Raw genomic sequence first — 1,153,433 nt, forward strand, 5'->3', positions numbered from 1 at the left:
TTTTCTCCTTGTTCCCTTTCCATATAATGCGCAGTTATATTGTAATGTTTGGAAAATATGTATAATGCATTATTACGATGTTGGACATTGTGAAATTTGCTGGGTGTGCTTAGCAGGACAGGCACTGACAATGCAGTAGTTAAGCTGAGCCAGCATAGATTAGTCTAAATGAGAACACACCAGCTATAAATTTAACAAAGTGTTCATTTTCTAAAGTGATTGCTTTATGCATCTGCAAATAGGAAATAACAGGACATCCAACTCTTTTTTTCCCTAGACAAATAAAAACTTGGCTCTTGAAAAGCTTTCTTTACAAACTTTAAATAGTTATTTTAATTTTAGATGCTGTCGCTGATGTGTTATGCAAAAGAGGGATATTACTTACAATGGATGTGAAATGGAATTGCACTTATAGTGTCTATTATTTGACTTAAATTGCCACTTATGTCTGGATACCTTCCTATGGAGAATCTGTGACTTATCTACATTAATTAGGTGAATGTTCAAATTAAAGCTAGATATAACAGTGTTATATCCATCAGATTATCCTATAAAATCTAGTGGCATTAGATTTCTCCTTTATGGGATTTTTAGTTAAAACCAATATGTTAGCAATGTGCCCTGTTTATCTAGCACTTCAGTAACAATTACCCTCAAAGAATTATCAAATCAGAAGCTTAACCATGAAAATAGTTAAACTCCAGGAGACACAAAGGCTGATTGCCCAAATAATAATAAATCACTATTTATTGAGTTTATACCTGTGTCAGATACTGTATGTTATTTCATGTAATCTATTGAAGAAAACTATGTGATATGTATTATCATACAGATAAATGCCCTTCTCAAGACCACACAGCTAGTAAGTCATAAAACTTGGATTTGAACCCAAGTGTGCCTGGCTTGGAAATCTCAGCTATTATGCAGTGGGTTGCGTTGCCTCTCAGAGCATTTGCTCAAGGAAAATCTTCTTAGATATTACTTTGAAAGATGTCAGGTGTGTTTACCTAAGTCATTAAAGCACCTTAATTAGGGATGAGGTATCTACTTTCATGAAATCCCATATTTGGTTTTTAAAGATGTGATAGGCAATTCTTTTATACAGAACATGATACGTTGCATCGCATAGTGATTAACAGATTCTGGATACCAACTGCTTTGGTTCAAATGATGGCTCTGACACTTTCTAGATGTGTGATTATATGCAAGTTCCTTAACTGCTCTGTGCCCCAGTTTAATGACCTGTAAAATAGGCGTAATTATATTGGGCTATTGTGAATATTAAATGTGGTAATAAATGTAAAGCAACTGAAACAAGGCCTGCAATATAGTAACTGCTTAGTAAACAGCAGCTGTCTTTTACCATTTTAAAGAGCAATATCTCCAGCTCAGATATTTCTTACTATGAATGGGAATAAATCTCCCATTTAGCTCTGTAATATCCTTAATATCCGTACCTACTTTCCATTCTCTATCTGTCCCTACCTTTCTGACCTTGATTCATTCTCTTTTCTCTCTCTCTCTCTCTCTCTCTCTCTCTCTCTCTCTCTCTCTCGAGCTTTATTGTGATATAATTTACATAGCACACAATCCACCGATTTAAAGTGTGCAACTCAATGGTTTTAATATAGTCACAGGGTTGTGCAACCATCACCACAATCTAATCTTAGAACAATTTGGTTCTTCCTAAAAGAAACGCTGTACCCATGAGGACTCACTCTGCATTCACCTGCCTCGTGTCCCTGCCCAGCCCTAGGCAACCACTCATCTATATTCTGTCTCTATAGATTCGCCTATTCTGGACATTGCATACAAATGGAATTGTGCAACATGTGGTCTTTTGTGCCTGGCTTCTTTTACCTAGCATAATGTTTTCAAAGTTCATCCCTGTGGTAGTATGTATGGTACTTGATTCCTTTTCTTGCTGAAAAATATTGCACTGTGTGGATATACTGAATTTTATTTGTCTGTTCATCAGTTATGTTCATTTGGATTATTTCCAGTTTTTAGCTATTATGAATAATGCTTCCATGAATATTCATGTACGAGTGTGGACATGTTTTCATATTTCTTAGGTATATACCTAGGAAGGGAATTGTTGGATTAATAGCTTTAATTATGTCTTATGAGAACCACAATTACCTTCTACTCGGTCTTCCAGCTTCTGGCCTGGCTCAACTTGTGAATGTTTTTTACCCTGCTGCCAGGGTGATCTTTTTGAATTTGAATATGATTATGTTAATCTCACGTTCATGGCCGTCAGTGGCTCTCCTGTTGCTTTGGGAATAAACAACAAAAACCTTAATTTGACGTGCATTTAATCACTAAATATTTATTGAGTTCCTACTATGTCCTAGGCACTTTTCTAGATGCTTGATGATACATAAACAACCAAAACAAAGATCTCTGCTTAAATGTAGTCCACATTCTAGCGGATGGACCTTTCAGTTATGTCCTCCCTTGGCCTCAGCTTTTTACCATTTTGTCACTTGCCATCTCCATTCTTGTTATGCCTTCTTTTTTTCTCTCTTTTTAAATTATTTTATTGAGGTCATATTGGCTTACAACATTATATAAATTTTAGGTGTACGTTACTATATTTCAGTTTATGTATAAACTGCATCGTCTTCACCACCAACAGTCTAGTTTTTATCCATCACCATACATTTGTGCTGCTTTACCCCTTTTGCCCTTCCCCCACCCCCTTTTCCTCTGGTAACCACTGATCTGTTCTCTTTATCTAGGTATTTGTTTATCTTCCATATATGAGTGAAATAATATGGCATTTGTCTTTCTCTGTCTGACTTATTTTGCTCAGCATAATACCCTCAAGGTCCATCCATGTTGTTGCAAATGGTACGATTTTGTCTTTTTCATGGCTGAGTAGTATTTCATTGTGTATACCACATCATCTTTTTCCATTCATCTATTGATGCACACTTGGGTTACTTCCACGTCTTGGCTATTGTGAATAATGCTGCAATGAACATTGGGGTACATATATCTTTTTGAATTATTGATTTCATGTTCTTTGGATAAATACCTAGTAGTGGAATAGCTGGATCATATGGTATTTCTATTTTTAATTTTTTGAGAAATCTCCATACTGTATTCCATAGTGGTTGCACCAGTTTGCATTCCCACCAGCAGTGTATGAGGGTTCTCTTTTCTCCACATCCTCTGCAACACTTGTTATTTCTTGTCTTGTTAATTATAGCCATTCTAACGGGTGCGAGGTGATATCTCATTGTAGTTTTGGTTTGCATTTCCCTAATAATTAGTGATGTTGAACACATTTTCGTGTGCTTATTGGCCATCTGTATATCTTCTTGGGAAAAATGTCTGTTCGTGTCCTCTGCCCATTTTTTTATTAGGTTGTTCATTTCTTTGTTGTTGAGTTGTATGAGTTCTTTATATATTTTGGAAATGAATCCCTTGTTGGATATATGATTTTCAAATATTTTCTCCCAGTTGATAGGTTGTCTTTTAATTTTGTTGATGGTTTCTTTTGCCGTGCAGAAGCTTTTTAGTCTGATGTAGTCCAATTTGTTTATTTTTTTTCTTTTGTTTCCCTTGCCTGAGTAGACATGGTATTCAAAAAGGTACCGCTAAGACTGATGTCAAAGAGTGTACTGCCTATATTTTCTTCTACGAGTTTTATCGTTTCAGATCTTACATTCAAGTCTTTAATCAATTTTTAGTTAATTTTTGTATAGTGAAAGATAATGGTCTACTTTCATTCTTTTGGACATGGCTGTCCAGTTTTCCCAACACCATTTACTGAAGAGACTTTCCTTTCTCCATTGTATGTTCTTGGCTCCTTTGTTGAATACTAGCTGTCCGTAGATGTGTGGTTTTATAAGGGATCCAAATAGGAAAGGAAGAAGTAAAACTGTCTCTATTTGTGGATAACATGATTCTATATATAGAAAACCCTAAAGAATCCACCAAAAATCTATTAGAAGTAATCAACAAATATAGTAAAGTTGCAGGGTACAAAATCAAGGTACAAAAATCAGTTGCATTTCTATACACTAACGATGAACTAGCAGAAAGAGAAATCAAGAATACAGTCCCATTTACAATTGCGACAAAAAGAATAAAATACCTAGGAATAAATTTGACCAAGGAGGTGAAAGACCTGTACACTGAAAACTATAAGACATTATTGAAAGAAATCGAAAAGGACATAAAGAAATGGAAATATATCCATTCCATGCTCATGGATTGGAAGAATAAACATAGTTAAAATGTGCACATTACCTAAAGCAATATACAGATTCAATGCAATCCCAATCAGAATCCCAAGGACATTCTTCACAGAAATAGAACAAAGAATTCTAAAATTTGCATGGAACAACAAAAAATCTCGAATAGCCAAAGCAATCCTGAGAAAAAAGAACAAAGCTGGAGGTATGACAATCCCTGACTTCAAAATATACTACATAGCTACAGTAATCAAAACAGCTTGGTACTGTAACAGAAACGTGGACTCAAATCAGTGGAAAAGAATTGAAAGCCTTTGTTCTGATTTCCACCTTCAACTTGCTAATACCGCCATGTTTTTCAAAATTCAACTGAATCAAATACCTCCTATGAAAAGTCTTCCCAGGCAAAGATTTCCTCCCCCAATCTTCATCCCCTTCAGATATAGATGTGTCTTCTCAACTAACTCATAATGTGTTCTTCAAACATACATAGAGCCCCCAACTTATTCTGTTATAATAGATGATTTATTTGTTTGTCTTTGCCACTAGACTGTGAGCATCTACAGCAAGAACCTTAACTTACTCTATAGTGTGTATTGCCAGCAGAAGGAGCTAGTCATTCCTGGAAGAACGAATTGAAAGCGTAGTGTCTCAACATTGAAATACTAGACAATTACAAATAGCACTACTATGCATCACCCTTGAAATCAGGCCATGTTAGAATAAATTACTACTAAAATCAAAATTAAAATTATGTAGGTGCTTTGATAAAAAATTCACTCCCAGGCCAGGCCCGGTGGCCTAGTGGTTAAGTTCAGCACACTCTGCTTCACCGGCCTAGGTTCGGTTCCTGGGTGCAGACCTATACCACTGTCTCTCAGTGGCTATGCTATGGTGGCGGCTCACATACAAAAAGAGGAAGATTGTCAACAGATGTTAGCTCAGGGTGAATCTTCCTCAGCAAAAAAAAAAAAAAATTTCATTCCTACTTCAGTCTATTTTGCACTACAGCATGGTGCCTAGGAATAAAGATAATTATGAAAACATGTTCAATTACATCACTTTCCAAGTTGCATTGTAGACAAGTTATTCTAAATCATGAAATAAGGGTAATATGTTGTGTTTGCATGTCTCCTTACAGAGATGCTTATTTTATGTGGACTTTCCAACATCCCATGAGAATGGTGAATTACTCATTTTTATCTTACATGTAGAAATTTTGAGACTCAATAAGTAACCAAAAGCACAGCACTTGCTCTCCTAAAGGTGATAAATATCTGTTGAAGTTAATTCTAAAATTGCTACAAAATTACTGGAAAATTTATGAACTAATTTTAAATTTTCGCCTTTACCAAGGGATGGAAAAGTAGGAAGCGGGTAAATGAAGGCATAGAAGGCTCTATGATCATATTTGGATCTTAGCTTCTTGATTAATTTTTCGTCCTCTCTCATCTTTTTGGTTAAAACACACAGTCTAACGTTATTGATACCTCTAGTGCTTTAACTTTAAATTAAATAAACTGAATCAAATGATAGGTAGTGTGACTACTGAAACGATTTGATTATGAGAAGACATGATAAATTTCTTTTTTCTGTATCAAATTCTAAAAGCCATTAATCCACAGCAAGAGTTGTTTTTCAAAACTTATCCAAAATTAAAGTACTGCAATTTTATTCATGTAAGTGCAATTACTATTTTGGCTTTGAAATTTCATCAAATATTTGTATTTTTTCAAAGTAATTTGATCATATATGGATATTTGATTATATTCAAGACATTCGTATTTTTAGGTGAGATAATGGTATAAAAACATTTATAATGTTTAAAAATGGACTCAATTTTTAGAAATATAAACTGAAATAGTTTATGGATGAAAGATGTATGTATGGGATTTGTATCAAAATAACATGGGGGAGCGTGAATAGGAGTTAAGAGGAAAAAGATTGTCTATTGATTATTTTTTGAAGCTGTGTAATAGATACATGGGTGTTCATTTTACTCCTTTCTCTATTTTTGTATATGTTTGACTTTTTCCGTAATAAAGTGTTAAACTATTTTGTATTTTTGCCTATTATTTTTTTTTGGCAAGGATAGGGCAAAAGTTCAAATAGAACATTGATATTTTGAATTTTCAATATCAAAGCTCCTACCAGGGGGATTGAATGTGAATGTTGCATGTGGTGGTTTGGCGATAAAGAGCTTTGGCAAAGACACCAGACTGATTGTAATGATGCCATTGATATCTTGAAATGCTCCTATTGGAAGAGTAGAAATGTGCTATCAGGTGTTCGGAAGAAAAGCAACATTTGTGAGAAGGCCAAAGACAAGTTGAATATTATATCAAAACACTGATGAGATTGAAAGTGAGACTTGGTCCTTCTGGGTGACAGACTGTCTTAAATTCTTTCTGAATTGCACCATCATATTTTCTTCCCTTTTCATCATCTTGCATAACTTTTTTGCTGTGATAGCTTTTTCAATCATGTATTTAAAGCTGGTAATTATTTTCTTTTGGTTTTGCAATAAAACCGCTTCCTGACATCGTTTTTTGAACTTATAGAATATTTACATGTACTTCTTTATCTCCTGATTATTAATGGTTTACTTTTAATGAAGGTAATAGCATATTCTTTATGAAAACAGGAAAACACCATACAGCTTAGGAAGCTAAAGCAGAGCAATACTTTCTTGCTTTTTATGGTAGTGCCCCTAGGATATAAGAATTAAATTACTTATTTTCCCTTTCTAATTTTACTAACCATTTCGGAGAAGTGGTTCAGCACAATCATTGCCAATTCTACTCCAAATCAAGAAATCTTTTAAGTATCCATAAAAGCTACCATAATAAGCCCATGGCAATGTGTGCCTCTAGAAAATAGTTTTCTTTTTGGGGTATTATGTTTACTTAATGACATAAAGAAGAGTGGAGGAAAAGGCAAAATCTTCTCCCAGGAAAATGGAGAAGAGTGGTCACTGTGGATCAGTTAGGCTTTTAGTGAAAACGAACATTTTAATGGCCTTGTGATTTTTATCAAACCATTTACAAGGCTGTCCTAATTTACAAGTGGGGTCCTTTGAGGTTGCATCAAAAGTACAGAGCTCTTTCTCGTTATCCTTATCAAGGGTTTGACACACAGTGTTTGCTCAGTGAAAGTTTGTGGATTTAAAAAATCGAAATGCTATTTGATGACTATCTTAGTCATTGCTGCAAGAAGATGATATTTGTGGTGAGAGCATACTGTGATACATTCATATGGATCCTTTTATGAGGTTCTTGGTTCCAGTATCAATACAAAGTACCACCTGATCACAGGTGACTTCTTCAGCCTGTAGTCCATATAGAGTGCCCATTGGCATATATAGTACCAGATGGGACTTCTCCCTGTGATATCGTTCCTCTAATAAACTTTTCTTCAACTATTTAGTTTTAGTTCCCTTGGTGCCAGGCATATAGTAAATGTTAATTGCTATTTATAAATTGAATGAATGAAGAAATTATTTCTAGCTGTGCAACATGGGGAATGTTATTCAAGTTCTCTGAATGTAAGTTTCTTTATATATACAACAAAGGTGATAATACCTAACTTTAAATGATGTTGATAAGATTGTTACATAACTTATATAAGCTTGCTCTATCTATCTGTCTGTCTGTCTATCTATCTATCTATCTATCTATCTATGTGTGTATCTGTCTGTCTATCATCTAACTATCATCTATCTATCTTGCCTAGAACAATAACTGGCAGATTGTCAATACTGAGGAAATGTTAGTCCTCCCTTCTCCCACCACACCATATATTTTTATTACAGGGATGTTGCTCACATCTGTACAATTTGTACACTGCACGACTTCAGAGGGTGATGCTCATGAAGCATATAATATGAAGAGGACCACTGGAGATGTGTAGTATGTGACCTGAAAAACTAAACATAGTAGCTCTACATTTTTTAACCCTCTATGCCAGTGCTTCTCAAAACGGGAGCAGTTAAACTCCTGCATCAGAATTAGCTAGAAATGATTTCTAAAGATGCAAATTCCTATGTCCCTCTCCAGATCTGCCTAAGCAGAATTCCTTGAGGTAGAACACATAGATCAGAATTTTTGGAAAGCTCCCCAAGTGGTTATTTTAAATACCTGTATTGTGATATAATTCACATACCATACAATTCACTGATTTTTCCCAAGTCATTCTTAAGCTCACTAAACCATTGCTCTCTTAATTCCCTAGTTTAGTGTCTTTTGCCAGAAGAAAAAGTGTCCCCTGACCTTTTCTTTCTCTGTCATTCCTCATGGCTCCACAGTAACAAATGTTTGTACATATTGTATTCTACATATTTCTTCTATAACTTTCATCACATTCCTTCATTCTTAGGGCTTAACATCTATCTTTTCGTCTACTAGCTTGCATGCATACATGCACACACACACAGAGGCTTAGAGTCAAATTGAATTGGGTTTGAACTGTGGTCTGCCACTCTTGTGCAAGATACACTCTCTTGGTTAACTGAAAAATGAGGCCACTAAATACCTAGTTCATAGAGTTGTACGAGAATAAAATGGAATGAAATGGAAGGTGCTTAGTATATAGTATGACAAATGAGGCTAGTAATACCTATTTCATCAAGCTATGTGAGAATAAAATGGAAGTTGCTTAGCATATTATGTGGAACATGCTGAACATCTGAAAATGATAGCTATAATTAAATTGAAGAGACTAATATGTACCCCCTTATATTCCATAAAGTTACTAATTTTAATAAATTCATCAAACATTTATTGATTACTTACTAAATACAAGATACTGTGCCTGAGGTGCAGTAGGGAACATAAGCATAAATATTACATGAGCTCTGCCCTGAGGGACCTTACCATTTATACAGTACACAAGAAACCACATACAATAAATATTTCATAATGGAATAATAGAATAAATGCTAGTGTAGATTGCTGAAAAAATTGTTATCAGAACACAGAGGGAAAGAATTTTAATTTCAGACAGTGATGGGGTCAGATTTCACAATGGAAGTAGGTAGAATTTGGTCTGGGACTTCAAGGATGGTTAAAATGTGGCTGTGGAGAAAGGAAGTGTAGTTTGGCTGGTGCATGGATGCAGGATGGAGAGTTTAGGGGGATATTCATGAGAGGGGGATTGGGTCTTGATTCCAGACGGTATCAAATGACAACCCAAAGCCTTTGAAGGACATGCTGTAGGCAATTAAAGATTTTTGAGGAAAGCAGTGATATCGGCTGATCTATATCTTAGATAAGTTATTTTAGCAGTATGTAGAATATATTCAAGGTATACAAGACAGGAAATAGAAACGCCATTTATGGGGTTCTTTATAATATTAGCAACATCATGAAATAGAGATTAGGCAAAGGAGATGCAAAACTATCCTTCCAAACTCGGGACATATAAGATGTGTGAAAGTTCCTACTGGTGAACCTTTGTGGAAAAGTTGGGTGCTAAACTAAGGCAGTACCAGTGAGAACAGAAAGGAAAGAAGCGGAGTGGGGGGAGGGGGGAATACCCACTCACACCCACTCAAAAGATAATTAGATTAACTAATGGCTATACAACATAAGAAATGAAAATACCTGCAAAACTAATGTAAATTTATTCAAAATACGTCAAGCAAGGCTATTTTGGAAACTAGCAATCTTTTATATTATTGTCTAAAACACTTTTTGACAAAAATGAACACACGTGTCAAAATATTGACTCTTCTCACATGAAAATTTAGCCTATTTTTCTATTTATTCTATTCATTATGCCATCTTTTGTGTTTCAGAGTAATATGTTTTATTTGTGTATAGATTTTAGGTACTTATGTATTTTCTCGTTTTTTTCTAATACTGATATAAAGGAAATTTATTGATTTGTTTTAATATTTTTATTGTGTAACTGAGTTCTCTAATGAGTCCTAATTGTTTTTCAGTTACCATTTTATATTTTTTCAGGCAGATAATCATCTTTCCAAGATTTATATACCTCTGATTTTTCTTGTGTCATGTCATTAGCCAGGATTTCCAAAGCAATATTAAATAATAGCCATAAAATGTGGCTACTTGTTTTTACCTTAGTCTTTTGCCATTAAGCAGGATGTTTTATTTTTTGAGATATAATTGACAGGTAATATTGTATAAGTTTAAGGTGTACAAGGTGTTGATTTGATACACTTATAGGTTGCAAAATGTTTGCCACCATAGTGTTAGCTACCACCTCCATCACGTCACATAATTACCATTTCTTTTTTGTGGTGAGAACATTTAAGATCTACTCTCTTAGCAACTTTCAAGAATACAATACAGTATTTACTATAGTCACTGCGCTATGCCTTAGATCCTCAGAACCTATTCATCTTGTAACTGAAAGTTTGTACCCTTTCACCAACATCTCCCCATTCCCACTCCCCCACCCCCGCCCCTGGTAACCACTGTTCTACTCTCTGTTTCTATGAGTTCAGCCCTTTTAGATTCCACATGCAAGTGAGATTATACAATATTTGCCTTTCTCTAAGCAGGATGTTTTAGATTATTTTTATTTGATAAAGAATGGATACCTGTACCCTAAGTTTGCTTTGAATCCTCAAAATCGACATTGAATTTTATCAAGTGCTTGTAATAGACCTTTATTTAATAGTTTTCACATGAGACTGATCTATTTTTCATGTCATCTTTTAGTATAACATTTATTATTACTAGTTTTACAAAATAAGTTGGGAGCTCATCTTTTTAGTGCTTTGTAATAATTTCATTGGTTTTGGAATCTTTTGTTTCTATGAAACTTCCCAAGTGTTTGCTGGTAAAATTATTGAAGCCTAGGCTTTTATTAGAGGAACTTCTTCAACAGTGATTCCAATTCCCAAGATGTAGTAAAAAATATCCCAGACTAAATCAATACAAAGTGTTCAATTTTTTAAAGAATAAAATGATCAATTTTACATTTCAGTACAGTCATCCACCACATAACAGTGTTTCCATCAACAACGAATCACATATACGTCGCTGGTCCCATAAGATTAGTACCCTGTAGCCTAGGTGTGTAGTAGGCTATACCATCTAGGTTTATGTAAGTACACTCTATGACGTTTGCACAACAATGAAATCGCCTAACCATGCATTTTTCAGAACGTATCCCTATTGTTAAGTGACACATGGCTGTATTAAAATACATATTAAAGCTCCAATAAGTTTTTTTAAAGTATTGTTGTAAGGATAGACAGACACATCAGACACAACTATGAAGCAGAATAATGAATACACAAACTGAAAAAACATTAAATATAAATATAGCACTTTATAAAGATTTATTTCAAATAATGGCAATACTGGTTTAATTTTCAAATGGCATTTGGACAAATATTACCATTTGGAAAGAAAACAGTTGGATCCCTACTATATAGCATACACCAAAGTTAACTTTAAGTGGATTAAAGATGTAAAGATAAAACCAAAACTACCAAAGTACTAGAGAAAACTTTAGATGAATATGCATAGAAAATTGCGATGGAAAAATGCTTTAAAAAACATAACCATAAAGGAAGAAAGCCATACTGGAAAAAGACAAATGGATTTAACTGTATCATAACCTTTAAAGGTTGTTCTTAAATATTTGAACTACTAATATTAAATCCAAGAATGCCAACAGTCCATGGTAGAAATTTTAATCTTTATTGTAATATGCTTATCATATTTAAAAGATAGGTTTTTGTTTTAATAATTCAAAATGCAGCTCCTTTTTCTGCCTTTGATTGCTTTCTGTAGAAATTCCCCCAGCTGCCAGGCTAAATTTCTCACCCAAACTCAGGGATTCTCATCGCCTATCCAACGGGGCATTGGTGCTGCCAAGTTGGCATCAACTCTCTTATTAGCTTCAAGAAGACTTGAGACAGAAGCTGTCAACACTTCATCTTTGGCATCTAAGTGGCTGTGAAAGATGATCACAATTTAGTCAAAAGACATAATCTTGTCCAGTTACATTTGAAAAAAATCATGTTTAAAGAAAGAACACATACTGTTTTCCTCTCCTGTTTTTACACAGTCTTCACAAACATCATAAGAATGATTAGTAACTTTGTGTACTCTTTCTGCTTGTAATTTAAAGAAGGAACTCTGCAGAAATTGAGAAAGAGGGCAAAAACACTGATTCTCTGAGATAACTTAAAATATTTAAGAATCTGCAGCCACTAATAATTTAATTCAGAATTAAAGCAGAGCAGTTGAAGTCATTTCCAGCCATAAGTACACAAATAGAAAGCAAAATCTTATAATTGTCTTGTGTTTAAAGACAAGTGTTATTTAAAACTATTTTTTTTTACTTCTAGATTTTCTTAATTTTCTCAATTACTGCTAGAAAATACTGTTAAGTTTGGAAAGTCCTTTTAATCAAAGTCTAGCATATTAAATTCTGGAGTCCATACAGGTAGAAACATAATTGTTTATTATTTTTTTCTTTTAATCTTTGAGTAGCATTGGGAATTAATGATTCGCTTAGTTTTCTTACCTGCAAAAATGTGAATGCTCTTATCTACTTCACCAAAGTTTGACTAATGACAAATGTCTGTATGGCATTGGACCAAATGGACTATATCATAGAATGTCTATTTTCCCTGAGATCTTAATAAGTATTCCTTGGTAAATAGTTTATGGTCAAACAATTTTCGGAAAAACTGGAATCAATACAGGTAAATTTAATAAATGCCTGAAGAACTTTTTAAAATGTGCATTCTGATGTTCCAAGGGATGTTCATAGCATCCAGCATGTCCTACAAACATTTGAACATCGAACTAAACCTTTTCGCACACAGTATCTATTTATATATATTGAGAAACTTGTGTTACATGGAACATAATTTGGAAACTGCAAGGCCTTATAAAATATGCAGTATGAAAATCTGTGTATCATGTGATAATAGCTATTCTTATTAATTCATCTAAATAGTATTTATTGAGGACATTCCCTTGAAGGTGCCATGCTGAATGGCTCCGTAACTAGAATTCTATCCTACCTCAGCTTTATACTGTGGCTTAGATCCAATGCTTCCTGTATGAACACAAATAAATATGACCAGGTAAAGCAAGTTGATGCCTTCGAAAAGAGGGTATTTTATGTTTGATTATTTAACTAAAAAGGCAGTTCATTGGTCTTACCTCCTTATTTACCTTTGTACATGTGGTTAATAAGTAAAGTCAGAATTCATTTCAATGTCTTTTATATTAATATGTTTTGATTATTGCCACTTTCAAAATTTGATATGGGAAAGGTTAGTCTCCAGACAAGGATTAACACAGTCATTTTCTCCCATTGTTTAATTTGTTTCTAATTTCTTGTGAGTTTCTTTTATGTGAGTTTCACTGTACTAGAAATGCAATTATGTAAAAAAAATTTATAAAATATAATCTGTAGTTTGGGAATCAATTTTATCTCTGAATCACATAGTGATTTCTATGGTCTGCAAAGTAGTTACCATTGTTTTTGAATTATATTTTACACGTATTCAAAATGAAGGATAATATTCATGTTATAATAAGTAGTACGGCACATTGGCTGCAAAGAAGAGGAGTGTACAAATTAACTTTAAGACGGTTTACCTTGAGGATTGTGAAATGCAAAGGTATAGTATTTCTAAGACAGGAATGTACGTCAGCTGTCAAGGAGAACTAGAAATTATAGCTCTGCCTTATTGGGACATAACATGAGCTCAAGTGACCCCGTTCTCATTGTTCATCTATCCCTGACACTTTCCATTAAGAAGACTTGATTGGGTCAGTTTTCTGTGATCCTATATGAAACACCTCTGATAAACAAGGTTTCAAATCAAGGTATCTCAGAAAGGTAATTGGCCTTCTAGTACCCTGACTTCCCTTTGGCTTGTGCACAAATTCAGTCTGGGTCCAGTCAGTGGAGGACAGCCCCTATGATAGCTTCTCTCTGTTCACGTTCAGAAAGATCCAGGAAGAGCTGCTCTACAAAAAAGATTTTCATATGGCTCCTTTTTCTCAGAGGGGCAATGTTTCAGATACTTTGAAACTTCATGGCCTGTCAAGTACACACATGTCGAAGTAATGCAGGTGAGAGATTCTCCTGACAACTTATGGAAAGTGATATTTTAATCCAGAGCTCTAGAATGTTTGTGGGCAGCATAAGATAACTCTAGAGTAAAACCTTTTCATTTTTATACTTACTCTGCAAGTTTTTGTAATTTGCTGTCTGTCCTCATAAATACAGCTAAATACCTGCATCTAGAAAACATATGGATGTATATCAGAAGTAAATGATAAACTACATGTATGGCCATTTAAATGTGCTACAAATAGTAATGGAACATTAAAAAATATATGCATGAAATAAGCACGTATTTGTCTTTAAATACGTTCTCAACACTGTTTTATTCCTCGGCACAATACCATGACCCAGCATGTTCCCATCAGTAATATTCTCTCTCAATACGCTGTGCTTCTGCAATGAAGGCCATTGGCGCCAGTCTTCATGGGTGGAGATGAACAAAGATTGAAAATATATTGTTGAAGCTTTTTCCAGAGTGTAGTTGACTTATCTGACATAACCAAGACCAATGGTTGTTGGGCTAAAGCAGGGAATCGTAAAAATAGATTACACACTAGAAACAAACATTTTACTTAATAAAAAATACAAGTGCATTCATTTATTAATCTTCTCATGTAGGGCCAAGACTTTTGCCTTCAATATTGGTTTCCTTATTGAGGTTTTGAGTCTTTTTTGCAAACTCTATTCTTAATGCATCATCAAGAATTTCCAATTTCAGTTTCTTTAAAATGGAATAAAACATAAATGTAATAATTGTGAAGCGATATGATTATAGAATCCTCCTATATTTTTTCTTTGCTCCCATCTTTAAGAGTTGACTCATCCATGCCTAATTTAATAGCAGTTTGTTCTAGTGAGTTTTTTTTTGTGGCCAGATGGTGAAGGACGTTTTTTATTTTTTTAAAAACACCTTATTGAGGCATGACTGATATGTAAAAAGCTGTACATATTAATGAATATACAACTCGATGAGTTTGGGGATAAGTATACACCCATGAAACCATCACCACCATCAAAGCTATATATATATATTCATCACCTCCTGAAGTTTTCTTGTGCCCTCTTTACTATCATTGCCATTATTTTTTTGGTCTGTGGTAAGAACACTTAACATAAGATCTACCCTCTTAGCAATATGATCCAGTAATCTCACTTCTGGGTATTTATCCAAAGGAACTTAAATCAGGATCTTGAAGACATACCTGCACGCTTGTGTTCATTGCAGCACTATGCACAGTAGGAAGACATGGAAACAAACTAAAAGACCATCGACAGATGAATGAAGAAATCGTGGTATATACGTACCATGGAATATTATTCAACCTTAAAAAAATAAAGATCCTGCCATTTGCAGCAACATGGATGGACCTGGAGGACATTATGCTAAGTGCAATAAGCCAGACACAGAAAGACAAATACTGTATGATCTCACTTATGTGTAGTGACTCACTTTAATCCAGTCTTTTCAAAATTTCAACTTAGTTTTTGTAGAAATAACCTTTTTGTTGTACTCACATTTCATTCTTTTGCATAATTTATAATTGCATAATTCTGTTATGTAGTAAACTGGTAATTATAGGTTCTGGAACAAGCTCAGCAGACTGTTATTAAGCAGACAACTCTCTGGTCAAGGAAGCATGCAGAGCGTTGAGGGAACAGTGATGCCTTTTAATCCAGCGAGTCTATTGCAAAAAAACTCCTACTCTCAAAACCTCCTTCCAGGAGTTCCTGATAAGTCCTTCCTACTTCCCTAGTTCCTTGTCCTCTGCTCTGCTTTCCTACTCACCTGCTTCCTTGAGAACCACCACTTTAAATGAGTCTACCATCTGTTGAATATTGCCATCTTCCTGGATGAATTGCTTTCTTCTTCCTATAAAAATGGAATCCAGGGGCCAGCCTGGTGGTGTAGTGGTTAAGTTCGTGTGCTGCGCTTCAGCAGCCCTGGATCGCAGGTTCCGATCCTGGGCACGGACCTGTGCACCGCTTATCAAGCCATGCTGTGGCGGCGTCCCATATGTAAAGTAGAGGAAGATGGGCACAGATGTTAGCCCAGGGCCAATCTTCCTCAGTAAAAAGAGGACGATTGGCAACAGATGTTAGCTCAGGGCTAATCTTCCTCACCAAAAAAAAAAAAAAAAAAGGGAATCCATGAATATTTTTTAGCCCCTTGATGTGCTCTATTTATTAAGGAGAAGGATCATTTCCTGATTGCCCAGGAATTTACAAGCCTGGCATGGCCCAGGCAAGACCGAAGAAGAAACTCACTTCAGTATTGTTTTTCTGCTTTACGCTCTTTCCTGCTCTAGTATTTCAGTGGTGTAAATCACTCAGTCTATCACAGAATGTTTTCAGAGGCTGCAACTCAACTTAAGCAGGATGAGCTGTGAGCATCTTGAACTTTAGAGGAGGCCCCGGAAATCATAATCCTTATAGAAAAAGAAAAATCCTTGGGGCAGTCTAATGGACATTGCCCAAAGACCAAATTAAGAGATTGAAGTTGCCAGGTTTAGCATCTCTCAGGAGGCACTCCTCCACCATATCCTGCATATTAACAGCCAAAGAATAAAGCCATAAATCCCCATCCTAACTGTACATCAAAATCACATGTGGAGTTTTGAAAATACAGAAACCTTGGTCCACTCTCATTATTACCAAATTTGAATATTCCAGAGCAGCGGCCCAGATTAAGGAATTAGTTTTTAAAACATTATGGGTGATTACGATGTTCAGCCAACTTTGAAAAGTCACTGGAATAAATATATGAAACATAGGTGTATTTTTGCAAAAATGAGTTTCTAAATGATAAATGTTTCCTTTTACATATGGTTGCACCTTTTAGTTTAGGATGGCTTCTATCTTGGCAAATGAAGTCATTGCAGAAACTGAAAAACACACCTGAAGGAAATCTGTTTGGGAAAAAAAGGGGTCAGCTCAGTGAATGAGTGCCAGCGGGGCAGCCTCTCCTCCAAGGTTCTTTGCTGTTCCCTCTGAACCCAAAGCAATGCTCTTGTTTAAACCAGATGCTTCTCAAAACATGGACGTGCATAAGGATGATCTGTGGGCGGGCAGGGCTGAGGAGCAAGAGACTGTTAAATATAGACGCTGATTCAGTAAGTCTGAGGTGGCCTGAGACTGTGCATTTCCAACAAGCTCCCTGCTGCTGCTGCTGCTGCCAGTCCAAGAATCACACTGCACAGCCAGGGTTTAAGCATCAAAAATCCACGAGTTTTTACCTAAAAAATTTAGGTTTACATTCTCTGATATTTGTTTTCCATTTAAAACTGCTAAAATTTATTTGCTACCATCCAGGAATTAAATCCCTGGAAAAGAAAAAATAAAATAAAAATAAAATCTTTTATCACTTTAAATGAAGAGACGAAGTGTGGGATGTATTCACGCTGGACCGTTAATGGTGTCAGCTCTTTGCCTGTGAACACCAGGAATTGGGTCAGCTCTCTGTAATCGAGGAGATCAGATCATCTAATTTCCTAATGGAGCTAACCACCTGCAAACAGTCTCCCCTCCAGGCTCATGTCACTAAACGCCAATGACTTATTTGTTTCAAGGTTATTTGTTAATTGTAGATGTTGCAAATGATTAGTTAGTATGAATGCATGAACATGGTGGACACAATGGGGGCGTTTTGCCTTTCAATCTATTATCACTGGCGTAGCATTTCTAGGGTAATAGGAATTTTTCTCTTTTATAGTGAAGTGTGAGTTTTGAACTGAATTCTAACCCAGTGTATGAATCCTTCTTAGAGATAACTGTGTTCCCATGTTTTCTCAAAGAGCGTAAATATTTTAGTGAATGTTGTCACTGTGTTTGTCTTCATGCAGCCCAGTGAATATCTGCACCCTTGAGTATTGAGGAAAAACTCTCTTTCCTTTTCACTTATAAAAAGGTATATAATGCAGTGAACATTGTGAACCTGTCCCAAATCCTAATCTGCTTTCCCTGAGATCCCGTGGGAAATATCCACTGGGGAGAATTCATTCTCATCTTCATTGCTAATATCTGCTGTTCTTCGTTTGCATGTAGATACCAACCTTCATTTATCAATACTTGTTGGGCTCACTCATGCTAGGCAGTGTGCTGTGCCCACAGATACAGCTTTATAGACTTGAGAAAGACACCCTGCCCCTAAGGGGTTTACAGTCCAGTTTGTCTCAATTTACACAAGCAACTGAGAATAAAATTATCCAGTTAAAAAAGATGTGTAGTTTTAAAGTACTTTCAAGATTTGTTGTTACTTTTGTCTTCATTAACATTTCTGGGGAAAAAAAAGAATCAAACAGTATAGATTGTGCAATAAGTGAGAGAGTATGCTGAAGGAGAAAATGAACTACACTAGGGGAGAGGTGATGGGAATTCTAATAACCCACACGCTGTGTATCAGCTCTTCCTTTCTTTCACAAACACTTATTGAGCACCTACTAGGTTCAACCAAAAAGATCACAGTTTTATGATAACAGTATGTTTCAGATTCCATGAGAATATTGTCTCAATAAGCAGTTCACCTAAACATTGAGATTCTGTTGCCTCATCTGTAAAAACAGATAATAACATCCTCCCTGTCCAAAGGCAATGAGCTGAAATAAGTGATTTCTGGTTTTCCTTCTATGCAATAATATCTAAGAAGGAGAGAGAAGGGAGATTGAAAAAACTATGAGCTGGGGCTTAAAATGACTTCCTGGGACAGTAGTATCACAAGTGAAACCCAACTTGTCTCTCTCATTGAATATGAGATTCATATCCCCCCACAAAGATACCAATTTTCATTTTACCAGTTAACCAATAATAGCTGGGTCTTAGAACATAGACCCATATGCTCATTTCTGCCATGAGCAGAAAAACTGGATGTTTCAGCTTGTTCTTACTCCATAAAAGCCCAATGGGTTTGGAGTCTAAGACCGGATGGAACTTGGTGTCACACCAATGCCTCTCAACGATTCCTTCCACTAGTTCCTGTAGGAAGACAACCAGTAGTTATGCACACGACGTTTTTAACTGTGACTAGGCTCTGTTCTCTAATTCCCATTGGAACTTCCATTGTAAGAATGACTCTAAGAAGCATTGAAGATATTTTCCCATTGACTCTGAAGCTAAACATAAATGTGTCCAATGACTTTGTAACTTTGGGCAAGATTCCTAAACTCTCTTTTCACAGATTCTCATTTATAACATGGGGATAGACTTGTTTCAGGATTTGATGAGCTCATGTATATAAAGTGCCTAGTAAAGTGACCAGTACATTTTCAGTCCTCATTATATTTGTAAGTATGGTATTATTGGTTCTTATTATAGACAAAAATTTACTGAACTGGGGAACAACAGAAGAGACATAAGAATTTTATCTTTTCCTTTTCTAGATGTGTATATACTATAGACAACACTTAAAATGGATATTTCTCTGCAGATTATCTTACTGTTAGGTATAAAAAATTAATTAGGGAGAAAATTCATAACAATTTAAACTTTCTATGAAAACTTAGGGAAATAATATATTTTAATTGTTTTTTTTATTCCAAGCAAAAGAAAAAAAACCCAAAAAACAAATGCTTACTAATAATTTAATGTAAAGCTAAAAATTGCCTTAGGATATACTTCCTACCTGGTAGAAGTAGGCAAATTGGTATAAATAGTCTTATGGGTGTCACACACCTGTTCTTCTCCCCAGAGCAGTTCAGTTGGAGGCATGATAGTAAAAGGAAGGTCACCAAGTACTATTAAAACTCTATATTTCTACGGGGGCCGGCCCTGTGGCTTAGCAGTTAAGTGCGCGCGCTCCGCTGCTGGCGGCCCGGGTTTGGATCCCGGGCGTGCACCGACGCACTGCTTCTCGGGCCATGCTGGGGCCGAGTCCCACATACAGCAGCTAGAAGGATGTGCAGCTACGACATACAACTATCTACTGGGGCTTTGGGGAAAAAGAAAGAAATGAATAAAATTATTAAAAAAACAAAAACAAAAACTCTATTTCTAGGGGGCCTGTCAGTGGCGCAGCAGTTAAGTTTGTGCATTCCACTTCAGGGGCCTGGGGTTCACTGGTTTCGATCCTGGGAGCAGACCTACTCACCGCTCATCAAGCCATGCTCAGGTGGTGTCCCACATAGAAGAACTAGAAAGACCTCCAACTAGGGTATACAACTATGTACTGCTTTAGGGAGAAAAAAGAAAAAGAGGAAGATTGGCAACAGTTATTAGCTCAGGGCCAATCTTTCTCAAAAAAAAAAAAAAACAACCTCTTTTTCTAGGGAACCAGCACTGTTGGTAACAATGTGTAAAATACCTACACTTTTCTGTGGCTGCCATGGTGCCGTATGTTGTAACTTGGGATCTTTTGTTGTTGTTGTGAGGAAGATCAGGCCTGAGCTAACCTCCATGCTAATCCTCCTCTTTTTGCTGAGGAAGACCGGCCCTGAGCTAACATCTACTGCCAATCCTCCTCCTTTTTTTTCCCCTTTTTCTCCCCAAAGCCCCAGTAGATAGTTGTATGTCATAGTCGCACATCCTTCTAGTTGCTGTATGTGGGACGCCGCCTCAGCATGGCCGGAGAAGCAGTGCGTCAGTGTGGGCCCAGGATCCGAATCCAGCTGGCCAGTAGCAGAGCGCACACACTTAACCGCTGAGCCACAGGGCCGGCCCCGTAACTTGAGATCTTTTAACCCCTGTGATCTCTTTCTCTATAAAATCAGTTTCCTTTGCCCTCTTCTGAAAATCCATTGCCTAGATTTCATTTTCAAACTTCATTCATTCTTGTTCCTGTTCATAGTAATCTCTTTCTTACCAAGGGTGTGGTGATATATGCTCTTCTTTCCTTTCAGATCCTTAAATCCAGCAAATTGTGTCTTGAAAGGCCAACACATCATGTTGCTGCTTTTTTTTTTCCTAGTCCACCTGTTCTCTTGGAAGTTTTCACCTGCTGAATAAAGCATCTAAAGCCCTGAGCAGAATCCATCCCCGAAGGTGCTGAAGTTCAGCACTATTGTTAAAATTTTTCCCTCTACAAGGCATCTCTTCCTTTGGGCATGAATCACAAATTCACCCCAAGTGTTCCCCCTTATATCATGAAAACATGACTGTGCCAGAACGCCATTGGCCTTCATAAGCCTGGCGAATCTAGGAATCTGACCCCTCCTGAAATTCATTAAAAGAAAAATAGCTAATTGAAAATGAATGTGAAGACACCCAATGGGATCTTAAAACCTAGTCTTTCAAAGTGATGTGCTTTGGCCTTAATAGTCCTTTTATTTATTTAATTTCAGACTTTCTTTGGTTTTTCTGACAGGGTTAGTGGAGGAAACAAACCCGAACGTCTTGTAAACTGTCAAGCTGGATGCTCATCTCAGGGGAGCACAGAGGGTATCACGTTTTAAGTGTTATCTTTCTGAAGCTTGGAATGTGTCTGCTGACAGATGGCTCCCCTGGGTTATAGCAATGCAACACTGTTAAGACAATTGCATAAGCTGAATTAGACAAAGTATTTTTATTAAAATAACAACCAGATGGAACTTGGTAAGAACTTACTTGTTTTTTTTGAAGAACTTAGATGTTAAGTTTTGTTACAGAAACCATTTAAAATATATTAATGATGATTTTTTTCCTATTTCAACTTAAAAAACTAGCAAGATCTCATCGCTCTTTTTTAACCCTCAAGATTAATATGCGGCCAATAACAGAATCTTCCAGCCAAACCATGGCATTTGCAAATTAATAGTTTTCTTTTGTATTTGCAGACCTTATTTCTTCAGAGTAATGGAAAATGCTACCTAGCATTGTCTTATCAATCTTCATAACGAATGCTCAGGGCTAGGTAGGAGCTATTTGGCATTATCCACACATAACAGATTTTTAAAAATTGGGGAAACAAAAACAACATAAGTGTAGAAACTTGTTAATACAGTGGAAATTTAGCAGTGGAAATGAACTAATATTACCAGAAAACCTCTGACTCTCTATTGCTTTTCATAATGATTAGCTAGAACATTTATTTTATTTTTCTCATGAATGACAAGATTGCCTATGCTGTATTTGACACATGGTGGTTTTCAAATTTGCAGCAGGCTATGTGTGTGGATGTGTGTATGTGATGAATAAAATACTTAGATATTTGATAGATTGGGAGTATTTTGCCCTCTAGAGGCAGCTTAATAGAAGAGGCAGAAACTATCATTTAATGTTAAGGATTGAAAGATAGTAGAGAAAACTTGGGCAGAGGAACTTGAATGGTTCAAGTCACCTCACTTGTCTCCTACTCTCCCAGTGAACCAGATTGCAATGGGACAGGCAGGGCTCAAAGCCTTTGCCGTAGCCACATATGGTAGATATCAATAAAAACAGAACCTCAAGCTTTGTTTTAACTTGGGTACTTCAACCACTAGGGTCTCTGGGCCTTCCACCCAGTTCAAAATTCGCTATGCTTTTTAGTTCATGGTAGACTCTCAAAATATGGTAACCAAATGGGTAAATGAAACATAGTAATAGAAACTAATACGAGGGCCGGCCCCGTGGCTTAGCGGTTAAGTGCGCGCGCTCTGCTACTGGCGGCCCGGGTTCGGATCCTGGGGGCGCACTGACGCACCACTTCTCCGGCCATGCTGAGGCCATGTCCCACATACAGTAACTAGAGGGATGTGCAGCTATGACGTACAACTATCTACCAGGAGGCTTTGGGGAAAAAAAAAAAAAACTAATACGAGTTCTTTTGTTAGCAGATTGTGTGATTGCCAAGTAAAAATATTGCTCTTTATTAAGTTATCTTTCCTTTTACATGCAGATATTCATATGCAAACACATTTTAAAACCATAGGCCAGCTGAATTTTTTTCCTTTTATTTTTTAAGGCTGGCTTTCAGCATGCTACTTATTACATACTAGTCTATCGTGTTTCTAAAATTCAATTACTCCTCTGGTCATTTTTTTTATTTGTTCCTAAGTGGTATGTCATTTGATTTTGCTGTCTTATCTTTGAAGTAATGTATTTATAGAACAAGGTACAAACAGGTGTAGAGAGCAGCAGAGCACATGCTTACTGAGTGCTACTATATGTCACACTAAGCACTTTGTCACTTAATTCTCACAACAAGAGTCCAATGAATCACCCCATTATATAGATAACAAAACCAAGTCTTTAAGAAGCCAAGTAACTTAGCCAGGATCACACAGCCACAGAATTGAGATTTGAATTTGTGTACTGTGATGACAGAGAGTTGGATCAGCTAGTAACCCTATCCCCCACCACCAGTTCCAGAACTAGTAATTGGCCTCAGTCTTGCCCAAACTGTCAGACACTGAAAGTTGGTGTCATCAGATTCTCTGTCTCACCACCACCTTTGGAGCAAGGCAAATTACAGCATCGTTGATTTTGATTGTCATAAAATGGAGGAAGGCTTGCTGATGGCAAAGGGAAGGCTCACATTCATTCTTGGGCTCAACAGGCTTGATCAGAACAGTGGTCACAGCCATCATCCTGTCTTTGTAACTGCTGCCACTTAGAGATAAGGGAGGAAAGTACCTCTCACTTTACAGTTTACAAACCCACTGAAGTTAAGAGATATCAAGGGGTGTATCCAAGCACACACAGCTTTTATGTGGCAGAGTCTGGAACTGAATCCACGTTCCCTGATGGTAACTGCAGTGTCATCTCCACCCATCCACATGGCCTGAGTCTCTTGTAGTTGTTGCTTGGCTGCTGATACCTTTGAATAGAAAATAAAAACTGGTTGTATATTTTTCAGAATATCTTTCATTTCAGATACATTCTTAATCCATCAAAAGGGACATTTTATATAAAGGCTTGTCTGTACATGATGAGTTAATGATGAATGGCAGGGGAAGACAAAACAAAAAAACCTTGTAGTGAAGTTTTTTCAAGCCAAACCACAGCTGTTTGAAGAATGACAATACGATATCACACAACTGCCACTACTCCTAATTAATTGACTTTACAGGTTTTTAGATATTCACTGGCATGTCTTGTACTTATGACTAAAAATGCACGCTAGCAACCTACAGCAGTGTTACAACACAGATAGCACTTTGTCAAATACTGCCATGGATGAAAACATCTCATTTGCTCTTGATCTGTTAAGATGAACCACTTGAGAGTTACAGATGCATTTATTACCAGCATTTTCCAAATGGCAAGGACATTTGTTGTTGACAGTCGCTGATGGGAAGGAGGAATTTGGGAATAAGGCTCAAGTTAGCTAACTCTTCTTGAACTAGACAGGGCGTGAATAGTGAACAGTGAACACCTAACACTACTTGTGACTTTCAAGCCTGAATAATGTTTAAGGCACCCTCCTTTAAACTTTTCAATATAAATTCAACCTTTTCTTAAAGATTCCTCCATTTACTGAACTGGACATCCTCTATTATTTTTCCTCCTCTAATCTCTTACATAATGTGTCCTGCATCTTTTTACATATTTCTCATATTCCACCCGTGTATTGGAACTATTTATGTATCAAACTTTCCCATTTACTCCTCTGTCCCGCCACTACGCCATTCCTTAAGAAAACTGCATTTTCCATGAGGGAAGGGTTCATGCAATTTTTGTATGTATGTGTGTCTTCAGCCTCTAGCATGTATTATTTTCTCCTATTAATGGGACTGTCTCATATTAGTGTCTCATTATGTGAATGAAGAAATGAATTAATGAGGAATAAATTAAATGGGTATTATAGTTTAACTTACTATGTGGAACCAAGTGAAGTAGGCCATCCAAGCTAAGTTTTATAGTTTGGATCAAAACCACCATCTTCCTAATAAATATGGATATTTTTTTTTTTGCATAAAGGTGCTAGAATTCCTAGCCAAATGTTTTGTTAGCATCCCATGCCAAAACTTCCACTCATCAATGATTGATTTCAATGATAATTACCCCAAATCTCTGAGTGTAGGTATCAGATGTTGAATATTAGTGTCCTGGTGCTCAGGGAGTCTTTCCCAGGCTTTTACATATGCTTCTCAATGTGATTCCAATTTTAGCATACAAATCTTTTATTTACTATCAACCCACTTAGCCTATTTGTTAAGAAAATAGAATGTTCGTTATGTTTCTTGAATATCCTACGTAATATCTTACCAATTCCAACTTTGCTTCTCTATTGACATTCAGGTAGAAAGGAAAATTAAGGAAGGATGCCAATCTCGTGTGTAAGACAAAAGTGGAAGTCATTCACAAGTATAATTTGCATCAATCATTTTCTCCTGAGTGGTTCTGTATTAGTCCTAAATATAATAGTAACAACTTAGATATGAAAAGCATAAAGAATTGGTCACCAGTTTTTTTCAAATGTAAAATGCCATCAATTTCAAAATGCACTACTACTTTATGAACCACGGAGGAAGAAAAAAATGCTGCCAAATTAAACAACGATGATGTTGATGTAAGCTATACCTTGATTTCAGAGATATCAAAATGGATTAAGGGTCTGAGTCTTAGAATAGATGAAAGACAGTCTTTGTTCAGTATTTCGGTCGTGTGTATTCAATGCTCTATACTTTCAGCATCGATAGCCTTCTTTTTTGACGGGTGGAGATATACAGGGTGCTTTGCAAGACCTGTCACTGCGACTCTAATTTCTGGATGTGTGAAGATCTGTTCACTATCTCAGATTCTTACATACAAACTTAAAGCATGTGCTGCCACAGCTCTCCAGAAGGTAACCTCTATCCCACGAAGCTTTCAAATTCTTTTTCAGACACTTTTCGTAGCATTCATTGGCCTATCCTGTGGCAGGCTAACTCAAAGCAGTTTGTTCCACACAGAAAGTTAAATTTTCTTATGCATTAAAAACATTCACCAATGTTAGTATAACGTTCTCCCCTCTTCTTAACAAGTTGCAATTTTGCCTTTTAAGCTTCTCCACTGTCTAGAGTTTTAAAGCATCTGACTTTCAATTAGCTAGCAACAAAACATTTTTACAATCCCCCTAAGTTTTTTTTTTTGTGAGGAAGATCAGCCCTGAGCTAACATCCGATGCCAATCCTCCTCTTCTTTGCTGAGGAAGACTGGCCCTGTGCTAACATCTGTGCCCATCTTGCTCTACTTTATATGGGACGCCACCATAGCATGGCTTGACAAGCAGTGCGTTGGTGCACGCCCGGGATCCGAACCTGCGAACCCGGGGCTGCTGAAGCGGAGTGCGCACACTTAACCACTGCACCACGAGGCCGCCCCCCCCCTAAGTTTTAATGGCAGTCAAAGAGAGTATGACTACACCTCTTGGCAGACAATTAGACTAAGAGGGGTGGTAAGAAGGGTGTGGTGCAATAGGATAGCGAAGATGGGGAGGCTAAACTGCTATCTTCTGTTACACATATTTGACCTGAAGGTCAAATTCAGTCCTTCAGTTGCAGGACAGCAAACTACCCAGGTTTACCCCCGTGATCCTTTGTAATTACTTTCGTGTTGTCTTTGTCTCCCATATTCATCTTGATCTCTGCTGTGCTGCAGTGTCTAGCACATACTACTACTAACTACTAAGAGCTAAAATTTATTTAGGATTCATTATGTGCCTGGCACTATAGTATCTCACATATATTAATCAATTTAACTGATTTACTTTAAAACAATAACCATTATATTTTGGATTAATTTTAGCTTCATAGCAAAGTTGAAAATATAGTACAGAGAGTTCTCATATACCATTCATCCAGTTTCCCCGGATGTTAACACCTTATACAACTGTGATACATTTGTTGAAACTAAAAAAATTAACATTGGTACATTGCTAAGGCCCAGGCTTCATTGGGATTTCACCTGTTTATTCGCTGATGTCCCTTTTCTGTTTCAGGATCTAATCGTGGATATCGCATTGCATTTAGTTGTCATGTCTCCTTAACATCCTCTGGTCAGCGACAGTTTCTCAGTCTTTCCTTGTTTTCCATGACTATGATGCTTTTGAGAGTACTCGTTGGGTATTTTGTAGAATGTCTCTCAATTTGGGTTTGCCTGCTGTTCTTCCCATGATTACACTGGGGTTATGAGTAACTAATTCACTTTCCTCAACTTATAACATAATATATTATGATTCTATTTTACAGATGAGGTAACTGGGAGCAGAGAACACTTGAGTAATTTGAGGGCCTGAGTTTGAATCCAAAACGTCTGGCATAAACCCTGACCTCATAACCACTATGTCATATTGAGTCAGAATTCCTAGATTTGAATCTTGACTTACTACTTAATATCTCTCTAATATTGTTGGCTTCAGATTACTCATCTGTGAAACACTAATAATAATCTTACTTACCTAATATGATGATGCTTACCATAGTATCTGGGTATACTAAGTTTCTGGAACATGTTCACTGCTAGTATCGCCATTATTTTTCAGGAAGCCAGCTACGTCAGTTTTGTTAGTTGCACAATCACAATTCTGTGAACCTGCAGGAGATATGAAATCATAAATTTTGTTGATTCTGCTCTTTATCTCGCTTCTCAAAGGAGGTGTGCTGGCATTCTGTTTAGGTGACTTATTTGTAGGCAGAAAGTCCTCCGTGACTTTTGCAAAGCAATCCATGTACAGAGGAAGAAAAGATGCATACCCTAACGGTCCCTGCAACTTTGGGAATCAGTGAAAAAAGTAAGGCCACTTTCCAATGAACTTTTAGAATTTCTAGGAATAGACAGCTTTCAGAGTTGCTGTAGAAGTAAAAAAAAATAACATTGAAGAAAATTCCAAAAATGTTAGCTTAGCAGACTGTGTCTGTACATATGCTTATGCATGTTCTTTGGAAGCTTATACTTTGGCATTTAGCAATACCAGAATTTCTATGCCAATAATGTTAAATGGTAATCCCTCCCTCTCAAACTGGAAAACGTCTCATAGGTTAGCATGTGCATGAAAGTGTGGATGTCATTCCCTGAAGTAAGAATTGAGGAAAAATAAAATAGATATGAGATGTGTTCACTTCGTTTAAAAAAATATGAAAAATTACTCCAAAATGGTGTTATCAACTCAACACTGACCGTCCTTGTTTCTAATCTCACATAGTTCCTGCTATGGGCAAGGCACTTCCCTTGGTGCTATGTCTTAGATCGTACTTTGCAGTTAATATAGAATTTTCTTCCAAAAGGCTATAATGCTTGAAAAAGTATTTGTCAGATGTAACAAAGGGAACATTTTCTCTTATGAGACTATTGATGCTCTTGAGCTAAAGTATTCAAAAGTAAACTTCATATACCATAAAAAGATGCCTGAATTGGAGATAGAAAGCTGAGTGGCCAGGGATCACATAGCAGATACCCTCAATGGGTGGGATATTGACTTTGATGAGCTTTTGGTGCTTTCCAACTCTAAAATCTGAAGTCTCTCTGATGTTAAGTGACCGGGTTGTAATCACAAAGCTCTGTCATCATTCAAAGATTTGGAAGTCAGACTTCCTGCTGGCATTTAACACTTTGGAAAGATCAATAAGTAGGTTTTATTCAGATTTTTCAAGTCATGTGATGCTACATCTGTGGCCTTTCATTCATGTAGTTGTGTATAAGATGATACTAGGATTCCATGTCTGTAAATGAATGACTCTATAGATACCTGCCCTGTGTTCCTTCCGTATCAGAGAGAGGGAAATGTGTGTCCGCTTTTAAATGGGATTCTACTCCCTTTATTAATCTTTCACAAGACTTTCATTCTGTGTCTTTGATAGATTATATCAAATCAAGCATGTTTATCTTTCTGCATTGCAAAAATGAACTCAAACTCCTTATTTCTCACTGCTGAACCTGCTTCTCCTACAGTCTGTTCTGAGTCAGTGAAGGCTACTCCATTCCCTCAATTACTCAGATCAAAAACCTTGGAGTTATTCTTGACTCCTCACTTCCTCTCATATCCCACATCCAAATCAGCAAATCCTGTTAGCTTTACCTCCAAAATATGTCCAGAATCTGATCACTTCTCACATCTCTGTTACTAGCATTCTGGTCCAAGCCACCATCTTCTCTTTCTTGGATTATATTAAGAACTTTCTGCTTAGCCTGAGTCCAGCTTTGCCAAACTGTGTTTTGTCCTCTACAAGCAGCCACAATGATTCTTTTAAAATGTAACTCGAATCATGTCTCTCTTAATCTCACTCAGCTCAAAATCTAAATTCCATGCCATATATAGAAAGTCTCTCTCCTTTTACCTGACTGACAGCATCGTCTCTTCTTCTCTCCTCTCCCTCCACACCAGCCACACCACCCACCTTGCTGTGTTTGAATACACCATAACTCTCCTGTGCAGAACTTTTGAAATTACTGTTACCCTTTTCCAAAATGCTCCTCTCCAAGACGTCCATCCTCAAGGTTTGCTCCCTTATTTCCTTCATGATCTCTGTTCCTATTTCACCTCATCAAAGGAGCCTTTCTTGGTTATCTCAAACCAAATGCCACCACCTCCAACCCACACCTCACTCTCTACCCTTCTTATCATACGTTGTGTCCATATCACTTACCACCACCTAACATACTTATTTTATTTTCTGTCTCTCCCCCATTAGAATATAAGCTTCATGAGAGCAGGAATGTATCTGTTCGTTTCATTGCCTTATCACCAAAGTATAGAAGAGTACATGGCACGTATAGGAGATTAATAAATACTTGTTGAATGAATGAATGAATGAATATGATTTAAAGACAGACTATCATTAAATTGGACTATGCAAATACATGTGTAGACCCATCTTCAATAGTATATAGTATGGCTTATATTTATACATATTCAATTCTAGTCTTTAAACATACTTTGAAATTCCCTAAATATAAAAATTTAGTGCTATGAGAGGGAAAGATGTCAATTATTTTAACTCATAGAGCATTTGAGAAACTACATGGAACTTTTACTAGTCCTCAGATTTGTTTTTTTCTATACATCTAATATCTCTTTTTCTTATTGAACATTCCCTTCAGTGCAGTTGTAAAAATTATTTTTGATATCTTGTTTTATTTATAAAGTCTAACTGTAGTCCAGGTCAGGGCCTATAATACTATCTGTATAATTCAGTAACTTCCAGAGTGTGTTTTCTCTGTCAAAGATTATGGTTCACATTAACATGAATGTAATGCAAATGAACTGAAGATGTAGCTATGTTCCTATTACTTGCTTCAATCATCATTGTCAAATGCACTATCAATAGAACTTGCAAAAACATTTAATAGTATTAGATTGATATTGACATTATTTCACAATATAGTATTGACTGTGCTATGCTAAAAATAGTCATTTCATTCAGTAGGAGAAATAAACATGGCCTAGAGGAGTGAGAAAATGAAGGTATGCCATAGTCTATTTTGAGCAGCAAAATACAGTTTCCATGTTTTGTTTTGTTTTTTACTTTTCTCAAAGTTACTAACATTTGTAAGAGGACGATTTTTTATAGTTTTGTACATGATTAAAATTAGAAAAATAACAAAACTTACATGACACATACTTTAAGTTTAAAGACTCATATTTTTGTATACACACAATATATAGCTTAGAAATTGTGCTATTATATTGACTTTTTAACTTACTAGAAATTGGTGGTTCTAATTTGGATGCATGCATATGACTCCCCATGTCTATTTTAGGATAGATTTAATCATAAAATGATTTACCTTGGGCAAATTAGAATAAACTCGAGTAATTAATTTAGGTGTTTCATGTAGTTAATTTATTCACATAAATAAGAACTTTGTCTCAAGGAATCATTTGATGCTCTATATTACCATTTGGCCTAGACTTTTTTCTTTTTTTATCCAGACGACAAACTTTTGATAAGCTATTTGTCATTCTTTGCTGTTAATTGAGATCTTTAGTATATTGAGTACCATATATTTTATGGTATTATTGTTAATGTTAAATTTTGTTTAATATTAATGTTAAAAATATGAAAGAAAAGTACATTCACACCATTTCCTAGGTAAAATGTCACATCTCTTATTAAAATGCCTCTTTGGATGAAAGCATTATGAATTGCAGTTCTGTATATACATTTCTAAATGTATGCTCATTAGAAATGGGATTTTGGTCAATCTCCAATTGGAATCATTGATTTTATATATTTTTTCAAGCTCATAGCTGAGGATAATTAATATTATTGAAGATTTGAGTCAATTTAAAATTTATCTTGAATCACAGAGTGATAGAAAGGGAGACATCTTGTCATATATATATATGTGATAATAACAGTAGAGATTTGTGCATTGGCATGTGCATTCTTCTACAGCTTGCGGTTACCACAATACTTCATGTCACTAAAATACTAGTGCTAATTTGGTTTAAATCTCTAAATTTCTTTGAGTAATGCTAGTCACTGATAATAGCAGAAGAGTAACTTTATGTCGCCTGTTAATAGAACACACATTACTTCCACTAAATAATTTTCTTCTCTTCATTTGTGAATCTGTTATTCATTTTCAGACACAAGGAAACATTACTTAGTAGTCATGACAGTTTAGCTATCCTGAAACTTAAAAATAACTCATTACTTTTTAGGCTGTGAGAGTATTTCAAAATCCCATACACATGAGTAGAAGGTTTTATTTTTTCACTTTTTTAATAAATTAGATGAAATTGTTACATTAACTCTTTCAAGCAAGTAGGATTCATTTACATAAATGACCATGTTAGTATAAGGAGGGTTACCCTAGTGATCTGAAAATGTTAATTCAAGTTCCAAAAATTACACCCAGGGGATAATTTCTATCCTGGCAGCTGTGTGCACATTAGGACAATTAAAGTACAAAAGGATTCCCATTTTATTTCTTGGTTATTTTGTCTAAGTAAATTGATGGCACATTATTGAGATCTGTTCAGGATCCAACGATTAAAATAAAAATGATGATCTCATCATGGTATTCACATAGCACATTTATCCATTTCTCTTTTGATTTATAGCTTATTTTTACCTAATGCAGTTTAGTCAAGTCTCCTGGGCTTATGTATATATTCTTTTAGTTTTTGATAATCTATACTAATGGACTGCAAGACTAGCAATATAATCTAATGAAGTGGCTAATCCAGGGTCTTGGGAACGAATTGTGGTAGTTTGAAGCAGATCGTGTTTGTGTAGCCTAATTTTATGACTGATTCACATTTATTAAGCAGGTCCTGGCTGAATGGGTAGTTCAAAATGGCTTAGATTCGAGTAGAGAGTTGGAGAGTATTAGCAGAGCCAGCTTCTAGGAGTAGAAGTAGAAGCCAAACAAATATTTACAATAAACACTGTGAATCAACATTTGGTGTTACCTGATAATTCTCAAAACCCTATTCTCTATTTATCTTTGATACAATTACATATTAGTTAATCAGGACTTATAAGTTATATTTATTATTATTTTCCTCAATGTGTCTATTAAGCATGGCCTGTCCCTGAAAAAAATGCCCAAAATATTAATGTTAAAAATATGAAAGAAAAGTACATTCACACCATTCCTAGGTAAAATGTCACATCTCTTATTAAAATGCCTCTTTGGATGAAAGCATTATGAATTGCAGTTCTGTATATACATTTCTAAATATGGCAACCTTCAAAAAATCATTTTGTCTTTGGTTTCTATATTTAGCACTAGCACAAAGTGATTTGAGGCTAATATAACATTCAAGAAAAATTAACATTTATCCTAGGGGTATTCCAGGTACTGCAACCTGTCTCATTCATTAGAATATTTTGTACTTATCTGCAGAGTGACTCTCCTCAGAAAAGAGTCTGCTGAATTTCTCCACCTTATCCAGCATCAATCACTTTGATTAGGGTCTCTCTCCATGAACCAGGAAGCTTCTCTTCCACGGCAGCTCCATATGTCTCCTACAGCTGTTCCACTTTCTAGGCGGAACGTGACTCTCTTTGACTCGTAGTTTGTGTCCCTGTCAAAAAGACAGTTGATAGCTTCTTTATTACTTTGATTTTCCCAACTCTCTTAGGGTTTAGAATATTACTTGTGGCCAGTCCTGAATGTGAGAAATGTAGAATAAGAGAAATTGTGTCTGTGAAAGTTTTGGTAAGTGAAATATTTACATCAATGATCATGCTAAGGAACTATTTGAAGAATAAGGATAGGGTGGAAACTTTGCTTATGAAAAAATTTCTCCAGGGAAATTTTCACTGTGGAACCCAGGAATGAAAGGCTACCATCATTTTGTTTTATGTTGATAGAGATGAGATTGACTTTTCTTTTTATCTATGGTTGGTTTATACTCTGCAGATTTTATATTGGAAAATATATTTTTCCCAGGTTCATATATTTGTGTATTATTCTATGGAAAGCCAGAACAACTATTATACATGAACTCCAGAGCCAACAGAATTTTCTGTTTGTTTTAGAACCTCCTTTCAACCTCGTCAACACCCGCATTTTTAGCTGCAATAGCTTCACGTATGAAGACAAGTAGAATAGATAAAATGGAAGGAAAACAGGTTCAGAATAAAAGAAACTATCATTTCTGTAAATGGCAACCTAATTCATTCATGTCTAAAAATATAGATTTTCATAGAGCTTAATGTAAAAAGGTAAACAAAGCAAAAAGTCTTTGAGAAAATAGTAGAGTATTACCTGAAGCTTGCTGAATAAACATTTTTGGGGAAAGGCAATAAAGCTTTTGAACTTGACCTTCTGGGATTTCAACTGAAAGATCAAGCATGAAGAAACTTGACTATCCTGTTGAAAGAATGATGTTGGGATGTCTTTGCATCATCTGGTAAGACTTTTAGTATTGAGCTTATATGTTTAATCACAATAGCTAGTTGCTATCAAAAGACACTAGTTGCCACGCCATAAATGGTCTAAATGAAATCTCAACGTACCTACATGTGGATTTAGGAGGGTTATGTGAACATTTATCATCACCAGTAATATCCATGGTCTTTAAAAAACTAACATGGCAAAACAAAGGGGGTTGAGTCCTGATTTTAGTATGCTATACCCTTGAGTTTCAAATGAGTCTGTTGGTAGCAACTTTCCTTGTTTGTGGAAATCTAGAAGTGGTCTAAACCTTACTTGATATTGTTGTTGTTTTACCTCAAAGGCAAAAACATTAGAATACTTCAACTTCTCATTCAGAATTACACATTCAAGTTAAAGTCTAGTTGTTTAAATGGAAGAAAGAAGAGGCAGATGAAGTAATGTAGTTATAGACTTGATAGGATTGCAAATGAATAAGCAATTGGCAGTTTGAGTAGCTAAGAACTACTGTGCATTTTATTATACCTGTAATTTTTTTGAGTTCATAAAGCTATATTCAAATAAGAAAACACACTCTCACATGCACACACATGCACACACACACACACTCTTTTTTTATTTGGTGAGGAAGCTTAGCCCTGAGCTAACATCTGTTGCCAATCTTCCTCTTTTTGCTGAGGAAGACTGGCCCTGGGCTAACATCCGTGCCCATCTTCCTCTACTGTATATGTGGGATGCCTGTTACAGTGTGGCTTGATAAGTGGTGTGTAGGTCCACACCTGGGATCCAAACCTGTGAACCCTGGGCCACCGAAAGCAGAGCACATGAACTTAACCACTATGCCACTGGGCCAGCACCCGCACTCATTTTTATTAAGCATAACAATCAAAAGTCATTCTGTGACTTAGGGCTGATCTTTACATTTTTATCCCACAATTCCATAAACTATCTAATTCTACTGATCCAGGCCACTCCTACCTACTAAAGTACTCTGTGCACCAAACTCCCTCTCCTTCTATTTTTCTGATCACAGTGTCCGAGTCCACAATTTACCTGATCGCTTAAGTGTGGGAGGAGGGTTTTGGTTAGAATTCTCACTCCAATGAGATAATCATTAGAAATCCTCAAATTGCCTGAAGTTATTGGCATATTTTTAAAGAGCCAGGTAAATACCTCATTGAGATATCAGGTAGTACATGACAAGTAGAATTATTCTAGCTAGAAGTAGGAAGGGATTTTGTGTGTGTGAGAAAAATGACTCTGGGGTTAGATCTGCCTGCTAAGGAGTCTGCTTCCTGACCCTGACTTCAGTGAAACTGCTTTACTTCAGCTGTTCATGAATTACCCTGATTCACTGATTGTTCCATCTCTAGGCAACTGAATCACAAGATTATTTAAAAGCCTCACTATTACTTTTTAAATTTTTTATTTTATTTCTAAACAATATAGTTTCAATGAGATTTTCAATGACTGGGGAAGGTAAGTAGAGGGGTTCGACCAGGAGTAGCCAGAAACCAAGGGGAAATATGCGATAAATAAATTATAAAACATCATCTAATGCCATCCCAATGCACAGTGTAAGTGAAATGCATTGATCCATTGTTTTACAAATGGTTAATATCTTGTTTGCACAAATTGCTTATAAAAACAAATCTGTGGAGATGGTGTCAAGATGGCAGCATGGGCCGACTCTGAACTCACCTCCTCCCATGAACACAACAAATTTACAACTACTCTTGGAAGAATTACCCCTGAGAGAGAACTGAAAACTGGATAAAAAGAACCTGCACCACAAGGGACAGTGCTGACTGAGGTGGAAGAGGCAGAAACTCCTTTCTGGAGAGAGAAAAGCCACATTTTAGCCGCTACACTTCACAACCGGCCAGGAGCAACCTTAAGATATGAAGCCTTCTCTGGAGGAATGGGGGATCTGAGCAGGGAAGCGTTACCACAATAAGCAGCTTTTGGACTCAGCGCAACCGAGACAGGTGTCATAATACCTGGCTTTGCTGGCTATTAACTACAGTGGGAATACCCTCAGAAAAGCTATTGGAGATAAGGGGGAAAAAAAAGCCTACTCTTAAAGGGCCCATGCACAAATGCACCCATTTCAGAAAGCAACCTAAAATCACCAGAAAGAAAGGTGCACAGTCTTTTGCTGAAAAGAGACTCATCTGATAGGCTCTGGGTGCATCTTGGTGAGAGGTGAGACCTCTTCAGGGACTGAAACATTGGCAGCAGCCATTATTGTGACCTAGTACAGGCATGCTGACACAGACGCTGGCAGACGCCATTGGAGTTCTTCCCCTGGCCTGTTAGCACAGGGATCTGCCCCACCCACTAGAGCACTGATTTAATCCAGGTCAGCCAGGGCACACAGCCCACCCTAGGGACTGGCCCCACCCCAAAGCAAGCCCTCGGGCAACTTGTGGGCCCACATAGGTGGGATACCTGGAACCTCTGCAACTGGGTGAGTGGGTCTGCCTCTGTGGGGCAGAGCGTGTGTGAGGGGTAGGCCTGTATTGTTGGACTGTGTGGGGTCTCTGCAGTGGGGTGGCTGAGTCCACTTCAGGGGGTCAGGGTGTATGCACGGAGCACGACTGTGTTGACAGGGTGTGTGGCCCTGTGGGCAGTGAGGCCTGTCAATTGCAGCAGACTTGTGCTTCTCAAACAGCCACATAGAGGATCAGCCCCACCTTCCAAAGCCTGAAACAATTGGGTGCTCCCATGCCTGGGGCTGACCCCACTCAGCTGCAATACTGACAGAACTGACAATAGCCTTGCAGGCTGGACGCCTACACAATTGTAAGCCCCTGAACCTAGCAACCAGCTACAGTGGAGGCCTACTTGCTTAACAGACAAACTGCAACAGGAATGTGCTTTAGAACTTGCAGCCAACTGTACTGGGGCTCCCCACACCCAATAAAGTCACTGAAAGGACCATAGCAGCCACACGCAGCTAAGCATTACAGCCAGCCTGCCAGGGGGACACTCTAGCCTGCCCAGGCATCTTCAGCAAGAGTAATCCTTCCATAGCAGAAGGACACATGTATCCCACACTCCTGAAACATTTGGAGCTGGTGATGAGGGAGAAGAACACTGCTGGGCCTCATAAGGCATTTCTTGCATAACACCACCTCTCCAAGGTCAGGAGATGTAGCTGACCTACCTAAAAACAAGCACAGAGAAAGAGGCAAAATGAGGAGACAAAGGAATACGTTCCAAGTAAGGGAACAGGACAAACCCCAGAAAAAGAAGTAAACGAAACAAAAATAAACAATCTGTTTGACAAAGAGTTCAAACACAGTCGTAAGGATGTTCACTGATCTTGGGAGAAGAATGGATGAACTCAGTGAGAACTTCAACAAAGAATTGAAAAATATAAAAAAGAACCAATCAGAAATGAAGAAAACAACACTGGAAATGAAAAATTCACTAGAGGGACTCAATAGCAGAGCAGATGATATAGAAGAACGGATCAGCAAGCTGAACAAAAGACTAGAGTAAATCACCCAAGCCTAACAGATAAACGAAAAAAAGAATTAAAAAGAACGAGGACAGTCTAAGGGACCTCTGGGACAACATCAAGTGCACTAGCATCCATATTATAGGTGTCCCAGAAGGAGAAGAAAGAGACAAAGGAGCAGAGAATCTATTTGAAGAAATAATAGCTGAAAACTTTCCTAACCTAAGGAAGGAAACAGACATCCAGGTACAGGAAACACAGAAAGCCCCAAACAAGATAAACCCAGGGAGGCCCACACCAAGACACGTTATAATTAAAATGTCAAGAATTAAAGATAAAGAGAATCCTAAAAGCTGGAAGAGATAGACAACAAGTTACATACAAAGGAAGCCCCATAAGACTATGAGGTGAATGTTCAGCAGAAACTTTACAGGCTAGAAGGGAGTGGCATGATATAATTAAAGTGCTGAAAGGAAAAAACCTACAGCCAAGAATACTCTACTGGGCAAGGTTATCGTTCAGAATGGAAGGAGAGATAAAGAGTTTCCCAGACAAGCAAAAACTAAAGGAGTTTATCACCAAGAAACCAGCCTTACAAGAAATGCTAAAGGGACTTATTTAAGTAGAAAAGAGAAGACCACAAATAGGAATAAGAAAATTACCAAAAAAAAAAAAAAAAAAGCAATAAAATCACTGGTAAAGGCAAATGTACAGTAAAGGTAGCAGATCAACCACCTATGAAGCTAATATGAAGGTCAAAAGACAAAAGTACTAAAATTATCTATTTCCATGATAAGATGGTAATGGATACACACACACAAAAAAAGAGGTTAGATATCAAAAACGTAAAATGTGGGAGGAGGGGAGTAAAAGAGTAGAGCTTTTAGCAAGAGGTCAAATAAACAGACCATCAACTTAATATAGATTACTATATACATAAGGTATTATACATGAACTTTATGGTAATCACAAACCAAAACCTATAATAAATACACAAAAAGTTAAGAGAAAGGAACTCAAATGTAATACTAAAGAAAGCCATCAAACCACAGGGAGGAGAGCAAGAGAAGAAGAAAGTAACAGAGAACTACTAAAACACTCATAAAAAAATAACAAAATGTCAATAAGTACATTCTTATCAATAGCTACTTTAAATGTCAGTGAGCTAAATGCTACAATAAAAAGGCACAGGGTGCCCAATTGGATAAAAAAACAAGACCCATATATATATATGCTGCACACAAGAGACACACTTCAGACCTAAAGAAACTCACAAACTGAAAATGAAGGGATAGAAAAAGATACTCCGTGCAAATGGCAATGAAAAGAAAGCTGAGGTAGCAATATTTATATCAGACAAAATAGACTTTAAAACAAAACTGTAACAAGAGACAAAGAAGGGCACAACATAATGATAAAGGGAACAATCCAACCAGTGGGTATAACACTCGTAAATATCTATGCACCCAACATAGGAGCATCTAAATATATAAAGCAATTGTTAGCAGACATAAAAGGAGAAATAGACAGCAACACAATAATAATAGGGGACTTGAACACTCCGCTTACACCAATAGATAGATCACCTGAACAGAAGATCAGTAAAAACATTACCTTTAAATGACACATTAGAACAGATGGACTCAGTAGATATATACAGATAATTCTATCCAAAAACCACAGAATACACATTCTTTTCAAATGCACATGTAACATTCTCGAGGATAGATCACGTATTAGGCTGCAAAACAAGTCTTAATAAATTTAAGAAGATTGAAATAATACCAAGCATCTTCTCTGACCACAACAGTATGAAACTAGAAATCAACTACAGGAAGAAAATTGGAAAAGCCACAAATATATGGAGATTAAACGAAATGCTACTGAACAATGATTGGGTAAACTAAGAAATCAAAGGAGAAATCAAAAAATACCTGGAGACAAATGAAAATGAAAATACAACATGCCAAAATTTATGGGATATAGCAAAAGCAGTTCTAAGAGGGAAGTTTGTAGTAATACAGGCCTACCTCGACAAACAAGAAAAATCTCAAATAAACAACCTAACAGTGCACCTAAAGGAACTGGAAAAAGAACAAACAAAGCCCAAATCAGTAGAAGGAAGGAAATAATAAAAATCAGAGCAGAAATAAATGAAATAGAGACTAAAAAAGCAATAGAAAAAATCAATGAAACAAAGAGCTGGTTCTTTGAAAAGATAAACAAAATTGACAAACCTTTAGCTAGACTCACCAAGCAAAAAAGTGAGAAAGCTCAAATAAACAAAATCAGAAATGAAAGAGGAGAAATTACAATGGACACTTCAGAAATAGAAAAGATTATAATATAATACTACAAAAGGCTATACACCAATGAATTGGATAATCTAGAAGAAATGGATAAGTTCTTGGAATTATACAACCTTCCAAAACTGAATCAAGAAGAAATAGACCATTTTAATAGATCAATCACCAATAAGTAGATTGAAACAGTAATCAAAAACCTCCCAAAAAATAAAAATCCAGGACGAGATGGCTTCCCTGGTGAATTCTACCAAACATTTGAAGACTTAATACCTATCCTTCTCAAACTCTTTCAAAAAATAAAAGAAGAGAGGAAGCTTCCTGACTCATTCTATGAAGCCAGCATTACCCTGCTACCCAAACCAGACACACACAACACAGAAAAGAAAATTACAGACCAATATCACTGATGAACATTGATGCAAAAATCCTCAGCAAAATACTAACAAATCGAAATACATCAGAAAGATCATACACCATGATCAAGTGGGATTTATTCTGGGGATGCAGGGATGGTTCAGCATACACAAATCAATCAGCATGACATACCCACTTAACAAAATGAAGGGTAAAAATCACATGATCATCTCAATAGATGCAGAGAAATCATTTGACAAGATACAGCATCCATTTATGATAAAAACTCTGAGTAAAATGGGTATAGAAGGAAAATACCTCAACATAATAAAGGCCATATATGACAAACCCACAGCTAATATCATTCTCAATGGAGAAAAACTGAAAGCTATCCCTCTAAGAACAGGAAGCAGACAAGGATTCCCACTTTCACCACTGTTATTTAACACAGTATTAGAAGTCCTAGCCAGAGCAATCAGGCAAGAAAAAGAAATAAAAGGGATCTAAATTGGAAAGAAAGAAGTGAAACTGTCACTATTTGCAGATGGCATGATTTTATATATAGAAAACCCTAAAGAATACACCAAAAAAATTTTAGAAATAGTAAATGAATATGGTAAAGTTGCAGGATACAAATTCAACATACAAAAATCAGTTGCATTTCTGTACACTAACGATGAAGTAGCAGAGAGAGAACTTAATAATACAATCCAATTTACAATTGCAGCAAAAAGAATAAAATACCTAGCAATAAACTTAACCAAAAGGGTGAAAGACCTGTACACTGAAAACAATAAAACATTGTCGAAAGAAATAGAAGACTCAAAGAAATGGAAAGAGAGTCTGTGCTCTTGGATTGGAAGAATTAACACAGTTAAAATGTCCATACTTCCTAATGCAATCTATAGATTCAGTGCAATCCCTATCAAAGCTCCAATGACATTTTTCACAGAAATAGAAAAAGAATCCTAAAATTTGTATGGAACCACAAAATGCCCAGAATAGACAAAGGAATCCTGAGAATAAAGAACAAAGCTGGAGATATCACAATCGCTGACTTCAAAATATACTACAAAACTATAGTAATCAAACAGCATGGTACTGGCACAAAAACAGACAAACAAATCAGTGGAACAGAGTCAAGAGCACAGAAATAAACCCACACATCTTTGGACAGCTAATTTTTGACAAGGGAGCCAAGAACATACAATGGAGAAAGGAACGTCTCTTCAATAAATGGTGCTGGGAAAACTGGATAGCCACGTGCAAAAAAAATGAAAGTAGACCCTTATCTTGCACTGTACACAAAAATTAACTAAAAATGGATTAAAGACTTTAATGTAAGACCTGAAACCAAGAAACTTCTAGAAGAACACCTAGGCAGTACGCTCTTTGAGACTGGTCTCAGCAACATATTTTCAAGTACCATGTCTGACCAGGAAAGGGAAACAATAGAAAAAATAAACAAATTGGACTACATCAAACTAAAAAGCTTCTGCATGGCAAAGGAAACCATTAACAAAACGAAAAGTAAACCTAACAATTAGAAGATATTTGCAGACCATATATCTGATAAGGGGTTAATATCCAAAATATATAAAGAACTCATACATCTCAACACCAAAAAGCTAACAACCCCATTAAAAAATGGGCAAAAGATCTGAACAGACATTTCTCCAAAGATGATATACAGATGGCCAACAGGCACATGAAAAGATGTTCAACATCATTAGCTATCAGGGAAATGCAAATCAAAACTATAATGAGATATCACCTCACACCCATCAGAATGGCTATAATTAATAAGACAGCAAATAATAAGCGTTGAAGAGGATGTGGAGAAAGGGGAACTCTCATACACTGCTGGTGGGAGTGCAAACTGGGGCAGCCACTATGGAAAACAATATGGAGATTCCTCAAAAAATTAAGAATAGAACTACCATATGATCCAGCTATTCCACTGCTGAGTTTTTATCCAAAGAACTTGAAAACACAAATGCGGAAAGATATACATACCCCTGTGTTCATTGCAGCGTTATTCACAATAGCATATTCCAAGATTTGAAAGCAACCTAGGTGCCCATCAAGGGGTGAATGGATAAAGAAGATGTGGTATATATACACAGAATGGAATACTATTCAGCCGTAAAAAAAAAAAAAAAGGATGAAATCTGGCCGTTTGTGACAACATGGATGGGCGTGGAGGGTATTGTGCTAAGCGAAATAAGTCAGAGGGAGAAAGTCAAATACCATATGAACTCACTCATAAATAGAAAATAAAAACAACAACGAACAAACACATAGAGACAGAGATTGGATTGGTTGTTACCAGAGGGGAAGGGGGGTGGGAGGAGGGTGAAAGGGGTGATTAGGCACGTGTGTGGTGATGGATTATAATTAGTCTTTGGGTGGTGCACATGATGTAATCTCCACAGAAATTGAAATATAATGATGTGCACCCGAAATTTATCTAATGTTATAAACCAATGTTACCACAGTGAAAAAAAAAAAAAGGGGGGGGAATATCCATGAACATAAATACTATAAAATATAAAGCTATAAAGAAAGGACATTAGGAGACAGTTCACAAAAAAAAAAAAAAAGAAATATGACTGGTCATTTTGAAAGCCCAGATAGTAAACTAAACTGCTAAAAGAAAAGGATGCCAAAACCCACTATTTGTTAAATTTATTTTACTCATATTTAGCAAATATATATTGAAAAGTACAGTGAATGATTCCAAACTTATCCACACTTCCTCTTTTCAAGAGGCTTATAGTCTGGTGAGAGAAATTTATTTGAATAAAATAAATTTTATTGTTTATAACAATTGAATTGAACTGTTTACCAAGTACTTCCTGAGTGTTAGAAACACATGCCCTCTACACTTAAAAAATTCTCAGTCTCAATAATCCTGGGCATATTTTAATATTCTCTTTACCTTTATTCTCTCTTATTTTCCCCCACCTTTGGCCTCTTCAATTAAGTGTTAAATCTTATGATTCGGTCTCCTAATTCAGTCACATAATTAATTGCATTTACTTGTTTATTCACGTCTTTCCATTACCATATGACTTCTTGCTGACTAACACTCCACAGTGGTGTCACATATTAGCACTTAAATGTCTGTTGAATTAATGAGTAAATGGATGCATGGAAGAATGCAAAAGTAAAGATTTATCAATGTAGAGTAGGGGAAGGAAGTTTCTAACTGGTGGTACCAGTGAAACCTTTTTGGTTGATGTGAGCTAAGTCTTAACCATTTGAGAGTTAAGAATTCTGAACATTAGGAGTTGGGGCATATAGATAACTTACATGATTATGTTATTTCTACTTTAAAAGACTGAAATGAATATTTTGACATCTGTTTCCATAATTAGGGTTTCCATTTATAATTTTCTTTTTCTATACCCAAGTGCTATTATTACTGGAGATTAAGATTACTATTTAATCATTATTTTTAAAAGCAAGATTCCACTCCATTTTCATGTTGGGAACTGCTGCAAAATATACGATGGCACTTTTGGATTGTCTTTTTGATAAAATATTTAGTGTGATTGAGGAAGAGCTAGTGGACAAATATTCAATTTGCAGAGTAATATTTTTCTAGATTTACGGCTGATAACTTCCAAAGATAATTTTGTCATATTTGATTATCCAGAATTTATTGTACTCAGCTGGAGAGACTGAAATAGTCATTTTTTATTTCCTTCTCTCCTTCATTGACTACATCTTACCTGTTGCCATAACCAGTTGCTTATATCTCCAAAATGTATCTGGAATCCCTGTCACCTTTTATTTCTAATATTTACCTCCATGACCTCCATTATCTTTCTTATTTCTGTAAGAAACAATACAGTATTGCTTGATTTCTCTTTTTAAAACACATATCTTGTCATGATTACTAATGCTTAAACATTTTTCATGATTTCCCATTGACTACAGAATATAAGCTTCTTGAGATGGCATTCAAAATTATACAGTCTGTCCCTCACAAACATGTTCATCCTCTTCTCTGTCACTCCCCTTTGTAGCGCCTCCAATCTTGTGTAACCCAAATAATCCCCAGGCTTCATGAGGCCCAGTATTTAAATGGTATCAAGTTCAAGGAAACAGTCTGATATCCAAAGGGTAAATAAAAGTATTTCAAAATTATTTAATCTGCCTCACAAAGAAACACCAAGGTGGTAGATGGAACTATCCATAGGTCACAGCTAACATCTTAGATACTCTTGTTTACCATTAGTGCATCCCCAGTGTCTTATATTGATTGAAAGGACAGTCTCTGATTCCCTCTTCCACAGCAAGCCTTCCTGCTCTCTGAAACTCTGCAGTTATTGCTTTGTTTTTCTACTCTATCCCCTTCAACGTTTTAGTTGTAAATAAGTTCAGCCTGTTTGTTTTCTTCAGTACTCTATCTGCTTCACTCATTACTCAGTTTCTTGCTTTGTTTTGTTTATTACAATAAAGGGAAGCTCAGAAGCTGAGGCTATAAGCAACAGCTCTTTTCTGCCAAAGACAGGGAAATGGGAGAAGTTTGCAAGACTCATTTTTCAATAACTTTTGTCCTCATCACAAGTGTACTCTATATCACAGTTCTTCAGCATATGCTACTGAAAGAGATTCTTCCTTTCCCCTTGTTCTCTTCCTTCTCATTATTCAAAGTTCAGTGTTTTTTCAGCTTACATGCCTCAATTCCTCAAGTCAGAATTGTCTGTACCCTTCTCTATGCTCTCTCAGCTTTTTGCCTATTCTGCTGGCGCACTGTCTGCCTTGAACAATTATGTCTTGGCTGTTTCCTCTGCTCGACTGTGAAATATGTGATGGCGTGGACAGTGGTCTTATTCACGTTGCTATCCCCAGAACTAAGCAAAGTGCCTTTTACAAAGGAGAGACTGTAAATATTGGTCAAATTGACTTATATTGAAGGACTGTATTTCAGAGGTAGGTTTAAATAAATTCACAGTTACACTTTAGGCTATCAATAAAAGCTATGTAGTTTTGAAATCAGAAAGTGTATGCATTATTAATCACTTAAGAACATTTATCACTGATTTCAATATAAAATCCAATCATATGGATGGCATGAGGCATGCAAAATTATAACCAATGTATTTGGGAAAAATAATTTTCTCTTTATAATTTTGTTGGAAATAGTTGGACTAACACTACAAAGCCATCTCTTTAAACTGATCAGATTTACTCAGCATGTACATTTTCTTTATAAATGTGGTTAAAGATAAATTACTTACTTTCAAGTATGCATGATAAATATGTCTGCATGACTGATGTTACATCATTCTAAGTTTTTAAATGTCATGTACAATGCCGAGACAACCAACACAACTATTTAAATTAAGCATATTTTGAAAATACTTAATTTTGTTGAAGTTTTGAATCTAAGATTATGAAAATATTTTTTTAAAAATTAGTTTTTCAAAATAATTTATAATATAAACAGTTGAATAAAAGTTTTCTTTAAGGAGAAGCAGTTTTTAAAATATTTTATTCTTGTGACCCTAATTTAGGGGTTCCAGCATCTGTATTATTGCTGTACAATAATTAGGCAAGAGAAGATGAAAATGATATGAATATGTTTTAAAATATCTTAATCACTATGGAAACTGTCTTTTTTCGTCATATGGAGATATCTACTTTTTTTTTTTTAATACCAACTCCTAGACATAATGTAAAATTTCCAGATTTGGTTGAAGTAAACTTAGAAAGTGACATTGTAAGTATATGAAAACCAATTGAAGACTTTTTAGAACTCACAGAAATGCTAGACACTTTTAAAATTTGGAAATAAACTATAGAAACAGTTTGGACCTGCTAAAATATAATTAAATGTATAATTTTATAGTAAAAACATAAAAGACTTTTTTTCAGCTCTAAACTTATGAAATTCTATATGAGCTTTTTTTCCTTAACATGAAGTAAAATTACTTTTCCAAACTTGCTGGAAGAAATAACACATGGTCCGTTCTTTGGACCTGCCAGCATGAGTAACAAGAAGATAATGTAAGGAAAGGTAAGTCAACTGTTAATAAATAGGGAGTACTTCAAAATTTTCAACTTGTGAAATTGTGGTTGTTCATGGTCCTTGCCTTTGGAAGGTGTCTTCTAAGGGACACATCTGTTATTCTTTCTTATCCTCAGATGGCCTAAGGAGCTGTGGTTTACTCACTGCCCTTTCAGTTTCTTTCCCATCAGCATGCAGTAGCCCATCCTGCTTTGAATTTCTTCACATGTCTTCTCTTCCTTGTTGCTGTGAAGTACTGACCCCCTGGTGGTAGCCTTCATTCAGCAAAGCTTTTGACACTGACTCAAGTTCTTTTTTCTGTTATCTTTGCCATTCAGACAACTACTTCAAAACTAATTTTCTAAAATGTTGCCCTTTTTTCCCATCACGTTGACTTGCACACATCTTCATAAACCTAAGTCGAATAAATGTATTTACTTGTCCAGGCCTATACCCTGGCGGCTGAATAATGACACAGAAAAAGCACATAACCGTGACAAGTAATGTCCCTGTAAATTGTCGTCACCACCTTCATCTGTGGCCTTAATATGGTCAGCCATTGTAGGTTTCCTTGGCACTCTCCTCCTGGCCCATCTCCATTCTCTACCACGGATGTTTCAATGGTCTCTATTTTTCTTCAAGCCTCTGACCCTGCTCCCTCTACCCTCATTGTTAACAAATGACATTACTTCCAACCTATTAAAGGAAATAGAAGCCATCAGATGGGTATTTCTTTCATTTCTTTCACAGACTTACACATTCATTCATCCTTATTGCCTCCCCTCTCGTGTGCTTTCTCTAGTCTAAACTGAAATATTTTCTCTTGGGTCTGGAGCCCATCTCCACACCCTCCCTCTCATCTGGTTCTTTTTTTGTCAGCACCTACATGTGTTCAAATATCCCCTATCTAGAAAAATAAAAACAAGAAAAAATATTTTCTACATCTTGTGTGCTTCTTGACTTAAACAGAGCTTCATGCTCAAGTCTCTGACCTCACCTTTTAGTTTCTTTTACTGGCTCCTTTTTATCTATCTACCCTTTTAATCCACCTTGATTCTCTATGCTAATTTTTCTCCTCAGTGTAAAAATGCGAGAAACCTAGCACAATTCATGACACAAATATTTGTCAATTTATAATAGATGATTGAATGAAAGAGTAAAATAATGCATTTCTTTGCCCCACAAATCCCCCATTTTCATTTGCTTTGTCTACTTCAAGACCCAATCTGATGGTCACATTTGAAACTTATCATCTCCCAGAATTCTTCCTCCTCAAATCTCTCAAATTTTAACTCTGACAAAATCCATATATACCTCCTCTATTAATTTCCTCAGATTGTCATGAGGACTAAATAAGATGCTACACAAAGTTAAAATATTTTTAAATCAAATGTTCAGTAGATATGTTATGCAGTGCTATTATCAGTATTTCTCAATTAAATATATGTTGTGCATATTAAATATTACTGTTAAAATGATTTTGATAGTAGTTATTTATAAACATTAACTATTTTTAATAGACAGCTATTATTATATAAGGTTATTTTCACTTAGGATGAAATGAAAAAGACCGGCTTATTTCAGAGAGTGTTCCAAATTTTTTTTGTGTGTGTGTGTGAAGAAGATTGGCCCTAGCATCCATTGCCAATCCTCCTCTTTTTGCTGAGGAAGATTGGCTCTGAACTAACATCTGTGCCCATCTTCCTCTATTTTGTATATGGGATGCTGCCACAGCATGGCATGACAAGCAGTACGTTGGTCTGTGCCCGGGATCTGAACTTGCAAACCCCAGGCCACCGCAGCGGAGCACACGAACTTAACCTCTACACCACCAGGCCGGCCCCACCACATTTTTATAACGGAGTTAAACATGTGAAGCCCTTATATTATATACATGAAATGTTTTACTATGCCAGCCCCTTTTTAATAACTATAGGTTTAATTTAGTCTCTGAAGAAAGCTAACCCATACTTTTAATTATATACATTAATACAGTAATTTTATTATAATAAATTTAACACACACAATAGGTAAATGTTTATTTAATACTAACTGAACCGTTGAACAATAATTCTGAAAGTGTTTTACAAACTATAAAACACTATATCAAACTATAAAGCATTTTTACTAATCAATTTGGAAATCGTTAACACCTGGTCTGATGAGCATGCTTGTTTTAAATTGAACAGATGCAGGTTATGATGATATACCACATTAACGTTATGAGTGAATAGATTTCCTTGCAATTACAAGTCATATAGTGAAGGTAGCTAAGCTATATATATTCTGCCAATGAAAGAACTGTATAATTTAATGTATTTTAAATTTTATTTATAAACTAGCCTTCAAAAAATGAATAAGACACCATGGTGCTTTTTGTTGGTAGTATTGTGTGGTTGTTCCTTAGTTGTCATTTCAAAACCAAAGCTAAATTGTATACTAGAAAATAAAAAGAAACTTAATCAAATTAGTCCGTGCACAGAACTTCGCAAAATGGATTCAGGTACAGCTAAGTACTAGAACTTTTTCAGTTTCAAGAATTGAGCCCTTTTGAAGTTTAGATACATAAGAGCAGGAATTCTAAATACAAGGGGTATGCGATGTAAGGAGAAAATTATTTCCATTCCATAATCTGTGTTATGTTTATTTTTATAGGTAATGCATATTGACTTAATATATTTTCAGACAAGAGAATGGTATTACACTAGAGTTATTTAAAGGCAAAGATATGGAACTGAATTTCAAGTGCAAAAGGAAACTTCAGTTTACCTAATTGGTTATAGGTAATTTGAATATTTTTTACTATACCAGTAAAGTGTGATATCAAACGCAAGTGTATTCTCCCAAAAAACTAAATAATCCTCGCGTGGAGTTGTCGAGTGACATAGAACAGCCATGCTTGCATTCTATTTTCCTCCCAAGGCCTCTTTTCCAAGTGTTGAATAATTTTTCTTAACACTGAAGAGTATCGTAATAAAATCTTAATTTAATGAAATTATCCCTGGAAAAATTATTTTTAATGATAAACATAAATCAGTTAAAAATAGTACAAGATAGTATATAATTAAACACTAATTATAACTGTATATATAACCAATTATAACCATAACTAATTATGAGCATGTAAATGGTTGCCTCCATGAGTCAGTTATGAGATGGTGAGATTCTAGAATATAGATATTGCAATGGAAATTAACAGCAAAATATATAGAGACATTTTTCCTAAAGTAGTAATTGACAATACTTAGAGGTGTGCTTAATGTGAAGAAATAATAAAAGCAATAAAATTTCAAATGATAAAAATTCATATTGATTTGATTTGATGTTGTATAAATTCTCTTTACAACTCTATTGTGTGTTTTCAACTATCTATTATATTTTGGATTTTTACCACGTTCTTATTTTATTAAGCTTCCCCTTTAATTTTTGCCTTCATTTTATCCTTTTCTCTATTATGATTCCCTTGACCCTAGATTCTTTGCTCAAGTCCATGCATTTTAGTATTCCATGGATGGCATTAGCAAGTTTTCTAAAACTCTCTCTGGTTTTTGTGGAAAAAATTTCAAAGACTCATTCACTTTCTAAGCTTCAAGATTAGTGTATCCAAATTGATTCAGAAAATTTCTCTAGGCACCTTATTGTTCTGCTCCCTGAGCCTTAAATTAGAAGAGCTGTGTGTAGGCCCAGTGTTTAGTAACAGCTTGTGTGGATGGACCTTCTTCTCTTCTTCGTCTTCATGAGTGGAAATTGATCTACACAATCTAAACCTATTTCTGGTACCTAATCAGCCTTTACCTAGTGCTGCTTTCCGGAAGCTTGTGCAGTGTTCTCTAAATAAATCTGCCATATCCTCTAGCCATACTAGAAAGTCAGAAGCATTCTGTACTTATATATTTTTTTACCTTAAACTTTTATTGTGGAAATTTCCAAATATATACAAAATAGAGAATAATAAATGAAGACTCATACATGTATTAGCGAATCTCAATAATTATAAGCATTTTACCAATCTTTGTACTTACCTTTTGTACAGGCATTATACATGGAAGTGTACATTCCCAGGATGCACTGTTCTAGATTCTTCTTTCTACACATACTTATACTGCTTTTCCTGAAGTGCCTACCTATCTGAGCAGGCAATATGATCAACCATCCACTTTTGTTCCCCAACTATATATATATATTTTTTTTTGTGAGAAAGATCAGCCCTGAGCTAACATCCATGCTAATCCTCCTCTTGTTTTTTTGCTGAGGAAGACCGGCTCTGAGCTAACATCGATTGCCAGTCCTCCTCCTTTTTCCCCCCAAAACCCCAGTAGATAGTTGTATGTCATAGTTGCACATCCTTCTAGTTGCTGTACGTGGGACGCGGCCTCAGCATGGCCGGAGAAGCGGTGCGTCCGTGCGCGCCCGGGGTCCGGCCCGGGCCGCCAGTAGCGGAGCGTGCGCACTTAACCACTAAGCCACCGGGCCGGTCCCCCCAACTATATTTTGATCTGTGAGTTAGACTATTGAAGCCAATGTAGGAAGAGAGAAGCTAATACAGATAGATCACAGGAAGAAAAGGAAAAAGAAATATGAGTAAGACCTCATTAGCTCTAATGAACCAGACGAGTAAATGCCTGATTTGTGGTTAATATAATGCTATATACTAGAGTAATGGAGCCTTACATCCTTGACAATATCCTGGTAGTTCCTGTCCAGAGAGAAAACTATGCATAGTCCAGAATTGTATTCTTTCAATTTAAACCGATAAATACTTCAGATAATGAAAATTCTCCCTAAATTTGGCATTTGTCTCAATCGTATTATTAAAATCTAGTGCTTTTTTAAATGTGTATTTTAGTAGGTAGTTGGGGATAGCATTTTAGGCAGTGCTAATTTTTCACTATGTAAACACTGAAGTTACTGTATAGGACTATTTCCCTGTAATGTTAGAACTACTGCCGCAATCTGGCTTCCTATAACCTCCCCTACTGCTCTTCGAGATCCACCCAGAGAAAAATGAGTTTGTGGGGAAGACGTATACTCAACCAGCTGCATGGGGAATCATTCCCCCACAGCCAAGAATAGGGTAGAAAGAAGGAAGACACATTTAATCGTTCTTGAAAGATATTTTTACAAGATATAAGATTCTTGGTTTCTTTCTTTCAGCACTTCGAATATGTTCTGCCACTGCCTTCTGTCCTCCACAGTTTCTGTTCAGATACGAATTGTTAATGTTATTGGAGTTCCTTTGTAAGTGACGAGTTGTCTTCCTCTTGCTAGTTTCAAAATTTTCTCTTTGTCTTTAGCTTTCAGCATTTTTACTGTAATGTGTTTGGGTGTGGATCTCCTTGTATTTATCATACTTGGAGTTTGTTGAGCTTCTTGGATGTGTAGATTAATTTTTTTTAATCAAATTTGGGAACTTTTCAGCCATTATTTCCCCAAATATTTTTTCTGCTCCTTCCTTCCTTCCTTCCTCCCTTCCTTCCTTCCTTCCTTCCTCCCTCCCTCCCTCCCTTCCTTCCTCCCTCCCTCCCTCCCTTCCTTCCTCCCTTCCTCCCTCCCTCCTTCCCTCTCTCCCTCCCTCATACTTCCATTACATGTATGTTGTGTGCTTAATGTTGTCCCAACTTTCTCTGAGGCTTTGTTAATTTTTCTACATTCCTTTTTTCTCTTTGTTCTTCTAATTTCATAATTTCTATTGATCTACTTCAAGTTTGCTGATCCTTTCTTCTGCCACTTCCAATCTACTACTGAGCCACTCTAGCAAATTTTTTTTATTTCAATTATTGTACTTTTTAAATACAGAATTTTCATTTGCTTGTTTTTACTAATTTCTATCTCTTTATTGATATCTCTAATTAATGCAACATTGTCATCATAGTGTCTTTCACATTTTGTTTTTTTTGATGAGGAAGATTGGCCCTGAGCTAACATCTGTTGGCAATCTTCCTCATTTTTTTGCTTGAGGAAGATTAGCCCTGAGCTAACATCCGTGCCAGTCTTCCTCTATTTTGTGTGTGGGATGCCTCAATAGCATGGCTGATGAGTGGTGTAGGTCTGCAACTGGGATCTGAGCCCACAAACCCAGGCCACTGAAGTGGAGCATGTGGAAGTTGAACCACTCAACCATGGGGCCGGCCCCAGCTTCTTTCACTTTTTAAAACATGGTTTCCTTTATTTTTTTAATATATTTATACTAGCTGCTTCGAATACTTTGTTAAATCTGACATCTGGTCTTTCTCACAGGCAGTTTCTGTTGCCTGCTTTGTTTCCAGTGTATGGTACACACTTTTCGGTTTCATTGCGTGTCTCATAATTTTCTTCTTGAAAATTGGGTATTTTTTTTTTTTTTTTTTTTTTTTTTTTTTTTTTTTGTGAGGAGATCAGCCCTGAGCTAACATCCGCCAATCCTCCTCTTTTTTTGCTGAGGAAGACGGCCCTGGGCTAACATCTGTGCCTATCTTCCTCCACTTTATATGGGACGCCGCCACAGCATGGCTTACCAAGCAGTGCGTCGGTGCGCGCCCGGGATCCGAACCAGCGAACCCCGGGCCGCCGCAGCGGAGCGCGCGCACTTAACCGCTTGCGCCACCGGGCCAGCCCCGAAAATTGGGTATTTTTGATAACATATTTGAGCAACTCTGGATACTGACAGCTCCCCACACATATACTCAAGCCATTGTTTCCTTGTTCTGTGATTGGCTGGACTATTTTAATGAATTGTATTTTCCTCACACTATGAAGTCTCTGATGTCACTCCTCCAAGGCTGCAGCTTTGGGCATGCACATAGTCACCCTGGGATGGCAGAAGTTTTAGAAACAATCTCTTTGACTACTTTTTGCCCTAATCTCTCTATTATGCTGTCTGCCTCTGCTGGTATTAGACCCAGTTTTTAGGCTCAATTAATTGCCTACTGATTGCTATATTGTTTTGGACAATACCTGAGGGTGTAAATCACTCCACACTCTGATTCAATTAACCTCATGCTTCTTTGCAAGGCAGTTTTTGAGGCAAGTCTTTGATTTTTTTCCTGACCTCAGATGGGGTCTTCTTAGCTGTCTCTTTCCCTGGTTCTCTTTGGTAACCTTGCTATCCTGTGGTTTATCTTGTTGCTCTTAACTGCTTACCACCAAAATCTCCATTGTTTTCAAGAGTTCTCTTAGACTTGAACTTCTCCACATTCTGTTTCAAATAGTCAGTTCCTTTGGAGAATGCTTTGGGGCTCTCTGTTCTTATTGAATGGTTCTCCCCTTGGGCAGTATCTCTGAGCCTTTACTCCAAAGCTGGGGACAGGACAAGTGGGGTGCTTCTCTCAGACTAGCACACCTGCTTTATCAGCAGCGTGCTGGGCAGAGTCTGTAGACTCTGGTCTTCTTAGCTTACCTCTGCTAGCATGGAACCTCTGCCCTATGAATGAGATAGGATAAAGGGTGATCATAGCCCAGCTCCAGTATTCCCAGCATGTCACACCTGGAGTAGAGCCTCAGCTTTCTGAGTAGGGGCTAAGTGGAGGAAGAGAACCTCCATTCTCTCAGCCACACTCACCAGGAATTTAGCCTCAGCAATACTGCATCATGGAACTGCAGGGGATGAAATATGCTCGTGTCCTGCCCATCGTGAGAAGATACCATAGCCCTTGACTGAGAGCTGGAGAGAGAGGAAGCCCTACTTTGTTGGCCACACCTGCCCAGACTGGAGCTGCCATCATCATGCTGAGATGGCAAAGGAGGAGGAGGGGGAGGAGGTGATGACTCAAGTGCCACAGACTCTTCCTGTTCTTACTGAGATTTAGTAGAGTTTCTTGAATAAATGTTTCCTCATTTGCTGTATGCCCTTAGGATGATTTGCTGTGTGCCCTTAGGACAATTTAAATGGTTGGATTTTTGTTCATTTGTTTGTTTTAATAATTTCCACCATTTATGGTTGTTTCCTGGGGAAAGGGCTTACAGAGCTCCTCATACTGCCATTCTGGAAGTGGAAGTCCTTCATGTTGTATTTTAATGGCCTTCTAGAATACTTGTTACATAAATATTAAGAACACTTACGTGTTAAATATTTCTGTATGTTTCATGCTACAAACAGTAAGAAAAATAAAACAGGATTTTCCAAACATCCTTGACTGAGATTAAGAAATAGTACACACTCAAAACAAAACATTAAAATCTTGGTGAAATGAGGAATATGCTAGCTTCTCAATCACCATTGGATGTGGGCTTGTTTAAGCTAAGTGGGAGAAAATATTCCCACATTGTTAAGGTAGAACTCTTTCATCATTGAAATGTTTCATGAAACAGCCTATTTCATACCAATTAAGAGCCTAGCTAGAATTTAAAATGAATGCACATAACCATGTTTATAAGGCAGATCATGGGATGGGAGGGACAATTGTTTATATAATTTTCTGCCCCTCATCAGCTTTCACTATTAGAGCATAGCATAATGTTGGAATCAGACTGCTTGGGTTTGAATCCTGGTTTCACTACTATGTGCTGTGGACTTTGAACCAGTTACTCCAAGCTTCAGTTTCCCATTTAAAAATGGAAGCGATAATAAGACCTGCTTGTAGGGGTGTTGTGGGGATTATAGGTAATCTATCATTCATATAAAGTGCTAAGCAATCCCTAATTAATAATACATATATGTAATAGTAATCTCTAATATATAATAATAAGTTTGACATGATAATAAAAATAAGAAATCATAAAATCATTAATTAAATATTATCTCCTTAGCAGCTTGACATAATCAATAGAAAATTGAAGTCTACAAACCTTATTGTTTAATGAAGTATAGATTTGAGTAATAGACAAGAATTTTCTAACTGTTCTTATATTCACTGGTTTCAATTTACTGGATTTTCTTAAACCTTATGTATTTCTAATGTCAACCTTCAAAAACAGAAACCAGTGTAAGAGGCAAAGCATTTATTTGTGATCAAAGAATTGCAATTCAGCAAGCACAGATTCAAGTAGAAACCCAAGTGGTGTCCTGCTAGGGAGTAAAAGTCAGGGACTTTTAAAGGCAAAGAAGGGAGGTTGTATTACAAAGAATTTTAATGAGTCAGAGGCAGAGAGCTAAACTTGGCTAAACATTGATTGACTATTGATTCTATCTTCACAAAGACTGATGATTGTGGACTTTCTGAGTAGGATGTCTATTCTCCTGCTAACTTCTCAAACAATTGCTTGTAAAAAAATTACTGTTTTGGCCCAGTTCAAGGATTTGGCCCAGTCTAAGATTCAAGAAAACAAGACAATTTCCCTGGAAAGGCAGTTCCAATTCCATTTTAAAATGTCTCCACCAAAGTCAATTTTGAGATTTTCCCCCTTTGATCGAGATCTTTCTTTGAAAGCATCACTGATCAACCATTTGAAAGCATTGCTGATCAGTCATCAAAGCATCATTGATCCCTTGTCACCAGGAAGGCTCATTCTTTGTGTGTCATGTCCCATGTAGGATGGGAAGTGGTTTCCTTAGGAGCCTTAGGCCACATTTGAGCAACAAGGTTGCCAGAGCAGAGAAAAGCCTTACCATCAAGTTCCTTTAAGGGCAAACATTGTCTGCAGTTCCTTAAAATTTCTCAGGTGAATGCTCATAAGCCTTAGCAATCATTTAAAAGTGCTGAGTGACCATTATCGGAGTGGCATTTTTATAACATAGAGCCATAAAGAGGAGAAAAAGTTTTACAACAGCCAGAATTCCTACAATAATAAGCAAAATGCTAAGTCCAAATTGGAGAATATATCTGATCCAGGAGGCAATTCCTGAGGGTAGCCAGCTAAAGAGATCAAAGAACTACGGAGCATCAGTGGGCAGAGCATTTAACCATTTGTCTTGTGTTCAGATTTTGTCTAGTTCAGTTTCTACTGCACCAGAGGTATTTACCTAAGTACAACCCCATCTTATTCAGCTAGGAGGTAATGAAGAGCAATTTTGTTAACTAATACAACTCGTGCGAGGGAATCCAAAGACTTTTCTTGAGTGGCTATTGGTTTAGCGGCAGATTTAGCAATATTACCCAGGGTTTTAGATAAATTCTCAATCGTATATTTATTTGCAGCAGTGCCTACCCAAGAAAAGAGTATTTTCCGAATTTTGTGGCTTCACTAAGGTTGATACTGCCAGGCATTGAACACCCTTGACTATGCATGCAACCGGTTTCATGTTTTAGTCTGTGCAGTAGATTCAAAGGTGATACCCAATGCTGAGGTTTTGATTGATCATATAATGAAATAGGTGTAACCAATAATCCAATTGCATAATGCCCCCTAGTTTGATATGGATTTAAAAAATGTGTTCCCCCTAGACCTTTCCGCCAAGTACAAGTGAAAATATACCCTAAGACAGCACAAATCATGGAGTCACTATAACAAAATTGACTAAACCAAAGATTTGATTGGTTAGGTAAGGAGTGCTATACACTTAGCACAAGAAATTAGGGGAGGAATGGCAGAGAGATTGGTAATTAAATGTAATAAAGTATTGTCTAGATTCACGTACAGAATGAGGCTTCTGATGACAAACCCAACAGTCAGAAAGGTTTTCCCCTTTTGTCATAGATTTAGAGATGCAGAAAGGAGCGTTGTCTTTCTAAGAAAAAGAAGGAGAAAATAAGGTAAGAAGCAACAGCAAGTAAAAGGTGTACAGATCTGGTTGTGCCATCTGTGGAAAGCTGCCTGCCTCAGATGTCAGTTGCTTCTCTTCCTAGTCAGTTTGATTTGGAGGCCTCCAGCATTTGTACAGGACCAGATGTCAGGTGGATCCTTCTCTAGCTGTGAGATGTATGTTCAAGGTTAAATGCCTTCTAGTTCTGCAGCAGTGTCAGTGGTTAGGAGCACTTGGTAAGGTCCTTTCCAAGAGAGCATGAGGGCTGTCTTCCTCTGATGATGCTTCCAGAATACTTGGTTACCAGGCTGTGGACTGTGACCAACAGGATCCCTTAAATTGGGATCCAAGAAAGCTTCTTTAACCTGTTGATGATAGGCTTGAGTATAAGACATTTGAGACTTACAGTAGCTGGTCATACGAGCATAAGACAACAAGGGATCAGCAGAAGGTTGTATATCAATAGACATTGATCTGATGGTGACTATCTCAAATGGAGTGAGTTTATGTTTTCCAAAGAGGGTACTGTGAACAGTTGGTGAGAACAAAGGCAACATCTTAGGCCAGAGGAGTCCAGTTTACACTTATATAACAAAATCTCAAAGACAATTAACAGGACTAGAATCTAATATCTACAAAGGTGCAAACAATTTTTCTCTCTACAATTACCTTCAATTTTTTTGCCAAAAATAATCATAGTAAAACTAATTTGTTTATGTTAAAAACATAGCCTGATTAAGTGAGAATAAGAATACTCACTGAGAGTTTCTGAATTCTGGAGGGATCAGGTAGGGACAAAAAGTAAATATTTCATCTTTGTTCTCAAAGGTATATCTTACCAAATTCTTGTAGCTTAAGAAAGAAAATATTTCTTCAAATCTGGAAAGACAAAACATTAGAGCATCCTTCTCAGTTCATGTAGTTCCATGTAATTAATATTTGTTATCAATCTTTTCTTAGCAGTTTTATGGAGCCATCAGTTTCTTCATTAGAGCTCGGTAATTTCTTACCCAGTTCAGTTTTATGATCTGAAAGTTTATCAGAAACTTGTATTCTAGAGTGAAAGAGTTCTTTCCATGAATCTCTTTGAAGATGAAATATATTTGCAAAAGCATCAGAGTAAAACAATAGCTGTCTGTAAATGACAAAAGACCTAAAATGGCATGACTTTGCATTGTAATTTGTAATTGCATTGATTATAATGCAATTGACAAGGAAATCTGGTTATTTCTGTGACACGCATTTTAAGATAGTGACTAGAATTATGACTGATAACATTATACCAGGACATATCAGAATTTTAAGAATTTCAAGTAATTTAGAACACATATTAATAACATTTACCCACACACTATAACCTAAGAAGGTTTATCATCATTTATTTGGCAGTGCTTCCCATGTGATTTAACATACCAAATAAGCCTAATTAGTTTAATATTTCCCTTCTTATAACAAGAGAAAATAAATTCTTTGAGAAGTCCCAGGGTTCTTTTGGAAATTCTCAAAGTTAATTTCAGGTCACAAAAAGACTTTATTTAGGATTTGAAGTTTGGAAAGTTTGTCAAAATATCAAAAGATTCTAAAACGCTTGATCAAATAGGATCATAGATCAATGTGAAACAACAGTTATCCATTTAACCAAAGTGGCAATTAAAGACTTTCAGGCAAATACAGAAAGTTAAACTTTGAAAAAAAAGAAAACCCTTAGCTCTCTTAATAGAGAGTCCTCAGCTTTTTGAACATAGGAAATTATTTTGATGAAACATAAAATCCCTGCTTTTTAGGTAGACTACTCAAAAGTAAAGAAAAAAATTTATAATCTCTTTATCAATAGTAGACTAAAAGCCCAAGAAAAGCTTAATCTTTTTCATAGAGAGAAAACCAAATTCTAATTTTGCACCAGCTTACTTTTGATATTAAAACTCCTTTACTTAATTAAATTCATTCTAATCTTAGCCAGCTTGATGATGTACAAAACTCCTTTTTCAGGGTTCCTCTTCCACAAACCTTCTATAACTTTCTTTTTTACATTCAGAATTTGTCCATTCTTCTTTCCCATAACCAGTTTTACTTTAGGACAAATTTACTTTCTTAACAAAATATCTCCATTTCTTATACCTTCTTTTACTGGACATACACATTTTCTCATAGCATAATTTTTTTTAATGTGGCATAAGATATGTTTACTAATAGACCGAAACATCTTTTTTTCTGTAATAAGAAGCCAAAAGTACATAAACCTATGTTTAGTAATTAATGTCTAATATTTTATATTATTTGGAAATGATATAGATACTCAATAAATTTCTATCATTTAACTTAATTTAGCACAACTCTAAGGTTTCAAGTTACCAAAAGGTTTTGAAGCTATTTTTAAGTACATATACCATAATACATAATTATTGTTAAAAAGTTCAGCTAAAAACCTTTTATCTTACATCTATTTTCTTGTTCTTAATAATTATGTTTAGATTACCTAAAAAAAAATTCATGAGACATTAGACAAATTCAACCATCAATTCTTTTTGCTGCCAAATTTTGTAATAGAGATAACATGAATTTGTTTGACTTTTGGTAAACCTAAGTAGAACAAAAGTTTTATTTTTAATGCTGATAACTCTAAAGACATGCCTATTTTAATTAAACCAAAAAATTTAAATTAGCTTTAACACCAAAAGTTTTCCTAGATCTTGTGATCCTGAAATTAGTTTGTGTTAGTTTTTGTTATATTTTTGAGAGTGTACTCAATTTACATAGTACTTGTTTGTTTTTAAGCCAATTAAATAGAGCTGTCTTATAAACTAGTCTTGATAATACCATCCGGAAGTAGAAAAATATCATATTTATAACATACATATATAGACACACACATAAACACACAGACAGATGCAAACAGAGATTTTATAGCCTCTGTTTTTAAGTTTTCCTTAAATTAGATTTTTGGGCGAGGTGCTTCCATAGCAGTCTGAATCTCCAAAAGCTTCTTCCTCCCCCTGCCTTATTTTTTTCCTTCAGTCTTAGGAATCAGGCATGGTCTAAATAACAGTTCCTGGAGATGTCACAAGCTTTTTGAGATAAAAAGAGAGGTTTGTTGCTTATCAAGGACTGACATACCCATCCGATTACATTATCTTTAATTTGTTTATTTCCCTTTGGGTACATAGTTTTATTTTAGCTTAGGGGAGAAAGCCTAAAAAATATTGCTATCAGGCTCTGACTATCAGCTTCCAGTTTGACCAAATTTCTGATCATAAGTTACTAAATCCTCTCAAATATCTTGTCAGGTTTCAACCTGGACAAACACTAAATATTTCTGGCAATATTAAACAACTCCATTAACTTTTTAGCTTCCCCTTGGCTGTTTAGGGGAATAATGTAGCAGTTTACCAGAAAATCTCTCCGAGTCTGGGAGATTAACTCTGGGAGGGGCTCACATGGGCCCTCCTTCGAAGCTAGATATGGGGGTGTCTGTAAAGTCATTAACTTAATGGACTTTTGTGTAGTCTTTTCTTTTAGGTACCTCTTATATCTTATTTTTTTTATTAGCTTTTTGCAATGAAACTTTCAATAAGGCTATTTTGGAATTTTGAAGCCTTTGCTTTTATGTGTGCTTCTTAAATGATCTTATCTAATTGGAACATTCCTTCTAATGGCCATTGTTATTTCCCTCAGGGCTGGCAACAGTTTGGTAGGAACCTAGCTGCAAATGGAGTTTAACCCCCATTTCTGCCCAGCCATATCTGGTCGCAAATGGGGTGCAACTCACTTTTCTGTCCGACCATGGTTTGGGCCCCCAACCTGACAGTTACTGAGCCAAGCTCTCAGGACACGAAACAAGCTTAGTAAAATTTCGCTGTTCTTTGTAAATATTTACAGCTTCTAGGACCATAGTTTGTAAGCAGGTGTGCCAGAAAGTGGCACACTTGATTCTTTAGAAATTGAAGATTGCATTTAATTTGTCTGGTCCATGGTTCTCAAATCTAGTGTGCAAAAAGACAAGTTTTTGGAAGGTCAAAGGAGCCCCAAAGTGGCCACTGTAATTTTAAATCATCTTTTGCATTATCAGTTCAGTGGGACAAAAATTTATAAGAGGAAGGACCGTAGTTCTTAAATATAAACCCAGCTGGAGTTCCTGAGGGGGGAACTTATCAGGAACTTTTAGAAATGAAATTCTCATGTTAAAGCATGGCTGGACAAAGAGACAAAGAGACTCCAGTTGTGAGCCCCAGGTTGTCACCTGTGCTTCTGACCTACTGGCTATAGCTGTTTGGAGAAACAACACAAAAGACAGAATTTGAGTACTCACCAGATAGGGAACAAACCCTTACAGATGGCAACAATGTGAGCTGCCTTGAGCCTGTTCAGAGAAACTCTTCCAGATGGTAATAGCCATGAGCCGGCTTGGAGACAATTGTCTTCTACATTGGGCTATCACCCCAGAATCCCAAAGAAAGGCAATGATCTCAGCCAAAATGGAAGGAGGTCAGAACCTGAGAAGACTCACGATTGGAGGAGCTGGTGGTCCATGGAAGCAGTGAGTACAGGGACTCATGTTGATACTGAACCCATTTCCAGGGGACACTGGTCTTTGAAGATGAGATCGCTTCAGGTCCCGCTTTCTGACACCGTATGTCAACCTTCAAGAACAGAAAATAGTTTAAGAGGCAAAGCGTTTATTTGGGGTCAAGGAATTGCAATTTGAGGAGCATAGACTCACGTAGAAATACAAGTAGTGTCGTGCTAGGGAGTAAAAGTCAGGGGCTTTCAAAGGCAAAGAAAGGAGGTTGTATTACAAAGAATTTTAATTGGAGTTGGAGGCAGAGAGCTAGTCTTGGATAAACGTTGACTGCTGATTCTATCTTCAGAAAGTCCGCGATCATCAGTCTTTGTGATCAGGATGTGTGACTTCTCAAACAATTGCTTGTAAAACAGCTACTGTTTTGATCCAGTCCAAAGGCTTGGTCCAGTCCAAGGTTCAAGACTATAAGACATGGGCTGGCCCCCTGGCTTAGGGGTTAAGTGTGTGTGCTCCGCTACTGGCGGCCCAGGTTCAGATCCCGGGCGCGCACCGACGCACCACTTCTCCGGCCATGCTGAGGCCGCGTCCCACGTACAGCAACTAGAAGGATGTGCAACTATGACATACAACTATCTGCTGGGGCTTTGGGGAAAAAAAGAAAGGAGGAGGATTGGCAATAGATGTTAGCTCAGAGCCAGTCTTCCTCAGCAAAAAGAGGAGGATTAGCACGGATGTTAGCTCAGGGCTGATCTTCCTCACAAAAAAAAAAAAGACTATAAGACAGTTTCTCTGGAAAGGCAGCTCCAGCTCCATTTTAAAATGGCTCCACTAAAGTCATTTTTGACACTAATAATAGTTTCTCTATCAGAATACATAATACTTTTTATTAAATGTTAGCCTAGTCCACATAAAATTGTTTTATCAATGTAGATTAACTAAGCAATGAAACTGTTGATGCCAGATGTCTTTCTATCCTTCACTCCTATCAGTCACATAACTTTTTAAGAACTCAAATTGTTTTGTGTACACCCACCACGTAGCACCTGAAATGAAATGAACTTTTATGCTAGGCTTTCTTCTTTCTGTTGTTCACTGAGTGGCTTTTACCCAGTCTCCTTCTGTTCTGCCAGGCACTGTATTGAGCATCTGGAATGCAGAAATGAGTGAGAGATGGTTTCTTCAGCCAAAAGAGGGAGATAGTCATGTAAGCAAACTACTAGGTTAAATTTGTGTGTGTGTGTGTGTGTGTGAGGAAGATTGGCCCTGAGCTAACATCTGTGCCAGTCTTCCTCTATTTTGCATGTGGGATGCCGCCACAGCATGGCTTGATGAGCAGTGTGTATGTCTGTACCCAGGATCAGAACTCATGATGCCTGGGCCGCTGAAGTGGAGTGCATGAACTTAACCACTACACCACCGGGCTGGCTCTACTAGGTTAAATTTTGATAGGTATTATTGGTGCGATACCTCTACAGCGTTGTAGAAACTCAAAAAGCAGACTCCTTGGAAAAGCTTTAAAGAGGACAGGAGTCATCTGAGGTTGTTTATAAAAGCCAGTGAAGAATTTCCCAGGTATGGTGAGATGCAAGAAGGCCATTTCTGGCACAGAGAACAACAGATATAAAAGCATGAAATAATTATAAAGTGCTTGTGTTGTTCAAGAGATTCTGGAAAGTTCAGGTATTTGGAAAGTCCCGTGAATGGGATGGGGAAGGATAATGAGATGGGATAGAAGAGGCAGGTCAAAGCCAGTTTGTAAAGAACTTTTATGTTTTTTCAGAGTTTCAACTTCATTCTATAGGCAAAGGGAAGCCAGAGAGAATTTTAACCAGTAGGAATGACATGGTCAGTCAGGTCTTCAGAACAGTAACTTGGGCTGCATTGTGAATGCTTGAAGGGCATGGTGCTTACATTTCTATTGTAATGGTCTAAGTCAGGGTGGGTCAGAGCCAACTAAAAATAGCTAGGTACAAGACAGCTTTCTCTTCCATGCAATAGAGTGTTTCCTCCCTAACCCCACGTCCTCTCCAGCAAATACATTTAGTCTTATTTTATGAAACTGGTAAAGCTATTAAGATTCAACTACCCAGCTTTCTTTTCTTAGCCAGCTCAGGTAAATTGCTTTAATGATGTCCATATTGTAAGGGAAGCAAATTCTAATTTGGGAAATATATATAAGATGCTTTTGAAATTGTGCATTTTAGTGCAATGAGGAAATTGAAGTACATAGTGAAATGTTTTGAAATGTTGTTACTAATGATATTATCTACTACCTACATAATGCGATGTATAGTTAGAAGAAATAAAGTTAATTTTGTGTTTCTTCTGCCCTAATGATGGGAGAAAAATGGTAAATATTTGGGAACTAAATCTAATGTGTAGGTTGTTTTAAAGCAAGCTCTTTTCTTCCAAACAAAGAAATTTAGTGAGAAAAATATATCGATGCATATGTGGTAATCACTTGATTTGGTAGTTGAGATTTATATATGACTTTTATAAATGATTTCCAATGGCTATTCCTAATTTATTCTGTTTCTATCTTCAGCTACAGATTGTTGCCAAGGTCACTAAATAGCACAGTGAACACATTCACCCACCATACCCTTTTTTCTTCAGATTTTTCCTACAGAGCGCGTGCAAACACACACACACACACACACACACACACACACACATACACACCTCCTTGCCATTATTGATATTTTTCAGAGAAACCTATGATCTTCTGTCATGCAATTCTACCAAGACATATATTATTTTGCAGCAACTGATTTTCATTTCTTACCTTGTTCCCATGCTGGAGGGTGCTTTTAAAATTGTTCTCTTTTGGGCTGGCCCCATGGCTTAGCGGTTAAGTGCGCACACTCCGCTGCTGGCGGCCCAGGTTCGGATCTAGGCAGGCACCGACGCACCACTTTTGCGGCCATGCTGGGGCCACGTCCCACATACAGCAACTAGAAGGATGTGCAGCTATGACATACAACTATCTACTGGGGCTTTGGGGGGAAATGAAATAAATAAATAAAATTAAAAAAAAATTTTGTTCTCTTTTCCTTAACATTACAAATAACAGCCCCACCAGCCATTATGGATGTTGCCATCAAGTTAACACATGGGGTATGTAGATTTACAAGTAGGAATGAAATTTTATTAGAGATAATAGCTCTTACATTGCTCAAGAGCAGATCATCCCATGACTGTCTGGTCCTATATCAGTTCATTTCTCTTATAGTTCTAGAATCAGTTAGTGTTTTGGAGTGTGAACCATGCCTAGAAGCTTTGCTATATATGGAATTCTCTTTTGAAATTTATGAATTCTTCTGTTATCTTTGGGAAAAACATTGTGTTTTTTTATTAGGTACAATTCAAAGAATCTTGATTCTAATAATAATTATAAGAATAAAATTGTTGTACATTATTGTTTCAAACAGTATATTAAAATAAAATAATTCATATTTTCGTATAACAATTTAAATTGTTTCCATTTGTAAAATTTTATTATTAAAAATAGAAAATATTCAGACATGTTCTCAATTTCTTGTCTAAGTCCTGCTTTCATTTGTTTGTCTTATAGTTTGCCTAAAAGGGAAAAACATTTTTGAATTTCTTAACAGTACAAAACACTTTTCTTTATATTCTCATGTTTCCTGAAGACTGTTAGAATCCCCCCAAAAAACATGTTTTTCATTTTGACATATTACTTTTAATTGTCAAAAGCACTAAAATGATATAGATTGCATCCAGACTAAGGAGACTATTGTCTGGCTTACACTGTGTTTCTAGAGCCATAGTTTTGTTTTTACTGTATGAGCCTTACAGTGTTTATAATTTTCTTCGAAGCAGAAGAGCACCCTAATTAACACCTTCCCCCATTCCTCTCCTTGTACTTGAGAAGTTGGCAGCTCTACAAATGGAATAGAGGCTGGGATACTAAACATGGACCTGACACAGATGGACATCAATTGTCTTGCATGACCTTGGGGTTCTTCCAAATTTATTTTTTGCAATGATTCCCCTGGATCCTGCTTCCCATCCCTCAATGCCATGTTTTTCCATGTTCATTGCTCAAGCCTGAGATATCATGATCCAAAATTAGCAAATGGTCACATAAGTCTGGGCCTCCTGTACATTTAATGTGATATGAGGATGTGATTGATAGAAGGAAGTATGAAACGGTATGTGAACACTTCAGGGTTATTAATATTTTTGCTGTACACTTGTTACACTCTGGAAAATAAGTGGCTGATAATTTGTAAAGGTAGTAGAAAATAGGCTAAAAATGATTTTAGTATAGAAAAATGTTTCAAAATATTGACTCATGCAGTTAATAATAGCTTAATGTTAATCAAAGATTTTACTTATGTCTTTCTTTACTTTTCTAACCATGTTTCACAAAAACTCAGGGTCCTAGAATTTTGTAGAGAAATTACTATTGATTTCTAATTATATCTAACATAAATATCAGTCCATAAAATATATGTGTATTACTTAAACAAATGAAAATATTAAAAATCATATCACCATGTATTGAACAGAATTGAGATGTATGAAGATTAGAAAAAGAACTACTAAAACTTTTCAGGTCTTGAGAACTCCTACAAGATAATCCTGGTGAAGTCTCTATCATAAGTGAGTTCTCCATTTTTATTATTATTGTTTGTATTTGGGTTGTAAGAGAGAACCTGACTTTGCCTATCTTAATATAGAAGAGAGAATATAACAAGAGGACATTGGGTCAGTCACAGAGTTGTTTGCTGCCCATCATAGGCATCAAGGATGGACAGGAAAAGGACATTTCTAGGAAGTGCAATAACAGAGTTTTATGAACAGTATCTCTTGAACATGCTGATCAAGATAAACCTGTTCTAACCATTTTCCCTCCAAATGTCTGATTGGCCAAACTCTAGTCTTATACACACACCTTGGATGTGTGGAGGGGGGACATTGTGGTTGACATGATTACCAGGATCCCATTAATTGAGAAAAGGCATTGCTTGTCTTTGTTTGTTTGCTTGTTTGTTTTCCCAACTGCTGAACTACATTCCTGCCCAAGTCTCCACGTCCTCAAATGGAGCAGGATACAGAGCTTCTTCCCTGCTGAAATGAACACTTTATCCTTTTGTATTTTTAAGAATTTATAAACTGAAACAAAAGATCATCAAAAAACAAGCAGACGTGTTAATACATTTGGTCATCTCAGTTACTCTCTTTGTTTGTGTTTTTATTCCCACTGGAATTGCTAGTTTTTGTCCTAAGAATCTACTTTTATTTAGATGCAATAAATCTAAATAATTTAGCTAGAGGTATGTTTGGGTTGGTATCAAGGTTAGAAATGAGTGGATATTTGTTCTCTTTCTAAGTTTGGTTCCTAACTATCTTTAAGAATTCCTTTTCATGCTCCCCCAAATTCCATTTCTGGGTCTGTGCAGTACTTCAGTTAACATTTATTTAGGCCTATTATGTGTCAGTCCAGAAATGAAGAACATTTTTTTATCATATGTGCCAACTCTGATAAATCAGTAGAGGCTTACGGTGTGCTGTACTGAGACTTGTGAGGGAAAGAACACTAGAACCTGTTCTATAGCATCAGTCATGAGTGAAGAAAGGGAGTATGGGTACAGGTCCCACACAGTTTCATTTTTCTGTTGTAGACACTATAGGGGATAAAACAATAAATCGAATGTGGTCCAGCCTTGTGGAGATTATTATAATCTTATTGGAAAGACTGGAGCTTGGTGTCCCAGTTAGGAAGTTCCCATAGTATTCTAGGTGAGTGGAGATGAAGACCTAGAGAGGGCAGTGATACTAGAAATGGAAAGAATGACATGGGTAAGTAAAATATTTTAGTTATTACAGCTAGAAAGATGCTGTAGATACCCTAGCTCTGTAGACACATTCTTTGGTCACTAGCACACTGAAGATGGGAAGCTATGTCTTTTTGCTGTTTTTGTGCCTGGAGTACTTTCACCAGGTTTTCTAGTACTATCCTTAGATGACGCTTCTCTTTTCTTTCCATTGTCTTTCGTGTCGTTTTACAAGATACAAATGCTGGGTCTTACCAACTTGAGAGTCTATTCATTAGAGTCTTTTCTCTGCTCCCAGCCAACTTCTGTTTAAATGTATGGCTCCTATCCAATAACCCACAACAGGGTAGTTAACTGAAGTAGGTATTATGCACAAAAAATGGCAAAACTTTACCTGGCTCAAGGGCCCACCTTTCCTCACATGGATTCTCTGACTCCTCAATAAGGAAAGAAAATTGTTCTATGAACTCTTATTATCATTGGTTTATAGTATCAGCATGCCTTAACCATGATAGGAAAACAGCAGTTAGAATTTTAGTAATGGAATCTCAAATTACTGACACTTCACTCATAAATGAGTAGAGTAATGTAGGTCCTTTATTCTCAAACTATTCTGATCTCCCCTCCTGCTGGGTTTGAGGTAAATTAATTTTGATCTTATCTGATCTAATCCTGTAATTTAAGCAATCTCTTTAGCTTTAACTCAGTCTCATTTGAAGGTTGCTTTCTATTTGAGATTCTTCTACTTCTCTCTAAAATAGCATCTGAGGTATGGGGAAGTGGCTTTCATGACATTGTGTCATAAATGTGAGGATCCCCTCACTTCATGCTGGTTCTTTGGGGATTAATAGCAGAAACAATTTACTGGGTGTTCTGTTAGCATCTGCTGATTGAAATTGACAATTGGTAAAATTCATAGTTTAGATTCTCTTAGCTTGGTTAAGGTCTTGTAAAGATCCCTGGCTTATTCAACCACTGTAAACCCATCCCTAAAAGTGTCTGCCTTGACTTCCTTCTTTCTCCAGGTACAGGCTATTTCGCTGTTGTAAGGTTACCAGGCCCTCTTTACAGTGGGCACAATGACTGGCCTATAAAAACTGAGGAAGGCCTGGGAGGGCAAACTAAGTCATCTCTGTGCCTAATCATGTCAGTCTTCTTCATAAGCTGAGTTATAAGCTCTTGTGTTTTTACAGTCACCCTGCACAGCAGTTTCCTCCTAGTGTTCAAAATGCAGACAGAAATGTCCTTACTACTTCTCCCAATTTATGGAACATACTTCTTGACCGAAACATAAGAAGGAGAAATAGAGATATGCATCTCTGTCACCTATATGTGTTTCCTGTCCTCTTCCCACAAGCCTCCAGTAAAAAGAAAAAAAAACACATTCTTAATTTTCAAAAATCTTAATCTTGTTACATTATGAGTAGATAATAGAAATTATAGAAATTTTATTAAGTTTTTTCTTTATGGTGTCTATCACCTTTATCTCTTATTCACTCTCACTAACGCTTCAATCTGTTATGTTTGACTTATTGAAATAGTTTTTAACATGTCTCTTGTCTCTTTTTCTCTTCCCAATCCAGGCTATTTTGCATTCTGTTGCCAAACATTTCTTCTGATTGTTATGCTTGGATTATACCATTTTTTTTCTTTAAGACACTCTAGAATTATATCTTATCATTTATCAGTATTCTCTTTCAATTCTACTCCTGCTGAGTCCTAAGACCTTTTTCTTCTTCTTTTTTAATATTTTTTTTGTGAGGAAGATCAGCCCTGAGCTAACATCCATGCCAATCCTCCTCCTTTTGCTGAGGAAGACTGGCCCTGAGCTAACATCTCTTGCAATCCTCCTCCTTTTTTTCCCGTTTTCTCCCCAAAGCCCCAGCAGGTCGTTGTATGTCATAGTTGCACATCCTTATAGTTGCTGTGTGGGATGCCACCTCAGCATGGCCAGACAAGCGGTGCATCGGTGTGCGCCTGGGATCCAAACCCGGGCCTCCAGTAGCGGAGCGAGCGCACTTAACCGCTAAGCCACGGGGCCGGCCGCCCCTTTTCTTCTTATTGCAATTTCCTTAGGGCATCCCCCTAAATGTATTCCTTCCTCATACCTTTGTTTATCATACTACCCCTTGCTGATAAGATGTCCATACATTGTCTGTTTCTTCAGAACCTAGCCTTACACCCACCTTAGTGAAACTGACTTCCTCCATAACTGCACTTCCTTCTACAGGTTCACTAGAGAATTTAGTCTGTAGATCATATCTTGAAAAGACATTATAAGTTTTAGTATTCTCTCTTTACTTTGTATATATCTCTCTTCCTAACTCAACTGTAAGCATCTTAAACCAAGAATCATATTTGCTATTTTTCTTTAGCTCTCATATCGTCTAATGGGCAGTATTGAGCAATAAATATATACTCTTTTAAACAAAATTGAATAAGAATTTAAAAATAAAAGCACATACAGAAAAACATGGGTTTGGATGATAGGAATATTGCTTTTTTACGCTGTTCTTTGGATTTATTTTCTATGTTTTCATTAATAGGCATGTACTATTCTTATAATTTAAAATTATGTGAGTTCAACAATACTGTACTTTAATTACATTGTGATCCAAACAATTAGACTGTGCAAAGTTTTATTTATGAAACACCAGTAAGTCCGCAGTTAATCATAAAGCAGTTTTTCTGGTGTTCATTTCCAAACATTTTATCTGCATTATTAACTTACAATATATGCAACATGCTGCTTCTCAACTGTGACAGTGATTATTCACTCATATTTATATTTCATCATTGAAGAGAGGCTCTCAATATCTCATTATTCAGTTTTAAACTAAATCAACCTGACATGAATATAATAAAATTAGAGTTGTTTAGAATAAATGGTTCATCAGAGCTTTGAACCCTGGCAAACAAGATCTGGTAGATTCTTTAAATCATCAAGGCTTTTTATTTCAATCAATGGCCATGTTATAGTTCTCTTACAAAAATTCAAGGATTTGGATATAATACTATCTTTAGATTTTACATATATAAAATGAGAAGTTTGGTTTGGATGATGTCTTGTTTCTTTCTAGTTTTTACATTCTGTGGTTATATGATCAGTCTGCCAGATTCTTTAGGGAAATATGTTTACTAGAGTTAGTGAGGACTCATAGATGTTAGATTTCTCTGTAACATCCAGACGTATTTAGACATGGAAAACACTTCTCCTCTTGGACAATAAAAGTATCGAGTAATCTCTTTTTGTATTTCAGAAGGTTCTGTGGACTATAAATAGGAACATCTCACAAACTAGGATGAATAAAGCAAGAGAAATGTACTTATTTGATTGAAGAGGGTAACTACTGTACTCAAAATTTACTTTGGTTGAAAAAGAGCAAAGGTACATTCCTTATGAAGGAATACTTAATTTTCCACTCTTGGAATAAGATGTTCTTTAGCTCTAAACTAAACTGAAGATTTTGAAGAAAATGCTAGAAAAAACACATCATTAAGTGTTGAATTTATGGCACAGGCTTGCCATTTTCTCATCTCATTTAGACCAACCTTGACAATATTGTAAGAGTAATATTTTCTCAAGGATGAATCGTTCTTGTTCAATTTCAATATAGAAAAGGGGTATAAGTGAGCTTGTTGTCTTAATATTTGGATACACAGGTCATCTTTGAAATGTGTTACACTATTGTTAAAGAGAAAAAAATTGTCCTTGAGTTTGGCAATACCAAGGACTGATTCAAAGAAGAAAAATCTGTCTGAGATATATATATTTCAGAGTCCTTTCTCTTTAGGTGCACCTATAATGAAAAGGTCATGATGCCAATAATCTTGCATTTCAAAAATTATTTTCTCTGGCATGTCCTTGAAACTGTACATCTTAAATATTTTAACAAACATACCTAAATATTACAATTACTAAGTAATTTCATCCATTGAAAAATGTTGCTACTGCTTGTACAAGAAATAATTTCTTCTCAAAAGTACCTAATAAAACTAAAGAGATTGAATAAGTTGGACTGATTTATTAAAAATCATATTGAATTGCTTAAAAGTGTTACTCTTGCTTTCCTAATTTTCAAAAGAAAATACTTTATCTTCTTTCATATTCATTGTTTCCAACTCTAACTTCATTTTAATATTTTACATTAACACTGTATATTCCTGATAACCTTTTCTTTAGTTTATCTTCTTCCACCCTTCTATACAACTCTCCTTTACTTTTTTTAAAAAAAAGTGTCTGTCAAGATATCACAGCAGAAAAGGTCAGCAAGATAAAAGAGAATTTCAACATATACCTAGCTCCAAACAATTATTATTGCCACCAAGGCATAAAGCCATATGATGCCTATCACAAATTCAGTATTTCTCCTGTACTATATTTTCATAACTTATGCCAGGCAACTTCCCTTTATTTCAAATCACTGAGTATAATTTTTAACTCAGAAAGGAAACTTTTCCCTCCCATCCCTTGTGACATCTCATCTTTATATTTGGAGATCTAACTCTGATTATTATATTTTTGTGATGGGTTTTCACTTTTCATTCATTCACAAACACTACTCTTCACGTGTCATAGGTCAAAAACGTCAGTGGTCATGGAAAATATAAAAATTTATAGCATTCTCTCTCCTTTGAAGCCTGTTTTCATGGGAGAAGGCACAAAAATATATATTGAAACTACAGCGTGATAAATTAGATTGTTTAAGTGTGTGAAAGGGAAATGTTAAGCAAAAAAGGAGAGCGGCCACTCATAGCTGTGTTGTGGATTTGGAAAGACTTCATGGATGCGGCGATCCTGAAGCATTACTGTGGGTATTCCAAGCAGCTAATGGTGGAGGAGCAGGGGCGGACAGGAATAGTCCAGGCAATGTGAAAAGAATTCGCAAAGAGGTAATATCTTCTGAGTGTGAAAAGACTTTTCAGGACATCTTGACTCCAGAAGGGGAAAGTGTTGAGATAAGTGAATAAAACAGTAAATAAAGAGATGATAATGAATGGCCTTGAAGCCACGTTCAGGAATTTGGGCAGTACCCTAAAAGATTATGGAGAGTTATTGGAGGATTTGGAGCAGCTGCACAATTAGGTTATTCTAGTGGGAGTACGCCGAGTTGGCTGGATGAAAAAGACTAATGGAGAAAATTTGCCAGTTTCTGGCCAGTCTTTTCCATTAGAAAAAGACTAATGGAAAAAGATTAATGGCCAGTTTGAAAGCTGTTGCAATAGTCCAGTGAGAAATGATAAGAAAACCTACCAAGTGAATGGAGAGGAAATAAAGAGTAAGAAGCAAACCAGGATATATTGGAGGCTATGGGAACTAGTTTTATGGCTGATGGAGACAACAGACAATATTGGAGCAATCACAAGAGAGGACTGATCTAGGGAGGAGTACTGTTTAGTTTGAAGCATGCTGCATTTGAAGTACCTGAGTAGAGGAGTAATGAACATTTAGGAAGAGATGGTGGCAGCCATGATTCTGAGAGTCACAGAGGTATAGACTAATAATCCATGGGAGGATCTGAGCTGGCAGTGGGAGGAAAGTAAGCATGTAGATAAAGAAAAAGGGCCTTTTGAGATAAGACCCTGCAGAACTTCAACATAATGAACAGCAAGCAAAGAGAAAGATTTGTCAACCATGGTTTAAAAAAAGTTAAGGTAACAGATATGTGACTAATATTTCACCCATTTGAGAGTTGCCCCATCTCTTTGTACACTTGCAAATAGAAATCCTAATCACATATGATTACAACCAGATAAGTTTGGTTACCCAGAAAAAAATGAAGTCATGACATAGATTTGAAGACCAACAAAAGTTATAAAATCATTGTCCCATACATTAGTTATTACCTAGTTTGAAGCGCATTTTGTTCCACGAAGATTCGAAGTATTAAGTTATTTTACTCATGATAACAATTTACTTCCTATCAAAATTCCGTGGAGAAATGATAGATGATTATTTATTTTATACTGAGTATAGACCATGAAGATTTAAAATAGCTCATTAATAAAGGAAACAGAGACTCTGTATGTGGAATTTTATGTAACAATTCCTTGAAGATATTTTGGTCTGTTATGTGAATATGTGCAATTATGATCATTTCAAAAGCCGTGGTATTTACTCAGTAGTTTAACAGCTACTTCACAAAACAGTCACTTTCAGAACTCAGGAGGGGCATAGTAATACCTTCCAAAAATGTGAGGGTGAATTTAACATCTCAAGTGAATTTAAAATGTATTTTTATAAGCAAGATTTCAGAATTTAAAGATGCATTTACCCTATGTTTACTTTCATACAAAGAAGTACTGCTGTATTATAGATCATTATTACCCAAGATCAGGTATGACATACATGAAGACTGTTGTTGATGAATGGTCAGAATGAATTGGTGGTATTCTCATAAGTTTTTCTGGTCCATAGTTGTTTTTTTCCTATCATTCAAGGGCCCATCATGGGAGGTATATGAGTGCTATAACCAGAAATCTAAAATTTCAGAAGGAAGGACACCATCATCCACCCATTCATTCAATGAATATTTATTCAGGACCAAAAATGTGCTATTCATAGGGCTAAATTGGGCGACCACAAAGATAAATGATGCACATGTCCTATAATTACATACCACCCAACAGGCAGAAGCAGACAGATAAATAAGTGTGTGAAATTAAGTCATAGGGGTCACTATATTGTACTATTCCAGGGGGAACCATTCACATTGTAAAATGTGGAAGCCCTGAGTGTTACAAGTGTTATAATGGAAATATAAGTAGGGTACAGAGGAGGCACAATTTTATATAAGTGGGTGGGGCAAAGGTCACTTGGGGTGAGCCAAGTTTTAATGTGTTCATTAGGCAACCAGAGTGGTAGGTGAACATGTGTGTGTGTATTTGTGTATGTGTTTGTGTGTAAGTGTGTATGTGTGTATAGGTATGCAGAAGATGTGTCATTCTAGTAAGAGAGAACAGTGTGAGCAAAGGCTGGGAGATTTGAATCTTCTTGACATAAAAGTAATTATTTATGGGATAAGGCCCATATCCCATATCCCAAAGGATAAGGCCAGGGCAAAAGACAAATACCTAATCATCAAGAGCATTTTGTGCCATATTTTAAGATTTTGGATGTGATTGTGTAAGTACTAGAGGGTTACTAAAAGTGCGTGAAATAAGAAAGTGAGTTAATTTTTTATTTTAGAAAGATTACTCTAGCAGTAATGTGAAGGAAGCAACAATATCAATGTATTAATAATAAATTAATAATAACCAACACGTATTGGACATGTTCTATGTGTCACACATTCTGCTAATGCTTACTTGTATTATTCCATTTAGTGTTTATAACAACCCTATGAAGTCGATATTATTACATGGCCTTATATTGAAATCTAAGTATTGATTTTATCAGATATCAATGATTATAGTATCATAAGATAAATATTTGAAATGGGAAAGTCAAAGGGCCAATGAACAATCTGAGAAAAATATGACAACTTTTCATTCCTTTCCAGTTTGCATCTTTAATGTGGTTATCTGCTTGATCTGGTGATAAGGGAAAAGGAGAAATAAAGAATGGTTCCCAACTTTTTGGCTTAGATGCAAGGTGGTGTTATTCACTGAGAAAATAGGGGGACAGGAGTTCATTTAGAGAGAAGATAGTAAATTAAGTTGGGATATTTGATTATGAGTTGTCTGAGAACACTTCAGTGAAGATATTTAAGAAGAAGTTAGACACATGGATCTGAAGCTTAGAGAAAAGGTGTGGGTAGGATACTTGGACTTGGGGATTATCGGTATACAGGCAGTAGTGAAATTATTGATTGTCTACAGAGAATATGATTTGAGAAGAAGGATATTAAGCAAAAGCATTCATTGGCAATCATATCAATATTTAGGGGGCCAGCAGAGGAAAACAAAACACCATAAGAGGAGGACAAGAAGGAATAGTCAAGACAGAAAAGAAGAAAAGGAAAAGCATGTTTTATCTAAATGTAAAGAAGGTGAGATTTAAGAAGGCAATTTTTAAAAAGGCTAAGTGTTCCACAGAAGTCAAGTAAGAGGAAAGTGAAAGACTCCAGTGGATTCGAAAATTAAGTCATGAGCAACTTTGCTGAGAGCATGTTCAATAAAAGTATACAAATAAGTGAAAACCACCTTAAGGAGAAGGTGACAAGGCCAATAAGACAATTATGAACAATTCTTCCAAGAACCTTCATAGTGAAGGAAAGAGGGGTGGTGTTCAGGATCATTATTTTTTGCTTTAAGGATTTTTATTGTGTGGTTTACTTTTTGTTTCTATGGTAAGTCCTTAAGCATGTTTATATGCAGTAGAGGGAAGAATGTTTATATGTGGTATGGTTCATATGTATTTTTCAGTACCTGAAGAAAAGAGAGGCATCAGATTAAGAACACAGAAGGAATAAGTGGCTTTGTTCTATGAACGAGATAGAGGGTTCTTCCTTATCTGAAGCAGGAAGGAGGAAGGATGGAGAGGGGGGAGGTTCTGATGTAAATGCATGCAGAAAGTTCTTGACCTTAGTTTTCACTTAAAATCACAAAAAAAGACATTTAAAACAAAGTCACTAAAGAATATAAAAATGTGGTTATATTGCATTCAAAGGATACCCTACTTTCCCTCAATTATCATTCTTTGGAGCAAATACTTTCTGGCCTGAATAGCCTGCTTAATTTATATAAGAGTTAATCTATATTGTCCAAGGTACCAGCAGGCTTTTGCTCCCTAGGAAAGGACATTAAAAACACGTTAGGTTTTTCTGATCAATATGGCTCACTTTTTAAGAGGAAGTTGTTAATTTATTTGAGTCATTGATTGTCTTTGTGCTGTTTCAGAGAACGTACAACAGTGCAGCAATTAAGAATGACACATATTGAAAAGATTATTGCTCTGGTTTTAAGTTGTGTACTTCTGATTTGAGAAGTCTTATCTACCTCTGAAAATTTTCAAACCTCCATCTATATTCTTACCGTGTAAGAAGTGGATGTAATATGCCATTGCCTTCTTCCTCTGGCGGTGATATGGCTTAACTGTGGTTTGGGGAGTCCAAATAGGAGGCAGAGCATCTGTTGTGGATATCCATAGTGCAGACTACCTACTCATAATAAACACTTTCAAAATCATATCTTTATCAGAGCTCCCATAACAGATATTTTATGGGGGTGGATCTGAAATGGAATTTCTGTAACGGGTTTTGCCAAACTTTAAATTCTTGATTACCATGCTATCATCAGTGAGTTTATAGTAGGATGTTGCTAAACAACCATGAACATGACCATCTAAAAATAAAACGTTGATTTCACAATGTCACAGTCCTATATATAATTTTGAATCTGAGTCCTCTTAAGAACCCATTGTTAGAAGTAGTTTCTAAGTGAAGGTTACTTGAAAACAATGGTATAATAGTCAGCCTTTTTTCTTTTACCACAGTATTTTGGTTATTCATAATGTTCCCATATATTGAGTGACTGTGTAATCATTTGTTCTAGTTCAGATATTGTGCAGAAAATCCAAAATAACATTTTTTCTCACTTTTAAAAATATGAGAACATTTATAATGAAGCTGCAGTAGTTTTTGCTGAGTTTAACCTAGTAAAATATATAACCAATAAAAATTTACGGCATAGGGTTAAAGTATACTCTGATAAAAAATTACTTTGGAGCAAACCAACCATAGTGCAGTTGTTACCTATCATTCAGCTGAAACCAAATCATTGTCTGGCTTTGGACAACCATACACCCTAAATTGAAAATTCTACAATCCATTCCATAGCATACTGCTGAAGGGCTCTAGAGTCTGTCTGGGTCAAATCAAAGACCCAAAGAACGTGAAATTTTGGTCAGTTTGCTTTTGCCTATACCTGGAATCCCATTCTGCCATGTGTAAAAATTGTGGCAAGTGTCATGAGTCAGTACACAGCTGTAAACAAAGCTGTATGATTGTCTACCTAATGTTCTCATCATGATGTTTATGTGTAGTTATGGGAATAAATATCCGTCTGAATTCTTAGAGCTTCAGCATAATTGATGTGGGATTAAATTCAAAGAGAACGTAACGTTCTTGTTCTTTACGTTGTTGAATATAGATATATATTCTTTCAACAGTTATGTATTAAGCCATCTCTATGGGCCTAACACAGTGCTCAATCTTCTATAGATATGGAAGAAAACAACTATCATATAGTCACTGCTCTTGTATTTGTGAATGCTGGTGTGTCATTTTCTTTAGGAAGGCTTTTGGTTTGCATTTGCTTACTTAATGGAAATCAATTAAAGGAAATTGGAAAGTATTTAGGGGGTGTAAACATTGTTTGGGAATGATGCAAATATCATTGGAAAAACTTGTATTTATTTCTGTATGTACTAGTGATGCATATATCCAAATTGAACCTCATGAAAATCCCAGGGAATAAAACTCTATTAAGACCAGAAGATGCACAGTCTCTTTAACAAACAGGGCTTCCATTAGCGAGCCCTGATGATAAAAGAGCCAGCCCGTCCCATCTTGGTTGACCAAATTAGAAACCCATTTAGCACGCAATTATAATACATAGGAGACCATGGTGCTCTAATAAATCTGTAAACATATTCACGAGCAGCATCAAAGTGAAGGGCTGCCCAAGTTAAACACAGAAGTATGTACCTGGAGAGTCAGCATTTTGCTGCTTGGCATGTTTTTATTCAGCACTTCTTATTTATGCAGTGGTGGCCGGTGTGACGTGCTAGAAAGTTTGAGGACTTGCCTTGCCACCAATTAGCCAAGGGAACTTGGGAAGATCCCTTAAGCTCTCCTGGTACTACCGTAATGTATGAGAAGAGAGACTTGGACTAAATGATTTCTAATGTTCTTAATGGATAACAATTTGATCAGTTTAATACTAGGATAATAGTAAAGAAAATAACTCTGTCCTGTGGTGAGTATACAGAGTATAGTTAGTGATTCAGATAAAGGTTATATACAGAAAACAACCTAAGAATTTTTTTCAAGAAATAATTGACAAAAATGATATGAAAGCAAAGAGTTACCAGGATAAATCCTTCCAAGGTAGTGCTTATATCTTCAGAGAGAAAGAGAGACCAGACTGACTCATATTGTTGGGAAACAGGTAGCCAAGAAACTGCTTGAAAAGCCACCAAAGGGAGCCTTCTTCAAAGGGATGGACGCGTTGCTGAGATAATCCCTGGTTTAGCCTTTGGCAGGCTTGCATCTCAGCACTCGCTTCTGTTTGAGCTATTATGTGCTGACTTCAGCATGGGAGCACTGAAATTGGGGCATGACTGCACATTTCATTACCAACTCTGCTCTCTCAAGCCCTGGGAAAATTATACTTTTTTTTAAAACCTATACCTGCCATTCCAATAAAAAGGGATATACAATAGATAATCAAGTTGTCTTATTAGATTATTCACTTATAGAACAAAATCTATGGTAAAACAGTCCTTGGATAAATAGAGCTATTATTTTTATCAATGAAATAAAACTAACCTAACTGCAAAAATAGTTTAACAACCAGTGAGAGAGCTTGTTACGCTAAGTATAACCAAATAGTCACATTTTGTAAAAATGACTGGACCTGGGTTCCAAAATAAAGAAATCTGCTTTGGAGAATATGCAATTAAAGGCAACAAAGGAACTGGACTATTTTATTGAATGTGAGGCTTTTAAATGATTACAATGTTATTTTAGGAGATCTGTACATGAGAATTTTTACTTTTATATTAGCTTAAATGCCTAGGGAGTCCTAATAGTTAAGTTTATATAATTAAAAGAAATATAGATAACGAGGGCTTATTTCTGTATTGTGCAGCATTATCTGGTGTTCTTATTTTTTCGATACGCATATATTGAGATTCCACTTAAATTAAAAGGATACATAGATGAACAAGGACACTGTACATGAGATGCTTGACTTCAGTTGTGAAATAAGAGAGTTCTATTAGAATAGACTAACAGAATTGTAATAGAATTATAAAATGATAACTCTTATTAATAGGTAACATAACTGTTTAACATACTAAGATATAATATTGTGGTCTATAGAACTTGGAGGAATTTCAGAATTGATCTAGATAAGCCAGATGTGTTTTGGTCAGTTGTGCGAAAGGGTGGAATTACGAATGTACAGCTGGGAATTGTGCATATTAAAGAGCTGCAGCAGTAGTGGTGAGAATGATGATGATAGTGATAATGAGAAGAAAAAGAAGGAGAAGGAGGGAAAAAAGAAGAATATTAACTGACATTATAGAACTATGTGCTAGACATTGTTCTAAAAGTTTTTGCATATATGAACTGAGTTAATCCTGACAACAATTCTTTGAAATATGTACCATTATTAGTCCAATTTAACAGTTAGGGAAATTCAGGGACAGAGGAGTTAGCCTGCCCAAGGCCACACAGTAACTGTATGATTGCTGTTAAAATTGAGTTATGCCCGTGGAATGTGAATGTGAATATTCCAGAGAAATACTGAGATTTCAAATAGTTGATGGTTTACATCACTAAAATATCTGCAGTGGCCAAATAGAAATGTATACAGTATGGTGCATAACAAGGATGGGTACACAATATGGCAAACTAGAGAGGGTGGATGATAAACTGGAGAATTTACAACCCATCTACATGTGGCAAGTGAACCCCAGCTGACTGGCCCTCTAGCAATGCTGTCCCAATGTTATCAGATCATCCAGATTTGTAAAAAATCTGAAATCCAGATTCATAAGTCAAACCTCCATATTATTAAGTATTTGTCAAGAGAAGCCTCCAAATTATTAAATATTTGACAATTAAAGTTTTTTTTTTAAGATAAAATGTTAGATGGGCTCCAGAGAACACATCAGTCACTGAGCCCAATGTGGGCCCAGAGCCACCAGTGCACCATTCTATCATTATACAGAGGCGGTTACTGACTTTCCCAAGTTTCTAGTAGTCTGAACTCAGAACGAAATACACAGTAGTTAAAAGTCACTTTCACTCAATATTCGTATTCCTAATTGCTTAGTGAGTTGATTTCACTGCTAAAATATTTGTTTTAAGAATAAACACAGGAACATGTAAAATCAAAGTTCAGCAACATATTTTTAGTTTGTTGCCTTAGCTTTTATGTTCCAACATTGTGAGCATCCCTAGGTTTACTCTGATTAACTTCTCATGAGCTATAGCTGTCTCAGTCCATGTGTCTTCTACCAGATTATGAAGATCAATGGGAGAAAGAAAAGTCTTATTGCCAAAGAATAAGTTATGAAGCCCTGTTAGAAAGCCATATGACAATATTAAATCTTTTTATCTGGCAATCTCAAGGTAGAATTGGGCTCATATTTCTGATAATGTCAAATGTTGTGAAATATCTCAACAAAGACTTGACATATATGCCAGGTGTTTTCTTGCTCGCTTGCTGTCTTGCTTGCTTGCTTCTTCTTTCCTTTCGCTCTCTTATCCCTACCCAGTTTGCTCATAATCTGTGTTTTCTGGGTTCTTAATATTGTTAACCTTGATATCTAATCCAATCATAACTTAATTGTTTTGGTACCAGATGCTACTTTACAACATAAGGGATTGAAATTATAAAAACATATTGACAAGATACAAAATGTCCTGGGTAGAGTGATGTAAATGGTGACAAATCTGGACACCATACCATGTGAGGAATACTTAAATAAGCCAGGGAAAGAAAGAATGTTCAGGGGAAGTATGATAGCTGTTTTGAAATATTCAGAAGGTCAGCAATGAAAAAGCTCTAGTGACTAGCTAGTCTGAGAGCATATTCTGACTTGGAAAATGTGTGAGCTATGCAGGGTAGATTTTAGTTTAATAAATGAAAATATCTATAAAGAGTGCTACCTAAATAGCGTAGTGGATACCTCAAAAAGTAGTTGCAAGTGGTATCAAGTTCCTGAATTGTCAGGCAGAACTAGTTGACCTCTAAATGTGTGCTCTGTCTCAAGAAGTCTAGAGAAAAACTATTAATATGAAATAATGCCATCACTTCAGATGATTTCTGTGCTATTACAGAGGACACCATTTTATCTAAACTAACTACAAACATTAAAACAGATTATATCATAAATAGACATTAATAGAGACCCAGGGTTCGTTGCTATATTAATGTCACATTTTCTTGTCGTATTGAGCTTATTTTCTCTATACATTGATAAAAAACAAATGATTGAGCAACAAAACCGATATGTCTGAGAAAAATTTAAGAAAACATCACAATGTTTCCATAACTATTACCCTCTAGTGTACATTTTCACACATTATAAATTGACCAGTAATATCAGATAATCTTATTTTTAAGTTCAGAAAGTCCTCACAGCACTTTCTCCTTACTTGGGTCTTCCATAAAGCTATTAAAATGCATGTATACTATATCTGTTTGTCAGCACTCTGTACCTGGTAATAGTTTGTCCAAAATGTACTAGCCTCGCTATTTTCAGCAATGTTATCAAAAGGTGACAATTTTCTGGGAAAATAAGACCATTTAATGTTACTCAAGAAAAAAACTGTTTTTTATTCTAAATTATGTGGTTAATGTTCAGTCATTTCTTTGCTTTCGCTGTACAGTTCTGACTTGGGGTGGATTACAAAGTGCCTGGGAGGTAAATGTTGACATTTAAGTGGTTTTTGTTATACGTTTACATTAACAAAATACTAGGCTATTGTAGAAAATCCTAATAATTGTCTTCGGAAGGAGTAGATTTTAAATAACTACCAGCTAACACATAGTGCTTTGCAAACGAAGTCAAAATACATCCCCAAACAATTATATTTAATGCAACAAAGGGTTATAGAATATCCTTATGAAGAAATAACATAGACTGCATTGTAATCTTACTCTGTGGCCCTGAAAATTTTAGTCGCTACCATTATTCTCTACAGGCTTCAGCATGTCATGCTTCAGTGTTCACCAGTTGTGAGGGGAAAATGTTTGTGCCCTGAGAAAAGGAGACCAGTCCTACCTGTAAGCAAATTGATATCGATGCCTTTTGTCCTAGAAATGCACCTGCATTTTATTACTGTTTTTTGGATCATTTTGTTTTAACTGGTTATTGTTTCAGGTTATTCTGCATGGGAAGGGGACAGTAAAGAGGGGAGCAGTGGAGAGGTAGGAAAAACACTGCTGGATTTAGGGTAGGTAGACATAGCTCTGATTACTTGAAAGCGTATTTTAATTTAAATTGGAAATTTTTGCCTTTAGTTTATTCATGGTCATTGTTAGTATTTCTACTTGCAAGTAGAGACATATGAATGTATATATACATAAGAAGGGCAACTTCTTTCTACTTTTCTGTATTCTCTGTTTTGCCCTAAGTTGATAGTGAACTAATGTGCTGGAAAATGAGGGGAAACTCATATGATTCAATTTAGCATGCTCAAAACAAATTGTGTGGCTTCGTTTTCTGAGATCTTTTTCTTACTCATTTCATTCCAGGGAGATGGAAGCCTTTATATCGCTTAAGTTTTGAGGCTAGGTGTCAACAGGACCAGTCACTGTGAAAGTACAGCTGGAATTAAGTGGCCTGCAAGTGATCTCAACTCCATTGCATTCTATAACATTCTTAAGCTCCTTATTTCTGTTTTTTTGCTGCATCTATTTTAGCTCTTTTACCGTTCAGTAATACCTCCTATTACTCAGGGAACTAGATAGTTTGAAACATGATTTTCTTAAAGCTGTTTTGAAAGCTTACAAGAAATAGGGGAATTTGTTAAACAGATTTTTTTAATTCCATAAATGTTCTTCATATTTTCTTTGCCTGTCACCCATTACCCCAGATTATTGAAAACTGCTCCCCCTAAATTATACCCATAGGAAGAAAGCGATTCTGTAGGAGAAGCCCTTAAATGCTTTTTTATAAATCCCAAACTGAGAGGAAAACTTTTACATTTAATTAATGAGAATTCAACCCTTTAAAACTTTGATGACTTTTGAAACTTATATACTTATATAATCTGATTCCATCTCTAGGGAGGAAAAAAAAGACATTTTGCTTTCATTAAAGCAAAAGTGACCAAAAATGTTGACCATACACTTGCTATTAAAGATAACTATATTTAATTCAACAGAAATGGGGTTTTCACCGAGTCTAAATGATCTGCAGCTTTATAGAATTGGCTGCTGTCCTCTCAGTCAGAAACCTGGCTGTGGAAAGCCGGAACTCTCCTCTACATCTGGTACAAAGATTATGCTTAGTGTTTAAATAAAGTGAAAAGAAAAAGGTGGAAAATTAGGATATGTTGAAGGTTCAAAGATTTGATCCTGTGACTTTTACATAACTCAGGAAGGAAATAACCCAATTCCTCTCCACTTTTAGTGGAAAAGCAAGTCAAAACCATAGAGGTGGAGAACTTTCTCTACATGGATTTTCAAACGATTTATATAAAGATGTTGGGGAAATTCACAAAGACCTGGATAATGTTGGAAAATCTTGTGTTTTGAAGGCAGGACAGAACTGCCTGATACAGCAATGCCATCTATCGGCGTCCAAGGAATGACACTGACCACAGCCTGTTTGGAGTGTCTGAAAAGAGGGAGTTGAACAGTTTGGAATATGTTAATAGAAGCTCATTAAAGGAGCAGATGCTATTTCTCATGTGCTTTACTCTTGAGTGAAGACCTATACATGATACATATACTATATACATATAAATGTAATGCATATTGATATGCTCACAGGCATTGTCAATAGTCTTCTACTTTATGCTAGAAGATGAGCTTTCCTTATCATATTTTTACAGCAACTGGGTTTTGTCTACCTATGGGCTACTAGGTGTCATAGAGGAGGATGTGTTTTTATCAGAACAGACAGCACTGTTCTTCTAGTATGTTACTCATGTCTTAGTCTCCACTCCTCCCAATCCCAATAATTATTGTGATTCCTGGGCTGACTTAGAGTAGGAAAAGCATACAGGACAGGGACTTCTCTCAATTGAGCTGAATCAATTCTACATCTACATATTACAACCCAGAGTGTGAAAGAGAAATTTTGGCTGGTTTGGGGAAAGAATAAAACATTTGATTGTGGCTGTCTTAGTTTCTTTGTTTGCTTTTAAAGTTCATTAAAAGATGTGTCCTATAAAATCAGTTAAAAAAATATGTGATCATTTTGAAAGATAGAGTATAGCTTATAAAATAAACACATACCTAATTTTTACATGTGATTCAGAAAATATACAGGGAGTACACACATTATTTCAAATAATATTAAGGGGCTCAGAAGTTCAATAACCTAAAAACAACAAAGATAGCAAAATTGGCCGCTTAAAATAGAGCTAGAAGTGAATGAAGTAATTAGTTCCCAATGATTTTTGTTCTTGAATATTGAGAACGTGCAGAATACAGATCTTGACATGCAGTAAATAGGGATGCATTTTTCCTGGATTTCCTCAAACATGGCAAAAAAGTATATGACATAAAGTAATTGGTTCAAGGAATTCTTTTTTTTTTTTTTTCTTGTGAGGAGATCAGCCCTCTGCTAACATCTGACAATCCTCCTCTATTTTTGCTGAGGAAGACTGGCCCTGGGCTAACATGCGTGCCCATCTTCCTCCACTTTATATGAGACACCGCCACAGCATGGCTTGCCAAGCGGTGCGTCAGTGGGTGCCCGGGATCCGAACCGACGAACCCCGGACCGCTGCAGCGGAGCCCGCGTACTTAACCGCTTGCGCCACTGGGCCGGCCCCTGTTCAAGGAATTCTTATATTTAATTTTATGTTGATAATTGTATATGCATAATCTAGTTTTTGAACAATCATTGCAGATAGAAAAATCTGTTTAAAAAGTATCATTTCTGTTTAAGTAACTTCCTTCCTCTCATTTTCATCAGTTTGATCACTTGCTTTAATTCTTGGGGGTTCTAGGTGGCACTTCAACTGACTGCTACTTTTTAGTAATTTGGCTAATTGATTGTCAAATTGTAATTATTGCTATGCAACATAAGTGTTTACTTGAGGATAGTAAAGACTAAGTCTTTCCTATTCAAAACATTTACACTAATAAGACTCTATTCAAACAAACACATTTGAATACTGTGGCACATTTGAAGGAAGACTCAAGTTATAAGAACCTATTGTTTCCACTGCCTCAGTAAAAATATAAAATCACATATTGTTTTCCAAACTTAGATACCATAAGCCACAGCTTGTCCGTGTCTGCCATGTTGATTACTACCTGTTCCTTATATACTTAATATCTTTCTTTAAATTGACTCTCATTTTTTACTAAAATGTATTTTAAAAGAAAGGTTTAGGGGCTGCCCTGTGGTGTAGTGGTTAAGTTCGCATGCTCCCCTTCAGCGGCCCAGGGTTTGCGGGTTCGGATCCCGGGTGTGGACCTACACACCACTCATCAAACCATGCTGTGGCGGCATCCTATATACAAAGTAGAGGAAGATTGGCACAGATGTTAGCTCAGAGACCATCTTCCTCAAGCAAAAAGAGGAAGATTGGCAATAGATGTTAGCTCACAGTCAATCTTCCTCACCAAAAAAAAAAAGGAAAGTTTATAATATTTCCATAAATGAAAAACTAGAAATCCCATAAATAGTAGGTTATCATTTTAAAAAATTGAAAAAAATGATCATAATATTGTTGTAATAATTAATCGATTAAATAACCATTATTATATCTAATTGATTTACCAAAAATGAAATAACTTCTTCAAGAAGAAAAATTGAACTATATTTCATTGGCTGGCAACAATAGCATATTTGGTTTAATTCACATTAAAGTAAGATTCTTGGTCAATGGCAAGTTTCCATTTTTTAGCTCTAATGTTAACTAGTAGTGAGAATCACAACTTGGATATGTAAGTTCTAGGAAAGGGTAACCATCATTTAAGTAGTTTTTTCTGATAATGTTGGACACTGAGATGAATCCTAAACATGTTGTAAGTGACTTTGGTTCAACAAACCTTTGTGTTGAGCTTTTGCATTAAGAAGCCATCTGAGGGCTGGCCCCATGGCTTACTGGTTAAGTGCGCGTGCTCCGCTACTGGCGGCCGGGGTTCGGATCCGAGGCACGCACCGAGGCACCGCTTCTCTGGCCATGCTGAGGCCGCATCCTACATACAGCAACTAGAAGGATGTGCAACTATGACATACAACTATCTACTGGGGCTTTGGGGAAACAAAAGGAGGAGGATTGGCAATAGATGTTAGCCCAGGGCCAGTCTTCCTCAGCAAAAAGAGGAGGATTAGCACGGATGTTAGCTCAGGGCAGATCTTCCTCACAAAAAAAAACAAAAAAAAGAAGCCATCTGAAAAGCATCTGCTCTTAGGATAGAATCTGGATTAACCACTCCTTGCTGGCCTGTTGCTTAGAAAATACTTACAAAAAAATTACATCAAATTGTTTAACCATCTCTTCTTGTACGGAATATTTTCAGTAAAATCCTCAGAAGATTCCATGACTGGCCAATCAGGCAACCTTGGCTATCAATAATTGTTAGTGGATTGAATATATAAATATTAGAAAGACATGTGCTCAGGATGCTGACTGGGATAACACAGAATGATTACCTCCTAGAAGGGAACATTTATTATGTGTCAGGCACTATGCTCAATGTGTTATCTTCTTTAGAATCTCATTTAACCCATCACTATAACTCCTATGTGGATATTATTATTATTCCCATTTTGCAGCTAAGAAGGTGAGGATCAGACAGGTGAAGTGATTTGACTAAACTCTTTTAGCTGAGCTAGCTACCTTGGTGAGCAATGATAAGATATTGCGTGCTACAGCTCTGCCTTACGCCCGAAGGACCTGGTCTCTGGCTCCAGGCTTGGCCTATGGGTCCTTCCCAGGTGCCAGAAGGCAGGCTAGCCCAGCCCTGAGGGATAATTCCCAAGTACCGACCCAACTTTTCCTGCCCAGCCCTCCCCTGGAAACGAAATGGCAGAGAGTCTGATGGAGGATGGGTAAGTGTGATTAGGTGGAGCCAGGGAAAGAAAGAATGCCAGTCTTTTTCTAATTCTTGCTTGATGTCTATTCCACCTGGTCCAATCTTCCCCCTCGCCCCACCCTCACAGCCTAAGAACCTACACTTTAGTCTGGGTAACTTTGAAAATTGTTTTTTGTACCATGAGTACACACAGCCACTTCAGGGACACTGACCAGTAAAACCAGTTCCAAATTTACAGGACTCCTGCGAAATGTTTGACGTCTATATAAATGTAGCTGTTTTATATATTTTTGTGTATATATGTCCATTTTAAAACATGATAGAAGTGAATTATCTTAAAAATTTAAAATATGTAACGCATTTCTGAAAATTACAATGAATGCCTACCAATTCACTATGGCATTATGGTGTTATTGGGTGGTTTCTCAGTTGTATCTTAGTTGACAACTTCTTGATTTTCATTTACATTTCTAGATTTTTTTGTTTTACTTAAGAGAAATGCCTATTTAAGACATTTTAGAAAATACACCTAAGAAAAAAATTAAAAAGTAAATTAAATCACTGTTAATCTCACTGTCTAGAGATAACCACTTTTAAGAGTTTTTGTGTGTATCTTTCTCCATTTGCATTGATTTTTAATTTCAGTTAAATGAGAACTCCATTTCTTTTTCATGGCTTTTGCTTTAAGGGAACAATTTCCTTTACTTTAGTTGAGAATTTCATATTCATTTCTCTTAAAGTCCTTATTTTTTATGGGTCATGTTACTATTTTTTTGTTCTTAGTATAGACCAAGTATTCTTGCTTCCCCAAGAAGGTATGGAAATCATATATTTCAACAAAATATGATGCTATTTTCTGTGCAAAAGATGTAAATGTTTTCTTTTGTTTCTTTGTCCTCACAGACTTATCTTTTCTCCTCCCCTAAATTTTAGGAGAGTGCTGGTTTTTCCTTTCTTGCTAGGCTGCTCTTGTTAACAACTCGAGTCACAGTAGGAAGGTGATTCTCACTACATCACTCACTTGATGGTAGTCTGCAAATCCAGAGGTCCTTTCTTAGTAGTTTTACATTGGTGTAATTCAGTGGTTTTCAAAACTGGCTGAATAAGTGAATCACTAAAATGTTTAGCATTTTAGAGACACCAAATATTCAAGCTCCATCTCAACCATAATCTACAAGATATTCCCAATGCTTCATGGTTGAGAACCCCCTGATTGAACCAATCCCACATCATATCATAGTACCTGAAACATGGTAGGCTCAATAAATATATATGTTTTAAATGAACAGAATTCTGACAAGATTTGCCCCTGTAAAGCATAGGGTAGAAAGCATGTAGAGCATTGTTATTTGGTGACCCTAATCTTTTGTACAGAAATAAATTATATATTACTCACAGTTTACTCAAAGAATGAGGGAACAGTTCCAAAAGAACTGGTTTTAGACTGTGAGCTTCTGGATGTAATTTGAATTCACAGCAATACTGCATTTGCCATTTCTTTTACTGTCTTTTGAGAAGGCTGCCTGGAGGTAAGTTAAGTGGGATGTTTTGTATTTTTGCTGGTACCTTGAGAGGGGTTTTTGTTTTGATTTTAATGGCAATACAAATAAAATCCAAAAATTCTGGACATATCTAATAAAAGTTTGGCTATTTGGCAAGTCAAGGCCTCAAGCATTTTTTTTGTAACACTTTGAAATGGGATTGATTGATAAATGTAAACTTTAATTCTGTTACATTTAAAGAGGTATCAACACTCTTTGAATGTTTAATTCCTTTTGATAATCACCATGAACATTTTTAGGATTCACTTGAAAAATATTTGTCTATTTGAAACTAGAATGCCAGACAATGCTTATTAATATACTGTTCAGTGCAATACTATACAAAAACACCTGTCCTGTGGCTGCTTTATCTAATTGTGTCCTGGTAAGGGATTTTTTAAAAGTTGAAAAAAAATATAGAAAAATTTTAATGAAACACCTTCAAATATGGCCATTGTTCTTATAATTCAACTGCTCATGTAAGTCTTCTGTCTGAAGAAGAATATTGGTGCAGCCAAGGTAGTTGTAAAATTAGTCTATGTATATGAATGTAAATATAATTTCAATATAGATATGCCTACCCATAAAGAAACTAATTTTCATCTGATTTTTTTTTTCAAACACTGGCCAATCCCTCGGGGAAAATCCCTATAATGTAAGGACAGATGCCAATTATATAAAGTATTGTTTAGATGGAAACCCAGAGTATTCACCCACTGTGGTTATGACTTGGGCTTACACAATGACATTTGATGAGGTTGTTTCTTAAGAGTTTATTCAGATGGTAGTATTCAATTCAAAATATTCCTTCCCTGAAAATAAAAACTTCCTTGAAGAAAGTAAATGATTTGAACAAGAAAAACTTCTAAGAAATATGTTACATATATATATATATAACATATAAATATATATTATACAATACGTAGAAATATATATGTATACTATATGGTAATATATAATATAAAATATAAAGATTTTCAAGGTGTTATGGTGAAAGAGATTAATCAAATGGGCCTTTACATGAGATGAAGGGCTAGGAGATTTCAGTATTTAACTTCAAAATCATGTACTTTGGTCATCTTAGAATTGTTTGAAATCATTCAGAGACAGTGTAGAAAAATGTACAGTGGTGAGAAAGATTCAATTCTAGACTAATATTGGTTCTGCCAAAAATAACAACAATAAAAAACCAAAGCAGGAAAGGAAAAGAAAAGAAAGGACAGATAGGGCACACCCTTCCATTCCATGATTTCCATGTCGGGAGGGCTCAGAGCGACATAAATATGAAACCACTCATTTAAGCTATAAACTTAGTCAATAATCCCATCCTTAAGTGTAACTTTGCTATGTTAATTTATTCAATCAGAGTGTCAGTAATATACTTTATAATTTCTGCCTAAGACTGAGGAAAGTATTAGAACACCCACACTTCGACTGTACTTTCACTTTCACTAATTATCATAAATGCATCATAGGAAGCAGAAGAGGAATAGAAAATCAACCAGGTAACCTGACCCACTTGCCAAAGTTTGTGGTGTTGTTCTTGCTTTTGTTGTTTTCACATCCACTTTGACTATTCTTTCATAAGGTTATCATAAACCCATTGGAATATTAGATGGACTCTTGCAACTTAAAAGAGGGTTCTCATTCTTATACTCTAGTAACTGTAGACACATTTGAGTGCCTTAAATACATGCATAAGACAAGGTCTGTTTTCCAAAAGTGCAGAGCAAGTACTGAAGCTTTTCTACTTAAGAACAGGAAGAAAAATCTATTCTTAAGGGCATTTGTTCATACTCCCAAGGTGTCCAAGAAGTTGTTTCAACTTTCAGCCCCTTATGCATTTCCATCCAATATGAATATGAATCAGTCCTTACAGTAGTTAAGACCAGTCATCCCCATTTCTTCCCTGCTGGTCTATATTTTATTATGTATTTAGTTCCAGGACATTTTCATCTACATTGAAATCACTTGACTCAAGTTAAGTATCCTACCCCACAGCACTCAGAGGCTGATTTCAGTGATTATTATACAGCTTAACATACACGCACTTCAGCTCATCTCTCACATTTTTGTACAAATTTAATGGGTCTTGAACTTATGACTCGTGGGAAAAGTGTCTGCAAAAGCACTTTCACCAAAAGACAGCTATGAAGCAATTGTTTTTTCCCACTGTTTTCTTTAATTTTTTAATCTCTACTGATTATACACCATCTCTTACACAACTGCCTTTGAACTGATCAGATGTGATGGACGTAATCATGTCCTTAAACCATCTCAAACCAGATCAGAGGCACAGCACACCTGCTAAATATGATTGGCCTAGATTTAAATGACCTTGCTGACTTCTAAACTCTTCTTTTGATCATGGCCAGAGTTGATATGCTCTTACTCTGGAATATAACTATGTATGGATATATAAAAGTTTGTCAAATGAAAGTTGAAACACCTATATCCAAATTACTGGAAAGGACACTAATTTTCTGGTTAATTGCAGTCTGTTAGAAAGGCTTGAAAGATGTAACGAAACTTCACAATTGTCCAACTAGTACTAAATGAGGAGCTTATCTATGGATGAGAGTTAAGTCTACAGTTCTTTAATCTTTCCCTTCTTTCTGTTTCCCCTATGCTTTCTTCTCTCTTTCTCATAAATCTCTTCTCTATTCCCTTTGATACCCAGCTACGTATCCACACTCCCCACCATCACCTCTCTGCCTTTTCCTGTTCTTTTCTTCTGTCCTGCATCTTCCGTTTACTCTGTGTCTCCTACATTTTTGTTGTTGTAAATTAAACATGTATTTTATGTGGTTATCCTATTTACCTTTGGCATGACCTCATCGGTTTAAATTATAATGTATCATCACTTAAACATTTCATTACCAAGTTTCATATTAGAGGCTTACGACTCAAAGTATGGTCCATGGACCAGCAGCTTGGACATAACTGGGGAATTGTTAGAAACACAAAAACCTCAGGTCTTTCCCCAGACCTTGAATCAGAATCTACAATTCGACAGGATCCCCAGGTCATTGGAATGCTCCTGACAGTTTAAGAAACACTGTGTTGGAATATGTTTTCCATATAGTAAAGGAGCATTAAAGAAGGGATTTACAAAATAGTGTTAGTTATTTGTAATTTAAAAGGAAAAAGGCTAAAAGAGTGTCTTTTTTCCTTATATAAAGGAAGAATTGTAAAGACACAGATATTGTTCTTAAGTATTTAATAATATTCTTAAAATTTTAAAATATAGTATTAGCTGTCATTCTAGGAAGATTTTTCATCAGTAAGTATTGAAAACATTAAGATTTATCATATGTATACAAACTAAGAGCACAAATGAAAACTAAGCTTCAGTTATATCCTTTGAAGTCTGCAGGCCATAAATTATAGTATGTATGTTTATGTTGGGCAATAAAGCAATATGTTTGACTATTAATAATAATTATTATTCTAGGTAGTGATTGTGGAAAGTTTACAATTTGACAAGCAGTGTGCAAATCACTTTATGGAAGTTAGCTTACTTAGTCGTTATCGCAACATTATTAGATAGCAAAGTTATAATTCCCATTTTCAGAAGAGTAAACTGAAGCCAAGTTTCATAGGCTAATAAATGGCAGAGCTGGGGTTTAAACCCAAGTTCATCTGTTGCTAGAACTTCAATTTGTAAACTTCCTGTTATACTGCCTCCCTTAGTGAACAATGCACAATTTGTTTCATCAGTTAAACTAGCAAAAAAAAAAAAAAGATTATACCATAATAGCAGCAAATTATAGACATCTGTAAAGTTTTCAGAATGAAAGGTTATTTCTTTTAATAATCACAGTGGAATCAATAATCTCCCTTTATTTTAGTCTTTTTACATTAAACACTGTCCCTCCATAACTCCTAAGATCCCCCAAACATTTCATTCATGTATTATTATTTATCAATATATTTTATTTTATAACTTTGTAGTTATCTATGTATTATTTTTTCTCGATCTTGGTATGACATGGTAATTAAACCCTTAGTTCTGGAGTCAAACTTTCTGGGTTCTCATCTGGGCCCCAGAGTTTACTGACTATGTTACCCCATGCATATTAGCCTTCTCTGCTTCAAAAATCTCATCTTTAAAATGGGGATATAAAAGAGCATCCATCTCACAGTTTTGTTTGAAGTTTAATTTTGGTAATTTATGTAAATTTCTTAACAAAAATTAAGCACTCAATAAATAGTAGCTATTAATATTATTTGATTTTCACATTTTGAAAATAAATTTTCATATTTTATTTTCATATATTTTATCATATACATCCATGTATATACCAATTCTGGTATATTATGGGTAGTTTTTGGATGTGTTTAGCTGTAAGCATCAGAAAACCTATCAGTAGCTTAAACATAAAGATATATTTTTCTCGTGAAATAAAAAGAAATCCAGAGGCAGGCATTTAATTACTGATGTGCCACTAAGAATTCAAGTTTCTTCCGTATTTCTGTATCACCAATTTTTAGTTTGTGGATTTCATTCTCATGTTTATAGAATTGCTGCGGTAAGCCAGACCCTGTGTTCACATTCCAGAAAAATATGAGGAAAAAGGGCAAAAGAAGAAAAGGCTAGGCATAATTGTGGAGAATATTAGCCAAATCTATCCATGCTAAAAATCTTTCCTGGTATTCCTGTCAAAGGATTTCTGCTTGCATTTTGTTGGCGAGCAATTGGATATATAGCTACCCTTAGCTGGGAGAAAGTCTAGGAAGGTACATATTTGAGCTTTCTAGCTTCTACAGAAAGGAAAACATTGGAGAAGAGGGTCCTGAATGCTTTGGGGGTAAATAGTCCAAAATATCCACTATGGTACTCATTAATCAGTCATTCAGTGAACCAAAGAAAAAAGTCAACAGGAAACCCTTCAAACAGAATGCATCAAGCCTTTTTATAGAAAATAAAATCTATATATACTTAAATATGATGATTCCCTTTTATCCAGTATTTTGCTACTAAAGTATTTGAAGTAAGGAATGAAACTTTACACAGATAATTTATTTTGGCCGCGTTGCCGTGGTGACAGGAAAAAAAAAATTGTCCCTAGAACAGACCCCGAAAAAAACTGCTTTAGCAAATACTCGGGGGTGTTTCTGCTGCTGCAGATAGTCACAGGAGTTGCCAGAAATTAAAATGTGCAGAAGATGAATACAAATCTTTCTCTTCTTTACAATGCTGGCGAGATCTTGTTTCTTTTTTAACCTCCTAGTCGTCTTGTCATGTTTCGTAGCTTCTTTCTTTGCAGTGTCTCTATGACAGCTCAGTTATCACTATTTCCATCTTGGTAACCACTCAAACTTTTGTTAATTGTGGATGTGTGATCTCAGGAAATTCTTACCTGGCTTCCTTGTCTCTGGACAGTCCTCTTCAAAACCATCCATTCATAACGCTGCTATATGTTTCCCAGCCCAGGCCCAGTTATCTTGCGTGGAATTTTTTAATCCTGAAAGCCATCAATAGGCTGCACCCAATGCAGGGAGATCTCACTGTTCTTCCCCTTTCCATACCCTGGTAGCCTCACATTCATGAAGGCCCTCTCCTTTCTATCTCTACAAAAAGTCCTCCTCATTATACTTTTAAAGAGATACCCTTGACCTAGAATATGTTTCATTAATGCGAGGTGACCAAGTTAAATTTTCTGTCCATTCCTCCCTCCTTGTCAATATGTCTGTTGATCCCTTGATTCATTCAGTAATTCACCAGCAAATATTTTTTGAGCGCCAAGTTTGTGCCAGACCTTTTGGTAAACATAGGATTTATGGAAATAAAGAATTTAGGTTGTGTTGTCAAGGAGGTTACAATCTTTTGGGGAAGAATGATTTAACACTACTATTAGAATATCCTCTAGTTTTTTGGAAGCTTTAAGCTGTAGTTGATGAACCCCCTCACTCTCCCCTTCTATCACTCTCCAGCCCCAATACACACACAAACACACATTGATGTGAAAGTTTCTTAATCGCAAGAGGGATTCATTCTACCTGGTACTTTTGGCATTACATCCTCTACGACAAGGACATAATAGGAGTCTAATAAAAATTAGCTTTTCTAAAATATTCTGAGGAAATATCTGAAAAAACTTCAGATAGAATGAGATAAGGACAAACCACTTCTTGACTTGTGAGAAAATAACACAATAAAATATCACACAATGTGATTCAATTCATGAAAAAATAAATTTTTAAACTTCAGAAATTAAAAATAATAGACATTAATAATCTTTCCCAATGTATGTGTGTAGTGTGATGTTGTTATCCTACTTGGTAGCAGAGTAGAAATTTGAGCATAATCTAAGTAGAGAGAAAAGATTGTTATTACCAGTTCTGTGTTTTTCCAATATACCATGTTCTTAAGAATGTATCAAAAAATTTCAAATGAGTAATAGTTGATATTTTCTATTTGTACAGAGCTTTATTATTCCGCATTTTCTTGCAACATCTTGTCTTTGATTGTTTGTTTGAAACATATTTGCTGCTGTTCAATTATTATGTTTACATTGTTTTTTTAACTCATGGAGGGGTATTAGGTCCTATAGAAAAGATACAACTCAGTATCTCAGTTCATGATTCAAACACACATAAAGAGTACCTCCTTTTATACACTTGAGTGAAAACTGAATGCTCATTATGTGTTCTATTATGTGAACATCTAGTTAATCAAGTCAAACTGTAAATGAATTTTTTTCATCTTAAGAGCAAGTAGTTTTTTTTCCATAGTAATGTAATCTTTTTCCATGATCTATAATATTTCCCAAGAAGTTAGAATCTTTGTAAATGTTTGAATCTTAAATTATTATTTGTTCTTTGTTGGCTCAAAGATCTTACTCATTGGAATTACAAAACCCTTTCTCTTATTGCTGAAAATATTTAATGTATGCAAACTTACATTTGGCTTGAGAGCATTTTTAAAAATAAACTTTTCGAGTTGGAATGTTCTTACTGAATTTAAGCTTTTATGATCCTTTTTGATTTGGCATATGTTCCTTGTGATATCTGCATTGAAAACACTTTGCATTTGAGAGACTTTCCCTGCCTTATTGGGACATTTCAACTCAATTTATAATTATCGTAGGAAAAGAAAGAAAACATTTCCACCCAAAAGAGGTTTTAGTAGGATTTAGCGGTAAGTACTTTAAAAAGAACAACAGCCGCAACCGTGAACCTTTGCCCACTTTTTAAAACAAAGAAACATTACAAGATTACCTCTTCCTTTTTTAAGGATCCACAGAAGGAGGGTTCTTCCTTGTCTATCTGAAAATGTAATATTCTCCTCCTTCAAGAAACTTTTCTTTCTATTGTACCTGATCCATTTATACTCAGAATAAGACTGAATTTGTTACACAGTGTTACCTTTAATGCTAAAATTTTGGCCATTGGTTAGGATACTTGGATCCTTCACAGAGAGTATCTATCAGGATGCATTTGGCTTCACATCATAGTCGATTCTTAGAGACTTAGACCGTGAGGATGGTTACTATTTACTTAAAAGAAACCTGAGGGTGGGTGTTTCCATAGTTTGAAAGGTACCCGTATCATAGGTGGACAGCTCCCTGATGCTTCACAATTGGAATACACCTGGGGAATTAGCTCAAGAAACAATGTTACCAGGACCCCATAAACTCCTTTTTGGCTTTGTTGTAGACCTTACCCTCCGTAAGGAACCACTGTTCAGACTTCTGACAGCATAGGTTATTTTTCTCATTTTTGTACCTTTTATAAATAGGATCATACATGATGCACTCCTTTGTGTCTGGCTTCTTTTGTTTAACATTATGCTTATGAAATTTACCCACGTTGTTGCATGTAATTGAAGATTGTACTCATTACTGTGTAGTATTGCAGTATGGGAAATATGCTGTAATTTAAATATACAATCTATTGTTTGAGTAGTTTCCAGTTTATAGATATTATTAATAATGTTACTATCAGCATTCACTATATGAGCATTTAGTATATGTCTTTACGTAAACATAGGTATGCAATTCTATTTGATATATATCTAAGAGAGGAATTACTTAGTTATGAAGCATACCTGTGTTGAGCTTCAATAGATACTGACACCCAGTTTTCTAGAGCAAGACATTCTTCATTCTGAGGATCCTTTTATGAATTTCATAAATATATTTCCCAATCGTCAAGAGAAAAAACATAATGTGTAAACTAAAACATGTGTGCAATGAATTGCATGTAATTGAAAACGAAGATGTGAAAACTGTAGGAGGAAAGAGTATATTTATATTAGTTCACAAAAGAACATATTCAAAAAAGCAAAGAAGTGTACCTTAAGTGTATTAGAGAGTTAAAAAGGATAAAGCCAGGTCTTTGAAAAATGGCCGAGTTTTTTTTTTTTGTTTTCTCCTCTCTTTTAAAGAATGTAATAGGTCATTGAGGGGAAAGTAAATCCTTGTCATTTCAGAAAACGTACCTGTTCTTTTTTTGTAGAAAATAAAATCCACCTAGAAAACATGAAGATTAAACTTGGAGTAGATCACGGGAGATAACTCTAGCCACCCAAATGCTGCTTTTTTTTCTTTTTACAATTTTTTTAATGTAAAGTTAAATCATTAACTTAGAACATTTGTAGCTATATTCAAGTTTCCTATATTTCACTTTTTAATACTATTGATTTATTTTAGTTCATCTGATCTTGTAAGAAATATCAAAGGTTTGATATAATTTTTAATAGATTTTGAATGAGCCAAATCCAGGTTGAGTGTAGAGGAACAGAACAGTATTGTCTCCTGCATATTAACCTCTCTGCATCTGCGGGAGTTGTTTACTTTGAGTAAAAAGTGCCAGTTTGTACTGAAATCGATTTAGCTAAAAATTTTCAAAAAAAAATCTTAGTTCAATGATATTCTTTTTTTTGTGTGTGTGTGAGGAAGATCAGCCCTGAGCTAAGATCTAGTGCCAATCCTCCTCCTTTTTTCTCCCCAAAGCCCCAATAGATAGTTGTATGTCATAGTTGCACATCCTTCTAGTTACTGTATGTGGGACGCGGCCTCAGCATGGCCGGGCAAGCGGTGCGTCGGTGCACGCGGGATCCGAACCCGGGCCGCCAGTAGCAAAGCACGCGCACTCAATCACCAAGCCACGGAGCCGGCCTCCAATGATATTCTTTTAGTTTATCCCTCACTGTCAAAAAGTCTTCTTCAATGTCATTTTAAGTGAGAAAGTCAACTGGTATTTTGAAACATTTGCTTGGAGAAAACGGCAGTTCAGTTTGCTTTGATGAAAAAGAAAAATAATTTCCAATATTAGATTAGACTGAAAAGAAATATAAAAGCGTTTTATTGGAAGACTTTTTCCTTTTATACTTTTAAGGTTTCATGGAACTATATAAGAATATTCCATTTTGTATAAGATGTTCCTAAAGGAACAACTTTCTAGACCTCAAGGCGTTTATTTCAGGCATTGTACTCTTCAGCTGTATTGCCAAAAGTCTTTTGTTTAAAAAAGCCTTTGGTAAAATTCTTTAAATTTGAATTTAGGCCTAATCAACAACAACAAAGTATTTAATATTGCTGACTTTGTCTATGTAATGTTCAACTCCTCTTATGCTCTCCTTTATATTGATGAGCCATTTTCTTGAATATTTTTCTAAAATGAGGCTAAAAAATAACGTGACATAAATCTTATATGTATGCTCTGACTTTTAAAGAGTATTTTTACTTTTGTTGGTCTAAAAATAGAAATTATCTCCTCCCATTCCCCTCTCCTCAATTAGCTGACAATGGTCTGGAACTTAACGATTTTACCTCATGTGATTCTATTTGTTTGTAATCCTATATTCAACATTGTACTGAAGTCTGTTAAACATTGATAAGCCAATTTTTATGCAGCAGGTCCTCAGAGAGCATTGCACTAAAATGCTGTAAAGACTGGATTAGGTTTAGGTATTGTAAGGTGGTTTCAAGACATTTTCCTAGTGTCTGTTCTTCCAAAGGTGCCAAATCAACTTGGCCTTGATTTAATATTGCTGAAATTGTAATGCTGAGCTGACTTGGAGCTTCACATACTTCAAAACGAGTTTTTCTGGGAGTGATTTAAGAAAGAGCTCTATTTTTTTTAAGTACTGCGGAATGCAATGCACACATGGGACATTATTGTTTAGTTGCTGTGAGACACTGGGTTCTTTGCCAAAATCTTAAGTTCCTTTCATTGCTATTCAAGTTATACCTTCTTCTGTTATCTCTTGCCAGTATCCTAACAGGCTCATCTGATACTTTTTTTATTTAGTAAGGAAAGTTGTATTGTGTTTAATTTCTTCTGAGTTGTACAGAATTAAAATCATCCTGCATTCCAGAGATAACCACTATTAACATTTGGGAGTATATCTTTCCCATACATCTTTTATATACATAGACATATATTTAGAACATTAAAATGGGATTGTGCTTTACAGGTTGTTTTATAACTCAGTTTAAAATATTTTTATTATATAATTTTCCTATACACAAAAGAATATATATATTCATATATAAAATGTAAAGAATAAAAAAATGAACACCCTCGTGACCACCTAGCTTATAGGATGGTACTTATAGTTTGAAGTCCCACGTGTCCCTACGAAATTTTAATCTTTTCCCTCTCTTGCAATGATAACTGCTCTTCTGAATTTTGTGTTTATCATTCTCTTCCTTTAAAAAAATTGTTTCAGTATATACATATGTATCCCAAAATAGTTTCTGTGTGTTTTTGAACTCTATATAAATGTCATAATACATGTAATCTTTTCTGACTCATATTATAATTCGACATTTTCTCTGAGGTTCCTCCACACTGACTAGTTTTGATTCCATTGTTTTGACTGCTATTTAGTATTCTATGATATAAACACATGACACTTTGTAGTTGTGCTCTTTTTGATGAGAAGTGGCTAGATAGCAGGTTTTGCTCTAACAAATAATACTCCTATGAAAATTATTATGATTCACATGAGCAAGAATTTCTTCAGAGGCAGTCACGAGGAGTGAGATTGATAGGTCATCGTATATGTGCACAAACTTTAAGATGATGCGATATTCTGTTCCAAAATGGTCCACAAATAACCCTAAAACCATTAGTGTGTAAAAGTTCACATATTTGCACACTTCTGTCGACCCTTATTGTTGTCTAAAGCCGTGGTAAAATGCTGTCTCATTTAATTTACATTTCCCTGATTAATAATCATGTTGAATATCTTTCTACATTAATCATTCTTCTTTTGTGTGAGGTAACTGTCTGTCCCTCATATTCTATATAATATTTTCTTTTTTATTTTTGGAGAAAGATTAGTCTTGAGCTAACATCTGTTGCTAATCTCCTCTTTTTGCTGAGGAAGATTGGCCCTGGGCTAACATCCATGCCCACCTTCCTCTACTTCATATGTGGGATGCCTGTCACATATGAAGTGGTGAGCAGGTCCATGCCCGGGATCCAAACCCCGGGCTGCTGAATTGGAGCACGTGAACTTAACCACTACGCTACAGGGCTGACCCCTCTATATAATAATTTTTGTCAGCTTTGTGTTGATAAATATCTTCTCGCTATTTGTAGGTTGTATCTTCACCTTATTAATGGTATATTTTGAAAATTAGAAGCTCTTAATTTTCAGGTAGTCATATTTATTAATCTTGTCCTTATGGTTTGTGCTTAAGTCTTGTTTAAAGAATTCTTCCCTACCATAAAATCATATAAATGTTCTCCAATATTTTCTTCAAAAATGATTAAAATTTTTCTTTTCACTTTTCTTTTCACCATGTTTTCACTTCCACCAGAAATTGAGTGTTTGAATGGTGTGAGAGAGTGATTTGATTTATTTTTTTTCAATATGAATAATCAGTTATTCCAGCACCTTGCCTTGAATAATATGTTCTTTCCCCACTAAACTGCAGTAGCAGCCCCTGTCCTATATCAAATATTTTAGAATAAAGCCAGCTACTATAAAAAATAATCCCCTAAATTGCGGTGGCCTAACACAGTGTGACTGGTTTTGGACAATGCTTTCCTCTACTTGATTGTTCAAAGACCCAGGCTCCCTCCCGGATGCATCTGCACCATCCACTAGGGCATTATAGTTGTCTGCATCCAGCTGGCAGATGCAGGAAGAAAGATTGGAGAAGACATGCCAACATCTTAAACACCTTGGTCAGCAAATGATCATGTTGCAACTCGTATTCCGTTGGTGAAAACTAGTCATGTAGCCCTACGTAAATGAAAAGGGTGCTGGGAAACGTTCTCTGATGGATAGCAGCTTCCCAGAGGCATCTCTACTATATGGAAGAGTACAATTTCATAGTGTTCAGTTAGCTATCTCAGGTACATGAAGTTCCTGTGTATGCACTGACTCTTTTTGTCTGGTAGAGCAATTCCCTCCACCTTATTGATCTTCCAGTGTATGTTAGCTATTATTTGTCCCTTTGTCAAGTATTACAAAGAAAAATTGGCTATTTTAATTGGAAAGCATTGAATCTACAGATCAGTCTGGAAAGAATCAATATGTTTACATAATGAGTCTACTTATCCGTTAGCATTGTATCTCTGTAATTACTTATGTGGGCTTAAATGTCTTTCAATATCCTTTATAATCTTATTCAAAATAGTCTTACATAACTTTTAGATTTATTCCTAGGGATTTTACCTTTTCTTAATATTATTTTTGTTAATATTATAAACTGTTTTTTCTAAAATTTTGTTTTGTTTGTTGCCAATACATAGACATGCAATTGATTTTTGTATATAAATCTTGTATTTTGATATTTTGTTTTGATTTCTTACTAAGTCCAATAATTCGCATTCAGATTTTTTGGGGGGAGGGTGTTGTATGTGGAAATAATGTTATATATAAATGAAAAGATTTATTTTCCTTCTCATTTTTATCTTTTCTTTGCTTGTCTAACTGAATAGAAGTAGTGGTAGACATCCTTGATTTGTTCCTGATTTTAGAGGAAATTATTTTGACATTTCATCATCAAATAAATGTTTGCTATAGATGTTTGTTTATAATGCATTGTATCTGTTGTAATGCATTGCAGAATGTAATGCATTACATTCTGTTTGCCTATATTTTGTTTAAAATTTTTCGTCTATGTTCACAAGTAAAGTTGGCCCATGATTTTCTGTTCTTATACTGTCCTACTTAGTTTTGGTATCAAGATTATACCGGCTTCATTTGGGGATTGATATTTTCCTATTTCTGTTTCCTAAAAGAGTTTATGTAAGTTTGGAATCATTTGTTCTTTAAAAGTTTAGTGGAATTCACCCATAAAACCATTTGAGCCTAGTGTTTTCTTTAAGGAGATATTTTAACTACTGATTTTGTTTCTCTAATAGTTAAGGAACTCTTCAGTTTTTTCATTTCTTCTTAGATCAGTTTTTATAACTTCTTAGTTTCAAAAAATTGTTTAATGTATTTTAGCTTTCAAATTGCTTAGTATCTTCTAAAATCTCTTATGAATATATGCATGCGTCTTCCCTTTATTAGGGTCTTCTCCCCATTTGTCCTGATCAATTTCCCATGTAGTTGTAAGATTTTATTCTTTTCTCCAAATCTTGGCCTATTTTGATGTTCTTTATTAACTTCTGTTCTTATTTTTATACTATTTTCCTTCTACTGTATTAGAATTTATTTAGTTGTTCTTTTTCTAACTGCCTATGATGTATATTTAGTGTATTTAGATTAATTTCTACTGTAAATATTAACCATGTAAAAGTTCCTCAAAAAATCTCAAATACTTTGTTCTTTTACTTCTAAGTATACCTAAATTTCTGTATGATTTCTTCTTTTACCCATGAATTATTTAGAAATGTGTTTTAAAATTTCCAAATGTATTTTCTGGTTATCTTTGTTATTCCTATCTAACTTGATTGTATTGTATGATATCAAATTTTTTAAGTTTGCTGAGATTTGATTTATTGCACAATACATGGCAATTTTTTTGTGACTATTTCATATGAGCTTAAGAAGAATGTGCTGGAACACATTTGGGAATATGGTTTTTACATGTTCATTAAATGAGGCTTTTTAATTAGGTCGATGGGATCTTTCACATGTGTGTGTTGAAATCTCCTACTAAGCTTGTGGATTTGAACATTTATCCTGTAATTCTTTTAGGCCTTTTTTCCCTTTATATATAGGGAAGCTATTTTAAGAAACTCATTTAAAGTTTAGAATAGTTTGATTCACTGGGATGATTGATCCTTTTATTATTATGTAGGGACCCCTTTTTAGTTTTAAATGCCTTTTGTCTGATACATTAATATATAGTTCTCCTAGGTTTCTTTTGGTTTGTATTTTCCTGCATAACTTTATCTTTTATCTTCAAGCTTTCTGCTCTTTGCATCCAGGTATGTCTCAGCCTGACCATGTTTGTTGTTTAACTGGAGAGTTTAGTTTACTCATATTTTCATGTATATTTCTCATAATTACTTTTATAATTGAATTTACTTGTAGCATTATATTTTCTGCTATCCACTTACTTTGTTTTTGCTCCTTTTTTTCCTTCTTTACTGCCTTCTTGTGGATTGCTTGAGTTTTATATTCTTATTCTCCTTTTCCCTTTTCCATTTTGGAATTTATGTACTCTATTATTTTAGTGGTTACTCTTAAAATTTTACTATGGATTATTTCATAAACTAAAAAATAATCAGTTGTTTAATTTTTCCTACAAAATAAAGAACTTTTATGATTAATCACCTTCCTCTCATCTTACCTGTTCTCACTATCCAGTGTTTAGTTCTATTTTGTATATGTTAATCTTCAATTTTAGATATTATAGCTATAGGTTTATATGATACATTTAATTTAGCTTTACTCACATGTTTACCACACTCTTCATGTACCATTTCTAGAATGCTAAGAGAAGAATTGAGATTTTATCCAGTAGGAAGGGGGTAATTATGGACATATTTGATATGAGGAAAGACATCATCAAAATGATACTTTAGGGAAACTAATCTTGTGCAGTCAAAAGAAAAATGGAAGGAGGAGGAGATGAAAAATAGAAACACAAATTAAAGGCTATTTCAACAATGCAGCAATCTGAAAGAATGATCTGGACTAGTGGGATGGTTAAGGAGAAAGGGAGTAATAACCAGAAGTAAAAGTCACTGTGAAAGAATACATAGAATTTAACAACTGGTTTGATGTGAAGTGGGGAAGAAAACAAAAATAATGATAATTTTTTGAAGCCAGATTATTAAAAGGTTGGCAGAAATATTAATAGGAATATCAGAGAGAAGAGCCGCTTTGAGAGGAAGATAAAGCAATGCCTATGGCATATATCAGTGATATACTCAGCACAGAGTTCCAAATACAACAGAGTACTTTGGAGAGAAGTTAAGACTGAGGAAACAGACATTATAGAGGTAAGTGTATACAGGTAACAGGTAGTAAATGGAAACAGATGTGGGAGAGGGTGAATGTGCCAAATGAAAGTGCTTTGTGTAAGACTGACCATAAATATACCCTGAAGAAAATGTTCACATTAGGAAAGCCCAAGAAGAGTCAGCATTGGATATACAGAACCCAGGTCAGGGAGAATTCATTCTTGTGGAACATCATCTATATGTGTTACTGAGATAGGTATTTCATATATATTATCTCATGTGACTATCTGATGCGGTGGTGGCGTGGTATCAGCAGAGGAGAATGTTTCTAAAAGAACAAGGTGTTCAGTAATGTCAAATGATGCAGAAGCAATAAGAAGAGAATCGGAATTAAGGAAGAAGGAATGTGTCATTAGAATGTAATTGATGAGTTGTGCAGAGAATAAGTTCCGGTGAAAAGAGGTGGAAGCAAAACTGTAAGGACTTGAAATGAGAATGAATCCTGTGCAAGTGAACATTGAAATGCAAACAAGATTTAATAATTCAGTGCTGAGGGTTGTAGCAAGGCTAGAGAAGATGCTTTTGATTTAAAATAGAAAAGATGAGCTATGTGACGAGCATACTGTCTATACGTAATAGGCACTCCACAAATATTTTTTGAATGAAAGACTAAATGTTCAGAGTTTGAAAAATAGGATCCAGAGGGAAGGACAGATAAGCAATTGAAAGTTACTGGATTGATAAATTCTGTGATTTAAAATTCCCAACAATATCTATAAGAAACACTATTTCGTGAAATTGCACAGATAAAGCATAAGCTTTGGACATTTTGTGATATTTTTATACATGTTTTTAAATGTACAGCAAGTGTAGGAAAATAAAAGAAGCACTGATAAAACATTACTTAAGAAATGGCAACTTGCTATCAATAACAATTGGCATTTGCTATTTAGAAGGCCAAAGAGAGATGAATTTTGATAAAAAATAGATTTTTGCTTGAAAACGGGTATGTAAGTACAGAGGAGAGGTGTTCTTAATATAGCACTTTATAATTCATCTCAAATGTTAGTAGCCCCTTTTTATCTTTGGCTTTCAAAACACATCTTCCCCAATCATAATACCAAGCACTTGATGCAGATCCCACATGACTGTTATTTGTTGTTCATTTAAATGTGCCTATTCCTGATGGCTTTTGAAGTCCCCAAAGCAGTTTTATCCAGGTTGTTTTTTCTCTGTATCTCAGCATTGCAGTAGTTATTGAAAGTGATTTCACTAGCAAGATAATAATTTGTTGACACATGTAAATGGCTTACTTTCAAATAAGGGATTGACTCAAATATCAACAACAGCACAATGGGCTATCATGCCAAAATTTGTTTTTTTCAGATTTTCAGCTAAAATCTAAAATTTATGCTGCATAGATGTATGTCTTATTCAATGTGACATATTTGCATGCATATTTATTTTCTATATAAGTACTAAGTGACTAAAATGTGTTTTCTCTATGCTTAATAAATGTAGGAGCAGTGAGGTATTGATAATAATAACAATTGAAACATTTATTGATTGCTTGCTAAGTGCCACACTCTGGTCAAAATTATCTATAGGTATCATTGTACAAAACACTCAACCCTATGTGGAAGATATTGTTATTCCTATTTTACAGAAAGAGGGGTGAACAGAGAGGCATAGAGAAGGTCAAATAATTTGTTAATGATTACAAAACCAGGAAGTTCTGGAGCTGAAATTCTAAGCCATGCCTGCTTACCTCAATGTATAACCTCTAATCTGCAGAATCTATTGTGATTTTTATATTCATTGAAATTCAGAGATGCAGAAGTTTTGAGAAGAGTTCCTATTTCTAACCATTTATTTTCCTGAATAAAACCAAATCTACAAATTTCCCCTCCTATTATTATATCATAAGAAAACAGTCATGTAACCCAAGAGTATATATCACAATATATTGCTAAGTTGTAAAAACAAGTTAAACTCTAGTGTATAAAGCTTGAAATAATATACTCAAGTACCAAAAATGATTATGCCCAGGTGTAGTAGCATTATTTGAAAGGTTATAATTTTTGTGGAATCTCTGCTTTAAAAAAATGGATTAGATTTGAAGAAAACTATAAAATTGTCAAGAGATTTTTACATAAGTAGACCTAGGTTTGCAACAGAATATAATAAGTACTGTTAACTTTAGTTATGCACATATATGATAATCTAGCATGTATCAGGCAGTATTTTATAATTAGTTCATAATGGATTATTTTAAAAACACATAGATCAAGAGTCTTTGAGCATTATATTTAGATAAGTGTACGTGTGTTAATCCAAACAAATAAGAAAATAATTTTTATAAGAAACAACCCAATTGGGACCACCTTTTTAAAAATGTGTTATATTTTATCATAAATACAGGTAAATATATTAAATATATCTTAAATACAGTAAATAAATATATAAAAGGATGAATAATTATATTTTAACATATTTAAATAATAAAAGAACAGGCAGACAGGCATTATGTTATGTACATTTATGTTATTCTGTATTCTGTAAGTGTCCAGAGGTAGGAACCATCTTCTTGTCAAGATCATTTATGGACCACAATTACTCAAAATTAAAAGAACATTTCATAGGCACACTAACAAGAGAATTAACCAACAGTTAGGTGGACTTCCAGTTTCCAGTCTGGCAAGTAAGGAGCTTAGAAGTCTTCACTCAGTCCTAACAATAAGTAAAAAGCTGAACAAATTTAAAAAATAACTCCTCATAGAAATGTCAGAAGGGAGTGGTCCAAAATGAGGACATGAGAAGATCCTGAACTCACCTCCTCCCATGGACACACTGAATCTACAGCTACATATGGAACAATTCCCTCTGAAAAAGACCTGAATACTCGCTGAACAGCTCCTTCACATCAAACGAGAAAAGGGCCACATTAAGGCGGGTAGGAGAGTCTGAGATACAGTCTTGCCAAAAACCCCACCCCCAGTGACCCACAGTCAGGAGGGATCTCACAAACCCAGAGCTTCTCCCCAAGAAGCAAAGGGTTCATGGCCCACATCAGGCACCCCAACTCTTAAGACCTACACCTGAGAGATGAGCCCCCAAAACATCTGGCTTTGAAAACCAAGAGGCTTGCTTCCACAAGACCCAAAGGGCTGAAGCAGATCAAGAAATTGCTCTTAAAGAACCGACGTGCAGACTCACTCATCCCAGGGCACAGCACAGAAGCAGCAGTTGGAAAAGTGCCCAGACTATATGTGAAGGAGATTCATTTGTTAAACTCAAAGCAAGGCTGGAGGGACAGGGGCCTATTGAGATTCTCTCCAGGGACAGAGGCACTGGCAGGCACCATTTTTGCACTCTCCTTCTGCCTTGCTAAAGCTAGTGGCTGTGTGTCATCTCTGCACTCTCCCTCTGCCATGATCCACGGTGCAAGTATCTCCCAGAGGGGAACTTTTGTACCTGGGTTTTGTATGTCTGGTGCCCCAGTTTTTGCAGTGGCAGCCAAGGGGACACCTCTTGAGTGCTTGACTCTGGAGGCCAGGAGGGCTTACATTCCTGAGTACCACGACTGTAACAATCAGAGAAACAGCATTTGGCAGACTACCACTCCCAGGGCACTGCACAGACAACAGGCTGAAACACACGCCCAGTCTTTCTGAGAAGAAGACCTATTTGCCTGTCTAGGAGCTTTGGACCGAGGAGCAGGCTCTTGGTCTGGCATATTCCTAGAGGCCTACGGAGGTGCTCTCAGGAAATGGAGGCAAGTGGATGCAACCTTTCTGCCCTCCCTCTGCCCTGTTCCAGCTTGCTGATATCTCCCAGAAAGAAGCTGATACCCTTGTATAGCACCCTTATTTTTGCAGTTTCTGTCAGGGGACGCCTCTACATCACCTGGCCCCAGTGGAGCTTGTGCTCATGGGTCCCACAAGATTATAACCAACAGAGAAAGAGTTCTTAAACAGCTGCCACCCTCAGGGCACAGCGAGAGGCAACAGACTGCAGGAGCTCAGTCTTTCTGTGAAAGAGGCCTATAAACTTATCATCATAGCTGCAGCCTGAGGGGCAGGCTTGTAATTAAACACACATCTAATGGCTGACTGTAAACCTTTTCAGAGACCTCAGAAGGCAGGCACTATCTTCAAACTCTACCGCATTCTGGGCCACCAGTATGTCTTGGAGTGGAGCTCTTAGATGGGTCTGGTGTCCCAATTTTTATGTCTGGTGCCTTGGTTTTTGCAACTGCCACGCAGGGAACGCTCCTTGATTGCTTGGCTCTTGTGGCCAGGGAGTTTGCATTCCTGGGTCCCACAGGACTGTAACAATTGAAGACAGTTCTTGGCAGCCTACCAACCCCAGGGCACTGCACCAACAGCAGACTGAAACACATCCCTAGTCTTTTTGTAGAGGAGGCCTATTTACTTGTTCTGGAGTTTCAGCATGAGGGGCAGGCCTCAGGTTTGCCATACATCTAGGGGTGGCAGAGGTGCTCTCAGGGAACATAGGCCAGAAGATGCCATCTTTATGCTCTCCCTCTGCCTTGCTATGGCTCACTAGTACCTCCCAGAAAGGAGCTTATATACTCAACCAGAGCCCTGATTGTTGCAAATGGCACACAGGGGATACCTCCAGATTGCCTCATCTAGAGACCAGCAGGGTTTATGATTGTGGTCCCACAGGACTGTATATATTTGCATACATTAAAAGCCGTGGCCTGAGGTTCTGGCTTCCACACAGCCTGAAACTAGGTGCTGACCAAGATCCCTCCCTTTGGAACACTGACAGGCCTTGGAACACCCTCAACAACTGCAAGCTATTAAAAATAAATCAGGCTGCTTGGAAAATTGCAAAGGTTCAAGAGACAACCAAGAGAGAGGGTAAGATTGAATGATAAGGTTCATCTACTACACAAGGCGACTCCTTCAAGACTGGGAGTGTTAACTGTTTTGCCTAGTATGTAGAAACAAACACAGAGAGTCAAGCAAAATGAAGAAACAAAGGAATATGTTCCAAATGAAAGAACAAGATAAAACCTCAGAAAAGAATTGTAATTAAATGGAGATAAGTAATTTACTCGATAAAGAGTTCAAAGTAATGGTCATAAAGATGCTCACTGAACTCAGGAGAAGGATGAATGAACACAGTGAGAACTTTAACAAAGAGATAGAAAATTAAGAAAGTACTTAAGAGAAGTCACAGAGCTGAAGGATATGATACGTGAACTGAAAAATACACCAGAGGGGTTCAAGAGCAGAGTAGATGAAGCAGAAGAAAGAATCAGTGAAATCAAAGACAGTGCAGTAGATCTCACTCAAACAGAGCAGTAAAAAGAAAAAAGAATTTAAAAAAGTAAAGATATCTTAAGGTACTTATAGGACCTTATGGGATAACATTTGCATTATAGGGGTCCCAGAAAGAGAGGAGAGAGAGAAAGGTGCAGAAAATGTATTTGAATAAATAATGGCTGAAAACTTCCTTAACATGGGGAAAGAAACAGGCATCCATATCCAGGAAGCCCAGAGAGTTCCAAATTAGATGAACCCAGAGATCCGCACCAAGATACATTATAATTAAAATGTCAAAAGTTGAAGATAGAGAATCTAAAAAGCAGCAAGAGAAAAACAACTTGTTATGTACAAGGGAACCCCCATAAGACTATCAGCAGATTTTTCAGCAGAGACATTACAGACCAGAGGGAGTGGCATGATATATTCAAAGTGCTAAAAGGAAAAAATTCAACCAAAAATACTCAACAAAGTTATAATTCAGAATTGAAGGAGAGATAAGAGTTTTCCCGACAAGCAAAAGCTAAAGGAGTTCATCAACACTAAATCAGTCTTTCAAGAAGTGTTAAAGGGAGTATGGAGATTCCTCAAAAAATTAAGAATAGGGGCTGGCCTGGTAGTGTAGTGGTTAAGTTCACATGCTTTGCTTCAGCGGCCGAGGTTAGCAGGTTCGGATCCCTGGCATGGACCAGCGCACTGCTTGTTAAAACCATGCTGTGGTGGCGTCCTATATAAAGTAGAGGACAATGGGCACAGATGTTAGCCCAGGGCCAATCTTCCTCAGCAACAAGAGGAGGATTGGCAACAGATGTTAGCTCAGGGCTAATCTTCCTCACAATAAATAAATAAATAAATAAGAATAGAACTATCACATGATCCAGCTATTCTACTTTTGAGTATTTATCCAAATAATGTGAAAACACTTATTTGAAAAGGTATCTGTACCTTTATGTTCACTGCAGGATTATTTACAATAGCCAAGATATGGAAACAACCTAAGTTCCCATCAACAGATGAACAGATAATGAAGATATGGTATATATTTACAATGGAATACTACTCAGCCACAAAAAAGATGAAATCTTGCCACTTGTGACAACATAGATGGACCTTAAGAGTATTGTGCTAAGTGAAATAAGTCAGATGAAAAAGACAGATACCATATGATTTCATTCATATATGGAATATGCAAAACAAACAAAGAAAACAAGACAAAAACAAGCTCATAGAAGTAGACAACAGATTGGTGATTACCAGATGGGAAGGGGGGTGGGAGGAGGATGAAAAGGATAAAGGGGGTCCATTATATAGTGACAGATGGAAACTATACTTTTGATGGTGGGCATGCTGTAGTATATAAAGATGTCAAATTATAAAGTTGTACACCTGAAACCTGTACAATGTCATAAACCAATGTTATATCAATAAAAAAAGTTAAAAGGGCTTCTTTAAGCTGAAAATAAGGGTACTAATTGGTAACAAGAAAACATATGAAAGTATAAATCTAACTGATAAAGGTAAATATATAGTAATGGTAGTTGATTAATCACATATAAAGCTAGTATGAAGGTTAAAAGACAAAAATAGTAAAAGTAACTATAACTACAATAATTAGTTAGGGGCTACACAAAATAAGAAGTAGAATGTAACATCAAAAACATAAATGAGGGGTCAGGGAGTAAAAATGTAGAGTTTTAGAATGTGTTCAAACTTAAGGTGTCATTACATAAAATAGACTGTTATAAATATAGGTTGTTATATGTAAGCCTCATGGTAACCACAAAGAAAAAACCTACAGTAGATATACAAAGGAAAATGAGAAAGGAATCTAAAAATAATACTAAAGAAAGTCATCAAACCACATAGGAAGAGAGCAAGAGAAGAAGAAAGGACCACAGAGGAACTACAAAACAGCCAGAAGACAATTACCAAAATGGAAATAAGTACATACCTATTAATAATTACTTTAAATATAAATGGACTAAATTCTCTAAACAAAAGACATAGAGTGGCCAAATGGATAAAAATCCAAGACCCTTTTATATGCTGTCTACTCACTATAGATGTAAGGACGCACACAGACTGAAAATGAAGGTCTGGAAAAATATGTTCCATGCAAAAAGAGCTATACTTATGTAAGACAAAATAGAATTTAAAACAAAGACTGTAGTAAAAGACAAATTAGGGCATTACATATGATAAAGGGTTCAATCCAACAAGAGGATGTAACATTCATAAATATTTATGCACCCAACATAAGAGGACCTAAATATATAAAGTAAATATTAACAGACCTAAAAGGAGAAATTGACAGCAATACAATAATAGTAGGGGGCATTGATACCTGACTTACGTCAATAGATAGACCATCCAGACAGAATATCGTTGAGGAAATATCAGCCTTAAACAACACGTTAGACCAGATGAAGTTAACAGATATATACAGGACATTCCATCCAAAAGCAGCAGAATATACTTCTTCTCAAATGCAGATGGAACATTCTCCAGGATAGATCATATGTTAGGCCACAAAACAAGTCTTAATAAATTTAAGAAGATTGAAATCATATCACGCGTCTTTTCCTACCACAATGGTACAAAACTAGAAATCAATTACAAGAAGAAAACTTGAAAAATCACAAATATGTGGAGATTAAACAACATGCTAGTGAACAACCAATGGGTCAGCGAAGAAATCAAGGGAGAAATAAAAAAAATACCTTGAGACAAATGAAAATGGAAACACAACATATCAAAATTTATGGGATGCAGCAAAAGCAGTTTTAAGAGGTAAGTTCATAGCAATACAGGCTTACCTTAAGAAACAAGAAAAATCTCAAATAATCAATCTAACTTTACACCTCAAGGAATAGAAAAAGGAGAACAAATAAAGCCCAAAGTTAGTAGAAGGAAGGAAATAACAAAGATCAGAGTAGAAATAAATGAAATAGAGACTGAAAAGACAATTAAAAAAATCAATGAAACTAAGAGCTGGTTCTTTGAAAAGATAAACAAAATTGACAAACCTATAGCTAGACTCAGCAAGAAAAAAAGAGAGAAGACTCAAATAAATAAAATCCGAAATGAAAGAGGAGACATTACACGGAGTCCACAGAAATACAAAGGATCGTAAGAGACTACTATGAATAATTATACACCAACAAAGTAGACAAACTAGAAGAAATGGATAAATTCGCAGAAACAGACAATCTTCCAAGACTGAATCTTGAAGGAATAGAAAATCTGTGTAGACTGAGTACTAGTAAGGACATTGAATCAGTAATAAAAAACCTCCCAACAAACAAAGTCCAGAACCAGACAGCTTCACTGGTGAATTCTATCAAAAATTCAAAGAATACCAATCCTTCTCAAACTCTTCCAAAAAATAGAAGAAGAAGGAACATTTTCAAACTCATTTTATTAGGCTAGCATTACCCAATATCAAAACCAGACAATGACACGGCCAGAAAAGAAAATTACAGGCCAATATCCCTGATACACATAAATGTAGAAATCCTCAACAAAATATTAGCAAAAAAGAATTCAGCAATACATTAAAAGGATCATACACCATCATCAAGTGGGATTTATCTAGAATGTAGGGATGGTTCAACAACTGCAAATCAACATGATGTACCACATTAACAAATTAAAGGATAAAAATCATATGATCATCTCAATAGATATAGAAAAAGCATTTGACAAAATTCAACATCCATGTATGACAAAACCTCTCAACAAAGTGGGTATAGAGGAAATGTACCTCAAAATAATAAAGGCCATATATGACAAACTCACAGCTAACATTATACTCAATGGTGAAAAGCTGAATGCTTTTCCTCTAAGATCAGGAACAAGACAAGGATGCACACTCTTGTCACTTTTGTTAAAAATAATATTGGAAGTCCTAGCCAGAGCAATTAGGAAAGAAAAAGAAATCCAAATTGGAAAGGAAGAAGCAAAACTGTCACTATTTGTGGATGACATAATTATATATATAGGAACCCCTAAAGACTCCACCAAAAAACTGTCAGAACTAATAAATTCAAAAAAGTTATAGGATACAAAATCAATATACAAAAATCTGTTGTGCTTCCATGCACTAACAACAAACTATCAGAAAGACAATTTAAGAAAGAAATGTATTTACAATTTAATCAAAAAGAATACAATACCTAGAAATAAATTTAACCAAGGAGGTGAAAGGTTTGTACACCAAAAACTATAAGATACTGATGAAAGTAATTGAAGAAGACACAAATAAATGGAAAGATATTCCATGCTTGTGGATGAGAAGAATTAATATTGTTAAAATGTCCATACTACCCAAAGCTATCTACAGATTCAACACAATCCCTATCAAAATTCCAATGGCATTTTTCACAGAAATAGAACAAATACTCCTAAAATCTATGTGGAACCACAGAAGACCCCAAACAACCAAAGCAGTCTTGAAAAAGAATAACAAAACTGGAGGCATCACACTCCCCGAGTTCAAACTATATTACAAAGCTGTTGTAATCAAAACAGTATGGTATTGGTGTAAAAATAGACACAGAGATCAATGGAACACAATAGAGAGTCCAGAAATAAACTCACATATATACGGTCAATTCGTTTCTTACAAAGGAGGCAAGAATATACAATGGGGAAAGGATAAGTTTTTTCAATAAATAATGTTGAGAAAACTAGACAGCCACATGCAAAAGAATGAAAGTAGACCATATCTTACATCATACACAAAAATTAACTTAAAATGGATTAAAGACTTGAAGTAAGACCTGAAACAATAAAACTAGAAGAAAACATTGGCAGTAAGCTCCTTGACATTGGTCTTGGCATTAAATTTTTGGATCTGATTCCAAAAGCAAAGACAACAAAAGCAAAAATAAACAGGTGAGATTACGTCAAACTAAAAAACTTTGCACAACAAAGGAATCATTAACAAAATGAAAAGGCAACCTACTGAATGGGTGAAAATATTTGTAAATCATATATCTGATAAAAGGCTAATATCTAAAATATATAAAGAACTCACACAAGTCAATTGCAAAGAAACAATCCAAGTTAAAAATGGACAGAGGCTCTGAATAGACGTTTTTCCAAAGAAGAAATATAGATGACCAACAGGCACATGAAAAGATGCTCAACCTCCCTAATCATCAGGGAAATTCAAATCAAAACCACAACGAGATATCACCTCACACCTGTTGGAATGGCTATTATCAGAAAAGGCAAGAAATAACGAGTGCTGGCGAGGATGTGGAGAAAAGGGAAGCCTCATGCACTGTTGGTGGGAATGTAAATTGATGCAGCCACTATGGAAAAGAGTGTGGAGCTTCCTCAAAAAATTAAAAATAGAACTACCATATGATTCAACAATTCCACTTCTGGGTATTTATCTGAAGAAAATGAAAACACTAATCTGAAAAGATATATGTACCCCTTGGTTCATTGCAGTATTATTTGTAACAGTTAAGATATGGAAACAACCTAAGTGCTCATCCATGGATGAATGGACAAACAGGTTGTGGTATATATGTACAATGGAATACTACTCAGCCATAAAAAAGAGGTAACTTGCCATTTGTGACAACATGGATGGACCTTGAGGGTATTATGCTAAGTAAAATAAGTCAGACAGAGAAAGGCGAATACCATATGGTTTCACTTATATGTAGAACCTAAAAAGTAGAACAAAACCAATCTCATAGATACAGAGAAGACATTGGTGGATACCAGAGTGGAGGGGGCTAGAGGGAGGGCGAAATAGGTGAAGCGGGTCAAAAAGTACAAACTCTCAGTTATAAAATAAATATGTCATGGGGATGTAATGTACAGCTTGGTGACTGAATGTAATAATATTGTATGATATATTTCAAAGTTGCTAAGAGAGTAAATCTTAAAATGTTTCATCACAAGAAAAAAAAATTGTAACTGTGTATGGTAATGGATGGTAACTAGGCTTATTGTGGTGATCATTTCATAGTGTATACAAATTTTGAATCATTAAGTTTTACACCTGAAACTAGTATAATGTTATATGTCAAATATACCACAATTAAAAAAAAATAGACAAGGGGTTACTTTCCAGAATATATATAGAACATATACAACACAACAACAAAAAACCAAAAAACCCAATCAAAAAATGGGCAGAGGATATGAACAGACATTTTTCCAAAGAAGATATACAGATGGCCAGTAGACACATGAAAAGATGTTCAACATCGCTAATTATTAGGGAAATGCAAATCAAAACTACAATGAGATACCACCTCACACCTGTCAGAATGGCTATAATCAACAAGACAAAAAATAACAAATGTTGAAGAGGATGTGGAGAAAAGACAGCCCTCATACACTGCTGGTGGGAATGCAAACTGGTGCAGCCACTATGAAAAACAGTACGGAGATTTCTCAAAAAATTAAAAATAGAACTACCATACAATCCAGCTATCCCACTACTGAGTATTTATCCAAAGAACATGAAATCAACAATTCAAAGAGATTTATGAATCCCTATGTTCATCACAGCACTATTCACAATAGCTAAGATGTGAAAGCAATCTAAGTGCCCATCAACTGACGAATGGATTAAGAAGATGTGGTATGTTTGTGTATGTATACACACACACACACAATGGAATACTACTCTGCCATAAAAAAAGACAAAATCATGCCATTTGCAAGAACATGGATGGAGCTTGAGTGTATTATGCTAAGTGAAACAAGCCAGACAGAGAAAAATAAACACTATATGATTTCACTCATGTGTGAAAGATAAACAAACACATGGATAAGGAGAATAGATTAGTGGTTACCAGCGGGGAAGGGGATGGGGGTGGGTGAAAGGGGTAAAGGGGCACATATGTATGGTGACAGATAAAAACTAGACTATTGGTGCTGAGCATGATGCAGTCTATACAGAAACTGTTGTATGATAATGTACACATGAAATTACACAATGTTATAAACCAATGTGACTTCAATAAAATAATTAAGTAAAAATAAAATAAAAAATTAAAAGAAAGAATTGTCAGAGAAGTAAATTCACAGGCTAAAATGCTGCCCCAAAGTTCTACAGTAATGGTTCTACAATAGTAGAGACTTCAGTAACCCACTCACAATAATGGATAGAACAACCAGACAGAAAAGGAGTAAGTGAATAGAGGACTTAACACAATAAACCAACTAAATCTAACAAACATATACAGAACACTATTCCCAACAACAACACAGTACACTTTCTTCTCAAGTGCACATGGGACATTTTCCAGGATGGACCATATATTAGGTCACAAATTAATTCCCAGTGGATTTACAAAGATAGGTATCATGGAAAGTATCTTCTCCAACTCAAATGAGATGAAGTTAGAAATCAATAACAAAAGGAAACTGGAAAATTCACAAAAATTGTGGAAATTAAGTAACACACTTTTAAACATTCAATGGATCAAAGAAGAAATCACAAGAGAAGTTAGAATATGTTTAGAGAAAAAATGAAAATGAAACCACAACATACCAAAACTTATGGGGTCAGTGAAAGTGGTACTAAGGGGTAAATGTACGGCTATAAATGCTTACATTAAATACAAGAAAAGTCTAAAACCAACAACCTAACTTTACACCTTAAGGAGCTAGAAAAAGAACAAACTAAGCCCAAAGCTAGCATCTGGGTAAGGAAATAATAAAGATTAGAGCAGAACTAAATGAAATAGAGAATATAAAAACAATAGAGAATATCTATAAAACCAGAAGTTGGTTCTTTGAAAAAATCAGCAAAATTGAAAAACCTGTATTTAGCTGAACTAAGAAAAAAAAGAGAATAGAGTCAAATTACTAAAATGAAAAATGAAAGTGGGGACATTACTACTAATTCTACAGAAAAATAAGGATCATCAGAGAGTACCATGAGGATTTTAAGAGAGTACTATGTTTGTACACCAACAAATTGGATAACCTAGATGAAATGGACAAATTCCTAGAAAGACAAAACCTACCAAGACTGAATCACAAAGAAATAGACAGTCTGAATAGACCTATAACTAGTTAGGAGATTGAATCAGTAATCAAAAGTCTCCCAACAAAGAAAAGACTTGGACCTGATGGCTTCACTGGTGTATTCTACCAAACATTTAAGGAAGAACTAATATCAATCTTTCTCAAACTTTTCCAAAAAATTGAAGAGGAGGAAGCACTGCCTAACTCATTCTATGAAGCCAGCATTAGCTTGATATCAAAGCCAGAAAAGACATGACAATAAAAGAAAACTACAGATGAATCTCTCTCATAAATATTGATGGAAAAATCCTCAACAAAATATTAGCAAATCGAATCCAACAACGTTACAAAAATAATTATACACCATTTCCAAGTAGGATTTATCCCAAGTATGGAGGGCTAGTATAACATTTGAAAAACCATTAACGTAATTCATCACCTCAACAGTCTAATGAAGAAAAATCGCATGATGATATTAATAGATGCAGAAAAAATTAATAGATGCAAAATTGTATTTGACAGAATCCAATACCCATTCATGATAAAACTGTCAGCAAACTCGTAATAGAAGGAAAGTTCCTTGACTTGATGAAGAATATCTAAAAACACTCTACAGCTAACATCATGTTTAATGATGAGAAACTCAAAAGATTTCATGCTAAGATCAAAAACAAGGCAAGAATGTCCTCTCTCATCACTGCTTTTCAACGTCATACTCTAAGTCCTAGTTAATGCAATAAGACGAGAAGGAAATAAAAGGTATACTGATTGAGAAGGAAGAAATGAGACTGTTCACAGATTATATGATCATCTATGCAGAAAATCTGAAAGAATCTACAAAAAACCCTGGAACTGATTAGCAGTTATAGCCAGGTTGCAAGATACAATTTTAATGTACAAAAGTCATTTGCTTTCCTATATAACAGCAATTAACAAGTGAATTGAAAATTAAAAATACATTACCACTTAAATTAGCACCCTCAAAATGAAATAGACATAAATCTAACAAAATCTGTCTATATGAGGAAAGTACAAAACTCTGATAAAAGATAGCAAAGAAGAACTAAAGAAATCCATGTTCATAAATAGGGAGACTCAATATTGTCAGCAAGTCAGTTTTTTCCAACTTTATCTATAGAGTCAATGCAATTCCAACAAAAACATCAGCAAATTATTTTTGTGGATATCAACAAACTTATTCTAAAATTTATATGGAAAGTCAAAAGATGCACCATAGACAACTCAATATTGAAGGGAGAAGAACAAAGTCAGAAGAATGACATACCTGACTACAAGGCTTACTGTAAAGCTACAGCAATCAAGACAGCGTGGTATTAGAGAAGGAATAGACAAATTGGTAATGGAACAGAATAAAAAGCCTAGAAATAGATCCATATAAATATAGTCAATTGATTTTTGACAAAGGAGCAAAGTCAACACAATGAAGCAAAAATAGTGTCTTTAACAAATAGTGCTGGAATAACTTGACATCCATGTGCCAAATAAATGAATCTAGAAACAGACCTTACACTCTTCACAAAAATTAACTCAAAATTGATCATAGACCTATGTAAAATGGAAAACTATAAAGCTCCTGGTAGACAACACAGGAGAAAACCTATATGATCATGGGTATGGCCATGTCTTTTTACATACAACACCAAAGCATTTACTACTAAAAAGATACCAGATCTATCTGGAGGAATGGCTTATTCCAGATCTGGGGCAAGGAATATTCAAGATAAACCTGGGACATCTGATCATACCAGAAAGCAAGAAAGCTATGAAAGACTATTGGATTAATTGCCGAAAATTAAGGAGCCAACCTGAAGGAGTTCACACTAGCCAACTGCGGAAATAGTTTGGCATCAAAATGATTGATATCTTCAATGAAATTAAATATGTAAAATATGTTTAATTCCATAAATCCCTAATGATACAAAAAATTCATTGAATGTTTTTGGAGAATGCAAGAGAACCAAATTATTATTCTTTACACTAATAAGTGAAGACAAAAATTCAAGTATTTATTCTTCCTTTCCAGCTCAAATAATACCTTAGGGTAACAAGGTTATGAGGAATAGTTCTTGGCTTGTGACCTCCTTCCCCCATCTTCACGTCCAATAATGTCACATGTCTCTGACCCTTCTTCTTTCTGTAATCATATGTCCCTCTGATTCTAGATGGGAAAGGTTCTACAGTTTTCAAGACTCATGTGATTAGGTTGGACCAACCCAGATAATCCAGAATAATCTCCCCATCTCAAATACTTAACCTTAATCACGTCTGCAAAGTCCCTTTTACCATTAAGATTGCATATTCACAGGTTCCCAGGATTAGGATGGGAACATTTTTAGAGTGGCGTTGTTCTGCCTACTACATCCATTCAGTTACTTCCAGTTTAACAACTGATTTATAGAGCACTTGATATTTTCCAGGCTAGGTGATATCTAGTGCTTTAAAATATCCTGTGAAATGAGTTAAGCCTTAAAAAACACATAAATGCAGAGATGGGTTACCACTTGTTATTTAACTGAAGTAACATCTCTTTATTTCTATATAATAATTCTCTACAAAGTTCTTAGTCAATAAGCAATAAGTATTCATCCAGTGTTAGGGAAATATTTTTTCTTTAAATTTTACTAGAAATATGAGTTGTTCAGAAGTAGACCATCATTATTTAAACTCTTGTAAGTCAAAGTTAATCACTACCTTCACATGTGTCTTTGTCAATATAATAAAATCTCCATTTGAAATTAAAAAGAAATATGCATCACTTATGATGTGAACCTGTATTAACAGATTAGATGAAATGTTATTCTCTAGTTGTAAGAGTTAATTGCCATGAATATTTTACAATAAGTACTCTTAAAAATTGGTTTACTTGGATTGAAATGTTTTTTGCTTTTAAGCTGTCTCTTGCTTGGCTTTAAATTGGGTGCTTTTCCATACTCCATCATGAACTTAAAGGGAAACCATTGTATATTTCTATTATCTTAAATTCCTAAGAAAGCATTTTGAAGTATTCGTTTACCCAAATTTGGTAATACTTATGACTTTAAAATTAGCAAAGGCATAAAAAAAAGGAGCAGTTAATAACAGTGGAAAGACTAAAAGGTGTCAGGATTAAGACGACCATGAAGTAGAATCACTGCAAGAGACTACTGGTTGCAGAGCCTCCTGGTGTTTGGTATTACTCTGACCTGATGCTTGGGAACGTATTTCTGATATAAGTAGATCCCAGCTCTGACATTATGCTAAAAGACATGCTCAGAAAACGCTTTCTGTTCTTACTCCCTAGCCGTACCCTTGGGCTAAGCACTAGAAATTTCAAAGGGGCAATATAAAATAGAAGAGAAGGCAGTATTGGGGGTATATGTGCAGTTTCACATTTCAGGTTTATAAATGCAAATGTATAATGTCAATTATAAAATAGCACATTTCTAGAGTAGTTTTATGTTCAGGAAGCATAAAAAGAAAGATCCTTGAAATTTTAACTAGTTTAGAGGGAAACTTTGTAAATAGGTGAAAATCAAATTTGATAACAAAATATTTAGATGATACATATAAAAATATTCAAATGTAAAACATGATTAAGACTTCTGTCCAATAGACGTCATTATGACATACTCTGTGGTAAACTGTGGGCAATGTGTATGAATGTGATTTTAAAACCATGAAATACCTCATTACTATTTGCTATGTCTTTATAGCAAGAGCAACTATATCAAGCAAGAAAGAGAAAATGGGATGCTTTTTTAAGTGATATAACTGATACATTTTAAAATTATTTAAGGTTTATTTCAGAGCTGTGCTGTCCAATATGGTAGCCAGTGGCAATATGTAGCTATTGAATTCTTGAAATGAGACACACCATAATTGTGAAACATGCCCTGAATTTCAAACATTTCATATGAAAAAGAAGTAAAATATTTTATCATGTTTTTAATATTGGTTACATATTGAAATGGTAATATTCTGGATGTATTGCACTAAATACATATATTATTAAAATTAATTTCAGCTATTTCTGTTCCCTATTTGAATGTGATCACTAGAACACTTAAAAATTATATATGTGGCTCACATTTGTGGCTTGCATAATATTTTTGATAGACAATGTTTTTCCAGACTTTCCTAATTACTGAATATTTCCTCCTATTCTTTTTGGGGATGAAATTTTAATTTATAAGTTAGTGATAAAACTACACAAGGAAAAAGAAATAAAAGATACAGTAAAATATTAAAATACTAAAAGTAGCATTTCAAAATTCCTCATTGAATTTTATTCTTGAGTCAAGATGTGGAACAGAATTGGCCCAAAGCATATTTACAAATGTGTCCACCATTCAAAAATGAGAGAGATATACAAGATAGTGGAGCTCTATGTGTTAGATCCTGCCCTCCAGCCTGTTCTACTCAGAAAAGTCTGTGTCACTAATAAATAATATTTCTATTGTAGATTATAGGAAACCATTTGCTATATTAGAATCTCCTATGGAAAAGTAAATTCCATAGAAAAGATTTAGCAAGGAATTAACTATCAACTTTATTTTTTTTTTTTAGAACATGTGAAAGCTAACTCATTCTAATCACTCCATGGCCATAAAACAGACTCGCTATTCTATCCACATAATCTAAATTCAACAAGAAGACTTGCCGAAAAGGATTGGTAAAATGACAACAGGTGCTGGGAAGGGTTTTGTCGGTTGACCCACGAATTGGCACTTGAAATTGTTAGTCTTACTAAATGAATCATTGAAACTGGAATGCCAATGTAATTGACAAGCCACTTGTCACCTTTTTCCCTAGGGGAGAAACAGATCATTTCTATAAAAAAGCACAGAGCCTATAAAAGAATAAGGAAATAATGATAAAATAAAACATAATGAAATTAAATAGGTATTTATGATAATGGATTTGGTACTGAGTGATAAGTAGGCATAAAAGATAAATTGCTCATAAATGGGTACATTGGGACAGCAATAGTGTACTATACACTAATATATCTCCAAAACCTAACCCAATACTCAGCATTTTGTGGAAGGAAAAAAATGAATCGGGGACTAGTGTTATATATGCAAACTAAATATCAACAGACAAACTTGGGAATAGAGAAGACAGAGAAAAAGGACATAATTCTAATGCTCCTTTAAAAATGACCAAGATTTTTTCTTCACTCCTTTTAGCTTTTCCAACATGAATTCCTTTAGTCTTCCCTTGCCTTCTTAAATCAACCTTATATTTTAAGCAGCTTGGGATGAGTAGCATGTTTTTATAAAATGGCCCTCTGTGCCATTTCTAAGAATCATAGGTCAAATTAGTCAGACTGCTGTTCTAATACTGAAAATTAGATCCACTCCCTACCAAAATCTGAAGTTAATTGGTAGAATTTCAAGCTTTGTAGATTTCAGTTGTTAAAAGCATCATACAGAGAAAGTACAAAGGCTCTCCTGAGTAAATGACTTTTAAAATTGACTTTTAAAGCCTTTTCTTTCCCCAGAAAGAATCATGGTCAGCTTAACATATGTCTAAAATGGATTGCTTGTTGTGTTCATCGTTATTATATTACACATTCCCCTGGAAACTATAGATGATAAAGGTAGTCGTTATACCAAATATTGTGTAAGGTATACTGCATTTTGAAAGAATTTAGTAACACCTTAGGATGAATGTGTATGAGAAATATATGTGCATAGATTCAGGAAGTCTCTCCTTTCTATAGTCCCTTATTCACCGTTTGCTATTTGAGATGGGGTTTGGGCTATGCCACAGTTGGTTATCTTACTCTATGGAGTAAGAACACCAGGAGTTCAGAGACTTGAGTTTTTGTTCTGACTGCCGCCTTTTTGCTGTGTATCACTTGGTAAGGAATGTAGGGGAGAGAGGGATTAGCTGAAACAAAGTACTCAGTAAGAAAGACCTTTTAGAAATGTGCATGGAATTCCTTTTAAATAAATTTCTGGAATATTCAAACAAAAGGTGAGCAGAAATGAATTAAGTGAGGTAAGCATAGCAAGGTGGCTAAAGGTTTAGATTTTGGAAGTCAAAACATAACGTTTTACAGCTCAAATATTCCATCTGTACAATGTGGATAATTCCACCTACATCTTGGTGTTGGTGGAAGAATTAAAGGGCATGTGGCTGAAGGTTTAGATTTGGGGAGTCAAAACATAACGTTTCACAGCTCAAATATTCCATCTGTACAATGTAGATAATTCCACCTACATCTTGGTGTTGGTGGAAGAATTAAAGGGCATAATATATTTAATTCACTTAACAGAGTTCCTGGCATATATTTAAATACTCAGTTTGTTGTTAGAGTGGCTGCTTCTTTTTTTTTTTTTTTTTTTAAAGATTTTATTTATTTATTTTTCCCCCAAAGCCCCAGCAGATATGTCGCAGTTGCCCATCCATTCCAGCTGCTGCATGTGGGACGCAGCCTCAGCATGGCCGGAGAAGCGGTGCGTCGCTGCCCGCCCGGGATCCGAACCCGGGCCGCCAGCAGCGGAGCGCGCGCACTTAACCGCTAAGCCACGGGGCTGGCCCCGAGTGGCTGCTTCTAAGGACAGCTAATTTCACAGTATATATATATATAGTCATGCGCCGCATAAAGACGTTTCGGACAGTGACGGACCTCGTATATGATGGTAGTCTCATAAGATTAGTACCATATAGCCTAGGTGTGTGATTGGCTATATCATACCAGGTTTGTGTAAGTATGATGTTTACACAATGGTGAAATTGCCTAATGACGCATTTCTCAGAACATATCCCTGTCTTTAAGTGATGCATGACTGTAGTAATAGGGACACAGACTGTCAAGAGCAAATGGAATGGTTTCAGATTCAATTTTTTTCACATATGGTTTTGTGAGTTGAGTGCCCATTTTAGTCGAAAATATGTTTTTACAGAGAGATAATTTCTAGAGGTGATTAAAAGTTTGATTATAATCACTCTTGGGTTTCATAACTTAAAAACATATTCACAAAGTCTCTGATTAATTTTTCCCATTTAAAAATTTTATTCTCAATAATGTACAGCATTAAATATAATTAGAATTTCATAAGGCATCTTGGGAGTTACACTTTCACATATTAAACTGCAGAAAAAGTTAAATTTCATAGCTTGTCGAGAACTCAAAGCAAAATGAAAAGATAAGATAGTGAAACATGGTTCATGGTCCTTAAAAGACCTTTTAATGTGGTTAGTTATTTTCTAATGAATGCGAGTAACAAATTGAATGCCCATCTATGAACAGAACCTAAATTAACAATTTATAAAGGAAAAAGTGACATAAAATTCAATGAAACTTTTACCTTCACCACTTTTCCCAGGGTCATTTGTTGCAGCTTGTCTTACTACATCAATCACCCATGAATTTAAATTAGAGGTATTTTGAAAATATAATTAGTAAGTCATCGCTTGTATCTATTGAGCAGTAAATTTATATTTTTATAGTACCTCAGCTATAGTGTGAACCTTTGAATAATTCATTTCTCTCATGAAATAGGCAAATCACAAATATCCAGGAAGTTGTAATTCTGGATAATGGTTCTTTAAAGGATGAAGAACAATAGTTAAGCACTACCTTGGGTGACGCATGGCGATATGTAATTACTATCTGTGGTTCCTCAAGATCAACTTAATCTCTAATATGTAATTCAAACACCTGTTGAACTGTGCGGTAAAATACATGGATAATCCAAATGACTCACTTTATAAGCAGATGCTAGTTTTTATAAACAGTCTTTTTAAAACAACTTGGAAGTTAGGCTTATTATTCTACAGTTTGATGGTGGTACTGGTGGTGGTGGTGGTTTTGTTTTCCTCCTCATCCTTCTTTTTCTTCTTGTTCATCATTATCATCATCTAAACTTACTAGATACAGACAAAATGCTTTTACACAGATTGTCCAGTGCAATGGTCCTCAAACTCTAGAGGCATCAAAATTACCTGCATGGCTTGTCAAAACACACAATGCTGGGCACCACCCCCGGATTTTCTGATTCAGTAGGTATGAGATGGGGTTTTAGAAGTACTCAGGTGAGGCCAATGCTGCTAGTCCAGGGACCACACTTTGAGAATCACTCCTCTAGCAAATGCCTCGGTCTCTTTATCTATCCCCTTGTCTATCTTTTTGAGGCTAATATGCCCAAATATATGATATTATTATTCTTTGCCTCACTGTACACCAATCTATTTGGATTCCCAAAATAAATCACCAGCCCTGATCTCTCTTTTGAGTTTCAGTCCAATCTATCAACGGCTACAGTACACCTCCACTTGGAGATCCCACAGGATTCTCAAATTTAACACGTCCAAATTGGAACTCATAAGTCAACCTCCAGAAAGATCATTTCAATCAAGAATCATCAAATTTTCATGAGGAGCTTATTTGTATGGTGTCTTAGTCAGTTTGAACTGCTATAACAAAATACCACAGACTGTGTGGCTTAAACAACAAACATTTATTTCTTACAGTTGCGGAGGCTGAGAAGTCTAAAATTAAGGTGCTAGCAGATTTGGTGTCTGGTGAGAGCCCTCTTTTTGGCTTGAAGTTGGCCTTCTTACTGTGTCCTCACATGGCAGTGAGGGACAGAGCAAGGTCTCTGGTCTCTTCTTTGGCACTAATGCCATCATGAGGACCCCACCGTCACGACATCATCTAAATCTAATTACTTCCCAAAGGCCTCACTCCCTAACACCATCACATTGGGGATTAGAGCTTTCACATATGAGTTTTGAGGGACACAAACACTTGGTTTATAAAGTATGGTCTTAATCTCCCCACAAATTAATTATAGTTACAAAGGAAAAATAATAACTATTATAGTAAATATACATTGGAGAAATTGAACAACACCTTGAATGCGGTGATCAAAAATACCATCACCAAGGAGGGCGAACAAACATCGTGTGCTTGCAGATGAGATGCCCTGAGAACCCATTACCTTGTCACTCTTTGAACGTGGCTCAAACCCGTGGTGTAGCACATGAAGCCCCTGCCTACCTTTCTGGCCTCACTCTCCACTTCCTATCTCCCAGTTTGCTTTACTACCTTACTAACTTACTTGAATAGTGAAGAACATGTCAGATTCTCTCTTGCTTTGGAGTTTTTCTTCTTGCTGTTCCCTTTACTTGGCTCACCCTTCCTACTCCGCAAGCACCTTCTGTCTCTTTGCCTAGTTAAAACCAACCTGTCCTTCAGGACTAAAATTAATATTACCCTTCCTGGCAAACTTTCCCTGTTGATTCTCCTTTCATGGATTGTTTAGTAGCTCTGTCCTGCTTAGGGCTATCATAGCAGTTATAATTTACTGCTCAGTTCTCTATCTCTCTGGCTTGACTGTGAGTTCTTGAAGGGTGGGAACTGTCTCATTGATCTGTGTTTCCTCAGTTCCTAGAACAGTATTAGTTAAGAAATAGTTTCTTAATGAGTATATTGAGTCATTGAATGGATGGAAAAAATTTTAAATGCCATACATCAATGGTTAAGTCTTCATTTTTATTTGGTGGAACACTGATTCAAGAAATGAACAATAATGTTTAGTTTTATCTTTGGCACTCACTTCTGGAAGAGACAACTGAATCTGTTCCATTTTCTTCATCGAATTTGCAATTCAAAATCAATACTTGTGGGGACCTTTTCTGCTCTAGTATTTAAGGTGGTTTACAAAATTTTGGGAAAATATAGTTTACTTTCATATAGAATTTTTATATAAATCTTTTAGATGTGAATAATTTATTTACTAATCTATCATATTAAAATAGGTATAAATGCATATACTCATGATTTTGTGTTTGTATGTTTAGGGAAAATTAAGAGACAATGACTAAAAGCATATGTATAATAAAATTTTATTTATAGGTTGTAGAATTAATCTTCTCTTTCATTTTCTAACTTTTCTACAATTAATGTAAATTAACTTTATATGAAGAAATAATGAGGGATTTTTTAATAGCCAAGGTTTAACAATAATATGGTTTTCTAAAGAACCCCCATACTTTTTTTTTTTGAAAGGGAAGATTTTTTCTATCCTTTTCAGACTAACCATCATTATATCTGTAAAATGAATTGATTGACAGTTCAGATTCAGATGTAAAGTGGCTGTAAAGTGAATTGATTCACAAAATCATCAGGAAAAATTTACTAACCACTTCAAGCTCTGGTATTCTTACTAGGGATGATAGAGGGAGCCTGCCCTTCCAATAGCCTCTTGTGCTTGCAAGCATTAAGGGAAAAACAACGTGTTCAGAGATACTAATTACCCAAAATACAGCAGTACGTTCCTTTGATTTTTGCACATGAATGCTGATCCATCGTGAGGGGGAAAGTGATGACTCTTTATTGGCATTTAAAACTTTCTAGACATCATTTATGATTTCATTTTGAAGGTCAATTTGTGGTTGGGTTTTTTTTATTCTTGAATACATTTGTCCTTTATCCACACTTGTTTATGTTGATCCAATGGTAAAGGAGTGTTAATGAATCAAGACATTGTCACTTATCAACAATTGACTAAGAAAGTAGCCAAAATATTATCAGTTTCTTATTTGTCTTAGCACGGAGGTCACTGTTCATATAGCCAAAGATTCTGCAAATTTGGAACTCCAGGCTATTTTACTCTTCATATAATTGAACACTGCCTTCCTTTTAATTTTACTACTTGATAGTGCCATTCAGTGAATATTCCAGCATTTTGATTCACCCTCTTGGACTAAGATATAGAATTTCCAGTTAAATTTGGTGTTTGCCGTCATAAGTGGCCCAAATCAGCTGGGCCTTCCGTTGTTCATTTGAGAGGAGTAAAAGGCCTATTATATGCACAGCATCTAGAAGAGTAACTCTTCACAGATGCTCAATTGGTATTAATTTCCTTCCCCTCTCCCACTTTGTTCCCCTTTACCTCTTTTACTTATTTGCAGTTTAAAAAATAATAACTTGGCTACCAGTGTTTTAAAATACACTTTATTCTGAAAATGTCAAAGCATTAATAACACGGATTTTTAAGTCAAATTTACCACATCTTGGTGGTAATTGGGGATTGTGGCTAATTAATCAGACGTACCTTTCCACTGGAGTCTTGATAATTAACAGCAGTATTTGACTGTGGTCACGTCAGCCACTGCTGAGCAGAAAGCAATGTTATACATGCATATTCAGCTGCTGCATGATGTGATACTGCATTTCATGTTGCATATAGTTTCCCAGTGCCAACTCAGTGCGGTAAATCTCAGTGCTAGGCTCTTGCCATTTTTCATAGTAACAGAAGAAATATACAGTTTTCCATTTTATTGAGTGAATTTGAATTCATGGAGGGCATCGAATTGTGCACACTCTCTAGTTTATGAGCCTGTATATGCTGACAGTATGGATAAGCTGACCTTCCTGGGCAGACTAATCTAAGAATCTTGTCTAATATTTTGGAACTGTGATTATTACTGTCTCTATTTACCTTGCCTTAATGTAATACCTTTGATTGCCACACCTCTAAATTATCAGGAGGGACATTTTTGGCTTATGCTCTCATTAAAGTTTCTCAATTTTTTAAAGAGGAAAGGCAAACCTAACTGATGGCTGTTTTAACCTCTCCGTGTAACTAGTGATGCAGAGTGTCAGTGCTTCAGGACTGTTCTGGCCCTACAAACTTGAATTCGATGTCTCTAATATTAAGATTTAGGTGACATGGGCCTAAGGCTATGCAGTCCTTCCATTCCTCTAGATCGGTGGCTCTCAAACTTGGTAGGCATCAATCACCTGGAGAACTCAGTAAAAATCCAAGGACCGGGACCCTATCTTACTCCAGGTTGGGCAATTCTGATACACACTCAGGTTTGAGAACCACTGCTCTAGATATTCAAATGAAAAAGATACATTATTTGACTAAGATAGAAGCTCAAAGGGCATGAGTTTGCCCATCAAACTGCTGTCTTTGACCTCCAGCCACTGTGGTAGAACTTGACTGAACTTCCTTGAGCTTTATGACTTTATTGGAGGGACACTGTACAAGAAACAGCCCTCCTAGCATCTTCTATCCTCAAATCCACAAATCTCTCAAAACAACACTTTCTTTAAGTCTGATGCCAAAGTCCATTTGAGGGTAACTTGAGCTAAACTTACTTATTCTCTGAAGTTTATAATATGTATACATTTAAGTGCAGAAATATTAGTATTTAATTCTAGGGTGCTTCCTCAGAGCCTGCTAAGGATTTTTCAAAATATTTGGTATATATGCTGTATTAATTTCCAAAATCCAAAATGTCTTTTTATAACATATCTTGGTCCCAAAGATTTCAGATAAGGATTATGAACAATGTGCTTAATGATATTGTGCTTCTTTTGAAGAACTGGCCTGTTTTTATTCCATAGACACTGCAGATGACTTGATTAGCCATGTTTCCCTGTAAGTGCAAAGCACTGGAGAGCTCTAAGCCAAGCCTTTGGTGTCCCTTGATCAAAAGCCCTGTAACTTTATTCTGCCTTCATTGCTAACTCGCTCATTTTTTTCTGTCTTGATATCTTCATCCATCATCATTATTATTATCAATTATAATTATTTTGCTGAATGAATTTTGTAATCCAACTTTTTAGGATTAATTTGAATGTGTATAAATTAATTAGTTCTTCCTTTAGTTGGATAGATAGACTGATAAGATACATAAATACACTAATTACTGGTCCTGGGGCATTCTCTGGGGTAAGATGTAGCATAACTGCCTTTGTTGCCTCTCTCTTTCTCCCCATAATAAAATAACCTTTAATTCCGAGGGTAGCTTTCCCGGTGAAATAATGAGCATACATTTCCTGCTACTTCAGATTGCTAGTAAGTGTCAGACCAAGTATTAGCAATCTCATACTTTCCTTCCCTAATAAAAGTCTCCCGGGCCGGCCCCGTGGCTTAGCGGTTAAGTGCGCGCACTCCGCTACTGGCGGCCCGGGTTCGGATCCCGGGCGCGCACTGACGCACCGCTTCTCCGGCCATGCTGAGGCCGCGTCCCACATACAGCAACCAGAAAGATGTGCAGCTATGACATACAACTATCTGCTGGGGCTTTGGGGGACAAAAAGGAGGAGGATTGGCAATAGATGTTAGCTCAGAGCCGGTCTTCCTCAACAAAAAGAGGAGGACTGGCACGGATGTTACCTCAGGGCTGATCTTCCTCACAAAAAAAAAAAAAAAAGTCTCCAGGAGCATCTATCCACCAAAAAATTTAAATCCCTCCAGTCTGGAGAACTCCAGACTTTTAAGTTGTGGTTCTGATTCTAAAAGTTATTTCTTCTGTGAGTGGTTAGGATGAAAAGTGACACGCCCTCAACAGCAATGTCAGCTCCTCTTGGGGAATACGAGGATAGTGGAGAGAAAACTCCTTCATAGCTTTGCTTTCCTGCTCCAGATCAGTGGCTCAGAGCATGAGAAAAAAGACAAGCGACAAATCACTGAGTTTTCCCTCAGGTCTTGAATTATCAGCCTGGATTGGAAACAATTCTGATTGCATATTTTAGTAGTTATTGTGCCTCTCTTTTTGTTTTTTTAAGAGTAATAGACTTTATTATTTAGAGTAGTTTTGGGTTTACAGAAAAATTGGGCAATAGCTACAGATAGTTCCTGTATACTGCCTCCCCCTCTACCCCACAGTTTCCCCTATTAACATCTTGCATTAGTATGGTGGATTTACCGCAATTTATGAACCAATATTGATACATTATTATTAACTAAAGTCCACAGTTTAGGGTTTACTTTTTGTGTTGTACAGTTCTATGAGTTTTGGCAAATGTATAATGTCATGTATCCACCATTACAGTATCATACAGAACAATTTCATTGCCTTAAAAATTCCCTGTGATGGGCCGGCCCAGTGGCTTAGCAGTTAAGTGCGCGCGCTCCGCTACTGGCGGCCCGGGTTTGGATCCCGGGCGTGCACCGACGCACCGCTTCTCCAGCCATGCTGAGGCCGCGTCCCACATACAACAACTAGAGGGATGTGCATCTCTGACATACAACTATCTGCTGGGGCTTTGGGGGAAAAATAAATTCCCTGTGCTTCATCTGCTCATCATGCCCCTCCCACCTCAACCTCTGGCAACCATTGATCTTTTTACTGTCTCTATATTTTTGACTTTTCCAAAATGTCATATAGTTGGAATCATACAGTATGTAGCCTTTTCAGACTGACTCTTTCACTTTATGCATTTAAATTTCCTCCATATTTTTTCATGGCTTGATAGCTCATTTCTTCTTATCACTAAATAATATTCTATTGTCTGGATGTACTACAGTTTATTATTCATTCACCTATTGAAGGGTATCTGGGTTGCTTCTAACTTTTAGCAATTATGAATAAAGCTGATATAAACATTTGTATGCAGGTTTTTGTGTGGACATAAATTTTCAACTCATTTGGGTAAATACTTAGGAGTGTAAGTGCTGGATGGTATTGTAAGATTATGTTTAGCTTTGTAAGAAAATTGCTAAACTGTCTTCCAAAGTGGCTGTACCATTTTGCATTCCCACCAGCAGTGAATGCGAGTTCCTGTTGCTCCACATCCTTGCCAGCATTTGGTGTTGTCAGTGTTTGGGATTTTATCCATTCTAACAGGTATGCTATGCTTTACTTTTAACACTTAAAGAAGAGCAATTTGTGTTCATTACATTCTTTTCCTCTAATTACTAATGCATATCCTCATGGTTATATAAGATCATTGTCCTGCTTTTTTTCTACCCACCCTAGGCCCCTCCAGAGTTCACTCTTCTCTATTCCTTCAACAGGTCTGTGGATGGCCATGCTTGTCTTGTCAGTTCATTGTACTCCACATTCAACTTCCATTCTTGTGTTTGCCTCTCTAGTGTCTAGTATGAATCCCAAGACAATGTTCCTTTCCTTCAGGACTCAAAAAGTGGCATTAAGATGTCAATGAGTCCTAATCTAACTCCATTTTCCTAAATAAGTCTTCTCTCTTAGGCTTCTTTGGTAAATCTTTTCTAATTTTCTGGGTCTACTTACTATTTTTTATTGCTATGGAGAATTTCAAACATACAAAAAATATATAAAGAATGATATAATGAACCACCATGTACCTATCACACACTCCAAAATCACCAACCCATGGCGAGTCCTGCCCCATCCTCTCCCCTATTCACTTTTCCCACAGTTGTATTATTTTGTAGCAAATCTCAGACATCATCATATTATTTCACACATAGATATGAATATATATACAGATGGTCCTTAACTTAAAATGGTTCAACTTATAATTTTTTCACTTTACAGTGGTGTGAAAACAATACACATTCAATACAAACCATAGTTCGAATTTTGAATTTTGATCTTTCCCTGGGCCAGCGATATGCAGTACCATACTCTCTCGTGATGCTGGGCAGCCGCAGCTCCCAGTCAGCCACAGGATCACAAGGATGAACAACCAATACACTTATAACCATTCTGTACCCATACAACCAGTCTGTTTTCCACTTTCAGTACAATATGCAATAAATTACATGAGATGTTCAATACTTTATTCTAAAATAGGCTTTGTGTTAGACGATTTTGCCCAATTGTAGGCTAATGTAAGTGTTCTGAGCACATTTAAGGTAGGCTAGGCTAAGCTATGATGTTTAGTAGGTTAGGTGTATTAAATGCATTTTTGACTTACAATATTTTCAACTTACTGTTTTATCAAGACATAGCCCAATCGTAAGTGGAGGAAGATATATATAATTCTCTTTCTAATATAAGCATAAAATGATTATCACACCTAAAACAATAATTCCTTTTTATCATCAAATATCTAGACAATGTTCAAATTTAAGTTAGGATCCAATGAAGTCCATGCTTTGTGATTGGTTGATTTATATTTTGTCTCTTTTAATCTGTAGAATCCCTCTCTACCTTTTTGCCTCCTGGCAATTTGTTTGTTGAAGAATCAAAGTAATTTGTTCTATAAAGTTTCCCGTAATCTGATTTTTACTGATTGCATCCCTGAGATGTAGTTTAACATGTTTCTCTGTACTCTGTATTTCCTATAAATCAGTAGAACATTTACACGAGTTTCATTTATTCTGACATGACTACTATAACTTAATTTTTTGTTTTGTGTTAATGTGAGTTCATTACTGGTTCTCTCCTAACCCAATCCTAGCGGACATACCAGCATACCAGTTTATGCTAATCCTGAAATTTTTAATAAAGTTAGATGAATTATGTAAAGATTTTCACAGTGTTGAACATCTAATTAATGACATAGCTGGACTAGAACCCCAGACTCCAGACATTTAAATCAAATTCCCTTTCCCTCTAAGCATTCCGTTAGCTCTGTGAAAATAGCTTGCCTCTTTATAAGTTTTAAATTTCCTGCAGCAGCAAATCAAGGAGTGCATTTGCAGAACATTCTCTTTGCTACGTAATGTGGTTCTAGTAAAAAAAAAAATTAATTACTTAAACACTGTCACTATATAATCGTATAGCTTGGTAGTTAAAGTGTTTGGGCTCTTCATTCTGACATCTAAAGAGGAATCCTGATTAGAGTACTCACTGTTTGATCTGGAAGAAGTTACTGAACTAGTTTCTCAGTCTGCCAGATGGGATTTCTATCAGTAATGACCTTATGGAGTTGTTTTGATTATTCAATAAAGATAATATGTTGAAAATGCTTAGTACAATGCCTGGGGTATAATAGTAAGTGCTCAGTAATGTTGGGAAATATAGGCAAGGGAAGTATTGCTAGAAGGAAACTGAGGCAGAGTTAGGGTGGAGGGATTGGCTTAATATTAGATAGCTGGTATGAAATATATTTGTACTTAACATAAGAGCCTGTCTCTTGTACCAGAGCTGGCCCTGTAAGTACCTCTAATGTTGTGAAGGCAGGAACCTACTTAGCTCCAGGCTATGTGGAAGGAGCAGGTGGTTAGTTGAATATCAAACTGATGATAAAACTCACATTGTCAATTGCACACAGCTGTAAAATCCCTTGTGATACCCCAGACTGCTTACTGCTTACCTTGGCCTCCACTAGACTAAGACTGTTTCAGTTTTGTTAAAAAAATCGCACGAACACACATGCATACGCAGAAGGGGATGGGGGAATGGTTTCATTGCCAAAACATATAAATTAGTTCCTTTTTCTTTCCTTCTCTGTACAAATGTTAAAATGACACATACGGTATGCTGAAGGCATAATACTTTGTGGTGAAATTTAAGTAATGGAAAATACATTCACTGTTATTTGGGTACAAAATTACAAAAGCACTCCATACAGATTTTTTGCCTTTGAACCACACGTATCAAGTGGTGCTGTAACTGAATTAAGCTCTAATTGCTGTAAAAATTTCTTGAGATTTTCTTCTTTCTTCACTTTAGTTCTCCTGAGTAGGTAGTAGATACATGTACTTTACTCTTCCTCTACTCTCCTCTTCCCTTAGTACTTTCTCCACTTTAAATATCTATGCTATTCAATGGCTATTTACTCTTTTTTGTTAATTAACATATCTAAAATCTTAAATTGTTTGAAAATAATTTCTTGTCTGTAGCTTCTTAAATGTTGTATGCATCATTACCAAAAGCAGCTACTATTGCCTTGCCAAAGCTAAAAGTTAAAGTGCATGATGATAATGTTGACGTAATTTGTGGCCTTTTATAAGTCAGTTTCTCTTTTAAATTATTTGCCAGATTCAACAAACATAGTAAATTAGATAGATTACCCTAATGTTTTTGTTGACGTCTAATATGAACTCTATAAAGCAACTGTGAAGTGTTATTTCTTTTAGCTTTTAGCTTTTCCAGTAAAAATCACTGAAGCAATTTTAATTTGTATATCTGACTCTTCTTTAAAATTTAAATACATATTTTCCTTCATGTGCTTCGATACCTTATTACTTTTCATTTTCAAACGCACACAAAAAGCTGAATCTATAAGCTATCAAGTTTTCCCTGAGATAACTAGAATACATTAAAACATCCCCTCAACCAGACATCATTACTTCCAAAGCTGATTCAGCTTTTTAAAAAATAATCTTTGATTTTATATTAAGAGAACTTGTCACCTTTCAGTGCATGATGTCAGAATGACACTAGTGGTTTCACTACAAAAAAATGTCAGTGGTTAAATCTTGCTGGTCCACAAATAACTCTCCAGTTGTTAAATTGCAATTTAGTATTACCTACAAATATTTAATAGGAGAACTGATTGTTGACAGCTAAGTAAAACTGTATCAATTTCCTGCAGTAACTGGATAAAAGCAGATTAACATTTAAAACACATTAAAAAGACTACAGGACAGTTAAGAAATACCTAAATGTCATCCCTTAGTCTTTAATATTTTTAATATTATAATGTATTTTGGTGTTTAAATTATTAAGGCTATATTGAATAATAACAATAGGAGTTTTTCCAGCAGCAACATGGAGGAGACTTTTACACACAATGTAAAATTGGGGAGAATCATTTCCCAGCCTGGCATTGGCTCCAGTCTCAAGACAGTGTAGAGGAACTCTGGAAAGGGTGTTGTGTATTTTTCCAGTAAGCCTGGTTGCCCATCTCTTGCAGCCAGCTACAGAAGGGCAGGCAGCAGCAGTGGATTTCCATGGTCACCCATTTCCCTGGAGTCCATTTGCAGTATGAGAGAGGAAAGCAAAGGCCTCCAGAACACCTGGTCACCGGGGAAGTCCTTTTTCAAATATCTTCTTGTCTTCAGAGAAATTTTATGGAGCATGATAATAGCCAGGAGGGAAGAATGACAGGTGGAAAGTCTCGAGAGTTACTAATGAGTAAAAGAATAGAAAATGGTAAAAATTCAGGCAGACATGTTAAAGAGAAGAATAATATTGTAATTTTTAAATAGAACTCAATAATATGCAACTCCTTATGCTCTTTTTTTCCTGGCTTTATCTTACAATTTCGTCTTTATTCTCTATTTACCTTGATTTGTCTAATCTTTATGTATTGAATAGATTTTTGTAAGCCATTTTTGTTAGTCAGCTCTTGCTTAGTTACACTATGATAATATACAACCCCCAAATCTCAATGCCTCAGGCATTGGTTTTCTTCTCTCTCATGTTACATGCCATGTGGCAGCTATAGCTGTGGTCTATGGTCATCTTCATTCTTGGATCCAGGGTAAGGGAATAACTGCTATCTGGGGTATGACATTTTCATGGCATAAGGAAAAGAACAATGGTGGAAACATGAAATGGATTTTAAAATTTATGCTTGGGCATGACTTCAAAAAATAATACAATCTATTCTACCACCAAAATCCTTTTTGGAATAAGGTGTAGTATAGTAACATTAACTTTAAATTGATACATGTAAAAGGATACCATTAAGGTGGAAACTTTATAAACTATGGTAAGGATAGTTTTAATTCATTAAGTTATTATCAAGCATCTTCAATATAGAAGACACCAGAAATAAGCCAAGATTAGTAACTACCTGTATGCTACTTTTGAAATGCTTTCATTTCAGTGAGGAATACAGCAAAATATATAAAACAATATACATGCATCCACCGATGAGTGCTTTCTTCAGGAATAAAAGAGGTGCTACTTTGCAGAAAGCATGAGTTAGATAAACTGTCAACCACTGAATTCTGAAAACTTTAGGATAGTTTCTGTGTGAGAATCTGTTAGATGATGATAGTAGTAAAGATGATATTGTAAGACTAGATGGTCTTTATTGAGCATTTGCTATACATCAAGCACTTAAAAAAATCTCAATATAGTTTCACAATAGAATTTTGACATGTGCAATTATGATTCTCATTTTGCATGTAAGAATATAAAGACACAGACACATACTGAGAGACTATTATTATTTATAAGGTCTGCTGAGCAAGGGTGGATCAAATGAACACAAGAGTGAAAAGGTGTTTATATTCAGTTTATAAAACATAACACTATTATGGTTAATATTAGTGTGTGTGCGTATATATGTGTGTGTATATACACACACATATATAAAACTTAGAAAAGTTTCCATGCTTGTTTTCTTGCAATATTGTGAATGTTCTCATAGCCTAAGCTAAAAAGACATTTTCCAGCAGATGTGATCAAAGGCTATTTGCAAAGCAATCTCAATAAAACTTACAAACATGAGTCCTAAGGGTAGAATCAATTGAAGAGATGCTACATTGCTTTACAAGAAATGTCGGGGAAAAATAAAACAATATGACTATTGATGGTGTTTTAATAAATATTTTGACATCCTGTTACTTTTGTTCTTACCACTAAAGTATAGCTCTATCATTATTTCCTGTTGAACCCACCTCCATCCTTTGCCTATATCCTTTATGTGAGTGAGGGGTAGAATTTTGAAGGGAAAAAAAATGTAAGGAGACAAAGATTTCTACATAATGCTTTGTTAATGAGCAAAATTTGTGCATTGTATCTTCTATGTGAAAAATGTAATATTCAGGAAAAACTGTGGTATAATTAATCATTGTTAATTTATGTATTTACTACCTTAGGGGTCTTTTTGTAAATATTCCATTGTTCTAAAGCAGTAAACTCTCTTCTAATTTGCAAATGTTACATCTCTATTGTCTAAAAAGGACCAATTTCTTTGTTTGGAGCATATTGTTAATATCAAATATGCATGCTGAAAGACAACAGACAATCAATAGCTAATAAATTAACAAAACCATTAGGGAATATGCTAGTATTTCCCAAATAAAACTGTATAGTGAAGAGAGAGTATTTCTAGTAGTTTTTAGAGATTATTTTTTAGTTTTGCGTTAAAAAATATCAATCTTAATAGTTTTTTTAAAACTCTTGTATGACGTCTTTTCAGTCAGAACAGACCTTAAAATAAATAAGGTTTTGATTTATGTATTTATTGCATTTGCCTCTGACAATGTATGGATGAACAGTATTTAATTTATCAGTTTTGATTTATGCCATATAAAATCATTAAATGATTTAGGATAATTTATCTAGTAATCTTGTCCAATCTTAATCTTTAGAAAGTAACTTTTACTAAGATAAAAATTAACTGAAAAATAGATTGGGCTCTCTCATTTGAAGCACTTAGAGGAACACAACATCATTTCTGTGATAATCTTGCCACAATGTGTAACTTCCACCTAGTTATGAGAATATATCAGATACAGACAAAATGAGGGACATGCTACAAAATAACTGGCCAGGACTTTTAAAAGTTTCAAGGTCAGGAAAGACAAAGAAAGACTGTGGAACTGTCACAGATTGGAGGAGACTAGGACATGGCAACTAATGCAATGTGGATCAGCTGGACCCCATATCAGAAAAGAACCTTGGTGGGAAACCTGGTGACATTTGAATAAGATCTGTAAATCAGTTCATCATATTGTATCAACTGTAATTTTCTGGTTATAATAATTGTTCAATGTTCTATAAAATGTTGACATTAGGGGAAGCTGAGTGCAGAGTGTACAGGAATTCTCTGCTACTTTTGCAAGTTTTCTGTAAATCTAAAATAATCTTAAAAAGCTAAAGAAATATATTTGTCTTGGGGAACAAACATAAAACTACAACCTCTGGTATCAGAAAAAATGAGACTATTTTTATTTGAAGATGTTTATATCTTTCGTGGAGCATATTTATGTCCCCAAACTGAGTATCTACCATGCATGGCATCCTACAAGTTGCTGTATGAGACAGAGAACTGGAGAAAACTTATTGTTTTTAATTTTTTTATTGATGTTTTAATAGTTTTTAACATTGTGAAATTTTGGGTTGTACATTTTTGTTTGTCCATCACCATATGTATGTCTCCCTTCACCCCTTGTGCCCACCCCCCACCCCCATTGACCCTGGTAACCACAATACAAGAGAAAACTTATTTTTAATGCTTTTACGAAGGCAGTTTGGCAAGTACCAATGATGACATTTGTTAAACTCTAAAATGATATAATATCTGAACACAAATGTTGAAAGACGCGAACAATCACACTATCCAATATGATGATCAAAGAGAGTATTTGAATCCGGGACACATGGTTACAGGATTTAGAAAGTCCATACAAACAAAATGTTAAGGAGAATCTAATTCAAGTTTGAAGTTTTGGGGGAAGAATGGTATACTGATATGATTATGGAGACTAATGAATCATGCTTAGAGTTCTTGGGTATGAATGGAGGGAAATAAGTCTCGTATTAATCCAATTGTGACCAACTTTTACTGCCATGTTAAGGCATTTAGCCTTCATTGTATAGTCAGTCTTTTTTTTTTTTTTCCCTTTTTCTCCCCAAAGCCCCAGTAGATAGTTGTATGTCACAGTTGCACATCCTTCTAGTTGCTCTATGTGGGACACCGCCTCAGCATGGCCGGACAAGCGGTGCATCGGTGCATCAGGTGCGTGCCCAGGATCCGAACCCTGGCCACCAGTAGTGGAGCGTGCGCACTCAACCGCTAAGCCATGGGGCCGGCCCTGTATAGTCAGTCTTAATTGATCAACGGATTTTGAGTGAGTGAGCCACATGAGAGTGCTGTGCCTCACAAAGTTCATGGCAGTAGGAAGTGAAAATTGGAATGAGGCAAGATGGGTAGCTAGGAGAACAAAGAGGAGACAATGGCAGTAATTCAGAAGGACCAGACTCATATACCCCACTGCCTGCTGGACTCTCAATAGAGAGTGCAACCTCATCCTAATATGTAGAAAACCAAGCTCTTGATCATCCCCCAAAACCACATATTGCACCATTCTTTCCCGGTCTCAGTTAATTTCATCATCATTCTTCTAGTTACTCAAGACAAAAACTTTAAAGTAATTCTTGATGCCCCTCTCTCACCCACTATTTGATCCATATTGTTTCTATCTTCAAAACATATCCAAAATGTGACCACTTCTTACTAGCTCTAATGCTAGCATCCTGGTCGATCATATTTTACCTGGATGAGCGTAAGAGCCCCCTAACTGACTCCCGACTTCTACTTGGCTCCCCATCAATTCTTTCTCAGCTGCTGAGGTGATTCTGTTAAAACAGAGATTAGTGCATGTGATGTCTTTGCTCAAAACCCTCCAAAGATCTCTAATCTTACTATGAGAAAAAGCCAAAATACCAAGTTACAAGGGTCACTAAGATCCTACAAACACTCCAGGAACATTCCTGCCTCTGGGCCTTGGCACTTGCTGATCCCTCTGGTTGAACTGCTCTTCCAAATATCCTTATGTTTCACTCCTTCACCTCCTTGAGGTCTTGACTCAAATCACCCTATAATTAAGGCATTTCCAGGCCACTCTATCTACAATTTGAAACCTGCTTCCCATCCCTATACGCCTTCCCTCATTTTCTCCTTAGCAGTTATCACCATCACACTTAATATAGTTTTTGCTTGTGTATTTTGTCTTTTGTCTCTCACATACTCATCCAGTTAGAATGTAAACAGCATTAAGGTGATAATTTTTGTTTGTTTTTTAATGGATCTATCTTAAATACCATATTATAAGTTAATATTTGTTGAATGAAGTTAGTAGGAAATATTACCTAGAGTCAGCCCTGCTTTTCTTATTAATGTACCCATTGAACAGAATATTTTGAGCACCTTTTATGTGCTTGGACTTGAACCTAATAATACAATGCATTTTAGGATCTTTTAGGTTCCTGGGGAACAGGCATAAAAAAAGATATTTATAGTCCAGCGTTATATGAGGAGAGGTAAAATCTAGTTTTACACTCTCTAGTTTCAGCAGGAAAATATCTCACAGCCTCCAATCTTACTTTTATTGTGCCAACATTACCCTGTAGAAGCAGTAGGGCAGATGATCAACTAGAAGAAGTTGCTTAACTTGTTTTGCAGAAGTGACCCAACACTAAGAAGAAAAAAAATCAAGGTGATGATCTTCAGTTCTGCTTGAGACTTCGTTATAAACTAAATTCACCTTTCTATTTCCTATTCAGGTGGTTTTCTATAAGGTGGGTCTCAATCCCTGCCAAGCAGCCATTCCAAGGAAATTTGGCACGATTCTTAATTATGCTTCCTCAGGCTGAAGTTTTGGCAATTCCTCCACATAAGCAGACTCTGCTAGAGTGTGGGAGACACAGAATGAGAATACGCTGACAGCAATTGTTCTGTCTCTTTCATTTTCTTCTGAATCACTCCACAGCCCAAGGATTCTGTGAAGTAACAAAATTGGTTGTTGTGTGTTATGGTCACATTGCCACCTCAACACCAGCAGTTGAAATCTCTTGGACATTTTAAAGTAGAGTTTTATATTTTATTTGCAGTTCAGGATTATTCTAATTCAAATATTCGCAGAAATAAAATAGAGGGGGTCAAAAAATGCTCACACAAAAAAATAGTGTACCTAGTTAAAATTTGTGTGTATTAATAAAGAAATCTGTGATTTAAGGTTCTTAGTGGGCCGGCCCCGTGGCTTAGCGGTTAAGTGCATGCGCTCTGCTGCTGGTGGCCCAGGTTCGCATCCCGGGCGCGCACCGACGCACCGCTTCTCCGGCCATGCTGAGGCTGCGTCCCACATATAGCAACTAGAAGGATGTGCAACTATGACATACAACTATCTACTGGGGCTTTGGGGGGGAAAAAGGAGGAGGATTGGCAATAGATGTTAGCTCAGAGCCGGTCTTCCTCAGCAAAAAGAGGAAGATTAGCGCGGATGTTAGCTCAGGGCTGATCTTCCTCGGAAAAAAAAAAAAAAGATTCTTAGTCACTTTTTTCTAGAGGATTGTGGTTGGTATGTGTCGATGTATGTATGTTTTGTTGCCAAGATTGAGGTGATATTACCACAGTGACCAAAACTATGATGAAATTCCCATTTATAAGAGTAATGATTATACCCCATCTACCACAAAGAGGAAAAATGTCTAGACAAATTCATCATTGTTATGCTTTCTTGCCACAGTTTATTCTTTTCTACATTCTGTGGAAGTTCTTTAGGCCCTGTGGCTTCATCAATCATAAGATTTTTTATTATTTCAGAATCATGTGGCTGTAGCTCATAGACACATTCAAATGCCTTTCACGTTACTCTACTACATACAGAATATTTTTTTCAAACAGGCCAATTAGTGATTTTATTAATCTTATCACAATAGAAAAATAGATATTAAATATTTCTGACATATACTACAGCCATGTCAGAAGTCTCTCAAACTATGTGATCACTGCCAATGGAGCAGAACTTTCCAGGGGCAATGCAGTACTATTTCTATATGCAATGAAGGAAAGTCAGACAACAAACGTAAGGTACCTTTTTGTAAATTACTAGATGGTAGAATTTTGTAAGAGATTTTTATAATGCTATTCAATTATTCAGTTACTGCTCCATTTGAGAGTTTGTCTCATAGAAAGTATACAAATACACAACATATATACATTTATATACACGTATGTGTATCTGTGTTTATGATTATACATATGTTAAATATGTTTATAAAGTATATATCCAAACATATACTCGTATATAAACATATATATACACATACATAAATTCTATATATAGTATTTGTATATTGTATATAATCTCTAGAAGATATAAGGAACTTCCCTATTTTCAAATTGTTTTAATTGTTTTAGTGACTGTTTAGGTTTATAGGTAGAAGAATTATGAGTTCATGAATCGCTGATCATTCTTCTGTTCTTGTGAGAATAAGAGAATATTTCGATGATATACAGTCACCAAAGCATGTCGTATTCTCAAACGAGCTCACCATTGCCACCTCTGTTGCCAACGTAAAGACACAACTTCCTAGGCAAGACACAATCAATCAAGTCACTTATTTGGAGTTAAAACAAACATCAATCATTAAGCAAAGATGTTTTACTCAATATCTAAATGGTTTAAAAATTGAATTTCTCATGTAACTGTCCATTCAAAGACTCAAAGATGGTTCTTTGTTTTTGAAGAATATTCTTTATAGAGTCTATGAAAACACTCTTACTCTCTTAGCAGGATTCGTTCTTCTCCACTTAGCAATGAAAAACATACATTTTAAACAATCATATTCCCTTTTGTCAGTCTGAGTCAGTTGCAATCTTTGGAGTTAACCTCTTCCAATAATCGGAGATAGAAATTGTACAGTGGATAACTGGAATGTAGTTTATTCCAAGCTAATGATTTTCTTTTCTTGCTGAGAAACTTAGCCCTGAGCTAACGACTGTGCCCATCTTCCTCTATTTTGTATGTGGGACACTGCCACAGCCTGGCTTCATAAGTGGTGTGTAGGTCCGCACCTGGGATCCGAACCTGCAAACCCTGGGCCACTGAAGCAGAGTGTGCAAACTTAACCACTACTTCACCAGGCCAGGCCTGAGACTAATGACTTTTTGAAGCCTTTGGGGTGGTTATATTTATTCTGATGAGTACAGACCTAACTTTCTTGTGAAAAGAACAGGCTGTACTTCCAGGTGGTTGGATAATTCCAGATTTGTTTTTGTATAATTCTTTGATTTCAGATGCTTACAGCTGTCTCATTCCTATCAATACCAGCACTCTAAAATCTTACCCTGCTTGGTAAGCATCTGTCTCTGTAATTTCTTTATCACTACTTTACTTAGGAACAGAACAAAGAATCTATGTAGACCAGAAGATACCAAACTATGATGGCTGTTTTATATGATAAAAATATTTTGTAGACTTCCCACAAGATAATTATGATACTTGTAGCAGCCATTGGGTAAGAAATGCATCATGACAAAAATCTATTATGCTTTATTACTACATCGTCTACATATATTTTAAAATACTAATACATGTTATTTACCTAGTCTGTTTGGATTTTCAGAGTTTTTTCAATAATTAGGATGCCTTCTCAAAGGTCTCTACCTTGATGCATGAAAACCAGTGGTTTGGAACAATTGATATCAGGTGGGTGATATTAGGTGTCCAATGACCCCCCATCTGACATTTGATATATTTTCCAAAGAGATGTGGTAGAGTGTGAAAATAAGAAAGACCTGCTCTATCAGCAGTAATTCAAACAGGTTCAGTAACTTGTTAAGGTCACACAAGTTGTTGATTTCAAAGCCAGGCCTAAATCTGGATTATACAGACTTTGAAAGCATCTTGAAATATAGCAAGCACTATAGCACTATCAGGTAATTCAGTTTCAAAATTGTCCAGAAGATGGAGATGTGGAGGCTAAAATTATCACGCAACCTGGGGAGTCATTGATTATAATGTATTTTATGCACTTTTAGAGGCAAAAGCACGTGGCTTGGCATCAGAAGTGGAAAGGCGATTGTGGTGGAATGAGTGCTGAATTTGGCATCAGAATTGCTCTTTTAAGTCTCAGTGCTACTACCAACTAGATATGTGACCTATGATATCCCTTAAACATCTCTGACCCTCTATTCCTTTTTCTGTAAAAATAAGAATAATAATACATTCTCTGCCTACCATTTAGGAAGATTGAGAGAATCAAAATTGATATTTGAAAATACTTTGTTAATCTGTATGGAGCTTGAGGTAAAGAAATAGTACACTTCAATAGATATTGATTGTGGCATGCCTCTGTGCCACACATTGTGCAAAGTCCTGGGAATACAGGACTGAACAAAATAGACATGTTCCTACTTTAAGGACTTTTTCATTCTAGTAAAATGAATACTTAAGTATGGCATTCTGTAATTTACCAGAGGCTTTCTTATTCATTGACCCGCTTGAGCTTAACAACAGTACGAGGCAAACAGGACAGTGATAATAATAACAAAACAACAACAACTAACATTCCTAGTCCTCGAATGTAAAAGAAGAGTTTCAGATTGTTTAAAGACATCTATGTGGTGGAGTAGAAAGAAGGAAAAAATGGGGACAGGGGCACCGTAACACTAGAAGCAAATGAATTATCTGGGCATTCTTTTCTGTATGGTATCATGTTAGAGTCATATGATCATAATGAGCTCCTTTCAGTAGATACAAGGTAAATTTTTTTATCTTGATATCATAAATTGAGAAACTAAAGCTTAAAATCACCATGTGACCTGCCCTAGATGGCACTCCTAATGAGTGGAAAAGCAAGGATTGTTATCGCCATTGTACCAGGCTCCTCCCACCACACCAAGATGCTGACCACATCCAGGACATGAAGCCAGAACTTCAGTACTGAAAACAAACAAACCAAACTATCCCAGTCAGCAGCATATCACCAACTACTCCCCTTTTTGATTCTGCTGTGTCTACAAATGGTTCCAAAATCCCACCTAGTTCATCAGGCTTAAAGTCAAAGTTTAATCATCTTTATTTGTCATCCCATGTGAAACACTATCTATTTCACTTTGACAGTGTTTTTAGTCCTGCTGCTTCTACGTGGTTTTGACCTGGCTAATTCTCCTAGTAATTGTTGCCAGAGCTCCAAAGTGGCAGCTAGCTTGGATCCCTCACCTGCCTGATCCAACTGTCTTAGTTTGCATCTCCCCAGTAGCAGACTATGAGACAAGGCTTCAGGTGCTGGTAGTTTATTTGAAACGTGATCCCCAGACACACCAGTCAGAGAATGGGGAAGTGAGACAGAAACAGAAGTCAGCCAATAAATGGTGTGTTATCCAGAAAGTCACCACTGTGGACAGCTGGAGTTCCTAATGAGGAATCCTAGGAACCAGTGTAAAGCATCCACTTCAGAGTTGTTCTATCTGAAGGTCACAGGAGCTTCGTTCATACACCAGCTCCCATCAGTCATTGGCTTAGGGCTACTCCCTAGGGGCTTTAAGTCTTCAGCTTTTTCTGCTTATAGTGCAAGTGGAAAGAGCCACTCAGGCAGCCAGGGAAAGCCCTCAGGCCAAAGAACTGAGGTCTGACAGTTGGAAGTCAAGCCAGAGTACGCAGAAAAAATATCGGCCAGGGAATGTGTCTGGGACACTGACTATGCCTGCTGCCTTAGCCTATGCGTTGTTTCCAAAGTAATCTTAGTGCATGTCTCTGCTGGAGGAAGCTATGTTAGGCTGCTCACAGTATGCCTTGTGACTTCCAACCTTCATGCCTTTTCTCATACTTTTCTTGAGTATGGTTTTCACCTTTACTCCCAAATCCGTATAGTAAAATTTTACCCATTTTTTAAGACACACATTGTAGGCATTTGTGATTACATACTATCTTATTTTCTGTAATAGCTTGGTGTCATCCACTGGCACAGTGTCCTGTGTATAACAGAGGCTTAATAAATGTTTGTGGACTCGTTGTCTGAATGCATACCAAATTGTGAACTTTTCATTGTTCAAAGAAAACAAAAATTCTAAATATGTAACTTTCTGAAATTGCCGCATACAAACTAGATTTGTTTCTAGCAATTAATCCCTGGTATCCAGTGAATAATAGCAATCACTTTGGTCAATTACAATATGTAATACTTCCAAATAGCTTTCTGTTACGAGGATTTGACAACTGATACTTCTTAGAGTAAAATCATCTTTGGTCGGCGTATCTGTTTCCTACTGCTGCTGTAACAAATGACCACAAACTTAGTAGCTTAAACAACACAAATTTATTATAGGTCTGGAAGTCAGATATCCAAAGTAGATCTCACTGGGCTAAAATCAAATGTCAGCATTCTTTTCTGGAAGCTCTAGGGGAAAATCTGTTTTGTTGCCTTTTCCAGCTTCTAAAGGCTGCTTATTTTCCTTGGGTCTTGGCTCTTTTCCATCTTCAAAGCCAGCAATGACCTGGTTAAGTCTTTCTCACATTGTGTTCCTCTGACACTAACTCTTCTGCCTCCCTCTTCCACATTTAAATCCCTTGTAATTACATTGGGCCCACCAGGATAATCTAGGCATATCTCCACATGGTCAAGTCAGCTGATTAGCAAACTGAATTTCATCTGCTACCTTCATTCCCCTTTGACATGTAAGGTAACATATTCAGAGGTTCAGGAGATTAGGACATGGACATCTTTGGGAGGCCATTATTCTGCTTACCACATTTGGGATGTCTCACTTTCCCCCCGTAACTCAATAAAATAACCCTATTCATTTGAATTTATCTGGTAAAATATTTAAGATGTAATCCAAAAGCCCTTGATGCTAGAGATTGAGTTATGGTTTCAACAAATGGTATCTCATGTATCGTAAAACAATATGGATATTTCATTTAGAAAGAGAAAAGTTAATTTAGAAAATTAGAACTTCTGTGTGTATGCATAATAGTTTTGCTACCCAAGGTTTGGCTATTGACCTACTTTTAGCATTTCCAAAATAAACTTGTCATTTGTGTCATTATCATAGCTGATTATAAAGTAAATTACTTATACTGACCACATTGAGCAAATTAAGCCATTTAGCTTATGGAAATACATCATAAAGTGTGGACATTACATTTGTACTTGATTCCAATAGTGGTTAAAGGACATTAGAAGGATATGCTGCTCATTATTAGAATGAGAACTTGCAAAATAATCCAGAAATTGAATCACAGGATAAACATGTAAACTGAACACAAGAAGGAAATGTGTACTATACTACAATTAGAGAGAAAACTTGAAAATCATCTCCCATAAGCTCTTTGCTTTTCTTGGGAAGTGGTTGCTGTCATCAGAAACAGCACTTGTTAGGCCTTGCATGCTCATGATCCACATCTATTAGAGATTTATCTTCTGTGATCTCTCTTAGCACTCCCCATCCCACCAAGGCCTTACACACGTGTTTCTGATGATGCCCAATTGGGTCTTCATCTCGGGTTATTGTTCATGATTTGGACATTCCTAGTTTTCTCAATGAAGAAAGGCTAGTTGATGACTTCTTAACTCAGTTGTTCTTTTTTTTTTTTTTTCATTTCTTGGAATCAAAATTGTTACTAGTTAAGCTGGAAAATTAATCTGTGAAAAAGTAATAATAGTTTGTTCTGTTCTTCTAACAGTATAAAGATTGTATATTACCAGTTGCCTTCTGGATAAGTGTGAATGTAAAATGATTAAGCTAAGTTTTTAAACCAAAAATATTAGAACTTAAACAGTAATGTTAGTGTGTTTTCGTCTTCAAGGCATTTATTTTGAGAAGACAAGCTCTTATTCCAGTGACGCTGACATTAATGTAGTATCTTTAACCAAATCTACCTGTTGTTCACCCACTTGGTGCCAAAAGAGTTTTTCCTCATTTCATAAATTCTACTTTTATAGCAATCTTAAATGCTTTCTGAGATGAGGTATGCTATAAAAATATACATGTAAAAGAAAATCTACTCTTAATCGACAAAGAACTCAAATATTTTGTTGAGTTGAAGTTAACCAAATGAGGCATCATTTGTTTTTTGACTTGGACCCTCTATAGTGAAAGTTCCATTGTTGTCTTTAAATAAGTCCATTCTTCCAGGACTGGCTAAAAAGCCCAATTTAACAGGAGCCCTCAGGTGCATTCATCATCTTCATTAACTGCCTTTGTTAGAAATGCCATTCATATAATATGTCCACCAAAAATACTCAAAAGTGGATGACTTTACTTATGCTGATTGTTGAGTTGTAAAAAATTGTGGAGATTTCTTACTAGAATTTGGCATAATGATCCATCTCATGAGTCTTTCCTTTAAATATGAAATAGCACTTTGAGTATAGTAGTGTCACATATACATGCTTTTGAGTAGATTGTAAGTTTCTTGCAAGCAAGAATTTCGTTATATTTTACCTTCACCCTAACATGAAATTAGCAGTTACTATTTCAAAGCATGCATTATCTTTCTAGCCTCTTTATAAGTAATTATTTTATTTTTGCATTTATTTTTCTAGCATTTATTAGCATTATAATGTGATGGGCAGACAGGTTATTAATTTAATTTTACATCAATAATTAATATAAATTAATATATAAATATAATAATTTATTTTGTATTATTATAAATATTGCACATTTATAATTTATTATTTAACTTATTTAATGCATCTATTCCCCTCAACAATATTGTAAGATATGTGTTACTAATGCAATTTACAGAGACAAATCAGAGCTAAGAGAAGATAAGCAAATAAGCCCAAGGACTCTCAGCTAGGCAGAATTCAAACCCTGGTTTGTCTGACTCCAAAGATGGATATAATTCCTTGTTAATGTGCTACACTGCTTGTAATTTTCCATGAGCCTAGCACAGTATACCCTGTTGAGTTGAAGCATATTTTGGAAGGGAGATACAACAGTAAATGAGATAGCAAAGAGAAAATGATGATTGAGGCTGCTTCTTAGAACCAAAGACAGACTCGGAAGCCTACTATAGGTCACAGTTGGCATTATATTCACTTAGAAGGATATAAAACAGGAATTAGCGTCAAGTGTCCTTCTCCCTTGAGAGTTGTCCTCACAGCAGTCTATGTAGCAGTCCCCACAGCCATCTGAGGGTGTTATATTTTAACCACCCCTTCCACCCACTCCCCATACCATGGAACAAGAATCACATTGGGCAGGTATGGGAATCACCCAGGCTTAAAAGCCTCATTCCCCAGTAGCCAATATATCTTGTATCAGATCTGTAGTCATAGCCCCTGGTAACATGTCCAGTTACAAGTCATCACAGTTAGGGAAGTCCAGAGATACAACATCCAGATCAGGCATTTATAGTTCGTTTATAGTTTCTTCTAGTCCACATGAGATTTACCAATCAGGACTCATTTTTCCCATAATTGTATGGCATTATAACATATTTGATATACCACCTTTATCCGTTTCCAGAGGATCAGAGCTGGAAAGTTGACCAAATATCAGATTCTAATGCAGAAGGTCAAAGCGTTTTGGTAACCCTTTGCCCAAAATAATTAAATTGTGGGGTTCTTAAAAAGTAGATTTTGGGATTGGTTATGTTATTAAGGATGACAATATTTGGGTATGACCTCAAAACTTGATAGTTGAGATGAGGTGAAGGTAAAAATCCTTGAGATTGAGGAGATAAAAGAACTGAGAGGTCAAGGTGTGAGACGGAGCACCTTTGTGTCTGTTGAAATAACCAAAATGTGGATGGGTGAATGGGACAGAGACTCAGGCTGTAAAACTCTTACTAGAGGAGAGGAAATGACAAGGAGGTCTTCAGATGACTGTAGCTTTGAGGGAAGGTAGATGATGAAGTCTGACGGCATGAACTTCAAATGAGCTGAGTTTATTGGAGGGAGAAGAGGACAATTCACTTGGCAGAAGCAGTTGAGAGCAAGGGAAACACCTACTCTACATCCAGTTTCCAATTTTTTGTCTCATAATTCATTGAAGTATTCTGAAATATTTGAACAAAGGTATTAAATGGTAAGGGGAAAAATACAATTTACGCGTGAATTTATAAATGTTGCCGTGTTTGTATATGTGTGTCCAATACCATTTCTGCAGATCAGTTGTGAGTGTAACTAGGATTTATAATAAATCAAAACAAGAACAAGCACACTGCTTGTGTTAATATACGGGATAATATGTAACATAGGGAATGTTAATTAGTGTTAATATAGGGAATTACATGGTGTAGCTTTGTTAGTGGATTATTATTTGGGGGGATCTTTTCTGATAACATAGCAGAAATGGATCTGAATTCTCAAGCTTTCATCTATTAGCTGCATGATCTTGGGCAAATTAGTCTACTTCACTAAGCCTCAGATTTATCTTCAAAGAAAGTAGTATACCAATATTACTTACTTCACAGGATTGTAGTCAGGATTAAATGACAAAATGCACATGAGGAGTTTAGCACAGTACCTGGTATAATAAATGCTTAATAAAGGTTAGCTATCAATGTTATTATTGTAATTATATTAAATCGCATTTTTTTAAGAAAAAATTAGTTCCCCTAGTAGGTTAATATGAAAAATTAAAAGAAAATCCAAAGGGTAATGTGTTCAGTTATTTTCTAAAATAAAAGATATATAAATATTATAATGATCAGAATCCCACGTGGTACAAGAAAGAAAATAAAGGATTAAAAGCAGAAAATGTGTGCCCTTGACTTTAATTTTTTACTTTGACCCTGAATCCTTTGGTTATTTAGCATGACCTCGAAGAATTCTTTCCTTACTTCATTAACAATGTACACTTTGTGGAAGCATTTCTGCCCTCTACCCCACTCCCAACCTAAATGACTCTAGGGTATATTTCTTTCAAACACTTGCACTTTGTCTAATTGTAGAAAAACACAGGAAAGGATACCCTGAGTCCCATACTCAATTCTGAATCAGTGGCAAATGATTCTGATTGCCGACTGCATTCGGGATACCTCATCTATCAGTTGGCTGGCATGGATCCTTGTTTAGAAAATGTGTACTTTTAATTTGGTAGTGATATTTAGCAATATTGCAATCTGTGATGTCAATGTTTATGGAAAAAAATCCTCCAAATGATGCTTAAAGGAGGCTCATTGCACTTTGCACATATCTTTTAGAAATCTTTGTTTTTCTATTGCTCTTTCGTCTCAAAGATGCCTATCCCAGAGCATGAGCACCATCTTCTACTATCTTTGGGGTCTTGGATTAGTCACTTAATCTCTCACTTCATTTTTTCATCTGTAACAAGAAAATAAAAATGTCTACTTCACAGAATTATCCTCAGGATTTTAACTAAATAATGCATTTCGAAATGCTTCTAGAGTGCCTATTACAGGGAAGGTGGCAATCTAGTCCCTTCCAAAAGTTTATCTGTTTTAGTTAACCACTAAAATTATAATCGGAGTTGGTAAAATCAGATGTATAACATTCTTTCAACGATGTGAACATGGCCAGTTTTCACTGGATAAGTTGATATGTGGCAAGTGTTCATTCTATAATTCAATTTACGTGAAAATTCCTTTTTAACTCTCCTCTACCAGTATTTAATCTACAGCTTATGTCACAGTGTACATAATTTTTGGCTGATGGTAGCTAAGTGCATTATATAAAAGATGCATTATTTACCAGATCAAAGGTCAATGTGTTCATAATTTAATATGCTAAGGGTCAGACAGTCCAGAAATGTCTGCGAATTTCTGAAGTGACGTACATTTCTGAAATATAACTGCCATTTTATAATGGATATCACATGAAGTGGGTAGCCAAGCATACTTATAAGATTTACATGGCATAGCTCATCAGTGAGGCCCTCCATAAATCTACTTTCGGACAAATTTCCAGATTCCATTTTTAAGTACATCGACATTCTTTCCTCTTTAAATAAGTCTTTCTCAAGGAAATTATCACAATATTGCTCTTGGGACTGAATGTCCTTATGTGATAGAATATTACATTTTCTGAAAAATCACTTATTAATTTGGTAAGTGTGAGCTGTGCAGAGTATATTTTCTGTTTTGGTCTTTGGATGGAGTCATTTTTCTTGGATATGTTCATAGCAAAACTACCATCATCTTTTTAGTGAGGTAGAAGTGAAAGTAACTCTACTATGATATGGACACTGCATCTCATTTTTCTTAATGAATAATATATTATCGTTGTAAAATTTTTTCATTAGATACGGCAGTCTAAATCAGGTCAATGAAGGTGTCTATGTGTAGCTATGGAGTGATGCAGGAGAGCAGGTCCTGTATAGAGAACTGTAATCCATAGTAAGAAAAGTAACCTGTATTCTAAGAACATACTTAATTATATAAAGGCTGTGTTCAAAATAGGAATCATAATCCAGGAAACAATCTTAAATCATAATATTCTCATTGCTTGATGATTACTGAAGTTAATATATTTTGAATAGATGTTAAAATCACTTACCCAATTGAACTTTCAACAACATCTCTAGGCTTACCTTTTATTTAATAAGTAAATGAAATGCTAATGTTTTCTTTAATACTTTGCAGCAACTTTCCCCTAAACTTGGAAATTTTTATCTGACTAAAGAAAGAAAAAAATCTCACCTTTGTCAAATGGTCTTATTCATGCTGTAGTGGGCCAATTGTAAAGTTTCAGTTCAGTTCACAAATATCTATTTAATTCCTTCAGAAGACAGGCACTTGGTGTGTCAGGCAGTGATCTCCAAACATTTTTGATCGTGCAATCATATCAGTCAAAATATTTTTGAACAATAGATGTATATTTGCCTATTAACAAGGGATTCATATACATTACTCTATTAATGTATAACACACATTAAAAACCTAAATAACATAGAGAATTAAAAGAACTGGATAAAAATAAATAGAAAAAGAAGTTGTAAATTTTTCCTCATAGTCCAATTGAGCATGTCTTGACTGTCACTCAGGGGGTGGGAACTTGTTTTGCTTACCATCACATTACGAGACACAAAGATGAATAATCCGTTAATGTCTATCTACAAGGAGGAAACAAGATGGTAATAAGACAATTTCTCCAAAGCAGAATGCTGTGCTCTGTGGTATTCGAAGTTGGAGCAGCTGTGGTTCAAAGTCAGAAAGATGTTCTCAGGACTAATTTAGTTGTATATTGGGGCTAAAGCAAGGGGGTAATGGGCAACAAAGACTGGAAGGCAGCTTGGAGGTATTTAGAGCAGTGCTTCTCAAAATTTAATGTGCCTGTTGGGGCCAGCCCCGTGGCCTAGTGATTAAGTTCAGCACACTCTGCTTTGGCGGCCTGGATTTGGTTCCTGGGCGGGGACCTATACCACTCAGAGCCATGCTGTGGCAGCGACCCACATACAAAATAGAGGAAGATTGGCACAGATGTTAGCTCAGGGCGAATCTTCCTCACCAAAAAAAAAAAATTAATGTGCCTGCAAATAAATTAGAGAGCTGAGCTGGGGCCCGGGAGTCTGCATTTCTAATGAGCTCCCAGGTGCCACTGCTATTGCTGGTATGCAGACCACACTTTGAATAGCAAGGCTTTAGAGGACTTTCACATCTAAAGTGAAAAGTTTGTACTTAATTTGGTAGGCAGTAGGCAGCTTCTAAAGGTGTTCCAGCTGGGGGCAATATGATCAAGTTGAACTCTAGGCAAATTCATTTAGCAATAATTTATAGATTGGAAAGGAACAGGCTGAGACTGGAGGGAGAGAGATAAGTCTGGAGGCAATTAGAGTAGTAGGTGAGAGGTAATAATGCCTCTGAACTAGGACACTGGCAGTGCAAACGGGAAGGGGAAGATAAAATTGAAGGACATGGTAGAGGCAGAATCAACCTGAGAAGAGAGATAACAAACTAACACAGGTATAATATAAAAAACAAATTAAATTGAGTGCTAGAGAGACTAATGAGAAATCTGACCTTTCTGTTCATCTAGTAATTTGGAAATTTGAATTTTCATAAATATGAGTATATATGCATAAATTATGTGTTCAGCTAACCACAGGAAAATTTCGAGGAGAAAAGATCACAAAATAAAATCAACATGCTGGAAATGGATAACTGGCCTTGAATGCCTTTATCTTCTTCTCTGATCTTTATTTCCAGAAAGAAATGCAGATCCTGGCAGTATATGTCCAAACAAGTCCAATAAATCTCAACGATTGTAAATAGTGCTTCATCCATATTGAGCAAACGTTTCCTGTTTGCCCCAGGTGAAAAAAACATTAATGTTCACATAAAAATCTCTGAAATTTTTGAAGTGTTAAGAGTGTGGAGGAGATAGGGAGAAATGTATTTTCATTATAGGCTCTGAATTTCCATAGCTGTATTTTGCTATTTGGCCACTTCTTCCTTTGTGACCTGACTTTATGCTGCAAGCATTATATAAATCATAGAGACCATTACATTCATTTTACTTGTGTGTGTGTCTATGTCTGGCTCCCCCTACTGGACGGCAAGTTCTTTGAGAGCCAAGACTGTAGCTTACTCATTTTGTATGCCCGGATCCCAGCCCAGATGCTGAATAAACTGACTTTTGGATGAATGAGTGTATTATCCCAGAACCTAACACAGATGTGAGCACAGAGAAAATTCCCTTTGAAATAAATGAATGAATGAATAAGTGGGTGAGTGAAAGAATGAATGTTAGACCTTAGAATGTCCATTTTCCAGATTCTGTTTACTTTATTGCTAGATAAGTACCAATCTTATTTAACCCAAAGCATGCAATCAATATTTCACTCATCCATGTCCACGTACTGTAAGTAGCATTCATATTATATAGTGATTTTGAAATTAAAAGGCTAAATCTAAATTTTATTTATTGTGGGCCAATAATTAGTGTGCTTTGCATTATAGTCTAGTTTAAGTATGTTACATTTCTTTACATCAAATCAATTTACCATTTTTCACTCACATAGACTTTTTTATCATCCTTTTAAGCCTCCCATTTTTCTTTTTTTAAGACAGTGTCATTATACTCCATTATTGTTTTATATGCATGTTAGGAAAAACACTAACCTCTTTGGTGGGCATTTTATTACTACCCTCAGTAGTATAATGTGGGAATCTTTATCAGTGAGAATAAACATGGTTGGACAAAGGACTGTTGCAGTCAGTTCTTTCTGCACTGTGCATGCACAGCCTCTGACTTGTAATTGTAACTGTGGTTAGGTCATCGGATATAAATTTTTAAACTAACAACTAACCCATAGTTTTTGCTGAAAAGTGGCTTACATTCAGATTGGTTTCTGAAGGTAATGTATTTTTCTCATGCTTCTACATTGTTTCCAAACTTTCCAGGATTACAGCACATTGTTTTAAATTAGTTTTCACTATTCCTTTAAATGTTTACATTTTCAAGAATTGTAGATACGAGCAGAGCCTTGGAGACCTTCTAGTTGAATCCTTTTGTAGTAGGGATGGTAAAATAAAGTTTTAAGTTGATTAACTCACTTTGCAAAGGACGCATAGCTGATTTTTGACAAAAATGGAGTAAAAATGAAAATCCTCCAAATCGCCAGCACAGTGATTTTCTCTTATGCTGTACTACATCATTAAAGGATTTTATAGTTTCCCTGTGGCCGACAGTGAAAACATGTTGAAGGTTCAAGCCTGATTCATAGTTAACATTCGTTGGATCCATCGGAAACCTAGATATAATAAAAGCAAAAGATATTTTGAAGAATCACTTCCTATATGACACCATATGTCTTAAATTTGGACTGGGATCTTTTGATCCCTCCCAGTTTATTGATGTTCCAAAAGACTTACCAAATTTCTAGATTCATTTTTCTAAGCTTTGTTAATAAGAGTAATATTTACTTATGCAATACTTTAGTCCAAAATTCTATCACTACACATTGTCTATATATAAAAATAACTTTGAATCTGTGTGGGGATTTTACTGTTCAGTTCAGCATGAAATTATTGATCTAAATACAAATTCTGAAAATTGGTTTATGATTTGTGCTATCGTGTTTTTGTACTGGAAGGTAGTCATTGGTATGTAGAATATAACCTCTGTTAATGCTTATAGTCTATGGCATTTCACAGGATAATGGCAGATAATGGAAGGCCAGTGCACATGGTACTTTTAATGCCTTCATTCTTGGCAGTAACAGATTGAATGAGGCAACATTTTATACACCCTATTTCACTCCATTTTCAAAGTAGGCTATCATGCAATATGTCATTGACTTTAATTCTACCTGCTTACTATCATAAAGTAATCGTAATGGCTTGAAGAACCCAGAGCCTCTTAAAGCTCCTTCGAATCTCTACTTCTTTCCATTTCCACTACCAACAACCTACTTCAAACCACCATAACCTGAACAATTTCAACTGCATCCACCCTTGCCCTATTCAGTCCATTGTTTGTTCAGCATTCAAGTCTCTGCTTTAAGAATACAAATCTGATCCAGTCGCTTCCTGGCCTAAAACCATTCAGTAACTTCCCATTGCTCCCAGATTCTTACTATGTCCAACAGAACCCTGCTGGTTTGTTCTCTTTCTCCCATCTTCACCCCACCCACGTCTCCTCTCCCTCTTGCTTTTCTAGCTTCTACCCTTCGTGAAAGCACATGCTTTGGCTTTGTCACCTCAGGGCCTTTGCACATGCTGTTCACTCTATCTGCAAAATATTCTCTGCCAACTTATCAGCGCTGCTTCAGCCCATCATCTCCTTTTCATGCATGAGTTTTCAGATTCAATGTCACTTCCTTAGGAAAATTTTTTCTCACTTCAAAAACTATGTTATAACTTGTTATATACCTTCTAACGCTGTGCAGTTCTGCTTCATAGCAACAGTCATAGGTATATTTAATTAATAATGCAATTTATTATAAAGTTTTATCAAATTTTTTAGATTTATGCTAAATAAGGCCATATCTCCTTTGTTCACCATTGTGTCTTGAGAATCTGGCATATTGTTTTGAACGTGGTGGATTCTCAATAATATTTCTTGAGCTATTGCTTATGAAAGCTCAATTTCCTACTAGACTTGATGAAATTCAGGTTGACAAATACATTGTAGGAGAATGGTCTTCAAAACGATGTTTTGAATTTCAAGGGACCCCAAAAAGAATTTATTAGTAAGAAAATATTAGCTGTCTCTTCATTTTATTTTATCATTAAAAATTTCTACCCTATAATTCAAAAATTACTCTGTTATAATTTGTGAAAAAACATTTATTTTACTTCCCAAAGGAAGAATAGTGGACAAAACAATAATGGTTTCATAGTAAAGATAATAAGTAAGTACTTAATATAGGGTGAATAAAAGACATTTAAAATTAAACGTCAACATCCTCACCTCACCTACATTATCAAGAGTAGAGTGAAATGAAAGAGACCAAGAAATTAGCTTACTGGTAAATACCCAAATGGATTATTAGATGTAATGATACAAATTTATCTGAATATCACATTTGCCTCTAATCTTTTAAATTGAAATATTCAGCAAAGGGTGGTTTTTTGGCTACTTCTATATTCCTGTGACTTTTATTTCTTTCTTTTTAATTTTTGAATGGATACTGTAGGCATCGCCTTAAACTATAGTCATTGCCTCACTATGGAGGTTATTTTACTTTCATATTGCAGTGTCATTGTGTTTTAAACAACAACAACAAAAAGTCATCTGTAGTGATAATATTATAGCAGCTTTATTTATTTGCCTGACTTCTGTAAATTAGAGTTTCAGGACTTCCTTAAATATAATTAAAGCCAAAGGCTCATGTGAAAAAGAAGACAGAAATATTCATCAGAAAACATAATAAATCTTGAATGACTCTGTATTGAAAGAATAGATGATCATTTAGTTTAAAAAGCAATTTCAACCTACCTGGTAGGTTCTAATTTAATTATTCTTACCATGGTTTCTAAAAGAGTGTTCATTGTTGCCTCCCTTAATTTTAATGAAAATAATTACGAAATCTTTCTATTATCTGGAAACTGAGTAAATAAGCTCGATCATTAACTTGAAAAAATTATTAGGGTTCCCAAAGTTTTACTAATGGAATTTTACATATTTAAATGGAGCAATAAAGGGTAAGAAAATATGTGATAAAATAATTATATTTAATATCTACTTGTGGTTCATGGCAAAATCTAATATCACTTTGAAACTTTGTCCCTATAATAATATTGGTTAAACTATAAAAGAGACAATATAAATTACTCTTGGGAGTCCTTCTTTTTTTTTTTTTTTTTTGCTTTTCAAAGACCATTTATTAACGCCAATCCTATTAAAAATAATAATGTAGCTTCTCTCTCTTTATAATATTTTTTATTGGTTTATAACATTGTAAAAATTTCAGGTGTACATCATTATACTTCTATTTCTGCATAGATTACATCATGTTCACCTTCTTATACACCATAGGTCACAGTTCTAACCATGTTTTCTGTGTAACCTGAAGCAACTATCTTACTATTAAATGGAAATTATAAGGAATGTGCTAAATTTGTACCCTGATATTAGTAATAGAACAAAATTTTGCAAAGATTACATATAATTCAACAAATTATTGGATAATGCTAATTCTTAGATAGAAATAAAACATTTTATGTTGTAGATGTTTGTACTTTTTTATGTTATCAACAATGATCCTTTTCCTTTTTCTAGTCAACTTGCTGCAGAGTCTCTCTTTCTAAAATATTTTTAAAGTTCAATTCATATAGGAATAACTTCCCCTAGAAATGTATGCCTATCTGAAAACAGCCAATATTTCTTGGAGATTTCTCATGCAGTGCCCCACAGGACCTTCCTTATCTGACAAGAAAAAACTAGACATCCCCTATACGTCTTATTATTCACCAGTAAGACAGGCAATAGATATGTTTCCTATGATTGCTATGGGAATTTGACAAAGACTAGATATGAAGTTGAAGGCTGGTATTTGAGCTGACTTGTAACTGTATTTTCTCTTTTTCAGTTTAGAAGTTCAATATAACTATATGATTTTGGATTATAGAAACCTTCCCAGTGTTGCTTGATGAATAGGTTGGAAGTGTCCTTTATTAGAAAAATAGAAAATATAATTAGTGAATATGTAACACATGTAGAAGAGAGTGGTACACAATGTTTACAGCAATTTAAGAAATCAAATTGAAAAGTCACTATAAGTTATGAAGAAGAAATGTGTAACATTCCAACCCCTTGATAAAATTTCTTTGAAGTCAATATGACCATATAATTACTTTTGGTATTAGAGATATATATTTTATTTATATTTGAACTCAGATAACTTCAGATAAATGCTGTCATTAAAAAACATTCTGTGCTTCCAGCTGTTGTACTGGATGCTTTAAGGACACAAAAATATGGGTGATTATTAAGCCATTGGTGGGAAATTATGTTTAATAAAGTATGACCATGATTTGAATTTTGTGTGAATGGTAGTTTACTTCCTGTTACTGAATGGTGCACTCATTACATTGAAATCATAGGGTAAAATTGAAAGAGCATTGACCTTGCAATTAAAATGCAGGTCTGTGTGAATGACCTGAACTACTCTGGGCCCTAATTTTTTCACACGTAAAGTGGCTGTTAGACTTCCTACTTTCCCAGCAAGTGGTAGGGATGGTGTCATGATTGTTTCATAAAGCCAAAAAATATAAATCATGTACCACAATATCTAGGCAACTCAAAAATTTAAGTTAAAATTAGTTCGGTTGCCTTTATGTGAGTATGATTAAAAGTAAAAAAAGCAGAATTTCGTAAAGCAAATGAAATTTCTGAAAACAGGGTGAAGATAAAGCCTATAGCTATAAGTGAGCCCCATCAAGAGTTATGAAATGCAAAAATAGGGATAAAGTTCGTTAAAATTTGGGAAATACAGTGTTAAATCAGTAATTTATTAGGCATGCAAAATTAAGACTGTAGACATAGAGAAATAATTATCTGAGAGCAAACTAAATATCATGTCTGTGTTTCTAAATGTCACTACAAATGGCAAATAGAGAGAGAGAAAAGAACACTTATTTTGCTTTCAGCATATCACCACATGCTTTTGAATGTTTATTGTAGGTTTTTTGGTAGGTAAAATAGGGCCTTGTTAACTCAGAGAATGTGAATTTGTGTTCAAATAATGCTTTTCAAGTTGTTTTAAGTTTCCTACTAAATTGAAAATAATGATTCATTTTGTCAATAAAAACCTCAAGATGTGTTTAATAACTCAAGGTTTTTTGAGCCATTTAACTGGTTTGACAAAATTCAGCTTAATAGCACATACGTGGTTCCTTGTAGCATCAAGAAAATTACTACATTTTTCTTTTCAAAGGGTTAAGTTACCTGTATGACTGAAGTTTTTCAAATTTAAAGTTTCTTTAATACAATGTAATTATTTAGATTTTAGGAATCCACACATATGGGGAACTCTTTTCATCACTATCTCATATCACCCCCTTAATGAACTAAACAGAATCAGTACCTAAGGACTTTTTATATTGTTAATAACAATGGATGGCTACTCCCTCCATGGTTTTCTAGTGTTCTGCTTTATGAAAGGACCAGAAAATTCATACATTTATGGTCCAGTAGCTACCCTAAGTGAAGTCTTTTCTTGATTGATCTGTTTAAGTTTTGATTGATCTGATTACACTTTCCTTTTCATTGCTAATGGTGATTATAAGGCCACTGTATTCCAGTAAATTTGCTCAGGCAGCCTAGAAGCTGAGGCTACTTCAATTATCATTTTCAAGCTCTGAGAGTTAATTGCTGGTGGAGAGAGATGCTGCAAATTTGGAACTATAATGACATACACTGTGTTTACTAAGTGGTTTTGGCATGGCTGATGGTAAGCAGTAACTTGTGATATGACTTGGAGCCAAGGAGGAAAATACATCAAAAAGAAAAAGGAAATATATTAAAGATTTGTTTTAAAATGCGTGTGATATTTGGATTAAATTGTCTTGTTTATGAAGACATGGCTAAGTTATAGTACATATCAAAAGATGGCTTCTGAGCTATCGTAAGAAATAATAACCATCTTTACATGGAGAGGTGGCAAACAATTGATGATGGTTTTATTTAATATTTTGCTATCATTTAAAACCCACAAAACTTCAGAAGTAGATTTATAGTAAATGTGGTTTAATGATATCGAATATGGGATATTTTATTCTGGTAAAGTACAGAAAAAAATCTCTCACTTGAAAATGCATAAGAGCTGATTTATTTAAATTGTGGTGGATTTATTTACTAAATTCAGTAGATGAAGTTCTATACTAAGTGTAAGGAGGAATAAAAAAAAACAGGAATCTCAGCTTATGTACCAAATAAAGACTTCATGTACAAAATTAATAAAGGTTGTCATATTGTGCTTAAAATGCTCTAGAATGATTAATTTTTAAAGAAAAATGATAGTGATCCTTTTGTCATAGTGACAAGTCGCTACTTATTTATGTTTTGAATTCATGTTTGTTTGTTTTTTCCACCGCCTTATTGCAAAGCACAGTATGTCATATAAAATATATATATATATATCTAAGTGCTTTGGAAAGCCAACCAAATGAGTTATGAGTGGGCTGAGCTTAATCAGTTTATTATTTCTTGAGCTTAGTAGCTCAAGTAAGAGCAAAATGCAATTCAATAATTGAAAATGCCACATATTGCCCCTGGAGATTCTGATTCAGTAGATCTGGAGCAGAGTCTGAGAATTTGCTTTTCTAACCAGTTCCCAGGTGATGCTGATGCTGCCAGTCCAGGGAACACACTTTGGGGACCACTGTCCTAGTCCATCATAAGCAAATTTGAAACCTACAGAAAAAGCAGCTTCCAGGGGATTCCTCAACTGTTAGAAATGTATTTATTATGAATTCTTACCTTTAAATTTTTTTCAGTGAAAAGTCTTGAACTTTTATGGGAATTATTGGAAGAAGGACTTTTGTTTCATTTGATTTTGTTTTTCTTCTCTGGCAGTTTAGGTAAAGGATCCATGCTTAAATCTGATGATCATATCTGGGCTTGCAAACAAAGACACTAAAATTCTGTTTGTGGTGAATAGCCTTTCTGTATGATGAATGGGCGTTAGTTTGAAAATGTGCACACTTTCTGCTGTATTGTGTTTCCCCCCCCCTCAAAGTCATCAATGCTTTTGGCCAATGCATGCCTTCAGATTTCTGTCATTGACAAACAGAAGTAGGCTGGACAGTGATTCCCGTTATGTTAATGAAGACGAGAAAGCATTCCATTTCGTGACTCCAAAATGATTCAACATTTTGTTCTTAGGGTTTGGATATAATGGTCTTGATAGTTCCTGACTCATCAGTCTTTTCATCATCTTTACTCTCTTTACAATTAAATTGAAGGCTGGCACCAGAGGAACTGGGGCTCTGTCAAGTAGTATGCATCTTCCTTCGCCTGAAAAGAGAGATGACTGTACAGTCAACTGAGCTGAATGCTGCTTCAGTGGAGAAGAAAAAAAGAGGAGAAGCAGTTTTGCCAATTCAAGAACATTCCATGATGCACAGTGCATTGCTGGCTATGGGGCTAGGGTTGCTTTTCTCTCTTTTTTTTTTTTTTTTTTTAGAAAGAACAAAGTTTTTTTGCTTTAAATCAATTGTTTTACTGACTCATTCTGAAGATTTATTGAATTATCTGATCATTTCAGTACATTCAGAATTACAATAAATACACTTACCAAACTTTTTTTCCTCACTACAGTTACACTCTACTTTTCCCAGCCTAGTGCTGTCTCCAGTTAAATAGACCTATTTTATTTACTGCAAAATTTTCACAAAATACCTCTGTTGTTTTCCAGAGCAGAAGTGGTTAATTTCATTTGAAATATATTTGCTTTTCTTCTAATATCGTAGTCTCTGTTTACACACAAAAACATTTGCACAAAATGCGACATTTAAAATTAAAGTGTTGCATTGTTTAACTGAATTAATATTGTTAAAAAACACCCTCTCCCTAACCAGTCTAAGTTTTATATTTTGTATGTTCTAGGATAGTTAGTGGGGGAGGCAGAAAAATGACTCCTCAAAGATGTCCGAGTCCCCACAACCTGAACTATGTTAACTTACATGGCCAAAAGGAGTTTACACATGTGATTAAATTGAGGATTTGAGATGGAGAGATTATTTTGGATCATCTAGGAGGGACCAGTATAATCACAAAGGTCCTTATAAGAGGGAGGCAGGAGTGTCCAAGTCAGAGAAGGAGCTCCGCCTTGGTAATCAATGTTATTATTAAATGCATGCTGAATTTGAATAGGATCTGTTGTGACTTTTTTTCCTTTTTACTAATCTCAAAACATGGATGGAATTCTCTTATTAGCTTTCAGTAACGCATCTTCATTAGACTGTGTAAAAGAAGAATGATGTTTCTACCTCCTTGCTGACTAGAAGGGTGGTTCTCAAATTTTAACTTACACCAGAGTCACCTGGAAGGCTTGCTAAAACAAGAGTTTCTGATTCAGACAGTTAGGGTAGGGTCCAGAAATTTGCATTTCTAACAGATTCCCAGGTGAGGCTGCTGCTACTGATCTGGGGACTATGGTTTGACAACCAGTGGACTATGTAATTCACTCATGAGCACTAGTGGCCCCAAATAGCATTTTATCTTTGAAGGTAATGAAAAAAAATATCTCCTTTAGGCTTTGATCAAGTTAATGACAAGAAAACAATTTCTCTCTCTTTCTTTCAAGATTTTACTAATCCTAGCATTTGAAGCCCTTTGTTAAAAGTCTCATTCGATAGCCCATGTTACAACGGGGAACTTCAAATATAGCAAAGGTTGTCAGTGCAATAAAAACTACTGACTTTAAGGAATGAAATAAATTGAGCAACAAAGCATAATGTTTTATATGAAACACTTCTGAAAATCTGCAGATATATTCAAGGTTTATTTTTAAATATTTTTAGTCCTCTTGTATTCCTTTGAGGTAGGTAAGATTTAAGTATTATTTATCCCTCTTTTTCAAGAAGAAGAGATTATTTTTATTTTTAAGGGAGCAGTGGGATCTCAATTAGGCTGTTTTTTCTTGTTTCTAAATCTTGCACTCTATCTCAATTGATCCACATTACCCAAAATAAACATATTTCCTTTCTTGTACTTTGCTATATTGCTTAGAATTTATATGTTACAGTGGAGTTTTAGATTCCTATATCTTTATATCTTTATGTGTGTGTATGTGTGTAGGTGTGCATGGGCACACACATACTCAAGTGTATCTGTGTATATATCAAATTGTTTCTGCAAAGCAAAAAAGGGGAGGTTAAACTCGTAGAAAATGCGTCTATATTTTCATTGGTTTTCCTTCTTTGGATAAATATTATTGCTTAAAAAAGACCCCTCTGTATTATAGTTTCACTCTTTGAGCTATTTAAAATTCTATAGAAAGAGTTACATGGTGATTAAGTACATAGGATCTGGAAACAGATGTACATTCAAATCCTGGCTTTGTCAGTTGCTAACAGGTGAGCTGAAGGAGGTTAACTACCCTCTTTTAATCTTAATTTGCTCATCTGTAATGAAAACAATAATAGTCCCATCCTAGGGTTCTGATGAAGATTAAATGACATAATACTTGTAAGGCTCTTAGTACACTGTGTGTTCATAACAATTACTTATTACAATCTCAGCTATTTAACACTATGTTCTCACTACTTGAATTTGTAAAATAGCACTGTTGTGTCCCCATAGAGCTCCGAATGAATCTTTTGACTATAAGAATATTTTGCTTCAGAATCTTAACCTATTACTGTTTATATGTTAATGGTCTAGGTATCATCACCAAATTAATCAGTGAGGCTTGGGGAATGACTGTATTGAGTAGTTTAGGCCAAAGTCAGGTGGTCCACGCCCAATTCCAGGAGTATTACCATTACTGTTGCAAAGAGATGTAGATGTTAAGCCCCTAACTCTTCATTTTGAAAGCTACTTTCTCTCTTTGTAATTTGGACACTTCGGTCATTTCAGCTCAAGTTCACTAATGGGCCAAACTTTGGAAAGAATTAAGTAGAAGCATTTATTGACGTATTCAATCAAGGAATAATTATAGAATGCCTACTATGTACCACACACCTGGGGGGGGGTTCAGCAGTGAACCAAACAGATTAAAAATTCTGCCCCTGTGACATTTATATTCTAGTGTACTGATTGCTTTCCAAAGTGCATAAAATAAAGAATGGCAATTATGTTTACATAACCAATAAGTCAACTTTACCCCTCTTTCAGATTTTGACAAAATTTTTAAATTCTCATAATGTCAAGCAAGTGCAACTGAAGACAATTTGCATGCATTTTTACAATTGATCTAGGCTTTTCACCATTTTTTTTATGTTTTTTTAATTTTTCCCCCCAAAGCCCCAGTAGATAGTTGTATGTCATAGCTGCACATCCTTCCAGTTGCTGTATGTGGGTTGCGGCCTCAGCATGGCTGGACAAGCGGCGCATCAGTGCGCGCCCGGGATCCGAACCCGGGCCGCAAGCAGCGCAGCGCGCACACTTAACCGCTAAGCCACAGGGCCAGCCCGCACCATTTTTAATAAATTATCTCTAAGTCACTTTTGAAATCTAAAATCTCAAACACATTAAATGACAGATTTTGAGGTTTTAATCGGTGTAATGGACATTGGCTGTTTTAGTGCCAGCATCCATCACCCACTTGTAATAGTACCCAGATTTTCCTCCTGGAACCCACTCAGGCCCCTACTTCCGATTTATTTGTATTAGATGTGGCTAGATCCTGGGATTGGGCGTGGACCACATGACTGGCCTAAACTACTCAATACAGCCATTCCCCAAGCCTCACTGATTAATTTGGTGATAAGCATGTTCCTTAAACCCGCCAATGAAGATCAGTGAACTTTACTTCCCTGCTTTTGTTTGAGTGATAGGAAATCCAACTGGATTTGAAACTGAGAAGCTGTTATTCTACTAACTGCTGCTGTTAGTAGAATATGAGAATGAAGTTACCCACTACAGAAAGTAGAACTCATCCAAGCCCAAAGACAGAGAAACTGAATCTAGCACCCTGCAAAATGCCTCTGCTTTAAGCTAGACCCACCCCACCCCTGGGCTTTTCCATTATGTAACATCCAAAGCAGAAAGTTCTGTGTTGGATTATTTGCAGACAAGTGTGTAACACTGGTGACTCCAATTTAGAAGTGGCAGAGCCAAGGTGACATGATTTTTTAAAATGGAGAAAAAGTCTTTGTAAAATTGAAAGAAAACAAAGCAAAATCTTCCTTTGAATTGCACATAATTGAATTGCAAGAAAAATCAATGTATATTAAACTTTGAAAAAATATTTTGCATTTTCGTATTAAATGGAGTTAGGTCCTAGGTTCATGTAATTATAAATTTTTTTTCACCTTTGTATATGTCCAAAGGAGCATTCCAAAGTCATGCAAGTTGTGGGACAATGCTTTATCTTTTGGGAATGTCCTACATATTACAAAACTTTAACATATGTCCCCTGTGCTAGGCACAATAATGGTCCCCCAAAGATGTCCACGTCTTGATCCCCAGAACCTGTGTATGCATTACCATATATGGCAAAAAAGACTTTGCAGATATGATTAAAATGATCTTTAGAGGGTGAAATTATCCTGGATTATTAGAGTGGGCCCAGTGTAATCACAAGGGTCCTTACAAGAGGGAGACGAGGGTCAGAGAAGATGTAATGGAAGGAGAGGTTAAAGTGATTCAGGGCCAGGAGGCAGGGAAAGTGGACAGCCTCTGTAAGGTGGAAAAGGCAAGGAAATGGATTCTCCCCTAGAGCCTCCAGAGGGAATGCAGCCCTGCCTACCTATTTAAGACTTCTGATCTCCAGAACTGTAAGATAATAAATTTGTGCTGTTTTAAGCCATTAAATTTATGGTTATTTGTTACAGTATCAATAGGAGACTGATACATGTCAGTATTGCCTTCCAATCAAATATTTCTAAAATGCCCACTTCGGCGATATACTACTCTGGTCTTCCCCTCTTCTAAATCCCTACTGCTGTTGCCTCAGTTCACTGTGATCATCTCCCATCTGGACCAATATAGACTTCTAGCATTTCCCCATTCTTCAAATTTTCATACCTCCAATCCAGCTTGTCCACTCTAGATTACCAAAATATTTTCTCTCATATCTAAATCTGATTCTGTTATTCCTTTGCCTAAGCATCCTCATGGCTTCTGAAATTTCTATGGAATAAAATGCAAACATGATAATTTCCTTGACAAAGCCTTCCATGATCTAATTCTTGATTATCTTTCCAGCCATCTCTCTCATCACACTTTTATCTTTTCTCTCACCCCGTGGTCCAATCTGTCATCCCCAGAATGTGAGACACTATTTTCTTGCCTCTGTCTCTTTGCTTAAGCTTTTCCTACTGTCTGAGATGCCCTCCTCCCTTCTCCTCACCTCCATTCCCTCAAAAAAATCAGTTTTTAACTGTTTTCAAGACTCAGCTTGTTTTCAAAACTTTAGCTCAATGAAACATTTTTATCCCCGTAGTTAGAACTGACCATGTTCTTTTGGCACCCATTTCAGCCTGTATATACTTCTATTAGCCAGCCCTGGTGGTCTAGTGGTTAAGATTTGGTGCTCTCACCGCCATAGCTCAGGTTTGTTTCCCAGTCAGGGAACCATGCCACCCATCTGAGTTGTCACACTGTGGCAGCTGTGTGTTGCTGTGATGCTGAAAGCTATGCCACTGGTATTTCAAATACCAGCAGGGTGACCCATGGTGGACAGGTTTTAGCAGAGCTTCCAGACCAAGACAGACTGGGAAAAAGGACCTGATCACACACTTCTAAAAAATTGACCATGAAAACCCTATGAACAGCAGTAGAACATTGTCTAATACAGCGCTAGAAGGTGAGAGGATGGTGCAAAAAGATAGGGCAGGGTTCAGTTCTGCTGATACACAGGTCACTAGGAGTCAGAATAGACTCGATAACATTAACAACAACAAAATACTTCTATTATAAAATGTATACCATCACCCTGACTTGTTTGCACATTTCTAGACCATGAGTACCTAAACGGCAGGAATGGTGTTTTACTAGTCTGCCCAGCAACTAATACATTATCTCAGAGAATAGTAGGTGCCTAGTAAAGATTTGATGAATGAATTAAATTAACCAATCCTCATCTGAACCCATATGATGACATTTGATGAACATCATACCTTGATTTAAGCTGTAACAAATGATATTTAAATTATTGTTAGGCCAAGGTTTGTTTTCTGCAAGGTACCACTTGACATACCCCTGTAGAATAACATTGAGTGGTTTAAGTTATGTAGTCTCCATTGGGACTGTGATCCTGTTCTTTTTTTTCCCATGCTTCTTGATAAGCACTTTGTGAGAGTGCAAATAAAGTAATATTCTCATGTCAGAATGACTTACATAGATCACTTCCTATTACTATGCTGGACTTGTAGTAGAGGAAAGGTTTGTTAGTCTATATAAGATATGTTGCTCCCAAAGCCATGATGATTTTTATTATTCCATGAAGGTCTAATAGTGTATTCTTTGGGTTAATTGTACTCTGTTAACAACCTGCCATCTTTACCACTTTTAATGATACTTTTGAAATGATCATGGGTAATTTGTGATTTTAAAAATATTTTTAGGTGTCAAGGCAATAAGAAAAGCTTTTTGTCAAGTGACTCACTAAGTAAAAGTTTGCATTTATCATTCATACAATTACAGAATATTTAATGGACTGGAAACATTCCTTAGAGCTTTCTTCTTAAATAAGCATGGTGGTAAATTTCTAATGATGTCTGTATTCTTATATTTTACCTTCTCACAGAGGAACTTAATGGCATGGATTCTTAACCTGACTTTATCCTTAACTTGCTGTATGACCTTGGGGGAAATTACTTACCTATGCTAAGCCTCCCTTTCTTTAACTCTAAAATGGGAATAATAATACTGGAAATCTTAGAGGGTTGTTCTGAATATCAAGAGAAAATGCAGGTAAAGCGCTTATCACAATGCCTGGCTCAAAGTACATTCTCAATAAATATTATTTGTAAGTATCATTATTAGTTCTGGATCCCTATTGCTTTGTTGTTTATAATATAATACAATTCACTCAGGAGGCATTCTGTGAATATTGCTGACTCCTTGCTACTGTAAGTCATAAAACATAATTAAACTACAAACTTTTATCTGAAGATGATTTACAATGAAATGGAGATATGACAAATCTATAATTAATTATAAGGAAGGATATGATTAATTGCCTAAGAAGGTAAAACTGTGACAAGTGTGTGAAGAAAGGATAAATGACATTCACCAGCTGGGCTCAGATATCAAGGAGATGGTGGCAAGAAAAGGCTATAGTTAAGTATTTAAGAATGGGTCTAATTTTGACAAAGGTGATAAAGAGGTATTCCAGGCAAGGAGCAGAGAATGACTAAGAAGAAGGAGAGTGGGAAGAGTACTTAAGTAAAGTAAATAGTTTTTGTTTGAGCCTAAATGGTCACCCTACTATTGATTTTAGCATTTTTGGCTAAAATCACCCCCCACATCTCTTAAAAAACTCACTGTTAGTAGACTTTTTCATACAGCCTGCAATAAACTTTTAAAATTTAATTTCAAGTTGACATGTGGAAATTTTTGTTTTCATTCACAAAAATTTATGGCACATGCAAAATATAACAATGCTATAAAAATGAATGATTGTCATATCCTTTGTTTAAGCAGCTAGGTACGTGCAGCAGAGTTTAAAGCGTGTAACAAAAATATTGGAATGAAAAATGATATAATTGGCCTCATAAAGCTTCTTTGTGACCAACTTGGACAGAATGGCTGGCCAGTATGATTGGTTTTGTGGAAATCAAATATTAGGATGCTGGAAAACAGTTTGACACAATGAGTACAATCCTTTAGTCCAGTCTGTGACAAAGGCTAGGAACTCTACAATAGTAAAAATATTAAGGAGTCAGTTGTGGTTGGGAAACCCTGGACAAAAGAAAAAGACATCTTTTTCAGAAGTGGTCTAACAGAAAGGAAAGAAAGAGAGAATATAAGCAAGAGAAGGAGGAGGAAAGACAATTTTGTTTGTAATCCTTTTCCTGTAGTTGTGGCATTATGTTACCATGGTAACCTGCAAAAGAAAATTCATCTCCAAACTGACATATACTGATAAGATCTAGTATCATATCTTTAATATATACCTCTGTTACTACTAATTATAATGATAATAATAGTTATTGATTGACTAATATATGACAGATACTGCATTAGATATTTGTGTATGTGATCTATACTGCTAGGTAGATTTTTAAAAAATAACCATTTCATAGGTAATGAAGTTGAGACAACATATAAGTGACAGATTTAGAATTTTAAGCTTGTCCTACGTGGCAGCAAACATTTAGCCATCCACTATTCTAGACTGCAGGGTATAGCATGGTGCTTGGCTTATAAATTGAGGAGTGAATGAATATTCTACGAAAGCATTTACTAATCTTCATAGCCATCTGCTAAGAATTATGACAAATTGTGACTGGGCTGAGATCTGACCCTACTTGCAAGCTAACAAGACAGCCTAACACAGGTTCATAATTACTGGCAGAAGACACAGACTCCTGGATCAGAGACAAAAAAGGCCTTATTACTCGTGGAAGTAGGAGTTCTCCAAACTTCATTTCCCTCAATACCACATGAAGAAGGCCAGATGACACCGTTTTGTATGGTGAGTTGCACTATAGGAGAGAAGCCTTGTGTTTAGGGAAACCAAGTCTTTTATACTGGATAGTAAACATGACTGCCTATTGCTCTGGAGGGAGATACTATCTTTATCTTCCAAGGCTGTCCACTATGACAAACATCTTTAAAAAGATAGTCTGAGACAAAGTGCCTCTGTTGCAAGATTTACAGAAATGTGAGAGACCTGTGGAGAATTGTCTCCCAATACCTTCCATTTGCATAAATGTATTCTTAGGAACATGGCCCCAACCCATACCTTCTTTACCCTTAACTCCCCTATCCTCATACTTTTTTGGCTTAGAGTCAGTTTGCTCCCTTGGGGGAAATTCTAGCTGCAAGACAGGCATACTGACATTGACCAGCCTGAAACTGGAAGGAAATCATATATGTACTGGGCACGAGGGAACATGGCCATTTCTGAAAACGTGGTCTGAATTGCCGTCTAGGACTCAATTCTACCTGTAGCTCTAAATTGAACCAATTAAATGCAGTTCCCATACATATTCCTCTCTTCGTAAATGCAAAGTAAGTGCTAAATAGGGGTGGGTCATCCAGCTCCTGCTGAAACTGGAGCAACTTTCCCAGGAGCCTGCAGTCCTTACAGACTCAACGCATGTGATTGGAATCATTCCCATTCCACAGAATGTTCCTCTGTGTCTTTACAATAAACTTCCATTCTTTTAAGCTATCTCTGCATGTCTTTTCCTTTGTGAGTCTCAGGAATTTGACTGGCAAGATAGCACTATATTTATCTTCCTAATTTTAAAAGCATTTAATTACCAATAATTACCGCCAATGTGATTTTTTTCCCTAGTGCATATTAAAAGCTTTGAATCCCATTTTCTGTAATAATTTAAGTCAATCTTGAGGGACAGAGAGTAATTAATTATCTATAATTTCTCAAACTAGAAGTGCTGAGATTATTGAAGTGAAACAGAAATCTAGTGTAGAACAAAAATGAAATGAATAGGATTGTGTAAGATAGAGGGGTATAGTAAAATTAAAATTTTCTTAAAAATTGAAAGAGCTGTTTAGTACCATAACTGGGTTAAAATATATACTATTTGAATCAATATTTCATGTCATGTTTCCTAAAGCACTTTTTTTCCCCTGAAACTTGAGTCTTTATTGCTCGTGAAGTGTTATTATTGTAATGGGTTTAATATACAATTATGAGCCACAAGAAGGGAGAAATTGAGAAATTGCTTTTTTTGCACTTTGATCTTTTTCAAGATTAGCTGAGTTTAGATGGTCTGTGTTTTTTGTTTGTAAAATAAGTCTACCTTCTTATGAATTTCTTTATGAAACTTATTTGGTATGAATGAGGACAAGGCAAAATATAAGATGTGTATGTGCATTTTCCAGTGTGCAGTCATGTCAGGGGCATGGCTTTTGGGCTCCACCACACTTAAATTTGATAACTCTGCCTGTATTAACTATATGATCTTGGGCAAGATATTTAACCTCTTTGAGACTCATTTTTATTATCTCTAAAATGGCGATAATACTATTTATTTTTGCAGTTCTCTTGTGAGGAAAATAAGAAATAATTTGTCGGGGCCGGCCCGGTGGCGCAAGCGGTTAAGTGCGCGCGCTCCGCTGCGGCGGCCCGGGGTTCGCTGGTTCGGATCCCGGGCGCGCACCGACGCACTGCTTGGTAAGCCATGCTGTGGCGGCGTCCCATATAAAGTGGAGGAAGATGGGCACGGATGTTAGCCCAGGGCCGTCTTCCTCAGCAAAAAAAGAGGAGGATTGGCGGATGTTAGCTCAGGGCTGATCTCCTCACAAAAAAAAAAAAAAAAAAAGAAATAATTTGTCAAAAGACACCTAAATCAATGTCTAGAACTCTCTATAAATTAGTTTCCTTTTTCCCTCAGTTTTCCATGTTTCTTATTACCTTAATAAATATCTAAGTCTTCTTGTGATATAAATTCTCATAAAAATTGTATATCTGTATACAATTTCTTAAAAAGAAATCTATTAAAATAAGTTTCTATTTTTCAACAATTTCAGCATCTCTCATTTGAAGAATTAGAATTATTTAATTACTGTCTGTAAATATGGAAATAGCAAGAAGAAGAGGGAAAGGGCATTGTCTGTTTCTCTACCCAGTTTTTTCCCACAGCTTTACACTAAAGGCTCTCTCTCTATATATAAATTTATGAATTATATGAATCATTCAAATGTTGCCTGGGAAAATGTATGATTCATATTTTACATCTTTTCTGGCACTATCTATCATATTGGTATATAGGTAAATGCACTTTCAAAACACTAGATCCTTATACAACTAATACATCACTGCTAATAATAATATAATTCAGACATGGATCACACATAGTATAAGGCATTAGGGAAGGTATAAAGGTAAATGGCATGGTGGGCCACAGTTTAAGAGATAAGTGATTGAAGTTCAGCAGATCTTGTTTGAGTCCTATCACTTACTGTCTGAATTTAGGTAAATCACCTAAACTCTCCAAGCCTCAGTTTCCTCATCTCTAAAATGTGGCTAATATTTATTAATTCACAGTGTCATTGTAAGATGAGATAATGTATGCAAAGTGTGATACATAATGACTGGTACTTCATGCATACTTAATAAATGGTAGCTATTACTAATAAGACAAAATATCTGTGCTTATGGACTTGGAATGAAGTGGGAAATATAGGCACATACAAAATTAGGTATAAGGCTAGATTTAATATTTCTGATAATATAGGTTTTTAGGAAGTACAGAAACATAAGAAAGATTAAATTTTATTGGTTGAGTCTCCAAATCTACTTCACTGGCAACCATTTTCCTTGCACTAGGTATCAGACTGGTACCTGCCACAGAAGGATTCTACTGATCTTAACTTAGTTTGGTATTGAGGATTTTTTGAGATTCCTGTGAGGATGAATTGACAAAATGTTGGTAAAGCACTTAGCACAGTTGATGGGATACACCAGTCACTTGATAGATGTTGCCCATTTGTATATTCTTTCAAGAACCATTTTTATAAAGCAGAACTTACAAAAGACTGTTCCTTGCCGAAAAGGATGACAGATACTTGGTAATTGATGCCAAAGTGTGTTGAACCATAATTATGAACTGTAGTTAGTACTGCTCTCTATAGATTTGAATGGTCTTCATGGAAATCCTTTTATCAATTAAGTACCATTTATGGCTTATGCCAATACATTCAGCATTAAGTCAGAACTCTTTCCCTATGAAAGCATGATTAATCTTGTAATGACCTTTATAAACTTAATAAATAATATTAATTTAAAATCTAAAGGGGAAAAGCGGTAATAGGGCACATGTGTGCCATGACAGATCGCAATTACTCTGGGTGGTGAACACGATGTAGTCTTTACAGAAATCGAAATATAATGATGTACACCTGAAATTTATATGATGTTATAAACCACTGTTACTGCAATAAAAAAAAATGTAGTATCCAATTCAGTTATATATTTGTGTCTTGAGGACCTGCTATGTCTCTAATTAAGGTGGGTGATAGGAGAACATCAAATGACATGAATCATTTTACGTGAAAAAAATACTTTTTTAGGGGCCAACCCCGTGGCCTAGTGGTTAAGTTAAGTGTGTTCCGCTTCAGCATCCTGGGTTCAGTTCCCAGGCATGGACCTATATCACCCGTCGGAGGCCACGCTGTGGTGGCATCCCACATACAAAATAGAGGAAGATTGGCACAGATGTTAGCTCAGGGAGAAACTTCCTCAGGAAAAAATAAAACTTTTTTAGAATTGGCTGTATTTATATCATATTTTGTGAAATGCATATATGTTTCACCGTCTCAGATAATATAAATTGTACATAATTAAGAAACATTTATCATTCTAGAAAAAATAATAGTTTTGTATATTTGCAAACTAATATATATGTATACATATGTATATATTTGTGTTTGCATTGATTGAACAAGGTTAAATGTATTTGGCTTCCTTGCTTCTTTATATAACTCATTATGGTGTATGTTAACTACTAAGGTAATGATTTAATAATTGTAAGGATTAAATAAACAACACTACTTGTATAATACAATCATAAATCAACATTGTCTCCTACTCTTATTTTACGTCTATCGGGCTGTTGTTCCTCAGGTTCTCCATGAAATTTAGTGCACATCTTATGATCCTTTGGATGGCCTTCGGAAGATAAAAGGTCCTCTTTCCAGTCATTAATATGTCCAGTAATAATCTAAACTTATTTTAAAGGAATGGCTTTTTCTCCATCTCTCTCTTACCCCTATTGTGGCCCAGTGGCAAGCTGGAAGACGTGATTTAGTTTCTTCTTTCTTTCTGTGCCATGCACTTTTATACATTTTTCTACATCTTGCTAACTTGGTTTTGGATTCCTCATGATTAGAGTGCAGGGAGAGAAAAGAGGTAAGGGGAGTAGTAGAACATTTACTTAACTGGTATTGTAGTGATGGGCCACAGGGTCCTTCAGAGATAGCACCTACTTGCCCCATAGTGAAACCTTTCACCCATGGTTTCCTTCACTGGGCAACATAGCTCCATTTTAGTTACTACTATCTCCTCCCTCAGCCTCCAGGCTTTCAGTAGTTCTCAAGTCTTTCTACTGAGGTCTGTGGCCCTCCCAGAGATTCCCCTTGGTCAGGACCTAAGGTGACTACAGCAGCCCTTTATTACACCAAGCCCACCTCTGTTCCATTCGTGTTCCAATAAAATTTGGGACCAATGCAATGCAATAGTAAACTCTCTTTTGCTTGGCTATATAAATCCCCAGATAGCCGTCTACTCAACTATAAATCAGACAGCAGTATATTCTTTTTTTCTCCACAAAATGAAGGGTGAAGGTTTTCTCTCGACTCAGGGTAAAGAGGAAAACATTTCCCACCCCTCTACAGGGGCCATGACTCCAAGGCATAAGAGAGTTGATTCCAAAAGCTCTTTCTTCAACTCCTTACCCCTTCACATCCTCCTGTATATGAGTAGTTAAGAGACATAGCAGATGGAATGTGTCTTGTTTTTCAATTGAAACTTAAATTTTAAATCTCATTATATAGTTTTTTAGTATTTCTATATTATCTCTTAAAGGAACACATATTTATTGAAAGAAAACATCTGGCTTCCCTAACATGCATTTTGGTGGCCCCCAAATTTCTTTCCAGTGAACTCATTCACTAGATGGAGTGATTATCCAATGGATAAGCATTTGCCTAGACTCTGAATTCCTTATTACAACTAACTCGCTACTGTCATTTCCTTTGTAATGTACTAAAAAGAACTATAAACTAAAAAACAAAATAAAATGACAATCTATATCAATTGAGAAATGATTATATTCTCAAAATTAAATGTCATTATAAGATTAATGTTTTTGTCTTGAAATAATAACTAAATGTAGTAAAAACACGCTATTTTCCTGTTTCCATTGATGATATCTTCCAAATAAAATGTGATTCTACTAAAAACATTAATATACTTACTATAAATCCATTATATTAAGACAGACAAGAATAAAAAAATTAATGTAGCAATCTATTTTCCTTGATTATTGTCATAAAACTATTGGTTATATGACACATGTATATGACTACATTATGGTTAGATTCAGAACTTATCTATCTTTATTTTTTCTTATAAGGAAAAATGATTAAGAAAAGTGCACTGAAAGTTAGCTAGACAAGGTTAATATGTTACATGCCTGTAATGTTAACAGCAATAGCTATTTAAATGTAAAATACCTAACTTCAAGAACAGTCTACATACTAGCCAAAGAAAATTATTATTATTTTTTATTGAATGTTCTACATTTACATGATAGAATTTGTATCAGATAGCATGCTTATGAACGTTCATCGTATACAATACAGCTAAAAGGAAAGTTGAGTGACTGAAGATAACTTTTTCTTGTTTTTTTTGTTGTTTACAACTCACTTTGCTATAATAATCCTTGCTATATGAATGTCATGGGTAATCAGGTTTTCTATTTTGAATTTTGTATTAGCTTTTTCTAGTCATCAATGGTGTTGATATTGACAAGTAGAAACTTACAGAAAAATTGAACTCCCAAAACACATTAGTATTTCCTACTAATTTTTTTAATTGCTAGTGATTAAACTAAGTGCTGTCTTATTTAACACAGATTCTCAGAACTCCTCCATTGAAATCTTCTAATATAAAATTTTCTGTTCTCTGATTTATAAAGTCATATTCCTCAATGAAAGTGTAACAGAAAATAGAGCATATAATAACTCTTTCATTTAAGATTTTGACAGAAAAGAAGATAAACAGCCTTTTAGGACAAAAAGAACCTCTTTTTTCCATACATATACCATGAATCTAGAAAAAAACTGTTCCTTTATGGAAAGGTAAGCCAATTAAAATATAGAATTCTTCTATAAATATAGTGTATTCAAAGATAAGGGCAGGTTGGAGGTAGGTACAACTATACAGGTGTAGAATGAGGGAATTCCTTTGTGATGATGGCATAAAACAGCCTGTGTCTTGATTGTGGTAGTGGTTACATGAAACTATACATGTAATAAGATTGTACAGATTTATACACACACACAAATGAGTGCTTGTAAAAACTAGAAAATCCTGAATAAAGCTTATAGATTATACCAATGTCAATTTCTTGGTTTTGATGTTATACTAGAATTATATTAGCTGTTACCATTGTAGGAAACTGGGTGAAGGGTACAAGTGATCTCTCTGTATTATTTTTGCAAGTTCTTGTGAATCTATAATTATTTAAAAATAAAAAGTTAAAAAAAAAAACTCTTGAATGTTTTAGAGTTTCCTGCACTTAACCAAAGTCATAGTTTTTATTTCTCTTAACAGATTTGATTTTTACACAATAGGATTGCTTAAAATCAAATAATGACCTGGGATATTAGCTATAATATTAATGTCAAATATACTAAAATAGATTGAAGGAGCATTTTTTAAAAATCACTGGATTGGAATATTATGAATCAAATCATGAAAGGGAAATATTACCACAGACAAATTAGAAAAAGTTTATTATGATTATTTAAAATAAAATAAATCTGGCCATATAAGTAATTTCTTCATGAACAACATCATTTATATTCATGTCATTGTTAGAAAAAGCCAGCATCTCCATTTTTATGGACTTAAATTTTTTTATCATTAACACAAGAGAATTTCAACAATTTATTAAAAGATCAATATTATATTTAAAGCAAATAGGACCTTGAAATCAAATATATTCATTCATTCATTTACAAATATCTAATGTATACCTACCATGTACCAGGCACTGTTATAGATCCTGGTGGTATACCATTTAGGGGGAAAAAAACATGTCCTCAAAGAGCTTACCTTCTATTCTGGGGAGATGGAAAAACAAATATGTTTCAAATAAAAATATATAAAATAAGGATATTTGATCTATAAAAGTTTGCTTAAAAGACATGTGTTGAATAAAGAATGAAGAGGAATTACTTGGATATAAAATTATAGTAATCATATTTAATACTAGAACCCCAAAATATAGTAGTAACATTATATTCAGTATTTAGAGGATTTCAAGGAGACAAGGAGTCTGTGTATGTCTTTTTTTCCCCATATGCCCCACACTTCCTTACCTGAGGAAATTCTCCCTATATATTATTTGAATGCATTATCATTTATATTTTTGGTCACTGTTCCTACAGAAATGGGCCCACCAGTATTGGAGATCAAGTCACACAATTGCATTAGTTTATGGGCAAGAAAGCTGATTTCTAGTTAACTTGCCCAACCCATGGAATCAACAAGTAGCAAAGATAAATCTTGGTTCTGGTCTTTTGATTCCAAATCCAGAGCACTTTCAGGCTGGCAAGAATTCTCTCAATATCTTTTTAAATAGTTCTAGCACAACACTCTCAACTTCATTCTCTCAGAGTCCTGTCCGTATATGCTTTCCACAAGTATTTAATGAGCATGGTTCCTAGGTGCTGGGGGTGAGGACAAACATATAGTAAAGACTCAGACCTAGGTTCTGATCTTAACCCTAGACTGTTGAAGTAGAGATAAGGCATGTGCACAAATGATTATGGCAGAAGATTGGAAGTGGTCAATACCATGAGGGAGGCACAGAAAAAGTGCTATGAAAGATCATGGAAGGACCGATGACATCTATTTCCAGAGACCCAGGAAGATTTCTCAAAGAAAGTGGCTTTTGTTTTAGACATTGAGTTGGGAGAATGGTGGCAGTAGAACCGAGGCTGAATTTGGGTTAAATGCTTTTATCTCTGCAATATAGTAAATACACCAATATCACCAAATAGTTTGTTCGTTTATCTAAGTAATTTCTAAATCAGAGTCCCTGAACCTGTAAATTCTTCTATAAATTTATATTCTGAAACAGTTCAACAGATTATTAAATTTCCTACATAATAATATGGCTAACCAAGTTTTCTTTAGTAAAACTTGCCAATGCTACACCATCATCAAAATAACATGAAGCTGCCAAAATGTCCAGATTTATCCCATGCCGTTATCATGCTGTTGTCAAGAAATTTCTACATCAGTAGATATTAATCATCTTCAAAAGCACTTAAATTTCCATCCTGCAAGATTTTTTAATATATAAATTAGAGGTTGCAGACTTATGCTGTACTTGGAAGAATACTAAGGGACAAGTAAGGTGCAAGAACTTATAACTAATGTGCCTGTCCATTTTGAGTGAGCTACCCAGAGACTATTTCTCCTTGGCAATAAAGAACTACAGTCTACAACTGATTTGTGTTAGCTCAGTGATACAATAATGTTGTATTACTTCCTTTGGAAAACTAACTGAAATATGAGTTCAGATAAAGCTACATCCTTGTAAAGTGATGACATTTTTCTATGTGGCTTTCCTACTTAAAGCTGCCTTGGATGATGGACAGTGCATGCAAGTAACATCATCTAGACTCATGAAAAATAAATTCCTAGATTATATTCAGTCTTATCCATATGGATGCTGTTGGTTTATCGGCCTGACAGTGGGGGAAGTTGGAGGAAAGGATAATCTCTTAACAATTCCTCGATGAAGGCTTCTTGTTAACCCATCATGATTGCTTTATCCTTATGACCTGGCATTAGACTCACCCTTCTAATTAGCAGTGCAGTCTTTCACCACCACCCCTCCTCTCACTTTAACTAGAACTCTGTGGGGAACTCCACACTTGCTTGGCTGAGCCATGACTCATTACTTAGGTCTGGCCAGTTTCTTCTGAGGGCACTGAGTTCATATACCTTAAAACACCAACTCATGGTTTGTGGAAAGGGTATTGATCCAAAAGGAGCAATAATACTGCATCCTGCCTGATCATCTATGTCATGTATATTTTCCTAATCATGGAACAGGCTCTTGCATAACAATGCCAGTCTTGCTCAAGCCCAACTTCATCTTTCCCCTTTACACGTGATTTTAGGATTCTTAGAAGTTAGAGCCACATCTGTTCCCTTAGCTTGTGTCCCTTCATTCTCGTTGGCCCTTTAGGTTACAATCTATAAACAGCAAGCCTAAATCTACACTTTTAGGAAGCGATAATTCTTCAAAGTGAGTTTTACTTAACTGAGTTATTTAATTTACTTTTATTTTGTTAAATAAAGTTTAAAAAAAACACATTAGGTCAGGTCCAAACGTTGCCTGAAAGTTATCATTCTTGCTTTCTACTTAGAAATGTAGAACCCATTTCCAAAGGAGCAAATGTCTTAATTACAACCAGGGCTTGATTTAGAAAAAAATGAACTCAGTTTTTCCATAGTTTTTTACATGTCTGATTTCTTTTTGAGGATTGATCTCAGGCTTTCTGGAAAAAAAGGGAATTAGTATGTGTGACTTCATGCTGCCAAGCTTTAAGCCGCATTGTCAGCTCACACTGTAATGAAAATCTAGCCTCATTTTGTTGAATGCATCACTACCCAGTGGTACAAATGGCCCACCTAAATCTCTACACTCTCCTATGCCTATGCTTTCTCCATTCTCAGCAACTATTCTTAGAAAGATTGCTGATCTTTGAAGTGTTTCCTGCATCACGTGGCATGTGAGTGACATTCAAATTTTAAAAATGGGCAATTTGGACCATCAGTAAATTATAATATTTACTGAGTGTCGACATTGTATTTTCATAGTTCTTTAGAGAGGTATTTCAGTGGAAATTTTTACAGAAGAAATACTGTGTTTCTTCTCACTTACCTGCCTGTAATCATTTTTGATTCCTTTATGCGTGGGAGTGGTACAGATTAGAGACTAGTTGTCAAGACACCTGAAGATGATGAGGAGAACAAGGAGGACCCAAAAGCAAGTTGCAAGGAACCAAGAGCCTCAGACCAGAAAACAATGAGAATATCTCATGAGATGCCAGGATGGGTAGATGATTTTGTTAGTAACTAAACAAACTTTGCTCTATCTGACACCATTTAAATCCCTTGGAATTTAGATGCAAGCCTGGGGCAAGTGAGATAAGCTCTCAAGTTCAGTTGCCCAGTGAATATTGATTTTGTTGTAGAAAAATAAAAAGAAAGTTATGACTTTTGTAAACTTGAGTTTATACCCACTGTAATTACTCTGGAAATGGCATGAAAGAAGACTAGAAGACTAGAAGAAGCTGAAATTGGAGACAGAGAATGATAACGAAATCCTTAAATATTGCAGGTTAAAAATGGAGAAGATGAGCTTAATTCAACAAGGAAGTTGGAGGCAGATTCAACATACTCAGTGACTGGTTGGATGTAAGGAACGAGAGAGAAAGAGAGGAGGTGGTTAGAATAATTTGTAGATTACTAAAATGGTATACTAGTTGGATTATGATGCCATTGGTTAATGGAATAAAAGAGAAGGAACAAATAACATATCCACTTTGGGACATACTGAGTTTAAGGTGCCTGAAGTACACTCAGGTAGATAAGTTCAATAGGAATTTGAATGTAAGGATTTGGAGTTTAGGAGTTAAGTCTCAACTGTAGTTACAGATTTGGAAATAATCAAGGTGTATCAATCAGTGGAAACTCGAACATACAGAACACATGATGTGATAAAAGGATCGAGGCCAGAATCCTAGGGTCAGTAAATCCTGGGGTCTATAAAATACAAGGAGCTTCCAAGTAAGTGAAGCCAGAGATGGAGAAGGAGTAATGAAAAAAGTAGGATTAAAGCAAGAAAAAAATGCCATCATGAAATCCATGGGAAGAATGTTTCACAATTTACTGAGTGGTTAATGGTGAGAGACGACTTGATAGCCCTTGAGGTTCCATTGCTTTTTCCCCACGAAATGTTAATAATGCAAGTCCATTGATCTATAAGATTAACCTAACAGAAATGGAAATTTAACAAATCTCTTCTATTTAAGGCTTATTAGATAAGTGAAACTTATAATCAAAGGATATTATGAGTGTTAATATTTTCATTTTTTAATGGTAAAGAATTTAACGATTTTAGAACTGAGACATCACAGACAATGCATTGGTTTGGTTTATTGTATCCGAGGGTATAAGCAGAAATTTTAAAAGTTAAAATACAGATTTTTTTGATAAATATTCATTAGAGGTCAAATTATTATAGTATGTCAAGAAAATTTTATTATGTGCATTAAACCAAAATATATTACAGGAATACTGTTTCCATTTTAGTCTTTCTAGAAGTAAATAATAATGTCCAAAACATGACAGTAGATTTCTCTGACATAAAAATAGTCTAGATGGAATGATGGCATTGGTAAAACACGGTCAAGATCATGCTTCTACCCTTTTCTTTTGGCTCTTGTGGTACATTTTGGTCTGTGACTTGGATAAACATAGAAGGCATGCTTATCAAATTTATAGATTATGCAAAGTAAAGTAACAGAATGAAGATTTACAAAATATCTTCAGAGTAGAGGGAAGTGCCAGTGTAAACAAGATGAAACTTACTAAGGATACACAAAGAGTTCTGTACTTGGGCCACAATAATGAATTACACAAGTGAAGAATAAGGAAGATGCAGCTGGATTCAGCAAAAAAGATTTTAGGGTTTTTATGCACCAGTAAGCACAGTGTAAGTCAGCAGTTTGATGTGACTTAAAAAGGCAGTGACAATTGTTGGCCACTTTAATATATTAACCTGCGTCAGTATTTTCAAAGTGTGGCAAATGGCATTAAAATCACCTGGAAGGTTTTTAAAGTGTACATTCCAGCACCCAACAAGTCATTCACTGAAAAAGAATCTCTAAGGTTGGGGCTCAGAAATCTGCATTAAAAAATAATTCCCTAGGCAGTTCTTATGCAAATTAACTTTAATAACCATTGAAATATACTAAGGACAATTATGATACTATTCTGTTTTATACTATTTTATCACTCCAGGATAGTTGTATTCTATTCTTGTGCTTATACTTTGAGAGATGTGAAATGTAGGCTGAATTCAAGGAAAAAGCAACTATTAGGAAAATGGGTAACTAAATCATGTTCATGAGGAATGTATGGAGAGGGTGGAACATTTATGCTCAGACAAGGGAAAGGTTCAGAGGGACCTTCATGGGTTTATTATGTAATTGAACAATTAAGTAAATTATAGTTATTCATTTGGCTGTTATTCATGAATATCCAATAAATATCCATTACTATTAGCAGTTAACAGAGATTGTTGTGAAGATCAAATAGCAATATGGGAAAATGTTTGTAATATAGTAATACAAAAATTAAGGTACAAAATTGCACAAATACTTTGTCTAAAACTAAGATGTACATTAAAGAATACCAGAAGAAAATACACCAAAGTGATGAGTGGTTTTGTTTGGATAATGTTACTATGATCACTTCTTCTTGCAAAATATTCTCTACTTGTGAATATTCTCATATAGTTCAATTACTCTTCAACATTAATAAAAAATAGGAAATTACCAATTACCACAAAGAGTAAAGTATACTCCAGATGATAAACAACATTACGATATTTCTTAATATAGGCAGATCCAAGGAAGGGTGATATGAAAGGAATCTGAAGTAAGTTCAGACTGGATTTAGGGAAAATTATTTGGATCTCAACAGACTGTCATAAAATTCAGTTATTAAATCATATGTTCCAAGTTTTACTTTTAAAACTTTCTCGAAGCAGATGCAGTTTATACTTTTTCACTCCATATTCATTAAGCACCTACTGTTTGCTCAGGATGTACGTATAGCTTCTTGCTACATTAATGTAAGTTTATTTTTTTTTCTGGATGCAGAAGCCTGAGTTTTAATTCCCAGTTTACCACTTAGTGTGTGTAAAATTGACTAAATTACTAAACCTTTCTTTTTTTTTTTCAATTTTTTGTTTATTGCAGTAACATTGGTTTATAACATTGTATAAATTTCAGGTGTGTATCATTATACTTCTATTTCTGCATAGATTACATCATGTTCACCACGCAAATACTAATTACATCCCATCACCACACACATGTGCCAAATTATCCCTTTCGCCCTCCTCCCTCCCCCCTTCCCCTCTGGTAACCACCAATCCAATCTCTGTCTTTATGTGTTTGTTTATTGTTGTTGTTATCTACTACTTAATGAAGGAAATCATACGGTATTTGACCTTCTCCCTCTGACTTATTTCACTTTGGATAATACCCTCAATGTCCATCCATGTTGTCACAAATGGCTGGATTTCATCTTTTCTTATGGCTGAGTAGTATTCCATTGTGTATATATGCCACAGCTTCTTTATCCATTCGTCCCTTGATGGGCACTTAGGTTGCTTCCAAGTCTTGGCTATTGTGAATAACGCTGCAATGAACACAGGGGTGCATGTATCTTTACGCATTGGTATTTTCAAGTTCTTTGGATAAATACCCAGCAGTGGAATAGCTGGATCATATGGTAGTTCTCTCCTTGATTTTTTGAGGAATCTCCATACTGTTTTCCATAGTGGCTGCACCAGTTTGCACTCCCACCAGCAGTGTATGAGAGTTCCCTTCTCTCCACATCCTCTCCAACATACGTTGTTTCCTGTCTTGTTAATTATAGCCATTCTGACGGGCGTGAGGTGATATCTCATTGTAGTTTTGATTTGCATTTCCCTGATAGTTAATGATTTTGAACATCTTTTCATGTGCCTGTTGGCCATCTGTATATGTTCTTTGGAGAAATCTCTGTTCAGGTCTTTTGCTCATTTTTTAATTGGGTTGTTAGTCTTTTTGTTGTTGAGATACATCAGTTCTTTTTATATTTTGGAGATTAAGCCCTTATCAGATGTATAGTTTGAAAATATCTTCTCCCAATTGTTAGGTTGTCTTTTCGTTTTGTTGATGGTTTCCTTGGTTGTGCAAAAGCTTTTAGTTTGATGTAGTCCTATTTGTTTATTTTTTCTTTTGTTTCTCTTGCCCAGTCAGACATGGTGCTTGAAAATATGTTGCTAAGACCGATGTCGAAGAGCGTACTGCCTATGTTTTCTTCTAGAAGTTTCATAGTTTCAGGTCTTACATTCAAGTCTTTAAGCCATTTTGAGTTAATTTTTGTGTATGGTGTAAGGTAAGGGTCTACTTTCATTTTTTTGCATGTGGCTATCCAGTTTTCCCAACACCATTTGTTGAAGAGACTTTCTTTTCCCCATTGTATGTTCTTGGCTCCTTTGTCGAAGATTAGCTGTCCATAGATGTGTGGGTTTATTTCTGAGCTTTCGATTCTATTCCATTGAACTGTGTGCCTGTTTTTGTGCCAGTACCATGCTGTTTTGGTTACTATAGCTTTGTAGTATATTTTGAAATCAGGGAGCGTGATACCTCCAGCTTTGTTCTTTTTTCTCAGGATTCCTTTAGCTATTCGGGGTCTTTTGTTGTTCCAAATAAATTTTAGGATTCTTTGTTCTATTTCTGTGAAAAATGTTGTTGGAACTTTGATAGGGATTGCATGAATCTATAGATGGCTTTAGGAAGTATGGACATCTTAACTACGTTAATTCTTCCAATCCAAGAGCACAGACTATCTTTCCATTTCTTTGTGTCTTCTTCAATTTCTTTCAGCAATGTTTTATAGTTTTCGGTGTACAGATCTTTCACCTCTTTGGTTAAGTTTATTCCTAGGTATTTTATTCCTTTTGTTGAAATTGTAAATGGGATGGTATTCTTAATTTCTCTTTCTGCTACTTCGTTGTTAGTGTATAGAAATGCAACTGATTTTTGTATGTTGATTTTGTATCCTGCAACTTTACCGTATTCGTTTATTACTTCTAAAAGTTTTCTGGTGGATTCTTTAGGGTTTTCTATATATAAAATCATGTCATCTGCAAATAGTGACAGTTTCACTTCTTCCTTTCCAATTTGGATCCCTTTTCTTTCTTTCTCTTGCCTGATTGCTCTGGCTAGGACTTCCAGTACTATGTTAAATAGGAGTGGTGACAGTGGGCATCCTTGTCTGGTTCCTGTTCTTAGAGGGATAGCTTTCAGTTTTTCATCATTGAGGATGATATTAGCTGTGGGTTTCTCATATATGGTCTTTATTATGTTGAGGTATTTTCCTTCTATACCCATTTTATTCAGAGTATTTATCATAAATGGATGCTGTATCTTGTCAAATGATTTCTCTGCATCTATTGAGATGATCCTGTGATTTTTCTTCTTCGTTTTATTAATGTGGTGTATCATGTTGATTGATTTACGAATGTTAAACCATCCCTGCATACCTGGAATAAATCTCACTTGATCATGGTGTATAATCTTTTTAACATATTGTTGTATGCGATTTGCTAGTATTTTGATGAGGCTTTTTGCATCGACGTTCATCAGTGATATTGGCCTGTAGTTTTCTTTTTTTGTGTTGTCCTTGTCTGGTTTTGGTATCAGGGTAATGTTAGCTTCATAGAATGAGTTAGGGAGCTTCCCCCCCTCCTCAATTTTTTGGAAGAGTTTGAGAAGGATAGGTATTAAGTCTTCTTTGAATGTTTGGTAGAATTCATCAGGGAAGCCGTCTGGTCCTGGACTTTTATTTTTGGGGAGGTTTGAGATTACTGTTTCAATCTCCTTACTTGTGACTGGTCTATTCAAATTCTCTACTTCTTCTTGATCCAGTTTTGGAAGGTTGTATGAGTCTAAGAATTTATCCATTTCTTCCAGATTGTCGAATTGGTTGGCATATAGCTTTTCATAGTATTCTCTTATAATCTTTTGTATTTCTGAGGTGTCTGTTGTAATTTCTCCTCTTCATTTCTGATTTTACTTATTTGTGCTTTCTCTCTTTTTTTTCTTGGTGAGTCTAGCTAAAGGTTTGTCAATTTTGTTTATCTTTTCAAAGAACCAGCTCTTGGTTTTATTAAATTTTTCTATTGTTTTTTTGGTCTCTATTTCATTTATTTCTGCTCTGATTTTTATTATTTCCCTTCTTCTACTGATTTTGGGCTTGGTTTCTTCTTCTTTTTCCAGTTCCTTTAGGTGCATTGTTAGATTGTTTATTTGAGATTTTTCTTGTTTTTTGAGATAGGCCTGTATTGCTATAAACTTCCCTCTTAGAACCGCTTTTGCTGTATCACATAAATTCTGGCATGTCGTATTTTCATTTTCATTTGTCTCCAGGTATTTTTTGATTTCTTCTTTGATTTCTTCGTTGACTCAGTCGTTGTTCAGTAGCATTTTGTTTAATCTCCACGTATTTGTGGCTTTTCAGATTTTCTTCCTATAGTTTATTTATAGTTTCATACCATTGTGGTCAGAAAAGATGCTTGGTATTATTTCAATCTTCTTAAATTTATGGAGACTTGTTTTGTGACCTAATATGTGATCAATCCTGGAGAATGTTCCATGTGCATTTGAGAAGAATGTGTATTCTTCGGTTTTTGGCTGGAATGCTCTGTATATATCTATTAGATCCATCTGTTCTAGTGTATCATTTAAGGCCAATGTTTCCTTATTGATCTTCTGTTTGGATGATCTATCTGTTGCTGTAAATGGAGTGTTAAGGTCTCCTACTATTATTGTGTTACTGTCTATTTCTCTTTTTATGTCTGTTAATAATTGCTTTATGTATTTAGGTGCACCTACATTGGGTGCATAGATATTTAGAAGTGTTATATCCTCTTGTTGGGTTGTTCCCTTGACCATTATGTAATGATCTTCTTTGTTTCATTTTGCAGTTTTTGTTTTAAAGTCTATTTTGTCTGATATGAGTACTGCTACGCCAGCTTTCTTTTCATTGCCATTTGCATGGAGTATCTTTTTCCATCCCTTCACTTTCAGTTTGTGAGTGTCTTTAGGTCTGAAGTGTGTCTCTTGTATGCAGCATATATATGGGTCTTGTTTTTTTATCCAATCAGCCACCCTATGCCTTTTAATTGGAGCATTTAGTCCATTGACATTTAAAGTAGCTATGGATAAGTATGTACTTACTGCCATTTTTTAACTGTTTTTTTTCTCAGTGGTTTAGTAGTCCTTCTCTGTTCCTTCCTTCTTCTATACAGAATTGATGGTCTCTTTAGTTTGACCTCTGTCTGAAAGCTCTACTCTTTAACTCCCCTCCTCCCACATTTTATGTTTTTGATATCATATCTACCCTCTTTTTTGTGCATTTGTATCCATTACCCTCTTATCATGGAAATAGATATTTTTTCCTATTTGTGGTCTTCTCTTTTCCCCTTAAATCAGTCCCTTTAACATTTCTTGTAGCACTGGTTTCTTGGTGACAAACTCCTTTAATTTTTGCTTGTCTGGGAAATGTTTTCTCTCTCCTTCCATTTTGAATGATAACCTTGCTGGGTAGAGTAGCCTTGGCTGTAAGTTTTTTCCTTTTAGCACTTTAAATATATCATGCCACTGTCTTCTAGCCTGTAAGCTTTCTGCTGAGAAGTCAGCTGATAGCCTTATGGGGTTTCCTTTTTATGTAACTTGTCTTTCTCTTGCGGCTTTTAGGATTCTCTCTTTATCTTTAATTCTGGACATTTTGATTATGATGTGTCTTGGTGTGGGCTTCTTTGGGTTTATCTTGTTTGGGGCTCTCTGTGCTTCCTGTACCTGGATGCCTGTTTCCTTCCTTAGGTTAGGGAAGTTTTCATCTGTTATTTCTTGAAGTAGATTCTCTGCCCCCTTGTCTCGCTCTTCTCCTTCCGGGACACCTATAACATGGATGTTAGTGCGCTTGATGTTGTCCCAGAGGTCCCTTAGACTGTCCTCACTCTTTTTAATTCTTTTCTCTTTTACCTGTTCAGCTTGGGTAATTTCTTCTAGTCTTTCTTCCAGCTCACAGATCCATTCTTATGTATCCTCTACGCTGCTTTTGAGTCCCTCTAGTGAATTTTTCATTTCCAGTATTGTATTCTTCATTTCTGACTGGTTCTTTTTTATATCTTCCATTTCTTTGTTGACATTCTCTCTGAGTTCATCTGTTCTTCTCCCCAGATCAGTGAGCACCCTTAACACTCTTAGTTTGAACTCTCTGTCGGGTAGGTTGCTCATTTCTGTTTCACTTAGTTCCTTTTCTGGGGTTTTGTCCTTTTCCCTTACTTGGAATGTATTCCTTTGCCTCCTCATTTTGCCTCTTTCCCTGTGCTGGTGTCTACGTATTAGGTAGGTCAGCTACGTCTCCTGCTCTTGGATAGGTGATCTTATGTAAGTGATGGCTTAGGAGGCCTGCCGTGTGCTTCCCTCAGTTCTCAATGTTCCAGGGGTGACCCCTATGTGGGCTACGTGTGTCCTTCTGTTGTGGCCTGTTTGCTCTCCCTGTAGGCGCCCAGGGAGGCTGAGTTATGCTCCTGGCCAGCTGTTGTAATGCTCAGCTGCTTGTAGTTGTTGTGGGCCCTTCGGTCTTTTATCAGGTGTGGGGAGCCCCAGCACAGTTGGCTGCAAGTTCTAATACCACATTTGTGTTGCAGTATTTCTTTTAAGTGAGTAGGCCCCCAGCGTGGCAGGTTGTTAGGCTCAGGGCCTTACAATTGCTATAAGCCTCCAGCCTTTAGGTCTCTTGTCAGCTTTCTGAGGATTGCAGCTGGGTGGGCCTGGCCTCAGGCGTGGGAACACCTAATTGTTTCAAGCTTTGGAAGGTGGGTCAAATCCCCTATGTGGGTCTTTGAGAAGCACAAGTCTTCTGCAGCTGACAAGCCCTGCCGCCCACAGGTCCACACACACAGTCAACACAGTCCTGCCCCATGTGCGCACCCCAACCTCCCCATGCGAACCCAGTCTCTCTACGGCAGGACCCCACACACTCCACCACCACTCCACACTCTCCACCAGCTCCTTGTGCATGCCCTGCCCCGCTGAAGTTGGCTCAGTTGCCAGGCTGCAGAGAATCCAGTCACCAATCTGTGGAGGCCCACAAGTTGCCTGAGGGCTTGTTGTTGGGTGGGGCCAGTCTCTAGGGTGGGCTGCCTGCCCTGGCTGAGCTGGATTAAATCGGTGCTCTAGCGGGTGGGGCAGACCCTGGGCTAGCAGGCCCCAGGGAGAACTCCAATGGTGTCTGTGTCAGCACACCCACACCAGGCCACAACAATGGCCGAGGCCAATGTCCCAGTCCCTGAAGAGGTCTCACCTCTCACCGAGTTGCACTCAGGGCCTCTTAGGTGAGTCTCTTCACCACTGCACTGTGCACCTTTCTTGTGATTTTAGGTTGCTTTCTGAGACGGGTGAGTTTGCGTGTGGGCCCTTTAAGAGCCGGTTTTAATGTCTTTGTGAACCAGCTTTTCTGGGGGTACTCCCCAATGTTTTAGTAGCAGGCAAAGTCAGATATTATGCCACTCGTCTCGATTGTGCTAGGTCCACAAAATGCCCACAGCGGGGGTGCTCCGCGGCTCAGGGCCCCGCGCCTCCAGGGAGGGCTGCGTGCCTGTGGGCTGCTTCCGGGCAGCCATGAGGCGCTGCGGCTTGTGAAGGCGGCGTTTTTCTCTCCAGAAGGGAGTTTCTGCCTCTTCTATCTCAGTTAGGATTGTCCGTTGTTGCAGGAGTTCCTCTCATCCAGTTTTCAGTTCTGTCTCAGGGGTAATTTTTCCACGAGTAGTTGTAAATTGGCTCTGTCCGCGGGAGGAGGTGAGTTCAGAGTCTGCCTACGCCGCCGTCTTGTCGCAAATCCCATTAATGTAAGTTTATAGGTGTATGCATTAAAGAAATAATTTCCTAAGTTTTAAGTTGTGTGTTTAGAATATAAGACTGAGAGCAAAATGCCTGTTTAAAAAACCCCAAAAATCTAACAATTGAAGAAGCAACTGTATATTATAATAAAGAAAACATTCCCAGAAAATTGTACTGCTTTACATTGCCTGGATGTTATCATTGTCATTGTATTCCTAGGCAGAGCCATTCAGAGGCTCTGCACGGCTAAAACTGTCAACCTGAGGCGGGGAGTGGCTTTCTGACTTTAGCAGGGACCCCACTTGATTGCATTTAGTATCTCTTCCTCCAACTGGGGTCTTAGCAGTTTCCACTCAGAAAAATGATGCAGCAATACATTTTGACTCTATGGATTGATCACTCTTCCTAATAATGTATTATTTGGCATCTCTGAATATATGACTATTGCAAATGGTTCATCTGGAATTTTAGCAGGTTATTTTTCTCAATTCAAAATCACATTGAAAAGTGGAGAGAAAACTGCTGCAGTTGAACGTTTACAGGTGCTAAGCCGAAGCACCACTTTTTTCCCAATAAAATAATGTTTTATCATAAATTCAGTATGTGTTAAGAGGGACATTTTTATAGTGTATCTGGGCAGGATACAATATCTAGAGCTGTAATAATTGCTTTTTCTATTATAAAAGCAATTAAGCTCATATAATACTTACATATTCATACTATTAAGCTCATATTAATACTATGCAATATGAGAGTTATATTGATTGAATAATGTACATGGAGATTTTTCATTCATTGTTTTACCTACTTTAGGATGTAAGGTATTTGATGGGGAGCAAGAAAAAAAAGGAAAAATAGAGAGAATGTCTCCTTCTATCTGACAGTTTCCAATTGCTAGTGTCTATAATTGTATCTCGAATCCTATTTCATATCACAGTATAGAATATTATGTTATTTACTCACTTTACATCTTATTAAACTCCTTACAAATATAAATTAACCATATCTTTGACTTAGTAATTTTTTTCAATAAATTTTTGTTTGTTCCTTTGTTTTATATTTTTCATTTGCCTATTTTGGAATTGAAATTATTTTTTAAATTTCTAAAATAAAATGTATTTTGATAACTATAATTTTCACTGCAGTCAGTTCTGTGCATTTTGGAGAATTTTGGCGATTTTTATAGTCATTGTTCTAAGACTTACTTTTGTAAAAATGTAACATGGTGCCTGGTAAGGCAATTTATATTATCCATCTGTAAGATTTTGTCTTCTTTAAAAGTCATAATATAAAGAATCCCTTCCAGAGAGACCTCCATTCCAGTAACATACTTCAGAAAAAAATCGTGCATATGCAAAAGAAATGGAACCATTGTCAAGATAGCACTTTTATTTTTCTCTCTTTATTGAGCATATTTGTAGGCAGTTCAATTTGCATTAAATTATTTTACCTTTCTTTATAATCATTAAAATTTCTTTTCCATGAAGTTTCTAGGATTAAATGTGATCGTTTAAATTCCCCTACCCTTGTAAAAGAAAAATTTTACACTGGACACCTGTTAAAGACAGCAAAACGGTAGATTTCTCCGACTGCAGTAGGAGAGAGATTTCAGTAGAGACTGGAGCTCAACTTCACTGAAACAAAAGAATGGGGACTTTTTATATGCTGGGGTGTGCTAAACGAAAAGTACTGAAAGACTTTGGAGAGGGAGGTTTGGTCCATGTGATCAGTCCACCTGTTTTTGTTAATTGTCCCTTGTCAAAGTTAGGCTCCCACCCTCCCACAGTGACTGGGAGAAGGGGCCCTATCTTTATTGATGATTAAATTTCAAAGAGATGGCTCACGGGTTCTTGAGAAAGACATTCTAGGGTCGTATAAGATACATCTCGAAGAGACAAAGAAAGGATTTACAATTGCAAGTTTTCTAAAGCAAGTGCTCTAAGAAAAGGGAGGTCAGGGGCCTGTAGTCAGGTTTTGGTTGGAACAAACAGTAAATTCTTTTGGCAGTGTTGAACTTACTCAGGCAGGAACTTAAGGGAGTAGGGTTGTGATCCTAGGGATGTGGCCTTGAGATGTTAGAAACTATACTAATGCTTGTTTGAGTTTCTTAGTGAGGAGGGTGGATGAAATCATTTGTGCTGAAATTTGCAGTTTTTATAGGCTAAGGTTAAGGTCTAGTTGAGAAGATGTCTTAGAGGAGCCTGGCTAAATGTTGGTCAATAGAGAGTCTTTGACACCCCCTTCCTGATCTTGGGAAAATTATCTACAAGTAATGGCTTATATTTGTAAACATAAATTTTGTAAATGTTTTACCTTTCCAAACATACAGTTGCAATTCAAACATTCAAATTAAAGAGATAAGATATGAATTTAGACCAAAATATTTTTTTCCTGTGAGATTCTCCCAAAATATATGCAATTACAATGCAAGTCTGGTCATATATATTGATGTTACTTATAGCATTGTAAACTACACTTTGCGTGATAGATGCAATGGATTCTAGATTCAGACTACATGGTCTCAAAAACTGACTCCATCTCTTACCAGCTGTATGTTTTGTCAAGTTGGGTAAACTGTTTAAGCTTCAGTTTCCTCATCTGTAATATGAGCATTATAATAAATCATAAATAATAGCTATTGCATAAGGTTACTGTGAAGATTAAATGATAAAAGTGCTTGGCACAATGGCAAGGTATAAGGATGCAATACATGTTAGTTTCTATAAATTTTATTAGATATTATTTGTATTGAATAAGCACAAATAGACATAGAAGTTACCTGATCCGTATCATTAACTTATTTGAAAACTGATGGCAATAAGAGAGTTCAAATTTTTATTTTCATTTTCCTCTATCATTTGCTTTGTATAGTTGGTATCTTAGCCCATTTTCCTTTCTTTGTTATTTTCTCTAGGTAAAGGATAATTATTTGAAAATGTGTCATATTTAAAAGAAAACTTTCATCAGTTAAATATGAATTCTGTTGTTTTCAAGAACAGGTGATTTCTATCATGAGAGCCTTGAAAAAGCGTATGTTTGGGGGCATTTGCTGTGGTTGATAATTCTACCTAATACCCTCCCAAGACCTATATCAACTTCCAGGGTTATAGTTATTTTTTTGCTAACAAGAACAGTGCCAAGACATATGGTTAAATCACCTGAGAGAGGAGACCTTTGAAAATATATAACCTACATATGGACTGATGTTTATTTTCAATTATGATTGACCAGAGTTTAAGACAAATACATTTGACAGTGTTAATCTTGGGGTCAGAGCAGCTTGACTGCATACAATTCCAAACTCTTTGTCAAGTGATGTTAGATTTGCATTTAATACCTAACTATAATGAGTTTATGCCCTTTCTAGAAAATAATAATGGCAATAATTATAATATTTCCTCTGAGTAAAATATAATTGAACAGATTTTTGCATGGATTATCTCCTTGCACTGTTACGAAAGTTTTGTGAGGTAAATAGAATATATTTCCTCCCTGAAGAAAACAATAGTATGTACATATGGTGTATGTATGTAGTTGTATCCTGTTTTATTACCAACCAAATAAATCTATTCCTTCAAAGATAAGTGGGATAAAAAGTTAAAGAAATAGACGCGAATATGGAAAGGAATAATGATTAGAAAATAAGGTGAAGGTAGTCGTGAGTTAATACACAAATTATAAGCCATAAGGTCCTGTAAACTTTATTTCAGTTGGCTAGTATGTGTCAAACCTAATAGACACATACATTTTATTGATGGATCAGAGACTATCTTATTTAAAACATTTCCCCAAATTTAGATATCATCTACACTGAGAAAATTCCTTATGTCCTGCACTCCTCATCCCATGGGACAGAAATGTGTTTTTATGGAGTTTTGCTTGTTTTTGGCTTTGAAAGCGGCAATGGTACTATATGGCTAAATTTCAAAATTTTCTTCTGAAAGTGGAAGTTTTAATGTATTCTACACTTTCCCAAATCCAAGAAACAAGAGATGGCATAAACCATTTCCTGAAATAAATTTAGAATTGTTTTTAAGTCACCAAAAAGAAAATAAAATTAGATGAAAATGATTGAGGTTGAAGTGTCTGCAAAAAGAACAAACTTGCTCTTCATTTTGCCATATCCTGAGTCACGAAGACAAAATGAATGGATAATTCAGGGTCTAAACTGTCTGAAAACTCTGCTATTAGTCAAAAATATGAATTTTGACTGTGTTTTTCTGCTTTCTAACTCAAAGTAGAAAGAGCCATGATCATTTTGTATTTTCTTATACTATGTAGCGTTCCATTACATTTGGCTATTGCTGTGTTGAGAAATGCCCCTGAATAGCTCAATGGATAACTATATTATCCTAATATCTTTCTCTCCCATGATTTCTAGTCTGATTTCTCAAGAAAACCATTCTATAGATGCTGACCTAGCTTGGAATATCCTGGAGGAATATGTGTGCTTATCTAAGAAAGTATGCTTTAAGCATATTGGTCTTTATTTCACCACTTTGGCTTCAATAAAGATCCCTTACATAGACTGAAAAATCATGGACATATGAAGGCAACAATTCATACCAAGAAGAAGAGTGAATCACTAACATACTACATTACAAATGAGGAGAGATGTTCATTTTAAAGCAAAACTTCCTGTCAACACATGAGAAATATAATTTAAAAAAACGGCATAAGAATGCAAAACTTGGGTGTTATAAGTATATACATATTTGTAAATATTGATCTAGCCAGTTATTTTCAACTGATTTGGAATCACATTTTTTCCCTTTAGAAATGCAAGAGAGACATTTACCTGCCTTTAAGTGGACTATTAAGGTTTGCATTGGTTTATATCTGGCACAAAATAAATATATATCTAACATAAGCAATAGGGATGTGTTATGCAAGAGTAGACAGGATATGAGCAGAATGATGAAAATAAGATTCATGTTAGAAATCTGGTGCCTTGATTCTGTCGGTGGTGTAAAAAGGGTAATGGATAGGTTCCCAAATCTCTTATGAAATAACATCTCTCTGAACTAGCGATCAGACTTCCAACAGACTCAGTCAATACAAAACCCTTAATCTGAAAACACAAAATGAATTTGGCAATGAGGAACAGAGTCTTAGGAAACAGTACAGTGCATAAAAAGCAAGAACCCATTGACTTAGAATCATTTTTAACTAGTTAGAGATTTAAAAGCCTTGGCTAATCTTTCTCCATTAGTACTTCCCAGAGTATAAGAAGGAGACATTAAAAACTCCAAGCAACAGGGGTCTGTGAGGTGGAGTAAAGCGTTTACAGGAGTCATATCACATTAGACATCCAAATATTTTCTGGCCCACTTCCTGCTTTAGGGCAAAGAAGGATCTTTAGGACAAAGAAGGATCATCATCATTCCCATTTTACAGTTAAGAATGTTGAGGCCCAGAAATGTTAAATAATTTAAGAACGTTACACTGTGAGAAAGAAGTGAAAATAGTAGATCCTGATCCTCTTACCTTCTAATCCAGACTCTTTCCCAGACACCAGGTTGGTAGCACTGCCTAAAAGGTCTCTATTTTTGTGCTTTTGTCATTGGTTTGATCTAAGGTGCAGTGGGTCGAGGTAACCATTCTATCCATGACACCTAATCTATGTTAGTCTCTTTAATGTCTCTATGTGTGACTGTACATATATATTCCCTTTTATCTCCATACACACATTTCATTTTCCCTCTACCCAATATAATCATTGTGTTTAAGGTGTATCTTTTTATTTGAATGGTGTCCTTTCAAAATATAAATTGTTTTCTGTTTGTGAATTATCAATTCTGTAAAATACAAGCTGTTAATATTTCATTTTTCATCCTTGTTTTCACGAAGCACTATTATTTGTTAGAATCTTTCCATGTTGCTAGGTGTACATATACTATACAACTTCTAACTTGATGGTGTGTGCATACTGAACTTTTGTGAGAATTAGGAAAAGCTAATTTCCCAGCTATCCATGTTCTTGCCAGGCAACCCCTTGGCTAGGTGCTCTTATACAAGCACAAGTTACACATCTGTACACATCTGCAATGAGGGCCATGATCGTGTATCCAGCACATTCTACCTATCTCTTTCTCATTGACTGATATACTGGTTACTTCCAACTCCCACAATTACAAATAAGACTGAAATGAATACCCTGGTATATATGTCTTATGGACCTGTGTGAAAATTTCCCTGGGATAAATGCCAATTGTAGAATTGCTGTGTCAAAGGTTATGTATATACCTAATTTGACTAACTAGTAACAGATGGCTAGGCAGATTGCTGCCTCCATCTACACTACCAGCAGTGGAGCACCAAGGCTCCTATGTCGCCATATCCACGTGGTTCCTTTTATATTTCGTGTATTCTTGCCTTGTCTCCCCAGCTGTACTGAAGGAAGGGACCATGTCTCATACTTTTAAAATGGCCCAGATTAGAAATCCTAGGAATGATTAAACTAGTAATGATTATAATTTAATCCTGGCAGGTGAAAATAAACCAACATGCGAACTGGTTCCAATTAATCGGTTGTCTTGTTAGATACACCTGGTGTTTAGTTAATGTTTTTAGAATTAAGTAATGTTCTCCATCAAACCCAAAGTAGGCTTGTTTTACATTGGTTTCATTTTATCTCTGATTTGTTTCTTTATTCCATTCAACTAAATATAATCATTTAATTTTATCCAGTATTTGCTTTTGTAACTAAGACACAGAATGAAAATGGTGAAAATAAATATGATGTTTCTAAATCTGTCCAGTATGAATATCATGGATCATGAGGATTGACTTTTGCAGTTTGAGAAGTTAGTATAATAGAAATGGTGGTGCTCTTCTTATAGTGTTTGTTGTCACTCTGAGCTCAGAGGTCTGACTTTTATGGTAAGGAGATCTTCCCATTGATATGATAATGTTTTAGGTATTTCCTGAAGAAGGGATATTCAAATGTGCATCATTTAAATGAGCTTTTAGATATTTTGATCTGTTCATTTAATTTACTCTTTAATCATTTGCCTTCCTAATAAAATAAATGACAATGATCTGACTTCAGACAGATGCAGAAAAGTATGTATTCAGTCATGTTATCACGAAGAATAGAATGTTCATGAGTGACACTAACTGGTCCACTCACGTATTGTTGGGATTGTCATTTCTCCAAGGCTGATGATAAATATCATTCCAGGTGTGGCTTCAGATCTGTGTTTCCTTTGTGCTTTACAATAATGCTGGGTAAATAGCAGGGACTCAGTAAATACCAACTGACTGACTAATTAAAAAAAATGAAATCTTCTACCATTCTTTGGCTGTGTATAGAAACTGATTTTTTTCAACTCTTTATGGAAACCAGATAGTCATTGAATGCTTTGCCACATCTCAGCCTTGCACTTGTATGTGTGCATACTACTTTTATGCCGTCTGTTGTCTTGTTTTCCTTGTTCAGCTGTTTATATTGGTGAAGAATATAAACTGAGAGTGATAGATTAGTTGTATTCCACTTATAACAATTTCTCTACCTTTAATGCTTTGCCAAACACACACACACACACACACACACACACACACACACACACACAAATCCTAAATGAAATATTCTGTCACATTCTTCTCTTTTAGATATGTGTAACAAATTTTATTAGCTGTTTTGGAATGGAGATGGGGACAGGGCTGAGATAGAGACAAAACTTGAGCAAAACAACAAAATGCAGTCTATACAGAAGTTGAAATATAATGATGTACACCTTAAATTTATATAATGTTATAAACCATTGTGATCTCAACGAAAAAAAAGAAGAAAATTTGGTAAGTAATACAGACAGTGTGGACAGAACATTAGGTGAGAACTAGGGTAGTATATAAAAAGTGTCTTCAAATTCAAGTCACATTAATTTATATCATGAAAGTTCTAGAGTGATATATCTAATTTTAATATACATTAATTTACTAAACAAGCGGTTATTGAGTGACAGCCATATACCATGCACTTTTAGGGCTCTAGAGATACAAAGACAAAAACCATTTTCTGACTTAAAGGAGCTTACTGTAGAGTGAAGGATGTTCGTGATAATAATTACCTTTCTAAAGAGCATTCTCCAATAACTTGAAAACTCACCTGTGCCTCTCTTGACAATAAACTCCATGGATTAAAAAATAATTGAGCAAAACATCGATAAATTGTTAGAGTAAGCATCTCTCCCAAATTATTCATTCAGTGCTATTGACGTAAACCTTCCTGTGTTCTAAAGAATCAATGGTATGCTATTTGCTGTGCTGTTGCTTACACTTGGCCATGAATGTCCTTAAAGAGATGACCATAAAATTTATTATGCATTCCAGAGCATTTTTTGCCCTATTAATAATTTTGTCAACAACAGGGGTGAAGCAAGACATAGATTGACCCTGCCCTCAGGAAGCATCTAGAACAGTGGCTTTTAAATTCCCTACCATTGTGGTGACTTGAAGGAACAGAAAGCCTCTATACTTGATGCAGAAACATTGGAAAGCACCTGAAAAGTGGCCAAGGTGGTGAGGAAAAGCATATAACCAGAAGGAGTAAAGCCTACATGATACTGAACTGAGGAACAAAATAACGATTCAAAGGCAGGGAGAGTGCGAAGCAGAGATGGAATTCCGAATCCATCTGAGACTTGATCTCAACAAGCAAAACATGAAAATTTTAATATGAAATTTTAGAAGAAATGAATCATTACAATGGTGAGAGGCATTGTTGTTACCTTCCTGGTTTCCCTGATCTCCATATATTAGCATGTTATGGGCTTAGTTTTTCATGCCTTGGGTCTCTCTGCTCTTCTCTATGCTGACACTCTTGTATTCTCAGAAAATTCACATGACTTTAAATAAAACATCCATATGCTGATGACCCCCAAATTTATATCTGTAGCCCCAACCCTTCTACTCAATTCTAGACTCGGATATCCAACATTCTACTCAACATCTCTAAGTGGAAGTCAGTGGACATCTCCTCATGTCCAAACCTGAACTCATACTCTCCTCCAGCCCCAAACCTGTGACTTCTGATAAATGTTCTACCCCACTTTTAAAAAAAGTTTTGATTGTTTGAATCAATATCCAAATGGGTCCAGACCTTTTGATGGTTGATATATCTCTTAAAGTTTCCTTTAATCTTTACGTTAACTTTCCATCTCTCTTTATTTTTGCTTGTAGTTTTCTTGTTGTTTGTTTTTTAATTGAAGCCACCGTGTTGTCTGTCCTGGGTCTGGATTTGCAGACTCTCTTCCTGTGTTGGTGTTGAATGTGTTCCTCTTACCCTGGATTTCCTGTAAATTGGTAGTGAGTTCTAGAGCCTGATCAGATTCAGATTTCAGAGTTTTCTGTGTTTCATTTTTGAAAGAACACTTCCTAGGTGGTATTGAATACTTCTATCAAAGGCAGAATCTGATTGTCTCTCTTTTATATGATGTTAGTGGCCTTCGATGGTCATTGCCTGGACCCCCGCTAAAGGGAACAGCTGCTGCTCCACTCCAGCTGGTTATGTGTAGGGCTGGGTGGGGGACAATGTAGTCTCAATGGAGCCAGTTCATGTAACTTTTCAAGGGAAACTGAAAACTAGATATTGACGTGAAATACCACCATTTCTAAATGTTAGCAACCAATTCTGTTTTTTAAAAAGCACTGTGCAGGCCACACAAAATCTATCTGAGGCTTGCAGCAGTCTGCAGATTGCTAGTTTGCAACCTTTGCCCTAGGGGCTATGAGTCAGAGGCCAAATAATGGAGGGCCTGGTTGCTCAGAGGCTTCTGGGGTGGTGGTCACTGTGGTGGCCACACCTATGAGCCTTCTGGGAGTAGGATAGAACTGCTGGAGAACTGGGAAGGGTGTTGGCATGGCAAGAGGATGGTCAAGGATCACTCTCTGGTTGAGGCTATGGAAATTGAGGGTAGTGGTGTAGGCCCAGCTCAGGGAAGGGCTGAATCACTGCTTATTCTTTTGTGATTGTGTTATGACCATGAGGGCCACAGAGGAGGTCTGGGCTCCTGTAGGAATGGGGTAGAATTGAGCAAGATTAGTCACATGTTGCTAATTGTTAAAACTGGGTCGTGGGTAAATCAGACTTTTTATTCTATTCTTGCTACTTTTGCATATGTTTGAAAACGTCCATCATAAGTTTTTTGAAAGTGGGTGGTGTGCTGCCCTTGGTCATCTGAACTGCCTGCTTGAATAAGTTTATAGACCCGTCTGTCATGCACACCCCAATGTGTGTGCAGACTAAGATCCATTTATGGGGCACTTTCCAGGTACTGGCTGCGTGCTCAGCATTATGGCATTTAATCCTCACAAAAATTTTGTGAGGTAGATACCATTATTATGCCCATGTTACAGATGACAAAACAGAGGCCTGGAGAGGTTTAGCACTTTCCCAGGGTGACAGACAGTCTGAGCTCACACTAGAACTGAGATCTTCAGCAGGTCTGAGTCCAGACCCCAGCTCTTGGCCCCACGTAACCCTGCCACGGATGGGCACAGCACGAGGAACAAAGGTGCACTTGTGCCGGGTTTTAACAGGCCAGGCCTGGAGGGGGCAGCAGCTCCTCCCCATAGAAGTCTATTTGGAAAGACTAGGGGGTGTCATGTGCAGAGCACTGTGCTGGGCATTGCAAGGATACTGTTTTGTATCCTTTGTCTCAGGAACAGAATATTGACTAAAAGTTAGAAAACAAAGGAAGAATAAACATGTGCTTCCTTGTGAGGGGAAGAATAGATATTAGGGCTCCAAGTATTGATCATTAAATGTGTTCCATTTAAATAAGTTGAGTCTTTACATTTGCATGATAATGGTATTGTGAATTTTTAAAAAGAGTTTTATCTTTTAGAAATGAATGGATAAACATTTACGCATGAAAGTATTTGCTTCAAAATAAGCTAGGCTGGGGCCCAGGAGTAGGTGGGTGAACAGATGCTCCTCCCCACTCTGGGATCCCCACAAAGCTGATGGAATGCATAAGTGCATTATTTTGACTTCTCTCCTCTTTTCACACCCCATCTGTAATTAGTCAGCTCTAACTTTAAAATATATCCAGAATTAGACCACTTCTAATCTCCGTTACTAATCTTCATTACTACCATTATCTCTTGCCCCAGCTAATGCAAGGGCCTCTCAAGCTGTCTGAAAATCAGTGCTCCCTATCCATGCTTCAAACTGTCTATTTGCTATACAGTAGCTAGAATGTTCCTCTTAAAGCAGAGACCAGAAGATGTCATTGTTCTGTGCCCAACCTTGCAATGGCTCCTATTTCACTCAGAGGAAAAGCTAGAGTTCTTACCTCATCCATTATTCTCGTCTACATTCAATTCACCTGAGCCAAAAATGCTTCCCACAGGTATGTATGTGCATGCATTGGGGCATTGACATTGCTTGTTCTCTCTCCTCTGGAAGCTCTCCTCCCAGACATCACAAAGTTAACTCCTTCAACTTAAGTCTTTGCTTGAATGTCTCCTTCTCAATGAGGCCAATTTAAAATTCAAGCAGCTCTCCTCCCCACTCCTACCCCAGCACTTACCTAGGCCCACTATAATTTTCTTTGATCCATATCATTTATCATCCTCAAATATACTCTGCACTTGATTTCTCTTAGTGTTTATATTACATCCTCCAACAGGAATAGAAACCCCTTAAGGGCAGAGATCTTTGTCATTTTGCTTATAGATAATTCCCAGGTACTTAGAACAGTATCTACTAGATGCTGATAAACATTTGTGGAATGAATAAGGTGAAAAGCCTGGTGATGTTAAGTAAATGAATTACCTTCTCTGCTCATGAAGTTGCACATACTGAAGGGATTCAATAAAATGTTCTCTACATGTCAACCAAGTTCAAATGTGTGCATCTTGTGTGGATCAAGATTCCCAAATCAAAAAGTAAGAAAAAAGTTAAGACATAGGATATATTTGACCATGGCTTGATATTTCACTGTTTCTGAAATTATTGTTAATGTCAATATGTGTAATAATTATATTTTGTTAAATTTTTAAGGGCTTATCCGCTTGGGATGCAAAATGAAGTATTTAGAAATGAACTGATATAAGATCTAGGATTTTCTTTAAAATACTCCAGGAAAAAAATAAGTGAAAGGACTACATCAAACAAAATTGGCAAATGATAATTATTGATGTGGAGTGATGGGCACATGGGGTTTATTATGCTGTTCTCTCTAATTTTGTGTACATTTGAATTTTTCCATGATAAAACATTTAAAATAGGTGGTCTCTGGAATCCCTCCCCCCTCAAAATATCTTTTAATGGAGCCAGAATTTTGTAAGTAGATCATTTGTATCACAGATACTAAGAGGCTCAGGGGTGTCCCCAAGACAAAGATCATTCCACAATATAACTAAAACCTAAAGGAAGACATAAAGACAGAAAATCCAATATAATTTCATTTATAAACCAAACTTAACTTTCAACTGTAAAAAAAATATTAGTTCTAAACTGTGATTCTATCTAAAGAATTTTAACCAAATTTCCATTCATTGTGAATAATTAATGTAAGTGAGTCAATTATGTCTGTACATTTAATCATTATACAAATGGATATCCTGTAATTCCATTAGCAGAAGGGAGTATAAAAATTTTTCTAAATAAATCCTTACTAAATATCTTTAATAGCAATAACTATTCAACTTGAGCAATAAACTAACTTTTAAACTATGTATTACTATATGTATCATTAAAAATATAAATGCTGAATACCGTCAAGATTTTTTAAAAGAAATATTCTTATTTATTATTTATCTTCTGCATGTATGTATATAGATAGGTATAGATATAAATTGAGTAATAAATAATGTATAGATATATATTTGTGTAATCAAGAAATGAAACACCATTAGATGAATAAGTTCTGAATCATGAGTCATTTGGATGATAAAACATAGAGGAGAAAGAGATGAGATCTTGGATATAACTTTTTTGAAAATGGTCTCATCCCATAAAATATAGAGAAGCAGAACATTATAAATAGGACAGTTAGGTGAAGAAAAAAATATTTGGGATTTGGCACATGGGCAAATATTCTTATTAATCTTTGAAAATCTAGGGAAAATGATAAGGAAAAAAACATAATTGAGTAGTTTAACTGTGATTCCATGAGGCTACTTTCCCCTTGATATGAGAAAACATCCTGATATGGAGGACCGAAATTAGATCATAAAAATCGTAGAAACAGTAACCAGCTTTTTGTTTTTATTTTGTTTTATATTGTCATTTTTTATTCTTGTTCTCAAACTTTTTTGTTGTTGCTATTTGTTTTTTACTTATATATTGTAAACTGCTTTTTTTCCCCATGTAATCTCCTGAAAGTTTTTGGAGCTTGATCTTTTCCATTCCTCACCTGGACCACACTAAATGCTATCCCCTGGCCCCTCCCACTTTTCATCCTCAAAGATGGCTTAAATCTTACATTCTCACCTGAGCTTAACTAGAAATGATTACTTTTCCCTTAAACATGAATTCTCTCAACCAACACTTTTTGCTTATTTCTTCTAAAGCAGTGGTTTTCAAACTTTTTTTGATACATTGACACATTTACCAGGCTGCTACATATGTAAGTGGTGCCCCCTTGGAGTTGTGCAGTGCCTAACCTATACATCCTTACACAACGCCTGCAACTCAAATATAAATTCCATGAGCCAGCACTTATTCTTACTACCTTCTCAGGGAAGAACCCCAACCTCAAAGAGGATGGCAAGGAGTAGCAAGATTCCTTTACTAAGCGAGCATGAGGTTGGCTTGTCAAAATCCCATAGGGGCTGAAAGTAGACAATGAGATTCAACGTGCTAAAACACGACTGTTTAATACTCACAATACAGCAAATAGCAAGAGCATCGGCGTGGTAGCACCAGTTCCTCTATCCCAAGTACCATTAGGTGACACAATAAGCCAAGATGGTGACTACGCACACAGTAGATTGCACTGCAGCTGCGGAAACCAGGGCCAAGGGCTCAGCACCTCTGTAGCAAGCAACTAACAAGATAGTCCCCTCCCCTTAGGAGAAAGCAGTTGCCTGGGAGTCATGCTTTGGTCACTTTCACCTAATAAATTGCCTACACAGGAGATGGTTATGTCTTGCGGTTTGGCACACTCAACAAGGATGTGCATGGACGGGTGTTGCCCATAAAAGACTGCCCTTCCCAGCAAACCTGTAATACCGTCTGGTATTGTTTAATTTATTGCATTTTGATAAAATGCTGGTCAAGGCCAAATCAATTGATTTCATGACTCACTAATAGATACAACTCACAGTTTGAAAATTACTGCCTTATGTACCTAGTAAATGCCTTGCAGATTCTGATTAAACAAGTCATTATTAAACACCAAATATTTGCCAGATAGTGTGTTCAGTGCTCAATAGGCAATGTGGTATATAGCAAAAGGATCATGGGCAGTAGTTTAAGTCACCGTTTGGCTACTTTTTAAGTCATCGTTTAGTACTCGGTTTTTTATTACCTTATTTTATTTTTGTGAAGCTAAAACATGATACTGTAGGTAAAGTGCCTTGTAAAATGCCTGGTAGGTGTCAGGCATTAGTCTTAAAATGATCTGACTTCCACGAATTTCTTCATAGTGAAAAATTACACCTAAGTTAAAGAAGGAAATATTGAAGAGAAATCACATGAAAATTATTGACTGAACTCCTGAACTTAGAAAACACAAATCATGTATACCCAGAATTTACTCATTTTTATCACACACACACACAAACTTGTACTATGCACTAGCCAGTTAATGGAATGTAAAATAGATTTGGAGCCCAGTGAAGCAAAAACCAAAGGAAACCAAACAAACAAAACAACTCTTGAGATTTTTAAAAATAGATTTCTGTTGCCTTATATCCTATATGCAGCTTTGCAAATTTGCGTGATTAATATTTCTTTTCACTAATTTTCTAGTTAAAATCATTAAAGGCAAAGTCAATCAAAATATCATACTTGTTTTTCTTTGTACAGAAATGAGTCTCATTTGTGTCCTCTACCGACTGAGCACCATGACAGTGTGAAATAAATATACAGTTTACTTTATAGTGCAGGATCATGTTGGAGTATACATAAAACTATTGCCCCATAAAACATCTCCGGTATGGCAAATTTTTATATGAGTATCAACCTGGACACATCTGGTTATAATTTTTATTTTTTAATGTTCCACTTAACTAGTGCACTGTCTTTGTTATCATTTTTAAATGATTGTGCTAGCTTATTTCTACAGTCTTTGGAAAAACGTGGAAGCCTAAAGTATAAAAAAGAAAATAGCTATTTTATCATATCTCCTAGATAGGGTATATCCAAAGCATGACAAAATAAAACCCTTCTTTATATTAAATCTTGTTGAGAAATACTTAAAACATCCCGTAGTTACACTATTTAGGGGTTACTATACAACTGGAGTTGAACAATTAAGTCCTGCTGCTATATCTGGTATGTCTGTGGTCTTAATTATTAAAAACCCAGAAACATAAACTTAAAATGTTGACTACTACCTAAAAATAAAGTGAAGATCATTATGAAAATAACGCAGACAAAAAGTTTTCATTATTAAAAAAAAAAAAACAATAAAGTACAACTATATATTCACCTTTAAAACTTGGTTTATTCATTTTTATTTAGGAAGCAGTGTTGATGTCAAACAAGGCAAAGAATATTGAAGAATATTAAGGAAAAACATGATTTTGCATTAGTAGTCATACTAATGGCATCAAACTATAAAATTTTAATATTCCTGCACTTTAGTCACTTAAAAATAAATCATTTAATGACAAAAGTACATATTTTAGCAATCTGGGATTTCATGTGGAATAAATATTGATTTGACACTCCATCTGTATGTCACCTCACATATTTATAATATTTCTGAGTAGACATGAAATCATTTTGAACCTATTAAAATGGATATGGATGACAAACAGTTGATTATATGAAATGCAGTCTTTGAGTCAACCTGTGACAATTTATAATTGCCTGTCGTGTGATACATTTTTCATTGGAAACAAGTCCTATAGCATATTAGAGTCAGGACATATATTAGAAACAATTTAGTCCATACCCCTTGATTAACAGATAAGAAAACTGAGAAATAAGTGAAATGGCTGAAGTCACCCAACTAGCTATTAAGAGAGCCAAGACTTATATCTAGGTAAAGCATTTATTCCACCATACAAGTAAACATCATTTAAATCATTGTTTTATTTATTTATTCATCTGAATATTCTACAAATATTTTCAAACACCTACAATGTGCCAGGCCCTGTGCTAGGGCCTGGGGATAAAAATAGAAAAGACAAGGGTCTGCTACCTAGAGATAGTGTGGTTTAGCAAGGGAGATAGCTAATAAAGAGAAAACAGGAAGGCATTATTATAGTCGAGTATGGTAACGGTTGTGCTAACAGTCATCACAGGGTCCTAGAATTGTCCTAGAATCACAAGGTCCTAGAATCCCAGTACCTTTGACTGGTGGATAAGGTGGAAGTCTCATTTGAGTTGCATTTTGAGTTGCATCATTTCTTAACTGCACTGTTGCCTCTTAAATGATCTTCCCACTTTCTGTTTGACCTTTCTCCAGATCTGTCCTCCACATTGCTGACCAGGTAGTCTTTCTAAAATCTGAAATCTGATCAGAGCCCTTATCTGCATAAGAGACTTCAATGGCTCTCCACTTCTTCCAAATGAAGTTGAAAATTCGTTATCTAAGCATAAGACCTTTCATGATCTGGCTTCAGTCAATCATTCCAGCCTTATTTCCTACTACTCTTCTAGAAACATTCTTTGGTTCAACAGTATAGAACTACTTACTGTTACCTATAGGCATGGGTGGACGAAGTTGGGAGCATTCTAGCCTGAAGGCTACCATTAACTCAGTGAAGTTGGAAGCAAAGTAATCTTTAGAAAATAAGAGGAAAAGCGGCAATATAGGAAGCCTGTGGGAGAAGTGAAAGATGACATTAGTGACCAAGATGATAGGAAGTTGGGACCTGCTGGGCTGTTAGTTATTCAGTGGTAAGGTACAGTTAGGGTTAAGAGTTCTTTCATTTATCTAATCCTTTATGGTCAAACCTTGTTTTAGCTTGAAAACTTGAATTGAAGGTTTTTTTTTTTAAATATAGTAAATTGCTTCCTCCTATCTGCCAGTAGGGTTCTAGAGATTAAATTATAAAATTGGGTATATAAAGGGGCTTTCATTTTTTTAAAAACTCATTTTGGCCATTTCAACATTAAAAGCATAAAAGAAGAACTGAGGTAGTTCGATGGAAAATTAAAAAGAAAGCACTATTTTGATTCTTGGTAGTTTCTTTTTCTGCTTTAATTATGTGTGAAGGAACTTTGAAACAACGTACTTTTAAAAGAGACTGTAGTTTATTTGATGATGGCTTTAATCCTGTGTAAATTGACAACTAAGTTAATTGAAAAATATGTTTGAAACTCACCTTATAAATTGCTCACATGGTTGAAACTTAAACACTGTTGGATCTTTTTTTTTTTTAAATAGAATCCACTCCTTTTTTATTTTTTTAGTTATTTCTTTTATTTTTATTTTTTTGTGTGTGTGAGGGAGATCAGCCCTGAGCTAACATCCATGCTAATCCTCCTCTTTTTGCTCAGGAAGACCGGCTCTGAGCTAACATCTATTGCCAATCCTCCTCCTTTTTTTCCCCAAAGCCCCAGTAGATAGTTGTATGTCATAGCTGCACATCCTTCTAGTTGCTGTATGTGGGACGTGGCCTCAGCGTGGCCGGACAAGCGGTGCGTTGGTGCGCGCCCGGGATCTGAACCCGGGACGCCAGTAGCAGAGCGTGCGCACTTAACCGCTAAGCCACGGGGCCGGCCCAACACTATTGGATCTTAAAAACAGTTAATTTATTTTATTTTTGTCATTTGATATATTTTGCTATTCATGTTATGCCTTTGGAATTTGACATAATAATTCTCTACAATTAAAAACCTGTGTGAAGTGAAAGATGTTTATTTACATGTCCAACATATCTAAACAGCTAAAAATTGCACAAAATGTTACAACATTTTTGGAGACTCTTATCTTTACCTTATCTTCTAAAGGATGATAGGTATAGTTCAAACTGTATACAGGAGATAAATAGAATAATCAGATTATAATTTTGAAAAATGTTGAATCCTTTCTGATATAGAATCTTTAAAACATGGCTTCATTACGATAATGATAGTGCTACCCTTGGTTGCAGTAGGGAGTCTGGAAACTGATTGTGGCTACGTGAAAATTGTAAATGTCAGATCTTAGTTTAATTGTGGTGGAAATATGTGGTAGCTCATTCTGAGTATTAAACAGCTGTGCAAATATTGGCAGAGCAGAAAATCTAACATAACAAAATCTAATACTTAGATGTTCTGAGGTTCTTGTTTAAAAAAAACTCATGAGATAAAATTCTATGTAGGCAAAATAAAGGTTAAGACACAGTATATAAATCAGGGTTTCTCAACCCTGGCTGCACATTAGAGTCACTTAGGGAGCTTTTAAAATAAACCCACATTGGACCCTACTGCCAGGTATTCTGCATCAATTGGTCTAGGATGACGCCTAGGCATTAGTGTTGCTTTTTTTATTTTTTATTTTTTTGTGAGGAAGATCAGCCCTGAGCTAACATCCATGCTAATCCTCCTCTTTTTTTTTTTTGCTGAGGAAGACCGGCTCTGAGCTAACATCTATTGCCAATCCTCCTCTTTTTTTTTTTTTCCAGAAAGCCCCAGTAGATAGTTGTATGTCATAGTTGCACATCCTTCTAGTTGCTGTATGTGGGACACGGCTTCATCATGGCCAGAGAAGCGGTGTGTCGGTGCACACCCGGGATCCGAACCCGGGCCAGTAGCGGAGCGTGCGCACTTAACCGCTAGGCCACGGGGCCGGGCCAGTATTGCTTTTTAAATAAGGTCCGTATCTAATTCTGCTGTGTAACTCAGGTTGAGAATCGCTGGTTGACATAGATGAACATGAAGTTCATATATTTCAGTTATAAAAAATAAGGTAGCAAATTTATCCAATCTTATCAGAATGTTTCCTTGTACAACCATCATGCAGTGATTTAGTTAACAAAAATTAAGTTGGCTACCTGCAGTTTTATGATTAAACTGGCCAAACAAATCTTCCAAAGATAAATGAAATGAATGCAAAACCAGATAGAAGTATATTTTACTCTGTCTTTTGTGATTTCACGTCTACTTGACTAGGACTACTAATACTCAGTAGAACGAATCATTCTGACAGTGCATTTTTATATACCTTGTGAAGGTGTCATAAATAAGACATGGCTGAAATCATGTAGGAGGAACATTTATCTCGAAAACCCAAAATCCCTAAAGCAAGAGATTATATATTACATATATTATAGCCCTTATGCCAAAAGAGTAATATAGACACATACATACACATACATATACCATACTTCTTCAGCTATCTGATCTATAGACTATGCATTATAAAAGCTTCACACATATATTTATATATTTTTATTATATATTCATATAATTTATATATATTTTATGTACTTATATATTTTTTTCACCAATGAACATAAGCACAAGCACAAGCAAAGCAACACTATGTTCTTAAATAGTCCCCCACCATTTTAGTATAGCTGTATTATCTACCTTTTCACCTGGTACAAAAAGACTAGACCTATTTCCAATAGAGAATTCACCTGCAAGAGTTCAGTTTGGCCACTATTAAGGATATATGAAAGAATGTGCCATCCAAACGCACACAAAAAAATACCACTCATTTTGAGATCACAAGCCTTAGTTCAGATCTTATGTCTGCCTAAATTCTGTGAGCCTTAACAATCTCATTGATAAAATTGTGATACTGTTATCTGCCTCAATGGATTCTTGTGAGGATTAAAAACCGTAAGACCCATGAAGGCAGGGTGTTATGACTGTTTTGTTCTGTGACCCCAAGCCTCTGGAACAATGCTTGGTACCTAACAGGTGTTTGGTCAATATCTGTTCAATGAATAAAGGAAACGTTAGTACACACAATTAACTGCCTGACACCTAGTAGATACAGGGTTATGCAAGTGTTGTGCATCCTTGGCATTGTGCTCTTCCTTAATGGTGTGATGGATTGGTTCATACCTGTCTTCTTTAAAGCATTCACTTATTTTTTTAAATTGAAACCAACAAGTGACATAGCCCAGACTATTTCAGAATATACTCAAAAAGAACACTCAGTTAAAGACAGAACAAAATAATCAAGTAATTGAAATAGAAATAGCTTTCACTATAATGTTGTTGAAGTAGGTGGTGCTTATTTGACATTTCCATGTTGGTTTTATTTGTACGTGTGCCCCGTTAAGTACCAGCAAGGAGTGATCAATGTTACAGTCCTGAGCAGGTCTTCTCAACTGTTATCAGGCACTGGAAATACCTGAGGATCTTGTTAAAATGCAGATTCTGATGGTGGGGGTGCTGAGAATCTTGCAAAAGAAAAAATTCACCAGACCAGTTAAATAGTCAAGGAAGACTTTATTCAAGACTATTGCAATAAGGGAGAGAGGTTGAACTCAACTCCACTGAAACAAAAGGTGAGAGGATTTTTAAATGCTGGGGTAAACTAATGGAAAAGTACTGGAGGACATTGGGTGAGGGAGGCTGGTGAATATGATTAGGCCATCTGTCCCTTATCAAAGTTGGGCTCCTACCCTCCCACAGAGACTGGGAGACAGGGGCCCTATCATTTTTGGTGATTATATTTCAAAGGGATGGCTCCCACATCCTTGAGAAAGACATTCCTAGATCGTAGAAGATTTACGCCTCAGAGGGGTAGGGAAAGAATTTATAGTGGTAAGTTTTCTAAAGTAAATGCCCTAAGAAAAGGGAGGTCAGGAGCCTATAGTTAGGAAGAAGCCTTTCTAAAGTTTAGGCAAGTCAAGGGGAACATTAGGGCCATCTTGGTCAGTCTGCAGTTCTGATAAGCTCCCAGGTGTTGTCAATGCTGCTGGTCTGCAAACCACACTGAGTAGCAAAGCTATGCACTATTGCATTGATATATAGGAAATATTCAATACTGATGAGTTATGTTAACTTATATTTTTAGCTTCTAGTATATATATAGAAGTGTGAATTTGAAATTGTCTGTCTAGATGGCCTACTAAAAAAACCTGAGAGTCTCTCCCCGTGAGATGAAATATGGAATAAGGCAGGTCCCAGGGTCCAGGATACATGAGACATTTGCCTCATTTCACTATGAGTAAAAGAGTGTTATAATGAAGTTCCAGTGTTATATTTTGTTTTAATTATTTTCTCTAATCTCCTAGCAAATAGGTCACATCATCCATTTTTAACAGATTAAAAAAAATTATAGTCAGTTTTGGTCAATGACAGTGCAAAAAGTACAATTCAATTCTACAAATAGCTATTACCTGATAAAGTCAAGTTCTTAAATAATCAGCTAAACCAGAGTAGATATGCCAAAACTGTAGAAAATCATTAAAGATAGAATAATAAAATACTGTGGGGACTTTTTTTTAAATTGAATTCTCCAAAGGACATTATTATAAACTAATTTTCCTAATTGCATAAGAGTGGAGGATGTTTTTTTAATGTGAGTCAAAATACTTTCAAGAAATTTGAGTCACCTGCGTGGACACTGGCTTTTACTCTACTAAATTTGATGCGGTAATTTAAAGTTTTCTTATTAGAATAATCAACATTCTAAAATGCAATTCATTAACATATTTTATAATAGAAAATAGGGAGGTCTGAAATGCATTAAAAAAAACACAAGCTTTAAATTGCTAAAAGTATATAATGATAACCCAATCCTAAGGTCAAAAAACACAATTAATTAAAGCCAAAGAAAATAAATCAATGAATTACTAGGATTAAGAAAGCTTTGCCTTCTTTTCATAAAAAGCTAAAAAGCCAAAAATGTGATTTTTTTAAAGACTGGCTTTACGTGAATGGAGTTTTTAATCCATTCAAAGCCTAATCTACGTTTAAGGATTCAAACAAAAAATCCCTAACATTTTAATTTACACTCACGAGAGGTTCCATTAGACTAAGCCCTTTAATTTGGCAGCCTCCTTTTTCACAGATAGAGCTACCTCTTTAGTTTGCTTTGGTTAATAAAGTGGATGCATTCCAATGATTTTGGATGCAAAGTGATAATCAAGTGAATTCCATTTTCCATTGATTTTCATTGTAAAATTGTAGATTTTCTTTTCCGTACAGCAAACAACACTCTCTAGAATGAATAATTTAAGATGAAAATTGAATAAGAGAGGATTATGCTGCAAAACATCGCTAAGACCTTCATACATTTGCATCACTTCCCCCCTAGTCCTATAATAATAGCTAACACCCACGAAGTATTTTCTATCTGCCACATAGTGTTCTAGAACCTTTACATCTATTCATCTTCATGATTACCCTGTTAAATGGGTACCACTGGGATCATTAATATTTGCATATTACAAATGAGAAAACTAAGGTAAAATGATGGCCTAGGCCATATAAGTAGTAAGTGCCAGAGTTTTGGCTTAAACGAGCCAGAGCTCTGACTCCAGAGCTTTCATTTTTTTAAAATATTATTTATTTTATTTTTATAGGTAACAAATACTGAAAATATTTATAAAACAAATCAACAGTTAACGAACACCCTTATTACTAAAAAGACAAACACTTCTTACTATCCCCAATGCTAGGAGATAGAATCTTGCCAGCCACTCCAGAAACCTTCCACATTCCTCCTCCTAACCAACCCCCACACACATACATGTATAAATGTTAACACAATAGTCACTTTTCTAGAATTGCATCCTTACTTTTCTTCATAGTTTTATCACCTGAATATGCATCCCTAAACACTGTCGTCTAATTTTTAAACTCTTAATTTATAGGTTTCCCCCTTGTATTAGTAACAGTTCTCCAGAGAAACAGAAGCAAAAGAATTTGTAGAAATATATATATGTATAAGATGAGGTTTATCATAGGAATTGGCTCACATGGTTATGGAGGCCAAGGAGTCCCACAATCTGCTGTCTGCAAGCTGGAGAACCAGGAAAGCCAACAGTATAATTCAATCAGAGTGTGAAGGCCTGAGAACCAGGGGACTGCTGGTATAAGTCCTGGACTCCGAAGACCCGAGAACCAGGAGCTCCAATGTCTAAGGGCAGGAAAAGATGGATTTCCCAGCCCAATAAGAGAGTGGGAAATCACCCTTCCTCTGTCTTTTTGTCCTATTTGGGCCCTCAATGGATAGGATGATGCCCACTCCCCTGACCTACCTTGGTGAAGACAGATCTTCTTTACTCAGTCTACTGATTCAAATGCTAATCTCTTCCAGCAAAACTCTCACAAACACACCCAGAAATAATGTTTTACCAGCTATATGGGCATCCCTCAGCTTAATCAAGTTGACACATAAAATTAACCACACCCTTCTATCATATTTTTTTAAGCAGTTTATTTGTTGAAAAAGCTGGATCGTTTGTTCTGTCGAGTTTTCCATGGTCTAGCTTTTGCTGCCTGTGTTTTGTGACATAGTTTACTTTGTTCCACTGTCCTCTGTATTTCCTGTCTACTCTCTACTTTGCTTTAAGATCACTCAACTTCACGTTCTTCTTTCCTGCTCTGCTCCTGTGGCACTTTGACCCACTCTGGATGTGAGTGATGGCTAACAGAGTTGAACTGCAATCACTTGCTTCTCCAGTAGGAGCTATGAGCTCACGTGTATTCAGCACTAGACGCTGGTTCCTAAGTGCCCGTCCAAGGTCAAGTTCCAGGGCTGACAGAGTATACATGGGTTCAAGGCAGAACGAGAAAAATACAGAACATTTTTCACAAGGTTAAATTGATCCTTTTTAAATTTATCCTTTTTAAAAGTATTCTTTATTGTGAAATTTCAGTTGTCCTACTATTTTACTGTCATCATTTTCCTTTTATTTGTGTTTTTGTTTTGATGAAATAAAAAGTTAGAAACCTAATGTCAGTCTTATTTTTTTATTATGCTGATTTACAAAATTCAAAAATTTTGGAAATGCTACTTTAGCCTAATAGTCCTGCAGAAAATTAGTTTTAATTTTCATAAAAGAAATTATTGTTCTTAACCAATGCTCTTTGATAAAAATTTTTTAAAAATTCTCTCTAAAGTCTACCTTGAGGAAAGGTACCTATGATTTGTCTAAGCTTTTGAATAAAATTCATTCTATCTCAAATGTATTTTCACCACTAAAACTGCTATACCACTACATGGAAAAGAGAAAAGCAACTTTCTTTTTGTTATACAGGGAACTTAAAAGTTCATCTCATGGAAGGTGTAGAGAAAAAGGTGGCTACGTAATTCTCTTAGGGATATTTCTGGATCTGTTCCTCAATCAGATTGCTTCCATTCATACTGCCTGCTATCTTGAACATCCATACTTTGCCTGCAATGCCAACAGAAATTCTTGGCACAGGAATAGCTTTACATGTTGAAGATGATGTTCTGCATTCTAGAAATTATTTTTGAAATTAGCCGCTTTTGCCTATGTTCTCAGAATATTTATTAAATAGAGTGATCTGGGGTATTTTATATTAGTGGAAGAGGAGCAATCTGAACTCCCTTTCTTTCCTGGCTTAGCTTACTACATCTTCAGTACTTGCAGACTGTGTGGTACATGGGCAGTCACTGCATACTGCTGTTTATTGAGCATCCATGGCCACTGGCTGACATGGCGTTGGATATGACGTTGTATTTTTCCTCCAACCCTTTTTGCCTGCATGCTAAATGACTCAACTCATCAAAAGAAATTTATAATGGACATATAACTCACCTATTTAATCCTCATGAGACTGAATTGTTAAGAAGTTACAGGCTATAATGTCTTTGAGGGGGTAGACCTTCATTTCAAATAAAGACAGCCTCATCTATGGATCTCAAAGCATGTCTATGTACAGCAAGTCTGTGTGAAGGAAATGGGATGAAGCCAACTGTTAAAAATGAGAAAAAGTGTTTAAAACTGACTGTGTTATATTGAGGTATTAAATGAGGGGCTTCAGAGCATATCGAAGGTTGATATTGTTTGAAAGTTTATTTTGAATCCTATAGAAAAATTAGCACTCCTAATTAGATAAGGTGACTTCAGCATTCCCAGGCTGTCTGCTCCCCACAATATCAAAACCTTCTTCCAAGCCCACACTCTTTATTGTGGTGCTCTATCATTATGTTCCTTTTTTCAAAAAATTATATATGTTATTGTCTCTTAGGAATCAGGGTTTTTTGTCAGCCTGCTGCTTCACCTCCACACCTTCCTACAATCCTTTACACCACTGGAAACTTGAAAAACTATATCCCATTCTCTTCTGGATCTCCAGGCCTGCCAAGGTTTCTTTCTAAGTCTGTCAATGACCACAAGCTAATCTGATGAACTGATTTATACTAAAATTGTTAATGAGAAATGACTGACCAGTAGGCAAGGCTATTCTTCAACCACTCAGGTTTTAACTGTAATTTAGCAGTGAGCCTCCACAGGCAATGCTGGTGACTGAAGTTGGAAGTTAGAATTTTTGGAATGACAGCCCAATGGCTGATGGGGCTCCATCAGCCCGATGACTGATACATGAGACTTGGTAGCAGAAGGAATCTGAAAGCGTCTAACTCAAGGCAGTCTGAAATAGACATAGGTAAAGCCTTGTAAAGCCCCAGTGACGTTTTTAGGAGATCTGTGGTAAATAATCTAGTACTACCGGTTCAGTCTGCCCTGTATTCATCAGAAAAACTAGAATCTGCTGCTGCAAGATATTAGAAATACAGGTGTCTTAAGCAAAAGACTTGACTTTTGCTGCCTGGCTTCTTCCCTTTGGCTTCTACCTTGCAGATAGAATGGTTGAGAAGGAGGATGGAGCAGTTGAGGGGGTAGCTGCTCTGTGCAGTGGCTTTTGTTTATTTTCTAACTGACCTGGCACAGCGTAGGCGGAGGCGATGCATGTTTCCTGACATTGGGCCAGTGATGTATGGCCTGACCTTCAAAATGAGGAATATCTTCTCTGTGGGTGAGAGTACAGCCGTGCAAATGCTTTTATCCCATATTGTTCAGCAGTTTGCAACCAGTTCCAGCAAAAAGGACCCACCCCGCTGAGTTTGCTGAAGCTTGTATTATGGTTTTAGTTCGAACATTTTGGCAAATTAAGGACTGAGTGCAACCATAAAATTGATTTTATTTACAACGAAGCCTTTTGGTGTCTCCCCGTTGCTCTCACATCTCTTTCCTTCAGTCTTTGAGGTTGTTTCTGTAGATGCTTTATCTAACTTTATAATGGATTTGCATCTGTTTCAGTTAAAGGATAATACTTCCCCTGAGTGTCCTCTTAATTGATATTGGGCATGGTCTGCCTTCGTTTTAGTCTTTGTTTCATGTAGGCTCGGTGGACACTTCTCTTACATCTCTCTCAGTCTGTATCTAGAGCCACTGACAACTACTTTGTGGTGAACAGATTACATGTCTGTTATCTGATCTGAACTGTTAAGGCTTTGGTTTAAATTTCCTCCTCAAACATTGCAAAGAAAGGTTGATATAGCAACACATTTTTTATAGTGTGATATCCGATATATGCAATATCTTTTAAAAATATTTGAATTTTTTTTTCTGGAAGTGCTATTATCATATTTTGTAGTAGGAGGAACAAAAACATTTTAGGAACCTTTAGGAACAAAAAGATTGCACTCAATTATGAATAAACAGAAAGTGTAGGAAGAGGAATGGCCTCCAAGTCAGAGGAACTGGATTCTAGTCCTAACTTTGCCAACAACTTGTATATTTTACGGCAAGATGCTTAACTTCTTTGTGACCACAGTTCTTTGTATAAAATGAGGAGCTTTTCTGGATCAATGGTCCTCAACCCTGGTTGCACATTAAAATCATTGGGGGAGCTTTTAGAAACTTACAATAAGCAGCCCGCATCCCAGATTAACTAAAAAAGGAATCCCTAGAGGTGAGACTACGGCATTCGCAGATTTTAAAAAACTCGCCAAGTTATTCTAATGTGCAGCCAGGGTTAAGAACCACTGGATTCGGTGACTTTTTAAACTCGTTTACAGCTCCAAGATTGTAGGATGCTAATCTCTTAGCAAATCTTTTGGTTGTTGTTTTTTCTATCTTTGAAGTTAAAATGAAAGTATTAATTGAATTAGGCATTTTAAACCAGCATGCATAGTGTGCACAGGAACAGTCAAAACCAAGTGTATCTTATAAAGTATATTTTTTATACCGTCATTCTTTTTTTTTTCTATTTTAAAAAAATAAACTTTATTTTTTTAGAGCATTTTTAGGTTTACAGAGAAATTGCTCAGAAAGTACAGAGTTCCCAAACATTGGGAACTGTGTGGAAACACACAGTTTCCTCTATTATAAACAACTTGTATTACTGTGGCACATTTGTTACAAGTGACGAACCGATATTGATATATTGTTATTCACTAGTCCATAGTTTACAATAGGGTTCGCTCTTTTTGCTGTACAGTTCAATGGATTTTGACAAGGACATAATGTCATGTACCTGCCGTTTTAGTATCACACAGAATAGTTTCCCTGCCCTTACAATGCCCCGTGCTCCACTATTCATCCCTTCCTTCTTCCCTTGAGTTCTTGGCAACCACTGACCTTTTTACTGTCTCCATAGCTTTGCCTTTTTCAGAATGCATATAGTTGGAATCATATATTATGTAGCCTTTTCAGGCTGGTTTCTTTGACTTAACAATATGCATTTAAATTTCCTCCATATTTTATCCTGGGTTAATAGCTCGTTTGTTTTTATCATTGAATAATATTCTATTGTCTGCATGTACCACCGTTTGTTTATCAATTCACCTGTTGAAGGACATCTTAGTTGCTTCCAAGTTTTGGCAATTATGAGTAAAGCTACTATAAACATTTGTGTGCAAGCTTTTGTGTGGAGGTAAGTTTTCAGTTCATTTGGGTAAATACCTAGGATTGCATTTGCTGGGTTGTGTGATAATCCTATGATTAGCTTTGTAAGAGACAGCCAAACTGTCTTCCAAAGTGGCTATGCCATTGTCATTCCCACCAACGATGAATCAGGGTTCCTCTTGCTGCACGTCCTCCACAGTATTTGGTGTTGTCAGTGTTTTGGATTTTAGCCATTTTAATAGGGGTGTGGTAGTATCTTGTTTTAATTTGCAATTTCCTAATGACATATGATATTGATCATATTTTCATATTCATATGCTTGTTTGCCATCTGCATTTTTTCTTTCATGAGGTGTCCAGATTTTTTGCCCATTTTTAAGTTGGGTTATTTGTTTTCTTTTTTTTTTTTTTTATTGGTTTATGACATTGTAAAAATTTCTGGTGTACATCATTGTACTTCTATTTCTGCATAGATTACATCATGTTCACCACCAAAATACTAATTACAACCCATCACCATACACATGTACCGAATTATCCCTTTCACCCTCCTCCCTCCCCCGTTCTCCTCTGGTAACCACCAATCCAATCTCTGTCCCTATGTGTTTATTTATTGTTGTTATTATCTACTACTTAATGAAGGAAATCATACGGTATTTGACCTTCTCCCTCTGACTTATTTCACTTTGCATTATACCCTCAATGTCCATCCATGTTGTCACAAATGGCTGGATTTCGTCGTTTCTTATGGCTGAGTAGTATTCCATTGTGTATATATACCACATCTTCTTTATCCATTCGTCCCTTGATGGGCACTTAGGTTGCTTCTAAGTCTTGGCTATTGTGAATAACGCTGCGATGAACACAGGGGTGCATGTACCTTTGCAAATTGGTGTTTTCAAGTTCTTTGGATAAATACCTAACAGTGGAATAGCTGGATCATATGGTAGTTCTATCCTTGCTTTTTTGAGGAATCTCCATACTGTTTTCCATAGTGGCTGCACCAATTTGCACTCCCACCAGCAGTGTATGAGAGTTCCCTTCTCTCCACATCCTCTCCAACACATGTTGTTTCCTGTCTTGTTAATTATAGCCATTCTGACGGGCGTGACGTGATATCTCATTGTAGTTTTCATTTGCATTTCCCTGATAGTTAGTGATTTTGAACATCTTTTCATGTGTCTCTTGGCCATCTGTATATCTTCTTTGGAGAAATGTCTGTTCAGGTCTTTTGCCCATTTTTTAATTGGGTTGGTAGTTTTTTTGTTGTTGAGATGCATGAGTTCTTTATATATTTTGGAGATTAAGCCCTTATCAGAAGTATGGTTTGCAAATATCTTCTCCCAATTGTTAGGTTGTCTTTTTGTTTTGTTGATGGTTTCCTTTGCTGTGCAGAAGCTTTTTAGTTTGATGTAGTCCCATTTGTTTATTTTTTTCTATTGTTTCTCTTGCCCGGTCAGATGTGGTGTTTGAAAAGATGTTGCTAAGAACGATGTCGAAGAGCGTACTGCCTATGTTTTCTTCTAGAAGTTTCATAGTTTCAGGTCTTACATTCAAGTCTTTAATCCATTTGGAGTTAATTTTTGTGCATGGTGTAAGGCAAGGGTCTACTTTCATTTTTTTTGCATGTGGCTATCCAGTTTTCCCAACACCATTTGTTGAAGAGACTTTCTTTTCTCCATTGTATGTTCTTGGCTCTTTTGTCAAAGATTAGCTGTCCATAGATGTGTGGGTTTATTTCTGGGCTTTTGATTCTATTCCATTGATCTGTGTGTCTGTTTTTGTGCCAGTACCATGCTGTTTTGGTTACTATAGCTGTGTAGTATATTTTGAAATCAGGAAGTGTGATACCTCCAGCTTTGTTCTTTTTTCTCAGGATTCCTTTAGCTATTCGGGGTCTTTTGTTGTTCCATATAAATTTTAGGATTCTTTGTTCTATTTCTGTGAAAAATGTTGTTGGAACTTTGATAGGGATTGCATTGAATCTATAGATGGCTTTAGGAAGTATGGACATCTTAACTATGTTAATTCTTCCAATCCAAGAGCACGGAATATCTTTCCATTTCTTTGCGTCTTCTTCAATTTCTTTCAGAAATGTTTTATAGTTTTCGGTGTACAGATCTTTCACCTCTTTGGTTAAGTTTATTCCTAGGTATTTTATTCTTTTTGTTGCAATTGTAAATGGGATGGTATTCTTAATTTCTCTTTATGCTACTTCGTTGTTAGTATACAGAAATGCAACTGATTTTTGTATGTTGATTTTGTATCCTGCAACTTTACCATATTCGTTTATTACTTCTAAAAGTTTTCTGGTGGATTCTTTAGGGTTTTCTATATATAAAATCATGTCATCTGCAAATAGTGACAGTTTCACTTCTTCCTTTCCAATTTGGATCCCTTTTCTTTCTTTCTCTTGCCTGATTGCTCTGGCTAGGACTTCCAGTACTATGTTAAATAGGAGTGGTGACAGTGGGCATCCTTGTCTGGTTCCTGTTCTTAGAGGGATAGCTTTCAGTTTTTCACCATTGAGGATGATATTACCTGTGGGTTTCTCATATATGGTCTTTATTATGTTGAGGTACTTTCCTTCTATCCCCATTTTATTCAGAGTTTTTATCATAAATGGATGCTGTATCTTGTCAAATGCTTTCTCTGCATCTATTGAGATGATCATGTGATTTTTATTCTTCATTTTATTAATGTGGTGTATTACGTTGATTGATTTGCGAATGTTAAACCATCCCTGCATACCTGGAATAAATCCCACTTGATCATGGTGTATAATCTTTTTAACGTATTGTTGTATGCGATTTGCTAGTATTTTGTTGAGGATTTTCGCATCGATGTTCATCAGTGATATTGGCCTGTAATTTTCTTTTTTTTGTGTTGTCCTTGTCTGGTTTTGGTATCAGGGTAATATCAGCTTCGTAGAATGAGTCAGTCTTGAACGTTGTGCATAAAGTTGTTAACACAGGTGCTCCCTCACCCCAGGTGATTCTGATCCAATAGCTATTACACGGATACCTGAACTCCACATTGTTGATAAGCACCCCGAGTGTCTCCCCCATGCGAATCTACTGATCTCATGTTTAGAAATACTGTATACCCTGTAGAGTAGTCATTTTCTAACTCTTTGCTAAATAACAAAGGTATACAAAACATGACTCTGATTTATCATAAGATGGCTCAAGTTTCTCTCTATTTGGTTCAATAATGCTGCTATGGATGGCATTAGAAGCAAATATTAAGATTGAGCATAGTATATTTTGAGTTTGCCTTAGAACAACAAGATTACAAAGTTAGAATTGTTAAGGGAGCCATCTAGTGGATAAGCATACGGACCTGTTGCATCTTGTCCTAAGGTCTTTGCCTCATGGGTTTTATCAGAATATAGATTTAAATATATTTGCAATTAAGTATAGAGGTATACATTAAATATATTTGTTTATCTGTTTAATTTTATATTTATATTAAATATATATTAAATTTTAAAGCCTTTTTAAATTTAGTTTTTGCTTTTTTGTTTCAAAAAATAATTTCTCATTTTATAAATAACAGAATATATTTTATGTGGTTCTACTTCTTTTATGAAACATGGATGCAGATGTGAATAAGACATGATTTTTCCATAAAATAAAATACATATTCTAACTGTAAGAACATAAAAATATGCAAGTAACTAAAACGTATTTTTAAAATTCCCACTAAATGTTCCTTGGATTTGAATGCAAGAGGGATTTGAGGACTTAAAAATAGTTTATGCAATTAGAGAATGCAGACAAAGTGTGAAGGATTCACAGTCTAAGAAACATTACCATTTTTATATACTCTAAAGTTTTTAACAGTCCGTAACAAATGCAATTGACTGATTAGGGCACTGCCAAAAATATGCATCATGCTACTTACCGAATCACTTACAGCCATGAGATATTCATCCCTCAAACAAACATCCTTCAGATTTTGTGCATGTTACTTTTATAATGCAATAAAGATGAGTTAGACATTTGAGTGACAGTGTTTATCTTTTACATATAGAAAGAAAAACAAGTTTATAGGAGAGCAAGATGCCTAGGACATTCATCTTTCTAAGGCCACATTTTAATTTAACTGTATTTTTAAAGGAAGCATTTTAAAAGTTTAACATTTCAAATTAAATTGAAAATATTCTGTCATAGCTTACATTGTATCAAGTTCTTCTGCTGGGTCATTTCTCCTTCCACTGTAGTCAGACTCCTGGGATCTCATCCATTTATAGCTGACTCTGCTATTCAAGTAACTTCCAGATTTTCTCCTCCAGTACTACTTTTTCCTTCTCCCCTCCAGGATCCGGGCTTCCGAATGCCTGCTGAACATCACTTCTTGATCTTCTTCCAGCACTTCAACATGCCCCACATCAGAGGAGTTATCTTTGTACTACTGCTCTGTAGTTGTGTATTTCAATGAAAGGTCTTTGCCGTCCTCACAAGAAGAAAACATTCTAGTCCTCTTTCATCTTCCTTCTTTCTAATCTTCCTCTCCCTTTTTTCCTATTACTTCTACTTCTAAAATCTATCTGGCATCATTGATACGGGATACTCTGCAAAATGAGGATAATGTGGTCAGATCCTGTGGAAGGCAGGTAGCCTCTAAGAGGACCCCCAAGATTCCTGCCCCACTGGTATACATGCCCTGTATAATCCCCTCCCCTTGAGTGTGGGAGAGACTAAATATGATAGATGCCATTCCCCTGACTCAGTTACATTGTATGGACAAAAGTGAAGGGGATTTTGCATACATAATTAAGGTCCCAAATCAGTTAATTTTGAGCTAATCAAAATGGAGATTTTCCTGGGTGGGCCTGACTTAACCAGGAGAATACCCCTAAAATATGGACTAGACCCTTCCTCAAGAGAGAGATTCTCCTGCTGGAAATGAAGTACTCCTTGATGAAGTAAGCAGCCATGTTGTGAGAGGGCCTGTGAGAGAGCCATGTGGAAAGGAACTTCAAGTGGCCTCTAGGAGCTGAGCGTGCCCCCCGGTTGACAGCCAGTCAGGAAACAGAGACCTACAACCACAGGGAACTGAATGCTGCCAACAACCATGTGAACGTGCCCAGCCAACACCTTGATGCAGCCTTGTGACACCCAGAGCAGGGGACCCAGTTAAACCATGCCTGGATTCCTAACCCACAGAAACCGTGACATAATAAATTGTATGTTATTTTGAGGCATGAAATCTTTGGTTATTTGCTATGCAGCAATAGATAACTAATACAGGTCCTCCATATCTTTTGCTTTGGATCAGAGCAAGAACCTTAAAAGTAAGCTCTCTTGTCTCATCCGTCTCCACAAAATCCTACATACTGTAGCCAGAGTCATCTTCCTTAAAAACAGACTAAAATGTAAGCTCAATGAGGTAGGGGATTTGTCTTGTTCAAAGCTGTATCTCTAGAAGAATACTAGCATATTGTATCTTAAAAGAATACTTTATCTTAGAAGAATGCTAGCATATTGTATACAGGTTGCAAATATTGACTGATGGACTGAATGAATGAATATCATCTATCCACCTTTACACTCACCCAAACCTTTGCTGATCCCCTGTTACATACAGAGAGACATCCTTTTAATACAAGAAGGCTGCATAATAAAGTGTTTAAGTATATAGATTCTAGAGTTAAAGACCTTGGGTTCAAATTCCAGCTCTAATACTTACTAGCTTTGTGATTTCTTGGAAGTTGCATAACTTCAACTAAACCTGTTTTTTCATTTATAAAACACGATTAATAATTATTACCACTCAAGACTGTTTTGGAGATTAAATAAGACAATGCATTTAACATATTTTCACAGTGCCTGGCCTATGCAATAGATCAATAAATGTTGGTTATGGTCATAGCATTTAAGGTTACCTCTACTATCTTCATTTCCCTCCTGTCCTCCAGCCATATGAAACAGGCACCCCTGTGTATCCTGCATTTGCTGCATAATGTAGAATAAAATTCATGGATAGTGGTTCAGTTTCAGGCTCTGATCTGGCAATATGACCTTGAGCGAGTTTCTTCACAGTTTCCGTTTGGCTATGGGTGGAATGGGACTAACGGTAACATACAGCTCAAGAATTTGTCTTGACTCTATTGCCACACAAATCAGTCACGTTGAACAACAGCTAAAAATTGGTCAGCGAGGCCATTTACTATGAGGATGATATGATGGATGTTTTTTATAACATTTTGAAGACCCACTTAAAACTTGTTTTCATCTTATTAGAAATAGTTGTGTTGCTCTTGAACAGTCTATGTGTTGTTGTTTTCACCTGATCGGGCTTTCATCTTTCAATTAGCTTCTAATCGAAAAACTTTGTACTCACTTTCGTTGAGACATTGCTCTATATCTCTATCCTTGCATTTCCTTTTTTTCCTGTACCAATTTCTAATTCATGTTTTCCTGCTATATTTAGGGAAATTACCCTAAATTCATTCTTGAAAAAAAGAAGAGTAAAAGTAAATATATAAATATCTTCTAGAGTTGTTACATGTATAACAAGCACTATTCAACTGCCATTTTTATGAGTGTATGTGTGCTTTAGTGGTGAGAATTAATAAATCATGTCAGAAAAACTGATATAGGAAAACTGATAAGAAAGCACCTTATGAAATTCTATCAAATGAGTCCCTTTTCTTGCCATTGAATAGATCGTATTCACAATTCATAAAAAGGAAAATATAGTGATTCTTACATCGCTTATTTAGTTAAAATATCCCAAATGCTGTAGCATAAGGAAGTACATGTGCTAGGCAGCCTATGATTTAATGAACTGATGTTGATATTGCAACTGGTACTCTCTTCCCTCCCAGAGGTATGGCTGAATCTATGCTTTAGCCAGCCGCTTATTCACCAGATTCTATTTGAAAGTCAATTGGTGAATCATCCTCGATGCCTCATTGAACATAATGTTGAGCAGCAAGAATTCTGTTCTCTATTGATGTGTTTAAGCAGCACCAAACAACCAGACATGTCAATGGAAGTATTGGTCAGATCATTTGTCTACCATTCTGTATCAAAAAAAGTTAACTGAGAACTTCCTAATTTTTCAACTAAGTCGTGACATTCTAATAAACATGCTTCTGTGTGGAGATATGCTAACATTTCATCATGGAAAAATAGTCAGAAGGTTTGACTAAAATAAAACTACATTGTGAATGTAGTCTCTCTTTCAAGATATTCAAACACGACTTAAGTTTTCAGATTTAAAAGTAAATAACCTTTCTATGACTTTATTGAGCAAGGATATGGTAAATATTACCAAAATCACACTGTATGTTGGATTGGGGGATTGACCGTGCTGTGACATTTTTAACAAGATGATCGAGCGTTATTGTGGTTAGCTTAGAATGACTGTATCCTGTGCTAGCCATCATTGACTTGCACCAAAAAGATAAATTGTAGGTGTTAGCAGCAAATATCAAGCCCTCTTAGGATTTTTATCCTTCTATTCCTTAATTTTTTTTCCATTTCACCGTCACAACAGCAATAACTTATATATCCAATATTAGGAATAAGGACATCTGTATTGCGTTGATATTGTTAAATTGGTATTCAGTAAAATAAAACCATCCTTTGCAGTAATGGCTGAGAACTTGCCTTTCACCCAGAGCCAAGTTCATTAGAAATTCATGCTCACAGCCCAGAGAAAAACACAGTTTTTATGAGGTTTCAACAAGTAATATATCTGCATGATGGGTTGTTCCAAGAAACTGAGCAGATGAAAATGTCAGTTTGCAGAAACTGTCAAAACCAGCATAACCTAATTTAGAATTGCTGCTTATTTAATAAACCACCAGTAGCCTTTCCAGATAGAGTCCTGTCAGTCTTGCAGAAAAAGTACTCATTCCTCTTGCACTTAAGTTAGGTTTATAGACACCCTAGGCTCTGCTAATGGGAAAAGAGCATTAATTAGATACAGCACCCAATCATTAAACAACAGCAAGCATAGTTGGTGTTCTTAGCTATGAAATGCCAGAAGAATTGATCTGAGTATACCTTGATATTTCAAAGTGGGACCCCAGTTTGTACACAGTTATAAAACAGCCTGCCTCACTCCGTGCTTTGCACGTGGCACATCCTCAAAAGATATAAATTGATAAGTAATTTTATTAATGTAATGTTTATTATGTGAGTTTGAACTGCAAATATTTCAATATAGAACTTCTAGAAGCAGTGATAGGTAGTTATTCAGGGCCCTTAGTGTTTGCATACTAAGGGCCTTGAATACTACTCCTTTGCGTAATAACATGTCTTTACTAACATCACCTCTGATTTCATGAGTTGTGGTTGCTAGTTATTGTGAAACAAATGTGTTAAACTGGCGATGGGTAATGCTCCTTCAATAGAGTATACACATTAAGTGGATTGTATTGTAAACCAGCAGTAGAGAAACTCTGAAGGGGGTGGGGCAGGAGAGGACGAGTGGAGGTAGGAGGGGTGTGTGGAGAGGTATTTCTAAAGAAGAAAACATTCATGCATTTTTAATTGCATAGAACAATTTGATTGCAAGTTTCAAAGACAGACTGAAAAAGAATGTAATCAATTCTCTGCATGTTGGCACAATAGAAATTTATGGGGACACTGTGGAGGAAATGATATGAGAACAGCTGAATGAACTCAATAGCTATGATGTGGAGCCTTCCTTATTGTTGAGAATGGAAAAGAGAGCAAAAGCACAGTGCACCAGATTTGGCAGCAAGCTGTGTTTTCTCAGTACAGTAGATCCCTATTGCTCAAGAGTATTAGAGAAAGACCTACACACCTGCTTCTGTTATTCTCAAGCTGAATGATGATTACAAAGTTTATAAATGGCCTTTCTTTCCTCTCTGCTAATGTTTCCTCATATGTGAGAGAAGGTAGATTATGTGACGCTCTAAATATCACCTGGAATTGTTATACCATGCAGTGGGTGTTCAAGAAATTAAAACGGATGATTTTGGTTGACGGTTTTAGGTAATACAATGTTTTCAACATCTTGAATCATATTCTTCAGAGTTTCTGTTTGTTCTTCTGTCACCACCTATTGATAATTATCATTTTGACTCCACAGGCCTGTTAACTAGAGTCATATCGACACATTTTTATCATTGTTTGACATTGCTTGCACTCAACCTCACAACTGTATAATTTCTTTCCATATGCCATTTCTCAAGCCCTCCTTGCTTTACTATTTACTCAGTCACCTGTGAATATGAGAGTTACCCTCTTGTCCTACGTGACAACAGCCTCTCACATAGTCTCTTTGCTCCTAACTTGTCTCAATTTCTTTCTAGACACTATAGATCACCAAGACCCAGTTTGATCATCCGTTGTGTTTGGGTGGGTAAAAACATCATTTTATTGATATCTTCATTGACTCACAATTGTTCATCATGAACCTACAGTCACCTGTAGTAACCAATAGACTATAGGTGTTGGGCAGGTGCATCATCAACTGTAGAGGGTGGATGTGGGCATGTGTAACCTGGAGAACAAAAAGTCAAAATGTCAGAGGCAGGGGCCGGCCCGTGGCTGAGTGGTTGATATTCCCCATGCTTTACTTCAGTGGCTTGGCTTCACGGGTTCAGATCCCAGGCACAGACCTACTCCACTCATCAGCCACGCTGTGGAGGCATCCCATGTACAAAATGGAGGAAGATTGGTGCAGATGTTGGCTTGGGGCTAATCTTCCTCAAGCAAAAAAAGAGGAAGTTTGACAACTGATGTTAGCTCAGGGTGAATCTTCTTTACCAGAAAAAAAAAAAAATCAGAGGCAGCTGTGGCTGTCTTCAGTAATAAAGTCTTATTAGGGCATGGCCTAGAGCTTAATTTTCAAAACAAAAACAAATGCGTAATTCCCTCTTTTCCTCATCAGTGACCTCTTAATATCTACTGAATTAGTATTGCAAATTATGATATAAAGAGGATTTTATGAAATCTGAATTTCAACTATGTTTTTTCATATTTCTCTGTATTTTAGAAAGCTTTTGTTCAAAAAGATGACAACATCTAAAAATAAGATTTATATAACATATATGCCTTTCAATCCAGGAAAAACAGAAATATTGATAGCAAAACATTTTTCTTCATGATCTGTTAAAATTGTATTGTCTTATTCATTTGTAGTAATCTATTTAGAATTTATCTTGTATAGTCTAATCTCTTTTGCAGAAGGTGGAATAGTTTTTTCCCTTGTCATTAGTCCTGCTTTCTTATGTGGTGGAGAATTGTTATAACTCAATTACATTACTTTTTAAAAATCTAGTTATTTTTTTACACAAAGACCTTGAATATCACACCACATTCAATTTCCACTTTTCTTTTCTTTTTCTTTTTTTTTCGTGAGGAAGATCAGCCCTGAGCTAACATCCATGCCAATCCTTCTTTTTTTTTTTTTTGCTGAGGAAGACCAGCCCTAAGCTAACCTCTATTGCCAATCCTCCTCCTTTTTTCCCTTTTTTCTCCCCAAAGCCCCAGCAGATAGTTGTACGTCATAGTTGCACATCCTTCTAGTTGCTGTATGTGGGACGCCGCCTCAGCATGGCCGGACAAGCAATTTCCAGTTTTCAATGGTGATTTTTTAAAATTAAGTAGTGTGTGTTAGGTTACTTTTGCTGCTGAAACAAATTATCAAAAACTTAGTTGCTTAAAACAACACAATTTGATTGTCTTACACTTCTGGGGTTAGAAATCTGACACAGGATTTACTGATCAAGTTGTCAGCAGAGCTGCATCCCTTTCTCGAGGCTCTAGGGAAGAATCTTATTTTCTTGCTTTTCCAACTTCTAGAGGCTGTCCACATTCCATGGCCCATGCCCCTTTTACTATCTTCAAAGCCAGCAATGTTTCATCTTTCTGACCACTCTTTAGTACGCATATCGCCCTCTCGGACTCTATTCTTCTGCCTCTTTCTTCCACTTTTAAGGGCCCTTATGATTACATTGGACTCACCTGGATAATCTAGGGTCCTCTTCCTATTTTCAGGTCAGCTGCTTAGAAATATTAATTCCATCTGCAACCTTATTTTCCCTTTGCCATGTAACGCAACATATTTACAGGTTCTGGGGATTAGGATGTAGATCATTTTAGGGGGTTATTGTTCTGCCTACCACATAGTGGTGTATAGGTATGTGAATATATGTTTTAATCGAAGTCTGCCCATGAAAACAAACATCAGTAGAATAAATTAAATATTTTCTATTTTTTTTACTTTGCCACTAGATTTTTACCTATAGAATGAAGGGAAATCAACCTAATGATACAGTGTGTACTTTGAATCAATTTGAGGACTAGAAATTGTTTATAAAAATGAATACATATATGACTTATGAAATTTAAGTACAAGATAATGGAATTTTCCTCAACTAAAAGTAATGCTCTATGACACTAATACATAAAGCAAATTCCAGAATGTAGCTGCAGATTATAAACAAGACTGAAGTCAAAAAATTGCTAACATTTCAAAACTTTTTCCTGTGAGCCACTAACCATTGATAATGTCTCTGTGACACTATATTCCACAAATGAAGAAAAGATTTTTTTGTATTCTGTCAAGTGGTACCATTTTTCAGGCCCAATTCTAAATTCCCAAATTGAGGGATTAGGATCAAGCTCTCAATCACTCTCATACGGAATTTATTTGGCATTGTTGCAGAGTGAGTACCCATGAAATTTTGTATGCAGGGGCAGGAATGTTTTGCATTTTCGGATTAATAGTTGTGATAATTTGATGATTCCCATGTGAATAGGAACTAGTGGAGTCATAAGATACAGGGTCATTCTTAAGGCAAACATACTGTATAATAACATTGAATGAGGTAAGATATTGATTTAGAAAACTCCCTTTTGGACTGAACTAAGTAGTACTTTACAAAAAGGCACCAGAATACAGTGGTAAAAATGGTGGATTAGGGTACAAGAGGCTTCGTTTCTGGTCCTGGCTTTATCTCTAATTATCTGTATCCTTTTGAACAAGTTAAAGGACATATTTTTGCTTCATTTATCTCATTTTAAAAATGAGTTGAGGTGGAATTATCACTGAAGTCCTCTATCATTCAAAGCTTCTGTGATGTGTTATAATCTGAGTTTTACATGGCCAACACGTGCCTCACACGGGCTGTGGTGGCTCATGGAAGAAAAGGGGTTGGGCTCAAAAAAGGAAATACAGCAGGTAGATATGATATGACAAAGATCTTGCAAGTACGAGTATTGGAAACAGAGCTCACTGAAATCTGAGAGCTAAAAAGGGATCTTTCACATATCTCCTTCCTACTTTACTGTTTTCTGAGTTCTATTCCAACGGCAATGGCAAATGTGAAGGGGTCTTAAAAATAAATAGCATCAGGATGTTTTACTATAGTTCTGCCTTCTTGTGTATGGAATAGACTTGATACTAGAAAGTTGATAGCTAAGTGAAATTCGCTGTAGAAGATTTTTTTCTTCCAACTGACTTCTTTTATAGAATTGAAGCTGCACTCTGGGGGGAAGATAAATGGTCCTACAAGATGCAGTAAAAATCAGAGAATGTTATCATAGTAGGGAAAGGATGGACCACAAACAAAGTCTACCCATGCCCACATTTAATTGATGAGAATATGCTGAGAGGTTCATGATTCATTCAAGGTCATGAAGCCAGTTAATTATAGAGTTAGGATTGAGACTGGATCTACTCCTTCCCACATTCAGCTATGTTCAACTTTTCATACTTGAATTGCATATGATTACATATACTATTAAAGAGGTACTTTTTAGGTCAAATATTGATAGTATTCAACATCAGTCACTAATTTAAATGTTAGTACTTCAATGGTGCTTCATAAGTGCCAAGTACTATACTAGATGCTTTACTCATGTAGTTTTATTAACTCATTTAATCATCCCAACAAACCAATGAAATTGTTCTATTTCTACTCCTATTTTTCAGGTGGGAGACCTATGCCCCAGTTCACACTTTTAATAAATGGTAAAGATGAAATTTGAACCCAGACAGTTTGGCTCCAGACCCTGTGTTCTCAATTATGCTATAATGCCTCTGGACTTAAATGCTGCAAGGAAAATTAAACTACCAGGTTGGACCTGGAGTCTTTCATGATTATAATCATATGAGGTGAACCGCTTTATTACATGGATCTTTAAGTTATGTATATGACTTTTCTCTCTAACTGAGGCTCAGTTATTCATTCACATGTAGTGATTGAGCATTTATCAAATGTACAGGACTTTACCAAGTGTTCTAGGGGCTACAAAAGATAATATAATTTAAAATGATAGCATGCATGATAAAATAGTATAATTCAAATTATTAATAGCATTAATTACAACAATTCTTAGATATTCCGTATCCATATTTAATATGGCCCAGGCTTTGTGCTGGGTGCCTTGCATATATTATCTCATGTAATTTTCAGATCAGATCCTTAAGGCAAGTCGTATTTCTCAATTTTATTTATGATGAAACTGAGGCTTAAATAGGTAAGCAACTTATCCATGATCACAAATAAAGTGGCGGAGTTGGCATTCAAGTCCAGATCTGTGGGAGTGAAAATCCCATTTCTACTACTCTGCTCTGAATCTAATAACCCAATCCTAAGGAAAGAGCATACAGTGCCCTTCCACAGGCCCAACTGGAAGGATGTTACTTCTGAGTGCTTGGCCAGAATCCTTCATGGCCTCTTTTTTCCCAGATCTTACGGGTTTATGGGAGTTTTCATCATCTCTCCACACATGGTGGTGAGGAGAAATCATACAGTTCATCTCCAGCCTTTCTATTTAGACTCTGTCCACCAATTAAATTTACGACCAGAGTATTGAAAATTAGTTTAGAAGCCTGAGTGATGGAATGAATAGAAATAGAGATATGCAACTAACTTTCTAAATGTATGATTTTAACTTAAAAGGTAATTATTACATTTTCCCTTTCCTGCTGCTCTTCTACTTTAGTTCCCATTATTCCAATATTGTTTCTCTCATCTAGCTCTGAAGATCTACTCCCCCTAAGATCTGGGGGCTCTGATTCAGTCACTCATTTAGGAACTGGACTGAGTCTCCTTTCAGCAAATACTGGTGTGGTTTCAGCTTTTTATACCCATTGAGTGACACTCGTGGAAAGAGAAAGATTGCATCTCTACCTTTTAGAGAGTCTTGAATTGTGAAGCAGTTCTCTCTTCTCTCTCTTTCTCACACATGCATGCCAACATTGTATAATTCCATGTGTTTCCCTGTTATCTATTTGTTTCCAGCATTATGGTGACTTACGGCTTAGGGGTATAACTGTATATGTATTATATTCAGTAGGAGACTTGTCAAGACAAATACAGTCTCCCTGACACTGATGCTGGCAGTCAACACTGGAATAGAAAGTTGATAGCTGCATTAAGATTTTTGCAATTGGCTGCCGTAGAAACCATTGGAAGAGTGACTTTGCACTGAAATATGACATCTCAGGGATATGTCTGGTGAATCTTTGACACAGAAAGCAAAATAAATTAGAAAGCAATTTTATGTAGAGCATTTTAAATCCTCAAAACTTGAGTCTCAACGCACTTTAACAAGGTAACTATTTAGAAAAAGAAGAGACGTTGGTTCTTGGTATTCTTAAATTAGTTGAAAAGACTTTCTTTAGATGTTAATAGCATTTGATGGGAGAATTACTCTATCCGGAGCATTCAGCTCACCTCAGAAATGATTTAAAGGTTTTATTTTATGCCTTTTAAAAATTAAGCTTCTCATCTTCCATCGCTAAATTAAAACTGGCATAACATTTCAGAAGTCAAGGTTTAACAGTCAGCAAATAAACATTTGCAAAACTGTTAAATGATGATTATTTTTGCATTTGAAATGCAATTACATTCACATTTTTTTAATAATATTTATTTATTTATTTTTCCCCCAAAGCCCCAGTAGATAGTTGTATGTCATAGCTGCACATCCTTCTAGTTGCTGTTTGTGGGATGCGGCCTCAGCATGGCTGGAGAAGTGGTGCCTCGGTGCGCGCCCGGGATCCGAACCCGGGCTGCCAGCAGTGGAGCGCGCGCACCCAACCGCTAAGCCACGGGGCCGGCCCTACATTCACATTTTATATATTGAGGAATATGTATTTCCATTCACTACATGTGTACAAGCAAAAAAATTGCACTATCCATACTCCATGGTGAATGAGTTACCTGAGTATTCCGATTACTGAGGTTCCTCTAACCTCTGGAACTTCCATCTTTAATGGATGAATCAAACTTGGCAGTCCTCAGATACTATAACAAGAACACTTTCATATACATGTTAGCCCATATAGAATTCTTCAAAGATGTACCTCCTGTCTTAACGTATAGAATATCTCAAATATAGATTTCCTTTTCTCTTTTGCTGATTCTTCATGATATTTTTGGGTGTTAGTTATTGTGATCTGCTGGCGCTTTAGTATGGGTACAAGCAGAGAATCAGAATTGTTAACATCTCTTCCCTTTTTTAGGAATGTCACCTTGTGCAAGATGCCTTTAGCAATCAATGCCTCAAGGACAGCTGAGCCAAATGCAAGTGGTTAATTAGCCCCCACCTCAGCTAACACCCAACACCCTTAGCACCCTTAGCAACACCCAAACTCTATTCCCATGTACAGTAGAAATGTCTTATGCCTCCAGGTGCCACAGTGATGAGGTACAGGTAACTCTTTCCCCACCCCACCTCTGATAGCTGAGCTACTTCTCATCACCACCATGCTGCCTGGGCAGCTGATGAGAGGATTCTCATAACAGCCAGCATGGCTGCTCTGAAGGATTGCCATGGAATTGTTTTCTCTTCTCTCAGTTTTTCTCCCATTTTCTTTCTTCTGCCTCATGTTGCTACTCCAAATTTTCTGGAAAAAACTCGTTTATGTATAGATTACCAGCCCATCAGAGAATATACTTCCTTTCAAGTGGGAAATCAAATAATTACAACATAGTGGGTACTATTTTTTTGGTTCTCTCTTCTTTGTTGTTGATTTACTGCTTGGTCCACAGGATATGCTTCATTCTGCCCAAGAAGGAAAGGTTTTCAGCCCTTCCTTCTCTAACCACAATTGTTTTGAAGTCTAGAGCTGTTCTCAAAGTTTGAGAGATCTGAATGTTTGGCCTAAGGCAGGAAAGAGAGTAGTGTGTATGCATATGTGGGTAGATATACACTTGTCTTGCTCTGTAGTAGGCATATACTTAAATTAATTTGACAAGATATTTATTTTTAACACAAGATGAAACACAAAAAAGGACCTCTATCTCAAAGATGTGAAAAAAGATTTTTTTTTAGATCAGACGGGAAAGAGCAGATCAACAACCAATGATATAATTATACCTCAGTTGGGTTCATATATTCTGTTTTACATGGAGCACACAAATTGGCTTTGCAAGTTTGTCGGCTATGCCTAAATATTTACTATAAAATATAATTTTCTAAAATTGTATGGTTACTTTAAATTCATCAAAATTCAATACCCCAAAATGTATTAGTATTGGGAAAAAGGAGCTTATAAAACAAAACAGGCATGTTTATTAATTTACTTATTTTATTCTGATTGAATAGATGGTGAAAAAGGAAAAAAAAAACATTAGTAGGATCCCACTATTTCAAGGACTATTACACAGATGATACTATACTCACTTGGCCCCAGGGACATGTCATACAGACATTAAGGATACTACAGTGCTATATTCTAATAACACACAGAGAAAAATAAAGAACCAAGAAAGAAATACAAAATAGGGTCAATAGTAGTGAAAGGTAAGCACATTAAAAACTGGAAGCTTTGGGAAAAGGTAAAATAAATGTCCTTGGGTAATAAATAATAATAAAGGGGTGAGATTTAGAATGTCCTCTTTGGGGCCTAATTTAAACATCATGAGAAGAAAACAATTGTTTGGTGGCAGGAATGACATGAAGAGATTAAAAACAGGACACGTAAGGCCATGTGTGTTTTGATGTGGCATTTTAAGCAGTTAGTGGAACACACTAGGGTTCTTGACACTTTCTAACTTGGGGAAGATATTTTTATATTGTAGATAACTTTACAGAGACGTAGAGGAACAAGGGTGGGGTATGAAGAGGTAACACAGTTCTGGATGCTTCAGATTTGCTCAAATTTAACAAAAGAAAAAGACAAACACAAACAAATAGAAAGTTGCATGCAACTCCTATCACAAATAATATTAAAAGGGTATAAAAAGCTCTTACAAATCAATAAGAAAAGTCCAACTCAATAGAAAAATGGACATCTTGTATGAATAAACAGTTCATAGGAAAGGAAAGCCAATTGGCTTTGAACTACGTGAACATATTCGACCCCTTTCTCAATAAAGTAAATCTAAACAAACAAAAATTCCATCCATCAGGTTAACAAATTTTTAAAATGGCAAAGGTGTAGAGAATCGGGTACTTATACGTTGCTGATGATAGTGTAATTGATAGAGCCTATATGCAGAGCAATTTAGCAATATCTATCAAGACCAAAATAACACATACTCTTTGAGTCAGCAGTTCTGGAATTTATCTTGCAGATACCTTCATCCATATCATATGTCATGTGTGTGTGCATGTGTGTGTTTACATTCATTGTTTTTTGAATTGCATAGGAATGGAGATTACTGAAGTATGCGTCCAAAGACGACTGGTTGAGAAAGTTATAGTTCACCCACATAATAGATACCATTGAGATATGAAGAAGAAAAAGAGAATTCTATATGTACTAGTATGGAAAGATCTCGAAAATGTATTGTTAAATGAAAAAATAGTGCAAAAAAAAGGATATAGTATGCTACTGCTTTGGGGGAAAGAATATGCATGCACACAAACACACACACACGCACATACCATAATGATCATAGAATATCTCTGGCCTGTTTATACTTGAAATTGGTTAAGGAGGTTGCCTCTAGGCAGAGGGACTGGTTGACTGGGTAAATTGCAGTGGGAAGATGTCTTACTTTTCAATTTAGACACTTTCATACCTTTTGCATTTTACATCTTATAGTATGGCCTACTCAAAAAAAATAATTAAAAACTAAAGTATGGATTCTAAGAATACATTCTGTCTAGGAATAAAAGTGTGCATTTAGCTAGAATTACTTTTGCTGTCTGGTAATAGTGAACGCGAAACAGGAGGAAGAACTTTCACAGATCTTTTGATATCAAACTGAGAACATTTGATAGTTTTGCCTGATTAATATTCTTAAATGATTATGGAGAGGATATAGTGACCCAGAAATGCGATAATCCATTACAGTATCTCGTTTACATCCCATTAACACTGACAGCACTCTATGTTACCTTTTTTAATTTTTTCCATCAGAGTCTCAGTTATTTAACCATTTTCCATTTATTAAGCAATATATGAATTAGACTCACATTCTGTATTCAGAACAATGAAGATCAAAATGTGCATTTCTTTTAGCAATTATAGATTACAACAGTGAAAAATGGGTTTCAGAGTATGAAAAGAATGGAGAACAAGTCAAAATCTTATGTGAATATGAGAGAACATTTCATTATAATTAGAAGACCCTGATGGCCTAATTTGCCTCATTAACGCTGAGTGATATTTTTGAAAAGTATGTATAACTTAAGGTACCAAATGCCAAAAGAGTGAAATAAGGAAAAGTCACAAGAAATCAAAATGAAGGAATTGCCATTTATTACCCAATTTACATCAAAATGTTTTTTAAATTAGTAGTGTAAAATGTTGTATAGGAAATTTTACACATCCTTTTACGTGACATCTCTTTTCTTTAGGTGTTAAAGTGATTTTCATACAGTAATTTAGAAAATCATACACAAGTGACATAACTTAGGTATGTAGACTCTGGTTGTATGTAAGAACTGCTGATTTAATTTTCTCCTCCATGTACCTCAACCTATAACTTATTAATGAGAATATGACATTTTTCTCTTTTATTTCATTACCACACTTGTCACTTGCATTCACCTTGCCACTTAAGGAAAAAGTCCTAAAGGGAGTAATAAAGAAAACCATAATTGAGAAATAAGCACAACAACAACAAAAATTTAGCTCAATAATGAAAGATACTTGATGAGCGTCCTGGTGAAATCCAAGTTAATGAACTTGTATGAGAGTAGGATAGGCATTAATCAATGCTTCTTATCTTTTGGAAAAATGAAGAAAGCATTAAAACATTAAACTACGGCTTGGGGATAAGATTTCAGAGGGCCAGTTTACTGAGTGCTGAAAATGTTATTCTTTTGAGGCTTCTCATTCCCTTTTAGCATTTGGAACCCAAAGTAGAGAATGATTTCTCCTCAACACCAGAAGCCATTTTCTCATTACTTCAGGTCTCTTCTTAAGTATTATTCTCTCATTCCTTTTGCTGCATGATATCTAAAATATTAAGATTTATTTCTCTGCATTGTATTATTAAAAATAAGAAGCTTTCCACAAGGAAAAAGAAAGGTGTTCAGATAAGACCAGGGACTTCCTTTGATACTTTCAAGTAAACTCCTATTTGTGTTGGCAGTGGTAACTTGGCTGTTTCCCAGCAGTTTAATTGGCTCTCGTTTGCCTAATCTCCTATAACAGATAACGTTATTACAGAATCTCAGGACTCCCAAATCCCCCATCGGACAAGACAAGCCTTTTAATGAGAATCCCTTCATTTTACTTGGCATTTGGCTTGGTTTGAACCACCTCAATCCTTTCTCACTTGTGAGAAATGCATTATTTTTCCTAACAACCATGCTAATTCTAAACCAGGAAACGTTTATTTTGGATCATTTCTTTTCTGGAATGATACAAAGTTCAGGAAAGTAAAATTGGGAAGGAAGTTACATTAAGCTGAAACAGCAAGGAGACAAAATTAAATTGGATTTTATAACCTCTGTTTTGCAACTAGGTTGAAGTTAATGTGAATCTTCAAAGACAAAGCACTAGAACATTTGCTGTTTTTGAATTTGCATTGTTTTCTTCTACAATAATAAACCAATGTATATGATTTGTGCATCTAGATTCTGTATCTTTTATTTATCCATTTATTCTTTTTTTTTGGTGAGGAAGATTGGTCTTGAGCTAACGTCTGTTGCCACTCCTCTTCTTTTTGCTTGAGGAAGATTGTCACTGAGCTAACATCTGTGCCAATCTTCCTCTATTTGGTATGTGGGATGCTGCCGCAGCATGGCTTAATGAGCGGCATGTAGGTTCGCACCCGGGATCCAAACCTGCGATCCTGGGGCTGCTGAAGTGGAGTGCACGAACTTAACCACTACACCACCGGGCTTGCCCCCATTTAGTTATTCTTACATTCAACAAATATTTAGTGAGTGTCTTCTGTGTTCAAGGGACTGCTAATAGAGTAGAGTGAAGAAACCAACCAACACAAAAGAAAGTCCTAACTCTAATGGAGCTTATGGTTTAGGTAGTTATAATTGTATGAAGAAAAATAATGTATAGAAGATAAGAGTACAGTGTATATGTGGAGATGGGGCAGATACATTTATATTACATATAACATATCTATATCCATATATATATACAAAGATTATATGTCATATTAGAGGATGTCAAGGATAACTCCTCTGATAGATTGACTTTTGAGAAAATTTAAAGGAAGTGAAGGGGCAAGCGATGTAGCTTTTTGAAGAAAAGAGAATTACAGGCAGGACACAGCAACTGCAAAGGCCTGAGGTGAGAGCATGTTTTGTGTTTAAGGAACAGCAAAGAGTGATGTGAGTTGTGAGTTGGGGGGAAATGCTAGAAGATGAGATGAGAGAGACAGAGTGGAAGTAGAACAGGTCAAGTAGGTCTTTGGTGACTCTGGAACTATTTGGCAATGGATTCTTTGAAACAACATGTATACAATACAGTGGATAAAATAGAAAACCAGGGCCATGGAGAAAAGATAAAAGCAAAAATAGTGTACCAGCTAATACAGTTTCTGTAGTTGAGCACCATATGTCTCTCTGAGTTTCCTAGTAGCCAGGGAATAAAGGGAAATAAAAATTTCATAGGTCTGGTTAAGTAAATAAGCAATCAAGCATTCCAATTATTTAGGGAAATTAAAACAAAATTACAAAAAAATTGTTGCTCTTGCTTGTCATCTTTGTCAGCCAAACATGCCTTTTTTTTCTTTATTTTTTATTGTTTTGGTTCTTCAATTTTTTTGTGTGTGAGGAAGATCAGCCCTGAGCTAACATCCATGCCAATCCTCCTCTTTTTGCTGAGCAAGACTGGCCCTGGGCTAACATCCGTACCTATCTTCCTCCACTTCATGTGGGACGCCGCCACAGCATGGCCTGACAAGCGATGCGTCGGTGTTCGCCTGGGACCCAAACCGGTGAACCCCGGGCCGCCGCAGCGGAGCGCATGCACTTAACCACTACGCCACAGGGCCGGGCCCTGGTTCTTCAATTTTTATTAAGCAAATTCCCACACTTGGGACACTGTGTAATTCCATCCAATTTTAAACAAGGTTGTATATTATAAAATCTTATGTCATTTTTAAATTATCCACTACCATACTGAAATTTTCATGACTTGTCTTGTATACATTGATATGTTTTTATTTCAATCCCGATTAGAGTGGGAAAATCAGTGTTCTTTTTAATGGAAACTGCATACTAAATTCTTCATGTACCGAGAAGAAACTTAATTCATTTAGGATATTATCTCTTTATATTCACTGTCTCTGTTATAAGTCATTTTGCAAACTCTTACATTGAGATTAATGCAGTTTTTTATTGATCTGGTAAATGCTTTTTTATGTCCTGTAACATTTCAAATTAAAATACACTGCAATCACCAGAAATAAGCTACTTTTTCTAGTCCAAAATCATAATTTAAGTAATTAAAAAAATAACGTTCATCATTATCCACCACCCGAGAGAGCTTACCTCTCTGGGAAACAAAAAAGTGAATGAACAAGTCTAAGACAGTTATTAGTTACCTAATCTTTATGAAAGTGGATAAACCCAATTAGAAATATAGGAAAGTGTGAATTGTATGAAGAGCTGGAGAAGAGGAAAATATTGCCCTTATGATTAAAACCAGTCATGTTAAATAATGAGATAGTGAGATTTCAAAAATTTTATGGGTATTATATTATAAAATGGATAGTGATTTAAGCAAGCAGATTAAAAGATTGCTCAAGTAATGCAATAGTAAAAGAAACATACTGAGTAGAAAGAGTTAAGATTTGGGTAACAAAAGTCAGAAGAAAGATTAAAGCAAGAGAATGTACAGGCATGACAACGAAAGATAAATAGTCTATGAAAACTTGTTAGGAAGCCCAAAATAGTAATAATATAATAATGTATCTAATATATATAGTGCTTATATATATAGTGCTAATATATATAGTGCTTACTGTGTGGCAGGAACCAATATAAGCATTTTACACAAACTCCTCATTCAATCAGAACTATAATCCAATGAGATTGGTGTCATTATTTTCATTTTACATATAAGGAAACTGGGAGCACTGAGAGGATTGACTGGATCGTAATTTTCAAAGACATTGGAATCTAAGGTGTTAAGTGATTAAAGTGTTTAGTGAAGTTGGAGATTTGGGGTACATCATTTCATATCAATTATAGTAGCTAGATCCAGTCAGGAGACCAGGAAAGGGATGATTAGAAAATCCAGATGAGAACAGCTAGGACCTTTATCAGGTACTAAAAGTGAAGCTATGAATTTAGGGGAGTAAATGCTTTAGGAGACCTGAAAAATGGCAAGCATTTAAGTGAAAGGTAAATGGGTACAAAGATCATATTGAATCTATGGTATCAATGAAAATCCCACTTAGAATTGTTTGATATAAAGCAACTGGGCTTGTATTTAGTGGGCGATTTAAAAGGTAGGTTGATAAAAAGTCTCATCTACAATGGGAAAACACAATAGAGCTTAGGCTGGATGTAAGAGGGCAAAAGTGTGGAGATAGATGCAGGAGTATTTTTCCAGAGTTTACCATCAGCACAGAAACACTGTAGGAAAAGAAATTCAACAACTGAAGAACCAAAAATTTAAATGAATCTGAGCAAAGAAGAGCTTCTTATATTGGATATATTTCCTGGGAAAAGACATGGGGATCCTCTCTTAGGAAGCAAAGAGTAAATAGAACAAAAGCCACCGTCTTTTCAAAATTTAATCTTTTTTCAAGCTACAATTTATGTTTATGATTTATATTTATGTATATGATATTCTACTAAAAGACCTCTTGTATGAAACAATTAACATATACACTGCAAAATGGAATATGCGTGTACAATTGTTTCTGGGCATGTCTATGTGTGTGTGTGTGTGTGTGTGTGTGTGAGAGAGAGAGAGAGAGCTAGCAAGCAAGTTTTAAATGTTTCAAAACTATAAGCGGGGGCCGGCTCCGTGGCTTAGTGATTGGGTGCGCGCGCTCCGCTACTGGCGGCCCGGGTTTGGATCCTGGACGCGCACCGACGTGCCGCTTCTCCGGCCATGCTGAGGCCGCGTCCCGCGTGCAGCGGCTGGAAGGATGTGCAGCTATGACATGCAGCTATCTACTGGGGCTTTGGGGGGAAAAAATAAATAAATAAAAATCTTTAAAACTATAAGCAGGTTATAAGATTATATTCATGGCAAAAAGAAATGTTCCAGTTCAAGGTGTATGCATTTATACTGTGGACTGCTAGTATGATGAGATTGAGGAACAAGTCAAAACACTTGAATGGAAGCAGAATAATCATATATAAGACAGATGAAATATTCCAAAGTCACCTTGAAATAAATATAAAATTGATGTTGGCAGGTCGACAGTGACAGGAGTCAAGAGATTAGCTGCTGTGAAACCACAAAAGATGCAATTGATATTTTAATCTAAAATATCATGTCTGAGGAAAAAGCCTGAAACTAAGAATTATTCTTAAAAATAAAAGTATATCTGTTGATATATGTCTGACTTGGCTCCTTTCCTTTTTTCAATCCTCATATGGAGAATAATAATAAAAGTATTACAATTTCCTAGTTCATCTTATCTTAATTTTATTTCTTGAAATGAATCAGTTTTTTAAAGACAAGGCCTAGTGCCCTCTGAGATTATGTCATTAGCTAAAAAAAATATTGGAGATATTTTTATTGTTAGAATACTGCTTTTCTTAGGAACTGAAGTTAACCTTTGATTTTTCAATAACTAGGATATTTGTGTGTGTGTTAAAGAACACTTATTATGTTTGCTCCTCTAGAGCTATTTTCTTCATTTCCAGTTTCCCTAGTTTGGAGCAGAATGCTATATTCCCTTTGTTACTTAGGAGGGGAAATAATGCAATTATTTTGAATATTTTCTTCTTCTTCTTCCTGATCCATTTAATCACCTAACTGAATCATCCCGCCTTCCCCTCCTTTCTTCACCAAACTTTTATTAAGCTCCTACAATGTTCCAGAAACTGATTAATCACCTTTGAGGGATCTCACAAGACTTCTAGCCTACCTACTCCCACATCAACCTGATAAAATTTCTCAAATAATTTTTAAATTATTTTCATGGCCTCTAATCTCTTCCCCTTGAAAAGTTTCCTGCATTTTACTTTACAGGCCAGCATAATCTTCCTTTAAAAATATATTGATTGATTAACTAAGGAATTAATTTATTCTTTTCCCCTTTTCACAACCAGTTTCTGCTGCTTACTTTAAAACCACATATGATTAAACAGCAAACAACAATAATATCAAGGGCAAAAATGATGCAAATAAATCAACCAAAAGAGATAACAATTTTCTTGTGACTGCTTTTCTAAATATTGTTTTGAGCTTCCTAGTAGTGAATCTAAGAGGCAAGACACAGCCTCCTATGTAGGACTCAGCATCAGAGAAGAAGGCATGTAAATTGCTGATTTCACTAAATTCCACCCAAACCTTTTATTCTAAAGCCTCAGTTTTTTCATCTGTACAATGAACATAATGCCTACCTTGTAGCACTATAATAAGTAGTGTGATAATTTGGTCACCAATATTTCAGTGTGCTGAACACTGGGCCATTTATCCAGGAGTAACTTCTCTTAGACTGAGCTTAGTTCCACAAGTCCTTGTTTGTATAGATGGTGACGATGATGATGGTGGTGGTGGTGGTGGTGGTGATGATGGTGGTGATGTGATGATAGTTAATATTTATTGGTAACTTATAATATGCTAAATATTATGCTAAGTATTTGCGTGGCTTAACTCATTTAATCCTGAAAACAACCCTATGAGACGGGTACTTTTAAAATTCCCATTTTACATTGAGCAGCCCTTAGAGAGGTTGAGTGACTTCATGTCCACACATGTAATATGGGTCTGCTATATGTTTATATATGGTATATGTTGTCCTCATAATGAATAGTATGGAAGAGTTGCCCTGTTTCCTTACCTCCTCCCACTAGTATAAGTTATTAATTGAATGAAATACGAGAGTAATAAATTCAGAAGAGGCAACATATATAAAATAAAATCTGAACTGCTTACAGAAATACTTTGAAAAACTAGAGAGCAAGACATTTTTTTATTTTCCATCCTTTTAAAAGAGCAAGCATAATATGTTTCTGAAAGTTTTTGCAATTTATCTAGTTATATTGTTAACACCAATGTATTCAGAAGTAATTTTTTTTGGCAGTCTACCCGATGCACTACGTCATTTCCGTGCGTGGAAAAATACTAGCACCGATAAGAAATATTAGTTAAACTGATTTCAGTTCAACAGCCTGTACATTGAGGTTGCTGCATTTATCTGTTTACATCTCTCTGCTCTGTACAAAAACAGCATCTTAAATGATGCAGATAAATAATAGTGACATTTTATCTTCCTTTCTAAAGTTGAATTCCAGAAGGTAGGAAAGATCCTTTCATGCTTACATTACCATGACAAACTGAAAGAGATAAATCCCTAACGGATGGGTCGAGATGTGGGAGTTAGGGGATTAATGCTTAGATGCCTCTTCCAATTTATTTCTCCCATTATACGTGTTAAAAATATATATCATATGTCACGCAGCATGTTTTAATCCCATCAAAATTTCTCACACAATTCCTCAGGGGATATGATTTTTGCTGCCCAGTTTTCACTGCTACAATGCTGACTTACTATTCCTTTGCAGAGAGCTTCATGGTTTATTTTATGATAACATGTTGTTATAACTTCTCTGGCTGTAATTTTTATAAGGAAAATTAGTCCCGGAGGAATTTATTTTGAGAGAAGTATGCTTAATGGTGACGGAGAAGGATAGAAATATTTCCAGAAAGCAATGTATCCTTCAGTTGTTTTAATAGAACAGAAATTCCTTTGACAGTACTTGTGAAAGCCTTTATTATACCCAGCATTTAAATTCAGTCCTTAAACTGGGGTTTTCCCGGATCATTTAGGGGTCAATTTTGGTATAGTTCTTGTGTCCTATGTCACTTTTCAATGATAGCACTTTATGCAGAAGAGCAAATTTGGGGAAAAATTTCTCTTTTAGTAATATTAAGTATACATGACTTATAGCAAGTGACAGAAAACCTGCATGTAATTGCCCTAAGAAGAATTTTCTTTGTGCCACGTTTTTGTTTTTAAAAAATAGTGAATAACAACGAATGCTATTAGGTAAAGAAGGACGGCTTGAAGTAATTTTCAATTCAAAAAGAAAAGGTTAAAACTTTACCCCAAGAATTTAGATCATGTTACCTTCATGTTCCTCTGTGTGGTGCTTTAGTTTTAAATCCCAATAATATCCTTGAAGTTTTAATTCATTTTACACAGCATTGTTCACCTAACACACACAGTCTGGGGTTCACTCTGGCCCCTTGATATTTGAGTTTTACTATTCAGGCAGCACTATAAGCTTTACTCGACTGAAGTAATCAAATATGATAAAGCCAAAGTTATTTCTTTTTAGAAATTAAGTTGTTCCTAAATCTATGCGCCCTGGTTCCAATCAAGTGCTCTAATTGTAATAACATTCCCCCACAGAGAAGCTATTAGCATTTATGGGCTATATTAAGAAGAAATAGTAAACATATGTGGGCACAATTCCAGAGGTGCTCTTTGGGTTTCTTTCCTATTATAAGATATTGCATAAGTGGATGTCAGCTTTCAAATGGAATATTTTTATTAAACTAAGTCTGCTTGTTGTGGTACAAATGCCGTCTTTTAAGTCCTTCTATGGGACTTAATAAATGTAGGGATGCAAACTAAGGAGTTACTTGGTGTCCTAACACCATTGGCAATATACTGATGGTAAATATCAAATAATTTGCTTTTCCCCTCCCCGACCATCTACCCCATAAAGTTTACACATATCAGACCTCAGCTTCTCTTTGTCAGACTCAAATTGGATTTCCTTTGCTATCAGCTCTAGGATCAGACTTCTATGACCCTAATTTGGCAGCTCTTCAAGAGGTTTATGGTGTAAGCCTTTTCTATTTCTAACAAAAAGTACAGCTCAAATCCGCCTTACAATAGTGAATTCTGTTTGAAATTTCATTTTCCAAAAGATAGCATACTTTCTGACTTCAGTTTTTAAAATTATTTCTACTGTTTCTATACTGAATAATCAGTAAATTTTAATTTTGAGTGAAAATATATTGGTTTGAATAAAAAGTATGCATTAAGATTTTCCATAGCCTGACTTCATAGTCAAATTTAGGGCAGAAACAGTGTAAAATATTTGCTATACAATAAAATAAATGTTATGTTTCTTTAAGCCACTGTTATTTATAACTTAGGTGCTAAATCTAGCTTAGGTATTTAGTATATATTCATTTTGGCACAGATTTTAACAGAGAGAGTTTGAAGTTCTTAAATGCTGTTCTCTTTAGTTAAAGAAATCTAAAAAAAATAATATAAGATTAATCATGATTTTAAATGTAACTGATACTAGATAAAGTTATAATTAGGAAATCAAATTTCAAAATTGTATTGCTGCTGGAAATTCTCATATGATCTATATATCAAAATATAGTCAAATGCTTAAGATTGCCTGTATTACTGTGGGAAATAAAGAGTAAATTGAGGTTATGACTTCTTATGAAATACAATGTACATATTGTATCATGGATCATTTTGCATATTTTGTTTCCCACTAGAGGAATTCTAATGAAGGGGATAAATCAGTAAATTATTGATTGGTAAGTGCTGAGGTAAAATGCGTGTTTTTGAGTAAGATGTAATTAAAATTGAATGCAACTATATTACCTAGAAATTTTTAAAAAATTAATTCTTGCCCTGCTGATTTTGGGATATTCCATTTGGAAAATGTGTGTTCTTATTTGATCTATGAAAATAATAGAAGACAATAACAAAAACAAAAACAGAAATGTTAAGGTATAAGGGTATCATCATTGTTCATGTTATACAAAAACTGAAATAAATGAAGAGAAAAGAAGATATTGTTCAATGGTCTGTTTTCTGTGAGAATTATACTTGCATTAACAATAAAAAGAAGTCACAGACTGGGAGTTAGGAGTACGTACTTTTGAGTCAGACAGATCTGAATTTACATCTGCGGCACTCTACTTTCTTGCACTGTGACCCTTGAAGCTCCAGTTTCCTCGTCTGGAAAATGGAGAGTATAAAATTACCTGTCCATTTCAATGATTGTTTTGATGATTAAATGAATGTGAACTATCGCATAGTGTCTTACATATGGTAAACACCCTGGAAGTATAAGCTAATAGAGTTCTTATTATTATCATTGGTGGTAAAAGAACCCCTGTAGAAATCCACGTAGTGGTTCCCAAATATTCTGCAGCCTTCTGCCTGCTACTGGCTCTTGATAGAGATAGTAAAAAAAAAAAACTGCTTCTTGGGAATATAAGAATAAAAAGAAGCGTAATAGTGTTTTTTTTTTTTAACATAAAGCTAAATTTAAAGGCCTGTGGTATTATTCTGATATTGTTTTATATTCACTTTTGCTGTTAATGTGCTGTTTAGTTTATTTGATAATGACAGTAGATGAAGATTGCAGTCCTGCTCTATTTTGTTTTGTTTAAAAACACTTACCAGGCAATCTAAAGGTGGCAAGCTTAATTTGGCCCATCTTCCCATTATTTTATTTTTAATTTTATGACTATTGGAACACCAAAAATCCGGAAACCATAGCTCTAATCCTCTAACCATGAGAATTATTTATCCAGCCTTTTCTTGAATAGTTCCATAAGACATAACTCTTGAGGCATAGAGTCTATTACTTTGGTGGACAGTTATAATTATTACAATGACTTTCCTTATTTTCCACTTCTTTGTCCCAATTCATTCTAATTAGGATTTAAATTCTGGAGGTGATTTATTTTAGCATTTGATAGAAGAAACAGAGAAATGAAGAGCAAATGGTTAAAACTGACAAAGTTTCAAGGGCTAACTAAGGAGAAAACTAATTGGGCAGACTTTAGTGGCATAGATACAGATGAGCAAACGACAGCCTAACCTAATTTACCAGAGTGCAGGTAAGAAAACTGAGTGGGAGGGTGACAAGGTTTTCATTCCTGTTGTGCATTATTTAGCCCTTCATCCTTTAGCTACATGTCAGGACGTAGACATTAAATTAAAAATTAAGACTACTTGATTTTTCAGCCTGTCTGCAGGTTGAAAGTACAATTACCCTTTGGTTTAACAAGATTGCCACTAGAAGATTATAGCCTTGAGAAAGAATAAAAAATGTACTTAAATGGATAGTGCTCACTCAAAAGTGAATGTCCTGCAAGAGGGTATGTGTGTGTGTTTGTGTGTGTGTGTGTGTGTGTGTGTACACGCACACACACCAAACACAATCACAATAACAGGATTAAAGGATTTTAACAAAGATGAAAAATATCATCCATAATAAACTGTCATCCTAGATTGATGGTATTGTTACCATTCTTACTCCATGTATACAGCTAATTTTTATAGTTGGAATAAAAATGTATAAATAGTTAAAATGTATAATAAATATATATTATAATAAATAAATAAATATTTATTTTATTAAAGTGCCCTATACTTTTTTTCCAACTTGGAATGGGCCTTCCTAGGTATGGTTTTAATGTCTGTAAATGCATGTCTCTCCGTGATTCCCCATTGTTGCCTTTCAGATTGCTTTGACATTTTAACTACAACCATCTGTGTGTAGATAGCATCTTAAATGTTTGAATTATTTATTGGCCATAAATTGTAGACCAAAATATAACTTTTCAGGCTCTTTAAAAATGCATTTTTCTAACTTTCCAAAAGAATTACAATCAGTTCCATGTCCTAGACTAAATTCTTGATCTTCCTTGGAGAAACATTCTTCCTTCAGACCTCCTCAACTCAGTAAATGATACCATTATCCACCCTGTTGCTCAACTTAAAAACTTGGCTTGTAAATTTCTCCCTCTTCCACATCCCTGCTGGATGCCCTTCTAATCCATCATTAAGTTTCGTCGTTTCTACGTCGCTGCAGTGACTTTCATTGTGCTTAGAATACATTCCACATTTCTTAATATGATCTACATACTGCCTACCTCTCTAACTGTGACTCTCTAACTCCCAGCCCTACAGAGCAAGCAAACTCTCTTATATATGCTGTTTCATCTGTTTGGAATGCTCTTCTTCTCACGCTTCCCCTGCTTGGTTTCTTCTTATCCTTCAAGGGTCATTTGTAATGTTCTGCTTTTAGAGAGGCCTTCCCCAACTCCCCAATCTAAAGTAGCTATTCTTCCCTCTCATAGTACTGTTCCTTTCTTTCGCCACCTTTTTGCAATGTATAATATTATTAAATACTCATTTGTTGGTTTACTTGATAAATATCTCTCTTCACAACTAGGTATAACTCCATGAAGATTGCTGCCATGTCTGTTTTGTTTACCACTGGATATGCCATTCTAAACATAGTACCTGGCACATTGGATTATAGTGATTTGGACTGTCTGGGTTTGTGTCCTGGCTCTGACATGTATTAACTCCTGTCCTTGGGTACAAAGGTAAAATGGACATAATAATAATAGCAACTAACATATAGGATTTTCGAAGGATTAAGTGAATTTTTTCATATACAGTTATTAGCAGAGTGCTTGGCACAGAATAGGTTCTCAATACATATTAGTTACTATTATTGTTGGTCTAATGGGCATTCACTAAATATTTGTTGAGTGAGTGAAAGAATGAGCTTATTTTATGATATAACTAGCTAGATAATTACCTCCTCAGTGTATGAATGTATTTTCACCACAATCTCTATTGCATTGACTACCATTCTTTTTTAAGTTACTAATAGGCAAAAATAATAATAATAATCATGGTCATGGTTTTAACTTCCTTATTATTGGTTGTTAGAAGTGGAATATTTTCGCATCTGCATGAGTTTCTGGAAAACAATCCATGTTTCTTCTCTTTTCATTAATATTTTAATTGTGGGGATATCTATTTCAAAATCTGTTCTATGCAGTGTCCAATATGTTTAATAGTTAGAGCAGTCAGAAATATAACCCAGATTAACTTTTTTCCCCAAAATGAGGAAATCACATAGAGTCTATGTTAAAGTGAATGAAATGCCAATTACCAAAGGATTGAATGGCTGTAAGTATAATCCTTTGCTGATGAGCATTTGAGCATCAATTTAGAGATTTTATTTTCCCTACCAGATGCTCAAGAATATATGCTAAGATTATAGGTCATTATCCCTTCCTCTGTTATCAGCGGTCCCAAAATATTCCATTCGTATCATATCATCATTAGTAATAAATCATATTGTATTACAGTTATTTATGTGTTTGTCCCTCCCATTAAAGAGTGAGCTCCTTGAGGGCAGAAATCATATTTTATTCTTTATGCCTTTGGAAGGAAAAAAATAAAGAAGGGAGGAAGGATTGAATATTGTACATTTGTTACTAATGATATTAACTGTATTATTTTCCCCCAAATAAAATAATTTTAGCGAACATAAACTTGGAAAACAGCTATAGCAAACTAATCAATACTCAGTTACTAGAAGAGGATGAAGCAGAAGTGTTTGCTTCTCAGTTGTCTTTAACGTAATTCTCAGTGAGGGTACTGAAAATATTCTCTCATGGTAATGAGGGAAGAATCCAGATTACAAAGCTTGATTATTCCTAAAACATTTGTCTGTTTTGACTCTGACTGTCCTTCAATTTATCCAGGCATGGTGTGCAAAGTACAGAATTGAAATAAACTAATCCCTAGTCAAATCATAGGCTTATGTTACAGGGATAAGTCAAGTTTGTGGTTTCACCTGAATAAGAAGGCATTGAGTCTCTTTATCACATTCAACCATCACTATTAGGTTAGAAGACAGAAAAGACGCCGCAGGAGAAGGGAATTAGAGGTAGTCCAAGGGGTAAGTACTTAGTCTCTATTAAAACTACCCTAGAATTGGCTCACCAGTATTAATTGCTTTTTTTTTTTTTTTTTTTTTTTTTTTTTTTTTTTTTTTTTTTGTGAGGAGGACCAGCCCTGAGCTAACATCCAATGCCAATCCTTCTCTTTTTTGCTGAGGAAGACTGGCCCTGGGCTAACATCCATGCCCATCTTCCTCTACTTTATATGGGACGCCGCCACAGCATGGCTTAACAAGCGGTGCATCGGTGCGCACCCGGGATCCGAACCGGCGAACCCCGGGCCGCCGCAGCGGAACGTGCGCACTTAACCACTTGCGCCACCGGGCCGGCCCCTTAATTGCTTTTTATTTATAATTTTATTCATTCATTCATTCTCTCTCTCTCTCTCAAATAGAACAAGGTTAAAACAATGTGTTCTTCGTTTTAAAAGTTGTAAATCTCCAAATTAAAAACATTCTGATACATTCTAGCCTCCCAATTAGGGAGGAGTAGGAAAATATGCTGTTCAGGTTTTATAAAATCTTTTAAAGTAATTAATTACATATGAGTTAATTTTACTTTAGACACTCAAAGACACACACTGTATGTACTTTCTTTATACACATCCACGGAGATGATAAAATTTCCTTTTTTATCCTTTGCTCATAATATTTGAGTGCTTATAGTATATTATGCTATTGTGTCTTGACAAGCTCAACACAAATTGGCCCCAAAAAGGGGTATATTCAAAAGCATGCCTTTTTGTCCAGAGCTTACCATGATTTTAATAGAGACAGGAGTCAGAATTTCCCTCTTTTAAGAACTTTGGGGGGGAATCTCCCGCCCACCCCACCCCCACCCCCCCCCGTCTCTAGAGTAAATATGTTAGCATTTTTATGTACCTGAATTTTCCACAAGTAACACACCTTTTTGGTAGAGAAGCACCAAGGGACTCAAGCAATGGAGGAAGTTTAATAAGGCTATTCTTCCATAAGAGGTCTGAAGCCAGTGGTTCTGGTTCCATCTCTTAGTGAGCATTCTCAGAAGTAGAAGGGGGTGAGAGACAAGGAAAGATTTATGTTGCCTTGTTTTGTTTTGTTTTGGCTCCAGTATATATTTTGTAATAGACCCCTAAAAAGAGTGTGAATATAATGTAATATAATATATTTTATATAAATATATAAATTTATAATTTTCAAATATAAATGTACTTATGTAATATAACATTGACCCAAGAATTGAGAAAATATATTCTCAAAAACTAGATTCTCGGTTAACTGTACATGTACCTGTTTATAAAATACAAACCAGTCTAGATAATTATTGCACTGCGGTTTTTATCAAACTCTGTTTCTTAGTTAGCCTTGCTCAAGTGTTATCTATTTTGTTGATCTTTTCATTTTCTCTATTGTCGAACTCTGTTTCTACCTAGTATTTAAAGTTTATATAACGGAATCCAAGCTGCATAGTTTTCAATTATTCAGATAAATTTAAATAACTGTGAATTCATATGTGTCTATAAATCAAAGCTCTTCAATTAGAAATGAACTACTATGCAGTAGTTTTTTGGAATTGTGACATATCTGTTAATTCTAGATATGCAAGGAATATCTTTCCTTAAAATCAGTCTAGTCTTAGTTGGATTGACCCCAAAGTGTTGCATTTATTTTGGGTTGTTGATATTTTTGTTTTCTGTTACTTAATTTGGCACTTTTTCCTTTACATTTTATAATAGTTAGCTAGCAAAGAAGAACCCAGCAGGAAGTATACGACTGTATTAAGGACTTTCCACAATGTAGAAGTGGAATAGTGTATACAATTATGTTTATATAATCAGAAAAAATGGTTTAAATATCCATCATAATCAAATCAACTATCTAGGCAGGCATGTGATAATGGGGATTTTACTGCACTCATTATATGCACAAGGAGAATCTGTGTCACAGAACCAAGTTTTCAATGTGTAAATTTTATCTCCTTTTGGAAGATGTACAAGCAAGTTTTCATGGAGACCAAATTGATATTGTTGCTAGTAGTTATCTTTTAAAAGTACTATTTATCTTTATTTCTTTTGTTTGCTTAAAATATAGTTTAATAAGAGAATCAATTCAAAATTGCAATAGAATGTATGCATGTGCTTAAGTGAACGTGAAATAAACATAATTAATATATGTGACTGTTTGGACTGAAGAGAATGTCTAATGTTTGTAGGACTAAACAGCCCATTAAAGAATTATCTTCTTGTTTATGCTTCACATAACTAATTGTCAGTTTATTTAAAAGGTTGTGCCTTAATTAGAGGCCATTAGTGGACACGAATTACTGAAACTGTTTCAAGTTCTGAAGTTATGAATTTCTCATGAGGGAGCCAAGGATTTGCAGTCCTTGTTCACAGTACGCTCTCAGACTGGCGTCAGTTGGACCCGCTGATCCAAAACTCAGTGAACTTGTTCATGCTGATATCTTTATACTCCACTCCACTAATCAGAGTAACTGTGCAGAGGTGCAAGGGAGCTGGGAGTAGAACCCTCAGAGAGCTCTGGGGAATTATTGTTCCCTTCTTTTCAGAACAAAACAGAGCCTGTTTGAATATACCATGAACTCAAATCCCTGGCACATAAAACAGGCCCCTCTTGTTCCATCTTTCTGAGTTGCCCTCATCAAGAAAGGGATAGAAATGGATGGAGTGTAAAAGCTCTCAAGTTAATTCTAAGGACAAAATAGAAATGAAGATACTGCTGAACTTGGCACAAAGCAGATTTCAACCTTAGGGACTTGAAGTTGAAAGGGAAAGGTAAGGGGTAATGCGTGGATTTACTCATTTGTCTTTTTTTACTGCACGTATTTGGCTAGTCTAAGGCTAGACGCCATGAGGAGGAAACCACATAGAAAATACATTCATCATGGTTTTGTCACATGATTCCATTCTCAATATTAATTGTTTAAGAAAAGTGATTGAATTTGTTGTGGAGTATTGTATGTTCTCTCTCTCTCTCTCTCGTATATATACACTATTTTTCGGTGGTGAAATTCAAAGTAATGTGATGTATTTTTACATTTGCAAGTATACATTGATTTCACAATTTAAGATAAAGACCTACCTTTAACTTATATTAATTCATGAATACTTTGCCGTTATTATAGGATGATAACTTTATTTTAATTTACCTTTCTTGAAATAGAATTGATTTCTTTTTAAACATTTGATTTTTGGTTAGATTTTAGATTTATCTGTTATATGAAAAAACTCAGGAAAAGAGAAAATGTGGAATCTTTTTTTAATATTTCTATTCTTGTGTGAATGTAAATTTAAAGATTTAAAATTGTTTATCAGTGTGTACTAATGAAACATGATAGATATCAAAATGTTTTCATTAGCAATAAAGGTTAATTGTATTAGAAGAGATCACCAATTATGACCCAACAGGTTGAAGTAAGGCACACAGAGTAAGACAATACATGACTAAGCAAGCTCTCCTCCCATCAACAACCACCATTAGTAAGAACTCACTGCATTTAGGGCTTACCAAGATTAATAACTCGGTGATGGTTTTGAAAATCACCAAAGAGGACCACAGATGGATATGTAGATTTGGAATCGTTGCTGTATACTTGGAAATTGAAGGAAAAGTGTGCAAAACTACATAAGCTGGAGAAAATCTCATCAGGACCACCATTGTTTGTGGATATTTAAGCAGGTTTGGAAAGAGTAGAATGGGCACTGAATGAAGGAGAATGCAACGGTGTAGAAATATAGTTCATACAGGTAGGATGATATGAAATGGATACTCTCATGCACTGCATACAGGAATATAAATTGGCACAAACTCTATGGAAGCAATTTGGCAAAATATATGATCCCCTTTGACCCAATAGTCCTCCTTTAGATATTCAAGCTTGATGCAAAATCAGAAATTCAAACAAAATGTGTATAAAATGACATTGATCATAGTACTATATATTAGAAGGAAAGTTAAATTAAATATCTAATAATATTATGATACATTTATAGAGTGAATACGTGTACAGCCACTAACAATAACCTTTACAAATAATATTTAAATAATAATTCATATTATGTAACATTAATGGATAAAGCAGAAAGTGAAATCCTGCTAATGGTAGTACAATCCTAATTATGAAAATATTTAATGAGACTTTTTTAGGTGCAATGTTCAGAACCCATTCAAATTACTTTACAAGGTGCTTTGTTATAAGGATGCATGGGATTTAGGTTTAGAACTAAAAAGAAGTCAAGAAGTAAGTTCTAGGAACTTTCTTTGGTCTCTGGTTCTTTCTTTCATGGGTCTCTTGCTCTCTAAACTTTTTCTACGCTTCTCTTTGTGCATTGTCTCCCCTCTTATCTCTCTAGGACTAGCTTTCTCTATTTATTCATAGTTGCTTTTCCATTATAACTTTGGATGACATATGATCTTCACAGCTTCTGTGGCTTAAATCTACCTTAAGCCCCTTGTTTTTACTCAGAGAGGAGGAATGTGATTGGGCCACCTCATCTTTTCTCATAACACCAAGACATGGGTTATTTGCCTGCCTAGAAATTGACTGCCCTTGGTTAGGGGGCCATCTTTGCACCAATTGGTCATGGCTGGTCTGGGCATGAGGGCACCTAAATAAACAAACGGCCCTCTCTCTCCAACCACTTCCTCCGTTACTGCCTATCCTAGGACCACAAACTCCATACTCTATCCAAACCAAACTTCTCTTCCAAATATACCCCATCATTTCACTACTCACGTTGTAGCCTGCCTTTTCTCACTTCTTAGAGCCATCACTGTATTCATGATTAATCTCAAAGCTGAATATCTTGCCTGCCCCCATGAAGGCCTTTGTTGATTCTCCTAGGAAAAGTTAACACTCTCATAGTGCTCTGTTCATGATTGTATTAAAGCACTTTTCGCATTGTAGTTCCATTATGAGAGTGATGTACGTGTTGACTATAAAGAGCGTGCTTTTGACACCAGTCTGTTGTGCAGTTTATAAAAGAAAACTATGAGACAGTAAGTTTATTAACATTATAACACTGAACTTAGGGGCAAAAACAACACACACGCAAAAATTACATACACATACAACTCAATTAAACTTGGTAGTCTAATGTCCTCACACATGAAAACTATCAAAGGATTATTTCTGAGCTGTGTTTTTCTCCTACATGAGCCCTGGTTCTAATGGTGAAAGAAGCGTTTTTAAAGCAACGCTGTCATCTTTTAAACACTAGAATAAAAAAGTTTCCATTTTCTGCATGAGTCAGTTTTTTCAGTGAATATTTCAAGCAAATGAGCAAGCACTGCATTAACTCTCTGCTTTGTTTCAGTGGTTTCCTTGGGCAGACTGGTTTCACCGAATACCATGTGTAAATTGGCCAGATAGAGCAAGAATTTAGATTTCCACAATCTTATTGGGAACTTTGAAACTTCTATTATCTCACAGGACCCAGAAATTGAATTGAGGCTTTTTTACTAAGCCAGCTTGTAACAACGGACCCAGGAGTCAGTAGCTCAATTTTCTACCTCTTTGCATCAAATTTTCTCTTGAAAATGATGCATGCAATATTGAAGAATTGCAGGGAGGAGCCTCTGTGAAGTGTTAAATATTTGGTTCACTGGGTCCTATCAGCAGGTAGGGCCTGCGGGGAGCTTGTTTATCCAGCAGAACGATCTCATTATGAGGACAGTGATGTAGTATAGTTTACTTCATACCCTGAAGCCATTCAAGGAAACAACTGAGTGAGTGATATTCATCCCAGGCCCTGTATTGTGCTATTATGACTTGCAATAACTGGCAGCATATTAAAACAGAGATCAGGGACTACAGCACTCTGTTGAATGAAGTTCTAAAATTTCAAAGCTGTTGAATTATTCAGTATTTTCCAATTTACAGAATAAAAGAATATGTGATTGACTATTTCATGGCACAGTAACGGAAATAAAGAAAGAGAATGCACAGGTTTTATACATTTCACAGTAAATACTTATTTCTCATAATTGGATAGTACCCAAGTGGGTCTCTGGATAGGCCAGTGTGGCCCTTGCTGTCAAATACAAAGACAAGAACTTGCCTTTCAAAAGTAGGGGAGGACAAAAAAAGAAGTAAAAAAAACATCTTGATGAATGATTACTAAAGGGAACCCACAACACTGCCTTGTTTAGGTTTGAAAGTATTTGTGAATGCCAGATGGAAGAAATACAATAAGGTTTGAGACAAATGTCCCATCTTGCCCATGAGTATATGCTGGGAACAACGTAAGCTGTAAGTTTAGAATAAAGGAGGGGAACCCTGCTTAATGTGATATGCAGTATGATTATCAAATGTTTTATCCCAGCCCCAGCAGTGCTTAGGGTACAGCAGGTACCCCATAAATATTTGTTGGAATAACGAATGAATCAATGAATACCTCCCTCCAGAGATGGCTCAGACAAAATACTGTAAATTTATTCCTTCTCCCCCAAATTCAAATATTTTCTTCTGTTTGAAATATATTAAAGGAGATGGTTGTGGTGTAACTACTAAGGGTCTAGGGTCTTAACCTTTGAGGGGTGTATAAAGGAACCTAGCTATGGCTTTTTGGTAGAACAGCCAAAGAAAGGATATTGAGTTGGATAAACCATGAAAACTTATATGTTCCTCTTTAAAGGTATATTTACTGGTTAACCACATAAAAAGCAAACTGCCACTCGCTGAGAATTTAAACTTTTATGTAAATAATAATGACTAACTCCAATAAATGTTATCATGAGGTAGCATCTGCTAGGCCAGAAGATTCCTCTCGTTTTGAGTTTAATCGGTATTAATAAATAAACTATAAAGATCATCTCACTTAAGCCAGCAGTAGAGGATCTTTTAATTGCTAAGTAACACTGAAGCAACTTAAATTTGCTTTGAATTTAGTATATGTCCATATTAACAACTGTCTAGTACAGTTGTCCATGTAAGTGCATCCTCTCAAATTTATCAGCCCTAGAAAAATGTATCCAAGTTTGCCCCATACCCAGAGGCTGCACTCTCAAAGACAAGAGAAAACCAACCCAAAACAACAAAGTCTGAATCAATGTAATTTTCTACTGTCTAAACATAAATTTCTACTTGCCATGATTATTTAAAGAATACCTGAGAGCATGTCAACAAAACCTCTGGAAAATAGAGTTTAAAATTCAAGGAAACCTTCTATACTTGACTTTTTTTTCCTTTTATTGGCTCTTTAAATACACATGAAATGATGCAATAAATCCCTATGATTTTTTTTCTGAATTTATTACTTTTTTTCCTCACTGAAGTCTGATAGTGCTTATAAAAATACTGTGTAAATGAAGGATTTCTACACGAATAAAATGAGCTGTTATTTTCACACCCATGACAAAAATGAGACACGAAGATCATGAAGGAGGTACACAGCTAGTTGCTTGTAATACCCTGAACAAAATTCAGTGTGTCAATAGATTACCATAATAATAGACACATGATTGCACATATAAATGCAGATGAATGCCCAAATAATTGTGTGTAAAGCTAATATGTGTGCAGCATATTGTGTATTTTCATGAGACCTATGGTGATAAAAATAGACTCAGCATCACTAAAAAAAATGGCTCTAAGCTTTTTTAAAATTCTCATTTAGCAATTCACTTGAAGGAGCGATACACAAACTGTGTGTGTTTAATTTTCCCCCACAATCTCTGCAAGAAGTTAATCAAATAGACAATTAATCTGTGTGATATTCTTCATGTGAAAGCAAATGCATATTAAAATACACAACAAACTTCATTCCCATTTCCCTTGGATTTTTTTCTAACTCTAGGGGACTCTAATGCCCAGCGGAGCTCACATTATGAAAAAGATCCACAAAGTGCTTTTGTTGCACAGACTAGACAATGCAAGCAATACGTTCTGCTGTTTAAACGCCTGTAATAAGGGCAGAAAGTGTGTTGTAAGATAACAAACGAGTCTTCTACTCCAACCACACTTGTCATCTGCCACCTCAAACTGGCTTCTGCTCCTTATTTCCATTAATGTGTCACAATCCTCTCAAGAATCCTGGGTTGAAACCTGAGAGTCATCCTTGACACCTTCTCCCCCATCTCTCCTATATAATCAATCTCTCCATCTTGTTGCCTCTACGTCTACAATTTCCCCTACATTTCCTTTTCATATCCTTTGCCACTTCTTTTCTTCACCTCTACTATTTTAAGAACTTTCTAAGTGGTCTCCCTGCTCCTATACGTCTCCTTCCAATCCATCCTTGATATTGCCACTGGAGTGATCTTCCTAAAATGTAGATCAGATAATACCACTTCCTTCACAGACATTTCTCACTGTCTACATTGACTAGAGCAATAGTTCTCAAAAGTGTCATTCCAGAATTATCACCTGTGAACTTTTTAGAAATGCAAATTCTTAGGTCCCAACCAACACCTTCTGAATCTGAAACTGATGGTGGAGCCAAAGAATCTGTCTTTTAATAACTCCTCCAAATGATTCTGATGCACACTAAAATTTGTAAACTGGGCTGCGGGGTTAAGTTCAAGTTTCTTGACATGTATCTTGTCAAACCCACCTTTCTGATCTTATTTTCAGCTGGTTACACTCTTCTCCTCCCCACTCCATTCCATTATGTCGGAACCTTACCCTTTACAGTCCTGTCTAACTGGGATAGACCATTGACTTGGAATTTTCTCTTCCCAATTATCAAGTTTTGAATTGAGGCTCAATTCAGATTCTGTCTCTTTCATAAATTCTTTTTGACGTTTCCAGTCAGGTTTCTGCTCCATTTGTTTATTTGAAAAATAGAAAACAGTTCTGGGTTGAGATAGAAGAAACCTCTTGCTCTGTGTTTCCTCAGCAATGCTATCTTTACTCTTGGAATCTCTCCATTCTGCCTTGTGCTATATGTAGTTGTTGACATGTCTTTTCCTACTAAAAGATGATCTCTTCAAGATCAACACTAGCCTCAGTAATCTTTGTTGTAGAACAACAACTCACCGTGTGAGTTGCACACGGTGGGTGGTCGATAACATATGTGGAATCACACCGAAACACGATTTGAACTCTAATACATGATTATTTCATGCGTTCATTGCTGCAAAGAATAGCCCTGGATTCCAATCTGGAATTGTTCTAAAACTTAAAGACCTTTATAACTTGCAGTCTTTAAGGATAGAATTCTGTTGTGCTGTGTGCTCTGAAACAAAATGAAAGTAAATATGTGCCTTAAGCCCTATTACTCTCTCTTTAAAGGATCAATTTGCAGGGTGGGTGTCCTGCCATCCAACAGGCCTTTCCCTGTGTGGCACCTCTAAATTAGGAAAGAAATTAAATTTGATCACTGTTTGTTTGATCTGTTGCTCATCATGTTGATATTTAATCCAGTGCCCAATGAGTATCCCAAAGGGTAAAATGCCTGAAGCTGGCAATTCTTTTTGACGTATCTGTATGCACATATCCTTATCCATTTTATGGTCCAAATAGAGGGTTTTTGTGGAGATACACATGAACTAAATAAATAACATAATAGTATGCCTAATGAATATAAAACAGTGTATTACATTTAATAAATCAACAAGAATGTACTGAGTTCTGAACTATGTTCAATTCTGTGGAATAAATTTATTCTGAGTCAAAAAATTGTATTGATTTGCAATATTATAAAGAAAAGAAAAATGCATGTTGTTAATTTTTTTCCAAATTAGTAAGGTTAAAAATACTTAGAAACAACAGTTATGAATGATTGTCCTGGCACTCAAGATACGCATTTTCAATACCAATTTAAGTGAACATTCATTTAGTCAGTCACTCATTTATCCAGCACACATTAATCTATTGCCTACTCCAACACATTAATCAATTATACCCCAACAATAGTCAAGCAAATAGATATTGATAGGGAAATAACTGTAGATATATAACTGAAGATAGATTAGAGTTAGATGGACAAATGGTGATGATAGATAGATAAATAACTATAGATAGATATAGATATATGGTAAAGTCCCAGTTCTCAAAGTCGCTACACTTCAGTGATGAATGAAATACATGTAAGCAAATATTAATTCAATATGATACATGCTAATAAAGGTGTATATTAAATAGAGAACACAGAATAAATAATTGAAATAATGAAAAAAAATTAAAGTAAATTTATATTGCTCTACTCTTAAAAGATGGACCATATGCATCAAGGTGTTACATATCTGTATCAATTCCTTATGCCCAGAATAATAACAACAAAAGAAGAATGCAGATTATCTTGTAGTACAACTTGTATCTGCTTGTGTTCACCAAAACAGTGGGGCTTTTCTTGCTTCTGTTCAGTGTGAGAATGGAAAAGAACATCCACTGTATTCCAGGTACTGTGCTAGGCACTTACTCATGTAACTTTTAAACATTAAGAAAAGAAAAATGAAGATTGGAAGACAATAAGAGTCTTGAGCAGAATTTACTGCCATGCAAGGCAGGGATAACGTGATCCAACACAGAGAGATGGGGCTTTCAGATTAACTGACAAAGAATGGCACAGAGAAAATTACCTTAAAGCATTGAGGATTTGCTTACATGTCTGCATGCAAGGAAGAGCAACCCCTATGAAGACTATTTCCCAGGCAAAAGGCAAGTGTGGGCCTTAAAAAAGGCAAAGCCAGAAAATTTCATGAGGAAAGCTGATTGTGAGTTAGAACAAGCCTTGGCGGTCAGTTCAAGATTTGATCATTATAGCGGAGCTTGGCCTGGGGTGATTGTAAAACCCCTAGATAGTACAGATTGACCCAGATAGTACAATTGAATCAGAGACTGCAAAGAGTCCAAGTTCACCATCAGGCTGTTTTTCTGACCAATTATTTGAGAAGTGATTGCTCTGGTTCTTTCTCCTGGGGCCCTGACTGCTTGCTATCTGCCATTCTTCACTCCCTCCAGGGCATGCAGCAGGCACAAGCACAAGCCCAAGGCACAGGGATATTTCCTTTATCGATACTAGAACGACCCAAAGGGTAGATTTTTCAACATGCAGATGAAGGCCCTGAGAGCTTAAGTGACTTACTTGACCTTGACGTGGCTGGGATTTGAACTTGGGTCTAGTTTGTCCAGAGATCATATATCACCCTATTGTACTATTACATTTCCCAACTCTGTCCTCATTAACAGGCATATCCACAAAGAGAATGATCAATAATGTTTTTCATGGTGAATGAGTCACATATAGATCCCAGAGGCCCTTCTGGTTAAAGTATATCCAGAAGAATTTCGTTATGTGTTTTGTTCTATATCTGTGTAAGGAGTACATTCCACTATTGTCTTTACCAGCCAGTTCAATTATCCAGAAAAGCCCATCCACTAATCAACTCAGACTCAAATGAGTACTGGGTCTCTCCAAAATTCCTGGCCTTCCTGGAGTCTCAGAATGCGACTTTACTTAGAAATAAGGTCTTTGCCCATGTAATTAGTTAAGATGAGGTCATACTGGAGTAGGGTGACTCCTAAATCCAATATGACTAGTGTCCTGGTAAGAAGAGAAGAGACACACAGGGAGAACATCATGTGAAGATGAAGGCCAAGTTTGGAGTGATGTGTCCACAAGCCAAGGATTGCCTGCTATCATCAGAAGCTAGGAGAAGGACATGGAGCAGATTTTCCCTCCATGAAGGAACCAACCCTGTTGACACCTTGATTTTGGACTTCTAGCCTCCAGAGCTGTGAAAGAATAAATTTCTATTGTTTAAACCCCTTAGTTTGTGGTACTTTCTTACAAAAGCACTAGGAAACTAATATAAATGTTTATGGTACATGGTGACTTAGACTTAAGGTAGACTTCAGTGTGGCCATGTGAATGTGTGCGACACCAGCCACTGAAGAGTGACATTGCCAGGAACAGAAAAGAAAATGTACAAAGAAGTTCCTCCAACAAGGGGTGTTGCCTATTAAGTGTCTTTCTTCCTAGTTTTTACCTCAACTCTGGGAACTAATGATGACTCTCTGTCTCTTACAGATGAGGACGGGCCCTAGACAATCTGGCCAGTCTCTCTCCCACTCACTTCCTCCAACTATCCCAACCTTCCTGCTCTCCCTTAAACATTTCTGGTGCATTCCCATCTCAGGACCTTTGTTTTGAACCCTGCTGTCCTACACATTTGCTCAGTTTACTCTCTGCTCAAATGTTAGCTCCTCTGGCCACCATACTGAGAGAACCCTAGGCACACTAGCTTCTTAGCCTGCTTTATTTTTGCTTCCTGATTTATTATATTGCTATGGGTTTTCGTCTCTCTTCTTTGTGAGAGCTGGAACTCTGTTCTGCTCACCACTCTACCCCCAGCACCTAGAGTGTTCCCTGTCCCATAGTGTGTGCTGAATAAATGTATGAGTGACGTAACCTAAAGCACAAAGAAGTTAATTGTCAACTTCCCAAGACCTCACTGAGCTCTGTTTGATGCTCAAGACTGATTTCTTTCTGACTGGAAAGACTGGTACTTCTGGAAGAAGTACCACGTGACATAATGACGTAAAAGTAGAACTGATTTATGGAAGCAATGGATCTAAAAGCACTACATTTACAGATGTATATTTCTTTGTGCTTCCTTTAGGGAGCACAGTTGGTTAGGAAGGGGTACTATTGTAGTTCAAGAGGCATTCAGGGGATATTATGGGTCCCTGTTGATCACAAAGTAGTCAACTTACTTGTGATTGAAGACGCTCAATGAATGTTTACCTCGAATTATAGGGAGTTAGTTTCCTGCTAGTCCAGAGTACCACACTCCTCAAACCTATACAACACATGCAAGGACAGGGAACCAAGAGTCAGTGTTGCTAACTCTCTTCTAGAACCCAGGAATCTATTTCTTCCCCTTTTTCTTTCTGAAAATATAAATACTCACCTGGCCTTCTTTTGCCCTGGACAAGGAGTTTATTTCATTCAACCAGGATATATTAGGTCATCAAGGAGAAATTTATGTGCAGTAAAGACTGAGGCCAGACTGCTACTCCAGTCCAATGATGTGCTGTTCAGGCTTGGCTTAGACGTTCCTCTCCAGGAAAGATAAAAATCATATCCCTAGTTCCTCTGGATCCAAAGCCCTGGGAATATTGTAGCATTTCTGGTGACCCCACAACAAATGGGCTGTTGACTCTGAGGAACTGTTGACATTGAAAACTGATTTTAAGCATGCTTTACATAAACCTCATGTTGTTCACAAAGATGGCTTCTCTCCCCTTATTGGATGATATGGGCAAGTACTGGGCCAATGTTATTATTTGCTCGCTGTTAGGTCGCAGGCCATAACTCTTGACAGCATTTCAAAGAGGGAAGAGTCACTCCTGACGTGATCCAGTAAAGGAAATGGTTACAACAAGGTGGGGAAAAGGTAAATACGAAACACTGCTGTGGTTTCGAGTGGGCTAGGAGACATCACAGGTGAGAAGAGAGTACCAGAAATTTGAGAGGCCTCTATGGCTGAGCAAAAGGGGATCCCAAGTTGGGCAACAGATGCCTTTACCACACCTCAGGTAACTTCATTGCCTTATTTTGTCTTTATGGCAGGTACCAACAAAACTGGTTTTCTCAGCTGTGAGGAGCTTCACTATAGAGTGGGGCCAAAAGAAGTGCAAAAGCTTGCCTTAGCACAATCTTTTATTGAAAAGACAATACAGAAGTAAATGGATTGAATGATAATGTTGAGTAAAAATAGTTTGAAATAGAGCAAAATAAGCATGATGAATCCGATCAAAGTTTTAGGGTTGATAAGTGATGGCTGTGACAATTTTGCCATTCAGTTATCGGGTGAGTGATATTTATGCTGATGCTCTATTTTTGTAATTTTAAACAAAAGTACATAAACTATACTTGGTGCTCAGTTAAACAGTGCATAAGAGTTAAAGTCTTGGCATATGTAGTGAAATAGGCACTTGCATAGATGGCTCTTGTGAAAGGGGTTTATGAGACAGTCTTTGAAAATCTATTTTAAAATTAGTATAAAGCCTTAAAAATGTATTATTTGATCCAGTGATTGTACTTCTGGGATTCTGTCCTGAGGAAACAACACTATTTTTTTTCTTCTTTTTTGAGGGGAAAGTTTTGGAGCATTGCGTCTAAAGCTGTTTTATCACAGAACTATTTAGAACAGTCAAACCTAGGAGAAAAACAAAGTCAACTAACAGCAGAGGAGTTAAGTAAATTATAATGTAGCACTATTATGGAATATTTTGCAATTATTACAAAATATTCAATAAAAATTATTATACAACATTTTATAGAATGTATGATTTCAACTGAGAAGAGAAATTGAATAAACAAAAGGATAGATTATGAATGAATATTTTTCTCTTTTTTACTCTTCTATAGTTTCCCCTTCTTCTTTTTATCATTAGAAAACAAATACTTTAAAAAATAAATCCTCACCAAGTGCATGCTAAGTAATGCACGAGTTTTTGTGTATTAGTATCAGGAATGCCTGTTAGAATTTGGAGGCTAAGATAGTATGGAGGGTTAACTATACTATCAGGATCCTATTTGCCTTGGGACCAGCTGTCCCCTGATGAACAGGGAACCATACCTCAGAAGAAATTTGATAACAGTTAACCAAGGCCTACACCCACCTGGAGATGACCTACATTGAGAGGGTGATAGATGATAACTCCCAGGCTTTGCTAGACAAAGGGTATTCTAGAAACTGGATTCCTGACAATTGGCAGAGCCTCTTGAGTAACATCAATTCTTACCACCCACACAAATCTCTCCAAAATACTTGAAAGAGATTTTAAAAAATTGTTACACTGTACATATATATTAAAGGCAAGAATCTGGAAACATTCCACCCCAGATAAACATAATCCAGAAAGTAGAAATGAGGACAAAGTGTTGTATGAACCAATGCATAAAGGTTAACTTGTATTGTATTTTGCTGCTATTGTTGCTGCTGATAATTTGGGGACACCTCTGTTTCCTCCTCAGAAAGATGCCAATGTTGCCATTTTTCATTTATGAAGTTCATATTTGGAAAGAGTAGCAGCCAGGGCAGATAAAGTGCAGAATTCACCTGGTTAAAATCTAGCCTCAGCCTTTTTGTTCAGTGTCTGTGATAGCTTATGCTCATGGCCCACACTCCCTAACCACAGTCATGTCTCAAGTTTGGCTTTTCCAAGCACACTAGGGGTAAAAACAAATGATGACAATATGTCAGATATTTATTTTTGATCATTGCAATTTTAAAAAAAGCAAAAATTTGCATTTTAGATCTGTCTGAGAGTCATTTAAAAAAATCCATTATATTTTCATTGCCTGAAAATTTTAAATGAAGAAATTGTAAAAACGTTTCAAAGACCCCACCCCTTGACAGACGTGGTGTTGATTTTTCTAGTTGACTGGGAAAGATATTTCAGTCAATGACAAAAGATATAAGTTGTAGGGTAAACCAGCATTATCCCTCTCCCTCACTGCTTATATTCAGTCAATCACCTTCTGCCAATTTTACCTCCTAAATATTTCTCAAATCCACCCCATTTCTCCTTCTCTACTATCACTGCCCAACTTTAGACCTTCAATAACATCACTTTCCTTGCCAAAGCCTTGTACCGTATATCTCTACCTAACAGTTCACCCAGCATAGCATGTCTAAAACCATTAGACTGGCTCTGCCACCTCCTGATTGAAACTCTTCAATATTTCCCCATCACTTTCACAATGAATCCAAATATTTTTTACATCTCATAAAAGTACCTCCACAATCTGTCTTTGTCCACTTCTTTCCCCTCATCTCTTGCTATTTCCTGCTTTAAACTTGTTTCTATACCGCAAAGCCATTTGTAGTTCTTGCAAAACTATACTGCTTCTTCTTTCTATCTCTTTGCCTTTGTGTTCACCTCCAAATTAAATACCTGTCCACCTATTCTTTGTATGGCTAACTTCTTAAGTTTTGACAGACATCTCAAATCTTTTCCCTCCACGGAAAATGTTCCTGACCAGCCCTGTGCATTTCTTTATCATTGCATTTCCATATTGTGCTTTTAATTTCTGTATATCTCTTCTATTAGGCTGTGAGCTTCTTGAAAACAAGGGCTATGTCTTGTATGTCTTGATGTCCTTAGCCCCTGGGACAGAAACTAGAACGAAGGTAGTTCTCACTATGTGAAGGTATTTTTGATGCACACAATTGGTTGAGAGAGTGCTCTTCAGGGAAAACCTAAAAGGGAGGAAGGGAAGCAGGGCAGGAAAGGAGACAGAGCTGAGCGAGGAGGTCATGGGTAGACTCTAGGCTTGGCCTGGTCCACACACAGAGGACCTCTGGAGCATGAACTGCACTATGAAACTGTCCCTACTTGAAGCAAAGGAGTAGCGCTTTGTACACTCACATCAGTCAGTTATTGGCAGTGGGCATACCCAAGGCGGTGTAAATTTCCCAGCAGGATGGCTCCTGTCAATCAAGGGTAATTTTCAAGACAAGGAGACAACTGTGAGCTGTTAGCATTCAATTCTAAAAATAGCTGGAGAATGAATATATCAGTTGAGTAAGGGGATCGGGTGGGGGTCATCTATTACACTATCAGAGATGTCTTAATGATTTTATCGTTATTCAATGTACCTACCCAAGTAGATACTATAAGAGTAATATGGGGGGCCGGCCCCGTGGCTTAGGGGTTGAGTGTGCGCCCTCTGCTACTGGCGGCCCAGGTTCGGATCCTGGCTGTGCACCGACGCACCGCTTGTCTGGCCATGCTGAGGCCGCGTCCCACATACAGCAACTAGAGGGATGTGCAACTATGACATACAACTATCTACTGGGGCTTTGGAGGAAAGAAATGAGGAGAATTGGCAATGGATGTTGGCTCAGGGCCGGTCTTCCTCAGCAAAAAGAGGAAGATTGGCATGGATATTGGCTCAGGGCTGATCTTCCTCACAAACAAAAAAAAAACGAAAAGAGCAATATGATTTGTCCTTTTGTAAGTAAAGGCTTACATTTTCATATTAGGATGCAATATGTTTAAGCTCTATGATTAGACTTTTTTTTTAAGAATGCAAACTTCAAGCTTGTTACCATGGAAATATTTTGAGCTCTTATATATGTAGTAATAGTGACTTAATTAAAAATACTTCCCCTAATCTCATTTGAATGTATTGACATTTTCCAGTCTGTGTAGCCTTAGTTCATGAAATGGTACATCAGTATGAACTCCTTGTAAAGGAATTAGTTCTGAATCTTAACTCCATCACTGTTTTCATATAAGCTCTCAGAACATTATGAGTGGTAACAAAAATGAATAAATATGATGCTTCCTACTCCCATCCCCCAATGCAACTTCATGGCTTCATAAACTCCCACTGACTCTGAAGGAATATGTACTGCAAAAGAGTCATTGAACCAGAGTATTTCCATGGAATCCTCCCATTAAGGAAAGGAGAATACCAATAGCAAACTTCCTGAGAGAGGCTTATAGAAGGGTATTTTTTTCTGAAAGAGAGAGAAACAGATTAAATACTACTGGCCTACGCAATTACCTGATGATAATTTAAAAAATAATAATAATAAAGGTTACCTAGTAACTTTCATAATGGAATTAACAGTGTCAAGAAATATGCTCTTGGAATGACTGTTTCCAAGCCAACAGAGCTTGTGTGCTGAAGGAAAAACTGAACGTATCAGTAGCAATTCTGGTCATCAAGAGTTACGTTTTAAGTTATCGCGTTTTCTTTTAAGATTCGAGATGTCCTGCTATACAAGATTAAAACAGACACTTTGTGGCTATATAAGAAAAATGTTTTTATTCATAAGGAGATGCATACTGAAGTATTTAGGGGTGAAATATCATTATGTCTCTAACTTATTTTCAAATAGTTAAGGAAAAAATTCTAATACACACACTGAGAGAAAGTGTGCAAATAAGACAAAACATTAAAGGAAAAAATAAATACCACTCATCATTTATTTCATTGAATAAAATGCTTCAATTTAATTATTGAAAAAAAGGCATAAGCCCATCACTTATTTAAATGTGTCTATCCAAATAATTTGAAAAGATCTTAAATTGTTCTTTATATTATCTGCCATCTTTCCCCAAAAAAGTATTAAAACATGTTAATAATTTTATAGTTTATTTTTGAACATCATACATGTAGTTTAATGGTAGTAAAACTTCCTAAGCCATAGATCCTACATCTATTTCCATATTAAAATGAGCATAAAGTGTCTCTGATACCCAAGGTGCTGTTATTTCTTCATCTTCCCTCTGCCTTTTCTTGGCATGTGACTCTGAGCTGTTTGCAACTTTTTTTCTGATTGATAGTCAAGTACTAAAAAACTTTAATTTTCAGTGATGTTTATGGTTTCTTTCAACATTTTTCTCAGTAAGCAGTTTCCAAAAGTGTGTATTAATATCTCTGTCTATCCCCAATGCAACTTTCCCTCTGTTCTCTTGATCTAATTTGTTACTAACTTTTCAGAACTTTCTAGACGAAATATTTGTGCTTTTAGCTTCAAGCATTTTGCTTTATCTTACAAATCTTCTGAGAGTTTGAATAATTTCATCTGACTGTTTATACTGCTACCTTGAAGGTGTTTCAGCCTTTTTCACTGGCAGCGACATCCTCTGTGACAGATGGCCTCAGTTACAATAACTTGATTCTAGAATTGTATTGTAATTCATATGGTGGTAAAACAAGCTAATTTCATGCTTATCACCAGAATTATAACTGTTTAAAATAAAATCCCACCTAGGATTCATTTCATGTAGTGGGACAAATGTACAAAATTGTATTGATAAATATCACATGTAATTATATAACCTTGACATCTCTCTGTACAGTTCTGTCATCCTATTTGATGTGGTGTGCCAGCTCTGCAGCAGTCATTGACAGGAATGATGACAATGACTTGGACATTGATAATATCCACCAAGCTTCCAGCACATTTAATCTAGACAGTACCTAAATACCGCTCTTTAATAGGGATATTAGACCAAAATTTGGTAATTGAAAGTAACTACATTAAAGAATGTTGTGAAATTGAAAATACCTTTATTAGGAAACAGAATAATACTATGGTGGTAGGGAAAATGAATTCTAGGGTCAGACGTAGTTGGGTGAGAATCCCAGCACTTCCACTTATTAGCTGGCATTGAGTTTCTTCAATTATAAAATTTAGTTATTAATTTGTTTATTTACTCAGTCAATAATTCATTCATTTAGTAAATGTGTGTTGATCTGGTTAGCAGGCACAGTTCTAGACCCCAGGGCTAAAGAAGTGAGTTAAAAGGACAAAGTCCCTGGCCTCAGGGGGCTTACATTCTACTGGGGAGACAGAAAGCCAACAAAAAGGGGGTACATAGTGTAACATCAGATAGCAATAAGTCTTATGAAAACATATTAAAGCAGAATCTGGGTCAAGTGATCAGGATAGGAAGCTGGTCTTTCAGACAGGGCAGTTAGCAAAGGCCTCTTCGAGGAGGTGACCTTTAGAGGAAGTGAGGGAGGACGCCAAGCAGTTGGTTGGTGAGAAAGTTTCCACGTAGAGGGAACAACGAGTTCAAAAGTCTTAATGGATGTTTTTGTGAAGGGTAATTGTAAACTCAGTCATAGTTAAGTGCTCCTTAGATGTTAGATATTAAGATAAGAAATATAGATAATGTCATAGATTATGTGTCTTCTTTGCTCTAACGTACATCTTCATTTTCATCTTGATCATTTTCCCTCTCTTGACTTTTATGTTATTCATCCTATTCTCAGACCCTTTAGGTTGCCTTCTTTTTAATCTATAGTGAGTTAAACCCTGCTTGCAATACTCAGATGCTGCTGTTGTTAGAGGTCCTCTTTTCTTGGTTTTCGCCCTTTTGCTCACTATTTGTATACTGCGAGCTATTGTCAAATTGATTATCTTGCTAAGTATTGGGCAACTGCCCTCTCTAAAGAGGAAATCTACAACTTCTCCGTGATGATGATAATAGTGATATACCTGTCGTGTGGGGACCTGCTGTTTCGTATGTGGTGGGGGGGGTGATAAAAAATGGAGTCACGATGCCATTTGGAAGATGGTGCTTCCAGGAAACCCAACCAATCCCCACCCCCATTGGCCCCATTTCCCACCCTGGTTTTTACTTTAAACTTCCCCTGACACTCCCAGAAATGAGAGCAAAGTGACTGTCTACCTCTGTCTCTGGCCATGAAACTACTACCAGAGCTTAATTCACTTTTGTTGTATTTCTTTCTGCCTTGTTTGGCTGTAAAACATTTATTCATAATTTTATCAGTGTGGGTCCAATAGGAGAGAAAAACCACATACTAATTTGAACAAGGAAAGTTTATATAAAGAATTACTAAATGTAACAGGATATTGGAGTAATGAAGGACTGGCTAGTAAGAAAGAAAGATGTATTATTCTGCTCAGGCTGCCATAACAAAATACCATAGACAGGGTGGCTTACACAATGCAAATTTATTTCTCGTAGTTCTAGAAGCTGAGAAGTCCAAGATCAAGGTCCTGGCTGCTTTGGTTTCTGGTGAGGGCCCTCTTTCTGGTTTATAGATGGCCGTCTTCTTGCTGTGTACTCACATGGCCTCTTCTCTGTGAGCACGCAGAGGGAGGGAAAGAGAGAGAGAGAGAGAGTGCAAGCTCTGCTGTCTCTTCTTCTAAAAGCACTAATCCCTTCATGAGGGTTCTGCCCTCATGACCTCTTCTAAACTTAATTACCTCCCAAAGGCCCCTCCTCCAAATACCATCACATTCAGGGTTAGGGCTTCAACATACTAATTTTAAGAGGACATAAACATTCAGTCCATAGCAAAAAGAGAACTCTAAAGAATAGAGGAATGGCTGCCACTATACCTATGGCTGAGATAGAGCACCCAAGGAAAAGCCCCTATCCTCCCACCCCCACAGTGAGATCCAAACGTTATCGGGAAAGTACATGGCTTACTGAATGGCAGAAGTCACTGAAGTGCCACACCAGTAAAACTTGTTGGAAATCTGCCCTCTGGAATTTGACAGAGATTTGCCCTCTAGGGTACCTGGGAAAGCTGTTTGTGGGAAGTTGTCTCATCTGAGGCTCTGCTAAAAAATCGCCAAGCTGCTGGCTACCAAGCACTGTAGGAGCTTGGTACTGGAGAAACACACACTGCAGGAGCTAGGTGCTGGAGGAGCCTCGCACACTGCAAGAGCCTTCCAAGCAAGCATGCTGGGACCAGGGAGCAAAACCTTTTCCTCCTGCAATGTCTCTCCAGCACCTTCTACCAACAAGGCTTCAGTGCCAGCTAGCAAAGGAAAAATATTTCAAAGGTCCAGATCCATTTTCAAAGAACAGGCCAAAAGGTGGATTTAGAGTGGAAAGGCAATAAACCAATAACCAGCACACTGATGTAAACTAAGTATAAATACTAGCAGAAGCAAACCAAGTGATGATTAAGGCTGTTTGTTAGCAGGGTACATTATTTTTCACTGTCATTCTGAGTTTTATCCATTGCTGCATCCTCTGTGCCTAGAATAGAATCTGGTCCAATATAGATGCTCAATAAATATTTGTTGAGTGAATAAATGAATGAATGAACTAATTGCTTAAAATTTTTCTCTAATATTTTTCCTCTCTGTTTTTTTTTTACTTTAGCTGATGGATGCACTGATTGGTCTGTCGATATCAAGAAATATCAAGTTTTGGTGGGAGAGCCTGTCAGAATCAAATGTGCCCTCTTTTATGGTTATATCAGAGCAAATTACTCCCTAGCCCAAAGCGCTGGACTCAGTTTGATGTGGTACAAAAGCTCTGGACCTGGAGACTTTGAAGAGCCAATAGCCTTTGACGGAAGTAGAATGAGTAAGGAAGAAGACTCCATTTGGTTCCGGCCAACATTACTACAAGACAGTGGTCTTTACGCCTGTGTCATCAGGTATCCCTTTAATTCTATTACTGTTGAATCAATTAAATCACATGCTGCTTTCTTATACTTAAATTTTGACGCTATCTCTTTCACCTAAGGTATTGTCTTGATATTTGTATGTGTTGCTGCTTTCTAAAATTTAGAATCTAAATCATAAAAAGATGGGATTGGAATTTATATTGAGACATTATTTCTGGCTTATGGAGAAAAGAGATACCATCTGGGTATCTACTTATGTTGCCAGAAATTACTAAAGACTATGAAATAAAATTTATAGAGGAGGTGAAATGTTGCAAATAAAATGTAAGCAAAGACTTGCAGAAAGGATGCATAGTTTATTGCTAAATGGGTTGTAACATTTTGTTATTGCCCTTCACAGACAGACAGAGCGCAGATACCTCTGGTTCACACACATCTGCAAAGATGATTTAGGTAACGTGTATGTGCACAGGAATAGGAAGGCAGCGTTGCCATGTTAGGGAATACGAAGGCTGTGTTCCAGATCGTTTTGTTAACCAAAAGTGCTGGTCAATACAAAAAATTTCCCAGGTCCCTCAGGGCCAGTGAAAAAGTTAATAACGAAATCTGTGCCCTTATCCCCAAAGAAACTCACCACACATCTACACATCTTTGTCTGCTTGTGGAAGAGACATATGTAGTTTTTTTAATGATAATGCATTGAAACAGTATCCATGTAACACATTAGCAGTTAAAAATCTCAGTTTAAGCATTTAGCCCTTCGTGGGTTGTGAATCACACCCTGCAGGAGTGATTGTGGATGTCATTAGACTACAAGAACATTGGCAAAGAAGGATATAAACAGATAGAGGATGTGTTTAAATCTTTGTTTTCTGTATTTTGGTTTATAAAGAGAAATAAAGCCAAATCTAAAGCAGTTGATTCTTAATTTGGAGAAAGTCTCAGAATTACCTAGTGTCCTCTTCAAATCAAAATTCTACTTCCACTTCTGAAATTCTGATTGGCAGCTATCAGTCCTCTGTCATAAGGATTGTACCTCCCACTCACCATCACCTACAAGAATTACCTTTATGCCAAGTCATGGCTACAGGTGTGTTAGGACATTAAAATAAGTCAAAGCCACATAAAAGTTAAACAGAAATTTATCTTTTTAACATTGACAACATATATTATAAGTTAGAGTTAATTTTGGAAAATATAAATGAATGCAAGTAAAGTCATGCTTGGGAAAAATGTCGAATGGATTCTAAAAGAACAAATGCATCATTCCTTTGGCAACTCTTGCTCTTTCCCTTAGAAAGGGGAATCCAATCCTTTTATGTTCAAACGTAACTCTTAACAGAAGTAGAGATTTTGCAGGGGCATTGATAAATAATTCCCATATTAGTACAAAGAGTACTGTTTGGACTGACTGTTCTCACTTGACTAATAGTAATTTGATTTAATTTCACATCTGCTGTGTTTCTTTAAAAAAATCATTATTTCTGATTGCTTATGCATGTGTAGAGGTGATTCTTCAAGAGAGGCAAATGTATGTCCTCATTTGTCTGAGATTAGAATTGAGCTGAATGTCCATAGTCTAACACTTAATTTCATTATTTATCCTTGATGGGAAAATAATGATGCATTCACATTAGTAATCTGAATTTCTAAAGCACTGAGGCTGCAATTCTTTGATGTATTTAAATATACACTATGATGTCATGCTATGAGAAATTGCATTAAAATGTCCCTGAATCTATAATTGCAATAATGAATGAAAGGTCGAAAATTTTCACAAGCAATATTTGCCATATGTTCATATGTATACATCTTAATGGAAGGTGAAACTCAAAGACAAACACCTTAAAGTTTTATATGTGCCAAGTGGCATTCTCTAGAAAGTGATAAACTGCACAAAAAGATACTTTTGTCACTCAAATTCAAATATCCCAATTGATTTGAAGCTGGTGTCGATACGGCTCCTTTTCCAGTTTGGAAAGTGGTACTCAAAATCATTGTAAACAGCAGTTTTAATAGCATGGCTTGGTGTTGACATGAAGGGAGCCCAGGGCTCGTAGTTGAGTCACTGACATTTTGGCACGTTGTTAGCTATCAGGCTACAAAACTGTCACCATTAGTTTTTAAATAGTCCACTTACAAAGAATTTTAGAAGTTTGAAAATGTTAGCTTCTACTCAAAGGTTCTAGTCTTTCTAAATGGTCTGGGTATTAACTTATCAATGAAAAGGTTTAACAAGACTTTTCATGTACAGCTAATTTGCATTTACACTTAAATATGTACAAGTAATTGTGTACATAATGGAAACGCCTAAGATTACTATCAATATAATGAACAAGAGCTTTCTACTCCCTCCTGTTAGTATCCATTTCGGACAGAATAATACCACATAATTCTTTGCTCCATAGTACCTGGTTTTTTACTCAATTTTCTCTTTCCAGAATTGTTGTTTTATTTTTATATGAAAAAGTGAATGAAGGAGAGCTGTGTAACAATTTCTTTTCTTTTCCTTTATTGCCATTTAAAAGGATAACTTTACTTTCCAACACAAAATTTTTTTTACATTCCTGACCCCTAATTTTTTAATCCCCCCCTTCAGAGTTATGCCCTATTAGCAGTTCCATATGCAGAGCTAGCCAGTGCACGTGTAAGCATTTTAATGCCCCCCAAAGGGTAGCTTACGAAGTTGTTTGGCAGCTATTTTTTGACTGAAATTTTTATTTTTGAGGTAATTGTAGATTCATATTCAGTTGCAAGAAATAATATAGAGAGATACCATGAATTCATTATCTGGTTTCTCTCAATGGTCACATTTTGCAAAACTATATTACAATATCATAATTAGGATACTGACACTGGTGCAGTCAAGACACAAGAACAATACCATCACCTCAAGGATCCCTACTGTTGTCCGCATCTACCTTCCTCCCGCACCAATCCCAAACCCCTGGCAACCACTAATCTGTTCTCTATATCTATTTTTTCAATTAAAGAATATTATATAAGTGGAATCATAAAGTAATGACCTTTTGGAATTGGATTTTTAACTCAGCATAATTCCTTTGAAATCTATCCAAGTTGTTGGATGTATTCGTTGTTCTTTCCTGTTTATTACTGAGTAGTATTCTATGGTATGGACGTTATCACAGTGTTGATTCACTCATTGAAGGACATCTGGCTTGTTTCCAGTTTTTGGCTATTGAAAATAAAGCCTCTATGAACATTCATGTACAATTGTTTGCGTGCATAAATTTTCATTTCTCTTGGGTAAATGCCTGGGAGTGAATTTGGGTTGTATGGTAGTTGAATGTTTAGTCATTTAAGAAACTGCCAAACTATTTTCCAGAGTAGCTGTATCATTTTATATTCCCACCTGCAATATATGATCGACCCAGTTTCTCTACATCCTCGCAGCATTTGGTATTGTTGTTATTTTTCATTGTAACCATCAGTCTATCATGATATCTCAGTGTGGTTTAAATTTGCATTTCCCTAATGGCTAATGATATTTATTATATTTTTGTGTGCTGATTTGCCATCTCTATCCTCTTCAGTGAAATATCTGTCCATGCCTTTTGCCCATTTTATAATAGAATTATTTGTATTCTTACTGTTGCGTTTTGAAGATTCTTTATATATTCTAGATAATAGCATTTTTTTGGATATGTGGTTTGCACATATTTTCTGCCAATCTGTAGTTTGTCTTTTCGTCCTCTTAACAAGATCTTTTGCAGAGCAAAAGTTTTTAATTTTGATGAGGTTCATTTCATCTTTTTTTTTTTTTTTTTACCATTTATGGATTATACTTTTGGTGTGAAGTATAAGAACGCTTTGTCTAGCCCTAGATCCGGAAGATTTTCTCTTGTTTTTTTTAATTAATTTTTTATCAAATTTTATTGCTTTACATTTGTCTGTGATACATTTTGAGTTAATATTTATACAAGGTATAAGGTTTATTTAGGTCAAGGTTTAGCTTTTTGGATAGATGTCCAGTTATTCCAGCACCATTTGTCGAAAAAGCTATGCTTCCTCCATGGAATTGCTTGTGTACATTTATTCAGAATCAGATGGGCATGTTGGTTTGGGGCTATTTCTGGATTCTCTAGTCTATACCTTTGATCTATGTGCCTATCCTTCTGTCCATACCTCTATGTCTTGGTTAGTGTAGCTATATAGTAGAACTAAATATCAAGTAGAGTGACTCCTCCCACTTTATCCTTCTTTTTCAAGATTGTTTTGGCTATCGGGGGGCCTGTTCCTGTCCGTATAAATTTTAGCATCAGCTTGTCTATGTCTACAAAAAACTTTACTGGAATATTGATAGGAATTGCATTAAACCTGTAGATCAATTTAAGGAAAATTATCTTTACTATGTTGAATCTCCCAATCTATGAATGCAATAATTCTATTCATTTATTTAGGATTTCTTTCTCTGATTTCTTCATCAGCATTTTGTCGTTTTTAGCATATGAATCCTGTACATATTTTGTTAAATTCATACCTAAGTATTTCATTTTCTTCGGTGTGCTGGTAAATGATAATGTCTTTTTAATTTCATTTTCAACATGTACATTGTTAGGATTGTTAGAAATGTGCTTGATTTTTGTGTATTAATTTCTTTCTAAAAATATAATTTTTTCAAATGACATATCTATCTAGTATCTAGTTTCTTTGCCCAAGTCTTTATTTTCTCTTTAGAAACTAAATAACTCTTCTTTCTCACTGAAAGTACATATTAAGCATCTATCAAAAGGTACTTAGTGAAATCCATTTATTCAGTCATCCATTTAACACACATTTACTGATCATTAAGTAATATGCTAATGCTAGGATTACAAAGATTTAAAAAAAACAGTTTTTTACCCTCAAGTAGATTCCATAAGAAAAAATAAGTGTGCAATAAATTGTTATAGATACTATGATCACAGTCTAGAATACAATGGAGTTCCACCAAGGTGGAGTAGCCCCATTCCTTCCAATCCTTCTTCTCACAAGTGAAAATGCAGGATATAACACAGCAAACAAGCATAGAAGTCTGTGAAAGGTGAAAAGAAGGATTGTCTAGGAGCCTCAGGACTTGAGGAATGATGTGACCACAGTGCTAGTGCTCCAATGTCCCTGACGGATGATGTTGGCAGGGCCTAGCAAGGAGCTAATCTTCCCTCTCCTGCCTAGCAGAAGCAGGCAGCAGTAATATGGTCCCCCTGCCGGAGTAGGGTCAGCACACTTGAGTGGGGGGCTGACCTTCCATCTTTCACCTTGTGGAACTAGGCAGGAGTTATATTCCTCTGCAAGAGGAGTATCAGTGGGGTACAATGGCAACCTGAGTCTTCATCCCCACCTGGCAGTAATGAGAATCTACGAGGCACTGTGAGGCAGGGCTAGTCACTGCTAAGCTTCACCCTTCTTCCCTCAGTGGGCTTCAGTGGGGAGCAAAGCTTCCACCCTCCACAAGGCAGAATGAGGTGGTGGGAAGCAGGGCTAATTGGTATCCAGCCATTCCCCTGGTGTCAGTGAGGCCCAGCAGGAAGTGAGTTTACTCGCCCACTGGAGGCAACAAGGCAGTGTGAGTCAATGCCACATTCTCACCAGGAAGGTGTCAGCAAGGCTGAAGAGAAAGCTGAACATACATAGCCACTTGGCCTTCACATTATGTTTCAAGAGGAAGATTGCCTGCTTTAAAAAAAGATTAAATAGGATCCAAATTCTCAGTATCTAAAAGGTGCAGGATACAGTAAGAAAAAACACTCACTGGAGATACAGAGCAGTCACTGGCCCATAGTAATTCTAAAATCCAGCTGGACATATGTCGCTGGTTGCTTTATTAGGGCCCAGTTCTGCTTACTGGGAGCAGTTCTCTATGGCTCTTGGGTCCATCCTCTTCATTTCTGTAGAAAGTTAAGGGACCAGAGGCCTCTTTTTAGTTTGAATTTTATCTGTCTCTCTTACTATAAGCTAGTATGATTCCTTAAAATGCTGTGAGCCTTTTATATATTAAATTGTAATCCCCTCATTAAGCAGAAGCCATATCCACAAATATCTTTAAGACAGATGCCTCTCTACTTTGGTGTTCAAGTCAGCATGCTGTAAGGAAATGTACCAAAGATTCTTAGACACCCCTTTGCTTAGCTACTCTTAGGGTATGCCACGTAGACCCTCCTTGCTAAGATTCTTAGGGTTTGCCTTGAAGATCTTTTTAGCTACCTTCTTTGGATGATAGAGTATGTATTGTATCCCAAACTTACTGTCACTGATATGTTTTCCCCTCAGAATCAGTGTGAGATAGTATTTGTCACAGAGAAGGCACCCCCCAAAAAAGTTATTGAATGAAATAATTAGTGATTGTGGTTAGCATTCTTAGAAGACCTTGTGGAAAACATCACTATAGCCAAAATGATACCATTTCTGAATTCTATAGTTTTCTGTGAGAAAATAAAATAATTCTATTTCTTATGACATCTCTTGTCTGAAACTAATACCAATTATGAACTGCTTATCCTGTATCATGAAATCATGAATTTTGATATTCCAAAAGACAGTTTATTTTATTCTCTCCCTGTAATATGCCCTCACTGTCACCAGGTAGAAGTAGAAAGTAATAATATGTCAGGCCTAAAAGACCCGCAACAAGTAACTGCTATAAGTGTACTATAAATAATTTGTCATTAATTTTAATCTGTATGATAGAATATAATTTTAATATTTATTATTGTTGTATGTGCTTATTGTTTAAAAATCAAGTCATTCTTGGATCAAAGGATAAATAATGCCAGCATCATTTCAGAAAGTCTTAAACATTTATGCCCCAAATAGTCTTCATAATTTGTTCAGGGCAATCAAAGTCCGTATAAATGTTTTATATCCTATCTAGAAATTTTAATGGTCATATGCATATGTGTTCCAAGGACCTACAGTAGTTTCACAGTCTTGATTTTCTAATTGTTAAAGTACCTCTCTTAATTGAAACAAGAGTATACCCTTGAGAAGATCAGCTGTAATTTATAGGCTATAAAAAATGCAATTAAACCTACATAAGCTAGTCCTTAAAAAAATCCATATACAATTGAAAGTCTTTAAAATAAGGTTTCAAATCTGGATGCAGAGTCTTTTATGGATGATAAATTGAAATTGTAGAACTGCACTTTAGGCACTATTTTTATAATCTTTTGGTGAGAACATGTGTTTCTTGCCATAGTAGGCTTCAAAGAGATTTTCCAGTTGCATAATTCTGATAACGCTTGGAGATCATGCTGATGTGGTGGATCAACCTAGAACAGATACTAAGTTTTCTTCTTTCCATTTCTGAGACATGAAGACATTTTCTAAAGGACTGAACTATTTTTGAGCAAGGCAATAATTAACCAGATTGCTATCTTTCTGAGTGCTTTCTTTTCAGAAACATCAAACCCAATTGATTGTAGTAAAAGCCAAAAGCTGTGTAAATTGCCTATTCAATTTACCAATTTTTTTGCCATCCTGGAAATACGTCTTAATGTAACAGCCATTTTTTTTTTTTTAACTAAGAAGGTGAAATAAATTCTGCTTGAGGGATGATGGAGTAGTTTCTTAGGTCATTGGGTTAAGAAAAGCTTTGTCTTATCTTCCCAAGTCCTATAAGAGAGAAAGCTTTGAGAACTCTTTGTAATCAATGGTGTCCTATTCAGGGCAGACAGAAACTTATAAATTTTCTCCAAAAAGTATCAAATTAACATGGAATAGGTAGGCCACTGGAAAAGATACGTTTGTAAGATAGGTGCATAAAGTTTAATTCTGAGTTCTTATCTATTCTTTCTATTTTTTCCATTTTAGGTAAAATGAATCCTATGAGCCCTTTTCAGTCATGGATATAACATGTACATTTATCATATTTGACAAACATTACTGAAAGTCTATGATATGACATAATTGGTAATTATGATGAGGAAAATTTTAAATTGCAAACAATATGTGCCAGCCACACAGATCACTGACAATCTAGCAAGATTTTATTGGTGGTTATACTTTTGTACTGTGATTATTATTTTTTCTTTGTTTGTGAAAAATATTCTCCAAAAAAAGTTAATTACTAATGTTGGTGCAGTAAGCAAAGATAAAGTGAACAATCCTAATAAAGTAATAGCAGCTGACCAAGAAAGTTTAGGATAGTGAAAAAGTTGCATATGAAGCAAAGATTATCCAAGCCTCTTTCTAAGTCTAATTTTGTGTTTGGTTCCCAAGTAAAAAATATGAACAATAATCTCAATGAGGGTAGAGAAGACAATAAAGGGACTGATTGTTCGTAGAAGAGCTCAGGAAGGGCCTCTGATTTGAGCAGTACTTTGAAAAATAAACAGATGGCTAGGAAAAGTGTAATGGATAAAAGTTTCTCTGTCAGAAAGGTCTCATGAAGACTAGTACAAGAAAAAATAAATAATTATACAGAACATGGGTTGGCAAACTTTTTCTGTAAGGGGCCAGATGGAAAAAATTCTAGCCTTGGCTGTCCATATAGTCTTTATTGCAACTATTCAACTCTGCTCTTGTAGCAGGACAGAGCCATAGACAATACAGAAATGAATGCGTGTGGCTGTGCTCCAGTAAAACTTTATTTGCAAAAACAGGTAGTGGGATGGATTTGGCTGGTGAGCTATAGTTTGCTGACCCTTGATCTAGAAAATGCCTTGCAAATTGCAAACTGCAAACAGTTAAGCCAACAGTAGAAACTGTTGTAGAAGCTGTTGTTTGCTATTAACAAAGGAAAAAGCCATAGCCTATTCCTGATAGAGTGAGTAGATCATTTTTGTTGGAAAATGGGGTTTTGTAGATGATGGTGAGAAGGATGGCTATGAAGAATGGTAAAACAGATGCTAACACTTAAATGGCAGGCAAGTATCAAGAAGGAAATGGAAAAGCTGAAAGCGTTTTTTCTGGAATTATTTTGCAGAAAGGGTATGAATGTTTAGAGAAATTGGAACATGGAAAACAGGCAAAGAATTTTTACAATAATTGAGGTGTGAGGCAATGGGGACTACGGTTAGAGTATTAATGGTAGGAATAGCCAGGAAAAAAAAGATTCAAGATCACTTTTGGAAGTTAAAAATGTGTCAAAGATGGTGCTTGATTGGATGTTGAAAGCCTGATTGGCGTAGGCACACCTGAATGCTTTTCCAGTACAAACCTAAACTTTTTCACCAAAAATTCTCAGGGTCTTGAGAAATAAAGTTTCCCTGGTTCTAAGCCATTAGACTAGGACACTCTTAAATAGAATTACCCCATCATTGCTGTGCCACACAGCATATGAATAAATAAAGGAAGGAGTCTGGGGTTCTTTCCAGGTTCTGTGTTAGTCTACTTGCTAGTCGTTTTTTTAATTAACTAAAGTCCATATTTTATTCAGATTTCTTTTCCTTTGGACCATTAACTTCTTAAGGGCAGAGATTTAACACATTGTTCATCTCTGTATCTCTCTTACGCATATATGACAAATGAGATCTGAACAAAGAAAAATCTTTTGATCACTTGCCACAGTCTGGGGACAGGCTATTGTGCATAACAAGAATCTTAGAAATAACAGTGTCTTAAGAGAAGTTTTTTCCTCAAAGAAAAGTCCAGATGTAGGCAGTGCAGAGCTTATATGCTGTCTGCCTAATTGTCTAGGCCTCAGGTTTCTTCTATATCCCAACTCTGTTCTACCTAGAGTATGGTCCTCATCCTTATTTTCCAAGATGAAGCTCTATCCACCATATCCATGCTATTATAAGCAGCAAGATGTAATGAAAGAAACAAAGAACATGGCCCTTCCCACCTTTAGGAGCAAATCCCAGAGATTACTTACATCACTTCTGCTTACATCTCATACGCCAGAACTCATTCACGTAATTACATCAAACTGTAGTGGTAGCTGGGATATGTAGTTTTTATTAGTAGTACCCATGTGTCTGATAATAGTATAGGAGATCTATTACTGAGGATCTTAAATTCATTTCTCAAGGATAAAAGCCCAAGACAGGGATTCTTGTGCAAGTGATCTATTGAGGGAATGCTCTCAGGAGTAAACCTACAGGGGAAAAAGCCAGGCAAAGATGTGTTTTCAAAAGTCTAGCCTCAGCCCCATCCCACAGGGAGCTGTGGGACATAAATTGCACCACAGAATTTGTCCTGCCTTGAAGCAAAGGGCCAGGGCCTGGACTTCTCAGTCATCTCTATCCAGGTGGCTCTTGTCATGCTAAGGCAATGCTCTAGAAAAGGGTACAGGTGTGAGCCTTGGCCAATCAACACCCACAGTAGCTGGGGGATGGGTATGGAAGCTGGTGAAGAAATTCTGGGATGCCAAAAGTGTCTACTACACTGAAGAATAAGAGGAAACAGATATTGAGGGAAAATTAGTAGCCATTTTTGGCACAGCCAAGAAGCATCCCTCCACATATACTGGAATGACTCAATATCCTATTTTTGTTTGTGTATGGTAAACACTCTATCAGTATTTGTTGAATGAGTAATGCATATTCTTGAACAACCTTTTATTTCTACAGCCTTTATTCTTTAAATTTTTGAAAGGATTAATACATATTAATATTCTCAATACCACCACACCTAACCCCAAATCATACATATGCATCCTGCCGTCAATAGCTACTCCCTCTGCTCAGATTCTAAGTCACACTCAAAACCAATTATAGAATTACCTCATTAACATTCCTGAAGAAGAATTGGCTGGCGAAATCCCTGCTCTTTCAAATATTTCTAATTCTTATCCCCAGAAAATTTCTCATTGCCCAGGAAGTAAATAGACAGCCAGGTTATTATGAGAAGGATACACACAAACTCCTTATATTCAACTTCCCTAAATCCTAGCTGAAGAATCAGTGTGACTTTTCTCATCGGTTTGCTGTGGTCTAGACTTATGCAGGTTTTACAGTGGTGTTTCTGGCTTTCAGGCAGGTCTCCATTTAGTAACTGCTTCATGATATAGAATCTGAGGTTATAAAACAAAAACTTAAAAGAGGTAATTGAATAAGCATTTAACTGATTTCATTATAGCTCACAATTACAGATCTGGAACTATCCATTTTGTCCCATGAATGTCCTAAAAGACAGTCCTATAAAAGAGTCAAGGTTATGGAGTCAATGAGTAACATTTGAAGTATGGTCCAATGGTTTCAGGAAAATGTATTGTCCTAAAGCCAAAAAAAAAAAAAAAAAAGAATAAAGAAATGAAAACATCATTTCAAAGCAATATTGTGTCATTAATTACACTTCATATTATGGAAAAGTAGCTTACACAAGATAGTTTATTCTCTCATATAAAGTAGCTATAAGATAGACTTTCCTGAACTTGTAAGATAGTTTCAGGGTTTGGCAAGGCCCAGGCTTTATACTCTGCCATTCTTAGCCTGAGGCTTCTATTCACAAGGTCACTCCCAAGTCCTAAGGCGGCAACAGAACTGAATTTTTAATGTTATTTAATTTTAAATAGCCACATGTGGATCTTGGCTTTTGTTTTGAAATGGTAATATCAAGCCATTCTTGGATATTTCCCAGAATATAAACTGTTCTAGGTATGTATAGGTGTTATTTAGCTTAGAATCTTGTAATGTAGGCGTAGGAAGGACATTAGACCACAAAGCTGATATTTAGAAATACTGAAAATCAACCTGGATCCTCTGATTCCATAATTACTGACACTCATAAAAATTCATTTCTTTAAAAGATTTCATAATTAGTTGATGGATGTGTTAATTATCTGATGTCGTTAATCATTCCACAATGTATATGTGTATCATATCACCCTATCGTACACTTTAAATATATACAATTATATTTGTGAATTACTCATCAATAAAGTTAAAAAAATACTTTATAATTGACTTATTTTTTGGTATTTCAGGCAGACCTTCCTCTCTTTGCTTCAACTAAGTAAAGTTTTTACACAATTAACATTTCACTTTATTATTGAGGGCTGTTGTATTTGAAGAATGATTACAATAATCTGACAACAAATTTTCACCCCATCTATCCTAAATATTGAGGCTTAGGCTGTCTTGTCTTGGCTCTGTAAACCAATCTACTAAATGGTAATCTATCCATTAATTTCCATTAAAACAAGAATATTATTTCTGTTACTGAAGAAGTTTTGGAATTAGCTGCATTTAAGTTGATGTAATTGAATTGGCTAGGAATTTTTGATACACTATTTATTCTAAATTGAGTGAATTTTCTAGTAGATTATTAAGCATCTACTCTACACCAGCCACTGGCCTAGCAATTTGGAGCACAGTAGTGAATTAAGCCAGATTAGACTCCTCCTGTTGCTGGAAGTTTCTTCTGGAAAAGAGTCCTTGGCACAGTAATTACTTGTGACCTGGCTTTTAAAAAGGAAAAGAACAAGGTTCCTTAAGATCAGCTAATGTTTTTTTGGTCTCTAGTTCATTTATTTCTGTTTTGATTTTTATGATTTCCCTTCTTCTACTGATTTTGGGCTTTGTTTGTTCTTCTTTTTCCAGTTCCTTTAGGTGCATTGTTAGATTGTTTATTTGAGATTTTTCTTGTTTGTTGAGATAGGCCTATATTGCTATAAACTTCCCTCTTAGAACCGCTTTTGCTGTATCCCATAAATTCTGGCCTGTCGTATTTTCATTTTCATTTGTCTCCAGGTATTTTTTGATTTCTTCTTTGATTTCTTCGTTGACCCAGTCGTTGTTCAGTAGCATTTTGTTTAATCTCCACGTATTTGTGGCTTTTCTGATTTTCTTCCTATAGTTGATTTCCAGTTTCATACCGTTGTGGTCATAAAAGATGCTTGGTATTATTTCAATCTTCTTAAATTTATGGAGACTTGTTTTGTGGCCTAGGTTACCAGAGGGGAAGGGGGGAGGGAGGAGGGCGAAAGGGATAATTCAGCAATGTTTGTGGTGATGGGTTGTAATTAGTATTTGGATGGTGAACATGATGTGATCTATGCAGAAATAGAAGTATAATGATGTACACCTGAAATTTATACAATGTTATAAACCGATGTTACTGCAATAAACAAAAAATTAAAAAAAATAAAAAATAAACAATAATAAAAAAAAAGATCAGCTAACAGGCCAACCTAGCCCACTTGGTGTGTAGGCTCACCCTCAACGGCTGCACTCTTCCAACTGAAACCCAAGTATTTCTGGGATTACACAAAGAATTTCCAAGGGGTGTGCCACAAAGGTCATTTGAAGGGAATTCATCTCTAGAACCTCAACTTCCATATGTACTCTTGTCTAAAATTGCCTGATAGCACTTCTTCTCAATGTTTCTCAAATTGTGGTCTGATATATAATTAGATAAAAAATCACCAGAGGTGCCAGTTTAAAAAAAAAAATTCTAGATCCACGAAATACCTATTGCATCAGAATTTCTGGGGAAACAAGGACTGAGAATCTTGACGATTCAACATGCATCCTGGTTTTTCTTATCCACATTAAGTTTGATAATTTATATTCAATTGATACTGATCCTCTTAAGAGAATTATATGTCTTACAATTTCAGGGACAACAAGGTGCTTTATAAAACCTCAAGACTATAAAGAGTCTCTTGATGGAGGATACCCAGCGCCTGACATAGTACACAGCATGTAGTAGATTGAAAGTGAATGAATACAACGTATACACCTCTTCCTAAAATGTTAGAAAATTGACTATAAAGGATACATCTTCCCTCTAAAATGTTAAAGATGTACTCCATAGTTAATGTTTTTACAAAGACTATTTACCTCTTCATTTAAATTTAATTTACAGATGGAGTCATAGGTAGTAAAGATATAGCAGGATGCCTTCCGATTCCACTGCTGTGATCTTCAACTGAATGAGCACTGCAGATTATTCAACCTTCTGAAAAGTTCTTAATTAAGGAAACCGGTAGTATGCAGAGTAACAGCCTGTGTGTTAACCTTGTTGATGCGGTGTAGAAATCCCACGTAGATATCTCGTACAAAAGAATGAAAATGTTCTGGTTCCTAAAGTGGAATATCCAAGTAATTGTATTCTCATGAAAATTGCTGCTATGGATGTCTGTTCAAAGGCTTTGGTTTACCAAGTAAAGATTTGAAAATATCAAACTTTCTTGATCTATGAATGTTGTTTTCATTAATTAGGTGACTATGACAGCTCCCTTTATCCTAATAGCCCCTTGGAGGAAATAACATTTTTGGTTGTCTAAACAGCACTTAACGACTACTCTAAAATTAGAGTTTAAGACCTTTAACTCTAGAGTGCAAAGCTCTATATCCTTGACTCTGATGTTTATCATGAATATTAATTTCTGGTCTTAAAGTCACGCCACGAAATTTTTATATATTGTTATACCTTTCCCTTGACAATTTTGGTAATTGCCATAATTTCCTCATCAGCAAGGGTTGTTTGTGGCTTCCCTAGTTTAACAAGGCTATAAAATTGGCAGGTCTGAATTCCCTTTTTTGTTTCAATGTGAGGCCTGTAGACTTGTTTTCTCTAAGCAGTAACTGGAGCTCTGATCTTAAAAGAATTATAGTTTTTATTGATGCCCTTACATGATAAAGGACTCAATGTATTTTTGTCATTAAAGGTTTTAATCATTACCTTTGGGATTATTTTCCTGTTAGGTGAGATTTATGTTCAGTGCTCCAGACCCTTTTTCTGTTGCTCACATAAAAATATTATTTTCCACAGGATATCTATCATTTTCTTTCAAATTGATTTATTCCTAGTACCTGATCATCAAATATCAGAGGATATATGTTCAGATTGTTTATCAGTATCTAACATTAAAATTACTTAGACAATATACACACAGACATACGTATATACGTAAACACACATACACATACTTTTTAAATATATGCAATTCAGTTGGAATATTGTTCTCTTTTGTTTATTTGTGCTTTCAACAAAGACTTATTGAACACCTACTAAGCATCAGACCTGCATTTTTGTTTGAGGATACAAAGGAAAATGGACAAGACACGAATTGACCTGAAGATATCACAGTCAACCAGAGAAGACAGATTCATAAAGAATTATCTGTATGACTGTATGGCAAATGCTGTTAGAGATCTGGTGACAAAGTGCTATTGCAACCAGGAAGATTCAGGAATGGATACACAGAACAGGGTCCATTGAGGCTACAGGAGATTGATTTTTCTTGATGAAGAAATGGGAAGGACATTTTATTTTACACAGTGGAAGTAATACGATACCAGCCATGGTGAGAAGGAAAGAGCAACAGATGTATGTGGCTGGCGTGAAGAGTGCAAGGTGGTACATGAGAAGACACAGAAGATGATAGAAAGGAAGCTTGTGGATAGATTTGAGAAGTATCTGTGGATAGAATCCCAGGCTCAGGAGTTTGATTTTTTTCCTTAGGAGATTGAAAGAGTGATCCAGGATGGGCTAAGTGCCATAGAGAAATTTATTCTGGATATTCAGTCATCCAGATAATTATTTAACAAATTCTTTTCAAGAGCTCTTCTTGGCCAAGAGATGGCTGAGAATCAAAGCCAAAGTCTCTGTTCTCAAGAATCTTATAGTCTTTTTAGGGAGAAAATTAATTAAGTCAACAATTAATATCTGATATGACAAAGGTTATGACAGAGGAAAGAACAGAGTGTAATTGGTTTATAGATGAGTCATGTAATTCAGAAAAATATCAGGAAAGGCTTCTTGAAGATATAAATGTTGAGTTCTGACACAGGAGTAAAACTTAGCTAGACGAACAAGGAGCTTTGAAAGAGATCCTAGGTGGGGAAATAGTATAAGGCTAGTATAATAGTATAAGGCTCAATATAGATATAATGATTCTATTAGAATGCCTTCTAATTTTCTATGACTATAGCAAAGTGTCTATGACTTGGGTTGTTCTGAGATGTAGTTATGGAAGTAGGAAGGGATCGGTTCATGGACTTGGGTGAAAAACTAAAGAAATAAAACTTTTTACTAAAAGATACAGGGAACCAATGAAGGACTTGAAGCAGGTAGATGACAAAATCAGATTTGAGTTTTAGGGAGCTCATTTGGCAACGGTGTGAGGAAGTTGGATGGAGGATTTGGAGCAACACCTAACTACAGGGTTGTCATAGATTGGGCTCCCCAAGAAGCAGACCCCAAGGAAGCATCACTAGAGAAATGAGGAAGTGATATGTGGAAGAGAAGGAAACCAATAAAATGTACACTATAACCAGTTACTCCTGTGGGCAACTGGAAATTAGGTCCACTGGAGAACTCTGGGAGAAAATGTAGACATGCCCTCAGATTTATCACGCCCAAGGGGAGAGGAAGCTGGATTATTTATCTACCAACCCACCATCTGTCCCTTACTAAGGACTTCTTCTAGAAGCATTAGCTTTCCAGCATTTCTTGCTTGCCCTTCATGTAGACCAAGCTTGGTCCCAAGGCCATATAGAGGCCCTCAGACTGAGGATCTCAGGTGTTTGTAGGAAGCAGCCTTCATATGGTAGCCATATGGGCGGGGTACTAGCATCATCAGCTACAAGGGCTAATCAGGTGGGAAGCATTGAGGGTCTGGACTTAGGACATGATAGTGGGAATCCAGAGACGGCCAGGACAGCTACTAGGCCATCACTTTCGTAGGATTTAACAATGGATTCAACGTTAGGGATGAATCATCAATGATGACTACCCAGAGAGTAGATAGATATTGAAGATATTGTAAAGTGTGTTTTTTAAACAACCAAAAGGTTTTAGTATATATGTGAAACCAATATTGAAGCCTCTTTATAATTGTATGTATTATAAAGAAGTATTATATTATAGCAGTATAAACACTGGCTAGGAACCAGATGACATGGTTCTTAAACCAAATTTCTAACAATGTGAAGGTTGAATGATACTCTTAATCTCTCAGAGGTTCTCAGGAAAAAAATGGGGGTAAACATCAAAGCATCTTTGTATAGGTTACATTAACCAAAGTTTATTATTAATGAATGAGTGAATCTAGTTGAAGACCTTTCAGTTTCTCCCATACCTGAGTTTGGACAACTGCCACTAAATGACAGTGGTTTATTAAAATATCTGTACTTAGCACATACTTCATCCATTATTTCTTCCTCTACCAAAAAATGTCTATGCTATACACCTATGGGACAGTTCATTGTCAGAAAACCCTTAGGTTGTTGGAACTCTGTGTTGAATTACATCCCCACCCTCTCCAATATGTGAGTTAATTATCTTATGAGAAATAACCTTTATTCTTGATTTTTTTTTCTGGAAAGCCTTTGGGAATCAGATTAGCTTTAGATCTCCTCTTCCTTCTCTATGCTTGAGTGGGGACTCTCTTTTCTGATTCTAAATAAAGAGATTGTGATTCCTACATGAATATCCACAAGGCCACACTGCCTCTTTATCAGTCAGGAAGAGACTTATTTTTCAGCTTTCTCTTTCCTTTCTGGCTTTTGAAGGTCAAGCTTATATAAGAGTTAATTTAAATAGATTTGGTTGCAAATATCTTTTAGTCACTTTGGGAAGCCTCTACCAGAATGCTGGGTTACTTTCTTTCTCAAAGAGTTCTAGTTGTCTTTTCCAAAACATGTACTTAAAATTAGTTTGAAAAAAGACATAATTGACATCAGTAATTTCCTTCAAAAGAATCTAGGTGGTGGCTAAGGCAATGGGTAGGGATATTGATGAAATTAAATCATCAATATGTTGATAATTGTTGAAACTGGATGATGGTACATCAGAGTTATGTAGTGTTCTCTACTTTTGCGTGTTTGAAATTTTCCATAATTAAAAATAAATAAGTACACACAAAATTAAAATGGTTCTCAAAATCTTATTTTTGTCGTACTTACCTCTTTCGTGTATCAGTAAGCCATGGCTGTGTAACAAATCACCTCAAAAGCCAGTGGGTTAAAACAATAAGCATTTGATATTGATTATGAGTCTATGGATCAGCTGGGCTCTCTCATGCATCTGTTGTCGACTGTAGGTCAATAGGAAGTTCTACTCATTTTGCCTGGAATCTCCCAAATGTTTTGGGGTTATTTGTGTATAGGTCACTCTAATATGGCCTCAGTTGGTAAAATCAAGCTCTCTTCCACATGGTCTCTAGTTCTCCTCCACATGGTCTCTAGACGCATGGTCTCTAGGTCTCTGTGGACTCTTGGTCCACAGTCTAACTCATTTTTTCATCTAGAAAGGGCTAGGTTCTAAGAAATAGAATAGAAGCATATGAGGCCTCTTGATGCCTAGGCTCAGAACTAGCACACCGTCATAAAGTGTGCCACATTCTGTTGCCCCAAGCAAGTCACAAAGCCAGCCTAGATTCAGGGGGTAGAAAAGAGGACTTCTTGTTGGGAAGAGCTACAAAGTGACATCGCATTACATGGATGCAGGGGGGCCATTAATTGGAGCCATTGATGCAGTCAATCTAACATGTAAGCATTTATTCCTTTTAAATCGCCTGCTACGTATATCCTGATAATTTACAAATTTGTATGTTTACCACCAACTCTCCCTGCGGCTTTAACCTGACTATGAGTTACCTTCTCTTGGATTTCCCATAAGCACCTCCTATTCAATGACCAGTGTTTGTTACTTCTTATCTAAGACCTTCTACTTTCTCTTTCTTTCTCTCTAATTAATATCATTTTCATGCAAGCATCCATCCATCCATTCATCTATTCATCCCTCCGTCTGTTATTTAATTCAATAAATATTTATTGCATACCTATTATGTATCTAGCACTGGGCTAATCACTGAAGAATCTGAGACTAGCAAAAACCGACATAACCTCTACTCTCATAGGCCTTACAGTGCAAAGGTAAAGAAACACAATCAGAAATTACAAAAACTACATGTAAAACTGCAAATATAACAGCTATTAAAGAGGAAAGATACATGGTGTTATCTGGTATTATAATCAGGTCTGAGTTTGTGATGATTTAACTGATCAAATCTGGGTCTTGGAGTGAGGAGGCATAGCATAACCCTCACCCAACCCAGGGCAGACATATAGCTTGAGTGAGAAATAAAACTTTGTTATGAAAAGCCACTAAGATTTGAGAGTCACTTGTAATCTAGCCTATCCTGATGAATATATATGGTGTTATGATGGGTCATCCTCACATATCTCGAAGATACCAAGGTTGATGGCAGAGCTTGGTGTGAGGAGGAAATCTTTAAACCAGGTGCCAAAGCTGTCCTTGAACAAAGCAGTAAAATGAGAACAGAAAGGAGAAAAGATTACAGAACAAACTGGCATATATTTCAAAAGAGCAGGATTTTGAAGAAGAGAGTGGGTGAGTTATTATTTAGGAGCCACAATAGGAAGCAAGAACACTAACCCCAGCTGCTGTCTCTGAAGTGCACACTGTGAGGAAATAAATAGGCACCGCTTGAGATGGCTGCAGGGAAAGTGACAATCACAGAGGAGAGCCAGGTTTTATTGGGCTAATGTCAGGAAGAGAAGGGGATGCTGAGGATGTAGGGCAGTTATATGATTATGGAAATATTATACCAGAGGGTGCAGTGAAAGAGTTTGAGACATGGAATATGTGTGAGCACTGGATATGAATGAATGAGTGAATGAATGAGTGAATCACAGAGCATTATGGAGATGCTAGTGCAGTAAAAATGTGTGTGTTTTGGGGTAAGGGATGCTTATAATTTTGGCATCGATTTATGAAACAAGGGGGCCAGACATGATGAATTTAGTCTCACTATCTCTCTGTGGAGGATGACTCATTTGGTTGAGGTGATGGCAGAGCCAGCGGCCATAGGATCTATATGCTTTTCATGCCAAGTTGATGGTGAACCAGAGCTTCAGGTCCCAGTGTTGGTGACTACTCCTTAATCTAATCTCTCATTAGTTCCCACATGTTCAATTGCTTCCAATTCAACTATTAGACATTTTATTTCCCACTGCTTATAAAGTGATATTTATAAAATATAAATCTGAATTTGTTACTGCCTGTTTAAAAATCCCTGAATTTGTTACTGCCTGTTTCAAAAAGTTGATTCCTCAACTTTTCAGGATAAACTTTAAACTCTCTTAAAGCTCAAAGCCTCTTTACCATCTTTCCTGTAGCTACTACTCGAGCCTCTCCTCAAACCACTTTCCCCTACTCATCTTTCACGTCAGCCACTCAGAACTACATTGTTTCTTAAAGCTCCCTTGTTTCCTGACATTATGCTGGAATCTATGCTGTTCAAGCTCTCTGCACTCTCTATCCTACATTCTCCATTTAGTGAACTCTTCTCCTAACTATAGTCTGACATAATGACCCTTTGCATGTATTTTTCTAGTGCTCTTTTTTTCTTTTTTTTTTTTTTGAGGAAGATTAGCCCTGAGCTAACATCTGTTGCCAATCCTCCTCCCTTTTGCTGAGGAAGATTGGCCCTGGGCTGACATCCACGGCCATCTTCCTCCACTTTATATGGGATGCCTCCGCAGCATGGCTTGATAAGCGGTGCCTTGGTGCGCCCGGGATCCGAATCCGTGAACTCTGGGCTGCCAAAGCAGAGTGCTCAAACTTAACTGCTATGCCACCAGACCAGCCCCTTTAATGCTCTTTTGAAGTAACTAGATGAACTATTTGAAAGTTTCAGAGGGCCGGCCCCATGGCTTAGCGCTTAAGTGCGCACGCTCTGCTGCTGGCGGCCCAGGTTCGGATCCCGGGCACGCACAGATGCACCGCTTCTCCCGCCATGCTGAGGCCGCGTCCCACATACAGCAACTAGAAGGATGTGCAGCTATGACATACAACTATCTACTGGGGCTTTGGGGGAAAAAATAAATAAATAAAATTTTAAAAATAAAGTTTCAGAAACACCTTGTCAAATACTGGTCAAGCAGCTTCTTTCAGTTTTTTTCTTGAATTATTTTTTTTTCCTGAAATTTGGAAAGGCATAGCTTTACTTCCTTTGCAAGTTTTCTATATTTTATTTGTTATAACCACTAAAATAATCATGATATATACAAACAGCTTAATGAATTTAAATACATTTTGATAAAATAAGGAGATGATGGAAACAAAATAGGAGATATGAAAAGCCATAGCAGCAGAGAAAAAAATACAGAAAACTACAGGAAGTGTGATTTGGAACCACAATAGAACTAAACATAGTGTAAAAGGGAAGTGTAAGAGTGTAAAGTTTGAGTCATCATGTGGACTTGAAGTAACTGGACACACAACTGCAGGAGTTTATTTTGATAAGTGGAAAGCTTTGTCATCATTTATGTTTTTTTTGCCCTTGATAGCAACCTTCATAAATTCTCTACAGGCACTTATCTCATTTCACTGAATGTAAGATGCCAAATATTGTAAGAGACACAATCGATATCTGTACCAATATACTATGACACGATGCTTTCTCATCACATTAATTGTAAAAGACATTCCAGTTTCAGAAATGATAAAATGAGAGCAAAATGTACATCTTAGAATTGATGAAATCTAGAAATTGAAGAAAACAGACAAGTAACTAAATGATTAAATACATGGTATTAGAAAACTTCTAGAGGAAATAAAGCCATGACTTTCCAAACTCTAGAAAAAAAATAATTAAAACAAATAAGATTCACTGAAACTGCTTGACCAGTATTTGACGAGATGTTTCTGAAACCTTAAGAGTGTTAATTAAGTTACTTCAAAAGCATGATGGAGGGTTATTAGTTCAGACTCTGTAAAGTGAGATGTTAACTTGTAGCAAACTGATAAGTTGCAAATTATTTTTGTCTGGGAGGGATGCAAATTAATTATCTTCAGAAGAAAAGAAAACCCCAAAGAGGTTGCAGTTTTATTGCCCTATAGAACATTAGTCAATTGTGTATCTAAATTTGCAATCTTATTCCAGCACTTTTTCTTTTGTCAAAGAGATTTTGCCCCGGACACTTCTCAAAAATGGCAAGAAGAGTTTATTCAAAATTATTGCAATAGGGACAAGAGATTGAACCCAACTCCATTGAAACAAAAGGAGGGGAGTTTTTAAGCACTGGAGTGAGCTAGTGGAAAAGTACTGGAGGACATTAAGGGGAAGGTTGGTCAATGTGTTAAGCCTAACTGGTGTTTATCAAAGTTAGACTCCTACCCTGCCACAGAGACTTGGAGACAAGGGTGCTATCGTTCTTGACGATTACATTTCAAAGGGGTGGCTCCCCGATGCTTCAGAAAGACATTCCTGGGTTGCAGAAGATTTACATCTCACATAGACAGAGGAAGAATTTATAATTGCAAGTTTTCTAAAGTAAGTGCTCTAAGGAAAGGAAGGTGGCAGATAGGAGGCTTTAACCAGGAAAAACCTGTCTAAAGTTCAGTCAAGCTAAGGGAAATGTTAAGGCCATCTTGGTCAATTTCACTGATTATATATACGAGTCTCTGGTATTTTTTTAGAACCCAGCTTGGTCATTCTTCTGGCACTACTGCATATTTGTATGAGGTTAATGTTTTTTAACATTTTTGAAAATTATATTGCGACATATTTTCTCCTATAGTAGTCGATAGAACAAGCAGAAATCAAAGACACTGAAACCAGAAAACAAAACAAAGCAAAAGAGCAACAAAAAGACACATTAAAACAAAGATTTAGAAAGGACAGAAAAATCCTTTCTGGAATCTGACTAATGAGACAGCATGGGGAAGGCTAATGGAGTAAGGAAAGGAATAAATGGAAATAATTGTCTTTGGAATGTGAACATTAACATAATGGAGAGCAATGAATAAGAAGCATGACAATGTTAAGTATTTAATGTCATTGTCCCAAGAGGTGCTCAGTTGAGAAATCACACCACAAAAAAAACATTTCAAGTCATAAGAAATGTATGTGATAGCAAAATAATGAGAGAGCTCAGAAGAATCAGAGAATAAACAATTTATTACCACCTGTTAACTAGCTTCTAATCCTCTTTCTAAATTTTCTTTGTAAATTCAAAAGTTAACTTGAATTCTGACTCAGACATAAATGAAGCTTGCAGCATTTATTTCTGTATTGCTAGGAGGAATATTTATCTTGATCTATTTAAATCCTTCCAGGCATTCCTATTTATTTAAGTTTATGAAACTCCTTTTCTTTGATGTTACTCTAAGTTTATTTTTTCATTGTCTGAGAAAATGAACTGAAAAATCTAATTTCCATTTCCTAAATTACTGTTTTTCCCCCATGAACTTTCTAGGACTATCCAAATGATTGGAGTAAAATGGAGTATGGCAAATTGCCTTCTAGAGGGACTCTTCACAATTAGAAATTGCCAAAAGTAGAGATCAAAGCAGTATACAATGGTTTTAAAACTAGCTCATGGATGATGTTGCATGAAGATTTTTGCTTCGACTACTTTTATCTTATAATTATTTTTACCAACTTCTAAGTATAAAAGACATTTTGTACATAATAGGCACTCGATAAGTGAAGATTAAATTTTAAAAGCAACTACATGCTTTATTTCCAGTCTAAATGTAATCAATATGAATCAAGCAATAAAAAATATGGCAGAGTTGCCTTACAGTTTTTAGTCTAAAAATTCCCATGATAGAGACATCTCAGGAACAGGGCTTTCCAAAACTTGTTTTCAGGAATAATAGGATCTCTGGGTCAATGCAGTTAGCACTATCTAGTAGAACTTTGTGTAATGAAGGAAATATTCTATATCTGTGCTGTCCAATACAGTAGCCAATAGCCACATGTTTCTATTAAACACTTGAGATATGGCTAATAAAACTGAATAGCTGAATTTTTAATTTCGTTTCATGTAAATTAATTTAAGTAGCCATATGTTGCTAGTGGCTACCATACTGAACAACACAATCGTCTTTGATGTGTTCTTCAAGAAGAAGAATGTTTAAAATTTGTTTAAAAAACAAAATTTGGGGGGCCAGCCCTGTGGCCTAGTGGTTAAGTTTGGTGTGCTGTGCTTTGGCAGCCCAGGTTCACAGGTTCAGATCCCAGGCACAGACCTACAATACTTGTCAGCCATGCTGTGGCGACGACCCACATACATAAAATAGAGGAAGATTGTCACAGATATTGGCTCAGGGCGAATCTTCCTCAAGCAAAAATAAATAAATAAATAAATAACAAAACTTTGCTTAACCTAGTAGTTCCCAAATTTAGTTGAGCAAGGAATCACACTTTTATGTCTGAGTAAAACATTAGGGCACACTCCTTTTTAAATCAACAATAAAAAATAATAAGGTGTTTAGGGCCATTTACACATTATTCCCTATTTGATTTGCTCGTTCATTTATGTATTCACTCAACTAATGTCTATTGAGCTATGTACTGGGCACTGTTGAGATATGATCTCTTTCATTCATTAAGCTCTTTCTATTGGGAGAGGCAGATTAGTAAAGTAATAATTACATGCAATCTGGTAAGTTCCAAGAAACACAGAGGGCTATGGGAATACAGAGGTGGGCACGTAATCAAGATCTGTGATGGGGAAAGTTTCTGGAGGGAGACTAGAGGAGAAGTATGATTTTGGTGAAAAAGAGGGCCCTTTTTCACGTTTTATTTCTCTTACTCCCCTCCCTAAAGTTTGCCACTTAACCTGTCTTATTCGAGCTAAGACCTTGTATCACGATCTATGCTCAGAGCCTCATGGGTTGCTTCCTTATACCCTCAAGTCAAAGGGATTAGTCCAGTTTTTACAGGTTGGTTTGAGAATAATATGTTCTAAACGTCTTCTACTTCCTTTATGCCACCCCCAACCACACTCTCTCCTTGTCCAACCCCTTCACACTTCAACACATACCAAGGAAATGGGTCATTCTTACTTTAAACGTATTACTTCTGATCACATTCAGGAGATTAACAGCCATAATACAAGTATTAACCACAGAGAGGTTTAAATTTTTCTCTATAATCTACAATGTTCTCAAAATAACCCTAAAAATTGTGACCTGAGAGGGGGACAGGCCTTTCAACTTTTAGTCCTCAGTAAAACACCGACACACATGCATGCACACACACACACATACACTAGTACACTCACATCCTCTGTCTTTTCTCAATTTCAACAACCTTCCAACTGATTTCCCTGCATGTTCCTTTCTTTCCTAGTCCATTCTCAGCAAACTAAGGGATATTCTAAAATATAAATCTCATTAAGCCCCTCCCCAGATTAAACTATTCAAGAATCCTCTCAATTTCTTTCAAGGTAAATTCCATAGCAATTAGAGTAGTTTAAAATTCCCTGCGAGATCTAGTCCAAGTTTACTCCTCCAACCTGAGAACTAAACATCCTAGAAAGTGTCTAGCACATAGTAAATGCCCAATCAGTGTTAGCACTTATTTTAGGAAATGGTTCTCTGTCCAGGAAGCCTAAAAAGGTGGCACACCAAGATTAGGGAAGCAACACTAACTACAGCAAATGTACAAAAGCAAATCCTAGAAATGTTACAAAGGACTCACCATTCCTGACAACACTAATGTGCTCCTCTAACCCTGCCTTCAGCCCGCATACTTTGTAGCTTCAAAGGGTGAAATTTATCCATCCATATTAAAACCTTCCTTTGTTCACTTATCAATGTATACTTAAAACAATCTTGTAGACCCTCTTTTATCCTAAAAAGTATAAGTGTTAGGAAACAGTTCTATAAATATTTAAAAAACAGATGATCTAAGACTGATTGGAATTTTACAAACTAATTTTATTTTATTAACAGGGACAGTGTAGGGTAGTTATCACATGCCTGACTCTGGAAGTGAGTGCCATTAATTAGTGTCAACTTCCTAAAATAATCACCAGCGTAACACATTGATCAAGCAAAGCTGAGTTTATTACTTAGTGCAGTAAAGGAGACCAACACCTTGACAGGGTCTTAGTAGATTCTCAGAAGACACAGGTTGAGGGCAGATATATATAGGGTTTTGGGGAGTCTGGGTTCAAGTAGATTAAAGCAGGTCTTTGAATGGAGAGATCGAATTGAAATTGGGCAAAATCCAAGATATAGTAGACAAAGATTGGTGGACCCAGTGAGTCTAGGGTTTTGGAGTAAGTCTTGGTGAGTGAAGAGCTGTTGGTAAGTGAGAGAGTTCATCCAGTTGAACAATCCATTGTCTAAAAAAGGGGGCTTTTTCCCTATAAACAACTTACTGTCTTGAGATAGAGCTGGTTGGTCCCTATATAGTTCAGATAAATGTATTTTCAGGAACTTTCTGAATCCATCAATGAAGGTATATATTAGTTTACAGCATTATTTCCTGGGAAAAGATGTCCTGGAACAAAGAGTAAAGTCATACTAATGTAGAAGCCTTGAAAATTAAACCATCTGGGTGACATCCTCTTTGAGTTTCCTCAGTTGTATGATGGAGATACCAGAAGTACACTTTTCTTTTGGTTGTTTTGAGAACTCAATGAAATAACGTGTATAAAGTCCTTAGTAGGATGCCTATCATTTAGTAAAAGTACAATGACTGTAAAATATCTTCTTTTTTCATCAACTATTCCTAATGTAGCAATTCATTCTTTCATTCACTCATTCTAAAACATTTACCAAAATACTATATGACATGTGCTTTGTGTACCTTAGGGGCACAGAGATGAAAGGGCCTTGCAATCATGTAACTTTTACTCTAATAGACATATTACCCTGTGACACAGAAAGTGCCCTGGGAAAAATAGGAATGACGTGCCAAGGCAGCCCAGGAGATTTAGAAAAATGTGAAAAAACTATCCTGGTGAAGTTGATGTTTGACCCGGGCCTTGAAGGATGAGCAGTAATTCGTGAGACAGCCAAGGGTCAGAATATCATTCCAGGCTAAGGGAAAAGTATGTGCAAAGGCTAAGAGCTATTAATTTCCATGCTGGCTTCCAGATATGAGGAGAAATCAGTGTGATTCCAGATAGAGGTCCAGATGGAGAAGCAGGAGATGATTCTCAGTAAGAACAGTATAATAAAGAATAATAGAATTCAATATATAGGAACAATAATCTGTATTTTCAATAAACGTAAGTTAATTCTAGCCAGAGGGTCAAAAGTTTTTTATATCAAGGTAAGGAATTGGGCTCCTGTCTTACATGGTCTAGTGGTGACCAAATATTTTTGTCCACTAGAGTCACATGGAAAGACTTTTATAATTATCCAGGTCCTGCTCAAACCTTCCAGAGATTCTGATTTCATTGATCTGGGATGGAGCCTGGGAAGCTATATTTTTAATTGTTTTTGTGTTTTGCTTCTTTGTTGAAAGCTCCCCTGGTGATTATAATGTATAGGCAGGACAGCAAACTGCCTGCAGTAGTCACAACCCAAGACCAATAGTCAGAAGCCCGATATCAGTCACTGAAGCGGTAGCCTTAAGGTCCACATGCATAATTCTGGAAACAAGGAGTCAAGAGAGGAGTGGAGCCATCCCATGACAACCCATTTTAAGAGGTAATTCTAGCAGCAGAGAGAGGATGAATTTAGATAGAGTGAGTTTTCAGTTATTCCTGCTTTTCTAAAACTTGGTTTCAAAGAAGAAAAGGAAAGAGACTCTTCAGATTTTCCCAGCGTATTGGAGTCATAGGTTAAGGCTGAGGTAGTGGACATGAGATGAGACACACTCAAAAGAAAGAAGTAAATGTTGGGCTAAACTAAGGTGTTGGGATAAAGAAGACAGAGAGCTCAGTCATGGGAAAAATCCAAGGGTTGTGGTTATAGGGACAGGGGTAGCAGATATGGGGATGGAGATAAAGATAATAAATTTGAAAAGGTTGAGTGTAAGCGACTTCCAAATAAATCATGGCTATTTTCTCAGGCATCGCTTTGCTCCAGCCCCAGGCACAACTGTGTGGTCCCTCACTTCTCTTTCTGAAAATCTTTAACAGCCTGCTTTCTCTCCTTTGTGGATAACCCCAATGTCCTTCAGGGCATTCTCTGACTGCCTTCTCAGTTCCAAAATATTTCCTTTACTCTTCTAAGTGTTGATTTTTTGCTAAAGTAGATCTTATTTTATTTTTGAATCAAGAAATGTGCTATGGTAAACATCCCAGAGCCACAGAAAATGACAGTATTCATGAACTATCTCTGATGAACATGAAAAAAGTCAAATATGGTCAATTTCCTAGATGACCTTAAGGTCAGCAAAACTTCCCTCCTGCCCCATTGCCAAAGGTCCTGGGGCACATTATGAAAAATAAAATTAAAGGCAGATAGAAAGCTTAAGCATATGTATTTTTATTTGTGATACTGAATTATAAAGTAAGAATAAAAACTAGGCAGGATCAATGACTGTGTTTTCTGTGGGACTAAATCATAATTCTAGGAGAAGTCCTAGATCCTCCCCAAATATTTTGGAATATTGTGTCACAAATACTGAAACCCTGATTCCAAGATTAGGAGAAAGATAACATGGCTGCCAGCTTTTTACTGATGTCAAGAAAATGCTAGAAAATATGCGAAATGACTGTCAAAGACAGCAGTGTTAACATGACGGGGAAAGCAAGTTTTTATATTTTTATCCCACCAAGGTCAGGGGACCAATGTTCTCTAGCAATGCATCTAGGAAATTAACCACCTTTGGCTTTTAAAATGTTCATCAGAGGTACTTAGTTCATGAATACTGTCAATTTCTTATTTTATTTTGAAAAATATTGTTCATAGATAATTATTTGTTGGAAAATATTTTTATCAATAGTGGCTTATTTAGGATAGCATCTACTGATGCATGATGAAAGGATAAAAATTTTTGTAGCTGTGACAGCAGTTTCAATCAGAAAGTAAAACCTTAAGGCGCTTCATAAAATTTTCCAAAATGTATGCTTCTGATTCTATGCTATGTATTTGTCGATTTGTTTCATTCCCTGAGGAATCAGCAGTAAATATTTAAGTAAAGGAGGACATGATTGTTCATTAAATACAGCATGTCTTCTGAGAAAATAGAGAAACCTTTCAACCTTAGCAGCATTCACATTTGTGTGCCCGTGTGTGTGTGTGCATATGTGAATTTATTCAATAATAAAGATGCCACCTTCCATGTGAATGATAAAGATTTTTGCAATGTATTTCTCAAATATTCTCTCTTTTTAATCCTCTAATAATCCTGTGAGGTAACAATAATATATATAACACTCTTAACAAACCCGTTTGACATGCAGCAACTTATTTGAGACAAGCAGCCCAGGAAGTAATATTATCTCCACTTAAATAATGAGAAAATGAGGCTCAAACAGAATAAGCGACCTAGCAAACAGCTATTTGAGATAGAACTGATACTCAGACTGTCTTGTTAACCTAGCACTGTGCTTGATGCACATAAAATGTGCAGTAAATATCTGAAAACTTTAATTCACAATTTGTATAGAAGCAGCATAAAAGCATCACAAGGAATTTTGGTTTTCTTTTGAAAATGTGAACTATTATGTCCCAGGAGAGATTTTCGTTGTAGATGAATATTATCAGGAAGAGATTGCTTAACTAATTTGAACCATATAGATATCTCACTAATATGGGAAAGCACACCATAATATAGGATTACAGAACCAAGAATCCTGCATGTTGTGCGTTATTTGGCAAGAAGCAAAACATTTTAATACAAAGCTGCTCTACAAGAATTTGATGGAGTACTTTTCCTTTGTTTTTATTAGTATAAATCTCCCTATCTCTAATAATTATTGGTGGGCATAAAGTAAAAGGAAATTATTACAAAATAATAACAATGATTTAAGCATGCGTAGAGTTCAGTGTTTGTTTTATTTCACAGAAAGATGCCTGTGAAACTTGTATAACCAATTGGCAGGCTAAAAGAATAACCTTATGAAAATGCAGCATGTAATTACCATTTTCACAAATTTGGTACATGTTGGAAATGTCATTTCAATCAGGGCTAATCATAATATGACAGGAATAACTGTGATACCATAAGTGATAATGTTATGCTGCTCACTTTTTCTAAATTTGGTGGCAAAATATGCAAAGATAAAACTTTCAAAGAGCCAGTAAAACATGTTCAAGATTTTTCCCAGTTTCAAGAATATTTTCAGGGAAATAGTCATCATTACAGAGCAACAATTATTTTGATAACTCAATTGTTTTTAGATTAATCCCTTTTTAGAATTTTTGTCATCTTTTAAGGCAAATGAAAAAGAACAACTATCAACTTTTAAGTGATAATAAAATACTTTATTGCAGTTTTCCATGTATATCTTTAAATATTAGTTTTGTAAATGTTGCCCCTTTCATTTTTTTGGCAAGTGTACTTCTTATTGATAATGAGTAAGGTACTTAAAACAACAAACTAAGGACTTCAGCATAAAGCTCAATGGGTCTTCCCATTCATGGCATTATAAAGTTGGTATGAACGCCATTTTGACGCTATCTCATTTTCTGGCTACTGATGAACAGGTTAATGGAAACATTCTTATTTTATTACTGATTTTAATGGGTCTTACAAAGTGCATGACATTATTTATTTTAATCAATTTAACATTAATTTTCTAATGCGTTTGTCTGGGGACTAGTCAACAAATGTTTTCTTAAAAGTACCCCTCCACTTGGAAGTTTCAATAAAGAGGAATAAATGTTAAATATATAGCCCCAGAACTGGGGACAGCAAGAGAAGAGTGTGGCAGGGAGGAGGGTGCAGAAGAAAGGAATAGGCATTTTGTTCTTTGGTTTTTTTTTGGTGTTGAGTACAGAGCCATATTGACACAGGGCATAAATAAATGCATTTATTTTGAATACCTTAAATCAAGGGATATTAAGCTGTGTTAAAGTTAAGAACCTTGAACCTGTATTCAAGGACCCATAGGGAATTCAGAGGTTACCTAAATATCCTGAAATTGGATGCAAATTTTACTTTATGTGCATATGTAATTTTTTATGGGGAAAGAATAGACGACTTTTATCAGATTTTTCTAGACATACAAGACCAACAAATAGATTCTGAATGACTGCTGTCTACATTAATTATATTCAGGTCCAAAAAGAAAAAAAAATGCATTTCTGGGGAAAAATAAAGAATATCAGAAAGACCTTAATCCATTAATCTACTTTGGTTTATACAAGACATCACATAAAAGAATCTTAACCAAAATGTAATCCAAAATAGCATTATGAGAATGAAGATGATGTTCTTTGCTTAAGTTTAAGATTAAAGAATAGATTTGAGCATATTTAAAGCCTCATAATCATGGAAAGAGGAAATTGGTATGATCTATTTTATGTTGAGAAACTCATTATTATCATTATCATTAATATTATTGCTTACTACAAAAATTTTAGACAAATTCCTATTCTTGTAAAAAATTGAGTTGGATTTTTTTTATAACTAAAACTACATAATCTTTGCAAATGCAATGATATTAGCCTTACGCATGATGTCTTTTCTCAAATATTAAAGTATCAACTTTCTAAGATTTCCAAATAACTTAATGTGAAACACGAGGATTTCTAAAAGGTTTTGATTATATTCAGAAAGTGGAGAATTAAGGAGAGTGATAAAAGACCAAGATCAGTATCATCTGAATCCCTTTGACCGATGTGTGCTGTCACTGGCATAAAATACATTGTATTTCTAAACACAAAAGACAATACATTTTACCCACAGATGGGAAGAAAATTCTTCTAAGCAGTGGTTTGAGAGGTCTGATAAGAAGTAGTGTGAGATAGGTTACATGTTGTTTCCTGAGAGGGCTGTTAGTAGGAGCTCACCTCTTGCCAGAGTGCTGACATCACTTTGAAAGAGTTTACAGTTGCCCAAAGGAAACAAAACTTTACTTTAAATAAATGAGCCTGTTACAGTGAAGTACATTGGTGAATATTTGTAAACATAGATACAGGAGTAGCCTTAATTCATTTTACTTACTGCTTTTTATATTTTTGAAAAATATGAACATGTGTATGAGTATATAGAATGTGTGTGTGTGTAGTCATGCAGTGATATTTTCTTTTGGCTCATATAATTTAGAATTATCAAAAAGAGACTTGTTTCTTAAAGGGAGGTTGGATTATATCACTTTTCTACTTTTGTAAACAGTAATAAATTCAGACAATAATTCTCTAAATTTGTGCTTGATTTAATAACCCCGAATGCTATAGGATGCCACTCTACATTTTATTAGGCAGCTGTTCTATGTGCACTTTTCTTGGAGGGTCATGGAAAAGGTGTTTATGTCAATTATAGGGCAGATTGTTGCCTACAAATAGAAGGAACACATATAAGCGGAGGCATAGATCAAAATATAAACAATACAAATCGATTTTAAGCATTTATTGTTAAATAAGGCTTATTAATGTTCTAACCTTTAAAAATTGTTTTCTGAATGATATTCCCTGTTGCAAAACTTAAATCTCATAATAAAACCCTTACTTGGAAAAAAAAAAACCTTTAATTTTCTAATTACACTATGAAATAAAATAAATTAGACTAAATAATGAGTCTTCATAATAGGAAAAAAAATAACAGAAGCCAAGTTCATGGAGTTGCTTTCTCTTGGTGAGTTTATTAATTGTAGCCTTATGCAGTGGCTATTTTTCACTTGTCTAAGCTCAGTTCTCTTTAATATTTCGCTGAAAGAATATTAAAACTTCCAAAGCTGGACCATTTTCTTCAAGCTCCCTATTCAACCCTGCTTCTCCCTCCTCGCTCCTTAGCCAATATCCCACCTGAAAATTTTTTAAACTTGGGACCATCAGCTATGGATGCTCTTGCCTTTCCTATACCCTAATTGTAAATGTATTCATAACCACAGCCAACCTTATGCTTTTTTCCTGTCTCAAGGGATGAGGGTCTCATCTTTCACTTGAGAGAGAATTATTTCACTTGTATCCTTGATTCTATCTATTCCTTTTCATTTTCAACTCTGTAGTCATCTTCATCTTTTCCTCTCTATCATGGAACTGCCATTTCATTTCTCTTCTCCTTTTCTGAGCCAAACTTCTCAAGGGGGTAATCTCAGTTCTCCATCTCCGTGACCTAATCTCCCATTTCCTCATGATCCACTACAATCCAGTCTCTATCCATCACTGTGCAAAAACTATTATTTTTATGATGAATGATGACTTTTGTATTGGTAAATCTACTGACTATGTGCTAGTTAGTCTTTACTGGGTTTCTCTCCTGCAATTGACACTGTTGATTACTCTGTTTTAGAAAATCTCAACGCACTTGCTTCCTGTAACAACATCCTCTGTTCTTATTCCTCTGTGAATACTTTGTCAGTATTCTCCATGAGCTCCTCTTCCTCCCGTCACATTTTTGATATAGTGCTGCCATGCTTCCATCCCAGCTCCTTTACTCTTCTCATTCTGCACACTCTCTTGGTGTCCCCATGCCTTCTCCCACCTTTGCTTCTCCATCTGATATTTCTATGTAGTGGTTCCACAGCATACCAAACTCACCATGTCCAAACTCATACTGATAAGTCTCTCCCCCACTTCTCTTAGCACATCTTTACGGCGACCTAGATTAGAAACAAGGGAGTCATTCTGGTTCTCCTACACCCTCTCTTTACCATTCAATCAGTCACCAAGGCTTGCACATTTTGCCAAACAAGTATTATCTTTTGTTCCATCTCCTCTCCTTCATTCCTAGCACCATACCTTGGTTCATATGTTTTTCCTTTCTTTTCTGGTCTACTACACACACAGTTTCACATAACTGAACATGACACACACACTCTCAGTTACAAAAGGATACCATTTTTGGATTTTGAACCGTGTCATACATTTTAAAGTATCCATAAAATTAGTTCATTTCCTCATAAATTCTTATACAATCACTTGAACAATTCCACATCGCTGCTTTATACACATGCAGCTCGTATAATATGCAATTAGTTTTATATTGTTATTATTCAGTGATACTTTAGGTTTGTGAAATTTGCTGGTAAGGACCAAGCAATTTACATTTTTTTAATTTATGAAAAGATTTAATTTCTTGCAATTTAAAAATAATGGCTGCTATTGGTTTTAACATTTTTGTATTTAGCTCTGTGTGAAATATCTCTTAATTATTTCTTGGTTCTCCTCTCTTTTTTCACAAAGCAGCAGAAATTCCTCCATTTTGACAGATATTTAGATTAATTTATTGATATTATGATCACAAGCATATCCCTCAAACAGTTTGATGTAGACAATTAAAAAGAATAAGATATGAATATGTGTCTCAGTCACCCAGCTGATCTTTTCCAGGAGAAGCATGTGCATTTATTAATCATGTTTGTACTCACAGCACTTAGCATGGGATCTGTCACAGAGTAAGCACTAGATAAACATTTTTTTATGTTAATGAAGCTGTCAAAGGTCACCCAGGAATATAATTCCAGAGGAGAGATGAAGTTTTTCACATTTTCGTTTGTTCACATTCCACATTCTTCCTTATGCAGTTCTTCAAAATTAATTGGCAAGAATTGCCACAGTCCTTTTCTCATACTTGTTTTGAAGTCTAAACTTTATTATTTTATTTCACGATCTATATTCTCTCTACTTACTTGAAAATTTTAAAAATAAGACACCATTTCAATTGGTTGATATATTTCACAAGGAACCATTCCTTTTGTTGTTTTCTTGGTCACTTAAATACCCATTTGTCTACTTATTTTTATATAAGAATACTGGTATCTCTTTGAAAACCTTATATATTTAGCTATATAGAAACACCAAAGCTGTTCTTTCCTTTTATGTTGTGGAGGTTAAGATAGGAGAAAGTGACACTTGATTTCATCAAGGCATTTTGTTAATTCATTGGCACTTGTCTTTGAACAAAGGGTCCTGCATTTTCTTGTCTTATTTATGATGAATTGGTTTGTATGTAAAAGCATATATGTGACATTCGATCTAGCCAAGGATACTGCCTCTCTAGCTCATTTGTATGCTTTTCCGAGGACTGTCAATTTTTGTCCGAAGAGAAAGTTTCTTGTTGAGTTTGAACTTACACCAGATAGAGGCAAAGTGTAGAAAACTGCATAATGTACCTTGTACATTGGTGTACTTTTCTACTTACATCTATATTTAACTTGTAAATGTACTTTTAATAATACTTGAAAAGATTAGTAGTACTGAGAATGCATTGTTCCTAAGGGGCATAGACCTCACTATCTCATTAAATGAACAGCCTATAAAAAAGAGAATTGTTTAATTTATGTTTTAAGTATTTACACTGACTTATTTGAAGAATAGCGTAGCTACCATTTGTTATAGCCTGGTAGTAATAACATTACAAACACTTTTTCTTATTCTCACAATGACCTTGCAAATAAGTGGACTATTATTATTTCTATTGCCCAGTTGAAAATGCAAGGCTCACTGAATTTATGGACTTCTCATTGTCATATTTGGGCTAGAATCTGTACCAACTTCACAGAACTTGAGAATTTATGCTCTTTCCTGTATAGCAATGGTTTTCAATATTTTTCTGCTTCCATATTTCCACATAGGTAACACGCTCCCATTATTTTACACAATATTTATCCAGAAAAAGAGGAAGGTAATGTATATAATCGAAACCAGCTGTCTTTTACACTTCCTTCCCAAACCCGAGCAGTTTCAATACCCATGATCCTCATGAGAATTACTACACTATATAGCAGAGGTTGAATGCTGTTTCCAAATTAGAATCTCTAATACACAGGTTTAATTATCCTGGATACTAGAATGTTGGTATTTTTACAAGCTCCCTTGGTGATTTAAATGTGTAGCCAGGGTTGAGAATTACTGCTATATATGTCATCTTCTGAAGGTTTCTCTTCCATTGTATTCTATGGAATGAAAAAGGCAAATAAAAAAATGAAAGTTGATTTATATTGTTTACTGTCAATGACAGAGATCAAATGACCTCCCAATTCTTAAATTAATATCTTGATTACACTGACGCTTCGTCTTTTAAATATATATCCTTAATATATCTTTTGACTTCCAGTTTTTCCCCCAACCAATTCTTTTCAGCTAGATTAATTTATTCACTCTTTGACCTTGGACAGTTTTCTCTTAGAGGCTATTTTCTTTTCTTCTTTCTAATTTATAAATTAAATTAAACTTTTAGCCAGATAATACCATTTATTAGTTCCTTTTTTGAATAAATGACTCTTTCTAAAATGTGAGCAGGGGGATAGGAGAGGGACTACTAATGGGTATGGGATTGCTTTTAGAGGGATGCAATGTTTTAAAATTACTTTGTGGTAATGGTTGCACAACTCTATGAATATACTAACAACCATTGAATCGTACACTTGAAATTGATGAATTATATATGAATTATATCCCAATGATGCTGTTTTAAAAATGTATATGTACAAGCACCAAGATTTTGAACAAGCACCGTTTGGAACATACTCAAATGCCATTCTTGAAGGTTTATTTAGTGGAGGTGATCTTTTCTCTGTTCACATTTAATTAATAGAGACCCCTGTGGCCACTTTAATTCATAAGTATTAAGTCAGTAGTTAGAACATCTAGTCCAAGGTAGCATTCAAAACTCTGAACTTGATTTAGCATTAAATTGTGTCCCCTCCCCCAGCTTAGGCCTGCTCCAGACAGGAAGATTACAGCCAAGAAGACAAGCATGGCAGACATCTTTACTTCCCTGCCTTGGCCTTCTTTTCCCCTGCCCACAGCTTTCCAGCCCATTCTGACTTTTCCAGGGTCAGAGCAGGAGAGGGGCAGAAAAAGTTGTTATAAAGAGCTTTCTGGGCCTAATGACTATTTAAACATGTGTTGCCCTCTTTTCTCTCCTCTCTCCCTCTCTCTCTCCCTCTCTTCCCTCCTCCTCCCTTTATCTCCCCATACCTCCCTTATCTCCTGCAGCCTCCCTGACCCAGGTAGCTCCATCTCTATTCTGTGTGAAGAAGAATTGTCACTCTCTCCTTCTCTCCTAAAAATCTAGGCTTTATCCCCAGGTTCTTTCTGCTGAGGTTCCTCTCCTCCTATAGGTGGCCATTGGACAGAACCCACATTGATCCCATGTTGGCTCTATTTTCTGTGTGTTCCAGCATTAGGATGACCATATAATTTGTCATCTAACCTGAAACACTTTTGTGAGTGAAAGGGAACACTATTAATAAATACAGTGGAACTACAGGCATAAAATGGGCCTATTCTGGGCAAAAGGGTCTTACAGACAACCAATGCATAGAAAACACTCACGTAACCTTTGCCCCCAAAGTTTTGGAACACAGTCTCATCTATTCTGCTGTAGCAGTTGCTTCACCTCTGTCAAATGTGAGGTGAACTCCATTCCTCCATATCTCCCAACTGCAAAGAACCCCATAGATTTTGAAGGAGTCCCATAGAAGACCCCTTCACTTGGCTGGAGAAGATAGGTAATAACCTTCAATTATTCCCCAAGGACACTGACAGTGGCTCTTTCCAAAGAAGTATCTGCTCAAAATTCTACATCTGTGCTTTTCTAAACCATTTATAATCTGAAAGTCAGCAAAGAGTTCAAGAGTGAGGAACAGATGCTTACCCATTTCCTTTGAAAATCTCTATTTAGTGATTTGTAACTCACGCTAGTATTTCACATCTGTTGTAACTTCGTGCCTAGTTCCAACTTCAATTTTAACATCTCGTTCCACATATATTCTTTTTTTGTCCACAAAAATGGGAGTGTTATTTTTGAAATGTAATGTCAAAAGAGGTTGTTTGTCTTAGTGGTTAAGTGTGGCACAGGCTTTGAAATCAGCAAACCAAGGTTATTAGATTTATGACTTTAGGAAAGTGCCTTGACTCCTGAAGCTTTAACTTTGTCCCCAGTAAAATGAGGATAATAATAGGACCTACCTCATAGGGCTATTATCATAATTATAAGAGATCACATATGTAAAGGAATTAATATAGTACTTGACTTGTGGTTTGGTGTGCAAGTTAACTATTATTATTACTATGAAATTATTAAGATTGATATTAAACCATTAGTAGAACAAACAAATGAAAAAAAAAAACACCAAACAGCATGAAATGTCACAAGTTTTTTTTCAGGATACCATTGTAAGGTCTGTAGAAGCAGAAGATGCAATTGAGAATTCCTCAGAGCACACAATCACAAAAATATCCACAAAGATTTAAAGGATAAACCTGGCTTATAAAAGTGCTCAATTAATATTGAATGAATTAAATTATATAACTCTTCATTTTAGCTATTAGGTAACTTTACAAAGTATATCGAACCATAATACTACTCTATTAGTTTCCTGAGGCTGCTATAACAAACTACCACAAACTTGGTGACTTAAAACAAAAAAATCTGTTCTGTCATAGATCTGGAGGTTCTGAGTGAAATCTGGTGGGACTATAGCTTATCAGAGGAAATCAGCCAAACGGAATGCTTGATTTTATGTCTTATTCTAAACCGATAGAGTTGGCTTGAGATCTAGTTGGCTCCTTGCACCTTTTACAGAACAAAGAGCAGGGACTTTGTGACAGCTATTTTTCTCTTTTATTTTTTCCCTATATTTGAAAGTATATTTAAATTGTAGATGTTGAGTTTGTTAGAAAAGTGTAAGTGGTGATTTAACTTGAGTAAAAATTCCAGCTAATGGAAAGGACATACAATTTTTAAAGTATGTATCCTTCATTCTGTTGTATTTAAAGACGCACATGTGCATGCAAATAGTTCCAAAAGTATGTGATAGCTACAGACTTTTTGCCTATTTATGAAAATATATCTGAATTATATCTGTTATTCTTTTTTTATAAAGCTGACCTCCATAGCCAATTACCTACATTAAAAATATGTATACCTATATCATTCTACTTTCTGACTTTATCTGTAAATAACTTTGTCTTCTTTTGTTAGAAAGATATGCAGAAGAATATATATAGTTCCATATGTAAAATGCTAACTACAAGCATACACTTTCATTATAAAATAGGTTTTGGAAATCTTATTGCATTACTTTAAAAAATAACTGAAAATATTTGCCTAGATTTAAAAAATATATGTATAAATAATTATATACATTTTTAATATTTCTATCAGGTTATAGACTAGTATAATTTTTGAAGTTTGAATTTCAATTGAACCTTGTCAATTTTAAATTTTAAGCTATGGATTATTTTATCCTAAAATATTGTCAAGGAGATAAAAGAGCATATATTTATAAAATGACTTTCTAAGTGGAAAAAAGATTAGTATCCTCAACTTTGAAATGAAAATCAATAGCAGTAAGGGAATATAGTACTGGCTAAAAGAGATGCCTTGCAGTTCATGACCTTCGAATTTATGCTCATTATGTGTGTGACCTTGGGAAACTATCTTAACCTCAATTAACCTAAATGTCCTCATCTGAAAAATGGGAGTTAGAATAATGGGAGTTAGTAATAATGGGAGTTATTAATAATGATATATGTATCATAGGAATTTTTTTAAGAGTAAATAAGATACTACACACAAAAGAAATAAAACAGTGCCTGACAAACAGAAAATAACTCACAGGTATTAATTATTATACATTATATTAAATTAGTTCTTAGAAAAATTTCTTGATAAACCACTTTCTCTGGATTGAGCTTCTTCAGGATAGAGAGACCACATCTTAATAATTTTATTTTGGCTTCAGCGATTAGCACGATTTCTATTCTTAAACGCTTGAATAAATGACTCATTGGGCGAATGAGTAAATTGTTGGCTGAGTTAACTATAAAGTGCATGAGAGGCATGTAAATTTAACTTCTTTAGGAGATATTTACTTTTAGTATTATATGGGAAATAGCACATACATATATCTGAGCGAAATGCATTTGAACAGAGAATGCTATATTTATAATGAGTCTAAAAGTGTTAAATTATGGGTTTTGATTCTTTACATTTCCAGGAAGGTTCTGTAGATATTATTAAAAGTTTGCTTAGCTAGGTTGTTAAATATTTGCTTTTAATTTTAGACAACAATTTGCTTAAAAGAAAAGCGTGTGTTATTATTTAAAATATTGCTTTTACATACACATTTTCTGTGTTACAGCTCTCTGTGGGGCTAGTGACAGAAATACAACTCAAAATAGTTCAAAAGAAATATATTGGCTCAGTAAGTGTACACTCCGGTGGTAGAACTGTCACTGTCACAGCTACAGATACAGCCGAATCCAGAAGCTCAACTGATATTATCATTACTTGGTTTCTCTTCCTCCACCTCTTCTCCCTGTCCCTGGTCCTTTCTCTGTTTCTTCATTTCTTAACCCTTATTTCTCCTTTGTCCCTGGGTTGGCTTCATTCTCAGTCAGGCTCTATCCTTCTGGTGACTAAAATGGCCCCTAGCAGTCTCAGGCTTATCTGATCCCTGGTACCTCCATTTGAGAAAGCTCTAGGTTTTTGTTTGGTCTGGCTTTGATTGCATGCTTTGATCGTATGCCCATGCCTGAACCACTGCTGGTTGCCAAGGAAATGTAGTACTCTGATTGGCCAGGCTTGGCTCTTATGCCCAGCCCCAAGGCCAGGGCTAGGATTAGCCCACCTGAGCCACAGGGACTGAGAACTGTGATCTGTTCTTCCAGGATATACTGGGAAAATGCAAACATAGACACACACACACACACACACACACACACACACGCGTGCGCACACTTAAATATCGCATCTCACTATAGCAATGACCCTGTGAGGAAAAATGGACCAGTCTTTTATAAGAGAAGCAGTTTGGCATACTGGAAAGGTATAGGAGGCAGATCATTTGGACTCCTTACCATTTTGGCTATGTGCTCTCAGCCAAGTTACATAACCTTTTGGTGTTTCCATTCCCTCACTGTTAACTTGGGATCATATACAAGACTGTGATGAAGACTAAATGATATATTACATCAAGAAGAACCTAATCTAGTACTTAGCACGTAGTAGACATTCAATATATATTAGATGTATCATTGTAACTTACCCTTTGACAAAACTACTTCAAGACTCAGAAAAGGGAGTTCAAGAGTGGGGAAGGGGTATAAAATCTGGAGAAAACCACCCATACCCATTTTATAAAAATAAACTTTTTATTTTATAGCTGTTTTAGATATACAGAATTATTACAAAGTTAGTGCAGACAGTTCCTATATATCCTACATCCCGTTCCCCCTATTATTAACTACTTATATTGGTGTGATACATTTGTCACAATTAATAAGCTAATACTGATATTGTTAACTAAAGTCAATACTTTATTCAAATTTCCTCAGTTTTTCTCTAATGTCCTTTTTCTGTTTCAAGATCTCATCCAGGATACTATATTACATTTAATCATCATGTTTCAGGCTCTTCTTGGTTGTGATAGTTTATCAGATTTTCTTTGTTTTTGATGACTTGACAGTTTTGAGGAGTATTGATCAGGTGTTTTGTAGGATGTCCTCAATTGGGACTTGTTGGTGTTTTTCTCATTAGATGTTTCTGGGCCCACTCTCAGGTCAGGAACTTGTCCATCACTTTCAACACTGTCGCTTTGTCCATTATCTGTCACATAGTAGGTGCTAAATAAATAATTATCCGCCAACTGAAAAAATGGATGCAATGCTAGAGACTACTTTTTGCCTACCCAATATTCTTTCCTTTCTTCCTTACTAACCAAAACTCACTTTTTAAAAATTTCATTTATTTATTTCGTTGAGGTGAAATTCATGTAACATGAAATTAGCCATTTGAAAGTGAACAATTCAGTGTCATTTAGCACATTCACAATGCTATGTAACCACCACTTCTATCTAGTCCCAAAACATTTTCAAGCATTTCCGGAAGGAAACCCCGTACCCATTAAGCAGATTCTCCCCGTGTCCCCTTCTCCCCAGCTCCTGACAACTATCAATCTGCATTCTGTCTCTATAGATTTACCAGTTCTTGATATTTAATATAAATGGACTCATACAATATGTGACTTTTTATGGCTGGCTTCTTTCACTTAGCATAATGTTTTTGAGGTTCATCCATGTTTTTAACATTTATCAGTACTTCATTCCTTTTTATGGCATAAACCTACTTTTATTCAGGATAGCAACGTGCCTAGCTTAAAAGAAAACTACATTCCTCTCCCTTCCTTGGTCCTAGATCGGGTTATGTGGCACTGGTCTGGCCAATGAGGTCTAGGAATTCCTGGATAGGGCTTCCAGGCGATTTCCTTACAGGGAGCTGGTTCAGCTGGCAAGCACTGTTTTGGTCCTTGGCCCCTTGCCCTATCCCTTCCTTCCTGAAACATGGCCATTATGGTGAGAGCTCTAGGTCTAAGGAACATAACACAAGGCTAATATAATAGAAAGCTAGAAGAAGCTGGTGTCTCTGGGGAGCTCTGGGCAGCTATACTGCTTCCATACCAGACCTGTAATCTGTCCTCTGGATTTCTTTCATGTGAAAAAGAAATTAGTATCTAATGTACTTAAAAATATTGATATAACAATAAGTATTTTACTATGCATTAGAGATTCAGTTGAAGTTAGAGACATTTCCTGATCAGTGAATTAATCATAATTCTGAATTAAACCTAGGTAAGAGAATTTTCAAATGCCCACTTATATAATTGTTTTAATCATTTGTACCATTGTCATCTTTAGCCTAGGACTATTCCTGTGCACCTAGTAAGGCAGAGAGAAAAAAGCTAGAATGTTATGTCTGAAAATGGAGGTTGCTGCCTTACAGAGTGAGTTAGATATCAACACACTGATACAGACTCCAACTTAACATATGTAGTTACTCACTTCCAGGAAATAAATCCAAAATGTCAAGGGCACTTCTGCAGCCATGACTAAAGAGCGAGGCTCTTTGTATTGCCTGCTGACATCCACTTAGGAGAGAATTAAGTGCAATAATTTGTGGAGTATATAATCTATTGATTATTTTATTAAAAATATACAATAAAAAGGGTACAGAGACAGGTAGCTACCTAGCACACTTCTTTAATGTATAAAAAGAGGTAGACTGCATAGGAGATGAAATAGGATATGTGCTTGAGTAAAATAGAGGGAACAATTGAATGTTGGAGCTGTGAAGAGAGATTGGAATAATGATGACTAAAATTGAAGGCAAAGATGAAAAAAAATGGAATCGGAAGGACCACGAAAAGCCAGTGATAGTTTTCAGAAGAAGTTTGGTTGGAGCAAAGGGGAAAAACGTCATTTTGGTAGGAGGAAAATTTTCAATTACATGGATAAGATAAAGTAACGAGAGGGCTGGAACTTGGAGTATGTTAATATTGGAATAAAAGTAGTGAATGCGTTGAGAACAAGTTTAGAAGTGAAAATAAGCTCAAAAAATTTTAAAAGGAAATGGGAAAATGTGTACTAATGCACCATGATTGTTGTGGTTTTTGTTTATTTATAGTGGCTTCAGGATAAACTTTCTGATACAGGGAAGTGATAGGGGCTTAAACCTGAGGACCAGAATAAATCATTCATTCAAATGCATTTATTGATAACCTACTATGCTTCTGGGCTCCGCTAGGCATCAGAGATAAAATTGTGAATTTAAAAAATATGTCTTTTGCCCCGCTTAATCTTAGGTTCTAATGGGGAAAACACAGTAAACAGATAAACGAGCATATATCTGACCAGAAAGTAATAGTGTCACATTTTTCCAAATTTTACCTCCATGTAGCGGTAAGAACACAGAATAAAATGAAGATAAGTGTGATTAGAAGAGAAGGGTCAAGAATGGAACTTGTATTGAGGGTGAATCATTCAACAAGTACATTTGCATCTGGCCATTAGTGATGCATTTGGGCACCTTTGTCTTCACCTTCCTCAGTCACAACAAAGGATGGATGTTAGCAGAGGAAGATGTAGAAAAAGGCAGACATACATTATGTTATGAAGACTAATTTGGTCTATTTTTTAATTATATGTCAGCTTTTAAATTGTAAACGTGACTTAGAATATAGGCTAGTATCTCCTGAATTGTCTAATTATGCTAACATGCAGCTTAAAATAATGATGGTAATAATACATTTCTCTTTAAGTTCAAGTAAACATCATTAAAAGAAGCACAAAGCAAATGGACTATGCGATATCAAAGAAGCAGGGTAACAGAGTACTGCAGCTGGGTAACAGGTCCCAATGTTAGAGAATGAAGCCTTTTTTTTCTAAAATAGAATTTCAAACAGATTAATACAGAAAAAGCTCCCTTAGACAGCTTAGCGTCATTACTTCTGGAGGTCTCTTTCATCAGTGCCTGATGGAGATGGCAATTCCTAAACTGTCTGCCAACAAGTGTTAATTACTTGGGTAATCAAAACAATATACTTGTTGATTTCCCCCCTGTATTTATCATTAAAGTAAAGACAGCTTTAACTTTTTCTGCTGTTAAAAGAAAATACAAGCTCATTGGAAAAATACAGAAAACAAATAGCCAAATTATTAATAATGGTTTTCTCCCATGGTGGGATTTCAGGTAATTTTTACTTTCTTCTATTTATTTTCCATATTTTTTCCCAATGAGCCTAATAGGAAGAAGCTGAGATGCTATGAGGGAGACCAAATGGCTCATGAGTCAATAGGGCAGCGACAGAAGTGGTGCAAGCCAAATGATTCCCTGTTTTTTGTTTTAGCCCAGGAATCCTCCTTTTCTTGGATTTAAGGTGAATATTCTCCTTTGCTCCCAAAGAATCCCTCTAAAAATGGGGCTACATTCTATACTTGTGCTTATTAACTATTATTCCATAGATCCAAGCACACAGTAGAAACTCAAGTTATAAAATGCCTCATTGATTTTATTAAATGCTTAATTTTCTGAAAGTATGAAATGGCATTATCTGATAGAGATATGGTGAAAAGCATTCTATGATGAATTTCAGGAGAAAGAAACATTCCGTAAAGTACTAGCCAACTTCATGATATTCTATGAGAAAACACTGATCTGTACTGTTTTACACCAGAAAACCCGTATATGCATGCGTATCTGTGTGTGTTTAATATTCATTTAATTAAGGGCTAAACTTTCCCAACAAACATCGGTGAGAAAGTCTTTTTAATTAAACTTTCATTCTTGCCCTACGTTAGTCACACATGCACGCACACACAGACACAGACACACACAGGTGTAGGTAGGAGAACAAGGGAGGATATTCTGCATTAGGGACACTTCAAAAGTAGGTTAATGCAAATGAACAGGATGCCAACTACAATATGGAAATCGACATTTATTAGCACACTTTGCATGAAGATATTTTCAAGGCTTTGCCATGCATATGAAAATATTCCATTTTTATGCCCATGTTTTCATTATTCAGTAACAGGCTTTACTTTCCATTGTTCCCAAATGCAAGTTGTAAATCTGCTCAAAAAGGTTCATTGATTTGGGATTTCACTTAGTCTTTTGTGGGTGACCTGATGGTTTTATTTCAACCAGAAAAGTAATTCAATGGAAATGAGTAAGAATAAATAGAAGATCATATATCTTTGAAATTAAAAAAATAATAAAATTAATTATTCATTTTAGTGGCTTTTTTCCCACAATCAAGTCCATTTTTTCATCTATGGAATTAAATTTTATCATTATAAACATGAAATATATTTTATGTCCACAGAAAAGGGAAATTGAAAAAGCCCCATTCATTTATTCACTCATTCAGTTATTCATTTTAGGTACACATTTGCCTTGATTCACTTTCTTTTTTTAAAAAAGTATTTATAATTTTCATGTATTTTAACTAGACAAGTAAAAACACAAATCTATTCCTATTGCAAAAAAAAATTAAAAAATAAAACACACATGGAACATCTTAGTCTCCCTTGGCCAATACTCATTTCTATTTTCTAACTTCTCCACAGGTAACTATGTTTTAAGAGCAGAGCAAAAGCAATCTGATATTTTTTTACTGAAATTGCATGAATTGTTTTGCAGATTATTTTTATACATCTTGGAAGTTTCCCCACGTCACTACTGTCGGGGGAAGAGGGAGAATCTCCCTCTGCCCTTTCCCTTAAGGTTCTTATGGCTGGCCAAATAATTAACAAGACAGGTTAGCAGGAGAAAATAATACCAAGTTTAATAACATGTATATATGGGAGAAAGCAGGGACACTGCATTTCTCAACACAATAGCAGAAATTCTCGTCTTAAATACCATGTTCAGCCAATGACAAAGGAGGATTTTGGGGGTGAGGGGAGTCAGTTACAGGAGATTACCACTAAAGCACAGTAAACAAGAGTAAGATTTATTATGCAGCCCCAAGGCCTCACCTTCCACATTGATAAGTCTCTAGAAATGAGCTCATCCCCCTCTCTTCTCAAAACAGAGAGGGAGATACCTTTACAAATGGAGATTTCCCTTATAAATGTAAATGATTGTCTGGCAACTCCTCGCAGGGTCATCCAGAGATGGTGGCCAGAGAGACAGAACTTCTGATAAGAGGGGCTTGTTGGTGCCTTTCCTATTGTAACCTCCATCCTACATTATCTTTATAGCCATCATGATAGATCTGTTCCAGGAAGGAGCCACCATGTCAAATTCTTTAGGCAGTTAGTGGGGGAGGTCAAATGTCCCTAGAGAAAACAACCAAGGTAAAGAGATAGATTTCAGGGTGGCCAAATCTTGATCTCCCACACTACATATATGCTTAACTCATTCTTTTTAACTGATGATGAATATTTCACAGACTACACAGAAATTTTATTAAACCATTTCCCTATTGGTAGATATTTAGGATCGTCCAAATGTTACACCATTACACATAATGCTACAGTCATAATCCATGATTATGCCTCATGTACACAGAAGCAAGTATTTTTCTGGGATAGATACTAAGAAGTGGAACTGATAGTCATAGGGTACAGGTATTGTTAATTTCAATAGATACTGTGAAATTGCCTCCAAATATCAGTACCAATTTACTTTCCCACCAGCAGGATATAAGAGTTCATAGGCCCCCTATCTTTTAGAAGCACTGAAAAGAGAAAATGGTATTGACACGTTATTTTAATATGCGTTTCTCTGATTTCTAGTAGTTTCAGGTTTTCATATACTTACTGGCTGTTTTGTCTTTCTTCTCTTTGAAATGCCTATTCCTAGCCTTCGACTGTTTTTATATTGATTTATTTTATTTTCTCGTAGATTCATAGATAATATTTTGTAAATTATTCTTTTTAATCCTTTGCAGATTTTAGATATTGCAGATATTTTCTTAGAGTGTGTTATCTTTTTTACTTAGGTTGTTACATTTTTTTTTAAATTTTATATGTTAAATATATCAGTCTTGTCTTGCAGGCTTTTTTTTCCCCCTTTGCTGTGTGTTATTTAAGAAAGCCTTCCAGCCTTCCCTAGCCCAGTATCAGAATCTAAACTCTGGTACATTTAGCTTTTTTAAAAAAGCATTTTGATGTGTAATCCATCTAGGATTTATTTTATGAATGGTGTATGGTAGAAATTGGTGTATATATGAATATGTGTGTATACATGCATAATATATGACAGTTTCTTTGAATTATTAAGTCATATTACAAATCAGAGTCAAAAACAACTATGGAATATTATTAACTCAATTACTTGGGTAATTAGCAAGAGTTTTGTAATTTTTTTCCCTGTGCTCTTTAACATTTTTTCTAAAACGGGAATGTTACTCTCTGGCTATTTGGGTTATCACCAAAATATATTCCTTCTTGTTTATTAAGGCCAGTTCAGTTCTTTGATTTAAACCCCAAAAGGCTCCCGTGAAGAACAGATCCATTTATTCTCTCTTTTGTACTGGTGTCAAGATCCTGAACCAAGTGTAGTCAGTATTAAAGTAATGCCTACCTCTTTCCCTTATAAGGACCCTTGTGATTAGATTGGGCCCACCTGGATAATCCTGGCTAATCTTCCCATCTCATGACCCTTAATTTAATCACATCAGCAAAGTCTCTTTTGCTATGTAAGGTAATATATTCACAGGTTCTGGAGATGAGGATGTGGACATCTTTGGGGAACCATTATTCTGCTCTCTGCAGTGCTCATCACTGTTGCAACTCATCCTCATTGTAGGGGTTTGCTTCTCCGGCCATGCTGAGGCCGCGTCCCACATACAGCAACTAGAAGGATTTGCAACTATGACATGCAACTATCTACTGGAGCTTTGGGGAAAAAAAAGAAAAAGGACGAGGATTGGCAATAGATGTTAGCTCAGAGCCTGTCTTCCTCATAAAAAGAGGAGGATTAGCATGGATGTTAGCTGAGGGCTTATCTTCCTCACAAAAAAAAAAAAAGGGTATGTGGCTAAACTGGTGTCATAAAAGATACCTTTAGCATCATCCCTGAATTGAGGGAGTTTACATATCAAACTGCAAGGTAAAATTAAGTGAGTTATATTTTATAAAGCAGTTAGAACAATGTCTGAGCATAGTAAGCATTGTATATATGTATATATTTGTACTTGTTAAATAAAACTAAAAAAATAATGTCCACAAGGAAGGGAGTTTTAAGCAGACTTGATTTACAAATGTGATATATATTCTTGACTCAGAGAGCTGATGGATTTTGTGAATTACTTTCCTTGGGGTATATTAAACCCTCACTGTTGACTGTCAGGAGGAAATACACCTTGACTGGTTTGTCCAGTGGCAGTGATGATTATGTATGGATTATACACTTGTCAGATTTTTATGAGAATACAAACTTAAAATCGAGTGAAATGTACATACTGAAAAAAGGCGGTATTAATTGGTCTATCCAGTATTTATTTATTGAACACTTACACTGTGCCAGATGCTACAGAGCATCAATGATGATTAATAGACAATCCTTTTGCTTGAGGCTTTTGACGTGTAATAGGGAGAATTCTTCTGAGTATGCAAATACTTATAATACAAAGTGGATTACATTATGGCCTAAAGAAAATATAAACAAAGGGCTATAAATGGTTATAAATGAGAGTAATCACACATGTAAAGATGTCAGAGTAGATAGTGTTTGCAATGAGTTTTGACTACAAAGGTGAAAATTAGACAGGGGCACTCGGGCAAGGGATTGTTACCTAAGATAGAGAGATAGAAAATCCGAGGATGTAAAATCAAAAGATTTGCCAGAAATAGAGGGTGTTGCACCTATGATCACAGAGAGAGAGAGAATGGAAAAGTTCAATGTAGCTTTTAGATCATATCCCATTGTGAGGAGGTTGTACTTAATTCCGTAGGAGGTAATGAATTTTGAAGAGGGAGAGGTGTCATCCAGCCTACTTTTGAGAAAAATTGATTTGGCTGTCATATATTAGATAAATAGAATGGAGGTGAGATCAGAGGGAGGGATAACTCATTAACAAATGGCCTAAGTGAAAAATAGTTAAGGCTTTGACTAGGATAGTGGGAAAGAACTAGAAAGGAGGAGGTGGGTGTGAGAGACATTGTGTAAAGCAGAATCCACATGATTTAGCAACTGATTAAGGAGGAAAGGGAGGGGCCCATAATGACTGGTTTCCTGCTTGGATGACTAGGATAATGTGGCATCAGAATAGAAACAGGAAATTGGGCAGATGATATATTTTGGTCTTTAACTGAATGGATTTAAGATACCAGAAGAATTTTGAGGATGATCGTTTCAAACAAGTATTTGAAAATGAGGTTGGAAGTTCCAGAGAGAGTTAGAGAGAGATTTCAGAGTTTTAGTCTAAAATAATCTTAGGATGGGGGAGGGGGACTTTGTAGCTCATTTAGTTCTGTGAACTCGTCTTACCTGCCGTTTCCCCATATCTGCCAAATGGTTGTCTATCCTGTATTTGAATTTTGAGTCCATGACATCCTGAGGCATGCATTTCTGTTTGCACCATTCAGTTAGAAATTTCTTCTGTATTCTGAGCTTTCCAAAGTTCCTTCCTTTTGAGCCAAGTTCTGTATCTTGGGACCCTACCTTAGAGCAACTGCAGTTCTTCATTCTTACAAAAGCTGTTCTGATATTTTAAGAAAGCTATGACATCCCTGTTTAGCCTACTCTTCAGTAATGCAGGGAGTGTAAACGGCGCTCAGAGGCAATGTAATATCTTTATGCCTTTGGCTGTGATCCTTGCTAGAGTTTTCCCAGATGTAAATAAGCTCATAGAAAACACAAAACAAAACTTGAGTGGGTTCTAAGGTGAATAAATCTAACATGCAAAATTGAATTTAAAAATCCATGACAGGAATCATTAAAGTCTCTCTATGGACAGATGCCTGGGGACACATGTCTACCTCTGTCACCTGTACCTCTGTCACCTCTCCCCTTTCTTATGCTCTGATATTATTTTATAAGCTAAACATCTCTAGTTCTTTTAGTGATTCATATAACATAATTTCCGGTCACATCACCATCCTTTGGTCTAACTAGCACGGAGAAGAACACCACTAGCCTCTCCCTTGGTCTAAATATTGTGATTTTTTTCCTTATTTTAGCTCAAATCAGTTTGGATACATATCCTAGGTGGCTCTTCCCTTCAGTGATGTTACATTTTGCCTTGTTACAGTTGACCGTTACTCTAACCTGCGTGATCTTTTAGATGCCAAATTGATCATATATATCAGGTTGCCTTCTATATCTCCATTGAAGACATTATTCACAATGTAGAATGGTAAACAACTTATATTAGGATAGTCTTTTTACCCAGCAGTATTCTTCCACTTTGGTAGTAAGTTATCAAAGGTCTGGGAAGGAATTTGGAGGGAACTTCATTGAAGTGGTATAGGTGTAAAAAGTCTTTTTTAAAATAAGATGACGCTGCTTCTTTAACCTGATTTTATTTATATAAAATAACACCATTTTTGGTGTTAGGAGCTTAGGCTCTTGAATCAGCAGCCTGAGTTCAAATCCTGTCCCATCATTTACAACTTAATTCTCCTCTCTGAATATGAAATGTCAAAGGAGGATATTAATGCTTTCTTCCTAGGGTATTACGAGGGTTGAGGAGATGATGTGCATAAAACATTTAGTACCTTGTTTGGTACATAATAAGTGGTTGGTTGTTATTTTTCTCTGTAAGTCTGATTACAGTACAAAAATATCACCTTTTTATACTCTTTGAATTTACTTTCATATTGAAAAGCATTGTATAATTAAATATTTGGGAAGAAATTTCTAACTTATATGGTGAGCATTCTATTTTGTTTTGTTTTTTTTCTGAGTGGATTTTGATTTGCTCTACCTTCTTCCTATCCTTTATATAAGCAGCAAAGCTTTCATTATAAGGGTGATCGAGGCCAAGGATGCAATCTAGAAATCTGTGGCCTTGGTGTCCTGACATTTGTGCTCTTATAAAAGCTGACCTACCATCATCTGTGACCCTCAATATCCATCCTGTTTATAAAGAATATCCCATTATCCATTTGTCATGGCTCACCCTGAGTAACAAAGGACGTTGGGGAGATGGTGGGCACTCCCCTATTTCAGTGGCTGGCCGCCTCCCCACCACTGTATGCTTTAGTTCTATTTTCTCATCAGCTGTATTTCATGTGGTATTAAACTTGTCCCTTGAGGTTTTAATTTTATTATGTTTTCTTTCTTTTCTAGAAGTTCTAAGAATTGCTTTATTTCAAGTTGGTTAGGTAATTTTTGTAGATAGATATAGAAATATCTATATATGCTTTATGCTTGTCTTTTATTACTTTGTTTTAAAATTGCTGATTGGTAATTCTAGTATCTGTAGTTTCACTACAGAGGTTGGAAAGATAGCTGTTCTCTATTCTTTCTCATGATTCTTGCTCAAGGCACCTTATTTCCTTTTGTGCTTAGTTGGTTTTCCTTTTTTTTTCCAAGATCATCATTTTCTTTGCAATATTATTTTTGAGCATTCTCTGAGGTCTTGGATGGAGGGGAACACTTCTAGAAAGGATTTCAATTTGCCTTGGCAGGTGCCTAAGGTGTGATCACTCTGGAATCACTGTAAATTTAATGAAATTCATAGCTTGAGGTTTTTGGGGGGACTAAGTAATATGAATTTGTGCTATAAATCTACCCTAAGGATGCGTAAGGGGTTGCGAAGGTTCAAGTTTAGTTATGTTTCATCCTTTTCCTGAGGGTGTAGCCTTTAGCTTTACTGGATGGGGGTTCTCTCCAATTTGAGATTTGACTGAGCCCCCTATTTCTACCCTTCCAGACCTGTGCCCCCATTAAACCCTCGGCTACGACAACTGGGATTACTAGGTTCAGTAACTGCCCTTGGGAAAATGTCTTCAGTGGGCAATTTAACTCTTTGAGCTCTGGTTTTACTTAGATTTTGGCCTAGGAATCTTATGAAGTGTTTCATTTTGAGAAAAAAAAAATCCAGTATTTTTACTTATTTTCAGTGAGAAGGTTGGTCCAAATAACCTAAATAGCCACATTACTAAAAATAAAACTTCCCCACTGTTTCTTACATAGGAGTTTTCTCGACCAGATTTTCTACTTAACATTTCAAATTTCTTGGACATAATTCTCATTCTCTGACCTTACTTTCTTGCTTCTGGCAGCTTTATTTCTAATCTCCATTTCAACTTTATTTTCTCCTTTGGACAATTTATATCAACCTCAAATACCTTGAAATAGTTACTCTCAATGTGATAGGGAAAATAATCTTTAAAAAACCTCTGGATGATTTGATTGCGTGGTTGAAGAATGGATGCATGGCTTTGGAGGAGTCAGGACTTGGCAAATTGGGTGAAATGAAAAGACGTTGTGAAAAACTCATGGTTAGAAAGAGAGCATTATTGAGATGATTCACTGGACCATTTAGATTTTCAGGGAATTAAATGAAGCCAGGAGGGGATTATGGGATATAAGCTGATTAAAGGAGGTAAGACAGGAAGGAATGATGGAGGAACTAGAAACACAGGAGCCCATATTAATCTTGGAGAATTCTATCCTGTATGTATTCATATATTTAAAAAATCAATTAATGAACACTTGACTATGGACCACATAAATCAGGGCTGGTTTGTAGTCTTCTCTTTTCTTAGAACTAATTATCAGATATTATCTATAACAAAGGATTTTTACCTCAAAAGAATATTCTTGGTACATTTACTCATCAAACCAATATGTAGAAACAATAGAGAAATGGAAAGTTAATAATATAAGACAGCTGATATCTTATGATTTTTTTCATCTGGGGATAATAGGGAGAATCAGAGCAAGTATGAATCTCACCATGTTATTTTCACATCAGATGCTTCCCTGCTATTCTTTCTCACTTGGAACAATTTAATGTACTGCAAATGAAAGAGGGTATAATACATGATTATATTGTGGATTATAATATGTGAAATATATATATGTGTAATGCTTTATCTCTAAATTTCTAAGTTGTTTTAAGTGTTTAAAGTTGCTTAGCCACCATTAATCATTTATTGTGCTACTCCTCTGTCTCTAGCATTATGGTATTTTGCATATATTTTCCCACTGAATCATCAGAAAATCCTATGGGGTAGAAATTATTATTGTTATTTATAGGTAAAACTGAGACTCATACAAAATTGGTAACACATAACTTTATTATTTATGAGGATCTTCTACCTATATTTACATTCATATGCATTTTAACTGTGATCCTTATATCAAGCCTATTAGTTAGGTCAGATATTGTTATTCATTTTTTATACATGAGGACAAAGAAGCTCAGAGTGAGGAGACTTGCCAAAGCAACCAGCACACTGATACAGATGGCACTCAATCTCAATGCTTCGAAGTCCCAATCTATTAATTTTTCTACAATTCCACATTTCTTTGAAAGAAAAGTGATGATGATGATGATAACTTTAATGATTGTGCAGAGCTTGGAATTTAGAAAGCCATTACTAACCAACAGTAATTGTATTTAATAAAACATATGTCTTATATCTAATGTCATGAGAAGAACCCAAGGGATGGGTACAATGTGTGAGGAGTTCTAGAAAGAATGTAACAAGTAGACTATATAATTATATATATAAATGGCAGTCTGTGTTGCAGACACAGTTTATTTAGCTTTGTCAGATACATTTTTTAAGATACTTTTCTTTTTCATGTGCTTCAATGATTATAGCCAGAAAGTATTTGTGTCATAAAACTATAACCCCAAAATGGTAATTATTTCTTTCTTCGTGGGTGTCAGAAAAATCTAGTTTGTAAATTCCGGTGTGATGATCAAAGCCAAAAGGAGTGTGTGAGGTAAACTGTTATGCTAGTTGGCTAGAATTCTTTTTGTTTTTTCCATTTTAGATTCTTAATATAGGTAAGAAAGTATGGCATGGAGCCATAGAATCAGAGGGAAAAAACATATCTGTGAGCCATTAATAATTCCAATATTAGAAGGCCATATTCAGTGTAATACAACTCTGAAATTTAAAAAATGTATATAGTAATAAGAGTTTAAATAACTAACCCCAGGTCAGGCAACTAAGAAATGGTGGAGCTTGGATTTAAACGCCATCTATCTCACCTTGGCCCAATTCTCTAAACCTTTAAATACTCCCAACAGGAAATATGGGTTTCCATGATGCAGGGTTTGGTAAATTGGCCAACTGTGTGTCTTGGGATCATGCTAAAACGGAAGGTTTTTATATTCACTTAAATGATTCTTAGCCACATAAGTCTTGGGTCACAGATGGAATAGATTAGTCAGGAAATAATTATAGGAGTCAAAATTAAAATAAAATTAAGCCCAGATTAAATATAGCTCACATATTTCACTCTTTTATATTTTCTTTTCCTTTTTGTGCATAAACAAAATTTAATATTTTTAACTTATTATTTCTGTCAAAGCAAATTTTGTAACGCTGTTTTTTATGTTGTGTTTATAGTTTTTGGTTGAATTAAGGATTTTTTTTACTTGAGTTTACCAAGCAAAGCACTTAAATCAAAGTCCAAAAGATTATCTGTTTTGTATCCCAGAATTTTGGACAATGATTAGCAGATGGTAGTTTCTCAATAAATATTTATTGAGTGAATGTATGTAATTAATATATATTTATTATTAATATTAGTTTGTCCATCAAATGGTTTTTCAGCTATTAGACCAAGGCTTTTAATTGAAAAGTATGTCCTTTTTGAAGAAATGCTCAAGTTCTGATACATCTTTCTCCTTAATAGAATATCTTTCTAAAACGTCTGAGTGTTTAAGGGTGGTTATTGAATATATGTCAATAATGCTTAATGGAAAATCTATTAAATCTTAATGATATGTACCATCCTACATAATGCATTTTTCCCAACTGATGATGATTTAAAAAATGACTCTCAGAGATGAGAAAGCATACTATCTCCTAAACTACAGCTGACCTCCTCTCTAGAAGTCAACTACTTATTGACTCATTTAGGTTGGCCTCAGATGGAATAACTGGGGAGGCTAGAATCTAGCTCTATGAGACTTTCATCCTCCAGAGGGTAGCTCAGGCATGTTCTCATGTCAACGGCAGAGGTGCAACAAAGGAAGAAGAGATGTCTAAGTACTGATTCAAGCTCCTGCTTCATGACTTCTAACATCCCATTGGCCCAAGCAAGTCACATGGTGCACTCAGACTCAGAGTGGAGGTTACATGGCAAAGGGAGTGGATACAGGCAGGAGTGAAGAACTGGGACCATTAATGCAAACTACCTACCATACAAGCTTAACTAATTGAATCTATTCTCCTAAAGTGTATCTGACATTTCCACTATAACCTTCTGATTCTCTACTTAGAATTCAATCCTAAAAGACAGACTGCCTTAAACACATACACACAGCCCCACACTTTGTTCATTTTCTGCTCATCTTGTACTTTTTGCTAATACACCTCATTAACCAAAATATTCATTTCTGTAGAGACTGAGCAAAAGAATAGTAGGCTTTTCAATACAAATATCACATGGTATGGACTTTGTGTTCAGTATACAAGACAAATATTATCCACATGCCATTTATCAAATAAAATGTGTGTGTGGACATTTTATTTATAAGCATACATTGCAAGAAAAGCACATATTTTAAAAATAAAAATGAGCTGATCATTCTACCAACATTCCAGTTGCCTATTATAATGAAATGGTGTGTTAAGTGTCACTCTTAAAGCAATGGAGATGGCATTTGCATATCAGTTTAATTGCTTTGGATTAAACATTGAAAGATGAGAGCCAAGAGAGCTTATTAAGCTGAAATGAGGGCAAGTGATAAAAAAGTGTTATTATGTCAACACTACATCTGGAGGTCTGTTGCTATTTCCATTTTAAATCCTAAATTGCAATGTTTCTTAAAATTATCATCAAATGCCATACCATCTTGAAATACAATAAAAAAATAAAAAGGTTAACGTATGAATTGTGCTTGATAAATACAATTTGATTTGAAAGCCAAGCTAGAGTTTTATCTTTAGTTAATATTTATTTGTTCTTAATGTACTAGACTGTAAGCTTTTGAAAGACATTATGTCTCATTTACTGCTGTGTCTTTAGGGCTTTGACATAGTCTGTCCTGTAATAGGTGCTCAATAAATACTCGGGACTGAATGAATGAATGCAAGTTATGGCAACCCCTTCAAGTAACTGTAAAGCATTTAGGTTGGGCACTGCTGGTTTTGATTGGTGCCTCCACCTGTATCCACAGGCTCCCTTCTGCTCTGAAATACCATGTGCTCACTGGCCTTCTCCCTCTTTGCCTTGGGGGAATCATCAGTCATTAAATACATAAGGTCCTGCAGCCACCTACACTGAAGTAGGCTGTGTGGAGTGGGGCATGTGTGAGGCAACTTAATTTGCAATTCAGAGGGTCTCCTGTTGGGATGTTTGATTTGGGGCTTATATTAGAAACTACCATTTGTTTGCTGTGTCCACAGGATCAGAAAACTGATGTCACACCATTTTATAAATCAATGGTAATGCAGATCTCATTCATTTGCATTGGAGAATTAGTACCACTTCCAGGTGGTTCCTTTTGCTCACCAGAGTGATTTCATGTTTGCCAGATAGCCTATATTATGTTAGATCGTCTAAAACATATCCTTTAAATTTGGTGAGAATAACCCCTCCAGTTCAGTTATTCTGGAGAATTTATTTTATGGAATGTCTAAGCAGCTTACAAATATTATCTTCTTTAATCCTTACAACTACCGTGTGAAAAAGGTTCTATTAAATATCTCCATTTTGCAGATGAAAAAATGGAGGCACAGAGAGGTTAAGTGACTTACCCATGGTCCCACAACTAGTAAGTGGCAGGACCAAGTTTTGAAATTAGACAGTCTGGCTCCAGAGGGTTGTGCTCTTAACCATCATGCTGTAAGTACATAGATGACTGAGGTTCCCCTAAAGCCCCTGAAAAATGAAGTATTTTGTATGCCACATGTGTTTTATTGTTGTTGTTTTAAAATTTTAATTGTGGTAAAAAACACATAACATAAAATTTACCACCTGAACTATTTTTAAGTATACAATTCAGTAGTGTTAGGTATATAGTCATCCCTCAGTATCCATGGGGGATTGGTTCCAGGACCCTCGTGGATACTAAAACTCTGAGGATGCTCAAGTCTCTTATATAAAGTGGCATAGTATTTGCATCTAACATACACACATCCTCCCATATACTTTAAATCATCTCTAGATTACTTATAATACCTAATACAATGTAAAAGCTATGTAAATAGTTGTTGTACTCTATTGTTTAGGGAATAACGACCAAAAAACAAGTCTGTACGTGTTCAGTACAGATACAACCATTGTAGGCCTTTCAATCCACAGTGGGTTGAATCTGCAGATGTGGGACCTGTGGATATGAAGGGCCAACTGCATTCACATTGTTGTGCAACAAATCTCCAGAACGTTTTCCTCTTGAAACTCTACTCATTGAACAACTTCCCTTTTCCCCACATCTGTTTTTAAGTCCTATCATCCCAAACATAGCACCCCAATCTAATAAAACTCCATGAGACTATTATCACATGATGTAATAACAGGTAAACAGAGAAAGGAGAATGTTATTTTATTTGCATAGCTTAGGATATGCCCAGAATTCAAAACTTCTAAGAAATACAAATGCACAAGAAATGGGGTGATGTGAAATAAAAAGAGATGGCTTGCTGACTTGTCTTCTTCTTCTTCATTTCGGCCTTGGAATTTGTAAAAGAATACTTTTCTGTTACAGTTCATCAGAATGACCTATGACTGAATCATAACTTCAAGAATATTTTCTTGGTTCAAAGCCAAGAAAACAGAAAAGCTGTATTTAATTTTCTTGTTTCTTACATATAAGTATTATTTTAACTTCTACTTAAAGAGAAATTCTATTCAAATACTGGTAAAAGTACTATTATTACATAAATCCTATTTTTTACAATAATAATTCCCATTTAGTACTCTTTTGAGTTTTTTTATACATTTTTGTATACTCTTTTATACATTTGATGAAAAATGTATATTTTCAATTCTTATTTTTCTTTACATTCACTATCATATTTGATCTGCAACCCTGTGAAATAGTTTAAAATGTACTGTAATAAAGGATGATGTGGAAATAGACTTAGACTCCAGAGGGATTGTGCTTAGGCTGAGTATTCAACAACGAGCAGAGAACAGAAAGGAGTTCCCGGTTAAAGGTCTCCACCAACACATGGGAGCGAGGAAGAACATGGCACATAGGGAGCACCAGTAGTTAAGTACTGCCCAAGCCATAGATGTGACTGTGGAAGTGGTAGGAGATGGGGAGGAGAGATAAGCCAAATCTAGGTCAAAAAAGGCCTCGTATAGCCAAACAAAAGAGTTTGAACTTGATTCCACATAGTATGCAGATGCAGGGAAGGATATTAAGCAAAAGAGTGTGACATAGTCAGAAATGTCACAGATGAAAATATTTTATCATAAGTCCATTTGGTACCGTCAGGACTCATTCTACTTCCAAGTTTTTTATACTATTACCTTAATTTGGGTGGTTGTTCATCAGTTAAGAAGGAAGTCTAAGAATTTCTCTAAGAATCCCTCAAAGTCCACAAGTTTAAGTAGAAGTAGTTTGGGATGATAAGGGTATGCAGAAAGAGTTTCTGTTGTTTAAAATTATTTAAAATTACTTGGAAATTAATTCAATTACATTGTGAATTATTCTAACACCAAACAATAAAGGTTCTGATAGGTTCGGGGAAATGATTAATGCATTATATTTGTACACTTTAAGTGAAAGATGTTTACCAGTCATCCAAAGGGATGGCTCAAATAGCAAATATCATTACAACAAAATAACGTGTTTCAACAAAAATAACTATTTAACAAGTACATTTTTCTTACGTTTTCAATAGCTCATTCTTCTCAAGCAACCTTCAATTCCAGAAAATCAGGAAGATGACAATTTTGAGTGATGTAAATCTTTACACTTACATATAAAATATTTTAAAAGTATTATCCACACGTATGAATTTAACCAAGTTTTTTTGTGGGAGGAGGGTTTGATCTAGTCATTTAGTTTCTTACCTTACTCTGTTATCCTAAAATACATTGTTTAGGAGCTGCAGAAATCATTTTTAATTAGCAGGTATATTTAAAGATATTTCATATCACAATTATTCATTCTTTTCCCTATAATTCCCTGTTGTAATTTGTTTCATTAGTTCATCTAAACTTATCATTTTTCATTCACTTGCCCATTATAAGTCAAGAAACTTTTACCTTTTCTCTCTCATGATTATTATCTTGTCTGATGGGGACAAAATAATTGAGACAGAACAGAGGAGCAAGATGAATGGCAGACAGCAGGTGCACTTGTATATTATGAAGTGTTTGCAAAATAATAAGTACCACATGAATAATGTATTTAAAGAATATTGTCTGGCAAATGATATTGAGTCATATATCCAAATCATCCCTCAATTACTAAAGAATGAATTACAAGTGTCTAATGCATCCAGTTTCATCAGATAGAGAATTCACAAAGTGGAGCATCTAGGTAGAGTAAAAGGGCTAGTGTTTATTAATAGAGTATTAAAATCAATCTCTCTCTCTCTCTGTTTATATATATTTGAATACATAAGAAAATCTTTAGGTTTTCAAATTCCTTGCTTATTTTTAAAAGTCTAGTATGTTTTTTTTTAAGAATTAATTTTCCATGGCATATTTGCCATTGATTCTAAGGTTTACTCTTATGTAATGTAACAAAACTATTATTTGCACTAATATTATTACTGTAGTTCATTTTCAGCTTAAGTACTTATGTTTATTTCTTTCAAATGTGTAATAATTTTATTAATTAAAAATTAATTTAAATTAAATTTAAATTTTAATATTTAATATATCTTACATTAACCTTGACAATAAACTTAAGTATATATTACTCTTCACACTTTACAGATGAGGAAATGGAGATTGAGAGAAGTTAGGAAATAGGCTTATGGTTAGTAAATTGCAGAGCTGGGATTTTGACCTCACAGGCATCCATTTTTTTTCATTAAATCATTTCTCTGTTTTTATTTAAGAAGCATAGAGTTGTGCTTCCGTATAGTTTACACCTAGCAATGTAAAATATTGAGACATTAAAGACGAAAATGAAGTAAAAACTTAGAAACCCTTTGATTCAGTGCTCTTGTGTTTTTTTTTAAAAAGAGAAAAAAAGTAATGCAAGACTCAAGATTTTGGAGTGATTTGTGTGCCTCTCTTCATTTTACCTTTTGGCTGGCTTGCTGTATGCTCACTAGGTGGATGTGGCTGACCTGTTTGGGCTGCTACTGTTGCCACAGCCACTGGGTGCTGCAAGATTCCCCATTGTATCTGCTGCGGTGGCTGTGGCTGTGGCTGTAGCTGCAGCTGCAGTTGCGGCTGCAAGGCAGAGGAGAGCTGGACTCTCTGCTGAGGAAGACTTTGCCCAGGTCTTCTCTGGGCAGAGCCAAGTTGAGATAACACAGCTGTCTGGGGCTGTAGAGAACTTCCCACTCCACTAAGGTTAATGACAACAGCTTGCTGAGCAGATAAGGCCATGTTTTGACTGGCTGAACCTTGTACAGAACCCTGTGGCACTGGCTGTTGGGGATGAGAAGTTGTGGGTTCTTGAAATTGTTGTTGTGGAATCAACTGATAGAGCCACTGCTGTTGCTGAGGCTGCGGCTGCAGCATCAGCTTCGGCTGAGGCTGAGGCTGAGGCTGGGGCTGGGGCTGGGGCTGAAGCTGGGGCTGGGGCTGGGGCTGGGGCTGCGACTGGGGCTGGGGCTGCGACTGAGGCTGAGGCTGAGGCTGAGGCTGAGGCTGAGGTTGAGGTTGAGGCTGTGGCTGAGGCTGGAGCTGCGGCTGAGGCTGAGGCTGAGGCTGAGGCTGCGGCTGAGGCTGAGGCTGAGTCTGTGACTGAGGCTGAGGCTGAGGCTGCGGCTGAGGCTGAGGTTGAGGCTGCGGCTGAGGCTGGAGCTGAGGCTGCGGCTGAGGCTGAGGCTGAGGCTGCGGCTGAGGCTGAGGCTGAGGCTGAGGCTGTGGCTGAGGCTGAGGCTGGAGCTGCGGCTGAGACTGAGGCTGCGACTGAGGCTGAGGCTGAGGCTGCGGCTGAGGCTGGAGCTGCAGCTGAGGCTGTGACTGAAGCTGAAGCTGCGACTGATGCTGTGGCTGAGGCTGAAGCTGAGGCTTGGGCTTTGGCTGAAGCTGAAGCTTAGGGTGAGGCTGAGGCTGCAGCATCAGCTTCAGCATCAGCTGAGGCTGAGGCTGAGGCTGAGGCTGGAGCTGCGGCTTCGGCTGCAGCTTCCGCTGGGGCTTCGGCTTCGGCTGCAGCTTCCTCAGGGGCTTCGGCTGAGGCTGTAGCTTCCGCTGGGGCTGCGGCTGAGGCCGCAGCTTCTGCTGAGGCTGTGGCTGGAGCTGCGGCTGAGGCTGGGGCTGAGGCTGAGGCTGCAGGTTCTGCTGAGGCTGTGGCTGAGGCTGCAGCTTCCGCTGGGGCTGCGACTGAAGGTGAAGCTTCTGCTGTGGCTTCTGCTGAGGCTGTGGCTGCTGAGGCTGCTGCTGGGTGTTCAAGATGAGTGAACCTTGTGGAAGCTGGAGTAGAGTTAAGGGCCTGAGACCTGACTCATTTTTTAAAATAAATTGAACACCTACTTGAGAAGGTGGCTGTGGTGCAGCCGGTGGTGCAGTTGGTGGCCGACCTCCTGAGGGCAGGTTGCCGGGCTTGATTCCTGCAGGAGCTATGGCCCGAGTGGTAGAGCTTAGCACCGGGTTGGGACCTCTCCCCAAAGCCTGGGCTCCAGGAACAGGGCCCACCACTTGGATGACCTTGAGGTCAGCAGGGTTGGCCATGACCTGGGCGGCCAGGGTTCTTTGTGAGGAGCTGGCAGTGGACAGGACGGCTGCAGGAAGTATGCTAACTCGATTCACTTCCACAGAGGATTTCTGGGAAAGACTCGGTGGCTTAGAAGCAGGGGCAGGAGATGGAGATTTATGAAAGCTGCTTGCCTGCTGAGGAGTAAAACTGCTCCCTGAGGAACTCTTTCCTGAGCTCCAGGGAAGACTGACGGGTGGAGGTGGAGGTGTGACTTCCTTTTCCGGGACTGAAGGCTGAACGAACACGGGCTTAGGCTGTGCTGTTTCTTTCCCTGGAGAAAGTGGGCTGAGATTGGCTGAGCCACTGGAGCTGTGTGACATCTTGACTGGACAACTGCTGTTCTGGACCAGCTCCTCAGACCGACTGACTACCCTCCCAACATCAGTCTTTGATCCAGGCACGAAACTGTCTGAATGGTCATCTCTGGAGGAGTCGGGGGGAGACATCTGTCTCTCAAATCTGACTTTTTTACGTGAACTTCTTTTTCCAGAAATAAGGGGATCATTAAGTGAATGCATAAAGGTCAGCCTTGTTTTCTGGTAGTGATCGCCGGCTTCCCATTCAAATGGAGAATCGTCTTTTACTTCATGGGCTGCCCAGACTGGTGGTTGTGAGTCATCATAGTTGACAGAATTCTTCCCTTTAGCATATTTCTCCACATCCACTTCAGAAGGGACAGCCAAGTCACAGGGTCTCTGTTTCCACATATCTACACAATTTCCTGCTCCAGGAATTGTGAGGTCACACTGCTCACCTGCTTTACTCTCTGTGCTTGTTTGGCGAGAAGACGGTACCCTCAGCTCAGGAGGAGGTGGACCATGCGACAGCTCCTGCTGCCGACGCAGGGACGGTGTGGAATACCTCTTGAAGCAGCGTTTCATTGGGCGAGTGTTCATCTTTTGTTTGTTATAAAGCAGCTTGTTTGCAGTGCATGCTACAGATACAGAAGGATCAAGGCACAGTGGTTCAGCTGTGGCTAAGATCAGTTGACTCTCCAGCAAGAGTTTGTCTTCCTGGGTCCATTTCTGGTTATCGCTGGTTATGGACTCGACATCGCAGGCTAAAGTCTGCATCGTTGGTCGTAAGAGAATGTGCCTGCTCTGGTAACCAGGAGGGTCCGCGGTACTGGACTGCCTGTAGTCCCGGATTTCTGCTATGACACAGCCACAGTGGAAAAGGTTAACCTCAGATTTTTCCAGGAGATCCACCAAAACGGGAGGTAATTCTTCCGCATCCAAGTATTCGAGCAGTTCTCCCTCTTCATAAGGCAGTCGGATGGTCTCCAAATAGGATCCATCTTTCCCCTTGAGCATCAGCGAATATCCGCCCTCTCCCGGGTATAGGTTGACCACTAAACACGGCAACGACTCTCTCCTAACCAGCTTCTCTAACAAGTTCACATTGCTTCTTAATTCCTCCGTAACCTCAGGCTCTTTTCCACATTCTTCAACATATATGTCATATAGTTTCTCATAGAGAGATTTTTCCCCACTAGGTGAGTATTTCCTTTTAGGAGGTCTCTGTTGGGCACTTGCGATGACATAGTCCGCACTATCCAAAGCTCGTTCTAAAGCTCGTTGCATTGTGGCATCAAATAGGGGCCCTGAAGGAATGAAGAGCGTAAGGGATGAACGGGGCGAAAATCCCCTCTTTAATATCGATTATAGTCTACCAAACGCCGCAACTCCACAGCGGAGTGACTGGCCTAACTCCAATATAGACTCCAAGAAACCCACCCCAAGGAAGCGCTATACAAAATTCTCGTGAGTTTCCGATAATACCTATATCTGTATGGGTTGCGGCCTGTGTACTGGGCCTCGCCTTGCCTTGCGTCGTTGCCCCGGACTAGGCCGGAAGTCGGAAGTCGAGGTGGCAGGCTCAGGGCACACAGCCTTCTGTGCGCCTGCGTGCCTCCTCGGGCTGCACCTTCCTCCCGGTAGCGGGTGTTCTGTCTAGTGGTCTGCGCTTTCTGTTCTGGTGCCTGTGGTTCCTACTGGCGAGTTGGGCTGGGCATTCGTGTCTGGTCTATGCAGTTTTACAAGATAACGGTAAAAATCATTTCTAGGGACTGATGCTGCATCATCCTTTTTTCCCTTTGCTTTTGTAAAATAAAGAACAAAGAATAGAAAAGTACAAATATAAATATGTCCTATATGCTCTCCTCCTTCCCATAAAAAATGTATGTTCAACCAACAGCTACTTTTGAGAATGAATTATGATAATATGCTAGGAATAAGACAGTAGTACCAGTGACAAATGACTTCCCATGGAGGAATTCACAGTTTCCTTGGGGAGGTAAACATTTAACTAGATAAATAGAATACACCCCAATTTATAGACTTTTGGACAGAATGATAAAGGAGAGGAAGTGCTAAACATGGGAAAGTGAAAAAGCTATTCCCCAAAGAGGTGATAGTTGAGCTTTCTTAAAGGATGAATAGAAATTTATCAGACAAATTAAACGAGTCAAGTCATGGCAATTCTGGAGTTAGGAGAGAAATCTAGATTGGAGCTATAGATGAGGATGTTGTCCACATCTATTTGAAATTATTTTCCAGAGAGTTCTCACCAAGATTCAGGCATATTACAAAGTTATTCAAAATACCATATCTAATGTTCCAGGAACTTTACAAGGCAGGCATTTTTACCCTCTATTTTCAAATGAAAAAACTGACATTCAACCAACTTAAGTAATGGGCTCAAGGTCACAAAATGGTAAGTAAGCAGTTGAGGCAGAGTACAGATCTAAATCTCCAGCTCCAAAGCCTGGCCTCTTTCTGCTTTTCTATGAAACTACCCCTAAAAGCAGAGGAGCATTTGGAAACGGTGATAGGGAATTTGGTGGCAGGTGTCCAACTGGATATCATCTTAAAATACCATGAAAATTTTGTGGGTTTTTTCACAAATGTAGTGCGTTGAATTACTTATTTTGAAGCAAAACTGCTCATTCATAAAGATGCCCCATTAGAACCAGTCATGTAGTTCTAAAGCTTACATGGAAAAATAAACACCCCAAAATAGTGAAGAAGTAGTTTTAAATAATAAGCAATGGCAAGAGACTTGTCTTACCAGATATTCTACCATATTAGACAATGTGTTACTGGTGCATAAATTTCAACAGAGATAAGTTGAACATTTAGAGATCTGAGAATTGATTCCCAAAACATGCTGAAGTTTGTTATACAATGAGTGGCATCACATGTCAGCAGAGAAAAGATACAATTTTCACTCAGTGATGTTGTTAAAAAAGAAACGTTTGAGAAAAAAATAAACTTTGTCTATCTTACCATTTCTATAAAAATAAATGGATCAACGATGAAACTATAAAACTACTAGAAGAAAATATCGGAGAATTTAAATTATATATAATTGCAGAGTGGAGGAAGTCTTTCTGAAAGACACAAAATCCAGATGGTATAAAGTGAAAGATTGATACAATTATTACAAATAAATAAAAAACAATCTACATGGCAAGCAATTAAAATAAAATTAAATGCTAATGTCTGGGAGAAAATATTTGCAATATACTTTAGAAAGAACTAATATCCTTAATATAAAAAGATTATACAGCTCTGCCATATATTTTATATTTTGTGTTCATTTTTTTGTTCCCACAAGTTATCTTTATACTAATATCTTTATATAATCACTTTAGTCCTCTTTTTTTCTTACTTAGACTTTTACTATTATGTCAGCTTTAAATAATATTTTAATTCCCACCTACATGTTAATGAATCATATTCTTTTCTCCCTTCTCTTTGCATTTTTTTAGTTCTGTTATTCCTATTTTATCAGAGCAGATAACATTTACACATTATTCCTCCAACCTTAATATTACCTTTATTTTAGTACCAGATCTTCAATTAAGTATGCTCGCTACCAAAATTTCTCCAAATCTTTATTTTTTCATTGTAAAATTTTCATTCTCTATTTGTAGGAATGGTTCATATGTACAATATTTCCTGAGATCCTTTTTTTTTTTTAATGTTTAAAACCTTACTGGTTATAAAATCTTGGTTCATACTCTGTCCTTTCCTTTAGATTCTTGAAAATGTTGCTCTGCTGTTGTGCTTTGTGCTTTCTTTGCCGTGTAAGTGACTTGACCTTTTTCTCTGGAGGTTCAGAGGATATTTCCTTTATTTTTAAAGTGGTATAGTTTTACTGAGATATTTCTTGAAATTGACCATTCTTTTTCAGTTTTCCTGGGTACATTATGGATCCTTTTAATGTGTAAATTTACAGCTTTTATTTTAGCCAAGTTTTTTTGAACTACAGTCTTAAAATATTTCTTCTGTTCCTTTGATTTGCTTTTTTTCCTTCAGGGATTTCAGTTATAAGTACGTTGGATAATCTCTTCCTGTCTTTTCCATCATATTCTTTCTAAACCTTTTTGTAATGCTTTATTCTCTTGTCTCTTTTCTACTCTATCCTTTATGACCCTATGTTATTTGTAGTTATACCTGTTCTCCTTGGGAACTCTATTAGTTTTCTATTGCTGCCATAACAAATTACCCCAAATTTAGTGGCTTAAAACAACACTCATTTTTTTTTTCTCACAGTTTTGTAGGTCAGAACACAGGGCAGGCCCAGCTTAGCATCTCACAAGTCCAAAATCAAGGTTGGCTGGGCTGAACTCTTAACTGGAGGATCTGAGGAAGAATCCACTTGCAAGCTCATTCCAGTAGTTGGCCAAATTCAGATTCTTGTGATTATAGGATTAAGATTTTCATTTTCTTGCTGGCTGTCAACCAGGGGCCACTCTCCATTCCTAAAAATTGCTCACATTCTTTGGCAACTATCCTTCTCCATCCTCAAGCCAGTGTTGGCACATTGAATCATTTTCATGCTTCAAGTGTCTCTGACTTCTTCTTCTGCCACCAGCAGGAGAAAGCTCTATGCTTCTAAGGGCCCAACTGGATAATCCAGGATAATCTTCCCTGTTTTAAGTTATGGTGCCACATAACATACCATAATTACAGGAGTAATATAAATCATTATATTCACATGTTCTGAGAATTAGAGTAGATCATCTTTCACTCGACATTTTAGAAATTCTGCCTGCCACAGGCACCTTGTAATTTAGTCCTCATTCCCTGTCTCCCCTGAGTTTGACTAGCTCCTGTTTCACGTCTTCCTGTCATTTGTTATTTAATATTTGGAGTTTTTTTTTTAATTTTATGATTCATATTGTTCTTCCAGTTCTTCAATTGCTTATTTAAGTACAAAACTAATGTTGGAGTGTTGAATTAAAATTTTCTTCTGCTTTTTGCAAGTATGGCTGTTTTTGTATGCAGATGTGTTTTCTGCTGTATTGATTCTCATTTTTTGGCTTTTTTCCTTCTGACCCAGCAATAGAAGTTACTTTGAAGTGGGTAAGGTAGGGGGATTGTGTGACTTACTTGATTTCATATTTAAAGACCACCTTCTTTCCCTGCCATTATGATATGTAGATTTTATTGTTGTTGTTGGTGGTGGTATTTTTACAAATGGTACATTTTTTTCACAAGTCTGGTTTCTTCTGGTTCTTTGACACTATCTTGGTTCATTAGAGCTTTTTATTTTCAGTCAGTTCCTTTTTTCTCTTCACCACTAAGTCTTCAAAGGACACCTTTCCTCTCAAATGTACCTCATTCTTCCTGATAAGGGACGACCGACCACCTCTGGTCCTACGCTCTTTCTATGCTCCTTGCTTTTGATTCCCCAATAACCAGTGCTCTAATCTACCTGGTCTCAAGTCATTTGTCAGTATTTCTCATCTCAGAATTTGGCCTCAAAAGCCTCCTACAAATTAATAAAAATAAGATCATTAAGCCAGGAGAAAAATAAGGATCAAAATGACAGTTCACAAAAGAAGGAATACAAATGCTATTTAAGTACGTGAAAAGACATTAAACCTCACAAATAATAGAATTGCAAGTTAAGACTAAAAAAAAGACCATATTTTTGTCTAGTAGATTGCCAAAGATGAAATCACTTCATAGCTTATCATGTTAGCTAATGGTGTAGAGAAATAGATACTCTCAAACATTGTTGTTGATAGTGTTAATTGGTCCAATTCTTATGGATAACAAAGAACCTGGTAATAGGATTTGCCCCCAGGTTTAGCTTCAGGGTGGCTGGGACTCATGCAGGAATTTTCCACCATTGACATGTATTCATTAAAAATTTACTTACTTTTCAATTTCTTAAAAAAGTGCAACATTTACTCTATTACTTTGTACACCACCAGTATAAAACTGTTATCTCTCAGTGAGGGCAGCAGTACTTCATTCTGAGTATCACTTGGTAACATAAGAGCACTCAAGAGGAAATGAATAGCAAGCACAAAAACCTAGGGAAATACTGACATTTAAGTGAGAAGGAGAGAATGAATAGAGCCACAAATGGAAAAGCAGGAAAAGGTCCTCTAATAAAATCTCAAGATGAATGGACGTAGGTGGCATTAAATGTCATATTGTGCTCAAGCCAGATAATGATTGAAAGCCAAGAGGTTATTGATAACCCTAGTAACAAAATTTTCTGAGAAATATATGTAAGCAAATTCAGACCATAGCAGGGAAAGGGATGAGCCTGTGTTGAGAAAGTGAGGAGAGTAGTTTACACTACCACTGAAAGATTTTTATTAGTGAAGAGAAAGAGGTGAGTTACCGGTAGACAGAGGACACACACGTACACACAAAGAATACCTCTGTGTAAAATCTCTCAATAATGCACTAATGGATCAGGTAAATATAACGTGTAAAGATATTATCAATAATGTTATTTTGGAATTTTAGGAAAGGATGTAAGCCTTTATGTAGACTTTAATTTGACAAATGAGAAACTAACATACCCAAAGCCACAATTCAAATTAATAACTTATTCATGTTATATGCTTTATACATTATAGACACAATAAATGGTAAATAAAGACATCAATAACTACCAAGTCAAACTATATAGCAATATTTTGTATAATTTGGATTCCAAATAAATCCATATTAGTAAAAAAAGCAGAAGTCAGGGTCCAGCCTGGTGGCATAGTGGTTAAGCTCGTGCTCTCCGCTTCAGTGGCCCGGGTTCGCAGGTTGGGATCCCAGGCGTAGACCTACACACTGCTCATCAAGCCATGATGTGTCGGCGTCCCACATGCAAAATGGAGGAAGATTGGCACAGATGTCAGCTCAGGGGCAATCTTCCTCACCAACAAAAAGAAAAAAAGAAATTGAAAAAAAAAAAGAAAAACAGAAGTCAGAAGCAACGTAACAGCTTTTGCAAATTAGCCAACAAGGTAGTCAATTACAATTATGTTTAAAAGACTAGTGAACAGAAGAGTTTTGTGATTGGGAATGATTACATAAATGATTGCAATTTATGCAACAGCATAAATTGTAGCTTTAAGAAAGCACTCAAGGAAAAGATGTCCAATTAATCATTATGATATTCTTCATGTGTGTATGAAGAATAATTTTGGGAAAACCCTGCATCTTGATAAGACTGCATATAATGAGGTTGAACTCCTCCATTCCATAATGTCCTTTTGTTCTTGCTATCATCATAATGAACTTTTAAGGAAGAAGCAGATATTGTAACTGGAAATCATGTATACAATAAAGCCATTTTCAATACTTCTTAACAGTTTTATCCTATGAGAAGAATATGAGAGATAATCTTATAGTATTGACAGGAAAGTAGTTTTGACAGCTGACTGTTGCAAAGTCTCCTGTGTAATTATTCCACCTCCCCTCTGACTAGGGATAAGTGTTTTTCATATGACCCATACTTCTGAAAATACTGAATTTCAAAATGTCTGTTCCATGTACACAGCTGTTGACATCCACAAATATTTAACTATCCAGTTTTAGAATCCCCTTGGTGATTCATCCATCTGAAACTAAGAAAAGAGAGCAGAGCTAATAACAGACAAGCTCTCATTCATGGTGTTTTATTTATTTATTTGTCTCCGTACGGCTGCATAGACGGATGCCTTCCACTTTATGCCTCACATCAACTGCAGCTCTTTCTGGAAATAGTATGAGACAAGTTTAACTGAATTTCAAATGTATGGGACTTCACTCCCAGAAAGGGTATTTTATTCATATTGAACCTTTCTGTAAAAATGAAAAGTTGGATCTGGAGAACAAAAATGGAAGAGGGCTATATTCACAGTAGGATAAGGAGATTAAATATAAAGAGCTATGTAATTTATCTCTTTTATGGGGTGCTGCTGGAAAGGAGATTAAGCTTTTAAAAAGTGGTGGCCTTGATATAAATTCCATATTTAGCCAATAGTGAAATTTTATGAATAATGAAGAGTATGTGAAACAACATTGGGCCTAAGCGAGAAGATTCAAGAGATGTAGTGAGGTTGACAATAAAAAGGGGTTAAACCATCACTGCAGGTAATAGTAGCAGCAATAATACATATTATGTAGTGATTTGTCCGTTACAAAGTGTGTTTACATCAGGTTGCTATTTGCTTCGCACAACTACTCTATGAGGTTAGGTATACATATAGTTTTATGATCAGGTAACTGAAATTCAGGGAAGACAAGTCGGTTATCCATGATCACACAGCTTGTTAGTGGATTCTTTTGCCCTTGAAACCTCTTCTTCTTCTTGCATTCTTTATCACATTTGGATAAAAATTAGACCCTCTTGTGTTTTGTTTTTAATACTTTTAATTGTATCTCTAACATTGCTCTATGGCATTATATTCTGACAACCTAAGTGTAAAGTGTTTTATTCCTACATTCTGTGTTGACAAGAATCCTTAATATAATTGTCACATTCTAAGTGTGTTATATTTATAAAGAAATACAAATTATTAGACCATATTCTTTTTTCTAAATATGGCCTGTTTTGACCAAGTCAAGTTATGAGATTGCTGGTATTTAAACCGTTTGTTCTTTTCGTGAATTGTAGGTGATTCAGATTAATGGTTCTTCTTTATAGTCAGAAAAGTCTGAAAATTACTATTGACTGGAGTTGATACTAAAATTTCATAAAAACTGTGGTAAAGAAACCAGCTGTGAAATATGTATAAATCATATGTAATAAAACAGTCTCTCCCCCAAAACATATAATTCTGCCTTTAAATTAAACTACTTCATAGTCTAATTCTGCTTTTTTTTCCTTTTCTCTCTTTTTTTTTGTTTTAGATATATAAATAAAAGGCTTTCATAATAGATAGGAAAATGCAAAAGTACCTTAATTTATTAAATATGCCCTGTTTAAACAGTGTTATTTGTACCATTTGCAAACATATAATTATATAATTTGTTTACCTCTTTCTTTTACTTCATGGGAGACTTTTAAGAATTTATGTATAATTTAGATTAAACTCTCAGATATTTGTTTCCTAAACTTCTGTATTGGCCAGGATCTAGTCACTTAAAGCAAATTCATTCCAAGTAGTTCAATAAGGGGAATTTAATATGAGGAATGGGTTATAAAAATATGTTGGAAAAGCTGAAGTGGCAGGACATGAGACAATCCAGGGGTTAGCAACAGCAGGAAACCACAACCACCCCTGTCTCTGGAGGGAAAGAAAGAGGAAGGAAGTGGTCTTAACAGACCCAGAAGCTGAAATGACTGATCCTATCTTGGAAAAATCCAACCTCGAAGTCAGTTGGCAGGAGATCCCGGGAACTGGAGGACATATTTATGAGATAAAGTGGTGAACAAGGCAGATAAGACTCCCTCTCTTATGGTACTTACGCCGTATGGAAGACAAAATATATACCTATATAAAGAAATAAAATCAAGAAAATATCAATTAGTGATAATTGATAAGATAAATATAAAACACAGTGGTATGCTAAAGAATTATAAGCCTTTATTGTTCTCGTAGATTTTTTGTATTAATTTGATTTTTTAAATATTGCATTGAAATATTATTTATCTTAACAACTTTTGAGTTTTTAGTACCCCCTCACTCGCCTCATGCTAGTTCTGTTGAGGTAAGACTGTGAGGTCTCAAAGGACTTCTAAGTATTTTGCTTGAGCAACTAGGTAAATGGTGTGGCCATCAGGCAGATAGGAGAGACTAGGGTAAGAGTAGATTTGAGGGTTAAATCAAAGATTTATCTAGGGGGCACCTTAAGTCTGAAGTTATTTTTTCGGATTTCAAATAAGTATGATAAATAGGCAACTGGATATATAAATCTAGAATTCAGAGAGAGGTTAGAGCTGGAGACAGAAATACAGGAGACAAAAGACAGAGATGATATTTAAAGTGAGAGAGTTAAATGAGAGTACATAAAAGGAGAATAAATGAGATAATGCATATAAAGCTTTTTTTAAAATAATTGTTTTATTGAGATATAATTCACATACCATAAAATTCATCCATTTAAAGTATATAATTCAATGTGTTTGTTTTAATTTTATGGTTATGTTTTTAAAATTTTTTTCATTGAAGTAACATTGGTTTATAACATTATATAAATTTCAAGTATGCATCATTATATTTCAATTTCTCTGTAGACTACATCATGTTCACCACCCAAAGACTAATTACCATCCGTCACCGTACACATGTGGCCTGTCACCTCTTTCGCCCTCCTCCCTCCCCTGTTTCCCTCTGGTAACCACCAATCTAATCTCTGTATCTATTGGGTTTTTTTATTGTGGTAAAATATACAAACAAAAACTTCACAATTTTAACCATTTTACAATTTTAACCATTTTTAATTGTACAATTTAGTGGCACTAAGTGAATTCACAATGTTGTCCAACCATCACCACTATCCATTTCCAGAACTTTTTCATCAACCCGAACAGAAACTCTGTATCCATTAAACAATAACTCCCCATTCCTTATTCCCCCCTACCCCAGGTCACTTCTATTTTACTTTTATCTCTCATATTCTAGGTATATGATATAAGTGGAGTCCAACAATATTTGTCCTTCTGTGTCTTTCACTTAGCATGATATTTTCAAGGTTCATCCATGTTGTATCATATATCAGAATTTAATTCCTTTTAAAAACCAAGTAATATTCCATTGCATATATATACCACATTTTGTTTATCCATTCATCTTTTGATGGACATTTTAGTTGTTTCCACCTCTTGGCTATTGTAAGTAATGCTGCTATGAACACAGATGTACAAGTATCTGTTTGAGTCCCAGCTTTCAGTTCTTTTAGGTATATACCTAGGTATGGAATTGCTGGATCATATGCTCAATCTATGTTTAATTTTTTGATGAACCACCAAACTGGTTTTCCACAGTGGCTGCACCATTTGACGGTCCCACCAGCAAAGCACAAGGGTTTCAATTTCTCCACATCCTGGCCAAAACTTGTTGTTTTCCATTTTTTTATAATAGCCATCATAATGGGTGTGAAGTGGTGCTGTATAAAGCTTTTTGCACAATGTTCCTCCCTCCACCATTTCCTCCCAGTAGATTACAAGCTTCATAAAAGCAAGTAGTTTGCTTATTCACTGCTTTATCCCCAGCTGGGCCAGGCACATAGTCTTTGTCCAATAAATATGTATTGAGTGAAGGAATGAATTTTAAATGTTCAATAAGTGATAGTTAATTCACTCCTTTAATAAATGATAGTTATGTATTCATTCCTATACTATGGTGAGTGTCCCCTGCTGGGCTTAATGTTTTTGTTTGTTTTTTATGAAATGGCATGCCTTTGCTCTGAGAAGTTTAAGAGGCAATATGCTGAATTTACACGGAATGAAACTGTCTCAAACGATAACAGGAGAAAAGGAGGTGAAAAAGCTGAAAAATGTGAAATTAGAAAATGATGGGAAAAGCAAGCAAGATGTCACATGTTATCTTCAAATTAGCGCACCAAGCTGGTGCTATGAACATGTAAGTCGAGGCAAGTGGCTGCCATCTCTCCTTCAGGGAGCATTTCTGGCTTCCATTTCCACTTCCCCCAAACCTTTCTTAGGTGAGGAATAGTTTTCCCGAATACAGACATGCTGTTCTGTCTTCTTTGTGACTGCAGAAATTGGACCACTTTCTAAATATGCTAAATTCAAAGAGGTCACTCTTTACATGAAACTCTGAATTTAGGTAAACATTATATCTTTAAATCTACACCAGTCTCCAGAGTCTGGAAATACGTAATTCTGTCAATTTTATGGAATAGATTCAGTTTCTGTCTTATACATATAATTAAAAATATGACATAAATATCCTTTATAATTAAGGTTATTTACTATCTTCACAGTTAGTTTTATTTTTATAATTAAGGTTATTTACTATCTTCACAGTTAGTTTTATTTATTACTTATATTTTTTCTTTTGAAGTCAAGGAAAGCAAAGCTATTATCAGGAAATATTGACCTGCAAAGTAAATCTGAATGAAACATGTGCCATTATGACATTTAAAAAATATTTAGAGAAGTATAAGTAGAAAAAAAAAATCTATGATTATCAGGGCTGTTTCCTGACATTGTCCAGATTTGGTTTACAAGCAGTAGGGAAAAAAACATGTTTTTAAAATTCCAAAAATTAATCTAACTCTGAAAAATCTATTTGTGAATGAGTACAATTTCAGCGAACTCTGGTAGTTCTCTGTGTTCTTTAGAGATCAATATAGATTTTGTTTTACTCTGTTAGAAGTTTCCCTGGAATTTTCATTGTAAAATCAGAGAGGTAGGGTGTAGGATTAGTTGAGCATCTAGATCCTAGGTCACCTCTTCTCCACAACAGTGCAGGAGCAAGATTTATAGTACAAGAACTATACAATCGCTTTTAAAAAAAGTTGCCTGTGTGATGCTTAGAGGGGAAAAAAGTGATTTGCAGCTGACCCAAATGTGACTCACACATTTATCCTTCCTTTCCCTTATCTTTCAAATCAAGAAGGTCAACTACCATTAGAAGGTCTGCTGTAGGACCTTCTAATGTAGGAGAAGGAGATAATCAGGTGATTTAGCTATTTAGTGCGAGGAAATCTTTACAGCTGTATTATAATTTTTGCTGGGCCTGGAAGACACCTGTTTGCTTGCCACATTCACTGTCAAGAAGTGTGTGCTATTTCAAAGAAGCATACAATGAAAGGGGGTAAAAACTAGTATGGTGGGGTGTAGGTGAGAATTGTTTAGACTGATTAAGCAAAAAAGAAATGTAATCATAACTATGTAACTATTAACTATTAGTTCATTCATTTAAAAGATATTTATTGAGAGTGCCTACTATATGCCTGGCACCGTACTAGGCACTTATGGAAATCATTAGGACTTTTAAGTCCATAGCCTCAATAGGCTGTCAGTGAACACATTCTTGTAACAGATTATTCTCATGTGCCAGGAGAAATTGGAGTGTTCAGAAGGGGAGAAAGAGCTTAAGAGATATTTTAAAAGTAGTGCCTGATTCATCAAAAAGTTAAACATAGAACTACTATAGAACCCAACATTTCCACTCTTATACCCAAAAGTATTAAAAGAAGGGACTCAAATACTTGTACATGAATGTTCATAGCAGCATTATTCTCAATAGTTAAAACGGAAACAAGCCCAAATGTCCATCAGCTTATGTACGAATAAACTAAATATGGTATATCCATACAGTGGGCTGTTATTCATCCAAAAAAAAAAGAATGAAGTACGGATGCATACTACAACATGGATGAACCTTGAACACATTATGTTAAGTGCAAGAAGCCAGACACAAAAGTCCACGTGTTGTATGATTTCTTTTATCTGAAATATTTCAAATAAGCAAATCCAGGAAGGCAGAAAGCAGATTGGTGGTTGCCAGGGGCTGTGGGGATGGGGAAATGGGGAGTGATTGCTAAGGGGTATGGGTTTCCTTTTGGAATGATGAAAATGTCTTAGAACTAGATAGAGGTGATGGTTGTATAACATTATGAATGTACTAAATGACACTTAATTGTATACTTCCAAATGGTTAATGGTTAATACTGTGCTGTGTGAATTTTACCTCAGTTAAAAAAATAAAGTGTGCCTCTAAGAATTCAAACAGCATACAGCTAACTCTCTTATTTTACATATTATGAGAAGAATATATATTAACAGAAGAGGCAGCCAAATAATTGGAAATAAATAATTACAAATTGTGATTTATATGAAGAAAATAAAGGAATAAGATGGATAAAGATACAGGAGGTCAGCCATAGGCTTTTCTGAATAAATTATTTATAATTTATGTGACCTTGAATCCACGTCCTGGGCTTCAATTTCATTAAGTGACATGTTTTTTTTCCTCTCTCTCTCCCTTTCCCTCTCTCTCAAGAAGTCTGGAAGGAGACCTTGGGGTCTACAGTGGTAAAGTTTGAAAGAGCTCATACCCAGGAATAAGTCAGGCACAGAAATACTGGACTAGCATTCACACACCGAGGCCTCCTCAAATCTAATATTCTAGAATATTAGGCTAGAAAAATAAAAACAGTAAAATTATATTAATCACTTTCCACCAAAAAAGAGGGAGATAATTATTTTGAATTTATAGTTAGCAGAAGACCATAAATTAAGTTCAGTTTACCAGTTAAATTTTTTAAAAAAGAATTTCAAATGAGAAGGCAATAAACTGGCATTTTTTGATTTTATCGTTTGCTCAATGCTCTCACTCTAATCATTTCACAAGGGCTGATTTCAACCACTGTTAAATCAATAGGTCCTCCAGAGCTCTTCTGAAAAGAAAACCTAATCCAAACAAATTTCACATTTAGTGCCAGCAGCTATAAACATAGTGTGTGTAAGAAAGATAAGATATAACAGAGGGACCACATGCTTAGCTTCAGGCATCACCATAAAGGCTGATAGAAAAATTTTAAAATATGGAAAAAATTGGAAGGCTTTAAGATTAGTAATAAACTATCAAAGTATATTTAAGGTTTAACAAACCATAAGACGTTTCCTCGACAATCGAACCCTGACATTTTTGATTCTCAACACTTGGTTTTTACAACTAGTGATTATACACTATGGTCAAATTTATGGTTAAGGAACCACCTTACCGACAGTTCAGTTCTGCTATGGTCTGTAGTAACTGAACTTTCAGATCTACTGTCTCTCTGTGCTGCTTTTCAGTGCCCAAACATTTATTACACTTCAAAAGTACTCTGTGCTTTTATTTTTACAAAAACAATTATGTACAAAGATTATGACTTGAAAAATGACCAATGAATGTTGGAGTGGACTATATAAAATGTAGAAGCAGAGAACAACTTAATTCTTTAAAAACATTGATCGAATCCCTAACTGTCTTTCTCAGCACTTCATAAACTGGGAAAAGATTTGCAAACATTATGAAAATGTTATTATTTCCCCTAGGGACCTGAGAATTAACATAACATACAAGTCAAGTGTTTAGTGACACCATTAGAGGATATATTTAACAATCACGTTACTGGTAATTCTGTTAGAGTAAGAGACACACTGAACATTACACATTATCATGCATAGGAAGTGTGATTACAGAATAATTGAAACTGTGCTACCCTTAGGTATGGCATAACATGGTTTTTATTATACTGTATCAGCTAATCAGGTAATATACAAAATTTTCCTTCCTACACATATTTTTCTTTCTTACCTCCTGCCTGCACTACTCAAATTTCCATACCTCGATTTGTAGTTGTCATCCTTTAAAAGATGAATTTTAAACCCTTTGGTAGCTCCCATGCATGCCCATTCAGAATCTTTGTCTATTTCAAAGTGGCACACTGCTAAGAAACCCGTGGAGAAATTCAATGCACTGTACTGACTTCCAGAGACTGTACTTCCAGAAATTATTTTATTTTTGTGTCATATATTGGCTTCTTGATTATGTCCAAAAATATTTGTTAGTTCCTAATATTTGCACTGGATTTAAAGTTAGATTTTTTTTCTCCCTTACAAGACAAGACCCTAAACCAGTCCTTTCAGAAGCCAGTCCTTTTACAAGTATGTATATATATGTAGAAGATGTGTAGTAGAAAGAGCTGAAGAAACCATGATGTTTCTTTAAGATCTGCTACTTGCTCCCTTTTGGTCCTTATTAGATTTTAGGGAGTTTAAGGACCTACATTTTCAAAGAAATCCAAGTTGAAGCCTATTCTGCCTTTCTCCAGAAGACATCTATTTTGAGATGTAAAATAATATAAAATCAGAGGCTAAGAGTGGGTAACTTTCTTTTCTTTTAAACAATGCTAAATATATTATGTATATATATTTTATGTGTGCTAACCCAGCACTAATTATCTCCAGTAGCGGATAGAAGAGACAAATGAATTAGAAGTTTAAAGATGTGAGTTCTAATGTCATTTCTTCCCCTAATTAGATCATAGAACTTGGACAAATCATTGAGTCCCTTTGCTGTAACCTCAGGAAGTTAAAAGAAGTAACTCTGTCTGAATTGTTTGTACAATACATTGTGTGTACTTGCTGTGTACTGCAGGGTCACCCTTGCCGGAGAAAACTAGATCTTTTTAAAATTCACATTAATCTTATTTCTTCACTGGACAGGATAATTGAGTGTTGGCTCTCAATTATGAACAACGCTTTTCTCCATATACATGTATGGCCATTTTATAAACATTAAAACCAGCAGTCATGATTTAACTTTTTGCCTAGATTGCAGCTCCTCTGTTGTAAATAATAGAAGCCGAGTAAGGATGTGCTGATGACTTTTACCGTAAGTCCTGTAGGAGCATTCTCCTTACCCCATTTGCCTCATTCCACAGTCTTGCCCTGATGCCAGGGAGCCACAGCATCAGAGCAGTCATGCTGCAAATTTGATGATGGCGGATGGTACTCTTTACTTGGAGAGTGCGTAATTCCCCTCAGGAGGATCATATTTTTATTAATATGACACAAGTTGCTTGCTTCCTGTTAGCTCTTCTCAGTAAATAGGACTATAGCGTTCATTGGATGCTGCTCTATTTTTAGCTTTTAAAATCACCTCCTGATGAACAGAAACCGTAAACAAGTATTAATACATTGAAAGTAATTTGAAAATAGTGCTATCCTGGGGAGTCTGGAATTCCAGACATTACCAGACAGTTGTAAATCGGCAGTCACCTCACAGAGCTGGGGAATAAAAGTCAGGAAAATAAGAATACCTAAGTGTGCTCATTTGGAGCTACTTTCTGAAAATCAGGGGTCAGCCTGGGGTGAGGAGTCCATATTATTTTTCATCAACTTTACTCCTTCTTGTCCAGCCCACTCAGATATCCCAGGTGAAAAATATAAGAACTTATCTGTATTCTTAGCCTTCACACTAATAAAACACCTAAGACCTGAAGGCATTATCATGGTGATACTGTCTGCTCTACCTCCTGATCACTGTGTGACCACCCTGTGAAATGGAAATACAAAGGAGGCAGGGAAAAGGGACACAGTACTGATAATAAGATCTAACACTCGCTGAGTGCTCGCTGTAAGACTGGCACTGTTCTAAGCTCTTTATGTATTTCAACTCGTTTGATTCCCACAACAACCTAGGGAGTCTTTAGTACTATTTTCTCCTATACAAATGAGGAAATGGAAGCTTAAAGAGCCAAGTAACTTTCTCTAGTTTTCAAAAATAATGAGTGATCGAGCTGGAATCTGAACCTCTGCAGGTGGGCTTTGGAGCTCTTGCACTTAACTGGACTCTGCCTGTATTCAAGAATGTCTTGTATTTGATATAAGGAGAAACAGACACAAAAAAGTAATCAATAGTTTGAGGAGAGAGAAAACCTAAAACTCATAAATTTAAAAGATTATTGTGGAAGGTTCAAAATTAGAATTCACTGGTTTACTTCTTAGAAAAGTCTCTGTTCTTTCAGAATTCTAACGTGTTGTACAAATATCAATATTAATTCCAAAACCTGAATATTTTCTTAAGACACATTTGAATGTGTCCTAAGATAATGGATAGCTTAAGTTAGATAATTATTTTTTTCTGAAAAAAAATTATCTTAAAATGAGTCTGGGAAGAGCATGCTCTAGTCTGTACTAGAGTAAAATTAATAAATAATGCATGAGCAGTATTGCTGGAAACCCAAAGAGGATTTTTTTTTCACTTGGGTGCGAAGCTCAAGCTAAAATTGAACATACTTTCTTTTCTCTCAAAGCTGTTTCTTTTTCAGTATTTTCCATGCTGGAAGATTGACTCTATCTTTCATATACTCATCTGGGAAAAATTCTTCATCTTGGTTGCCTCTCTCTTTCCTTTACTCCTTCACTCACATATCCATTCTACATCTTAAATATATTTTGAACATGATCCCTCCTTTCTATCTCAATGGGCATTGCCTGGTTGGAGCTGACATTTTTTTCCCTAAATAAATGCAGTTGCCTTCTAATTTGTCTGACTGCACTTTGTCCTCCTTCCCATCCAATCCATTTTTCTCACTACAATCAGAGAAATCTTTCCAAAATCCAAATTTCATCATTTCCTAACATAAAGTCCAAACTCTTTGCAGTGGCTTACATGACTTTCAGTCTGGCTCCTGCACACCTCTCCCGTCTCAGTTCCTGCTGTTCCTTTATAACTACTTCGTAATCCAGCTACACCAAATTGTTGGCAATTCCTCAAACATGTCAAGTTGTTTCATGCCTTCAAGACTTTGTGCATAGTGTTCCCTGAAATAACCTTCCTTAAAATTGCCCAATTCTCACTTATTCTTTAAGGCAACCAGATATCACAGTTTATGAAGTCTTGTTTCTTTCTTTGACACTACTCTGGTAGTACATAGCTCTTTGTAGTGCTTATCACATTGAATTTCAACTGTTTACTTGTGTATCACATCTCCTGGATTGTGAGGGGCTGAGGGCAGGGAATATGTCTTATCATTCTAGTAAAATTTCTGAACGTGTTCTCTCAGGACTTTTTTCAGGCTACTGATTGACTTTGTTTAAAGGGTAAACATTTCACCTATGAAGTATTTTAGATCTACTTGTAGGTTACATATTGTTTGAATCTAGAGACATATATATTTAGTAATTCTACATAATAATTTTGTAGCAGTTTTCTTTGTTACCCAATATAAAACTGAATAACTGACTGTAAAGGAAAACTCTATTTTGCTCTTCTACACTCAACACTTCTGACACCAGATGTGTGGGAGTTTTTTACACACCAAGCAGTTCTGCAACACCAGCTGGATGTCCTACACTTCAATTCAGTTCTGACACTATCACCTAGAGTTAGCATCAGATCCCACAGCTTAAAGACTCAGTCCTACAAGACTGTCCCTCCGCTACAATTTAGATGCCAATTGCAAGTCTAGGTCCTCACCTGTGCTTCTGATAGACTGGGTATAAATCAGAGGTTCCCACAACCCGTCCTTGGACTCAATCATTTGCTAGAATGGCTCACAGAACTCAGGAAAACAGTTGACTTACTGTTGCCAATTTATTACAAAGAATATTTCATAGGATACAAATGAACAGCCAGATGGAAGAGATGTGTAGGGCAAGGTATGGGGAAGAGACACAGAACGTCCATGCCTCTCTGGGCATGCCACCCTCCCAGCACTTCCATGTGCGCAACAATCCTGAAGCTCAGCAAATCTTTTTGTTCTAGAGGTTTTATAGAGCTTAATCTCCAGCACCTGTCCCCTTTCTTGAAGGTCAATGAGTGGGGCTGAAGTTCCAACCCTCTGGTCACTTGGTCTTTCTGGTGACCAGCCCCATCCTGAGGCTGTAGAGACTCCACCCTAAATCAACTTATTAGCATAAACTCAGGTGTAATCAAAACGGGGCCCTTTTTGAATAACAAAAGACACCCTTACCAATCAGGAAATTCCAAGAGTTTTATGATATCTGTGCCAGGAACCAGGGACAAAGACCAGATATATTCTTTATTATACCACAACTAACCTAGCTATTTTCTGGCCGTTCTCATCATGTCATATTAGCATTTTGTAAAGAAAGCAAGAATCTAAATAAAATTGCTGCTTAAATGTCAAATCACCTTGGCTGAATGAGGAGGAGGACTTGGGGGCTGTATTCCATGTGCACCAACGCAGAGCAGAGAGGAACCAACATCACTGAGCGTCTATGACAGGCCAAGCAGATTTTGATTCAATATCCCTTTTAATACTTGGACAAGTCTTGTCCCACACCCCACCTGAGATTCAGAGGATTAAGATTAAGGTGCCCAAACTTGCAGAGATACTAAGCAGTGAAACACAAATCTAGGACTTTGATGGCCAATTACACAAATAAGCCATTGGGCACTTACCAAATGAAAAGTTCTCTACAAAACCTTGAATCTGATGTTTTAGTCCTCTCTTTATTCTCACTACCTGGCACCATGCCTGATACATTATCAATGTTCATTGAAAGTCCAGAGACTTAAATAGCAAACAGAAATAGGAAGTTACAAGAAAACTTCCTTTGGCCCAGCTTTTTCAAAGAGATCTCTAAACATGATTTCTATTCTCATGTATTCCAATTTATAAATCTGATTTAGGAACCAGCAAGTAGTAAAATGAGACACTGATTTGATGAACTGATTCTGTAGAATCTGTCAATCAGTATGGGGTTGTCCTTACTTAATACATTAGAATGTTTCTCTTGTCTGACAGCCTGGACTCCAAGTCCCAACCCAAATGGATGTGAGTCTGTACAGATAGTGAGTTTGTAATACTTTTATCCAGGATTGTCTTCTTCCTAGACTTGTTGATAACTTCTCCTCTTATAAGACAACCAGTGTTACCACCCAAGGAGGGGGTCATCTGCCCACCACAAGACATGCCAATAATCAAGAGGCAAGGTGGTAGGAGAGAAAGGACTTTATTACAGCTTGCTAGCGAGGGGGAAGGTGGCCAACTAATGTCCGAAAGAACCATCTTACAGAACAAAGACTACAGGCCAGTTATATAGGGGGCTGGTCTCTGGGTGGGGGAGGAATTTGGTCTTAGTTTCTGATAGTCTTTTATTTTACTGGATATGCATCAGAGACCAGAGCAAGGCCCTATACTTAATCTTTCAGTTGTCATTGATGATGGCTATCAGCATAGACCCTCTGCCTAAGGGTCATGACGATCTTAAGAAACTCAAAAGAACAAAGTTATCAACTTATAGCATCTGGGAGGGGCCAAAAAATCTACAGAGCATGTCTGGGTTAGTTAATCAGAGTTCATTCAAAGTCAGAATATAGTGTCTTTTCTACAATATGGCTTCCCTTATATCAACCTTGTGTTGAGCTGGTGTCATCAGTACTATGAGAATTGAGCAGCCTTATTACTATCCTTCCATTATGCATAATAGGTCAGTTACTTTTTTCTACTTCTCTGTTGAGTTTGCCTATTTTAGCATAAGCCCAGGATTAACTTCTTTCCTGACCTAAATCTTCCTTTATGTCTTTCATTTTTCTAGATACAAAAATATTTATTGAACATTTTTTCAAACCAAGCTCGTATATAATAAAAAACTTTTTTTTTTCTAGCAAATGAGAAATATACACATGGTTTCACAGAACCAAGCACTGTTTAGCTGAGTGACAAGAGAGAACCCTGTGGAATAAGCCATGATATACCATAACATGAATTAATCAATGGAGTTTTTGTGGTTTTGTTCCTCTCTCTCTCTCTTTTTTTTTAAGTGAAGTAAACACACTGCCTTGGCAGCACTTGCTTTTTGTTCACACCAGGCCACCATATTTATTCTGCTTCGTTACAGAAACTCCACTTACTGTATGAAAGTATCCATCTCACTGACAGTGGGCGAAAATGACACTGGACTCTGCTACAATTCCAAGATGAAGTACTTTGATAAAGCTGAACTTAGCAAAAGCAAGGAAATTTCGTGCCGTGACATAGAAGATTTTTTACTACCAAGCAGAGAACCTGAAATCCTATGGTATAAGGTATGGACTGTGAATGATTTTATTGCTTATAAATAGATTAATGCGTATCTTACTCTTGAATAAGTTGGATAAAATACTTTAAATGAGTGTGATATAGTTTAGCTCTGCCTTCCTAAAATATTATAGCAAGTTGTTCTGGTCATTATAAGTTTTCAAACCAGTGGTTTTGATAAATGCTAGTCAATATTTATATTGGTAGTCCATTGTAATAAGCTATTGTGTTTATGTTCATATCTAGTTTATACTGACAATTCTTTCAAGTCTATTATAATCTGTGTTGATAATTTCAGGAACTAAAGTATGTTAAGCATTGATTTCAGAGCTCTCCATATAAACAGTCCAAAATGTCCCCAAATAAGGAAAGGATTGATTTGCTTCTGTGATAAAATAGTACACTTGTTTTATTGAAATGTTCTGTTTAGTGGAAGTATCTTTGGGCATATTCTAATTCTTTTCATATAAAAGCATACATATTTTGAAAAATAGCATCTGATAAAAATTTATAACATTGTAAAAATAGTGTTAGATTAACTTTTTTTCAAAAACCAAAAGAAACTTTAGACTTAAGCGGAATAATCCAACCTCTGCCCTTCCTATCACATCATTGACTCACTGAATTTTAAGATTTGAATGTACTCTTCAGTTTTATTTATACCATAATAGATATTTTTGTTATTCAACATACTCAAGAAAATACAATATAGATGCTGTGAATATTTGTCTGGAATATTTTATCCATGGTTGAAAGATTCCTAGTGTAAAATTTGCTTCGTCCAACTCACTGGAAGTAGGCATTTAGGAAGCTGGACCTCTTACTAACTAGATCCACAAATGCCAGTATACAGAATGTGAGCCCTCACATCTGATTGCTCATGAATTCAAAACTTGTTAGAAATGAAACAAGAAACAAATCTTTAACAATTTTTAAAGGATTTTGCAAAAATTAGCAATGCCCTTCACTGAGTAAGACTTAATTTTGATTTTTGATAATAAGCAATGGAGGATTCAGAACCTCAAGGGAACTGTTGAAATATTTTTCTACTTTTTTCTTAGATTTCTATCTTAGACAATGTTAAACAGCCCTCAAATATCAGCCCCACTGATTTCTGTTCCTGTACAGATGAGTTTTATTTTTTCCCTTTTTTAATTGTATGAGTATTTCTCACCCTGCTTCTCTGTGGTTTGTCTGCTTTCCACAGGTAGATTCTGAGCAAGGCCTAATGATTGATTCAAAGGGGAAAGGTATGAGGGAAGTTTGACCCAAGGTCTCCAAGAACAAATATTTTTCTAGTACTCTTACGTGTCCATTCAGCTTCTAGATATGCAATTTCTTTGTGGCTTGCTAATAAGTTAATCTTAAGAGTTACGTACTTCTTCTCACTTTTTGCAAACAGTATCTCAAAATTTGCTGAAACATTAGAACTTTGAACACACACACACACACACACACACACACACATTCACGCACTCAATTTTTTAAATGGCTGGCCTCACATTGATTTTTTAGTCATGTTTCCAACATCACCCCAATCATCGTGACCTTAAGCTGTAAAGACCATACGTAACTAGTGAAGTGATGGGTGGAAATGCACTATATGTAGAATTTAAAAGTCTTGAAGCAATTCAGATTATTTTTCCCTAGTCAAGGGAATATATATTCCATGAATTCAGCGCACAATTTATGCAATTATGACAGTTTATGCAACTAATATGAGGATATAAAATGTATATTTTGGTCTGAAATAACCGTGTAATTGTCCCTCAACTATACAAAGGCATTGAGCCACATATGCAAAATAATGGCCTGCAAAAATTTGATTTGGCAATAAAACTTTTTAGAAATAATGTTACCTCTGAATAATGTTAAAGAGTTTAAAGCTATTTTGTTCTCATTCCATTGATTTCAAATCTGGCCAGAGGAAATGGACTTCTGTTTTGGCAAAAACAGAAATCTCCTGAGCCAACATCATTTTAACCCAAAGCTTTATTCAGAGACCATCATTTGGTAGACCCATCTACAGTGAAAATAGATATTTATGGGACTATAAAGACCTTGCATATAAATGTTGGCCATTTCTTTCATGGATTATACAGTGCACATGCTATGAAGATTGAATTATATCTAAATGCAACATTAAAAGATTTAAAATATTGAAATAGAAACATTTTCTTCTATAGAATTAATTTTTCTACTTTCCACTAAAATAAATCATTTATGTTATCAGTATCAAGGTGGTTAATTTTATAATCATTAATTGTGGAGTAGTTGTTTCTAAAAAATGATGTCAGGAGTAATCTAAACAAATATCCCTTTTCTTATCTCTAATAAATCAATGCATATCTGATTTAGAGACACTAATCTTAGAAGTTAATAAAGTGACTCTTGCTAAAAATACTCTTTTCAAATTGAGGTACCTGATTTCATGGAGATGTGGAGAAGACAGGAAAATCTTTAGCATTAATTCCAAACTCTTTAGCCCTTTTAAAATATAACTTTAGAAGCTTTTAGTTTGATTATTTTAAATACTTTATTTTTCAGTTACTATATGCACCTCAAAAGTTTTATGTTCTTCATGTAGGAATGTAGGACAAAAACATGGAGGCCAAGTATTGTATTCAAAAGAGATACCCTGCTTATAAGAGAAGTAAGAGAAGATGACATTGGAAATTATACCTGTGAATTAAAATATGGAGGCTTCGTTGTGAGAAGAACTACTGAATTAACTGTTACAGGTAAGCACAATCTTCAATGTTTCATTTGCAAGTAATGAAACTACCATTTTAAATTTAGTTTTTGTGTTGCATATTGATTTTTTCAAATCTATGAAAGAAGCACTTAACCAAATGCGAAGTAGATTTCTATAGGTGAAATTTATTCCTCTTTGCTTTTAAATCATGTTGCACTAAAATGCATTTGAAAGGTTAAACAAAACATGCTTAGGGAATTATAGAAATGTTAGCTTTTGAAAGTACTTGAGATAATGAGTTTATTATTTCAGAAAATTATGCTTATATTTTGTAGTGCTATCGTTTTTGGAAACATTTTCTAAAGTGGTGAAACGCAAAATATGAAATCTACCTCTGTCTTCCTGTCTTACTCCAAATTAGAAAAATTACTTTTTTATTCATTTATTACTCTATGAATCTGAACTAAGTAGTCTCATGAACTTGAAAATAACATAGTTTTATGTACAATACTTGAATAATTTTGTGAGGTGCAATGCATGGAATCATTCCCGTATCTGGTTGCTAAGGTACAAGGACATGACAACAACATTCAGAACATTGTCTGTAATCATGAATCTATAGCTCACTAGTCATATGACCTTGTTTGAATCACCACAACCTTCAGAATATCAGTTTCCTCATGTATAAAATGACAATGATAAAATGTGGCTTGTTTATTTCATAGGGTTTTTGCAAGGATCGAATGAGTTAAGGTAATATGTATGCAATCAATTTGCAACAAATAGAATTATATCCAAATGGGCATCACTTTTGTCATTTTTATGTCATGTAAAATATTGTATTCATACCGTTTTTTTTTTACTTTATAGTGTACTTCTCTAAAAGTGGTTCCAAGAGAAAAAAGGGGGAAAAAACAAGTGCAATATTAGGAAGTTAAAGATATTATTCTCATCTTATTGAGAAAGATTCTTCTTGGTAACTTTTTTGTAAAATCATATTTAGAAAACATATGTAGAAAAATATAAAAAGGATATCGAATACTTTAAAGAGACTTTCATTTGTTCATTGATTCACTTAAAATAGTTTTCCTGTATATGAAAAGCGTTTTGTGGTAGTCACCTTTGTCTTATAATAATATTTTCTTTCAAATATTGAAATTATGATATATTTTGACTTAAAAGCTAAATCTGATTTCATGAAATTCATTTGGTGAATAGTAATTATTCAGATGGAAAGAAAATTTAGTAAAATAAGGTACTCTTTGCTAATGCCTTTGATAAATATTAGACCCAGTAAATAACTGACAATTGCAATATATGATACGCTTAAATAATGAACACACATTCAGTCTTGTATTATGTACCTATGGTATGCATGTGTATGATTTACACTACTATGGTGTTCTGTTTTGCTGTGTGTAATAGACCTCTGTATAGAAAATTAAAATTAACTCTATCACTTTACCTCTCTGTTTAATGGAACAGTGAAAAATATAACTGTCTATACTTGGATTTTCTTTACAATAAATGTTGACTTTTCTGTTATTTATTTTTTGCTCTCAATCTATACTGAAGTAGCTTTTCCAAGGATTAGGTATTGGGACAAAGGAATTTTAAGATATAATGAAAAATATTGTTCTGAAAAGAAAATAGAATGTACTTCTAGTCTTTATTCTTTGCAGTATAGAACTAACCCTTGTTAAGCACATCTTTCCCTTTTCTAGAAATACTAGGATAATAAACCACTATCTAGTAAGAGGCACTTGGAAAACAATCTCATGGAAACTAGAAACTGGGTCCCAAATGGTAAAATGACTTAAATGAAGCTATTTTGTGTAACCAATAATAGAATCGTTTTCTCCTAAATGCTACCCAGGGCTACTATATTTTCCTAGCTTCATTTCTCCAAAAATATCTTCTTTTCTTTATATGAAAAAGAGGAATAATTATTTCTTAGTATCCAAGAGGAAGTTAGTGAATGTTTTAATGAAAGTTTTCATTAAACTGATTAACATGAATATGTCTAACGTAAGTAGCCTTACCTATGACATTGATTTGGACAAATAACTTATAAAGCAAAGTTGGACTATATAGGAAATTGTGAGTGGATGGGAGGAGAGCTGCATGTCCTAGAATGAAAAATTGTATGTATTAAAATGCGTTTTAGATATTAACAAGTCTATTGGCAAGATGTATTTATGCATAAAATTGCTTTAAATGGTGTGACACTATAGGACATTTACTTTGCTCGTGGCCAAATTAAAGAACAAGTCTTAGAACTCAAGTTATATCTCTTAGTAAAGCAACAAAGGTGAGCAGTTCTCTGGATGATAATTAATCACTGTTTTGTACTTGGTTTTCTGCACATCATGATCATGTTATACTTAATGTAAATATCATGCACACAGCATGATATCATTTAGTTTTAGTGGATCTGCCTTGGCTGCTAATACACAAATATTTTGAAGTGCGTTAGAATGTTTCTTTAAAATGAAAAAGAAAGAATCATGCATGTGAAGAGAAAAGGAAATTTCTGGATAAATAAAGTGGCTAAATATGCAGGCAATATTGTGAGCTTTTGTGGGAGATCCTTCACTTATCAAACAGTTGGGGCTGGCCTGGTGGCATAGTGGTTAAGTTCACGCGCTCTGCTTTGGTGGCCCTGGGTTCGCGGGTTTGGATCCCAGGTGCGGACCTACACACTGCTCATCAAGCCATGCTGTGGCAGCGTCCGACATACAAAATAGAGGAAGATTGGCACAGATGTTAGCTCGGGGACAATCTTCCTCACCAAAAAAAAAAGAAGTGTATGTGTCTACATAAGTGAAGTAGTGGTTCAGGAAAACAGATCACAGTGAAAGAAATAATAAACCTGCTCATCACTTTTGGTATACTTTAAAACATTTAAAAAAATTGTTTTAATGTAACATGTTTCAACATCATCTCTAGCCTCCACCCTCTTCTCTAAGCCTCAGCCATGCTGTTTTTACTGTTCTCCTCCAAATATCCTCCCTCTGAATCCTTACTCATGGTGTGCTCCCTCTGGAATGCTTTTTCTTCCACATTGTCACAGGGCTGATTCTTAGTCTTTCTTCAAGGCACGGCCAAAATGTTACCTCTGTTTTGAGGCATGTAGTTCTTCATGCCTTCATAGCACTTTTAGAATCCCCATTGCAACACTCACCACACTGCATTATAACTATTTGTTGACACTCTTATTTTTCCACAAGAACATGAGCTAGTCAGAGTCAAGGGCAATGTTTTTTTTTTAAATGAATATTTTACTTTAGAATACCTTTACATTTATATAAAAACTCATAAAAATAGTAGAGAGAGATCCCATATACACTACATCCAGTTTCCCTTGTTATTAACATCTAGCATTAATATGGTTCATTTGTTACTATTAATGAACTAATATTGATAACATTATTATTAGCTAAAGTGCATACCTTATTTAGATTTCCTTAGTTTTTTCCCTAATGTGCCTTGTCTGTTCCAGGATCCCATCCAGGATAGCATATTACATTTAGTTGTCATGTCTCCTTAGGCTCCTTTTGGCTGTGACTATTTCTGACTTTCCTTGATTTTGAGGATCTTGACAATTTTAAGGGGTACTGGCCATGTATTTTGTAGTATATCTTCAATTGTGATTTGTTTGATGTTTTTCCCATGATTAGACTTGGGTTACATATTCCTGGAAGACCACAGAAGTAAAATCACAACATATCATATATCAACATGACTTAACACTGTTGATCTTGACCTGTATCACCTGAGGTGGCATTTGTCAGATTTTGCCACTGTCAAGGTACTCTTCTTCCCCACTTTCCATACTATGACTCTTTGGTAGGAAGTCACTATCTGCAGTCCACACTTATGGAGTAAGGAGTTATGCCCTCACCTCTTTGAAGGCAGAGTAGCTACATAAATTATTTGGAATTCTTCTGCATGGGACAGAATTTTTCCCACATTTACCTACTTATTCAATCATTTATCTATGTTAGTACTAACTCATGGATATTTATTATATGTTTGCTATTCAACATCACCTTATTTATTTTGTTGCTCAAATTGTTCCAGCTTTGGCCTTAGGAGCTCTTTTAGTTGACTCCTTTGCCCTTTGACATACCCCCATCATTGTGTGTGTGTGTTTGAACACTTCCTTATTTTCTGGCCCTACAAGATGCTCCAGGGCCATCTTGTGTTTTTCATGCCCCAGTCCTAGAATCAGCTGTTTTTTCCAAAGAGTTCCTTTTGTGGGAGAATGGCACTAGAAACTAAGATGTGGGCATTGGGAGTATTCATTGCTACTGGAGTATAGTTGCTTCTAAAACCTCTCAGTTGACAGAGCAAGGAAATATGTATGCACTAACCCAGGTATATACACATACCTATAAATATTTCTATATGTAACCATCTGTATCTATATTAAACTAAACATGAGTTCATACTGATAACTCCAACTCTAATCTATTACCATAGGGATCATTCCAGCCTCTTCCCCTCGCTTATCTGTAACCTCCTTGTCCAATGGTGAGAAAGCCACCATCTGCTATCCGTTTACTTAATTGTTCACTTCCAATATAGATGTATAATGAGATCAGAATTGTTGACCTGTACTCCTATGAGAACCAACTGTATCAACTAGAGTATAGTGCTTATATACAGTTTCTTTTGCCTTTAGTCTTACACACTCCACTCATTTCCAGGGTTACTTAGGTCAGCACCTTTTCCCCCCAATCCCCTTCAGTGAGGTTGTCTCACACATTTGTAATATAGTTAGGTTATTTTATCTCATTCTGCATTCCATCCTAGGATCCTCCATCCTCCTGAATGATGTCTTTAAAAATTTGCATACATTGACGTTTGTAGGGGAGGAAAAATAATTTTCCCTCTACCCTTCTGAGTTCTTGGCTGAGATCCCCTGTAATAAAAGACAGGTTAGGGAGTCAGCCCAGTGGCATAGTAGTTAAGTTCACATGCTGCACTTCGGCAGCCCAGGGTTTGCGGGTTTGGATCCTGGCACAGGCTGATGCACCGCTCATCAAACCAGGCTGTGGCGGCATCCCACATCAAAACAGAGGAAGATGAGCACAGATGTTAGCTCAGAGCCAGTCTTCATCCCCAAATAAATAAAAATAAATAATAAAAAAGGACAGATTAACAAGAGAAAAACAAAGAAAAATTTATTAACATATACGTGGAAGATACCCAGGGAAACTGAGTACCTCCCCAAGACAGCCCAAGTTACCACCTTAAATACCATCTTCAGCTAAAGACAAAAGAAAGATTTTTTTTGGGGGGAGGGGTGTCAGTCATGGGAGGTTACTGGGAAAAGCACAGTAAGTAAGGGTAAGGCTAAGTTGTGCTTTCTCCAGTGATAAGAATTTCTGGAGATTTTTTTTTTAATTATTTTATTGAGGTCACATTGCTTTATAACATTGTGTAAATTTCACGTGCACATTATTATATTTCAGCTTCTGTATAGACTGCATCGTGTTCACCACTAAAAGTCTAGTTTCCATCTGTCACTATACATATGTGCCTCTTTACCTCTTTTGCCTTCCCCCCACGGATTCCCCTCTAGTAACTGCCAATCTGTTCTCCTTATCTATATGTTTGTTTGTTTATCTTCCACATACGAGTGAAATCATACAATATTTGTCTTTCTCTGACTTATTTTGCTTAGCATAATACCCTTAAGGTCCATCCGTGTTGTCTCAAATGGCACGATTTTGTCTTTTTTATGGCTGAGTAGTATTCCATTGTATATATATACCACATCTTCTTTATCCATTCATCCATTAATGGGCACTTAGAATCATCCTTCTCTTCCTGGTGGAGAGAGGGAGACACTTTTACAAATAGAGATTTCCTTTATAAGTGTAAATTTCCCTCACAAAAGGGTAATTTCTGCTTTGTTTTCAGAGCTGCTTCTGTGTCTGCAGTTTCTCAAAGTAATCCTTATACCAAAGAGGCATATTTTGAGGTGGCAAATTCTGCTACCCTCTATTCCCGCCTTTAAAACTTCCCCAAGAAGTTTCACAGTCCAGAAGCGGAGTTGGTAGGTTGCTCTGTAGCTCAATAAACCAGTTTTAGTCCTAAGAATAGATTAGTTCAGTAAAAGAGTTATGTCTCATTTCAGGAGGCCGTGTTGCAATTGAGCTCCCAAAGTGAGGCCTACATGGTGTGAGCAATCAGGTATTTAATAAGAGGCATTTCTATGGAAACACACACACAAAACAAAACAAAAGTTAATGTTTGGAGCAGACTATGAACCTAGTTTCTGAGTCCTGAGGACAGCCAATTGAGAGGATTTCTAGATGTTGGGCTCAAAGAATCTTTTTGGTTTTTTGTTTTGTTTTATTTTGTTTTTTATGTGACTTGTCACAGTAGCCAAAGTCCTTATCTTTTTTTTTTTTTTGGTGAGGAAGATTAGCCCTGAGCTAACATCTGTTCCCAATCCTCCTCTTTTTGCTGAGGAAGAGTGGCCCTGGGCTAATCTGTGCCCACCTTCCTCTACTTTATATGTGGGATGCCTACCACAGCATGGCTTAATAAACGGTGCATAGGTCCGCACCTGGAATCCAAACCTGTGAACCCTGGGCCACCAAAGCGGAGCACGTGAACTTAACCACTATGCCCCTGGGCTGGCCCCAAATCTTTTTGTTTTTTGTGGTAAAATATAGGTAATGAAATTTACCATTTTAACCATTTTTAGGTGTACATTTCAGTGACATTAAGTACATTCACATTTTTGTACAACCATCACTCCATCCATCTCTAGAAATTTTCATCTTTCCAAACTGAAACCCTGTACCCATTAAACAGTAACTCCACATTCCCTCCTCCCACCGACCCCTGGCAACCACCACTCTATTTTCTGTAACTACGAATTTGACCATTCTAGGTACTTCATATAAGCTGACTTATACAATATTTGTTGTTTTGTTTATGACTTATTTCACTTACCATAATGTCTTCAAGGTTCATCCATGATAGTTCATTTCTTTCTATCACTTAATAATATTCCATTATACGGCTGTACCATAGTTTGTCTGTTCATCTAGTTAATGGTGTATCTTGGATGCTTCCAGTTTTTGGAGAATATGAATAAAGCTACCATTATCTTGTGCAAGTTTTTGTGTGGACGTAAGTTTTCAAATCAGTTGAGTAAATATGTAGGAATGTAATTCCTAGAGTGTATGGTAAGATTATATTGAGCTTTGTAAGAAGCTGCCAAACTATCTTCTACAATAGCTATATTATTTTGCATTTACATCAGCAATGAATGAAGTATTCCAGTTGTTCTTCATCCTTCTACCAATCTGAACTCTGTTGTTTTGATTTTACCATTCCAATAGGCCTGTAGTGGTATCTCATTGTTGTTTTAATTGCCAATTCCCTAATGATAAATGATTTTGAGCATCTTTTTATATGCCTATTTGCCTTTTGTATGTCTTATTTGGTCTAGTGTCTATTTAGATACTTTACCCACTTTTTAATTGGGATGTTTGCTTTTGTGTTGCTCAGTTTTAAGAATTCTTGGTATATTTTTGATATAAGTCCTTTATCAAATATATGTTTTGCAAATATTTTCTCCCAATCTTTAGCTTGCCTTTTGATTTTATTAACAATGACTTTCACAAAGCAGAAGTTTAAGTGTTTCTTTTAGAGTTTTCTTCTTTTCTAATATATAGATTGAATTCTATAAATTTCTTCTAAGCACTGTTTTTGCTGCATCTCACAGATGTTGATAAAGTGCATTTCCTCCTAAGCTAACATCTGTTGCCAATCTTCCACTTTTTGCTTGAGGCAGAGCTAACATCTGTGCCAATCTTCCTCTATTTTGTATGTGAGTTGCCACTACAGCATGGCTTGATGAGTGGTGTAGGTCCGAGCTCAGGATCCGAACCCGTGAACCCGGGCCACCAAAGCAGAGTGGGCCAAACTTATACCACTGGAACAGACTCATAATTCAAAATATTTTTTAATTTCTCTTGAGAAATCGTCGACTCATGTGTTATTTAGAAACGTATCAATTTCTAAACATTTGGTGATTTTCCCAACTATTTTTCTGTTATTGATTTCTAGATGATTTCCATTGTGACCTGAGCACATACTGTCTTTGATTTATATTTTTAAAAAATTGTTAAGGTATATTTTGTGACCCAGAATGTGATCTTTCTTGGTGAAGTCCCATGAGGACTTGAGAAGAATGTATATTTTGCTGTTGTTGGATGGAGTATTCTATAAACGTCAATTAAATCAAGTTTACTTAGAGTGTTGTTCAAGTCAACTATATTCTTACTGATATTCTGCTTGCTTCATCTTTCAGTTACTGAAAGTAGAGTGTTGAAATCTCCAACTATAGTAGTGGATTTGTCTATTTATCCTTTCAAGTCTCTAAGTTTTTGCCTCACAATTTTTTTTTTTTTGATGAGGAAGATCAGCCCTGAGCTAACATCCATGCTAATCCTCCTCTTTTTGCTGAGGAAGACTGGCTCTGAGCTAACATCTATTGCCAATCCCCCTCCTTTTTTTCCCCCCAAAGCCCCAGTAGATAGTTATATGTCATGGTTGCACATCCTTCTAGTTGCTGCATGTGGGATGTGGCCTCAGCATGGCCGGAGAAGCGGTGCATCGGTGCGCACCCAGGATCTGAACCCGGGCCGCCAGTAGCGGAGTGCACGCACTTAACTGCTAAGCCATGGGGCCGGGCCTGCCTCACAATTTTGATGCTCTATTGTTGGGTGCATACATGTTTAAGGTTGTTATGTCTTCTTGGAGAATCGATCTCTTTGTCATTATGTAATGTCTGTCTTTGTTCATGATTATTTTCCGTGTTCTGAGGTCAGGTTTGTCTGAAATTAATATGCCTAGCTTTCTTTTGATTAGTGTTAGCATCGTATCTCTTTCTTCATCCCTTCACTTTTTTTTTTTTTTTTTTTTTTTTTTGTGAGGAGATCAGCCCTGAGCTAACACCCGCCAATCCTCCTCCTTTTTTTGCTGAGGAAGACGGCCCTGGGCTAACATCTGTGCCTATCTTCCTCCACTTTATATGGGACGCCGCCACAGCATGGCTTACCAAGCAGTGCGTCGGTGCGCGCCCGGGATCCGAACCAGCGAACCCCAGGCCGCCGCAGCGGAGCGCGCGCACTTAACCGCTTGCGCCACCGGGCCGGCCCCTTCATCCCTTCACTTTTAACCTATTTGGTTCTTTATATTTGAAGTGGGTTTCTTTTAGACAACATATGGTTGAATCTTGACTTTTTTCCCACTCTGTCATTCTCTGTGTTTTAACTGGTATGTTTAGACCATTTACATTTAAAGTGATTATTGAAATTATTGGATTAATATATACCCTCTTTATCAGTGTTTTCAATTCATTGAACTTATTCTGTGTTTCTTTCCCCCTCTCTTTTCTGCTTTCTCTGGTTTTAATTGAACATTTTATATGGTTCCACTTTATGTCTACATTCTTATTATCAATTTCACTTCTTTTAAAAAATGTTTTGTGGTTCCACTGGATATCTCAATACTTATTTTTAACTAATCTCAGACCACTTTCGAAAAACACTACCACTTTGTGTGGAGTACAGGTACCTTATTACAGAGTATTCCTAGTTCCTCCCTCTCATCCCTTATGACATTGCTATCATTCATTTCACTTATCTGTATGTTATCATACTTGCATGTTTTTTGACAAGAAGTTCACTCTGATTCTTACCTTTGTTCCTCTATAGATATGACATTTTTTCTTGTGTTCTTTCAAGATTTTCTATTTGTCCATGTTTTTCTGTAGTTTGAATATGATATGTCTAAGTGGAGTAATTTTGTTATTTATCCTGCTTGCTGTTTTCTAAACTTCATGAGTTTCTTATTTGGTGTCTGTCATTAATTTTGGAAATTCTATGGCCACTATTACTTCAAATATTTCTTCTAGTCTATTCTTTCTTCTCCTTCTAGTATTCTAATTATATATGCATTATGCCTTTTGAAATTATCCCACAGTTCTTGGATGTTCTGTTCCATTTTATTTTTATTCTGTTTTCTCTTTGCATTTTTGGTTTAGGAAGTTTGTATTGACCTATCTTCATGCTAACTAATCCTTTCCTTGACTGTCCAGTATACTGATGGCCCCATCAAAGACATTCTTCATTTCTGTTGTAGTGTTTTAATTCCTAGCATTTCATTTTGATTCTTGTTCAGAATTTCCATTTCTTTGCCTTACATTACACATTTATTTTTGCACATTATTTATTTTTTCCATTAGAGCACTTAATATATTAAATATAGTTATTTTAAATTCCCTGTCTGATAGTTCTAATATCTGTGTCATATCTGAGTCTGATTCTGATGATTGCTGATGGAGTTTCTGGCTCCAGTGCCTTCTGCTCCAAGTAAGCAGATCTTGGCTGTGACTTTCTGGATTCACCTATATTTCCAAATTTTGGGGTGGCTGTTTGCCCTGAAATCTCAGTTCGTTTAGAGGTCCAAGAAAAGTTTTTGGTTTTCAATTTTTTCATCTTTTTCTTGCTGTAACAATGGGAGTGACAATTTCCAAGTTATTTACATGTGGAAGCTGAAAACAAAAGCAACAATGTCATTTTTAGTGTGAAGTTCTCAAACCCAATGGAAATCTAGCATGTCCAACCCATAGTAGTCACTCAACAGATATGCATTCTTGAATGAATGAATTCAATATCATGGAGATATTCCACTTTAAATCAATTGTTCTTCAACTGTGTTTACAATTGGGCAAAATGATACCTTTTTCACCTGAAAGGTAGAAAAAATAGTGGAAGAGTAACTCCCTCAATTCAGATCCCATACTCCACTTTTGTTAACACTACTGAGTATTATATCAACCTTTTATTTCCTACATTATATTGCTGCTTTGTGTTGAGCTTTAAGTCAAATAACATCATCTTCTTTATATTAACTGTTAGGTCAAGTGCCTACCTGTAGTTGAACTTTTACATACAAATATAGGACTGAATTTTCCTATTAAGATTGCTTCATATTAGTTTTTAACATGCCTTCCAGTCTATCAAGAGTTGTTCTATTCTTAATTTTGTATTCTACCATATTAGCTTCTCTTTCTGGACAAGTGTCAATAGATTTTTATTGGAAGAGATCTCTGTTTTAATTGAAATCATTGTTTAAAGCGTTATATGCAAAAGGTCCTATATAAAGCTGTGTAACATTCTGTTATACACCTCTATTCTATTTTTTTTCCAGAAATACGTCATTCACCTCTCTTTGGGTATCGTTTTTTTATTCTACTAAGAAATCCAGAATCCAGCCAGTATTTCTTCAATTGTTTCTTTTCATTTAGTAGTGAAATATAACAAAGTACATAAAATATAAACATGCAACTACTTAGCTTGTTATCAAATGAACCCACTTAGATGAGAAAGTAAAACATTACAGGCACTACAGAAGTCCCCTGCATGTCTTTCTGAATATAAACCTCCTTTTCCCCACTACTGATTATGTTACTGACATTGTGACTTTTATAGTATTGTATTTTTGTCTTTTCTTAAAGTTATAGTAGCTAATAGTGAGTGCCTAAGCGATATAGCTAAATTTTTGCCTGTTTTTGAAACTTATAAATCTGGACCCATATATTGTGTATTCTGTCTACCTTTTTCATCTCCAAATTTTGTTTTTAAAATTCATCCACATTATTGCATTTATCTGCAGTTTATTCATTATTTTGATGCTATAGTATTCCATTATATGAATATCTCACAGTTTGTTGATAGACAATTGGATAATAATAATAACAATTAGATAAAAATTGTTGTTGTGATTTTTTGCTAATGTAAGTAATATTGCCACTAATATCCTGTATACAAATACACACATACACAAACACACATGTTTTTCATATAAGTGGGCATTTATGTAGGATTTTTTTACCTAGGAGTGGATTTGCTTATTCAGAGTACGCATATTTTCAAATTTGCCAGATATTGTTTAGGCTGCTTTGTGTCATAGGCCTACTCTAACCAAATGGACTGAGAGGAGGAGGGGAGTAGTACTCCAAGGGAAATTCGAGGTGCCAAAAGAAGGTGAAAAAAATTCTAGGGGATATAAACAGCAGATGTCTACTACTTCTAAACATTATGATTTCTTAGAGATTATAAAATGTGGTTTGATATTCATAAAATTCTGTTGTGAGTCATATAATGATTTTCTGTCCTTCAATATTGCTAAATAAAAAATGTGAAAATATTAAAGTTTGTATTGATATAAATTGCCGTATCCTAGGATTCATTACACTTAATTCTAATTCACACCTGGACTATAGCTTTAACCCTAACCCTGTGCCAGATTATTTGTGGGAATGTGAGTATAGAGAAAACATCACGTCCAGAGGGGGTCCGTAAAAGATCTAGTAATTCCAAAATAAATTAGACCAGCTTGGCTCTTCTTCCAGTATGAACTATTTAGAAAAAAAATACAGACATTAGATATGGGACATATGTTTGGATTTGTTAGGTCTAAGAAAAAAAAAGTATACACTGTATAGATTATTTCCAGAAGAATTGATTAAATTGTATGCTATTCACTTTCATCTGTTTAATGTTTATTTTTCTTTCTGGATAAAACATTTTTCTATAATTTTTAAAAGAAAGATTAAAAACAAATTAACAACCATATTTCAGTCATAAAATTTTAAAATGAGTCAGATTATTTGAAAAGACATTTAATTTCTAGGGCTGGATCACAGAGTGAAATAATGGTAAGAAAATGGACTGTGAAAATGTTATATTAGGAAAACATTTTCACAATAAAATGCAGGAGTCAGAAAAAACAGTGAGGAAGTGAGAAAAGGAAAACTGACTTGAAAAAAGCAAAAAGAATGAGGTGATTACTACAAGAATATGATGGGTTTAGTAGCATTTTTATACTTGATGTAACATTTTTAACAGAGTTAATGTAGCGATGTATTTAAACTACTTTCCAATCAACCACAGGCTGAATTTATGCTCTCAAAAGGTACATCTTCCTCCTCTTTTTATGAATGAGGAAGCTGAGGTGAAGAAAGGTTAAGTGGCTTTATCAAGGTCACAAAGCATCATGGTGACAAATTTAGGAATAAAATTTAATTTCCTGAACTTCAGTTTATGATTTATTCCACTGGATAATTAATAGCAAGGCATTATACTTTTCATATTAGCTCTGCTGAGCACTATGAAAAATTTATCTTTTAAGTTCAACTGAAGCACATTTTACTATGAGACCTTTAATTCTTCTGCCATTGATGTAATTAAATGGTGTGTTTGTGGTCTGGCCTGGGGGTGGAGTGATTACTTTTATTTTTTTTCTCTCTGTCTTTAAAAAATGGTAACTTTTATATCCTCGTTTAAAAAATGATTTTTGTTGACATATTTCATAGACTCAAGTGTGCTTTACTAACTGTAACCTAACAAGAATTGATGAAATTGATAACAGGCACAAATCTTTCCAGACGTTACTTTGTATGTTTAGTAATGTGCTAGAATTAATGCCCACAATAGCCATCAAATATATTATTTTTGGTAAAATGGAGCATATTACAGTCTTAGCTGTTTTTATAAGTAAACATCTGTCATATTTTGCAGCTCAAAGATCATTTAGATTAATTTAAACTTTTGAATTAAAGGAGATTAAAGCAGATCAATACAGAAAAACTTAATTTAATCATTTTGGCCGTCTAATCTTGATTTGGAGTTCAGTCCCTAGAGCCAAAGACCTCTCTTATAAGTAATTTCTAATGATGACTCTCATGACACTAATTACCTTAATTTGTTATTTAATCTCTCAATATATTGAATGAGTTGTCCAAAATGTATTAATCAAGCAAACATTTAATGTCAAGGTGTGATAACTTTGATTAAAAAGCATGATGTTTTTACTCTTAAGCAGAAAATGTACACGTTTTAGAATATATCAATAGCAAGGTTGGGATGTGCCATTTCTGGGGAAAACAAGGCACGTTCATTTGGATGATTTCCATCAATGTAAGAAATAGTAAGTATTAGTAATGAGAATAGTTAATACTATTTACTATGTGCCAGGATCTGTTCTAAGTTCTTATTTATAGTGACTCGTCTAATCCAATAACCTCAATTTACTCACCCTTTAAAACTTTTCAAGTACTTGCTGATTATCTGGTATTCTTCTAGATTTTGTAAATTGCACTTGAAGATAACCCATTTTTTTTATTGCCCACTTCATATGATCCTTTGAATTTAAAAACCAATGGATATCTATTTCTGAAAATGTGGTTGATTAGATGTCACCCTTCCCTGCTTTGAAACACCTGGAAATTCTGGATAGACTAGAATAGATGGGCCTTTTAAATGATTAGCTGAACTTGCAAGAAAGTTAAAAAAAAAAATCTCAGGGGCCAAAAGGAAAAAAGGATCTAAAAACTAGCACAGTTAAAAGAACCTGACTCTAAGGCCACCATGGGGTGGGGTGAGGGACAGAGAAGTATTGGGACTGTCATTATCAGCAACCAAGGGATTGGGGTTTTATTAATTACATGGGGAGATGAGACTAGGGCTTGAACCCTCAAAAAGTGATAAATTGGAACTGAAGTTCCCATATGCATCAAGGATTCTCAAAGGGCTACCATGGAAGTAAACTGGAAAAATATGTCCACTGGCACAGGAAGAAGATAAGCCAATTGGCCTGCCCTGGTATGAGCTCTTCGTTCATATTAAAACAAACAAAAAAGTATCCTGTTAATCCATAGCCTTGTGAGTTTGAGTGTTTGAATTTACCTCACCTGTGTGGCCTGAAAGCCCTTAAGTCAAAAAATTCGCATAAAAATAGTGCCAGGCTGGTAATATCCAGGAGCAGTATAAAGCAAAACTTCTAAAGGGACATAACCTCAATATGGACTGCACAAGATTTCCATGGATGAAACCCCACTGACGATTGCAAGACAAAAGAGGACATGATTGGACACAAAAAAGTGTCTGAGGACAAAATGCAGAGTAGACTAAGACTCCTGTTTTATAAGATTTAAAGATTCTTTTGATGGCGGACACAACATAATGACACTGGGATAGATAAAAGGCAGAACTCTTTGTTATTTACAGATCAAGCTGAGAGAAGGCTGCCAGGCAGGGGCACACCGAGTTGTACCCAGGGACAGGGTAACAGCAAGCTGGACCTGTAGGAAGCAGCTTATGTGTGACAAGTGGAGTGGGGTTGGCTAGGTTTTGAGGACCTGCAGATTGGCTAATTTGAGTAATTTCAAGGGCTCAAGGGCATAGGAGCTGTCCCTAGTGCCTGGTGCCTGGCTTCCAGGGCAATTAGATCTGTGCATAGTGGCCCCTGAGTGTGAGAACCCAATAAGGGAAGTGGTTGAGGTGCATTAATCGGCTGCTTGAGAAGGGGAACTGACTGGCCTCCAGCCAGGGCCTCAACTAGGCCTGCGTCAAGACAGCGTTAAAAACAAAGAACCTATATTACACCCCAGGAATGTCAGGTACTAGGATCCATAGATACAGGCTATAAATTAGCCGTGCTTCAAATGATGAGTGATATTTTAAACATCTAAAAAACTGCTGCTGTTTTTGGTGCTGTGTGAGTATACATCTTAAGAAGAGCCCTTGGTCAGCAGTACTCCCTACCCCAAACTTACATGCCTTTTGATTTGGTTGAATTTTCTGGCCTTCTTTTTGGTGTTACATTGTTGCCTGACATAGTTCATCAGCAAGAGCTAGCCTTTAGTTTCTTGCTGCTTTTGACAGCGTTGGATTTCAAGCGTACTTAGAACGTTTTCATTATGATAACCCTACCGGTGCAATCCCATGGACTGCTTGCCTCTGAGAAATGGTACTGTCTTCCTGTCACCAGTCATCCTTCTTGCCTGACTCAGGTGTTAGAGCTGTATTGCTTCTAGCCTTGCAGGCCAATAACCAAACTCATGCCTACTACATTGTTAGAGAAACAACTACTTTTTGTTTGACTGCTAACTATACGGCAGGCGCCGTGCAAAATGATTTACAGCCATTATTATCTACATTTTACCAAGGAGGAAACTCAAAGAACATTGTGGACATGAATTTATAATTTTAAATACAAATCATCACCGTCATCATCATTTCTAATGAAGTTCCATTCTTTTATTTGCACTCTACTGCTTCTGATTCTCTTATGCTCATTCCAGCAAACTCAGTTGTGAGAATTGAAGAGCTGTCCAATAAATACTCTTTGATAGAATGATTAGTTAATTAGAGAAACGAGCAAACGTCTGGAACTGTGCTGTCCACTACAGTAGACATTAGCAATATGTGCCTGTTGTGCGCTTGAAATGTGACCAGACTGGATTGAAATGTGCTGCAAGTATAAAGTACATGCTATATTTCAAAGACTTGGTATGACCAAATAATGCAAAATATCTCATTTATAATTTTTTATATTGACTACATGTTGAAGTGATAATGTTCAGTTAAATAAAATATATTACTAAACTAATTTTACCTGTTTCTTTTCCCTTTTTAAAATGTGGCTACTAGAAAATTTTAAATTTTATGTATGACTTGCCTTATATTTCTATTGGACAGCACTGGTCTAGAAAGTGAATGTGATCTCAGTCTCAGAAATCTAAGGGAAAGAAACAGGACCCAAAGCCTTGGGTGTAGTTTGATTGGTGGCTCTGCCATGCCTGAGCTAAAAGACCTTGTCCAAATCACCTGACTTCATTAAGTGTTGTCTTAATGTTGTGACTGTGAATAGCCACTCACAGTACTATGGTGAGGAGTAAATTAGCTCAGGCATGGGAAAGCAGGCTGTAAAGAAATGTACAAATGGAAGTGTCCACTGTCATGATTTGGTCTGATCTGTGACTATTTACCTTGGTTTGTTTTAATGAATGGAATGTTAATATTTATAATCTTAACCCAGTCTTTCAAATGACACTGATTATCATCAATACAAATCATTGATTAATACTCACTGATCACTAAATAATGATTTGTAGGTACGGAGAAATCACAAAAAATCTTATTTCTATGCAATCTATTAACAAGTGAAATCAAATCTCTATAAGTGGTGTAAATAATGAATATAAGCATTTCTTGAATTTTTGCTTTTGATCTGATTAGATAAGGATAAATATGCATTTATATATATGATATATTTATGTCATAAAAATGATATATATGCATTTTATGCATATATATATACATATATATAACTTATTGACTTATTAATGTCACTTCTTTTTTACAAACCTGGTTCCTTCTTTGTGGGTCACATTTCAAAAACCCGTTTGAGTATGATTCCACTTATATGAGGTACCTAGAATAAGCAAATTCATAGAGACAGAAAGTAGAATAGAGGTTACAAGGGCTGTGGTAGGGGGGACTGAGGAGTTATTGTTTAATGGGTATAGAGTTTCAGCTTGGGATGATAAAAAAAGTTATTTACATGGATAACGATGATTGCACAACATTGTGAGTGTACTAAATGCCACCAAATTGTACACTTAAAAATCGTTAAATTAGTAAATTTTATGTCATGGATAGTTTACCACGAAAAAAGTCCATTTTAAAATAAATGGCCGTTCTTAACAGTTCAGACTGCATTTTTAAAGATTATCATATCAAAGATTTTTTTTAAAAGAGCATTCTATCCATACTTCATCTTGGCTCTCCAGTTTGACAGGCATTGATTTTTCCATAAAACTTATGAAACTCAAGCCATTATGTTGGCACTTTATATTAACTGCTTTTAGTTTTGACGTCAGCAAAATTGAAGGAGAACTCAACACTGCACCTATTTCAATACAGAAGTTCTGGTGTGGAAGGTTTAGTAGGACAAGCTAAAGAAACCTCCATTGCCCAACATTCTCCATCCTCTCAGCCTCATCAAATCAGAGACTGAAAATGAATTCTAGGATGATGCATTTCTGGTGAGGATAGATGACTACACACCTAAAAGTAAAACTTTTAAGCATAAAATATAACGTAATAGGATCTAGAATCTTGAAGAAAGATTCCAACGTATTTTATGGCAATTAAGCCCTGAGCACCATGAATAAAGATGACTGTAACCTCAATACTAAATTGCGTTTAGGACTTCACTCCATACAAACTCTTTAAAAAATGAAGACTAAACTTAGTATATAATGTCAACACTAAAACTTGTTTAACACTTATGTGATAGTGGGCAAGATGAATTTCTTAATTGTTCAGTAAATTAATTAGATATTTTAATGTGATGATACCTATATCTTCATACACACATATGTATATATATATTTTTTTCTTTTAGAAAATTATCAAAACTATTTTATATACAGTTCTTATACTCATAATTTTATTGTTGCTACTTAGTGGCAAGAAATTTATTGCTTGGTATAAATAAAACCAAGTTGATTTGTTTAAATAGTAGATTCCGACTGGACTTAATGATGTTATATTATCCCAGTATTAGTTTGAATAAATTTCTATTATCTTATTTTTGAAAATGAACAATAATACATAGAATCTACAATTGAATCGTTGCAGAAGCAGTATGATCATGCTGCTACTTCACTGTGGGGGTTTTTGTTAATAAACTGAACTCTGTCAGCTTAATGTGTACAGGACAGAGGCAAAAATTAAAACCACAAGCCAATTTTCTATTATACTCACTTTGTGTATTATTCTTAATGGAGTCCCAGGTTTATTTTTCTTCTTTCCTAGACATCGAATTAAGAAGAACGGTAAGAACTTGTGGAGAACTGTGGGAAAAAACACACTAATGCTTAGAGAGGGAGAAAACAGGAAAGATAAAACGGACTGAGAATATTACTATTATTTGTATTTTTTAAAAAAACCTTATGATGTGATATAATAAGATGTTAAGAATTGGGAGAATTCAGAATAAAGGAAGAGCAACCAGCAGTTCCTGTATTAAAAACAACAAGTATGAGGCCAGCCCTGTGGCTTGACAGTTAAGTGTACATGCTCCACTACTGGTGGCCCGGGTTCGGATCCCGGGCGTGCACTGATGCATCACTTGTCCAGCCATGCTGAGGCCGCATCCCACATACAGCAACTAGAAGGATGTGCAACTATGACATACAAATATCAACTGGGGCTTTGGGGAGAAAAAGGGAAAAAAAAAAGGAGAAGGATTGGCAATAGATGTTAGCTCAGGGCTGGTCTTCCTCAGCAAAAGGAGGAGGATTAGCATGGATGTTAGCTCAGGGCTGATCTTCCTCACCAAAAAAAAAAATAAAATACAACAAGTAGTAGTTTTTGTCATGATTTAGAAGTTTTTTTTAATTTTTTTATTGTGAAATTTTTGTTGTACATTATTGTTTGTCAGTTTCCATATAAACACATCCCTCTACCCCTTGTGCCAAGCCCCCAGCCCCCTTGCCCCGGTAACCACCAAAGAGATAGGAAACCACTATCTGTCCATGTGTTGGTTTATCTTCCACATATAAGTGAAATCATGTAGTGTTTGTCTTTCTCTTTCTGTCTTATTTCACTTAACATAATACCCTCCAGGTCCATCCATGTTGTTGCAAATGGGACAATTTTGTCTTTTTTTATGGCTGAGTAGTATTCCATGGTATATATATACCACATCTTCTTTATCCAATCATCAGTCAAGGGACACCTGGGTTGCTTCCATGTCTTGGCTATAGTGAATAATGCTGCGATAAACATAGGGGTGCATAACCTCTTTGGATTGTTGATTTCAGGTTCGTTGGGTAGATACCCAGTAGTGGGATAGCTGGATCATAAGGTATTTTTTTAATTTTTAATTTTTTTTCTTTTTTAATTGTCTACTGTGTACATAGTAGTATGTTTACTTTCTCTAGGTCTCATCTTCTTTCCTGGTGAAGTGAGGAGATTGAATTTATAGCTCTATGAGTCTAGCATTTGATGATGGTTCCTGAAGAACTCACTGCTCAATACAGGGAGAGATTGCTGGTGCTGTCCTCTGTAGAGGTTTTTAAAATATTGTAGATTCCCACCTGAGGTAGGTTTAGGCATAGACAAGCTGGAGGAAGGCCACCGAGATTCTTGTGGTTTTTCATTATGCTAAATTTTTATTACTCATATTTTTCAAAGATATTTTATAGTTTAAAAAACAGGAAGCAATTAAGAAAATCAAAACATTAGGTTTTGTTATGACAGTTTAATAATTACATAAGATTTTTAATGATGGATGTTATTTTCAAAAAGTTTTAACTATTTGAAAGAGTTTTTATTATTTTTACACTATGAAAAGGTCCATTAAATATGTTCCAGGGTTTTCATTGTCTTTCCCCGCAGTATTGAAGGCTCTTTCTCGATGATGAAATCAAGAGGTAACTCTTGCAATTGATGTGGCTATTGTGTAATATGTATTTGGAAGAATTTTAAAAACTACCTTTGAGAAAACTGCATGGAAATGGAGTTGGTCTTATTCATGTCAAAATATATGGCTTTTGTATTATAAAAGGATTTAATATTTTCATTTCTTAAAATGCTTGACCAAAGCTTTTAGTCATTATTTTAGCATCTGTTGTTCCATCTGGAGGACTTAAAAAATCCAATGAATTGTAAATGGACGGTTCAACATGAATATGCAAATTAAAGACATTTTATGAATTCTATGTAAGATATAAAGAAGTAGCTTACTCTATGCCTTAACTAGAAGATCTTACTATATATTTCTTAATCGTCTGTTGGGTTTAACATTGGCTTCCACTCCAACTTATCAACCAGGAGTTCTTGGAATATAAACAGCATCAAAGATTCGTTATGAGTATCACAGACTTTGTCTCAAATGATTCAGTGCAATGTGTTTACCAGGGACATAAAAAAAATACAAATTAACATTCAAGAGGTTTTATTTTAAATATAGAAGTATTGTCTGTAGTCACTGCTACTTTCTGGTGTCAACAAAAGAAATTTTGGAACTTTTAATGAGCACTTGTTAGTGTTCCATTAGGTAATTATGCTCTGTTTACATACTGCCATCTTTTGAAGAACACATTTGCTTTATTCACTAAACCTTGAAATATACTCTAAACGCAAATATAAATGCTACTGTTTCTATACCCTGCCTTGTAAGTCTTGTAATTTCTAATATTTGTTTAAAAATTTTGGTTTTCAGGGGACGGCCTGGTGGTGCAGTGGTTAAGTGTGTGTGCTCCGCTTTAGCGGCCCAGGGTTCCCAGATTTGGATCCTGGGCGCACACCGACGCACCGCTTGCTAAGCCATGCTGTGGCTGTGTCCCATATAAAGTAGAGGAGGATGGGCATGTATGTTAGCCCAGGGCCAATCTTCCTCAAGGAAAAAGGGGAAGATTGGCATCGGATGTTAGCTCAGGGCTAGTCCTCCTCACCAAAAAAAAAAAAAAAAAAAATTGGTTTTAGTGCATTAGTTATGATCACAAAGCACATGCTGAGCTTTTTTTAAAATTGAGGCTTACTCTGTCAAATTAAAGATGAAAGAAAGATACTGAAACATGTGTCCTTTTTAGAAAAATAAAAACACATTTTAAACTTTTTAAGGGAAATTATGGCTTCTGGATGTCAAGAACGTGTCATGTTTCTTCCATGCATCAACTTTTATGAGTCCCTAATTAAGAATATAACCTGAAAACAGAATGTTTCTAATTAGATATTGTTGCTATGGTATTATTGAGCTGGCTAATGATATAACCCTTTTAGAGTAATGAAGTCGATAGCAATTGTCACCACCAAACATGAAGGAAGGGAGCGAAGTGGCAGAGATTTGAAAAATAGCCATTAATATTAAAACAATACATTATCGGGGCAGCAAAGAGGTAGTAAGCTATTTACTATTCACTGGTTGGTCATGACATTGCTAAAATTAGATTAAAGCAAAAAAGCTGAGTACCAATATAATGAAATAGTTTTGTTGATGTTTCCATTTGGGGTATATAATCAGATCATTTTATGTTAATCTAATTTCTCTTTGCATTAAATAAACTCAATAGTGTTGACCTGCCTTTTCACGTGTTTTTTTCGTTCAACAAAATCATTTGATAAACATTTTCTAAGAAATAGAATTACACTCAGAACAACAATTGTATACTTATACAAGCTACTTATAATATATTTATATAATTATGTGTATAATAAATGAATGTGCTCTATAGTTATAAGATCTGCATTTATTATTTTAGATGAGTTAAGAAGTTAGAGATGCTTTCTGCACTGCTGCTATGCAAAGTATAAATTGGAAATATCATAGTAAAGTGGTTCTTTACCCCATATAGTTAGAGAAGCACTGTTCTTTTTGGCAGACAACAAGGGACTGAAACAAAGGTAAGACAGTGAGTTTGAACAAGAGGTAATAGATTTGAGATATACGTAGCAGGTAGCACAAAAGAATTAGATGATTAAGTACATGTGAGTGTTGATGGAGTCAGGGCTGAGTTTTTGTTTGGAAGATTTGAATTTTGAGAGATTTCAAGATGAGACTGTTGGAAGAGGAGTTTATTTGTTAAAGTGTTTTTTTTTTTGTGGGTTTTTTTTTTACTGCAAGTAACTAATGACTTGAATAACAGAGACATATATTACATTTTCTAACAAGAATTCCAGAGGTGGGACAGGCCCAGGATTGGTAATCCAGCCCCTAAAATGACACTCTCAGTGACACTTTTTTCTTTTGTCTTTCCTCTCTGCTATTCTCAGCAAGTGACTTGATCTATTAGGTTGGCTTCCCAAGATGGCAACATGTGAAGACACCAGTGTATACAGACAGCAAAAGGATTGTCCCATATTATAGTCCCTAAATAAGAGCAAGGGCACCTTTTCCAGAAGCTCCCAGAGCAAACTTCCACCCACATCCCTTTGTACAAAATTTCCAATTAATAAACCAATCGCTAGAAAGGGGGACAAGACCACTGTCAATATGACTGGCTTAGACAATTCAAGATTCAACCCTGAGACTCAAAATGGTCTAAGCTGCCCCATGAAGCACATGACGGCTTGGAGTAGGGTGAACAATGTCAGGGTAGAAAGGATAGCAAGGAAACAGGAGTGGGGGGATGGATTTTGGATAGGCAACTAGATTGTGTACCCAGAATGTGGCAGTTAAGGTTTGCTAATGTTGGGTTTGTAATGTCTATGGGATATCTGTTGGAGAGGTCCAAGAGACAATTGGAAATTTGGGCTTGGAAGATGTTAAGAATTTAAGATTAATCTGGACACAGATGGTACTTGAACCTATAATAGTGAGTGGGAGTATCCAAGGACAATGTATAGAATAGAATGTGAAGTGTACAAAGGACAAAATGCTATAAGGATATCAAAGATGTTAAGAAAAGTTGATTTTCCAGAGAAATAGAATAAGAACCAGAGAGACTATTTTTTTGTGTGTGAAATACAGTGAAAACTCAAAACATAAATTTATTATTGGCAGAGTTTTTCTACCTCAGAGAAGTTCAACTTGGACCCTACATTCGTAATTGATAGGAATCCTTTCAACGTTTACAAGTTTTTTGTTTGTTTTTTTCCTTAATTTAGAAACATCTGTAACGACATTTTTTTTTATCATTCAAATAATTTCTGGTCATTGATTCCAATCAAATTTACTCTGAGAATTTGTTTTTGATTTGTGCTACTTTTTTTCTGATTATAATATTCAGAGTCCTATAGCATAATGACAGAGTATGTTAATCATATCCCACTAGTAGTGGTCAAGTCTTCCACTTGACTGCAGCTGTTGGAGTCGTAGTTTTCCACACAGGTGAAGCAGTGTAAACATACCAAGTGTACCCTCAATTGGAGTCTAAGATTTGTTTTCATATGTGCTTCTGTACTTTGCCTTAGTGGGTGAGTATGGCAGAGCAGACTCCTCTTTCCATAGTACAGAGCTGTTGCTGGGAAGCAGTTGCCCAGCCAGGAATTATATTTCCCAGGCCCTCTTGCTTCTAGGTGGAGCCATATGACTAGTTCTCACTAATGAATGCAAGGGAAAGGAGGAGGGGTCACTTCTGAGCCAAAGTAGTAAAGAAAAGAGTATTCTTTCTCTCTGTCTTTCTTCCACTATCAATTGCTGGATGCAGAGAATGGCAAGACCGCAGGGGAGAGAAGGAGCCCAGGTCTCTAAATCACATCCTGGGGGAAAGCTGATCACTGACCAGAAAGACTATTCATGCTTTTGTGAGTGAGAAATGAGCGTCAATTAAGTTAAACAACTAAAATAAAGGAGTTTACTTGTATGACTGCTAGCCTTACTGTAAGTAGCACAGTTAGGCAAATTATGCTAATGAAAAGTCATCTGAATAAGAGAGATGTTCACAAAAGGCCTCAAACTGAGGCTGTTGAGCTACACACCTCCCACTTTCCTGTCCAAATGCCTGTTTCTCCAGTGTTTCTCTCTACACCATTTCTCCATCTGCTGTGCACATCCACCAGATCTCTGCATGTTCAAAATCTACCTGTCTTTCAAGGGCCAGCTCAAAAACCCGTCTCCTCCAGTCAGCTTTCAGTGCTTTCCTCCTAGGTTAGGGTTGTCCCTTCTTCCTTAGAGGTCATTCTGTTTCCTATAGGCTTATTTGGCTAGTTGGGTATATTGCCACACTTTCACAATGGCCTGTAAGTTACTTGAGGTAAGACTTCGTCTTGTTTATTTTGTTTTTGTCAGTAATTCTGCATTATTTAGCACATAGTAGAAGGTGATTAATAAGCACTGTTTGAAATGTTGAATAAACAAAAGCTGAATTGAATATGTATTTTAGGAATGTATTCTGTTGTAAATAACTCAGCTAAACGTTCTTTTAGTCTTAATCTTAAATCTCTTATATAAGTAATTATTTCACGGCTTTCAGCTTATTCATAAAATAATGTAAAATGTAACCGTTTTGTTTGAAAGTCTTTGTATAGTCATTATTCTTGAATTAATATGTAATAATCCTAATGAGCTATAACAGCTGTTATTTCTTCACAATAATTTTAGTGATACGATTTTCTTTTAAAGTCAGCACAAAATATTTTCCTTCTATAGGGTCAACTGAAGTGTTTTTTTTTAACATCTGTTGCCAGTCTTCCTCTTTTTTCTTGAAGAAGATTGTCACTGAGCTAACATCTGTGTCAATCTTCCTCTATTTTGTATGTGGGATGCCACCACAGCATGGCTTGACGAGTGGTGTGTAGGTCCGTGCCAGGAATCCGAGCCCAAGAACCCCAGGCCACCGAAGCAGAGCATGCGAACGTAACCATTATGCCACCAGGCTGGCCCCAAAGTGTTTTTTTAAAGTTTGCAATTCATTCTTCTGGCAATTCATTTGTAAAACACATAGCAAAATATTTTAAAGTTAGAATCTTCAAAAAGTACTACAATGTGAAAAAAGATAAGAATAGCAAGATAGCTTGGAAGAGTAATGTTAACAGAAGACACACACAGGAAAAAGAAGAGACCTACAGAAAAATAAATAAATAAATATGAGAAAGGAGACAGAAGGGGAGGAGACAAAGTGAAAGGAAAAACATCCCTGGTCTTCTTGAGATCTTCTTCTTCTTTCTAAACATTAATCTAAGAGAGAAAATCAATCGTCATTAAGCTGTCCCTTTGCAGTATTATCTGTAACAGTACAATACTAGAAACAACTCAAATGTCCAAAAAATATAGGGAAAGGATTTTATAAGTTACGTGAGGCAGTGCCATATAGTGGAAAGAGTGTGGTTTAGGGTGAGGTGACTTCAGTTATGGTCCTGTTTCAACTTGGTGTAGGCAAATGTCTTAACCCTTACTTGTATACTAGGGAACTCTGTGGTTCCTTCCAGGGCTAAAACTTTCTAATGCAATAAAATGTTTAAAAGTTTACATTATTCTGATTTTAGCAAATTTCCTGAATGACATATCTCTTCATACTGTAGGGGAGGGTAGCAAGCTGTTCTAGAAAAAGCAAAATCTCCAAAAGCCAATACACCACCATTCATTCTTTCAAGAAATGCTTATTAAATGCCTGGGTTCTGATCTAAACCAGGATATTTTTTTCCTACAACAATACCACTGTCAAGTTAATTTTTTACAGTTAATTTATTTGATCTACATAAAAGTTGAGAGCTAAATTATACTTAGGAATTCTGTATAATACATAGCATATAATAGACTCCCAATAAATCTTGTTTCCTCCCTCTGGTACATAAAACAAGAAAATGAAAAATTGAAAGCAACAATAAGTTAGCTATATATCTATCCTGGTGTGAAGGGGTTGTTTGACACCAGAATTTGTCACACTCAATTTTCATCACTGTGGTATAAAACATGGTAATATTATATTTTAAAAAAAATTATATGAGAGAAAAACATCAATTAATATTCCCTGGTTAATTTCAGCCATAATGGTTATGTAAATTGGGTGCTCTCCATTGAGTGAGCATCTCTTTAATGCAGATGAGAAGAAAAGAGGATTCTAATGATGATGATGATGATGGTAACTAGCATTTATTGAATGCCTACTATATGTACTGTTCTAAGCACTTCACATGCATTATCTAATTTAAACTGGATTATAGATAACATAATAGCCTAAAGTGTCCTGCTTGTTGAGTGCATTTTACCTGGCACGTTGACATTCCACTGACATTTGATAGACTCTGTAGATGTACTAAGTCCATTCTTCATTCACTTTACAAAAGCTGACTAGATTCTTGTTCATGTACTGTGCTGGCACTGTGAGAAATCAGAGAACGAATTAGGCAGAGACCTCCTAGGGCAGTTATCATCGAGCGGAAGAGACAAATTATGCACACAATAGGATGCAAAATGAGAAATGGTATAAGAGAGATGGACGTAAAAGGTGGTGGGAATTCACGGAAGGTTTCCTACACAAGTGGAATTTGAAGGCCTCCTTCAAGGAGAGGAAGAATTTGGATATGTGAGTGTCACATTTTTAAAAAATCTGAACTTGATCAGGACTTTATTCAAATGGATTATTACAAAGAGGGGGGCTATTGCAATAGGAGGAGGGGGTGCTATTGCAATAGCAAGACCACTCTGACTATAAGATCTGCAAGCCTCTCAAGGGTTAGGCAAAAAGAGTTTTTCTTTTATAGGGAGGAGAAAACAAGGCTAGAAAGAACTGGGTGTGAGGAATTGGGATGAGCAAGAGTGGCACGATGGGACAGTAGATCAGAGAAAGTTTTATCCCATGGCCAGCCTAGTCTGTGGAAGGACTGTTAGGAGGGGCTGCGTGCTGGCTTAGGCTGAGGGTAGGTTATAGTTTAGGGGCCTGGGGAAGGAGAGAATCTTAACCAAAGTAGAGTTAACAAGCATTTTGCTCTGGTTGATCAGTGGGGATAAAAGTTCAGCTAATCATTAATGAGGCAAAGAATGAGAGTTTTGAGGGTCTGTGTCTGTCCTTGTCATAGGTAAACAAAGGAGCATCCATGAGTCTTATCTGTCATATGGGGAAGAGTGTTTTTTTGCAGTAAACTGTTTCCTAGAACACAAAAGGATGAGGGACTTTTTAACCTTCACTGTTTTCTGGGATCATAAGGCTTGGGTAAAGTTCAACATTGTCAGGGATGTAGGTAGAAAAAGTCAGTGAGGACTTCCTAATGAGTGAGATGTGCATGGGAAGGGTTTCATTTAGCTAGGACGTGGAAATTTATGAAAAAGTGCACTAATAAATAATGACAGTAGCTTTTTGAGTGTCAGGCACTGTTCTAAGACCTTATATCTATCAACTCATTTAATCCTCACAACCATCCAATGATGCAGACACAATTATCCTCTCCTTTTATGGACAAGGAATTTGAATCCCTCAGAGGATAAGAAATTTGGTCACACTGCTAGTAAGGTGTACAACTGGGGCTCTAACTCGTGAAACCCATGTCTCCCAACAACTAATTTGACCTCTTTTCATTACTTGAAACTATTCCTCTAACCCAAAGATAGATGGGATAAAACTGCTTGAACAAGAGAGAAGGTGACATGCATTGATTTTCCACCTTCCAAAAATAAAAAAAATAGACTCCAACAAATACATTTGAAAGAAGTTGCAGGACACAGAAAGAAAAACATAGAAAACCAGAAAGTTGAAGTTTGGATGTGGTGCACTGGTAAGAGCAGCAGCCAATGGAACTTGACAAAACAGAATGACAGTTAACAGGAAAGGTTCTGGATGCAGGAAGTAAAAAAACTGAGCCAGCCAGGACAGAAGGGCCCATTGCTTTGTCTGCTTTCTCTTTGCATGAGAATGGGGAAAGGAGTGGAGATCAAGGTCAACCTTAACCTTCTTCATAAGCCCAGGTTTCTGGGCTTCATTTGGCTATGAATGAGATTATGGCAGGCCTTGAAGTATGGGGAGTAGGTGGAAAATGCCTGCTGTTTTAGTTCTTGAGAGCAATCCTGAGCTACACTGAAGGCATCCTCACCAGTACGGTTTAGCTTTCCAGAGTTAAGGACAATTGCTGAATCCAACAGGCACTCAACTCTCCTTCCCTTTACCAGTTACATTTGCAGTTGCTTCTACTGGTTATAACTACCATTTTTTTTCCTAATGATTATCTTGTAATTCAGTACACTTGGTCTAATGAGCCAGGGAGGGGGCATAGTACATGGTTGAAAATTTTATTTGAAAATATTGTTAACTATTTGACATGTAAAGAATTGATCTAAGTTCATCTAAAAGCGCAGTTTGCATAAAAATGTTGATTGCTCCAACCAACAGAGATTTTATTGGAAATGTAACATAATAAAAGCAATTAACCTTTATTGAGCCCATTCTAAGCCTCTGGACCAATAGTAGGCACTTTCACATCTTTACCTTTTTTCATCTTCCCAGGAATCTATTAGTAGGAGATATGGTTTCTACTTTATAGATGAACAAATTAAAGTTAACAGAATTTAATCACTTTGCTCGAGAATTTGTACATTAATCCTTAGAGCCAAGTTTTGAACGCAGACCTCCCTGACTTTCAAAGTCCTCTAAACCATTGGCTAGCCCTGTGGCCTAGTGGAGTTCAGCACACTCTGCTTCAGCGGCCTGGATTCGGTTCCACGGTATGGACCTACACCACTCGTTGGCAGTCATGCTGTGGCGGCAACCCACATACAAAATAGAGGAAGATTGGCATGGATTTTAGCTCAGAGCGAATCTTCCTCAAGCAAAAAGAGGAAGATTGGCAGTGGATGTTAGCTCAGGGTGCATCTTCCTCAGCCAAAAAAAAAAAAAAGTCCTCTAAACCATTCCACTCTGAATCAATTACTCACATTTTCAAGACTAATCAACAAGAGCTCTGCTACCTAATAGCTGTGTAACGTGGGGGAAATTATTTAACTACTCTTTGACTTGTTTTTTTCATCTGAAAAGTGAGGGCAATCATATATTCATCATAGGATAATTGCGAGGATTAAATAAATTAGTTTGTTTAAGGTATTTAAAAAACATACATAGCTACCAGTTTTATATGTGTTAGCTATGATGATTGAGATGACAATGAAACCATGATCCCTCTTTCTTAAAAACCCAAAGTGAAGGGGCCGGCCCGGTGGCGCAAGCGGTTAAGTGCGCGCACTCCGCTGCGGCGGCCTGGGGTTCGCTGGTTCGGATCCTGGGCGCGCACCGACGCACTGCTTGGCAAGCCATGCTGTGGCGGCGTCCCATATAAAGTGGAGGAAGATGGGCACGGATGTTAGCCCAGGGCCGTCTTCCTCAGCAAAAAAAGAGGAGGATTGGCGGATGTTAGCACAGGGCTGATCTCCTCACAAAAAAAAAAAAAAAAAAAAAAAAAAAAAAAACCCAAAGTGAATAGCCAAACTCAGGACCTCAATATGACTTTGTATGCTCCAGGAACAGGATTGATTATATATGTATATACATACAGTCATTCGTCACTTAATGACGGGGATACGTTCTGAGAAATACGTCATTTGGTGATTTCATCATTGTGTGAACATCATAGAGTGTATGGACACAAACCTAGATGGTATAGCCTACTACACATCTAGGCTATATGGTACTAATCTTATGGCATCACCTTCGTATACACAGTCCATCATTGACTGAAACATCGTTATGCAGCGCTAACTCTTCTTTGCTCCCCCCATACTCTTCTAGCACTTTAATTAAAATAAAACTACAGAGAATTAGGAGCATTAGTTTACTCTTAATTGAATTGACATGTAATTTTTTAAAAACACAAATTGGGAAATCCCTTTTGTGTCTATCTTTAAACTCTCTGAGTTCCTAAAATCAAGGACAGGGTGGCAGCTTTGACAACTGGGATTTGGAAAATGTAAAAAACAAAACAAAACAGAAAAACAGGATTTGAATAGCCAACATAGTATTGAAAAAGAAGAACAAAGTTGGAAGGCTGACACTACATGACTTTAATACTTACTGTAGAACTACAGTAATCAAGACAGCGTGATATTGGTGAAAGAATAGACAAATAGGTCAGTGGAACAGAATAGAGAGCCCAGAAATAGACCCAGACAAATATAGTCAACTGATCTTCAACAAAGGAGCAAAGGCAATACAATGGAGTAAAGACAGTCTTTTCAACAAATGGTGCTGGAACAACTGGACATCCACATACAAAAAATGAATCTAGACACAGACCCTACACCCTTCACAAAAATTAACGCAAAAGGTATCACAAATATAAATGTAAAATGCAAAACTATAAAACTCCTAGGAGATAACATAGGAGAAAATCTAGATGACCTTGGATTTGGTGATGACTTTTTAGATACAACATCAAAAGCACAATCCGTGAGAGAAAGAATTCATAAGCTGGACTTCATTAAAATTAAAAAGGTCTCCTCTGACAAAGACAATGTCAAGAGAATAAGAAGAAAAGTCACAGATTGGGAGAAAATGTTTGCAAAAGATATATCTGATAAAGGAAGTTACCTAAAATATACAAAGAACTCTTAAAACTCAACAATAAGAAAACAAAACACTTGATTAAAAAAATGGGTCAAAGACTTTAACAGACACCTCACCAGAGAAGATATACAGATGGTAAATAAACATATGAAAAGATGTATCACATCATACATCATCAGGGAAACGCAAATTAAAACAATAGTAAGATACCACTACACACTTATCGGAGCTGCCAAAATCCAGAATACTAACAACAAATGCTGGTGAGGATGTGAAGCAACAGGAACTCTCATACATTGCTGTTGAGAATGCAAAACAGTACAGCCACTTTGCAAGACAGTTTGGTAGTCTCCTATGAAAGTAAACGTACTCTTATTATATGGTCCAGGAATCATGCTTCTTGGTATGTACCCAAAGGTATTGTAAATTTATGTCCACACAAAAACCTGCACACAGATGTTTATAGCAGCTTTATAATGCCCAAACTTGGAAACAATCAAGATGTCCTTCAGTAGGTGAATGGATAAATAAACTGTTACACTCAGACAATGGAATATTATTCAGTGCTAAAAAGAAATGAGCTATCAAGCCGTGAAAAGACATGGAGGAAACTTAAATGCATATTACTAAGTGAAAGAAGCCAATCTGAAAAGGCTACATTCTGTATAATTCCAACTGTATGACATTCTAGAAAAGGCAAAACTATGAAGACAGTAAAAAAATCAGTGGTTGCTAGGAGGGGGGTCGGGAAGGGCGAAATGAGTAAATAGAGCACAGAATTTTTAGGGCAGTGACTATGCTCTGTATGATACTATATTATACATTTGTCCAAACCCGTAGAATGTACAACACCAAGAGTGAACCCTAAGGTAAACCATGGACTTTGGGTGATAATGATGTGTCAATGTAAGTTCATCAATTGTAACAAATATACCACTCTGGTGGGGGATTTTGATAAGGGGGGAGGCTATGCATGTGCTGGAGCAGGGGGTATATGGGAAATCTCTGTTCCTTCCCTTTGATTTTGCTGTGAACCTAAAACTGCTCTGAAAAAATAAATTCTTTAATTAAAAAAATAAAGAATTTGCATTTCATTGCCCTGGCATGAAGAATCAGGATCACTAAAATGTTAAGAAATATTACTCATATTTCCCATTTGTGAGGAACACGGAGATGTTAACATTGTCTTGACTTACTTGCTTCTTATGGTGGTTGGGCTCCATGGAGCCTGAGCTGAGTCTGAGTTTTTCTGTCTGAAATATATATGTTGATAGGTGTAAACTGTGATCAGAAATCAAACTGGTAAACAAACAAGTAACAGAGGAAGGACTAAGGTACAAAAAGAAGGTTCTTTCCATCACCATTAAGTATGGAGAGCCCAGAGGCAAGGATTCAGGATAAGAGCAACCAGCTAGGAATTCAAATCTAGATTGAAGTAAAAGTTATTTTAAAGCCTGCAAGTTTGGAGTGTGTCTGGGTGTTGAGGCTCATTGGCCTCAGCAAAGGCTTTAAACAGCCCTTGGAGTTTGTGACAAATTTATGCTCTGGTGAGTACGCGGTCTGTAGATAAATCTGGCTAAATTTAAAGGTTTGCAGCAGGAGTTGCATAGGATATGGTGAAAATTGTATTGAAACTGATCTTAAATACTTTAAATTTAAAAGATTAAACTAAGTTCATCTAGAAGTTCCACTATGTCCTCTATATAGCTATGACTTTTGTCTGTTGCTGCCTTGAAGCTGAGGAGAAAAGAGTAAACAGTGGCCTGTCTCTCCAGTCCCTACTGACTAGAAAAATGATCACACAAACGACTACTGATATTTGTTTTTTTGAAAAAAAATCTTTCCATTTTAGAACATAAAATTAGTAAAAACAATCTAAAATTGTTTAAGGATTCTACTGATTTCTTCTGTACCTTTTAAACAAAGAACTGAGATACAATTATACACAGCCTGAAGGTGTGGAGTCCTGTGTGCTAAGATTAGGGCATCTTTCTGCTGCCACCTTGCCTGCCTCAAAACCATTCTCCACATTGTGAAAACCAGATGCTTAAAAACCATCAGTGACTCACTCCACATTACCCAAAGGATAAAGTCCCAAATCCTTAGTTGGTTTATCAAGCCATCAATCATTAGCCTCCACTCACACCCCGTTACCATTATCCATCTCTGTTTGCTTTATTATACTTTAACTTCCAGCCAAACTAAACTTTCTTGAGGATATACCAAGGAATATTCCTTCTGCTCAGATCACTATCCAACCTCACCATATACATTCACTTGATTAACTTCAGTTCATCCTTCAGGTCTAATTTATAACTCCCATGTGAAGTCTTTCCTTAGCCCTCAAATTAACTGGCTCCCTCTTTGTGCTCTCGTAGTGTCAAAGCACATCTCTTTCAAACACTTTTCTAGTCACATATTTAAAGCAGTGTTTCCCAAACTTCAGTGTGCATAGGAATTAACACGGAGATCCTGTTAAAATGCAGATTCTGGGTCAGAGTGGTTCCAACACTGCAGTCCCCAGAACACACACTGAGTAGCAAGGATTTAGAGTCTATCTGCTTCCCTAGACCTGAAGACAAGATCTTCAGAGCCGACACACAGTAGGCCCGGAATTAACAGCTACTGAATGAATTTAAAAAGCAATAGAATCCTCACAGTACAATAATTTCATTTTAAAATACAGGCAGTGCTTACAAATAACCATTTGAGAAGAACCTTGTTAACTTCCTTCCCTCCTTCTGTAGCTTGGTGTTTCCATCTGTTCTTTCTGTCTCTTTGCCTCAAAGTTCACTGATATCTGGAACTTCTCCCCCAATCTCTTCCTTAATCCTCTATTCTTTCCACACTCTAGAGTTAACCCTGGAGGCATTTTCAATGATAGCACTTCTGAAAATTAAAAGCAAAGGAAGTCAGGGTGGAGAGATGAAGAAAAATGAACTTCTGTTCTCTTCTTCAGACATCAATTGAGTTACTTTCTTCTTTCTCCAAATCTCATCTCCTTGGACCCCATCGGATTGTTTATCAAAGAATCCCAAACACATACCCAGACTCCACTTTAGTGTTGTAATCTCAGAAAGCTATTGTCTGGATGTTCCTCAGAAATGGAAATGAACCTTACTTACATCAGCCATTTTTTTACACAAAGACTTGTCTTTTGATGTCTAAATAGGGACTTGATCTTGTTCTAAGCCTATAAGTATACATTTTTAAATGCATACAAGCCTAGGGCTTGGGGGAGAGAAGACATGTAGCCATTTTATTCCAAATATTTATTGTTGCATGGATTGTGAAAATGAAAACATAAACTCTCTGTGGTCCCCTTACCACCTATACGCCCAGACTTTGTCTCAAATAAGTAAAGAATCTTCAAGAGCAAGTGCTGCAGAGCAGTCACTATATCAAAGGAGGAAACCAGGGAAAACATTCTATCAAAGAATAATTTTCCTACTAAGTGGACAACCTTTCAGTAGTACAGGCACTGCTCTTGTTCTCCATTAGGGTTAAACGTGTTCCTGAGCAGACAAAACCATCAAGTAAAACATTGTTTCTGGGAGAAAATGTGTCCTCAGAAACCTCAGACACCTGTGATTTTAGGAAACCACAGAGTGACTTTTCTATTAAGACATACAAATTTTTGTTAGGCTTCAAGTTTCTTTATTGTCCAAAGGCATAATATAAGGAAGAAGGTTAATTAGTCTGGATTTCTACGTAAAATATATGGTATGACTCATAGAGTGCTCTCTCTCTCTCTCTCTCTCTCTCTCTCTCTCTCTATATATATATATATATATACACACACACACACACACACACACACACACACACATGCATATGATGTGGTCTATATCTACATGATATGTAAAATGTATATATATAGATGAATCTAATGTATATTTTTAGATGTATGCATTACATGTATATACGTATGTGTGTGTGTGTGTGTGTGTGTGTATAATCTATATTTTCACTTCTTGACAACTAAGGTGTGAAAGAGATCAGAAGAAAAACTCTTGGTAAATGTGTAGATTTGTCTCTTAACAAGATGTTAGACATACTATAAATTTCATGCTAAAAATACCATCCCCCAAATAAAAAGAGAATGGAACAATTATACTAGGGTGTGAATTCTAGCAAATTAAAAGAAATATCTACATGATCCATATTTCTAATTATCTGGCAGAGTACTGTTAATAACTTTTCTGGAAGGCACAAACACAGCAGTAGCACTTAATTATGATACAGTCTTACAAATATAACACAATGTAGTTTTTCTACTGTCTTCAAGATCGCATCGGCAGCAGAGCCTACCATAATGAACTGTCCTGAAGCTTCAAAATGCTGTTTTCAGCAATTTCGCATTTGAATATTCAGATTTTACAGTGTGTGAAGTCTGACTTGAATGTACTCCACCACAATAATTCTTACTTCAAAATATTCACATTTTCCTTTCAACTTAAGACCATGTTAATAAAAAAGCATAAAGAATATTGAAAATAAACAGCTATAGTGAGCTAACAACTAGATAGAACCCCAAGATTCTTCAAGATATGCTAGTGCTTATTTTGTCCAATAGATTTCTTTTTGCTGCGACACACATGTTAAAAAGTACTTCACACTCTACCATGGTTCTCGGTGGTGAATACACTAGCCCATATTTATCAGCACACATTTATTCAATTATCCGCTTGCAATAAAAAAATATATCATTCTTTTTCTCTTGATATTTTGGTTCACATCATTTAAGCATATATCTAAAGCATTAATAAAATAATAATTCACATATTTGATGATTAAATAGGAGAAAATCTCTTAAACACTCTCAAATTCTCTGTGATTTTCTTCCCTTTACCAATATTATACCTCTTTTGCTACTCCTTTTATCTTAATTAGGGAGAGTAGCAGAGGGTTTGGTAGATAAAGAAAAAAAAGGAAAAGAAGAGTTAAGTCTTCTTAATAAGGAATATTATGCCTAATACTACCACAGTAAATCATTATTAGTGGGAATTAGAAAGAGCCCCCTCAAATGTGCACATAATGCTACTTTTTAAAGGTTTAAAATATTTTACTTCAGTTTTTAATCCACCAGTATTCTGTGTCACTCTTTAAAAATTATAGGAATTTTTACAACCCAGTTTTTTAAATACCAAATGAGAGCTTAACTGCTCTTTTTTGGAGTCACTCTGGGGTGTTTCACTGATTATTAGCTGTAGGATAACAATAAAAAATAATTGTAGTAAACCACAAGATAACAGGAGCCTCATAAATGAAAGCAGTTTACAGAGTGCTTATTGACTAAGAGAGCCTTAATATTCCTTCAGCTTGACTAACTTTAGACAGATTTCTTCATGACTATAGGCCTCTGACCTCTCTGTTCTTAGAGCATTTACTTTAGAAAATTTGAAATTGTAAATTCTTTTCTACCCCCTTGAGATGTAAATTACTCCCAGGCTCTTGCCAGTTTTACATCCTAGGGATGTCTTTCTCAAAGACCTGGGACCCTTCCCTTTGAAATGTAATTATCAAGGAAGATAGGGCCCCTATCTCCCAGTCTCTATGGGAGAGTAGAGCCTGATTATTATAGGTAAGTGACAATTAGCAAACACAGATGACCTAATCGCATTGACCAAACCCCCTCCCCCAGTGTCCTCCAGTACTTTTCCACTAGCTCATCCCAATGCTTAAAACCTCTCTTACCTTTTGTTTCGGTGGAGTGGAGTTCTGTCTCTCTTCCCTGTTGCAGTAGTCTTTCATAAAATCTTCCTTGTCTGTTTAATTCTGTCTAGTGCAATTTTTCTATGTCATTATTTAGACCTCAAGTTTACTGTAAAGTAATCTGGATCAATGTAAATAGATTTTTAAGAGTTTTAATGAATATTCTTAGATTTAGCAATGCCTTATCTACCTGCAATCACTATGCCTTGCCCTTTTAAGCTATACCACATTTCTGGTCTACTTTCATCATTCATGGTGGAAGTACTCCTAAAATGTAGTAATAAGCCTTCAATCTTTTTTCTCAAAATGAACGAAGCTTTGTTTCTCAGAGTAAAAATAGTTGTGTGTGTGAGTGTGAATAAACAAAACTTCACATGTACAAAATTCAAACACTGAAAACCATAGATTAAACCAGTGTTTCTCAATCTTTTAAAAATCATTATTAGGGGCTGGCCCGGTGGTGCAAGTGGTTAAGTGCGCGTGCTCCGCTGCGGCGGCCCTGGGTTTGCCGGTTCAGATCCCAGGCACGCACCGAGGCACTGCTTGGCAAGCCATGCTGTGGCGGCGTCCCATATAAAGTGGAGGAAGATGGGCACGGATGTTAGCCCAGGGCCAGTCTTCCTCAGCCAAAAATGAGAAGGATTGGCAGATGTTATCACAGGGCTGATCTCCTCACACATACACAAAAAAATCATTATTGTTCCCCTAAGGAGCCTTTTTAGATATTTTTTCCTTCTCACCCCCTGTGAGGTTTTAATACCATGGGTATACAATATATCAGTTTATATGGCCTTTGGAGTGCCATAAACCATGGTGATAGCTAAGACTTGTTTGCCCCTCAAGAACAAATTTCTGCACTCATACAGTAATATTGCCCATTGACAATGCATGGATTAAAGCACAAAGTAAAAATCACCTAAAATCCCATACCACAGAGGTGACTACTATTTGCATTTAGACAAATAGCTTTTCATATATCTTACTAACAATATTTTATATGCTTTCTTTTATCCATTCTTGTGCTTTAATAACATAATGTAGAAATATTTCCATATTAATATAAATAGACATCACCTTTTTCAAGTACATACTGCAATTTATTTAATCAATTTCCTGTGACATACATTCTTTCTTCTTCTCTTTTGAATTTTAAATAATGCTATGATGAATATCATGTCATATCATATTTGTGCAATTGATGTGATATCTTTAGAAATAATTTCTCAAAGTGCAATTTCTGGATAAAAAGGCATGTCTATTTCATTTATTTTTCTAAATTTTCCAAACTATCTTCCAAAAAGCCTTTACCAATTTACATTCCTTCATATTCTGTGCAAGAAAGCCTATTTACAACACTGAGTATTATCAATTATTTTTAAATCTTTGCCAAACTTATAGACATAAAGTGAATCCTCAATATTGTTTTAATTTTTTTGTTCTTTAATAACAAATTGGATTGAGCTCTTTTTAACAAGAATATTGACTATTTGTATTTTTACAAAATATTTCTCTGATCTTATAACTTTCAACCATTTTTTCTTTTTTCTCTTTGCCTTCCTTATTAAACACATTGCCCAGAATATAATCATCATGCGCAATAATTTACTGTATTGTACAGTAGTGCTGGTGGAAAATCTATAGGGCTCTGTGCCTTTTCATTTCTCTAATTATTTTGCTTCCTTCTAAATGTACTCTATGTGTAAATGAAGTTTATGATAACTATAGAAACATTGATGTGTGAGCTTATTATTCATATGTGTTATGATTATTAAAATATATTTCATAATAATTTTATGTAGAGGTTTTTTTTAAAAAAATAACATTTAAAATAATTGCCGATCCTTAATTATCAGCGGTAAGATAATTCTCTTTTATATTTAAGGAAAACTCTAACATTCCAATATATTTTTTCAAACTGAAATTTATAAACTCAATTCCCTTCACTCAATTACTTTTTCTCTATAGACTTTGAACTGACATATTTGATTTCTTTTCATCTTTATCTTTTTTTAAAAAATATCATTCGACTGAGAAAAATATAGCACTTTTCTATGAAGAAGTACTTCTTTAAAAACAGAGATTTTATGAAACGATAAATATCAAGGAGCTAACAAGGAGAGTCAGAACATATCAGGTTAATATGCACATTGCTCTGGTTCCAGTTAGACTCATTCCAGTTATTTTTAGGTGCTGGTCGTGTGAAGCAATACCTGTTTCCACAGTTGGCACATTGTTTTATGCCATCTGTTGCCCATTTATCCAAATTTATTCATAAGAGTTGTTATTTATATAGTTTAATATTTTGCTCATGTAAATTCCAATGTTTCCCCCAATATATTGTATATAATAATCCACATCTGGAAAGAAAAATGAAGGGTAATAATTATGCTTTGGTTTTGATAACTCTTTTTTGAGAGTCATCTATGTAATTTGATAGTATTTCACTAAACTTTCCAGGAATGGAGTACTGTTGCATGCTACAACATGGATGAACCTTAAAAACGTTATGCTAAGTAAAAGAAGCAAGTTGTGAAAGACCACTTATTGTATCATACCATTTATATGAAATGTCCAGAATAGGCAAATCCATAGAGACAGAAAATTGATTAATGGTTGCTAGGGAGTGGGGAGGAGGAGATTTGGGAGGTACTCATTAATTATTGTTTTAATTTGTATGTTAGGTCCATATATGCCTTTGGTCTTTTACTCAGATAGAATTACGTAACATAAAATTAACCATTTTAAAGTGTACAATTCAGTGGATTTTAGTATATTCACGATGTGCAACCATCATCACTAATTCCAGAACATTTTCATTATTCCAAAAATAAACCCTATACCTCCCAATTCCCCCCTTCTCCCATTTCCTGGCAACCACTAATCTACTTTCTGTTTCTGTGGATTTGCCTATTCTGGACATTTCATATAAATAGGATTGTACAAAAGGTGGTCTTTTGTGACTGGTTCCTTTCACTTTGCATGTTTTTAAGGTTAATCTATGTTTTAACATGTAATAGTACTCCATTCCTTTTTATGGTTAAACAATATTCCCTGGCAAGAATATAATACATATTGTTTATGAATGCATCAGTTGATGTACATTTGGGTTGTTTCTACTTTTTGGATCTTGTGAATAACGCTGCTATGAACATTTGTGTACAAATTTTTGTGTGAACATATTTTGAATTCACTAGAATATAGCTAGCAGTAAAATTGCTGAGTCATAAGGTAACTCTCTAACTTTTTGAGGAACTACCAAACTGTTTTCCACAACAGCTGTACCATTTTACATTCAAACACTACAAACCATGTTTGCAGTGTTTGAGGGTTCCAATTTCTCCACACTTTCCTCAACACTTGTTGTTTTCTATTTTTTCTTTTATTATATCCATCCTGGTGAGTGTAAAGTGCTAATGCATTATGATTTTGTGCATTTGTTTTTAAATTGCTCTTATTATAAATGCATCTGTGGTTTTATAAATGGAATTGCTAATATAAAAGTTATTTAAACCACCTTGACACATGCTGTGTATCTAGTGGCATCCTATCAGGAATTGGTGATGGTTCTGTGCTACATTTATGAAAGAAAAAACTTTCTGATGAAGTCGAGGATCTGATTGTATGCTCTAAGCTTTAACCTAAGTCATTTTTTACAGCTAAGTATTTCAATCCCTGAAGATCCATCTTTACCAAATTTACAAAAGTAGCTTTAAAAGAATTGTACTAATAGATTTCTGTGTTAATGGAATGGCCATTCTGGCTTTCCAAGCCTGGTCTCTATAATGCCAAGAAAAGGGGGAAAAAATCATGCTTATTTATAACCTGTCTTGATCTGAAATTCCACTGGGGGGAAATAAAGCAGCTTCTCACTGAAAAATACGTTTACATAATACCAATATATAAACCATCCCTTCAGGGTAAGTTAAACACCTCTGGAAATTTCATTAACTCTATTGAACTGATAGTCATTAAAATAAATATATATCTTCATGAAACATTTGGCTTCCCTGGAGGCAAGAGAATAAAAAAAAAGATAAAACTAATCAAAACAATATAGGGGAGGAGGGAGAAGGAAAATCACACTAACAGTATATAGGTTTAAGATTTTCCTTATTGATAAACAAAAATCATCTCCTTGATTTGGGTTATAATATAATGATTTAATCTCTTTTCAAAGGCCTTGTTCAAAATGATTCACTTTTAATAACAAAAATGAGCCTCTTATTGCTATCTTCTTAGGAATTCTCCTACTGGGGCCTTTACAAAAGATTTTATTTTACTAGGTACAATGATTTTGCATGCATTTTTAAATACCTAGGGAGCAGTTATGGCTAAACTAGTAATTTACAAAGTTTTGAGGACTTCTGAAGAAAAAAGTGTAAAAGAATACGAATATCTTATAGTAATTCCCATACTCCCCTTTTCTTCTTCACTTGTGTGGGAGACAAGACCCAGGAGTTGATGGAAAGGAGCAGGAACCTCCCCTTCTCCTTGATTAGTTGAGAAGGAGAGCCATCTTTTAGGGATGGCTAATATTGTTGAGTTATGATGGATGAAGAATTAAGCTGCTTGAAAGTGGAATGAAAATTTCCTGGAGTGACTGAGAGCAAAATCGTGAATTAAAGAGAGTTAACAAAGAGAAATATGCAGATTACTCTGTAAAGGTCCCAAATGAGATCTTAGATCTTATAGTATTATTTTAACATACTATGGTATTAAAATTACCTTTATGTTTGACTATTTTAATAAAATGCATATGTGTGTTTTATACTTTGTTGGAGATTCTTGTTCTCAATTCTTGATACTCTGCGTGATAGTGATATGTACTATGTAATTTGGCAGAAATTCCTCCAAGCAGCAAGCAGAACATTTCACAGGGACATTTTAAGACATGTATAAATATATTAAAATTTGTATCTGCAAATGCAAATTTTTAAAGTAACAGAAAATATCAGAATTGTTTTCTCTTTGTTCTTTCCTATATAAGCAGGCATTAGTTAATCTGTGGGCCTTTTTATAAATGCTGGGATGCCTCGCTACCCCCAAGTCATAGTGTCTTAAATTTCACAATTCTAAATTCAGTTATTTAGTTATTCAGTTAAGTTTAACAATACATAGTTATTAATCATTACTACTGAGACTGATTAATGTCAAAATAGTGCAAAGTGAGGGCACGGTTTCAATATGCACGAGTTTCCATTAGCACAGTCCAATCATGTTATCTGCAAATGAGGACAGTTTTATTCCTTCCTTTCCCATCAATATGCATTTTACTTTCTTTTATTGTCTTATTTCACTGGCTAGATCTTCCAGCATTGTGTTGAAAAAGAGTAGAGAAAGTGGAAATCCTTGTCTTGTTCCTGATTTTAGGGGGAAAGCATTCAATCCATTCAGGCTTTCACCATTAAGTACAATGCTAGCTGTAGGTTTTTTGTTGATGCTCTTTATCAAGTTGAAGATGTTCTTCTCTATCTCTGTATTCTTATTTTTCTAAGAGTTCTTATCATGACTAGGTGTTGAATTTTGTCAAATTATTTTTCTGATCATGTGATTTTTCTTCATTAATCTGTTCATCTTGTCTGTTTTTGCCTGAGCTCTACTGAACTATGCTGAATTCCAGGTTTGGGTTAGATTCAAGTCTATTCCACATGTGTTAATTTGGGGATCCATGCTGAAGGAACAATAGCTATCTGGAACATGTTATTCACATGGCAAAGGGTGGAAGCTCCAGGAGAGTTGACAGAAACATGGAATGCCACTTAAAGACTCACCTTATAATAGGCACAGTGTCACTTCCATCCATGTTCCATTGTCCAAAGGAAATCATAGCAGTGTCTAAAGCAAATGTATTAAAGGTATATACTCTGCCTACTCTAGTAGGAGGCACCTCAAAATCACATGGCAAAAGGCATGGATGAATAATTCTATTGCAATGAGGGAGTGAATAATTGGAAGCAATGATCCAATTTACCTCTGACTCAGTTTATGAATCTGTTTTACATTCTACTCTACACAAGTGTCAGGAAATGAAAATTAATCCTCCACATGAAAAGGTGGGGAATCCTTATTTGCCTTACAAACTATAAGGGATGTTCCTCTTGACATACAATTAAGTCTGATACATTGTATTTTGGAGAATTTGAAGAAATAGCTTTGGTAAACTAACGGGAAAATGCTTCAGAATATACTTCATACTACATCAAAGGCAATATATTTTTAAATCCAACCTATATTCTCTGATTCTTTTGGTTTTGAACTATAGGTCGGCATTTGATTGGGAGGATTTTTTGGGAATCTTTTGTAAGCTTGCACAGCTAAGCTAAATACAGAGACTTAAAATAGAGTTCAGTTGTATCAGTGTATCAGTTTGACGTGTATGTGTGTGTGTGTGTGGTGAAACCTTTGCACTTGACATTTATTTTCAGAAATCTTCAAAAGTTTTTTATGAATCAGAAATCTATAGACTATTTGGTACCTCTCAGATAGTCATCACAGAATCCTATAGGATGATAAACGTCCAGGATTTTTCAGGTCACAATTTGAATTTTATTTGAAGAGACACAATAGTCATTAAAAAGACCATAAAGAAAAGCCTGGGGACAGAATTATTTTTTATATATTTCTTTTTTTAATTTAAACACAGTTGACATGCAATATTATGTTACTTTCAGGTGTACAATATAGTGATATGACATTTATATGCATTATGAAATAATCACCACAATAAGTCTAGTAACTGTCTGTCACCATACAAAGTTATGACACTATGATTGACTATATTCCCTACGCTGTATATTATATCCCTGTGACTTATTTATAACTGAAAGTTTGTATCTCTTAATCTCCTTCACCTATTTTGCCCAACTCCCCACCCCCCTCCCCTCTGGCAACCACCAGTTCTCTGTATCTATGAGTCTATTTCTGTTTTGCTTTGTTTGTTCATTTGTTTTGTTTTTAAGATTCCACAGAATTCTTAGGTTTAATCCAGAACAAACGTGTAGCACCTGATATTTCATGTACTCACAGAGTGACAGAGAACTTTCCTTACCAGCAGAGAATAAAGGAAATGGTTGCTCAGAATCTATTCAGGATACTAATTGGTTGCAGTTGAGGTAGTGGTTTTAATGATATGGACACTTGTGCCCCAAGAATTGATCCGGGACCACCAACACATTAACACAGACTATTGAGCACAGAAGGAGCCAGGGATGATTTGCAATCACTCCTCGTCAGATTGATTTGAATTAAAATCAATAACCCAGAGGACAGGAGCCACCTCATTATCAGTTTTCTTAGGTCAAGACTGAGCAAAATTAAGAACCATATTAAAAAAGTATTTGTGTTCGCAGGCATTCATGTGAATGACATTTGAAACACAATTTTCAGAACAAAATAAAAGCAGCTGAGTTAGAATTCAATTAGAGCCTTTCCAGTATTTGTCAAATAAAAAGGAGCAAATTTTTCTGAAAAGAAAATCAGTGAAGGAAACAATTCTGAACATGCTTATTGTTATTTGAATTTTGTCAGTTGCAGGAAAGGGACATAGTTGAAGTATTGGAAGTAAGTAAACTTTAAAGTTGTTATTTTTTTTTCTAATTTTCCCTTCTGCAGTGACTTCTGATTCCTTCTAATATAGCAATAAACAAAATATAAGGAGATCAGCATTGCATGTGAGTGTCTGCAGTTGCTGCACTTGATACATTCTTCTTCAGTGATGTCTAGGTCATGGCTCTTCTCCTTTCTCATCTTCCTTCATTGTTGATTTGCCTCCTCTTTCCTTTTTCCTTCCACGATTATCTACTTTTACAACTTGAACAATGAACCTGCATATCCTTCACTGGCTTCTCTTTCAAAGAATCCATCCAATATGCCCAACTACCTATTGGAAGTGTTCACTGGGTGATCTCCATGTTGCCTCAACATTTCCCCTCCCTTATTTCTCGTCCTCTGCCTGCTCTCCCCTTCCTTCAAATTAAACAATGAAAATCAACTCATCATCTCTTGATTTACCAATTAGTTAATTCTCCAGCTATGTCAAAATCTCCATTATCTCTGATTCTTGCCCCTCCTTTAACTCCAAATCTCATTTGTTACCAGACCAAACTGGGAAAGAGAAATTGACATTTGTGCCTGGTTTCTAGTGTGTTAATTTTTTATTGTTAATTATATTAGTAGTCTTAATTCTTATCTGCTTTATAATTCCACCAATTCCACCTGCTTCAAATTCTTACTGCCCAATGCCTAGGCGAAAAATAGTACGCACATGACACACGGTTCTTGGCAGACATTTCCTTTGACCTTGACATTCTCTCCTGATGTTCCTAAACATGGCTTCGAAATTCATTAGTGTCTCAGAAAGTCAAAATCAATATGGTATTATTGGCATAGTATGAAATTTGTCTGCAATCTTGGCCTACATTATTGTAATCCCATGTAAAACATTCTTTTTGTCTGTGGATACTTCCACTCTGAATATATTGTATGAACTTCCATCAGATAAATCTATCTGAAGCACTCTTCTCGTTGTGTCAGTTTAGCATTCCACATGAATGTAATCATTGTCTATATAAGCTGGGATGAGGAAATGCTTGAGAAGCCCTGATTAATGAAGTGACATGATTACTACTTCATGACTTGTATCTCTGAACTCATTGGTGCTAGTTTTGGAGGATTTGTTGGGAATAACAGCTCTTCCTTGTATAGTAGCACCTTCCTTCTGTTTGGTTCCTCAGACAAATGATCCCACTTGCTTATGTTTATCTACAAAATTTTCAAAGCTTCTAGATAGCTGCTGGCATCCATCATTTTATTTTAGGATGGAAAGACTCTTTCCCTCATCCAATTTTTGTCATTTCAGTGGAATTTCATTGCTAAAGAAAGTAAGATAAATAAATGTCCTCAGTCCAGTATTTTATACATTTTTAATATCTTTATTTCGAAATAGTTTTCAACTTAGAAAAAAGTTCTGAAAATAGCACATAGAGTTCCTGTGTACCCTTTGTCCACTTTCCCCAAATTTTAACAACTTACAAAATCATAGTTCAATTATCAAAATCAAGAAATTAACATTGATTCAATACCATTAACTAATCTACAGATTAGTCCTGCTTTGTAAAGTGTAATGTTCAACTATTGGTATATTGACTATATTCATCCAAACTTTTATTTCTACTTAATTTAAAACAAAGAAATATCGCACTTAGAAAGTGATTGATCTTAATATTGACAAGTAAAATAGTAAAAGACACTAAAATAAATTTTCATTCTATTTCCATTTTCGAAATTCTTTTGCATGTTATCTTTTACTTATATAATTAATATTTATCTTAGTTGACTATTTGGATTGCAAAGAGCAGCCTTCATCCTTAAATGATCAAACATTCATTGGTCTTTGTTCTTTGTAACCTAAAGACTAAGAACCTTTAGTATCATCTGATAGAAATTCGTGCACAGAAACAAAAACGTAATGTGTTTCATTCAAGGTGGAACTGGGACCTAGAAATTTGTTAGGAACCAAAGATCCTCTCTCTCTAGCTCTGTCTCTCTCAGTCTCAGTGGTCACAAGTTGTCTTATTACATATGCAATAGGACTTTTTCATCTCTCTATATATCTGTTGTGTCCTCTCTTTTTTAAACCTTTTTCTCTCCTTATAAATGGCCGCATAATGGCTACCATAGTCAAAGTAGATCATCTTTCAGCTCTATTATTCACCATAGCCTGGAAACTCCCCTTTTTGACTCTTTGTTCAAATCCAAAAGAGGAATTTGCCCAATCCAACTTGTTTTGGGAGGGCAGGCTACATATGTTGCATCATTGGCTTATGTATAGATGCTTCCCACCTCCTTATGTCAAGTTCTTATCCCTTACTAAACCAGACTAACTGTATCATTTAGTCTTTGCTACATAACAACCAACCCCCAAAATACAACAGTCATTCATTTGCTTACAGTTCTGTGGCGTTATCAATTCAGGCTGGGCTCAGTGAGGATGGTTTATCTCTGTTTTACGTGAAGTCAGCTGGGCTTACTGCTATGTCTGGAACCTCAGCTGGAGTGGCTGAGCTTCTTTCCTTATGTGCTTCTCCATCTTCGAGGGAGCTAGCCCAAGCTAATTCATATACTGACTCTGGAGTCCCAGAAGCAGCAGGAGAGTGTAAGCCCCAATACAATCTGTCCTTGTGTCTGTCCTTGTGTCACTTTTGCTGATGTCTCATTGACCAAAACAAGTTACACGGCCAAGTCCAGATTCAAGGGACGGAGAAGGAGATTTTACCACCCGTTAGAAGTTGCAAAATCACATTGAAAAGGGATATCATGCAGAAATGGAAGAATTTATGGCCTTTTTATCTATCACAGTAATCTGGGAAAATGGGATGTTATGGTGTAGAACATAACAATTACGGACAAAAGGGGATGTGAGCACATATTTCCCCAGTCCGGCTTATGAATGGGCAGCTCCAGAATATGGTTAATATGATGAGGTCAGCAGGGTGCCATACTTCATTTAAATTGATGCAGTTTGTTTTATTAATAATTATAATGATCTCAACAAGAGAGTCATGAAATAGTTTGAGGGAAGTATATATGTAAAAAGTGTACAACCTATCTACAGTCAATCCTTTGATTGTAATCTAGTTAAGATTAGATAGCAATGACTGAAAATCATTTTCCCTGATGGTTATTCTGTAGTACAAGCAAATTAAAAATGTGGTATCCTTCCTGGTATGAAAGAACTCACATTGGGAAAAAAAAGAAAAGACAAAAACACCATCACAATTAACACCAATTGGAGTCAGTACTGGAAAAAGGGAATTTATTCTAGCTTTCCATTCTTCATAGTTGTCCTCATGGGTTGAAGCTGAAGTACATTTATTGGTTTTGCTTGAAGTTTGCACTGGTACTGCCCACATTGTGCTTTTATAGTGGGTAAAGAGAAGCAGTAAATTCCCAGTAGCTAATGTTTCGCTGTGTAAAAATAGACAATCCATTAATACCTAGTCTTGTCAACCTCTATTTTCTGGAGTGTTCCTCAGATATAAGTATTAGGATTATGAATCAGAGTTCATTATGAGGTCAACAGGATGTCATACTTCTTTCTGAGTACTAAAAGGTGCACCTTGGTTCTGAAAAGCTTAACAGACTTTCATAAAGAGAATACTCCCATCTCCACTCTCTTAGATTCATTCTTGGGGAGAAAAGAGATCCTGGTAGTGAGTGGAAAATCAATTGCTAACTTTCTGGAGCTGCATTAAGTTTTACTTACCAGTAGGACGCCATTATCTCTTTTGGAACCCCGCTGGCCAAGCCATTAGCTCCCTTTTCATCAACAGGGTGAGGCCTTTGCTGCTTCTGAGTTCGAAGTTTTATACATTATACATAAATGCCCTTGTTTTTAAAAATGGAATTGCATCTAGAAATGTGTTGGTATTCTGTAGAGATAGCTGCTATCAAAGAAAATCTACAATGACCTCTACCTGACCCATTATATGGTTATAGTTTAATTCTAGCTTCTATAAAATTATTGCAATGGTTTCAAGTGTTTAAAGTAGCTATTTAAATTTATCTCAGTGAGACACTTTATTCTCTGTCCTAGTTCAGACATATGAGCCCTAAAAAGCATGTGGTCTAAAAGTTTAGATTTCTACGTTAAAAAGGGACAACAATCCTTTGATTTAAAGAGGGAAAATGATCCTTTACCATGATATAATTTCTGTAATGAAGTTGCTATTTTTCAAGTATTATTTATTAATTCTAAAATCAATTTGAAAACCACTTAAATTTAATAATTCCAGTATGCTAATACTATAGAAAATTGTTTCAACTGAGAGAAGATTGAACTAAAAATAACTATCCCTTCTGTGAATACTACTTTTAGTTTGAGACAGTAGTTGAAAGCAATACAGTTGTCTGAAATTTATAATACGGTACCAAACGGTTCTCAAGATCTTTTGCCTTGCATATCTTTTTAATTAGACAACTCCCTTTGAAATTTTTGACCCCTCAAAACAAAGGCAGTTAAAACATTGAATTGTGAAATGTTAAAAGCCTCTCTGGCAAGTGTGAGTTTCATTTTGTTACATTGGTGATTAAAAAAAATAAACAAACAAGAAAACAACCTTTTATGGGCATTTTTTAATAATTTATTTTTAATAAATCATGTCATATAATGTGATTTCTAAATTAGGGGGCATCAGACAATACTTAGATTATTCTGCTTAAAAACTAATAAAACCATTTATAGGGGAAAAAAGGACTAATATATGCTGTATTAGTTAATCTTCTAAAAATAAGAACCAGTTTTCGTTCTGATATTTCCTAAGACTTGATTAAACCATATATGGTCAGTATAGTCTGGTGACTAAGAGACAGCACATATCCTGATTCCAGGTAGCTGTTTTCTCTCTGTAAGATGATACTTAGAAAGAATACTTCTTTATTTTTTTATTTCTTTTTTTTTTTGGTGAGGAAGACTGGCCCTGAGCTAACATCTGTGCCCATCTTCTTCTGTTTTGCATGTAGGATGCCGCCATAGCATGGCTTGACAAGTGGTGAGTCGGTCCGCACCTGGGATTCAAACCTGTGAACCCTGGGCTGCCAAAGCCAAGCATGGGAACTTAACCACTATGCCACGGGGCCGGCCCCTAAGAATGCTTCTTTAGAGTGAATGCACCTGACTATCCATAGCAGTGAACATATTAATCATCTTTTAGCAACATACAAGTGGTTGTACACATAGTATGCTCCGGGAGAAACTGGTTATACTTTCATAGAATAGTCATTTTCACAAGAGAGAATAAAAAGTCTCATTTGGAATGGTCTCAGAACATTCAAGCTAGCGGTATACTGAAGCCAACTTGTACTAACTCACAAGAGCCTGACAAACGCTACAAATCATCTCCCCCCACACACTGTGAAACTGTTAAACATTCACCAGCAACCACTGATTTTTTCTTTTCAGGGAGAGGGGTTCCAGTTTTACTGAGAAAAAATTGACATACATCACTGTATAAGTTTAAGGCGTACAGCATGACGCTTTGATTTACATATATTGTGAAGTGATTACCACAATAGGTTCAGCTAACATCCATCTTTTCATGTAGATACAAGAAAAAGAAAGAAAGAAGAAAAGAAAAAAGGAAAAAAACCTTTTTCTCCTTGTGATGAGAACTCTTAGGAATTACTCTCTTGACAACTTTCCTATATATCATACAGCAGTGTTAGCTATAGATCTATGCATAGTTTTAAAACAATTACATTCTACATGATCTAATTTGGAATGAATATTCATCTTTTCATTGTTCTTACTGTGGCCTCTCAGTTAAAGTTAGCTAAATCAACTAAGCATTAAAAAAAGTAATTTGTCTTGAAAACCATGATCCATCTGGACTTGTATATATTTGCTATTACATCAAAATGCGCTGCCTAGTTAGAGTCCTCATTTATATACATGCGGTTTGATTATCTAGTGCATGTGGAAACACTCTTACTCTCCCTAAAAGAGATGCTTCATCTTGCCTATAAAAACAGAATTTCTAGTTGATTAGTCTTCATTGTAAAGCTGCCTTTCACAGTTTCATCTTCAGACAATTATGAGCCTCAAATGAAAAGAAAAAGGATTGTTTCATTAATTGCCTTCCAAGAGGAAGCAAAATAATTGATTTCCTCAAAACAGGGACATGATTTTTCAGTGTTTATCCATGAACTTTACAGTTTATATATGTATCATAATTGTCCTAGAAGCACTTTTCACAATATCTGTAATTATCCATCTAGAATAATTTGGTATCTGGAGCATGGATATTAAAGAGTGAACAATGGTTGTAGGTCACAGGGCTTTGCTTTGGCATTACTTGTTTTACTGCAGGATTCAATGAAAGGCAGGTGTTTAGTCTCTTGGAGTTTATTATAGCAATTTTTAGCAAGAGCTCTGATAGCATCATTTCACTTAAAATGTCCAGACTTAGAACAGTTTAAATCAAAGAAGCTCTTCGTTTGAGCTCCAATAAAACAAATCTGTTCTTGGAGGTATCACCCTGCAATACAATTGTTGAATTACTCTTCTGTCAACTCCTCAGTGTATGTGGTATATAAAGTACTGTAAGAGATTGGGTGTCTGGCATATAGGAGTCACTCAATACTGAATTGAACAATAAATGAATGATTATTAAGAGCAAAGATTGGTGGTATAAATAAGAAATCCTTTCATTCGTATGCTGGGAATACCCAGCACATACTTGAATAGTCAAGGAAGACTTCTTTGCATTGGTAGGACTCCCATGAACATTGAGTTTGTATATGGAAAGGACAGCAAAGTGGTCTGGACAGGGGAAACTGCACAAGCAAGGTTGCTGAGGTGTAACCAATGCATTTAAATTTCAGTAATGGGCCAGTTTGATTGGAGCCAAGATTTGTAGATGTTAATTCTGAAGGTTGAGTGGAGAGTTGGAGTAACACCAGGTAATGGGGGAGGTTGAGAGTTTATCCTGTTGGTTATGGGGAAACACTGAGATTTTGGCTAAACACTTCATTTGTAAAGATTCCTCTGAAATAAGTTGTGACGGGGTGAAGTTGGAGAAAAGTGAGAAAGTCTGGACTATTAGACTGTTAGTGCCATGAAATTCAATGTTATTTAAATGTGTCTTTGTTCTCGCTGCCCAAATCTATAAGTAATCTTAAGGCAAAATTATTCTCAAATACTGAATTGTTTTAGACCTATTTCTAGGAAAAAAAATAATACTTCTCAATTTTATCACCAGTGAATACAAATCTATTGATTGGAACAGTCCAAAATGTGAAGAATTAGATTCAAAATAATTTTAAACATACACATATACTAATATTTACTAAGACTCCTTGACAAATAAAATAAAAAAGCAGAGTCATGAAAGTGAATGCAAAAGAGAAGGAAAATATGCAGTGGGTGTTTGAGAAATAAAAATAATTTAAAAATTGTTTTCAGGGGGCCGGCCCGGTGCCATAGTGGTTAAGTTTGCGTTCTCCACTTTGGCAGCCGAAGGTTCGCAGGTTCAGATCCCAGGCGTGGACCTATGCACCACTTATCAAGCCATGCTGTGGCAGGCGTCCCACATCTAAAGTAGAGGAAGATGGGCACGGATGTTAGCCCAGGGCCAATCTTCCTCAGCAAAAAGAGGAAGATTGGCAACAGATGTTAGCTCAGGGCTAATCTTCCTCACCAAAAAAAATAATAATAATTGTTTTCAGGTATGTCAGTTCTCAGAGGGAATTAGCGATAGCTAACATTTGCTGAGCAGTACTATATACTAGGTACAGAACTTATTTACAGGTGTCTTAGCTTGGGCTGCTATAACAAAATACCATAGTATGTATATATCACATCCTCTTTATCCATTTTTCCACTGACGGGTGTTTAGGTTGTTTCCATATCTTGGGTAACGTGAATAATGCTGCAATGAACATGAGAGTGTAGATATCTTTTGGATATCCTGATAAGCTCCACATTCTTGTAAATAATAGTTATATCTTGTCTTCTTGATGATAGCCATTTTAACAAGGAGATGTGAGACACACACACACACACACACACACAGGACTATTATTCAGCCATGAGAAAGAAGGAAATCCTGCCATTTGCGACAATATGGGTGGACCTTGAGAGCATTATGCTTAGTGAGATAAGGCAGAGAAATACAAATGTTGTATAATATCACTTATATGTGGAACCTAAAAAAGCTGAAGTTGTAGAAACAGAGAATAGAGTGGTGGTTACCAGGGGCTGGGGGATGGAGGAATTGGGGAGATATTAAAGGGTGCAAACTTGCTCTAGAAGATGAATAATTTGTGACGATCTAGTGCACAGCATAGTGATTATAGTCAACAATACTGAATTATATACTTCAAAGTTGCTAAAACACTAGATCTTAAATGTTCTCACCATAAAAAAGAAATAATTACGTGATGTGATAGAGGTGTTAGCTAAAGCTATGGTGGTAATCATATTGCAATATATAAATGTATCAAATCAATGCTAAACTTACACAATATTATATGTAAATTGTATCTAAAGAAAAAAATACAAATAAAAAATTCCATAGTCTGGATGGCGTAAACAACAGACATTTATTTCTCATAGTTCTGGAGGCTGGGAAGTCCAAGAGCAAGGTGCTAGCAGATTTGGTTCCTGGAGAGAGTGCTTCCTGGCTTACAGATGGTCACCTTCTCAAGTTGTCCTTATGGCAGAGAGGGAGAGCTCTGTTGTCCCTTCCTCTTCTTATAAGGGCGCTAATCCCATCAGGAGGGCCCAGTCCTAACAACCTCATCTAAACATACTTGTTTCCCAAAGGCCCTACCTTCAAATACTATCACATTGGGTGTTAGGGCTTTTGGGGGGACACAAACATTCAGTCCAGAAAACAGGTATTATCTTATTTAATGTTTATGACAATCCAACGAGAAGTACCATTCTTCCTATTTTGTAGATAAGGAAACTAAGACAGAGATGGGTAAATAACTTGTCCAAGATTAATGGCTATGTGGTTGGGAGGTTGGGAAACAGCTGGGATACAAATCCCGGACAGATTCCTAAGAACAATGCTCTTAACTCACCCTCTGGATCAAAGTAGAGTATTGGCAGTTTAATGATAATGGGGTAACAGTAATGTGTAAGGATGAGTGTGTGAGTGTGTCTGTATATCTGAAGGAATGAGAGAGTAGGAGAGAGGGAGAGAACATAAAGAATAATAGCTACAATAGTTATTTAACATTTTCACTATGAAGTATGGGTGCGTTGTTCTAGAGGTGTAACTAAAAGGAGTAATTTTAATCTGATTCTTTTAAGCATGCCCATCAGGTGGTCATTTTGTAAATTCCCACAGCTCTTCTAGCAGTGTATCTGGACAATGAAAAACATCTTGCTAAATGGAAATTGGGCTCTGTGGGTGAAGTACTACTAGTAATGTATCCCTTTTCTTCTGGAAATCTCCCCTTAATAAAGTGAAGAAACATTTTGCAGTGTTGACCAATAAAGAAAGCTAGTTTTAAACAAGAGTTACTTATACATACATATGCATACACAGAGACAGAGAGAAAGAATATAAGGAAGAATAAAGTAATCTTATATTATAAAACACTTCAGTTATTTCTGGTGTTCTGTCTACTGAACAATATTTAATTGACTAAAAGTTTAAAAAGAAGAAAGAAATAATAAAAAATGAAAGGAGAAAATAGTCAGAAGAAGAAAGATATATTAAGAGAATTCTCTTGACAGTTGGTATTCTTTTTAGCTTCCCTAATTTTACTTTCTTGACAATTTCAGCAATTTTACCATTATAAGCTTAATGACTTGGGAAATGCAAACTGGTTAGAAAGTGTCAAGGTAGAAAGGAAAATTTCCCAATTTTTTGCTTCCTAATGAGGGCTTAAGTTGACAAATCTAAGTCCATTTTAGCATAATGGGAAGATATGTTATCAATTAGGAACATTTAGCTAATGTTGGAGTAAAAAATTTCAATAATTTATGATCTAATAAATGCTGAGATGGTTGCAGTGTGCTGACAGGATATGATAGGTTTTAAAAAGACACTAGAAGGGGAAACACACATACATTTTCAACTATCTAATAGGGGGTGGGCAAACTTTTTCTGCAAAAGGCCAGAAAGTAAATATTTTAGCCATTGCAAGCCAGATGGTCTCCATCACGACTACTCATCTCTGCTGTTGTAGCATAAAAGCCACCATAGATAATCAAATGAGCATGGCTGTGTTCCAACAAAACTTTATTTACAAAAATAAGGAAGGAGCTAGATTTTGTCCACAGGCCATAGTTTGCTGACTCTTGATCTAATACATGTTAATATATTACATTGGGATAGCTTCAACTAACAAGCAGTAGTAATGGATGTGTGTATAACTTTAAACCTCAAATAGCTAAATGCCTATCAAATCATTCAAGCTTTTTTTTTAAAAAAGTGAACATTTCTATATTTTATACTTTTTCTGAAGCAACTATTTTATATTAATGTTTAATTCAAGTGAAAGTCATTAAAATGAAGTGGCATCTTCATATTCAAAATCGCCTTAAATATATTCATGCTTGTCAGTGCCTTAAATAGACTCTGTGAACAATTCTCATAAAATGGCTCCTGAATTATGTCAAATCAACTTGGAAAATAATTGCAGAATATTTATTTACCGCTTCCTATACATGATTAAGGTACCAATATTTGTGTATGATAGCAAATTAGTTGCTGGGGGGTTGGTATTTATCTTAAGGAGTTACAATGACCTTAATAATTAGTAAGAAACAGTCAAGTTCAGAGGAAACAAGTGCAAAAAGATACGAAAAATCTGTTCGGATACAAGAAGGAAAATGGCTGTGTTGACCTATGCCTGATAGGAAAAAAGGATAGTATATTTAAAAAAAAAATTAATCATAATTTTACAGTGATCTGGGATATAGAATTGAATTGTTTTATTAATCTCTAAGGAGTCATTTGTTCTTATTTAGAAATTTGAACTGGTTCTCTTTGTCTGTCTGTCTGTCTCTCTGTCTATATATGTATCTGTATCTATACCTCACCTATGCAGCTCTCTATAGATATCGTTCCATCATCTCTGGAACACATTGCTGTTAAAAAAGTATTTGTGAAAACAGTGGCCCACATTAACATCAGTTCCTATTTTTGTTTGTCATTACTCAGAACAAAAGGGCATTTGGTGCTTAAACAAAAAAGAAAATTAATTTAAAATTAGAGAGGAACATAAACTTAATAAATATGATATTTTCCATTAGTTTTATAATTTATTTTAATAAGGAAGGAGCACAAGTTTCAATGAAGCATTTTTCTAAGGCTTTTATGCATACCAGGATATGGATTAATGTTTGTTAAAAGAAGAGAAACACTTGTTATAGAAAAAGTTATGCAGTTAAAGTCAAGATGACAAAATAAGAAATATCAAGTAATTGAACATAACCTGGGAGTTTTGAAAAGAAGATAATAAATAGATCTCATCAAGTGTCTAAAATCCCTCATCTCTAAAATGGGTAAAGCTATCATTATAAATAAGGCAGCATTGTATTTACTATTCTAAATATTAAATTGTAGGATATGTGTATAATTTGCTTCACTTAAGAAGTTGCTTCTCTTATCCAATTATTTCTCTGTAGGTTTTGGATTAATTTTCCACAGCTGATTCTCACTCAGGTATAAGAAGTCAATTATTGATGTGGAAAATATGCCCGCTCCAGTGAGGTCACTCATTACACATGCGGAAAATATATTGCAACAGGACATTGGGAAAATGTCTCTTTGGGAAGGCAGCTCCTTTGAAGCTAATACCAGGGAATATTCTTATCTTTTATTTAATTATTTAGAAGAAAATTAGACAAGGATGAGGGAGATCTGTGTAACTTACCAATCAATTCTAGAAATTCTACCTAGCAATACAAGACATGACATACTTTTTCTTCATGGATAGTCTAGCTTTGCTAACACTTGGTTTTAAGGTGCTTTAGGGTATGGACCGCCTTCTCCAGGTCATTGAGAACAGGAATTCTTGTCTGTTTTATTCTCAGCTGTATCATAAGCTCCTACAGCAATGCCAGGCCCAAGGTAGATGCTCAATAAATATTTTTGAATGGAAGAATTAAGCTTTACATTGCCAGCGGAAACTTAGGACGAACCCATCGTGGGTACTCAGTAAGTGCCTATTAAATTAAGTGGAAGGAACAGTTATTAATAAAGAGCTACTGTGCCACTCCCTGCAATGGGTCTGAGCGTTCACCCTTGTAAAGCTGTGGAGTATGGCCCTTTGAGAGTTTATACAGATTTCTTTCTTTCCCACATAGTGAGAAGCTGGGTGCAATATAAATGTTGTAAGAATGGTTTACCCTTACTTAATATTGTCTTTATGACTATTCCTTTAAAGGGAGGAAATAAAAGATTCACATGCCTATATGTGAAGTAAAATGTACTTTTGGTTTACATGTATACATGACCTTATGATTATACTCCAAGAAGTCATTAACTAGGAAAAAAATCCCAAGAAACATAAATAACTTGATTTTTTGGTTATTATGTTTTGTAGTCTAGTTCCAACATTAGTAAGAAGTTACCAAGAGAACAATCATTACCAATTACCATAGCCACAGCATTACACAGGGAGAACTATTAGGATTGTTGACTTCAAAATGATTGTAAGATCCTCCTCAGTAGCCGATCACAATGCAGGGGCTCCCAACACTGGCTGCAAGTGAGCATCACCTGGGGGAGCTTTTAGATAATTTTATTATCAGACCCAGATTCTACCTTCAGAGATTCCCCAGTGCTACCCAGATATCTATGTTTTTTAAAGCAACTCAAGTGATTCTATTGTACAATTATGGTTGAGAAGACCTCTAGTGGTCTTCAAAATTGTTTTCCTCAGATAACTCTAAAGGAATTTGGAAAAACTATGTAATCTCTCCCACAATTTAAATATAAAACATTTCATCATATATTTAAACAGTTGCGGGCTGGCCCCGTGGCTTGGCGGTTAAGTGTGCGCGCTCTGCTGCTGGCGGCCCGGGTTCGGATCCTGGGCGCACACCAGTGCACCGCTTCTCCGGCCATGCTGAGGCCGTGTCCCACATACGGCAACTAGAAGGATGTGCAACTATGACATACAACTATCTACTGGGGCTTTGGGGGAAAATAAATAAATAAATAAATAAAATTATAAACAGTTGCAAAGAATATAAGCTCATTTGTGTCATATATGTGCTATAAATACATTCTTGTTGAAACTCTGAAGCTGGATATTTAACTCCTTTGGTTTATGGAAAATGTCGTAAAATAAGATAATCTGAAACAGAGACAGAATCTTGCCCAGAGTTTGTTCCTCAGCTGAAATAAGGGTCTATCCATTTTAATATTTCTTTGAGATGCTCTCAATGGACTCTCCCAAAGGACCAGTGCATTCTCTAATAATTCCTTTGTCTAATGCCCTGGAGGGTTTTACTCCCTGGAGCAATATGTTTTAATAAGATTTGCCTTAGTGAGGTATGACTTAAAAAAAAAAAAACTTCCAGCTTTATTGAGATATAATTAATATGTAACATTGTATAAGTTTAAGGTGTACAATGGGATGATTTGATACACATATGTGTTGTGAAATGATTACCACAATAAGGTCAGTTAACACATCCGCCACCTTACATACTTGATTTTATGTGTGTGGTGAGAACATTTAAGATTTACTCTCTTAGCAATTTTCAAGTATATAATGCAGTATTGTTAACTACAGTCACTATGCTGTACATTAGATCTCCAGAACTGATTCATCTTATAATTGCAAGTTTGTACCCTTTGATCAACACCTTCCCATTTTCCCTGCACCCCAGCCCCTGGCAACCACCCTTCTACTCTCTGTTTCTATGAGTTTGTCTAATTTATTTTTAGATTCCACATAAAAGTGATAACACACAGTGTTTGTCTTTCTCTTCTGACTTATTTCACTTAGCATAATGCCCTGAAGGTCCATCTCTGTTGTCGCAAATTGCAGGATTTCCTTCTTTTTCATGGCTAAATAACATTCCATTGTATATATATATATCATATTTTCTTTATCCATTCATCCGTGGATGGACATTTAGTTTGTCCATGTCTTGGCTATTGTGAATAATGCTGCAATGAATTGGGGGTGCAGATCTTTCTTCGAGATTGTGATTTCATTTCCTTTGGATGTATACCAAGAAATAGGATTGCTGTATATGTAGTAGTTCTATTTTTAATTTTTTAAGGAAGCTCCATACTGTTTTCCATAGTGGCTGTACCAATTCGCATTCCCACCAGCAGTGTGCAAGGGTTCCCTTTTCTCCATAGCCTCACCAACACTTGTTATCTGTCTTTTGATGATAGCCATTCTAACAGGTGTGAGGCGATATCTCAGTGTGGTTTTGATTTGCACTTCCCTAATGATTAGTGATGTTGAGAATCTTCTCATGTACCTATTGGCCATTTGGATGTCTTCTTTGGAAAAATGTATATTCAGGTCCTCTGCTCATTTTTTAATCAGGTTATTTGTTTTTTTGCTATTGTTTTGTATGAGTCCCTTATATATTTTGGATATTAACCCCTTATCTGATATAAGGTTTGCAAATATTTTCTCTCATTCTGTAGATTGCCTTTTCATTATGTTGATGGTTTCTTTTACTATGCCCATGCTTTATAGTTTGATGTAGTCACACTTATTTATTTTTGCTGGTGCTTTTGGTGTCATATTTAAAAAAATTGTTGCCAAGACCAACGTCAAGGAGCTTTTTCCTTATGTTTTCTTCCAGGAGTTTTACGGTTTTAAGTCTTACATTTAAATCTCGAGTTAATTTTTGTCAATGGTATAAGATAGGGGTCCGATTTCCTTCTTTTGCATGTGAATATCCAGTTTCCCAACACAATTTATTGAAAAGACTATTTTTCCCCATTGAGTATTCTTGATTCCCTTGTCAAATATTAGTTGGCTGTATATGCTTGCATTTATTTCTGGGTACTTTCTTTTTTACATTCAAAGAAAGATGATTAGGAAAGGCGAGAGGTTGATCACAGGCACATTATCAGATCAAGTTTAGATATATCTGAAAGCTGAAGATCTGGAAATGGATTCCCTTAAATATATCCATTTCTAAGTACTCCCTGAAAAGTCTTCATGTTGTGTTATGTCTACCCCAGTTAGCACATAGCTGGATTAGACTTGGAGCTGGTAGTATGGGGAACAGATTAGGGGACAGACATGAGAATTGGCCAATCCCTGGCTGAATCTCAAAATTGGCCATCAAATAGATTTGTTGGTTAGAGATGAAGTGAGCATTTTGGAATTAACGCCATGTGTGCACCACACGTCAGAGCAAGATAGGAGAAGTTTAAAACTAAACAGATAAGCAGCAATCTATATACCCATTCATGCTAGCAAAAGTACAAGAGTGGGCAAGAAACCAAGAAAGTAGCCAGGAATCAATAGGAAAAAATTCTGAAGGGTAGGGGGAGATGGGAGAATCAAGTAGTGCAATTGTTCAATAATCAACAAAACCACGGAAAATGAATGAAAAATGAATCATAAATATGGCTAGAAAATCAATGAAATATGCCATCGCCAGATAGTTGACAATGAGACTCCCTTCTCTCGCACTCAAAAATATTTCGTGTTTCCCCATTACAGCAAGAATAACTCATCATGCATTGTCGATGGACACCTACAGGCAAAAGCAAGCAATTGGTAGTTTCATCTGTTTAGTGTGGAAGTGGAAGGCAGGGAAGAGGGTATATCCTGACATCTGAAGTACAATATATACACAGAAAATTTACTTCTGTTCAATGAAATGCTATAGAATCCAACTATAAATGACATTGGCCAGAGATATATGACCACATCTAATGAAATTTTTCACAGATCTCTTTCTCTGAAATCTTTTTTAATAAAATCTTTTACAGAGTTTTCCTTTTGGATAAATTTCTTGGTTCTTGTTTTAACCCAAACAGAATCCCAACAATTATCTCTTGAATGACTAAAAGCATCTCTTAAGCTTTAAGTGCTACTTGAAGTTTTGAAAGAGAACAATTTCTTCAAATTCCAATTATAATATACATGTCAATGACTTTTTCAAAAGGAAAAGATTCAGAGTGTTAATTTTTAATTATATGAAAGTGTTAAAGCAAAGGAACTTTTACCTTGAAAAGCTTTACTCTTGAGCATCAAAATAAATGTAGAAGTCCTATGGTATTTAAGGGAGCATATTTTAAATTGCCCCTACCCTAGAAATCTGGATGAGGGTTATTACAAACAAACTATAACAAAATATTGATTTAATTAAGCAGTTATGCAAAGTGTTATCACGAATACATAATGTGAGTTCACACTTGAGGCCTTTACATTTTCATATTGTGTGGCATTTGTCTTTTTAATTAAGAAAAAAACACGTTTCTATTGCATTGCCATGGGGTTCTTCATTTAATTTCCTATTTAAAAGTAATTTTATTTCTCCTTTTAATTTAATTAAAAATGTGGAAATTATGAGAGAAAAAAAGATAAAGAAAATCCTGAGTCATCACTCTTTACTTCTCTAATTATTCACATCGTTGATGAAGGTCTGTCTAGAACAAAACACTGATACCACTCACTGAGTGATAACGAGCCTTTGAAAATTATAGCTCAGACATGAAATGAAATGTATTTATCCCCTTTAAAGGCAATGAAACACTGAAAATTGGAGTTTACTTGCTTTGAGGAAATTAATAGAAAACAAACAACCAAAGTATTTCTTTCCTTTTTGATGAAATTTTTAAAAATTGAGAAATTAAAATTTCCTATGTGTAGAAGGCCACATCTACCCCCAAAAGGTGAAGAAAATGTTTTCTTGTTACCCTGGAGTTAAAACTCTAAGTCAAATTTCATTAAAATGCTTTGTTGCACACTTTTGAAGTGGCATGACATGTTGCTTTTTAGGACATGAAAGAGATAAATGATACTTGATTTATAATTATTGCTCAAGTCAGGGCAAGTTTGCCAGGGCACAGGTGCAGAGAGATGAGGGTGCCAGTGGCCATGGCTAACTGCTATAAAACTTACATTGATGCCACTCAGTTGGGTGGCATGCTGTTGGATATGAGCTAAGACTTCAGTTAAAGGAAAGTTGTTTCCTTGGAAGTGTTCCACCAGGAACTTGCCAAAGTCACAGAATAGAAAAATGGAGAAATGGATCATTCATTTATTTTTAAAAAGTATGTATTGAACCACCACTAAAAGCTGTGAGCAATGCTAGATGCAGAGAATACAGTAGCAACAACAACCAAATACATGACAGTCGTGGCCAGCAGAGACTGGAAAGGAGCTTATCCCTTACAGAGGTTCCTAATGCTTCCAAAACTCTAATACCACCCACTTTTTATTGCCCTTTTATTGACCCGTTTTGATTAATAAAGGGGAATGGAAGAACAATTACATACATGTATATTTTTATCATTATTTACATAGGGTAAAATATTTTTCTAATAACACTTGAAATTGCATTAAAAAACTGTTTTATGGAAGAATCTGGAGCCCAAACCATTTCATTAAAATAAAATTTTATTATGCAATTTATACTAGCTTTTATCTGCCTCTGTTCTGAAAAGTCCAGTCATACACTATAAATATTTTATTGCAGTAAGTTAGGTAACATATTTGAATAATTAATTCGACATCCTGAAGTATGGATCACTGCCAAATTGATAGAAAAATATGTGTGAAAGGGATTGGACTACTTAGGTAGTCAAATTACACACACACACCCACACACACATCCATAAACACACAGTGTTCAAATGGATCCTTGGACCACATCAAATAACACTGAAGTAAATAATAGCTGATGATTATATGATGGTTAAATTATATTTAAAAATTCATATTTTAAATATTTTATTTTATTAGGACAATTAGTTATAAAAATTTGTTTTTCCCTAATAAGCATGATCTAGAGTAAGAGATCAGAAAACTTTTTATGTAAAGGGCTGGATAGTAAATTTTTTGGCTTTGTGGGCCATGTGGTCTCTGTCACAACTACTCAACTCAAGCCATTGTAGTGTGAAAGCAGCCACAGATAATAAGTAAATGAATGAGCATGGCTGTGTAAAACATGATGGGAAGGATTTGGCCTGTGGACCACAGTTTGTCCACCACTGATCTAGACAACATGAAAGTTGAAAGGAGGAAGATATGGTGTCATCCTGGGGAGATGGGAAAGTGTTAAAATGAAGAGGTAGCATTTGGAGCATGATTGAAGGCTGGGAGGATTCTGGTGAGCTGAGACTGTGATTTCTTGTAGAGGGAATGTGCATTATGTTTAGGAAGCGGAATTGTTATGAACACCAAGCATACTGTTATGGCGGAAATGTAGACTCTGTGTATAGGAGTGACTCTAGAGGACAATGAATATAAGTTTGCTCATTTTTGAGAGTTTTCAGTGTCAGGATGAGGAATTTGTACCTAATGTGATAAGCAATGGTAAACCATTAAATATTTTATATTGCAGAGTGATTTTATAAAAATCACACTAGTCAATCTAGGAATGGTGTGCGGAATACATTAGAGAAGTGAAGGACTATGAATAAAGGGACAGATTAGAAGACTATCATAATAGCCTAGAAGGGAGATAATTAGGGCCCAGCTTAGTGTGGCAAGACATTTTGGAAACAAGGGGCTGTTAAAACAAATTATAACGTTTTTTTTCTTTTGGTGAGGAAGACTGGCTCTGAGCTAACATCTGTTGCCAATCTTCCTCTTTTTGCTGAGGAAGATCTGCCCTGAGCTAACATCTGTGCCCATCTTCCTCTATTTTGTGTGTGGGACGCCACTACAGCACGGCTTGACGAGAGGTGCATCAGTCCGCGCCTGGGATTCAAACCTGTGAACCCTGGGCAGCTGAAGCAGAGTGTGCAAACTTAACCACTATGCCACCAGGCCGGCCCCAAATTGTAACATTTTAATGATTAACAGCTGGGAACCTAAATTATTCCCAAGCCTTAGTCCCACCGTATGCAACAGTCCCTTTTTTCTATTTCTAGAAAACTTTTCAGTAAAACGTCTGTCTTCTATGAATCCTGTCTTCTTGCTAAGTCATTTCCTGGGGACAAAAACCCTGCCTAGATTCCTGAGGCCCAGTGCTTCAGGGCTTCTTATCTTGCAATAGTTGTCTCTATGGATTTTCAAGTAGTAGAGTCAGCTCTCCTGGCATTAGTTTATGTCTCCCACCTGGAGTCTACTGCATCTCAGGCCTTGTAGCTCTTTGCCTCAATTCTCACTAGAGACATTCATATTTTCTGGGCAGCATTGTAGTGACCCATCATATTGATTCATGACCATCAGGCCTGTGGTTGGGCAAATTCTCCGTGGAGCTATTGTGTCCCACTATGTCAAACAAATACCATGTCCCATTTCTGCTTACTCCAATAAGGAAGTACCCATACCACAGACTTGAATCCTGAGATATGCCATTCCTTAGCTCTTTTTTAAAACTATGGAGTAAGAATTACAGATGTTTGATGTATTCCCACTTATATGTATACTAATACAAGGGTGTGACATATATGTTAAAGACTATTACATACAACTAGAAATTATATTCAAAATAGTTGGCAACTGATACTGCCTGGTCACCAACCCATCAAACAGTTGCCAGACATAAGTAACTGCTTACCTACCAGCTAGAAATACATATCAGCCCTGCCTGTGACAAATAATAAATCTTTATGAAAATACTAGAGATAAGAGCTTAAACTATGAAATGCCTAGAAGAAAACATAGGTGATAATCTCTGTGACCTTGGAGCAGGCCTAAATTTCTTAAATATGACGCCAAAAGCATGAGTCATATAATAAAATATTAATAAATTAAATTTCATCAAAATTAAACACTTTTGTTCTTCAGAAGATATCATTAAGACAATGAAAAACTAAGCCACGGACTTGGAAAAAGTATGTGCAAATTATATATCAGGTAAAGGACTTTTATCTAGAACATAGAGAATATGTACAGCTCGGTAATGGTAAGAAAACCCCATTTAAGAAATAAGCAAAATATTTGGATAGATACTTCACCAAAAAAACATATACAAATGGCCAATAAGCACATGAAAAGATGTTCAACATCATGAGTCATTAGGGAAATGTAAATTAAAACCAAGCTGGAGTATTACATCACACCCACTAGAATGGCTAAAATCCAAAAGAATGACAGTACTAAATATTGGCAAAGAGGTAGAGAAACAAAGCCCTCACACATTGCTGGTACGAATGAAAACTGGTATAGCCACTTTGGAAAATACTTTTTGCAGTTTTTTTTTAAATTAAGTGTACATTTATTATAAAACCCAGGAGCTCCACACTTAGATATCTACTCTAGAAAACTGGAAACATATGTCCATGCAAACACTTGTAGTACTTATATGTTCAGAGTAGAATTATTCAGAGCAGCCCCAAACAGGAAACTCTCCCAAGTCGATCAACTAGTGAATGGATAAATAAAATATGGTGTATGCATACAATGGAATGCTACTACATAAAAAAAGGAATAAACTGCTGATAAATGCAATAACGTAGATGAATCTCTAAGGCATTATGCTAAGTGAAAGAATCCAGACACAAAAGATTACATATTGTATCATTTCATTTATGTGAAATTTCCAGAAAAGGCAAAACTATAGAGACAGAGACCAGATCAATGAGTGCCTTGGGTCAGGGGTAGGAGCAGGGATTGGCTACAAGTGGGCATAAGGAAACTTTCTGGGGTGCAGAGATTGTTCTAAAACTGGGTTGTGATGATGGCTGCACATGTATACATTTACTAAAACTCGTTGAACTGAACACTTGAAATGGGTGAATTTTATTGTATGTAAATCATACCTCAGAAAAGCTGTTGAAAAACTATAGGATATTGTTATAGGAGGATATATTTTAATTTAAAAGATAATTTTTGTATAAGAAGGAAATTGATAAAATTTCATCACAAAGATTTTTAGAATGTCTAAGATATAAACAGGCACACAAGAGTATTAGTACATATAAGTAAAGCATCTTTTTTGCAGGCATGCATATTGTAAAATTGTATGGTTCTGTTTACGACCAACAAAATGAAACTTTTTATAGTGAAACTATATTCATAGTTTTGAAGGGAAAAACAGCTCCATGAAATAAAATATTGCTTGGGGAGTTCTTTCATACTGCTTGTCACCAGCATTCTCACTAGCTTCTAAGTTATAATTGCTCTGTGATAAAGGCATGTGCTTTTCCTTCTCTCTTATAAAAATTTTAATGAGAACTTGAAGTGAACTCTCACTGAACCTATTTTCATTCCAAAATCTTACGATTTTAATCTTATGATCCTCCTGAGACCCAGCACTGTGGTCTGTGACAACATGAATACTTCATAATTATTCCTCCTCTTTGGAGAAAACACCATGAGCATCCATCATCCCCTCTCTCCCCTGCTGCCTCCAGGGAGCCACAGCCTCTAGCAAGGTCAGTAATTGCAGTTTTGGTTGACAGTTCCAGGCCAGCTGAGGCACACTCAGCTGGTGAAGACCAGCCACGATGGGTATTGACTGCTTTCCCTTCAGTTTCTCTCCTCCTTGTTAGTTTGCCCTCAAAACTCTTCCTCGGCAATGTGATAGATGGACTTGAATCATCTCACAGGAGATTCTCCAGAACAGAGAAAATGAATAGTTTCTTTACAGCCATGTGTATATGTGTCTGTTGGTATTTTGAGGGACAATTGATCTAACAGTCCTGGGGTAAATTAAAGGTCTTCCCCTTGAGTATAAAGAGAAAGTTGAATTGGAGCTTGACATTTAATATTAAGTTTGGCATCTCACTCCGCTATAGATGACCTACATGAAATAGAATATTTAGCCATGTGGATTAAGATGCTGTTTTGGAAACAGATGAGCTTTATTTTGGCAATGTTAAAAATTTTAACTACAGCTTTGGCCTGTGCTTAGAAAAATAGATATTTTAGAGGCAAATCAAATAATTAAACGTTTATTTTCTCCTTTATTTCTTGACAAATAGAGAGACTCACACTAAGAATACTGAAGGAATTCCACACCATTTATGAAAAGAAACACATTATCAGTACGAAGAGGGATAAGCAAATAGCCTTCATAATGCATACAACATTGGATGATGTAGATTTAGGAAAAAGAAGAGAAACTTTGATGTAAAATATTGGTGAATTCTAGAAAAAGAAATGCCTTTGAAAAGTGACATGATATTTTAACTTTCTGACTTCTCGCTTTGTGTTTTACTCATTTGAGTATATATGAAAGTACTGGCAGAAGCAAACCCAATTAGGGCCGGCCTATGGCTGCTTATATACATTATCTTTAGGTTTCAAACCGATCAGGGTTTTTGGTTTTTCTTTTTTCCTTTTTGGTCTTTTGTTTCTGGACTTGCTTGGGGCTTTAAAAATGGATTTATTTGAAAATAATTTAATTACCCCTTCTGGATGAAATTTTAACTGAATTTAATGAAAGGCTTAAATTAAATATTAAAGTTAATTATAATCATGGCCACAAAACTGTTTGACATACCTCCCATCAAGATGTGGAGTCTGAGCAGGCTTGTGGTTGCTCCAATCAACAGAATAAGACCGAAGTGATGCTATATAACTTCTAAGGCTAGGTTAGAAAAGGCCATTTAGTTTCTACCTGATTCTTGTGGGATGCTTACTCTGCGGGAAACCAGTCACCATGTACAAAACTACCCTGAGACCACCATGTTGAGGAGGCCACATGTAGGCATTCCTGTTGACAGCACCAGCCAACAGCCAGCATCAACTGCCAGCCCTGTGAGTGAATCATCTTGTATATTCAGCCCAGTCTAGCCTTCAAATAACTGCAACCCTACCTGATATTGGACTACAATCCCATGAGAGGTGCCGAGTGAGAACTGCCCAGCCAATTCCTTCCCAAACACCTATCCCACAAAATTTTGATAATTTCTTTGATATATTTGTAATGATAAAACTGCTATCACTCTCTAATTTTTATATCAGTTATATATTTGTTTTGAATATTCAGTTCTTCATGCCTCTAGTCAAATAATGATCCAATTTCTATTATGGACACATGTTCAGCCTATCTACCATGACACTTAAAAATGCCAAAATCATGGTCTTTGCTTTAGAGGAACTTAACTGTTAGTGGAGTAGATGCACAGTCACCAAGTATCAAAACTCTGGAGTACACCATTCACATGATATTCTATGTAAATGGTGCCTCCTTGAGCTGCGCAATGGAGTGTCACTGGGAAGACAAGACATAAAGAATTATTTTATAAGTAAGCATTATTTTACTGGTAGTTTCTCAGGGATTGCTATATAAGAGTAGCAAAGAATACTACTAAATTTTATACTTTTCAACGTTCTTTACACTACTCTCTTGTTGACCAAAGGGGAAAAAACCTAGTTAGAATGTAAAAGTAACCAGGAATATACATTTTTGAAATTTAGAAAATCAAAATTTTATATTGCACTGTATGCAATAATTTGTAAGTGTATATGATACTCTTTAATGCTTTTAGACCCTTGAATTTGTCTCATGAGAATATGCCAAGTTGACTATAAACTTTTGCTGTACATTGGAATCACTCAGGGAGTTTTAATAACCAATTGATATCTGGGTCCTATCCTCAGAGAATCTGATTTAATGGGCTTGGGGTACAGCCTGGACATTGGGATTTTTAATAGTTGCCAGGCTATTCTAACGGACAGCCACAACTAAGAACCACTGATATGTTTCTTCTTTTAATTCAGTAGTTCTCAGTCTCAATTGCTTATTAAAATCATCTGTGCAGTTTCTGAAACTATCAGTGACTTGATTCCATTTACAGAGATTCTGGTTTAATTGCTATAGGCTGGAGCCTGCTTTTTGGTACTATTTAAAATGCTCGCTATGTGATTATGATTTAACATCCACGAATATGCTCATCCTGGGCTTGTAGATGAATGTTTTTCTCTATATACACGTGTTTCTCAGCCACAGTTACCACATCATTACTAATGGGACACACTTAAGATCGCCAGATTCAGCAAAGAAAAATACCTGGATATTATGCCTGGATAAATTTAGGTTTCAGAAACAACAAATACTTTTTTATCATAAGTATGTCTAATGCAATATCTGGGACATACTTATAATAAAAAAATATCAATTTTTTAAATCTAGAATTCAAATTTATCTAGGCATCTGTGTTTTATCTGGCAACCTTAGATATAGTAGATTTTAGGCAAAAGATAGAACCAGACCCAAGCAATGCATTAGGTGAAGTGTGACCACATTGGAGTTCAGTTCAATTTCAAGGACAGAATTAAGATACTCTCATTGTCCCCTACCTGCCACAGACTAACCATTCTATCCCATAATACTATTTATAGTTGGGCTTATCTGTAGCCTAACTATTATTTATAGAGCAAAAGCAATGGACAAATGTAGGAGAGAGAGAGCAAAGAACTGAAACCTCCTCCTCCATGAGTGTTAAATCTATTGGCGGCAGAAAATGGATAAGGTGAGATGATGAGACTGAACCTTGTGACTTCAAAACAAACAGACAAATGAACAAACAAAACCTTGTGGGTTTAAATTGCTATTACTTAGGCAATTTCTCAAATATTTTCATTTAATTATAGAAAATAAAGAAAGATGATTGTCGGAGTTCAGGTCACTGGCAGAACTTCAGAGCCTTGGCAGCCACTGCTAAACTTAGAGATTCTCTGTCCCGTTTATAAGGACAGCAGTTCCCTCCGAGTTACACAGCAGTTGCTGGCAAATATAATCTCATATTTGGCAAGGGCTTGCATTTCCCAAGCTCACTTTCTCATTTGTTCTTTTCAACAATGCTGTGAAGTAGGCAGGGAAGTTATTCTGACATTCATTGTATAAATAAGGAGAATAAGACTCAGATTGACTTGATCTAGAGCAGTATTATTCTAAGTGTGGTCCCTGGACCAGCAGCCTCAGCATCACCTGAGAACTTGTTAAAGATGCAAATTCTCAGGTCCTACTCCAGACTCATTGACTCAGAAACTCTGGGGTGGGCCCAGTGATTTGTGTTTAACAAGCCCTTCAGATGATTCTTTGCACACTCAATCTTGAGAATCCCTGCCCTAGAGTGTGTTGTTAATAAGTGGGCTAGTAAGAAACAGAGAAGAATTTCAATCCAGGTCTTTTGAGGACATTGGTAGTGGGATTTGTATTACTTTACATGGTCTCCAGATACAAAACTAAATTCAAAGTGAAAAAAGAAATATATGAATTTAAGGAGGGCTGGATCTAAGGCTAAAAGTTTAAAAGCACACATTTTCATTTCTATGTTTATTTATCTAGTTATTTCCAAATTCGTTAATTAATTTAAAGAAAAATTTCTAATAGCTTCTCCTTTACTAAGATAAAGTTCAAATTTTACCCGAATAAAAACTCCTTCATAATCTGATCTCTGCCTGCACTTCCTGCCCTGGCCAGGATCTTAACATAACATTGCTGTTACAATGTTTACTTGTTAAATTTCTGATTTCTCTTTCCCCACTGGGTTTTAAACTTTGTGAGGTCAAGGAATAGTGTCACACTACTTGGGCACAGCATAAGTGTGCAGTAAAATTTTCAAAATGAATTAATAAAGGCTAGAATGAAAGAATGAATCTCACATGTGAGGGTCTTCTGTTGGCAAGTCTTGCCTTACCAGAAGTGTCCTATGCTTAGAAAAGTCAATTGCTTTGCCATCAAAATGCTCACTCTCTCTTTGGCAGGATTTCAGCCAATGGGAAGAAAAATGGTTGACTGCATGAATTTACTCAAAGGCATATGTGTTAGTGCATTAGTTCTCTATAAGTATTTAAAAGGGAATTCTTGCATTGTTTATAATTGGGAGAAACTGGAAATAAGCTATTGAACACTTTTGTAACGGGAAAATTTTTATAATATAATAAGTGGAAATAAGATCTTCATAAAGATGTTAAAAGTCATTTCCTTGTCTAAAAAATGGGAGCAATAGTAATTCTACATATCTCATAAGGTTGTTATGAGGATTAAGTGGACTTACTTTTTAAAAGTCCATAGACAACCTCTGGTACAATCAGATATACTCACGATTATTATTGTTGTTGTTAACATCATTATCATATCTGGATGGAGAAATTATAGGCAATCTTCTTTCGATTGTTTTTTCCAAACTATGAAACTTTTACAAAACATGTGTTGTTTTTGTTTTCAGATAAAAATCTTTTATAAAGGAAAACTACTTGATTCAAAGAAATGCATAACCCTAGGAAAGTGTTTGAAGTAGACTATTTTGATTTGTTTTCTACTTCCTCACTTTTCAAAACTCCTGGAGTTGGCCTTGTCTACCTCCTTCCCTGTGTGCCTACTTGGCTGGCTATTAACCAGTTCCTACTAAATCCTTTCCTGAGAATTAGGTTAGTTATCAGTTCCCTCAAGGATTTTCATTTTCATAAGGATGCTCTAGGAAGAAAATACCCAAAGAAGCATATATTACCTGCAAAGTACCTTAGAGTTTATCTAGTCCAGTCCTCTCATTGTTTATATGAAGAAGATAAATTTGCAAGAGGTGAATTCTGTATCCGTACGATAAAATACTTGAATAGCTTGGACTAGAACTCTAATGTCTTTATTCCCTCAGCTTTTCATATGCCAAGAATAATTTTGATCACAGTGTCCTATGAAGAATGTTTGAAATCTCATCATGGAGACTGTCACCAGTTCAATTCTTCTATCTTTATTTTGACTTACCCATTGATTTTATTATTTTTTGCAAAATTTCAACTTCTTATGTTGAATAACTATTGTAAACATGGAATTTTGTGTTTATGAGAGAAGCAACCTTTTCAGAAGCTGATTTGCAACTAATGGAAATGTTGATTACTTTTTCCATCAAAGTGGGAAAAAGGAATGTGCAAACATGTAAATGAAGGAAAAAGCCAAGCTAATGTCTTATCCTAGTATCTACATTAATGTTGTTGGGTAGGTGAGATACTTCTGTAATTCTCAAATAATAATTCATCCTTCTTTAACCTACCAACAAAGATATAACACTGATTACAGTATGTTTTAGGGAAAACAATCCTCGTAGGCATAAGGGCCATAATTCTCCCACTTTTGTAGTCTGCTGTCTTGGCTCATCAGAGTGACCTTTAATTCATTTTGTCTTGTCTGGTCTGCTTTGCAGACACTATGAAACCACTAGATGGTGTCTATTGAGCTAGAGTCAATTAATCACAGGGTGACTTTTGAAATCAAGATTAATAATAGGCTATTTCATAGCCAGAATACTTGATTAAGATGGTCACTTTTGTGGTTCCCCTTCATGTCCAGAAATAATTTAGCTAAGTTCCAGTACCTCAGACAACTTTTTCTCTCATATAATTTTCCTAACATGAACTGCTCAGCTTAAAGGGACTTTCCTAAGCTTCTGTCAGGGGTTCCCAGAGGTGTTTTACAAAATCACTTCTCTTGGCTACTGGGTACCTCTAGATAGCAGCATCTTCGTAAGCCATGTAGCATTGGCACCTCCCCAAAAAAAGTGGGAGGAGGAAGTGAAAAAAAAAGAGAAAGTCTGCCTAAAAAGATAACAGCATCTGCCATCAACATTGCACACATCTCAGCCGTGCCCTTGTGTTGGGAGAGAAAGGGTTCTCTTTTCTCTCTAGTCTTGTGCCAAATTTTCTCTGGCTGTCCATCTGAATCCACTAATGTCCTTGGTGGGAGGATCCTGGTTTATTAGTAGATCTAAACCATTTTATATTCATATTCTGCTTAACAATGTGATGGTACACCTTAGCAGTTTAGCAAAATGGCAAATCTGTTTGTTTAATAAGCCATATAATGTGCTGCATCATCAATTTGATTTTGCTGGGTAAACTAAGAGAACCAGTCGGCACTGACGAAGTTGAGTTTTACAGGTCAATGCACCATCCATATTAAGGAAATCCAGGACAACTATGTACATATATATTGGAGCTGGGGGCTGAATACATTTTGTACAATATTTCATTTGCTGTTATAAGGAAAAAATATGAAGCTTTGGAGAGCTACCATAGAAATCAATTTTTAAGTTTTATTTTATTGCTACCTTTCTATTCCCCAGGTGTACCTTTTCCTAGCATCTCCGCCCTAAACACAATTGCCTCAGAAGTATCAATATATCTCTGAGTGGATGACAATTTCCAAACTCCACTCGGAAAATACAGTGCTAATCCTGACATAACATAATTGAAGTACCAGGAGTTGTTATGGGTCCAAATATCTTCTGCTCTCTACTCTCTTGAGACCTTGTCAGAACCCCTTCCTGATATCCTTGCCTTATTGAGGAGGGTTAGTTTATTTGATATTAATTGGAAGATGTATGCCATCTCGCAACTCTCTCAGTGACGTGATTTTTTTTTTTTTAATCTAGTGAAAACATGGGGTGGCTTCATTCTATAACAGTAATATGGTCAATGATACAGAGACCACAGAATGAAGAATATAAAACTAATTTTCACTGTAAGAAAACTGTTGCCTCTTTAGCGCTTTAGGGGCAAATTTTACTGCCGGATTGGAATTAATACCTATTTTACCTTTCAAACTGTGGTGCTATCTGATTTTCACTGAAGTGTCTAGAACATACTAGTTTGATGAGGTGCAGTCTTCCCAATTACGAGTCTATCCTGCAGTCCTTGTATTCAGGAAAACACAGCCCTGTAGGACACTCCCATTGCTGGTTTAGTCACGTGAAAGAGAAGACCTCTTGTTGTTTCAAGTTATTTCATCAGCATCTTGCTAAAACAGTGTCTCACCTTCATAAGTCTCCAAGGTCTTTTATTGGTCAGATTCCTTATGCTGCTTTAAGTTCTACATTCGAGACCTAGCAAAGGCTTTTTACTTCTGGCTTACCGAAGGCCCCTCTTGGTGGTAAATCATACACTGATCTAAAAAAAGAAAAATGGAAATAACAGTTCTGACTCATAACATTTCTTTCTCAACAGTTATTGAACTGTGACAAGTGATACCTCAATACCACATACCTCTCCAACCACCACCTAATATCTCTCATGTCCTTCATAACCAAATATCATTTTTCTCATAAATTTTTTAAAATTGAGATAGAATTAACATACCAAAAAATCTACCAATTTAAAGTGTACAATTCAGTGAATTTTAGTATATTCACAAAGTCATGCAAATATTACCCCTATCTGATTCCAGAATATCTTATCACACCAAAAAAGACATCTTGTACCCATTAGCAGTCATTTCTTATTCTCCCTCCTACCCAGCCCCTGGCAACCACTAACCTTTCTATTTCTGTGGATTTGACTGTTCTGCACATTTCATAAATGGAATCATGCAATATGTGGCTCTTTGTGTCAGGCTTCTTTCACTTAGCATAAGGTTTTCATTTTCATGGTTGATTCATGTTGTAGCATGTGTCAGTACTTCATTCCTTTTTTATGGCTGAATAATAGTCCATTGTATAGATATACCACTTTTTTTAATGTATTCATCAACTGATGGAAATTTACATGATTTTCATTTTGAGGCTATTATGAATAATGCTACATAGTCAATCATCTTGATAGAGTTGTCTATACACATTGTCTTCATCTCCTCATTTCGTATTTATTTCTCAGCCCACTTCAATTTGATTTTTGCTCCAGTCGTTCACCTGAAAAGGCTCTCTCTGGTGTCACTAACAATGGCTACGCCAGCAAATCAAAAACATTTTTCAGCATAGCTTGCTCCATCTCACAGCTGCAGTTGACACTGTAGACCATATCTCCTCTTCCTTTGAGATATACGACACCACACTCTCATGGTTTTCCTCCTATCACCATGGCTGTTCCTTCTCTGTCTTCTTTGCAAACTCACCTTCTCTTTTTGGCCATTAAATGTGAGATTTACTCAAGACTCAGTCCTTGGCCTCCTTCTCTTCTCGTTCAAAAGTCTCTTCCCAGGCAGTGTGATCTCCACTTATGCCTTCAACAATCATCTATGAGCTTTTGAGTACAAATTTATGTTTGTAAGTTAGATTTCTGAGTTACACATCTATATGTTCACTGGTGTACCTGACTATTTTAAAGGTACCTTTATCTAGTCAAGGCCAGATTCATTGTCTTACCTGACTATGGAGTCATCTTTATTTTTTATTTTCTTAGTGAATGACTTTCATTACTCACCCAGCCTGGCAAGGCACAAAATAAAGAATCTTCCCAAAGGATCATAAGAGAATAGTTAACAGCTCTGGAGACTGGCTGTCTGGGTGTGGATTCAAGGTCTATACATACTACCTGTGTGAACTTGGAGAAGTCACAACCTTCCTGTGCCTATTTCCTCATTAGTAAGACAAGTACTTCCCAGAGTTATCGAGATAATTACATGAATTTAAGTACGGTAAAGATTTTAGAATCATGCCTGACACGAAATAGGAACTTTAAATGCTCACTATTTTCCCTCTGCCTCATCTCCCATTTCCAATACTTTTCTTCCTAAGTAGTTCTCAAATTCCTTAATTCTCCTCCATTTCCACCACCCTGGAACAAACTTCTATCATGACTCACTTAGATTCCTTGGTGTCCTCCAAATGGTTTACCACACTTTGACCGAAATCATCTTTTCAAAACAAAGATATGACCACATTAAAAACTCTCCAAGAGATGGGGAGACACACACACACACGCGCACACACACACACACACACTCAGCTTTCCACTGCATTAAATATAAAGGCCAAAATCTACAGCCTGGCTTGGTATATTAGTTTCCTAGGGCTGCTATGACAAAATACCACAAACTGGGTGGCTTAAACAACAGAAATGTATTTGCTCATAGTTCTGTAGGCCCAAAGTCTGAAATCAATGTGTTAATAGGATTGGTTCCTTCTGAGGGCCACAAGGGAAGGATCTGTTCCATGCCTCTCTCCTTGGCTGGTAGAGGGTCAATTTCTTGCTGTATCTCTTCCCATCATCTTCTCTCTACACATATCTCTGTGTCCAAATTTCCCCTTTTGATAAGGATAACAGTCAGATTGGATTAAGGGCCCACCCTACTCCAGAATGACCTCATTTAAACTAATCACATCTCCATTAGTCTTATTTTCACATAAGGTCATATTCAGAGGTACTGGGGGTTAGGACTTCAGCATATGAATTTATGGGGGGTAGGGCACAATTCAACCCACAACATCTGGTCAGCCCCCTGCCTACCTCTCCAGCCACGTGCTTTCTCAGCCTCTCTCCTTGTCATCCATATACTGGCCTCTTTTAAATAGGCCACAATATTCCCACCTTTCCAGACCCCTTTCTGGAAGATATTTCCTTGATCTGAAACACTCCTCCTTCCATCTTCCCAACCCCCAAGCCGTTTTGCCTGGCTTATTTCTGTTCATCCTTCTGATTTCAAGTCAAGATCACTTACTCAGTGAAGTATTCTCTCATCCCCTGACTGGGTCAGTTGGATTATGAATCTATCAAAGAATGCGCCCCTTTAAGCATTTATCTTGGTTTGTAATTGTACATTCATTACATGTCTTTTCTTTTCCAGTAATGCCTATTTCACCCTGAATGGTTTGTCTAACCCTTTGTGCTGCAGATCCTTTTAAGCATGTAATAGGAATGGAATCATTTTTTTTAAGTCTAAACATTACTACAGTGTTGTTATTTTGAGAAATCAAGATCCTTACTATTCATTATACACACTTGCTTTTTTTTCTGATTTTTTAACAACCCATTCTCTCTAATAACATTGCATGCACCTTGAAATTCTTTCACTTCACTACATCCTTTACTTGAGGAAAGATTTGAGAAAGGACAAATTTTTCATCAGGTGATCTATTCCCAACACAGAGGAGTTGATTGAAAGGTTATTCTTTGTTAAATATTCATAATGTGGACTGATTAGTATTATGTTAAAGTGACTTCCAAAATAAAAATCCCATTGTTTCTATCCTTTGAAGTCTCAAACACGTGGGTAATGACTAATGTGTGTATATGTGTGTATACATTTTGACTTTCTCAGAGACATATACAATTCAGTCTCCAAAAATGCAATCGACTGTAAAATTTATGACTAAAACCAGAATACCAAAGTTGGAATTCCAGCTCGTACACTCCTACACTACTCTAGCTGTGCACCCTGGAGCAAACTGCCTCATGAACTAATAATATTTACTTTGTAGGGTTACCGTAAGGATTAAATGAGTTCATACTTGTGTCTGTCATATATGGTAAGCATCAGATAAGTGTTACCTAGTAGCAGTAGAAGGAAGAGGGTGGAGGAATAGGATTAGTAGAAGTAGTGACATTTGTAAAATATCTCACCAGCTGGAATGACATGTTTTACCCTTCTATATGCTTCATGAGAAAGAGGTTTCTTTTGGTCATCTTTGCATCCTCAGGACTTGGCACAGGGTAGGTGCTCAAAAAGAGTTGTTTCTGTTGTTTTGTGTTTAGTTGTTTATGCTTACTGTACCAGTGGCTATTGGTACTGCGCAACAGGCCTGGGAAAACATTCCACCTTAAATTTAATATGAGTGTTGATTTGTCATCCAGACAAATCCTTTGAATATATGCCTACTTGAGACAAGTATGCAGGATGTTCATTAGTACTCCAATAAAGTTGATATATATTTTATAAATTGAGGCACTCCTGCTTTTAGCATCTATGTGTGAAGTAGCATATAAAGATATGAGTAATTGTTTTAATGAAATTTTCACGTCTGCACCACTCTACTCTCACTTCATTGTGAATGCAATTAGGTTTGCTGTAGCCCTCTCCCTGTGAGCCTGTAGATAAGGCCTGGAAAAAATTATTTATTTTACTATAATCCTTCTGCTTAAATATGATAGGAAAGCACCAATGAATTTAATATCATTAATGTTCTCTCTGAACTGGAACTCTTTAAATCATAAAATATCACATAATGTATTTTTTATTAAAATGTTGACATTATTTCAAAATGTGTGTTTTAGAGCAAGTTTTATATGAGTTCTTACAAAATATTGATATATTCTTCATTTAGTCTTTCAATTAACATGATGATAAAGACAAAATGTTTATTTCTGCTACGAATGTGTTATGTCCCTACCACTAGTTACGTGTTTCCTGGAATAATTCATCACACATTCTGACGTGTTGTTTTACACAAATAGGTTCTTTTAAGTTTTTCCTTCAGTATACATCTGATGATGGACACCTACATATAATAGATTTTTCTTTTGGAAACTTAGCATGACTATATTTTATTTTCATTAGAATGAAAGAGAATTATAGAATGGATTTAAAGAATGATTATTTTAGGTTGCTATACTCAAATATCGAAGCACTTTAGAACTCATAAGGGCATCTGTGTCTTGCATAATGTAGCAGCCAAGATAGAGTAAAACATAACAGCAGACACTAAGGTCGTTACCTGATCTGGATGGATTTGCCATCCACCTGACTGAAGGTCAGAGACTGAACAAGATTTCTCAAGGCACCCACAAGTTCTATGATTTGATGATTACCAGGCTATCAAGCATAACAGGAGACAAGAGGGCCATGTTGTTGAAAATCACACAGAAGGAAAGATTAGCTCACAACAATGGCAAAAAATATGTAGGCCGGAAATTTCAATAGTTAGTGGTGATTGCTAAGGGTATTTTGTGAATAGCATTACTCCATCTTTTATAAGGTAACCCGATGCATTTTTCTCTCTGCATTTCTATCATAAATGAATGCTTTTATTAACACACTTGCCATGTTACCTTATTGTCCCATGTTTACGTGAGTTTGTTGTAGGTAAGTCTTGTCCATCTGTTCTCTGGAGGACCTAGCAGAGTATCTAGTACCATATGTATCAATACTCATTAGATTAATGAACTAATAAATTAAAAGTGTCATACCACATCAGTAACACACGACAAGCCCAGAATGATCATTTTATTCAAAGCATTTGATGCCTTAGCATTAACTGACTTTTACAGTCCGTTGTAAGTTCTGAGAGATCAAAGGCTGTATTAAACCACATCCCTGAATTTAACACTGTAACTGCCATATAGCAGGCACTCAAAAACACTTGTTGAAGAAACAAATAAGTGCAATGATAGCTTTCATTTATATAGCACCTACTGTGTGCCACACATTGTTCTAGGCACTTTAAATATCTTGACTCATTTACTTTTTACCTATGCTTTTAACTAATACACAGTATGGACTCTCTCTTCATGGTGTAGATCAGCTGCACTTCCACTGAATCTATGACTTCATTTGTAACATGGAGAAAATAGGACTGATGTCCTAGGACGTTTTGGGAAAATTAGATAAGGCAATGCTTGAAGCATGTTTGGCCTAGTGTCTGGCACAGTGGAAGTGCTCAAGATATTTTTACCATCTCTTCCAACAGTGGGCATAAGTCAGGTTGTAAAATTCAGAGGGCCAGAATAGAGAAAGTTAATGCCGTTTGTGTAATCAGCTGTGTGGTTTGTTTACATTTCTTATCCTCATCTCCACACCCTCATAAACAAACTCAATCTTCCAAGTATTCCTGTGTTAGATGGCACTTACCTAGCCCTTGGTATATGTAGACATTACAGATTTAACTAGAATGAAAACAACAAAAACAATAATACATAACATTTCTATAGTGACTCTCACTGCCTAAGACAGCATCTTGTGCCCACACCCTTCACTCTCTGCCTTTCCCTGCATTATTTTGCCTCATCCTACCTGTCATTTTATATACAGTTCTACACTGCATAATGACACTTCTGTCAACAACGTTTCACATATGTGACAGTGGTCCCATAAGATTAGTACCATATAGCCTAGGTGTGTAGTAGGCTACACCATCTAGATTTGTGTAGGTACCGTAGAGGAGGGAGAAATTTTCCTCTACCCTTCTAGCTTCTTCTGGCTGGTCTAGGAATTAAATTGACATGAGACAGATTAACAGGAGAAAAACAAACAAAAGTTTAATAACATGTATACATGGGAGAAGTCCAGGAAAATCGAGTAACTCACCAAAATGGCCAAAGCCTTCACCTTAAATACCATCCTTAGCTAAAGAGAAAAGAAGATATTGGGGGTGGGGAGAGTCAGGGACTTCAAAGGGAAGGAAGACGATTCACAGGTAGGTAAAAAGGTGCAAACGTTTGGAAAACAGGTGTCCCTTTGGCTACACAGAAACAGAAGAACACAGAGGGGAGCCCAACAAACAGGCTTTTCTAGGTTTCCCCCTGTCTACCACCTACTTCATTTATGCTAAGGTGATAGCTTCCTGAGACAGGTTTTTTATCTGAATTCTTTTAGGCAGTTAAGGAGGAGGTAACAAGAAAAACTTTCTGAGTCTTTTGTTTCTTAAAAATAATCAGCCTTGGGGCCGGCCCGTGGTGTAGTGGTTAAGTGTGTGTGCTCCGCTGCTGGCAGCCCCGGTTCAGATCCAGGGCGTGCACCGACGCACTGCTGGTCAAGCCATGCTGTGGCGGCATCCCATATAAAATGGAGGAAGATGGGCACTGATGTTAGCCAAGGGCCAGTCTTCCTCAGCAAAAAAGAGGAGGATTGGCAGATGTTAGCTCAGGGCTGATCTTCCTCACAGAAAAAATAAATAAAATAAAATAATCAGCCTAAAATGATCCTCATGTTAAAGAGACATATTTTGGGGTGGCAAATTTTGTTTCCCTTCAGTACACTCTATGATGTTCACACAAGGACAAAATCGCCTGACGACGCATTTCTCAGAATGTATCCTCATCGTTAAGCAATGCATAACTGTATTTAAATTGTTAATGTTTTTATTCTCTGCTTCCTCACTCATCCCCCATAGACTATAAGATCCGAGGGAAGGAGATTTTTTATTTCCTCACTTCATGTATTCCCAACGTCAGCTCTTAGCATTTAGTAACTTTAAAATGAACAAAAGAATATTCAGCATCACAAATGTTGCAAAATGTTTAAGAGAAAATTTTCACAACCTTCCCTGAGGATTACTTGGCACTATCTACAGTAGTCCCCCCTTATCCAGGGGAGATATGTTTCAAGACCTTCAGTGGATCCTTGAAACCAAACCCCATATATACTATGTTTTTTTCTATACTAAAGCTCTTATCACACACTGTGGCCTAACTTTTGCAGTTTGAGGTGCAACAGCAAAGCTAGCATGAATTTCTTTTTCCTTTTTCACAATTTCACAGATAGAAGATTCATTCTCACTGTAAATCTTAGCAACTTCAGCATACGATTTTTTTTCTTTCCTTATTAAGTCAAGAACTTTCACATTTTCACTTAAAGGAAGCACTTCCCGGCTTCTCTTTGGCGTATCAGAATTGCCAGCATCACTACTCTTGCACTTTGGGGCCGTTGTTAAGTAAAATAAGGGTGACTTGAACACGAGCACTGCAATACTGTGACGGTCCATCTGATAACCAAGGTGGCTACTAAGTGACTAGTGGGCAGGTAGCAAGTGGTGTATACAGCATGGATATGCCAGACAAAGGGATGATTCACATCCACAGTGGGATGGAGTGGGACAGCATGAGATTTCAACATGCTACTCAGAATGGTGTGTAATTTAAAATTTATAAAATGTTTATTTCTTGAATTTTCCATTAAATATTTTCAGACTGCAGTTGAACATGGGTAACTGAAGCAGTGGAAAGCAAAACTGTGGATAAGGGGGGACCACTGTATGACAATTTAAAATGTATATAATCTTTATTTATTTATTTTTTTTGTGAGGAAGATCAGCCTTGAGCTAACATCTGCCAATCCTCCTCTTTTTTTGCTGAGGAAGACTGGCCCTTGGCTAACATCCATGCCCATCTTCCTCTACTTTATATGAGACGTCGCCATAGCATGGCTTGCCAAGTGGTGCATCGGTGCACGCCCAGGATCTGAACCGGCGAATCCAGGGCCGCTGCAGTGGAGTGGGCGCATTTAACCGCTTGCGCCACCGGGCTGGCCCTAAAAAATGTATATAATCTTTGACCCAGTTATCCTACTTGTAAATTCCTAAGGAAACAAAATACACAGAGGATGAAAGATGAATGCCCAAAGTCAGCCATGTCAGCATTGTTTTCAGTAGGTAAAATTGTCAGCAGTAGGTAAAATTGTCAGCAATCTAGATGAACGGTTAAAGAATAAATAGTCATTTATTCTACAGAATATTATACATCAATATTTAAAATAATGGGGCAGATCTCTGTGTAAAAAAGATCTTTCATAAAAAGATCCCTATGATGTATTTTTTTCGTTAAAAAAGTAAGCTGCAAAAATATGTGTAGAATAATTTCCCCCCAAGCCCATATTTTGCTCTCTTCCCCTACGAACCTTTCCACTTTTGCTATGTTATTTTCCTCATGTCTAATTTCAGGCATTCATAGGTGCCCACCATTGTCCATTCATCCCAACTTTACACTAATGACAGTTCCATTTATGTTTAAGCTCTTAAAGTAGTTTCATTATTTGTTCTGTAGGTTCTATCTGACTTAGCTCTTCCCTCTCTCTAGTTTGGCTTCAAGCCAACCACTTCACAGAAATCAATCTTTCTTTGCCCTCCCACACTCCCTTGAATCACTAACAAATGTTCAGTGACCTCTTGTACAAATTCAGTTGTTTCATTTCTGTCCCATTGTTTTCTGACCTTGAAACTCCATTTAGTACTGTTGGTCCCTATATTTACATTTTGGGGGTTAATAAACTAGACAGTTTACTGAATGGATAATTGAAGCATGACTATACATATACATGTATGCTTATGTATGACACATCTATGTGTGTATATTACAAATAGAATCTGGATATGGAAAATCAATTATGACCCAAGGAATATGTCAATCTAGCCTGGTCTACTACCCTTCTTTTAATATATTTCTATGCCTATTCTCATTAAAAAGAATAAAATTGTTTGAAAAGAAAGATAAAATTCATCTCATTATATCACTTAATATAACATTTGTGTCATCACTTTTGCTTTTGTTGGATAATTTCAACCAAAATAATATATATAATTAAAATTTTAAATTTTTCAGAATTGCTTATTTTTTTTTACGGGAGTGGTGGAATGTTTGTAATAAAAGTAACCCATATTTATTTATAATATTAAACACAAAGAGTAAAATTTTAAAAATAAGTTGCAGGGCCGGCCCCGTGGCTTAGCGGTTAAGGGCGCACGCTCCACTGCTGGCGGCCCGGGTTCGGATCCCGGGCGCGCACCAAGGCACTGCTTCTCCAGCCATGCTGAGGCCGCGTCCCACATACAGCAACTGGAAGGATGTGCAGCTATGACATACAACAATCTACTGGGGCTTTGGGGGGAAAAATAAATAAATAAAATCTTTAAAAATATATATATATATATATATATATATATATATAAGTTGCAATCTCATTTTGATGCAATACCTATTAACGGTTTTATGTATATTATCTCCCTTCTTTCCTTCTTTTTTTAATGGAATCTTACTATTTTGCTACTTGATTATGTTTAACAGTGCATAATAGCTAATGTTATTAATAGAATAGTTTTCTATTAAATATACTTTCATAGTATCACTTAATGAATGAATGAAAATACTATTTTTACTCTTTAAATTTTTTTTTGCTTGTTCTAGTGACTTTATTAGTTATATTTTCTTTGTTGCAAAAGCGAATGTTAACAGCTTCTGTCCTCAGAACAAATTATACTTGGTGACTCAATCTATTTCATACATGATCCACTTCCAAATTTTGTTGATGTTGAATTATTAGATATTTGATGACATATAACAAACTAAAATATTCAGGAATCAACTATTAATATATAAATATTTTTACATTCTCTACTTCATTTGGCTAAAGTAAATACATCTTTGGCAACTAGATAAAATGATAGTCATTTGTCAATTAATGACAACCTTTGCAGCTTACTATAGAAGATGTATTGACAAATGAGATGCATATGCCAAAGCTTTTTGCATTACCAGTTGCCTCAATATGATAAATTTAGTCACTACACTTCCTTCAAAAATCATTCACATAGGCCAACAAACCTTCAGTCTTTTCAAAAAAGCAGTAACATATGGTAATCCAAGGCACTAGCAATCCATGCATTCCCTGTAACAGAGTGGGTGTTCCAAGAATTTTGGCAAAGATCCAAGAAAAAATCCAAGAATCCACATTTGAATTCCAAAGCACTAAAGACATTCTCAGATCAGAGAGCCAATAACGGTTGGCTGATTAGCCAAAAGAGAAGTTCCGGTCTGGTGCATCTATCCTAGGCCCTTCATAAGCCCTGCACAGCCTGCTTCCAAGAGGAACACTGGGAGAAATCTGGGGTTCTTTGGGAAGAATCCTCTCCCTCGCCCCCATCAGCTACTCCAGCTGACACTGTAGATCAGATATTAACGACCCAGCTGAGCACTTCCTGAATTCCTGACCCACAAAACTATGGGTAAAACCAAATGAGATGTTTTAACTCAGTAAATCTTGGGGTAGTTTTCCACATGCCAATAGATAATTGAATCAAAATATACTTGTGAATTATTGTATCATGCCCTCTAATGTTGTCAGACAGACTGACTCAAGGAAGCTGTGGAAGCTGTAGGCTCCTGGGACACAGGGATTACCAAGAGAAGGAGGAAGAAGGGGAAAAAAATTATATGTATACACTTCACCTTTTAAAAAATTTAACCAAGAGCATGTCTAATGTTCATTTTATGTATTTAAAACATTTTAATTTTTCCCTGCTATACAAGTAATACATGATCTATCTGGAAAAATTAGAAATAAACCTAAACAAAAATTAGTTTTATATTACTACTCATATTCCTTCCACTTATTATTAACCACTGTTAACATGGAATAGAACCTTTAAGATATTTTTATTTTCAATATAGGTAACTATGTCTCATTACACTTATGTGATTAGCAGAGGCAGCATCACATAATAATTGAAGACCAAGGCTCTGGAGCCAAACTGTTCAAGTTCAAGTCCCAGCATCCCCTCCCCCATGACCTCTTACTAGCTGTGTGACCTTGGCCAAATTTGTTAACCTCCCTTTGCCTTATTATGCATATGGGTATGATACTGCTATTTACCAGTCAAATTGTTGTTATAAGGGTATTTAATTAGTTAGACTTAAACTTTCTAAGGAACTTAGGATGTGCCTAGCACATACTATGCATAAAATTAGTGTATATTAGATGCAATAATTACATTTAAAAAGAAAAACCAAATCATGGGATACATAGCATTTTGAAACATGCTTCCATCACTCACGAATATAGAATAAATATTACTCATCAATCAATACGTGTTTGTGGCATTACTTTTTAAAGCTTCATAAAATTTCATCATATGGATGTAGCATAGTTCCCTATTTTCAGACATTTATATCATTCCACTTTTTGCTTATAATGCATTTTAACTATTATTATGGGAGTTTTCAAACATACATAGGTAGATCAAACAGTATAATGAACCTTCATGCACCCATCACCCAGGTACAATAATTATCAACACCTGGCCATTCTTGTTAATTTATTTTAAATACTCATTTTAAACCATCAATTCTGATAAAACTAAAATATCAGAATATCAGATATCACTTTTTGCCTTAAAGTGAAGAAGGCTCCATGTATTAAACAAGTAATATTAGGTATTTGTGTTTACATTAGAAAGACACACTTAGTATCTTAAGGATACTAGCTTTCATCAGATACCAAACTTAAAACAATCAGTTCCCCTTATTCAACTCCAGTGAACATCCTTCAATATATCTAATTTCCTCTGATATATTGGAGAAGAAAATGGAATAATTTAGGAGATGCCAGTGGGATAAAACACTATATTCCTAAATATAGTGCCATTTTCAGATCTATTTTAGCCAGTGTAATTGAAATCCTCTTGTTCTGCGCTGACATATTTTGGAAGCTCATATGTTTAGAGTCTGAAATTTCATTCCAAAAATGATAGAAAGCCTCTTGAACTCAGTGGAGAGTTACTGAACTGAATTATGATGGGCAAAGGTTTCAGTGAACTTAGGGAAGTATTTATGTTCTTCCACATGGATTAACTTCAGAATCTATCCTAGAAAGTATGGTATGCAGGTAGCCAGTGTGAAAGCTGTCATGTCAGTGACTTCCATGTGCTACCACATTAGGGCCGAAGCCATATTCTGAGATGCTATTTTCCAGGCAAATGTGTTTTTTTGGATTTACAGTGGTATGTTCAGTACCACAAAGAAAGAACTTAAAGTTATAAGAGGGAAGTAAGCTCCCCTAGTCATACTACAACTGTGAAGCTAGAACTAATGGATATTAAAATAGAAATAAATTGTATTTGTTCTCATGACATAGAATATAAACATTTAATATTGTTGTGGTTTTTAGCAGAGAGTATTACACCAATCCATTTATTTAAAATATTTATTGAGCACCTACCTTGTAACAAGCACTATTCTAGCTGAGGATTAAAGAGACACATGTCTCTCTTCCTGGATCTCTGTGGAGAAAGGCAGACAAACCATAAACAAGTGAACAAATAAACATATTAGTAAATCTACTTTCTACACTAAAACCTTTTTAAAATTAACCCTTGCAATTTATTCCCTGTGGTTCTTATGGTCAGTGTCTGCTCTTGTCAGCTGCCACTAGAGCCCTCCAGCATGACACAGCATCTCTCTATTTCCTCATCTAAATATACATAAAAGGGAAATAGGAATTTCTCTATTCTCCTTGGGCAATTGTAGGGATGAACAAATGAATGTGAAAGTAGGTACTTTGAGGATTCTTAAATGCTATAAAAATGTAAGGTTCCAATTTTAATATATCTGATATTGCATTTTCTTGAACAGTTGAGGAATATCTAGGGGCGGGATGAAGCTCTTCTCTGACACATAATAATGAACATGTGGCCAGAAGTTCTCAGATATCAGGGAGACTGTAGCTTTTCATTGGTTCAAAAGATCAGGGGAAAAAGTGCTAAAGAGATTCTGGGGGCAGCCTAAGAAAAAGAAACACGCCTTGAAATTGTACAAAAATGGGGTATCTATTATGACAGTTCAAGATCTCAAAAACTGTGCTCTTCAAAATTTAATGTACATATGAAGCCCTTGGGGATCTTGTTAAATTGCAAATTCCAATTCACTAAGTCTGGAATGGGGGCTGAGATTCTGCAATTCCAATAAGCTCCCAGGTGATGGTGACAATGCTGATCCGTGGACCACACTTTGAGTAGTGAGGGGCTAGAACATACACACGGTAATTAGGCCTGTTATTTTGCAGATGCCAGTGTGATTAATGAATCCTGCCTGTATTAATATTCATGAATCCTCTCTGGACATTTTTCTGCTCTTATAACCCTTATTGCCTTTTCCCTTAGATCAGAATATGACTTGTGCCTTTGCTTTTTTGCTTACATATAATAGAGCATATTTTATGTACATATGTCCAGCTTTACCTCTATAACTTTAAGCAATTGTTTTTTAGAGTTTTGATGTCAGTATTTATATCAAATATAAATTGCCTCTCTCAACCTTCTTTCCTCCCTATATTTCCTTTCACTCTTCTCTTTTTGAATAGGCTTGTGAACATTCTGTCTTGCTAGATCAAATGATTCAATCAAAGGAGATTCTTAAATGTATTCAATCAGATGTGTATGAGTGTTGTTCATGAGGAAAAAGAGGAAAGAAAAGATGAGAGTGCATGCTATTGATGCAGGTACTCACAGAAACACACTGGTCAATATGATGCAAGCCATTTGCAGCTGCGCCAGTCCTGTGCTGAGGACTATGACTCAGCTGAGAAAAAACTGAGTTGGGTACCATTAAAACCATTTCCTGCCTGCTGTTACACTTCTCTCAAGATAAAATAATCCAACAAGTTGTGGTTTAGCAACAGACTGCTAAAAACACTCCTACATGATGTTAGAAGAAGAAAATCCAATCTATCCAGACTAGTGGTTTGCTACATTCTATGGCACTATAGTTATCAAGAAGGGCAAAGGTTGAAGTCACGTCAGCATCATGGCTGAATAAGATATTCCTTTTTCATGCCCTGCCTTCGACAAAACAATTTGGCATCCATCCAACACAGACAAAAGTGTTTTTGTGGGAGTTGTGGGATCCAGTACCATAAACCAACGGGCCTGGGAGGAGTCTTGCCCACTCATGTGTTGGGTAATAGGCAGACAGACCTTGGTCCTGGCTGTGGTCTCTGCAGTGACCCATGAGCTGACTCCAGCCCCTCTCAGCTGCAGTCCCAGAGCCTCTAGAAAACACTATCTTAGACAATTACCCACAGACAAGACAGCAGTTGTGGGAGTTCAGGTTTGCAGAGGAGAAGTCCCAGCACAACATTGGAGCAAAAAATGTGAGTTTAAACACATTGGAGAACGTAACAGGAACAGTTTGACTTTACCTTCATCACTCCTCCCCCAAGGTGGCACAGCTTAGGGCCAAGAAAGATCTTTTTAGTACGTGATTTCTACTGTGGGGGAAAGTGACAGCATGTGAGTGAGTGCCCGGCTTCCTCAGCTGTGCAGAACACTGCCAAAGAAACCCATTTCTCTCTCGCCTCATCCAGAGTACTGAATCAAGAACTGCATGACTGGGGACAGGGGCAGGAAGAGGCAGGGAAAGCAGCAGATAAAATTCTTGGAGGGCATTAAAGGGATGAGAATACTGCTAACTGTGTCCTGGACTCTATCAAGAAGATCACCCACAAGCTGCTGGGGACACCCCACCTGCAAATCCCCCCAACTGGCTCACAGGCACCCCCAGAATTCCAGGTACCTCACCCCCACACACACCCCACCCTATGGCCAGCCGCCTGTGTGCACTCCTAGATGGCAGCAGCAAGGACAAGCTTTGGCAGACAGCTAGTGGACACACTCAGAAAGCCGGCCTGAACCCATAGGCCAGGGAGAGACCACAGCCCTGAGCTCTAGCACCACCTTTGGGAAAATAAAAAGAAGACTGTCAGTGCCTGGCCCAGTGTGTTGCAGGGCTAAGAGAAGGCATATAAGCTTAAGAATTCTGCCACAAGAGGGAGCAAGAAGCATGGGAGCAGATGTATCCATAGAAGGTCTAAGAAAGCCTCAGAATCCCTAGCAGGACTGACAGAAGGTATTTCTCTCCCAAAGGCTGTTAGTAAAGACTGGAGGAGGTGACTGCTACTTCAAATGGGATGACAGCAATGCAGAATTTCAAAGAACATGAAAAATCAAGGAAACATGACACCACTAAAGGATCACAATAATCTTCTAGTAGCTTAGATCCCAAAGACATGGAGGTCTGGGATTTACCTGATAAAGAATTCAAAACAGGTATCTTAAGGAAACTCAATGAGCTACAAGAAAACACAGACAGACAATTCAACAAAATTAGGAAAACAGTACATGAACAAAATGAGAAGTTTAACAAAGAAATAAAAATAATTAAACAAAGAATAAACAAATTTTGGAGCTGAAGAATACAATGAATGAAATGAAAAGTGCAAAAATGAGCAACTGCAAAATGGATCAAACAGAAGAAATAATTTCTGAGTTAAATATATGAACTTTGAAATTATCCAGTCAGAGGAGAACAAAGAAAAAAGAATGAAAAAAGAGTGAAGAAAGCCCACATGATCTATAGGATACCATCAAAAGAAATAATTTGCAAATTATTGGAGTTCCAGAAGGAGAAGAGAGGGAGAAGGGGGGCAGAAAGCTTATGTAAAGAAATAGTTGCTGAGAACTTCCCAAATCTAGAGAGAGATTTGGGTTTCAAAGTTCATGGAGCTCATAGGTCACCATACAGACTCAACTTAAAGAGATTCTCTCCAACACGCATTATAATAAAACTGTCAAAATTCAAAGACAAAGGGAGAATCTTAAAAACAGCAAGAGAAAAGAGCTTGTAACTTACATGAGAACCCCCATAAGGGTATCAGCATATTTCTGAGCAGAAATCTTACAGGCCAGGAGAGACTGGGATAATATATTCAAAGTGCTGAAAGAAAAAAACTGCCAACCAAGAATACTCTATTCAGCAAAGTTATCCTTCAGAAATGAAGGGGAGATAAAGACTGTCTCAGAAAAAAAAAAAAAAAAGCTGAGATAGTTCAACACCACCACACCTGCCTTACAAGAAATGCTGAGGGGCTGCCCTGGTGAGTAGTGGTTAAGAGTGCATGCTCTACTGTGGCGGCCCGGGATTCGGATCCCGGGTGAGTACCAACACACCACTTGTCAAGCCATGCTGTGGTGGTGTCCCATATAAAGTGGAGGAAGATGGGCACGGATGTTAGCCCGGGGCCAGTCTTCCTCAGCAAAAAGAGGAGGATTGGTGATAGATATTAGCTCAGGGCTAATCTTCATCACAAAAAAAAAAAAGAAAGAAATGCTGAAAGGAGTTCTTTAAGCTGAAATAAAAGAATACTGATTAGTAACATGAAAATATATAACACTGGTAAACTTAAGTATATAGTCAAATTCAGAATACTCTAATACCGTAATATGGCTGTGTGTTAACCACTTACCTCTAGTATAAAGGGTAAAGGACAACAGTATTAAAAATAACTATAACTACAATAATTTGTTAATGAATACACAATATAAAAAGAGGTAAATTGAGACATCAAAACCATAAAAGAGGGAGGGGAGTGAAAGAGTAGAGTTTTTGTATCTAATTGAACTTAAGTCGTTAGCAGCATAAGATACACTGTTGTATGTATAGTTTATGTAAGCCTCATTGTAACCAAAAAACTACAGTAGATTTGCAAAAGATAAAGAGAAGGGAATCAAAGCGTACTATTATAGAAAATGCCCAGTTTACAAAGGAAGGCAGTAAGAGAAGAAGTGAGAAACAAGGGAACTACAAAACAGCCAGAAAACAACTAATATGACTGTATTAGTAAGTCCTTGCCTATCAATTATTCTAAATGTAAATAAATTAAATTCTCCAATCAAAAGGCATACAGTGGCTGGATGGATTAAAAAAACAAGACCCAGCTATATGCTGCCTGCAAGAGATTAACTTCAGCTTTAAGGACACACATAGGCTCAACATGAAAGGATGGAAAAAGATATCACATGCAAATGGAAACCAAAATAGAGCAGGGATAGCTATACTTATATAAGACAAAATAGACTTTAAGCCAAAAATGGTAATAAGAGACAAAGAAGGTCATTATATAATGATAAAGGGGTCAATTCATCAAGAAGATATAACAATTATAAATATATATATACCCAACATTGGAGCACCTGAATATATTAAGCAAATGCGAACAGATCTGAAGGGAGAAATAGACAACAATGTGATAATAGTAGGGGACTTAATTCCCCACTTTCAACAATGGATAGATCATCAAGTCAGAAAATCAATAAGGAAACGTTGGACTACATATATATACAGAACATCTCATCCAACAGCAGCAGAATACACATTCTTCTCAAGCACACATGGAACATTCTCCAGGATAGATCATATCATAGGTCATGAAACAAGTCTTAGCAAATTTAAGAAGATTGAAATCATACCAGGTATCTTTTCCAAGCACAGTGGTGTGAAACTAGAAATCAGTAACAGTAGGAAAGCTGGAAAATTCACAAATATGCAGAAATTAAACAACACACTCCTGAGCAACTAATGGGTCAAAGAAGAAAGCGAAAGTGGCATTAGAAAATATCTTGAGACAATCAATCGTAAATTGAAGGGATATCTGCACTTTCATGTTCATTGCCGTGTTATCCATAATAGCCAAGACAGAGAAACAGCCTAAGATTCCATCTGTGGATGAATGGATAAATAAGATGTGGTATTATATATATAATGGAATATTATTCAGCCATGATGAAGGAAATCCTGCCATTTGTGACAACATGGATGGATCTCAAGGGCATTATGCTAAGTAGTAAAATAAGTCAGAGAAAGACAAATACCATGTAATATTGCTTTTATGTGGAATCTAAAAAAGCCAAACTCATACAAACAGAGAGTAGAATAGTAGTTGCCAGGGGGTGGGGGTGGAGGAAATTGTGGAGATGTTGGTCAAACGGTACAAACTTCCAGTTATAAAATGAATAAATTCTGGGAATCTAACGTACAGCATGGTGATTGTAGCTGACAATACTGTGTTATATACTTAGAAGTTGCTAAGAGAGTAGATCTTAAATGTTCTCGCCACACACACAAAATATCGATTATCTGAGGTGATGGAGGTATTAACTAACCTTATTGTGGTAATCGTTTCACAATATATAAGTGTATCAAATCAATATCTTGTACACCTTAAGCTTACACAATGTTATATGTCGATTACATCTCAATAAAGCTGGGAAAAAAAGAAGAGAGAAGGATGTCTTTGTGCAAATTAGAAAAGGAACTCCTTCTTCTGGATAGATGGATCTCATTGAGTGACATATGGGCTGAATTTCCACTGCCATCACCCTTTGGCTAGACCCCTCGTGCAGAGCACGGCCTACGTACTGGATACTAAATGCTGTGTGAGCCCTTTTGTCTATCTGGTGTCTTCTTTCTCTTATGTTGCTTTACCTGTTGTTCTTTGGCTTTTTGAAACTATATATTGTTTTTCTTTCACTCTTAGTATTCCCAAGGGCTTCTCAGTTTATTCACAAGGATGTATATATAGAAGCCAAGTTCATTCCCAGGCCTGCATCTGTATTGCACAATTCAACAGAGAAAGACATTGCCAAGTCACATAGCCCAACTCCATATATCAGAGCATAGGCCTTACTGATACATGCATACATAGAAACAACAGAATCCAAGACAAAGATGAACAAAGTTTTACTACATGTAACATTGGTTTGGATAACTCTCCAATGTGCTAGCCAGAAAAAAAAAGATATTTTGAAAAGTCTAATTTTAACAAAAAAATTTTTTAAAATTTATTAGTTTTTCATTAACCCATCTTTTCACTTTTTACAAAATTACCACTTTGGTGTTTTCTTTATTTTGTTTTGACACAATGTGCAAGTACTACATTCATTTTATCTCTTTACAGAATAATTTATTACAAAAATATACAGTTTTATTTTAATTTATAATTCACCTAGTTATATCGTTATAATTGTATTTATAAAGGGCTTTGTCTTCTATTATTTAAAAATCTTCTGATAAATTTTTGATTCTGATGTCTGCTATGAAAATTTCATAGTGAAAACAGCTTATGGAATAGTGGTTGCACAGATACTTATTAGAATAGGCTTAAACTATGCAATAGAAAGAGATGATTTCACTAGGCCTTTGGTTTTCTCATATAAAAGTTACTTCTTTAAAGATCTATACAACAAACATTAAAACATTTGGCTTGATAATGCTATTCTCTTCGATGTCACTGTCATTCAGTTATCAGCTTAATTGTTCACTTGGTTAGAGAGACCTTCCCTAACCCCCAAAGTTAAAGAAGTTCAAAGATCACTTCATTTAATTCTCTGTATAGCACTTATTAGTCTCTGACATTGTAGGGTGGATTCACTCATTTAACAATTTTTCTGGATCTCACAACTTCAAGAGGGCAGGAGACTTCTATTATTTATTAATTGTTATATTCCAAATGCCCAGATCAGTTCCACTCATGTTCCGTAGGACCTCAATAAAAATTGTTGGAAAAGTGAATGAATACATGGTGAATATATTAAAAGTTAAATATTTTAAAAACAAGTCTTAAAAAGGATAATTTGAAAAAAGTTGGAAGTAGCTCAACACATACTTTGAATAATGTAACTAGCATGATTTTGTATTTCAAAATGCAAGATAGGTAAGACATTTGTTCTTTATTTTTTCTCTTTTCTAACCTTTTCCTTTTATTACTCCACAACATACCAACATTCCCTTAGGAAAAGGAGTTTTTTGACCTTGTATCCTTTTTACAAATAGCAAATATTTTCATACACACACACACATACTCACACATACCTACACTTAATATGTATGAACATGTATATTTTACAGCTATGGCTGTTGGTAAATGTGTTTCTCACCACTTGCAGTCATTTTTATGTGCTTATCATTATTGTTATTGTTTATAAATAAATATGTGGTAGTTATGTCTCCATCATTAGGTTGTAAATTCCTTGTGGGCAACAAGCATCTTATAATGAAGAAATTAAAGAAGTTGGAACCATTACATTAAAAACATGATGCTTTCAAATACACTTTTGAATGTTCACCTCAGTATTCTAATTAAATGCTAATTTCGGTACACATATCTGTTTATCTGAATGCCTTTAGCAATTTGAAATGACTTACTGAGTATTCTAACTCATCTCGTATTGAATGGAAGCATATCAAAATTGTCTCCTATTCAAACGTACTATCATAAGCTATAAATATAACACTGCTCTCTGCCAAAGGTGAATTAATTGTGATAAAGCTATTTTGATAAGTTATTCCTCCCTTAAGTGAAACATGGAGTAGCTGATTTATTTCTACAACAGCTATGTTAAAGCTCTGCATTTAATAACAAACTTCTGCTTCAGTATATGTCACCATGAATTTTTTAGAAAAATAGGTAAGCCCTTGCATTTGATTAGTTTCAAATGATGCCTCATTGATGAATGCAAATAATTCAACAAAAGAGGCTAATTGTATAGAACAAGTAAATATTATATATACAGTGCTCATTTGCCTACAATTACACAGGTAATGTCTGTATTTAGTTTCTTAATTTCTCCTTATAAGACAATTGCATCTCATCTAGCAGCGTTTAATTGCATTGTTTCTATTGCTAGAATAATAATAGCACATTCCTTTTTTTAAGATGTTGATGACAAATTTAGATTGTAATCACTTATTATTTCTTCTCTAAGCAAAACCACTCAAGAGTTTCAGATACAATGAGAAAATCTGATTTCCTACTAATGATGGCCAAATGGGAGCATTCTAGATAAATCTGTATTCTGTCTATCTTCTCCGTCAATTGTGGTCATAACCGTTATCTTAATAAGTCTAGTTGGCTAATAACTTTACTATTTTCTAAAAGTGTCACTCTAAAACCTTATAATATTAAACCTCACATCCAAAACCCCTAAAATAGTCTTTCTGTTTCTATTTCTAACCTTACATGTCTGCATTGGTGAATGTCAGGTGGGTATGGAATGAAAACGTGCAGTTACATGAGTCTAGTTCATAGTTTCTTATCCTAGTTCTCATTCTCACCTTAACGTAAATTCTATCAGGAAACAAGAATATTAAACAAAACAATCACATAGCTTCTGAGTTATCTTTTACCAGTAGATGAAGTTTTATTCACAACTAATATTTACATGTGCCTTTTATTCCAGATGTGTTTTCTAAATGATTCACCTGCTCCTAGCCTTTTGCGAAGTATAATGTTTTTTACTGCTGCCATGACTAATTGCCACAAACTTAGTGGCTTAACACAAATTTATTATCTCATAGTTCTGTGGGTCAGAATTCCAACATAGGTCTTACTGGGCTAAAATTAAGGTATATGTAGGGCTTCATTTTTTTCTGGAATCTCTAGGAGAGAATGTTTTCTTGCCTTTTCCAACTTTAAGAGGCTGTCCACATTCCTTGGGTCATGGTCCTTTCTTCCATCTTCGAAGCTAGCAATGGTCAGTCAAGTCCTTCTCACATCACATCACTTGACCATTCGTCCATTGTCACATTTCTCTCTGACTGCAGCCAGAAAAGATTCTTCACATTTAAGAACTCATATGATTAGGTTCGGCCCACCTGGATTACCCAGGATAACCTTCCCCCATCTTAAAGTCTATAAACCTTAATCACATCTGCAAAGTCCATTCGGCCTTCATATTCACAGGTTCCAGAGCTGAGCGCGTGGACATCCTTGGTATATGTGGTTTCTTACTGTTCAGAGTATCTAATGTAATTGAGGGCTTCCTATGGATGGGCAAGCTGCACTACGTAAAATGTGACATTAGGCTTATGAAATCAAACATTATGGTCATTACTTTTTAATGTTGAAAATAACTTGAACACAGCCAAACTTCGTTTCCATCCCCAGCCTTCTCTTGTTCTTCTTTCCTCATTTATTTTTGTTCAATAAAGACAGATGATAGAACTGCTATTTTTTTCTTTTTACATTGGCAATGTTGCAATGCAACATTGAAGAAATCACTGGTTCCGTTGATTTTGTAGAGAAAGACTGAGAGTCCAGTTCAATTTGTATCAATTCAGGACCAAGAGTTCTGCTTTTTCTCACTGGGGGATTCTCTCTTTTGAGCCAGGTTTCTCAGGTACACCCAAGAGTTAGAGAAGGATCAGTTTTATTTGGTGAGAAAGGAGCCTAGATGTTTAGGCAACTCTTGTTAACTAATGTTAGAGATACCACTGGTATGGACTAGGGGGCTTTTAGAAATTTATATAGTTTGATTTATTTAATATCCATATGTTGTTTGGATAGATAATTAAAATGTAAATATGATCAATCTATTCTAGCATTCTTTAACAAATGACACAATTGAGTTATACCTTTAAGGAATATCTCTACCTTATTTTGCAATATTTTACTTTTTCTCCCTTTCTTAAATGCTGTGTGTGTATTTTAAAATAAATCAGGATGAAAAGTATTTAGTTTATTTTTTAAAGTATCATAATAATTCACCCAGAGAAAAAATATCTGTCGATACTTGTTGAATAACGTTAGAAAACAGAGTATGTGTATGCACTTATAGGTTAAAACAATTTTTAAAAACACATCAAAATGCTGGACATTCCCTTAGATTTTAGACAATCTATTATGAAATGTGTGATATTAAGTTTAATTAGTTCTTCTCATATAGTTGCCTTTTGTCAGAAAAGACAGTGTCAGGTAGGTTGATGTACTGTTAAAATTAAGCATGTAGATTTACCTGGTTTTTCTAATGCTGTTATGTGTGACAATGCCTATACAAGGTAAACTTAATGAGTTTCCTAAATTTGTTCCTCTCGATATCTAGTCTAACTAGTGCCTTAAGGAGAGTAACAGCATGTATTGTGTCTCTTCAGTGAAATCCTAATTAGATGGGCTTAAGATAGCCATACGGCTCTAAACTTACTAAATGCAGGAAATTTAACTTAGCTTTACTTCTTTCATTCTTAGGAAAACAATCTTCATTTTGTTGATTAACTTTCATTTAAATGCTTCTTTTACACTGTCTTTATTTGGACCGTGCTTCATTAAGCCTCAATTTCCATTTAATTTTGCTTGTGTCTTATTGCCGGAATTCCTGTGTCTCAGTTCACTAATGAAATGTTTTCTAACCTGTGAAAATTCAGAAGAGATCAAAGACCCATATAAAAGTACATTTCAGGTTTCTAAAAGAAAAATGCAAGTCTTCTGGGGCTACAGTACACTGCAAAATGTAAACACTGTTCTTACTCCAAACTGTAGTCATTGAAGTCTTTCAATTCCCAGTTCCCATATGTTAGATCTACCTGATAATGACGTCAATTGTGAGTGCCTTATTATTTTTCTTTGTTTCCTGTTTCAGTGGTTATTCCTTGTACCTTGATCTTGATATTTCCAAATTCAGTTTGAAAATATAACTAAAGTTTACCATCATTTAGAGAAGATTAATATTAAATGGTGTTGTGTATACATTTAGGTAAAATAAAAGGTGAATGCTCAGGCACAGATAAAACTTTTCTTTTTTTTTTTTGGTTATTTCAAAAGGTATATAGGTTCAGGTCGTGGAATAGTTTAGGGCAAAGACAGTAGAAATGAGGACACAGAAGACAGAAGGATTTGTCAATTTCGTGCATCTATCTCCTAATCCCGTATCTAGGCTAATGGGATTTTACATTGCATCACCTTTCCAGACCAGGGCTCCAGTCCCAGCCAAAGTTGCTATCTCTGCCATCCATGCCCAGATCTCTTTTACTGAGTTCCAAATAGGGATTGTAGTACATTAGAGATGAGGTATGGCAGGCCAATAGCCACTGGTCGCTATTACCCATTTCCCCTCATTTTTGCCCTGTTTACAAACTTGAGTTCTTAGTTCTGATTTAGAGCCTTTGGCCAGGTTCTCAAAATCACCAATCATTGACTGGATTCAACCATAGCTTAAGTTCTAGCTCTTGTGCCTAACTTACCTGATTGAATCATTTAAATTGAAAGGTACACTGTTGCACTCAATTCCCATCTCCCTTCTCTCTCTCTCCCGCCCTCTCTCTGTCTCTGCCTTAACAACCTGCCCCTAGATTTCAGGTCTGTTCTCTACAATAAGCTCAGATTTTTTCTTGCAGTCCCTAACTAGGCAGATCTGAAGACTTCCTATTGTTGAACATCCAGCAAGCTTTGCAGTTGATCCTACCCCAGCCATGACCATGCATAACCTTTGTTTAACTTTTATTGTAAACTATATTTTAATATACTATATTTATTGTGGATAACAAGTTTTGTATATTTATTGCTAATGTAAGTAAAAGTCCATTCAAAGTTTCTAAATTTACCTTTTACGTGTGTGTAAGGTAGCTTCCCACATGTAGAATATTAAAATTTGGTGACCTAAAAGTATATTTTTCTCATCCAAATCTCCATAATTTGATAAAATTAAATCACATAGTTAAATCTAACACTTAACTCTCTTATTCATTTTAGTGTAAATCTCTGCTTTTATTCGTTCATGAAATTTTTATTGAGAAAATGCCCAATGAAATTTTCACTAATATGACCATGGAAAGGAGCAGGCCCTAGTACAAAGTCCTGGTCCTCCAGAAGCTTCCAATCTAATGAGTGAAACAGACTGGACATACTCTCCTAACTTCCCAGTGACTGGAAATGCAAATAATATTCCATTTAAAAATGAAATCTGGTTTTCATAAGTTTGGGGAACATTTATACTTTTAAACAGCAGACCCTCTAATATTTTAGGTATGTAATGCTAGGCTCATAGGGCATGAAACAACATAATCCTGATAATGTGAGTCATTTTGATGAGTTCCCCATATTTAAAACTAAATTATATATCTTGATCATAAATTTCATAGTTTCATTGTTGAGATTCTTCATATGTTTTGGAAAACTTTGTAGGCCTCTGACTTATTTACAACCGATTTGTCAGTTAGAGATAGAATTTCCTGTACTTTGATCACTGCTTAATATAGAATTTTGTTTGCATTAAAAGACCATTTAAAATGGATGTTTCCTAAACATTTCTTATTAACAATAGGCATTTTGTCACTTACTCTTTCATAATTATGTGATTTTCACACTTGGACTCCCTTATGCCTCAACCTTGCCTGCCACATTAGTATGTTTCTCTATTCTCCCTCTTTAAAAGCTCTCTATGTTGAATAATACCTTTCGTTGGATATAAAATCTTTCACTTTTCCACTTAATCTTCACCTGTTTTGCCTTTGCAACCTGTTGTTTATCTGAACACAGGTTCCAATAAAGTGCTAATGTATTTACAAGCTTTTTATGTTTTAAAAAATAATTCTAGCTTTAATTTTTTGTCATATCTTTATTTTGTTCTAGTTCTAATTTCTAGCGTTCATTGATCACGTTAGATTTTCTAATTTTCCCTTTCATAGATTACTCAAATGTAATCTTCTACCTCATCATCAGTTATTTCATACACCTTTTGCTATCTTACTCTTAAAGACCACAATTAAGCAAATATTTGAAGCAGCCTTGTTCTTTTTTTCATATTTAGAGTATAAAATTTTCTTTTGGGGCTATAACGTGTTTCTATAGTTTTGGCAGTAGCAGTTAAGCGAATTGAAAAAAAATGAAGAAAAATATACTAAGAAATAGATTAGCCATGCCTCATCAAGTATAAAGTAAAACTAGATCAAATATAGAGTAACATTAACGTTTGACAAAGCTTCCTCTGGGTTTCATATTTGCTTTTCCTGTTTGTCTAGTTTTGTCCTGTTTAATTTTTTTTAACTCCTGGGTTTGTAGACATTTCTAGTTTAGGCCACGCCATATCTATTCAACAATTTCCAACATCTTTAAAATATCATTTAAGTTAATTTTGTTCATTAAGAGTTGCTACTTCCTAAACTTAATGAGAATGTTGAGGGAAGAATAGGTGTTGACAGTAATTAATATTCCTGCATGTAGCAGCTACATAGCAATTAATTATTTTTCAGGGAATTCTTTTCATCATTATTTTGTTAAAAATATTTCGCCATATTATTTTTCAGCATTGTCAGTTTTCTAACATTGATATAGCTACTAATTTATCCATAAGCTGAATTCATTTTCATTGTCTATGCAACCTTTTGTTTTTCTTCAAATTGCTTATGTTATTTTCCATATGAAAAATAGATAACTGTCTCTTTGACTAATGTCCTTTCAAATATAAACTGTGTATCACTCTTTACTGACTTGGGAAAATTTAATAATTTAAGAAGATACATTATGCCATTGATTGCAATCTATTTTAAAATCAAGGATAGAACTACCATATGATCCAGCTATTCCACTGCTGGGTATTTATCCAAAGAACTTGAAAACACTAGTGCATAAAGATACATGCACCCCTGTGTTCATTGCAGTGTTATTCACAATAGCCAAGACTTGGAAGCAACCTAAGTGCCCATCAAGGGATGAATGGATAAAGAAGCTGTGGTATATATATACAATGGAATACTACTCAGCCATAAGAAATGATGAAATCCAGCCATTTGTGACAACATGGATGGACATTGAGGGTATTATGCAAAGTGAAATAAATCAGAGGGAGAAGGTCAAATACCGTATGATTTCCTTCGTTAAGTAGTAGATAATAACAACAATAAACAAACACATAGAGACAGAGATTGGATTGGTGGTTACCAGAGGGGAAGGGGGGAGGGGGGAGGGCGAAAGGGATAATTCAGCACATGTGTGTGGTGATGGGTTGTAATTAGTATTTGGGTGGTGAACATGATGTAATCTATGCAGAAATAGAAGTATAATGATGTACACCTGAAATTTATACAATGTAATAAACCAATGTTACTGCAATAAACAAAAATTAAAAAAATAATAATAATAAAATAAAATAAAATAAAACCAGTTGTATTTGTGTGCTATCTTAACTACTAATTGATTCATCTTAAATGTGGCGATCCTCCATAGTTTAATAGTTGCCAGAACAAAGTGTTTGAGTAATCAAGGATAGAGCTAACAACTGCCAGAATTTTCTGACATGGGCCTTTTCTCAAGACTAGAATAGTTTAGTGAGAAGTCACCTGAAAATTTCTTACTAGCTACTTACTAGGCAATAATGGTTGCCCTTGCCAGTGGTGCTAACCATGCTGAGGTGTTCAATCAAGAAATGATTATTTATATCCATAAAGATTGAGTTCCTCTATCATTTCCCCATTGACAGTCATGATTTTCCTGTCAGTCCACATCTTCTTTGCTTCAAGAGATAAGGCTCCTTCAGTCTCTCTCTGTGGCTTCCCCAAGTTCAATGCTTCACACTCTGGGTGGCTGCAGACTGGGTCCTGGTGCAGTTCCTGTGAAGGCTCTGCAATTTACTTTGCCTATTATATTCACTAGCACTTGCTTAATTTCTACCTCATTTCTTTTTGTTGCCCTCTCATTTGTCTCTTATTTTCCCTTCTTGTTTTCTTCTTTTAATCTTTATTGATTTCTTTCTTTCTTTCATTATTTAAGCCTACTCTCCTTCTTTTTGTCATTCTTAATGAATTCATTTATTTTCTTTTTTGTCTGTTTCTTTTTAGATTAATCTTAGCTTTGTTCTTTTTTTTCCTTTTCCTTTTAGTTTCCATCATTTAAAAAATTAGTCCAGGTGGAATATTCCTTAGGTTAGGTTCACAAATATTTAATACTTCATTAAAGAATCTGTTGTCTTATATTCATTGTGTTGATTAACACTGTAAGATCCTGTCCCACAAATTTTGGAATGAGCATTCTATTTATTTACTTACTTACTTACATAAAGTCATCTTATAAATTTCATTCTGGATATGCCTAGGTTGCATATTTTGGCAATAAGAATATCGTTAAATGCCAATTATTCTCTTGAGAAAACGTTTTATGTTGGGGACAAAAAATATAAAAAGTTTATTGAATATACATCACATACATTATAATTAAACAGTTGAAAAGCAGTGGTAAACTCAATAATAATTCAAAAATTAGTAAGAATCAAATAACAAGGGTTCTTTATTGACTGAAGTGGCAGGTAATTTTGGGATGAAAAAATATTAGTGCATTAATTTTATTGTTTTTTAAAGTGTTATTCTAAATAAGAATCACTAAAGATAATATCTGAGGTCCCCAAAATATCATGTTTCAAAAATTGTCATTACTAATTGAATTTTAAGTGTGATATAATGCATCACTATATAAATAGAATAGTCTCTAATTGAACCTGGGAGGATTTGGGTATGGTTTGTGTGTTGGCCAGTCTGATGACATGTTTAATTAATAGATGGACATTTATATCAAAGAATTGTGTTTATTAGTGAAAGCCAATCCTGTCATAGATTTACAGTTAACTGATTCAAATGTTCATGGCATACTCTGGCTATTATGAATTTTAACAAGGCTTTGTTTCCACACTTTTTTTTTTTATTATTCAGGAAGTTTTAGTACAGCATGTATTTCAGCCTTGTGAATTTGTTGAGGATTATGTTTATGTTTTATTCATTTTGGATCCCCTCCTAGAACTATTATTCACTTTTTCTGCTATTACACACACATCAGATGGGATTCATTGCCGGACACACAGCTTTAGGCTATAGGTCAAATACAAATATACGATACAAATACAAATATATAGATCAGTCCATTTATCATTCGCATTTAACAATGGAAGCCTTAATTAATTCTACAATCCTAGTAAAACTATCTCCCTCAAACTTTGTTGAGCCGGCTCTGTTTGCTTCCTCAAAATAAAGTAGCTGATTTTAACACGTACATTACATAAACCAACAAAGATTTTTGTTCTGCTATGACTGTTGGATTTGAATCTTTTCCTGTTTAGTTTTGAGAAAACTACATGTATAATACTCACGGAAGGACTCCAAGGATATGTCACCCTCCATTCTCTATAGTAACAATAATATGTTCAACAAGCCAGCTAATTTGTGGTTGGTTGCTTTACTGGCAATTTTGAGCCCAAGTTTCCAGATATGGTATTTTACATAAAAGTAGGCTTTAGCTATGGCTGTTCCACTATTGATAACACTTATAGTTTTTAAAATTTTATAGGAAAGTCTGTGGAGAATTATATTATTTGGGATTTTCATTTGTTTGTTTTAAGGCTTAGCTTCTTTGGCCAGGAACCACTTGGAGATTAGTCTGCACAAGATCAGTGTAAACCCTACAACTTATGCTTGGAGAGAACTTGTTTTTTTTGGGGATGCTGTAAGATTCAGGGACTGTAAGAATCGTTTTCCCACAGGTAACAATTTCGATGACATAAATCTTTTCTCTAATCTGCCATCAACCCCTTCTCTCCACTCTTTATTTTTTTAACTTTTAAAAATTTGTTATCTGGGTTTATTTCTCTGTCCTATAGAAAGTAAACCAAGGGTACTTGTGGTTGTTAACCAAGAATGCATGCAAGACACATGTAAATAAGTGGATTCTTGACCCCAACTCAAATGCAGTGAATTCAAGTATCCAACACGAGGCCCCAGGAATGTAAATGCTTGTTCCAGTTTGTGGATTTGAGTCTCATATGAACAGCAAGGTAAGAATCATTGTGACCTAAGGCACGGTGTGGACTTCCTATCCCCCAAAAGAGGAGTGTCTAACTATCTAAAAGGCTTGCTTAAATTCAATGGGTATGAAATGAAAATAATTATTTTTGTAAGAGAATTTCTCAAATGTAGTTGCTTTATATCTATCAACTATATACAGTAAGTTTGCTGAAGCTAAATTAAGTTGCATATTTGGTTCTGAGCCTCCTGGTAGTCAAAGGAAAAAAAGGAAACAAAATTAATTCTGCAATATTAATTCTGCATGCATTACATTGTCTATATTGAATTTTGAAAAAGTCCAATATGGTTTTAAATTCCTCTGAGAATATTCAGCCCTCATAAACTTGAAGGGTCAAGACATCAAAGGTGAGTTAGCTCTCATAAATCCCTTCAAGTCAGCCAATATGACATGGAATAAGTCTTTCCAGGAGGAAAAACAAAAACAAAAATAGAATTAGTGGAGGACTAGAGATTTTGGTGTTATAGTTTCTTGACAGTGGCCTACAGGTTTCTAGGTATACTCTTGCCTTTTGGTAAACGATATTTATTACATTAGTCCCACTCGCTTTTTTAATATGGGGAAGTTAACAGGTGGTACCTATGAAGTGAGAGACTAACCTGTACTTTAAATTCTTTAGCATTTTGCTCTAACATTTATTGAGTACTCGCCATACCACTTTATATCAATCACTTGGTTCGTCATCTTCATAAGAATGCTATGATTAGCATATCAGTCAGGGCTCAACCAGAGAAACGGAACCAGTAGGAGATATTGAGGGTATAATGCAAAGTGAAATAAGTCAGAGGGAGAAGGTCAAATACCGTATGATTTCCTTCATTAAGTAGTAGATAATAAGAACAATAAACAAACACATAGGGACAGAGATTGGATTGGTGGTTACCAGAGGGGAAGGGGGGAGGGAGGAGGGTGAAAGGGATAATTCGGTACATATGTGTGGTGATGGGTTGTAATTAGTATTTTGGTGGTGAACATGATGTAATCTATGCAGAAATAGAAGTACAATGATGTACACCTGAAATTTTTACAATGTTATAAACCAATGTTACTGCAATAAACAAAAAATTAAAAAAAAAAAAGCCAAAAAAAAAAAAAAGAGACTTATTGCAAGGAATTGGCATGTGCAATTTTAGCGGCTGACTAGACAAGTCTAAAATCTGTAGGGCGGGCAGGCAGGAAGGGCAGGCTGGAACTGTTGGATGTGAGCTGAAGCTGTAATCCACAGACGGGATTTCATTTTCAGGGAAGCCTCGGCTCCCAAGGCCTTTCATCTGATTGAATCAGGCCCACTCGTATTATCTAGGATAATCTCCCTTACTTACAGTGAGCTGGTTGTGGGCTTTAATCACATCTACAAAATGCCTTCCCAGCAACACCTAAATTAGTGTTTGGTGGACTAACTGGGGACTATAGCATAGCTACATTGATACATAAAACTAACCATCACAGGCAGGTGCTTTTAGTGTTCTAATTTCCCAGATTCAGAAAACTGACTTTGAAAAAGTTCAAGTAAATTGCTGCAACTAGTAAGTGATGAAACATGGTTTGAACCAAAGACTGTTTAACCACAGAGCCCATGTTGTAAAACCCAGACGCTAAACAGGAAAATGGGCATTTGACCATTTGCCTAGTAAAGAAATGAATGTTGCACATGTGCATGGGCGCGCACACTCCCACCCACACACACCCACACACCTACACACACTACCACCACCACCATCACCAGCATACAGCTATTCATGTAAAAATGATAAAATCGTATTTAAAACATTTGAATGCATTTATTAATATTGTTGGGATTGGCCAGCCTTTTCATTAATTCAGTTAGGTTAATTTTCTTTTTGGAAGCCATGAAAAATGATCTATTCATTATAAATTTGGGTAATCTTGGAAATAATTTGACAGTCAATCATCATTTAATAAAACTGAAATAAAATGTCAAGAGTAAACTATAAAAGACAGTGGGATCACTCATAGTGATTACTGTCACTTTAAACTGAAGAAAACAGAATATGATTTCTACCATTATGAGAATTAGGTAGTAAGTGAACTACAAATGTGAATCTGTAAAGTATTCATTTAATTTATTGGATTTCTGCATATTGGATTAACGGATGAGAGGCAGAAATTTGTAAAACAGTCACTGCATCCAACACACTTAGCACATAGATTAGACAATAGCAGCTAAGGAAATATTTATTATTCTATTATTACTGATTGAATTTGTGATACATTTTATTCTTCTCTATATGTTCATAGATAGTACTCTAATTTCATCCAGCTCTGAAATATGTATCTACTTTGAAAAATAGGAGAGGCTAGGTGGAGAACATAGGCTCCCCACAGAGTTCTGGGCTAAGGAGAGAGAAAAAGAGAGCAAAAACAGAGGTACAATCACTAAAAAACCCTGTTAAGGGTGGCATTTGGTCTAGAGTTTCACATTTTCCAATGACATTATTTTAACTTGTCTCTAAAGTTTAAGTCATTTGTGCATGCCTTATTTAATAACTTCACTGTTTTATTTTTGTTCAAATATCAGAAAAATCCCCAAGTAGACCAAACATGTACTCAAATAGCATCTCTGCTTTTGTTACCTTCTTTGTAAGGGTAGCCTTAAATAATAAGCAAGAGAATGTCCTTCCTTGCAGACGTTCACTTTCCTTATACTAAGTGTTTGCTCAGCATAAGATGTTGCCCATAGATTGTAAGAACACTTCTATCCTTCTAGATCCCAAATTACCATACCATCCTTATGTCCTATTACTTTCCAACACAAACATCTTCTGGTCATACTGGGCTATTCATTCTCATCACAATTACCATGCACATTCCCAGACCCATACCTTTGGTCACACTGTTGGCCTAATATCCTTCCTCTTCCTCACCACATATCTGAATCCTATCCACCTACAAGCCCAGATTATGTGAAATTTCTTCTAGTCTGATCTCTGCACTGAACTCAGATAGGAGATGAAATCTGAAAGTGGCTTGAAGATAACAGGCATCTGATTCTTGAATCCCTTCTCTTACAGTCAAATCAAATGATCTATGTCCTTGGAGATTATGTTTGAAAACCTCTGACAAAGGAGACCTCATTACTTTCTGATGAGGACAGTTTTGAAAGAGAGTTCTTGTATTGACTTAAGACCTGCCTCGATATAATCATTATTTCTTCTTTACTCTCCCATTCCTTGATACTAGACTATAAACTTCATAGCAAGAATAGGTTTTTATTCTCCAATACCTAGCACAATACTGAGCATGTTGTAGATGTTAAAAATATTTTTTAAATACCACCTGTGTTTGAGTTCTTTCACTCTCCCATCCATTCTTCTCTGTACGAACCACGGTTTGTATATGTGCCTCAGAGGGGATACACAGGTATAGTCTGACCTTTATAATCTACAATGGACTACACGTATGACAAAAGACAATGTATTTTCTAGAAGGCAGATTGTATTCACATTTGCCAACATTTCATAGCTTCATCATCCTGCTGACAATCATTGTGCTTGTACTCAGTTAAACCCAAGCTCAACTACTATTACCACTACTACTACTTATTTTTATTATTCTTATTTTTAGCCCAAACTGTATCTTCCTTACCCTGTTTTTGTAACATTTGTGTTTAGGGACCCAAGCGTAGAATATGTTTTATTCTTGTTAAATTTATACTATTATATTAGACCTACCATTCCCCTCATCAAGATCATTTTGGATTTTGATTCTGTTAGCCCCTATTCAGTAACCCATCCAGATTCACATTAATGGTAAATTGCATAATTATTCCTTATATGACTTTATCCATATCATTGACTTAAAATATTGAATAAAACATGAGAAAAGCTTGAGACCTGCCCTTAGAACTCTCTGTCTCTTACAATGGATCCATTAGCCTGTACTATTTTACTATATTACTATATACTTGTACTATATTACTATATACTTGTATTACTATATATTACATACTTCTGTACTATATTCCTATGTGCTCTGTGTATATAGGAATATATACTTAGCTAGTTCTTATCACATAAATAAAATTCATGATAGAAGTATAACGAAATGACATGCCTTATTCAAAAGAAGTGGATTGATAATAGAAATGAAGTGTACTTAGTATAATCATATAACACTTTGGAGAGTACATAGCACATGCATATTGAAATTGTTAGTTATCTTTATTATGTATATTCTCTCTCTATTTAGCTTGTTAATTATTTGACTATACTTGCTGAAATTGAGCAAAAGATTCCAAGGAAAATTTGCAAAAATATTATAAATTCATTCTAGAATAAAACATATTCTGAAAAATATTAGGAGTAATGTAAAACAATTAATTTACTGATGAACATTACTCTGAAGAAATAAAATGATCAATGCTCCCTAAATTTTCTGTAATTTGTATCTTAAAACTCCTTAGGTGAGATGTGCTATTGCTGAGATTGTTTTGGAAAAGCTTAAGACCATTTAGATGGTTAAAACAGTAAATACACAGACAATTATATAAGCTTGTACTATTAATGTTGTTAATCACATAAGGCTTAGAGCTTACCACTTGTTACTGGTGCTTTCCTTATGATCAGGTATTTAGTATTGCATATTTGAAAGAATAGACGATTCCACACTTCATGGATCAGGAAAATAACCACACTTCAATTGTCAGGATATAGATAAGCACTGTCTAGTAAACTGTAGTAAAAACAAAAATTTATGATATCTTTTAAAAACAGTCCTATACTCTTTGAATGATTTTAATCTATTAGACATTCCATATTGTTTTTCTGACTTAACGACTCATGAAAATGTAACCTAAAAGTGAAAACATTAACATAATAAAATAAATAATGGCATTAAATCACTAGTGATATGGTCCATTTGTGTTAATGGGCCGTATTTCTAGACAAGTAATTGTGCCCTCTTGTCTTAATTCTGTTTCAGGTACCAATCTTACTCTCTAATTTTAGCAGAAAATGTCAGTTTTAAAACATATGTTTTTACTTATCACAAAATAATTGTTTTCACTGAGGTAAATTTGGAAAACACAGAGAAGCATTAACAGTAAGAGGGAAAATTTGTTGTTATTCCATCGCCTAGAACTACCAACTGTAATAAAAAAAAAAAACTGGTCTATATCGGTAACTATATAGTTTCTTTTTACAAAATTTAGATTATAATCTACATACTGCTTGGTAACATGCATTCTGAACACTGCATTCTGAACACTTTCTATGTCATTAAATATTCTTCTCACACATCTATGGCTATAGCAGAATTTATTTAACCAATCTCCTATTAATGGGTGTTTAAGTTGATTTTAATCTATTGATGAAACTAATAGATTTTCTTTAACTACAAGATTTTGACGTTTCTAAAAATGCTTGTTTTAAATGAATGCATGAAATTCTGTGCCTCGTTCTGTACAAAAGTGTATATTGGTTTTATATGCATTCAAAAGAGCCCATCATCTATTCTCTACTTAAAATAGTAGAATTATGTCAATGCTGTAATGAAACAATTGGTTAGCTAGAATAATTTTTAATGCATCCTGATGGAAACTTGGAGATGGCTGCATTAAAACCTAGATTTGGACTTGGAAATAACTGCCAGAGTATCGAATGTGGCTAATATTCCTTAACGTGCAAATTGCTATTTTAAAATAGCTAGATCTATTCATTGGTTCATTTGGAAAGCACAGGCTACCTTACCAAAAGGATCAAATGTCTGCTCATATCCTCACATAATGTAAGAATATATTTTTTATATACGTATTCAAACAGAATCAACAAGATTTTTAAAAACAGTGGCTAAAGTTGACCAAACTTCTTTAGATTGAGTATAATCTTCTATAATTTCTGGAAACTTCTTTAAAATGCTATATATCTTACCTAGTTTGACCTAACCTTTAATATATTTATATTTATTTTTCTATTTCTATAGGCATAGGTGATTTTCAAAGTTGTGTTGGTCCATAATAGTAGCACAATTTTAAGCAAACACAATTAATTGTAAGAGAGAAAATGTTAACGATCATGTTTCCATTATATAGTAAGAACTGTATATCTGTATAATATTTGATAGATTTGATTTTACGTCAGAAAATTATAAAAATTAGAAACTATCTGCTGAAATATATAATATCTATTCTAGATTTTCCTGAATACCAGAAATTAAGGATACTAAAATAAATGACTGAAATTTTCTTCACATGTTTCTCAGACTTTGTTTTAAATGAGACACTTTTATAGAACACGTTTAACTGACAACACAATTATATGCTGTTTTCATTTTTAAAATGTTCTTACTTAAAAAAATAAACAAGAAGATACTCAAGTTGCACTGTTAAATGCAGCTATATTTATTCAAATGCACATATTTAATAAAAGCACACTATAACTGATTTTTTAAAAATCAAAATTGATTTGTAAAACTTAAAGAATTGTAGTGAAATCAGTTAAGTTGATTGAACTTAACTGGACTTCCTTAATGCCATGACCTTGACTTCACTATTTTTCTTGAAACATAATATTTCTTTTTGCTTTTTTTATGCAAATGTCATGCTATTGTAGCAGAAACTGTCACCTCAATGCAGCTATGGACAGTGTCATTTACTTTTCTAATTATTAAAATTCTCATTGACTGATATCGATCCACAATGACTCTCAGTCAGTTTTTCCTGGGTGAAGACATGAATCTGATGAAACAGAAGCAGCAAAATTATTGTTTGGATATGCTCATTATTTTTTTATGAATGTTCATAATTTTTTTTCATTTTGGTGAGGAAGATTAGCCCTGAGCTGACATCTGTTGCCAATCCTCCTCTTTTTCCTGAGGAAGATGGGCCCTGGGCTAGCATCTGTGCCCATCTTCCTCTACTTTATATGTGGGACGCCGCCACAGCATGGCTTGATAAGCAGTGCATAGCTCCCAGCCCGGGATCCGAACCTATGAACCCTGGACCGCTGAAGCGGAGCACATGAACTTAACCACTATGCCACCGGGCCAGCCCATGAATGTTCATAATTTTTGACAAATATTTTTCTAAAGTTGCATACCTTTCCACTGCAAATTTAATAATGCTATTGTAGAAATAATATTAATTTTACTATAAGAATGCTTAATATAAAATTTAAATAATTTGGATAAGATATATTTGGGCTAAATGTATTCTTTTTTTTTTTTTTTAAAGATTTTATTTATTTATTTTTTCCCCCCAAAGCCCCAGTAGATAGTTGTATGTCATAGCTGCACATCCTTCTAGTTGTTGTATGTGGGACTCGGCCTCAGGATGGACGGAGAAGTGGTGCCTCGGTGTGCGCCCGGGATCTGAACCCGGGCCACCGGCATCAGAGCGCGTGCACTTAACCACCAAGCCACGGGGCCAGCCAAAATGTATTCTGATCATGGTAGATATTTGCGAATTGAATGACTGATATTCTAAAAGCTTTGTCTGCAAAAGATTTATATTGTGCCACTCACAAATAAAAGCAGAATATTCAATGACTTTGGATATCCTAATGATTGTTTTTGATTAAAAGAATTAGGATACCCCCCCTTTTTTTTTTTTTGAGGGAAATCACCCTGAGCTAACATCCATGCTAATCCTCCTTTTTTTGCTGAGGAAGACCGGCTCTGAGCTAACATCTATTGCCAATCCTCCTCCTTTTTTTTTGCCCCAAAGCCCCAGTAGATAGTTGTATGTCATAGTTGCACATCCTTATAGTTGCTGTATGTGGGATGTGGCCTCAGCATGGCCGGAGAAAAGGTGCATTGTTGGGCACCCGGGATCCGAACCCGGGCCGCCAGTAGCGGAGCGCGCGCACTTAACCGCTAAGCCGCGGGGCCGGCCCAGGGTACTCATTTTGACAAGAGAAGGTATGCAATTTTCTTTGCTCCAGAAGTCTCAATGTCCTTTTGTTTTTTAACTTAAATCACTTTTAAAATTCCATTCCTCATTTATTTTTATTAAGATATTTTATGCAAACTAATACGTATGTGTTTTTTGGATTTCTAAACTGCTGCATAGGGAAAAGGGGGATTAAAACTCTTACAGTTACTTTTTAACCTTCTCAAAAACCTTTAAGCAAAAATTTATTGAGCAAAGAATGTGCGTATGTATTTTCTTTAGATTCATGAGACAAATATCAAAACATTTGGAACTTAAATTTAGTCAAACTTTCTAAATCTTTTTAATGGATTACAGAATCCCCAGGAAAGCTGGAGAACTTTTTGTTGTTGCTGTAGTCCTGGTGATAAACATAGCTTTGATATTTGTTAATATAAAAAGCAAACACACACATGAACACAAATCAAAGCATTTACTGACTACCCGTATTCCTGTAGTACACTTTGAGTGGATCTGCTTAGGTTATTAGCAATGAGATCTTTGACAAAGTTAGTTAACTGGGTTATAATCTCCTTCACTGGCCTCATAAAAATCAAGAGAGCAAACAGGCTCTTATCAGATACAGAATTTGCCCGCACCTTGATCATGGACTTACCAACCTCCAGAACTGGGAGAAATAAATGTTTCTTGTTAAAGCTAAAAAAAAAAAAAAAAAATCAAGAGGGCAAATCTGAACTAATCTATAGTGTCTCACTCAATAATCTCTTACTCAACTACAACTTCTACAGCAAACTGTACAGATATTTACTGAATAGAATTTAAGTAAAAGTTTTGAAGGGGTGGAGGGAATGAAGCTCTACTATAAAGACATGAAAAAAGACTGGCAAGATAAGGATATGCTTAGACACAATGATCGCCTACACTGAGAGATCTCTTAAGTGATGTCAAGGGTATTTCATGTTAAGAACTGAGAAAAATTTCTCAATTCAAGGGAAATCATAGAATTACCAACTCAAGAAATATTAAAGTCTCTACCAGATATCTATCTCAAAGATGGATTTTAGGAATGATTAAATCAATTAATTTTAAATTCAGGGATGATGTGATTCCCCCCCGCCCTTCTGATTTCCAGTGATTTATTAATTGATTCTAGTTGCTTCTATCGACTAGTTCTACAGAAGGTACAGCAGAAAATGTAACACAGATCTCTGACATGGCTGTGTCTAAATTAGGCTGTAGGAAATACCTACTTAGTTATTTACTTTGTATAAAAGAATGGTACTAGAAAATGTATTAATATTATTCAGTGGATTATAGAAAAAAATTTATGTTGATTTACTGTAATTCCTTTCATTTACCTATTTATACTTTAAATGAAATGTGAAATATGTTATAGATACAAAAGTATGAATATGTCATAGAGAAAGAGCTTCAAGATTAAAAACAAAAATGAATTCCTTTGTGTCAGTCACTAGTTTTGAAAATAAAGCAGTACAATACTACACCTTATAAACCCCCTGGGGCATGGCATCCTGGATCTCACCTCCCATTCTCCTTTCAGATGTAACTAACTTCATATGTAACTACTGTCCTAAATTTTGTGTTCCTCATTCCTTCCTTTTCTCTATAGTATTAACATATATTATACATTAACTAAAAAATATATGGTTTAGTTTTGCTAATTTTGTTATATAAATGTATTCATTTGAATATATTTATTCTTCTGTGACATTTTTTCACTTATTATTTTTTAGATAATATTATGATGGTAGCAGTATCAGTATTTATTCATTTCTATTGCTATACAATATTTAATTATATGAATATACCACAATTTAATTTATCCATTTTACTGTTGATGGACTTTTGGGCTATTTTGATTTTTTTGCTATTATTAACAATGCTGCTATGGCTGTTCCTGTACTTGTCTCCTGGTGTACATATAGAAAAATGTCTCCAGGGTATGTACACACTGAGGAGTTGAACTGCTGGGTCCGTGTGCATATTTTAAATTATATTAGGTAATACTAAATTTTTCTCCATATGTCTTATGCCAATTTACACACCCATAAGTATGTTCAGCCTCATGCATAATCAAACCCTTAGCCTTTGTTTGCCCACTTTACTTTTATGTTATTTGTCTTAAGCTTATTAATTCAAAGGAGTATTTTACATATTCTGGATTCTAGGTCTTGGCCAGTAATACATATTGCAAATGTCTTCTCTCAAGTTTGTGGCTTTTCTTTTTACTCCCTTTATGGTACCATGATCAAAAACAGTTATTAATTTTCATCTAATAAAATCAATTAGCCTTTTTTTTTCTGGTTTGCACTTTGGAAATATTTTTGAATTTTGCTTTTACTAGGGTTTAAAGCTTAAGTTTCCCATCAGTAAAATACTTACCAGAATAATGCTATTTATCTTGAATGGTAACATGCACTTACCTAAAAATTATCAGGATACACACATACACACAAAATGCATTTGTGTATATAAATGTGTATATATACACATTTCAGGCAGCTCCTGAAAACACTTTTACTTTTCAGAAGTGATAGTTATGAATTTTAATCTGTTTATCTTTGAATTTATTCTTTGATAGACATTGATTTTATTCAGCAACATGAGAGAAACTATGGAATTTTTAATTTTATGAGACATCATCATACACATGATTTATTGTTCTTTGGACAATTGATTCCAACTCAAATGTCCCATGAAATAAAATAACACATTCAGTGCAATTTGTTTTCCTAATTATTATGTGTGGCAATCATTTGACTGTGCAGATCAAATTTTACTTTCTAAAAGCTCCTTCCATTACTGCTAACGTGTTTGTCTCTTTTTTAATAAATCTAGTAATCATTGGGCAGTTGGTGAGGAGGAACAGATTAGAAGATTGTTCATCTATGTTTTGAAAGTGATGAAATAGAAATTCTGTCTTTTACGAACTTTTGCTGGTTGTTTTCTGGCAAAGTATATTATTATTTTTTTTGTGTGTGAGGAAGATTATCCCTGAACTAACATCTGTCACCAATCCTCCTCTTTTTGCTGAAGGACACTGGCCCTGGGCTAACATCCGTGCCCATCTTCCTCCACTTTATGTGGGACGCCACCACAGCATGGCCTGACAAGCAGTGCGTCAGTGCGCGCCTGGGATCCAAACCGGGGCCGCCAACAGTGGAGCGCGCGCACTTAACCGCTACGCCACAGGCCAGCCCCACAAAGTATATTCTTAATTGTTAAAATGTACAAGCACTAAATATGAACTGTAATGCGTCCAGAGGGAAGAGTAAGAGGAACTATCATTGGTTAAGCACTCAATATAGGTTAGGCAATGTTCTGGCCATGTTACCTCGGATATTATTTATTCATGCATTCATTCATTCGTTCATTCAACAAATCAAAAAACAAATTTTTCCATGTGCCAAGCTCTATTCTAGGAATTGGGATAAGGCAGTAAACAAAACAGACAAAAAAGAGAAAAATCCTCATCCTGCTGGAACTTAGGCAAAAAATATAATAGATTACTGCCTTAAAGGTTTATAAAAGTTGATGAGTACTATAGAAAATAGCATATGGCCCTGCTTCTCAAATTTTACTGTGCATGTGAATCACTTGAGGATTTTGTTACAATGAAGAATGTTACAGTAGGTCTTGGGTGAGGGCCTGAGATTCTGTATTCCTAGCAAGTTCCTGAGTGGTACCAGTGCTGTTAGTTTGGGAATACACTTTGAGTAGCAAAGATTGTACAGTAAATGGTTGTTGGGGGGCTCCAGAGTAGAGAATAGGAGGGGGCCTGGCTATGATTTTATTTTTTGGAAGATTGGCCCTGAGCTAACATCTGTTGCCAATCTTCCTCTTTTTCTTTTTTCTCCCCAAAGCCCCAGTAATAGTCATATATCATAGTTGTAGGTCCTTCTAGTTCTTCTATGTGGGACACTACCTCAGCATGGCTTGATGAGTGGTGAGCAGGTCCATGCCCAGGATCTGGCTGAGTTTAAATATGATGACTAGGGTGAGCCTTATTGAAAAGGTGATGATTGAGCAAAGATATGAAGAAGGTGAGAAATTTTAGCCATAAAATTATCTAGGGAAGTAAAACCAGCCAGTGCAGAGGCCTTAGATGGGAGCATGCCTGGCAAGGAGGCCAGTATGGATTGAGTGGAATGAACAAGAAGGATAGTAGTAGTAAATCAGATTTGGGAGGCAGTGGGTAGAGGACAGACCTTGCAGGACCTTGTAAACCATTATAAGTGCTTTGGCTTTTACTCTGAGATGGGGACCCATTCCAGGCTTCTGGGCAGGGGAGTGACATGCTCTGACTTATGTCTTCAAAAGACCACTCTAGCTGCTGTATAGACAATAGACTGTTGAAGGGCCACGGTAAAAGCAGTGAGAACAGTTAGGAGTCTGCTAAATATATGCTGACTTGGACTAAGGATGTAGCAGAAGAGATGATGAGAAGTGGTCGTATTCAAAATTTTGAAAGTAGAGCCAAGTGAACTTTTTGACGTCTGAAATGTAGGATGTAAGAGAAAGGAGTCAAAGATGACTGCAAAGTTTTTGGCCTAAGTTTCTTGAAGGATGGAGTTGCCATCAGGTGAAATGGGAAAGGGCTACGTTTCCAGGAACACATTGGATGTTCAGTCTGTATACGTGTTGTCTCGGTGTGTCGATTAGACCTCCAAGTGGAGAGGTGCAGTAGACAATTGCATATGAGAGCCTGGAGTTCAGGGGAAAGGATAGCACTGGAGGTCGAAATTTGCTCTTTAATAGCATTCTCATGACAATCCTTTGCCGTTCATCTTTTATCCTTGTTTTATAGTTGGGGAAACACGATCAGAGAATATAGCTAACTGACTCCACTGGCGAGTGGTGGAGCAGAAACTCCAGACAGTATCTGTCTGGATCCAAAGACCACACTGCTCTGCTGCTTCAGTAGTAAAGAATCAGCCCTGGTTATGCATTTATTCAGAGCAAGTAAAAAATATTTTTAGGTAGGAAAATTGTGTTGGCTGTTCATCTTTTTAGCTGCCGTGTTTGCCTACTGTGGACAGATTTCTTTAAGTCAATACTTGGCATTTTTCCATATGTTCTAGAGTGCCATGCTCATCTGGGTGTGACTTCGTTTTTCACTTCTGTTATAGCTTATTAGAGGAGAGAAAACTATATGGTCAGGGGTCTGGGGTTCATAGTGAAGAAATCTGTGCTTTCTCAGTGTTGGAAGGGTAGGGAAATGGGAAGATGAGCATTGTAGCCTCCCTGTCCTCCAGTGGGACAATTATGAAGAATGTTCTACATGGTTTCTCCGAGGTCCCCAGCAAGATCGAGCCCCGGTTGCCCACAGCAATAACCCTCTCATGAATACCATTTATTGGCTTTCCTTGCATCCCGGCTTCACTTTTCCCATTCTTCTCTTCTTGTTCTTGGGATCACCTCCCAAATAGACTGTCTGCGCCCAAGTGCATATCTCTGGCTAATCTAAGAGAGGTGACAGTATAAAATGGGCTTAATTGGTCTGTTCAGAATAGTTCTTTCTAATTTCTACCACAACACCTGGCAAATAGTCACACTAAATAATTGCCAGACCGATGAACGACTGCAGCCTTCCTTAATGATCATTAAGTAATAATAGAAGTTGCTCTTACTGTTATTTTAGGCAAATATATTTTTAATAGGATAAAGGTAAATTTTCCTTTGTCACTACTGCTGCCCATGCCCTTCCTTTTCCTACCTTCTCAGATGCAAGAATTCTTAACAATTTGGTGTGTGTGGTTCCAGTCTGTGAGGGGTGTGTGTGTGTGGTATTTGACATTTACTTAAATCACATAATTTTATGTATATGATTATGTAACTTGCTTTTTCACTCCAATTTATGCTTTTGAGCTCTATCCATATTTTATATTTCCTGCTTTCTATTTGATTAAGTTTTTTCTATTTTTTTCCTCTACAGGATTTGAAACTATTAAATTCTTTTCTATTTTTAGTCATTTTCTGTAAATCTTTAAGAAACATATGAATTTATATTTTTAAGAGTGACTACAATTAGTAAGCTCATATTTTAACACTTAAAATTAATGACCCTCTCTATTCTTCTGCCAAATACATAGGCAATAGTTTACTTTTCTTCCTAGCTACCCCTGTCTACGTCCATGTTAGTGTTTTCTAGAATTTTAGTTTGAGATTGTTCTTGAAAAACAAAAGTTTTTTTTTTTACTTTTATCTTTATTGATTCTTATTTAGATTAGTTTTGTTTTAAGAAATTTTATTTATTTCATTTGCTTCTTGAATCCATTTCTTTCTTTAAATGCATTTTTTCTTGTTAGTGAAGTGTCTGTTTTAGTCACTAGACTGTGGTAGTTAATCTAGATCTTGACAAGTATGGTTTTGCCGTGAAGAGGGAGAAAGGATAATCTCTGCAAGGTGATAGCGTCTGAATTTCCTTCGCGTGTGCTGGAATGTCCATGCATTACCCTCTGAAAACTGCTTTGTGCTGCTGTAATGGTTTGTAATGCAATCCATGGTATGGTAAATATGTACATTAAAAATAAACTGAGGCCCAGCCCTGGTGGCCGAGTGGTTAAGTTTGGCATGCTCTGCTTCAGTGGCCTGGGTTCAGGTCCTGGGTGTGGACCTACACTACTCCTCAGTGGGCATGCTGTGGTGGCAGCTCACATACAAAACAGAGGAATATTGGCAAAGACATTAGCTCAGGGCAAATCTTCCTCAGCAAAAAAAGTGGAAAATTGACAACAGATGTTAGCTCAGGGTGAATCCTCCTCAGCAAAAAATAAATAAGGAAATAAATAAACTGATAGGAAAATGCACAAACAGCACATTTAAAAGTGACCCAAAAGAAAGTGTTATCTAAGTCAGTATATTCTATATGGTAAAATGCACAAAGATTTGTTTGGAAATATTTCCCATATTTCTTTAGAGCCTCAGCCAGTGCCAGCATAAGCAAATGCAATAAAATAGTATTGAATTAAATTTAAAAACGTAATTTCTGTGTGTGTTTAGCTTCAATGACTAGGCATTATGACTGAAATTTTCAACATTTGTAGACCTTAGATCTTCATTCTTACTCCGAAGTCATTCTTTTTTTTTTTTTAATTTTTATTTATTTTTTTATTTTCCCCCCAAAGCCCCAGTAGATAGTTGTATGTCATAGCTGCACATCCTTCTAGTTGCTGTATGTGGGACGCGGCCTCAGCATGGCCGGAGAAGTGGTGCATCGGTGCGCACCCGGGATCCGAACCCGGGCCGCCAGTAGCGGAGCGCGCGCACCCAACCACCAAGCCACGGGGCCGGCCCTCCAAAGTCATTCTTAAGTGCTAGAACAAACCCTCATTTTTTCCTTCTCTTTAACGACAACATGATCATATGCTTTAATTAGTTCTCTAGTTATTAATTTTATGCAATCTCACCATTACTTGTACTTCTTTCTTAGTACCTTAGTCCTCCTGTTAGCATTCTTACCAAAAGGTTATCAGCAAATCTAAGTGACTAAGAACATATATAAAACACGAAGTCTGTGAACAGCACGTGAAAGCTGGAAGTCCTTGCACTGCCAGAATCTCAATCTCACGCCTTTCAGATCCCTTATGGTTGCAGAAAAAGTAGGCACGGTTATACTCAGCTCTGAATTTGCTCTCTCTTTTGCATAATACTGAGTTCCTGGCTCTTAGCTTTTGGGGATTTGTATGGTAGATGTCACCTCCAGTACTTCCGGGACCGCAGAAGAGTTCAACCGAATTAATCAAATCCTAAGCCATATTTTTGGCTCCCCATGATACATTAAACGTGGCTATACACTCCTCATAGCCTAATAATGGGAACGAGGGGAAAGTGCACTTTTTTTCTCTTCTCAAGACATCATCTTTTTTAATCTATTCTGATTTCTCTTGATGTCTCTCTCTCCGATTACCTGCACGTTTACTTTTTCTGTGGTATTTCCTGTGTGTTTTATGTGTCTTATTCCTTCTGCAAGAAAGAAGTGGCCAAGCTAACAGCTGGCTAATATCACCGTCTTCTGATTACAGCTCTGTTATGTATGTACAGCAAAACTGCATATCCTTTAAGAGGCCACTCCAGCATTTATCAGCCTTGGTGGATTTTACACTAAGTTGACCATTCATTTAGACTTGCAGTCCATGCCATGGGCAATCCAAAACCACCACCGTGACAAATTAGCACTCTGTCACAGGCATAGCTGTTGTCTCTATGTCCCGAGACCCTCAGAGCATTGTTAAAACATGGCAATGTTAAATGTTAATTTTTATTGCCCAGTGGAGTTAATCACACATATCCATGAAGAGTCCATTTTCAATTAAACAGTTCTCTGTTCACTATTTATAATTCCCTCAAAAGAACCAATCACACTGAAAGGGAATTAGAGCTTGTTGTATTTCTTACTGTCCATGTTCATGAGGGTATATACTTATTGTACTGGATTTCTGGCATTTTGTGTCGTAGATATGTAAATTCCATTTTAAACGCCCTTAAGATTCCCATCACCCAAATGAACAATTAAGTTTTAACTTTTTATCCGTATATACACACATGCATGCTCATACGCACAGACATATTTAGCAGATGTTGTCAAAATTTTAGTTTATGCTGCAGGTCCTTGTATTGACAAAGTTTTAGAATCCAATAATTTTAGTTCAGAAAAAATAATGTATTTTTTAATATTGGAAGTTACCTTTAGCTAGTCATGAAAAATACCTAATTCATACTAAAACTTATTAAAAACAGCCTCTTCTCATGTTTATACTATTATAACTTTGGGGCTTCTAAACAAATTCTATAATATGTATTCTAACTGCTGTTTCGTATGTTATATTCTTATTCTCCTTTTGTCTCAAGGGAATTTATGACTTCGTAATATTTTGTTGTGCATCATAATTTAAGCTGTAAGTCCACTAAAATGTGCTTTTTGAGTAACAGTAAACAGTTAACATGCCATAGTCTCCTGAAACCACAAGTTCACTTAGTCTTTTTATTCCTTTTTTTTTGTGAGGAAGATCAGCCCTGAGCTAACATCCATGCCAATCCTCCTCTTTTTGCTGAGGAAGACCGGCCCTGAGCTAACATCTATTGCCAATCCTCCTCCTTTTTTTCCCTTTTTCTCCCCAAAGCCCCAGTAGATAGTTGTATGTCATAGTTGCACATCCTTCTAGTTGCTGTATGTGGGATGTCTCCTCAGCATGGCCGGACAAGCGGTGCGTTGGTGCGCGCCCAGGATCCGAACCGGGGCCACCAGTAGCGGAGCGTGCACACTTAACTGCTAAGCCACAGGGCTGGCCCCCTCACTTAGCTTTTTTTAATGAGACAGGTTTTCAGTAATTCAACATTTATTTTACTATTGAATTTGCATTGTCAGTGTAAAATCTGATGAAGAGAATATCTTCCAATATTTCTTTTGGTTCCGAGAGTACCATCCACTTTCCCAAGTACTAGATTTTACCTGAAAAATATATGAGAAGATGTAAACAACCTTGAGCCAAAAGCCCTTAAATTTGACTCTTTTCAAAATCTGACAAGTCATTTCAGACTAAATCTGAAAATAAAATTGATTTCCAAATAGTAAAGGATAAATAAAACTAAATATATTATTACTGAGAAAATTAGAGCATCTTTAATAGTCTTTTTTAAAAAGCACGTTAAATGTAGCTTTCACTGATTAGACTCACTTTTAAGGTGACAGTATTTCCTATATGCTAGGTAGAAAATGAAACTTGATAAAGATTAAAATATAGCCTAGTAAATCGTCTTTGAATCTAAGTTTTAAATTATATGACCAACACTTTATATTTAGATTAACCCTGAATATATTTTTCTCAACCATTAGTTAAGTTATATGCATTTCTAACATTATAGTTGATTTCCTATGACAGTTTCATTTACTAGCTTCTCTGGTTCTTCCCACTGTGCATGATATAAAGAATAGTCGTTCTTTCGTTTTTGGTAAATTTATTTCAAATATGCCTGTGGGAGGAAAATATTTCCCAACTCTTCTCCATTTCTTTTCGTATTTGTTCATATGCCGTTTCATCCAGGCATCTTGTCTGTCCTTTCTGCCTTTTACCTAGTTGAAAACAAAGATGAGTCTACAGATCCAAAAGAACAACCTCTTCCTTTCTAATGTTATATAGACAGCTTAACAGTAACACCTTATAATCTATTGTGATGATGAAGTTGCCATTAAAATGTGTAGTATTTTGAATGTTTCCAAATATATATTATAGGACAGTGCTTTCAATATATTTTTCTCATTTAATTAAGTTTCATTTTTGTATACTTTAAGTATCTGTTCTTATGAATATTCTTAAAAAATTTCCCAAGTCATATTTACGTAAGCTAATCAAACCATGCAATAGATGAGAACTCATTATTTTGTAAGAACTCTTTATTATATAACAAGAGATATGTATTTATTAATATATATAATATGAACACATATTTATTAATTTCTAGAGACATATACTATGGATTTTTATCTTTGATTTAAAGTATATATAATAGGCAGCTACACATACATCTGTGTGTCAGCTTAAGTATTTTAATGGCAAGATTTCCATGTAATTTGTCTCCAAGATACTCTTTTTTCTGGTCGCGGTAAATTTTATATTCTTTGACAGTAGCTTTTGTTTATTATCACTAGAAACACTTCTCTTGGGATAGGTTGTTAATTAACTGTCATTTTTGTACAGGGTGTAAAAGAAAAATGGAAAGAAGAGTACACGAGCAAACGGAATTTCACACACTATTGATTGTTTTAGTGTCTTCAAACTTCAAAAATACGTCTTGAAATTTTTATCCTAAGTTCATCAGAAGCACGACTTTAATCTCTGATTCATTACACTAGAGCACTGTAAAGAAGCAATTTAGTACTGAATAAGAATATATGAATGTAGCTTTTAAAGTGGCCATTAAAAGCAGATTTCTGCTTTTCAATGGGTGCATTTTCTGTGATGACTATCATTGCCATTGTAGCTAGGTTTCTGTGCATTTATAAAGCTTCCAGTACAAACCTGGAAACATAAGGCTCTGATAGGAATAATATCAGCTGTGTTTCACTTTTGACCACTATTATAAATTGACAAATGACATTGTTGCTTTTGGATTTTTAAAATAAATAGACCAAGTAGAACATATGCATCCAAATCCGTAGGGTCATCTCAAAGAAGCCACACTTTTTTATTCCAATGACTCATTAGTTCAAATACACTACAAGTTCCCCTTTTAGAATTGCTTTCACAGGCCAGTTTATGAACCAGAAAATAAAGACTCATTTCTTAATGGTTAAAACCTCATTTTTGGCCAAAAGTGATACTGCCCAATATACCACTTAATCTCTTACTGAATCTGATTCTCAATGAATTTTGTTTCTAAAGTTGAAAGCGGTTCTTAGAAGAATGAAGACTTTCAACCATTGAGACTATTGAGAAGGCTGAGCTACAAGATTTGAAAATTCAGTAATTACAAATGACATCATTACCTTTAATTTCCAAAGAAGGTAATAGGGAGGGGGCTTTTGTCAGAAATCCCCAGAGGTTCTAGGAAAGGCAGATCCTATCCAGAAAGCCATGGGAACCAGAGGCAGAGTACTATGTCTTAGTCAGCCAAGTCCCTAAGCTTTAAAGTTTGTTGCAAGGACGTGGTAGCTCACTCCAGCAGACTGATAAGCTTTTTGCCTTGTAGGAGCCAGAAAGCACTGCACTCCCTAGCTCCAAGCCCCAGGAGGCTTCTCAACTAAACATTGACACATTAGAAGTCACCTGCTGCCCTGAATGTATGAGTAACTTGAGGCATTAAGATGGAACAGGAAACTCCATGGAGAGGCTTGCGGCTGGGGGAAAGATATAGGCAGGGGAGATGGAGTGGAATGGTTGAAGTAAGGGTCTATTTAGACAGTTAGCTGGTGGTTTATTTCACTGTTAGCCTAGACAGAAAGCCCCAATCCCTCAGCTGAGGCTGGCAATTTCTCACTGGCAGGGATCAGTGGGGATGAAGGAACCACATCTTCATGTGCTAGATGTGGTAGCTCAATGTCATTGTTAGCAGAAACGTGTGAAAGTCTACAAACTGAGCAGGGAAGGGAGTTTAGGGTGTCATTGTATAATGCATGGAAGTGCTGGATGTAAAGGAATGTAATGAAGGAGAGAAATACCAAATTAATCTTCACATAGTGAGGTGAAAGAAAAAAATGATAAAAGTGGGACCGGTGACAAGGAATTAGTAAAATTGAATTATTCTACGTATTTGCCTCATTGTTTGTAACTAAGAGTTCCTTGAACTCTCCATCAGCATGTCTTCATCATATCATTGAGGATTTAAAATATATTACATCTAGAAATAATCCAAAATAAATTATAATTGAATAGACTCTAACACCACATTGTGAAAATCATTCACTATGACCAAGTGGGATTGCAAGTGTGGTTTAATATTGGAAAACCTATGAATATAATTCACCTTATTAATGGGGCTAAGAAAAAAAATTTACACTTACTCCATAGATGCCAAAGTTGGGAACTAGACAGGAATGAAATTACACAAGATAAATAAATTAGAGGCATAAGATTTAGAAAAGAAGAAGTAAAACTCCCTCTATTTGCAGATGACATGATAGTATACCTGAAAAACCCTAGAGAATAAGTGGTATTCCTAACTCAATCAATAAAATAATTCAACAAGTTGGTAATGTATAAAATTGACAAGCAAAAGTTGATAGCCATCATATGCAAAAAATAAAAAACAATAACAAGAGTTAGAAATGTATTAGATTGAGTTAGAAAATCTTATTACATAAGTAACAAAAAAGATAAAATAGGAATAAACTTAACAGAAATGTGTAAAACCTATAAGAAACTATAAAGCCCATCTGAAAGACACTAAAAAGTAGACTTGAACAAAAAGACATCCCTTGTTCTTTGATAAGACATCACAACATCATTAACATGTCAGTTCTCCCTAAATTAATTTACAAATTTAATGTGATCGCGATAAAAATACCAGCACACTTTGTTATATGGAGCTAGACAAATTGCACCTAAGGTTTATATGGAAAAGTAAGTGCAAAAAATATCTGGGAAAACACTGAAAAGGAAAAGCTATGAGGTTGACTAGACCTACAAGATATTAAAACATGCTACAATGCCTCAATAACTAACAGAGTGTTAAAGGCACATGAATAGACAGATCAGTGGAATAAAATCAGAAGTCCAGAAATAGACCCAAGTACATATGGAATTGTAGTATGTAATAAAAGTGGCACCTCAAATCACTGAGGTAAAGGTGAATTTAATAGTAAATAGTATTGGTAAAAAGAGGAAATTAGATCTTTTCTTTACTACATACATAAGAATAAACCCTAAGTGAGTCAGAAAACTAAATGTATAAAATAAAACTATACAAATACTAGAAGAAAATATTGGTGAGTTCCTTTATAACCTGGGTGTAGGGAAAGGCTTTCTAACTGTGACTCAAAATTCAGATGCCACAAGTAAAAGAATTAATAAATTTGACTACACAAATAAAAACTTTCAGAAGGAAAAATCAAAAGACAAATGAAAATTGGGAAAAAATTTATGTGGCATATATCACAGATAGAGGTTTAATATTCCTAATATATAAAGAACTTTCAAATTTTGAGTAGGAAACAAAGTCCTACTAAAAGTGAGAAAAAACATAGACAATTTACCAAAAATATAAAAATGATCCATAGTCTTATGAAAAGATGATTGCTTTCACTAACAATAAGAAAAATACAAATTAAAACTATATTGAGGGGCCAGCCCCGTGGCTGAGTGATTAAAGTTCCATGCACTCCGCTTGGGCGGCCCGGGTTTGCAGGTTCAGATCCCAGGCGCAGACTTACTGCACTCATCAGCCATGCTGTGGAGGCATCCCACATACAAAATAGAGGAAGAGTGGCACAGATGTTAGCTCAGGTCTAATCTTCCTCAAGCAAAAAAAAAAAAATGCGGAAGATTGCCAATGGATGTTAACTCAGGGCAAATCTTCCTCACCAAAAAAACAAACACTATATTGAGGTAATATTCTCACCTATCAGGTTGGCAAAAATTTAAAAGCTTAACAATATACCTTGTTAAGGAAGCTGTAGAGAAACAGGCACTCTCATACATTGTTGTTGAGATTGCAAAATGGTCCACAACAAATGGAGGGGAAGTTGGCAGTATCTAATAAAAGTACCTATGCAATTACACTTTGACCTAGTAAGCTTATTTCTGGGAATTAGCTTGAAGATATACTTTCTACATATGTATGCAAACATACATATGCACGAAGTTCTTCACTGCAGCATTATTTGTAACTTCAAAATATTGGAATCTACCTAAATAGCCAAACATAGGATATTAGTTGAATAAACTATAGTGCACACACATAATAAAGTAGTAGGAAACTAGAAAATAATGAGGATATATGAATGAACTAATGTGTAAGTAATTTCTAAGTGAAAGAAAGTCCCTCTAGTATGCTACCTTTGTGAGAAAAAGTAAATGAAATAAGAAGAAACTAGACATTGCCTTATCCAAGTATTCAAAGTTAACAGATTAGTTTTCTATTGCTGTGTAACAAATTACCACAAATTTAGCAGCTTAAAGAAACACCCATTTATTATCTGAGTTTCTGTATGTCAGAAATCTGGGCACAGCATAACTGAATTCTCTCTCAGGTCCTTGCCATGTGACCCCATCCATAAGCCCTATCACACTTGGAATTTCTGGTCTCAGAAAGGGTCTAGCCCCTTTGCAGTATTCACCTGATTAGGTCAGGACCGCTCAGGATACTCTCCCTTTTGGCTAACTCAAACTCAACTTATTTGGGACCTTATTTACATCTGCAAAATCTCTTCACCTTTGTCATATAACAACCTAATCATAGGAGTGAAATCCACTGTTTCACCTCCACTCATAGGGAGGGATTGTACAGGGTATAAACACTAGGGGTGGAAATCTTGGGGGTCCTTGTAGAATTGGGCTTACCACCATTAATATCACCAAAAAAGGGAAAATATACATCTTGTGCCTCCAGATGCAATATCCTTAAGAATATATAACACCACTTACAAGGCTATAAGGCCACTTATATAATATTCCCATTCAAAATGCATAACCTGAGTTTCATCATAAGAAAACATTGGAAAAACCCAAATTGAGGTGCATTTTATAATATTATTGGTCTGTAGTTTTAAAAAATGATCATGAAAGACCAAAAAAGAATTAGAACATTTTCCAGATTAAGAAAGACTAAAAAGATATGACAACTAAATGCAGCACGTAATTCTAGATTGAATCCTGTAATGGAAAAAACATATTGTTATAAAGAACATTATTTGAACAATTAGCACAATTAGAATATGAACTACAGATTAAAGTATTGTATCGATGTTAGATTTCCTGAATTTGATCACTGTATTATAGTTATATAAGAGAATATCCTTCTCAGGTAATACAGACTGCAGTATTAAGGAATAAAGGAACATAATGTATACAACCTACTCTCAAATGGTTCATAAAAAAATGCTGTGTGTTTGTGTGTGTGCGTGTGTGTGCGTGTGTGTGTGTGTATGTGAATGGAGAGAGAAGGAAGAGAGAATGATAAATCAAATGTGGCAAAAGTTAATCAGAATCTCAATGACATTTTTCATGGAACTCGAACAAAGAATCCTAAATTTCTATGGAACAACAAAAGACCCCTAATAGCCAAAGCAATCCTAAGAAAAAAGAACAAAGCTGGGGTAATGGCACTCCCTGACTTCAAAATTTACTACAAAGCTATAGTAATCAAAACAGCATGGTACTGGCAGAAAAACAGATACAAAAGATCAATGGAACAGGATTGAGAGCCCAGAAATAAAACCACACATCTATAGACAGCTAATCTTTGACAAAGGAGCCAAGAACATACAATGGAGGAAGGAAAGTCTCTTCAATAAATCGTATTGGGAAAACTGGACAGTCACCTGCAAAAGAATGAAAGTTGACCATTATCTTACACCATACACAAAAATTAACTCAAAGACTTGAATGTAAGACCTGAAACCATAAAACTCTTAGAAGAAAACATAGGCGGTATGCTCTTTGACATCTGTTTTAGTGATATCTTTTTGAATACCATCTCTACTCTGGCAAGAGAAACAAAAGAAAAAAATAAACACATGAGACTACATCAGACTAAAAAGCTTCTGTACAGCAAAAGAAACCATCAACAAAACGAAAAGACAACCCACCAACTGGGAGAAAATATTTGCAAATCATATATCCAACAAGGAGTTAATTTCCAAAATATATAAATAACTCATACAACTCATCAACAAAAAAATGAACTCGATCAAAAAATGGGCAGAGGATATGAGCAGACATTTTTCCAAAGAAAATATATTAATGGCCAAGAGGCACATGAAAAGATGTTCAACATCACCAATTATTAGGGAAATTCAAATCAAAACTGCAATGAGATATCACCTTACACCCATCAGAATGGGTATAATTAACAAGACAATAAATAACAAATGTTGGAGAGGATGTGGAGAAAAGGGAACCCTCATACACTGCTGGTGGGAGTGCAAACTGCTGCAGCCACTATGAAAAACATGGAGATTTCTCAAAAAACTAAAAACAGAAATACCATATAATCCACCTATTCCACTACTGGTTATTTATCCAAAGAATATGAAACCAACAATTCATAAAGATTTATGCACCCCTGTGTTCATTGCATCATTAATCACAATAGCCAAGACATGGAAGCAATCCAAGTGCCCATCAGTGGAAGAATGGGTAAAAAAGACATGGTAAATGTATATAATGGAATACTACTCAGCCATGAAAAAAGACAAAATTGTGCCATTTGTGACAACATGGATGGACCTTGAGGGTATGATGCTAAGCAAAATAATTCAGACAGAGTAAGGCAAATACCATATTATTTCACTTATATGTTGAAGATAAACAAACAAACAAACACATAGATAAGGAGAACAGATTGGTGGTTACCAGAAGGGAAGGGGGTAGGCAAAAGGGGCAAAGGGGCACATATGTATGGTGACCAATAAAAACTAGACTATTGGTAGTGAACACAATGCAATCTACACAGAAACTGAAATATAATAATGTACACCTGAAATGTACATAATGTTATAAGCCAATATGGCCTCAATAAAATAATTTTAAAAAATGTTAAAAATTGGTGAGTCTTGGTGAAGGTGTCCTTTGATTTACTCTTGTAACTTTTCTGCAATTTTAAAATTATTTCAAAATTAAAAATTAATATAACAAAAACCAAACAAATGAAAAATGAACTGTATTTAGGCATCTTAGCACAGGGCCCAGCTGCACATAGTAAGTTCCCAATAAATGGCAGTTGATAATACTATCACTGCTATTACCTAATTCATGCTTAAAGTTTGTATCCAGTAAACTGAAGCTATTTAGTGCTACTACCTTAGGTGTTTTGTTGAATTCAGGCAGAGTGCACCATAGCATGACAACTTTATGAGAAAACTAGATAAATTACTACTTAAGAATACTTATTATCTCTCATTTAAAGTCTAAAACAATTATAATTGTAATAAAAATGTGTAGACTAACTGGTGACCAGAATTTCAGCAAATTTAGTGTCACCGCATTAATTGATAGTTTTGGTTTTGGTTCTGGAAGAAGACCCTAGATCTTGAGACAAGGCTTCAAGAGCAAATAGTTTAATAGATTTTTTTTTTTTTTTGAGGAAGACCGGCTCTGAGCTAACATCTATTGCCAATCCTCTTCCTTTTTTTTTTTTACCCCCCCCAAGCCCCAGTGGATAGTTGTATGTCATAGTTGCACATCCTTCTAGTTGCTGTATGTGGGACGTGGCCTCAGCATGGCCGAAGAAGTGGTGCGTCGGTGCATGCCCGGATCTGAACCCAGGCCACCAGTAGCGGAGCTCGTGCACTTAACCGCTAAGCCACGGGGCTGGCCCAAGAGCAAGTAGTTTATTGGGGAGGGGATACTGGGAAATAATAGATGTGGGGAAATGAGACAGGAAGGGGAAGGCATCCAATAAAGGGTGAGTTATCAACCAAATTGCCACTAGGGGAGCTGGAGCTTAATCCTACTAGGGAACTCTGGGAGACAGTGTAATATGCGCCCCAGAGTTATCCTGCCCAAGGAGGAAGGGGGATGGAATGTTTGTACACTGATTCCCGGACATTGATCAAGGGCTTCTGGGGCATATGAATTAATTCTAGGCACTTCCAGTCTGCCCCAGTGCCCCACCAGATTCCCTTAAACAACCAGTCACCAGAGCTGACATTTGGGAGACAGTACTGTGTGTGCGCAGAATGATGAATGCCAAGGGGTTACTGGTGAGTGCCTCACAGCATCTGCTGCAATGCTGGAGTGGAAATCTGCTGAATCAGTCTCCCTGGTATTTCAGCCAGCACTCAGAGTGGTTGCAGCCATAATCATGACGAGGTCTTCACCTTTACTCTGTTTCTAGGGTCAGACAGATCTGAAATGAATTATTATTTCTTCCATTTACTAGCTGAACAACCTTGGATGAGTTATTTATTCAAAACCTCGGTTTCCTCATCTGTAAAATAGGGCCAATAATAGTGTGTCCTCATAGAATTGCTTTAAAATTAAAGAGATGATGCATTTGAAAGCTTGGCACTAGAAAATGCTCAGTAACGGTTAGTTTTAATTATTATATTTGCATCCCTTATGGGTATTATTACTTTTTATTTTTAATGAGTTTGTTAAAGATGATTGTTCTTATCTTGAGCTATGAGATTCACCCCAATCTGCTAGATTAGTGTGTACCTTGGCTCCATCAAACCTGAATTTTTTATACCTATTAAAAACTTGGGACCGTAGGGACTCCTATTTGCCATCTGTTCTTAAAAATGACAATCAGTTACTTAGGAAAGTGACACTGAAAAATACAAAGGAAAGTCAGAGAGATTGGAACCAAATAATGAAGCTCAAACACCATCAAAAACACAAGTTGTGAGTGTCACATAAAGGGAAGAAAAATAAGCATTATGAGGACTGAGTTAGCCATGTACAATATGCTTTGGATATATTTACGGAATAGTCACAGTTTAACTGGTTAATTGCATGAGCTAGATTTGGTTGGGTACAAGCAGAAAACCGCATATTCTTTCTTACACTGCCCCTTCAAATTCACTGTCATGGCTTGTCCTTCCCCACCCATGAAGGAAATGTCAGGCCAATCCTATAGCTTACCAGTCTCACAGTGTATTAGTTTCCTAAGGCTGCCATAATAAAGTACCACAAACTAGGTGGCTTACAAGAATAGAAATTTATTATTTCACAGTCTGGAGGCTCGAAGTCCAAAAATCAAGGTATTGACAGGGCCATGCTTTCTCTGAATGCTCTAGGGGGTGATCCTTTCTTGCTTTTTCCTAACTTCTGGTGGTTGCCAGAAAACCTTGGCATTCCTTGGCTTGTAGCTACATGACTACAATCTCTGCCTCCATCCTCATATAGTGTTCTCCCTGTGTCTCTGTGTCTTCACATAACCATCTTCTTATAAGAACACCAGTCATATTGTATTAGGGGCCCACTCTGCTCCAGTATGACCTTATCTTAACTTAATTGCATCCGCAACAACTCTATTTTTAAATAAGGTCACATTCTGAGATTCTGGAGATTAAGACTTCAACATCTCTCTTAAAGGGGACATAATACAACCCATAACATGTAGATAATTACAATCTAGACCCATCAATAATCAAACCCCAAATCTCCTCCAATAGAAACAACTTCCCTTCTTCAGCTCTGGACTGCTTTATGCCTGAAAGCCTGCGTTGGAGTGAGCATGACCTGAATGCCCTCTTCTCTGCCTCCCTACCTTGTTCTGCTCCTCCTCTCCAACTGACAAGGGTAGAGCTGACTTTTCCAAAGCTGGAGTAGGTGGAGAGGGTGAAGGTGCTGAGGTTAGGAGGAGAAGGGGAGAGGAAATGATGAAAATATTTCTTATATATTTATTTTGGAATTATTTTGGCTTTGGTGTCCTCTGAGGCAGCAGATTCTGAGTTCTGATTCTTATTCTCATGGAGTGGTTTTTCTTGCTTCTTCAGAAACCCACTTACCCTCAATTCTACGTACCTCTCACTTAAAGCTAAATTTATGTGGGTAGTGCCTCCATCACTAACAACCAAATCTTCAGATCCTTGTTGTCTCATTCTGTTCCTCAGTTACAATATCTGTACCCTCTAGGTAGGCATCTTGGGTGGAGCCTTTCTTGAACTGGATCTGGCATCCTTCAAGGTTGACAACGGCCCCACAATAAATGCGTGAATCCTTGTCTCACAAAGCTAGGTCTACTTCCTCAGGCATTGATTAGTAAAACTCCAGCTTCAGACACTTGCTCTTGAATTTTGAAGAATGAGTTAGATACCAGTTCCCACAGCCCTCAATCTCCAAGGGATACTTTTTAAGCTCTCCAAATCAAGCTTCTCTCTTATGGAGGTTCTCTCACTAAGCTGTAGTAAGGTTAAGCACCCCTCTTCCCTATCCCATTGACCCCCAAGAAGCAGTGGTTGGAGATGGGAAGGGGATTGTCAGTGTTGCAGAAACACAGCATACTAACAACTCTCTCCAAAGAAAGCCACACTACTGAACACCTTCATCCGCCCAAAGATTGCTTAATCTTGTATAAATAGCCTAGAGGCAAATAGCTGCCTAACTGAAACCTGACAGGACTTGTCAGAACCCATCTTTAAGTATTTTCTAAAATGTACTGTGTTAAAGTGCTTTATTGAAATATAACACACACACACCATACCATTCACCCACTTAAAGTACATAATTCAATGTTTTTTAATATATTCACAGGGCTCTACAAACATCATCACAACCTAACTTTAGAATATTTTCATCATCTCAAAAGAAACCTCACAACCACTAGCTGTCACTACCCACTTTTCCCTCCTCCCAGCCCTGGGCAAACACTAATCTACTTTCTGTCTCTGTAGATTTGCCTATTTTGGACATTTCATATAAATATAACCATACAATATGTGGTCTTTTTTGACTGACTTCTTAGCATAATGTTTTCAATGGTCATACATTGATTTGTAGCATGTATCAGTATTTCATTTCTTTTTATTTCCAAATAAAATTCCATTGCATGGCTATATCACATTTTATTGATTCGTTCGTCAGTTTATAGGCATTTGAGTTGTTTCTACTTTTTGACTATTATAAGTAATGCTGCTATGAAGGTTTTGTACAATTTTTGTGTGGACATATGTTATCATTTCTTCTTAGGTATATACCTAGGAGTGGAATTGCTGGGTCACGTGGTAACTCTGTGTTTAACTTTCGAGGAACTGCCAGACTGTGTTCCGAAGTGACTGCACCACTTTACATTTCCACCACTTTTCCATGTCCTCACCAGCACTAGTTTTTGTCTGTCTTTTTTATTATAGCCATTCTAGTGGGTATGAGTGATTGTTTCATACTATCTTACCTTGTTTTTCTAGGTATTCTATTGTTTTTCTTTTGGCTGTCCGAATAGTTCATACTTACTATATTTTTTTCTCAGATTTATGAGGCCTCTGCTAAATCTCTAAAATGACAGGAACAGTGGCATTTAACATTCAGTTAAAATGACAACAGTTTCAACAAAAGGCATTATTAGTACAGCTCTATCCCTAGGGTTAGCATAATATCATATACACAATGAATCATGTATATGTCATAAGAGACAGAGAGTGGGGTGAACGTAAAATAATCTTACTACGCTCTGAGTGCTAAACACTGAGGGCCTTCAGACCAGTTACTTGCTTTATACCAATAATCACAACAGCAGTAATAACAACAATAACAATAATAATAACAGATAACCTATATTGAGTTTTCCTATTGTACCAGGCATTATTCTACATACATTTTATATATATTAACTTCCTTAATTCCTATGAGAGCCCCACTAAATAGATACTGTTATTCTTCTCAGTTCTCGGGTGAGCAAACATCCCCAGATGACAAGATTAATCTCTATCCTTTCACAAGTAGGGGGAAAAAAAGATTGAGACTATATCAAAAATAGCTAATGCATAAACATTTACAAAGGTTAAGAACAATTGTTTTGCTTAGCTCTGCCCAGATCGTCTCAGATGGCTTTTGAACATTTTTGTTGTCTACCCTCTCCCCAATTTCTGTGCTTTCATCAGCCAGTTCTTTTTGGAGGGTTGTCTTCAGGCTTCTGGAGCCTGTCTTTCTCCCCCACCTCCCAAGTGGGAGAGCTCAAAGCCTGGAAATTACCCTTGAAGTTTTGGAAATTTCCCTACTGATTAAACCCTTTCCTATCCTGCTTTCTCCACTCCCTTACTGGCTTGTCCTGAAGGTGTTTTTTTTTTTGTTTTTAATGAATCACTTATACACAAATCCTCATCTCAGGGTCAGCTTCTAGAGGACACAAGACATACAGAGAAATGAAAATCTTGATGAAATATTTAACAGAATGTGGTATGTGAGGAAGAAGAGTTATCATCTCAAGCTAAAAACAAGAATAATAGAAAATTCTCTTAAACCAGCAGGAATTTACGTTAGAAATAAATGGATTGTCATGATTTGAAAATGTTAGAATAGGCTATTTACCCAGAAAAATCTCTGTACTTGTTTTCTATGAAGACTTTAAATGTATATAACCATTTCTCTGGGTTGGTTTCAATATAGTACCATCCTTCTGGAACAAAATGACTAACTCAGTGGCTTCCCAGAGCATCTTTGGCTCTGATAATTGTATAAGAGCCCAACATTATCGTTAACCTAAGCAGTAAAGCCTTTTTGATTATGCATTGTGCTAAGGGCTGTACAATGATGGTTAAATAGATTCAATCCTTGCCTTTTAGGAACTTAAGAGGGTAAACTTTCAATAAGAAATAAAAGAAATCTACTGTTTATGATGTACTACAAAGAAGCATTAAAATAAATGAGAATGAAGATCACTTCAAGGAAACATTAATGGATTACAAATATCAATATTTAGAAGTGATATGCACTTTGACTTTACAAATGAGATATCTTCAAGAAAGATATATTCATAGCATGTGTACTCCAAATTGACCCATTTCTCAGGGAATGTAGAAAGCTAAAGGAGAAAAGAAGTAACATAATGAAATGAAAAAAATAGTTTTATCATTATGTAATAATATTGGAGAAAAGATAAGGAAATAAGTTTGCCAGAAAAATGTGAAGATATGATGCATATATATGCAGTAATTTTTAATAAAATGATGAAGAAAGAAAAATTTTAGTGGTCAGGATATTAAAAAAAACTTTTGCAGGATAAATTCCCATTATATCACTGGAAAAGCAAATAATACTTCCCCATAGAGGGCTGCAAGCCAGGATCTCATATCAGAAATTATTTCTTAAAGAAATTAATATTTTTTCTTCTTGAATCTCTAAACATATTTTGACCTGAGCAATTTTGAAACAATTTTTCTTCTGAGTTTCTTCGAATGATAAAGAAAGGAAATAGCTCTCAAGTGTGAAAATGACTTAACTTTAAATACATATATTTGTGTATATATATTTATTTTAAGAGTTTAGGAAAAGATTTGAGTAGATGAGTAGAAGGTAGGGAAAAGCAGACTGGATATATAATGCATACCCTTCATATAATTTTATTATATAAGTAATTGCATTCATAATATAACATTGGCATTTGTAGTACATATATATTTTTCCTAAAACTGTGTTATTACTTTTCCTCAATCACATAGATAATGAAATTGCTTTTAATTTTCCTAAATAGACAGGAAATCTGAGCAGAGATTAAAACACAAATCCAAATTTATTGTCTTCAAACTTCACTAGTGTCAATATTGAATAAAGACATATTTTCAGATGTGCAAAAATACAGAATATGTTTCACCCTTTCTTAGAATGTTATTTAAGGATGTTGTCCATCAGAACTAGAGAGTAAACCAAAAAAGAGGAGAACAGTGAAGAGAAGTTCCGTGGTTATAGCTATTTGGAAGGCCCTACTAGGCAGCAATCTGTCCTGATTTAAAGAGAGAGGCGTTCAGATGAGAATTATCTGGGGACGTGATTTTATTTTACCCTTTATAATTTGGAACAATGTAAGGAAGAAATAAATGCAGAAGATAAAAGGATAATAGAAAGACAAGCATAAAAGATCTTAGCGCCCCCTTTTATGGGAGTGGGAGGAGTACTTGATGATAAAATCCAAGCAATCAAGATCAAAACAAAGCAAAAGACATCAAAACAAAAAAAACTCAAAAATATTGCATAGGTGGTAAAAGAACTGAAGAGCTTTGAATACAAATAAATATAGAATTGGAAATAAAAATAAAGACGTGAGAGTCATATTTGAAGAACAGAATATAAATATTATAAACATGGAAAAAGTGAATTAATATAAAATTGTAACAAGAAGAGGAGCGAGAAGCTTATTTTCTTGTCTTTTACACAGGAAAGAAATCAGTCTGGCTTAAAATTGAAATACTTATTTTAAAGTATCATAATTATAGTGAAGCCGACCTTTTAATGCCATTTCATATTAATTTTTCTTAAATTTCTAAAGCACCTAGATGGATCATTAAGAAACTAATGATTATTTCACTTCAAATTATTTCTTCATTTATTTGCACATAAAATTGCATTAACCATATTTCATTCAAAATATATGACCATGTTTAATATAATCTCATTTTATAAAATTATATCGATCTGTCTTTATCTCCATATATGTATTAGAGAGAAAGCTGGGATGATAGTTGCCTGATGTTTATTTCTTGGCAGTATTTTTAATATTGTTTGATTTTTTAATACTGAAAATGTTATTTTGTAAAATAACAAAGCATTTCATTTCAAGAAAAAGTCAAATAGTAAAAATAACTTAAAAATCAATACATCTTTATATAAGGTCATCAAAAACCACACAATTGAAGTAAATTTGATTTATAATATAATAAAATGTCCGGTGTATAACCTTAAAAGTTTTTTTCAAAACAATTTAGTGATCTCCCAAATTATCACTATTCTTATTATACAAGTATGTTGTCTTCATCTCTATTTTCAACTGGAAAAAAATTTATATTAAGACTATAATTGCTGTCAAAAATCTTGGTTAACCCATAGAACTCTAGCATGAAAGAATATAGATTAAAAACACAAGATATATTATTGGGAATATATAGGCTACTGTGGGATGAAGTTCAACCCAAATCACTGCCTTTCTTTTGCCATGTGCTTCAGATATTGTGAACTCCTTTTGCTTTTCAAAGAATATCTGGAAATGGGATATATTTGCTTTTACCAGATACGGGCAAAAGTAAACAATGATCTCTGGTAAAGTTTTGAGGCACAGTATACTTCCTGGTTTGCATAAGAAAATGCCTTAGAAGACACCAGTACCTAAAACACCCAGGCACAAAACACTAATTTACAATCGTTTAGATGCTTTCATAATCTGAATGTATTGTGGAGAGAAAGCCTAACCTAAAACAGGTATTCTGCATACTTTTTATTCACCAGTGAAATTAATCCAGTGTGAGATTGAAACCAGGGCTATCAGGTTTCATCAGCCTGGCTAAGCTCACTCTGCTTCATTTCCTTCCACTTCTTGTTTTCCCGCCAGGTTACTGGTTAGCAGACCATGCAGCCCATAATTATGACCCGGGGTGCTGAGTATGAGTTTTTCACTTTCAATAGGCATCCACTTTGCAGCAAGCACTTCTGAGTTTATTATCCAAAAATATGTAATAAAAAAACTTATAGTTGGACCACTAGGCTTGTGGAATAAATCTTATTCAGATTAAACTAATGTACTCTTAAAATGTTTATAAAATTGTTTTCTGTTATTCCAGTTTTTCCTCTGATTCATATCAGTTATCTGAATTAGGAACTTGATATCCATCCTCCTGCAACCAGATTCCCATATTTCCAATAACATTAGATGCCCCATAATGCCCACCTTATTTCCTACTAGGATCTCAGGGACACCTCTGCTCCAGTTGGATTGTAGTTACTCTTTGCACTCATTTTACATTCAAATAAATTCATACCATTTCTCCCATGGTTCCTGTCCCAGGAATGCCATTTCTTCTCATCTTTTTTTATCCAGCCATACTTCAGGATATATAGTCCACCAAGAAGAGATTTTTGCTCTCTAAAATCTCTATGGAGACTAACATGCAGTTTAGCACTTAATCATTCTCTAACAGTTTCCTACAAGCTAATTTTATCCCCACAACTGAATTGTAAATTCCCTGAGTGCAGTGCCACACCCTAATCATCTTTATTCAGCACTATCGGAAACAGTGCTGAGCATATTTAATACCTGTTTAACAAATAGTTGCTTATAACTATTTGATATTAAGACTCAGATTTGTGATGGGGAGCTTCTTTCAGTTAAAAATAAACAAATACACAAATAAAACAAAATCTCACATCTTTTACGCGACATTTCTAGGCTCTTATCTAGGTTCTTCTGAATTACTTTAACACTTTTGACTTGAATGACTTAAAGCAGAACATACTTAGAAGGAAATCAGAGTTGTAAATATCTATTGGAATGACTCAGGATAAATAAAGAAATAATAACTCAGGGGATGGGCTGGAATCCAAGGTTCAGAGTTTATGTTTTTAAATATTGGCCAATCTATCTTTGATCCAGCTATGTCAGCTAATTGGTCAGTGGATCCTTTTTGTTTGCCCCTAGTAACCTGTGCGTTTCTGTTTTTTAGCACTTTTCCGATTACGGTATCGTTGCATATATTTTTCTCTTTTCTGAGCCTGTGAACCCATTAGGATGCCCAGCAACTGTCTTCTCTTCACCATAGTATTATCAATGCTGAGCATGATGCCTAGCACTTAGTAGGTATTTAATATATGTGTTGGAAGAATGAATGGATGGATGGATAGATGGATGGACGGATGAATGAGAAATGAAATTACTTACTGGATCATAAAAGAAGATATCCCTTTTTACTAAAATAAGTGGCCCTCTTTTGTTGGATTGTCTGATGCCCTAAGATGTTAAGAAAACAGAATGGACATATTAGAGATTAAACCTAATCAAGGCTCTCTCCCTGTACAAACATAAGAATTGTAACACATGAGCTTATAGCATGGAATGTGACTAGCTGCCTTAAATCATTTCAGGCTGGTATTTAATACCTCCTTTAAGCAAAAGATGTCTTTATGAAAAAAATTCAATAGTCATTTAACTTTCTCTGTTGCTCAATTTTCTCATCTCTAAAATGGCTATAATAATTGTTTCTTTGTACCTATTTCACAGTTGGATTAAAATTTAGACCCCTGCTGTATGATTCCATAGTCCTTCCACACCCTTCTGTGGATACTGACATAAGGTAGAGCAGTCAGGGAAAAGACAGTTATAGTGACCTAGTGGGGTGACAGCAATGGGACAATAAGGGGAAGACTATGTGAGAAATTTATGCCGGAAAGGGGAGACAGGAATCTGTAGAACTTACTGCAGATCTCAAAGGAGAGGGAAGCATCAAAATGATTAATATTAGGATTCAAAATCCCCACTAAACCAGGATTTTAAAAATCGATTCTTTGTTCACATGTCACATATATGCATGTATAATAATAGCATTCAAAAGAATTTTGAATCCTATAGTCACATAGGTATTTTTACCTAAATGTCTCCTTTAGTGAGGGTTCAGAGACTTGGCTAATTTTATATTTTTTAGCTTGTCACCCAGCCCTTTGTTTCCTCTCTCTGGACATGCAGAAGGATTCTAAAATCTATTCCTGCCAAACAGTTCTCTTTCATGGGAATTTGGTTTAAACCAGCTCTGTTGCTATGGTACCTAGTTTTCAGTTAACGGAAAAATACAGAATCGAAATAATATTGAACTTGCAGTGTATACGTACCCACTCACTCCATACTGGTTTATTCACATCGATTGAATATGCAAATTGTCAGAAGTTACCCAGTGCTACAAAAAAGTATCTAACCTGTTTAGAATTCACATACTAATAATTTACATACTAATAATCTTTCAATTATGTGTTTGTGTGTGTTTGTGTATAATAGAAGAGATGGCATGATGTAATAGTGTCTGGAGGTAAAAAGATTTGAGATTGAATCCCAGTTTAACCAGCTAAAAACTAGTTAACCTTGGACATGTCATTTATTGCTCTTGATCTGTTTTCCCGTCTGTGATGGGTATTAATAATAATAATTACTTTTCAGGGATGTTATTAAAATTAAAACAATATATTTTAATTGCCTAGACAAATACCTGGTACTGAGCAGGTTTGCATAGCCCTACTAGTGTTTTCAAATGTGGAGGTGATATCATATATGTTATAGGCTGAATTGTGGCCCTCCCATTCATATGTTGAAGCTTTAAACTCCCATACCTCCAAATGTGAGTATATTTGGAGATAGGGTATTTAAAGAGGTAATTAAGTTAAAATGAGGCCATTAGGGTGGGCCTTAATCCAATCTGACTGATATCCTTACAAGAAGACAAGATTAAGACACAGAGATACCAGGGGCTCTCACACAGAGGAGAGACAATGCCAAGACACAAGGCAGCCATCTGCAAACCAAGGAGAGAAGCCTCAGAAGAAACCAAACCTGCTGACACCTTGATCTCAGACTTCTAGCCTCTAGAACTGTGAGAAATAATTTCTGTTGTTTGAGCCATCCAGTCTGTGGTACTCTGTTTGGCAGCCCCAGCAAACTAGTAGTATCTATATCTGTCTATCTATCTATCTATCTATCTATCTATCTATCTATCTATCTACCTACCTACCTATCATCCATCCATCTATCTATCTATCTATCTATCTATCTATCTATCTATCTATCTATCTGAAACAGCTCAACAAATATTTATCATAAAATAGAAATGAGAATAACATGCTGGGTTTTCCAGAGTCTTTTTCTTCTCATTCACTGTCTAAAGTATATGTTTTTTTTAGTTATTATTTACTTTTTTTTTCCCCAGGAAAGATTCACCCTGAACTAACATCTGTTGCCAATCTTTCTATTTTTTTTTCTTTTTTCCCCAAAGCCCCAGTACCTAGTTGTATATTCTAGTTGTAAGTCCTTCTAGTTCTTCTATGTGAACCACCGCCACAGCATGGCTACTGAGAGACAAGTGGTGGGGTTCTGTGCCCGGGAACCAAACCCGGGCCGCCAAAGCAGAGCGTGCTGAACTTTAACCACCAGGACATCGGGGCTGGCTCTATTTATTTTTTGTTGACTAATAATTTACATGCTATGAAGAGCACTAATCTTAAATGTATGTCCCAACGAATTTGTACATATGTACAGATACATTCATCCATCACCCAGATCAAGACTTAGAACATTTTTAGTTCCCTAGAAATCTCCCTCATGCCCCACCAAGTCAACAACCACTCCTCCAGATCAAAGTAACCACTTGTGACTTCTAGTGTTGTGTATATTTTGAACTTCATATAAATGGCATCACACTTTACTCTCTTGATTCTGGTTTCTTTCATATAACGTCATGTGTGTGAAATCCATCCATGTTGCTGTGTTAGTTTATTTGTTTTTTTTTTCACTTCTGAGTAGTATTCTATTGTATGAATATGCTCCAACTTATCTATTTTAGTGTTGAGCATTTGGGTATTTTCTACTTTTTCATAATTATGAATTAAAACATTGCTATGAACATCCTTGTAACTATTTTCGGTGGACACAAACACTTATTTCTCTTGGGTAAGAAGTATATAGCAATTCTATAAAATGTCTCCATTTTAATGTTAGTCACACTATAAAGTCAATATTTTTCTGCCTTCTGAGTATTACCTTTTATTCTCCCCACTAGAAAGTCCTAATGTTTCTGAACCGGGGATGATTTTGCCCCCTAGGGACTATCTGGCACTGTCTGGGGATATTTTTGGTTGTTACAAGTGAGGGAGATGCTCCGGGCATCTAGTGGGTGGAGACCAGGATTGCTGCAATACCCTAGAATGCACAGGACAGGCCCCGACAACAAAGAATTATCCTGCCCTAAATGTCAATAGTGCTGCTGTTGAGAAACCCTGTTTCTAGATCAATAGGATTTAATTTTGTATTTTTATCTCGTAGGTATCAATACCAGTTTTTTTTTAATTAATTAATTTTTGTGTGTGTGTGTGAGGAGGACCAGACCTGAGCTAACATCCAATGCCAATCCTCCTCTTTTTTGCTGAGGAAGACTGGCCCTGGGCTAACATCCATGCCCATCTTCCTCCACTTTATATGGGATGCCGCCACAGCATGGCTTAACAAGCAGTGCATCGGTGCACGCCCGGGATCCGAACTGGCGAACCCCGGGCCACCGCAGCAGAGCGCGCGCACCTAACCGCTTGCACCACTGGGCCGACCCCAATACCAGTTTTTATAGCTTGATCAACTCCCATATTACTTCCAGTGTAATTTTTAGGACTCCTAAAGGGAAACAGTAAATGACAGGGATATCTTCCTCCCTGTTCTATTTGGAATATTAACTCTCAACACATATGGCCTGATTCAAATGAGCTCAGGCGTCCAATCTTGACTCTGACAATAAATATTTCTAGAAAAGGGAAATAGCATGTCTCCTCTTTAAGCCAGTGATACTGCATTCCATGCAAGAAATTATATATATATTTGCAAATGCCACACCTTGCCTCTATTTAGAACCAGCTAAGACATCTATACCATGGATACTTGTTCTATTTCAAAATTTGTACAGGATATTCTCGAAATTTCTCCTGTCATTTTCCCCAGTCTCTGAAACCATGATCAGCCCATTCTCACGAGTGCATGTCGTTCATTGTTTTCTCAAGCGACCTCTTCTAACCTTCAAAGTAATTGAAGGTAAATTATGTTCACTTTAGTTATCAGAAATACTTAAAAGAAAAAAAATGAACATGCTATTTCCATTTCCATGAGTCTAAACCTTCTCCTCTCCCATATTCCTGTCAATCTTTCCTTCTGAAAACTGAGCTAAAGGGCAATACCTTAGCTTACAATTTTTGCTGATTTTATATCATCCATCTAGCTACAGGTCCGACAGAGGTGATTACTTAGCTTCCCAAATAGGCATAGAGTTTCCGCCTGATATGATTGCCTTCATTTATTTCAGTGACGTTGAAAAGGAGGAATGGTGTTTGTTGGCTTTGGGCTTTAAACACATGATATGCAATATTTTTGGCTGACAGCTAAGTACTGCCTGACACTAAAGAAACAAAAAGTCATCGTTTACCCTCTTCACTTTCAAAAATTGAAAAACCACAGATAATTAAGACTACTAAATATGACTATAACCCATTTCAATACTACATAATCATGTCTTAACTTTAAAATTATTGCAAATAATTCTGTCTGTGCAACCATTATCATGTTAACAATTTTTGTGAGTTCTTATGTAAATTAAATATCAGTATGTTTTAGTTCTATGGTTCTTTAATTTTAAAACTTGTAATTATTGATATTTGGTGCCTAGGGTGTGTGATGCCCAAAGTCTTACCATGTTTAAAGGAGTCTCATAAAAAGAAAGACTATCTAGTTTAAAATTGCAATAATGACCTCATTGGCAACCAGTGACATAAAAGGAGAGAGAAAATAATTTTTCAAAATGATTTTCAATGAAAAGGGTGCTTTCCATGATTCTAGAATCATGGAAAAACTATAGAGAAAATTAGTTCTACACTTAAGCTCTTGGGAAATATTTTCTTTAAGCTATTAACCATTATTATAGAGAAATGGCCTGTTTAAAAATGTATGTTTTTTTTTTTTCTTTCATCTTCAGCAGCATTAACTAAACTCTAAACCTATGATACGTGTTTGGAAAGAAAGGGGTTCCATGGTTGTGATGGTTAATTTTATGTGTCGTTATGAATGGGCTAAGGGATTCCCAGGTAGCTGGTAAAATATTATTTTTGGGTGTGTCTGTGAGGGTATCTCTGGAAGAGATTAGCATTTGAATCCGTAGACTGAGTAAAGAAGATCTGTCCTCACCAATGTGGGTCGGCATCATCTAATCCATTGAGTTCCTAAATAGAACAAAGGCAAAGAAGGGCTATTTCGCTCTCTGCTTGAGCTGAGACATCCGTCTCTTCCTGCTCTTGGACATCAGTGCTCCTGGTTCTCGGGCTTTTGAACTCAGACCAGGTCTTACACCATCAAACCCCAATTCTCAGCTCTCACACATTCAGGATTTCCTTCCTTTTTAAGGCTGAATAATATTCCATTGTATGTATATACACATTTTTTTATTCCATTTATCTATCAATGGACACTTAGGTTGTTTTCATATCTTGAGTATTATGAATATCATTACAATCAACGTAAGGGTGCCGGTATCTCTTTGAGATTCTGATTTCAATTCTTGTGGATATATATGCCAAACTAAAATTCATAGGGAACCACAAAAGACCCCAAATAGCCAAAGCAATCTTGAAAAAGAAGAACAAAGCTAGAAGCATCACATTTCCTGATTTCAAAATTTATTACAAAGCTACAGTGATTAAAACAGTGTGGCACTGGCATAATGAGAGATACAGTGGAACTGAATACAGAGTCCAGAGTTCAACCCATGCACATTCACTCAAGTGATCTTTGATAGGAGTGCCCAGAATACACAACGGGATAAGAATAGTTTCTTCCACAGGTGTGTTGGGAAACTTGGATACCCACATGCAAAGGAATGAAACTGGACCCTTGTCTTACACCATACACAAAAATCAACTCAAAAAAGATTAAAGACTTAAATGTAAGACCCAAAACTGTAAAACTTCTAGAAGAAAACATAAGGAAAAACCTTCATGACATTGGTCTTGGCAATAATTTTTTGGATATGACACCAAAAGCACAAGCAACAAAAGTAAAAATATGTGAGACTACATCAAACTAAAAGACTTCTGCACAGCAAAGGAAACAATCAACAGAGTGAAACGGCAACATTTGGAATGGGAGAAAATATGTGCAAACCATATATCTGACAAGGGGTTAATAACCAAAATATTTTAGGAAGCCATACAACTCAATAGCAAATAAATAAATAAATAAACTGATTAAAAAATAGGCAAAGGACCTGAATAGATGTTTCTCCAAAGAAGACATACAAATGGCCAACAGGCGTATGAAAACATCACTAATCATTAGGGAGATGCAAATCAAAACCACAATAAGATATCACTTTATACCTATTAGGATGTGTATTATCAGAAAACAAAAGATAATAAGTATTGGTGAGAATGTGAAGAAATTGGAATCCTTGTACTCTGTGGGTAGGAACGTAAAATGGTGCAGCCACTGTGGAAAACAGTATGGAGGTTCCTCAAAAAATTAAATATGCATTATTTCTTAAACATATAGGACTGTAGGATACTTTTTTCATCTAGCATCTATTAATAATCTTGTGAACTCGATGTTCCATGGAATTCACTTTGGAAAAGGACTATGTGAAGTCAAAGTATCCGGTAAGAGTTCTTATTCTAGTCTGAATTTAAAAGTAATATTCAAAAGCCAGTTATTTTATTGAATAGAGTGAAAGACTAATGTTTCATAGTACCATAAAAGATCCTCTAGTAATCCTTCCTCTTGAATCTATGGGGTTTTTTTTGTTTTTTGTTTTTTTGGTGAGGAAGATTAGCCCTGAGCTAACATCTGTTGCCAATCCTTCTCTTTTTTTTTTTTATTTTTTATTTTTTGTTTATTGCAGTAACATTGGTTTATAACATTGTAAAAATTTCAGGTGTACATCATTGTACTTCTATTTCTGCATAGATTACATCATGTTCACCACCAAAATACTAATTACAACCCATCACCACACATATGTACCGAATTATCCCTTTCACCCTCCTCCCTCCCCCCTTCCCCTCTGGTAACCACCAATCCAATCTCTGTCCCTATGTGTTTGTTTATTGTTCTTATTATCTACTACTTAATGAAGGAAATCATACGGTATTTGACCTTCTCCCTCTGACTTATTTCACTTTGCATTATACCCTCAATGTCCATCCACGTTGTCACAAATGGCTGGATTTCATCGTTTCTTATGGCTGAGTAGTATTCCATTGTGTAAGGGATGAATGGATAAAGAAGATGTGGTATATATACACAATGGAATACTAGCCAATCCTTCTCTTTTTGACGAGGAAGATTGGCCCTGGGCTAACATCTGTGCCAATCTTCCTCTATTTTGTATGTGGGATGCCTGCCACAGCATGGCTTGATGAGTGGTGTGTAGGTCCATGCCCGGGATCTGAACCTGTGAACCCTGGGCCACCAAAGTGGAGCACATGAGCTTAACCAATACGCCACCGGGACAGCCCTTTGATTCTATGGTTTTAATTATCTAATTGATGAATCTAAACTGATTCTTCAACATTTTCTTCTCTTTGTTAAGACCACCATTATATTGCTATCTTAAAGACAATTTGCATTTCCATAAAGAGCATTAAATGAATTAGTTCCTTAAATAATGAGTATGAGATGAGCAAGCATAATGTGAAACTATAATAGTCATTGTTTTGAATTATGGTCAATAATTTGGGTAAAGAACTTTTTTTTAACTCTAGAAGGTATGACAGACAAGTTGTCCTTAAACACAGGAGAATCAAGATGAATTCCATATTCACAGTCACTATGTGTGACATTCTTCTGAATAAGATTTCAAAATGCTGCAGAATTTCAGAATAAAAAATAGAACGTTATCATTAATCATATTCATGCTCATTTTCTTCTCTATTTTCTAACAGAGATTTTTTTCCACCTTTACCTTCTACAATCTTTGGCTATACAAGTGATACACTTGTTCCATTTCAAGTCAAGCAACACTGTTAGTTCATTAATGTTGCAGCTCTGGCAAACGAGATCTGAAACGAAACACCTGTCCGATGACCCTAACTTGTTCCTGACTTATGCAAATGAAGAGTGCAGTTAAAGCATTTTACATGTTTTACTTCTCATACTATGCCTCGAGTTTTATTCGGACAAGGAACACTTTATGTGTGTGAAACTAGTTTTGATAATCTGGTTTTAGCTTTTTTCTTATTGGACAGGTTTTCGGTGCTGTCTTTTTATCTGGAGATCATATGGAAGTTGCACAGGTTTACATGTGCACATAAGAACCATGTTGGGTTTAAGTTTAGATGTCTGGATAACTTCAAGAAATAGATTAGAAATACATCTATTAAATTTACCTATTTGTTAACATTTGGTTTATGCATTATGACCATACCAATATGCTATGCTAACATGTGAATACTTCTATAACTAATATAAATTATTATTTAAAAATAGAAAATGAAAAATGAAAGCTTTTTATATGAAATTTATTTATCAGCATGAAGTTTTTATTCATTTAGCGCCCATTTAATAAGTGTATTGATTTTAATGATTGCATTCTCTTCATTAAAGTTCCCAATAATAATCCCCTGGTTATAAAATAAATCTACTCTTGTTATTGTAAAGCAAATAAAATTCTTTGGGATAAATCATATAACTGAACTTTTGTGATGATATATTTCAATAGAAATAGAAAAGATTATTACCATGCAGATAAAGTGGCTATGGAAGTCCAATGAGAAATAAAATCTGTGGACATTGAATGCAGCAAACTGGTTGCCTTCATTCTTCAAGGGGTTTCCAAAATGTTATTACAAAGTTCTTATTTTCAATAAATCACATTATAGATGAAACCCCTTTAAAATGAGTGCCTGTTATAGCCCTGGAAACCGTCTGTTAGAATTCTTGGCAGGAAAGTGAAACCGGTAAGTTATTTATTTGTAGGTTTTTCTATGTAAATATTATATAGAGAAATGGGAATATCCTTTTTGATTAGAAAAGTTTTAACAATAGGAAAACAGAACAAATTATTTGCCATAAGAATGGGAAACTAGTTTTTGTTATGCACTTGTCCTTCTAAGTAGAAAGAAACATTTTAGGGAATTTTAAATACATTTAGATGAAAGCTTGACTTCCATAACTTAAGTATAAGTGGTGCTTTAAATTTTTTAAATTGTTTTTATCTTTTAATTTTTGCCATGCTGATTGTGTAAGGCAAACAACATTATAAGTCCATTTTTTAGCTAATCAAAAGTCTTTAAAACATTCAAGCCCACCATTTTAAAATTATCATATTCAGAATGAAGTGTCATACAGTAATTCCTTCTGGGAAGCTTAAAGCCTCTAGATATTTCTCCCACTTTAAAGACATTCATTGTAAGCTGTAATTTTACAACCTTTTTTAGGTAATATATTTCAGTGTCTAAAAATTCTCACTATTAACAACTAATTTGATGTCTAAATTCTTCTCAACATACCAAGTTATGATTTTACAACGTCTTTTAGTGTAACATATTTTAGTGTATATAAAAGCATCATTAATTTAATTTTTAAAATTCTGCTCAATCCAAGTAAACGATATATATTGTGGATCTCTGCCCTATTAAAAATGAAAAGCGTCTTCTCAATTTTTCCTTAAAAGCACAAAGCTTTCTTAAAAAAAATTCATAGCTTTCTTCTTCCCTAGACTTTCTTTTCTCAACTAAATAATACCAATTAAAAGTTCTCTCTCACAGCAGTGTAGAATTGGTGGAAGTGGGTCAATTATGAGTAGTAGCCATGTGAATGGTCCAGGAAAAATATGATGATCTCTTAGATTTGGATGTTAGAAAAGGAGAAAAAGAGAAGTGGGCAGATTTGAGATATATTTTGTTACATGCTGATGAATTGGAAATGAAGAGTGAAGAAGAAATTGTAAAAAATACCTCTCCAAAAATATAGAATGCGATTAAAAAGTATTTTCACATGGTGATGTTTTAGGAAAGTGATTATTCCATAATAGAAGATGGTAATTAGTCTTTGGGTGGTGAACATAATGTAGTCTACACGGAAATCGAAATATAATCAAGTATACCTGAAATGTATATAATGTTATAAACCCATGTTACCTCAATAAAAAATAGATTAATTAAAAATAAATTACTTTAAAACAATTTTAAAAGGACTAGTGCAGGGATATAGGCTTTCTGACAATTATATGATTACGTGGACTTCAGATATATTCACAGGAAAATATTTGGAAAAACTGTATGGCTGATCCCTATAAAAACTGAGTTAATTGGCCAGTGCAAAAAAAAAAGCTCGATAAATATAATTTTATAAGTTAATCTATGAAAAGGATCTTTAAGAACTGCTGTAAATGTCTTTTAATCCCTGAACATAGCAGTTTTACTTGCATTATTTTGTTTCTGCAATTTCAAATTTTCTTTAACTTATTTTTCAAGAGACACACATTTGTTTATTTGTGTGTTGGTATGTATGTTCTGGTGATGATTCCACTAAATAGGACAGCTATGCATACCATGGTTTCACTAATTTTTAAAAAATAAATTAATTTTTTTTACTATGGTTAAATATAAATAACATAAAATTTACCGTTCTAACCATTTCTAAGTGTACAGATCTGTGGCTTTAGGTACATTCACAGTGTTGTGCAACAGTTTCACTCATTTTATCAAATAGAATAATCTACTGATCAGGATTTGTTGATTTCTTGTAGTGAATCTCTTTTCACTCATATTCTAATAGTCCTTTTAGAAAATGCTCTAAATCTGTACTTATTGTATAATTAAATCCTTTAGCAAACTATTTTAAACTTAAAATCTTGGTGTACTAAGTTCATTCTTTTTTTTTTTAATTCTTTTTTCTCTTTGCATTTCAGTGTTGGACATCTTTGATACCTGAGAGTCAATTGACTTTTATTGGCTATGTCCAGTCTACTGATGAGCCCTTCAAAGGCATTCTTCATTTCTTTTACAGTGTTTTTGATTTCTAGCATTTCCTTTTGATTCTTTTTAGAGTTTCCATCTCTCTGCTTATATTTCTCATTTGTTCTTGAATGTTGTCAACTTTTTCCATTAGAGCCCTTAACATATTAATCATAGTTATTTTAAACTCCCTGTCTGATACTTTCAACATCTTGTTACCAGCTAAAGGTTCATGGCCCAATGCACATAAAAAGCCAATACTTATGGCACTGGGTTTTGAGAAAAGAAAAGGCTTTATTGAGAGGTTGACCAGCAAGGAGACAGGAGGCAAGGCTCTCATATCTGTCTCCCCTCTCCAAGGTTTGGGGTAAAGTTTAAGAGATTAGAGAGGGCTGGTTGGTATGCAGAAGCACTGGCAGGATGAGTTTCGAGTGGTGGGACTCCAAACAAGACCATTTATGGTAAAGTATGGAAAGGGGCTTTAAAGCTGGATCTTCCTGGACAAAAAACTCTTCTTCTGGAAAGGGTCCGTCTTTCCAGTTCTGGTCATGTCCTGGTCCTTTTGGTTCCATGGAGGGAAATCTTTGGTTCCAAGTGTTATTTCAGGTCAAAATTCTCTCTTCTGTGCAGGCTACATGACTTACAGTTTTTGGCTCACTGCCCCTGAAAAACAGCTTTAACATTCTGTTGTTAAGATATAGTCAGTTTAAACTGTTCCTGTAGTTACATATTTCTTTTTTTTTTGAAAAATAAACAGAAGTTTAATAACATGTACACCCCCTGTATACATGGAAGAGACCCAGGAAAAGTGAGTAACTCCCTCAAATGGCCCAAGCTACCACCTTAAATACCATCTTCAGCTAAAGACATAAAAAACATTTTTGGAGGTGGGGAAGGCCAGTTATGGGAGGTTACAGGAAAAGTACAGTAAACAAGGGTAAGGTTGATGTGCAGATTTAAGTTGGGCACCTCTCTATTGATAAGAGTTTCTTGTATTTAGAGTCATCCTTCTTTTCCTGGCAAAGAGAGGGAGACATCCTTACAAATGGAGATTTCTCTTATAAATATAAATTTCCCTTACAAAATGGTAACTTCTACTAGGTTTTCAGAGCTTTTCCTGTGTCTGCTGTTTCTTAATAATCATCAGCTCAAAATAATCCTTATGCCACAGAGACATATTTTGGGGTGGCCAATTCTGTTCCTGGTCCTATGGTTACAATCTGTGTCGTATCTGAGTTTGTTTCTAATGTTTGTTTTCTCTTCATACTGAATTTTATCTTGCCTTTTGGCATGCCTTGCAATATTTGGTGAAAGCCGTACATTTTGTATTGAGTCATAAGAATTGAGGTAAATAGTCCTTTAGAATGAGGATTTTTGTTAATATGGCCAAGAGCTGGGATGCATTTAATGTTTGCTCTAGCTATAGGTGCCGGAGGCTTCAGTTTCCCCTGGTGTCCTTGCTTGCATCTCCTCAGTTTTCTTTGGTCTTCCCTAAGAACTCCTCAGATAGAGTCTATGACTTTCAGTTCTTTCAGCTGTAATCCACTGTTATACTGGAGCCCTGTTGGGTTTTGTGTAAAGTTTGGAAGAGGGAAAGCCTTCTATAATCTTGGATTAAATCTGTCTTTTAGTGGGCCTGTGTCCCTGGACTGTGACATTCACAAGTGTTTCTTAGCTTTTTTATTTCCCCTCTTAGGTGAGACAGAAAGACTGGGGGACGGGGGGAAGGAAAGGAGGGACTGGAGCTGGCAAAATGCCCCTCTTCCAGGTGGGATAATCCTGAAGTGAAGTTTTGTCCCTGGAGAACAAGCCTTTGTTATGGAGAACACTCTGGGCTGGTTCCACAATCTTTACTCTTCCCTTCCCACTGCCATAACCACAAGGAGATCTATCTGGGCTTTTCACTGTGAGAACAAGTTGGCTGGGGTTCCTTGAGGTAAAATCCAGTAAACTGTGGAGGCCCCCAGGAATTTCTGACTCTCCTGCTAGTCTACATTCAGCCTCCAGCAACTCATCAAATTTACCATTTGAGTGTACCATCAAAGTGTTACGGCTCCAGTGGCTTAGTTTTCAGGTACACAGATCTCAGTTGTGACTCTCTGGATTTGCTTCTCTCTCCAAATTTCATGGTGGAAGTTTGCTTTGTGACCTCAATTCTCTGATGGGTCCAAGAAAAGTCATTGATTTTCAGTTTGTTCAGCTTTTTCTTATACAGATGGGAGTGATAACTTCCAAGTGCTTTACATGTTGGAACTCTTGAGTGGCCTCTTAAACTACTATCTAGTAGAGTGGGATACAGTAAAACCAACAAAAACCATCAGACAACAGAACTTGGACCATTAATCTGGCCATCCAATTCAGAGTAGAGAAGACAATGTCAATTATGCAAGTGAACCCCTCTGTTACCAAAAACAAATACATCACCTACCCTTGTAAATTTTTGGGAGAAAGGGTTCAAAATTATAATATGTGATATACATACAAATGAAGGGTCTTCAATATGAGTGAGATCAATAGTCTGACCCCTCAACTTTCTTCATGTGATGTCAATTCTAACACCTCTTTGGCTAATTTCCACAGTGGCTGAATCTGTTCTCTGTCAAGGGAAACTCACCAGCCTTCCAGGCCTTCATTAGAACGATTACCTCAGACTGACTGCTAGCTAGTCCTTCAACAACCCACCTAGGAGAATATATTGCAGTATGTTCTCTCAGGTGGTGCATGTTTATTCACCCACTCCTTTGGCAATTTTCAGTTCTATCCTATGATCTGTGTAAGTCTCTTAAGGGCCACAATTTTCAGCCTTAGACAGCATTAGCCTTGTCCCTCTAATATATAGTTAATGCATAATGGTGTGCCTTGGGCTTTCTTCTGTCAATGCAAATAATCCATAATCAATCTATAAATCAAAATTGGGGTGAGTTTATTAGGAGCCAGATCTGAGGACTAGACCAGGGCCTTCCTTCCCCAAGGAAGGAAGGGCACCAAAGAAGTAGGGTGTACAGAATGGTTATATACCGTCTTGAAACAGAGAGTATACATCACATATGATAAGAATATCCCTTTTACAATAGTCACAGGATTGCTTTGCTGGCACAGCAGATCGGTGAACACAGCAGGTCGGTGGTCACAAGGTCACAAGCAGGTCAGCAATTAATTCTTAGTTTAGGGAAAGATGCTTATCCTAAAGGAAATGCAGATCTGAGGGAAGTCACATCCCGATCTTTAAGGGCATCATTCTTGTCTTTGGGACATAGTAAATATTTAAAGCAGATGTACAACGCATGCTCAACAGGCCACGTCAGGCCCTTTTGGAAAAACAAGGTCAGGCCCAATTAGTTTAAAACCAAATGGCTTCTTCATATACTCCAATATATCCTATTGCTTTTCATTTATTTATCACTTCAAAGGCTGGCTCAAAAGTCAATCACGTAAATTCTGGTTCTGAATTTACTGTAAAATTGTGGTTGCTGAGAGTAGACGGCGTGTATACTTATGTACACAAACACACACACACGTTCCTAGTTTAACTATTCACTAACTCTGCCCATTGTTTTCCACAGTGTTTTTTCTCTCCTTTCAAACAATGGTTTTCAATGCTTTCTAAAACACCAATTGAAATAGCCCTTTGCCAGATATTGGGGAATCCAGGTGGGCTTGAAAGTCCACCTGGAGGTAACCCTTCTGGTAAAGAGACCAAGAAATTCCCTTAATTGAGGCTGCCAGACCACCTGTTACACTTGGATAATTCAGAAACAGCTTTTTCCATTAATTCATGCCAGGCATGAATCTAATCCTAAATGAGGCGTGTTATAAAGCATTTGGATTAGGAATAATGCCATTATAACCATATGCCTGCATTTTTAATTGTCTTTTCAGACAATGTTGTAGCATCATTCCAAATTTTTCACTATAGTATATATTTGACCTCTAGTGCTTTTTGTATGGCTCTAAATGAAGGAGAAAAGGCTGTGAGGGAACCATTTTTCAAGTAGTTACAAATTATAAGTTTGAAGCACCCCGAATTTAAGGCTTCTGATGTCCCGCTGGTACACCTGTTTCAAGGCAGAGAATTGCCTTCCTTCAGCTCAAAGTTAGGAAAAATGAACAGGACAATTTTTCAGGTTTTGCTTCCATTCTTGCACATGCCCAGTGTGTAAGTGGAGCGCCTCTCCTCCCCTGGTCCACCCCAGGACATGGTCTTCCACCTCCATCATGAGTAGTAATGTGGGGCAGACTGGAAGACACAGCTGTTTTTCGCTTTATCTCTATATAGTGTCTGTTGGCAAGAAAACAAGAGTTATACATTTAAGTAGGTTAACTACATCTGATGAATTCTTAAGAATCATACTTTAATATCAAAGCTAAATGTATTTCCTTATGCCTTGTGATATGAGTCTATGGTGTGGGAACTACTTGATGAAAGGTACACTAGGTTTAAAAAAGGGCTGGCTTAATTTTAAAACTGCTTAATTAAAAAAAAAACATGTTTTCACAAGGAAATATTCTCAGTATTCCTTAGAGTAGTGGTTTTCAATTCAGTTTGTGCATCAGAATTGCTTGTGGTGCTTTTAGTTAATAGAAATAGACACCTAAGCCCGACCTCTAATTCTTGTTCATTTGGTGTGGAGACAGCTTAGGCAATTTTTTTTTTAATGGTGTTCTTGATACAGGGTTGAATACCACAGACCAAAACATTTATAATCATCCTAAGGAAAATAATTTATAATCTTTTCAACCTTTTATTTTAAATAAATAGATAGTAATTTTTCCTTAAGTGGCAAATAATCAAAATCCAAAGGAAAAGTATTTTGTATGTGTGGGGACTTCTTGATACAAACTAAGTTGGTGGCAAATAAGTTGCTTGTTGTCTGATTTTTGAGCTATTTGGAAAGATTTTCCTTTTATAACAAAACCAACCATATGCCAGCTATTGAGTGGAGTGTTTGAGAAAGCAAGAAGGCTATCACCTTCTTTATTGGCATTATTTACAATGCAACTACTTCTGGGAGCCATAGTTACATTTACTTAAATCTCAAGGTAAAAAGTTAGCTATGAGTTCTTTTTTCTGAAGGAAGAGTTTGATAGAAGGGAGTCATAGATCATTCATGGATACTGGGATCCTGAGAAAATAGTAGAGGTCATTCTGGCAGGAAAGAGGCACAAAAACGATGGGCATTTTGGGATGCTTAGCAAGTCTCTCATTTGAAGAAGTTAGTGTTAAACTTGGAAACAAGGGAAAAAGATAAAATTATGATCACAGTGAATTGATGACATAGTGTCAAGAATTAAGTCACTATTAATACATAAGCATTAATGGAATGAAAATTTTGATAATAAAAGAGCAAAAGGTGAGTTTCAAGAAAGTAGAGCCATTACTCATACATGAATATTTACGTTTACATGTTGTCAGAGAGTATTTGTACCTGTTCATATTGCTAATTTGGGAATTTGAGGGTTAAAGTGCCTCCTCATTATGGATATTCTGTTTCCTTCCCAAGATTCTTTCCATCACCAAACCTCCCAAAGTTTGTGCTGCTCTATAAATCTCACTTTTGTAGTTAATGGCAATCAGAAAAGCAGATGGAAGGACATTCATTGTTGGGAGTTGCATGGATGAAGTAGTTGATACTATTGGGAAGATAGAACATGACAGAACATGACCATCACGTCAATTACAATGTCCCACATGGTAAGTGAAATGATGTATCAGTCAGGATGGGCTAGATTATAATGCAGAAGTAAACGACCTTACTTGTTAAAAGTTACTATTATTTGAGTTTTTGCAAAACTTAGGAAACATGACATCGTGATAAACATTTATAGAAATATCGAACTGTTTATATAAATCCAAAATAACAATACAGAGATAAAGAAGTACAACAAATACAGGTAGATAATAAATTATTATGTGATTACTTAAAATTCTCATAGTTTTATATATTCAAATCTGATTTCTAAATAAGAACCTATATAGATCTTTATATTTGGGTCATTCCAGATCTTTCAATTCTAAATAAGTTAATTCTGGTCCCATCCAAATTTCAATAACAGAGCTAAATTAAAGCTGTTATTCAGAGCTGTTTTTTTAAAAAATTCTGTGTTAATAAAGGGTTCCTCAGAGATGATATACCTAGTTTTCCAGAAATAGTATCTATCTTCTTAGTAATCTACAAGTCAGATTTTAGACAACAGCTGTTAAGTAAAGAAGTTTAGAATACTCATTTCCATTTTCTCAGGTTAAGTTCTAGTTCTGGTCACTGCAGTTATCATATTTATCACGTAACATTATTTTAAAAATATAACTTAAATTGAGATTAATGATTAAATGCTGACTTTTGAGAGTTCCTCTTAAGTGAAACTTATTTGTATGAGCTCTCTGGGCAGGAAGAAGTAGAACTTCAGCTCCAAGTTCTTGGCTATTTGTTTGTTTTCATCACTTTTCATACAAGCCTCAGCTCTGAACCGGCTACCTTATTTATAGTCATTATCAAGTTACTTGCCTATAGTACTGACATTAGTGATGGATTCAAAGCAGTGAAACCAGCAATCCTGTATCTAATGCTAGTGTCCCAGGAGCAATAAAGGGAGTTTCAAAGGGAGGCTGAAATAGAATACTCATATACCTCAATTATTATAAATCATGATATATTTTTTGTTTTGCCTTATCTTTTACCTCAGAGAGGGGCTTCCTTACTGCCATGGACTATTACATTTGTCAGATTTATGAAAAAGTCATGACTTTCCTTAAGCATTTGGCTCTCCTTTAAAAATTAATCTTAATGTTATTAGAAGTTCACCTATTTTAAAACCAATCTGAGTTAATTTATTAAAACTGCAAGGAAAAGACATTATATCTTTTGGGCACAGCAGGAAAATCAGTGTCCTAGAACTTACTGATGGCACCTTCAAATATCACTCAGCTGACCATAAAGTGTTGATTTCTACTTTGTGATTTTAAGAGTATATGACAATGAACAGGCATTTCAAGATGCAGGAGGCAATGGAAGTAACAAATAGGCATGATGATTGCAAAAGCTTACTAGACTGAGTAAAAGGAATATGCTCTGCTGTCAAAAAGTTGAAATGTATAATAGGCAAAGCGTCTTTTATGGCTCTGATGATAGCAATAAAAAAAGAATAGGATGCTGTGGCAGGACTCAGAACCTGACTCAAGGAGGACTAGCAAAAAAAATTATCAAGTTCTTGACTTTAGAGTCAAATAAATGAGTAATGTGGGCCCAGTCTTTTGTGAACTTAAAAATGGAAAAAGCTAGGGCAGAGTTAATGTTACTATTTTACATATTAAATGAGATGTTTTGGGCTCTTTCCAGCTATAAGGAGCAGAGCCACCATTAGGTTGACAGTGGTGTTCGCTTTAAAGACCCACGGGAAACTGAGGGTGGCAGGCAATGGTTTCAGCAGCCCTCTGGTGAGATTCAGTGGAAAGTGGAGTGGGCAATATATGGTACACCTGGAGCTCTCTTGTCATCACCTCTCAGATGGTGGCATCCCTTGGTTTTTATGATTCTGGTAAATTCAGCATGCTTGCTCTCCTTCTACTACTGCTGCCACTGCTAACTAGGTTTCCTTTCCTCTCTACTTCACTACTTGCTCTTGCTCATGGCGTTAGCTTACTGAATGATTATAGCATCCTTTTCCTGCCCCTCTGTTATTTACTGACCCTTTTGTTTATCTCATTGTCAAGCTGTCCAAGATTTCCAAGGTCAATTAATCACTATTCAGGACAGAGTGTCCCTGTTGGACTGAGCTCTTATGCCAGACCAGGTGTGGTTGCCTTTGGCAAATGCCTGTCTTGGGTCCAATCACAGTGGCCACAGTGTGGATGAGAAGCATTCATTTGTTCCTTCACTGTACATTAATTAAACTTCTCTTTTGTGCCATGCAGACTATAAGATGCTGGGTTCACACTAGTGAACAAATAAGAATCATGAATTATTAATCTTAATTTTTAGTAAGGGGAGAACAACAACTATAACAATCAAATAAACTCAACTAACATGAATGTACATATAAAATAACTTAGATTTGAAAGGAGCCTCTCAGAATGAGACTGTTGCCATGACACTCTTGATGAGACTCTCCTGGGGAGAACTTATAGTCCATTTGGTGCCTTGTTTGACCTGTTCAAGTAATTTTGATCAAAATGATTCACACGTGTGCGATGTGGAATTTAAATGAGAGAGAGGAATTGAAAGCAGAAAATGAAAACAATATATAGTCCATATATTTTCCTGATGATAGCTTCAATCAAATGAGTAGTAGTTAAATGCCATTAGGAATCAGATATGTAACAGAGGTAGTTTCAGATGACATGTTGCTTTATAGTTGACTATATCGTTTGGGTGACATTACTCAAGTGTTTAGGGAATTGAGAAACAAATATCTTGGCCATCATACTGGAAGGTCTTTCCACAAGATGGCAATCATAATCTCTTTTGTTTTTAAATTCCTTCTTAAAAACAATGCTTTGTTTTCCACAAAGTTGAAGAAAATATAAAACTGTAATTTATGTTTGAAAATGCAGGTAGCTCATTTCATGTGCTTTTGACTGGTTTATCTTATTTCTGATGGTTATAATTTATCTCCTCAGAGACATCAAGAGATGATACTGGATTTGATGGGTACATGAGGATCCATAGGCCATACCCTCTGATTTAATACACGTTAAAAATGGTATCCTTGGATTCTTATACTAACCCAGGTTTGCAATATACCAGATTACTGATATTTCTATATTCTAACTACTTGATTTATAATTCTGTTCTACAAGTCCTATTTCCCTGTAATACATGGCTGAAAAAATGAGAACATATTTCCTGCTAAACAAATTTTTCCACTTGGATATATATGTGTGTTTGTGTGTGTGTGTGTGTGTGTGTGTGTGTGTGTGTGTGTGTGTGCATTTTGCTGAGGAAGATTCACCCTGAGCTAACATCTGTGCCAACCTTCCTCTATTCTGTATGTGGGTCACCACCACAGCATGGCTGCCAACAAGTGGTGTAGGTCCACGCCTGGGAACTGAACCTGGGCTGCTGAAGTGGAGAACACTGAACTTAACCACTAGGCCATGGGGCTGGCCCCACTTGAATGTCTTTTTAAAGATGTATTACCTTTATACAAACTTTTGAGATGGGAGCCTTTTGGGTTGAATTCTCCCTTTCCCATTTGGTCTTTTATGGTCACTCCTGCATCTAGACACCCTGTGGAATAATGACCATAGTAAACAGACCCACAGAATCGAGAGGAAACTCTGTAGAGTACTCGGTTCAAGATGTTGCCACTTCTGCATGTTCTCTGTGTTTTTCTTATCCCAAAGTGTAAGGGGAGAGAAAAGCAGAGTCTTATCTTTTGAAGGTTTTGTCTATATGAGAGGGAGAAACAGGAATGGAAGGGAGCAAAAAAGGAGGAGAGGAAAGGGCTTGAAATTATAAATGTATGCATTGATGGCTATTAGAACAATAGGGCGGCCTCAAGCCTTTCTTTACTGTCAAAACTATCTTCACCAAAAAGTCAATAAAATGTCATCACTACTGTTCTAATAGCAATGATAGATAAAATATAAAAATAGAAAAAAGACATGTTCCAACAAAGTAAACATCTCCAGACCAAATACAAAAACAGAAACAAAATGTACACAGTGTGGCAGGCAGATCTAAGGGCATAGTGTGCTGGAATCAAGGTCTGGAAGTAGGAAGAGGTGTCTTGGAATTTATATCCTGTGGGTCTGCAGGACTAACATTGCCCTTTATGAAGGCTATAACCAGAACTAGGCAAACTGGTGAGTGAGATGGAGCCTGATTGAAGAGGACTTCTATTGACAGGCTCTAACTTGGAGGAGGCTGTAGCTGTGTAAGCTAGTATATTAGTTTTTTATTGTTGCTGTAATAAATTATCACAAACCTAGTGGCTTCAAACAACGCAAATATATTATCTCATAGTTCTATAGTCAGAAATCTAACATAGGTCTCACTGTGCTAAATCAAGGTGTAAGCAGGGTTGCAACCCTTCTTCCGGCTTCAGGGGACAATCCATTTCCTTGCCTTTTCCAGCTTATAGAAACCACCTGCATTTCTGGGCTCATGGCCCCTGCTTCCATCTTCAAAGAGGCAGCATAGCCTCAGCACGTCTCTTTCGCTGACTTGGCTACCTTTGTCTCACCACCTGCTCACTTCTGTTACCTCTGACCCTCCTGCATCTCTCTTTTGATTTATTGAAAGAGCAATGGCTGTAATATGACAAAATAAAGATACTTGTTCATATTTCTTAAAATAATAGTGACTTCACTTGATCCAAAATGACAAATTAAAATTTCAAAAAAAAAAGCAGACAATGGAGCAACACTCGGGATATAAAATTACTCCAGATGAAATGAAAATAATGGGAAAAAATTACAAAAATAATTATATTCATGATTGTTTCAGAAATAAAGACATAGCAGTTATTCAAAAAGAACAATTACTAAAGAAGCAAAAAGAGGCACTAAAAATACCTGAATAAAGGAAACTAGTGGATACAGAAAATAAATTTCATTATTAGAGAAATTTTTTACAATATATCTAACAAAGGATCACTATTCTGAATATGTAAATATTTCCTACTTAACAAGAACCAACTTAATTAAAAATAGTGAAAATATTTAAACAGATAATCAAAGAAGCTAATAAACACATGGAGATTTTCTCAGCTTCATTAGTAATCAGGAAAATGCCAATTAAACAACACATATCTACTGTTTTCTACTGGTCAGATTGGTAAATATTTAAATACTGTTACATACTTTTCAGGTTGATGAAATGGCTGCACTTATGCATATTGATTAAATCTAAAACCTTATCACCCAGAAATTTGATCTTTTGGTATTTCCCCTAGAGAAATACTCATAGTCATATATAAAAAGACATGTACAAAGATATTGTTTATTTTCATTGCTGTTTATAATAGAGAAAAATTGACACCAAAAACAAACAGACAAAAGGGGAATAAATAAATAAAATGTGGCAAAACATATATTGAAATTAAATAAAATGCACTAAACTTATGTGTTTTAACATGTGGGGATATTTTAAAAATATTAGTGAGTAAATGATATGATTGTCATAGCATGAAATATTTATGTATATTAAAACATAAACTAACACTAGAGAGTATACATGGCTACATATTCATATAAGCAAAAGTTTAAAAAATTAATTGAAGGATATAAACCAAATTTTAATAGTATTCACCTCAGTATAGTGGAGGAGTGGATCGGCAATGGCAGTGGTTATTGAAGAGGACTTTACAAGTGATGTCTCTAATTATTTTTGTTAAAACTATACCTACATTCATATTTTCAGTAGTTTGTAAAGCATGTATGTGGGGGAAAAAGGTAAACTAAATTGCAAAAGGCGGTTAATTCTGGGAGCTGGCAATATAGGTGCTTATTATTTTTATTTCTTTTATGTGCTTTCCAAATTTATAAATATTTTTTAAGGATAATTTATCAGAAAAAAAATCATTAAAAAAAAAAGCTCAACAGATTAACTTTAGAAAGCACAGAGCCAAGATAAAAATTAGTGAGCAGAAGAATTTATACCAAAAACAGAAGAAGGGGAAAAGAGATTCAAGAAAGACATATAAAGTAATAGTTAGGAGACAAGGAACATAGCTTGCAAAGTTCCCACATTATTTGCTTTCTAAGAAATGAATAAAGAAAACGGCAAAGAAACAATATTTGAAGCAATAATGTCAGAGAATTTTCCAGAACTGAAAAGTAGTTGAGTCTACTGATTAAAACTGCACTCTGAATGTCCACTAGGACCAGTGCAAATAAATTCACACTTGAACACATCAAGGTTAATGAGAACATCTTATTAGCTACCAGAAACCAAAGGCAGACTATCTACCAGCAACAAAAGGAAAGACAATTAGAATGACAGCAAACTTATCATCAGCAAGGATAGATTCCAGAAAACAATAGAAAGATTTCATGAAAGCACTAAGGTTAAAATCAACCTCAAATTCTATGCCTAGCTAAGCTATTACTAAGAAGATAAAATAAGATATTTTCTGACATTGAAGGACTGAGACAATTTTCTTCTCATAAATTTACTGAAGGGTGGGAGGCATCTAAAGCAAGAAGAAAAGTGAAGACGAAGTACCGGAATGGATTTCAGTGTTTTCTCAAAAGAGATAAAGCTTCTGCTTAACAGTCTGTCAAATTTCCAGTATTTTTCCTTTGGAAAACAAGTGAAGTAAAGAATACCTTCATATTCTACTCCTAAAAGTTTATTTTTGATAAAACTTTTTGAAAAGCTCAGAATAAGTCAAATATTTAACTGATGAAACTGAGGTAGTTCATGGCAGTATATAGTAATGGGCAGTCTTTGACCCTAATGTAGGCTGACATAGAAAACAATGTAAAAAAGACATGTAGCTTTTCTTTCATTACCTAAAAAGAAGAGCTAGATGTTTAGGTAAGTATACAGATGCTCTATTTGTGCACAGGTTACCAAGATTTTCTTTCATTTGAAGTTTTGTTTGGCAAACATCTTCCCAGTTTTGAAGATGGGAGAGTAGTGGAGGTTTCAAAGGGCCTTGTGGGGGAAAAGTACTGCACAGAACCAGCAACTGGCTACATTGAGAGTTACTATTATTTTCATACAAATGCAATATTGAAAGGGAAGGGAATCGCCTAATTCCAACGTGATCTGTTTCAAATTACTAAAGAAAGTATATTATAGTGCATGGTACTTAATAAGCACTCATTGACTGTATGTTGAACTAATAATAATTATTTTGCCCTCTGACCTGTTAAACACTTTAAAGATTAAGAATGATGAATTATATATTAGATTATTAATCTAATCGACAATGAATACAGATGAATATAAATATAATGAAATGGCATAAAAAAGAGCCATACATGCATCAGTGATGTTAAAATGCCATGACTTAAGGATTATGATTATACCAATTGTGTACACAGGAGCTTTTTGAGGAACAAATAGTGGATTTTATGTTCTTTTGAAAACTGTAAGATTCCATATAAGTGTTAGATCATTTATTGTTATTTCAACAGCATTGAAATGGTGATTTTCTGGGTAAATCTTCCATATTGTTTCAAACTAAATTATTTACAGAGATCAAAGGAGCTCTCAACTGGGGCTATTTATTTTTGAGCCATGAATTGTATATAATATGGAAGAAAGTATTAAGACAAATAGCATTTAGGACTAGGCCTAGTTAATATTTTCAACTGGGATGATTTCATAGATTTGAAAAGAGAATGGGATTTGCGATAATTAAATACAGTATAATAGAGACTAACAGTTTTCTGGCCTTTCAGAAATAAGAATTTTAATTTTATGAAAAAAGCAAAAGAAAAGAGAGTCAGGAAGATCTTAAACAGAATGTTTATTCAGCCCTATATCACTTGGTTAAAATAGAGATGTGGTAGTCCTTGGGAATGTCCATAGAGACAATTGCAACTGGCTTTGAGAAACTATCCACCATAGATTTTGTTGTCACTGAGCCTTGACAGCCACTTTAAATCTCTTCTGATGCAATTTCCGTTCTCCCTTCTTCATCAAAACTGAAAGGAATTGTTTACTAGATAATATAGAAATATGCCTTATTCCTCCCTTCTAGCACTTAAATGCCTTATAGTTTCTAGTTAGGTGATCCCAGCCATTGAAGCTTTCTTCATTACAGGCTTAGGGATAGAGCCATGAAAATGATGTGTGACATCTTATAATAATATAAATGTTCTGACCAAAGCTTGATTGAAAAAATGTAACTGCAATAGTTTTATCTGTAGCCTATTCTCTTCACGCACCTCTTAATATGATCATGACTCCAATCTCAAAGAGTCTGAGGAACTTGCCCAAGGCCACATGGCTGGAACATGACCCACCTGGGGTATATTAACATCAAGGCTTATTTTCAGGTTGAAAATAAGAAATGCCTTACATTTTGAGCATATTTATATAAAGTTGAAAATGGAAAAAATACAATATAACTTCAAAGCCTAACTCTCCTCACTTTATCATATCGCCTCAACACAACACTGTCAGGTCAGTGTGAAGGATGTGGGATGATTAATTTTCTTGTTATTTTGTCATGACCATAAATACAATGCAAAAATAATGGCAGATGTCATCTTTTTCCATTTTATATTTAATGATTAGAAAGCAGGTAGTCTAAAGAGAAAATCCACAATTACCTTGCAACAAGTTATAGTCATGTTAAAATATCTGTCAATATAGGATAAATGAAAATATGTTATGATTTGAGTATTAACATTTGCCTAATTCACATAGTCCCAGGAAAATATCAAACTACTGATTTGGGCTGGAGATAATACTACCGAACACAGGTTTCTAATATAGAACCTGTTAGTCTGATAAACCTATGTATCTTATCATGGATATGTGAGGGCATTTAATTAATGTTTTGATCTGATCCATCATATGGAAATGTGTGAGGGTAATTCCAGTCTTTAGTGAGGACATAGCAATGTCACTATCATATAGAACAATGGAATGGCTATTATTTACCCCATCAGACAGATGTATTATTAATAAAAGATAAATTAGATTGGACTCTTAAAAAGTATAGCTGATATCCAGAGTATGAGATTTATGTTTTAGAAAGGTTCCATAGACACCTAATGGGAAAATTCATTATCAGATGGATTTTTATTATCAAAAAATAGCTAAGTATTATGTGTGCGTCTATATGTGTTCATGATCCTTAATTCCAAGTTTGCTTCTAAAACAACAGTAACTAATCTAAATGACCAATCAAACAAAACAAAAAATTTCCAATGCATACAAAAATACCAATGGACATTAGATACTTTCATGGAAAAAGATCTGAAGGTGAAAAGATAAACAGTTTAACCTCAGCTCTATTACTTATTCCACTGATGAGTTTACCATAAGATTTTTTTCTGCCCACACATTACTACTTAAAAGTAAGGGGGTTTGAGAATTTGTACACAGTTAAGACTTTTATCGTAGCCTTAGGTAGTTTCCTTTGTTCTATGTCTCAGTTACAAAGAGGACATTAATAAGTATGAAAACGTCTAAAATTTCTGCTTTATTTGCTTATACTAGACTGATTTAATACTAAGTCTGCCTAAGAGCGCAGCCTTGAGCCAAAGAGATAGATGAGTATCACAGAGTAGCAGGAGGGGATTCCATTCCTGAGCAACTTAAGCCTCCTCTGACAAATGATACTGAGTACTACATTGCACTGAATCGCTTGTCCACAAATGGTTGTGATAAGCACTTCTAATCTTATACTTGAATTGCTTTATTTTACTTGTATAATTGAAAGCAGGAGAAAATATATGATAAAAAGACTGTGCATCTTATTCATCTTTCGTCCAAAAGATACATTTAAAATCATTTGTGTAAACAGTTATTCTTGAATGTGTTCTTCACATTGTAATGTGGATTCAAAGTCCCTAACTATTCCAAAATTAGAATTTAAAGACTGCACCTTAAGACAGTTATCGTCAAATTATATTGAAGCTTAACTCGAATGCCCTCGAATGTATCAAAATAAGATTAGTTCCTAGTAGTTACTGTTTATGAATTAACTTCATCAGAGACCTGAGTACATTTGATACTAAGGGAAATATAGCAGTTTATTTCCATTTAGATTGCAGTTTGCCTTGTTCTTCTAATAGATGCCTTTCTAATTTCATTTCCATAATCTCTAAATATTGTCCCCTCTATTTTATTCTCTTGTATATTTCCCCTGCCATATGTAAAGTATATAGTGTACAGAGAGACATTAATATAACTGCAATATAGAACTCTCCCAGTTGCGTTTCAGTACCTGTTTTGTGGCTTGCAGAGTTTCTGGGAGCAGGTGAGGGAAGGGGAAAGGATGAAATAATGGGTATTTCAGTGCAAAATGATCTTAGCATTTATGTCCCTTCTTCCTGTGATGCCACTATCCTCTGTAATGTTTGTCTCAGAATTACAAGCCCCCAGAGGTCTTGGAGTTTAATGATGCCTTTTTTGTTGTTCATTAGTTTATTCAATGAATAAATATTGAGTAACTATATGCCAAGTACTGTTCTTGATTGTAAAATCTGGCAAGGCCCTTGAAGTCCCCTCACAGTGCCTTTTATCTTATAAGTAGTCAAAAATTCTCAATGATAACTATTTTCTTTGATCTTAAAGATTTTCAGTTCACATCAGGATACTACAGGGTTAAGAATTTTATCAGGAAAAAGTTTTTTGGTTTTGTTTTTGGTGTCTCTGATTTTGTTACCATGCAAAGGGGCACGATCTGTTGGCCGCAAGACAAAAGCCAATCGTCAAGAGACAAGATGGTGGCACAGAAAGGGCATTTTACTAAATGATAAGCTAGCAAATCAGAAGATGGGGAGACTATCGTCCTAAAGAATCATCTTAAGGGGGGCACAGAATCCTGAAGCAGTTACATAAGCCAGTGGGTTATAGGGGAGGGGGTTGGGAATGTTGACCCTCTGGTGTTACAGGCTGGGAGTTGCCACACCAGATCTTTCAGTTCTCATTGATGACGGCTATCAGCACAGACTCTCTGTCCAACGGTCATCACTTTCCTAAGGAACTCAAAAGAACGAAGTTATTGTCTTATGGCAGCTAGGAGGTGCATACACAAGCAGGGGTCATAAAATCTACAGAGCAGGTAGATCTCCTGGAGAGCGCAGATCCAGCTGGGTTAGTTAGTCAGAGGCCATTCAAAGTTACAATAGGGTTTATTTTCTACAATATGGCTTCTCTTATGTCAATCTTGTGTTGAGCTGATATCAATTTTGTTTTATTTTTATTCTTAAACCAGTTTGAGACCAAGGAATTTTTTGTCCAATATGTAGCTTTTCGAGACAGTTGTAATTTATTACAGTTCCTATACTTATGAATGAAAATTAAAGTATATAATCATTCAACTCAAATGTGTAGTTGGTCACCCTAAAACCAATTCTAGGAAATAAAGCATTATTTATCGGAAATTGAAGTCAGCAGTGTTTCACATAGTTTGTATTAGATACTCTCCAAAGTCATTTTCTTAATATATACATAACTGGTGTAGAATGAATAGCCCTGGCCATTACAATTTCTTTAAATTCACAATAGGAGAATGGTGTTGTGTAAGAATTGTTGGCATTTTTTTAAATTCAAAAATTCTTGACACATTTGCACACTAAAATTGAAAGAAACCCTTTTCCAAAAGTACTCAATGTTTAGAGACAGTACAAGAAAATACGTGTTTTAGTATTTTCCGCATTGTATGCTAAGTGAATGTTCTGTTCTAAAAAGGGTTCCAAGATCAAACAAGTTTAGGGAATGCTGCATGCTCAATCCCTCCTTAGAAATTTACAGTGTGCATTTCCATATCAGAAGAATCTTAGAGTAAAATATATTGTTTATCTTCGTTTGATTCCATTTAGAAAATGAAAACTATTTAAAACATTTTTCATTAGTATTTGGAGAATACTACTACCACTTAAGTATTTTTTTTTTTATGTGAGGAGGTCAGCGCTGTGCTAACATCTGCCAATCCTCCTCTTTTTTTGCTGAGGAAGACTGGCCCTGGGATAGCATCCGTGCCCATCTTCCTCCACTTTATATGGGACGCTGCCACAGCATGGCTTGCCAAGCAGTGCATCTGTGCACGCCGGGGATCTGAACCGGTGAACTCCGGGGCCGCCACAGCGGAGCGGTCTCACTCAACCTCTTGCGCCACCTGGCTGGCCGGGGCTGCCACAGCGGAGCGGTCGCACTCCACCTTTTGCGCCACCGGGCTGGCCCCCCACTTAAGTATTTTTGTTGGTCTTTAAATTTTTACTAAATGATGATACATTCAACTTGCACACATATGTAAATGAATTCTCTTTACTTGCTTGAAATTAACACAACAAAAAACCAAAGTAAAACAAAACAAAAGAGAAAGGTAGGGAAAACTTGAATTTGGGGAAAATTTGAACAGGAAGTTAGGAAATACAATTCACTTGCCCAAGTTCACAGTTAGTGACAAAGAATGAACAATAATCAAGCTGCCTTTGTTCCTATCTTTCCCCAACCCCAATAAATTTATAGATAAAGAATTATTTCTTACTAGGTCTGTTACACTTGTCTGTGTCTTTAAAACTTGTTTTTCCTTATGAAATGAGACTTCTATTTGGTAAGATGAGGGAAAGATGAGGCAAATATCCTGAGGCACCTTCTAGACCACATAGGGACTTACACTGAATTTTATGAGTTACCTGTTAAAAAAAAATAATAAGTACTTTTGTTATCGAGCCCTAAGTGACTGGTGACCTGAGTGAGTCCTTTTGCTTGGAGCCGCCAGCACCAATAGGACTAGACCGGGTTCAGAATAGCAGAGCAGAAACGTTATTCATTGATCGATGAATGGAGGAGGCAGAGCTTGTGCTCTAAAAACACCTTCTCTCCGAAGGGAAGGGGAGCAGGGTTCTTATGGGATGTGAAGGGAGAGTGGTCTCCACATCATCACATGGGGCCGAGGGCATTTGGGGCATGCCCAGATCTTTCCTTTTTGCGCACAGCACCTTTTGCACACATTTCCTTTTGCGCGTGGTGCCCAATCGCCATCTTGGGCCTTTCTGGTTTGGACTGATTCTGCCGCTTGACCACCTAGCATTGTTCTGCCTTGGTTCCTATAAGCAAGCACAACTTGAAAACAAAGCATTAGACATGGAAAATGTTTTAGGGACTTCCCTGGGTGACATGTTTTTGTACTTCATCATCCTCCTATCCCTGGCATTTCTCTGTAAAAGTGAGATGATATCAACAATAGCCTTTTAGGTAGATCCATGTAAAAAATATCATTTTGGGAATTGTATTTACTATGGTGGGTGTAAGTGTTAACAAAACCACGTTGCAAGAGAAAATGACTTCTGGCTAACCACCTAGCTTTGCTATCCTAGAAACCAGGTATGCCTCCTGATGGGTAAAATGCATCTGGACTGGAAGAACCATAAATACTTGCACAAAAGTCGTAGTTTTGGGCTTCCCTGGATGTAGGGACTCTTGATATGGGGCATGCCCCTTGGAGGACTTTGGAAGCTATGCCATTGGCTTTGTTCCAAGCAACATTTGCATCTGTAAGAAATGAGACTTCTAATCCAAGGCAGTTACCCATCTACCTGATGTGAAACTGTCTCCTTGAACCTGAACTGTGTCACCTGTGGAGAGGGTAGCTCTCAGAGGGCTGTGTGAACTCTCATCTACATGAACTGCTGCAAGGACTCTCACGGAGAAGACCTCTATCTTCTGACCGATGTCTTCTGAGTAGACTTATAGCAAGTGTGACTGTCATAGTCTTGAGAGTCTGAATGTTTAGTTGGATCTAAGAAGATCCCCTGGGAGGCATTGCAATGCTTTTTCGCCACTCTCCAAATATGCAGCTTCATTCTTACTCTCTACATCATCATTTATAAAATGGAAAGACTAGAGAAGGATTTCTCCTAGTGTAGACTTCAGATAACCCTCAACAGAATCGCCTACAGAATCCTACCCTAGAAAAATTAAATCAGAATCTTTGAGGATGGGGCCCTGCAGTCTGCATTTTTAACTCTTCCTACCCATGATATGTGGGTACACAGCTGGACAAGACACTCTTTAGATAATTTTCTAATTCCAGCTCCCTATAACTGTATAATTCTAATGGTTTATTCCTCTCATTCTACATGCAATTAAAATTTTCATTTCTTCAGAAGACTGTCAGCAGAGTAAGCAACTAGGAGTTTCAGAAATGGCAACAGCTTGGAAAGGGAGATCTTTTTGGTTAATTCAGATTTTGAGGACCCTCTGGAAGAGTTCATTATAATTGTCTATCTTTTTCAAAGTCCTTTTGGTTCTCTATGATCCTTATGAATATTAAGATATATAGCTTCTTAGTACCGTATGATAATTCTTTTTGAACTGTTTGTCTTTTTTTCAACATGCTGTTGCTATTGTTGCTATTGCCTTGATTGTAAGGTAGTGACTCTTGGTAGAAGGTCAGAGATTGTATTAGGTCTTACCAAACAAGTGAAAATCAATACTTGCACTCTTTTTAGGAGAATTAGTTTCATATATACTTGAGATTAAAGAAAAATTCCCTTTGTTCTTGTGCTGAAGTTGTCAAGTCTTCCATTAGTTTAGGTTAAGTTTCTGGGGTTTTGAATTTATTTTTGGTTTCTAATATTGATTTATATTTCTTAAAAGCTTTGTTGGTTACAAAAAAAAAGCCTTCAGTAAATTCTTCCACTTCTAGGTCACTGCTTTCTTTCAACATAAGTATTTCTCAGTGATTCAGTTTCCATTTCAGGACTTAAAATTATCAGTGAAATAGAAAATTACTGTGAATTGTAAAAGGTTATTAGACAGTAATTCAGGCCACCCAAAGTTATGCATTTATTTTAGGCTCTTGAATTTAAGAAAACTGAATGAGATTCAATCTTATTTTCTGTTTTATCACAATGTTATTGAAAGTTGTTTAAGATTGTTTAAGATTTGTTATTGTTTAAGATTTTTATACTCCTTGAGGGCATATATTTTTGACATCTTTGTATTTTCAATAGTGTTTTTACACTGCAGATATTTTATGCACATTTCATAAATGAGTGAACGAGTAGATGTTGTGAAAAAAGGAAAAGTGCTGTTATCAGACTCTAGGTTTACTTAAAAAGCAGCACTTAGCAATCATCCATATACTGCTACACCTCACACCAGCCTCCCACACACACTGTCAGAAGTCCTCCGACTTCTTTCCTCTGTTCCCTAGCTTAGCCAAAACGTCCAAGAGTAGTGATCCATGATCCAAAAGCATGTTTCCCTTTCTCTAACAATCAGACTTCCTATTCCCTCAGTACCTCGATCTGAAATTGCTGTCCTGGAGAGAGTGACCTGAGAAACGGAGAAACACAGCTGTAAGAATTACATGAGCAAGTTGACCCTCTCACTGGGAGGTATTTGTATTTTAAAAGATGATGGTGGAAAAATACAGTGATGTAAGCTTTAACTTTTCCCGATGGTAGAATTTCGGGCAGTGTGGCATGTGAGAAAGGCATTTTTGGACAGGATCCTAGAATCATGTCAGGAAGGTGGCCTCCTTTTCTACCTCCAAGTGTTGTTGGTTTTGCTGTAACCTGACTTGATTTTTGATTTATAAGGTACATTTTAATGATACTCTTCTTCAGAAGAGGTAAGAGAGTGGAGGGGGAAATAAATAATCTCTCATCCCTTTGTATCAGTTATTCTCAACCTTGGCTGTACATTAGAATCACCTGGGGAACTTTTAAAAATCCTGATGTCCAGGCCATACTCCAAACCAATTAAATCAGATTATCTACAGGTGGAACACAGGCGTCAGTATATTTAAAGCTCTCAGAACCACTAATTGAAACAAGAATGAGGAATGCAGTAGATGTCAGATGCCTACAGAGGACAAGTAGTTACATTAAGAAGCCATGTGAGAAAAATGGGAATGGTGGAGTCTGTGGGAACTGGAGATCAAAGATAGTGGCTACAAAGCTCCAACTAAGTGTTGAAGGGAGGGGAGTAGGTTGATTAAAAGAACAGGCTCCAGTGGCAAATCCCCTGGGGTTAAAGCACTTTTATGCCCTTCACTGTGTGAGCTTGAGCGAGCGACTTGATGCTTCAGTTTTCTTATTAGTAAAATGAAGATGATAATTCTACCTATCTTTCAAGGTTGTTGCGAGGATTAAATGAAGTCATAAGCATAAAGCACTTAGCCTTATATTGGGCACATAACAAACATATTCTACACATTTGTGCTAATTATTATGATAATGAGCCCGGAAATACCAGAGTTCACTTGTCTTCTTTTCAATAGGCAGTTGGTCTCCAATCTAGGGAGAGGAAAGGAAGAGCAGACAAGAGCTAGGGAGATGGGAATCAAAAGTTTCTGAGAATGGGGGCCAGTCCGGTGGCTTAGCGGTTAAGTGCGCGCGTTCCGCTACTGGCGGCCTGGGTTCGGATCCCGGGCGTGCACCGATGCACCGCTTCTCCGGCCATGCTGAGGCCGTGTCCCACATACAGCAACTAGAAGGATGTGCAACTATGACATACAACTATCTACTGGGGCTTTGGGGAAGAAAATAAAAGGAGGATTGGCAATAGATGTTAGCTCAGAGCCGGTCTTCCTCAGCAAAAAGAGGAGGATTAGCACGGATGTTAGCTCAGGGCTGATCTCCCTCACACACAAAAAATAAATTAAAAAAAAAGTTTCTGAGAATGATCTTAGTGTTTTTCAATTATTTTTCATATTTTTTGATCACCTTGTCCGCACTCTCAGCCTCCAAGAATTTCTTGCTGTTGTTATATCCTGCCATTTCTTGCTCTTTTAGATTCTTTTACCTCCAGTTTCATGATACTCCCAACAGATTGGAAGTGCCATGCTAACATGAGTGGATGAATTAGTAGCTATATTAGTTTAGAGTTTGCTGTGTAGCAAACTACCTCAGAACAAACAATAACCATTTTGTGGCTTAACACAACAACTGTTCTTTTTTTACCTCATACTTTGAGTTGGCAATTTGGCCTGTGCTCTGCTGGGTGGTTATTCTGCTGGGCTCACTCATGTATTTTTGTTACCTGTTGGTCATCAGGGCAGCTCTTTATTTTTGGGGTTGGCTGGCTGCAGCTGGGGTGATAGAGATGACTGAGCCATGTGTCTCTTATTATCTAGCAGGTTAGCCTGGGTGTTTTTACATGATGGTAGCAGTTTCTAGGAGTGGAGGAGTGGAAACTCTTGAGGTCAAGTCTCAGAATCAAGACCACGCTACTTCTGTGACATTGTTTTGGTCAAAGGAGGTTGTATGCCCAGCTCATATCCAAGGGATAGGGAAATGGGCTCCACCTTTAATGGAAGTTGCTGCAAAGTGTCGTGGCTATTTTCATAATCTTTCACAATAGCCTGTCGAAATAGGGCCAATGGCAGGAAATAAGGTCAGAGTGATGGTGATGGCATGGACATATAAAAGGCATATTAGAGATAGGATTTGATGAATTATCAGGTGTGCATGGCGAGGGACAGAAGGATTCAAGTGGAAGTTGAGGCCTCACTTATTGGGAGAATTGAACTTTGATTAATTGAAATAGGAATGCCAGAATGCAGCAAAGGAACACAGGGTCTTATCTATGTATTCTCTCACTGTTGGAATACAGTCCAGCAGACCCTGGACTGTATTCCCTTTCCGAAATTGCTTTATTTCTGTAACCATTTTCTCCCAGGGGCAGGACATATTTTAAGACTCACTAATTAGGGACTCAAATGACCAATCAAATATTCTATTTCTAAGTTGACTCCTTCATGAACTTTTAGAATGCTAATAAAATATATAAATAATATATGTAGTTTATAATTCAAAAAGATGTTCCTGTAATCTCAACTCCAAAGCAGATTATTTAGTTTCAAAACCAAAATATCTAACTCTGGGCTGAGACCAAAGTTTATGTAACATTTTAAAAGAATTCAAGAGAAATTTATGAGAATAAAAAAGATACAGTGGCACTTAGCCATTTTCTTTATTTGTTAATTGAATCTATCCAGAATTCTTCTCCAAAAGTTTATAGACTTTTTTGTTATAGATATGCTCTCATGAATATAATTTTGAAGTTCCTTGCTCTTATATAACCATTTTATATAGGCCACTAGACTGTGAAATAAAATCCGACAAAGGTAGACGTTGTTTTTTTCCTCCTCTGATTTAGCATGCACAATGATTTTGCTATGTAGCGAGATGGTCTCTCCTTTTTCCTTTGTGGCATTTTGCCCCAGAAAGTCTTTCTTTTCACTTTGATGTACATTACTTCAAGTAACTTGAAAATAACCTATTTTCCTGAATTAAAATTCTTCAATATTGGTTTAGAAATATCCAATACCACTTATAACTGTGCTTTTTAATTGATTTATTATTATTGTTATTTATCATAATTAATTAAAATGTGTTTTTAGGTAATTGAATAAGTAAATGACTTTTTATTCTTTTTTTTCCTCCCTCAAACTTGGGTACTTGTTACCAGACCTGATTGTTTGTATGTATGTCTCAACACGGAGAGCTAGCTCTACAGGATGGGATAGCCTGTGTTACTGGCTTAGGCAGAAGAACTACTTATTTTTATTCCTTTATAGTCTTTCCTTGACCTATTACTTAGCCACTTCCCCATAACTGCTGCATAATAAACCATCTGAAAGCTTCGTGGCTTGAAACAACAATCCTTAATTCTCACTCAAGTATCTGAGGATCTCTTGGGGGTTAGCTGATCTAGACTGAGCTCAGCTGCATTAGAGTCCAAGATATAGGTTAGATCTAGGTCAGTTCCATGTGTCTCTTATACTCCTTGGACCCATTATAGGTTTTTGAGCATGGTATGTTTTAGGTAGATGGCTCTGACAGCAATTTTTCTATTTGCCAATTTGAATGCAGACAACTAGATGTCTCAATATGTAAGACGTGAAGACAGGAAACAACATGCAAGGATGCCTTATTGATTATAACAGACAACAAGCAATTCCATTTTCCTTTACTATTGAATTCTCTGTTCTATTTGTGAATTTAAGCCTCCTTCATCAATTTATGGAATTCACATATGACTTTTTCTGTCTTAATCTAAGTCTGAAATAACTTTATATTATGAAAATAAAACATCTTCCATCTCAATGTAGTCCAGAATGGGTTAAATGAGATGGTTTCCCCTGAGCCAGCAGAGCAGATCTGCAATATAGCTTTCTCCACATACATTATGTCACATATTCTTTTAGCATTTATATGAGTTGTATACATCACACAGATATACATCTATAAATGCAAACAGAGCAAAGATACTAGCACAATATACACTTTAAAACTGTGTTATTGTTTTTAGATTTTGCTTGTGCTGATTTAAAAGGGAATCTATAAATATTTTTTATTAGGTAAGGGATGTGAGCTAGAATTATAAACTATTAACACTAAAAGTGATTTTAGAGATCATATAATACAACTCCCACATTTGTCAGGTTAGGGAGTACAACTCAGACGTGTCAAGTGGCTTCTCGGAGGTTGGATTTTGAGTTAGTTAGTGGAAGAGCTGGAAATGAAATCTAGCTCTCTGACCACTCAATAGGCTTTTTCCATCTTACTGCCATACCTCCCAGGCCCCTGCTGCGACAAAATGCTAACAGAATTTACAGAGGGAAAAATGAGACACAGTTGCGTCTTAGATTCTATTACTGTAGAGATTTTTAAAAATGTGTTTTAATTTCTAAAGTAGTCTTATAGGCACCTCAAAGCTAAGAGCATGTCTTTCTGAAACCTTCCCTATAATCCTGTAGTTGACACTGATGTTTCTTGTCTTTGCTTTCTTGTAGCACACATTTTGTCGTGGGGATAAAGTTCTTAAAAGATAGGAAATATATCTCTTGCTCCTTGTACCCTTGCACAGAGATTAGGGCAGTTCTGGCTGTTTAATGCTGTTGACTGTCAACTCCCTCAAAAGACAACCAGAATAACCTGTTGATTGAGCAAGGCTAAGTTTATTAGACCTACTTCAGTAAAGGGAGAACATCATCTGGATGGAGTCTTGGGAGTGTGTCAAAAGGGGATATTTTAGGGGTTTTGAGCCCAGGCTGGATAATTTTATGGTAGGTCCTACAAAGTCGGGAGATGGTTGGGATTGAACTGACTTTATGTTATAATAGTTTTGTATGAGTGGACACACAGTACAAGGATCTTTATATGATTATTAATGAGTAAGGTGTTGGTCTTGTTGACTAAAGCATTTGGTTGGTTCTCAGTCTTTTTATTCAAGAGCAGGTATGTCTTGGAACAAGTAGTTAAGTTATATTTGTTTTATTCTAGCATTTTTAGGACAAAAGCAAGAAAGTATACATTTTCCCATAATTGCTTACACAGGAAACTATGTTGGTATCAATTTTCAATATTTACTTACTAAGTGATCATCATTACACCATCCTAAAATTAAACTGGGATTACCCCAGCTTACATGCAAGGGGCATTTATGAAATTGAAACCATGTAATTTAGTCTACAGATAAAATTAGCCATGGGTTGCACAAGATCTTTTGGGAAGCTGGCACTGGTGAGAGGTGCTATTTGAATTTTAAGAAGCAAAAGAGAAGTTTACTCACTTAGTTATTCTTTCACGTGTCATTGAAACTCATATCTTGAGTGCTAGCCTCAAAACTAATGGAGTAAAAGGAATGGGGGAGAATTCTGTCTAGACTCAGTCCCAACTTTCCCTCCTTTCTGAAAAATAGTTGGCAAAACCTTCATTTTTATAAACATGGTCCAAAAGAAAGAAGCCCCTGGGCTCTGCCTTTTTCTATTGCTCTTCCCTGGGAAAACTGATATCAAAGGCAAAGTAAGATGACAGATGTTCCAGATGGGTAAATGATACCAATGGGCTTCTGCTCAAAAATATCTTCTGCCCATATTCTGCCAGTTACAACAGCACTCTTGAGTCCTGCATGTGTACTATTTGAATGCCAAATTATAGCCCCATTCTCCCTCTGCTTTTCTCTATTCAAACTACTGCAGAAACTTAACTTGCACATTTTGTTTGGTTTCATCCACCCAATGCTACTATTTGGCTTCAATTCATCCATAAGCACAGATACATCTCCAGCACTGAAATCTTATGGAAATGCTTAGTTATATAGTATTCAGTTTTTTTGGATTAGTTCTAAAATGAAAATATAATATTTTAAAATTTCTCTTGCAAACTCTTAAAAATAAGTTTAGGAAATGCTGCCCTAGAGATCTACTAGCATAAGTATGTAGATCTTGTTTTTTAATATGCAGACATTCATTCATTCAGTAAATATTTACTGAGCACCTATTATGTGTCAGACACTGTGCTTGGCATTGGGGATTCAATGGTAACCAGCAATAGATAAAGCCTCTGCTCCTATGAATTTACTGTGTAATAGATAGGCTTTCTTTAAATGAACCAAAATTACGATGAACCAGGCAGCTAGGAACATGGTCATGTTTGTATGTAGTATAGAGAGTACTGAGAATGGATGGAAGTTTTGAATCATATGCAACTTAGAGTGAGGTATTTTAACTACTGAAAAATAGTCTAAAATCTGCATATAAGAGCTTGAGTTATTTAGCATCGTCCTCACCTCATCATCATCAGTAGTATGTGGAGGGTGTGGATAAAAGAAGGAATATAATTTTGGAGCATGTAATTTCTCAGTAGAGAACACATTTTGAGGGGTGGTCACACTATGATGGAAGAGAGTACCAGGAAATGAAGAGTAAGGAGAGAATTGGGAGAGCAATTGAAATAGGCTTGGCCTCTGTCATTTTTTTTATGGTGGTGAGTACCTGGGGATCATGTAGGTGAAGCTCTGGCAGGTGGTCAGAAGTTGCTGGTGTCTGGTGAGTTATGTTAAAGTAAAACCAGGTACCAGCTGAGTTAAAAGATAATTAATTCAGTAGAATGCTTGTATATGTTAATCAATAACATCAGATCTGATCATTTATGGTAATTGCATTCAATGTTGTTCAGAGCAAGCCATGGTGACTGTGCTCCAGATCCTTAGGGATAGATATCCTGAGAATAACACATGCCACCTGGAAGAGTCCATCCCTGCTTCTCAAAGTATGGGAATCAGCAACATAGACATCATCTGCAGCCTTGCTAAGAATGCAGAATCTTAGGCCCCACCCACATTGAATCAGAATCTGCACAATAAAAAGATCTCCAGGTGATTGGGAAGAACATTCAAGTTTGAGAAGCGCAGGTCTAATGAACTGAGTCTCTCTTAGCTCTCCTTATATTGCATTTTCCAAACCATTGGTTCTACTATCAAATAGTACCTTTCTTAACTCAGTTTATACAGTTCTCTAGGTTTATTATGTTTCCCTGATTCAAAGTAAGTCTTTGAGATGATTCATTCATCTCTTCATTCATTCAATCCACTCCTAGTTATTGAGCACCTTCTGAGTCAGTCACTGCTCTAGGTGCTAGGGAGAGAAGAATGACTCCAACGAGCCACTTCCCTGACTTCATGAAGCTTTTAGTTTAGTGTATTTTCCATGGCAGTTCTATTATCAGGTACTCTCTTTGCTTTTAGACCATTGGTCCTGATTTTTGGTACAAAAAGTTACGCAACATGACATACAGTTTATTAGAGTGAGGTTGAAAGAGCAGAATGTTTTAAGTCAGACAGACCTCTGTTATAGTCCTGGATGTACTATGGCTTACTAGCTATGCAGTCTTGGGAAAGGTACTTAATCTCTTTGATCCAGTTTCATAAACTGTAATATTATGAGTTAGTTCATAGGATGAAATAAAATTACATATATTAAATGTTTAGTAGAGTACCTGGCCTAAGAGACTCTCAGTAAATTAGAGGAAGAGTAATTCTGGCTATTATTATTAGAGCTTATATGAGAAACAGCGTGAAGTTCTTTGATGTTAGTTCATTAGATCTGATGAAGCTTCTATTACATATAATGAGATTATACACCCTTTAGAAATGCACAAAAAGGTCTAAACGTGAGTGGGCTGATGCTTTCCCAAGGGCAGTGATTCCCATTCTCTGCCTTCCTTCTACCCCTGAGTATAGGTTTCCTGTGCACGTGTAGGAGGGGGATTTGGCAAGGTGCTGCATTTAGACTGACGCCATGTTGGCCATGGCTACAAGCACAGCTGAAGCACAATTCTTAAATGGATGGCAGTATTGCTCTGCCTGATTCTCCCATGCCCGTTGACTCTGCAGAGAGCTTGCTAGCACGGGCTCATTAAAACTCAACCTCCAACCTCCACCTCAGACATCAGATACTCTGAACGAGCCCAGGAAGCCTGGATCCCTACAGATCACAATGACCATTACCTGTTGCCTCCTGCATGGACTGTAGGGTCTGACAACCTGACCACACAAAATCGCTAAGCCAACATGCTTTACCCATCTACTATGGCTTCTCCTGCCTTTAATGAATTCCTCTGATGTGCTCTCTTGTGAAATATCCAGGAGACTATGTTTTGTGCTACAATAAGCCACAGCCATAAACCAAAATAAACAGTTTTTAAAAATCAGAGAGCTATTTAACTAATATGTCAAGATCTTGGTACAATGATTAGTTCTCTGGCATTACACACCCTAGAGACATTCACTGTAGGCTGAAGGACACTGGACTCTGAAAAACCAGTGGTCTGGACAAACAGTTATTTACTGTTGGTGGTTATGGTGTTGCTATCCTGTGATCAGCTAAAGGTGACTCTCCACCTACAGTTGCTGGGGAGAGGGCTGCTTGCTACTCAAATGAACAGAAGAGTAAGAGTTCAGCTTGGCTAAGGCTAGGGGGCCTTCACGGCTCTCTGTAACAAATCACAAATTTGTCGGGTGAACATCTTGACAATGAGGTTTCTGTAAATGTGAAGTTTAATGGGCATTACATGGCAAGAAAAGTTTCTTGGATTTATACAAGCACATATTCCAAAGAGCTCTAACTATAACCCTGACACTATTTCCTTCATTCTTGGGATACTCCTACGAGTTAGCCAAAGACCAAGCTGAGTCCTTCTGCTTAGACAGATGGTGGAAGGAGGCAGAGAGAGGGTGAGTCACAAGGCAGAGGGGAGCAGAGAGGAAACCAGGGTGAAGACTGTCTGGATCCTGGATGTACCTCTGGCTTCTTCCTCTGCGTGGCACTCCTCTGTCTCTCCACAAGGTTTAGCAGGCTGTGGTTTCCATAACCAATGGCCCAAACATCCAGCAATCATGTGAGAACCAGGCCCAACAGCACCTTGGGGAAGCACGCCTAAGCATCTGGTCTACAGGGAAGGAGATATATGCAGCTATTTATTAAGCATGTACTCTGTGCCAGGCAGTGTGTTACGCAACAGCTTATAGGCACAGGTGGAGTTAATTCTGGGGAAAATCCAAAGATGGAGGAACTCATTATCCCCAGTTTATGCATGAAGAAACTGCTGCTCAGAGGGAATAGATGAATGTCCAAAATTCTGGCCATACTTTCTTATCCCTCCAGGGACACTGGACATAGTATCCCTCCTGTAGAAGGTGGTCCACATGGCTTACAGGAAACTGCAGCTTGGTTCTTGTAGAGTGGGAGCAAGTCGGCTTTCTATGCCTATGAGAGCTCCAACAGTTCCTTTCCCAGTTATGGCATTTGTTAGGTTTTAGTCTAATGGGCCCTGCTTGATTGCCTGTTGGCCTGGGTGTCTAAAGATACCAGTGCTCATTCCTACCCATTTTATCCTATTCTCTGGCACCTCAGGGAGCTGCCTTTGTGACTCCTTAACTTAGTGATGCCGTTGGTGTCACTGGGCACCGGTCAAGCCTGGGCATATAAATATTCGAGGTAGGAACATGGTTACCCTAATGACTGGACCCTCTTTTTGAGGAAACTATAACTTTCTATTTGACTTTAACATTATAGAAAAATAAATATGAGTTTCAGTGGAAAGCTTTGCCTTGTCTAGAGGTCATTGTTCTAGTTTCTCTGATTCTAGCCTTGCATTTTCTTTGAGCTCATTTACATCACTTTGTTAGTTGTAGGTCACTGATAGACATGCTCACTGTCTTATCCAGGAGAGGTTCAATTGTCTCCCCCTCACATTGTAATAAAACCAGTTTTGCCTCCATTTACATAGTCGTTTCAATACTTCTGATCAATATTCCGGTGTCTATTCTTTGAATTCTCTTTTGAACCAGTTATAACACCTGACCATTCACTCATGAGTTAAATTAGAATCTTTTAAAATGTGTTCATTTCACATCTGTATGAGTGTCATGACTTTGTCCTATTTGGAAAATATCTTTTAACTGTTTTGGAAGTTGCAACAATATGGCCAATAGATTCACCTAACAGAACCAGGTAAACTTCTGTGATCGAGACGTGCCCTTCCTGTGTGATTGAAGCCCAGATGTGCTTTTCTTGGCTCTCCTTAGGTGAATCCAAAGCACCAAGAGGACGTTGTCAACTCTCTGTTTTTCTAGTTTTAATTTTCCTCTCTACTAATTTTGTGTTTCTGTTTTGTTTTGGTTCATTTACAACCAATAAGTTATTACCCGTTGTTGGTAGCAATGATTGGGAACTTGATTTTAAGGTCTGGCAATTTGGAGATCCCTCTAAATGGATTAATGGTTTATGGAAATCTAATCTCTCTTGAGTGAGAGACAACAGAGAATCTGGTTTTTTAGTCTTTTTGTTTGTCTATTTTTGAGCTCAAATCAATGAAGAATGTCATGCCTTCTTAGAGGAGAACAGCTTTTTCACCTCGACCAGGCAGTTTTTCTGTTTCTATGTTGACTCTTGCCCCATGGCTGAAATTGTAGAATTAAAGCTATAAGCTCTATTTTTGTATGCCTGTTATGTCTATGTGTCTGTAATTCAGAAATACCTCCACCTCTGAATGTGTGAGTGTGTAATTTTTTCCTACCTCTGGGTGGTATTAATACATTAGCTTATAAAGTCTCTTAAATTAGAGGAGCTCTATTCTGATCTGCATATCGAAATACTTGCTTATATAAATTGAATTTTCCTAAAATTCTCTGAAAATAAGGAAATTGAACTACTGATTCTTTAAATGTACTAGATTAAAAATATATGTTCACCAAAAAAACAACTCAGAACCATTATGAGTTCAAATTCATGTAACTTAGGTAAATAGTTGGCAAAAAAACTAATTTAATCTTTAGTGTTTAATAAAAGCAGCTATATCTTCTTTGATTTGTCAGTGTTAAGTATCAAGTATCATATAAGCATACTTTTTTTTCTACTTGGGTATGTTTTTCTGAAATGTATACAGGTTGGCTAATCATATAAACTATCATAACTTCTAGTTATTATTTAACATTATGAAAAATGTAAATTTATGTTGGACCAAATTGAACCATTATTGTGACAATTTTTTATTTCCACAGTAATTAAGTTTAGGAATATGTCAGCTTGAAGATAATTTCAAACATGTTTAGATAACCCTTGGACAGATATTATATTGAGTTAATTGATGGACATTCATTGGATGCCTTGATCATTTCCATGTAAGATAGAATACTGAAGTATTGATTGTTAAGCATAATTTTAAGTTTATATACTTTTGCTCCTTACTTGTATATGCTACAAAGAAGCTATATCTTTGGGTTTGTCATCGAGCATATTCATTTCTGCCATGCTGAGAAACTGTATAAGGGAATTGTGCTGCTGTACAAAGCTGGATTGTATGTACTTGAGCTCTGCTAGTCCACCAAAATGGCAGACTGTTCAGAATGATCCACCATCTAGTTTTCTTTGTGAGATAGAAGTGACTTTGCATAAAAGTTATAATTAATATATGTAAATAAGACTCTGCTAGGAGTCTCAAGATAGTAAGGTGTGTTTTGGTTGATTAAGGAAATAAAAGAGAATGCTCTGTCATGAAATGAAATTACTTTTGTTCCAGAACAAGAAAGAGCATGGTGAAGGACAACACTGAACATATCGATAGATCTGTGGATGTACAGAAAGAATTTGCAAAGGAGAACAAATGTGTGTTAAAATTTTGTCAAACCTGGCTCAGTTTTCATGGGTTTATTCACAAGATTTTCAAAAAGAACTGTGGCTCATTTCGAATCAAGTATTTTGGTTATGCAAACCTAGAATTTTGTTTCCTCTCTATGAAAATGGTAAAGTTTCCTGAGAGTATTCGTCTGCTCTCGAAGAGGTGTAAAAGCTTGCTCTTCAACTTAGAGGCTGATTTGCCCAAACAGCAGAGATTCCATATCTCACCAGAATGACATTCTACACTGTGTTTCTGACTTTGTCATACCCTTGATTATTCTCCTTAAAACAAAATAAACAAAAAATGTTCTTCATTTCTGAAAGTGTTAAGGATTTTTGTTTATTTAAATATTGCATTGTCATTTGATTAATAGGTAGCCAAGTCACAACGTTCTCAGGCACCCATGATCCCATCTGAAGTGCTCAAATCTCCTGGCAAATTTTGATTTTTGCCTTCGCCAAATCAAATCCTCACTGAAAAAAGAATAAAGAATAAAAAATATGAAACTTTCACAATATCTTTTGTGCCTTAATCTCTCTTTAAGATTTCCCAGAGGGCCCCAGGAAAGTCACAAAGATTTGTTCTTTTGCCTTATGGAAAGAGATGTTATGGAAACAACTAGGTTTATTTGTTATGTTACTATTGACGAGCTTCATAATTGTCATATCAAAAGGAGTGCTACTTAGTAACTTAAGAACTACTCTGAATTTGCTTATGTCATATAATCATCATTCATGAATGAATGAGAAAGATTGTTATGGTTTTTGATAATTTAGTACAATGGTTATAATCAAGTTCAGATATAATAATTCATTATTTAAGAATGTTTGTGAAATCTATTCTATAAAACTAGTGTGATTTTTAAAAAAACGTTATTTATAGACATTTTATTTTGCCCAGAACTTGGGGAGTAAAGAATCCCAAATAAATGCCTTGAGCTGATAAGTGCATTGTTAACTGGACTTGAGAAACCATGATAGGTATTTCAAGCATATTTTCCAACATGCAAATCTTTTTATTGAAATTTGACTAGTCAATTTTCATTTTCCCTGAAGTCAACTAGTTGTTTTTGCAATCTAATCACTTGTTTTATTTTTATATTTTTTACAAAACCTAGAAATCTTTTGTAGAGGCGTTTTTAACAGTTTAGAGCTTGAGAGTTCTGTTTCCAACTTTTAAAATGTGCATTTATGGGAATTTTAAGAGATGACACTAATCATTTTTGGCACAAAAATCACATAATAAGGGAAACGTTTCCAAACATGCAATTTTGAAAATGTTCTCTCTATAATAAAGTTTTTCTTTTCAAAGTTACATTCTCATTCTTAAAGTGAAACCTCTACTGTGAATAGGTAGACTGTATGCCATTTATTTATTGATTTAATATCTTCTAGGAAGTAAATTACTGACAGACAAAGTAGCAAGTTTTGAATACCCATCTTTTTTCATTAAAGAAAAAATACATAATTTATGTGTACATTTGACAACTCTTTGAAGTACTTTGCCGTGAAATAGCCAATAAACTTCCATGTGGCCTAAGGGAGTTTCATGATCACTCTTCATTTCATTGCAGAGTATTGTAAAGATTTTACTATTTAGGATAATGAAATCCATAAATCCCCTTACCTGGACAATATCTCAAAATATGCTCTAGATACACAAATGATTGAGGGTGGCACTATGAACCCCTTCTCTCTTTCAGACTTCTAATTTCCTCTCCAGATAGCTTGTGTGATGTGAATGACTTATATGTGTCTAACATTGACTGAGTAAGGATCAAGGTCAATCTATATATGAAATATTAGTGAAGTTTAAATTTTTTAATAAAAACGAATAAAAGGAAAAAGAATATTTCTAATATTTTCTTCTTATTCTCCAATAGATTGACTTGTGTGCCTCATTTTCGGAAGTCGGTTTGATAAATTATTACTTTTGTATACTCACTTTTCACTTTATGGCGGTGGCAAATTACTAAGTAAGAGTTTCCGATGCAATAGGAATGTTCACGATATAAGTCATTTTTCAATATTCCAGCAACCTAAACACTCTAGACCATAAACACAAACTGAGAATGAAATGGAAAGTGGCTTTTGAACACTCAAAGTCACAAGGCTTCCTATAAAAGATGCTGCTGGTTGCCTATCATATTCCCCTGCTTTGTCTTTCTTAACACAAACCTGATTTTGTTCAAGATCCACCCTCTTCTGATTGGCCAGGTGCTGTCAGGGAAAGCTGCCTCTTCTCCCCACCCAGGTCAACATGGTCTAAGCCAACCATGGCAGACTTATTCCCCATGTCTGTGATTCAGTTTGGAATCGGTACATATTACAACCCGGCCAATGAGTTCAGAGGCATAGACTTTTTGGGGAGATGCTTCTGTGCCAGAATTTCCTAAGTCTTGAAAAACATACACACACAGAGAAGAAAAAGGTCCCTTTTACTCTTTTGTATGTTATCCAAAGGACATGATGCTTGGAGATGCAGGAGCCATCCTTCACCTAGGAGGCGAGCTAACAGGTGAATAAGGCCAAGATGGCAGACTGGACTCATAGTTATGTGTGTTAACAACTTACCCCTATTTTTTTAAGTAGTTGTATTGGATTTTTCTTTTTCTTATAATTTATAACCTGCTAACAGATATCTGCCTATACGTGAATCATGCCCTTTTATATGTTAGGGCTTTACTCATTGTTATTGACTATTATTCACCAATACATTTTTTAACAAGTTTGCTTGTCTAATTTTTCCACACATAATGCCAGCTACAATACGTGATTTTAAATATACTAGTAGTCACATTAAAAAAAAGTAAAAAGAAACAGGTGAAATTCATTTTAATAATATATTTTTTCTATTTCCGAAATATTGTCATTTCAACATATAATCATTATAAAAATTTATTCATGAGATATTTTAGTCCTTTTTTGTACTAAGTCTTCAAAATCCAGTCACATTTCAAGTTCTTAATAGCCACATGTGGCTAATGACTACTCTATGGGATAGATCAGGCCAAAATGTTCCACTGCACCTACTTGCTCTTCCTCTGAAGACTTCAATCTCTCAGCATTTCTTATGCAGGGCTACTTGGCTCCTTCTCACATTCCGTCTTAAAAATTCAGTACCTATTCTTTCCCTTCTCTTCCTCCCCAAACTGCTTAATAAGGTCCTTATTTGTAGCAGAAAAGAAAAAAAGGGGAAAAAAAAGACTCTTACCATGAACGGTTTACCTAGGAGGCAATGAAGGGTCATAAATTCAACAGCAACAACAAAAAAGTTTGCTATAAATGATAGAGCTGAAAGGGATAATGGGCTTGGTCAGTGAAACTTTGGATGTGGTAGGATGTGGCAGTTAGGAGAGATTGATTTTTAAAATTCTATGTTATCGAACACTTATTTGTCATCTGCTATACTCAAAATTAGGGTGAAGGATCTTTTGAGAGATTTAACTCACCTGGAATAATTACACCAGCAGACAAATGCACACACAGTGCCAATGGTCTACTTGCCTTATTCGCTCAGACTTCCAATTCTTAGGCAAACTGCCAGATTCTCAAGGTAGTGTCTGTGTTTCAGTTGAGACTCTGGTGTGCACAAATCTCTATTGTGACACCTCCCTTTGGTGCTTCTGTGGCCCAATGAAGTGGAAATAAGGATGAAAGATTTCAATATTTCAAAAAGTAGTTTTGACTATTTAAACAGCTGCTATTCTAAAATGATTTCTGTTTTATAGTATTGAGAGCTTAAAGAAGCAAATAAAATTCTGGAAACTATTTAATTCGCTTAAAATTCTTCTGCAAATTCTGACTAAGAAATACTCACTAATTGACTGGATTAAAGTTGACACTGAGTCACGTTTTCTTTCTTCAGTAAAAAAAGTCAAACACAAAATAGACTCACCTTCTCCTTTTATTTAACCATGAAGTTAATATTAGTGTATGGTAAAGTTTCTCTGTGCAACTAGGAAAAGAATAAAAAAAAAATGCATTCTTTCCTTTGAAAGCTGCCTGAACAAATATCTGATATTCTTCTCAGCAAAGAATGGTGTCTGCACACAAAAATGGTTATTCTAAGTAAGAAAAAACCATAACAGATTATGTCTATTATTTAAGTCAATAGAAATTTCTTTTGAAACAAAGGAAATATTTTCTCAAGAATATTCTGGTTATTCTAAGTAAGAAATGGTTATTCTAAGTAAGAAAAAACCATAACAGATTATGTCTATTATTTAAGTCAATAGAAATTTCTTTTGAAACAAAGGAAATATTTTCTAAAGAATATTCTGCACAATAATATCACTTTCAAAGTTCTCAGAATTCCAAGATACTTGTTGGAGTATGCACACATAGATGGACACATACATACACACAAAAGTGCTCTACTGAGTTAATCACTATCTCCAAACATCTACAGACCAAGACTTTGTGGTACGGTTCAATTTTTAAATGAATGGTGAAAAATTGTAAGTGTGTTTACAAAAAGCACATATGTTATAGCTCTTCTAAACGTGAGTCTGCACAAGGGAGAAAATAGGAAAAGCAATGTCGATGCACATCTAATTCTTCTGCCAGAAAAAAAAAAAAATGGAGTGTAGCCTTGCTTGATGTTATGACTTTTCTAAGGAGTTACTCTATATTGTTTAACAGAACACACCAAAAATACACACTACTTATAAATCTTATGAGCCAGAAAAATTTTCAATCCAAATGAAGTTGAAGAAAAACAAATGAGTAAACACAGATATTATACACACAAAGTGTTAGATAGCAGAGCATTTTAATCATGTAAAAACAGCATGCATCTACTTTTGTTTCTCCCTCATAGTCAAAGCACTACTTGGGTCTGGAAGTGTGGAGAGGGAGGTTCTGGGAGAGTTCTTGAAGTAGAGGTGGGGACAGGGAGCCTAAGAATCATATTTGTAGAACATGTATTGTTCCAACATCCTATCTCTGCGTGTGTTCTCACTGCTAGATTGTGAGCAATGAGTGGTGTGCCTTGAATGGATGGGTATTAAGGGCGTCCTCCAAGGAGTGAGGCTCATTGGAGTTTGCAGAGATCATTAAATGCTGGAAACCAAACATTTAAACAGTTTTAGTAGGAACAAGAAACACGGTTCCTACAAAAGTATCACTGGATGCTGGGGCAGGTGAGAAAACTCATCTCTGTGAGTGAGGTTACAGTGATCAAGTGTCATCATTGCTCTGGGATGGAGGCAAGTCAGAAATAGATTTTCTGAGATAGTTCCTCTGGGAGTTTATAGATGGGCAAGAGGAGCAGAATCTTCAAAATTTCTGGTTTATTTCTGTACTCTAGTATAGCTATCAATGTTAGTGATACCATGTATTATGTTATGCTAAATTGGGGTCACTAGAGGCCCATCAAGCCCTGATTTGTAGGAAACAGAATGAATGAGCACAACTGGATGATCCAGGAGGGATTCTTCAGGGAAGACCGACAAAGGAAGTGGATGTGCAGTAGGAAAATCCACTCCAGAGTCCCTGACAGGTGTGCTTGCCGCAGGAGGTGGTGCTGGGGAACTCTGTTGAGGGTGGCAAAGTCCGAACCAGGTATTAGGTGGAAAATCACTTGAAAAGATGAGACCCATTGCTTTTGTCACTTATACCCGGACTGTTATAAGGGCTTCTTTTGTGATAGTCATCTGTCTCTCCCTTCACAACTCTGTCCTCTAAGCTTACTCATTCGTTGGATAACCATTTATTGATCACCTATATATCAGGCACTATTCTATATTTTCCTAATACAATGAGTAAGAACAAGTCCTTGTCCTCACAGAGCTTCCAGTCCAAGTAATCCCAGTAAAGTGGGAGAACTGCCATAGGGTACAGAGGAACATGTAGCAGTGACTCCCTAGCGTCTGATTATCACTCTTTTAGTGATGCCAAGATTGTTCAGTGGGTTCAGGTGGTGACAACCTGATCTTTGCATTGTAAAATCACCCGTCAGCCTAAAGCTTCCTAGGATTTAAAGGTTCTGGATAATGGTTTCTTAAAACTTATTCAAAGTTTCCTTCCATTCATTCATAGAGCAAACATTTATTCAGCTTATTCTAAATACTAGGCACTATGTGAGTGCTAGAGATACAAAAATGCATAAGCCAGTGTGCATGTGGAGGATACAGATAAATGAATAACTTCAGTGCAACATGAAAAATGTGCAGGGATAGATGCAGAGTCCTTTGGGAACACAGAGGAAGCAAGGTCCCTAATGATGGCAATCTCTAGCAGCATTTAGGTCAGGAGCTGTTAGTTTTCATGCATTAGCAAGCAGCCAACATCCAGCTAGGAAAACCAACTGGGCAGCTTGAATTCCTGCATTTCAAAGGCAGCCACCAAAGAAACTTTCACTAAAGGCTTGATACATCAGACTTTCTGGGTTCATCCTGCTGGCTCTATATTTTTTTTTTTTTAACTAAAACTCACATATCTGCATTGGACAACTCTGCTTCAGACTCTTGAAAAACAGGCCAGGATGCTCTATGATTATGCACTAGTGGATTTGTTTCTTTAGAGTTCCTCGAGTTGTTTGCATCAGTAATTTAAGGAAGAATATTCCAGGTAGTCCACTTCACTCCCTGATCTTCACTAATATAGTATTTCAGTTGAAGAACTGTTGTGTCTTGCATATTTTACCACTCCCAACACTGAGGTTTGACCAAAGGAAATCAGCTTTTAAATAAGAATGGTATTGTTGTCTGCTGTTAGTTCAGCTGCACTGCAAACCACAGATTATGCAAATTACGAATAAGATCCAGTCTTTCAACCCAAAGAGAAGGAAAAGGCCCTATTTTCCCACCGGGTTTTACATTCTAGAGTCAGCCATTTTCTTAATTTACCAAAGAAAACTACAAGGGAATACTGAAAGTGTTAACAAAAATACAATAAGAGAATACTGCAAATGTTATCTAAAATACAATAAGAAAAGTCAAAGGAATTCATAACTAGCCCTGAAATTATTCTCTTAGGATTTTAATGTTAGATTTAAAAATGCTGATTAGCCTTTAAGCTTCTATCCCCAAGCAATTAGTAATTGAGTTCCTTCACTACTGGGTGTAAAAATACCATAGACTGGGTAGATTATAAACAACAGAAATTTATTTCTCACAGTTTCGGAGGCTGGAAGTCCTACATCAGGGTGCTAGCATGGTTAGGTGAGGGCCCTCTTCCACGCTGCCAACCTCTTGCTGTGTCCTCACATGGCGGAAAAGACAAGGAAGTCCTCTAGGGCCTCTTTTATAAGGGCATTAATCTCATTTATGAGGGTTCTGCCCTCATGACCTAATCATCTCCCAAAGGTCCCATCTCCTAATGCCATCACATTGGGGATTAAGATTTCAACATATGAATTTTGGGGGGACACAAATATTCAGACCACGGCACTGGGTAAGTATCCTATGGCATAGGACACTTTAAAATATTTTACCTTTGGTAAAGATAATATTTTTCATTATCCTGGGTGGATTAGTTTCTTGTGGCTGCTGTAACAAATTACCACAAACTTGATGTCTTAAAACAATACATATTTATTATTTTTCAGTTCTGGAGGTCAGAAGTCCAAAATCAGTTTCACTGGACCAAAATCAAGTCATCAGCAGGGCTGTCCTTCCTCTGGAGGCTCTAGAGGAGAATCAGTTTCCTTGCCTTTCCCAGCTTCTAGAGCTGCATTCTTTGCATCCCTTAGCCCCATCTTCCATCTTCAAAACTAGCAGCGTAGCATCTCGCTTCAGTAATCCCATTGATTTCTGTCTCTGTAGACAAATCTCTCTTAGCTTCCCTCTTCAAAGGAGATTTGTGATTAAATTTAGGGACCACCTGGATAATCCAGGATAACCTCCTCATCTCACAATCCTTAATTTATTCATATCTTCAAAGTTCCTTTTGCCATACAAAGTGACATTCACAAATTCCAGGAATTAGGACCTGGTTATCTTTGCGGGCCATCGTTCAGTTTACCACACTAGGTTATTAAGACATTATTCTAATCTCAAGTATCTATCTTCTCGTATAATCCAGACCCTTTGGTCTACCGAGCTTGTTTCAAACAATTTTTTTTCTCAAGTACATTAGCTGCCAAACTTTTCATAAATTATTGCAGGTGGAATCATTATAGATCTGTAATATATCGCCTGTTGAGCTACAACAAACAGAATCCCTTTTAGCTTTTCATCACTGTTTGACGTACAAAATGGTCAGCTGAAGAATGTTTCAATGACTTCTCTAAAATGCTGTTGAATATTAAAAATGTCATCCATTATGTTGTTGAGTGTTTCTTATGGAAAAATTCATAGTTTTTAAAAATCTGTGCCCCTTGGAACTTAGATCCTTAGAATTTGGATTTGTCTATCCTGATGAACTAATGTGCAACTAGAGCAATATAACTCATCCTGATTTTTTTAAAATTTGTTTTGGCTTCCAGGAAATACAGGCTAAATTTAGTATATAATTAAAGAAACTATTCTTATCTAGTGTTTCTTGTATAATTATATGTTCTTCACCTCACCTTCAATAACCATTTCTTCTACTCCTTACTATGATGCTTTTGATCATTTTGCTTCATTTTAACAAGCTTATTGGATGGGCCTTTTATTATAATCTACCTCAAAATCCTTTTCAAAAGCAGCAGACATAAATAAAGCAAACACATAAACAAACTTGGAAGATACATAGACCCTATGAATTACGGTCCATCTGCATCATTTTTGAGTGCCAAAGGCATAAATTCAGCTATGAATATATTTTGCTACTACAAAAGCATTTTAAAATTGTGTTTCTGCGCATTATACAGTTTATTAGAATAGATAGATAGATAACTTTAGATGCCAAGGATATGCTAATTAATGCCACTATAGCCTGTAGCTTTCTTGATTTCATTCAATACCTTCCAAGTTTAATAATTTACAACTGGTATCAATGGCACTAATAAAATTTAAAATGGAAATATGCATGAGCTGTTTTTTGTTAATACTTCCTGCGTTAAAGAGACATAAACACAATTTTGAAATCATAAGTATATTTTCTGAAAGTTTGCACAGGATAAGGGCTTCATTTTGGAGCTATTTTATACAAGTCCTCTCCCCCCATTCAGTTTATTAGAACTGAACATAATATCTAATATAAGTGATACATAGATGGGCTAAAGAATTTGTATATATCAGAGGCCAAGCGTATTGGCGATTGTGGAAGCTATGAAACCCTGTCCTAGTAGAAAAAATAAGAAAAAAATTTAAATATAAGGGTCAAAAATCAGTGGTCTTCTTTCTCATTTACTCTGTTAATCTAGTTTCTGATGGTTACTCATCATGTCAGGATTTCTCATTACATTTCCAGAGTTACATATCCAACAAACCTAAATAATGTCTAATTTAAAAATCATGGTGTATATTAAGCCTTAATCCAAATACAGCAAAATAAACATGTTTGAATGGGATTTAAGATTTGCTTAAAAAAAATCTTTGATATTGTAAAAAGCAATTTGACTCAGAAAAATAAGCATTAAGTTGTAACTCAGAGACTCTGAGTTCAAATTCCATGTTCACTGACTCATCTATCCTTTTCAGATACCAATATTTAAAAAAATATATTTAACATTGTAAGTGATTACACAGACTTAATTCTTTCTGTGATATTCAAGTTATAGTTATCCTAAGAAATATAATGTAGTGATCCCCAATATTTTCACTAATGATCTCCCTTTTAATTTAAAAAATATGAAATATTTCAAACAGATAAAAATGGTACATAATAATATAATGCAGTGACTTTAAAACATTTTTACCCAAAATGCAAAGTAAGAAAAAATATTTTACATCACATTCACATACATACATAAATATACAAATAAGTGAAGCCAACTATCCACAGAACACTGCTTAGATGTATTGCAACTTATACTGATATTTCCTATTTTGTTCTACTTTGTTCTATTCTTTTAAAAAATATTAGTACAACCTTTTTTTCTTTTTCTTTTTGCTGAGGAAGATTAGCCCTGAGCTAACATCTGTGCCAGTCTTCCTCTATTTTGTATGTCGGTTGCTGCCACAGCATGGCTGACGACCGGTGTAGGTCCTCGCCTGGGATCTGAACCCACGAACCCAGGCCACTGAAGTGGAGTGTGCTCAACCACTATGCCCAACCCAACCACTATGCCATGGGGGTGGCCCCTGCCACAATCTTTTAAAGTGATTTCAGACCTACAATTTGAGTATCATCCTGGTTTCAAAAACACTGATATACCATGAACATTTACATATCCAGCATTCATTCAGCTTTATAAGATCTTAACATTTTGCCATATATGCTTCAAATAAAAAGAAAACAAATCATTAGATAAATTCAAAGTCCTCTGTGTACTCTTACTTTTCCCTTTTCCTACTTTCACCCTAGAAATAACTGTTATTTCAAATTCGATATTTATTTTCATGCATGTTTAACAGTTTTCACTTCCTATGGATGTATCCATAAAAAAGTATAGTTTTGCATATTTTAAAGTTTATGTAAATGTATTATGTTCACCTATTCTTATGCAACTTGTCTTTTTTTTTGGTTCATCATTATGTCTTGATATTTATCGTTTGATACCTGTAGCTCAAGTTTATCCATTTTAATTGCTCTATTGTAGCCCACTGAATGAATGTTTCTCATTTTTTATTAATCAGTCTACTGTAGTTGGTAATTTAGATTTTATTGTCATTGTTGTGGCCATGACGAATAATACTGTAATGAACATTCATGTAGATGCATCTTTCTGTTCAAGAATCAGTATTTCAGTAGGGTCTATAACTAGAAGTGGAAGTATAAAACAATAAAACTTGCACATCTTTGACTTTCTTATATATTTTCAAATTGTTCTCCAAAAAATTTTTTCTGATTTATGTATACAACAGCACTGTGTAAGAGTTTCTATTTCTCCATATCCTTGCCAATTCTAAGTATGATAAAAAATAACGTGAATGAAATCTTGTCTTATTGTAATACGTATTTCATTGATTAGTAGTGAGGTTCAAATGTTTCCTTTTTTTTGGTCATTTGAGTTTCCTCTTCTATAAATTTTTCCCATTTTCCTAATGGGATATATATTTTATATATGTATCCTACAAGTATTTTTCCTCATTTTTTACCATTGAGAGTGAGGCCAGGTCTATACTATCAATATGATGGTGAAAATTAATTATCCAAATGAACAAAGGAAAGGTCTCAGACTCTCTGTTCATGCTTATGATCAAAGTAGTTTTTCTAGTTTGTTTTGTTTTTGATAGTTGGTTCCTCCAGGAAAATAGCATTTAAAGTGGGATTTGAGACCTAAGTTGACCTGAGTTAAGCTCATAATAATAGCTCTCTGCTTGGGGTAATATATAGCACTGACCTAAATGTGTTCTTGTATTTCTCATTTATCAAAACTGCAACCATGGATCAAATCTTTGTGGTTTGGATAATTTACCTCTGACAATTCATTGTTTCCTCTAAATTTAAGTGATTTATTATTTTTTTAAATTATTTTCCCTATTATTGAGATATAATTCACAGATAACATTGTGTAAGTTTAAGGTGTGCAACATGATGATTTGATACACATATATATTGCAAAATGTTACTTTAGTAAGGTTAGTTAACACATCCATCACCTCACATACTTACAGTTTTGTGTGTGTGTGGTGAGAACATTTAAGATTTACTCTCCTAGCAACTTTCAAGTATATAATACAGTATTGTTAACTATAGTCAACATACCGAATATTAGATTGCCAGAACTTGTTCATCTTATAACTGGAAATTTGTACACTTTGATCAACACCTCCCCGTTTTCTCCACCCCCACAGCCTCTGGCAACCATTTTAGTCTCTGTTTCTGTGAGTTTGATTTATTTTTAATTTGCTCTTATCCAAATTATTGGGGAAGTCAATTACAACATAAATGAAGAAAACATACATTTAATATATACCTGCTATGTGCAGTATATTGTACTGGAGGGATGAGTAGGTATAGATGTAATATCTTACTTCAACCAGAATATGGTTTCACTGGGGTGCTAAGACCAATATACTTAAATTCAGGGACTGTACACTAGATTGGATCCGGATCTGGGGCTTCAGTTCCAGCCCCATTCCTTCATGGCCATGTCACCTTAGCATGTCACTTCCCCTATGGCTTCTCAATACTTAAGTAACCCAAGATCACTTCTATTTTTTCAGAATAGAAGAAAATATAATGACATGTCAAATGGGATCACAAATTTATAGTATTTAAAATGTTACTATGTAACTTACTAACTTCTTTACCATAAAAATGACATATATTGTACTATTCACAAGATAATGCTGTGATTTATTTTGAAAAATATCAATTCATTCTACTACATGGTTGGTATGGACTTATAATTGAACACAAGTACAAAGAATATGAATATGTTTTTTTTTCAATTCTATCAATAGCTCTTTGAGTGAGTATATAAGTTCATTTGTAAGTGATATTAAGTCTAAATTTGAATTCTTGAATCTGAGGCATGGGCCAAGGGGTATATTGCCCCTTATCCTTACCCCAAATACCATGGAACTGGCTCTGATCTCAGCTTAGTTGACTTATTTCTCTTAAGCTGTAAAATGATTTGTAAGATCCCAGCCATATCTAGCATGCCATAGTTTCGAAGACATTCTCTTGATAGTTATTTGTGATACATAGGATCAATTTCTTTGCTGAAAACAGTCTTACTTGACTTTGATGTGCCGTTTGATGTTTTTGGAAATACAGAAACTCTTCTATTTTGTTGTTTCTTGACAGTACAGTTTCAGAAAAAAACGTATTCCCACATTATCCCAAACTCTTCAACATAGGGCTATCAATATTTTTAATTCTTCAGGAAGTTAAGATTTTATGTGTTTTGGTGCCAGGAAATAATTTTGTGGTAAAGCAAACACCTGGTTTACTAGAAGATATTGGCATCCTACAAACATGAATTCATTATAGAGGAATTCCACATGCATTGCATCTGAGCTGCAGCTTCTGTGAACTAAAAGAACTGTGCTAGTTAATGTCTCAGAAGTTTTTAGAAAATGTAAAGTACAAGAAATTGTCAGTGCTTCAAAAGCAGACATAATGTCTTATCGTTTTTGTAGCCCCAATGGTTAGTTGGAGCTTGCCTCATAGTAGGAGATCAATAAGAATATTCATGGAGTGGAGTATAAGTCATTAATTTTCAAACCTTCATCCTTTGAATAACAAAGAATTTTATTTTGTTGTTTCTCAACTAGATAGCTGTGTGGCCCACAGGATTCTTACCTTTGCTTTATATTCCTTTAGAGCTATGACACAAACTAAAGCATTTTTTAGGGAAAGTGATAAAATATGTTTTGTTAATGTTTCAAACGTGCAATTATAGTCTGAAGATCATCAGGGCATAGGTAACTGCCTGTGGCATTCATATTTTATAGTGGCAACCATTATTTACACGTTCCAAGTGCTGCCTGCAGGATATTACTCTTATATGAGAAATATAAGTAAATCAACATTAAAAAGTATATAGGAGTTTGGAATTTTATTTATGACTAGAAAAGTTTGACTATTTTTATTACTAGATACGTATATTCATGTCACATGCAATATAACATTTGATTATGAAAGAATTTTAGAATAAATAAGGTGCATTAATTGATATTCATAAAATAAGCATGAATGATACAAGATGGCCATTTGGAAACATGCCCTAAGACAGGGATTCACAAACTTTCGCTAACAGGACCAGATGATAGTACATATTTTAGTTTTATGAGATGTACAGCTTCAGTTGCAACTACTCGGTTCTGCCTTTGTAGCACAAAAGCAGCCATAGACAATGCATAAAAGAACAGGCATGGCTATGTTCCAATAAAACTTTGTTTAGAAATGCAGGCACAGGCCATAGATTGCTGACCTCTGTCCTAAAAATCCATTGAACTTGTCCAATTTTAAGAATTGGAAAATTTTACTAAAATTTTGTTGTATTTCTTCATGTAACTTGTAAAAGCAGTACTTTTTAAAAGAAAACATAAATAAATTAATCTGAAAAAATAACCTAAATAAATTTCATTTTGATTATTTGAATGGAAACATGATTTTTTCTTATATTTGATTATAAATGTATTGAGATAAATGTACCTGCTCTTATCACTAGACTAGCTGTTATCAAAGATATTTAGACAGCAATTTTTTTAGATTATTTTCCCTAGAATATACTCTAATCTTGGATAAATGTCCCTTATCGTTAAACTGTAGGTTTCATGTCTATAAAATAAAGGTTTGGTCATAATTTCTCTGAGGTATCTTTAAACTATACAATTCTGTATTTCTATGAGTGTCATATCATTTGCCAGTGGGAAGAATGTCATTGTTTATAGAGTTCTTTTAAAATTCTTTTGTTGAGAATGTCATTTATCCAAGAGATCTTATTATCTTTGAAGTCACGTCTAGTTTCTATATGAAAAATGTCTTTTAACATCAATGCCACTGAAAGTTAATCAGTGCCAGAATGATTACAGGATGCCTTGCTTATCATTGGAAGGTTGAGATAGTTATCACTGTGATTATCCTCACATCTGATTTGAAAGGACAGAAGGGCAGCCTTTTCTGGCTATACCACTCCTAATTTGTGAAATGTCATCATTATAACCCCTTTGTAAGATGGCAGCCTGCCTTTATTGCCATATTCTAAAGAGATTAGTCAATATCATGCCCAAGTTCCCAGGATATCACCGGCCCTACTCCCATCTTAAATTTATCATAGATTCAACATAGTCATAAAGGGAATAATCAGAAATTCCTCTCACATCCCATCTAATTATATTATTGTGCATAAGGAAAAAATAGTTTTAAAGTATAGAGAAGAATGAATTGGGTCATGCAGCTGCTTCCCAAATGCTAAATTTCCATTTCCATTGCCTCCGTTATTTTTCCTCACTGAACTGCAGAAATTACTCATATTGAGATACAACTGTTTTCCTCCGAACCAAGTCTTCAATGTCTGCTATTTTATTAGCCCATAATAAGAGGTAATGGAAAGGGCATCAATGCAAGTGGCAGGCAAAAATCATTAGGTTTATTCTTTGTAAACCCCTCTGCAAAGTTTTGCCTTCCCAGCACACCCATCTCTCTGGGAACCGGCTTTTTCTTTTGCCTCCTGCCTTTGAAAAGTTTCAGTGGAAACAACCACATTTTTACAAGGTGACCATCTGTAGAGACCTAGGCTGACCAAGGCTGAGCTAATCCAAGTCCATTCTCAGGATTTGAGAGTTGGAACTGGGAAACGATCACCCAGGAAATTCTGAGCTCTTAAATGGAAACAATGCAAACACATAATCAGTTGGGCAGTAGCTATTTTCTAACATGTGGTTTTAGAAATAGAAAAAACTGTGAGAGGGAGAGAGAGAGGGAGAAAAGAATGAAACAAATATACAGAGAGAGGCAGAGTTGAGATATGAAGAGCAACTTTTGGTTTCTCTACAGTTTTTGGATGAGGTTCCAGTTCACCCCGTCACCTAGCTGAATCGCTGCCCTGGGGTTGTGTGAGATAGACATATATGTGTTTAATAAACTCCCTTTTGCTAAACCTATTTCAAATAGGTTTCCGTAACTTAAAACCAAAAGAACTAATTGTGAAGTTTATTTCATACTCCATACATTCTATAACATATAAATATAAATATAAATATAAATGAATATAAATATAATATAATGAATATTATATATTCATTATGAATGAATGAATATATATATAATGAATATAAATATAATGCCTACATAAACGTTCTTTTGATGCTAAATTATTAAACAGAATTAATTACCCAAGAGATACGCCCCACAGAAAGAGACCACAAAGTTTATGTGTGTGGGTATACATGTATATATAAAATAAATTCTGAGTGTCTTCTATGAACCAGGAAACAGTGTTAGGTAGTCAACAAGGAGCAAATACAAAAGTGTCTAGTCTATTGGAGGAGAGATATATTAACCAAATAAACGTAAAAATTAGTAAATGAGTAAAGGCTGTGGAAAATGCTATGAAGGAGAAGTAAGGGGCCGGGAGCCAGGCAGAGGAAGCAACATATGTGAAGGCCCTGTGGCTAATTCAACAAAGAATTCCAGTGTTGCAAATCAGAAGGATTTTTTTCACAAAGCCATTTATTAATTAGGTCCTGAAAGCATCGTTTCTGTTTTCTGACTACCATATTCAGTTCTCATGTAGGAAGAGCATTTTTGTTTATATTGCAAATTTATTTCTCAAGTAATTTAAACCCCCTATTTCCTTAACATTATTCAAGAAAGGCATGTAGTAGTGTACAACGTTATTTACACCATCGATTTGTTCAGCAAACTCTCTCTTTGTAGTCAGGGGAAAAAAATTGTCTCAGGCCTAGTCATGATTTCACCATGGATTAGTGAATGGAATAGTGAAGTCCTGCTTAGAGTGGTGTGATTGTGATAGTGTCCCAGCACGTTAGTCCAGGTCATTCTCAGCTCCATCTCATTCAGGTAGGGTCCAACAAAGGCATGTGAGCCTAGAGCCACGGGAATGTTCATCTCTATCAAGAACTAAAGGAAAAAACACTATCTTTAGTAAGATACACTTAGGGGAGCAGCATGAAGTTCTCTCTTGGGCCAGTATCCCTCTGTTCTTAAACTGCAACCAGTGCTACTATAACATTTCAGTAATATTTTAACAAATGGTGTAGAGGATATAGGAGAGAAAAATTATACTTTGTGACTTCTCCAGGTTTCTGAGTGATGCATGAACTATTTAACTGTGTACACAAAGAACTGTACATTTAGTTGCCATGGTACTGCTTGTCTGTTTTCTTTAAGGGAACAAACTGCCACTTTAACTACTGTGACTCATCCCCTGAGGTAAAGTTGATAAAGCTGTCTTTCTTAACTTTGAACCAAATGCTTCAGTTGGCAAAGATTTTTTGCTTTTGTTGTTGTTGTTAAAGAAAAGATATGTGTTCAAAACCCAGGTTTAACCGCCATTCTCAATAGTTGATAGCTTTGAGCAAAGATCAAAATTTACTGAATCCAATTGTAATAATTCACACATAATAGATGGACAACAAATCAAATGGCCATCAGGGAAATAGTGTTTTGCTAACATGTGTTCTTTTGAGTTATATCTAAGCATTGATAAATGCGTGGCACCAATGACCCCTGGTGTTCCTGATGAAGCACTATCAAAGATCTGATGCGTAGTCTGCCCCTGATGAGAAATCTTTAATGCTCTTCAGCCTATGGACAGGGGAGAGTCCAGCGAGTGTTAGATGTGTGAGTTTAAGAATTCTCCAGTCACTATGTACCTTAGTGATGGAAAGAATAAGTGATTCTAGGACAAATGTGAGAATCTACGTATATACTTACAGGTGTGACTCTGGCAGAATTATTAAGACCCTCCTCTGTGCTCTCATAGCACTGTGTTCATACTTCCATTATGACACTTTTCACTTTGCTTCATAATTAATTTTCTTTCTATACCATTGGGTTACCACCTTTTTGAAGTAGAATATGCCATTATTATTATTGTTATTAATATTCTTGATTATCAAGTGCCTAAGAAGGAAGGGCTAAATACATGCTTGCTGTATTATTCTCAAAGAGTCTACTTTGAGTAAGCTATGTCCATTATGTTTCAACATTCTGCAAGAGATACAAAGAGAAGAAGGAAATAAGTCTGAGAACCATGGGATTACTGGATGTCAAAGATCAATTTTCTTCTAGGGAAATTCTCTGGGTTGACTTTGGCCTAGTAATAATAACTGATTTCACCTTATCCAGGGAAGCGTAGGAGAAAAGAGTCCAAGACTGAGAAAGCTCTTTTTCATTTTTTATTAAATAATTGATGCCTTTGAGAAGGCTTCAGAAGCTACACTTTTGGAAGTCCTTGGGAACAAAGACACATTATTTCCTGGACCTGGCATATATTTCTGAGTAAAACAAGTGAAACATCCTACATCCTAACAAACTGCCTTGAATCAAATAATTCCCTGACAGAAATGAGGCAAAATTTCAATCACGAATTTTACCTTTGCAAGAAAATTCCTAAGAAAGAAGTTAATTTGGCAGTGGCAAGGCAAAAAATTCTGCAGCATCAACACTGAAGATATAAAGGTATTAAATGTAATAAAATTGAAAGATGTGCATCCTTTTTCTTTAGCAGTATTTTATTTCATTAATGAAAACTCATCAGCCCAACCATACTAAAATTATTGTAAGTTATACCAAAAGTTTTGTGAAATATGAATGTGATAATGTAGAAGGGATTATAAATTTTGTATTCTGTGATATTTTACAATTGATTCTTCTTCATTGATATAGAAACAAGTACTGAAATCTCAAAGTTATTCCAGATAGTAATACTATAAATACAATAATGTGTTGTATTTAGAAAACCGGACTCAAAATTACAGCACATGAGCATGATCTTCGTTTAGAAAAATCAGTAGTATGTTGCACAGTTTAACAGTTGGCCTTCTAAAGAAATGCATTTAGTTCCTATTCTTCCATGATAACCTCTGTTACCCTAATTCTTTGTGATCAAATGTTCTCTGTTTTAATTTCTCTAACTGCAACTAATTTTGATTTCATTAAAAACAAGATCAAATCCATCTCTGCAATAGACTATGGACGTCATCCTAGCTTGGTGCCATCCCGAAGTCATTTCTGCATCTACCCTTCCTGGTGACCTGGGATATTCAACTGGAATCCGTTCAACTCTGTTTGCATTCATCAACACTCAATATATTGGGGAGATTTTCCACCTTTTTTCTTAAAAAAAAACGTAATATACCTAAATGATTGTGTAGTAAGACTCCATTAATTCAGGTCAATTGAGGAGAATGTGATTTGAATTTATTGTGAGGAGTTTGTTGTAGTTGTCTTGTTGTTGTATAATTCAACCATAGTGTTTTTACTTGGAGTGATATCTAAAGTTAAGAGCTGTGGAATGGCTTTCTTTCAGAGCCTTCCTGTTTAGTAGGTAACAAGGTAGTTGAATGCAAAGGGGGACCTGTCATAAGGTTGAAAAAGTTTGCTGCTCTTAGTAAGATGAACAGTCTCTGAAATCTTGTTTATAATCTCTAAAGGCATATTAAATTTAATAGGAAAAAACATACCATAAATAATCTTCCTATTTTCATGACTCAAATAATTATTTTTCTGACTTGAACTTGTGAAAAAAGTCCAAACAGAATAATATCATATGGGAAACTTACATAAACTTATGCTATTTTACCCAGAAATCTTAAGAATCACCAATACACCTGTCTAACTACTGGTGTCTTATTCAAAATGAACCATTAAACAGTCCATAGAAAGTGGTTTTTCCAGATAGTATGTAAAGGGATCCCAGGAGAAACCAGATACTATTTAAATGGATACCAGGTTTAAATATTTAACTTTTCTATGTCTTTTGTCTTATTATTCAGTTTACATTTTGACTTTTAAAAATGTTAGGAGTGCATTGAAATTATACGTTTTAGGTTTCAATAGTTGAATCATAGGCGGCCAACTATTAAAAATATGTTCCTATTGTGAGAATTTGTATAGTGACAGAAATAATACAAGTAAATGGAAACATTAGATTATAACCTTTAATTAAACAAGCACTTCTTGTAATTGTAAGTGTCTTGGGGCTAATGTACATGACTACTACATTTGTTTCCACCACGATTTTATACCTGTCTGAAAAGATATGCCATATGTCACAGGTATTGAGTTAAAATAGTTCAATGTGATTATAGCTAATTAAATCACACATACTCACAAAACTCTATTCGAGTACTATCTGGTACAAAACTAAAGCATACAAAAAGGAGTAAAATTTATTGTAAAGGGTCAGATAGTGCTGCCCTTGATTTTCCCAGGTAACTCTAATCATTGTCAACTGAACTTCTAGATATTAATTAATGTGACAGAATAATCAAGCCCTGTATCACCTTACTTTGACTAATTATATATTTATATGTGTTTTAAGCTCTTTCCATTCAATTTTAAAGGGTGTCTTAAGCTTACGAAGTCCCTCAGAAGCTTAAGGATAAGGCCGATATAGATTTGGTTGTAATTTTTAATAAACTATTTCTTTCATTGAATTCAGTGCCCCTTAAGATATGTATTCTTGGTTTCTGAGCACTTGAAAAAAAACATGTATTTAAAAATTAAAATCGTTCACGTTCATAGGATCATAAGAATGCTATTACTCTGGTGATAATGAGGTCCAATGGATCTGAAATTGCATTTTTCACATTATGCTGATGATATCTTGTGCATTAGTGTTGTCATTTGTGTAGACAAAGGTGCCTCATGGTCACTTGAACAAATTTGAGCTTTACATGGGTAAGAGTTTTAGGTGTAGAAAGGAATCATATCATTTTTCAGCCTTTTGCAAACATTTATCGTGATGCAGTATTGAATGTATATACAAGGCACTAATGATTTCACGACAGTCAATCCCATGCCACAAGTATTTGCCTGCTACATGATACCCATTTTTAATGATAGCACCAGCAAGATACCTAAACCTTCCCAAATAACCCCAAATACCAATAATGGGATTGTATGTGAATACAATTGTTTTGTAAAACTGTTTGTTAGATCTACTAAAGCTGAACATCTACAACCTATCCTTTCCCCTCCTAGGTACATATCCAACAGAAATGTACAAGACATGTACAAGAATGTTCATGCAGCACTATTGGTAGTGGCCTCAAATTAAAAACTACCTAAAGGTTCATCAACAGTAGAAGGAATAAATAAACTGTGGTATAGTCACCTAATGGAATAATTTACATCAATAAAAATAAATTAACTCACAATAATATGAGTGAATCTCATAAATAGAATATTATGTGAAAAACACCAGACTAAAAGAGTACATAATATATGATTTCATTTATCTAAATTTTAAAAAGAGTAAAATTAATCAATGTTGTTAGAAATCAGGATAGTGGTTACCTTTGCCTTGGGGAGAAGTGACGGCAAGGGAGCATGAAGAAGCCTTCTGGGATGTTGATATAATGTTCTATTTCTTGATCTGGTTGATGGTTACATGGGTATGTTCAGTTTGTGATGATTCATCAAGATATATACTTACTATTTGTGTATTTTTCTGTATATATGTACATATATACAGAATAAGAAATTTAAATTCTTGAAAAGTTCTGAGGTTAAATATGGTAAATTGAGCCCAAGGGTTTATCTGTGCTTATATTAGTTTCCTAGGGCTACTGTGACAAATTACCACAAACCGAGTGGCTTAAAACAATAGAAATTTACTCTCTCATGGTGCAGAGAGCCAGAAGTCTCACATAAAAGTGTTGGAAGGGTTGTTTTCTTTTGGAGGATCTAAGGGAGAATCTGCTCCATGTGTCTCTCCCAGCTTCTGGTGGCTGCTGGCAATTGTTACTGTTCTTTGACTTGTAGACATATCACTCCAATCTCTGCTTCCTTCTTCACATGATTCTTTTTCCCTGTATGTCTTCCCTATGTCTCTGATAAGTACACTGGCCATTGGTTTTAGGGCCCACCTGGGTGATTGAGATTTTTAAATTAATGACATCTGCAAAGACCCTTTTTCCGAATAAGGTAACATTCACAGGTTCTTGGTGGACATATCTTTTGGGGGACCACCATTCAATCAACTACAGTGTTCCTTCCCAAAACTCCACAGAAATCATAGTAACATAAATATAAAAATATTACATAGATAAGAAAATATGAGAAGAGCAGAAAACACAAGAGATATTTTCAAGATCTTGGAAGATGGAAAGTGAGTATTGGTTGATTTAGCAGAGTACAGGAAATTAAAATTGGGTGCCAATAAGAAACAATTCCAAGCAGGCTCCGGATTTGGAGATAACCAAGTACTTCTGGATGCAGCGGTAAGGAGTGGGGCTGAAAATAGCAAGTTTGGTTGAAAGTCTATATAAGGAAGTTAAAGCCTCAGATAGCCTCCCTCACCCTGGACATCCAAGTGACTAATCATCCCATACCTAGACAGAAAGAAAATGAACAATAAATATAAAAGAGAAGAATCAAAGTGGCTCTGGACTTGTGGACATGAGGAATTGCTGAGGGAGGGGGTGAAGCACTGTACTGAAGCAAAGGGACTAAGAAACAGTCTATATTTTGAATGGTGCAGACTCCCTCCTACCACCACTTTATGCTCATCTACCAGGACACTGGCAGTTGGGCTGCTTCCCTAGTCAGGAGATTGGAGAGTTTTCTCTGGGGAAAAGTCTGCAGTCCAAGAGAAAAGACCTGCCTTTGGCAGTGCTGTCCAAAGGAAAGGACCAATACTTCCCTGATCGCGTACACTGAAGTCGAATTTTCAATCACCCCACCGTGCACATAGAGCTTTCATTCAGTTTTTCAATACTTCACTTTTACATAGCAATGGTCAGCCAAGAGTTACAAGATGTTTGAGGAAAGCTCACAATATAAAAGACAGAGATTTTTTTTTAAAAGATGCGTACAGATAAAAAGAACTACGAGGAAGCAACGGCTGTTCAGGGAGATGAGAAATTCAAAAAATTATAATGAATATTCTCAAATACATTAAAGAAGCAATTTATAGCATCCAGGATGCTATAAAAATGGACATTCAGGGAACTCATAAGAACTCTTGAGAGATTAAAATATTATAGCACAAATCTCCAAGAATGTAAAACAAATTATCAAAGAGATGAGAAGAGTTTTTTCAAAAAAGGATCAATACAGGAGGTCTAATTGGAATTTTAAAGAGCTGGAAGAAATGGAGAAAAAATAGAGAAGAGGAAATTATCAAATAAGTAATGCAAGAAAGTTTTCCTTAATTGATGAAGTTGTTTTCCGTATTTAAAGGGTTCAACGGGTGACCAGCAAAAGGAATTCAAGATGATTCATGTCAAGGCATATCAGCCAGAAATTTTAGGACAGCAAGAGTAAAAATTCTAAAGACTTTCCAAAAGGGGGTAGAGGAAGGTCATATACAATGTCCCAGGAATCAGAATAGCACCGGACTTCTCAAGAGTGATATTTGAAGCCAGAAGTCAACAAAGGAATTACTAATTGCTTTCCTCATACAATTCTGTATCCAGCCAATCAATCACCTAACCTGCAAGAACAGATATATAGAATTTTTCAGAACTACAAGGTCTCAAAAATATATCTATGATACACCCTTTCACAAGAAGGTCTTGGAGGGTATATTTTACCAAAATGAGTGAGTAAACCAACAAAGAAGGATTGAGAATCAGAAAGCAAGGTACACATTGATTAGAGAGAGAGAGCAGAGAAAACCTCTTGAGAGAAATATATGGCTTAGAGGTAATAAAGAAAACAGAAAAATGAAAATATAGGAGAAAATAATTTTCAGTGAAAGAAGCCAATAGGAAGTTTAGATAATATACATATAAATGGAACACCTCCAGAAAGACAAACCATTCAAGGTCTCTGAACACCTGCTGTATGTTTCTGCCTTTCCTGTTTCTTCAATTGATATGCCCTTTGTCCATCCTCATTGTTTATACATTAGTCCTTAAAAGACTCAATTCAAATGTAATCTCTCCCAAAATGTAGGATAAATCTATATGTCCTTGGTTAAGGAAAGCTTTCTTAACATAGACACAAAATACAGCCATAAAAACGAAAGTAAAATCTGACCACATTATAATTCTAAACTCTTGTAAAGCAAAAAAATATCATAAAGGAGGTTAGGAGGTAAGTAACAGAGTGGAAAATTGTATCTCCAATGGGTACCACAATAAAGAATTGGTATATAAAGTCTATGAAGAATTCCAAGTCAATAAGAGAGATATAAAATATAATAAAATAAATTCATGCAAAAAATGGTCAAAGTTATAGCATGTAATTCACAGATGAGAAAATCCAAATATGAGAGGATGGTCAACTTCACTTTTATTATTGAAAAACAAATTAAAATGAGTTACTATTTTTACCAATCATATTAATTTAAAAAATGTAATTAGGGGGGCCAGCCTGATGGCGTAGTGCTTAAGAGTGCGTGCTCCGCTTCGTGGCCCCAGGGTTTGCAGATTCGGATCTCGGGCGTGGACCTATGCACCACTTATCAAGCCATGCTGTGGCAACATCCCATATATAAAATAGAGGAAGATGGGCATAGATGTTGGCTCAAGGCCAATCTTCCTCAGCAAAAAGAGGAGGATTGGCAACAGGGGTTAGCTCAGTGCTAATCTTCCTCACCAAAAAAAAAAAAAATGTAATTAGTAAATCTGTTTTTCAAGTGTTAGGAAAGATGTGGAAAAAAATTTTACTCTCAGATGCTGCTAGTGGAAGTATAAATTGGTGCAACCATTTTGGGGAACTATTTCGCAATAGCCAATAAAATTGAAAAACTGTATGTCTTATTAGTAGGATGAATATATAATTTATTGTTTAATTCGGGACACCTTTGAACATGAAATGGGGTGCTATTGAAATTGACGCTAAAATAAATGTATAAACTGGGATTATCTCAGACCATCTGGTTATAATGTCACCCTATGTATGACCCACTTTGTGTATAGACCCTAGATAATCTCTTGCCCATGTGTGCTGTGTGTGTGTAAAGCTACTCTTTGCTGCATAGTTTATAACAGCAAAAAATTAGGAACAGTCTGTCAAAAGGGAGCTCCATAATTAAAATGTATAATACAGAATACTAAACAGCAAGGGAAAGAGATGAACTATATTTTTCTATATAATCAGTATCAATAGATATCCAGAACATAAACTTCAGATGTGAATAGAAAATCCCAGAATGTTATACACAAATATATATCTATTTATATAATGTTAATTGATATAAGTGCAATTATAAGAATGGAATGGAAGAATACACCCCAAAATTATAATAGTGGTGGCTTCTGGCAATTGGGAAGGGTGTCCTGGTCATGGTTTTTAAGGGGAATTAAGCTATATTAGTAATGTCTTATTTTTTAAAAAATAATTTAAAGCATATATGACAGATATTAAAGTTGATAGATCTGCATTGGGAGGAGGTATAGATATATATTTTAAGAAATATTATTCTTTGTAGTTTTAGTGACTTTTATTTCTCAAAATAAAAACAAAATGATACTTCTTCCACAAAGCCTTCCTTGATCTCTTTAAGCCAGACATTATCTCTGTCACTCCTCTTTGTGCCTCTAACACTCTAGCTCTCTTATAAGAGTTAGGTTATTCTGCTTTTTGGGTTTGTCTCTTCCATTAAATTGAAAAATTCCTAATTGAGAGAATGGTATCTTGTTCCTTTTTTATCCCTCCATAACACCTAGCCGGATATCTGATACACAGTAAACACCCAATAAGACTTTATTAAATGAAATACAGAAAGAATAGGAATAGTTTACATAGAAACATTTACTCTTTTTAGGCGACCCTAGAAAAAAATTTTTTCAGCTTTTTCATACTTTCTTTACATAATGGACCTATGTTTAGTGCCAACTTCTATTGACATACTTTTGGAATGAATCTCTAATAAAAGTGAAAATACAGTGTTTTATGTTTATATGTTCCTTAGCATGTTGAAGATGCTCCAGACTAATTGCCAAAGCAAACATAGGCTAGCATGGTGATTAAAAGGACCTACTTCCGTTTCTCCTCTCATCAATATCTATTCTTTGTTCTGATGCTGAGTTCTAGATTGTTGAGTAAAATGTTGCATTTTTCTTGGTTCCTCCTTTGTGTCACTTGGGCTCTATTTGCCACTTTAGTAATGTTAACTTCTGCCTGTCAACACCGATTAACAATTTTTGAACATCCCCTGGATCCACAGCAGAATTTCAGTTACCTGCTGCTCATTTCGAGTCTAGTTGTTAAGCAATGCTTGAATACAATATGGCATTTGCTTTGCATTTTTTTATTTCAAGCTTCATGGTTTCAGTTTTCCACTCTCATGAATAAAACATATGCTTTTATTTTTTTCAAAGTTATGAGAGTTTGTTCTGTTGAACAATGCCCAACTCCCAAATTAATACTTTGGAAAATACATATGGTGGATATATAAGTACATATCTGAATTCATTTGGCTCCACTGTGGATGTATTAAATGTGCTTTGCCGAGGTATCTTTTATCAAAAGAACTGTTAGTAAGTGAGGATCTCAACTGCGCTTGCTCATACATACATAAGATGCCAAATTCAGGTTTTAATACTAGCTTTTAAAATGACTTCTTTGCCCGCTGTTTATACTAAAAGGATGCCGTTATTCTTGAAAGTGAAATACGTTTTTTCAGAAAACTTTTCTTAATTTTTTTAGATTCTTTTTTTTTTGTTTCCAGTTTTCTCTGCTGTTTCAGACTTAGGACCAGACATGCCCAGCTGCAACTGGCCCCTTCAACCATTATCTGGCTTTCTTTGAAACAAAACTTTACATGGAGTGTGTTTTCTTAGCCTGACCCCTGTGATTGCTGGACTCTGTGCACTATGTGATGTCTTGCAATTAGATCTGACTAGTTATCCTGACACTTTGCAAGTGTTGTTTTCAGGTACCCTTTTACACATACACACAAAAGATGCGCTGATGATAGTGCTGACTTTTCAGGGGGATCTTCTCATCATAATTAGCATTAAAAAAATCCCAGAGTTGAAATATACAATCCCTGTGTGGCTTTGATGCTTCTGTAGTTAAGAAGGGCAGGAACAGCCTCGGGGAACACTTGCTGACTTGGCAGCATGAAGCAAGTCACACGCCCCTCCAGATGAGCAGCAAAGCAAGCTGATTTCGTTATTTTTCCCCCACCATACCACGTGGACTGGCTGGTCAGTTACTTGCTCGTTTTGTCACAGTTGACCCTTAAAGACAATTCATCTGGCTAAAATTCAAATACCTTATACCCAGAGTTTGAGATATGCATCTAAAGTGGCCAGGGTTTTAAGGCAGGAGCTATATTATAGGTGGCTGGCATTTTGCAGGCTCTTATGAGCACACTGTTCGGCATTCAGGTATCAGAACGGTTTTAGAAATCCTGCTCTGCCCCTGGCATGTTTTTGGCCCTCTCTAGATCTCTAGTCCAGCTGTTCAGTGAAAAGAAATGAAGCTGAAGAGGCATCAGTGTGACTACAGCTGGTGCTATGGAGGTTGGCGTTACGCTACCAGATAACACATGCATTATTTTTACTCATGTGGAAGGCTGCCTTGCTGTGTATTTCTAAGGCTGTCAGAAAGATTGATTCCTGAAATATTTTGAAAAAATGCTAAGTACTAGCTACTTTGGGTATTTACCCAGGGGCATTGCAGCTGCCTGGTGTTGCTATGTGGCAGCTGAGCAGTAATCGCTGCTATTTCTCTGATTTGTTTGTGTCTTTGTCAGCATCTGAGAGGAGGGAGGTTCAAGCCCAGAGTGAGGCCCTCACTCCCCAGTGATCTCATCCAGCCCATGGCTTTAAATACTCTGAGATGCTAATGACTCCAAAATTTATATCTCTGGCCCTGATGTCATCCGTGCATCGTAGACTCATATATCCAGCTGCCTACTAAATAGCTCAGATTTGATGTCTAAGAGGTATCTCAAACTTGAAATGAACAAAATCAAACTCTTGATCTGTCTACCCATATGCAGCCCCCCACTGCTCCTCCCACCATCTTCCCACAGCAGTAAATGGCAACTCTTTTCTTGTGGATGCTCCTCCCTTTACCCCGTGTCTCACACCGCATGAAACCACCTTGAAAGCAGATGCAGTACACGGACACTTCTCTGCCACTGCTGCTGCCGCCTTAATCCAAGCTGACAACAAATCTCATCTGGACTATTGTAATTGCTTCCTAACATATCAACCTGCTTTCCAACAGTGTATTTTCCCACAGCAGCAAAAGTGAATCCTAAAACACAAATTAGATCATGTTATTCTCTGCTAAGAAATCACCAATGACTTTCAATCTAAAGGTCCAAATTAAACATGCAAAGCCATAAGTGATCTGGCTCTCTGATATTTCTCTAACTTCATATCCTTCTGCTCTTTCCTGAGCTCATTTCCTCAACTCATTCACCTGTATATACAATGGCCTTTTCACTGCTCCTCAGATATTCCAGGCACGGTCCCACCTAAGTGTTTTTGAACTTGCTCTTCTCCTTGCCTGGAAGGCTCTTCTCTTTGGTATTTGCATGGCCTGTTTCCTGACTTCCTTTACGTTTTCACTCAAATGTCTTCTTATCAATAAGATCTTCCCTCAGCAGGCTGTATAAAATGTAGCACTGCTCTCAATGGTCTCTTACCTTGCTATATTTTCTTAATGACCTCTATGCTTCTTCCCCCTGCATGGAGGCTCTGTTTTGTTCACTGCCAATTCTCCAGCACTAAGAACAGTGCCTGGTGCAAAGAGATTTTCAATGAGCATTTGTGGAAAGCATACCCACCTCACTCTTCTTTCTATCTCTGTCTCCACCAGCTGTAAAATGATACTTAGAATACCTAGTTCTTTTTTTATTTTCATGAGAATAGCTCTGCAATATCTTTAGCTCTTCAGTAGAAAAGGCAGTAAAATCCAAGACCTCATGGAGCTCATTTCTTCATCTCTGACTTGACTAGTCCATGAAACCCATGCTTCTGGAAACTGGGGTTGTGAAAAGCAGGTCTTGCTAATCTTGCATTCCTTGGAAGGTCTAGCACTTAGTGCCATAGTGATAGTGCCTGGATAACAAAGATTTTTCCAATTATCTAAAATCATTATAAAGAAGATTCCTGGATCTTGGGGAGAAACTTGCAAGTTCACAAACACATTAGTGTTAACAATTTCTTAGACGTGCCATTTGCTTCCATTCATTTCTCAAATAACTGAAATGTCTGCAACTCATATTCTGTGTCTACCACAAACAACTCACCTTTCTTGTTCCTCCTGTCTTTTTGTTTTAAAGAGAAAGAAGTAGGGCTGGCCCTGTGGTTTAGCGGTTAAGTGCGCGCGCTCTGCTGCTGGCGGCCTGGGTTCGGATCCCCAGCGCGCATTGACGCGCTGCTTCTCCGGCCATGCTGAGGCCATGTCCCACATACAGCAACTAGAGGGATGTGCAGCTATGACATACAACTATCTGCTGGGGTTTTGGGGGGATATATAAATAAATAAAATCTTAAAAAAAAAAAAAGAGAAAGAAGTAAGACATCTTACTCTTCTTTTGTCTTAACACTCTGTCCTAACATTTCCAACATTCTGTTTTATGATTTAGTTAGATTTCAGAAGTGAGAGGGGTAGTTTTATTCTGTATTGCCAGTAAGTTTGCTAGTTCTTTGGGGAGCAGGAACCAAGAAATTCAATATCCATGTTTGTTATAACACTCAGCAAAAGCTTTGCCTGTGGTACACAATCAATGATATCTATCAGTTTGGGTTTTAGCCTTTTTCAAATATCCTTGACATTATGATTACCTGTCCTTTTAATTAGAAATACAAACCTAATTAGTGATTGTTTTTTAAGAGGACAGGCTACTACACTTCTCTGATGGTATTGGACCAGAGATCAACTAAGGCACAGATTTCCAATTGCTGTCCAGTGACACACGGTTGTACCCCAAATGGATTTTAGGTGTGCTAAGACAATGACTCCTCTAAGTTCTCAGGGACAGCTGGAGCCCCTAGACCAATCACTTCTGACCACAAGATTGTTTAAACCAGAGTGCCCTACAAATATAATTTCCAAATGTGTCATGGTATGAGAAATGTTGAGAGTAACTCTAGTCCAGCACAGCCTAATAGAACACTCTGCAATAATAGAAATGTTCCAGATCTGCTTGTCCCATAAGGTAAACACAAGACACACGTGGTTATTGAGTTCTTAAAATAAGGCTGGTGCAACTGACGCTAGTAGCTACCATATAGGACGGTGCAGCTCAAGTTTAAATTCTGAACTATATAATCTATTAGGTACCATAGATGAAAAATAAGCACAATTTAGCAATTTATGAGGCTCAACAAATATTAATTTGAAGTGTAAACAACCCATAGTAGGACCAGCAAGCAAAAATTAAATTAATAGAGCACTAACTTGAGAATACAGGCATCAAAGCAGACATAATCTTTTAATGTGGCTAACATAGTTGGATATTTGCTGGCTGACTCTAGTTGTGTTCTCTTCCTCTCTTGTTTTCTTTTTGTTTGATGATGTGCCAAATGACAGTGCTGTTTCCTGAAAGGGACTTCAAAGTCACACCTGCAGGCCTCCCCTTATTGAGTTCAGGTGAATTGTGGCATCTACATTGTTCTTCTAATGTGGCCTAGAGCAATCTAATAATTTGCCTTTGGGTCCTACAGACCATGCGGTGTTTACCACCCACCTCTCCATCTTAAATGCTCTGACAGTCATTGATGAGGTCAGTGCTCTGTGTTTAGCAATGCTTTTATGCTAGGTTAATCAGTATGGAATTAGCTACTGCTTGCAGCCATTGTCTTTGAAGCATTGTTTAATCCAAGCAAGAGCCTTCTGGAGTATGTAGATTTGTGAATCAAAATTCACAACCTAATTCCAATTTACAATGAGGAAAAACAGGTTAGACAACCTATTGTTTATTTATACATTAATCCTAGGAGATAACTAATATCTTGCCTTTATCTCCTGATTCCTATAGTTGTTAATCCTTTCAGTAAAATGTTTTCGGAGATGGCTATTTGCCCATATTTCTCAAGATAACTCTGATCCGGTGTGTCCCACTGCCTCATTAACCTCTATACTTGCATGATATATCAAGTCCAGCTCTGTTTCTTTATTCATGCTGCTCCCTCTTTTTGGAATGACCCATCCCTCCTTTCTTCTCAGGTACAAGTTAGCCTTGCTTCTGGAGGCATCCAAATCCCTAATACTAGTGTTAATGCACACTACCATTTATGGAGCACATTTTCTGTGGTAGGCATAATATCAGCTACCCTTAAGAGGCAGCTCATTTAAACTTCAAAACAAGCCTTTAAAAGAGTGATTCTTTTCAAGAAATATACTCTATATCTACTTTACAGATGAAGAAACTGAGTTTAAAACATATGAAGCAATTTGCATAAAACAATTTTGTAATGAAGCAGAGCCAAAATTTGAACCTAGGACTTCGTAACTCTAAAGCCTTTGATTTTTCCATTGCAGATAGAAGGCACAAAGAGGTCTATTAAAGGATTCTAATAAAGGGGTCTATTAACTATTAACCTTGTACTCACTTGGAGCACCCTTTACAGCTTTATGACTTCCTTGCTTGGCTTCTTGATTTCCAAATCTTGTTTTCATTGTGCTGTCATCTTGCTTCCTACCTCATGGTGCATTCCCATACCAACAGAAAACAAATTATTTGCCAAGTGTGTGGGAAAGAGCTTGGTGGACAGGGAAAGTCTCAGTCCTTCCTAGATAAGCTGGTTCCGGTACAATTATCTACTGCACTTATTACATGTACCTCATCCATGAATTTCAATCCAATTAATATCCTATCTCTTCTGTCCTTTAACTTAGAACTGCAAAATCATCGATAGTCAGGACTACATAGCTCACTTTATTATCGAATAGTGTCTTTCATTTGTTGTTGAATTATTGGTCGTGCCTCGTCAATGAGAGTGTAAATTACTTGTATGTGGGTATCTTGTCTTGTACTTATTTGGGCTTGCCCCATGGCACCAGCCCAAATACTAGGCTAATCACTGGCAGTTCTTACATATTGTCGATTGCGTGATTAATTGTCTTCATCTTTACATTATAAGTGGATGTTAACATTATAAGAGAAGTCAAAAAATGAAAAGTTCTTCCCCAGAGATGAGTAACGTTAGCTGAATATACTAACTTGTGGTCATAAACCACTTAAAGAAAGATGACATATTTCTCATATAATTATACAAATAGCTGGTACTTAATATTTTTCAAAGAATATTAACAGTTATTTTCTGAATTCATGTAGTTTATTTTCTAGATGAGTAAATTTTCTAAAGTAACTGAAGCTTATCTCATTAGCCATCAAAATATGTTTTTTAATGGCAGGTTTTTAATGCAAATCCTTAGAAAAAAGGAGCATACAATTACTGCCTTTTAAAATAGAATGCATGAAATACAGTTAAATCTTTCTTTGACTAGTCATTCTGTAAAAATTTTTTGAGCATTCACAATGTTCTACCTGTTATGGAAAACACTAAAAACATTAGAGACATGAAGGTTAAAAATTTTTCTTTTAAAAAACCATCAAAATCCCTATTCTCAGTGAATTTATAGTCTCAAGGGGAAGTCAGATGTATAGAAGGAAAAGTTACAACCCAGCCTCTTAAAGCCTGGACAGAAGTAAGACATTTGTGTTTGGGGGCCCCATCAAGAGTCAGGAAAGTTTAGCCTAAGAACTGACGTCTGTGGTAGTTATGGAAGGTGAATTAGGATTTAAGAAGGAGTGATATGGCATTCCGGAAAGAGCAAAGGAGGCACATTTCAAAAGAATCCAAAAGAATGGTGAATTGGGGAAATGGCAGAATGTTCAGTGTGCTTGATGCAGAGCAGCCTGAGACTAGTTCCAGACTTGAAAGGAGCATAAAAAAATTCACTTTGGATCATTTTACTTCCCTGCTTACAAACCTCCATTGATCCAATATCAGTTACTGAATAGAAGTCTTAGCTTGCTAAAATATAAGAAATGTAAGCCAGCTCAGCCCAGATGAGCAAAACCACACGTTTGACCTGTAGTTGACCACAGATGCATGAGTGAGCTGAGCAAAGATCATTCAAGCCTGGGCTGGATCAGCTGAGCCTCCCAGCTGTCTTGTAGACTAATGAATAATAATAAATGGCCACTATTTTAAGCTACTAAGATTAAGGGTAATTTGCAACTCAGTAATATTTAACTGATAAACCGTATTAGTGTTTTTCAATTCATTTTTCCTAAAGTAAAATGCTTTTGCTATATTTATTATAAACAAAGAAATGTGAAGATGTAATAGAAACAAATTTTGCTGAGCAAATAGAGCTGCGGTATTGCTTTGAGCTGGCATAGATGCAATTCAATTTAATTTCATTTCTCGTTATAAACTTGGCTTGAAATTTATAATTTATGCTACACTATATAGACATATATAGATGTATGCACATATTTATGCTATATATAACACTCAAAAATTTACCAAATCCTAAAGTTTTTATATCCATGACATTTGTTAAAAATATTTTTTTATTTTGGACAATTGCAAGCATAAAAGACACAAAAATAGACAGAATAACATAATGAAATTCCATGTACACATCGCTCAGCTTCAATCATGAACATTTTGTGTATGTTATTGTTTGTAACAGGCTTTTGTTTTGGTATTTTTTTTCTTTTCTTTTGAGGATATGAGTGGTGTGCAATGCAACTGAGAACAAATTTGCAGTTTGTTCTTGCATTGCTGAAAAGAAAATTCTTGAAATGACTAACCTCCGTTTGTTGCCAAGTAACTCCTGGCTATGCGCTGATAGCAAAAGTAATATAACAGCATTCGCAGCATAATTAGATTTGAATAGCAAGCTTTATTTAAAGAGTGCCTGATCTGATTGCTCATAGGCATGCTCTGCTTTCTTGAGTTTGGTTTTATTTTTTGGTAGTAATCACGTTTTTAATGACTTGAGATAGATTTTCATTTTATGAAACAATCGAAAACCGCCATAGGAACTCTTTAGTAAGCTTTTAGACATTGTCGAAACTGTTTCAAATCCTTTTAGGTAGGAGGTTATTATTTGTTAAATAATCATTTTTATGAAACGACTTCTGCAAAAAAGATAATTCCCAACAGTGTTACTTGGATGAATGCTAACAATTAATCTCAACAGGAAAAAGTGATGCTGATGTAGGCGAGTAAGTTTTAGCTGCTCCATTTGTTGAATAAATGAATGAGTGGAAGTTTAGGGTTCTGTTTTTTCACTGTACCAGAACAGGGAAAACAAAATGTTTTTCTTTCAGTCTGCCTTCCAGATATATTTCTTGGGAAGGAAGTATGAAATGAAAGGAGGGATGGATGGGGGAAGGGAAGGAGAGGAGAAAAAAGAAAGAAAGGAAAGAAAGAAGAGAGAAAGGGAGAGTAAACGGAGAGTAAACAGAGAGAAGAGAAAGAAGGAAGGGAGGGAGAGAGAAGAAAGAAAAGGAGGGAGGCAGGGAGAGAGAGAGGTTAATTATTTGGAGGTATTTCTCTTTAATCAGTAACGCTGTTAAATATCACAGTCAGCCTGTAATTTAACACACAATATTTTTATTACTATTATATTGAAATTCCAGGGTTCCAACTCTATAGAAGTTAGCTTAGATTCATATAATATCAAAGGAACCTGTGCTATCTCTTAGTGCAGCCTTCTCATTGACAGAGGTCAAGAAAGTTAAAGCAAATGCAAAAGTTGGATATATCAATATTTGACAAATCTACTATTATTGTCCCACAAGAAGCTGACTATCAGTGAAGTTTAATTCACCTAGAAGAATGCCATGTAGTAATAGTAGAATTGATTGTTTGATTTATGTTTCCACATTTTATGCAAAAATGATGTTATTTTTTACAGGATTTGGGTTGTTATAAAATATCACTCTAAAGGACATCTCTAATATTTTATACAATTACTACAAAAATTGAAAAATTTTAGTTCATATTGATCAACCTTGAATTTCAATGGAGAACATGCTTAGTAAGAATCATTTTCTCTTTGGTAACACTTTTAATGGGATTTCTAGAATGCTTACTTTTTTTTTTTGGTCCACTATCATAATGAGAGCTTCAAATTGTATGTCATCATCAAGTCCTGGTATCATTAAAGGGTTCTGCTTATGAAAGCCAATGACAGACATAATCCTCCCTTCCGATCTTAAAAAAAACAGTGTCAGACTTAATCAAATTCTACAGTAAAAGCTTCACTATCATCAAATACAGTTTAGTCCTAATGAAGTCCTTTAAATTCACACAGACTTTTCCATTTCTCTGTTTCCAAACTCTACCAAAATATTGTTTCCCCCCAGTCTGCCCCATATCATCAGAAACTCCAGGAAAAACAAGGTGTCTAGTAGAAACTACATTAGAAATCACAAATATTGAAAAGCAGTCTGCAGAAATGGATAGCATGCGACCATTAAAATCAGATGACGTGGGTTCCAATCTTGGCTGCTCTCTTCACTGGCTGTTCATTTTGGGAGACGTTTCTAGATCTTTTCATTGTAGCAAATTGATGGTCAAATGAAATAATGTAACTGCACACCCCAAAATATGACGTGTTAATTTTTCCTGTACATGTGCACATATGCTTATTTGCAATCTTATATTTATGTTCTTGTGTCTTAAATGCATTAAATTTATGCTGAGAGTTCCAGCTAACATCATGTCAACTTAATAGTTTGTGAACGAAATTAAGTAGAGTGTGCTATGTTGACTTTTCATGATAAATTGAGATATTACGTGGGCTACTTCGCTTTTAATCCCTGGCTGGCTCCCTTGAATACTTATTGTCACTTACCAAAAAAAATATGTTTAGGCTACCTTCTTTTGGTAAATATGTGTTCAGTGATTGCAAATAACTTCTATACTAACTGAAGTATAGTAGTATTAGGAAATTTTGCTATAATAATTCTGTAATATTTCAACAGCTAAATGTTTTATAATACCTTAGAATTATTTCTGCAGTTCTGGAATGCCTCTGCTATTCTGCATTAGATGGTTTATTCTATGTCTTTAGAGAAGAACTTCTTAATTTTTAGTTGTTTGGATGGCAGCAAGAGGCCTTGGTGGTGGTCATTCTTCTTATGCGGGTTTGGAAGGAGGAAGAGAAAGTTACTCATTCTTTATATGGACTCCCAATTACTTCTTCTCATTTTGGCCTCCCATCTCTCCCCTGCACCCTGTCACACCTGATTTTTCTGAGTACTAAGCCTACATAGAACTTCATACACCCTCATGGCTTCCCTCATGGCTGTGGTCCGTTATATGGTAGCCCAGACTGCAGCATCCTCCACCATTTCATCAATCCCCATGTTTCCAATAGCTTTCTATCTACCAGAAAATTAAAGTCTTTCATTCAATTCAGGCTTGAAATAAAGGTAATAAAACCAATTTTAATATATGGTTATCATAGGGCAATTTTTTCAACCTTAGCACCATTGATATCTGGGATCAGATAATTCTTATGGGGGGCTTTCCAGTGCATTGTAGGAAGTTAAGCAGCATCCCTTGTCAACTAGCACCCCACCACACCAGTTGTGAAAACCTCAGTTGAGAACCACTGTCAGAGAGCTATACCAGTGTGTAATTGTGCAACATTCTGTATCATGAAAAGCCAAGAAATGTAAATATCTTCTACATTGAAGTACAATATAAATAAACCAACCCAATATAATCTGAAAGGCCATTAAATTACATTACACTATACTATGGAAATATAATGTCTTACTGTGATATTCCAAGCCAAGCAGAGAATTAAAAATTTTCTGACTTTCAGTAGTACCATGGTGCCTTTTTTCTGTTCCACAATTTTCCTTTAATAAGCATTTCCAAGTAGCCTGGGATTTATCATTGTTATGTCTTGAAGACCTTTTGTCTACTAATAGAAAAAGAAAAAAATGATATGCTATGATAATTTTGCTTACTTTCTCATTGCTAGGGAAGAAACGCTTTCCCTCACAGGACATATAATTTCTTGGAATTGACTATTGTCCCTAGAAGCTAATTGGTGGCCATTAATTTTTTCCTTGCCTGTCAACAGAAGTGAAAACAGTAGTTGGCATGCTCACCTACTTGATTATAGCTATTATATCAATCAGAATCCTTTTCCTAGGATTTATCATAATTTCTCCAGATAATTATGTATTGTTTCATTTTCCTCACCATTTTTTTTTTGCTTTAGCCTTGACTACACACTAATTTATTTAAAATGGTTGAAGTCAATCATGCAATCAGTTAGAATTCATTCCCACAACATTTATGCAAAATCTACTGCAGCAATTGTTTTAAAAATAAAATTTAAAAATATGAAACCACTTTTATATATTCTGTCTACCCACGCGCTCTTTTGTTTGCCCTCCGTATTTTTCTCAGCTCATTTGGTTAGAGTCAGGGTGTAGTGGGTGACTGGGATTGGCCATGAGTCAGGGTGTGGCAAGCAGGGCTGCATATGATGGAAGCTGGAGCTTAAGAGGCAACTGTAGAAGGTGGCAAATGAATAGAGAACCTGAGCCCTAACATTAGCTCCGTTGTAATTAATTTTTCATATAATATTCTTGAGTGATTCTATTTTAAAAACAATTATTCAATAAATATAATATTTTCATTGTTTATGTTACCTGGGAGGTTTGTCAAGATATTGGAAAGTGATTAAATATAAATTCCATCACTCTATATTAGAACAGTACTTCATAATAAATATTTTTTAAATAAGAAAAAACTAATTAAACATGATGATATTAAATTTCCCAATTGAATATATTCCACATACCATTGAAGCGAGGGAGTACTTGAGAATTATTCTTAATATCTTAGCTAAGCATGGCCCTGACTCTATTGGTCAAAAATAAGTTTAGGATTATATATTTTTTTATTATGAATGATATTAAAGCAAAAGATAGTAGAGGTTAGCCAAAGTTTATCTCGTGATAAATGAATATGGCATTAGCCTGAAATATGAAACTTTTTAAACCATTTTCCAAGTCCTCTGGGGGACCAGAAGGGAAGATGAGTTGTGGATCAGCAGCTCAGTTTTTCAAAATATAAATCAATGATCAGTAGTAAAATTCTTAAGCCTCTATGGATAAAGGGAGGTGACTGAATTGATTTTTAAAAACTTATCTCTTGATTTCTTCTACCCCATAAAACTACCTCTCTTATACAGCCCCCCATATCATTAAATGGCACTGCCATTCGTGCATTCATGCATCTGCTCAAGCCCATAACTGGGGATCCCCCTAAACTCCTAGATTTTCTTTTACCTTCCACATCAAATCCTTCAGTAAATTTTTTTAGTTCTACCTACAAAATAAATACTTAAAGGAAAACATCCTAACATTTCCACCCCCAGCACCAATGTACCTGTCAGTGAGCTGCTTCGATAGCCTCTTTACTGGCCTACCTGCCTCCACTCTGACTTACTGTCCCCACACTAGCCCATCCTCCCAGACTTGAACACCGAGGTGCCAGACTGATAGTTCTGGCATATAAATGCCACCAGGGGCTCTCTCCAAAATTCTCCAGGACATTCTCATTATATTTAGAATAAAACCCAAGTCTTTTCCATGTGTCCTACCGGAATTGGCCCATGGCTGTCTCTGAACTCATCGCCACTCTTTCTTTATGTCAATATAGCTATAATGACCTGTGCTATCCTTCAAATGTGCCAAGTGCACACTCATCTCAGGGCCTCTGCACTGGCTCTTCCCTCTGCCTGCCATAATCTTCCTCCAGGTATTCACATGGCTGATTTCTTCCCTTCACACAGATCTGCTTCACATGATCTTCAGAGCAAACTTTCCTGACATTTCTCTCTAAAATAGTACCTCCATTAGTCTCTTTCTCTGTAGCTGCTTTATTTTTTCATAGTAATTATAACCACCTGATATTATATGGTGCATGTATTCATTTAAGTGTATATTTTCCATCTCCCTCTCTGGAAGGCAAGTTACATGATAACAAGAATTTTGTCTGTTCTACTGACAAAATTGTTATACTCTCTAGTAACTAGAAAAGTACCTGGAAAGGGGAGCTATCTTAAAAATATTTGTTGAATGAATGAATGAACATATTTCTTTTATTTGCATTTTAAGCAACACTTACCAAACTATTTGATTAAAATATTAAGTATCAAAACTAGCCAAATGACTTGATTTTCCTGAATACATGCATTTTGGTAGACATATTAAGAGTTATGTCCTCGGGAGTGTTTTCTCTATCGCTTTGACATGACTCTTAGATCAAGGTAATCTTGTATATGGTGTTAGTTTGTTCATAAACTGCTCTCCCAGCACTTCTCTGCTCAATTGCTTTGCCACTCCTCTCTCTTTGAGGCTTCTAAGGCTCCATGACTCTGTTGTGAGTCACCATAATTGTTTGTAACAGAAAGGAGAAATTTTGCCAATCCCAGTGTATTAGAGATAAGTAGAAAATAAAGCACCTCTTTCCCCCCAAATGGCTTCACCTGGTACATGCTGATATATTCTCCTGTACATTCATTTTTTTCTCCCAAAGAACGTGAGATTGTGTCTACTTTCTATAGCTCTCACAAGCTCTGTGCTCCACTATTACAAATTAATGTTAAAACATTTCAGGCTGAAGAAAGCAGAACTGAAATCCCATTCTGAGTCATTGAAACTCTATGGGTAATCCACATTCCCTTGACTTGCTAGGAAAATAGGCAATTGTTTGTCAACTCCTTTAAGTTAAAAAAAATACATGCAGATAACAAAACAAACAAACAAACAAAAACCCATTGTAAAATGGATCATGTTGGTGGGATGGCCACAAAACATGTTTTATCGTCAGCTGTATAAACCTGTAAATATTGTTTTGTGACCAGATTTAGTTGATAGATTTAAATAGGGTTGTAGAGAAATTACCTCTGAGTATAGGACTCATCACAATGCATCCTATATATGCTCTCATCTCATACATTCTTATGTATGACTTCATGTCTTACTGATCTTTTTATTTCTAGTATAGTGCTTACTATCTGTAGGTATTTCATAAGTGCTCTTGAAATTGAATTATGGAGTTATAATTATTTATCTAGATTGTAAGCTCTATGAGGGTTAAAAGCTGAGTTTTGTTTACCTTTGAGTCCTTGACAATCCCAGTACATTGCTTGCATAGCTAAAAGTCTTCAAAATGTTTTTGTTGAATTGTGTTCTTGAAGGTAGATTGGTTCTCCTGCTATGGAAATAATGTAGGAAATAGTAATTATTCTTAAATTCAGAATCTAAATGCCTTTTGAGCCCTTAGCTAAACATTCAGTTCATTATTTCACAAATAATAATATTTTTCTTATTGGGCTATGTAGAATGCTAAATGCTATTGTCCTAAACTTTGATGGATATCATTAGAACAGATTTATTTTCCATACACTATATCCAGACACTTAATCTGTTATCCTGTTTAATCCTCATACGAAGCCATAAGGGAAAACTATTTATTTCACATTTATATATAAGGAGACTGAGACTCGGAGAGTTTAAATAACTTCTCCAATTTGTCAAATCAACAAGACAGAATCAGAAATTATTAGACCCATACCTCCCTGAAAGCTAAGTGTATGATCTTTCTTACTCTACCATCGTGCTTCTAAGAAACAAAGCAGAAAAAGTGTTACTTAAAATACATTTTGAAAATTATCTATGATTTTGAAAGAACAAATTTTGTGGTAGCATGATTATAGGTATCCAAGAAGTATTGAGTATTCTCAATATATTGGAGAGATTAGTATTTGAGGGACTAAAATTAAATTTTAGAGGGTTACTGGTCAACAGAGAAATGTACACTCATCCTAAACATCTATCTCACATTTCTCTCTTCTTTAAGAATACTAGACAATTTCAAGAATACTGTTCTCATTACCCTGGTCTGTTCTCACTTTTGTTTCTGGAAGACGGGATCCTATTTTTCACTGTTCCATAACCCAAGTGTACGTGGAATGGGGAAAAAAGGGAGAGACTGCATCCCTTTATGATTAGTTAGGGAACATTAACATAGGTAAAGAATCAAGCAAAACAAATGTCCTTAAAATTCGCCTTCTACTCTGCAGAACAGTTTTGTTGATTGGGACATATTAATAACTCTGTAAGAGAGGTCTGTTTTTATTTTAAATAACTGTATCAGTTTTAATGTTGTCAGTAGTATGTTCTGAAGAATGAAATGAGAGCTTGGAATACTTTTGTTGATGGATACGCAGAAGTATTTTAGTGAATAATTACCAAGAGAAACGTCTCTACTATAATCGTTTTGTGGTTTTATTTTTTTTGGTAGACAAAATATGATTAGGACTTAAAATAAACCTGTGCTTCATGTCATTACTGTCAGAATTTCTTTAGTTTTTCAATGATTTCAGTTTAGTGAGTGAGTGTGTATGTGTGTCTTTGTGTATGTGTGTGTGAGAGAGAGAAGGTGTCCCAAAAGGCAAGTTGTTTTCTTGACAATAAAATGTCAGTTGGTCTAGTCATGGTCTGGTGCTAATTACTTTGTTTTTTTATTGTAAGTAATTTGTTTAAATTTTCTTCCAGTCCCACCTTTGCCCATGCAGAAAATAAAGAGGGCTTTGTGTTTGTGTGTGTGTCTTCATTTTGTTTGGTCATTACCGTTCTTGCATTTGTTTTCCAGTTCTGTCTTCTGTCAATTTGATTCAACTAATATTTATTAAACACTATAAAGTATCAGAAACATTAAAATAATGGATAATTCTACACATATCTTTTCTTTTTGGCAGCAAAATTGCTCACCCTCAACTGGCTGTGGGGCTGAGCTACATTTTAGCTTTAATGGTCACTCTTTTTCACAGTCATTTTGCTAATGTGTCAAATTTGTAGTTCAGCTGTTGTGCTATCTGGTAGTTTCCATTCACTTTTTATCAAAGACAGGTAAATCATATGAGAAACAGGCCTAAGTGATACTCGTCATGGCATGATACCACAACATGACACTTAGAGATGTCTGCTCTGTTAGAGGTTATGGTTACTTGGTTGGATGTTTTTGCTCTCCTAACAAATTGTTCACGCTTTGAGAGGGAACATTGCACAGAGCTATAGTAGTTGCTTGACAGAATTTTCAAGGAGCAGGTGACAAAGAATTGGGAGGCAAAGATCTAGCAAGGACTCAAACTTGAATTTGCTCTGTTACTTTTGGCAAGCCAGTTGTTCTTTTTGTGCCTTGGATCTTTGATCTCTAAAACAAGGGAGTTGAATCAGCCCAGAATTTTTTATTTTTATTATTATTTTTAAACTTCTGATTACTGTGAGGCATAAGGGGAGAAGCCAGAGATATTCCAACCCCGCTATCACAATGCTTAGCACATTACAGTGTTCAATATACATCAGCTGAATTGAATTTTTTTGGTTAAAACCTTGGGTGAAATATTGATGTATAAGACAAATAAAAGCAGAGCTACTTTTGTCAGAGAGGGGTGGGAAGTACAACAAGGCATGGAGTCAAGCCCTGTGGACCACCCCTTATCTCTATTTTCATTTCACCTGCCTGGTGGGGCACTGTGGAAATCATAGGGCTTTAGGCAACACAATTTTAAAATCAAAGAACTTGATAAGCATATAATTTTTTCTGGCTCTAGCACTCTGTGATTTCTCTGCTAACTTGGAGTTGTCACATGAGAGTAATATAAAAGGTCTTAAGAATGAACCTTATGCCACAGGGTGGGTGGTGGGTTTAGGTGGAGAACCACACAACCATTTTATATTTCTGAACAAATGTGCTGCGTATGGATTCTATTATCTTTCTCTACAGATCTTTTCTTTTACTATAAATTGGTGTAGGATGTGTTTGAACAGGGAACGTTTCTCTCAGCTGCTTTCTATAACAAACTCTTGAATTGTCTACTCCTAACTACATAATCACAAGATTTTATAAACTGAATTAATTTACTGAATAAACTCATGATTTTGATACATAGTTACTTTTGAAATTCACTGAAATCATTTGATAAACAGAGTCTAATAAATGTGGGTTTTGACCTATTAATGATGAACTATTTTGCCAACATTTAGGGAGTAATCTGCTTATTTAGCTAGTAGGAGAATAAAAAGCTGTTAAGACTACTTTAGGCAAGAAATAAGAGTATTTAAGCTTAATCAAAGTCATGTCAGATCTTTGAGAATTTCAAAGCCATTGATCCCATTCTATTGCTCCAACTTTCCTTTCCCCTTCATGCCCATCCCTGTGTTAAGTATTAATGAAGATGGATGAATAATACATTCAATTGGTTAGGAACAAAAGCTACTGATCCTATGTGAGGTTGGTTTCCCAAACCAGGACTCTTAAAACTCATCTCTATTTTTCTGAGTCGGAGTGCATCATCCCCTTGCACTGAGTGTGTTTTCTGTTGAAGAAAGATGGGGGTGAGCTGCCGAAGGAGAATGAATTCTTGAATCCTGTGGTGATGAGGACATACGGCCAACTCCTGGCACTGCTGCCTAGATCAGCCTTCTAGTTACCAACCAAACTGGCAGGTCCTCCTGGCAAGGAAAAAGGAAAGCCCTCAAAGCAAAAACATTTAGTTCATCAACCCTTAATTGATCATTTCTTTACTTGTTACAGAGTGGAAGTTGCAGTGACAGATTTCAAGGGACCTGGGCAATTCAATCAGAGAGGGTGGGGAGGGAGGCTTAATGAAGGAGAAGTGACTACTTGTCTAAAGTCCAAATAGTCCAGTTTAGCTGGGAATGAAGTAGGCAGTGGGAAACCTATCTTCAAGATGCTTGATAGTAAACTCTTAGATCTGCAGGCTGATAATCGATAAATTGATGAGAGCACAGAGCAGAAATGTATGGAAGCTTGAAAACCCAAGAGAGCATGTCGTGCCAATTAGCAATAAATACTATAAAATGTAATGGATAATAGTAACAAGGGGTTTTGACTAAATGGGAAGTATCATTTAAAAATATTATCTTGGTGAATACTTATAGGCATGTTTGAGTGTGCAGCTTGTACTCATTTAATGTCACATTGCTACCCCATTTATAGAATATGTGTGTAAGAAATACTTAATCTAATTATTAAGTTATGGGTTTTGAGGCAACGCGTGATCCAGGGTATGGAAATTAGAAATGGGGTTAAGAAGTTAGTGAAAACATTATGCCAAAAAAAATCGTTGAAATGCATGACACATATATCATATGTAGTTTTGATTAACACGGAGAAAATGTAGGGACTCTTTAAAAAGGAAAATAAGGTAGACATCGAAAATATTTGGTGAAGGACAGTCACATGTTCTTAAGGACTGACCAACCCTGATTCTGTACTTCAACAGCCTTATGTGACTGTCAATTTGGAAGTGTTGTATTTGACTTGTACAATCTAATAGCTTTTCAGCTCGCCTAAAGGTACTACCTGCAATATATAAGTCATTACTTGGTAGAATGCTTTGACACACTACTCTGAGAATGAAAAATATTTGAGAAAACAAACTGTATTCTATCCTTCAGTCCATACAGCATAACTATAAGTCTGTATCATTATTATTGTTTTTCAGCCCCTCTGACTGATAAGCCACCCAAGCTTTTGTATCCTATGGAAAGTAAACTGACGATTCAGGAGACTCAGCTGGGTGAGTAATTCCTTAATTTTAGTTAATACACATTTCTCAATACATTCTGACAGTTAATAAGCCTAGACTGTAACCTGATGTAAGACTCTGAACTGAGCCCATGTGTATTTCAAGGGAGCAAAATTAGAAAATACCAGCCAACATGGCCCATTCCACGCCCTGTACTGCCTGCATTAGGACGAAGCTGGACATATGGATGTAAAAACTCATGTGTTATTTAGATGGTTATTGGGAAATGAGATGGACTGAAGGTTTTACTGATGGTATTATATTGTCATTTTATAAGGACTGGATTGGTTTTAAAACAAGCAATGTGAAACTATTTGACTTATGATATCCATTAATACATTAAAATACAGTTTTTGAAAATTGGGAGGAGAGATGCAGATTCTTTAAAATAAATGTCACCATTACAGTTAAAAATCATTTTTATCCAATCAAATATAATGGACATTATGCTGGTTAAGTTATAGATAATATATTAATAAAATATGAGCAAGTGGCTTTTGGTTAGATGACTAATAGGTGTGGGACATAAGAACATGGACAGAATATGCTTTGATAAAAATGTCCAGTTGTCCACAAATCAGAATTCTAACATACTTAGCTTAAAGTCTAGAACTTCTGAGTCTAATTTATCTATATTCAGTTTTACCAAATTATGGAAAATTTCTCCCTCTTAATTATAAATATATATAGCACATTCGATTATATTTTTAGTTTTTATTTTTATTTGAAATATAGTATGCATGTATATATTATAAACTTCAGTAGAAAATTCTTTATTTTAGTAGTTTGATATAAGAGATTATCAAAAGTCTAATTTTAACCATAATTTATGTTTGTTAAGGATTTTTTCTTACATTAACCATTTGAGAGTAAAAATGCACTTACTGTATACAACTAAAAATGAATCAATAGCTCATCCCTTAAGTTCCCAGTGTTATTATTGTTCCTGAAGTGAGAATTTGGATTAAAATTGTAAATCTGTTTCAAAATGAAGATTACAGATGTGATAATCTTTACTAATGGCAAAGGTATAGTGCAGAAAGATGTGGTGATGGTTGTAGAAACTGTAAAATTAGTGTAGTCAATGAATTTCTAATGTTGGAAATACTTATATTTACTAATTTTGAGGCATGAACATATGCAGGATTTATACAAATCAGGGTATTAATATGCTTCTTTGATGATAAACCCAAGCCTTTGAATTAATGCCATATACATGCAAGTGGTATTGTAACTGTCATTATCTTGAGATGGAAGACTACAAGCAGCATTACAGCAATGCTGTATATGACACAAACACCAAGTGAACTGGAGACATCCACCTGGGATTTGAATTCTTTTAAACAACTTTTGTTTTGTTTTATTTTCTGATTCCAGTTCTTAGTGTATAGGAAAAATCATTTGCTAGTTGGAGAAATTTAAGCTTAATCCTTGAATTTTTGAGCAACAGTTGATCTGAACTAACTACCTTGCTAATGTTACTGCAATATGCAACGGTATTGAAATAGGTGAACGGCTGATTGCAAAAGATAAGTGAAAATAGGGAATAATATTAAAAACAAACAACAAAAAATACTCAAGATGCCTAAAATATATTTGTTTTCTATAATATATACTTTGATTTTTCACCTCCTTGTGCATTTAGTTATTTCACTTTCCAGATTTGAAAAAGCTATCAATTTCAACAGGCTCAAAATGGGATATAAAATACTAAGAAAGGGGAGCTGGGTGGAGAGTCATGGGGTGGGAGTAAGGAGGATGGCCAGCATCAATGATGAGGAACCGGTGAGTGGTACCTACTCTTACGAGAAGGTGAGAATCTCCAATGAAATTTCATTGGCCAACAGCTCAGGGATCTGACTCAACCTTGTCCTAAATTGAGGGTTGACTTAGATAAAATCATGAAATGTATGGATTTGTCTTCATCTCCAAATTCTCCTTTCTCTGCCATTTTCTGGCCATGCCTACCTTTCCCTTTCCATGTCCCTTGTGTCTTCCTTTTCTTCTAATTCCTTCATCTTCTCAAAACTAGAACAATTCTGATGATGATCATTTAAGCTGTTTCAGTGTAGAAAGCAAAAGTCACAAAAAAGCAAAGTACTTAGGAAAAAATAATATAACAGTAACTAAATTCATATAAAATATGTAAATGGTGGGTTTGAATTTCAATCAATATGTGGTCCCAGCCCACCATTTACATTTTAAGTGGAATCTCTGTGTTACTTCTAAATGTGAAAAAAATAACTTTGTCCCTTTGAAATAACTTTCAGGCATCAGCAAATATATGGACAGCACTTTCTTGGGCCAAAGGCCCAGAAATCACACTGTACAATTCTGAAGGTCAATCCAGGAGGGGAATCTACTTAGTCCTTTCAGGCAGCTGTGGTTAAGAGAATCAAAAGACGGACACCATTGTCTTGCTGAGCTCGAGCCCTGAGGATGTCAGTCAGAGATGTGTCCTTCTTGTTATGGCTAGGAGACCATTTTCAGAACCTTCCAGAACAGATGATGGCAAATTCCATCATTACCAGACTTTCAAGGAGTAGAAATCCATCCCATCCTTGACCTAGTGAGACACATTATACTTTACAATTTAGAATTTACTGAAAATTACCATTAATTACTCATCTAAATACGGTTATTGCTTTATTTAAATTTTTGTTTTGGCTTTAAAATATAATTATACACTTTAATGGTAGCTATTTGGGTGAAACACAGAAAACAATCTTGTTTCTTCTACTTTATATCATAAAAACATTCTGTTCCTATTAAATATTCTTAGAAAAATACAATTTTAATGGCTATATGATATCCAAATGAATGTCCAATAATTTCACATGTATTGCTGTAAATTTGGAGTTTTCCAAATTCCATTATCATAAATAATGAAGTGATGATCTTTACCTATATATTTTCCCCTGACTTTATAATTATTTCAGCAGGACAGATTCCTAAAAGGAAAAATACTGGATAAAAGGAAAGAATTTTGTTAAAGTTTCTTGCTACATATTTTCAGAATTCTTACAAAAGTTGTACAAACTCTTACTAGAATTGTATAATGAGTGTAATAACTTTTTAATCTTTGATAAAACTAATAAAATGATCTTTGTAATATAGAGTTCTTGAAGGAAAAGTCAGTTTCCTTTGATATCATAATCACTTCCTCTGCCCTCTTATTTCTTTCTCTTCAATCACTGAGTAGAGATGGCCTTTCTTTTTTTCAGGGTTATTTACATTTGGAGGGTTTCAAATAAATCTAATCCATTTAAATAAATGTCTATGGTTGATGAAATACAGAAACCTAATTGACTGTCTAAATCTCTATCCATTTTCTTCTCTTGCTTTCCTAACGTTCAACTGAGAACTTCCTCTAGATTCTATGTTTCTTAGTAAAGTGCATAGTAATTTAGTGTGGTACTCTGGGTGCAGGGAATGTCAATAAATACTAATTGATAATAAGGTGTACATACGACAAAGGGCACACATCTCCAAATTTTCTGCAAGAGAAAATAATGAGACTGAACTGAATAAGCTGCCCAGCAGTGCTCTTATTTTTCCTTAATATGTACTTTCATTGGTTAAGTTTGTTAAAAAGGAAACACTTACCTGTCTGAGTGAGTAACAAGTATTCACCAGATTATAACATGTGGAGGAAAGTGGTTGATGACGATATTGAAACCTCAAATTTTTAAACATCTGTTCTGGCAAAGGGACACACATAAAGGCATACCTCGTTTTATTAAGCTTTGCTTTATTGCACTTTGCAGATATTGCATTTTTTTTTTTTTACGAATTGAAGATTTGTGGCAACCCTGCATCAAGCATTTATTGGTGTGATTTTCCAACGGCGTTTGCTCACTTCGTGTCTCTGTGTCACATTTTGGTAATTCTTGCAATATTTTAAACTTTTTCATTATTATTATATTTGTTATGGTGACCTGTGATCAGTGATCTTTGATGTTACTATTGTAATTGTTTTGACACACCACGAACCGTGCCCATATAAGATGGCAAACTTAATCAATAAATGTTGTGTGTGTTCCGACTGCTCCACTGACCCACCGTTCCCCTGTCTCTCTCCCTCTCCTTGGGCCTCCCTATTCCCCAAAATACAACAATATTGAAGTTAGGCCAATTAATAACCCTACAATGGCCTCTAAATGTTCAACTGAAAGGAAGAGTCACAAATGTCTCACTGTAAATCAAAAACTAGAAATGATTAAGCTTAGTGAGGAAGGTGTGTCAAAAGCTGAGGCAGGCTGAAAGCTAGGCCTCTTGCATCAAACAATTAGCCAACTTGTGAATACAAAGGAAAGCTTCTTGAAGGAAATTAAAAGAGCTACTCCAGTGTACACATGAAGGATAAGGAAAGGAAACAGCCTTATTGCTGATGTGGAGAAAGTTTTAGTGGTCTGGATAGATCAAACCAGCGATAACACGCCCTTAAGCCAAAGCCTAATCCAGAGCAAGGCCCTAACTCTCTTCAATTGTATGAAGGCTGAGAGAGGTGAGGAAGCTGTAAAAGAAAAGTTTGAAGCTAGCAGGTGTTGGTTCATGAAGGTTAAGGAAAGAAGTCATCTCCAAACCATAAAAGTGCAAAGTGAAGCAGCAAGTGTTAATATAGAAGCTGTAGCAGGTTATCCAGAAGATCTAGCTAAGACCATTAATAAAGGTGGCTACACTAAACAACAGATTTTCAGTGTAGACAAAACAGCTTTCTACTGGAAGATGTCATCTAGGACTTTCATAGCTAGAGAGGAGAAGTCAATGCCTGGCTTCAAAGCTTCAAAGGACAGGCTGACTCTCTCGTTAGGGGCTAATGCAGCTGTTGACTTTAAGTTGAAGCCAATGCTCATTTACCATTCCAAAAATCCAAGGCCCTTGAGAATTATGCTAAATCTACTCTGCCTGAGCTTTCTAAATGGAACAACAAAATCTGGACGACAGCACATCTGTTTATAACATGGTATTGAATATTTTAAGCCCACTGTTGGGCGCTACTGTTCAGAAAAAAAGATTCCTTTCAAAATATTACAGCTCATTGATGATGCGCCTGGTCACCCAAGAGCTCTGATGGAGATGAACAACGAGATTAATGTGGTTTTCATTACTGCTAACACAATATCCATTCTGCAGCCCATGGATTAAGGAGTAATTTCAACTTTCAAGTCTTATTATTTAAGAAATACATTTCATAAGGATATAGTTGCCATAGAAAATGATTCCTCTAATGGATCTGGACAAAGTAAATTGAAAACCTTCTGGAAAGGATTCACCATTCTAGATGCCATTAAGAACATTTGTGATTCATGGAAAGAGGTCAAAATATCACATTAACAGGAGTTTGGAAGAAGTTGATACCAACCCTGATGAATGACTTTAAGGGGTTCAAGACTTCAGTGGAGGAAGTAACTGCAGATGTGGTGGAAATAGCAAGAGAACTAGAATTAGAGGTGGAGCCCGAAGATGTGACTGAATTGCTGCAATCTCATGATAAAACTTTAACAGATGAGGAGTTGCTTCTTATGATGAGCAAAGAAAGTGGTTTCTTGAGATCGATTCTACTTCTGGTGAAGATGCTATGAAGATTGTTGAAATGACAACAAAGGATTTAGAATGTTATATAAACTTAGTTGGAAAAGCAGTGGCAAGATTTGAGAAGGCTGACTCCAATTTTGAAAGAAGTTCTACTGTGGCTAAAATGCTGTCAGACAGCGTTGCATGCTACAGAGAAATCTTTTGTGAAAGGAAGAGTCGATCGATGCGGCAAACTTCATTGTTGTCTTATGCTAAGAAGTTGCCACAGCCACCCCCACCTTCAGCCACCACCACTCTGATCTGTCAGCGGCCATCAACATGGAGGCAAGACCCTCCACCAGCAAAAAGATGATGATTGCTGAAGGCTCAAATGGTGGTTAGCATATTTTAGCAATAAGGTATCTTTTAATTGTTATGCACATTAGGCTTTTTTTAGACATAATGTTATTGCCAATTACTAGACCACACTATAGTGTAAATATAACTTTTATATGCACTAGGAAGCCAAAAAATTTGTGTGACTCACTTTATTGCAATATTCACTTTATTGCAGTGGTCTGGAACTGAACCTGCAATATCTCCGAGGTATGCCTGTACATGTAACTTTATCCAATTTAACTAAAGGCTAATTAAAGTAAAATATCACACGAGAACTTAACTAGCACACCTCGCCCTGTTACACCATACTATAGTTTGCAGAGTTTTAAATTTCAAGTAGACTGAGAGGAAAATGTCCATACGTTATATAATAGATCCTGATTGACATTTCTATAGGAAAACTCCTTGTCATGCAAATTATATGTTTAATTTACTGTGTTGCTGTTATGAGAGCTTTGGGGGATTTGATCAGAGACGTAAAAGAAACTTTCCACTCCAAACAAATGGACTGAAGGTATATTTTATTATATAGAGGATAGTAAAGGCGATAGTCCACAAACAGATCTGAATAGGTCAAATATTAAGAGGGAAAAACATCAGCTCGACTGGAAAGGGAAAACATCCACATCGACTGAGATAGCAGCAGATTCAAATAGATCATATAATGAGAGGGAAAAACATCAGATCGACTGGAAAGGGAAAACATCCACATCGATGAAGGGAAATGACACAAATCAACCAGAAAGAGAAACACCAGGTTGACCAAAAAGAGAACACCTCAGATCGGTTACTCACAACATCCATGCCCCACTGCAAGGGAGAGTCCCTTCAATTGACACAGCTGGACAGGAATCACTCATCCTGGGCAAGATGTCCCTTCCACAGGTGGAACTCTCACCAGGCCTCGGTCTTCAGCAGTTTATACAAGCAGTTACAGAGTTTACAGAGCAAGCATTCAATGTTCGCATACACAAATGGTTTTCAGTGCCATACGTGCACTGAGCCTCCTGGCTATCGTCCCAGCCTGGCAGTTGTGTATGTGCATTGTTTTACCTGGTTATCGTCCCAGCCCCGCACGGATGGCCAGTCTGCCCCAGGCTGCAACACCCAAAGGACCTTGAAATTTTTACAAATTGCAACTATCTCCATGGGAGAAGGGCCAGTTCCCAACACACAGAAAGCAGCTTTATATTTCTGTGTGTGCTGGTGGCTGTAGGTCAGTGGAGCCACCAAACATGGCTATACTCATGTCAAGACAGTTGTTAAAATAATTAGTTATTGAAACATACTCTACTTCAATGCTTTATATGTTGTGGAACTGTGTGTATAAATATATTGTGCATGGAATGTGTTTTATGACAAATATGCTAGTTGAATTTTTAATCCAGGGAGACCCTATTGGAAATTATTTTATGGAGTGAAAAATAGTCCTCTAACATTTGCTATCTAGTCTATATTTTTATAGCTGTTATTTTCTTGAAACAAAACACAACTTTTCTGAATACTTACTACTCTATCTTACTAAAATTTGGAAACCTCTTTTTCCTTTCTTGTGTAGAGAAGTACTTAATATCAATACCCTAGAAACAAACAATTCAAGTGTTAAATTTGATACATAATTCTGAAAGTGGCAAAAAATACTGTTGATGCTGAAAAATACTTTGTTGCTGAGTTGTGCAAGTGATGCAAATATGACCTTCCTTTCCAGTGGTAGGGAAGTCAACGTTGACTAGGTTTTTCCATCCACAATTACTCTTTTGGTTGTCAGTTGTCGTGAGCAAATGTAATGCTATTGACTTTGGTTTTACTGCACCATAGGGAATGTACAAGACATATTTTCACTGACAAGCTCATATAAAAAAACCCATAAAACTTCCCTTTCGCTCTGGATAAAAACATTGGTATCTGAAGTCCAAGTTTTAGATGAAAAATGATGTACTTGTTGCCCACTTAAGAAAGACATGCAGATCAGCATAGTTCTAGTGCCTGAAAGAAAGCTTGTGAGACATAAATTAGAGCTTCTGGACAAATAGGCATCATAATTAAAGCGTGTAAAGGCAAACGTAGGCTGGTATTATAATATTTAAATTGATGGTGTTCAGTTCTACTCAATCCAAATTTATCATGCCATGATAAATGAAAGTAATACCTCTTGACAGCTGTTGTAGTCTGATATCTTATTTTATTTTATTTTTTTTGTGTGTGTGTGTGTGAGGAAGATTAGCCCGGAGCTAACATCCGATGCCAATCCTCCTCTTTTGGCTGAGGAAGATTGGCCCTGAACTAACATCCATGCCCATCTTCCTCTGCTTTATATGTGATGCCGCCACAGCATGGCTTGATAAGTGGTGTGTCGGTGTGCTCCCGGGATCTGAACCCGTTTACCCCAGGCCACCAAAGCAGAGCATGTGCACTTAACCACTATGCCACCAGGCTGGCCCCTGATATCTTATTTTTGAAACCAAAAACACCTTAAAAATTTTGATTCTAAACTGAAGAGAAATATTTTTCATATTAGTATTTAGTTACAATTTCATATCATTAAACAAATGATAAATCAATAAATGGAAGCTAGTATTAGTATTCTTAGATCATTATATGATCTAACATTATATGATCTCACAGATTCTCAAAATCAAAGTCTTTCTTTAGTGCTAGACAGGAGGAATAGGTTGGAAAAAAATGCAACTTTGCATGTTTGCTTTAAATCTTGCTGTCTAAGCAGAAGTCAAACTTCTTTTGTTAAATGTTCAAGGCCTAGTGCTAGGATAGGCTTGAAACTCAAAGAAAGATGGAGATGGGGGTTAGAGTAGCTCCAATGTGCCACTGATTTCTGAGAGTTTGGAAACAAGTTGAAGCACTTGTTAAAATGCCTTAAAAACTGGAATAGAGGCTATGTGAGTCTGCTTGTTCTTACGTTGGAAAATGGCCAGAAGGGAGACAAGGTGGGAAGAAAGAAAGAGTCTGAGAAACAGTGTTGTCACAAAGCCAATGTGGAGACTCCACTGAAATTCCCAATTCCCAGTCTAGTTATGGTCTTGTTTGTTGGACATCGACACAAATCATGCAGATTGCTCTTTTGCTACAGCTCTAAGAGTACTATCTTATTAATTGTTGGCCAGCTAAGGAACTAGATATGTGTAACTCTTCACAATTCTAGATTTAGGAACTTTATGAAGTGGAGGGGCTTTGGTAGTTATCAAGTGAACTCTTTCTCTTTAACTGATGAGAAAACAGAGACCAAAAATGGCTCAATATTTTTATATCGCAAAATTTACAAAAACAAACTTATTATCATCATCATCGTTTTCTCCTCTTCCTCTTCCTCCTCTTCTTCTTTTATTATTTTGGTTACAATAAAGAGGCAGCATATGGCAGTGGTTCCAAGTTCAGGTCATTCTGTCAGACAGACCTAGGTGACAATCCAGCTCTGTCGCTTACTACTACTGTAACCTTGAATAAATAGCCCTCATTTTTCTAATCAATAAAAAAGACACCATGATAACATCTACCTCTATGGAGTTACTGTGGGTATTTAATGAGACAATGCATGTAAAGATTAGTACATTTCCTAATATAAATTAAGTAGTCAATACATGCTTGCTGCTAGTAATTGGGATATTTTAATGCTATGTGTAGAATGCTGTATATAGAAGATTCCTGAAATGCATTTTGAATGACAATGATTGATCATGCTGATATTCTTACTAAAGTGTCATGCTATGGGAGCAGACATGAGCTTCTTAACAGGATGGATAATATTTTAGAAAATTATTTTCCATGTCCCCTCTAAGAACACAATATGCATGCTAAATTTTTCTACTTAAATAAGACTTTACCTTAAAGAAATTATTGATTTTAGATTACTTAATTCTTCGACAAGTCTATCTAAATGCATAGAGTAAATACGTAGTTATAACAGAAGAAAATGTTTCCCATCCTTTAAAAAAAATGAACATGTAATGGATACTATGCCACATGAATTTATAAATGTCCACCAAGAAGAAAGCAAGAATGAAAAAAAAATATTTTTCTAAAGAAATTCAGATATAGTATTTTTTAAGACAGGGACATGAGGATAATTTTATAACACAAAGCATCAAACCATTATTCCTGTCAAGTTCCTCCTGGAGCTTTTGGTGATAGTCATATTCATTTTATAGAAAAATACCGCTTTTCCTCTGACAAACACTGTTATCACAAAGCTTTCTGAGTTGTTCTTAATGATTGAAGTTTACTAGCATAGAAAAATGCAGTGAGTATCCTATGTTAACAAGAACTCCTTCTGAATTTTTAAAGTAAATGCCAATTTATCAGAAATAAACCTATAAAAGGACATTATGGCGTAGAATATTGAAAGAGCTTTGAGAATAAGAGTATGTACCACGACTGATGTTCATTAAAATAGAAACTATAAAAAGACTCACATCATTTAAAATTTGAATATAAAGAGAGATGTTCTGCCATAAATTTCCTCTTGAATTTTGGCTAAATAACTGAGAAGTCCTAAATTACATGCAGACTCTTCATGAAAAATAACTTGTACTTGAATATGATTATGAAAATAGGATACCAGTATTTTATGGTTTAATGTTAAAACACTTAGCATTCCAGTCATACCTTACTCTACCAACTTAGTATGTTCCTACAGATTTGTGGGTAAATTGAATCATCATAATTTCAGAGAATTTTCCCTTCATTTCTGAATGATCTTTAATTAGTAGTGACTTAACATTGTCAGTTTTAAGAGGCTCTGTCCCCCAGTCTCTCTTAAGCAGCTAATGATCAATGAAAGATTTATATGCACAAGGGAAATACGCTATTTAAAGAAACTCTGGTGAATAATTTTATATAAGAATCCTTTTGTAATTGAATAATCGCCCCTATAACTTTTCTCTGTGGTAGTGCAGATTTTTACATTTTCATAAGTTGTAGTTCTTGGATATGAAACTGCAAATGGTATTTCTAACTAACCCAGATAAAGGATCATCTACCCATCACTTCAATATGACTTCGTCTTGTCTATCAGTGAAAACTGATGTCCCCATGGAGACATTTTGCTTCCTTTGAGGAAATATTAAATTTTATTCACCTGCTTCAGAATCAACAGCATTTCATTTTATTCTAATTCTTTGAAAATCGATGTAGTACGGTAGAATATTTGAGTAACCAGAATATCTCATGTCCAATGATGACAAAACAGTTTATTTTCATAAGGGATACGCTTTGAAGGCCGTCACACTATCTTATCTGCCTGGATGTTGTTGTAATGTATCCTAATAGAATGACTGTCCATGGTGTCGTTTGTTTTTCCATAGCAATAACGGTTCTTATTTCCAAGTTTAAAGGGAGCATTTTGTATTTTGATTCTTCCGGAATTTATATGGCCCTCCTCTTTTTGCTGAGGAAGATTGGCCCTGGGCTAACATCTGTGCCCATCTTTCTCTGCTTTATATGTGGGATGCTGCCACAGCATGGCTTGATGAGTGGTGTAGGTCTGCACCTGGGATCCGAGTGGCGAACCCCGGGCTGTCGAAGCGGAGTGCCTGAACTTAACCACTACGCTACCGGGCTGGCCCTCCTTCTTTTTTTCTTAATATAATCATATGTATTTAATAACATTTTTATTTTTAATATGAAAGTATATACAATGAATTTTGATTTGTTACTTTATGAATGCCTAAACATTCACATTTTAAGATGTGCCTAAATATATGCTCCAAAATATTGCAGATAAACCCAATGCATAGAGTATCCAGAATATTTTAAACCCTGAGCCTCGCAGCAAACTCTCATGAAGAGGCCTCTTTTCCAATTCACCACAAACAGGCCCAATGTTACTTTCTCAGAAACACTAAGGATTTAAAAAAAAATTAGTTAAAATTTATAAAATCTAGTTAGAAGGTATATTGTCCAATTTAATAATTAAAAAAAGAAAAGAAAAGCCTGATAAAGAGTTTTTATTTTCTAAAATTCATCTGTGTTGAAGTAAGTCTTGGGCCAATGGTCTGGTCAGAAGAGACCTATCTCTTCCACTTCTGATCCACAATAAGCATGAGAGAAAGGCTTCAAGTTCCTTAGGATTCCAGGAGAGTCAGTAATTCCCTCTCTCCTCCCACTTTTCAATGGTCTTCTCCTTAAACTTACAGACAGGCTACAGACTTTCTCACTTCCAGAGAATTTTTGTTTCTAGTTTAATAAAAGCAGGGCACCCACTTCAGAATTGCCTGCCTAAAAACTGTGTTTATAGAAACTTGGCAGCTCTTTGAGTAGGAAGAGAGCAAAGGAAAGTACATTGCTTTTCTGGAAAAATTAAATCAAATGCATCCTGTCACATCAAGCCATCACTAGAAATAGAATACTTACAACATGACAAGTTCTGCGAAAATTTGAGATTATTACCACAAATATTCAGTAAGAAGCCATTATGGGATATAGCTTAGGGAAAGTTCAGTAAAAGTGTTTTTGTTTTCTCTTCTTAAAAAAAATTTTAGTGTTGCTGATGAACATATATTTCTGATTTGGTAATGTCAATTATCTTGGCAACTTTAAGACATTTAATTCATTGATTAAATTTTTAAATGTTTTCCAAATAGCGTACCTTATTTTGGCTAAAATTACTTGGGTTGTAATTAGACTACTATTATATTCTTTGCTTATTATTTATAGCTTATTTATAAGTGGTATGATTATTTGCTTCAGAATTATATGCTATGTTATATTTATAAAATGATTTATACAAAGATATTTTTCTTATATATAAATGTAATTTGTAATAATTATTTTTTTGAAAAAAAAGCCCTTCTCTATTTCCCATGAATAATGTATTTTCACTCCAATGCTGTTTATTAGGATTTGCTACTAATCAGAGAATGGGTATAACATTTTTATATAGAGGGAGATAAATAAAAGCAGTGAATTTTATATTAGATGAATACATGAGCTATTAGCTTCAGGTGAAGTTAAGTGTCACAGAGAACATCAGTTACTATATATGAAAGAAATATTAAGTCAAGAGGGAATTCTACTGTTGACAGATTCCAGGGCAGACAGGCCTGTATTTTCTTTCAGTCACTATTTATGTCATGAAATAAAATAGAGAATTGATAAACAAGTAGGCAAGCAGATAAACATTTTAGAGGGAAAATAATCCAAAAAAGTTTATTTTTGTCTCAAATAGATGGCTATTTCAAGCAAAAGTTAATTTGAGGAATTTTTTCTGATCAACTTCCTGTGCCTGGACAATTTACACTTGAAGAATCACAGGTTCTGATATTTCATCTTTTGTCAGAGTTCTGATCACAAGTGACAAACCACTTAAAAGGCAGGAGCAATGCTGGCCTCAAGGATGACTGGAACAATGCTCAAATTTCTCTTTTTCTTCTCTGTTTCTCTCTGCATGTCATCATTTTTTATAGAGGCAGAGCACTGCGGGGGGCTGGGGGAGCATACAGGGTGAGGGCGGTGCTTTGCTCAGTTCTTCTAACTAGAAGGAAAAGTAGAGTTTGAAACTCTAGCTCCAGTTGGAGACTCCCTGAGGTGGAATCCTGATTGGCCGAGCTTAGGTTACAGATCTAAATTCTAAACAGATTACTATGGCCTCAGAGGTGAGGAGCATTGGTTCAGTGGCTATTGGATCCTCTCTCTCCTGTGGTGAGGAAGCCTGTGTGTTTGTGTGAATACATGAATGTGTGTGTGTGTGGAGATGGGGCTTGTACCAGATGAAGGTGGGGAAGAAGCAATAGTGGTTACAGAGGCTATGTTTTCATATTCAATATTTGTTTTCTTTAAAGTCCTTGGTTAGTCCACATCTTATTAATTTAGCTGTCGTCTTTATTATGTCTCTTCATTAGCTTAGTGGGGGAAAAATCAGCCAGCCTGTTGCCTTTGAGTGCAGTTTTTCTCAGACTGAAAACTCTTCCTTGCCTCTCCTCTCAACAAATACTGACATCCCTTCTGTATCTGAAGTGCGTAGTTCTTAGTTCCACCTACGTTCATCTCATCACTGTCTCTGCATGTTATCTCTCAACCTTGAACCTAATGTCAGCCACAAACCTAATGTCAGATTCTCAGCTGTTAAAGACATTTTCAGGTAAAAGTTATGATTCCTGAAAAGATAGAAATGCTACAGCGTGGGTTTTAAAGTCAAGTTCATAATATAAATGAGTAAAGTAAGGCAAGGTGCAATGCAATTAAGAGAAGTGGGGGGCCGGCCCCGTGGCTTGGCGGTTAAGTGTGTGCGCTCCACTACTGGCGGCCCGGGTTCGGATCCCGGGCGCGCACCGACGCACCGCTTCTCTGGCCATGCTGAGGTGGCGTCCCACATACAGCAAGTAGAAGGATGTGCAACTATGACATACAACTATCTACTGGGGCTTTGGGGAGAAAAAGGGAAAAAAAGGAGGAGAGTTGGCAATAGATGTTAGCTCAAGGCCTGTCTTCCTCAGTAAAAAGAGAATTGGCATGGATGTTAGCTCAGGGCTGATCTTCCTCACAAAAAAAAAAAAAGACAGGTGGGGACCATAGTGAAGTGGGGAACGTATGTCCTACTTAAAGAAATTCAAATTCATTTTTTATACCATATGGGCCAAATAAAACATGTCTGGTGCACAGTTTTAGTCTAATGGCCTCGTGTCTGGTCCCTTGATTCGTAGATCCAGTATTCATACCACCAAATACAGTTGCACTGTGGAGCCTCCTTAAAAATCTTGTAGATTTACAGTAAGATCTGGATTCAGAACGACTATCATAAAATATGAATCTCTTCCATTGTGCTATAAGTTGGAACATGCTACCGACTGATTTGTAACATATTTGGAACAACTAATGTAATAAGATCTATCATCAGAGAATCAAGGAGTTCAGACTAACATAGTTAATTGTGAGAGGAGAATCACCCCATCAGGTGATCATGGAAGTAGAATCAAATCGGCAAATTCTCTTTAGCAATCTGGCCCCACAGAAAAATAATTATGCCTATTTTGCTATCACAGACTTGCTAAGTTAACATAAGTAGAAACATCTGTTAACTATCCCATCAGACATTTTTATTTACTACTCTCTCTACAAGTTTTCCTTGGATTTATCTATGCCGAAGGCCCCATACTTGAGAGTGGGCATTACCTAATTTATTTGCAAAGCTGTTTCAAGACAAGGATGGACTATAGGATCCATGATTATCCTTGCCTTATTAATTAGACCCTACATGTAGTGGCTTTCATGAGTTTAATGCAATCATCATTCCTATCTATAATCATCAGAGTCAATGGTTGAAGCAACTGAGAGTAGAAATCCTATAATGGGCATTAGAATTTTTAGTCCAAAATATCAAAAATTAAAACAAAGTTAGTTTGTCAGACTCTCAGTTTATTTTGGTAGGAAAATTATCTTTGTAAATTGGAATAATGCAAGATTTGCTGCTTAAAAATATTATGTTTTCTTGTTGCCTCAAATATTAAATCCATTCCCTTCACTATCTGAGCCCATTTTATCTTCATAGTTTCATTTACACTCCTACTAAGTTCACACCATGCGCTGGGCACTCTTGACCATACGATGGACTTCCATAACTCTATCCTTTACACCCGCGATGCCTGCCATCTGGAATTCCCTCTCTTGCCTCTGTCCCTTGTGCCTATCACATTTTAAGATGCACCTCAATGTCACTTTTATGAAGCCTTCCCTGACTCCACTCACACTAGGCAGAATTAAATAACACTTTTCAAGTGCTAGTAAGTCTCCTTTTCACACTTTTTATTTATTTATTTATTTATTTATTTATTTATTTATTTATTTTTTTGTGAGGAAGATCAGCCCTTAGATCAGCCAATCCTCCTCTTTTTGCTGAGGAAGACTGGCCCTGGGCTAACATCTGTGGCCGTATTCCTCTACTTTGCATGGGACGCCGCCACAGCATGGCCTTATAAGCAATGCATCTGTGTGTGCCTGGGATCTGAACCCGGGCCGCCAGCAGTGGAGCGCGCACACTTAACCACTATGCCACAGGGCCGGCCCCTCTTTTTCACACTTTTATTGGAGCATTTCTCTCATCATTTGGTGTACATATAATTGTGTGTCAATTTCCTTTACTGCACTTGGAACTCTTAAAGAATGGACTACAATGTTTTCGCCTTTGCATCCCGAATACGTAGGTCAATACCTGATACACAAAAATATATGAATGAACAAATCATGTACCATTCACTCAGCTTTAATACTAATAAATAAAAACCAACATTTATAACTCCCCATTTTCAATAGCTATATACTACAGAGTAACAGAATAAACCACACTAAAACTGTTGGTTTTTATTTGATTGCCTGGTATGATTGAAGACTCTTCTTCATGGATGAGGGAAACAGATAAAGAAGGGCCCAGGGGGCTGGCTGAGCTGTGAAGATCTAACCGGGAAGCCCAGCAATAAATCAAATCCAGATCAGACAGAGAAGGAAAGAGCAGATGGCTATAGAAGGTCAACAGAACAGTAGGTTGAGTTTAGAGAAATAAATAGGGGTTAAAAGAACAGTTACATATCACAGTTAAGCCAGGAAACTGGTCAAGGTTAGAGGATTAACTGGCATCTTGAATTTAGGGCAGATCTCTAAAGTTTAGTCAAGCAGACTCCATAATCTCAGGGGCCCAAAATGAGAAATGGGTTCACTAGTTCTATTTACTACATTGTTATTGAGTGTCTATTGGGCACAAGGTCTGCTAAAAGCTACACAGACAGACAGATAGATAAACAGATAGATAGATAGATAGATAGATAGATAGATAGATAGATAGATAGATAGATAGATAGATGGATAGATAGATAGATAGAGGCCTGTCTACAAAGACTTTATATTACAATCTTGGTTAACCTCAGGGATGTCCTTGTTCCTCAAGAAGAGGCCAAGACTTTCTGATCTTGTTTATAGTTTCAGCCATGAAGGAGTGTCAGCTCTCATTCAAATGAGCTTTCTAATCAACCAAAAAATCACGGCCCTGTAGGTACAGCTTTCCTTGATTAATGATCATAATGTCTCTTTGCTCTTGGACTGGCTTACATTTGCAAGACATTTTCATATGTTGTCTCATTTCATCTTTTCGACAGTCTATGATGTTTGTATTGTGCCTCCATTTTACATATTGTGACCAAAGTTTATGTGCTACACTTCTTGGGACATTTCTATACACTAGTGTATTGATAATTGTTTCCTTCTTCACTCCTTTGTTAAATTCTAATTGTGAGCAATGCTCTCTTAAATCTATGAACCTTCTGTAATATTTAGAATGGTCTCATCCTTAGGGACTACTTTAGTTCTATTTTATACTACTGTTAACAGGTTCTGTGTCTCATCAAATAGAACATCTGGTAATAATGCAATTGAATATGAACTTGTCCTTCAATTGTTTCTCAGGCTTTTTTTTTTCTCCCTATTTAGTTGCATGTCTCCTGGATCTGCTTCTGTTCATCTTTGCCTCCTATTTTCTCATTCCAATTTTTTTTGTACTTCTCTCTCAAGTACATTTTAACAAACACTTTTCTTCTTCCCCTGATCTTCAAGCATGAAATTTCTTTTGAAGGCACTTAAGAAAATGGAAGTACTTAGAACATTCATGAACAGAATGTCCTGTGAGCTGCAAAAGTTAATGTGAGAAAAGTAGATAGAAAAGTTGGCTAGTTCATCAGAGTTTTTACTTTTTAAAAAGCAACACGTTATAGTCCTTTTTAAACAGCAAGCAAAAAGCAAGTGGTCTCATTTCACTTCTTAAAATAGACAAATTAAAACTAATAGTTGACTTGTCAACTTACTGTGACTATTAAATCCCTGCACACAAAGTTGGCTTTTGTTGATTTAGGATTCACATTTTCTTTCCAAATGTAATTATCTGACTATATATAGATAAGTAACTTAAAGCCAGCTAATGATTGTTTGAGCATTTAAAGTTAAAAACTATGTAGACATTAGTAAATTATCCACTTAGAAAACCTGTAACAATTGGATCAAAATTAATGTTATCCCAGAAGTTAAATTAGATTTATGGTACTTGTTTTTGTGTGTGAGGAAGATCAGCCCTGAGCTAACATCCATGCTAATCCTCCTCTTTTTTTGCTGAGGAAGACTGGCTCTGAGCTAACATCTATTGCCAATCCTCCTCCTTTTTTTCCCCAAAGCCCCAGTAGATAGTTGTATGTCATAGTTGCACATCCTTCTAGTTGCTGTATGTGGGATGCGGCCTCAACATGGCCAGAGAAGCGGTGCGTCGGTGTGCTCCTGGGATCCGAACCCGGGCCGCCAGTAGCGGAGCACGCGCACTTAACCGCTAAGCCACGGGGCTGGCCCTATGGTATTTTTACGACATTTACACTGCATCTTGCACATGAGTTGTTAATATATGTTAACTTTAAAGAACTTGGTAAGGTTTTCATAGGAATAGAAATGCTTTTATAAAGTAAATGTATGCTGCATTAACCTGATAAGGTAATTTGCAAGTTTTCCTACAGGCTGACATTTACTAGGTCAAGGCCCCATAAACACTAGTATCAGAAAACTACCACAGTTGTGAAAATGATTATAAGAATGAAAGTAGCATGTAACTAAGTAAATACTCCATTTTACACTTAAGTGACTAAAATAACCTAAACATTAATTTATTTTATTTTCACAATGGGATAATATTGAAAACAAGATGGAAATTCGCTTTATTCTAACTTATGAGAGCAATTTCTCAATGGGGAGATAAGGCTAAGATTCTCAAAGGTTATTAAAATAATGATCAATTCACTCCTTAAGTGCAGAAGAGCATTTTGTATCCAGTTTGGTAATTCAGAATACACATATTTTAATTATTTTAATGTTATAGGTTGACATTTTCACTTTTAATTTTTTTTCCCTCCAAATAAAGAGGTCCTTGGCATCATGGTACAGTGACACAAGCCATTGGGTCAGTCTTGCCACTGACTAATTTGAGACTTTCAATAGCCTGAGGATCTTCTTCAACTGTCTATGGCAATGATTTTTAACTAGGAATAGATGTCATGAATATCTGTAGAGCTTTTACAAAACACATGCACCCAGTTTCCTAGCTCCCCTGCCTCCTCTTGTACCTGAAATTTTAGTTTATGAGATCTGGAATGGAGGCCCAGAATCACTGTTCTCTGTGCTGTTGGGACTTTTAAGGTCTGCAAACAGAAAATTCTTCTAGTCATATATCTAAATATCTATATCTCTTCTGACCTGGTGGGTCTGCTGTTTTCTTAGTCATAATCATGATCTTTATACTTTATGAAGCTCTTTGCACCACAAACTTGGTGGCTTAAAACAACAGAAATTTATTCTCTCACAGTTCTGGAGGCCACAAGTCTGAAATCAAGGACTGTACTGCCTCTGAAGGCTCTAGGGTAGAATCTTTGCCTCATCCAAAATCTGGAGGCTGTCAGCATGCCTTGACTTGTGGTCCATCACTCCAATCTTTGCCTCTGTGCTCAATATTGTCCTCCTTTTCTTCTCTGTGTTTTTTTCTCTTCTGTCTGTCTCAAATCTCCCTTTGCCTTTCTTTTAAAAGACACTTGTATAGTATTTAGGGCCTGCATGGATAATTGAGAATGATCTCCTCATCTCAAGAGCCTTAATTTAATTACATGTACAAAAACCCTTTTTCCAAATAAAGTAATATTCACAGCTTCTGAAGATTAGGATGTGGACATATCTTTTGGGGGCGACCATTCAACCCACTACAGTATCTGTCACATGTTCTACTACATTCACAAAAATTGTGACATTGAGTAAAAGTTCACAAGATGAATGAACAGTGAAGTGTCAATAAGAGCCCTCATTCAATAACTATCAGGGCCTGCTCCCATGCGTGTGTGCACACAGTGTGCATGTGCATGCGTGCTGTGCTTTGTGGTAATTTTATTTTACCTAAGTGGTACTTTTTCCAGGTAGCCTTGGAGGTGACCAATTGGGGAAGACATCATTAGAAGTTGTCCATAGCACAAGAGTTTTAAAGTGCCCAGTAAATGAAGCAAAGGGAAGCATTCCTTTAACCCTTTTCCAAGAAGAAAAAACATGATAGTCCTGGTAGTTCTGGGAGAACAAAGAAAGTTAGATCTCAACCCTTCAGAGGTGAATTTGCCACTATTCAGTTGTTCTTTTAGATTTGGCAAGAGTTGATTCGCCTGCAATAGAAAAGAATGTCTGCTCATAAGTGGATTGGTGATATCTACTAACGGAAAATGGGATATTGTTCCCAAACACAGTCTTCACAAATAAAATATTAGGAATAATATGCCTTTCTCCATTAGTAGACATCCTGGTTATCAAGCTTTAACAACTATAGGCATACTTTTTAAAACTATGGAGATAGTCACTTCAGCCTTCTAGGTCTTATGATTCATGAGCAGATTATAATATTAAAATTTTTCAAGGTACTAATAAGAAATTGTTTATTTAATCAAGCACTTGTTGAAAGCTTGCCATATGTCCAGCATAGTATTAGGCAAAGTGGTAAGTAAAACCAAAAGAATGTGCTGTTTGAGTCTAGAGAGGAAGAGCTGATTTCAAAAGCAGGATCAAGTAAGATCTCATTGCGAAAATGTTATGTGAGCTACACCTTAGTTAAGGGGTAGGATTTAGGTGGACAGAGATGAAGTATAAAGGCATTGCTGAAAGAACGGTGTTAGGAGAGGCACAGAGATAAGAAAACATATGTTGGCTTTGGGAGCTGGGCAGTATTACAGCCAGCTGAAGCACTTCAGCCAACTGACCTGATGATACAGAGTAGTGCCAGAAAAATGATAAATGTACATACATTTTCACTAAAGTGAAACCTTCACCCCACTGAAGGTTTAAATTTTTTCAAAAAGAGGGAAGGAAGAGAGCCCAATTGGTAAAGTAGTCTCTTAGTAGACTCTAGAATGAACAAGAGAAAAAAGCCAGAAGCCAGAGAACCAATTGGGAAACTAATTGTCTAGGTGAGAAGTAATAGATTAGGATCTGAAAAAGGTCAGATTTGCGGGTGATCAGCTTTTAGAGAAAATTAGAGGTATAAATCTTATTGATATATCAACTAATAGGAAGTAAAGTCAACAGAGAGAGGAGTCAAAGAAAATAGGTGTTAATTATGGCTAACTGGGAGGAAGGTGATGCCAGTAATAATAAGAAGAATGTCAAAAAGAGGAACAATATTTGGTGCAAATATATGGAGTCAAGCTGTGGTTACAGGACTGTGGTACCTTTTGGCAAGGCTCTCCAACAATTGGAAACGTGGACATAGCTTGGGTGAGGTGTTTGGGCTGGGCAAGTATTTGAGAGATCCTCCTGGAGAGGAAGTCAGACAATTATTGGTTTGAGAGATAACTTATTTTTCTCACTCTGTCTCAAATTATTATTGTAATAATTAAGTATACTAATTTCTGAATGTCTTATTTTCCTCTTGACGACAGGAGATGTGTTTTATTTATCTCTCAGTAACCAGCAGATAGATTGTGTTCAATAAGTTCTTGTTGAATGACTGAAATTTAATTGCAATGTTTCTGAGATTATTTTGCTTTTCCAAGTATACTGGAAATTGTTTTATATTTACTGTTGTGTCCTAAAAAAGCGTTTTTAGGAGTTTTGCTACAATCATATTATCATATCATTGTCTAATCTTTCAAGTCTCCAAGTATTTTAAAATTTATTTTAATTGTTTAAAAACATAATTATAAGATGTAACTAAGAAAACTGCTGATTACTTCCACAATTGAGTTATATCCATTCAAACTCACTCATCCACAAATATGCATTATCAGATTAATATCCTACTAGAGACATCATAAATTAATACCTTTTCTTTTTGCTACTGCTTCATTTTATTTCCTTCTGTCCAGGAAAGCAAGGTACTATATATACATGTTATTAAAATATTTAGTAACTGAATAATTTAGGCAAAATTTTAAATAACTGGGGATGTGGTAGGAAATAAAAAAGTTAATTGATTCAATTTTTTCAAAAATTTCTTTAAAATATATAGACACATGTTTGATTGGTATTGATTTGAAACTGTGTCTATTTACATTTGAATTCCTGTGTCCTGCTTACCACTTTTAGGTTTTGTATTGTTTTCTTCTTCCTTTGTCTATCTTTCCATGCTATATTGATTTTTGAGTGTTTGAGGGACTTCCATTTTCCAGCTCATTTAAGTGCATTTCATTCTGCTGTGTTGGTCATCAGCAAGTCACGAAAATGGTACACAAATGGCCATATAATGCAATGTGGTTTGAAACAAAGGGGAATTACACTTGTCTAGGGGCTTGGGATTTTTAACCTGGGTTGTTCGATGTAGTTAGAAAGTAAAGAGTTATTGGATTTTTTTTCATACAAGTAATGAAAATTTTGAATGCCATTTAGAGCAGTGGTTCCAAAACATTTAGATTTCAGGAACCAGTTGAGCTATTTGAATGAATGAATGAATGAATGAATGAATAAAGTAGACCATTATAAAGTTGTCAATTTATTTAATTTGCCAAATGATATTATTAAAAAATTTAAAAAGCTAATACCTGCTATCAATGTAATTTGTAATTTCTTAAAAGGGCAATTTAAAATCCAAAACTTGGAAGATTTCTCCGAGAAAAGGCCAATCATTTGAATTGAACACATTCAATTTTATATTTTAAAAGCTCACTATATTGTCGTTTCCCTTACCCCAAATTTTGCATCTAAGAGTATTTTAAGACTGTTACTGGATTATGCCATGCCTCCAGGAAAAATGATAATCATAATACTTTTTATTTTTTCCATACTAAAATAAAACATTTGACAGTGAAAACTAATTAAAATGTACTATTGCATTTCTCCTGTTTTCAGGAGTGGCATGTCCTCATTGATATGTGTGTTTGCATATTTCATTTACAGTGCAAGTGAAGCTATTTTCATCACAGTTACATGTGCACACAATTTGGAGTCATGTTGTGAAAGCCATCTTATGTAAAATATAAGCACCTCCTCCCTCCCCTCACACACAGCGTTACCTGCTTCCCGGAGGCAACCACCTGTAACTGAGGTAGCTGACTTTTGATATTTACTTCCGTGTCTTTAATAACATTCTTGTAATATGACTTCTTCATTTTCCGATTACTTTATTAAAATCGATGTATTGGTTGAGTCTATCAACATCCTTTTATTGGAGATGGAGAAATAGTTCTCTTTCAAATTCTCACCCCTACTACCCAGGTGTGCATCTCCTGCCTGCCCAGCCTCCTATATAGTAATTCTGTCTTCATCACCATCCACCAGTTACTTGTGACTGTGGAAACACTAGTGGGAGCTGAGCCACTCAGTATAGTAATTTTCCATCTCTTTCTCTTTTTTTTTACTTTCTGGGAGATTTCCTAAAATTTCTTTCAATCCTCTTACTGATTTTTTTCTTTTCTGATACTTATTTTAATTGTTAAGTGTTTTTCTTTGTTTTCTATGTATATCTTTTTCTATAGCAGCCTGTTCTTGTTGCGTGGAGGCAAGAGCATCTCTTCTGTCTGTGAGGGCATTGAAGTTAGTTCTTTTATTTTGTTTTAGGTGGGCTGCTTTTCTCTCTACATAATCTTTATTCTCCCCAAGTTCCTATCGTCTATTTGTTTGCATGTTTGGGTCTCCTTCATGGTCAAGGCTTCCCTCAGTTTTTTGGTGGTCCTTGGTTGTCTGCTCATCATTAAGTGTAGGGCAATAAAAAGATACTTGGCAACTCTTCACAGGCTGTTGATCATGGGCTTCATGGTTTGGTTGTCTGGCTAATTGGGAAACCCCTGCTGTCGGTATCTTTGGGTCTTTTGTTTTTTACTGGTCAGATTCACAGAGAAGAATCCTCCAATATTCTGCTTATCTGTCTGCTTCTGAGAGACAAGTGGGAAATGATTTTGCATTCAGCATGAAAGCATGTCTTCAGCTATGCAGAGACTCTCTTCATCCTCTCCAGAGAATTAACTTCTAGTCTCTTTCACGATGGAGAAGGGGATTGATATCTATTGAGTTTTGAATACATTTTTGAACAATCCTCTTATTTTGCCCTATTCTCATCCTCCCTTCTATAGATATTGAGTGTCGTCAATTCCTTAACCTTTGGGGGTTCTGCGTTGGTAAACATGTTGTTTCTTGGTATCAACATCTGTTAGATTAGGTTTTTTCAGGTCTTCTAAGTGCATTTCTACTTGTTCATTAACTGTCTAGCTTCTAAACTTCTGTTGTTGAGGTTTCCTCCCCTGTTTCCTTTGTCATTATAGGTTTGTAGCTAATTTGAAAGTCCTTCATTTATATTTGCATGTGTTCTCAGAAGGAAAAACAAAACCCTATATTTCCGTGTTCAGTCCACCATCATTACCTGATAGTCTGCATGTGACTTTAGGAAATTCATTCTTGACATTTTATAAGATGATGGCATGAAAATAAACTGTCAACAAGTCTTCATAGAGGATTTATGAGCTTGAGCAATAATTGTAAAACTCTCTATTAGCTAATCTGACACAACTCTAAATTAAAGTGAACCCAGTCATGTTTGCTATTGTTGATGTGCTATGAACAATATGAGTGACAGTCATTTTTAATTAGTCCATGGATAATTGCAGTCATGTACCTAAATCCCATTGGTGGTCACTTTTTAACATCCGTAACATGGAAGTACTGAAACCACTCTTTTCATTTTTTTTTTTAATGTGGTGAAGAAGGTCAACCATGCTTTGTGGGTCGGAATTATTGATAGTGTACTTTTATTTGGCTTAGCATTTTCGTATCTTTTTAACTTAACTCTCCACTTTGAGACTAAGCTTATTGCTGTCACGTAAGATTTGTTAAGCAGCACTAGTCATATCTAAAATCTACCATATGGAGTGATTTATCCTCATCTCAGGAAAACCCATACACCAGATATAATAAGCAGCTATTCTTCTTTTTAACCTTTGAATATATATTATGGACAGTGGAATCAAAACAGAATCTGTTGTGTCATCTCTTTAGAACCCGGGCACTTTCTATACACTTGGAGAAAGTATACCCTGGAACTAGCTATAAATGGATCCTGCTGAGTTCTGCTTTTTCTCGATCATCTTATCCTGTCAAACAAGACTTTTCTCCTCTTCAATTTCTCAACTATAAAGATTTAATTTCAGCTTTCAAATTCAATTTTATCCTTTATTACTGGAGCAAGAGATTTCCCAGTATTGATTCAGTTTCCACATTTATAGAGGGTCTAGTGTGCCTGCCGTGTACCTACAGATGTCTATCAGGGAGCATATCACTCCAGCCAGGGAGACTAATGTCTGTGTGTAAATGTATATATGAATAATAATAAAGTGTGAAGAATATAGATAGAGATCTTTAGGGTACAGCATGTGTAGAGATCTTTAAGGAGACCATAGATGGAAAAGATATATCTGCTTAGAGGGGCTGGACAAGGCCTTTTCAGGGAGGTAGTGTTGGCTTTGAGACTCAAAGGAGGAATATAATTTCTCCAGGTGGAGAAATACACTAAACCAAAAAATAGTATCAGCAAAGGCTTATGAGTGGCAATAAATCTGAGTGGCTACAATAAAGAAATGCCCTAGAATATAAATAATGAAAATTCACCTTTAGGTCTAACTATGACAATAACTAACATGGACTGAGTATTTCTTTTGTGTCAGACACCATTCTAACAGCTTTTCCTGAACGATCTCATTTAAAAACCAAACTATAGGGGCCGGCCCCATGACGTAGTGGTTAAGTTTGGCACGCTCTGCTTCGGCAGCCCTGGTTTGTAGGTTCGGATCCCAGGCACAGACCTATACCACTTATCAGCCATGCTTAGGTGGCAACCCACATATAAAGTGGAGGAAGATTGGCACAGATGTTAGCCCAGGGCTAATCTTCCTCAAGCAAAAAAAGAAGAAGATTGGCAACAGATGTTAGCTCTGGGCTAATCTTCCTCAGCAAAAACAAGAAACAAAAAAAAAAAAACGAGCTATGTTATCAATCACATTTTACAAATGAGGAGCTTGAGGCACAGATAGGTTTCCCAAGTTCACACAGTTACTGGTGAAAATGAGACTTGAACCCAAGCAGTCTGATGCTAACACTCATGGTATTCATTGCTATGCTAACAACGACTGACAGAAATACTTCCTTTTGTCAACTATAATTGTTCTTTGGCCTCCAATTATATAACTTGAGGATATGGGGTACCCAAAGAAACATCACATGTGGAATTGTGGTTGGTGATGGTGGTAAAGATGCTCAACCTCTTATTCCTCTTAGCGCTAAATAATAACCACTCTTTACATTTTAGTGGAAAGCTTCGCCATAGATATCACTGTTAATTTTCATAATAGAAATAAATAAAATCTCTTTTGGTAAATTTAAATACCTATTAGTCAAGTGAGTCATTTATGGGATTCCTTTCCCTATGGATAAAAATTTTAAGCAAGGTGAGGCCTTAGAAGAGGGTTTCTCAACATCAGCACTATTGACATTTGGGGCTAAATAATTCTTTGGTGGAGGGGGTTGTGTACTGTAGGATATTTAGGAGCTTCACGGCCCCTACCCACTAGATGCCAATAGCACTCACCCAGTTGCAACAACCAAAAATGCCTCCAGACATTGCCAAATGTCCCCTGTATGGTAAAAGAGCTCTCACCACTCAGCTTGAGAAACCATTGCTTTAGAAAAATCTAGTGCGATCCCCTCAATTTTGCATAAGAAGAGAATTGAAGTGCTGTAACGAAGGTCACACAGCTAAATACTGGCAGAATTTTGATAGATCTCAGGTCTCCTAATCCCAAACCCGTTTCACATACAACAAACTGCCTAAGGCAGTGTCTTCCATTTAAAGCAATGCCTCCAGAACATATGGTTTCAAAAGTGCTCACACACCTTCCATAACAGCTCAGTAAGATAGGTCAGACAACTGGTATAAACCCAATTTTATCAGTGAAAATGTATAATGAGAAAGGATATGATTTGTCCAAGGTCACATACTTAGGGAGGAAAAGAGATTGGACACAAGACTTCAAATGACAACTCTGTTTCTCTTTCCAAAATTGATGCTTGCCCCAGTTGGTCGGCATGGGCTTGATTTGAGGAAGGAGCAACAGAAAAATTCTTGGGGAACGTTTCTACATCGTGGTTTTCATTTCCAGCACTCTGATCCTGTATTTTTTGCAGGCAGAATAATAGCAATAGCCTTTTGAATTGGTAAGGAGAAGGGCGTCATAAAATCTGCATGGGTATTTGCTATTTACTAGCTTGTGTCTAGCTATAATTTTTTTCTTATACCTGAGTGATTGAGAAAAAATGACCTCAAAAACATAAAAAAGAAAATTAAATTATTTTATATTATGGATGCCTCAACTATGGAGAACTAACTACTGATGATTTCCAAAGACTTATAGAGGTATGAATGAAGTCATATTCCAAAGCTTTTGCTGTCTTGGATTTTGTTATAGGTCTCTGTCATGTAGTGATGTGAAATCTAAATATGTAGCTACCCGCCTCTTTCCATTCATCATTGCACTGCCAAAAGAGAGGGCTTTATGGAGATAAACTATCTCTCCTTGGTCAAAAACCTAGCAGGTCACCGTGGCAAAGTCTCAACCCTTTCTGAAAAGTGAAGGGTAAGCAGTTCTGAACAGGCCTCCCAGCTATTACTGGGCATGTGTGATTGTTTCTCTATTAAAAATAAACTTAGCCTGAATGTTTAAATTCTATTTAATTTGTGTAGTGGCTTACATAAAACTATGCAAATGATTAAAAGAAAGAATTAAGAGCAAGGTTTGTATATCCGCATTGTAATGTTTTATTAAAAAAAATTGGCCCTAAGCAAACATAAGACCTGTCTACTCGTCCACTATGTATTTAACTTACACATTTGCCATCTGTGGGCAAAATGTGTGTGTGTGTTGTGTGTATCACCTAAAACTAAAATTGGTCTAATAAAATGAAATTAGTATCTGTAAATATCTGGAATAAATTCAGAAATGTTCTGTATCTACTCCAGAAATTTCAAAATAGAGCGATTTTTAAAATCCTTCCTTCAATTATCAATTCTGCAGCCAGTGGAACAGGATGCTTATCTGACCACTTACATCTAATGAATCACCAAGTTCTGTTAACAACATTTCCTAAATATATCCCAAACCTGCTCTCTTCTCTCCTTCACAGCCGACGTGAGCACATTAGCCACGGTCAGCATCTCATTAGGAGTACTGCAGTTGCTTTTTAATTGTTTTTCCACATCTACTCTTGCCCCCTTCTAATTAATTTGGACCAAAGCAACCAAAATGACCTTTCTAAAATGTAATATGGGCCATGGCATCATCCTTCCTAAATCCGTTCCATGGCTTTCCATTGCACTTGGGATAAAATTCTAAATTTTTAACACAGAACATAAGGTCTGGTATAACCAAGCTCTCTCCAATCTCTTCTTTGGCCACTTTTCCTCCTTCTCACTAATCTCCAAGGACACCCCACCATACATCAGGCTTCTCTCAACTAGAGCCTTCACACATGCTGTTTTCTATTTCTGGAATGTTCTCTTCCCATGCCTTCACTTGGCCAATTTTTACTCATTATTCAGTTCCAAGCTTAAATATCACATCCTGTAGGAATCTTTCCATGATTCTCCCTGGTCCTGGGTATTCAATCTCTTAGTACCTTGTTTCTTTTCATTGTAATAATGATCTCATATAATTCTGGAATTATTTGTTAAATGTCTGTCTTTCTCAGTAGACTAAGCTTCAAGATGGCAAAATTCTAAGTCTCTTTTGCCCACAGTGCATCACTAGTGGCTAGCACAGTGCCCAGCATATAGTAGGCGTGCCATAAGAGATTGATGGATGGATCAGGAGAAAAGAAGGAAGGAAGGAAAGATGGAAGGAAGGAAGGAAAGAAAAAAGTAATGAGTGAAAAGTTCCTGCCTTTAGTAGTCTAACTCTAAACTTCTTTCTTTAATTTTTATTACTGTCTCCATGCAGACAGCAGTCCTATATATAATGAACATTCTTAACTTGATAATTGAAATAACTTTCAGAAATAAGCCAACAGTTTTAGATTTTGAATATAGAGTTAAAGTAAATATTATGTGTACATATAGAACCTATAAAAATGGTCAAATTTGTTACTAAGTATAGAATTTCTGTTTTTATTTTATTTTATTTTTTAGAATTTAATTCATCCTTTTGAATAGGTAATTCTTTTGCTGGAACATAATTCAATAGTCATGGAAGGATATACAATGAAAAGTTTATGTCCCAACCCCAGCTACCCAGTTCTTCTTCCCAAAGGCAACCAGAGTTTCCAATTGCATGCCAAAATTTGATTTTGATTTAATGATTTCTGTACTGGTTTACACTTTGGTTTCCTTTTGTTTGGCTTTGTTATTCTTAGACTTGGCTTTTGTCAGCATCGAAATGGTTGCCTTAATGGCAATTACTATTACATAACACGTGTGAGTGTAAAATGTATGGATATAAATATCCTCCAGCATGCTGAATTCTATTATACAGTTATTTCATTTTCAAATATTTCTCTTTCTTGTAAAACAGACGTTTATCAAATGACCTTGCTTTTACAATCAAACAGTGAGATAGTTATTGGACTTCAAAAACATTATTACGATGATTTCTCAAGTTCTTTGCAGAAAATTTTTCAAGGTTTTATTTCAAAGACTATACTCTTTTTAGAAACCCCAGCCAGAAATCCTAGTTCATAAGTCTTGTCACAGCAAATTAGGTCTTAACTTGCTGTTCTCTGTAAAAAGTGACTAACTCCCTAATCAAGACTTTTTTCTCATGTTTTGATTGGTCTGACCTTTTCAAGTTGACTAAGTGTTAGTGATTTTTAAAATAGCTTCCAACAGATTTCTTATGATTGGCCACATCTAGACTGGCCCAAAAGGAAAAGATGACTTCACCCAAACCTTTATGACAGGAGAATATTGACAGTCAGCCTTTTTATTCATAAGTTGAATTTTTAAAATAGAAATATGGTGGCACAACTTGCTGCATTGTTTCTTTCTACTGGGGGCTGTAGGTGTGGTGAAGAGTGTTCAAGATGGGGTAATCAAGAAACAAGCTTCCTGTCCCTGCTTGGTATCTCTGTGCGATCTTGTGTTATCCAGTTAACCACCTGGTGCCTCTGTTTTCTCTTCTTTACAAGGAGAGGCACAAACTAGATTATCTCTAAGAACTCCCAGGTCTCAAATTCTCTTGGATGGAAAAGGAAATTAAGGAAATAAAGCCAAAAACACAAAAAAAATCGAGGCCCAAACCTGGTTTGCTTTTTTTATTATTTGATATAAAATGCACATCACACAATTTATACTTTGATCTCTCTAGGGTCTATTAGAAATCACAGTATCACATTATGTAAAACATAAAATCTTGGTTCTGCACTAATTCAGAGATTATAGAACATTTTGGATATTTGTGCATGTGCTTGGCACACTGAATAAGTATTTTACATCAGAGGTTATTTATTTACACAAATGGGGTTCAAATTCTAAATTTAATTTTCAATCCAAAAGGTTCTCACGTTAAAACCTACTTTCTTCACTTCTTTTTGCAGATACCGAATACCTTTTCTTGATGTTATTAACTTGTTTTTTTCCTCTATCTCATTATATGATCAATGGAAGTGAAAAATGAAAGTGTCATGGATTGTCACAATCTTTGAATCATCTTTAAAATTAACTGTAACTTCATTGATGAAGTTTCTTACAGATATTTTACTACAATTGTATTTATTTTTTCTGTCTCATCAGAGTAATAGTATTACAGCTTTGCAAGAAGTTTATGTTGAAAGAAATGACATAAATTCTCACATAGCATATTTATAAAGGAAGAATATGTTGACAATTTTCCTTTTTGTGACACATCAGGAGTTGCGAGGGATTGAGCCGTATGCAATTATTGTTTGACTACATAAAATTACCATTTGAAAAGTGTTCACTTAAAAAAATCAAAGAAAATCAGTTTGTAGACTCATATCAGAAGACATTCTACTTTAGTCTAAAAAATAGCTCAACTTTCAGCAAAATGGAAAGTTCCATGATTTGCCATAAATGTAAATTTGTCTATAAAGAGTAATGACATTTTAATATAGCCAAAAATTCCTTGTGGAGTGTGCTGAATCAAAAAAACTTTCAAGAATATTGATTATAAAGAGCAGCAAAGAAAGGAGAACTGAAATTTCACGTTACAAAATTGTTCTTTCAACATATTTAATCCATTGTTAGACTATGTCAGACATAGGGTCATTTTTATATCTTATACTTAAAAGAAAATAAACATTCATTGATTCATCTGGAGGCACATTATCAGAGTGGTTAAGACAATGGGCTGTGGAACCAGACCACCTAGTTTCAAAATCTAGCAGTGTGTCTCAAGAAAATTACTTAACATCTTCCTGGGGTTTAATTCATTTATCTCGAAAATGTTGGTAACATTCATGTTTAGTTCGTAGGATTGTTGAGCGGATAAAATAGGCTAACATGAATAAAGATGGAAGAACCATGGCAGGCAAAGCAGCATTTCAAGAAATAGTTGTTGTTGTTACTGTTGTTCTTATTAGTATTATTTAATAGGATGTGAAAATTGAAATTTTGCCTGAACTGCCAATATATGATAATTATCAGATACCCAATTGAATGTGAGACAAAATACCCCGGAGGAATCTTCAAAGTGAACAAATCAAAAGAGTTTCCATGACTCTTGAAACCTTCAGCCACCTTGAGAATATAAAAGAATCTAAAATGGAGAGGCAGAGAGGGGCTGGCAAGATTTCTTTAGAGAGATGCTGGGGTGTCTCATCTCCCTCTGGTGGGGTAAGTGGGCTGCCTTCTTCACCGCAATCCTAAAGGGTGGAGGCTTTAGTGGGACCATTCAGAGAGGTTAATGTGTGTTTATTGGAGTTGGGAGAAGTAGTGTTCTTATGCCTCATTCACACCTATAAAAGTCAAAGCTTGTGTACTGAGATGGGGGTGGGGGGTGGGGGGAAGGGAGAGAGAGAGAGAATAAAGGACCAGAAAAAGATACTCCTGCAGGGCAGTGGTTGGTGGAGGGGGGAGGTAAGAAGGCATGAGTGTTTCCCATGGAGCAGATTTGGTCCACATGGAAGAGAGAGCCTATATGGAGAGGTTTTAAGCCCTGTCCAGGAAGAGATGAGTCTTCAGAGATGCTTAGTCTGAGGGGACAGTGACCAACCAAAGGAGAGGCTTCTCACCATCTCAGAAGCTTAGTCCAAGCTGGGGACCAATGTCAAACCCACAGACATGCCCTGAAGCGAAAGATTCAGCCTTACACATTTGCCAGTCACCAACCAAGTAAGAATACTTCTATCCTTATGTCTCTTTACTTCTCCCTGCCCCTTTGTCCCTGGCTGTGGATATGACAAGAAAGGCGTGTTAGCTGGTCACATAGGTCATGCACTATAAGGTGTGTCCAGGAAGATGGAAGGAGAGCTCTTAGCTTTGACTGAAAAATGAATGATGGATTACTGTGATCTTAGACTGCACACTGAGGCAATACTTACAACTTTAAGTGACTGTATGACCATACATTTCCTAAGAACATGGAATCATGGGAATTTCTGAGTTTTCATTCGGTAGTAGGAGAAATTATCCTACTAAAAATAGTCCTAAAATGAAAGAAGTCAAAAGTTCTCCTAAGTTTGAAATGCTTATACTGTTGCGCTGGTTTGTTACAACAAAGGAGAAAGCAGCCATGAACTATATATACAGAGCACATGAATAAATAGGAAGGGTAAAGGCTTAATACAGCATTGGTAAACTAAATACTTATATGATTCAGTGTCTGGGCTGCCACATGAATTAAAAACGACCATATGTAATGAATTAATTTCCAACACAAATAGAACAAAGAGGAAAAAATCCCTTAACATCTTCCCACCTTAAGTGAATACAGAAGAGGTCAGTAAGACATGACATTGTCTCCAGATGATTTGAATGTGTTGAAAATATAGTACATAAATTATAAGTAATATAATTTGCAAACTTTCTACTGGACCTTACATATACACACTGCATTAAACATTTTAATTACAATTTTCCCTCCACTTTCTGCAAGTTAGATCCCAAAATGGAGTGTTGATTGTGATAAGACTAAGTGAAAAATATATATTGATTAATGATGTTTAGCACAAGGTCTTGCACAAGGAAGATATATTTTAATACTAAATTTTGGTTTATTTTCGCTTGATTTTAAAAGAGGCAGGAATACGGAATTCATATATTAGCTTATGGATAAAGGATTTTTCACTTCAAAAACGTGAAACAAATGTTACTGCACTTTCCTTTGGGATATTTCAAGTGTTGAACATGGAAGCCTAAATCTTTGAAGAGTCATGAATATTTTCATCATAAAAAATTATCTCCAGGAATAATTCTAAATATCAAACTTTAAAAAACCTCACTACACTAGTTTTTATATTCAAGTTTTATCTTTTTACTTTTAACTGTAGACATCTTAAAAATTTCCCCTTACATTTTAATGAAATATATTATTTATTATTTAGTGCTTGAAGGATATGATATTGATATTGTCCACTGGAAAATCTAACATGTTAAAAAATACAAATGGAAAACCTACTTTAGAACTATAGAAATTTCAACCAGATTGAACTAAGCCAGGCTTACTTTTTCTCAATGTACCAGAAGAGAGATTGGATGTCAGAAATTTTGTTCAAAATATTAAATTCTGTTTTATCATATATTGCATTGTCTAAAAATATCTGCTTTGGTCCAACTCTTCTAATAACTATAATTGCAACTTAACCTTATTGTAACTCAATGAAAAAAGTATTCTATCCTTCAAATATTAAAGTGATGGTTCAATTTCAATAAATTCACCATGAGTTTGTAAATCAATATTAGAAACACCAATCTTAGAAGATCCAATAGTCAGGAATGATAAAATTGTAGAGTAATAATAATGAGCACCTGTGCTTTAATATTCTGGACTATCCCTTGTTGGTTATATGTGTCACAAATACCGTTATTCCACTCTTTGCCATGTTTTTCATTTAGATTCTGATGGCTTTTGCTATCATTAATGTTAATGTAATCAAATTCATCTGTTTTTTTTTGCTTATTTTTTTTCTTTAAGAAATACTTTCATTCCTCAGGATCATAAAAATACTCACATATATTTTATTTTAAAACAAAAATATTTCTTTCACTCTGAGCCTTTTCAACGTGAGATTTCTTTGTGCATTTAGTGTGAAGTTAGGAATATACTTTTGTATTTTTCACATGGATTGTTAATTGTCTCAGAACCTTTTATTGAATAGTTTTTCTTTTCTTCACTTATTTTTCATGACACTTTTATCACCTAATAAGTTTCCATATAAGTGTGAATCTGATCCTGGGTTATCTATTTTATTTTACTGGTCTGTTTGTCTGTTTCTGTGTGCCCACCTTACTACCTTCATTAACTAGTTTTATGTAAAAAGCTTATGCTTATAGTAAATCTTGATATCTGATAGGTATCAAAAGAATTACTCCTTGCTAGTCTTCTTAATTTCTTGATCTTTGCTATTAAATGTGAATTTTAAGACAAGTTTATCAAATTCTTGGAAAATTCCTATCAAAATTCTTTTTTTTTAAATTGAATCCAATTGATAGATTAATTTGGAGAGTCGCCATCTTTACAATTTTGAGTCTTCCCATCCATTATCATTATGTGTGTGTGTGTGTGTGTGTGTGTGTGTGTGTCCATTTATTTAAGCCTTTGGTACATCTTTTAATAAAATTATTTGTTTGGAAAAAATTTAGACCTCCTTTGTTCAACTCATCAGGGCCAAGTTTCCTCATTTGTAAATTGGAAATAATTATTTTTTCCCGCCCACATTTCGGGGCTATTTTGAAGATAAAATGAAATGATGCTTATGAAACAAATACATAAATGATAATATTTTGTTTTTTAATTATTTTTAGCCAGAAGTATGAGAATATTATATGCTTAATGATATGCCATGATTTTCTGAGATTCTATTTTTCTCTTTTCCTCCTAGTGTAAGTTTGGATCTTATAATTATTTAGAGTAATTGTTATTCTTCAACACTAAATAAAGTCATTGTTCTTTTTAGTGATTTCTGCAATGCTCAGTGAACCATGACTTTTTATTAATTCTATGCAGTATTTGATTAATGAGGAATATAAAAGTTCATTTTATCAAGTATTTATTATGTCACATGCTATGTTGCTAGCACTAAATCAGTTTTGAGATAATTATTTTCATTTTAGGGGACAAAATAAAATATAACAAGAAGTTTGGGGGACCTGTTACTGATGAATATTTTTTAGAGTTATCAGTCTAGAGTCTCTAATAAACATGGAAGTTTTAAACATTATTTTTATTATTGATATTTTTAGGAGAAATATCATTCCAAATTTTCCTTTAAGTTTTTTGTTTTGGTAATAAGTGAAGTGAAATACAAAGTTTGTCTTTCTTTTGTCTTCTTTTAGTTAACCATTTCAAGAACATGTAATATCTAGACTTGCCAAATCAACTATGCCATCACCTCTTCCTTATAATTTTATCAGTATATTGTCTGAAAACTAAGATAATATCAGAAAATGTTCACTTGAATGAATGAAGATGACTTGAATATATATTATATATATATATTTCAATAGAGAATTTATAAAGAAAATACAAGATTTCAAGGAATGAAGTCATATAGAGCTAGCATATTAAAAAAAATAGATACTTTTTAAATAGGACAAGGAGCCTCATACATTGGAGAATGGTATCAAGATAAAAAATATTTTAATAGATTAAAATCAGGAGGTAAATCTAATAAAAGATATCTATCAGGTCTAAATATGAAATTCTGCACTCGGGTTCAACAACTCTGTTATATAAATGCAGACTTAAGTGTATTAATATTGTTAGAGTTAGTTGATGGAGACCATATATAAGTATACCGTGTTGACTTAAACACTTCATGGCTACTTAGCCCATATGGATAGAAGACATTTCCAATCAAAGGAGAGGGCATTCCTTGTTGATTTGGCATTGGCATGCTGTGTTAAAATATGAGAAGCAATTTTTAAGAGAGGTATTAAAAAATCAAACTGTATTCTGATGTAAGTAACTAGGTTGATGAAAAAGATCTGAAAACTCTTACATGAGAATGGGTTGGAGATCTAGAGGATATTACACTGAAAGGGAAGTCTTGTGCATGGACCCATGAGTTCAAGTATTTTAATAGCTGTTACATGGAATCAGATTAAGTTTAATTTACTCCATAAGTCAGAACCATCGAACTTTTAAAGGGCTGTTTCAGTTCAACCAAAATTACATTTTTAGCCAATTAAATTATCTAAAATTGATAAAATCAATTGTAATTAGTAGAGGAACTTACTGATTTGAGTGGAAGGCTGAATTAGATTACTCCATCAGCCATTCACTTAACAAATATGTATTAAGTACCTACAATGTGCTAGATGTTGAAAATTCTTTAAAAAATCACTGATCATTAATGGTGTGTGATTCTAGATTTTAATCTGTAACAAAAATGTTTCTATTGCCATGTAACACATATACATTTTATAATAAACTTGATAGTTATTACAGTATTACATGTATTACATAGTGTTGAATGTATACTAAGTCTACAGTTCTACACCAAGTAGGGTGAGTAATCTGAAAATACTGACATGAGAAGACAGTACTTGATTAAATTTTAAGAATGGATTCAGCAGTTGTATTAATTTGTCTAGAGCAGAGAATTTTCTTAGGAGGAATGAGAAAAGTGATCTGGTGAAGCGGTGGTTGAAGAGAAGCAAAGAATGGAAGAGATAGAGCAAGAGTCCCCAAGTATAGCGCCTGGACCAGCAGCATAATCATCGCCTGGAACTTGTTAAAAATGCAAATTCCTGGATACCACTCCAGACCTACTAAATCAAAAACTTTGGGGCTGAGGCCCAACAAGCTGTGTTTTAACAAGCCCTCCAGGTGATTGTAATTCATGCTCAATTTGAGAACCACTGGTGTAGACTGCTGGTGTGAAGTAGAGTTTAGATATGATTTGGAAGGCAATTCATGGTCACTGCACATCAGTGGAAATAAAGGATGCAGAGATCTCATAGCTTGTAGAAGCAATGTGATTTATTGGCTAACTTATGTGATGCCTAACTCAGAAAGCACTTAAAACAGCCAGTGTTGAAACTCTTACTTTGAAGAAAAATTATTGATAGAGTTTTTTTTTTTTTTAATTTTACATCTACCATTTCAAATGATAGAGCTGGGTATAGTTGTCTGCCAGAAACAAGGCCTATATATTTTGTTTCACAGATAATGAATTCTTTCTTCCTCTAAAACAGCGTTGGGTAATGTTCCAAAAAAGTAATTACAGGCCAGTTAGTAAATATATGCCGAGACAGTAGAGTGCCAGATAGCAACAGCTATATGTCTGCCACTGCTGATTAATCAGCTAGAGAATGGACTTATTTTTTGACTTAATATGGGGTAGGGACTCCGTTAAGGACAGAATCTTCATCTCAGTTACTGAACATATTCCCCCACTGTTTTCATCTTCAAAAGTGTTTATTTTCTTTTCTTCTGTTGTCTAATAGAATGACAGTCAGGGCTGCACACTTTTTACAAATTGTTCCTTCACCTCCTGTCTTTTTCTTTTATTCCATAGGCTTGTCAAGCTGTAAGAGATTATGAAAGTTTTGAGAGTTAGAAATCACAGTCAGTTCAATCTCATTTTCATATAAACCAAACAGTAAATTATTATATTGTAACAGCTTATCACTTTGGACCTAAATCACAGCAAAGTAGTTTGTAAATCCCATAACAAAGAGAGAATAGTCCATTTATGTAGGCATGTTTCTTACAGTTTGCTGTAACTCTCAGCTCTAGCACATTTTATATAACATTTTAATATATTGATTTGGAAGGATATAGTCATGATCTGCTGGGCTTTCTGATTTTGTTTCTCTCTAACCTTAATTGCTGAAGCTGGTTAGAGACCCATTTTAGGTTCAGCTTCCTCATATTCTAGAATTATTCCCGTTTTAGGTCAAAGGAAATATAAGAAACACTATGGAAATGGAAGAGGCGCCACTGAGTCAACCTTGCTGCTTGTCCTCTTCTTATGTTGTACTTCTGTGTGATAATTAGATCCTTGCCATGCCACTTGAGATCAGAACTTTTCCTCATACATAATAATTGATCTAGAGCTCTACCTTGATTCTCAGCGTTGCCCTCTGTTCATTTAAAAAATTATAGGGAATTCTTGCAATAATCTCCAATCTCACTACCTCCCCAGACACCGACTACCTGTCCACCCAAACAGGTTTTGGATGATTCTAAGTACCTCAGTTTGATTCACACCCATGTTGAGCCATCTTGCTTTGTGATCTAAAAGATTTATGTGAAGATCTTGTTTTGTTGGCTGTTAGAAAATTCCTTGATTGTCAATTGTAGTGGATGCTGTTGGTACCCCACCTAGATGCTCTTAACCTGCGAGTACACCCATTCTCCATCTGCTGGGAGTATTGAGTTAAAACTCACAGCTCTCACCACCACCACCAACCTTCCCTGGAGAATTGCCTTGGGCCAGTGGTTCTCAAACTTTAGGTTGCTTCTGAATCACATAGAAGGCTTAAGAAAACAGGTGTCTGGGCTCAGCTCCCAGAGCTTCTGATTCACTAGGTCTAGGATGGAGCCTGAGAATTTGTATTTCTAACAAGTTCCTAATGATGCTGATGCTGTTGGTCTGGATAACAAACTTTGAAGGTAACTGGTCTGGTCTAAACAGGAGCTTCTTTGTCCTTGGAGGCAATGTGTCCCATCTTCTCTCCTCAGGGCAGATCATGGTCAGTGACTGATTGCCACCAACTTATAAAGGGCTGCAGGACTATCTCTTTGTTTCATTCATGCTCCAGAGATGCCTGGTGATCAGAATTAAACAGTCACCATCAGAAACCACATTTTGGCTCAGCTTTTTTCCCCTACCTATCCTGCTTCTTTCACACTCCTTCTCTTGAAAGCACTCTATCAATAAATTACCTGAACAAAATCTCCATCTCAGACCATGCTTCTAGGGGATAAAACCAGAGCCTTGTACCTGTGGATTTCTGGTTTCCAGTCTCTTTAGTTCGATTTATTCAACAAAATTGTGTCGAATGCCTTTGAATGCCCCAAGCAGTATATGGCATACGGGAAGTAATTAAGACCCAGTCTCTCTCAAGCAGCCCACCATTTAGTCAAAGAGTGGATAAGTAAATGTATAATTACAAAACAGTACGGTTGATGCTATACTACATCAGTGCTAAGAATTTGAGGCAATAGAAACTTTTATCTGAATCTTGGAGAGTGTTATAAGCTGAGTTCCTTGGTGAAAGAGACTCTGAAATGGAGCTTTGTGGGTAGGACGTTTATTGGGGCATATTCTTGGGAACACCAATGAGGGAGTGAGGGAAGCATAATTGTGTAGATGGAGAGGTTGGGCGAGGCCTCAGGCGAACCCATGGGGAGCTCTGGAGATGTCCAGAATTAAGGGAAGGGATCAGTCACTGGACACAGGCTGCCCACTGAGAGGGGTATAACATTGGGAAAAGCAAGTCTCTTTGGCTGAGGGGTGCTCGAAGAGAGACTCAGCTGTACGTATTAGCTTACATTAGCCAGTTCTCGCAGCTGCTAAGGAAATAAATGCCTCAGTCCTGTAGTTGGGATCTGGGTGATGAACCACAGCATCCAGTACAGGGGGCAGATGAAAACAAGGAAAGACAGTCCTCAGCCATTTCATAGAAATGTATGGACCTTAGAAAGTAGGTTGGACCTCATGATAAAAAGTTTGGGGATCCAGCATGAAGAGTACACACACACACTAAAGTTGGTTCCTGGAGACCTGTGCTTGTCACCATCTCAGTAATATATACTGGCTTCCTGCCAGACAACCATCAATCTGAGTCCACCCAACAGGAATTTTAATTACGTTTATTCTTAAGCACTAAATCTCAAATATCACAAGTGCTAAATGCAACATAAACCTGAGATTTCCTGAAAATACGTCCTGCAGACAGACCTGCAAGAGTTCCAAACCTTGCTGAAATGACTCTGAGGAGCAATGCAGCAGGTAACAAATCTGTTGACAAGCAGCAATCCTCAGAATAAACATACGTGGGCCCAGAGTTCAGAGGCTAAAGTCAATGTAATGAGAAAGCTGTTGCTATTCTTTTGTACGTGAATTAAATGTATTCCAAGTAGCCAGAGTCACAGCCTTATGGTAAATATTCTAGTTTCAGAGCTAAGCATTTGTTCTATACTCTTCTCAGGGTCCCCTAAAGATAAATGTGAGTTACCTGGATTGAAAAGAACTCTATCCAGTGTGTTCTAATGTGTGATGATAAAACTCGAAAACCTAATTAAAGAGAACTGATTTGAATGGAAAATCGTTTATTTTGCAGTACATCTGTGCTAAACACTGAAATTTTCCATTGAGATAAGAATAGCATAGAATTTGTAAAGAGGAATATAAAATCTTAGAGAATAAAGGGCAGGCTATTAATAAGTCTTCATAAAGTTAATTACACAATGTTAAGACAACAGAAGGAAGACTCAAGTAACCACATACCTATCCAGAGTAAATGTCATAGAAATTGATGTTTTATTTTCCATATTTAGTGCCAGAGATCCAGCCCATGCACACATACACTCACAAAGAATGAAATAGGTCTGCATCTCTCCTTGCAGTAGCTGAAATCTGTCCTGATGGAATGGCCTCTGGCAATATTATGAATCAGCATGAAAGAATAGCAGACCTGGCCTCTAGAAACTATCTCCCCTCTGAAATACATGTTTCAATTACCTCATGGCAAGGCCAGTGACATTCAAGGATTGAAAATGAGGTTAGAAAAATGGAAATGTTTCTCCACTTCAAGGAAAGTCTTTTGCCTGATCAACATTATGTAAACATTTTGCCAAAGAAAGAGTCGTTCCAAACTTTAGCAGCCAAATTATTATAAAACAACAAACCACTCTTATGCCGCCTATGCTCTAGTCCAAGGGCTGGCAAACTAGCCCTCGGGCCGAATCCAGCCTGCCACTCATTTTTGTAAATACAGTTTTATTGTAACACTGCTATGCTCATTTGTTTTTGTACTGTCTATGGCTGTTTGTGTGCCACAATGGCAGAGTTGAATAGTGCAAAAGAGACCATATGGCCCCAAAAGCCTAAAATATTTACTATCTAGCCCTTTACAGAAAAAAGTTTGCTGACCCCTGCTCTAGTCTGTTCTAGTTCAGTGTATCCCAGATTTACTGATGAGAATCACCTGGAGTACCTGTTCAACCTACAGCTTCTCAAGACCCTCCCTTTGAGATTCTGATTCAATGACTCTGAATGAGACACAGAAATTTGTATCTTTAACAAGTACTGGAACTTTTGAGAAACATCAGTCTAGTTATTTTACTCTCCAATTCTCTTGCATACCATTTTTATGTTCATCAAATCCACATTCTTTTATTCAAATTCTTCCTCATCTCCCCACATAAGGGCAAGGTACAGTCCAATGTATTGTGTGACATTGTCATGGGTGGGGTTTTCTGGAAGCAGAGCTTATGACAAGGATTTGGGTGTGTGTTGTTCATTGAGGGAGCATTCTCAGGAGCAAGGAAGTTATGGAAGCAAGATAGGGTAGGGGAAAAAAGCTAAGCAAGGAGGTAGTCTCAGCTGGAGACATACCTCAGTCTGATCCCACGAGGACCTCTGCAGCATGAATTGCACCACAGAGTTAATCTCACCTGGAGGCAAGAGGGCTGGCCTTTTGAACACTCCCCCCCATAACATCAGTCAGTCCTTTGGACGTAGGGTACTCTTGAAGAGGGGACAGCCGAGAGCCATCAACAGCAGTAACTGGGGCATGTGTGCACCTGCAGTAAAGGAGGATAGGGGGAGATGTGTAGCATCCAGTACAGGAGTTAAACTCCCAAATGAATGAAATTTAGATAGACTTGGAATATACCTTCAGGAAAGTCACATCTATGATAGTCTTTAAAAGGTAATCTGAAATACGTTTTTAAATTGGTAAATCTTTGGAAGTAATAAATACATTTGCTAGAATTGAGATCTTCAGCCTTCTACCATCTTTGAAAAGTAAGGAAAATATGTGTCAGAGAAAAGTAACTTTTCCAGTAAATAATCATTGTTTTGTTGGCCAATGTCTTTGACCAGATACTTGGTAAAATCTTTTTTGGTTACTGTTACCTCTGTTAGGATGACATGATGTTCTTACGAATTTGAATGCATGCAAACATTGCAAAGGCCCACTTGGAATAGGACTACTGTCAGAGAACATATTTTCCTTAGTCCCCAGCATTTAATAGTAGATCCGTTAGCATCTTAGAAGAATCTTTCGATAAAAGGTACATTATGGGAATGTAAAACGAAGTACAATCCTCCATAGTTAGAATTTACTCTCTGAGGAATAATAATAGCTAGCACTACTTGCTAATCCCCCAAACCAGCAAGGTGGGCTTCAATTCCCCCATCTTCATCCAAAGTCACATAGCTAGTCAACGGTAGAGTTGAATGTTCTGAAGAAAGGATTCCATAGACCCTATTAAAAAGTTGTCTTTTTTCTTTAACCCAAGTTTGAATAAACTTAGAACTTACAAGCCTAGAACACAGACTCTTTCAGACATTTCCAAATTACTTATTGGGTTTTGTGACATATACCCTTTAAGCTCTCAGAGAAGTTGGTGGGAGGAGGAAAAGGGAAACAAAATATGTTGGGAGTTGAATGTTCTCTTACTATGCTCAGATCAGTTCTCACTTTCAGACTGCTCTCTGAAAGATGAGCAGAGAAAAGATCTGTGATCCCACGAGAGGTTGTATGACCTGAGAACCTCCCAGGGTCCTCTCTGCAGCCCTCCCTCTGTGAAGAGAGTGGGGGCAGTTCAGACAAAGAAGGTGGAGAGTATTATACTGTTTTATAGACCTGGCAGAATCAAGTTAAAAAGAGCACCTAGAATCTTATCTTACTCTATTCTGCTTTCTGTATCCTTGAGGCAAAGTTGGCTTAACCTTTTCTTGAAATGAACACTGTGTGAAATAAGAATATTTCCCCTAAGAACTTGAGGACACTTTCCACAACTTTTATACAGAAAAACAGCTAACAAGATACAGTTACTCAGAGTAACTCTGTGTTTTTGTAAGTTGGTAACAAAAATAGAACTTTGATTTTATCTCATGTATTTTGCGAAAAGGGAGCAAAAGGTATAATGTGATGGTCAGTGAAGAAAAGAGAGAACTGGAGGGTCTAGGATTTTCCCATGATTCTGCTGTGAACTTGAGATTCCAAACCAAACCCAGCTGATTTCAAAGTCAGTGCTCTTTCCAATTTGCCACCCCAATTTCTTACAACTCTCCTTAGGTTAGGGTCAGGAGAGGCATCCCTGGATTTGACCATCACCAAAGAAGCTCTGGATATGGGGACCAGGGAATCACCACAGTGGATGAAACCAGAAAACAAGGCCTAGGGTCAGCACGTGGTTCACCTCCTCCATGAAGCCTTTCCTTATCACTCTAGGTAGACTTAGGTGAGTCTTCTCTTTCCATATAACTGTAGTGACATGGTTATACTTTTTTTAAACCTTTTTTCAAATGTGCTAGATCAGGAGCCCACCTAAAGCAGGTTACATATTCTGTTCAATTTTGTATGTTGTGCTCCATGAATTCATTTATTCATTAAAAAGCTATTTCTTGAGTGCCTACTCTGTGGCATACTGTTTTAGGTGCTGCAGATACAACAGTGAATAAAACAGGCCAACGTTCTTGTCCTTAAGGAGCTTACGATTTAGTGATGGAGACGATATATTGTATATTCTATACAGATAAGTGCTAAGATCTAAAAATTAGGCAAGGAAAGGAGACTTGAGTGTTTGGGGGAGAATTGACATTTTAGACAGGATGCGGGAAAGCCTCACAGGGAAGGTGATGTTTGATTAAATGCTTAAGGAAATGAGGGAATTAGTCTGCAGATATTTGGAAGAAGAGAAGTCCAAGAAGGAGGATAAACACCTGGAGGTAGGAGCATGCCCAGTGTGTTCAAAGAACAGCAAGGAATCTTTTTTATGTCTGGAGTAGAGTGCACAAGGCGAAGAGTAATAGGAGATGAGGTCAGAAAAGAAAGGACAGAATGGGGGCAGAGATCATGTATGGCCTTGGAAGGCACAATAATAACTTTGGCCTTTACTTTGAATGAGATTAAAAGTCATTGAAGGGTTTTGAGCAAAAGAATTACATGAACTTTCAGTTTTAATAGGATCACACTAATGTTTAAGTAATTAATGAATTAACTAATTAATGTGTGCATCCAAGAAGTGCACAAAGAAGCCAGAGATTGGATTGAAGCAATAGATCAGATCAAGCCTAAGCATATATTCCTAGAAGCTGAGGGTTGAAGACCGAGCCATGAATCTCATCAAGTAGGCAAAGAGAAGGCAGCCACAAATGATGAACATGAGATGAGGCCCAGTTGCCCTGAAAATCTCGCATAGTTCCAGTGCTACCAACATATCAAATAATTGACTTCTTGGGGCAATGTCAACCCAGGTTAGAGAATGTGGGCAATGCCTACATAGCAACAAGCTATGTGAGGAAAATTGTGATAAGAAGTGCCTCTGTTTTATTCACTGTTGTATCTGCAGCACCTAAAACAGTATGCCACAGAGTAGGCACTCACCTCTCTCTCTAGCACCCAAGACTGGGCCCCTATTATCCCGGCAAACTGGAGCACAGAGTAGAGAGCTCTGCACCATTTGGGAACTTTAAACACACTTGTTGATGATATGTTGAGTCCTCTTTTCTTTAAATCATTGTTGAGTATTTTCTTGGCCAACTCACAGTATAAAACCCTTTAGCACACGTTCAAAAAACTTATAAGCTCCCAGAAATGTTCACAGGCAAGAAAGAATTAAAGAATTAAAAGAGGCTGAATGGCGACAAGGGACACCCCACCACCACCACCACCACCACCACAGGAGAACTTCATGTTCAAGAAGTCTCAGTGAATTAAATGGTGAAGCCAATTTTATCCCCTAATTTGTGTCTAATTTCACTCTTAAGTCACAAGGCTAATATCTTTATTAGGAAATGTTGATTACAACAGAAACTGCAATATCTCATGTGTACACTTTTACAGAATGATTAAAGATAATCAGGAACAATTTTACTATGAGAACATATGAGGTTTGAAGAACTTCAAAACAAAGTTTTACTTAAAAACAGGTCAAAGTATGGAATTCAAAATACCTTTGGATTAATAATACCTTAAAAATTCTATAATTGGAATTCTTGGAATGTTTGTCCAAGATTTTTAAAAATTAGTCTGTTTTAAACCCATCCCTTTTTTTCAGACTGAGCATCTTAGTTTTTTCTTTTATTTTGCATTTTTAAAATCCATATGTATTTCCCATTTTGTATGCATTTTTTTATAATTGAATCACTTTCACCCATTTCTCACACCACCCCAACCCCCCTCCTCTGGCAACCACCAATCTGTTCTCTGTATCTATGAGTTTAGTTTAGTTTTGTTTTGTTTTTTCAGATCCCACATGTAAGTAAGATCATATAGTATGTGTCTTTCTCTGTCTGCCTATTTCACTCAGCATAATACTCTCAAGGTCTATTCATCTTTCCTTCTTTTTCGTGGTTGAATAATATTCCATTATACATATATACCATGTTTTCTTTACCTATTCATCTGTCGATGGACACTTAGGTTGTTTCCATATCTTGACTATTGTAAATAATGCTGCAATGAACATGGGGGTGCATATATCTTTTTGAGATAGTGATTTTGTTTCCTTTGGATAAAAGTTTTAGTTTTTTTATAGGTTATATTGATTAATTTATATTAATGTTTATTTGTATTTAATTTTAAATTGCCTGTTACTATCTTTTTGCCCACTTTTCTTTTGGCATGCTCATTCTTATTGATTTGTGTAAATATTTTATGTCACTGATATCAGCAATCCATTACAAACATTTTCTTGATTTGTCTTTTGCCTTAAAAGTTTACTATAAAAATTAATTAAATGTATATTTTTCAGATAATTCTGCCATTGAATATCTGTTTAGAAAGCTTGTTTTTACCCCAAGATGGGACAAATAACCACCTATATTTTCTTCCACTGCTTTTGAAATTAGCTTTCATATGTCTAAATTTTTTTGTGACCAGATTATCGTTTTTCTTTATTTTTCCCAAATGAGTGACACATTTTTTTCAACTCATTATTTGACTATAAACACTTTGCCCATTGATATGAAATGCTCTCTGTAGTGTGTAATGAGTTCTTACATATGCTTGGCCTGTTTCTAGACTTTCTCTTACACTTGACATTTCTGTTCTTGCATCAACAGCATACGAGGAACATTCTTTTAATTATTATAGTCTTGATTTACATTTTGAAATCTGCTGCTTCAAGCCTATCAAAACTTTCTTGGCTATTCTTGCACATTTAATTCATCTAGACTATTTTGGCAAGAGTTTAAAAATGCCATTGGGATTTTTGTTGAGCTTGCATTCAAATATTTTGATTAATTTAGGAACAATTGGCACTTTTAGCATATTAGCTTTCCATCCAGAACATATGCTTTTTCTGTTTTTCCAAGTCTTTAAAAAATTTCTCACTGTAAATTGTTATAGTTTTCTTAATGTAGATCTTGCACATTTCTTAAGTTTATTCCTATTTGTTTTATAACTTTGTTACTATTGTAAATGGAATTTTTTGAAATATATTTCTAACTTTTATTCCTGGGTATATAAGGAAACTATAGTTTTATGTACATATTTATTTTAAAATGTTTCGTCAGATTGGATGGAATGAGGATCTTACCAATTTCAATGTGGCTATAAATAGAACATTGGCACGCTTGTACATTCCCAAGGATTTTTAAATAATATTTCCTTTAATAATGAGTTATTCCTGAGAGCTTTACATATAACTACATTTCTTTTTGTAAGTACTTTATTTTACTTCCCATCTGTGGCTGATAGAACAAAGGGAAAATGAAAAGCAATGTGATTAATGCTAGGATTGACCATCAGTTTTTAGAAAGCTATACTGCTTCCAAATGAGATAATTCATGTTTTCCGGATAATTTAGCAACCAACAAGTGGGAAATAATGAAGTAAATAAACTTTATTTTCATTATGTTTATATTTCAAGTTTTCTGCGTCAAGCAAGCAGTGTAATATATACTTACTATTAATTAATATGAAGATATTGATATGCTTGAATGACACCTTCCCTGGGGTTGAGATAGGAGTTACAAATCAAAGACAGCTCAATGTGCGCCCCAATCCTCTTCATTGTACTCTTCCTCAAATTTTCCCACGATAGATATCTAAGGGCCACTGACCACTCCCTCGGGAAATCTCTGGAGCTACATACGCACCAGACGTCGATAGAAATGAATAGTAAGCCATACTTCCAGCTCTCTAATTAGACTACCCAGTCTAATTGCAGGAGATGAAATTGAGGAAGATCAGATTTACCCACATGACCAGAATTTAGAATCATTACAAAGCAATACCTTGACAAGTACAAAGACAGCATGTTCTTGGGAGTAATACTTCCTCTGCCTTATCAAAGTATCAGATGGGGATACGAATATCTTGTCTACCTGCTCCACACGCTTGTCCACCTGTTTTAAAAAAGAAAATGCAGATAAACATGCTGCAAGGCAGCCCATATAATATTTAATTATTTTGACTCTAGAGTCAGACCTCACCCTCAGTTCAAATCCTGACTCTGCCACTTCTTAACAGCTCACCAATGAACAAATTTCTTTAACTTCTTAAGCCTCCACTTCTTGTCAGAAAAATTAAGACAATTATAGGACCTACTGAATATGGTTGTTTTGATGATAAATGAGATTATACACACACACACATACACACATACAGGTTTTATCCTAACACCTGATATATATTAAGCATGTCATAATATTAATATACTGTTATTTTATCTTTGCTAATTTCCCAATTGTTTTAAAGCATAAAAGAATACTATTCATTTTTTAAAGAATACAGACTATTATTTAGACAAGAGTAAAATTCTCAAGAACTATTTTCCTGGAAATTAATTTTGAAAATAATTTTGATGAAAATCTTGTATTTAGAGTGAAGAAAACAACCAATTTTAAAGATTATATATATACACATATATGTGGTATAGATTTATATATGTATATGGCATATATATATATATATATATATATATATGTATATGGTATGTACTGGAGACAGAGTTCATTCCTATGATATAAGAAATGCTGAGAAAATATTCCTCCTGGGCCGGCCCCGTGGCTTATCGGTTAAGTGCGCACACTCTGCTACTGGCAGCCCAGGTTCGGATCCCGGACGCGCACCGACGCATCGCTTCTCCAGCCATGCTGAGGCCGCGTCCCACATACAGCAACTAGAAGGATGTGCAGCTATGACGTACAACTATCTACTGGGGCTTTGGGGGAAAAAAGGAGGAGGATTGGCGATAGATGTTAGCTCAGGGCTGGTCTTCCTCAGCAAAAAGAGGAGGATTAGCACAGATGTTAGCTCAGGGCTGATCTTCCTCACACACACACACAAAAAGAAAATATTACTCCTTTATTTTATCTTAAACTGATTTGGTCTCCTTCATGAGTCCTCATCCATTATGTAATAGAGGACAAATAAATTCTCATTCTGGTATAAGCTTATTATTTAGGGCACAATCTCTCGTAGGTGGGAAAGCGCAGTGTCGCCTTCAGCCTCCCTCTCCCTCTGCTTGTTGCAAACAAGATGTTGCTCAGATATATGGGGTAGAGGGGAGGCCTCCCAAGCCCTCACGATTGCAAGAAAGCATCAGTTCCCTTGGGCACTATGTCCATTGATTTCTGAGATAATATCCCTTGTTCTTTAGTTGTTGATGAACTTGTCAGCTAGTAGAACACATAGTCAGTCTCCTAAGTGGATTAGTTAGTGTCCAACACCACTTTCTGGTTCACCTAGATTCCCCTTAGATTGGAATGGCTCCAGATCCCCAAGTCTCTGCTATGTTTTCTGTGCAGTCTTCTGGCCAGTGGTCCAGCCCCAGCCTCCTCCATTGGGTCAACTAGTTCTGCCACTGCAGGTCCACAACAAGCCCCTTGGCAGTGTCCAATTAGAATTCATTGTTCCTGTAGATATGTGTGTGTGTATACGCATATATGCATGAGTATATGTATCCATCTTTATCCATATGTGTATCCATATCTGTATACTAAACTGTCTCACAATATTTATACGGTCAATTTTGTTCCACCCCAGCTAGGTTGTGAAACGTTCCAAATAGAGATTGTGTCTCACTCATTTTTGACTCTCTAGCACCTCACCTGATACCTGAAACACATATAAATAATCAATACTTACTCTCTTCATGATTGAGAAGATTACTCCATTCTCACTGATGGTGGGTTTGTGACCACTAAACATGCACACGGTATTGGTATGAATGCACAAAATATTGAAACAACAGCACAAATGGAAAAAAAAGAACACTAAGAGATATGTTAGGATAATAATACATTTTGGAAGCGTTCTCTAGATACCTTTTGAACCAGCTTCTGAATCTAAAATGTAAAATTGGCATTTGTACTCAATCAGTTCCTCTATTCTGTAGAGTTGTTGTAGTGACTCTGGACTCAAACTCAAAAAACATAGTGAGACTAGCGCAATCTCTTCTCTTTTTCCTCTGATGATTTTTATGTAGTGCTGAACATGGAAATGGTGCTTTACAAAGTACGAGAAAAGGATCAAGACCTTGATCTCAAATACTTACATGGAGAGGCTTTAAATTTATTTTTTTTAGGTTTCCTAAAAAAAATCAAGAAAGAAAAACCTCCATTGAGAAGGGAATATGTGGGGGCGGGGGGAAGAAAACAACAACAAGAGGAAATTCAGAGGCAGGATGACGTTTTAAGGTTAAATTGAAAAGATGCCTTCATTGCAGTGAGCACTTTTGACGTCTATTGAAGGTGGGACACAGTCATTGACAATGACTGCATTCTCTCTGGCTTTGGGTTCACAGTGCTTTGCAGTGCTATGTTATTCAGAACTAAATAACTGTTGTCACTGCTCTATAATTTGGCCATGAGATATCTGGTTACTTTCAGACAAAAGAAAATGTCTCATAATAATGGGGTTTTGTATGAGTGTGCTCTTTCTTCCAGAAAAATAAAAAGTATTTGAGGATTTATCTCTGTTCACATTGAGGAAGAAAATAAGCTTTAAAAAGTTTTACTCCTCCCTCCCTGTAGCAATTCTTGTCTGGCTTTCCATCAGGTGGAAATGTTACCTTCAGCATATTCTGCGTATGAAGTAGAGAGTGCCAGATGCTTCAAATGGGCATAATCGTGAAGGATATGGAAAAGGAGTCATCTTCCTACTGTGTTGCATTTAAATGCAGAGGGAAAAAGCCCTTTGGGTAAATTAGCACTTGGAGGATTTAGCAAAAGTGAATTAACTATGACAGAGTTCCCTAACACATCTATTTGATAATCTTGCAAGTATTCTTCCCAGTTACCTGGGATACTACCCTGCTTTGGGATGCCATGGGGTCATTAAAATGTGAGACAGACTCTCCGGAAGAGAAAAACCAGGTGAATCTTGACTTGCAGACAGTACATCTTGCTAAATAGGGTTTCCTTTGACTGGCCATACCTTTCCCTTGGTGCTAAATTTCTCTCTCACACACTCATCCGAAAAAACAAAGAGCTGACTGAATTTCAGCCGCCAAAACCAAAGGACTGTTGGGAAGATTCTTTACAAGCAAACAGCACGTGTAAAACCTGAATATATAGGTGATGTTTTTTATTTATAAATTCGGATTAAAAGCTAGCGTCTATTATGTCATAGGAATTAGGAAAGAAGAAATGAAAGCAGAAGCATGTGGTGACTACATTTAGAAAAAAAATATGAGTATGAGTCCACTTTTTACACAATTCGAAAATCAAAAATAGCTCTGAAAAATCAAATGTCTTTGTGATAACTCATTCATCCTAACTTGGAGTCTTACCTGACCTACTGTGAATTATTTATCTTTATTTACCTCTCTTGATGTAACTATTCATATGCTTCATTGCAGATATATTAGTGTATATGATCACAGGGCTGTCCCAGAACTCTGCTGAGGGTCCTATAGAATAGGTATAGTGTTACCTTTATAAATCTGAAAACAACTGAATTTTGGAACAGAAAATTCTGACTATTGGAACAGACAATATCTATATGCATTTCTTACTACTCTGTGAGGTATTGTGCTAACCGCTTTACAAACTTTATTTCGTTGAAGCCTCACAGCCTCCCTTGGAGATAGACATTGCTATGATCTCCAGTTTATAGATGAGGAAACTAAGCATTGGAAAGGTGAAATGAGTTGCTCAAGGTCACTCTTCCAGTTATGTAATGTTGCATAATAAACATCCCTGAAACGTAGTGGCTGAAAACAATGCTTTATTGTTATCGCACACATTTCTGCGGTTTGACTGGACTCAGTGGAGTTCTCACATGTGGCTGCTGTCAGATATGAGCTGGAAATGGAATTGTCTGGAGGCATCTTCACTCACATTCTCTGTACCTCAGCTGGAACACCTCAGGGCTGGTCAGGCATCCCTCTCTCCCATGTGGCCTCTCTGCCTGGCTACATTACTCCTACAAGCATGGTGGCCTCAGCATAATCACACCTCTTACATGGCGACTGGCATCCCCTAGACTAGAGCAAGTGTTCCAAGAGACGAGAAGTGGAACTTACCAGTCTATTAAATCCTGGGCTCAGAAACTGGCACAGTGTCACTGCTGCTTTTTTTCTGTGGGTGGAGACAGAAAGATCACCAGAGCAGACACAGATTCCAACTATCTAGGTAGGAATGGAGGCTGCTCAGCTTGTAAGGAAACATCTGGGACTTGAATTTAGGTCGCCCTAGTGCCAAAGTCCATTCACAATGGAGTAAAGCTCGCCTCTCACCCATTTCCCCCTCCGAATGCCACCCCCACGTTGCAGTGTTCTATTGTTTAATATTCCTTTTTTTTCCCCATTTTCCCATAATCTCCAGGCTCTCCCTAAGTATCCTATAGGAAGGATCTTCTGAGGACATCAAAATAGAGACCTGTGACATATTTAAGAGCATGAGTAGGGAGAATTCTGTCTCCTCTCCTCATCCTGCTCTTACCTCAGTGATCCTGACTTTATCCCCATTTTTAAAATCCACACCTAAATAGGAGAGAACTTGGAAATAACAAACAAACAGGAAAGACTCGAAGAAGAATTAATGTGAGGAAGGGACAGGCGGAAATGAGGAGGGCATGCATTCTGGAGCATTCCAACTACAGTGAGCACCTTTACTTCTCCCTCTATCTCCCCTCTACCTCAAAACTCTAATGTATTCCTTCTACTAAAATGTAGCACATTTCATGTGTATTTCTGTAAATATTTGCCCCGGTTCCTAGCACAGTGACTGGCAATTCCCATATCTGTGGCAAAAATGCATGCATGAAGCTCTGTAGGCCAGTGGAAACGCTTCCCAGACATCTCACTTATGACCTGTCTCTAGGTCTGCCCTCTCTCCAACCAGAAAGGAGGAAAACAAATAGCTAAGTCGTGCTTGTTAGGTGACAAGATTTTACTTTGGGCTGTAATGAGACCTTGAGTTGTTTTTGCCTTTGTGAGTTAAACTTTGCAGTCTGGTCTACTTGGAGACAAACAGAGGGGGCCTTGAGAATTGAGCTTCCATACAGATTAATGGAAGAATAATCACAGTGCTGTACCAAAGGAGATTTGATGTACTTGAGGTCTCTTTAGGGAGAATCAAAGCCTCACTGGGATTTAGCTAACTGGCAGTCATGATTTTGAACCCTATCCCCATTTGGCCAAACCTATCACATGCGTCAAAATGACATGGTTCTTTCAGGGGGCTTTTTGGAGTGAGACCCACGGCAGGCAGCTGTGCTGATAAAATCCAAATGAACAGTAGCACTGCCTTAGTCAACCTTCCTCAGAGACATCTGATATTTGCTTTCTGACTCCTTTCTCTCCCCACCGTACCTCCCGGATGCTGAACATACAAGCAGCTTTCCTTGCCCTGTCTTCCCCTACCCTCCCAATAACTACACAACTTACTTCTTTTTTCGTGTGTGAGGGAGATCAGCCCTGAGCTAACATCTGATGCCAATTTTCCTTTTTTTTTTCCTGAGGAAAATTGGCCTTGAGCTAACATCCATGCCCATCTTCCTCTACTTTATACGGATGCTGCTACAGCATGGTTTGACAATGCTGAACATACAAGCAGCCTTCCTTGCCCTGTCTTCCCCTACCCTCCCAATAACTACACAACTTACTTCTTGTTTCTAAACAAACTCCATGGTTTTCTGACTCCTCCTAGGTTTTCTTGTCAAATGAAAACTATTAATGGCTTCTTCCTACAGAAACAAATGTCACTGCCTGGGACATTCCTGAATCTAGGCCGTTAGCACAGGGTGCAAACGGCAAGCGTAGGTTTTTAGGGTTTACCCCTCTTGTTTGGGTGAAGATGCTATAGTGATCAAGAAGATTTTCTAAGAGAGAATAATGGGCCTCAGGGCCAAGAATGTAGTTAACCCCAACAGTCATGGTTGCTATGCTACAAATACTAGATGAGAACTTGCTGCTGTCCCACTGGTAGAATTGTTACATATCAACATGGGGGAGGGGGCCTCTGGGATCCCCTCATCCAATTGCCTCATTTTGCCTGTTAGGAAATTGGGACCCAGGTAGGTAAAGAAATCTTCCCAAAGATATGCAATGACACAGCGAGGCTATAACCCAACCCTCCTGATTTCTGCTAGTTCAGTGACCATTCCACAATGCTATATTCAGATCAGAACTCCTGCCTTTTTCCATCACTGTATCCTGAGTGTTTTACTCTGTCCCACACTTGCACACCACTGTGATTTATACTCTTGTCACCTCAAAGCTATTTTTAATTTTCTAGATCTCCTTTAAAGGGCAAGTGCATTGGTCAAAAGAGCTTTCCTTGTTCTCGGTTCATTTGCTACCAACACGTACATTCCTGCCCTCTGTCCTTATTGAGCAGTTGAGCCCACGTTGCTAGGGAAACTGGCGTGCCTTTTGGCCAAATGATAAAAAGGAAGAGAATAAGATTGAGTCTGCTGACCATCATATAATCTTCCCTTTAGTCTCACCATGCCTGGCTGATGGAGGAGATTTGCCCCCCAGCAAAGATTGTCACTCCAGAAAATAGTGGATTGTATTGCCCACTGTACACTAACTCATGAGGAAGCCCATCCAATGTGCAGGGACCCCTAATTACAGTATAGTCCTCTGCAGAATCTATGACAGAATCCCATAAATTAGGGCATGTGTCAAAGACATCTGATGTGGCAATCCACTCTTTATTCGGGGTCTAAGAGACAGTGACTCTGGTCCAGGTGTCTCCATGGCAGTCTTAGTGAGGGAGCCCCCAGGAAGCCAAAACAGTGGAGGGTGAAAGTGTGATGCCCCTGCCTTTGACCTTTCAGTTCAGTAAACTTATCTTTCTCAGGAAAAGAAGTTGGAACCGGCATTTTGTTTTCAGCAACTGGGTGGAATTGGGCAGCTGGTCCTGTGCTCTGACAGCAAAACTAGGATTTCATCCCCTAGCTGGGAGCTAGAGGGGAAGCCTGTCTTCCCCAAGTCCTTAGCGTGCTTGAGAAACATTAAGGTGAAGACCGGAGCTTGATTTTCCTGCAACTGCAACCCATTTAGAGAGCGAGGGCTAAGGAAGGAACCTTGGCATGTCTAGAAAGGAATCTCCTCAAAGGTCTTAAAGCAGAAGCTGGAAACACTAGAACTGGGACATAAACTCTTTTTTGTCAGCAAAGAAACCTCATGCTTCTAGTCAGTAGAGGCTCCTTTACTTCCTTCAGCCAACTAATATACCACAAAAGCAGATATATTTAGTATTTATTGACTCTTGAGGCCAGGGAATTTTGTTTTCCTTACTCTTCTAAATTTGAGTAGCATATTCTTCAAAAAAAAATGGATATTTGTCCTCAAAATGACTGGCAAACATAGAAGGATAAGGAGCAAGAAATTGCCTAAATAGACTTAAATAACAAATCCCACTAATGGCGTGCTATTGTGTGATGGAAAGACAGATGAGGAGGTAGCCTTCCTTGGAAGTAATGTATGAGAGGATTTTGTTAATTGTCATTTTTCCTCCACTCACCCCCTCCCCACTGGTAACTGTTATGGTGGCTAGAACTGGGCAATATGCGATAAAATAATTTATCTGATCACAACTTTACTGGTTTTCAGTTCTTATCTCAAAATTTGCTAGAGGTATAAGGGTCAAGCTCCATTTGTGTTTTCAGATCCCTCACAGTATGACCTCAGTCTTCCTCTCAAGCATAAACTCATGGCACTTCCCTTCATTCTATTCCTTCTATGCCTTAACTCTAGCAAACTAACTGAAAAATGCTGTGGGTTTTCAACAAACGGCACGTGCTCTTTCCTTCAGTGGAATGTACATCTCCTTAAACTGATAAACTGTTACTTGTCCTATAAGTTCCATCTGACTTCTTTTTCCTTCTGCAAGGATCTTGTTAGAGGCGTTATCATATTTTTCTGCCACATCTTCTTTCTGAATACACCTTGGAGAATATCTCCTTGGCTGATCTTAGGCTCAGAGCAGTTTTACTTCTCCCAAACAATTGGTTTGTATTTATTCTTATCAATGCTTAATAGTGACACCCACCAGGTTTTCCCTTTAAGAGTGGTTGCCAGAACTTTCAGAGCCAAAATAGTAGCCCACCCACAGTCAAGAATATGAATTTTCCCAGGGCTGGCCCCATAGCGTAGTGGTTAAGTTTGGCGTGTTCCCCTGCAGCAGCCCGGGTTTGCAGGTTCAGATCCTGGGTGTGGACGTATACCACTTGTCGGCCATGCTGTGGCAGCAACCCACATATAAAGTAGAGGACGATTGGCACAGATGTTAGCTCAGGGCTAATCTTCCTCAGCAAAAAAAAAAAAAAAAAAGAGTATGAATTTTCCCAACTAAATTCTTGGCTATATTTTACGAGCTGAACTTTGCTTTTCTTTTATTTTAAATTTCATACCTTGCCTTTTATGTATCATTTTATGGAACTCGTTTCTGGAACAAGGCGGCCAGTTAAGGAAGGAAGGGAAGGGAAAGGAAGAGACAGGGGAAAGAATCCAAACTCAAAAGCTACTTTATTTATGATTCTGTCACCTGGAAAAATTAATAATTTTCCCTCTGAGCTCTCCCAGCACTTTGAAGAAGCCTCTATTATATCATTTATATCATTGCATGTCAATTCTTTCTTTACTTGGACTTTTTTTTCTCCTATCTGACTGCAAATTCTTTAAAAACAAGGACTACTTCTTACTTTCCTCGATATTCCTAGCTTCTGGCTCAGTTCCTGACTCAAGTAACTGCTTAATATATGTTTATTGAGTGAACAGTAGCTGAGAAGTAGCTCCTGAGATTTAATCCAATCACATAAATTGATTTAACTAATTGGAGTTCTGTTCAAGATTTAGACTCATTCTCTGAATCAGACTTCTGACCTTCAAAACTTTACATGTGACTAGTCGGTCATATTTTTCATTGTACTTGTCTCCAATTGACTTTTAGCAAATACCCTGCAGCTTTATTTAATACAAATCAGATCATATTAAATATAATTAAAAATATCTCCATGAAATAGGATAAGATCCCATTGGGGTACCACAAAACACAATTATACCTTCATGGCATATGCTCATTTTAAGCAAATCCATTCGTGAATATTAAAGTCTGACAATCTTTTCTCAAAGTTGGTATCATCCTATAAATAAAGCCATAGACCAAATAGGAATTAAGAAGCCATTGTATTATCTCTATCCTGGATTATTTCTCTAAGCATAATCATCAACATTGATACATACCAGGGCTTTATTTGAATTCAATGAGAAATCAGTTACATCAGTAAAATAGCTAATTATATTCATTCTCTTTAATAGATGATGAAATTCTACAATATGTAGATCCCAATGAACACAGGGCAGGTTCAAACATTTTTTCTTAGCAAGTTGAAACAGGTTTGACCACTAGAATGTTTATTCATTTAGGTCTTCCAGGTCAGTGCTAGGGCAATTGCTTGAAATGTCATTTGAAACATTAAAATATAAATAAAATAGTCTGAAGAAATTATTATTGATTCTGATTTTCTCTCTGTTATTTGGAAGAGTCATAGGCACAGGAAGAAAGAAGAGAGTGCTGTTAGCTGGAGAATGGAGAACTTTACACACTGTTTTTCAAGTTAGGAGAATAGAAGGATTTGACTTCAGATAGTCATGGACACGTTGTCATTTAAAAAAGGGACAAGCAAAAGTGAATTAACCATTACCGCAGATATGTGTTATACACACATGCATTTGCACATGCACTTGTGGGTCAGAGCTGCCTCTGGGTAAATTACAATGATGTCACGGTAGTCACCAAAAGTGACCAGACACCAGAACAGAGTGTTAAACAGAACAACCTGCTAAGCTAGCTCCAGCTCCCCACCTTGCTGGCGTGCTGCCTCACCAAGTTTCAGTAAAAGAAGAGGAAAATTAATATCTGCAGCAGATGGTGTCTGGAAATTTACTTCCCAATCTAGTCAATAACTGTAGTTCTTTCAAAGATGCATAGCTTCCTTGACAAGGTATCTCATCAGTGACTTAATCATTTGGAAACATCTCCTTTCAATTTAGTGTTCAGTGTTCTTAAAATAACAGTGGTTTCAGCCAGATTGGGGCAAACTACCACTCCATTTTACTTTCTTTCTTCCTTGTTTTCAGCACCATCAAAACCTGGAGGGCAGGGTAGAGATAATAATGTAAGAAGGGGAAACCTAAGGTTGTGTGATAAATATGACCTTTTTGTCCCCCAGATTCCTAGGGGAAAGTGCCTATTTTAAACCTTTCACAAGGAGCCTCCTTTAGGTTGCATCCTTATTTTCTCTTCTTGCTTCACATTCTTTACAATTAAATCATTCTTCTAAAGTGAATATTTTTTCTAAGGCATCTGTATTCATTTTCTATTTCTGCTGTAACAATGACCACAATCTTAGCGATTTAAAACAATGCCAATTTATTATTTTACAGTTCTGAAAGTCATAAGTCTAGAATAGATCTCCCTAGGCTAAAATCAAAGTACTGACATGGCTGCATTCTTTTCTGTAGGGTCTAGGGGGAATTGGTTTCCTTGCCTTTGTCAGCTTCTAGAGGCAGCCTTGGCTCATGGCCCCTATCTTCAAAGCCAGCAATGGCCATTTGAGTGTTTCTCACGCTGCATCTCTCTTACACTGACTCTCCTGCCTCCTTATTCCTCTTATAAGGACCCTTATATTTACATTTGGCTCACTCAGATAATCTAGGATAATCTCCCTATTTTCAGGTCAGTCGATTTGCAAACTCAATTCCATCTGCTACCTTAATCCCTCCTTGCCATGTAACATAATATATTCACAGGATCCACAGATGAAGATGTGGATATCTTTGGGGGCCATTATTTTACCTAACACAGAATCTTTCTGGAAGCTTCACCTTCTACTCAAAGGGACTGATCTCAATGAAGGGGCCACTTCTCTCCTCCCCGTTTGTGAATTTCTTTAATTGGAGTCCTTCACTCATTCAGTCTGGCGTGGGAGTAGGGAGTGGCATTTTAGGAGGCTAAGAGGCTGCTGCCATTCCAAACTCTGCAGAAGTAGAGTGTGTGAGGGGCATTAGGCTTGAGCTCTTTATCTCTTCAGGCCTAAGAACCAAATGAGAGATCTCGTTTATAAGAATTCCACCAGAATGTCTTCTTTTTAGGGGCATATTTTTGGTAACTGTTGGAACCACTGCCAGTTACATATTTGCACCCAATGGAAAATTAGTTCTTAGAAACAAAGACTGCAAAGAGATAGCATCAGGCCAGGTGTGTTGTTTTTTAAATGAGAAAAAATAAACAATATAAGACTACAAAGATACAGCAGATAGTGTAGGGCTAATTCTGGGCTTAAGGTTAAATTGGTAGGTATTTGGCAATTGTGTTACAAAACTAGTGGAACGACTGTGATCAGCTAGATCACAAGGAGAAAGGAAACCTATGAGAACATTGACACTTGACACTGTGTCCATGAAGAATTGATTCTAAGGTGGAGGGTATGCATCCCCAAGATTACTCAATATAACCCATTGGAGTGTGGGAAGACAATGTAAGTATTTCTATATCCATATCTCTATTTTAAATAAGAACTTAAGCTTTATTAATATTTAAAATACAGATTGACACTGTCATGATCATTTGATTTGTACTTCCACCATTCACATATCACACACGCGAATTAAAGCACTTGTTTGAAAGACAGTGGGAGTCCCACCCTGCAGAGAGGTTGACGGAGGTACCCTCTCTCATGTGCTATCACCTTAGTGTGACTAACTGCAATACTCATGAAGCTGCTAAGTGGATTGAGTGTTATATTATCTAATTTTAAGTAAATTAACCCTCACAAAATGGACAAGTGGTTCAAAAATAGCCAAGTATTTAAAGATTCCTACAAGACACTATGTATGAAGATAATACTAATAAGATGAGCACAGGTAAATACTAAGCAAATGGAAGAAATGACATTTCTCCAACCTCTGGTACTCTCTTCATCAGTCACAAAATGTCTCCAGTCTAATCAGAACTGACACATTCAATTTTGAGCAGAAAAGTATTTTTTGTATTGTGAATGAATACAATAAAAATAAAATCATTTTGCATTAATACTCATTTCATCTTTAGTTCTGTTTAAATTCCCACAGTGCGTGTTTTATAATGTTTGTAATATATTAGTACAATAGTCTATGTTTGTACTTTATAAATAAATACACACGCATATTCTGAGGGTATGTATTCACATGTGTGGATTCGCGTTATGGAGAAGCGTGCATGATCAAATTGTTTGTAGACTGCTGCTCCAGATGACAGAGCTTTTGGAGGGAGGCAGTGAAGACCAAAGAAAATGTTTGACATGCAAGAAAGCTAAAAGGTCCTCGAAAGAGGCTGTATGAGGGAACCCCAGCGTAGGTCACAGGACGTGCTACACTAAGTCGTGAGTTTATCCACATTGGGCCTCGCCAGGAACCTAAGTCTTATACTGACTTTTGTGTAGTACTTCCATCCTATAATAGGATCCATGACATATTTGATAAATAAGCCATAAAGGTCTCAATGAGATCCTTGAAATTTTAAATTTCCGCTTTGTTTTCAATGCTTAGAAAATGAACTGCTGCAAAGGTTACAGCAAATTAACTCTTTTCCTATGATTCAGAGCCGTGAAACATCTCAGAAATATACCCATTTCAACATTAAAATATCAAATAATCCAACTTTATACAAAGTGGATTTAATTGGCAATTTAGCTGCAGCTAGGATACAACGAGTCTGTCTAATAATCAGTGAGTCTCTTTTCTGGGTATAGTGATCCTACATTCAGCTATTCTTTTATTGACTTTTTAAAAAAATATGTAACAATATGCATCTTATAGGAAATGACTGACTGGAAAACTTCAGCTACAAAGTGCTTCATCCTATGAAGGTTGATTATTTTATGGGTTAGGAGATTTTCATAACTTCTGTTCCAACATAATACGGAAGCATCCTTCAGAATGTTATCTTTAAGATCACAGAAGCTAAGAGATTTAAATTTCAAAGTGAATATTATCCATTTTCTGTTCATTTTTAGCACTTCCAGGCTAGCTCTCTGATGCCCTCATCATTTGTTTAATGTTTTTCATTCTTCTAGCTGCTTTGAGAATCAATTCCAGATCACAGAAGAGAGAAAACCTTTTTCCTTCTGCTGCCCCAAGCTCACCTTCCCAGCCAAAATTTTTATCTGCATTAAATAGATTTACTGACCCAGGACTAGCAAACCTAGCTATAGCAGCAGGTTCCGTGGTGCTCATTGGAGCATGGAAAAGGCCAATAATGCCTGATTAAAGCCATCAGGAAAGCCTGAGATAATTCTAAAGGATCCTGAGGCAGAATGGCCCTATGAGCCATTCTTGGAAGTCCGTGTGATTTTACTATCATTAATACTTTCCTCCAGCTCTCACTCCCAATGCAGAGAATCATGGGAATTGGAACAGGGGTCACATGAAGAGTTGCTCATTTTATGTGCAGGGACAGAAAGATAAATTCTTCCTCCCTGGTAAGATGCCCTGGCAGAACTTCCTGCAGGTGTTTCCTCCGGGAGGTATCACATTAGTACTTGCTTTAGGGATACTGTTTTGGATTGCACCATGGGGTGAAATATTTGGTCAGATAATCTGATAATCTGTTATCAGAATGATAGCAGCCGACCTGAATATTGACGAGGTTCTTCCATGTTATTTCCCCCTCACAGATCAGAGAAACCCAATTAGGTAGTATTTCCTCATTTCGTAGACCAGGGAAGGAAATTTCTTAGAGGTTAATTGATGTGCTGAAGGGCACATAGTAAAGTGCCAGGCTCAGTCCCATATCTGGCTCCAAATTCCTTTTCAGTTCTTCTACATTACGCTGCCCCTTCTGAATGGATTATTAGGTCCAGATAATGTTACTGTTATTAATTCTGCCCAAATAATGACTAACAGACAGATCATACATTTAGTATGTTGGCATTTATCTCAATTTTATTATCATCTATAACTGAAAATGTTCAAAAATTTTAGCTAATCATTATTTTTGGGAAAACAACTTTTCCTTATGTATTATTTCTTCAGTATTTTTTTCATTAAATTTTTTCCCCCTTTGGGAGTCAATTGTATGGCGATGGACGGTAATTAGACTATTGATAGTGATCACTTTGTAGTGTATACAGTTCCCAAATTATAATGTTATAGACCTAAAACTTATATAATGTTTTATACCAATTTTACCTCCATAAAAACATATTTTCCCCTTTGACTCTGACAATCCTTAAGATTGATTCTCTCTGCCGAAGTCGTAACTCGCTTTCTTTTAACCAGCAGTCACCATGGAAACGCTTGTGCAACGTCTTGCTTCTTTAAATGCGATTACTCACAAGTTGCAATAAATATGTAGAGTGTACTTATTCGAATATTTAATTGTTAAAATAACACAGCTGTACTTTCTTTTAAAACATCTTTTCTGGTAAGATCACTTTGTATTGTATACAAATATGGAATTATAATCTTGTACACCTGAAATTTATATAATGTTATATACCAATTTTACCTCAATAAAAAAAATCTCATAGCTCTGTAGTCATGGCTACATAAAGTGCCAACTATCCTAGTATCCTGGGATTAAGAAACATGTTGCAAATTTAGAGCACCTTGCTCTGAGCTAGTTGTAAATATTAATTCCATAGCAAAATATTTTTAGTCAGTTTGCACACACCGTGCATCATATCATGCCCCTATCCCTGTTCACTTCAAACATTAAAAGTCCAATGTGATATAGTAAGTACTTTCTCCTTTGGAGATGTGATATAATCTCAGAATTTAATCTTTAACCTGTAGAAATGTGCTCTTAAATCAGATTCCATGACTCAGACAACTGTCCAGAACTTTAGTTCCTCATCTCTAGTTTCCTAATAGAAATATCCAGCTGGATGTCTCATTGGCCCTTCCAGTTCAGCTTGTGTAAAATCAAACTCATTATCTTTACCCCAAAGTTAAAGTCCTTTCAGAACTTCCTTATTTCAATCTCCAATACAATCATTCTCTTAGTTACTCAGGCTTGAACTTCACGCTATAGTCTTTTTCCCCCCTTTCTCTCATGTCCTATGTCCTATAGATTATTCTGAGTTTGTAATAGCCTACCCATTCCATTGCCACCCTCATTACCTTGCTGGGACTACTCCATAGTGCCTTAACCAGTCTCCCTTCCCCTCTCTCTCCTCCTTCTATCTGCTTTCCAAACTACTCCAGGGTTGATCTCTTTAAATAAATGCTTTGCATACACCCCTCACCTCCTCAAAAACATGGATTTCTTCTAAAATTAAACCCAAATAGACCACCATTCAAAAGTTCTTACTTACAATTCAAAACACCACTCCAACATCTACAGTGCTTCCCAAAATGGTGGGAGATGACCAAACTCCTCACCCACATGCTATTCTCGTTTCCATTCTGGTTCTTTACTTATGATTTGTACATTGACAGCACCGAATTTTCTGTTGTGGGTGATGAACAATGCCAAGTCAATCCTCTATCACAATTAGTTCCATATTTTTTTTGGGGGGGGAAAGAAATATACAGAAATAGTCTAAAGAAAGAAAAAGAGAAATATTCTAAACATTACCCTTCTTATATCTGTGTTATATTGCTATTGAGTCAACTTTTGCTTGAAATAAGAAGGTATAGATTATATACTAGTTTTAATTTATAAAATTTGACAATCTCAAACAATTCATTTAAATCACTTTGACTATTCTTTTAGGATCTGTGTAGTTTTCCAAAATTAAAATTAAAATTGCATGTTTTGCCATAAATGATCCCTTTTAGTTATGTTTCGGTCAATAATTATTTTAAAAGTTTTAATTTGGAAATTAAGGAGACATCCAACTAACATTGTCAGTCCAGCCAACAGACTGCTTGAGCACACAGCTGGCCCTATGCCCATCATTTTAAGCAACAATTGGTAGATTTATTTTAATACATTTTTTTTTGTCCTCCAGCTGTTATAAAAGTAAAGCAAAGACATAGGGTCTGGCATATGAATCTTGCAAGTGAGGGATTCTTAACTGGGGGTGACTCGGGAAGCTTCTTACGTCTTTGGGACTGTCTGCAGTCACAGGTCCGAGAAGAACTCCCTGTCTCTTTGCGGACCACATGCAATCTTTTAATGAGCCCAGTGTCGTTGAGCTTCAGCCATCTCACAAAACTGCATTTCTAGTATTCTGAACACATTTTGTCTTTTCCAGAGAGACCGATAGATGAAACATTCCTGTGTTCATACCCTGGTGCTTGCACATTATTAGGAAGCTGGTAGGAAAAATAGACTCATACGATAACTGTAAACATTATTTGGGGAAGAGGGAAAGCATGTGTGTGCTAAGACGAAATAGTATCTCTGACAGTTCTATCAGATGTTTCTTAAACCCAAATTACAATGAAAACTCAGGTAAATGAATTCGTAATGACTAGAGAAAATGAAACAGGAATATAGGTGAATAAGAACTGAATTTCTTTTCAAGTCTTTTACTTTTAGACTCTCAAAGAACATATCAGCTCATAGAATTGGTGGCCAAACTATGGTGTAAATGGAGCTAAGGTCAAGGTTAGATTCTATTTGGGGCTGAGGAAAAACCTGGCTATGGCCGTAGTTTGCACTCCTAAAACCAATTTGCCAGCTCTTTTGTGTTACAAGGTGTATGATGAAAAAAAGACTGATTACTCCAAAGAACCATTAAATATCAAAACACGTGTCTTACAACGGCTAGGTTTGTTGCAAAAGCTTTCTATAAAACAAAGCAGAATGGAAAAAAATCAAAATCAGGCATTCAAGCAATGAAACATACAGATAGGTTCAATATTAAACCAAAAGTTATCTTAACAAAAAACCCAACATTTTAAGCTAATTGATGATTAGTAATAGTAAACGTTCAGTCATCACACTTCAAATAATGAATATTCAATCTGGGTTACTAATATGTAAAATAAACCTACAGCTTTCCTTTTTTTTTTTTCTGGATTTGATAGGAAGAGTGGTTGTGGATGGAGGAAGACCAGAGGTCTTAGAGAACCTCAGATTTAGGTTCCAGTTTTAGTCCTGCCTTTCCTAGCTGTGTGAACCTGACCAAATCAACTAACCTCTCTGAATCCTATCCCTTCACCCGAAAGTGTAGAAAAGTGGCACTTTATAAATATATATACAACATATATAAATAATATATATGTACTATAACAATATTTAAGATAAAACTACATATTCTATATTAATATAATATAATGCACTTACGTTATATTAACATAAATACATGTATACTAGTTTAAAATTATATATAATATATATTATATAATTATTTATATATATATATATATACACAATTGCAGTAATCTTCTGTGACCCCATAGGAATTAGAAAGCATGTACGTATATTTTATATATATATATATATACACACACACCTATATGCATATGTGTATACACACATATGTAATGTATGTGGGGTCATAAAAGAGTACTGCAATTATTATGTCCACTGAGTACTTCACAATTAAAGGCTTCTTAATCAATATCATTTAGACTATAGGCAAATTTAACGCTGCTGGCTTCTAATGTAAATCACTTTAGAAAAAGCCGTCAATGAGATGATCTCTCTTTCTGTTTTTAACTTTGTTTACAATACCTGGCTTGACTTTTATGCTATTATATTAGGTAAGCCTTAATCTTCCACTGGAACAGATTGCCAACAAACACACACATACAAATAGTGCACTGAGGAGGATGGAGCCACTGTTTAAGTTCTTTTTCTGGAAGGTAATGGAGCTTTTCTCATTACCGCAAATGCATGAATGAATGAACAACGTTGCCAGCACAGACGTTCCATACATTTTCTCATCAAACAGCCCCATCACTTCCTCAGTAGTTTTTCCTGTTCTGCGTTATTGATTTTTCCAACAATTGAGTTTGTCTGCAATAAGCTGAACCGGATCATAACCTTCCATTAATTAGAAAAATATGTATGGATATTAGCTTGAGGAAGCAATAGCACTCCTTGTGTGTTTTCTAGTGCAAACTCAGGGTGATGTTATGTTTGATTGCTATTGTTTCTTTTTTCGCTTGTGATGGTGTTGTTAAGTCTGATACAAAAAAGTCTGAAAACCTTTTAAATATCTTGTGCCCATTCCAGAAAGAAAAAGACCTACCAATATCAGCTGTGAATGGATGTGAAACGAGCATCTTTAAATATAAATCTGTGCCATTACTCTCTCTATATACTTTTAAGCTTTTGTCATAATTTACAATTGGTTTTACACCTAGTCCACATTGAAAGCAAGCACCTCAATTATCTTCTTTGTTTTAACTACAGAATTTAGAAAATATTCCTTGATTCATATTTATATTTCCTAAGTAATTATCACTATGAAATCATGTTGAACTAAGAAGCTAGAAAAGGTATATGTGTGATTTGCTATTTAGTTTTTCACCATTTCTGGTCAGGCTGATTGAATTAGCCAATGCAGATTTCTTAAACTCAGCAAAGCTTAATCATGTGTGTAATTTCAATTGTATAATAAATAAAAGCCGCTTTACCTCAGCATGTTCACAGTGATCTGTTTTTGCTGCACAGTGATTAAAAATGGCTCATTTTTCTTAAATTCTGAAATCTGACAGTATTCCTTGAATGAAATAATTTATGGTAGAAATAAATTGAAAATGAAGACAACAACGGTCACTGAGGTGCAAACAGCTGCAGCAGAATAAAGATAAAATGCAACTTGAAATTACTGATCAAAAATCAAGATGCCTGGGGCTGGCCCAGTGGTGTAGTAGTTGGGTTTGCACGCTCCACTTTGGTGGCCTGAGGTTTACAGGTTTGGATGCCAGGCACAGACCTATGCACCACTTGTCAAGCCATGCTGTGGTGGTGTCCCATATAAAGTGGAGGAAGATGGGCATGGATGTTAGCCCAGGGCCAATCTTCCTCAGCAAAAAGAGGAGGATTGGCAACAGATGTTAGTTCCGGGCTAATCTTCCTCACCAAAAAAAAAAAAAAATCAAGATGCCTGTAAAAACAAATCAGAAGTTGTTAGGGAAACCTCTAGGAGGGAAAGGAAGCCAAAAATCATCACATTAGCATTACTATGAGATGTCATTCTGTTTCTTTAACGTAAAGAAGAGAGCATCATGACTCCACCATTCATATGAAGGAGACTAAACTGATAATAGTCTTGAATCCATTTCCTTTTGAAAATCTTAACAGCATAGGATAAGTATTTGGTGGTGCATTCTTGGCTGAACAAAACTCCTCATGATAGGGTGTTATCATTAAACAACGAAAATGCTAAATGCTGAGAATAAATTAATTCTTCCAAGTTCCACTCCTTCAGAGTCATCTCATTCTCTGAAGATCATTGTCATAAAGAGGATTCTGTGTGTGACATCTGAGAGCAAGCAAATTATTAGTTGGACAACAGTGCCTCGAAGAGAATGAGTAGCAGGGGCAAAAATGACTGGTCTCTGTCTTCTCTGATTTTTAAACAGCTTCAGTCTTCACTACAGGGCTATACGTAAAAGTAGACTGTTGACAAGGAGTATACACTCCATTTAAAATGTATGCATAAAGCGAAGGTCTCTGCTCTCTGCCATGTCAATGTGGGTTTTGGTCACCATCAGGTTATTTTAATTCTCGGGGACTAAAACTGCCGTATTCTTCATGATTTCTTCCTATTAACACACTATCGTTATTAAGATATATATTATTTTTTGGATATCAAAATTTCTAGTCTATTATTTTATATAAAATTAGCACAGTGTCAAAGGACAAGTTTATGTTTTTGATTTACTTTTCTTCTTATTATAATGTGAGTTCCCCAGGTAAAAAAATAATGTCAGCATATTTTAGCACTTGTAGAACTAACCAGCAGTATGTAAATTTCCAAATAGCATACCGTTAAAATGCTTCTATTCTTCAAATTCTAATAATTTTCTAAGAAATTATAATAATACATTTTAAGGAATTTTTGCTCAGTGCAGAGAGAACTTTGAAATATTAATACATTAGCAAAATGTATCATTTAGAGAAATAATTTTATTATAAGAAAAGGACTTAAGGATTTGATAATAAGCATAATTTAGTGAATAATTTTCTGTGGTGAGTCATCATTTCTTTGCAATAAAAAGAATTTTTCCCTGTGTGCATACATGGAGCAAGTTTCTGTAAAAGAATCCAAAACTTGTAAAGAGAAGAAGTATTACCAAAACATGTTTCTAGCTTCTTTCATGTTTCATATTATATTTGATAATATATTGAATGCCTCTGTGAAACATTTAATAGCAGAGAGTGCAGGACAAAGCGTATTATTTATTAATCATGAAACTCTATTTTTTTTTTTTCTGAGGAAGATTCACCTTGAGCTAACATCTGTTGCCAATCTCCCTCTTTTTTTGCTAGAAGGAGATTATCCCTGAGCTAACATCATTGCCAATCTTCCTCTATTTTGTATGTGTGCCACCACCACAGCACGGCTGATGAGTGGTGTAGGTCCACGCCCAGGAACCGAACCCACAAACCCAGGCCCCTGAAGCAGAGTCCGCCGAACTTAACCACTAGGCCATGGGGCCAGCCTGAAACTCTAGTTTTTAAAGTAAATAACAATAAGTCATTAGGTTGCTTTTGTTCACTGATATAGCCAAAGCGCCATAACATTGCATGGAACATAGGCCCTCGATAAATAATTGTTGCAATAGCCATATGATTAGACTCCATACACAAAAGCTAAAGTGAAATAAAGTAATTCAGGATGGAAGCCACTGGATAATCAAGCACACAGTGTTGGCCTTAATTATGTGGCTGTTCCAGAGTTGAAAGGGGATAAAGGAACTCAAACAGCTTGGTGCTCTGGCCACTGGGCTACTTGGATGGCCATGGGCTTTTTGCTCTGACTCCACTGTGGATTTTTGGAGCAGAGACACCCTAATTAGACATGGAGCATATTTTATAAATATATTGCTATGGTGAATGCAAACGTTTCACATAGCAATAACGTTTCATGCCAATTAACAGTAATTTTCAAATACTATGCCAATAAAACTTAAAGTACCATTATTCCATTGGCTTGTCCATGAAGATATAAATAATGCATATTTATTTATTTATTTATCTAGAGGGTTCTTATTGAACACACTGAGCTGTCTATCAGTTATCTCCCTTGTGCAGTGGACCAACTCATTAGGAAGATTCCACAAAGTAACAATATAGTCATTCTGAAATGACTTCATTTCAACACAAATCCTGTGTGAAAAGATTTGTAGTAAGCAATCTTTCCCCATGGGGTTTAGGTTATCTTCTAGGAATTAGAAAGGAATAGATAAAATATATAGGAACACTTTGGTTTTGCAAATAATTTCTTAATCATTTCTAATTTTAAAAAGTAGAAATAGTGGCTTTAAGAAAAAATTATCAAATTAATTCTCAAGCCATTTTGTATGATATAGAAGACATTTAAAGAGTAAATGTGTCTAGTTGTCTTATTGTAAGTGTTCATCTCCATATTTGACTTCACTGGCAAATGTGACACCTTACAAAAGACATTAGGCCATTTCAGACTTTAGTGCTATAGAGCTTGTTTTTCCCCCAATCCTAAGAGACTCCATGAATATTTTAATGTCAGATTTTACAGTTTAACATATCAAGACATGATTACTAAAGACTTATAATCCTTGTTTCTGCTACATCCTCAATTTCATTACTGTCATGCACTCTTGGGATACTTCTAAAGCCGGGAAAAACAACTGTAATAGGATATGGAGCACTAGATGCCATTAGTTTCACTGCTCATAATATCAAGCATGTCCCAGAGTATTTGTTGACTAGCAGCATGCCTCCAGCCTTCATGAAGATATCCTTTTTCCTTTATTTTTCTTAAAAAGGTATCATCCATGGCAACTAGCATAATAAACAGATCATTCAATAAATACACTTGATCACCAAATATATGCCAGGCACCGAAAACTTTTTGGGAATATACATTAGAGTTTAAATCCAGCAAGAGGGCCAGACATGAATGTATCCAACTATAATCCAATAAAATGTGCAATAATAGAACTATGCAATTAGTACATTGCAACACAGTTGATGATGCCATTAATTTTTCTTTGGGAAGTAATAAATAGAACAGCTAATATTAACTGAGTAATTAGCATGAGTCACATTCTCTTTTAAGTGCTTTACACACACTGCTGGAAGTAAGAAGGAATGGATATTATATCTCCACAGTTTTAGACTCAAAGTGATAATGCATCTTACCCAAAGTCATGGAGCGAATAGGCAGTGGGGCTAGGATTTGAACTCAGGAAATTCCCAGGAAGTGTGGCTCAGGAAGTGTGAACTTGGGAAGCCACAGGACATGTGGCTCCAAAGCCAATGCTCTTGACCCCCAGATCATACTGCCTCTCTGTTTTCCTTTGGAGTCATCTGGGAAAGTTTCAGAGACAAGTTTATATTTGAGTTAAAAGCCAAAATATAGTCTTGACTTTATCAAACATAGAAAGAAGAGAATTTTAAGCAAAGGAAATGCAATGAGCAAAATCAGAATGAAATGAAAGAGGTGAGACACAGGTGGGAAATTGCCCAAAGTCTGAGTTGCTAGATTGGAGGGCGTGGGGGAGCCAGTAGGGGGAATGAGATTGTAAAGGTAGAAGGAGCCCTGACTGGGAGTGGTAGGCCATGAAATAGGATTTGGGCCTTATTCTGTGGAATCCCTTAAGGGATATTGTTATACTCGCTCTGAAGATTATACTCACTTTCTAGCCAGGTCAAAATACAATTTAAGCTGTCAATGAAAAGTATAGGCTCTAAATTTTGTCACTATTTTTAAAGTTCAGCATGGGATTAAAGCAATCAGCCACATGATATAGACAAAAGAAAACATTTTACCCAAACTATTCTTAAGCTTTTTGAATAATGAATGGTCTAAATGTATTCCTTTCACATATTTTATATGAACTCTCTTTGAAATGAGGTATTACTTAAATAAGTAACTTTTTTGTTAAAATTCCAATACTTTTTAAAATTACCATACTCTTACTGAAGCCCTCAAATTATATATACTGTATATAATCTTTTGTGTTGGAAATACCCATGATAAAAGAAAATAAACCGAAAAAGCAAGACACCACAACCACCACCACTAACAACATCAAAATCTCACTTGGAAGGGATAACTTGGCTTGAAACTTTATGCAGCTTCCAGATAGTAAGAACTTCTTTGTTAAAAGCATCCAATACAATGTTTAGAAAGTGTCATGGTGAACAGAAAACACCATCAGCTAATATTAAGTTTGAAGATTGCATGTGGTGCCTGAGACCCTGTAATGTCCCAGTCTCTTGGAAGCTCATTATGAGTGGTGTTCCATCTAATTCCCTTATAATCCATATGCTAGTATGTGGAATCTTCCTGTCTCCAAAGCCACCGGGCTTCTGTCCTTATCCTTATTCCCTGGTATCCTGTAGAATGGTACCTTTTCTTGACTTTAGAGTCTTGGGCTTTGTAGTTTCTGCCCTTCACTGGTGGCTTTGTTTAGTTTTTAGGTAACTACATCTTTTCCTGAGCACATCCAGAATCTTCTAAGAAGAAGCAAGCACTCCGTTCTTTCCTTGTGGCACCTCAATTCTCCAGCCCCTCATTCTGTTTGAAGCATCCCTTTCTCTAAGGAAGTGCAAGAAACAACAAAAAGCCTCCTTTAGGTGTCAATTTCCTTTCAAAATTATCTTTTTATTCTTATAAAACTTGTAGCTGCTTTCTATCCAAGATGGAAAACCTCTTCTCCATGTTTCTATTTTAAGAAAAGCTGGGTAACCTAAGAATATAACACATCAAGAAGCAGATGGTCCATCTATTACAGATAAGGTGTCTCGTATTTCCATCCTCTGTCCTGTTTGCCACTTTGTTTTTTCCCAGAAAGCAAGTCCGTGGTTTTGTATCCAAATGATTAGGAAACAAATAATTGAAAATAAGCAGTAATAATGATAGGTTGCACCTCAAAAGATACTTGAATCCATAAAATATGGATGTCTATACTGTAATTTTGAGAAAAATTATTCGTATTATCATTTTTAGTCATTACAAATAATTGTCAATGGCCACACTAAGAGATAAAAGATTATAAGCCTCATAAAGGATACATTTGTTGAACTATTAAAAGACTATATCGTATTTCACTAGGTCAATTGTCTTTCTTTCATTAGGTATTGATACATCTATATCTGTGATGATGTGATATTTATAATTCGCTACAAATAATTTAAGTTCATTTTTATGAACCATTTAATTTATTTTTTAACCAAATGGAATCTACTTAAGTTTATTCCAGCCTAAGACATTTGCAGTTGGATATGTGTCATTTTTCAAGAGGAAGAGGGATGGAATTAGAGCCACAGGCTAGCTTATCTAGTTGTGGCCACGAAATTGAAGCATAAGTGCATTCCATTCATTTAATGTGACTCAGTGGAAAAACGGGTGAGAACACTTGTCCAGAATAGGTTACTAAGCATCATAGGTAAGCTTAGATTCAGTTCTCAATCTATGACTGAATCCGCAGAAATCCAGTGTTTGTTGAAAGCTATACGTGGAGGGGTAAAGTAATCAAACTCCTCAACTCTAGTCTCGGCTTATTGCTATATGCAAAGTCAAGCCCTTACTTCATTCTAAAAACCATAGTTTTACATATATGTGTCTGTGTTTTTTTAAGAAACAGAACATGAATACATGGATTATATCAGGGCAAGTGAGAATCTAAGACTAGATTATAGTTAATATTTCAACAAATATTAACTAAAAACCTACTATGTGGTCACAAACTGTTGATTCGGAGATAAACAAATTAGACATATGCCTTCTAAAGTATTAAGTCTATAGCAGAGATAAACATTAAGTAAATTATCATGCAGTCAGCAAAATAAAAAGGTAGTTATCATTACTGAATTTCTGATGTACTTGCAAAAACAATTCGGAAAACACTATAAGGATAAATTTGCTCCAGTATATGGTAGGGTATTCACCCTCTAAAATGAAATCTACCATAACATCTCAGGATGAAAATATATTTTTAAATAACAAAAATAATACATATTTTGAAATAAAGGTTAAACCTTCTAACAAGTGATTTTATTTTTGATTGTGTAACTTCAAAAATATGGAAAATGTCAATCTAAGTGTATGCATGTAAACTTGTTCCATAGATCTAAAATATTTTGTATGCTTTTATTATATATAAGCATTATCGGAATTAGGTTTCAAAAATATTGCGATATGAAGATTTGCTAAACATTAGAAGGTTAACTGAGGGAAGTTATCAAATCTGCTTCTCTAATTAGGTAAGATTCTCATTCACTGGGGCTCAGTTCTTTGGGGATACTTGAAGGAAAGGGGATGGACATTTATGTTTCTTTTGAATGTTGACTCAACCCTTCCCTGACTAACCTTGGCTTTATGGTTCTTTCAAACTTTAGAGTTTGTTTTACATTTCCAGATGTTTTACATTAATTGCAATTTCTCCGCTAATTGGTTTAGAAATATAGAGGGCAGTTAATAAAATTAATCACTCTAAATGTGAGTCATTGATGCTATCTTTTATCTGTTTCTAAGAAAAGAACTAAAAATCAAGCAGTTAGCTTTACCCAGTGATCTCAAACAGATCAGTTAAGTATACAATCAAAACTATCAACAGGTACAGTATATTTTCCCTTAGTATCATTGATCTAGTGCCTGTAAGTTTGGGGGTTCATAAAATGAGACCCTGTAAAGAGAGGGATACATCGTCTAAAATTAAAATGAGTACTTTGTGAAATAGTTGAGTAGATGGTCAGTTAACTGAAAATTGGGTAATTCTAGGTAAATTGACTTAATCTGCCTAAAATGTTCTAGACACTTAAAAATAACTGGAAAGTAAAATTGGGAATCATGAAGGTTATTTTAATTATCAGTCAAAAACATATAGACTAATTTTGACACTGTTAATACCTCATCCAAGCAGGTGTTCCTCAGAGGCGCTCATTTCATTGTTCATCATCACTCCTAATAAACATGTGCTTGAGTTTATGCCATCTGAAAATAATTGGCATGCCCTACAGAGACATGGGAAGATGATATAGGCATACACCCGCCCAACATTTAATGACCTTAATCCATCTCAATGACTTGCCTTTCTATTTCAAATAACCAGTTTGAGATGTAATTTAATAAAATCAACTTTTGTATTATTATTTCTACAAAGGACAGCCTTTTGTGTGACAAGCTATAATATTTAGCAACTGAAAGGCCTACCATATTTCTCTCCCACTGAGAACTATTTGTTATCTAATGTCACTTATAGACTGCATGTAAATCAAATTATTATTTCCGGCTCTGCATGGTGCAATGCTGATTAAAAACTTGTCAAGCTGTCAGAAGAATAAGGCCATTTCCCAGCATGGAATGATGTTATTTATCCTAGGTCCAATGATTGGTATCAGAATCAATGCTTAATAATAATATCTGTTACTGGGTGTGGAGGAAAGAATCATTTAAAACGATCACTTTTATCACAATCCTAAGGCATTAAAATTTCTGAAAATGCTGAAATAATTGTGCAACTTTAAGGAAATGTATAAGAAGGTACCTAAACTCTTACTAGAGTCAGCAGAGCAGACACTATGCAGTTTCTCGTCACTTATAGGTTTCTCTAAAGCATTTAACACTGTTGACCACTGTACTCTTGAACTGCCCTACCTGCCTCTCACACTCTCTTGGTTCTTCAGCTTTTCCTCTATTACTTTCAGTCTCCTTGGCTGGTCCTTTGTATTCTGTTCTTCTGTTAAATGTTGTTGATTCCTGTAATTGTCTTGTGTTCCCTTCTCTTTTCATTTTACTTGCTGCCATGGAAAATGTTATACCGTCGTGTGTGTTTACTGCTCCCCATATATTCTCTAGGCAAGAGCTCTTTCTTGACCTCCAGGCCCATACCTCAACAGACCATGAGACATCTCCTGCTGATAAGTCAAATTCAACCTGGATAAACTGATCTTATTATCTTCCACCCAAACTGGCTTTTCCTAATATGTGGCTCCAAAATTCATGCAGTCATGTGGCAAAATTCCCAGGAATCATCCTAGACCATTTTGTCCTCACTCGCATTCCCATCCATTAAAAATTGGTAAGTCAACCTCTTAAATACTGCTCAACTCTATTCTGGGTCTTCTTTCCCCACTGCTCATGTTTGTGTTCCCATCAGCTGTCCATCATCACTATCCCAAAAGGCTCCCTGCCTGCATTCTTGCACATCTCTAATCCTGGCTTCCAGAGTGTGTTTTCTAAAACACTGAACTAATTATATTATTTCCAGCCTTCAAGAATACCACACTAGGGGCCGGCCTGGTGGTGTAGCGGTTAAGTTCATGCACTCCGCTTCGGCAGCCTGGGGTTTGCAGGTTCGGATCCTAGGTGTAGACCTATGCACCGCTCATCAAGCCATGCTGTGGCGGCGTCCCATATAAAGTAGAGGAAGATGGGCATGGATGTTAGCCCAGGGCCAATCTTCCTCAGCAAAAAGAGGAGGATTGGCAACAGATGTTAGCTTAGGGCTAATCTTCCTCACACACACACACAAAAAAAGAATACCACACTGCCTGAAGTCCAAGCTCATTAGCATGGTATAAGTAGCCTTCATGGTCAGATCTTGGTCTGCCTTTCCAGGCTCAATCCTTAGCTTGGACATCTTTGCACTCTAAGTTTCAACAACTATACTATAGTATCAAAGCATAGCAAGTTGTTTCACACCCATGTTTCTCTGTGTGTTGTGTGTGTTTTATACAGTTTCCTCTGCCTCTAAAACCTACTGTATTAGTTATCTATTGCTACATAACAAATTACCACAAACTTAGTGGCTTAAAAAAATACACATTTGTTATCTCATAATTTCTGTAGGTTAGGAATCCAGCTGAGGCCTACCTGGGTCTTCTGCTTCAGGGCATCTTGAAAGCTGAAATCAAAGTGTCAATCAGGACTAGGGTCTCATCTGAAGGCTCAACTGGGGAAGGATTTACCTCCAAGCTCATTCAGTGGTTGTAGCAGAATTTAATTCCTCAAGGCTCAAATTCTAACAGGCTGTTGCCTGGAGACCTTCCTCAATTCCCTGTCTCATAGGCCTGTTCATAGGCAGCTTCTTCACAAATATGGCAGCTGCTTTATCAAAGCCAACAAGGGGGAGAGTTACAATCTTATGTAACCTAATCACAGAAATGACATCCCATCACCTTTGCCATATTCTATTGGGTAGAAGCCAGTTATTAGGTTCAGCCCATGGTGAAGATTTTGGAGATTTGTGGAGATTACACAAAGATACAAATACCAGGAGGTGGGATTATTGGGAAGTGTTTCAGAAGCTGCCTACTGCATCCTCCAACCCCAGTTTCCCCCACCCCCATCCACCTGACAACACCTGTGCAAATTTGTGAAGAGTCACCTCACTTACTGAGACTTCAGTTTCTCAGTGAAGATTTCCCTGACCAACCCACCCCAAACTTGATTACTCCCCTCTTTTTACTCCCACTTTACCCTGAACATTATTTTTCAATTATTTGTTCACATAGCTTTCTCCTCCAAGAGTACTTTGAGAGTAGAATTATAACTTAATTTTCCAATATCTTGTAGGTTGTCAGTCCAAAAAAAATGCTCATTAAATGTGAAATGATAAATGTCTAAAAATAAATGAAACTACAAATATTAAGTATGTGAAATTATCTGGAAACATAATATCCCCATATTAACATCAAACAATCTATCTAACATCTGAGCATTGCATTAATTTAGTTAGGGTATAAAAGGCAATCTTCTGTGAGTGACATCACAAAGTGACAAATTTGTCTGTCTCTATTATTTTTAAGTTCCTTCAAATGAGAGACAACTATAAAATGAAATGCCATGTGGCTAATATGCTGTAGTGGTTAAGATCATAGGCTTTAGCATCAGACTATTGGATGGAATCCCAACTCTGTCACTTACTATCTGTGTGGCCTCAGGCACGTTACTTAACTTCTCTGTGCATTGGCTTACTGGTCTGTAAAATGGCAATAGTAATTAGACCTACATCATAGGGCTTCTGCAAATATTAAGTAAAATGATTCATGGAAAGCAGTTAAAAGAAATCTGTCATATATTGAACTTTCTGTGAATATCAATCATTATTATTTTCCTACTGTACTAACATGGAAAGATGTCCATAGCATGTAATTAAGTGAAAAAAGCAACTTGGAGAAAAGTATGTAGAGCCTTAATTAATTTTTTGAAAAAAAAAGTATATATATTTAGTTCGTCTATATGGGAAAAATTTGGAAATTTTAAATGATTATTTCCAGGGATTAGGGGAAGGTTGACGTTACCTTCATTTGTTATTTTGCAGACTTTTGTATTGTTTGAATTATGTTAAATAAGCTTATATTACTTTTGTAAACTGTTAAGGGCTGAATTGTTTCTTCGAAAAAGATATGTTGAAATCCTAACCCCCAGTACCTCAAAATGTGATCCTATTTGGAAATAGGGTCATTGCAGATGTAATTAGTTAAAATGATGTCACACTGGAGTAGGATGGGCCCTTAATCTACTTTGACAACTGTCCTTATGAGAAGAGAAGAGACACGCCGACACATAGAGAGGATACCATGTGATGATGGAGGCAGAGATTGGAATTATACAGGTGTAAGCCAAAGAATACCAAAGATTGCTGGCAAAACACCAGAAACTAGGGAGAGGCAAAGAAGGATTCTCCTACAGGTTTCAGAGGGAGCATGGCTCTGCCAATGCCTTAATTTTTGGACTTCTAGCCTCCAGAAATCTGAGACAATACATTTCTGTTGTTTTAAGCCACCCAGTTTGTGGTACTTTGTTACAGCAGCCCTAGGAAACTGATATATAACAAAATAAAATCGGAATTTTTGAAAGTGCAAACAAAACGTTAAAAGACAAGCAGTTGCACAGCTCATAAGATTATAATCTCTTGGTGAAGTTTAAACTATGTGGTCTTTTTGACTCTAACCCTCTCCAGCCATGGCAATAAAATTATTCTTTTTAGAAATCTCAACCAAATCTTTGTTAAGTGGTTCATATATTGGTGGGAAGTACTAAGAAATCTGGGAGCTATTTTTTTTCCATTCTGTTTCTTCATGAAATTTCTTCTATTTGATGTCCAATCATGCAAGTCATATCAAGAAGGCAGATGGTCCAAGGGGTAAACAACATTTGATTGGCTGCTGTGACAGTATATGCAAAATCCTGAAGAGAAATATCAAGTAATTTTCCTATATTATGTGACTCAAGTGATACTGTTTTAGAAAAATAATTTTAAACAAAATGTCAATTGGTTTCTAGCCAGTCTTTCAACTGTTTAAAATATTACAGCAATAAAACTAATGAATAGAGATTTTTTTCCTAACTACATCAAAGTTATTAAAATGGAGAGTCAATTAGAAAAATATATACAAAAAATACATTCATAATTTTTAAATACTACAACGTATCTGAAGGACAAATTGTTCAATACAAATATTTGTAGATAAAGTTAGAGCTTCTGAAAAAATATTTCTTTAATGATGAAACTCCAATTTTAATTTTGTTTCCTTATTTCAGAAATAAAGAGCTTTTTCTTTTCTTAACATGTGTAACCATGGAAGACAGCAAAAGGGAGTGAAAAAAAATGCAGTCATTCTGATTAATAAAACAAATGGAGGAAGCAATGGAATGGATAACCCCAAATAATGGAACATATATTATTTCTTTTCTTTGCCTCTTTCTCAAATATCTAGCTATTCATCAAGTAGGCTTTCCCTACAAGGATCAAAGAATTGCTGAAGATTTAAATTTAACTTAATCTATCACTGTTTCATTCTTTTTTTCTGGTGGAATTACTTGTGTTCTTAAGACATTTCCAAATTAATGTAAGTTGTTTAAGGTTGATACTGGCCAAAGACTTTCTTGTCCTCTGATTGAAGAGATTATAAGAAAGATATGAAAATTATATTACAAAGTATGGCAAGAAAAATAGAAAAAAGGAAGGGAAGGAGAGGAAGGGATGGAGGAAGAAAGGAAGAAAGGAAAGAAGGAAACAGAAAATGGAAATACAAATCTGTCTATCATTCATGTGCACAAGTGTGAAATAGTTGCTATTTTCAGTATAGAAAGAAAAAACTGTGTGTCACATTGTTATCAAGTAGTTGCTGTTACTTATTGAGAGAGCAAACCAACAGTGTTTTCCTCTGGTGCTAATGCAAAGGTTAAACAGCCTGAGAATTACCTGTGCCATGGAAATGTACTCTGGGGTTAATAGGCACAAAGTGTCCATCTTTGAGTTATTTTAACAACTAAACTCAAGAGACCAAAGATAAACTAAAGGACAGTGAAGAAATATAATTACATTGGACACTAATGTCATGAAGAGTCAATTAGGCTTCAGTGGGTCGTAACTTATTTTGAGGATGTGGCATTTCAGAAAACCACCTAACTCGCTTCATATTACCTTCAGACACTAAAGGTATAATTGTTATCATTATCGTTTTAATCGGTGCTGCTATTTCATGGTTATATATGTGGTTGTTGTAAGGTCTTTTAAGCTGTTGAGGATTTCAATATTTGACATATAACCTGAAAAAATAATTATGACATTTCATATATTTAACATTGTCCTTCACAGTTAATGATAATATTGTCATTTTGAAATGGTTATTATTGATAGAACACATGCTGAAATGGCTTACATTCATGCCTTGTACTGCACCATATTTCTTTTTCTTGGAGGTCACTAAGTTTATCTAATTATCTAATTAGACCAACACTGCCATCGTATTTACTCAATATGTAATATATGGTAGGTATATTGCAAAATACTAAAAGGAAGGAAAAAAACACTTGCGGTAGTTTCTACTTGAAAAACAATATAGTTACTACAAATTATGGCAGGAATAATATTTTATTAACTGGAGGTCTTAATTTTCTTGATTGCAAATGCTAGGTACCATATTAGGCACACAGCTTGAAATATATGTAGCACAATGAATAGAAAAGCTTACGTCCCTAAAACATAAAAAGAATGAGGAACAGGTTTTTGATTATGACATTTAAATATTTTCAAAAAGGGTTATTTTTCTACCCAGCAGTAGAATAATTAATATATAATTACAAAAGAGGCTATGCCAAAATTACTGCTAGACCCTTTGTATTGAGCACAATGGTCTTTATATAGTGTTTGGTGGGAAATCTATCATTTCCCTTGGGGTAATGGCCAGTTCTTTTACCACCGTAACAGCTTAAATGCCTCCGTTTCTAGATTTCCAGTTAGCTGCTCTTGCTAAATCTTGAAAAGTGGAAAGCACAAATTTCTAAGACAAAGACTTAATGGGCTGTCTTCATTCTTAGTACTTTGGGTGAGTTTCAGCTTGTGAGCCTGGCTTCTCTGAAACTATCAAGGAAGGCACTGAGTGTCACAATATAGCAGCGGCTCTTACCTAGTATACACATTAGCATCACTGGGGTGGGTGGTGCCCAGGACTCACCCTCAGTGATTCTGAATTAATTGGTCTGGATCTGGGACCTGGACATTTTTTAATACAGCTCTCCAGGTGATTCTAATGTGCAGCCAGGATATTAGTGATTATTAGATCAGTTGTCAAAATACAGTCTGCTTAACACTGGTGAATTGTGTCTTTGTCAATATCCTGGTTATGTTATTGTACTATGGTTTTGCAAGAGGTTGCCACTGAGAGAAACTAGGTACATGGAATTTCTCTGTATTCTCTCTTACAATTGCATTTGAATCTACAATTATTTCAAGGTAAAAAGTTTAACTTAAGTTTTTTAGTCTATCAGTGAACTCCATTAAACCCGCCTGTGACTCTTAAAAATGCAGAAACTGGGCTCCAGCTAATCAGAATATCTGTGGGTGGTTCTGGAATCTACATTTTTAACAAGCTCTCCGGATGATTTCACTGAAGTTGTGGAAACAGTGATTTAAGTCCTTACATGTTTAGGTTTTGAGAAATATCGGGCACCTGGCCAGTCCTAGGTAAGAGGGAATTAGACAGATTGGCATTCTAAGATCCTTCCCCCATGCAGGAGTCTCCTCATAGTCCCGCTTGATTTGTGGAAAAAAGGGGGGTTTTGTATACCAAGGTGTTATGATCATACTAAAGTAAAATAATACATAATGAATTATTCAATCATTCATTCCACAGAAGCACTTACTATGTGCCAAATACAGTTCTAGGCACTGTGTTTAAGAATGAAAGTAAAAATAACATTTGTAAACCTCAGGCATTGTGATAAACTATACATGAATTTCTTATTTAATCCTCACAACCACCCTAGCATGTAGGTTTCTTTATTCTCCCCACTTTGCAGAAGAGAACACTGAAACTTAGAGAAACTAAGTTGCTTATATATGCATTGCTAATAAGTTATGGATCTAGAATTAGAATTCAGAATCTGAAATCTGAAATCAAAAAAACAGAGGCTGTTTTTTTGTGGTAAAATATATGTAACACAAATTTTACCGTTTTAACCATTTTAAAGTGTACATACAGTTCAGTGGCATTAAGTACATTTACAGTGTTGTGCAACCATCACCACTATTCATCTTCAGAACTTTTTCAACTTCCCAAACTGAAATTCTGTGCCCATTAAATAATATCAGAGAATGTTTTTATTAGGCAATATTCCCCAATCCCAATCCTTCCTCCCTAAAAAAAAATCTCTAATGGTAGAATTTCAGGCAAAAGGTAAAGAAAACAATTTGGGAGACAAGCCCCTTGCCAGCGTTCCCCAAATCACACCATGTAGGCAAGCCTCTGTGTGTAAGGCCACCCTTGATTTGGCTACATTTTTATTGAATGTAAAAGAAGTAATTATCAGCACTATTGTATATTGATCAAAAATCCAGCTGTAGAACCAGGCTGCCCAGTTTGAAAGCCAAAGCAGCCACTTGTTAGCTGAGTAACTCTGGGTAATTTAACCTATTTGTGTTCCATTTACTTCTCATTTGTGAAACAGGCATACTAATGTTGCCAAACAAAAATTTTATTGTGAGGATTAAGTGATTAATGCACATGAAACCCTTAGAACATTACCTGGCACCACCTAATTCTCGCCACCCATCCCACTCACTCCGAGCCAAAAGTTAGTTACTATTATTTCCCCAGTTGTCAATTTTATGTATTTAATTTCATATATATAATTTTCTCATGGTTTCCTTGATTGTTAATCTTACAGATCAGTAGTAAACACAATATCTAACAACCTAAATTTATTTTTATTATTTCAAAAACTTACAGTAATACATCCTCAAATGTAGGTCTCAAGCAATTTCACTTGGAAAGTTTTTTGGGCACTGAACCCAGTCTTGAGAAAATAGTAGCATCCCCCTGGCTACAATATTTGAGCGTAAAAGAAATTGCTTTCACGATCACTTGTTTCTGTTTTTCTTCCACTTGATTAGAAAATACACTGTTGATGGCAAATCCATGAGCAATCTAAATATATAATTAATTAGAGGAACAAATTGAAATTGACCAAATCTGCTCAAATCTCTCAGAGCTTTGAAAAAACGACTTTTCAAATGGTCTAAACAATTACTTAGCATTTAGGCATGCATTTAAATGCAAGTCAGCTTGCAGTGAGGTACAAAAGAGAAACCAGGCTCCCATGATATTATAAATGCTAACCCTGCTCCTTAAAGCAAACTAAAGTCTCCTTCTATTGTCAGTAGCTGTCTTCTAGGACAAATAGTTTGGTTTCTTATAAAGGAAAAAAAAACTTATCAAAAACATTTCCATGAAATATATCTCTTTTGAAAAATTACTCCTTGAAATTTAGTAAAAGAATTCTTTAGAGGCCAAACTATTGAGATGATTCATCTGCACAAAAGACAAATATTATTTAAGAAGCATATTTGAAGACATGTCATTGAAAATCAAAGATGATTTTAAAAATGAGCCTCAAATGGAAAAAAAGCAAGAGAAATCCAGAAAGACATAGGTGACTTAGGTTTGGAAATTAGTGTCCGCTTGTTACTTTATTATATTGTAATATGGTGGTAAACAAAACAAAGAAAGAGCTTTGTCTGGTTTTTCCACTGTCTAGGAAATTGAAGCATGTATGAAGCTTAGCAACTGATATGAATTTTGCTTTGATGGTAATTACAAAACAGAGTGAGCAGGGGTTTCTCTTCCAGATAAAGATGGACAATGAAGGTCAATTTCTGACCTGCCTTTTTGGATATTCAGTGCCAGCACAATTTAATTGGGATCAGGTAATTGCTCAGAAGGCTACACTGAACGCATTATCATCCCTCAGTGTCACTCCTGCACACCTAGTTATCCTGATGCTGTTTGTCAAAAACTGTCACAAGGGAGTGCGTCTCACTGAGAAAAATAACCTGTATGTCATTGCTCAGAGCTTCAAGACCAAACCCTAAAGTGATGGGAAAAGATTTTTTTTTAAAGCAAAACCCTCTCTTCTCTGAACTGATTAAATTGGTCTATCATGGTAATATGATAGAACATTTTAATAAAAGAAATTATTTAAGGAAGTCAGTGATCTTTGTTCTAGCTTTTGTGTGATGGTTTCAAATGTCCCTCTTAGCTTCTTTTGGTGTTGAAGAATACTATATTAGTCTTTAATATCTTTTGCACGATATTATGAATGATGCAAATAAAAGATATAAATATTGTTTTAAGGACTATAGTCCTGTGAATTTTATTTTTATTGCAAAAATCCATCTTTTCTGTGATTTTCTCATTATTGAGAGAGGAGCAGAAAATTAGAAATTAATTGTAGTAGTATTTATATTTTTTATAACAAAAGGTGACTATGATCTCAGGAAAAGTCTAATGTCATCAAAATAAAAACACTCATAATAACAGTGAGATATATATATAATATATATATATAAGAAATTCAGGTGATTTATAATAATTATAACATTAAGTGTATTTTGAATTGAAGCTCAAATTTTAATTGCCACCCATGACTTTTGACTTCTATCTATTGTCATGAGGACTAAAAGGACAGATTTAGTGATAAGTGTAAGTTTCTAGTCTATTCAGCCCAGACAATGAACCAAACAATCAATCAATTTGTGCTACATTTATATCTGTCTCAGGACATGGTATCAAGATAATTTCTGATTTTGTGAAATGAAAGCAGTAGCAAAGAAGCCACTAATTTTATTTCTTCAGAGTAATAGTATATGATACTATATACTATTTTTATAGTATAGTTACACAAATATTGGAATGAAAATGGAGAAATATTAAAAATAAATTCACTGCTATATATAATAGCATTAATTCTCAAAGGAAATACATAAATTCTTTACCATACGTCCTTAGTGAATACATGAGAAAAGGGAATTAAAAACTCTAAATGAGTCCTACAATTTGCGTGATTAAATTATGTAAATTATAGTTTTAAAATATAGTTTTAAAACAATGCATGTTATGAATGAGGTAGAACAAATTAAAATTTAAACTTTGCTAGTATTCAAAAATTCTTTGCATGATTCTTTTCACAATTGAAGTTTCAGGGATTTTCATTGACACTCACAAACTTGGGAGAGAAACTTGTGCCCGCATGCAATGCGACACAGGCTTAAAACACCAAGGTTACTTTTAAAGGGGCTTAACATCTTCAAGTGTTGTTTGCATTTTTATATTTGGAGAAGATAAGATACAGATGTATCTATGAGAGAGATTTGGATCTGCAGGGGATTGCTTTATCTTTGCCTCTGAGTAATGGGCACCCAAGTGGTTTTAAGGAAGAAGGTCCCTTATTGGCTATTGTCTGCCTTGCTTTTGCTAGGAGACAGACTCTCTAGTTGGCAGTAAGGTGCAAGTTGTAAAATTCAAATGACTCTGATGAGATGCCACCTTTCTTAAGTTAATTTGAATTGTTGATATCAAGAGTCCTTTTTAAGGATCAGTCTACAGGGAGAGCAATAAGGCAGAAGGTTTGCCGATCTTCAGCATGAGTTAGAGCTGGAGGACAAAAAAGAAAGGTTGGAAGCACCAGATACACATTTTTGTTTCTTGTTTTTTTCTTTAATAATTTTGCCTGGGTTAAAAAGATGCATTTTCTTTGTCCACATCACATGGTGTATTCCACATTTAGCTGTAGTGTTAAAATAGAAAAGAACCCACAACTGTGTGTTGGCGGGTAGGTCCCTGCTCTGGGCTGGACCCAGTCGTAGGAGCACACATGTATATATCACTCAGAGGCCTGTCACCATGAGGGAGTCTGTTTTATGGTCTTTCTGCCATCAGTAAGTGGATTTGCTCACCCCTGCCAAGTCAGTTCATGCCTGTGAACAGAGCTCACCAGCCTGCTGGAGAATGAGATACTAAACTAGGACAAGAGCTTCTGCTGAAAAGCTCATGGTTGGTATCAAGTGGAAACTAATTAAAATTACTATTACAATAAAGGCGTCCTCCACTCATTCAAGTGTCAGCAAAGTGAAAAAACATCATCCTTTGTGTTTCCTTTGTTTATGCAATGGGTTATGTGGTACATTTATTATATTCTTTGTTCTCAAGTGGAATAAAACAGGCAAGTGAAGGAAGAGTTTTCTTCCTTGGTTTCAAAGTGGTTTTCGTTTTTTAACAGGTACAACTCAGCTCTCAATTGCTTTTAGGTATGGAGTTAACAGCAGCGTTTCTATGTTTTTTTATCAATGGCTCCTTAATTGTTACCCCCGATTATATACATGTGAATATAGAGGCTGTATTCTCCCAGCTGCTAGGCCGCCAGGGCATTGCCACTGGTATAATTTATAACATGACTAATTAAAATGAATTTGCTCATAATAACATTCCGTGTGCTATTTGTGGGAAAGAAGTTATTAAAATATTCAGTACAGCAACAGTAAACGTGAATGCAAAGTAATAATAATCATGCATTTTTAATTACATGTTTACTACCCATTTGGCTAATATAGAAGTATTCTGAAAATTGCTTAGGCTCAGCATAATGTTGTTTGTGCTTAGTAGTATCCAAAGGCATCCTTCTGAATGGGCTCAACATATGTGCTGTCATTGAGATATGGCTGTTTAATAACAGAGACACAGTGTGTTCCTGTGATACCTCGCATAGGAGCAGCGATGATCAATACGAGTTTATTTGCTCATTGTAGGCATATTCATATGTGATTTTTAAGAAAACACATTTGGAATCAATTGAATTTGCATTTTGTCTGTTATGCCTCAGATGCCCCCTTTTTACTTTCCATGGCCTTTTGCCATTTATTTCTCTAACTAGGATGTCCCTTGTGAAAATATTAATGCAAGCTTTGAAAGATACCCATTTTTTCACCAACTTTTTTTGAAAAATTTCAAGCCTACAAAAGTTGCAAGACTAGTACAATGAACATCCATATGCCCTTCACCCACAATCAATTGCTAACATTTGCACTCTCTGTCTCTCTGTCTCCGTCTCTCTCTGTCTCTGTCTCTCTCTTTGTCTCTCTCTCTCTCTCTATATATATATATATGTATATATGTATATAAATTTCCTGAGCCATTTGAGAGTGACTTGCAGATTTCATGATACTTTACTTCTAAATACTTTACCATGTATCTTCTAAGCCCAAATATTCTACTACATAGCTAAAATATAATTATCCCATTCAGGAAATTTATAGTGCTATTATCCAATATACAGACCATATTCAAATTTTGCCACTGTTCCAATAACATCCTTTTACAGTTATTCTTAACTTTCCACCCTGCTGCAGGATTTAATCAAGAACCATGCAATACATTCAGATGGCATGTCCATTTGGTCTTCTTTAATCTAAAAACAGTTCCCAGCCTTTGTTCATATTTATATCCTTGATGTTCTTGAATGATTGGTCTGCATTTTAAATAGCTTCTGATGTTTGCTTTTTTTAAGCCAACTTCCTGAAGTGTTATAAATTCATACACAACTAACCATGAATAAAGAATTGTCATTGTTAAGGACTGGGCATTAGCAAACTCCATTTTCAAGCCCTTTGCTCTTTTAGCCATAATATTGCAAGACATTTCCCCCACGCATTTGGAAGATGTTTCAATTTATATGTGGCAAACTATTCTCTTAGCTCTTAATAATGCTGTCAATTAAGATATCCTAGTATGAAGTGTTATTAGCATTCCAAAGGAAATTATAATCTAAATGATGAAAGGAAATGGAAACATGGGGGGGATCAATCTAACAATTGAATAAGTTTAAAGTAAAGCTGCAGCATATGTTAGAAGGTAGTTTAGCATTAATTGCCAACTAAACGGTATAGGATGTAAGGCTATATTATCTGAAATTTGTATAATTATTGATTTTTATAAGAATAATGCAATATAACTTTTCCAAAATAGACAGGAGTGAATGTTGACTGTAGTAATAATCATTTACATAAGTGTACTTGTGATTTCAAGGGCAATAAGGTAATAATGACTCATAAACATACATATTTTTCATTGATCAAAATTATGCCTATAAACTTCTGGTGTCTGATCTCTTAAACTATTACACCACATTAAAATAATTAAGAAGAGAATTAAGGCAAATAAGACTGCTTTTAAAACCTATCTTTGCATGGTGCTTCATCTTGAATTAGATCATTACAAATGTGACAAATATCTCTGCTAAGTTTATTCTGTTTGTTTCGTAGTTCTAAATTACAAAAAAACCCCTCCATTCTATTTGCAAGCTTTTATTCACCATTTTAAAAAATTCTATTTTTCTACTTCATGACCTCAGCTAAATAGTATACAATGTTTAACTATAACTCTTTAAAAATTATACTTATTTCTTTATATTATTATGACAAGTTTTATGACAGACCTTCTTTTAGAATTCAATAACCTAAGAAAGAAAAACTACTTTAGATTCAGTGATTCTAATTTCATGAATCTTCTGATTAATAAGCTTTCTCAAATGCATTTTAAGCCAAAAGAAAATTGTTGAATATAAACTAAAACTGCTCAGAGCATTGCTTTTTATTTTGCCTTTTCAAACAAAAGTGAATGTATGATGAGCCCAGTTTTCTCTTTAGTGCTCAGTGCACAGCTCAGGGCTTCAGCGTTAGCACAACCCGTCCTCTTTCCAGCTACACGATTAGTATTGACTGACTAATAGATCACACACTTGACATTGGTGATCACTGAGATACATAAACCTGTGTGCAAGTCCTGCTAGGCCATTGTGCATGCCTAGTACCTTACTGGAGATCAACAACAAAAATGGGGATTGTTTAATCAACTGTATGTAGAATACAAAACGTGATCTGTGTCTTTCTATGTATACTTACTTTTGCTTAGTGATTGTGTTTTCCTAGTGCCAAATGTCAATTATATATTTTCTCCTAGACATAAAAGTTATATTGTATTTCACTCTCTCTCTGTTTTAAACTTTATTTTTAGAGTCTCTACTTTTTACGTATGTTATTTAGCAGATACTCATATAGAACACTTACGTTCGAAGCACTACTTTAAGTGTGCTTTATAACTATTAATTAATTATAAGTGCTTTATAAATAGTAATTAATCTGAAAGACAGCACGAGCAAGATCTCATACACATTTATATTGTGAATTCCATAGCTAGTATGAATTTTAGTGGAGGATGTTTTTGTTTATAGACCAGTTCACAGGACCACTGCTGCTCAGGCCCTCTCCATCTATTATAGTATGGTGTCTAATATGGCCTCCTTCCAATCTATCTGCCGGCACAGTGAAAAGAAACACCACATACCTTAGCAGTCACTCTCCATTCCCTCATTCCCCCAGCCCCTAGCAACCACTAATCTGCTTTTTGTCTCTATGACTTTGCCAATTCTGAACATTTCATATAAATGGAATCATACAATATGTGGCCTTTTGTGTTTGAATTCTTTCATTTAAGATAATATTTTCAGGGTTCATCCATCCATGTAGATGTACTTTATTTCTTTTTTTTATTGCTAAATAATATACCATTGTATGGCTATTCCACATTTTCTTTATCTAATTGCTAAACATTTAGGTTTTTTCCGGTATTTGGCTACTATGAATAATGCTGCTGTGAACATTCATGTACATGTTTCTGTGTGGACACATGTTTTTAATTTTCTTGGTTATATACCATGAGTGGAATTGCTGGGTCGTATTCTTGAGGAACTGCAAAACTGTTTTTCAGAGTGGTTACACACTTTAACTCCCCAATAAATATACTCTTATATTTCAAATGATTGATAAAATGTAAACATACAAAGCACATAAAGAGATTTCCACTTCAAGTTACATCTGAAATATTTGGCTATATTTAAAAGTGGATATTCGGTATTTAACAATAAAACCTAATAACGTGCCTCTTTATGTGACTGACATTATTATGCTAGACAGAAACTACATAATCATTGGTAAAGCACAATTTGAGAGATTCCAGAAATAAAACTGATGGAGGCATGTGGCCATTCAGCCTTCCAAAGCCCGATATGAAACTAAATAACAGATTTCAGTCCGTCCAATACTGAGATTGAAACTGAATTTGGTGCATCCCTCTTTCTTCCTGCCTTCCACCATTGGCATATCAAAACAAAAGAAAACAAACAAAATGCTTCCTTCCAACTTGTTTTTCAGTGTAAGGAGCAGATGGTATAATGAGAAAGCTAAAATACATAGCAGGTAAGGAAACCTGATATGAGACACCTTTTGTCAAGTATAAAACTGTATGGTAGATTACATTTATTGAGTGTTCACTATATGCCAGACACTACTGTAAGTTCTTTAGCTGATTAACATAAGCCTATGAGGTAGGCAGTGTTGCTCTCCAATTGTGCAGATGAGGAAATGAAGGCACATAAAGGCTAGTGTCAGAGCTAATAAGTGACAGAGCTAGAATTCAAATCTAGGCAGGCTGGCTCCAGAGTCTGTACTTTAACTACTATTCCGTCCTGCTAAATGGTGTCTGTTACCACCATTATCTTACTAAGAACTTTAAATGCATTTATGTAATAAATGACAACTTGACACGCGATAGCATTTTGTATGCAAAATTAAGTAAATGTCTCTAATACCTTACTTTCTGATTCAAAATTGCAGATCTACTGTTGATATCTGAAGGGCATTTTGATCCAATAACAAACTATTGATTTCTATCTAGTTTGGGGGGAGAGTAGAATTCAGGATGGAATCAGGATTGAGTGCCTTATGGAAGTGGTAATTCCATTTCAACATCCATAGTGCAAGCAAATTGTCGTTTCCTGAGAATGTTGTTCAGGCTGTTACTATATGTACTTGCCATGCCTTTTCCCCAAAAAAGAATGCTAACCTTGTGGTTTTTAAGGTTTTATGCTACCATGAGTGTCACTTCCAAGTCTGAAATATTTGAAGCAGGGGAGCATGTGAGTTTTCAGAGATAAAATTGTGTCTAAAAAAATATGTCCACCTTTGATGGACGTGGGCGAGCATGACTATGTATCATAGATTATAGTTTTCTGTTCACTCCATTTCCTTCCCACAATGTCCATGTTTTTCAAAGGAAAATGTTGCTATATCATTTTAGATTTAAAAAGGTTGCAGTGAATGATGTTTTCTTAAATAAAAGGGAGTCAAAAGTAATTCTTCCATGTTCGTAGATTTAAACCCCGTCATTGTCAACACATCTGCACGTGTAGTCAGTCAAGTCTTCCTCGTAGATAAGATATTTGCTAGTGCTTCTCTGTTGTTTGAGTTCCCATTACAGGAAAGAAAGTGTAAGAAAAATAAAACAAATGTCTCTTTTCTCACCTGCTCTTCAGTAGTTTGGGGTCACTGTTTGGAAAATCATAAGAAACTGTAATGGCTCGAATAAATATTAGAGAGCTGACCACTTTAACCTCTGCTATTTATCTATTTGCTTATACCATCAATTCCAGTTCTGTCTTGAGGAGAAAAATGCAGCCCAACATTTCTGACTCAGACCAAGTTGAAGTACTATTTATTTCTATCCTTGAAATTTTAACCCTGCCTTTCAAAATGTAAAATTAATTCATTGCCATATTTATTATATAATTATTATGATTAGATAGTTATGGTGTGACAGAATCTGATCAGATAGTATCTGTTCATCCATAAAGGGAATACATATTAATATTATATATTAATGATTGGATCACCATTACAAACCATTTATGCATCTTCTTTGTGTGTACATCTGTATGTGTACATGTTTGTGTATGCGCCAAGCTTTGTGAAGGATGCCAAAGCCCTGTAAGTGTCCTTCTTCTCATCTTTTTATTTGAAGTTCTGAGGTCTGTGGTGAGAGCCAGCGTCAAGGAAAGCACTTAACTTCATTATTGTGCTTTATACTAAATTCAGACAGTATGGGTTTACTTATTTTATTTCAAGATTAGATTTTCAATGTATTTTGTACAAGATAGCGGGTAGAAGTTCATTTCTATTGTTCATTGGAGTGGAGGGTAGAAAGAAAGGGGTTGGCAGTAAAAGCAAGTGCTGATTATTTTCCCCTTCTCTTGCGTTAGCTCTGGCTAAGTAGGCCCCTTACACCTTCATTTCCAACACTGTCATAGAGAGAAGGCCGTTCTCTTCTCCATTTCTTGGGAATCCCTGTGGGTCATTGTTATTATCATTTCCTCGTGAATTCCTTTAAAGAATCCTGCAATAATGATGTAATCTCAGAGTAGCTTTACCCCTTGCTACCTATTTAATGTCATTTCTAGTTTTTAAAAACTGATGTGGAAGAGAGAGTTGATACTATTACAAGGAGAAAGCATTTTTTTTTTTCTGCTCAAGATGTGAGAATTTGAAGTAATACTAGTGGAGAAAAATACAAGTAAATATACAATTAACTCTTAACCTACAACTTCACTGAAATTTTGCAGAAATATTCCAAGGCTACTTAAGGCGAAGAGTTTCACTCCAAATGTTTGTCCCTAAGTAATTGTTTCTTTCTGAGTTGGTTGTGTACATGCAACTAGAGATAGCACTAAAGATAAGGACTCTTCAACTTTGTTTTCACCACTTTCTTTCTGTTGGTTTCCAGCAGTGCCATGGGCTTTCATTACTTATTCAAGAACTGGGTGTGCTGAACTACCATTGCTTCTCTCTGTCTGCACCTACAGATCTCCGTAGCTCAGAAATTTGCCTTTGAGTTTATGTAGTGAGGATCTTTTATCTGTCACTGTGTGGTAGCTTTAGCGTAATTGCATTTAGATTTAGAGATTAAAGCTTATAACTTAATTATGAATCCAACTACAGAACAAAGAATTTAATTCAAATTTAATATTTTGATTCAGCACAGCTTATATGTGTTCTTGTTCAAGTGTCTCTCACTGAATTCATCCTTGTCATTACCTTGGACATCAGTGGTGTTTCAGAGTTGCAGGCTGTAGCAAAATAACAATGCAGTCCTGACTTCTGTCTGAGCTACTCTTCAGAAAAGATACAGGCTAATGATGACATAGACATCTTTACAGTTCATCTGGGTTAATAAATGCCTTGATGCGTGTGTGTGTGTTTGCATGCACACATGCCTGTGCACACATGTGCGTCTTCCTATGCTAGAGCCTGGGCAAATAACCTAATTAAGAATATACCTACAAGGCCTGACCTAAAATTATAAAGTAGATGAGGTTTAAGAGGGTACACTTGTGGTTTCCTAATTTTATGCCCCACGAACACACAATACTGTATACATATATAGAGAGAGAACTATACACACAACACACACACATATATATACATGCATGGTTCTTATAACAGTCTAGTAATATAGGTGTTCAAATATGAGATCCCACTACTTATAGGAACGCTTCATAGTATCTCTCTCTCTCTCCCTCCCTCCATCCTTCCTTCCTTCCTTCGTCTCTCCCTTCCCCTCTCCCTCCCTCTCTCTCTCCCTATCTATTTCTGTTAAAGAAAAATAAGAATGATTTAGTCAGGTAAATAACAGTTCTTTTTAGAAAAAATGGACTTTATAAAGGTTATTTAATCTAAGAAAGAACTGTGCTTACTGGGCTCCATGGGACTGATCTGTGCATATAAAGCTTTTCATTATCAATGGAAATATTTTATTTGTCATTATGTTTACAACAACATCAGAAGCAGGAACATATACTGTGTCTCAAAGGAAAATTTAGGGAGCTTTGTGAACTTTGTATATAATTAGACAAAGAGGTGATTAATACATATCGAAATATATGTGTATCAAATCAACACATTGTACACCTTAAACTTATACAATGTTATATGTCAATTATATCTCAATAAAGCTGGGAAAAAGTGATTAATAGTGAAAGACTTGAATAAGTCCCTTGCATAAACAACGTTAAAGCAACAATAATAAGCACTTAAAAATATAAATAAGTATCATGCTAAGGTATCAACTGCTTATTTTTCTCTCCTTCTGGTTAAAATACTAATTTATAAGGTTTTAGTGGATATAATTCTTTATGTGTAAAAATCCTCCAATATACAAAGAATTGTTTGTTATAAAGATCAGTGTCAGAAATTTTGAACTATAAATGCATTCCTATAGAAATAATGTAGTTCAACCTTCTCCACCAAGTGGTAGTGAGATGTTTGTGTTGGGAAGACATGGAGGCTGTGGTTGGTCTGTTGACACCTTGACTTCACACCAAGTAGCTGCACTTTGATGTGTTTTTAAATTGGATCTTCATTAATATTTTCTTTTGAAATAAAAGTTTCCATTATTTTGAAACGTTTGAAAGATTGATATTATAATTCATGGTTAAATTTCCAGTTTAAGCATACTCTGCTGTACTACACATGAAGTACTGTGCCTTTGCAATGAAAATAATAGTCAGTCACAGATAGACAAATATTACGTGATTCCACTTATATGAGGTAGCTAAAATAGTCAAATTCATACAATCACAGAGTGGAATGGACATCCAATGTAGCTGCATTTAGAGATAGGGCCTTTAAGGAGGTAGCTAGAGTTAAATAAGGTCATCAGAGTAGTACCCTAATCCAATATGACTGGTGTCCTTATAAGAAGAGGAAGAGACACCAGAGAACTCTCTCCATGTGCGCACAGAGGAAAGGCCATGTGAGGACACAGAGAAAGTGGCTGTCTGCAAGCCAGGAGGAGGCTTCTCACCAGAAACCAACCTTGCCAGCACCTTGATATTGGACTTCCAGCCTTCAGAACTGTGAGAAATAAATTTCTGTTGTTTAAAAAAAAAAAGTGGAATGCTGGTTTCCAGGGACTGGGGGGAGGGGGAAATGGGGAGCCACTAATCAAAGGGCATAAAGTTTCAGTTAAGCAAGATGAATAATTTCTAGAGATCTGCTGTACAACATTGCACCTAGAGTTAACAGTACTTTATTGTACACTTAGTTTAATAGAGTAGATCCATTAAGTGTTCTTACCACAATAAAATAAATTTTTTTAAAAAATAAAATGCATGAACTAGAATAAAAGAAAATAATAGAAACAGTGCCATAAAATAAAGGTAATTGAGACCTAAACAAAATCACTGAAGAGGATTTTTATTTTATGCCTTGAGCATGATGCTTAAGGAAAGCAGATCTAATTAAGAAAACACAGGAGGCAGATGAAGACTTTCGTGGGAACTGTAAACAGAGAATTAGGGCATTTTCAAGGGCTTTGAGCTTGAGAGAGTCATTATATCCTAATTCACTTTCCATTTCCTAGTTGTTACTTTCATTACTCCCACACTTATTCATCATTGGGGTTGTTTGGGAGCTTACAGGTGAGTTAAAGAGCTGGGGAGAGAAATCTCCCATGAGGATTAGATAAGCAAAGAGGGAAAGGAAGAAGTTGGGAGGATGGTGTGCTTTGGTGCGCTGAAGTGCTTGGGGTGGAAAGAGTTACCTTGTGAGAAGCAAAAGGGAACACAGACAGGTTATGTGCCATTGCTCACCCCTTTGACGAAGAAACTCATCAGCTATTCATTCACTTACCGAATATTTACCGAACAAGTTTGTATGAACACAGTGTCCTAGGTGAAGGGCATTCACTGATGAACAAGACCTGCCTGGAGCTTTCAGTCTACTGGGATAACAGGCATAGAATAAAGAAGCAAACATAATAAGTGCTAAAAAGAAGTAGAGCATAAAATGAGAACCTGGGATAGGTGCACCTATTATCAGCTCAGTGCTGAGGGAAGACTTCTCCGAGGACATAATGTTTTAGCTGAGACCTGAATGGTGAATGGGAGTTAACTTATGTGCTGAGGGATTGTAACAGTGTTCCTAATAGAAGGAATAGCAAGTATTAGGCTGAGGAGTGGATGCTATATTTTAAATATATGAACAAAGACCCACTCTTTCTTTTGTCTTCCTTGAATAATGGGCTGAAATCATCATCCTTCCAGTTACAAAGCCAAAGACTCTGACAGCAATTTTGGACCCTACCCTTACCCTCTCTGCCACCCCTGAACCCCCTTTACCCTTACTCTAATCACTATATCCACTTTATCAACAATTCTTTCTCTTCCTATCTCCAAATCTCTCTCAATCCCTTCTCCTGCACTTCATCCTCGACTTAATTTGTGTCCCAATCACTTATTGCTGAACCTGTTGCTTTCTCACTTCCACCAGAATTGACCTTCAGAAATATTTGATCATGACATCATCAGCACAAACCTATTTAACGACATAGCTCTGCCTATAGAATAAAGAGCATCATCTGTATATGCTCTCTCAATATAATCTAGATCCCTCCTCATCTCCTGCCATTTTCTTCACATTCTGGCCTTATGTATCTCGTTACTGTTTCCTGACAACAGCAGGCACTCAGAGCCCTGGCCCTTTAAAGATGCCAACACACCATTCCTCCCCTAATTACCAGTCATAGTTCTTCTGTCCAGCCTGTTGCCTTCCTGCTCATCACACTCAGAATTAATCTTACCTTCCTCCTTGTAATCCTATCATTTTTACCTGCCTCTCCTGCTCTTCAGCATTTACTTCACTCTACCTTATATTGTAATGTGTCATTTATCATCTCTCCAACTAGATTTTAAATTCCATGAAGTCAAGGAATTTGTCTTATTCATTTTTACATTTCCTTTATGCCTTGTTTTTATAATTTTCCACAGTTAAAATAGAAGTTTACATTCCAGACTATTAGTAACTTTCTCAAACTAAGGAAAGGAGACTGGGGAAGAGAAGATAGTTAAAGGATATTTGGAGAAGGTAATTTAGACTATTTTCTGCTTTATATTCTCTTCTTGATTAGCTGTGGGTACCCTCAGAATATTGGTTGTTGAGAATGATCTAACAGAAGTCATCAAATAAAAGAGACTCAGACTTTGTATGAGGCCGAATACCCACATTTTAAAAAATGAAAATTTTTAGTAACCACATTTAAACTCCTTGAAAGCTGGATATCTGGTGTTAAAGCAAACCTCTTTAAATGCTTACTTTCAAAGACTTACATTAGAAAAACTGAAGATTTATGATTTCAGACACAATGTTAATGAATATAATTCATTCATTCAACAAATACCGATTGATTACTCACTGGGGATCAGGCTTTGGTCATGCTTACTTTACTCCATTGCTAATTGAGTCTTAAGACTCACACTGGGCCTATAAATTGCCTGACCCCTATTGTTGGCTCCTTCCCTAACCCTGCCACTAATCACATGTGAATCCGCGGATGTAGAGCTACCAAATTTTCACGCTTCGTATTCTAGCTCTCATTTTTTCCTGAACTAGTCCCTTGTACAAATCAAAAGACATGCAGGCAGAATAACAAATGAAAATCCTTTTGGGCTTTTCAGCTGACAATAAAAAGTTCTATAAATATGGAAGTGTACAAGATGGCAGCCGTCTGTTGTTTAACAACAACAGAACTATATTTAAACCTAATTATTGTGTAAGGTCTCTGCCTTAAAAGCAAGGGCCAAATTGTTTACGTTCATCTAAATGGGGGAAGCTTTTGTGTTCTACTTTGTCATTGCTTGTCTATGCCAGTATGAGATTGAGTAACTATTACTGACTGAATATAGTTACTTCTATTTAATTATAGACAAGATTGGTTGAAAAAAATTGCCCTATTTTGTTTTATTATTCATGAACCACATGGACGTGTCAAATTGGACAATTCTGATTTTTTTCCCCTTTATTTTGAGTGGCTTAAAACCCAGGCGAATTGGCTTAGCAAATCCATAAGAAATTGATGATAATGGCAATTGCTAACAGAGCCTGAACTTTTTCTCATTTTTTCCTCCAGAAGTTTGAAACATATAAATCATGACCGAAATAGCAATTAGAATAGTTGTAAAAAGTTTTCAACGAAGTACATACTAATGCGAGTTAGGTTTTTACTAAAAAAATATTCTTCCAGATATTCAATAAAATTGATACTATTAAATTATATTGTTAATATTAATCATTTTTACTTATTAAAAATGACTTCTATGAAAATCTTCTACATTATTCCAATTCTTGGTACATTTTCAATGTTTATTAGAGGAATTGTATAAGTGAATCTTTAAAAGATTTTCATTTGTACCATTATGCTTTATATGAATGAAATATATGTGAGAGATACATTCTTTGAAAAAGATGTTAATATCACTATTGCAGCAGATTTTTTTAAAGAGGCTGATAAGCTATGTCCACCAAGCAAACGTTGCTCACATAAATCTTTTGCTTAATCTGCATTGTAGTTAAGTACATGCAAATGTGAATTGTTGCCGATATTTTGCCAACATAAAATTGTCTTCCTTTATAAAGTATGAGAAGCAAACATTGCACATCCAGACCAGGATGTAGACCACCATCTCAAAATACCTAAACTAGGGAATGCCACGACAAAAATGTATTGTTCTTTTCAGCTGACTGGGCTCTCTGAGGTCATGATTGAAAATGTAAAGTATTTCTACCTGGATGAGAGGACTTATGAGGTAATATTTCAAATTTGGAGTCTCCCCCACTAGAATGCAAGCTCCATGAGGGCAGGGATTGGGCACTGCTGTATCCTCCAATCTACCAGAGTTCCAGGGACGTATTGTTGAATGAATGAACGAATGAACATCTTTTTCTCTTTCTTTCACCCTCATCCTATTACTTGTCTCTCCTACAATCCTCTGCCACCCAGGGTTACTATTCTACTATTTCATGCCAGAAAACACTCCAATGGGAGTACTCCCTGATCTTCACTTTTATCTTTTTTTTTATCCTCTTCGCTTTTATACCTTTAGTACTAACAGCAAAGGAGTAAAAAATACAAACACTGAGATGTGGTTCAGCCAGAAATATTTAAAATCTACAAGTGAGTATATTAAGCCAAATGTATCTCTCATAATAAAATGTAAGACTATAGGGTGATATTAAAAATTTCAAATTGTATAGGAGGAATAATTTGGGGGAAGGAGTCTAGTGCTAAGACACAATTCTCAAACTTGAATGTTCATATGAATCATACAGGGATCTTGTTAAAATGCAAATTTTTATTGGGTAGATCTGGAGTGGGTGAATTTATAATAAGCTCCCGGGTGATGCTGATGTTGCTAGTCCATGGACCACACTTTGAGTAAGAAGATATTAAGCAACTGCTTAAACTGTTCATTTGTAAACAGCCATGGTCTGAAGCCATACATGATAAAAATTGATGGTCATGTATCAACCTGCTGGAAAAACTTAGATTGCTGTAACTATCCAAATAAAATACATACTTAGAGTAAGAACTATGTAGTGGTAGAGGAGAAGGGACCTGAGATAAAAGCTGTTGCCTCATGTTACGCAATGGGACTATGGATCCCAAAGATATTCGATGACATACAGAGCACACGCCACTTTGATGCTGCACCCAGTTGGAACACAGGTTTCCTTATTCCCAGATCCATGCTCCTTAAAATAGATCAAGCTCCCTCTTAGCTATTGAAATTGTAGTAGCATTCATTAAATAAAACATTAAAAAGTTGTTGAACTTTAAAATATACTTAATTTCACTTAATATTAAGTGCTTCAGTCAAGTCAGTCAAAATGAAAAGAAGTAGTGCATTTGTTTCACAGTAATTTTTACTTCTTGTGGGTAACATTTATTAAATTTATGATTATTTATCTTCATTAAAGATTGAAGATAATACTGAAAACATTTAGACCACCTTTTATCAAACATTACTAAATATTAGATGATGAATGACTTTGGTGGACTAGTTTGTTTCTTCCCTAAGAGAAACTTTAATTTTATGACTAAAAATATAAAAATTCAGAAAAAGAAAGCAATAAAAATCAATTTTACTACTTTTGCTAATGAAGGATATGTTTTTAGTTAAATTGAATTTTTTTAATTTTTAAAAATCTACATGGATCTCCCTCAACTCCAATGTCAAAGAAGTTATCTGTTTTATCCTACAGTCTTTCACATCTAATCAAAAACCATCTTCCTTTTACTGTGTGTGTGTGTGTGTGTAAGTGCAAGTATTACAAATTCTTAAAAGTAGGTAAAAGCAAATTATTTTTCCCCATTATGGTATAAAATAAAATGAAAAGTGAAATGATCTAACCCGCATAAGTTAGACATTTAACATTTCATTGGCAGTTTTATCATACTTGAAAGATTCAGTTGGACTCAAGATTTAATAATATTATGTCAGGAAATCAGAGGTCACATGTATTCATGGAAACTTAATGGAACCTCTTGGGTTTTCATGGGAAAAAGAAAAGGTTTTCATGTGGAGTAGAAGGATTCATCATCGGCCCTTCTCCTCCATTCTATCCTCAGCCTTCTATTTCCCTGACCCATATTAGCATTATGAGAGCAACCAATGAAAGCTTCTCCTGACACAGGTCGTAAGAGCATGTTGCTATGATGTGAGGAGCAGAAGGGGAAAATCAGGCAACGTAATTGCTGTGCTAATTAGGATCAGACCATTAAAGATCTTATAACATCCATATTATTGTTGTTGTTGTTGTTCTTGTTAATAACACCTGAATATCGTTTCACAGATTACAAAGTACTTTCTCTTACATTATTTTTATATCAGATTCTGAAATACTGACATTATAAATCATAATATTAAAGATTAATATGAATCCTTGATTTTCAGTGATGTCATTTTGTTTCCATAGTGACTATGAATAAGTAATTGCTATAGATTCTTAAACAGTATTTCCTTTTGAGAGTTGACAACAGATGCTGGCATTTTAACAAAGATTAAATTAAATAATCCATGGCATGCTCAAAGAATTGAAATAGTTACTAGGAATTTAAAAAAATCCTCATTAGGATTGGGTGATGCCATGCTTGAGTGATACCTAGAATTTTCTGGTACCTATAAGTTTTTAAGAGGGCCAAGCTGGCCTCTTTTCTAGTCCTTTACCTGGCAATCACACTGATAACTTCTGACTGTTAGATATTTATGCCTGTGAGCTATTGGCCCTCTTTTAAAAGCATAAATATCCCAACAGGCATGAAAATGACAATACATTAAGTCATTTTACTTACAGTTCTCATTTTGTTGTGAGTTGGTTTAGTTTGTTTGCTTTGGTGCAAAGTATGAGCTAAAGTTAGTCCACAGAGAATAGGCCTCTTGTTAATAGGGAAAGATGATGGAGTTGCAGAAAAGTGGTGAGTCCTCAGGTGCTAAACGCAGAATATCAAGATCTTTCCAGAAATGGAGGGGCAGCCCCCAAACCAGACTTGTATGGGGCTTCTCCTTTCAGGCCTGAATAAAACCCATAATTCCTGGATAAAGTGTATTATTACAGTTGAACAGTAGTAACTTTTTTGTGTGTGGAATTCTGAACTTCTAAAATTATTTTGTATCCCTTGTCAAATATATTTTAAAATGAAATAGTTGTTGTAATATAATATGCCAGTGAATCCTAGTCTGTCTTGCAGAGTGACTTAGAACTCTTGAAAGGTCACTAATTTTGAACTTCTTCAGCATTCTTATAATCAGTTGAAAACTGACTGCTGCTAGTCTATATGACTTGAAGATATATTTTGTTGAGACCACACAGTGTTTCTTGTTCTGTGTCGTTTGGCTGCCCAAATTTAAAAATTGGGAGATCTTCTGTAAGCATCCATTTTTTCTCTTGAAAAACTGAAGATCTAGCAATATTGAACCCCCATTCTTCTGGAGCTGAGTATTGCTATCTCCTTGGGAAGGGACCTTCCTTCTCTAGTTTCCAAGGTTGGGGCAAACCTGCTTCTTTCTGTGGACACAATTGTTCTGGCACATATTGGCATTCAGTGTAGAAATGGCATTCCTAAAATTTGACCAATGCCCTGACTGATTGATAGATTGAGGAGTTGAATGAACCATTTTCAGTTTTGTTGTTGCTCTAGTATACATATTGAGTATGTAAACCGTGGTGGAAGTTACACTTTTAAATGGGCCAGTTTACCACTGCACAATTGTAAAGGCTACACTGAAACAAAAGATAATTTTGAGCATATTTTTCCATTTAAAGCTGCATGTCTTATAGGTATGAGAGTAGAGAGAAAAGAAGAAATAGACATAGCTTTTGTATATCCTAGTGGTCCTAAATGTCTAAATATTCATATAAGTGAAGAGTCATGCATAGAGAATCTTCTCTTTGCTAGAAGTACACAGTTCCTCTCTTCTAATTCGTGCTAGGGATATAAACAGGACATGTTCCCTAGTCCTCTGTCCATTGCAGAGTCTGGTGGATACAAAATAAAAGTATAGCAATAATTAAAATAGAATATGATTAGGGCTATAGTGCAGGCCGGTACACACTATACGGAAGAACTAGGCAGAAGTAATTCTGCCTGAGATAGTCTGTGAAGGTCCCACCGAAGTGTTCACTGAGCTGATTCTTGGAAAATAAGTCGGGGTTTTTTTCTGGCAGAAGAAATAGGGAAAGGCATTCTAAGGAGGGGAAATGGCATAAACAAAGACCTAGACATGTGGAAGTTGATTTTATATCTATTAAAATTTCTGACTGAAGCAAATTGTTGGAAATGGGGGATAGTGAAGGAAGATGTGGAAGACAGAATTGGTTGATAGTGAGATTTGAAAAAGCTTTTTATTCTTTCTCAAAGAGCTGGAGCTTTTTATGAGAGACAATAGGAAGTAGTAAATGCTTTAAAGGCAAGGTATGAGTGATTAGAAAGGCAACTGGGGTGGCAGTGCAGAGTTCTGATTAACAGTGGGAACAAGTGAAGTCAAATAGTTCATTAGGAAGCTTTAGGGATTGGCTAGGGAGAGAGGCTGCGAGCAAGAACTGAAGCAGTTGGCAAGAGAGAGGAATCAAAGGAGAAATAACTGAAATCTATCCTTGAAGAAATGTTCCCGATTGGATATGGGTGTTCAGAGGACGAGATAAGTTGGAGGTATGTAGCTTGAGAAAGAATGAAGAATCATACCAAAACCAAAATCTTGGTATCTAGGATGGGAAGTCTGTTTCTCAGCATAAATAACAGTCCCTGAAAAATGTATAAATAAACTCTGTCATAAAATTCTATTCCCCACAAATAATAATTGGGTATTTGAATCAAAAATTATTTGGCATTTATTATTATTGTTGTTATTATCAGAAGTATTATTTGTGTGTGTGTGTGAGGACGATTAGCCCCGAGCTAACATCCGTTGCCAATTCTCCTCTTTTTGCTGAGGAAGATTGGCCCTGGGCTAATATCTGTGCCCATCTTCCTCTACTTTATATGTAGGATGCCCGCCACAGCATGGCTTCATAAGCGGTGCGTGGGTCAGCACCAGGGATCCGAACCTGCAAACCCCGGGCCGCCAAAGCGGAGCATGTAAAATTAACCACTATGCCACCGGACTGGCCCCCTAGAAGTAGTATTTTGAAAATGAGTGACCTTATGTTGTCATGCCACTAGGAATAACATTAAAAAGAAAAACGACAACCTTAATTTAATGTAAAAAATGCACATTTATTTTAGCTTGCTTTTTATGAGTTATTGTAAGGAATCATGAACTAATATATATTTTTTTAAAGTCCAAGCTGTTGCCATGGTGGTGAACACATTAACTACACAGAGTTACTCTGTACAGAATACAGTTGAAGTCTGCAGCTGCTCTGGAGGATAACAGCCTATTTCTTTTAAGTGCTGCCTAAGGCCCTCCCAAATTGTGTATATCACATGTGCTGTATTTTAAGTTAGACTATCCCAACCATACTGCCCAAGTTTGGTTAAAATCTATGTAGCCAGTTCATGTAACATAGAAACTTAATTTTATTTACGTAGATTCTATTTCTTTTATCACACTGTTACTACTTGCCCTCCTGGTTCATGATTCTAGTTGCTCTGTAATTCTGCCTTTATATGGATAAATACCCCAAGTGTTTAATCCCGCTAGATATCCTATCATTAAAATAGAAACATATCTCGGGCTTATTCAGTTCTTTTGTCCCCCACTACACTTCCCATTATGTAAGTTTCTAATGCAATATATTGAATATAGTATGATGCGTTTCCAACTTGCATTGGTTACTCATATACAGGCATACATCTTTTCTTCAAAATGCAACAGCATTTTTTGGTTAAAATATACTGATTTGGGGGTCTTTTCATTGTAGGATTAGCAAAAAATAAGATTGTACTTTTGAAGAATATATGTGGATGTGAAGTATCATGAGTAGTTATCAAATTCAGAATTAAAATAGGATTTAAGTGATTGAAAATAGAGGCATTTTCAGTTTATGGACTTTCTTATTATCTTAAAAAAAAAAAAAGTGATAGTGGGGTTTCCAGCTGAGAGGAATGGTTGTGAAAAACATTTTGTTCCAGTTAGTTAATTTTTCCCTACATGTGCTATATTCATCGTATCCATTTTAAAAGCAAATGAGCCATCTCTATCTCCTCTCGCATTTGTGGCAAACTCTTGCTGTGCCAATTTCAGATTACATGTATCTTAGGGAGAATAAGATGTTCTAATCTTGATTATAATTTTAAATTAAAAGAATGAAAATAGTTCAATATGAGGATATTGATAGGTTGTGCTAGTCAGACTGCCTTTGTTCCTTTAAAAAACAAAAGAGAAAAACATGCCTATAAACAGGATGGTAGTCTCTTGCATTAAAATGCATAATAAAATGCATTATACTATGAATGCTACTAGATTTCAACTCAATCAAGTAATCAGTTCATTGAAGCTAAAATTTGTTGATAAACATGCTGTATACTTGAGAGTTCAGCCATTTTTCAAATAATTACAACAAACTTGCAATGAAATTATTTTCATTATAAAAACAGACACTTCCCAAATGAAGATATAAGAATGGATAATAAGCACGTGAAAAGATACTCAGCATCATTAGTCATCAGGGGAAACGTAAATTAAAACCACAATGAGATACCACTACACACCTATTAGAATGGCTAAAATTTAAGACTGATCATACCAAGTGTTCCAAGGATATGGAGCAAATGGAATACTTAAACATTGCTGTTGGAAATGAAAAATAGCATAATCACTTTAGAAAAGCTTGATAGTTTCTTATAAAGTTAAACATACATCTCTCTGCCCACAGCCCCGCACTCTACTTCTAAGTATCTACCCAAGAGAAATAAAAGTGTATATCAACACAAAAGACTTGCTCACAAATTTTCATAGCAGCTTTATTCTTAATATCACCAAACTGGAAACAAACCAGATGTCCATCAACAGGAGAATGGATAAACACATAGTGATACAACCATACAATGAAAAACAACTCAGCAATAGAAAGGAACAAACTACCGATACACATAAGAACATGGATGAATCTCAAGCCATTGTGTTGAGCAAAGAAGCCAGATACAAAATAGCGCATAGGCATTAATATGAAAACTAAGCTGTGGTGATAGAAATCAGATCAGTCATTGCCTGGTCATGGGGGAATCTTCTGAGGTAGTGGGAATATTCTATACCTCGTATCTTAGAAGAAATGGCATGGACATCAACAGTTGAGCATGGAGAAAATATTAAATTTTGAATTTCTCTAAGACAATCTAAATATTCAGTCCACAGGTATAGAAAAGAAAGGTACAGTGTAGGAATATAGTGCAGTTAGGACTAGAAGTCCCTTGTGGAAATGAAAGCAGGATTGAATGATGAGGTATTCATTCATTTGATCAACAACCAAATAGTTATTAATGTGTGAATGATGAGCCAGACCATCCTAGACACTAGGGATATAGACAAAGTCTTTGGCCTCATCTAACTTACATTTCAGTGGGCTGAGACATACAGTAAACAAACACCAGATAAACAGAAGGATCATAGATCAGTGCTATAAAGGAAATAAGGGCACCCAGACAGAAGGATGACACAGATCCATTTCTGGAGAATCCCTGGAGAAGAGTTTATCAGATAGGGGAAAGAGTAAATGCAAAGGCCCCAAGGTGAAAAAGACCCCAATTAGTTTGAGGAGCAAAAGGAGAACAGTGTGTCAAAAAGGTGGGCAGACATGTGTGATGGGTGTGGACAGCCAGGCAGAGGGCTGTTTCTGTTGGGCCTTGCAGGCCACAGTAAGGAGTTTGCATTTTAACCAAAGTGAAATGGGAAGCCACTATGGAGTTTTAAGTTAGAGTTGCATTACCTATTTGTGTTTTTAAAAGATGTGGATTGAAATAGGGGGAGAGCAAGAAGTAGGGAATAAGCTCGAAAAGACTAGTGTAATAAAAAGAAAGCAGGGAGACCAGTTAGGAGGTTATTGCAATAGCCCAGGTAGGAAATGAACGTAGCTTGAATTAGCGGGGTGGCAGTAGAGATAAAGAAAAGAGGACAATTTCAAAACGTATTTTACAGGTAGACCTGACAGGACTCACTAACAAATAGGATATGGAGGAATGACTGAATTGGAGAAACCAAGGTGATCCATCAGTCTTTGCTTGAGCTTCGTGCCATTTACAGAGATGGAGGAGTATAAGGCAGGGCATCAGTGTGAGATCTAATTGGAGGTTTAGGAGGAAGGACATGGCACTCCTAAACCAGGTAAAATGAAGAGAGGGACTATTTACAAAGGTGTGGGAAGTGTGTAAGAACAGTAAGCGTAGTGTTGTGCCCTAGGGCTAGTACCCCTAGGGAGTCATTACTATTCCTTGGATATAAGGAGCAAGGGAAACAAGCAGTTAGGATGGTTTTATGGGGAGGCCTCCAGACAGGAGATGTCCTCAGTAGAAAAATCCAGCAACTCCACAGAAACCTGGCAGGAGGGGCCTTTGTTCTTCTTGTGGCTGGAAAACGTTCTCATTGGTCCAACCTGGATCTGGAAGGATAGGGGGTAGTGGGATGGGGGGAAGGGAGGGTGGGGAAACTGCTGAAGTAAAATTTCATGATGCCAAGTCACTAAGCAAGATAACAAGATACCTAGCATAATGCCCATATACTGAATTCTGTATAATTTAAAAATATGTTAAACTTTCCCCAAAAAACCTAAATTACAGCCAACATATTTTGCAGCAACATAGAAATTTTTGTTACTAAGAAAATTAACTTGGAAGGCTTTTTTAGTTATGTATTAGTCATGTATTATTGTTTCAATACTGATTAGAGGAAGCTGTTCCCCTTACTATTTTTAAAAGTAGTCATTACCTAGTTAAGAAGGAAAAAATGTATATGCGGAATTATGCGATGTTCAAAACCTGAAGACAACTTTAGCATTATAGAGGATCTTGAGAGTACTAGACAGATGGAAGTGAAGAATGCCTCCGTTTCTCTACCATTAAGACCTTGCATAGGTGTTTGTGACATTTGGAGCTGGGATAAGAAAATCAGGTTTTATTCCACACGCTCAAAGTCTTTATTATGTTTGTCAGTATAACTTAATCTTTTTAGTTATCATATGTAATTCTGTTTCTACATTTTGCTGGAATTGTCTAATAAAGACAGCATATTTATGTTTTGTAATACAAGCTATCTTAGGGTCACATTGATTAGTATAAACTCTGTTTGGAAAGTCTATTTAATCAGAAGGCTCTATTGTGAAAGCATTGATCTCAATTTTTAATGAGACTCTCACTTAAAACAGATATTTAATGCTTACCCTATATTTGTTGCTCTGTGATATTTTATGAAGTCTATTGACATGCACTGATTGATTACCAACAGATAATAAAGGCACTGGAAGTAAATAGGATTTAAATTCTATATGTTTGTATGCGTATGCATGTACCGATTATTCAATGAGGCAATGGTTTTGGATTTATTCAGAACTAAAGAACATTCACTGATTCCACAACTATTTATTGAGTGCCTCCTATGAGCCAGGCACTCTTCTAGGCACTTGGGCTACATCAGTGAACAAAATAGACCCAGATTCCTGTTTCTGTGGATACGATATTCTAGTGAGGGACTACAGACAATAAATAATACATATAATAAAAAATAAACTACTTAGTATGTTAGAAGGTGATACATTTTATGGGAAAAATAGAGCATGTACAAAATAAAGCAATATTCCTCAGGGTCATGAAGCAACCTTAACCCTACTCTAATCTGATCTCCCTGAATTCAGAATTGAAGCTTTTGCAATTTTTGTAGACATCAGTTCTTAAATGATCAAGCCAGAATCTTTATCAGAAATCCCAGATATGTGCATGCTTGGTATGTTCATGTTTTGGATAACTAAATAAATTTAAATTAACAGACCAGTCTTTCAATTTTCATCCATAAACTTGCCGTAATTAACTATGTTTGTGACAAAGAAAGCAGAACAAAAATAGTTTAGATAACTTCATTTTGTAATCAATCATTTCAGGATATGTTTATTGTAGCTTTTTATTGGTGCATCATTTGTCTCATTACTTATGCACATGCTTAATGCAGTGAATCTGGAACATAAATTGTTATGCTTTGTTTTTTAAGGAATTCTATTCACATAAGTTTTAGTCCACATTGATGTCTCTTTCTAGCCTTGAATACAAAAGAGCAATTATCTTTTGTATGTGTGTGTGTGTTGGTTTTGAAGAAATTATATTCACATGAGATTTAATCCACCTTAAAGTTTCCTTTTTTTAAAGCTATGGGAAATTGCTGAAGTAAAGTTTCATGATGCCAAGTCACTAAGCAAAGTTCCCCAAAATGACAACTGTTAGAAAAGTGAACCGAGGGCAGTCATCCCTTTAGGCAGTGGGCAAACTGCCCAGTTATGAACCCTGAACTCATTCAACTAAGTAATCTATATATGATACTACTGTCTATTAGATTAGACTTCCTCTTAACCAGCTTTATTCTAGGTTTAGACTCCCACTTTTTATCGCAAGGTACACTGGAAAATAGAAGAAAAGGATAATCTCATTCTGGGTGTTTGGTAACTTTGGAAAAATTAAATTTCTTTGGTATCTTTCTGGCAATAGTCTGAGGTGAAACAATTTTTTTTTCAACAAACTGAAGCAACTTATTTCCTCCAAAGTAATAGAGTTTGCATTTGACATCAGATAAGTGATTCTTCTAATTTGTCTAGGCTTTCAGCAAACTATTGAAAAAAAGAATACTCTTTCATTTATTTTCCATGTTTCTTCATGAGATTTTTTTTTTTAATTTCTCAAGGTGTTCTTTGAGATTGGGGGTTGGCTATCTAGCTCATAATAAGAATCTAACAGAAAACATACCATTAAGCATTTGAGCTTCTCAGATCAAAGATAGTATTTAAGACCAAAATAATATTATGCAAGGTATTCTGATCATAAAAAGGGAGATAGTTAGTGACTTTGGGAAGAATGATTGTATCTGTTAGCGATTGAATTAACATTTGTAAGTCTAATACTGCTGATGAATTTCTCTCTGTCTGGTATTTTTCTATCAGGTATATAGCTCATGTGGCTAAAGCAGTATTCAATCAGCATAAACATTTTATCACTGCCATATATTTGGTGCCTGTTTCTTTAAAGAAAATGAAGTTGCTCTTTAATGTTTTGCTGAATTTATATGATTTCTTTGGAAAAGTTACCACTAGGATTCACCATGAATTACAGCAATATACTTAGTGCTTTTCAGAAAACATTTCATCCCTTTCCCTGTTTTTGTGAAGGTTTGTTTCCTTTTAATGTCTCTTTAATTCCCCTTATTTAAAGCCTAAGTCTCAAACATTCATGGCTCTTATTAAAAACTATAAAATATGTGCTTAATGCCATTATCCTTTCTAAAAATTGTCTTGAATCCCTATAGTTTAATCACACATCTCGCTTGTAACTAAATTTAACAACATATGTAAATCGTCAGAACTCTGGTAAAACAAAATGACTAAAAACATTATATAATGATATGGCTTTTTAGCAATGGCCAAATCACTTCTTTTGTAAAATTATTTTATTTAGCTTTTTAACTTATATTTTCCCACTATATGTATCTAATAAAATCAAACTAGAATTTAGGCTTGACTATTTTTAAAGCCAGCAACCTTGGTTTCATCCTTTGTTTCTCCTTTTCTCTCACTTTTGACATCTAATCCAACAAGTCCTATTGGTTATGTCTCAAATTTGCCCCTGTACCTGTCCATAAGTCTTCTGTCACCCTCTTATTCTAAGCTTCCTCACTGGTCTCTCTATAATCCATTCTCCACATGGCAGTGAAAGCCTCTTCTTAAAGGTAGGTCAAATTGAACCACTTTCTTCCTTAATACTGCTCAATGACTGCCTGAAATCAAGTCCAAATTCCTTATCATGACCGGCTAGTGCCTACATCAGCTGGCCCCTGCTTCCCTCTCTGATCTCATCTCCTGTCATGTCATTGTCTGGTCACACACCAAGCTCATTCCCACCTCAGGGGCTTGGCTCTTGCTGTTCCTTCAGCTGCCACAAAGCTCTTTCTCTGCCTCATGGTTTCTCCCTTCTCATCCCTCAGGTGTAAGCTCAGATATCATCTCTCCAAAGAAGACTTCTGACCATCCTGCCCAAAGTAGCCCCAGGTCAATCTCTATCGTATCTCCCAATGCTATTTATTTCATTCATGTATTCCATCTGAAATTACTTGTTTATTTATTTGTTTGCTTCTTGTTGTCTATATCTCCACCTCCCCCAACCCCCTTATAAGTTCCAAGAGAGTAGGGCCCTTATGTTACTCAGTACAATACCTGAGGTCCTGGGTCAGAATCGGGCATATAGTTCATGCTCTGTATAGGTATGCTGAATGGATAGTATATTAGTGTATCAAAATTCAGGGCATGTATTGAACAATTATTTTTTTGAAGCATTGATTCTCAAATAATTTCATCTAGTGAAACTGTCAAGTTACCTCACTCTACATGAATTCCCTACCATAAAACTGACTCAATGTTATCAGGCTTTTCTGCTCATTATAAACACATTTTCTACCATTAGAATTTAATTTTGGTAAAATGTTCAACAGGTCTCGAGTTATATAAATCATAGTTGAACTGCCTTTCAAATGAGACCAGGGAACTGAATGACCATGTGCTGTGATTTCAAGGGTTTTGGAAAACAACTGATCACTTCCTTCTACCTTGACCTACCCATCCTCACTTATGCCTAAAATCCCATGTTTAGAGTTTTAATTCTTTAGTTTAAATTTTTATCCACGTTAAGATAGAAATACTCTTGGGAGGATTAACACTTTAAACTTGTTCGGCCATTTAAGTATAAGTTCTGAGGATCTAAAAGGATGTTTTGAGAAGGAGAAAGGGCAAAAATTAGAACACCAGGAAGCTAAGATATAGGCAGAAGGGAGTACCTAGAGGGTGGGAGCCATTCAGAAATCTTGATGTGCTTGTAAGACAGTTGGGGGTGTAATCTAAGCATTCTGGGCCTTTTCCTGGCTTTGCCAGTCACTGTGTAAATTTGGATATGTTATTCAATCTTTATATGAAAAATTAAGAGATTCAGCTAGGTGATCTCTAAACAGTTCCAGGTTGGTTGTTCTATACTCAATAATTTTATCCACAGTCAACCTTCTCCACTTCTCATGGATAATGGAAAATATAAGAGAGCTGATGTAATTAAAAGCCAATGCGGTTTCTATAAATACAATAAGACAGGAAAAAACCAGCAACAGACTTTGAATTCAATTTTTAGTGTATGTATTTCATTCCACATATATTCATAGTGTTTCATTACACATATAGTCATACATGAATGCATGTGCTCGTGCACACTCACGTGCACACTGCCTCCTTCACTGAAATTACAGCACCATTAGCCATTCAGAGATACTGACTCGGAAGCGTGAAACAGAAGATACTTCTCTTTTATACAGTGTCCAATAAGCCATTCCATTTTCTGATTTTCTTTATTATATTGTCTTTTATTTATCAATATTAGGTCGAGCCAGAATGCACAAAGCCATAGCAGGTTGAGAAGATTAGCAGGAGATCATCTATTTCTTCAACTCAACCTCTTTCAGATAACTCATTCTTGGTGATTCTCTTTTTAAATTAATTTCCTTCCTTTCACCCACTCCCCTGATTAATCTATTAACATAAGGTCAATTGTAGGGATCCTGGCAATATAATAACAATTAACAATTGCTGTTGCACTAACAAGAGTTAATATTTTGTTAATATTTTTAATTCTCAATCAGGGTCACAATTATACTTAGTACTTTATTACACTTAATTCACTACTTATTATATTTATTACAATAGTCACAATCAAAAGAACAATCCACTGATTCTGACTCTCAGGAGGCACTCAGTAAATATTTGGTGAGTGAATGAATAAATGCAATGTTGGAATTAAAATACACTCTCAACATTTCAACAAAACACTTCATTAAAAAGCATGGGGGGGAGGGAAAGCATGGGGTCAGAGGCTGTGCACTGGAATAGTTATGTATTTTTCCATAGCATGAGATCCTGTTCTCATTAAAATGCATATAATGTGAAGCTATTGCTCCAGGAGGACCTGCTGTGTCCTGTTGAAATTACCCTTGCCAATCCGTGGATTAGCTAGCAGTAGGGGAGGATAGGACTTATGTTTGTCTGTGCCTGTGTATTTAAATGACTGAAGAAAAGAAGTACTAGGGATTAACATTCTGCTTTTACAATAATAAGTTTAACACAGGAACAACTTTATTTTTAGTGTATTTAATATGTGCGTTATGAATGATATGTTCAGGTCATGCTTTTTGGCATTCATTTTCTATTTTTGTGGAATTGGAGTAAATTCATCCAATTTATATTAAATTCCAAACTGTACTTGAAAATGAAAGAAGGCATTATTTTTGAAAGAGTAAGTATACATAAATCATCAAAACTTTAATAGTATTCAAAAAAAGAGTTTAAAAGCATACTTAACTCAGTCTGTTATTTCTCCAAGTAGATGCTTTAAATGTTTTATACTTCTGTTGTAAAAACTAACCTAGGCCAATTTGGCCATTCAGCAATTTTCAGGTTCTTAGAGCAAACTTTGTTAGAATCCTACAGTTAGAGACAGGTGGGTGATCCATGGCAACCTACCAGGAGGTATGCTAAAATTAACACAAGTCTTAGACCAAATAGACTAAATTATGTCAAATGTACCAAGATTTAGTAGCAAATAAGCCTTTAAGTTCTCACTATCCATCCATAGGAACTTCCATTAGTCCCCATGCAAGACAGTTCATTATGAGGAAGATCAGCCAGCTCTCTAGTCAGATCAGAGGATAGAATCTTCCATGAAATAGAATAGAAGGCAGACCAAAGGGAGTTTAGACCTAGACCTAGTGCACTTATCTGAAGGTCTTAGACTCCTGGCCTTGCTGAGTGCTTATGCCTCATTCATGGTAAAGCCCATAAAATCTATCTAGCCAACTGAACGTCTTAAACACCACTCATTTGATCAATGAATAATTATTTTCAGCATCCCTTTTTTGAATTAATGAAATCTCTGGTGTAGATTTTGGTAATGATACTTGAAATTCTTATATAACCATTTTTAAAGTATAGATTTTTGATTAGGGAACTTAGAATGCTAACCACTTTAGGTCAAAGTTAATTTACAGATACATAATTCACAGTGAAGTGTTTTAAAGTATATCACCACACCTATAACATAATAGCTGTTTAAATATATTTATTAGATATTATAAAATAATAGCTTTTTAATTAGACTTGCACTGTAATGTTACTTCTCCACCAAGAAGATATTCATTGAAATAAGTCACATTTCATAGATATCCTACATGTTATTTCGTATATATTCATACAATCACAGAAAGTGAGGTCATTTGAGCCAATGCCCCTTGTTTGTGTCATTAAATGGTCTTAAATTTCAACCATATAAATTCTTAGATACTCCAAAAACGCAAATTCTATGGGTGTCTGGAGCAATGTCTCCAAAATTTTAATTCTATTGACCACATATAAGTTTCTCATATTTAAGAGAAGTGTTGGCTGGTGAAGGAGAGCAAGTCTGAACTCAACTGAGTTCTTAAGAAGCTTTGGAAGGAAAATAGGAACAAGAATAATGTCTGCCTCTGCCCAGAGAAGAACTCCCTGGATGAGAGAGAGTTCTAAAGTTTCTTTCCCATAGAAAAGTTTAAAGACATCAAACAGGGCCCTAGGGAAATAATTCTGGTGCTTGCTTACAAGCTAGGTCTAGAAGTAAACTAAGAAGTAACGTTTCAGGGAATCTTCTCTATCCAGTTGGAGAGATACCTTATGATAAGAGTGTGCTTTCCACCTTTCAGTTAACCTTTTGTGAATGAGTCAAGCAGTTTGCTTTTCATCAGTATATCGATTCCTTTACCCTCAGGAAGACCATCTCTACTCACATTTCTTGGATTTGCTGTTTTCCTAGAATCAGTTAGATATCAAGGCTTTAGAAATCAACAGAACTTTCCATTATACCTCTTTTCAGGTAGAAGTCTCAGAATAAATCTGCCTGAGATTGAATGCTCCCCACATGGAATCACTGAGTCTCCTACTACCTACATACTTATGACTACCAAATTTTTATTACTTATTCAGACTCCACTGAACAAAAACTCATATATCCAAAAGACTACTAGAAAACTCCTGAAAATCTGGCAGGTAACTCAACCATAACATTCAAACCAAAAATAATGGTTTCTTGCTCAGTCCCCCAAATGGCTTCCCATCCATTCTTCCCCCTCACAACTAATGTTCACAACACACCCACCATTATTCAAGCCAAACTCCTAAGAGTCATTCTCCATTCTCTTTACCCCTTACACCCCACAGCCAATCTATCAACATTTTCTGTGAACTCTCACTCACCATCTCTGCTGCTATTCTTCCAGTCCGAGCCTCCATCAACTCTCACCCAGAATGTTATATTTTCCACCTACTAGCTCTCCTTTCTTCTACTCTAGCTCCGCTTCCCTGGTCAACACAGCAACTGAATGATAATGAAAGGGAAAAAAAATATCACATCACTCCCTTCGTTAAAGCCTCTTATGGCTTGTCTTTACTCGTAGAATGAATCCAAACCCCTAATAATGACTTACAAATTCCCCAGAAATCTCTGGCCTCTCAAATCTCACCAGTTTCCTGCTCACTCTAGCCACATAGTCTTTTCTCCTGTTCCAAACAGAAAGCCAGCATAGCCCAGCCTCAGGACGTTTGCACTCACTATTCCCTCTGCCTGGGAAGCTCTGGCCCCTGATATTGACATGTCTGGTTCCTTGATATCCAACACTCAAATCAAATGTCACACCACTGCGAGGCCATACCTACCACCTTATCTCAGATAGCTCAGCAATGCCCCCAGCGAGGCACTCTCTACATTCTTATCTGCCTTCTACTCTCTAGAGCATTTTTCACCAACTTAAAGTTTCTTATTTATTTAGTTGGTTAGTTATTGTCCTTATACTCTGAATATGATATAAATTCCATAAAATCAAGAATCTTGCCTCTCTTCCACTCTACTCTATTTGCCTTGGCACATAGTAAGAGTCCAATTTGTTGAATAAAGGAATGAGGACTCCCACCCTGCAAAGTTCTTTTTTTTAAGTAAAGGAGAATCAAAGTGACCTTTCCAATGTGGTTGAAGTCCTTGGTATTATGCTGACTTGGCAGAGCTGTTCTGAGAGACCCAGAAAATGGTCCATCCTAGTTAAATCCAATTCTGAATATATTAACTGATCAGTGTGGATTGGAGATACTGAAGGGAGAGTCAGGGATGCTCTAGTTAGTACTCCAATGGAAATCCATTAAAAACACTCACTGCATTCTGCATGATTTGGAAAGAAGTCTCTTATTTAATTCCTAAAATCCTAACCTTTTCAATGTGTTTTTCTTTAGAGTTCTGTGTACTCCTTCTCAGATCCATTACATGGCACAACATCAGGGGGCCAATAGGATCAATCTGAGTGTTTCTCATTCCCTCGGGCCCCCTCATCCTTCTGCTTGATAAATCAATGCAGGAGGAAGAGGAGTGGCATCATATTCAATGACAAAGATGGCCTGTGATAATTTGCATCATCTCTGAAGAGAATTCAGAGGAACTGACTCAATCTCAGAGCCCTAGGGCAGTGGTTCTCAAAGTGTGGTTCCCTGGACCAGCAGCATCAGCAACATCTGGGAATTTGTTAGAGATGCATATTCTCAGGGCCCACTCCTGACTTACAGAATCAGAAACTTCAAAACTGTTTGAGCAAGCCCTCTGCTAAAATATGAGAACAACTGTGCCAGGGTAACAGTGCCCAACTTCAGTTGCACTTTACGATCACTTGCTGAGCTTTTAAAATTTCTCGTACCTGAACTTTTCTGCTAGAGGTTCTGATTTAGTCGGTCTGTCATGGGCCAGGGCTCTGTTTTATTTAAGTTCTCTTAGGTGATGCTGATGGATCTCCAAAGTTTAGAACCACTGCCCTATTGTGGGAGCAGGGTAATTTCAGGTATATCCAGGTACTTGGCAGAGGTTCCTCCTGAAAAGGAATATAATTTGGAATTCAAAAATTGTTTGCTTCACAGTTTTACAGTAGGGGAGAGAGGAAACGACTTGGCCTAAAACACAGCATATAGTTATAAATGCTAGTGTTGTATAGCCTCATCCAAAGCATCAATTCATAGGGAAGCACATTAAAGCAATGTAATGTTCAAAACCAAGTTCCGTGGTAAGCATCCGCTATAATAGAATGACTTATTCCAGAAGGGAAGTTTCATTTCAGGGGAGCTTATCATGATATCAAATATGTTTTGAGTTAATGAAAACGCAGGAAGCACCCAGATAATAGGGCAATTTTAAACCATAAAACCTAATTTAACTGCACTAAGAATGACAATGCTCTGCACAAAAGGAAGTTTCACAACTTGATTGATCAAATGGAGAATTACTAGGATGCTGTGTGGCATCTCCTTTGAAGAAGCTAAGTTGACTGGGAGAGGCGGGCTTTTTTAGAATATGGTTATTTACTTCTTAATTAAACACTGAATGATTAAAAAGAGATTTCACTTTAGAAGGCCACAGAACAGCTTGTTTGATAAAATTGTTATAAGCCTCCAGACTCTCATTTCCATTTTAGTATCGATTCCTTATATTTGTTTTCATAAATATTTAAATAGATATTCTTCAGGTTTTGTTTATATATTTGCTTTTTTAGTTGTTATTAGAAGGAAAATAAAGTTTGAATGACAGGAGAAAGGGTGTTTATTTTCACAGTGAAAGCTTACTTTGTATAATATTGAAACTATCCCTTTTGATATAGATAACCTGATATTTTAGCTGCTTAGTTTCAAATTGAATTATTTAGTTGAAAAATTAAAAATCAATACTAATGAAACAGAGCTACTTGTTTCTCTCGTTTTATGGATGTTTTATAAAAGATAAAACCTGCTGTTTCATTTTGATTTTCCTGAATTGAATCTCCTTAAGGGCCTTGCTGGAATTATGTTTGATCGATAGCTCTTTTAAAACTTCCCCGATAAAATTTACTTCTTGGTAGTATTTTCTTTACGTATAAAAATTGATTACTACTGTTGTGTGCTAAGAACTTTTGTTAGGCCTCCTTAATTCGTTAGAATGCCCATATTATGATTAGCAAAGCCAATTAGGCTATTTACTAAACAGAGAATATTAGAAACACGCTACATGCAAAGCATTGTGTGACAAGTGATTCAACTTGCTAATTTTGAAATTAGATTGGGAGCATAATACATTCAGAAAATGTGTCTAGTTACGTTTAAATCTAAAATAATTAAAATTAAATAATAGTGCAAATTTAGTTCCTCAGTCACATTAGGTACGTTTTCAGTGCCTAAGAGCCATATGTGGCTAGTGGCTACTATATTGGACAGTGAAGATCCAGAACACTTCTTCATCATAGAAAGTTCTACTGGGAAGTGCTATATAGGCTAGTTTGTAAGGAAATATATTTTTTAAAAAGCATTGTTTTCTGTAATATTATAGATAATTTTAAGAATTCTTAAAGAGAATTAAATATTAAATAAACAAGGAAATATTATGCCACACATGGAATATTTCTTAAAATAATTGACCCTCTAGAAGAGGATCCCTAAGTGCACAACACACACCATTTCCTACAGAGTTGGTTGCCTAGAGCTGTTGTACATCTCAGCTCCATAACTAATTCACAGGTTTTCGAAGGCCATATCCTCTATTCTATCCAATGTCCTCACAGCACCAAGAAGAGTGATGTGCAAAAAGAGGGCACTCAATGAATTTTTACTAAAAGCACCAAAACAATATGAAGCAAGGAGAGACTCCATAAATATTGGCTTTGAAATTGAACAGTAGTTTGTGACTCCTGGCCCAATCTAGCACTCCACGATAGGGTCATTCTGAACAGTAGTAAGCCATGACCTTCCTCTGGGTCAGATGCTTTATGGTAGAGTCACAAGACCAAGTGTCCTCTCAACCACTTCCTGAACTAGAAGCTACCTACACTAACACAGAGCTCCTATTCCACATCATACTCTCCTTATACCTGGTCCAGAATCAGCCAACAGGAACATACACTGGCTCTTCTGGCTTCTTGTGATTTAATTATTCAGCTTGAATTACCATATGACTTCCTCCAACAAAGTTTACCCTTCTTTAACTATCTGTTTCTTTCCTTATTATAGGAGATTGATACTCCAAATACACAGACACCCATACATAAAAGCAGTGAGGAAATCTCTCCCTAAATCAGCGATATAGTTTTGGTTCAAAATATTTGCAGTGCATAAATTTCATAAGGTACTCTGACCTTTAATTTAAAATTTAGTTCAACAAAGATTACTCTATTCAGAAAAAAATTGTCTTTGAATATTAGTTTAAAACTTAAAGAAGCACACACAAACAGCTTCATTCCCAAGTTCAAGCAAGGCAAATATTTTCAAGTATTCTAATCTCTTCATGATTGTTTAACCCAAAATACTGTATCTCCTTTCCCACCAGACGTATGTATCTAAAAGGTACAGAGATTATTGAAAAAGAAGGCAGGATAGGAAATATTGACACAACATTGGTCTGAAAATCTTCCTTTAATACGTTGCATGTGTTTTTGAGACAGATGTTTGGAGGACATGTTTTTTAGGGCAGAACCAGCGCAAGTGAAAAGCGATGCCTGGACACCTGTTAAGCCGTTCTGTGCCATCTGCTTGCAGGAATGTACACATGACCTTAAAATGGTTGCTACTTTGGGAGGTCATTTTACTAGAGTGATATTACCCCTCCCACAACCATAAGACTTAAAAAGAGATTTATCTCAGAAGGCAGTGTTGTCTCTGAGCATGAGCTTCATTTTTATGAGCTGAGCTTGAAGTCCCTGACATTTAGAAATGACAGTGTGTCAGTGTGAGGTTCTTGCAAATAATCCTTCTAAGTTTTATCAGCTTTGCAAAATGTTACTAAGTGCCAGTATTAAGTTTATGAAGTGTTTTAACTGTTGAGAGTGTGTTGTTGACCAAAAAGGGTAGAGTCCTTAGCTACGATTGATCAAACATAGTTTGGTGAGTGACTGTTTTATAAGCGGGATGGCAGTAATTTTGTTCAATGGCCTTGGAGAGAGGTAAAAGGATTCCCTAGTTGTGGTTTTAAGATACATATTCAATTTTATATCTTTTTTAAAGTTTTTATGTCATAATGTATTTTAAAATTGCAGTTTGGAATTAAAATGAATCAAGGAAATGTTTAGAAAAGTATTCATAGTTAAAGGAAACTACTATTGAAAAAGGAATTTAATGACGTAATACATCTTAATGTTAAACATTTATATGATCGTGAATTGTACTTGGGAATTTTATGAATGAATATACCAAGAATGTGCATGTTCTTGTGTGTACAGATGTGTACGTCCATGTTTGATTTAATGGGGACCATTGGACAAATTTTTGTTTCATTTATTTGAACAGCTTGCTCAATATATGCATCATTGAAAGAAAATAGGCATGGAAATGTCTAGTAACTAGCTTCTAATATATTAATCAGAGAAAATTTGTGATAGAGAAACTGAGACTTAGGAAAGCAAGCTTGATGAAGTCCAAGCTTGATTATTAGACAAGAAAGAAAAAAATATTTTAATTTAGCTTTAAAAATTATAATAACATTAATAGCAATAAAATATACCAATGCTTATGAAACTACCTAGGGTTAAGTACTGTTTTTTTTGTTTTGTTTTGCTTTAATTTCTAAGCCCTCAGGGACCAATACTTTGGTAAAATATCATAAAAATCAATAACTAGAAAAAATAATTTTTTAAAAAACAAAGGCATACAAAAATACAGACCAGGGTTTTTTTTTGATTGTTTCATTCAAAAGAAATTATCAAATTGGTATAAAAGTTAATAAATGGGCCTCACTTTATATACTTCTTTTATTGAATAACAAAACAATTTGTAGACTGGCTCTGGTCTATGGACCACATTTTAAATAGAATTGCTCTACATGGCTGTATTCTCAGGGACTTGTGAGATATCTGCAGAAAAACATATTATATGTATGTGTATGTATATATATATATATATATATATATGTGTGTGTATATAAATTCTGTGCTTTTATTTTGATGATGATTTTAAAAATAATATAAGCACTTTCTGCATTATCTGGCTGACCAGAAAGTACAAACGCATGATATAAGTGCCCACACCTGTGTTTGTGTTTACAATCAAGTCTGCAGCAAGTAATATTGATTAAATAGCAAATCTTTTATTTGTAAATTTGAGTTTTGAATATTCTTACTTTTTACATAATTTTATTCTCTAAATGACGAAATATTACTTAGTGAAGGATTTGGGAACAGATTAAAGTTAGTTAACATTCATTGCAGTATTACACAGTGAAACATGCACTTCCATTTGTGCAATATGTCAATCACCATTCCACTTTGACAAGGGGAACATTAAACATTTTGTCAATGGAGAATTCCCAGGGTCACATTGTAGCAGATGAGTTGGGACTGGTATAGCTTCTCCAAGCTTCCCATTAAAATAGTTACACACAAATATGCACCCATGTGCATGCACACATACGCTCACACACACACACACACACACACACACACACTCCAGCTTTGAAATTGTACAGCCAAGAGTGCAGTGCATGGTGCTAAAAACACTCCCCTCACTTGGGTACATGCCAGGCCTGAATAAGTCTCTACCCATTGGAAAAAGGGTCTATATTTAAATTTTCTAAATGGTATCTATTAAAATAATTCTGCATTGTAAGAGTAAAGAAAGATTTCCTTGAAGGTTCAAAGTAGCAACATATTTCTGAAAGTATGTTTCCACTAAAAGAAGTGAGAGTTTAGAAGACATCTTGGTGTCCTCAAAAAGAAGCAAGAATACATAATCACTATTAATTAAAAAGCTCAGAGCCCTAGAGAGAAACGTTAGAGACGAAGGGTAGAGATGAAAAAGAACTTGTCAAAATGAAAAAGGAATGCAAGGAAAACCAAATGCAACCAGGAATCTAAAAGCTGCATTTAAATGTATTATAATATGAAATAACAGAGAAAGCTGAACAAATTGTATAGGAGTAAATGAAGAAATGTCTCCAGAATGCAAAGTAAAAGAAAAATATATTGAAGAATGAGAGAGTAATAGGCAGCAGAGAATAGAGATCTAATCTCATAAATACATCTAATTCAGATGAAGAAACCAGAAAATGGGAAGGGGGTCAATATATTTGCAATAAACTATTACAAAGATGGGGTAATGGGAGTAATGAGGGTAAAAAATTCAAGTTTTTCTCTCTCTTGCTCTCATTCTTGCTCTTGCTCTACACATACACAAATACACACACACATCGACTAGGAAAGTTGAAGACATGTAGGGAATTACAACCTTGACTTAGAGTGGTAGGCAAACACTTCAATAAATGGAGGTATATATGTATTCTTCAAGGGGAGGACAAAAAAAATATAAAGCATAAAATTCCTCCAAAGATTTCCAACCAAACTCAGTTCTAGTTGAATCCAATTATGTTTTTTTCTTAAACTTGACAAGTTATCCTAAAGCACATTTGAGGGGCCATCCCAGTAGCGTAGTGGTTTAAGTTCGCACGCTCTGCTTTGGCAGCCCAGTGTTCACAGATTCGGATCCCTGGTGTGGACCTACACCCCGATCATCAAGCCATGCTCTGGCAGCATCTCACATACAAAATAGAGGATGATGGGCATGGATGTTAGTTCAGGGGCAATTTTCCTCAGCAGAAAGAGGAGGATTGCCAACAGAGGTTAGCTCAGCGCCTATCTTCCTCACCAAAAAACAAAACAAAAATAAACCAAAAAACACATTTGAAAGAAATAGTTAAGAATATGTCTAAAATTTTAAAGTAATACAGGAGGACTGGCCATACTAAATGATAGTGTCATAGTGGTTCCTGAACAATATGGTAGAGTGATATCAGCAAGATGGAAGAAGAGATCTACAGCCCATAGGAACAAATATTTGGCAGCCATTCATGGAACAAAGTGCCTTTGTGGGAGCTTTGATATCCAGGTAGGAGGTTGCAAATCCCCAGTGGAGCCCAAGATGAAGGAGGGCCACTTTGAGAAAGCAGGCCTGAACACTGTCCCCCTGTAGACTGGACTCCAGCCCCCCTTGTCCATGGTCCTACCACTAGCCCCTTCCACCAAGGGACCTGGGAGGAGCCACACCTGTGTATGCCACTGGTAAATGGCTGCCAACCTTGGACCCTACTGTTATCCCTGAAGCACTCCCATGACCCAGCTCCAGCCCTGCTCTACTACTGATCCAAGACATTCTTGCCCACCTAGGGATCCATCCAAGGGACACAGCAGAAGCAACACGTGTAGGCACCCCTGGTAACAGGCCCACCAAGCTCAGACCTGACTGCAGTTCTTGAAGCGGTCTTATGACTCAGCTTCAGCCCCACTCTACCAAAGTCTGAGGCAGTCTTCCCCACCCAGGGACCTGCCCAAGGGACTAGGCAGAAGCCAGGCCCATAGGCACCCCTGGTAATAGGCACAATGTCCTTGGACACTACTGTGGATCCTGAAGCAATCTCATGACCCAGCAGCAGTCCCTCTCTACTGCAGTCAAGAGGCAATCTTGTGAGTCAGGGACCAGCCCATTGACCTGACAAGAGCACACTCAGGGACCCAGCAGAAGCCACATCCAAGCATGCCCCTGGTAACAGGCCTACCACCATGGATCCACCTGCAGACCTGGCAACAAACACAAGATCCAGCTCCAGCCCTGCTCAACTGCAATCCCAGAGGCAGACCTATCAGTCCAGGTATTTGTCGGGAGAAGGGCTTTACCTGCCAAAACCAGTCTGTAAAGACCAGGAGAAGTGCCTCCTCCTTCAGATGCACAGATACCAATGCAAGACAACACAAATCACAAAGAATCAGGCGAACATGACACCACCACAGGAAACTAATAAAGCTCCAGTAACCAACCCTAAAGAAATTCAAATCTTTGAACTGTGTGACAAAAAATTTCAAATAATCATCTTAAATGAGCTCAATAAGCTACAAGAGAACAAGCTATAAGATAGACAAACAAAATCAGGAAAACAGTATATGAACAAAATGAAAAGTTTCACAAATAAATAGAAACAAACTATATAAAAGAACCAAACAGAAATCTTGGAGCTGAAGAATTCAATGATTGAACTGAAAAATTCAGTCGAGAGATTCAACAGCAAACTTGAACATGCAGAAGAGAAATCAGCAAACTTGAAGACAAGTCATTTGAAATTATCCAGTTAGAGGATAAAAAAGAATATAGAATGAAAAGGAGTGAAAAAGCCTATGTGACTTATGAGAGATCATCAGGAAAACCAATATATGCATTAAGAGAGTACCAGAAGGAATAGAGTATGAGAAAGGGGACGAAAGCTTGTTTAAAGAAATAATGAGAAAAAACTTCCCAAAGCTGGAGAAGAAAATGAACATCCAGATCCATGACGCCCTAAGAACCTCCAATAAGCTGAACTTAAGACAACTTCACTGAGACACTGAGACATATTATATTGTCAAAAATCAAAGACAGACTTCCAGTTTCCAGTTCTACATGTAAGGAGCTTGGAAGTTGACACTCCACCCTAACAACAAGTGAAAAGCTGAATAGACTGAAAAATCAACAACTCTTCAAGGATCCATAAGAGGTGAATAAAGAAGGCAATGCATTGCCCCCAAGATTGCAGACACAGACAGGCAAATACAGGAGTCATGACTTACCAGAGCAGAGACTCATGAGCAGAAACTTCTGCAGAAAGCAGTGCTGGGTAGGAAAACCTGAACTGTAACTGACAAATTGCTAGAAGTTAAGTCTGAGAGTTAAAAAGCCCGGAGGACCCAGAAATGAGTAGGACCCCACAGTTTTGTGAGATTTACCTCCAGGAGATCAACAAGGTTCTGAAGTAAATACTGAAGGAAAATCTGTGTTTCTGGCAGGGAGAGGGGAAAAGGAACTATTTTGAAATCTACCAGAGTACTCTGTTCTTCTTAATAAGGCATACCCTCAGGATAAACTATTTCACCAGATTCTAACCTACTGGGGTATCATCAGAGCCTAACTGACCTGAAGGAGGGAAATAAACAACTCTGGTCAGCTCTAGCCTTCCATGTGGCAGAATGGAAATACCCAACTCCAGACCACTCTAGCCATGCTCTCCCACCTAACAGGAGGGAAAAAAATTGTGAAACAATTCTGAAGTTCACAGTACAGAGGCATAGACTCACTAAAGGTCTGAGACCTAATCATAGGACTATAGGATGCTTCCCCTCCCCCCACACCTCACCAGCACATTACTAAAGGCTTATTTACAGCAGTTGCTTTTACCTAGTATACCATGTATAGCTATTAAGAAAAATTGCAAGGCATAGTAAAAGGCAAAAATAAAATTTGAAGAGACAGAGCAGCATCAAAACCAGACATGGTAAGGATCTTAGAATTATCAGACCAGAAACTTAAAACAACTGTGAGTAATATGATAAAGACTCTAATGGATAAAGGAGACAACGTGAAAGAATAGATGGGTAATGTAAGAAGACAGATGGAAATTCTAAGAAAGAATCAACAATAAATGCTAAAGATCAAAAATACTGTAACAGAAATGAAGAATGCCTTTGATGGACTTATTAGTAGACTGGACACCACTGAGGAAAGAATCTCTGAGCTTGAGGATATCTCAATAGAAACCTCCTAAACTGAAAAGCAAAGAGAACAGACTGAGAACATCCGAACAGAATATTCAAGGACTATGAGACAACTACAAAATGTGTAACATACACATAATGGGAATACTAGAAGGAGAAGAAAGAGAGAAAGGAACAGAAGAAATATTTGAAACAATAATGACTGATAATTTCCCCAAATTAATGTCAGACACCAAACCACAGATTGAGGAAGCACAGAGAACACCAGGTAGGGTAAATGCCAAATCAAAAGCAAACAACAAAAAACCCCACAAAACTACACCTAGGCATATCATTTTAAAACCACAGAAAATCAAAGATAAAGAAGATCCTGAAAGAAGCCAGAGGGAAAAAACACCTTACCTATTCAGGAACAAAGATAAAAATTGTATCCAAATTCTCCTCAGAAACCACACAAGCAAGAAGAGAGTGGAGTGAAATATTTAAAGTGTTGAGAGAAAACAACACCAACCTAGAATTCTGTATCCTGTGAAATTATCCTTCAAAAATGAAAGAGAAATGAAAACACTCTCAGACAAACAGAAATTTAGGGAATTTTTTGCCAGTAAACCCACTTTGCAAGAAATGTTAAAAGAAGTTCTTTAGAGAGAAAGAAAATAATATAGGTCAGACACTCAGATCTACATAATGAAAGGAAGAATATTGAAGAAGGAGTAAGTGAAGGTAAAATAAAAACTTTTATTTTCCATATTCTTAATTGATCTAACAGATAATGGTTTGTTCAAAATAATACCAAAAACAACGTACTCAATTATGTATGCTTATGTATATTATATATATACTTATGTATGCTTATACATAAGTGAAATGAATGACAGCAATGATACTGTACTCAGTACTCCCCATGAAGGTACTCACACTACCCATGAAATGGTACAGTGTCATTAGAACGTGTACTTGGGTTAGTTGTAAATGTATATTGCAAATTCTAGAGTAACCACTAGAAAAGGTAAAAGTAAGTCAGACGGAGAAGGACAAATACCATATGAACTCACTTATATGTGGAATCTAAGAAAAAATAAAATAAAAAAACAAGCTCATATATACAGAGAACAGATTGATGGTTGCCAGAGGTGAGGGGCGGAGGTGAGTGAAATGGGTACAGGGGGTCAAAAGGTACAAACTTCTAGTTATAGAATAAATATGTCCTGGGGGTGTAATGTACAGCATGATGACTGTCATTAATAATACTGTATTGCATATTTGAAACTTGCTAAGAGAGTAGATCTTAAAAGTTCTCATCACAAGAAAAAAAACATTTTTGTAACTATATATAGTGACAGATGTTAACTAGACTTATTGTGATGATCATTTTGCAATATATACAAATATTGAATCATTATGTTGTACACCTGAAACTGATATAATGTTATATGTCAATCATACCTCAACAGACATAAATAAAGTAAAAAAAGGAGTATAATTGATATGCTTTTAGGAGAGAAAATGGAATCATATAAAATGCTCTATGGAAACCACACAAGGTAGAAAAAGTAAAAGATAAAAATAAGAATAAAAATCAAGGGCAACAAATAGAAAACAGTGACAAATAGGGTAGTTACTAGTCCAACTATATCAATAATCACTTTCAACATCAATGGTCTAAATGCACTAATCAGGGGCTGGCCCCATGGCCGAGTGCTTAATGTTCTGCACTCTCTGCTTCAGTGGCCCAGGTTTGCAGGTTCAGATCCTAGGTGCGGACCTACTCCACTCATCAAAACCCACTTTAACTGTAAAGACACATATAGATTAAAAGTAAATGGATGGACCACTACATACCTATTAGAATGGCTAAAATATGGAACACTGACAACAGCAAATGCTGGTGAGGATGTGGAGCAACAGAAACTCTCATGCATTGCTGATGGGAATACAAAATGGTACAGCCACTTTGCATGACAGTTTGGCAGTACTCTTATCATATGATCCAGCAGTTATATTCTGGGGAATTTAACCAAAGGAGTTAAAAACGTATATCCACACAAAAACTTGTACATGGATGTTTATAGGAGCTTTATTCATAATTGCCAAAACTTGGAAGCAATCAAAATGACCTTCAGTAGGTGAGTGGATAAACTGTAATACATCCAGACAATGAACTGTTATTCAGCACTAAAAAGAAATTAGCTATCAAAACATGAAAAGAGGGGCTGGACCTGTGATGTAGTGGTTAAGTTCGGTGTGCTCTACTTCGGTGGCCTGGGTTCGTGGGTTTGGATCCCAGGTGTGGACCTACACCACTCATCAGCCATGCTGTGGTGGCGACCCACATACAAAATAGAGGAAGATTGGCGCAGATGTTAGCTCAGGGCGAATCTTCCTCGGCAAATTAAAAAAAACATGAAAAGACATGGAAGAACATTAAATGTATATTACTAAGTGAAAGAAGTCAATCTGGAAACTTTACACACTGTATAAATCCAACTCTATGACATTGTAGAAAAGTCAAAACTATGGAGACAGTAAAAAGTTCTGTGGTTGCCAGGGGTTATGTATGGGCACAGGATGAATAGGCAGAGTGCAGAGGATTTTTAGGTCAGGGAAAATACTCTGTATGGCACTATAATGATGGATATATGTCATTATACATTTGTCCAAACCCATTGAATGTACAATGCCAAGAGTCAACCCTAAGGTAAACTATGGACTTTTGGTGGATATGATGTGTCAAAATAGGTTCATCAATTGTAACAAATACATTCTAAAAACTAAAGTTACATGTGTATAGCTTTAGAAATCCTTCCATCTGCAAGAAATCAAAAGTGAAATTAGAAAATATCTTGAGACCATAAATCATAGATCAAAGAGATATCTGGACTCCCATGTTCATTGCAGCATTATTCATAATAACCAAGATATGGAAACAACCTAAGTGTCCATTGATGGATGAATGGATAAAGAAAATGAGGTATTTCTATACAATGGAATATTATTCAAGTCAAAGACAAAGAGAGAATTTTGAAAGCAGCAAGAAAAGCAACTTGTCACATACAAGGAAACTCCCATATCACTATCAATGGATTTTTCGATGGGAAACTGCAGGCCAGGAGAAAGTAGGATGATATAATCAAAGTGCTGAAAGAAAAAAAAAAATCTGCCAACTGAGATAATTATACCTGGCAAAGCTGTCCTTCAGAACTGAAGAAGAAATAAAGATTTTTCCAGACAAACCAAAGCTAAGAGAGTTCATCATCAATAGACTTGCCTTACAAGAAATGCTCAAGGAAGTTCTTCAAGTTGAAATGAGAAGACACTAATAAGCAATATGAAAACATAAAAGTACAGAACTCATTGGTAAAGGGAGTATATAGTCAAATTCAAAATACTCCAATACTATAATGTTGGTATGTAGACCACTTCTTTTAACTCTAGTATAAAAATTAAAAGGCAAAATTATTAAAAATAACTATAGTTACAATAATTTTTAATGGATACACAATATAAAAAGTTGTAAGTGGTGATAACAATGACATAAAATGTGGGAAGGGTAAGTAAACATACAGAGTTTTTGTATACACTCAAAGTCAAGTTGTTATCAGCTTAAAATAGACTGTTATAACTATAAGATGTTTTATGTAAGCCTCATGGTAATCACAAAGAAAACACCTACACTGCCTACAAGTCTCACTTGCAATTTAAGGACACATATAGGCTAAAAGTAAAGTAACGGAAAAAGATATTCCATGCAAATGGTAAACAAAAGACAGTAGGGGTGGCTATACTTGTATCAAAGAAAACAGACTTTAAGACAAAAACTGTCACATTAGATATAGAAGGTCATTATATAAGCATAAAGTTCTCAATTTATCAAGAGTGTATAGCAATCATAAATATATATGCACCCAATATCAGAGCACATAAATATGTAAAGCAGAACTGAAGGGGGAAATAAATAGCATAATAATAATAGTAGTGGACTTCAACACCACACTTTTAACAATGGCTAGAACATTGAGACAGAAAATTAACAAAGAGACAGCAGATTTGAACAACTGTATAGACCAAATGGACCTAACAGACATATACAGAACATTCTATCCAACAGCAATAGAATTCACATTCTTCTCAGGTGCACATGGAACATTCTCTGAGCTAAATCATATGTTAAGGCCAAAAAATAAGTCTTAGCAAATTTAAGAAGATTGAAATCATATCAAGTATCTTTTCTGACCACACTGGTATGCAACTAGCACTCAATAACAGGAGGAAAATTGGAAAATTCACAAATATGTGGAAAGTAAACAACACACTCCGGAACAACCAATGGGTCAAGAAGGAAATTGAAAGTAAAATTAGAAAATATCTTAAGACAATCAATCAATAGATTGAAGACATATCTGTACCCCCATGTTCATTGCAGCATTATTCATAATAACCAAGATATGGAAACAACCTAAGTGTCCATTAAGGGACGAATGGATTAAGAAAATGAGATGTACATATATACACACACACAATGGAATATTATTCAGCTTTAATAAAGAAAGAAATCTTGCCATTTGCAACAACATAGATGAACCTGGGAGGACATTATGCTAAGTGAAATAATCCAAAGAAAGACAAATACTGCATTATCTGCGGAATCTAAAAAAGTCAAACTCACAGAAGCAGATAGTAGAATGGTGGTTGCTGCCAGGTGCTGGGGGGTAGGGAAAATGAAGAGGTATTGGTCAAAGAGTACAAAGTTTCAGTTATGCAGAATGAAAAAATTCTGGAGATATAAAGTGAAGCATGGTGACTATAGTTAATAATACTGTATTGTATCTTTGAAATTTGCTAAGACAGTACATCTAAGTATTCTCACAAAAAAAAATGGTAACTATGTGAAATGATACATATGCTAGTTAGCTTGACTGTGATAATCATTTCACAGTGTATGCATATATCAAAACAACGTGTTGTACACCTTAAATATATACAGTTTTTATTTGTCAATTATACCACAATAAAGCTGGAAAAAAGAAAACAATATGAGTCTAACTTAAGATGAACAGAGAAGTCAATGGGTGGGGCAAATGGCCCTGAAACTGAAAAGACTATACAAAAGATTAGTATTTAAATTTTTTTAAATGTATTACTGACCAATTAGGAAATGGTTATATAGATAGTGGTTTATATATATATTTTTTCCCAAATATATATATATATAATTTACAATGATTTAGAGAGTTCATGTTAAAAATGAAACTATAGGGGCCGCCCCAATGGCTCAGCAGTTAAGTGCACATGCTCTACTTCCGCGGTCCGGGGTTCGCAGGTTTGGATCCCAGGGGCACACCGAGGCACTGCTTGTCAGGCCATGCTGTGGTGGCGTCCCATATAAAGTAGAGGAAGACGGACACAGATGTTAGGCTAAGACCAATCTTCCTCAGCAAAAAAGAGGATGATTGGCATTCGATGTTAGCTCAGGGCTGATCTTCCTCACCAAAAAAAAAAAGAAAACAAATGAAACCATAAGACACATGGGAAAGTTATTGGTTAATAAATCACTAGATGGAGAACAATTTTCCAAGATGTTTTTATTAAAAAAGGAGAGGATCCTCACAAAAGAAAAGATGATTTTGACTACAATAAAAAGGACAACATTTTTAACAACAAATATCAGAAGATAAAGTTAATGACTAGGTTAAATACCTTCAACAGGTATGAAGGGATTTAATTTCTAATATAAGAATCATTCTTTAAGTCCATTTTTTAAAAGCAGCAAAGCACAGGATTGAATGATTAAAGAAATAATAAGAATAAATAAAATGGCAAAGAAATATATGGAAACATATTCAACATCATGAATAATTGGTAATCAAAGAAATGCTAATTAAAATGATAAGATTATAATTTTTCCTCTGATAGTTTTGTCAAAAATATTGTAAAATAGACACCCTCATACCCTACTGATCAGAATAAGATTAGTAAAACTTTTTTGCAGGACACTTTGGCAATACCCACAGGGAATTTTAGGTCTAATAATTCATAAACTTGATCTAACAATTCAAATTCTGGGACTGTATCCCTAAGAAAATAGACTCTTACAAAGACTTATGTAATAGGAGCTTTGTCACAGTGATATTTATAGTGGCAAAAAATTTAAATTATCCAAATCATAAACAATAGAATAGCTATGCAATGATCATTCAATGAAAAGTTAAGAAGCCTTAACAATGTGTAGCATGGTAATTTACTTTTTTCCGGTAAAGGAACTATCCCTTTTTTTGGATTAGGATTTTTTTAAGTAAGATCTCACATATAATCTTAATATAGCAGATAAAAGCAACATTGTATTGGGATAAATTTATTTAACGTTACTAATCCTTTTAAATTTGTAGAGTTGCGATAAGGCCCAGTATGTTAGTAATTTTCATTAATGCTCCATGTGTGTTTGAAAAGCTTTTGTATTCTGAAATTGTTGGGCGCATTAGATCAAGCGTGTTATTTGTATATCTTAAGTTTTATATATTGTACTGATTTTTCTTTTTTTGCCTGCTTTACATATCAGTTGGTAAGAAGAAATTTGAAAACCTTTCACTAGGGTGGTCTACTTATGTATTTCTCTTTGCAACCTGTCAAATTTTACTTCACATATTTTGACACTATGTTTTTAGGTGCATAATTATATAGTCTCAGTTATGTATCTGAGGTATATCTTTCTGATAAAGTGAAACTCTTACCATTATATGGTGGCCCTCTCTATCTCTAATAATACCTTTTCTTTAAAGTCTATTTCATGTATTATTAATATAGGTAAGCAGCTTTATTTTGTCTGTATTTGCTGTATATAAATATTTTTATACTATTCTATACACTTTTGATGTAGATGTGCCTCTTATGAACACATTTAGTTGGATTTGATTTTTTTTGTTCCTGTCTGATGATCTTTGTCTGTTAACTAGAACTCTTAGTTCGTTTTTTTCTTTTTTTCGTGTGGAAGACCAGCCCTGAGCTAACATCCGATGCCAATCCTCCTCTTTTTGCTGAGGAAGACTGGCCCTGGGCTAACATCAGTGCCCATCTTCCTCTACTTTATATGGGATGCTGCCACTTTGACAAGCAGTATGTCCGTGTGCACCAGGGATCTGAACCTGCAAACCCTGGCCCACTGAAGCAGAGTGCGCGCAATTAACCGCTATGCCACCAGGCTGGCCCCGACTCTTAGTTCATTTTTGATTGTGATAAGTGGTATCTGGAATCATCTCTACCATATCTTGTGCTTTCTATTTGCCTAACCTGTTTATGTGTGATTTTCTCTGATTTTTTCCTTCTTTCACACTGATTGAGTTTGGAAGTTTTATACTCGATCTCTGTTCTTTTCATTATATCCTAGAAAATACACATATATGCTTAACTTACCAAAGTTTACTTTTAGCTATATTTTTATTCTCCTTCAGAACAAAGTAAAAACCTTGGAAGACTTTATTTCTGATGCTCCTCTCAACTTATGTTATTGCTGCCCAGTATCTTAGTCATCTTTTTTATTTTAATTCACAAAAGTGCTTTGTTGTTGCTTTATACAGTCAATATTTGTTTAGATAGATAGATACTAGAATGTAAGCTCCATGAAGGCAGAAATTTTTGTTGTGGTGGTTGTTCAATGCTGTATCTCAAGCACTTATAACAAGGCCTACCACATAGTCATTGCTCCTAAATAATTATTGAATCTATTGATTGAACAGTATTTAACACTTTTTTTCTCGTCATACCTTCCTGCATCCCTCTGTAATTTTCTTTAAGCCTGAAAAGTAATTCTTTATAATTTCCTTCAGTGAGGGTCTGTTGGCACCAAATACAATCTGTTTGTTGTCTGAAATATTCTTATCAGCACAGTGAAATATTATTCCACAGGCTTTTGACTTCCATTGATGCCTCTAAATATTTGGTTGTCAGTCTAATTGTTATTCTCTTGAAGGTACTCTGTCTTTTCTCTCTTATTTTAAAAAGTGTTATCTTTGTGTTTAATTTCGTATAATTTTATTATATATACCCAGCAGTGGATTCTCTTTTATTTATTCTTTTTGAGAGTCATTAGTGTTCATGAATCTGGGAATTGCTGTCTTTCACCATTTACAGAAAATTCTCGGATATCATTACTTCAAATATATGTCAGTCCCATTCTTTCATTCTTTTTCTCTTCTTCTTATGGAATTCCATTTAGAATAAAATACACGTCTTTACTCTATTCTCCATATCTTAAACTGTATTTTATATTTTCCATCTCTTTGGTTTTCTCTTGCATTGTGGATAATATCTTCAGATCTTACTTTTAAATCACTAATTATTTCTTTAGGTGTTTCTAATGAGCCATTAACCTAACCATTCAATTATTCAATCATTATAACCATTCTTATCTCAATTATTATGTTTTTATTTCTAAAAGTTATAGTTTTTTATTTTTAAATCTGCTTAGTCATTTTCCATGGTCTCTTGCTTCTTACTCATGTATTCAACCTCTTCTTTTTATTACTATAACATATTAAACATATTTACTTTATATCCAATTTTTAGTCATTTAAATATCCCAAGACTTTGTTAGAATCTGCTGTCTGTATTTTCTGCTGGTTCTCAATATGGTGCTTGCTGTCTGTCTTTCTATGTGAGTGTGCTGTGCATCTAGGAAATGCAGTCTAACAGAGAGTGACAAAAGAGATCCGTCCATGATTCTCTCGGTATAGGGGGTACGGGAGTGGGAGGAAAAGAGAGTGGGAAGGAGGGTAGGATTAGGGAGAGGCAGAAGAAAACTTTTGGAGTGATGGATATGTTCCTTATCTTGACTGTGGTGATGATTTCACAAGTGTATACATATGTTAAAACTTGTCAAATTGTACACTTTATGCAGTTTATTGTATATTAATTACACCTCACTAAAGTTGTTTTAATAAAGTTGGATACATAGATACCAGAATCTTAATAATCATTAGTCCTCTATATGGTAAATTCATTGATAATTTTAGTTTCACTTTTCTCACTTTTTTAATGTTTGGGGAAAAAAAAACTCTCTGGCATAGGACTTTCACATTTCAGAATCTATTCTAAGCAAGTCCTCAGATAAACAAAAGATCACATTACAAGCTTATGAATTACAATGTTGTTGATAAGAAGAAAAGTTTAGAAGCAACTAAAATACTGAATGGTAGAGCTTAGGTAAATAGATTTTGAAATATGTATAATGGAATATAATATAGCCAAAATCATTTGGGGAGGGATTCATGGTATAATGTTGAGTAAACAAAATAACACAAAACCAAATTGTTTACACTATAATAATAATTTCATAAAGTTTCAAAGACAGTGAGAGAAGATAAACCAAATGATTAACAATTGTTAGTTACCTTGGGAAAGTGGAATTGTGGGTAATTTTTATTTTCCTTTTTATGCTTTTCTTCATATTCCAAATTCTCTACCATGAATATATATCACTTCTCTCATAAAAATAATATTTTGGAAAGTGACTAAAAGGAACTTTCCCAAATAATTTTTCTTTTATCTTTCAATGAAATGGTTTTTAAAAGAATCCTCTCATAGAGGATTTCAAGCACATCAAGAAAATTGTTCAGAACTGCTGAGAGTCTTATGGTGAATGTGACAAGGTTATATTCCAACTTTTGACATGTTCATCATTAACGTTTCGCTGGTCCCTAGCCTATCTGAACAGAGAGATGAATTCATTAGAGATGGGTAAATAAAAATGTGATTTTCTCTCTAAATTAATATAATGACACACTTTCATGATGAATTTTCTAAATCATTTCGGGTTATACTTTCCTCTCTGTGAGTTCAATTATCTTTGTCATAAAAAGCTTTTTTTCCATAGACAACCTTTACCCATTTTTCATAGCCTAATTTAACTATAAAGCTGTTAACATCCCATTTTAAAGCTGAGGATAAATTGCCTTTTAACCTATTTGAAATTTTTGAAATTAGGTGGTATAATATTCATAGATATAACCTTACAAATTATGAGGAGAAAAGAAAAAACCCGAAAACATAAATATGGCTTTAACCTTGAAACCTGACAGGCATTTGCGTAAGAAAGAGATGAACCATTTCATGTATTTAAATTCCTCTAGATCCCTAGCTCTCTGTGTGTCACTGTTATGATAAGTCCTTCTTAACACTTATCTTCTACCAAATGTGTGAAAAACATATGTTCCCTATTGTTGTTAGTGACTCAATAACATTTTACTCAAAAATTGCATAATCTGAGAAAGTTTCAATAATAAAGAAAATTCATATTAGCATTTCCTGGTTATTTATATGTATATGTGTTTCACACCTTTCTGTTTGTAAGTAATCAAAATAGTGTGAAAATTTAGACTGAGGCTTAGAACAACAGTATTTTTTACTCTAAATCTTTTAGAAAAGGTCCCTAAAATTAATCACAAGTGGGTAATATAGCTTATATTTTAAATGAATACCTTCTAACACCTTTTTTAGTTTACCATGCCATGTACTAACCAAATGCCAAGATTCTGACATATGACAGTAAATAACTTGTAAAACCAAAATAAAAGAATGTCTTAAAAAATCGATTTGTTTGGGGCTTTATTTATGTTAGCCATTATTTTCTAGCATTTTAACAACTAACTTGTATTCAAATTATCAATGATGCGTTTTCTTACACTCACCACTTTTTAAAAATGGAATTTAATGTGCCTCTTTTTCCTCTTTTTTCTGACATTTGTTTCTACCCTGTGATTTCTGTTGTATCTAACACTGAGCAGCTGTCTTAGGAAATGATCCAGTATCATCTTGTAAAAGAAGTTCTGCAGTAACCTGTATGTTAATATCATTTATCCTTCTGTCCTGTTATCAAGATAATGTGAGGGTTTTTTTTAAACACTCGAAGTTATATCATGTTCTCTCTCTCTCCCTCTGTGTGTATATATGTTCAATTTCAGTAGGACAGGCAAGTTTTAATTTGAGAAAATTAAAGCCTGGATCAGGCATTTTGATTCCTACTTGCCACCTCAAGTATAGTTTGGCAACTGTGGGAGCATAATAATGCATTGTCTATTTCTTTCTGTTTGCTGTTGCACAATAGCTTTTGAGTTGGAGGGAGTTTTTTTTTCCATTTGCTGCACAATTAGCCTAACATCTAGTTCAGTTTCAAGCGTCCCTTTGGCTGCTTTGGTGGTATGTTTTGACAGCCTGTTAGCCTTGTAAATTCTAATGCATTTCACATTACTTATCTCTCAGTTGTCCCAGTATAATGTGGCTGGTGAATTTCCACTTGTTTACCAATTTTGTAGAAATGTTTCCCAATTGATCTGCATTGCACCTGTGGCTTATTTCCCTGCGTTGGCAAAACCCTGAACTCCCGGAAGGAGTATGAAGTATACTGCTATTTCTTAGCACATCCTTGGTAGTAAGTTGGCTCTAAATGTGCTGATGCATATAGTGTTTTTCTGCAATGATGTCTCTCTGGGAAGAACCATTTAACTTGAGTTACAAGCAGCAAAGACAACAGCAATAGCATAAACCCAAACTTTTCAGAACATTTAAGGACAAAGATCTCAAACAATTCATAAGAATTAAGATGCTTTTGGCTACAAGTAACAGAAATCCAGACTCCAACTGACTAAAACAATGAAGAACAAATGGTCTCACTTGACTGGAAGTTCAAAGATGGGGTGGGCTTCAGGGCACGTTGATTCAGCAATGTCGTCAAGGGCCCAGGTGTTTTCTCTCTCTCTTCCCTGTAATTCTCTGTGTGGCTTCATCCTCAGTGTAATAGCAAGATGGCTATAGTCGTCCTAGGTATGGTATCTATATCCGGTAATGTCCAGGGGACAAAGAGAATCTGGCTCTTCCTATGGGTATTTCATAGGAGCAAGGAAATGTTCCCTTGGTCCCTGGAAGATTCCTGTTACACATCAGGTCAAAATGGGGTAATATGCTGATTCCAGAACCAATCATAGGCAAGATAACTCTTGAAACAATCTCTTCCTAAAATTGGGGTGAGTTCAGTTTTCCCTGAGACATATGGCTACTTGGATTTTGGGAGATTAGTGATCAAAATTGGGGTTCTAATAGTACAAAAAAGTGGAGAAATGAATATTGGGTTGGTAACAAATAATGTCTACTGCCTGGTTGTATCATCATAATTGGACCCTGAAAAAATACAGAGAGAAATGAGAGCCCCTGTGGCCAACTTGCTATGACCAGCATGTGTTTCTAAAGCATAGGTTGAGGACAATGAGATTGTCCATCTTTTGGCCTGAGGCTAAAATAATTAATGTAATTCCTTAGTGAGCAGACACTATAGTTTGGCACACTCAACATCCTGGAGCCAGCTTCCTGTCCTGAATAAATGTCAAATTTGGATACAATGTTTGGAAGAACAGTATCTGTCTTGAAACCAAGAAAATAAAAGTCACCTGTTAAGGATGGTGGAGCAAGAAGGAGGCTAGGCTCTCAATGGCATCATTAAGTTGCATTCGAGCCCTGAACTATCTATCTATCCCCAAACCTTTGGTTATGTGAGAAAACGTAAGCCACAGTAGTAGCTGAAAGCAATACTAGAAAATATAGAGTATCCAAATTAATTATATAAATTTACTCATATTTTATATGTTTTATAAGTTTATATGTTTATAAGTTTATAAGTTTATATGTTTTATAAGTTATTATATAACAGCCTATTGTTGTTTCCCAAAGGCCAAATTAGAGAAACTCCTCAAACAGCGTATATCACAAATATCTTAACTAATATGAACCCAGGAAACCAACTAATCACATTCTTGCTATCTAAGCAGTGACAACCATGGCTGAACCTGCAAGGCATTATTTGTATGGGTAAAACATTGCATCACAACTAGCACCGGAACCACCACAAATTGCACAAATCAGCAGTCCAGTTTGAGCCCGCATGCCAGTCTTATTAAAACAATGAACACAACTTAACTGAACAAAGAACAGTTAATTTTATCTTATCATGTAAACTGACCCTGAAAGACTTCTGAAAATATTAATATGCATGAATGGGGTGTATTACAGCAAGGAAGTGAAAATTTATATTAAGGATACTTTGTTTAGCAATAAGATAATATTTGAACTGCTAACAGTCAAATAGTAAGCAGACAGTCCTTTCTTTTTCTGTTTGATGACAAAAACCACAGATTGCTCATAAAATATAACTTTTGACTACATGCAACCAGATGACAAATGATATTAGCTAGAGGGAAATTTGTTCTCTACAGATAAATAAAAAGTATCTTTAAAATATACCATCATACGGGAAAAAACTATTTTTAGTTCAGAATTACAAACTCGACTGCTTTACTACCACAGCTTCATTCCATTTGCCTCTCAACTATTCCTGCTGGGGCTTCTACTGCAGTCTATTGATGTATATAAGGGTTTCCATTACCTTTGAAAAGCTAAACCAGCAATCTTTTTTCAAAAGGCATTCATGTTGTCAGTATGTAATTATTGCTAATATTAAGCATTCATTATGTTACTGCATGCAATGCACACACAAACTACCTACTCATGGGGACAAACTTACATTCCCAAAATGGAAGGAAAAGACTATTAAAATTAAGACTTAAAAAAGTTCTCCAGTACAAATGTGATCTTAATTAAAGTCGGGACAGAGAGGTCCCTGTGAGATCTTTTACTGAAATATTTATATTAAAGATAAGGTTCTCCTATATTTGGGATCTGGTTTCCATCAAAATACCTCATAATTATCTAATTGACTACAGGTAAAACAGGACTAATATACTACAGGACTAATCTAGATATATGTGAAGGGGCTTTTTGCCCATTTATACAGTTAAAAGTATTAATATAAGCTGCTACATAGTATATGGATAGTTTATTCTCCTCAGTAACACCAACCCTTAATGTCGTATATCATAAGAAAGATGAAATGTTTAAGATTCAATAATATACTGCATTTGCCACTAATAGATGTATGCAAAATTCAAAGACACTGACTTTGAAATTTTTCATATGACAATTTTTAGCAGCGTAATCCCTTCTTTAAACAAGAGCTTACAAGGGAGCCCAGTGCAGAATACAGATAAAAACAGAGCTCTTGGTTGAAGCAGAGCTGGCATGTTTAAAAACTGATCTTCACAGCTCACCCATTCCCCCTGGATGGACCCTGAGGCACCTCTGCAGAACTATTAGAATCCTTCATTGGGTCCCACACAGACTGGGAACCCTAATGTTTTCTCCTATATCCTAATGGTTGTACTTATTTTAGCTTCTCCATGCGGACAATTTAGCTGGCCAAGAATTGGGAAGAAGGACACCTCTCCTGAGAAATGGGAAGTGTCCTGAGTTCCAAACTATACTTCATGCTGTCTATGTAGTCCTCTTAGGACATCTGATCACTTGTATAAAAGGGATGTCTTCGGGGTCCTTGGGATTTCCTCATTGGAAGTTCCAATTCATGCTTTACTGCTTTGATAGCTGTATATATAAGTTGACAATACTATCAGATTACTACACATTAGAGATCTTTTCCCTTCTTTTTTTCCCAATATTTTCTATTTGGTCTTTTGTTTTCTCTTATATCATATAGCATTGGATATTCTCCTAGTCAGTGTATGTGCACATGTGCATGCCCACGTGCGTGTACATGTGAATCTGTGTGTGTTTCCTGACCAGAAGTTTAAAACCCTCCAGTTAGCTTTGGGCCAACTCTGAGAAATTTATAGAGCTTACATTAATGTTGCTCTAAAATATTGCTGGTGAAGCCTATAAAAGCAAAGTGGACTTTAGAAATGGAGTGATTGTGCTATTTCATTCTATTGAGCTAAGTTCCTTTAAGTAGAGAAACTAGCCTCCATGGCATACGTAAGGAATCACACAAGAGGTGACACGGCCACATGTGCTGTTTTGGCAGACCAGCTACAAACTGTCTGAAACTCATTCCTTATATTTCAAACTACCTAGAATCTCCTTTTATGCCTTCACTTCAGATTGTACACACACCTTCATTTATCCTGGTTAATGTCTGGGCTTCTCTAGGATACACTAGGCTTTCTGTACCACCAGTATGCGCTTAGACTCTGATGTATTAGGGTGTATTCAGTCAGGAAATAGGTGGCAAACTCAATGGGGCCGCAGGGAGGGAAAGCATGATGTAGCTGTAAGAGGGGTCTGCCCAACTTGACCTGTGGCCTTTGATAAAGGGACACAACCAACCAGAGGGCACTCAGCAGGGAGCTGGGAGAATAAATATCTTGACCCCATTTCTATTCCACTCTCCTGCTAGGGCCTCCTATTGGCCATACCCAAGCTAAAGCCAAAGTAGTCTCCTGGGGCACGGAGGGGTGGTAAAGAAGGATTGGAAAGTGGAGGATTAAGCAGAAATAAAATCTAGCACCCTTGGAAATGACTTTCCTATCTAAACCTTTTTATCTGGGAATGCCTAATATCAGTAACAAAAGCTACTATTTATCTAAAATTTACCATATTCTAGTCTCTATACTAAGCATTCTATAGGCGTTATTTTCATATACCCCTTCTAAGAGCTTTAAAATCTAAGTACTATTATTTTTCCCATTTTATCCATGAGGAAAGTGAGGATTAGAGTGTTTAATTTTCCAAAGTCTTATACGCAAGTATTAGAGCCGAGCCTTGAATCTAAGTGTGACTCTCAAACTTATGCTTTTAATCAATTTTTATGTAGCTTTCCATTGATATCCCAGTAGCATTCTCAGCCAGTTCATTTGGTTTTCTCTGCTGAAATTCTTGAATTCTTAGACTGCATTGGACTTGAATTTAGACTGCAAGCCCGTTCTTTAAAACATAAGGTTGAACCTGCACAGCTCCACCTGTAGAGCTGTCACTTAGTTGTGACAACATTGATGAGAGAACCACAAAGCTTTTGTTCATCTTTGGTGGGAAGATGATATAACATACAGAAGTTTTGGGAGAGGACTAAAGAAGTCTAGTAATGTCTACAGATCTAAGCATTTAGCAGTTAAAATGATGAATGGGTGACCTTCCAGAAACTGAAAAAAATCTTAATTCTTATTCATGCAGGCAAATAATACTGTGACCAATCTGGTATTTCCCCATTAGTAACCAATCATTTCTCTCTGACTCAGGTACCATAGAGAATGAATTCCGAAGTTACATCCTTACTTAGAACATTGGTTTATTTTCCCCAGGTCACTTATAAGACACCACTTATTTATGACAAATTTCTATCATGACATGACCCATGTCATTAGCCTGGCATTTAAGAATCTAGATTCAAAGTCTTTCTATTCAAATGGCTAGGACTAGATCTATTTAGGAAATTAATTTAACTTTTTAATGTGTACAACTATTGTCTACAGCAATAATGACTTTCTATTTCAAAAGGGAAAGTTTTGTTATCTAAAAACACTCATTTTTCCAAACTAGAACAGACATAATCCAATACCTTCAGCATTTTATTCTTAGTGTTCCAGCTTTCTATTGAACTACAATGAAAGACAGGATGGCTTTGGACAGGACTTCATTTTATGGTGAAAGCAAGTTGACATTGATCTGAATTATTTTGTATGCTTGCTGAATATACCATCCAATCTTCCAGTAATGTGTGCGTGCAACATATAAGTATCAGAGTGAAGCAAATTTACCTTAGTAATCTTCTAACTCCCAGCTTTTAACCGTTCATATGGAAGCCAGAAAATACAGTCTAGGATTTCAACTTTCTTATATTTATTCTTATATTTAGCATCATTTAGAATAACATTCTGGATACTTAATCTAGTGTTCTACTTCTCAATTTATTTGAAACCATGTGAACAAAGCCTGCGTTGTCAAGGAAATACATTTAATTATTACTGCCTCTAAAGAAATTCAGATTAAAACACATGTTAAATATTTTCAGAAAAGTAATGCATGTAACAAGCATGTGAATATTGTAATATTAAAGAACTAATAGAACTAATTAACAGTGGAAGTTTACCAAGTGTGAATGATGGAAGGAAATAATGAAATTATTAACATTAAAACAATATATACCTGCAATTTATATGAAATAGACTTTAAAAATTTTCAAACTTCTTTTATCTCTGTCTCAAAAATATGTATATCTTTTCATTTTTATGTCTGCATATATAACACTTAGATAGTCTCAAGGTTAATCTGGTAAAGTCTTCTTCCTGAATAGAATTTCTTATTAATTTAATTTATCATGTTATAAGCCAGAATTTATATTATTGTAAATGAGACGGGCTACTCATTTACGTATTCCACATATATTTTTTCAGTACTAAAAATGTGCCTGACATTGTACCAGACAGTAGAAAGGCAAGAGTTAGATTTTATTCAACTTGGCAGCCTCTATAATATCTAAAACATTAGTTTAAGAGCTATTGGTGTTCTGTAAATGTTTGTTGAAAGAATGAATGAAGACAAGGTCCCTGACTTTGGGGAATTATACCTGCAGATAATGACAATGTTATACTACAGTAGAAGGATAGCTCTGATATTTATAAATGAGCTCAGAAAAACTTCTGGTGGAAGGAACAGGAAGTTTCCATGGAGAGAAAATATTATGACTTGACATTTAAAAGGTGAGTAGGAATTTGATAGGTGGATATGGTAACAGGAGATAGTGTGACCAAAGGCACAGTTTCATAAAAGAACGAAGTATCCATATTTGAAGAATGAAGCATAGACCAATTTGACTGGACATAGTCTCCATGTAAAGGAAACAAACTTGGGAAGGTTGTGCATGTTCTTGAGTGCAGGGTGAGGGGTTTGAACTTTATTTTGGAGTCACTGGAGTCTTTCGAGCATAAGCCTAAGACTGAAGCATCCTACATGAAGATTAATCTAGCTGCAGCATCCAGCATGGTTTGTCACAGTGAGAGATGAAAATGGGGAAATCCACTATGAGATGAATGTAATTGTTCACGTGGAAGATGATAATAGCCTGAGTGTCCAAATAGTATTCCTATGTTTGAGACTGATTTTATTTCTCCAAAATGCTTCAAACTGTTTATAAGAGATTTCAAGAAGTCGCAAGTTTGAAGCAATCAGCGTTACTCTAAAATAGCAACATATTATGTGAAGCTAACTCACTTCCTCACTTCTTTAGGATATCAGGCATCCTAAAATGTGGAAAACACTGGAACACAGTTGTAAATCTGAACTTTTGCTAGTCTCCATTAGAGACCATCTTGGGCCCTCACTGAGTGCCTGTTTAAACTTTTGAACACAATTTAATAAACCATATTACATTGATTTACATAATGTATGGGATTAGAAAAAGCTAATCAAAGGTGACAGCAAGCTAACAAAAAGTATAGGCCATTCTGTATGGGCATAGCAATACCTTAATAAATTCTGATGCTATTAGTGTACTTTAGTAAATAATATCCAGAGGGATGGTAGTTATCACAAAAAGGTTTAAACTGTCTTGCATAAATTCTGTTAAAGAAGGCTAGAATATTCACTGTGGGGAAACAGAAACTATTTGTATCTTGTTTTGCCTTATAACCAACACCAGTGCCTTGACAAGTGAAAAATGAAGTTGGAGAGGCAAATAAGACTTTCTATAGCATTATTACTTTTTTAAAGGTTCAAGTCTTAAAAGTACATTCCAGCTTCCTGGAAAACATATTTCCAAGGTAGAACTTAATAGCAAATAATGATGAATGTTGAGGTATCGTGATTCCATATTTATGGAAACATTGTGTCTCCATGCATATGCCTTAACATATAATTTGAGATTTAAAAATTAAGGAGCTTGATTTCATTCACTGTCATTTAAGCTCCCTATGTCTGTTCGAATTTTTCTCTGAAGAACAGCTTCTCTAAAGTACAGCCAATGTTTCTTCCATTGGGATAACTAGTTCTACTCAAATTTTGATATCAGCAAAATTTATTGTGTAGGAGTGTGTGTGTGTGTGTGTGTGTGTGTATACCCAACCTCTCTTCTCTTTCTCACTTCCCCAGATGCCCAATGTCCTTGTGCCTCTCTTCGGTTCTCAAACCTTAAAGTGCATAATTATTACCGGAAATAATTCTTTAAAATATGTATTCGTAGCTTTACACTCCCTGGAGATTCAGATTCCATAGTGTGGGGAGCCTGGGACTCTGCATTTTGATAAGCCTCACTAGGTTGTTGTGAGGAAGGGGTTCCAGGGATCATACTTTGAGTCGCTGTAACTTAAGCCCTGTCTCTCTTTACTTGTGTTGATTGTCATGGTTTTGACTTGAAATAGGTGCTATTAATTACTTAATTCAATTAAGGAGTAAAGTCAAGCAGTGCGGATAGCCAGGAAATCTCTACTGAGTCAGAAAATTGGTGTTCCCAACTAGAGTCTGATCATTAGTAGCATCATCCCACATTGAGAACTGCAGTTTCACACTGTCAATCCTGAGACGTTTTATACTATGTTAAATTATCTAATTTATACTATGTGCTGACATATTTCCAAAGATAAATCACTTCCAAGGGTAATACCTTTTCTGCATTTAATTACACTTGAGTTCCAATCCAATTCAAAACCCTATCTACAAAGGCTGGCATTTAGTCAGCTAAACATTTGAATGCTTCTTTGTTCCTAAGGAAGAAAGCATAAGACTAATTTCTGTACAAGTAATTGCAGGTGCAGGTTATGTTTGCAATCTTAAAAAAGGAAATGTCTCAGTGAAGGGGAAATTAAATGAGAGGGTTAAGTGCATGACCTGGAAAGGATATTTGAATCACCTGTGATTTTCCATCCTGTTTTAGAATTCATCTTTCCTATGAGGTGGGGCCAAATTACCAGCTGCGTTCCTCTTAATAAGAGGAAGTTGAGGACTGGGGAGAAAAGATATAGAAAAAATTAGCCAAACACAATCACCAGGACATATTGTCTTTTTAAAGCCAGCGGGAAGCATTGAAGATCTACACAATAAAGGAATAAATAAAAACACGTTGAGGAAAAAATAATGGAGTGCTTTCTCATCTACTAAAGACAATCACATTTCCTCTTTAGGTCTCTCTTTACTCCCTTCACTTTGGAAGGAACTTTCTCAGCTGAAATTTCAGCCATCGTTTGTTGTCAGAAAATATTTCCAAATTATACAATCTGATAAAGCATCTCTGAAAGTATCAACATTAGTAGTTTTACGGGTAACTTGAGGCCCTCTTCCCTCCAGTGTGGGTTCCATGGCCACTTTTGTCCTTCTAACAAGCTCCCAGGAGATGCTGATGCTCCCTGTCCGTGGACCACACTTCGAGAACCACTGACCTAAAATATACTGCTTTCTCCTAGTAAATAGTATGCTGTGCGTAATTAATTTTTCTTTTTAGTCATAGTCACTGAGCTGTACTTCAGACATTGATAATTGTGGGGAGAGAGGGAGAATCCCCCTCTGCCCTTTTCCTTAAGGTTCTTATGGCTGGCCAAATAATCAACAAGACAGGTTAGCAGGAGAAAATAATACCAAGTTTAATAACATGTATACATGGGAGAAACTCAGAAATGAGCAACTTGTCCCTCTGTCTAAGCTGCTTGCTTAAGTATTGTAGCTAAAGGCGAGGAAGGTGTTGGGGGTGGGTAGTGGTCTGGGACTTCAGAGGGCAAGAAGACAATTTTTTCAGAGTCATCTATAGATAATGTGGTCAGGGAGAGATAGAGTTTTTTGATAAAAGGGGCTTGGTGCCCCTCCCATTGTAACATCTATTTTACATTATCATTACAGCCATCATGATAGAAGATCTGTTCCAGGAAGGAACCACCATGTCAAATTCTTTAGGCAGTTAGTGGGGGAGGTCAAATGTCCCTCAGAGAAAACAATCAAGGTAAAGAGATATATCTCAGGGTGGCCAAATCTTGATCTCCCACATTATGAAGGAAGAATTTACTCCACAAAATTTTATTGAGAACTTGCTAAGTGTCAGGCACTGTTCTAGACATTGGGAAATACATCTCTTAACAACAGAGGCAAAGTGAAGCTTACATTTTCAAGTGGGAGAAGCTAGACAAAAGATAATAAATAAGCATGTAACATATCAGGCGGTGATATATGATATGGACAAAAATAAAAGAGGGTATGGGGCTACAGAGGGGACAGTGGGAAAGAGAAAAGTGGCCAGAGAAGGCCTCTCTGAAGAGGCGATGTTTGATCAGGGTTTTGGAGACAGTGAGAGAACAGGAAATGCAGATTCAATGCACATTGTAGTAAAAGCATGGAGTCAAACCAGGCAGAGTTGAAAACTTACCACTTGTCCTCTTCTGGGTATTTGACCCGGACGAATTACTTAACCACTCTATGCCCCAGACTCCCAATCTGTAAAATGAGGATAATAATATCTCCCCCATAGTACTCTTAGGAGAATCAAATGAGGTAGTATATGTAAAGCATTTAGAGCAGGGCAAGGCATATAGTATTATATAAAAGGTGGGTTTACTATGAGGATAATGAAGCTAAAAATCCAGCCCCCTCACTTATATGGACCTCTTCTGAGGCCCTCTATTGAATTTTGTATACAGAGTGTCATATTCTTTTTATTTTTTTGTGAGGAAGATCAGCCCTGAGCTAACATCCATGCCAATCCTCCTCTTTTTGCTGAGGAAGACCGGCCCTGAGCTAACATGTATCGCCAATCCTCCTCCTTTTTTTCCCCTTTTTCTCCCCAAAGCCCAAGTAGATAGTTGTATGTCATAGTTGCACATCCTTTTAGTTGCTGTATGTGGGATGCCGCCTCAGCATGGCCAGACAAGTGGTGTGTCGGTGCGCGCCCGGGATCTGAACCCTGGGCCGCCAGTAGCAGAGCATGCGCACTTAACCACTAAGCCACGAGGCTGGCCCCTGTCATATTCTTTTTTTAAAGAGACCTTCAAAATTGTATAAGCCTCAGGCCCTACATAACCTAGACATACCCTCGGTCTTATCTACTATTTATTAATCTCTGGGATAAATTATTCTAGACAAAGGCAACAGGAAGTGCAAAGGTCCAGAGGCTGGGAGAAAATCAAGGAGGGCGTTGTGACTGGAGGAGAGTCAGTGAGAGACAAAGATAGCGAGTGTCAAGGTTGAGATCAGAGGGGACCAGGGGGAAGAACATAGGCTTGGCGCAGGCCTTGGTAAAGTACTTTGTTATTCTGAGTGAGATGGGGAAACACTGGACGGTTTTGAGAAGAGGAGAGACATGAACTGGTTCACATTTTAATAGGATCATTGTGACTGACATTTAGAGAATAGCTAGTTGGGAAGGCAATACTAGAAGCTGGAAGACCCATGAAGGAGCAACAATCTAGGGAGGAGATAATAGTGCCCAGGACTAAGGTAGAGGTGGTAAGATGTTGATAGTTTCTGAACATATTTTGATGATGGAACAAACAGGATTTGCTGAGAGATTGGATGCGGGAGTGAGAGAGCTTTCATGGATGATTGGAAGGGTTGGGTCTGAGTAACTGACTAATGAGGCTCAGAATTGGACATGTGCGTGAAGTGGAAATCCAGAGTTTTGTTTTGGACGTGTTAATTTTGAGATACCTAGTTGATATATAAGATTCTGGTTTATTCCCAGGATATATAGCCTTGATGCACATTTTTCAGAATCACTACAATTAAATTACTTTATAGTCTTATGCCTATTCCAAAATTCTATGCAGAATGTACCATGTTGACTCTTTGAGGTTATAACACAGATTACTTTTATGGCAAATTAATTTTTAAAATAGGATGGACGTAGCTTTCTCTGAATAAAGCCTTTACTACATTTATCATTATCCCTTGACTTATTTTTTTTTGCTGAGGCAGATTTGCCCTGAGCTAACATCTGTTGCCAATCTTCCTCTTTTTTTGCTTGAGGAAGATTAACCCTAAGCTAACATCCGTGCCAATCTTCCTCTATTTTGTATGTGGGTCACCACCACAGCATGCCTTACGAGTCATGTAGGTCCACGCCCGGGATCCGAACCTGGGCTGCCAAAGCAGAGCACACTGAACTTAACCACTATGCCATGGGGCCGGCCCCACCCTCGACTTTTAGAAGCATCTAAAACATTTTCTATTACTTTACCACCTAACACAGCATTCCAAGACCACCATCTTGTGAGATGCAACACATTCTCTTTCATTTGAGCTTAGTTCTTCTACCTTGCACAGGCTTTAAGGTTTACAATGGGAATAGGACCTTTAAGGATGCAGTGACACATGAAAGTTTACTATATCTGAAAGAGCTCAGTTTATTATTAAGAAAATACTTATTAAATGATATCATCATTGATTCCAGAGTTCCAAGCGTTAACTGTTCTCTACTCATAGAAATATCCATTGTTTCTTTTCTTTTTTTAATTAAAAAATATTAAGTATGTTAAACTTGTAAAAGATAAAAAGAATGATTTAAAGAATATGCCTACATTTTCTCATTTCTCCTGTCCTTTTATCAGTTTACCCTCTATGGCACTATCATGAGTCTGTCCGTTTTATGTCACGCGACATGGAAGGTTTTCATTTAAACTCTCTAATCTAACTAGATGACACTATCCATATAATTAAAAATATTTTATTCTCTTAGACTCTAAGGCCCTGGGGAGAAGGGCCATGTTTACCCATCCTCATAACCTACTGCCTATCCCGTTGCTTGACCACAATAAGTGCTACAGATGTTACATGAATAAAAGTTATAATAATATGTATTAGGATGAGGTCTTATAGATATTTCATTTTTGTCTAGAAGAGATGTAATATCCACAAGGCACTGACTATTGATAACAGCTTAAGAATGGATAGTGTGATAAAAGTATGTGATTCAAATTCCAAGTCCATCAATTTTTGGCTTTATTAATTTGGCAAGTCACTAATTTATCTGAGCATTATTTGTAAAATGGATTAGCCATTATCTGTCGTATTTCACAGTGTTGTAGTAAGAATTGAATAAAATAATATAGAGATCTAGAAAGTACCAAAAAATTGTATTTGAATCTATCTAATCTGGAAGAATTTTTACTGATGATGTCTATTCCTTATTCTGAGAATAATATACTTTGCTATAGTTTCCAAACACTTTGAATAGAATTAGTGAAATGGACTTTCAAAAACTTCATTTCTGTTAATGTAACTTACAAAGATTTAGTCATTGAACTTCAACTCCCATTAAAATGTGAGGCTCTTTTTAAGCTAAATTAGCTCTCTTTTGAGATTCATATGTGGAAAATAATCCAGTACAGGAAGGCTTACTGCAAAAGTCCTCTGACATTTGATTTGGAATTTGACATTTCAATTCAATTATTCTGAATTTAAGATTTGTTAAATCAATGAATAAATTTGAGGGATAAGATGTCCCTGCACCTTTGCATATCTTTCATATCCTCTTACATTAGCCAGAATTAGAAAAAGAAATAATCATCTTCCCTGCCTTAAGCTAAAATAGAATCGTTGGCACATTTAAACGATAAATGATGAGAATAAATGACATTGATAAAAGTTTCACTGAGTCATTATGAAGCCCATCATAGCTCCAGTGGGTGATCATATGCAAATTTCCACATTATTTGACACTTTATCCTAATTATACTATTTCAAATAATATTTGTTCTTTGAACATATTTTATCATTTTCTCATCATTCAACAAGTATTGACTCACCATTTACCAACTCTCAGACTCTTTGAAGGGATAGCTGAATGGGGCTGACCCAATCAGCACAGGTCCCAAAGGGCAGAAGTTGGGAGCACCTTATACCCATATCTCTAGTTCTATGGTGGCAGAGAGACAAAATCATGTTTAAAAGAGTTTCAGCCCACAGGGCTAGAAAAGCTGGCTTTATCCAAATGGCTTCTCAAAGCAAGGACAATGTGAAGCAGGATTTAGGAGATGTGTTTTGGAAATGGGCCTGAGAGCTAGGAACAAATGGAGTAAAGTATAATAGTTCTAAATTAGAATTCAAGAGGAAAATTAGAGACCATGTCCCTGGAGACCAAGGACCCTGTTTGTCTTGTTCACTGCTGTATTCTCCATGCATAGTGCTTAGAACATAAGTATTTGTTTGCTGGCAAAATGCTGTTGATCAATTGTGTTTGTATGTGTCTCTGCTAAGGTGTCATGTGAGCAAACCAGACACAATGAATGGGCTGAGGAAAGAAAGAACAAGGTGCTGTTAACAAAAAAGTGAACAAGGTGTGATTCTTGCCCTCCAACACTAGGCAACTGAGTCTCTCAAAGAACTCAGCTTAGAGGAAGCAGTACTTACACTGTCTGGGAGAGAAGGGTCTCAAAGGATGATTAGAAACTGACCAGCAGACAAAACGAGAATGGAATCCCAGGAAGAAGCAAAAGTACGTGCAAAGTCTTTGACCTGTACAAAAGGATGGCTTGTTTGGAAGATGTCTTATAGTTTGGTATGAATGTGATGACAAATGACACTGGGAAAATAGAAAAAAATCAGATTATGAGGTGTCTTCAATGTTGTGCTAAGGAATTTGAACTTTGTTAAGACTAAGCCTCAAATGGTTAACTCTAGCATGTTGACATAAAGGTATGACCCAAATATTTTAATCTTGTTACAGGAAAATTTAGCTTGTTAGTAAAAGTATTAAACTGACCTAGAAGAGCATACTTAAGTCATGAAAGTGGAAAGCCTTTAGTCCTAAAGAGGAGAGAAAAAAGTGTATATTGTCAGAAGCAGTGATAAAACAGGCACCTTTCCCCGCCCTCTCCAACATTATTGACTTAAAAGGTATTTTATATCAGCCTCCAGGGATATTAGGTTCCAATATGAGTACCCTCTAGTTTTATTATATAAGATTATTAATAACCTCATGTGTACTTCTGGTCATAGTTAATATACAAAGAGGATTAAATTTATGGTAGTTCCTAGTTTTAGTTATTGTTCATACAGTTTTACATAATGTTTTCAACCTACAGGGCCACCAATGACATTCTTTGCCAGGAACCAACATCACAACTAAGATTCTATGTGACATTAAAGTAGCAAAAGGAGCTGGTCATGAGACAAAAAGAAATGCCATTCTATTAGATTCTTTTCAAGGACTGAGAAATACTTCAGATTCTACGTACACTTGGTGCGAATGATTTAATGAATATGTGCCACTGAGAAGGATAGGATTATAAAGGATGGAATTAAAGCCATGCTCAATCTGCCTTACAAATGCCTATATTATTTCTTCATTCCAAAATATCTAGCATCCTTATATAAAGAAAAACAATTCCCACATAATTATTTTTTCCTGCTCATCACATACAAACCATCAAATATAAGCTCTATTTTCAGTTTAAAGGAAGGAATAGTCACCAGCAAAATTGGAGTGGGGCAAAGTGAGTAGAGAATTAGAGGCAGAAAGAGCAAGAGACAGAAAGAGAAAGCTTTAGGAACATCTCTGACTTTCTACTACAAAGGAAATTGAACATTTCATACATAAAACAAAATATCACTTGTTAAGACAGCATACAATCATATCAAAGGGGTAGCAAATATCACCTGCCACTGACTGGTTAAAGGGAAATGTACTCAAGTGGGTCAAGACTCACTTCTCAAAGCCCCACAAGTTGTTTTCCCTCTTATTTTTTCAGTAAATACGCAGTCATTTTTTGGCATGCAAGTGTGTGCACAGGCGCACACACACACACTCACTCACACCCGCACATTGTTATATAGCGAGTTTCCTCCTAGATCCATTCATTGTTTAAAGTCTTCCCTTGCTCCTCCTGTAATGAATATATCTGTTGGCTTTGATGTTCACCGTCGGGGATAAAGAAATTTCACAAATGTTTGCTGCATGCTGCTTAAACCTGTGACATTGAGCAAGATGTTACTCGTTAATAAATGGCGAGGGAGAAGCTCAAAGATTAATAAATGTTGTCATAATTGCTGATGGATAAATGTTGTCCTAATTGCTGATGGAATAGGACACAAGAAGAAAAACACCCACAATTGCCCTCTTTCTGGTTAAAAGTACAAATATTGAGAAAAAAATAATATGTATATTTAAGGTATTTGGTCTATTAAAATTCTCTTCAGATATAAAATAACCATTATATTGGCATAGATTAAAACATTTCAACCTCACAAATTCTTCCAGAATTACCTTATATAATAAGATAAAAATATAATATTTAGATTATATAGATGCATATATATACACACATACACACACATATGTGGTACATAAATATAAATAGATGACTGATAGACATGTGGATATTCTTCTCTCTTCCCTTGCTGCATTAAAGAGGCAGGAAATGAAAGCTAATTATACTAAAGCAATTGTCATATTTTAATCATATTTAGTATGAGTTTGTTTTTTGTTTTTAGGTCCTATATATTTTGACCCACATGTTCTCAACCATGGAGTCGTAAGTTGTCTAAGTGGCCTTACTGTTCTACACCTTCCTACATGAATCCTCTATAAAGCACTTCCCCAGGGTGTCCCCGAACACTTCCCAGAGGCTTTTAGGGAGAACTTGCTACTCTCAACACATTTAAAACTTAGAAACTTATTTATATGGGTCTAAAATCTGCCTCTAGGACACTTGGGTTTATTCAACCTGGAGCTCACCTCAGCAATTGTGCGTATTTCTGAGATGACAAATAGGTTTCATCTCTTGAGAAAATTCTGATTACTAGTGGCTGGTTGGAGTGTTAGGAACAATTCTAAGGTGTTTTCAATTTCATCGGGAAAGAGTGCAGTGATCTATTAGTGATGCCTGCCGTGAGCAGAGTGTAGGACTGGCCAAGTTTGGATTGAGTCTAACTCTTTTTCCCCACGAAAGTCCCTCAAAGATCTGAATATAGCAGTCATGTTCCTTTTAAGGAACATCTACCTAAATCTGAAATCTTCCAGCTGCCTCACCACACATGGTGTGGTGCCCTCTCTAGCCTCCCAGAATGGTGTAGCTTATTCTCTGACTATCCTTCTAGCCATCACGTCAACCATAAATCACAGAGCTGTTCTGTGCTTGCAGAAATTCCATAGGAAAACCTTTCTTTCAGGGTCACAAGTGAAGCTTGAACACTTCTTAAGAGTTCCTCTGAGTTCATATCTATATGCAATTCAGTGTGCTAAAAGCAAAACATTATCTTGTCATTTGTCTACTAAGATAGCTTGCCATAACCATCAAAACTTTGCTTAAAATTGCATTTTTATTTCTCACTCTTCTTTTAAAGGGCACTGCTGATGAACTACATATTCTGTTTTTACCTTGAAGATTTTGTATCCTTGTATGTCTGTATGGGCATTACTAAGGGTATATTGATGACTCCAGTAGTGAGTGCAACAGCACAGTTGACACAAAAACTGCTTACGTGTGTTAAATGGAAATCTACTTCTGGAAATATCACAGCACAGCCCCTCATCCCTACCCCTTCCAAGAGACTGTTAAACAAGCATGATTTTTTTTTTGTATGTCTATTGGATGATGTTCTTTTAAGAGCTAGTGAAACAAAGTAGAATGTTATCACTTTTAGTTCTACTCAAGTCCAGATTCCACATGCCCTCATATGATGAACTTCCAGAATAGCCCTGCATCAATCAATAGAGCATCAAATAATATACTTTGAATTACAAATCTTTCTTTTTTTTTTTTTTTTAATTTTTGTTTATTTATTTTTCCCCCAAAGCCCCAGTAGATAGTTGTATGTCATAGTTGCACATCCTTCTAGTTGCTGTATGTGGGACGCGGCCTCAGCATGGCCAGAGAAGCGGTGCGTCGGTGCGTGCCCAGGATCCGAACCCGGGTCGCCAGTGGCGGAGCGCGCGCACTTAACCGCTAAGCCATGGGGCCGGCCCTGAATTACAAATCTTTCAATGTGAAATTTTTCAATTGTGAATATACTCTATCCATACTGTATAACTGGTTAAGTAAAACCACGGTGACATTACGATGGACACCGCCACTCATGTTTTATTTTTGATGTACTGGTATATTTAGGATTCTATCTTTCCATTTTATATGCTGGGTTATCTTGTGTCAACAATGTGTATAAAACTGTTCACGTTTCCTATTATGACAGCTGCACAAAGTCCATGTCTCAGAGCTGTATATCAAAGTGGCAAACATAATAACATGCCACAGATCTGTTTTGACACTAATATGGATTTCATGCTTGTTTCACAGCCCCTTGGCCAAACATTCAAAAATATTGTAGTACCCAGTAAATAACAGTCCAGAAGCAAAATCCAGAGGCTATATCTATTATTTCAGAGCAAAAATTATGAGATACAAGAATGCACAATCCTTTTCTACATTTTGCATTTTATTTTGTATCCTATGTTTTTAGGATTAAAGTACTCCCTTCCCCAAATTCAAAATGTGACTTAAGGTGAAATAAGAGGGTACTTTAGAGGTTTCTCTTACTTTTAAAATAAAAAATACCATTGTTTTGCCATCAATCATCTTGATTTCTTTTCGGTGTACCATGCCAGGCACCTATTCCTGCATTTTTATAAGAATTAGGTTAAATCTTAAAATGACCCTATAAAGTAGATTCTATTATTACTCCATGTCACAGGTGAGAAAACTGAGGCTCAGAGGGGATAAGTGACATGCTCAAGATTCCAAAATAGTGATAGTATGGTCAGGATTTGAGTCTGGAAAGGCTGGCTCCAGAGCCCACAGAGTTATCAACATATCATGCTGTCCAGTTTGTAAAAATTATAATGAGGTGAATGGTTGAGTAAGGTACTAAAGTTTGTTGAGCCCCTACTATGTATCAAGAATTATGACAATCAACATCAACAATTTTACTTAATCCTCATAACAGCTCTATTAGTTAGGAACCAACATCACTCCATTTCATGAATACAACTTGAAAGGTTAAGCAAATAGGCAATAAAATTAGAAAAGTTAAGAAGACCTTAGTCACACAGCTGGTAAGGGAGAAAAGCTGGATGTAAACTCCCATCTGCCTACATATAAACTAGACATTCTTTCTGCTTTCATATCATCTCTATCCTAAAACAAAATCTAATCTTAATAAAGCGGTTGACTAAATTTTCTTGCCTATTTTCTCATTTCCATGATCTTTCTATGTTGAAAGTCCAAGAAACTTAAGGGCTTTGGGTGGAAAAAGAACATGCCACTGTGTTTATAACGTCTTCAAGCCTCACTGAAGCCAGTTTAGAGTCATCTTATGTTAATTTTTTCTTGGAAATTGAGTGGCATTGTTAGCATTTTGAAAGGCAGCAAATACAACTGCATATTATATCATAGGAATAGACAATTATCAAAAGAGTATAAGATGAAGTACCTTTACACAAGCTGTAATTGCAACTGGCAATTAAACTGAAGTGTTTCATTTTCCCAGTCAGCTCATCAGTGACACCAGAAAATAAACAATTTGAAAGTGAAATCCTTAGGGGCAAACAATTGTAATTAATTGCATTTTCCAAGGGAAAAAGCATTCCTAATGCCTGTTTGGGGTGACCTCTTGAGTAACATAGACAGTGATTTACACTGAGCAGGAGTGTGGGGTTCATAACCAGATCGGATTTAATTTGAATATTCATGAAGTCTCCAGCATGATTTATACTTCAAATCCATCGTCATTGTCAAATTTATTGTCTCCTAGGTGAAAAAAGAAAGCAGATTTATATTCTGAATAATTCACATTGCACAATGAGATGATCAGCATGGAAAGACTTTACCATGGTGGAAACACATAAAATGGGGCTGCTATTAATTCCTTCCAACTTGGAATCTCCTCAAGTATCATGAGTGTTTTTTTAGAGATGCTAGGGAGCTGAAATGAAAATATTTATGTGTATAAATTTGGGTCCATATCTCATAAGCCTACTGGATTAGAATCATACAATTCAGGCAGTCTGGTTTGCCACTGTTCATTTGCACTGAGAGTCACATTTGGGATTTGTACACATCTTTTTGGCTATTCACACCACATGGAACAAACTGCTGTGACTTTAACTCTGATTTGTGCTGCTTGTTCTGGGACCCGATCTGAGGTGGGCTTTCTTCTATATAATTTCACATAATTTAATCAAGAGCTCTAGTACTAATTTCTCTTTTCTTCCTTGTTTTTACTTATCATCTGAACATGGCCTTTGAACTCAGATAGGCATGGGTACACAGCCCAGCCCCACTGCTTACTAATAGCCCATATCAGTTAGTTTTTACGATATAATAAAGAACCCCAAAACTTAGTGGCTTAAAACAATAACTATTTATTTAATTCATGATTCTGTAGGAAGGCAATTTGGGCTGGGCTCAACTAGTTGGTTTTTCAGGTCTGGGCCAGTCTCACCTGATCTCAGCTTGGGCTCACATATGCATCTGCAAGTAACTGCCAGATTGGGTGGGGCAGGGTGGTCTCGGGAGGCTTCAGCTGGCAGGGCTTGTCTCTGCTCCATGTGGTCTCCTGTTTTCTAGAAGGCTAACCTGAACTTTGTCAAATGGTGGTGTGGCAGGGATCCCTAGATCAGTAAGAGAGGGTGAGTCCAAACATACAAGCCCTTTCCAAGTCTCTGCTATTGCCCCACTGGCCTAACGGCCAAGCCTAGAGATAGGGTGAATGGAACTACCAAAACCCGAGGATACTGAGAAGCGTGAACAAATTGGGGGTCATTACTACAAGTTCTGGCCACGTACACATGTAAGAAAGTATGGGCTAGTCTCTTAATCCCTCAGTCCCAGTTTCAGCATCATCTCACAGGGTTGTTTGAGGGATTAAAATTAACAAATATATGTAAATTAATGGGTAAACTACCTGGCACATAAAGGCACTTAATAAATATTGGCTCCTTTTCTCTTTTAGATATCTATGTAGACTCATTTATTGGTTAATACAAAGCAGGTATTTTAAATATGAGAGTAAAATGTTAGTGACATGTCATTCCAATGACCTCTAGAATTGTTCAATATTTAGCTGACGAGGCTAGTGTCTCCTTCCTTAACGATTTCACGTCAATCTCTGCTGAAGCTATGTATTAACTTGGAGGATAAACTTCTGCAAAGAAGTATATTCCTAAAATTGTTTATGAAGGCATGCATGTATGTATAATTTATTTCAATAAAAACTAAACATTTATTGAGCCATTTATTTAGTTCCTCTTTTATTTCCCTACAACCTACCAATCAGAGGCAAAACTAGACCAAAACAATCCATACATTGCACTGGGGGGTCACAGGCTAGAATAGGCCATAGTTTCAAAGTATTGATCATGACCATTAAAGCAGCTAAGGCATGTTAAAGTCATCTTGACATTATAAGCAAATACTCAAAAAAGCCCTTAAAATTGAACTCAACTTTGGCCTGATTGTCTTTAAAATATGGCTGCAATATGAATGCATGGATGTTCACATCTTTAATTTGGAACTAGGCCACCGACACAATAGAGTAGATGAGCTTCCCTAATTTTCAAGTGCACCCATGTTTTTTCCCATTCATCTGCAGATAATTGATCATTCTATTGGCTTCCATGCAGCATTCAAATACAGTCTGCATAATTCAAAACCGGTCAGTAAATGTAACACTAAAGTACTCTGACCTGAAGATCACATAAACGAAAATCCATTAAAAAAATCACAGTACGTCACTGTATTTGTTGTATTTACTCTGTGAAATACACAGTTTGTTTATTTCACCAAAATACAATTCTCATACATTCATTATTTTATAAGTCATTAAAATAGTGCAGAGCATATCAAGTTTATTATAGTGTGCAAAGAGATCTTGTATGTATCTCTTGGATTTTTCAGCACTGATGGAACCTCTGTGATCTTTGCTGACTTCTTAGCCAAACAGAAAAAGCACATTTGGTCAGCATGGGCTGAGACAAAGAGCTATAGTTATATTTGACAGTCCTTTGATATTGACTGTTTTGAGGATAGGGGAGGGAAAGAATTTGAAGACTTCATTGGGATCTTATGTTAATAGGGGCAAGGCAAAAAAACTACTTTTTAAAATATAATATCGCTTGTGTCAAAATATTCTTTTTTCTATTATTCCAATGATAATTTACTATATATATATATTTTAATTTTTGATCAATCTGTTTTAGTGAGTCAATCTGCTGGAAACCAAAGTGATTGATTGGCTCTTTCATCACAGAGCTTTCCTAGATGAAAGGATTATAATTTTATTTTTGTCGTTAAATTAATCACTTCTAACCAGACACAGGATTCCAGGTAGTAACAACCTTTGTTGACATATCTATATTTCTTACTCCAACCAGATTAATTCAAATGGATAAAAAGTCCACTATGAAAAATGAACACTAGTTGTAAAATCTTTTAAAAGGGCCTAATAGAAACATTAACAGGGAAATTACTGAATTGTGAGCATTTATTAAGAAGCAGAATTTTAAAACATAAGACCATCCATGAATTTGCTGAGATCATATCTTAAAATACTACCTGAACACCACAAGATTATCTGAAGTGTGTCCTATATTAATTTTATTTATTTATTTTTAATTATTTTTTGAGGTCATATTGGCTGATGTAAATTTCAGGTGTACATTATTATATTTCAATTTTTGTATAAACCGCGTCGTATTCACCACCAATAGCCTAGTTTTTATCTTTTACCATTCATACGTGCCCCTTTACACTTTTCACCCTCCCCCCAACCCCTTCCCCTCTGGTAACCACCAATATGTTCCCCTTATCCATGTATTTGTTTGTTTGTTTATCTTCCACATATGAGTGAAATTAGACGGTGTTTGTCTTTGTCTGACTTATTTCACTTATCATAATACCCTCAAGGTCCATCCGTGTTGTTGCAAATGGCACAACTCTGTCTTTTTTATGCCTGAGTAGTATTCCATTGTATTAATTTTATTTTTGATAACTCCAGTCATTGTCTTTATGGAAGAAGAGTGTCTCTTCAAATATACAGTTGTTAAAAACTAATCAACTTAAGGGAAAATATAGGACAACAATGCTTTACAAAGTGTACATCTAATCATAGAAGCTCAAGCTTTTAGAAAAATAAAATAGGAGTTACAAAGTAGCAGTTCCTTTTATTTGTTAATTACAAATCATGACAAAGACCATTCTTGGACTAAAAATCAAAATTTAAGTGTACTTGTTCAGACAGAATATGATCTTTTTTTATTATATTGTCACATTTTGCTCTATAATTGAAAGTCTTCTTATGTGCTAAATAATTTGCTTAAGCAAAAATATTATCTTTAGTTGCTGAAAAAGCTAAGAATATAAGGATGCCAAAATTCATACTTTTGGTTGTATTTGAATAGACTGTATTCAATTCTTTTTTTCAAGTTACATCTCTGAAGACAGTTCAACTGAACTAATATTTATTGAATAATTATTTAGTTTATAGTCACTGTGCTAGAATATAGTGATACAATGATGAATAAAGCACGACCCATGTCCTCAGAGGAGACGGACATATATACAGCACGTGTAATATGTCATGTAAGAACTATACAAGTGGTATGACTTGGGTTACTCAAAAGAGTTGAGTGAATAATTCTTCTGGAGTGGGAGGAGTGGGAGAGACTTCACAGAGAAGGTGACATTGAAGTTGAGAATGCAGGGAGATGTATCAGGGCTCTCCAAGGCCACCTTCACGTCCAATGACTCACTCGGAGAATTCACATGACTCAGCATATAGTTGTACTCATGGCTATGATTTATTACAGCAAAAAGATAGGAAACAAAATCAGCAAAGAGAAAAGGTGCATGGAGTGAATTCCAGAAGAAACAATCACAAAGTTCCCAGAGTCCTCTCCCGGGCAAGTCACACAGGATGCACTTGATTCTTGCAGCAAGGAGTTATGACAATACATGTGAAATGTTATCTACTAAGGAAGTTCATTAGAGACTCAGCGCCCAGGGATTTTTGGGGGGGCTGGTCACATAAGCACCCTCTGCCTACTACACACCAAAACTGCAGATTCCCAGAAGGGCAGTGGGTGTTCAACAGAAACCATATCGTTTGCACAAACCATTTAGGCACAATGAGCCAATCTTATCAGGGAATGGTGAGAATCTTCCTGGAATCTAAGTTCCCAGATGCCAGCTGGGGGCTAACCTTGCACTCAGGCCTTTCTAGGGATAGCAATCTCAGGCCTGGTAGGTTAACTCTTTTCTGCACAGGTGAACAGGATCTGTCCTGATAGAGTTGGTGAAGAAATGAAGTCAGCCTTGGAAACATCAAGAAAGGGCTCAGAGGTATGAAAAATGATTTAAAACATTCCACTCGGTGAGACGTTAAAGCCCAAATGTTACCGGGGCTATTTGGAATGTCAAATCCACATTCCTGAGGCCCTGAGATGATTCTAGCATTCCCGAACAGGCATCACCTTGTAAAAAGGATTAAAGCAGTGATTGCCTTAATTCAAAACATTTTGCCCCAATTGTCCACTTCATTCATGTAAAGATGTGTTTCTAGTTTGGAATATATGGATATTTGTCTCAGTTCAGTGTTTTATTTTCAGAGTGTGTACAGTTTATGACAAGAACACATTTGAAGTTGTATAGTTCAAAGGTCTCTGTTACAGTACAATGGAGAGTTGAATGTTGTCCTGGGGGGAATGTGTACCATCAGAGATGACATTTCAAAATATAGTACATTTATAAAAGTGATTGATGAAAAATGTCATTTTTATCACTAGTACTTACTGCATTAACGATAAACTGTGGCATTGTGATCTTTCTTTTCCCCAGCCCGATTAAGACATGTTTGAATGTCTATCAGATCCTATACTTGTACAATCTAAAGCAGAACCATCCCTTTGTTTCACTAGGAGAGAAATGAAAACTGTTAAGCTTATAAATATTTCACTACAGATTGCTATGTATTAGCCGTTCACTGTTGAATTCTGCTGTGAAATGCTGATAATTCTCTACTAAGGCCTTGAGAACAACCTCTATTTCAATAAATATTATGGCTTCTACTGATTTATGAGTTCCATGCATTCACTGACAGACAAGACGGAATATGTCAGCCTTATTAATGCAATTGGTGCCAAATAATGTACTCAAAGAACTAGGCCTCAATTTTAGAGATTTAGCTGCTCAGGTGTACTACCACTATCACATGCATGGGCCTTAGTGGTGTAGAAATATATATCTTATAAAATATTGTACAAATGATATCTCTGCTTTAGTTTGGAAACATATTGGAAAATATATACATTTTGCTTATCTTCCATCTTGTTAATATTCTTAAGACATTATAAATGAATTTCAAAACTATAAAACAGCATAAAAACAGAGGATTCTTATCTTTTTGATTGTCTTCTTTATTGAAAATAAATTCAGGACTCAAAGAAAATGTTACTCCCCTGTGTTAGTGCCCTACTACTGCTGTAACAAATTACCACAAACTTAGTGGCTTAAAATAACACAAATGTATTATCTAATAGTTGTGGAAGTCGGAAGTCTAAAATGGGCTTTACAGGACTAAAATCAAGGTGTGAGAGGGCTGTGTTCCTTTCTGGAGGCTCTAGGGGAGAATCTGTTTCCTTGCTTTTTCTGGCTTCTAGAGCCCGCCTGCATTCCTTGGCTTGTGACTCCTTTCTCCATCTTCAAAGCCAGCAGCATAGCATCTTCACATCTCTCTCTCTAACCTCTGCTTCCATCATCACATCTCCTTCTCTGACTCTGACCCTCCTGCCTCAGTCTAATGAAGATCCTTGTGATCACATTGGGCCCACCAAGAAAATCCAGGATTATCTCTCCATTTAGAGATCTCTAGTTTAATCACATCTGCAAAGTCCCTTTTGCTGTGTAAGGTAACACAGTCAAGGTTCTGGAGATTAGGATGTGGACATCTTCAGAGGGTCATTATTCTGTTTACCACAATCCCTATATCTTTGTTTTGTGTAATCATAAATACTATAAATTAGTCAATACTAACCAATGGTATTCCACCAAATTTTGGCCATTCAACAAATATTTATTGAGCACCTACTATATGCCTTGTAATGTTCTAGATGCTGAGCAAAAGCAGTTAACCAATCAGACAAAGTCTTTGCTCTCATGGAGCTTGCGTTCTAGAAGGGGAGAAAGATAAATTAATATTTGATATGTTCTGAACATTTGGTGCTCTGAAGAAAAATAATGCAAGTTAGATGGGAGAGTGTGATAGTATATGTACTATGAGTAGTGCTATTTTATCACTGAGTGTGGCCAGTGATGGCCTCTCTGAAGATGCAATATAACGGGTTGAATAGTGGCTCCCAAAAGAGATGTCCAAGTCTTAACCTCTGGTACCTGTGACTGCGACCTTATATGGAAATAGCATCTTTGCAGATATAATTAGGTTAAGGATCTTGAGATGGGATCATCCTGGATTTAGGGTGGGCCCTAAATCCAGTGATGAGTGCCCTTATAAGAGACAGAACAGAAGAAGACGCAGAGAAGAGGGTCCTGTGAAGAAGGAGGCAGAGATTGGAGTGATGCATCTACAAGCCAAGGAATAGCAAGGATTTCTGGCAACCACCAGATGCTAGGAGAGAGCCATGGAAGGGACTCTTCCTCTGAGCTCCCAGAAGAAACTAACCCTGCTGACATCTTGATTCCAGACTTCTGGCCTCCAGATCTGCGAGAGAAGAAACTTCTGTTGTTTTAAGCCAGCCAGTTTGTGATAATTTGTTACAGCAACCTTAAAAAAAACTAGTACAGGCAATGCTCGAGCCTGTTTGACGTGAGAAAACAAGCCATGCAGATATTTGAAGGAAAAGCAATATAGGCAGAGTGCACAGTAAGTGGGAGCCACTTTGTGGGATCCAAATAACAAGGGAGGACAGTGGGACTGGAACCCAGAAAGCAAGGGGGCAGAGTGTTTGAAGATGATTTCAGAACCATCGTACAGACTGCATCTGGTAGGGAGTACCTTGTAGGCCATAGTAAGGATTTTGGATCTTATTCTATCTATACATTAGCATAATTGTGACATAATAAAATGCAGAATTCTATATTAAATACTTTTATCTTTTTGCTTGTACATGACAGTTTTTAAATGCCAGAAGGAAGTAATTGTGACACAACTCACTATAATCACAAAACATGAAGGTTACATTCTGGTAGCCTGCAGCATATTCCAGTAACTTAACTACCAAATTTCTACGTAATGTTGGCCGTGGCCTGACCTAAGAAGATATATTGGTCCCTCCACTCCCACCACACGAGCACTTATTTCCTTTTGTGTCTGCGCATATAAAATCTGTTGCGTTCGGTTCCTTGAGCACCACTGTTCTGTATATTGGTAGTATCACTGATACACTCTGATACTCACACAAGATAACCATGCCCATCAGTGAGAACGGAGGCCACAGATTGCAGAATGAGAATCCTGCATAAAATCCAAAAGCTTTACTTGCTCACCAAATGTGTGAACTAGTAGTAAAATGAATGAATTTAAGTTTTACCTCTCCTGCTGGTCCCTGCTAACTCTGCCTCTAGAAAGCCATCAAACATTATCAAGAGGTGGCAAAAGAAATAGACTCAAAAAATAATGAAAGGCTTATCAAAACTTGCAATATGTGTGCTAATAGTTGCTAGAAGTGTGCTAGAAATAAGAAAATCGTAATGGGATAGGAAGTTATATTTCTAGGCAGATGTCTCTATGTTAAAAAATAAAAGTCATCATAAAAAGTGAAAGAAAATGTTTTAATGGCTTTGAAACTATGTAATTGGTAGGATTGTCTCAAGGAAATCAGTAATGCACAGAAACATAATGTGAGTTTATTAGGAGATGCTTTATTTCTTTAACATTTGTCCCTCCCTCCACTACGTACAATTTAAATATTTTACATTGCATACCCATCAATAAAAGTAAAACTAACCACTGTCCATATATGTGTATATATATTTTGTATAAAGATATATACAGTGAACCATAGCTTACATCCCTGTGGGCAGGAAAAAGAACAAAAGATGCATATAAGATTTCATCTCTGCTCATTTTCCCATGCTCCTTCATTTTGTCTTTCATCTCACATGCAAATTAAAATGTTCTAAATGACAAAAGAAAATTCAGTTGTGGGAAATTAAACATCAAATGTGAACTGAATCTTGATTTCGGAATCTTGACTGTTACTTAAAATAGAACATTTCACGTCCCTTTCAAGGGAGCACCTGCTAAGTTCATTCGATCCCAATGTAGAAATCTCTGTAATAGTTTGAGTACTAGATAAGGATAATCTAGAAATAAGAACATGAGCAGAGGAATGATCAAAGTTTCTTGGAATCAACAAGTTTGAAATATGCTTATGGAAAACATTGCTTTAATAAGGGCTATTTTAATGGGGAAGGAATCTATCCATGGCTCACTAAATTATTTACAGAGAGGTGGTCTCCACAGAGTGGTGCAGTGACAAAGAGTGCCAGGGTTGACATAAGAAGGCCAGGATTCTAGTTCTGCCTTTATTATTAGTGAGATGACTGATCTCACGCAGGTCACTTAACGTCACTGTAATTCAAGTTCCTTATATTTAAACTGAGCTGTATTAAAATAAGAAAAAAACACGTCGTTATTTTAGGTTGTATAAAATGTGGAAAATATTTCATTTTAAAATATCACCAATGTTATCAAAACCATATAACTAGATACCTACAAGTGATTTAATTACAACTTATTTATACGGATGACATATATAGAGGACATATACTACTTATGTTTCTTATTTTGAATGTGAAAGGATTAGCTAGCCATAGTTGTAAATTCTATCATTGAAAAAAGTTAAATACTTCGAAGGAAAATATAAATCACACTTTTCAATTACAATTTTATATCTCAATCTGGTTTATCTTTGGTTTGACATAGTTAAGATTTTTATACTATGCGCAGAAATAAAAACCATATGATCTAAAGATATTTTTTAGTTAGTTCCCCTATGCTTTTTCATTTTGTTTATAGTTTAATATACAAATAAAATATTTTAGAAAAATTATTGCCAAATTTGTATATTTTGAAGTTTTATTCTGCAAATATGATCCATCTGCTCATGCTTTTCAAATACTACATATTTTTATTAAAAAGAATCTGATATAATGGAAAGAAAAGCAGATGCATGTTCTTGCCCCGTAGACACAATTCTCCAATAGAAGAATTCAGCCTTTCATGGTTGATCAGAAGTGTGTTTCATTGAAAAAATGTGAAACTTAAAAAGTCACAAACTTTGAGATGATGGCAACTGACAGAACTGAGACTCTTTTGTAGGAGAATGTACACCTATACAAGGTAGGTTGTAAGAGAATGAACACCTATTATGACACTCATACATGAAAATTGTTGACTCAGTAATTTATAAGATCTGTGTAGACTATTTTCTCTCCCCTTTGGGTTATCTCCAGTTCAGTTGCTTTCTTTCATAAATTTTCACTGGAACAAATATATGCTACTGATCCCTTCCTAATCTTCTGTGGCTAAAGCTTGCTATATGCAATGTGGAAAAGTAAAATCAAAAGTCACCACATCTGTGAGTTCAAGTTTTTTTTTTTTTCTTTTCCAAAATAGAGCAAGAATGTATTTTATTATTTCATTCCAAAAAGAATAGCCCTTTTGAGACATGTGCAGACCTGCGTATCTCAGAGATGTCAAATAGTAATACATAGGATGGTGATATAGACTATATACAAAAGGCCAAAGCAACTAGGTTGTTTTGTTTTTGTTTATATTTAATACTATTTTGTTTTTGATGCTTTAGCCATAGTTTTTCAAAAGGAAGCAATAAAGTTTGATAGAAGTTTGGGTGGAATGTAGACTGGACCAATGTCAAACAGCTGTGCTCTGGCTGGGACTACACCACTGACTTATCATGTACCTCTAGCTTCCCTATCTTTTTTTTTTTTTTTATGTGAGGAAGATCAGCCCTGAGCTAACATCCATACTAATCCTCCTCTTTTTGCTGAGGAAGACGGGCTCTGAGCTAACATCTATTGCTAATCCTCCTCCTTTTTTTTCCCCCAAAGCCCCAATAGATAGTTGTATGTCATAGATGCACATCCTTCTAGTTGCTGTATGTGGGACGTGGCCTCAGCATGGCCGGAGAAGTGGTGCATCAGTGCACGCCCAGGATCCGAACCCCGGCCGTCAGTAGCGGAGTGCGCGCACTTAACCGCTAAGCCACGGGGCCAGCCCTAGCTTCCCTATCTTTAAAATATAAACAGCCAAATTTGCTTTCATCAGCCTCATGGGGATAATAGCAAGAAATAAATGAGGTAACCTACTAGAAAATCTTCTTATTTTTAAGAAGAAATGCTATTTGCTCTTTTTTGCTATATTATGAAATTCTTCATCATGTTTTGATTTATGTTAAACTTTAAAAAATGTAAATGAATATTGCTAGTCTGTCTTGAGGCCTGTCTCTGATACCAGCACCTTGAAAGATAGTCTCTATTATACAATCTGTATTTTCAGAGATGTAGTATGAGGCAGACACCCTTCTAGGTGCTGGGATACCTGGTGACCAAGTCACCAGTTCCCCTAGAAGTTTGCATTCTATGGAGTAGACAGACTCTACAATTAAATATTTTCTCAGGTGTTGATAAGTGATATGAAGAAAAGAAAGCTGGACATTGAATAGAAAGTGTCACGGGAAGGGGACATTGTCATACAGAGTGATGAGACCTTTCTGAGGTGGTAACATATGAGTTGAGAACAACTGAGCCATTCAAAGGTCTTAGAGACAATCATTCCAGACAGAGGGAATGAAAGGTTATAAGACTCCTGAGGCCTGAAGGAGGTTGGCAAGATGGAGGAACTTGAGGGTTACTGGGCTGGACAGAAGTGAAGTGGGGAGAGAGCATCAGATCAGGTTGAAGATGCAGCCAGGGGCCAGATCAGACAAGGCCTTGCAAGTCATGACAAGGAGTCTGCATTTTATTCTCAGTACAAAGAGAAGCCATTGGGAAAATATGCAGATTGTTAAAACAAATTTCCTCAACATGACAGAATCAGGGCGGGGAGTGTTTACTCAGCATATTACCCAGAAAACATCACCCCAATTACTCTACAGATTTCTCTTTCTCTCTCCAAAGATTTTCCACTCTTGAGTGGCTAAAATCTTAATCTCTCTCTGTCTCTCTCCCAACAAGAGTGAAACTGTTGCATTGCCTTCCCCTTTAACATCTTCCTCTTTGGCATTGGGGGCACCTGCCCTCGGCCCTCCTTGCTGAGTATAGTCCCTTGGGAATATAGTTTCTCTTCTCCACTCTTCTTTTTCCAATGAGAATCCTCATGCACTTCGAAAAGAGAAAAATTCTGGTGAGTAAAATTCTTCTATTCTGCACACTGCCTACCTACTTAAACCTTTGCAGTCATCTGCCAAGGGGGACAATATTTATTTGTACATCCAGGAGTAATTCCTATTCATAGCTTTGCGGCCCTCCTCCTTTGAATTTTTCTCAAGAGCCTTTGGAGATGCTTCCAGGTTAGGCATGGTCATGTATTTTAAAATTCGGTCCATCAGTTCTAGGACCTAGTGCATAAGGAACTGTCTGGGCCAGATCTCATTAGGGTTTGATCAGGACCCCTCCAAGGCCTCTCCAAGGAGCAAGAAGATGTGATTACTGGAGAAAAGGACTCATGGTACAAGACAGCCACAAGTGAGGTGATGCGGACCATCTCTCCCCTGCTGGGGTCTGTAAGGTGGTCTGGGGTGGGTGGCAACTATGGAGGGCAGAGTGGGAATCCAGTTACCTTCCAGAGGGAATTCATGTTATCACTGCTCACGGGGGCCATGCTAGGTTGGGGTCCTCTGGCTTCGAGCAGCTGAGACCCAGCTACATCTCTACAGAGTTTTCAGTTGGCTCTGAAGCCTCTTTCTCTTTTTCAGTCTTGAGCAGCTTTGCAGACAGTGAGAATGCAGCCGTATTCTTCCATTCAGTGAAATCTAAAACTGTTCAATAATACTTAACTACTCATTGCTCCCATAATAACTTAATCTGGAACTTCTGGCCTCCCAAATTCGGTGTACTGTGCCATCCTGGATAGCCCTTCATGAGCGTTCTTCCAATTCCTTACATGTAGAGCAGAACTTTCCCATTCTTTTCTTTCTCTCTGAGGTGACGTCAGCAATTTGACATCTGAGTCCCAATATCTTTCCACATCACTAATGTTCTCCTGCTTTAAGTCAGTAAGAAAATGTGCCACTGAAGCTGTATTTTTATTAGTTGCTTGTGGGGAAGGTGGGGAAGTTGCCTAAAGAAAAATCCTGAACACTCTCAAGTAGGCATATCTCAGTAATTCTAACTTTAGAATTACCCATGGGAGCTGTGGGTCCTTTTCTGTTCTGATTGCTTTTCTTGTGAGCTCCATCTCCTTTTCCCTTCCCCCACCTCCACCTCCACCATTCTGGTAAAGAAAAATGAAAATAATAATAAAAATAAGAAGCCATTCTTGGTTGTGGCTTATTGCTAGCAAAAGAATCAGTTTCATTCAACAAATACATATGGACCACCTACTGAATATTACAGACTGCAGTAATAAGAATTACAAGTTATTCTTATAACAGTTATGCTCTTAAAATATTTTAGCAATGAGCTGCCTGCTTCAGTTTTTGAAAGGCTATTCTTGAAAATGTTCCCACAGGCCCAGGGGCCACTCCCCAGATTTACAGCAATGAAAACATAAATGATTCTGCTCACTTAGGGGTGACCAAGCTGTGGAGAAGTGAGGAATGCCAAGCCAACTGATTTCTTGCCAGAAACTGATTTATAAACCAGAATGCTGATTCATTAAATGAAATGGGAGATGAATCTGGTAAGATAACTGGCATCAATCATTTGAATAGGGCACTTCCTCTTAATGAATACATCCATTGAAGAGACTAAATTGTAGATCAGAAGGATTCCTGGTACCGGGAGTGAGAGAGAAGAGAAAGGAATGTTAAGGAGCATTCCTTCAAACTCAGGTTGCTCAGACAATTTGTTCCTCCCCACTTGGGGGGTCTTAGAGTTTAATAGTCTGGCAGCTGACACTGCCAGTTATTACCCTTCAGCTGACTTTTGTCTCTTCTCCATTCAGACCACCACAATTGTCTTGGGACAACAGAGCCCCAACATTGTTAGAAAGATTTAGGCCAGAGTTTATTTTGCATTCATGACATTTAGTCTCCTGTGATTTTAGAGGAGAACCTAGAGAATTCAGTAAAAATATTTGAGAAACACCTTAAACTCATCAGCCACCTTTTATATAAACCATTTTTATAGTGAGTTATTCCAACAGATGAACAACCATGTCTATTTCAGCGTAATGCTTATTAGTTTTAATTTTCAAAAAATGACAGGTTTTCCCATTCAATTTAGCCACCATTTACTGAGCTCCTCAAGAGCAAGAAAACTCTCCAGAGGAAACAGAAATGAGCAAGACAGTCTTCTACAGAAGCTTACAGAAAAGTTCAAGCAACAACAACAACAAAAGACACAAATAATTATGGTACAGAATTAGGAAATCCTATAAGAGAGTGTGTTCCAGAAAATGAGGCGATCACACATCCAAGTGTGAGAATCGGGTAGCCCTTTGAGCTGGACCCTCCAGGGCACATGGGGTTTTGCCAAGAGGGATGGGAAAGAGGCTGCCTTGCACAGTTGAAGAGATCTTGGTAAGCCACAGCCTAGAGGGAAGACAACCCCAGGCACATCAGAGAAAAATGATGGCATGGACCCTATGTGAAGGCTACAAGGAGTACATGTAAAAGACCTGGCGTGCCAGTCTATTATGGCCTTTAAAAATCTAAACAAACAAACAAACAAACAAATGAAAAACACCCACAAAAACCCTATCCATAATTATAACCACAACTGATTAAGTTGGCTGTTATATTTTTCTTGACTTTTCTGGGTAACGCTTGAATTTGAAAAGCCATAACAATTAAAAGGTAATTATTAAGGCAATAAGCTTAACATTTAATGATTAAATAATGTTAGGAGAAACTTGATGATAACTGGTCATCAATTGCTGGTCCATATTCAACCACTTGTTCCTGATAGTGTGTTCTTCTTAGTAAAAGGAAACATGCAAAGTTAATATAAAGCCTTTAATTTCTGAACTTCTGGCAGTTTAGTTCAGCTCTGGAGTGCCTGGTTATACGTCATTTTCTACTCTATGATTTCACTCAGAGGTGCTATCTTTTGTGATAATTGCTGAGAAATCAATAATTAATAAGAAGATAGTTTGAACTAAATGATAAGATTCTTTTTAATTCATTAGTTTTAATTAATTAAAAATTAACTTATTTTGTTTTCATCTGTATCATGTAAACAATGGAAAGTAATCTCACTATATCTAACTTACGACTTTTTTTCTGAGTCCTCTCTCATCCTCCTTCCAAATTTTTGAGCATAAAAAATGATTTTCTGACTTCACATAAATTGCCTCTGAAATGTTTCTATAATTAGTGACAGCCATCTTCCACTTAACTTCCAGGGGAAAGATCCTATTCACACACTGTTCAGGCTCTCTCACTGGTTTGAGCAGCTTATAAAAGGGAGAAGAATGTGACATTATCAAAGACTCTCTTGTGGCTTTTACTTTATGCCGTCTTCAAATAACACATCCTGGTAGCTAAGTGCTGAGGGGCATGGAGATGGAGTGAATAGACCAGAGTGAATTGAACCCATGGAGACGAGGGCTTTCTAAAATGAAGTAGGAAAGGTGTTGATGAGGTAAGAACTACTTTAGGAATAAATATTTCATATGATATATATTTTTTTATTTTAATTCATTCTTGGTTCAGCTCAAAGTACAGAAATATTGGAAGAATATTATTCCACTTGGTCATTAGAATTGGCAAGCCACTGAAGGGCAGGATTGTGGGCTGGTCTGGTTCTAAAATCAGATAGCCTCATTTGAATCCCCACTTTCCCTTTTAACTAACTTTGGGCAAGTGACTTATTTCTCTACTATTAGATTAATTTTCGCACTTATCCAATGAAAATATTAATACATTCCTGGTATTAAATTGATGATTAAATTAATGGTGTGTATAAAACCTTAGCACAATGCCTGGCATAGTGTAGCCAAGCAGTAAATAGTAACTATTATTAAAAATGAGAGGTGTATTTCTTTATAGTACCTCTTTATTCGTTGGGGTGTTTGTATACCTCTTTATTTATTTAAATCTGTCTTTGTACTCTATAGGACACCCATGGCTATTACTGAAACACAATTTAAACACACCCTTCACCATGCTCAATGAAGAAATAGAAAGAGAGGTCACCTCATGCCCATCAAAACGGCTATCATTAAAAAGACAAAAAATAAGTGTTGGAGAGAATGTGGAGAAAAGAGATCCCTTGTGCACTGCTGGTGGGAAAGTAAATTGGTACAGCCACTATGGAAAAGTGTATGGGGATTCCTCAAAATATTAAAAATAGAACTATCATATGATCCAGCTATTCTACTTCTGGATATTTATCCAAAGAACACGAAAACACTAATTTGAAAAGATACATGCACCCCTATGTTCATTGCAGCATTATTCACAATAGCCAAGACTGGGAAGCAACCTAAGTTCCCATCAATGGATGAAAGGATAAAGGAGATGTGACACACACACACACACACACACACACACACACACACACACACACTGGAATACTACTCAGCCATAAAAAAGATGAAATCTTGCCATTTGCCACAACATGGATGGACCTTGAAGGTATTATGCTAAGTGAAATAAGTCAGATGGAGAAAGACAAATAATATATGATTTCACTCATATGTGGAAGATAAACAAACACACAGATACAGAGAACAGATTGGTGGTTACCAGAGGGGAAGGGGGTGGGGGAGGGCAAAAGGCATAAAGGGGTACATATGTACAGTGATGGATGGCAACTAGACTTTCGGTGGTTAACATGATGCAGTCTATAAAGCAGTCAAAATATAATGATGCACACCGAAAATTTATATAATATAAACCAATGTTACCTCAATAAAAACACAAAGAAATAGAAAGAGAGGATTGGGGGACTGGTATCCAAACCATTGAGTCGTGAATACAGTATTGGTACAGGGATTTCTATGTAGCGAATTTCTCTCTGTGGGAAAGGTGTCCTTTTATACCAGTGTAGGAGGAATTCATTACCCATTAATTTTTTAACGAGATAAACAGTAAGCATCCACTAGAATTCACCTTTGGAAGCACGAATAGTATGTTTGTGCATGTGCACACTCACAAGTACAGTCACCTACGTGTATGCTTATACACACATGGGATGGAAGAGACATTGGTTGATTAATTGTTATATCTTTAAATGTACTCCCTTTTTACTCAGATCACACTCGCTGAGTGGGAATTTGAGAGTTATTTTAGGGGTATTTAGGGTATCAATAATTGGCTCAAGACTCTATGTAAAGGTTTTGGGGCTATCAGCCAACCTACCAACTTTCTGATGTAAGTTATTTATACCATGATACTAGAGAGAAGGTGGAGTCTTAACATGTAAATTTTTAAAACCCTTTTTCCACGAGGGTAACTAATGCTGGAACTGCATGGAGGGTAGAGGTAGAGTGGAAGCTGAGCTCTTAAAGCAATAATATCTTTTTAGCCCAGATTTTTGGTGTTTTCAGCACACATTTGAATACCCAAATACTAAGATATTAAATTATTTTCACAGCCACCATATTATTCACCTATGCCTCCTTATGAATTGGAAGATTAAAGCATATACTACAATGTCTGCCCCATATAATTGCTCGGACAGTGGTAGCCATTATTATTTAACTGCCTTAGACAATAGCTGGTTCTCTCAGTTTTCTACCATCAGCATTATTTTCTTACTGCCACTATCTCATGAGAGGCAGTGTTCAATCTTTTATGGGTCAAAGACCCCTTAGGGAATTTGATGAAAGCTATGTATCCTCTCCTAAAGAAAAATGCAACACCTACAGGGATACAATACACACAATTTCCATACATATTTTAGGATGATCACTTATACCATAAGTTGAGAGTCTCAAGATACTGGGTTAAGAACTCTGGTACTGGTTTAGAAACTGTTCTTTCCTTTTTTAAAAAAATACATTGTGTTGGCGAGATTATGAAGAAAAGGGAACTCTTGTGCACTGTTAGTGGGAATGTAAATTGGAACAGCCACTATGGAAAACATTATGGAGATTCCTCAAAAAATTAAAAATAGAACTACCATATTATCCAGCAATCCCACTTCTGGATATATATCCCAGCAATCCCACTTCTGGGTATATGTCTGGAGGAAATAAAATTACCATCTTGAAGAGTTCTCTGCATCCGCATATTCATTGCTGCATTATTCACAATAGCCAAGACATGGAAACAACGTGTATCCATCAACAGATGAATGGATAAAGAAAATGTGGTATAAATATATACAATGGAATATTATTCAGCCATAAAAATGAAGGAAATCCTGCTTTTTGCAACAACATGGATGGACCTTGAGGGCATTATGCTAAGTGAAATAAATCAGACAGAGAAAGATAAATACTGTATGTTCTCACTTATAAGTGGAATCAAAAAAGCTGACCTCATAGAAACAGAGAGTAGAATGGTTGTTGGCAGGGGTTGGAGGTGGGGGAAATGGGAAGATGTTGGTCGAAGTGTACAAACTTCCAGCTATAAGATGAATAAGCTCTGGGAATCTAATGTCATGTTGACTATAATTAACAATACTGTATTATATACTTGAAAGTTGTTAAAAGATTAGATCTTAAAAGTTATCACCACAAAAAATAGTAATTGTGTGAGGAGATGGAGGTGTTAATGACCTTATTGTGGTAATCATTTCATAATATATGTGTATCAAATCGTCACACTATACACCTTAAATTTACATGTTATATGTCAATACTATCTCAATAAAGCTGGAAAAAAAACCTGACAAATATATATTCAAGTGCCCTAGATTTGATTTTAGAAAATACTAGTCAACACACTCCAGGCTACTCTCTTGAATCCTTTCTCTTGGCTTTGAAGTAGAGCGTGGAGTCCCTGATGCTCTGGTAACTCTTCAGACAGCCTGAAAGCACTTTGCAGAGGGAAGGGGGCAGTGTGAAGTTTATCAGCTGCTCTTGAGAGGACAAAATGTGGTTCAGAATTCAGAATTATTCAGAATGTAGTAAGATAATATGGTGTATCTATACCATGTATTATATACCATCCTAAGAGAGTTCAGGGGCAGGACCCCATAAGCAGAGTAATATTTCTACAGCAAAACCCATGAATAGTCACGCTAAGCATGATAAATAAAAACCATAAATAGCCTCACAGCAGTTTCAAGGACAGTTTTGCCACCAAATGAGTTACACTGCCAAAAAGAAACTTTCACTTGTCAGAGCTTTTAGGAATTCTGAATTGCAAATAAGGAATTGTGGATCTATAGCCAAATTCAGGTATCCACGGAATTGGTATAAGACTCACATTCCTCTCTATTTCTCCACTGCACCTAAAGGATTGTAAATTGCTACTAGATACAGCCCTAGATATCCTGTAGTTTATCAAGATGGATAATTTGTGAATTATGTAATCACAGACATAAACACATAAAAATTCATATATATGTACATATATATTACATTGTATTTATTAACCTACATAATTCTTCTTTTAGCAGCATTTAGCAATGCATCCCAGTAGTTCCACTTGAACTAATATAAATTTCTTGCCTGGCCCAATACGAAAATGTAAATCATTGAAAAAAGACTTGAAAACCACAGCTGGCAATTAGAAACCCATCTCCGCAATGAGATATTTTTATGCAAAGAGAAAATGAATTGAGTACTTGAATCTGGAGCCCCTCTCAGCTTCACTTGAAATAATTTTGTCCGAAAATTGCATAACATGAGTTCACTGATAAGAAAAGCAATGAGTTTTAATAAAATAAGTATATCTAAATTTAAACTACCTTTCAGATTTCAAATGGTGCAAGGGAAAAACTTTCTCAAAGGTTTAAAACCTACTGAAAACATGAAAGAAAATGCGTAATAATAATTCAAAAGTAAGCCAAATCTCTATGTCCATATCCTTATTTATATTTATCCACTACCTATTTATTTATTTAGATAGCTAGCTAGCTATCATACTGTCTTCAAGCCATTGCTAAAATAAAGTGTTATCAATGTAAAGAAGCTAAAGACAGTTTGTGGCTCCCTTTCAAGGAAAATCTAACTTTTAGTTAGGAAGAACACCTTCTTATGCCTCCTTCATCTTCCATCTATCAAAAATTGATTGTATACATACTGGTGCTCCAAACGTGGCTTTGTAAAGCTTTGACTCTAGGAGGAGTACCAGAAATACCCTTCTACCTGAAGAACTTACAATCTAGTTAGAAAAGATGCCAAAAACGGCACACAATATGCCATAAAGTGTTTTACACATGATAAGAGTTGCTTGATTATCACACATTCACATTCACAGCTAGTACCTCCGAACCTTTATTTTTCAATTTGGACTCTTCAGATCCCAAGCCCACACGTGCCTTGGCAGAAAAAAAGAAGATTGATTATATTTAAACATGAAATTGCTACTCTGTAAGTCTGAAATGCTAAATGCCAGCAATCTCATATGTTCACTGTAACATAAGATAACTTGATCTAGGATCTATTGCCCTTGGTCAGTTACTCTTTTATTTCTTTTCTAACCTTGATCATGGACATTTTGTCCTAGAACAACAGCCACTCCCCACCATGAGTTAGTCTTTAAAAGCTAAGTGCCTCCAGACCTCTCTAATGTTAACTGCTTAACCTGGAGCTTGGACGTTGCCTGGGCATTTGGCTAATGGGCTTATTATTTGCCTACTCTTCTCTCCAGACTTGCACAACCCTGAGAATGAGTGCTTTCTTAAATTTTGTTCCCAGGGCACCTTGTTTGCCTCATCCTAGTCCCAGCCCTGCATGACATCACACATGATCATCAACCCAGAGCTGTCTGAATTCAACCATCAAAATTCAGTTGAAAAGTTCTCACTCTTAGGAAGATATTTTTCACCCTAATCATATTACCTTCTCTGCTACGTTTGACACTATGGTCACTCTATCCTTCCCACAGCTCTTTCCTTTTATAAGCTATCATGAAGTAACTGCCTTGGTTCTCTGTAGACCTGCGCTACTCTAACCCAACGACTGCCACTCACCTTTTGGAGCTACCCAAGGCTTGGCTTCCTATTGTCTCCTCATTTTAAATTCTCTTTGAGCATCTCATTCCAGAATGGCTTTGACTGCCAACTATGTGTTAATGGTTCTCTAAACTCCAACTCTAGCCCAGATTTCTACTCTCCACTGCCACCTTCACCTGAAGATGCCACAAGGGTCACAGACTCAACTGCTCCTCCTATTCCAGTGTTTTCTTTTTCAGTTGGTGACACCATGTAGTCACCTAAGTTAGAGCTTTGGAATTCATCTCTGATTCCTCCCTTTCTCTTGCTATCCCATGGCCAATCCACCAACCAGTCTTTTCACTCTCTTTTAACTGAGGGCTTCTTAAAACTGTTTCTTCCTACCCATCTTTTCTGGATTTACAATGGAGATCACCAAAGGTTACCCAAAGTACTCCTCCTATAAAACCTCTGTATGGGATCTTTTCCCTTTCACCTGAGATCAGCATGAGAAACATCTAGAAACTGATGCTGTGATAGCATGAATGATTTTCAGCTTTGTATACAAATAATTTCCACATAAGAAAAGATTTCCTGTATTGATTTTTATTATACATGTTAAAAATTGAGATAAAATACTTGTGCTTTTAAAAAATTTTGAACAGGGTTTCTAGAAGAGCTAAAGATGTCATACACAGTGAGTCCAATGGCCATTAGTTTTTACTATAAAACACTATTGATAAAATGCTAATGCTAAAATCAAATAAATGCTTACAAAGAAAAGGTCTTCAAAAAGACATTAAAATGCCATTTAATATCTTCTACAATTTGCATTTGAAAATAAAAGACATTTGATGCACTTTTTAAAATAGACTTCATCTTTTAGAGCAGTTTTAGATTCACAGCAAAATTGGGCAGAAAATACAGAGTTCCCATATACCCCCTGCCCCCACACATGCATAGCCTCCCACATTATCAACATTCCCCACCAGAGTGATACATTTGTTACAATCAATGAACCTATATTGACACATCATAATCACCCAAAGTCCATAGTTTACATCAGGGTTGACTCTTGGTGTTGTACACTCTATGGGTTTGGACTAACGTATAGTGACATGTATCACCATTATATTATCATACAGAGTAGTTTCACTGCCCTAAAAATCTTCTGTGTTCTGCCAATTTATCCCTCCTTCCCCATAATTCCTGGCAACTACTGATCTTTTTACCGTCTACATAGTTCTTTCTTTTCCAGAATGCCATATAGTTGGAATCATACAGTATGTAGCCTTTTCAGATTAGTTTATTTCACTTAGTAATACGCGTTTAAGTTCCCTCCAAGTCTTTTCATGGCTTGATAGCTCATTTATTTTTAGTGCTGAATAATGTTCCATTGTCTGGATATACCACAGTTTATTTATCTATTCACCTACTGAAGGACATCTTGGTTGCTTCCAAATTTTAGCAGCTATGAATAAAGCTGCTATGACTATCCAGGTGCAGGTTTATGTGTGGGCATGAGTTTATGCCCTTTGGGTAAATACCAAAGAGAGTGACTGCTGGATCGTATGGTAAGAGTATATTTAGTTTTGTAAGAAACTTCCAAACTGTCTTCCAAAGTGCTGTACCATTTTGCATCCCCACCAGCAATGAATGAGAGTTCCTGTTGCCTCCACATCCCAGCCAGCATTTGGTGTTGTCAGTGTTCTGGAATTCAGCCATTCTAATAGGTGTGTAATGACATCTCATTGTTGTTTAATTTGCATTTCCCCGATGATATATGATGTGGAGCATCTTTTCATATGCTTATTTGTCATCTGTATATCTTCCTTCATGAAGTGTCTGTTAAAGTCTTTGGCTTATGTTTTAATCAAGTTTTTTTTTAATTTTCTTATGGTTGAGATTTAAAAGTTCTTTGTATATTTTGGAAAACAGGCCTTTATCATATGTACCTTTTGCAAATATTTTCTCCAAGTCTGTGGCTTGTCTTTTCAGTCTCTTGACAGTGTCCTTCACAGAACAGCAATTTTTAATTTTAATGAAGTCAGCTCATCAATTCTTTCTTTCATGGATGGTGACTCTGGTGTTGTATCTAAAATGTCATGGCCAAACCCAAATCATCTATATTTTCTCCTATGTTATCCTCTACGAGTTTTGTAGTTTTGCATTTTACATTTATGTCTATGGTCCATTTTGAGTTAATTTTTGTGGAGGGTGTAAGGTCTGTGTCTAAATTCAATTTTTGCATGTGGATGTCCAGTTATTACAGCACCATTTGTTGAAAGACTATCTTTGCTCCATTGTATTGCCTTTGCTCCTTTGTCAAAGATCAGTTGACTATACTTACATGGGTCTATTTGTCTATTTCTTTCTATTGACTGATATGTTTGTCTATTCTTTCCCCAATATCACATTGTCTTGATTACCGTAGGTTTATAGCAAGTCTTGATGTCAGATAGTGTCAGTCCTCCAACTTTATTCTTTTCCTTCAGTGTTGTGTTTGCTAATCCCAGTCCCTTGCCTCTACATATATAAACATTAGAATCACTTTATTAATATCCACAAAATAACTCACTGGAATTCTGATTGGGATTGCATTGAATCTATAGATCAAGTTATGAAGAACGGAAATCTTGACAATATTGAGTTTTCCTATCCATGAACATGGAATCTCTCTCCATTTATTTAGTTCTTTGATTTCTTTCATCAGAGTTTTGTAGTTTTCCTCATATATGTCTTGTACATATTTTGTTGAATTTATACCTAAGTATTTCATTTTGGGGGGTATGATGTAAATGCTGTTGTGTTTTTAATTTCAGATTCCACTTGTTCTTTACTGATATATAGAAAAGCAATTGGCTTTTGTGTATAAGCCTTGTATCTTGCAACCTTGCTATAATTGCTTATTAGTTCCAGGAGTTTTTTGTCAATTCTTTCAGATTCTCTACATAGACAATCTTTACATCTGTGAACAAAGACACTTTTCTTTCTTTATTCCAAATATGTATACTTTTTATTTCCTTTTCTCGACTTATTGCATTAGCTAGGACTTTCAGTACCATATTAAAAAGCAGTAGCAAGAGGAGACATCCTTGTCTTTTTCCTGGTCTTATTGGGAAAGCTTTGAGTTTCACATCATTAAGTATGATGTTAGCTGTAGGTTTTTGTATATGTTCTTTATTAAATTAAGGAAGTTCCTCTTAATTCTTAGTATTACTGTGATTTTTGTCATAAATGGGTGTTGAATTTTGTCAAATGCTTTTCCTGCATCGGTTGACATGATCATGTGATTTTTCCTTTTTAGCCTGTTGATGTGATGGATTACATTAATTGATTTTCTAATGTTGAACCAGCTTGGCATACCTGGTATAAATCCCACTTGGTTGTAGTGTATAATTCTTTTTATCATTTGATGCACTTTAATAGCTTAGGGAATTGAATAAAAGACCTTTTCTAAAAATGAGCATAAATGAGAGTATCAGTATGAGGGGTGAGGACTGAAATATGGTACAAGATTGGTGGAAATTTCAATATTGATGCTGTTTTTTGAACTAGAATTCTAACAAAGAAAATTGAAAAACTTTGTATAAACTATATAATTATTATATTGAGAACTGTTTATAAATTATGACCAAAGATACCTCACAAAAGCTAGTAAGCATGTCATTCTATGTCATGTGAACCTCACAGTAGGTATTGCTTAAGAACCTACCAGGAAGAGTGATGTGTAAAGTAACACAAGGCACAATGCACTGTTCTTATTCTAAAAGAGTTTATGATTTAGTAGTGTAAATAAAACATATAAATAACTATAATACTCTAGCTGCATATGATGTGGGTTGTACAAACTGGTCACAGAGAGTTAAGTGACGTGACTTGCACAAAATCACTGAGTCTCATTTTAGCAGCTGTTTCTTTTACTTGCCTTTGGAAATCTCTTTTGAAAACCTTTTCTAAATTTTTATCCAAAAAAATATTGTAGAAGAAAGAAATATAAAGAAGAGGAGTAGGAAGAGGTGAAAGTAATGAACTGTGGTTAAAGATTAAAGCTTTTGTGTGGGGATAAGAGTATATGGGAAATTTCTGTACCTTTCTCTCAATTTTACTGTGAATCTAAAACTGCTCTAAAACAATGAAGTCTTTTAAAAAAAGATTAAAGCTTTTTCAGAAGAACACTTTATTAAAGGTTTCTAGAGAGCTCAGGGGTTAATCTGGACCCAATGCTGTACTTTTCAAGTGACAGCGGATGGAAATGACCTCTGGAAAGTACTCTTTTTTCTTTAAGAGTGGAAAAAAATTATTCCTCTAAATGAATAAAAAAGAACGTTATGCTCAATTATTGAGGCTTTGAGGAGAAAACAAGGACAAGAAATACTATAGAATGAAGGGACTTTGTTCCCTTTTCCTCTGTCTTTTCTTCATTCTAGGAAGAGGTTCTCAATATTCAAATCATCTGTGGGGGCTTTTAAAAATCCGTATGTCACATGGAGATAGACAAATACTGTACGATTTCACTCATATGTAGAATATTAAAAAAAAAATGAACAAACAAAACAAAAACAAATGCATAGATACAGAGAACAGATTGGTGGTTACCAGAAGGGAAGGGAGTTGAGAGAGGGCAAAGTGGGTAAAGGGGGTCAATTGTATGGTGACAGATGGAAACCAGACTTTTGTTGGTGAACACGCTATAGTGTATATAGAAGTTGAATTATAATGTTGTACACATGAAACTTCTCAAAAAAAATATCCATATTCTTGAGCTCCACACCAGAGAAATTAAATCCAAATCTCTGAGGCTAGAACTCAGGCATCCATATTTTAATAAACTCCTCTGGTAATTCTAATATGCAGTCACAGTGGAGAACCACTTACCAACAGATCTGGACGAGAGATGCCAAGGAAGACTTCATCAAAGAATTTGAGAGAAGGTAGATACATCACCTTCAGCTAATGTCACCTAACCAGCCAATCCTGGTAAGATTGGTAGGAATATAACAGCCAAAATAAGCAAGGAGTGCCTCATGTCTTTACCAGTAAAAATGACAGGGTTGGATTCGATGATCTCAAAAATTACCATTTACTATAGCATTTTGAATTGACTAAAGCTGAAGAAATGTAGTGAGGAGGAAAAAAAGTTTCCCTAGCTATTAAATCCCTGATGTGATATTTCTTCTTCTAGCCTGCATCTAAAACGTTCAGTCTTGGTCCACTAGTAAACACGCACTCACTGAAACACACATTAAATGATCTAACCATTTGGGAAGATGGTAATATGGAAAGTCAGGTGTAAGGTTGGTATGTGGGTGGATGATTTCAAAAGCTCTTAGCTCTTGATATCAGTAAATATATTATATTTTTCCTCCCTTTTAAAATTCATGTACTGTTTATTGCTTGCATGGTACTTTTGGGTGTGCAAAGGCATCTCTCACTTATTCTCATTCTGAAAATGTGCCAGTTCCATGGTGTATAGGAAGGAAAGCTACAGTTGGTTATAAAAACGTGATGGATGATTTAGGTGGCTGTATTCAGCTGTAAGCAATAAACGCTGAGCTCGGCAGAAAGTACTATAGGCAAAACGCAAGTGATTTACTAGCTATCTAAAGCATATGAGATTTGTAATGCATGAGGCCCTCAGGCCCATCACTTCTCTTCAGTAATGGGAAACAATATTTTGGTAAAAAATGACATGTTCAATTTCAACTTTGTGTTGTAAAACAAAAAGGCAGCCTAATTTTTGTTTTATTATGGTGTTCTTTTCTTTCATAAAGCGTCTTTGCATCTTATTGGAAGTACAAATGGTTTCTTAAGAAGCAGAAACAGTAGAGCATGTTAGAAACAATATCTAGGGTGGTAAGCCTTTATTATTGGCTGCACGTTTGCACATGGTTAGTGAGATCAAAATGAGAAACCCAGAGTGCTACGAGGGATCCATTGTATTCTGATGGACTCTCTGGAGAACTGATTCGAACAGCTTAATGCTCTTTAAGGCAGATGAGTATCCAGGTGATTGCCATGGTTACATATGGATACTGAAAACAGTCTTGGCATCTTTCGCCTCCCAAAAAAGCCAGAGAAAAAATAGTAAGAGAAGAAATGCTACCCACTGAATTGAGGGTAAAAAATGTAGTTACAAAAGACCATGAACTCAAATCCCAACTCTGTTAATGATATATAGTGTGAATGCCATAAACTTTCTGCATCTCATTGTATCAGCCTGTGAGATACTGACCTATTTTGCAATTTCAATGTGAGAGATAAATAAAACCTCTTCCAAGACACTTTGAAAATAGATTCTGCATTTCAGAATAAATGTTAAACAGTAATGATGATGATGGAATAGCTGACACAACGCAAATTTTAAATAGAGCAGGGTAGCGTTCTAATTACGGACTACGTTTTATTTTTTGTAAGTGTAATTAGAAAGCGACTGTGTTCCTTTAATTAGAAAGTTAATTAGATTGTGACCTCTTTTCCTGTCGTATTGTCTTGGACTGTAGGCCAGAAGTAAATTACAAATCTCACTACCTACATGGCTATAGCCCCCCAAAATAAGACTCGTTAAACACAAACATGATTATAAGGAATAATATCAAGACTTACAAGTCAGCTACGACCTTCATAGGCTATGGAATGGATCTCCCATTAGAGAAACGTTTATCTGGATAAATGAAGAAGATACTTTTCTAGATCAAGCCTATATAATAAGGTCCCTAAATTGTGTTCTTCAGGATGCTGGTTCTCATACTTTGGTATGCATGCACGAGAATCACCTGAAGGACTTGTTAAAACACAGATTTCTGGGATCCATACATAGAGCTTCTAATTCATTGAATGTGGGCTGGGACTTAAGAATTTACATTTCTAACAAGTTTCCAGGTGAGGCTGATGCTGCTGATCTAGGGACCATACTTTGAGAGCTATTGCCTTAATATATTAATTGTGTTAGGCTTCAGCTTTGTTTTACTATCAAATACAATTGAGAGTTCTTAGAGTTGAACAAAGTTAAGCAAGTTTCTCTACTGTGTGATATCCCAGAGCCTTTTATACGTTATTATGCTTTGGGAATGTTCAAGAAAGATAAAGTATGCATTGCTCCTCAAATGAATTTGACCTCCCCACCTGTTAGAATGTCTATAATTTACTTTAAAATACTTCAGCATTGACAACATGACAGACTGTATGTATTACTTAGCTTATGCTAAACTGTAGAGGTGGTGAGTTGCCCTTGTAGTAATAATTTCCAAAGGTCCTTAAAAGTACCTTCTCTCTTTCCTCAGAAGTACACCAGAGGTTTTGCTATTTCACATACTGTTGTTAGAATGGGTTGCTAGAATGATCTGCTAATAAGCATTAACAGCAGAATGTTAGAGTTTTCATTGATGTAATTAGTTATTTTCCCATGTGTGTACTGGTTAAAATCTAGTAAGGCTTCATCCTTTACTGTGAGAAATGGTGTTCGAAATTTGATTCCTAATTCTGGAAGCTTCTTGATTGCCTGGCTCCTAGTAGCTGAATTAGCTGAATTCTTTCTCTAATATTATCATATTTGCCTCAGGTGAAATTTTCATGCAAAACAATGTTGGATCACTTTAAAAGAGATTTATGACTTCATAGAATTGACTGGCTGTTTTATGCTTGCTTGTTAATAAATGTCTAAAGAAGAATTTGCTCTGAGATTTGCTCACATTACAATCTAGGAACAAAGCTCCTAGAAGAAGAGGCTAACCCTTCTCCACCTCTAGCCAGTGGCAGTTATGGATATCTACAAGAAAAGAACATAATAGTTGTGCAAGACGAGATTGCCTTAGGTCAGATGACAACACTGCCCCTGCTCCCCACTCCTCTTCTTGTTTGAGTCTTTGTGAAGCATTTCACGCAAGCAGTGCGCTTCAAAAACACCTCAGGAGATGCTGTGTGATTATTTTCAGCCTCTTAGAACAAAGGAGGCCTATGTCACAGGAAACCAAACAGCATTAGTAAACTGGTCTGTAGAATCTCTGTTGTGTTCTATGCAAAAATTCGATTCAAAGCAAAATAGAAGCACAGAGTCACATAGAAGCAAATAAGTGGAAAAAAGGCAATGATTTCATGTTTACGTTCTTGGTAGCAGTTTCCTAGGGAAATAATAACTTGAGAGAAACAGTCAACTTGCCTTACTTGCTGTTATAAATTATATTTTGTCTAGAAAAAATGTGCTCTAGAGCAGGAGTGTTTTGGATAAAATAATTATGCACATAAATGATACTGGGAAGCTCAAAGATATCCCTTTGGTCTGTTTTTATTTTGTTCTTATTTTGCTTCACTGAAAGCAAGTGCTTCATTGAAAGCAATCACACAGTGATTATGTGAATTTCACTCACATAATCTCAATATAGAGTGAAATTAATAACTTTCATCCCCAATATAATGTTAGATACAAAATAGATGCTCAGTAGATGTCTGTGTTTGCTTTGGGGTCATTTCTGTTCATGCACGGTTGTCATTTCAATTTCAATTTATTATATGATCTTAGAATATATAATATGTATACTATATATATATTTAATATATATATATAAAGTGCTTTATATTCGTGATTGCTTTGAATTCCCCCAACAATCCTATAAGGTCTATATTGTTAGGATGTTCTAAAGTAACTTGCCCAGGGTCACTCGGACACTTAGTATCAGACCTGGGATTAGCCTGGAGCTCTATGAAAACAATGCCCAGACCCTTATTCACCACATTCACTATGTAAAATATATTGGCAAAAAAAAGAAAATTATAACACTCTTGAAATCGTATATATTTCAGTTGACATTATGGAATAAATAAATAAACTATTGCTCTCGACTTTAGAGCCCAGACTCTTCTGCGTTTTTTGGTTTTAAATGAAAAATGTATTTTTAATACCAAATAACAAAAATAAACTTATTTGTGTACCTGGAACTTCCTAGAGATAACCATTCCTGGAATTCTAAGCACTGAGAGAGTAAACAACGTACTTTGTTTAAAATAGAGCGGCCTCTCCTCAATTCTGTATTTATCCATCATCTCTCTACAGTGCTGTAGGTCACCATCAAACTCTTGAATAGAATCATTCATACAATTTTAAGTCATCACTAAGGCCTATTTAAGACACGGAGATTTTATAATTTAGGTGTCATTTGAGAAACCAAATACCTAACTAAGAGCTTAGTAGATTTTTGAACTTTATTTAGTGGAATGACTTATGGTGGCAAAAGTAATATAAATTGGTTTTGAATTATTATTCAGGGTAGCCTGTGGCTGGCCATGAACAGACAGACAATTAGGTATTGAATTTATTACAAAGTAAATCCCTAGTGACCTACTGTTTTTCTTTTATAGTGAAGTTCCTCTAAGCATAATCCTATCACTTTTGACTTGAATGAACTAGTGACTGTCTCCCAAGCTGAACTGTAATATCACATGGAAGTTTAATTTTCATTTTCTTTAATTTGACCTTGAGTAAGCTGGATCGTAAAAAGGCAGTATGATCTACAATTCTAAACTTTAAGCATCTTGTTACTACTCCACCCAGAATGATTCCCCAGAGAACTTGTGAGATTAAAAAAAGAAATTGGTCAAATTTGTCACCTCTAATTTTATTTTCCCAGATATTTTGGCATCTCTTTCTTCCTATCAGTGCCTCTCACACTTCAGTGTGCCCAGTAGACAACCCTATGCATGGGGGAGAAACTTGTAATAATAAATCCCAAACATCATCCTCTTTGGATGGGCTCCCTGTTCTTATGCTTATCACAATGCCTGGCATATAGTTGGCACTCATATGGTGTTAGCTGTTTGAAACACTAACTCAATCAATTAATTGATAGATCAACCATCCAACAAACAGACAACAGAAAGTTCACCTTTGACTTTCATTTGTTTGGAATTCAATTCAGGGCCAGAGAACCAATTGGAAAAAGTATTGTATATAGATATAGTAGCAAATGATTAATGATTTACATTTCCTGGAAACATATTTATGTTTTACTCTGACTTTCTGTAAACATCAAGCTAAAGTAACGCTTAACTGGAAATCTCAGGATCTCATTGGGCAAACTCATGCGGGAGGCAGTGTGGAGAGGTGATTGCATACGTTTTTCGCATCCTTTTCGACATCCAATATCCTAGAGTATAAGATGCGGGTTAGATTTCCACTCAACCTGTTGGAATTTCAGATTTCCCAAACTAGTCACTCTCTGTTTCCTCTTTATACTTTCATCTGCAGATATACAATTCATTTGGAAAGCATAAAATGAGCACCACTTTAGGTAGAGGATGGACAGGACAAGGGAAGCTACTGAAAACCTTCTTTTGATATAATAATCTCTTAGTCTGTGCACCAGCACCTGAGTTTATCTTTCCTAGAATTTTAAAGTAGTAATTATGGTGTGAAAAAAATAATGTTAAGTAGTGAGATACATTTCAAAATTTTAAAGCACACTTAGAATTTACCAGTGCCCGTTATTTGATAACTATGAGATTATTGGGCAACAAAAAATATCCTTGGCATTTTAGTGTTGTGGAATGTCAAATATTTATTGCAGGTTAGGACATCAAAGGGCCCACATCCTCACCTCTTATTGTAGGGAAACTTCAAGATGGGGAGGCACTGTCTCTAAGCTTCTTAGAAGAAGGCATGATGGTGGTTAATGCTGTCCATAAGCAGCAAAATGGAGGTCACCAGACGCAACTCCATGAGCTGGGGTGGGACAAAGAGCACTGGGCCAAGTCTTGTGGGCCATGGGCTTCAGCAGAAGCTAAGAGTCTCATTATAGAACTCTCACATAGAATTAGACTATTTCAAGCATGAATTAGAGTAATGACATAAGCTTTTTGCTGTAGTCCCCTCCCTATTGTAAAATTTGTTTGACTTCAAGGAGGGGTACAACAGCAACTGCTATTCTGTGGATAACCAGGGTGAGCACTATACATTATCTGTCAATTACTATGAACTTTTTGAAAATTGTCGAGTTAGTTGAACTTGGAAAAAAAATAGAACAAGAGGCCTTTCTTGGCACAGTCTGGTAGAAGCTGCATAGGCAGAAATGGAAAATTAGGATGGAGGGCAGGCTTCTCTAAGTACAATAGAAAGTGCTAGCAAAAGAGTTGGAGCATTATGAATAGGGTCACAGTAGATTAGTGTGGCTTCTTTGGCTTGATTATGGAAATGTGATATAAAACTACTATGGAAATGAAAGACAGTAGTGACATAAAAAAGGAGTGACTGACAAGATGACAGCTACGCAGGGAAGCTGCCTTAGAAGGTAGCCAGTCAGGATCAATTCTGGAAAAGGACTGGTGGAAGATATTCAACATGTTGGATGGACATGGCTTGGTGGTAGATTGGATAATGAGAGCAAAAGATAGAGTGGTGTAAAACATCATTCCAAGACAAGGAATCTGACTGTTGCCAGTGACAGTGAGACAGGTGATAAGAGGGAAAGTACGAGAAGGAAAAAAATATGAATTTTGAAATGATTATTTTCAGTTTATGCATTATTTCTTCTGCTTTGGAAGAGCTGGAGAGGAAGAGGTGGCATCATGTAGAGGATCTTGATTGAGGCTGGGGTACCTAGGCTGCTATGGCCCTTCCCATTCAGCGGAAGGCTTAACATTAGTTGAGGGATATGGGATGTAGATGCTGAACTGATAAATCTACTCTCTCTCCAAAGGCCCCCCAAATCACACCTCCAATTGACTGTGTGTGTTTCACTTCACAGGAAACCTCTTCCACCTCCTTTCCAGTTATTCTGGCTTGCGTTCATCATAATTCCCTATAGACAGAGCCTCTCCTTCTCCTTGTGTTCTGATGGTGTTGCTACTCTATGGATTACTTTCCTAATGACAACTCTCTGTTTGCCTGGTTCTCCAGGAATCATAGCATGGATTTTCCAGTACTCTGGCTCACTCACCTGGTCAGAACCCACTACCTCACTTTAGATTCTGCCCATCGATCAATGCCAAGCATAGGACCAAATTGTGGTTTGAAAAAGTGCTCTTCTTAGAAACTGTGTCTTGCCTTCTGGCTATATGTCTATACTTCTGCTTCAGTCTCCAGGTCATTTTCGCCAGCTTCTGCCTCATCCTAGAGAGCTGCCATTGTTTCATAATAGTTACAACCTACCATGTGTAAGACAATATGTACAGTACTCCCTACTATGTACTTTGCATGTTATCTCATTTAATCTTCATGACTATCCTGAAAAGTAAATATTATTACTTATTTTTGCAGATGACAAAACTGAGTTTCACAAATATTAAATAATATAACTCATATACTGCAGGAAATAAGTAACAGAGCCAGGACTTAAAGTGGGGTCTGTTTGAATTCGAGACTTGCCTTTTTCCAAAACGTGGATGGGGAGAAGTGTTAGGAGACAACTTCCTGCCTGTCGCCACATGTCCCTTTTGTCAGGCTGAACCATGAGACCTCATATCTCCGACTCATGATGATTACATTATCCTGTTTAATTTAAAAGTTACTAAGAGATATCTATAGCTTCACACTCTATAATCAAGAAGAAGGTAAGAGAAGAGTGAGTGCAACCAGAATACTAGAAATATAGATTGGAAATTTGTCTACGTGCAGATTCTATTAAATTTTTATTGCTGCTGTAACAAATGACCACAAGCTTAGTGGCTTAAAACAACACAAATTTATCATCTTACAGTTCAGTAGGTCAGAAGTGTGACACAGGTCTCACTGTAATAAAATCAAGGTGTCAGCAGGGCTGAATTTCTTTCTGGAAACTCTAAGGGAGACTCAGTGTCCTTGCCTTTTCCAACTTCTACAGGTTGCCCACATTCCTTGTATTGTGGCCCTTTCTCCACCTTCAAAGCCAGCAACATCTTAGCTCTCTAACTCTTCTCCCATCATGGTATCTCTCTGACCACAGCAAGAAAGATTCTCTGCTTTTAAGGACTCATGTAATTAGACTGGGCCCACCGGGATAATCTCCCATCTCAAGGTCCATAACCTTCATCACGTCTGCAAAGTCCCCTTTCTCAGGTGAGGTAACACATTCACAGGTTAGCGGGTTAGGATGTGGACATCTTTGGGAGGCCATTATCTGCTTTTCACAAAGATATTTTTTGAGCCAGTGAGAGCAGATGAGAGTCTCGTATCCAGTATCAACAAAAGCCACTTTGATATACAACACAGCCACTCAAATGACAAGTCCTCTGAGGTAGTATAAACAGTGATACTCCATCTTTAATTCTACAGAACTATAGATTTTACCTCTGTGGTGGCAATGGTATCTTGCCTCAAAGTTACAGTGACTCCCACACCTTGCTAGATAGTGTCGCATACCCCAGTTCAGCCCATCTAGCCATTAGAAGGATAACTTTTTGTTTACTTGGAGCAAAGGGATTCCTGTCATTTTCTTTTTTATTTATTTATTTATTTTTTCTCCCAAAGCCCCAGTAGATAGTTGTGTGTCATAACTGCACATCCTTCTAGTTGCTGTACGTGGGAATCGGCCTCAGCATGGCCGGAGAAGCGGTGCGGCGGTGCGCGCCCGGGATCTGAACCCCGGCCGCCAGTAGCGGAGTGCGCGCACTTAACCGCTAAGCCACGGGGCTGGCCCTCCTGTCATTTTCTGTTGTTCTTCCCATAGGCATCAGATTTTGTGGTAATTTGAAATCTAGACCTTTTTCTAAGTTATTAAAGTTGCCATTTTTCTTCCTTGCCAATTTCTTCCTGTTTGGGCAATCGTAGGTTAGAACAAGAGCGCATTCCATGCACTGAATCTTCTATTAGTTGAGTCTATCAGAGAATGAGTATTGGTAAGGTCTTCTAGCCCCTTCTCAATTCATGGATTATCCATTTGACCTGGTTATCCACATTAATTCTGTCTATCCTATATTTCATCAGAGAAGAATATTCCTCAAGAAAAATGTTATGTCAGATAGCTTTTCAGCACTAAACCTATAAATATCCTGCCTTACATAAGAACGAAGTGTGTAACAAATGCCGGGTTATCTGTCGTCAGAAAGACCCTAGTGTTTCTTGCTTGTAAATGATCTTGCACCATTTCTTTTTCTGACTAACTAATTGTCAGATTCAGCTAATGATCTCTCCTTTTTGCCTCAATGACCTGCTTTCCCAGGATTGACTCCCATGTGCCCACACAGAGCACAGCCCAGCATTATTTCAGACACTCAAACTAGGTCAGGGTGGAATCAGGGCCTTCATCACAAGACACTCATCTCAGCTGGATGTCACTATCAAAATCATAATTCTAGTTCTACCTCATATTGGCCAAGAGAACAGAGTTTCTAATTTAAAATAAAAGGTGGGAGAGAGAATGGAAAAGTAACAATATGGACCACGAGCAGCATGTGTACTTGCTTATGCTTCCTTTCTTTTTCTCACAAATCAAGACAGATGGCAACAGAGCCCTTTGGCCATAATCCCCACAATCACAGGTGGTACCATTTGAGGATGCAACATCACTGGAAGGGATGTGAGTAGTCATGGGCTGGAGGACTAGGTAGGCAAAGGAGCCCCAACTGTACGAATGAACCTTAGCAGCTCCCTTGCTGCATGCCACTAACTGACATAGCATACTAGAGAGTACCCTTTAGATATGCTGTCTCTTTTTTATACAGTATGTAAATAAACACTAGGAGATCCTACTTCAGTATCTGTGGTCACCAGTAAGTATGTACTGCCTTTTCACTGGTGCGGTTTAACTTGGTCCTCAGGTGGTGTGCCCAAAAATCCACCATTGGTGGGCTCCAGTGGTGATGTTTCTAGAGCCTGTGTTGTTGTCCTGTCAGTTTAGCATTAATCAGGATAGCAATGACAAGAATGGATCCATTCCCTGCCTCTCCTATGATACAGGTCTTTTTCGCACATCAACATGGATATAGGTAGAGGTAGACATTGAAAGGTTACCTAACAGTGCCTACTCAGTCTGCCTTTTATGTTATGGTAGTCTTTTTTTTAATTTTTTTTAATTTTTAATTTTGCAGTAACATTGGTTTATAACATTGTATAAATTTCAGGTGTACATCATTATACTTCTATTTCGGCATAGATTACATCATGTTCACCACCCAAATACTAATTACAACCCATCACCACACACGTGTCGAATTATCCTTTTTGCCCTCCTCCCTCCCCTCTTCCCCTCTGGTAACCACCAATCCAATCTCTGTCTCTACGTGTTTGTTTGTTGTTGTTATTATCTACTACTTAATGAGGGAGATCATACGGTATTTGACCTTCTCCCTCTGACTTGTTTCACTTTGCATAATACCCTCAATGTCTATCCATGTTGTCACAAATGGCTGGATTTCATCATTTCTTATAGCTGAATAGTATTCCATTGTGTATATGTGCAAACTGGTGCAGCCACTATGGAAAACAGTATGGAGATTCCTCAAAAAATTGAGGATAGAACTACCATATGGTAGTCTTTTATGTTAGGTAGTCTTTTATGTTAGCATCTTTCTGTTGCTATGACCCAACCATCTCTTAAAAGCAAGGTACAAATTCTAGCCCTAAAAGGCTATTGCTCTGAACCACTATTTCCATCTACCCATTAATTTGTTTCCAGTTGAATGTGTTTGCTATCATGTCCATGTCCCAGGTTCCTGGCGTTCATATTCCTCTTTGGATTTCCTCAGTTGAGTGGATTCTTTGGAATTACCCCTTGGCTAGTAAACCCTTGGTTGCTCCTATCTGAGTGTTTTACTGCCTAGATGACAATCCCTACTCTAAACCCTAGCTAAGTGGAATTCCATTCCCACTCAGGTCATCCATAGACAGTCCCTCTCCCTGCCATTTTCAGCAAGGCAAAGAAATGTTTGTTTCAGTGTTTGTTTTTTTTTATGAAAAAGATATACTCTAAGATAGTTTAAATCTCTTCTTAAAAATAAGTATATATATATATATATACACACTTTTATTTTATATAAAGTATTTATATAAAGTAGATATTTATACTTTATTATAATTTGTACATATATATACATATATATATATATATATGTATATATATGTATAAGAATACTTTATAGTCTAAGATAGTCCCCTTCTCACCCTTTTCTCTTCAGCTACCCAACATGATAATGTGGAACTTCCAAATTTTCTTCCACAAGTTCATACCTTATTTATTTCATTATCAGGACCACATCAAATTATACTACCATTCCTGGGATCCTTGGAGTCAGATCTTGGGGAAATCACAGTGTCAACAGAAATTATAAAATAAAGGTACTTACATAAGAGGAATGATTGCTTGCCAAGCATTTATAGCTTCAGATTGAAAACCAATGCTCACACATTTCACCTCTAGCTTTTACTAAACAGTAGGCTCCATTGTTTCACTCATAATAGGCTATTGATACACTTTGGCAAAACCGTTTTCCAAAGACTCTTCCAGCAACATAAACAGTGAAAGAGATCTTGAGATAGGTGCTATGAGTATCTTATGGATACAAAATTCCAACCCCCAAAATCTCACTTTAGCATTTATCTTTGACTTAGAATGGTCAATTTGAAATATAACTGGCTCTTTTGATAAAATACAGTTTTTTCAGTTTTTTTTCTCTTAAAGAGAATATAATTTTAAGGGTTTTTTGTTTGCTTGTTTTTGTAAATTGGTATAATGACTACAACATTTACCACCCCTGACTTGTCTAACACACACATACGCACACAGTTTTTAAATTCCCAATTCTTAAAAAATTTCTCTAGTCAAATGCCTGTTTACATGTTGTGAATGCCTTGGACATACTGCCTCCCGGTGGTATGAATCAGTTCTTTTCTAACTATCTTTTATTTCCCCCTCAAAGTGATTTCTAGAAATCCATCTATGATAGAATCATTATTTCATAAGAATTAAATATTCAGAAAACTAGTGATTTCAGAAATGTGGGCAAATTGCCTTGTAAAAGCATACATTTAAGGGAACTGTACAGATTTTTCAGACACCACAACCTCAGTGACTTCCCACTCTACTCTGGACATGTATGAGTACTGCAAATATAGCCATATCTATTCAGGCTATCTGGCACTAGACAGCCCTTATCATTAAGAGATCTGAGGACCTCCTTCATCAGCTTTCCCTGAGGTGCTTGTTACCAAAGTTCATTCCTGAATCTGCTACCAATTTACTAAACGATAGTCTCTGAGGATGAGGCCAGGAAAGGGAATCTACTCTGGCTATTTTCATGTACACTAAAGTTGGAGACCCGTTGTCCCTCAGAGCCATTAGAAATCCAGTTTGGAGAGTCTAGAATTCCACAAGAGGCAATCACAACATGCCATCTAAAAAAACCCCTATATTTCCATTTCTGACCCGAAATCTGTAAATTTCAGTTGTTTACTTCCCCCTAAATCCTTCATTCCTGGAAAAAGGGCAGGAAGAGATGGTGGGAAAAGCATTGAAGCAAATGTGTGGTGATCAGATAGTATGAATGAGTATGATCTGACACTTTTATTATCTCAAGGAAGAGATAATTATCTCCATCTAAATGACAGAGAAAGCAGATACTGACCAACTCCAGTCAGAGCTGGTTCTGCCCTCTGGCTATGTGACTACATGACTTGGACAAGTTAAATGACTTTGATGGTCAAAATATGAATGATAATATATATCATAGTGTTGTTATGAAGATTAAATGACTGATTTAATGTTCCAAGCACAATAGCAGACATGTAGTAGACCCCTACAATTAGCTACCTTTCTTCTTGTTTGCTATCACTGCTACGCAAAAGGGAGACTATAAAACTTTGAGGGAGACCTGATGGCAGAGTCTGAAGTTTCTTTAGGCCATGTCTCTAGGTCATATAGAGATATAGTTTGCTTGCCAAAAAGTGTAGTCTTCTATACAATTCAGGAAAGGAACACCAATATGCTTTATCAAATAGCAGCAACAATAGTCTAGTATTTGCTCACCTCAGGGTGGGGTCCCTCTTAAAAGTTTCCAAGGATCTGGATCCACTCACATAAATGAAGAAGACTGCACCTAAGGAGTAAGCTGCACAGAGAAGAGTTCCTAAGGAGGAGAAATAGGGTTAGAGTTCCTAAGGAGGAGAAATAGGGTTGTAGTCTTTTATAGTTCTTACCTTTACTTTCAGGGAGGAGAAAATAGTAGGAGAGAGGAGAGCGAACAGCCCTGGAAAATGGCAGTAAAGGAGAGCAAATAGGATAAAAGAGGCTAATAAAATAAATAGAGTGCAGAGAAGCTAACTGGGCTGACAACTCATGATAAATGGTCTTCATATTTTGACTTCTGATTCCTGAATCAGAATTGTCCATGACAAACTACTAAATAGATCAGCCTAAATGGTTTAGCACCCTCTATGAACAGTGCAATGTACTAGACAGAGTGACCCAGAAATAAACAAGGCCCATCTCTGCTTTCTAGTATTTTGCAGAATAACAAGAAACTTCAACAAACTTGGCATAGGAAATGGGTAACTAATCGGAAAAAAATAAGCTTATATCAATGTGCTTAAGCTAAGAAGGAAAAGATCTTCACTTCTTGTTAAAAATAAATGTGATTTAATTGCTCAAAGAGATCCCAGGCCACAGATTACCACAGTAAATAATTGCACACCCATCTCTTTTGCAAATCACAAAGCAACCTGCTCTGTGCACCTCAGATGCCTTTCCAAATCACCACAGAGGGGACTTTTAATCATTTCAACAACCAGAACACCAGCTTTGTTCTCAAATAATGCTGGAAGGTTTCTAACATCTGTGCTATCCGTAGCACTATACTTTCTTGGCTTTATATAAGCAGGGCTTTTGTTCGTTTGTTGCTTGGTTGGTGTTATCATATTCCAGAAACAAAACAGGCCTTCAAATCAATGCCACAGGTACAACTATGCATATATTCTGCTCTTTAAATGTCTGCTTGCTTGATTGGGACTATACAGTGGCTGGAGGTATTGCCTGCATCTGCCTTTCATTCTTAATTTGGGCAAAATGAGTGGAAATTGACTCATACCTGCTTGTTTAAATTGAGGATCTGAAATGATTTTTGGATGTACCACTAACAGCATGGAACCACTTGGTGAGCAGCATCACTGAAAGATCAGCATCCCATCTTGTTTATCCCTAGGAAAGATGACAAATTATGGACAAATTAGCATCATATGAACTATTCTGTAGAAGGGTCAAAATGCAAATACAAAACACAAAAACCACAGAAGTGAATCTTTTTAATAACTACATTTTCAATAACATTCTACTGAAAAGAGTAATTAACAAATTATTACATTAACCTGGAAAAAGTACATAATCACTATATAATCACTAAGCAGACATTAGATACAGGTAAACAAACAGGTGTTTGCATGTTCATATACACATATTCTTATCTCTGGAATCTGATTCATTAGCCTATAAGATGAGTAAAATGTAAGCTAATTGGCAAATTCTTGCAGTGATAAATGTCTAATGTAAGTTCAAGTTAGCTCTAATTTTCAAAATTACTTAAAGCGAAGTCAAAACTGTTTTATTGACTTGTGAATAGATTTTTACACCTTACTGTTTTGGTTTAAGGCTTATACCAAAACCATTATGGAAAAAACATCAGTGTCTAATGCTGAATCACTTTGACTTATATGAGAATGTCAGATCCAAGAGGACAGGCATTTTTGTCTATTTTTTTTTCTTATGAGGATGATCAGCCCTGAGCTAACATCCATGCCAATCCTCGTTTTTTCGCTGAGGAAGACTGGCCCTGGGCTAACATCTGTGCCCATCTTCCTCCGCTTTATATAGGACGCCGCCACAGCGTGGCATGACAAGCAGTGCATCGGTGCCTGCCTGGGATCTGAACCCAGGGCGCCAGCAGCGGACTGCGCCCACTTAACCACTACGCCATGGGGCTGGTGCAGTCTATTTTTGACACCAAGGCATCCACAGCGCCTAGAAGAGTACCTGGCACATTGTGGGCTATTAGCGAATTTTCACGAAATAAACAAACCAATAATACTTGTTTGTTTCATTCCAGTTTCTCTGTCGGAACTACCATCATTGGTCAAACTAGGTAATAGGTATGGAAATCTTTCTTGGAAAGTACTAACCATAGGAAGACATGGTACTGAATGCTAGCTCATGGAAGGCATAGATTAACGTGTCTCATGGATGTCCTGTCTCTTAGTAGGCTCTATACAACCCTAAGCTCAAACAAACTAGAAAATCAGGACAGTCATTTCTCTGTCATTTCTTAGGCAGCTTTCGCATTCTGTTGCTTTCCAGACACAACTCAAGGAGCTCTCCTTCCCATTTTTCCTGCTGTTCACTTTGTCCATTACGAACTACTTACCCTTCAACTTCCCCCACTGTGTTTATTTGCATTTAAGAGGATTATGTTTGCTGTTCTTATAACCTCATTTTTGTTGTTGATGCAAGAATAGAATTTGAGGCATTGATGTGAACAAAAAGGGGCGAAATTGTCTGAATCCACCCTCTCTTTTCCACTCCATTCTCGAACTTTTCAGATTCTTAATGAGGACGTAGGAGATTTCAGACGCCTTTGTGACCAAGAGGAGAACTCTGAAATAACCGTCCATGGTTTTGTATCATCTACAGTCATAATTCTTTTTATTAGCTAACTAATGAGGGAAAATATTTTTCTATTTTTCTCTTCTCTCTGAATGAAAGGCAACTGTGTTGTTTTTCTATCGGTTTGTAGAATTCCACTTCTAAGAAATGGCATTAAGATGTATCCATTATCGAAGAGGACTTCTGTTTGTCCTTTTGGTATTATATCAGTGCTTTGATTTAATGTTTAAAATATCATATTGTGTCTCTTACACAGTTAAATATACACTTACCATTTGACCCACCAACCCCACTCTGGAGTATTTACCATAGAAAAATGAAAACTTATGTTCACACAAAAGCCTATACACAAATATTTATAGCTGCATTAATCATAATACCCAAAAACTGGAAGCAGGCTAAATGGCCTTCATTGGGTGATTGGATAAATAAATAATGGTACATCCATACAATAGAATACTATACAACAGTAAAAAGGAACAAACTATTGATACACAAAATAACTTGGGTGGATCTCAAAGATATTATACTGAGTGAAAGGATACAGTCTCAAAAGGTCACATAGTGTATTATTCCATTTATATGACATTCTGGAAAAGACAAAACTATAGTGATAAGAACAGAACAGTGGTTGATTTGGATTAGGTGTAAAAGAAGACTAGCACTCCAAAAGGATAGTACAAGGGAGATTTTAGGGGTGATGGAACTGTTCTGTAACCTAATTGTGGTGGTGGTTACATGTATCTATATATGTGTTAACACATATAGAACTGTATACCAAAAGAAAATGAGTCAATTACACTGTATGAGATTTTAAAAATCAAAAACACTATAATGTTCCTTATGGATCTATACCCATAGAGAGATGCCTAGAAGAGTATTCACCAAAATGATATCATCTGCATAGAGAGATTTTAGAATAAGAATATATTTCTTTTGTTATTTGAAAATAGCTATTTCTCTTTAAAATATTGTGAAGTAGGTTTATTTTTATTTAGAAATAGTCAAGGTTCTTTTTTTGTTTAACTCATTCTCCTATAGCTTTTGGTTAATACAAAGACCCAAATCATTAATAATTATTTTTATACAATATTTTCCTGGGAACATTAACACTATTTGTGTCTGGTGTTATATTACTTCCTGCCAAGCTTGGAAACCAGGATGACAAGTGCCATAAAATTAATAGTTTCATGCCTAAGAGTCTCTCTTTGCACATGAGATTAGTACACCATTCTTAGTTTCATTTTGTAGTATAATTTGCCTCTTCCAAGAGCTCAGTTTATTCCATTCAGTTGCAAAGCTGGAATGGTTGATATGCCTATAATAAATTTAGAAAATTAAGTTATTACTACAATGAAGTTTTGAAAACACCATCCATTCATGAGTATTTTAGCCATACTTTTCATAATGGAGAGGATGGATAGAGGTACTATCAATATTTCTCCTCCTTCCCTGAATTCATCATCTAATGTCTTAAAAATAAGATCATGATATGTATCACATATGCACACATGTGTGCATATAAAAGAAAGATGAATGAGTACATACCTTTGTAACCATATCTTTTTGCTCTACACTTTAATTTCAGAATATGACTACCTTTTCTTATGTTAGAATTTCAGCAAAGGAAAAGTTAAATAGCCTATATAATTGGTTTCCCTTTTATCCCAGGGTAGATTTCTTCCTATATTTTGCATATAATGTAACACAAGTTTGTTGTTTTTTTTTTCATTGAGTTATATTAAAAGAAATCTTCAACATGACCATGAACCATGGTCTCTAGAAGAACTGTGTGCAATATGCAATTCAAACTAAACAAGAATAATAAAATGAGATATTCAAGTGGATACTGAGAGGTGAATGAATTATGTTCATTTTGTGACATCATCTAAATATTTCATGTTTCCATTTTATGTCAAAAGTTAAGCTCTAACTGGAATAAACAATTTCCTTTCTTGGTAAAATCTGTTGATTTAGCAGTTTTATGCATGAATCGAAGCTTTCAATTAACATTATTTTTTTCTTTCAAATTTCCCTTTTCATGGGAAATTCTGTGCCTGATTCTTTTTTCTTTAAGCATCATTGAAAAGAATAATAAAAGAGCACCAATTGTCTCTTTGTTGAAAGAGTTTTTAAAGAGACACCACAATAACACTTTCTTGTTTGGAAATTATCTTTATAAAAAGACTAATTTTATACTGGAATCTACTATTAAAATTGTGTGACTAATATTTACTATGAATCCTGGTCACAAACAGGGTCATTGTGTATGGCAGAGCTGAGAGATGCTTGTCAACAACCGTTCAAAAGTCGCTATCTGTGTGAGTTCTGGTTTAATTTCCCCTCTTTTCATGTGAAAGCTCACCTTCCTTTCTTTCTCCTCAAAGCATTCCTTTGCACTTTCCCTTGGTTCTCCTCACATCTGAGCTCTCCTCTTCTCACCGACTGATACTCTCCAGGTCAATGGCCTGTGAATCCGGAGGGTATCTTGAGGCGCTTCCAAAATTCATATCCAGTTGTTGAATACTCAAGACAGCCCACAGCCTAAGGCAAAACAGAAGAGAGGGTTAATTGATCATAAATAAGGCTGAAAACCCCCTCCCCACTGAGAAGCTGTCAAGGGCCAGGCCACTGAGTTGGTCAAATTCCACAAAGTCATAGAGGAGGTGTGGAGCCAGAGGGAGGCTGCCCAGTTTTGGAGTCATCAGGTGAGGGCCAGGAAGAGAATACTCGGAATTCTGCTCTATCAAGACACAGGTTGGGCTTTTAGAAGAAAATAAGAACACTGATTTTACCATAATGACTTTCAGCAGTTGCTTTTGCCTTTTGCTAAAACTCTTGCCATTCTTGCTTCTCTTTGATTCTGTTCCATTCTCATCCTTGACCTTCAGAAATCTCTGGTCCATATTATTAGAGACTTAGTAATATTTATTGATCATAATTTAACATTTGAATAATTTATTCTTTTTTATATATACAAAGTAATGATTAGGTAAGAAGAGGTCTGGGTTCAAATATTTACCCTGGCACCAGCTACTTGGTGAATCAGTCAAGTAATCCGAACCTCAGTTATCCCAGCTCTGAAATATCTACATACTATAGTACGAGAGAGAAGTGATTCCATAGAGGGGAAGCCTTGCAGAAGTTATTATGTGATCTACTAATATATCATATATGTAGTAGAACTGATGGTAGACTGTTCATTTATATAGCATTGATGACATGTGGACTTAATTTTTTCTCTAAGCAGTTCAAGTTGCTTACCAAGAAATAGTCTGTCTATATCCATCGCATTTTTTTGAAGCTGAATAATAAAATGTTGCTACGTATATCTAGGATCATCCTGTTTTTCTGAACACAATTTTTCTCTACACTATGACACTTGCATTACTTCTGCTAACATGGTGACCTTCAAACATTATTGAGAGGCATTACATGTGATAGTTAAGCTCATAAGTTTGGGAACTAGTCCTGGATTCAAATTTTGGGTCTGCTACTTTCTAGCTTGTAATTTGAGGCAATTTAGTTAATTCCTCTGGGCTTCAATTACTCTTCTTCCATAAACTGGGATAATACTAGTACTAACATCAAGGGTTGTGAAGAGAATAACCTATCTCAAGGGTCACAAACATTTTCCGTAACAGACCAGATAACAAATATTTTAAGTTTTACAGACCATATCAATATAGTGTCTTTCACAACTACTCAACTCTGTCTTTGTGGTGCAAAAGCAGACTTAGACAATAAGTAAATGAATGGACATGGCTCCAATAAAAGTTTATTTACAAAAACATGAATTTAAACTTATACTATTATTCAAGAATATGTCACAATCATATGGGGCTATACTATACTACTTCAGAAACTAAAATCACTAGATCCTGAAGGAATATACCATGGTTTGGAGATTTATGTTTGTCAGAAATTTTGCAGTAGAATCTGCTGATCTGATGAGAGGGAAATAATAAACATTAAACATTTTGCAGAGCTTTCAAATCCACTAAATAGACAGGGAATGCTAGAATATTGAAAACAAAAGTCAGTAGGATGAAATTTTCAGTAGGGTGGGGTCACATATTTACTCTTTCCTCAAAGTATTTATCCTCTGACTATCATTTCCTTCCTAAATGTTGCTAAACATATGCACCTAGTAGAAGCCTAATATACTGAACTTGTAACATTACCTTCCTGTTCCTTGTCTTCCTAATATAATGAAGCTGATTATGTTCCTTGTTTTATAATGTTCATCCTATTGGGATAGGGAAATTCATTGGCTACCGAGCACAGCCTTGTGTTCATGTTCTTATCATTAGCACTGCTCTAGCTACGGAACTGTCAGCATTTTCAGCCTAAATGCTGCTTTCAGGGCTTTGCAATTTAGTCATAAAAATTAGCTGGAGGCAGAAACTTAACATATAAGGTCCAAACCCATGAGAAAAATTTTATTACATTTTTAACAGGGAGAGGGAAGTACATTTGGCCATTATAAAAAGCATAAAAAAAACATCATTGTAGTGGACTTGCTCTGGATCCTTTTCTGTCCTGGCATAATTTAAGATTGCATTTGTACTCTGCCTCCTCCGTTTTCCACATATCCGTGGAGGACCCTATGGGCTTCCAGTGTTAGACAACTTTACAACAAGTTCCCTTAAGGCTACTGTTCTATTTAAGATTGGACCAAAGCAGCTTTTTGAGTACCATTTGTCAACGGGAAAAGGAAATTTCAGCCTCTTACTATAGCCTTCTATGAATTCAAAATTTGAATTATTCTTCTGCCATAATATAGCAACACAGGGTATGACCTGCATCAAACTTCATGTTTTATGCTTGAGCTTTAGAACTGGCTTGTGTGTGCAAGGACATTTCTTTGATGCAAGATTGAATTAAGGAAGCTTAATTAACATTTTCTAATTAAATACTGCATCGTGAACTCAATCACATTGTACTCTGCAACTTTGATGGGATTACTCTATCTTTATTTAAATAAACAAGATGAGTTATAGGATTGAGAGCGTGGACGATATCCATCCCTTCCCTTCCTCAGCTGTCACCCCTGTTTTTCAGAAACATATTTAGCCACTCATCTAATTGCAGGAGTTTGGTATAAACGCATTTCTCAGAAATGCTCAAGGATATTAAAAATGATACCCGATCTCATGATTGAGAGGAGTAGTGTTCTATCCATTTAATACCTAATTTAATGTTATTCTATTCATTAGAGACAAAGCCTATTTGTTTATTCTCTTTCAGCTTATTTTTTACCTGGAATATATGATGTATTATGTAATATGTGCTTTCCAGTTACTTCTGTGTTGTTCAATTAAATGGCCAATGCACCATCCTCATCTCACATGGCCTGAGAATAGCACTCACCCTCCTCCTCCGAGATACTCCTTTTCCCCTGGCTTCCAGGACATTGCACCCTCTGGGTTTCTCTCCCACCTCTCTGGCCACTCTCTCGCTTTCCTTTGATGGTCACTCCTGTTCCCCCTGACCTCCTAATATTGCAAAGCCCCAGGTCTTCTTCTCTACTCTCATTCTATGGAGGATCTCATCCCATCTATATGCCGGGGACTACTAAGTGTGTATACCTAGCCCTGACATTTCTCTAAAGTCGCAATGTCTAACCACCTACCCGTCTCCACTGAACAGACACCCCAAACTCCACATCTTCAAAACTGAGCTCCTGATCTTTCCCTACAGACCTGCACCACCTGCAGCCTCATCTATCTCAGAGACAGTAACTCTAGCCCTCAATTGCTTAGGCCAAAATCTTCGGAATCATCCTTGACCTTTTTTTCTCTCACTCTTCACATCCAACCTGTCAAGGAATTCTGATGGCTCTAACTTTAAAATTATCCAGAATATGACCGCTTCTCACTTCCTCCACTGTTACTACCCTGGTATGAGGCACTTCTTATTCCTCCGCTTAAAAGCTCCCCGTTTCACATTGTAAGCAATAGTCCTTACAATGGCCTGCAAGACACTACCGAGGTGAACTCTCCATCCTCTGTATGACCACATCTCTACCCCTTTCTGACTTCCTCACTCCACCCAGCCACTTGGCCTCCTTGCTGTTCCTCCAACATGCCAGGCACGCTCCCTTCTTAGGACTTGGTACTCACTGGTCCTCTACCTGCAATGCTCCTCCCTACCCGGCTAACTCCCTCACCTCCTCCAAGTCTTTTCTCAAAAGTCACCATTTCAGTGTATCTTATTTTGACCCCCTATTTAAATTTCAAACTCACCCTACTGCCAGCATGCCTGGATTCTGCCTTTACTCTGTTTCCCATATATCTGATCACCTTTGAACATACTACATAATTTTTATCCATTTCTTATCATTCTGCACTAGGATGCAAGTCTCATGGGGGCTGAAAGTTTTGCTTTGTTCCTTTACACATCCGAAGCACCAAAAGCAGTGCCTGGCACATAGAAGTAACTCAGTAAATATCTAAACTACTAAATGCATACATAAGCATTAAAAAAATTGTAACATATAACATTAAAAATTCAAGCATTCACAATAGATAGTACAATGCCAAATGATTTGTTAAACATTTTTAATTTAGGGGAGATGATTTTTTATAAGTAATATTTGTTTTAAATTTTTCTTATTAACATTTTAAAAGATTGATTATTACATAATTAGAGATGGATGATGATGTTCTATGTTAAGCAAGTTTCGAAGAAATAATAGTTACATTGTCATAGAGTTCTAAATAAAATTTTCACATGGAAAATTAAGCATGTAAAGCAATTGTATCCTCTTGATTTAGTTAACAAAATGTCTAAAAGAGATAAGCTCAGTCGTAGACTTAACTAAGTGGCTCACAACAAAAGCCCTTTTGTAAATTGGCAGCAAAAGCAAGAACTTTGGAAGATTTTTCTCCAAATTTTTCGATACCGTTATTTCTTCCTAAAGCAGCATAATTTGTTTAGCTATTCATGCTTACTGGAAGCAAGCAATCAGCAATCCTTTTAATCTCTGGTTTATAGAACCTCCTGCTCTGTGGGTATGTTTTGCTCCATGTTCTGCTTTCTCCACTCCAGAGGTTTTGATCATATCAAATTTCTTTTAATGAAGATTATTAGAGGGTGAAAACCAGTAATGGGGGAAAAGTAGAAGGTTCCCTTAGGCATTGAATTCTAACCAAGTTAGGTCAAGTTATTCCTGATGCTTATTTAGAATTTCATATTAAATCATGGAAAATCTTTAAGAATGATGATTGTGGAGTCACTGCTAGTAACTTAATGACAACAGAATATATTAAGCGCTAAAAAAAATAGATCTAGATTACAAATCCTGGCTTAAAAAACTATAATAATTTTTCTATAGTTGCCATTTCCAGAATACGATTTAGGTAGAAATAAAAGCAACAGTTAGATACAATAAGGAGTAGACCTAATAGGACCTAGAAACCAGAGTTGAGTTGAAAATTATAGTTCCTAATGTAATTGTGTTGCAGAAGCCTTTCATAAAAGATATAAACCATGAAATAAAATTTGTATGAAGTCCTTACTGAAGCCTCATTTTTATACACTTGCTGTTTTGATGATCTACACTTCTCATTTTACATCCTTAGTGGAGTGTGCCCTAAGCAAAATTATGAAAACATGTTTCTCATTAGAGTACTTGGAATCCCCCGCATATAACTGATCCCAATCAAGGAACGGGAATTTCCTTTCTGCAATGGATATTGTTACTCTCTCACAATCTATATTTTACTTGTATATTAAAAACGCTGCGCCAGCCTTGATGGTCTAGTGGTTAAAGTTTGGCACTCTCACCCCTTCGGTGGCTCAGGTTCGGTTCCCGGGCGTGGAACCACACCACCGTCTGTCAGTTGCCATGCTATGGAGGCAGCTCACATAGAAGAACTAGAAGGACTTACAACTAGGATATACAACCATGCACTGGGGCTTTTTGCGGAGGAAAAAAAGAGAGCAAGAGAGGAAGATTGGCAACAGATGTTAGCTCAGGGTGAATCTTTTCCTGCAAAAAAGGAAAAAAGCACTATAAAAAAATGCTTCAGCACAAATAGGGAAGGAATTATTAATTCTGTAACTATTAAAATAGGCTAATCAAATCTCACAACTCCTACTCATGAAACAGAAAAATTATTAGAGTCACTACAGATTATCTCCTCAAATTGTAAGAACAGGAAAATTGTAAATTTTCAGCAAAATATATTTTTAATATCATTCAATTCTTTTGCATAAACCATTTAATGTTAAGAAAAAATTTGAAATTTGAACTATTTGCATAATAATTTACAGTGTTAAAGATACCTTATAGCTGTGTTTCTTCAACTTTCCACACCAGCACACCTAACAGTGGGGCCAATTTGGGCTCTTGATGCTTATTTCAACATTAAAACTATTTTTAAAATAATCTACCATTAGAAGCTTATTGTTGCACTGATTAATGAGTGAGATCCAGTTACATTGAATCTCTTGATTTAAAAAAAATTGGGCTGACTCACATTTCAGGATTTTTCTGATGAAAAGTCACAATATTTTGATTCAACAGACTTATGTAACTATGAGGATACAAACAGCAAGAGATCGTTTTTGTTTCTCAATTGTTTTGAGCTCAGTCAGAAAGATTTCTAAACATAGATACCCAAAATGATGTCAAAAGGTGGAAAAGAGCAAATTTTCCAGGCTATTGGTGGATATTTTAATAAGTTCATCCTCTTTTAAGAGGTGAAGTCACCTGTGTCCAGTGATGGATGTAAAGGGTCTCTGATACACTGGTTAGTCTTCCTTATTGCCTCAGAGAAGAATAAAAGGGCTTTATCATTAAGAAAAAATGACTAATGGTGTTCTATATTTATAACTAATGGTATAATTTTGAATTTCTCAATCAACTAAGAATCCCAAACAACTCATAATCCCCATGATAAAGGGGCTGAATTTGGGGGGAAAAAACTTATTTGGGTTTCTACTTTTTCTTACTGTATTAGTTACAATAATGATAACTATTCTAATACAGGGAGAAAACCTAAATCCCAGGAGCTTAAAACAATAGAAGTTTTTTTTAGATCACATGAGATGAAGTCTATTGGTGGCAGAGATTGTTGGTGGAGTGCTCTGTTCCAGGCATTCATTCAGGGACCCAGGAACATAGAGACTCTGTCACATTCAACAAATAGCTTCCAAATTCACCTGGGGTGTTGAAATCCAGGATGGAGATTAGAGAAATGACTGAAGTTTTTAAGGAGGAGAAAAAAGATTAATAGGGCAAGCCAGGAAGTTTCGTTTATCACTTTTTCCCACTTTTCATTGGCCAGAACTCAGTCATATAGCTACACTTAACTTCAAGGGAGGCTGCTAATGTTATTTGGCTGTCTGCCTGGAAGGAAAAGAATGCAAATTTTGTGAATGGCTAGCCGGTCTCTGCCACAGTCATGTTTTGTTTATTTGTTTGTCTCTATGAAGACAATTAACAATTCTGCATAGAGTTTGAAAATTCTTCCTTGTACCATATTTAATACATATCTGCAATAAACAGGTTTTTAAAGTCACTTCCCATTTTAAGCCTAGTATGTCTAAAGGATGGGAATTTCAACCACTGTTGTTTACAAAATTTATGATTTTGGCCACTATGTTGAGCTCCTTGAAAAAATTAAAAGATTAACTTTTTGAGATGAAGTGTCCTTTGTGAATGACACATATAGCAGCTGGGGAATTTGGAGTGAAAAGTAGCCCCGATGAAGGCTACCATACTTTAGCTCTGTCTTTCGTGGTGTGAACCTTTCAGTATACATATCCATCTGGTTACTCTTGCAGTCAATTTCATGCTCATTACAAAACGTATACCGGGGCCGGCCCAGTGGTGCAAGCGGTTAAGTGCCCACGCTCCGCTGCGGCAGCCCGGGGTTCGCCGGTTAGGATCCCGGGCGCACACCGACGCACCGCTTGTTAAGCCATGCGGTGGCAGTGTCCCATATAAAGTAGAGGAAATGGGCACAGATGTTAGCCCAGGGCCAGTCTTCCTCAGCAAAAAAGAGGAGGACTGGCATCAGATGTTAGCTCAGGGCTGATCTTCCTCAGCAAAAAAAAAAAAAAAAAGTATACCTTGTTGAAAAATTCCTCAGCAACTATTTTCCATCAAAAAATTCTTCACAGGTCTTCACAGGGATCATCATTTTAAATATTGAGAATCAAAGACTAATAAAACACCCAATCATCTATAGGTTTAGTACAGCCCTTTTGTAAGCTTTAATAGAACTATAAGATAAATAATAAAATTAACCTGAATCTAGCAACCAGTTGTTCTAAAATGTTTTTGAGCACTTTAAAAGATGTCCCTTGTTAGTGTTGGTAAATAAAGGCATATTTTTTTCAGCTTGGCTACCTCTTTTTGGTTCAAAATAGATTCTAACATCTCCATAATCCAAGTTTCCAACCAAATTTTCTCTTATAGAAATTCACCTTCCAAAATTATACTTCCAATATGAACTTTTTTGTTTGATTTCTTTTTACTAGCCAAAATTTTCTTGTTATATTGTAAAAAAACGTAGTTCATTGTTTTTTTCTAAATGTGTATGATTGATTTCTAAATGCCGATGAAGAGTGATAGTTTTGTAGAGCATGGTTTCATGCTTTTTGTATGTGCCAGACACTAAAATGTAGGCGCATCTACATCACAAATTAAAATTCATATTTGAAATAAGAAACTAAGTGCAGCCTATGCAGTTTAGATTCACTGCTGTTTATTACTGATTGGTATAGTTTTGGCATTAAGTTTTATGTCAGTCACAACCTTTCGTTATTTCAGATTGTGCTTTCTCATTTATCCTCTATATTTTCACCAGTTTGAAATTTACACTTCAAACTTCCTATTTTTATCCATGACCCATTTCAAAATATGATATATTGCACTTTGCTGTAAAGATATGTATTCAAAGAGGTTCAGTGCAACCCTTTTTGTAATAATAAGTACAAAAAGAAACATAAAAATGTTCATGAGTATGCATTGGTGAAATAAGCTATGACCCACGTATTACAATCTTCTGTAGCTATTGGAATGACAAAATAGAGCTACTTGTACTGATATAATCTCACTTGTGCTTTGTGAAGGATATGTGTGTACGTGTTCATATACATACATGTGTGTATACTGCACATGTATCTGCATATTTATATACATGTATACATGTACATGTGCATATGTTTGTATGTGCGTAGTATTAGCTGAGAAACACAGAAGAAACTGTTTCTGTAGTTACCTCCGGAGGAGTGAAGCCAAAGCTTGGAACGTGGGTATGAATTCTTTACTCTTCATCTTATACCCTTCTTAACTGTTTGAATTATTTTTTTACTATAACCATCTGATTTGGCATGCCATTTATTCCATATATGTGTGTGTATGTACATATATGCATACATCTGGTATACATATATATCATACATACACAACCTTGTAGTACCTGTCATTAAAGAAGTTTGAATATAACTAAGGAATAAGAATGTTAAAGATAGAGGGAAACTTCGAGGTCCAAATAACTTTGCAATGTTTAAATTCCTCTTTTTGTTTCTACTCTGCCACTGTTTATTCCATTTATCGGCTGAGGTCATCCCCACCTGAGAGTTAAGGGCAGCAGCTTCTCTAATCACAGCTGGGAAACTTGTAACTGGGAGTGAGGCCATAGCTTTAAACCAGCCGGCATCCATGGAAACTAAATACCAGAAATTAGCAATGGTTGCAAAATGTAGTCCCAGCCCACTCCGCCTCCTTTCTAATTACTCACTAACTGTTCCTTAACTGCATGCAGCCAGGCTGCAGTGATTGGGGTATGAAGAGTGAAGAACTTTTTGAATAAGGCAATGCTTACTCTGGAATAAGGCAGTGCTAACCAAAACCCTGACTGTAACTAAAATGAGCTAAGAGTTCCTACTACTTTCATCAAATTCATTCTGCCCAAGGAAAAAGATGATGATTTGATCCTAATTATGCTAACAGCATTTCAATAGCCTCCAGAGAAAATGCCTGTTTTCTAAAATGTGGATCACTTATTCATACTGTACTATTTAGCAACTCCTACCACTGAGAATTCCAGGCTTAGCCCAACTACACTTGTTTTTAGCCAGTCTAGGATTCCAATCCATAGTTTTCTCATAGACTCTGCCCACTCTTGAGTGCCTTGGCCACAATCTCTAGGCATGTGGGTCTTCAAACCCTCGTGATTCCTCTGATTAGCTCAAGATAGCCCAGGTTCCAGCTGGGGTCGGGCATTGGGCTCACTCCGAAGGCCCCTCCCACCTGCTTCCAGTGTCCCAGATTTGTTTTCTTCTGTCACGGCAGGTAAAACCCAGAAGTTCCAAACCCGCTATGTATCTGAGTCATCAGGAAAGCTTTAAATAAATAGATTCTTGGTTTCTGGGCTACAACAATACACAGCCAGATTTGAAATCTCTTCTCTCGATTCATTGCTTCTGAGTCCTATGTACTGGAGCACCACCAGTGCCTCTAGCCTCCTCCTGACAAAGGGGTCCCTACACTCCATTGTGTGTAACTGGCCTTTCTATACATACACTGCCTTCTACTCTTTTAACTCCCAGTTTTCTTTTTATGAACTATTCAACCCAACTCGTTAAGAACCGTATAAAAGATGCCAGCACCGATGGAATCACGGTCAGACCTTTTTGTTTTAGGCCAGATTTCCCTCTTCTCCCTGAAGAAGGCCTATGCTTCCAGACTCTTCCTTGATTCAGAATGAGTACCCTGCTTTCCCAAATGGCCATTAGCAAGGACTGAGGGGTACTCATCATTAGTATCCACTGAGAGGTTTTTTAGTCCAAAGTAGGAGACATACCCATTGGGCCCAGAATCCTCCTCACAGGCTCTGAGGCTCAGGACTCTATGAGCCTCTTCTAATAGGCCCCTGTCAGAGGGATGTGTTGGTGATGACATTGATGGGCATTGTTATATTCACGTAGGTTTCAGGAAGGGGGCTTCTGTTCACTAAGAACTACCTAAAAGTTTATTTTACACACTCTTAGAGATGAATAAGAAGCCCAGATTAAAGTAAAAATCTTCACTTAAGAGATTTGAGTTTGATGGTTTGATTTATATTTTGAGTCGCAAGACCTATGAGAATCTTCCTCAGTTATCTTAGAGTCTACATAGAAGAATATGATTTTTTTTAAAGGTAGAAAGGAGATGAGTACAATATCAGTGTAATTTATCTCAAAAGACTTTAACCTGTAGTCGAGGAAGATTTGGGAAGTTTTTCATAAATTGTGGGTGACTATTAATACCATTTCAAAGAGTTTGCTAGACATAGAAAGGCTTTGTTAAATAATTTTACACATGCCCCATACTCTTACAGATTTGGAACATAGTGTTGGGAGATAGTTCACCAGGCAAAGTCATGAATTTTTATACTGTATAGTTGCTGATAGTTTCCAAAAGCGTTAAACGTAATATTGTGGCTTTGAGTATATAGCATGTTTTCTTTTCCCCCTCAAATGTTGTTTAATATAATTGCCTAGATTTGGGTTCTAATTTACCTGGCTTAGACTCTCACTTGGGTATACAATTACTTTTTCAGTATCGAGAAGAATATGTTACTATAAGCAGTTCCTGAAAATAGAGCAACATTTCATGGTTCTCTGGCATTGAAAGTTTTTATTTGTTTATTTGTTATCTTATTTGCTTGTTTGTTTTGTGAATGAGCATAAAGTAAATCCTCACAGGACAAGGGAAAATATCTTGTATTTCCCTATGGATTTAATCTCCGAAACTTTTACACTATCACTAGTGATGTCCCAGGAGCCCTTGGAGCTAAAATAAGAAGGTGTACAGTTCATAAATGTTTATTTAGATACAACCTTTCTCGCAAATAAGTTTACAATCCGGTAAAGAGATAAAATATATTCATGATGAACTTGAAGAAATGGATTGAATTTAGATGGTATCTGGAGGATATAGCAAGAGCTTGCACGGCCACTTGGGAAGATGAAGGGACAAAATGATGGAAATACTTGAAAAAGTCTTTCTGGATGGGCTGGATCAAGCCTATGTTATAAAAGACAGCTTTGGGTTGGTAGGTAAGACAGCAACTTGAAGTGAGATTGAAGATGGGAAAAAAATGAGTATAGAGGATGACAAGAGAAAGTGTCTCAAAATGAAATTCATCACAGTAGGGCAGAGCAGTGAGGAGCCTTCACTTCAGTGGACAGTGCTTGCTCTTTTGTCCGTTGGATAGGTTAACCTTGAGTTCAGCAATGTTTTTGGAAACTAATACAGAGTGAAGGGAAACAAGACACAATCTATTAAATCAAAAAGCCTGGAAACATTGGGTGTGTGGGAAGATAACATGATGGTGTGGAAATTAAGCATGGGGACTCTTGTTTCCAGAAGACTAGTTCTGTTTTATCAAGAGATACTTTTCAACTTGGTACCTAGTAGGCACTGTATTTGTTAGGACTGTGTATCATTGTTTTTACTAGTACTAACACCTACTATTTATTGAGCCACTACGCTCTGTGCTAATTTACAACATGATAAGTGCTTTACATACCTTGTTCATACATTTAATCCTCATGATAAACCTGAGTTAAATATTTTTACACTCAGTTTTGCAAATGAGAAAATTAAAATATCAGAGATATTAAATAACATAACTTGCCTAAGGTCAAGGAGATCATAAATGGTAGTCCAATTTGGACATGGATTTAGCTGACTCAGGGGCCTGCATTCCAACCACTACATTTATGCTTTAGAATAGGAATTGTAGATTGGTGACCGGATGACCAAAATCAGCTTGAGGACTTGCTTTGTTTAGCCTGGGTGTGTATTTTCAGACAATCTGAGCGTTCATTTTTATAGAGGGGGCTGTTAACTAGAGGCACCATACATCATTGCCTTAAACCATCTTGACATTTAAGACTTCAGTCTCTCATTTAAGGTCACAGGTTAAATATTACCCCTAATTTATCTAAAAAAAAAAAAATATATATATATATATACATATAAACTATCACAACACATGTTTAAAGAAAGTGCCATTGTATATGCTGAAGAATGCAAAGAGAAAAGATTTGGGAGGAAATATTACAACATTCTTAAAGTATCTAGGGACATTAATTTTGCAATCTCAAGGTGACAAATTTCCAAAGATTCCTCATTCTCTTCTGATTTCACATCTTGCTTTCCATGAACAGACACAGCCAGAGGGATTCCCTTCTGTAATTCCTGTCCATATGCCTCTGCCAACTAATTAATTGCTCATTAATGCATCAACCTAGGTGTTAATTTGTTGACAGACAGACACATTTAAGAAAGAGGTTGTGAATACTGTCCCAATGGCCCTACCTACTCTGGAACTAGAGGAAACCATAATCACAGTGAATTCGATGTCAAATTTCTTATCTCAGATATGTATCTCCAGCTACTGTGATAATTTTTCATTGATGTTCTATTGTGAGTGTATTTTGCTTTTATTTTACATTAGTTTCCATTATGGAACTGCATTTTGTTTTCAGAATAGGGACGTTTTGAGGGAAGTAGCTATTTTTTAGAAATTCATTCTTGTCTTTCCCACAAGCTGGTAAACCAGTTAATACTCAAATATTTGTAAAATTATTTCATTTTTCTAAAAATCTATAATAAATCTATTAACTGGAGAAAAAATGATTGAAAATTCAGATGATATGACCAGTGATTTTACTGCACACGAAGTGCTTTTCACATTTTTAGCACATAAAAACAATTTTAAAATGGATTTATTAAATTTCATCTAAGCATTATGGTAATAAAACCTCACAAATGATATCTTAATATCTTAAACAGAATAGCTTATTTTGCTTAAACCTTCTGTTACTTTATTATCATCAGATAAATCATCAATGTTTCAGTTATTTCTTTTCAAAAGTCCCAGTAGGACAAACATATTTGTTTTGACAAACAACTCTAGGTTTTCATTTCTATTAGCTCAAATAGACAAAAAAGATGCCTGAGAGCAGCACAAATCCCTCAACACCTTCCCATGAGATTATAACTTATATATACAATAATTGACATTTTCTAGTATCATATTTCACCAGATCACAGATTCTTAACCCAGGATTCTTGGGTCTATGAATTAATTCCAAGGGGTCTTAAAATTGTAAAAACACAAGATATTTTTGGGAGGGGGGGAGGACTCTCTTTCATCAGTTCTTTAAAGTGTCTGTAACCCCCCAAAAGTTAATGCTGACTTGGGGGAAGGAAATTAAGGTCATTGAGATGAGGCTTGTCCATTGAAATGTTTCTTTCACATAATTTGAATAAGATCTAGTTATGTGAATTAGGCTGCTATTATTCACTCTCAGAATTTAATAGTGGAGAAATCTCTTTTCCGAGCGTGTTTATTTATTCATTCATTAACTTTCCAGTAAGCATTTATTGAATGCCTACTACATGTTAGGTAATGTTCACCAAAACGGGAAAGTCAAAAGGATGAGCAATTTTAGGAGAAAGATGACAAATCAAACTGCTGACATGTGGAATGTGAGATGCTTGTGGAAGATCCAGGTGGAGAAGTCCATGCAGGATTGTAGTCCAGGCCAAAGACTTAGATTTGGAGATCAGTAAAATACAGGTGGTAAAGATGTTCAAGTCATTGATATATATGAATCCGTCCAGGCACGCACAGTGTGAGAAGAGGGTTAAAGGGAGAAACAGCCAACATAAAATACATATACATACATATGTATGTTTATACATATAAATTTATTTAGTTATTTGCAGGGAATTGGCTTACACAATTATGGGGGCTGATTAGGCAGTCTCCATATGGCTGTGTCTGCATCTAATGCTGAAGCCTGAAGTTCACAGGCAGGCAGTCAGGAAGGGAACACAATAAGCAGGATAGAACCCCACGAGCATGAGCTGGGCTTTCAGTCCACAGGGCAGGCAGTCAGCTGGGAAGATCGTGAGCAGGCTTGAACTCTGCTAGGATAGACTGAAACTCATGTCAGTTATTCTTGTCTCTGACCTACCAACAAGAATGAGCCAGGGCCCTTCATCACAGAGCTAAACACACACCTCTGGCCCAGGAGTCAGAGACACTGAAGGAACATCCGTGGGAAAAGAGAGCAATTTCATTCAGGCCTAACTGCTACTTCATGTCAACGAGATGAGTCAGCATATCAGCAACAGCGTGCACACACACATACCCCAAAATGGCTGCTGCCTCCCTTCCATCCTTCCACTAATGTGAGAGAATCTCTCTTGTAGCCTACCCTAACTGGACACATACGAGAAAATGGAATTCTGAGAAATGCAGTTCAGCCTAGGCAAGTCAGCACATTACAAAGCTATCGAAATGTGCACTCTAAAACATGGCAAGCCTGGTGGGGGTAGCGTAAGGGGTCTGGTCTGGGTAATCATTGTGCCTCCCAATGTGCTGCCCCTTGGAGGATAAATGAAGGACGTGATTTAGGAAACAGAAAATGGGACCGTGAAATCAACTTGTCTATCCTCACAATTGTTCCAAGGGAATGCTCACATGTATGTTACAAATTGGATAAACAAGGGGATTAGGAAATAATGAATTTACTCAATTTACCTCTCTACTATCTCCCATCCCAAACATCCATTCCTAATATTGAAAGGAAATGTTCACTTTCCACTTTTTTTCAAGCAATATTTTTCTAAGATGAATAGTCTTGATTATTACAGTGAGAATAGAAGGCTCTCTGAAAATTTTAAGAGAGTAGCTGAACAAATGGAAGTGACAGTGTTGGCTTAAATAAAGGAGAGAACATAAATACTGTTCATACCTCTTCTTTGGCTCTCCAAAATGAGCAAGTATTGCTACAGGGTATAACCTGGTTTATTGTTATGAAAAACTATAAGTGGAAGGGTTTCATTCATACTGTTACCAAACCCCTGTTTTTGGAGTAGAATGTTGATGGAAAGAGGAAAGCTAGTTGGTCTAAAAATAAACAGATTCAACAAAGTTGATTTAAAATTTTTATTTGTGTTGGGGAGACCCATAGTCCCGAACTACAGATGAGAAAGATGTCTCTTCTAATATTTACATTAATGCTATGCTTCCAAGGAGTATCACTAATCTAGTCTATATAACTGCACTTTTGTCAGCATATTTAAAGTCACAAAGCTGATCTTGACTGAAGGAGAGTTGTTTCTCCAAGAACCTTCTATGGCTACAGATTGTTGGAGAAAAGAGGTAGTGGAGGAAGATGGTGCATGATCTGCTGTGCTACCTTGTTTTTTGTTTGTTTGTTTATTTATTTTTGTGAGGAAGATCAGCCCAGAGCTAACATCCATGCCAATCCTCCTCTTTTTGCTGAGGAAGACCAGCCCTAAGCTAACATCTATTGCCAATCCTCCTCCTTTTTTTCCCTTTTTCTCCCCAAAGCCCAAGTAGATAGTTGTATGTCATAGTTTCACATCCTTCTAGTTGCTGTATGTGGGACGCCGCCTCAGCGTGGCCGGACAAGTGGTGCGTCACTGCGCACCCGGGATTCGAACCCGGGCTGCCAGTAGTGGAACATGCGCAATTAACCGCTAAGCCATGGGGCCGGCCCCTGCTGTGCTACCTTGAAGTAGAATATATGGTGACATTTTAATGCTACAATTTATTTTTTCTAAATTATAAAAGCAATATTTTTACATTGCATAAGTTTTGGAAAACAAAGACAAATATAAAGAAGACAAGAAAGAAGCAACCAAGATGTGTCAAAAGTGCTTTAAAGCTTCATTCATGGAATCTTAAGAGTCTCTCTCCTACTTGAAATGAGAAAGTCAAGAAGCATATCTTTTTACTAAATAGAGGTAGAAAAAAGTGGTAATTAATGTTTCAGAATTGCAATTTTCTGCTTACAATAATCTGCTTACATTTAATAGCTTCATTAATTTTGTCTTAATTTTTGCTATAACTTTTTTACTATGTGATAGGCATGGTCACGGTAAATTAACATATCAAATTGATGAAGTTAATCAGATCACTGAGTATTTTCATTAATCTAAGACGGTATTTGATTCAGAATGCACACCTATCAGCCAAACTTGCCACTAACTTTTCAGCACAGGGTATTCCAACAGCTAGTACCAAGGAGTTAATATGTTATGAAGCATCATCTAGATGTGAACAAATGGCTTTATTCTTTCCTCTGTCTTGGGCCATGTGAAAGTTGCCAGGGTTTCCTAAAAAAGATTTAGAACTAATTGCTACCTTTACCTATATCGATTAGATATACTAAAGGGCATTCCCCCAGAGATTCAAGTGTTGAGGGAAAAAAGCAAGCTTATTAATATAACTACAGATACAACACCAATAATGTGAATGATTTCATAAATATGTTGGAGAAAGTATTCATCTTTATGAAATGATACAAGTGGACATTTTCCTAAAGACAAAAAGACTCAGTTATTTTAATTTATTTCTACAACTTTCCACTTAGTTGCTAATGTTAGAATACAGATAAAAAATCACAGAATAATAGTGATGGGCACAAAAATGGACTTCAAAAAATCATATACCTTCTTTAGGTAAGAAAGCAGTAAATATATTCTCAAGTGATAACCTTTATTAGATGCTGACAAGTCTCAGATGCCACTTTACAATCTCTTTTATTGAAGACATCTTGAGGGTTATAAACCTTCTTGATTGGTGTCTCATAAGCCTTGCACAAGGTAGTTGTGATTAAAAAACATGTGAAAAACCTCCCAATAGCTCACAGATGAGTAACCAATCTGTCTAGTATTGGGGTGTGTGTGTGAGTTTTAATAAGATACTGGTTTAGTATAAAGGATTAAAGATAACACCATGAGGGAGGTTAAAGTTATAAAAAGTGAGACTGGGAACCCCAAAAGTAAGGAAAAAATTAAAAAGAATGTTACAGCTTCTCAAGAAATTGCAGGTTTAGAAGCAATAAAAACACTTTTAAGCATGGGGGAAAAATGTTTCCTGAACCTGAGGTTCTATGAACAGGAAAGAGGGATGAAAGTTAGAATAGCAGGGTTACTTGCAAGTGATTTTAAAGACACCAACAGTAGAATGGACTGAGAAGGGAAGTACAAGTTCCAAAGAGAAATAACGTGTCATTTTTAAGAATGAAAAGAACTGAAAGAAATAGCTCTGGTCATAGACTGGAAATGAAAATAACAGTGAATTTTTTTATAAGTACTGAAAATATCTGTGAATGCTATCAACTTCTAAAACTTTTCCTGATTAACTCAGCCCAGAAAATTCCCTCCCATGTTGAACTTCAATTGTTCAAACTGCTTCCATGGCAGTTCAAACTGCTATCATTTCTCTTTCAATTGAATGTGGACAAAAAAAACAAGCTTCGTAGTGTATTTTAGGCTCAGAAGCTGTCGGAAGCATTTTGCTAAGCCACTATGGAGGGGAGACAAGCAGAGCAAACCACTGTATGAAACACCAGCGTTACAGAGTACTTTTTTTTGTGCGTGTGAGGAAGATCAGCCCTGAGCTAACATCCGTGCCAATCCTCCTCTTTTTGCTGAGGAAGACTGGCCCTGGGCTAACATCTGTGCCCATCTTCCTCCACTTTATATGGGACGCCGCCACAGGATGGCCTGACAAGCGGTGCATCCGTGCGCGCCGGGGATCCAAACCCAGGCCGCCAGCAGAGGAGTGCGTTCACTTAACCGCTACACCACGGGGCGGCCCCCAAACTGAGTACTTTTAATATGATGCTGACCAACTAAAGCCCTCAGGGAAGGAATGAAGAAAATGCAAAACAGTGAGTTCAATGAATGTTCATTTCCATTTTTTTTTTAATTTTTTGTTTATTGCAGTAACATTGGTTTATAACATTGTAAAAATTTCAGGTGTACATCATTGTACTTCTATTTCTGCATAGATTACATCATGTTCACCACCAAAATACTAATTACAACCCGTCACCACACACATGTACCGAATTATCCCTTTCACCCTCCTCCCTCCCCCCTTCCCCTCTGGTAACCACCAATCCAATCTCTGTCCCTATGTGTTTGTTTATTGTTGTTATTATCTACTACTTGATGAAGGAAATCGTACGGTATTTGACCTTCTCCCTCTGACTTATTTCACTTTGCATAATACCCTCAATGTCCATCCATGTTGTCACAAATGGCTGGATTTCATCGTTTCTTATGGCTGAGTAGTATTCCATGGTGTATATATACCACATCTTCTTTATCCATTCGTCCCTTGATTGGCACTTAGGTTGCTTCCAAGCCTTGGCTATTGTGAATAACGCCGCAATGAACACAGGGGTGCATGTACCTTTACAAATTGGTGTTTTCAGGTTCTTTGGATAAATACCCAACAGTGGAATAGCTGGATCATATGGTAGTTCTATCCTTGATTTTTTGAGGAATCTCCATACTGTTTTCCATAGTGGCTGCACCAGTTTGCACTTCCACCAGCAGTGTATGAGAGTTCCCTTCTCTCCACATCCTCTCCAACACAAGCATCACGCGTGAGCTATCATTATGTCCTGCACTAGCCGTGTCTTATAAGCTTATAAAACCTCCTAAAGAATCTTTCATTAACCTTGAAAGCCACATAAAATTAAGGATTATGGTTTATATTTTTAAAAACATAAGAAAAGCAGGCTTTGTGCATATCTAAATTCTCTCTTAAGACCATGAGTGTCAGGAAACAGGGGCAGGATGTCTCATTAAAATGCACAGATATAGCAAAATGAAATTTGAATCAGACCTTTCATTTTAGTGCAACCAGTCCACGTAAGAAACAACAAAACGAAACACCCTTTTTAAGTCACAAGGTGCTATATTTGTTTTAGAATAGATGCTATTGACTGCATTTCCCTTAAATAAACCAAGACCTAAGTAAATGCCTTATAGCTTTCCTCTAATTAAAGCTAAGTCTTTTCTTAAAAGGAGACTCATTCCTAATTTCATACTTTCCTTCTCAAAGAGCAGGTTTATATTTTTCTGTTTCTGCATTTTGTACATAGGTACTGTGGGAAATTACTAAAGAATTAGCAAGATATAAATGTGGTGTTGTCTATATCACTAAATGGATCAAATTAGTTAGTACAGTGTCATGAATTTTATCCTGCCATAGTGCAACAAGGTGAGAGACAAGGTGAAAAAAAGTACATTCTAGCGGTACTGGTTGGGTACAGGCTAAGCTGGGTAACAAAGGTACCCCAAAATGCAATGTCTTCAATAAATTAGAAGTGTATTTCTCTCATTAATAGACCAGCAGAGAGAAGCCCAGACTGGTAGGGTGATTCTGTTCCATTAAGTCATTCAGGGACCCAGGTTCCTTATATCTTGTTGCTCCACCATTTTGTCTTCATATATGTGGTAGAAACCAGTTCACTGACACATCTGCTTTCCAGCCTACAGGAAAGTGAAAAATAACGTCCAGAGCACAAGGCTTCATCATAAAGGAGATGATCGGGAAATTGCACACATCACTTTTTGACACATCTCATCGGCCTGGTCTCAGTCATATGGCCATATCTACCTGCTAGGAAATACAGTCTGTAGCTGGGTAGCCATGTGCCCAACTAAAACTTTGGGGGTTATGTTACTAAAAGGAAGATGGATAATAAACACTGTGAGGCATTTAGTGGTCTCTGCCTCAATAGATATCAGCCAGGGTTTGGAGATAGATTAAGCATAAAAAAAAGATGAAGGCAGGGACAGCCCGGTGGTGTAGCGGTTAAGCTCGCGTGCTCCGCTTTGGCAGCCCGGGGTTCGCAGGTTCGGATCCTGGTGAGGACCAACGCACCGCTTGTCAAGCCAGGCTGTGGCAGCGTCCCATGTAAAGTAGAGGAAGATGGGCATGAATGTTAGCCCAGGGCCAATCTTCCCCAGCAAAAAAGAGGAGGATTGGCAAGGGATGTTAGCTCAGGGCTAATCTTCCTCACAAAAAAAAAGTGGAAAAAAAAAAACAGATTAAGGCAATATCAGGACAGGATCTGTTCAAGAGCGTGGCAACCTATACATAACGCTTACATTTAAGGAAGCTGTTGGGGATATTTCTTTTTTTCTTTTTTTCCCAAAGTTATTCTATTCTATTCTATTTATTTATTTATTTATTTATTTATTTATTGTTTATTGCAGTAACATTGTTTTATAACATTGTAAAAATTTCAGGTGTACATCATTATACTTCTATTTCTGCATAGATTACATCATGTTCACCACCCAAATACTGATTACAACCCATCACCACACACACGTGCCTAATTATCCCTTTCGCCCTCCTCCCTTCCCCCTTCCCCTCTGGTAACCACCAATCCAATCTCTGTCTCTATGTGTTTGTTTATTGCTGTTATTATCTACTACTTAATGAAGGAAATGATACGGTATTTGACCTTCTCCCTCTGACTTATTTCACTTTGCATAATACCCTCAATATCCATCCATGTTGTCACAAATGCCTGGATTTCATCATTTCTTATGGCTGAGTAGTATTCCATTGTGTATATATACCACAACTTCTTTATCCATTCGTCCCTTGATGGGCACTTAAGTTGCTTCCAAGTCTTGGCTATTGTGAATAACACTGCAATGAACACAGGGGTGCATGTATCTTTATACATTGGTGTTTTCAAGTTCTTCGGATAATTTCAATACCCTTCACCACCACCACTAATATCCCTTTATTTCCTCCTCCTTTCATTTTTCTTTCCGTCTCACTCCTCCTTTTTGTATTCCTATTCTTCATCCCCCTCTGTTTTCTTCTTTCTTCTTTCAACTGCTTGTGATACTGAGGTCTAAAGAATTTGCTGATCATTGACCACGGATAAATGCTTTCTCTGTGTATGTTAATGGCTGATTTAAATTCACTTGGAGGCTGAAAATGGAATAATTTGCTTTAAAAATGTGAGATCTGGAAGGAAGAGAAAGCACCACCAGAGTTAAGAGAATCAATGAGAGATTTAGTACAGTGGCTATGTAACTAATGGAGCAAAACTAAAGGAGATGTTTTATCAAGATGCAATCACAAAAATTTGAGATGGTAATCCCTCTTCAATAAAAACCTAAAAACGTCTGCATTCCAAAAATATGTCTGCTTTGTGGATGACTCAAAACAATTTTAGAAATGAATAAAATTATAAGCAGTTCTGATGTCATTGGCAGAAAGCAAACTACAAGTCATTTCTTTCATCCACTCTTCAACTGATGGGCAAAAATGGCCCTGCTTTCCTGTACACTTAAAAATAGCTAAGATGGTAAATTTTATGTTATGTGTATTTTAGCTCAATTAAAAAAATATCAAAAAAAGGGCCCTACTTCCTCTCCTTCATCATCACCAAGAGTTTCTGAATAACCTTTTTGAGCGAATCCATGTCCTGGCAGTTGATTGTTTTCTGCTGAGCGTTCATCAGTTTCCTATTTCTTTTAGCTAATCTTCCCAGGAGTGAGGTCATCAGGGGGCACCAGATGTTAACTGATACTTGATGAGTCCCCCTCTTCAGCCTGGTGTCCACTTGTTGTTCTAGATCCCATAAACTTTCCTATCATGCAGATAGAAGGAGCCATCAAGAGCTACAATTTGAATCCTTACAAGTCTTTGAACCATCCAAACACAATGCAGTAATAATATTCCAGTTTTGCACACTCTTTCCTTTCAAGTGCATGAGATTTTCTCTCCATTGTGGAGGGGCTCTGCCACTGCCTCTCTTCATCTCATTAGTGTGGGAAATATCCCCAACAATTAATTCAAATTCCGGTATGCAGCCCTCAGATTCCTGAAAGGCATAATTTGGCCTAACTGGATGCATGAAATGTAAGTCATCACTTATAGAAAAGTTTAAGTCCCATGATAATAGTAATACTAGAAATAGTAATAATTGCTAACAATTAGTGAGCACTCATTCATCATGGGTACTATGGATGTATATTAACTCAATTAACTCCAAGTTATTTGTGGTTACTTAAATCCTCTTGCAATCTGTTGGCCAGCTCAATACGTTGCTTTGTTCTGAAAAGCTACAGAAATATGTCGTTAAGATAGTACAAAATACATTTTCATAAAGAAATCTGACACTATAGCTGAATTACAGTTAGCAAATTTAAAAGTGCATGTCTTGTTTTTCTGTGATTTTGTTCCCTTGAAATTTGAGCAGACGTTGTTACATCCTGCAGGAATAACATCCTCAACTATGAGCTTAATATAACCTATCCCTTCCATTTCTTTCCTTTCTTTTGGAATGCATAGATAAATCTCTCGTTTCCAAAGAACTCTCTGTGGTTAGATACTGGCAACCTGGCAACTATTATGTGCCGTAGGTCCTGGTACTTACTTGAATAAAGCGTCCTGAGGAGGTTCCAAAAGAACTTCCTTTATGTGTGTATGTGTGTGTGTGGGGGGGGGGGAAGAGAGAGAGAGAAAGTTCTTCATTTCTGAATAAAGCTATAAAGCTTTCTGGTTGAGGAGCCGTTCAGTGTAACTAAGGACAAAAGATAAATATGTTTTGTAAACCACTTTGCTTTTATCTTAAATGGAGAGTCTTTGGCAAAACATTTATCTTCACCGTGACCACAGAGTAATTTTAATATGCATGATTAATGGTGCAAATGAAATTAAAAGTCCTCTATTATTCAACATCTTATTTAAGAACAAAATGCTCACTATTTCCTAATTCAAATGAGTAGGATCTCTGGATGCTGATGCTTTTTAATTAGGGAAGAAATTTCCTTTTAATTAAAAAAGAGAATTTTTATTTTTCAATAAGTTAGAGAGTGTCCTCTAGTGGAGAGAGACTCTCTGCTCTCAGCAGTTTTAGAAATGGCCGAATGATACCTAATTAGAAGCAGCTTGCACTAAATAACAAGCATCCCTACTGCCGATTGAAATCCACTGGTTGAAGGGAAAATGTATTGTTTTTCCTCTAAAGCCCCCTCACATCGTGGCCTACTTGAAAGCCTGCTGTATGACAAGCATTGTTCTCATTTTAGATAGAAAATGATTTTTTATGATCAATTTTAGAGTGCTGCCTTCAGAACCTGGTAAGATTGAGCTGATGGTGCACCTTTCTGCCAAAAAGGTGGCAGAAAGCATTTAGTGCAATTTACTGTAGCTTTTACAGATATAAACTTGAGACAGCAAGAATACCATTATCTTCAGGACTCCAGCCCTGGCTGACTGATATATTTGATGTGTGCAGCTCCCTAGGCCGTAGCTTAAATTTTTCTGTTATTATTTGAAGGAAAACAAAGAAACAAACTGGAGAGGAAAATTAAATGAGTGTGTCTCTCTTCTCTATAACTTGTGGATTTCTAATGCTAATTTCCTATATTTCTAGTTAAGTGTAGTAAATAGTTTTAGCACTGTCACTTGGGTATCAGAGATGAGACTAAAAGTGTTTTTTCAATATCTAAATGGAAGAGGATAAGGAAGAGCTGTGGGGCTTGACTCTCTGAATCACATGCTAGGATTGCCTTCTCAGAAATCGCATGTTACAGCAAATTAGAGTCCATAAGACAGAAAAGAAAGAGAGTTTCTCTTGATAAGTTAACTATTTTGGACTTAGAGTAATGGTAAAATTATATTGCTTATTCTTATATTTGAAAAAAGAAAGAGGAATAAGAAGAGTGTTCATAAAATCCTTCAGTAGTCCAACAAACGCCAGAGGCGTACAGTGCATGTATAAATGTGTTACTTATTTTAATAGCAATAAGAAGCAATGAGGCAAGCACTGTATTCCTGTTAACAGATAATTTGCAAAAAAAAATGTACACTCATGACTTTCATACAGGTATAAGAATGAACACATGTTAAAGAAATGTTTGCTCACATGCTATGAAGGGACCGGGCAGATGTTATGACCGGTCCATGGTAAAGTCAAAACCGCAGATTTATATGGAGTAAAGAAATGTTAAGATGACTTCCAAGAGGAGATAAAACTGATTTTTCCCTCAGTTGGGGTGGGAGGGACTAGGAGAGCTGAAAGGGAATAAAGTCAATTAAATCATTACCAGACAGGAGATAATTTACATATCAGTTGCCTACAATTTACAATGAGTCGAAAAATAGCTCCAAGACAGTGAAAGGGCTAAAATCTGATAACTCAGAGGGTATGCAGTAGATAAATAAGTAGTTTTCCACTGAAACACAATTTTTTTCCTACATTCCTTTAGAAAGAAAATATATTTCTGTAGCCTGGATTGGGCCATCAGTGACCCGGTTGTACATCCTACTTCCTGTCTACACCAGCTACCTCTCTGCCCACCACTGTCATTATAAACCCTCTTTCCTCTTCCTGTCCTTGCTTCCCGGCATAAGGGCCCTGCCTGAATGTTTTCCAATTGCGTTGCTTTTCTGAGCCCCCATTCCACTTCAAACAAAGTTTAGGGTAAAAAGAAATTGTTCCGGACAGTGGACTGTAACCTCTTGCATGAAAATCACCTGGGAGTGCTGTTAAAAATGAAAATCCTGGAACCCTCCAAACTTGCTGAGTCAAAATCTGGTGGTGGGGGGTGGGGGAGTATAAGATTTTGGCCAATAAGTTTGAGCTCATTGGCTTAAGTAAAGTAAGAAAAAAAATATAACATCTGAAGCCATATTCATCTAAACCAAATGATACTGTAGAAGATATGGGAGTATAAAATCTGGCATGAAAGTTAGTGGAAATTTAAAAGAAGAAACAAGGTTAATGGAAGCATTAGGAGTGCAATACTAATAACCTTTCCTCTAGTTTCTATCAAAATCTGGCTATGATTATTTTCAAGTTGAATATCTGGAGTATTAATCTATTAATGACCTTTCTAGGCATTATGCTAAGTGTTCTTTTATTGTTTTTCCTTTTTAGTTGAAAACATACTCAGACACACATTAGATAGCAAACACAATAAAGAAAAATTTATAATCATTCTCTGTTGTTTTAATTTTCTTTGTATTGTTTTCCATTCTACTGATGTTTTACTAATTATATATTCAAATCTGTCAATCTTGAATTGTCTTGTTGTTTCTAGGCTCTAATTCTAAGAAATGATTTCTCCTTCACAGATTTACAAAATAATATATTCTTCTAGATAGTATATCTGTTTAATAATATTTAACTCTTTAATAAATCACAGTTTTTTGTTTGTATCATATGAAACTAATTTTTGTTTCCAGATCATAATTCAATTCTGATAACTCATTGCCTAGTGTTAAGTGTCGTACAATTTCTGAGCATTATGATTGATTCCAAAGAGCTATATCTCTGCCAGAGGTACAAATATCATGTTGTTTTTATCGTTGTTTTTAGACACATTTTCCAATGAACATGGGAGCACCGATATCTCCTTAAGGCAGTGATTTCATTTCCTTTGGGAATATACCCAGAAGAGGAATTGCTGGATCATGTGGTAGTTCTATTTTTGTTTTTTTGAAGAAACTCCATATTCTTTTTCCATAATGTCTGTACCAATTTACATTCCCACCAACAGTGTAAAAGGGTTCCCTTTTCTCCACATCCTTGCCAACACTGATCTTTTAATTTTTTGATAATAGCCATCCTAACAGGTGTGAGGTAGTATTGTGATTTTGATTTGCATTTCCCTGATCATTAGTGACGATGAGACCTTTTTCATATGCCTGTTAGCAATTCACAATAGTCAAGATATGGAAATAACCTAAGTGTTCCTTGACGGATGAATGGATAAAGAAATTGTGATATATATAATGGACTATTATTCAGCCTTAAAAAATGAGGTCCCACCATTTCCAACAGCATAGATAAACCTGGAAAACATTATGCTAAGGGAAATAAGCCAGATACAGAAATAAAAACAAAACTGCATGATCTCACTTATATGTGGAATCTAAAAAAGTCATACACATAGAAGCAGAAAGTAGAAGAGTAGTTACCAGGGATGGGGATGTGGTGGGAATAGGGAGACGTTGGTCAAAGGGTACAAAGTTGCAATTATGTAAGATGAATAAATCTAGAGATCTAATGTACAGTATGATGACTATAGTAATAATACTGTATTGAACTTGAGAAATTTTCTAAGAGTGATTCCAGGTTCTCTCACCACAAAAAATAAAAAAGGTAACCATGAGGAGATGATATGTTAATTAGCTTGACTGTAGTAATCATTTCACTATGTGTGTGTATATATAATCATGCTGTATACCTTAAATAAATACAATTTTTAATAAAAAATAAAATATACAAAAATCAATACATCTTCCTGTTTGTTTGGACTATCCACATGCTGTCTGGTGCTGCCATTATTATACTTCTTTAGGATAGTTATTGACAATATCTATTTACTTAAATTTCTAAATGAATATAGAATTATTTTGTTGAATCCTACAACTTATTGGATTTTTATTAGCAATAACATTAAATATACAATATAACTTGGGAATGAACTTCAAAAATATTTTGTTTTTCCATCCAAGACTTTGCTAACTTTCCATACAAATATTTCATAAAAACTTTGATCTGACAATATGATTTTGTGGTTTATTTATTCACAACCATCTCTCATTATAATTTGTTTATTGCCAGTGTAAATAAGATCTCTAGTATTTTCTATACAGCGAGTATGAGAATCGTGTATGATACTGATTTTTAGATATTATATATAGACCGCAGCTAACCGCAGAGTTTTCTTCTTGAGTCTGGCAAAACCATGATAAAAATTAGTGTCTCCTAGAGAATAAGATTAAATAAAAAATAATTTAAAAATTACATTAACTATAGCTAAAATAAAATGACATTAATTTGCTACAAATCATCTACTTAAAAAAAGAGAAACTCAAATTTGTTAGACTTTCAAACTTACCCCATTAAGAAAAACTTTTTTTTTCTCCTGAACTGCCTTCTTCAATTGTTTATCGCCAGGGGGGTCCCAATATGCTGAGGTAGATCCTTCTATAATTTCATATTTGGCAGACTGTGTCTCATCTTAAAATTTCATAAGCAAGCTTTAAATGACTTTAGAATTAATGCCCTTTAGAGCTTTATTCTCTGTTCTTTCTGTTTTGCATATTCTGGCTCTTTAGAGTTTCTTAAGGGCATTTTTGGGGCGAGCCCCATGGCCTAGTGGTTAACTTCAGCATGCTCTGCTTCAGTGGCCCAGGTTCAATTCCCAGGTGCAGACCTACACCACTTATCAGTGGCCATGCTGTGGTGATGACCCACGTATCAAATAGAAGAACACCCTGGCACAGATGTTAGCTCAGGGTGAATCTTTCTCGGCAAAAGAAAAATGGGGCATTTTTTTTTTTTCTGGACGTAAAGTTCTTATCTACATATATTGAGAGAGTGGATAGTCCTTTCTCTAAAAATTTCCACATACACTCCATTTGTTCTACAGGGATGAAGAGTCATATTTTTGAAATGATTTTGATATATTTTTGACATGATTCTGCTTAGGATAACTCAAACTGCATATACAATAACTCTAATTGCACAGAATTTTACATTTTATAATACAAACCCAAAAGTATGTTATATCAAAAGATCAAATTTTAAAACTTTGCTAGTAAGAGATTAATATATATTTCTTACATTTGAACATTTGAAAGAACTATTTCTTCAAAGAAAGTAAAAATATAAGTTTTTCTGAATTGGTTAAATATGCAATTATATTATCTTCAAATAACACTTTTATCATCTTTTTAAAGCATCTTCTTGTTTTCTCATGTCTTATTGCATTTGCAAAGCTAAAAAAATATTCTCATGTAAAAATGATGGTAGTAGGTGTCCTTGTATTGAATTTAAAGGAGATGATCTTGTGTGCCCCATTTATACTAAATTTTTATTTAAAATATGTTTACTTTTAACATTTGGAAATAACTCTTCTCAGTGTTTCATTTTTTGTGTGTGAGGAAGATCAGCCCTGTGTTAACATCTGCCAATCCTCATCTTTTTTTTTTTTTTTTGCTGAGGAAGAGTGGCCTTGGGCCAACATGCGTGCCCATCCTCCTCCACTTTATATGGGACGCTGCCACAGCATGGCTTGACAAGCGGTGTGCACCCAGGATCCAAACTGGTGCACCCCGAGGCCACTGCAGCGGAGCACGCGCACCCAACCACCTGCACCACCCGGCCGGCCCACTCAGTTTTTCTTAAAAACTGTAAGACTTCGTGCGCCAGCCCCGTGGCATAGTGGTTAAGTGCGCGTGCTCTGCTGCTGGCAGCCCGGGTTTGGATCCCGGGCACACACCAACACCACTTGTCAGGACGTGCTGTGGCGGCGTCACATATAAAGTAGAGGAAGATGGGCACAGATGTTAGCCCAGGGCCAGTCTTCCTCAGCAAAAAGAGGAGGATTGGCATGGATGTTAGCTCAGGGCTGATCTTCCTCACCAAAAAAAAAAAGTGTAAGCCTTCAATAATTTATTTGGTTCCTATAAATTCTCGACTAAAATTGTAAATGCATCATAGGGTCTATAACACAACAGTGGGGAAATAAGCATTTTAGGTACGATGTTGGCAATTACATTCTGTGGTCTAATAAAAGCCCTTTTATCTTGATATTTTTGAGAATTTTGAACAACACTGGTTATTAATAAAGTAGTTATATGTAATAATAAAATTGTGGTTTAATATGAATGGTTAGAACCACAAAGAGATACTACATCACACTCACTAGAATGGCTATAATCAAAGGGACAGATAACAAGTGTTGGCAAGCATGTGGAGAAATTGGAACCCTCATACATAGTAGGTGAGAATGTAAGATGGCACAGACACTCTGGAAAACAGTTTGGCAGCTCCTCAAAGATTTAAACATAGAATCCTCTTTTGACCCAGTAATTCTACTCCTAGATATATACCCAAGAGAAATGAAAACATATGTCCACACAAAAATTTGTGCAGGGGTGTTCAAAGCAGCATTATTCACCGTAGCCAAAAATTGGAAACAACCCAAATGTCCATCAACTGATGAATGGATAAACAAAGTGTGGTATATCCAGAAAATGAAATATTATTTAGGCATGAAAGGGAATGAAGTATTGATGCATGCTGTAATATAGATGACCTTTGAAAACATTAAGCTAAGCAAAAGAAACCAGGCACAGAAGGCTACATACTGTATGATTCCATTTATACAAGATGTCCAGAATAGGCAAATCCATAGAGACAGAAAGTAGAAGTAGATTAGTGGTTGCCAAGGGCTAGGCATGTGGGGGGAAATGATGTGTGACAGCTAATTGGTTCAGGATTTCTTTTTGGGATGATGAACGTGTCCTAGAGTTGATTGTGCTGCTGGTTGCACAATTCTGTGAATGTACTGAAAACCATTGAATTGTATGTTTTAAGTGAGTGAATTGATGATATGTGAATTATATCTCAATAAAGCCATTAAAAATATGCATGCAATATCTTCGAAAAATCCATTTTATTGAGAGCCGTGTGCTGGTATATGTTTAACAATTGGTTCTCCAAGTGTAATTCTGACATGTAAGTGGTACTTTCATCTACATTGGCAAATAAGAGTGAAACATTGAAGATAATATGTCAGGACTTTATGTGTTCATCAATGATGTAAGCAACTTCTTTGCTGAATCAGATTATAGTTTTTGGATACTAGAGGAATTTTTTTTATGTTTCTGCTATTACCAATATAACAGCTATAGACTTGACACTTTTAAGTTTAATCTGCATTATTAACATTTTTCTCCTTATTGTCTTAAGTATAGACAGTGAACGAAACAATAAATCATGGCCTGATCTGTAGCATTTGCCAATTTATGGAGTAAATACACTCACCATGGCTGATTGCAAGCTACCAACATAATCTTACCAAACGTGCAGTTGGGAAGAGATGTGCAGCAGTACATTATTATACAGTCTTGCATGGCATAATGACGTTTTGGTCAACAACAGACCACATATATGATGGTGATCCCATAAGATTAGCACCATATAGCCTAGGTGTGTGGTAGGCTATACCATCTAGGTTTGTGTAAGTATACTCTGATGTAATCCCTGTCATTAAGTGATGCATGACTGTATAGTATTTCTGCCATACAAATACTGTAGATGAATAATATAGTAAAATAATTAGGAATTTTTTAGTTTTCAGTATCTATTACCTTTATTTTTAATATAGTATATTTAATTGTAAGTTTCTATAATTTGTTTTTTAATAATGACTGTGTTTAACAACCTGCTTACGGAATTTCTGAAAGTGTAGTAATTGACTCTTATAAGCTGGTATGAACCGACTCCAGCCCACAAGTGAAATAATATCTGAATGAGGAGGCTCTGCATTTGCAATGTTGAAGGCTAGTTTACACAATAGACGTGGCCTGTTGAGATAGGCTGTAGACATGTAACCTTTAATTAATGAAGCTTTGAAAAAAGGAACCAAAGGAAAATGCAAGCACAAGAGATGTTAAGCAAGTTATTAATTAATTTAAAATTATTTATTGAGTTACTAATATATTCAAGACACTATACTAGGTCCTGGTAATATACAAAGGTAAATACAGATATAATTTCTGCCTTTGCGGAATGAATACTCTAGTTGCTGGTTTAGACATGCAAACAAACCAAATATTGTAAAGAATATATTATGATAAAATGCAGATATATTCCAAGGGCTATGGGAGGAGAAAAAAACAGAGTGACTGACTATTCCTAGAAAAGCCAACTCAGTCTTTTGGAAGAGGTGATATTTGAGTTGAGACTTAATGGGTGAGGGGTAGTATACTAGGTAGAAATGAGGAAAATTTAAACCAAAGAATATAACATTAAAAAGCATGAGAAAATGAAATGAATCGTGGATGGACTACCCCTAAAACTCAGATGCTCAAAACCTGTTATGTAACTGGCATGTCTTGCTTCATCAGCCCAAGGTACAAATATAGTCATATTGTTTTTATTTTCCTAATTCCTGTTTCCTAATCGCCTAGTTAATTTCCTAAATAAAATCTCCTAATGCTATTTTCCTATTTGTCCTTATTAATCTCTATCTGCCCTTATCGGGTAGAAGTGCATCATCTCTCCCTAGGCCCCACCCTGCCCCATGAATTTCTATCAACTCCTGGTTCTTATTCAGCTTGAGGGGAAGGGATGATAGTTCTTTATTCCTTCTTTCAAACACAGCTAATAACACACTTGGGGTCCAAGGTCACAGCTCTCTGACATTTATATGATTAGCCACCATTTCCCGAATGAAAAGTACTGGGTGGACACAGCTTTTCTCCTAACACTTGGGCAGTTGGGTGGTCTCAGGGATGAGCCTGACTTCTCCTGGCCTTCTCTCAAGATTGACTCCATTGGGCTCCTAGTGTTCTTTCCTCTAGCAGAGCTATGCATACGAAGGGGAGTGATGCCTATTGCTCAGCCACACAAACAGGCATAATCAAGAGAAACCACTCAAAAATCTCTTCACGGATCAGAGCTCTGCTCAAGTTGACTTTCTATGGTAATTGTATTGAGAAGCAGCTGGCAGCTCCCCAATCTCTCTCTCTCTTTCCTCACCTACACACACACAGTGATGCATGTAAATTATAAAAATAAAAAATATATTTTCTACCTTATCAGGCTTCCTATTTAATCTCTGCTTTGAGAGGCTCCCTATTATCACACTGATAAAAAGCACAGTGATCTGTAATCGCTGCTATCACCAATGCTTTATCCTTTAAAGAAATTATGTGGAAATAATCTGATCTTTGCAGGGACTATTCCTTATGTGATCCCAAAGTATTGTAACATTCTCAATCTTTCTTGATTCTCTCCAATCCAGTCCTAGTTTTGCAAATACAGTAAGAATGATTTCTTTAGAATGCAGATATGACTATGTCTGCCTCATACTTGACACCTTTCCCCAGTTCAGTAATGCCCTTAAATGGAAGTCCCAGATCTTCAACATGGCCTGCATGGAAGGATAGGGCTGCCACTGCTCTGGCCACATCAGTGCTCTAGTCTCCCCATAATCCTCCCCCGACCGCCATCCCCGGGGTACACTTTAGCTTCAGCCACTCCAGAGTTATTTGCTTCCTCTCAAGTTCTTTGGCATTCTCTCATTCACGCTCTTGCTCTCTGCCTGGAGTGCTTTTCTATTTATCCGTCCACCCTCATTTATTTCTTCCATGAATTCCACTCTCTGATGCACAGCAAACCCAACCCAAGTCTGGATAGAGTTCCCCTAGGTGCCCTCACAGCACTGCAAATACCCCCGTACTGGAGCTCAAGGCAAAGTAGATACGTCAAAGACCAGGTGAGCAAAGATGATTGAAAAAGCAAATCATTTCTTTCATGGGTGCAGGAGCCATTTCCTAGATGTGGCAGCACAAAGACTGGCCTTGTCTCAAGATTGGCATGATATAGCCTTTACCTTTCATCTTATCTTTGTTTATGTCTAAATGTTCTCCAATAAGCAATTCCTCAAGGACTTTGATTGAGGACTACAGATGAGAGAAATGAAGAATTAGGTAACGGAAAATCACTTGATCTGGGAAGGTAGGAGGGTGACAAGAGAGACAAATTCAGGTCCCAATGAGGGATTCAATTGACTTCTCTGCTAAGAAATGTCAGGCTGAGTTGCTAATGGCATGATCATTATTTACAAGCCCCCATATTTAGTAAAACTGTGATGGAAAATTTGGCAATTTCTGTAGGTTTCTGTTTATGATTTTCAGTTATTAACTCCCACCTAAAAACTAAAACTTGACCACTTAAAAGACAGATTGTGTAAATTATTGATATATAAAATTTGAAAACTCTGTAATATGTGTTGATTGTGTTGGCATGTGATGGTAATCATCACACCATGTAATATTTTGAGATTTACTGTTGAATTCATGACTACCTTGACACTATAACAAGTATTTCAGTTACATAAAAACTAGTGCTCTTATAAAAATGGAAAAGCAAAGAATATTAGATTTAAAATTATTTTGTAGCATTGGATTGACACTTCCCGTAGAAATCTGCGGTTTCCAATCAATGAAATTAACATTCTATTATCCATTTTGTAATATAAATATTCTCCAAGGGAGGGGAGATTCCATATTAAAATATTTAGAAAATATTTATGTGCAAAAATAAAGGAACCTACTTGGGGCTTCATTTTGTCTCTTGAAAGCCTGAAGATATTTTCTGGACTTGTCTTATCTGGTCACTAATGGTGACTATTGCATATGGAATCATGTCTTTGAGGAATTGCTTATTGGAGAATATTTAGACATAGACAAAGATAAAATAAAAGGAGAAGGCTGTATCATGCCATCTTAGAAATATTAGAAGAGCAAGAATTTAGTTATAAACTGTTCTTATACACTGGGCATAATTAGGATAATAATATTAATTGTATCCAATAAAATTTTTCTTGTTATGGAACTTGGAGAATAAAATTTACGTATAGATTTACCCACGCCAGGGCTTCGAAAGAGTGCATATAAGTGCATTTTGCTTTTCTCTGGGTTTATATTGTAGAATCACTCATAAGCGCAATTTTAGGAGATGTTCACGATTAACTCATTGCTTAGCTCTGAGGCTTCCAGTCTTTAGGAACCTCCTTCTCTGCACCTTAAAGTCATAGAGTTGTCAAGGTCCTCCAGAATATTCTCAGGAGTTTATGAAATTGAGAAAGTTTGCTTACTTCAGATGACATCAAAGGTGTCTCTGGGGCCTAGTTTTGTGCTCTTCATGTAGTACCCATCCCTGAGAGATCCTTTGCCTCAATCCAAGCTGGAATAGGCCCTTACAGATCCCCATCCCATCCCCTATTTTCTGGCTCCACTTGGAAGCAGCAAGATGAAACTATTATGTACTGGAATATTTCAGTTCTCTAATGCTGCCAGAGGCTTGGAGAAACCAGGTGTTTGCAAAACGGCAGAACCTATTCAGAAATAAACCTTACTTTTTGCAGGTGTTAAATTCATTTCCACCTTTTAGTCAGGGAACTCCACTTACCTTATTAAGTAATCTACCAATCTGTATTCACAATGACAGTGGTCTCTCCTGAGTAGCATATTGAAAGACATTCATCTCCACAGTAGTATCATTGATTTTACATCTAATAAACTTTCCAAGTATTTATTCTCATGAGTAGTTCATTTGCTTTTTTTTTTTTTTGCCAGGAAGATTAGCCCTGAGTTGCCAATCCTTCTCTTTTTGCTAAGGAAGACTGGCCCTGGGCTAACATCCGTGCCCATTTTCTTCTACTTTATATGGGACGCCGCCACAGCATGGCTTGACAAGCTGTGCGTCAGTGCGCTCCGGAGATCCCAACCTCTGAACCCCGAGCTGCCGCAGCAGAGCACGCGCACTTAACCACTACAGCCACCATGCCGGCTCCCATTCATTTTTTTTTCCCCCAGAGCCCCAGTAGATAGTTGTATGTCATAGTTGCACATCCTGCTAGTTGCTGTATGTGGGACGCGGCCTCAGCACGGCCACGGGGCCGGCCCTGTTCATTTGTTTTTTAATGTGCTTTTCTACCTCTACCAGAGATGGAAAATGTGCTTTCTATTCTCTACCAGAGAATGTGCTGGTTTCCTTAATTAAAATATTATTCCTGGAGCCAGCCCCGTGGGGTAGCGGTTAAGTGCGCGTGCTCGCTGCTGGCGGCCTGGGGTTTGGATCCCGGGCGCGCACTGATGCACTGCTTGTCAGGCCATGCTATGGCAGCATCCCATATAAAGTAGAGGAAAATGGGCACAGATGTTAGCCCAGGGCCAGTCCTCCTCAGCAAAAAGAGGAGGATTGGCGTGGATGTTAGGTCAGGGCTGATCTTCCTCACACACACAAAAAAATTATTCCTTATATAGTAAAAAGATTTTAATAACATTTTTTGGGATCCTAGATTCACAGTTTCTTCTCTTTTTTTTGTTTCCTTTCTCTTTCCCACATTCAAGACTGAGACCTTCTACCTGCCTTTTAAAATTTTATATTACCAACATTATGTACCCTCTGATATCATGCTTTGGTATCATTCCCAATAATTCATAACCTCAACCTAATCATGTGAAAACATCAGGCAAACCTAAATGGAAGAACCTTTTATAAAATAACTGACCAGCCTTCAAAATCCTCTAAGTAACTCTCATTCCATTTAACAAGCTGTCAAAAGCACACATTCTATAAATTTGACAAAAATGGAAAATATCTGAAAAAATATTATTTTAGGAAGACATTTCATTAAATCAATAAGTGATTAAAATGCTACCTGACACTTTGCCTAAAATAAGAGCGTGCAAATAGTTTTATAACACATTCCCATCACTTCTCTCCACAGGCGACTCAGCTAATCTGACCTGCAGAGCATTCTTTGGGTACAGCGGAGATGTCAGTCCTTTAATTTATTGGATGAAAGGAGAGAAGTTTATTGAAGATCTGGATGAAAATCGAGTTTGGGAAAGTGACATTAGGTAAAACAATTTTTTTTAACTTGTACATTCAAGATTAACATTTGCTCTGTTAGTGAATAGACAGTGAGCTGAAAGAAAAAAGAGTTTTTGGTTTTTTTTGGTTTTACTATTATAAGAAAAATATCTCAACATTTAATGGCAAAGAGGCAAAACACTGTTAAGAGATTGACTTTGGAATTGTAAAACATGAATGCCATTGCAAAGAATTTAAGAGAAATAAAAGAAGTTTTTCAATAAGGAATATACTGAGAGTGAGATAAACAAAAATGCCATTAAATATGGAAAATGCGATATTATGCCTTTTGATTGTGAGAGCTCTTTGTTTTTAATTGTTGAGAGGAAATCTTAACAAGGTACTAGGACTCAACCAAACACAATCTCTGTTATTTCCTTTTATATGTTTTTACATATTTGAGGCATTAAGTAGACTATAAAGCACTTGATAGGAATGATAAAGGATACACAAAATGTTTTCATTACCTTATTTAGTCTGACTTTAAGGTCTAAAAATTAATATAGTGGGAATGATGGAGAATAACCATTAAAAATACCATCTATTTGAAGGGCATAAAGCTTAAGCCTCTTTTTAAAAAAATAATTTATTTATTTATTCATTTACTTTTAAGTGTTGAGGTTTTCAATTATGACTAAAATTATGCTTGGGCATAGATACTCATTTTTAACCGTAATGTAAATAAGAAAGTGTATTCATAATAATTAAGTTATAAGCAAATCAAAATGCTGATCACTTGTAAACATTCTCCCATATAAAGGTCACATCTTCTGGGTATACAGTATTATGAGAATTTTAACCTCTTAAATGTGTGGACTTTTAAAACTTGATCAAACGTATAGAGGAAAGTTTTTCAATAGAAAATAAAAACCTACAAAACTGTCAGATAAGATTATTTCTATTGGAATTTTCTTCCTGGCAACAAATGCCCAAGAATATTACGCTCCAATTGGGTTCTGAAATGCCCAGATGGGCAATTCTTCAATAGGTACTAAAATATTCCTCTGCCATTTTTCATGTTTAAAACTTCATTATTAGCTTTCACTCATACACTTTTAAATGCTGAAGTTAAAGAAGGATTACAATCCTCCTAATTTTTCCCCTTTCTCTTTTTGTGGGTGCTCAGGAAGGTTCTAGAAAGATATTTTTCTTTAATTATGCATTAAGAAGTATTGTGTAGAGATGAGTTACCAAACAAGTGGGAGGATGGAACTGGAAATTTTGTGCATAGGGAAAGGTAGCCCTAGTTTGAAGTTTTCCATTTGCTCTGAAAGATTGCTAGAATCTTTGACAGTGAGGTTACTGAGCATTTACCATTAACTTTAAATGTCAGAATTAAACACTTCATCAGAACATCTAGTCTGCAGGTTTATAATTTCATATTTCTTTAAAAACAGGCAACTGATTTGTATCATTAAATAAAAAAAAAGCCAGGCTGGAGTTTTAAATTGAAATGTCAAAATAGCTCAGAAATTTTCTATTCTTCCTTTTTTTAAAAAATTGACCTAATATATAATTAGTCCTCCAGCCTAAGACATTAGAATTTCTCATCTCACCTTTATATCATATTTCTTCTTAAAGGGAAAGCAATTTCTAAACTTTTCTTCAAGGTCTCTTTCACCTCTTTATTATGACAGTGTGATCGTCCTGCTAAGAGAGATAATTAACTGCAACTTCATTAGCATCTACAAAGACAAGCTTCCTCATTAGAAGTGAAAAAGAAAAGGGCATGATATAATTTAATTAAGATAGCATCAATCCATAGTCAAATTTGAAGCACAGATACTGTAGGTATTTTCACATCAGATTCAGATTCATCTGAATTTTATTCTTTTTCATGTATGTGTATGTTTGTGTCGGGTTTTTTGTTTCGTTTTGCTTTATATTTTAGAATTCTCAAGGAGCATCTTGGGGAACAAGAAGTTTCCATCTCATTAATTGTGGACTCTGTAGAAGAAGGTGACTTGGGAAATTACTCCTGTTATGTTGAAAATGGAAATGGACGTCGGCATGCCAGTGTTCTCCTTCACAAACGGGGTGAGTGTGACCTTCTAAGCTTGAGTGGTCGACTGAACTTATAATGGGAGGGACATAATTGGGAACCCAAAAATATTAAATTTTGTTTTCCTACACAAATTTATCCTAAATAAAATAATCACATTAGCATTAGGGCCATCAAGGCAGATAACACAGAGGATGGGTGACTAGCTCAGGCTCTAGAGTCAAATTTGGATTCCTTGCTCTGCTTTAATACCAACTATATAACCTTGGGCACAGTATCCAACTTCCCTAAGCTTCAGTTTCCTGATATATGGAATGGGGAAAATAATAATATCAACTCTTCAGTGTGTTTTAAGGATGAAAAAAAACAAGAAATGTGAAGAGCTTGGCACAGATCCTGTAAACAGGGAGTATTTAGTTAAATGCTATTTGTTATTATTAGAAATAGGTTATTATTAAAAATAACCAAAATAGTTTTAAGTCAAAGATTGTGTTCCTTATTGGAAGGTTGTTCCTTTAGTGTAAGAATTATGTCCAATGGATTCCCCATTGCAGTACTTGTTGATATTTTTTTCTGCCTTGGATAACTTTTACATGTGTAATATCCTTCCATGATTAATACTAATTCATTAATGAATTAATATTCAATTATTATTCATTAATAATAATTCAAGTAAGATAGGTTTATTTGCTGCATTAAGTGATTCCATAGCACCTCAACACCTTCTGCACAGGATTAAAAATATGTAAATATATATTGCATTGTTTCAAATTAGAGACAGTTATAAAATTTGAGCCATACGTTTTAGTTGGTGAAATTTTCCATGTACATTACAAAAGAAAAATATATTTTTTCTACATTATGCTAAGTGAAAACTCTCTTGGTGTTCTCTTACTCAGAAAATTTACAATGATTTTAATTTCAAAGCACATATTTAATCCTAGGCTCTCTGAGGTTGGAAAAGATAGAGAACGTTGAAGACTGTTCCCCCCACTTTATTGGGCAATAGTTTCTCTTTGAATAACTTTACTGAAAAGTATTAAAGCAGACACCTCTGTTGTCAAGGTGACTACAGTATTAATATAGTTCACTTTTTTTGGATGTGAGTAGAGGGGAAAGGTAAGCAGCAGCTAACAAGCAATATGATTGTTTCTTTCTCTAGCTTAACATATATATTTATTTAATGAAGGAATCTAGAGTAGAAATAGACATACAAAAGGACAGAAATAGCTTCTCAGGGTTGGAAGCAACTTAAATATTGTGTAATTGAACTACTCCATAACATCTTCCCAAGTGATCTATCAGCTTATACTGGATCACACTCCCTCTCAAGGAAGCCAATTCTATCTTTGGAAAAACCTAACTATAAGAAAGCATCCCTATTTCACTGTCTGTCTACCCTTTGACACTAGATCTATACTTTTAATCTCCGTTCCCCAAAACAGCCCTTCAAAAGTTTGATGACAGTCACCATAATCCTTCTGGGCCTTTACTTCTCTAGATTTGACTTTTTTTAGTCCTTTTTATTCATTCTTCCTTTGTGTGGATAAAATACTTTCTCCATCCTGGTCACTCTCTTGAATATGCTCTAATTAAAGAATCTGAATTATTCCTCAAGAAGAATGGTAGTGGAGAGAAGATATACGGCACATATAAAAATCTGTTGACTCGGACAATGTATATTTCTTTTCAGAAGGTGGGAGTAACAGTTAAGTATTGATCATAAGGAGAGAGGAAGGAAAATGAATTGTATCTAAGGAGGTGTGGGAGAGGAAAAATGTTTACTCTACTCTTCTAGGTTCTTTGGGTGGCTAATTATTAAAGTGACATAAAACAGATTAACAGGAGAAAAACAAATTTTATTACCTACATATGGGAGCCCGATAAGAATAAGAGACCCAAGGGCAAGTTGGGCAGTTGAGGCTTATATGCCATCCTGAGCTAAGGAATGGGATAGGGGCCTGGGGCTTCAAAGAGGAGGATGGTAATTTACAGGATGATAAGAAGGGCAGATGTTTGGTAATTAGATATTTGCCCTGCCATACAGATAGATCTTTCAGATAAAAAGTTTTCTCTAGTAATGGCTCTCTTTCTGAGCCAGCACCTCCGTCTAAATTCTTTCAGGTGGTCAAAGGAGAGGTAAAAGTTTTTCTCGAGTCTGCTGTGTCTTGATCGCTTTCAGCTCAAAATAATCCACATGCCAAAGTGGCATATTTTGGGGTCATGTACTCAGCTCCCCCTCAGAGGATACGACTATTAAAACTCTGTTCTTGCAGACAGGAACACAGCCAGGAAGGGCCAAATACCCCCAGGATATTTTTAGCATGTGTGGCCTAAGGTTAAGTTGCCCATAGCTACAAAAGCTTCCAGTACTACAAAAGTAAATGATTGAGAAATCAAGGAAATTGCTTAAAAAAAGTTTCCCAATACTGTCTGTTTCCCTAAAGGTGAAGAAGAAAATTGTGACCAATGTTAGAGCACTCTTCAATACTTAAGTCTCCCACAATGGTTTTCAAATATGTATTTATACCAACAACATTTCATTATTAGTAAAATAAAAGCATTCAGAAGCCAAAAAAGTCCTTCAAGGTCATGTACTCCAAAAGTCCCTCTTAAAGTTAGTGTGTCTTCCTTTTAAGGGAGCTGCAGTAAATGAATCATCAGTTCACAAAAGCAGCAATTCATGCCATCTCCTGCCCTTGAAAGGCTTATAGTCATGTGGAATGAACTATCCCAACCATCTTTGGGAAAAAGAAAGGTCTTTGGTTAAAATGTGGCATAACTGCAAGTTCATTAGCCCTGCAAGGGTCAGAAGTTCAGAGCACAGCACGTGTAAGCTGTTAATTTGGATCTTTGATAATAGGGTCCCTGAAAGAGTCAAATTGCTGTCATGCTAGCAATTATGTAATTGTCAGATGAGTTGCTGTATCACTCAGAAGACTAAAGCTCAGAGAAAGAACTGGAAGCTGTTGCTATAAATAATATTTTTCTGCCATTGACTCTTAAATCCCTTAACTTATCTTACAGACCTTCAAAGTCTTTCTTTTTAAAACCTCCCTAGAGAGATATGTTAAAGCATTTGATGAATACAGATCTTGTAAACCACAAAATATCAGTTCTTCTGACAGGTAAACTTGCCAGGAGATACCTTTGCAAAAGTTCCTTAAGCATTTTTTCCTCCACTGTTACTTTTTGTTCAGTATTGTTGACATAATAAAAATGACGTCAGAGCCATCCAATGGGTAGTATGGATTCTTTGAGACATCACTCACATGTATCACATGAGTCTTCCTTAATGCCAAGAGGGTACTACAATAAATAATTCAGCTAGGATTGAGTTAGGCTAGATTCTGGACCAGCCTTGTATCTTAAAAAAAAAAAAATCTTAATTCCACAAGAACTGGCTGAAAATTTGCCAGGAAATTTGACCATAGAAAAAGTTTCCACGAGAATATTCAAAGCTGTTGATTCCTGCAGCCCGGGAAGTTACTTGGACAGTTAGGATCATGTCAGACATGACATGCAAGATAGGTATATTTCACATACTATACAGAGAACTAGATTATGCAGTGAAAGAGAGATGAAGAACAAAGGGACTAGGGCCATGGGGCCATATTAGTCTATGACTGCCCTGCCCCTTATTTCTCACTCCAGTCCCTAGCCCAACAAGCTTGAGAGTTAGACCCTTGCTTCAAAAAGAACCAAAGCAAAGAGTTGACACATTCACTACTGTGTTATTTCTTGTTCCCACTATTGCTCGTATGTGATTCAATTCCATGTTTAAGTTGCTGAATCTTTTACCCAGATGCCTTTGCTTAGGTTTCTAATTACTGCTGCCTGACTCGATGTGCATCAAACACTGACCTTCAGTTTCTCTCCAAAACCCTGACTTTTCCTATTCACTCCATTTTTTACATTTTCCATTTCCCTGACACAAACAATTCTCCAGATAGATACCCAGGAGCATTGTGCTCTGGCCTCAGGCCTAGCCGCTCGTGTGTACCCATTAGGCAGCCCTAAATTTCTTCTTCACTCTCTATGGTTTTTGTCCATACTCTAACTCTGGATGGCCTCACAGTGCGGATATGTTTACTATCTGTAGCAAAGCCATTTAATGGTTAAGGGTGTGGACTCCAGAGCAAGACTATCTGTTCAAAATCCAACTCTGTGCTTACTAGCTGTGCTATCTTGGGCAAATCACTTCATCTCTGTGAGCCTCAAATTTCTCTTTTAGAAAATGATAATAATAATAGTATCTACCATATAGAGCAGCTATGAGTATTAAATAAACTAGTATATGTGGATACATATCACAATGCCTGACACACATTTATCACCCAATGAATGTTAGCACCTATTACATGATTTTTCTGCTCCAACTATGTGATATTCTGGGTAATTTAGGATGCAGAAATAATGTGTTCCATTAAAAACTCCCTCAAATCTAAATTATCTTTCATTAAAGTGGTCAGCTTTAGCTCCAGCTGTTTTGTTCTATTGATTCTATGTTTTACCTTATAACAGATTTACTTTAGTTTGAATGTGCTGTCCTAAAGGAGATCTGCATTCATTTATTCAGGCATTTAATGATAATTATTAAGAACCTACTATGTGTCTGGCACTCATAAAATTAAATGAACTTGAAACAAGAAACAATATAGTTTGGATTTCCATCATCTACTTTTCAAATTACATTGATATTAAGCATTCCTAATATAGAATTGTGCTTCTAGGGAATGTTTGGCTTTGAAACTGTCACATTAAGGGAATGTTCATTAACAATCTTGTTCTGAATGGTTATGTTTAGATATATTGATTACAATAATATGGCAATTCATTCATCATGAAGTAGCTTGGGAACTGGCAAAGTATCTATCTGAGAAACTAACGCTAGTTAATAATGATAAACATCTAGGTTTTCTCTATTCCCCCTCAAACCGATTTTAATTCTCGTGCACACACACTCTCTCTCTCCTTTCAAAGAATATAATTGATAGGAATTAGACTTGCTCAATAAACTCCCTAGTCCTCAGAATATCTTTAGTAATGTAATTAACATGCACATCATTTAGGATGCAGTTTTAAAGCTGGATGAATTTAGACCCAGTGGACTCCTTATCCCTTCTTGCAATGAATCATTTTTGTAATATGTGCCCCTATACTTGTTAGTGTTTACCTAATACATTTATTTACTGAGAGATACAGTAAGGCCATAGAACTGTTTAAACCTCTCTCGGGGCTCATCATTTGACATCTTTGACCACTGATTTCAGAATATGGAAAAGCCAGACTACGCAGACATAAAAACCTCCTACCTCTCTATGTGGTGACATCTTTCTAGAAAGATAATGACCCATTAAAAACTGAGTAGGCATCATTGCTGTGGGGGAGGAAAAACTAATTGTCCCTCTACCCATCTGGGATTTTGGCTGACACCCCCCTGTAATGAAAGACAGATTAAAGGAAAAACAAACAGAAGTTTAATAACATGTGTACCTCCTGTATACATGGGAGAGACCCAGGAAAACTGAGTAACTCCCCAAAATGGCTCAAGCCACCACCTTAAATAACATTTCCAGCTAGAGACAAAAGAAGATGTTGGGGTGGTGGTGGTGGAGGGTCTTGTGGGGGGAGCGAGGAAGTAGTTATGGGAGGTGACCAGAAAAACCACAGTAAACAAGAGTAAGGTTTGTTATGCAGATTTAAGTCCTTGCCTTCCCCATTAATAAGAGTTTCTAGAGAGTTAGAGTCATCCTTCTCTTCCTGGTACAGAGAAGGATACACCCTTACAAGTGGAGATTTTCCTTATAATTGTAAACGTCTCTTACAAAAGGGTAACTTCTACCTGGTTTTCAGAGCTTCTCCTGTGTCTGCAATTTCTTAAAAATAATCATCCTAAAATAATCCTTATGCCAAAGAGTCATATTTTGGGGTGGTTTATTCTGCTCCCCTTCATTGCTTATGCAATGCCAAAATATAAGGACCTTGAGTCATGTTGCTGCAGCATCTCCAAATCAGAGCCATCAGGTTCAACAAATTCTCCCCTTGGATAAGATCTGATATTTTGCAGTCAAAACTTTCTTCTATCCTGTAACATTTTTCCTGCTTCTCTGCTCCTCAATTGTGTAAGGAATCTAAACAGCTGACCCCAACTTTTTTTTCTTGGTAACTAACGTTCAAACAAAAAAACACATTTGGAGGCTATTATGAATGCCAGGAGCACAAATTGTCTGATACTAGTGATTTTTTACCTTTGAGTTTCTTGATATGGACATTCCAACAAGGTTATTTGATTGCTACCAAAATTACAGGTATGAAAACTAACCTTTTGAGCTATTTCCTTAGACATAGAATATATGATTTAAGTGAGGTCAACTCCAAGTTATTTTTGCCTCGACAGTGGAATATCTTTTCAAAGGTCTGTTGATCCCAGTTTTTCCTGGTCAGCTACAGCATGGAGATTTGTTATATAGCATAGTTTTGCCTTTTAGTCATTTTGGTCACTCAGTTTTCTTCAGTGTGAACTAAAATATCCAAGCAGCATCTTTGTTAGAAAAGAAAAGGACCACTGTTTGCTGATAATTACCTTATTTCTCAATTAATAAATAACAAGGGAATAATCTTGGACAAAACCAATATTGGGAGCCAAGAATGGTAAACCCTTCAGTTTTTCTGTTCTTTGTTCTTTATCATTCCTGTCGAACTAAGCATATGGGCCAAAGCTCTTAGTATTTAATTATACATGGGTATAGTTATTGGAAGTCCTTTATTTGCTTTATTGAATTTTGCCCTTGTTTCCCTAACTAAACGTTAAATTCTTGATAAAGATCTTTAACTTGTACTTCTCTGTTATATAACTCAATACATGTAACCCACTTCATAAATGTGATTAATGGGATGACTAAATGTATTCTGAATAATATAAACTCTGCAGCAGAGTTGCTCAATCTTGACACTATTGACATTTTGGGCTGGGTACTTCTTTGTTGTGAGGGGCTGTCCTATGCATTGTAGAATGTTTACCAGCATCCCCAGCCTCTACCCATTAAGTAGGCAGCCCTGGGGTCTAGTGGTTAAGATTTGGTGCTCTCACTTCCACAGCCTGAGTTTGGTTCCGTGTCAGGGAACCACACCACCTGTCTGTCGGTTGTCTTACTGTCGCAGCTGCATATTGCTGTGATGCTGAAATCTATGCCACTGGTATTTCAAATACCAGCAGGGTCACCCATGGTGGACAGGTTTCAGCAGAGCTTCCAGACTAAGATAGACTAGGAAGAATGACCTGACTACTGTAGAGGAGGAAGAACTATTCCTTTATCCTCTAGGTTCTGCTGACTGGTCTAAGAATTAAGTTGACATGAGACAGAATAACAGGAGAAAATCAAACAAATTTAATAATATGTATACATGGGAGAAACCCAGGAAAACTTAGTTACTTGCTTCACAATCTTCTAGAAGACTGTATACTTCACAATCTTTTGTTGTTGTTATTGCAATCTTTACAGGACACACAAATCATCTAGGGAGTTTTTTAAAAAGTAGAGTAGAAATTAGTGATTTGAATTCATTAGTCTGAGGTGGGACTCAAGACTTGATTTTCAAACAAGTTCCTTATTAACGCTGATGCTGCTGGTCTGTGGACCACAACTGGCATACCAAGGTCTTTGGCGAGGCAATAGACGTTCTAATAAACTTGGCAGTGCTGGGGAGGGGAAATTCTCTCTTCTACCTTTCTTGTATTCTTATGGCTGTACTAACAATAATGTTGACACAAGACCAGATTAACAGGAGAAAAACCCAATTTAATTACGTGAGCACAGGAGAATCGTGAAAATGATGCTCTCTGAGATGGGCAAAGCAGACTGTTTTTATATCTTTTTACACAAGAAACAATAAATTTGTGAGGAATGACAGGACACAGAAACTTAGGTTCGAGGTATGTAATAAGAGAGGAATTTAAACAGAGTTAAGGCTTAAGGTAGTAAATTAGTATAAAGTAACAAGGTTTGTTTATGCAGGCTTCTCAACCTTGAATTCCCTCCCTCTGGTGATAAGGATGCAGGGAGAGCACCTTTCACATGGGAGATTTATTTCCTGCTTTCAGAGGGAACAGAGACAGGAGGGTCAGAATGCCCTTTTTGCTTCTCAAGTAACTTTAATTCAAAATAATCAATATGCCATTGTGGGATATTTTAGGGTGGCCTGCCCTGGGCCCCCACGGTAGCATCTAATAGGTAAAGAGCAACTAACTCTCTTGAGTTCACTTGTTCCATGAGAGAGGAATGAAAGAGGAGTACAGCCAGTCACTGGGACTAATTCTAACTAATTGCCTCATTCTTTTTGCATGGTCAACACCTTTGAACCAATTTGAACATTAGTACATTGCCCTCACACTCTACACTTAATGAGGTTACTTGCCTCATGTATTCAATGAAATTGTGCTTTATAGAACACATTTGCTACTCAGAGAGATGTCTGAGAGGGCAGTCTCTTCAAGTATTAAATAATTAACCTCTTAAATGAAGAGGGCCCTCATTGTTGGACATAGTTTCTACATATTCCTTTTTTAAGAAAGGAAATCCACTTAGGGATGTCTCAACGACATATATAGGGACATATACAAATATTTTAACCCGTGCAAATAGGCTACGTATAGTGTTCAGCCTATGCAAATAGCGACTACTCAGGAAGAACAAGATATATGATGGGCATAAATACTGTTCATTTCCTGTTTTGAACACTTGTATTCAGCTAAATATCAATTATGTGTAGTAAGGAAGGGCAGACATAGTATGAGAAGTGAACCTCCACATACGATGTGGATGTCAACGGTATGAATGCAAAACAGGCCAAAAAAAACAAAGTAATAACACAACCTGGATAAACAGTTCCTACATGTTCAAAAGTTCAATTCATTTTAACAGTTATCTATCTAGCGTCTAACAGAGGTTATAAAACACAAGTAAACTGAAGGTGAGAGCAGAGGGAATCCACTGGAACTCGGATCTTTGTATTGGAAAATGACAAAGAGACAGTTAAAAAATAATAATTCAGTTTAAGATATTTGCAAGAAGCCCAGTGATATCATCTAGCACACACATGGCACAATTCCACATGTGTGATCAGATATCACAAATGTGGCTGTCACACATCAACACACCACTCACTCTTCCTTCTCAGAACCACCTTAATATTCTCATTATTTCTAGCTCAAAACAATCTGTTGACTGATGATGTTTCATATACTGCTCAAAATCTCACTTCACTGCAGTCTACTTAAAGATGATTCATATAATGCTGTTGTATGGAAAAGCAACAAATCATTCCCATTCACCAAATATGTATTGAATGCCAGCTATGGGCAAAGCACTAGGTTAGGTGTCCTTAGTAGCTGAGTCACTGCTGCCAGAGGGATGTCTACCACCATCCTGGGGCATGAAACCAACATTGTTAGGGACAGGCAGGTGGCTGTGCATTTTTATGGCTGTGAATTCCTGCACTCAGCTGAGAAATGGCAAGAAGTTCCTGTATATTGAACTTTGACAACCAGGTCAGTAAAGTGAGAAATTAGATATGACACATAAAAAATGCTAACTACTCTCTCAGGTCATATAGTAGGAAAAAATGTGTTGATTTCTAGTAAATTACCATGGTAACTTGTATTAGATTTTAATGTTGAGAATTACATTTGCCATCTGTAAGAAATATGTTAGCTATTTGTCTCTACTTTTAGTGCACATATACTCTTTTTAGCGTGTGTTCTATGAAGAATGATATATCTGGAAGTTGATTTCCCTAAATTAAATGTGGACATTTAAATGCTATTAAAATAGATTTTATTTTTACTTCACACACAAAAAAAATCCAGTGGTATATTTAAGAAGGCACAGAAGGGTCATTTTTAAAACCACCCAAGAATTGTTACCGTGAATTGAAATTTGATGTGAATGAGGATTGACTGAAAAGAAATCGTGAACTGTGATGAAAAAATGGACTGTTACTTGAGAGTGTTTTCTTTTTGACTCTTCACTTGTGTTTGACCAAAAGCAAGTCTCCTTGTGTCATCATTCTTCATTTTTATCATTTGTAAACTAATTGCTCTCAACCTCACTACAGGAATTTGGAAAGAACATATTGAACTCTGATTGAGTAATAGTATATATTAGCTCGTTTGTCAGTTTTTACAGATTCTCAGAGTTTTGAGTCCTTGTACCTCATTTTGCAAATCTTGAAAGTGAAGTGAAGTGGTTGCTCTTCCCAAGGATTTTCTTATGGTTTTGAGTATTTGTAAAGTTGACTCAGATCTTTAGGTGACAAGTTTCTATAACTGCAAAATAGAAATTACAATTCCTTAAGATATGTGACTGCGGTTCAAAGTACTGAATGGTAATGGTTGCCAAATTCATGGAAACTAAAGTGGAAGAGGCCATTATCAAAGCCTAAAAGAATGACACATAAATTGCCTGACTCAAATCAGTTCAGAATTCTAATTCTAGTATGTAATGTAAAATGAGTATGACTCGAAAACTCATTTATACTATCCCACAGTTTCAAGGTAACAACTCACAACCGCTTGGGTACACTTCTGATTCTCCCTAAATGAGCAAATATGTCTGTATTATTTAAATATCTCAGTATTGAAAGTAGTGTAAAGGAATACATTAAAAATATCACAGTAAAATTCCATATTGGCTGCCTTCTTGAGTAGAGTACTGCCAATAGCAACGCAGTAGTCACATAAAAATTGGTAATATTAAAATGTATTTTCTCATTGCCATCTGTAAAATGTAAACCACTTACATACCAGTTTAGTTTCCTCATCTGTGAAACAATACAGTTAGACTAAATGATATTTGACATTTGTATTTTCTCTAAAAAGGGATTATGTTTTGACCTACTTTTTCAATGAGTATTTGTAAACTGTTGCCAAAAATGATTCTTTATATAGAGAAAGACTCCATAGTAATGTTAAATGCTAGACTTGCCTTGCTGAACTAGGCAACTATAAATGATAGTTGGAGAAATAGATATATGAACGATAAATTAATTAGGCTAAAGAGTTTACCATGGGGACTCTTAGCAGAATCCAGATTGTAAACCACCTTGGGCAACTCTATTCTGAACTATCCAGAGTAAAAGGCAAAATATAAGCTATTTTGGAGTAATAGCATTTAAAGCAATAGGTCACTAGCCTCCGTTAAGTTTACTTGAAAATCTGATAGATTCGAAAGAACTTGAATCTTTCAAATTTCAAAGAGATTTGAAAAGTATATTAAAAGCCTATTTGCTTCAATGCACACTCTTACTCCCACTTTATGTCTGTCTACATTAGAAAACATTGTGTTTAGGGGACACTTCTACTTCTACATTATTTTCTCAAACCACTGCTAATTTTCACACACCAAAAATCAATACATAGGGTGAGACAATAAGATAATGCCTTATTCTTTGTGAAGCAGGGCCATGTTATTGCCATTTTAGTAAAAGAGAATTCATTATTGAGGACAGGCCCTTCATATATCCCAACTATACAGGCCACTAAACTATAAGAGCCACCCACTTTATTCTCAACTTTGTCATGGTTTAAGAAGCCGTTTACTGTTCCCTTAGGAGGAATCAGGGAATGGTAGTTTCCGCTATTGGTAGTTCCAAAAACATGCCTATTTCTTCAGAGTGTTAATGGGGAAAAAAAACAAAAAACTTAAATGGTAAGAAATTCTTGACTAGTATCTCGCTGCAAAACAAGAAAGCGGGGCACTATTTTCCCCAGCATTTTTATGTTTTCGGAAAATAGAGAGTGATCATAAAGATCCAAGAGAGATAAGAAATGTTTTTTTCTGTTAACTTCCATTGAGGGAAATGAACCAGCAATGGTTTGATTATTGTTTTTGCCTTAATAGTCTCTAGCTCTGTGGAATCACCAAGATTTTGAATGAAACGTCTCAAGAGAGAAACAGCTTTTGCTGAACACATTTTATTCTAATGCTTTCAGTAATTAGGAAATATGTTAAAACCCTAAAGGAAGAAAATTATAATAATAACATAAAATTCTGAAGTTAATCAAAGCATCCCATTTTGCATATTGCAACGCAATCAGTTTTTACATGTGTATAATATTTAATAAATCTATTTCCAACAGTTGAGTATAGTACAAATCATCATACAACATTTTTTAGAGGAGTTCAATATTTCTGTAGAAAACATGACTCCTTCTACTGGTTATCTAAGCAGGGCGGATGTTCTGGATACTTTGACCAATCCAAAGCATTCCCAATGGAAGACCAAATTGTTCTAACTGTAACAACATATCCTTTGGTGGAGGATTTCTTTCAGGATAAACACTGAAGCCCTTAACAAAAAGGAATAAAATGGGAATGCCACCTTCATTCTGACAATTTTCTCTCGAGAGACGTTTTGTAACATTCCATCTGTGCCCATCTATTTGTATGACATGCTGGGAAGGGAATTCCTAGTAGAGAGAAAGCAAATACTTTTTCTTTTAAGAGATTTTCTTTGAGGCATCGGTGAAGTTGGACACGTTGATATACAATAGCCCTGTCTTCTAAGCTGGTCACCTGAGGCCCATTTTGCTCTTTGTTATAGCATCGTTTTCCTTCTTTGTCTGGTTTCTCCTTGTCATACTCAATCTTATGAGATCTAAGATGAAGGAGGCCTCGTCTGAATACTTTGTATGTTTGTAAGTGTGTGCAAATACATAATGGTCTGTGTACATCCCACATCATGGTCTTAAGATAGACCTATTTCAAACACTGCTTTTATAATCAAAATGGAAAATGTTTTCAGTGATAAAGCTCTGTCTGTGTTAGTAATACCACATTGTACATTTTGAAAATATATGTCAATTTTCCACCAGGGAGAATCATTGTCCTACTTTGCTGACCCAATTTTGGGAAACCTGGCTTAATTGATACCATGAATCCTTCAAACAAATATTTATTGACAAGGTACATGCTAGTTGCTTTGAAAAGAAAAAAAAATAAACAACATATTCTAGCTGAGAAATCAAAACATGAATTTGCTTACCATCACCCATCACACTCTACATTCACTCTCCCTGTACTCCATACCAAACTACTTGCCAAAAACCTTTGCAGGCACTGTTCTGCACTGTGCCACACAGTGTCCAATACCTGTCTCTAAAACCCTCCAACAGAAACACAAACACGCACATACACACAACACCCTGAATGAGTTGCTTACCTGGCCTGTGGTTATGATACTTATAGTAAAGCATTTCTTACACTCATATAAAAAGCCTAACAGAGTGACACTTAAATACACAAGAAATATTAGCTTTTATTATTTCATTTTTAAATATTTGCTTGCGTGCTTGCCTCTGCAACTAGACATGAGCTCCTTTAAGGCTAGAAGCATATTTCATCCGTCATTTTGTCACTAAAACTCAAACACCTGGTACATTTAAGACACTTACTAAACAAAAAGAAAGCGAATGAATGAATCGGTGAGTGAAAAGCAAAAATTGAATGGTAATATCAAAGATGTAAAGCAATGCATGATTGATTTCTAAATGCCAAGTGAATACAAACTTTCCTAGTTCTGTAAGTCTATACAAGACTATGTTGTCATTGGATTTATGAATGAAAGAACATTTCTAAACCTGTACTGTGAAGTTTACCATTTTTCTATAGAACCAAGTTTTATTACCAAATTAATGTACTGCATATTAATAATTATACCTCATCAGCTACTTGAACCTCATGACACATTGGCTGGAAAAATGACTCACAAAGATATTCTTGGAATTTTAGAGTGAGAATGCCCCAAAATCTAACTTTTTATTAGAAAATTAACTTTGCTCTTAATCATAGTCATTCATTTATTCAACAGATATTCATTGAGCACCTACTATGTGTCACATAGTTTTCAAGGCACTTGAGATAGGTCAATTAAAAATACGGACAAGGAGCCGGCCCCGTGGCTTAGCGGTTAAGTGCGCACGCTCCGCTACTGTTGGCCCGGGTTTGGATCTCAGGCGCGCACTGACGCACCACTTCTCCGGCCATGCTGAGGCGGCGTCCCACATACAGCAACTAGAAGGATGTGCAACTATGACATACAACTATCTACTGGGGCTTTGGGGAAAAAAAGGAGGAGGATTGGCAATAGATGTTAGCTCAGAGCCAGTCTTCCTCAGCAAAAAGAGGAGAATTGGCATGGACGTTAGCTCAGGGCTGATCTTCCTCACAAAAAAAAAAGAAAAGACAAAGAAAAAAAAATATGGACAAAATAGACAAAAAAAAACTTTGCCCTGGTGGAATTTAAATTTCAGTGGGAGGAGACAGACAATAAATAATAATAAACTTATTAATAAGAAAATTAAGTATTATATAGTGATAAATGCTATAGGTAAAGTAGAGAAAGAAAAGTGGATGCAAGGTGCAGCCACAGGTTTGTGACTTGGAATGAGTGGTCGGTGGACCGAATTTAGAAAGTCTTATATGAGGAAAGACTTAAAGAAGCAAAGAGAGAAGCATGCAGGAATCTGGGGGAGGAACATTCCAATCAGAGGGAACAGCCAGAGCAAAGGTCCTAAGGTAAAGCAATTGTTTATAATGTAAAACTATAAACAAAACTAAATGGTATGATGCAAAATGGTAAGTCACCAAAAAAGCTGCAGAAAACATATGTTCTAAAGAGAGGAATCGGTTTTAGTTGGAAAAGCTTCATTGAGACTACAGATCTTAGCCTTGCCTTGCAAGATTGGTAGCGTTTTGATAAATGGAAAAGAGAAGTTCTAGGTTGGTACGGAATTGAGAAAACACATGTCAAATTCAATTCACGTTAAAGGGATGATTCTGGCTGGAGGTTAATCAGCTGATTCAATTAAAGAAGGGAAGGACCTTGAATGCCAACACAAGGGGTTCAGACTTTTTCCCATGAGCAATGTAGATTGGCTAACAATTACTGAGGAAAATTCCAAGGTGACAATATGTTTTTGGAAGATTAAACTGAAGGCTTTGTACAGGTTACATTAGAATAGCTATAAATAATAAAATTTTAATCCAAAAGTAATCAACCCAAAATACACTTTAATTACAATAACACTTACAATAATGTGATCTTACCATTTAACCTGTCTTTTATTTTTTAACTTTTTATTTTGAAAAAAACCTGCAATAGTACCATAAATTTCCATATATCCTCTTCAACTAGATTCACCTGTTATTGACATTTTGCCACATTTACCTTATCTCTCTTTGCCTAGATAGGTAAATAAAAAGATAGGGCTGCACTATGTATACAAACACACAACACATTATTGCTAAGCCACGTGAGAGTAAATTGTAGACGTTGTGACTAAATTCTTCAGTGTGAATCTCCTAAAAACAAAGATATTTTCTTACAAAACCAGAGAATCTTTATCAAATTCAGGAAAATTGAAAGTCATAGAATACAATTATCTAATATACAGTCTATATTCACATTTCAAAGATTGTCCCAACAATATTCTTTATACCATCTTTCCCACCCAGGATTACACATTGCATTTAGTTGTCAAATCTTTTTAGTCTCTTTTAATCTGGCATGGTTCCTCAGCTTTTTTTTGTCTTTCATGGCACTGACGTTTTTGAAGAGTAGAAGATTTCATTTTTTATAGAATGTCCCTCAGTTTCAGTTTGCTTGATATTTCCTCCCTTTTTAGATATTTACTCATTTCTAGCTGGAATACTACATAAATGATATTGTGCCTTCTTAATGTATCTCATCAGGATGTACATTGATGTCACTTTGTCCCATTACTGGTGATGCTAATTTTGGTCACTTCCTTAAGATGGTGTCCATTTTTCCTTTAATCATAAATACAGTGGAGAGGTACTTTAAGACGTGTGAATATCTTGCCTCATCAAGCTTTCATCCAATAATTTTAGCCTTTGTTGATAATTCTTGTCTGAATCAATTATTGTTAGGATGGCAGGAAAATGGTGATTTTTGACTCTATCCTTTCTTCTATATTTACCAATTGGCATTCTGCTCCAGGGGAGAGCTTTCCTTTTTATTAATTTGTTTATAATTGATATGAACTCATGGATTCATGTTTTATTCAATTGCTGTCATTATTCATTTTAACCTGTATTTTAAGACATACCACTTATGAATATTCTCTATTTCATAGGAAAAAACAAATGTCTGGTTGGGAAGAGGAAAAGCACATTCTGATAGTAGGCTGTAGCAAACTGTATAGAGAATGATGCATTTTTTTCCTCTAGTCTTTTATTTTATTTTTCATTTTTGATAGTTTATTAACATGTAACAGTTCAGTTCCAAGGGTTTGTGGGAGCTTAGTCAAACTAGGCCCAAATGATGGGTCCTAGCCAATGACCATATTTGCATTCTTGATTGGCAGTAAGTTAGTTAATTTGATACTTTGGCTGAAAACCTCTTTCCAAAATGGCAAAATAAACTACTTTGAAGGTAATCTTTTGCCCCAATGGTTGGTTGCACAGATCAAGCTGCTCCATTATTATTATTGTCGTTATTATTATTATTATTATTATTATTATTATTATTATTTTGGTACATTCTGCCTTGTTCCAAAAAGCACTTTTGCAAGAGCAAAACTACTATCTTTACATACTAGTTTATACCCTCCCAAAACATTTTCTTGCTATTATGTGAATAGCAATTCAGCTTCTTAATGTGTCACCAAAAAAAAATTATAACTGCTTCTAAATTGCATTGATGTATTGTAGAATTGAACTGAATATCTTTGTAGGCTGAGCATAATTATCCTCCTGCCAGGAACAAATAAGTTATACTGCTCCAAAGAAATAAATATGCATATGAATTTATGTGGATGGATAAAGCCTTATAAAGTTTAGCTCTTTATAACACAATAAGAGAAGAAGAAATGTACTTGGTGAGGCTAATGAATAAACTGGGATCATTATATTGTCTATCATGCATTTCCCCCACAAACTTGCATTTTACTGCATATAAATCAGGGCAGAGCATTTCAAAGGACTTTATATAATGAATGAGGCAATTTTAGGATCAACTCTATAAGAATAAGCCACCTAAAATCTTCAGTTATACTTTAAACAAGATTATATACATAAATAGAGAGAGAGACAAAATGAAAACTCCAAGTGAAAAGTTCAAAAACACATATAAACTTTGATTTAACTTTGTTTACTTCTTTACCTCTTCAAAGATAGCTAGCAGAAAAAGTTTGTAAACAATAACACCAGGTACAGGCCAATAAAAAAAAATAGGATCCCAAACTATACTAGGTAATTGCAGCAAGATTAGTGTAAACCAAAAGCATTTATTATTTTCAATGTAATCCAGTATACTAAGAGATGGCATGTGCTTTATTTTAATTAGCTATTTCTTTTAAAGTGTTGCTTGGCCCAACTGTCTTGATAAGAAAAAATTGTAGTCATTGCTCAAAATGCTTGTAGCAAATCTAGTTTTAAATTGAAGTAATTTATTCTAAAAGCAGTCTACTACTGCAGCAATAATCAATGTGTTTTCCCTTAGCCCATACTGAAGCTTTCCAAGGACAATTGTTAATTGCCTGTAACTAAATGACTGCTGGTGCCCTTAAATGTAACTCTTTGGCACTTGTTCATTTGTTGTGTTTAACCAAATGCCAGTTTCCGTTAGGTTTTGCCTAGTGATTTTGCTTTACAATTTTCCATACTCAGTATCAGTTCCTTAAAGGGGGCAGGGTCTACCATTTTAACAAAATAACACAAAGGCTAAACAGATTTTAAAACATCTGCACTTTCTCTTTCCATCCTCTGATGTTGAATTGTGCTGAAATGGAATCTTTTTATTTTTTAAATGCTGCCACTGTAGGCAACTTGAACTTGAGCTGAAAAGCAGATCCCATTTCAAAGGGAAAATGACATTTACTGAGGCAACACCATTCACACTGTAATGTAAAGATAAAATACAGTAGTGGGCCCAAATCAGTTCTTTGAACTGTAACAGAATTTAACCCCTAGTAATTTTGTCCTGACCCAACGTATCAGTAATAATGGGTAGCACTCATATTAATGAATGTGTCCGGCTTGGAGCAAAAGGATATGGAAACTAAATCTAATACATCGCTTTCTTTGGGAGAGTTTACATATGCTATATAAACCAACATGAATAACTTAAAGCAAATGGAGAAAATTTAACGTGCACACATAATATGAAGGCATGTAAATTATTCTTGCATAAAAATAATGTAGTAACTGAATAGTAGGCATTGGTGTGTGTACCGTGGGGAAAGACACATTTCTTTTCTGACTTCCAAGACGTTATAAGAACACCATGCTTCTGCATGTAACACTGCAGAAGTATCCGGAAGAAATCTAAGATACTCTCAGGATCTCAGGATAAATTAGCTCCTTGTAAATGCTGTTTCTTTGGACCAGTTTTTGGTATCCCTATTATTAGTAAATGACTATCATATGGCTCAGAAGACTTATTCTGGCTTACTGCTCATGCTCTAGGTATATATAACTTTTCAAATGTTTGTACCTTAAAGGAAGTATTCATGTGACACAGGATCATTTCTGTAATTGCTAAGATACATCAACCCTGCTCTCTTTTTCTCATTACATTTCACACAATATTATTGATTGGCCTAGTAAATAGTGTATTCAAGGTAGTATATATAATTTTTCGAGTGGCTCATGACATCTAGCAATGGGAAAAATTCACATTTGGGCAATTACTTTTTTAAAAGTAATCACTTACTTTCATATAATTTTTCTCTACTTTATACAGATTCAATTCTTAAAAGTTAAAAAATTGTGTATAGAAACCAGTATTATAAATGCTCTCTCACGAAAATGAGAATTCTGCTTATGGATTTAATAGGATCGTGTTTCAGGCACAGGTTTTGATTGTTTCAAAAGCTATTCAACTAGGTATGGGCATGTAAGGCATGCTAGATGTCCAGGCCTGGGGCCATGCCTCCAGAATTAAAGGGTATGCTTGGGGAAACATAAAAGAACCATTCCCTGCCTTGGCAGTTATCTACAGCACAGCCGTTGTCCTGACTCCCAGCTTTCTTTACAGCTTCTCCCCACACAGGCCTCAGGTTAGAACTTATAACGGCTCTTTTTTAAAAAATCAAATTTTTAAAGAATTGAAGTATGATTAACATAAGGCAAAATGCACAGATCTTAAGTGTTCAGCTCAGTGAGCTTTGACAAACGTACATACTTGTGTATCCACACAAGTATAAAAAACATACAGAATATTTCTTTTCCCCCAGAAAGTTCCCTCTTGCCCCCTTCCAATAAATTTTCCTGTCACTCTTCCCCAAAGCATCCATTTTGTGATTTCTATCACTATGATTTATTTTGGCCTGTTCTTGGACTTCATTTAAATAGAATTATACAGAAGGTATTACTTTGTGTCTGGCTTCCTTCACCTAACATAATTTTGTGAGATTCACACATGTGTAAGTAGTTTATTCTTCTTATTGCTAAATATATTCTATCATATGGACACACAACAGTTTATTCATTACCTCCTGTTAATGAACATTTGGGTTGTTTCCAGTTGTGCCTACTATGAATAAGACTACTCTAAATATTCTCGTACAGGTCTCCTTGTGGACATCTCCTTGTGTTTCCTTCAGGTAAATACTTAGGAGTATAATTGCTAGTCATAGAGTGGCTCCATATTTAACTTCATTAGAAACGACCCCAAATTTTCTAATATGGTAGTACCTTTGGGCACTTCCACTAGCAGTGTTTGAGAGTGTAAGTTAAGCATTCTTCATTATTTTTCCATTTCTTTTCTCACGCAATAAATTTTTGAATGATAAATTCCCAGTGTTTAATGCATTAAATTATAAAACAGAATGAATCTTAAAAGAAGCCATAGTCCAAAGATTATCCCTCCCATCATATCCAGTAAAATTTAAATCAGATTTTTCTGGTGTATAAATTAGCCCATGGACATAAGTTAAGAGTTTTATGCAGGCTTCTATGTGTGGTGGAGTTTAACTCATATCATGAGAGAACAAGACTCAGTGCACCCCACAGAGTTATCTACCCACTTATCCTTTCTGTTCGAATAGTAGTGGGAAACCATTATACTGAAGAGCGTTTTGTATTTCATTCCTGGTACTTTTGTAGTACTATCTTGTATAGTCCCTCACAAGATTCATCAGATAAAGCTGTCTGATATTTATAAATACAAAATATAAAAATTTCCTGGAGGTTCTTTTCAGTATTTCACACTTCATATTAATTTATTTAGACTCTAAAAGATTTAATAACTCACTTTATTTTTCTTTCTTAAATTCATAAAGTCCAATCACTTTTAATAAGATTTTCTTCTATTTCCCATTTAATTTTAACAAGAGCAGAAAAATACACTTGATTAAAGAGTAGTTATATGTGTTTTTTATTAAACTGTTGAATTAGAAATGGACTAGATAATGAGAAATATGGCTGCATTTCTTTCTGTAATTATCACAGGGAAAGGGACATTGCATGCAAAAACACACACCCACACCCACACCCACACCCACACACACACACACAAAATATCCTTGTGGTAAAATGATGGCCACACTTTTCAGATTATTTATCACTGGTACTACATTGTACCTATGATGATTTCACCCTCTTTGCAAGATCTCAACTACTCTTGTAACCCAAGAGTAGTTGTCACTGCAAAACCATAGTTTATTTTATAGTTCTCAGTCTAAGCCTACATTGACTATGTTGCAAAATTAGATAACCCATTGATGGAGTCTAAATTATGGAATCAAAAATACCGTTATTTTAGAGCCATAATTTCAAGAATATTTATCTTTCATGGTAATTAAGGAAACTAGTACTTTTCAAGTTAGTGTCAACTGCAGGGAACAAGGGCTCCCCATCAATAACAATGTTTGGACTATGATGATCAAGGACAACATGCATACACAAGCACTTAGTTAAAGTGAGTTTCAAAATCTGTGCATTCTGACTTTATGTTTAAATTCCAGTAGCCTTGATTTTGTTACAATGTCCATGAGCTCTAAAGGAGAAAAAAGAAGTGAATATTTTATCCCCAAAATTGTCTGATAATTTTTTGATGTAATATAGATATTCAATAGGAAAAAGAGAACTTGTATACAGTGAGTGTCAAGAAAATTCCTCTTTTGGATAGACTGTAGTAGCATGCCTAGTAAAGGGGGAAACAAAGGAAAAGAAAAATAGAGTATCTAAGTGAAAGGAAATTTAGAGTATCTAAGTGAAAGCAGTTTATGTAGCATCCCTAATACTCCTCTCAACACATATTCTGGTGTGACATCTGCTCGGGAGCCTATTTCTTAAGCCCAAGTAAGCACTTAGCCTCCAAGTCTGCAGTAGGCCACATTGGCGCCACTCTATTCAGAAAGATATAGGACAGGAGTCGTCGTTCCTGGCAGAAACCAGCGGACAGCATTCATCAGGTAGTCCACTCAACACTCTATGCTCTTCAGGCATACTTCCCTTCAGGAACTGTGCTGTTTGACCCCACACCTCCCCTCAGCCCCAACCCCCAGATGACAGCTCAGGTGAGAAGGATCAACATTCACAATGGGTGAGTGCAAAAGCCATGCTGGCTTAAAAGCTTCATATCCACAGGAACCAATATTTCTTTTATCAATCCCATAAGCATAGCTTGCAGGATTCCCACAAGGGATGTGTTTGTTTATATATGAGAGTTACTGTACTTAGGCAAGCCCCAAATTATAGTTTCCAATTAGATATTTATAATTCTCTCAGCCCAAATGCAATCTACCAACATAGGTTCATTTTTACCATAAGCAGTGTTGCTTAGCAACATAGTTACCACATACCACTTTATCTGGTTACCAAGGAAACAGAGCTAGAAAGTTATCAAAAGGTCAAATTCTCATGCAGAAAGGGAAGGGGTTGTGTTAATCCATTACCCACATCTGGTCTCATCCACAAAGCTGTGAAATCCAGTTGAATTTATGATTTTGGATGTGAATATGGTATAATTCCCTCGTGATTTTTTTTTCTAGAGCTAATGTACACAGTCGAACTTGCTGGAGGACTTGGTGCTATCCTTTTGCTGCTTGTTTGTTTGGTGACCATCTACAAGTGTTACAAGATAGAAATCATGCTCTTTTATAGGAATCATTTTGGGGCTGAGGAGCTGGATGGAGGTAAGATAAGTTCCCTCTTTTAATGTTCTTTTTGAATATTCTGATTTGTTTCCTGCCTTTGTTTTATTGAGAGGAAAGAAAAGTTACCTGCATAACCAATGGCAGCAGCTCTTATAATCTTTCAACGTTCAGTTTGTTAATCTATCTTTTATATGGAACTATATGTGTGATGCTTTGGAGGCAATGGGTATTTTTCTCTAAAAATTGTAAAGCGACACCTACCCTTTTAAGAATCGTATTCCAAGCAGCACTTGTGAATTACAAACACTGATTGCAATGCTATCAGAATGTTCATTTCCTCTCACCTTGTAATCAGTACTGAAAGGCCAGCTTTACTTTTCCATGGGTAAGGAGTGTCTCTTTTAATTGTGTTCCCTAGCCCAGTAGTTTGAAGTGAATCTCAATTTGTTCCTTGTTTAGACTGATCAGTTATAATAAACTGTACCAAATATTTTGGAATTCATCCAGCAGTCTTTTCAATCCTGTTTGTTTAGCTATATTTAGACAGGCTAATTTTTATTCCAAGTGTGGACCAACAGATAGGAAAGTACACAAGTACATTGTTTTCACAATAATACATCTAATATTTTTACTCAAATTGGACAAGTGAATATTGTTTTCATAGAAATTGTAATTATTATTTGCCTCTGGTCAGTCATGAATATGTGTACAATTTAAGAGGAATTTTGGGTCCTTAAAATTGAGCTCCCTAAACCACCCATTAGAGGACTGAAGTTTTTTCCTTTTTGGTCATTTGAAAGTGATTCATGCATAAGATAAATTTGCAATATAGGAAGCATATGCAAACTGACAATGAATAGTGCAGATGGTAAAGATTTCTTGAGCATATTTATAAACTTTTATTTTCATTCACTGTCAGTTTGCATTAAATGGTAGAAAGGAAAATGAAGCAATTGCCCATGTTACCACATTTCCAGGGTCCTCTGGAATAAATCCACAAGTAGAACTGAAGGTTGTCAGACTTGTGAAGAGGAGAAGCTTATTTAGCAACCCTAACATTCCTCTCTGTTTGTTCTTTCTAACTTTCTTACCTGTTGATACAAATTATCAATTTTCTTGCTACTGCTTCAAAGAAATATGAGAAAATTGTCAATGTCAGAACTATTGTTGAATAAGTGCCAAACAAAGTGCTAAGCGTTCTTAAAATCATTCTTGCTAATAAGCCTCAAAAACTTCTGAGGTCAATATTATAATCTCAATTTTACTAATAAGGCAATTGAGGCTCCCAGGGGTTAAATAACTTAGGGAAGAAGATAACACAAGTATTACTGTAAGTGGCCAAGATGGGATTTGAAAATAGGTCTCTTTTCAAAGTCTTTATTTTGTTGAACACTGGTTCCCTATTATTTTTTACCTTTTAAAAATTTAGTATGTTCAGCATACTCTAAAGATCTGCTGTCGTTTGCACAATGAGCACAGTAGAAGATATTTGAAAAAGTAGATTACGTCGTCTCGTTTTACCTATTAACCCTGTTTTGAATATGTTTATTTTGTGTTTCGAATGATATGAATGATTTTACCCAATTTCCAGTGTAGTTTTTATTTGACGTGTTTTGAATAGTAGAACATGATTTAGATGCCTCTAAAGCTTAGTCACATCCCCTTAGATCCTTCCACGTGCTATTATGGTTGAAGAATTATCTACTCTTCCAGTGGTGGAAAATTCCCCTGAAAGGGGAATACATAGAATACTCCTGAGTGTAAGGAAAGACAAAGAGTGTGAAGAAGAACAAGGAAAGAAAGTTTAGCTAATATTTTGAAGTAATGTCTTACTACGGTGATATGATAATAACAGATTCATTAACCATTTATTGAATATTTATTAAATAGCAAGTGCTGTGTTGACTACTTTATTGATACTCAGAGAATCACACAACTAGAAAGACAGAATTTAAACCTAGGTCTAAATGACCTAGAAAATTCTACCGGACCAGTTGTTTGCCTTTAAGTAACAAAGCAACTATTTGATTGATTGGGTGTTGGGTTTTTTGCATTTCTTTTTTCCGCCCAGCTGTATTAAGATATATGTAACACATATTAAGATATACGTAACACAATGTTATACATGTAACATTGTGTAAGTTTAAGGTGTACAATATGATGCTTTGATAGGCATATATATTGAGAAATGATTACCACAATAAGGTTAGTTAAAGCTCCATCACTTCACATAACTATTTTTTTTTTGTAGTGAGAACATTTAAGATCTACAGTCTCAGCAACTTTCCAGTATATAATACAGTATTGTTAACCATATTCACCATGCTGTATATTAGATCCCCAGAATTTATTCATCGTATAGCTGGAAGTTTATACCCTTTGACCAACATGCCTCTCTTTTCCCCACCCCCCAGCCCCTGGCAAGCACCATTCTACTCTCTGTTTCTATGAGTTCAGCATTTTTGATTCTACATGTAAGTGAGATCATGCAGTATTTACCTTTCTCTGTCTGACTTATTTCACTTAGCATGATGCCCTCAAGGTCCATCCAAGTTGTCACAAAACACTGGATTTCCTTCCTTTTTATGGATGAATAATATTCCATTATATATATATATATAAATATATATATATATTTATATATAAATATATTTATATATATATTTATATATAAATATATATATATAAAAACCACATTTTCTTTATCCAGTCATCTGTCCATGGACACTCAGGTCGTTTCCATATTCTGGCTATTGTGAATGATACTGCAACGAACATTGGGTTTCAGATATCTCTTAGAGATAGTAATTTTGTTTCTTTCAGACGTATACCCAGATGTGGGATTGCTGGATCATATGGTAATTCTATTTTTAATTTTTTGAGGAACTTCCATTCTATTTTCCATAGCGGCTGCACTAATTTACATTCCCACCAACAGTGAAGAACAAGGGTTTCCTTTTCTCCACATCCACGCCAACACTTGTCTCTTATCTTTTGATAATAAAAAATGTCTATTTGGGTCCTGGATTGTTTTTTTTTTTTTTTTTTTTTTTTTGTGAGGAGATCAGCCCTGAGCTAACATCCGCCAATCCTCCTCTTTTTTTTGCTGAGGAAGACAGCCCTGGGCTAACATCGGTGCCCATCTTCCTCCACTTTATATGGGACGCCGCCACAGCATGGCTTACCAAGCAGTGCGTCGGTGCGCGCCCGGGATCCGAACCAGCGAACCCCGGGCCGCCGCAGCGGAGCGCGCGCACTTAACCGCTTGCGCCACCGGGCCGGCCCCTGGGTCCTGGATTGTTTTAATTGGATAATTAGTCTTTTTGCTACTGAGTTGTGTGAGTTTGTTATATATTTTGGATATTAACCCTCCCCTTATCTGATATATGGTTTGCAAATATTTTCTCCCATTCTGTAGGTTGCCTCTTCATTTTGTTGATTGTTTCTTTTGTTGTGCAGATGCTTTTTAGTATGATGTAGTCCCACTTGTTTATTTTTGCTTTTGTTGCTTGTGTTTTGTGTGTCATATCCAAAGAATTGTTGCCAAGACCTATGTCAAAGAGATTTTCCCTATGTTTTCTTCTAGGAGTTTTATGGTTTCAGGTCTTACATTTAAGTCCTTAATCCATTTTGAGTTAACATTTGTGAGTGGTGTAACATAGGGGTCCGAGTTCATTCTTTTTATGTGGATATCCAGTTTTCCCAACACTATTTATTAAAAAGATTATCCTTCGCCCATTGAATATTCTTGGCCCTCTTGTCAAATATTAGTCGACCGTATATGCATAGGTCTATTTCTGGGCTCTCAATTTTGTTCCATTTGTCTATGCATCGTTTTTTATGCCAGTACCATACTGTTTTGTTTACTATAGTTTTGTAGTATGGTTTACAATCAGGAAGTGTGATGCCTCCAGCTGGGCTCTTTTCTCTCAAGATTGCTTTGGCTATTGAGGATCTTTTTGGTTCCATATGAATCTTAGGATTTTTTGTTTTATATTTCTGTGAAATTTGTGATTGGAATTTTGATAGGGATTATATTGAATGCATGGATAGCTTTGGGTAGCATGGACATTTTAACAATATTAATTATGCTAATCCATGAACATGGGATAATTTTCCATTTCCTTCTTCTTCAATTTCTTTTATCAATGTCTTATAGTTTTCAATGTACAGATCTTTCACATTTTTGGTTAAATTTATTCCTTAGTATTTTATTACTTTTGATGCTACTGTAAATGGGATTATTTTCTTTATTTTTTTTCAGATAATTTGTTGTTAGTGTATAGAAATGCAACTGATTTTTGCATGTTGATTTTGTATCCTGAAACTACTGAGTTTGTTGAGTAGTTTTAATATTGTTTTGGTGGAGTGTTTAGGCTTTTCTATATATAAGATCTGCAAACAGAAAATTTTACTTCTTTCTTTCCTATTTGAGCACTTTTTATTTCTTTTTCGTGCCTAATTGCTCTAGCTAAGACTTTCAGTACTATGTTGAATCAGAGTAGTGAGAGTGGGTGCCTTTGTCTTGTTCCTGAATTTAGAGCAAAAACTTTCTGCTTTTCACCATTGAGTATGATGTTAGCTGTGGGTTTGTCGTATGTGGCCTTTGTTATGTTGAGTTATGTTGCTTCTATACTCAATTTGTTGACCACTTTTATAATGAAATTATAAATTTTTGTCAAACCCTTTTTCTGAATCTATTGACAGGATCATATGATTTTTATCCCTCATTTTATTAATGTGGCATATCACATTTATTGATTTGCATATATTGATCCATCCTTGCATCCCAGGGATAAATCCCACTTGATCATGTTGTATTATCCTTTTAATGTGCTGTTGAATTTGGTTTGCTAGTATTTTCTTGAGAATTTTTGTACCTATATTCCTCAGGGATATTGGCTTGTCATTTTCTTTTCTTGTACTGTCCTTGCCTGGCTTTGGTATAAAGGTAATGTTGGCCTCATAGAATGAGTTTGTAAGTGTTCCCACCTCTTCAATTTTTGGAAGAGTTTGAGAAGGATTGGCATTAATTCTTTTTTAAATTTTGATAGAATTCACCAGGGAAATCATCTAGTTATAGGCTCGTCTTTGTTGAGAGGTTTTTTATTACTGTTTCAATCTCCTTGGTTGTTATTAGTCTGTTCAGATTTTCTATTTCTTCATTATTCAGTTTTGAGAGGTTGTATGTTTCTAGGAATTTATCAGTTTCTTCTAGATTATCCAATTTGTTGGCATATAATTGTTCATAGTAGCCTCTTATGATCCTTTGTATTTCTGTGGTGCCAGGTGTAATGTATCCTTTTTCATTTATAATTTTGTTTATTTATTTTCTCTCTCTTTTGTTTTCGGTTAGTCTAGCTAAAGGTTTCTCAATTTTGTGTATCTTTTCAAAAAACCAACTCTTTGTTTCATTGATTTTTTTTTCTATTGTCTCTCTAGACTTTATTTCATTTATTCTAGAATAAATGAATCTAGAATCTAGAATAAAGATTATTCTAATCTTTATTTCCTTCTGCTAACTTTGGGCTTAGATTTTTCTTTTTTTTCTAATTCCTTGGGGTATATTCCTAGGTTAGGTCTTTTATTTGAGATCTTTCTTTTCTCTTAATGTAGGCGTTTATCACTCTGAAGTTTCCTCTTAGAACTGCTTTTGCTGTATCCCATGAGTTTTGGTATGTTGTATTTCCTTTTTTGTTTGTCTCAAGATACTTTCTGATTTCCCTTTTGCTTTCTTCTTTAATCCATCAATTGTTCAAGAGCGTGTCATTTAATTTCCACATATTTGGGAATTTTTTCATCTTGTTATTGATTTCTAGGTTCATATCATTGTGGTTGAAAAAGATATTTGATATGATTTCAATCTTCTTAATTTTGTTAAGGCTTGTTTTGTGGCCCAACATATCATCTATCCTGAAGAATGTTCATGTGCACTTGAGAAGAATGTGTATTTTGCTACTTTTGGGTGGATGTTTCATATATGTCTGTTAGGTCCATTTGGTCTATAGTGTTATTCAGGTCTGCTGTTTCCTTATTAATTTTATACCTTAATGATCTATCCAATATTGAAGGTGGGGTATTGAAGCCCACTACTATTATTATATTGCTATCTAATTTTTTCTTCAGTTCTGTTAATATTTGCATTAAATATTTAGGTGCTGCAATATTGGATGCATGTATATTTACAACTGTTATATCTTCTTGATGAATTGACCCTTTATCACAATATAGTGACCTTCTTTGTCTCTTGTGATTGATTTTTACTGAAAATCTATTTTATTTGATATAAATATAGCCACTCCTGCTCTTTTTTAGTTACCATTTGCATAGAATATCTTTCTCATTCTTTTCACTTTCAGCCTATGTGTGTCATTAAAGCTAAAGTGAGTCTCTTGTAGGCAACATATTGTTGGATCTTATTTTTTTTACCATTTAGCCACTTTTTGTCTTTTGATTGGAGAATTTAGTCCATTTATGTTTAATTATTGATAGGTAAAGACTTACTATTTCCATTTTCTTAATTGATTTCTGAGTGCTTTTTAGTTCCTTGTTCTCTTTCTTTCTCTCTTGCTGTCTTCCTTTGTGATTTATTTTATTCATATGCTTTAATTCCCTTCTTTTTATTTTTGTGAATCTACTATAGGTTTTTTCTTTGTGGTTACCATGAGGATTACATAAAACATCTTATAGATATAACAGTCTATTTTAAGTTGATAACAATTTACCTTCAATTGCATCCAAAAGCTCTACACTTTTACTTTTTCCTTCCACATTTTATGCTATTGTTATCATACATTACATCTTTTTATATTGTGTATCCATTAATAAATTATTGTAACTATAGTTGTTTTTAATATTATTTTGGGGGCTTTTATTCTAGAGACAAAAATGATTCACGTACCACCATTAAAGTATTAGGGTATTCTGAATTTAACTATACATTTACCTTTACTATTGAGTTTTATATTTTTATCTGTTTTCATGTTGTTACTTAGTGTCCTTTCATTTCAACTTGAAGAACTTCCTTTAGCATTTCTTTTAAGGCAGGTCTAGTGGTGATGAACTCCCTTAGCTTTAGTTTGTTTGGGAGTATCTTTATCTCTCCCTCATTTCAGAAGGACAGTTTTTCTGAATATAGTATTCTTGATGGGCATTTTTTTTCTTCCATCACTTTGAATATTTCATCCCATTCCCTCCTGGCCTGCAAGGTTTCTACAGAGAAATCCACTGATAGCCTTATGGGGATTCCCTTGTACGTGATGAGTCATTTTTCTCTTGCTGCTTTTAAAATTCTCTCTTTGTCTTTGACTTTTAATATTTTGATTATAATGTGTGTTGGGGTAATCTTCTTTGGTTTGATCTTACTTGGGATCCTTTGAGCTTCCTGCACCTAGATGTGCTTCTCTCTCCCAAGATTTGGGGAATTTGCAGCTATTATTTCTTGAAATAAGCTCTCTGCACTCGTCTCTCTTAGCCTTCTGGAACTCCATGGTGTAAATGTTAGTTTGCTTGATGGTGTCCCACAATTCACATAGGCTTTCTTCATTCTTTTTTCTTTCCATTCCTCTATCTAATTTCAAATGATCTGTCTTCGAGTTCTCTAATTCTTCTTCTGCATGATGAAGTTTGTTCCTGAAGCTGTCTATTGAATTTTTTAGTTCTCTCATTGTATTCTTCATCTCCAGGGTTTCTATTTGTTTCTTTTATTATTGTTTCTATTTCTTTATTAAACTTTTCATTTTGTTTATGCATTCTTTTCCTGATTTTGTTAAATTATCTATCTGTGTTCTTTTGCATTTCATTCAGTTTCTTTAAGATGATTATTTTAAATTCTTTGTCAGGCAAATTGTAGATCTCCATTTCTTTGGGGTTGTTTACTAGAGCTTTTTTAGTTTCCTTTGGTGGTGTCATATTTGCCTGATTCTTCTTGCATTAGTGTCTGTGCATTTGAAGGAGCAAAGACCAATTCTAGTCTTTACAGACTGATTTCAGCAGGTAAAATCCTTCCCCTGTCTGTTCCCCGAGCCAATGGGGTCACCTCCAAAATTGCAGTCGTGCTGAGTTGGAGCTGGTTTTTAGGCTGTTGCTGGGTCTACAGTGAGGTCCATGGTTGGCAGGCTTGTTACCAGGGACTCACGTGGGAAAGGATCCTATCTATTCCCTGGATGGATGGGACTGCCTCTAGTACCTTATTCAGTAAGAAAGTGTTTGGACAAGTGTCTGCTTCAGGGTCCACAGTTGGGTCCTCGATCAGCAGGCCTATTACCAGGTGTGTAGATGGATGTGGCTCCCACCAGGTCCCTGGAGGACACCTTCCTGATTATTGGATGGTTCCCTGTGTGGGCAGGACTGGCTCTGGACCATAGCTGAGAGGATACATGCAAGGGATGTTTTATCTGACCATCTTGCTAATGAATGTCATTCCTTTTTTTCATTTTTTGTGGGATGTAAGAGTCAGAATCTCTTGAAAGTCATGGAAAGAGTAAATCAATGACTCTATTTGAGTTTATGAAAATTATTACAAAGAGCATGTACACCAGTTGTTTTCTATCTCTGCAGTGAACAGAATTATAGTTGAGAGTTTAAATTATAGAAAATGAAATTTAGAGTGTAAAGTTCAGAATAAGAAATATACTCATGTACTAACCTGTTATGACTATTTTAAGCTGTTTATAAACTTAAATTGAATTTAAAATATCACAGACCTATCATTTAAAAATCTGAGCATAATTTTGTTTTTTCACTGGTTATAAAAATGTCAATTTCTCAAAGTTTCTCCAGTCACATGAAGCTTTTATACATTAAGATTAGTCAATATATGTCCTTATAGATATTAAAAAACAATCTAAGAGATATTACCCAAGGTTCATATTCAGCTGGTAATTGGGAAAAAGAAAGAAACCTTAGAATCCGTATGATTTTGAGTCAAAAAATCTTGCTGAATTCAGTATGGTATCTGGCATGGTATTTACAGTCTGTTAACTTTCAAATGAGGAGTTTGCTTCTGGTGGTAAATAATGCCTAGCCCAGTACTGTACTGACATAGATTCTGGGGAAAGAGAGGAATTAGATATCAATCAGGTGTCCCATTGATTTGAGGATGCTGTTGCAGATGTTCACAGGGGGCTTTTTAGCCACATTTATTACCGGGATAATCTTCATGTGAGCAACTCCTTTTTATCTGGAAGATATTAGCTTAAGTGCTATAAATTCATCCAGATGACATAAAGAGATAGAAAATTGGCTGAGGCCATAGCACCAATTCCTGAGTTTCATTTAAGCTTAATATGGTTACCATATATATTAGTCTAGGCAAGAATCTATCCCCTTTTTGATGAAAGTGTGGGTTTTCAGCTATTTTATTTACAGTACATGTCTTGTAAGTATAATGACCACTTATCATGGAGCTGAGGCTACAGTGTTACAGTGTTTTGTGGCACTCTAGTGAATTACCTGGCAGCTGACTGCAGTTCTTTGATGCCTTTGAGACATCTGGGTGCCTATACCCTGTCCTAGAGCAGAGTTCCTCAAATTGTGGTCCCTGGACCAGCAGCAGCATCACCTGAGAGCTTGTATAAATACAAATTCTCAGGACCTATTCTAGACCTACTGAATGAAAAACTCTGGAGGTGGGGCCCAGCAGTCTGTATTTTAACAAGCCCTCCAAATTGTTGTCATTCCCGCTCAAGTCTGAAAACCACTTTTCCAGAGGAGTTTACAAGGACTCTGAGGTCTTCCCTTGAGTCACAGTGAGCAAGTACAGTTCAAGACTATTCCAAAGGAACTTTGCTAAACCCCAACTCCACAGCTTCTAGTAATTCCTTGAGGAGTCCAGGCAGCATGGAGTGTGTTTCACTAAAGCCATCTCTCAAAGGAAATGGCCCAGGTCTTGAGAAAATCTCTACACCAGCTATAAGATATAAGTCATATGATGCCCAAATGAAAGGCTATTCATTCATTTAATCAACAGATATGTTTGAGCATCTACTACACCCTAGTCACATATCTGAGTCAAGGATCTTGTGGTCAAAGAAAGAAGATAAGATGTAAGCACAATAATATAATACATGGGAAAAGAAATGACCTCCAACTCAGAGATATCAGACTCCAATTCAAAGGAAACTGACTGCAGATTTAGCTGCTGGTTTTTTGACAATGGGTAGCCATAAATATTTTTGAAGTTATCATAAACATAATCAGTGGTGATGTTTGGAAAGATAAATTTTGTGACTCTATGTGGAATGGACCACAAGGAGAATGAAACACAGACAGAAGACCCACTAAAATATAATTATAACAGCTGAGAAGTGAGTAGGGCCTGACCTAGGACGGAAATAGAATCCAAAGGATTTTTACCAATGAATGACTATGAGATTACTGGTAATGTAAAGGGTAAGTGGAATATGCATCTGAAGTTTGGAGACTAAAGAAGTGAGATTGTTGTTAAAATTAAAGTAAAATAAAGTGAAGAACATAGCTTGAAATGGGAAGCTCGTTATATTGTGAGCAGGTTGAATGTGAGGTGTATGCTGAACATCCAAATTAAGGGGTCTAGGTGACAGGTGAGAGTGGGGGACTGTTGGTAGCTCGGGGACTGTTGGTAGCTCATGAGAAAGAAAACAGGATTGGACATCTAAACTAGAGAGACATCTACACAGAAGTGATCATTGATGTTATGGGAGGAAAGGTGATTTTTAAGGGAAAATGGGCTGAGAGAAAAATGGAACAGGTCACTGAAAACATCTTGAGAAATGCTGGCATTTATGGGTTGGAAAAGAGATGTTCATGGAAGAGGCAGGGGAACCAGAAACAGACAGTGTCATGTGAACAAAAGTGATATCCAGATGGAACTTACCAGTATTGGTGGACCAGTTGTTTACATCTCTTCTGAGTCATAAGTGCTCTATTCTAATTGGTGTTCATATTGACCTGGTTTTCAAATACTTTTAAGCCTAGAGAAGACAAAGGGTAAAGAATGAGGATCTAGTCATCATACATCCCAGATTTGGGCAAACTTCAACACTTTATAGTACTTTGTGGCTAACTGGAAGAGAACAACCTCCCAGAAGGAAAATAGTATATGCGTGAAATGATTCTACAATCTACAGTCTAGCTTAAGGAGTCCTCCCTTTGGCCCATAACACCTGTACTACTCTTAGCAACACATTTATCCCTTAGAAATGGATTGGTGACTTGTCTACATCTCCTAGTAGACTGGAAGCTACTGACCAATAATGTAAAGGAAGTTTCATATCTCATAGATATGGCATGTCAATATCTTATGAATGGACATCGTAATTAAATATTAACTGATATTACATAATAGCTTTATTATATGCTATTTTCTATGATTTCTTACTCAACTAAAATTTTTACATCAACAAAATGGTACCACTATAGACAGCTGGCATATGTACATAGATATGCTATAACAAATATAATTATTTTTGGTGAAAATTTAATTATATTTATAATATGTACAACTATAACCTGATTGAAGAATAAAGAAAATACCAAATACCAAAATATGACACATTTGGGATAGTTACTATTTTCTAAACCTTTTTTTTTTTAATTTAAAGCTTCTTTAAAAAAAAAATCTTCCATAGCTAAAAGTTTTGCTTCAGGGATCCTATAGTGGACTTGTTAGCTTCTTATATACCTATGTTAACTTTAGGCACAGTAAACAGTTTTCTGAGTTTGCCCTAACAAGTTATAATCACAGAATGACTTCTAAATGGCTCAGGATTATCAGAGTACTAAAATGAACACACATAGTGATCTCCAGAAGTGAGCTTTAGTGTCCCTGAAGTCAAAAAGAGTGTCCAAAAGCCTCCCAGAACGATAGTCAAGGATGTCCCTCTATCTCTGATGTTTCATACCTCAAAGGTTTTAAATTTTCTAGGCCAAATGCAAGGTTCATTTTGTTCTGAAATTTACGGTTATTGCAATTCAACTTGATCTAATAATCAAGTAATACACTGACAATCATCAGGGAAGCACAAAAGAGGGCTAAGGCTATTGATACTGGTAGACTCAGCTTGTTGACAATATCTAAAATTGAGGTGAATGATGAATCCTGGTATTATATTCTGAAGAGGAAATTGACCAATGAGAGACTATGTAGAAGATAAATGACTTCTTGTTCTTAGAAACAACAAATGAGAAACTTGGGATGTTTATGTTAAAAAATTAAGATAAAGAGGGGCCAGCCTGGTGACGTAGCGGTTAAGGTCAGTGCCCTCTGCTTCAGCGGCCTGGCTTCATGGGTTTGGATCCAGGGCACGGACCTACACAATTCATCAGCCATGCTGTGACAGTGACCCACATACAAAATAGAGGAAGATTGGCACAGATGTTAGCTCAGGGCCAATCTTCCTCACCAAAAATAAAAAAAGAGGGTGAAGAATGAGGAAAGAAATCAGATTTTAGAGCTGTTTCATTTATTTATATTGTAATTTTTTATTCTTATAGTCAAACTGATTAACATGAAAAATAATTTGATAATTTTCTATAATTATTCAGTGTAATAATATTCTCAGTTCCAAAATCCAAGCATCAGCTCCCAATAAAAAATTAATTATTCCAAGTTTGGTTTTATTTTCTCCCAACAGAAAATCAGCACGGTGCATAAAATCTAAAAATTATTCCTCCACAGTCAAGCCAGGTGCAGTTTTCTCTCTTTTTTTCAACAGGGTAAAATGACCAAAAGCAGGATTGTGTGAATGTATGATTAATTAGAGTAAAAGCATACCATCCAAATATATGGCTTTTATAAGCAGTCAAGATTCTCTTTGATCTGTGCATCAAAAATGTTGGCAGTTAACATATCATTGCCCTTTTCATTGATTTTTTCTACTGTCTTCACAACGACGACAACAAATGGAAATGTGACCCCTTATACCTCTAAATTAGTTCCAGAATATTTGGCATTATTGATTTCTTGTTGAAAATTAATGAAGCCTTCTGTCTTTGGTCTCCCTAAAGCAGGACATTTGGAGATGTTTACGAAAAGAAGTGAATGTTTTCGTGTCCTATTATTTTCTTTGTAGAGTAGTGACTTCAACTTTACTCTGTAATGTTTTTGACAGACAATAAAGATTATGATGCATACTTATCATACACCAAAGTGGATCCTGATCAGTGGAATCAAGAGACTGGGGAAGAAGAACGCTTTGCTCTTGAAATCCTACCTGATATGCTTGAAAAACATTATGGATATAAATTGTTTATACCAGATAGAGATTTAATCCCAACTGGAAGTAAGTTAATGTTTTCATTTGAGAGTGTGCATATTCTTGTGTCTGTCTGTGTAGTCATCATTTTTAGACAGAACTTTAACTTTTGGTTCTTTACGTCAAAAATTGTATCTCAATTTTTCTCAAGAAAGAAATGTCATTATGTGTTCATGTGAAACTTAATTTTTGATACCTCTGAGGAACTACTTCCATTATTCCATAAAGCATCTTATTTTATGAGCCTTGACATTTAAAGAAACCAAATGAGAGATCTGTACCTGGGAAAAACATTTCTAACATTGAGAGAAGCCAAGCCCATACTCTTCAAAGTGATCATTGGCTATTTTCATCTTCTCAAGGTGTTACCCAACAAACAACAATTCTCATTTAATGTGTAAAAGAGACTCTATCAGGGCTTTCTAGACCAAATGTTTGATTTACTCATTCTGATAAACACTTTTCTCTTTTGTAGCATACATTGAAGATGTGGCAAGGTGTGTAGATCAAAGCAAGCGGCTGATTATTGTCATGACCCCAAATTACGTAGTCAGAAGGGGCTGGAGCATCTTTGAGCTGGAGACCAGACTTCGAAACATGCTTGTGACTGGAGAAATTAAAGTGATACTAATTGAATGCAGTGAACTACGAGGAATTATGAACTACCAGGAGGTGGAGGCCCTCAAGCACACCATCAAGCTCCTGACGGTTATTAAATGGCATGGACCAAAATGCAACAAGTTGAACTCTAAGTTCTGGAAACGTTTACAATATGAAATGCCTTTTAAGAGGATAGAACCCATTACACACGAGCAGGCTTTAGATGTTAGTGAGCAGGGGCCTTTCGGGGAGCTGCAGACTGTCTCGGCCATTTCGATGGCCGCGGCTACCTCCACAGCTCTAGCCACTGCCCATCCAGATCTCCGTTCCACCTTTCACAACACGTACCATTCACAAATGCGTCAGAAACACTACTACCGAAGCTATGAGTACGACGTACCTCCTACCGGCACCCTGCCTCTTACCTCCATAGGAAATCAGCATACCTATTGTAACATCCCTATGACACTCATCAACGGGCAGCGGCCACAGACAAAATCGAGCAGGGAGCAGAATCCAGATGAGGCCCACACAAACAGTGCCATCCTGCCGCTGTTGCCAAGGGAGACCAGTATATCCAGTGTGATTTGGTGACAGAAAAGCAAGGGACACCCTGTCCCTAGGAGCTTGAGTGGAGTCTGCAGTCCAGTGCCTGGAACTAAATCCTCGACTGCTGCTGTTAAAAAACATGCATTACAATCTCTAGAACACGAGGAAAAACAGGGTCTTGTACATATGTTTTTTGCAATTTCTTTGTAGCATCAGTATCTTCCTGTTTTACCATGTCTCTTAGCATTACATTTTTTGACTTTGTTTTATATGTCATTGGAATTTGTAAATTTACATTTTTTTAAAGAAGAGACTTATGTATAGATAGAAAACCCTTTTTTGCTTCATTAGTTTAGTTTCAGAATGGGTTTTATTTCCTTTTCTTGATTTTGTTTTGCTTTTAACATTTCCTTGGGGTGCTTGGACAAATCTATCCGATGGGACAAGGAGCACCGGATCCTCTCTTGGGTTCTGCCTAGGATCAGCAGGGCCATGTGGGCCTTCAGAGAGCAGTGCAACGAATGCCAGCATTGCCATTTGGGAAAAAAAAATGAGAAGAACACTTGTTCATAGGAGGGCCCCACCAATCAGAGCCCTGAATCTCTTCCTTGTCCCGCCTCATTCCCCACCTCTATCCTTCTAATGGCGGCATGATGTGTAAACTCTGAGGAGGGGTGGGGGTGGGTCTAACTGTCTTAACATTTAATTCACTGCTCGTCAGAATACACTCCAGACCCAAAAGTGTGCTAGTCACTTCACAGTGACCACTACAGAGTGCTAAGAAGAGAAGACCAAGGGCATGAAAATGGGGGAGAGAGTGTTGTTTCCGTTTTCTAAATGAGTTGATGTACCCTTATATAAATATATATATATCTATAAACACACAACAAAACAAAAGAAACAAAACAAAACAAAACAAAAAAAAAAAAAAAAGAAAAAACACAAAAAAATCAAGCCCTATATTTGATCACTTCCTGGAAAGGCATGAATGTGTTTGTGGCTGTTTTTGTTTAATATTCTACTTCCTCTTTTCCCTCTATAATTTTTCTGCAAATGAGATTATGTGCAAATGCCAGGCAAGTTAACTCAAAAGGGTGAATCAACACAAGTCAAAATGAAATTTACATTGAAGGCTTCCAAACCAAAGGGAAGGACAGGATGTGTCATCAAATATGTTTTGTCACCTTGTATTATACAAAATGTTATTTTCTAAAGAGTCAAAACAAATCTGTGAAACTTATTATGGGGTCCCCTTGTATTTAAATGTTAATTCACTGTATTTAATTTGCAATGCTACATTCAGAATCAAGTGTTTGGTTTCAGTTTGTGAACATAAGCAACACATTAATATCAAAGTGTTTATATATGAACTCAGGAGGTCAAACATATGAATACCAACAGAAATCAGTATTTTCAAAATACATATTATTTACATACAATAGTTTTTAAATTAGATGAGAAACTGTTTAAAGCAATTAATTTTATTGTATAAAGAATTAGTTTTATTTTAACTGTGTAATTCTATCTTTCAGAAACAGAAAGCTGATGCTCCCAGGAAATTCATCCCTTACCATTTAGCTTTATGTTTGAAATCAGTGACATAAGCAGCTAATACATATTCATGTTGAAGATGATGCAAAATCAATCATAAAGGAACTTGCAGAGGGCAGAATGTTAAAGGGAAATATTACCTAAGTAGTTTTTAGTTAAAAAAAATCAATGTGGTGAAAACACTGTTAATAGAACTTATACATTACTTTAGTGATTCACTGTAGGAACTTCCATTCCAGTTATTGTCTGTGGGCTCGTGTAGTGACTATTGTATGTTTGGTTTATTCCAACTACCATATAACAAGAAAACAATTCTACAGTTTTGGTCACAATACTAAGATGTGAGTTGGCCACAAAAAAGTGTAAATTTCAATAGAGTTCATCGGGAAGGGTAAGATTGAATTGCAAATATATGAGAGATGAGTATAAGAATTTTGTAACAATGCAAAGGTCTCAGTATTTGTGTGACAAGGTAAAGGAGCCTTGGGATGTGCATTGATTTTTATTTGTTTAAAAAATGTTTGTTTCCCTGACAACTCGCCTGGGTCCTACTCTACAATCTGTTCTTTATTCCCATGCTCCCTTTGGACCTGTGTCACATTTTCACAAACCAGAACTGAAGCTACAAGGACACACAAACTTTAAGGTCAGCTTTGCACATTGGGTTATTTTCAGAATCCAAGAAGGCCATTGTTTACTTGGTACTGTGGACACCTGTCAGGGACTCGTGGCAGTGAACCTCATTGGACTGGATTTCAGACTCCCCCAGTGCTCAGAAAACTGTAAACATGGCAATGGCCTGATTTATTTCTTTGTTTTTTTAATTTTTTTTATTCTTTTAGTGCACGATGGAAGTGTGGAATAAATGTAGAGGAAGTAATCAGACCACAGTCATATTTTAGGCATCCATAGGTGTTAATTTAGCTGCATTGGGAGTACATTTTTGTTCTATTTTTAGTGTAGATTTAAGCACTTTGAATAGCATGATTCAGGGATTGATGGGTAATATTTGATATTCTCACAACTTAAGAAACGTTTTTTTCCTCTAATGCTTTGTCATATTTTTAAAAAATGAAATAAATGGAGAAGAAGCTATCTGTGGCTTTAGAAACATTCCTCCCAACTATTCCTCTATCAGCTCCATGTGAGAACGAAGGAATCTGTCATGTGTTCACGTGCTCAATGTTTAACAAAAGTTATGTTAGAATTCACAATAAAAAGAGAAAAAAATGTATTTTCCCTAGTGCTTAGGTTTCATCCTTCTCTTTTTTTGGTGGGGGCCGTGGGGGATATGAATATTCCAGTTGTAAAAACACAGTTGAAACTGTGAATATGTTAGCCAAGCTGAGGGAGAGAATGGGCTTCTGGACTTGGACATGTGTGATGTTTGGTATTGCCTGTTTTTCAACAATCGCTGCTCGGCCTCCAAGTGACACGTTATGGATTCAAAAGTCCATCTGGTTCTTTGCTGTAACCTCTACTTGCTGCCTGTGAGCGTCCTACACTTTATACTGGTGCTCAAATCTTTGATTATTTAATTTGTAATCCATTCCCTAGGTCTCCTTTGGGCAGAGAAGAAATTTGTATCTCATGCAGCCCGCTGATTTAAGTTTATATCAATTCTATGAAATGAATCCAAGACACGAGTTGAGACCTGAACCTACTATATTTCTATAGCTAGATACCTGATTGTTCAAACAGTCAACCATTTTGGGTTTATTACTTTCTTCATAGTTATATGTATTTGAACTCTATCGACTTAATCTTAAATATCTAGATACTTTCTTCCTTATTTCATTGTTATTTAGCATTTTATAACAAGAGCAAATATTAACTGAGAGCCAACCCTTAAACTCTAAGTAAGTATTGTTTATCCTAGAATAGTCATTAACTTTGACAGATACCATTTATATAAAATAAGATCACCATTTCTAGGAAAACATTAATTCATACATTTGTAAATTATTTTCTGATTCTGGAGTGATACCCTAGTTCGCCTTTTTCTAAGAAGTATTTTTTATCTTGTGCTTAATTTCTGTCTTCTTTTTATTTAGTTTAAGTTTATATCATTAGTCCCAGAAGAAAGCTTATTGAAATTGAAAGGAGACCATCAGTACCGTACAAGTGAAATGACTGATTGGAAATAAGAGAATACAAAGACACACAAGAGGAAAATCCCTTACTGTCTCTAATCTGAACTTGCTTGTTCGTTATTCCCATTATTGTCATAGTTGATTAAGAGAGGTGAAGTATTATTAAATGGATTAGAAATCCCACCTACAGACACATATTCCCTACTGCGGAAGGTTTTATTTAACAATATATACAATTATTACAAAGAGATGATGATGCATCTGAGTTCCCTAAAAGGAGGAGCTTGTCAGTGGAAGCAGAGCTATTCTCTGCCTTATCATGAACTCTTCCCACTTGATTATTCTGAGCAAACAAAGTAACAAACAGTCAAATTTTGTTATCCTTAACAACAGCCCTTAAACTTAGGTTCAAGGACACCTTGAGTCTATAAAAAGGATTAAAGGAAATAACCAAGCCTTTGAAATTCTAGACAAAATTGTTAATGTGTACAAAACTGTGTTTTCCTGGATGTGAGTCTCAAAGACATCCATCACCTAAAAAGCTATTGATGTTTGGATTTAGAGCATAGTCTCAGAAACTGACATTCAGATAAACCACGCATCTTGCAGGCACTATTATGTCTACTCTTACTTACCTTCACGAAAATTCAAGGAATGATTATTGTTCTTTTAACAAACACAGGCAATTTCTCTTCCAACATGACCCGATTTTGTGGGAGACTTGGTTTATAGTGAGAAAAAACTTTGTATGACAAATAATTCATGCCCAGATAAATAAGAATTGGCCATTATTACTATGATAGCTTACTCATTTCTTAATTTACTCAAAAGATAGTTTGGGAGGAATGTGCAATCATGTAATTTGGCATGATTCCTTTTTTGCTTTGAGTTTTATCATGTTTCCCACAACAAAACTAAGAAGAATTAATCCGGTACAAGAGTAGAAGAAACCATTTGACATATTTTTCCAAAGGAACCCAGTTTCCTTATGCCAAAATTTAGAATTGCTTATATACTTGGTTATCAGCAATTGTGCTTTTGCCAGTTTCAGGACTTACGCTATGACTTTGGGACAATATAAAGAATTTTGAGAATAAACTGAAGTGAGGTAGTGGTTATTTAAAGTTATACTTTTCACTCCTGATTGGCAGCAAGGTGAAAGTTTGTGCTAAATTAATAATTAAGATACTGTCACAAGGATCTATGAGATCTAAGTCTGAGTAAAGAGAAGGATGATGATGCTGAGTTAATCCTAATACTAATCTTATGTGTTTTGTCATCATCAAACTTCAGTCACATGCATAGAACATGCCCAGACTAAAAAGAAGGAACTCAGCTCTAATCTTCCATCGAGTAGCATTTCTTTCTTCCCATCTCAGAATACAAAACATCTTTCCATTACAGATACATAAGATGTTTAAAAAGAAAAATTTCCTTCTGCCCTTTAGTAAATGTTCCCCTGAATAGTCTCTGTGTCCACTGACAAACTCAAGTTCCTGAATTGTTCATTAAAGCAAATAAAGTAAGGCACTATTGTTTTTCTACCATTCACCACCTTCATTAATGCGTCATCCAGGGTCCATAAGCCTGAAAAGGATTCTTTCTAGCAAACAAAGGCAATCACTCTATATCATTACACTGTATTCCCTCCACTACTAAATGAATAGAAACTGAACTACACATGAACTTGAGATTATAACATGTAATATTGATGTTGTGTAAATTTCAATCTTCATAGTCCAGATAACCTTAAGTTTCAAAGGGCATGCTGGTCATTTAAAAAAAAAGACAGCGTAAAATGACATATTACATAGTGCATGAACATGTGGCAAAGTAATTTGGATCTGTCCTTACTAGTCAATGAGAGACTAAATTTGGGGAGATCAGATGTGAGTGTTTTAGGGTAATTCTCTACAGGGATGAAGACATCTTTATGTTAGGATACATGGACAGTTGTCCATATTCCTTGCAGCATATGCTCCTGGTAACTAGAATCCTTAGTGTGTTCTTTCCACCAAAGTAGTGGAGATATGTTCATATAATCTGCTATTGAATTGTAAAAACTTTTACATTTTCAGAGTTTGAGGGAACCCAAATAGGAAAGTGAATTTAGTCATTTTCCTCTGCTCGTGTTCAAGTCAAATATTGAACTCAGACACTCTCAGATATGTTCAACAGTCAGTAAAAAGTGCATTTTACGTAGTGTTTCCCTTTAGTTTTGCCTACCCTCTTTGATTTTGTACAATCTAGAATGTATGTAACTCATGCATAGGTGATGGAGGCGCTCCTTTTTTTCTTAGAATACTTACAATTATATATTTGATTTTGCTTTGACTAGCAATAGGAAAATAGACAAATACAAGTGTAAAAATGAGAAATTTTAAACTTGAATTATAATTTGTGTTTTATAGTCGTTTCATAAGTCTGTTGCTCTCTATGAGTATGCTCTCTATATATCCTGTAAAAATAAATTTATATGTTAAATAGAAATTCAAGAAATTAAATTATTTATTAAGCTACCAATGTTTCTTCTGGTTTCTACCTGATCGTAGATAAAAATAAATTAAATAATGTGTTGTTGGAACATATGTAAGTACCTTCGTTAATTTAATAACTCTTGTTATACTTATCTTTCCCTCTCTGTTGATGTCTGTATAAGCTTATAACTCTTAGACTTAGTTCTTATTATGGTTGTGAAGAAAGGGACTTAAGAAATGGCCAACTGGCTGAACAAAAAGAAAAACCTTGTTAAAACATCAAGTCCACTTACAATCCTTCTTTTTTTCTTCACTACTGGATTACCGAGAGATTTGAATCACAAACTCAGTCACTTAAAAGTCATTATCATGTTAATGATCTTTTCAAGGTTAAATTCTGCATTTTTCTTTCATCTGTTTCATAAAATTCTTTGAGAAACAGAAATGAAAGGACTTAAAACATGTGAGTCCACTTTGCTGTTTCTCTTCCTTACTTCTTAATCCCCAGGTATTTTATTCTTTTCTTTTTAAAGTACTACTCACATAACGACCTTAAAATCAAGTCCCATCAGGTAATATTTTAGAGTGACCCAGATCTTTAATCATCTTATTTTTCTACTTTGTTTGCACCTACTTGTAGTGCACAGTCATTCCTAAAGGGAGATGTTTTTGGCCTTCCTTGCCATTTCATATTAAAGATAAACTTATTTATTGATTTGGGGGGAGGGAATGGTGGTAAATCTTTCCATCACAAGCATAACAATTGAACAACAATAAACCTCTTAGAATGAATGAGCTGTTTAGGCAGAATTCATACCTTAGGACAGCCTTTAAAGAAACACTTATCAAAAATGAAGCAGAGATAAATCATTATGAAAATGGAAAGTAATATTAAAAAAAACATAAGGTTATTTCAGGTTGGATTTCAAAGTAATTAATATAGTTAAAATTTCATAAAGTCATTTCTACCTCAGTAGGGTTTTTCAATGTGAAAAAATAACTTCTACTGAAAAAGTAAAACATTATATGGATTATGACTCAGAATATTTTCCATATTGTATTTTAAATTGTGAGTCATAGGAACTGACCCATTATTAAAAATATCAGGAAAGAACCGTACAGTTGAAGACTATTGGGGACTATTTGTGTACCTCACACACACACACATAAATTCTCAGGAATTTTCATTTGTACTCATTACTGAAAGGTCGTTAAAAGACTAATACTCATGGGACATCTTATTTCTAGAAGATTCTTAATTGATATCAGATCTACATTTACTAGAAAAATAGAAACAGAGAATGAGGCAAATATTAGAGAATTAAAATAGTGGTGACCCAATCACTTAGGACTGTGGGACTTTTAGCATTTATATATGGCCTGTAAGAGTAATTCAAACAAATTCCTTGATTAATCTCGCACATTTTTTCAATGTTTAATGCCCCATGATACTGATGTGTGTGAGGAAGGCAGTGTGAAGTTCTGAAGGATAGAGAACATCTAAATCTGACCAATAGTTTAGACAATTGTTTGCCCAAATTAGGGATTTTTATCCTAGTGATATGTCAATCGGTTTTATACGGTACACAGAAGGAAGTTTTTATTTGAATAGTTATGTATTTGATTTAAAATGTCTTAGAACCTTTTAAAAAAAACTTAAGTAGTACATCAAACTTGACTTTATGGATACTATTTCTAGTTCTGCTTATATGGTAGAATGATATATATTTACATGATTTGAATAAAAACATAGGTAAATAGTATAGGAAAGGTGATATATGGCAGAAGTCATCAAGATGCTTTGTGAATGCCTGGATTATGGAAAAACTGCTAAGGCAGTCAAATTTCTAACTTCTGCAGGGAAAAAGAACAATAAAAGGAGAAACGTTCCCAAACTCAGAGAGCAGAAGAACATGCAAAAGCCTACATAAATGACAAACAGAACTATAAGCTTATGAAAATCAATAGCAGTTTTAAATTAAGCAATGAAATATCTGTTCTCCTATTGTCCCTGGCAATAAGGAACTGTTTACACAATTATGAACTTGAAAGGAAAACTGGGCTCTGAATGAAAACCCTTTCTTAGATGGTCTCAGCGTGCTTTTCTGAAATAAAATGGGAAATCGACTGCTAAACATTAAATGTATGAATAGAAATTATGATTTTGGCATGCTTGATACTGTGACATGAGTGTTTGGCAAGGGGTGAAATACAGTCATGTTCTGCATAACAACATTTTGGTCAACGATGGACCACATATACGAAGGTGGTCCCATAAGATTATTACCACATAGCCTAGGTGTGTAGTCAGCTATACCATCTAGGTTTGTGTAAGTACACGCTATGATGTTCGCACAATGACAAAATCACCTAATGACGCATTTCTCAGAATGTATCCCTGTTGTCAAGCGATGCATGACTGTAGTTCTTTCATAGCATCCTTCTAGTAATAGTTCTAAGACCTAGGTGCACTTAGACTCACCTGGGAAGGTTTAAAAACTCTCCAAGTCCTGGAGATTCAGATGAAACTAGTTTGAAGCTTTCCTTATTGTTAGTTTTTTTAAAAAATAAATCCTCCAGGAGATTCTATAAGACAACCAGAGTTGAAAACTATAAGAGCCAAACAGGTAGGTCTCAAATTTTACGCTTCAGAAGAATTGCCTGGAAAGCTTATTAAAAACGGAAATTCAGATTGAACTCCAATAGTACTGGAGTGTGGCCCAGAATCCATTTACTTAACAAGCTTTCCGGGTGATTCTAATGTGGAGGCCCACAGACCACTCTGAGAAAAACAGGTGTTGGATTTTTGTTTCTGTCATTACAACTTCTCTTTGGAATGCAAAATTAAAGTTTGCAGCGGATGAATATCACCATAAACTGGGTCTTCCTTTTTTAACAATTCCTCCCAATTTGTTCACCAGAACTCACAATGAAGAAGTCCTGAAAAAACTAAACTATGATGTGGACAGTTGTATTTTATTTGAGACTATCTCAAAAAGAAGGAAAAAAAAGAACTAGTCAAGAAAACTGAGTCTAACTTTGTCATGAAATATATGACTTCAAAAAAGTAATTGCACAATCACAGAAGGAAAAAAGCTAATTAATAGATAAGCATTAATTAAAAACACAACTTCCTTCTAAAAGACTACAGGTCTATTGTCACTTCTGTTTCTGTTAAGGAAGAAAAATAGCAAAATTAGACAGGAATACCAAAGATATTGGTGGTGAAAATAAATATATCAATATCAAATGTGTTAAATTAGTTGGACCTAATTAACAATTATTTTCCCTCATGTTTAGAATGAATTCATCAAAAGATGTACTCTAATGAAGATTTTTCCAAATGTCTTTTAGCATAAGAATCACTTGTAGCATTTGTTAAAAGATAGATTACTGGCTCACACTCTAAAACAATTGAAGCCCAGGAAATTTTTATGATCATGTAATTTGGGGAACTCTATTCTAGTGAATGACATAAAGTCCAAGACTATATTCATGTAGTGCCAATAAATGTAGTTAATTTTATGTGAGATGATGTTAAATGCATCATCTTGCGTTATTTCAGCAAATGGACAACCTACACAATGACAAACCGGTTGGTTTCGTATTTCACTCTTCAATCACTTATTCTGACAAGTATATGTCCAGCCACATGTATTTATCTCACTGGGATAATGTTGATCTTTACGTACCTTGTTATGCCAGGAACGACTACCAGTGATGAGATTACTAGCTTCTGTTTCTTAAGAATGTCCTATTTGATTTCTGATTCTCAAGAATTAATGGCATCACTGATCCCAAGTGCATATTTCAAGGATGTGGCTCCTGTTAGTTAAGAGAAAATATTCTTACACATTCTTTGTGGAGTAGCTACATCAAAAAGTTTCTAAAGAATTGGTTTAAATTTTTCCACTCATATTCCAGTGACTTCCACAGCCACTGTAAGCCCTCTTACCAACTAGAGTTTTATAATACCAGAACATCCAAAAAATAATATTCAATGGTACAATTTTATTGAGCGCAATATAGCCTTTTTTATTTCTACACTAAACTGAAAGAGACAATATATTAATTGAGCTTGATTTGTTTTCAGAAAGTATTCTGGAAAACAACAGTTCAAAACAGTCAACTTTAACAACATGAAAGATTTAGTGTGCTAAATTAATGTACATGTGTGCATGCATGTGTAATGTATGTGCACTCTAATTGAAAACACACATTAGTATTACATTGAAATAAGCTTGATCAATATATGTGCTACACTAAATAAACAGTTATATGAGTTCTGAAGATAATGCACTCCATCAGGAAATTATCCAGTGAATCATTTTTGCACAGGCTAAAAATAAATACCCAGGTTTCTGTTCAACTAACTTTTCTTTAAGGACATGCATTTTATCTTAAAGGAGAGAGTCAGTTCATTCTTGCTTTTTCCATAAAAATTCTGATTGTTTCCGTTCCCTAATTTTTCCATTACATGGTAGCCCTGAATTATTTATTTTTAAAAAATGGGGGAGGTATTGCACTCAGCAACTATCATCACAAGAAAAGCCTGTGAAAGCACTAAAGTTATTACCACGGGTTTCCTATCTTTTAGTCGATTTTATTTTTCCAGGGCTGTGAAATAACTTATTTTTTCAGATTCCATTTAAATTATGTCCTTAGCAAATAACATGTCCTCAGCAAAGCCTAACTTTAGAAATATAGTTACTGATAAGATTTTTTTTAGTTTTCTCTTACTTTACAAAATCCGTGCCATCACTGAAGTGACATAGAAACACAATAGATAATTTTACAAGTAAGTGATTTATAACCGACAATCTTATGAGTACTGCACCTTAAGTATTCTGTGCCATGAGGTGACCTTGTATTCATAGTCATCTTCAAAACAGGCATCTGAATAACTTGCTGCGTATTTTCATGAGAAAACTAAACATGCAATGAGAAATTACAGGACAGGGATAGCAGAGATTCATGCTGGTGTAGCGTTAGAGAAGTATGCTTTTGTGTCGATGTCTCTAAAGATTTTAACTATGGCTTGTAGGTAAGACTACATAACCGACTGTAGCAAGTATAACATACTTAGCATTTTGTACTTTCATTTTTAAGAGGGAAGGAGATCACTCACTAAATATGAATGCTGCATATGTTAGCAATAGAGATAGTGATTTTGTAATTTTGATTGCACTTGCCTTAAATTTTTTCCAAAAAGAAATTATATATATAAACAAATATAGATGAGGACGGTTAAAGAACATTGTTTAAAAATAGGCAAGTTCTGCACTGGTTACACTTTTTTTACATAATTTAATGCATAATGGCAGAGTATATTTGCCAGATCCATGTAAAGAGTATACGAGCACATGATAATAGCAGTTTGTATAAGCACAAGGTGTTCTATGTTTAGATTAAAAATTAACAATGATAACTTTTGGTGTGACTGCTTTAAATTTCAAAAAAGTTGGATGTCTAAAGATAAATTTATTACTTGCATAAGAATATTTTTGTATAATATTGGGAAAGGTTTAAAAAATGGACTTGCTTTATGGAGTGCAATTTTCGGAGAAAATAAACAGGGTATGTGTCCAGTTTGTAAAATGTTTTCTTTCAAGATTACTCTTTCACTGGTTAAATGCAAGGATATGATGACTTGAAATACGTTTTTTTGTGAACTGAACAATACCAACAGCAACAAAAACAACAATAAAGCAATGTGAATAAGTTGCGTATGCAAACTTCTTTTAATCAATGCCAATAGATCCTGAAAACAATAGCAAAGATCCATTTTCATGAATATAATGCTAGAAATAATTATCAACATGGTTTGCCATTCAATGCATGAATATATATATATATCCATATGAGAAAAATATAAAAAATGTTTTGTTTTTAGGAAAATTTTTATTCTTCATGCTTCAGTCTAAAGTTATATTTATTTTCTAAAACTGAGAATAAGACAAGTTATTCTTATTATTAAATATTTGTGACATCAAAACTAGTATATGAAGAAAGTTCTTGAATTGATAAAAGTTCAATGTGTACCTATTAGCGAATGTATGTCTTGGGCTGAAAATGTTAGAAGATTTATGACAGTACCTGTATATAGTTAGATATCCTGCTTTGAAATCTATAAATGGGATTGTGAGTTGGTTTGGGGAGCAAGGAGTATCTACAAGGCTGAAAATGTCTCTTGAAGATTAAAATGATAGGCTAGATCATTTAAGAAGACAATAGTCCCAGATAAGCTGTGTGAATTTTCATATATGCTTTTATAAGTATTATCCAGTAAGTGGTTTTAAGGAGGCTATATAAACTCCTTGTAATTAAGAAAAAATGTAAAAACTGAAAATAAGCCTTCTTTACTGGGGGCAAGACTTGTGACAAGAAAATCAGAGAAAGAATCTCATTTTTTTAGACATGAGGTGTCATACCTGCAGCACTCGGGGGTGTGGAAAAAGTGCTGGACTAATACAGAGCTTTTTTTTTAAGTTTGTGAAACATTTCTTCCAAGAGGCCAAGGACATTAAAATGAAAACCTAATTTCTGGCTTATCACAGATGTTCCTATACCCATGTTAAGTATTGCTACTTCTTAATGATGCACAGTTATTCTATAGTTCGAGCATATGTGTAAAACTTTGCAGTTATTACTGTATTAGGTTGTGCCCAAGGGAAATGCAAAAATCAAGAGTGAGTGGATGCAATTGCTCAAAAAAGTATTACAGGCGTTTATTTGGAAAAGAAAAAGAGCATTTAGATCAATAAAAATAACAATGAAAAATTAACCTCCCTACCCCCTAATTGTCATATATAACATCACTGGATCAAATATATTAACACATCCTAATTTTTTTTCTTATGATTCATCTAAGAATTTGGCTAAATTAACAATATAGGGTCCTCCTCTTTGTTCCATCTCTCTAATATCTGTCTTAAAAAAAAGGAAGACAAAACTGACTTTGACCACCCCCCCAACACACACACACACACACACACACACCACACACAGGGCATAAGTGTTCTTTTCCTCCTATAATGTTCTGAGCATCCCTGCTCCAGTGCTTGTGGGTTGTCACATACATACAGTCTTAGGTCTGTATTATGGTTATAGAATTCAACATTTCTGTGATAGTATCAACATATTCAGGGAGTCAGCTCACGGTGGGACCACTGGGATAGCACGTGAGTGGGCCTCCATGGTTAAGGGTGTGAGAGTATGATCTTGACTTGTAAGCTTAGCTCTGTTAACAGACCTAGGAACAATCATTCTCTTGTGTACAGACTTGTGCTAATCAGATGTTTAAGACACCATCTTCAAAGCAAGTGACAATTATTAATAGTGGACAAGAAGACCAGAATGTTCTTGTCACCTTGCAGGAAGGCCAAATGATAATTCAGAAGCAAATTGTGGAGTCATAAGGAGGAAAGTTGGCAGAAAGAACTTAATGTCAAGTGTTGTGATGCATCTATCTCCACCACTGAGATACAGCTGCTATTCAAAATCTCTGTTCTCGGCATTTTCTTCTTTCACAGAACTGGAAAGACAGAGACAAATTCTGATTACCGATGTTTCGTTTTTCTGGACTCCCAGATACCCCTCACCCTCCTATTAGTACGGCTTTAAATATGACAATATAGCCATCCCTGTTTGCACTGCCTGGAATATGGGTGTTCACAAAATTTCTCAGCCATCCATTTGTAAATATCTGCTTTGGGCAGCTGATCTCCTTAAGCACTTGGTCTACTTTCAGTCTCAGAAGATAACTTTAATTTTCAACTTTTGGGTCACATGTTATTTTTGGTTAAATAAGCTCACTGTACCATTAAGACCTATGGATTTGAGCTGATGATGTTTAATAATTGAATTAAACATTATAGACATCATTTACATCTTATAATGTATGGGGGGAAAAATACCAGAAAAATGTTCCTAGGGCTTGTTTTGAGATTCTGGCAGAGGAGAGCAGCTGGTTACTCTGCTCAGGTCATCTGTTTTGGTGTTTTCTAGACCCTCTTTAAGACTGTACTTGATGGAGTTGTTTATCTGCTAACCTAACCACATGGAAGCCCTGGAGGGGACAGCAGGATAGGGTGAAGAGAAGACAAGTCATTTACTTTAATTTGAAAGGCCTTGAGCATGTTGTATGACCTCTTTTACCCCTGAATTCCACGTCTGAAATAGAAGTATACAATAATACCTTCTTTGAAGGTGAGTTGTAAGTTTCTTTCTTCCTTACTTCATTCATTCATTAATGCCAGGCATTGTTCTGGTTGCTGGGGACATACTGGAGAATCAGGCAGACAGTATTCTTGACCCATAGGTCTTACACTCTGGTAGAGGGTGACACAAAAGGCAAGTCCCCAAATCAATGAGAAAATTTTAGACAGTGATATATGCAATGACAATATAAACTAGGTGGATATGAGAGAAAGTGACTACCTGGGAAGGTTAATTTACATAGAGTGGCTATGGAAGGCTACTTGGAAGCAATGAAATTATGGCGGAACCTGGAATCAAGAGAAGGGGACAACCAGGAAAATATCTGGCATTAACAACCATTCAGTCCAAAGGACAGGCTCATATAAAGACCTTGAGATGGGAATGAACTTGATGTGTTTGAGGAATAAAAAGAAGACCACCATGGCTGGGTCATTGTGAAAACAGGTTAGAAGTGATATATGGAAGACATGGTACATTGTAGGTGATAAAGGCTAGCTAGTATTATTGAAAACAGGTTGAGATTAGACTAAAGAATTCTGGTTGTCTTAATGTTAAATAAAAATATTTGTAGTAACTTTTCATTCCATCTTTTTTTTTGTCCAAATATGTTGGGGTTGGAGTTTATCACTGATGTTCAGGAAGGACCTTAATAGGTTGCATTTAAGAGCATTTATCCTCAAATCTCTAAGTGTTTCACCAAATCACCTATAAGAAAAACTAAACCAAACCCCCCAAAACATACACTCAGTTTATGGACTGGATATGCTATATCAGAACCATGGACTAATCAGAGTCTATATTATTCTTGGAGGTGAGGGTAATAGAAGGTCAAAGATGGACATGTAATGTCCACATACTGGGACATGAACCAATGCGATAATCTTGCACCTTTCACCTCACCATGATGTGTAAGGAAAGAGTTGGGAAAGAGAGACTTAGGCAAAGAAGCTTGGGAGAAGTGCATTGATTTAGTTCTCTATTGTTGTGTAATAAACTACCCCTAAAGCCAGTGATTTAAAACAATAACCATTTTATTATCTCATGTGAATTGACTGGGATCAGCTGGGCAGTTCCTCTGCTTGTCTCATTTAGGATCTCTCATGCAGTTGTGGTCATATTACAGATGGGAATGGAGTCATATGGAGGGTAAATTGGAATGCTAGGATGGTTGTACCTCTCTCCCTCCTCATATAGTTCAGGGCCTCTGCTCTCCACTTGTCCCCTCCACAAGGTCTCCCCTTGTGGACTATCCAGCTGGGTACTAGACTTCTTACATGGCATCTCAAGTTTCTCAAAAATGCAAAAATGAAGGCAGCCAGGCCTTCTTGAGGGTCAGCATGAGTTTCACCACATTCCATTGGTTAAAGTGAGTCAAGTCAGATTCATTGTGACTGATTGTGGGAAGGGACCACACAAAGGCATGGTTCTTTGAGACCATCTTTGGAGACTGACTACCACAGAATCAATGAGAAAGACAGGATGTGTGGAGCTGAAGCCTCTGTTTAGAGCCCAGTGCGTGGTCCTACCTCATGAAACCACCACATGGTTGGTCTTTGAAAGGCATGAAGTCCACAGCTGCCTTCAGTATCTAAGCAAAACTGTCCGATTTCTAATGCTCCTTAGTACCACCAAATTTAAACATAACAAAACATACAAGCAGAAGATCCTCTCTTCCTTCTTCTTCCCCTTCCTATAAGAGTTCTTTCTTATCTTAGTCAAAACTCACTTACTCTGCTTACAGAACAGGGAGTTAGCTAGGGGAGGCTTTATATTGAGGTTTAGTTTTACTAGTAATGAACAATGCCAGGCCTCCATCAGCAAAGTCCCCAGGGATCACCCCCTAGATAAATAAAGATTCTAAAACACAGAGTTCAATTATTTCCTACATGAAGTCCCCAGAAATGGGAACAAACCATAGATATAGTTCTCTAGCCAAGAGGTCACACTAACACTTTGAACAAGAAGGGAAAAGTTGAAGCTATGTTAAATTCTCATTAGCGTTTCTTTGATCAAATGTATATTTTTCTCCTTTCCACAACTTTTTTTTCAAATGCAAATATGTGCTTAAACATTAGCCACTGAGCTGCAACTGGGAGAACATCCACGGAATGTTTGAATATGCAAATTAGCACCTTAGAGAGGAAAAGATGAACCTTCCCTACTTGGCTCTTTTGTACACAGCAGCAAGCAGTAGAAAGTACAATTAAATAGAGTCTCTCTGAACTCCTCCATCAAGAAGTAGGTATTATCAACTGAACTATAAGCGTCTGTGCTGCCAGAAGTCTCAGCAAAATGCCACGTGTGCCCCAGAGAGATTCCAAATGGAATACAATTGCAGTTAAATTGAGACACCATTAAGGAAAGTGGCCTAAATCTGTGTTCATACATATCAAATACAAAATTTTGTTTGAAATTGGGCTCAGTCATTTCATTCTGTGGGTGATTTTAAAAGTAAATATGGATTAGGAATATAAAAGGATGAAAGTAGAGGCTTGTGGGAGTAATCCACTCATGGTATTTTATTCAGAGGAAACTGCCCAATTCAAGAAAGAGTGACATTTACGAAAATTTTGAAAAAAGTTTTTTCAAAAATATGAACAAGTGCAAATGAATCTACAGATACTAATTAAGTGATGCACCAAGTGTTGGTGAGGTCACGAGATGAGAAAATGGGTATGCTTATTTACTATGGCTTAAAAGGGTCAATTGGCACAATTATTCCTTTAGAGTGAAAAGATGGTATCAGTTCTCACCTACTTGGAACCTTTCTTCCTCTTCATTTTGAAGTCTGTTTAATAATCTATATTCTACTGAACATTCCACTGAGTCTCATGCAGGATTTCTAGAACACAACACTACTGGAAGTACACATTTCACGTTGGCATCCTCACGCACAGAACCACCTTCCTTTCTTCTAACTCCGTTCTGCCTCCTCCTAATTATACGTCTCCCTCCCTCTATTCTTTCTTCTCCTTTTTTCTACATTTTTAGTGAAAACTAACATGATATAAAGGAAACAATATAAGCTCTATAATCAGGGAAACACAACTTTCGATCCTGGTTTCTCAACTTTTTTATGGACCTTTGTCGAGTTAGTTTTAATCTATTTGAGCCTCACTTTTTTCATCTGAAAAGCAGAGATAATACTTCCTACATAGTGTTTTGTGAATATTAAATTTACATATATTGATATGACACATAGACGGTGTCTAGGTGGGTTATGTAATGCTAAGTGCTACAACAATTTAAAAATATTCAGTGGCTTAACTTACTAGAATTTTATCACTGTAGGTGTTCTTGGCCAGCCAAGACATAATCCTAGCTGTTGGGATTTTTCCAGTTTGTAGCCCTGCCATCTCCTAGGTCTTAGACAAGTTATGAGTATGTGGGAGCCCACCGCTATCTCATTGCTGAAGAGCCCATTATGGAAGTGATATATCACTTCTACCCATACTCCATAAACTCAAAACTAGGCATTTGTTGACACCTAAAGTGAGTGGACCAGAAAAGTATAGACAGTGGCTGCTCAGGCCTTCTCAGCAACAACTCAACGTCATGGAAATCTCAATTTATGATGGACGGCCATGTACCCACCACAATCAGCTTCTCTGATCTCCACACACCATTCTCTCTGCGTTTAGAAAGTGCCCACTTACCTCCATGGAGGGAGCCTGAATTCCCATCCATTTTCTGCATTCAGCTCCGTCTTAAATCACAGGCCAATGAATCATTCTCTTCATCTGGTGTGGATGTGGCCCCTCATGGTCCAGAGCCCTATTGAATAAAATACAAATTTTATGCCCTGTCCTCACCTCCAGGATACAATGATGGAGCAAGGATAGAAAACCACAATTTTTAAAAAAGTACACTTAGAGAAGAATTGGAAACAGAGTGTTTACTGGTTTATCGAAATTCTGAAATCCTGGCAGGCAAACATGGTAAAGCTTCCAGCACTCCACCCTAGAAGTGAATGAAGTCCTTGATTAGATTCTGATTCTTTTTTCTGTGTAGAACTCCATTATCCATTTTTTTTATGTTCAATGGCTCCAGCTCTTATGGGAATCTTTTGTATCCATTTTCCTGGCTGGACTCATGTAACATAGACACTATGAAGTATGCCCTCCTTGGGGGTTGCACACCTTTTATTGCTGTCTTCATGCTGGTGACATGAAGGGGCCTATAGTTAGTTTTAAGTTTTGATTAGTCAAAGGCTTTGACTCCTACATGGGTTGATGGTTTCTTTAGCAATGCAATCCCCTCAGCCACTTAATTGGCTTTTGATCAATTAGCTTTTAGTCAATTCCATTTGCTTGCAACCATACTCAAAGTTCTTTCCCAGACAGAATTCTCACTCCTGATCTGTTTCTTTATTTCCTTATCCCTTTGGCACTCTCTCAATTTAATAACTATTCTCTTGAGACCATCTGAAAGAAAAGGCTTGGGTGTGAAAGAAACATTCATAATATGATTTTTGCTGCAGGGTTGAGTCCTTCTGTTTTAATGAGAAGTCCAAATGGACCTTTGTTGCTCAAATATTCTTCAGTTTGATCTTTTACTCCATATGAAATCTGCTTTTCCAGCCCTGTAGGGATCCAAATTTCTTGAGTCTTTCTATTTCTTTTTACTTCTGTTTTCAAACAAGCCAGTTCTTACATGAACTCAATTTGTGTGTGTGTGTGTGGGGGTGGGTGTGTGTGTAATACTTGTTAAACACAACAAGTTATAACCAAACACATACAAACATTATGTTTTCCTACCCCTTCCCTTAGAGCCACTGGCTCAGTAGGAACCTAATCTTCCTTCTGAGGTATCACAGGCAACACTTTCACCAAATATTTTGCCACTGCATTATGTGGGGCTCCATCTTTCCAGCCTCTGGTATTAGTTTCTGCACCACCCTCCAACTGCCTGCTAAGCCAACAAAATGTATTTAGGTTCTCAGTAGCACCTGACTTCAAAGAACCAATGTATTTGTAGAGTAACATAGATCATGCTAGATGGTATAACAAACAAACCCCCAATAACCCAATGGAAGTTCTCTCTTTTAACAATCTAATGCTAATGACCCTGGCCATCCTACAACCTTCAATAGGGCAAGGGCTCCTTCTACTTTTCCTCCTAAGGCCTCAGAGTCGTCTGCATCTAACTGGCAAATGGAGGAAAAGAGTGTGTAGAAGCCCCTCCCACTATTCAAAGGCACTGATCTAGAAGTGGCATTCATCTCTTCCACTCTATTCTGTTAGAGAACACATCTGGTGGTTTGGTTTCCACAGGTTGTAGACTCTGAGGTGGAAATTAACCTGAAGAAATTTTATTAGGGAGTGTTTTTGGAATTGATACTCATATAAGGGAAGGGAAGAAAGTAGGATTGGGCAGAGGAAGAAATTGGGCCATGATGCTGTTCCATAAAAGACCTCAGTCAACACCCAAGGGAACTGTGAAATTGAGATGGTACTTTAGAGTTGTCTCATGTAATGACAAGGGTGCCAGTCATTTATACTCCTGTATAAACCAGTCATTGGATGCAAACTGCCTCTGGAGAAGGGGTGTGAAATTTCCAATCTTCTTTTAAGTGGCAATGTTCTTTGAAACCAATCATATAAAACCGTGATAGTTCCTGATAAAAATACATTTCTTGCATTCAAGTCCATGGCTGCATGTATAACATGTAATCAGAGGTGCCTAGAAAACTCCAAATTAAGTTGGCCAAGCAGAGATGATTTTTCATTGAGATTTGTGTTTTGACATCACTAGGGGCTTCCAAAAAATGCATGCTCCTTCCATAAATGCTCTCTTCAATTTTGATACATAAATCCCCCCCACCTTCAGCCTAACTTTGGCTCATAATCTTCAACTGGTTTCCAGGGGAACCAGTCCAGATAAATCAAGACGTAGAGAATGAGAGGGGATCCCATGATACTCTCTATAGCATTAGAGAAACAAGCCTTTTGTCACTTAGGAGAATCCAAACACTTTGAGGCCCTAACCCCTCCAGTACAATCTGACTTTTAGACAGGGAAAGATAAAAATCCAATGCCCCTTTGGCTTAGTAATGCCTAAAATTCCAACTCTGGAGGTTTAATTGCTTCATCTAAAAGCCCATGTTTAATTAAAATACAAATGCGTTGGGTAAGGTAAAAAGTGGCTGTCAGTTATTATGTCTTGATTTAAATAAATATATTAGATTATTTTATGAAATAGCTCACTAGAAGAAGGAGATGAACCTGAATGCCTGAATAGATGATATATTAGATTATTTTATGAAATAGCTCACTAGAAGAAGATGAACCTGAATGCCTGAATAGATGAACCTGAATTGATTAGAGGAATAGAAATACTACCAAGTTTGTTCATGGGGAAGATATATTAGTTATCTATTGCTGCATAAAAATTACCCCAAGACTTAGAGGCTTCAAACAACACTCACTTATTATCTCCCAGTTTCTGTGGAATTTGGAAAAAGCTTAGCTGGGTCCAATGTTTCAGGGTCTATCATGGAATTACAGTGAAGGTATTTGTTGGGTCTGTGGTCTCATCTGAAGGCTCAGTTGAGGAAGAATCTTCTTCTAAGCTCAATTACATGGCTACTGGCAGGATTCAGTTCCTTGCCAGATTGTTTTGGCTGCCTCAGTTCCTCATTGGCTGTTAAGCAGAGATTCCGCAGTTCACGACCATGTGGGCCTTTTCCACATGGCAGCTGGCTTCATCAAAGTGAGGTAACTGGGGTGGCCAGAGAGACAGACAGAGATTGCCAGAAAATAGGAAGTCACAGTCCTTTGTAACCTAATCATGGAAGTAACATTTCATCACCTTTGCTGTATTATATTCAGTAGAAGCAAGTCATTATGTCCAGCCCACACCCAAAAGGAGAAGATTACACAAGAGTGTAAATATCAGGAAATGGAGATCATTGAGGGTCACCTTGGAAAGATGCATACTCTGACTACAGAGTAAGGAGAATGGAGGTCCTGATAACTAACTTTCAGCAAATCACACATCTTGTCTTTGCTGGGATTCAGCTCACATGATTTCTCAAATATCATGATTCTAGCACCATAATTTTGAGTTCATTAGAATACAAACTGAATGAAATCTGGAGTTTCTAGGATTTGCAGTTTCATCAACAAAATAAAGATGACAGTGCCTACTTCAAAGGCTTGTCAATGAAAATTAACTGGGAACATTTTTAGAGGTAGAATTATGGGTAGTTTTTCTTTTCTGCATGTTTGTTGATGCCTTAACATTTTTCAAAAATCATGTGTACAGGTAAAAATTGTTTTAAAACACCATTTAAAATATATTAGATAGTCAATTAAATATTAGAGTATCTTAGATCTATAACTGAACTACTAAGTAGAAAGTATATTTGAGCTATGGATTTGATGGGGCCTTAGTTCTCCTTTATTTAGAAATTAATCACTGTAAAATGATTAATTTCTAAATAAAGGAGAAATGAGGACAGAGCTAATTTATTCCTCAGTGCTGTATGCAGATTCCCAATCTGCTCCATCAATGTTCATATACAAGAAGCCAGTAATTATATTTACACGGATGAGACCTGCCTTATCATGTACAAGATTCTTGCTGACATTTAAGAGGAGAAATCCGAATACTCTAACTGCAGGCAATAAATCATTGTCTCGATTCATTGCAACCTAGGGACAATTCTTTATCTAATTTTCCACTTAACTTATGCCAAACAAATACTTAGAATGCTCTATATTGTTGCCCTGTACTATTTTCTCTATTCTTTCCCTTCTAATATAAAGAACAACAATTTGGGGTATTTTTCTTCTTACAACAATCTCTCTTTTAAGTGCATTTTAAGCTCATTCATTCCACAAACATTTATTGAGTTTTTACAATGACCAAGGCATTCTGAGAATTCCATCTTATAAAAAAAATGTACTCACTGACTTTAAAGATCTTAGGATCTATGAGAGAAGTTATATGTCTATTAACAAGATAAATGCTGTGCAAGTGATCAATTTGAACTAGTGTGATCAACAAAGGCAACATTAAGTGCCATTTGACATGGAATTTGAAGGCCAAGATTTGAGATATGCACAAGGAATTACAAACAGTGGGTCAAAGTATAATTTTCAAAAGCTAAAAACATGACACACACACAAATATAGAATGAACGTGTACCAAAAAGTTAACTCATTAATGAGAGAACCAGCAGGATGGTAAAAATGGTTCAAAGGAGATCTTAAAAAACAGAGATTTATATAGACACTCAGTAAGTTAAAGGAATGCTGAAATGAATTTGCTGATAGATGAAAAATTAATATCCTACTGGGTAATAAAACTGTATCCTTTGGAGTAGTCTCTCCTCCTAAATAGAAATTTCTAAGTTAACATGTAACTGCAGAGTAGGCCTGTCAGGCAATGCTTCACTGTGATATCAAAATGACATGCAGTCATTCTTTTCTTATTTCTAAGTTTTAAACACTTTTCCTCAACAAGGGTAAATGGCATGAGCATGGACACAGACATACATTTCAGAGAATGGCACATGTACAAAGGATTGGGAGACTTTTTCTGTAGAGGGTCAATAGTAAACATTTTGGACTTTGAGGGCCATATGATCTCTGTTGTAGCTACTCATCTCTGCCATTAAAGCATAATAGCAGCTGTACACAATAAGTAAACAAAGGCGTCTGACTGCCTTACCATAAAACTTAATTTATGAACACTAAAATTTGAATTTCCTATCATTTTTACGTCACAAAATATTCTTCTCTTTTTGATATTTTTTCAATCATTTAGTAACGTAAAAAGCACTCTGTAGGCCATACAAAAACAGGTGGCAGGTTGGATTTGATCTGCGGGTTATAGTTTGCCGGAACTAATAGACTGAGACAATAGTTGCTATTTTGAGTCAATGGCAAATAAGATAGCAAAAAGGTTGGAGCCAGGAAATGCATGGTCTTAATTAATTCCCCTACTCAGACACAGAGACAGACAGGTAAGGTCTGAATTTGAGCATCAGTGGGGATTTGTTAAATGACATTGTAATGCCTTAATAAGATTAATATGAAAGAAATGAAGTGCAAGAGGGAGAGATCATAGATAGCAAAACTAGGTAAGAATTTTTCACTAGTTTGTTTTGAGGAGATAATCATGTAATCCAGAGTGTGGCCAAAGAAGAAGTTCTCAACAGATGAGATGTGTGGGGCAGGAGAGAGCAACTATTCAAAGCTTACACACAAGATTCAAGCCAGAGACACGGGGAATGAAGATTTCTTTGTCAGAAAAGGAGCATAGTGACTATGTTGGTTGTAAATCAGCTGAGCTGGAAGTGTCCACGGAATTCCAGCTATAGGAAATCAAGTAGATTGTTGGGAAAGCTCGAATAGATTTTGAGAGACAGTACTTGCCCAAGGGTAAAAATTTGTGAGAAATTTCCTCAGGGAAGGGAGAGTGAGGAAACATGGGAATGGATGGAGTGTTCAAAGAAAAATGAATAGCCAGAAAATCAAACTAAGGGCAGAAGCTGGTGTGTTTAGTGGTGGTGGAGAGGATGGGAGTAGTAGGTGGCTTAACGGAATTCAGGAAGAAAAACAAGCCTAGTCAAAGGGAAAAAGTCCGGAAAATTAGTATCGTTTAGAATTACAGAAGTCGGATATTTCATTCATTCTGAAGGGTAATGATAGCTAAGAATCTAAAGCGATATATCATTCATGGACCCTTGATGATTTTGTTTTTGTTCATTTGTATTTTTTCAGGAATTAGAGATTCGAATTTAGCAAATGAATTTCTAAAGTGGCAGACTGTCAGATAACAGCTAACAGAGACTTTAGAAAGAGCCTCAAGACCCAGCTCTAGTGCCTTTGAAAGTGGCATTAAATGAGTGGAAAGAAATAAAGGGCCAGAGTTATAATTCTGACTCGTTATCTCACTAATTGTGTGAACTTTCCAATGTCATTCAACAACTTAGGATCTTAGTCTCTTTGTGTGCATAGTGAGCTATCTCTAAAATTCCTTGTAGGTCTAAAATTTAATGCTTCTGTTTTACTCTTCTCATGTATAAGAACAGTCCTATGTAATCCCAAAAGGGGATAGTGAAAAATTGCATCTACACATCTGGATCCCAAACTCTGAACCCCAAGGAGTTATGTAGAGGTAGTAATAGAGATCCTGAGGTTTTAATGAAATATTTCACTATTTTAAAATCTAATTAAAACGGCACTCATATCTAGGAGAGTGCTTGAAAGACTAATGGAACCACTAATATTGTTTGTTTGGTGCTGAAATCTTATTAATTCAAGGGTGAAATATTCTCTTGTGGATCAAAAGCTCTGATTGGCATTGGTGACTCTTTGACACACAAAAATATTAAAAGGGACCCTTTATGAAAAAAGTTTGGAAACTACTGGTCAAAATGGATCCAGATGGAATTACTACAACAATACCGATGCCTGATGAGCAGGTCATTATTCAAAGCCTGACATCGGCAACAATTCCAACATATGGTAAAACATCATTGACTCTCAGTAAATGGGAAAACTCCACAGCTGTGGTTTGCTTCTGCTGAAAGAGTACACTTACACACACAATTTTCCACCTGACAGATAAGAGAGAGGGAAATGCCCTGGATGTGCACAAGGTATTAAGAGAAGCTTCTGATCATCACTGGATAAAAAGAGAGATAAGACTACATAGTCTCTGCTATATAATAGGTGATAATAAACTAAAATTGGAGCACATTTTACCTTTTTGAAAAGAGCTTCCACATGTATTATCATGTGTTCTAATTTGATCTAAACAACAATAACTTGAGGCAAGAAGGGAAGATATTATTATTTCTATTTTACGGCTGGATAAATTGAGGCTCACAAGTGTTAAAGATTTGCCTAAGATATCACAAGTTGTAATCCTGAAGCTGAAATGTATCAGTAACCCATTGCCACACCAGTACTGTGTCATAAACAACCACAAAACCTTAGTAGCATGCAAAAACAAGCATTTATTGCCCATACATCTGGGGTTATCGACTACAGCTCTATTGACCTTGGCTGGGCTCACTCACATGTCTAGGGTTTGGCTGACTGTTGGCTGATCTAGGATGGCCTTGGCTAGAACGACTGGAGAGACTCAGCTCTACACCAGTGTCCTTTATCTTCCAGCTCATGAGCCTGGGCATGTCCTCTGGGCAATGGCAGAAGAACAAGATGGTGAGCAGAGACACACAGGTGCTTTCCCAAGTCTCTAATGTCCCATTAGCCAAAGCACGTTACATGTTCAAACTCAGAAATCAGAATCAAAGGGAAGATAGGGGTAAAGATGTGGGCCTACTAATATTTACTACTTGGAACATCAACCTATGATTTCTGCTTTTAATCTAATCTAATCTAATCTAATCTAATCTAATCTAATCTAATCTAATCTAATCTCTTTTTACCTTCCTGATGTGTATATCGCTCCCAAACTGAAGCACAATTTCAGGGGAAATAGCTGGTCCTTAAAGAATGAATGTGATTTCTACTCAGATGTACTGGATGACAATTAATGTGGCCATCCTTTACTCTGTCATTCACTTAAAAATATGTATTGCCTACTGTATGCTACGCACTATGCTGAGAAGCTTGTTGTTTATAAATGAATAGGACAGTCACCTCATCTTTTTTTACAATCATATATCAAACCTTTGTGTTAAATCATATTAGTATAAAATTTCTTCTGTTTAGACTCCCCAAATTCAATATTCAGATATCAGCACCTGAAAAATAAAGGGAAAAACAGGTTGTAGCACAGTTCAGCGGTTCTGCTCAATTATCTCACACAACTCCTGCAGCAGCTGCCACATTCTTCACGGTCTCATACACCAAATGCACCTTCAATTCTTTTTCCCTCTCCTCCCCGACCTGACCCTACTCATAAAGAGAGTCAGCAGCTCTTTACCTGCTGTAACATGCCGGGAATTGCCTCAAATTCCAAAATCAGTTTCTCATATTGAATGGGTCAGGTGGAAACAGCAGGGGCATTTCTCCCCAGGTTCACAGATAGAATGCCATACGTATTGACATTTTAGAGCTGAAAGAGAGATAGAATCTTCTAGTTCAGGCATTTTCAAAATTCTTCTTCTTATTTTAATTGTAAAGCTATGGAATTCCCTCTTTAAATTTCCAAATGAAATTTTTGGTAGGGCCCACGACTTGGAATAGATAAAAGCAGATTTTTCTGGGTACATTGAGATTTGGGTGTTCAGTGCCCCACCTACTCAGCTTGGACCAAGCTAAACCTAATGGAAACATTCTGAAAGAAAGCAAATATGCCTTAGATAAACCGTGCCAGTTTTGAAGATCCTGTTCTTTTTCTCCCTGTTGCACTAAGAGACGCTAATATATGGCATGTATGTTACCACCCTACCTCCTGTCCTTATGTAGACATGACTAGTCAAGTATAGCACTGTTTCCTACTAACCGTGAATTCGGTATCAGAGTTCTTTGCAATATGGAACTCCCGAAATTCATTATTTATCGGTATAAATTGGAGTTTGCACTGAAGAAAAAACCTATTTTCAATCTCTATGAGAAACTTTCTATTCACACACACACACACACGACTATACATCTTCCTTGCACACACATTACTTGTCCTGTATTTATTACTGACGTTCCCTGGCTGTCCACTCAGGTTAACAAGCTATGAGCTCTATAGAGGTTGAACTAGGGAATTACAGTAGCTCTTAAAATCTCAACTGCCTTCCTCACTCAAGCAGAATTGGTCTTGAGAAAACATCCTGCCCACACTGCAGCAACTCTGAAAAAACAAATACTGGTGTGTGTGTGGGTGTTTGAGGAGTCACCAAAAACCAGACCTTAGAGAGATCTTCATTAGTTTACAGTACTCAGAGGCTGACTGAGGTGACATTATTCCCCTTTTTTAGGGTACAAACCATTTTGTATGAGGAATGACATTTATATCCAAACAGTTTACAATTCTACTTTCCACCAATCCAAAAAGTGTTTTACCATTCTTTCCCTAAACTAGTCTGAATTGAGAGAGTAAGAAGAGGTGAGCGGCATCTTACTGGGTTTAAGGTCTAGACATTATCCCTAAAAGATCTTTAGTTTCTCAGATCAATTTTCCCCCACCCTGCCTGTTTAGTGATAAAATATGGGCTTTGGAGTTAGTTAGACCAAGGTCCATCTCTCAGCTCTGCCTCTTGCTTGCTATGTAATCAAGTATTATTTTACTGTTTTGGGGTCTCAGAAAGTCCTATTATCCCAAAGTTTCTTTGAAGAATATATATCAGTGTGGTGATTCAGTAGCCCTAAAGTCAAGAATCTGAGGTTCTAGAACCTGTCATGTGCTTTAAAGATCCTGTGAACTTCAGTGTCTTCATTTGTAAAACAAGATTGGGTTTGATATGCCATGAGGCAGCCTTTGGAGGTGCACCAATCAGATTTTCCATCAGGAGGAAACTCACTATTCAGCTGCAATGAGTGCAGTTCCTCCTATTTGCTTTAGCTTTTGATCTGAGGCCACCAATTCCTGAGCAGCCCCAGCCAGTGACTGAGCATGGCAGGGGCACTACAGACTGCCATTTCTCCTTTAATGGGCAAACTTTGATCCAGAGTTCCCTGTTAGATTGGAGGAGATTTTGTCAGAGCTGCGTTGTGGTCGCTCCCTGCCCAATGTGGCTTCCTCTCTTTCCTTTTCACAGGTGTCAGATCTGAAATGCAGTTTGAAAGCTTTCCTTGCACATTCTCCCTTCCTCTCTCCTTCATTATTCTCTGGCATTATCCTCCTTCTGATAAACCTCTTGCACTCCTAACTATATTTCAAAGTCTGTTTCCTGATTGACCCAAACAACACATGCTGTAGGGTCTATTTCAGGTCAATAATCGTTTAATAAATAAGATCATGTTAGAATTGATTCTGCTTTCTCTCACCTTTATGTTTAGCATTTTAGCAATAGACTTGGGGAGGGTGAGCGAGATGCTCAGGAAGACCAGACATCTCAGTTTGCCTGGAATAGTGCCAGTTGACACCTGTTGTCCAGATGTCCCTTCTGACCTAACATTTGCTACTATAAAAATTGTTTTGGAGACCATATATTATATGGTCTCCCTAGTGATACTGAATAACATCTACAATTCCTTCAATTTCTAAAGTTTAAAATGCTCCCATGTATTTCCAAAATAGCTCAACATATCCATCAATGCAATGCTAGTCTCATTCATCCATGTATTCATTAAATTCTGGAAATACTTATTGAGTTTAATCCAGTACAGTATTATACACTCAGGACTTGGATAAAAGACAGTATATACTTGGGTAAGATTTTAGTTCAAGTTGTTATATTTTATTGGCTAAAGACTAATTTAAAAGGTCAATTTTTCCTTGATTTTGTAGCTCACGAAGAGCATTCATAATGGCTAGTCTACCATGACAGATACTTTCTCCTGTGGGAATGACATGCTTCCTTGGGAAAATCTCTCTGGGAAGCTGCAGCCACAGGGCAGGTTGCTGACTTAAGCTAGATTGTATTCGACAGATTGAAAGCTCACAGGTGGCTGGAGTATACCAGAAAACATTTGTCTTTCTTAGTAGGAGAACTGGAAGGATTTTAGTTGGTTGTGCCGGTTTTTTCACTTATATATGTTTTAATGGTACATTTCTGAATTGCAGAAGTAATGTTACCATGATATGTACAGCTATGAATTGAAGCATTACAGATTCTTCACTTCATTCATAATTTTTAATGCAAATTCATTAAATAACTTTACTAAAAATTTGCTTCTTATAACAATTTGAGGCACTCGGGATTTTGTATGTTTCTTGTGGTTGAAGAAAACCTGCTTGAGTCTACTTCTCCACGCTTCTCAGTTTGCCCTTGCCATGGCAAAATCTAATAAGCAAGGTTAAAATGAGCCATCACAGGGAACACTCAATTTAAACACAATGGAACAATTGTTTCTGAAGTTGGTATCCACTTTGCATTCTGAGAGCTAAGTTGGATTCTATTTCAGTTGAAAAGGGGTGAAAAAATGATACATGTCAAAAGATAAATAACCTGAAGATTGGTCACTACAAAGACTAATGACATCTCTAACTATTCCCTACATTTAAATTCTCTTTTTAAAGCACCAGATGGTTGCAACTAAGATGATTACATACTCAATTTTATTTTGTTGTTCTAGTTTATGCCATTCATTGGCCCCAGACAGCTCTGAAAGGCCACTTAGGGCACAAAACTCAGTTATTGGTGTTTATTGTATAATAGGGAGACATTTTAAGAAATTTTAATATTAGAAGATGCCATGGTTTATTATTACTTATATCTTGCAAAGAGTTGCCTTAATAAATTTCCCACAAATATCACTATTATGCAAGTATGAATTGCTCTACAGCATATGAGATATGAATAATGTTACATTTAATATTTTCCCCCAAGTTGACTAAAATCAGCTCCAATCCCCACCTGTAAGGCCAATATCACTCATTTCAGAGGACATCTCTTCACCTTCTTTATAAAGTCATAGTTCAGTCAGGAAAGTAGAAATCATTATAGATATTTTCAGCTGGAGGAGATTTAATACAAGGAAACAGAGGCTTCCACAACCTTTTCAGTGCTGCCTACGTCAGGGAAGCAGAAAATGCAGGGATCGGAGAGGACTGCCACTGACCACCTCAGGTGTCTGCAGGAGGCACGTGGGAGATTCCTGAAGAATGCTCAGAAGTCATTGCCAAAGCCCTGCTTGTTTCAGCCCAGCCCCTGCCTGCAGCTTCTGGAGGAGAAACAATGGCTTTCCCTTTTATTACATTGTCCAAATCTCACACAGGTCCCTTTCTGTGGCATCATATAAGCTGGAGACCTGCTGGCAAGGGGATCCTGAATATGTATTTCTAGAATTTCTTTTTCTGGGCCAAGATAGAAGGGTAGAAATGACACAGAGTCAGGATAGACAACATCTGGCACAGTATCATATCCCTGAGGGGAATAACAGCTCCACGAATAACGTCTCCCATATTTTTAATTCTCATCATGATAGCCTATGGTTGCATGTTTTCATTGCTATTATGTGTTCCTATGACTTGTAGCTGCAGAAAGTTGACCCCCTTTACACGTCCATTTTTCTCTATGCTTGAAGACTCTGGCCCAGCTCCTTTCCCAAGTGAGAAAGATCATCCTAAGGAGCACATCCCTTTCTGAATTCTGTCCTGGCTATACTTGGAAATTGGCCCATCTTGCAGGCTCCCTGGGCTGTGGAGTTAGGCTCCACCCTACTAACATAGTCTTCACCATCACCTACTGCACCAGATGGCACTCTGGCTTCATTCCATCCCTACCCTTCAGTATTTTATACACTCTGTTGTTTTCCCTATGTCCCTATCATAGAGTTACATGTAACACAGTTTTTATAAAAAAATTTTAAGCACAATGATTTGTTCTGACTGCTTTTTAGACAGTAATGCTTAATTGCATCCATGGGCCTCTAAGCCTTCTCAACATAAAGTCTGTTTTAAGATAGACTTCGGTTGTCACCCTCATGAAAACATCTCCTTGAGAGCCCTGAAACCCAAAAGCTGATTAGTTTCCAGTAGAGGAAAAGGAATCCCAGAAATTAGGGAGATAAAAGCCTGACTGGCCCCCTAGTGAGGTAAAAAGCACTTTTCATTCTTTCCCAGTCAATCTCCAGCAGCACGAGCACCATGCTGTTTCTCTGTAGGTCACCCTGTCATATCGAATTTGCAATAAATTAAGCTGCCACACTTGCTAGAGGATTGTCTTTTCCTGTAGATGCTGGAGTGAAAAGCACTCCTCTCGGTAAAACATTGTGGATCGAGGGCTGTGTCTATCTTCCCAGAGCTAAACTGTCATTAAATGAGAATGGATTCTTGCTCATCTCATCAAGGAGAAATCAAAGCCCAGTGATCCCCTGGAGGAGAGGAGAGACAGTGATGCTTTTAGATGCAGGTTGTCTGCGGGGAGGGGGGTGCAGGGGCTAGACGTTCTGGCCCACCTAACAGACTAGGTTTGGAGGATGGGAAAGAACAGAAGAATTCTTAGAGTTCCTGCAGAAGAGGTGTGGTAATGGATCATGGTAGGAGCCAAAGAGAAAGGGAGGGAGAGAGAGAGTGAGTGAGCAAGTGAGCAAGCAGAAAGCAGTTGATGGGCATGAAAGATAATACTCTTAGGAGAACTGACTAAGAGGCTGAGGAGCATCCATGTAGGAAGAATTAGAACTCTGAAAGTGACATATTCCTACCTGACCGATACTGTCATACTACCTCCAGCAGGATAAGAGAAAGGAAAATAATTCAGGATCAAAAACTAGATCGATTTACAGGAGTAGGCAGGTACAAACTCTGAGACCAAGCCCAGACTTGAAGCTAGGCAGTGAAACTCACAGGGTTTAATGCAAACCTGTGGGGGTATCCTGATGGATAAAGTAATCACTGTAGTGGAGAATCATAGAACAGGCCACATGCAGAAATGTACGAAAACCCATCCAGAAAGTCCACTAGTACAAAATAGGACTGCAACCCCTTGGCTAGGGTTTAGACTGAGGTTATAATTTCTGGGAAGATAGGACAGGCATAACCAAGGCAGAAAGCCATGCCTAGAGGCTTATAGTTCAGGGAAGGTTCCTGGTTCACAGACTCATAATTTATTTACTACTAGAGGGTGCAAGATGTCCTGAAAATAAAGAAGAATTCCAGTTATGAGAATCAGGAATAAAGTCAGAATTGAAATAACATAACTAAATATAATAATAATAATAATAATAATAATAATAATAATAATAATAATAATAGCTATCATTTATGGATGTATTACCAGGTTTCAAGAACTCTGCTATGTCTTTTTCATATATTTTTCCTTTAATCATTACAACTACTAGTGAGGTAGGTATTATTATCCAATTTAGCAGATGAAGAGACTGAGCCCCAGGGAGTTAATTATCAAAATCACATAGCTAGTCAGGGACAGAGCCATGAATTGAACTCAAGGCTCTCTAATTTCAATTATGATTCAATGATAAGCATAGAATTGAGCTTGATTTCCCTCAATCATTACAGAGACCAAGAGTACTTCCAAAGACGGCTGCAACGTTATCTCCTATTCCACATGGTTTTCTGCAATGTGACTTTGCCACTCCCCTATACAGAGGAGTCTATCTTTCCACTCCCTTGAAACTGGCATAGAATATGGCAGAAGTGATGCTGCCCCAGTTATGGATTCAGCCCTTAACTGGCCTGGCAGTTTCCACTTATCGCTTCTCAGAATGCATACTCTTGGGGTACTCCAACTCAGAACACATCCACCACGCTATGAGAAGCCTAAGGCACATGGGAACAGTCACATGTAGATGCTCCAGTTGACAGCTCCACCTACTTCCCTGCTGACAACCGGAATCAACTGCCAGTACTTAGAGTGGGTCGTCTTGGACATCCAGCCCAGTCAAGCCTTTAGATGACTCTGGCCTCACCCACCATTTATATGACTACAACCACATAAGAACTGCCTAGTTGAACCCAGAAACATGAGAACTAATAATATATTATTCTTTCAAACCACTAAGATTTGGAATAGTTTGTTATGCAGCAGAAGATGAGAATACCGCACAAGGTAAAATGTGGTCCTAGCTATCGAACTGACACTGAGCCTGGACATGAGGGTTAGGTAGGTCTAGGTGTAGGGGGAGAAGGGAGACAGAAAATTAACTATATAACACATTAGTTACTCTCAAGTTTGAGGTAAAGGATGGGTAAGATGATTGAGTAACATGAAATTTTGTACCTGTTACTTAGCTCAGCTGTATTAGTTGTGTTAGTTTTCTATGTTACATAAAAAATTACTATGAACTTAGTAGCTTAAAACAGCACAAATTTGTTATCTTACAGTTTCCATGGGACAGGCATCTGGCCACGACTTAATTGGATCCTCTGTTGAGGGTCTCACAAGGCTTTAATCATGATATGGACCAGACTATATTCTCATCTGGACCTCGGGGTCTTTTTCCTAGCTCACATGGCTGTTGGCAGAATTCAGCTCCTTGTGGCTGTAGGACTGTGGCCTTCAGGTCCTAAAGGCCACCTGCAGTTCCCTGCCACACGGCTCTTTCCACAGGTAGTTCACATCCCAGGCACTTGCTTCTTCAAGGCCAGTAGGAGAGTCTACTATATGCTAGCAAGACAGAAATATATATATTTAAAAAACATATTTTAAAATATATAAATATATAACATAATCATGGGAGTGGCATCTCCTCACCTTTGCCATATTCTATTTGTTAGAAGCAAGTTACAGAGTCTGTTCATACTACTCAAGGGGAGGAGAATATTCAGGATATGACCATTGAGATCACCTGAGGATATCTCCCCAACACTTTCTCTTCCTTAATTTATTCTGTGTTCAATATCCATTCATCCATCCATCCATTCATTCTCTAAGCATGCTCCCTTAGAACCTTGGCATTTACTTTCCCCTCTACCTGGAACACTTCCCCATACATTTGCACGCCTCACCCTCTGCCTTCCTTTGGGTTTCTGTTCAAATGCCACCTCATTAGTGAGGGATTCCCTAGACGAGCCTGTCTAAACCAGCCGGTCTTGGGCCCTAGCATTCACTATCTCCCTTATCCTGCTTTAATTTTCTCAATAACTCTGACGAACATTTGATATATATATTTACTGCTTTGTTTATTGTCTGTCTCTCCCACCACAGTTTAAGCTCTGTAAGAGCAGAGACTTCGTTTTATTCACTGTTGAAACCTCAAAACCTAAAACAGTGCCTAGACATAGCTGGAACTCAATAAATATTTATTGAATGAGTGAATGAATGGATAAACAAATGAACATTTATTGAGCACCTACCATGTGTAAAGGATGGTGCCAATTTCTTTGGGGACCTGAATAGTTCCAGCTGTGAAAGAAAGAGTTTTCTAGGAGAGTACAGAAACTTGAGCCTGAGAATGAAGATTTTGGAGTAAAAAGACATTTTAAAATCAAACTCAATCTGGAGCAACTTAAAGGAGGCATCAGAATTTTTTTACAAATCCTAGAGAAAGCACAAATTAAAACTGAGCCAGCTTGAGTTAGAGTTTAAATGAAGACAAGCACTCAGAAAATTAACTGTCTCAAAACAAAGATGGAGAACAAATCATTTCAAGAGCAGTGGTTTCAGGGTTCACTTTTCCCAGAGGCTGACAGCTGTAAAAAGACCACTAATTTTGGCAGTATTAAGTACTTTACCTGAAGGCTGGTGTAGTATGCTAGTTTTCATTGTTCCAGTGGATAAGCTACCTTCATGTAGACAATGCTTGATGGGTCCTGGATCATCTTGAGATGTTTTCTAGAGCCATATGTGATGTTGCAGGTATGAATATTCTACCAGTGAGAGGACACTGAAAAGCCTGATTTCCAGATGCTGAGCCCTGTTGAAAAGAACATATGAAGGTGCAACTTACAAGCAAATATTGAAGCCAAAGCAACAGTAGCTAAGAGGAAGAACATTTCTGGGAAATAGGAGAGTGTGCAAAGACAGAAAAAAATTAGCTCTTAAAGCTGGACTTGGCAAGGAGAAGTGAGGATGCAAGTGACAATGATGGTATAGTTCAATCATTAATCATAAATAAAAGAAAAACCAATCACAATATGTGAAGAAATGAGTTGGTTCACTTATGTTTCCAGTATTTTTTTGTGATGCTGGAGATCATGCCCAAACTGTAAGAGTACCCATGGAGCAAATATCCAGAGCAGCATGAATAGGACTAGGTAGCCACAGCAACTCCCTTCTTATCTAAGGAAAAGCATGAAGCCAGTTTCAAAGTGTGAAATCACACTTTGGTTTTCAGCTAATCGCCTAGCTTCCACCACCCCTACAAAAAGGATTTATAGCCAAATGGGTACACCCAGGAGCATGGCATCTGGGTGCCAAAGCTTTGTATGTTGCAATTAGCTGTTAAATGATCATAGATTGGGAGTAATTGGTATCTTTTTGGTATCTCTGCAAAAGGTAATATGTTAGCAACTTGGAAATGCTAAATATTAAAGTAATGATGCCAGTAAAAGTGACATTTGGTTAGCTTGGAATTTCCGAGTTATAAAAAGAAGAAAAAATGGATCATTGAAGGTATTTTTTCACATAGACAATAGATCAGCAGTTCCTTTACTTACCTGTACATCAAATTTGCCAAACAAGTTACAGATTCCTGGGTCCTACCTCTTAGAGTTTCTGGATTGATAGGCCTGAGATTCAGAATTTATTTTTTAATCCCAAGTGATTCTGATGGCCATTTTTGAGAACCTTGAAAATAGATGACTTGAAGGAGGCCTACAGTTTATAAAAATAAAGGACTAAAAGATAGACGTTTAAGAAACAAAATGTGAATTGAAGATCTTAGAAGGTAGATTCTGGTTTAACACAAGGAGGAACCCTCTAAAATTAGAGTTGAGAAGGCCAGTGAAAAATCAAGCATGATGATCAATGGAGTGATAGGTGTGGGGGCCAGATTGTTGTTCCATATATAGACTTATCCAGTGGAATAGTGGTTTCTGGGAGCAATGAGTATTTTTTTGTCACTGGATTTCACCAAGAGCTAGGAGAACAATTTTATCAACAGAGCATTTACCCTTTAACCCACTCCAACTCACTTTCTGCCTCCACTCTTCTGGTAACCCTGCCCTTATTATGTCACTAATACCCTCTATATTGCCAAATCAAAAAAATACTTTTAACGTTCATTGAGTGTTTACTGTTTACTAAGTACTGTTCCATGCAATTACATGTTGCGTTCAATTCTTGCAAAAACCCTGTGAAGTAGGTAATATTCTTATTTAATTTTACACACACAGAATCTGAGGCACAGTGAGAATAAATTATTTTCTCAAGGTCACATGACTAGTAAGGAGTACAATTGCTATATGATTCCCAGAAGCCAAATTCTAGAGCCAGAACTTATAAATAATTCACCACACAACCTCTCTTACCAGTCCTCAGCGCAACATTTGGCATGACTCACCCCTCTGTCTAAAATACTCTTTGCTTCTATGACACCACAACTTCAAAGTCTTCCCCTTACTTTTCTATGACTCATTCCTTTTTTCCCTTACTAGCTTCCCCCACCCAGGCAAAGCAATGGCTTTATTGTGTCTCTTGTCACCATTCCACACTCTCTGTAGATATTCTCATCCATTCTATGGATTTTCAATGCCATCTATATACATAAGGCTAAGAAATTTATACCTCTAGTCCAGGCCACTTTTATGAGATTTTATAAGTGTATTTGAAATCCTTACATCAATACCTCATAGGCAGCTCACAATTAAGCTGTTAAAAACAGAACTCTTGATTTCCAACCTCTCTTCTAGAAAATGAGATGAGGAAGAACTTCAGAGTCATCCTTGGCACCCTTCTCTCCCAGCATACCTCCATTCAACCCATTACCAAGTCTGGTCCATTCTACTTCCACAATGTTTGGAATCTGTTCACATCTTTCTAATCCATTGCCACTATTCTGGCACAAGACTATCTCTCATTATACTATTGCAAAAACAAAATTATTAGCTCTTTGCTTAGACTCTTGTTCTCTCCAAAGTGAGTGGACTGCCTTACAGAAAAGTTAGTTTTGGATGTTGTCCTCCTCTCCTTCCAGAATTAGGCTGAGGATGATTGTTTTTTCATAAACATCATTTTTTATTATTGCGTAACATTCCATCTTGTATGTAATTTAACTATTTTCCTATTACAGATCATTTAAGCTACTCCTCCTTTTCAAAAAATTTATAGAGTTTATTTTTAGAGCAGTTTTAGATTGATAGAAAAATTGAGCAAGAAATCAGAGCTCACATCTACTCCCCCTTCCCTCTCCCCACACAGTTTCCCCTATTATTAACATCTTGCATTAGTGTGGTACACTTATTATAACTGATGGACCCATACTGATACATTATTATTAACTAAAGTCCACTGTTTACATTAGGGTTCACTGTTTGTGTTCTACACTCCTATGGGTTTTGACAAATGCGTAACGTCATGTATTCACAACTACAGTATCATACATCACAGTTTCATTGCCCATAAATCCCCTGTGCTTCACCTGTTCATCCCTCCCTCCCCCTGAACCTTTTGGCAACCAACCAGTGATCTTTTTACTCTCTCCTTGTCTTCTCGCCAAGCCTGCCTCTTTACCCCCTCCACAAACACACTAACCCTCCAGCACCATCACAAGAACTAATATCTCCAAACACAGACTTTGGAGAAAGATGGACCTGGCTATATTTCTTTCTCCTTCATAAAATTTTAGAGCTTTAAGGAATCTTAGAGATTATTTAATGCAATGATTTTTGTCCTTTAATATTTTTTGTACCATTTATTATTCTATTTTTTTGACTGGAGATGGGAGGAGGTAGGAGACTGAACCAACGTGGTATTTTAGTTTGTAAGTACAAAAAGTGGACAGAATTATAAACTACAGAGCTGGAGGTAACAAGCCAGCTTAGTGTAGACCTGTAAATCAGATATCTTCCGGCGCTTCTTGGACCAGCTGCATGTTGGCCTCTGATTTCAGCAGGCCCAGGTCCATGCATATTTGCAGTGGAGAAGAATTAGAGGGCAAAAGCTCAGTAAATATTAGTGTGATGGTTAATTTTATGTATCAACGTGACTGGGCTATGGTGCCAGATATTTGGTCAAACATTATTCTGTATATTTCTGTGAAGGTGATTTTGGATGAGATTAACATTTAAATTGATGGATTTTGAGAAAAACAGATTGCCTTCCCTGATGTGGATGGGTCTCATCCAATCAGTTGAATGCCTGAATAGAACAAAAGGCTCATCCAGCCTGAGCAAGAAGTAATTCTGTCAGCAGATGGCCTTCTGACTTGAACTACAACATAGGCTCTTCCTTGGCTCTCCAGCCTGATGGCTCACCCTGCAGATTTTTGGACTTGCCAGCCTCCATAACCGTGTGAGCCAACTCCTTAAAATGTCTCTCTGTCTCTCACTCTCACTCTTTCTATGTATATTTTGGATTCTCTGGTGAACCCTGACTAATACACATGGCTAAAAGTTAATGGGAAACACTGAGTCATATTTTTGGTAGACAGGATTTGAGGGCATGTGAATTCTTGGTAGTTGTTATTAAAAACCTACTTTCTACTTGGACTATTTCTGGTTCCCAGTGTGAAGTCAAAATATGGAGAGTGAAGAGAATGGGAGGCATGTAGGAGGATAGGGGTGGGTGGGTATTACCGCCTTAGCCTCCTAACTTCCAAATGAATATAACTCCCTTGATAATACATTTCCCCATGGCAGACAGTGGCTTTCAAGGTAATTACATAGACTTCATGGCTCCTCAAAGTAATATGATTAATACTCCTGTGGTATGGGTAATGATGATGCATCTTCCTCAGAAAAGGATTTTTAAACATCAGGTCTGATGCATGGTTTCTCTCTTGTATACCTTCTTATCTCCTCAGCTTATACAAGGCTACAGTATGAGACTAAAAGAAGTAGAAAACTATCGTTAACTCTTTCCTTCACTGTTTTCAGTGCTCCAGAAAGGTGACATATTTTCTCGTTGACTTCTCGCCTTACAGGAAAGATATTAGCAAGGATTTTTCAAAGGAAACTTCAAAAGAATCACATACAGAATTCTAAGACTAGGAAGAAATGGGGCTGCTTTCATGTGTTAAGACAGATGGTAGAATTCATCAAAAAGGCAGCAATAATTGTGTATGGATTTTATTAGGCAATATTCATTTATTCAACAAATACTTGGAGATGCTTTACTGTGTGAAAGGTCATGTGATTCAGGACCTGTTTACAATGACTAGTAAGACATTGTCCCTAATTTCAAGAAGTTCATCATTTAGAAGAAAAGCAGTCAGGCAATCAATTACCTATAATACAATATGATATACATTATAGCATTACCTCAGGGGCATGAGAAGAAACCTGTGAGGAAAAAACATTCAAGAGTTCTTACAGGCTGAGTAAAAGTATGAATGGGTGGCATGAGACAAAACCCCCCTGATGAATTCAGTTTTAAAAAATTCACTCTTATAGTAAAGATGTATTATTTTCAAAAGCAGCCTTTTGGGAACAATTAATATTAAGTTCATGTTGTTTGAACTTTCTTGAGTTTTAAAGTTGGAGTAGTGTCATGTCTTAGTTTTTAATCTTTCCAGAAGATTATAGAAAACAAAATAGTAAAGATGTGCATATATGTGAGAGAACTGTTAGATGAGATGAATTGTTTCTTTTTTAAAAAATATTAAATTCTTAAATTTTAAATGATGCTAAATAAATTTATGAAAAAATGAAGACTGGTTGTTTAAATGTTCGTAAGAAGATTTCAAATAGATGTATAGTCTTCAGAGTCTTGTGAGAAATGGAAAATCATGCTTGTCTGGATGAGGTATGCTTTGGTGCTTAATAGGGTTTTATGACTAATTTTAGAAACAAAGTATATTCTATTATTTAATCTAGTGACATATCACATTTCAAGAGAAAGTGTAATATGGGATAGCTCAGTTTCTGAAACAATGTAAAATTCTTTCAGCAAAACCAAAAAGAAATCATTTCCCTTGATCCAAGGCATCTACAGATTACAGAAAGAAATTAAAAAGCAAAAATATTAAGTATCCTATTTTCCTTTAATTGAGTTTGTCTTTATTTCTTTTCTCTCACTTATATGTCCATAAAAAGTCTCTGAAAACTTTTAAGTCTCTGAAAATTTTTGAGGATAAAAAGGACACAATTGCTCTCTCCTTTCTGTACTGCACTGCAGGAAGCTACTGTCTGTGCTAATGGGACTGCAACGAAAGCATATGTATCCCTATGAAATTAAAGTGATTGGACATTGTTCTACCAGGATTAAAATTTTGTTTTTAAAAAGAATGTGGATATGGTAGATATGTGCATTCATTATTTTATCTTAAAGCGTAACAAATTACATAAATTAACTTCACGCTGAGAAGTAGAGATATTACTCAATTGTACGAAACCTCATCCTGGATGAGAATTACTGTACAATTGCCTCTGTGTTTTGAATGAGGCACTTCAGTGTGAATAAAAAGATACACATATTGCATTCTAGAAAGGAAAATAACGCTTCACATACGGAAGACTCATGCTATCATTTTTCTGTTATTCTATGTAATTCAAAAGTGGCACGAGTGCAGACTGGAGAACTTTGTGCAAATCATATGTTTTCATTTTCAAAACAATACACTTAACAATTGCATTAGCAGTAAAGAGGCTTCTTCTGAGCTATTGTTCATGACGACTGTGTCTCAATCTGGAATTTGAAAGGACTCTAATATCAACAGTCTGTGAACAACATGAAAATCACCACCTAAGTCTATTGCAGACACATTTTTTTTTCCTTTTCATAAGACCCTGAATAAAGACTTGAAAAGTAATAAGAGAAATAAGCTTTCGAAATATATTTGTCAAGCACTGGACTATATGCAACAACGTGAAGGGAATAAGCCAATTCTAAAGATACAGGCAAGTTGACATTGTGAATATAAAACATGAACTCGAACACTCATGCTTTCTTTTCTAAGGCTGAAAAATGTCCCTTTACTGGAGTTGCATTCTTGGTCATACAGGTAAATAGGGTTGGGTGACTGAAGTTTTGTAGGATTTTAAAAAAACCAAACTTACCTTTTAAAATTATAGGTAAGGCTTCAATAAGCTCTATCCACCTTAATAGAAAACAATAACCATCTTTTAATAATTATACCATGAAAAATACAATGAAATGAATGAAATATCATAAATAACGTGGAATTCCAAAAGTGGGAAAAATTGTATAGTGGCAATGCTTTTTCATAGGCCTAAAGGAAGAAAATAAAGAGAAGAGAGAACAAAGAAGTGGAGACTTTTTAAAATAACTTCTATGCATCTTCTGAGTACCCCAATGCTGAATGAACAGACGTGGGCATACGGATCAGACAAGCAGATTTGTTAGAATAGAATGCATAGCTTCTGAAAGGGTGACCTGAGGCTAGAACAAATTGCTCCTCCTGAAGTCCTATCTCCAAATACAAAATTTTTCTTTTGAGAACCCTGCAAGAAATCCATGTGTAAAATGTTTGAATGCTTTACATTTTGCAATGACTTTCTACTAAATTAGTAGCAATGGAGTTCTATCTTTGTGAAGTTACTGGGAACAAGCTTTCCCTCCTGCTATAAACAACTAGAAAACTGCAGAAAATGTATGAAACAGCAGATTTCAGACATTGAACAACAGACAGTACATTACAGAGATCACCAAGAGAAGGGAAACAAATGAAGGGAGCCCCGGGATTGCCTCTCCTTTCCGCCAGGAGGCACGTTCAGGGATGTAGTGCCGGGAGGGAAAGCCCAAGCAGAGCACGGTGGTTTCCCTGAATTGAAGAAGACTTTAGGGACGCTGAGGTAGCTAGAATTTCACAGTATCAGAAAGGAGAGAGCTACACAAAGAGCTCTAGAAAACATCCCAAGGGGTCCCTTGAGCCTGTGGCTGAATACTCAGCACCTGTGTAGGGTGAAGATCTGCAGCACTGGGCACAGAATGATCAGGGAGCTGACACTGAGCAATCGCCAGCAGATCAGGTCTTTTTATCCATTTACGTTACTCTGGAGCAATTTGAGATTTTGATTGCAGTTTTAGGGGAAAGGTGATGATTGCTATCCTGAAGTGTTGTTGGAACATCTAGGTAGAAATATGAAAATGATGAAAGAAAACATATTATTGAAAAGTGAATGATAGAATCTGAGACTCAGATCTGAGAACCAATTCATAGAGGTAGAAGTTAAAGTCAAGAAAATGTATACACTCTCCTAGTGAAGTTATGTAAAAAGGTATGAAAACGAACAATTATTGAGTACCCACTTCGTGCCAGCACTAAGGTGGGTACATTCAAATGCTTTCTTAACTGAAAACATTGTAACAATCCTATGAATTAGGCAATTGAATTCCAATTGTAAAAATCAGGGAATTGGAACTCAGAAAGGTAAGGTAATTTGCTCAAGGTTCTATAACTGGAACCAACAGTTTACTCAAGATCTTACAATAGTTACCCAGATATGTGATGCTTCAAAATCCAATCTCATCCAACTAAAGCAGGCTGACAGATTCCTGTACTCAATTTCAGAGGAGAAAGGGAAACTGTCTTGGTGCTCTCAAAGAGTCTAACCATGGCCTACCAGGTCTACCTAAACCTGGCCCCTAGGTACTTCTCTGATCTCACCTCCCAATGCATGCCTTTCATTCACTCTGGTCAGCCATCATGACTCCTGAGTGTTGCTGGAGGCACAGAGCATGTTTCTACCTCAGGCAATGACCCTCAGCATCCCTTCCAAAAATGCTCATTCCTGGGATATCCACATGGCTTACTTTCTCATTTTATTCAGGCTTCTTTTCAAATATCAGTTCCCAACGGAAGACTACCTGACTGCCCTATGTAAAATACTTATCCCTTCCATTCTCTATCTCCTTAATTTGCTTTACTTTTTCTCCTTAGCACTCTTGTCTATCAGACAATATGGCATATAATTGTTTATGATTTTATTTTCTGACCCCCCACATACAATTAAGCTCCATGAGGTCAAAGATTTAATCTGTTTTAATCATTGCTCTCTCTCCAGTGCCTAGAACAGGGCCTGGCACATTGAATGTTCTCAATACATGTAAATGAATGAATGAGTGAACCTATTTTAGGTTACAGACCCATCGAGAATTGATTAAAGCTATGGACACTCCTAAATGCACATATGCACAGCTTTGCTTCCCAGTGGAATAACCAATCTATAAACCTATTTGACTTCTGTGGAGCTCCATTTAAAAACTAAAGAATTAGAGAAGTAGAAAAGTGAGAATAGTAATTTAAAAAGCAGGGGGAGTGGAAGAGATCATCGAAACCAAAGGGATGGCCAAATGTGTCAAACAAGCCAGAAAATTCAGAATGAGTGAGCTTGATAAACTATTTGATTTGGCAAAGAAGACAACAGTGACCTTCAAGAGTTCACTTTCCACATAGAGGAGAACAAATACTGATGGACAAGGCATTAAACAAAGTGTAGATGGCAAGGAATTGGAGTCAGGTTAAAGACAATTTTGGATGCTGGTAAAAGGTAGCTATATGGGCTCTTAAAGAAAGGTGACTTGCTTTCTCATTGATGCAGAATTTACTGGAAGAATTAAGACTAAATCCCCAGGTTTCCTGATATCTGTCCTTGAGATAAAGTATAATGGTGCAGAGCACAGGCTCTGGAGAGAACCGAATTCTACCACTTACTGTGACTTTAAGCAAATATTTTAAAATTCTCCAGGCCTCCATTTCTTATATGTAAAATGTGGTCAATAATAAGGTCATGATGAGCTAATGTATGTTGGAAGATTAACATGGTAAATGGTACATACACAGCACTCAATAAATTTTATCTATCATTATTTTCTTAGTCAAATAAAGATAGTCCCATGTCTGTTATTGCTTATTATTCTATGCATTATTGTTCAACACATTCCGTATCACATAGCATGTTTATATCATTATATGAATATTGTGTGATAAGTGAATATTTGGTAGTAAATAGAATACTTGACAATAAATGGAAGAAAATAATAAGAGCAATAGCTAGAATGGTTATATAGTTCAGTGACGATTTCTGTTACCTAACAAACCACCACAAATTTGTTTATTATCCTGTGGGTTCAGCTGGATGGCACATGTCTGCATCATGTAGTGTTGTCTGGGTTCATTCATGATTTTCAGGTCAGCTGATGGTCTATGGCTTTACTTACATGTCTGATAGTTGGCTGGCTGGCTGTCAGCAGGACAAAGGGGATATGAGTCATGTGTTCCTCATCATCCAGCAGGCTAGACTAGGCTTGTTCACATGGTGGTGGTCACACAGTTTCCTAAGAGTAGCATGAGAGGGCCAACTCCAATACTGATGCCCTTTTCAAGTCTTTGTTTGCATATTGTCTATTGTCCCATTGAACAAAGCAAGAACTATGGACAGGTCAAGAGTCAGTGTGGGTAAACACAGCCCAAGGCTTGATAACAAGAAAAGTAATCATTGTGGCCATTGATGCACAGGTTAAAAACATGCATAAGATAGATCTCATAATTGAGCATATTTAATGCAGAAGGCAAGTTGTTGATGAAGAAGTCAAGATAGACTTCAGAAAGGAAAGACGAGTGCGTAGGACCAGGAATTCTCAAGAGCCAGAAGAGGATAAGTCTTCCTCTAAAGCTAAAAGTAGAGGTGAAATCATATGTCCAAAGAGGAGATGTTACTGTAAAGAGATATAAGGCAGTTCACAGGAGACTTCTCTTATTAAGTAAAGTCTAGTGTCTTGGTCATCTTGCTCTTTCCCCTTCAGCTTTTCTCTATTCTTATTGGTGCTCTCCATGGCATCTATCCTAGGCCTTATGCCATCTGAGCTACAAACTTCTCCTTCATGTTTGCATCGTATTAGAAGACTCAAAACCTGGAAAGCATTTTAAAATAGATTAACCACAATAGCCACTGGAAGAAATATTTTAAGAAAGCTTTCTTGCCAATTCTTCACAAATTCCAGATCATCTCAGTTTGACTCCGTGGGTTACAGAAAACCCTAAAAACTGAAATTTGTGTGTACATAATTTCCTTTCAGTGAATAAACTAGTCATTGAGCTGAAGCAACCTGGCAGACTCATTCCAATTTGACATCCTGTAGAGATGGCCTTAGAACCAATCACTTTTTCCCAGTACTCACCAAAGCTTCATTTTTAACAAAATAACTATTATAACAAAAATATTTATCTTAAAATTATGTTTTAAGATTTTGTTGAATTTCTTTGCTTTTTTTGTTTTGTTTTGTTTTTTTGCTGAGGAAGATTTGCCCTGAGCTAACATCTGTTGCCAACCTGTGTCTCTTTTTTTTTTATGTGAGCCGCTACCACAGCATGGTTACTGACACACCAGTGGTATGGTTCTGCACCCAGGAACCAAACCTGGGTCACCAAAGTAGAGGGTGACAAACTTTAACCACAAGGCCATTAGGATTGGCCCAAAAAATTTTGTTGAATTTTTAAAGATAATACTTTCAAATTAGGTTTAAAATCTGTTGAAAAGTAACACATGCATAATGTATAAAAATTCAAATAGTAAAAAATTGTTTAAATCAAAAGAATATCTCCTTCCCCTAAGCTAGCTACTGTTAAGAGTTTCTGATTTGAACACTGAATGAATCTTTGATGATATTAACAAAATAGATCATTTTGTTTAGGTGTGATAACTGTACTATTAGTTATTTTTATTTATTATCTTTTATAGATAATTAAGTATTTATGGCCAAAAAGAGTTTCTATATCTTACCTGAAATTTAATTTTCTATGCATTTCCAGACACAGACACTCACATGCACACACTCATACACACACATACACCTTTATTTGCATTCTGAACACCAGCATTAGCTTTGGGTTACCATATATTCAGGGAGTATTTTTGACTGAGGGCACTTTACAGGACCAAATCATATTTACTGGAAATCAGATTGCTTCATTTTCCTTCCTCCTATTAGCCAAAGACATCACCTGGGACTATATCCAAATAGGGCTTTACTAGACATTCAGCTTAATTGGCATTTTTCAATAATTTTGTTCATTTTTAAATAATTGCAAAGTTACCTGAAGGTAGCTTAATATGTAAATATGGCAATAGAATTGAAATTATGGAGTCAATAATTATGTTTTCAACCACAAAAACGTTTCTTTTCATTTTAATAGACATTGAATTATGATCAAGTAGCTAGGAAGTGTGGCAATCAACAGTAATCAGTTCATCGACTGGTTGTTCTGGTTGTTTCATGTAGCTACATTTGTGGAACAAAATTAAGAGGCAAGGCTATTGGAAAGGTAATTAGTGCATTGATTTCATGGTTGTCTTTAAGAAAAAAATAAAGAAAAGGAAACTCACAATAGGAAAGAAATTTAGGCAATTGCTTTATTCATGAGAGGTAAAATTCTTCATACTGTTTAAACACAAAAGACACTAGTGCTCTTTTAAAAAGAAGCACTAGTTCCTGAAGCCCTTCAGAACAGCAAAATCTGTACTTAAAAACAATTTAAAAATATAAAGTGCTTATTCACATTTAAAAATATCCTTTATGTTATCAATGGATAATCACCAAATTCTTCTACATACTATTAAGTATGATTCTAATTTATAAAAGTCAAGCCTCATATCCTCTCAAAAATTTTGGAATAGATTTGTTGTCCTTCTCCAAATGAGAACACTAAATATGCTGGGAGGTACGAGATCTCTTGGTTTTGAAATAATTTATTTCTATGAGAATATGCCAACTAAGTATAATCTCTCCACCAGAAAAGATGGTAGTATGGCAAAGTGAAAGAGGTTTAATATACTCAATCTCAATTACCTTTGTTAGTGAACAGAAGTAGATACAAGGATTACCTTAAATAGTTAATAACAAAAACATGTTTTTCAACTTAGAAATAATTCATATGATCTTTTGCATCAACTATCAAGCTAGTTAGACTTAACTTGTATAAATGTTTAGAAATTTTTAAATTTCTTATGCATTAGTCAATAAGAAAAAAACTAAAAAGACATTTCCTTTTCTATATTTTCTTCTAAATATAGAAATTGTTAATCAGCAATGTTAATGATTTAAAGACATCAGCTTGGATCGGTCATTTAGTGTTTTGATTACAACCATTATATAATATCTTGAATAATTCCAGTCTTACATTGTTTTGTGGTTTCATCTTGCAGAGTTTAGAAAGAGTAAAAGGTGGAGAGAAGATAACTGACTGAATTTCACGTGCAGGAGGGTAGCTGCATCCTAAAGATGAATTCTCTAACATTTTCTGTGTAAAATTTTTCTTTAATTATCCTAGCAGTGTTGCTTTAAAGTAATCAGTCAAAACCAAGATAATAGTGCCTGATCTCTATATGTTACTACTACAATTCTGGTTGAAAAGTATGAGATATTAGAAATGGTTGAAAGACGATAAGACTAAACTCAGAAAGCCTCTAGTAACACTTAAGATGAATAGCAGAATTGCACATCTAATTTTATCATCAAAGTCCTTCATCTATAATGAAGGTCATAGAATCTTTCTCAGTATCTCCACCCAGGCATTTTTTTCTTCTCCTTAACCACCTAAAAGTATAAAAGAGCAAGAAACAAACAAATGAACAAAAACAGAAGAGATAGACTATTACGGTCTGTACCTCTATCGTAATTATTTTCTTGAAAAATTTAAAACTTCTGTAAGAACATCCACAAATAGGTGAACATTTGGCATCATGGAGATCTAGCCTCATTTGAGACTAGATATTAATGGCTATGGAAACTTACTCAAAGAATAATATAGGAGAAAGTATGAATTTTGCACTCAGACAGATATGAGTTTGTATCCTGGTTCCATCATTTACAAATAGTATAGCAGTAATAATTAATTGAGTGTCTACTGTGTCTTAGAACAACTACTTGCATGCCCTGAGTCTTAGTTTCCTCCTCTGCAAAATAGAGGTAATACTTACTCATATCTTTAATGTGACTGTACATAAACTGCGTGACACACAGTAAAGATCAAATAAAGTTTGTTTTCCTCTCCTTTTGGCTAGAAAATATATAACACTTTACCAGTACATGCCCATTTGTTCCACTGTAGATTCCATGTAAAATGATCTTCTCATAACTTAGAATAAGTACATGTAATTTTGATATAGAAGCTAGACTTCTTCCTTTTTTCCTTCCTCCCTCCCTTCCTTCCTCCTGTCTTTCCTTCCTTCCTATTTCTTTCTTTTCTTTATATTTGTTATTCCCACTTCCTATCTAGAATAGTTAAAATCCTAGCAAAAAGTGTATAAGATACATTTCTATACATACCTATAGATTCTCCTAGACAATCTGATTTGCCTTCACAGTAATTCGTTTAAGTACCTACTGTAAAACAAATACTAAGTCAGCTCCTGAGGATGGAGAATTGAACAGAGATTAATGCCTTCAAGAAGTTTTGGGTTCAGTGATAGAGACAGGAGATCATCTGCCACAATGTACTGTGAAAAGAGGGCTAGCATTATGCACAGCATATAAAGAAAGCAGGATATGGGGAGGAGCATGGAGATGACAATTAATATCTAATGACATGAGGAGTAGTGGTCAAAGTCTTCTTCTCAAAGGAGGAGAAACTCGAGATAAGTTTTACCAAATGAATATTAGTAAGTTAAATCAAGAAGAGGAAAAGAGACATTTGAGGAAGTATGAACAGCATTTACGAAAGCATGGGAGTGTGAAGAAACAAGATGTTTCATCTGGAAAGATTTCTGTGGCAGATTGTGTTTTTCAAAATATCCGCAACAACGTTTCCAGCCCCGCATGCTTTCCAGAACCCTACCACTTCTCCATCAAGAGGTGGAATCTATAGCCCCTCTGCTTGAGCCTGGGCAGGCTTTGGGGACTGCCTCATCAATAAAGTACAGTGGACGTGACACTAGGAGACTTCCAAGGTTAGCTCATAAAAGACAACGCAGCTTCCTCCACTTCTCTCTTGAAAATGTACTTTTGGAGTCCTGAGCCACCATGTAAGAAGTCCAGCCTCCCCGAAGCCGCTACCCTGAAGCAAACACATAGAGATAAGGAGAGATGCCCGAGGAGCCCCAGTTGTTCCAGCTCCCAGCTGCTCAAGACTTCCCAGACATATGAGTTAGGAAGCCTCTGAGATGACATGAAAACTTAGGCACTGAAATGAGTGAAACTGGATGAGAAATTCTGAATAAGACTTACCTAGCTGAGTAGGTCCATACTCAAAACCAAGAGACATAATAGTATTAAATGATTGCTATTCTGTTTGGAGATGGTTTGTTATCTAGCAATAGGTAACTAATACAACTTCCTTGGTTATCCTCCCACTTTGTGTCCGGCTCAAGACTGTTTTCTAACTTTCTATTTACTTGACTGAATCCTTTGCTAGTCTGTAATTTCCAGGATGACAGAGTACAGGCCTATCATGATCATTGTTGCATCCACTTTACTTATCACAAGGCGTGGTACACAGTACATGTTCAATATACAGCTATTCAATAAATGAATAAATTAATGGATTATCTTTACATGTTTACAGAGTGAGAAAGGTAGGTCAGTGGGAAAGGAGCCTAAAGAGGCTGGTAGGAGATAGATCATGAGTATCATTGTGTACTAAACTGAAGCATTTGACTTTATTTTGTAGGGACCTATAGAAGAAGGATTTAGGCAATGGAATGACGTGATCAGATTTATACTTAGGAAGATCACAACAGTAGTGATATGGGGGATGGAGTAAGATCAAAATAAGGAACACAGGCTATATGGGGAAAGTCTGTGTTTCCAGTAGCAATGAGATTGAGAGAAAAAGATGGCTACTGAAATACTGAGGATAGAGAATTTACATAATACATTTAACAGCAATCTTCTGCCACGTGGGCTTTCATTTATAGTAAAAAAAGTTAATTACCTTTCTTACATCTGCCCCTTTACGGCAATTTTTAAAAATTTATTTGTATGATTTTGCATTGTCTTCATAATTACTGATTATTTCTGAAAGACAAAAATAAGTCCCACTACTAACATCTCCCAGAGATAAGCAACTGTGCCTTATGTATTAATTTCTTGTGATCTCAAGCAGTTAATAGACTTGAGCTAACTCATCATGCTAATCTTTTGGGAAATGAATTTCCTAGCTACTCATATGTCCTCTGAACTTAAACATCCTCTTTCTTCAGAAAATATGTTTTCCAACCAAGCTAATTATTATTATTAGCTGCAACCTTGAATCTTCAATATTAAAAGAGTATCTGTTTTCTAGTAGACCCATTAACCATAAAATACCAGTTACTCGCCGTGTTTCCAGTTGCTTTGAATAAAGGGTCAATTCCATGAGATGAATATGTGTGGGGTATAGGGGATGTAGGGAGTAGGAGGAAGATGAGATGATGATAATTTTGGAAAAGATGATTAATCCTTGAACAGAGGAAATCCAAAACAGTATCTAAGAAAAAGAGAAAGTAACATTCCAGTAGTAAAATTAAGATCAGTAGGCTTAAGAACCAGAGTATATTCAAGGACTAATCCATAGAACTAAAGGGATGTGGCAGACACTGCTGGTAGCTTATCCAACATCTATTCTTCTCTTTTCTATTAGAATAGAACCTCAACTGTGTTTGGGCAATGTGCCCAGCTAAAAGAACTACATTTCCCAGCTTCCCTTCCAGCTAAGGATGGCCATGTCACATAGTTCAGGCTAACAAGATATAAGTAAAAGTTGCTGGATGAGACCTCTGGGAAATTTCAGGCTAACAAGATATAAGTAAAAGTTGCTGGATGAGACCTCTGGGAAATTTATTTAAAAGTGTGGACTAAGTTGATCTACATCTTTAACTTTTTCTCTTTTCTTGAACACATTTATGATGTTGATGGTGGAATAACTACCTTGGGAACCGTGATCATAAGGACAAAAGCTGCCAGTTACGAATAAAGGATAAGAAACCTAGAAGAAGCTGGAGTCCCTAATGGCATCATGAAGCCATTGAATTGGCCCAGGAATGACGACCTCTGGACTTGTTTTATGAAAATTAAGAACCCTCTGTATTAGTCAGGGTTCTCCAGAGAAACAGAACATACACACACATGCACACACACACACACACACAAAGAGAGACAGAGACAAAGACAGAGAGAGACAAGCAGAGAGAGACACACAGACACAGAGAGAGAGGCAGAGAAAGGCAGAGAGTGAGATTTATTTTAATGAATTGGCTCTCATGTGATTGTGGGGGCTGGCAAGTTTGAAATTTGGAGGATAGGCCAACAGATGGCAGCTCAGGCAGGGTTTAAGCTCAGGCAGGGTTTCTAATGTTGCCGTCTTGAGGCAGAATTCCTTCATCAAGAAACATGTCTTTGCACTTATGGCCTTCAACTGATTGGATGAAGCCACACCCACATTATGGAGGACAATCTACTTAAAGTCTACTTATTGTAAACACTAGTCGCCTATTAAAAATACCTTCACAGCAACATCTAGACTACTGTTTGACCAAACAACTGGGTATCATAGCCTAGCCAAATTGACACATAAAATCAATCATCACACCTTCCAAATTGTTAGAATTACTGGTTAGTTGGATTTCTATTGCAAACACAAGTACAAAATGTGTTAATTATTAATGGCAAGGGAAAGAGATCTTATCTGTAAACATTAGCAGTTGCAGATGGTAAGAATGGAGAATGAGCAGGAGTAGGGTTTGGGGAGGGGAGGACATAGATTAATAAATAATCCTGTATCTGCTTGATCTTGGCTTCTGTTCACATCTGCTGCTGTTCACCGTTTAGGCTTGAAAGTGTCTGTATCTAAAAGTTTGGAATCTTCTGACCCATCAAGGTGGACAATGCAGCAGTCATTGCCCTCCCCTTGCTCCATTTTGTTATAATATGAATATTATAATAACATCGATTAGGCAAAATGCATTGACGAATTGTGTCAACCATTAGCATACATACCAATGAGAATAAGAAAAGTTGAAGTTCTTTATTTCTCTGATCTATTAAGGGCACTTTTCCTTGAAATATAACTGTTCCTCTCCCCAAGCTGCAGAATCATAGTCAACATTTTAGCCCACTGTTTCAAAGGCCTGGTGTGGTATTTTTGTTTCTTAATGAGATTTAACTTGTAACATCAACTCCTAGGATTGCTTAGATTTATTTATAGTTTGTTTATAGCTTGTTTATAGTTTCGGGTAAATCTAGTAAGATTATTTTGAGGATCAACCTACCTCAGCTTTTAGATTTGGGATTTCTTGGGCAAGTCATTAAGCTTCGTTAGGTCTTGGTTTCCCTACATGTAAAATGAGATATTCAGCCTGGATAATTTCTAAGTTCACTTCCAGTATAAAATGTTATGATTTTATGGTATTATCTAAGAGTTCTTTGTACCCTGGCAGGAAAAAAAAATTCTAAATTAACTCTCTATCCTGGAATTCATAATTTCACGGTCTGCACACACAAAATGAAGTGGGACTAAACTGGGTGTCTGTACCCTACAGTGGGTACTATTGCATTTTTTCAACTTTTATTGAAGTATAATTTTATATGATAAGATTTACCCTTTTAAAGTATATACTTGTATAATCATGACCAACATCAAAATATAGAACATTTTCATAGTTCCTAAAAGTTTCCTCATGCCTCTGCCTACCTCCAGTTCTCTAGAAACCATGGATGTATTTTCTGCTCCTTTATTTCTTCTTATATTAGAAGGTTATTTTAATGGAATCAGACAGTACAGAGCCTTATGTGGTTGGCTTTCTCCACTTAGCATAATGATGTGGAATCTGCTCATGTTCTTAGATCTATCAGTAGTTTGTTCCTTTTTATTGTTGAGTAGTGTTCCATTGTATGGATTTAAAACAGTGTGCTTATCTGGTCACCAGCTGATGAAACTTGTGTTGTTTTCATTTTTTTTTCTATTATGAATAAAGCTTCTATGAACACTTGCTTGTAGGTATTTTTTTTCATTTCTTTTCAGTAAATACCTAGGAGTTGGATTGCTGAGTCATAGGATAAACACATTTTTAACTTTATAAGAAATGATCAAAGTGGTTAAATCATTTTGTACTCCAACCAGCAATGTTACAATTTTTTCACATTCTTTCCAGTGCTTATCAGTTTTCTTTTCTTTCTTTCTTTTTTTTTAAATTTTAGCCATTCTAGTGGATATGTAGTGGTGTCTCACTGTGGTTTTAATTTGCATTTACATGTTGACTACATATGTTGAGCATTTTTGCATTTGCTTATTAGCCATTCACATGTCTTCCTTAATGAAGTGTTTGTTCAAATATTTACCCTAATTTTTAATTGAGTAGTTTGTCTTTTTATTATTGAGCTACAAGTGTTCTTTATATATATTCTGGATACAAGACCATTATCAGATATATGTTTTGCAAATATTTTCTCTCAGTCTGTGTCTTGTCTTTTGAAGTGTAGAAGTATTTTTTTAAAAATTGATAAATCTCATTAGCATTTTTCCTTAATAGTTCATATTCCTTTGTCTTGTCTAAGAAATATTTGATAACCCAAGGTCACAAAGATTTTCTCCTGTTTTCTTATAGAAGATTCATAGTTTAAGCACTTACTCTTGGACCTGTGATACATTTTAAGTGTAGCAGGCACAATTTTTTTGAAGAAGAAGAAGATTGGCCCTGTGCTAACATCTGTTGCCAATCTTCCGCTTTTTCTTTTTTTTTTTTTTCCTCCCCAAAGCCCCCGTACATAGTTGTGTATCATAGTTGTAGAGTTGTAGCTCTTCTATATGGGATGCCGCCTCAGCATGGCTTGATGAGCGGGGAGTAGGTCTGCACCCAGGATCCGAACTGGCAAACCCGGGGACGCCGAAGAGGATGCACGAACTTAACAGCTACGCCATGGGGCCGGCCCCGCAAACACAATTTTTTAAATTACTTTTCCCATTGCATTACTTCTGCATCTTTGTCGAAAATTAACTGACCATTTATGTGTGATTCTCTTTCTGTACTGTCTCTTCTGCTCCATTAATCTATGTGTTTGTCCTTATGTCAATACAACACTGTTTGACACATAGCTTTATAGGTAACATAAGTACTCCAATTTTGTCTTTTTTTACAAAAACATTTTGGCTGTTCTAGGTCTTAAACGCACATCAATAAAAATTTTGTAATTGTTGGTTAATTTCTCTAAAATTCCTGTGGTGATTTTGATAGGATTACACTGAATTTAGAGATCAAATGGAGAGAGTTGACTCCTCACCAATATCGAATTTTCTGATCCATGAACACAAAACGTATCTCCATTTATTCAGGTCTACTTTGATTTGTATCAGCAATACTTTGTAATTTTCAACGTACATGTCTTTCACATATTTTGTAAAATGTATCCTTAAGTGATTCATCTTTTTGATACTACTGTAAATAGTATTTTAAAATTTCAGTTTTCAATTGTATTATAGTTCACAAATATACATTTGATTTTTATATATTGACATTTTATCCTGTGGCTTTGATAAACTCATGTATCCTAATTGCTTTTTTTTGTAGATTCCTAAGGAATTCTTTGTAGATAATCACGACACCTGATAATAAAGGCAGTTATACTTTTCCCCTTTCCTTTAGTGTGCTGGCTAGAACCTCCAGTTAATGTTGAATCAAAATGCAAGAACAGACATTCTTGACTTGTTTCTAGTTGTAGGGGAAAAGAATTCAGTATTCACTATTAAGTACCATGTTAGCTATATATTTACAGAGCCCCTTCATTAGGTTGAGGAAGTTACATTTTATTCTCAAATTAATGAGAATTTTTTTATGAACAAGTGTTGAATTTTGTCAAATTATTTTTCATATGATATACATTTTAGTCTGTTAATAAGGTAAAATACATTGGTTTTTGAATGTTGAACCAACTGCATTCTTGTATAAAGCCTACTTGGTCATAATATAATATTCACTTTGCATGCTGTAGAAATTGACTTGCTAATATTGTATTAAGGATTTTTGCATTTATGTTCAGGAACAATATTGGTCTATACTTTCCTTTTCTTGTAACATCTTTGTCAGGTGTTAATATCATAGTAATTCTAGTGTCAAGTAGCGAGGTGCCCCCTATCCCTCCTCCCCATCCTTTGCCTTAAATGTTAGGTGGAGTTCATTAGTGAAGAATGGTGGTCCTAGTTTTCTTGCAGAAATGTTTTAAATAAAAAGCTCATTTTAGAGGCCGTACCGGTGGCACAAGCGGTTAAGTGAGCACGCTCTGCTGTGGTGGCCCACTCTGCTGTTTGCCAGTTCGGATCCCAGGCGCACACCAATGCACTGCTTGTCAAGCCATGCTGTGGCGGCGTCCCATACAAAGTGGAGGAAGATGGGCATGGATGTTAGCCCAGGGCCAGTCTTCCTCAGCAAAAAGAGGAGGATTGGCAGATGTTAGCTCAGGGCCGATCTTCCTCACAAAAAAAAAAAACTAATTTTAATAGATATAGGGTTATTCAGGTTATCTATTTCTTCTTGAGTGAGAGATGGTAATTTGTGCCATTGGAGGAATTTTTTCCAGATGCTCTAAGGTGTCAAATTTATTGCAATAGAGTTGTTCATAATATTCCCACGTTATCCTTTAATGTTTGAAGCATATGTCTTCTGGCAATGTGGTCTCTTAGCTTTTACTTTTTTCTCAAAAAAAATCTTTATTTCACTTTCATTTTTGAATGATGTTTTTACTGTGCATAGAATTCTAGGTTGACATGTTGGTTTTTTTGTTTGTTTTTCCATTAAGTACTTTAAAGATATCATTGTATTTTCTGATGAGAAGTCTGCTGTCCATGACTTGCTGAACATACTCTTTCTCTTTTCTCTGGATGACTTCAAGATTTTTTCTTTATTTTTGTTTTTTAGCAGTTTGACTATGATGTGCTTATGTGTGTTTTCTTTGTATTTATCATGCTTGGGATTCTCTGAGCTTCTTGGATTTGTGGTTTGTTATCTTTCATTCAATTTTGGCAAATCATCAGCCATTATATCTTCAAATATTGCTTCTGCTCTATTCTCCCTCTCTTCTTTTTCAGACTCCAATTACATGTATATTATCCAATTACATGTATATTAGACTGTTTGTTTGCCCCAGCTTTGGACGCACTATTCTTTTTCCCTCCATTCTTTATTTTTCTCCTTGTGCTTCAATTTGGTTACTTTATTTTCTTTCTTTCCATTTTTAAAATTAAACTTTTTATTTGGGAATAGCTTAATGTTTATAGAAAAGTTATAAATATGGTGCAGAGAGTTCCCATATATACTTCACTCAGCTTCCCCTAATGATAATTTCTTTCACAACAGTGGTACATTTATCAAAACTAAGATATTAACATTGGTAGTACTAACTAAACACCATCATTTTTTCTACTAATGCCGTTTTCCTGTCCCAGGATCCAATCAGGGATACCATATTACATTAGCCGTCATGTCTTCTTTATCTCCTCAGGTCTCTGATAGTTTCCCAGTATTTCCTTGTTTTTCATTATCTCTACATTTTTGAAGAATATTGGTCAGGAATTTTGTATAAAGTCCCTCAATTTGAGTTTGCCTGAATTTTCTCCTGATTAGATTGGGGTATGGGTTTGGCGGGCGAATACCACAGAGGTGAAGAGCTCTTCTCATCACATCATATCAGGTAGTACATGCTATCCACATGACTTATCACTGGTGACATTAACCTTGGTCATTTGGTTAAGGTGGTTTCTGCCAGCTTTTTTCCCTGCAAAGTTACTATTTTCCCCTTCCTGCATTCTTCGGAAGCAAATCACTAATTTCTTCAGTGGAGTACTGCTCCTACTTTGTGTTTAGTGTGATGCCTGGAGTGCTGTAGGGTTTCTCTCAGTTTTCCTCCTCCTCCCTTAGCTTTCAGCTCACTCTGCATGCTTGTGACACAGAGGGATGTTTCTCTGTATACTGTTTCTCCTCCCCCCAGTGATAGGCTGTTACTTAGTGCAAGACTTGTGGGTATAGGGAGAATTTCTCTTTCTCCTGCTACAGCCTCAGTCTTAGGCAGGCACTGTGTAACTAAGCCTTGAAGGTGGATCTTTCTGTGTTATAGCCTTCCCCCAGTAACAGGTCATCTATTTCTCCCACTCAATGCAGCATCTTTAATGCACTATAAATCAGCCACATATCATTGGGAATCTTGAGCATTAATGAGTTCTCTGCCCTTCTCCCAGCAGTGGAAGACCTCTACTTTCTATCAGTGTAAATTCTTGCACATACGCAGATTTCCTGTTCCTCTCCCAGTGGTAGATAGTGTCAGTGCAGGGTTGAGAGAGTGGGTTTACTATTTTACCCAGCAGCAGCCAAACTTTGCCCACAGTGGAGTGGGTGGGATAGTTTTCTTCCTCATCCCCAGTTGCAGGTGGCTTTTAATATCAGAGCATGGTTGCATTCCAGATATGGGCAGGTTTCTTGCCCTTCTCCATCAGCAGATGCCTTTGGTTCCTATCAGATAGGAGTTCTAGGTGTGGGCGTGTTTCTCAGATTTTGTGTCTATGGCTAAATAGCAGCTGCTCATCATCTCATATACATACAAGTCCTGGAGCACAGATGGGCTTCCCCAGGTAATTTTGCCCAACCTTCAGATGTTGGCAGGCCCTGCATGGCTCTACCACTAAGACAGTATCTCAGAGCTCATGCCTAACCCCAACTTTCCTTGTGAGCACTGAGGAAAGGTCACAGAATAGAGTTGGCAAGTGGGTGCAGACTTTCCTTGTGTATGCCATTCCCAGGGATTCTAAACTATCATGCTAACACATACTCAGAACTTAAGAATTTATTAAACTTTAATTTGTTTTCTTCTTACCAGCTTTATTGAATGCTAATTCTTCCTCCCATGTTCTGCCAAAGGTAAAACAATTTCTGTATCCTTATCTCTCCTCAAAGAGGCTTGTCACCCTTTGGAATTAAGTTCTTCTTTTTGTCTTATAATGTCAGCTTTCCGTGGGGCTGAAAAATTTATGATTTTTCAAATTGTCCATTTTTTTTCTCATTGTTAGGATAGGATCAGTGTCCTTTCATGGCTTTCTACATCCTAAGATAAAGCAGAGATCTTAATATTTCTTCATTATCAAGGCACTACATGCATCTCCCTAACAAAGAGCTCCAGTTGGGGATTGAATACCAAGGACAAAGAGATGAAAGTTGTTAACTGTAAAGGATGGCTCTGCATAGGTGTATGATACCTTCTGCCTAAGAAAAATTCTGAAAAGCAAATAATCAGGAATACATTCTGTCACCACAGGCATTCTTCATGGGGAGCCTGAAGATTTTAGAAGTTAATGTACTTGAAATTAAGATAGGGGCTGTAACTTATAGGCAAATTCTCAGAGACGATTTCCTATATTCCCATTTACATATAGAATAAATTAGTTACTCTATTATTTTATTTAATAACTATTTATTGAACACCTATCATGTGCCAGAAACTCTTCTTGACTCTGAGAATTGAGCAGTGAATAAAACATAGAATGAATTTCATAAAGCTACACCTTCAATAACTAGTAGAAACTGAGAAACACAAAACATGCTGCTCATTTGGCTTCAGGTAGATGAAAAATACAGTTATTTTTACTCAGTTTGGCCAGTTTGAGTCATGATTGTTTTATTCAGCAAATTGTGAGTTTTCCCAATCACTGAAAGGATTTCTTGCCTTTTTATTTACTCAAGGGGAAGACAATTGTCCTAAGTAGAACTCAGCAATTCCCTCTTTGTTAGGGTGGAAGCCAATTCAATATGCAGATAACTTACTCTGAAATATGTTTTATTATACTTAGCTGGGGAAATCCCAATAACATTAAAACATTCCATTTGGAAATATGGCATCTGTATTTTTTTCTAGATTCATTTTAAACCTTCTAAAAGCAGTGAGACGAGTGGTAATTACAAATCTAAAATGCAAAAGAAATAGTTTAGACTCAACACAGTGTTTAGTAAGTGAAAAGGATGCCTCAAGTATAATTGCCTGAATCGAAATCAAATATTTTAAGGAAAGTCCCTTTTATATATGTAAGACATTAAAATTTTAGTGCTTGTTACGTACTGTTGAATGCTGACACCCCAAATATCACCAATACAACCTGTTGATAGGACAGATCTAAACGTACTGCTTACCATGGTAAGGCAGATCACCGCCTTGACAGAGTTTGGTCTTGTCTCAGAGGGGAAAGGGCAAGGTTGGATTTTTGTTAAGAATTTTAAGTTTGGTTTAAGACAGTTTTTCAGTGTGGAGCCTTGATTAGGATTAAGTAAGGATCATGATAAATTAGTTTAGGATGGGGGATACAGCAAGGTGAGGGCACACATTATTTATTAATGTTTTCTATTGAAGAGTCGATTGGCCTTTTGGGAAGTCCTGTAATGAACAATACAATTATTTGCCTAGGCAAGAGTCTGCTAAAATAATAAACTTATACTAATGTAGACAACTGAATAGTAAAATCATGTCAGTGGTTTTCATCTGTGGCTGTTTTGACTCCCAGCAGGCTTTTGGAAAAGTCTGGCGACATTTTCAGTAGTCACAAGGGGAGTGGGAGATGCCAGCCAGGGATGCTGATAAACATTCCACAACGCCGAGGACAACTGCCACAACAAAGAATTATCCAGCCCAATAAGTCAACAGTGCTCAGTTGAGAAATCCTGGTGTAGACTAGAGATCTATAAAGGGCCAGATAGTAACAATTTTTAGGCTTTGGGCCTTACGATCTTTGTGGTGTCGGGGGAAGAGGGAGAATCTCTCTCTGCCTTTTTTTTTAAGGTTTTTTTGGCTGGCCAAATAATCAACAAGACAGGTTAGCAGGAGAAAATAATATTAAGTTTAATAACATGTATACATGGGAGAAAGCAGGGACACTGCGTTTTTTTATATAATAGCAGAAATTTTCGTCTTAAATATCATTTTTAGCCAATGACAAAGGAGGATTTTGGCGGTGGGGGGAGTCAGTTATAGGAGATTATTATTAAAGTACAGTAAACAAGAGTAAGGTTTATTATATAGCCCCAAGGCCTCATCTTCCACATTGATAAGTTACTAGAAATGAGCTCACCCCCCCTTTTTTTCAATATAGAGAGGGAGATATTTTTATAAATGGAGACTTTCCTTGTAAATGATTGTCTGACAACTCCTCGCAGGGCCATCCAAAGAATGTGGCCAGAGAGACAGGACTCCCGATAAGATGGGCTTGTTGGTGCCTTTTCTATTGTAACTTCTATCCTAAATTATCTTTTATAGCAGTCATGATAATAACCCCTTCTTAAAACAGATTTTTTGGTTTTAAATTTTTTAGGCAGTTTGGGAGGGGAAACTCAAATATTTTTCCTGAGCTCTCTGAGTCCTTATTGTCTTCAGCTCGAAATAATCCGCATACCAAAGTGGTGCTTCCTGGGGCAGCTTGCCCTGAGCACCATCAGTTCCCTCCTCTGAAACTTCCCTAGAAGTTTCACATCTTAAAAGCTGAGCTGGTGACTGTGGAGAGAGAAATCGTGTTAGTATCCGAGTGATAAGAAGTCTGTAAAGAGAGAAAAGAACGTAGATTAGAATGAGGATGAACAGGCAGAAAAGAACAAATCGGAGCACATTTTCTCACACTCCATTAAACCAGTCTCCCAATCCTGGAAATAAGTCAGTCTAAAAAAATGTGTGAGCTTTGTTTATCTGATGAAAAATGTCAATCTTTTCTTTTAATAGATTTAAGTTAGATATTACTTGACCTGTTTGATTTACATAAAAGCAACATTTTTCTCTAATGATTGTACGTGTTCTTCCTTGTTGGGCAGTGAGCACATCTAGAGCACGTCGATTTTGGAGCACCACAGATGCTAGGCTGTTAATCTCTGACTGGAGTATGTTCAAGGTTTGCATGGTGGTGTTGAACTCTTGCTCCATTACCATAGAGAGATTTAATATTGCCTTTTCCAACTCGTAATCTCCAAAGCTGGGGAATAGGACTCTCAAGGCTGAAAAGAACTTGGAGTTGTGATACACAAATGGATTTTCCACGATTTTTCAACTGGCACGTTTATGTGGCACAATCTTATGAACAAACGAACCCAAGTTTGTAATTTGGCTAGCATTTAAGGTGGAGTGTTTGGTGACAGAAGGAGCCAGGTATCTAAGTCTGCATCGTCTTGACTAATTAGGTGGGAATCTTTTATATACTTTGTTGCCGCATAAAATGAAAAGACCAGTGTAGTTTAAAGACAATGTTAGAATTGAGTCTGTAGTTCCCAGGATCTGGACTATTTTATGATCTGTGCCACTTGCACTGTTACTACCTAAACAGCTCTATTTCCCATGAGCTCCTGTCAGTCTGTGAGAACAGAATAGATTGTGGAATAGCTGGTATAGGAGGCCTGCAGTCTGATTTTGGCAGCTATAAAGCCTGGTCTTGTCACCTGACCAGGTGAGTCCAGATTTTTGATCTACCCATATATAGTCTGTGGCATTGGGCAGCCTAACCATGCGGATAGCTGCTATACCCCAAGTTGCACACGGGTGGCTCGTAGGCCATCTAGAGCACTTGGTGATTTGGCAAATGTTTGTGCCAGAGGGAGTAGTGATAGAGTCACTTACAATTCCCTTGAGAGTTCTGAAGATGCCACCTGCGGAATCAAACCACAGAGTTTGACTGTAATATTGTCTCGGTATGTCACCCAGGAAAGGTCCAGCGCCATGTTTACTTTCAATGCAGAGGGAAAAACTTTTATCTATTGCTTGTGCTTGGGCAAGGGACAGTCTTTGACTTTCTAAGTAATCTTTCTGGGGCCCAAGTGACTCACCAGGAGAAGAAGCAGAGTGAAGTTTCCCTTGTTGCGGATACCATATTCTGTTACTCGTCTATTTTCCGTATTTAGTCCACCAGGTGTTCACATCAGCAGGAACAAAGACGAGTTCAGGTTCTTTTGCACTATCTAGCTGTTGACATAACCAACAGTCAGATTGATTAGTTAACGTGGCTAAGGCTTGGTAAACTGGCAGGAGGGGGTGTTTGGTCTGTGCCCGACCTGTTGAAAAGGAGAGGGTTAGTAAAAGCAAGACACAGATCGGAAAAGAGCCCATAGCGGAGACTTAGAGAGGGAAGAGGGACAGATAGAGACCAGCACTCTCCAGTCAGCTTTCTAATAAATGATTAAAAAAAAAAAAAATATATATATATATATATATATATATATATCCACTAATAGTTTGTGTGTGTGAGTGTGTATATATATAGGGAGTTTTGAAGCAAGGGGGAGGAAATGGGTCAAAGTAGGTTTTCTTGATCCGTGATCTTGGGAAAAGCTGTCTACTTCGTGATGTCGGCTGCTTTTGGGGCCTGGGTTTTGGCCCTCGAAATCTTTAGTTTAAGGTCACCTGTGGGGATTATCTCCCAGTTGTCTTGAGAGCGATGTTCTGGGTCTATTTTGGCGTGGCTCGCATGGATCCAGGAAGATTTTTCCTTTATTTTGATGGCAGTGCAGGTCGTCAGTAAGACTTCATAAGGTCCTTCCCAGCGAGGTGACAGTGCGTGTTTTCTTCTAAAGACCTTGATGTACACCCGGTCTCCTGGTCGAAAGGGATGGCAAGGCTTGTCAGAAGGTGGTGGCCATGCCTCTTCTACCTGTTGACAATATGCTTTAAGTATACTAGTTAATTTTTGTATATAACAAGTCATAGCATCAAATTGTTCACTTAAGTTCCCATAATATTTATTTAATCCAAGACTTGAAGATTTAGAGACACCAGTAGGCATCGGACGTCCAAAAACTATTTTAAAAGGAGTCAGTCCATGCCTTCTATTTGGAGTATTTTGAATTTTTATAAGGGCCAAGGGCAGAGCTTTTGGCCATTTAAGTCCAGTTTCTTGACAGATTTTTCCTAGAGTTCTTTTTATATCTAGATTTTTACGTTCCACTTGCCCTGATGACTGAGGGTGATATGGGGTATGAAATTTTAATGAATACCCCAGAGTTTTTGCAAGCAAGTGGTTTATCTCTGTTGTAAAATGAGTTCCTTGGTCTGATTCAATCTATAAAGGAATGCCAAAGTGAGGAATAACTTTAGTTATTAATTTCTTTACCACTGTTGTGGCATCTGCATGTCTGGTCAGATAGCATTCAGTCCATCCACTAAACATGCAGACAATAACCAAACAGTGAGAGTAACCTAAAGCTGAAGGCATGTCTATAAAATCCATTTGGAGTGCCGCAAAAGGCAGCGTGGGCCTGGGAGGACTTCCTGGATCACACTGATTTCTCCCAGAGACTTGGTAAGATTTGCAAGTTGTGCACTGGGAGGGGATTTGGTCAGAAATTTTATGGATGCCAGGGCAAAACCAATTGTCTTTTAGTTCTTTAACTATCCCCCGTTTGCACATATGTCCCATTTGGTGGGAGATAAGTGTAAGCCAAAAAGTCAAAAGAGAAGGAGCTACTGGAAGTCCATTTGGTCCAATGTATAATCCATCTGATAATTGTTTGGCACCCTTTTGTATCCAATTGTCTTTTTTAGATTGTGGGGCATTTGCCTGATAGTTAATAACATCAGTCAGGGATAAAGGCAGGTTTAAAAATTGGGTGGAAAACGGATAAGGGGGTCCATAGTGAGCTGCATGTTTAGCAGCTCTGTCAGCCCTGTCATTCCCTAAAGATATGACATCAGTCTCCTTAGTATGGGCTGAACAATGAACAATGGCAATTTTTGAAGGCAGGTGAATAGCTTGTAATAAGGCTGTAATTAAGTGTCTGTTAGCAATAGGAGTTTTTGCAGAAGTTAAGAATCTATGGGATTTCCAAATTGTGTCAACAGCATGGCAGACTCTAAAAGCATATTTGTGTAAACGAAAGAAAAACAAGGTTAATGGTTAGAGCAAATTGTAAACCAGTTTTTGAGTTCAGAGGACTGCCAGTGAAGAAGAATTTTAGATGTCAGCGTCAAAGTATTTTTTGCAGTTTAAAATGTCTCTGATGGTGTCGTCAGGTCATCTCTTAAGTTTATATCAAGTTCATCAGCTTCAGTTTGTAAGGCTTCAGGAAAAAGGGCAGGTTCAGTTCTCAGTGATTTCAAATGAAAATGATGGAAAAAATCAAAAACGTTAGTTTGGACATCTGTAGCCAGATATTTTAGGAGACTAGAAGAAATCAGGATCCAGTCCAGTCAACAGATATAAAACAAAAACCTCAAAAGACAACAAAACTAGGATCTAATATCCGCAAATTTATACTGAAATAGTTTTTATTGAAATATAATTTTTCTCTCTAAAATCACCCTCATTTTTATTAAGATAGCAAAATTAAAACTAGTTTGCAAAATAAGTCTAGTTCTAATAGAGTTGGCTCAATTATTTATATAAGTACAGCAAGAATATCAGTTGATCACATAGGCTCTTTTAAATCTGCTTTGCTGGAACTTTTTATAAGGAATCTCACATTGAACTTTAAAGGTCTCTCGAGGCCAGGAAAGCCAAGCCAAGGATTTTGTCATCAGACTTTGCCTGTAATATCTATAAATTTGGGTGAATTCTTCTATTCCGAGGTTTCCCCAAAATATTTCAAGGTTCCTTGTACCTGCCAGATAAGTGACATTTTTTACTTATCCTGGTAAGTGCTGCTTGGAACATAAGGTACCAGGCCAATATTTCCACGTGGCTTTATTCCATAAAGTCCAATCTTCATTCTTCAAAAGCTGTATGGTTATATTGCAAATATGATGTTTCAGTCACAGCCTTGGTAATAGAACCAGTGTTTCTAATTGTGTCCTGTTATAAGGAGAACAGATTTTTATTGAACTTATGCAAATAACTATATTGCCATGAAAACAACAATATTCACTTACTAAGAGTTTTTAAATCTTGGAGGGATCAGGTAGAGAGAAAAAGATAAATATTTTTATTTTATTTACAAAAGTATCATTTACCAAATTGTTATGTCATAGCTAGCTCAGGAGAAAAGAGAAAAAGTTTTCTTTAAATCTGAAAAAAACAAAACATTAAAAATTCAGCAATACTTCAAATGAAAAATCATAAAAATTATAATCATCTTTATCAGTTCATTTAGTCCTGTATAATCCATTTTTGATCCCAATCTTTTTGTTAGCAGCTTCATGAAGTCAGTTTCTCTATCAGATTTTTGTAATTTTTTTTATCAAGTTCAGTTTTATGATCAGAAAGTTTGTCAGAAACCTGTACTCCAGTGTAAATGTCAGAGTCCTTTCCATGAATTTTTCTGAAGTCGAAACATTTTGCAAAAGCATTAGAGCAAAGAAATAAGTCTGTAAACAACAAGACCTCAAAATGGCAATTGACAAGGAAATTTGGTTAATTTTGTGACATATAACACTTTAAAATGATAATAACCAGAATTATGACTGATAACCAGGACAGATCAGAATTTCAGTAATGTTATACAATTTTAAAACACCTATATCAATAACATTTGCCCACATAATAGCACCTAAGCAGGCTTATCACCACTTGTCTGACAATGCTTTCCATGTAATTGAACATATTGAATAAGCCTAATAAGTTTAGTATCTTTCCCCTTATAGGAAGAGAGCAAATATTTTGAGAAGTTCCAGGGCCCTTTGAAAATTTTCAAAGAAATAAAAGTTAAAAAAAAGACTTTAAGATATGAATTTTGGGGGAGCTTGTCAGAAATATAAACAGTCAAAGCAAACATAGCATTAACAGTCCAAAAATCTTAATAGAGAGACCTCAGTCTTTTGAATGTAGGAAATTATTTTAACAGTTTTTTTTTTTTTCTGTCTTTTAGGTAGACTTACTCAAAGGTAAAGAAAAATCTTTTGTAACCTCTTTATCAAGTTTAAGCAAATTATCCTTTTAAGAGACAGAAGACCAAATTTTAATTTTGCACCAGCTTATTTCTGCTATTAAAACTCATTTATTTAATTAAATTCATTTCAATCTTAGCCAACTTGACCATGCATAAAACTCTTTTTCCAGAATTCCTCTTCCACAAACCTTCTATAACTTTCCTTTTACATTCAGAATTTGTCCCATGTCTTTCTTTTCCCTCCTAGTACTTGAGGACAAATTTATCTTTTTTAACCAAACAAAATATTTCCATTCTTTGTACCTTTATACATCTTATTTTCCTTGTACACAGACATATTTTTCTTAATTTTTAGTAGCTTTAATCACATATATTAATTAGGAATTTTACCCCTTAGAAACCTTAATTTGTAAGTAAAAACTAAGTAAACAATTGTAAACTTTTTTTTACATTAGTATCTTGTGGCTTGGAAAATTTATAAACACTTCATAACTTCTAGAAATATGTTACTTTATAGTACAATCTTTTAATAAAACACATGTTTACCAATAGACCCAAAACACCTTTTAGTTTTCCTGTAATGAAAAGCCAAAAGTAGACAAATGTACATTTAGCAATCAATGTCTAATATCTTATCTTATTTGGAAATGATGATACTCAGAGAATTTTTATCATAAAACTTAGCAAAACTCTCAAGTTTTAAGTCACCAAAAAGAGTTTGGAAGCTGTAACCACCATAACTCATAATTATTGTTTAAAGTTCATCCAACATTCATCTTTTTTACAACTATTTAGTTACTTATTCCCAATAATTATTTAGATTGCCTACAAGACTTCATAAGACTTTAGATAAAATTAGCCATCATTTAAATTACTATTTTTGTTAACCAGTTCTGTAATAGAAATAACATCAGTTTTTTCCTACAAAATTTCATGTAAATTTCGTCACCTCTTATACCTTTAAACATAGTTATCATTAAGATTTTTATCAATAGGTCTTGGTCTTCTAATTTTGGACAAGGGAAGCATTTTCAGTCAGACATTTTAAAACATACTCAGGCAAAGTTGATGTAACCTCTTTGTATAAAATTAGCTCAAACATTCCAACCTTTATAATCTTATCAACACTTACACTTTTACATGTTCTCAATTCAATTGTAACCTGAGTCAAGGTCTTAAGACTAGTCAAATTTTTCCCTTCCTTTTTCTGGCCTTAATTCTTAGGTACCAATTAAGCAATTATGTGAGAGCTCTCAAAAAAATTTTTTTTCCCCAATTTAGAAGTTTTTCCAATTCAAAGGATCCGTCGTCTGGCCATTGACGAGTAGGATCTTCACTTGTATATTTATTCCAATAGTGACTCGAACCAATAAGCCTTTTTAAGGAGAGACCCGGAGGTAACTTTCCACGCTTAGAATAAATCTTCACCATGGACGCAAGAGGCGTCCCTGGTGAGGGCGCAGATGATGTAGCCCCCATGATCCACAGAATTCACTCCCAAAGATATTCAGAGAAAGTAAAGACCTTCGTTGCACAGGCGGTAAGGATAAAAGGGTGTCTCCGGTCTCCCACAATAGTGTGGGACGCCTCCAGTCACAGACCCGCTAATCTGTGACACCGGGCGGGCGATACTGGAATGGGATTTTTCCAGCACTAACAAGCAACGAAGGTAAAGACGACAAAAGCCCTTATGGACTGGGCCTTTTATGACAAACTCCCCTGAGAACTTGGCACAGCCGGACAGAGACGGTTCGGAACCCCAGTCTACTCGACTGGCCACCAAGGTGCACCCCGGTAAATGCACCTTCCGTATGGTGGAGACCAAGGAGAATATTCTCACTGGTCACAAAGTCAAATTTTCTCAGGACACAGAACAAGACAGAAGGAAAAACCTCATCCGGTTTTTGTTTGTTTTTTTTTTTTTTTTTTCTGTGCACAATGACAGCTTTAGTCATGCCTTAGGTCTCTTGGAGCCAGAATAATACCTGGGGGGGAGGTGCCGCAGGGTTGGGGACTGTGTGCTTTTACAGAGTACCTCGTCGTTGCACGGACATTTTCTTGCAGTTGGCGGGGGACCTGTGTCATCTACCCCGTTCCGTGATCCAACTTATCCTGTCACGGGAGTCTTCTGAAAGTGGCGAGTGCCCTAATGGCTCTTAACTGCTCGACCTGCGCCCACTTAAATTTGCAGCCTTTTTGGCTTCCAAGATGCCCTCGGCAATGGCCTTCACTTCATGTGCATAATAACCCACAGCAAAGTTTGTAGACGCCAGTCTGGTGAGACCCGCAAACTCACCAGTCTGTGGGGCCGGCCCGGACAGCAGGCTTATAGGACCTATGCCTGCGTCCTACCCTATGGTATTTCCTTCTTATGACAAAAGACACAAAAGACAGAGACAAAAGAGAAAAACAGAGACTACCTCTGGGAGGAAAAGGGATCAAGATCAAAACCAAGAGTACTCTACCAAATTTAAACCAAGAGTCACTAAAAGCCCAAGAAACTAGTTTCCCAAATATTTTCTCCTGCCAATCTAAATTTAGAAAGAGAAAAAATTCTCACCACTTCCTTCCGCCGGACTCCGCAGATAGAGATTCCGGGAGGCTGACGTGGTAAGAAGTCTTACCTTTTGCCGGCTTTCTTCAGGCGTTCCCGTATCTCATCATCTGCAGTAGTCCAGGGAGAAGGCAGGTCTTCCAGCCAGAGAAGGCAACTTACCAGCCAGTGCTTCTCCTGGCTGGCTCGCCAAAACTGTCGGGGGAAGAGGGAGAATCTCCCTCTGCCCTTTCCCTTAAGGTTCTTCTGGCTGGCCAAATAATCAACAAGACAGGTTAGCAGGAGAAAATAATATCAAGTTTAATAACATGTATACATGGGAGAAAGCAGGGACACTGCGTTTCTCCACACAATAGCAGAAATTCTCGTCTTAAATATCATTTTTAGCCAATGACAAAGGAGGATTTTGGCGGTGGGGGGAGTCAGTTACAGGAGATTACCACTAAAGCACAGTAAACAAGAGTAAGGTTTATTATACAGCCCCAAGGCCTCATCTTCCACATTGATAAGTTACTAGAAATGAGCTCACCCCCCCTTTTTCTCAATACAGAGAGGGAGATACCTTTACAAATGGAGACTTCCCTTGTAAATGATTGTCTGACAACTCCTCGCAGGGCCATCCAAAGAATGTGGCCAGAGAGACAGGACTCCCGATAAGATGGGCTTGTTGGTGCCTTTTCTATTGTAACCTCTATCCTAAATTATCTTTTATAGCAGTCATGATAATAACCCCTTCCTAAAACAGATTTTTTGGTTTTAAATTCTTTAGGCAGTTTGGGAGGGGAAACTCAAATATTTTTCCTGAGCTCTCTGAGTCCTTATTGTCTTCAGCTCGAAATAATCCGCATACCAGAGTGGTGCTTCCTGGGGCAGCTTGCCCTGAGCACCATCAGTGGCAACTACTCAACTCTGTTGTAGCTCAAAAGGAGTCATAAATAATACAAAAATAAATGAGCACGGATGTGTTTCAAACTTTATTTACAAAAACAAACAGGAAGCAAGATTTGGACCATAGGCTGGAGTTTGCTGACCTCTAATGGGGACAGCCCTGGTGGTCTAGCGGTTAAGATTCAGCGCTCTCACCACAGCGGCCCAGGTTCGTTTCCCTGTCAGGGAACCACACTACCTCTCTGTCGGTTGTCATACTGTGGTGGCTGCATGTTGCTGTGATGCTGAAAGCTATGCCACCAGTATTTCAAACACTAACAGGGTCACCCATTGTGGACAGGTTTCAGCGGAGCTTCCAGACTAAGACAGACTAGGAAGAAGGACCTGGCCACCCACTTCTAAAAAAAAAAAAAAAAACTGGCCATGAGAATGAAAACCGTATGAATAGCATACGGGCAGGGCATTGTCTGATACAGCGCTGGAAGGGGAGAGGAGGGTGCAAAAAGACCAGGCAGGGTTCCGATCTGCTGTACACAGGGGCGCTAGGAGATGGAATCCACGCCACGGCACTAACAACAAAAAAAGGGAGACAGTGAGCTGTATGGGGCAAGTGGTTTCAGTTCTCAGCGTATAAGTGTATGAGTAGATGGTTTCTGGTCTCAGCACTGTGCTTTGAATCTTCAATAGAAGCAAAAACATTTTCAACAAAACATAAGTAAAAGAGCAAATAAAGACAAAATGCCCTATGAAAATCCCAGACTTTCCTAGGAACACCATGAACATTTTCATGGAGTTGATTTTTCTGTGCTGTCTGAACTATACCAAAACAATGATCTGATTATCAGACCAGTAATTTTCCAGGATGACCTAATGAAACTAAAACTTCTTTTAGCTGGGTTTTATCTGTATTTTCAAACTCATCTAATTAAAAAACATGGTAACATGCAACAAAAATAACTGTTTCTTTTAAAACAAACAAAATACGACACTCTCATTGACTACGGCTTCAAAATTATCCCTTTAACTCATATTATTTTTCTTCTTTCTTTTTTCAGTTTTTTTCCGCTGCATTTATTACTTCCTGACATGATATATATTCGTTCGTTTATTGCCATGCCCTCCCCATGAGGTCAAGGTCATCATCTATTTTAGTCATAGCTGTATCCCCATCACCTAGAGGACCAGAATGAACAAATGCACCACTCATAGAGAACTATTACTATCATTATAGATAACACTTACATAGCACTTATTATTTGCCAGGTAGTATTCTAAGCACTTTACATGGATTAGCTTGTCTAATCAGATTACAACCCTGGGAAGAGAGTACTATTATTATTCACTTTAAAAGACGAGAATCATGAGGCATGGACAGGTTAAGTGACTTGTTTAGTCCCACAGAGCTAGCAAGTGACAGAGCTAAGTTTAGAGTCCACGTAGTCTGGCTTCAGAATCCATGCTTTGAACTATTACACTATAGCTACCTCTCATGCTGATATATTGCATAAACACACACACACACACACACACACACACACGTAGTTTTCATATTGCACAGTTTCTCTACTGTAAAGCAGGTTATACCTTGAGCCTAGGTCTGCTGGCTTTGCCATTCTAGAATGGCATCGGGATATTCAGGGCCCAGGTCCTTAGAGGTCTATCTATATGATGCACTGAGGTGCCTGATGGGAAACAGCAGACTCTAAGGAAAGAAAGGGTTGGGAAAACAAGCTGACTCCACTATAGGTATTCCTACCATTAGAAAGAGAGTTGGTGTTGGTATTGGTATTGGTCAGAGCACAATGTATGTTGCTTCCAGTGAATGGACATCCAAACCCTAGCAGAGAGAGGCTTCCATTGATAAAATCTGAAAGGGCAATTTTTTCATAAAAATCTCAGAGAGACATCAGGAGCACAGGGAGCACTACTTGCTAATAAAGCATGACACAACGGTAGAGGTTGGAAGAGATCCACTGTACCAGCAGTGAGGTTACACCTCTACACTGCCTAGTATCCAGTCTCCAGTGTTTCTCCAGGGCTAAAGGAGTATTGTATGTGTGGCAGCCAGGCAACACAGAGCATGGGCAATAAAGCACGGCCTTTGGTGTTGGCAGCAGGAGAGCAGTGGCAACAGTCACAGAGCAGCTGCAGCTGAGGGAGGGAAGGGCATTCTGGAAGGTCTCAGCAGCAGGAGTCACTGAAGGGAAAAGATATTCCTATGTTGCCATGGAGAAGGCCACTTTGATGCCTATGAGTACTTCTGAGACACAATCCAGAAGGCTCCAAATGATTGAGTCTGAAGGACTTAGAGAGCTAAAGTTCAAGTGTTTTTTTTTATGATGGCAGGTGAGAGGTACCCCATTTTTCTCCTAATGACTGTTTAGCCTCAAAATAATGGCTTACAACCATTATAGAGCTAAGGCCAATGTTATCCCCAAGAGTAAATTTGTGTGTGTGTGATGGGGGCAGGGAGGGAAGGAGGGAGAGGCTGTGTATCTGTATATTTAGGTCTAAATCATCTTTGGTCTTACAAATTGAGTAAATTAACGCCAATGCAATGGGTCCTTAATAAAAAACACAATGGTCTTGGCTGTTCTCCGAATTACTAATGCCCTGAAACTGTCTGAAAGTCATTTGGATATGCTTGCTGATAATACTCTTGATGAGGAATACAATTTATTTTTTGCTTGAGAGCTAATTAATGGAATCTTTAAAATATATAAATCCCGTGGTGAGCCCAAATAATTAGAATTGAAACGTGGACCTTGCCAAAACTGAGAAAATTAAAATGCAAACAAAATCTGTTAATATATCTAAATTAAAAAAAATAAAAACAAAAAGGAAAGAAAACCAATTAACTTCTGGAAACAGGGTTTGCTATTTAGAATCAGGAGATTAAATTATGCAGATAGCAAATTAACACTTGGAGTGACAATGATGTTGCCAAGTTGCCTTTCAAAGCTTTGCTTTGCTCAGGCCAAAATTGCTAGAGAGCAGTGAAGTGAGCTGTTCAAAAGGCCACGGTTGTGTTCCCCAAATGGTCCACACAGGGATCATAAAAATCCCTGATGGAAACTTTAGCAGCCTGGAGGTAATTGGAAGGAAGGCATGGGGCTAGCAATTAAATCACAAATCTTTTCTGTGGAGATTACGTGCAGATATACATATAAAGAGACATATGTAAATAAATAGATGGGCTAGAAACTGATATAGACAAGTATATACATATCTATTCATTTATACAACACCTAGCCAGTCATTTTGGTCATTTCAGTAAACAGTTGAGCAATGCCATTAAAAATAAAAAGACGTCAGAGGCATGAGGCTTAGAATACAATTGCAAACCTTTTAGAATATGCGTTGTCATATGACACCTATGCATCTGGTGCATTCAAGCAACTTAGTAGGAAAAACAAAATGGCCAAATTAGTTTTTTTGTTTTTGTTTTGTTTTGTTTTATGCCTAAACTGACCAACTCAATCCAAATCCTCTGATAGTTCCATGCTATTAATACACTTAAGAAATCAGATAAATGCATCTTTGGTTCTTCAAGATATTGCTATGTGTTTCCCACTTATCAAAGAGCTGTTTTTAGCATTGTACAGGTGTTGTCACAGCCTCTTCCCTGCACTATTATAAGGAGTTCACTCTGGGAGCAATTTCTGTAGACACTACCGTAAAGAGGTTGCGGTATATCAGTATGGATGGATCTGTTCTTACCTCATTAGCCAGCCAGACAGGAGTAATTTTGAATATCCAATCTGGACCCTGGGGGAACTCTTGTTCTTTTCTAAGACAAGCTATAGAGTGTGTACCCTGCTGCACAACCTTGAGATGACCATTAAAGTTCAGAACTCCATCATGGGTGCCATCACCAAATGGCCATATTAATAAGACAGCTGAGAGACCAATCAGAGATGAGAATGTTTCCAGGGACTTATAACTGGCATTGACAGGGACACAGGACATTCATCTTATTCTGATTATTCTGGCTTCTTAGTCCAGAGGAAAGAAAATGAGTCAGAAAAACAAAAAGTTTGTGGAATTAGTTTGGTATCATTACATCTATTCACCAAAAAGAACAAAAGAACACAGAATCGGGGGAGAAATGGAGGTAGAATAATTTTTTGCCAAATACTATATTTGTAAAGAAAACTGGTAAGATGAATGGTTAATGAGTGCATTAACTCATTTAGCAAATAGTAACTATGTTAGGCTTAGAGTTGCTACGGTGAGCAAAATCAGAGAAAGCCCCCGCTCCAGCAGAATTACAGCCTAATGTGGGGTACAGACCTTCATTGAATAATTACTCTGATGGAAAGAAGCACAGCTGTATGGAGGTGTACTAAGAAGGAAGCAGATGTAGAATGGGGGTCAGCAAAGTGATTTAGTGTTTGGAATATGGCTATGCTAAATCCTACTCCAAACTGGAATGAAGGCAACCTAAATTAGTCTTTCAGTTACTTGTATCTGCTGAAAACTTTTGTAATAACCCCGTTCCTGGTATTATAATTGAAAAGCTCTTTTCTCTGTGAAAATTTGGATCTGTGGAATGGGAAACCAAGCAGGTATAGTACATCTTTTTAAGGTATGCTATAACACAATTTTAGAGATGGAGACTGTGAATTAATTACACATACTTTGGCACTATTAATATATATCAATAGTTATAAAATTCTTAACTTTCAAAATTATCGCTAAAGATTTTTTCCTTAAAGTTTCTCTAATTTGATGCCAATCTGAAGACCTTATATTCTGGGCTAGAAATAAGCACATGGGCGTATGTGCAGCTGATAATTATTTTTTCACAAATTTACAGTCTGTTTTGCCAATGGAGCTAGTGTGGCAGGTAAAAATCTGAGTCCACATACTCAGGTGTGCTGGAAAGGTAAAATAACTTTATTTCCATTTACTTTATTTATTTCTACTGGGTAGTGGAAATTTATCTTAATCCATTCACTTTCTTTCCCTTATCTCTGCTTCTCCTTCAGGGTTCAATCTAATTACAGAGAGATTATATACTGCCAAGGCACAGGAAAGGGACTTTGGCCTGAGTAATCTATGCACTTGGCATCTTCCAAGTTGTCCTTGTTCCCATCTGTTCACTGATCCCCATGAGTCATAGTTAAGTCCCAAACCCAACTATAAGCCACCTTCAGTTTTGGCTTTTTCTATGCCACTTGTGGATGCTTGGAATTTATCTTCTTCTTCTTTTCCACCTTCTAGTGAAAGTTGCTGTGAGGATCTCTCAGTCCCATTTGTCTAGACACCCAGTGCAGACATTTCTAAATCTCTTTAGGCTTGCTGCCTCTCTAGAGTATCCTGGAAAAGGGAGTCCAGGTTCCCCGTGTTTTTGGATCTCCAATCCATTAGGTTTCCCTTCACTATCCACCTTCAATGTGAGGCTGAGCTTGGTAGAAATATAAGGCTCAAGTCTAACTTCTCCGAGGGTTCCACAATGACTATTTAGTCAATGTTTTCCATGGAGATTTCTAGCAATCCCGTTAATCTGGGGTATCTCTTCTAGTCTTGGGGTGGATAACTTGGCTCTGAACCATTATATAATCTTTCTGCCATGAATCCCTTTATCAAAAGTTTTCCTCAGCTCCTGTCATAGCATGCATGTTTTGAGATATAGATGCTCCATTTTCTAGCTTCCTGAATGGGGCAAGGATCACCAAGTATCACAGATAACTGAATATGCCAGTGAATAATACCATTAAGCCTTATGTTAACATCTTTTTAGTGCTTTTGAAAATTATTAATGAGTGGATTCAAACCTCAAGCACAGTTTTGTCTGTGGTTAAGATTCTTGAAAGAGTCTTATTGTTCTGGAAAGAGAGAGCCCACTTAGGTAACAGATAACTTTATATTTTCACAGAGGGCTGTAGGACTGCATGCTTAACCCATGTCCATATTTCCTGTAGGTTTCATCTTTTGATGGAGGAGAGCAGTATTATGGATTAAAAGGTTTATTGGAGTTTAGATTTTTAGAATGTTCCAAAAGTGAACAGCAACAAGTTTATTTAGAAATTGTTGTTGTTCTCTGTATTTTCTTTCCAAAGTAAAATATTCTCTGATTTTTTTCTTTCTCAGATAGAATAGAAAAATGATTACAGTGTGTGTGCATGTATGTGCGTGTGTGTGCGTGTGTGTGTGTGTGTACCACTGATTTAATTATCACTCTCCTGTGTTTTTGACTTCTTGGTCTGTTTGTGACCTTCACACCCTGTCAGACTCCCAGGAATTAAGCTTACATGAATGCAATTATTTCCTTTCTACAAAAGTAGGCATAAATTGATGTTTTCTTTCAGATATTGCCCCTTGGAAATCCAAACAAGATATATTTCTTTCTTTTTTTTGGTGAGTTGTATGAACACTTATTGCTAGGTGTGCAATCTTTATTTACAATGGCACCATACTTCTCCATTCACTTTTATTGTATGATACGGAGGAAATAGCACTAAATTCATTTCCAGAATTTCCACGTGTATGTCCCCAGTTCCACCACCTACCTATTAGTTATGTGATTGTGTTCATATTTATGACATTCACAATCTCATTTCTCTCATTCTTAAAATGGGAATAATATCTTCCACCCCATCTCACAAAGCTTTTGCACATTTGTTGTTAGTGCTAAATATTTTGCCTTAAATAGCTCCTTAATCTTTCCTTTTATAAAATAGAAATATTGTTTTCTCATTGTTGATTCAGAGGTTTCCTTAGACTAGGATAATACATAGTATGGCAAAAACTTTCTAGTTCAATATAATCTCCCTAAAGCTCTTGTCAAACTAGACATTCCCATAGGAAAGGTTTTCTTTGGTGAGTGTGGAGGGAATCAGCACCACGGCAGTGTGGCTGGGAAAGAGGGTGAAGGAAATGCCTGTGGCTGAATTCCTGAGTAGGCAAAATTGTCAAATCCACGGAGGCTTCCTTCCATAGATTTACTTGAATGTAAAGGAGACTTTTTGTTGATCAGTCTAATGACGTTCAACCTCATCAGCCAGTTTGGCAAGCCAAATTTATGACGATAATGGCATTGCATAATAGTGATCAGATCTCAGGGTGGTCAGAGCAATGAGATGATGAGAGGGATTATATCCTTTAGGTAAAACAGTGTGAACTCTTGGATTTGCTAGATTTTTGGGATATTTTCTATTAGAAAGACATGTGTCCAAGAAATAAAATATTAGAATATAGATTTTATCAATTTAAAGACAATATATATGGTTCTTGTGAAATTTAAAGACTGAAGTACATTCCAGATGAATCACTAACAGCCTATTCTGCTGTAGTAATGGTATTAGTTATTGAGACAGCCAAAATGAGAGAATCAGCTGAGTTGTCACAGGCCTGCTTTCTCCAGGTGTATTTAGAAGTGTGTTGCTATCCACTTGCTAGGTCAGTGATTGTTTTCCCTGCTAGTTTCTGCTACATGTTTTGTGTGGTGAGCCTGAAATTCATCATAAAATAAGGGAAAGTTTAGGAGGAGAGGAGAGAGAACAAAGAAGTTGAAATTTATGCTGTTTTAGGAGCATGGTGATTCAATACTAGTCATTTTGTTTGATTTAAATTCCTGTAAATTATGCTTCAGTGAGTCAAGGTGGAAACAGTTTATAGCTGAATTTGAAAATAAAGGGATGTTGTGTTGATTACATGCTCATCTATTGTATAGACTATTTTATTGATACCCAGTCTAATATCTCCTGGTGATGAAGGCAATATCCAATTTAAAAGAAAATAAACATCTACAGAAGCATGTAGTGTAAATTCACTCTAAATTGCTACTCATAAGCAATTAAACATGGCCTCCCCTTGGATTCTTTACAGCCAATGCACTTAAAATAGTTTCTTTGGCACATCCTGCACAGTTTGATACTATTCAATCTCCTTACTGAGACGTTGAGATGATTTCACTGTATCTTGAAGGAAAACCAAATGTAAGGTAGAAGGTTGAAATATAAGCCGATAGTAAAGAGGCTTTAAACTCTTGCCAACATCATATTTCTATTTTATCTAAGAGAGTGGTTCTCAACCAGGGATGATTTTGACCCCCAGGGGACATTTGGCAGTGTCCAAGACTCTTTTGATTGTCACAACTGGGAGGTGCTTCTGCCATCTAGTGGGTAGAGGCCTGGATACTGCTAAACATCCTACAATGCAGCTGTCCCACCCCCTACCTTCCCCACCCCCCATCCACAGCAAGAATTATCTGGGCCAAAATGTCAATGGTTCGAGGTGGAGAAACCTTGACCTTGGCCAAAGATGTCTGATGAGATCCTAGGATTTTTGAGGAATACCTTTTCCTAGCATCATCAGTCCTTGAACACTAATATGTATTTCAAAAATGAAATCAACTATGATAGAGGGCACTGCTACTTTGAGTTCAAATACATCGACTTACCTGGATTCAGGGAGTTATAACTTCATGCATACCCTCAGCAAATACTCGCCACTTATAGAAGATAGATTCCATGAAGAGAAACTTGTATTCTCAGATTTTAAAAAAGTGGTATACTTTCCACTAAAGATCCATTAGAATTAAGAGATTATCATAGCCTTAGGTTAAACAATGAGACATTACTGTTTCTGTAGGTCAAAATTGTCACATACCAGCAATATCATGTTTCAACTCTGTACTGTGTCATCTGTTGTCAGAGGATCATGATCTGAAAGAAACTCCCATTTGTGAGAGATATGTAAGGATGCCTTCTCAGTGTGCCTCTCTTGTATTTCAACCTATTGTAATAACTATGGCTGGAATCTGAATACGTTTGTGGTATCTTAATAATTAGTTACACACTGTTCAAAATACTTTCTTCCAAGAACTTTTGCTAAAATCCTTTATGTTGACATACATTATTTGAGAACTGTAGAGATAACAGAGTTTATATTGCTTGGGCATTTTGAGAATATCTGTATCAGTATGGCTTTGAGATAAAAGAAAGTCACTATAAGAATTAAGTAAATAAGAGGTTTAATATAGAAATTAGGGACTGATATGGGAATTAGGGGAGTGAAGGTCTTGAAGGATGCAGCTGAAAGAACAGAGAAACAGTCACTATGATATCAGTCTGAAGCCTTGGAGTGGGTGAAGAAGCTGCCAATCCTGGGGAAGTCCAAGAAACTTGCACTACCATAAAGTGGGAGTTTGCAGAGTGTTCTGGAACTAGATGTTTGCCCCTCTGATTGTCATGAAGAATTGAGCAATAATAACTTCTGTTTCATTTCTACCTTCCAACTTGCACAAGAGTTCCTTTCATCAGTGAACTCTAACCTGGGTCTATAGAGTGAAGGTGGTACTAGAAACATAGTCCCCAGCCTTAGGAGGGACTGGAAGTGGTGATGCCAAGTTGACCACCACCAATCCAGAACAATGAAAAGCTCCTCTTTGATGGATCACTTGCACTCATCATTAAGGGTAGGTGAGGATGGGCAGCTTAAAATTTACACGATTTCATAGTGTTACAACTGCATTTTGATAAGCACAAGTGAGGCTAAAATTTCAGTAGAATTCACAGTGTTATAACTACCTGATCATAAAGGAATGTGAGGATGCAAGGCTTAAAATCTCATGAGATTTCAGTGTTATAATTGCTTTACTGTAAGAGGTCATCAACAATGAAAATGAACAAGGGAAGATCATTGTCGTCCTTCTTACATTCAGACAAAGGAGAGGTGCATTTTGGGAGAAGAGGGAGAAAGAGAAGCTTGAATAACTGATTAATCAAGAAGTGCCCTCTCCGGAAACTCATATCTGACCGTCTCTACCGCTCTTCCAGTCTTAAAGCCAAATGGTGAGATGAGATGTGGACATTTTATTTGCTTTCTCTATGACTGAACTTATTTTCTATCTCACAGTATTATTTTATTTTAAAGTAGAAAACAGAATTTTAGAAAATTCTGGGTACGCAATTATTTCAGGATTAGAAATAGTTAATTCATGCAGTTTCTTTCTTCTCTCTCTCCACAGGAAGTGTCTAACTTGCAAGGGGCCTGTGTGGTGTCCTTCCTTCAGAGCAAGATATCTGGTATCTAGTCATTCTCAATCTATTTTGATATCCTTCTAAGATATTCCTATTTTTGCTTTGGTTTATTAGGCAGGGTAGAATAGCAAGTGTTTATCAAGCTCTCAGTAGTGAAGAACCAGTTTTTATTATTTTCAATCTGTCACAGACCAATACTTTGTAAAATATAATAAAGATAGATTACCAGAAGAGTGAAATTTAAAAAAACAAAGCCACGAAAAACAAAATACAAACCTGGATTTGTTTTTTATTAAATTCAACAGATGTAAAATTTCTCTTTCAAATTACCCTAAAATTTCCTAAAAACTTTCAATTTCTGTACTTGATTTCATCATAGATTGTATCAAACAGTTTTCAGACCAGAACTTACTAGCGTGGGCTACATTTTGAATAACAATAGACTATTATCTCATTAAGCTATGCTTAATTAATAAATAAAACATGAAATCTCAGTGGCTTACAAGAATAAAAATTTATATTTTGCTCATGTAAAATCTAATGTGGTTATTCCTGGTCTGAACTGCCCTGGGCAACTCTCTTTCAAATAGTGATGGAACAATCCATTTCCTTTCCATCTTGTGCTGTAATATGCAATCTTTAATGTCACACCAGAAGGAGAATGCAGATAGGCACACCTAGTACTTAGTCACTTGGTTCGGAAGTGATTCACACCACTTCTACTCATATTCTTTTGGCAGAACTAGTCAGATGCCCAAACTAACTGCAAGAGAGTCTGGGAAATGTAAAGGAGCACACGAGTATTGGTGAACTCTAGTAGTCTCTTCCATACATGACTTCATATATTCTGTGAGCTCCCTGCTCCCATTTCCACACCGCTCTCAGAGTATGCACAATTTTCACGTGTTCTCTTGGTTATTTAAAATGCAATTTATGGGATCTGTGGGAGACTCATGTTGCCTGTCTCAAGTCCTAACTGCCTAGATACGGCTTACGGCCACTTCTTCACTATGGTTGCCACACTATTTTGGCCTTGGCAAATATCTGTGAAATTGCACACGAGAATTATGCATTAGTCTCCTCAGTATTCAGGTTTCCATATACTCTAGAGAGTTTATCATCCCACCTGGGGATCTGTTGAGGGGATTGTGTTGGAGCAGACTTAGATCCCTTTTAAGGAAACTCTCAGAGTCAAACTCTTGCTTCCTTTCTGACTTTTCTCTTTCTCATCAGTCTTGGGACTCTATATAAAATCTAAGGCAGGAAAAGTGGTTCTTTAATCATCATCATGCATTCTTCCTAAATTTATTCTTTACAGGATATATTTTGACTTTGGTACTTGAAAGCATTTTATTTTCAAATTTCGCTACCCTCCAACTGCTTTTTTCTCAACATATAACCTCTTCTAGAAGTTCAAATATCTATTTTGATATGCCAATCCTGCTCAGGATGTAGAAGGACGTGAACAACCATGGGGTAACAATAATTACAAACTTGATACAATAAAATAATCATACTTACACACATCTATAAAGATATTGGGTGCTGAGAAGTCCTAAGGAACTAAATTCTGGAGAGGGATGAACTCTTCATTGGTAAACAAAGAGCCACAGACACTTCCATACTTGGAAGCAAGTGCCTTCGAAGAGTGCAGGTGGTCAGAGGAGAGACCTGACAGAGATGGAGAGACTTTGAAGTACAAGAAAAATATATCTGAGCTTTTAGTGATAGGATTGGCTGGCAAGATGGTTTGGAATTTGAAAGAGCCCAAAATGGAAAAATAAATCACTTGGTCCATCTTCTAAGAATTTTCATTTCATGCTCTAAGCATTTTCCTGAGTAAGTAGCAGAGAAAGTAGTAGAGTTTACAGTGGAGATGAGGCTGGAAAGCAGAGAGAGTTTGTATAGTGTTCTGGTGCTCAGATTTTAGGGCCCTGGTGGAGGTGAATTCAAAGGTCAATGAAAAAAAATCAATTTAAGTTGCAAGCCAATTTAAGTTGCATCCTCCTCGCTCAATTTTTAACAATATCAAAGAGATTAACCTCTCAGTTGAGGGTGGAACTGAAAAGCAAAGAAAATCTACTTATTTTAATTTGAAACTGGAAGTCAAATCAAATTGATTAAAGTTGCACCCTAGCCCCAGCTCAACTCAATTCTTGGTGGAATCTGAATTATAAGCACCTTGCCATAGCTGCCTTTTAGATGAAATGAGTTCCCCTTTCCAGGAAAAAATTAAACACAATATACAAAAAATATTATAATTCAGTCTTCTATATTCTTTTATATAAAGTTTGGCATGCAATAAAATAACTAAGCAGGAAAATGTGATCCACAATCAAGAAATGTAAAAACAACAGTCAATGGAAGCAGACACACAGATGACATAGATTTTGAAATTAGCAGATACCTTAAGACAAGTATAATAAATATGTTAAATAATTTCTAAGAAAAAATAGGAAATAATGGATGAAGGGATAGAGAAATGAGGAGAGATATTAAAATTCTTAAAATAACAAAATGAAAAATCCTTGAACTAGAGAAAAATATATATGAAATGAAAAAAATGATTGGATACAGAAGAAGAAAGGAACAGCAAATTTGAGACATAATATAAATTATCCAAAATGAACTATTGAGGGAAAATAGAACATCAATGAATAGGAGCAATATCAAATGCACTAACATATAAGTAGTTGGATTTTTAGGAGAAAAGAGAAAAAATAGGGCAGGAAAAATATGTGAAAAATGAATGGCTCCAATTTCTCCAAATTTAAAAAATAAACATCAATACACAATTCAGAAAGCTCAGTAAATCCTAAGCAAAATAAATGAAAATAAAACCACAGTTAGACACATCATAGTCAAATTGCTAAAAACAGAAGACAAAGATATAAACCTTAAAATCAACCAGAAGAAAAAAGATACAGTACATATAGGGAAAAGATGATAATGATAAATTACTTCCCATCAGAAACAGTAAAAACTGAAAAATGGAATGATTTTTTTCTAAGTGTTGAAGGAAAAGAAGAGTCAACTTAGAATTCTTGAAAGAAAGGTTAAATATATATTAGTTGTAGATTTGAGTATGTGGATATCTCTTCAAGAAATTGAATTTATAACTAAATTAAGTTACAAGTATTTTTGAGAACAAGTAAGCGTAATCTATAGTAAAAGAACTCACAAAGGTAGTTAGTTGCCTCTCCAGGGAGATTGACAAGAAAGGATAAAGAGAGAACATTGTGGAGTGATGGGAATATTCTTTATCTTATTTAGATGTTGGTTTCATGGTTGTATACATTTGTCAAAACACGTCATGTACACTCAAGATCTCTGTATTTTAATGTTTATAAATTAAATTTCAATAAAGAATACGCCTCCCAAAGCAAAGTAACCAAGGTCAGTTCCCACAACCGAGTGCAGGAATATCTAACATCTCTGACAGCTGATACATATGGATTTAACGTGTGCTAGATGCTCTGCATTGTGTATGTAGAAAGTTACCAAGAAGCATGACAATTCCTGTCCTCAGAAGCTTGTAATTAAGTGGGAAGATTGCATAAACACAATAAAAGAAAATTGGCAAGTAAACAGCCTAATGAGCAAAATATTTTCTCTGTTCTCATTTTTTGATTCTATGATAGCTGAAAAACTATATATCTCATGAAAACTTCAGACATATTGGGTGTCGGAGCAAACTGACAAGTCAGTTATTGTGGGGAATTCTATATCTCTTTGTTAGGCAATATGTATTACATAAATCTATATGTTGGCACTTAAGAAATAAGCAGTAAGTAAAAATAGTTACAGCAAATGTGCACTCATATAAATAAATTTAATATCAACTCATCCTATGAAAAATGGTGCCAAGGAGTGATTTGGTTCCAGTTTCCTTTCTTTTATTCTTAACATGGAGAAGAATGAACATGGATTCTAAGTCTCCTTCCTGGTGTTTCCCTCCATCTGTGCAAAAGTTCTCTGTCAAGACAAGGAACTCCTTTCACAGAAATCCAAATTTCACTAATTTTTATTCATAAGTAAATATGTGAGAATATTACAGAATGGAAGCAGGATGTGGTTAGTTAGATTCTCCATTTCTCTTATTTTTTTTAATATTTAGGACAAAAACATGGAAGGCAGTTTTCCTTCACTTCTTACGTGAGTACAAATCAAAATAAAACAAATGCAATAGCTGGGAATTGGTGTCAGTTACCACTCTAGAATTCACAGTGAGGTGTGTGGGAGGTTATCAGGCTGGGACAAGTTGTTATGTATCGGTTTTATCAGTCTAACATTTCTTTTGCTCTAGGATTAAGCATAGCATCAAAATGTATAGTCATTCAGGCAAGAGGAAAGTTCCCATAAATAATAGTCTTAGAATTTTATTGCTGGAACTTACAAACCTTAGAAATGACATGGTATAACCCATGCATTTTACACACAAAGAAATTAAGCCATAAAGACAGTAAGTGACCTAACTGTCATATGGCTTCATAAGGCTTGTTAGTGGTGCAGTCTTGTCCCTTGCCTCCATCTGGTATGTTCTCCAGCAAACTACCCTGAATCGACTGTCTTCAAAAACATATTGGAAAATGTACCAATAACGTTTGTTTTCTTCTCTCCCACTGACGAAACATTTCCATTGTGTGAAAGGGCCATTGAATCAGCATACTTGTGAAAGTAGATCTGTCTTAGAGTTATTTTTCTTCAATACTATGCTTCTCTCTCTCCCTCACCCTCAACTTTCACTTTTTCCTCCCTCTTCCCTTCTTCCTTGTTCTTCCACTCTGTTCTCTATTTCCTCCCCCTCTCATCCATCTTCTTTTTCTCTATCTTTTCCCATGTCTATAAAAGGGCAACATAACAAAATAAATGTCACAATTATCAAATTAATATCTTATGCAATAATACTCTTCAAATAGATACGTATTTTTTTAGTCACTTAGTTGGCCTCTATTTCAGATTAGTAGTAACAATAGTAAATTAAATTGAATTTCACATGTGTAATTAAAGTTTCAAAGTCTTATATTTCATATGAGGACACCAAGTTCTGTCAACACCTTTGTATGGAAATGCTTCTAAATGGAGGAATAAACTATAGATTCCATGAACAATCATTCATCCTTTGGAAGTACAATCAGAATTAATGAGTTGAAAAATTGTTTTTATTGCCAGTAACACTGGCCAATAAATATCTGAAACAGTCATAAAATTTGAGTATGGTTGGCTCTGACTGAGACCTTCAAATGTTAGCTGAAGCAGAAATGAGAAAATGAAAATGATGCTGTGCAAGTCATCGGCTTGTTTGTTCTCGGATCCTGTTGGGGTTATCTATTGCTGTAACAGTCCACCACAATGCTTAGTGGCTTAAACAATGGCAATATTTATTTTGCTCATTGATCTACAATTTGGGACTCAGTGGAGACAGCTTCTCTCTGTTTCATGTGGCACCAGCAGGGGCGGCTTGAAGGCTGGGGTTAAAATCATCTAAAGGTTCACTCCCTCACTTGTCTGGCCCTCAATGCCAGGTGTCAGCTGGAACTTCTGCTGAGACTGTGACCATAACACCTACATGGTCCTTTCCTCATCTCTGCTTGGCTGTTGCTAATCCCTATACTGCCTCTCTGGCCTCTGTTTAGTTTTTCAGGCATTTTACAAATGACTGTTTGCAATTATTTCCCTGTATTAAATTCCCCTTGCTGAAGTACACCTCCAGGAACTTGGGTTTCAAAGACGAACAGAGAGAGGGAAAGAGAGGAAGAACAAGGTGGAAGCTGTATCTTCTTTCATGAATTCATGCAGTCACTTTTTGCTACATTATGTTCCTTAGAAGCATGTCACTAAGGCCAGCCATATTCAAGAGGAGGGGAATTAGACTCCTCTTTCGGGAGCAGGAGTGTCAAAAAATTTGTGAACGTGTTTTAAAACCACTATAGTTTCCCTCCTTTAGTCATTGGCTTGTTTGCTCAGATCCAACCCCTGCTCTTTCCCTCCTCTTATCTATATTTTGGGGCACTTGTTTCTGCACACTACATTCCCCAGGGCCCCTTGCCTTCTGGCTTCTGGTTAGGAGCAGCCAGTGGAAGGTATTGAGAAGAAATTGAAGGATAATATGAGACAGGATGCCAGAACAGTTATTTCTTCTCTTTCTGCTTCTGGCAAGGTCTTCAGCAGTTGATGCATCTCCTTTTTGGTTCCAGTTCCCATTGGAAGTCCCCAGTCCCTGTGCCCTGGTGCCTAAAGAATTGGTACCCTAGTTTCCCAAATTCTTCTTGTTCCAATCACATCATGTTGCTGAATTGTTTCTATGATAAACCAAGTTCTTATTATATGCTATCAGATTATAAGGGACTTTACTACATGTTCAAACAAAGAGTTTCCTTGAACCTTCAAATACAAAAATAACTGTTAAAAACTTATAATTTAACAACAGCAACAACAAAATCTTTGTGATTTTTGGAGGAAAGTGAGAGGACAATTTGGAGGAATTTGGGTGCTCACTGGGGCGACATTGTAAGAGCTATGAAATTACAACTGCTTCTTCTCCTTACATTGTGGGTACGGTTTATTTGTAATTTTTTCACCTTAAAATTGAAGTCACTAATCTTATGATTCCTGTGCTGCCTTGACTTGGTTAATAATTAATTTCCTTTGCTTGGCATATCTTTAATTTGCACCGTAATGTTTGAGAGCTTCCAATCTGTGGATCTGAGCAAATGCATTATTGAACATTCTTGCCACAGTTCTTCCCTTTTCATTTTGCTTTGCTGGCCTTCTCATTACTCAGTCTCTAAAACATACCAAGCTTGTTGCTTTTCTTAGCGAGTGCATTGCTGATAGCATATTCTTTTTGTATATGCCACTCCTCTTTCCCTTTGTAGGGGAGTCTTGGGTTTTATTAACTACACTGTCAGCCAGGACACTTAGGTTTGTGTCAGGTGGAGAAGGGTTAGCCCCTTTCTCTTAAGCTGCAGCACCTACAGCTCCATAGGGCATCATTCTCAAGAAGAAGAAGCAAAGTCACCTAATATAACACAGTATGTGCACACACTAGTGTTTCTGTGGTAGAAGTTTGCACATATCAAACGATATCTAGTGTGTGTATGTATCAAATGTGCAGCAGACTCTCTGACAAGGACAGTACAGCCTAGGCACAGCTCCTAAGGGACTCTCATCATATCTCCTTTTGCTGGCCTCAGGCAAAGCGGCGAGAACTCAGGGTAGTCCCAGAGTAAGCTCTATCTGGCCCCATAGAACGCTCACTGATTAATATGAAAGGGATGGTTGAATATAAGATGTGTAGGGGATCTTAAGATTATTTGATGCCTCCTAATTCCAAATGTTTAGATTTAAGGGAAGATGTAAAGCTCCTACATCAGAAATCCCCACTTATTATATTTCTTCAATATCCCTCACTATCAACTAAATTATCATATTTTTTATGTAGTCCAAATAATTTTAGTAAAGATTGTAAGTTATACAGGTCACTTCAAAGTTTATGGTGTGCTTACATCTTAAAAGAAATTTTAAAAAATTCTAAAAAGGCACTAATGATCACTCATTCATTTTAACATTTATTAAATTCCTACTCTGTGCCATGCCCTGTGCTAAACACTGAGAATTTATAGAAAATGGGATAGTTTTCATTCCCAATGTATCAACACATATTTATGGTAACTCATTATCTAGTGAAGTTGCTGGTTTTATGATTTTTCTACTGTCTTCACTCTGTTAATAATTGCACAAGCTTTGCACTGTTTATCCCTTTTGCTTGGAAGTCCCTCTTCTCCCTTCTCCATCTGTAGGATCCTGCCATATTTATTTATTTATTCTTCAAAACCCAGCCCCAAACAATTCTTATCTCTTCTGTGAAGACTCTATTGTCCCTCTTCTGAGCTTCACAAGCACCAATCATCTGTGTTTGTCTATTTATGCATTGGTCTCTTTGTCAGCAGTGTGACATTCATCTTGTTATCACTAGCACCTAGCGCAGAGCCTGGCACATATTAGTTGTTCCATTAATGTGAGCTGCCATTGACTTGGGTGAAATGGCTCAAGTGCATCTCACCTGTCTGTGGAGAGTGCCACTGTATAATAGAGTGATCAGAATAGACTCTGCCCCTCTCCCAACCCTGAGGAACCTGAAGGGCATGAGAAAGAAAACTCTGTCCATATCTTAAGAAAGGTTGCTCTTCAGTGACACAAGCTTGAAAGTGGAATTGAGCCATTTTCCTCCTGCCATAGGCTGTGGCCTCTCAGTGCTGAGAACCTCATTGTTGACACAGCTGACGATGTTTTCATCAATTCAAATGAGGAAGCTGTTCGGCAGCAGAGCCTTGACTGACACTGGCATGCTAATCATATTGGCACTTTTTTCCCTTTCCTGACCAAAGGAAAAAGGTTATAAGGAGATTGCTGCCAGTGAGTGAAGGAAAGCAAGTCATGAAAGGCTCTATGCACCGTCAAAAGTGGTGTTACAACTGCAAGAATATTGCAGATTGCTGAGTGTCATCATTTTCCCCCCAGCTATTCATGAGAGCTTACTGCTAATCTTCTATTCAGTTTTGTAGGCATGAATTTACGCAGAGGAAATATTATATTATGGAAAATATTATAGGTTAAATACTATATATAATATTATATTATGGTAAAAAATGGGTGAACTGATTGGTGCTAAAAATTTTAGTTCCCAGGCTACGTTTTTGACTTTGACTTGGAATTTAAGATTTAGTTGTGACCCACTTAAAAAAAAAAAAACATAATGGTCCAAAACTAATGTGAAAACCAATATTCTCCAACAACTGAGGACTCAGAGAGAGCTAAGAACCCTCAACGGAAACTCTTAAGTAATTAAGTAGCACCCGGCAACAAATGAGCACTGGTGAGAATTATAAAACACTACAAAATTATGCCAATTCATTGAGACAAGGTGTTGGTCACATGTTGAAAAAGATGGTACTCACCTATCCATTATTATACTGTTATATCCCATTGAGGCTTTGCCTATAAGGAAACGTAAACGATCAGGAGAGTGTGGGTTTCACTGTGTACCATATAGTACAGGAGCTTTATTGGCTATCTGCCTTTTTCCTCTCTAGATATGCTCTCATCCCTTCTCTTCCCTGCTTCTTGTCATGGTACCTCTACAGACCACATCACCGGGGCTCCTGTACCTTCTGTCTTCTGGTTCGGTTTAACCTACAGGGGGCTCTGGAAGACTGAAAGGAAGGAGGAGAGAGAGAACAGAGTATTTATTCTCCAAGATCCTTTCCTGCAACTTTGTCTTGGGCTGGCTCTGTCCCTCAAATTATCCTCTTGAGGTAGCCTACTCTATGAAACTCTCATATTTTGGGTTCCAGTAACTTGTCCCTTGTTTCTAAGGACCTAGAGGTGGTGGCAACTCAACAGTTGATAGCCTTAGGTTCTTGCCCTATCTCTTGTGGTTCCCCTTACACCTAAACTAGTTCTTTGTACTTAATAACTCTAGCAATCCTCTATTAATTATTTTAATTTTAGTATGCCATATGTTTCCTGACAAGACTAGGTTAAAACTGAGAGCAGCAAAGCTTTGTTGAATCAAGTATCCTCCAACAGCAACATACAAATGTCATTATGTGATGTGGAAAACAAACTTCCTTTAATGAAGGCCATAAGATGAAGCATAAAATGTGTGCCAGCCTTAAAAGAGAAAACGGATCCCTATTTATAAGTTGAAAAAGGTGAGCAAAAGAACATGCAGGCAGCTCAGACCAATGTTACTTTACCAACTTGTAGAATATTAGTTCTCAGAAAGAGCAGCCTCACACATTGCACAGGCTCGAAGTGCAATTTCAATTTTACCATACACTCACAAATTAAATCATCTTGATCATTTTCTGGATGAATAGTTCTCAGTGGAAATAAATACTTTCATATCTTAGTAGAAAGGCATGTGTACAAGTATTCATTGTATTTTTGGCATTTTAAGTTGACTTAGCATTAAAAGATTGGGTATAACTGTCAAAAAATCTCCAAATAATAAGACAGCAGAAGGATTTTACAAGCATAGCCCATCCTCTGAAGAGTTTTACAATGTTGGTGAAATACACCTGTGTGAGCAGAGGATGCCAACTTCTACCCTGACAGGTAGCAGTAAATCAAATGTCCCAGGCTTTAAGCAGAATGAAGACTCTCCTTACATTATCTAGTGCTACATGTTCTAATAAAATAAAACCTTTGGCAGTTGGGAATCTTCATCTTCCTACAGCTTTTGGAAGTATCATTTTTGTATTTACCAGATGCCTTATGGAGTCCAAGTTCCTAAAGATGAGAAAATAAAGTTTTTTCCTGCATAATTCTTTCACATTTTTATCTTAGATAATATATCTCTTTTTAAGTTTTTGAAATTAAAAATAGATATAGCATATTAACTATACCTCTCAGTAATCTGGAAAAGTAAGCCTGAATATCTAAAGATTTTTATGATTAGGATAATGACACAGCCACTCTATAGTCACATTGAAATTGTTAGACAGCTTTCTTACTTGGAAAACTGAAGCTATATTTATTAGCATGCTAGAAATCACATTTTATAAATTATTAAATATATGTCTTGCCATTTATTTGTGAAGATCAATACATATTGCTTAGTAATGTAAGTAAATCAAATTATTATTTAGTTAATATACATGCTATTGAACCCATGGGTTAAATAAGTTTAAATAATAGAGTTAAATAAGTTTAATAACAAGTAATAAGTTAAATAAGTTTAAATAATAGCATTATGCTGGCAATGCCAGTACAAAAAATATTTATAAAGCATCTACTAAGTTCCAGGTGCTGTTGGTGATAGAAAGATAATTAAAGCACAGTTGTTAACCTCAGAAAAATTGTAATCAAAAGGAAGGGAGAAAGCATGCATGTGATTGAATAAGATGTAATTCAAAACAGGATAAAATCCTCCAGAGAAATAAAAGAAAAATGTTATGAGTGTTTATAGGAGTAGATCATATTTGGTTGAGTATATCAGGAGAAGAATCACTGAGAAGGTTTGAGAAGGAAATTGACCTTGAGGGATCAACAGGATTTCAAAAAGGAAAAAAATGAGACCAAGGGTGGGAATTGAAGGGAAAGAGCATTACATGAAGAAATAGCATACATAACAAAGGCATGACAATGGTAAACCTAGAGAAAATTTAAGGGCTAGCCAAAAGTCTAAATTAACTAAATATAGGATAAGAGAATTATACTCGGCATCCAACAGATATGTACTATGTACATGTAGTATGAACAAAGGATTCTGTTAGTGTCTGAGGTAAACACAGTCAATAAGAAGGACACAATCTTTGCCTTCAGGGAGTTTGTATTCTTGATGGGCAGGGAAAGATGATAGGCAAATATCTATTTAATTAAAATTTTAGAGCCTCACATGGCATGAAAAATGGGAGCAAAAGTGACAAAAATGAATGTGCCTTGGCTTTGAGAAAAAGTGTGTTTTGCTTGTGACCATGCATATCCTAGGGGGACCAAGAGGAAAGGCCAAGCATGAGCTGTGGTCTTTATCCCAAATCTCTCTAGTCAGATTTCTGATCCAGTGGAGAGGACGAAGTGTGAGGTAGAGAGAACAGTAGCTGTTTTCTTCCCAGTACTCCCAAAAGAAGGCCTAAGGGTGGATGGCAATTTGCCTCTTATGGGCAAGAGAAGAGTTTCTTTTCTCCCGAGAGGTAAATTTGTAGAAAATATTGAAGACATGATTGGGAATTTAACACTTTGTTTAAAAATAAAAATATTTCTACATAATACTACATAATTGTCTACTAGAAGAAATATAGGAGACTATGCATTATTCTTTCTAATTATCTTTCAAATTCCTCAAATCACAGAGTTCTCTATGGAACTTGTATTCCAAACATCAAAATATTCTCCGACATAAAGGGTTATTTCAACTCATAATGTATTTCTCTTTAAAGCATTTTACTGAAAATCAGGCAAAACATACATGGTCTGTCTGTGTCTTAATACAGAAATCAAGGTAAATATTTTATATAGACAATCAGGCTGTTTTATCCTATTTGGTATCAGGAAAAGAGAAAAGGAAAAGCACAAAGGTTTATTACTATTATTTTTTGCAATACATTAAAACAGGTACAATCTACAAACCTACACTGACACATCATAAACACCTAAAGTCCATAGAGTTCACTCTTGGTGTTGTACGTTCTATGGGTTTTGATAAATGTATAATGACATGTATCCACCATTATAGCATCATACAGAACTATTTCACTGCCCTAAAAATCCCCTTTGCTCTGCCTAATTCATCCCTCTCTCCCTCCTAACCCCTGGTAACCACTAATTTTTTTAGTCTCCATAGTTTTGCCTTTTCCAGAATGTCATATAGCTGAAATCATACAGTATGTAGCCTTTTCAGATTGGCTTCTTTCACTTAGTAATATGCATTTTAAGTTTCTTCCATGTCTTTACATGGCTTGAGAGCTCATTTCTTTTTAGCACTGAATGATATTTCATTGTCTGGATGTACCACAGTTTATTTATTCATCCACCTCCTGAAGAACATCTTTGTCGCTTCCAAGTTTTAGCAATTGTGAATAAAACTGCTATAAACAGTCATGTGCAGGTTTTTGTGTGGGTATGTTTTCAATTCATTTGGGTAAGTACCAAGGAGCATGATTGCTGGATCTTATGGTAAAAATATGTTTACTTTTGTAAGAAACTTCCAAACTGTCTTCCAAAGTGGCTGTATCATTTTGCATTCCCACCAGCAATGTATGAGAGTTCCTGTTGTGGCACGTTCCTGTAGCATTTGGTGTTGTCAGTGTTCTGGATTTTGGCCATTCTAATAGGGGAATAGTATCTCATTGTTTTAATTTGCAATTCCCTAATGACATATCATGTTGAGCATCTTTTCATATGCTTACTTGTCATCTGTATATCTTCTTTGCTGAGGTGCCTGTTCAGGTCTTTTGCCCATTTTTAAGTTTGGGTTGTTCTTTTTCTTATTGTTGAGTTTTAGGATTTCTTTGTATATTTTGGATAACAGTCCTCTTTCAGATGTGTCTTTTGTAAATATTTTCTCCCAGTCTGTGCCTTGTCCTCTCATTCTCTTAACACTGTTTTTCATAGAGCAGAAGTATTTAATTTTAATGAAGTCCAGCTCATCAATTATTTCTTTCATGGATCATGCCATTGGGGTTGTGTCTAAAAAATCATCACCATACCTAAGGTCACCTAGATTTTCTCCTATGTCATCTTATAGGAGTTTTATAGTTTTGCACTTTTCATTTACATCTATGATCCATTTTGAGTTAATTTTTCTGAAGGGTGTAAGGTCTGTGTCTAGATTCTTTTTTTTTGCATGTGGATGTCCCCTTCTTCCTCTCTCCCTCCCTTCTCTCCTTCTTTCCTCTGACTTACTGTTCTGGTTTATTTTTGTTTTCCATCTTCCTTTTCTTCCTTTTTCTCTTTTATTGGGGAAAGTTAAAATCATGCCAATCCCCAAATCCTCTTCACAAAACGTAGAAAAGAAAGAAAACAGATATGTTATTGAAAAAGCATTAAATCAGATTTCACTGTGCATTGTAGGAAATCAGATAAGAATAGAAAGACAGAAAGAAATCCCACCCTTTTTATACAGCCAAGCAGTTAAAATCCATTAGATACATATTCTCTACATTAATGGTAACTTGTCTTCTTGTAAGAGTACTTGACACCATCCTTTGCTATATGTTCTTTCGTAGTTCATCAGAAGTTCACCTGGTAATTGAGGCAGCCATGTTTTTGCTAATTACTTTTATCCAAAAGAATACTAAAATTTCTCTTATCTCCGTGAGAAACAAATGGTTTATGGCTCAGAGAAAGGCAACTAGCCTAGACTCCCAAGGTAACAACAACAACAACGAAAAATAGGGTCATTATCTTCCTTAATGTTTACATTTCAAAGAGATGGTTCTCAGACCCTTAAGAAAAACATTCCTGAGTTGTAAACCTGACAAGGGGCTTACCTAGCCCTTACAAAGATTTGCATACATATCAAAGGGTTAGAGGAAGGATTCACAAATATTAGATTTCTCATGGAAGTGCTCTAAGGGGGAGGGGGAAGAGGTCTCTTTCCATTTTGGCAATAGATAAATTTACTCTTGCATTTCCAACAAATATTTACTTAGCCCTTACTATTTGCTAGGCACTGCAGCATGTACAGATATATTACAGAAAAGTTACTGAAATGTAGTGTAGAAGCAAGTTGAGATTTGTTAAGGGAGTATGATTTAGCATGAGAATGGTGATGGAGATGGGAGGATGGTGATGGTAGTTTTTGGTCTTCTTAGCACTAGCTATATTGCTTTCTTCTGCAAGTGGCTGATCTGTCATCTTTGCCAGGGTAGGAGCTCAAGGCCCAAACTTGCTGTTTTATTTGGAGATCATGGCTGTAACAAAACTGCCCCCTTTGATGAGATATATATTGTACAGTTGAGCTAAAAAAGCCTTACACCTGAATGGAGTATACTCTTATTTCACTGACTTTATCTACAAAGACCTAAAAGGCAGCCTGAGAGAAAGCAATGTGATGTATTAAGTAGGACCTGGATTAACCACTACTAAAGAGACATGACTTTTAACCCGTATGAATCTGTTTGTTCAATTCTTAATTGAGAAAGTTGCACCAAGTGATATCCAAGTCTCTTTTCAATTCTCTCAGTCAGCATAGTCTACAGCCTAGCTACTCAAAGTGTAGCCAAGGACCAGCAGCATCATCTAAGAGTTGTTAGAAATGCAGAATCTCAGGTCCACCCCAACTCTTCTGAATCAAAATCTGCGTTTTATCAAGATCCTCAGGTGACTGTATGTACCTTACAGTTTGAAAAGTACTGCTTTCCAGTGTTGGAAAAGAAAAAAAATAATGCCAAACATGGTCCAAAATGTGGAGGAGTTTCTGAAATATAGAGACCAGAAGACAATGGCTGATAGAGGAGCAAGAGTAAATTGCAATCCCAAAGAGTTGAGGAAAGGATTGCTGCAGAGTGAGTTGCGCCTGGAGAAAGAAGCAGAGCAGAACCTACTTCTGAGCTTCAAAAACAGACCAAGGAAAAATGTGAGGGGGAGAAAGAAAATGAAAGTCAGTTCCCTCAAGGAGTAAAACACTCTAAAGTTTTTCAGCCCCAGAAAAATTCCTCATTACACTGGAAATCATAAGGATCCTCAGCTAAGCTTCTTGCTCCCTTCAGATGAACAGATGGTTTCCTAGAAAAATATTAAAGACCAAACCTGACTGAAGAAGACAAAGATAGACTAAATGGATAAATAGCTATAAAATATTAAGAAAATAATAAAAATATCCACCTTTCTAAAGGTAACAGGCCCAATTAGTTTCGTGGGTCGGTTCTACCAATCTCATCAACAACAAAAAATACTTTTTATACTTAACATTTTTAGAGTAAAAAAATGAAAAGCTTACCAATATATTCTACCAGGCTAGCAAAACCCTAATATCCAAATCTTATAAGACCTTATAAGCCAATCTCACTTATGAAAATAAATGTAGAAGTCGTAAGTAAAATTTTAGCAAAAAAAAAATATTAGAGTGCAAGAATATGAGATCAAAGGATTCATTCCAGGAATGCAAGGATAATTCATATTAAGAACTGTATTAATATAATTAATCACATTAACAGAGTAGAGAGAAAATCACATTACTTCTATTGGATGCTAAACTATTTTGACAAAATTAAAAAACATTCTCTAATAAAAAACTCTTATTAATTCTAATAATATAAATTTCTTAACTGGAGAACGAGTACCTACCAGAAACCTATAGTAAACATCATAGTTAACAGGGAAACTTGAACAGCATTCTCATTATTGCTAGGAACAAGACAACAATGTTCATTATCTCCACAACATTGTTCTGGAAAGCCTAGCCAATGTAATAGGACATTAAAATGTAAGAAGAGCTAAAAATATTAGAGAGGAAAAGAGAAAATTATAATAATTTACAGACAATATGAGTCCAAGAGAGCCAACCACAAAACTATAAACTAATTAGGAAACCCATAAAGGTGGCAGGATACAAGATCCCAGTACCTAAGTCCCGAAAGCTTTGCTATGTGTCAGAAACAACCACCTCAAAATGCAATGGACCCATACCAACTATCAATAAATATCTCTTGAACGAACAACAACAAAAATTGTTATGGAAAAAATACTCCACTCACAATAGCGACAAAAACGATTTTTAAAAATCTCCTATGAATAAGATTAAAAAGAAATGTGCAAGATCTATTTTAGGAGAAAATACTGAAGGCTATAAAAGAAAATCTAAATGAGTCATACTATGACAATAGATTAAAAAGTGAATATTAAAAATATATCAAACTAGGGCCGGCCTGCTGGCGTAGTGGTTAAGTGCACGTGCTCCGCTGCGGGGGCCCAGGGTTTGGATCCCAGGCATGCGCCAACGCACAGCTTGTCAAGCCATGCTGTGGCGGCGTCCCACATAAAGTGGAGGAGATGGGCACGGATGTTAGCTCAGGGCCAGTCTTCCTCAGCAAAAAGAGGAGGATTGGCGACAGATGTTAGCTTAGGGCTATTCTTCCTCACACACACAAAAATTATATATATATTAAATTGTACAGAGAACAGATTGGTAGTTGCCAGAAATGGGGGCTGGAGCATGGGAGAAGTGGTGAAGGGAGTCAAAAGATACAAACTTCCAGTTATAAAAATAAATAAGTCCTGGGGATCTAATGTACAGCATGGTGACTGTAGTTAATAATACCATATTCTATATTTGAAAGTTGCTAACAGAGTAAATCTTAAAAGTTCTTATCACAAGAAAAAAATTGTAACTGTGTGGTGACAGATGTTAACTAGACTTATTGTGGTGATCATTTCACAATATATGCAAATATCACATCATTGTGTTGTACACCTGAAACTAATATAATGTTATATGTCCATTATATCTCAATTAAAAAAAAGAATTTTTCAAACATACCTCAAAATATATCAAATTAATTCATGGATTCATTACTAAACAAAAATTTTAATAAGGTGTTTAACAATGCATGACAAACTGAATTTTATGTTCCTTTGAATAGGTTAAAACATAATAATCAAAAGATATTTGAAAAAAGAAATGGGGCCGCCCCGTGGCTTAGCAGTTAGGTGCACGCACTCCCACTACTGGCGGCCTGGGTTCAGATCCCGGGTGTGCACCGACGCGCCACTTCTCCGGCCATGCTGAGGCCGCGTCCCACATACAGCAACTAGAAGGATCTGCAACTATGACATACAACTATCTACTGGGACTTTGGGAGAAAAAAAGGAGGAGGATTGGCAACAGATGTTAGCTCAGGGCCAGTCTTCCTCAGCAAAAAGAGGAGGATTAGCATGGATGTTAGCTCAGGGCTGATCTTCCTCACACACACACACACACACAAAAAGAAATGAAGGAGGAATTTACCTTACCAGATTGAAAATATTCTTCTACTTCCCATTTCCCCCTCCCTCCAGCCCCTGGCAACCACCATTCTACTCTATGATTCTAGGAATTTGACTACTTTAGATACCTCATATAAGTGGAATCATGGAGTATTTGTCTTTCTGTGTCTGGCTTATTTGACTTAGTGTAGTGTCCTCAAGGTTCATCCATGTTGTCACATATTGCAGAATTCCCTTATTTTTTAAAGCTGAGTAATATTGCTTTGTATCTATATACCACATTTTCTTGATCCATTCATCTGTCAATGGACATTTAGGTTGTTTCCACATCTTGGCTATTGTGAATAATGCTGCAATGAACTTGTGAGTGCTAATATCTCTTCAAGATCCTGATTTTAATTCTTTTGGATAAATACCCAGAAGTGGGATTGCTGGATCATATTGTTAAGAGGTCAGATCTCATGTTAAGTGTTCTTACCACAATAAAGCACCATACACTTTCCCTGGGCTTATATGTTCCAGGTGACTTAGATCTGTGCATCCTGCCTCATTCTTGACTGTAATGCCTCTTTGCATCTGTCCACTCTCTGTGCCCTGTCTGTGCCACTCTCGTACACATGGGGAACAATCTGAGATCCTATACCACTCTAGGATGTGGGTAAATCAGCTTTTGTACCCCACTCAAGAATATGGGCCATTCTGTCACAACGACACCACAGAGCGGCATGGGAAATTCTATGAAACCATTGCAAGCCCAGTGGATGGACAGATAATGGAGACAGCTCTTTTGCTTCTGCAAGCCCCCTAGCTCTCAGATCCCCCTAAAACACAGGGGCTTCTGCACACTACTCTCCCTGAGTCAGGGCCTTCGTTGATGGTTGGGGTGGGAGATGAGGGCTCAGGGCCCCTTCTCACGACTCACTAGCCTGTAAGCTCTCATCACTTCCCCTCTGGCTCTCCTCTGCCCTCAGCCTAGAAAGTCTCAACTACACTTGACTCAAAGAAGGTTTTCTCTGAGTTATTATCTTTAGTTTATGCTAAAATGCTAAAATTAGGCTTCTGAAATTCAAAGAACAAGAGTCTGAGCCTTTTCTAAAAGGGTCTTACCTTTTATGAGACAATATATCTAGCAGAACGGAAGGAAATTTGGGACCAACCACAGACACCAAGACCAAAAATATTCTGGTAATATATTTGTAATATATTTATATCTCAATCTTTTCTGAATGTGGATACTTATAAAACCTAGAAAAAGCTTTATTAGGTAGTGCTCCAAATCAGGTAACAAGGTTACCTCCAGAGAAGGGGGTATTGGTGAATTCTTACTTTCATTTTTATTCATTCTTAATTCTTTGAATGCTTTAGAGCAGTGATTCTCAAACTTACCATGAATCAGAATCACTTGGAGGTCTTGTTAAAACTCAGATGACTGGGCCTAGAACAGTAATTTGCATTTTTAATACATTCCCCTGTGATGCTGACACTGCTGGTCTCAGGACAGCACTTGGAAAACAACTGCTTTAGAGCAAACCTATGTTACTTTCAGTAAATATAAATTATATGCAAATTAAAAAATTAAAGTTTATGATTCTTTAAGAGTTCCCACGCAGTCTACACTAAAGAATGCCCTACTCCCTAATGCACTAATTGTTCAGATGTTGCAGAGAGAATGGTCATGTAGGGTGCCTCTGTCCTCTTCCACACCAGCCCATGTGTAAGCTGAAATGAGCTTCCCCCATCTGGGAGGGGCCTTCCCCATTACTGGTCATGGTAATCGAGATTCATTCTGCTTAAATTATTCCTTTTCCATTTTTCTTTGAAATTTTCCTCACCACGTCTTTTCAAAAGATTTGAAACAAAAATGTGGTGAGACAGTCAGAAAAATATTAAAACAAAACAACAAAAAAAGAAATAGCTGAATAGAGAGATTCCTTAGATTCCCCTGTCAAGTCCATCAATATGACCCATTTGCTCTGGATATTTAATGAACTCTTACCAGCTTTCTTTCCTCATCTTTTTTAGGGGGAGGGAGACTTGATTCTCCTCATAGCTAATATAACTACAGAATGTCTTCCTAGAAATTTTCAGTGTCTTTTGCAAGTAGCATTACTTTCCTGCCTCATATTCTAGTTTCTTCTATTTGTCCTATAAAGTAATGTGTGTAGTTTGTGTGTGTGTGTTTTTTTTTTTTAAGAAAAGATCTCCTTAGAGACCTGGCCTGGTTTCTACCCTTTATGGCTTTCTCATTTGCCTTTCATGTCTCCGTGCAGTACTGGATTTGGCTACAACTCTTCAACTTCCTGATTTTTCTATATTCTGGCAGATAGAATCTTATTTTTTGGGAAATTGCTTCTATGAATTAATGCTTTTACCTGCTATTTTCCCTTGGCTCAGTGAAACTAACCAGTAAACTCACTCTTTTCACATCATTTTATTTGCTTACATAGCCAATTGAGTATTCCAAATATATGGAATATATTCATACCAATTTCTTCTTAAGCTTCTCTTCTAGCATGACTGGGACTTTCTGTCACAGATATTTTCTTTCCATATTAGCTTTCATTTCTGTTTTGTCTCTTCTACTTTTGGATACGTATGCGGCAAATGCCTCAAGCCTATCTTTGCCTTCTTGCTTATTTTGCAGCAAAAGTAAATAGCAGCACTAAAGTGCTAGAGTCTTAATGTGAACGTATTTTAATTAAAACTTCATATGTAGGCTGATGAGAATGTCTAATTTAGACTGGCTTCTAAAAACTCTTTTATTTTAATCATGGACGTAGAGTGGCATGTTATTTCAAGCTGTGGCAGATGTCCTCTTTGGAGGCAAATAATACAAAACCAAGAGAAATTACTATTTTGAAGCAGGGCTTGGCATTAGCACATTTTAACCCTTTCAAAACTGTTTTTCAGGCCTAGAATTTTTCCTCATATATATACATACCAAACAGAAATGCAAACATGTCTTCACCAACAGACATGTACTAGAATGTTCATAACAGCAGTATTTGTAACAATCCAAAACCAGGCTCTATCCAAGTGTTCATCAGCAGTAGAAGTGGTAAATGCGGTATTGTCATATAATGGACTATTACACAGCAATTAAACAAATGGAAAAAAACATGCAATAGTATGGATAAATCTCACCACCATAATGTTGAGTAAAAGATACCAGCCACAAGGGAAACCAATCACTAAAGAGTATATATTCTATGGTTCCATTTAAATTAAGTTCAAAAACAGGCAAAACTAATCTATGATCAGTGGTTACCCTTCGATACTGGTTATCTTTGGGGAGTGGTTAGTGACTGGAAGAGAGCACAAGAGAGTCTTCTGGGAGCTGGAAGTCAGCTGTTTGTTGATCTGGATGCTGTTCACATGATTGGGTTCAGTTTTGATAGTTGATTGAATTGTATAATTATGATACGTGCATTTTCCTGTGTGTATATTATACATCAATAAAAAGTGAAAAAGAATATCAAAGAAAAAACTTCATTCTACACTATTCTATTATCCTTTCCTCTTCACCTATTTCCTCCCCAAACCCACTCTGTGTTTCTCTTTTTAGAGAACAATTCTTCATGTTTCCCTCATGTTTCTATACTTCTGAGTAGAGGCATTGGCAGCTTTTGTTCTAGACTCTCTTTTCCAGGATGTTTGTGTATCCAATGGTCTTGGACAATAAAGATGGTATCTCCTTCTGAGGAAGAGGAAAGATTTGTTTACTGTTAAAAATAATAAAGATAACATCTCCCTGGGTGCAAATGTTGGGCAGGTTTGCTGTCAACATCCTTTACAAGATTGGGAGTGCCTAAGCACGGGGTTCCTCACTGTGAGGCAAACCTACTGGAAGCATAGCAGCCACCAATGTGGAAATGCTCCACGTTGCCTCAGGAGACTCGGGGGAAAGCGAGAACTGACACAAATATGATGCTCATGCTGCCTGCTGTGCTGTGGGTAATAAAGTCCTTTGTGTCTGATTCAGGAGTCTCATGTCTTCTGCCAACATCCAGAAACTGCGGTAAGCTACCCTGTTAACTTGCAAGTAGGGTAAAATCTCAGACCCTTCATAGCGGTCTTCTAGCCCAGCAACCCGTGTTAAGTTAAGTTGTTGTCACCTTTTAGTCTCACTATGTTATGTGGGCCTGATTATTACAATAAATTGATTCCTTGTAATACTAACCACATTAGGAAAAATAACAATAGTTACTCTTTATTGAGCACACACTATGTGTGAGACACCGTAATAAAAGATATACATACATGCATTATTACTTTAAATACTCTCAACATTCCATAAAATAGGGGTTTTTTTTTTTCTTTAGCTGATAGATGAGAAAACTGAGATTCAGAGACAAAGTAACTTACCATCTATCACGCAGCTAGTCAATGACTGACTTGGGATTTAAACCCAGTTTCTCTGACTTCAGAGCCCATACCCTTAAGTCTATAGTCTCATATATAAGCCAAGTTCATGTAACAGTAGGGACAAGAACTGCATCTTATTTACCTAGTGTGGTAGAACTGGTTAACGTCACTACACACAGACAAGTTAAAAAGAAGCCATTTGTTAAATCTATTTGTGGAAGCAACACAGCTTCATTGTTAAAGAAATTACCATTCATATCAGACTGTAGGTGTTTGTTCTCCCATAAAACATTGGTTCTGAAAAATATTCTGATGTAGAAATAGTCATCTCTAATCGCTTCTTCTCATTACACTCTGGAGTCTTTTAATTGAAGGGATGCCAGAGTCCAGCAGTCCATTTACATTGGAAGTTCTTCCTACACCTAGAAACAGATCCGACTAAACAGGCAATAAGGTGCAACCAGAGAATCTCCAAGCAGAGCAAGACCTTAAAATTTAGCTCTCTTCCTTTTTAGCACCTGATATTTTACTATCACCAGGATTTAAAGAACATGCTTTTCTTTGAAAAGAAAAAATAAATCAAATGTTCTAAATGTAATTCTTCTATGTCTCAGTTTAGCTTCTTTTCAACAAGAAACTTGCAAGAAAATATCAAGTAAGGGAAAATAGGGTATTTGTTTGGTTGGTTGGTTATTATATGCTGATGATTAGCTGATGTTAGATATACTGCATTTTTTCTTGTATGAAAATTTATCATAGTAAGTTAAAAATTTATCTCTGTGACAGAATTAATCAAATAAAAAGTTAAAATACATTTTTAGTGGTTGGGAAAGGACTTGTAAAAAGGATTTCAAATGCCTCAGCTAGGAACAGCTAAGATGAAATCTAGTTCCAGGTCTATTTTTTGTGTAGAAGGTATATGTTCTGATATGAGTGTGGCTGCATATACTGCAGCTCTCAGAAAAAACAGACAAAAAACACACTTATCGAGGGTGAGGAATTCATGCTGGGGGGAGAAAGCTACTTTTCCGTATAAAATAGAATGCAGAATAAAGGCGATCCAGGTGGTGGCAGGATTCGCCTCCCTGCCCCCTCCTCAGGCCCTGCTGCTTGCCTCATTCAGTTGGTTCAGAGAAACCAGGAGGTTGAGGCTACATAGACAATCACAGAAACAAGACATATTTTCAGGATGCAACATTGCTTTATGGCAACAGATAAGAGTGACTGCACAGTGAAAACCAGCTAAACTAGAATGCTATCTGTTCCCGCCCCGCCTACAGGAACTCCACAATTAGTTGGCCAGGCAGATCATATTCATAATAAAATGAACTAAAATAAAATATAATAAAATAAGGAAGTGGCACAACATCTAGACAAAAACAGCATAAGAAAAACAAGAATACTTTTCAAATTCTATTTTTATGTTTTTGGTTATAAAATATAGCATACTTACTGGAAAGAGGACAAAACAAGGATGTACTGCTCAATGACTTATCATAAAACAAACATCCATGTAACTACCACCTCGTCCGAGAAATGGAATATTGTTGGACCCTGGAAGTCACCCTCATTTTCCCTCCCTATGACTATCCTTCTTTCCCCCAAAGGTCGCCGTAATCCTGACTTGTATGGTAATTACTTCCTCGTATTTCCTTATAGTTTTTCAGTCTATTCATAAATTCTTAAACACTGTAGCATAGTTTTGAAGACTTTTTTCAATTGTATTTAAATGGAATTATACAGCATATGTTATTTCATGTTCAGCATTATGTCTATGAGAGTCATCCACATTGGAGTGTGTAGCTGTGGTTTATTTATTTTCAAGGAGTTGAATTGCTGAGTCATAGGGAATGTGCATCCTCAACTTTTGTAGATAATGCCAGACTGTTTTCCACAGTGTTAGTGGTCAATTCATCCCCAGCAGTATATGAGAGTTCCAGATTCTGTACATTCTCATCATCTCTGGGTGTTTTCAGTCTTTTTCATTTTAGCTATTCTGGTGAGTGACTAGTGATATCATATTGTGTTCCCATTGCATTCCCCTGATGATTAATGAGGCTTAACTTCTTTTATATGTTTATTGCCCATTATGTAATCCTGCTTTGTAAAGTACCCATTCAATTACCTTGCTCATTTTTCTATTGGGTTGTCTCTCTTTTTCTTAATGATTTGTAGTAGTTTTTAAAATATATTCAAGATAAGAGCCTTTGTCAGTTATAGGTATTGGAAATATCTTCTACCCCTATTTTGCTTGCCTTCCTACTCTCTTAATGCTCTGGGGGAATTTAGCCACAATGAAAGAAGTCTGAGTACCCTGAGACTTCCACGTTGTGTGGGAATCCAAACTAACCACCTGGAAAGACTACATGGAGAGATGCTTGGCTAGCCCCAGCAATCCAGCCATTCCCGTGCAGACACCAGACATGTGAATGAAGAAGTCGTCTTAGGCATTTGAGCTCCAGTAAATTGACATGGAGAAGAATGAGGAACACAGCCATCAGCCGGAACCAAGACCTCAGACATAGGACCCGAATTTAGCCATCGCAGGCATCTCTAGCCATCTAGCCATTCGAATCACTCACCTAAGACCCTAGTCATTGTGGAACAAAAATTATCTCTCCTTGGTGGTCCCTGCCCAAATTCTTGACTCATAAAATTTTGAGCATAATAAGTGCCATCGTCTGATGCCACCCAGTTTGGGGTGGATTGTTATGCAATGATAGATAAGTGGAACAGAAGGTTCCATGGGGGTTGATGTAGAGACAGGCTCTGAAGGACTTTAATAAGCGCAGGAGAAGAGGGGCTCTGGGAGAGAAAAACATATGAGACAAGTTGGTGAATGAAGAATAAACCTGGAGCCTTTGGGTGTCAGTGAGGTGACCATACCAATAAGGTGGAAAGATTATCTTGGGATAAATGTGGCAAGACATTCTTCACCCTTTATTGGTTAGACAGAGAAAACAAAGAGAGACTTTGTTAGCATAACAGCACATTAAAATGAAGCTATGATAGTTGTCCATCATGGCGAGAAAAATATGATGCGACTTGTGGCTGTTTCACTGTGAAGAATCTGAAGTCACAACTCCTAGGATGGACCCAGGGCCCTGATTGAGGTCACCTTTAGAAAGGAAAAGAAAGAGAGACAAGAGAGAGAATGACCTCCTGGGTGTTTATCTGAGAAATGTCTGGTATGTACTAATGGAGGACTGAATAAGAAAAAACTTTTGCTTGTTTATTTGTTTTTATTTCCCTATTAGATTCTGAACTCAGTGTATATCTATTATTAGCAGTTAATGGTGAGACTACTCTCTGGAAATGAACTTCACCTACAAGCTCTACAAAATTTACCAAGTTTATGTATAGAAATTATAAAAGAACTTGAAATCATGGAACAAGGGATTAGGTGTAATTTTTGAAGCAATTGAGAACTTCTAGTTTGTTAAAAGGATTATAAGTGTATATTACAAACATAAATCCTATGCACTCTTGGAGAGAGAAGGAAGGAAAAAGAGATGTTTCCAGAGTGTAAAACTGGGTAGAAAGATGCACTGGTGAAGTTGGCACCAGAACAAGACCAAGAACTAGCATAAAGGGACAGCGATGATGGGACAGAGTTGCTGTTTCACTGTGTCTCATCCTTTCCATTTCTCAACCTTGAAAATTGTCTTTGAAGCCATAAGTGGAATGAGGTGGTGATTTGAAGGAAAGTGTTATGGTAACTGCATGCCCCAACTGTGAATAATAGCACAAAAAATTGTGGAGCACAAACTGGATGGTGTATATTGACTTTTGTTGTCAATATCTTGTATCATAGCTTATCTCATAATGCTGGCATTTTGAATTATAGTAAATAAAAGCTTTCTGAACCAAGAAGACTATATTTTTATTCTTAGTGATACATAACTTCAGGTATCTTTAGAGGAAAGGAGAACATACTGGAGTTCAATAATAAAATGTTTATTATAGTACTGAATGTGAAAATCTCTCAGCAGTAGTTTTAAAAAATGCATGATGAGAATACATGGCCCTTCAATGCAGTAATAATAAATAAATAAATAAAGCCCAGAGGCAGAAAAGCCCAACCAGACTCTACAGTCAAGATATGACCAAAAAGATGGTTCATAAAATGGAAATTTATTGAGACTCCAGTTCCTATATGAGGAAATATATAGAGGAAATATATATAGGAACTAGAGTCTCAATAAATTTCCTTTTCCTTTCAGTCCTTTTCCTTGATCAAACTAGACACCTAGACACTGATGTAGAAAAAATAAACATATCTTTCACATTTCTTTGCTTTGCTAATTCTTTATTGTGGTATATAGATTTTGTGTACAAATGGTACATTTTGAGCTGTTAGTCTAGTTAATTTTTGCCATTGGGGAATCTGGAGCTTCTGAAATCTGTTTACTATTTTTTCTCTTAATGTGAAAATATTATTATCAGTGAAAACGCACAGTATTTCTGATATCAATACTAATATGGGAAAATGTATAGAAAGTGTTTTGAAAACCATTATTTATGACATTAAAATAGTAGCGTTGTTGTTGGTGATGATAATAGTGTTAGTAAGTATACACAGACTTGCATGCTAAATGTCACATATTCCTAGAAGTGAAGTAGAAAAAAAATGGTCATTTTTTTCTATTGCAAAAGGAAAATTGAGATTTTTCCCTGGCTATAGTCTTTTAACATAGACTATTTTCTTTATCATAGTCTGGTAGTCTGTATTTATTGAGATCCACTGTGTGTAGAATTCATTTCTTGCTGTCTTGGAAAATTGTAAAAAGTAGTAGTGAAGTTTCTGCACAGGAGGAATATATTTTCTAATGGGAAGGAGAACAAACAGTTTCACATACCTAACATACATGTGAAAGTATAAATGTGTATTAAATTATGTACATACCTCATTGTACATTTCTCACCCACACATCCACTTTTTCAGTGATTTAGTAGGGGGATGGCAAACTATTGGCCGAGGGCCAAATCCAGCCAGCAGCCTGCTATTGTATGGCCCTTGCACTAAGAATGCTTTTTTCATTTTTAAAGGGTTGTAAAAATAAAAGTAGAAACAAAGAAGAATATGCAACACAGACAGTAGGTGTCCTACAACACCTGAAATATTTACTACCTGGCCCTTTACAGGAAAAAATTTGTTGGCCCTTGATTTAGAGTAGTCTACGAAATTATGAAGTTTTGCTAAATTAGGGAGATAAGAATTGTCTGGGGTTAGCGTGAGATCGAGTGCAGAACGATCTTTAACTGCACTGGACAAAACTTGAATAAAGATGCCTCTCATTTGTACTGCACTGGCCTTCAAAGCCCTTCCTGTATGAAAGGTAAAAATACATACTGAAATCATATTTATTACTACAGGAAGTTTCATGTGTTGATTCCCCACGCAGGTGCATAAATCTCTGTCATCTCTGATGGTACAGACTATTCAAGTCAAATAAGTAAATCTAGGTCTCCATTCTCCCTTTTCTATCACCAAGCCAGTTTTCAATGTTTTAGCATTCTGTTTATAAAATGTGCCCATAAGGACCTTGGGGTGCTCACTCAGCGACAGTTTAACCTATACTCAATTCCATGGCTAATTGTGACATTACTGCTGATTGAAGTTGCTGTTGGATGTGACAAAAAAGACCTATATTTCCCCAACATTTCTTTGGTTTGTGTACCAGAAAGCTGCCTTCTGATTCAGAGCTGCAGCTGGAATTTGCAGTGTGTGACTCAGCCATTTGGTTTATGTTCTTTCCAATGCCTTTGCGGAGAAGTATCATTTCATTTCTGCTTCAAAAGCATTCTTTATGGGAGTTTCTACTGGTATTTTTTAAAAATTCCCTGCATCTCACTAGCACCCCAGCATCCCCCAGCAGCTCTCAGTTCTGCTATACAATATGAACTTGTCCTCTGGTTTATCATTTGAATGTGTGGGTTTGTGTTTTCATGCAGTTTCTTCAGCATTATTCCATTCCCAGTCACTGTGCACAATTTTAGGGGATGCCAAGCTTATCTAGTGGAATGGTTACCTGGGAAGTCCCATTTTAGGTGTGCGCCCATGTGTGACTCTTGGAGAAGTGATTACAATTTTTGCTCTTTGATTTTTATTCGACTTTAGTTGACCAAGTGGCCAAAAGTATGCATAAATTACATATTATACATCTCTTTAAACTCTCTTGCCTTACTTTCCTCATCTGTTAAACGGGGACAGTAATAGAACCTAGCTCATAGATGTGTTGGGAGAATTAAATGAGATAATTCATGTAATTGTTTAGTTCAGTACTTGGCACAGAATAAGCACTTGATAAATGTTAATACCATTATTGTTATAATTATTATCTCTTTACTCTGACAGAGTGTTCCCTAGAGTATTCATTTAGTCATTCCACAGATATTTGGTGCCTACCATTCACCAGGTACTGTCTTAAACACCGGATTATCAGAAACACTCTTTGAATCTTCACTGAAAATACAACAGGTTTGTATTGAACACAGATATGATCAGATGCCTGATAGATGCCTGAATCAGTGGTTTGGAGGACATGCCCAGGTCAGTGAGTTGATCTGAGTCTAAGTGGTTGTTCTTATCTCTAAGAGCAAACCTATAGGCTGGCCACAATTGCTTACATTGACATATTAGTAATCTCTGCACAGTCAGGCTGCTTATTCCACTGTATTATCAGTGCACCATATTTGCTGTACTTTGGTCTCTCTCTATGTGCCACCACCTGTCCACGACCATAGAACCACCACAACAGCCTGCCACAGATACTGGGATACGCAATCCAGAGATGTGGGGCAAGGTTACCTCACACTCGCTGACACCAGAGATGGCCTCAGGAATTCCTCAGCATTCCAGAGAACCACTGCTTCTGACTTAGCAAGTTCATAGAATCTGGATGAGAAGTCACTGCATAGGTAACCACTATAGATTTCCCTTGGCATAGCACCTTCCAGGGAATAAAACTGTACTTGTTGGTGGTTACAGTACAATCCATTAGTAAATCCTGCGGCTTCTGCTGCTGGCTATAATCCTATGAATGCCTCAGATTCCCAAATAAGACCTAAGGCAGGGAGATAAAGGCAATTGAGGAGATACTTGGCATCCTCCCATAGATATGATGGCCTCCTTAGGAGAACCTCCACAACTACTTCTTTATGACCTTCATCATAGCTATGATAGCTGATGGACATTCTTTGTCTACTGGAGATGCTGGCAGCCATGTTCCTGCCACAAAGAGAAACCTGAGAAGGTGGAGCCAACCCACAAACACCCAGAGCTCGTTTTTTTTTGAATTGGGAAGAAAAGATAGACAGAGGGACTCCAGGGGCTAGTGAGTCCCTGCTTCTGACTTGAGGTTCCAGGGGATGCCCTGACTGCTGCAGTTCTCCCATTCTGTGGGCCCCCCAATATTTGTACCCCAAATCCCTATTTTGGCTTAAGCTACTTCCGGTTGTGTATCTGTGACTTGCAACTTAAAAGGGTTCTGTCTAAAACCCTCTCTATCTTTTTTAAAATCTCCACAGTGACTGAATTCTTTATTTTCTGAAACAGGTTACAAACTCTAAAATGATAATTTCCTTTTTAAATAAGTAAATTATAAAAAGGAAAAAAGTCAATTTGTCAGACATTTGGTCACCTCCTCCCCTGTTTAGAGCCTCTATTCTCCACATCCATGGGAGAACCTTCAGCCCAAACCCTGGCACCCTCTAGGACTCCCATAAGGGATTTGGCTGACAAACCTTTTGCTTCCTCATGGTAAAGTATTGGAGACGAGTTTCTCATGGTAGTCCTGGGTGCTGGACAAGGAGGTTCTGAGTCTGCCAGAGAGGTACTAGGAGAGTGAGATGTAATTTAAAGAAATAAAAGGTGACAAATTCAGCTGGAAGAAGGACCAGCTCTCTCTGCAGAGGTAACCACACTTCTGAAGATTGTGGATTGGAGACCTTCCCCAGGACAACCTTGAGAGATGTGTGCTGGAGATGGCAAGGCCAATGAGAGACAGAGCCTGGATCACTGAGTCAGCACTAGAGGAGAGTCATCCCCTTCAAGGAACACTTGGATTGAACAGGGAAAAATTGGCTTCACAGAAAATCCTTGAAATTTTAAGACATTGCCAGCTCCGATTGATTTCCCCGAAGTTCTTAAATATGAATACCAGGTTCCTTAGTTACTACCTTTGGTGAGATTCTTAATTACTCTGCCCCTGTCTGCCTGCACTAACCAAAGGCAGAGGAGAGAGGGAGCCTTCAGGGGTTAGCAATGATCCCTGTGACCTTGGTAAGCAGGGTCAGCCTTCCACGCTGCAGAAGTAAACTTTAAATCAGGAGAATGAGCCTAACCCAGGGATGTGGGCACATGAGTTCTCTACTGCAGGATGCCTCACCATTATGCCATGAAATACTTGTGAACAAAGGAGTTTGGGCTTGGGATTGATTTGATCCAGGTTTCTTGTAAGGCCAGATGGGGCCTAGTGTGGCCAGAGTTCATTGGCTGGCCTCCTTTGGCTGCAATCAGCCCTTTCCACTTCTCCAAATGCACTCTACAAGTAATCCACTCAACACTTTCTATTTGTGCAGTGAGCAGAGCAAAATTAGGGAGTACTGTTTTACAGAACCTAGCTGGCCTACCTTTCCCCTAGTCCCACTGATATTCTGTCCTTGTTGCCATGCATTTGTTTGGGTTAAAATCAGAACATTCTACAAGATTCTGTGTGGTCAGTTGTGGTTCACCGGATACTGGCAATCAGAGGCAGAGCTGCAGTGCCCTTTGGAGCCATAGAAGGCCTGCTAGTTGCTGTAAAAATGTCTTTTCAGCTGGTCCTGGAGCAACTGTATGGTGCTTTGGTGGTGTTTTCCAAATATTTGAGTCAAGCTCTGTGTATCTTTAGGTTTTCCTGGGAGATTCTGCTATATGCTGCAGATTTTTTTTTATGATAAAGGGAAGATATACTTTAAGAAAGAAAAAAGAGGCAGCCAAATATTCTATGCCCAGGTTGAAGAGTATCATGAATTCACTCAGAAGATTAGACTGTTTACATGAGCCTATGAAGCCTTCAAGTCACCTCCAGAGGAAGCCGGTCCTCTGAAGTTGCAAACTCTGTGTTTGGCAGCACTTCACAAAAAATATGAACAGGTTCACCTCTTTGCTTGGGGACTGTTTCAAAAAAGAACAAAAATAATGAGCTTCATAAACCTTCATTTCATAGGATGATGGTGGCTTGCCTTCAAGTACAAATGTGGTTACTCAGAGAATCATCAAAATCTCTCCAATTCCAAGTTTCTGGGACCAAAAACATCTTAAAAGTATCTCAAAAGAATGTAAACTAAGGAATGACATCAGCACCATGGCAGAGTAAGTTGTTCTCTTAGTCTCTCCCCTTTAAGTTACAACTAAATGGACATTCATTAACCAGCAAAGGATTCCCTGCACAGCACAACAGGACATCTGAGAGATCCACGCAGCCATACGTCTGAAGGTGGGAGGACTGGATCCCCGGGAGGCAGTGCAACTAGGTGAGTGCACCCCTCCCTCTCCCAGGTAGCAACAAGCCAGGTCACAGATCCTCACACAGCACCCAGCATGACTGTAAGAGGAGGCAGGGACAGTCCATCCTGTGCAAATGCTTTCAGAGTTGCAGCTCAGCCCGTAGGAGTGCCCACTGTGCTGTGGAGTCCCCATCGGTGGGAACGCTCTACACCAAGTGGAGGCAGCTCAACCTCCATGAAGGCACCCACCTGCTGAGCACAGTGCAATTGAGGAGGTGTCCCACCTTCTCAGAAGGTGTCCCTACCTGTGGAGCACAGCAACCCGTGGGACCCACTGAGTGGTGGCTCCACCCCCACATAGGTGTGCCTCCTGCCTAGCACACAGCAGTTCAGCTGGTCCCCTGCTGAGCACAAAGCCCCCACCTACAGTGCCCAACCCAACCACCCAGCACTGAGACCCTGCCCATGTGAGCACAACCTGCAGAGCAGCTGCAGCCAGCCCAGGAAAATGTAGAGTAGCCCTACCCACACAACTTGCATCAAATGGGCTGGGATCAGAAAACACAACTCCTGCTCCCCCCCGAGCAGTGGCAGGTGGAATCTGCGACCTGATACTACCAAAAATGCACCAGCAAAGGATCAATTCATCAAACCGCATGAAGAACTACAGTAACACTTCAGAGCAGCAGGAAAATGACAAGTCTCCAGAAACCAATTAGGAAGTCACAGAAATCTACAACCTAAATGACAGAGAATTCAAAATACTTGTCATAAAGAAACTCAATGAGTTACAAGAAAACTCAGAAAAATAGTTGAATGAGCTCAGGAATAAAATTAATGATCAGAAGGAACACTTCAGCAAAGAGATTGAAAGTCTAAAAAAAAAACAAACAGAAATTCTGGATATGAAGAACACAATTAATGAGATAAAAAATAATCTAGAAACCACAAAAAATACAGCTGATGCTATGGAGGGCAGACTTAGTGAATTCAAGGACAGAAATACAGAAATGCTTCAGGTAGAGGAGGAGAGAGAACTAAGATTTTTAAAAAATGAAGAAATTCTTTGAGAAATATCTAACTCAATTAGCAAAAGCAATATAAGGATTATAGGTATTCCAGAGGGAAAAGAGAGGGAGAAAGGAACAGAGAGCTTGTTCAAAGAAATAATAGCTGAGAACTTCTCAAACCTGGGGAAAGAACTGGACTTACAAGTAAATGAAGTCAATAGAAATCCTAATTACATCAATGCACAAAGACCTTCTGCAAGGCATATAATACTAAGACTGGCAAAAGTCAATGACAAAGAAAAATACTAAGGGTAGCAAGGTAAAAGAAAGTAACATAGAAAGGAACCTCTATCAGACTTTCAGTGGGTTTCTCAGCAGAAACTTTACAGGCTAGGAGAGAATGGAATGATATATTCAGAATACTGAAATACAAAAACTTTCAGCCAAAAATACTCTATCCAGTGAAACTATCCTTCAGATATGATGGATAAATAAAAGCTTTCCCAGATAAACAAAAGCTGAGGGAGTTCATTGCCACTAGATTTCCCTTACAAGAAATGATGAAGGAAGCCCTCCTACCTGAAACAAAAAGGCAAAGGTTTACAAAGCTTTAAGCAAGGAGATAAATAGACAGACAGAATTAGAAAATTGCAGTTCTATATCAGAACAGGTTAGCAAACATTTAATTATAACATGAGATAAAGGAAAGGAAAGCATCAAAAATAACTATAAACACTTCAATTTAGTCACAAACTCACAACACAAAAAAGAATTTGTGACAACAATAACTCAGAAGGGGAAGAGGAAAGGGATGGAACATGCTTAGGCTAATGGAGAGAAGAGGCTACCAGAAAATGGACTATGTCATCTATGAGATCTTTTATACAAACCTCATGGTAACCACTAAACAAAGAATCAGAATACAGCCACAAATCATAAATAAAGAGAAAACTGAGAAAACCATCACAGAAAACCACCAAACTGAAATGGCAGTCAGAAATACAAGGGAAGAGAAACAATGGGAATATAGAACGCAAGAAAAGAAGAGATAAAATGGCAGTATTAAGCCCTCATATATCAATAATCACTCTAAATGTAAATGGATTGAATTACCCAATTAAAAGACACAGAGTGGCTGGATGGATTAAAAAAATAAGACCAGTAATATGCTGCCTCCAGGAAACACATCTCAGCTCTAAAGACAAACATAGGCTCAGAGAGAAGGGATGGAAGACAATAGTCCAAGTAAATGGCAAGCAAAAGAAAGCACGTGTTGCCATACTTAGACAGACTTCAAGATAAAAAAGACAGTGAGAGACAAAGAAGGGCAGTAAATAATGATAAACGGGACATTCCACCAAGAGGAAATAACACTTATGAATATATATGCACCTAACACACGAGCACCAAAGTATATGAAGCAACTATTAACAGATCTAAAGGAAGAAATTGATAGCAACACAATAATAGTAGGGGACCTCAACACTCCACTTACGTGCATGGATAGATCATCCAGACAGAAAGTCAACAAGGAAACAGTGGCTTTAAATGAAACACAAGACCAGGTGGACTTAATAGATATACGTAGAACATTCCATCCAAAAACAGCAGAATAGACATTCTTCTCAAGTGCACACGGAACATTCTCAAAGATAGACCATATGCTGGGAAACAAGGCAAGCCTCAATAAATTTAAGAAGATTGAAATCATACCAAGCATCTTTTCTGATCACAATGCTATGAAACTAGAAATCAACTACAAGAAAAAGGCTGGGAAAGCCACAAATATGTAGAAACTAAACAACATGTTACTGAACAACCATTGGATCAATGAAGAAATCAAAAGAGAGATCAAAAAATACCTGGAGACAAATAAAATAAAAACATAACCTACCAACTCTTATGGGATGAAGCAAAAGCAGTTCTAAGAGGGAAATTTACAGTAATACAGGCCCACCTCAACAAACAAGAAAAAGCTCAAATAAGTAATCTTAAACTACACCTAACAGAACTAGAAAAATAAAAACAAATAAAGCCCGGAGTCAGCAGAAGGAGGGAAATAATAAAAATTAGAGCAGAAATAAATGAAATAGAGACCAAAAAAATAGGAGAAAGGATTAATGAAACTAAGAGCTGGTTCTTTGAGAAGATAAACAAGATTGACAAGCTCTTAGCCAGACTCACTGAGAAAAAAAGAGAGAATGCTCAAATAAATAAAATTAGAAATGAAAGAGGATAAATTACAAAAGATGCCACAGAAATACAAAGGATTATAAGAGAATGCTATGAAAAACTATACGCCAACAAATTGGATAACCTAGAAGAAATGGATAAATTCTTAGACTCATACAACCTCCCTACAAATTCTTAGACTCATATAACTCATACAACAAATTGAAGAAGACAGAATGCTTCCTAACTCATTCTATGAGACCAACCATCACCCTGATACCAAAACCAGACAAGGACAACACAAAGAAGGAAAATTACAGGCTGATATTGCTGATGAACATAGATGCAAAAATCCTAATCAAAATATTGGCAAACCAAGTATAGCAATATATTAAATTATATGATCAGGTGGAATTTTACCAGGGATGCAGGGATGGTTCAACATCCACAAATTAATCAATGTGATACACTACATTAACAAAATGAGGAATAAAAACCAGGCGACCCTCTCAATAGATGCAGAGAAAATATTTGATAAGATCCAACATCCATTTATGATAAAAAATCTCAATAAAATGGGTATAGAAGGAAAGTACCTCAATATAATAAAGGCCATATATGACAAACTCACAGCCAACATTATACTCAACAGTGAAAAACTGAAAGCCATCCCTCTGAGAACAGGAACAAGACAAGGGCGCCCACTCTTGCCACTCCTATTAAACAGAACTGGAGGTTTTTGTGAGAGCAATTAGGCAAGAAAAAGAAATAGAAGAAAAAGAAAGAAAAATTGGAAAGGAAGGAGTGAAACTCTCTCTGTTTGCAGACAACATGATTCTATATATAGAAAACCCTGCAGAATCCACCAGAAAACTATTGGAAATAATCAACAACTACAGCAAAGTTGCAGGGCTCAAAATCAACTTACAAAAATCAGTGCATTTCTATACACAAATAACGAACTAGCAGAAAGAGATGTCAAGAATACAATCCCATTTACAACCTCAACAAAAAGAATAAAATATCTAGGAATAAATTTAACCAAGAAGGTGAAGGATTTATACACTGAAAACTATAAGACATTATTGAAACTAACTGAAGAAGACATAGAGAAATGGAAATGGAAATGGAATCCATGCTAATGGATTGGAAGAATAAACATAGTCAACATGTCCATGTTACCTAAAGCAATCTACAGATTCAATGCAATCCAAATCAGAAACCCAATGACATTCTTCAAGGAAATAGAACAAAGGATACTAAAATTTACATGGAACAGCAAAAGACCCCGAATAGCCAAAGCAATCCTGAGAAAAAAGAACAAAGCTGGAGGCATCACAATCCCTGACTTCAAAATATACTACAAAGCTATAATGATCAAAACAGCATGGTACTGGCACAAAAACAGACACACAGATTAAAGGAACAGAATTGAAAGTCCAGAAATAAAACCACAGATCTATGGACAGCTAATCTTTGATAAAGGAGCCAAGAACATACAATGCAGAAAGGAAAGTCTCTTCAATAAATAGTGTTGGGGGCCGGCACCGTGGCTTAGCAGTTAAGTGCGTGCGCTCCGCTGCTGGCGGCCCGGGTTCGGATCCCAGGCGCGCACCGACGCACCGCTTCTCCAGCCATGCTGAGGCCGTGTCCCACATACAGCAACTAAGAGGATGTGCAGCTATGACATACAACTACCTACTGGGACTTTGGGGGGGAAAATAAATAAATAAATAAAATCTTTAAAAAAAAAATAAAATAAATAGTGTTGGGAAAACTGGACACTTACATTCAAAAGAATGATAGTAGACCATTATCTTACACCACACACAAAAATTAACTCTAAATGGATTAAAGACTTGAATGTTAAGACCTGAAACCACAAAACTCCTAGAAGAGAATATAGGCAGTACACTCTTTGACATCAGTCTTAGCAGCATCTTTTCACATACCATGTCTGCTCAGGCAAGGGAAACAAAAGAAAAAATAAACAAATGAGACTACATCAGACTAAAAAGCTTCTGCAAGGCAAATGAAACCATGAAAAAAATGAAAAGACAACCCACCAACTGGGAGAAAATATTTTCAAATCATATATCTGACAAGGAGTTAATTTCCAAAATATGTAAAGATCTCATACAACTCAACCATAAGAAAACTAACAACTCGATCAAAAAATGGGCAGAGAGGGGCTGGCCCAGTTGCATAGTGGTTAAGTTTGCACACTCCACTTCAGCGGCCCGAGGTTCAAGGGTTCAGATCCTGGGCATGGACTGACGCACCGCTTATAAAACCATGCTGTTTTGGTGTCCCATACAAAGTATAGGAAGGTGGGCGTGGATGTTAGCCCAGGGCCAATCTTTCTCAGTAAAAAGAGGAAGATTGGCAACAGATGTTAGCTCAGGGCTAATCTTCCTCACAAAAAAAAAAAATGGATAGAGAATATGAACAGACATTTTTCCAAAGAAGATACATAGATGGCAAACTAATACATGAAAAGATGTTCAACATCACTAATTATTAGGGAAATGCAAATCAAAACCACAATGAAATATCACCTTAACTCCTATCAGAATGGCTATAATTACTAAGACAAAAAATAACAAATGTTGGAGAGGATGTGGAGAAAACGGAACCCTCATATACCGCTGGTAGGAATGCAAACTGGTGCAGCCACTTTGGAAAACAGTATGGAAATTTCTCAAAAAATGAAAAACAGAAATATCATATGATCCAGCTATTCCACTATTGGATATTTATCCAAAGAACATGAAATCAACAATTCAAAGAGATTTATGCATCCCTATGTTCATCGCAGCATTATTCACAATAGGAAAGATGTGGAAGCAACCCAAGTGCCCATCGACTGATGAATGGATAAAGAAGATGTGGTATATAAATACAATGGAATGCTACACACCTATAAAAAAGACAAAACAGTCCCATTTGCAACAACATGGATGGACCTTGAGGGTGTTATGTTAAGCAAAATAAGCCAGACAGAGAAAGACAAATACCATATGATTTCACTCATATGTGGAAGATAAACAAATACATGGATAAAGGGAACAGATTAGTGGTTACCAGAGGTGAAGGGGGTGGGTGGTAGGCGAAAGTGGTAAAGGGACACGTATGTATGGTGATTGATAAAAATTAAACTATTGGTGGTGAGCATGATGTAGTCTATACAGAAACTGATATATAATAATGTACACCTGAAATTACACAATGTTATAAACCATTATGACCTCAATTAAATAATTGGAAAAGAAAAAGAAGAAGAATGTAAACTAAGTTAAGAGGCAAATACTGTATGTTTTGGTCAAAATTGCTCATCTTCAGAAAACCTAAAACTGCTGTCCGAAGAAGCTGCAAAATGAACTGAAAAGCCTGGGAAGTGAGAGAACAACAACAAAAATACTTGAAAACTCAAATGCATGAATGAATTAGATTTCAAGTAATAAAGAGAGCCAATTAAAATCCCCGCTAAGTATAACATCTGGTTTTGTGATGAGTGTGCATTGATTGCCTTTCCTCTTGAGAATGGGGCACATTTTTCTGTTTCTTCCTATCTAGTATCCTGGACATTATGAATAATAGGATGGACAGACTCTGGATTCTGTTATGTTCCTTCAAAGAATATTGATTTTTATTTTAGGAGGCAGTTAACTTGGCTAGACTAGAACTCCAAACTCTGTCTTCCCCACAGTGAGCAGCAACTGAAATCTTTGTTCAGTTATTTTTGCCTTATCTGGGTTGCTTGGACTTTCCCTTGCACATGCATCATTCAAGGGTCAGCCAGAGATTTGGGTAGAGTTGATATGCAGATTTTGGATTTCCCCATATTGAATCTCTCCTTTCTGATATTTCTCCCTTACTTCCCAGCTGCTGTGTTCACCTAACCTCTGTTCTCTCTTTCTTCAAGCCAGTACGAATGCATGTTTTCTATCCCAGTTTTAGCCACCTTACTTGGGACTGACTACTGCCTGCCCTTAGCAAGCAGCTATAAAAGGGGAAACTTACCCCATTCCATTTGCTACTTCCAAGTGAAGACTCTCCTTCAATACCTATCTGATTTTAGTTACTCTGTATTGACTTCAGTTAGCTTTTTATATTTTGTCCAGAGTTTCTAGCTGTTTTCTGTGAGAAGGTTGGTCCTATAGGCGTTACTCCTCCATTATCAGAATGAGAACCTCCCCCCAATAAGTATTTCTCATGCAGTGACAGTGGCCCATGATGTCTAGATTTATATAGTGGTCTTCTGCTACAGAGTAAAGAAACTTGTGAATTAAACTCCTACCATCCCACCAGTAAAAAAAAAAAAAAAAAAAAATCCCTTGAAATCACAGTACTTCTATCAATTCTTAGTACATGATCATTTTAAATAAAGATCACTGTTTGGTCAGAGCCACTAATTGTCTAGGATGAATGAGACCTATCAATAGACAGTGATGGACAAAGAAAAAGTGGCATTCTCTAGAAATGCTTTTAAAAATTCAAAGCCCATTTCCTCATAATTAGTCCATAAACCCACCACCACCAAGGGAAAATTTGCATGAACTCTCCTCTTCTTCCAACCTATAATTCTGCCTATTGTAACATTTTTTTCCCTCTTTCATGCCTTCCTTTGAGGCCATTGTAACTGGATTTCCTCTATGGAAGCATTTTAGAAGAGAGAGAGAGTTGGGGATGAGGGAGAGAGGGAGAGAGAGAGCGAGAGAGACCCTGTTATTGGCTGGGGTGTATGTGTGTGTGTGTTTGATGCTGGAGCAGAGATTAGAGACTTGGAAAAATCTTTGTTGGTGAGTCAACAAAGGGGGAAGAACATGTGCCTGCCTTGCTAGATGTTAATGCTGCCTGAATAATGGGAAATGATCACAAAGTCCTTCTGTTTGTCTCCAAATCATGACTTCTATGTACCTAAATATATTCACGAAGTAAAGTAAGTAATCTTTCCTTCACAAATATTAAGCAAATACATATTTTCATTTGCTTTCTGTAACTTTAACTTCAGTCTTCTCTCCTACATGATGATTTTCTGCTTTTGTAGCGGGAGGTAGTTCTTAGTTACTGAGAAGCATCGACCGAATTCTAACCCTCTCTCAACCTGAGTGATCCTGACAAAAACAGACCAAACTAGCATTGAAATCTGTCTGTAAGGGTGAGGGATTATTCAAGGAAACTATTTTATCAAAGCCAGGATGGGTTACATCTTCTGTCTCAGGAGTAGTTTTATGTAAGTCAAAGTAGATTCTGAGAAGACTGATCTTTTCTATTTAAAAAGCTTTTTTGTTTTGTTTTGTTTTCTGGTAGACAGAACCCTTTGCTTATCCCAAATAAAGTTAAGCTGCTTCTTCTAATTCACTGATGCTTATTTGCGTGTTTCATGCCTTTCTGTGTCTGAAGGACAAACAGTTTCTAATTAATAAATATATAACTTTCTCTTTGCTGATCAAAGGCAATTGTACTTAGCAGAGGGCTTTGTACATAGCCTTTGTCAATAAATGATAGTAATTATGGTGATAGGGATTTGTCCATACCTTTCAATAAAGAGGCAGAAATTAAATTACCAATATAGTAATGCATCAGTGGCCCAATTTGGCAATTAGAGGTATTGAAAAGCATGACAAATTGCTTTTACAAAGGGTATGTTTTTCCCCACTACTATATTTCAAGTCAATAATTTTAAGTTCCTCAGACTTGAACTCTTTCTACATGTATGATAAATGACCATATTCTTAATCCACTTTAGACATAAAAATGACAAACTTGAAAATTATTAGGTAAAAAAGGTAACATAAACTATTCTTTAGGTGGTAACTTATATAAATCCAAGGAATTAAAAGAATTTTTTGCCTACAATAAGGTGAAAACTTCTTATTTTCATGTTCAGGGAACCACAGGAAATTATGAAAGCATAAAATTCTTCTATAGAACGTCAATGTCAATTAAGGATAATACATTAAATAGAGTCAGAACTACTGATGTTTTGCAAATTCACCTCTTGGAGACACTTGGCAGAAACTGAAAAATCAAGGTCACTTGACTTTTTCTACTTCATTAAAATGGTGAAGCCAGATTTTATCTTGGTAAATAAGTGTGAAATGATGTGTATAACTGAAATAGAAGCAATGAAGAAAGAAGCCACTTTTTCTCAGTATAACATTTTTAAGTCACTATGGATATAGAATGGCTAGTTACTAATAAAAGGCTTGACTCTTTGGAATGAATTCTGTATTGGTTTGTGTTAATTAATACATCTTTCTCACTATGAGAAGTTGATTCCCCATAAACTGTAAATAAAATGTATCTTCCAGAGGGGCCAGCACAGTGGCGCAAGCGGTTAAGTGAGCGTGCTCTGCTGCGGCGGCCCGGGGTTCGCCGGTTCGGATCCCGGGTGTGCAATGACGCATGGCTTGGCAAGCCATGCTGTGGCAGCGTCCCATATAAAGTGGAGGAAGATGGGAATGGATGTTAGCCCAGGGCCAGTCTTCCTCAGCAAAAAAAAAAAGAAAAGAAAAGAGGAGGATTGGCAGATGTTAGCACAGGGCTGATCTTCCTCACAAAAAAAAAAATGTATCCTCCAAAATTAGAATATTTTTAAGCAGATGTATGTCTGGCTGAAAAACTCTTAAAGGAAGAAATAAAAAGAAAAGTAAACTTTTTAAAAAAACTTACATTTTTATAGTGGTTTAAGAATTACAAAAATGTTTCAAATATATTCGTTTGTGTGGTTTTTCGTAATTATCCTATGCAATAAAAGGAGCAGATATACTCTTCCAGATAAAAAACTGAACCTTAGAAAAGTTAAGTGATTTGCTCAAGGTCTAAATGCACATGGGAGAGGTGGAATTAAAGCTTGGAATTCGTGATTCAATTTTCAGTGTTCTTCTATTGAAGTACTTAACCCACTGCTTTAGATTTATTTGTATATATGTCTGCCTCTTGCAGAGAACTCCTTGAGAGTAGGGATCTCCCGAATGAATCCTCAGTGCTTAACATACCTCTTAGTTCATAGAAGGCATTCACTTTATGCTCACTCGATTAGAATGGGATAAACTAAATTGATGAGCTGAGGCTTATAAGAGGAAAAAGAATACTGGTTTCACATACTAGGAAATTGTACACCCATCATAATACTTATTAAGTTTACATTCGTTGGGGAAAAGTCCATTATGAATATTCATATGGCCCTTGGTTGCACCAATGTACCCTGATACACCCAACATATGCAGACCAAGCCTCCACTGTAGTCACATATTGCAGATTATTGGCAATGGATGCTTTCTGGCCTTTTTCCCCTGTATCCTTCATTATCCACCCTTTGGTGGGCTGCATGTCCAATTTGTAACCCTATTGGAAAATCTTTCCTCTACTTACATATTATAATTCACCTTCTCCTTAGTGGGAAAACCAATCTATTCTTTTTCAAGCACATAGGATAATGTATTGCATCTAAGTGAGATTCATTACTCTTCCTTGTAAAATGGCCCCCTAAAGCTGCTTTAACTTCAGGCACTAACATCATTTTAGCTTAGCTGAGATTAAGACCTTTTATGTATCTCCACATTTACATCACGGCTTCCTTAATGTGGTGGCCTCAGGAGAGTGAAACATAAGCAGGTCCATTTCTAAGGGAAAGAAGCTGCATCTTAAAGACCAGGTAACAGTTCTGGCTACTCAAATAGATGAGTCACAGCACAGTGTGAGATATTGAAAAATAGCAAAGAATGCTGTGGAAAGTTTTCTGCCATCAAGGAGATAATCTTCCATTTAAGAATCAAGATTCTCAACACAATTAGCGAACAATGCAGAACTGCACTAAACTACGTAGCACAGAACCCAAGCGCTACAGGAAATAAGAGCAAGGGAAATTGCTTCAGACTAGGGACATCAGGGAAGAGAAAGGATTTGCAGGGCACCACTTCCTCTTTGACTCTCTTTCCGGCTCTGAATTGGGCATATGCCAGACTACTCAGAAAGCTTGCCATAATAATTCATCACAAAATACTCCTTTCTTCTTGACTGCCTTTTGATTAATCCAGTCTCATTTGACTCTCTTTGGCTCCCTAGTTAACACTGTATTTTTAGTGCAGTGAGCTTATATTGTCCTTTAAGTACTATATACATACATATAATTTCCATTTTATTTTTCAACTTGTTTAAGGAAAGAACATAATTTTTTTTCCTGTCATGCCTTCCATTGCATTAGTGTAGTGTCCTCCACAAGTTACCGACTCAATTGAAGTTGTTGATTTATGGAATAAAATGACTGAGCTATGGCATGTTTGCATCTAGTAAAGTGTCTGGCATACAGTAGGTACGCAAGAAATATTTTGATGAAAATCCATCTAAATGTTAGATCAGTGAACTCACTGGTCACTTTTCATTGCTTTATTATCAATTTAATCATTTGGCCAATAGATAGCTTTACATATGCATGCAAGTAATGAGGAAACAGTTAATTTAGTTACTGTAAGTAGATATGGCTTGGAAATGGCCTATGGTAGTTGGGATATATTACTTCAAGAATATATGTATATGTACATCAACACATTGCCATAGACACAGAGTTCGAAGTTTGTTGCAAGAGCTATATCTTTGTACAGCAATTCTTAATTTTCAGTGTAAATAAGGTTATATAAAGTATTTGTCTTAAAAATTAAACACTACCCAACCATTTTTCTGTGTCTCTTTTATTGATTAATTGTCGTATTGATTCATTGCTTGCTACATTTAAAACAAAAGGCAAAAACTAGACTAGGCTTTAGAAAATGCCGTGTAGGGAGCAATCTACTACAACCAGCAAATGCTTAATGGCTGTTACATTTCTTCTATTGCTAGAGTCTAAAATATGTAGAATAGTGGATTTTGTAATTAAACTTATATTGAAACCTTGTCTCTACATCATGGCATATTCATACAGTGGAAAAACTGTAGAGCAATGAGAACGAACTATGTACAACTACTCTCAATATCGTGGATGAATCTCTCAAACCTGGTGTCGACTGAAAGAAGGCAGACAGAAGAGTACATATTCTATGATTCTATTAATGTAAAATACTACAACTGGCAAAGCTAATATGTACTATTAGAAGTAAGGGTATTGGTTTCCTTGAAGGGGAAGGGTTTGTGAAGGAAAGGAAGCAGGAGGGTGGCCTCCATAGGGCTGACCATATTCTGTTTCTTGATCACAGTTGTGTTCAGTTTGTGAAAAATCACAGAGCTGTATAATTAAAATGTATTTTTTACCTGTATTTTTATTTTATTTTCATAAAACATTTTAAAATTAGGTTAACATTTACTTCCTAGGGTTAACATGAGGACTAAGTCAAATAGCATTTATGAAAGTGCTCAGCAGACACTGCATTCAATAAACGTTTCTTCCTAACATGTTTAATACACCCCCAAATATCTTACAAATAAGGTCTTTGCATAATTTGTGTCATATCTATTTTAATATATGATATAATGAAGCAATGCACTAATATCTTTCAGAACATATCTGCTCTGTCTTCTCCTTTCCTGCAGACATTCACAAACAACAAATGGTACCCTAATAGAACTGCTTTGTCAGGTTGCTACCCATGAGTTGTTCCTTGCTGAAAGTGTGTGCATGCATGGCAACTGTATAATAGTACCCATCATACACTAATAATGAGTGAACAGCAGCGGAATGGAGCTCATAATAGAACAAAAACAAACTACAATCAGAGCAGAAAACCTTTCTATTTTTTCAACTGGCAGGAAAAAATATTGCTTGAGATTGTGATTTGGCAGTCGATCTCAAAGAAATAATATGAAATGACTTCCTGCATCATCAATTTACCGATCAGGGCCCAACGGATATAAACATTGTGCTGAGGAGTTCTTTCTAGCTCTTGGACCAAACAGAGTGTGTTGAGAAGTGATATAATCCCTAGGGTCTCTGACTGTGCATTTCCTGCAAATTACCTTAAAACTAAAGACTGGATAATTTTTAAAGAACAGAATCAAACATGACTACTTTTATTTGACAGGTTTTTGTCTAATTGTAGTCAGTTGTTTACTCTGGTTTGCTCACTAATAGTAGCCAATATCTTTCTTATCTTATTACATATCATCTATTGCCCAATCTAATCATCACATTAAAGTTAAAGGATGGTCATTGAGGGATTGGGTTTTACAGTGAAAGCATTATACACTGGAACTAAGCATCCCTCATAGCTATTATCATGCATATATATTGTATGCTTGGGCCTCGATGTCTTCATAAGAAAATTCCTGTGGAAAAGTATTTTATGGTTCCTGGAATTGCTTTGCATTTACTTTTTTATCGATATAAATAACTATATTAAGATTTGAAGATCAATGTTTAACCTGCTTTCTAAAGTCTTAAATAATCAACTTTTCCCTAGTGAAAGCAAAAATAGAAAACCTTAGGGGCCTATTGTAATTGATTTTTCTTAGAACTGCAAAAATGTTTGCGAAGCAGCAAAAGAAACAAAAGGAGAAAATCTAAAGCAATTAGATACGTTTCAGAAGATGGACTTGTTTATCCGGACACAAAATGCCAACTGCAAAATTTTCCTTAAATAACTTTATGACAACACTTCCCCCAAACCAATAACACAACTCCCCACATTTGTAAAATGAAAAACAATCCTACTGAGTTAAACATAGAAATGAGAAAGAAATGCTGATTTTGATAAAGCAAATGGGACTCAAATGTATTGGTACTGGTTTCCACGATCCTCACATGCTAGCCTTGCTAACTTATGCTTACATGATGTACCCATTAACCACGGTTGGTTTTATTAAGTAAACGATGTTGGCAGCCAGAGAAGGTACACAACAGCAGGCATGTGTCTCTTCTATGAACTAGTGTTTTTGAGATGAGCGATGATATGGTTGGCCTCCTTATTCAAGGTTGTTCTAAGGAATACCAGGCAGATACAGCAAGATCCTCTTTTCTTAAAAGAGGAAGTGTTACAGATAACATAACAGAGTCATGTAGTTTCAAGAAGTCTTGGACCTCAGAAATAATTATGCCTCCAAAAAAGACATACAAATGGCCAACAGATGTATGAAAATATGCTCAACATCACTAATCATCAGGGAAATGCAAATCAAGAGTACAATGAGATATCACCTCACAACTGTTAGCATGCCTATTATCAAAAATCAAGAGATAAGAAGTGTTCGCAAAGATATGGAGAAAGTGGAACCCTTGTGCACTGTTGGTGAGAATGTAAAATAATGTAGCTGCTATGGAAAACAATATGGAGCTTCCTCAAAAAATTAAAAATAGAACTACCATATCATTCAGCAATTCCACTTCTGGGTATATATCCAAAGGATTTGAAATTGGTATCTCAAAGAGATATCTGCACTCCCATGTTCATTGCAGCACTATTTACAATAGCCAAGATATGGAAACAATGTAAGTGTACGTCAATGGATGAATGGATAAAGAAAAAAGTATATACACAATGGAATATTATTCAGCCTTTAAAAAGAAGGAAACACTGCCATTTGCAACAACATGGATGAACCTAGAGGACTTTATGCTAAGTAAAATAAGTTGGACGCAGAAAGACAAATATTGCATGATCTCAATTATATGTGAGATTTAAAATAGTCAAATTCATAGAAGCAGAGAATAGAATGGTGGTTGCTAGGAGCTTGGAGGAGAGGGAAATGGGGTGATGTTAGTCAAAGGGTATAAACTTCCAGACTTTTTCTATAACCATAAATTGCAAAAGCATGCTTATGAAGGTAGTATAAAATAAATTTAATCCTGCAGAAAGAACTTAACTATCTATGCGTGGGTAGTCCCCAAGTTTATCCATCCATCCATCCATCTTTATATCCTTTGTTTATCCATTCAACAATTCATTCACTAAATAATGAGATTCCACCTTATGTCAAGCACTGTGCAACTAAATTGTTTTTTAAAAGTTGTCTTTGGGGGAAGAAAAATGTAATAACAGTTGAGAAACCCTAAATATTTGAAGGCTGTAAGAAAATGAAGAGCTTGGAACTTTCTGTCAAGCGAAGTGTCTTCAACCACCTTGCACACATTTTGCTGAGTAGGTGCATTATAGATTGCTTACACCTTATTTTGCAGTGATTACCAATGCCATTAGTAGTTTCTTTTAAGAAGATGGCAGTGGAATTTTTCATTTTACGTTTCTCTTTAAACACATAAGTGATTTATTTAAAAGATATAATGTATAACTTGCTATGATATTTTCCATAATATCCTTCACTCTCTGTTGACCACATGGTTAAGAGAAAGTTACAGAATGATAGCACACCTGGGATGAGAGCATACAAGTTCTCCTTGAAGCACTGAAAACTCGAGAAGCAACAGAAGAAATTTATTGAGAAATATCACTCAGGGAATGACCACTTAGGAGTCCATGGCAGCAGCATCAACAGGGGGCTGTGATAAGCTTGGGCAATGTCATATATTCTAAAACCATTCCTGCACCAGGAAGAATAATAGGCAAGCCAGCTCACAGGTAAAAGGTGTGTATGCTGATTAAGTGCCTTACTTGCAGAGCACTGTATTTTATGCAGAGCCTCACTTCACCACTGGATTCTGCGGGGGCGGGGGAGGGTTGTGTGTAAATAGTTAGAGGACACTTTGTTTGGTAAGATCAAGATCTTGAATTGTTTTTTCTTTTTTTTTTTCCTTCTTGGAGCTGCAGGTACAATTCTAGCTTTCAAGTGAATCAACTAATTCAAATTTAATTCTTAAATTAAGAGGCACCGTTTAAAGTGTTTTACTTTAAATCCACATAGAGAAAAATCCTCTAACAGATTAGCTAAGAATAGGCTGATTATTATCCTAGTTTACATGAAACTGAATATCCTTTGAGCGGCAAACATTACTCCTCTCCTTGCTGTGTGTATTATGCTCAGGACTCATCTTCATTAGGACTTATACCTGATGGGCTCAGGAGGGTTACAGTGTCCAGACTCGCTGGAGAGGTTCACACAATGGCTAGTTGAGTACAGGATGCTCATATTTATTCTTCCTCATTGTCTCACTTTCACGTGTCCTTTTAATAGACATTCATGCAGCGATGAGGCTGTAAACCTCCTATCCAGATGGCAGACCTCTCTTTGAAGGAATGTTTGCAAAGGTCCCTTCCCAACTGACAACAGTTTATTCCTTCCTAACATGCTTATTTGCTGCCATAGAGCAATGGGAGGTATCTAATTTGGACAGTATAAACTTGGCAATTCATATAATTGTTTGGCTTATTGAGCCAGGGGTATTTTCATTTTTATGATTAAACTCACTTTTATACTCTTGCTGATGAGTTTTCTGGTACCTAAACGTAAGCCCAAACTGCTTCCATATTCATTGGTCATTATTCTCAGCTGGAAATTTCTAACGTTTTCTCATATGCAGCATGAACAAGAAACAGCTGAACCAATGAATAAGCAATTCCTGCACTGTCAATTTTAATTTTTTATTGAAAAATATATATTTCTATTTTGATAAGTGCACAAATAATAAGTATATGTCTCATTGAATTTCCATAAAGTGAACATATCTATGTAACCAGCATTCATATCAAGATACAGAATATTACCTAGAAGCCTCACTTGTGCCCATGTAGTCCCAATCCCCCTTCCTGATATAACCACTGTCCTGACTTCTAACACCATAAATTAGTTTCTCTGAAATTGAACTTTGTAGAAATAAAAAAATTTCAATGTGTACTCTTTTGGGTCAGGCTTCATTTACTCATCATTTTGTTTGTGATATTTATCCTTGCACCTGTGGGTAGTTATAAGTTGTTCATTCTCACTGCTCTATACTATCCATTGTGTGACTATATCATGATATATTTATCCATTTTACTGTTGATGGGCAAGTGGGCAGTTTCCACTTTGGGGCTATTACAAATAATGCTGCCATGTACACTCTTGTCCATGTCTTTTGGTGCACCTGTCTTTTGACCTGTCTCCTTGCTGTGATTAGAAGAAAAATTATGAAGTAAAGCAGAAGTATCCACCTAAAATATAAGCCCATGATGCCACTGTTATTTGGGACTTGCTATGTGACTAATTGTATTTTGAACATAAACAACTCCCTCTGCCACAATGCTTTCCCTCAGGAACCCAAACTCATTGAGTTCCTTAGCAAAATAGCCCCAAGATACTCCTGTTCTCATTTGAAAACCAACCAGATTTTAGTTAGGCATGAAAGCAAAGTTTAGGATAGAAATATGCAAGCTTAAAGCCATATAGAACAGCACAGCCGAAACTACTCATGGACAAAAGAGATTTGCACTAATTAAAATGCCTAGTCACTGTAGAGTGGGTTAAGAGTGAAGACTGATTTAGTGCCAAATGGCTTCATTTTATGGCTTTACATCAAACTTTTGAAATATTTTCAGTTAAGGAAATGAAAGGAAGATGAAAAAAAACCTCATAGGGAAACAGATAAAATACCACAGACCTAAGGAGATCCATTATCATCATTATGGCAGCATTTTCTATCACATTTATGAATTTGGGCAATTTTTATCACACTTGTTTAGGGACAATTGAGCAGGTGCCATTTTATGAGCTACTAATTCTTTAGTGATTCCCAAGTGGAGGATCCACACACAAGGGTCAATTATTGTGAGTCTAATAGAAGTGCTGTGATTGGGAAAAATGCAAAATAGCATTAATCTCCCCATTGCTCCCTTGAGCAGAGTTCAGCTGTCAATTTCAGTCCTGAGGAGCTTGGAGACCACCAACATGGCCAGAAGGGTTTCAGATTTGTTATATCAAGGGCAGAGTAAACTGACAATTTTTAGTATAATTTTATAAAACGCATTCCTACTTTTTAACATTATATGAATATTTAAATGAAAAGAATATGAAATATGATTCCTATAATTAAAATATAGACTGCACATTTCAATATGTTACCCTGAGATGTTAACCTTCAAATTCAAAACCATTCCTAGTTTAGACCAAAAGTCCTGATTCTTCCCTGGCTTCTATTTCAGTGTTTAGGTGACTAAGCATTGGGAATTTTATTCAGCTGATATGGAATTTATATCCTTATTTCTCATGAAAATCAGAACAACCACAAATCCTTCTAAAAATTGAAATAATAAACGTGAAATACTTAGCACCATCATTACACATTTGGCATTCAACAAGGTTAGGTTCCTTCTAGCGTATGTTTGTATGATGTTGACATATAACTATCATTTGCCACATATGGATGGGGCCATAGAAATGGGAAGAAAAGGAAGGAAAGGTGGAGGAAGACTATTATTTATTGACGGCTTCTTATGTGCGAGGTAACAAGCTCAATATTTTATATGTGGTAGCTAATTTAATCCTTTCAATAATGGTGCAAGATATGATGTATTAAGCTCTCTACAGATTAGAAATCTGAGACTCAGTGAGGTTAAATATCTTGATTAATGTCGTTTCCTAGTGAATGATGGACTCAGGAATCAGACCACACCTACTTGCCCACAATACTTTTCCACTATGCTACTTGGCCTTCTCATTCTAAAGACTGATTCTTGGTAGGTAAGATCCTTAATGTTGAATAGGAAAGCTTGAGATGAAAATGCCCATGGCTCACCTGCCAGTGCACCAAGTGGTTCTCCAAGTTCATTGTGTTTCATACCAGTTTTGACACTGGCAGTGTATACTGAGGAATCTCAAGGAATGCCTGCCTCCTCCCAGTTATGGTTCCCAAGACAACAAGGAGGGCTCAGCTAGCAGCTACAGGTCACACCTGGACCAAGGTCAAGCTTCCAAGAAGGGACAAGACTGCTACAATTCATCGCCTCCAGGCTGGCACTGCCTCTCAATTTAGTATAGTCCACATCCCCATTTCCTCATTCCTTGCACCCAGTTTGCTGTTTTCCCTGTATCCAGTCTCCCCTGACTCTAGACCATCCTCTAAGCTGCTGCCAGAGATCTTGAGGTTTGTAAAATGCAAATCTGACCATGTCACTCTCTTCCAAAAAATTCTTTAATTCCCATAGAATTATGACAACTTCTTAGATTAGCACACAAGAATCAGGCCCCTTCTTCCTTCTCTAACCTTACCTCTCTCCTTCTCTCCCTTTACCCTCATATCTTTTTCTCTGACCATTCTGAAATATTCAGGATATTCAGGATATTTCAGAATATCTCTTAACATGACAAGCTGCTTCATATCTCCAGCCTTTGTTCATGCAGTTTTTTCTTCCTAGAATATCCCTCCTTCCCTTTTCTCCTAAGTAAATCCAATTTTCTCTTTCATAGTTCAGCTCTAACATTAACTCCTTTAGACCTTAATGTCTGACTTGTATGTCCCACTATGTATTCAAATATAATAGAATCACATTACTGAATTACAATAATTTATTTGACTGTGTTTTCCATTACACGGCGAGCTTCTTGAGGACAGAAACTATGGTTTCAGGCATGTTATTCCCTGTACATACCATGAGAGCATGGGATCTGTATCGTGCTTCTTAAATTCAAATCTAAGCTCTTCCACTTACTGACTGTCTGACTTCTCCCTTCTAAGCCTCACTTTTCTCATCTATAAAATGGAACGTTACCCACCTTGCAGGGTTATTGTTAAGGTTAAGTGAGATTAGTTCATGTCAATAAAGCACAGTGCCTACCATATGTTAAATACTCAACAAATGTTAGTTATTACTATGATGAGAACAGTAACTATTTATTTAATGACTAAGCATTCTCAGTGTATAATAATAATGATTATGAAGTCACTACCCTTTTAATAGAGCTTTGAAGGACTTCCACTTTGGTCACACATATAAGAGGAACTCTTAACAAGAGCTAAAATTTATGGTATCTAACAGAGAAAAGAAACTAAAATATCTTCTAGTATTCTTGCTCCGTTTTGCAGATGAAGTAATTGAGGCCCTGTAACATCAACTGTATCAGTTAGGGTTTGATGAGAGAAGCAGAACCCTTTTGAGTGACACAGAATGAGGGCTATATTATGTGGATTAGACCTTGGGCAATTGTGAGAGCTGGTGGGGGAGTCTCTGTGAGTGGTGAGTCCGAAGTCACAGTAGGTCAGCAGAACCAGCAGTCAGGAAGCAGAGCTGAACTTGAGGTAAAGGAGCATGAGGACAAACTGGAACCCACCAGGACAAATTGGAACACATGCGTGTCTCCTGCTGCCTCCAACCTTAATGATACAGGTGACCTGAAAAAGGAGATAGTGCCCTTTGCCCTTGAGCTGCACACGTGCTTGGCTCAAGACTTGGAGAAACTGCAGGGCAAGATGTGGCAGGAGCTGAAGGTGTTGAGAACTGGTGGCTACTGGCACCGACAAGGTGAGCCAGGAATAGGCAGTAATGTGTTCGAGCTGCAGCAGTGCGTGGGGCCCTGCACTGACCTTCAGAGCACAGAGGCTGCTGCTTCACTTTCACCTTCTAAATCTCACACAAATTTCTCTTGCGGCCAACTCTAACCTGGGGAAAGGAATTACTGGAAATGCAGTTCCAACTCAGATAAATTGGCGCAGTTGAAAGCCACCGCATCAAGTAACAACTCCACAAACGTGAAATTGTAGAACTGGCCCTACGACTCAATGTTCTTTTCATTAGATTAGTCTCCCATTTATAATAGTATGAATTTCAAGGCTAAGAACACATATTTTACTTTGGAAGGATTAAGTATTAAATTTTTGAAAATAGACATGAAATCACTCAATTTTCATCAAAAGCGATGCCAGTCTTTACAGTAATTCTCATAAAATTTGGTTTTGTAGTATCAAATGGTCCATGAAATCATTTAGCCCAACCTCCTTACTTAATATGACACCCCTGTTGGAAAAAATTTGGCTTAACATTGATCCATAGAATATTCCACTTCTTGACAAAATAGGGAGAATAGTTTCCAGAGTTCTGATCCTTGTGGGGAAGTTCTGAATCATTCAATTTTGGTCAAAATCACACAGACCTATTTACCCACAGAGGCTTTTGGTTCTAAGAGATGGCCTAAGCTAAGACCACAAAACCACAAGTAGCCACCGACCATTTTTTGTCTGATTTTGTGAAAACTCTTCCAACACTCCAAACTCTACTACTTAGTAGCGAGGGAAATTTTACGTATATGAGAACCCGAATTTCTATGAATACTTCGGTTTAAGTAGCTTCATCCAACTAATTACATATTGCTCAAAAAGCTATATGAAAAATAGAAGGAACAGAAAGCCCTAAGACTTTTGAAGAACCACCTCTAGGTGGCCCCAGAGCTCTGTTTCTGTTCTGACATCTTTGGGTTCTTATTTAAAAAGTCTCCACTAACAGAAACTCCAACACACTTTGTGATAATTATTAACTTTGTGACAAGCTTACCCCTTTCAATTCCATGTTACCTTAATCATAACTTCTTTAAAGTGCTCTGTTTTGAAAACACATTTCTTCAATTCTTCCCACAGCACTTGTTTTGCCTTTCTTGCAGATGATTTAGCTCAAAAACATGATTCAGTACTCTTATAATACTCTATACTGTATATACTATATAAGGCATCTCTAAAATATTGTGACTGATTTTTTAATTGTCATTCGCTTTGAGGAGGGGAGCACCTGCAACCATTTTTTTCCCATGATATATGGCAGATTCCAAGAATCTAACTCCTTTATCTCTGAGGCTGAACCTTCACTTAAAGAGCTTTGATTATACAGACTAGGCTGTCCATGGCCCAGGCAGGGCTGACCCACAAGGCATGTTCACCTTGGAAAGACAGTTGGGTTTCCAAGGATGGACTGAGATGTCAGAAACCGTAGTGTGAGGATGGAAGCCGGCTTCAGAGTCTAGTTTTAGGGCAGTGGCTTTTCTGAATTGGGTAACCGGAGTTGAGCAGTATCTTCAGAGTGAGGACCTTTGACGTAGAGGCCAGTGACAGAAATGTCTCACGCAAAATTCAGCTCACCTCCTCTGTAGCCTTTTCTTTCTTTCTGGGACCAGCTCTGCCTGCCATTCTTGCTAATTCTTTCTATGCTATTAAGTGAAACAAGGATATTTACTGAAGATAGTTTAACACACAAAGTTTCCCTAAGATGTTTTCATCAAATAATATCTTGTTTAATATTAGAATAAAACAGTGGTTGAGACCTTGTGATTTAGAGTCAGGGAGCTGTGGGCTTAGTTTTAGCTATGCCACTTACTAGCTGTGCAGCCACGGGAAAATTAGTTCATGTCTCTGAGCTTGGTTTCCTAAATGATATAATAAAAACAATACCTCAGAGCCTTGCTGTGAGGATCAAATGAAATATCAGTGGATATAGTGATCAGCACTGAGACAGCATGCCATAAGTGGTAGCTCTTACTACTTTTAATATTGCTTATTCAGAAGTGAAGTTATAATGTCATCCGATAGAAATGGGTTTAAAGCTTGGAGTCTGAGTTCACATCTTGTCTTTCTAACTAGGCACCATCATTTATGAATTGTGACACCTTGGACAAATTGTTTAACACTTAACTCCCTAGGCCTTTGTCTCTTCATCTGCAGAATGGAGAGAATAGCTACTTCTTGTGGCCATTGTGAGGATTTTGTGTGTGCACGCATTTTAATTTGTTAGAAATTCTTGAGGAAATATGCACTCTGACTTAGGATGACAGGCTATCAAGAATTAGTCACTAAGCAACAAACCGGACAAATCTGGGGAGCAGAACAGAGAGGGTGGACCCCATGCCTTTCATACATATCTTTTCCACCTTGCTGTTCCTTTCATTCTTACCAGAAAGTTATTATAGGGGATACGATATTTAAGGAGGAGCCATTGCATTGTCCACAAATTTCCAGAAAAGGAAAAGTTGGAAGTGGCATCAGAGATCACTGAGTGTGCATCACAATTATGGGAGCTTGTTTAAAAATACAGAACTTCAATCTTCATCGTGGAGGGTTTGAATAAGTAGACATAGGTCTTACCCAGGAACTGGCATTTTCACTAGCACTTAGATGATCTGATACCCCACAATGAAAATCAAAAGAGCGAATCTTTAAAAGGGGCAAAATTCCATTTTAGAAAAATCTACCTCTAAAACCCAAGATGTTGATCACTATTCTATTCTGGCCTTAGAAAAATGTGCACAGCTATTCATGTACAAATGTACATGCAAGAATGTTCGCTATTGCTAAGAGGTTAAGTTTAGCAGCAATGTAAATGTCCTTAAATAAGGGATTCATTAGTAAACCCTATCAGTTCTATCTATATGATGGAACGCTATGGAGCCATTAAAATTAAAACAATTTTTTTCAAGTTCATAATTTAATGATAAGTGAAAACGGAAGATAGTGAAGATATGTACAGTATGAATTCATTTTTGTCAAAATTATTACGTTCATAGAAGCTAAAGGACATATGCTAAAATATGTAGGTTATAGATAATTTCACAATTTTCTTTGTGCTTTCCTTTGCTTTCAAGATTTTCTGCATTAATATCTATTAGCTCCATGTTTAAGAATTTTAAAATATGATATTTTTAAGATTAAAACAGTCTCTCTCTCTCTATATATATATATATATGTATATATAATATACTGCAGTGCTTAGTAAACACGTTTGCCAAAATAACTCTGGCAGGCAGAATAAAGGGTCCCCCAAAGACACCCACACTGTAACCCCCAGAAATTGTGAATATGTTACCTTACATGGTGAAAGCGACTTTGAAGATGTGATTAAGGGTTTGTTAGAGCCCTTGATATAGAAAGACTATTCTGGATTCTCCAGTGGACTCAATCTAATCAAATGAGTTTTTAAAAGCAGAGAACCTTCGTGGGCTGTGATCAGAGAGAAATGCGATGACAGAGGGTCAGAGAGATGTGATGTGAGAAGAACTCAAACTGCCTTTGCTGACTTTGAAGATGGAGGAAGGGGGCCACAAGACAAAGAATGCTAACAGTTTCTAAAGTTGGAAAAGACAAAGAGACAGATTCTCCCCTAGAGGATCCAGAGAGAAGTATAGCTCCTGCCTACACCTTGAACTTAGCCCAGTGAGATCTCTGTTGAACTTCTAAACTACAGAACTGGAAGATAATAAATTTGTGTTGTTTTAAACTGTTAAGTTTGCAGTAATTTGTCACAGCAGCAATAGGAAACTAATACAAAAACATCGCTAAATATTTGCCAATGTTTAAGCTTTTTGCTAGTGTATAGACCCTCTGCCATAATCAACAACCAAATTGCTGCCCTTATCAACAGTGCCACTAAAATCATAAATGTTAATAGTGGAAACAACTTCAGCAATCGTGTAATTCAAGACATATTCTATACATGAAGAAACTAGGACCTGGAGAGGTAGGTGACAGCGGTTGAAAAATTAAAATGCTTTAAGTTGCAAGTATCAGAAAAGTTTGACTCACTCTGATTTACACAATAAGGAGTTTTATTATCTCACATAACAAGAAACAGGGCGGTCTTCACCACAGGGTATCAGAACTCTGGCTGTTAGCAATTCCCTTGGCTCTGGGTATTGGCAAGATGATTTCCCCAGAACCAGGCCTCACATCCACACACGACAATGGCCAGAGGAAGAATGGGAGTGTCTCTTCCTGTGTCTCCTTCTGAACAGTGAGGAATAGTTTCCCTTATACCCCTCAGCTATATATGTTATGTTCTGAGCATGAAATCTAGAACCAGACTGACTGGGTTCAAACAACAATGCTGCCACTTAGTAGCTGTGTAACCTTCCTTGGGCAAGTTATTTAACTGCCATGTGTGTTATTTTCTTCAACTGCAAAGTGGAATGAGAACATTTTGCCTACCTCATTGAGTTTTTGGAGGATTAAATGAGTTATTGTGTGTAGAGAGCTTAGAACATTATCTGGCACATAGTGAAGATAGTGACTACCGATTTGTTCAAGCCTCCCCTTACGCACATCCTTAAGGTAGTCCTCTTCCACACTGACTCTGGGCTCAGCCATGTGACTTACTTTGGCTGATGAAATAATATTGGCCACGACACAAGCAGAGACTTGAAATGCACTTGTGTAGTGGAGCTTGCCTTTTCTTGTTGCTCTTGAACACTGCTATCATATGAAGCAGCCCAGGGTAGCCTGCTGGAGAAGAGAAGCACATTGCTTCTGTTGCCTTGGCCAACACTAGACATATTAATGAGTCCATCCTAGATCAACTAGTCACTGATCACCCCTTGAGCTGACCACAGACACCTGTGCAAGCCCAACACAGATCAGCCGTGCCAGCTCAGACCTGAAGAACCTTGCAGCCACCCCATAGAATCATAAGTTGTAGATTAAAGTCACTACATTTTGGAATGTTGTTATGTAGCAAAGGCTAACTAATGCAGTAAGCACTCAATACAAATTAGCTATCCTTTGCTATTAAGTCTCGTTAGCCAATCACCAATAATGGTGATTATCTAAATAATCATAATAAAGATTAGTTTAGACCAGAGGCTCTCACCCTGGCTATGTCTCATTAAATGTATGTGAAGCATTAACAAGTGGCAGAGGTGATTCTGGTATGCAGCCAGGGTTGAGAGTAATCATTTATTTGGTGTAATCATTGAGAAGGAATGGATGTTGGGATGTCAATCATCAACATCGTTACACACATGATCACACAGCTGGTCAGTAGCAGAGCGATGATATTGGCTAGTTCTCCTGAGCCCTGCCTGGTGTTTTTTTCTATCATTCCATGCCGTGGGAGACGCTGATACCCTCAGGCATTCACAACAAGTTAATTATTGGGCATATTGTCCAACAGCAGAGGGAAACTTGTTCACACTGTCTTTCTTTGAGCTGCACATATTCCGAGGCAAAATAAAAACTTCAGATACCATTACTGAGACCTTTTTCTTTTTTCCTGCATGCCCAGCAGCTGGTGAGTGTTCAGCATCAGATATGAGAAGTTAAGCTAAATAAACTGGAGGAAAACCTTCTACAGAAAGCAAGCTCAGCTTTAAAAACAATGCTGTTTGCTGACTCAAGAGCCCAGGACAGCTTAATAAAATTGAACAGAGGAAAACCAATTAAACGCTTTAAACTGCTATTCTCGGGCTCACCAAAACAACACAAATCAAAAGAGGAAATATTCAATTATTAGTTGCAGCTGGACTTTTGTGAAAGTTTTTTTTGTTTTTGTTTTTGTTTTTGTTTTTTTAGTTAAGCCAAGTTTCCCCTTTTGCTGCTGCTTCCCAGAAGGCCAAATGCTTTTTCAATCTCCAGAAAGGACTTCACTGTGGATTCGCCCACAGGGATATTCAAAGAAATCCTAATGGCCTAATGCATAGCTCTGAGCATCCCACTTCTCTTTTCAAAAACTTTCAGGGGCTTCCCGTAGCTTGTCAATATCGTCGACCTAGTAGACAAAGTCTTTTGCAGTATGACCCCCCACCGTACCTTTCTAGCTTTCTCTATTACTCTACCTATATGTGGCCTGAATTCTTGAGAAACTATGGGGCCCATTGTCCCCTAATGAATCCTGTCCTCTACTGCCTCATGGTCTGTGCTTATGCCTCACTCCATACCCACCTCTTCCATATATCCTCAATGGCTAAACAACCCATTTTTCAAGACCAACCTAAAATGCTAATTTCATGAAGCCTTTCCTTATCTTTTGTAGAAACTCACCAGCCACCATGTGGAATACGAGTGTAGTCGAGGTTTACTTAACTTGTTGTAGCTTGGGAGAACACATATCAGAGGAACCATGAGGATTTTGACTTGTGCTGGCTGATTCTAAGTAGGACTTAAGGAAGCTGGGACCATTTCTGGATTGGGCGCTGTCAGGAAATGGGGGCCACTTGGTGATTGGGTATCTTGGTAACTTTTATCTAAGAGGCAGGAGAATTAAAGCAATGCTAGAGTTGTCATTGGTGAAGAAGCACATATACGACAGAAGAGGGGGTCATTTAGTCACTTTACTATTGCAGAGTGTCCTTGCCTCTAAGGCTCGGTCTGATCATTGTTTGTATACTCTGTGTGTATAGATTTTGGTCATATACCCTATACGTTGTTTATGTTCAGTTGGGACATCTCTGCTCTTAGGACTGTTTTTCATTTTCTTACTATGCAACTGGTTGTGTCCATCTTCTCAGAGTCTCCATAGTACAGAGATGAGTAAAATGTACTACAGATACATCAACATTGGCCTCACAGATTTTTTTGTTGTTGTTTCTAGTTGACTCTTAAATCGGTTATATTTCACATTAAAACACAGCTTGTTTAAAAAATGCAACGCGTTTTGCAAAAGAGGAAAACTTGGCATGACTAGGCTTGTAGATTTGCATGGAAGAAACTGAATAGCAACTATCTCTTTTAGACAGACATGTACTTTCTAGTTGACTACAGATCTGGCCTCACATTACGTAGGTTTGCCTATTTACATTAGATTCATATTCCTTAGCTGCTGGTCCCTAGGGATAGCTGAGGCTACAATCTCTTCTTATTCATGTTTCAGAGTTAAATAAGGGACTGTATAGAACAGTAGGAAAGATGGAGCAGTGGCCTGTAAAGGGCCAGATATTAAACATTTTAGGATATATGATTTACAAATATTTTCCCCCAGTTGGTGGGTTGTCTTTTTGTTGTGTTGATGGTTTCCTTTGCTGTGCAGAGCTTTTTAGTCTGATATAGTCCCATTTGTTACTTTTTCTTTTGTTTCTCTTGCCTGAGGAGATATGGTATTCAAAACGATACTGCTAAGATTGATGTCAAAGAGCATACTCCCTATGTTTTCTTCTAGAAGTTTTATGGTTTCAGGTCTTACACTCAAGTCTTTAATCCATTTTGAGGTAGTTTTTGTGTATGGTGTAAGATAATGGCCTACTTTCATTCTTTTGCATGTGCCTGTCCAGTTTTCCCAACACCATTTATTGAAAAGACTTTCCTTTCTCCGCTGTATGTTCTCGGCTCCTTTGTTGAAGATTACCTGTTGAAGACTAGCTGGGCTCTCAATTCTGTTCCATTGATCTGTGTGTCTGTTTTTCTGCCAGTATAAATCATATATCTGATAAGGGGTTAATTTCCAAAATATATAAAGAACTCATACAACTCAACAACAAGAAAACAAACAACCCAATCAAAAATTAGGCAGAGGATATGAACAGACATTTTTCCAAAGAAGATATACAGATGGCCAACAGGCACATGAAAAGATGTTCATCATCACTAATTATTAAGGAAATGCAAATCAAAACTACAATGAGATATCACCTCGCATCCCTCAGAATCGCTATTATTAACAAGATAAGAAATAACAAGTGTTGGAGAGGATGTGGAGAAAAGGGAATCCTCATACACTGCTGGTGGGAATTCAAGCTAGGGGAACCACTATGAAAAACAATATGGAGATTTCTCGAAAAATTAAAAATAGAAGTAACATATGATCCAGGTATTCCACTTTTGGGTATTTATCCGAAGAACATGTAAAAACTAATTTGGAAAGATATATGCACCCCTATGTTCATTGCAGCATTATTCACAATAGCCAAGACATGGAAGCAACCCAAGTGCCCATCAACAGATGAATGGATAAAGAAGATGTGGTATATATATACAATGGAATACCCTCAGCAATAACAAAAGACAAAATCGAGCCATTCGTGACAACATGGATGGAACTTGAGGGTATTATGCTAAGCGAAATAAGCCAGATAGAGAAAGACAAGTATTGTGTGATTTCACTCATATTTGGAAGATAAACAAACAAACAAACAAACACATAGATAAGGAGAATAGATTGGTGGTTACCAGAGGGGAAGAATGTAGGGGGAGGGCGAAAGGGGTAAAGGGGCACATATGTATGGTGACAGATGGAAACTAGACTTTTGGTGGTGAGCACAATGCAGTCTATACAGAAGCCGAAATATAATGATGTACACCTGAAATTTACACAATGTTATAAACCAATGTGAGCTCAATAAAATAATTAAAAAAAAACATTTTAGGGATTGTGGGCCAGACAGTCTCTGTCACAACTACTTAACCCTAGCATTGTAGCAAGAAGGCAGCTAGAGACAATACAAAAACAAATGACCCAAGTTCCAATAAAATTTTATTTACAAAAACAGGTGGTGGAGAGAATTTAGCCCCCAGGAGTAGTGCTAACTTTGAGGCCCATTCCTGCCATTTGATCACAAGCCAATGACCACCTCTGGATTTTGAATTCTCATCTGTAAAATAATAATACTTGCTTTACATGTGAGGATCAAAATGGGATATTGTTATGTGAAAAATCTTTTTAAAATATGAAGCACTATATACTTAAAAGATATTATTAGCTTGTTATATATTTAAGAGACAGAACTGTTCATCTTTCTGCACCAAGATTGTGGTAGGCATGGAAATATGCCACATAGATCTCCCTTTAAGGAAAGACTTGCTACCCAGCCATGGGGAGTGTGCTCAGTAGGCAGCCTCTAGCTGTCAGTTCCTTCAGGATCAGTCTCAGCTGCTGAGAGCTGCCTCACCTAAGGCAGACATCGTGGTAAGTGAGCAGGACAGAGGTATACAGGTTCAGCCATTTCAGCCTCAAATCTGATAAGCAATACTCATTGCAGAGCTCCTTGCCAGACTGGCCAAGGCTTTGTGGGATCTGCTTTTCAGTTCAACTTCTTCTCCCTTCCCTTCGTGAGTCGATCCTCAGTAAATATCCTGTACCATAATCCCCATCTCAGGATGTGCTTCTGGAGAGACAACCTGCAACAGGATACTTTACCAAGATACTACTATGTGTGCTGTTCTTTTTGCATATTTCCTTTCTCTAGTCTAAGAACATAGCCAGGCCTTGCCTTGGGGCTATTTGTATTCTTTGAAGACAATCCCCCCTTCTGGCCAAAATCTCTGATGGAAATATCCTTGGGCTTTAAGGGTCTAGATAGAGAGATGGGCTAAGAGGGAAGTGGCCAATCCTGGGGGAATGGGATTACTCTGTACTTGGAAGGAGATCAATGGTTTGGGGTCTGTGTTCTATAAGCATCAAGACCTGCCCACCATGTACCCACAACACCCCAGCAAGACCTCTGTGGGGACTGGCAGAATTATGTAAATCAGAAAGTTGGAAACTGAGAAATTAGGGTACTGATGCCAGCAAAATTCCTGGGCCCATAGGACTTCTTCAAGGGTACTTGGAGGCAGATACCATAAACAAGTCAGCCAACAGGATGGGTGTTGAGAATCAAATTGAATTTAAACTTTGAAAAGTAAAGTAATGTGATATATCTTACGTAAACTAGTTATTGAGTAGAGTCCAATCTACTGCATTTATCCCTTTTATTTTTTTGGTGAGGAAGATTGGCCATGAGCTAACATCCATTGCCAATCTTCCTCTTTTTGCTTGAGGAAGATTCGCCCTGAGCTAACAGCTGTACCCATCTTCCTCTATTTTGTATGTGGGACACCGTCACAGCATGGCTTGATGAGTGGTGTAGGTCTGCACCTGGGATTCGAACCTGCGAACCCCGGGCCGCCGAAGTGGTGCGCACCAAACTTAACTGCTGCGCCACCAGACTGGCCCCTGCACTTATCCTTTAAAAATATTTTCTGAACAAATAAATTCAACGATTTTTGAGAAAATCAACAACAAAGGTCCAATCACTCATTGATCTCACAAATGTATATTAATCATCTACTACAGCCCTGGTATTCTGCTGAGCACAAGTGATGAACAAGGTAGATATGGTCAGCAGGGAGTTTGCAGCCATTGTTTCTTCTGCTGCTGCCAACGGCGTCTCAGGGCCAGGAAGCTGGAATCACAAGAAGCTGACAGAGCCTTCAAAGATTGAAGGGGTCAGTGTGGCTTCCTGCCACTTCCTGGGACACTCCAATTCACTTCAGTGCAAATAGAGCACCTCAGAGGCTTCTCTTGCTGCCAGCACCTGTAACTCTCTACTTGAGGGCTTTCTCTAGCCACATGAACATGCTCAACTCATGTGCAGGGCAGGCCTGAGGTGCGTGCGTGCGTGCATGTGTGAGTGTGTGTGTGTGTGTGTGTGTGTTGGTGTGTCTGTTGGTGTGTGAGTATGGTATGGAATTGGTGTCTTTGGGAGAAGCCCTAGACCACTGGAGTTGGGAATTGATGAATAAACATTCCTGCTTGTTTGAGCCTTGGGTGGGAAAACTCTGAGATGTGTTCTGCACCATGTCCCAGAAATCCCCAGTGGGATTCAGCCATAGTTGCCCACAGCAATAATATGCTCATTAACACCACCTGTTTTGGCTTCCTTCTCTTCCCTGTCTCATGTTCCCATTCCTGATCCAGTGATTCCCAAGATCATCTCAAAAATAAACTACTTGCACTTAAATCTTCATCTTGGTGTCTGTTTCCTTGGGAACCTAAACTAAGATTCCCACCACCTTCAGGCATGCTTCAGCCTAGAAAGAAGGGGCACCACGGCCACTACCATGTCTACCCCAGCACCATGTATGCAGGAAAGCCCCATCTCTGGGTCCTTGTTGATAAATATGTGTGGTTATAGAGTAGCAGATCTCTAAGCACTCTGCTGGACATGTGGCTGAAAACAGCAGGTAAATAATTTGCTTCGTCTTCCTAATTAACAGTAAGTGCATTGAAGGCAGGTTTTGTGTTATTCCGTCTTCCCTCAGCACCATCATAATGTTAGGCAACAAATAGGTGCTCAATGATGGAACTGAATTTCTTCCCAGGGAGTCAGTCCCTACTTGTAACTAAGCAGGCTTTATAGGAGCCAAGCAGGTCTCTTAATTCACATTTCCAGTTACTATTTAGAGGCTGAAGAAATGGTGTGTGTGGTTTCTTAAGTGAAAGAATTAAACGCCTCCAGTATTTCCATGAAATCTTTGGGCATTTCTATGCAAAGCCTCTAAACTGACATGATCAAGAGTAGTCTAAAGCAGGAGTCAGCAAATATTTTCTGAAAAGGGCCAGATACCAAACATTTTAGGCTTTGTGACCAGAAAGTCTCCATTGCAACTACCCAACTCTGCCATTCTAGCACAAAAGCAGCCAGAGACAATACATAAACGAAGGTTCCAATAAAACTCTATTTACAAAAACAGGTGGTTGGCTGGATTTAGCCCTTGGAACTTAGTTTTCTGATCTCTGGTCTAAGGCAGTGTTGTCAAACAGAACTTTCTGCAGGGTGAAAATATTCTGTAATCTGAGACAACCAGTTTGGTAGCCAATATGTGGCTAGTGCTACTGAGAATACGAATTTATTTTATTTTATTTACATTTAAATAGGCACATGTGGCTAGTGACTACCATATTGGACACTACATGGCATTGTTTTGCCAAGCCTGGCAAACCCTTGACCACTTAATCATGTTTCTGTCAACATTTCTGCCCCAACTGCTTATTCATTGGGAAACACAAGGTTGGAAACAATGAAAGGGAGAACAACATACGCTTTGTCTTCCCAGTGAACCTGACAGCCTCCCTTTTGCTTTCGGTGTGGTTGGCTGAGCATCATCCATATGGAGGAGACAAGGCATTTTTCCTCCCTGGGCGTGCTAAGGTGTGAGTAAAGCTCTTAGGCATCTAGTTCATGAGCTGCAATGTCTCTGCCAATAATTTAGACATCTTCAGGTGGTCTTGGGTACTAGTACAAATCTCATCAAGGTTGGGGGCCTGTTTTCTTTCTCAATAGGCTTTTTCACTTTACTAGCACTGTCAGCTCCAAAATTCTGACCTTTTTGCAGTTGATGACTCAATTTTGGCAAGCTGAGTCCCCTCCCCCTTTCTCTTTTTTAAAGTTTGCTTTTCAAAACCAGCCTAACAGGGATCATTTCAGTGTGTGATGAAGTAGGCATTTATTGAGCAATAAACCTGTGGATTTATGCTTATGGGTTTCTAGAAGCAACTTTGCCACAATCCTGTGAAATCTTGCTCACAGTTCATTGAGCTCTGACTGGATCTTGAATTATAGTTGATGCTCCAAACAGAAAGTAATATTTGTCACATTATATAACTGTATGTTCTACAGCTTTGGAAAACTGTGGATTGCTTTGACAAATTCACACTTCTAGAGCTGAAGTAACTCTTTATATACTGGATCAGACAGCTGTAAGGTGCCACTGTGCTTTATAAATAATTTACATGTAGGAAATACACATACTGAAACTTGATGCATCTTCATAAGCTTAGCACAGCCATGGAACCAGCATGCGGATCATTCCCAACAAGGTGGGAAGCACCATCCTTACTTTTAACAGTATATATCAGTTTTTCCTATTGTTTTTTCTTAATTTCCATAAATTGAATCAATCGCATATACTCTATATCTGGATTATTTTGTTTGTAAGATTCATTCAACCTATTTTGCTATATATAGTTATAGATTGTTCATTCTCATTAATGTAAGATATTCCATGGTATGAATGTTCCACAATTTATTTATCCAGTCAACTCTAGATTCATATTTGTGTGGTTTCTAAAGTTTGGAACAATTATAAACAGTGCTTCTGTGAACATTCTAGTACAGGTCTTTAGTGCACATGTGTAGAATTTCTGGATCATCTGGTATGCACATACTCACTTTAGGAGATTCTGCCAAACATTTTTCTAAAATGGTTGAACCATTTCTCACTCCCATCTACAGTGTATGGGAATTCCAGTTGCTCTACATCCTCAGCAACATATGCTATTTTCTTTTTCATTTTAACTATTCTAGTTGACATGTAGCACCTTATTGTGGTTTAATTTCCATTTCCCTAATGACAAATGAAGTTGAGAAACTTTTCATATCTTTATCAGCCATTTGGATATCTTTTTTTTTGGTGAAATGTCTGTTCAAGACTTTTGTCCAATTTTCTATTAGATCAACTGTCTTTTCTTATTTAATTTTTGAATTCAGTTTTTGAATATACAATATAGTTACAAGTTCAAAAACAAAAATATTTTAAAAGATATAGCAAAATATACCCCCCCCCACCTTTGTCCCAGGTTCAACCAGGTCCCACAGCTCCCTTCCCCATGAGAAACTACTTTTTATTGGTTTTAATTAGTTTTATTATTTTATTAGTTTCTTATGCTTTCAGGGCTTCTTTATGAGGGTGCTCCTATTTAAATATGAAACGAGTTTTCCATGGAATTAGCAGAAAGTTAGGACAATGACCCCACTTTGAACAACCCAGGAGGTGGGTTCACTATTTATTTATTTGCTTTTGTGCTGCCAATGCTACGTTAACAGCAGTTGAGATGATAGCTGTAACATACAATCATAGGGCAAGAGGCATAATCTGCAAATCTTTCCACATCTGAAAGACAGAATATGCACGTTATCTTATGCTGCTACTTTGTCAGGACTAAATAATTGGATCTATTACACATAAAGCTTAAAAACCAAGTATGTAAGTTGTAAGTCAGTCTGCTCATCCTCTAAGCTGTAAATTCTCTGAACAGAAAGATTCATTGCATTGTAGGACTTACATAAGCAAGGATGTATGATTTGCTGCAGATTTGCTGACTTTAACACTGGGATCTGTACACCCCAGTCCCTCAGTTACTCACTAGTAGTAAGTTGGACACTTAGGGAGGTGCATTAACTGTTTTGAGCCACCTGGGTAACATTACCACACAGAAAATTAGCATAAAGAAGATTGCTTTCTCTAGAAACGTTGCTTTTTGCAAGCTTGCTGAAGTGCTGATGTTCCACTCTGAAGCAGAATCAGATAACCTAGTCATGAAACTTTGGATTTCTGTGTGTGCACAGTGCCACAATGGTCATATAGCAAACTTTATGACAAAAGCCCCATGCACGCTAGAAGAGTTATTTACCGAAGGTGAAATGTTGTCAAAAGTAGCATATAGATAAACGACTTATGATCATAAGTAGTTACATGCATACATTTCAGACAATTAAAAAAAAAAGAACCTACAGCACAAAATGATCTTGATTGCCCCTCAGCCATGGTAGACATATGACAAAGCCCTCAGATTTCCCTCAGACTTATATCTGGGAGAACCCCAGGTATGGATGTGTATACTTGCAGAATAGTGGTTGGCCTTTGAGGATTGGGCTTCTACCTTGGAGTATGTTAGGTTCATATTTTCCCAGGAAGAGCCTCCAAACATCTTTTATCTCTCCCCAGGAGAAAAAAAATCCAACTAGAGCCACTGATGAGTCCCAGAAGCAACTGAATATAGGTGTAATCATGTGGTTCCAATGCCAACAGACATGATGCATAAATGGGAGAATAGTTCAACTAATGGCCAGGTGCATACAACAGAAGAAAAAGTCTCTTGGTAATTATTTAGGCATCTGAGCTATGTGCCTAGACTCCTGAAGTATTTCCGATAGCATTTTAAATAAGCACTTTCATTAATTTTAATGAAAACTAAAGTCTGGTAATTATTGCACTCAGTTGTTTAGATTTATAATATATTATGTATTTATTATATATTAACACATTTGTATAATAAATTAATTATGTAATAAATATATTAAATATTTTTGCAGCAGCTGAAAAATTCATTAGGTATATGTAAAATTATATAATAAATATTATAATTATATTTTTAGGATATTCCGTAGTTTTCAAATTATAAATTAATTCACACATTTATTTTAATTCCCTTTGTTAAATAAGACAATCTGCTAGGGCAAGCTACATCTAAAATTTCTGGATCCCAGAGAAAGTTCTAAATCAAGCTAGCAGAGAAATAATGTATGTTCTGTCCTTTACCTTGAGCAGTAAAGAAAGGGTTGGTCTCCAGCCTGACCCCCTTTTATTCCCCTCACCTTGCCTCTGTTCCAAAAGGGGTCACATACATAGACATGTGGACACTCAGCCCACATGCCCAGCCTCCGTCCTCCATCCACCTACCTCGTCTGCAGTCACTTCTTAGCCAATTCTCAGACCTAGGGTGCACACACCAGCAGAGTTTCCATCCTCAAATGCACAGAACTGAGAAAAAAGCTCTCACATACCCTGGAAGCTGACGTGTGGTCTAGAATGAGTTGAGGGAGACCTGAGTTCCGAGTGGACCCCTAGGTAGGGGCATAGTTGGTAAAGGACCAAAGCAGGCCCTCAAAGGTACATGAAACAAGGCAGAATCACTTCTTATCCCATTCTAACAACGGCACTGCTGCTAAGATGCTAGGTACAGCAGAGAATGGAAGGAAAATAACAACAACAATAGTAACAAAAATTCCAGCTCATACAGCTTGCAATTTAACTGAATAAGTTTCTTATAAGAATGAGCACAAGTCTCAGATCTATCTTGCCAGGAACTTACAAGGAATTGCTTAAGGCAACCTCTTTCAATATACAAAAACAATTCTCCCTTTTAGGAAATACGGGCAGGAAGCTTCTCTTTGGAAACTTCCCTGATGCCCATGTCCCTTCATTACATCTCCAACAACAAAAACCCTTGAAAGATGTGCCTATAACCGACATCAGGAGTTGTTAAACTTTTTCTGTAAAGAGCCAGATAGTAAATATTTCAGGTTTTACAGGCCATATCACATAGTGTCAGTCACAAATACTCAACTCTGTCATTGTAGCGCAAAAGCAGACCTAGACAATATGTAAGGAAATTGGGAATAGCTGTATTCTAATAAAAACCTACTTATAAAAGCAGGTAGTGGGCTAAATTTGGCCCATAGACCATAACTTGCCTGATTTATATTATGACCAAATAAAAAAGAAAGATAGGACTGGGAGGTAGGGAAAGAGAAGAAAAACTCTAGAAAAAGGAGACAAATATGCATATTAAAAGGGAGAAATATATTTTTAAAAAGATAGGAGCCAGCCCTGGTGGTCTAGCCGTTAAAGTTCCGTGTTCTCTGCCTTGGCGGTCCGGGTTCTTTCCTGGTCGTGGAACCACACCACACGTTTGTCAGTAGCCATGCTGTGGTGGTGGCTGACATAGAATAACTAGAAGGACTTACAAGTAGCATATACAACCATGCACTGGGACTTTGGGGAGAAGGGAAAAAAAAGGAAGATTGGCAATAGATGTTAGCTCAGGGCAAATCCTTTCCTGCAAAAAAAAAAAAAAAAAAAAAAGACAGGGAAGAAATAGAGTGTCACAGAACGATATAGTCAAGGAATGATGCACACACCCACGCAACATATACACAAAGAACAGCAGTACAAAGTATAACAAAGAGAAGTAAACAAAGGTCAATATGCTGATCCTATCCTATAGTTGTATTTATATATTTTCGTATATGTATATATAGAAGAATATTGCAATAAAATTATTTTAAATATTAAACCAATTTCTAACATCTGCAAACTAAATCTTTTGAAATCCTCTCTTTGCCTCATTTTAACATTTTAAAAATCCAATTTCTCATTCTAAAAAAAGGAGATGTTGTATCTTATTTTATAGAGAAGTAGCTATATTTTCAAGTAGTATCTATTTATCACCTCTAAGACTTTTGCCATCAAAAACTTGCAATGCCATTTTTCTTCCCCCTGAAGAATATTTGCCCTGAGCTAACATCTGTTGCCAACCTTCTTCTTTCTTTTGCTTGAGGAAGATTAGCCCTGAGCTAAGATCTTTGCCAATCTTCCTCTACTTTATATGTGGGTTGCTGCCACAGCACGGCTGACAAGCGGTGCAGGTCCATGCCTGGGATCCGATTCCATGAACCCTGGCCACTGAAGCGGAGCATGTAGAACTCAACCACTACGCCATGGGGATGGCCCCTGCAATGCCATTTTTACAGTTCAAAATGTGGTTCTAATAGAGATTATCTTGGGGACTTGGTCTAATTAAACAGAAGGCCAGATTGAGCCTAAGGACCAGAACATCCTCACTTATGACTTAAACATCTAGGATGATCCTATTTCCTCTCTTGAATCAGAGAAAGAATTAGTAGAAAAACACCTCTTAACTGAGGAAAATCTTATTGAAACCGGGATCACTTGAGTTTAGGATGCTTTCAATAATGTGAACTTTAGTCGTTGTTTTCTTCACATTGATTGGCTCTCTGGAATCAGCTACAGAGGAGGTTTTAAGGACATCTGGATTGTGGAAAACTTCACCACATTCATCCTTGACATTTCAGTGGGGGGAAGGAAGATGTTTACTAATGTGAAAGCTTTTTACACATTGCATTTTACTTTGAGACTGTTGATTCTTTCTGATATATGGAGAGTCCTGAAAGTTATATTTGACGGTAAAATTTATATTTTAAATTAGCCCATTACTGGAAAAGAGTGATTTTCTGTAACTGTGGAAAGAGTGTACTGCCTTTCTATGGCACTTCCCTAAAGAGCTGACGTGAGTTCCCAGACCATCTCCACTAAGTGTATATATACTTGCTTCCCCTTCATCCTCACTGCTTCAATATTTAAGAACTACATATCAGACCATTTTGCTATTCTCAATGTCAAAATATCAATTTCATTTGCTACAGGTTGAATAGAGGAAATGTTTGGGTCCCAAGACGAGGGAAAAATCCCACTGTAGGCAAGAAAAACTTACAAAATAAATTGAAAAATCTAACCCCAAGCCCTGGATCTGTCTTAATATTCAGCCAGTAATGTTAAATCCATTGTTAGGATGCCAGATTGTCAACATTGAAAGCTTTAAAAACTATCTAATCAAAATGCCTCCTTTAACATAGAAGAAGAGATGTGATTTGTACAAGGTCCTAAGACTAATTCGTAGAAGAGGACAAACTCAAATCTAACAGCCCTAGGATCCTTCTACTTGGCTGTAACTCTGCTCCCATTTTCCGCATTCTTCTCTCCACAGTTAATCCATTCATTCATTTAAAAAGCATTTACTGCAATGAGACATCACCTGACATATGTTAGGATGACTATTATTAAAAAAGATAAGTGTTGGCCAAGGATGTGAAGAAAAGGGAAACTTGTACACTGCTGCTGGGAACGTAACTTGGTGGAGCCACTATGGAAAACAGTGTGGAGGTTCCTCAAAAAATTAAAAATAGAACCACCGTATTATCCAGCAATCCCATTGCTGGGTATATATCCAAAGAAATTGAAATCAGGATCTCAATGAGATATCTGCACTCCCATGTTCATTGCAGCATTCTTCGCAATAGCCAAGGCGTGGAAGCAACCTAAATGTCTATCAACAGATGAATGGATAAAATAATGTGGAATATACATACAGTAGAATGTTATTCAGCCTTACAAAAGGAGGAAATCCTGCCATAAGCAACCACATGGATGAATCTGGAGGACATTATGCTAAGTGAAATAAGCCAAACACAGAAGGACAAATCCTACAGGATATCACTTATATGAGGAATCTAAAATGGTGAAACTCATAGAAGCAGAGAGTAGAATGGTGGTTGCCAGAGCCTGGGGGGAGGAGGTAATGAGGAGGTATTAGTCAAAGTGTACAAAGTTCCAGTTATGCAGGATGAATAAGTCCTAGAGATCTACTGTACAGCATAGAGCCTATAGTTAACAATACTATATCTTACATTAAAAATTTACCGAGAGTAGATCTTATGTTGTGTTCTTATCTCAAATAATAATAATGAATAATAATAATAAATTAAGAGAGTGGGAGGAAAGTTTTGCAGGTGATGGATATGCTTATGGCACAGATTGTGGTGATGGTTTCAAGGGTGTATAGATATCTCCAAACTCATCAGGTTGTATACATTAAATATATATAGCTTTTTGTCTGTCAATCATACCTCAATAAAGTGGTTTAAAAACAAAAGCACTTACTGAACACCTATGATGGGGCAAACGTCCCTAGATGCTACAGATATGAGGATGTGTAAGATAGATGAGAAGTCATAGTCTCAAGAAAGACAGTCACAAAACTAAGTGATAATCTTTATAAAACAGAATGTGCTAGGTGTGGTGGGATAACCCATTCTTCCTGGATTCATGGGTAATAGAAATTTCCTCAGAGTGACTCAATTTAGCCATAAATAACAACAATAAACAAACACATAGAGAGAGACATTGGATTGGTGGTTACCAGAGGGGAAGAGGGGAGGGAGGAGGGTGAAAGGGATAATTCGGTACATGTGTGTGGTGATGGGTTGTAATTAGTATTTTGGTGGTGAACATGATGTAATCTATGCAGAAATAGAAGTATAATGATGTACACCTGAAATTTTTACAATGTTGTAAACCAATGTTATTGCAATAAACAAAAAATTAAAAAAAAAAAAGAATGAATCAGTTTCTTTGGTTTACTCAGTACTGAATGATCAGTATGCAGTGCCTACACTTTGTAATCTTCATACATTCAACCTATTTTTACTGAGTATGGACAGTTTATACACGAAGTGATGAATATAAGCCACTGACTTTGCATAGCCTTTAAATTCAAGCAGCTTACAACTGAAAAGAAGATAGACTTCTTTTAAGACAGCCTGTAAGAAACGGCCAATAAAGTAGGGCTTGAAGGAAAAGAGAAGGTGGGTTGGAATTGTGTTATAAATGTTTTCTGAAAAAAGTGAACACAGTAGAAATTCCCTGAATTGAAGAAATATAACAAGTAGTTTATATTATGACTGTAAATGTATTATTCAAAGAATATTTGGGATAGGTATAATTGAATGAAAGAGAAAATAAAAAACCCTGTAGCCCCATCATGCAGAGATAAGCATTAACATTTTGGTTTCCAGTTGTTTTCACAGATTTTGCTTAGGAACGCACAAAAACAATTTTTTTCTTACAGAATTTGGGCTCATATTGGAGGTATTATTTTGCAATCAAAAGATTATACTTGATACTACAGTGTGGGCATTTTTTACTCCATTTAATCCTCTTCTAAAATGTGATTCTATAGTAATATATATTATATAAATAATTTATTAAATTAATGTATTAAATTAATTCCCTATGTTAGTCATCAAGGTTGTTTCTAGCAGTTTGCTATCACAAGTAGCACCATAATGAACATACTTGTGCATAAATCTTGGTTTGAATCTTTGATTGTTTCAAATTCCTAGAATTTGAATCATTAGGTCGCACTTTAAGATTTTGATACACACAGATCAATTACCTTCCAGAAAAGTATAACCATTTTAATCCCATAAATTATTCACCCTAGGTTATAGAGTTACCACTCTTAAAAAATCTTTTCAGAGGAACAAATTAGATATCATTGTTACAGTTTATGTTTGTTTGGTTTGTAGTTAGGTTTAATAATATATGATTATTATCTACTTGTATTTTCTCCATTGTGAGTTGTTTATTAATGTCCAAAAACCAATAACCAATTTTTATAAGTAGTACTTGTTTTTCTTTTCTCTTTTCTCCCCCCAAAAAATCAAACACACCTGTATACGTTAAGGTAGTTAAAACTTTTAGAAATATTTTTTATCTGTCTTTTCCCGATAAACTTGTTTATGGTGCTCCATGACACAGGATGTCATGAAGAGTTCTTTTTCTATCCCCTCTCCCTACCCCCAAATTTTAACCAATTGTCTCAGAACAAATTTATGGAATAGTGAACCCTTTCTTCACTGAATATTTTCACTAAAAATTTTACATATGTATCACGTACTAAAATATTTTGTGTACTTGGGTTTGTTGCTGAACTTTTTATTTTATTTCACTTAACTGATTATTCTTGCATTCATTTCACTGGTAAATTATTGTGATTTGAAAATGTTGTGAACTTTCTAGTTCATAACATTGAACTTGAATTTGTTCATAACATTGAACATTGAATTTGGTAGTGTGAACTTTACCATGTGTCAACCCAAGTGTCTTTTTTCAAAATTACCTTGGCCATTTATTCGTTCATTCAATCTACAAACACTTATTTGACTCTATTTGCTATGCACTGTTTCAGGCTCTTGTGGCTGATGTACTCTTTTTATGACATTATAGTGGAATTTGTTATTTTATGATAAAAATAATATATTTTCATTGGAGACATTTTAGAAAATTCAAAAATATACAAATTAGAAAATAAAAATACCCACAATCTAATTACCAGTCTTAAAGCTTTGTATTATAAAATTAAGATTGATAACTATTCACAATAGATGGATAGTTTTAAAAAAAATGTGCACTTAATATATAGACCTCTTTAATTTTTATTTTAAATATATCATGAACATTTTCCAATGCAACTAAATATTTTTGACAACATTTTAATGACAGTTGTTTTCCTTAGTGTGGATATACCATAATCTATTTACAGTTATTAGATATTTTCAGATTTTACTACTATATACTGTGCCATGATTGATATCCTTGTGCATATGTCTTGCATCTGAGTATATATTCCTGGAAGTAGCTCATCTATTTTAACTTTGCAGAGGAAATTAAAAACAGTTTTGTCAGGTTTCTAAATACCCCATCGATATTTTGATTAAAATTGCATTTTAAGTTCATAAATTATTTTTTCTCCAGTTAAAATCTTTGAATATTGAATTTTCTCTGCTCTGATATATAATTCTCCATTTGTTCAATTATTCTTGACTTAAAAGATTGTATTTTTTCTTTAAATAGGTCTTTTATTGACAGACATTTTACTTGGTTTTTAATATTTTGCGTTGCTATTGCAAACGGCACTTGTGTTTGGCAAGATTAGGTTGTAAGACACGGTTCTACATTTAAAATGCCTTCTGTTTTGACTTCCATTTCCAATCAGGCCTTATGTAACAAGAAAAGTGACTAGGCGGAACAGCAAAACAACGCTACCAGCGCACTACATCTGTGACTCAGCTCCTCCATCTCGGCTTCTCTGCCTAATCTTCCTTCTCTTCTCTCATTGCCCTCTGCTTCTCCTCTCCCATTCAAAACAAATACTGCCTTTGGCTTGTACTAATTCCCTTCTCCCTATTGCGTGTCTTGGCTTCTGAGATGTTCCAGTGACCATGTCCCTGAGTGTGTTCACATTAACAGAGAAGATCTGATTGGTTCAGAGATAGTAAATAAAGATCACCCCATTTGGGCAGGCCAGATACTCCTGGCTGCCTTATGGATGACTGCTTTGGGGTCAGAAGCCAATCTTTGATCAAATTTTCTGTGGATAAGGAAATGAAGGCATGCAGTATAAAACATGGCAAACTATGCTTTGAATGCTTGCTAAGGAAGGTGGCTATGGATACAGTGGGTACTCAGACTATGTTGTAAATGAAGGATCTATTACATTTTAAATAATTATTATTGTTTTATAGAGGTAGTATTAATTTTTGTATAGTTATTTTGACCAGCTACTTTTTGAGATTTATTGTTTTCTAAGAGTTTTAAAAGTTTCTCCTCTTAAATTTCCATGTAGATATTTTCTTCAAACAATGATTTTTTTCCCTTTCTAGAATTTATACCTCATTTCTTTTCCTTAATGTATAGCATTGAATAAATATTCCAGAAGAAAATTGCAATACAGTAGGGATAGAAGACATCCTTGTCTTGTTTCTTAATTTAGTGGGATTGCCTCTGCATTCAATATTTAATATCGTGTTAGCTCCTGGTTTAAGACATATACACTTTATCATGCTATGGTAATATCGTTCTATTCCTAATTTACAGAGAGTTATTAAAAACAGATGTTCAATTTAATCACGTTTTTTGGTATCTAATAAGTTGATCATTTGTTTTTTTTCTCCACTGACTAATTGGTATGATAAATTATATTCTATTTTGTCTTACTGTATGGTTTATTTTTGCTAACATTTGCATGATAGAGATTTACCAATTCCTTTCATCTTTCTGACTTTATTGTTTTCCTCATCATTCTGTAGAAAATACATAGCGGTATTTTTTTATCCAACATATTTTTTTCACTAGAGGACAGTTTGATCTTATCTTTCTCTTCTTGTTTCACACATTATGACTTTCAAGCTTTCTTGCATTTAATTTTATCAAGTGTGGTAGATTTCCCAATTATTTCTCTCGTCTTATAAGAGGATTATGCATCCCTCTCCACTGCCATGAGATTTTCAGAAATGCCCTGTGAGAAGGGTGTGTGTCCCTTCCTCATTGATGTAAGGTTTGGGCACATGACTTGATTTGGACAATATAAAGCCAATGGACTAGTTTATACATTACAAGTGACCCGAGCAGAAAGAAAGCCTTTGTGGTTTCAGTCGTTTCTTTTTCCATCTGAAATGAGAAATCCATGTTCTATATAGGGGCTGATCATTTATAGGGGATCCTGGAATGAAGAAGACACATGGAGCAGAGCCTCAAGCCACCACAGCCAAAAAGTAACATGAGTGAAAAGTAAACATTTGTTGTTGTAAGACACTGAGAATTAGGGGTTGATTTTCACCACAGCATAACCTAATGAAAGCTGAAAACATCAAGAACCTGTCTTTTTAAAAAATCTGTGTGGTTAGCCAGTTTTTCCAGATGGCTCCTAATTTAACCAGAGAAACTAAACTAAGTATTTATTATATTATTTTGTGACCCATTCTTACGCCAGCCTAATTCAGGGGAGGCACTTAAACAATGCTCCAAGGCCTATTTATTAAGGGTAGAGGACAAGGAAGAAATGGCTAATTTCCCTTAATCTTGTCACTGAGTGGAATAACTTTCAACATCTGGATGTTCTTCCCTTAGATTCATATAGTATACAAGGGATGTGTATTATGTTACTTCTGCATCACAAACCATGATTTATTTGCTGCTCCCAATTCTTCAGTTTCTTGTTAAATAACAAGAATGACATAGGTGTCAAATTCTGAATTAAAGCATCAGCCAAGAATATATGAGCTGAACTAAAGCAGTACAAAGGTTTTTACAATCAAAAGAAGGGGGGTTTTTTAATCTTATTACCTTATTTATTCACAAATCATGCCGAGATAAGTGGGATCATCATTGTTATTGGCGCTACTGTTTTAGTTTACATAAGGAATCAAAGTTTATACTTAGAGATGAAACCATTTCTTCACCAGGTGTCACCAACCACTTGATTCCAGTTCATACAGAACAATGCATTCTAGATCAAAACATAATACCTAAAATGAAATGCAGTAAATATTATTTTGATCTATTTTCCAATATGCATAAATCATATATTTTAGGAAATTTTCCAAACACTTACTTTGTTCTCATTTTTATCTAAAAATCCAAGTCTTTGTTTCCCTAGGAAAAGTCTTCTCTTATTATGTCTTTTGCTACTGTTTGTGTTCCTTTTCTTTTGATCTGATCTTCAGAGACATGATTATTTTCACTGCTGGATCTCTGTTCTCTGGCCTCCACATTTATAATTTCTCATAGTTTTTATCTCTTTATATTTCTTCTCTACCTGATGGAAAATACTCCTCAAGTTTTCCTCCACCTTAATGATTTTGCAATGTCAATTTTACTCATTACTGTTTCCAATACAGGTTTTTAATATGCTAAATAATTTTCATTTCTACATTAAGCTTTATATCTAACATTCTTTTAATTTCTACTTTAGTTTCTTTCTTACCATAGTTTATATCCTATCTCTTAATTCTTAGAGTCATGTTTTTTAAACAGTACTGTGAAAACATATCATATGCTATCTAATTTTTACTTCTGTTTTTATAATCAAAGCTTTCAAAATTATGTTCTCCCATTGCATCTTCTTACGAGTTCTCTCTTTCCATTAACTCAGTGTTGAACTTTTACTGATCATTCTCCATGCAAGTCCAGTTGGCCCTCCTTGGCCTGGTGGGAGGATTCCTCTTGCATTACCTCTTCAACCCCTGGAGGCCATTAGATTCCCCTAGATGCAATTAGAACCCAGGTAGCATGTTAGAGGAAGCACAGATGATAGACATTTCAATGATTTGGCAGCCAAAGAGAAGTAAGAAGAAAGTGCGAGTTGTGAGGAATGTTGTCCCTGTATAGATTCTTCTCTGTGTGTGATGATTTTATGAGAGCCCCCGGCTTTGTATAGTAAATATCCCTGCCCTGTGCCAAATAACTGATGTGGTCACCCCTAGACCCCTCCCTGATGCTTCTTTCACTGAGTGACTTCCAGAATTTGGCTATGAACATTTTCATTGCTACTGAACTCAGTAGCAAAAATCATTCCCAGAGCTCACCTTCACCGCCAAACCTCATCCTTCATTATTAAGGAGGTGTTCATGAATTTCTGCCAGATCTCATCTACTTACTTCTGTCAGTGCTCAACTGCCCTCCTAGGAAAAGTCATTTTGAGCAAACATTTTGTAACTTCCTTTTATGCAGTCCCTTAGCACTGAATCAACATAAATATTTTAATGTTTGGCGTGTATATGCCATTCTTTCCCCGGTGCCAGCTTCAGTATAGCAGAGAAAGAAAAATGTCATCATATTTCCCTTTACTTCAATGTTTATCTCTAAATCTAGTTAAAATTTTCAAAAGAATGCAGAGAATGATAGTTGTCTGCATGGTGCAAGAAGGCTTTTCATTGATGAAGAATTACTTTCATCTTTGGAATCAGAAACCCATTGGCCAGGAATTTTTCTAAATTTGCTTAGCCTTATTTTCAACTGTCATTTCAAACTTTTTCCACTTTGCTAAAGTTAACATCTCACCATGCTCCTCTTCAATCTCAGCACTTAAATTTACCTCTCTCTTCATAGTAAACATAGCAATTACCAGATGGGAACCCAGTCACCTTCCTGCCTCCAAATTTACAAATTTATCTGCATCCTCACTTATTGTTTCTCCTTTCCCATTATAATGGAGATGGTGTCCATTTTCCTGCACTGATATTTGTCTCCTAAACTGTCTAGAAGCCCCTAACCCATTCTCACACAAGTAATTCAAGGATAATTTATCCCATGAGTCATCTTTGAAATCTTCCTCTTCCTCATTCCTCGTATCTAATTCAACGCGCTGTTCTCTCAATCTGCAGCTATCAGCCTACATGAAACAACCATCATCTATAGGCTGGACCACTGTGATTGCCTCTGACTGATCTGCTCTGGCCCACTATTTTATTCTCCAGTTTTTCGCTATGTTATAGCCAGAGTGATCTTTCAGAAATGCAGATCTAATCATGTCCCTCCACCACTTAAAACATTTCAATGCTTCCTACAGGAGAAAGCAAAATCCTTCACATGTACTTAGCAACCTCTCCAGCCTAATCCTATGGCTCTTGCTTCTCATGACCCAAGGCCTTTTTGCATGCATTCTCTGTGCATAGAATGTTCTTTCCTTCTCTCTTCACCTCATAAATTCCTACTCACTCTTTAAATTTCAGTTAAACCATTATTCCCTTGGAGAAGCCTTCCTGACTTCCTGACTCATATGGCCTGTTCCCTGTTATAATGTAAGTTCCAGGAGGGTAGAGACAATATATTTTTAATCATAATTTTATCTCCAGAACCTAGCATAATACAAAAAACAGAGTATACCTCAATAAATATCTGTTGAATTAATGAGGATTGAATGTAGGAAAAGGAATCTACAATGGGAGCTGAGAAAAAACAAACAAGGCAGTTGGAAGAAACTCAGTAGAGCCTTTAGCTTTAGAAGCCAGAGCGAAAGAGTATTTTACAAAGGAAAGAAGTAAACACATTAAACACTTCTGGGAATCCAAGTGGGCACATGGAGTTAACCAGTATGTGGGTAATTGATGACTTTAGGGATAATGGTTACAATAGAGTGATGGGGGCAGAATCTGAACTATAGCAGGTTGAGGAGTCAAATAGAGAAGAGGAGACAGTATATATAGACAGGTCGTCGTCTCTAGAGAAAAGGACAGAAATAGGGTGGTTTTCATTTCATGCAATAATGAGCCAGTTGAGAGAAAGTTTGAAGGAATTAAAAATATCTGTAGAGCAAAATGGATATTATTTTTTGTTAAGAGAAATGAAGCAGATTCCCCTGAAATGGGTTTTACTTCCAGTCACCAAAGACAGACCTTTAAAATAAAAAAAGTAATTGATATTTAAGTATAAAGTATGAGAATGACAATAAGGTAATTACAAAAACTATTAAGGTTAACATAGTATGATTTGTGCCCCCTCGCCACCCTCCCACCCAGGATATCACCATAGATTTAGGAATCATTGAAAATTTGTTTTGAGACCTTTGAAAGTGAAATGAAAGCTGAACACTAGTATCTCCTATTTCAAAGTTATTTTAATAGGCTTACTTTGTAAATGATGCTAATTTTTCCTGTTGGAAATTTCTGAAGCATATTACTAGTTATTGTTGTTGTTTCATTCTAGTTTACAAATTGATTACTGCTAAGTAGCATGATGATGAAAGAGAGAAGACTGGGGATCAAAAGACTCAGTGACAGCTCTCGCTTTGTTGCTAATTAGCTGTGGGACCTTGCCTGTGCTCTTTAGTCTTTCCTGACTTACTTTCCCCATCTACAAAATACAGATAATAAGGTCTAGCATACTTTTCTCACAGGGCATATATCATGAAGATCAAACCTGTTCATGCATGTGAAAGCCTTTTTACTATACAAAGCAGCTGGATGAGAAGACACAAAACCTCAGTGCAAAATGTTACTCTATCACTTTCCAAGCATGTGACTTTGGGCAAACTCCTTAACACTTCTACTCCTCAGTCCCCACACCCACAAAATGGGGGTAGTATTCCCTAGCTCTGGAAATTTTTATTATGATTAAATGAGTCGTGGATGAAAAGAGAAAGCATACCTATTAAATGTGCTTTGATTTGAGATTTATTCAGCCTCTGAATTCGTTCTTTTATTTTCAATAGAGGGGAAGATGATTCTGTTTGAATGGTTTGACATTAGACAGGATTCAGACCCTTACGTTTTAAAGCCTTTCACAGCTTTGCTATTTGAAGGATGGTCCCCGGGCCAGCAGCAACAGCAGCAGCATTTGGGAGCTTATTAGGAATGCAGAATGTCAGGCCCCAATCCAGGCTTGTAGAATCAGAATATGCATTTTAACAAGATCCCCAGATGATGTGCACGCAATTAATTTTGGAAATCACTGTTTAACAAGCCATCCAGTTGTGAGAAGTGGGTTCAAAGAGAGCAATGCACCTACTGTAACCTATGATGCCATTTACTCCTGTTCATTTTCCTTTGTCTTCAGTCCCCCAACGCTGTTTCACTATGAAAAGAAGAGAAAAATGGAGCGAGAAGTTGAGCAAGCTTCAAATGTGTTTTGTGAAGTATTTTTACTAGATCCAGAGCTGCCGTGTGCTTTTGCGTTGTCACTTATTAGATGTCTCTGCTTGGAATAACACTAGGAGGGGGCCTTCTTATCCTCCCTACCCATCTGTTCTTTAACTTCCGGTCACCGTGAAAGGCACTATCAAAATGCACTGTGCTAAGGAGACTGTCCAAGTTACTGCTGATCAACAACCAAAGTAGCAACAGTTCTACAGACTCTCCTGGTAGTTTCTCACAGTGAAGGTGAAATGTAGACAAATATTTAAGCAATAAGTTTATAACTTTCTAATACGCATTTAGAAGTACATCATATTTTAAAAAGTAGGCAGAGAATAAAGTTGAGTCTGTTTTAACGCATTTCAATAATAATCAAATTGCATACTCTATCATGGGCAAAGGTTTCATTGTTTCTTTTAAAAATTTTTTTTTGCTTTGTTCAATAATCAGTTTGAAGACTGGGGAAGCTTGTTACTGTGGACACTGATGATGTATCAGCAATGAAGTAAGTTTGCACATTGCTGATAAAGGTAAAGTAAATCTACTTTAGTTCAATCCAAGATCTATAGCCTTTTGCTAAATATAACGAGTCATCTCGTCAGTGCTCCAAAAGAAAGAGATTTACAAGTTATCCAAAATAGGTTAGCATCTCCTGGGATGAAAAGATATGTCATGAGAATAAAGGTATTGGGATGTTATCAGGGGAGTGTTTCCAGACGAAGCCCGCAATTTTTTTAATTACTCTATTTCCTTCATAAAAATACTCCCTTTAAACAGCAAATGGCCCTTTAAACACAGCGTCTAAAATTTTGATTTATGGAAAACCAGAAGTTAGTGCAGGTTGATTTACATGTCTTCAGGGGTAGTAGCTATGATTTTAGAAGCAGTATATATTGCGCTTATGCAGAAGCCTCCCACACAACATTTAAAGATTTGTGTGTCCCTTCGAGATACAGGTGAGAGAATTGTTGCTCTTTTTTTCATGCTAACAGCCTCGATTTTTCAATTTGTAATTAAATAGCCCATAGTCATCTTGAGGGGCTGCTAGAACTGGTGCTATTCAAGCAAACCTTGAGGAAGTTATGGCAAAGAAAGGCTAAGAAGAGGATCGCCTGAGAAATCAAGATGATTAAATAGTCAGACCCACCAGGGTTCTCAGAATGCAGTTAGCAGTGACTGTGAGCATTAGAAAGAAACACAGATCCAGTCATTGCTAAATAAAATCAAGGTTGAATAATGGATTCTGCTCTTAGGATCTGGATGCAAAATTTAGAAAAGAAAATGAATCTTTGCAAAATTTCCCTGAAAGGCAGGGAAAAATAGAATTTCAAACAAGGAAGCAGGTTTGCGGAAATGACATTACCTTGGATATTATGTGATGCACATCTTATGTTAGATTATGGTCTTGTTCTAGGTATGTATGTACTCTTCACAGGTGTTCAGTTCCAAGGCAAAATAGACCTATTGATGTTTTTAAAGTTCTTAATTTGCTTAACCTTTTCACTTCTGGCTGTTGGGGGAATGAATAAGACCCTTTTGTGCTTTACACCCATCAGAAACAATAAGAAGAAAATGAAAAGGAAACCAGAAGATATTAGACACTTTGTTCTTAAAGAAAATGGAGGAAAGAAGGAAGGGAGGAACACAGGCCTGAAGGCAGGAAAGAAGGGAGGCAGGCAACTTGCCTGACCTGACATGATTCACTAAAAATTCAGCCCATACCTTACAGGGTATCATCTCCAATTAAGATCAATTTATGACTAAACAATGTGGGCAGCTATCTTGGTAATATGGCTTGATTGAAACTGCAAATTGAGACCCTACCTCAAAGTAGCTCTTTCTCTGGTCATACCTTTGGGAAATTCCTTTTCAAGTTATCTTTTTAAAAGGCAACAACAAAACATATTGTTTGTATTCTTATTATAAAAGTAACGCACTATTGCAGAATATAGATTTTAAAAATAGTTTTAAAATATAGATAAAGCAAAAAAAATAAAAGTTTTGACTTCACCACTTAAAGAGAGAACTGCTGTTTACATTTACCCACTGTTTTTTATCAGTACATACACATACATTATAAAACATAATGTTTTGTAATGTAACAATTTCCTTTAATAATCTATAGGAAAGGTCTTCCTCATCAATACATATTCCTCTCTAACTTAATTTTTTGAGGATTGAATAGTGTTCTATTGTGAATTTGTAATAATTTGTTAATCCACTCCTATTTGAGAATGTTTATATTATTTCTAATTTTTTAGTTTTTAGAAACAGTGCTGAGATGAACATTATTGTAGCTCAGTGGTTCTCAGCCAGGGGTGATTTTGTCCCCTATGGGACATCTGGCAATATCTGGAGACATTTTTGATTGTCCTAACGGAGAGGAAAGAGGAGATGTCATTGCCATCTAGTGAGTAGAAAAATATTTTTCACAAAATTATTGAAACCTAAATGAGATGACTGGTTCTGCTTATGAAACTGAGATATTAATTTTCACTTATTAACCATAATACTGTCTTTACTTCTATCTACCAATTATTCAAAGTTTCTGTTGAAAATTTTTTATGCATGAAGATAAGAGTTTTTATAGGTAACATCTTGAGCACAAAAAAACCCCACATATCAAAGGAAATTTTTCCAAATATTCATTATTAAACTGATCTCTCCGTAGCATATTTTTTCCTCAAAAAGCAATTACTTCCTCACCTATTGCTAATACATTGCCTTTATCTTGAAGGGATAAAGTGTGGGTTTAAATAGATATTGGTTATTTTTGCCTTATCTCTTATTTCCTTGGTCAAGCTTTCCAGAGGTTTGTCAGTTTAAGAATCAACCTTTGATTTCATTGATACCATGTTGTATGTGTATTTTCTGTTCCATAATTTCCTTTTTTAAAGCTTTCTTTGAGTTTATTTTGCTGTTCTATTTCTAACTTCCTGGGATGTATATCCAGTTCATTAATTACCTTTTATAATACACACATTTAAAACTATACCTTTCCATCTAAGTATTCTTTAGCTCCATCTCACTTGTTTTGGTTTAAACTGTTAATTATTATTCCATCAAAATATTTTCTAAATTCCATTATGATTTTCTTCTTGGACTAGTGGATTTAGAAATCCTTTTCTTAACTGCCAAACATGTAGAAGTATTTTCGCTTTGTTGTTGTTGTCACTATTGTTAAAGATCTCTGGTTTAATTGCAAGCTCTGTGTGGTTTCAAACCTTTGAAACTCATTGAAAAAAATTATGGCACAAAATATCCAGTTTTTAAAAAATGTTTTATTTGTGTTTGAAAAGAATGAATGCTCTGCGGCTATTAGGTACAAATGGTATATATTTCCATTAGGTAAAATTTATTAATCATAGTTAAATCTACATTTCTTGGTATTTTTTGTTTGTTTGTTTTACCAATTTTTGAGAAATGCATTTTGCAATTTTTCACTATGATTTTGTTTGCTTATTTTTTCCCTCCTGTTAATGTTTGCTTTACATATTTTGAACCTACATTATTAAGTGTATACAAATTATTTTTATAACTTCGTCATGAATACATTGTTTATTATAATGACACAACCCTTTCTTAGTGAAAAACGCCTTTTCTTTGTAAGTCTATTTCATGCAATATTAATACAGGTACATAGGCTTTCTTGAATTTGGTATTTGCATGATAATTTATTTTTATTTTCAACTTTTCTGTATCCTTACATTTTATATGAATTTATTAAAAACAGCATATAGTTAGCTTTATTTTTCAGTCTGACAATCTTTGCCTTTCAGGTGGAGCAGTTAACATATCTAATTTAATGTAATTTTTTTTTTTTTTTTGGTGAGGGAGATTGGCTGTGAGCTAACATCTTTGCCTATCTTCCTCTATTTTACATAAGGGATGCTGCCACAGCATGGCTTGATGAGTGGTGCGTAGGTCTGCACCCAGGATCCGAACTTGCAAACCCCAGTCCGCTGAAGCAGAGCTGGCAAACTCAACCACCACACCCGGGGGCCGGCCCTTAATTTAATGAAATTTTTGATAGATGGGATTGAATTTACCTACACTTTTTGTACCTTATAACTTCACCACCTATTTTTCATTTCTGTTTCTCTCCTTTCTTATCTTCTTTGTGGAGAATATGTATTAATATTTTTATCTTTCCTTGTTTTTCCACTAACTCACTTGAAAATTATACAGTCTGTTTCTATTTTATTTGTTACTCTAGAAATGACAATAATATACCAAATGTGTCAAATTATAAAATTGATCGATACTTTTGCCTCCCTCCTGGAAAATCTGAGTACTCTAAAACAACTTATTTCCACTAACATCCTTCCTAACACATTATTATTTACCTATATTTTAATTCTAATTTGTAATTGCATGAGACATAGAAATAATTATTATGACTTTAGTCACCATTTATTTAGATTTACCCTTACATTAACTACTTTTTGCTGCTTTCATTATTTTTGTATCTTGGAACTTCTGTCTGAGATTACATTCCTTCCCTCTGAAGTAACTTTCTAGGAAATTAGGATCTGCTGTTGGTAACTCTCCCATGTTTGTTTATTTGTTTCATTGTTTTGGTTTGAAAATGTCTTTATTTTAACCTCACTTTTATTTATTTATTTATTTTTTCTTTTTTTATTGCAGTAGCATCGGTTTAATAACGTTATATAAATTTCAGGTGTACATCATTATATTTCAATTTCTGTATAGATTACATCACGTTCACCACCCAAAGACTAATTACAATCCATCACCACACACATGTGCCTAATCATCCCTTTCGCCCTCCTCCCTTCACCTCTGGTAACCATCAATCCAGTCTCTGTCTCTATGTGATTGTTTGTTGTTGTTTTTATCTTCTACTTAAGAGTGACATCATACAGTATTTGACTTTCTCCCTCTGACTTATTTCGCTTAGCATAATACCCTCAATGTCCACCCATGTTGTCACAAATGGCTGGATTTCATCATTTCTTATGGCTGAATAGTATTCCATTGTGTATATATACCACATCTTCATCCATTCATCCCTTGACGGGCACCTAGGTTGCTTCCAAGTCTTGGCTATTGTGAATAATGCTGCCATGAACATAGGGGTGCATGTATCTTTGTGCATTCATGTTTTAATGTTCTTTGGATAAATACCCAGCAGTGGAATAGCTGGATAGTATGGTAGTTCTATCCTTAATTTTTTGAGGAGTCTCCATACTGTTTTCCATAGTGGCTGTACTAGTTTGCACTCCCACCAGCAGTGTATGAGAGTTTCCTTCTCTGCACATCCTCTCCAACATTTGTTGTTTCCTGTCTTGTTAATTACAGCCATTCTGACATGAGTGAGGTGATATCTCATTGTAGTTTTGATTTGCATTTCTCTGATAGTTAATGATGTTGAACATCTTTTCATGTGCCTGTTGGCCATCTGTATATATTTTTTGGAGAAATGTCTGTTCAGGTCTTTTGCCCTTTTTTTAATTGGGTTGTTAATTTTTGTTGTTAAGATGTATGAGTTCCTTTTATATTTTGGAGCTTAACCCCTTATCAGATATGTGGTTTGCAAATATCTTCTCCCAATTGTTAGGTTGTCTTTTTATTTTGTTGATGGTTTCCTTTGCTGTGCAGAAGCTTTTTAGTTTGATATAGTCCCATTTGTTTATTTTTTCTGTTGTTTCCCTTGCCTGGTCAGACGTGGTACTTGAAAATATATTGCTAAGACGGATGTTGAAAAGCGTACTACCTGTTTTCTTCTAGAAGTTTCATGGTTTCAGGTCTTATATTCAAAAGTCTTTAATCCATTTTGAGTTAATTTTTGTGTATGGTGTAAGATAATGATCTACTTTCATTCTTTTGCATGTGGCTGTCCAGTTTTCCGAACACCGTTTATTGAAGAGACTTTCCTTTCTTCACTGTACATTCTTGGCTCCCTTGTCGAATATTAGCTGTCCATAGATGTGTGGGTTTATTTCTGGGTTCTCGATTCTGTTCCATTGATCTGTGTGTCCCTTTTTGTGCCAGTACCATGCTGTTTTGATTACTATAGCTTTGTAGTATATTTTGAAATCAGGGAGTGTGATACCTCCAGCTTTGTTCTTTTTTATCAGGAGTCCTTTGGCTATTCGGGGTCTTTTGTTTTTCCATATAAATTTTAGGATTCTTTGGTGTATTTCTGTGAAAAATGTTATTGGAACTTTGATAGGAATTACATTGACTCTATAGATTGCTTTAAGTATGGAAATTTTAACTATGTTAATTCTTCCAATCCAAGAGCATGGAATATCTTTCCATTTCTTTGTGTCATCTTCAGTTTCCTTCAACAATGTTTTATAGTTTTCAGTGTACAGGTCTTTCATCTCTTTGGTTAAGTTTATTCCTAGGTATTTTATTCTTTTTGTTGCAATTGTAAATGGGATTGTGTTCTTAATTTCTCTTTCTGCTACTTCGTTGTTAGGGTATAGAAACATAACTGATTTTTATATATTGATTTTGTATCTCGCAACTTTACCATATTCATTTATTATTTCTAAAAGTTTTTTGGTGGATTCTTTAGGGTTTTCTATATATAAAATCATGTCATCTGTAAATAGTGACAGTTTTGCTTCTTCCTTTCCAATTTGGATCCTTTTTGTTTCTGTTTCTTGCCTGATTGCTCTGGCTAGGACTTCCAATACTATGTTAAATAGGAGTGGTGACAGTGGGCATCCTTGTCTGGTTCTTGCTCTTAGGGGGATAGCTTTTAGTTTTTCTCCATTGAGAATGATATTAGCTGTGGGTTTGTCATATATGGCCTTTATTAGGTTGAGGTACTTTCCTTCTATACCCATTTCATTCAGAGTTTTTATCATAAATGGATGCTGTAACTTGTCAAATGTTTTCTCTTCATCTATTGAGATGATCATGTGATTTTTATTCTTCATTTTGTTAATGTGGTGTATCATGTTGATTGATTTGCAGATGTTGAACCATGCCTGCATCACTGGAATAAATCCCACCTGATCATGGTGTATGGTCTTTTTAATGTATTACTGTATGCAATTTGCTAGTATTTTGTTGAGGATTTTTGCATCGATGTTAATCAGTGATATTGGCCTGTAATTTTCTTTTTTTTATATCGTTCTTGTCTGGTTTTGGTATCAAGGTAATGTTGCCAACATTAACCTCACTTTTAAAACTTATTTTCCCTGGGTATGTTTCTAGGTTAGAACACTGAATATATCATTCCACTGTCTCTGTCTTCTGTGTTTTCTCTATAGAAGTCATTCTAACTGTTATGTTTTTGATGATTTTTTAAATATATTGCTCTTAATAGTTTCCTTTTGTCTTTGGTGTTCAGCATTTCTACTCTGATGTGTTTAATTATGAATTCTAGTATTTATCCTGTGAGGAATTCTTCAGTGTTCATAAGTCTGTAGAATGATGTCTTTATTCTGTTCTGGAATTTTTTCAGTCTTTAAATCTTCACATATTGCCCTGTCACATTCTCTTCCTTGTCTCTCCTTGACTTTGTGATTAAATGCATGTTAAACCTTCACACACAAACTTGCACGCCCTTTAACCTCTCTTTCATCTTTTACACCTAAATAGAAAATCTATCCTGCAAATGCATCCTGCAGCTATATAATTTCTTCTGAACTATCTACAGTTTACTAATTTCCTCTTCAGTCATGTCTGCTTGTGAACTTGTTCATGAAGTTCTTAAACTTGGTCATATTACTTTTTTTTCTAAAAGTTATATTTCATTATTTTTTAATCTGCTAGATATTTTTTAAATAAATATCTGTTCCTTGATATTTTCAAAATTACGGATTTTTAAAAATATATAATAAGCATAGTCAATCTTATGTTTATGGCCAATTTACCCTCCTAACTTAAACAACTGAATTCCTGAACAAAACATATGAAACAACTCTTTTCGGACATGGTACAACAGGCAGCACACCAAGGCGCTCTTTGAGAGAACAGAAATAAATGAGATAGTTCAAGCTCACTGCCTAGAGAGAATTTCAAGGCCACAGTGCAGGGTGGGAGAACCTAAACAGAGACCCTGCTCTGTCTTAGTTGAGGAGACAGAGTTAAAAACCTGGGGAAGTCAAGTGACTAGAATTTGCAGGGTTGAGAAACAGAAAGGAGATAACTGCTAAAGAGAGAGGTCCAGAGGTCTAGAGAGGGTTCCTTTCTAGTCTTCACCTGAACACTGGTAAGCATATGTGTGTGAGAAACTATCCAAGGCCAGGGAAAGAACCATCAGGACCTGGAATAGTTCACGTGCTCACTAGAAGAGTGAAACAACCTCATTATTCCCAGGGTATCAGGTAGAGTATTAAGATAACTTAGTACCCTATTAGTGGCGAAAAATTAGCCCCAGACTAAACATTTGTCTGGTTCTGCCTAACAAAGCTTTAAAACAAGCCTTAAAAGAATCACTCTTTTGAAATATTTAACTGTGCTCTAGAAAAAACAAATCTCAAGAATGTTTATAGGAATACTATATTAGTATAGTAAGGTAAGGTAAAATCCCAAGAAGGTAAAATCACAATGTCTGTATCCAATAAAAATTTATTAGGCATGCAAAGAATAAGAAAAATATGACTCATAATGAGGAGAAAAATCAGCCAATAGAAACAGAAGCAGAAATGACACAGATGATAGAACTAATAGACAAAGACATTAAAATGTTTACGATAACTATATACCATATATTTAAGAAGGTAGAGCAAAGCATCAGCATGTTAAGAAGAGATACGTAATATATTTTTTAAAAGACCAAAATTTAACGTCTAGATGATTAAAAAACAATTTTTAAGATGAAAAATACATTAGATGGAATTAATAGCAGATTAGGCACTCAATGTGGAAGAAAACATTAGTAATCTTGAAGACATAGCTCTAGAAACTCTCCAAAATAAAACACAGGGAGAAAAAAGACTGAAAAAAATAAACAGAGCATCAGTGAGCTATGGAAAACTTCAAGTGGCCAAATATGCGTGTAATTGGAATCCCCAAAGGAGAGGAAAGCGGGTGGGAGAAACATTTTAAAAAGTCATGGCCAGATTTGACTTAAAAAAAAGAAAACCTATAAACTACAGCTCCAAGAATCTCAATGAACCCCAAGGACAAGAACTATTCAAACACCAAAGCACATCAGAGTCTAAATATTCAAAACCAGAAATGAAGATAAATTCTTGAAAGCAGCCAGAAAAGATGAACAAAGATTGGAATGATAGCTGACTGCTCATAAAACAGTGCAAGCCAGAAGATAGTGGTTCCATGTCCTTAAAACACTGAAGAAGAAGGAAAAAAAGTTGACCATTGTGGCATTGGCATGAGGGAAATAGGCTTACTCTTATCCTGAGTAAGAGAGTCCCAGTTATATATAGACAGAATGTACACTATAATTCCCAACTAAAGTGGGCACCAAATTTTGTGTTTTTTATCCCTTTTTTCCTGAGTCATTTTTTTAATGAATTTATTTTTTAAATTTTTTTTTATTGTGGTAACATTGGTTTATAACATTGTATAAATTTCAAGTGTACATCATTATACTTCTATTTCTACATAGATTACATCATGTTCACCACCCAAATACTAATTGAGTCATTAAAAGAAAAGTTTGTTAGCCTGATAAATGCATAGAACAAAAGGAAATTCACTATTCTGTTTCTTTCTGAATTCTCATGTTCCCTTAGATTTTTGCCTAGTAATTTTGTATTCTCTTAACAGTACTTTGATGTCTTTAGTTTCTTTTCAGTAGGAGGATGGTCTGAATAACCTAGCCTTTCCATATTTCTGGAAAAGAAATTAGTAATTTTCATGGTCATTCTCCATTTCATTACATAGTATTGTAAACGTTTTATTATTTAAAGGTCATGGTTTATGTAATTAATCATATTGGTAATGTCCAATAACATGGCAAGTTGAATACCTCATTAAAAGGCACAATATGTGGAAAGCAAAGTAATGTAGCTGCCACTCTCCATTCTGCAATGTAGAACTGCAACTTGTCCCTCAAGGACCTCACCCACTGCGTGAGGGCAGAACAATCTGACATGTGGGGAGGACACCGCTATCAACCAAAAAATAAAAACTTCATAAAGCTTAGTTTTACTCCTCATTTTAAGTTAAAAAAATAAACATTAATAGGATTTCTAACATTTTCCTACTGATTTCAATGGATCATGCTGTTGAAAGTTGAACCATATGAGATTGTGATTTTGAAGTAAAAATAGTCAAATATTGGCAATTTTTTATGGTTTGACTTAATTCATTCCATTTCAGAGACCATTGATACAGCCAAAAGAGCATAGAATTGGGAGACAGAACTTTGATTCCACCATTTAGCTACCCCTGGAGCTTTGGAGACATTACTTTGTATCTAAGAATCTCTGTAATACTGTGAGATTTAAACAACATGACTTTCCTAAAATGATTACCAAATTCTGGCACAGCAGGAAACAATTTAGCACAATGGTTAAGATGGTGGTCTAACTGAGGGATCAAACTCTGATTGTATCACCTACTAGATGCATCATCTTTGTAAAATTCCATAAACATTCTGTCCCTCAGTTTCCTCATCCATGAAACAGGGATAAAAATAATACCCACATAATAGTGTTGCAATAAAGATTATGTTTTAAAGCCTATGTTTATAAAATGTTTAGAAAAATGCCTGGTACATAATAAGCAAATAAGTATTCACATTTTATTATAGCAGGATATCATTAAAAGCTAACAGCTTCCCCCCACCCTTTTCAAGTGGACACAATCAAGAAATGCAAACAGAAGCAAAACTAATGCAAATGAGAATCACTATTCATCTAGAAGCCGATAACATGATTGAAAAGTATAGACATCTGGAATTCCAATCATGATGGACAAAAGGTTCATGCTTATAAGATGGCAAAACACTATAAATGTAATAATTATTTGTTAATGTAGGAAACGGCCATGCAGAAGAATAGAAATTACCTTAAACATTTCCACTTGCATCAGGTGGAAAGTCAAGCAGTTGCTTTAGCTACCTGCAGTTTTTCAGTAATGCACTTCATTTTGCCAATGTAGAAATTTGGTGCATTGAATTGTTGAAATCCTCTATGTTCTTTCTCCACATGGCTTCTGCTCCAAGGAAAATGTGGCATAAGGGGCTCACAGCTAGAGTTACTATCAAAAGCTAGGCAAGCAGAGAAATACTCATGCTGCTATAGGATGCTGCACTTATGGAATACAATAGACACTTTAGGCCAAATGTTGAATCCTACAAGGATCAGTTTGAAATGTTTGCCCCAACTTTGTCTTATACCATACATATTTTGTAGTTTTGTAGCTTCCCTAACAGAAGTTCCCAAATATTCTTGGTTCATGGAGCCCTTAGGTTCTCAGCAATTTTTTTGTGGCTCCTTAGGCCAAAAGAAACACTTAATAGTTCTGTTTATTAAGTAGTTAGGTACAAACAACTTAATAAGTATTTATACCCTAATGACTTAGTAGCTGTTTGAAATAATACTTATATTTATACTTTATAACACATAAATTGAAAAAAATTAAATTTAAATAATCACAATTATTTCCCAATGGCATATATGTGCCTGTTGGTTGCTACGCAACTTCTCAAACCTTGAAATCAGATTGGACACTGCCATTCTCATTTCCTGTTCCACAGTGATTTTTGCACAGCACTTGCTTTTTATGACAACTACCAGAATGCCAGCTTTGCAAAGATATGACATCATCAACATGAATGTAAGTCACACAGTATCCTGTAAGTGTTCTGAGTTTACCTTGAAAATTTAAACTATGCTATGGTGCTCCCATAAGTTTACTATGGCACCCTGGGACACTTGGGCACACAGTTTGGGAACCACGGCTCTATACCAGTTCCTATATATTTGAATTTAATTCAAATAGGTATCTCTTAGGGACAGATTGCTGTATGGATCTAAATATCACTTTCTACCTTTCAGAGTGTATTTATTGAGAAGGAGAGCGGATGATGGTATTTGAATAAGTAAATGTAAGAAGTTATATCTTCATAAAATATTTATTGAGACTTTATTGAATGTAAAGGGTGGTGAGGGAGGCAAACAGAATTATATCTTCCTCAAGAAGTTCAGTGTATTTGGCTAAATAGCTTATACGTATGTGATCTGATTATGTCATTTTCTCAGTGTCATCTCCCCTATATCTCTGCTATATAGTCCTTCACAATTTGGGTTCCCTTTCTTTTTCTTGCTCATCCCCTGTCTCTCTGAGACTACGTCTCTCCCGGACCTCCCAGCTTCCCACATTCAAGTATAATCATATTACCATCACCCTAATAAGCTCTATGGTTCCCAACTCCATGTCTTTACCCATGGTATTTCCTGTCTGGTGGAATGAATTTCTCCCCATTTTTCACTTAACAAACTCGCATTCATCCTTCTAGCCCAGCTCAAATAGTTTTCTTACTGAAATCTTTCCCTACTCTTACCCTGATTACTCTTCTCCTTTCAGAAAAAATTACTCATTCACTCCTGTTTCTTCTCATAGTACTCAGTACCTATGCCTCTGTTTCTATCAGTGTTTCATAAGAGAAGAACCACTGCAGTGGGAGGAGAGAGAGACAGAGAAATAGATAGAGATAGGTAGGGATTGATGATAGGTAAATAGATAGATAGATATACTCGGGATTTCATAAAGGAACGTGACTTTTTCCATAATTGTTGGGGAGTGGGTTAAACAGTCTGTTTGAAGTAGTTATTTCTGTGTTTGAAGCTTGAAGTCGGCAGAGAAGTCAGCCAAAAGGGAAGATATTGGGGAAGCAAGGACAAAGTGGAATCTGCACTGAGCTTGAACCAATGAGAACTTACTAGAAGCTAGATGGATCTCTCACTACCTCAAGCTTCCAACTTTGACAATGGGAGTGTCCTGCAGGAGAAGCTGGTGCTCATCATCATGGAGCTAAATATTCATCTGGCCTGAGAGCCAGAGAAGTTGAAGGAGAAGCTTGAGGAGCTCTGGCCCCGGCTGGCGCCCCACACCAACCCTGGGAGCTCACAGAGGAGCTTACATGAGCTGCAACAGAGCCTCATGCCCTACACCGACCTTTAAAGCCCAAAATGAAGATGGCAGCTGCTTTAATTCTGCCCTTTAAATCTCACACAATACGTCTCTTGTGGTCTACACTAACCTGGACCTATGCAGAGAAGAAAATTCTAAGAAACATAGTTTCAACTTGGCTAAGTTAACACAACACGAATACACCACAGCCTTTATGAGCATTTCCCTCATTGTGGTCATTTGTTCAGGTGCCTGCATCTGCCCCTAGAATGTGTGCTCTTGGAGAGCAGGGACCACATCTTATTTATAATGTATCCCTAGTGCTTCATGTAAAACCTATCACATAATAGGGACTCACAGATTTTTGTTGGATGATGAATGAACGAAGGAACAAATGAACAAATGAATGAGCAGGAAAAGATGATTAACACCATCAGATGGTCCATTGTAGGTACTAAATATTTGGTCATATAGCAAACTCATAACCAGGAAGAATCTCTTGTTATGTCCAAAACCAAATACTTAACACACTTTATACAGCCTAATCTCTTCAGGATGAGGTTAATATATTTAAGCCTATCAAAATTTTATCATGTATACAAAACTTTCAAATTTACAAATTGTGTTTATAGAAGTTATTTTGTTTGATGACTTATTTAGTTAAATATAACCGAGTCACCACTTTTCTGGACATATACAACAACAAAAATATTCTGTAAAACAAACATCAATTAAATTATAAAAATAAAAACAAATGTTAACTTACTAGTTAAATACCAATTTTTATTCAGTTTCTTTTCATTTATATACATCATATTTCAGAACCCACCAGCACAGAACTAACTAAGGATAAATATTGCCAACCTACCTGCATTTCTATTTATCACAACTTCTCTTGGCATTAATTTAATCCCAGGTCCTCTTTTTCAGCTGTGTTTTGGCCTGTTTTAAGTTCCTATAGGCTACAGTAGGCAGAGCCCCAATTCTGTGTAGAACTGCATCCTTCGTAGAGAGGCTTTAAGAGCAAGCATCCAAAGTATACTCATTCTGATCCTTATGAAAGCAAAATCAGCACCTTGCCTTGTTGCCATTATGAGTAAGATGCACATCATGCCTCATTAATAGTCCCCTATATGCTATTGACTCCTTACAAAATAATAAAAATTTAAAAAAAAACTCAAAGCACTCAATCCTTGACTTTTGTTAATATCTTAAGGTGTGTAAAAACTTTTACAGATACGACAATCATATGAGAAAAATGTTATTTTGCTATGAACAGACTAACTGTAACCATGGTAACCATGGAATCATTTTTTTATTTCTCTAAAAGAGTGTTGTATTTTTAATTTGATGAATCAGTCCTTCCCTGGACACTTTTTCAAAATTCCTTGCAAGTAAACTTCTTTTCTAAAAGTTTTTTCTCTGCGTCTTCAAATAACAAGAGAGAACTAAAATTTAATGAGTGACACCTACGTGATGCCCATAGGTTATCAGGTTATCAGGTTCTAAGGCAGTCATTCTTATTCCCATTTCCAAGTGAGAACTTTTAGAATCAGAAATGTTAAATATCTCCTTAAGACTAAACAGCTAATAAATTTCAAGGCCAGGATTTTAACTTAGGATTTTAACCAGTTAAAAATGGCAAAGCTTTTACTTCCTCCATTATGTCATAATGCGTCCCAATCTACCATACTGTACAGTGGTTTCAGGATTTGCGGTAAACTTTAGAAAGGCATATCAATTTCTTTCCGGTTATTTTGCATTATCCTTTGACACAGTCATTATTCATTCATTGTTTGATTCAACAAATGTTTACTGAGTGCCTAATATATACCAGTCATTTATCAAGATGCTAAAGACATAGTGATAAACGAGACAAATTCCCTATTCTTATTGAGCTTCCGTTCTAGTGGGGAAGACAGATATAAACACAGAAATAAAAAATAGAATACAGTGTCGGGTAACTAAAGAAAAGTATCGCAGGGTTAAGGGCTGAAAGGTGATAGAGGTTAGGAGTCATATTAGGCTTTATAAATAAGAAGGGGTGGAGCTCCCGGGTTGGTGACCATGTGGAAATTTACGGAGAATGGCGCGTGGGAGAGGGCATGGAAGCTTCGTGCCCTTTCCCCTTACCTTGCCCCATGCAACTCTTCCATCTGGCTGTTCCTGAGTTATAGCGTTTTATAATAAACCATAATCTAACTGAGACTTGAGAAACAAGACTGCATCGAAGCAAGGAAGAAAAGTTTAGAGAAAAAGAAAGAAAAATTTCTTCCGGAAAAGTTTCCATATCTTTCTAAAGCCCGGAAGTCAAGTCTTGTCTAAGATGTCTGAGCTTTTAATCTACTATTTTGTTTTTCTGGGATAAAAGTCTATATACAAAAGTAAATATATATTAAGTGGTTTATAAAGGAAAAAAAGTAAGAAAGAGTGATGGAGGTGCCTATAAATATCAATATAGGTCTAATAATCAAGCTTCTCCAATTATAAAGAACTAAGATTAAAAAGATATTCCAGGGCCAGCCCCGTGGCTTAGCGGTTAAGTGCGCGCGCTCCGCTGCTGGCGGCCTGGGTTCGGATCCCGGGCGCGCACGGACGCACCGCTTCTCCGGCCACGCTGAGGCCACGTCCCACATACAGCAACTAGAAGGATATGCAACTATGACGTACAACTATCTACTGGGGCTTTGGGGGAAACATAAATAAATAAAATTATAAAAAAAAAAGATATTACAAATAATACTCTCCTCTATGCTTAATTACTGTGAAAACGAATTAATCTGTATTACTATGAAATAATCATTGAGAAAGACTGGAAAAGAACAAGATTTTAGAGTAATAATAATAACAAAATGTCTTTCAAGACTTGTATTGACCTGTCAGTATTCTGCCTCCAGTATCATCTTAGATCATATGTAAGTGTAGGAACTCCGGCCTTCAAGTTCAGAGATCCTCACTCCTCAGCCTTACAACTGTCTTTCCCGTTGATCTTGTCCTAAAATATGATCCCCTTTAAAAAATTTAAAGACACTTTATTTCTACTTCTGCTACAAATGACAGACTCCTAAAAAGTCAGACATATTTTCATTTTCCTTTTTACTTTCCATAACATTCTAAATATTAACACACAGAACCATATATGAATTAAAGATTATTTTCATCATGAGTGGGTTTAAAAGGGATCAGCAAGAAAAACGTAAGTTTGACACTGTAGAGGAAATGAGATTGAAGACAATTCTTATTTTAATGCCATTTACCAAGAAGGCAATAGAGCAAAGTGATTAAAACTCAAGTGAGTTCTAAAGTCAAATTACTTTGTGTTCAAACCCCAGATTTGCTGGTGACTTGCTGTATGATTTGAGCAAATTACTAGACCTTTTGTATTCCTCATATGTGAAAGGGCATCATGACTGTACATGTCTCATATGTTCATTTTAAAGAATAAGTAAGATAAAAATGTAGTGTTCTTAGTGCAGCACCAGGCACTTAATAAGACACTACAGATAGATATAAGTTAATATTATTTTTACCATTGATGAATAGATAGGTTTAAGGACAAAAGGTATCTTTCCCATCTCATCTGAAAAACTCCTTTGTATATTTCAAAACTCATCTTGAACATCACCTTTCCTGTCAAGGCTTCTATGATTCCCCAGGGAGACTTAGGTGCCCTTTTCTTGTGCTCCCATAGCACTTTGTTCCTAATTCTAAGTTAGCATTGTAAAGGGGTACGGGCGACTCTCTTTTCAGTGGCTACTAAATCAATGGTCTTAACTGAAGTTTTCTAAATACAAACCCTAAGATAGATTCAGGTGCAACTGATTTATTCAGGAAGTGCTCCTGAGAGAAACTGGAAAGGGGAATGGGGAGACCAGAAGAGACAAAACCAAACAAAGGGGTGATTTCAGGTGAAGTCCCACTCGTAGTCTGATCCCACAGGGGGCTCTGGAGCATACATTATAACTCAGAGTTTGTTATTCTTTAAAGTGCAGAAGCTGGGCTTTCATGATGCCTCATCAGTCAGTTGTTGGCTAAGGGGGTGGGATGGGGCATAAACTCTCAGGTACTTCCAGATTTCTGCAGGCAATGCTCTGAAGACGGGCTCAGGCGAGAGCCATTAAAAACAAAGCACACAGAAGATAGGCCATAGGGGCATACAAGTCAAGGCAGGGAGGAATCTGGGTGTAGCACCAACAGTGTCTGACCCACAGTCCTTTCTTAATGAACTCCTACTATTTTAATGACCTTATTCCCAGCTCCCCTATACCACCATATTGCTTCTGGTCCCTGGCTCAGTGCCAAGAGGGGTTGGCCTCAGAAGTCTCTTTTTATAGTAAATAGCATCCTAACTTATGGCAATAACCAGAGTGCCTTCTGGCCTCAGCCTGGAACAATGTTGACACACCCTACAGGAGCCTCTGATGGCTGACATTCCTGCTGCTGCCACCAGGGCAGCTGCTATGGCCTGAAGTTGTTGCCAGAGAGTGCCACAATCCTTAGGCAGGCACTTTGCCAGTCTTCCTGCCCCACCCCAGCACCTTTCCAACCTCTATGGCTGATTTTATGGTGATTGCTGTCTCTTCTGATCAACAATAGCTTACACAGGGCTGTAAATCTGGCTTCCTTCCAACCCTACCCACCACAGGCACCTAGATGGCCGCTTGCCTCATCTTTTGTTTGAAGACTTGCTGCCCAATACTTTTGCCTAAATCATAATATCCATTCCACTCTAGCAGTTCCATTCAGGAAAGAGAAATTGCCTTTGTCCCTTCCAATTAAAAATTTAAAAGTTCTTTCTCCTTATTTGATGTTCCTGCCACTCTACATGGAGTTGCATCATTAATATCTTAGGGTATCGAAATCTGTCACCCACGCCTTCTGTTTCACAGTTAGAATCTGTCTTATAAATAGAATACTCTTATTGTTAGAAAACACTCAAGAATTGAAAAATTTGTGTTCAAAATTTATCATTATTTTCATATATAATATACCCATATTTTAGAAAGTTATGTCTATACAATGCAGGATTCAGTGACATTTTCTCATATATCATCATTCTCTATTATAAAATTAGAGACTCTCTCCAATAGAAGAAAGAAAAGAGCTGTTCCATGATGGAAATTTATTGTGTAATCAAAAAATGCTAAAAGGAAAGTCTTATATGATACTTTTGCTTGGATCAAGACTCTCTAGTCAGAAATGGGTTTCCATAGATACATGGGTAGATTAGATAGATGATCGATGATAGATAGATAGATAGATAGATAGATAGATAGATAGATAGATAGATAATTAATAGTGTAGGTTACAATAATTTCTTTCCACTTTGTTGCTCATTTATTCTACAATATTTATGGAGCCCCTACTACTGAGGTAGGCCTTGGGAATAAAAGATGATAAAGAAATCAGAACTGCCTTTAAGGCATCATAATCTAGTAGGAAAGGCAGACATGAAAAGAAATAATTATAATACAATGCTAAAGGTACCATAAAAAAATCAAAAGCAAAAAGTAAAAACACCATTCGCAACAAGTAACTTTATCTTGAATTTGCATCACACTTTGTTCAGTTAGTGAACTAATGACTGATGCTCACTCAGCTCAGCCCACTCAGTTAGATTCTTTTTCCTTGCGACTGCCTTAGAAATCATCACATAATCCTATATTTCTTTACTTGTCCATCTCCATGACTAGATGCTGAGTTTCTTCAATACAGGATTTTGTCTGATTGTCTTTGCATCCAAAGCATCAAATATCATTTTTGGCATTTAAAAGTGTTGCTCCTCAATAAATGCTCTTTAACTGAATGAATGAGTGAATAAATGAACTGAACAAAGGATAGAGAGGGAAGAATTTCTTTGAAGTCTTCACATATAAGTTTGTATTTAAACTACTGAGGATCACATATTATCCAGCTAAAATTCTGACACTCCAAGTGAGGTTGAGAAGATCGCCTAATGTTCTGGGCTGGCCCTGATTTTGTTTTCTTACTCTAAGCCCCAGACTTGGCACATTCGGCGTACCTGTCTCCATCCACGACGCTAAAGCTCCGTAGGGACAGAAAATAGTGCACTTTCCAGAGCAGTTTGTAAGATGTGCTGGAAAGAACTGAATATTTCCTATATCAAGAACAGGATCTCGTAAACACTTGTTGGATCCAATTCTGGTAATGTTTGGCTTTTAAAAAATCATCTAGAAGGTTATTATTTGCTGTCCCTGCAGTGCCATTAGATGACTGCTGCCTCAGCCTTTTGCAAGCAACTATGGCGAGTTTTAAAATCAAGCAGCAGTGCAGGGGTGCAATTCTCCCGGTTCTCTAATGCAGTTGGACTTCATGCCTTAGTATTTTTGAATCCATTGTTATGTGATTCTTGATGGGCTTTCTAAAGAGTATTTAGGAGTAAGAGTGTTCTGCTGTTGACTTTCAGGTATTCAAATATTTTTCCCTTTTTTGAAATACAGTCTAAAAATTCTGGCTGCATGGTAGATTTAACTCTAATAACTTAAGTATTCCCATCATAGAAGTTTAGCTATACAGATAATCATTCTGTCCCGCTAAGTTCCATAAACTATATTTGCCCCAAATGTCTCTTTATAAGGTTCTAGAAAAGTGTTAGTTTGGAAGACAGATGTCTTCCTGAAATTTTTGCTTACTGACTCTAAAGGGGAAATTTAGGCTGAGAACAACCAAATAATGCTTCTTTCCTTTTCCTTCAAAATAAGCAGGAAGTGGATTCCAAAAGTCTGGAGGTTCAATACTCTCAACTGGAGACAAACTTGCCTTGTGTTCATTCTTAAGAAGGCACTCCTGATATACTCACATGGTACAATATTGAATGGAGCGGCAATTCAGCTAGCTTGTCCTCTCCTCCTTCTCTTTTTACTTCTGAGTCCTTCATCCCCTTCTTTCTTTCTCCGTAACCTTGAGCACCTTCATTTGACCCTGCGACTCTCCCTGTTACTAAGCTCTTGTTTTCTGTGAAGAAGCCTGTTTGATTTCTTTCAATTCTTGTTTTGCAGAAGAACTTCAAAATGTTCAAAAGAAACAATGTTCTGACTTTCCTAAGAAGTTAAATTGGATCATTCCCCTGGTGAAAGTGACTTGCTGTGAGTGTATTCCAAGATGCTAGGGTATCTCCTATAAAGAGAGTTCAAAGTTAGTGGAAAAATAAGGAAAGATTCAAAAGTTGTACTGAGACTCAGAGTTATTTAGGAGCAGCTGGTGTCTACATGGGAGTTTAAAATGCAATGAGCACCTGTCTTCTAAATATCTGGTAAGCATAAATTGTAACGTGTATCTCATAATCTGTAAAATGGCCTGGTGCTTTTATGAGAAGAAATATAATCATACAAATAGAGAAGAATTAATTCAGTGACAATATTCCTTATTGGCTTTTTTAAGTAGAAACAGCATGTAACATGTTTTACTAAAAGGGACCTAAAAGATAATTTAGACTCATGACCTCATTTTGTAAAGAAGGAAATTGTCCTCTAAGAAGATCATAGTATCTTTTCATGATAACACAGCTGCACTGGGAGAAGTAAAACTAGGACTCAGGACTCCTGCTTCTTACCATGCTCTTCTCACTTGAAGAGTCAAGTCAATGTATTTGCAGGGTGTTTGCCAAAACAGGGTTCTTACACTGGGATCTTTGGAAGGTATTTGTAGATCTTCTATAATTTCAGGTAAATTTCAGTGTGCATGTGTATTTTCCTCTGGGGAGAGCATTGCTTCCAAAAGACTCAGAATAGCCCATACTCCCTCCTTTCCCCCAGAAAAGCAAGGTATAAAAACTATTCAACTAAATAAATATTTGTTTTCTCTTAATATAAAAATCATGGATAAATGTTTTAATGCTATAGCCTCCTTACTTTCCTCAGCTATCCACATCTGAAGTTAGTCTAGCTTCAGTTCTAGTTCAGTCGTCCATGTGAAAAGTCAAAGGACCATGGAGTGAAAAAAAAAATTCCATGCACCTTGACCTTACATAATTCATCTCTTAAGAGATCTTTCTTTTACACACTCCACCTCTACATGTGGTTTCCATTTCCTCACCACTTATCCCACTTACCTCCTCCCCCAACTTCTTCCTGACTGTCAAAATCTAACTTATAAGTGTACTAGTACATAGTAAGACAGCTCTCTTAGGTAACTAGAGTCCTCTTGGGAAAATTCAGTAAAGGGGTTTGTTGTTTGCTATTTTTAATTTATCCAACTAAATTCCCTTACTATATGTTGTTCATTCTTGTAGCATGGTTGCCTTTTTGACAATTTTCTTTTCTCAGCTAATATAACACTATTCTCTCTTCATTTGGCTCTGATTCTTCTTTCTTCTCCCACCTGTTGACTCCATATATCCCAAAATCTTTAGTTCTTGACCTTCCTCATATACATAATATGTTATACACATTCTCTCAGGGAGTTCATCCATTCTGAAGATTTAAATGTGCTCTCTCCACCAAGGAATCCCAAATCTACCTCTCCAGCCTCTTTCCTAACATCTTATATTTCCAATCAGTCAGATTTAATCCCAGTTTATTGTATATTCCTCCATCAAATAAAGACCATCTCCACATATCATCAAAGGAAATGAATCTCTTCTTTACAAATTGAATCTCCCTTCTACATTCCAAGTGCCCGACAACAGCACCAACTTTTTCACAATCTCCAAATTAAGACATTGAAACTATTTTTTGACATCCTACTGTCTTTCATTGACAGCATCCAAGAACTATCCACATCCTATTTGTTTTTCCCACTGTATATCTTTTGCTTTCATTAGGTTATTTAATAAACAAATGTTTTTGAGAATTCATTAGGTGCCAGATGATTGCTAGATGCTATGGGTGAAACCAAGATAAATGAAACACTGTTTTGGCCCTCTAAAAAGTTACTGTCTAACGAGGAGTATGAAGCATATTTACAAATAGTTACAATATAAGTCCTTAATAGCACTGCCAGTGGCTACCCCTGGTTTCAATTATGCCTCAGTTATGCCTTGCTGTTATTGACTTTTCCCAAATCCATATCCGTCTATAGGGTTTATTTCAGACTTTTCTGTTCTACACACCTTACTTTATTTATTTTTATTTCCTTACTTTTTCACTCATGGTCCTTCCAATTACATGACTTATTTGATTTTTTCTCTCTTCTGTGCCTATATGTAGAAGGATATGACTCCGTAATCCTTCTGTTGATCCAGTGGAGTTTTTTTGAGTCCTGCCCTTTGGCAATCAGCATCAACCAGAGGATAACCTGGACATGCACTTTCCTATCTGAAGAGCTGATTTTAATTAACTGGAGCTTCCTTTCTCCAACTTTCTTTGCCTTTGAAAAGCTGAGATCATTTATTGCTTCAGCTCTGGCTGTGTTTCTCTCACAGGGGGAGGTCTGTCTTTTGAAGTCAGGCTAAAGATGACCTTCCAGGCCTTGTAAGATACCTAAGTCATTTCTGAGTATCCTTCTTTTCCTACCTGGAACACTTTGGTATGCTACAAGCTGTGATAAAGTGATCCCTAGGCCCAAATTAATGAAAGGGGCATGACTGACCAATAAACAAAAAACTGGGCCCAGTGTTTGGTAGCCCAGTGCAAGAAGGAAAGCTACGGAAACCTTAGCACCCATGCCTGTTGATTTCCTGCTTTCAATATCCATGTTCTACTCCATAATTGAACTCTCAGCTCCCCTAAAATTCCTATACTGCTATCATGGATGTTTTATACAGCATCCCATCCTGTGTGTTAACTGCCATGTCACACAATTGAGTGGAGAGAGGACAACAAATCACTCATGCCTAGTTTTTGAGCTTTTGTCAATTCCATTTCTCAGGCAAAAGGCTGCCAAAGCAAAAACCTATTCTTAAAACCAGGTATATTTGTTTGTATTTCTTCTACCATTAATTAACCCATGAAAGCATCATTTTCACACTCTTTTTTTTAAAAAACAAGAAATCCATTTTATTCAACTGCTCTAAGATCTTATGAGAAACCAGTTATTGAAACATGATTTTGTTTAGTTTTAGGCTAAGATTTTACAGATCATCTATAAATAAAGAAGAAAAGAGAGGTAATAGCCACATTCTTGGTTGGATCCTATTTCTAATCTGAAAGGTTATCCAATTGATTAATGAAACAAAGCTGGTAAATATAATTAACTACCCTTGAAAGCACTCCTTCTGCTCTCTCTCTCTCTTTCTGTGTGTGTGTGTGTGTGTGTGTGTGTGTGTTACTGGCTGATTTGCAACTTTATATTTTATATTCTGGGAAATCTCGCCTTTCAGTTCTCTGTTTAGAAAACAGAAATTCAACATCCCTCAAATATTCATTCCTGTGACTCTGATGGTAGGGGGCGGTGTAGGTCACTAAGAAGAATTATAAGGGTATAGTGACATCTACAGGTAGCATGTATATTGTTAAATAGGATGTAGTTACCATCTGCTGAGGAATGGACTGTTCGGACAAGCCTCTTTGCCTTACATTCATTCAAATGTTCTTGCCCACAGTAACCAATAGGGAAGGTTAAACCAATTAAACTGGAATAGCTGATGTAAGAGATCTTGCTAAAATTAAAATCCATGTAATAAATGGGGCTTTGCTTTATTCAGTTTCTTAGACCTAGTTTATCTTCATTTTTGAAATGGGAATGGCAGTTTGATTGGCAGATCATTCTGAAAATATATGTAAGGCATACATATATATATACTTGATAAAAGTAGTCACTGCAAATTCATGGAAATCACAGAGAAAGAATATACCAGTCAGAAATTCAATAAGTCATTCTCGGTTCTCAATGATAAAAGAGGCAAAATAAAACTTTTTGGAAGGTCTGTTCCAGTAGTAACAGTTCAGGTTAACATTATGTTGGAAGTTATTCCTACATTTTCTTAATGACAGGACTGGGGAGAACAATAACAATGGAGGGATTGAATAATAAAGTATAAGCTAATTAGGCTCATTGGTGTCAATTATTTTGCTATCTGGGTAAAAACAAAACAAATCAGGGAAAGGAAAAGATAAAATTTAAGCTCTTTGAAGGGTGAGATTATGTGTTGTAACTCTTTGTATTTCTCATGGTGGCTAGACATACATAGGGAATAGCTGATAAATTAGGACAAAAATAAATAAGATGTAAAGCTGCTTTTCAAACCTCTTTATTCTACCGTCTATTAATTTAGTAGAAAAAAATTAGAAGTTTAAGAATAATTGGGATTTAGCAGTCAAGCTGCTAAGACATCTTTATCAGTATCCACTTTGTGCAAAGTGCTACGCAGAACTGCTTAAACGTGAAAAAATCCAACTGTTTAATTAGTTCTTATTACTTGTCTTCTTTTTCTTCCTATGTCTTTCTACTTCCAATACTTAGCATCAAAGAGGGATACCCTAAAAATATATCTTTTCCCCAAGATTTTCAAGTATTTTTCCATTTCTAGTCTTTTGTTTATATGTTTTCATACTGTAATCTAGAATATCCTTTCTTTCTCTGAATGCACAAATCCTACCAGTTCGAATGTCCTGTTTTCTGTGAAGTTTTTCCTAGGTGAGTCAAAATGGAGTTATTTCTTCCTCTTTGAATTCTCATAATACTCTTATGTCACCTATTATCTTTTACCTTGATATTAAAATATTTATTTATCTGTTTTAGCTCTCCTCAGATACCTTGAGGGCAAGGACAATTCTGGATATTTTTATTTATTGCCATGTATACTTTGGATGCTCAATAAGTATTTGGGGGGACTGCCCGGTGGCATACTGGTTAAGTTCACGCATTCTGTTTCTGGGGCCCAGGGTTTACCGATTCAGATCCTGGGCGTGGACCTACTCACTGCTCATCAAGCCATGCTGAGGCAGCATCCCACATAGAAGAACTAGAAGGACCTACAACTAGGATATACAACTATGTGCTGGTGCTTTGGGGAGAAAAAAAAGAAAAAGAGGAAGATTGGCAACAGATGTTAGCTTAAGGCCACTCTTCCTCAAAAAGTTTTTGTTGAATGAATGAAGTAAAAGATTCACCCTGTGGAAGCTGAATAACTATTCAAGAATTAGAGGATTACGAAAATAAGTTCACAAGGCCATCAGTTGGTCCTTGTTTTAAGAAGTCTGTATTCCTAAAGATCTCCTCTTTTGACATAAATCAAGATCTTAAACACTGTTTAATATTTCACCCATGTGCTTATCTGAGAAGGAAGAATAAGGTTAAACAACTACGGCTAGGGGCCGGCCAGTGGCGCAAGCAGTCAAGTGCGCGCACTCCGCTGCGGCGGCCCAGGGTTTGCCGGTTCAGATCCCGGGCGCACTGATGCACTGCTTGGCAGGCCATGCTGTGGCAGCGTCCCATATAAAGTGGAGAAAAATGGGCACGGATGTTAGCCCAGGGCCAGTCTTCCTGAGCAAAAAAAGGAGGAGGATTGGCAGATGTTAGCACAGGGCTGATCTCCTCACACACACAAAAAAAAAACTACGGCTGACCAGAGAGGGAGGCAGTAGAGCAGTCTGAATTCCCTACTTTTGGCATGAGAAAAATATGTGTTTCTAGTGGTCACTGCCAAGATTACCTGGCTAAAGCAATTTTGCTAATAGCCCAATCAAGGAAGCTGGGTACCAGGTGAGGCACCTCAGCAGCAAGAGACTATGGGATGTTCTGTTACATGAGGGCCTCTCCTGTCAGGGAACAGCATAATAGAGAGGATTCTCAGAGACCCATGAAGAACCTACATGTGTGTCCAATGAGCAAATCAGTATTCGGGCACTGCCTCAGAGGGCATCATCAGCCTGTCAATAGTAGCCACAGAAGCAGGAATAGCCACAGAGAGGGTTAAGCTTTAAAGAGAGAGGGGAGAGAGATGTCTCAGAGACAGACTCTGCCCAAATCTCCCAGCTCAAACGCAATAGTCAGGACTGCCACTCAAGACTGACCTGAGGATAAGGAAAGGAGATGAAATTTAAAACAACTTTGAAATTAATGCTTTAATTTGAACTAAATTTTAATAACCAAAAGTGGCCACGAAGCTATGGAATCTTCATAAGATCATATTGCTGTACTGGAAAGGGAGATCCAACAGTGCAGGAGAGAAAACAGTAACTGGAAACACTACAACCACTTTATCTTTAAGTGTGAGCCACCAAGCTCCCACTTCAACAAAGGACTATCTTAATCTGCTAGGGCTGCCATAACAAAATATCAGAGCTTGAGTGCCTTAAATAACAGAAATTTATTTTCTCACAGTCTTAGAGGCTGGAAAGTCCAAGACCAAGGTTCTGGTAGGGTTCAGTTTCTGGTGAGAGCGCTCTTCTTGGCTTGCAGGTGACTACCTTCTTGCTGAATTTTCACATAGTGGAGAGAGAGAGAGAGAGCGCTCTTTGGTTATTTCTTCCTCTTTTATAAGGACACCAATTATGTCTGATCAGAGCTCTACCTTTATGACCTCATTTGACCTTAATCAGCTCCTTAAAGGCCTTAGCTTCAATACAGTCACATGGGGGGTTAGGGCTTCAAGGCTTCAACATAAGAATTTTAGGGGGACACAATGAGGTCCATAGCAAGGACCTCTTGCCATGTGGCATAAACTGTTTAGAGACATGATAGGATAGAGAAAACCAGGCTGGGAAATGATTTTCTATTCCACGCCTAGGTCAGGACATTACAATTTCAAATGTAAACAAGAACCTTCAGACCTTCGTTAAATCTCAGTTGTTTGGTCATGATTAAGACCAAAGGAACTATAAAGCTGATTGGAAACGCAGAGGACCCACTCTTTGTCTCCAATGCCATAGGTAGCTGATGCTGCCAATTCCTGAGGCTTTTAGGGGGAGGATTTTCAAAATAGTTTAGCATGGCATGAAAGTCAAAATATATTCTTCAAAAACTGAGATGTGCCACTGACTGGCAGTCTAGAACTTAGCAGTAGCAGGCCTAAAGTTAATCAACAGTGCATTGGAGAATACACATAGCAGGAATTATATTGAAAACTTATGGCCAAGTAAAAAGAAAGGTTACATGTGAAAATTACTTGTTAAGTTAAAATAGAGAGTCTGCTCTTAAAAAAGAAATACAGATCTTCCTCAACTTATGATGGAGTTACATCCCAATAAACCCATTGTAAGTTGAAAATATGCTAAGTCAAAAATGCATTTAGTACACCTAACCTACCAAACATCATAGCTTAGCCTAGCCTACCTTAAACGTGATCAGCACACTTACATTACCCTACAGTTGGGCAAAATCATCTAACACAAAGCCTACTTTATAATAAAGTGTTGAATATCTCATGTAATTTATTGAATTCTGTACTGAAAGTGAAAAACAGATGGTTATATGGGTACAGAATGGTTGTAAGTGTATCTGCTGTTTACTCTTGTGATAGCATGGCTGACTGGGAGCTGTGGCTCAATGCCATTACCTAGCATCACAAGACAATATTGTACTGCATATCACCAGCCTGGGAAAAGATCAAAATTCAAAATTTTAAGTATGGTTTCTACTGAATGCATATCGCTTTCACACTCATAAATTTGAAAATTCATAAGTCAAACCATTGCAAGTTGGGGACCATCTGTAGTTCTGACTTCCCGTTTCAGGTCTGACAAGTAAAGAGCTTGGAAGTACTCACTTCTGTTCTCACAACAAGAAAAGAGCTGTTCTCAAAGTGAAAATCAATAATTCTTCTTAGATTCCTCAGAGAATTGAGGTCACAGGCAAAATATTGTCCCCAAAACTGGAGACACAGATAGGCAGATACAAAGAGTCACAGCTTACTGGGAGCAGAAGTCCACAGCTAGAGCCAGAATAGTAGGAAAACTTTACATTGTAATTGATGAATTGCTGGAGGCTCAGTGTAGACTAACTTGGGAATTAAAAACTCCAAGGGGGCCCATTCTTAGCTGCCCCCCTCCCCAACACACCCTTTCCTGAGTTTTACCTCCAGGAGCCCTAGTGAGTTCTCACTATAAAGATCAGAGAAAAATACTCTTATACTTTAGGGAGAAGGAGAGGAAAAGCAACACTTTTGAAATACCCCCCAGAGCTCTCTGTTCTCCTTAACAAGTCCTGCCCTCAAGGGAAACTATTTTACTAGAGCCTAATCAACTGGGGTTTTACCAAAGTCTAACTCACATGGGGGAAGGGATGTACCCAACCCAGCCCTCTCTAATCTTCCCTATGGCAGAATGGAAGTACCCAACCCAGGCTCACTAAAATATTGAGACCTAATCATCAAACTATAGAATCTTCTCCTTCTCCCCATCTTACCACCCCATCAATAGGGCTCATGTATAATAATGGCGTATTACAGCTAAAAGGACTGGATGCCTCAGACCCTAAATAGGAGTTGCTAGGAAAATCCACAGATAATAGGGGAGAAAAAACAAGGACACTGGAGGAAATTTTAGCCTCTGACACCACAATTACAGCAAATAGTAAACACAGCCTAACTCCTAGCCAGATAGACTTAAACCACACACTAAAGCCTGTATACCTGATACATCATGTTTGGCTTTCAACAAAAAATTGCAAGGCATACTAAAAGACAAAAAGCACAGTCTGAATGGACAAAGCAAGCATCAGAACCTGACTCAGATATGGCAGAGATTTTGGAATTATCAGATTGGGAATTTAAAATAACTATGATTAATATGCTAAAGGATCTAATGGGAAAAAAGTGGACAACATGTAAGAAAAGATAAGTAATGTAATCAGAGAGATGGAAACTCTAAGAAAGAATTGAAAGAAAATGCTAGAAATCAAAAACACTGTAATAGAAATGAAGAATGTTTCTGATGGATTCATCCATAGACTGTACACAGCCAAGGAAAGAATCAGTGAGCTTGAAGATATATCAATCGAAACTTCCAAAACTGAAATACACAGAGAAAAAAAAGAATAAAAAAGACCAAACAGAATATCCAATAACTGTATGACAATTACAAAAGTGTGACATACATGTAATATCAATACTGGAAGGAGAGGAAAGAGAGAAAGGAAGAGGAGAAATATTTGAAGTTTTAATGGCTGAGAATTTTCCAAAATTAAAGACAGATACCAAACCACAGGTCCAGGAAGCTACAGCACAATAAGCAGGATAAATACCAAAAAATTGACATCTAGGCATATCATTCAAACTGCAGAAAGTCAAAGACAAAGAGAAAATCTTGAAATAAGCCAGAGAAAAATTGCCTTACCTACAGAGGAACAAAGATAAGAATTAAATCAGACTTCTTTTCAGAAACTATGCAAGCAAGAAGAGAGTGCAGTGAAATAGCTAAAGTACTGAAAGAACAAACTACTAATCTAGAATTCGACATCTGATAAAAATTCTTCAAAAGTGAAGACAAAGACTTTCTCAGACAAACAAAAACAGAGGAAATTTGTCATCAGTTGACCTGCTTTGCAAGAAATGTTAAAAGAAGTTCCTCAGAGAGAAGGAAAATGATATAGATCAGAAACTTGGATATACATAAAGAAAGAAAAAATGTTAAAGAAGGAATAAATGAAAGTAAAATAAAGTCTTTTATTTTTCTTATTCTTAATTGATCTAACACGTAACAACTTGTTCAAAATAATAACAGCAACAATGTGTTCAGTGATTGTAGCTTATGTATAAGTGAAATGGATGACAGCTATGTAATAAGGGATGGAAGGAAGAATTCATAATACCCTGTTATAAGGTACACGCACTACCTGTGAAACAGTATAGTGTTATTTGAAAGTGGACTTGAATTGGTTGTAAATGTATACTGCAAACTCTAGGGCAACCCCCCCCAAAAATTTTTAAGTATAATTGATATGCTAAGTCAGGAGAGAAAATGAAATCATGTAAATTCCCAATGAAAACCAGAGAAGGCAGCAGCCGGCCCCGTGGCGTAGCAGTTAAGTGTGCTCACTCCACTGCTGGCGGCCTGGGTTTGGAACCCGGCACGCACCAACGCACCGCTTCTCAGGCCATGCTGTGGTGGCGTCCCACATAAAGTGAAGGAAGATCAGCACAGATGTTAGCTCAGGGCCAGTCTTTCTCAGCAAAAAGAGGAGATTGCCATGGATGTTAGCTCAGGGCTGATCTTCCTCACCAAAAAAAAAAAAAAAAGAAAGAAAAATAGAGAAGTCAGAAAAAGAATGGAAGACAAAAAAAAAAAAAAGAAATGAATAAAAAGGGCAACAAATGGAAAAAAGTTACCAATATTGTAGATATTAATCCAAATATATCAATAATCACTTTAAATGTGAATGGTCTAAATACACTAATTGAAAGACTGAGACAGTAAGAGGGGATAAAAAAACGAGACCAAACTAGACATTGTCTACAAGAAATCCACTTTAAATATAAAGACAGATGAATTTAATGTAAAGGGATGGAGAAAGATATACCAGGCAGACATTCATCAAAAGAAAGCTGGACTAGCTACATTAATTTTAGGCAAAGCAGGTTTCATAGCAAGGAAAATGATCACTAATAAAGAAGTGCATTATATAATGATAAAACAGTTGAATTTCCAACAAAACATAACAATCCTTAATGTGTATGTTCCTAGCAACAGAGCATCAAAATATATGAGGCAAAAACTGATAGAATGCAAGGGAAAATAGATAAATCCACTATTATAACGGGAGACTTCAACACCCTTCAATCAGTAATTGACAGATCCAGCAGGCAGAAAATCAGTAAGGACATAGTTGAACTGAAAAGTACTATTAGTCAACCAGATCTAATTCACATTCATAGAATTCTTAATCCAACAACAGTAGAATATACATTCTTCTCAAGCTCACATGGAACATTCACCAAGATAGATCACATTCTGGGCCATAAAGCACATCTTAACAAATTTAAAAGAACAGACATCATAAAAAATATGCTCTCAGACCACAATGGAATTAAAATAGAAATCAATAAAAGAAGGATAGCTGGAGAATCCCCAAATATTTAGAGATTAAACAATACAATTCTAAATAACACATAGATCAAAGAACTCTCAAGAGAAATTCAAAAATATTTTTAACTAACTGAAAATAAAAATAAAACCTACCAAAATTAGTGGGATGCAGCAAAACTAGTGCTTAAAGGGAAATTTATAGTATTGAATGTATATATTAGAAAAGAAGAGTGATCTAAAATCAGTAATGTAAGCTTCCACCTTAGGAAACTAGAAAAAGAGGAACAAATTAAATCCAAATAAGCAGAAAAAAAGAAATAATGAAAATCAGAGCAGAAATCACTGAAATTGCAAACAGGAAATCAATAGAGAAAATCAAAGAAAACAAAAACTGGTACTCTGAAAAGATCAAAACATCTGATCAGGCTAACCAAGAAAAAAAAAGAGAAGACACAAATTACTAATATCAGAAATGAAAGAGAGGCCATCACTACTGATCTCATGAACATTAAAAGGATAATAAAAGAATATTTTGAAAAACTCTATGCCACAAATTTGATAACTTAGATGCAATGGACCAATTATTTGCAAGACACAGTCTATTAAAACTCACACAGGAGAAATAGATAATCTCAACAGGCCTACAGTTATTAAAGAAATTGAAATCAATAATTAATAACCTTCCAAAACAGAAAGCACCAGGCCGAGATGGTTTCTTTAGTGAATTTCACCAAATATCTAAGAAACAAATGATACGAATTCTCTGCAATCTGTTCCAAAAAAACAGAAGCAGAATGAACACCTCCTAACTAATTCTATGAGGCCAGCATCACCTTAATACCAAAACCAGGCAAAGACACCACAAGAAAGGAAAACTACCAATCAATATTTCTCATGAACATAGATGCAAAAATCCTCAGCAAAATATTAGCAAATAAAATACAACAATGTATAAAACAGATTATATACCACAACCAAATGTCATTTATTCCAGGTATGCAAGGGTAGTTCAATATTTGAAAATCAATTAATGCAATCCATTACATCAACAAGCTACAGAAGAAAAATCATATGATCATGTTGATAGATGCAGAAAAAGCATTTGACAAGATCAAACACCCATTTATGATAAGCTCTCAGTAAACTAGAAACAAAGGGGAACTTTACTCAACTTGATACAGAATATCTACCAAAAAAACTACAATGAAGATCATTCTTAGTGGTGAGAAACTAGATGCTTTTCACCTAAGATTAGGAACAAGGCAAGGATGATCCCTGTCACTACTTCTTATCAAAATTGTACCAGAACGCCTAACTAATGCAATAAAGACACAAAAATGAAATAAAATGGGTGCAGATTGAGAAGAAGGGAATAAAACTGTCTTTGTTTGCAGATGACATGATTGTATATGTAGAAAAATCTCAAAGAACTGACAAAAAAGTCTTCTGGACGTAATAAGCAATTATAGTAAGGTTGCAGGATTCAAGGTTAATATACAAAAGTCAGCTGCTTTCCTATATACCAGCAATGAGCAATTGGAATTTGAGATTTAAAAAACACAATACCATTTACATTAGCACCAAAAAAATGAAATACTTAGGTATAAACTTAGTAAATATGTAAAAGATCTTTGTAAGGAAAACTACAAAACTCTGAGGAAAAAAATCAAAGAAGATCTAAATAAATGGATAGATATTTCACGTTCATGGATAGGAAGACTCAATATTGTTAAGATGTTATTCTTCCCAACTTGATATATAGATTCAATGCAATCCCAATAAAAATCGCCGCAAGTTACCTTGTGGATATTGACAAACTGATTTTAAAGTTTATATGGAGAGGCAAAAGACCCAAAATAACCAATACAATATTGCAAAAGAAGAACACAGTCAGAGGACTGACAATACTCAACTTCAAGACTTACTAAAAAGCCACAGTAATCATGATAGTGTGGTGTTGTCAAAAGAATAGACAAATCAATTTAATTGACTAAAAAGCCCTGAAATATACCCACACAAATATAAGCAACTGATCATTGACAAAGGAGCAAAGGCAATCCAATGGAGAAAGGATAATCTTTTCAACAAACAGTGCTTAACAACTGCGCATTCACATTTAACAAAATGAATCTGGACACTGACCTTACAAGGTTTATGAAAATTAACTCAAAATGGGTCATAGATCTACTGTAAAATGCAAAATTATATAACTTCTAGAAGATAGTACAGGAGAACATTTAGGTGATCTTGGGTTTGACAACGAGATTTTAGATAAAACACTAAAAGCATGATCCATGAAAGGAAAAAATACATAAGCTAGACTTCATTAAAATAAAAAACTTCTGCTCTGCAAAAGACAATATTAAGAGAATGAAAAGACAAGCCACATTCTGGGAGAAAATATTCGCAAAAAACACGTCTGATAAGGTACTTGTATCCAAAACATACAAAGAACTCTTAAACCTCAACAATAACAAAAAAAATGAACAACCCAATTAAAAAGTTGGCAAAGATCTAAACAGGAGAGTGAAGTCAGCGTCATGGCGGAGTGAGCTTTCCCATGAACTCTTCCCCAGATAAGATACAACAAAAGGAACAGTCACAGACCAATAACGGAATCCCAGACAGTGAAAAGCTAGATTGGAAAGATCCACACTGCTACACATCTGAGAGTGGAACTGCTGGGCCCCTGGAAGAAGTGGGGAGAGGTAAGGAGAACTCCTCTCCCTCCCCATCAGATCAGCGATCCCAGTTGGTGCGGCTCCCAGAGAGGGGGGAGGGTCGGCCCTCTGCGGGGAAACCGTAGCTCTTCGGGCTCTCTCACCCAGTGGGAAACTCCCGCACAGAGGACTCAGAAGAGCCACAGGGCTACCATCAACATCTGAGCACCCCAGAGAGTGGATAACAAGGGGTGAATGAGAGGCCCCCCACGCCAGGGACCCAGAGGGCAAAAGAGAGAGCCCTCCCTCCCCACAAACTGGACCCTGCAGCTCAGCCGACCAGACCAAACTGAGCGATCCAACCCCAGGATCGCAGTGGAAAAACCGAGGATCACAGCGGAAAAACCGCGGCAGAGTGCAGGGGGCTTAGATTACACAGCCCTTTACCACCACACAGTGGCGGCATGTGGAAATTGCAACCAGAGATTTCCAGGATGAGGAAAAACAAAGCCAACACAGGAACCACAATGCAAAGATATATGAAATCACCAGACCAGAAGGAAAATGACAAGCACCCAGAAACCAACCCTGAAGACACAGAAATCCATAACCTAAATGACAGAGATTTTAAAATAGCTATCATAAAAACACTCAACGAAATACGAGACAACACAGACAAACAATTCAATGAGATTAGGAGTTTCTTCACAAAAGAGATTGAAATCATAAAGAAAAACCAATCAGTGCTGATGGAGATGAGGAACACAATGGAGGAGATAAAGGAGAATGTGGAATCTTTAAAGAACAGAGCTGACAATATGGAGGAAAGAATTAGCATTTTAGAGGATAGGAATACAGATATGCTCCAGATGGAAGAGGAGAGAGAACTAAGACTAAAAAGAAATGAAGAAAGTCTCCAAGAAATATCTGACTCTATTAGGAAATGTAACACAAGAATTATAAGTATTCCTGAGGGAGAAGAGAGGGAATGAGGAACAGAGAGCCTATTCAAGGAAATAATAGCTGAGAAGTTCCCAAATCTGGGGAAGGAGCAGGAAATACCAGTAAGCGAAGCCAACAGGTCACCTAAATATATTAACAGACAAAGGCCCTCTCCACGAAACCTAGTGGTAAGGCTAGCCAGAGTCAATGACAAAGAAACAATATTAAGGGCAGCTAGACAAAAACAAAAAATAACGTACAAAGGAACTCCCATCAGGCTCTCAGCGGATTTCTCAACAGAAACTCTACAGGCTTTAGGAGAGACTGGAATGATATATTCAAAATACTGAAAGACAAAAACTTTCAGCCAAGAATACTCTATCCAGCAAAAATATCCTTCATATATGATGGAGAAATAGTAACTCTCCCAGATAAAAAAAAGCTAAGGGAGTTCATGGCCACGAGACCCCCACTACAAGAAATACTCAAGAAGGCCCTCAGGCCTGAAAAAAAGAAGAGAAAGGGAATACAAAGCTTGGAGCAAGGAGAAAAATAGGTAGACAAAATCAGAAAAATAGTAGATCTTTACCGGAATAGGTTAGCAACCACTTAAATACTAAAATCAATGATCAAAGGAAGGAATTCACCAAAAATAAATTGAACCTCATCACTGTAAACACACAGCCACAACACAAGACAGAATAAAGTATAACAAGAACGACTTAGAAGGGGAAGAGGAAAGTGATTGAATTGACTTAATATAAGGAAATAGGAGGCCATCAGATAATGGAATATCTCATACACAAGATTTTTTACACAAACCTCAAGGTAACCACTAAACAAATAATCAAAACAAAATCACATATGATAAACAAAGAGAAAACTAGAAGAGTCATAAGACAGAACAACAAAACTGAATTGGCAGTCCGAAACAAACGGGACAAGAAACAAAAGAAACGCAAAAGAACCAGAAAATAAGTGACAAAACAGCAACATTAAGCCCTCATATATCAATAATTACCCTAAATGTAAAGGGATTGAACTCTCCAATCAAAAGATACAGAGTGGCAGGATGGATTAAAAAGTAAGACCCAACAATATGCTGCCTCCAGGAAAGACATCTCAGCTCTAAAGACAAGCACAGGCTCGGAGTGAAAGGATGGAAGACAATACTCCAAGCTAATGGCAAACAAAAGAAAGGAGGTGTTGCCATACTCATATCAGACAAAGTAGACTTCAAGATAAAACAGGTTAAGAAAGACAAAGAAGGGAAATATATAATGATAAAAGGGACACTCCACCAAGAAGACATATCACATCACTTATAAATATATATGCACCCAACATAGGAGCACCAATGTACATAAAGCAACTATTAACAAACCTAAAAGGAGACATTAACAACAACACAATAATAGTAGGGGATCTTAATACCCCACTTACATCAATGGATAGATCATCCAGACAAAAAGTCAATAAAAAAATAGTAGATTTAAATGAAAAACTGGACGAGATGGACCTAGTAGACATATACAGAGCACTCCATCCAAAAACAGCTAACTACACATTCTTCTCAAGTGCACATGGAACATTCTCAAGGATAGACCATATGTTGGGAAACAAAGCAATCCTCAATAAATTTAAGAAGATTGAAATCATAACAAGCATCTTTTCAGACCATAATGCTATGAAACTGGAAATCAACCACGAAAAATAAAACAGGGAAAGTGACAAAAATGTGGAGATTAAACAACATGCTACTGAACAACCAATGGATCATCGATGAAATTAAAGGAGAAATCAAAAACTATCTGGAAACAAACGAAAAAGAAAATATGCCATACCAAACCATATGGGATGTAGCAAAAGCGGTCCTGAGAGGGAAACTCACAGCAATACAAGCCCACCTTAACAAACAAGAAAAAGCCCAAATAGGCAACCTTAAATTACACCTAACAGAACTAGAAAAAGAAGAACAAACAAAGCCCAAAGTCAGCAGAAGGAGAGAAATAATAAAAATCAGAGCAGAAATAAATGAAATTGAGACCAAAAAAACCAGTAGGAAGGATTAATGAAACAAAGAGTTGGTTCTTTGAGAAGATAAACAAAATTGACAAACCCTTAGCTGGGCTTACTAAGAAAAAAAGAGAAAAGGCTCAAGTAAATAAAATTAGAAATGAAAGAGGAGAAATTACAATGGATACCATGGAAATACAGAGGATTATAAGAGAACACTATGAGAAATTATATGCCAACAAATTGGACAATCTAGAAGAAATGGATAAATTCTTAGACTCATACAACCTCCCAAAACTGAACCAAGAAGAAATGGAGAATCTGAATAGACCAATCACAAGTAAAGAGATTGAAATAGTAATCAAAAACCTCCCAAAAAATAAAAGTCCAGGACCAGATGGCTTCTCTGGTGAATTTTACCTGACATTCAAAGAAGATTTAATACCCATCCTTCTCAAACAATTCCAAAAAATAGAGGAAGATGGAACACTTCCTAAATCATTCTATGAGGCCAACATCACCCTGATGCCAAAGCCAGACAAAGACAATACAAAGAAAGAAAATTACAGGCCAATATCGCTGATGAACATAGATGCAAAAATCCTCAACAAAATATTGGCAAACCGAATACAGCAATACATTAAAAAGATCATACACCATGATCAACTGGGATTTATACCAGGGACGCAGGGATGGTTCAACATCCACAAATCAATCAACATGATACATCGCATCAACAAAACAAAGAATAAAAACCACATGATCATCTCAATAGACGCAGAGAAGGCATTTGACAAGATACAACATCCATTTATGATAAAAAGGCTATTTATGACAAACCCACAGCCAACATCATACTCAACGGGGACAGACTGAAAGCCATTCCTCTGAGAACAAGAACGAGGCAGGGCTGCCCACTCTCACCACTCCTGTTCAACATAGTACTGGAGGTTTTGGGCCAGAGCAATTAGGCAAGAAAAAGGAATAAAAGGAATCCAAATAGGTAACAAAGAAGTGAAACTCTCACTATTTGCAGATGACATGATTTTATATATAGAAAACCCTAAAGAATCTGTTGGAAAACTATTAGAAATAATCAACAACTACAGCAAAGTTGCAGGGTACAAAATCAATCTACAAAAATCAGTTGCATTTCTGTATGCTAATAATGAACTAACAGAAAGAGAGCTCAAAATGATAATACCATTTACAACTGCATCAAAAAGAATAAAATACCTAGGAATAAATCTTACCAAGCAGGTGAAGGACCTATACAATGAGAATTACAAGACATTATTGAAAGAAATTGATGATGACATAAAGAAACGGAAAGACATCCCATGCACGTGGATTGGAAAAATAAACATAGTTAAAATGTCTATATTACCTAAAGCAATCTACAGATTCAATGCAATCCCAATCAGAATCCCAATGACATTCTTCACAGAAATAGAAAAAAGAATACTAAAATTTATATGGGGCAAAAAAAAAAACCCCGAACAGCTAAAGCAATCCTAAGAAAAAAGAACAAAGCAGGAGGCATCACAATCCCTGACTTCAAAACATACTACAAAGCAATAGTAATCAAAACAGCATGGTACTGGTACAAAAACAGACACACAGATCAATGGAACAGAATTGAAAGCCCAGAAATAAAACCCCACATATACGGACAGCTAATTTTCAACAAAGGTGCTAAGAACATACAATGGAGAAAGCAAAGTCTCTTCAATAAATGGTGTTGGGAAAACTGGACAGCCACATGCAAAAGAATGAAAGTGGACCATCTGCTATCGTCATTCACAAAAATTAACTCAAAATGGATCAAAAATCTGAAGGTGAGACCTGAAACTATAAAACTCATAGAAGAAAATATAGGCAACACACTATTTGATATTGGTCATAAAGGAATCTTTTCGGATGACATGCCTACCCAGACTAGGGAAACTAAAGAAAAAATAAACAAGTGGGACTTTATCAGATTAAAGAGCTTCTATAAGACAAACGAAACTAGAATCAAGATGAACAGACAACCCACCAGCTGGGAGAGAATATTTGCAAAACATACATCTGACAAGGGGTTGATCTCCATAATATATAAAGAACTCACACAACTGAACAACAAAAAAACAAACAACCCAATAAAAAAATGGGCAGAGGAAATGAACAGGCACTTCTCCAAAGAAGATATACAGATGGCCAATAGGCACATGAAAAGATGCTCAAAATCACTAATCATCAGGGAAATGCAAATCAAAACAACACTAAGATATCACCTCATGCCCGTTAGAATGGCTATAATCACCAAGACAAAAAACAACAAGTGTTGGAGAGGCTGTGGAGAAACAGGAACCCTCATACACAGCTGGTGGGAATGCAAACTGGTGCAGCCTCTATGGAAAACAGTATGGAGATTCCTCAAAGAATTAAAAATAGAGATGCCCTATGACCCAGCCATCCCACTACTGGGAATCTATCCAACGCACCTGAAATCAACAATCCAAAGAGGCTTATGCACCCCTATGTTCATTGCAGCATTATTCACCATAGCCAAGAAGTGGAAGCAACCTAAGTGTCCCTCGACTGATGATTGGATTAAGAAAATGTGGTATATATATAAAATGGAATACTACTCAGCCATAAAAAAAGACAAAATCATCCCATTTGCAACAACATGGATGGGCCTGGAGCGTATTATGTTAAGTGAAATAAGCCAGAAAGAGAAAGACAAACACTGTATGATCTCACTCATATGTGGAATATAAACCAACACATGGACAGAGAAAGCTGTACTGTGGTTACCAGGGGCAGTGGGGGTGGGGGGTGGGCACAAGGGGTGAAGGGAGTCATATATATGGTGATGGACAAACAAAAATGTACAACCCAAAATTTCACAATGTTAGAAACCATTAAAACATCAATAAAAAAATTTAACAAATAAGATCTAAACAGACACCTCACCAAAGAAGATGTACAGATGGAAAATAAACATATGAAAAGATGCTGCACCTGATATGTCATAAGGGAATTACAAACTAAAATAACAATGAGATACCACTGCACATCTATTAGAATGGCCAAAATCCAAAACACTGACAACACCAAATGCTGGTGAGGATATGGAGCAAGAGGAACTCTCATTCATTGTCAAAATGGTACAGCCACTTTGGAAGAAGTTTGGCAGTTTCTTACAAAACTAAACATAGTCTTACCATATAATTTAGCAATCGTGCTCCTTGTATATATCCAAATGAGTTGAAAACTTATGTCCACATGAAAACATGCACAGTGATGTTTATAGCAGATTTATTCACAATTGTCAAAAATTGGAAGCAAACAAGATGTCTTTCAATAGATGAACTTATCGGATAAACAAAATGATACAATGGAATATTATTCAGTGATAACAAGAAACGAAGTATCAAGCCATGAAAAGACATGGAGGAAACTTAAATGCATAGTGTTACGTGAAAGAAGCCAGTCTGAAAAGGCTACATACTGTATGATTCCAGCTATATGACATCCTGGGAGAGGCAAAACTATAGAAACGGTAAAAAGATCAGTGGCCGCCAGGGGTTGAGGGAAAGAGGAGGGATGAATAGACAGAACATAGCGGATTTTTTAGAGCAGTTAAACTCTTCTGTATGACACTGTAATTGTGGCTATACGACATCATACATTTGGCAAACCCTGGAAAACTGTACAACACAAAGATGTTCCCTAATGTAAACTATGAACTTTACTTAATAATAATGTATCAATATTAGTTTATCAATTGTAATAAATGTAGCACATCAATGCAAGATGCTAATAATAGGATAAACTATTGGAGGGATAGGGTATTGGGAACTCTCTGTACTTTCTGTTCAATTTTTCTGTAAACCTAAAAGTACTCTAAAAAATGAAGTTTATTAAATTTAAATAAATAAATAGTTTCCAAATAGGGGGGAAAGTGCCCATCTAGAGTAGTCACTGGGGCTTCAAAGCAAGAAGAAGGCTTTGGTAGCTGACTCATCTCCTTCATTGTAACCAGCAAAGAGGATTGATCTGTGACTTGCGACACGTTCCAGAATATGCCAAGGTGTTTCCTATCTCTCTATCTTTGCTGTCCTCTCCTCTAAGAAAAGCCTTCTTCTGTGTTTTCCAAGATTAAGTGCCGCTTCCTAATTGAAATTTTCCCTAATCGCCACAGAGATTCTGAGATACCTCCATGCTCCCATTTGTTCTTCTACTTCATTGCAATAAAGCATCTATTTCTTTGCATTGTTGTTGTCTATGTTTCTATTTCCCCAGTACTCTATAAACATCTTAGTGACAGGACTTGGATATTTTTATAATGTTCATGTATTTTTTAACATAGTGTTAATTTAATAAATGTTTGGATGAAAGTTTGAATGAACAGGAACAACAACAAAAAACTTAACTGCATATGATCTATATTCTGGATAAACAAGAACCTTTATAAGGGTGATATTCCAAATATTTACCAGTCAGTATGGCAGTATGGCCTAGGTACATATACATCAGAACTTTTCTGTAACTTAGTATTCTCATCTGTAAAATGGAGGTTTACATCATAGGATAGTTTATCAAAAAGATTAGTAGGTTAACATATGTAAACAGCCCATATATTCAAGGCATTTAATGAGTGAGTTTTTCTAATAAAAATATGCTATGTAGCCATTGCAATACGTACACACTAAATAGCTTATGATCTAGACTATCAGCTCCTAGAGGGCAGGGATCATTATACTCTTTTACACCAGTATAGCTCTAACATAAATTTTCTTACCCATCAGAAGTTATCTAATATATACTTATTAAAAGCATGGTGAATAATTGGAGGAAGGAAGGGAGGGAGGGAGGGTAGGAGGAAGGAGAAAGGATTTGTATAGAACAGCATTGTTCAATAGAATTTTCCACATTGATGGAAATGTTCTATATCTGTGCTATCCAATATAGGAGCCATATCTGACTATTGAACACTTGAAATGTGGATAGTGCAGCTAAATAACTGAATTTTAGAGCCAGCCCTGATGGCCTAGTGGTTAAAGTTCAGCATGCTCCACTTTGGCAGCCTGGGTTCAGTTCCCGGGTGCAGAACCACACCATTCATCTGTCAGTAGAAGGACTTAAAACTAGAATATACACCTATTTACTGGGACTTTGGGGAGAAAAAAAAAAGAGAGAGAGAGAGGAAGATTGGCAACAGATGTTAGGTCAGGGTGAACCTTTCCCAGCAAAAAAAAAAAACTGAATTTTAAATTGTATTTAATTTTGATTCATTTAAATTTAAATAGCCATATGCAGCTAATGGCTGCTATATTGAACAGCACAAGTATATATACTTTTCTCAATTGAGAAAATTCAATGTTTTAAAAAATCCATTGAGTGGAATACTACTCAGCCATAAGAAATGATGAAATCCAGCCATTTGTGACAATGTGGATGGATATTGAGGGTATTATGCTAAGTGAAATAAGTCAGAGGAAGAAGGTCAAATACCGTATGATCTCACTCATAAGTAGAAGATAAAAACAACAACAAACAAACACATAGAGACATAGATTGGATTGGTGGTTACCAGAGGGGAAGGGGGAAGGGAGGAGGGCTAAAGGGACGATTAGGCACATGAGTGTGGTGATGGATTGTAATTAGTCTTTGGGTGGTAAACATGATGTAATCTATGCATAAATAGAAGTATAATGATGTACACCCAAAATTCATACAATGTTATAAACCAATGTTACTGCCATAAATAAATAAATAAATCAAAATAAATAAATAAAATAAAATAAATCCATTGAGTAAGTCATTATTGAGAGCCTACTACATGTAAAATACTAACTTTGAACATTCTGGATATTAAAGAAGTAAAATCTGTGCTCCTCCTCTTGGAAATTCATTTGAGGGAAAAGAAAAATGTGCATTGAAAAATTAAGTAACAACTGAAATGTAGCCCATACCCATAACCTATAGACACTACTTTCACTGTAAGTAAGGCTACTTTCAACTATAAGTGTAAGGCTATAAAGAAACTTAATTGTAAGTATAGAAGTGAAAAGAGGTTAATAAATATATGGAGAAGTCTTAAAAAGGAATGGAAAAAGAATATTATATGTGAGCTAAAACCTGTTTTTAGTCTTACCTTCCAAAAATTCTAAATATTAATAGTGCCTCAGCAAGGTTTCAAGGAACATTTTGAGCCATTCTTGTTTTACTCATCCTGACACAATTTGGACAGTTTGAGGCTTATATTTTAATAAATGTGCACAGCCAGCTAAAAAATGTTCATTACTGAAGGAAAACTCAGCTGTTGAAAATGATCACCAAAAATTTTCGTAGAAGTTCCAGACTACCTATGGACTTCTGATTAGTATGTTTGAATTTAAATAGCAAACACTTTTTTTTATCTTCTTGGAAAACCTTCATTTCCAAGAGTTTAACACTTCTTAATGAAGTGCTAACAAGACATCAGTGTGGGTAACAGCGTGGCCCCAAATTTGGCTTCTCATCAGAATCACTTGAGGCTTCTTTTTACAGTCTAGATTATAAGGCTCCTCTTGACTCAGGGGTTCGCAGTGGGCCTGGAAATCTGTATTCTCAATAAACTCCCCAATGATTTTGATTACCAGGGGGGACTGGAACCTACTGCTTTTTGAGAACTCACAAGTTCTGTTGTCCATTGCTTTCCCTCAGCTAATGCTGAGAGACTGGAAAGAGCCCACCACTTCCTCAGCGCCCTGTCATTTTGCCCATTTCCAATGTTCCCGTTTCCCATGCCACTCCCTCCAACACTCACAAATCTACTTTTCCCCTACATCATTTGTGTAACTCTCTGAAGCATGATTGTGTACTCTAAACATGTGAATGAACTCTGAATTTAACAAAGATCTCCTTTAATTTAAATAGAACTTTAATTAAAACAGAGCTCCTTTAATTTCAACACCTATTTATTAATTTATATTATAATATCTCTTGTACCTTTTGTTGATTGTTTGATATTGTTCTGGATTTTGAATACTTAGTGATTTTTGTCATTAAGGAAAGATTGTTTTGGTTACTCTTAGTGTGGACTCCATTTTGTTCTCCAGATAGCTTACCTATGTCTTCATCTTAAGTCGGGAACTGAAAGCCAGGGAAGTCTTAGTTCTATCAATTTGGACTAGGATATCACATTTGCTATAATATAGAACTTAAGGCCCCATCTCTCTAGATCACGGACACTTGATCTAGACCTCTACTTTCAGTCACAAATGTCACATCAAATCCAACTCATGAAATAAATATCTAACAAATGTAGGCCACTTGATCATTGTGTGTTTAGTAGATGTTAAAGTTTGGAGAAAAATTATATTCACATTAGGTGTTCTCTGTCAATCACTGATGAAGCCCGAAGTTCAAATCCTGATGGTGAGGTTTTTGTTTTCCTTTATTCTTGTTCTCTGTATATCCTATGAAATTTTTAAGCTATTTTCTCCCTAGGGTTCCTTTTTAAAAGAAAAATCATTGTCAACAGCTTAAGCAAAGCCTTGCAGTAATCAAAGCAGTATACAGTCACTGGATAAAGAAAAGGAGGGAGGAATAATTTAAAGAGCAGCCTTCTTTTGGGGGGCTGAGTTTCTTTACCCATCTGCAAACTGAAAATAACTAACTAGGTGGTAGGATTCTGCCATTGTTCACTAGATGGTTTGTGTATGCCTAGCTGAGATGTTTTTCAATCTTCCAAAATTCCCTAATAAAAAATGTAAAAAAAACAGTTTGATAACAGCAGACATCTCTGAGCAGTGGAGATTATGTTGTTATTCTTGTTGGGGTTTTTTGTGTGTGTGCTTTTCCTATTTTCCTACCTCTCTATAATGATCATTTTAAACATTAATATTTTTTAATAGGCTTTTACTATGAAATGGAAAAATCAGTTGAAACATAAGAATGATTCTCTAAAACAAAACTGGCACTTTGAAAAACGGATAACCCACTTAAACATTGAGATGTTTTTATTTTGTTCTGGGTTTCTTGCTCTATAATAAAAGAAGGGTGTGTGGTAGCACATAATTATAAAACTTTAAATTGTCTCCCAATATCAACAGCTACTCTATGGATATGTTTTCAACAGGAAAGATTTTTAGTAAAGTCACAAGCCCTGCTCCAATACCTTGATGAATAATTTTATAACATTTTAAAATCATAAACATATCAAAATATCATAGAAGGAAATATTAAAATACTAAAATCCCACTGAAGAGGCATTGCTAAAATATATGCTGGAGGCACAGGTTTCAGAAATGGTTATATCTAATATCTTTATTAATTAGCTAGAACATGACTAAAACAATATATTAATGACATTCATGAGTTCTGTTCCACTGAGAGATGAAGACACTAATGAATACTAAAATTACCCAGGAGATGCAATAAATATAGCTCTAAGTATGCTACTCATATGCTGTTTTTTTCTAAATGTCAGCTATCTTGAGCCACCATCTCATTTCTTTTTTGTTTGAAAATGCTTTGAAATGCAGCATTTAAGAAAGTAAGTAGATCAGATTAACACAGTTCTAATTATGTGTACACCTTAAGTCCAAATCACAAGATAAAGGCTGGGTTTGTGTTACAGCTTTGCCTAGGAAATTGATTTAGTTTTTCAATGTATTTGAACTGTAAAGATGAAAATGGATGTGTGTTTCCAGCTGTACTCTTCTAGACTTCTACAGGCATCTCTGGGTCATTGCTCTGAGCTCCTGTGTCTGTTCCCTACCTTTGCCTTCTATGTGTGTCCTCTGCAGGAACATGGCCTGCTCCCATTTCTGAACTAATCATTATAAAAAGAGCAGAAAGAATATCAGTAATCTCAGTCCCAACATCTAGAGGAGCCCAGATTAGGTCTTTTGAAAGATGCAGAATCCTGTACCACTTGGTTGAATCACAAGCACTTGTATAGCTTCCACATTACCACATTCCCTTTCCACTCTCCCTACATAGAACCAGTTCATAAGATGAAATTTCTCCCCTGTGGTTTCCAAACATTCCCGTTCTCCACTGAGGCTGAACACCTGCCCTGTACTCACACCTTTTGTGATTATGTCCCCTACAGCTGGTTGGCTCTAGCCTCTTCTCCCCCTTGGAGGTCTGGGGGCTGAGAAAATATGCACATACTTTCCTTTCAGTAGCCTTAATACTGTTATATTCTTTGGGAAATTGAGGGTGACCAATATTTAACATGACCCTCAGACTATGTCTCTCAATGATTAGGCATCTCAGCCAAATTTTGAATGTGGTTGAGTGCTGTTGACTCTAAATTGAAATTTTGGAAAAGTATCTGACAAGGTGATATTTCATGTCACTTATTAAAGAGATGTCCTTACACTTTAGATATCCTCCTTTTTCTTATTCTTTGCTGAGGAAGATTGGCCTTGGGCTAACATCCGTGCCCATCTTCCTCTACTTTATATGGGACGCCACCACAGCACGGCTTGACAAGTGGTGCATCGGTCCGCACCTGGGATCTGAACCTACAAACCCCGGGCCGCTGACGCGGAGCACGTGAACTTAACCACTACGCCACCAGACCGGCCCCTACATATCATCTTTACAGGTACTAAAGCAGACATGTTGTTTTGGAAATGTCCTCAGTCTGTATTCTTGTCCCCTCCAAGGGCCACCGCACTTTTACCACAGAGGATCCGCCAGGAACAACATAGACAGCATCTCCAAAATGTTCTGTGTTGAAGTCTTAAGATTCAAGGTGGGAAAAAGACTGCTATAGGAGGAGTCAAGATGGCCGCATAAGCAGACTCTGAACTCACCTCCTCCCGTGGACACAGCCAATTTACAACTACTCGTGGAAAAATTACCCCCTGAGACAGAACTGAAAACTGCATAAGAGGAACTCCTGCAACAACGGACAATCCTAACTGAGGTAGAAGAGGCAGAGACTCCCTTCTGGAGAGGAAAAACGCCGCCTTCACAAGCCGCCAGCTTCACGGCCGCCGTGAGCAGCTCACAGGTCCGCAGCCTCCCTGGAGGCGCGGGGCCCTGAGCCGGGAGCGCCCCCGCTGTGGGCATTTTGTGGACCCAGCACAATCGAGACCAGCGGCATAATATCTGACTGTGCCTGCTACTAAAACACTGGGAAGCACCCCCAGAAAACCCGGTTGACAAAGAAACTCAAACTGGCTCTTAAAGGGCCCGCGTGCAAACTCACCCGTTTCGGGAAGCATCCTAAAATCACCAGAAAGAAAGGTGTACAGTGCTTTGGTGACAAGAGACTCACCTAATAGGCCCCGAGTGCATCTCGGTGAAGGGTGAGACCTCTCCAGGGACTGGGACATTGGCGGCGGCCATTGTTGTGGCCTGGTGTGGGCGTGCTGACACAGACACCATTGGAGTTTTCCCTGAGGCCTGCTAGCCCAGGGTCTGCCCCACCTGCTAGAGCACCGATTTAATCCAGCTCAGCCAGGGCAGGCAGCCCACCCTAGAGACTGGCCCCACCCAACAACAAGCCCTCAGGCAACGTGTGGGCCTGCATAGATTGGTGACTGGATTCTCTGCAGCCTGGCAACTGAGCCAACTTGAGCAGGGCAGGGTGTGCACAAGGAGCAGGTGGAGAGTGTGGGGCGGTGGCAGAGTGTGTGGGGCTCCCGCCATGGAGAGACTGGGTCCGCTTGGGGAGGTCGGGGCACTCACACGGGGCAGGACTGTGCTGACTGTGTGTGTGGACCTGTGGGCGGCAGGGCTTCTCAGCCGCAGAAGACTTGTACTTCTCAAAGACCCACATAGGAGGTTTGCTCCACCTTCCAAAACCTGAAACAATTGGGTGCTCCTGTGCCTGAGGCCAGCCCCACCCAGCTGCAATCCTCAGAGAGCTGACAAGAGACCTAATAGGCTAGAGGCTTACAACAATTGTAAGGCCCTGAGCCTAACAACCTGCCTCGGTGGGGGCCTACTCACTTAAAAGAAATACTGCAACACAAATGTGGTATTAGAACTTGCAGCCAACTGTGCTGGGGATCCCCACGCCTGATAAAGAGACTGAAGGGCCCACAACAACTACCAGCAGCTGAGCATTACAACAGCTGGCCAGGAGCATAACTCAGCCTCCCTGGGTGCCTACAGGGAGAGCAAACAGGCCACAGCAGAAGGATACACGTAGCCCACATAGGAGTCACCCCTGGAACATTGAGAAGCACACTGGAAGCCTCCTAAGCCATCACTTACATAAGGTCACCTATCCAAGAGCAGGAGACGTAGCTGACCTACCTAATACATAGACACAAGCACAGGGAAAGAGGCAAAATGAAGAGGCAAAAGAATACATTCCAAGTAAGAGAACAGGACAAAACCCCAAAAAAGGAACTAAGTGAAACAGAAATGAGCAACCTACCCGACAGAGAGTTCAAACTAAGAGTGTTAAGGATGCTCACTGATCTGGGGAGAAGAATAGATGAACTCAGTGAGAATGTCAACAAAGAAGTGGAAGATATAAAAAAGAACCAATCAGAAATGAAGACTACAATACCGGAAATGAAAAATTCATTAGAGGGACTCAAAAGCAGAGTAGAGGATACAGAAGAATGGATCTGTGAGCTGGACGAAAGACTAGAAGAAATTACCCGAGGTGAACAGGTAAAAGAGAAAAGAATTAAAAAGACTGAGGACAGTCTAAGGGACCTCTGGGACAACATCAAGCGCACTAACATCTGTGTTATAGGTGTTCCGGAAGGAGAAGAGTGAGACAATGGGTCAGAGAATCTATTTCAAGAAATAATAGATGAAAACTTCCCTAACCTAAGGAAGGAAACAGACATCCAAGTACAGGAATCACAGAGAGCCCCAAACAAGATAAACCCAAAGAGGCCCACACCAAGACACATCATAATCAAAATGTCCAGAATTAAAGATAAAGAGAGAATCCTAAAGCCGCAAGAGAATGTCAAGTTACATACAAAGGAAACCCCATAAGGCTATCAGCTGACTTCTCAGCAGAAACCTTACAGGCTAGAAGAGAATGGCACGATATATTTAAAGTGCTAAAAGGAAAAAACTTACAGCCAAGAATACTCTACCCAGCGAGGTTATCATTCAAAATGGAAGGAGAGATCAAAATTTTCCCAGACAAGCAAAAATTAAAGGAGTTTGTCACCAAGAAATCAGTGCTACAAGAAATGTTAAAGGGACTGATTTAAGGGGAAAAGAAAAGACCACAAATAGGAAAAATTATCTATTTCCATGATTAGAACGTAATGGATACAAATGCACAACAAAGAGGTTAGATATGATATCAAAAACATGAGGGAGGAGGGGAGATAAAGAGTAGAGCATTCAGACAGAGGTCAAACTAAAGTGACCATCAATTCTGTATAGAAGAAGAAAGGAACAGAGAAGGACTACTAAAACACTGAGAAAAAAAAGAAAAGTTAAAAAATGGCAGTAAGTACATACTTATCAATAGCTACTTTAAATGTCAATGGACTAAATGCTCCAACTAAAAGACATACGTTGGCTGACTGGATAAAAAAACAAGACCCATATATATGCTGCATACAAGAGACACACTTCAGACCTAAAGACACTCACAAACTGAAAGTGAAGGGATGGAAAAAGATACTCCACGCAAATGGCAATGAAAAGAAAGCTGGGGTAGCAGTACTCATATCAGATAAAATAGCCTTTAAAACAAAAACTGTAAAAAGAGACAAAGAAGGGCATTACATAATGATCAAGGGAACAATCCAACAAGAGGATATAACACTTGTAAATATCTACGCACCCAATGTAGGTGCACCTAAATATATAAAGCAATTATTAACAGACATAAAAAGAGAAATAGACAGTAACACAATAATAGTAGGGGACTTTAACACTCCACTTACACCAACAGATAGATCATCCAAACAGAAGATCAATAAGGAAACATTGGCCTTAAACGACACACTACAACAGATGGACCTAGTAGATATATACAGAGCATTCCATCCAAAAACCGAAGAATACACGTTCTTTTCAAATGCACATGGAACATTCTCCAGGATTGATCACATATTAGGCCACAAAACAAGTCTCCGTAAATTTAAGAAGATTGAAATAATACCAAGCATCTTTTCTGACCACAACGGTATGAAACTAGAAATCAACTATAGGAAGAAAATCAGAAAAGCCACAAATACGTGGAGATTAAACAAAATGCTACTGAACAACGACTGGGTTAATGAAGAAATCAAAGAAGAAATCAAAAAATACCTGGAGACAAATGAAAATGAAAATACGACATGCCAGAATTTATGGGATACAGCAAAAGCGGTTCTAAGAGGGAAGTTTATAGCGATACAGGCCTATTTCAACAAACAAGAAAAATCTCAAATAAACAATCTAACAATGCACCTGAAGGAACTGGAAAAAGAAGAACAAACAAAGCCCAAAATCAGTAGAAGAAGGGAAATAATAAAAATCAGAGCAGAAATAAATGAAATAGAGACCAAAAAAACAATAGAAAAAATTAATAAAACCAAGAGCTGGTTCTTTGAAAAGATCAACAAAATTGACAAACCTTTAGCTAGACTCACCAAGAAAAAAAGAGAGAAGGCACAAATAAGTAAAATCAGAAATGAAAGAGGAGAGGTTACAACAGACACCTCAGAAATACAAAAGATTATAAGAGAATACTATGAAAAGCTATATGCCAACTAATTCGACAATCTGGAAGAAATGGATAAATTCTTAGAATCATACAACCTTCCAAAACTGGATCAAGAAGAAGTAGAGAATTTGAATAGACCAATCACCAGTAAGGAGATCGAAACAGTAATCACAAACCTCCCCAAAAATAAAAGTCCAGGACCAGACGGCTTCCCTGGTGAATTCTACCAAACATTCAAAGAAGACTTAATACCTATCCTTCTCAAACTCTTCCAAAAAATTGAGGAGGGGAGGAAGCTCCCTAACTCATTCTACGAAGCTGACATTACCCTGATACCAAAACCAGACAAGGACAACACAAAAAAAAGAAAATTACAGGCCAATATCACTGATGAACATCGATGCAAAAATCCTCAACAAAATACTAGTAAATCGCATACAACAATACGTTAAAAAGATTATACACCATGATCGAGTGGGATTTATTCCAGGGATGCAGGGATGGTTGAACATTCGCAAATCAATCAACGTAATACACCACATTAATAAAATGAAGAATAAAAATCACATGATCATCTCAATAGATGCAGAGAAAGCATTTGACAAGATACAGCATCCATTTATGATAAAAACTCTGAATAAAATGGGTATAGAAGGAAAGTACCTCAACATAATAAAGACCATATATGAGAAACCCACAGCTAATATCATTCTCAATGGTGAAAAACTGAAAGCCATCCCTCTAAGAACAGGAACCAGACAAGGATGCCCACTGTCACCACTCCTATTTAACATAGTACTGGAAGTCCTAGCCAGAGCAATCAGGCAAGAGAAAGAAATAAAAGGGATCCAAATTGGAAAGGAAGAAGTGAAACTGTCACTATTTGCAGATGACATGATTTTATATATAGAAAACCCTAAAGAATCCACCAGAAAACTTTTAGAAGTAATAAACGAATATGGTAAAGTTGCAGGACACAAAATCAACATACAAAAATCAGTTGCATTTCTGTACACTAACAACGAAGTAGCAGAAAGAGAAATTAAGCATACCACCCCATTTACAACTGCAACAAAAAGAATAAAATACCTAGGAATAAACTTCACCAAAGAGGTGAAAGATCTGTACACCGAAAACTATAAAACATTTCTGAAAGAAATTGAAGAAGACACAAAGAAATGGAAAGATATTCCGTGCTCTTGGATTGGAAGAATTAACATAGTTAAGATGTCCATACTTCCTAAAGCCATCTATAGATTCAATGCAATCCCTATCAAAGTTCCGACAACATTTTTCACAGAAATAGAACAAAGAATCCTAAAATTTATATGGAACAACAAAAGACCCCGAATAGCTAAAGGAATCCTGAGAAAAAAGAACAAAGCTGGAGGTATCACACTCCCTGATTTCAAAATATACTACAAAGCTGTAGTAACCAAAACAGCATGGTACTGGCACAAAAACAGACACACAGATCAATGGAATAGAATTGAAAGCCCAGAAATAAACCCACACATCTATGGACAGCTAATCTTTGACAAAGGAGCCAAGAACATACAATGGGGAAAAGAAAGTCTCTTCAACAAATGGTGTTGGGAAAACTGGATAGTCATATGCAAAAAAATGAAAGTAGACCCTTACCTTACATCATACACAAAAATTAACTCCAAACGGATTAAAGACTTGAATGTAAGACCTGAAACTGTGAAACTTCTAGAAGAAAACATAGGCAGTATGCTCTTCGACATCAGTCTTAGCAACATCTTCTCAAACAACACGTCTGACCGAGCAAGAGAAACAATAGAAAAAATAAACAAATGGGACTACATCAAACTAAAAAGCTTCTGCACAGCAAAGGAAACCATCAAAAAAACGAAAAGACAACCTAACAATTGGGAGAAGATATTTGCAAACCATACTTCTGATAAGGGCTTAATCTCCAAAATACATAAAGAACTCATGCATCTTACCAACAAAAAAACTACCAACCCAATTAAAAAATGGGCGAAGGACCTGAACAGACATTTCTCCAAAGAAGATATGCAGATGGCCAACAGACACATGAAAAGATGTTCAAAATCATTAACTATCAGGGAAATGCAAATCAAAACTACAATGAGATATCACCTGACACCCGTCAGAATGGCTATAATTAACAAGACAGGAAACAACATGTGTTGGAGAGGATGTGGAGAGAAGGGAACTCTCATACACTGCTGGTGGGAGTGCAAACTGGTGCAGCCACTATGGAAAACAGTATGGAGATTCCTCAAAAAATCAAGGATAGAACTACCATATGATCCAGCCATCCCACTGCTGGGTATTTATCCAAAGAACTTGAAAACACCAATTTGTAAAGGTACATGCACCCATGTGTTCATTGCAGCGTTATTCACAATAGCCAAGACTTGGAAGCAACCTAAGTGCCCATCAAGGGACGAATGGATAAAGAAGCTGTGGTATATATACACAATGGAATACTACTCAGCCATAAGAAACGATGAAATCCAGCCATTTGTGACATCATGGATGGACATTGAGGGTATTATGCAAAGTGAAATAAGTCAGAGGGAGAAGGTCAAATACCGCATGATTTCCTTCATTAAGTAGTAGATAATGACAACAATAAACAAACACATAGGGACAGAGATTGGATTGGTGGTTACCAGAGGGGAAGGGGGGAGGGAGGAGGGTGAAAGGGATAATTCAGTACATGTGTGTGGTGATGGGTTGTAATTAGTATTTTGGTGGTGAACATGATGTAATCTATGCAGAAATAGAAGTACAATGATGTACACCTGAAATTTTTACAATGTTATAAACCAATGTTACTGCAATAAACAAAAAGTTAAAAAAAAAAAAAGATTCAAGGTGGAAAAAAAAGTCAGGTGGGCATGCTTTCTATAGTCAAAAATGTTTAAAAACTCATCATACTGTATCATCCCTCTTGGAGTTCCTCAGTGCATATCGGCATATTGCGGGCTCTGGGAAGTCTTGCAGTGAAAACAAAACCACAAACTAAAATCTATTTAACTTTGTTTAAGTCAGCTTACTCTAAAATGATTTGACTTTTTTTTTTGCAATAGCACTTAATATTATCTCACAGGACCTAATTTTTGGAAATGCTGATATAAATACCATTCCAGCACTGACTGGGAGGTATATTTGGTTCCCTGTAACAATGTCTCAGCAAGACACGCAGGCGCAGTCTGCTCTTCCACTCTTTTTTGCTGTCACTCCCTCCCTATTGGTTCCCTCGCAGGCCCTCTAACTTGCTTTTCTCTCAGTACCCTGATTTCTTGGAGTACCTTCCATATGAACTGACAATAATATAATTACAGAAGATAGGAACCTCAGAGTCCTGCTCTACCCCTGCTATGAGAACTAAGGGGCCCAGGCAGAATTTCAAGCTGAGGCCCCTCACTTCCCACTCAGGTAGATTTGCCAGGCATCCTGTATATACAAAAAGACAGGTCTTTTGCGGGGTTTTTTTCCTGTGTTATTTTCTCCTCAGGGGACTCAAGGAGGTGAGGTCCTTGGTCTAAAGGGGGTGACTCAGTTTGGCAGAGAAAGGCATTCCATACTCTACCAGGAGTCAAGGTAAGGAATCAGAATGATGGGTGAGGGGACCACCCACTCCAGAAGAGATGGTGTCCCCTAGAGGTAAAGTCCTGCTGTCAACCATGGGAGGACCCACACAGCGGTAGCAATATGAGATGTCCCCTCACTTTCTCATAGGGGTCTCAGAGAGGTGAAGGCCTTGAGTGAGTGCCCTAGGAGCTTCCAGGAATGACAGTGATGGCTCTGATTGAGGACTGAGGGGACCACCCATCTTAATACAGAGGGAACCCCATAAATCCCAATTCTGCCTGCCTCACAGTGAGCCCTGGGAAATCTCCAACTGGGCTGCTGGCTGAACTGTGAAATGCCTTCTCAGTTCTTCCTTCAAGTGCTTATGGGACAAGCAGGACAGGAGACCTGTGAGGTCCTAGAGCACTGCCCTTAGGAAAAGTCTGGTAGAGTTGGCCTTTATCAGAGCCAACAAAGTAGAGTTTACCAGCTGAGGCCACTAACATCCTCCTTCTCTTCCTTAGCCTGTGGTGCCCCATCGCCATGCCTCCTACCCACACCCCTGCCTGCTGCTACCAACAAGAGTCATCATGCCTCAATGTCAAAAGCATCGGTGCTTCACACATGAGCAACACCTTCAGGCACACAGAGAGACTCAAAGCCAGGAGTGTCCACAGGTACCTTATCAAGCATATCAGATGAAGATTCCAGTGGTCAAGAAGAGGAAGAAAGTCAGAGAACACTGCAGCTTTGCCAGACACTGAGAAATTGCCTAGACACCTTATGGACTAGAAAGTGGCTTTGCTGGTGAATTATCTAGTGTTCAGTTATCAAATGAGAGAGCACATCACAAAGTCAGACATGGTGAAGAATGTCATAAAAGAGGATAAGGAACACTTCCTGAGATCCTCAGGAGAGCCTCTGAGCACATGGAGCTGGTCATTGGGGTTGATGTGAAGCAAGTGGACCTACTCCTATGCTCTTGTCAGAAAATTGGACCTCACTTAAGATGAGAGGCTGAGTTATGAAAAGGGCATTCACAAGGCCAACCTCCTGATGACTGTCCTGGGCCTGATATTCACGAAGGGCAACTGTATCACCAAGGAGATGGTCTTGGAAGAGCTGAATATAATGGATATAAATTCTGGGAAAAGGCACTTCATCTTTGTGGATCCCATGAAGCTCATTGCCACTGATTTGGTGCAGCTAAATTACCAGGAGTACCAGCAGGTGCCCAACAGTGATCCTCCACACTATGAATTCCTGTGGGGCACAAAAGCCCAAGCTGAAACCAGCAAGACAAAAGTTCTGGGAGTTTTTACCAAGGTCAATGATACCACTCCCGGTGCCTTTCCAGCCCATCATGAAGAGGCTCTGAGAGATGAGGAAGAGAGAGCTTGAGCCAGAGCTGCAGCCAGGGCTGTCGCTACTGTCAAGGCCGGTGCGCACTCCAGGACCATGGCCAGCACCTTCTCTCACAGCTAGTGAAGTCTGAGGACGATTCTTGACTATGTGTTCAAAGTGGCAGTGTTGTAAGTAGTAGAGAGTCAGGGTAGGAATAAAGGGTAGACAGTGTGTGTCTTTTTTGTTTTCTTGCTCTATGTGGGTAACTTGTAGGTTTATTTATTTATTGGTACTTATTAAATGGTGTTCCTTTTCATGGAAGATTTATTTAGCTTCAGAATCTAAATTTTTGAATAACATGGGTTCCACACTTATTGCTGTTATCAGATTTAAGAATAAGAGTTATGGTATTTAGTAAAACAAATTAAAAATCCTTGAAATTTATTTTTCTGTGATCCATACAAGATAACTATCTGTTAGATAAGGAAAAAGCCTATTATTATTCAATATTGGAAATGTGAAAGAACCTCACATTAAAAAGTTGGGATCATGAGAAAAAAATAAAAAGGTAAGAAGTGGTCAATTCATGGTTTGCTTTATTCATTTTAGTGCTTGTTTTTATAAAATTAAAAGATATCTATGTGGATTTTCTTGGCTTATTCAAGAATATAGGATAAATTAATTACAATAATTTGAGTACTTGTTCACTGGCACTATAATTCTCCAAATATTAATCAAACATCTGCTCTTTGAAAGGTTCCATGCTGGTACTGGGGAGGGAAAGAAAAAAAAAAAAGGTTGAACCACTGCCCATAGAATTTTAGTGGTTAGGAGCAGCTATCATATTATAAAATGATGAGATTATCTCTCAGATCTAAAGGACAGGCAAAAAAGGGTAGTGAGGAAGAGGGAGGTTCCAAAAGAGAGTTTAAGTGTAAATTTCCTGAAGCAAGGCAGTGCTAGGCCTCAGGAAACTGCAAATCCCTCAGTGGGAGGTAAATCTAAGTTAGCTGCATGGTGGCATGGTGAGGCTGTGATCATCATGAGCTGGGGGCAGACCCTCAGATGGTGGGCCTCAGAGCTGAGAGACTAAGCCTGGAATGAGAAACTACCCTTAACAGTTACTTTGAGATCATGGATAAACCAGAGAGAAGTCACCTGGTGCAGGGATGGAGCGAGTCCTGTGCTCTTGTCCCAGTGCAGGTGAACACAGTGCGCAAGTTAGATGTTTTATTCACATTGTCTCCAGGGAGTTTCTGAGAAATAAGGGTGATTCTCCTTTGAGGTGAGATGTCAAGAAGCCACTAGGTACTGTTTGCAATGGGCTGGAGGGTCAGAGCCTGCTCCATCAAAAGGGCACTCAAATTAAGTTATCCTGTGCGTAATTTGACAAACTCCAAGTGAGTTCTAGGTTTTTGGTGCTGGTTAAATTCATGAAAACAAGAGTAATTTAGATGGAAGGGCCTCTGGGAGGGAAGGAAGTTGTCAATCCTTTAGACAAATTTTAGGAGCTTTTTGTTTCATCTAACTGCGGAAGTGTACCTTATACCCATATTGAACAAGTTGTCATGTAATAGGGAAATATTACTTAGTTTTCCTTGCTAATCAGTATTTTGGCTGATTGGGTTTTCTTTGTTCTAGAATGCTACATATTCACTGACTTCTGCTGGATTAAAAAACAAAACAATCCCAGCAACGTCAGTGGTATCATCAGGGTTCAAATTAATCATAGTAATAAATGCTATGTTGAAGTCTCAATATAGGCTAGGCACTGTGCCAGGCACTTAACACATATTAACCACATTCAACCAGTCCTACAAGACAGAGCTTATCAAACTCACTTCGCAGATGCAGAGCCTGATGCTCATGAAGTTTAGTAACATGCCCAAACTCACACGACTGTTGGGGGACAGGGTTGAAACTAGACCCCTGGTCTGGATTAGTCTAGAGCCCACACTGTTCAGTTCTCCCAGCCTGAGGTCCTCCTTGTGTTTCTTAACTCAATTTTCCTCTTTCTTCTTAAAAATGCATCTCAGGCAATAAAAAGAAAGAAACTATACTCATACTACTGGGTTGGAATACATTCCCAGAGCAATGTGAATACCAAAATAAATGAGAGGCATGAATAAATAAAAGAAAGCTAATACTTGGTGACAGTATGATCATCTACATATGCAACATCAGATAAGCTCAAAAGATCAGGGGATCTCAAAATCATTCTGGACAGCCCCTTCCCTGTAGAATATAAATCTATCAGAACAGAATTTATGTGAGACTCTAAGTCTGGCTGGTGAAGAGAAGGAAAATATCAGCATATTTTTTCCCCTGACAGCACACCACCGGTCCTGGGACTCCTGCCTTACGCTTAAGCTTCCTCATCCCACGTCCCTCCTAGGACAGGGACCAAGGTTTGCAGAGAGGAAACGGCTCAGGTGTTTGCAAGGATGTGGCATTTTCCAGGAAGCCTTTAATCCAAGAGGCAGGAGCCAGGAGGAGGACCCCAGTGTTAGATGGCTTGGGAGACCAACACCTCAGAATACAGGGGGTCACACATAGACAAGCTTCTACCTTCTCTTAGACTTAGAAGGCCTAGACAGAGCTGTCAGGCTGAGCATGGCCTCACTTATTCTTCAGACCTCTCAGGGACCTAAGAGCCTTGGCCTAAGAAGGACAACCTTAGGTCAATAGAAAGAGGAGTCCCAGCCTTTAACAGATATGAAGGTGAGGACCCTGAATGAGGAACCATGGAAGGACCCAGCCAGAACAGTGGGGTTCCATAAAGTCTGGCTCATGCCATCAACCCTTGGGGGTCCGGAACAGCCCTGGCCGGATGTGGCTCATCCTGACTTCTAACTTGGATTTGGAGGTCCCCAGAAGGTAAGTACCTTGATTTGATGGGAGCAGCCTCAGGTCAGCAGAAAGTGGAGTCCCAAGACTGGTCAAGTGTCAAGGTGAGGACTCTAAATAAGAATGAGGGAACCACCCACCCCAGAACAGAGAAACACTACAAATTTCCACAATGCTATCGGCCCTGGGATGCTCAGGACAGATTTGTGAGATGGAGGAACACCCTCAATCTCCCTAAAGTGTCTTATGGAGGTGAGGACCTTGAAATAGTGGGTACAGTCGCTCTGCAGACAAAGAAAACCCAAGCCTTAACAAGAGTCAAAGTAAGGACCTTGAGTATTATGAGGGGATCTCTACTAGCAGAGGGGGGTCAAATAGAGCCCCATCCTATTCTTAGCCCTGTGAGGCCCCAGAAGAGCTATCATTGACTCCACCTGTGTGTTCTCAAGGAGGAAAGGCCCTTGGTCTGAAGGAGGCAGCCCCAGTTCTGCAAATGGAGGAGTCTTGGCCTTAACTGAAGCTAAGATGAAGACATGAGTGCTGATGAGGGGACCATTCCCTAAAAAAAGGGCCTCCCAGAGCCCTGCCCCGCTGTCAGGCTTGTGAAGCCCAGAAAGGACTAGCTGTATGAGGCATGACTAGAGACTTTCTCTAGGGACTAAGGAAGGTGAGGGCTTTGTTTGGGGGCTGGTGGACTCGGGTCAGTCCTACCACAGGACATCAATCTGCCTGCAACAGCTTTCAATGTTGGGAGACCATGTTTAGTCAGATAAGGTCATCTTCACTTCCTCCTACTGGAACTCAGGGAGGTTGGCTTTTAGTCTGAGGTCATAGGCATCAGTTCAAGAAAAGTTGGAGCTTTTCTTCCAGGATCCAAATTGAGGAACCTGCGTGAGGACTCAAGAGACCATCCAACCCTGAACAGGAGGGACATCAAAAAGTCCATCCCACCCTTTGATTTCACCCCAAGAAATCTCAGGAAGGGGCCGTCAGGTTAAGGATCCCCCTCACTTTTTTATACCAGGTCTAAGGGAGATGAGATCCTTAGTCTGAAGGTGCAGCCACCAGTCAGTGAAAGGGGAGTGGTGCCAAGCTTCAGAAGGAAGCAAGGGGAGGACCTTGAATGAGGATAAAGGATCCCAATGAACTCAAGGCAGAAAGGACCCCATTAAGCTCTCAGCACTGGCTGTCCTCTGGCAGAGAGGTGCACTGAGACACCCATTCATTTACTTCTCGTAGGACACAGAGAGCCTTAAGGTGTCAACTCCAGAGAACCAGGGGTGAGGGTGCCCAGGCTCTTCCTAAAGTTGACATGATAATACTGAAGATGAACTGAGGGGACTCCACATGCCAGAACACACTTGCTTCCACTCGAGTAAACCCAAGGCAAGACTGGTAGAATGCAGAGTAAGACGCGCTCTAAGGGTTCTATGGTTCCTCTCCGAGATTCTTAGGGGAAAGGTTGACCAGGAGAACAGGAGCATTGAGGGTTCCTAGAGCAGTGCCGTCAAAGAAAATTGCAGAGGTAGCCTTCAATAAAGTCAAGGTGGAATCACCCTACTGAAGGTGCTGACAACTTGTCATCTTCCCTCCTCTAGGGTAACGCATCATCTGCTGTCCTGCCTACAATTTTGCCTGCTATCTCTGACGACAGTCATGCTTCAAGGTCAGAAAGTCCAGCGCTGGGAGGTAATTTTAAGTTAGGCTCTATGGTGGGCCAGATGAGGCTGTGAAAACAGTGAACAGGAGCCAGACCCTCGCATGGTGGGTCTCAGAGTTGAAAGACTTAAGCCTGGAATGGTAAACTGTTCTTAACACTTACTATGGGATTGTGAGAAAACCAAGGAGAATCTCCACCTGGGGCAGGGATGGAACATATCTTGTGCTGCTGTCCCAGTACAGGGGAACACAGAGCACAAACCAAGTGTTTTACGCACATTATCTCCAGGAAGTTTCCGAGAAACAAGGGTGACACTCTTTTCACGTTGGAAACTCAGAAGCCACTGGGCTGGCACTCTTTGCTGTGGGTCGGGGAGTCAGAGCCCATTCAAATAAAGGGAATTAAAATTCAGGTTTTTTGCTTGTAATTTTGCAAACTCTACGGGAGGTGTAGATTTTCGGAGATGACGAAAGTAATGAAGATAGAGGTGGTTTGAAAGACAAGACAGCCAGGAGGGAAAAGTTAGTCTTTGAACCAAATTCTAGAAGATTTGAGTTGCATGCACCCGGAAGAAACACCCCACATTCAAAAACTGATTTAATGGGGGAAAATTTACTTAGAGTTTCTTTGTAAGCAGCATTTTGGATTGACTTGGTGTTCCATGTGCCACATTCTGTCTGACAGCTCCTGGATCAAAAAAAAAAAAATTCCATCGGGGTGGGTGTTATCCTCTGGGGTCAAAATAGTCATAATCATAGTAATAACAGGCATCGTGTAAAGTCTCAATGCATTCCAGGCACTGTGCCACGTGCTTTACATGCATTCACCACATTGCACCACCCCTACAAGACAGGCCTTATCAAACCCACTTCACAGATGCACGGCCTGAGGCTCATAGAGTTTAGTAATATACCTGAGTTCAAACAGCTAACAAGTGACAGGACTGGGACTACATCCCTGGTCTGAGTTGTCTAGAGCTCACACTGTTCCAATCCTCCCAGCCTGAGGCTAACCAGGCGTCAGTTAATTCACTTTCTTCTACTACTGCAAAACGTATCTTGAGTGATAAAAAGAAGGACTCTGCGACCAGAACACTAGATTGGAATACATAACCAGAGCAATAACAATACCCAAAGTAAATCAGAGATATGAAAAAAGGAGAGAAAGAGATAATGCTCTGTGACAATATGGTCATCTACATATAAAAATCAGATACCCTCAAAAGATCAGGGGCTCACAAAATCATCTGGCTCTATCCTTCTAGGTAGCAAGTAAATCTTTTAGAACTACCCTAAGTCTGGCTCGTGAAGAGAAGGAATATATCAGCTTTTTTTCCTCTGACAACACAACACCTGTCCTGGGCTCCCTGATTTGTGCTGCAGTTTCCTAACCTAACATCACACTTGGCACATGCACGGATCCATTTCCTGCAAGATTTGCATTAGGGAAACTGGTCAAGTGTTCGCAGGGATGTGTCCTTTCCCAGGAAGCCTTTCATGAGGAGACAAGAGCTGAGATGAGGACCCCCATGAATATGGACTGAGGAGACAACCACCCACCAGTATAGGCGTCATCCCAAGACCTAAGGAGGGTGACCTCAGTTCAGTAGAAGGAGTCGTCCCAGCCTCTGATAGACGTGGTGAGGGCCAAGAATCAGGAAGGAAGGAAAGATCCAGCCGAAAAAGTGAGGTCCTGTAGAGTTGCATCTCTACTGTCTGTTCTCGGAGGCCCTCAAGGACCGTGATCAAATGAGGATCACCCTGATTTCCAACTTAGAATTCTCAGGAAAGCAGGACCATGATGTAAGACAAGCAGCTTCAGGAAAGCAGAAGGTGGACTGACAGGATTGGTGGATTACCATCTGTCAAGGTGAGCACCCAAATATGGACCAAGGGTAGCACCCATAGCATAAAAGGAGGCCCCACGAAGTCTCCTTTGCTGTCAACCCCAGGAAGCCCTGGGCGCAGATGTCAGGCTGATTTCAGCCTGGAAAGTTTCAGGGAGGTGAGGGCCTCTGGCTAATGGGGGCAGCCTCAGTTTTGGAGAGGGAGGGACCTGGGGCCTGACGAGAATCCATGTGAACACCCTGAGTGCTATGAGGGGACGTCCGAAAGCAGACGGACCAAATAGAGTCCCATAGTGTTCTGAGCCCTGGGAGACCCAGAAGAGCTGCCCCTGAGGAGTCCCCTCGTGCCACCTGTGTGGTCTCAGGGAGAAAAGGGGCTTGTCCAATAGGACAGCGCCCCAGTGCTGCAGAGGGAGGAGTCTCGGCCGAAAACAGAGTCAAGGTGAGTACCCTCAGTGCTGATGAGAGGACCTCTCCCCAAAGAGCCAGGCTCGCAGAGTCCCGCCCCTCTGCTCAGGCCTGGGAGGCGCCAGGCAGATGGCAGACGCAGTCAGGAGCAGTGCGCCCTGACTTCCCACTAGGGACTGAGGAAGCCGAGGGCTTTGTTTGGGGTCGGGACTCGGGCCAGTAGAGGGAGGAGTCCCGGGCTCTGATAGGTTCTGAGCTGGGCACCCTGAGTGAGGGGCTCGGGACCACCGACAGCTAAACGACGGAGTTCCACAGAGCCCTGCCCCCAGCCGTCGGCCCTCGGAGACCCCCCTGTGCAGCCGCTGCCAGATACAGCTCACCCCGACTTCCTTCGACTTCCTTCCTTTCCCTTCCTTTTCGCCGGGAGGACCTCACCGGGGGGCGCTGCGGTGTGCTGGCCTGACGGTGACTCCCGGAACTGAGGTGAGGACCTGAATGTGGACTGGAGGGACCCTCCCCGTCCGTCCCGTAGCAAAGGTGGCCCCACAAAGTACCGTCCCGTGATCGGCAGTGTGAGGCCCTGGCCGGAGCCATAAGGGCGAGGAGTCCCCTCCATGTTGCCACGTGGAGGGCCTCGGGAAGGGGAGGCCTTTTTTGTCTAAAGAGGGCAGCCGCTGGAGCGAGCCCTGATGGCCTGGTGGGTCCAGGTTGGCGCTGCGCTGCGGCTCAGGCGCGATGCCACACCGCTCGTCCCTCAGCAGCCGTGCTGTGGCGGCTGCTCGCATGGAACTGAAGGGCTCACAACTGGACACGGCTAGGGACTGGGGCTCTGCTGGGGAGACGGAAGGGCGAAGATTGGCGACAGAGGTTGGCGAACGCCGAGTCTTCCCCTCCAGAAAGAAAAAAAAACAGAGGGCAGCCTCTCTAGGCAAACGGAGGAGTCCGGCCCTCGCAGGTGATGAGATGGGATCCTCAGAGCTAATGAGGGACCCTCCTTCCAACAGAGGTGACGTCACAGAGCCCCGCTCCTGCTATCAGTCCTGGAATGCCCCGGAGGAACGCAGGCTAAGATAACCCCTCATTTTTGCCTGGGGTGGGGGTCTCAGCTAGAGAAAGGCCTTTATCTGAAGGGGGAAGCCCCATTAGGCAGAGGAAGGAGTTTGGGCCCTAAACGCAGTAAAGGTAGGACTGTCAGAGCTAATCAGCAGACCTCACCTCAAGATAGGGAGCTGCAGGGCCAGCCTGGTGGCTACCGGTTAAGTTGGCCCGCTCCACTCCGGCGGCCCCGGGTTCACCGCCTGGATCCCAGGCGCAGACCTCCACCACTCACCAAGCCATGCTGTGAGCCACATACGAGATAGAGGATGATGGGCACAGATGTTAGCTCAGGGCCCGTCTTCCTCACCGAAAATTAAAAAATAGGGAGCTGCACAGAACAGTACCTCTGCTCTCAGATCTGGGAGTTCCTTGTGCCCAGACAAGGTAGCCAGATGTGGAGCAGCCTGTCTTCTCTTCTAGCTGATGAGGGAGGGGAGGGCTTTGGTCTGAAGCTTATAGACTCAGGTCAGTCGATGGAGGAATTCCAAATCCTATCCGGAGTCAAGGTCAAACTCCTGAATGAGGATTGAGGGAAGAAAAAAGTGAACCCAATAGAGCCCTGGCCCTACTAGCAGACCTGGGAGACTCAGGCATGGTGACATGATGAGTCTTACTTCTTCCCAGAGCATCGCAGGGAGGTGAGGAACCTCGTTGATGGGGGTAGCCTCAGTCAGCAGACAGAGGATTTCCAGGTAGTGCCAGGAGCCAAGGAGAGGACCCTTAGAACTGAGGGGACCACCTACCCCACAACAGTGAGGGCAACACAGAATCCCTTGTTGATTGTAAGCCTTGGAAGTCCACACACAGTTGTGGCTAGATGAGGAAAATCTCACTTCTTCCTAGTGGGTCTCGCGTAGTTGGGGGCCCTAGTATTGGAGGACAAGCCTCAAGTCAAGAGACAGGATTTCCAGGTCCTGCCAGAAGTCGAGGTGAGGACACTGAGGGATGACTGAGATGAGCACCCACCCAAAGCAGTGGGGGCCTACAAAGTCCCGCCGCCCTCCACCCTGGGGAACCCCAAGTAGAGGTGGCCGGATGTGTTACCCCTCACTTCCAGCCCAGGGGACTCAGGTAGATGTGCGCCTTGATCTGAACCTGGAAGAATCAGGTGGGCTGAGGGAGGAGCCTAGATCCTGTCTGAGAGAGAACTGAAGAGCCCAATGACGCCAGAACAGTGGGGTCCCCGAGAGTCCAGACCCTGCCACCAATCTGGGGAGCCCATGGACAGGGATGACCGGAAGTGGCATCACCCTTCTTTCATCTAGGGGTTTTCGGGAAGGTAAGAATCTTAATGTGATGCGAGGGAGCTCGGATCAGCAGAGGGAGGATTTCCATGTTTTGCCAGGACTCAGAGAGAAGATTCTGAGGACCATGGGGAACTCCACCCCATACCAGCAGGGACCCCACAGGGTTCGTCTCCATGGTCAGTCCTAGGAGTCCCCCGGCACTGGTTTCAGGCAGCAGTGCCCATCAGTTCCCACTCAGAGGGTACAGGGGAGAGAGAGTCTTAGTCTGATGGGTCAGCAGGAGGAGGAATATTAGGTTCTCCTCTGTGTAAAAACTGGGGACCTTGGGTGAGGACCACACATCATAGGGCCTCAACCTGCCTGCTACAGCTTTCAGCCTCTGGAGACCATGGGCAGTGCGGCCAGATAGAGCCATCCTCACTTCTACTATTGGGTCTCAGTGAGTTGTGGGACTTGCTGTGAGGAGAAGTCCTCAGGTCAAGAGAGAGGGGCATGTCCAGATCCTCCCAGAAGTCAAAGTGGGGACTGTGACTGATGACTGAAGATACCACCCCCCCTCTGCCAAATGAAAGGAGCAACAAAGATTCTTTCCCAGTCCCTAGAATCAGTCCTTGAAGGCCCAGCGCAGGGTTGTCAGGCTGAGACTCCACATTTCTTTGTTTCAGGTCCAATGGAGGTCCTTCATATGAAGGTGCATCACCAGTCAGCAAAAGGGAGGGTCCCAGACTATGTGTAGACAAGATGAGGACTCTGAATGAGGACTGAAGACAAATGAGTCTAGGACAGAGAGGTCCCCCAGAAGTGTCAGCACTGTCCACCCCAGCAGGGCTGGTTGGCGGAGGCAGCTCCTCAGTTCCTTCTCATGGATCCCAGGGAGCTTTGAGGTGTCAACTTTAGAGCAGCAGAGGAGAGAGATGCCAGGCCCTACCAAGAGTTGACGTGATAGTCCTGTATGTGAACTCAGGGGACCCTTGCTCCCAGATGGAGAGGGCCCACGGTACCAGCCCCCGTTGTCAACCCAGGCAGCCACAGACAAGGCTGGCAGGCTGTTGCCTGAAGCCTGCTCACTCTAACTTCCTCCGCTGGGTTCTTTGGACAGGCTTACCAAGAGCCAGAGCCCTGTGGCATCCGAGAGCGCTGATCTCAAGGAAACCTGCAGAGGTGGCTCCTTCAAAGCCAAGGTGGAATCTCCCTCCTGAAGCTCTCACAGCTTGTCATCTTCCTCCTCCAGGTTCCCGCATCATCTGCTGTCCTGCCTACACTTCTGCCTGCTGTCCCTGAGCACAGTCATGCCTCGAGGTCAGAATAGTAAGCTCCGTGCACGTGAGAAACGTCGTCAGGTCCGGGGTGAGACCCAGGGTCCTAGCGGTGCTCGGGCCACTGCAGCAGAGGTCAGAGAGTCGCCCACCTCCCCTGTGTCTGGGGCTACTCCCCTGAGCTCCCCTGCTGCTGGCTGTCCCCAGAAGCCTCAGGGAGCCCCAGCCGCTAGGTCTCGTGCTGCAGGTGTTTCACGCCCAAGATCTCATGTGGGTGCCAAGAGCCAAGTTGAGGAAAGTGAAAATTCCTCACAGGCCTCAACCTCCACTCAGAGCTCTCACGATGATCTTCTAACCAGGAAGGTGGGGCTGTTGATGGAATTCCTGCTGGACAAGTATCAAATGAAGGAGCCCATTAAGAGGGCAGACATGCTGAAGCTTGTCCACAAGAGGTACAGGGAGCACTTCCCTGAGATCCTCAGGAGAGTCTCTGAACGCATAGAGCTGGTCTTTGGCCTTTACTTGAAGGAAGTCAGCCCCATTGGCCTCTTCTATACCCTCGTCGGCAAGCTAGACCTCCGCGAAGATGGAAGTCTGAGTGACGACTGGGGATTTCCTAAGAGTGGGCTTCTGATGCCTCTCCTGGGTGTGATCTTCTTGAATGGCAACCGCGCCTCTGAGGAGGAGATCTGGGAATTCCTGAATATGTTGGGCGTCTATGCTGGAAGGAGGCACTTTATCTTCGGGGAGCCCAGGATGGTTATCACCCAAGATTTGGTGCAGGAAAAGTACCTGGAGTATCGTCAAGTGCCCAACAGTGCTCCTCCACACTATGAGTTCCGGTGGGGCCCCAGAGCCCATGCTGAAACCAGCAAGATGAAAGTCCTAGAGTTTGTGGCCAAAGTCAACGGTACGGTTCCCAGTGCCTTTCCATCCTATTATGAAGAGGCTTTGAGAGATGGGGCAGAGAGAGCCCGAGCCAGGCCCGCAGCCAGGGCTGCCACTACTGCCAAGGCCAGTGCACGTTCCAGGGCCACATCCAGCCGATACTCTCACCCCAAGTGAGGTCTCAGGCAGATTCTTCACTTTGTGGTTGACCAGTGTTCCTGATATGCATTAATGACTTCTCGACTTTTTTTTTTTATCGTTGTTCAAGTGGTGTTCAACAGAAAGTTTATTTCCATTCAGGACGTAAGTTTATGAATGACACGGATCACACATTTATTGCTGTTTGTCAGGTTTAGGAGTAAAAGTTCTGTTTTTTGAAATACAAATTGGAAATCCTTAAATCACTTTTGTGATCCAGAACAAGATAGCGTGGCTTTAAGATAGGAATATCCTTGGAAATGTGAAAGAACTCCACACTAAAATAGTTGGGATCAGAAGATAGAGAGAGGGAAAGACAGAAAGTAAAAGGTGGTCAATTTTTCGTTTGCCTGACTCCATTTAGTCTTTGTTTTTGTAAATTTAAAAGATATATACCTGGATTTGCTTATGTGTTTTCAAGAATGTTCGAGAATATAAATCATAGTAAATCAGACCTCTTTGTTCATGGCTCTTATTTTATGCAAACATTAATTGAGCATCTGCTCTTTGGAAGTCTTCATGCTTGTACTCGGGATGTTGAGTCAAAGAAGACCTAGCCCGCGCCCATGCGATTATAGATTCTAGGAGAAGCTATCCTTATGGAGGAGGGTGAGATGCTCTCCAATTCGTAAAGAATAAGTGAAAAGGGTGAAGAGAGGGCAAAGAAAACACATTACTTAACTTTCATTGCTAAGCAGAATTTTGGTTGATTCGGAGCCTTTTGTTTTGCTTTGTTTGCTGGAACGCTGCATAGTCTCTGATATCCAGTAAATTAAAAAAAAAATAAATACCTGGTAACGTCTGAGGTCAAGCTAATTAGAGCAATAAGTGCCACTTCCTAATGTCTCGGTATGAGACAGATGCTTTCCATACATTACGTATACGCCACCAGTCCTACAAGACAGGGCTCATCAAACTCGCTTCACAGCAGAGAGCCGGAGACTGGGAGAGTTAGAGTTTGGTAGTGTGCTAAAATTCATAGGACTACTAAATGACAAGGCTGGGACTAGACTTCTGGTCTAAATTACTGTAGAGCCCACACTGTTTTACTCCTCCATCCCTGAGACACAGCCTGCATCTCTTATTTCAATTTTCCTCTCACTATTTCAAAATCTGTCCTAGGTGATAAAAAGAAGGGCCTTCTCCAAACAACTACTGGATTGAATACATAGCCAGAGCACTAAGGATACCAAAATGATTGACGGGTATGGATAAATAAAGGAAAGAGACAATCCTTGGTGACAGTATGTTCATCTACATTTGCAACGTTAGATAACCTCAAAAGATGAGGGGCTCTCAAAATCCTCCTGGACAATCTCTTTCCTGTAGAAAGTAAACCTGTCAGAACAGAAGTTACATGAGGGGCAGCCCGGTGGCACAAGCGGTTAAGTGCTGCGCTCTGCTGCAGCGGCCCGGGGTTGGCGGTTCGGATCCCGGGCGCGCACGGACGCACTGCTTGGCAAGCCGTACTGTGGCTGCGTCCCATATAAAGTGGATGAAGATGGGCATGGATGTTAGCCAAGGGCCAGTCTTCCTCAGCAAAAAAAAAAGAACAAGAGGATAGGCAGATGTTAGCACAGGGCTGATAACCTCACATTCACAAAAAAGAACCGAAGTTACATGACAATCTTCATCTGGCTGATGAAGAGAAGGAATAGATCAATATATTGTTTTCCCTGACAGCCCACCTCCTATCCTGAGACTCCTGCCTTGTCCTACAGCTTCCCCATCTCACGAGACTTCTTGGACAGGGACCCATTCTCTGCAAGGTTTGCAGAGCGGAAACTGCTCAAGAGGTTGCAGAGATGTGGAATTTCCCAGGAAGCCTTTAATCCAAGAGACAGGGACCAAGAGGAGATCCCTATGTAGGAACACTGGGGAGACCAACAGCCCAAAATATAAGGGGGTAGTCACGGGGACACCAGTCTCATCTGTCTAAAACACAGAGGGTCTCAGAGCCGTCAGGCTGAGCAAGCCCTCATTGATTCTTCAGGCTTCTCAGGGGCAGAAAAGCCTTGGTCTAAGGGCAGAGTTCTCAGGTCAGGAGGGAAAGGCGTGTCAGTCTCTCCTACAAATGATGGTGACACATCTGAATGAGGATGATGGAAGGACCTAGCCAGAACAGTAGGACTCCATAAAGTCCCATCCCAGGTGTAAGCCATGTGGGGTCCAGAGCAGCCTGGCTGCTTGTGACTAACACTGACATTTAACTCAGGTCCCAGGAAACTGAGGACTTTGTCGGAAGGCTATAGCCTCAGATCAGCTGAGAGTGGAGTCCCAGGAAGGGTGCAGGGTCCAAGTGCAGACTCTGCATTCGGACCTGGGGACCACTCAACCCACAACTGACAAGGATGCACCTAACCCCTCCTCTGCTGTTAGCCCTGGGTGGCACAGGCAAGAGCTGGCAGGCTCAAGTACCCCCTGACTTCTGCTTGGAGAGTCTCAAGGAGATGAGGGTCTTGGTTTATAGGCTGGCTCTTCGGCAGAGACGGGAATCCTAGGCCATGGCGGTGTCAAGGTAAAAATCCTCTGTGAAGAATAGGACAACCAACTACACCTTAACAGAGGTGTCCTTAGAAAGTCCTGCCCCTGTAGCTGGCCCTGGAGAGCCACAGGCAGAGCTTTCAGGCTCAAGTTACTCCTCATTGACTGAGGGGGGTGGCCTCAGGGACTTCAAGTCCTTGGACTAATGGGGGAGGCCCCAGTCAGCAGATGAAGGACACCTGGTTCCTAACAGGAGTCAACATGATGACGCTGAGTGACAGTGAGAGGATCCCTCCCAGAAAGCGGGGGTCACACAAAGCCCTAGCCCTGTCGTCAGACCTCAGACCATGTCACCTTGGCACGGTGACTGATAAGTCATACTGACTTCCTCCCAGAGCATTTCATGGAAGAGAGGAACCTCATCAAACAGGGCAGCCACAGGTTAGCAGAGAGAGAACTTCCAGATTGAGCCAGGGGCCAAGGTAAGGACCCTGAAGGCAGAAAGAACCACCCACCTCATAGCAGTTAGTGGGGGCAGCACAGATTCCTTCCCTTTCTGTTATCTTTAGGAGAATATGGGCTCTTGTGGCCAGATGAGGTAAACTTCACTGCTTCCTAGTGGGTATCAGGGAATTGGGGCCCTTAGTATGAGTGGATAAGCCTCAAGTCAAGATCAGGGCTATTTCCCGGTTGTACCAGGAGTCAGGGTGAGGACAGCGAGGAACGTGGGACCACACACCCCATATCAGCGGTGACCACACAGAATATTCCCTACCGTCAGCCCTAGGAGGCCCCGGGCAGAGATGTCAGGCAGAGGGGCCCATCAGTTCCCACTCAGGAGTAAGAAGGAAGTTAGGGGTTTGGTCTGCGAGTGGCAGTCCCATGTCAACAGAGGGAAGAATCTTAGTCCTGCCCAGGAGTCAAATTTAAGACCGTGAGTTGGGACCTTGAGTGCGACCATTCATCACAAGGCCTCAAGCTGCCTGCCATAGCTTTCGTTCTTCTGAGACTGTGGGCAGATGTGGGCAGATAAAGCCACACTTATTTCCCCTGTTGGATCGCAGGGAGGTGTGGGTCTTACTATCAAAAGCTAGGCCTCAGGTCAAGAAGGAGGGGAACCCCAGGCCCTGCCAGGAGTCAAATCGGGGAGCCTGAGTGAGGACTGAGGGGTCCGTCCATCCTTGAATAGACGAGACCAAAGACAGTCACGCCTCACCCTTTGATATCAGCTCTAGAAAGCTCAGGGCAGGGCTATCAGGCGAGGCTCCCCCTCACTTCTTTATATCAGGTCTAAGGGAGGCAAAATCTTTGGTTTGAAAGGGCAGCCACCAGTCTTCAGAAGGGAGGGACATGATACAGGCCAGGGACTGTAACAGGTGCTTTACATCCTACACATTCCACGAGTCCTAGCAGACAGGGCTTACCAAATTCACTGTCCAGATGAAGAGCCTGAGGCTGACATAGAATGGGAGTGCCAAATAACGTGCCAAGGTTCACATGGCTGGTAAGTGACAGGGAGGAAACTAGATGCTTGATTTGAGCTAGTCTAAAGTCTACACTCTTCCACTCACCCAAGCTTGAGGCCGACCTTGTGTCCCTTAATTCCCTTTTTTTCTCATGACTGCAAAATATATCCAAGCAACAACTAGAAAACTTCGTGGCCAAACTCCCAGAGTGGAATACATAGCCAGAGCAATAATAATACCAAAGTAAGTGTGAGGTATCAATAAAGGGGAAAAAAAGAGAAAATGTTTGTTGATGATAAGATCATCTACATATGTGACTTCAGATAACCTTAAAAGATGAGGAACTCAAAAAAATTTGACACAGCGACTTCCGTATAAAAAGTAAAACTATTCGAACAGAAGTTACATGAGACCTTAAGTGTGGCTGGGGAAGAGACGGAACAGATCAACAGGTTTTAGTTCTCTTACAGCAAACCACCTGAGTCACCTGATTTATGCTGTGGATTTCCCATCTCTCATCACTCCTAGGACAGGGGTCCATTTTGTGCAAGGTGTGGAGTAGGGAAATGGCTCAAGAGTTTTCAGCATTGTGGCATTTCTGAAGAAGCCTTTAATCAAAGTGACAGAGCCTATATGGGGACACCCACGGATTGAGACTGGGGAAAGCAACATCCCAGAATATTGGTTCTTACAAAGAGACCAACCCCTGACTGCCCTCAGACCTTGAAGGCTCCAGGCAGAGCTGTCAGGCTGAGCATCTCCTTACTTTTTTGTCACAGTTGTCAGGAAATTCAGAGCTTTGGTCTAAGGAGGGAAATCTCAGGTCAGTAGAGGGAGTTGTCAGATATAAATGTGAAGTCTCTAAAAAGAATGGAAGAAGAACCCACCCAGAACACTGGGATCCCATCAAATCCAGTTCCTGCTGTCAGCCCTTGGAGGTCCTGAATTTCATCGCAGGAGGAAGTATAAAGAGGCTTTGAGAGATGAGAAAGAGAGAGCCCGACCCGAGTTGCAGCCAGGCCTGGCACTACAGCCATGACCAGGGCACGTTCGCGGCCCGAGTCCAGCAGCACTCCCACATCTAGTAAAGCCTGCGAGAGAGTCTTCATCTTGTGGTTGAAAGAGAGGTCAACATTCTAAGTAGTTGGGCATCAGGGTGGAGTGAGGGAAGGCATTGCATGTCTTCTTTTAGTTCTTGCTCCACTTGAGAAACTGGGTCATTTATCTGTTTTGGGTCTTGGTGCGTTTTATTTTTTTGGTACTTTTGGTACTTTTTTGGTACACGTTTTGGTAAAATACTGCTCCTTGTAATAGAAAGTTTACTCGACTTCAGTATCTGTGTTTATGAATAAGTATCCCATATTTATTGCTGCTTCTCCAGCTAAGTATAAAAGTTTTGGTATTGTGTAAAAGAAATTTAAAAACCTTGAATCTCTCTTTATGGTCTAAAACAAGGTAACATGTCAAGCCAATAGGAATTTTCTTGCAAATGTGAATGAACACTATCGTTGGGATCAAGAAATATAGGAGAGGTCTTGGCTGAGTGGCATCGGCAAGACAGTGGAATAGGAATTTCCAGCCCTCCATTCCCCACTGAAACACAGATTTCACAGATTTCACAATGATATAAGTAACAAAATATCTTTATGAGAGATCCAGACTCTAATTAAGAAGTTGCAATACGACAGCTGAGCACAAATCAGAAATCAACTTCACTTGAAATGGCTGAGAAGAGCAATTTGACTTTACTGGCCTCAGCCCCTCCCTCAAGCTGGCACAGCTCGGCACTGAGAGAGATTGTGACTCCCCTCGAGGTGGGGGTAGTAAGGGGGGGTGAATGTCCCATGTACCCAAATAGCTGGCAGAACTAACAAATGTATTCAGTAACATTGCAGGATAAAAAATCAGTGCACAAAACTCAGTTCTGTAGCTACACACTAACAACATACAATTTGAAAAAGAAATTAAGAAAATAATATCATTTATAGCAGTGTCAAAAAGAATAAAATACTTAAGAATAAGTTTAACCAAGGAGGTGAAAATTCTGTACACTGAAAACAGTAACACATCAATGGGAAAAACTGAAGAAGACACAAACAAAAGGAAAGGTATCCCATGTCCATGGATTGGAAGAATTAACATTGTTAAAATATCAATACTACTCAAAGTGATCTACAGATGCAATGCATTACTTCTCATAGTGCCAATGGAATTTTTCACAGAAATTGAAAAAAATCCTAAAATTTATGTGAAACCACAAAAGATCCCAAATAGCCAAAGTAATCTTGAGAAAGGGAAACAAAGATGGAGGCGTCACACTTTTTGACTTTGAACGATATTATACAGCTATCTTAGTCAAAACAGTGCTACGCTAGCGTGAAAACAGACACATAGACCAATGGAACAGAGTAGAACTCAGAAATAAACCCATGCATACATGGTCAAGTAATCTTTGACAAGGGCGCCAAGAATACACGATGGAGAAAGCACAGTCTCTTCAATAAACGGTGTTTGGAAAAACGAATGTCCACATGCAAAAGAATTAAACTGGTTGCTTATCTTACATCATACCCAAAAACTAATGTAAAATCGATTAAAGACTTAAAAATGAGACCTGAAACCATAAAACTCCAAGAAGAAAACAGAGAAAAAGCTCCTTGACATTGGTCTTGGCAATGACTTTTTGAATACAACAGAAGCTCAGGCAGGAAAAGCAAAAATAAAAAAGTGGGACTACATCCAACAAAAAGCTTCTGTACAGCAATGAAAACAATCAACAAAATGAAAAGACAACATATAGAATGGGAGAAACAATTGCAAACCATATATCTGGTAAGGGGTTAAGATCTAAATTCCATAAGAAACTCATATAATTCCATAGCATACAAACAAACAAATGAATAAATAAATAAATAACTCAATTTAAAAGTGAGCAAAGAAGCTGAATGTTTTTCTAAAGAGGATATACAGGTGGCCAACAGGTATATGAAAAGGTGCTCAACACCACTAATCATCAGGGAAATGCAAATTAAAACCACAATAAGATATCACCGCATACCTGTGAAGATAATTGTTACCAAAAGACAAGAGCTATCAAGTGTTGGCGAGAGTATTAAGAAGAGGGAACCCTGGTACACCGTTGGTGGGAATGTCAATTGGTACAGTCATTATGGAAAACAGTTTGGAGTTTACTCAAAAACTTACATGATTCAGTAATCTCACTTCTGAGCATACATCCAAAGGAAATGAAATCAGTACCTCAAAGAGATATCTGCACTCTTATGTTCATTGCACCATCATTCACAATAGCCAAGATATGGAAACAACTCAAATGTCCATCAACAGATAAATGGACAAAGAAAACGTCGTATACTGATACAATGGAATATTATTTAGCCTAAAAATGAAAGAAATCCTGTCATATGGGATAACGTGGATGAAGCTGGGAGACATTATTCTAAAGGAAATAAGCAAAGTCACAGAAGGATAAATACTGCATGATTCCACTTATAGGAGCAATCTAAAATAGTCAAACACATAGAAACACAGAGTAGAATGGTGGTGACCATGGGCTGCGGTTAGTGAGAAACGAAAAGTTGCTGTTCAACTGGTATAGTTTCAGCTATGCAAGATGAATAACTTCTAGGGATCTGCTGTAAAACATTGTGCCTATATTTAACAATACTGACTGTGCATTTGAAAATTTATTGACAGTAGTTCTCATGTTAAGTGTTCTTACCACAACAATAAAATGTTGATGTCTTGCTCTGTCCCCATGTAGAAAGTTAGCGGATCAGTGCAAGTATTTGGAAAAGATAACTCTTATTTACTGTTGGGGAATGCAAATTGGTTCAGCCACTATGGAAAACAGCATGGAAATTCCTAAAAAATTAAAAATAGTACTACCATATGATTCAGCAATGCCGCTTCTGGGTATATATCCAAAGAATTGAAATCAGAATCTTGAAGAGATATCTGCACTCCCGTGTTCATTGTAGCATTATTCACAATAGGCAAGACGAGGAAGCAACTAAAATGTCCATTGACGGATGAATGGATGAAAAAAATATGGTATATACATACAATGGAGTATTATTCAGTCTTAAAAAGAAGAAAACCTTGCTGTTGTCGACAACAGAGATGAACCTCGAGGACATTATGCTAAGTGAAAAAAGCCAGACACAAAGGACAAATACATGATACCACTTACATGAGGAATCTAAAATAGTCAAACTGATAGAAGCAGAATAGCATGGTGGTTGCCAGGGGCTAGGAAGAGCGGTAATGGGGAGGTATGGGTCAAAGGAAAGAAAGTTTCGCTTATATAAGGTGCATGAGTCTTGGAAATGCACTGTATAGCATAGAGCCTATAGTTAACAATACCACATTGGTTAATAATACCGCTTAAAAATTGCTGACGGGGTAGAAGTTTTGTTAAATGTTCTTGTTCCCCCTCCCCCCCGAAATAATAAATAAATAAAGAAGGCAGGAGAAATTTTGTGGAGGTAATGGATATGTTTATGGCCCAGATTGTGGTGATGTCTCCCAGGTATATACTTGTCTCAAAACACATCAAGTTCTATACATTAAATGTGTACAGCTCTTTGCATGTCAATCATTCCTCAATAAAGTGGTTTTAAAAAAAAGAGCACATATTTTGTCTCATTTGAGATTGTAGTCTCAGCACAGTGCCTAGTATACAGGAGACTCCTTATAAATATTTAGTCAATAAAGGATGAAAAGAAAGACTATAAATAAGAAGGAGATTTTCAATTCTTGGTTTGCCCAATCCCTTCTAGTGTTTCTTCTGTAAAACTAAAAGTTACATACCTGGATTTGCTTAGATTAATTGGGAACGTAAGAGAAAATAAATCCTAATGAATTAGGCCTCATACTCACTCTCTTCTTTATTTCTCAATAAAGAATGAGCTCTTTGGAAGGCTTCATGCTCTTACTAAGGATGCTTTCCCAAAAAAACCCAAAACGACAACAGCAACAAAACATGATCTAGCCCCTGCCCATTGAATTTTACAGTCTAGCAGCTGCTCTCATATCAAAAAGATGGTAAGATACTCTCTCTGACCTAAGGAACAAGTTAAAAGAAGGGGTGAAGAGCAGAGGAGGGTCCAGTTGAAAGCAGTCAAGTGTAAATGCCCCGAGGCCAGGCAGTGTGGAGACATAGGAACCTGAAAATCCTTCAGTGAGAGGTAATTTTAAGTGAGGTTGTACGGTGGGCTAGATGAGGCTGTGGGAGCGGTGAGCAAGGGCCAGACCCTCAGGTGGAGGGCCTCAGAGATGAAAGACAGCCTGCAACGGAAAATTGTCCTTAACGTTTACTTTGGGATTATGTGTAAACGAGGGAGAAAATCTGCATGGGACAGGAACGGAAGGTGTCCTGTGGGCTTGTCCCAGTGCAGTTGAACACAGTTCACAAACCAGGTATGTTACACACATCACCACCAGGGAGTGTCTGAGAAATAAGGGTGATACTCCCTTGATGTGGGATGCCCAGAATCCACTGCACTGGCACTCTTTACCTTGGGTTGGGGAGACAGAGCTCACTCCATTAAATGTGAATTCAACTAGTTTATCTTGTGTGTAACTTGGCGAATTTTGGCAAGGTCTAGATTTTCGTTGGTAGTTAAATGAATGAAAATAATGGTGATTAAGATGGAAGGGCAGCTGAGGTAGGAAAGATATTGAGCATTGACAAATATTCTTAGAATTCTGAGTTACATCCAGCTGGGAAAGACTCTCCCACAAACGATTCTATATTCCTTCATCTGTTGAGGTTGTATTATATAATTGACCTTGCTAAGCAACGTTTTGGTTGATTGCGATTTCTTTGTCTTGGAGTTTGGTAATGTGCTCGAGTTCACAGGGCTAGTAAGTGAGAGAGCAGGGACTAGACTCCTGGTCTGAATTCCTCTAGGGCCCACACTGTTCATTCCACTCCTCTCTGCCTAAAGCAAACTTTGTGTTCCTTAATACTCCAAAATGTATCTCAGGGGATAAAAAGAAGGATTCTGTGCCCAAAGCACTGGATTGGAACACATAGCCAAAGCAAGTAAGAATACCACAGTAAATGAAAATCATGAATAAAGAGGAGAAACAGATAATCTTCAGTGATAACATGATCATCTACACATGAGGTCAGATAACCTCAAAATCAGAGGATCACAAAACCATCCTGGACAGCTCCTTCCCATTAGGAAGGAAATCCATTAAAACAGACGTCACATAAGAGGTTAACTCTGACTATTGAAAAGAAAGACAGATCAGCGTCATTTTTCTCTGACACTCCACCCCTGTCCTGGGCCCCCTACCTTACATTGCAGTTTCCCCATCTCACACCAAGTCTGGGACACGAACCTGCAAGGTTTGCATTAGGAACCCTGCTCAAGAGTTGGCAGGGACATGGTGTTTCCCACGTATCCATTAATCCAAGAGACAGGAGACAAAATGAGGACCCCAAAATATAGGGGGTCATTCAAAGACCTGCCCCAACCTGCTCTCAGACCTAGAATGCCCAGGCAGGTCAGTCAGAATGGGCATCCCCTCTTGCACTCCTCATAGTGCTCAGCGAGGGCAAACTCTTGGCCTAAGGAGAGTGGCCTCAGTTCAGTAGAGAGGACCAAAGGTTGGAGAGATATTAAGCTGAAGACCCTGAATGAGGAAGGTGGGGACCACTGACTCCAGAACAGTCATGCTCCACAGAGACTCTACTCTGCTGTCACCCTCTCAGGACCCAAATGTCCCTGGCCTGATGGGGATCACTCTAACCTTCACCCAGGAGGTCTCAGGAAGGAAGGGACCTTGATCCGAGCAGAGTAACCTCATGTCAGGGAGAGTGCAGGCTCAAGACTGGCGAAGAGCAAAGTGAGATCCCTGAGCGAGGAAAAAGGGGAGCACTAAACCCACAAATGAGGGGCCTTTACAGACCCCTGCCTGTATTCTTAAACGTGAAAGGCCCAGGCAGAGCTATAAGGCTGAGAAGCCGGCTCATTGCGGCCTGGCAGATCTCAGGGAGGGAAGGGACTTGTCTATCGAAGGACTAGGGTACTTGTTGTGCAGGCGGAGGAGTCTCAGGCATAGCCAGAGGCAAGATTAAGCCCCTCCGTGCAGGTGACAGGACCTCTCCCCAAAGAGCCAGGCTCGCAGAGTCCCGCCCCTCTGCTCAGGACCGGGAGGCGCCAGGCAGATGGCAGGCGCAGTCAGAAGCAGTGCGCCCTGACTTCCCACTGGGGACTGAGGAAGCCGAGGGCTTTGTTTGGGGTTGGGACTCGGGCCAGTAGAGGGAGGAGTCCCGGGCTCTGATAGGTTCCGAGCTGGCACCCTGAGTGAGGGGCTCGGGACCACCGACAGCTAAACGACGGGGTTCCACAGAGCCCTGCCCCCAGCCGTCGGCCCTCGGAGAACCCCCTGGGCAGCCATGGCCAGATGTGACTCACCTCCACCTCCCCGACTTCCCGTTTGGGACGCGAGGAACTCACCGGTGGCCACAGGTTTGCTGATCTGCGGGTGGATTCCGGGAACTGAGGTGAGAACCTCAATGTGGACTGAAGGGACGTCTCCCCGTCCCATAACAAAGGTGGCCCCTCAAACTACCGCCCCTGTGATCGATAGGCAGTGACAGGTCCGGCAGAGCTATCAGGAAGAGATCTGCCTGGAAAGTCTCAGGAAGGGCAGGGCCTTGGTTTAAAAGAGGAACCCTGGTCCAAAGATGGAAGATACTTAGGCCCTAACAGCAGTGAAGGCGAGGGCCCTGAGTGCTAATTAACCCAATTAGGGGTGGCAACACAAAACACCCCCCATACCTATTGCTAGGAGGCTCCAGGCAGGGGAGTCATATATGGAGGACCCCGACTTTCCCCTCTAGGGACTCAGGGAATTGAGGGCTTTGCTCTGAGGCTTGACTACCCAGGTTACTGGTGGGGAGGAGTCCTAAGTCCTACCCAGCGTTAAGGTCAGAGATCTGAGTGAGGACTAAGGGGAACACCAACTCTAGGAAAGTGGGGTCTCATAAATTCTGCCCCTTCTCTCAGCCCTGTGGAAACCCAGAATATCTGTGAAGCCGAGGCACGCCCCTCATTTCTGGCTGCAGACTTTCAGAGAGGTGAGGGTGTTGGATAATTGAGCGGCCTCAATTCTGCAGAGGGAGGAGACTCAGGGCTTCATAGGAATCAGGGTGAGGGCCCTGAATTAAGACTGATGGTACCACTCACCCCCAAAAGAGGAGAAAACAGAAAGTCCCCCCCTCCTTGCTTGCAGCACTGAGGAGACCAGACATGGAAGTCAGGTGTATGTGAACACTCCTTTCCTTTGGAAGGCATCAGGTTGGTGAGAGCCTTTGTTTGAAGGGAAGGACATCAGATCAGCAGAGGCAAGTGTCCCAGGCCCTACCGAGAGCCAAAGCAAGGACCCTGAATGAGGACTGAGAACCCCAAAGAGCCCAGGACAGAGAGTCCCATAGAGCCGTCAGCAGTGGGTGCCCCCTGGCAGGGGTGGTGGCTGAGGTACGCCTTCACTTCCTTTTAAGGCATCCGAAGAAATGAAGACCTGGGTTTGAGATGTAAATGTAAAGCAGCACAGAAGAGGGGGCCCAGGCCCTGCCGAAGTTGATGTGATGGTCTTGAATGTGAACTGAGAGGACCCCACATCCCAGAGTAGAGTGGGCTCCACGCGGACTAGACCTGCCCGCCGCTGCTCTCAGCCCCAGTAAGCACCAGGCAGAGCTGGAAGGCGAGAGCCTGAGGCTCAGTTTACTTATTTCCCCAGGTTTCTCAGTGGTTGATCAGAACAGGAGCCCTGTGGGTTCCTAGAGCAGTGCCCTCAAGGAAACCTGAAGAGGCAGCCTTCTTCAAGTCGAGGTGTTCTCTTCCTGCTGAAGGTGCTCACACCCTCTTATCCTCTCTCCTCTCTTGCCCAGATCACCTGCTGTCTTACCCGCTCTCCTGCCTGCTGTGCCTGATCACAGTCATGCTGCCTGGGGGGCAGAAGAGGAAGCTCCACACCCTCTCAGAAGAGAAACGCCACCAGGACCGAGGTGGGACCCAGGCGCCAAAGGGTGCTCAGGCCCCGGCAACCAAGCAGGAAGCTTTCCCCTCCTCGTCCCCTCCTCCTTTTGGTGTTATTACCCCTCAGGGAAAGCCTGGTGCTAGCTCCCGTAGCCCTCTCGACTGGCCTCAGAGAGCTCTACCCAGCACCACTACGTCTGCAGGTGTTTCTCGCACAAGATCACGTGAAGGAGCCAACTGCAAAATTGAGAAGAAACGAAGTTCCTGCGAGGCCCCACTCTCCATTGTGCAGTCTCCAAGAGACCCTCTGAGCAAGATGACGGGTATGTTGGTGCAGTTCGTGATGCACATGTACAAAAGGAAAAAGCCCATTATGAAAGCAGATATGCTGAAGATTGTCAATAAAAAGTACAAAAATCGCTTCCTTGAGATCCTCCAAAGAGCTTCTTTCAGTATGGAGGTGGTATTTGGTGTTGACTTAAGGGAAGTAGATTCTACCAAGCGTTCCTATATCCTTGTCAACAAAATGGACCTTCCCAACAATGGGACCGTGAACCGTGGCAGGGGCTTTCCCAAGACCGGTCTCCTAATGAATCTCCTGGGTGTGATCTTCATGAAGGGCAACTGCGCCACTGAGGAGGACATCTGGAAATTCCTGAATAAGATGAGGGTATACGCTGGGAAGAGGCACTTCATATTTGGGGAGCCCAAGAAGCTCATCACCCAAGATTTGGTGAAGCTTAAGTACTTGGTATACCAGCAGGTGCCCCACAGTGACCCTCCGTGCTATGAATTCCTGTGGGGCCCAAGAGCCCACGCTGAAACCAGCAAGATGAAAGTCCTGGAGTTTTTGGCCAAGATTAATCATACAGTCCCCAGTGCCTTCCAGTCTTGTTATAAAGAGGCTTTGAAAGAAGAGGAAGAGAGAGCCCAAGCCACAGTTACACTAAGGGCTGACACCAGTGCCATGGCCAGTGTATGTTCCGGGCCATGTCTAGCAGCTCCTCCCACATCCAGTGAAGTTGAGGCAGAGAGCGGTCAGTGTTCCAAGTAGTGGAGGGCTGGGTGTGACTGAGGGAACACAGTGTATAATATCTGTGTGTTCCTGTTCTATGTGGGTACTTCGGAGATTTACCTGTATTTTTCGCCACTTTTCAAATGTTGTTACTTCTCAGTGAAGTTTTATCCAGCATTATAATCTAAGTTTATGAATTATATTGGTCACACTGATTGTTATTTGTCAGGTTTAAGAATAAGAGTTGTGCTGTTTTGTGACATGAATTGGGATAACTTCCATCTTATTTAGTAATCTGGTGCAAGCTAACCTGGCACTGGAATATGCATTTCCTCGAAAATGTGAAAAAAATTAGGCAGTAAAGTATATGCAATCAAGACAGAGAAAAAGCATAAGATGGTCAACATGTGGCTTCCTAGTCCCTTTTACTGTGTTTTTATGAAATTATAAATAACAGTATGTGCCTGACTAATGTAAGAATATAGAATTAAATCATAATAAATGAAACCCCACGCTCACAGGTTCATTTATTCTGCAAACATTAATTGAGCATCTACTCTTAGAAGGCTCCGTGCTAGTACTGGGAGAGCTGAGAAAAAGAAGACCTAGCCATAAAATTATAGAGTCGAGAAGCAGCTGCCCTGTAAGGAAAATGCTGATATACACTCGAGGGCCAAAAGGACAAATGAAAAGACGGGATAGGAAAGGAGAGAGGTGGTCCTAGATGAGAGCAGTCAACTGTAAATTCCCTGAAGCAAGGGAGTGTTGGGCCTTGGGAAAATAAAAGGCCCTCGATGGGAGGCAATTCTGAGTTAGCGGCATGGTTGGCTAGATGAGGCTGTGATCATTGTGAGCAGGGGCCAGACCCTCAGATGGTGGACCCCATAGTTGAAAGACTAAGCCTGGAATGGGAAACCACCCTTAACAATTACTTTGAGATCATGGATAAACCAGAGAGGAGTCAACTGGTGCAGGGATGGAGCGAGTCCTGTGCTCTCGTCCTGGTGCAGGTGAACACAGTGTGCAAATTAGGTGTTTTGTTCACGTCGTCTCCAGGGAGTTTCTCAGAAATAAGGGTGATATGGGTTTCCCCTGCTCTCTGAAACAGCGTTCCTATGGAACCTTTCACAAGCTGAAATGATGTAAAGTGAAGAAACAATTACCATTGACGTATACGGGAAAAATTTTTGAGCGTTCCCAGACCCAGAAAATAACCTACCAAATCGTACCAAATTACACATAAAACCTAAAATAAGACCAACATACAGTAAAAGCAGGAATGATCAGATAAATACACAGCCTTGATGAAGTAGAAATACCGTGTGTACAGTGATGTTTCACTTACCAGCGTCGGGAAGACAGCAGGCACCCTGGAAGGCTGAGAGGTGGTGGAGGTGATGATGGTGTGTTAGGCTGAGTCGTTGGAGGTCGAGGTGGTGGGATGTACGGGAGACTGGGCTGTAGGAGACAGAGGAAGATGGTCACCTGTTAACATCTCATCGTCGTCTGAGTCCATCAGGGCAGGGAAGTCACTAAGGTCTACCCCTTCTTCTATGTCTGCCTGCCTCGAAGCTGAAGGTCGAGTTTCATCATACGAATACCACAGTATGCTTGACTGCTTAGCCTCTCTAGTGGCTTGCGGCAAAACAAATGCTGAATGCTGTTTGCACTTTTTACCGTTTCTTGTAAAAGCAAAAATCCTCTTTAGATCTCTTTCACTTAGTGAAAACAGGTACCAGTGTAGGTCGTTCCTAAAAGAGAAGTCGTGTCAAGTGAAGTTTTGGACTGTGGGGGAAACTTGTGCTTCCCTGAGGGGGCATGTCCAGAATCCACTGGACTGGCACTCTTTGCCCTGGGTTGGGGGAGCCAGGATTCACTCCATTAAAAAGTCCTTCAAATTATGAACGTAATTTGGCAAACTCTAGGCAAGGTCTAGATTTTTGTGCACGTTGAAATGAATGAAAGTAGGAGTGGTTTAGAAAGAAGGGCAGCTGAGAGGGAGGTAAGATTTTGGTCCTTGAAACATATTGTAGGATCTTTGTGCTGCATCCACCGAGGAAGTCCAGCTCACACCGACGCTGAATGACAGACTCTAACGGGGAGATATTACTTCGAGTTCCTTGCTAAGCGGCATTTTGCCTGATAGGGTTTTCTTTGTCCTAGAGCACTGTATATTTTCTGATCTCCGGGACTAAACATTGAATCTCAGTGTAGTAGATTGAGACTCCAGGGGCAAATTAATCATAGTAAGAAGTGGCATTCTTGAAAGTCTCAATACAAGCCAGGCAACGCGCCAGGCATTTTACATGCATCATATACGTTGCACCAATCCCCAAGACAGAGCTTATGAAACCCATTTCACAGAGGAAAAGACTGAGGCTCACAGAGTTTGGTAATGTGCCCAATTTCACACGGCTGTTAAGTAACAGGGTTGGAACTAGACCCCTGGCCTGAATTAGCCCAAAGGCCTCGTTTTTCCGCTCCTCCCAGCCTGAGGCCAACTTTGTATTCCTTAATTCATCTTTCTTCTCACTACTCCAAAATGTATCTCAAGTGATAAAAAGAAGGGCCATGTGCCCAAAACACTGCATTGCAATGCATAACCAGAGCAATAAGCATAACAAAACAATTGAGAAGTGAATAAAGAAGAGAAAGATAACATTCCGTGACAATTTGATCACCTATATATCCAAAGTCAGATAACCTCAAAAGATCAGAGGCTCACAAAACCATTCTGGGCAGCCCCTTCCGCAGAGAAAGTTAAGTCTGTTGAAGCAGGAATTACACAACAAGCTAAGTCTGGCTAGTAAACAGAAGGAATAGGTCAACGTATTCTTTTTTCTCTGACAGCATATCTGTCCTGGGGTCTCTGCCTTGTGTTACAGCTTCTCTATCTCATATCTGAAGGGACCAAGTCCCTGAAGGGTTTGCAATAGGGAAACTGGTCAAGAGTTTGCAGGCATGTGGCCTTTCCCAGGAAGCCTTTAGTCGAGAAACAGGAGCCATGATGAAGATCCCCTTATAGGAGGCCAGGGGAGAGCAACACAGCAGGCAAAGTTGTCTGCCTGAGCGCCCCCTCACTTATTCTTCACGGTTCTTGGGGCTTGTGAGTCCTGCTGTAGGAGGATGACTTCAGGTCAGTAGAGCGAGCAGTCCCAGTCTCTGACATCTGTGCAGGTGAGGCCCCTGAATGAGGAGGTGAGGAAGCACACACCCAGAACTGGCCCATAGACTCCTGACCCTGCTATCAGCCCTAGGAGTCCCCAAACAGCCTTGGTGGGGTGTGACTGGACCTGATTCCCAGTTACGAGGTTAAGAAGGTAAAGACTTTGGTCTGGGGTTGACTGAATCAGGTCAGTAGAGGTAGGATTTCCAAGGTGTGCCACGAGGAAGCTGAGTAAACTGAAGGGTTCAGAGACCACCACACCCATAAAGTGGAGACCCCACAGAATCTTGCCTGTTGTCATGAGAGATGCAGGCATAAATGTCAGGCAGAGACAGCCTCACATCCTTCTCAGGGGCAACAGAGAAGTAAGGATCTTGGTCTGAGGGGAGAGGTCTCAGGTCAGCAGAGGGAAGTAACTTAGGCCTTCACATGAGTCAGATTTAGGGTACTGAGTTGGAACGCTGAGTAGGATCACCATCACAGGGCCTCAAGCCGCCTGCCACAGCTGTCATTCACAGGAGACCATGGCAGGTGGGGCCAAATAAGGCTACCCTCACCTCTTCCTGTTGGATCTCAGGGAAGTGTGAGCCTTTCCCTGAGGAAACATCCTCAGGTCAAGAAAGAGGAGAGCCTCAGGCTCTGCCAGGGGGTAAATCAAGGAAACTGAGTGAGAAGTGAGGGGACCACTCACTCCTGAATAGAGAGGAAAGCAAAGAGTCTGGCCCTGCCCCTGCACTCAAGGCTTAACTCCCCAGGGCAGAGTGTGAGGCTGAGTCCTCCATCACGTTTTCTTAATTGACCCTATTTCTTTTTATTTTTTGCTGAGGAAGCTTCACCCTGAGCTAACATCTGCTGCCAGTCTTCCTCTCTTTGTAAGTGAGCCGCCGCCACAGCATGGCTACTGACAGACGAGTCGTGTAGTTCTGCGCCCAGGAACAGACCCCGAGCTGCTGAAGCAGAGCTTGCCACATTTAACCCCTAGGCCACTGGGGCTGGCCCTTAATTGATTTTAATTTTTAGAGAAGTTTTAGGTTCACAGAAAAATTGAGCATAACGTACAGAGAGCTCCCATATATCCTCTTCCCCAACACAGGCTCCTCTACTATCAACATTCCACACCAGAGTGGTACATTTTCTACAATCTAATGAACCTACATTGACGCATCATCAGCAAGCAAAGTCCATAGTCACATTAAGCTTCATTCCTGGTGTTGTACATTTTGTGCGACTTGGCAAATGTGTGATGACTTTGATCTACCATTATGGTGTCATTCCACTGCAAATCCACCCTGCTCTGCCAACCACTCCTCCCTCTCCCCGAGCCCCTTTCAACCACTGATCTTTTTACTTCTTCTATAGTTTTGCCTTTTCCTGAATGTCATAGAGTTGGAATCATGCAGTATGTAGCCTTTTCAGATTGGCTTGTTTCACTTAGGAATATACATCTAAGGTTCCTCCATGTCTTTTCATGGCTAGATAGCTCATTTCCTTTTAGCACTGTATAATATTCCATTGTCAAGAGGTACCATGGTTTATTTATCCATTTGCCTGCTGAAGGACTGTTTCATTGCTTTCACGTTTTGGCAACTAGGACTAAAGCTGCTATAACCCTCCACGCAGGGTTTTCTGAGTATATAAGTTTTCAGTTCACTTGGGTAAATACCAAGGAACAGGATTGCTGGATCATATAGTAAGATAATGTTTAGTTGGGAGTTTTTTAAACCACTTTATTGAGGTATGATTGACAGACAAAAAGCTGTACATAGTTAACGTACAAATTGATGAGTTTGTAGATAAGTATGCACCCATGAAACTATCACCACAATTTAAGCCATAAACATACCCATCACCTCCAAGTTCCTCCCACCCATTTTTGCTGAGGGAGACTCGCCCTTAGCTAACATCTGTTGCCAATCTGCCTCTATTGGGTATGTGAGCCACCATCACAGCATGGCCACTGATTGACGAATGGTGTAGGTCCACGCCCGAGAACCAAACCCAGGCTGCCGAAGCGGAGCATGCCAAACTTAACCACTAGGCCATGGGGCTTGACCTGCTCCCAACCTTCTTATTTATTTATTTGTGATAAGAACATTTAGCATAATATCTATCCTTTTAGCAAATTTTAAGTATACAGTACAGTATTGTTAACTATAGGCCCTATGCTGTACAGTCGATCTCAGGGACTTCTTTACCTTCTATAAAGCTTCCTCCTTTTTAAGGCTGAATGATAGTCTTGTTGTATGCCTATTCCACATTTTCTTTATCCATTTGTCCATCAGCGGACATTTAGGCTGCTTCCATGTCTTGGCTACTGTGACTAATACTGCAGTGAACAAGGAAATGCAGGTAGTGCTTCAAAATCCTGATTACTGTTCCTTTGGCTCTATACTCACAAGTGTGATTGCTGATTCATGTGGTAGTTCTACTTTTAATTTTTTGAAGAACCTCCACACTGTTGTCCATAGTGGCTGTACCAACTTACATCCCCACCAACAGTATAGAATCTGTTTAGTTTAGTAAGAATCTCCCAAACCGTCTTCCAAAGCGTCTGTACCATTTTGCATCCCCACCAGTAATGAGTGAGAGTTCCTGTTGCTCCATGTCCTCACCAGCATTGGTTGTTGTCCATGCTTTGGATTTTCGCCGTTTTAAAAGGGACGCGGTGGTGTCTGGTTATTTTGTTTTGCAATTCTCTAATGACGTATGATGCTGAGCATCTTTTCATATGCTTACTGGTCATTTGTATGTCTTCTTTGGTGAGATATCTGTTCTTATCCTTTGCCCATTTTTGATTACGCTGTTGGTTTTCTTCTTGTTGAGTTTGAAGAGTTCTTTGTAGATTTTGGATAACAGCTTTCATCAGATATGTCTTTTGCAAATATGTTCTCCCAGCATTAGGCACACCTTCCTGTTCTCTTTTTTAAAATTTATTTCATATAATTTTTCATTTTACTTTATTTTATTTCGTTAACTTTCTAACGAGGTCACATTGGTTTATATCATTATATGAATTGGATGTGTACATCATTATATTTCAACTTCTGTATAGACGGCATCGTGTTCACCACCAAAAGTCTACTTTCTGTCTGTCACCATACATATGTGCCCCTTTGCCCCTTTTGACCTCCCCCCACCCCCTTCCCCTCTGGTAACTGCCAATCTGTTCTCTATATCTTTGTGTTTGTTTGTTGTTTCTCTTTTTTTTTTTTTTTATCTTCTACATGTGAGTGAAATCATACGATATTTGTCTTTCTCCATCTGACTGATTTCACTTAGCATAATATCCTCAAAGTCCAGCCCTGTGGTCACAAATGGAAACATTTCATCTTTTTTATGGCTGAGTAGTATTCCATTGTCTGTGTATATACACACACACATATATATATACACATATGCATATATTTATATCACATCTTCTTTATCTATTCATCTGTCAATGCACACTTAGGTTGTTTCCAAGTCTTGGCTATTCTAAATAATGCTCAATGAACATAAGGCTGCATGTATTTTTTCACATTAGTGTATTCATGTTCTTTGCATAAATATGCAGAAGTAAAATAGCTTGATGGTGTATTTCACAGAGCAGATATCTTTGTTTTAGCTTTTTTTTTTCTTTTTGGTGGGGACAGATTCGCCCTAAGCTAACATCTATTGCCATTCTTCCCCTGTTATTTTTTCCCCACCAAAGCCCCAGTGCAGTGTTGTATATCCTAGTTGTAAGTACTTCTAGTTCTTTTCTGTGAGCTGCCGAGGCAGCATGACAACTGACAGATGGATGGTGTGGTTCGATGACTGGGAAATGTACCCGGGCCGCTGAAGCAGTGAGTGTGCCAAACTTTAAGCACTAGGCCATCAGGGCTGGATCCAGAAGTTTTAATTTTAACAAAGTCCAGATTATCGATGATTCCTTTCATGGAGCCCCATCACCTTTTATATCAGGTCTAGAGGAGGTGAGATCCTTGGTCTGAAGGTTCAGTCACCAGTCAGGAGAAGGGAAGGTCCACGACCCTGCATGCTGTCCAAATGAGGACTCTGAATGAGAACTGAGGACCTAACAAGCTCAAGACAGAGAGCTCCCCACAGAGCTGTAAGCAGTGGCTGCCCCCTGTAAGCGTGGTGGCCAAGGTGCCCCTCTCACTTTCTTCTCATGGGTCCCAGGGAGCTTGGAGGTGTCAATTTCAGTGTAGCAGAGGGTCTAGGTTTGAGGTCTTGCCAAGAGTTGTCATGATAATCTTGAAGGTAAACATAGAGACTCCTGGGCACTCCAGAACACAAGTGGCCCCACTGCTAGCCATGCTGTCACCCTACTCAGTGAAAGACAGGGCTGGCAGGCTGCAGCCGAAGGCTCACTCTGTCTCCACTAGGTTCTCAGAGACAGAATGACCAGGAGAACAAGAGCCTGTGGGTTCCTAGAGAGTATCCTCAAGAAAACCTGCAGAAGTGGCCTTGGTTAAAGCCAAGGTGGAATCTCCCTGCTTAAGGTGCTCTCACCATCTCATTCTCCTTCCTTCAGGTGCTGGCATCACCTGCTCTCCTGCCTGCTGCACCTGATCACACAATCATCATTCCTTGACGTCAGAAGTGTCAGCTCCATGACTGTGAGAAATGCCACCAGGCCAGGGGCAAGACCCAGGAACTCAAGGGTGCTCAGGCCACTGCAGCACAGAAGAGTCTCCTTTCTCCTCCTCTCTTGTTTTGGAGATGCTCCCTTGGACTCCCTTATAGCTGGCATGTCTAGAAGCCTCAGAGATCCCCATCCACCGTCACTACTTCTGCAGCTATTTCATGCACGAGGCGTGAAAAAGCTGTCAAGAGCTCATATGAGAAAGCGCAGCTTGCTCTAAAGCCCCAACCTCCACTGAGGGCTCGCTGAAAGATCTTCTAACCAGGAAGGCAGGGATGTTGGTGCAGTTCCTGCTGTATAAGTATAAAATGAAGGAGCCCATCACACAGGCAGCACTGCTGAAGGCTGTCAACAAAATTACAGGAAGCACTTCCCTGAGATCTTCAGGAGAGCCTCTGAGCACATGGAGCTGGTCTTTGGCCTAGAATTGAAGGAAGTCAAGCCCAGTACTCGTTCCTATAGCCTTGTCAGCAAGCTAGTCCTCACCAGTGATGGGAGTCTGAACAGTGGCAGGACACTTCCTAAGAATGGCCTTCTGATGCCTCTCCTGTGTGTCATCTTCTTGAATGGCAGCCGTGCCTCCGAGAGGAGATCTGAAAATTCCTGAATCTTTTGCACATCTATGGTAGAAGTAGGCACTTCATCTTCGGGGAGCCCAGGAAGGTCATCACCCAGGAATAGCTCCAGCAAAAGTACTTAGAGTATCAGCAGGTGACCAACAGTGATCCTCCACGCTGTGAAATCCTGTGGCGCCCAAGACTCCACACTGAAACCAGCAAAAGAAAGTTCTGGAGTTTTTGCCAAGGTCAATGGTACCATCCCCAGTGCCTTCTCATCCCATTATGAAGAGGCTTTGAGAGATGGGGAGGAGAGAGCCGAGCCAGAGCTGCAGCCAGGGCTGCCGCTACTGCCAAGGCCAGTGGACGAACCAGGGCCACATCCAACTGCTACTGTCACCCCAAGTGAGGTCTGAGGCAAAGTCTTCACCTTGTGGTTAAAGAAGGCGCTCAGTCTTCCTACTAGTGGAGGGCCAAGGTGAGGCTTGTGGGAACACAGTGTATAACATATTTGCATTCCTGTACAACACGTGTAAGTTGGAGATTTGCTTTCTTTTCCCTATTGTTAAGTGTTGTTCCTTTCAATTAAAGATTTTTTTACCTTCAGACTCCAAGTTTATGAACGACATGGATCATACTGATGAACATACATACAACTTGATAAACTCCAATAAATGATTGGAGTTGATTGGGGTTGAAAACTAAGCCTTTTGGTATTATGTAAAACTAATTGAAACTCCTTGAATTGCTTCTTTGTCATTCAGAACTAGATAACGAGACATTTGAATATGGATATTTGTGAAAAAGGAAATTACCCCACAGTAAAGTCTGTGTGATCATGAGATAGACAAAAAAGTGTAAAAAGTAGTCAATTCTTGGTTTGTTTTATTCCTTTTAGTCTTTCAGTGTGAAACTGAAGTCTATGTACCTGGATTGGCCTAGTTTATTCAAGAATGTAGGAGACGTTAAATCATAACAAATTTGCCTTCTTGCACACTTGCTCTTTAATTGTGCAAATATTAATTTAGCATCTGCTCTTTAGAAGGCTCCTGGCTAGTACTGGGGATGGTATGAATAATAGACCCAACCCCTGCCTATAGAAATGTGGAGTCTAAGAGTAGCTCTCATATAAAGCAGGGGGTGAGTTACTCCCTAAGATCTAAAGGAGCAGTCAAAACAAGGGGTGAGAAGTGGGGAGGGGGCTCCAGATGAGGAGTCTGGTGTAAACGCCCTGAGGCAAGGCAGTTGGAGAGTGGGAAACAGAAAGTCCAGCGGTGGGAGGTAATTTTAAGTTAGGCTCTATGGTGGGCCAGATGAGGCTGTGAAAACAGTGAACAGGAGCCAGACCCTCGCACGGTGGGTCTCAGAGTTGAAAGACTTAAGCCTGGAATGGTAAACTGTTCTTAAGAGTTACTACGGGATTGTGAGAAAACCAAGGAGAATCTCCACCTGGGGCAGGGATGGAACATGTCTTGCGCTCCTGTCCCAGTGCAGGGGAACACAGAGCACAAACCAGGTGTTTTATGCACATTATCTCCAGGAAGTTTCCGAGAAACAAGGGTGATACTCTTTTCACGTTGGAAACTCAGAAGCCACTGGGCTGGCACTCTTTGCTGTGGGTCGGGGAGTCAGAGCCCATTCAAATAAAGGGCATTCAAATTCAGGTTTTTTGCTTGTAATTTTGCAAACTCTACGGGAGGTGTAGATTTTCGGAGATGACGAAAGTAATGAAGATAGAGGTGGTTTGAATGAAAAGACAGCCAGGAGGGAAGAGTTAGTCTTTGAACCAAATTCTAGAAGATTTGAGTTGCATTCACCCGGAAGAAACACCCCACATTCATAAACTGATTTAATGGGGGAAAATTTACTTAGAGTTTCTTTGTAAGCAGCATTTTGGATTGATTTGGTGTTCCATATGCCACATTCTGTCTGACAGCTCCTGGATTAAAAAAAAATAATTCCATCGGGGTGGGTGTTATCCTCTGGAGTCGAAATAGTCATAATCATAGTAATAACAGGCATCGTGTAAAGTCTCAATGCATTCCAGGCACTGTGCCACGTGCTTTACATGCATTCACCACATTGCACCACCCCTACAAGACAGGCCTTATCAAACCCACTTCACAGATGCACGGCCTGAGGCTCATAGAGTTTAGTAATATACCTGAGTTCACACAGCTAACAAGTGACAGGACTGGGACTACACCCCTGGTCTCAGTTGTCTGCAGCTCACACTGTTCCAATCCTCCCAGCCTGAGGCTAACCAGGCGTCAGTTAATTCACTTTCTTCTACTACTGCAAAATGTATCCTGAGTGATAAAAAGAAGGACTCTGCGACCAGAACACTAGATTGGAATACATAACCAGAGCAATAACAATACCAAGGTAAATCGGAGATATGAATAAAGGAGAGAAAGAGATAATGCTCTGTGACAATACGGTCATCTACATATGTAAAATCAGATACCCTCAAAAGATCAGGGGCTCACAAAATCATCTGGCTCTATCCTTCTAGGTAGCAAGTAAATCTTTTAGAACTACCCTAAGTCTGGCTCGTGAAGAGAAGGAATATATCAGCTTTTTTTCCTCTGACAACACAACACCTGTCCTGGGCTCCCTGATTTGTGCTGCAGTTTCCTAACCTAACATCACACTTGGCACATGCACGGATCCATTTCCTGCAAGATTTGCATTAGGGAAACTGGTCAAGTGTTCGCAGGGATGTGTCCTTTCCCAGGAAGCCTTTCACGAGGAGACAAGAGCTGAGATGAGGACTCCCATGAACAAGGACTGAGGAGACAACCACCCACCAGTATAGGCGTCATCCCGAGACCTAAGGAGGGTGACCTCAGTTCAGTAGAAGGAGTCGTCCCAGGCTCTGATAGGCGTGGTGAGGGCCAAGAATCAGGAAGGATGGAAAGATCCAGCCGAAAAAGTGAGGTCCTGTAGAGTTGCATCTCTGCTGTCTGTTCTCGGAGGCCCTCAAGGACCGTGATCGAATGAGGATCACCCTGATTTCCAACTTAGAATTCTCAGGAAAGCAGGACCATGATGTAAGACAAGCAGCTTCAGGAAAGCAGAAGGTGGACTGACAGGATTGGTGGATTACCATCTGTCAAGGTGAGCACCCAAATATTGACCAAGGGTAGCACCCATAGCATAAAAGGAGGCCCCACGAAGTCTCCTTTGCTGTCAACCCCAGGAAGCCCTGGGCGCAGATGTCAGGCTGATTTCAGCCTGGAAAGTTTCAGGGAGGTGAGGGCCTCTGGCTAATGGGGGCAGCCTCAGTTTTGCAGAGGGAGGGACCTGGGGCCTGATGAGAATCCATGTGAACACCCTGAGTGCTATGAGGGGACGTCCGAAAGCAGACGGACCAAATAGAGTCCCATAGTGTTCTGAGCCCTGGGAGACCCAGAAGAGCTGCCCCGAGGAGTCCCCTCGTGCCACCTGTGTGGTCTCAGGGAGAAAAGGGGCTTGTCCAATAGGATAGCGCCCCAGTGCTGCAGAGGGAGGAGTCTCGGCCGAAAACAGAGTCAAGGTGAGGACCCTCAGTGCTGATGAGAGGACCTCTCCCCAAAGAGCCAGGCTCGCAGAGTCCCGCCCCTCTGCTCAGGCCTGGGAGGCGCCAGGCAGATGGCAGACGCAGTCAGGAGCAGTGCTCCCTGACTTCCCACTAGGAACTGAGGAAGCCGAGGGCTTTGTTTGGGGTCGGGACACGGGCCAGTAGAGGGAGGAGTCCCGGGCTCTGATAGGTTCTGAGCTGGGCACCCTGAGTGAGGGGCTCGGGACCACCGACAGCTAAACGACGGAGTTCCACAGAGCCCTGCCCCCAGCCGTCGGCCCTCGGAGACCCCCTGGGCAGCCGCTGCCGGATACAGCTCACCCCGACTTCCTTCGACTTCCTTCCTTTCCCTTCCTTTTCGCCGGGAGGACCTCACCGGGGGGCGCTGCGGTGTGCTGGCCTGACGGTGACTCCCGGAACTGAGGTGAGGACCTGAATGTGGACTGGAGGGACCCTCCCCGTCCGTCCCGTAGCAAAGGTGGCCCCACAAAGTACCGTCCCGTGATCGGCAGTGTGAGGCCCTGGCCGGAGCCATAAGGGCGAGGAGTCCCCTCCATGTTGCCACGTGGAGGGCCTCGGGAAGGGGAGGCCTTTTTTGTCTAAAGAGGGCAGCCGCTGGAGCGAGCCCTGATGGCCTGGTGGGTCCAGGTTGGCGCTGCGCTGCGGCTCAGGCGCGATGCCACACCGCTCGTCCCTCAGCAGCCGTGCTGTGGCGGCTGCTCGCATGGAACTGAAGGGTTCGCAACTGGACACGGCTAGGGACTGGGGCTCTGCTGGGGAGACGGAAGGGCGAAGATTGGCGACAGAGGTTGGCGAACGCCGAGTCTTCCCCTCCAGAAAGAAAAAAAAACAGAGGGCAGCCTCTGTAGGCAAACGGAGGAGTCCGGCCCTCGCAGGTGATGAGATGGGATCCTCAGAGCTAATGAGGGTCCCTCCTTCCAACAGCGGTGACGTCACAGAGCCCCGCTCCTGCTATCAGTCCTGGAATGCCCCGGAGGAACGCAGGCTAAGATAACCCCTCGTTTTTGCCTGGGGTGGGGGTCTCAGCTAGAGAAAGGCCTTTATCTGAAGGGGGAAGCCCCATTAGGCAGAGGAAGGAGATTGGGCCCTAAACGCAGTAAAGGTAGGACTGTCAGAGCTAATCAGCAGACCTCCCCTCAAGATAGGGAGCTGAAGGGCCAGCCTGGTGGCTACCGGTTAAGTTGGCCCGCTCCACTCCGGCGGCCCCGGGGTTCACCGCCTGGATCCCAGGCGCAGACCTCCACCACTCACCAAGCCATGCTGTGAGCCACATACGAGATAGAGGATGATGGGCACAGATGTTAGCTCAGGGCCCGTCTTCCTCACCGAAAATAAAAAAATAGGGAGCTGCACAGAACAGTACGTCTGCTCTCAGATCTGGGAGATCCTTGTGCCCAGACATGGAAGCCAGATGTGGAGCAGCCTATCTTCTCTTCTAGCTGATGAGGGAGGGGAGGGCTTTGGTCTGAAGCTTATAGACTCAGGTCAGTCGATGGAGGAATCCCAAATCCTATCCGGAGTCAAGGTCAAACTCCTGAATGAGGATTGAGGGAAGAAAAAAGTGAACCCAATAGAGCCCTGGCCCTACTAGCAGACCTGGGAGACTCAGGCATGGTGACATGATGAGTCTTACTTCTTCCCAGAGCATCGCAGGGAGGTGAGGAACCTCGTTGATGGGGGTAGCCTCAGTCAGCAGACAGAGGATTTCCAGGTAGTGCCAGGAGCCAAGGAGAGGACCCTTAGAACTGAGGGGACCACCTACCCTACAACAGTGAGGGCAACACAGAATCCCTTGTTGATTGTAAGCCTTGGAAGTCCACACACAGTTGTGGCTAGATGAGGAAAATCTCACTTCTTCCTAGTGGGTCTCGGGTAGTTGGGGGCCCTAGTATTGGAGGACAAGCCTCAAGTCAAGAGACAGGATTTCCAGGTCCTGCCAGAAGTCGAGGTGAGGACACTGAGGGATGACTGAGATGAGCACCCACCCAAAGCAGTGGGGGCCTACAAAGTCCCGCCGCCCTCCACCCTGGGGAACCCCAAGTAGAGGTGGCCAGATGTGTTACCCCTCACTTCCAGCCCAGGGGACTCAGGGAGATGTGGGCCTTGATCTGAAGCTGGAAGACTCAGGTGGGCTGAGGGAGGAGCCTAGTTCCTGTCTGAGAGAGAACTGAAGAGGCCAATGACGCCAGAACAGTGGGGTCCCCGAGAGTCCAGCCCCTCTCCCCAATCTGGGGAGCCTATGGACAGGGATGACTGGAAGTGGCATCACCCTTCTTTCATCTTGGGGTTTTCAGGAAGGTAAGAATCTTAATGTGATGCGAGGGAGCTCGGGTCAGCAGAGGGAGGATTTCCATGTTTTGCCAGGATGCAGAGAGAAGATTCTGAGGACCATGGGGAACTCATGGTCCCCATGAGTTCCCATACCAGCAGGGACCCCACAGGGTTCGTCTCCATGGTCAGTCCTAGGAGTCCCCAGGCACTGGTGTCAGGCAGCAGTGCCCATCAGTTCCCACTCAGAGGGTACAGGGGAGAGAGAGTCTTAGTCTGATGGGTCAGCAGGAGGAGGAATATTAGGTTCTCCTCTGTGTAAAACTGGGGACCTTGGGTGAGGACCACACATCATAGGGCCTCAACCTGCCTGCTACAGCTTTCAGCCTCTGGAGACCACGGGCAGTGCGGCCAGATAGAGCCATCCTCACTTCTACTATTGGGTCTCAGTGAGTAGTGGGCCTTGCTGTGAGGAGAAGTCCTCAGGTCAAGAGAGAGGGCGTGCCCAGATCCTCCCAGAAGTCAAAGTGGGGACTGTGATTGATGACTGAAGATACCACCCTCCCTCTGCCAAATGAAAGGAGCAACAAAGATTCTTGCCCAGTCCCTAGAATCAGGCCTTGAAGGCCCAGCGCAGGGTTGTCAGGCTGAGACTCCACATTTCTTTGTTTCAGGTCCAATGGAGGTCCTTCGTATGAAGGTGCATCACCAGTCAGCAGAGGGGAGGGTCCCAGACTCTGTGTAGACAAGATGAGGACTCTGAATGAGGACTGAAGACAAATGAGTCTAGGACAGAGAGGTCCCCCAGAAGTGTCAGCACTGTCCACCCCAGCAGGGCTGGTTGGCTGAGGCAGCTCCTCAGTTCCTTCTCGTGGGTCCCAGGGAGCTTTGAGGTGTCAACTTTAGAGCACCAGAGGAAAGAGATGCCAGGCCCTACCAAGAGTTGACGTGATAGTCCTGTATGTGAACTCAGGGGACCCTTGTTCCCAGATGGAGAGGGCTCACGTTACCAGGCCCCGTTGTCAACCCAGGCAGCCACAGACAAGGCTGGCAGGCTGTTGCCTGAAGCCTGCTCACTCTGACTTCCTCCGCTGGGTTCTCGGGACAGACTCAGCAAGAGCCAGAGCCCTGTGGCATCCGAGAGCAGGGATCTCAAGGAAACCTGCAGAGGTGGCTTCTTCAAAGCCAAGGTGGAATCTCCTTCCTGAAGGTCTCACAGCTTGTCATCTTCCTCCTCCAGGTTCCCGCATCACCTGCTGTCCTGCCTACACTTCTGCCTGCTGTCCCTGAGCACAGTCATGCCTCGAGGTCAGAATAGTAAGCTCCGTGCACGAGAGAAACGCCGTCAGGCCCGGGGTGAGACCCAGGGTCCTAGCGGTGCTCAGGCCACTGCAGCAGAGGTCAGAGAGTCCCCCATCTCTCCTGTGTCTGGGGGTACTCCCTCGAGCTCCCCTGCTGCTGGCTGTCCCCAGAAGCCTCAGGGAGCCCCAGCCGCTAGGTCTCGTGCTGCAGGTGTTTCACGCCCAAGATCTCATGTGGGTGCCAAGAGCCAAGTTGAGGAAAGTGAAAATTCCTCCCAGGCCTCAACCTCCACTCAGAGCCCTCACGATGATCTTCTAACCAGGAAGGTGGGGCTGTTGATTGAATTCCTGCTGGACAAGTATCAAATGAAGGAGCCCATTAAGAGGGCAGACATGCTGAAGCTTGTCCACAAGAGGTACAGGGAGCACTTCCCTGAGATCCTCAGGAGAGTCTCTGAACGCATAGAGCTGGTCTTTGGCCTTTACTTGAAGGAAGTCAAGCCCAGTGGCCTCTGCTATACCCTCGTCGGCAAGCTAGACCTCCGCGAAGATGGAAGTCTGAGCGACGACTGGGGGTTTCCTAAGAGTGGGCTTCTGATGCCTCTCCTGGGTGTGATCTTCTTGAAACACAACCGCGCCTCTGAGGAGGAGATCTGGGAATTCCTGAATATGTTGGGCATCTATGATGGAAGGAGGCACTTTATCTTCGGGGAGCCCAGGAAGGTCATCACCCAAGATTTGGTGCAGGAAAAGTACCTGGAGTATCGTCAAGTGCCCAACAGTGCTCCTCCACGCTATGAATTCCGGTGGGGCCCCAGAGCCCATGCTGAAACCAGCAAGATGAAAGTCCTAGAGTTTGTGGCCAAAGTCAATGGTACGGTTCCCAGTGCCTTTCCATCCTATTATGAAGAGGCTTTGAGAGATGGGGCAGAGAGAGCCCGAGCCAGGCCCGCAGCCAGGGCTGCCACTACTGCCAAGGCCAGTGCACGTTCCAGGGCCACATCCAGCCGATACTCTCACCCCAAGTGAGGTCTCAGGCAGATTCTTCACTTTGTGGTTGACCAGTGTTCCTGATATGCATTAATGACTTCTCGACTTTTTTTTTTTTTTATCGTTGTTCAAGTGGTGTTCAACAGAAAGTTTATTTCCATTCAGGACGTAAGTTTATGAATGACACGGATCACACATTTATTGCTGTTTGTCAGGTTTAGGAGTAAAAGTTCTGTTTTTTGAAATACAAATTGGAAACCCTTAAATCACTTTTGTGATCCAGAACAAGATAGCGTGGCTTTAAGACAGGAATATCCTTGGAAATGTGAAAGAACGCCACACTAAAATAGTTGGGATCAGAAGACAGAGAGAGGGAAAGACAGAAAGTAAAAGGTGGTCAATTCTTGGTTTGCCTGATTCCATTTAGTCTTTGTTTTTGTAAATTTAAAAGATATATACCTGGATTTGCTTATGTGTTTTCAAGAATGTTCGAGAATATAAATCATAGTAAATCAGACCTCTTTGTTCATGGCTCTTATTTTATGCAAACATTAATTGAGCATCTGCTCTTTGGAAGTCTTCATGCTTGTACTCGGGATGTTGAGTCAAAGAAGACCTAGCCCCCGCCCATGCGATTATAGATTCTAGGAGAAGCTATCCTTATGGAAGAGGGTGAGATGCTCTCCAATTCGTAAAGAATAAGTGAAAAGGGTGAAGAGAGGGCAAAGAAAACACATTACTTAACTTTCATTGCTAAGCAGAATTTTGGTTGATTCGGAGCGTTTTGTTTTGCTTTGTTTGCTGGAACGCTGCATAGTCTCTGACATCCAGTAAATTAAAAAAAAAAAAAATCCCTGGTAACGTCTGAGGTCAAGCTAATCAGAGCAATTAAGTGCCACTTCCTAGTGTCTCGGTATGAGACAGATGCTTTCCATACATTACGTATACGCCACCAGTCCTACAAGACAGGGCTCATCAAACTTGCTTCACAGCGGAGAGCCTGAGACTGGGAGAATTAGAGTTTGGTAGTGTGCTAAAATTCATAAGACTAGTAAATGACAAGGCTGAGACTAGACTTCTGGTCTAAATTACTGTAGAGCCCACACTGTTTTACTCCTCCATCCCTGAGACACAGCCTGCATCTCTTATTTCAATTTTCCTCGCACTATTTCAAAATCTGTCCTAGGTGATAAAAAGAAGGGCCTTCTCCAAACAACTACTGGATTGGAATACATAGCCAGAGCACTAAGGGTACCAAAATGATTGACGGGTATAGATAAATAAAGGAAAGAGACAATCCTTGGTGACAGTATGATCATCTACATTTGCAACGTTAGATAACCTCAAAAGATGAGGGGCTCTCAAAATCCTCCTGGACAATCTCTTTCCTGTAGAAAGTAAACCTGTCAGAACAGAAGTTACATGAGGGGCGGCCCGGTGGCACAAGCGGTTAAGTGCGTGTGCTCCGCTGCAGCGGCCCGGGGTTGGCGGTTCGGATCCCGGGCGCGCACGGACGCACTGCTTGGCAAGCCGTACTGTGGCTGCGTCCCATATAAAGTGGATGAAGATGGGCATGGATGTTAGCCAAGGGCCAGTCTTCCTCAGCAAAAAGAAAAAAAAAAGAAGAGTATTGACAAATGTTAGCACAGGGCTGATATCCTCACACACACAAAAAAGAACTGAAGTTACGTAACAATCTACATCTGGCTGATGAAGAGAAGGAATAGATCAATGTATTGTTTTCCCTGACAGCCCACCTCCTATCCTGAGACTCCTGCCTTGTCCTACAGCTTCCCCATCTCACGAGACTTCTTGGACAGGGACCCATTCTCTGCAAGGTTTGCAGAGCGGAAACTGCTCAAGAGGTTGCAGAGATGTGGAATTTCCCAGGAAGCCTTTAATCCAAGAGACAGGGACCAAGGGGAGATCCATATGTAGGAACACTGGGGAGACCAACAGCCCAAAATATAAGGGGGTGGTCACGGGGACACCAGTCTCATCTGTCTGAAACACAGAGGGTCTCAGAGCCGTCAGGCTGAGCAAGCCCTCATTGATTCTTCAGGCTTCTCAGGGGCAGAAAAGCCTTGGTCTAAGGGCAGAGTTCTCAGGTCAGGAGGGAAAGGCGTGTCAGTCTCTCCTACAAATGATGGTGACACATCTGAATGAGGATGATGGAAGGACCTAGCCAGAACAGTAGGACTCCATAAAGTCCCATCCCAGGTGTAAGCCATGTGGGGTCCAGAGCAGCCTGGCTGCTTGTGACTAACACTGACATTTAACTCAGGTCCCAGGAAACTGAGGACTTTGTCGGAAGGCTATAGCCTCAGATCAGCTGAGAGTGGAGTCCCAGGAAGGGTGCAGGGTCCAAGTGCAGACCCTGCATTCGGACCTGGGGACCACTCAACCCACAACTGACAAGGATGCACCTAACCCCTCCTCTGCTGTTAGCCCTGGGTGGCACAGGCAAGAGCTGGCAGGCTCAAGTATCCCCCTGACTTCTGCTTGGAGAGTCTCAAGGAGATGAGGGTCTTGGTTTATAGGCTGGCTCTTCGGCAGAGACGGGAATCCTAGGCCATGGCGGTGTCAAGGTAAAAATCCTCTGTGAAGAATAGGACAACCAACTACACCTTAACAGAGGTGTCCTTAGAAAGTCCTGCCCCTGTAGCTGGCCCTGGAGAGCCACAGGCAGAGCTTTCAGGCTCAAGTTACTCCTCATTGACTGAGGGGGGTGGCCTCAGGGACTTCAAGTCCTTGGACTAATGAGGGAGGCCCCAGTCAGCAGATGAAGGACACCTGGTTCCTAACAGGAGTCAACATGATGACGCCGAGTGACAATGAGAGGATCCCTCCCAGAAAGCGGGGGTCACACAAAGCCCTAGCCCTGTCGTCAGACCTCAGACCATGTCACCTTGGCACGGTGACTGATAAGTCATACTGACTTCCTCCCAGAGCATTTCATGGAAGAGAGGAACCTCATCAAACAGGGCAGCCACAGGTTAGCAGAGAGAGAACTTCCAGATTGAGCCAGGGGCCAAGGTAAGGACCCTGAAGGCAGAAAGAACCACCCACCTCATAGCAGTTAGTGGGGGCAGCACAGATTCCTTCCCTTTCTGTTATCTTTAGGAGAATATGGGCTCTTATGGCCAGATGAGGTAAACTTCACTGCTTCCTAGTGGGTATCAGGGAATTGGGGCCCTTAGTATGAGTGGATAAGCCTCAAGTCAAGATCAGGGCTATTTCCCGGTTGTACCAGGAGTCAGGGTGAGGACAGCGAGGAACGTGGGACCACACACCCCATATCAGCGGTGACCACACAGAATATTCCCTACCGTCAGCCCTAGGAGGCCCCGGGCAGAGATGTCAGGCAGAGGGGCCCATCAGTTCCCACTCAGGAGTAAGAAGGAAGTTAGGGGTTTGGTCTGCGAGTGGCAGTCCCATGTCAACAGAGGGAAGAATCTTAGTCCTGCCCAGGAGTCAAATTTAAGACCGTGAGTTGGGACCTTGAGTGCGACCATTCATCACAAGGCCTCAAGCTGCCTGCCATAGCTTTCGTTCTTCTGAGACTGTGGGCAGATGTGGGCAGATAAAGCCACACTTATTTCCCCTGTTGGATCGCAGGGAGGTGTGGGTCTTACTATCAAAAGCTAGGCCTCAGGTCAAGAAGGAGGGGAACCCCAGGCCCTGCCAGGAGTCAAATCGGGGAGCCTGAGTGAGGACTGAGGGGTCCGTCCATCCTTGAATAGACGAGACCAAAGACAGTCACGCCTCACCCTTTGATATCAGCTCTAGAAAGCTCAGGGCAGGGCTATCAGGCGAGGCTCCCCCTCACTTCTTTATATCAGGTCTAAGGGAGGCAAAATCTTTGGTTTGAAAGGGCAGCCACCAGTCTTCAGAAGGGAGGGACATGATACAGGCCAGGGACTGTAACAGGTGCTTTACATCCTACACATTCCACGAGTCCTAGCAGACAGGGCTTACCAAATTCACTGTCCAGATGAAGAGCCTGAGGCTGACATAGAATGGGAGTGCCAAATAACGTGCCAAGGTTCACATGGCTGGTAAGTGACAGGGAGGAAACTAGATGCTTGATTTGAGCTAGTCTAAAGTCTACACTCTTCCACTCACCCAAGCTTGAGGCCGACCTTGTGTCCCTTAATTCCCTTTTTTTCTCATGACTGCAAAATATATCCAAGCAACAACTAGAAAACTTCGTGGCCAAACTCCCAGAGTGGAATACATAGCCAGAGCAATAATAATACCAAAGTAAGTGTGAGGTATCAATAAAGGGGAAAAAAAGAGAAAATGTTTGTTGATGATAAGATCATCTACATATGTGACTTCAGATAACCTTAAAAGATGAGGAACTCAAAAAAATTTGACACAGCGACTTCCGTATAAAAAGTAAAACTATTCGAACAGAAGTTACATGAGACCTTAAGTGTGGCTGGGGAAGAGACGGAACAGATCAACAGGTTTTAGTTCTCTTACAGCAAACCACCTGAGTCACCTGATTTATGCTGTGGATTTCCCATCTCTCATCACTCCTAGGACAGGGGTCCATTTTGTGCAAGGTGTGGAGTAGGGAAATGGCTCAAGAGTTTTCAGCATTGTGGCATTTCTGAAGAAGCCTTTAATCAAAGTGACAGAGCCTATATGGGGACACCCACGGATTGAGACTGGGGAAAGCAACATCCCAGAATATTGGTTCTTACAAAGAGACCAGCCCCTGACTGCCCTCAGACCTTGAAGGCTCCAGGCAGAGCTGTCAGGCTGAGCATCTCCTTACTTTTTTGTCACAGTTGTCAGGAAATTCAGAGCTTTGGTCCAAGGAGGGAAATCTCAGGTCAGTAGAGGGAGTTGTCAGATATAAATGTGAAGTCTCTAAAAAGAATGGAAGAAGAACCCACCCAGAACACTGGGATCCCATCAAATCCAGTTCCTGCTGTCAGCCCTTGGAGGTCCTGAATTTCATTGCAGGAGGAAGTATAAAGAGGCTTTGAGAGATGAGAAAGAGAGAGCCCGACCCGAGTTGCAGCCAGGCCTGGCACTACAGCCATGACCAGGGCACGTTCGCGGCCCGAGTCCAGCAGCACTCCCACATCTAGTAAAGCCTGCGAGAGAGTCTTCATCTTGTGGTTGAAAGAGAGGTCAACATTCTAAGTAGTTGGGCATCAGGGTGGAGTGAGGGAAGGCATTGCATGTCTTCTTTTAGTTCTTGCTCCACTTGAGAAACTGGGTCATTTATCTGTTTTGGGTCTTGGTGCGTTTTATTTTTTTGGTACTTTTGGTACTTTTTTGGTACACGTTTTGGTAAAATACTGCTCCTTGTAATAGAAAGTTTACTCGACTTCAGTATCTGTGTTTATGAATAAGTATCCCATATTTATTGCTGCTTCTCCAGCTAAGTATAAAAGTTTTGGTATTGTGTAAAAGAAATTTAAAAACCTTGAATCTCTCTTTATGGTCTAAAACAAGGTAACATGTCAAGCCAATAGGAATTTTCTTGCAAATGTGAATGAACACTATCGTTGGGATCAAGAAATATAGGAGAGGTCTTGGCTGAGTGGCATCGGCAAGACAGTGGAATAGGAATTTCCAGCCCTCCATTCCCCACTGAAACACAGATTTCACAGATTTCACAATGATATAAGTAACAAAATATCTTTATGAGAGATCCAGACTCTAATTAAGAAGTTGCAATACGACAGCTGAGCACAAATCAGAAATCAACTTCACTTGAAATGGCTGAGAAGAGCAATTTGACTTTACTGGCCTCAGCCCCTCCCTCAAGCTGGCACAGCTCGGCACTGAGAGAGATTGTGACTCCCCTCGAGGTGGGGGTAGTAAGGGGGGGTGAATGTCCCATGTACCCAAATAGCTGGCAGAACTAACAAATGTATTCAGTAACATTGCAGGATAAAAAATCAGTGCACAAAACTCAGTTCTGTAGCTACACACTAACAACATACAATTTGATAAAGAAATTAAGAAAATAATATCATTTATAGCAGTGTCAAAAAGAATAAAATACTTAAGAATAAGTTTAACCAAGGAGGTGAAAATTCTGTACACTGAAAACAGTAACACATCAATGGGAAAAACTGAAGAAGACACAAACAAAAGGAAAGGTATCCCATGTCCATGGATTGGAAGAATTAACATTGTTAAAATATCAATACTACTCAAAGCGATCTACAGATGCAATGCATTACTTCTCATAGTGCCAATGGAATTTTTCACAGAAATTGAAAAAAATCCTAAAATTTATGTGAAACCACAAAAGATCCCAAATAGCCAAAGTAATCTTGAGAAAGGGAAACAAAGATGGAGGCGTCACACTTCTTGACTTTGAACGATATTATACAGCTATCTTAGTCAAAACAGTGCTACGCTAGCGTGAAAACAGACACATAGACCAATGGAACAGAGTAGAACTCAGAAATAAACCCATGCATACATGGTCAAGTAATCTTTGACAAGGGCGCCAAGAATACACGATGGAGAAAGCACAGTCTCTTCAATAAACGGTGTTTGGAAAAACGAATGTCCACATGCAAAAGAATTAAACTGGTTGCTTATCTTACATCATACCCAAAAACTAATGTAAAATCGATTAAAGACTTAAAAATGAGACCTGAAACCATAAAACTCCAAGAAGAGAACAGAGAAAAAGCTCCTTGACATTGGTCTTGGCAATGACTTTTTGAATACAACAGAAGCTCAGGCAGGAAAAGCAAAAATAAAAAAGTGGGACTACATCCAACAAAAAGCTTCTGTACAGCAATGAAAACAATCAACAAAATGAAAAGACAACCTATTGAATGGGAGAAAATATTTGCAAACCATATATCTGGTAAGGGGTTAAGATCTAAATTCCATAAGAAACTCATATAATTCCATAGCATACAAACAAACAAATGAATAAATAAATAAATAACTCAATTTAAAAGTGAGCAAAGAAGCTGAATGTTTTTCTAAAGAGGATATACAGGTGGCCAACAGGTATATGAAAAGGTGCTCAACACCACTAATCATCAGGGAAATGCAAATTAAAACCACAATAAGATATCACCGCATACCTGTGAAGATAATTGTTACCAAAAGACAAGAGCTATCAAGTGTTGGCGAGAGTATTAAGAAGAGGGAACCCTGGTACACCGTTGGTGGGAATGTCAATTGGTACAGTCATTATGGAAAACAGTTTGGAGTTTACTCAAAAACTTACATGATTCAGTAATCTCACTTCTGAGCATACATCCAAAGGAAATGAAATCAGTACCTCAAAGAGATATCTGCACTCTTATGTTCATTGCACCATCATTCACAATAGCCAAGATATGGAAACAACTCAAATGTCCATCAACAGATAAATGGACAAAGAAAACGTCGTATACTGATACAATGGAATATTATTTAGCCTAAAAATGAAAGAAATCCTGTCATATGGGATAACGTGGATGAAGCTGGGAGACATTATTCTAAAGGAAATAAGCAAAGTCACAGAAGGATAAATACTGCATGATTCCACTTATAGGAGCAATCTAAAATAGTCAAACACATAGAAACACAGAGTAGAATGGTGGTGACCATGGGCTGCGGTTAGTGAGAAACGAAAAGTTGCTGTTCAACTGGTATAGTTTCAGCTATGCAAGATGAATAACTTCTAGGGATCTGCTGTAAAACATTGTGCCTATATTTAACAATACTGACTGTGCATTTGAAAATTTATTGACAGTAGTTCTCATGTTAAGTGTTCTTACCACAACAATAAAATGTTGATGTCTTGCTCTGTCCCCATGTAGAAAGTTAGCGGATCAGTGCAAGTATTTGGAAAAGATAACTCTTATTTACTGTTGGGGAATGCAAATTGGTTCAGCCACTATGGAAAACAGCATGGAAATTCCTAAAAAATTAAAAATAGTACTACCATATGATTCAGCAATGCCGCTTCTGGGTATATATCCAAAGAATTGAAATCAGAATCTTGAAGAGATATCTGCACTCCCGTGTTCATTGTAGCATTATTCACAATAGGCAAGACGAGGAAGCAACTAAAATGTCCATTGACGGATGAATGGATGAAAAAAATATGGTATATACATACAATGGAGTATTATTCAGTCTTAAAAAGAAGAAAACCTTGCTGTTGTCAACAACAGAGATGAACCTCGAGGACATTATGCTAAGTGAAAAAAGCCAGACACAAAGGACAAATACATGATACCACTTACATGAGGAATCTAAAATAGTCAAACTGATAGAAGCAGAATAGCATGGTGGTTGCCAGGGGCTAGGAAGAGCGGTAATGGGGAGGTATGGGTCAAAGGAAAGAAAGTTTCGCTTATATAAGGTGCATGAGTCTTGGAAATGCACTGTATAGCATAGAGCCTATAGTTAACAATACCACATTGGTTAATAATACCGCTTAAAAATTGCTGACGGGGTAGAAGTTTTGTTAAATGTTCTTGTTCCCCCTCCCCCCCGAAATAATAAATAAATAAAGAAGGCAGGAGAAATTTTGTGGAGGTAATGGATATGTTTATGGCCCAGATTGTGGTGATGTCTCCCAGGTATATACTTGTCTCAAAACACATCAAGTTCTATACATTAAATGTGTACAGCTCTTTGCATGTCAATCATTCCTCAATAAAGTGGTTTTAAAAAAAAGAGCACATATTTTGTCTCATTTGAGATTGTAGTCTCAGCACAGTGCCTAGTATACAGGAGACTCCTTATAAATATTTAGTCAATAAAGGATGAAAAGAAAGACTATAAATAAGAAGGAGATTTTCAATTCTTGGTTTGCCCAATCCCTTCTAGTGTTTCTTCTGTAAAACTAAAAGTTACATACCTGGATTTGCTTAGATTAATTGGGAACGTAAGAGAAAATAAATCCTAATGAATTAGGCCTCATACTCACTCTCTTCTTTATTTCTCAATAAAGAATGAGCTCTTTGGAAGGCTTCATGCTCTTACTAAGGATGCTTTCCCAAAAAAACCCAAAACGACAACAGCAACAAAACATGATCTAGCCCCTGCCCATTGAATTTTACAGTCTAGCAGCTGCTCTCATATCAAAAAGATGGTAAGATACTCTCTCTGACCTAAGGAACAAGTTAAAAGAAGGGGTGAAGAGCAGAGGAGGGTCCAGTTGAAAGCAGTCAAGCGTAAATGCCCCGAGGCCAGGCAGTGTGGAGACATAGGAACCTGAAAATCCTTCAGTGAGAGGTAATTTTAAGTGAGGTTGTACGGTGGGCTAGATGAGGCTTTGGGAGCGGTGAGCAAGGGCCAGACCCTCAGGTGGAGGGCCTCAGAGATGAAAGACAGCCTGCAACGGAAAATTGTCCTTAACGTTTACTTTGGGATTATGTGTAAAGCAGCGAATATCTCCTCCTGGCTCAGGAACGGAAGGTGTCCTGTGGGCTTGTCCCAGTGCAGTTGAACACAGTCCACAAACCAGGTATGTTACACACATCATCACCAGGGAGTGTCTGAGAAATAAGGGTGATACTCCCTTGAGGTGGGATGCCCAGAATCCACTGGACTGGCACTCTTTACCTTGGGTTGGGGAGACAGAGACCACTCCATTAAAAGTGAATTCAACTAGATTATCTTGTGTGTGACTTGGCGAATTTTGGCAAGGTCTAGATTTCTGTTGGTAGTTAAATGAATGAAAATAATGGTGATTTAGATGGAAGGGCAGCTGAGGTAGGAAAGATATTGAGCATTGAGAAAAATTCTTAGAACACTGAAAACACCCAGCTGGGAAAGACTCTCCCACAAACGCATTCTATATTCCATCATCTGATGAGGTTATATTATATAATTGTCCTTGCTAAGCAACGTTTTGGTTGATTGCGATTTCCCTGTCTTGGAGTTTGGTAATGTGCCCGAGTTCACAGGACTAGTAAGTGAGAGAGCAGGGAGTAGACTCCTGGTCTGACTTCCTCAGGAGCCCACACTGTTCATTCCACTCCTCTCTGCCTAAAGCAAACTTTGTGTTCCTTAATACTCCAAAATGTATCTCAGGGGATAAAAAGAAGGATTCTGTGCCCAAAGCACTGGATTGGAACACATAGCCAAAGCAAGTAAGAATACCACAGTAATGAAAATCATGAATAAAGAGGAGAAACAGATAATCTTCAGTGACAACATGATCATCTACACATGAGGTCAGATAACCTCAAAATCAGAGGATCACAAAACCATCCTGGACAGCTCCTTCCCATTAGGAAGGAAATCCCTTAAAACAGAAGTCACATAAGAGGCTAACTCTGACTATTGAAAAGAAAGACAGATCAGCGTCATTTTTCTCTGACACTCCACCCCTGTCCTGGGCCCCCTACCTTACATTGCAGTTTCCCCATCTCACACCAAGTCTGGGACACGAACCTGCAAGGTTTGCATTAGGAACCCTGCTCAAGAGTTGGCAGGGACATGGTGTTTCCCACGTATCCATTAATCCAAGAGACAGGAGACAAAATGAGGACCCCAAAATATAGGGGGTCATTCAAAGACCTGCCCCAACCTGCTCTCAGACCTAGAATGCCCAGGCAGGTCAGTCAGAATGGGCATCCCCTCTTGCACTCCTCATAGTGCTCAGCGAGGGCAAACTCTTGGCCTAAGGAGAGTGGCCTCAGTTCAGTAGAGAGGACCAAAGGTTGGAGAGATATTAAGCTGAAGACACTGCATGAGGAAGGTGGGGACCACTGACTCCAGAACAGTCATGCTCCACAGAGACTCTACTCTGCTGTCACCCTCTCAGGACCCAAATGTCCCTGGCCTGAAGTGGCTCACTCTAACCTTCACCCAGGAGGTCTCGGGAAGAAAGGGACCTTGATCCGAGCAGAGTAACCTCATGTCAGGGAGAGTGCAGGCCCAAGACTGGCGAAGAGCAAAGTGAGATCCCTGAGCGAGGAAAAGGGAGCACTAAACCCACAAATGAGGGGCCTTTACAGACCCCTGCCTGTATTCTTAAACGTGAAAGGCCCAGGCAGAGCTATAAGGCTGAGAAGCCGGCTCATTGCGGCCTGGCAGATCTCAGGGAGGGAAGGGACTTGTCTATCGAAGGACTAGGGTACTTGTTGTGCAGGCGGAGGAGTCTCAGGCATAGCCAGAGGCAAGATTAAGCCCCTCCGTGCAGGTGACAGGACCTCTCCCCAAAGAGCCAGGCTCGCAGAGTCCCGCCCCTCTGCTCAGGACTGGGAGGCGCCAGGCAGATGGCAGGCGCAGTCAGAAGCAGTGCGCCCTGACTTCCCACTGGGGACTGAGGAAGCCGAGGGCTTTGTTTGGGGTCGGGACTCGGGCCAGTAGAGGGAGGAGTCCCGGGCTCTGATAGGTTCCGAGCTGGCACCCTGAGTGAGGGGCTCGGGACCACCGACAGCTAAACGACGGGGTTCCACAGAGCCCTGCCCCCAGCCGTCGGCCCTCGGAGAACCCCCTGGGCAGCCATGGCCAGATGTGACTCACCTCCACCTCCCCGACTTCCCGTTTGGGACGCGAGGAACTCACCGGTGGCCACAGGTTTGCTGATCTGCGGGTGGATTCCGGGAACTGAGGTGAGAACCTCAATGTGGACTGAAGGGACGTCTCCCCGTCCCATAACAAAGGTGGCCCCTCAAACTACCGCCCCTGTGATCGATAGGCAGTGACAGGTCGGCAGAGCTATCAGGAAGAGATCTGCCTGGAAAGTCTCAGGAAGGGCAGGGCCTTGGTCTAAAAGAGGAACCCTGGTCCAAAGATGGAAGATACTTAGGCCCTAACAGCAGTGAAGGCCAGGGCCCTGAGTGCTAATTAACCCAATTAGGGGTGGCAACACAAAACACCCCCCATACCTATTGCTAGGAGGCTCCAGGCAGGGGAGTCATATATGGAGGACCCCGACTTTCCCCTCTAGGGACTCAGGGAATTGAGGGCTTTGCTCTGAGGCTTGACTACCCGGGTTACTGGTGGGGAGGAGTCCTAAGTCCTACCCAGCGTTAAGGTCAGAGATCTGAGTGAGGACTAAGGGGAACACCAACTCTAGGAAAGTGGGGTCTCATAAATTCTGCCCCTTCTCTCAGCCCTGTGGAAACCCAGAATATCTGTGAAGCCGAGGCACGCCCCTCATTTCTGGCTGCAGACTTTCAGAGAGGTGAGGGTGTTGGATAATTGAGCGGCCTCAATTCTGCAGAGGGAGGAGACTCAGGGCTTCATAGGAATCAGGGTGAGGGCCCTGAATTAAGACTGATGGTACCACTCACCCCCAAAAGAGGAGAAAACAGAAAGTCCCGCCCTCCTTGCTTGCAGCACTGAGGAGACCAGACATGGAAGTCAGGTGTATGTGAACACTCCTTTCCTTTGGAAGGCATCAGGTTGGTGAGAGCCTTTGTTTGAAGGGAAGGACATCAGATCAGCAGAGGCAAGTGTCCCAGGCCCTACCTAGAGCCAAAGCAAGGACCCTGAATGAGGACTGAGAACCCCAAAGAGCCCAGGACAGAGAGTCCCATAGAGCCGTCAGCAGTGGGTGCCCCCTGGCAGGGGTGGTGGCTGAGGTACGCCTTCACTTCCTTTTAAGGCATCCGAAGAAATGAAGACCTGGGTTTAGATGTAAATGTAAAGCAGCACAGAAGAGGGGGCCCAGGCCCTGCCTAAGTTGATGTGATGGTCTTGAATGTGAACTGAGAGGACCCCACATCCCAGAGTAGAGTGGGCTCCACGCGGACTAGACCTGCCCGCCGCTGCTCTCAGCCCCAGTAAGCACCAGGCAGAGCTGGAAGGCGAGAGCCTGAGGCTCAGTTTACTTATTTCCCCAGGTTTCTCAGCGGTTGATCAGAACAGGAGCCCTGTGGGTTCCTAGAGCAGTGCCCTCAAGGAAACCTGAAGAGGCAGCCGTCTTCAAGTCGAGGTGTTCTCTTCCTGCTGAAGGTGCTCACACCCTCTTATCCTCTCTCCTCTCTTGCCCAGATCACCTGCTGTCTTACCCGCTCTCCTGCCTGCTGTGCCTGATCACAGTCATGCTGCCTGGGGGGCAGAAGAGGAAGCTCCACACCCTCTCAGAAGAGAAACGCCACCAGGACCGAGGTGGGACCCAGGCGCCAAAGGGTGCTCAGGCCCCGGCAACCAAGCAGGAAGCTTTCCCCTCCTCGTCCCCTCCTCCTTTTGGTGTTATTACCCCTCAGGGAAAGCCTGGTGCTAGCTCCCGTAGCCCTCTCGACTGGCCTCAGAGAGCTCTACCCAGCACCACTACGTCTGCAGGTGTTTCTCGCACAAGATCACGTGAAGGAGCCAACTGCAAAATTGAGAAGAAACGAAGTTCCTGCGAGGCCCCACTCTCCATTGTGCAGTCTCCAAGAGACCCTCTGAGCAAGATGACGGGTATGTTGGTGCAGTTCGTGATGCACATGTACAAAAGGAAAAAGCCCATTATGAAAGCAGATATGCTGAAGATTGTCAATAAAAAGTACAAAAATCGCTTCCTTGAGATCCTCCAAAGAGCTTCTTTCAGTATGGAGGTGGTATTTGGTGTTGACTTAAGGGAAGTAGATTCTACCAAGCGTTCCTATATCCTTGTCAACAAAATGGACCTTCCCAACAATGGGACCGTGAACCGTGGCAGGGGCTTTCCCAAGACCGGTCTCCTAATGAATCTCCTGGGTGTGATCTTCATGAAGGGCAACTGCGCCACTGAGGAGGACATCTGGAAATTCCTGAATAAGATGAGGGTATACGCTGGGAAGAGGCACTTCATATTTGGGGAGCCCAAGAAGCTCATCACCCAAGATTTGGTGAAGCTTAAGTACTTGGTATACCAGCAGGTGCCCCACAGTGACCCTCCGTGCTATGAATTCCTGTGGGGCCCAAGAGCCCACGCTGAAACCAGCAAGATGAAAGTCCTGGAGTTTTTGGCCAAGATTAATCATACAGTCCCCAGTGCCTTCCAGTCTTGTTATAAAGAGGCTTTGAAAGAAGAGGAAGAGAGAGCCCAAGCCACAGTTACACTAAGGGCTGACACCAGTGCCATGGCCAGTGTATGTTCCGGGCCATGTCTAGCAGCTCCTCCCACATCCAGTGAAGTTGAGGCAGAGAGCGGTCAGTGTTCCAAGTAGTGGAGGGCTGGGTGTGACTGAGGGAACACAGTGTATAATATCTGTGTGTTCCTGTTCTATGTGGGTACTTCGGAGATTTACCTGTATTTTTCGCCACTTTTCAAATGTTGTTACTTCTCAGTGAAGTTTTATCCAGCATTATAATCTAAGTTTATGAATTATATTGGTCACACTGATTGTTATTTGTCAGGTTTAAGAATAAGAGTTGTGCTGTTTTGTGACATGAATTGGGATAACTTCCATCTTATTTAGTAATCTGGTGCAAGCTAACCTGGCACTGGAATATGCATTTCCTCGAAAATGTGAAAAAAATTAGGCAGTAAAGTATATGCAATCAAGACAGAGAAAAAGCATAAGATGGTCAACATGTGGCTTCCTAGTCCCTTTTACTGTGTTTTTATGAAATTATAAATAACAGTATGTGCCTGACTAATGTAAGAATATAGAATTAAATCATAATAAATGAAACCCCACGCTCACAGGTTCATTTATTCTGCAAACATTAATTGAGCATCTACTCTTAGAAGGCTCCGTGCTAGTACTGGGAGAGCTGAGAAAAAGAAGACCTAGCCATAAAATTATAGAGTCGAGAAGCAGCTGCCCTGTAAGGAAAATGCTGATATACACTCGAGGGCCAAAAGGACAAATGAAAAGACGGGATAGGAAAGGAGAGAGGTGGTCCTAGATGAGAGCAGTCAACTGTAAATTCCCTGAAGCAAGGGAGTGTTGGGCCTTGGGAAAATAAAAGGCCCTCGATGGGAGGCAATTCTGAGTTAGCGGCATGGTTGGCTAGATGAGGCTGTGATCATTGTGAGCAGGGGCCAGACCCTCAGATGGTGGACCCCATAGTTGAAAGACTAAGCCTGGAATGGGAAACCACCCTTAACAATTACTTTGAGATCATGGATAAACCAGAGAGGAGTCAACTGGTGCAGGGATGGAGCGAGTCCTGTGCTCTCGTCCTGGTGCAGGTGAACACAGTGTGCAAATTAGGTGTTTTGTTCACGTCGTCTCCAGGGAGTTTCTCAGAAATAAGGGTGATATGGGTTTCCCCTGCTCTCTGAAACAGCGTTCCTATGGAACCTTTCACAAGCTGAAATGATGTAAAGTGAAGAAACAATTACCATTGACGTATACGGGAAAAATTTTTGAGCGTTCCCAGACCCAGAAAATAACCTACCAAATCGTACCAAATTACACATAAAACCTAAAATAAGACCAACATACAGTAAAAGCAGGAATGATCAGATAAATACACAGCCTTGATGAAGTAGAAATACCGTGTGTACAGTGATGTTTCACTTACCAGCGTCGGGAAGACAGCAGGCACCCTGGAAGGCTGAGAGGTGGTGGCGGTGATGATGGTGTGTTAGGCTGAGTCGTTGGAGGTCGAGGTGGTGGGATGTACGGGAGACTGGGCTGTAGGAGACAGAGGAAGATGGTCACCTGTTAACATCTCATCGTCGTCTGAGTCCATCAGGGCAGGGAAGTCACTAAGGTCTACCCCTTCTTCTATGTCTGCCTGCCTCGAAGCTGAAGGTCGAGTTTCATCATACGAATACCACAGTATGCTTGACTGCTTAGCCTCTCTAGTGGCTTGCGGCAAAACAAATGCTGAATGCTGTTTGCACTTTTTACCGTTTCTTGTAAAAGCAAAAATCCTCTTTAGATCTCTTTCACTTAGTGAAAACAGGTACCAGTGTAGGTCGTTCCTAAAAGAGAAGTCGTGTCAAGTGAAGTTTTGGACTGTGGGGGAAACTTGTGCTTCCCTGAGGGGGCATGTCCAGAATCCACTGGACTGGCACTCTTTGCCCTGGGTTGGGGGAGCCAGGATTCACTCCATTAAAAAGTCCTTCAAATTATGAACGTAATTTGGCAAACTCTAGGCAAGGTCTAGATTTTTGTGCACGTTGAAATGAATGAAAGTAGGAGTGGTTTAGAAAGAAGGGCAGCTGAGAGGGAGGTAAGATTTTGGTCCTTGAAACATATTGTAGGATCTTTGTGCTGCATCCACCGAGGAAGTCCAGCTCACACCGACGCTGAATGACAGACTCTAACGGGGAGATATTACTTCGAGTTCCTTGCTAAGCGGCATTTTGCCTGATAGGGTTTTCTTTGTCCTAGAGCACTGTATATTTTCTGATCTCCGGGACTAAACATTGAATCTCAGTGTAGTAGATTGAGACTCCAGGGGCAAATTAATCATAGTAAGAAGTGGCATTCTTGAAAGTCTCAATACAAGCCAGGCAACGCGCCAGGCATTTTACATGCATCATATACGTTGCACCAATCCCCAAGACAGAGCTTATGAAACCCATTTCACAGAGGAAAAGACTGAGGCTCACAGAGTTTGGTAATGTGCCCAATTTCACACGGCTGTTAAGTAACAGGGTTGGAACTAGACCCCTGGCCTGAATTAGCCCAAAGGCCTCGTTTTTCCGCTCCTCCCAGCCTGAGGCCAACTTTGTATTCCTTAATTCATCTTTCTTCTCACTACTCCAAAATGTATCTCAAGTGATAAAAAGAAGGGCCATGTGCCCAAAACACTGCATTGCAATGCATAACCAGAGCAATAAGCATAACAAAACAATTGAGAAGTGAATAAAGAAGAGAAAGATAACATTCCGTGACAATTTGATCACCTATATATCCAAAGTCAGATAACCTCAAAAGATCAGAGGCTCACAAAACCATTCTGGGCAGCCCCTTCCGCAGAGAAAGTTAAGTCTGTTGAAGCAGGAATTACACAACAAGCTAAGTCTGGCTAGTAAACAGAAGGAATAGGTCAACGTATTCTTTTTTCTCTGACAGCATATCTGTCCTGGGGTCTCTGCCTTGTGTTACAGCTTCTCTATCTCATATCTGAAGGGACCAAGTCCCTGAAGGGTTTGCAATAGGGAAACTGGTCAAGAGTTTGCAGGCATGTGGCCTTTCCCAGGAAGCCTTTAGTCGAGAAACAGGAGCCATGATGAAGATCCCCTTATAGGAGGCCAGGGGAGAGCAACACAGCAGGCAAAGTTGTCTGCCTGAGCGCCCCCTCACTTATTCTTCACGGTTCTTGGGGCTTGTGAGTCCTGCTGTAGGAGGATGACTTCAGGTCAGTAGAGCGAGCAGTCCCAGTCTCTGACATCTGTGCAGGTGAGGCCCCTGAATGAGGAGGTGAGGAAGCACACACCCAGAACTGGCCCATAGACTCCTGACCCTGCTATCAGCCCTAGGAGTCCCCAAACAGCCTTGGTGGGGTGTGACTGGACCTGATTCCCAGTTACGAGGTTAAGAAGGTAAAGACTTTGGTCTGGGGTTGACTGAATCAGGTCAGTAGAGGTAGGATTTCCAAGGTGTGCCACGAGGAAGCTGAGTAAACTGAAGGGTTCAGAGACCACCACACCCATAAAGTGGAGACCCCACAGAATCTTGCCTGTTGTCATGAGAGATGCAGGCATAAATGTCAGGCAGAGACAGCCTCACATCCTTCTCAGGGGCAACAGAGAAGTAAGGATCTTGGTCTGAGGGGAGAGGTCTCAGGTCAGCAGAGGGAAGTAACTTAGGCCTTCACATGAGTCAGATTTAGGGTACTGAGTTGGAACGCTGAGTAGGATCACCATCACAGGGCCTCAAGCCGCCTGCCACAGCTGTCATTCACAGGAGACCATGGCAGGTGGGGCCAAATAAGGCTACCCTCACCTCTTCCTGTTGGATCTCAGGGAAGTGTGAGCCTTTCCCTGAGGAAACATCCTCAGGTCAAGAAAGAGGAGAGCCTCAGGCTCTGCCAGGGGGTAAATCAAGGAAACTGAGTGAGAAGTGAGGGGACCACTCACTCCTGAATAGAGAGGAAAGCAAAGAGTCTGGCCCTGCCCCTGCACTCAAGGCTTAACTCCCCAGGGCAGAGTGTGAGGCTGAGTCCTCCATCACGTTTTCTTAATTGACCCTATTTCTTTTTATTTTTTGCTGAGGAAGCTTCACCCTGAGCTAACATCTGCTGCCAGTCTTCCTCTCTTTGTAAGTGAGCCGCCGCCACAGCATGGCTACTGACAGACGAGTCGTGTAGTTCTGCGCCCAGGAACAGACCCCGAGCTGCTGAAGCAGAGCTTGCCACATTTAACACCTAGGCCACTGGGGCTGGCCCTTAATTGATTTTAATTTTTAGAGAAGTTTTAGGTTCACAGAAAAATTGAGCATAACGTACAGAGAGCTCCCATATATCCTCTTCCCCAACACAGGCTCCTCTACTATCAACATTCCACACCAGAGTGGTACATTTTCTACAATCTAATGAACCTACATTGACGCATCATCAGCAAGCAAAGTCCATAGTCACATTAAGCTTCATTCCTGGTGTTGTACATTTTGTGCGACTTGGCAAATGTGTGATGACTTTGATCTACCATTATGGTGTCATTCCACTGCAAATCCACCCTGCTCTGCCAACCACTCCTCCCTCTCCCCGAGCCCCTTTCAACCACTGATCTTTTTACTTCTTCTATAGTTTTGCCTTTTCCTGAATGTCATAGAGTTGGAATCATGCAGTATGTAGCCTTTTCAGATTGGCTTGTTTCACTTAGGAATATACATCTAAGGTTCCTCCATGTCTTTTCATGGCTAGATAGCTCATTTCCTTTTAGCACTGTATAATATTCCATTGTCAAGAGGTACCATGGTTTATTTATCCATTTGCCTGCTGAAGGACTGTTTCATTGCTTTCACGTTTTGGCAACTAGGACTAAAGCTGCTATAACCCTCCACGCAGGGTTTTCTGAGTATATAAGTTTTCAGTTCACTTGGGTAAATACCAAGGAACAGGATTGCTGGATCATATAGTAAGATAATGTTTAGTTGGGAGTTTTTTAAACCACTTTATTGAGGTATGATTGACAGACAAAAAGCTGTACATAGTTAACGTACAAATTGATGAGTTTGTAGATAAGTATGCACCCATGAAACTATCACCACAATTTAAGCCATAAACATACCCATCACCTCCAAGTTCCTCCCACCCATTTTTGCTGAGGGAGACTCGCCCTTAGCTAACATCTGTTGCCAATCTGCCTCTATTGGGTATGTGAGCCACCATCACAGCATGGCCACTGATTGACGAATGGTGTAGGTCCACGCCCGAGAACCAAACCCAGGCTGCCGAAGCGGAGCATGCCAAACTTAACCACTAGGCCATGGGGCTTGACCTGCTCCCAACCTTCTTATTTATTTATTTGTGATAAGAACATTTAGCATAATATCTATCCTTTTAGCAAATTTTAAGTATACAGTACAGTATTGTTAACTATAGGCCCTATGCTGTACAGTCGATCTCAGGGACTTCTTTACCTTCTATAAAGCTTCCTCCTTTTTAAGGCTGAATGATAGTCTTGTTGTATGCCTATTCCACATTTTCTTTATCCATTTGTCCATCAGCGGACATTTAGGCTGCTTCCATGTCTTGGCTACTGTGACTAATACTGCAGTGAACAAGGAAATGCAGGTAGTGCTTCAAAATCCTGATTACTGTTCCTTTGGCTCTATACTCACAAGTGTGATTGCTGATTCATGTGGTAGTTCTACTTTTAATTTTTTGAAGAACCTCCACACTGTTGTCCATAGTGGCTGTACCAACTTACATCCCCACCAACAGTATAGAATCTGTTTAGTTTAGTAAGAATCTCCCAAACCGTCTTCCAAAGCGTCTGTACCATTTTGCATCCCCACCAGTAATGAGTGAGAGTTCCTGTTGCTCCATGTCCTCACCAGCATTGGTTGTTGTCCATGCTTTGGATTTTCGCCGTTTTAAAAGGGACGCGGTGGTGTCTGGTTATTTTGTTTTGCAATTCTCTAATGACGTATGATGCTGAGCATCTTTTCATATGCTTACTGGTCATTTGTATGTCTTCTTTGGTGAGATATCTGTTCTTATCCTTTGCCCATTTTTGATTACGCTGTTGGTTTTCTTCTTGTTGAGTTTGAAGAGTTCTTTGTAGATTTTGGATAACAGCTTTCATCAGATATGTCTTTTGCAAATATGTTCTCCCAGCATTAGGCACACCTTCCTGTTCTCTTTTTTAAAATTTATTTCATATAATTTTTCATTTTACTTTATTTTATTTCGTTAACTTTCTAACGAGGTCACATTGGTTTATATCATTATATGAATTGGATGTGTACATCATTATATTTCAACTTCTGTATAGACGGCATCGTGTTCACCACCAAAAGTCTACTTTCTGTCTGTCACCATACATATGTGCCCCTTTGCCCCTTTTGACCTCCCCCCACCCCCTTCCCCTCTGGTAACTGCCAATCTGTTCTCTATATCTTTGTGTTTGTTTGTTGTTTCTCTTTTTTTTTTTTTTTATCTTCTACATGTGAGTGAAATCATACGATATTTGTCTTTCTCCATCTGACTGATTTCACTTAGCATAATATCCTCAAAGTCCAGCCCTGTGGTCACAAATGGAAACATTTCATCTTTTTTATGGCTGAGTAGTATTCCATTGTCTGTGTATATACACACACACATATATATATACACATATGCATATATTTATATCACATCTTCTTTATCTATTCATCTGTCAATGCACACTTAGGTTGTTTCCAAGTCTTGGCTATTCTAAATAATGCTCAATGAACATAAGGCTGCATGTATTTTTTCACATTAGTGTATTCATGTTCTTTGCATAAATATGCAGAAGTAAAATAGCTTGATGGTGTATTTCACAGAGCAGATATCTTTGTTTTAGCTTTTTTTTTTCTTTTTGGTGGGGACAGATTCGCCCTAAGCTAACATCTATTGCCATTCTTCCCCTGTTATTTTTTCCCCACCAAAGCCCCAGTGCAGTGTTGTATATCCTAGTTGTAAGTACTTCTAGTTCTTTTCTGTGAGCTGCCGAGGCAGCATGACAACTGACAGATGGATGGTGTGGTTCGATGACTGGGAAATGTACCCGGGCCGCTGAAGCAGTGAGTGTGCCAAACTTTAAGCACTAGGCCATCAGGGCTGGATCCAGAAGTTTTAATTTTAACAAAGTCCAGATTATCGATGATTCCTTTCATGGAGCCCCATCACCTTTTATATCAGGTCTAGAGGAGGTGAGATCCTTGGTCTGAAGGTTCAGTCACCAGTCAGGAGAAGGGAAGGTCCACGACCCTGCATGCTGTCCAAATGAGGACTCTGAATGAGAACTGAGGACCTAACAAGCTCAAGACAGAGAGCTCCCCACAGAGCTGTAAGCAGTGGCTGCCCCCTGTAAGCGTGGTGGCCAAGGTGCCCCTCTCACTTTCTTCTCATGGGTCCCAGGGAGCTTGGAGGTGTCAATTTCAGTGTAGCAGAGGGTCTAGGTTTGAGGTCTTGCCAAGAGTTGTCATGATAATCTTGAAGGTAAACATAGAGACTCCTGGGCACTCCAGAACACAAGTGGCCCCACTGCTAGCCATGCTGTCACCCTACTCAGTGAAAGACAGGGCTGGCAGGCTGCAGCCGAAGGCTCACTCTGTCTCCACTAGGTTCTCAGAGACAGAATGACCAGGAGAACAAGAGCCTGTGGGTTCCTAGAGAGTATCCTCAAGAAAACCTGCAGAAGTGGCCTTGGTTAAAGCCAAGGTGGAATCTCCCTGCTTAAGGTGCTCTCACCATCTCATTCTCCTTCCTTCAGGTGCTGGCATCACCTGCTCTCCTGCCTGCTGCACCTGATCACACAATCATCATTCCTTGACGTCAGAAGTGTCAGCTCCATGACTGTGAGAAATGCCACCAGGCCAGGGGCAAGACCCAGGAACTCAAGGGTGCTCAGGCCACTGCAGCACAGAAGAGTCTCCTTTCTCCTCCTCTCTTGTTTTGGAGATGCTCCCTTGGACTCCCTTATAGCTGGCATGTCTAGAAGCCTCAGAGATCCCCATCCACCGTCACTACTTCTGCAGCTATTTCATGCACGAGGCGTGAAAAAGCTGTCAAGAGCTCATATGAGAAAGCGCAGCTTGCTCTAAAGCCCCAACCTCCACTGAGGGCTCGCTGAAAGATCTTCTAACCAGGAAGGCAGGGATGTTGGTGCAGTTCCTGCTGTATAAGTATAAAATGAAGGAGCCCATCACACAGGCAGCACTGCTGAAGGCTGTCAACAAAATTACAGGAAGCACTTCCCTGAGATCTTCAGGAGAGCCTCTGAGCACATGGAGCTGGTCTTTGGCCTAGAATTGAAGGAAGTCAAGCCCAGTACTCGTTCCTATAGCCTTGTCAGCAAGCTAGTCCTCACCAGTGATGGGAGTCTGAACAGTGGCAGGACACTTCCTAAGAATGGCCTTCTGATGCCTCTCCTGTGTGTCATCTTCTTGAATGGCAGCCGTGCCTCCGAGAGGAGATCTGAAAATTCCTGAATCTTTTGCACATCTATGGTAGAAGTAGGCACTTCATCTTCGGGGAGCCCAGGAAGGTCATCACCCAGGAATAGCTCCAGCAAAAGTACTTAGAGTATCAGCAGGTGACCAACAGTGATCCTCCACGCTGTGAATTCCTGTGGCGCCCAAGACTCCACACTGAAACCAGCAAAAGAAAGTTCTGGAGTTTTTGCCAAGGTCAATGGTACCATCCCCAGTGCCTTCTCATCCCATTATGAAGAGGCTTTGAGAGATGGGGAGGAGAGAGCCGAGCCAGAGCTGCAGCCAGGGCTGCCGCTACTGCCAAGGCCAGTGGACGAACCAGGGCCACATCCAACTGCTACTGTCACCCCAAGTGAGGTCTGAGGCAAAGTCTTCACCTTGTGGTTAAAGAAGGCGCTCAGTCTTCCTACTAGTGGAGGGCCAAGGTGAGGCTTGTGGGAACACAGTGTATAACATATTTGCATTCCTGTACAACACGTGTAAGTTGGAGATTTGCTTTCTTTTCCCTATTGTTAAGTGTTGTTCCTTTCAATTAAAGATTTTTTTACCTTCAGACTCCAAGTTTATGAACGACATGGATCATACTGATGAACATACATACAACTTGATAAACTCCAATAAATGATTGGAGTTGATTGGGGTTGAAAACTAAGCCTTTTGGTATTATGTAAAACTAATTGAAACTCCTTGAATTGCTTCTTTGTCATTCAGAACTAGATAACGAGACATTTGAATATGGATATTTGTGAAAAAGGAAATTACCCCACAGTAAAGTCTGTGTGATCATGAGATAGACAAAAAAGTGTAAAAAGTAGTCAATTCTTGGTTTGTTTTATTCCTTTTAGTCTTTCAGTGTGAAACTGAAGTCTATGTACCTGGATTGGCCTAGTTTATTCAAGAATGTAGGAGACGTTAAATCATAACAAATTTGCCTTCTTGCACACTTGCTCTTTAATTGTGCAAATATTAATTTAGCATCTGCTCTTTAGAAGGCTCCTGGCTAGTACTGGGGATGGTATGAATAATAGACCCAACCCCTGCCTATAGAAATGTGGAGTCTAAGAGTAGCTCTCATATAAAGCAGGGGGTGAGTTACTCCCTAAGATCTAAAGGAGCAGTCAAAACAAGGGGTGAGAAGTGGGGAGGGGGCTCCAGATGAGGAGTCTGGTGTAAACGCCCTGAGGCAAGGCAGTTGGAGAGTGGGAAACAGAAAGTCCAGCGGTGGGAGGTAATTTTAAGTTAGGCTCTATGGTGGGCCAGATGAGGCTGTGAAAACAGTGAACAGGAGCCAGACCCTCGCACGGTGGGTCTCAGAGTTGAAAGACTTAAGCCTGGAATGGTAAACTGTTCTTAAGAGTTACTACGGGATTGTGAGAAAACCAAGGAGAATCTCCACCTGGGGCAGGGATGGAACATGTCTTGCGCTCCTGTCCCAGTGCAGGGGAACACAGAGCACAAACCAGGTGTTTTATGCACATTATCTCCAGGAAGTTTCCGAGAAACAAGGGTGATACTCTTTTCACGTTGGAAACTCAGAAGCCACTGGGCTGGCACTCTTTGCTGTGGGTCGGGGAGTCAGAGCCCATTCAAATAAAGGGCATTCAAATTCAGGTTTTTTGCTTGTAATTTTGCAAACTCTACGGGAGGTGTAGATTTTCGGAGATGACGAAAGTAATGAAGATAGAGGTGGTTTGAATGAAAAGACAGCCAGGAGGGAAGAGTTAGTCTTTGAACCAAATTCTAGAAGATTTGAGTTGCATTCACCCGGAAGAAACACCCCACATTCATAAACTGATTTAATGGGGGAAAATTTACTTAGAGTTTCTTTGTAAGCAGCATTTTGGATTGATTTGGTGTTCCATATGCCACATTCTGTCTGACAGCTCCTGGATTAAAAAAAAATAATTCCATCGGGGTGGGTGTTATCCTCTGGAGTCGAAATAGTCATAATCATAGTAATAACAGGCATCGTGTAAAGTCTCAATGCATTCCAGGCACTGTGCCACGTGCTTTACATGCATTCACCACATTGCACCACCCCTACAAGACAGGCCTTATCAAACCCACTTCACAGATGCACGGCCTGAGGCTCATAGAGTTTAGTAATATACCTGAGTTCACACAGCTAACAAGTGACAGGACTGGGACTACACCCCTGGTCTCAGTTGTCTGCAGCTCACACTGTTCCAATCCTCCCAGCCTGAGGCTAACCAGGCGTCAGTTAATTCACTTTCTTCTACTACTGCAAAATGTATCCTGAGTGATAAAAAGAAGGACTCTGCGACCAGAACACTAGATTGGAATACATAACCAGAGCAATAACAATACCAAGGTAAATCGGAGATATGAATAAAGGAGAGAAAGAGATAATGCTCTGTGACAATACGGTCATCTACATATGTAAAATCAGATACCCTCAAAAGATCAGGGGCTCACAAAATCATCTGGCTCTATCCTTCTAGGTAGCAAGTAAATCTTTTAGAACTACCCTAAGTCTGGCTCGTGAAGAGAAGGAATATATCAGCTTTTTTTCCTCTGACAACACAACACCTGTCCTGGGCTCCCTGATTTGTGCTGCAGTTTCCTAACCTAACATCACACTTGGCACATGCACGGATCCATTTCCTGCAAGATTTGCATTAGGGAAACTGGTCAAGTGTTCGCAGGGATGTGTCCTTTCCCAGGAAGCCTTTCACGAGGAGACAAGAGCTGAGATGAGGACTCCCATGAACAAGGACTGAGGAGACAACCACCCACCAGTATAGGCGTCATCCCGAGACCTAAGGAGGGTGACCTCAGTTCAGTAGAAGGAGTCGTCCCAGGCTCTGATAGGCGTGGTGAGGGCCAAGAATCAGGAAGGATGGAAAGATCCAGCCGAAAAAGTGAGGTCCTGTAGAGTTGCATCTCTGCTGTCTGTTCTCGGAGGCCCTCAAGGACCGTGATCGAATGAGGATCACCCTGATTTCCAACTTAGAATTCTCAGGAAAGCAGGACCATGATGTAAGACAAGCAGCTTCAGGAAAGCAGAAGGTGGACTGACAGGATTGGTGGATTACCATCTGTCAAGGTGAGCACCCAAATATTGACCAAGGGTAGCACCCATAGCATAAAAGGAGGCCCCACGAAGTCTCCTTTGCTGTCAACCCCAGGAAGCCCTGGGCGCAGATGTCAGGCTGATTTCAGCCTGGAAAGTTTCAGGGAGGTGAGGGCCTCTGGCTAATGGGGGCAGCCTCAGTTTTGCAGAGGGAGGGACCTGGGGCCTGACGAGAATCCATGTGAACACCCTGAGTGCTATGAGGGGACGTCCGAAAGCAGACGGACCAAATAGAGTCCCATAGTGTTCTGAGCCCTGGGAGACCCAGAAGAGCTGCCCCGAGGAGTCCCCTCGTGCCACCTGTGTGGTCTCAGGGAGAAAAGGGGCTTGTCCAATAGGATAGCGCCCCAGTGCTGCAGAGGGAGGAGTCTCGGCCGAAAACAGAGTCAAGGTGAGGACCCTCAGTGCTGATGAGAGGACCTCTCCCCAAAGAGCCAGGCTCGCAGAGTCCCGCCCCTCTGCTCAGGCCTGGGAGGCGCCAGGCAGATGGCAGACGCAGTCAGGAGCAGTGCTCCCTGACTTCCCACTAGGAACTGAGGAAGCCGAGGGCTTTGTTTGGGGTCGGGACTCGGGCCAGTAGAGGGAGGAGTCCCGGGCTCTGATAGGTTCTGAGCTGGGCACCCTGAGTGAGGGGCTCGGGACCACCGACAGCTAAACGACGGAGTTCCACAGAGCCCTGCCCCCAGCCGTCGGCCCTCGGAGACCCCCTGGGCAGCCGCTGCCGGATACAGCTCACCCCGACTTCCTTCGACTTCCTTCCTTTCCCTTCCTTTTCGCCGGGAGGACCTCACCGGGGGGCGCTGCGGTGTGCTGGCCTGACGGTGACTCCCGGAACTGAGGTGAGGACCTGAATGTGGACTGGAGGGACCCTCCCCGTCCGTCCCGTAGCAAAGGTGGCCCCACAAAGTACCGTCCCGTGATCGGCAGTGTGAGGCCCTGGCCGGAGCCATAAGGGCGAGGAGTCCCCTCCATGTTGCCACGTGGAGGGCCTCGGGAAGGGGAGGCCTTTTTTGTCTAAAGAGGGCAGCCGCTGGAGCGAGCCCTGATGGCCTGGTGGGTCCAGGTTGGCGCTGCGCTGCGGCTCAGGCGCGATGCCACACCGCTCGTCCCTCAGCAGCCGTGCTGTGGCGGCTGCTCGCATGGAACTGAAGGGTTCGCAACTGGACACGGCTAGGGACTGGGGCTCTGCTGGGGAGACGGAAGGGCGAAGATTGGCGACAGAGGTTGGCGAACGCCGAGTCTTCCCCTCCAGAAAGAAAAAAAAACAGAGGGCAGCCTCTGTAGGCAAACGGAGGAGTCCGGCCCTCGCAGGTGATGAGATGGGATCCTCAGAGCTAATGAGGGTCCCTCCTTCCAACAGCGGTGACGTCACAGAGCCCCGCTCCTGCTATCAGTCCTGGAATGCCCCGGAGGAACGCAGGCTAAGATAACCCCTCGTTTTTGCCTGGGGTGGGGGTCTCAGCTAGAGAAAGGCCTTTATCTGAAGGGGGAAGCCCCATTAGGCAGAGGAAGGAGATTGGGCCCTAAACGCAGTAAAGGTAGGACTGTCAGAGCTAATCAGCAGACCTCCCCTCAAGATAGGGAGCTGAAGGGCCAGCCTGGTGGCTACCGGTTAAGTTGGCCCGCTCCACTCCGGCGGCCCCGGGGTTCACCGCCTGGATCCCAGGCGCAGACCTCCACCACTCACCAAGCCATGCTGTGAGCCACATACGAGATAGAGGATGATGGGCACAGATGTTAGCTCAGGGCCTGTCTTCCTCACCGAAAATAAAAAAATAGGGAGCTGCACAGAACAGTACGTCTGCTCTCAGATCTGGGAGATCCTTGTGCCCAGACATGGAAGCCAGATGTGGAGCAGCCTATCTTCTCTTCTAGCTGATGAGGGAGGGGAGGGCTTTGGTCTGAAGCTTATAGACTCAGGTCAGTCGATGGAGGAATCCCAAATCCTATCCGGAGTCAAGGTCAAACTCCTGAATGAGGATTGAGGGAAGAAAAAAGTGAACCCAATAGAGCCCTGGCCCTACTAGCAGACCTGGGAGACTCAGGCATGGTGACATGATGAGTCTTACTTCTTCCCAGAGCATCGCAGGGAGGTGAGGAACCTCGTTGATGGGGGTAGCCTCAGTCAGCAGACAGAGGATTTCCAGGTAGTGCCAGGAGCCAAGGAGAGGACCCTTAGAACTGAGGGGACCACCTACCCTACAACAGTGAGGGCAACACAGAATCCCTTGTTGATTGTAAGCCTTGGAAGTCCACACACAGTTGTGGCTAGATGAGGAAAATCTCACTTCTTCCTAGTGGGTCTCGGGTAGTTGGGGGCCCTAGTATTGGAGGACAAGCCTCAAGTCAAGAGACAGGATTTCCAGGTCCTGCCAGAAGTCGAGGTGAGGACACTGAGGGATGACTGAGATGAGCACCCACCCAAAGCAGTGGGGGCCTACAAAGTCCCGCCGCCCTCCACCCTGGGGAACCCCAAGTAGAGGTGGCCAGATGTGTTACCCCTCACTTCCAGCCCAGGGGACTCAGGGAGATGTGGGCCTTGATCTGAAGCTGGAAGACTCAGGTGGGCTGAGGGAGGAGCCTAGTTCCTGTCTGAGAGAGAACTGAAGAGGCCAATGACGCCAGAACAGTGGGGTCCCCGAGAGTCCAGCCCCTCTCCCCAATCTGGGGAGCCTATGGACAGGGATGACCGGAAGTGGCATCACCCTTCTTTCATCTTGGGGTTTTCAGGAAGGTAAGAATCTTAATGTGATGCGAGGGAGCTCGGGTCAGCAGAGGGAGGATTTCCATGTTTTGCCAGGATGCAGAGAGAAGATTCTGAGGACCATGGGGAACTCATGGTCCCCATGAGTTCCCATACCAGCAGGGACCCCACAGGGTTCGTCTCCATGGTCAGTCCTAGGAGTCCCCAGGCACTGGTGTCAGGCAGCAGTGCCCATCAGTTCCCACTCAGAGGGTACAGGGGAGAGAGAGTCTTAGTCTGATGGGTCAGCAGGAGGAGGAATATTAGGTTCTCCTCTGTGTAAAACTGGGGACCTTGGGTGAGGACCACACATCATAGGGCCTCAACCTGCCTGCTACAGCTTTCAGCCTCTGGAGACCACGGGCAGTGCGGCCAGATAGAGCCATCCTCACTTCTACTATTGGGTCTCAGTGAGTAGTGGGCCTTGCTGTGAGGAGAAGTCCTCAGGTCAAGAGAGAGGGCGTGCCCAGATCCTCCCAGAAGTCAAAGTGGGGACTGTGATTGATGACTGAAGATACCACCCTCCCTCTGCCAAATGAAAGGAGCAACAAAGATTCTTGCCCAGTCCCTAGAATCAGGCCTTGAAGGCCCAGCGCAGGGTTGTCAGGCTGAGACTCCACATTTCTTTGTTTCAGGTCCAATGGAGGTCCTTCGTATGAAGGTGCATCACCAGTCAGCAGAGGGGAGGGTCCCAGACTCTGTGTAGACAAGATGAGGACTCTGAATGAGGACTGAAGACAAATGAGTCTAGGACAGAGAGGTCCCCCAGAAGTGTCAGCACTGTCCACCCCAGCAGGGCTGGTTGGCTGAGGCAGCTCCTCAGTTCCTTCTCGTGGGTCCCAGGGAGCTTTGAGGTGTCAACTTTAGAGCACCAGAGGAAAGAGATGCCAGGCCCTACCAAGAGTTGACGTGATAGTCCTGTATGTGAACTCAGGGGACCCTTGTTCCCAGATGGAGAGGGCTCACGTTACCAGGCCCCGTTGTCAACCCAGGCAGCCACAGACAAGGCTGGCAGGCTGTTGCCTGAAGCCTGCTCACTCTGACTTCCTCCGCTGGGTTCTCGGGACAGACTCAGCAAGAGCCAGAGCCCTGTGGCATCCGAGAGCAGGGATCTCAAGGAAACCTGCAGAGGTGGCTTCTTCAAAGCCAAGGTGGAATCTCCTTCCTGAAGGTCTCACAGCTTGTCATCTTCCTCCTCCAGGTTCCCGCATCACCTGCTGTCCTGCCTACACTTCTGCCTGCTGTCCCTGAGCACAGTCATGCCTCGAGGTCAGAATAGTAAGCTCCGTGCACGAGAGAAACGCCGTCAGGCCCGGGGTGAGACCCAGGGTCCTAGCGGTGCTCAGGCCACTGCAGCAGAGGTCAGAGAGTCCCCCATCTCTCCTGTGTCTGGGGGTACTCCCTCGAGCTCCCCTGCTGCTGGCTGTCCCCAGAAGCCTCAGGGAGCCCCAGCCGCTAGGTCTCGTGCTGCAGGTGTTTCACGCCCAAGATCTCATGTGGGTGCCAAGAGCCAAGTTGAGGAAAGTGAAAATTCCTCCCAGGCCTCAACCTCCACTCAGAGCCCTCACGATGATCTTCTAACCAGGAAGGTGGGGCTGTTGATTGAATTCCTGCTGGACAAGTATCAAATGAAGGAGCCCATTAAGAGGGCAGACATGCTGAAGCTTGTCCACAAGAGGTACAGGGAGCACTTCCCTGAGATCCTCAGGAGAGTCTCTGAACGCATAGAGCTGGTCTTTGGCCTTTACTTGAAGGAAGTCAAGCCCAGTGGCCTCTGCTATACCCTCGTCGGCAAGCTAGACCTCCGCGAAGATGGAAGTCTGAGCGACGACTGGGGGTTTCCTAAGAGTGGGCTTCTGATGCCTCTCCTGGGTGTGATCTTCTTGAAACACAACCGCGCCTCTGAGGAGGAGATCTGGGAATTCCTGAATATGTTGGGCATCTATGATGGAAGGAGGCACTTTATCTTCGGGGAGCCCAGGAAGGTCATCACCCAAGATTTGGTGCAGGAAAAGTACCTGGAGTATCGTCAAGTGCCCAACAGTGCTCCTCCACGCTATGAATTCCGGTGGGGCCCCAGAGCCCATGCTGAAACCAGCAAGATGAAAGTCCTAGAGTTTGTGGCCAAAGTCAATGGTACGGTTCCCAGTGCCTTTCCATCCTATTATGAAGAGGCTTTGAGAGATGGGGCAGAGAGAGCCCGAGCCAGGCCCGCAGCCAGGGCTGCCACTACTGCCAAGGCCAGTGCACGTTCCAGGGCCACATCCAGCCGATACTCTCACCCCAAGTGAGGTCTCAGGCAGATTCTTCACTTTGTGGTTGACCAGTGTTCCTGATATGCATTAATGACTTCTCGACTTTTTTTTTTTTTTATCGTTGTTCAAGTGGTGTTCAACAGAAAGTTTATTTCCATTCAGGACGTAAGTTTATGAATGACACGGATCACACATTTATTGCTGTTTGTCAGGTTTAGGAGTAAAAGTTCTGTTTTTTGAAATACAAATTGGAAACCCTTAAATCACTTTTGTGATCCAGAACAAGATAGCGTGGCTTTAAGACAGGAATATCCTTGGAAATGTGAAAGAACGCCACACTAAAATAGTTGGGATCAGAAGACAGAGAGAGGGAAAGACAGAAAGTAAAAGGTGGTCAATTCTTGGTTTGCCTGATTCCATTTAGTCTTTGTTTTTGTAAATTTAAAAGATATATACCTGGATTTGCTTATGTGTTTTCAAGAATGTTCGAGAATATAAATCATAGTAAATCAGACCTCTTTGTTCATGGCTCTTATTTTATGCAAACATTAATTGAGCATCTGCTCTTTGGAAGTCTTCATGCTTGTACTCGGGATGTTGAGTCAAAGAAGACCTAGCCCCCACCCATGCGATTATAGATTCTAGGAGAAGCTATCCTTATGGAAGAGGGTGAGATGCTCTCCAATTCGTAAAGAATAAGTGAAAAGGGTGAAGAGAGGGCAAAGAAAACACATTACTTAACTTTCATTGCTAAGCAGAATTTTGGTTGATTCGGAGCGTTTTGTTTTGCTTTGTTTGCTGGAACGCTGCATAGTCTCTGACATCCAGTAAATTAAAAAAAAAAAAAATCCCTGGTAACGTCTGAGGTCAAGCTAATCAGAGCAATTAAGTGCCACTTCCTAGTGTCTCGGTATGAGACAGATGCTTTCCATACATTACGTATACGCCACCAGTCCTACAAGACAGGGCTCATCAAACTTGCTTCACAGCGGAGAGCCTGAGACTGGGAGAATTAGAGTTTGGTAGTGTGCTAAAATTCATAAGACTAGTAAATGACAAGGCTGAGACTAGACTTCTGGTCTAAATTACTGTAGAGCCCACACTGTTTTACTCCTCCATCCCTGAGACACAGCCTGCATCTCTTATTTCAATTTTCCTCGCACTATTTCAAAATCTGTCCTAGGTGATAAAAAGAAGGGCCTTCTCCAAACAACTACTGGATTGGAATACATAGCCAGAGCACTAAGGGTACCAAAATGATTGACGGGTATAGATAAATAAAGGAAAGAGACAATCCTTGGTGACAGTATGATCATCTACATTTGCAACGTTAGATAACCTCAAAAGATGAGGGGCTCTCAAAATCCTCCTGGACAATCTCTTTCCTGTAGAAAGTAAACCTGTCAGAACAGAAGTTACATGAGGGGCGGCCCGGTGGCACAAGCGGTTAAGTGCGTGTGCTCCGCTGCAGCGGCCCGGGGTTGGCGGTTCGGATCCCGGGCGCGCACGGACGCACTGCTTGGCAAGCCGTACTGTGGCTGCGTCCCATATAAAGTGGATGAAGATGGGCATGGATGTTAGCCAAGGGCCAGTCTTCCTCAGCAAAAAGAAAAAAAAAAGAAGAGTATTGACAAATGTTAGCACAGGGCTGATATCCTCACACACACAAAAAAGAACTGAAGTTACGTAACAATCTACATCTGGCTGATGAAGAGAAGGAATAGATCAATGTATTGTTTTCCCTGACAGCCCACCTCCTATCCTGAGACTCCTGCCTTGTCCTACAGCTTCCCCATCTCACGAGACTTCTTGGACAGGGACCCATTCCCTGCAAGGTTTGCAGAGCGGAAACTGCTCAAGAGGTTGCAGAGATGTGGAATTTCCCAGGAAGCCTTTAATCCAAGAGACAGGGACCAAGAGGAGATCCCTATGTAGGAACACTGGGGAGACCAACAGCCCAAAATATAAGGGGGTGGTCACGGGGACACCAGTCTCATCTGTCTGAAACACAGAGGGTCTCAGAGCCGTCAGGCAGAGCAAGCCCTCATTGATTCTTCAGGCTTCTCAGGGGCAGAAAAGCCTTGGTCTAAGGGCAGAGTTCTCAGGTCAGGAGGGAAAGGCGTGTCAGTCTCTCCTACAAATGATGGTGACACATCTGAATGAGGATGATGGAAGGACCTAGCCAGAACAGTAGGACTCCATAAAGTCCCATCCCAGGTGTAAGCCATGTGGGGTCCAGAGCAGCCTGGCTGCTTGTGACTAACACTGACATTTAACTCAGGTCCCAGGAAACTGAGGACTTTGTCAGAAGGCTATAGCCTCAGATCAGCTGAGAGTGGAGTCCCAGGAAGGGTGCAGGGTCCAAGCGCAGACCCTGCATTCGGACCTGGGGACCACTCAACCCACAATTGACAAGGATGCACCTAACCCCTCCTCTGCTGTTAGCCCTGGGTGGCACAGGCAAGAGCTGGCAGGCTCAAGTACCCCCTGACTTCTGCTTGGAGAGTCTCAAGGAGATGAGGGTCTTGGTTTATAGGCTGGCTCTTCGGCAGAGACGGGAATCCTAGGCCATGGCGGTGTCAAGGTAAAAATCCTCTGTGAAGAATAGGACAACCAACTACACCTTAACAGAGGTGTCCTTAGAAAGTCCTGCCCCTGTAGCTGGCCCTGGAGAGCCACAGGCAGAGCTTTCAGGCTCAAGTTACTCCTCATTGACTGAGGGGGGTGGCCTCAGGAACTTCAAGGCCTTGGACTAATGGGGGAGGCCCCAGTCAGCAGATGAAGGACACCTGGTTCCTAACAGGAGTCAACATGATGACACTGAGTGACAATGAGAGGATCCCTCCCAGAAAGTGGGGGCCACACAGAGCCCTAGCCCTGTCGTCAGACAGACCATGTCACCTTGGCACGGTGACTGATAAGTCATACTGACTTCCACCCAGAGCATTTCATGGAAGAGAGGAACCTCATCAAACAGGGCAGCCACAGGTTAGCAGAGAGAGAACTTCCAGATTGAGCCAGGGGCCAAGGTAAGGACCCTGAAGGCAGAAAGAACCACCCACCTCATAGCAGTTAGTGGGGGCAGCACAGATTCCTTCCCTTCCTGTTATCTTTAGGAGAATATGGGCTCTTGTGGCCAGATGAGGTAAACATCACTGCTGCCTAGGGGGTATCAGGGAATTGGGGCCCTTAGTATGAGTGGATAAGCCTCAAGTCAAGATCAGGGCTATTTCCCGGTTGTACCAGGAGTCAGGGTGAGGACAGCGAGGAACGTGGGACCACACACCCCATATCAGCGGTGACCACACAGAATCTTCCCTACCGTCAGCCCTAGGAGGCCCCGGGCAGAGATGTCAGGCAGAGGGGCCCATCAGTTCCCACTCAGGAGTAACGAGGAAGTTAGGGGTTTGGTCTGAGAGTGGCAGTCCCATGTCAACAGAGGGAAGAAGCTTAGTCCTGCCCAGGAGTCAAATTTAAGACCGTGAGTTGGGACGTCGAGTGCGACCATTCATCACAAGGCCTCAAGCTGCCTGCCATAGCTTTCGTTCTTCTGAGACTGTGGGCAGATGTGGGCAGATAAAGCCACACTTATTTCCCCTGTTGGATCGCAGGGAGGTGTGGGTCTTACTATCAAAAGCTAGGCCTCAGGTCAAGAAGGAGGGGAACCCCAGGCCCTGCCAGGAGTCAAATCGGGGAGCCTGAGTGAGGACTGAGGGGTCCGTCCATCCTTGAATAGACGAGACCAAAGACAGTCACGCCTCACCCTTTGATATCAGCTCTAGAAAGCTCAGGGCAGGGCTATTAGGTGAGGCTCCCCCTCACTTCTTTAGATTAGGTCTAAGGGAGGCAAAATCTTTGGTTTGAAAGGGCAGCCACCAGTCTTCAGAAGGGAGGGACATGATACAGGCCAGGGACTGTAACAGGTGCTTTACATCCTACACATTCCACGAGTCCTAGCAGACAGGGCTTACCAAATTCACTGTCCAGATGAAGAGCCTGAGGCTGACATAGAATGGGAGTGCCAAATAACGTGCCAAGGTTCCCATGGCTGGTAAGTGACAGGGAGGAAACTAGATGCTTGATTTGAGCTAGTCTAAAGTCTACACTCTTCCACTCACCCAAGCTTGAGGCCGACCTTGTGTCCCTTAATTCCCTTTTTTTCTCATGACTGCAAAATATATCCAAGCAACAACTAGAAAACTTCGTGGCCAAACTCCCAGAGTGGAATACATAGCCAGAGCAATAATAATACCAAAGTAAGTGTGAGGTATCAATAAAGGGGAAAAAAAGAGAAAATGTTTGTTGATGATAAGATCATCTACATATGTGACTTCAGATAACCTTAAAAGATGAGGAACTCAAAAAAATTTGACACAGCGACTTCCGTATAAAAAGTAAAACTATTCGAACAGAAGTTACATGAGACCTTAAGTGTGGCTGGGAAGAGACGGAACAGATCAACAGGTTTTAGTTCTCTTACAGCAAACCACCTGAGTCACCTGATTTATGCTGTGGATTTCCCATCTCTCATCACTCCTAGGACAGGGGTCCATTTTGTGCAAGGTGTGGAGTAGGGAAATGGCTCAAGAGTTTTCAGCATTGTGGCATTTCTGAAGAAGCCTTTAATCAAAGTGACAGAGCCTATATGGGGACACCCACGGATTGAGACTGGGGAAAGCAACATCCCAGAATATTGGTTCTTACAAAGAGACCAGCCCCTGACTGCCCTCAGACCTTGAAGGCTCCAGGCAGAGCTGTCAGGCTGAGCATCTCCTTACTTTTTTGTCACAGTTGTCAGGAAATTCAGAACTTTGGTCTAAGGAGGGAAATCTCAAGTCAGTAGAGGGAGTTGTCAGATATAAATGTGAAGTCTCTAAAAAGAATGGAAGAAGAACCCACCCAGAACACTGGGATCCCATCAAATCCAGTTCCTGCTGTCAGCCCTTGGAGGTCCTGAATTTCATCGCAGGAGGAAGTATAAAGAGGCTTTGAGAGATGAGAAAGAGAGAGCCCGACCCGAGTTGCAGCCAGGCCTGGCACTACAGCCATGACCAGGGCACGTTCGCGGCCCGAGTCCAGCAGCACTCCCACATCTAGTAAAGCCTGCGAGAGAGACTTCATCTTGTGGTTGAAAGAGAGGTCAACATTCTAAGTAGTTGGGCATCAGGGTGGAGCTGAGGGAAGGCATTGCATGTCTTCTTTTAGTTCATGCTCCACTTGAGAAACTGGGTCATTTATCTGTTTTGGGTCTTGGTGCGTTTTATTTTTTTGGTACTTTTGGTACTTTTTTGGTACACGTTTTGGTAAAATACTGCTCCTTGTAATAGAAAGTTTACTCGACTTCAGTATCTGTGTTTATGAATAAGTATCCCATATTTATTGCTGCTTCTCCAGCTAAGTATAAAAGTTTTGGTATTGTGTAAAAGAAATTTAAAAACCTTGAATCTCTTTTTATGGTCTAAAACAAGGTAACATGTCAAGCCAATAGGAATTTTCTTGCAAATGTGAATGAACACTATCGTTGGGATCAAGAAATATAGGAGAGGTCTTGGCTGAGTGGCATCGGCAAGACAGTGGAATAGGAATTTCCAGCCCTCCATTCCCCACTGAAACACAGATTTCACAGATTTCACAATGATATAAGTAACAAAATATCTTTATGAGAGATCCAGACTCTAATTAAGAAGTTGCAATACGACAGCTGAGCACAAATCAGAAATCAACTTCACTTGAAATGGCTGAGAAGAGCAATTTGACTTTACTGGCCTCAGCCCCTCCCTCAAGCTGGCACAGCTCGGCACTGAGAGAAATTGCGACTCCCCTCAAGGTGGGGGTAGTAAGGGGGGGTGAATGTCCCATGTACCCAAATAGCTGGCAGAACTAACAAATGTATTCAGTAACATTGCAGGATAAAAAATCAGTGCACAAAACTCAGTTCTGTAGCTACACACTAACAACATACAATTTGAAAAAGAAATTAAGAAAATAATATCATTTATAGCAGTGTCAAAAAGAATAAAATACTTAAGAATAAGTTTAACCAAGGAGGTGAAAATTCTGTACACTGAAAACAGTAACACATCAATGGGAAAAACTGAAGAAGACACAAACAAAAGGAAAGGTATCCCATGTCCATGGATTGGAAGAATTAACATTGTTAAAATATCAATACTACTCAAAGCGATCTACAGATGCAATGCATTACTTCTCATAGTGCCAATGGAATTTTTCACAGAAATTGAAAAAAATCCTAAAATTTATGTGAAACCACAAAAGATCCCAAATAGCCAAAGTAATCTTGAGAAAGGGAAACAAAGATGGAGGCGTCACACTTCTTGACTTTGAACGATATTATACAGCTATCTTAGTCAAAACAGTGCTACGCTAGCGTGAAAACAGACACATAGACCAATGGAACAGAGTAGAACTCAGAAATAAACCCATGCATACATGGTCAAGTAATCTTTGACAAGGGCGCCAAGAATACACGATGGAGAAAGCACAGTCTCTTCAATAAACGGTGTTTGGAAAAACGAATGTCCACATGCAAAAGAATTAAACTGGTTGCTTATCTTACATCATACCCAAAAACTAATGTAAAATCGATTAAAGACTTAAAAATGAGACCTGAAACCATAAAACTCCAAGAAGAGAACAGAGAAAAAGCTCCTTGACATTGGTCTTGGCAATGACTTTTTGAATACAACAGAAGCTCAGGCAGGAAAAGCAAAAATAAAAAAGTGGGACTACATCCAACAAAAAGCTTCTGTACAGCAATGAAAACAATCAACAAAATGAAAAGACAACCTATTGAATGGGAGAAAATATTTGCAAACCATATATCTGGTAAGGGGTTAAGATCTAAATTCCATAAGAAACTCATATAATTCCATAGCATACAAACAAACAAATGAATAAATAAATAAATAACTCAATTTAAAAGTGAGCAAAGAAGCTGAATGTTTTTCTAAAGAGGATATACAGGTGGCCAACAGGTATATGAAAAGGTGCTCAACACCACTAATCATCAGGGAAATGCAAATTAAAACCACAATAAGATATCACCGCATACCTGTGAAGATAATTGTTACCAAAAGACAAGAGCTATCAAGTGTTGGCGAGAGTATTAAGAAGAGGGAACCCTGGTACACCGTTGGTGGGAATGTCAATTGGTACAGTCATTATGGAAAACAGTTTGGAGTTTACTCAAAAACTTACATGATTCAGTAATCTCACTTCTGAGCATACATCCAAAGGAAATGAAATCAGTACCTCAAAGAGATATCTGCACTCTTATGTTCATTGCACCATCATTCACAATAGCCAAGATATGGAAACAACTCAAATGTCCATCAACAGATAAATGGACAAAGAAAACGTCGTATACTGATACAATGGAATATTATTTAGCCTAAAAATGAAAGAAATCCTGTCATATGGGATAACGTGGATGAAGCTGGGAGACATTATTCTAAAGGAAATAAGCAAAGTCACAGAAGGATAAATACTGCATGATTCCACTTATAGGAGCAATCTAAAATAGTCAAACACATAGAAACACAGAGTAGAATGGTGGTGACCATGGGCTGCGGTTAGTGAGAAACGAAAAGTTGCTGTTCAACTGGTATAGTTTCAGCTATGCAAGATGAATAACTTCTAGGGATCTGCTGTAAAACATTGTGCCTATATTTAACAATACTGACTGTGCATTTGAAAATTTATTGACAGTAGTTCTCATGTTAAGTGTTCTTACCACAACAATAAAATGTTGATGTCTTGCTCTGTCCCCATGTAGAAAGTTAGCGGATCAGTGCAAGTATTTGGAAAAGATAACTCTTATTTACTGTTGGGGAATGCAAATTGGTTCAGCCACTATGGAAAACAGCATGGAAATTCCTAAAAAATTAAAAATAGTACTACCATATGATTCAGCAATGCCGCTTCTGGGTATATATCCAAAGAATTGAAATCAGAATCTTGAAGAGATATCTGCACTCCCGTGTTCATTGTAGCATTATTCACAATAGGCAAGACGAGGAAGCAACTAAAATGTCCATTGACGGATGAATGGATGAAAAAAATATGGTATATACATACAATGGAGTATTATTCAGTCTTAAAAAGAAGAAAACCTTGCTGTTGTCAACAACAGAGATGAACCTCGAGGACATTATGCTAAGTGAAAAAAGCCAGACACAAAGGACAAATACATGATACCACTTACATGAGGAATCTAAAATAGTCAAACTGATAGAAGCAGAATAGCATGGTGGTTGCCAGGGGCTAGGAAGAGCGGTAATGGGGAGGTATGGGTCAAAGGAAAGAAAGTTTCGCTTATATAAGGTGCATGAGTCTTGGAAATGCACTGTATAGCATAGAGCCTATAGTTAACAATACCACATTGGTTAATAATACCGCTTAAAAATTGCTGACGGGGTAGAAGTTTTGTTAAATGTTCTTGTTCCCCCTCCCCCCCGAAATAATAAATAAATAAAGAAGGCAGGAGAAATTTTGTGGAGGTAATGGATATGTTTATGGCCCAGATTGTGGTGATGTCTCCCAGGTATATACTTGTCTCAAAACACATCAAGTTCTATACATTAAATGTGTACAGCTCTTTGCATGTCAATCATTCCTCAATAAAGTGGTTTTAAAAAAAAGAGCACATATTTTGTCTCATTTGAGATTGTAGTCTCAGCACAGTGCCTAGTATACAGGAGACTCCTTATAAATATTTAGTCAATAAAGGATGAAAAGAAAGACTATAAATAAGAAGGAGATTTTCAATTATTGGTTTGCCCAATCCCTTCTAGTGTTTCTTCTGTAAAACTAAAAGTTACATACCTGGATTTGCTTAGATTAATTGGGAACGTAAGAGAAAATAAATCCTAATGAATTAGGCCTCATACTCACTCTCTTCTTTATTTCTCAATAAAGAATGAGCTCTTTGGAAGGCTTCATGCTCTTACTAAGGATGCTTTCCCAAAAAAACCCAAAACGACAACAGCAACAAAACATGATCTAGCCCCTGCCCATTGAATTTTACAGTCTAGCAGCTGCTCTCATATCAAAAAGATGGTAAGATACTCTCTCTGACCTAAGGAACAAGTTAAAAGAAGGGGTGAAGAGCAGAGGAGGGTCCAGTTGAAAGCAGTCAAGCGTAAATGCCCCGAGGCCAGGCAGTGTGGAGACATAGGAACCTGAAAATCCTTCAGTGAGAGGTAATTTTAAGTGAGGTTGTACGGTGGGCTAGATGAGGCTTTGGGAGCGGTGAGCAAGGGCCAGACCCTCAGGTGGAGGGCCTCAGAGATGAAAGACAGCCTGCAACGGAAAATTGTCCTTAACGTTTACTTTGGGATTATGTGTAAAGCAGCGAATATCTCCTCCTGGCTCAGGAACGGAAGGTGTCCTGTGGGCTTGTCCCAGTGCAGTTGAACACAGTCCACAAACCAGGTATGTTACACACATCATCACCAGGGAGTGTCTGAGAAATAAGGGTGATACTCCCTTGAGGTGGGATGCCCAGAATCCACTGGACTGGCACTCTTTACCTTGGGTTGGGGAGACAGAGACCACTCCATTAAAAGTGAATTCAACTAGATTATCTTGTGTGTGACTTGGCGAATTTTGGCAAGGTCTAGATTTCTGTTGGTAGTTAAATGAATGAAAATAATGGTGATTTAGATGGAAGGGCAGCTGAGGTAGGAAAGATATTGAGCATTGAGAAAAATTCTTAGAACACTGAAAACACCCAGCTGGGAAAGA

General features: G+C 37.1%; 7 protein-coding genes, 1 long non-coding RNA gene and 2 pseudogenes across 9 annotated transcripts; 8 read left to right on the forward strand and 2 right to left on the reverse strand.

Moving 5' to 3' along the window:
• Positions 1-271,772: 271,772 nt before the first annotated feature.
• On the forward strand, positions 271,773-856,825 carry IL1RAPL1 (interleukin 1 receptor accessory protein like 1). The gene is made up of 10 exons (XM_058535661.1): positions 271,773-271,911; positions 272,564-272,843; positions 356,315-356,501; positions 359,081-359,234; positions 584,185-584,259; positions 818,002-818,134; positions 820,039-820,184; positions 842,168-842,311; positions 855,364-855,534; positions 855,983-856,825. Exons 1-10 carry the CDS (start codon positions 271,773-271,775, stop codon positions 856,699-856,701), a joined length of 2,148 nt encoding a protein of 715 aa, XP_058391644.1. The 3' UTR covers positions 856,702-856,825.
• Positions 333,149-336,330, reverse strand: LOC131400838 (transcription factor SPT20 homolog). Its single transcript, XM_058535598.1, has 3 exons — positions 334,429-336,330; positions 333,357-333,549; positions 333,149-333,222 (listed from the first exon to the last, which is right to left on the reverse strand). Exons 1-3 carry the CDS (start codon positions 336,328-336,330, stop codon positions 333,149-333,151), a joined length of 2,169 nt encoding a protein of 722 aa, XP_058391581.1.
• A 17,856-nt stretch (positions 856,826-874,681) lies between the features above and the next one.
• Positions 874,682-891,317, reverse strand: LOC131400839 (uncharacterized). 2 transcript variants are annotated; one of them, XR_009217471.1, is made up of 6 exons: positions 891,212-891,317; positions 889,860-890,144; positions 882,905-883,036; positions 882,033-882,722; positions 877,425-877,717; positions 874,682-874,771 (listed from the first exon to the last, which is right to left on the reverse strand). It is a non-coding gene; the product is annotated as an uncharacterized LOC131400839 (long non-coding RNA). The 2 variants fall into 2 exon arrangements; XR_009217470.1 differs by lacking the exons at positions 874,682-874,771; positions 877,425-877,717 and having other exon boundaries at positions 881,823-882,722.
• Positions 891,318-1,078,398: 187,081 nt separating this feature from the next.
• LOC131400457 (melanoma-associated antigen B1-like) lies at positions 1,078,399-1,082,691 on the forward strand. The gene is made up of 2 exons (XM_058535188.1): positions 1,078,399-1,078,447; positions 1,081,541-1,082,691. The coding sequence occupies exon 2, from the start codon at positions 1,081,599-1,081,601 to the stop codon at positions 1,082,628-1,082,630; it is 1,032 nt and encodes a 343-aa protein (XP_058391171.1). The 5' UTR covers positions 1,078,399-1,078,447; positions 1,081,541-1,081,598; the 3' UTR covers positions 1,082,631-1,082,691.
• Positions 1,082,692-1,094,095: 11,404 nt separating this feature from the next.
• LOC131400458 (melanoma-associated antigen B3-like) lies at positions 1,094,096-1,096,731 on the forward strand. Its single transcript, XM_058535189.1, has 2 exons — positions 1,094,096-1,094,141; positions 1,095,531-1,096,731. Exon 2 carries the CDS (start codon positions 1,095,581-1,095,583, stop codon positions 1,096,670-1,096,672), a length of 1,092 nt encoding a protein of 363 aa, XP_058391172.1. The 5' UTR covers positions 1,094,096-1,094,141; positions 1,095,531-1,095,580; the 3' UTR covers positions 1,096,673-1,096,731.
• A 6,859-nt stretch (positions 1,096,732-1,103,590) lies between these two features.
• LOC131400884 (melanoma-associated antigen B4-like) lies at positions 1,103,591-1,105,399 on the forward strand (annotated as a pseudogene).
• A 3,561-nt stretch (positions 1,105,400-1,108,960) lies between these two features.
• Positions 1,108,961-1,113,225, forward strand: LOC131400459 (melanoma-associated antigen B1-like). The gene is made up of 2 exons (XM_058535190.1): positions 1,108,961-1,108,969; positions 1,112,075-1,113,225. Exon 2 carries the CDS (start codon positions 1,112,133-1,112,135, stop codon positions 1,113,162-1,113,164), a length of 1,032 nt encoding a protein of 343 aa, XP_058391173.1. The 5' UTR covers positions 1,108,961-1,108,969; positions 1,112,075-1,112,132; the 3' UTR covers positions 1,113,165-1,113,225.
• Positions 1,113,226-1,124,637: 11,412 nt separating this feature from the next.
• LOC131400461 (melanoma-associated antigen B3-like) lies at positions 1,124,638-1,127,271 on the forward strand. Its single transcript, XM_058535191.1, has 2 exons — positions 1,124,638-1,124,683; positions 1,126,071-1,127,271. The coding sequence occupies exon 2, from the start codon at positions 1,126,121-1,126,123 to the stop codon at positions 1,127,210-1,127,212; it is 1,092 nt and encodes a 363-aa protein (XP_058391174.1). The 5' UTR covers positions 1,124,638-1,124,683; positions 1,126,071-1,126,120; the 3' UTR covers positions 1,127,213-1,127,271.
• A 6,859-nt stretch (positions 1,127,272-1,134,130) lies between these two features.
• LOC131400886 (melanoma-associated antigen B4-like) lies at positions 1,134,131-1,135,939 on the forward strand (annotated as a pseudogene).
• A 3,561-nt stretch (positions 1,135,940-1,139,500) lies between these two features.
• On the forward strand, positions 1,139,501-1,143,765 carry LOC131400462 (melanoma-associated antigen B1-like). The gene is made up of 2 exons (XM_058535192.1): positions 1,139,501-1,139,509; positions 1,142,615-1,143,765. Exon 2 carries the CDS (start codon positions 1,142,673-1,142,675, stop codon positions 1,143,702-1,143,704), a length of 1,032 nt encoding a protein of 343 aa, XP_058391175.1. The 5' UTR covers positions 1,139,501-1,139,509; positions 1,142,615-1,142,672; the 3' UTR covers positions 1,143,705-1,143,765.
• Positions 1,143,766-1,153,433: the final 9,668 nt, after the last annotated feature.

The sequence above is a fragment of the Diceros bicornis genome, chromosome X (genome assembly GCF_020826845.1).
Source record: "Diceros bicornis minor isolate mBicDic1 chromosome X, mDicBic1.mat.cur, whole genome shotgun sequence".
Classification (NCBI taxonomy): Eukaryota; Metazoa; Chordata; class Mammalia; order Perissodactyla; family Rhinocerotidae; genus Diceros; species Diceros bicornis.

What these genes read in the sequence shown, in the direction of transcription:
- IL1RAPL1 (XM_058535661.1), top strand. Translation starts at nt 271,773, where the DNA reads ATGGCTGCCACTATACCTATGGCTGAGATAGAGCACCCAAGGAAAAGC. An exon ending in CTTTACGCCTGTGTCATCAG is followed by an intron (nt 272,844 to 356,314) that starts GTATCCCTTTAA and finishes GCTTCGTTACAG; the next exon opens with AAACTCCACTTACTGTATGA. An exon ending in GATTCAGGAGACTCAGCTGG is followed by an intron (nt 584,260 to 818,001) that starts GTGAGTAATTCC and finishes TTCTCTCCACAG; the next exon opens with GCGACTCAGCTAATCTGACC.
- LOC131400838 (XM_058535598.1), bottom strand. Translation starts at nt 336,330, where the DNA reads ATGCAACGAGCTTTAGAACGAGCTTTGGATAGTGCGGACTATGTCATC. An exon ending in TCATCTTGAACACCCAGCAG is followed by an intron (nt 333,550 to 334,428) that starts CAGCCTCAGCAG and finishes CAGCCGCAGCCT; the next exon opens with CAGCAACAGCAGTGGCTCTA. An exon ending in TCTACAGCCCCAGACAGCTG is followed by an intron (nt 333,223 to 333,356) that starts TGTTATCTCAAC and finishes CCGCAGCAGATA; the next exon opens with CAATGGGGAATCTTGCAGCA.
- LOC131400457 (XM_058535188.1), top strand. Translation starts at nt 1,081,599, where the DNA reads ATGCCTCGAGGTCAGAATAGTAAGCTCCGTGCACGTGAGAAACGTCGT.
- LOC131400458 (XM_058535189.1), top strand. Translation starts at nt 1,095,581, where the DNA reads ATGCTGCCTGGGGGGCAGAAGAGGAAGCTCCACACCCTCTCAGAAGAG.
- LOC131400459 (XM_058535190.1), top strand. Translation starts at nt 1,112,133, where the DNA reads ATGCCTCGAGGTCAGAATAGTAAGCTCCGTGCACGAGAGAAACGCCGT.
- LOC131400461 (XM_058535191.1), top strand. Translation starts at nt 1,126,121, where the DNA reads ATGCTGCCTGGGGGGCAGAAGAGGAAGCTCCACACCCTCTCAGAAGAG.
- LOC131400462 (XM_058535192.1), top strand. Translation starts at nt 1,142,673, where the DNA reads ATGCCTCGAGGTCAGAATAGTAAGCTCCGTGCACGAGAGAAACGCCGT.